This window comes from Atractosteus spatula, chromosome 1 (assembly GCF_055471065.1).
Source record: "Atractosteus spatula isolate fAtrSpa1 chromosome 1, fAtrSpa1.hap1, whole genome shotgun sequence".
Taxonomy (NCBI): domain Eukaryota; kingdom Metazoa; phylum Chordata; class Actinopteri; order Semionotiformes; family Lepisosteidae; genus Atractosteus; species Atractosteus spatula.
Window position 1 is genome coordinate 51,028,677 of NC_142706.1, and position 1,152,572 is coordinate 52,181,248.

The 1,152,572-nt window shown below is 37.9% G+C and overlaps 15 protein-coding genes and 1 pseudogene across 34 annotated transcripts; 8 read left to right on the plus strand and 8 right to left on the minus strand.

The window, feature by feature from the left end:
- Positions 1-11,258: 11,258 nt before the first annotated feature.
- Positions 11,259-24,773, minus strand: gprin3b (GPRIN family member 3b). Its single transcript, XM_088908670.1, has 2 exons — positions 24,546-24,773; positions 11,259-15,805 (listed from the first exon to the last, which is right to left on the minus strand). Exon 2 carries the CDS (start codon positions 15,677-15,679, stop codon positions 13,139-13,141), a length of 2,541 nt encoding a protein of 846 aa, XP_088764796.1. The 5' UTR covers positions 15,680-15,805; positions 24,546-24,773; the 3' UTR covers positions 11,259-13,138.
- A 12,705-nt stretch (positions 24,774-37,478) lies between these two features.
- On the plus strand, positions 37,479-49,950 carry elmod2 (ELMO/CED-12 domain containing 2). Of its 2 annotated transcripts, none has more exons than XM_088909952.1 (9): positions 37,479-37,609; positions 38,373-38,520; positions 39,228-39,256; positions 39,857-39,954; positions 41,557-41,686; positions 43,098-43,231; positions 46,059-46,127; positions 47,219-47,352; positions 48,659-49,950. In XM_088909952.1, exons 2-9 carry the CDS (start codon positions 38,376-38,378, stop codon positions 48,814-48,816), a joined length of 897 nt encoding a protein of 298 aa, XP_088766078.1. In that variant the 5' UTR covers positions 37,479-37,609; positions 38,373-38,375; the 3' UTR covers positions 48,817-49,950. The 2 variants fall into 2 exon arrangements, with proteins under 2 accessions (XP_088766078.1, XP_088766086.1); XM_088909960.1 differs by having other exon boundaries at positions 37,482-37,654.
- A 44-nt stretch (positions 49,951-49,994) lies between these two features.
- ucp1 (uncoupling protein 1) lies at positions 49,995-56,214 on the minus strand. The gene is made up of 7 exons (XM_088909940.1): positions 56,109-56,214; positions 54,944-55,077; positions 54,373-54,580; positions 53,693-53,890; positions 53,254-53,355; positions 52,481-52,661; positions 49,995-51,907 (listed from the first exon to the last, which is right to left on the minus strand). Exons 2-7 carry the CDS (start codon positions 55,067-55,069, stop codon positions 51,793-51,795), a joined length of 930 nt encoding a protein of 309 aa, XP_088766066.1. The 5' UTR covers positions 55,070-55,077; positions 56,109-56,214; the 3' UTR covers positions 49,995-51,792.
- Positions 56,215-82,158: 25,944 nt separating this feature from the next.
- Positions 82,159-93,417, plus strand: LOC148841239 (protein phosphatase methylesterase 1-like). The gene is made up of 13 exons (XM_088920866.1): positions 82,159-82,187; positions 83,657-83,741; positions 84,307-84,399; positions 85,060-85,117; positions 85,771-85,822; positions 86,821-86,975; positions 87,339-87,429; positions 87,509-87,574; positions 88,967-89,114; positions 90,813-90,930; positions 91,298-91,342; positions 93,047-93,111; positions 93,346-93,417. Exons 1-13 carry the CDS (start codon positions 82,159-82,161, stop codon positions 93,415-93,417), a joined length of 1,077 nt encoding a protein of 358 aa, XP_088776992.1.
- A 3,012-nt stretch (positions 93,418-96,429) lies between these two features.
- Positions 96,430-138,550, minus strand: tbc1d9 (TBC1 domain family, member 9 (with GRAM domain)). 2 transcript variants are annotated; one of them, XM_088921821.1, is made up of 21 exons: positions 138,202-138,550; positions 126,792-126,902; positions 123,191-123,309; positions 122,602-122,830; positions 120,921-121,182; positions 119,663-119,870; positions 117,748-117,954; positions 116,119-116,289; positions 113,864-114,014; positions 111,440-111,654; positions 110,928-111,045; positions 109,744-110,029; positions 108,490-108,619; positions 106,650-106,748; positions 106,328-106,396; positions 104,586-104,826; positions 103,602-103,667; positions 100,824-100,910; positions 100,391-100,459; positions 99,147-99,250; positions 96,430-98,126 (listed from the first exon to the last, which is right to left on the minus strand). In XM_088921821.1, the coding sequence occupies exons 1-21, from the start codon at positions 138,335-138,337 to the stop codon at positions 97,392-97,394; spliced, it is 3,813 nt and encodes a 1,270-aa protein (XP_088777947.1). In that variant the 5' UTR covers positions 138,338-138,550; the 3' UTR covers positions 96,430-97,391. The 2 variants fall into 2 exon arrangements, with proteins under 2 accessions (XP_088777947.1, XP_088777955.1); XM_088921829.1 differs by lacking the exon at positions 116,119-116,289 and having other exon boundaries at positions 138,202-138,547.
- A 28,657-nt stretch (positions 138,551-167,207) lies between these two features.
- Positions 167,208-245,144, minus strand: rnf150a (ring finger protein 150a). The gene is made up of 7 exons (XM_088909990.1): positions 244,338-245,144; positions 199,281-199,531; positions 193,884-193,955; positions 192,685-192,767; positions 187,492-187,588; positions 181,977-182,187; positions 167,208-169,590 (listed from the first exon to the last, which is right to left on the minus strand). The coding sequence occupies exons 1-7, from the start codon at positions 244,789-244,791 to the stop codon at positions 169,472-169,474; spliced, it is 1,287 nt and encodes a 428-aa protein (XP_088766116.1). The 5' UTR covers positions 244,792-245,144; the 3' UTR covers positions 167,208-169,471.
- A 1,211-nt stretch (positions 245,145-246,355) lies between these two features.
- noazfp (nucleolar atypical zinc finger) lies at positions 246,356-255,896 on the plus strand. Its single transcript, XM_088910003.1, has 10 exons — positions 246,356-246,416; positions 247,279-247,440; positions 247,718-247,737; positions 248,202-248,272; positions 248,721-248,800; positions 249,920-250,046; positions 252,055-252,159; positions 252,932-252,978; positions 253,107-253,224; positions 255,436-255,896. Exons 2-10 carry the CDS (start codon positions 247,321-247,323, stop codon positions 255,711-255,713), a joined length of 966 nt encoding a protein of 321 aa, XP_088766129.1. The 5' UTR covers positions 246,356-246,416; positions 247,279-247,320; the 3' UTR covers positions 255,714-255,896.
- Positions 255,897-263,512: 7,616 nt separating this feature from the next.
- On the plus strand, positions 263,513-291,019 carry il15 (interleukin 15). 2 transcript variants are annotated; one of them, XM_088911724.1, is made up of 7 exons: positions 263,513-263,823; positions 278,150-278,247; positions 279,513-279,606; positions 283,214-283,252; positions 283,596-283,721; positions 286,051-286,098; positions 287,127-291,019. In XM_088911724.1, the coding sequence occupies exons 1-7, from the start codon at positions 263,749-263,751 to the stop codon at positions 287,244-287,246; spliced, it is 600 nt and encodes a 199-aa protein (XP_088767850.1). In that variant the 5' UTR covers positions 263,513-263,748; the 3' UTR covers positions 287,247-291,019. The 2 variants fall into 2 exon arrangements, with proteins under 2 accessions (XP_088767850.1, XP_088767858.1); XM_088911732.1 differs by having other exon boundaries at positions 263,572-263,732.
- A 6,507-nt stretch (positions 291,020-297,526) lies between these two features.
- LOC148841244 (B-cell lymphoma/leukemia 10 pseudogene) lies at positions 297,527-298,365 on the minus strand (annotated as a pseudogene).
- A 20,420-nt stretch (positions 298,366-318,785) lies between these two features.
- inpp4b (inositol polyphosphate-4-phosphatase type II B) lies at positions 318,786-725,937 on the minus strand. The gene is made up of 26 exons (XM_088920878.1): positions 725,865-725,937; positions 698,398-698,632; positions 691,145-691,209; positions 569,884-569,968; positions 554,686-554,877; positions 551,296-551,343; positions 493,445-493,563; positions 490,687-490,803; positions 433,546-433,625; positions 408,376-408,487; positions 406,434-406,506; positions 402,745-402,892; positions 390,700-390,830; positions 373,169-373,273; positions 368,812-368,920; positions 353,915-354,098; positions 349,365-349,577; positions 348,273-348,411; positions 343,584-343,756; positions 340,220-340,343; positions 338,382-338,508; positions 334,480-334,620; positions 333,717-333,814; positions 333,237-333,349; positions 330,517-330,671; positions 318,786-318,960 (listed from the first exon to the last, which is right to left on the minus strand). Exons 2-26 carry the CDS (start codon positions 698,543-698,545, stop codon positions 318,786-318,788), a joined length of 3,174 nt encoding a protein of 1,057 aa, XP_088777004.1. The 5' UTR covers positions 698,546-698,632; positions 725,865-725,937.
- Positions 725,938-732,063: 6,126 nt separating this feature from the next.
- Positions 732,064-746,601, plus strand: usp38 (ubiquitin specific peptidase 38). Of its 2 annotated transcripts, none has more exons than XM_088922042.1 (11): positions 732,064-732,193; positions 733,836-734,565; positions 735,908-736,043; positions 737,657-737,786; positions 738,734-738,835; positions 739,812-739,970; positions 740,552-740,745; positions 741,185-741,278; positions 741,565-741,671; positions 742,118-743,474; positions 745,676-746,601. In XM_088922042.1, exons 2-11 carry the CDS (start codon positions 733,887-733,889, stop codon positions 745,838-745,840), a joined length of 3,123 nt encoding a protein of 1,040 aa, XP_088778168.1. In that variant the 5' UTR covers positions 732,064-732,193; positions 733,836-733,886; the 3' UTR covers positions 745,841-746,601. The 2 variants fall into 2 exon arrangements, with proteins under 2 accessions (XP_088778168.1, XP_088778176.1); XM_088922050.1 differs by lacking the exon at positions 732,064-732,193 and adding an exon at positions 732,225-732,310.
- Positions 746,602-762,211: 15,610 nt separating this feature from the next.
- gab1 (GRB2-associated binding protein 1) lies at positions 762,212-856,025 on the plus strand. Of its 15 annotated transcripts, XM_088910119.1 has the most exons (14): positions 762,273-762,761; positions 762,877-763,006; positions 822,590-822,884; positions 830,542-830,743; positions 831,076-831,165; positions 832,424-832,839; positions 832,936-833,058; positions 840,514-840,608; positions 841,149-841,458; positions 846,311-846,400; positions 849,784-849,877; positions 850,582-850,708; positions 853,156-853,290; positions 854,074-856,025. In XM_088910119.1, exons 2-14 carry the CDS (start codon positions 762,935-762,937, stop codon positions 854,230-854,232), a joined length of 2,208 nt encoding a protein of 735 aa, XP_088766245.1. In that variant the 5' UTR covers positions 762,273-762,761; positions 762,877-762,934; the 3' UTR covers positions 854,233-856,025. The 15 variants fall into 15 exon arrangements, 14 of the variants coding, with proteins under 14 accessions (XP_088766284.1, XP_088766276.1, XP_088766260.1 ...); XM_088910150.1 differs by lacking the exon at positions 831,076-831,165 and having other exon boundaries at positions 762,215-762,761; XM_088910059.1 differs by having other exon boundaries at positions 832,424-833,058.
- An 8,675-nt stretch (positions 856,026-864,700) lies between these two features.
- Positions 864,701-883,126, plus strand: smarca5 (SNF2 related chromatin remodeling ATPase 5). Its single transcript, XM_088919802.1, has 24 exons — positions 864,701-865,046; positions 866,915-867,016; positions 868,670-868,836; positions 871,178-871,278; positions 871,653-871,753; positions 872,503-872,682; positions 873,355-873,510; positions 873,984-874,115; positions 874,238-874,306; positions 874,503-874,612; positions 875,019-875,245; positions 875,555-875,676; positions 875,784-875,936; positions 876,224-876,356; positions 876,654-876,802; positions 877,027-877,146; positions 877,491-877,601; positions 877,707-877,820; positions 879,006-879,128; positions 879,339-879,471; positions 879,648-879,766; positions 879,939-880,151; positions 880,955-881,065; positions 882,815-883,126. Exons 1-24 carry the CDS (start codon positions 864,978-864,980, stop codon positions 882,878-882,880), a joined length of 3,081 nt encoding a protein of 1,026 aa, XP_088775928.1. The 5' UTR covers positions 864,701-864,977; the 3' UTR covers positions 882,881-883,126.
- A 2,606-nt stretch (positions 883,127-885,732) lies between these two features.
- Positions 885,733-951,389, minus strand: frem3 (Fras1 related extracellular matrix 3). Its single transcript, XM_088912071.1, has 24 exons — positions 946,361-951,389; positions 945,811-945,900; positions 918,539-918,685; positions 916,393-916,623; positions 915,138-915,263; positions 913,146-913,397; positions 900,531-900,680; positions 900,236-900,445; positions 899,525-899,722; positions 899,163-899,327; positions 898,466-898,648; positions 897,750-897,880; positions 897,070-897,228; positions 896,307-896,610; positions 895,162-895,293; positions 894,223-894,554; positions 892,397-892,589; positions 891,857-891,961; positions 891,557-891,684; positions 891,228-891,362; positions 889,796-889,922; positions 889,105-889,292; positions 888,291-888,437; positions 885,733-887,482 (listed from the first exon to the last, which is right to left on the minus strand). Exons 1-24 carry the CDS (start codon positions 951,387-951,389, stop codon positions 886,940-886,942), a joined length of 9,405 nt encoding a protein of 3,134 aa, XP_088768197.1. The 3' UTR covers positions 885,733-886,939.
- Positions 951,390-962,766: 11,377 nt separating this feature from the next.
- LOC148841250 (uncharacterized) lies at positions 962,767-1,010,043 on the minus strand. Its single transcript, XM_088913649.1, has 11 exons — positions 1,009,968-1,010,043; positions 1,008,903-1,009,178; positions 1,004,379-1,004,423; positions 1,002,744-1,002,785; positions 1,002,227-1,002,253; positions 999,233-999,312; positions 998,739-998,838; positions 998,003-998,107; positions 989,228-989,428; positions 986,842-986,929; positions 962,767-964,423 (listed from the first exon to the last, which is right to left on the minus strand). The coding sequence occupies exons 1-10, from the start codon at positions 1,009,999-1,010,001 to the stop codon at positions 986,868-986,870; spliced, it is 972 nt and encodes a 323-aa protein (XP_088769775.1). The 5' UTR covers positions 1,010,002-1,010,043; the 3' UTR covers positions 962,767-964,423; positions 986,842-986,867.
- A 79,515-nt stretch (positions 1,010,044-1,089,558) lies between these two features.
- hhip (hedgehog interacting protein) lies at positions 1,089,559-1,137,115 on the plus strand. Of its 2 annotated transcripts, XM_088922865.1 has the most exons (14): positions 1,089,559-1,089,624; positions 1,090,059-1,090,349; positions 1,094,998-1,095,193; positions 1,099,305-1,099,461; positions 1,102,936-1,103,137; positions 1,114,110-1,114,261; positions 1,115,652-1,115,825; positions 1,116,515-1,116,658; positions 1,117,175-1,117,296; positions 1,119,913-1,120,036; positions 1,121,224-1,121,354; positions 1,124,695-1,124,776; positions 1,130,826-1,130,974; positions 1,133,076-1,137,115. In XM_088922865.1, the coding sequence occupies exons 2-14, from the start codon at positions 1,090,068-1,090,070 to the stop codon at positions 1,133,267-1,133,269; spliced, it is 2,109 nt and encodes a 702-aa protein (XP_088778991.1). In that variant the 5' UTR covers positions 1,089,559-1,089,624; positions 1,090,059-1,090,067; the 3' UTR covers positions 1,133,270-1,137,115. The 2 variants fall into 2 exon arrangements, with proteins under 2 accessions (XP_088778991.1, XP_088778999.1); XM_088922873.1 differs by lacking the exon at positions 1,130,826-1,130,974 and having other exon boundaries at positions 1,133,076-1,133,161.
- The last annotated feature ends 15,457 nt before the right edge of the window (positions 1,137,116-1,152,572 follow it).

A 1,152,572-nucleotide genomic window follows, 5' to 3' on the forward strand; every position in this document is an offset into this window, starting at 1 on the left:
CTCATGACTTCATGTCACTCTGATGGCTGTGCTAGATAAACGGCACAATTGGCTAGCTAAAAAATAAGGGTGTTCCACTATTAATTCCAGTCTCCTTCAGTGTTTGATTTTTAAATTGGACATTCTTTTGGTATGCTTCAAAATGAAAATGTTGTTTTTCCACAATGAGCTGTTATTTTTTAAATGAGCTTTTATTTATTATTTATTATTTTCAGGAACGATTTTTTGTTAAAAAATATTTTTTGCTACTGCTTTCTAGTGCAATCATAGAAATGTCTGTGTTGTTTGTACTGTATGTAGCTGCTCATGCTACATAAAGCTTAACTAAATAAACAGTAATGTACAGTAGGACCAATAGCACTGACATTCAGCTGAATATAATAATCAGTTTTCATTCAACAGTGTGTATACATATTAGGTTTCTGCTTGGAAGAATAAAACATTTAACCCTGACTATTGAAAGAGGGCCTGTGAGAGCATAAGCTTAACACACAGAAAATGATGCTCTACAGCACCATTTAGTAGAAGAGGTTAAATCACACTGTGAGTGCATATGGCTGTCTTGGCAAGATTTTAGTGCACTATTAGGGTTTTTCCCTGTGAGATACCAGAGGCTGAAAGTGGTTCTTCTTAGCAGGAGTTCAGTGGAACAATCAGTGTGCTGGAGGGTGAAGGGTGACAATCCTGCCATCTACCTTGATAGCTCCAGTGTGGGACAGTACCATGAGTAAAAGCGGGGCTCCACATTCACACATGACTAGGGTGCAGAATCCAAAACAAATCTCACTTTATTTATGCCAAAGACTAACTAAAATAAAACTTCTAATTATGGGCACTGGACTGAAATACAGCTAATGGTTTCATAGTCTAATTTCTCTGCATAAGGGTGTTATGAGTACAGTTCCAGATTCTACACTTATTCAACACACATGCAATATTCACTGGCAAAACTGTTTTCTTAATTGGAGTCCTACAAAATCTCATCAAGTCATGGTTCATCATCATTGAGTATGTGTTGTATACACAGATTATGTGCATAAAAATATCATACAGAAGTTATCAATCACACACAACTGTATCTAATCATTTCATTATGAAATTAGAGCATCCATCCTCCTCCCCATCTTCACCTTGCAGCAACTGTACCTCTTGGTTCACTCCTACTGAGTGGGGTTTGACTCACCTCGTCCTATAGCCAGGAGGCTACAATTAACCAAGCCAGTTAAGCCAAACCTGTCTCATCAGGTATTCCACACATTCACAAAGCATTCAGTTCTTGGATGTTGTTGTTCACCCCTAGTGAACTATTTATATCTAAGTGCTGGCAGGATTGTTGGCCTGTGCTGCCATTAAAATATCTGACATTGTCTTTGGCTTTGCATACCTTTGTGTAGTTATAGGAATCCTTCACCTTTTCAATAATATTTTTATCTGTAGACTTAACAAAATGAGGAATAATTTCATCTCATACTCAATCAACAATTGAGTTCATAATAACTGAATAATGTTATATGGGGAAGTGCAAGCAGTGCATTATGTGTAAAAACGAATAGGCAATCTGTAATTATTATTATTAGTAGTAGTATTATTGAATCATATTGTATTTTATACACAAGACAACAGCATGTTGTCTTTGCAACAAAGGAGCACAAACAAAAATCAAAGAGGGCAGTAAAATAGTACTTCATTCTGTGGCAGGCATTACTCGTTATCTCGAATTATGGTAATACTGGAACAAAAATAGGAGCATTTATTACTCTCATAAATATTTCAACCTGAATGTTATCTATTATCAATAGGTCTGCCATTTTGGAATCAAAGTGACCAAGGCGTTTAAACCTCCATCTATGTCTTCCATTTTTGCTGAAAATTGTTATGTGTGGGGAAGGTAACTTCCTTGAGCTTAAACTAAACAAATCACACAGTTGAAAAAATGGGTCTCTACCCCAGCAGTATTTTAAATTCTGATAAATAGAGATGATACTTAACATTTCTATTTTTCTAATTGCTATTTTCGGCTATTTACCTAGGTTAAGATTAGCAGTTTATCAAACATGTTTCCAACTGTCAAAACTGTGGTGTGTTATTACAGCTTTAATTGTTTCTATAAATTGAATGTAATTTATTTTGCAGTGGCCGCACAGCTTTCTAAAGACAGCTGCATATTAGAATTTTTTGCAGAAGACAGAATTAGCTGCACTTTTATGATTTTACTACTATGGTGTATTAAACTACTTTGAATGGTTATTATTATTGAATGTGTTTAATTTACAGTATATATTAATTAGAAACTCCCATTTAGACAGAATAGTCAAGACAAGACCTCAGAGGAATTCTAACGAAAGAAAATGCTTTTTTGAATCATCTTTTTTTTTTTAGTTTATTGATCATAAACCTCAATATAGTTGGCTTTTCCATTCCATTAAATCAGATTATACAATATGACCCTCTGTGTCATACTGGCAATGTGTAATAATGGCAGGAAAAGCTTTGAGTTCTATTGTGTATTTAAGATGTTGTGGAGCACATTAATTCTTCTTTGAGCTAAATCATTATAATATAGCACATAAACAACAAGTGATTTCAAGGTACATCTCACGAGTAGTAGGCCAATATTAATGTCTTTCAAATAATATGGACAATTCTGCAAAAGCTTTTCTCTTCAGTTTTTTTGGGGGAAAAACCACAATGCTCTACTTGCCCGTGTCAAATATTAAGACAGTAACAACAATTTCCCTGTGGTTTCCTTAACATTTTCATTCTAGCTTGCATTAATGATTTTATACAGCTGACACTTTTATCCACAAAACCTTATGTGTGTGCAGCTGGGAATTGTACTGATAGAATCCAAGTGACATACTGTACCTTGTACGAAGACACAAGAGCAGTGCAACAAACAGGACTTGAGCCTGTTACCTTCCAGCTACACATCCAGAACCCTAACAATGACTTCACACTGTCGTCCTTGTCTGTTGACTCTCACAGTTTCCCAGTGATGAAGTGAAGCTGTGATCTGTCACAGAGCCTCTTTTCTCTCCTCAGGAACAGACAATAAGCAGCTCATGTAATGGCTGTGAAAACTGCACTTGCAAAAGAGCCCCAACCATTAGTAAATGATCATTTTCTCAGGTGAGACTTGAATTGACATCTTTGTATGTGAATCAAGCCATGATAGTGTCTAGGTTTACTGACTTGTGTGTTTTTCACTTGGTAATCGTACTGCTGAAAGACTACATTTTTCTTGTGGGAATGAAGTCAATATTATGATTAATAATTAGGTCCCTCATTGTCTCATTATCTGCCTTTCCTTATAACATTAACAAATGTTTGGACATCATTAAAATATGTATGTGTATATTTGTAAAAGAAATCCAGACATCTGTCACATGGTATTGTTAAAATATACTTTAAATTAAAACTCAAGATAAAATATTGGCAAGTTTTTGTTGCCATAACAAATGCTTATTTCTTAGTTTGGGAAAACATTTTGCACTGCAGTATTCAGCAAAATGTAAATGTTTGCTACACTGTATATTCTTTGGTCTTAGAATGTTAGCCCATGGGTTGGTTGGTCTATTGCAAGTCATACACTCTCCTGCATCAACAATGCTGAATAAGTAATGCACAATATAAGAAAGTGAAGAACACAATATCTCATGGAATCATTTTACAATTATTATTTTTTCCAGTTATACTAAGCATTTAATAGTCATGTCATGTCATTTACCAAACCGCTTTATACCATACGGTGTCGCGGGAAGCCGGAGCCTACCCGGCAAGCAACGAGCACAAGGCAGGGTACCCCCTGGACAGGGCGCCAGCCAGTCCATCGCAGGGCAAGTGCAAGCCAATCATACATGGGGACAATTTGGAGGCCACAGTAAAGGCCGAGGGGGGAAATTTGTCCCGGACACTGGGATAACTCTCTACTCTTATCGAGAAACGCCTGGGGATCTTTAATGACCACAGAGAGTCAGGACCTCAGTTTAACATCTCATCCGAAAGACTGCGCCCACTAGAGTATAGTGTCCCCACCACTATACCGGGGCATTAGGACCCACACAGACCGCTGGGTGAGCACCCCCCACTGGTCCCACTAACACCACAGCAACCATAACTTCCCAGGAGGTCTCCCATCCAGGCACTGATCAGGCTCAACCCTACTGAGCTTCAGTAAAGAGCTGCAGGGTGATATGGCTGCTGACTGCATTTCATAGTATATAGTGTAGTGTTAAATAATAGGATTATTGGAAGAACAGCTTTTTGAATGTTGTGGTGGTATAGTGTTAATGTCACTACCTAACAACCCCAGAGTGTTGTATTCAACTCTAGTCTGAGGTGCTGTCTGTATTCACATTTATTTTTTTCAGTTTGCTACCACTTTCCAAAAACAGTTGAGTTGCCCATGTTAAATTGCAGGTGTGAAGTCCTCTTCTCATCAGTCTGCCCTGACTGGAGTAGCTCTGTTACGCTTAGCTGGGATAAGATTCCAAAGCAGAAGTTGGGTTTCCAATTTTGCATACAAGTGCTAAACAGCAAGCTTTTTTAATTGAAGGAAATTACAGTAGGTATGTCCATAGTAGTACCCCATGTTTTTAACTGCGTGTTTTGAGGGAAAGCCTGTCTTTATCTACTGATTCATCCATCATGAACACTGTAAACTGAATGGTGAGGGTCAACGTAACCAAGGCCATGGCAGGAGACACGAGGCACAAAGCGGGACACAGGTCACTACTGTCTGTCCCCTGGACAGGAAGCCAGGCCATCACCGGGACACACAGAAAGGGCCAGCGCAGAACAGCAAATCAAACCGAACCAGCGTGTACCTGTGACATGGAAAGAACCTGGATCACCTGGCAAAATCAGGAAAAACATTCACCCAATCCAGTCCAATTCTTCTGCTTTATAATAATAACAACAACTATTATAATAAAATAATAAAGTCATTTTTGTTATTTCGGTGTGGCAGTGTGACCTCGCAGCTCCTGGGTCTTGGTTGCAATTCCAGTTTAGGGTGCCATCTGTTCCCCTCCATTGGCCATGTGGGTTTTTGCTGGGTTTGCTAGTCCAAATGCGTGCAGGCAGGTGAAACACCTGCTTGTGAACAGTATGTTTGCCCTGCAAATGAAACACATCACATCCAGACTGTATCCTTCCCTACCCGTTGTCTATCGAGTTAGCTATTGGACTGAGGGGTGACTGAAAATGGATGGATTATTACTATTACTACTACAACAACACATTTTTCTTATTGTCCCCAGCATTAAAGGTTGCACCAGTTCCACTATAGCACAAAGGTTCACTCTGCTACAACAAGGAAGTTGTTTTCTTGCATGTCCTCTTGAGGACCTATGATTTATGAGAACTTGCCCTGTCAGCCCTAATAAATCAGTCCTTTATGAAGCAGCAAAAGGTGCCCTTGAGTTATGTTTGACTTTCCCTCTTAGCTAACGGGTCCCTTCAGTACTGCTGTGTGGCTGTAAATAACATGGGAAGTGAAATGTAAATGTCCTCATGTGTACATGCTCCACAAACACAGCAGCAGAAAGACAAACTTATCTCGCTGGGGACTGAGCCATACTGCAGCTCCAGAAAAAAGAACACCTTGCCTCACTGTACCATAGACAAAAGTAGGACATGTTTTCCATTGGGTATACTGGCAATAAAGAGGGTAGCTCTGCCAATTATTTCTTGAAAACTGGATGTGAAGTGTATTCCAAAAAGGAAAGTACTGAAAAATACAACAGAGAAAATGCCGCAGTCATTTTCTTGTGTTACAGTATTTTTCATAAGACCACAAGGTTACAAACCAGAAACATAAACATTTAGCCATCTAGCTTGTACGATTTCCACACATAATGAGTAATGCCAGAAAGATACGCCTTTCGCCTTGTCTGCTATCCATTTCACAGTGTGGTTGCTGACAATGACAGAGACATGTATACAGTACTGTAGGTGCAGAAAGGTTTGAAGGTGTAGAACTGTACATCATGTATAGTGTAAAAATATTAGGTACAGTATAGTGGTATGAAATGAAGAACATACTGCACTGCATATCACTGAGGATTTCTACTAGCTACTGCTATAAATTCATCACTACAAAGGCAAAGTATTTTTTGAGGTCCACTGTAAAATCCTTACTACTATGTAAGTGTTTAGGATAGCAGGCTTTGGGAAGTAGTCTGAATAACTGGGTCATCATTTGGTATGCATGAGCAAATACACAGTATAGTAGCTGCTCTTTTGCTTTTGCTTTTTGACTTTAAACCACAAATACCACTTCACTTTGGCCTTTATTGGGAATAAGACCCCACAACTGCTTCAGACCGCTGTTCTATTTATTCCCTCACAAACTCTTCAACACGGTTAACGTTAAACATTAAAAAGCTGAAAAGTGCCTTTCCTTTCGAAAGTTTCCCCAGGGACATTATTAGTCTATGTTTCTCCCTTTTGATCTTAAAAAAGCATAAACAATTGGTGCAAAGCAGATGTTCTCAAACCTCTTCTGTTAAGAGGCCACATTTCAAACGATCTTTCCCAGTTATAATCTAAAATTGGGAAAAATGTAAGGAATAAAAAAGAAAATGTCTCACTGAAATGGTATGAACACTGATTAAAATACAGATACATGACATATCAAAGTAGATTTTAGTAAACATAATGTAGCACACTAGGAATAATAACACCGCAGAATTTGGCGCATTGAAAATGTTTATTGAGATTTACTCAAAGCACATTTGGTTTAACCCGATTGGCTGAGGGCCAGCCTCCTGGCCACAGGACAAGGAGACTGGGTCCCACCTGAAGAGTGAGGAGTGACCAAGGGACAGCTGCAAAACTGGTTGTGGGGCGAAGTAGAGAAACAAAAGACGAAGATGAAGTAGAGAAGGGACTTACTGTATGTATAGTATTTCTAGTTTTTTTTTAAGTTAAGGACATGACATCAGGAATGATTACAATTTAGGACAGATGAGGTATATCTGCTGTTACTCCACTCGATCTTTCATTGTAAGCTCCATATAATTCACGTGACAGACATTGGGCTTTACCAGTTTACATATTGTCATAGATAAGTGCTGAGTGGTACAGTAAAAGGGCACCACTGTTGAATTTGTTTCTTGAACTTTATCCCACATTGAGACAAAAAAAAATCTTTAGATCTTTAGAAAAATCCTTAGATGTTACACACTAATGCTGATTTTTTGGAACCGAAAGTAAATTAAAACAAACAAAAAGACCAATATTTAAATGTCAATAAAGCAATTTTGAAAGTGCTTAAGAGAATCAAGGCAGTTATAGCATTTAAATATGAGAAAAGTAAATTGGATCCGCAATGCATCACTGTTTCTTTGTTGCAACCTAGTTAGTTGTATATCACAGGCCTTCCAGAGGGCAAATACTCTCCATCTAGTAACTAGATGCTATTAATTCATTTCAAAGCCATTCAGAGGTATTGAAAATAATCATTAAATAAATAATGAAGCCCTTAAAGCAGCTGGGAATATTCTGTAACACTTATTTTAGCATGCAGTACAACCTGTCAACATGTTGTCTATATTCAGGTTATGGCTTTTTTGTACATGATTGGCGGCTGCCTTTAAGCAGCACAAGAAGAAGCCCATATTTCTTCATATGCTACCACTGACTGCCTGTAAGGATAAGAATGTCCCAGCTTTCTTAAATCCTACTTCTCTTACGTTAAGCAGTGCTGGAGGCACATTTAATCTGTCACTTAAAATGGGTTTGAAAAATTTGAGCTAAAGCCAGTGAGAGGATTCAATATTAAGAAGCTAGAACTAATTAGTGTTTGGGGAAGAATACGTTTTGCAGTGAGATCTAGGATGGGGAAGGATATTCAGTGTAAAAAATTGAAGAACATTAGTTAAAGCAAAGCTTTTATCAGTAGACCTATAATTTGGATTTCTAATGTACTTTCAATACCTTGGAGTGTTTTGTAGAATATTTATTTCAATGTGAGCAATAATGTGGCTAATATTTAATAATTTATTTACATGTATAATTTACATGTATAATTGTACAGTGGATTCTGGAATTATTGACACCCCTTGATAAATATGAAGACAAAAAGTCATAATAAAATAAACCACATAGTTAATGACAGATATTTAATACTCATATTTTAAGGGGAATACTTGTCCTTTTTTTCTTAACAATTTTTCATTTCAAGGTTCAATTGTAAACAAGTAATGTTTTACCTAAAAAACATGGCTGCCAAAATTAATGGCATCCTTCAAGATCCCCTCAGATACAATCAAACACATCTGAAAAAAATTATATATTTATACTTGTTTGAGTTCAATTTTGTCTTAAGGAACTAATGTGTGTACTTCCTGTTTTCCTAGGGTATAAAAATGAAACACACACAGAAAAACCTTTTCTCATCCATCAGCATGGGGAAGGTCAAAGATCTAACAAACAGAAATGAGGCAAACTTGATCTTCACAAAGCAAATAATGGGTACAAAAAATAAGTAAAAAAACCTTAAAAATACCAATATCGACTGTCAGAGCAATAATTTAAAAATTCAACACCACTGGAACAGTGGTTAATTTGCCAGGAAGAGGACGCAAGCTCATCTTGTCCCCACGCACAGTGAGAAGGATGGTGAGGGTGGCAAAGAAAAATTCAAAGGTTTCAGTTAAAGAAATACAAGGATTGGTTGCACTGTGGGGTTATCCTGTCTTAAAAATGACTATTAGACTACACCTCCATGCCAACACGCTATTTGGAAGGGTTGCCAGAAGAAAGCCCTAAGTGTTGCAGAGGAACAAACTGAAGTGCTTGGTGTTTTCCAAATTCTATTGGCACTTTGACTTGGAGCGGGTGCTGTGGTCAGATGAGACCAAAATTGAACTTTTTGGCCACAGTCATCACAAGTATGTTTGGCGTAAGAAGAGGGATGCATATACCGAAAAGAGCATCATACCTGCTTTAAATATGGTGGGGGATCTTTGATGCTCTTGGGCTGCTTTGCTGTCAGTAGTAATGGGTCCCTTGTTAAGATCGATGGCATCATGGATTCTCAAAAGTCCCAGAATATTTTCACCAAAAACTTGGCTGCCTCTGCCAGGAGGCTGTGTCTTGGCCAAAGATGGATCTTTCAACACGACAATGATCCCAAACACACTTTTAAATCAACAAAGAAATGGTTGACAGAAAAGAAAATCAGTGTTTTGGCATGGCCATCAGTCCCCTGACTTGAACCCTATTGAAAACCTGTGGTCTGAGCTGAAGAGGGCTGTCCATAAGTGCACACCTACAAACCTCAAGGATGTGGAAAGGTTCTGCATGGAGGAATGGTCTAGGATCCCTGCCAATGTGTTCACCAACCTGACAAAGCATCACAAGAAAAGACTTAATGCCACCAAGTACTAAAAACAGGGGTGCCAATAATTGTGTTTCTTTTATTTTGGGGAAAATAATTTATAATGTCATATTTTTTGTCTTGGTCGATTCCATTGAATCATTAATTCAGGATAATTACTGTAATTCCTTATGTTGGAAATATATGTTAGTGCTTAATGAACTCATTATTTGTTTTACACTTCTTTTTTTTCCCATTATATTTATCAAGGGGTGCCAATAATTCTGGAGTCTACTGTATACACAGTAGTATTACAGCTTCCACTTTGGGGAGTATGATGTCACAACTTGCTACCTCGCAGTGCTGGGGCCCTAGGTTCAATTTTGGTACAATCTGTGCGGAGTTGGTGTTTTCTCCCTATGTTCACCTGGGTTTCCTTCCAAAGTAGAAAGACATATTGGTAGCGAAAATGTTACTTGAGTAATTGGTGAGCGTGTGTTTGTTTGTTTGTTTGTTTCTTTCTGTGTCTGTCTGCCCTGCTATGGGACTAGCGTCCTGTCCAGGGTACGCCCGCATTGTTTCCCAGGATAAGCTTCGGCTCCCCTGTGACCCTGTATTAGATAAAGCAGTAGGAACATGGATGGATAGATAGATGTTTCCCCTTCTATAATTTTCACAGCTGTGGATAAGCCAAAGATCTGCTTGCTTGCACAGCTCAATGCAGAAAGGCTTGTGATAGATGAACCACATTGTACAGTAGCTTTGGAGTCTGTGATTGTGTCCAAAACAACTGACATCTGCAGCCAGCAGGGCAAAACAAAGACACTTACAGTACAGTATATGCACACACCTATGTTAATAAGACAGCTTTGTTTAAATCTGACAAACAATATTCCAAAAATAGAAACAGGTTCATTTTACTGTACGTAATCAATAAAATCTAGTAGTTTAATTTAAACTTAATGGCTCACATTTTTTTATAGTATAAATAGGCAGATCACAATAATCTGACATCAATTGTATGAGTGAAACGCAGAGGTCTGTACAAGATATCTGGGTATGCTTCCACCAGAGAAACAAATGATTCAGATAAATTAAAGCTTGTTTTTTTTCTCATAGGTTGTGGGCATTAAGGATACAGAAACACAGACAAGCAGACTGGGTTATATTGGGTGCAGTTTGTTTTGTATGAAAATCTGCCTACAGCTGGGGACCTAAGTGAATACATTTCAGCAGCTGCATAATATCACCTATTTGTGTTCTGTTAAATCGGCCATGTTGTTTTTAAACATTTACAATACAGTATGTATTACTTTGCACAATAATTATAAAATGCTTCAGTGATGTTGTGCTATTCTGTGTAGTAACAGTCCTTTTCTAAATACTGGGATTTAAAAAGGCACTTTAACCTTCTACAGAAAACATAGTTTATATTTTGAAAACTACTGGATTCATGTTGAGCTACTGTATCAACACCTACCAAATAGGTCCGGAGACCTTCCACAGGAAGCAGAGCAAAAAGCTTGTTGTTTAGCTTGTGCAGTAGCAGACACACATGGTTTATCAGAACCTTAGCTACACATAGATCGTATAAAGCACAAAATAAGAAAATGATTGTACTTCCCAAAACCAGACACTATGAAGAAAAAAAAATCTAAATGTACTTTTATTGCATAATACCAGATAATCGGAAGCTTCAAAATAAGTCATAGATGAAATCAGTATCTCCATGTGTACCAAAGACATTGTCTTTTAAGCTTGAAATAATGGGAAATAATTTAAACATGAACAAGGTTTGGTAATATGGTTTGAGGATGATGATGGGCTGTTATCAGTTTATACAGTACCTGTCATTAAATGTCAGTCAAAAAGTGCTACTGATAGACACCAAGCAGCTGTGAAATTGCAACCAAAAAATAACTCTCAATCATTACCACAGAGTTCCCAGGCCATTTTATTTTTTCATTCAACTGCTGAGTATTTGTCTGAAATTTGAAAACCAGCCGCAAGTGTGATATCATATTGTGTAAAAATATACAGTACATCACCAGTAGCTACAGGGACAAATATCAACTGCCTATTCCATGGTCCAAATATATTGTTTATCATATTGTTGTTACATTTTCAAAATAAAAATACTGTACTCCTTAGCTTATATCTTACCATCCAGTTTTAAGTATGCATTGTGATTTCATATTGATGTAACGGAATAACAGTGGTATACACTTAATACATTGTGAAGTGGTCTTAAACCAATTGGCTTGAAATTACTTCCTTTACCTGTTTACGTGATAATACTTCAAGTTCTTAATTAATTTTTGTTTAATTCTTTCAAGCCTACATCTGTACTGTATAATCTATCATCTTAATGTTGTTGTTTTTTTCTCTACTGGATGAATGTATTTGAATTTTGTAAAAGGAAAACCGTTACACACTTTAATCTGTGTGGTGTGGTTCCCTTTCTTTAATACTGTGTGGCTCTTGAGATCTTGACTCCTGGGGATGAAGAGTCGGGTGTAATTAAACTGCTTTCCACATTCAACTCCTGCAGCCTGGCATCTCAAGGGAAAGCTGCAGATATATTTTAGTGATCCACAGTTTGCTGAAGCAGGCTACTGCATTTTGAAACTGAATCTAGGTCTCTTTACTCTCTCTCTTTAAGATGAGGCAGCTCCATGCAGTGGAGGCATATCATGAAAAACGGAACAAGTAATAGATTTATTCCATGCTGAAAAGAGAGGAAAGAAAACACAACAGTTCGGCTGCGGAGCCTTCTTCAGGTGTACTTTAGACATGAGTCCACACCCGAAGAAGGCTCCACAGCCGAAATGTTGTTTTCTTTCTTCTCTTTTCAGCATGGAATAAACCTATTACTTGTTCCTTTGCAGTCTACGCATGCTGACGCAGCTCCCCACCAGAACTATCATGAAAAAATGTGCATCTTAAAAATATCATTTGATTTCCATGTATTTTATTTGCATTCATAAAAAATGGTGGGAAGTGAATGCAGACGCAAATTTAGACGTTACTAGTGGTAAGCTTCAGAAATAGTTACCATTATTTACTATTTAAATCCACAGAGATATATTGCTTTATTTTTAATAAAAAGGTAAACACAATAAGAATATTTAACAGACCACCATAACGTACTCATGTCTGAAGCAGGATTGAAATCTATGTATTCTAGCACTGTAGGTTTCACACAACGAACTGTTTGCCAGTCTGTTTTGTCAAAGAAACAGCACATTCTAGGCAACCTACAATTAGGAAAGTCTTACTAATTTGTAACAAATTAAAATGTTCAAGAAACCCTTAAAAACATTTAACAAATGTACATGCTTCACTAAAAAGCTGACATAATTTTACTTTACTCACGTAATGTGAAGGTTATCCACTGGATGATACACAAAATGTGAGATGGCAAGGACAAGGTAAAGGTATGGATTCCAAAGTGAGATGAAACACATTTCGCTAACATTAGAACTAATATACAGTACATGCATTTTTTTCTCATATTATTGCAGTCTAGCTTTAAATACTGATAAAATATTCATTTTCCTCAAATTATAAACTCACCTAAGTTTAAAAAATACTTTTATACCATTTTCTTATTTTGCTGTTCCCCTTCCTGCCTTCCTCTGGAGAAAATGGCTTCTTGTTGCATGTTTTGCAAGTCTTGTTTAGTGTCCTTCACAAACAGCCCAACCACATGGTGAAAGAATCCCTTTCCCTTGTGTTTACTCAGCATAGAGAAGCAACAGAAAAGGACAACACTGTTGCAGACAGAACCTTCCAGCGAATCCTTACTCTCTTTCAGTCTAACACAGAAGAAGGTGGCGGGCGAATGCAGCAGTTGGGTCGTCTAACGTTTTGCAGAACCGACCGGAAAACATTCTGCTGCCTCCTTTTCGTTTTCTTTCCTGGTGAAGTTTCAGAAGAAACAGATCTTCTCCCTTTAGTCTGTGACATTATTTTTTTCTCGTGTTCTCTGATCTTGCATTGGAGATGACTCTGAATAGCAAAGCCAAGGGATTCTGGGTCTAGGGAGGCTCCGTAAACTTCCCACGTCATCCCTTGTTCGTCCCACACAACATCCCGTATGTTCTTCGAAGCTTTTGGCTGCCCACATGCTTTTTTCCGCTGGTTGGCATTTTTTTCGGTTTCCTTTCTGGACTGATCCGAATCACCTGTTTGCTTGTCCTCTGAACATTTCTGGATTTGGCTTGAGATGCTGTGGACCTTCGTCTTGTCTTCTGATAGGACAGCCTTCTGTTCTCCATCTTCTTCATTTTTAGCTGATTCCCTGCAGCCACCTGGTTTCGAATGTGGTAGAAGAGCTTTGGGATCCTCTTTTTTTACATGGGATGATTCACTTACTTCCCCATGAGGTGGATCTGCCTGTGTGCAGGAAGAGGACGTTCTATTAGCATGACACTTAGAGTTGCCTGGCTGAGTTGGCACGGCTGCTATGTCAGCCGCAACTTGGCAAGCATGGTTAGTTGTACTAGGTTTTTCAGAAAGACTGTTTTTACATTTCTGCACTGCCTGACTATTATTTCCGGGCTCTTGTTGGTTAAGGCTTTGTGAGGCTGCATGTTCAGTATTCTGCACCATAAGAGTGGGTATCAGATTTGTTTGGCTGGGAGTTTCTATATTTATCTGATATACCGGCTGTAAAGCTGGAAGCTCAGTTTTGGGACTGCATATATATTGCCCTGTTGCTTTGGTCTTTGCTCCTGGACCAGTTTCATGGAGGAGTACTGAACCTGAATGATGAACTTTGTTCTGACATACAGTTTGAGACAAATCTGCTTCTAATTTAGTTTTCTCAGACAAACTATCCACGCACTGGTTGCTGGTATTCTGTGAAGAATGCACATGAACTTGTGAAGGAACTGCATGTTGCTGGAAGCATGAGCCACTACTCTCAGTGACAGACTTCTTATGTACATCTGCTGTGGTGACTTGGTAAACTGCCTGCGACCCAGCTGTCACATGATAGACAACAGTAAGATTTTCTGAATCCTCTTTCATTTCACTGCAAAACATATGTGGCAAAACCGGGGGAAAAAGATATGGGCTGGTGGCTGCTGACCTATTCTGGACACTGGCAACAGCCTGGACTTCAACATCCTGGCATTTCTTCATGGGAACTGGGCTGCATTCTGCTCGAACAGTCATTGTTCCAGCTTCCTTAAACTGCTTGCAGTGTTCCTGTTGGTTTTGTGTCTCTTCACCTTGCAAGGCACCGTGGGCACGTGCTGCTTGGCCTGCCATCTGTGCAAGAGTTAATCCGCCCTGTTGCCCTCCAGATCGTGCAGCATCCCGTGGCAAGAAGGCTGGCACGTTTTCGAATGAAGCACTCTCAAAGCTTTCCAAGGTTTTTAAATCTCTGTCAGCACATCCAGGGCCCGATTCCTTTTTCACATCTGTAATTCCGATTGGTTTTGTTGGCCAATCTACTACATCGTCCTCCAACGGGTCTTTGTGCTGTTTTATAGGTAAAGCCTCTGTTTGTTTATTTTCTGCATTCTGAGGGATTTCTGAAACATAACCTGATGCTTCCATCTTCGACCTCTGTGTCTTGGATCCTAATGTATCAGGATGATGCATCTGTACAGATGTAGTCATGTCAGAGTCAACCAGTTCTTTTGATTTTTCAGATAATGATTTGTCTTTGCTGGTGGATATTCCAGTATTGCTGCCTTTAACCTGTTTTGATTCCAGAGATTCCTTTAGACAAGAGTCTTGCATTGATGGACTAGTTGGATCTGCTTTATCATGACATTTGTGAAGGTTTTTAGTCATTTCTGTACTAGAGCCCTGTGCTTTTGATTCTACAAATGCCTTTGCAGGACTTTGTAGCTTCACTGTGCTATTATCTGCCTGCAAACCAGCCTTTGATGAGATAATCATAAGCGTCTGGCTTGCATTAGAAATATCCTCCTTATGAACTGTACTCAGCACTCTAAAATTGTTATTATTGCCCCTGTTGTCTTCTTTTATGTCACTGTTACACCTGTTTTTTGAGCCTCCACTGCACACAAGCTCTTTTGCAATTATTATTTCAGATTCCTTGTGCGCTCCATTAGGAGAAGCGGTTGGAGTGGAAATATCCACTCGACTTTGCTTTTCACAGTCCAGCGGTTTGTTAGTTGAACCATCATCTGGCTGCTTCAAGCACACACTGCCCTGCCTGTGCTCAGCTGGGGTGCTGAAAGCCTTGTTTAGTTTCAGTTTGGGTTCTTCATCCCGTTTTTCACAGGACTCCTTGCTTCCCAAGTGGTCGGCAACAGACAAAGGGCTGACCATCTGAACAGTAACAGTCCTCTGTGGATTGGGAATAGTGCCCATTTGAAGCCCTTTTTAGTTCAGTTAAGGAGTGTAAAGTCGCCTTAAGGACTGATGTGCTCTCTTTGTAGGGGATCCAAATATTAACACGATCTTTTTATACCAATGCAAGCCTCCAGATTAGACTCCCTAAAATAAAAGAGAAAATCACAAGGCACTTCAATTTAGCATGACTAGTCAGAATAAAAAACATTTTAAAGATCTTTATCAAACACATCCTGAATTCTACTTTTTCTTTCAGTGGAACTGCAGACAGGTTAAATATTAGCACCTCTGTGTAGCTCTAAAACATTCTGGAGCTTGCTAAAGCTCAGTCAACACAGACACAGATCTGAAATTGTACAATGCACAGTACATGTGGACATATATTACTAGGTAAGAACTGCAAATAAAGATCTTTACTATATGAAAAATCATAAACTGACAAAATGAACTGAAGTACATTTTCAAAGGCACTAGAATTAAATCTAATAACAATTAAATTAAGGTTAAATGTAGGTGGGTAAGGTAAAATGACAGGTTTAATAACATTTCATTTTCTTTTATGCAAAAAAGCATCAGAAGCACTATAGCCCAAAGTTGTTGACAGTCCTGATCCAAGGTGGTAGATGAACAGTAGTATTAAGCCATTTCAAATAATCTGTGACAAGAATGTCATTTAGGACACACCAATTAAGAATGAATGAAAGGTTACAACCTGAGGCAAAACCATTCACACCATTTACTGTAGCTCAATTGGTAGCTAATAGCTAATTTAACCAAGGCTTTCATCTAGCTGTTTGTCTAAATAAGCTTGGTTATCAGCTTCTTCAACATGGCTGGCTACCTTGTTGCAGACCCCCACAATCCCATTGAACATGGATCATCATCTTGAGGACTGTGAATTCTTAAATCAGTACTCACATAACATTGAATCAGTGACCTCCTAAGCCTCTGACTCAAGACTAAAAAGAATCAGTCTCTTCTGCTTGTCAGTGTACAACATTTTTTAAGCCCTGGTTGCTTTTCTCCACTCAGTCCAGAGCAGCAATATTTTTTGTAACATGCTTGCCAAAACTGCCAAAACACAATATTCTAAAGAAAATCTTACCAGAAAATTCTAAAATCTTAGGAAATATCATTGCAAAAATTATTTTCATAACTAGCTTCATCACTCTGGTTTTCCAGTCTTATATTTAGAGTTTATGTACATTGCACACATACTGTACAAGTGTAACTATAGTACATGAGAAACACTATATTTTACTTAGGTTATAAAGATTATAAGATTCACAGCAATACAGTACATGATGGCTTAAATATTAAAAGTTAAGTTCTAAAGGTTAATGATAATTAAATATCAGACAAAATTATCTAAAGATTAAGTTAAATCCTGTCAATGAAATGGCAATGTTTAATATGGTTTTCTGCTTTCCAGGATAATAATATCATAAATTCATTGTGCAGAATTTTGTTAACCAGAATGGAAGGACAACAGCACCATGCCGAGTTATTTGACTAGTGTTAAAGGGAGAGGCATGTACCAAGACAATGGTTTTCAACTAAGGACTACACAGTGCAAAAAAACAAAATGTAGGAAAGATGTACGTCTGCAGACTGGAGGCTGCTGTTCTTGTGGTTTAGAACATGTACAGCTCCTAGAGCACAACATCAGAGTACAGTACAATACTGTATGTACTTGAAGTCACATGAGGTTGTTTGTCCAAAACACAGAATGGACACACAATACCTTCCCCCCTCACCCTGACCCTTACCTTACCCCAAGTAATGAACTGTAATTCCGACCATCACTTAATTCTTTCCTTGACTATAACAATAATCTCAATCCTATTCCTATCTTTAAAGCTAACCCTCTCGTTATATTTATTCCTAACCCCATTCCTGGGTTAAAAAATCAGTACATTTTTGTATTTACTTTCAGTAAATTTCTTCTAGTCAATATTATTATTATTATTATTATTATTATTATTAAAAATAAAAATAATAAAAAATATTGGGTTTTGCACCCATGACAGCAAGTACTGTAAATGCCTGAGCTACACAACTGAATCCTTCAGCCCAGGGATCTACAGTATAGTATTCAAACATAGTGCAATGATTCTGTACTGAACCAATCACTGCACAATGGGAGCTAACCCTGAGTCACCAATTTACCCTTCAAGAGGTCATTCCCTTCAGTGACTGAACATTCAACAATTAGAGAAAGGAAAAAACTAACAGCAGTGCAATGCATTCTATATCCTAAGAGCCTATTTCAAAGATGGTCAAATTAAACAATAATTATCATTTACTATCCTGCTGATTTATGTCATAATGTGAATAAACACTAAATTTATATTTATATTATATTAAACACAAATTAATTACATTATATTTATATTGCACGATGATGTGTTATTGGATGATGTTCTCTTCTTGTTTGTTACATGCCACATTTATATGTAATAATAAGTATACAGCATATAAATGATAAAGATTGATCCTGTGTTGTGCTAATAAGCAATAATACAGTATAAACTTTAGATGTAGCAATAAAATGGTAACACAAGCCTTTGTCTTTGTGGACTGATTTCATAACATTTTAAAGATTATAATTCCTAAAAAATGAAATTAGTAATTAATATAAAAATATTTTAGAATATAGCAACAACAAACTTCCATCAGTACAACACCTGCAATTTTTTCGAATTGCATAATGACTTTATGTTTTGCTACTACAATGCAATGCTTACAGTACATTACTTACATGACTTACATCTACAGTAGCTACACTTTCAAAACATAGAAGAATATATTTCCTTTCTTCTTTTTTCAGCATGAAATAAACCTATTACTGTACTTGTTCCTTCGAAGAATATCATTATTCTTCCTTCAAACCTAGACTGAGTCTTGCTTAATATTTACCTTCATAATTGAAAGAAGAATGAAGGGGAGGAGGCTGGTAAGCAAAATGAGATAAAAATGAAATCCAAATGTAAAATTCACACGCAGGGCAATTTTGGTTGTGAGGATCAGTCACTGTCTGGTTTCTCCAGATCTATAATCAGTTCTAGCTTTTGGCAGATTGATCCACAATGATATTTCATCTGTGCCTCAACACCTCACAATAATTACAACATACAGTAAGTGGGCTCTTCTTTATATACAGTCTCGTTTTTATTTGCAAAGGGGCTGAAAAGCTGTATACTGTACATACACCAATATGGTTTTAATGGACCTCAGGGAAGATCTCCAATTGTCCTACGCTGCTCATGTTCACTGAAAAAACAAATCATGAAAATGACTTATATTTTGAAATAAAATGACAGAAATGGTTAAAATGAAAGAATACTGTAGGTTTAGAAATTGAGATAAAACCACCAACAAAAGTGTTTAATTTAGGGTGAAACAGTCACCCCAGATAGTGATACTTAAATACAAAGACAAAGCAACTTCCACAAGCCACAACAGGTTTGACCCTGATCCTTTTAAAGAAGCCAAGCAATGCTTTCCTTGCACAGGATATGATTCAGAGCTCTCTAACAAAATGAGGTGCTTCAGAAATCCTTGCTGGTGGTTCATTAAACCGTTTTCCTCCTTTGAATTAATACCTTCAGCAAAGGCCCAATTGATTAATAAGAAGTGTTTTTATTACATTTGTATTTGGAAATTTGAATTGCAATGGTGGTACAGTCTGTAGGCATAAACAAATACATATTTTTGAGTATTTTGCCATCTGTTACTCCATGGATCATCAGCATCTGAAATTTTCAATTTTTTTTCACCAAGAGAACCTCCCACTACACCTTCAGTTTCTCGAAAGGCCTGTTACTGTGCTCTCTTTCTTCACATTCTTTGGAGTGTGATTGGTCTCCCTTTCCTCCTGTGCAATATATTGGCATAGCAGAATCATCTAACACTGCACTATTCTAAAACGGCTTTGATATATCTTGGTTGAACTAATCAATGGGAAGAAGGCCAAATCATTCAACTGGAAATTCAGCTGTCCAATAAAGGGATTTTTATATTCATGGCAGTATGACACAGTTTTTTCACACTAGATAGGAAAATATGTCCAGTCCTTTTTTTTCTGAAAGTAAGAAAGTCAGTTTTTATTTTTATCTTATTTTTTAATGAATATTAATGACCATCTTCAGGTTTCAAAAACCAAATACCAATAAAACAATTACGGTCCTAAATTTGCTTTGACTGTTGTTTAGCTTTTTTGGAAAGTTATTTATATATATTAAAAATATGCACCATATTATGGGAAAAATATGGAAAAAGTACCAAAGATTACACCGCATGAGAGGATGATACAACAGATAGAGATATATTTCTAAATCAGGTAGTGGATAATTGTAGCCTCTCTTTGGCACAGTTTTAGCCCCATATCCATTTTTCATCAAGCTTTCTCTAAATACTGCTACTAAATAAATGACACATGAAAGAAAGAAAAGCAAGACATACTGTACAGTAATTGTTACGGGCACAGCCAGCACCAATTAGCTCCAAATGATTCAATCATTATCAATCTTCTGTTAAGGTTAAGACCATTAACCTTAGGTCTTGGCTACCTCAAAGGCCAATCATCATTGTTAGAGATCTAACTGAGCACGTGCTCAATGCTAGTTGACAGCAACCTGTTCCGGGATTAATGGAAAACCCTCATGAAGTACATAGAGTTCTGGATCATTGCTGATAGGAAATCTTGAAAATTGTGTAATTATGAAAAAGGGTCTTTGTAGTGCAAAGGCTTGACTTTTTTAAGGTAATTAAAGACTATTGTATTCTTTTATTATTACTACATACAAAACTAATGTGTTTTAATTATAGCATTGGTCAAGAAACTGGAGATGCTGTGAAATGAAACCATTAATGAAACACTACGCCTTCTATCACTATTTATCACATACAGAAATATCCAAAATATCTGGAGCAACAAAATGTATTAGAAAAGAACCTCAAATAACACATTCTACATATACTACAACTCAACCTCTTGAACTCTGACTGCCATTTCTGCCTGTCTTTCCTTCCTCCTCTGTGGATCTCTTCTTCTTTCTCCTTCGCCTTCCATCATTCGCATCTGCCGCACCCGCAGCCCCTCTGCTCCTGCCTGTTTTTCAGTCTGTTATCTATCTCCCTGACACCCTCCCTCACACTCTCCATGCCTCCCTCTTCCCTGTCTCCGTTCTCACCTTCCGCAGACTGTTCACCCTCCACAGAGGAATAAACAGTTCACAGAAATCAGAACGGCTCAGTCCCAGTAAAACCTTCCAGCGCCAGTGATCTCTCAGCTGCATCCTTCAATAACTCTTACTCTGAATTTCACTTCTTTTTTTAAATTCTCAAACTGGCAAAGTTACTTTCTTACTGCCTTTACTTTCTGTGAACACAGAATGCATATCTACAGGATACTGACACTAATGTTTTGTATCCACACCCTATATTATAGTTCTTATATTTGCATTTAGGTAGTATGGCACTTACACTTGCTCTTCTCATTTGTACTAGCCTATTTTTTATTTTACATTACTGTGCCTAAATTGTTCTTTGTACTTAACACAAATGTCAACTTTCTATATTTTAAGTCGCCCTGGATGAGGGCATTACCAAAGCAATAAAAAATAATCTGGTGCTTATCAAACTCTACCATCCAAAACGAGAACCTGACCAATATATACTGTACATCTGCAAAATGTGGCATAAGTGTGGGTTTATAGAAATGTGCTTTCATAACTGAACAAAAAATGTAAAAGTAGAAACAAAAGGTATTGTCAGTTTTCTTAGTTATTGCTAATGAAGAAAACCCTCGTATAAAGCTTGCAGTTTATCATAAACCAACCAACAACTGAGCTAATAGAAATTAATTTACTTAGTATTTAAGAAATGTATTTTTATGTAACACACAAAAAGATATTAATAGAACGTGCAGGGAGACATTTCATGCAAGTGATATAAGTGAGCACTAAAATAAGTAACTTAATGTTTGCAAGAGTAACAAATTATCTTAGGTTAAAAACAAGCTGATACAGTATAAGCCAAATGTAAAACAGACACAGGAATAGTTCTAAAGATCTGAATAGATTTGGCAGATTGAGGCCTGCATTCTTCAGTGCTCTCAATCTCTGACTCAATCTCAGATCTCAATCTCAATTGATGTGTTTCTCTTAGGGAAACACATTTTCTCCCATGTCAAAAGATGTTTTAGAAAAAAAAATGCCACAGTAGTTTCCCAGACCAATTCTGAACTAGTCTAATAGTAAAGTTTCTGAGTAAAGTCATGTCTACTTGACATAACAAAACATAACAAGGTAAATCATTTTGGAGCTACACTTCGGAAGACATCAGAAATAACTACTGTATAACATCATACTCCATGCCCAGAGGACTTAAAGAAATGTGGGAGTCATTACTGTGACGGACATGTTACACTATCAAAGAGCAAAGATGTGCCCTAAAACACAAGATGTCACAACTTATTATTTAAATTCTTATACATCTTAATTTTTTATACTAACAGTTTATATTTGCTTTTCATAGGACAGTTTTACAGTTTTTATACTAGATTCATTACAGTTTTTTCTAAGTGCTTTGCCATAAGAATTTAGATTTTGGGGATTTTTTTACTAAGAAAAAATGCAAGTTTAGATTGCTGATAATTTCTTACCATTATCATATTTCACTGCCTTTCCTGTTGTTTTGTTAAACAAAAACAAATGTAACGTGTGCAACTGAAGGCTAATTTGGAATAATGCGAACAGCCATTGATTAATTATTTTAAGATGAAAAAAGCACCCTATTTGAGATTAAGGTATGATTAAAACAAAAAAAAAACATTACACATCAGATCTAAGACATAAGTCTAGCTTTTTCTAACAAAATAATGAAAAGGCGAAGTAACAGTTACTTTTTACTCCATTTCCTCTTTTATAAAGTGAATTATAAAAAGAAATAATACTCAATAGGAGTGCTCATGACACAGTACTCATAACACAGGAGTTAAATTATAATATAATAATAATGAGTGTTTAAGAGTGTGAGTTTTTATTACCAGCACTCATAGCTTTCCTTATAACACCTGTTTCACAAGGGCATCTGTTACAGTCACAGTTTTTCTCTACACATAAGAGATTAGCATTCATTTGAAATGAAAGAAATATGAATGCGTGGGCCATTCACATATTTCTACCCATTGTATTTGGCGTGTATAAAAGGAAGCCATATTTCCTAAACATGTAGTGAATCCAAAGCAGTCATATACAGTAAATAAATTAAACAAAATGGCAAATTTCAGATATACAGAGACCTTTCATGTACTGTAAATATTAAGAAAAATTAAGACTTGCTGCTACTAATTCACCAAGTAACCAATTTTTTCTCAAAATCTGACAACTCACAAAGCAGTTACTATTTTTGTCTTTTGATAGCAGTAGATCATTACCCTAATTACTCACTAAATCAAGAAAAAGTAATGAACATGTGCAAAAGTATTTAAATTGTCTGCAAAACCTCGTTTGGCATCTTTTCCCACCCCAACACATCAATTTGACTAGAAACAAACCAAGGAATGTGTATGCCATCAACAACATTGTTTCAATCAGCTGTAAAATACATTTCTTTAAGTCAAAGATACAGTAGATGTACAGTACAGACAACCAGCCCCAAAAGTTGTGAAGTACTGTCTATACATACAGTATTGTATCGAAATAAGAGAGATGATTTATGTCGATTTAACACTTTTCATCTTCCTTTAACTGTACTTCACATGTAATATTTTTTTAATTTTCCTGGGATTATCAATGTTACATTTTGCAATATATTGAATTAAGGAATATTTTTAATTCAGCATTCTTGATAATGAATTATTAAGAAACATCTTTAACATCTTTCAACTTCTTTCTTCTGAATACTGTACATAGTCTGCTCAGGAAGCAAAAACTTCAGACAATTAATATTATTCATGAAACTGTAGTACTGAGTTTTTATGAATAATGTACTGTCATATCTGGGGAAAGCTGTGCAAGAGATCCTGATAAGTCTTTACATCATTCTGATCATGTATAAATGACATTGGCAAATGGTCTGTCAATGAACAGTGGCGGTCCTACTGTATATCCAGGATGTCAGTAATGAGAACAGCAGCCCAAACTGCTAGTAATTCCATCTGTAATTTACTGTATGCTACAATTCTATCAAATAAATAACAATATAATCGTTAAATCTAGTTATTTCTATTTTTTTTTCAAAACGTCAATTTAAAATTTAAGAAACCGGGTGCAAAAAATATATTTAAAAGAGTTTAATATCTTATACAGTATCTATTAAATCATAAAACATTAACCAATTGTCTTTTTGTTGATTAAGTGCAGCCCTGGTTAATTTCGAAAGGTGAGAACAATATTTTCGACCTGTTAACAAACAAAAAATGCAAAGAAGTGATTTTTCTTTTAAAAAAATAGTAATTTCCTAATTATATGCAAGGTAGTCCTTCAGGTCAGTTCACAGCGAACAGTTAAGTGTTTCCTGAAAAACAGATCAAGGAAAGGAACCCATCTCACCTCACCTTACTGCTAAACAATGACCAATGTGAACTGAAGGGCTAAACAAGCGTAAAGGCAATCACTCTACCTGTGTCACTGTTGAAGGACTACCATTTTTTCATAATACAATATGTTACATTTATATACAGTATATAATTATTTTGGCCATCGGCACGTCCCATTCTACATAAAGCATCTCACACAGCTGCAGTCATTCTAATTGATCATAAACGTTTTACAGTACGGACGAACTGCAATAACTTTGAATATACCTATAAAACAACACGAACAATAACAACGATACAATATTAATGCTAGTAACTGCAGCACAAAATACAACCCACCTTGCTGAACCTTCGAATACCAAGACTCGGGATTTAAAAAGGTGCATTTGACCTTGCGGACAAATTCATCATCTAGTCTTCATCCATTCAATAGCGAGTGCACAGCGTAAAACAAAAGCAGCCTAACTGAAACCACTGTGACTTAATTTAATTTAAAGGCTTCATTTAATAAAACCGTTGGTTAACCGTCGTATGCTTCCCTGACAGTATTTTCAGCCGAGGTACTCAGTTGAATTTCAATGAAAGAATTTGAGTTGGACGTCAGCGGCACAAAACCACGCCTTCAGTGCAAAACAGAATATAGGGCTTTATCAGGAGAAGAAAATAATTGGGTCACACAGTGACTCTTTCTAAAGTGTTCAGCTAAAAACGAAAATAACTTGCCCGCACGATTCTTTATCAGCTATTTTGTGACTTATTTGATGGGAACGCTTAAAAACAAAAACCACAAATTTTGGTTTCTTATCTTATCCCAGAGCACAAACACGTTTTTTTCTCTTCTCAAGGTAAACATCACCTCCTTTCTAACACGCGAGTGGTCACCTTGGGGACACCCAGGGCACTGTTTACAGTCATGACTGTTGGGATATTACCATCTTTCAATGCGGCGATTAAGAATTTTGGCAGCTGCTATGGTCATTTTTAGTTATATATATTCGTTTTGTAAATTAATAAACATATGCAGAGCAGAGATGGTGACGTTGAATTTGAATTACAGCTTGGTATCCGGGCCTCTTTCCGAGAATATGCTTATTGTATATAAATTATTCTGTTCCTTTATGTTTTGCTAGGATCATCAATACCTTAATTTAGAACATTTCTAGAAATAATGAGAAAAATTGAGTGGAATAACACAAAACACCCAGATCTATTTTATTGTTAATATGGTACAAACCGTGTGAAAAAATATTTATTTCATATTACTTTTAAAGTTTTTGCACTCTCACTGTTACCATCTGTAACACACGGAAGCTACTCACACAAAACTCGCCTCATTTACACGGGAAAGGACCGATAAAAGAAAGCAAAAGTAAATAATATATTAGAAAAACACTGAGAATATCTGCAGTGAGATTTTGCACAATGAAAACAGTTAAGACCAGAACCCTTCTTGTTCCTGAATGGGAGCATGCAAGTACTGTATGTATTTTCTTTATTAAAAATCATTAGGGCTTTGCTCCTGTGAATATGGATTAGCACCTGTCTATTCCATTCAGATCCTTAGACCACTAATACCAGTTGTGTCTGATGTGGATCGTGGTGGCATCATTGATCAAAAAGAATAGTTTTATTTTTTCGTAATCTTTAAGTAAAAAAATATAGATCTAATTGTTAACAAAAAGAGATAGCACATGTAGAATGTTAATAGTCACACACAAGAACTAACATTAATAGCTATATACAAGACAGTGTCTTGAAATTATCATTGCAATGATCCAACCATTTAGCACAAAGCACGGGGTCAATGCAGATGTCAATCATTTGAACAAAATGATTTGAACAAAATGATACAACATTTTAAAGTTTTGTCTGCCAGGTCTGCCTAAAAGTTCAGTTGAGTGTACTTTTAAGAAAATATGTAATTATTAAGGATAAATGTCTGTTTTAACTTACTCAACATACTGGATTTCTGCGCAATTTTTATTTTTAGTGTTGGGGTGGTGTTACACATTCTCAGCAATAATAAATAACATGGAAAACTAAATAAATTAATTTACTTCGCCGGTCATCTGTTGTTCAAAAGACAAAGAAAAATGTATATAGAATTCATTGACAAATTTGTGTGTGGTCTAAAACATTTTTAAGTGAATCGTTATACTTTTTTGTTGACTGGATTAATATAATAATTCAATGTCCTTTTCAAGAATGCAATTCTATGTAAAATCTTGCAGTCTCATATAAGAAGAATTCAAACCCACACCATCTGAGATAATTTGCTATTTTGTAATTATGTCATGTGAAATCTTTGTTTATTAAATATTTCAATAAGAATATAAAATTATAAAGTCTGCAAATGAGAAAAGACCATTTGTGAACCCCCAAGACAATTATTGGAAATACAATTTCTTACCATGATACACTTGTTAAGTTAAAATCAGTCTTTTCTTAAAGAACCAAAATGGTTTATATTTACCAATTCAATGTTTTTGAGACACAATGGTGTATGAAGTAAAAAAAGAATAATTAAGAGTCATTGTTTGTTAAATAGCAAGTCAATACTTTGTGGGTTTGTGCAGATTAGTGAACCTTAGAAACAGAGTAGTTAATGCTCATCAGTCTAGAGAGGATTACAATATAATTTCTAAAAATCTAGGCCTTCACCCATCCACTGTCAGACAGATACAGAGACAGTCTACAAATGGAAAATATTCAAGACCATGGTGACTCATTCCAGGACCTCCAGCCAAGATCTCACACAAGAGTAACCCGGAAAATAATTCAGGTAGTCACAAAGACACATCTGAGGCAGCTCTAAGAAATTGATGGAACCATAATTGCAACAGTGTATTAACAAGTTCTGGAGGAGAATGTTAGACCTTCCATTCATTAGCTGAAGCTGAGCTGAAAGTAGATCATGCAGCAACACAATGATCCTACATACTGTATACAAGCAGATCTACAAAAGAATGGCTGAAAATGAAACTCTGCATTTTGGATTGGCTAGCTCAAACTCTGCACCAAAGGTTTCACAAACTTTTTCTTTGTACTGTAGCTCATTTGGTTGCCAGCGGCTGATTGCTCCAATCATTTCTTAAATAAAGCCAGAGAATATCAGCTTCAATAAAATGGCTGGATAGTTTGATCTAGGTTCCATATTGATTATATAGAAAGTACTATTGATTTCTAATATTAGAAGGGACATAGTCCTTTTTTTCCATTGTAAATACCTGAAAACATTTTGAATATAAGGATAAATGCTACAAAATTAGGTTCATATAAAATATTTTAAAGTTGTATGGGTTTATAATATTAACATTGGTAAAAGTATTAGAATTAAAAGATAATTTGCATACAGTCTAAATCATTGGTTTATTTTCAGGGAATGGATGTTATGTCTTATTATTTAGTGTAGGTTATGAGATTCCTGTTTTTTGCTGTAGGTATCTGTCTATCTTGTTTCAAGGTAAAAAAATACATTGGTGATGACAGCTCCATAGCAATATCCATTCAGAAGATAATGCTCTTGTGAAATAATGGTTAAAAAACAGCATGCCAGCTCTGCTCATATTTAAAACCCTTTAAAAATGTATTTGAATTTAAAAGGTGAACTACTTTAGAAAAAAAAACTTTATTTTCCTTGTCTTCCCTGGATTTTTTTCTGCAAAGCTTTTCTTCGTTTCAAAGTCCTGTGATATTTGGTGACACATCTTCGAAAGCAGCTCTTGGGATTTGAAAAAAGATAATCTAGTATGCGCTGACAATTCAAGTTTTAAAGCAGAAATCAGAGTGAAACAATGTTTTTTTTTTTTCTCACAGATCATTTTTAAGAACATGGTTATACATATTATACATATTATTAGAATGACTTTTGGGTTTTGGGTTTGACATAATGTACAACCCTCAGCCTTAGAGCTATGTTGTGTTTGTGCTTCTGGTAGGATTACCCTTGGCAAATTGGTCCAAAGTGAGGGGCCAGACAAAGAATGATCCCAACTAGACTCCCATGATGGTTCAACTAAAACCTGAGAGAATCCTGCCTGGATTAGGCACACCTGGCCACCTGCGTAGCCCGGCCTGGCTCAGCCCAAAATGGTGAGCGCCGTCATGTGGGCTCACAACCACAAGATGGAGGATGGGGGTCCGCTGCAACGCCAGGCAGGTCACAGATATGAGCAGGACACATCTAGACGGAGTAATATATTCTCTGGGGGTCTGGAACAAGCTACCCTGCCGTGATGTTCAAGCTGACAACCTGACATTCTTCACGAAATGGCTAGATGAGATCCAGGATCGGTTAGCTACTACCAAATGAGCTACACAATCACTGTGCTGAAGTTGATGAATTGCATTCTTTCAAAATACAGCTGGATGAGACCCCTGCTTCAATTAGCTACTAAGTACCAAACAAGCTAGACTGGACGAATGATCTCTTCTTATTTGAAAACAATCTTGTATTCTGTCTTTACTTAAATTGATGTGCACCACATTGGATCAAATAGATAAAGATTTATACAAACAAAAGCTATCAGTACCCTCAAAAGTAGTTATCTTAGCCTCCACTTATTAAAGAAATTGATCATTATGCTACATTGATAGAAGTGGTGTTTAGGAATTAAGACTCATTAAGGAAATAGTCTGTGCTGCACATTTGGCAGACATGCCACTGAATTGTCTGGATTCCTATGGAGGTTAAGTACTCTTCAGCAATATGCTGAGAATTTGGCAACTTTACCAGATGACATTCCTTGCTTGCGGCATTACTCAACTATCTTTCATCTAATGCATTAAAATATACAGGGCCTCATAAAATATTATAAATTATATTTTTAGTGCTATACTCTACAGATTTTAGTTTTTTAATTAGTGAATCTAATACAATTTGCTAAATTAAGCTTTCCAAAATTAATTTTAATTGATCTAAATAAAGTAAGTGGTTTATTTGACATTCCGAAGTGTTCTACTAAGAAGGTGCGTTAATAGTAGCTATATTCTATTTTTGTAACACACTGTGCTCAGCAGCCACATCACGCTAGACTTGCATCACCGAATAAATCTAAATCCTGTTACAGAAGGTGTCGGCTGCCTAACTGGACCCCGGATAGCGGTTGGTTGTCCCGCGGCCGCAGGTCCGCTTTGCCATAATGCACCTTGCCTGGCGCTGTTGAAGTGGGCAGTTGCAGTTGAATCCGAGCAGGGCCGGACTAATTACAAAAGGCAGATCAATCCGCAGTCTCATACAAATAAATCAAACAGAATGTTTTATTTTAAGTATCTTAAATCATTGCTCACAATCTCAATCTAACAAAAGTAATTTCGAATTTCGAAGAAATGTTGTAACTAAATTAAAAGACAACCTGGATAAAACAAGATACGCACTGTAATCTGAAATCTGTATCTAACAAAGCGTAACAAGAAAGAAGTACAACGAACATGTATCCATTGCTTTTAGTTTTATATTGTCCAGAATATACTGTAAACATACACAGGTTTTTATCTGAAATGTCGAGTTTACAAACTAACCTATTGCTGCAGGTGACGACGCCACCGCAGTTTCGCATCTTTTATCAATACATGGAGCTTCCAGAAAATTACAAAAAACACTTTTAAAATGATAAACACTTTAGGAAAGGTTTAAGATGTGCAATTATTTTGTTTAAATTATTCCTTGCTGTTTTTAATCACTTCGTAAAGGTGACAGACCGGTATATCACAACTGTAGAATGACAGTGTATTGTTAGTCAGGTCCCCATGAGCACGACCTGAGACCAGTCCTTCATGATAACTTGAGAATATTAGCTAATTCTCGACAATGTTGACAAAAACAACGTCTTTAAAAATGAATTATTTCATAGCAAGGCGGAAACTGCAGAACTGTGCAATACATCATTTTCATGTAATTGTTGATGTTCTTCTCATCCTCACAAAACAATGTAAAACATTAAATTTTAGCATGCGACCTTTAATCTGGTATTTAAAACATGCCTGTATAGCGAGTCAAGTATTGTTATTGGAAAATAAAGGAAATAACATATCCCGAGCTTTTGGTGGTCAATGGGTATTGATGTTTCATTTTCAAAACAGAGCTGATGTTTTTGCATTGAAACAAGATTAAAACAACACACAGGGAACCGGATCCAGTTCTAAGTAATGTTGTATTACGTTTCATTTAAATCTAAGATTATTTTCAGTAAAGGGAAAAGGCTCACACAAAATGAACACACTACCTTTTTTACTTGTTCTTTTCACTGATGCTGTGACCTTGCATACTCATATAAGCTACAGTACCTTCTTTTGCATTTCTTAATAAAGGTGTAGAGCAGGTTACAGTGAAACTTTACTTTTTAGTTATGTATAACAACAATACGTGGTTATGGACTACTTATTGACATTTACGTTTAAACAAACAGTGGATCCATTGAAGCAAAACAAAACCCTTTCAAAATCTCACATTTTAATTCCTATTACATATTAAGATAAAGAAAACACAATTGCCCTTCTTATGAAATATATCATTTATTACTGTAACACACAGAATTGCATTTTATTACTGTATTTTTTTTTCAAGTAAATATAATCTCTAGAATTTAATTCACAAATCCTAAAAAAGTATTCCCTGCAGTTGACATTTTTGTCTTTGACGTAATAAAACATAACGTAAGGAAGTGTAAGCAAAGAGAAAATAACATATCAAATCATTTGGATTAGCAGATGCCATTGGAAGTCAAACAGATGTTATTAGCTTGGTGGGGCCTCCTCTTGAAGAATCATTAAAAACAGACCCTGTGTTGGTAGTCTGATGAAGGAAAAAATTAAAGTGTAGAGCAGTTGTTCCCAGCTCTGGTCCTGGTGGGTCCTTGTATCTGTTGGTTCTGTTTCCAGCTAAATCGATCTACAGTACCAATCCATTTTTGAATCTCTTCATCCAGTGCAGCGTTGCGGAGCCCCAGATCCTATCCTGGCAAGCAATAGGCACAAGGCAGGATAAACCCTGCACAGGGCACCCGCAGATACACACATTGACACTGGGGTCAATTTTCCCAAAAGCCAATTAACCTACCAGTCTGAACAGTATGTTTTCGGTCTATAAGACGAAACCTGAACACCTGGAGGAAACACATGCAAACAGGGAAAAGATACAAACTCTATGCCACTGCACCACCATGCTACACATGAGTGTGATCACAATTACCAGTGATAACTGATACATTTAATTGATCTGATTGCATGTTTAGAGTTTTTGTTTACCCTTCCTTTGCTCAGTATTTGGTTTTTAAAACAAAGGATTTTTAACCTCTGGTCTGGAGCAGTGGTAATCTGGAGAAATACTGTGTTTTCTGGTCTTTGTTCCAGCTGAATTCTTAATCACAGACTCACTAGATGTTTTTTAATGTATTTAGGGCATATCTTGTAAGTATTTTTAAAATAAAGGTCAAATGGGATTTGCAACTGGTAAGATAAGATCACTTTATTATCCCTGTACTATTTCTTGTATTAGGAATTTGTCTTTTTGCATACCCCAGCTTGCTCTCCATGAGACACACAGATAGGGACAGAAGCTGGAGGTCAAAGCACATGGTCAGCCATTGTACAGCACCCCTGGAGCAGCTAGGGTTAATGGCCTTGCTCAGGGGCCCAACAGAGTAGGATTCCTCTGCCTGCCCCAGGATTTGAACCAGCAACCTTCCAGCCACAGGCGCAGATCCTTAGCCACAGAGCTACCACTCCATCCAACCCTGTATCAACTTCTGAGTTTCAGAACTGCCCTCATTCAGGTGTTTTGCCTGACATGTAACCAATCCTGACCTCTGCAGAAGGAATAAGTGCTAATTGCAGGAGTTTCTGATACAGTGTCATTGCCCGCTGTGGCTGTTCTCCATCAGTTGATCAACTAGTTAGCTGTTTAGTCAGAAATAATGGTAACTAAGATGAGAAGAGGCTGTGTAAAGTTCGATACGCTGAGGTGGGAGATAGTACCCTTGAAGTAGGTTATTTTTGACACTCAGGACCGACCAAAGAAATAAGTTAAATAAATGAGTCTATACAAACAGGCAAATCAGTTAAATAATTAATTATCACCAGAGAATTAGAGCTCAGTTAGAGGAAAACGGACAATCTCAGAACCTGAGTTGGGAACTACTGGTCTCATACTGTATTTATACCCTGACACTTGATGAGAATAGGGATTTGTGCTTCTCCTGAAAGTCCATTTATGAACTCCATTTAAAGCTGTTGACAGCTTAACTGTCACGGATGTCGGAAAGGACGAACCGTGGAATGGCAGGAGAGCGTAAAAGACCCTATGCATAGCGGCGAGACAGGGGTTAGCCTGGGCTCAGCTGTTCAGGGAATGCCGTATAAAAACATATGCCCTCAGGCAGTGGACGTAGGGCGACCTGGTGCTAGGTTTCAGGACATCCGAACGTCAATGCTGAGCGAAGGCAGACTGAAGGACCCGGAAATATATAGCCCCAGAGAGAGAGAAACACCGGAAGGACAGCAGAGAACCGGAAATGAGAGACAGGACAGAGAAGGAGCACCCTCTGGCTGCAGAGGGCGTGACATTAACAAATCATAATAAGAGGCTGAAATTTTGACTTTCTAAGGTAAACCATGGCAACTATGGTGTTAAGTGTATTTATACTATTAAAACTGTTAAGCGTTAAATCCTCATGTTGTATGCAAGTACAGTACTTGACATTTCCCCAATGCGTCAGAACCCAGGATACCAGAAGGGAAAAAAACAAAAAGAAGGCAAACCCTCAAGTACAGTGGAACTTTACTTCGGAGGCCAAAATTGCAAGTCCGAGAGATACTTCTCTGGCTTCAGCCCCGTAGGCTCAGCCTGCAGCGATTACAACTCGGAAAGCTCTGGGATATTACAGCACATCGAGGCTTCTCCTCGGGAAAGCCCTAGTCCACGTGCTTCCTGAGCGTGTCATATTCTCGGAGCCGTGATCTCAAAGCATGTGGTCAATAGTGTGGATTGATTACACAGAAGTATGAATCATCCCAAACTGATTGATATTGGTCAGTAATTTAGGAAAAAACATACATACAGTCATACAGTCTACTGTATGTTTTCATCTGCTTATTCAGCTTTCTTCTCTGTACCATCGAACACCTAGGGTTTCTGTTATTGATTTTAATTAGAATGGTTTTGCTACAGTATTGTCATTTCTGCTTCTTGATCATGCTGCCTCAGAAAGTCACCATGATCTCAGTTTTTTGTAAATAAATCTGCATGTCCAGCAGTTTAGTGTCACAGCTACTGTAATTCTTTCTCATAGTATGAATTTAAATACCTCATTTTCACAGTCTTTCATACAGTACCTTTGTTGAAATTGTGAAATATATATTTAAATATATCTAATTAAAACCATGCACTTTCTTTGTTTTATTTTTTCCTTTGTTTTTTTAGTTTTGTTTTTGTTTTTGTGTTGTGTTCTTCTTGGAGAAAAATGTTAAATCTTTTGGCAATGAATCAAAAAACATGCAAGCCTTGCAGGAGGAGATTTTGAAAGATACAGCAGAGGTTTAAGGGAGTGTACATTTCCCGAGATCTCTAGAGATATTTCCTATAAAACATGGGCTTGTTGCGACGCAGAGGCCTGAAAAATGAAAATAAAAACACTGGGGGCGAACTGCCGGACTTGATGTGTGAAACTGGAGCTGTCCGGATTTGCTTTCTGAAGTGGTTCTGAAATCGCAAGGTGGAAACCGACCGTTGTAATTACGACAAAGACAAAATATCATGATTTATAAAAATACTAACATGACTTGAACTGGGTACATCGTATTCGGGATACAGACCTAGGTGCTATAAAATATGAAAATAATATTTAACAGATTAATGAAGAATCTGGCATTTTCTCTTGTGTATTTTAACCTAATTAGTATGCTTATGTATTGTTAACCCTACCTTCTTTCTTGATTTTCATTAGACTCTGTGACCTTCATCAACAGATGTTGCCAAAAGTATTGATATCTACAAAAGAAATCAAGCTTTGGGAATTCTGCCCGAGTCCACTGGTCCATCCAGTACAGCTCCTCCTCATCAGAAACACACCAGAATCGAGTACAAATACAGTACACCGGATTAAGCCCATGTGTCTATTTTCAGAAACAATTCAATGTGCTTTTTCAAACCTTAATTTTATATTTTAGGACAATAATATAATGTAGAATAATTAACTGCTGTTGATCAGGAGAATAATATAAGGTAGTAATCAACGGTTGTTTTCACACGAATTTATGTGTTGCTCGAACTGTACTCTCCTTATTTCAGATACTGTATGTCTTTTTTATTATTTTTTTTCACAAGACCACGGTCTTATATTTTCCTTATTTGATCTGTGTTTACCAATCTGCACAAAGAAATTACGTGCTTGTGGAGAATGATAAAAAAAAGTAGGTCAGACAGCTCTGCGGGAAGCAGTCGACCCAAATCTTCGCTGAATTCTTCGGGGCCATCCTGAAACCTAATGAGTTAAACGTAATGTTGTCTCCCTCTGGTGGCTTCCAAAAGAAATGTCACAGGATTTAATATTTTAAGATTAACAGACATGTATACACGAAAAGCGTTCAGAACATTATTTACAGTACGCCATATATTTATTTGAAGGTGTCATAAATATTTAAGTGAAACTCAAAATGTAGACATAACACATTGTTTATGAAAGTTAAGGATGTAAAATTCTAGTTAAATAAATGCTCCAATATGAAGGAAAAAGCACACTACAAATGAGTTCATCTGAGTTTATCAAACGTGTCAAAAGACAATATAAAAAATATCAGGTACTCACCAAATTGTATCCAAATTAAACTTGGTTTTTGGAAATATTTGGGAGTCAGTTTATAAACCCACTATATGATGTGCAATAATTTTCTGATATCCAATGACCACCAGTTACACTGTTGCTAACACAAATACACCATGTAGTAGATTGTAAATCAAAATGTACCGGAATAACATATAACACCTTTAATAACATACAGAGCAGAATTACAGCTACTCACTACCATTCTGTTTTGTCTCGTCTGTATTGGAAAGTATGAAACCTGAGTATATACAGTAAAACACTCATTTCCTTCTGTTGTATACCATCCAATTAGTATGCACACCTTGCTCTATTCAGACTTATGCAATTCAGATACGCTAGACTATGGTTTCCAGTTGCCATCAATTCAGAGAGCTAAATTCTTGGTTTCTAATCCAGATGGTAGAAATTAACTAGGTCTAATGTATTCTTCCTAAGAGATACCAACAACATGATTATTGATTTGAACTGAAATCTGTTGATATTGTGTCTGGATGTCCAATATTGGTTCTGGAGGGTCCGAATTTCTGCAAGTTTTCATTACAGATCAGCTTTTAACAAGATAAATCAGCTTTTTATTAGCTTAATTGGAGTTTAAAAAGTTAAGGCTCTTCAGGTACTGCAAAGATACCCAGAATTCCACCAATACACAAACCCCCTAAGACCAGGTCTTGACAGCTAGCCTAGCTACAGGAATTGTTCAAGTTAAGTCTGTGGAAAAGGTCACAACCTTATTATTATTTTCCTTCAGTAATAATTTTAAAATGTTTACATGTTCAGAAAATGTTGGAATGAATTTGAAGAATAGTGGTAGACCTTGCAAAGACAGAATACATTGAAAACAGAGCTGCATGTGGTCTAATAATAATAATAATAATTGCTTACACTTATATAGCGCTTTTCTGGACACTCCACTCAAAGCGCTTTACAGGTAATGGGGATTCCCCTCCACCACCACCAATGTGCAGCATCCACCTGGATGATGCAACAGCAGCCATAGTGCACCAGAACACTCACCACACATCAGCTATCAGTGGGGAGGAGAGCAGAGTAATGAAGCAAATTCATAGAGGAGGATTGTTAGGAGGACATGATTGGTAAGGGCCAATGGGAAATTTGGCCAGGACGCCAGGGTTACACCCCGACTCTTTACAAGAAACACCCTGGGATTTTTAATGACCACAGAGAGTCAGGACCTCTGTTTTACATCTCATCTGAAGGACAGCACCTGTTTACAGTATAGTGTCCCCGTCACTATACTGGGGCATTAGGACCCACATGGACCGCAGGGTGGGCGCCCCCTGCTGGCCCCACTAACACCTCTTCCAGCAGCAACCTCAGTTTTTCCCAGGAGGTCTCACATCCAGGTACTGACCAGGCTCACACCTGCTTAACTTCAGTGGGTTACCAGTTGTGAGTTGCAGGGTGATATGGCTGCTGGCTATACCTACTGTCCTTGTAAAGTAAAATTAAATTAAAAATAAACATCACCTGAGGTCTGGGACAAGGTTAAATCCATTGCAGATTGTAAAGCCTGGATAACAGAATTTACCCCATCTACCCCTCCCCCAGTGATAGAAAAGTGAGGTTGGGGTGGTGTTACAGGTTAAGACTCTAGAGAAAAGACTTCTAATCTATGCACACACATGAACAGACAGTACCTTGGTTGGGATTTTCATCAATTTATTTACAGTACATTTCACACTGTACCATGCAGAATACTAGCGAGGGTAATAGGGCACCAAGAATTGGGAGTAATAAAATGAGGTACAGTGGTATTTTATCCATTAACATAAATTATTTACAAATAATATCTATATTTAATGTAACACGGCTGTAATTACTAACTGATTAAGATTATTTCCTTTCTTAGGTTCATCCATCCATTAGTTTTTTAACTGCTTTAATCCAGCATAGGACTGTGAAGGACCAAAGCCTATGCCAGCAAGGAACAGGTCTAGGGCAGGATACACCCTGGACAGAACGCCAATCATAGAGCACAATCATAGACACAAATACACCAGGGCAGATTTTCCCGGAATCAATTAACCTACAGTACCAGTATACTTTTGAACTGTGGAAGAAAACTGGAGCACCCAGAGGAAACCCACACAGACTCCCAGGAAGATAGCAACCCAGGAACTGGGCCCAGGGTTTCAGCGACGCGAGACCACTGCGCCACCGAGCCACCTCCCTTTTAAGGTTAATTTTTTTTTTAAATAACTATTTTATACATTTTTTTAAATTGAGCTGAAACTAGCTTAAAAGCTTTCTGTGTGAAAGCTGCTTTTTAACAGTACAATACAATGCTTTATTAACGGGAGTCTACAAAAGAGCGAAGAAACGACAACACGCCACCAGCCTCAAAGTGGAACAAAAAAATGGCAGTTACGTCATCACGTGAAGGTGCGCATGCCTGTGTTGCAGTTTTGTTTCCGGGGCTTCAGCTGGTGCTGGTTGGCAGGCGGTTTGTGCTCACAGACGCGCAGTGCTGGAGCCTGGGCTGTTGGCATTTGGCTTACCTTAGCTGCACAATTTCCGTTTATTCTCGACTCTTTTTGGATGTTTTAGCATTTCCTTTCCCAGGTTTGGATATATAACTTTTGCTACCGTCGCTGTCACTTAGATACGGTAATTGCTAGATCCTACCATTTAACTGCTCCCAAGTATCACAAGTATTAATCGTGTTGTCATTGTTACTGTATGTTAACCTTTAAGTAAAGCCTGCTATGATTCGTGGTTTACCAACAGCTTTTCTTTCAGCTTTTTAGAATTGTTCTATAGATTTTAATGTTTTCCCAAATCTGACATTCGATTACTTCTTTCTGAAACACTTTAAACGTATTTTTCTACTCCTATAGGCTAGTTGGCATCATCATTAAACTAACCTTTAGCTTGCATTGTGGCTGTACTTAATTGTTGACTGAGGAAAATGTGTCGTGTGTTCTCCCTAGTTATTCTAACTGGAGGTTATTGTCTAGCAACAGTATCCATTAGTGCTGTATTAAGCAAGTCTGGATTTGTAGAACATGACGGTAATTCTTTCCTTGTTGTATGTGTCAGTTAAGTATTGTATTGTAGATTACTTTCATTGTATGGGACAACGTTGCTTACACCTGCCTCCTGTTTCAGTCTGTAGTTTTTTTTCCTGGTTTTTGGTATACCTGGAGTACATACTGTATGATCATTGAAACCTTATTGGTTTCTATGTGTTTAAAATTGATTGGATTTCCTGCGTTTAGCTCACTTTTTTTATACCTAGGCAAATAAAGATTTTTTTTGTTTTCTTTTGAAATAAGTCAAGAGTGAAGTGAGTTCAACCAGCTTCCTTTTCTCTTTTTTTTTCCAGAAAATGTTCACATATATCTGGCAGTACCTGTACACGTCTTTCTTTAGGTTTTGGCTGAAGTGGTTTATTAGACAAGTAACAGGGAAATGTGAACTGCAGCGCATTTGTCAAGGATATAATCCCGGAGCGTCCAGAACTATGAAGACAGGTAATAAGGAACGCCTTTAAAAAGCTGAAGTAGGTAAAAAACACTACACACGATGACATGACATCTCTTACATTCATCTCTCCTCTGTAACCATCACCTCCTCCACATTTTCTGTCTTTAAATTATTGTGTTTGTGTGACACCAATGTTGAAAAGTGACCAAAAGAAAATGGCATTGTTTATCCTGCAAGCTCAGTGAGTCTGTGATGTTATTTTGTGAAGCTAGAAATTATGAAAAGAGATTCCCAGAGATTCAGAAAAGCTCCTTTAGTGGTTTCACAAAAGCTGATAAACTAAAGAAGTTGTTGGTTGCATACTGTATATATCCACAGGTGCTCACTTTGTGACCACAAGTGGTACAGCATTATGACAACAGAATGAATTGTCCAACAAGAAAGTTGTGGATTCCGGATGTTTTTAGTCCAACTCCAAGAAAAATCCAGTTGCTGAAGAACTAGTGGTTGAAGAAAAAAATTTAAGTATCCACTCCTTGAGTTAAGGAATGGAGTTTTTCAATATAAAGTTATAGTGTATACTATATTGTGTGTATGCCATATATTATAGTATAGCAGTTTATGGCTGTTTTTTAAACTTAACCTTCTTTTTTGCTTTGCGTTTGATGATAATTCCGGATTATTGTAGTTTCCTTAGGTTTATTTCCTTTAAAAGTTATATAATTCTTCCCTTTTCTTGTGTTTGTCTTTACAGAATATTCCTTGAAATCCTCAAAAAGCCAGGTATGAAAAGCACTTTCATCGAAAGAGATCTCATGATTAAGAGCATAAGGAAAAGAATTCCATAAAGAAACAAGAATGATTTAGTTGAATTAAATAAATATTTAGTGTGCGCTGATTATTAATTATTCAAAAGTTGTAACAAAGTGAATAGATAAATGACCTATCCCTATAAGAATACATACAATGAAAATACTGAAGTAAAAATTTTTGTTTTACCTTATGCATTACAGGGAAGCATTGTTAATTTAATTAAAGTCAAGTTCTTTTCAGCAAAGTGTGAGGTGATATTTAGTTTTTTGCAAGTTATTCAAACCACAAAACAAAAGAGACTAACATCAAATGTTAGTGAGTCCGAAAAATACAAATAAAAACTATGATTTTAAAAGTATTAATTTTCCAAACTCCTTCCTTACTGTGACAGAGATATTTGGGTTATTCCAAGATGCAAATGTGTGGTGATCTTTATTGCAGTGATTCAAAATGTTTTTCAGCAGTCACCAACCACTGTACAGCTTGTGTTACAGCTGTTGGATAGTGCATTGGAGGGACACATGTGAGAGTAAATATTTGTTATAATAATTTCTGCATTCTTTGTATCAGATTTTAAGAAATGCAGTGAATGTTGAAGAAGATGAGGTGGAGATATGTGTCACCAGAATAATGAAGGAAAAAAATATTAATGAACAGAAGGATCCAAAGTAAGTCTGAAAATTCCACCCGATGTGTCATCCTGTTAGTTGTATGTTTTATAGGCTAAATGGGACCATTTGCTTTCCGATAACCATCTAAAATGGTTATCATTAAGGTCATACAGGTTTCCCTCGCCAGCTGTTGGGCTCACGTTCTTCAGTATTAACTGGCTGGTACAGTGTGTTCTTGATATAAACATGGGATGTTAGGGTTTCACATGCTGTGGAACAGGTAACATGTCTTTCAGGTTTCTCCCTTAAAAATTACAAATACAATAACATTAATTATAATTAAATATGTGGATGTAGTAACATATAACTAAGAGTAAAATGGAATGTTATTTACATTGAATCCTAAGAGTTAGAAATAACAAAAGAATTGAATATGCTTAGTGCACTGAAATCTGGTCATTCACACACTAATGTGAAAGGGACATTGTGAGAGTGAATCCACCAAACCATAGTCTAATGGTGTCCACAGTAAGGATAAGCAATCCTTGGCTAAAGTGATCAAAAAGCAGAGGTCTGGAAACCATATGCATTATGATTAGTTAAGCGATTAAGTTAGGTCTTTCAAACTCATATTTTCTCACAGTTGCTTGGTACGGTATGAGATTTGTGTTCATTTCTAAGCCTGCATTAAAGAAGTATTTCTTGTGTTTACATTCATTTACTTTCTTAGCAGTGGACAGAATATTAAAATGTTTCAGCTTGTGGCCAGTTATTCTCCTGATCCAAGGAATCAGTCACACTGGTTATCTCTAATATCCTCTTTGCTTCTTTTCCCTCCAGACAGCAAGCAGTTTTCCATCCTCATCTCATTGTGTGTGCAGTTATCATGAAGGGAAATTGTGAGGTGCTAACAGTGATTTCTGTAATCACACTTAATCCCACAGACCTTATGGTTCTTAGCTGTCAGCAGGCAATATTTTGAGTGTGAATAATTTTCTGAAGTCTTTATATAATATTTAAGAGATGTAATACAGGATTACCTCTGTATGCTATATGTAGTACAAAAAATAAGGAATTACTAACACAAAGCAGATTATTTTTTATTGTTATTTGTGTTACTGTGTTCAGCATGTTTATCCCCAAAGTGCTTATCATAGTGGGATTGAAGACTGTGTAAACCGATAACCAATTTAATTAGTTCCTCAGATGCATTGTATGTTGTAGTTTTTGTTTTAATGACAAAGTCAACCAGTAATACAGGAAAAAGAAGCACTTTTTTATTTACCCCAAAACAAATTTTATATGAGAATTGCTGGAGATGCCTCCTATTCATGTATCTTTTTCAGAATGGTTTACTCCCTTTCTTCTGGCTCTATCTATGGTTAGAAGGAGGAACTTTCCCTAGTTAGATATTGATTCAGCAGGTCCAGTAAGCACCTGACAGCTCTCAGCGGTCTAATCAACTGGCTTGTTTTCCTTGCACTTTTTTGGACATTATTTTCAATCTATATATAGTATATATTTCCTCATTTGTTTTGTTATAGGTTTATATCAGCAGCTTCCCCAAAAGTATAGTTTTATAGTTTGGTCTCAATTTCAGATTGAAAGCTTGAAATGAAAATGTATAATTATTCTTATTTTGTCTTATCTTCTCTCAAGGTTTAAGATAAACCTTCAAGTGTGTTTACTTCAAATATCTGGTTACCAGAGACTCTGCGTAGCTGTGGAGGACCTCCGGAAACAGGCTTTTGATTCTGCCATGAAGGAGCATGAAAACATGCTTTTGAAGGTATGGTCATGTGTTGTTCCTGTGTAATTTCTACAACAGGCACACATATTAAACACATAATAAATATTCTTCAGTCAGGTAAAAACTTAAAATTCTTACACAGTGTCTTTAGTTTTTTATCCTGTTTGTGAACAATATTACCCAAAGTAAATTTATTAAGAAAAATAATAAATGTATACATATTTGTCTTTATGGCATTGATTAAGATCATGATTAAGGCTACAAACAGGAGGCTGTATTTGGCCTCTGTAGCTTGTTTGGTTGCTAGTAACTAATTGATCACATGATCTCATCCGTTTGTTTTTGTAGGAAGTCAGGGTATCTTGACAGCATGGCTGGTTACTGTAGATTGTTCCAGAGAAAGTGGGGAAAAAATGCCGTCTTTTATTTTTTAATAAAAGTTTTAAATGTACCTGTCCTTTGTTCTACTTGGACAAGTGTCATATTTCTGTATTAAATCAATACCATTTATGTAAAACAAAATAAATCTGTATTACTGTATTATATTGTTACATTATGAAAAAGGTGAAATCAGGAATTGACCGAGGCATGTGAAATCTTTATTCTCTGGCACAGCTTTGGTGAAGAGAGTAATAATTCAGCCACGCTTGGTTAAGCAAATGTTTATTAGCATACCAAATAAATACATAATAAAATATAACAACACACAGTTACTATATTTACAGTATGTACAGAGTGTTTCTGGGGCCTAACATCCTAATCACCCAGAAAACCCCAGACTACTACTAAGTATTAAACTCTTAAATAATGCCTACCGTAAAACTCTTTAATAAGGCCAAAATAGAGATAAGCTGCCTTCTAAATCCTGCAGTTAAATCTCTCTCTGCAAACCTGGATGCCACAAAATAAATGGGAGCCTATCTCCCTATTCTCAAAATGCTCCCCTAAGCAGGAAAGTCCGTCTCTAACCAAGGTATCTTTTACTCGGGAAACCCAAGTTCCTTAAAAACACAGAATAGCTGGCTCTCCCTAGCAAGGCTCTGATACGTAGCTCCAATCAGGTTCTGTCTGGGTGATCCTGAAGTAGAGGCTCTCGCCTGGCCTGGCGAAAGCTTCAAGTTCCATCTCCTCCTGACTCCTCTATTGTCCTTTTCTGTCTAAATGTGATCTTATATGGTGTGTTTCTGGACTGCTCATTGACAATCATTAACCCACAACGTAATTAACTAGATAAATGGTAAACATTCCAATTGTTTTTGATGGTGGGGGGGACCCCTTACATCTCTGCAAATATCCCCTCTGACTTGAAGCTGGAAATGTTTACACTGCCAGGTGTTACTAACTTTATCTAAACTCTTAAAGATGCTTCCTAGTTCCCTATAGCTGTAATCTGTCACTTGTTGCTTTATGTAGAATAGCTTTAAGTAACTCTTAACTGCACTCTTTGCAGTTGTGGAGTTTGCTGATGCCCACAGTGAGGCTCGAGTCCAGAGTGACCAAGCAGTGGGGAGATATTGGTTTCCAAGGAGATGACCCTAAAACGGACTTTAGAGGAATGGGCATGCTGGGCTTGACCAACCTTATGTGAGTTCATGGACTTTATTACAGATTCCTTGTTTATAATGTTCAGAAAAAGAATTGCTGGACTCTTGTTATTCCCATTACTGTAATGATGTTTTAAAGTTAATGTAGCTACAGTATACAGTAGATGTAGTTTAATAATAGAAATTATAAAAAGTAAATTTCAGCATTAAAGGCTTATCTTAGTTTTATAAAACCAAAAACATTTTGTTTATTAATAGCTGATTCTTTTGAGCATTAACAGTAATCTCTGGACATCTTTGATACACTTAGGAACCTTAGAAGGGTTGTAAATGAGGCCCATGCAGTTGGCCCATGTAGACTGGGTAGTTGTTAGTAGCTAATTTCCCATGATCTTACCCAGTTTCTTCTGAAGACATTGATTTCAACAGCATAACTGAGGAGGGAGTTCCAGACTCCCACAGCTCTTTATACAGTATATAACGCGCCACCTGTTTACAGTTTTCAGTGCACTTTCATATAGTTTCTAATTGTGTCCTCTGGTCTTGGTTTGTGGTTGATTCAGAGGATGTCCAGTTGGTTGACTTTGTCAGTTATTTGAGGGTTTTGAATACTTGAATGAGATTCCCTCACAGTCTTCACTCTTCAAGTCTTAACAAGGTTTGATTCTTTCAGCCTGTCTTTGTTAGATGTTCTTTAAGAAATTCCAGGATTTTACCTGGACTGTTTTAAGAGGAACAATATATTTATTTGGTCACCAAATCTACACACTTCTTACATCTCCCCAGTACGACAGTTTACTCTTGATATACATTTTCTTTTTTCTATCCATTCACCAGATCTTAATCCGTAGGCACGTATTGCTTTGAATTTTGTGCTGTCTTCACTTAATCTTTTACAGTTACCATTAATCTTTTACAAGACAGTTAAAGTGAAAATCCAAAGGTACTTTTATCATATACTCTGTGTATCTGTTACCATTGTTGCATTTTCAAAATAGTTATGCTTATCATCCTCTATGCCTCATTTTGACTATCAATACATATGGCACATATTAAAAGAATGTAAATCAGTCTTTGCTTTAGGTCATGCTGTGTCCAATGATATTTCATTGATGGAATCTTTTATTTTGAACAACTAAAAAAGTGTAGTTCTTTTCCTGCTACATCCATTTTTTTATATTTCTTAAATGAAATAGAGTCTGTGAAAAATTAATTGAATTATAGTGTGTGAAGAGAACATAATCTTTTGTGCAGGTTAATCTAATGCTATGGTGTTGAATACATTTATTCAACTTATAAGAAATTGCCCTTTACTTCTTTGTGGACTTCCAAAAGAAGCAAACCTTACAGAGAAACTACAGAAGCTAATAAGCTAATTTCTACTTTTCTGTGGTCTAGTTACAAAACTGTTAATTAAAAACCAGCATATCTCTAATCTGTATTCAACACAGTTAGTGCTGTCGGCAGTAATGAAAGGATTTGCATGCTCTAATTCTGTCATTCAACCAAAGGAAAAAAACTGCTGCTTTGTCTCAGATACTGGGAAAACAGTTATTCTTCTGTATAACTGACAGGCAATGTTATTTTTCCATTTGCATTTATTTCTCAGTTTAAAACACAATTTAGAGAAATGTGACTACCCAGTTTTTATACTTTGGCATATACGTTGCCTTTTATTCTGAATAGTAAGCAAAAGTTAAAGCCACCAGCTTATGGCTTTCAGGTTGATTAGTTTCTAATTCAAAATGCAATGAACAACCCTTGATTAAAGAGCAGTAGCACATGGGATTCTTGAATATTGGTTATCTAAGATCAATCTGAAAATGTCAGTCTCTGGTGATATTTTCTGATTGTCTGTGTTTGATCTGTTGCCTTTGAGCTGTTAGCAATGATACTGGGCCATTTAGGAATAGGGGGAATGATAATGTTACAGAGTATTTTAAAGGTTCACCATCAGGCTTGTACAGTTCCCTCCAAACACTCTTTGGCTGTACCTGGCTGAGCTATCACACCAGTGTAGACTCTGCCTAAGGCCAGGCAGGCAGAGCTGCAGGGCTGGTGGGGAGGAAGGTGGAAGGGTGCTGGGAAATGAATAATGGAAAAAAAAGCTCCTCCCTGTGTTTGTATGCAGATGGTTAGATACTGTGCCATCTGCTACCACTTTCCAAACCTACATTGTCAACCTTTTTACATTTATTCTGAGAAGCAACAACAGACTACCAAACAGCATTGCTGAACTGAAATAACATTTATAGGAGTGGAAAATGTAAATGTAATTGGCAGTTCCTTCATTTTATCTTCAGAATGTATCATTCTGTAAATAGACTAAATGTAGAAAGAGCAGTTTTATACATAGGAACCATCTCAGCTCTTGAAGATATACTCTGTGGTTCTTTAAGGCCAAAAAATCAGTCACCTCTATTTTTGAGGGTAGCTGTGTTTGAAAATTGGTCTAAAATTTGGGAGGGCATTCATTTTTTTCTATTTATCCATTCAAAAAGATGCTTATATCAGCTATGTGTCATGGCACCTCAGAATCTACAGTATATATAACAACCCCAAACTGGAACCCAGTCGAATCCAAGAGGCAAAAGTTGTGAGGAAGCAGAGCTTACTATGCACCTTCCTCCTACCCTGTTTCTTTCACATATTCAATTTTGGAATGTACAGTATAAACCACTTTGGGCCATGCAAATATTGAACACTATGTATTACACAGATTAACATCTTCTGTCCAGTATTAGACAGATTAGACAATGAAAATAACTGGTCAGATTATCGTAACAGCTCATCAAATGGTAACATGGTTAATGTGTATTTGGTATGGTCTTTTCGTCAATGTTTAAAGTTTTACTTTTTGATTTCAGTTTCTTTAGCGAGAATCACACTGAAGTGGCTCGACAGGTACTGTCACACTCAAACCATCCTAAACTTGGGTAAGCAGCCTAGTAATTGTTTTAAAGATCTGGTATTGTAATCTGACCTCTTAAACTTCTTCAAGGTCAATGTTACTTATTAAAGGTCACGTTACGTTATTGGTCAGCCATGGGGTTTGTCCCGTACTTCTCGATTACAAAATATATTTGGCACCGAAGTTACAAAAACAAAGTAAAATTACTCTTCTTCACCGTTTTTACTAAAATTTGGTTCTTTCAATAGTTATTTGTCTGGTTTAATGCTGTGTCTATCTTATACTATATCTGAATGTTTCAATTTCTTATTTGTTCTGCCCATTTGGTGGGAGGAGAGTATCATTAAACAGCAATTTCCTGATTGTGATTTAGGCTTTGTGCATATATTTAGTATTGCAAATAAGGGTATCATCTGGGGCGAATTATGAAATTGAATACCTTTACAGTTTTCTTAAGCAATGGAGTACCTAAACATCATATCAACAGAGCTTGAGAAACTGGCCTAGTACGTTATCATCTGATGTTCCTTATGATTTCAACAGCTGCAGTGAAACTTCATCTAATGCCTTGTGAACTTTTTTATTAAGTATACATTTATAATGAGTATTTGAATTTTCTTCCTCAGTTGTATAAAGTACTTTTATGTATATTTATCTTACTTTTTATCAGTCCTCAAATTCTAAAGGGCAACTGTGGATATGTAAATGTTTTGTTTCTGTAATACACTGTACATTAAATCATCTTGTTTTTGTACTGTTTTCTGTATAAAATTGAATTAGACTGGTGAAGGACCTTCAAGTCACCTTACGGAATATTTTTAATAGCATACTCAATGATGAGTATTGTTATTTTATTAAATTATTATTAATGAATGAAGGGTATAGAAATTCGATCATATCAGTTTTATAATGAGCACCACAACATGTTAGAAATCGGTGTAGTCTTTTTAGTGACTGGACATGTTTGCTAGGTCCTGTAAAAGCAAGCATTGCTAAAAAAGTTTTTTTTTTGGTGCCACTCTCAGGCCATAATAGACATAGGATGGAGAATGAAGATGAGCAATTAATTAAGAGGTCTCAGCTGAGCCTTTCTTGTTTTTTCTTTGGGTGTTTTAGCTATTCCTATGCTATAGTTGGAATAAATCTCACAGAGATGGCTTATAGTCTGCTGAATAGTGGAGCTCTGAAGCCTCATTTCTACAACGTGGTGCCTGGAAACCCACAACTAGAACACTTCCATCAAGTTTACTGTGAGTATTTCTGTACCGTGTAAAAGTACATGAATCCAGGCATTAGACCATTTTTTCTTTCTGGAAACAAGAAGGAACTTGTTAATGTTTCGGATCTGCAGTTAGCATACATATATTACATACTAAACTAATTAGTGTGTAAGATCTGATATGCTAATTATTAAAGCATGTTAATAGTCTTGTAGATTTAATAAATTAAATGCAGCTGAATTAATAAAGAACACATAAAGTGTACATTAATTAGTTGCTTACATTTTTAGGTGTTAATTTTTTATGTAAAAAAAATATTATAAAATGTACTTCTTTGGAGAATAAAGTAAGGTCTGTTTGTCTGTTTGACCATTTGTCACTTTTAAGGTACGAATGCTTTCTTGCGTGATTCAAATATGCTCCATTTATTTGGCTGTGGAAGAGATCATTTGTAAAAACATTGAAACTTAATGCAAGGTGACAGTTACAATACAATGGGATCGAACATTTTCAGTCCAGGCTTTGCTATATGCCAAGGATATGTCAAGTGCTGGAAAGAATGAACAAAAATTCGACAGTAGAGGGAGTCACCTCTGGCCATTCAAAAGCAGGTCCTATGACAGGCTGGGCCTCTGCGAGACTGGGCGGGTCAATGAGAGCTGCTGCCAGAGTTGCCTCATAGAGAGGGGACTGGCCTGATACCAGATAGCAGATCAGGTCAGGCAGATATTCCTGAAGGGAATACTAAATACAAAAACAAAGTGGAGGAAAAAATGAGATTTTTTTTTTTGTTTTAAATGATGCAATACAATGTCTACTATACATCCAAGACTATAGAGAAATATTACTCGCGTAACTTGAGAATTTAAATTATTCCACACTGACTTTTAAATAAATTGTAATGATTTGCATTTCATTAGTATTGTCATAGAAGAATATTTGAACTTTTACGCATGCAAGCAATCGTCCACTGCTGTATTAGTCTAGTCATCTTAATGTTAAGGCACTGTAATGTTGAGGAGGATGGAACGTTCTACTTTTAAGCTCATTAGAAAAAGAAAAAAACGGGTCACATGAAGTATTGTCTTTTCTTTCAAAATATTCAAGGAGTCAATTCAATTTGCAACTTTTGCAGTTAATAATACAGCATATGTGATTAAAGTATGAGATTAAGACCTACACTTTTTATGTGCTATCTTATTCTACACTTTACCTCTTTTCTAATAATAATTTCTAAGACCAGACTGGCTTTTATTTCTGCCTGTGCACTGTTGTTTTTCTGACTGTTTTAAGAATGGGAAGGGACTATTATATGTGTATATATTCTCTTTTGCAGGTTACCTTGTCTATGAGTTTGATAAATTTTGGTTGAAGGAAGAGCCTGAAAGCATCATGGAGTTTAATCATTACAGAGAAAAGTTTCACGAAGAAGTGAAAAGACTTTTGCTGGAACCTGATGTGGCCCTTTGTTTAACCTTGGAAACTAAACAATAATAGAAACTGGTCATTTAAAACCTGATTTATAGATAACCTTTGAATAATAATTGTAAAAGCTTTGCTACCCTTTCCTTTTAATTTAAACCCCCTAAAACCTTTTTTATAACAGTATTTATATGTGCTTTAGACAAAATGTGTAGATTCAATAGACAATCATTCCAGTGTTTACACTATTTCTTGTCGAAAGTGATGTACGAAGCTAGTGGTTATTTTAGTATTGAGCAATTTTATGAGCTTGCAGTGTTTGAAAAATAATTGGTTTTTGAACAATAAGTTGCACATGTGTTAATTGAAGATAGTAATGGTTAAGTTATTAAAAATCGCTGAAGACAATTTAAAACATTTTTATGCTGGATTTCATTGTTGAAATTGTAGCACATTTTTGAGACTGTTCTATATTGCCTAGTCATAATCTTTCTCAGGAAAACTATTTATATCCAGAGTAAGTTCACGTTTTATATTCTGTCAGTACTGAGAATTTGTTGGTTGCCACTCCAGTGCGGTGTTTCATATTATTGGCCATTATCTTCAGTGTTTTCTTGCCCAGCTTTACATTTAACAGGACTAGATCTGCATGAAGTTTTACAATGTTTTAATGCCACAATAAGAATATCAACATACTTTACAAATTATGTATCATATGTCCCGTACCTCTGTAATAACTTCTTCTTCACATCATTTACTGACATGCATTAAACAGACCTGATGTATTTGTCTAGAAAACATACTGTACGATATACTCACAGATTCTTTCTTTTGTGAGAAAAATCCTAAAATGATCAGGCATTGTGACTTCATTGTTTGTCTAACTGATTATGGGGAACTTGTCGTGTCCCCACCATGGCTGACTTTTGCTTGTCTTCAGCCATGTGCTACAGTATTAAAATGTGCTTTACATTCAGCTCTTTTGACACTTCAGACATCAAAAGAGAGATTTCCGTTCTGTTCCATATTTCTGAATGGGGCTTGGAGGCTCTGTATGCTTACCTTTCCATCACTTCCACCTCTGGATGATATCTGTCCTGATGTCCCTTCTTTTCAGAACTGTAATTTTGTACTTTTTAATCACAATTTTGTTGAGCTCATTTCTTCTGATGTTTTTGGTTGTGAAATAAATGTTCACACACTGAGCGTGCTGCAGTCTGGTCGAGCCTCCTTTTTTGAGAAATCAACCTTTCTAACTAACGTAATCTATCATATCCTCAAACAATTTAGCTTCACTAATATAAAGTACAGTATATTCACAAACTGTAGATGTTCAAGTGGAGAGTTTTCAGTGTGCCTTTACTGCAAAAGAATTCCACACTGAGAAATAGGAAAAATCTGTTGTTTTCGCTATAAGGCCTTGTTAAGATACTTTACGTGCCGTTGATACTTAATTGTTTTGAGTTTTGCTCTCATTTATTTTTGCTGATATAGTTAAATAGAAATGTGAAATAATTAGGTGACAGCTCTGCATTTATCCTTTAACCTTTTACTATTTTAAAGTCCATTTGTTCTTCATTACATATATTAAGGAACTTTCTCCATGTCTTGCACAATGAATATCGTTACGTATATTTCAACCATACTAAGTCTAGATCCCTATCTACCTGGTTATAACTTTGGCATGAGTTAAGCATGTCTGTATTTAATGTAATGCAGCTTTTGTGTGTCTTTGAAATTTCTGTTGTGTTGAGAGAAACATTTCAGGCTCTTTCACCTACAAGCCATGAGTAGATTTCAACCTAGAATAATAAGCAACCATCTCAGGCAAGCAAGAAGATGCAAATATAGCCACAGACTTTTATTCTCTCTTCTTGCAAAATAATGTGTGCAATAAATGCCAAGTCATTGTGCTATGCTATACCATTCCCTTAAACTGTCATGAACCTTCTGTATGCTAGAGGGCACTCCATTGTTAGAAATGATGTGACAGTATAGCTAGTGAAATCCAATGTTTTACAAACGGGTGACATATACAGATATAAATTTACATTTTGGTTTTTCTTTAATAAAGTAAAATGATATATCCTATGGTCAAAATGACAGGTGTTGTGCTGTTTTGGAGTTTGACTTAACAACTGTAACCACAAAAGTAAAATCCAGAAGTGGCTTGAATATACAGTAACGTATAATATAAAGAAAAATTATATTAAAAAGTTATACTTTATTATGGTTTAATACATTATAAATATGGATTTTTTCCAGAAGGTCCAACAATGGTAAATATTTCATTGACACATTTTTACGTGCCATTAAAAATGCTTTCATTTGTTGTGCTGTAGGCTGGGAACTCAGTGCCTAACTTTAATCTCCTGGGGTGCATTGAGCCAGCCTGCAGAAGTCAGGAATCGCTGCTCAGCTCTTAACTGCTGAAAGTTAGGAAATCAGTGTCTTATTCCATTAACCCCATTTAAGAAAATTCTGGTGAAAGTAAGATAATTTTGAAAAAGAAAGTGAAACAAAATTGGCATAAATGAGACGTTCTAGACTGATACAGTATGATTCACAGTCACACAGTATATTCTCAAAACACAGAATTGTACTTCAGCTCTGTTAAAACATATTTTACACAAGAAAACATGTTGGGAAGCTCTATACAATAATATAAATAGAGGAGAAAACTATTTCTGACTTCCCCGGATTATTTTTTTTTATCTAGGAGCTTATGGTTCATTTCAGCCACTTGTGGCTAATTACGTTTGGTTAATGCATACATTAAGATGCACTCCCATCATTCCCTTTTTACAAAGGACTAATTACCATCGGTAATTAAATAACCAACTTCGAGCCCTGAAAGAGGGAAATTTACACAAAGGTGTAGTAATGTACTCTATCTTGGTGGTAATGAAGTACTGGGTTCTCTTTTGAATCCTGAATTCTCTTCTTTTCAAGGCACAAAATTGTATAGGATTATTGGTCCATTAGATATATATTTTTTACTAATGTAATCCTAATGGGGGATAGTGTCTTCAAAAGTGACCAGGCAGACTATGCAGCAATTTCCATAGACTGTTTGGACATCATCATTGCCCTTTTCAGCTGCTCATAGGAAACAAACATCACAACATTCCAGGAACCCAGCCTTAGGAACGAGGGAACAAATCTGAAAGAGATGATGCAATCAAATATAAACTGTGTTTCTTCCTAGGACAACACTTTGTCTCATATAGCAAACTCAAATTATATTATCTGCAGCTTGGTTGGATCAATGTCTCCCAAACTGTTGTGGATGTGTCCAGGATTGCCCTGAGAAAGTAACTAAGGTACAGTTATGTACCAGTTACTCTGTAGGAGGAAAGTTCTGTAGCTTATGGTATGAGAGGTATGAATTGTATATTAACCTGCATATGTAATCCATTTGTCTGTCAGATGACTTGGTTTATGTGGTTGTGTATGCTTGGTGTGCTTTTGCTTTCAGTTGAAGCCAGGGTCTAAAAACCTCTGATCATCTGTCTTAGTTCTTATTAATCAAAGCCAAAACTAGAAAAGAGATCTGTGATGTGATGTACTTTGGTCTGTGTACAGTATATGAGTCATCAGCTTCCCTAACAATTGTATTTATTACCATGCAGTCAAACAATGGAATAATCTCTATTTTGAGCAATGTGTTTAATTTTGCTCATAATTAAAAACACTAAATGAAGATGGAGATGGCTGTATTTATGCTGGTTCTCACCCTTTATAAAATGCTGTTGGCCCCTCCTTAGTGAGCATGGTCCAAGCACAGTTCAAAGCACTCTTGTACTGTCCTGGGGGGGAGTTCATGTACCGGGTCTTCACAACATCAACTGGGGACGCAATGACTGTGGTGCAGAACCCAGCTCCAAAAGCCGATACAAAGTGACAGGGCAGATTATCTGTAAAGAAGAAATAAAATGTTAACTTGGAGTAGATTTCCGTCTGCCTCAAATCTAATGAAGAAAATAAGAACAAACATGCAAATAAATGGCACAAACCGCAATATAGATTATAAAGATGAGCATAGCAGGCCTCATTGATCTAAAAGGTTAGAACAGGTACAGTTTCTGAGTTTTCATTACATCCCAAAGTTTTCATTACAGCTGCTTCAGGAACACTTGGGTGCCTTTGGAAATGTAAATTAAGGTCTCAGTAAGTGCATTTTTGTGGAAAACAAAACGTTAACAATTCGCAAGATGTATAGAAATATTTTCAGTCCACAAACAATAGAAAGAAGTATTTAGATATACAAGAGACAGAACAGAATAATATCCATTCATTTTGGAAACCCACACAAACACAGGGAGAATACTCCATGATGATAACACCCTCGGAATTGAACCCAGGGTCCCAGTGCTTTGAGGTAGCCATGATGACCACTGCAACACCATTCCACCAACAGCATAGTCATCTACAATATTTTAACATTTTAAGGAATTGTTTAGAACATTAAGCATGCTGAAAAATCGAATGCAGAATTTGTGCACTCACCTGACATCAATTGGTGGTTCAGAATGGCCTCCTTAATGATGTCATAAGTTACTAGTTCTGTGCAGTTGACTATAGCATTCCTGGTGATATTTGGTAATGTACCTTCAAATAAAAAAAACAATCTGATAAGTAAGTTTCTATAGATAGATAAAAATGACCACGTTGTTTCAAAGCACTTAAGCAACATTTTCAGTTATCCTGAAAAACAGTTTGCGCAGAGATGTCTGCTAACTTGAGTTGCTTTCTTTTTTAATAAAAGTCCCTGAAGATGATGCGTTTAGACCACATCTCCACTTTGTAATGTACTTCTTACAGTATTATACTGATATCGTTAATAGAGCAACATGTGTCCTCTGCAGGGCTTCTTTGAATTAATTAGAATCTATTGATTGAGACAACAAAAACAGTCAAAAGTAAAAAATCAGAAGAGTCTCCTGACCTTTCCATAGTCCTCTCAGCCCTTCCTGACGGAAGATTTGTCGGTATGCCTGGAGGGTGCCACTGTATCTCCTCTCCACACCTTTGAGGTTCATCTGGGCTTGAAACCTGACCTTCACCACATCTGTGGGCTGTGCTATCGACACCGCCATGGCCCCCGTGGTGCAGCCTGCCAGGATCCGGGCGCCGATGCCAGGATCTGGGGGGAAAGATGTGAACCTGGGTCATTACAGCACTTTCAACTTAAAAGGCGACAGCAAGAGGTGAATCTAATGCTTAAAGTACATCCACATTAGAAGAAAATTGACATACAGAGCTGAGTTCTTTTGAGGACAGTACGGTACAGTATGTGCTTTACCTTCAAATCATAAATGACAGTTTTCTACAGTATACTGTATGTATCTAACCCCTCACCTATTTTATAAGCTACAGATTCATTGCAGTAAATTAAATTGAATAGAATATTTTGAATTAATGCTGTAAATCTAAAACTAACATTTTTTTTCCCAAGCCTAGTTCATGCCATCAATTTGGGATGGACATTATGTATTACAAATGTTAATTGAAAGATTTCGGGGGTAACTTTGAATCATCTAGAGAATGGTTATCTTAAAGGAAGACTTAAATCCTGACCCTGATATTCCAAGTGAACGATACAGAACAAAGTATTACAGTACTTACTGTCTTTTCCAGCTGTGTAGAACTGTTTGACCGTGTCATAGAGACCAATCCGGATTGAAGCAAAGCTCATCTGCCTCTGAAGACCTGCGACAAGTCCATTGTAGAGACTCTTTGGGCCTTCTGTTTTCACCATGGTGGCTATGGTTCCAAACACACCTCTGTATCTGATATTTTTCACTGCGTCGGCAGCCACTTTCTCTCCTTGGATCTGAGACACAGTAATGATTATAATACAGCCAACCACTATGAATTCATATTGAGATATTTCCTTTGAAAACTATAGCCACTGATAGTATTGATTAACTTGTGTACCAGAAGTGGCCCAAGTTAAGTTAGCATGTTGTACTATGAGTGTCCAAAAACATATTCTAAACAGCACTCATGTTATCTGAATTTAATCATTCCAAGGAAAAACCTGTTGAAGAATAGTGAAAATCTGTTTAAGATTTTAAACATGCTGTACTACTTTTATTTTTTGTTACAAGACTGCACACTTACAGTACAGCACATCCATGGCTGACTGCTGTTCATTACTGAAAACATGTTCATTGCCAATGTACAGTATGAGTACCTGTAATCTAACTTTGGCCGTGTCCAAGGGGAAAGTGAACAGGTCTGCTATACAGGCAGCTGTTCCGGCACTCAGGAACTTCACACCTTGCGTTGGAGGGATATCTGAGGGCTTCAATCCAACCATCTTTGGAGCTGGTACAAAGAGAAATGAAAGGTACTGAATAGAAATGACCAATGCCCTTAATTCCTTGTGTGTGAGGGGTGAGATCTTTGGAAGTCTGTCTAATCATTTTCAGATAAAGTTTCTTTAAAATAGATTTTTGTGGTGGGGTGATACCAGTACAACAACAGGTCTACTGCACCTCTAATCCCATCCCAGATTCCAGCTCACATTTATTTATAAAAGCGAAATATGGGCTCTGGGAGAGGGCAGAGGTGTGTGTCATTGGGAGACCCATTGTGTCTTTTTTATCTACATACCTGTACATCCCCCCTAAAACTACTGTACATAAAGCAAAGAGTCTGCTGAAGTGACACCAACCTTAAAATCAATGATAGTCAATAAATCTCCCTGCCACCTTCTGTTAGCTTGTAGGAGTGAAATACAAAATGTCACGGTCTGATATCTACAGTATATAATATCAGATACTGATACAGTATGTACTCTTACATCTGTAGCAAGGTATAGTCTGTACAATATTTCTATGTTTTGAATTATGTAGAAAAAGAAAAAATTTAAAAGTAGCGATTCTAGAAAGTTATTTGATATTGGGGAAATGGTTTCAGTAGCAAAACCTTGCTCCGTAAGAATATTTTATGTATTTTACATTCTTTCTATCAAGAACGCATTCACTGTCTCATTAACACACTGTACGTAAAAATGACTTTATATTTAAAACCTCTTTAACATCTTTTACTAATATGGTGCATGAGTGCAAGAAACACCTTCCTCCACGTCGAAACCACAATTAATCGGAGCAGAGAACCACTGTGGAGGTTTTTAGTAAGGAATCATGATTTTAAAAATCTTCAAGAGAACTGACAAAATACACGTGTCAGAAATTGCTAACAGTAGCTGAGTAGGAATGAAATAGTACACTATTGCCTAAGTTGACCTATAATTTAATAGAGCACTTAATGAATATTTACCATACGGATAGTAAGGCTCTTATCAATAGCTTTAAATGAGTATCTTATTCGGTGAATATTATTCAATGACTTACCCTATTATGTCCAGTGGGTTGCTGATTTAGGATTCAGGGAGCTCTTCCAATTTGTAAGAGGTCTGTAATGTCCTACGGAAATCGCCCCTTAGAGCCTGATACAAAGTGAAAGACAGATTAATTTCTTCTTTTTATACCTCTTGCCGTCTTCCAGGACATCCCCGGAGCGAGAGGCGGAGTTTACTATAAATTCAGAAGTGCCGGTCCGGTGCTCTAAACAAAGTCCACTGTGCAATTGTGTAGCTTAACTCTTAACTGAAAGAGCTACAGAACTAGAACGAAACGTTTAGTCAGCAACAATGTATACGTACATTTAACTGGTGTACAGTAATATGTCACATAATTTTGTTTGTTTCTGTAATAGCTGTATCAGTTTTGTAACACGTAACTTTTGTCTTTCAGGTGGCAGAGAGATGATAACTTAGGTGAAAACAGCTCTTTTCCCTGGGAGAGTAAAATATTTGGATACGTAATATTTAATGTAGCGTCTAGTATTGTGCCTATTTTCGTCGTACGTATGTATAACGTTTTATACAGCATGTAGGCTTCGATAAATAGTATTCACTAGTATGTGACGCCTTTCCCATCGTTTTCCTTAAGTGATCAGGGGTGTCTAACTAATTCTCCACAGTGACAGACTGGAATCAAGGGATAAGATTTGTTAATTTATTATTAAGGAAGCTCCGGTGTATGTTTGTAGCTAAGAAAAAAGTACTAACGAAATGAACTGGTTTTATTATGATTTTAATACACTCGTTAAATTCACCATCTTTTTGAAGACTGAAGGTGTTAGAGGTTAGATCATATTTCATGCCAGACACAAGACGAGATGATAGAGTGGATTGTAAAAGCAACGGGACCCGTGGTCAAAGAAGGATGTTATATAGGCAATGCATTTATCCAACCTGCTCTGCAATCTATTTAATGCAAAGAACGGCAATTGATGGGTTTGTAGAAGCAATTCAGTCCTATTGCTACTGTATGTGAACCCAGGTGTTATGAAGATAATTTCCTCTGTGTACGCTTGTCCTGGGGGTTGCTGTGGGCACATTTTCCCAAACATTTTGCGAAGCTCAGAGGTTGTTAAATTCTGGAAACAAATCTTTTTCCATTTGTCCTAAATTATTCTGTTTATTCTAAATAGACGGTCCAAATTTGCTACTTTTGATGAAGCAAAAAGATTAATCTGGACCTGATAGAGGTAGGAATTTATCTGGCTGGCTGATCCGCATGCAGCCAAAAAGCTGCTGGTGCTGCATTGACCGCTTCCTCATCCCCCGGTAACTGTGAATCCTGGCCTGTGTTGATATTGTTTCTCTGGAACTCTCTGCTGCTATGGTCCAGGGTGCCTTTGGAGGGAGAGTGGAAGCTTGCAGTGTTGCTCCTGATGTAGTTAAAGCTTTTTGTATTCCACTGTACTATAGGTATTTGATCATATTTTAGGGTCCAGAGGTAGACACCTGGATGTGAGTATCCATGGTAAGCATGACCTGCAGTACCCCTCTGAGCTTGGTGTCATCACACAAGACATTCTTGACAGGGCAGCTTGGTATTGACATACTTTGTAACGATATTCATTATCGGGGCGGAGTGGTGGCTCTGTGGCTAAGAATCTGTGCCTTTGGCTGGAAGGTTGCAGGTTGTGGGTGGCAGAGGAATCCTACTCCATTGGGCCCCTGAGCAAGGCCCTTAACCCCAACTGCTCCAGGGGTGCCGTATAAATGGCTGACCCTTTGCTCCAACCCTTCTCTCCCTGCCAGTGGGTCTCATGGATAGCATGCTGGGGTATGTGAAAAGACAAATTCCTAATGCAAGAAATTGTATATGGCTAATAGAGTGATCTTATCTTATTCTAATTCTTCATGTTGATAAAGGTGATGCTATCTCTGTGTGTTGATCAATGAACTGTATGAACATGAAACACTGTAATGCCTGCAATGTATCATGTTGCTCCAGCAGTATCTTTATTTTATGGTATGGAAACCAATGGAGAGTGGTGATAAATAGGTCGTTTTCTAAATGGGTGTATCAGAATGATTTAGGAGAAACAGTAATCTGATGCAGAAGTTTTGCAGCCCTGTGGTTTGTAGCCTTACCAAACATCACAGGTGAGCTCCGATCAAATAACAACCAAGACACAAATGTTCACAATGAGACATTGAGAGGTTGCAAAGTAGTTGCGGTGGTTTTAGATAAATGTTTATAAAAGAGAATTTGACTGGTTTTGCTCCAATTGAATTATATTGTTGATTCCATGAGTTCAAGCATGGACCTGCAAAAATTGTAAACAACAAGAAAATGCAATATACATTGATAGTGTCAGTGGGAATGACACTTTTACAGTATATGGCTTAAACCTGGCTTGCAATCATAAAATGGGGGTAAAAGCTTATAAGTATGCTTTGTAGGGTCACTTATTGTTATGTCAGTGTTATTTGCAAGTTTTCTAATGAGATTTGTGTGAGGGTGGGATGCTGCAATAAAATCTCAGCAGGAGCACAGATAACAGATACATGTCATACTGGTACTATGAGTCAGATCAGGTAGAGGGAGACAGATCAACAGAGATCATTTGAGCCAGTTATAGTGAGGTCATCCCATTCATTCTCACTCTCTCACTGGTCACATGACAAGACCTCGCACTTCAGGTACATATCAGATATAGGATATATATCAGATATCTTGCTTGAATGAAGTAGATCTAGAACGTCAAGTGCTGAGTGTAACTACTTCAATGTCCAGGACAAATCTGAGTCAATGATAAAAAATGGAATTCTGGGAGGAGTGATGAAGGCTATTTGAAAGAATATTCAAAAAGTCATAGAATACAAGACTGGGCTAACACATGGTAGATGATGTTTAACAAAGAAAAGGCAGAGCATTTAATGCTGTTACTTAAATAATGACCTAGAAATAAAATTGCAAAATGAATATAATTTAGATGTTTATGCTGATGCATCATTTCCTTTCAAATTTCTAGACCACTTTGGTAGGCAGTACAAAATACTGAATGTTAGGATGCACGGGTAAAAGCATTTTAATTTTATTCAAGGGGTGTTGGGAAAAATTGTACACAGCATTAATTTATAATATAATGTACAATTTCAGTCAACATAATACAAACAAATACCTCTCTGGAATTGGTCCAGTGAAGACAAACATTATAATAATAATAGCTCCTTGCACTTACTGTATATAGCACTCTTCTGGACACTCCACTCAAAATGCTTTCCAGGTAATGGGGACTCCCCTACACCACCACCAACATGTAGCCCCATCTGAATGATGTGACAGCAGCCATAGTGCACCAGTACACTCACCACACATCAGCTATCAGTGGGGAGGAGAACAGAGTAATGAAGCCAAATTAATAAATGGGGATTATTAAGGGCCATGATTGCTAAAGGCCAGGGGAAAATTTGGACAGGGCAGGGGTTAACATCCCTCTACATTTCAAGAAGCACCCTGAGATTTTTAATGACCACAGAGAGTCAGGACCTTGGTTTAACATCTCAGCTGAAGGACAGCACCTTTTTTACAGTAGTGTCCCCATCACAATACTGAGGCATTAGGACCCACACAGACCACAGGGTGAGCGCCCTCTACTGGCCCCACTAACACCTCTCCCAGCAGCAGCCTTAGTTTTTCCCAGGAGGTCCCCCATCAAGGTACTGGCGAGGCTCACACCTGCTTAATAATAATTAACAAACGACTAGCAGTGAAACAGGATCCAGAAGGCACACGTGGAAAACTGGGAACTTTCTTTACACAAAGGATTGGATTATGGGAGTACGGAATAGGTACCCAACCAAGTCATTGAAACTAATGCCCTGGCTTCTATGAAGAAATGGCAGGATCCTCGGATCAATTATCTCCTAACTACCAACATAACAAAATGTGTCCAAACGCACTCTCTTGTTTGTACCCCTTCTTATGTTCATAGGGCAGGTTCACCTTACTGACTCCGTTCTGCCTGAATCTGGTGAAAACGTGAAGATAATTTCATAATCAGTGCTTATATTAGAACAGCATGCCATAGCACAGGATTAAAACATAATTTATTTTAAGACTTGAAATGTTGCACTCTAATCCTATTTCTATTGGATGAGACAATGAGATTTCAGTTCCTCCTGTGATGTCAGAGTCATACACTTAGAAACTGCCTCCCTCTTAATGTTCAAAAGGGCATTTCGAATGAAATTTTGAAAAAAGCCAGGCATCACAATCAAAACATTTAAACAAGAGATACGTTAAAACACATTTTGCAACAATTTTGATACAGGACATGAAACTAGCACCCTTCTTTATACATTCTTGTACTTTGTTGTAGGCAAAAAGACACAAGCTTAAAAGGCACCATTTCAGCATAGCACAAATAACGTGCTAACAAAAACATTACCTTTTTCAAAGTTTCCTTTTGTGAGGATTATTTTGTATAATCCCACACTGTGTTTTCACACATGTTGGTGGTTGAAGGGGCTGGCCCTAGTGCAGCCAATAAAGAAGAGGGTGTGAACTCTGTGGTCACCCTTGGCTATTATGAAAACCAACAGGAATCTGGTCAGTTGACCTTTATTGTAACATCAGGTTCTCGGTTTTCAAGTGTGTGTAAGTGAGCGAAAATTGAGAAACAAGCAGGAAAATGGCAGGGTACCAATAATCCATGTGAAAGTGAACCTTTATGTTAATCCATGTGAAAGTGAAAATTAAATTAAATTAAATCATATGTGTGCAATTAAGTCATATTTGTAAACCAGGACTATAGAAAGTTGTATTCATTACAGTCTTACCAGTATTCTCCCAGATAATACATACAGGTAAAACAAGACATAATATATGCTGTCCCACGGTATATAATTTTATTATTTTGAAATGTGCAAGACAGACAAGTGATGATAATGAAATTGTTTGAGCAATCAGATATTTATCAAGATGTAATAACTGTAGTATTGGGGTCTTTAATATAGTACTCAGGTTCACAATAGTACATTATTTTTTTCAATGTCTGAAAAAAAACACCTTCTACAGAACTTTACAGTTCTTACATAACTTTACAGTACTTGGCATAATAAAGTGGCACATACTTCACTCTCTACTGAAACTGTATCTTACATTGTGGGTGGTTTTCTTAAGAGCAAGCAGTTGCTGAGAATTATTTGTATGAGTAGCTTAGTTAAAACTTAAATTATTCTAATTAATATTCATATTTGTTCTTGCTAGAGCAAAAGCTCATTAATATTTTTTGTTACCTGTTGCAGGGTGTGTAACCATATGTGGTCAAAAGCCTAATACTGTATGTAGGCATTCTAATGGCAGTTTTTAATTCCATTTAGAATTTCAGTCATCTTCTTTGTAACCACTTATCCAATTCAGGGTTGCAGGGGAGCCAGAGCCAATCCCAGCAAGCAACAGGTGCAAGGCGAGATACACCCTGGACGGGATGCCAGTCCATCACAGGGCACAGACAGACACACTCGCACCAGGCCAAGTTTTGCTGGATCCCAATTAACATACCAGTACTGTATGTCTCTGGGATGTGGGAGAAAACTGAAGCACCCACATCCATGCAAACATGGAGAACACACAAACTCCACACAGACAGCACCCCAGGAATGGAACCCTTGCCTCTGCAAGGCAGCAATCGCAATCACTACACCACCGTGAATACTTCATTTAAATCAAGTAAATGAATTAAAAGGATTTAATTTATAAAAATAATGAATTCCTTGTTTGTTCTTTTTCAAATTCAAAAAGACTAAATAAATTGTGGAATTTGTTTTCTAAAAATTGTAGGAATTTAAAAGAACACATTTTTTAAAATTCAGATATAACAAACCTGACTTTGAGCCTGGCTCAAATAGCAAATGTGAATTTTGTCTACACAAGCTCAATTTACTCCATATATCATATTTCATAATCAGTAACTCCTTTCATGTCAATCACTTGTTTCCTACCTCTTTTTATAGCATCACCCTCTACTGAGATTGGCTCTTACTTCTATGCCATGACTCTTAAAAAGTTATCCAATAGCTTGCTTCAGATAATGGTTCGATTTCTGTTGAATGAAGGTCGTTTTTATGACACAGCAGTTCAAGAGAAACTGATAAGACAGAATTATTTTGCAACCCTTTCATAAGCAGCTGCTCTCAGCTGGATTTTGCCAGTATTTGAATGTTGGGAAAATTATTGCATCCAATATACAGTATTTGTCATATCTGTGGCAATAATAATCATTGTTTGGTCTTTTATAGCTCTGTTCTCTTTCTGCTTTGTTGCCAGGTGTTTTTTGCAAGCCTATTTAAATCAAAGCAAAGACCAGTCAATAAAGACGGCTTTTCAACCTCCCACTGTATGGTGATATCCAGAAGGGGTCAGTTACATTTCAAATTTTCATTTTCTCCTTACAGCCTAAAAAAATGTGTGAACAGGTGTTCACAAGTAGGAATTAATAATATGTGTGAAAGAATCCTTTCTGGTAGTTAATTTTGCACATTTGAAACACCACTTCAACACAGACCTAAAATGATCGAGGATTTATTCTTACTTTACAACAACTAAAACAAAAACACAACAAAAGAAAAGACTACCTCTGACTGCACTGAGATATTTTTTATTGCCAGACAACTAAGCTGTTTAGCAACTACAAAATGTGTCTCTTCTCTGAGACCTAAACAACTAATCCAACTAATCCGAACTCTGTGGGCACAGTGGTAGGTTGCTTCCTTATCTGTTCACTTTCCCCTCTGCAATCCCATAAACAGAGATCAACAGCCCCTTAGAAACCTTAGCTTCCTGGATTTAAACATCACCCGGCCAATTGTCTTTCACCATTTGGTCAGGTGACTGAGGACAGCAGGCCACCCCCCTTCTGGGAAATGCTGTGTGGACAAAAGTCTCCACCTTGTCTGAACCTACCGCTCTCTCTCGCATATGTAACAGGTGAAATGCCAATCCCTCTCAGTTCCAAATGAGTTCGGGATGTTGAAGGATGAAGTTTCAAAATCTCTGAGAGGTTCATAGGATAAAAGGGGACAAAGGATTTGTTGAGGAATAGAGTGGAGGATTAACGGAACAGTGCTGATTTGTGTCATATTCCAAGGTGTCATGTTTAAGAATTCTATAAGGCTATAACTCTTTACCATTTACAGAAACTGATTTGTTCCAACAACACGTGTGTGAAGTACTGAAGAAAAATATGAATTGCTCAGCATGAGAAAGGTGTCATTCTACTGGTTTTTAAATTAGAGATATACAGGGAGTTCAGCCTCTTCTGAGTTAGATGTTACAGTTTACAATCACAGAAGGGCTAACAGCATCTGGAACTATCAGTTATACACATTTTTTTTAATTTCATAACTCAGTCAGTCTCACGGACCACTTCACATCTTATCAAGATCTATTTATTGCATTATTAAGTTCAAGTGAATTACACAGGTCTGCATAATTTTACTGTGAAACTCTTTTTCTATTGTTTCAGTTTATCAAGAACATTTTTATGTGAACTTGCATTTGTCTGTCAATTAACATGCTCTGCCTGAACAATTAATAGAAAACAGGGCATTGCATAACACCAGCTGTAGCATAAAAGTAGAGAATAAAGTCCATCCCATCCACCTTGAGCCAGAATAGTGGTGAATAATCACCCAGTCATCAAATTATGTAATAACACTTGTTTTTGTTTTTTCATAGAGCAGTGTCAGCTAACTCCGTCCATACATATGTCAAAAGTAGAAAATAGCTCATTAGTGAATGGTTGTGTAAATGGTTGTGAAGCAACATATAGAAAAATAAGATTGAACTACTGAGACCAACTGTCCTGAAATATAAATATCAACACCTACTGTACAAGCCTTTGAGTAAAGAAGTGCCTCCTATTCTTTGTAAATACAATTCTACATAGTTTCCACTTGTGCCCTATGGTTTGTCTTTCACTATACATTTGGAAGAAGTCCACTGTGTTGACTTTGTTAGTGTCTTTGAGGATTTTGAATTCTCATATCAGGTCTTCTCTGGTCAATTCCATAAAGGTTTAGCTTTGTTAGTCTTTGTAAGTCCCAGTACAGTATGTGATTGCTCTAACATCTTATGATTTGAATTCCACAATTTTTACTATATAGACTTACATTTTGCTTTGCTTTTTATTGCTTTCCTCACATTATCTGGAAGATGTAATGTATCAACATAAATACCAAAATCATTTTCATAAATTGCCTCCTCCAGCTCAGTGTTCCCCATTTTATATGAGTAGTTTATATTTTTACTACCTGCATGCAAAACCCTGCACATGTCATTATTAAACTTCATCTGCCAGGTGTTTGCCCGGTTTTGAATTTTATCTAAATCTTTTTCAATTTCATTTGCTGCTTCTACAGTGTTAGCTAATCCACCTAATCCTAAAGCATCTGCAAATGTGACTAGTTAGCACAACAACTGAAGAAGGCTCCACGGCCGAAACGTTGTGTTATCTTTCTTCTTTTTTTCAGCATGGAATAAACCTACTACTTGTTTAGTTGCTAACTATAACAGAATCTAGATCACTGATATAAATTAGGAAGAGTGATGGTCCTAGTACAGATCCCTGTGGTACTTGCACTAATTACATCACCCCAATTTCAGTATACCCTGTACTCTCTGTTTCCTTTATACTGTATTAACTAATTCTCATTCCAGATGCACGTATTTCCCTAAATGCCAAGCTCCTGTAACTAGAGAAGTAATTTTTGGGGGCACGATTATTCAAAGCCTTCTGATATAACATCTAAACATCTACAGTATGTAACACCTAGTCTTCTGAACACCTAAAATACACTATATCATATGCTCTGTATGTCCATTACTATTGCTGCTTGTTTTTACAAAATGTAAAAGCTTGTAAAGACCCACTCAGCAAATAAATGCTTGTAATGCAGCATTTTTTGGACTAGGCCATTGAACTGTTTTTATTTAGCTTTTCTTCAAAATCGTCATTCAAATGAATGCACTGAACGTTTCTTTACTGTCAGAGTGGAGTAATGATGCAGTTATCTGTTTGTACAGGACAAGCTGCCAAGAGGTCTTTAAACCTTCAGAAGGCTGGAGCACTGATTGGCCACCCTGTCTCACACCCTTGCTTCTCCCCCCAACGTAGTTGCTGGAAGGAAGATAAGGAGAAAAAAAACTGACTAAACACTTCCAACGATCATGACAAAGTCTATTTTTTCACGTAACAAGCTAACCTTGCTGTGTACTGGGGAACTTTGTTTTCAAGAGTTCATATCGATTCACCTAGTTTACATCCAATCTGCTCAGCTGAATTAGCTTCTCAGCCACATATTTATTGAAATATAATTTAGGAATTGGGGTCTTATACCAGAAGAGTATAAGGAGTACAAGAAAAGGGATATACTGCATAACACTCTCTTAATATGTGACTTATTTCGTAGGGAAGACATACAAGCTTAAGTGAGCTGTGCCGGGTGAGTGCCAAGCAGTTTGAGAGCTGGCTGTGCAGTAATCAGGGAATGCTAATTCACAGTTGTTTAACCCAATAAAGCTTGATAACATTACCCAGGAAAACCTGTGTGTGAAAAAGCACAATTATATTCTAAAATTCTGAACAGATGTTTGAGGAAACATATATACTTAAATTAATACATTGGTTTGTACCACATGCTACACATTTATTACTGTAGGACATCATTCTGAATTTATCCCGCATGTTTAATTTCAGAGATCAAGACCTCAACATCTTTCAAGACCTTCAGTATTGGTGTGTTTCTGAAGGCTTACAAGGATTACCAGCCTAATAAAATTCTAGTGAGCATACTGGCACACTATCAGTGGGGAAGAGAACAGAGTGATGAAGCCAATTCATAGATGGGGATTATTAGGAGGCCATGATTGGTAAAAGCCCATGGGAAATTTGGCCAGGACACTGGCTTAACACCCCTACTCTTTTTGAGAAATACCCTGGGATTTTTAATGACCATAAAGAGTCAGAACCTCAGTTTTACATCCCATCCAAAGAATGGTGCTTTTTTTTACACTCCCTGCCACTATACTGGGGCATTAGGTCGCACACAGTCTTCAGGGTGAGCGCCCCCTACTGGCCCCACTAACACTCTTCCAGCAGCAACCTTAGTTTTTCCAAGGAGTCTTCCATTCAGGTGCTGACCAGGACCACACCTGCTTAGCTTCAGTGGGATGTCAGTTGTGAGCTGCAGGGTGATATGGCTTATGGCAATGCATTGGAGCTGCCCACTCCATGATATATCGAGGAGTCTGGGATTGTTAGGCAACAGAGAGTCCTGGGAACAATCCCTCCCTAGGGGTCCATGAGAATGACCAAGTTTTCTTCATCTCCTCAAAAATATGCTAGCTGGGCTAGTCAGCATTTCTAAAGAAGGTTTGTCCAATACTGGTCCTGAAGGGCTGGTTTGTCTGCAGAGTTTCTAACTCTCTTTAAAGCAGAAGCTGTCAAATTGGTCCAGTTAAGCCAATATCTACCTCCTTAAGCTTGTGAAAGACTGAACTTGAATGACACACTGGCCCACCTTGTTCCATACTCCTACAATGCAATCTATAAACTGTTCCCAGTTGTCAGTTTCAAATGCATTTCCCTGTGGTTTTCTATTCCCATCCTCTGGTTTGTGATCCTCTGTTTGGATTGAGAAAGTTCACTAGGTAGACATTCTCAATGTGAACATTTTTAGTACATGAATCGGCTGCCTTTATAGTCTTCTCGGGTTCACAACTATTTTTTTAAACTTGTGTTTGTAGTCAGTTGCTCCTCTCTGAACGTTTTCCAGAGCAGCAATTTTTTTTGTAATATAGTGAGCAAAACTGGTCTTTGAAATGTTATCTTACTGGTGCACAGTACTGTAAGTTTCTTTGGACTGTGGGAGAAAACCAGAGTACCCAGAGGAAACAGACATCCACACAAACACAGGAGAACATACCGTACAAACTCCATGCAGATAGCACCCCAGATCCAGAAGTGAATGCAGGGCCCCAGTGCTGTAAGGCAGCACTGCTTACCACTCACCACCCTAAATTTGTATCCCTTCATTTCAATTATACATATTTAATTATATATTGTAACATTCTATTTGCCTTTTATATAGCTTTCCTAAACTAATAGAATAAACATCTGTCATTTTAATAAATACTTTCTTCAAACTCTCATCCCACCATACAGTATATTTATATTCTCATCTTATATTTAAATGTCTGACCGCAAAGCCCTACAGCGGGTGGTGAAAACGGTCCAGTCCATCACTGTGGTTGCTCTCCCATCAATCCAGGACATTTATGACAGACAGTGCTTGAGGAAAGCTCTAAGCATCATCATAGACCCCACACACCCCAGCTACAGACTGTTTGACCCTCTACCATCTGGAAAATGGTGCCGGAGCATTCGGGCCCGGACTACCAGACTCAGAGACAGTTTTTACCCCTGCACTATCAAACTATTAAACTCTCTCTAACCTACGATCTGAACCCTCACAGTGTTTTATGTCTTTATCAAAACTCAAACAAACATTGAAATGTACCTCTACCTCACGTGTCAAGATGTTCACTCCCCATAATTTTCTATCCTTTATTTCATTCTGATGATGTATGATTTTGTTCAACTGATGTTGTCTTGCACATTACCTGTTACCTGTTTGTTTTTTTGCACATTGTCTGTTGTCTCTGTCTTTCTTTTCTTATAAAATTGTATTGTTGTTGTTTTTTTGTACTGTTTACCATCTGAGAGCTAGTTCAATAGCATTTTGTTATACTATATACAGTACACGTGTATGAGTAAACTTGAACTTTAACTTGAAATGTACAATATGTTTTCATTACATGTATGTAATACTCCACATGTAATAACAAACACTTACTAACATAGTAATTAAATAGTAAAGCACAGTGGTCCTAAGGGTGAATAATATAAAGAAAAATAATAATTTAGGGTAAAAGTATTAAATGCCCATTCTATTTATTAGTACAAAATGAACTAGTCAAACCACTGTGGTGAAATATTTTCTACAAATACAAACAATATTTTCTGATAATGTTGCAAATATTTTCTAATCTTAAACTCAGTAGGTATTTCTGTGGGTAATACACGGTCCGTATTGATTAATTCTTTTTTAACCCGTACTGAGGATTGCAGTCTGTTTATGTTCACTGTTTACCCAGACAAAATTTACACGCTGTCTCCCTCTAATGGAAAGGAAGCGAAACTGCTTTCAGGCTGATGAAGCGTAAAACTGCCAGATTGCGCATGTTGGCTCTATCGTTTGAGTAGGTCCTGTGCTCCAACTCAACCTAAATTTCTTCTTGTTGACTCTGTCCCAAGAGCCATACGAAAAACAGAGAACATTCTACTAGACAACTAATGTGCTAGACAACTCTCAGGGATTTCTAATAATAACAACTAGATTTTTGGGTCAAAATGTTTGATAGATTCATAACTAATATGCAGGTTTTCTTTAAGTATATAACAGCAAAGATCTTTGTGAAAAAAATGTCTGTTTCAATAAAATATGTCCTAGAGGCTGGGGATTTGCATGTAACTACAGGAACATCCATCACCTTGAGGTATAGAGTTTTTTCTCTCAGAAGACGTACTGTAACCCCAGTCTAACAATGGTCAAGCTCTAGCTAAGACCTTAATAACATACTGTAACAATAACATGAAGTGTTGTAAATTATATAGATTTAGATTTAAGAGATAGTACTAGCTTTTCAGGTGAGATCTGAGGACATCATAGAAAATTGGACTTGTAAGCAGGATGTGAATATCTATTTCCGAAGTACTAGAAAAGAGCAACCCTCAGGTTACCCATATAAAGTCTATTATTAACAGCACTATGCACTAATATAACCTACTGTATTAGACCCAACTTTGTTAATAATTGTTTTATGCAAATATTGTTTTATGGAATATTTCAGTTTATTATTCTGCAGAAAAGTTAAAAAGCTAGTGTTCATTTCAAAATGCCTGAAAGTTTTGTTAACATTTCAGTCTACTTTAAGAAAACATCTCTCTCATAATTGATTTACAGCTATTGAAGCAGAATTGGTGCAGTTTTGGATTGAAGACTGCACTAAGCCTTTAAGAAATCTAAATCAGTAACTTCTGTTGTCATTTGAACACTTGCATGCATATCACTTTAACATTAAAGGGAGATAGGATCGTATCCATTGTTTACAGAAATGGCGGTTTCACTTAGATCATAGTTGCTAGGAGACTGGTGATGTCTGTCACAACCACCTGAGCTGGCAAAGAGACCATAAATCTAAAAGCCTGAACTTCTAGAAAACAAACTCAACACACCTGGAATTTTCCTTTACCAGTACAGATTTTCCTCCTATATCTTTCCAGGACAAAAATAATGTACTGACTCATTTTCAGATATTTCAGATATGAAACATTTACATGTAGTGATAGAGATTAGTTTGACCTTTTGGAGTTTAAAACATTTAAACTCAAATTAGCTGTAGTATAAAAATGAGAGAATCTATTTCTTTTAAAAATAAAATACACTAACCATTTATATAAACAGCATACCTGTATATACACTTTACAAAAATAAATTGTGAAGCAACATTATGAGCTACAGTATATACAGTAGTACATTTAACAGTGTGGTGAAAAAGTGGTTTCATGGTTTAACATATTTGACCTTCACCTAGTTCTCACCAAGTCATAATAGTAGATAACACAAACCTCATTTGACAAACAACACCAAAAACCTCTACTTCATCGTCTACTTGTCATTATTTATTTTAAAGAAATAAGCCAGCATTCATTATCTTTGTGTGAAAAAGTGAGTAACCATCTCAATTAAGGGCGTATGTAGTAAATGTGTAAATGATTAATTGATCATCAAAACAATTCCACCTCTATATAAAACCAGAAACTTTGTCATGATGGTCAGATTTGTGATAACACATCACTTCCAGTTCAAAAGAAATCTGTGACACTTCACAAGGTTTACTCCCAGTCTTCCAACAATTTCTTTCAATCATTACAAGTCCTTTGCAAGTTCTTCATTCACACTCTCACTCCTTTTAAACCATCTTTAATATAGAGACTGCAAGCTTGTCTGCTGGTGTTAAAGTACAGGAGCCAAAAGACAATACTTACAGTACAACCTAGACTCTTTACAATGATTTCTGAGCTCCTTCACTCCTGCAGAAGTCTAGATATGGACTTCCTTCCCTTGTCCTCCTGGCCGCTAATATATACCAGTACAGTACCAGGTGTTTAATCCATAGATGTGGCCCGTTACCCACAAAGGCAATCATTTATGCCATTTAATCAATTAAGCCATGTGTGTTTAATTTTCATTCCAATAGGTGACATATAAAAAGTCACTACTTTGCTCTTACCATCACAAATGTGAATTTTGATGAATGAAGCACCATCACATGAGGCAAAAAAGGAGTTGTTTGACCGCAATGCAAAATATCATGTTAGTAGAAAATCAAAAACTGCCTTTAATCTGAAGAACCTCACATGAGAAATTAAGCACACTGGTGAAGGGGTGATGATTCGAGCCTGCTTTGCTGCCTCAGGACAGCAGTGTCTGGATGCATTGCTGTCATTGAGTCTCCATCTGTCTGACAGCTAAAGTTGAACCAAAAGTGAATCATGCAACTGGAAAGTGATCCTAAACACACAAGCAAGTGTACAACAGAATGGCTCAAAAACAAGAAATCCAGGCATTTGGAATGGCAAAGACAAACACCAGACCTAAAGCCCAAAGAGATGCTGTGGTGGTGCCTAAAGAGAGCTGTGCATACTAGAAAGGCCTGAAACATCACAGAGTAGAAGACTCTGAGAGTAAGGAAGAGTGGGCCAGAATTCCTCTCAAGTGATGTGAGAGACTGCTCAAGTCTTTCGGGAAACATTAAATTCAATTGCTGCTTAAGCAAAAGATATTTAATGCTGGCTGGTTTTTTAAAATTAATAACAAAATAGAATTTGTGAGTGTTATTTGTCAGATGGGGTTAGTTTTGTCTTATATTAGGACTTGGTGAGGACTAGATCAAAGTCAAATGTGTACCTGTAAATATGTTAAACCAAAAATTCCTAAGGGGATGTACTTTTTCAGAGTACTGTATTTCCTCAGAACTGCTTTGAAGAGTTATTTGTATGAGTAGCTTAGTTAAAACTTAAATTATTCTAATTAATATTCATATTTGTTCTTGCTAGAGCAAAAGCTCATTAATATTTTTTGTTACCTGTTGCAGGGTGTGTAACCATATGTGGTCAAAAGCCTAATACTGTATGTAGGCATTCTAATGGCAGTTTTTAATTCCATTTAGAATTTCAGTCATCTTCTTTGTAACCACTTATCCAATTCAGGGTTGCAGGGGAGCCAGAGCCAATCCCAGCAAGCAACAGGTGCAAGGCGAGATACACCCTGGACGGGATGCCAGTCCATCACAGGGCACAGACAGACACACTCGCACCAGGCCAAGTTTTGCTGGATCCCAATTAACATACCAGTACTGTATGTCTCTGGGATGTGGGAGAAAACTGAAGCACCCACATCCATGCAAACATGGAGAACACACAAACTCCACACAGACAGCACCCCAGGAATGGAACCCTTGCCTCTGCAAGGCAGCAATCGCAATCACTACACCACCGTGAATACTTCATTTAAATCAAGTAAATGAATTAAAAGGATTTAATTTATAAAAATAATGAATTCCTTGTTTGTTCTTTTTCAAATTCAAAAAGACTAAATAAATTGTGGAATTTGTTTTCTAAAAATTGTAGGAATTTAAAAGAACACATTTTTTAAAATTCAGATATAACAAACCTGACTTTGAGCCTGGCTCAAATAGCAAATGTGAATTTTGTCTACACAAGCTCAATTTACTCCATATATCATATTTCATAATCAGTAACTCCTTTCATGTCAATCACTTGTTTCCTACCTCTTTTTATAGCATCACCCTCTACTGAGATTGGCTCTTACTTCTATGCCATGACTCTTAAAAAGTTATCCAATAGCTTGCTTCAGATAATGGTTCGATTTCTGTTGAATGAAGGTCGTTTTTATGACACAGCAGTTCAAGAGAAACTGATAAGACAGAATTATTTTGCAACCCTTTCATAAGCAGCTGCTCTCAGCTGGATTTTGCCAGTATTTGAATGTTGGGAAAATTATTGCATCCAATATACAGTATTTGTCATATCTGTGGCAATAATAATCATTGTTTGGTCTTTTATAGCTCTGTTCTCTTTCTGCTTTGTTGCCAGGTGTTTTTTGCAAGCCTATTTAAATCAAAGCAAAGACCAGTCAATAAAGACGGCTTTTCAACCTCCCACTGTATGGTGATATCCAGAAGGGGTCAGTTACATTTCAAATTTTCATTTTCTCCTTACAGCCTAAAAAAATGTGTGAACAGGTGTTCACAAGTAGGAATTAATAATATGTGTGAAAGAATCCTTTCTGGTAGTTAATTTTGCACATTTGAAACACCACTTCAACACAGACCTAAAATGATCGAGGATTTATTCTTACTTTACAACAACTAAAACAAAAACACAACAAAAGAAAAGACTACCTCTGACTGCACTGAGATATTTTTTATTGCCAGACAACTAAGCTGTTTAGCAACTACAAAATGTGTCTCTTCTCTGAGACCTAAACAACTAATCCAACTAATCCGAACTCTGTGGGCACAGTGGTAGGTTGCTTCCTTATCTGTTCACTTTCCCCTCTGCAATCCCATAAACAGAGATCAACAGCCCCTTAGAAACCTTAGCTTCCTGGATTTAAACATCACCCGGCCAATTGTCTTTCACCATTTGGTCAGGTGACTGAGGACAGCAGGCCACCCCCCTTCTGGGAAATGCTGTGTGGACAAAAGTCTCCACCTTGTCTGAACCTACCGCTCTCTCTCGCATATGTAACAGGTGAAATGCCAATCCCTCTCAGTTCCAAATGAGTTCGGGATGTTGAAGGATGAAGTTTCAAAATCTCTGAGAGGTTCATAGGATAAAAGGGGACAAAGGATTTGTTGAGGAATAGAGTGGAGGATTAACGGAACAGTGCTGATTTGTGTCATATTCCAAGGTGTCATGTTTAAGAATTCTATAAGGCTATAACTCTTTACCATTTACAGAAACTGATTTGTTCCAACAACACGTGTGTGAAGTACTGAAGAAAAATATGAATTGCTCAGCATGAGAAAGGTGTCATTCTACTGGTTTTTAAATTAGAGATATACAGGGAGTTCAGCCTCTTCTGAGTTAGATGTTACAGTTTACAATCACAGAAGGGCTAACAGCATCTGGAACTATCAGTTATACACATTTTTTTTAATTTCATAACTCAGTCAGTCTCACGGACCACTTCACATCTTATCAAGATCTATTTATTGCATTATTAAGTTCAAGTGAATTACACAGGTCTGCATAATTTTACTGTGAAACTCTTTTTCTATTGTTTCAGTTTATCAAGAACATTTTTATGTGAACTTGCATTTGTCTGTCAATTAACATGCTCTGCCTGAACAATTAATAGAAAACAGGGCATTGCATAACACCAGCTGTAGCATAAAAGTAGAGAATAAAGTCCATCCCATCCACCTTGAGCCAGAATAGTGGTGAATAATCACCCAGTCATCAAATTATGTAATAACACTTGTTTTTGTTTTTTCATAGAGCAGTGTCAGCTAACTCCGTCCATACATATGTCAAAAGTAGAAAATAGCTCATTAGTGAATGGTTGTGTAAATGGTTGTGAAGCAACATATAGAAAAATAAGATTGAACTACTGAGACCAACTGTCCTGAAATATAAATATCAACACCTACTGTACAAGCCTTTGAGTAAAGAAGTGCCTCCTATTCTTTGTAAATACAATTCTACATAGTTTCCACTTGTGCCCTATGGTTTGTCTTTCACTATACATTTGGAAGAAGTCCACTGTGTTGACTTTGTTAGTGTCTTTGAGGATTTTGAATTCTCATATCAGGTCTTCTCTGGTCAATTCCATAAAGGTTTAGCTTTGTTAGTCTTTGTAAGTCCCAGTACAGTATGTGATTGCTCTAACATCTTATGATTTGAATTCCACAATTTTTACTATATAGACTTACATTTTGCTTTGCTTTTTATTGCTTTCCTCACATTATCTGGAAGATGTAATGTATCAACATAAATACCAAAATCATTTTCATAAATTGCCTCCTCCAGCTCAGTGTTCCCCATTTTATATGAGTAGTTTATATTTTTACTACCTGCATGCAAAACCCTGCACATGTCATTATTAAACTTCATCTGCCAGGTGTTTGCCCGGTTTTGAATTTTATCTAAATCTTTTTCAATTTCATTTGCTGCTTCTACAGTGTTAGCTAATCCACCTAATCCTAAAGCATCTGCAAATGTGACTAGTTAGCACAACAACTGAAGAAGGCTCCACGGCCGAAACGTTGTGTTATCTTTCTTCTTTTTTTCAGCATGGAATAAACCTACTACTTGTTTAGTTGCTAACTATAACAGAATCTAGATCACTGATATAAATTAGGAAGAGTGATGGTCCTAGTACAGATCCCTGTGGTACTTGCACTAATTACATCACCCCAATTTCAGTATACCCTGTACTCTCTGTTTCCTTTATACTGTATTAACTAATTCTCATTCCAGATGCACGTATTTCCCTAAATGCCAAGCTCCTGTAACTAGAGAAGTAATTTTTGGGGGCACGATTATTCAAAGCCTTCTGATATAACATCTAAACATCTACAGTATGTAACACCTAGTCTTCTGAACACCTAAAATACACTATATCATATGCTCTGTATGTCCATTACTATTGCTGCTTGTTTTTACAAAATGTAAAAGCTTGTAAAGACCCACTCAGCAAATAAATGCTTGTAATGCAGCATTTTTTGGACTAGGCCATTGAACTGTTTTTATTTAGCTTTTCTTCAAAATCGTCATTCAAATGAATGCACTGAACGTTTCTTTACTGTCAGAGTGGAGTAATGATGCAGTTATCTGTTTGTACAGGACAAGCTGCCAAGAGGTCTTTAAACCTTCAGAAGGCTGGAGCACTGATTGGCCACCCTGTCTCACACCCTTGCTTCTCCCCCCAACGTAGTTGCTGGAAGGAAGATAAGGAGAAAAAAAACTGACTAAACACTTCCAACGATCATGACAAAGTCTATTTTTTCACGTAACAAGCTAACCTTGCTGTGTACTGGGGAACTTTGTTTTCAAGAGTTCATATCGATTCACCTAGTTTACATCCAATCTGCTCAGCTGAATTAGCTTCTCAGCCACATATTTATTGAAATATAATTTAGGAATTGGGGTCTTATACCAGAAGAGTATAAGGAGTACAAGAAAAGGGATATACTGCATAACACTCTCTTAATATGTGACTTATTTCGTAGGGAAGACATACAAGCTTAAGTGAGCTGTGCCGGGTGAGTGCCAAGCAGTTTGAGAGCTGGCTGTGCAGTAATCAGGGAATGCTAATTCACAGTTGTTTAACCCAATAAAGCTTGATAACATTACCCAGGAAAACCTGTGTGTGAAAAAGCACAATTATATTCTAAAATTCTGAACAGATGTTTGAGGAAACATATATACTTAAATTAATACATTGGTTTGTACCACATGCTACACATTTATTACTGTAGGACATCATTCTGAATTTATCCCGCATGTTTAATTTCAGAGATCAAGACCTCAACATCTTTCAAGACCTTCAGTATTGGTGTGTTTCTGAAGGCTTACAAGGATTACCAGCCTAATAAAATTCTAGTGAGCATACTGGCACACTATCAGTGGGGAAGAGAACAGAGTGATGAAGCCAATTCATAGATGGGGATTATTAGGAGGCCATGATTGGTAAAAGCCCATGGGAAATTTGGCCAGGACACTGGCTTAACACCCCTACTCTTTTTGAGAAATACCCTGGGATTTTTAATGACCATAAAGAGTCAGAACCTCAGTTTTACATCCCATCCAAAGAATGGTGCTTTTTTTTACACTCCCTGCCACTATACTGGGGCATTAGGTCGCACACAGTCTTCAGGGTGAGCGCCCCCTACTGGCCCCACTAACACTCTTCCAGCAGCAACCTTAGTTTTTCCAAGGAGTCTTCCATTCAGGTGCTGACCAGGACCACACCTGCTTAGCTTCAGTGGGATGTCAGTTGTGAGCTGCAGGGTGATATGGCTTATGGCAATGCATTGGAGCTGCCCACTCCATGATATATCGAGGAGTCTGGGATTGTTAGGCAACAGAGAGTCCTGGGAACAATCCCTCCCTAGGGGTCCATGAGAATGACCAAGTTTTCTTCATCTCCTCAAAAATATGCTAGCTGGGCTAGTCAGCATTTCTAAAGAAGGTTTGTCCAATACTGGTCCTGAAGGGCTGGTTTGTCTGCAGAGTTTCTAACTCTCTTTAAAGCAGAAGCTGTCAAATTGGTCCAGTTAAGCCAATATCTACCTCCTTAAGCTTGTGAAAGACTGAACTTGAATGACACACTGGCCCACCTTGTTCCATACTCCTACAATGCAATCTATAAACTGTTCCCAGTTGTCAGTTTCAAATGCATTTCCCTGTGGTTTTCTATTCCCATCCTCTGGTTTGTGATCCTCTGTTTGGATTGAGAAAGTTCACTAGGTAGACATTCTCAATGTGAACATTTTTAGTACATGAATCGGCTGCCTTTATAGTCTTCTCGGGTTCACAACTATTTTTTTAAACTTGTGTTTGTAGTCAGTTGCTCCTCTCTGAACGTTTTCCAGAGCAGCAATTTTTTTTGTAATATAGTGAGCAAAACTGGTCTTTGAAATGTTATCTTACTGGTGCACAGTACTGTAAGTTTCTTTGGACTGTGGGAGAAAACCAGAGTACCCAGAGGAAACAGACATCCACACAAACACAGGAGAACATACCGTACAAACTCCATGCAGATAGCACCCCAGATCCAGAAGTGAATGCAGGGCCCCAGTGCTGTAAGGCAGCACTGCTTACCACTCACCACCCTAAATTTGTATCCCTTCATTTCAATTATACATATTTAATTATATATTGTAACATTCTATTTGCCTTTTATATAGCTTTCCTAAACTAATAGAATAAACATCTGTCATTTTAATAAATACTTTCTTCAAACTCTCATCCCACCATACAGTATATTTATATTCTCATCTTATATTTAAATGTCTGACCGCAAAGCCCTACAGCGGGTGGTGAAAACGGTCCAGTCCATCACTGTGGTTGCTCTCCCATCAATCCAGGACATTTATGACAGACAGTGCTTGAGGAAAGCTCTAAGCATCATCATAGACCCCACACACCCCAGCTACAGACTGTTTGACCCTCTACCATCTGGAAAATGGTGCCGGAGCATTCGGGCCCGGACTACCAGACTCAGAGACAGTTTTTACCCCTGCACTATCAAACTATTAAACTCTCTCTAACCTACGATCTGAACCCTCACAGTGTTTTATGTCTTTATCAAAACTCAAACAAACATTGAAATGTACCTCTACCTCACGTGTCAAGATGTTCACTCCCCATAATTTTCTATCCTTTATTTCATTCTGATGATGTATGATTTTGTTCAACTGATGTTGTCTTGCACATTACCTGTTACCTGTTTGTTTTTTTGCACATTGTCTGTTGTCTCTGTCTTTCTTTTCTTATAAAATTGTATTGTTGTTGTTTTTTTGTACTGTTTACCATCTGAGAGCTAGTTCAATAGCATTTTGTTATACTATATACAGTACACGTGTATGAGTAAACTTGAACTTTAACTTGAAATGTACAATATGTTTTCATTACATGTATGTAATACTCCACATGTAATAACAAACACTTACTAACATAGTAATTAAATAGTAAAGCACAGTGGTCCTAAGGGTGAATAATATAAAGAAAAATAATAATTTAGGGTAAAAGTATTAAATGCCCATTCTATTTATTAGTACAAAATGAACTAGTCAAACCACTGTGGTGAAATATTTTCTACAAATACAAACAATATTTTCTGATAATGTTGCAAATATTTTCTAATCTTAAACTCAGTAGGTATTTCTGTGGGTAATACACGGTCCGTATTGATTAATTCTTTTTTAACCCGTACTGAGGATTGCAGTCTGTTTATGTTCACTGTTTACCCAGACAAAATTTACACGCTGTCTCCCTCTAATGGAAAGGAAGCGAAACTGCTTTCAGGCTGATGAAGCGTAAAACTGCCAGATTGCGCATGTTGGCTCTATCGTTTGAGTAGGTCCTGTGCTCCAACTCAACCTAAATTTCTTCTTGTTGACTCTGTCCCAAGAGCCATACGAAAAACAGAGAACATTCTACTAGACAACTAATGTGCTAGACAACTCTCAGGGATTTCTAATAATAACAACTAGATTTTTGGGTCAAAATGTTTGATAGATTCATAACTAATATGCAGGTTTTCTTTAAGTATATAACAGCAAAGATCTTTGTGAAAAAAATGTCTGTTTCAATAAAATATGTCCTAGAGGCTGGGGATTTGCATGTAACTACAGGAACATCCATCACCTTGAGGTATAGAGTTTTTTCTCTCAGAAGACGTACTGTAACCCCAGTCTAACAATGGTCAAGCTCTAGCTAAGACCTTAATAACATACTGTAACAATAACATGAAGTGTTGTAAATTATATAGATTTAGATTTAAGAGATAGTACTAGCTTTTCAGGTGAGATCTGAGGACATCATAGAAAATTGGACTTGTAAGCAGGATGTGAATATCTATTTCCGAAGTACTAGAAAAGAGCAACCCTCAGGTTACCCATATAAAGTCTATTATTAACAGCACTATGCACTAATATAACCTACTGTATTAGACCCAACTTTGTTAATAATTGTTTTATGCAAATATTGTTTTATGGAATATTTCAGTTTATTATTCTGCAGAAAAGTTAAAAAGCTAGTGTTCATTTCAAAATGCCTGAAAGTTTTGTTAACATTTCAGTCTACTTTAAGAAAACATCTCTCTCATAATTGATTTACAGCTATTGAAGCAGAATTGGTGCAGTTTTGGATTGAAGACTGCACTAAGCCTTTAAGAAATCTAAATCAGTAACTTCTGTTGTCATTTGAACACTTGCATGCATATCACTTTAACATTAAAGGGAGATAGGATCGTATCCATTGTTTACAGAAATGGCGGTTTCACTTAGATCATAGTTGCTAGGAGACTGGTGATGTCTGTCACAACCACCTGAGCTGGCAAAGAGACCATAAATCTAAAAGCCTGAACTTCTAGAAAACAAACTCAACACACCTGGAATTTTCCTTTACCAGTACAGATTTTCCTCCTATATCTTTCCAGGACAAAAATAATGTACTGACTCATTTTCAGATATTTCAGATATGAAACATTTACATGTAGTGATAGAGATTAGTTTGACCTTTTGGAGTTTAAAACATTTAAACTCAAATTAGCTGTAGTATAAAAATGAGAGAATCTATTTCTTTTAAAAATAAAATACACTAACCATTTATATAAACAGCATACCTGTATATACACTTTACAAAAATAAATTGTGAAGCAACATTATGAGCTACAGTATATACAGTAGTACATTTAACAGTGTGGTGAAAAAGTGGTTTCATGGTTTAACATATTTGACCTTCACCTAGTTCTCACCAAGTCATAATAGTAGATAACACAAACCTCATTTGACAAACAACACCAAAAACCTCTACTTCATCGTCTACTTGTCATTATTTATTTTAAAGAAATAAGCCAGCATTCATTATCTTTGTGTGAAAAAGTGAGTAACCATCTCAATTAAGGGCGTATGTAGTAAATGTGTAAATGATTAATTGATCATCAAAACAATTCCACCTCTATATAAAACCAGAAACTTTGTCATGATGGTCAGATTTGTGATAACACATCACTTCCAGTTCAAAAGAAATCTGTGACACTTCACAAGGTTTACTCCCAGTCTTCCAACAATTTCTTTCAATCATTACAAGTCCTTTGCAAGTTCTTCATTCACACTCTCACTCCTTTTAAACCATCTTTAATATAGAGACTGCAAGCTTGTCTGCTGGTGTTAAAGTACAGGAGCCAAAAGACAATACTTACAGTACAACCTAGACTCTTTACAATGATTTCTGAGCTCCTTCACTCCTGCAGAAGTCTAGATATGGACTTCCTTCCCTTGTCCTCCTGGCCGCTAATATATACCAGTACAGTACCAGGTGTTTAATCCATAGATGTGGCCCGTTACCCACAAAGGCAATCATTTATGCCATTTAATCAATTAAGCCATGTGTGTTTAATTTTCATTCCAATAGGTGACATATAAAAAGTCACTACTTTGCTCTTACCATCACAAATGTGAATTTTGATGAATGAAGCACCATCACATGAGGCAAAAAAGGAGTTGTTTGACCGCAATGCAAAATATCATGTTAGTAGAAAATCAAAAACTGCCTTTAATCTGAAGAACCTCACATGAGAAATTAAGCACACTGGTGAAGGGGTGATGATTCGAGCCTGCTTTGCTGCCTCAGGACAGCAGTGTCTGGATGCATTGCTGTCATTGAGTCTCCATCTGTCTGACAGCTAAAGTTGAACCAAAAGTGAATCATGCAACTGGAAAGTGATCCTAAACACACAAGCAAGTGTACAACAGAATGGCTCAAAAACAAGAAATCCAGGCATTTGGAATGGCAAAGACAAACACCAGACCTAAAGCCCAAAGAGATGCTGTGGTGGTGCCTAAAGAGAGCTGTGCATACTAGAAAGGCCTGAAACATCACAGAGTAGAAGACTCTGAGAGTAAGGAAGAGTGGGCCAGAATTCCTCTCAAGTGATGTGAGAGACTGCTCAAGTCTTTCGGGAAACATTAAATTCAATTGCTGCTTAAGCAAAAGATATTTAATGCTGGCTGGTTTTTTAAAATTAATAACAAAATAGAATTTGTGAGTGTTATTTGTCAGATGGGGTTAGTTTTGTCTTATATTAGGACTTGGTGAGGACTAGATCAAAGTCAAATGTGTACCTGTAAATATGTTAAACCAAAAATTCCTAAGGGGATGTACTTTTTCAGAGTACTGTATTTCCTCAGAACTGCTTTGAAGATCTTTGTAAATACCTTTTAGACAGCACTTTTTAGTATGACAGCATATAATGACACCAGGCAATTAACAGAAAATAAAATATAAATGAGCAGGTTGCATATTTCAAATTATCATTGGCTGAAGAATGTAACGATGCAACTGCTACATTCACTTAGTGTCCATTTGTACAGATATTACTTGTTTCGAGAATATGAACATGATAAAAGTTCATGTATATTTAAGTAAGGAATTCGTTTATATGATTTTATTTTCAGTATGGATAACACCTTTTTCATGCTGATGCCCAGCAGTAAGCAGGTAAATAGTTCCAAGGATTGCTGACCTAGAGGCAAAATGCAATTACTTCTTCCAAAATCATTACATCTACATGTCTATCAAATTTGTTCATTATTCTAGTAAAACAATGCATCTGTGTTGCAGGCACTAATGATGAGTTCTACAGTATGTATCAATGTCCACTAACTTATTTACTGTCTTCAAATCAATAACAGTGTGTTTAGATCACAAGTACACAAGACACAATCCAAACTGTATGCATTGAGCTTCTTCAGAAACATGAGGAAAGATAAAAATACTAATAAACAAAAAGCAACAAATGCCAACAGTGTATTTTAATCTTCTAATTCCAGTGAGTTTGTAAGAGGCTGTATCTTCTTTGGTGCCTTTCTACTGTGAACTCCCTTCACTATTTCACCCTGATACTGAACACTGTATGGGTTCAAACAGTAACTTTGAGAGAACAATGTAAAAATCTGTAATGGCCATCCTAGCATACCTATTGTGTTGCCTGTCGGCTCCATATGTCAACTTTCTGTTCACATGAACACTTGTCAGGTACTTAGGTTTTGAAGATTTGCTGGCATAGTCAGTTTTATATGGCATTTTCGGTCCTCCTCAAGGCTTTCAGTTTTGGCTCACATCTCCAATCTAATTTCAGTCTTCTACCTTTACAAAATGTGGGAAGAGGATTTTGACACAGAACAGTAAGTATTTTATTGATTTAAAGTTCATTTAAGCAGGCACATTGCAGATTTACCTTTCAATATCTTTGCATGTTAAATGTTTTCTGATGAATATCTTACAGGCACTTCTGCAATGTTTAAGGTTTAAAACACATTACTTTATGGTTTTCAAATTGGAATTCAGGAAATGCTCCACTTATTTGAAATTTGAGAATGAGAATGACAAGCTTGTCTGAGAATGCCTGTTCTTGTAGCTCTTGTAGGTAACTTTCCACTCTGCTCTGCCTTAAGAGAAGAAACGTTTCTGCAAATAGACAAATAGACAACTACTGCAAATTAAAGATACAATGTACATAATACATGTCAAAGAATTTTCAAAACTGGGTTTGTTTAAGAATATGTCTGCCTTTTTTCTAAAGATATCGTTAGCAGTGCAGAAATAGAGAACTTTGAAGTACCTTGAAGACAAAGATCTGTGATATGATTTACTTCATTTCAATGTACAGATATACTGTAGATAGGCTGGAGTAATTTAAAAAACATTTCCAATATTTACTGGTATAAAAGTCCTTCTATTCATCATCACCATTTTCAAACAGCATTATTTAGTTTCCTTGGAAAGGATTTGTAAAGGTTTATTTGGTTTAAAGAAAATATTACCATCATAATATAATTTATCATATTATAGCTTAGTCATCCAGCTCAGCATCTGTTTCAATTTATATACTGTATAGGCATGCATTCATCAAAATGGTGGTAGTAAACAATCCAGATTTAATTGGATTTCTTCCTGACCCTCCAAAGTATAGGCAACAACATTTTTCTAAAAAAAAAGGAAAACTTTTTGGAACTGAGAAGGTAAAAATTACTGAGGTCATTATAAAATGGCTTAAGGGGTTTGAATATTATTAGATAGCAGAATTTGCTATAGAGGTGTGGGAATTCTAACATCAATTTAATATTCCCTGCTAAGTTTGATCCTCATAAATGTACCATAAAGAAAATGCTTTATTATAATCCTATAATTCAATAATAATGTCTATTTCTTTACATACTATGATACATTTCACCTCACATTTTAAGATTAGGGACAGCAATACAATAGCCCTTTAAATGAAAAAAAATGAAAAACTCCTATCAAGAATAATTTAATTACTCCTACTTACTGTAATGATTTGGAACAGTTCTGGTGTTCCTTCACCAGGTGAAGGAAAACCTGTTGGTAGCATAACAAAAAAAAAATGGAGACACTGCGGTCGTATTTTAAATGAGCTTTCTGGCCTGTTTGGGGAATAAACACATGTACACAACATAGACATAATGAAATTCAACAAATATTGTCCACTAATTAAAAATGATATATTGATTACAGTGCTTGCTAAAATACAACTGAAGCCTTTTAAATTAAGTTTCTTTCATCTGAAACACTCTCAGGACATTACTCAGTGCAAGATGTGGATTTCTTTTCCTAACAGCCACGGTGTGGGAAGAAAGCGAGACTATTCACCAGTGTCCTGGAGTGAATATTTTGAAATGATGGATGATGTTGTTGTGGGATCAGGAGAGAACAAAGATATATCCTTTTCAAAGTACAATGGCACGCCTTATCTTGTGGGACTTGCAAAACACCAGATATATTAAAAGACATGTTTGGGCAGGTTTTTAACTCAAACGGTTTATGTAACATTTTAAAATATTTGAATAGTGCCAAACACAGTAGCAAAATCTGTGATGGCAAGTTGCCAGTTTTATTTTTTTAAATACATCCTAATTATTCTTTCACTTTTTCACTATATTCATGTCCAATGTCTTGTTTTTTTTTCTTCCGTAGAAAGCAAAGAAAAACGATTATTGCAAACACGTTTTAAGTCTATATTTTGGCATTCCCCGGTAATCCACTGATAATCCACTTTTAAACTGATTTTTGTGTTATGAATAAATCTGTCTGTCCAGTGCCAATCATTGCACTCTGCCAACGTGCATTAAATACGGAGACAGCACAACAGCACTGCAACCATTACATCTCAATGCATTTAGTGATTTGATTTAAAAGAAATATGTTTTACATATTTAGTCCCTGCGCGTATTAAATCTTTAAAAGAAAAATACATTTCCATTGCCATTCCTTAGCATTTGGAACATCTTTCGAGTCTACAAGAGTGGGTTGGATGGCCCAGTTCTGGTTCTGTTGCACGGCGGGGGACACTCTGCCCTCTCGTGGGCCGTTTTCACTGTATGGGCTTTCCGTTGTTCCGTTGTCTTGTGGTCGCTTGTTGTTGTACTGACAGTATAGCAGAACTGTGTGCAAAACATCACTGTGAGCAAGGTTTTCTAGTGGGAGAACTGAAATCCGCTGGCAGTGACAGACAAACCGTTTTAAAAAGAACGCATGTATTAGGATGAAAAACTGTGTAAAAACAAAAACAATAAGTTGAACTAATACAAAAATGAAATATTCAGATTTTAACCATTTAGCATGCAAATACATTTTCCTTTTAAGGTCTGCAATAGCTATTGCTAAGTAATCAAAAGTGCAATGTATGATGTGATGCAAAACAATAAAATGTTATAGACGATTGTTACCTTTTTATTACGATACACTAAATTGCTGCTGTTAATGTCTAATATACAATACAATGCAAACACCGAATCCTACTGAAACAATATTTTTTCTGTTTTATTTAAATCGATTTTGTTGGCTTCATTTGACAAAAAAATCTACTTTTATTATATTGTATCAAATTCTGATAGCAGCATCAATCTTAACTGTTTCAAGTGCAGCTCTTTATTCGTTAAAACGTTTTTCTTCAAAAGTGCAGGCCAAGCTTGAATAGGTGTTTCTTGTATAGTACTGTAGGTGCACGTGAAAATTTTAACACGGCCTCTCTCTTAGGCAGCCATGACTAGCAGAGTTACCTGCAGAGTATTGGCCATGGATCTGCGGGGTCACGGTAAGAATACTGTCGTACTTTCTATCGATTAACAATAGTCTGAAATACAAAATGAATATGAATTTTTAAAAAATATTAAGTTTGAAAGGTAAAGCATAAATGTCGACACTAGAGTTTAAGTACAATTGAAAACAGGGGTCATCGCCAAAAAAATCAGTCTTTGTTCTCTTTCGCTTTACAATTTAAAGCTGGTTTTAAACTAGGGAAAATATCTGCCATTTATTAGGGTTTAAAAAGGTGTTAAGGTATTAATGGAATAATTACAATCTGTTTTCAACATAGATTCTCAATCTTCCCCTTTCAATGCAAAAAAAGATTGAAAGACTTAAAATGTCATTAACAGACAAAATTAAATTATTAATCAGCTGTTTAAATGGCTTGCTGGATCTTCCTGATCAAAGTGTCTAATACTGGACAAATTCCTCACAGTTTTCTCAGAGGAAAAACAGGCTTGTTATTCATCATTCACTTTTGCAACAATATGGAATCAGTTACTGGACATAGCTACTGTAAGCAGTATATGACGATGAAAGACAGAGAATAATCAATTCACACACTGTTTAAAAACAAACAATATAAATCAAAAGTAGTAGATTACTTTCTGAAAATAAAGCTGTTGTCTTACGCACACTATTCCTTCAATGACTGCATAGGTGATACACAAGTACGAAACTCTGACGACCTGTCAACACAAACTATGTCCAGGTAGGAATCGTATTGTTTTGTTTATTCATTTTTAAACATTTCTTTCTGCCACCTGATTGAAACCAATCTCTCAGTCAAATTTTCTTGTGAATAAGGAAACAAAACTAATTTGAGAAGTTAAGAAAGGTTACACACAAGGGGAAGCTATCTAGGCCATTGGGTTACTAGCAGACAACTGATCTGAGTATTTAATCAATTTCTTGAAGAAAACCAGGCTTTAGGCTTCAATAGTCCTAATAGTATGTCTCTGTAGCTTGCTCCTGACTCCTTTCACCCTTTGTGTAAAGATGTGCCACCAGTTCTTGGTCCTAAATACAATAAATTGTATATGGCCAATAAAGTGATTTTATCTCATCTTAAATGGAATTGAATATGTTCCCATTTACTGTAAATGCAGCAGCACTCACAGCCTTACATCAGCAAGTTTGCAAGTGATATTGTACCCTAGAAATGTACTGCGTGTCATCTGGTGACACTTGTGTCCACCAGGAGTGGGATCCATAAACTGTTTATCCATATCCATGTCCCCCAGTGCATGGTTTTCACAATACAGTCAACAGAATAGGCCAATTCACTTTATAAGAACTCTGCATTATTCATTTACAATTCCTATAACATTTCTTCCAAATCAGATTTTCATCCCAACACAATGCAGCAAAGGATTGTTGTTTCACATTAGAGAGATCAGCCTACCACTTCTGTTCGTTTTTAAATGGCTTATAATCAAAATCCTAAAGTTGTTCATTGTGTATTCTGATTTAATTGTACTGTATATCAAAGAAGGGAAAACAGAGAACATAGTTCTTGACTCAGTGGATTTAGTGTATTCTAAAGGAAAAAAAAGGTGCACAATCAGCCACCATTCACTGAGAAAGGGGAGCCACCTTCATGTGTCTGTTTGGAACATGGAAGATTAAGAGGTGTTGTGATTTCAGAGAGGGCTTTCTCATTCCTCAGTTGTCGACATGGTGAAGTGCACATGGTTTCTTCCTCTCCAGGGATGTGGCTAATGTAGTGCGAGCAATTTACGGAGAGATTCCACCCCCGTTGATTTTGGTGGGACACAACATGGGAGGAGCCATCGCAATTCACACAGCTACCAGCAACCTGATTCCTTCAGTGGTCGGCCTGGTGGTCATTGATGTGGTAGAAGGTGAAGGGCTGGATTTGCTGGGTTGAGGACACGTGAATTAAAGGCAGAATGTAGCTTAATAAGGGAAGGCAGGCACCCTGATGTTAAAGAGTAATCTAGGGATCTACTGTTCAATGACTGATCATACAGGATGCAATATTTACACTGTTTCACAATGTGTGTTGAAGAAGAGAGGGGACTAGCCAAGAAAGCTGTTTAATAAGGACATAATACACTGTAGTTAATTCAACCAGTTACTTGTCATATGAGGTATGTTACCACATGCTCTAATATAGCTTATAAGATCGGTTACTTTCTAACTTTGGCTTTTAGGTAAGTCACTCTAAAAAAAAAGTATACAATCTCACACTCTTCTGCTTCTAGGTAGTGCTATGGATGTGCTCCACAGCATGCAGAACTTTCTCAGAGGGAGGCCAAAAACATTTAAATCCATTGACCATGCCATTGAGTGGAGGTTTGTTCTTCAGCCCCTTTGCTGTTTTTCTTTTCATTGTTTCTTGTTCAGTTTTCAATAAAGATTATTTTCTTTTCAGTATTAAAAGTGGACAGATCAGAAACCTGGAGTCAGCAAAAGTATCTATGGTTGGTCAAGTAAGAAGGTATTATTATTATTATTATTATTCAATCGATTACTGTACATTAAGTTCGTTAGGTAGTTCTGGTACTTTAGAACTCTGAAAACCACAGTTTGATCAGAATGATTTGTTACATTCTGCCTGTGAAACTGATAGATTAGTCAATTTAACTTTAAGACTTTTTTACACTGAACATTTTACAGTGTTTCGAACATGTTCCGAACTCAAAATGAGTCTACCCTATCGTATGATATTGGCCTTGACCTTTGTGGTCTATGTTGGGCCCTACCATTAGAAACCACTGGAACAGTAGAATTGCACAGTATCAATTGTAATAGAGATCAGAGGAAGTTTCAGAAGCTTCTAGCACAGAATCAGGAAAAAAGGCAGAATAAATGAAAACTCTTAGAACATAAATGGAGCAATACATACACTGAAACCTGCTTTATATTCATTACAGGAAAAGAAATGTACTGTAGAGACATACTGTATTTACCATTTTGGAAGATCAAGGGAAAAAGTCGGACATAAAAATATTTTGACAGTATTGACAATGATTGTTTGAATAATGTTGCAATCTGTACAAAGCTGTGGGATACAATTTGAAGCAATTGTATAGATTGTATCTACAGTATTACAATCAGTACAATAGTAATATTACTCCTCTTGGGAAAAAAACATTTTTCACTCACCAAGCAGTCATAATTTAACTGATCTTAAGATATAATCTTTCTGTAGTTTGGCAATTCTATTGACAGAATAAAGATACTCTATATAAGAACTGCATCTTATTCTGCCTGACAACATACTCATAAGTTCAATGTGAAATACCCAGAACCCAGTGAAGTTAAGCGGAAAATGAACTATTTCTTTATTACATTCACATTCAGTGTCACAGTATTGTGTGTCCTTTATACTTATTTCTTTCCTAATAAACTACATGCTAAATGGATATAAACTACAAAATATTAAATTATTTTTCTTGTTTGTGTTGTGTCTGATTATATATACCCCTCTTTTGCCCCCACTAATGCGCTAATGCATAAAAGCACTTTAATGGTCACAATTACTGCAAGTTAGGCTTCTAACCACTGAACGATAGTCTTAGTTAAGGACTATTCACATTACAACTCGAATGGAAATATTAATACATGCATTAATTAACACTTCCAATGCTATGTACAGTACTTTGCATTCATAAAAGCATACATTATTACTTTTTTTTTGATCATAAAAACTAAATCCTGCATGTGCAACTCACATTTCGGTGTGGTGTACTGTAATATATTTGAGATTTGTTGAAGTATTGAGTAATTCAAGAAGGAAAGTTTTGCTGCAGTCTGTTGTAATTCTGGTGAATAGGGTTAATGTAATTATTAGAACTACAGTGAACACAGTGCTGTTTATGATATTCAGGTGTGAAAATGTGGACATGGTGCCATCAGAACAGCCCAATCCTGTCAATGATGTGGTTGCAGAGGGACATGAGGAATTTTATGATCTCAATTATGTCACTGATAAAGCTGAAAATGCAAGATCAGAGGTGAGCTTCTCTGAGCTGGAGGTAAGTGACCGATCTTTCCATAAACGTTGTAATACTAACCTATTGTTTTCTATCAAAAGAATGTTTGCTTATATTTAGATAGAAGTGTATCAAAACAAATTAAACTAAAACAAAAGAATGGAAAATAATCTATTTCAGATTTATCAGCTATAATAGTTTTGCTGCTAAAAAAGAAAAGCTTATATAAAGCTTTAATTGTGGAAACAAAGAAAAAAGAGTTAATATAATAGAAACAGTACATTACAGAATAATATCCTTTTTTGTGTAAAAATAAACTTTTACCTCATATAATATTATGTTATAGGCTATAATGTCATTGGTTATCAGGCAGTGCCACAAGCCCTTACGGCTTACATAAAGCTTAAGACATGAACAACTGTAAACATTTTGAATTTTAAATTTGTAGTGAACTTTATGGCTCAAAGGAAGGATATTTGAAATAACAAGAGCACAAAAATCAAATTAAAGATTAGATAATCAAGTCAACAGAGTCTAGCCCAACTTCATGTTTCAAGACTAGGGGTGGGAAGTACTGTTGAAAATAGAAGTTGTTGAAGAATAAAATACAAACATTTTAAAAAGTAAAGATTTTCAAACTAAAATTCTCTGCGTGTAGAGCAGTGTATCTGCTCAGAAACCTCAGTTAAAGGGAGGAAACAAAATAAATATGATGAAGCAAACATTTCTAAGCACCACTGAGACCATTTGTGCTAATGTGCATCCTACTGTTCATGAAGAAATATTAGGTCCTGTAGCAGTAATTCTTAATGTCTCTACTGGATCATCACTTAACACTGTGACGTCACTTTTAGATAGTTTGGATTTTTTCTCTCAGCCTCTTCAATTATCAACAGTACTGGTTTCATGAATGCCTCTCACAGTCTTACACAACAGGTTTTACAGTATTTTACAGAGAAAATGATTTTGTCCTACAACAGAAATTACTGTATTAAATAAGCTTTGCCATATGATTCCTTTTTAAATCAAAGATGTTGCTATTTACAGAATATTCTTAGTTTTTAAAAAAATATATTTTTTATTTTAATCTGTATACCTCCCATCTGCAAAAGAATCATATTAGTCACATTTTTCTATTAAAAATAAAAAAAATCTTAGTTGTACTTCAAATTATTATAATTTTGAACACTAGATGGCACTTTTAATACCAATCAACAGAAAAAGTAATAGTCGTACACTTGCAGCAGTTTTTTCACAAAATGTATAAATAAATATTACTTTTATAGCAAGAATTTTTGTTGCAGGCCCATTCTAAAGTGAATTATTTTATTTATAATATGGTGGTGAGTTTTAAAAACTGCTGCAGCCTTTGTGTTCTGTCTTCCAAGAAAAGTATTTTACATGCTGGAAAAACATGTCCAGGTAATCTAATCCAGGGCAAGGTAACTGAAATCGTCTGTAACTGAAATACAGTACCTGCAATCTTGCTGTGCATAAAAGGTTGAAATATTCGAGTATAGCTCTAGGTTCATGCATCCCTTTCTTTCTGTTTTTAATGACACATATTTTCCCTCCTCATTCAATTTGACATGCAAGGCTTGATTTCTGCTCTAAAATTAAGTCCAGTGTGGAGCTGGGGTGGGCGAAGAACCTGGAGCTATACCACAATTTGTGAAAGCGAGAAATGGCGGACTAGAAGTGCCTGAGTGTATTTTAATACGGTCCCAGCCACAGAGACAGAGTGTGTACAGCTGGAGGATTGACCTCTCCAAGGCAGAGAAATATTGGGATGGATGGTTCCGGGGCATCTCCAATCTTTTTCTTAGCTGCAATGTGCCAAAGCTGTTACTGCTGGCAGGTGGGTTCTGTAAATCTTTTTTATGTGCTCATAGAAGTTCCTTAATGACAAAATAATTTTTTACAGCATCAGCCCTGCCACAGGCACACTGCACTTCAGGTGTCATTTTGGGACGTGGTTCGTTGATCTCTTTCACGCTCTACCAACAGATATTTAAAAAAATGGATAGACAGAAAACAGAGATACTGTACTGTACAGTACATTAATCTTCATCCACCTGCAGAAGCAGCACTAAAAGTAACATCTCATATGCTCTCAGCCAGTTCTACTAAAACAACGCCTCAGTGCTTCTGGTTTTAAAGTGGAGTTTAAAATGTGCCTGTCTTCATGTGCTTCATGCTTATTATTTCAAGTTTAATTTTTGCAGGTATAGACCGGCTGGATAGAGACCTTACTATAGGCCAAATGCAAGGTACAGTTCATTTATAGTTATTAAGTATCAAATTCTAATCTTCACCATTGTCCAAACCATGTGGGGAGTATGTGATATTTTTATGTTTATATGGTAAATAACCTGTTTAGAGAATGTTTACAGGTTGGTGTAACAGGGACCCAAAGTGTGGAAGAATGTAATGACTTACAGTACCTCCAGCCATTATACACCAGAAGATGAAAAAAGTAGAGGAGAGAATACTTTTTACCACGGCTTCTGAAGTGTTAAGAGTCCCCTAAGATGAAAGCGCTCCTGGAGTGACAGCAGTCTGGTGGTTGTGTCAGTCAATGCTCTGTCTATGGTAATGGCCAGAGCAGTGCAGCTCTTTTGCTGTTGAATAGTCTGAAACTGGCAGGAAGACATCCACATGGGAATGAGGTCTATACCTTCTTTAAACAATCCATGGGCTTTACCTCAGAAGCGTGCTAATGAGTGCTGTAATGGAGAAAAGCTCCTACAAGCCCGACAGAGGTTCTAATAAAATAGGTATACAGCTGATTTAAATTTAGGGGAAGCTATTAAGTTAACCATTCAAACAAATAAAACATATATCTGTGGTACTAGGTGTTGATAAGATCCAGTCGCAGCTAAAATGTTTTTTATACATTAAACATCCACTTTTTGTTTTACCTTGGTTACAATTCATACAGGAGGTTTACTGTCATGGCAGTTACATTATCGTAACAAAAGGGAATAAAGCCAGAAGCCTTTTACCTCATTTTCATGTAATTTGAAAACCCATGAAATGCTGAAAGCCTGCCTGACAACAAACCACAACCAAAGCACTAATCAAAATGGAACACTTTACCTACACAAATTAGCCTGTCGTACATTTGAAGTTTCCGTCCATCAATATTTACCTCATGAGTTAAGAAACAAAAGCGAGAAACTGACTTCTGCCACTTCCAAACAAGAGATCTGCACTTGGTGTCTCTATTGAAGGCAGAATGCTTAAAGGCACCCTAAGAGCTCTCTGTTGTTGGGCATGGGTTTTCAATGTATTATTAAGCTACAGTACGTGCAATGCTTCAGTGGTGTGGGTTGTTTTTTTCAGCAGTTTTTTTTCTACTGTTTACAAGGTTAATAGGATAGTTTCCTCAGCCTGCTGGAGCTTAGACCACTGCCCCCCAAGAGAATGATGATGAATTTCTCAAGGGCTGGAAGTCCTGTTTCACCTCTCCTTAAAACAGGGTGTATCAGTCTTCTCTTCATATTTTCTCAGTTTTCATGTCTGCATGTTGCTAGGTCTGTGAGTCTTAGGGTGGCTGCCTCTGTCTTACAGACAACACAGCGTCTTAGGCCTGGTGTTTAAGCATTTGGTCCTGGCCACAGTTACACCAATATCCTGGGTGTGCCTGCTGTTGGTGGCTATTCCTGTCTTTCATTTAACCTTTTGTTTTCAGATAATAGGTGATCTAAAAACCTAATACTGCAAATAAATCAACTCATAAGAATAAACATCAATTTACAGGAAGTCTACACAAAAGAAATTTTGTTCACAGAAGATTGTAAGTTAAAAGTCCAATATTTAATATTTTTTTATATGAATTTACTAGCAACTGAGCACATTTAGGTAGTTTTGCCAGCTAGTCTTTCACAATGAACCATTAAGAAATTGTTCTACAGGAACCATGTACCACCATCTGACTTGAAATCCCATGATGTCCAATGTCTGTGTTCCAGGGAAGTTCATGATGCAAGTTCTTCCCCCTTGTGGACATGCGGTACATGAGGACACCCCTGACAAAGTAAGAGATTTTTGATTTTCCAAGCAGAAACAAACCACCAGCTTGTTTTGGTTTCTAGTAGAGAATTCTGAAGATGGATTTCAGTGGTGACCTTGCAGTTTCAGAACCGAGCGGGCTCATTCTTAAAAAGTGCTGCATTTGTACAGGACAGGGTTAGGAATTTTGTGAATTTTAAAACAAGATAAAAACAACCCTATAAAATCAGAATGCAGATTTTTTTTTTCGTTCGCCTAGGTCGCAGAAGCCCTGGCGAGCTTCATGATTCGACAAAAGTTTGCAGAAGCCAGGAGTGGAAACAAGAGGTAAGCTCTCATTCTAATCAGAAGGAAAATTTCAGGTTGGTAGTGCAGATCATCTGAGTTGCAAAAAAATTATTCAGGGATGGATTTGTTGCCATTGAATGAGTTCGGTGTTAGCTATCCCTATCGGATTTGATAGATTCCTCCTTTGGAACAAATTCCTTGGTTTCCAAAATACAACAGTACACAAAAAAGGGAGCTCACACACCAAACGTTAAATAAAACAAAGTAATCAGGTTTTAAAACAAAGAAAGGACCTGGCCTTGCTGTGATCTTTTTTGCACTGCCTAGCCATATGTGAATTTGCACACATGAGAATACCTTCTGTCATTGAATATCACCAAATGCTGTGTAAGTCTTTCTTCACCCAGTTTCTTTTGATAAGCGATTGTAGCTGCAGTTAAACTCTCCCACCCGCAGGAGACATTTTCATACATGATACGAATCTGGGAATTGTCATTTAGGAGGAGCAGTCCGGGCCTCAGAAGCACAGATGCATACCGAAGCGCATTAATCACTTGTTTCCAAAAACAGTCTCTTCCCAGATAGCCAAGACAAAGCACAGGGGCTGTGTTGGTCACATTTCAGTTGTAATATTTTAGTTTGATTGGGAGCAATCTTCATCTAGAACCACTAGTATACTGTTACGTGCTGTAGTTATGCAAATGTAAAGTGATTGAACTGGTGTGCTGTGTTTTTAGGGAAGCAGGATTCTCCCTTACTCATCCCAAACAGAATTACTATTCAGCTAGTATAGTCCTCTATTCCATATGCCTTCTACTGTATGTGTGAGGCACTCTAAGACCCTCTGGGATGAATAGTGGTATACTGTATGAATGTAAGGAATTACTATCATGTTGGTGATATAGGGCAGAGCTGAGATGCTCAAAAATGAGAAAAACCAGGAAACAAGTATATATTCTTCATATCCTGAAACCTGGATAGGCTACTGACATCACAAATGTCACCTGGAGTACAAATGTTTCTTGTAGACTACGGTGGATAAGTAAAACTGCTACTGACCTCTGAACTGCTCCTTCTAAGTGACCAATACTTGATGAATACTTGGTGCAGATGCATCCAATAAGACAATATTAGAATTTTTATCTAAGCATATATATATATACACTGTATATCTGCAATGTTAGCTTATTAAAAACTGTATATCTGTTATTAAGGTGCAGCTTCTGGATTTGATTCTAGAATGGAGTAAGTTCTGTGCAGATTTTGCATTGATATTCATTGGGTGGTCTGATGTCCTAATTTCATTGGTGTCTCTAAATTGTCATTGTATGCATGTGTGTGCCCTGCAATGTACCTGCAATAGGTGATAAATGCAAGAGTGCAGATTGCTGTTGTTATTTCCTTGTACTGATAAAAATATGTATCTCACCATTGTCCATGGATCTCATGTGCTGTCCTGTTTTCTCAGCTCCTCCTATCCATATATGAGGTGAAACAGCCAGGTGAGAAACCTTTTCAGTTGAATACATACAGCTTTGCCTTAGTTGCCATATTTAATGAAAGCAATGTTTTACTGTACGTAATGCTTGCTTTGTAATGCAGAAGTTAGTAAGATGCGTAGAAAGCAGACTGAATGGAGATGATTAAATCAGGTTTCTTTCCAAAAGAAAAGTAACAGTCTCCAAAAATAAAGATATTCACATGATAAAGATGGATCTAGATTTTGTAATCTTCCTAGATTTTACAAAATATTCTGCATCTGGATCTTTCTTGTAATTTTTATTTTACTGTAAGGTACAAGGCTGTCTGAATCTGTCTCCAGGAAGAACATCTGAAGGAAATCTGTTTCTAAAGAGCTATGTGAAAAATCTGACTGTTTTTCTTCACCGTGATTTCAACTTTTTGAAAAGGATAGCAAGCCGTTTCTCAGTGGTCAAGAACTGTGATTTTGTTGGATTCTGTTTATTTCCGCCTGGTTTAGGAAATGTCAGTTTTAGATAATACACAATTTTACATAGAAAACTGTGACACACTGAAATTGGTCACACTCAATAAATGTAATTTTCATGGTCGTTTTGTATTTGGATTAGTTGTACTGTTATGTTTCACAAACATGCTTTATAGGAGTGATAGCTATTAACGAACTGCAAAGGGAGAACATTTACATTTCCTGTAGCTTACATTGACGTTGTAATTTTTTAAATTGTGATTTTTATGGTTCCTTTCAGCTGTTGTTTTTAAAAACATATAGTAGCATCTTTGGAAATACTGTAAACGAATTATTCGATTTTTGTATTTGGATGTCATTGTTACTGTTTGGTTCCCATAGCTATCTTTTTTGTGGGTTTTTTTTCCCCAAGATTTCCGGTAGTCTGCCTCTTTGATGGATTATTGTACAAAAACTGTGCTATTCTTAAAAGTCCGCAGACGTTTTGTACTAACCTTATTTCAGTTGAATCTCTAAACCAGGTGAGCTCATGAATGAACTCAGGGGACAGTACTGAGTTACATTTTTTGCTTTAATACACATTTCGTCTCGGAGATCTTAAACTACTTTTTATATTTAATAAATCATATTGGTTTTAATAAACATTAGTAGCTGGTAAACCATACTTTTTTGTAGAAAACTATGGGACAAAACTAAAATCACTCTTGTTGTTAATAGTGCATCTAATTAAAGATTCCCACTGCAATTGATAAGATACATTTCTAAGTACTTTAAATTCCTCTAAATATTACAGATAGTTTAACACTGCACACCTGGCCTGAGTACTTAAGCAGAAGAAATGCTGTTTAGCATGGCTCTAAAAACTGGAACATTGTATATTACTTCAGGTTGAAAGTGTAGATTTCAGTGAATACGAAAGCCATGGTTAAACTCCCTGCAGTTAAGAATGGTTGCTGACCGATTGATCCTGAGGTTTTCTTCTTCATTTGCTGTAAATGACCGTCATAATCATTGCTTAACTACGGAAAAGATTGTATATTCAACTAGAAAACAGCAAAACCACCAAAATAAAGCTGAAAACATGGAAAAAAGGCAATGTCGGAAACATTTCTCACGTATGTAGCATTGCGTTATTTATTCTACATTCTTTTATCAGTTTTTGTGGTGGTAACCATGAACATGACATTTAAAAATTTTCACATTGAAACAAATTAAAACAGCAACTTCAGATACAGCAACAAATTACATAAATAAAAAAGACCAGCTGGTTCCTCAGTATGATACAGAGGTAAGACGTCAGGTGTGACACTGTAATAACTATAGTGAAGAAAAAGCCCTTGATGGGCCAAATAATAGAGAAACAAAAAAAACTGTGACTCAAAGTGCAGGTGCTCCAGTATCAATAGAGTACAATATAACAATAGACAGCTAACATTTTAGATCAGTGTGGCAAGGTTTCCAGAACAGTATGTAGTCAAGCCACAGGAGTACATATCCGATTAGATACGGCTTTGAACATAATGTTAGCTTTTAATTTTATTCTGTTAAGAGAATAAGTATAGATCACAACATAAGAATACATAGCCTAACATGATCTAACAGGTTATTAGTTTTGTACATTACTCCATATAAAGTATAGCAAGCTTAGGTTGTATATTGTAGATAAGTTTAAAATGATTGCATTTCCTTCTCACTTAAGGTCAGAATCAAATACTTTTCTTAGCTTTTCCACCACATCTTCCTGGGAAATCAGGATTCTCCGCATGGATTATAGCTCTGTTAACAGTCTAAGAATAAAACCGCTTTTTCACACATCATAAAATACAGTGTCAAACTTTTTAAAATTCTATATATTATTATTAATTAAACATATAAACAACTTCTCAGTTCTCAATCAGTGTTATCTACCACCTACCTAGCCTTTGTTAGCAGATGAATATTACACGGTGCACTTAAGACATACAGTACCTCTGTTTACAATTGTATTGGTATTAACTTCTTGGGTCTACAGGTGGAAGAATAATGAAAGAGACAGCGACACAGTTTATTTATTTTTCTGAGCTCAGCTTTCAGCCAGAGAGAGTGGAGATCTCATAGTCACTAGCAGATATGATCTGCCTCCCCACCTTTCGAATATTCTTGGCGTTGGAGATCCGCGCCACAATCTCCACTGGTTTCTCGAAGTAGATGACCAGGGCTTGCTCTGTCAGCACTGAGGCCAGAAACTGCTCAAAGGTGATGGCCCAGTCCTTGTCAATGCTGGTGCTATGTGGCAGGGAGTTGCCATGGTTACTGCGCACCAGCACCGTGTCATCAGCAATATCTTCGCACTGCAGCTTTTCTTCCATTTCATGGGAGCCGGCGCTCAGCACCGAGTAGGAGGACATGGAGGTGTCGTCCTTGGTCTCGTCATCGGAGATAAGCATGGCGGAAGACATGCCAATATCCTTTGGGGACGAATCTTCTAGCTTGATGTCCTCCATCTGTGAGCAGAGAGGCTGCTCACCACAAGCCCCCGAGCTGCAGAACTTCGCTTCGCCTTCCCCCTGTGTGGTCATACCAGAGAGAAAAGGGTCCCCCTGCCCATTCTGCTGGAAAAGGGAGTCCCCTTTAGCCTGGTCCATGGCACTGTCTTTGATGTCCCTATTATCCTCCCCACCAGCTGGGCTACAGAACAGTTTTCCCACCTCCCCAATCTCCAGAAGAAGACTGGTCACTGTGGCTGTGGCGTGGTACAGGTCCTGCTCATTTGGGTCCTCACTGAACATGTTGTAGAGTGTCTTGCACAGCTCAATAAACTGCCCCTAAGCCAAAAGCAGACAGGAAAGAATCATCAGGGTGGGTCTAAAGAGGTTCCTTTAGAAACATCCTTCACGTAATTAGTAAGGTTAGACACAGTTTCACAAATCAGTTCATCATGCAAACCATTTGATGAGGACAAAAACTGAATCTGGCAATTTCAGATCACTTCTCATAAGGAATTAATGGAAAGCTGTAAAAGTGCTCCAGATACATTTTAAAAAGCTATACGAGTTTTTTCTGTTGAGCTTTTGAAATAAATAATCTTCTATGAAGGAAACCTGAGACATTTTGCATGGATATTCCTTCACTACAAATCAGCAAACATTTAAGGGTCATTGGGGTTGTGCAAATACTGATAGAGTAGGATGATTTCTACAGATACATGATTTGAATAGCTTTAACTGTCAGAATGGTTTTCACTCACCTGCTGCACAAATTGAAACAATTGAACTCATCTGGTATTTAAAGATTAAATTTGAAATACTGCACTTTGGCTTACAATTTTTACAACAGAGAGAGCTGAGAACAATTTCCTATACAAAGACTATATTATGAAACTTTTATAAATCTTACTAATGTACAATTAAGTACTGAACCTCAAATTACTCCTCAGTTATTAAAATTGATATACATTCCTTGTAGTCTGTAAGTTTATAATTTCTTACAAACTGAAATGTTTATGCAATCCAAGGCACATTTTTTATTTTTCTTTTACCAGATCAGTTAAAGAAACTCATTTACACTGATGACATGGAGACCCATTGATAGAGCAGTGTATTTACTAGTAAAAGTATTCCACCTTGGATCTGAACGTACTGTACGACTCTCCAAGTCTGAAGTCCAGACCCATAACTGCTATTCTACACTGCTGCCTAAAAATCCCATTTATAGTTATCATGCATATTTCTTCACCACCTGTTTTACTGTCACTGTTTGACACAGTGTTGGAATGTACAGCACGTGGTAATAAACCCGAATGTTCATTACTCTAAAGGCGACCCGAGCATGGCAAGTTACTGTACCTGGTTCAGTTTAGGCAGTTCCTTCATGTTCTCTAATTTTGACTTGCTCTCTTGGTTCCACAGCCGTAAATAGGTCCGATAGTCAGGAGTGTGTGTCTTTTTAACTGCAAAGAGAAAGAAATGTGAACTAGGATGTTACTGTCACGTACTCACAGATCACAAACTAAAGGACATCTGTGGAAAGTAAAACCAAGAACTATTATGAACCATTATTCGTTATGCAATCAATTGTGAGAGCATGGAACAAGCTACCAAGCCATGTTTTCTAAGCTCATGCCCTGGCTTCTTTAAAGAGCCAAATGAGATACTTTGATCAATTTGCTCCAATTAAGCAAACAAGTTAGACAGACCTAATGGCTTGCTCTTGTTTGTACTGCCTCTTGTGTTTTTTCCCACTGTGCCTAAAGCAGTGCATGCGTTTCTCATTCAGTGATTTTCTTGATGTTGTACAGTACTTTGCCTAGTATTGATATTAACGGAGAATTTGTTTTTTATGATGAAGGATGGCATTCAACAAATCAAATTCATGTAAAACATAAGGGGTTGCAGGCTTTCATGTATTTTGAAAATTGTATCTAAGGAGTTTCTGTTTTCTGTTACAAAAAGCAGACTTTTGCAGTGAGAAGAGCTGTAGGACATAATAAATGGAACTATTTTCAGAATATCCATCTAATAATCAGTACCACGGAGTAAACATCTGTACAGTACAACTTGATAATGACATATGTGACAATTCACAAAACTCCTTCTTACATTTTTTTTTTACCAATTTAGAGAAAAAATTAACCAATGAAACTAACAATTTCTCACACTACAAAAAACAACTACTAAAAACCATGACTGCACTCCGAACTGCACAGAACATTAACCCCCAGTTTCACACATTTACAAATACGTTTAAATTCTCTATTAATTAAAGTCCCATATTTCATTGAAGTTATATCTGTCCCTGTAATAAGAGTACATTTAATTAACCTATACCCAGTCAAGAGCATCTCTCTGCAGATTGTAAGCACATTATAAAGCAATCCTAAATTATCCTGGATCCTGGATGAGATTTAAACAATCTTGATCCTGAAAACTGTTATATTCAAAACCCTGTCAAGGCTTCAGGCAGTAGGTTGCAAAACTAAATTAATGGAGAGAACTTTAAAACTCCTTGTTAAGAACCTAAAACATTCATTAATATTTAAAATTAAGAAAATATTGCTTATACATATAACATACTTTTATATATTACTTACCTTTTTCAGTTTTGAAGGTAACTGTTACAAAACCATCATCTTTATCATTTTTAGACTTTGGATCCAGCCCTGTAAACAAGGTAACACATACGAGAATAAAATAAAGAAGAAGATGTTAAATAAAGAAGATAATAAACTCATTAAACTGTACAGTCTTCTTTGCATATCTCTCAGAAAAGTTGGGGTACAGTAACATTAAAAGTAATGATAAATCAATCTTAAAACAGTTCCTTAGGAATTCTGTTTTTGTTAATTCCTGTGTAGTTCAACAAAAATGCCATGTTGATGAGCTAATCTGGAAAGCTGTTAGTGGGTATTCATGGTGATCAGAAGAGTGTATAAAATGAACAGATGACTAGCCTTACGAAGAAATAATGATCTTTGCATGATCAACATGACATTTTCTTCCAGCAACCAAGAACTACAGACATACCAAGAGAAGTCTCGGGGGTGATGTCTTCAAAGAAATACTGGGTAGCTTCAAAAGCAGAATCTGGTTCCTCTTGCTCATGAGCTGGCTCTGTAGGTCATGGGGAAAAAAATTAACAATAATTCTAAGACAGTTCACAGTTTAACTGAAGTCAATTCTTGACAAAAAGTATGTGGTCAAAAGGAATAACTGTGGTGTCATTATGATGAACTGTGATCTTCAACAATAAGGGACATATTTTAATTTCAGTCATAAAGTGAAAAGAAAAGAACTAAAAAATTCAGCTAAAATTTCATTAAAATACACTGAACCACAATATTTTCAGTAAAATGTAAATCTGACAATCTGACTTTGAGCAGTACTTACAGTAACTAGCTCTTTTCCTATCTCAGTAATGTCTATTGATAGTAATAAGAGATGTAATGATAATGACTAATTTTCATTCCCAGTTCCCTTGATGAAGAGAAAGAAGATATCATACAACGCATTTCTCTATGAAAAAATGGTTTTCTCAATGAAATATTCCCAGTATTCCTGTGGTATACAAGTATACAAACTCAGCCCTACAATCTACTGCAGAAGTTTAAAAAATGCCAAGCAACCTGGTGAGAGTGAATTGTTTTCAGCATTCAGCCACACTAATGAGCTGGGATACATGTGAAAATATTTAAAATAAAACTGCACCACACATATGACTTTATTTCCATGAAACCTGTCGAAATAAACTCCCGGGAGTCATTATCCTGTTGTGGGAGAATAATAAGCGTTTCATTTCTCTTCTTCAAACTTTACTATGCCATTGTTTCTCCACAGTGCCCAGAATTTGTCCTCTTTAACTGTCATGGGTAGTGCAAAGCACAGCCGATTTGCATAACAGGATTTTAAAAAGTGTCAATTATCCTCTGTGTTGATTCTGTAACAGCGTCGGGACTGGTGGTGGAGGACCCCTGAAGTTCGAAATGTTTTCACCGCTTGGATTGATTGCCCTACTCAGAAGCTGCAAAGTTAATTGTTTGACAGTGTTTTTCTTGGAGTGAGGTAAACCTGAAGGAAGTCACAGATTATCAAAGGGTGTTCCAAATGATTTACTCTGTATAATTAACTTCACTGTAATTATTAAGACAGTCACAATAAAGAATAACAACAGCAGGAGGCCATTAACCTATCCCACAGGATTCCGTCTCAGCATCAAGACAAGACCAGAAGAAGAAAGGGAAGAAGGAAAAGAGAGGGAAATAGAGTACAGCACTCATCAACACATTGTAGCACTTCACCATTTATCCACTCCAAAGCTGTACTGTGGGAGAGTTCCTTTCTCTAACCAGGTAAATTCGTCATCATGAAGAGAGATTGCTGTCTTACTAATTTTAGGACATTCTGATTTCCTGTATTGCACAATTCTCAAGCTAATAACGTTCTTTTCCATTTAGTGATGCATTGTTGTGTTTTACAAAGGGAGATTTTGTCCCGGGTAAGATCCATTTTTCCTAGGGTACGGGTTTTCTCTGTTGGACCTGTTGAGATGTTTTATTTTGGAATTCTGAATGTCTAAAGCAGTGCTTCCCAATCCTGGTCCTGGTGACCCACACACCTGCTGGCTTTCATTCCATGCCACCTTCATTAGATCATCGAAGCTTTACTTGATCCAAGAAATTGCTTCATTTGAATATTTGCACACAGTCACGAGTTTAGGATTTTATTTAAAAAATACAACGGTTAAGGCTCCAACATGATTAAAAGCTGGGAATAAACAGTTCAGATTAATCCAAGAACGGTCCATGAAGGGTTTGTGGTAACTGAGGGTTTGACTGGAACAAAAACCAGCAGTTGTGTGGGTCCTGTGATTCCCTGGATTTTGAACACGGATCTAAAATATAAACCCTGGAACGTTACTTCAGTCTAACAGACTGTCTATAGTGTAATCAATAAAACTGTTGCATAGTTTTGTAAATTTGAATAAATATTTGTATATCCTTGTATGTTTGGACCTAATTGTTGCTCTGTCATCAGAGCTGTGCAGGAGAGTAAAAGAACTCACTTTGTGTAATGCTCGATTATTTTCTGCCCTGTGTCTTGTAACAATAACAAATCAAATATGATTCTGCTGGGGGAATATTCAAGACTGACACAACCACTCTTCTCCAGCAGTCATTAGGATATCGTCATCAAGAAAACAAAATAACAGCTTTATTTTAAAACTTATCCAAAACTAAGCCCAAGACAGCATTTAAAATGAAAAAATCATATAATGTACACAAGAACTAGCTTATGTAAGCACATAAATGCACATACAAACTTTACTATTGAAGTTTATTATCCAGTAAAACAACACAATAAATCATAAACCATAATAGATAGTACAGCATCATACTCTACTGTATATATCAATTTTCTTTCTATTTAAATCTAAGTTTATAAAAATTTCTAAAAAGCAAATGGTAATCACACTTTAAAGTGATTTCATTTTGTTTCTCTAATTTGCATTAGTTCTGCTAACAAGAAGATGTATCATGAAAGGGAAATTATGGTTTTTCTGCACAGTGGGAATTGTTTAAAACCAAGGTTTTCACTTCTATCTACAGATCCCTGCACAAGTATCGTATCTTAATTTCAGATCTTCTGCTCCTATCCATACTGTAGTGACGGAGTACGCCACATCCTCCCATTATCTCAAGACAGTTACATAATTTAACTTGAAAAGAGACAAGTAAAACACAGAAAATAATGTTACAGTCCTAATCCTGTATAGGTAGATCAAATAATTAATGAACATTTACTTACCAGGCAACACATGCATTTTATAAAGCAGCTTCAGTTTTTCTGTCAAATCCCCATGACAAAGCACGCCTACAACAAAAATATCTAGGTAAATATAAATATCTGGGTAAGTATAAATCCATTACATTTTTATTACAGTCTACATGTTTCTGTCAAATCAGTAAACGAAAACAAAAATCTTGTGCATTTATCCACAGGCTCATACTGTACCACACATATATCTAGATCTCTTTACTCCACTGAGCAGGAGACAGCATATGTGACCTCTAAATGAAAATGTCTTTCTTTTAATGGCCTAGGTAGTGTAGGCAGATACAGTGCAAACCACAATGACCTATATACTTTGTACTTTATAAAACACTACAATAGAAAGCGACATTAAACAAAGAAAAAAAGCACTGAACAAATCAGTTTCTGTGGACATTGTGAAATTCACAAAAAACTACCTCTTTACAGATTATGTGTAAAAAATTGCAAGGTGCACTAATGTGTACTCAAACAACTTACTGCTGCATTTAAAAATGAAGACAGCAATTATAAGGATACCTATAATTATCAAATAAATGTAGCTAAGACAATGTTCTAATTCAATTCTGATTTAAAATGTGTTTAAGACAGTGGGAAGAGTGGGAAATCTGCTGGAAGAATGCATATAACATCAGGTAGCCTGAGTTTTTTTTCCTGGTCACCTGGTTCAGGGGTTGCCTGGCAACCACTGATGAACACTAAGTGTTCCAACCAGGCAAGGGAACAAAAACTAGGAGGACTTTATGTACTGCATATAGGTACTTTATGAGCAAGGTTCAAAGTTCATTAGCCCTGAATTCAAAAGCATTCCAGACTCTATCCATGTTACTGGGAAGACACAACTAACAAAACTAAAGGCTATCTTAAATACACCCTGTCTTGTTAAAACGTTCACTTTTCTGAAAATCTATTTGCATATTTGTTACACTAGCACTCAAAGGCAGAGGGAGTTGGACATACTCAAGCCAGTGACGAATTCTCTGAAGTTGATGAAGGAGTCCCCATTCTGGTCCAGCAGCCTGAAGAAGCGCATGGCCAGCGAATCAGAATGAGCCCCACAGGCCCACGGAAAGAGAAGCCCAAAGAGGCCCTTGAACTGCTCAAAGTCAATGCGATACTGCTCCAGGTAGGGCAGGCTGGGGTCATGCCTGTCAGTGGGATTGCTGTTTCCACCCCAGTAGCAGCTTGTCAGATGTTCTGCCTGCAGCAGGCAAATAACAATACCAATATAATGTTGTCTTTATAAGAGCTAGACTGTAACCATAGCAGTCTTAATCAGCAGGGAGCATGAGGGTGTACAAAGAGAACTAGTTTCTATAGTAACAGTGTACATGGTTCTGCAGATAACGATACTCAATATTCTTACCCTTAAAACTTGGGATATTGACTAATTTAATCTGAAATTAAATCAATCACTGCTCTATTATTATTCCAGACAATAAAATATAAATCAATGAAATCTTTTTTATCGTCTTCATTACGACAATATATAAAGGTCTATATAACATATTTAAACAATTTTTAATGTGGGTGAAACATTCAGTTTGCTGGTGACTGTCAGTATACATAAAGAAACAAAAATGCACTTCAGTGCTGTATCACACAAACATAAAGGATCAGAGGTCACTCTAAACTAGCTTTAAGGTAAATGTGCAGCCCTCTAGAACGTTTGCAATGCAGGATATCTTCAACAACCCCTCAACAAAATAGTAAGAATAGAAAAATGTAAATATAGTACATAATCAACCAGACACTTTTTTGTCCACAATGTATCACCATGATCTCTACTACAAAAGCAAAGAAACACACCCAAGCAATATTCCCCATATCTTCTCAGAATCAGAATTAACACTTTTTTCACTTGCATTTTTTCCAAAGCTTCTGACTTTCATCTATGAGAAAGCTAAGAGTGTATTTTAAAAAATCTCATGCTACGTAGGGGCATCATTTCAGGAATAGCTCACTTGACATCAAACACCATCTGGAACACATACACTCAGTGCATAGTGTGTTGCTCTTTTAAAGCTCTTAAAGCTAATCTCATTCTCTCAATTGATTTAAGAGAATTGTTATACAGCATATGAACACTCACAAATGCCTTAGAAAGCACAACTGAAATCAATGGAGTTTTCAACTATAGTTTGGGAGTTAAGACATCAGCTAAGTTCTCCTTCACTTCCACTACACTAAATCATAATCCATCACTTTCTGAAAACCTGTAAGTACCCTAGCCAGTCTCTTTTTTGCTGACATTCTTCATCCTGCTTCTATCCTCCTCTACAGCAGCCTGGTGGTTCACTTCTCTCTCTGTGTGGGGCTCCTGACTTCCTCATCCTACAGCCAGTGAGCTGACCCTCAGGCAAGTATGGTAAGCCAAAGCATTTTATGCCTGACTTCTCCATTAACATTCCTAAACATGTGGTTTTACTGGGGGGTGTTACTGCAATATTTTTTTTTTAAAAAGCTAGTTTACTCTTGACGCAGTTTTGTTTTCCTTTGTTAAAATGATGGGGACTATACAGCTGCACATTATTTAGCTTACTGACAACTAGACTACAACTCAACACTGCAGTCGACAGCATTTGACAGCAAACATTCATATTTTGGCACAACAGTGCAGAACTTGTGTTAGTGTTCGCCACCAAACACTAAGGATTCTTGAGTGGGTAGTGTAAAAAGTGTGGGCAATTCTCATGTTTTACCTTAAACAAAACATAGAGCTCTTCAAGCTCATCAATGCTGAATGCCGTTTCAGTCACAATAGTTCGGACCTGTAAAAAAATTCCATTAATACCAAAATTCATTATGACTCTGATATTAATTAAAGCTATCATTAAAGCTATTAATCAAAGCCATGAATAAAACTAAAATAAACTATAAGAAGAAAAGGGTCCCAAGCTTCTCCTATTCCCCGCTTCTGTAATCACTTAGTAGTAGTTTTCTATACAAGCTACTGTATGTAAACATGCTCACTTTTTCTAAATTCCTACAAGACTTCAGTTTCACATTAAAAACCGGTTTTACCACATTGCGTTTTGTAGTGTCTTCAATGGCCTGGATCACTCTCAGCCTCTGTTTGAAACGCATCTGTTCAATCACATCTGCTCTGATGGTTCCAAATTTCTGCAAAAGACAGTGGTCAAGATAAACTAATAAAAAGAGAGCACAGGAAAACAGAAATTCAACTTCATTTTACAAAAGCACTTCTACTGACATCATGAGAGCTTTAAGATAATTTTTCACATTCTGTGTCTTTAATCAGTTAATCCATGTCTTTACAGCAGGCACCACTTGCTAGAGTGTCCATTAAATGCAGGGGGTGCACAGTATAACCTGAGGCTGCAAGCCTATTGTATCGTTTAACGAACAGCAAGATCTGGGGAGAAAATTAGATAATTAAGAGGATATGTGCAGTGCATTTAATATTTCAATTTTGTCGATACACAGACTGTTTCTGCTGATGAACAATATCTATTAATATTTTTTTTAATGATATGCATTTTCACACAGCCATGCTTTGGAGACAAGCACACCACACAATTTAGTGACTCACAACAAGTGATAAAATCATGTGGTCTTAAAAAATCTCTGTGAGAAAGAGCAATCAGCATCTATTAATCTGGATATTTAACAGTGCTTCTATTCACAAACAGAAAAACACTTGCTTTATGTCTGATTGTATAAAACAGTTGTGCAGTGTTAGATGCCTTATTTCTGACATTCACACTACTCTGGCCACTCTTTTTATTTTTAATTATAGGGAAATTGCAAAAAACGAATCTCAGCTTTGCAAAACAGAAATTTGATTACAGTAAAATACCCCCTACATTACCAACATATCTTCATATTTCTAACATACCAAAAATGCCATGACCTTCCCCAGGACATGTACACAGAAAACAGATGGATGAATGACAATTTAAAAAAAGTTGTAAAAACCATTATTTAACTAGTCCTTCAGAGAATGACTGTAATTAATGCAATTAAATGCCTTTTATGATGGCAGATCATAAAGTACTGAACTAAATTACAGAACACTTTATAAAATGGTGATTGCCCATCTAATTCAAGTAGAGATGACAGCTCAGCTTCCTATTTTATGAAAGAAGATAAACAAAACTGCTTTAGGAACACTGGAAAGAATGAGAAACACTATACCAGGCTGAACTCTTCTTTAGATAAAAAGATGTGTCCGTTCACAGAACACTGCAGTATATTGAAATACTCCTTCAGTTTTATTGTCTTCACACAACTGTGTTTAAATAAGGAAGTTTTTGCCAGGCTAAAACTAATTACAGTAACCAAAGGGAAAACTAGGTAAAAAGCAAAACTGCAAATGAGCATGTATCTCTTCCTGCATTGTACTAAATGTATACTAATGACTTAACTGTCAGGTTCCTTTCCCTCTAATAATGCAAAAAAAGATTAATACAATTCTGTTCACGTAACACTTTTTTATAAGCTTTACAAATGATAAAAAAGTGCCTTTGTATTTAAATTGTAAGTGTGTACTGTTTGCTCAGATATACAGTAATGTAGAGGAACAGGAAGATATTGAAACAGAAAACAAACAGAAACAAAACACATGACAGAAACCTTTCAATATATATCAAGACAGCAAAGCTACTTTTGCCTTGCAAAGCTTTGGGTTCTTAGCTAGAAACAACAAATTCTATGAAGCATTCAAGAAAAACAGGAGTCAGGCTCACCATCAGATGATTTTCAGTTTACACTATGTAAGATACTAAATGTAAGTACACTAAATGTAATTACTATGTACTGTACGTACACTAAATAAGATACACCTTCAGACCACTCAGTCCAATTACTAGGTGGATGAAATACCAGTGCTGATGGCCCTCACCTCATACGAGCTCCTGACCAGCTTGAAAATGTCCACCTCAGGGTGGGGCTCCCCATCATCAGTGAGGAGAGAGTGCAAATGGGGGATTGGGGGCAGGGTGCTGTCCTTGTTAGTCACACTGTCCAGGTACCTGCAACACAGGATATAAAGGTCCAGCCACTGGCTCTTCAAATTGCACAGTATATATGAGGATGATTCCCTTGTCACTGAACACTGGATAATCACACAGCCACATTCAGATTGCCACACTGCCTACTGGAAACTGCAAACTAACTCCATTCAGTTTTACCACAAACTAAATAAGATGGACACACAATTTTGGCAAAACTAGAAAGCCTCTGAATACAGGATGATAACAAGTAATACACTGAGGATCAGAAGACACCTATCACTAACAACAGTAAAAAGTGCACACAGATATCATTTTAAGATTATACCTTTTTGTAGCTGTTGCATCAACACTTTATTAAATAGAATTGCATTATGCCAATTAATATTCATCATCAACAGTGTTGATCAGCAACCTATTTAATGTATGTGTTACAGGGTCATAGTGTGTGGCCATGGCTGGAGCTGTACTAGAAAATGAGCAGTACTATATATCTGCAACACAGCTATATAACATCAGGTTGCAGAAACTTGTATAGTGGGATTCAGTCTCGTTACTTTCAGCCTAGACAAGCATATGACTGTCCAGTGGTCTTTCAGCCCAAAGTTGTCACATGTCATTCCACAAATGTTCAATGGAGCCCACACACGGCATAAAGGTCACATTCCTATTAAAAAGCCCTTGTTAAGGATGTGCATTATCCTGCTGAAATGCTGATGTCACATCAGGATGAGGATGAGGGTGTAAGAGCAAGTGAGGTACTTGATGAATGTATTGCCATGCATTCAGGTCATCATCAATTAACTGTCCAAGTGGAGTTCTGTGGTGGATTGACACTCCAGCTCAGAACATCACAATGGCCATGATCAACATCAAGGACTGATAATGCCCAAACACGTAATCAATATCCAGAATCAGCATACTGTATATTTTTAAAAAACATACATGCATAAATGGAGCAATGTTTCTTGTGGTGTTCAGTATATGATTTATATACAGTATATACTGTACAGTATATATGGGTTTTACATAATAATGAAGAATGAGAAAAAAATGGGCTAAGAAGCTCCAAAAGTAGTAAAGTAGAGTAAAGAACAGTAAGAAAACCCAGTTTTAGATTTTACTGTACTACAACTGTCTCTCACCTGCCCAAAACAGTCATGGCTTCTCCATCATCTTTGCAGTTCAGCAGTTTGTCGATGTTGGCATCCAGCACAGCCAGAGCCAACTGGAAGATCACTTTGATGCCCTCATAGAAGAAGCAGTCCACCACTACTACGGCACTCTCAAAGGGCATGACGCTGAGAAAGAGCGTCAGAAACCAGGAGAGCGAGATGGTGGAAATCACTCCTAGGTCCTGCATGCAGTCATAGAGCTGAGGCACGTACTCCCGGGCTAGCTCTTCAAATACCCCCTGGTCAACAAGCGCCCCTGGAGAGCACAAGGACATGCACAATGAGCGACACAGCCAGGGCGGAGAAATCCACACTCGACATCCCGCTTAAATCTGGAGTTATACATCAGAATACTTCATCTGCAGCTGTGGAAACAGGTACAGTCTTCTGGCACTCCCATTGTGGAAATAAATAAGTATGTAGAGAGGTCACATCCTGATCCAAGCCACATCAGCTCAGCTGACCAGAGCTTATCGTGGTTCCTGTGGCATTAGGTGGATGAGAGGGTATGCGATTCCCCCTTGGATGGGGCGGCGGTCCATCTCAGAGTATTCTCCCTCAGCAGTATTCTCCCTCAGCAGTATTCTCCCTAACCCTAACCCTCCCTTGCTGGCCGCCACTTACACAGCAGGGTGGACTGGAGAAACTCAGGTAAAAACTTACTTGAGATACAACGCTAGTGTCTAGAGCAGGGACCTTTCCTTTGTGCTACCAAGTACCAAATGAGTATGTATACTATCAGAATGATTTCATAAAGGCAGAAACCAAGGTCAGCCTGAAGTGGAAATACAGACCTACAAGTTACCAAAGTGCTGAGGTTGAGAACTGATAACACTCAGATTATCCATTTTATGGGTTAACACAACTTTCAAGCCTCATATAAATGACCAATTTATGCTTTGCAGGCTATTGTAATGTACTATTCAGTGTGAGTCTTCGTTAACATATGAGGCTTATCTAATATATCATGAGGCAAAATTTCTGTGTCATTCGCTCACACATTAAAATACTCTGTCAGCTGTGTAAACTTAAAAAAATAAGCAGACTTTATACCTCACTGAGCTTCCCTCATAAAATACCACAGACCTGAAACTTCTGTACACCACGGGGCTTTAGAAGCTTTGATTGCATCAAATCGAGGAAACAGTACTTACCGACAACCCTTGTGTTGTAGTAGTCTGGCAGCATTCTCTCACAAAGAGCTACCAGGAGCCAGAAGGCTTCTTCTTCCTTGGCGTAGAGTAGCAGAACTGAGGTGACAATATTCATGGCCTGCAAGAAGCACAGCACAGGGCAGTGAGAACACGGCAGACCATCACTATGCAGGAAGCAGAGAACACAACAAGGCACACCAGCATTTAAATCAACGCAGCCAATGTAAAATCCAAGGAATTTCAGCAGGGCAACAGCTGGGCAGCATATTGCTTTTATATTGTTGCAAAAAGCATAACAATACACTTTTTTAAGCAGTGAAAAAGAACACCCAAAACATTACAATGAAATTAGTCTGCTATGAAACACTCCCAAATGCATCAGTTATGCTTGCGTGATAGTCTAGTCTGTTATGAAACACTCCCAAATGCATCAGTTACAGTATGCTTGCGCGATAGTCTAGCCTCATACTGTATGATTTAAATAATAACGTGGAAGGGATATATTAATCTACCTGGCAGTACCCAATGTTGGGATTCCTGAAAGCATAAGCCGTCAGCACCCGTCTCAGGGCTGCAATCCCCATCTCATTCTGGAAGGCAGGGTGCTCAGGCAGGGAGCGGTGGAGGTCCCTCTCTATCTCCTCTGTAGCCAGGTTGTATTTACCCATTGACTTCTCCACCAGATCTTCATAATAACCAGGGTGAGTAGCCATCTCATTGATAGCTCCTGCAGAGAGAGGCGCCACCACATTCTACATAGTGAAATAAGACCTTAGGCAAAAGGGTTCCAACGAGAAAAATAGAAGTGGCATTAAATAGAGACACAAGTTTAAAAAACCACTACTTCACAGAGATGTTTTTTTGGCACTACTATTTTAGGAGACGAGTAAAAAACTAAAACTAAAAGAATACTGAAACATAAAAAATAAAAAGAGACCGAGAGGTGGCATAGAGTCAATGAGCAAATTATTTCTTTGAGGCTTCACTTTCACTTTATTTTCACTTTTATTAGTACTTTTGACCCACAATATGTGATAATGGAACCATTACCCAATGACTTTGTACAGTGTTATTCAAAGTAATCCTTTTATCTAGAACGCAACCCGTTATAAGAGGTGTGCATATACAATATCTATGGTTCCCTAGACGTTCTCCCCCACTGTGCTGTTTCATTGCATACAGCTACAGCCATTAATTACTTAAAGCAGAATTAAGACAGCTCCTTCCATGCTAGAGAAATCATGCTGTTCTTCCTTGATGCGCCTCACAGGACAGAGTGCATTTATTTCCTTTCACTGTGCTATTTTCCAAAAACAGAAGTCACTTGAGTCATTCGTGCACAGCTGGTTAATAATAAGATTATGCATCCAGACAACTTAAAAAAATACAACTAGCACTTAAGCAGACAGTACTATCTGACACACAGAAGATAATAAGAAGATAAACATCGGAAGTGAAGTCTTTAATGCTTCTATTCTTTTTTGAACACATAAGATTTACAAATGAGAGGAGGCAATTAGAAAGAATATAATAAAGATTACCAAATGAGATGAGAGAAAAACAGCTTTTCTGGTTGCCTATTGTTCTATGAGACATAAGGGATGTATCTTTGAATCTGCTTTATTGATGCTTCTAACTTAATAGCACAGTAAACAGTACAAATCTGCAATCAGAGTAAAATAGTTTTTTCTCCCCCCTACAGTTTCAAGCCATATACTCAAGGTCAGCTAGTGATATCCTGTATTACAGGCTGATCTAAAAATACCCCAAAGTATTTCTGAAGGTTATTATGTGCAAGTGGTACACAGCAGAGTTTTTGCAGCAACCTATATTACTTAAAAGTGACTCCACATACACAGAATAACCCTCTGTATAAAAAAAGGAAAATTTATATACTTTTAATGTTTTTGTTGAGTTTTAAACAACAAGTATACTATGGCTACATTTTTTTCTAAAAACCAACAAAAGGACTGCTGCCCAAAACATCCTAAAATCATGACTACAATTTAGGGTACAAAAAGCACACTACTAATGATATAACTCTTTCGTTTGGAAAGTATGCCACTTTATTGTGTTGAAGAATGTTCAACACTGCATAACTGACTATTCAGTGCTTATTATTTTTCCTTAATAGCCTCTGCGCTCTGAAAATTTACCATGAGCCACATAACACAAGGAAAATAGCTCCATGTTAAGCTACAATTACTGTAAATGCTCCCACATCACCACTTGAGAGGAAAAAGCTGGGCTTGTAATATGTGGAGCTTTTGGGATGGAGTGTGAATTTAATTGAATTTGGTTTTTCAGATCTTGTCTTTGGGTTTGAAAGTTGCCACATATTTCCATGAAATACTATGCACTAGGAGCAAACTGAAATCACTTAACTTCTCTTTAGCAAACTTCAACAGGTTACACACACAAGTTTTCTGTGTTCCCCAAAATGTAACCCTGATGGAGCCTGCTAACGGCTTTTACATGCTGAACTGTAACCATCACGCCTGCTTGATCACAGAGGCTCTGTAACCATCACGCCAGCTTGATCACAGAGGCTCTGTAACCATCACGCCTGCTTGATCACAGAGGCTTTCTCCCCCTGTACTGACCCCCAAATGGTGAATGTTTACCCAAATGGTAAATGTTTACACTAAACTCCTGATGACAAAGGAAGGTTTCTATTTCCTTCGGTTACATCAAAGACAGGAGGGGGGAAACGTGTATATATAAGTTCTGTAGGACCATATCCACTTTGAGCTACGATAGGTACTATAACTATTATGGTGCTTATTGTGGTTCCTTGTATGCATACAATAAAGCTTGGCTGGACGAACGAACACTTCAGGCTCAAATTTCTTGGTTTCTACAACCCCAATCAGGATATTATACCCCAGACTGTTCTTTACCTGTACCAGAGAAACCCCACCTCGGTCTCCACTCACCAGAGAACAGCAGCCAGAGCTCGCCCCTCATGTTCTCCGGTATGCCTTTCAGGACCAGGTCCTTGGTCTTCTCCGTGCGATACATGCACACTCCTTGACCATACTCTGTAAAGTGATTCTTCCAGGCCTGCTCCTTCAGGAACTCTTTCGCCTGTGACAGGAGATTCAGAAAGACTGATGAGTGCAATTGTGCATCCTAATCTGCGGATCCCTACTGGAAACATACTTTTATGCCAGAAAGGAAAACGAAACTTCAGTACTTTCATGTAATATGGGAATTAGAATTTGATTTAATTAAAATGTCTGAATATTTCTTACTTAGATGTATACTTACACTGCTACCACATGGTCAATACTTAGAGCCCAATTGTTCTGAAGAAAGGACTTACTAGAATTGATCTTATTTGTTAAACCACAATTACAAGGGAACCACACTGTGAACAGTGGCAGCACTAGAAGATATGCAATTTATTCTAATGAGTTCAACCACCCGAACAGCTTTTACAGCTAGGCATGTTTAACTCTCAGATAAAGAACACATCCTGTGCTGTCTGTGTATCAATAATAACATGCAATTTTGATTTGAAGAAATGCCAAAAGACTATTGTTAAAATTTGAAGTAAATTAATTTCAATTTCCACATGCTGATCATACTTAATATCAGACATTTATATGTATTCAGTACTTAATGTAAGACATTAGATGTATTTAGAGGTTAGAAAGTAGCTTTATTTCAAAATGGTAACAAGGGATATTTGTCATTTCTTCAGGAATGCACCAGTAATACATCAAATGATCTTCTTCTATTGCCATCAAAACATGTATATACTATATTCATAGAATATATTCATAGAACATAGAATTACGTTCATACAGCATAATACTATAATGTAGAGTGATACTGTATGTTGGCTGATAATGAAAAATGCTTCCAGTGTGTTATGATCTCATTCCCAAAAATATATTTTGCTATGTTTTACAGGTAAAATATAAAGCACAGCTTGGCCTTTGGTCAGAAGGCTCATTGAAGTGGTACATGGCAGGAGATTGCTAAGACAACATATGACCATGAGTAATGTTACGAGCAAGAGGAGACCAACAACAATGAGCTGCTGAAAAGTCAGGTGGGAACCTGCACTTCTTTAATTAAAGTTACAGCACTTGCCCACTCAGCTATCGTTTAAAATGACAAATGTTCTCAGCAATCTCTATGGACAGAAAAACCGTGAATCTGGAACAACTGTCAGTTGAGTCTGCAGTGATGTGCCAGTAATGTGGGGCAGGATCAGCTGGAGCAGCTAAAACAATGACCAGTTTTGTGTGCTTCAATCTGGAGCAACAGATAAGAAAATTATGCTGTTTTCTTACTTTTAGAAGCTACTGTACATTTATAGATTCTAAAACAGAACCATTTAAAAGAAAAAATAGATTTTTAAAGTTCAAGATGTTTCACTTTGATTGTTGTGAAACATTTCATTCCCCCATGACAATATTTAAATATACATTAAAATATAACCTTATGTAATAACATTAATTTTACATTCAAACCAATGTCCAAAAGCAAGGACATTCTCCCTTCTGGTTATACGCCATTTAATTTGTTCTAACATATTTAAATTAGAAATTGTGATATGTTTTCTGAAGGTTCACACCTTCATTCTGGAAAAAACAGCTTTGCTGATTCACAAACACATCCTGTAAACTGAGTATTTGCATTTCTGAAGCATTTAGAGGTCAATGTATTGAAAACTGAAAAGCAGGAAAATTTTCTACATAAAGGTTTGATTACCCATACTGTATGTATGTTATAGATTACAAATTTCCTAAACATAAAAGTTAAGTTTCTATGAGAATCGATGTTGTAAAACACATCAGCAACATCATTAATTGTTGTCTTCAGTTTATGAAGTGTCACAATGAGGCAATAATATGGAAATATTCCCAATTTTGCAGAGAACAAACAGAAACAATGTTCCAGTGATTTTTACACTTTTACCATTTTATAACAACAGAAAAGATTTTGATGAATGAGATATTGGAATGGAAAAACAAAATTCTACTAAATAAATATAAATATAAAAAACAAAAAATAACGGAGAATATTTATTCAATTTTAAAAGGGACAAACAAAAATTAAATGAAATAATATTTACAATATACTTGTTTGTAAAAACAATGTTGAAAACAATACACTGTATAATTAATCTGCTTTTCTTAATAAACTGTTAAAGATAGAATTTGCTTATTAAGATTACCAGTTTGGGGTTAAATTCTTCTGGTGATCTTCGGCGGTACATTGTCATAAGGGCCTGGGTAGCAGTTGGGACACTGTTATCATTGAGATTGAACTGGCGCTCTCCCTCTATCTCCGAACCCAGACTCCTCTGAGGGCTGCAGGACAGCAGACTGCTCTGCCTTGAGTACACCTGGAACACAACAGGGCTGTGACTGGGCCTACTCACTGATACAACAGGGCTGTCAATGGGCCTGCTGACCGATACAACAAGGCTGTCGTCATTGGGCCTGCTAGCTGATACAACAGGGCTGTCACTGGGCCTGCTTACTGATACAACAGGGCTGTCACTGGGCCTGCTAACTGATACAACAGGGCTGTCACTGGGCCTGCTCACTGATACAACAGGACTGTCACTGGACCTGCTCACCGATACAACAGGGGTGTCATTGGGCCTACTTAGTGATACAACAGGGCTGTCACTGGGCCTGCTCACCGATACAACAGGACTGTCATTGGGTCTGCTTCCTGAAACAACAGGACTGTCATTGGGCCTACTCACTGATACAGCATGGCTGTCAATGGGCCTGCTCGCCGATACAACTGGGCTGTCACTGGGCCTGCTCGCCGATACAACAGGACTGTCACTGGGCCTGCTCACTGATACAATAGGACTGTGACTGGGCCTGCTCACTGAATCAACAGGACTGTCACTGGGCCTGTTCGCTGATACAACAGGACTGACACTGTGCCTGCTTGCTGTTTTGTGGACTAAAGTACTAAAGCTGCAAGAGGCATGAAATGAGGGGAAATGCTAGGGCTTAATGGTCATTCTAAACCTTAACTCATTAAAACAAGCTTTCACATCAGCCTGGGCTAAGCCCCCCGAAGAGCAAAAAAAAATTTACATAACATATTATTTTCTCTTCCTGCTCCTGTATAAGCCCGTTGCACTACTACTACTTGAAAGATTATCCAACTTAAAAACTTTGACTTCAAAAAGGAAAATATGACATATCTGTAACAATTCATCTTTAGGTTGAAATAGCATTCTCAAATTAACAAAGATTAAGTTAAGAGATTCTTCCTTTAGAAAGCATTACAATTAAAATTGCTCATCTTTTCCATTTCTTCTGCGATAGAGGAAATATTCATCAACTTTTCTGTAAAACTACAGTAATTGGGTAACAGCATGATCCCATTATAGCCTGATCTTATAAGCTAAGCAAGGGTAAGCCTGGTCAGTACTGGGATATGAGAACACAGAGGAATACCAGATTGTTGTTGAAAGTGAGGTTTGTGGACCAGTTGGTGGGCACTGTTCCCTCTGGTCCTGAATTTCCAAACCAATGAATGTGCTAAAATGTTGACCAGTTGGATTGCTGGTTCCCCATTAATTCAGTTGGTGAAGCAACAACTGAGCTCTCTGAGAGTACTGTAGTGTCGTGGGGTATCTGCCACATAATGGCTGCGGTGTCTCACCCAGATGGGGTGAGGCACTTCAACGAAGGCTGAAGCACTTTGAGACCCTTTTTTATGATGAGGTTAAAGTGATGAATGGACCTACAGATCACCTGAATTGAAGATTGCATTAATAATATTTTTGGGCTTGGGGAACTCAGAAAGTGAAGTGGTCAATAAGTGAGACTACCTCATCATCAGAACTGTTGTAACTTCCCATGATCTCTCTGTCAAAGTAGATCTTGGATGTGGTCTGTTGCAGGAAGTCGGAAATCCTCTGCACAAGAAAGTCTCTGTCTTTGAGGTTGGCAAAGAGAAAAGTCATCCTATTTTTGGTGCTGATGGACAAAGGACTTGGCAGGACACTTGAGCTGTCTGCCTTCTCCACAATTGTCACCTGGTAAGAGGACAAAGAGTCGTGATGTTATTAAAATAAATGTGCTTTTCATACTAACGCCGATTCTAAAAACTTCCAAAAAAGTTAGAAGGCAGATGAAAATGCAAACTCTAATTTAATTGAAATCTTTCAGCTTCTAATTAAGGATACCAAGTTACCAGAGCTTTGTAAACAATGCATTTATTAATTACCCTGTTTCCAAGGTTATTTTGTTGTTTTTAAGGGAATCCAGACACAATCAGAGAAAAAAAAAATCTAAATTAAAGTCTTTATATATAGTCTTAATAGTGCAATAAAGGAAACCACTTAGAAGCAATCTGTTCACCTATTAACTATTAGTCATTTCTTACAGAAAAAGTGATGCTCAAGCCATGCTATTTTTTAAACAAATGTTAAGAATTTATCACTGACACCATAATGGAAAAGACAATCAACTTTGAAAGTATGATGACAGAAGTACAGTGTACACACTTTTATGATACTGAATACTTTTATACATCTGAATATTGTCTGCATCACACATAGAGAGTGAATCCTGAGTATATATATATATCTAACAAGCTATCTAATGCCAGCATGCATGGAAGACTGTGTTCCTTAGCAACAGCAACTGTCACTAAAGCAGATAAACATCAGGCAGCTTCCACCTGGACATATTTAATCAGCTGCTGCTCTTTCTCAGTCTTCAAATTGTCCTAACTGGACACTTGCGTTTACAATTAATCCAGGTAACAACATATTATCAAAAGAACATAACTGCTGTTACATGTTAAGAGGATACATTTCTACGTAGATTAATATTGTTAAGAACTCCATCAAAACCCCTTCCAAAGTAGCTCCAAAGTAATTTGACATCCATACCACGATTTTGTCATTTACTCCACACAGTAACAATCCTTTGTGTACAGAAATGCTTCCTTTTTTTACCCCTTATATTCTCTTAATTTTCACTCATGCTTTCTGGTGCTGGTCTCTGTGCTGAACATGAAGATCGTTTAATATCATATTCTAACACTTTGACCATAATTGGACATAATGATTGAGTAGAAGGTGGACCAATGCACAACTTCCCTTGCTCTAAATTCAACATTTTCTTTTTTTTTATGCAAGCATTCTGTTAGCCCCCTTGAATTGACTCACTGTTGTATAAGTGCTGGTACAACGAAGACTGGAGTTTATGCTGCATTTTTTTTACATATATATATTTTAGAAATGTTCCATTAACATATTTTAATATGGGAGTTAAATATACATTTCTTTGCTCATTTTTGTTCTGATCGTACCCAGTAACGTAAATTTCTGTTCTTTTTTTCCTTTTTTTCCCCATGTAGCTTGTGTGATATTCCTAGGAGAGACGCTACTGACATTTAATGAAGCTTTGGTCTAAAAAATGTCTTTACAGTGCTCACAGAGCCTACTGAAATGCAATTGCGGAAAAGAAACCAAAGACATTACCAGTCATTGCTGCTGCAAAGCCTCAAGTGGCAGATTTTGTAGCAACTGCCTACTCAAAGGATTTTTTTAAATGAACTTTGCTGGGGCAACTACACAAATGTCAAATGAAAAGGTTTCTACCCTTACCGTGCCAGGTTCCTATTTAGGCCTGATAAAACAATATTGCTGTGAAAAAGATATTGCTCTGAGTCAACAGTGTTTATCTTTTAACTCTTTGGGTTCCATGCTCATGGCAGGCCCCAAGCCTGCTCACCTCTCTGAGTGGAATAATGAGGCTGCACAGTGTCTCTTCTTTACTGGTGAAGCAGATGTAATTAGTGGAAACAAACATCTGGCCCACAATGTGCATTTTGTTGAAAGGAGTCCAAAGGGTGCAGTCTGTGTGTCCATCTAGCTTCTCATCTTTGGGCAGCCGGAATAAGGCCCTGTAGCGCTCGCTCTTGGCTCTTGCATCCAGATCCCTGCAGGAAACAACATGAGGACTTAAAATCTTATGTCCTCCATCCTGATGCAACATCCCGCCCCCAAGGGTAATCCATCCACCCATCCATTTTCTAACTGCTTTGTCCAATACCGAGTTGCGGGGGAGCTGGAGCCTGTCCTGGCTGCAATGGGTGGAAGGCAGGATACACCCTGGATAGGACACTACTCCATACCAGGGCACACACAGACACAAACACGCACACACTCACAACAGGGACAGTTTTCCCAAAAGCCAATTAACCTACTGTACCTGTATCTGCTTGGACTGTGGGAGTAAACCCATGGGGAGAAAATACAAACTCCATGCAGACAGCACCCCAGGAATTGAACCCAGCTTTGCCAGGCAATGCGCCATTGCGTAGATCGTAAAGTTCTTTTTTGGGGGTTTATTACTAGAATAAGTACATTACAAACATATAAGCAGATGGACATAAGCTACTACAGAGAGCTGTAGCAGATAATGTTGTACCATTGTGAACAACACATGCAAGGATTACAATGTCAGTCACAGAAACAAAATAACTAGTTAAAGGAAGCTGTTAAGCTCCATATACTGTACATAACCTAACATGAATATATTTGTTCATTTGTAACTAATCTGTATTAGTTGTAATATTTATTAATCACCATACTATTTTTTCACTGTTTCCTGAATTACCTTGCACTGTTTTTGTCCTGTTATATTTTCTCTGTTTGCGGATTTTGCAGTTTTGATTGTTATTGTTATTGTGTTAGTCTACTGTCTTATCTTCTGTCCTATTTACAGTATATACTGCACCTGAGTGACTAATGAGAAACACTTTTCATTATACTATGCGCCTGTGTAAGTATAATGACAATAAAGTTGAATTGAACTGAATTGATGTTGTTTAACACTTCACAAGTGATGGCGATGTAGGGACTATGGTGGTCATCCTGCATGTTGAAAAACTCTTTTACTGATATTGAGCCCCTTAAATCTCTTAAGAGAAAATGGGATGTTAAATGAAAATGTGAACGCTGTATGGCCATGTTGCATGGGGACTCACCTTTTAAGGGCTGACACTTTCTTGGGGGATTTCTTCTTCAGTTTTGGCAGAGACCGGTCTTGTTCAAAGCCCTTGTTGTCGAGAAGCTGCCTCATAGCTATGTTGGCCAGCTGTTCCATCAGCTTGAAGGTCTCATTGATATTGAGGAAGACAGAGAAGATGTGCTCGTTGGACCTGGTGCTCACTTTGATGATGTCAGGCAACAGTAAGGTGGGGTTTTTCTCTAGCTGAGTGATATCTGCCCAACGGATCACTAATTTTGCTAAAGAAAGAAAAAGAACAGAATTTTAAGGACACTAACAGACACAACTTCTCATAGTAAGAAGCTCATACTGTATATTTATAAAACGGTAAAAAGATGAGAAAGAATAAAATTCTTCTTCCTTTCCCTACAAAAATGGTCTTCGTATTTGTTTAGACAGCTTCTTCTGTTATTTTTACTTTATTAAGTCACCTTCTTCTGCAGACGCCATATGGTATTTTCATGTGACATTTTTTTCTGTGTTAATTTGGGTCTCTCGGGAAATCACATTACTAAGCTACAGTGAGAAGCTGCCACTGTACTGAAGCACAATTCAATAAGCTCATAAACAGAGAAAGATTTTCCAATTTCACAAAAAATAATTTAAGACTCTTTTTATCTCAAACGTATTTCATCAAATAGACATTCTGTGGTTCAGAAAAGAGTCACTAACAACAGAGGGGGATAGTTTAGTCCCCCAATTAATGTTTTAAACTATATTACAACATATAAATTATTACTTAGTTCCCACACAGGAGAAATGCCTTTTTATGAAAGCAGAAGTACTCAACATTTACAAAAGACAGCTAGTATTAAACATAACTTCATAAATACACTCATACCCTTGTATAAGAACGTTCGATATACAAATTTTCGCTCATCTGAACATAAAGAATTTGTACCTTGTAATTTGTTATAAGAACGAAATTTCACTAATCCGAACTTTGAGGTTCGAAAGAGGCCGATTTTGGATGAGAACCTTCTGGAACATTTGAATTAAGCGATACCGGACAGATGCTCGTTTCTGCGCCGGCGACAGGCATTATGGTTAAGGACGCTGTGAGGCAGAAGTCCTTTGTTTACAAACACAGCGAAAGCTTGTGCTCTCATTTTTAAAGTGTTTTTTGTGTTTGTTTTGTAGTTGCTGTTAATAATGGGCACCAAGGAAGAGAAAAAGATTCTTTAGTGTAATAGTCGACAACAGTATGCACATCGTTCTAGCCGATCGCTTGAATAGAGATCTATTACGGAAGAATGAAAAATGTTTATATTATATCATTCATTGTTTTATGGCTATAGTTGGCTTATTTGAGTAGAACTGCATTGTTCACTTAGCTTGGTATAATGGTCTATATGGTATTATATGTTTAGAGTGGTTTTTGAGTGAACTTATCTTCGGTTAGGAAAGGGGTGGAATTTTCCCCATAAGAAATAATGGAATTTTTATTTTCGATTTACAACCTCCTGCCTCCGGAATAGATTTTCAGGAATGAATTAGGTTCAGATACTGGGATATGACTGCACAGTATTTGATTAAATGTAACAACAATTCCTCTACCATCACCAGAATAACTTCTGACCATATGATGTACTGTACGTCTTTGTAGTTTCTTAAGAGTGGCTGTTAGAGGCTGTGCATCAGCCAGCCGTGGAGTTTACCTTCCTTGCCCAGCAGAAAGGAATAGAAGCAGAGGTGGTTGATGCTGAGGTAGACCCACCCCTGGCGGGGCACTTTGCCTTTCCAGTAGCTACAGGAGTAATAGTTCACTAGCTTCTCCTCCTCGGGCATCCCGAAGAGCTTCCGGAATTTGGCCGTAGCTTCCTTAAACTTCTCAGTGTCATCATCCTCCCTGATGTCATGGTTCTTATTGTACTCGGCTATGATGCCCTAAAAACAATTGACAAAATCTATACACTCTGGCAACACACTAATAAATGTAACATGGCATTTATTAATATCTCCCATAAGAAGTACAGAAGTACGATAAATTAATATTCTATGCAATTCTATCTTGATAGACAATTTAAAACGTAAATATTAGGTGGGCATGTTTCTTTTTATACTAATCTGCTCTGATTAATAAAATGTTCACAAGAATATTGACAAACGGAGGCAAATATCTAGTCTGGAAATCTTTACAAGATTTTAGTCTTTACATAACTACCACATACAGGTTATCCCTTCATGTGTAAAAGATTTCGCTACTGAGGAGACAGCATGCAATGAGAGCAAATCATTAGCACCTACCTGAATTTTGCCTTTAACAAAAGTAGTGATGTCATTCTCATTCTCAAAAATAGACAGCGTCTGCAGCAGATTCTGCTCCAGCCATTCCCAGTGTTCTGTAATCTCCTTCCGCGAGCCGCCTGGGGAAAATGAGACACCAGCATCTCATTCTCACCGTAAGTAACTCAGCAGAACCTGTTTGTGACACTCTTAAGAGGCACAGTATCACCAAAGATCTCAACAATGTTTCAGAATTTCATACTGAGCTTATGGTAATAAAGAGTTCAAGAACCAGCCCTCTTTACAAGCTTATTTCTCAGTTCACTGCTCTAGAGTTTCTATCTCTGCAGTGCCTAATAGTTTGAGAAATTCACAAACTATAACATAGCATTTTTAGTCTTTCACACAAATTAACTTCTGAGGTTCAATCTAGAGGCCTCAGAGAGTAAAGTCAGCAAAACGGCTCAGGCAAATCACCTCCATGAAAACACTGTCTCAGCAACACCGAGTTCTCATACTGAGACCATGGCAAACCTGAGTAATGAGCAAGCAAGAAAAATCTTGACTTTTTCTAAGCATACTGAACAGCAAAGCAAGAAATGAGAAAAAGATGGGTTCCACTCATAGCAACAAGCGTGTTGCTGTACAAAAGTAAACACTCTAAACTGAAAAGCCCCTGGGAATCTAGCCCATATGTTAAACTCACCTTTAAAAACAAGCCCTGGTGAAATTCGATACTATGATCTGTTCAAAACGAAAAGTCACTTCATACATAAATACACACATTACATAAATTCATGAGTGAAATGCTGTCATTGTATGAAACTTTGTAAAAATCTCTTTTCATCAAAGAAGGTATTACAAAACAGCAGCCAAATAAAATTCAATGCAATTCACCTTCTTTGGTTAAACTGATATTAGCTTTATTAATATTTTTCATTAAAGAGTTTCTGGAAGCAAAGGAGAAAATCACACATTTGCACACGTTTTTATAACTTTTATATTAAAAGACAAAATGTTTCTTAAAAGCCATGCAAAAACCTTAACTAGCAGCTGGTGTTAGTACCTCCCAAAAACTAGGCCTTCAAAGTTTTGTCAAGCAGAGATCCAAAAGCCTCTAATAAGTATCATTTTAGTCTCTAATAGTTGTTTACAAAGATCCATTTTTTTCTAAATTGCTTCCCTGAATGTACTGAAACTGGATCAGAGTATATTGCACTGGCCTTAGAAAGCTCACCGCTCAACAGAAATCCATCCACTCTGTGACCTTTCTGTGCTACTTCCTAATCTCTGGCTCCAAGCCCACCAGCAAATTAACACTCGTTTAGCTGCATTAGCAAAGTCAGCTCAGAGGCGCAGTCTCCCTCCCTCCACTGGAGAAAAGGGTTGCCATTTCAACAACCAAGAAGAGCACTGCCTCGGCTTCCATTTCAGGCCAAAAGGAGAACAATTCACTACCCAGATTTGTAGAAAAAATCTCATAGTATTGCAGACTTTAACTTACATCTGCATCTTTTATTATAAATGTGAACTGGGAAGACAGAAAGATGTCCTACGATGAACTCTGAGGTGCCATAATGCTTCCTGAAAAAGACTAATCCTTCACTGTTTAACAAGATGGTACTTTCACAAACTTCACAGTCATACACTTGCATTAAAGTCTCAAACTAATCAGCTGTCAGATAATACAGCATTTACAAACATGGGAGTGTTATGGAACATTTTAATTTGACAGCTACCGTACTACGTCTAACACGAAAATTAGAAATGATTAATTTTATGAATCAGAAATTGCTTCAGCTGGAGTAAAAAAACATGTAAAAAATCACTGACTGGATAGCATTCATGGTCTTGATTTTCTATTCAGTCAAGAAGTTATCTTCATCCAATCAAGGAAAAATAACTACTTTAATTTTAAACAGTTTAAAAACCTATTAAAAACAAACGCTTCCTGCACAAAGCTGGTTAATTAAAACAATCTTCTACAACTTAAAGGGATGTACAGTAATACTGTATGAAGTAGAAAGTTATTATTAATTAAGAATCAGTGTATGGGAAATAAGAAATAAACCCCTGTTTGACGTAGTACAATTAAGAGAGTAATTAGAATCAGGTGGTTAAATAATTTGGTAACAAGTAAATAAGAACTTAAGTTTGTGTAGCCCTGTTCTCTACAATGGCCAGAAACTTTGTGACCTTGGTGTTCTCCCCAAAAACAAGCTGGAAAAAACATTCCAGATTTCACAAAGAACCCCAGAGTAACATCCAAAGATCTACAGGCCCCTTTTACTGCAGCTAATGTCCGTGTAAATGCCTCAAACACTAGAAAAAGAATGAAAGGAATCAGTTTTCATGGGTGGGTAGATCTCTAAAAAGAATGTAACTATCTGTCTCAAGTTCACCAAAGAGCCTCAATGAGAAACATTTTATGTGCCAAAACCCTGACCCTGCCTAGCATGGTAGTGGGAGTATCACGGTTTTGGGCTGCTCTGCTGCCTCAGGAACTGAATGGCTTGCCATCATTGATAGAACCACAATTTTGGTGTTGTATCAGCAAATTTCGGAGGAGAATGTCAGGACACCCCTTCATCAGCTGGAGCTGAGCATTAGGTGGGTAATGCAGCAAGACAAAGATACTAAACACACAAGCCGATCTACAACAGCACAAATGAAGACGAAGAAACTTTACATCTTGGCTACATCAACGCTCAGACCATTAACCCCACTGAAATGTCATGGCAGGAGCTGAAGCGAGCTGTTCTGGCAAGGAAATGTCACTGTCTTGAAGCAGTTCTGTAAGGAAGAAGGAGCCACAATTTCTAAACGCAAATGCAAGAGACTGATAAACAGGAAATGTGTAGTTGCAGTCATCGCTGCTCAAAGAGCACCACCAGTTACTGAATCTAAGGGTTAACAATCTTCACGAGGACATCTACTGTTGGCTTATTTTAATTAAATATTGACTTATGTCTTTGTGTTATATGTTTAATTAAGTTATCTTCATCTTTTACTGATTTTCATGAAAATCAATTTTTTTTTTTACGATTACGGTCTATGGATATATGACAAAACAGACCAACCTAAGGTTCACAGGCTATTTCTCGGCACTAGGCACTTCATAGAGAGAAAAAAAGCAAACAAAGCTCTCACAAATTCACACAAACCTGCAGGTACAGTCATCCTAGACTAGTAGCAGAGCATTTCCTTACATTTCCTCATTTCCAGCCACTGAAACTAAGACTGAATCAATGTAACACAGCAAGGAGTACCCACTTTAATGAACTACACTGCTAAAGTAATGTAATCGACTGCTGATTTAAAAAATGGATTCAAATAATGCGTTTACCTGGCACGCCTTTTAACAGTACCAGTGTGCGACAATGTTGCAATTGTAGATTTACAATGGGGAAAAAGGAAAAGAAACTGATTAAAAGTACAGTGGGGCTGGGGAGGGGATGCGTCAGGAGTGATGTCTATGGCCCTCAAACTGGGAGAAGTGTGTTCAAGACACTTTAAAACTGTCTGCTTTACAGTTCACGCTCTTTACTTACCACATGACTGCAAAGACAGAAAAAACATGTAACATATTGAACAAAAAATGACTGCATTTGATTTACTGTACCATGGGCTATTGTCCAATACACAAGGGAGTCAGGTGTCTGGTAGAGAATTCTGTAGGGAGCAACACGAGCACTAGAGTCCAGGACCACATCCAAGGTTCCAACCAGCAGACCTAGAGGGGAAAAAAAGGAAAAACACAAATGAGGAAGCAAAGACAAAGTGTCTTTTAGGCTACAAAACAGTAGGCATTTTATAAAAGCTGTCTTTGTAGCTGTCTTAGAACTGCCATCAACAAACCCAGCTCAGTGTGCACACTGCATATGTTTAAGCATGACTGGTTAGAGACATCAGCAACATGTGTGGCTGGAGACACTTGGGAGAGGAACACAAACATGACTGAATCAAGAAAAAGACAAGTTGTGCCTGCTGATAATCATACTAAATGTGTCACGGCATTGACAGCTTCTGACAAAGAAAACAGCGAGGCCATGTGTGGTTACATAAAGCTGAACCCTAGCTCCCTGCATCCCAAATGTGTGCCTGCATTTCGTGATATGTGAGACTGGGAAACACTCATATATCTCTAGGTCGTCTGGCTTAGCAGCAGCAGAAGACAAGAAGTGAATTACAGCACAACCATATGAAACATGTAGAAGAGACTAGAGCTGTGAAAAGAAATAAGGACTTAGACCTACAGTAGATGTTACCTGCACCTGACATGATTTAGAATGGAGCACATAAAGATAGTGATTTACAATGGACTCAGTGTACTCTTTTTATATAAGAGTATAACACAATCTAACAGTTGAAAATGTGTTGCTGAGCATCTGTGCAATGGTCAATATATAAACAGGAAATGGCTTCAACAACACAGCTGACAATATGAAAGCACACAATGCTAACAGAAACATCTATATATACGACAAGAAACATTCTAACCACAATGAAAGGACTTGAAATCAATTGTTTTTTTCATCCGCAGAAAAAGGAGCAATGCTTTATTTACTGTACAAGACAAAGGTAAACAAGGCACCATATACTGTACTTTACTGTTCAAATTCAGAGGACAGTTCAAGTTGAAATATTACTGATATCTTAAACAAAAGGTCACTCATTCCATTCTCTCTAATGCAAAGAGTGAAGATGCACCTTGGTCTAAACAGGCAGTGCTGCCCAGCAACTCATCTCTCTTGTCACCTCCTTGAAGATTTCTGCTTCTAAAGCCTTCTTTCCCACTCTGCTATCAAACAAGCAGCTAACACTTACAGGTTTCATTGACAGTCACTTAATCCTCCAACTGTATAGGCCTTGAATACTACTAATGAGCCATTGGAAGAGACTATTCATCTTAGAAATTAAGAATTAAAAACTTGTGAAAGGACAGTCAGAAGGAAAGTAAGCAATCAGGACTGTATCTGATTTCCTTTTGAACAGCTCTGCTGATGTGTTTTTCTTTTGGAACATGTTTTTGCCGCAAAGATACATTTTTTTTTGTTTCCGAGCACTACACTGCTTCCTATTCAATTCAATCTGAATTCCTTTCAGGAAATCACTTGACAACACTTCAGGTTAAAGTACCATTTAAATGCAGAAAAGGGGGAAATGAGAATTCCTGATCCATAAAAGCCTGACATTCAGAAAACCAACTATAATTTGTACAATTCTGGACTACTGAGTACTCTATGGCGGAATAAATCAAAATCACTGTCAAATTGAGGCAGAAATGAATGGGATTACGGCACTGACTCTGCGATGAGAAAAGCAATGATGAAATTTAGCAGGCGCCAGAACCTTCACATTAACAACGCTGAGGGGCAGAAACAGTCTAACACCCACTGATGACATAAAAACGATTAGATTGTGTCAGTGTATGATTTTAAAACACTGTTAACTAAACCACAATCACAATCTTACCTGCTTAATATAAGAAAACAAACCGGCTTGAACAGCATTTTAAAGAGTAAGGAAAATGTACAGTCAAAACAGGCTTGTAAGCAGCAGATAGGCCGAAACGCGGGTGCTTGGAAATTGTGGTCTCCGGAGAGTTGAAGAGAGTTGAGGAAACAATGCCAGAGCCAAATGGGTGAGATGACATCAGCAGAAGAGTAAATGTGAAGAAGAAAGCTTGCTAAGTACCAATCACGTTAAGTGGGCTGAAAGGCCTCTGCTGGTTTGTAGCCTTTCTTGTGTTCTTACACTGTTGTTCCTCCTCTTCTTCTTTCTCTAGGATGCACACAGGTCCCAGCCGGCAAACCGGCCTGTTATCTTTCTCACAGGCAAGACATGAGAATAAGGACAGAGAAGGGGGAGGCACAGCGAAGACCAGACAAGATCAGTGCGTGTTCATTACACACAGACCTGCAGAAGGAGAACTTCATGATGAGAAAAAGCAACGTTTTTCCTCCATCGCATACTTCATGACCTAACAGTACATTATTTTCCAACAAAGTATGATCTGACATGAGACATAGCCTCAGTTTTTTTAGCTTTGCCTTTTTTTTTTAAGAAGCTCAGCCACAGTTTGTAACAAAAGGGGTTTTGTGGTCACCAAGATGTGGTGCTTTCAGAGTATTGTTTGTACTACTGTGATGACACCTGCAGAGTGTGGTTGACACAGAGCTCTGAAATTTTCACCTCTTCACAAATTCAAGCTTTTAACTATATCAGACACCATCACACCTTTGTACGGGACTTTCAGTATTGAAGACACATACATAATGGCAAATCTACCAGAAGGTAACTGCATCTCTTTTGTGCAAGGATAAAAGTTATTTGTGACATTAGTGCTGCACACAGGAATCTACTGTGCATGAAACGTGAAGGAGCTACAGTAGGTTCTCCAGATGTGTCACAGACAGACTTATACAAATCCCATCTCTGCAGGGCTGTCTCTGAGCAATAAATGAATCAATGTCTAGCTGTGCAATTCAAAAGACAGTGCCTAATAAGAGTTATTCTGATAACTTATCACTTTCAAGATAACAAGAAAACCAAAGAGGGAAACAACATGTATATATAACCCTGTCAAAATCAACTTAAAATTCCTAAGCCGTATACATCTGTAAGCCATCAGAAGAACAGAATTAAAAAAAAACTCTTTAAATACCTTTTAAGTGTTATTTTCAAACTCAAAGACCTTTAAACCCGAAACCCCTCAATCACCTAAAACAAAACAATATATCTAATGGCCTGAAAAAATACTGCAGTTGTCATAATGAATGAATGAATTTCAGGGTCTTTCACAAATGTCTTTTTTATCATTAGCCGGAAACTGGAAGGAAAAGAAAGAATTTTCTTGAACATCAGCATGAGGACATTGTCTGTATTTTACTGAAATAAAAGGTTCTTACTATCATAAAATAATCTGAAGGTGTGTGGCTGTTTCATGTGAGTCCTAAAACAACAGCATTGGTATGTTCCAGAAGGTAATGCAAGAGAGCTCCCATCAAACTTGCCTGACACATACCATATTTCAGACCAGACTAAGGTTAGGGTTACAAGAACCATTCAATTTTTAATCCATTTATTCTTCTATTTCCACTTTTACCCCATGGAATGGGTCTTCTTCACACTTTTAATTTTACTCAGTTTTTGAGCACAAGTATTGAACTTTGCAATATACTGAAGGCAGCCAATTGAAACAAAAGTTGGGGGAACAGTTTCACTCTTCCTTAAGTTTACTTGGGTTGCTTAATACAGCCATGAGGTTAAAAAATATCTAAGGACTGTGAGAATGCTAACCCTAGCCCTAGCTGGAGAATAAACTGAGCAATTCTGCAATCTGTCTCTGAAGCCTACCACTCATCAGATCTGAAAATGTTCCTCATGTCACAAAATATGAGTATAGCAAAATCAAATCCATTAATTAAAACTCTTGTAAACTGATCTTCTTCAACACTGTATCTTATTTAGGGAACTTTTCAAACTGCTGACAATCACTAATAAAATGGCATTTTGGATGGCGTGCATCAGATTGGAAAATGTTCCTCACTCGACAAAATATAAACCTGAACCAATCAAATCCATGGATGAAAACTTGCTTAAATTGATCTTCTTCATCATTGTATCTTTTTAGGCACTTTTTCAAACCACTGATGATCCCTATTAAAATGGAATTTAAATTATCATGTGTTTCAGGCCACACCAGGGCTCGGTTTACAAGAACCACCTAAATGTTGACTCCATTTATTCTTCTATTTCCACTAGAAATGACAACATTTTCAGATTTCACCCAATTAAATGGATTTTCTTCTCACTTTTAATTTCACTCAGTTTTTGAGCACAATTATTAAATTGTCCAATATACAGTAAGCAGCCAAATGTACTAGAAAACAAAGCTGAAGTTGGGAGAAAAGTATAACTCTTCCTAACGTTCATTTGGGACTGAAAATAAAGCAGTTAAACAAAATTTCTAAGTGCTGTGAGAATGATAACCCTACCCCTAGCTGGGGTTTAAATTCAGCATTCCTGGAAACTAACAAAGGATAGAGGAAACAGACTGCAGAGATGATTTGTTAAGCCAGGAGAAACAAGAAAATGAACCAACGTCAAAAAAGAAAAACAAATAAGACTGTAAACAGGAAGTGCAGGTGCAAGGTAAAATAAAGCAAAGGAAACCACATCCTTGTGCATTAATCAGTTTAATAAAATAGCAGGAGCTCCTGGCTGATTCTTGGGTGTCTTACTCCAAGCACATTTGATTTACCACTCTCTCCCACTTCATACATCAGCCCTGAACAAACAGAGATGTAAGTGCAGAAGACCCCATAACCCCCTTTTCTGCCTAAACACCCTCTTCTACATCAGCTGGCAAGAGACACAAAACAGAACCTTACAACCTCACATTAAAAACAGCTCTGCACAAAAAGGCTCAACAACACCCACATTTAGTTCAGAGATGACTGGGGTTATGCACTTTCTCAAGAATTAATGAAAGATTGGTAGCCAAAGTCTGTAAATGTTTGTTTATTGTAGCGTGAAGTGGAAAACAATCAGGCAGTTGTCCTGGTTAAGCTCCCTGCAATCTACAACAACCATAACAAATTGTTAAAAACTGGAATCTGCCTGTTTCAAGAACCTTTAATTTCAACTCCACTAATCCAGTACTTCAAGTTTGCAAATGTTTGATTCCTCTTAAATGTTTTATTCTGTGACATACAGTAAACACATTATAAGGTACTTAAAGGTGGTAGAAATCTTTGTTAAAATGAGTCTTAATAAGATGTAGGCTTGATGGCATAATTAAATACTAAAATTAGTTCAAACACAACAACTAGGAATCTTTTTCAAACCTGGGCTTCTAAGTATTCCAACATTATTTACCACAGTTCAGCCCACACTGAGAAACCAAACCGCTAAACTAATGTAGAATGCTACATTTGAGTAACATTCAAATGTTTTTGGTTAGGTCAAGTCCTGACAACCACACTACTAAAACAATTCTGATTTAGTCATGTTTATGATGTCCAGACAGGACCATAGCATGTGTGCAGTGAGACAAAAATGACAACAATTTCACTAACTACGCTATTCAGTTTACAGTCCTAAAAAATATAGAAGGAACCAAACACATCCCTTCAATCCACTGATCTTATTCCTTTGTCTCAAAAACATATCAACCAGCCTATTGTGGAAATAAACAATGACTTATCAACATATGACTTCAATGTTTGCACAGGATATGACAATCCATAATGTCATATTACTCTGAATGTGAGCTGTGCAATACAGTACATTCCTTCTCAGATTGCTAACTATTATTTTTCTTTAAAAATATACAATAAACATTAATTAACCAATCAAAGAAAAACCCTCCTGTGGTCTCCTGACCGGAACAGGAATTACGTTATATACTGATAAATCTATAGCTATTGAGAAACACCACCTAGACTGAGTTAATTAAATAAAACACTCAGTACAGCTAAACGTTCCACATATCTGCTCTTGTGCACGTTCATCAGTAGGGTGTATCAGATCTCTCAACATAGAATGAAATTGGGTCTGTCAGTATGTTCTAATCTGCTTATGGGGACGGAATAGGGAGATGACAAATCAAGGTTTTTGTTTCATATTTCTCCCTTAATTGAGGATATAATTGAATAAAGTACACGGCCTTCCATTTTGACAGTTTTATAATGAAGCATGAACAAGTACAGGCCAGGCGAATGAAGCCAGACGTGCTTTAGTGCACTGAGCTTTTCTACATTCAACCACGCACTGCACAATATTCTCAGTAAGAATGACGGTATAAGTTTAAGCACTATTAACTAAGTACCATAAAAGTCAAGAACAAAACTGATTATCTTTCATCACAAAATATTAGGACATTTAAAAATTCATAAATGTACTGTACGCTCCCCAGCTAAGTCTTACAAAGTAGAACAAAGCTAGAAACAGGTTTAGTGTATAAAACACATGAACTAACATTTATTTATGAAGTACATGGCACTCTGTCATTTCTGTTATATTTATGAAGATGCGTATAGTTCTTCACAATGGATCCCTGTTCCTCATTTCTTATTGTGAAAGAAATGCTCGTGATGAAAAAGGGAATTTTTAAAAAACTGCAATCTGGTGCTATGAGTGCACTACAGAGTGAGCAAAGCCCATTCCTGGGGTATGAGACAGGATGGGGTCATTTCTCTTCATGTACTGATCCTAGAAGCCAGACCCTTATGAGAGCACAGTGCTGTAGATCACCTGAACAAACACCAACCACACTGTAAGTCTTGCACAAATGCCCTTTGAACGCTAACGAAGAAAGCATAGAACTGTTGCACAACTCTGTGATTCTTTTTAATTTGGGGCTTTCCGATGTAACAGCCTCTCAGTCACCACACAGCTCTGCACCACAAGGTACCTAGGAAGAGAGTCACAAGGCCAGGAAGCACAGAGTTGATGCTGGAATGACAGCTATTAGCAAGGAGAGTTAAAATTTCTTTCAGCTGGGAGGAGATTCTGTCTGGTAATGCAGGAAAATGATCTAACTGCTGCATCAGCTCACTCTGTGCTTTAGATACTGTATATTATTGTCGAAATAAAGAGGAAAAAATATCATTTTTGGACAACAGATATTGTATGACAAATCTCTTCAATTAAATTTAAAAAAATCATTAAACAGATTTGCTGTGTACAGTATTCACAATTCCTGTAGTTAGTACCCCTCGGGTGTGGGTGACTCCTCTGCTACGGATGACAAGATGTCAGTGTGTAGTGTCGTGAGCTGTGAAGTTCTGGCACTTCTGAGGGGTGATTTGTGACCAATCCAACTGGCAAAATTGCTCCAGGTCCTTCAGGCCTTTTGTCTGCCATTTGTAAACCACCATCTTGAGTTCGTACCACAAATATTCAATTGGACTGAGGTCTGGAGGTTGAAATGGCCAAGCAGTGTTTACTTTGCATTCCGCTTAGCACTTATTTGTTGACTTGGATATATGCTTTAGATCACCCATTTCCTGCCAAGCTTGAGCTTCTTGACAGAGAGAATTGGGTGTTTGGCAAATATTCTGGTAAGTATTGGGACTAAATGATTCCCTCTATCTTAACCGGGGCTCTAGAGCCCATAACACTGATAAGAAGCTCGAGAAGAAAAAGCTTCATATCATAATATATTTCCAATTGTCATTAATATATAGTTATGATAGTTATTATATACTGTATAGTTATAGTTATAGTTATGAGGTGGCTGGGACCCCCATGGGGAGTGAGGAGTGACCAAGGGTGCGACGGTGGAGCTGGGGTGGAGGTGGGATGTTAAAAGGCGTATGGGAGAGAAGAGGATCACCTACAGTATTTATAGTGTTTTAGGAGAGGAAATGGCATCAGGAGTGATTGCTAATTACTGATTGATCCAATTACTCGGCTAATTACCAAGTCTGATTGAACTTGGCTGTTGTAATCCCTCCCGAATTTTCATTACAAACTCCATTTTTTTTTATTAACTTTGAGACACCTCCTTTTGTGGTTGTCCCCCAAAAGAAGCTTCTTCCTTGCGTTCACATTTCTGCAGGTAACACCAAACAGTGGTTTCTGACACTTGTGTCCTGAAATGCCACACTGTGTCAGAGACCTCCTGCTGTTGTCTCTGGATTTACTACTGAATCCTGAAACTACCTCTCCCACAGCCGATGGAGGGAAGACACATTTTTACATTCTTTAGCAACAGGCTGCCAATATACCAGTAGTTGTTAAATTTCTTAATAATGGACACTACTGTGGAAACTACTAGCTTCAACTTTTGATGTTTTTTCTATAGCCATCACTCAATGACCATCTGCCTGCAGTCCTCAGAGAGCTCTCTGACCAGAGCCATGATCGTATATGTGACTGCTAAGTGTTTCTGGAGATGTGTCCTTGTTAGATTTTATTTGAAGGAATACACAGGGGGGTGAATAAATGTGATAATCCTACTTTCTGGAATCAAATTTTTCATGACAAACATAACTTTTCTTTGTACAACACAATTACAATAACAGTATAGTATATTAAAACAATGATAATGTTTCTTGATTAAAACAATCTGTAATTACAGTAATTCTGGTATGTGATCCAGTTTCACCAGGGGCTGATGAATACATCTGGAGGGCACTGTATAAAATAGTAAAAACCATACACACTTGCTTTCAATACTCTAAACTCACTGGAGAAAAAATAGTTCTTCTAGATATTTTAGTACAACTGTATATCGATGTCAAACAAGAAAAATGGAGGCAGTGTTAAGGAGGTCCTGCCGCAGGGGCAGGAAATCGCAATTGAATGTTTCAAAAATGTCTCAGAGTTTGTTTTTAGAATTAATATTTTTAAATTAGTGCTAAGGGCAGCACTGTGCAAAAATCATTAGTTAACACTTTTGATCCCTTCTTTGTAAGGTACTGTAGAAATCATAATGCTACTTTATAAGATAAACAATTACTTTCTGAAGCAATGTTTCTTGCTGATTAGGGACTGTAATAATTAAAAAAGAACAAGCTGTTTCATTTTTCGGTTAACAAAAGATACAATTTTGCAGGCACAGAAATTAATATAGCAATGGACTAGAGTCAGTTATTTCATTTCATCACACTGAATCTCAGGCCTCTTCCCCTGGTAGAAATATCTTCATTCCTAATGAATACTGCCTGGTTACAACATGTTACATCTCTGTGTGCTGGCACAATACTACAACTAACATGTGACAAAGACTAGCCACTGCAGCTGTACTTTCCCCATCTCCTGCTAATCGGTTTGATGTTCAAGGTCTGAGTGTTCACGTGAGACAGGCGTAAAAAGTACAGTGTTTTCAAATCTAAATGAAATGAGAATAATACAGTACATCAGACTGAACTTTGAGTAGCTAGACACATAATGAAATTACAAGCATGTAGCAGGGAGCTCCGTCTCCAAATCTCCTGAGCCCTTCCTGTGTCACAGATCCTCAGACCTGCCCAGGCTGACTGCACTGGAAAGTGGCCGACTGCAAGCCATATTCCCCGTGCCCAGACTGCCCTGCAGGAGATTTACATAACAATGACATCATCCCCAACCAGCAACCCTTCCGCTCTCTACAGCTTACATCCACTCAGACAATAACCTACCCCTGCTGCAGGCAAGAACAAGTCACAGTAATGTTCTAGCCAACAGAGCCATAGTTTTGTAATGGGTCTGAAGAAATTCCCGGAGGAATCCAGGTAAATACAGTATGTCCAGTAGGAATATGTATGATTAAGTATCACTGCATCTTATTGTGCTGACAAAATGGTAAACAAGAAAAAGATTAACTGTTTATTAGGACAAAATCAAAGAAAAGTAAAACGTGGTACTCAGTCACACCTGTAAGTATACAATGTCCTCATTTAGTAAACCAAGAAAAATGTAGATCACCAAGAGAGATGTCTGAAGAGAATGTTGCAATTTTGCCTCAGAGGGTCTTATATTTAAATACTAAAAACAACAGCAAACACCGCAGATTATGATACAGAGGCAAGAAAATGCATGTACAGTATATAGAATGCATGTATCCTTGATTTCTAAAAAGAAGAGAAAATGAAGTTCCAAATTTTAATCTGGATATATTCTGAGGCATGAAGAAATTAAGGTTCAATTGCCTAATGATCCACTTTTATATTGCAGAACAAACATGGGTGTCTCCAAAACATTATTTGTTGTTTCTTTTGGAGCCAGTCAGTGTGAACTGTACTTACGTAGGTGTTTTGTAGATTCCATTATTTTTCATAAGTAAAGAGTGGCTTTAATACAGTATGTATTGTATATCTTGTGAGGCACAAATCTTACAACTAACATGACCACAGAAAACCTGAATAATGGAGTGGCATTTCATACATTATATACAAGAGAAACATGTGGCGTGAACAGTAACTCTAGGGGAAGCTCATGTTAAATTGCAGAAGACAGCATTTCCACACAGACCAACCTTGGAATTAAATGCATCCATTTCTATCACATTACAAGGATGTGATGAGACCAGTTATAGAAAAAAAAGATCCAGCAATCAAAAAAACAAATGTTGCTGTAAGATCACTACGACTCAGTCATCCAACATTTACAAGATGCAAGATACCAGAAAAAGTGTTGGATATAATAAAAGAAATAGGCTAAAATGAATGTGAAAGCAGAACATTTAGGCAACAGACTGTTAATTTTTGTTTTAAAAAAGTTACATTTGAGGCAGTATGTCATAATTTAACCAGCTCAGGAAAAGGAGCAGCTACAGATCTGGTTCTTACTGGGTCAAGAGTCAAGTGTCAATGCTGAAAGTAGTTTTGGTGGCTCAGTCAGGACTGCATTCTGCGTTCTGAAGGACATGATGTCACTCAGATTAAATATAAAACCAATGTGCCTTAATGGAACCTCTCGGGAACAAAGTATTAAAAAGAAACTGGTTTACATGTAATCTTCTTAAGTTTTGGCTTGACCGCTTCATACTTACCAAACTGGAAAAGTGAAAAAATACATCAGTTTCAAGATTTTTTCAAGACTACAAAATAGCTCACTGAATAATAAACACTGTGTCATATTAAAAGCACACTCCTATAATGAAATACAGTCCAATTTTTCTACATGTGAATATTTGGAGCTGGGAGGCCTGGTGTCCAGGTGTCACCCACCAGGCGACCTATGCCACGTGTCAGGCTGTGGTACTCTGGGGGGGTTGGCTGTATTAGAATTTTTTTTTATTGTGGGGGCGGGTGTTATACTGTATTATGCACCATATTCCACTTGATTTGGTCACTGGAATTCACTGTTTTTAAGCGCCTCACGCGTAGAGTAACAATGTAAAGAAATAAAAAAACGTTAAATTAAACTGTCATTATTACAATTTAATTATTGCTTTCGGTACATCTCCGAAGGCTCTTGTCTAGTTTGTGTCGTAATTCTACCATACGATCTTCAAACACGCCAAATAAACGACTTGCATAACCTTAAGTCATTCAATAATGAATGCATTTGATTTAGGTGGAGTGTGCTCCACTTACCGGCTAGCCCTCCTCCTCCTCCTCCTCCTCCGCCGTGCCCCTTCCTCTTCTGCAGGATGAAATAGGGATTAGCTCTCTCAGTGATCCACAGCGCGCTGGCCAACAGCACTTCCTCCGGATTAACCCACATCTTCATAGATATTTCGTTAAGAAAGCATCAAATCCCAGCAACTCGACTGCAAGTCCGGCAACGTCAGTCACGGTCACAGAAGCTACGAATCCTCAATGCGAGAGATGACTCGCAAAATGAAAAAAAAAAATCACTCGAGGTGGATCATCATTATCCTATAACGTTACGGCCATGCACACTAAAGGCATAGAGCTAAAAAGGTCATTATTAGATCGATCTTATTTTCAAGCTATTAAAATGATTAACAATTATTATATGTTAAAATAACTATGCGCAAAACTGGATAATTTCCACCTGAGGCTACATTACCCTACACCTCATTCAAGGAAAAGGTCCCTACAGATAGTCGATCAATTCCAATTGTGGATGTTACTTGAAACTCCAATATTAAAGAGCAAGACATTGCTCATGTCAAGCAAAGATGACGGGACGCATCCAAGCCCGGCGTTTTGAAGATGCCAGAATTCTGCCGGAATCCATGGATCCCAGTCGAGCTCTAAAATCTTTGTTGCCGATTCGGATCCGAGGAATACCGCCTGTCACGGCAGCCCGCAGGTACAGCGCGACAAGGATGATCCTTGCTTGCAGATGGAATACTCTTTTCAAGACGGAGCGCTGAGGAAAATGATCATTTATGCCTTTTGATCTGTATTAACCCCTCTCCCCTCTGTGCAGCACAGCAAACGCTCTTTCCCAAACAAACAATACGGTGCGTTTCCTCGCGGCACAATACAGCACAACACTCAGCAGCGCCTCACAGCCGTGCGATATCAACAAAGCACGTCACGGGGTGTCCACACGCATACGTCAGCTTGGTGGAGGGTGTTGCTAAAGATACAGTATGGAAATTGTATTACTTCAAAGAACGTGTAGGCACAGTGCATTCGTCTGTAAGTTGTGGAATCCGGCCTTCGTTATGAGTTACTTTCCAATTAAAAGATTAATTTTGAATGAAAGATTATATCGTAGTAATGCCACCCTGCATTATATTCGAATTATTAGGGGCTTATTATTAAATTGGATATAAACACATTTCATGTATATATTCACACATTTTAAGCCTAATCAGTTAAGCTGCGTCAATGTCACTACTGTGTTCATTTTTCGCTTGAGGTACAACATGAAAATAATCTTTTTATTGAATTGAATACAGCCGATGTCCTGTTGTGCGGTTTTAGATTAGTCCAATGTCATTTGAAGTTACTGTGATTCTATAAAATCTGATGCTTCGACTTCATCTTTAATCTGGAAAATGTTCTGATAAACTAAACATTACACCCCGATAATTATTAAAATAAATATATCATTTCTATGTATTGTAACGCAACGGGGGCTCAGGCGGGCGCCCTTGCCGCATCAGGTCGGCCCCACACCGTCCGGGGCTCGAACCCGGGACTTCCGCGTCTCTCTGCAGCGACCTAGCCCCGTGAGCTAAAGAGAGATCTCTCTTTCCAGCCCAGTAGCTGTAGTCCTGCTATCATAGGGAAGGGCGGTGACGTCACCTGCTCTGGTACGCCGGCTCTTACACAGTACCTGACGGCCGTAAGCGTTACACTCTCCCCCGCTTAAATCGCCGTCCCCGGCGAAGGGCTATCCCACCCCGCTTCTGACACCAATGTAACGCAACGGGGGCTCAGGCGGGCGCCCTTGCCGCATCAGGTCGGCCCCACACCGTCCGGGGCTCGAACCCGGGACTTCCGCGTCTCTCTGCAGCGACCTAGCCCCGTGAGCTAAAGAGAGATCTCTCTTTCCAGCCCAGTAGCTGTAGTCCTGCTATCATAGGGAAGGGCGGTGACGTCACCTGCTCTGGTACGCCGGCTCTTACACAGTACCTGACGGCCGTAAGCGTTACACTCTCCCCCGCTTAAATCGCCGTCCCCGGCGAAGGGCTATCCCACCCCGCTTCTGACACCAATGTAACGCAACGGGGGCTCAGGCGGGCGCCCTTGCCGCATCAGGTCGGCCCCACACTGTCCGGGGCTCGAACCCGGGACTTCCGCGTCTCTCTGCAGCGACCCAGCACCGTGAGCTAAAGAGAGATCTCTCTCCAGCCCAGTAGCTGTAGTCCTGCTATCATAGGGAAGGGCGGTGACGTCACCTGCTCTGGTACGCCGGCTCTTACACAGTACCTGACGGCCGTAAGCGTTACAGTATTCTTACAACAGCCTTCGGGGGATGAACCCAGTGCCATATAACTTTGGCTTTAATTCAAGTGAGGTAATACACAGTTTATCGATTTACTGTGCGTGCTAGAAGATTACAAAGAATTAGTTCCTTTGTTGTTGTATCTAGATTTTTAATAAAATAATATTAAAAGCAGTGCTGAGAGAGTGATGAAACAAACATTAAAACAATTACGGAAACAACCCAGCTAGTCGCAGAAAGGACAGCGGCACCAAAGATTCGAGTTGTTGATATTGTGAGAATTGTGTGAAATACCACATTTTAGTGCAAGAAGGACTTCGCTTCTTTCGAAGTTGTTTTCCTCTGTTCAACGGAAGAGTCAAATTTATAATCTTTTTAGGTAATCTTTTAGAGATTTGTTACACTATAAATAAAAATGAAACTGTAATCTTTGTAAAAAAAACACCGTTTTGTCTTTTGTTACAAGCTTATGAAAAACCACGTAACATTTAGGGAAAAAAAACAGACACAAGCTCACAATCTGAAGCTGCACACCTTTTTAGTTAGATTCAATAAAATCCCAGCAGTCAATATACAAACCAATATCGCATTTAAAATCCCATCCGGGATACACCCTAAATGGGATGCCAGTCCATTGCTACACACAGACACTCACACCAGGGACAATTTTCCCTGAAGCCAGTTTACCAACCAGCATGTCTTTGGACCATGGAATGAAACTGGAAAGGAAACCCACATGAACATACAAACTCCATAGCAACCCAGGAAGTGAATCCAGGGTTCTGGTGCTGCAAGGTATTGTACTGTAGGAATGCTAACTCCTGCATCACCATGCCACTCACCTCTTTTCCTACACAAACCAAATATTGTGTGCCGTGAAATCCTCAAATACTTGTGACCTCTTTCAAAACTGTCATCAAACTGTAAACGTTTTCTGTCTGTACATTCCTGCTTGAATCTGCCTTTCAGCTTATTTCAATCCCAGGGTTTTGAAAAAAAATAGACACATTAACAACTTTAAGTAAGCATCTTTGACATAATATATAGGTTACAGTATGTGGGATATATATGGCTGTTCAGACTGTGCTGACGTAACTCAGTCCAGCCACTATTGGCTTTTTGTCTGTTTCATCTGTGTCTGGTGTTGGGGCCTACATCAATGGACTAAAACACGTGTGAGCTGAGTTTTCATCAGGTTTCCCCCAGTTTTAGACTGCGTGGACTGGTTAGTTAATCCTGTCAAGATTGTGCTACAGCTCAGCCTGCTCTTGTTGTTGCAGCTTGCCACTGTACTGTAACTTGCATGGATGCAGAAACAGAACATAAGCAGTTTTTGTAAATGAGCAGTCCGCACTGCCAAGCAGCCTTTTCTTTAATAAAGCTTCTTTTGCTTTAAATCCGCCTTGCCTGCCTGTTTAACTGCTGCTCAAGATATTCGGCTGCAACATTTGGCAATCAAGCCTTGAAGTCCAGCCTCTGCAGAGAACATTTCTCTGGCATTGGGACTGGAGCAGCAGGAGGAGAATGATGACACCCTGTGTTGTAGCAGTGCTGCTCTGGAAAGCCATAATGGTCAAGTAACTGCCTAAGCTACAGGCTGCTTTCAGAATGGAGGGAATCTAAAGCCAAATAAAATTCACAATTTGGCATTTAAAAGCTGAAATCACCAGAAAAGCCAGAAGCCACAGAGCAAGGTAAGCGGCTTTTGGAGGTCAGGGGCTTGTTGATTGGAGGCAGAAGGCCAAGCTCTGCTTTGCACCATCACAGAAGCAGTGTGTTTTGAACTCTGACGACAACATTCGCTGGGAAGTCTTGAATATAAACAACAGGCAAATCTGCTGGGACTATACTTTGTATTGGCTTTTGAGCAGATGAGTAAACAGAAAGTCATTCACACTTACTGTGGAAATAAGTAACCAAATACTTATTACTGGCCGCCTGTGGACCTGCGCTGCAAGCCCTCATAGACCGATGGCCATACAGTACCTGTGAACTAGTTTGCCTAATGCTTCAGCTGCTTCTGATGCACTTGTTGAGCAAATGAATATGTGAGAATATTCATAAAAGGGTTTTCCTAAAGGACACCTGAAAATGAAACTGGGTGTTAAGTTTAATTATAAAATCTTTGGTCATTCATTTCAGATTGCAACTAATTCAATTCAGAGATTAAAAGCAGCTCAACTCAAACAGTTAATATGCATGTTTTGAGATTTCAAAAGATTTTTAAAGGCAGTAACAGTAACAGTTGCAGGAACCAGAAAGCAAAACACACAGTCATCCTTCTCATAGTTTATGTATCTTGGGGAAAAAAAACAATACTTGGTAAGAATTTGATCCTCTATACAGTATACAGGAAGGAGAAAGTGTATAGGAATTGAACCGCTGTTTAGTGATATCTGCAATCGGCAGAGAGTAACTCTTGTATTGCTTCATGTAACTTTGTAATATCAAACAATGTAGTTGAGGTTAGCAAGTAGGCCTTAATTTTGAACCCTGGCATTTTTTGAAATTTATTTTTAATTTTAATTTAAACTACCTACAGTACTTCAAAAGGTCATTTTAGATGGGAGCGAAATAGGTCATACTATATGAGTGTTGTTTTTTTAGCAAAAAACAGACTACATTTTTCAGTGCTATTCATTTCCTAGTGGCTAACCACACTGCTCATTAGACTTGTAGCTTCCTGTTTTTTACAATGGCTAACCAGTGAACATCATGTCACCAGCAAAGCCAGTGACAAGGTGAATTATGCCTGAGGTCTTTAGACTTTCCCTTTAAAGACCACAGTAACTGTACTAAGGTGAGTGGTAGGATATGTTGAGACATTCGCATGAAAGCATGTTACTGCAACAGAATAGCACAGCAGAAGATAAACATCCTTTAACCAAAAACCACACTGAAAGAGCTGTATTATCTCTTGTGTAGGTGTGTTGATTTACAAAACTAACCATTGTACAAGGAATGGAAACCATCTGATAGCACACAAATACACTTGCCCGGCTTATTTCCTAACATAATATACAAGGCGATTTTGTATTCATCTGACCATTCTACGTGGTTCTAAATAATAGTTAAAGAATTTGAGCATCATTTGTCATATTAGTATGTAACACTAGAATTTCACACACTGTCAGTTTGAATTTTTTTCAAAACGTGCATCCATCCATTTTCGAACGACTTTATCCGATTCAGGGAAGCCAGAGCCTGTCCTGGGAAGTAAGGCAGGATGCACCCTGGATGGGAAGCCAGTCCATCACAGAACACACACATTTGAGACGGCCAATTTTGCCAGCAGCAAATTAACCAGAAACCAGAGTAAACACAAACACAAAAACACAGAACATAGAAACTCCATGCAGATAACACCCCTGGTCCAGAACTGAACAGAGGGCCCTAGCTCTGCACGGCAGTAAGGCTAACCACTGCACCACCATGCCACCCTGTTCAAACCTTCTTCTCTGTCTTTACCTTATCTGTAAAAATAGTTTTTTTCAGGTTTGATCCTATCATTTCATTTATGGTGCCCATTTCAGCTTTTTATTGTATTAACTCCTCTCAGATATGGTCTCTGAGTAGATACGTGCCCAGTGAGACAACTGACATGAGTGTGTATCTCACTGTTCTTAAAAAACATTGCTTTCTGTACATGCAGCTAGGTCATTCACAAGATCTGTAGAATCATTAGAACATTTTCTTACAGGAACCTGTGTTTTCTTCGTCAACCACTTCTGGTCTCATAAGTATCGGTATCCCAGATTCTACCAAATACAGTATCCATGAAAGAGATATGTGAAACTCCTGAACTAATGTTAAAGAACCTGCAGCAGTGGTAGGCAACCTACAGTATGACTCAAGCACCTAAGACAAAGTGTGAAATTCCAAAAATACAATTGCAAAATGTGCCCACATTATCAAACATTTTAGATAATTCCAATACTGTACAGTACTGGTATTTTTTTGGATTTGTTATGTCAAATGGTTTGCTTGGTCCTGTCTGTCAGATGTCACAGCTGTTCGAAAGTCCTTTTTTAGAGTTCTATACTTTTTGTGTGCAATAAATAAGTCCATAAGGTTGGTCACAGTGCATGTAAGTATTGGTGTTCATTATAAATTCACCACATCAATGTTTAGATTTCATCACGGCAGTGATCTTAAGCACCTAGCCAAGGCAACAACAAATTTCCAAGGAGGTATAGGATCAGAATGTTGGTCTGTCCATTCCAATCTCATGAATATAAACCAGATGCCCAAGCTGTTCCCAACATCTAGGCCTCAGGAATGGTCTCCTAGGAATTGTACAGACCTCTGCATAGTCTTTTTTGAATCAACAAGAGCTCTAACTAAAAGCATTAAATAGGTCCAATGAAGGTGACCTGTTGAGTTTGTAGGTTTAGATTTGAGGTGCAAAGACAGTTTGAAGACATAGATGGCCTCAAGGACTTGGGTTGTACATTTTACTTAGTAGTTAAAAAACCAAGGATTAAAACAAGTAAATGTTGTTGGACATTATGTGGTAAACACTGTATCACGAGCATTTAATTCAAAGATAGCATCAAACATACAGCTCCAAAAGGCCAGTCCTGTGACCATAACATTGACGTCACCAGAACAAACACATTATAATCCAACAGCTTTTTTGCACTCTCTGTCTCTAAACCCTGTGGCAACACCAGCAACTACCAGATATCAGTCTACTTAATCTAAGCCTTCTCATCACTGATTTCAACCTCAGAACACCTGACTGGCACACCCCAAACAGGCAAACCCATTATCCTAAAGGATATCCTGACTGCATCTTGAATATTCCCAGTAATGGAGGAGGCTGTCTTTGCAAAAGATAGTTCTACACCATGAACCCTGTTATACTGCTATAGTAGAAATCAAATGTGAGTCCAGTAATTAATAACTTGAGAGTGTGAATAATTCATTCCTTACATACAGTATATTTTTTCCTACATGGTTTTGTTTAAAAATACGTGACAGACCCTTCCAAAGCTGAGGTTTTCAAGGTTAATCCTCAAGGTTACATTTTTTAATATATTAATATACAAATGTTAGTGGTGAATCGAGCCATTGTGTGTGAGTAGCAAAGGAACAAGTAGAGGTTCATTTTCAAATGAAGAATAGAAAGAAGGAAAAAACATAAATGTCTGTCTGTGGAATATTTTTTTCAGGTGTGAGGGAGAAAGTGAGCAGGAATATGAGGCGAAGAGGTGGATCATGAGGTCAAAGAGGATATTAGAATGTTTTAAGGGAGGTGACAGATGGACAAATTCCAGAGGTAATCTAAAACAATGAAATTTGCAGAGCAGAGAGATTTAAAATGAGCTCATCAGAGCTGGAGGACGGTATGAACCTTATGAGTATTTTTTTTCTTTCCGGATTACGAGTCCTTGATTCCCTGTGAAAGGTCAGTGTAATCATGCCTGGAAGAGGTAAAACCCAGAATTGTCTTTGATCCAGCCTCGGCGCTCTGGCATGTTCCCTGGAACAGCTGGCTAGTGATCATCCTGTTTCACCCTTGTAAATGGCAGGGCGCTTTCTGCTAGAGGTGCAATAAATGAGATTGCTGGACAAGCAAGGTCCTCTCAGTGTGATCTTGAAATGGCTAGAGGGGGCCCATAGAAGTCTGTTGTTAGATATGTATTTGTCAGTGATTTGTTTTTACTTTTAATACATTTGTATCATTCTGTTGTGTTTTCTTTACCTATTTTGTAAAAAAAAGTGGTTATCTCCAAAATTTCCTGAGCCCAATCATTTGGAATCTGACTTGAACCCCCCACAGCTACCTTCGGTAATAATAATAATCGCAATTGCTTACACTTACTGTATATAGCAGTTTTCTGGATACTCCACTCAAAGCGCTTTACAGGTAATGGGGACTCTTCTCCAACACTACCAATGTGCAGCATCCACCCGCATGATGCAATGGTAGCCATAGTGCGCCAGAACGCTCATCACACACCAGCTATCAATGGGGAGGATTACACAGTGATGAAGCCAATTTATAGATGGGGATTATTAGGAGGTTAAGGCCAATGGGAAATTAGGCCAGGACGCTGGGGTAACACCCCTACTCTTTTCGATTTATAATGATCACAGAGAGTCAGGACCACAGTTTTACATCTCATTCAAAGGCCAGCGCCTTTTTACAGTTTATTGTCCCCGTCACTATACTGGGGCATTAGGACCCACACAGACTGCAGGGTGAGCACCCCCTGCTGGCCCCACTAACACCGCTTCCAGCAGCAACCTTAGTTTTTCCCAGGAGGTCTCCCATCCAGGTACTGACCAGGCTCACAGCTGCTTAGTTTCAGTGGGCTGCCAGTTGTGAGTTGCAGGGTGGCATGGCTATAACTATATACTGTATATTAGACAACTATGGGAAATATTGTGGAAAACTGCATGAGCATTAAAGGACTAAACTTTTATATTACTTTTTATCAGTTTTATTTTATTGGCACAATAATGTTTACTTTTTAAGAATGATATACAGTGGTGTGAAAAAGTGTTTGCCCCCTTCCTGATTTCTTATTTTTTTGCATGTTTGTCACACTGAAATGTTTCAGATCATTAAACAAATTGAAATATTAGACAAAGATAACACAAGTAAACACAAAATGCAGTTTTTAAATGAAGGTTTTTATTATTAACGGAAAAAAAAAATCCAAACCTACATGGCCCTGTGTGAAAAAGTGATTGCCCCCTAAACCTAATAACTGGTTGGGCCACCCTTAGCAGCAACAACTGCAATCAAGCGTTTGCGATAACTGGCAATGAGTCTTTAACAGCGCTGTGGAGGAATTTTGGCCCACTCATCTTTGCAGAATTGTTGTAATTCAGCCACATTGGAGGGTTTTCGAGCCTTAACCGCTTTTTTAAGGTCATGCCACAACATCTCAATCGGATTCAGGTCAGGACTTTGACTAGGCCACTCCAAAGTCTTCATTTTGTTTTTCTTAAGCCATTCAGAGGTGGACTTGCTGGTGTGTTTTGGATCATTGTCCTGCTGCAGAACCCAAGTGCACTTCAGCTTGAGGTCACGAACAGATGGCCGGACATTCTCCTTCAGGATTTTTTGGTAGACACCAGAATTCATGGTTCCATTTACCACAGCAAGTCTTCCAGGTCCTGAAGCAGCAAAACAGCCCCAGACCATCACACTACCACCACCATATTTTACTGTTGGTATGATGTTCCTTTTCTGAAATGCTGTGTTACTTTTACGCCAGATGTAATGGGACACACACCTTCCAAAAAGTTCAACTTTTGTCTCGTCAGTCCACAGAGTATTTTCCCAAAAGTCTTGGGGATCATCAAGATGTTTTCTGGCAAAACTGAGACGAGCCTTTATGTTCTTTTTGCTCAGCAGTGGTTTTCGTCTTGGAACTCTGCCATGCAGGCCATTTTTGCCCAGTCTCTTTCTTATGGTGGAGTCATGAACACTGACCTTAACTGAGGCAAGTGAAGACTGCAGTTCTTTGGATGTTGTTGTGGGGTTTTTTCTGACCTCTTGGATGAGTCGTCGCTGTGCTCTTGGGGTAATTTTGGTCGGCCGGCCACTCCTGGGAAGGTTCACCACTGTTCCATGTTTTCGCCATTTGTGGATAATGGCTTTCGCTGTGGTTCGCTGGAGTCCCAAAACTTTAGAAATGGCTTTATAACCTTTTCCAGACTGATACATCTCAATTACTCTGTTTCTCATTTGTTCCTGAATTTCTTTGGATCGCAGCATGATGTCTAGCTTTTGAGGATCTTTTGGTCTACTTCACTTTGTCAGGCAGGTCCTATTTAAGTGATTTCTTGATTGAGAACAGGTGTGGCAGTAATCAGGCTTGGGTGTGGCTAGAGAAATTGAACTCAACTTTCCAAAGATGTGATAAACCACAGTTGATTTATGTTTTAACAGGGGGGGCAATCACTTTTTCACACAGGGCCATGTAGGTTTGGATTTTTTTTTCTCCCTTAATAATAAAAACCTTCATTTCAAAACTGCATTTTGTGTTTACTTGTGTTATCTTTGTCTAATATTTCAATTTGTTTGATGATCTGAAACATTTCAGTGTGACAAACATGCAAAAAATAAGAAATCAGGAAGGGGGCAAACACTTTTTCACACCACTGTATATGCACTGTAACATCTTATACAATCAAAAGGAAGAGAGAACTTAAATACCAAATTCCAGCATAAATCAGTGTTGCTTATATAATAACTGAAATAGTAACTGTAAAGTCCTCGAAAAGTGTGGAGAAAATTGCTAGGTATATACATTGTGTGTCACTAAACAGAACACACTTCCTAAGGATGCAGAGCTCTATGTCTGTGTTTACATGGTTGTGTCTATTAGTAGTGTATTATTAGTAGTAGCAAATGTTTCAGACTAAGACCCCTGAAATATTTACACAGAAATATATAAAGTCTATAAATAATTAATGCATATGTTAATAATTCATACTATACATATATGAAGATGATTTGTTCCAGACCTTCCATGTCAATACATATATGAGCACAGCATAATGTCATCATTATCAGCATATGTTTTAGAACTAGCAGAAACATAATGAGCTCACTGGTCATGGGGACATCCCTCTTTGATGTATCATCCTGCTGTATAGATTTTATAAAGGCAGTATACATACCACATGGGAAATTCAACAGTATAACAATCTCTGTATCCTGTTTCTCTGTTCCTTTACTGAATTTACTCAACCTATGACTTTCACTCTTAATACAAAGTCAAGGCGTTTGGGAAAATACATTTCTGTGAGCCATGTAAAAAGTGAACCAGTTCAGAATGAAACACTACATTGCATAGTGACACAATGCAATGCGGCTGCATTTAAAATATAATATGATTATAAAAGGAACAGAACCTAGATCCTTCCCATGCAACAAGCAACAAGAAAAATGGCAAACAAGAGCAAGATTTTAAAAATAAAACAGAAAAACAGACAAACCTGAACACAAAGGGACAATGCTAAACTCAAATTAGCAGTCTGTGGAACAGCTAGTCTACAGGACAGCGAGACATGAATGGCTTTGGACTAATTTTGCTATGATGATAGGGAAAACAAACTTCATTTGGGAATAATAAGGTTCTAATTCACTCTATCTATGGACATCAAAGTAACAATGTTAGCGTATTTTAATGTTATAACAATGTAGAGGTACGGGACATTTCTATCAGTTGCTTATTTCAACAACAAAACAACATGTCAACCAGAACTTAAGGAAAAAATGCAAATTTTTAAACTATTTACAACTTTGCAATAATGAAACAAATCATTATTTGGAAAAACATAAACATTTACGTATGCAAGCACATCCACACATCTTGACTTGGACATGTTAAACTTTAAAAAAGGGAAGAAGAAAAAGGGGGAGAGTCAGTCATTTATGTGATAGTCTGGGTCTTTAGCAGAGGCACCGGAAGAGTCATCATGTAAGAAAATAGGACTGGATTTTTAGACAAGGCTGTTTTTTTTTAAGATTGCTCAAGTTTTAGTTTTTTTCAAGATGTGCAGTATTGATTGTTTAAAGTCAAACTGTGAGGCAGGTTTGTGAGGAACAGAAAGACAACAGTATGATGAGGTCATCGCAGTTATTGTTATTTACCATATAAAAGTTCTATAAATGAGTGGTAAAACCATAGCAAAGACACTAGAAAAGTTAAGGGGCCAGCAAGATGACTCTTAATCTAGACCCTGTGGCAGATAAGTTGAATCCATAGCAGAGTACTGATCTCCATGAAGTCACCCAAACCTGCAGTCACTGGCTACTGTTTCATCACAGTTCATCATTTCAAAATCAGAATTTTACCAGGGGACTGTGAGGTAGAAAATACAGTCTCCAATCACAAAAACCAGTGCTTCCTATCCCCTTGGCCCTGCACTTTACAAAAGTGTAAAATATATTTAAAAAAAACTACACAGACAAAAATAGGAACTAGGGATTCTTAAATAACCTGTTCATCTGGGAAACTTAAAAAATACAGTACACACAACACCCAAAATACAATTGTCATTTTGGAGGATTATGCTGGAATCAGTACATGGGCTGATGATCAGTCACTATACGAGATAACAGCATTGAGACAGAGAAACTGCAATCCATGACTGAAATAATATTCCTTTGCCATATTAATACACAGTAAGCTTTGAATCTGGCAGCTTGCATTGCAATGTTTTCAGCATTCCTACATGGCTTTCAATTCCTGATTTAAAACAATCTTCATTAAATATTCTACATTAGCCTTGAAACTTCATTTTGGCCTTACTGGAAACATGGTCTTATTGAGCCGAATGTGACCCAGCTAGCAGTACAAGGTCTTTTCTAACATTCAATTGAATTTTTGTCTGCTAAGTTACACTCCTGATCTTGGTGTGGTCACTTCAGTAGACCACCGAATATTTGCTCTGTCTCCCATTAACACTTTGCCAAATTGATGCGCCCAATAAAGAAAATTAGACAATACCTTTTTCCCACAGTTATTGACAATAACTGTGTACATTTGAGTGCAGAGAAAGCAACAAACAGCAAAAGAATGAAAATTCTTACACGCTCATGTTAGTAAGTTATAAGAAGCACTGTGTCCTTTAACATATAAAAAATGTTGTCCATAACTGTACTTCTACAGCTCCTCTCCCAATTGTGGCAGTGTGATGGCTCTGAGGCTAAGGATCTGCGCTTGTGGCTGGAAGGTTGCCAGTTTGTATCCTGTGGCAGGCAGAAGAATCCTACTCCGTTGGGCCCCTAAGCAAGGCCCTTAACCCCAGCTGCTCCAGGGTGCCGTATAAATGGCTGACCCATGCGAAAAGACAAATTCCTTATACAAGACATTGTATGCCATGTATATGGCCAATAAAGTGGTCTTTCAAGTTCTTGGTTTCTGAGGGCAGTGCAGTTTTGGAACAGCTGTGGATGTATCAGTAAAGGTCAAAGTTTGCCAGCAGGGCAACAAGACTGAATCTGTGCCATCTGTGGAAATGCAGACGGCTGTGAAAGAGATGATTAACTCTCCGGGTTTTTGAAGTGCAGAGAGGGGATATCACACTGTTGTAAGTACTTAGTAATCAAAACATGATGTAAAAGTGTATTTATCAGTGGGAAAAACAAAGCATGTTTAACATTTGAGTTCACATGCTGTAGGCTATTTCTGTGTCCTGACTACAACAGCAGCATCACCACCTTCTAGACTGATTTAATCAGATTCCTTTACCCAAATCCAGACCTGGTCAGTATTAGGAAGGGAAACCTCTAAGGAAAACTACAGAAGGTTGCTAGTGTATTTTTCTCATTGATGCTTGTGTCTCTGGAGCAGAATTTCCAAACCAGTGCCCCAGTATGTTGAAGGAACACTGTGGAGTGGGAGGCTTCCTCCACTGGATGAGATGTTAAACTGATGTCCTGACTGATCAATCATCAGAAATCCAATGGCACTGCTTATAAAAGTGAGGAGTAGAGCAGAGTTAACTCTACTCACACTTATACCTGTGTCGAGTAAGACTCTCTGCTTTACAGTCTCATCTCATAATGTTTTTTTACACTGTGTGTGTAATGACCTACATTTTGATATGTATTTTTAAGTACTATTAAACATCTACAGGTATATCACCACATTAAATGTTTCAGATTATAAAAATATTTCTCACAAAGCTGCTCAATGTGGATCTTCCTACTGAACCCTTTCTATCTGAGAATAGCCAAGAGACTTTCTTTAGAACCCTCTGTTTTCATTGTTGAGCACCACACAGCCTGAAGTATTAAAAACTGTTTTGTCTGGTGTTAAATCTGTGTTTTACACAGTCGCACTTTTTCAAGTTACACGATTTTTGTGGTTGAAGTTTGTGCAGGTCTCTGGAGCAATATAATTGTATGTTTATTTAACAGTTTGTGTGTGTTGTTGTGGAATAACATAACACCATTTTAATCTCTGTCTTTCCTAATATGAGTAACAAATACCAATTGAATTGGGCAGAACTGCAAGATACCACAAGTCAGCCACTTGTCACACTTAACCCAGAAATCTTCAAAACATCTTGTTTTTTGTATTTGTTTTTACATGTACTGAAAGTCAGAGATAGTTTTTTCATACTGCTTTCAGGTCAGATGAAAATTTCTAATAATAGAGGCAAGTGCATATTTCCTGTTAGCCTACACCTTCTTTATGTTGTGCACAGAAATGCTTGTTTTGCAAGCTCACGGAAAGAGCAAAACATGTAGGTGGAAGAGGAGTACAGTTTTATCACTGAGGTCAGATTATTGCATTGATCGGTCTTTCCATACCATGGTATGCACACAATAAGGACATACTGATACAGATATTATTTTGCCAAATGAAACACCATAATTTCAACAGTATGCTTTTGGGATTCCCCCCCTTGTAAAGAGATGTTTTAAAATCACATCAGTAAGTGTGTTTTCTTAAAAAAAAATAATTCAAGCAGCAGATCAGGCTCAGTATAGAACTCAAAAGTGCTGACAGTAGGTAAAGGAAATTGATAAATTCTTAAAGGGATATCAAAGAAGCCAGAGGACATTCATTTTATAGATACATTAATGTACTATGCCATATTTCTGTTTCTACAGTATTAGTATACAGTACTTTATTCTGCAGTTTACATGGGTAATTTGTCATTCTGATAAATCTCCCCCTTTAATTTTCAGGAAGTTCAGTGTATAAATTAGAATATACTAATAGTGCGGTGCACTATAGTACATATATGTATCAATGCTGATTCCTTCAAAATGAACAGAAATAAGTTTGTCTCTGTATATGAAGAACAGACATAGGACAAAAAGAGGCTCACACTGACCTCTTCTGGTGATGTGAGGCACTGCAGATTGCTCTGCAGATTTCTGAGGTCTATCGTCAAGCGTGCTTTTGATCTGACTTCCAAGGTTTCTTTTTTATTTTGTATTTCACACTCAGTACTGACTACCTGGCACAGAATGACGCTTCTCAATCTTGGAATATATGACTCACAAGTAACTCACAAGCTGCGTTATAAAAATTGTTAATTAACTGGTCTTTCTGAGGGGACTCATGCCTTAAAGATTGCAACAGATGTCAGGTACGAACCTACTGTAGGAATAAATAAGAAGGTTTTCTTACAGCTATTTGAATCAATACTTTTAGACTATTCTATTATACTACCAGTTTTCCATGGTAGCAAATTGTTATTACTAGGAACACTTAGACATTAATTCCCCACTAAAAAGAAAAAAAGGATAAAGATATATCAGCCATTGAACCTTTATTATTATTCCACTCATATGAAGTTGCAGAATTTTCAGGGACTGACGCACTTGATAGCCACTAGGGGGCTCTCTTCAATGTCTGCTTTTTATAGAGTGTTCATGGAATGTGATGCCAGGCAGGGTGCTTGTAATAAAATACTGCCTCCAATAAACTTTGCTTTTTGTGGTCTGAGACGTGACCACCTGTCACGCTTTACTGTTGTGGTTGCAGGTTCTTCAAAGACTGGGACGGCCTTATGTTTTAAATAATAGAAAAGAATGCTTGTATTTAAGTAGAAACAGAAATACGGGCAAAAGTTAACATCCTCAGAAGTTCTCGTTGAGCAGTTCCAAAATCCCTGTCTTGGTAGACGCAGTCTTGAAGGTTTTCGTTCCAGAAAAAAACTTCAGAATGTAATTTCATTACAGCCCTTTATCACACTGATTAAGGGTATCTGCTGAACAAACAAATAATATTTGTTTATAATATTGAATATGGTATTAAACATGCAAAAAACACACTCAAACAGGAATTAGAGGAACACTTTACCACTAAAGAACCAAGGCGCATGTGGCAAGGTATACAGGCCCTCACAGACTACAAGAGGAAGAACATCTGTGCATCTGCCCATGATTCCTCCCTGCCTAACGAGCTCAACACCTTCTATGCTCGGTTTGAAGCCAGCAACACAGAACCAGTCAACAGAGCTACACCCTCCGCAGCTGACCATGTGCTCTCACTGTCTGCAGATGAGGTGAGGAGATTCCTGCTAAAATTAAGTCAGAGTAGTGCAGACTTCTGACCTGAAAAGGTGTCTCTGACTGAAGGATAAGAAGTATTTGTCACGATTGTAGTCCCTCCTTCTTAAGGGCGCTCCGGCTCTTTCACTTTGGATATAATTCTGTGCACTTGCCCCTTGTTCCAGCCTCCTTCCCGTCTCCCTTAAAAGCCAGGCGCTGACGTTAATCCGGGCTCTGCATCTGATTTCCACATCGTGCGAGCCCGGGACCTGGTTGCGCCTGGCTCCGTTATGTTTTTAAGTCTCTGTTCCTCTTCCCCCTGCGGGTTCTGACCCGGTTCCTAGTTTTAATCCGTTTGTTCTCGATGGAAAGCCTGGCTTTGGACTTTGCCCATTTTTTGGATTCCCCTCTGGATTACTTTTGGATTGTTTGCCTCGGCCACACCTCAACCGTGCACCAGCGCACTTTGGACACGCCCCCCTGTTTTCATCCCCGTATTCCTGCATGACCTTTTTCCCCAGTGTTTCCTCACAATTCTGGATTGTGTCGTTCGCATAGGGTCCGGAAAGAACTGCTCGTGACAGTATTGGAAATCCGAAATGAGAATGAACCTTAAAAAGAAAAATAATTAAAAAGAAAAACTGATAACTGAGCCTGCGCCAATCAACTAGTGGGTGTATTCACAGACATTTTCAACATGTCTCTGGCCCAAGCCATAGTCCCCACCTGCTTTTAGACAACCACCATCATCCCAATACCGAAGAAAACCACAGTGATATGTCTTAATGACTACCGACCGGTGGCACTAACACCTGTCATCATGAAGTGCTTCGAGACGCTGGTCATGAAGCACATTAAGGACACCATTCCGAACACACTGGACCCGTACCAATTTGCCTACCGTCCCAACATATCCACAGATGACGCAATCTCCATTGCCATACACACTGCCCTATCCCATCTGGATAAAAAGAACACATACGCAAGACTACTATTCATCGACTTCAGCTCAGCTTTTAACACTCATTCCAGAGAAACTAGTCCAGAAACTCAGTGCACTGGGTCTCAACACCACCCTCTGCAACTGGATTCGGGACTTTCTGACAGGCAGACCTCAGGCTGTCAGACTTGGAAACCATACCTACAGCACACTAACTCTGAACACTGGGGTCCCCCAGGGTTGTGTGCTTAGTCCATTACTCTACTCCCTCTACACCCACGACTGTAAGGCCAAACACAACACCAACTCCATCATCAAGTTTGCTGATGACACCACAGTTGTAGGTCTGATCACAGACAATGATGAGAGGGCCTACAGGGAGGAGGTCAATATCCTTCCAATGTGGTGTGAAGACAACAACCTCACCCTCAACATCAGCAAAACCAAGGAGCTGATCGTTGATTTCAGAAAACTGCAAAACGGTCATGCCCCTATCCACATCAATGGGACTGAAGTGGAAAGGGTCAGTGACTTCAAATTCCTTGGTGTCCATATCACTGAGGACCTCACATGGTCTCTCAATGCCACCTGTCTGATCAAGAAAGTGCAACAGCGCCTGTACTTCCTAAGACGGTTGAAGAAGGCTAAGATATGTCCCCAGATTCTCACTAACTTTTACAGATGCACAACAGAAAGCACACTGATAAGTTGCATCACAGTGTGGTATGGCAACTGCAGTATTGCTGACCGCAAAGCCCTACAGCGGGTGGTGAAAACTGCCCAGTCCATCACTGGGGTTGCCCTCCCATCCATCCAGGACATTTACGACAGACAGTGCTTGAGGAAAGCTCTAAGCATCATCAAAGACCCCACACACCCCAGCTACAGACTGTATGACCCTCTACCATCTGGAAAACGGTACTGGAGCATTCGGGCCCGGACTACCAGACTCAGAAACAGTTTTTACCCCCGCACTATCAAACTATTAAACTCCCAGCCTCTCTCTTCTACGATCTGAACCTCACAGTGCCTTCTCTCTTACCAAAAACTCAAACACACATTGAAATCTACCTCTACCTCACATGTCAAGAAGCTCACTCCCCATAATTTTCTATCCTTTATTTCATTCTGTTGATGTATGATTTTGCACATCTGATGTTGTTTTGCACATTACCTGTTACCTGTTGTTGTTTTGCACACTGCCTGCTGTCTCTGTCTTTCTTTTATTATACGATTGTACTGTTGTTTTTTGTACTACTTATCATCTAAGAGCTAGCTTAATAGCATTTTGTTATACCATATACCTGTACATGAGTACAATAACAATAAACTTGAACTTGAACTTAATAACAGCACTAATGGTTTATTGGGACAGTTTAACAGACTTTCCCAGCTCTTCAGGTCCCGCAAATTTAAGTAAACCTACAGAATAAAACATGCAGGAATACAGCCTTGCAAGAATGACTTTGGAGAATGTCTGTTCCAGTCTTACTCTTATTTCCTATTTATCTCAGTTCTTAACATCTCTTATAAAGCCTTAACATCTCTTATAAAGCCTAACAAATTAAACCTCATCTACCATGGAAATGAGCACTTTAATTAATCCTTGGACGACTTGACACTGGGCCCTCCATGCAGGAGAATCGATCCAATGACCTCATTTACCTGCTGGACAGCCCTCATAGGTGTCAAACAATCCATCTGTCAATTTTCTAACCCCTTCATCCACTTCCGTTTCAGGTTCTTACTTGGCAAGCAACAGGCACAAGGCAGGATACACGCTGAACTCAGTTAACCTACCAGTATGTCTTTGGACTGTGGGAGGAAACAGGAGCACCCATAGGAAACCCAGGTCCAGAATAGAAGCCAGGGCCCCAGTGCTACAAGGAAGCAATGCTAACCACTGCACCACTGCACCCACAAGGCTGCTGTCTGAGCCCAAGGTTGTACTCCCTGTTCACTCACGACTGCACAGCAAGACACAGCAACAACCGCATCATTAAATTTGCGGATGACACCACTATAATAGGCCTGATAAGCGATGATGACGAGTCCACTTACAAGGATGAAGTTGGACAGCTGCTTAGGTGGTGTCATAGTAATAACCTGGACTTGAATGTAAATAAAACAAAAGAGCTAATAGTGGACTTTCGGAGACACAGGCCTCACACTCACAGCCCACTCAGTATTGATGGAACGGAAGTGGAAACAGTCACAGGCTTTAGGTTTTTGGGAATTTATTTCTAATGACCTAACCTGGACTGTGCACATGGACTCTATCTTGAAGAAGAATCAGGAGCGCTTCTATTTCCTGAGGTGCCTCAAGCAATGGGGGATGCCAGTACCTGTGGTGGTGAACTTCTACCACTGGACCATCGAGAGCATCCTCACCAACGGGATCACCGTGTGGTATGGCAACACCTCTTCTCGAGAGAGAAAGGCACTGCAGAGAATGGTGAATGTGGCCCAAAAGATCATCGGCTGTGGTCTCACCGAGATTAAACAGCTCTATGAGAACCACTGTCGTGGTAGAATTGGCCATCACAGAGGACAGTCACCGCCCCAGGCATGAGCTCTTCACCCCACTGCCCTCAGGCAAGAGATACAAAAGCATACGGACACTTACCACTAGATTCTTCACTAGCTTCTATCCACAAGCAGTGCGATTGGCGAACACATTTAGCCATGCCCCTCGGACCACACCTATACCATCTACCTCATCATGATTTCTTATTTATTGCACATCTCCAGTCATTGTTTACATGTCTGCATTGGTTACATTCAAACTGTTTACTTGTTTGTTTGTATATTGTCTTGATGCACTGTCTGCACTTTGTGTTTTTACACCTGTTTACAATCGAGAGACTTCTTGTACCAGTACATGTACCGGTTACATCTGGCAATAAAGTTCAAGTTCACTGTGCTGCCCAGTGTCAAACTGGTTCCCTCAAACTCTGCTTTGTTAAGTAGGATACAAGAATAGTGTCTCAGCATGATTTATTCAAAGTTCCATTACCATTAAAAATTGTTTTGTATCTTTTCTCAACAGAAAGGGGATAAGTCATCATTTGTATATTAAATGGAAGCTGTAAGACACTGAAATTATTCTAACTACAGGGGTTACCAAGCCAGTGTTTCTGAAATATTGTGGTAGCTCTTAAGATATACTGTATCTGTCTGCTTTTATTTTTAGAACATATAGAGAGTCTGCAAGCCAGGTCCATTCTAATTCATGAGAAACCACTATCTGATGTCTATAAGGTGGTGGTCAGGGCTTTTATGAAAATACTGCCTTCAATTTCCTTATTTAACGCACTATGCTCCATTGTATTTACAAAATATCTTTAGAAACATTGACAAGGCATTATATTCAGTTAATAAGACTTATTGGAGCAATTGGCATAGTGCTGCAGCAGCTATTGGATTTGGGCATACTGTAATTAACTTTTTTACATCTTAGATAACAATTATACTGTACACATGCATTCTAAAGATTGTTTTTATTGGATTAAGGTATGCCTCATGTTGTCTATCAAAGCTTTGAAACTCTTTTGCAGTAGAATATAAATGTAACACTTGCTAATACTGCAGCTGGTTCTCTGATCCAGCAGGTAGCCGATTACTCAAGCCCGGGATGTCGAGCTGTGCAGCTGAGGCTACCGGAGACTCCCGGCCTGGTTTTATCCCAGCAGTCCAGACAGGAGGCAGCATCTTCCTGTGGACCAGATTCTCACTTCTATTAATAGAACTAGGTCATTCTCAAGACAAGCCTTTGGTTATAAAATGGAAACTTAGGATAGGTGTATTTGTACAGTTTGCTGATTAGAGACCAGTAAAATTCACTTGTTCATTGTAGTTATTGAACTTTTAAGATTTTCATACAAACAGCTTTATCATTTTGTTTCACAGCCAAGAGGGCTGCATGGATGTGCTTAAGCGAATCTGGGTGTTCTGTGACTTTAGTGCTTTGGCGTCTCTGTTCTCTCATTACCTTCAGTTTCATAAAGGTATGGCTTCCAACCTATTCATCATGAAGAGATCCCACAACGTACGAGAGTCATTAAACACCTGGAGGAAGCTAAGGGCTGATTTATAGAAAGTGGGACTGCTAAAGCAAAAGCTCCAATGACGTCCAGGTGGTTCTTTGTTATCCTGAGAGGCTCGGCATTTAAATAATCTGCAGCATGAAATAGCCTAGTGAGCCGAAATGTCCCAAGGTATTGAAAATTCCAGGAATGAACTTTCTTCCTCTTATCAGCTGCACACATATGAGGCTTAGCCTGCTGAAGACACTATTGCCAAATGAGAACATTTCACCTAAAAAAGAGAGACCGAGTCCTGCCGTGTAATGTAAGAACAGGAAGAAGTACTGCTTGACTTTGAACTAGCTTACAGGGAGCACTGATGCCGGCAACACCACAATGTGCAATATGTCGCACCTCTCCATTCAACATGCATCCGTCGCTTTCTAAACCACTTTATCCTGAACATGGTTGAAGGGGAGCCGGAGCTTAACCTGCCTTCCACAGGCACAGGATCCTGTATGGGACGCCAGTCCATGGCACAAACACACTCATTCACATCAGAGCCAGAAGTCAACAAATTAACCTACCAGAATGTCTTTGGACTGTGGGTGCAAGCTGGAAAACCTGGAAGAAACCCTCATGAACATGGGGAGAACATACAAACTCCACACAAACAGTACCCCAGCACCACTGTGCTGCTCCGTTCAACATCTTAAGCATGAAATTCTACATGCAAAGTATTCTTCTCACCACTACAAAGAGATGAATGTTAAAAGTTGTTAATAGTCAGCACACAGCTTTGTTTCTCCCATTTAATGGAGCATAAGACAATTTCATTTGGACTTTAGCTGTGTCCTCTGTACTTTTTAAAAGTTATTGTGGCAAAAATCAAATCAACTCGGTCCATCCCCAGGCTGTTATTCTGTTGTAAACATTTACTGCTCTGTTCGATGACTTTTGCATAATCTAAATTGCTCAAATGAAAACAACAGACATTATCTTCACTCTGGTAACAGTAACTGCAGACTCTGGGCTGCAAATCATGGTAAAGTGCAGAATACTAATATGTCTTCAGGTACATTATGGAAAAAATGAAGTTCATAATGTAGTATGTGTGGGTGACTTCAATAAACACGCATTTCATTTATTTGTATTTACATTGGTATTCCAATAGAACAATTTTCATTAAACTCTCTTTGAAGTGAAACCCTTAAAAGCTGGCACCACATTAACAATCAGAAATACTAGCATAAGATTGTATCATAGACAAAGTTGTAATTTAATATCATTTGTCACTGTCAATGGGATAAATACTGTACACAGATACAGTATGAAACTGTAAAGTTTTTGAGATGTACAAATCCAGGACCTTGGAAAATGCTTTTATTTTTTAATGTTGTGAATACTCCCTTCAATATAGTTCAGTTTATAAACTAAAGAAACATTAAAAAGTCAAATTAATTAAAGAAAAAATTGAATTAATGGCAACCACAGTGATAATAACTGTGATACTAGACCATGATAATAAGGTTTAAGTAGAAAAGAAAAGTGTTATTGTCTTCTAGCCCTCATAGCACAAGCCTTTCCTCTTTTTTTAGTTTATGGCCTGTTTTCCAGTTTAAATTATAATGCACCATTGACATTACATGAATATTTTATTATCATTAAACTTTGATGTGAGTAAACTGTGCATGGGGCTTCTTGGGAAATCATGTCATTATCATTTTAAACAGCACTGGTTGCTGTGATGGTGCTGTGCCTGAACACGGTGACATCCCCTACAAAGTGAATGAAACAGCCCTTTTTTTTAGAAGCATGGCTCCAATTCAGCTCTTTTGGAAGGATGGAATACATTTTAGGAAACAGAAAACAGAAACTGAATGAAGATATTAATGATAGAAATGATAATCATCTAACAGGAAAATAAAACACACCCCAGACAGAATGGTTATCCACATTTTCCAGTATCCATGACCCCCCCCTCCCTGCCATGTCATTTTAATTCCCCCTCATCCCCACCTGCCGGAGGTGCTATGTAGACCGTAAGCAGTTGCTTAGGACAGTTTGAAAGATCTCGACTATTGCACCATTTATGTCAAACCTGTACGTGTGCACTTCCTGAGTTACAGTAGTACTGACCAACTACTGTACAGCTGATAATTAGCAAAACCATCTAAAAAAATAAACGAAAAAGGGCAAGTTATATGTTCAAACTCTGATAGTCCTACCATACCTTTTTAAATATGCTTAAAGTTTAGAATAATGGTCTCACAATGCAAGTTTACAAGGGCCTTCCACTAGCCTGGAAAAGCACTGTACTTATCAAGTGAAAATAAATTGTTGTCAAATGATAGACATTAGGAAACAAGATTCAACATAATAATAATAATAATAATAATAATTGCTTACACTTATATAGTGCTTTTCTGGACACTCCACTCAAAGTGCTTTACAGGTTATGGAGACTCCTCTCCACCACCACCAATGTGCAGCCCCACCTGGATGATGTGACGGCAGCCATAGTGCACCAATACACATCAGCTATCAGTGGGGAGGAGAGCAGAGTAATGAAGCCAATTCATAGATGGGGATTATTAGGAGGACGTGATTGGTAAGGGCCAATGGGAAATTTGGCCAGGACACCGAGGTAACATCCCTACTCTTTTTGAGAAACGCCCTGGGATTTTTAATGACCACAGCCTCAGTTTTACGTCTCATCCAAAGGATGGCACCTTTTTACAGTATAGTGTCCCCATTAGTATACTGGGGCATGAGGACCCAGACAGACCACCGGGTGAGTGCCCCTACTGGCCCCACACCTCTTCCAGCAACAACCTACGTTTTTCCCAGGAGGTCTCTCATCCAGGTACTGACCAAGCTCACACCTGCTTAACGTCAGTGAGCTGCCAGTTGTAAGTTGCAGAGTGATATGGCTGCTGGCAGACAAAATAAAAGTAATTTGTCACAGGCATTTTGAGCAAAGTCAGTACTTGTCATTAAAATTAGTGCTCAGGCACTTAATTCTGAAACCACTGTTACGAGCAGTCTTACAATCTCATGGTCACTGTTGTGAGCTCAGAACTGAAAGGGTGTGGGCTTAAACCCTTAACAGGGCACTGCTGTTAAATCCCCGAGCAAGGTATTTCACTCAGATTACAACAAAACAGTCAAGATAATATAACCTTGCTATAAAAAAGGGTTCTCTCAAAGATGTCAAACGAAATGAGAGTTAGTTCTCTACTTATTGTTCCTATTGCTATTGTTAGTACTGTATACTGGGTTTTGCAAAAGAATTCACTCCCTTCCAACGATTCCATTTTATTGAATTAGAAATGACGTACACACCTCTCTTAAAGTGAATTTTGTGAGTCAAAACTTGAATGCTCAAAACGAATACTTGCATTTGAAAATAATAAAGTCTCTGTGGAGTGTTCTCTACTGTCCATTGTGATGTCCATGTGTTTGGGCCACACAAGCAACCTGAACCTAACAGATTAAAAGTGTAAATATTTGAGTGAAAAATGGTTTTGGTTAAATCATTTCTTTAACTGCTTCATTGTTACATTTGTGTCATTAATGTACTATAACTTACACTTTCTGTACAGTATTATGATTACCGAATATTGTACAGTACATTCTTGCCACATAAATTACAGAAAAACCCACAATGTTCCTATCCTTTTGTCTTGCAAAAAACCCCAGAAGAAATCACACCGAACCAGTTAACAGAGGATGATAAAGACATGTAAGAAGTTTGTTAACAAGGAATGAAAGAGCTCAGTTTCATTTCCCAATGGGATGAAACAGCATGTTCTCATTAAGCTTTACACAAATAGGAATTTGTTACATACATTGACACTTGGCCAATTTCTTTTAAAAATGCAACTTAATTCTTCCTTAATTTTAAATTTTGGACAATACGTGTAACAAAGCAAGAAAAAACGGAGAAATACTGTAAATAAAGACAGATTTACAGAGGTATGAAAAACGCAATAAAATTTATTGAACTCACAATCATTGTTTGACTCATACAGATGTAACATTTTACTTGAACATATCAACACAGCTGCACATATTTACATTTTCTTCTATATAACAAAATAGCAATATTATTTTGCTGGATAGTGTTTTCAACATTTTAGCAACAATCTTCTTTCCCCTCCCCGTACCCCTACCCATTTTTGACAAACACAGAGTCTACGCTCATTGCATCTACTATAAAGCAATCTAAAGCAATGTGCCTTTTTATATACTGGCTGCTCCCTTTAAAACACGGTAACATTCTCAGACTCTCGGTTTTTGTTTTGTCTCAAGTGATAAAGTGCATTACAGGAAGGTGTGTACAACCGATAAAAAAAATAAGAGGCAGTTTCTGTTTGCAACTCAGAGAATGTAATACTCTACACAAAATAATTTTGAGGAGAAGAAAATATATACTGTATCTTACAGACTCTGAAGTGCATTTTTTAAGCCGAGATGCTTTGAGCAGCTGATAAAATGCTAAATTATTCACCATGAAAGCCACTAGGAGATATCTTTGCCATTTGGCTAAATATTTGAACAAATGTTTTTTCCTCTAAAGAGAAGCACTTAGCATTTTGAGTGTGACTCTTCTCCGAGAGCTGCAGAGCTTGGGGAAGTGAGCACAAGTCTGAAACACACTTGCAATTTAACGAGCAGCAGCACAATAAGGTACTTACATGTAAAATTACAAAAGTGTGTGCAGATTGAACCTGTGTATTGATGGCTTGGATAGCATCACTTTTAAGAATAAATTCTTTCTAAAAAAAGGTACAAAAATATGAATGGTCTCGCGTAAAGATTTTCTCACGTTCATATTAATACTAATCTTATGTGAAATAAACACTGAAACTGATAGAGGGGATTACAATTTCAGTATTACAGTATCTACAGCTTCTACAAACCAGGCTAGAATGGGCACATTTTCAGGTAAATGCAAATTGGTCTCAATTAGTTTCAATCTAAATTTTCAAGCCGACAACCGTCATTAACAAATTGATATAAGTCGCTGTTTTTCAGACATCAGCTGATAAACATACTGCACAGTATAATCACCATCTTCCAAAGCCCCTTTCTTTTAAAAAAACAAACTCCGAATTAAGGCTGATGCACATTGCCGCACACCTCAAACAGCTTAGCCCAAACTCTCCTAAGAGTATGCTGCAGAAAACATGCTGCAGAAACTGTCCATAGTCCCAATCTCCTAGTGGTATTATGTTCCTCACTTGCTGTTATGGGTGACAATGCCAATGTTCCATGATTTAATAACGTCAATCAAAAGTGATAAACCCAAATACTGTATTTTATATAAAAAATGTCTGCAATATTCAATTATTTTAAATTTTTTTTCACTTTCTATGCGGCATCCAATGTTTTGTGTGTAAAATTTGCATAATGGTTAATTGGAAGCATCAACCTGAATGAAGTAGACTTTTAGAAATTGTGGCATACAGTATGCAGGTTTTTCTCTGACTTTACTTTCTATGGTAAATATATCTTGGTTGAACCTCAGATGTTTAAATGGTTCAAATTCAGAGTGTCAAAGGTATGGGAGTCTGGGAATAATGCTTCCCAGCTCAGCACACCTTCTATATGGTACACAAAAGTTATTTTTTGTCTTTTGTTCCGTCATATTCCACTACCTAAATTTCACCATATCACCATGAACAGTGCTGCCACTTACAGTTGTGTATTTTGGTTGGAAGTACAGAAGAAAGCAGAGCTTTTCCAATAAAAGTAAGTGTTCATTCATATTAACAGACAAAGGAACAATAATGAAGATCATCATGGGAAGTTACATCTAAAAAATGGAAAATATTAAAACAACACAGAGACCGTAAATACACACACAAAATCATATTCCTGCATAGGATCCCACAAAGAAGACTGCTGGCTCTGAATGACAAAAACAAAATCAAATCAAGCTTCACTCTGTACGCACTTTGAATGGAAGGCTCTAGAAAAAAAACCCATTATTAAATCATACAACCTTCATTCCTTCAGAATGCTCACACCAACAATTGATTAAGGGTATTTAACAGGCAACAACATGTTGCAAATGTTTTTGTGTCTGCTGACTGTTTCGACATTTTGACAATGAGATGGTGACTTCTCATGGCTTGTTGCCACCAATGAAGGAGAGCTGACAAAGGATGTGACATTTGCTTACATCCCCAAACACCCTTGTACCTTGAGACGTACTGTACGGGAGACGTCAAGGAAGCATCGTTGACAAAGCAAAGGAATACTAGAACTGCCATGTGGAGGACATAAAAATATGATCTAAAAAGCATATGGGGAATTTAGCCGAAGGTTGTAACTGTGACAGATGACAATGACAGCCACTAGGGCTACTCACAGACAGCCCTGACTTCTCCCAAAGAATTCAGCCAAAGAATCAAGACGTGATTCAGTTTTTCCACTCGGGCTCAGAGGTTGAAGAAACACAACCCAAAATACAAGGTGCCTCCAAAGTCAGAATGCCCTGGCGTTGAGAATTTCGATGGCAGAACAGTGCAACAGCTGGTCATCAGCGAGGCCCTGTGTTCATGTAGAGCAGGCGCAAGCCATCACTGCTGTTGCTGACCTGCAACGTCACACTTGACAAAGACAGAGAACAGTCTGCGTAACACAGAGCCTGGTGGGAACTGTTCTGCTGTCTCTTCAGGTGCCACCTGCGTTTACCTCCTTTATTTGGTTCACTGGTGTCTACAATCTAAGCTTAATCATTGGCACAGCTCCTGATTATCATCCAGTGCACTTGCTTCTAAAAAACTACAGAAAACATCTTAACAGCTAGGTAGCATATGCAAACCACACGGCTTAATATTAATGACCATTATACACGAAGAAAAACAAATCAAAATAAAGAATGTGTAAGCTTTGGTTTATGTATTCCACATTCCCCATACATTCTGCAAATTTAGGCCTTTAAATACTTTTATTCAACTTTGAGCCTAGGAATACAGTTTATTCCAGGCTAGGTGAAGAATGCACATTGCCTGCTTGATACTAAAAACATATGAAATGGACATTTGAAAACCCCATCAGGACATGTGTGAGGAATAAATACAATGCCTGATTGTCCTATTGCTCCTAATTCTATGGGGAAAATATTTATACATCAATGCAACAATTTAATGCAGGAAAAAAGAATGATTTTTCTTTCTAGCGCGTGTGTTATGATCACACAGTTTCAATACTGTCTTAATTTACAAAAACTAATGGAATACACACAACAAAAAGATAAAGGCATACCTAAGAAATCAATGAAGGGTTTGAAGTTATGAAAAGATGATGTGACTAGCCTGCAATGAGTAATGATGACTATCCTAGCAGGACCCATTTACAGTGGGAGAGCAAAGAAGAACAAATGGTCTTTTACGTACCTTTCAACAAAAAAGGGGTTGTTTTTCATTATAAAAACATTCCTATATATCGTTTCAAATCACCTTTAGCCATTCAAACACCAGCCTTTGTGCCGCATGTTTATAAGTAAACTTTATTTGAAAAAAAGTGGCCATTCAAACCATTCAAGTATTTTTGTTTTTACCTCAGCTGGATTATGGTCTTAAACCAGCATTTTATCTCAACGAATGTACAGAAATTCATCAATGATGACTGAACTCCTCAGTTACGTAAAGGGGAATTTCTGTCGTTTTGTTGGTTTGGCCTCCTTCGGCTGCTGATTAATATTACGTGGGTGCATGCTGTTTGAATACAGGAACACGTGCTAAGAAGATGCACAATACCATGGCTGTTCTGTCACCATCAAGGTTTAATTTATTGCTACTGAATTAATAAAAACAGCAATGACCTTTATTAGACATGTGTCATTTCTTGATTTATACAGCAACTAAGGCCTTATGTTTTTGTTCTCACCAAAACGGAAGCATCTTCCCTGACTGTCACACTTATTCCCAGCTCACAGTACAGTTATACTGCTCATTAGTGACGTTAAAGCCCCTGAACAAGCCTCTCTCCAACTGTAAACTGTAGCTTTGGTGATAACGCAAACACAGACAATAAGAAAAAAACGTTTGCCATGCTTGATTCAATTCAATGGAGTAAAAAACACAGATGATCCTAAATACACTCACTGGATTACATACAGAAGATCCCTCTTTAGTTTAGAAAAATAAATTTGTAAATTACTAAAATAATCTAAGATTATTTCTTCTATGCATGATGATGTGCAATATAAAGAAATCAGCCATTTCAAAAATATAATGTACTCTTCACCCTTCTTTTACTAAGATACCAGTAGTGCCACCATCCCCCAGAACATTGTTTCTGTTAAAAAGGTAAATTATTATTTCATCTGTGGGTCTAATAAAAAAGTCTGTACTAGGTAATGCACCAAGACAGGACTTCTTCATGAACACATCAACAATGCTACCTTTTCAACTTCAATCTGCACTCTATTATAAAAACATAACATTGACAATACTGCACAGGAAAGGCAAAGATTAGCATATCTAAAAACTTAAGTGACTGAATTGGTCTACAAAATATTCTAAATGAATCCCAGTAGAAACCTTCCCTGAACTTCTGTCTTTCTCGAAATCACTGCTCTCACTATACCAAATCATTATTCATTCATTTATTATTGATACATATTAGTTTCTTATGTGGGAGCAAATATGTTTGATTTGTGGCTAGAGAAGAGATAACCAAGTTTAAAAAAATGATAAATTTCAACTGAATATACTCTTAAACAAGAGCTGGTCATAATTAAGAAAAGGAAAAATCTCATTTGGTTTATTTGGTCATCATTGTATTGTTTTAAATATGGTTTTAACGTACATATCTCATACTACTTTAAGTAGCTGCATTGGGAACTGAATTGTAAAGGTCTTTTACAAAAACGAAAATGAAAATTCTAAAATTAAAATGAACAGTATTCTTTAACAGCAGTCATATGAGAACACAAACTCGTCAATAATGCCTTTAGGAAACCAGTAATGATCATTGCATTTTTTCTCGTTTTTGTCTTTTCAGTATTCTTATGAAGATAACCAGCATTTTCAGAGCATGACTCAAATGGCTGATCTGTGAAACCTCCTCAGCTTGACTGTAAGATTGAGCAGAACCACAGTACTAGTTTTTAATTGAAACTAAGAAGTAATCCTTCTCTGCACAGCACATAAATTATCATTTCACTTCACTATAGAAAACAGGAACTGATATCTGTTTTTTGCTCCACTGAAATTGGCTAGCTTGCCGAGATCCAGCTATTTCATTTCTTTTGTCCCTCTAATGTAGGCTAGATCCATAAATGAGCGAACTGACCACACGTGAAAGACGCATAACGAATAAAGAAGATGAAGATTGTGGAAATAATCAAATCTAGATGCTACCAGCATGACATAACTGTCATATTTTCAGGGTCCTCTAATTCAAGTCACTAATGCAAGCACTGAAGACTTCTCAAAGTCATCTTTTTGCTTTTTCTGAAGATCAGACATGATCTCTATGCAACACATAATTTAATACTTCAATGACTGCTCGGAATCATTCAATGCTGGTCAGAGATTTTTTTACATCAAAAGCATATACTGTATACACACACAGCTGAGTTATTTTGGCAGTGATACGGTATATAAAGAATGCAAAGTTTTAGTTGGTTTCCACAAAGCTCAAGGAGGGAGGGGAAGCAGTAGAGAAACGACAGCTAGAGTTTTACTAGTGGCTCACTTCAAGGACTAAAAAAGGAGCATAAAAACACAAGCTGTGTTTTTATATTCTTCACATTTTCCACCCAGCTGAACAGAACTGAAAAAAAAGAAAACTGGAACGAAACAGGCATGATGGTAGTCAAAGGGATGATGTGCAATTCCCGTGAGGAGAAAAGCTATCTTGCTGCTGATGAGGCCATGAGAAAAGAAAGAGTTGCTATTGCTTTTCATGGCCGCCCCCATCCGGAGTGCACTCCTGTCTGGAAAGTTCAATTTCTCGGTGTTCGGACATCTGGTCTGGCAAACGCCTTTTGCTCCGACTGACAGACACCCCCAGCCTGAGACTATTCAAGACTTGACCTCCTCGCAGTCCTGGTCAGTGGAGAGCTCCACATCAGAGAGTCCAACCTCCACTGAAATGATCAAGGAGGTGTCCGAGTCACTGCTGACAGTGGGTTCCTGGTCACCTGCAGGAAGACAAAAGACTCTTACCAGCGTGACCTCTTGTACCTTACAAGGAGGTAGAAACATGACACTTTCATTAGAAGAAGGGCCCTATGCCTGTCCACTTTCACTTTTGAGTGCAGCCCTCAAAGGACGTTTGCAGAATTAATAAAATCCAAAATGCAAAAATATAAAAATAAATTAAATATAAATCTAACAATTAATGAAAACTCCTTCCTTGTTCCTTTAAATGATCTTGAAATGGAAGACATGAATCACGCTTCTTTTAAAACCTTCTTAAATTAAACCGTAGGCTTACAGAGCTTGGAACAATATGCTGAAACATTTAAGACAGCACAAAAACAAACAAAATAAAACTAGCTGCAGTAACATACTGTTTAATAATATAGTAAAGACATAAGAAAATAAAAAAGGTAAACAACTGCCATAACATGCATTGAAAGTTTTGTGGAAAAAAAAACTATTTTAATGAGGAAATGGTGACTTTTCAGAAGAATCCAATTCAATTTCTCCTCACAAATGGGAACCATAAAATAATTGGAAGATTTATGATTGAGTTGTACCGTATATTACAGATTTATGACTGAGTTGTACTAAGATGTGTATATCAGCTCTTAATACACAATCATAACACTGTCAACCTTGCATATGCTTACTTTCAGATAAAAGGAACATCTTTACCACATTTTCTGGCAAAACAGTGTTGTACAGCATTATAGTTATAAGCAAGCCATGAACAGTGGCTTATCTTAAAAATGAGAAGCTCTCAAATATCAAGAACTACTGTGTCATGACAAAGCACAGTATGCAGTGACTTTTAAAGGGCAGGTGAGTCATTGTCCATGTCTGTGTCTGTTAGCATGACCATCAAGGTAGCCACATAGGATCCACTGGAAATATGCTTAGAAAGTCCTTATCTAAGCAATATGTCTCAAAAAGAAAGAACTCAGTGGCTTATTCCACAAAAACAAAGTGCATTAATTTAAAACATGTTGAGTGATTCTTTGATCTTTGCCTTACCATGCCATTAGCTGTTCTGTTAAAACTCTCTATAAATCACTGCATCATGGAAACAGAAACTTTGAGATACTGTATCAAGCCATATGCACTTTATCAAAAAGGCTCTTTAGAAAACTTTAATTATGCCAGTATTATGCTACCCCCCTTTCCGTGTTCTTGAAAATGAACCCCAGAGGACTCCAGCTGGATGACATCCCGTGGAAGAGCAAACATAAATCTTTTGTCTTGTCAGTTTGTAAGACAACATCGGCAGGAGGCATGAAGAAGCAGTTGGCTTTTTCAGGGTGGGGCTGAATTAGTCATGAAATGCAGTCATGCCAACTGAGCAAAAGTCTGGGCCTGTAAAATGTTTTAGAAGAATTGAAGAATGAGTAATTCTGATAGATTATATGGATTTATTTGTCTTAGCAACTAATAACAACTATCCCTGAGCACAGGAAGCTAGTGCTCCAGGGGAGAACTCAATGAGGTCCAGAAGTGAGTTTCAGGTGGGAGAGAGGTCTGCCTTCACACTGACATGTCAAGACACTTGTCTGGCTTTCAGCTGTGTTCAACTGTTGACGGCAGAAGAGAGCTAAGGTTGGAAATATTGGCCACACTCGTCAAAGGGAAGAAAAGTCTCGGACAAGCAGAAAAACTGCAAATAACACAGTAAAAAAACCTACAACCTTTCTTGGATACACATACAGTCATGTGAAAAAGAAAGTACACCCTCTTTCAATTCTATGATTTTATATATCAGGACATAATAAAAAATCATCTGGTCCTTACCAGGTCCTAAAATTAGGTAAATCTAAAATCAGGTGACAAATAACACATAACAGATTCCACTATGTCATTATTTAACAAAAAATGCAGACATGCAGAAGCCATGTGTGAAAAACTAAGTACATCCCATGAGTCAGTAGCTTGTTAAAAACCACCTTTAGCAGCAATAACTTGAAGTAATCGTTTTTTGTATGAGTTTATCAGCCTCACATTGTTTTGAAGGAATTTTGGCCCACTCTTCTTTGCAGCATTGCTTCAGTTCATTGATGTTTGAGGGCATTTGTTTATGCACAGCTCTCTTAAGGTCCTGCCACAGCATTTCAATGGGGTTAAGGTCTGGACTTTGACTTGGCCATTCCAGCACCTTCTTTTCTTTTTCAGCCATTCAGTTGTAGATTTGCTGGTGTGCTTGGGATCATTGTCCTGTTGCATGACCCAATTTCGGCCAAGCTTTAGCTGTCGGACAGATGGCCTCACATTTGTCTCTAGAATACTTTGGTATAAAGAGGAGTTCATGGTCAACTCGATGACTGCAAGGTGCCCAGGTCCTTGGCTGCAAAACAAGCCCAAATCATCACCCCTCCACCACCGCGCTTGACGGTTGGTATGAGGTGTTTGTGGTGATACGCTGTGTTTGGTTTTTCACCAAACATGGCGTTGTGCATAATGACCAAACATCTCCACTTTGGTCTCGTCTGTCCAAAGGACATTGTTACAGAAATCTTGTGGTTTGGTTCAGATGCAACTTTGCAAAGCTAAGCCATGCTGCCATGTTCTTTTTGGAGAGAAGGGGCTTTCTCCTGGCTACCCTTCCATGAAAGCCATGCTTGTTCAGTCTTTTTTTGATCGTACTGTCATGAACTTCAACATTTAACATGTTAACCGAGGCCTGTAGATCCCTAGATATAGCTCTTGGGTTCTTTGCAATTTCTTTGAGCATTATACGGTCTGACCTTGGGGTGAATTTGCTGGGACGCCCACGCCTGGGAAGATTGGCAACTGTCTTGAATGTTCTCCATTTTTGAATAATCCTTCTCAAATTGTTTGGAAATGGCCTTATAACCCTTCCCAGATTGATGAGCAGCAACAATTGCTTCTCTGAGTTCACTGCCGATGTCTTTTCTCCTTGGCATGGTGTTAACACACACCTGAATGCTCCAGACCACCAAACTGCTCAAAGTCCTGCTTTTATAGAGGTGGTCACACTTCTTGATGATCAACTAATCAAGTGCATTTGATTAGCAGCACCCGGCTGCTAATTACCTTCTTAACTCCTATGGAAGCAGTAAGGGTGTACTTAATTTTTCCCACATGGATCTGCATTTTGGCTTACTTTTTGTTGAATAATGACATAGTGAAATCTGTTATGTGTTGTCTGTTATCTAAGGCTAGATTTATCTAATTATAGAAGTTGGTGAGGACAAGACAATTGCTATTTATTCCTGATATGTAAAACCATTGAATTGAAAGAGGGTGTACTTTCTTTCACATGACTGTATCTGGTCATGAGAGAGTGAAAAGGTCACTGCAGAAGTTTTGAAGTTTGCACCATTTTAGAAGTTCATTTTCAGCCTAAAATATTCACTGATGCAGGGGGTGTAAAAAAGATATGATACATTTAATTGCAATTAATATAGGAGATGGGATAATAAATCCTAGTATCAATCAGCCTACTATTGTAGGGTGCATAGGTTCTACAGTAACCTCTACTAATAATAGTATTAGGGCTATAAGAATAAAAAAAAACAAAGATATAAAGACAAAACACAATTTTCTCTCTCTGTATAATTTAACTTTGTTTATGCTCCATCAGTGCATGGCCATCCAGCTGTGCTGATACAGTAGTTCTTTTCATTACTCTCACAGTATTGGCAGTTGTTAACATGAATGGATTAAGATCCAAAGATGACAGCATGAGACAGACTTTCAGCAAACAAATGCCTGATGGACCACAATGAACCCAAGAAACTATTACTTCTCAGCTAATAATTATAGGCATTTACAGAACTCACGCTGCCTTCCATCGTGAACAGATTTCTCCTACACTGTGTTCAATCAGTCGTGTATTCCAGATAAACCCCTCCATTTTATATTTGCTGTGTGGAATTAGTCTGCACATTTCAAGCTGCATAAAATCATGGTTGACAATCATCGCCATAGTGGGACCTAAAATCTAAAAGAGATATTCACACATTGCTTCTGTAATTTATTTATACAATCAAAATGATTTTACAATGAATAGTGGTGAACTGTAGTAAGTATATACATGTCATTAAAAAAAAGACAAAGTTGAATGGTTTGTCACGATTCAAAAATCTACAGTGAAAGATGAAAACACGTAATTCACTGAGTCCTGGAATCCATAAGGGGGTCTAAGATGTAAAGCTGGAAGCAAATACAACTGAGTGGGGTGGTGGAAATATAATTTCTGAACCAAATTAAAATACAACAAGAAAAACAAGATTAACATATGTTGATACATATAACATGTACAGGTATAGTGTTTTATTAAATAAACAATAACACATATTACATAAAATAAAAAACGGTACTCTGAAAAAAACACGGATGCCAGCTGGACAACCCATCTAGTTATTTCGAGCGCTGTAATCAGAACACAAGTGATGATGAATCATCAATGATGTGGGATTTCTATTCAAGCAGAACAAAGAGAAAGAGATGTATCTTTTGGCTGTGAATCACAGCTTTCCATTCAGTAGCTGCAATATGCCTTTTGAAAGCAAAGTGAGTTTAAAATGTAACTTGTGACCTGTGCATAGACCAAAGTTCTGCTTTGATCTGGATCTCTCGGGAATTTTTAAAATTCTCGTTAGTATAAAACATCAATGATAATACCAGGAAGTAAGACAATATTGATATGAATGTTTTTTTTATGTCTCTACCAATGCTGTATTTTGCATTGTCTTACTAATGGAATGCTGGTCATGCAGTCAAAATCATAAAATCATGCCAGCTGCTGTTTACAAATATTGCATATATTAACAAAAGTCTATAAAACAGGAATAGGAATATGTTGCTTTAAAATAATTACGTCTTTGCATCTAAAGTGCAGTCTGACGATGTAGCTATGGTAACTGTCCCAGACAGTGCCGTTAGTTTCAGTTCAGCTGGCAGCTGATGTAGTAGTTACCACAGCTTTTCTATACACACAGCAAGGTCCACACACCACCACAGTTAATCCACTGCTCGCACACACATGGCACTGCTAAGAAGGCAGATTTTGCATCATATGATTTTACCTATAAAGGTACTGTACTGTAAATTTCTTTAGCCGTTTTTTTCCAATTCACTTTTGAGGAATATTATTGGAATATCACCACTGCTCACTACAGTAAAACATGCACCACGCAAATTCCATTCAACTACCTCAAACTGCAGACATTAGGCATTCAGCATTCAGGCTAGTACTTGTATTAGAAATTGGTTAATACATAAGAAACTGAGATTCAAATAATGAGTAAATCTTCATGTTTCTGATTTAATTAGTGGAGTACAACGGATATTTGTACTACAACCACTGGTTTCCCCATCTTGATATAAAGATCTCGATTTCTGTGTAGGTAGAGAAAACTGCAGTACTTTCGCAATGATACCAAACTAGGATTAGTGAACACTACAGGAGCTCCAGGAGAAATTCAAGACAACACTAAAGTAAGGAGTGTGCAGACACCATGTAGAATATATGTTAATGTAGTTAAGTGTAGGGTTATACATCTTGGTAGCAAAAATAAATTACAAATATAAAATGGAAAGCACAAAGCTATATATGAGAAAGACTTTATGCAGGCATTTTCATCTTCCAGGCAATGTAGAGAAGCAACAAAAGAAAACCCAAAGCTCTGATCACTACTCCACACTTCTGACTAATATGGTATTGCTGTCCCCCTAAGCAACAAAGAAGCTTTTACTATTTTTTTTTTACCAAAGGCTGCAATGCACAACTGTAGCCACAAGGTGCCAGTCTGCCACATATTTCTATTCTATTTCATTTTCTTTTCCCTATGCAATAGCAGGATTGAAGACTACAGTGTAGTTTCACTTTGCCAAAAGACAAATGTGCATGTGCGAGGTTTAGATGAATACAAATAGAAATGATTGGCTCAATGTATATTTTTCTGTACATGATATTAATCATGCAGGCTTTAACACAGACAGCAATTTATTGTAGACACCATTTAAAAAGCAACATACTATAATCCACAGACACAGAACAATTACTTAAAAAAGGCCAAAACAGATTTTGTCTTAATATTAAGATCTGAAAAATTAAAAAAGTAAAATTGCTCTCTTTCTAGGGGTGAGCAGCCTGGAATTAATAATATATTACACTGATCTCATTTAATAAAATCTTTTGAGTTGAAACAAAAGGAATTATATCGCTGAACATAACAATGATCAGAAATGAGAGGAGGCCATTCAACCCAGCTTGCTCATTTGACTCTTTTACACATTTTGCTTGCCATCAGTTAACTGTAATGTAGATTAAAAAGGGAGAAGCGATGCCTGAATGCATTACTTCTATAGTAATAGCAAATCCATTGTGTGTTATTAGCGAACAACAAGTCTGTCCCTCCAGGCAGTATCACAGAGGGAATGGGTTCTCAGCCCATATTCCTAGCTCTAAACAAGGTTGTGGATTAACTGCTCCAACTGCCGAAGTATCAGTAGGAGACAGAGATAATAAAAGGCAACAGGACTGTTGTTGGTGATCTGTCAAGTAAAAGGCTTCCATTGTCCTAAGCTATTTCAACTGAACCTGCCTCAGTGCCTTATGACATTTCGTTGAATGTGAGCTGAGGCCATGACTGAAATGGCACATGGCCACCCTGTCTCCAAAGATTTATTCACCCCAGCTAGAGAGCGTCTTTGTTACTGATGTATGAACACATTGCCCTTTAAACTTTTTTTTTTAACTTTCCTGTGCAGCCAAAAAAAAGTCTGTCTACACGGCACCGTTCAAAGCAAAGCAGAAGCCAAAGGAATACAGTGCGTCTGTAAAACTGGAGAAGCTGTACAGCAGAAACAACAATAAGGCATCTTCCGTTTTAAGCAAGCAAGCTTCTGTTTTAAAGTAATGCATGCCAATTAATATTTCAGAAATGCCAAAAATAAATGACCACGCACCTTTGAAATGAAAACAATTTTAGACCAAATTTAATTCTTTATTGTGCTAAATAAGTGTAATTAAGGGTGTAATGGTGGTGCAGTGGTTAGCATTGCTATAATACCTTGCAGCTCTGGGGTTCAATTTCCTCCGAGTGCTCTGGTTTCTTACTACAGTCTAAAGACGTACTGGTAGGTTAACTGGCTTCTGGAAAACTGGCCCTGGTGTTTATGTGTGTGTTTGTGTCTGTGTGTGATGGACTGGTATCCAGTGCAGGACGTATCTTGCACTCGTTACTTGCCAGGATACGCACCGGTTTCCCTGAGACCTGAACTAGATAAAGGGGTTAGAAAACAGATAGTTGGAAGAGTACTTAAGTGTAATTCTTTATTTTGCCGTTAGACTTTAAATATAATTAACAGTATTGCACAGAAAGTGTGAAGTTTCATTTTTGCAATTAATTTGAGATTTGAGATTTAAGATCCCATTCGGTTTTCTAAGGGCAGACAACTATTGCATAGGCTTGTAACACCAACACTTTCGGCCTTTAGCTTAAAGCAAAAGTGACAAATTTAAAGTGGTTTCAGAATGCTGCAGTACGTTCACAAGAAAAATTCTATTCAAGAAAGTTTCTAACTCTTCTACTAAAAGAAAGGCACCAAAGGTAGAACGTTGCTATAATGTTCTTTAGGGACAAACAGCCTTCGGTGGACTGTAAAGGAAATATTAGCCAGCAGCTGACAAAAACAGCAATTTTTCAACCATCAAAGCTAGTCACCTTCTCTTCCAGTTCTGGATGCTACTTTGGCAAACGGATTAGCAAAAACATTTAGGCAAGAGATACAGATTTCTTGTCTAAAGAGTAGGATTTAAGCTTTGCCATGAAACTAAACATATTTCAGATGTGTTATTACAGAGAAATTATACAACAGTATTACAACACAAACTGGGACAGCTGTGTAATTTCAGTTTCTGGTAGTAGTATGGTACATACAATGTTTTACTGAATTCTTGAATCTCAAGTTTGTGTAAATGTGAAAGGCCAGCTTAAGAAAGTTCTAAAATGAAAGCTGTGTTCTAAAATTAAAACAAAATCCACAAATGAAAAATACAGCACTGCTTGGGGCAGGGGGACAACATTCTACAATATATTAGGTGTGGATCCAGAGACTCTACTGATTCCTCGCTGAGATTTCAATGGATTTCCCTGCAGCTCAACTGACAAAACAAATGGGTTAAAAATTAACAGGTTTTACATCTACTGTAGTAGAGAGCTACAAAAGGAAGATGGGTCTAACGACAAATTCCAAACGGTTTGTCAGAATAGGAGACAACTAGGCTTGGCAGAGACAATAACAAAACACCCTGCAGCAATAAGGCTTGATACTGTAGCTGGTTTATAGTACTTGTCTCCAAGAAACACAGGAAAACAACACCACAGCAACATTTACAGTACAATACAGAATGTGTAAACACAACCTTACTCCTGAAAGAGAATGCTCCCCTCAACTTAGTCAGCAAGACTAAAGTACTACAAAACATACACACTTTTAATGTGAATGTCCTACTTGCAAAGCAAAAAGAAGGCTTTAGAACCAGTTCCAGCAGGGCCTATCTAACCGAGAAAATGCACCACCGAAAGGATGGGAATGAAGGCAACGCAGATACAAAGGCAGCTTTTACTTGCTTCCTGCAATGGTGGTTATAATTTTACAACTAGTCCTAGTACCATCTCATGTACTGCTTTGCTACTCTCTGGAATTTCAGCTCTGCCACCAGGAAACCAGTTGGGCCAAAATAAACAGTATGAGGTATTGACATTTCTGGGATTGGTGTCAAAATGCCCCCATTACAGTTTTTATAACATTTCTGGGAGGTTCTAGCTCAGACTTTTCGTAAAGTAAAGCACACATTTCACATCTTGAAGCAGTATAATGACATTTGAATTGCAAAATAAACTGGAAGGATGTAATCAATCAGTACATAATGAGTAACCCACAGCAAGTGGGCTTCTGCTCTGAAATTATTTTAATTAGTGTTTCCTGGCTGTGATACCTATAGATGGGTTTTCACAAATCAGAGATAACAAGTGTCTTATTTTCCTATTGAAACAGTAAAATATATGATGGAAAGTAATGAGCGTGAAGAAGTCTACCTCAGGTTAAACGAACAGCCTTTCCTCCTCAATAACCTGCAATACAGATAAACAGGAAACTACATGTAACCTAGAAGTGTTATAGTTCTGCTGAGTGACCTAAAAAGTAGATTTTCTTGGCGGTTTCCATATGCTTTTACCATGATAAGAAGCAGCTGCAAACTATAACGCCGCAGATACGCTCCCTGCAGCATTTTCACAAAGTACACATAAAAAGACAGCACTTAATGGCACCTGGCAGACAGCCGAATGAAACTTACGGCACTTTGAAACAATTAAGGATATCCTAACACCACTTTCCCCTGGATTCTTCCTATTCTGAGAGACCTGCACAGGGTCAAAACTGCCAAATGATCAAATCAGCAAATTTCAGCCACCATTTTCAACTTCAGTTTTGCTATCTCTGTACTTCAAAACATTTAGAGGAGCAAAATGAAATTATTTTAACTACCAACAAAAAATAATGATAAAAACATGATCAGCAAGCTCTTGTCCTAGTTTTCAGTGCATTGTTTTGAAATCCTCATCAAATGTGAAAGACAGACATGCATTTGTTGTCCCCAAGATAGGGTTTAAAGTCTTTTAGGCCCCATTAAACATCAGATGCAGTGCTGTCTAACATGTAGTCTAATAATTTAAATGTGGTTTGCATTTGTAATACTGTACTTTTGTTCCATATGAGATGAATGTCGTCTGAAGATTTCTGACTTTTGGGTTTTTTAATATTTTGCTGTAGCGGCTTTAAGAACAAGCATCTTGTATATTTACAGAAGGTGGACAAAATAATGGAAAAACCTAACAAAAAGGACTCGTATTGTAGTGTCAAAGATCATGGCAGAATACGCCAAACAAGAGAAAACAGCATCAGGAAGGGGAACAGTGATTGCAAGTTTAAGGTCATTGACAGGGATTGATAGTTTCTAAAAACCACAAAACAACGTGCAGAAAAAATTACCACAGTACTGAAACTACACTTCTATGACCCATTCTCAACAAATACTGTTTGTTATGGTAGGGCTGCCACTCAGAAACTCCAGCAACCATAACCTGGTGTAATGAGCGCAAAACCCAGATGACAGAGTAGAGGAAGAAAGTAATATGGTCAATTGAGTTGTCTTTTACCTGTTTTTCCTACGGACACCTTTTCCATCTGGACAGGTTTATGTTTGGAAAAAGCCAAAGGAAGCCTTGTTGTTACATTGCTTGTTCTCAACCGTTAAACATGGTGGCAGGTCTGTTATGGTCTGGGTAGCCATTGCATGGGAGTCACTGCATGGTGGTTACAAAGTCATTTGAGGCGACCAGCTGCTCCCTATGATGCAAACTGTTTCAAAATGTTCCCACATTCCAAGTACACCAGAATGAAGTCAAACACCTTGCATGGCCTCCCCATCACTGAACCCTGATGAAAAGCTCTGGAATGCAGCGTGCAGAGCAGACTTCACCTTCTTCATCTCTCAGATAACTGGAGACTTTCCTTCTTGACAAATGGTCTAATATCCCATAAGAAACAGTTCAAAACTTGTATAACAGTATTTCAAGGACTGAAGCTCTTACGAAGGTAAAGGTTGGACCAGTTCCTTGTTAGTTTATATATACATGAATTGCTTGGGGTTTCAATTATTTTGTCCACTCCCTTTATATACTATACTGTACATGTGTGTGTACTGTATATACTATACATACTGTACGTGTTCTATACATTTCTATAAAAACTGTTTAACAGAGACTTCAGCCATCTGTCTCTAAACCTCAGCCTAATGCTACCAGTAAGAAAATGGTGTTGCCATATAAATGGTGCTACTTTGTTTTCTGTTTAATTTTTTTTCCTTTATATAGTATATTTGTTTTAATTAGTAACACTCATTTTAATAAATAGGTCTTGTATTTCTAATTATTGCCTTGAACTAGTGGAAAACTGATTTTCACTTAAATTTTCACTGAGCAAAACTAGGAGCTGGTGTATTACAACAGGAAATGGATTGAACAGTAGAGTATTAAGTCAACAGTCTCAGAAATGGAACATGGGAAACCTTTAGACAATTACAGGAAAAAGGTTGTCTAATAAAATTAATCTTTTCCTCAGGTGTTCGCCAAGGAAGATATGAACAACATTCCTTCGGCTCTGGAAAGACATAAATCTTTATTAAATATTACAATAGAAATGGCAGATGTGCTACAGATACAAGAAGCACCTAGGATAAATGTATTTCCAGGCCCTGATGGTATTCTGCCAATTCAATTTAAAGAAACAACAGATGCTTTTCATAGGTAAGAAACAAAACTCATCAGACCTCCAGACAAAACTCAGCCAAGCAATTATAGACAAATACATCTTCCTTTCATAACATGCAGGGTTATGGAAAACATACTAAGAATTAAACAAGATCTGTATCGTGCATCGTCTGTACAATTCTAGAGCACAATCAACATGGGTTTACAACTAGAGGGCTCTGAACAAGCAACAATAGTAACAAACTGCACAGATAAAGCAAATGGTTCAGTACATTTTGATTTTCAAAAGGCTTTTGATAAAGCTTCCCATAAAAGATTATTTTTTTAAATGCAGATAGTAGGCACTAAAGGAAAGACTCTGGATTTAGAACTGGTCAATGGGTCAATAGGTGAGTACAGAAGAGGGGTGAATGCTCAACTTGGGTTATGGGAATCTGGTTGAAACCCTAAAACAAGGTTGAAGATGACAAACACAGGAGGATAAGAAAACACCAAAAATATTGCAAAGCAAAAAAAGATGTACATAGAATTCAAGACTTGTGAGACAAAGTTTAATGTCAATATATAGTTTAAAAAAACAGAATTTTAAGAAAATATCAAGATATCTTAAAAATGTACAAAAAATAGTAAGACCTCATTTAGCATGATGTTTACAATTTTAAATTAAACCATAATGCACTTCTGAAATCATTCTAGAACAGATTGATCAGTTACATTCCCAGGTATACAGAAATATCCTATTTTGGCAAGCTAGGATCTCATTCAGGCATGGTGTGAAAGAAGTGATGGTATTGGCTTCAACAGCATTTCTAGGTTGTTTTTCACAGGGACGTAGGTTGGTTTATATACGGTAGGCAAAAAAAACATGAAAATGAATTTCCAAAGACTCCTCAATTAGCTTGTGTAATGATGCAAACACAGGGCCATTACCAAACTTGTTCTGCCATTTCATTGAACTAACAACTGAAACAGCCCCAGACGACTGCACGTCAGGAGTGAACACTAGTGGCTCCCTCCCTCGGTGTCACAGACTGGTGCAGCAGGTGAAAGGTACGAGGGCTCGAGAGGCGGCAGGTCCCACTTACTCCTGGTAGCAATGTTGCTCTCTCCCGCCGGAGGCAGCAGCTCGCTGTCACGGAAGACCTGTGGCAGCCCCACTGTGCGCACGGCAGGGTCCAGCACCACAGAGCTCTCGTTCACTGTGACGTCACTGGCGCCTGTGACCTGATTGGTGGGCGGTCCCCCGATGGAGACTTCGTAGTCTGGCAGAATCTCGTCAGAACAGTCCGCATTGGGCTGGGCATACAAAGAATTGTTAAATAAAGAACACCACAGCTACTTACAACAACAGATTCACAGACCAGGAGACTGAAGGACAGATCTGTTGGGTTTGTGAGAAACTGTAAAGACACAGCAAGGTCACAAAACAAAAAGCATGTTCATGTCTTTAAGATACATGCAACACGGAAAACAGAATGAAGCATGTTACATAGGGGTCTTCTGATTAAGCATTATTTTGGCTGTCCTTATAATCATGTTATGATTGTTGGTAGTCATGTATCAAGTATTAAACTGAGGTTCATTGGAAATATAAAGAAAAAGAGTTCTCTTTCTTTGGTTAACTAACCAGGAAGTACCAGTGGTTAGATGCTCCAGGACTGTTTTTTTTTTCTTTGAAGTTAATTTTTTTAAAAGGCTTCATCAGAACAAAGAAACAATGCCTACTTTCTGGGGAAAAAGCATGAGCTGCACATGTTATCATACACGATGGTTATGGATCATGTGCGTAGATTCTGTGGAAAGATTTCACTATCGTGAAAAACAAATTTCACATGATCTGTTCAGCTGTCACAAGGCAGTAAAAGTTTAACAGAAAAAAATGTCCATAGGAAAAAAAAATTGCAAAAGTATTTTAAGTGCCCCAGTCCCACAGGAGAACTCTGGTTTTCATGTAATTTTGACATTGCTTGAATGAAAAAAGAGACAACTAATCAATCAGACAGCTTAAGCAAAATTGATAACATAGCAGCTGTACTGTTTGGAATTACATGCTATTAGTAAAAATAAGAGGCTACTGTTTTACAAAAACCTGCATAAGGAAATTCTGAAACTTCACTTCTATCATAAAAGAAATGATTTGTATACAAAACAGAAAAGCAGTGCAGCCATATCAGAAGCCAAAAGGATCAGAGGTCAATTTAGAAATGGAACATAATAATGGAAAAAAGTGTTTTGACTGAGCATACCAGCACAGGTTTGTATTAATTTGAGAAACACAAAGTGAAGTCATGACATGACATTTTAAAGGGAAACTGCAGTCCCAATTTCTGAGACTGGTTGTTAAATGTCAGTAACAAAATAAATTCATTGACAGTATTGAAAATGTTTACAATTTTAAATTAAACATAAAATCATGAACTTTGTGAAAGTACTGCAAGTCACCGTGTTGTCGCAAACACCTGGTCTTGTCATGGGCGAGATCAAGAGTCCCCAAGAATTATGATGTGAAGCGGCCCTTCCTGCTCACTAGTCACTGTAATGACTAATGCAATGTGATGTATGAGAGAATTAAGTACAGGTTGTGCAGCAGATATTTCACCACAGAAAGTGTCATTCCATTTATTGCAGAACTGTCTTGCAGCCGAGAGCAATATTTCTATGGGATTAAAAGAGTGCTATGTAAACAAGCAGGCTTGTGAAATGTCAGGGGGCCGCTTCATGTCATCGGATGTTTTGTTGACTCATTCTGAATCACAGAATATGACGCTCCACATACCTGGAAATTCTATTTTGTTCTATTATGTAAATTGGAGTTTTTACAAGCTACTGTATACTTTTTTTTAACTGATTTTGCTTTTATCGTGGTTTGAAATGCACTCATCAATGCTGATTCTTTCTAACTCTTCTAAATAGCGTTGCAGTTGCCCTTTAAGAAACTGCCAAAAATAATAGGCGATTACATACAAGGCTGAAAATGAAACTGGAAATAAATTATTTCAACTTGAGATAAGCAGATATTAAACTACAAATCAATGACAGGGGTCCCAATTTAGTTCAAAGAAGCATATACTGTAAGGAGATATTTATAATCCCAGCCTTATTTCTCACATTTTTCCTACTGAGAACATCCCGTGTGGCTCATGGAACTGCCGTGATAAAGTGTTCTAAAAGCAAAATAAAGCACCTTTGTACAGCCTCAGCTAATATGTACTCAATACAAAAAAACTGATACAAAGTGCCTCAACTATTAAAGCTCTTGGCTAATGTATTCTGAACTTAGAATGCTACAAATTATTCTGTATGATCTGAAGTGAAACAGATCACATCCCTATTTTTCTTGATGATCAGAGTAGATGTGTGTTTAAGTGTCCTTTGCTCATGTCTGAAAGACAGACATCCACCCAGGCAATTCCTCCTCTCTGACAATAGGCACTAATAACAGAATAGTTTCGGAATCCAAAATGTTCTAGTTTCGCCACTACAAAATAATCTGTGCAGCCGTGCCAGAAACAAATGTACAAGAACATCTGTACAGCAGTTATTAAAAGTAGATTCTATCTTAAAAAATTACAAAGCCATAACTTTGTTAAACATCTCTCAAGTACAAGATGAAACTTCCACCCCAAAATGACTTAGATGAGACCATTTAAATGGGACTGTAATTCTAAATGCAATCAAAGATAACGGTCCTTCTAAAACTAACCTGAACCTCAATCAAATTCTGAACATCATTTTAACATTAGTCTTTACGTTAGCCCAAAAGTTGCTGGAAAGAGGAAAAAAATTAAAGTCATGAAAGATGTTAAGGCAAAAAGTGATTTCCTGCCAACTACAATTCACGAATGGGGAGAAATTTAGGGACTATTAAAATTTAACACAATACACATTGCCTTGCAGAAAGTATTCAAATCCTTGTACAGTTTTCACATTTTGTTGCTTTAAAGCTTGCAGTCATGATATTTATTATACAAATTATATTTGTTATATACACAACCATCCCCACACATTTTTATCATAAACAAACCTATGTTTCTAAGATCCCTCAATCAGGTCTTGAATTTCAAGCAACAATTCAACAACAAAGATTAGTGAGCTTTCAAAAAGTTGTTTTCTAGAAAACAACTTTCTAGAAAGGCATATAACAAGGGAAAGGTATAAACTCTGGATATCTCTCAGAGCATGTTGAAGTCAATGATTAAGAAGTGGAAGGTATCTGGATACTGCTTAGATCAGGCTGTCCCTCCAAACTGAACAGCCAGGCAAGGAGGAAACTGGTGAGGAAGGCCACCATGACACCAACAGCAAAATCGACAAAGCTACATAGTTTAGTGGCTAAGACGGGAGAAAGTGACAATCCCAGTCGCAACAGTTTTCTTGTATGGAATTGAAATCCCCTCCATCTCAAATCCCACAAAGGGTCTCCAACAAAGCATCTAAGTAATACTGCGAACAAGTGGCAAAAGGTTTTTTGAGACAAAATTTGAATTTTTTGGTCTAATTGCAAAGTATTACATCTGACGCAGACCCAGCGTAGTGCATCACTCTGGCCACACCATCTCACTGTCAAGCATGATGGTGGCAACACTGTGTTAAAGTCCTAGTTCTCATCAACAGGTACTGGGAAGCTTTCCAGGACTGACAGGAAAGTAAACAGAGCAAAGTACTCACAAATCTTAGAGGAAAACATACATCAGACATAAAACTGGGATAGGAATTCAGCAGGACAATGAACCAAAGCACAAGGCCAAAGGTACTGTGATGGCTTATGAATACAAAAATCAGTGTCCCTGAGTGACCCAGTCAAAGGCCTGACTTGAATCCTAGTGAGAATCTGTGGAAAGGCTTAGAAATTGCTCCTGTAAGTGACCCTCTACACAAGCAACCCGAGAGAGCTTGAGCAAATCTGGCAGGAAGAATGGGCAAAAACTGGGGATCGTGGGAGGAAATCGGACCCCACAGAGGAAATCCACGCAAACACGTGGAGAACATAGCCTTTGTAGATAGCACCCCAGGTCCAGAATTGAACCCAAGGCCCCAGCACTGCAAGGCAGCAATGCCAACCACTGCGCCACCATGCTGCATTCTCAGAGTATATGAGCATATATGCAAGCAACATATCTAAATTTCTTTTGTTCAGCTTTCTCCGTCAATTATTGTAACTTATCAAATGGAATGCCACAGTAAGGATTTGAACACTTTTGCAAGGCACAGTAGTTTCAGGATTCGTTTTTTAGTTAGGCTCAGATCAAAATTAGACTAACTGAATTCCTAAATGAACTTAACCATAAGGGAAATGCCATTTTAAAATAAAAAAACCTTTAAGGGGTAGCCCCTCACATGGAATAATCCCACATTATGAACAAGGCACATACTGTACAAAACAGGAAGGCTGAAAAAATATTTAAAGCTCGTCTTAGAAGTTCAGTTTTTAAGTTAAGAAAAACTAACGCATAGTATCTGGCAGCTACACAAGTCTGGCCATCGGAGAGTTTTCCCCCATTTTAAGTGGGAAATTAACACTGATAAGAGTTGGCTGTGATAAAAAAAAGGCGGACCATGATTGACAGTAATGTTGTCGCTTCCAGACAAGAGTAATGAATTTAAAAACATGCAAGGTTCATGGTAAAGCTAAACAATACTGCTCTCGTTACAACATGCTTACTCAGGCATTTGGAGATGATGCATGCCTATAATTAGAAATCTTCACTTTGCTTTAGTGTGCAATATCCATGCTCGGTAACTCATTTCTTATTTAAACAGGCAGAAATTGCTCCTCACACTGTACCAGGAAATTTGCAACTTGAAAGTACAGTAGGGTCTCAACATTTGTGAAGGTTCAGTGCAGAGAACTGTGGCGAACAGCCACATTTACATATAAGCAAGACCACCCCTATATCGCCGCATAAGGTACTACACTATATAGTATGTACTGTTAAAGACATTAGTAACCTTCCCTTATTATAATTATACTATAATTAAAGTACTAATGCATTGGCTCCAGGTTAATTAAAATAAAAACTAAAACAGTCCTCACAAACTTACAGTAATCAGCTAAAATAAACAACATGAATCCTTCCTCTGTGTCCAGTGGATGCCTGCACTTTCTCTGGCTCCGTGATTAACACGTCCCACTTTAATGAAACAGGCAATAAAACTGTCAGAGAGCCTGTATAGTTGACTCCAGCTTGTCATTCCCCACAACACTGACACAGAACCAGTTTGTTACAATACAAAAACAAGACCACTTTGAGATGGGGCTGCTGGGTAGTAGGTACTTGGGCAGGGAGCAGGGAGAGGCTCAATCAGTAGCTCAATTCATCTCATGATCCAAATCTGCGGTGCAGCTCATTTGAAAGTTGTGCTTGCCCTACGACTTCATTTCATCCTGCACTCCTCTTTTTCTATACAAGACCCCGTCGGCCAAACCCGAATCGCAAATAAGCGAATTTGCATGTTAAATAGAGACTGTACACTTCTTCAATATAGAGGATCTGCTTCAGAGGGATATTGCAGGATTCCAAGCTTGTGAAGAGAAAGGAATGTGAGTGGAATAGAACTAGGCAGACTAGTATTCTTTCAGTACAGAAGTATGACACTTACAGGGATCCCCAAAGCTTTAAGAATGTTCATTTTGCACATTGGACAAGTCCGATGATCCTGAAGCCATGGATCTACGCAGTTCTTGTGGAATAGATGCCTGCCAAAAAAAACAAACTGTTAACACTTGCCATTACCCCTGGGGGCTGTTATTTTAGTTTTATTCATGAGAATGTCGATGATGAAAGAGCACATTAGTCATGCTACTTGGCAGCTTCCTTATTCCTAAGATAAACAGGGAGTATCTGTAACATAAAGGTGTATTGCTGTATCAGTCATTTTCTTTTAAAATCCCAGATCTTTTGAAGAAGATAAAATTGAATGCTGAGCACAAATGTACTTGATTTTAAGCTGAAAGGCACTGTAACCTTTTTGTAATTAGAAATGGTTTAAATACTATATATTTATTGCAGACTGTTCTCACTGAGTTTTAGGGGTATCACAGATTCCCAGTTGTGGAACTGGCAGCCTCCTGCATTTTTAATCACAGGCAAACTGATGTTAGTTTTTTTCTATTTGAGGCGTGCGTTTTAAAGTTGCTTCAAGCTCTTAAAGGTTAAATGAGATTTGCAATTAGTATCAGCCCTGTAGCAATTTCTCAGTTAACACAGCCCTCATTCCGGTGTGTTAGCTAAAACGTAACCAACTTGACCTCTGCAGAAGGAAAAAAAAGTTTACTGTGGGAATCTTTATTATCGTGTCATTCACTGCATCTGTTCAGCATACAGTGATCACGTATTAAGAGATGTCTAGTCAGAAATACATGTCAACAAGCAGGGGAAAGGCTGCTTAAAAGTTCCGTATGAGGAAGCTGTTGGTAACACTTTACCTGTAGTACAGGATTTTCAAAACTCAGGACTAAGTGCAGAACCAAGTTAACCAAAAGGCTAAACAAGTAAGAAGATACTATACATTTATGTCAACAATTATCCCTAGAGATTCAGAGATGAAATGGTATGAAATCCTGCAGCCAGAGGCATCCCACAGGACCAGGGCAGGGAATCACCGACAACTTTGCTTATTGGTTCTGTCGAGCTTCAATCTATAGCCTTGTAGTACTGTTCATTTTCTACTCATGTCTTTTCTTTTACATGGTGGAAACAGATAGAATCCCTCAGTTTTCTTCACCCTATAGCGGCTTGTATACAAAAAACAATGCTTACTAATTGTCTAACACTTAAAGACATGAGTCAAATGTAAGGAATTCCTTTTGAAGATTTTATTATGTTTTAATTTATTATTAAGGATTTCATTTTTTGTCCTTGCAAGCATAGTCACAAGTAATGATGATAATGCTCTTATTTTTTCCCAAACCAAACCACTACTATATGCCAAAGTTAGGAAGGAAATGGGGCATAAAAACTCTTAGCAGCTGCACAGGAGGATCAAAACTGTAGGAAATGCAAGGGGAGAAAAGTTTTTTTATAGCCAGAATGCAATGTTCCACATTTTAAAAAATATTAATTCCTACAGGAAAATGTTTAAAGATTTGATGCTGCTGCATTCAACTTTCTCAATACTTGCCACAGAGTTCTAAAATGTTCCTTTGAGAGTCTCATAACTGTTAGACATAAAAAAATGATGGATTCAGAAAAAAGTGTGGTATTACATTCTTGGCAACCCTTGGAATTAATCCATCCATTACCCAAACCGTCTACAAACCTGGGTATTCAATAAATCAAGTCAAATCTAAATATGTCACAAAGTAGCTCACATTTCTGATCAATGCATGAAAACATTTAAATCTGAAAAGGACCACAAACACATAATAAAATACTTTAACACTACAGGTCTAGGGAATATAGACTGTGTCAGGTTTCTGTGGCAGCAAATCTTTAGTGTTTTTTAAGATCCACTAAGATGTACCAAAATAGTATGTTTTTGACTTGATATATAAGAAAATTGGGAACTCTAAGAAAATGTGTCTTTTCACATAGTGGTGAACTGTATCAAAGAAAAGCACTAGAGAAACAAATAAAGGCACTAAAAAATCACAAGGCTTGAAACAATCATTCAGTGATTGGAAAATGAATTGAATGTATTTTCACTAAGAGAAAATTATGTCTTCACTGCTAAGTACATGGAAGCTTGTGATGTTTCACAAACAAAAGAAAGCTGGGGGGACCTCATATATGATGTAGTCATCATATGCGCCAACACAGAAGCTGAGATAGATTGCTAAATAGATAAGTTGTTGATACACAACAGAAAGGCATACAACTGTCATAGGCGTCTCCCACAGGAGAGCTGCAGAGAGTAGGCATTGCCATGGCAACTGGTCACATTTCTACCCATCAGTCAGACAGCACCGGTTGGAATGGATATGTAATCATACAGGAGATCTGTCCCACCTGGGGGCAATTTACAATCACGCTGCCTCAGGTGGTTCAGGCTATTTAATGTCTGCTCTGACTGTGCTCTGAGAGTTTTGCTTAGCACCTCTCAAGTGTTTTGTTCCCTAGATTACTTGTTTTGTCTTGTGCTTTTTTGGATTCCCAACTTCACTACATTCTCTACTACAGCTTTTGGATTCCCTTGGTGCCTTGTTACTGTGTTTATGTGGATTCAAACTTTCCTTTGTTTTTGACTACGCCCTTGGATTGTGTTGGCCTGCCTGTTTATCTAGCCTGCCAGCTTGCTGCTCAGCCCGCACTACCTAATCATATCATCTTGCTCATTCACTGCTATTCTGCCTCTTCCCTTGCCTGGTTTTGTGGTTATCTCTTGAACAACGGACCACTACTTACTTCCATCAGATGCAACGGACATTACAACAGAAACCCAAGAATGTGCACTGTTCATTATTGGCTATCCAGTCTTTGACAAGCATTTTTAAATATATTAAAAATGAATCCTTTTAAAACTGAACTACATAGAGAAGTGGTTTCTCAACACACTGCCTCTCTACTTCTATTCTTGATAAAGAGAAAATGTAAAACACTGAATATATTTGAATGTATCTGAAACAATCACTCAGTCCCTTTCTAAGTGATAAACAAAATACATTAATACAGTAATAAACAATGAGACAGAATGATAAAATGCAGTGTCATTTTTGTCATATTTCACAATAAAAAGTAAAAAAGCCATGCAAAGATTTTTGGCTACTGTTACAAGAGATGTGCTTTCAGGTACTGCAAACACAGCCTGTGTCCACTTCATTTTGCAGTGACAAGGAGGGCCCAAAAGGTTACACATCCAATATCATATCAGGAGCAAGTGAGTCAATAAGCAGAGTGATCTGCGAATTATCTATCACATACAGTTCTCAGGTGAGGAAGAGATCTGTTCTATTGGTAATCGCAGGCCCCCTTGCACAGCCACACACGTCTCCAATCACTTCACAAGTCTGTTGGTGCGCTTGCAACAGAATTACATGGAATGACGCTGTTTGGTCCAACAACTGAACTTTATAGTTACTTCTGAAATTCCAAACTTGGAGAGACTCCTCCATCATAAATAAGTGATGAAGTAATTAATTTTTCCGAGATTTTTTAGTGGTATTCTAATTCTACAACAGACATGATGAGACCTTTTTTGTAAATCAGACCAACCACGTTATGACCTTATATAAACAGTTTCTTTATGTAAGACATTTAAACACCTATCGCTAACTGAAATAACGGCTGACGCTATTGCTAACCTGTTACATTGGAATCTGTACTGTGGAACATTACACCATGCGAACCCTTATTTCGCTTTCTAATTTGCAACATTTCCTTTGCAGGGTAACAGTAACCTTCTAACATCTTTATTTACTCCGATTAAGGGTGCTCCAACACCATTTGCTGTTTTTGGGTTGGATGCACACAGCAGGTGGTATAGACAACTGGAACAACAGCAGGGACACTGAACACATGACAAATTACAAGAACAACACAATACCAGAAAATACAAAAAATAAAAATGGGAAATCACAGTCTTCTTCAAGTCCCACCTGACATATGAAGCCAAAAGTACTCATATTTGTAGTATTTTACTACATATTCAATTAACACTGCAAATCTTGCCGATCACACAAACCTTTCATATTATAAGATAACTATTTTTCAATAGTTTGCTATAACTTGGAGACAGTCCATCCATCCATTTTCTAAGCACTTAGTCCAATTCAGCTCCGGTAGGGGAGCCAGAGCCTATCTGAGCAAGCAGTGGGTGCAAAGCAGGATACACCCTGGACAGCATGCCAGTCCATCGCAGGACTGACACAAGAACAGACTGCTGTCACTCATACCAGGGCGGAGAAGTTAATTAACCTACTGTACCAGTATGTCTTTGGACTGTGGAAGTAGCTGGCGAAAACCCAAGCAAACACAGGGAGAACATACAGTACCAACCCACACAGATGACACCCCAGGTCTGGAATTGAACCTGGGGCCCCAGCACAGAGAGAAATCTATGCTAACTACTGCAACCCTCCCTTGCACCCTAGACACAGTCACCAGACTTAAATTACAGATCTGATATTTCATGTTAGCTTTTTTTTGGAAAGGGTGCTTGATTCTACGTAATGGAAACCTACCAACAAATACAGGATTTGTAATTATCCATGGTGGGGCAGGTTTAACCTGAGTTATGACGGAAATAATTTATGCAAATCTCTTCACTGACATCAGCATGTCATTCCTTTGACATGACATTTAGATTATTACTGTATTTCATTTGCCAAAAAAATAACTAACTATTTGTAAACATTGTGGAACCTTTGTACACGTCCTTATGTTACTATTATCACAAGGACAAATAAATGCAACATTTTAAATCTGGGACAATAAAGCAAACTGAAATTCAGAGTGAACATTTCTTCTTCTGTATTTTTAAACAGTTTGTGCTTCCTCATAAGAGTGCGGTGAATTTACTGCTCTGGAGAAAGCTCTAATAGTACAGTCTAATAATCTTGCAGAAAGGTTCGGCTATTTCGATCTATTCTGTAGAATTTGTGAACATTGCCTTTGCCCTGTACCCGCTACAAAGTGATCACCTCTACATTTTTAGACTGATAAATTAAACCATGATAAATGTGACAGGTACATTTTTAATTTTAGTTTTAAAAGGTTAGATGATTCTCTCCGATTTTACAACAGTTTTAAAGAGATGATGTAATTTGCATGCATCATATAACCAAGAAAATAAGTGATGTGTTGAACTCTTACCATAATTCTGAATTTCATAAAACCAGGAAAACTGCTATCTTACCGACAAGGTAGAATTCGGACAACATCATTTGGTTTGTAGCCTTCAATGCAAACTGCACAGTTATCAAAATCGGATTCAGTTTCCTGAAGAAAAAAAAATGGTTCTGGTTATTTTCAGTAAGAATTTCATTATCTAACAATTTCTAAAATCATTCAAACATTTGCTGTAATTTCTTAAATCAGTCAGAAATATTTTAAGATTGACATAAAATACAGTACAGAGAAAATGTTTTTTGTAAACCCCCTATCATGAACTTAACCTGCTTTACAAAGACATAAGTTACCAAACTGATCCAAAAGTATATATCCTCAATAAGGTTGTGAACTCAAGTTCAGTAAACTGGTAGCACCTTTAGTAGCAGCAAAGACTTTTGCTGTAACTCTTCAGTCTCTTGATTTGGCTTTTGGGGTTTTGGAAATTTGGCCCCCTTCTTCCTTACAGAGCCGCTTCACATCAGTGACATTTCAGGATTTCCTTGCCTCGCTTCAGGTCCTGTCACAATATTTTAATGGGATTTGGGTCCAGACTTTGATTTGGCCAAAAAAATGCACAATTTCTTCCTTCTTCAGCCATTCTGTCGTAGATCTGCTTGTATGTTCAGAATCATTGTCTTGCCGCATGACCCACTTTCTGCTCAACTTCAGCTGACAAATGGATGTCCTGACATTTACCACCAACATTTGCTGATGCAACACCAAATCTATGGTTCCATCAATGATGACAAGGAGTCCAGGTCCTGTGGCAGCAAAGGCAGCTCAAAACAACAGTATTCCCAGCACCATGTCTGACGGTGAGGACTCGGCTCTTCTGTTGGAAGACTAAAGACTTACATATTTCTTCACAAAGATATTTTACTGTTGGATCATTTGGATAAATAATCTAAAGATACTGTATGTCTGTATGTTAGACCATTAATCACATTATGTTCATCTTGTATTATGTCGTATCTTGTATTGCTCATCTTGAATTCAAGCCCTGTACCAGATCTGTACTGTCTATCCTTTCCAAGATGTTTTAGGGCACCTTCTTCCAGGCAGAAACAGCCTCTGGAGGGCTGGAGGGCTTTAGGTACTAAGAGGTTATAACCATTTTAATTGTGTGTAGAAAATACAAATGCAAATGTAGACTATAAGAATTCTAACAGTGTATAAAACAGAACCCCTAAGACTGTTCTTCACACATGGCGGCTTCTTTTATACCTTGTCCCCTTTCTTAATGGTTCGCACTTGAAGCTTGCTGATGGCTTTTTTTGCTGCATCTCCAAGACGCCTCTGAAAAGACATCAATGCAACAGACAGAAACAATTTAAAAAGGGCTCTGATGGCTTGCTGCAACTAGACACCACATTAATTTATTATTATTATTATTCCATGTCTTTCTTCAGACTATTATTTGGAATTATACTTTGTGCTTTATTGGGTCTTCAGTTTCTTGTAAAATAATGGAGCATACATATTGAAAAGTGCTATACTAAATAAAATCATTAATGATTCTTTTGTTGGTTCTTGTTATTACAAAAGCGTTTGTTAATCTGGATCTGCAATGGCATGTGTGAAACAAATGCACTTCTTCCCATGAACTTGCAAAGAAGCTTAGCAATCCATTTTTAACCCCCCCATCCCACCCCACACACACATACATCCTGTTGTTGCACAAACTGATTAACTCATTGTATGTTTCTCCTCAGTATCATATACTGTAGCTGTGCTGCTAAAAAACTAGAGGCTCTACTTATATATAACAATGAACCAGTAATTTACAGATTTTGTGTTGTTATAGCTGTTACTTTGTACTTCGAATGACAGCATACTGTATGTGAGAATTATTTCTCAAACATAGAAAGTTTAAGGTTTTTAAAAAACAGCAGCAGTAATATCCTCCTCCAGGAATGCAAGCCCTCAGACTGCAGCTATTTAGCTGTTAAAATGCCTCGCAAAACTTCTAATACTGTAGTTAAGTAAGAGGAAAACAGAAAGGTGACAAGGTTACATGAAAAAACATTGTGATGTAACAAGGTTTAATTAAAAAATTCACCATTCCAATAAAAACTGACAAACACAACGTATTAAACTACTTCAGTCTTCAGAAGCAGGGAATACAAGTGCCAATTATGTGCTTCAGGTTCAGGACTCTAAACAGGAGGCAGCTGTGGGTGAACAGCAAATCACACTGAGAAATTCTGTGAATATGGTGGTAATTACTGTCATACTTCAAAACACCTTGATGATATTTTTGTAACACTAACTAACCAGCAACAAAAATGATGAAAGTAGGACCAACTACTGCTGATGACACTGCCATTATTGGCTGAATCACTGCTGATGATCAGACAGCCAACAGGGATCTGTTTAGGAACCTGTTGGAGTGGTGCATTGACAATAATCTCTCCCTCAATGTCGGCAAAACCAAAGAGCTGGTCATTGATTTTGGAACACAGGTCGGGGACCACATCTCTATCCACTTCAACAGGTTGGCTGAAGAGATGGTTAGCGGCTTCAAGTTTCTGAGTACCTTCATCACCAATGATTTAACATGGTCTCAGCATGTAACTGGAGCTATAAAGAAGGCACAACAGCATCTTTATTTCCTCAGACAGTTGACAAAATTTGGTCTATCTTCAACTGTCCTTAACACATCTTACAGGTGCGCTACTGAGAGTGTGCTCACATGTGGTATTACAGTGTGGTCTGGCAGCAGCTCGTTGTCTGACCGGAAGGCATTACAGGAGGTGATCACTTCAGCCCAGTCCATCACTGAAGTACAGCTCCCCTCTACTTCATTCATTTTTACAACTCGATGTCTCAGGAAGGCTGGAAGTATTGCAAAGGATACCAGTCATCCTGGTTTCTCATTTTTCTCCCCCCTTCCCTCTGTTAAGCGTTATAGAAGCATAAAGGCAACTTCCAAATTCAGAGACAGGTTCTTCCCACAAGCTGTCAGATTACTGAACTCTACCCCTACCATTGGCTCACACTGATGTTTTTCTTTTAAACTGTATGTTATGTAACTTGTTGCTGCTGCTGTTCTGTGTTTGTTTCTTGGTGTTTCCTTAATGTCTTTGTATTGGAGCATACACGGAAATAAGCATTTCATTGCATTTGTGCATATGACAATAAACTGAACTGATCAAACTTTACATGCAAGGATTCCTCATTTCGGGTCCTTAGGTGCCAATGTGTTTTTATCCCAGCTGAGCTCTCAACTACTTGCTCCAACTTCCCATACTTGAAAAAATTGAATTATCTTTACGTCTGAAGCTAATAAAGAGAATCCAAACCTCCTAGAAACATGGCTCTTGAGGTGCTCTGCTAAACATACACCTAAAAACAATAAGTAATAGGTTTATTCCATGCTGAAGAAAAGAAGAAAGAGAACACAATGTTTCGGCCGTGGAGCCTTCTTCAGGTGCCACACCTGAAGAAGGCTCCACGGCCGAAACGTTGTGTTCTCTTTCTTCTTTTTTTCAGCATGGAATAAACCTATTACTTGTTCCTTTGCAGCCTACGCATGCTGATGCAGCTACCCACCTGAACTAAAAACAATAAGGTAAACCTGAGGGACAAGAGACCACATCACACTATTCAGCATTAACTGAATAGATTCAGCATTTTGAATCTGATGATTTAAAGAGATCTGTCAATCAAATGCTTCGTGAGAAAAAATAAAAATAAAAGTCTGAATCAGAATGAATGCCTCATTCAGGGCCTGAAGATAAGGGTGCTTCAAATCAAATATTTGTTTCAACAATATATTAAAGGTAGTCTGCATCCGTGCAGGTTATGGTCAAATATATTTGGGGAAAGGGTCAGAGCCTGCCCAAATTAAAGATCAGAAGGCTGCATAGTATTACTGAGAAAGCAGTAATTGAATAATACAGCACCTCACACACAAAATAAATAACCAATAATTATTAATAGCCTTAAACCATTAAAGCTAGATCAAGCCATAAGTACTTTTACGTAAGTACATCAGCTAGAAGTAATTTAAAACTGAAAGGACACAAATGAGCCGTTTTAAAACTGCCTGGTCAGGCTGTATGGTACTCCATTATTAATAGCACAGAAAGTTTATATTACATCACATTTAAAACATCTGCCACAACTAAAGGCAGGCTTGATCGTAATTGAGCATTCACATTAAATTAATTTATATGGGTGCAGCTGTATGAAATGAAAACACATGGCTCATTCAGAAGCCAGTATTCTGCAAGTCAGAAAAATCCTTCTGATACTTGTATGTTAAATATACATCATATAACTTATAACACAATAAACACCCACATTAAAACATATATTAAAAACATCACATAAGACATGCTGCAGACAAACTGTGAAAAATGATCAGAGGTGTGATTTAATACAGACAGTTAGAAGATGGGTTTGTTGTTGGGGCTGGTTCTGAACAAACTTGAAAACTAAAAAGACCTGAAAAGGGACAGAATCTTAACTGGCAATTAACACATTTCAATAGTGGTTCTCTTAAATGATACTTCACAAGCTGTTGGTTGTGGCCAGGGGAGAAACACTCTTGGCCTTGTCCATTGTGAAAAACAGAACAATCTGTAGCCCCCAGGACTGTATTTAAAGACAAAAAAGAAGGGCTTACTAAAAGGTGGAAACATGTGGAATTTTAAAATTACAGCAAAAGCATTTAAATTTAAATCTCCATTTAAAAGTTCTTTAATACTGCTTAAATGAACAACAAATACATTGTTTGACCAATATCTTACACTTTCTCCAGGTACAAACATGCTGACATTCTATTTCTGAAAGGTATCATACTGAAAAAAAAATTAAAAAAAGTTTGGCTTTGAAAGACAGCATAAGTTTTTGTGTTTGTTTTTGAAAAGAACCTTGGCCTGTCACTATGAAAGGCTTAGAACAAACGTCATGAGAGTCATCCATATACATTTACTAAGTTCCAGAAGTAACTAATTCCTGAGAAAATATGAAAAGAAACAGGACACACAAGAGTGTTAACATCTAATTATGAAGGAGTGCTATCTATCTGAGAGCTGTGCAACCAGATAACATCTTATGAATTCATGTTTTGGCAAAATTGTACTAAACAAACCTGCAGATAAACAGGGGATTCAGAATATACTGTGACAGTAATGAAGCAAAGGATTTTATCTCCTGACTTCTTCCTTCTGACAGGAAAACACCATAATTATAACTCTCCACTCTCCAATTTCCTTGAGTCCTGTATAATTAGCTGCGTAGGTAAAACTTAATGAATTTATTAAATTAAATTAATTTGAGTAATACTTACTAAAGAATCTTCTTAAATGCTTAAATAATTCTTAGTGTTTTTTTAAGAGAAGCAAAATTTCCACTAAAGATGAAATATATCATCATCCAGTCACTGGCCTAGGGAACCAGCTGTGAGACATAATGATGATGTAGTCATAAACACGCTTCTTCCATGTCTTCCATAACCAACATGTACTTAAAAAAAACATGGATTGTGGCAAACAATCGTAAATGACTGCTGAAAAGGCAGTCTCCAAAAAGTCCCCAGTGCAAAATGTAGGAGACTCCACTCTGACATCCAGAATATTACTGCACATAAAGTTAAAACATTTGCCATGCTTCTGCAGTTAAAGCTGTGAACAAACACAGTAGCGCTGTTGTTTTAGTTCTGAACCCTCTGTTCCTACAATTTTGTCTTCTGCCAAAGACAAGAACTTACATTTTTGTGATAAGATCAGCATGCAGACATCATGTAACAGTTGCAAACTAAATAAAATGTGACCCATCAACTATACAAGACTTAAAACTGATTAAAAGTCTGGCACTTACATCCACTACTTCAACATTTAAAAATATTAAACGGTAAGGTTTACATAATTTAATGGGAGGATTCCAAAATAAACTAGAATAAGAAGTTCTTGATTAGTGTGCAATATGAATTGTGAAACACAAACATCCAACTCGCTCAATACATTTCCCCTAATAAAGAAGATAGACTCATTTTGAAGGCACACAGTGTGTGACCATGGGAATCCCAGACACAGATTACAAAAGCAGCGTGTCACAATGGACAGCAGTGTGTTAAAATGCCTCTTCCTTACATTGGATATGATTATGACAGAAGCTAAGGAATCACTAATTCTCTGATTACCAATGCCACTCAGGTACGCCGGTGAAATCACTTTGTAGAGCAGCTGTGGGCGAATCAACTTGTAATACTGCCAGTGTGACTCAGTACTTTCACTGATCTTCTGGTGCGCTCCTTTAGCACATCTGTTCCATGACATTTACAGGATATAAAGGAAGTGTTTGTGTGTGCAGGAAGCTGAATGGGGACGCTAAATAGGAAAAGGGTAAAGATTAAATTTTTTAAAGTAATGCATAACTCTTCAACATGTTAGAAACTCGACCATCCAAAACTACATCTTTTTTTTTATATTTAAGCTTAGTGTCTGAACAAAATCATTCTATTTTTCTAGCCATCACACTTTATGTCAAAAGTAGCGGAGAGATACTTTCTCCTGGGTGTACTACTATAAAAAACAACTTGCGTTTCCAAGTCCATTCCACAGTATTTTGCCTTGTGCGATCTGTGGAGCTAAGAAGAGGGAATCCTTCTCCTACCTGGTTCCTGTCCCGGGCATTGGCATATCTGAACCTCTGAATGTAGTAGAAGACAAGCCATGCTAGGGAGATGATCATGAGCACTATGAAAGAAATGGACACAAAAACTACAGAGGTCCGGCTGACGTATTTCTGCAGGTTGCGTGTTCCGATCGTAATGTACATCATCACGGTCACGTTCTTCTCCAGCAGGGACATTATCTCCCTTCCTTTGGACTCGGGAATCATAATGGCCACAATGTCCCCTGTGCCTGGAGAGAAAATAAATGAAACACTTCTTCAGTCTGACATAAATAACATTTCAGTATGATACTGCTTTGGTAATCAGTGCCAATGCAGTGGTTGCTTAATGTACCAAAGTGCTACACCCGGTATCCAAGCCCTCTGAACTCATATGAATACAATTAATTCTATAGCAGACGTTTGACTCAGTATGGCCTGTTATGACTTAAAGGTCTTTCAGTTTCCAAGACTTCCCATTATATACAACTTTAAGTCCAGCTTTATTAACAGAAGACTGCTCCTATTAGAGTACAATAAGGAGTGTTCTTCAAACCTCTATGTCTCTGCTTTGTGAAAGCCCTCATTTCTCAAACTCTGCTCCCGGGGAGCCCCGATTTAGTTTTTGAGGTCACCCTAAATCGCCTATGTCTAAAGAACAGGAACGCTAGCAAGCTATTCATCAATTATGGAAAATGTTGAGAAAACTCGGGGCCTTGGGAGTTTCCCAACAACTACAGTACTTAATTACTTCATTTAACAAATCATGACTTAATTGATCCCACTGAAATAGTTCCCAGTCTTCTTTTAGAGGCAGACACCTGCAAAGAGCACGGAAATTCTACCACACAGCCTGGACAAGGGAGACTACGTGCTAAGTGGTGAGATAAGCAGCAGTGAGGATTCTGGATTCATAGGAGGAAGGTTGTGGGTTCACATTCCAGATGAGGTGCAGCTGTTGTACCCTCGAGCACACATATGGGCTAAAATGAGTACCAGTGTAAGTCAGTTTGGACGAAAGCACCAGCCAAATAAATTAGTGATAATTTAGTGAGTGCAGGTTATGGTGAAAGTGAGTCTCAGCAAATACTGGTAACCATTAGCACAGCTAACTGGACTGGAGCAGTAGGGATAGAGTACCTTGCCCACAGGCACAACAGCAGTGAGCTTTTCAAGGAAACCCCCTAACCACTGCTTCACCATATCCCCTCGCATCCAGATAATACTTACTAGGTACAGGAATATGTAGATATGACTCCTGTGTGTCTCATACCATCTGCATTAATTTATATTATGTATACAGCATTCTACTTTCCTTCATTCTGAATTAATTTAATTTCGCAACACTATTAAAAATGACATTTTTATCTCATTCAAAATATACACATTCCCGTTATATATAATCCAAAATCTCACAGCTCTCAATGTAGTGCAATGAGTCACTTTGCACCACATGAAACTTTAAACTAACTTAGAAGCACATAGATAAAGACGCACACTCTTGCAATGCCTTGGTAGCAGAGTCAAATTGTGTTTTACTTTTTATTTTGCTTTATAATTTATTTCGATTTTTTAATTTGGAACTGTTGATTGGGCTCCATCTATCGGTTATATCACTAATCTTGTGACTGAGAACATCTGATAACTGCATTTCCTCCACTGCCAATACGCCCAGCTAACTGCAAACAGTCACAAGACAGTTAATACATTTAAAGGTAATACATCCTTAATACATTCTAAAAATTCAGACAAGAACTTTTACATAGTTGAATCATCCACCCTTCAAAGTATTTGCTGCAAACTGTTTTCCCAAACTCATGAAATCGTATTATGATGACTTCAATAATAAAAAACAATTAGGGTATTTCTTTCAAACATTCTGTAGTAAATATTCACAATTTCCAGCCAGACCAAAAAAGCAAAGGAAACAAGACACACTTCAACATTTCAATGTTTGTCACAACATCTATCAGCATTCATTCATCTCTCAGGCTGGATACAGACCTGTCTTGGAATGTGTTATTTTCTAATTGAGTGTTTTTCTTAATGTTTTGATTTTTAAAATGGTCATGAACCAAAAAGTATTAATAATTAAATATGTACTATTTGCAAAGCAGAAAAAAAGCTTGATTCTAATTAGATTTAATGTTTGCAAGTGCTATGACTCACGATCAGTTTGAATTATATATATGAATTACACAATGAAAAACTGTCACCAATCATTGCAAAGTAAGAAAAAAGAGGAAGGCTATGATGTGGGCAGAGCTGAATGGCTAATGGGTTGCCATTAAAGTAGCAACACATTCTTTATCATTACACAGAGAGTGTGGTGCTATTGCAGGATCTGATGACATCTGTACTCCTATTGACAAACACAGCTGCAACAAGTTAATCGATACCTTCTAACACCCACTTGTATTTTAAGTGGAAAATTAAAAAAAATGAAGAAGGAGCAGGTGTTTTAACAATGTAACCTGAAAGAAATAGACATGGAAATATTAGATACTCTCCAGGAAAGAGCTTGCCAATTAGTTATGATAGCACAGTACAGTTGTTGGGTGTTAAATCTGATGTTAACTGATGGATGTGAAGCTGTCTTACCAATGAACATCTTCTGTTCTTCAAAGATGACCATAAAAACTGTGCACCATCGTTTCTCATTAGTGATTTTAGTGTTCAATTTTCCTTTTTATGTAGATTACTGAGGCTTGGCGTAATGGATGCGGAACACGGTGTACTGTACGTGTACACTTATGATGTACAGCCTTGATACATTAACTGAACCCAGAGAGGCCTACAGTATAGCCAGAAAGGTCTGCTACAAGTAACAGACTGATTTTCCTCTTAATTAAAGGAATGGTTCAGTATGTACATTTTTATCCCATTCATGTCTGCCTAAACTTCATCCACATCACCCAGAGCAGCAGTGTCCATCTGGAGACTCAGAAAGTCTCACTCCTGAGAGACTTTTCACTGTAGAAGTTTTAATATTTAACACATTTTAACCTTCTGTTTTCTGAGTGATTACAGCCTCAATCTACATCTACAATCTACTTATATTATACAGATTAGAAATCCAGAGTTTAAACACAAGCATCTGTATCAGAAGATATAGCGTTATGCAGTTTCTATTTTATCACCACATGAGACTCTAGTCTCGCTGCGGCCTCCCTGTGCAGTCCAGGAACTTAGGCGCAAACATGCAGCACAAGTGTACTGAACTTACTGTTCGCTCTCATCCAGAAACATCTCCTACCCCTTTGTAGTCAAGGGTCAGTTAAACTTGTCCCAAGACTGAAACAGCCCTGCAAGATCCCAGTAATGTGATTTTCTGTGGCAGGCTAGCAAGTTAAATGTATTCTCTTTTACCACATCCGCAAAAGGTTAAAACAGAAACAAAAGTTTAACAGGAAATTTCTCATTAAAGATATCAGAGGGATTCAGACATACAGTAATTTACTAAACTCAGCAGTCACCACCTATGAAAATATGGCCAAGATAATTCTTTGGGCTCAAACTCTTCACTATAAACACACACTGGTTTTAAAGAAACACTTTGCAACAGAATGCCAGTTTTTCAGTCTTTTGAGAGTTATATCCTAGTCAGAATTATTAACAATATAGTTGCAAAGAGAGTCCAAAAATGCAATAGATTAAATTAAAAAAAATCTGATTTTATCCACCTCTGCTTTCAGCCAGCGGGACACAGGTGGGAACAGCTAATGTGCCAAGTGTCTGTGACGGTGGCTCTGAGTCTAAATTTAAACACTGCAGGCAGACAGTGGGCCTGATCCCCTTGGAAACCACTGAACGAGAGCCTAAAGCCACCTCTCCAACTGCACGCCAATGACAGCTCATTAGGCACAGACCGCAGCAGACACAGGGGAGGGACACCTACACAAAGAGCTGTGGTAAATCAGGCAGGGATATAGACAGGCATATTTTCACAAACCTCAGAGGTCTTCCCAAGTAAGATACGGAGATAAGAAAAATGTCTGGAAATGCAGATAAAAATTGTTCTGGGTTCTCAACAGAAATATAGCAGTCACAGTTCAGTATCCATAAGGCCTTCTGTTATTCCTCATCTATTAATATTGTTGGTGTTTCTACATACAAAGCTCTACTTCTCTCAAACTATAAAGCACATTACAATAATTCTGCAGAACCTCCACAGGCACCCTTGGTTAGCCACATATGAGGAATGCAGCAGAAAAGCAGACGTGTACTGCTTGAAAAGTCAGACTTTCCTCAGCAGAACACACAAAAAGCTTTGGAAAGCAATGCCAGCTCAGCTCTGGCTCAAAATACTGGTTCATTTAGCTACAATAAGCTGACACAATTTTCCTGTCTTAGATCGCAGAGAGGAATTCAGACTTGATACTCAACGCATAAAAGCTCCTGTGCACCTCTAGAAGGCAGCTGTGGATTCCTAGAACCATACATTGGTTATTTTAACTGTGAAATACCTATAAATGCACTTCTCTGACCGGCAAGTAATAATCAAGAATTACTGTTTAAATACAAGAGATTATATATACATTTTCAAACTAAAGCCGAGTCTTCATCTCAAATTCTTTGCCACCACACCAGTTCGGTAAGCTATAAAAATCCCTCCACTCACTTTAAATGGAATTAAAACACTAGAACTAAATCACAACATTGGGTGTGAGATACAATATTGTGCTAAAAGACAACGGTGTAGTTTTACCACATGATTACAAATAATTTTGGATTTGTACTGCTATATTGTTCTTGAGCGTATATTAATACATGATAAAAAAAAGACAGATTCAGTATAGTGCCACATAAGCCCTTTGCAGTTACCTCCATAATTAAGTGAATAGAGACATGTGGATGTGCTCAGTTTAATCTTCACTGGTTCACTAGTTCCAGGATGGGACACAAAGATAAACAAAGGCTATAAAGGACAGAGTGATGACAGAAATTTTTTTTTTTTATCAAGGAAGTTTCTTTTCTATGTTAATCAACACAAAGGGGACAAGAGAAGCCTGTGTGGAAGTGTATTTAAAACTCAAAGAGTTGTGAGAGGCTGGAACAAGCTACTCAGCCAAGTTGTTGAACGCAATGCTGAAGATTGTTTTCCAAGAAATGGTTGAGGGTGGATGAGAATCGGGGATCTATTGGAAACAACCAACTGGGTCAGATGTGCCAAATGGCCTCTTCTTATTTGCAACTCTTCCTCTGCCTGTGTTTGGTTTAAACCGAAAAAAAAATCCAGATAATTAAAAGCAGATAGTCCTAAACACTGACAAGCAAAATTGAGCACGTATTCACTGGGTGTATAAGTGAATGTTTTTTTAATCATTATATTTAATGTAATTGAATGTTTTCATGGTGTTCCCCAACAGAGTTGTCGTATGTGTTAAACAGCAAGCAGGAGGTAATTAACCAGAAGTTATTGGTCGACTTCAACAGGGCCTCTAATATTTGAAGCTCTTAAGAATTATGTAAACTGCATATATTTAGTTTTTAAATTATTTTACACTCAATGAATTTGTAGAATTATTTGTATAGCATGGAGGTAGTCCCAAGAGGTCAGTGGATCAATGGAATAGCCATCAGTAATGCGAGAATCGTTTATTGGAAAAAAGGCTACGTGATGATTTCCACTAATCCAAATGAAATGCACAGTACTATTGGAAGAGATTGATGAGGTAACTTTCCACTCCAAGATGTCCTCTGATGCAGAGAGCATTTTGTTTTTAAGATAATAAAAATCAACACTTTGCCTTCCAAGGGTAACATTTTACTACATGCACTATTCTAATTTAACATATTTAGATATTTTTCATGGAATAAAGAAATCTATTTTCAAAAAAGAAAATACAGATGAAGGATTCAACAGCAGCCTAGACCTAACACGTAATCCTCAAGCATATAAAAACATAAGAATCCTTTCACATACAGAACTTTAATTGAGAATACGTCAGGTGGTTAAGTAAACCCAATAACAGAGCTGTTCAATAATGAACAGAAAAATTAATACCTCACATAAAAAAGAACAAAAGTCAGGTAATTTATTTTTCAGAGAAACCTGTGAAGACTCTTATGAATTATCTGGAAAGCCACCTCAGAGACTGTCTGCTCTGTAAAGTCTGCACCCACACCACCCACCCTGTCAAAACGAAATACAGAACTTGAAACCAAAAAAGAAAAAAAGAAGCCTTTTTAGGTATATTTAGGATTTTGGGTGTTTATATTTTACATTAATCTCATGTTTCAACTAAAATTCATTAGATGCTCCAGTCAAGATGAAGAAAACACTTGTTACAGCTCTAACTATACGGGCTATTTCTGATGCTCAGTGAGGTATGTGATGACAGCCCACTGACTTCAGTATCAGCAGACAGTGGGGGTATCTTTGACTGGGGGGTCAAAAGTAGGCCCTCCTGTATGTGTCACTGTCAAACAAGTGAGTCAGCCTCAGCTACTGCAGCATGACCTAATGGTTTTGTCTTGCCTTTTGGAAAAGATTAGTACTTTGGGCACAAAGAACGTAACAGTTCTGCTCCAACATTTCTTCCCACAGGAATACCCTTTTGATCTCCGAAGCCAGCGCAAAATGTTCTTGGAGAGTGCTGTATTCTTTCACTCACAGAAGATTTTGTATGAAAGTCTGCTAGTCATTTAAGTATTAGGCATGAAAGACATACATATGTATCACTTAATAAGAGAAACTAAACCAAATTAATCCGGTGGTAGCTGATCAATTTCCCAAGTAAGAATGCAAGGCAATAATTACTGTACAATAATTATTTAATTACTGTACTATAATGACAATTTAATGTAATAACTGCATTTGGTGTGTCTATATTCTACTAATTATGTATGTAAATATATAACTAATTACATAAAGTCAAAAAATGTGATTTGGGAACATATATATATAAATATATGAAAAGAGTATCAAAATGAAACCCACCATATAGTCCTATATTCATGCTTATTATTGATGAATAATCAAGATCTGAAACTCTTCACTTGGCCTTTAAACCTGCAATCATTATCCTTCTATTACAAATCTGAAACCTGCATAGTAATTATCAGCCAATATCTAATTTACAATATCGGGCAAAGATTTAGCATGGGCTGTTATTGTCCATTTACAAGCCCATCTACAAATACCTCGAATGAACCAAGTCTGCTTTCTTGTGATTGAACCCAAGACGAACTGCCATAACTTGAAATTTCCACCAGTAGAAAAAGCCTATGAAATCTGAGTCGGGGGTTCAAAGAGGAGGAAGGTAACATTTTAAGTGATTAATGACACTGGACTGCAGAATCAAGATGGACTCTGGACAGAGTTCACCTCTCTAAGAGATGAACGTGAATAGTAGCCTTCAATATATGAAAGTGTTATGTAAAAAGAAAAATTCAAGTTATAAAAGATAGCATCTTATCTAACTGACAGAAAACAAATTTGCTCAAAGCAGGCATAGTTCCTTCTCTACAAAGTTGGTCTGACAGGCCTCAGGATGGTGTTAAAGCAGAACTTCAGACCCTAGCCTGCTCAGTCATTACTGGCTGATATCCAACTCACCAGTTTTAGCAAAATGTCTATGAGGAGTTGTTTTTCCTTTAGTTACAGGCTCACTTATCTGCAAATATGTTGTTTGAGCCGCTTTAATCTGTTTGAGACTGATACAAGCAGCTCTTGACAAGGTTACCGATGATGTACTGATGACTGTAGACTCCAGCTTTTTAATTCTGGTCCTGCTGGACATCACTGCTGCCCTAAATACTGTTGATCATACTACATCTTGCTGCATGACTTATTGGTTTTTCTGGACCCGCTTTGTCTTGGTTTAAACCTTATCTGACAGAATACAAATTACTCAAATCTTTTCCTCCCTGACAAATCTGCTCCTTGGATCTCTATTGTTGGTTACATTCTTTTTAGTATCTATGGGCAATGAAAAAAAAGTGTGGGCAATAATTCACAGGCCACCAGCATGTAAGGAATAGAAGGTTTCTCTATTGCCTCTTTCTATTAGCTGAAGGGTAAGGCCCAAACTGAGCAGAACAGTGTCTCAAGAAGCAAGAGGTCAAACACTCTTCTGCCAGGCTATTAAAAGCCCCCGGCAGAAGGTGGAGTTTCTGGACTGCAACATCCAGGATCTAGGGTATGACCCTGCCAAATGTCCGTTGAGAAAAGCTGACCGCAACATATAATTTGTAACTGGATCAGATTCTTCGTAACTATGTCTTCAGTTCTGTGCTGCCGATACACAAATGTATGTTTGTAAAAGAACTGACTTTAATCAAGCACTTTCTCCCTTGTGACAGTGCATAGATGATGTTAAACTTTCTAATTATGAACTGTGATGAGACCAAAGTTGAGTGACTGGCCTTCTTATCAACCTTTAAATATAAATATCAACCTGTAAATATTGCTAGCCTTAATTTTCATTACCGATGGTCTGTGCTTAGGTCAGGAATCTTGGTGTCATTTTTCATCTAAGCCTTGCAATTGAAGCTCATATTTACAATGCAATGCAGAAGTGCTCATTGATCCTTCACATCTCTCCTAATGTGATGCAGAAAATCGAACACATGCTTTAATCTTTTCCAGACATGATTAGCGTAAAACAGTGCTTGCTGGTACCTGTATGTCTTTAACAGGTTAACAGATCGGAGCAGGACTTGGGTATATAAAATCCATGGGTATTGATCTCCTGCTTTTGCTTCCTTGCACTGGCTTCCAGTGGATTTTAGGCTCACCTTTCACGGCTTGAGTGGTTTGGCTCCTGACTACATCAGCGAGCTGTTAACACCCTACGCACCTAATCGTTGTTTGATCTCCTTGGGCTCTGGTTTTCTTTCGGTTCCCAAAATGAGGCTCTGAAGAGTGGAACTCCTCTGTGCAAGGCAGCGGCTGCTCCCTGGTAAAGGTGGGATCCGGTCCCAGGAGCACAGGGCCTCAAGGAGAGACTACGCCCTGGACAGGCCGCCAGCCCAGTACAGGTCGCATATACACACACTCAAACAGAGAAGACCACTTCAGAGATACTGAGTAACCTAGCCGGCGCATCTCTGGAAGGCGGAAGGAAAATGGAACCCCCTGGAGAAACCTACATGAACATCAGGGAACTCGCAAACTCCCAACAGAATCTGGTACAGATCTGGTCCAGGCTAGAATGGAATCCAGGACTGACAGCTGTGAGGCCACTGTGCAATCCGTAATCTTTCATTCACTCAGCAGCATAAACCATTCGTTCACATTCCTCATTATGATTTAAATATAAATAATATATATAAATAATATAATATAAAAAATAAATAATTAACCCAAATCATGCAGAAATTAGCATTACACAGAAACAGTCTGTCAATCACATTAGTGAAAAAAAACAGCAATTGCCAATTTAATTGACTAATATACTTGAATAAAAGATTAAATATGATCTATTTATTTAATCGACTTGAATAAAAGATTTACTTGAATAAAAAATGTTCATTCATTTTCCCCCTGAAATTTATTCTCAGTTAAAAGTTACTTGCTCTGACCACAACTATCTTAAAATAAGAGTCAAGATGTGATAAATACAGACAGGTCCTAAACAGCAAGATGGATTCGAGACAAAGTGACATGAGCTTCAGCCCGACTTTAGAAACAAGCCAAAGGGGAAAACAGTCAAAGCAAAATGAAAGCCAGGAGAACTCAGAAAGAAAGTCAGAGCAATCTGTAAGTTGAAGCAAGGCCTCCTCTCCTGGATCTTTAACCTCAATCTGGAGGCTATGCTGCAGCTGATCTGTAAGGCTCTTAGGAGCTATCTTGAATGCAATTCACAGCACACTGGCAAAGGGTAGAGCTTTTAAGGGCTTCAAAACTGATAGGTCTTGCTCATGAGGAAAGAGAAGAAAAAATAAACATGATCTGACAATACTGGAAACATTTCAAGGAAAGTGGCCTTTTAATGCCTAGGAAAAAAGCTTTAGTTTGTCAGTGTTCTGATCTGAATTACCTTAAAACAATACTCACTAAAGCAACAGAACATACCACAAAGTAATACTGGAAGACGTTATGCTGGAGACTTGGAGAAAGTAACTCACAATCATATTTTTTCCATATAAAAAATGTAGGTTATCAAGATGCTAAAGAGAAGAGTGTGACTCTGCAGCTTCTAAATAAAACATGATGCACTGAAATATACTCTGTTGATTACATTCATTTCTAAACCCTTATTTCAAGCATGACTGTTCCACTTAGCTTACTGTTCTATTTTAACACCACACTTTACGGCAAATATGGAAATTTGTGAAAGAAAAGGCAATACAATAAGCACTAATTCTTAGTTTTGTTAAAATTAAATAAGTTAATTCATACAAAGTGACATTACTGTAGAATAATCTACACTATTTTTTTATCTCAGATTCCAGACCCTTATGTTTAACACTTATGCTTTCCAAAATATTTTTTTATTTTTAATAACTGCCTTAATTCCTAGAGAGAAGACCACAAATAACGTGACAGTAAAGAGATTGTTCTTTCAGATAAATAAAATAAAGGGGAACTGGTGTTCCAATTTCTTAGAAAGGTTATTAAATCTCGGTAACAAAATAAAATAAGTGACAGTATCACAACATTTTACAAACTCTGAATTAAGCACAAAATCGTGAACTTTGTGAAAGTACTGTATAGTCACCATGTTGCTTCGGGAAAGGAGTTTGCAAAAATTGCAAAGTGAACCGGCCCTTGAAGCAGTAATGTGATGTATGAGCGAATAAGTACAGGTTGTGCAATGTGATCTGCATGCAGAGTTAATGTGTAAGTAGTATTTGTAGGCAAAATCGTCTCGAAGTCAAGAGCAATATTCCTATTGGATTAAAGAAGATGTATACACAAGCCTTCTTGCGAACCGGCTCTATCACATAGTAAACATCACTAGAATGTTTTGTTGCCTCATTCTGAATCACAGACATTAATGTTAATATGACGCTACGCATACCTGGAAATTTAGTCTTGTGATGTAAATTTTCACGTTTTTTCACCCTTTTACTTTCATTGTGGCCTGAAATGCACTCATCGATGCCGATTCCCAAAATATAAAAACAGCGCTGCAGTTTATCTTTAAAAATTATGAAACAACGTTTTGAAACACACATGGGTTTACATGGTCTTCAAAGTGCAATTACATATGCTTGGTCCAACAATGGTTTCAAAAATGCCAAAATAAAGAAAATCTAGTCCAGTCTTCAAAGACACAATCACGATGCAAAAGAAAATACAATTTGAAAAAATGCTAGCCATTTGTATTTAATGAACCAATAATACCTCTAGTTTTATTCATGAATACTTTTAAAGAAACTTAAAGCATTATATGTATACAAAGAAAAATATACTGTTATGCACATAACGAATGTAAAGTAAAGGAGGGGAAAAAAAAGGAAAAGCACAGTCAATTGACAAAATAAAATCCATAGTGCCCATTTTCTGGAGCCTATTTTTCAGAAGAGTAAGAAGGCCTGAATAAGCTGATCTCAGATTAAGAGATGGACTAAACAAGTGCAGTGAAGACGTCCTTAAAATAACCAGGAGTTAGACCATTTGATGCCACACACAAAAGCACAAGGACCTTAAATTTCACAGAAAGCCAGCTTTCTGAGGAAATGGAGTTAAATGTTAATGAACTTTTAGTAAGAACAAAAGCCTCAGAACTGTGGACATACAGAAGCCTATTTAGTAGTTTCAAAGATACTTCGGTAAGTAAGGGATTACAGTAGTGAAATCTTGATAGATAGATACTTTATTGATCCCGTGAGGGAAATTGCAGTGCAACAGCAGCTTAACACAGACAACACGGCAACAGTGTAACGAATGATACAATAATATTAATACAATACATACAATACAATCAGTACAGTGAGAAGTGCACTAAGAGGAGTTACCAACAGTCCAGAACACACAAAGAACAAACCAAAACAGAACAGTACACAAAATTTAAATATAAATGTATTGCTCAAGTCCCTGGCATATATTGCACAAAAACGGTTGTAAACGGGAACAAGAAAAAGAACAGATATAGCAGTTTACTGTTCAGTCCAGAAACAGGTCACTGTCAATGTTGCCTCTGCCCAGACGCAAGGTGGATGCGTTGTACAGTCTTATGGCAGAAGGCAAGAATGACCTCTTGTAGCGCTCCCTGTCGCACAAGGATACATAAGCAAGCCAAGGTTGGGAACTTGAGCAACACCATGGTCAGATTACACTTACTTGAATTTCCTCATTCATGTGAATTCTATTACACCTGTGCTTTCAGCAAGTTACCCATTAAATTCTTGCTGATTGCACTCATGCAACTCTGGGCACCCGAGGGCATCACATACCAGTTGTTGCTTGATCCGATGCGGCTGATTGCAATTAGTCTCTCTAAGATGTTGGTAATCAGAGCCCTTAGGCTCTGGATAGGGTCTCACTGTTTACTGGCATAAGCCAAATAAATCACACTTTTAAATACAAAAATGGCTGTATGCCACCAGCATAACTACCTGTACAGTAAGAACTCGGTTCTTTCTGGTGCAAGACCATTCTTACCAGGACTGTTCTTGTTGTAAAATAGTTCAGATCTGTTTTTCCTATAAACAGAAAGCACCCCTAAAATGTATGCTTATATATTTAACATCCATATATATATATCATATATCTATATATATATAATGAGGATGTTAAATCACAACACTTTAATATCCTCTTTATATACAGAGAGATATTTTTGGTAGAATACATTGAAGAAGACAAAGTTAAATGCATATGGAAATGAAACACATCAGTAAGAAAACAGAGCACATCCCACCACTGCTTCAGTGTATAAGTTTCTTTGTGTGCAGTACTTTACTAGAAAGGGTATCAGAAAAACAGCATATCTGATTCTCTCGAGCTCTAGAGCATGCCAGTACACTACACAAACCTTTGGAGTACAATCAAATAGAACATGGCAAATCAGGACGCTCTGCAAACAAGGTAGCTCAGCACTAATCTGGGGATAAATATCAACAGTAAACATGAGATCTTATGCAACACTGGCTTTACTGTGTTTCTATCAGCCCTTCTACAGCAATCACTCTTCTGCAATCACCAAACAAAACACGGAGACACTTTTATTTAGGAAACGCAATTAATCCAGTCACAATTCTGGTACAACTGACAGCTGAAGGAACTATTACTGCTCTGGTATTTTAATATGAACTGAATACTGCTGTCTGTTAAACCCTTTTCTAAAACAAACTAACTTTGTTTTGAAGAAAAGAAGAGGCCCAGAAAAGAACCCGCGAGCTTTAATCAATCATTGCGGCTTTCCAGACCCCTGCTGGTCTACAAGAAAAATATCCAGAGCAAACTAGACTGCAGCCAAAGTTCATCTGAGTGAAGCGTAATATCTTGAACAGCTCCCTAAAGTACAGAGTGAAAATGTAATCAGAGCAGAAATCGCTCAACTACAGCAGCAGAAATAAACGGGCTCCCTGCAAGGAATGAACAAAGATGTTACTCTTGTTTACTTCAGGGGCAATCAAAAATCCTATTTTGTTGAAATATTTGATCTAAAGAAAATTGTGATTTCGTATCTTCAGTCTAACAAAATATGAACGGAAATTTAAATCTTTGTCCAATTTACATCCCATTTTAAATACTTATAACCTTGGATTATAATGGTCAATATCTGGACAGAGGGGCGGCACAGTGGTACACATTGTTGCCTCGCAGTGCTGGGGGCTCTGGGTTCAATTCCTGGGGTGCTGTCTGCATGGAGTCTATATGTTCTCTCTGGATTTGGGTGGATTCCCACTGGTTACTCTGGGGTCCTCCCACAGTCCAAAGACATTCTGGTACATTAATTGGCTTCTAGAAAAATTGGCCCTGGTGTGTGTATTCTGTGATGGACTGGTGCATCCCAGGACATGCGACCCTCAACTAGATAAGCAGTTACTGAATGTAATGAGATCACAATGACAGAAAAAAAAGAAAACACTGCCTTTCTTTAAAATTGTAGGTATGTAAGTGAATCTTTCCTTTAAGAGAATAGTTCACGTCTTGATCCTCCATTCCCATTCCATTCTGTATCATTAATATTGAGATCTGTATTTAAAAAAAAAATCTAGTTCAAACACTCCAAAGTGCACCTATTAAAAAAGTAACACTATATGTTCTACATTTTATTAGCTCATTATTATGCTTATCTGAAAATTACACATGTTCATCTATACATAGATTTGAACAATTTAACCAAAATCATTCCTATTACACAGAAGGGCTTCAAAAATGACTGAACTGCTCTCTAGATTATTTAACATTCAAGTCATACTTATGTTACATAATTATAATTAAAATGACTTCGATAAAGACATTTTTAAAAATTCACCACTAAATATCCAGATTTATATAAGAATGAGAATAAATGGTCTCCTTTGTCACATTTAGCTTGGAAATCAAGGTGACTGGTTAAATATGGTATGGAGGCTTATGATACTTTATTAATAAAGGCTTTTCAGTTTCAAGGACATTCTCTCAGCTTCAGATGTACTGGGTACTCAAAGTCTTGGCTATCTGTGCGCACTAACATTTCTGTTACTGAAAGATGCAACAAATAAAATGTTAAAAATGTGAGTTGATGTGAGCTGATACATTAAATTTCTGCATTTCATCAGACGGTTTTATAACAGAGTAATTGAAACATTCCTGACTTTGTGAAGGGGAAAAAACAAAGTATGAAAAAACACAGATGTGACAACTTAAAAATAGTTTTATATAGTTGGGTAAGCTACAAATAAATTGTTTTTGTTGGGGTACAAGCAGAGGTTAATTCCATACTGAAAAGTAGAAAGAAGAAAAAAAATTGTTTGGGCTGAGGATCTTCTCAAAGTGTGTTATTTTTTAACAAAGTCCAAATCCTCATAAGAAAAATGTACCCTGGAATCTCCACAAAATTGTACTGTACAATTCATCATTTTTCCTTTCAGTCCATCTTTATACTATTAATTACCAGAAATTAAAATATGTAACAATTAACATCCCATAGCGCAAGCAATACAAAGGAATTAAATTCAATACATCATTTAAGCAGAGGTTAAGGTGATCTTAGTAACAGAAGTGTATTGTTAGCAGCATGACTCTTCCATTAGCTTACAAGAAAAAGAACTAACAGCACAGATTCAATATATTAACAGATGTGACCATCTGAAACACTCTGTGGGATTATAAAGAGTGAAAATACATGGGCAACATGCCCTGGGCTTTTTAAAGCTCATTCAAGGCATCAGTGCCTTTTGCTCCTCTACACCAAAGGAGGAGAATGATCCCTTTATATTTTATTCACATTTTCATCAGGTCTGCAACAAGCATCTCACTCCTGCAAAATGCTTTATTGATTATTTAATTATAGGGGCAGATTTAACAATCACAGCATAGTGAATTACAGCTGGTCTCTGAAGAATCGCTTTCATCAACTGAAGAGGCAGAGTAATCCCTTTTAGGCAGTGTAGTTGAATCTCTGCCGGTTACTCCAAATAAGAAATGCCTTTTTTAAAAGAAAAGATATCAGTTAAATGTTTTCAAACAAACCTATTCAAAGTCGGGATTTGATTAATCAAAGGGTGAGATAAAAAAATCAAAGGTTAATCAAGTCCTAATCAGCACAGGACAAGGGGTGCTACTACAAATGGCAGGAACTGATAAGCGCCTCTTTATTTTAGAAAGAATAATTAGCCTGTCATCCACAGGGCTTTGGAAAGAGGTACTTGAAAGAGAAGTACTGTAGAGGGCACTGACTTGCAAGGTTGCCACAAATCACATTCGATTGCTATCTAACTGAAAAGGTCAAACACAATAGCACTCATTAAACACCCACAGTGTTCTTAACAACATATTTACTACCTTTAGTCTAATTAGGACTAAGTCCTCCTTAGACTCCTGGTTGGGTTATCCATGGCAAACTGGTCTAAGGTGAAAGGCCAGACAATAACCATCCTATTCTCCCTTGACGTCTCCGTTACTGAGAGAACCCTGCCCGGATCAGGGCACTGGGACTCACTCTTGGAGCCAGGCCTGGGAGCGGTGCTTTCCGGCAAGCACCCCGTGGCTGGGATAGCAGCGCAACCCCACCAGGCTCAGCCCGAAATGGTTACATGGAGCCACTGTGGGGCTCACTGTGTGCAAGACGAAAGAATGGGGGTTGGGTGCAATTCCAGTCGGGTGACAGACATGAGCAGGATGGACCTGAACAGACTAGACCTTAGCAATGGAAACTGCACCGTGGGATATGGAATGACAGGTCACGTTCCATGGTGGGTAAAGAGCTGGTGCTAGTGCGGAAGGTTGAAAAGTATCAACTAGATACAGTTGATCTTACCTCTACGCACAGCATTGGTTCTGGAATTTCTGAACTGGGGGGTGGTCACTCTCCTGCTCTGCAGTTCCCCAGGCAGGTGTGGGGATACTCACAAGTCCCTGGCTGGGTACCGTATGGTAGGAGTTTGTACCGGTGGACGAGAGGGTCACCTCAATGGGACTACAAGTTGCAGCGAGGAAAACTCTTATTGTCATTTGTGTTTATGCACCTAACAGTTCAGAGTATTTGGCCTTCTTAGAGACTGTGGGTGCAGGGCTGCCTACTGACTTTGTAGTCCTGCTGGGAGATTTCAATGGTCAGATTGGAAAAGACAGAGACCTGGAGGGACATGATTGGGAGGAACAGCCTCCTTGATTTGAACTAGAGCGGTCAGCTGTTAATTGGACGTCTGTGCTAGTCATGAACTGTCTGTAACCAACCCCATATTCGAACACAAGGTTGCTGGTACTACTTGGTACCAGAGCACCTTGGGCCCAAGGTCAATGATTGACTTTGTGGATGTATCATCAGTCCTAAGACCATATGTTCTGGACACTCAGGTAAAGAGAGGGGCACAGCTGTCAGCTGATCACCTCTGGGTTGTCGGCTGGACCAACTGGCCAAAAGGGTAGTGAGGGTGTCAAACCTTGCAGATGCCTCCTGTCGTAATGAGTTCAACCCCCACCTCCAGATGAGCTTCTCCCCTATCCTGGGGAAAGTCGGAGACTGACTGACTGGGCCCTGTTCAAGATCGCAGTTGTTGAGGAGGCTACAAGGAGCTGTGTCCAGAACCCTAGAACCCGCTGGTGGACACCAGCAGTGAGGGAAGACATCAAGTTGAAGAAGGAGACCTTGCATGCATTGCATGCCAGTGGGCCTCATGATTTGGCTGAGAGGTACAAGCAGACCAAGAGGGCTGTAGCTGCAACAGTCGCTGAAATAAAGTCCAGATGTTTGAGGAGTTCAGAGGGGCCATGGAGAATGACTGGAGGATGGCCTTGAAGATGTTCTAGCACACAATTAGATGACATGGGAGGGGAAGGCAGGATGTCACCCAGGCTGTTCTCAGCAAGGGCAGGGAAACATTGACCTTAACTGGGGATATTGTTTAGAGCTAGGAAGGAGCACTTTGAGGAACCTCTGAATCCAGAAGACACACCCATCTTTCAGGAGGCTATGGTGGAAGCCTCTCGTGGGACTAGGTCTATTTCTGTGGCTGAGGTCACTGCGGTGATCAAACAGATCCGTAGCGGTAGGGCTGCAGGGGTGAATGAGATCCGTCAGGAAATGCCGGAAGAGCTGGATCACGGGTACAAGCAGTGGAAATGAGGTTTATCTGTAGGGCTCTAAGGCTTACACTCTGTTACAGGATTAGGATTTTGCTATCTGGGAGGATCTTGGATTAGTAACTGTTCTTCTGAACTAAGAGGAACCAGTGGAAGTGGTTTGGGCATTTGTTGAGAATGCCCCATGGGCACCTCCCATTGGAGATGTACTGGGCATGGCCCGCTGGGTAGAGACAATGGGATATACCCTATACATGCTGGAAGGACTGTATCTCACCTGGCTTGTCTTCCGGCGCCGGAAAGATAGCGACGGTTTACAGAAAGCTCTCTCGTTGTGTGTCTTTTTTAATGTTTATTTATACGTTAATACTCTTGTTTTGTGTTGGATGCTCAATGTCTGTCATTACTTATGATAGACAAATGCTTTTAAACCTGAGGACAGACTCCTTAATGTCATCAAACAACTTTTTTCACGTACCGTCCCCACCTGCTGGATCGGACAAAGATGCGGCGGACAACAACAACAGGTGGGCAGACGCCGGGGGAGACGAGGCGGCATACTAGTGCGACTACGAAGGCGTCCGCACAGACCACCGCTACCGTCTATTTTTTTAGCTGATGTTCGGTCACTGGACAATAAGATAGATGAGCTACATTGTCGGATCAACGCGGAAAGGGACCTGAGGGAGTGCTGTGTTTATGCCTTCACTGAAACCTGCCTGAATGCATGCGTCCCGGACACCGCCATCCAGCCAAAGGGGTTCACCGTTTACCGCATGGACAGAAACCACCAAGCAACCGGCAAACACAAAGGCGGAGGCGTTTGCTTCCTGGTCAACAGCAAGTGGTGCACCGACGTGAAGGTAATCTCTAAATCCTGCTCGCCGAATCTAGAACACCTGACCATAAAATGTCGACCTTTTATTTGCCGAGGGAGTTTTCCGCCACTATTATCACAACCGTTTACATTCAACCTCAAGCCTGCGTGGAAGCAGCACATAGTGAACTCCACGACATTATCAACAAGCACGAAAACTCCCACCCAGAAGCCGTCTCAATTGTAGTTGGCGACTTCAACCACTGCAATCTGAGGAAAGTACTGCAAAAATACATTCAGCATGTCACTGTACCGACAAGAGGAGGCAATATTTTGGATCACTGCTACACAACAATAAAAGGAGCATACAAAGCGCTTCCCAAACCGAGTTTCGGTAAGTCGGACCACATCGCTCTCCTGCTGCTTCCTGAGTACAAACAGAAGCTGAAGACCTCCCCCATTGCGAACAGGTCAGTGCGTTGTTGGTCTGAGGAGGCGGAAAGCAAGTTAATAGACTGCTTTGATAGTACAGACTGGGACGCATTCAGACCTCCCGACACAGATTTAAATGAGTATACGGACGCGGTCACCAGCTATATTAAATACTGCACCGACATTTGTGTACCAGAAATGAAAATTAGGTCATTTCCCAATCAGAAACCGTGGTTCAACAACAACATTCGCAATAAAATAAAAGATAGATCCATCGCGTTCAAATCGGGGGACAAAGAGCTGTACAAGAAATCACGGTATGCATTAGAGGAAGCCATAAAACGCGCCAAATGGAGCTACAGAGTGCGGCTTGAAACGCAGTGCACTGACACCCGGAGGCTGTGGCAGGGATTACAGTCAATCACAGGCTACAGGGGCTGCAGCCAGGAGATTGACACGAACAACGCATCCCTGCCTGACGAGCTGAACCACTTCTATGCCCGCTTTGATGCTCTGAACACGGGCAATGCTGAGAAGACCTCAAGTGTGCAGGGTGAGTTTGTTCTGAAACTCTCAGAGCAGGACGTGCAGAAGACTCTGAGCAGGGTGAAAATCCGTAAGGCTGCAGGGCCTGATGGGATACCACCTCGAGTCCTAAGGACATGTGCAGCCCAGCTGACCACAGTGCTTACGGACATCTTTAACTACTCCCTGTCACAGTCCATGGTCCCCGCCTGCTTTAAAAAAAACACTATTGTTCCAACCCCCAAAAAGACAAAAGTGACATGCCTGAATGATTACCGCCCAGTAGCATTAACATCTGTGGTGATGAAATGCCTGGAAAAGCTGGTGTTGTCACACATCAACTCCTCCATCACAGAGTCCCTGGACCCCTTGCAGTTCGCCTACCAGAACAACAGATCAGTGGATGATGCTGTCTCCCTGGCTCTGCATACAGCCTTGGAACACCTGGACACTAAGAACTCGTATGTGAGAATGCTGTTTGTAGACTACAGTTCAGCATTCAATTCCATCATACCCAGTCAACTGGTGACAAAGCTCAGGGGATTAGGTCTGTGCAACTCTGTCTGCAACTGGCTGCTGGACTTTCTTATCGAGAGACACAGGTGGTGCGGATAGGCAATAAAACATCAACACCACTCACCCTGAGCACTGGAACCCCACAAGGCTGCTGTCTGAGTCCAAGGTTGTACTCCCTATTTACTCACGACTGCACAGCAAGACACAGCAACAACCGCATCATTAAGTTTGCCGATGACACCACTATAATAGGACTGATCAGTGATGATGACGAGTCCACTTACATGGATGAAGTTGTACAGCTGCTTAGGTGGTGTCATAGCAATAACCTGGACTTGAACATAAAGAAAACGAAAGAGCTAATAGTGGACTTTCGGAGACACAGGCCATACACTCACAGCCCACTCAGTATTGATGGAACGGAAGTGGAAACAGTCACCAGCTTTAGGTTTTTGGGAATTCACATCTCTAAAGATCTAACCTGGACTGTGAACACTGACTCTATCATGAAGAAGGCTCAGCAGTGCCTTTATTTCTTGAGGTGCCTCAAGCGATGGGGGATGCCAATACATGTGTTGGTGAAATTCTACCGCTGCACCATCGAGAGCGTCCTCACCAACGGGATCACTGTGTGGTATGGCAACACCTCTTCTCGAGAAAGAAAGGCACTGCAGAGAATGGTCAATATGGCCCAGAAGATCATCGGCTGCGGTCTCACCGAGATTAAACAGCTCTATGAGGACCGCTGCCGTGGTAGAATTCTGGCCATCACGGAGGACAGTCACCACCCCGGGCATGAGCTCTTCACCCCACTGCCCTCAGCCAAGAGATATAAGAGCATATGGACAATTACCACTAGATTCTTCAATAGCTTCTATCCACAAGCAGTGAGACTGGCGAACACATTTAGCCATCCCCCTCGGACCACACCTACACCATCACCATCTACCTCTTTATGATTTCTTATCTATTGCACATCTCCAGTCATTGTTTACACGTCTGTATTGTTTACATTCAAACTGTCTACATGTTTACTTGCACATTGTCTATTGTTTGTTTGTACATTGTCTTGATGCACTGTTTGCACTTTGTCTTGTTTTTTACACTTGTTTTACAACCGAGAGACTTTCTGCAAGTAAGAATTCCATTGTACCAGTACCGGTTACATATGGCAATAAAGTTCAAGTTCAAGTTCAAGTTCAGAGCCTGTGAATCCCCCAGGAGGAGCTGTAGACTTTCTACGGAAAGAAAAGTCTGGTCTGCCCTGCTCAGCCTTTTACCATCCCAACCAATACAGTTTAAATGTGACAGATTTCATTTTCTTTACCTGACCACTCATGACTGACCATACACTCCAGTGAACTTCACTGGTCCACGCCACTACATCACCTCCTTAGTGAGAGAACTGATTGGACACAGCGGGGGAGGTAATTTAACTTGTTGAGTGTCAAGCCTGGTGAAAATCAAGAAAACACTGAAAAGAACCTTTATCATGCGAATAAGGTCACGTTTGTGCCATCGGTATGTTGGAACAACACATCAGTTAGATTCAACAACTGTCGAGTTAAGTGTTCTTAAGGGATGAATAATAGTTTTGTGCAGACAATACGGTAGATGCTTGTGAGTGCATTGAAGATGTGCTGAATAAAATGTGAATTGTTGTGTGAAACAGACCAATCATTGTTGAGGTTCAAGTGTGATGACCTGGACAGGAGTGTCTAGTCACTACGGAACTCCGCTTCTTGTGTGCTGCATCCTGGAATAAACCATTTAATCACAGATGTACAACTTGTCTTGCTTTCAACAGTGGCCAATAAACCCCTTGCTCATCATTCATATTAATGATAAATATTAATCTGTATAATGAATCTACTTATATGCTATGCCCATTCAATAAAATGTACAAGCTATAAAAAAGTCTGGCATTCCTAACAATATCTAAAATTGTTCACTCCTAAAATAAAGTTGAAGGATTGAAATGAAATGGAGTATTACGGAGTAAACTGAGCCTTTTGAAATGGTAACAACAAAAAAATGCATTAAAATTATGTGAAAACTTGTCGATGGTCAATGAACATGATTTTTAAAATAAATAAATGTCCTTTTCAATGAAAGATGTAGGCATTATGTTTTATCAGGATTGACATTTTACAGCTCGGACAATCTTGGGAAAAATCCCTATATTCCAGTGTTGTTCATGAAAAGTAATCACCTTAATCCAGAAAAAAATCCAATGCTACCTGATTCATTGAAGCATCTTGATTCTTAGTAATACTACATAGACATTTTCTATACTAAACAAAGCATTGTGAAACAAATATTAGTTCTACAAAAATCCAGTTTAGGTAAAATATTATCAAAGATAGTGCTGCAAATTTCAGAAAGGTCTGTAGCTATAAAGTATGTACCTGTAGCTCTAGTGTTTACACACTACACTATGATACAAATTCATTCGGACTCATGGCTAATTACATGTCTGCTTCTGATTAGGCTGCAGAAGTGGACCGGGTGAAAGATCTTGCTCTCAAAAATGTGCTTTTAAATGTAGTTTAAAATGCTGTGGAAAGGTTTTTGGCTTAATTTGCCAGGACATAAAGATTCCGAGAGATGAACAGCATTGTTGTAGCTCTGGTACATTTCATTTTACACGTTTGTATCGGAGGAGATTTTTTTTCCCCCAAAATGAACGAAGACAAAAAATTATCAAGCGCTTTGAGAAGCCACCTTTAAAGGCGCTATATAAAATAAAGTTTTATTATTATTATTATTATTATTATTATTATTAATTAACTCCAAGCATGCGGCTGTAAACTGACGAGAAGCACAAGACATAAGACGGTTCTTCTCTGGAAGATGCCCTGGGATCTTCAATAAACACAGCAGAAGTGACCTCATTTTACAGTCTCTGTCAAGCAGCACCTTTGGCAGCACAATGGGGCTTCTGTGGCCCAGGGGGGCACTGTGCCCCAGACACAGTCTGTTACCACAGCCTGTCAGCAGCTCTCTATTAATCACACAACACCCTTCCAGAACTGTTCAATCTGGAAAATAAGAAACAACTTTCAAGACCCATTCATCATATTATAAATACTTATTGTATTCAGTCATATTTAGATTTAGTCATGCCCCCATCGAGGAACAAAAAAAGATTTAGACCTTACCCAATGTGTCACACTGAAATAATTAAAAACTGTATAAAAAAATAAATAACTGTAATTCCGCTGCACAAAGCAAAATCATATTTGTCAAAATTATGAAATAAAAAAGTATAAGGGTCACTTTTATTCATATCCCTATTTTGTAAATCTTCCTCTGGCATGGATGTAACTGACAAGACACCTCCTGTAGTGTGCTGTGAGGTTCTAGTATTTCTGAGGGGGGGTTTCTGACCATTCCCCCAGGCAGAAGCACTCCAGGTCATGCAGACCCTTGGCTTCTGTTTGAGAACCTCCTCCTTGAGTTCAAACCCTAAATATGTGACTGGCTGGGCTGAGGTCTACAGACTGAGTCAGCTAATTAAGAACATTTATCGGGTGTAGTTAGCCATTTCTTTGTCGATTTGGAATTGAGCTTTGGATCACTGTCTTGCAATGGAATGTTTATTTTCATCCAAGCTTGAGCTTCTTGGCAGAGGGCACCGGGTGTTTGGCCAAAATGTTTTGGTATGTTTTAATTCCCTCTATTTTAACCAGGGCTCCAGGACCCATACATACAAAACAACACCAAAACATTACAGACCCCCCCCCACCATATTTCCCAGTGTGGGAGAGAGTAGGAGAGTGTGAGGGAGTCAGATTCGCATTTTATAAGCCAAACACAAAGATGATGAACTTGGCCACAAAGTTCACGTTTTATTTCATCAGAACATAAGATGTGGTGATATCTGAATGAGAATTGCAGTTGGTAAAATTCAAATCACCTCTGTTGGCAAGATACACTTGTGTTCTCTTCCTGGCAGGTTTGCCTCTGTAGCAGTATCCTTAAATGATAATCAATTGTTACACTTACACAGCACTTTTCTGGACACTCAGCTCAATGCGCTTTACAGGTAATGGAGATCTCCTCCACCACCACCAATGTGCAGCCCCACCTGGATGATGCAACAGCAGCCAAAGTGCAACAGTACGCTCACCTCACCACACATCAGCTATCGGTGGGGAGAAGAACAGAGTGATTAAGCCAATGATGGGGATTATTAGGAGGCCATGATTGGTAAAAGCCAAAGGGAAATTTGGCCAGGAAACCGGAGTAACACCCCTAGTCTTTTCCAGAAATGCCCTGGGATTTTTAATAACCACAGAGAGTCAGGACCTCAATTTTATGTCGGATCCAAAAGACGGCACCTTTATACAGTATGGTGCCCTTGTCACTATACTGGGGCATTAAGACCCACATAGACCGCAGGGTGAGGGCCCCCTACTGGACCCACTAACACCTCTTCCAGCAACAACCTTAGCTTTCCCAGGTCTCCCATCCAGGTACTGACCAAGCTGAGATCTGCTGAGCTTCAGTGCGTTACCAGTTATGAGTTGCAGGGTGATATACAGTAGCTGCTGGCTTATAAATGTCTTAATAGTGACATTACAGTGGAAAGTGGTAGATTCAGCTCTTTGTGGATCATTTCATAGCCAACCCCCAATGTGAGGACAACAAAGACCATTTGCCTGCAGTGTTCAGGGAGCTCTGTGGCCTTAACCGTGAACTACTGAATGTCTTCCTTATGTTAACTGCTTTCACAACCCCAGGATAAAGGAAACCTTTTTATAATTGTTTTAAGCAAGGCATAATTATTCCATCCTTAACTTATTCCATTATAAGACTCATTTTGTTCCAGTTTGATCAGGGGTATAAATACATTTGAAGGGTGCTGTAGTTTATGGGTTTGAATTTTACATTGTATATTTCCAAATTGAAATACACAAATTGAATGAGAGAGAGATTAAGAGTGAATCAAATGCTGTAAAAGTACTGGTATAAAACCAGAAAATGTCCATCAAAATAGAAGGAAGAAGTTTAGCATGTCTTCATATTCTGATAAATGGTAGTCACAGAAAAGCAACAATCTGGTATTTCAATTTGCTGTTTATGCAACATTTTTACACATACATCTTTCATCACACCAGGGACCTACAAAAACCTCAAGACCTCAGGTTCGTGGGGTCAGTTCAATGAGCATGAACAAGACCTTTGCAGTGGCTAGCACATGGGTCAGGAGGGTCCAGGTGCTGTTCGTTCAGCTCAAGCTTATTCAGCTCACTTTCTGGCTCAGAAACATGTTAGGATTAAGACAGCTGGCTGAAAAGAGATCCTTCTCTCTCATTGGTTGCCATGGAAAATGCCAAATACAAAACATCTTGGGGATATAAAACAAATGTGAGAAAGAGCACACTAAAAACTCAGAAAAACTGAAAAGTTGTGCACAGTACAGTCCTGAGTTGTTGCCTGCTGTTTTCCTTACTAAGCCTTACTAATCATTTGTCCACCTTATAAGGGGATTCATGTGCATTATAACATTTAATTATTAAACCATTAAAGATGGAGAGAACACAATGGTTACAAATCAAATTCAGACCAATTCGTTTGACTAGTTAGTAACAGCTACTTCATCTATTGATCACATCCATTTGTTGTTTTGAAAGAAGAAAATGTTAAAGCTTTGATAACAACTGGGTAACTTGTTCCATACTCCCACAACCCCAATTTCACAATCACAATCTATTTTCTTTTCACTGTTTCTAGAACAGCAATATCTTTTTTGGAATATGATGACCAAAATGGTACACAATACAGTATTCTATACAAAATCTCAACAGTAAATTATACAATTCTGATGCAACATCCCTCGATTTGAATTCTACTCATTTAACTCAGTCAATCAACAAGATGAAACTCAATCAAGAAGATGAAAACCAAATCTACATACCTAATACCTAGGGACCCAGCCCTTTTTCTAAGAAGGCTCTTCTGGCTCAGAGTTTTCCATTTTATAGATATAGTTTATTTTCCTGCCACCTGCACAAAAACACTCTTCTTTGTCTACAAAAAAATGTAATCTGCTAGGTGTTTGGTCACTCTGAATTCTGTCTATATTTTGAATTAGTAATACTAATCAAGCTGCTTGACTAAGTGAAGTTCATACCTATGTTACAAGCAAGCCTGAATGAAGAAAAAGGTACAGTGCTTGGAATGTTACTACTCACTTTTGTACATACAGTAAACCTATTCAGAGGCAGTACATTTGCAGCATACTCAGACTTCAGATGAGGGAAGAAAAAGCAAAGCTACCAAACCTTTAAGAAATGTGGAGGAAAACTCTTGGGACTGGATAGAATTTTCTCCTGCAACAGGGAGTGTACACTGCTATGTAGAACAACTTGACCCCAGTGATCATAGTTTCATTCAGCTCAGCAGTCACTGTGGAAAAGCAACTGTTTAGATACAGTACTGTATATACAAGGTTGTTTCTTACATATGTACAGGACAGGGAAACTACAATACTATATACACTAGAGTACATAAACACCCATATCTAAATACTGCACATTAAGGTCCAAAAAAGAATATAAGAATTCCAGGAAGGGACAGTATTGCTCCTTAGTTTTACTCTAATCTCTGAATGAGTGAAACTAATACCAAGAGCAGATGACCTTTGTTGATTCTTCTGAACTTAGTATACATAGTATATTGTAGCTTTTGTTTGGGAAGCTTGAAAATATAACTGTTTTATTATACTTAAATTGAACTCATGACATACTTGAATTAATTCATTTATTATCATAATCATGTATGCGGCTAATGTGTATATACAAAGCAACTGACAGAGATTACAATTATCTATAATTTTTTGCTTACATAAATGCCAGTGTAATATAGAACTCTTAAAATGACAAGAACAACATGAAGCATATAACAGTGCTGCATAACACTGATTTCTAGTGCAGATCAGGCAAAGAAAAAGAGAAAAAAAATATTCTAAAAAATATATACATCCAACGGCAACACTTTGTCCCAGAAGTAGTAGGGAGTTTTTTCTTTCTCTACAAGTTAGCCTTGAGGACACAATAGTGCCTACGAGTGAAATCCAAAGCAGAAGCTGTAAAGAGTGGAAAAAAAGATTTTCAAACATTTTTGACTTTCATTTTTTCTTCCTCGGTACACTGGAGGAGGATCTTTGAATAATTACGTAAGTCCACCTCCACAGGAAACTAATAAAAAAGTTTTCAAGGCACAACATAAAGTGTTGCATATGTCTGGACTTCACCTGATTTATTCATGAAGCTAGACAAAAGAAGCACAGGAAGGCAAACAGAACAAAGTCACCCTTTTGTTTTATGAATGTAACTCGTACAATGAAAATGGTTCGTTAAAGGAAAATTTATAAATCGAAAAACATAATTCCTAAAGGATCCGATGTTAAAGTTTCTATCTTGCATGTGACCCCCCAGAACTCCCTTCCAACACTAGTATAAATTAGAATAGGACACCAGCCGAAAATATCAAGCATTGTTGCAGCCTCAGAATAACTAATTAACATATAAACATCACATACAAAGTACTAAACATTTAGTGAAATCATATTTACCAATCGGGTCTTCGACAACCAGTAAACAAATAACCCCCCAATCACTTTGTTTACAATTGTATAAAAGATAGAACAATTATATCTCCTTTCAAGCTTCAATTTAATCATTATAATGAGGAAATAAGAATAAAAAAAACAAGAATTTGTAATGCTCCCCTGTATCACAAATCTGAATGTAGTGGTAGAGGCAGTAGTGGTCGATAAGCCAAATTCATAGCAAGACAAATGTTTTTCTGATTACTGACCCTCATCCAGTCACTTAAATATTTCTATTTTTCTGGGTCACAGTTACTGCTTTTTTGTGCTTTCTTTTCTTTACCTGTGATTTTTCCACACATTTTGGACTCATGATGGATATTTATTGCACAGACAATGCAAGATAAAATACACAATGAAGAGAGCTCACACACGGCAACACAACAAGTACACCGTAAGCATGTCTAAACAGCTTGATAAAATCCTAAACTGGGGGATTACTGTATAAACAGAAAACATTTGTTCATAGATTGCCGAGGTCAGCTACGCAAACTTCTTCACTTTTGAAGTGGAAAAAAAAGTGGACTTCAATGTTGTCAACACTGCTGAAATCAAAACTTCATTACAAGTTAAAAAGTTGGGTGTCACTTTTGACTCTGTACTTTAATTTCAGATGCATATTAGCAATGTCACAAAGCATGTTTCGTCAACCTGTGTAAGGCTGCTCAATTAAGAACCTTACTCTGCCAAAGGGTGAAAAACAGACTCTGATGTCTTGAAATCATTAAGATTAGACTATATTGTACCATCTAACTGTATTTAGTGAGGCATTTTCTAAGATATTAAACAGGCTTTGGCATATCCTGAAATCTGCTACCCATGCATGCTGTCCATGTACAAACCAAAAGAAGTTTTACTCCCATCCTCTGTACCTTGTACTGGCTCCCTGAGAGAACTTGCTTACAAATAAGGTATTACATAGGCTTATAGATTATTTTAAGAACTTACTGCTGGAAAACAGACCTGCTGTTTGGGATCTGCTGATTCTGGCCTTCTTACTCAAAGACCAGGCTCAATATAATGGTTGACAGAACCTTCTAGTTTGCTCTAAGTCTGCATAACTTGAAGCTCAAAGCCAATTAGAGACTCTGTAGTTCTTAACATTTTTTTTTAAAACCTGCTTATAGACCTATTTTTTTTAATTGAAGTTCTTACTCTGGTTTTTACTACGTTATTTTGCTGTAATATTTTGTTGAAAACCACTCAAAAATGTCTACAAATTGTGATGCAATTGTGTTGCAATCAGAATTGTTACAAAAATGATCATTTTGGTAATAACAGAAAGCATTTTGTGGGAATTCTAGTTAGGCAGACAAATGTGACACACACAATCTTAAGAAAGGTTACAAATGAGAGAAAACCATTAGTTAGCAGTTAAATCTATCCAAGGATTTCATCCAGCCATTCCTTAAAAGATGTCGGTGTATCAGCTTTAACCAACTGGCTGGACTGCTTATTACAAGCTCCTACATACCAATGTCTAGACTACAATTGAAAAATAAGAGCATGTAAGCTAGCCAGTCAATTTTGAAATGTTTTGAACTCTTTATATGGGATAACTAGTGCTAATCAATTAAGATAGATCAGAGGGAGGAAATATTTAACTATGCAGCACAAAAAGGTTAAACAGAAATGACACCCTGTAGTTCCACTCATCCAGTTGATTTAAGAAAATGAAGTGCTTTGCATTTCCCAGGCATAGCTGATGCTGTAAGTCTCTAGGCTTTAGGCACTTCTTTCATCAAACACGGGTAAAAGTTTGGAAATGGGTTACGACTTGCCCGTTTTGTAGTTGTTCGTTTTGTGTCTGTAAAGGGGAAATCTACAGAGCAAGCAGGGCAAAGACTGAAAGCAGACAATAGTCCTAACAGTGATTTATCCAGAAGGCTTTAGGCCACATACACAGGGTCCATATTAGTTCTTGGCAACTGTCCACTAACAATCTGCATAACTGCTCCCAAATGTACTGCTTTAAAGAGAATGAGCTCAATATGAGTGGAGAACAGCTGTTGCTTGTGGAATCAAATGTCCTCTCCTAACCACCAACTCCTTACATATTGCATAATTATGCACTGCACACTATAAAACAGAATAAGATTCTTAAAATGTTTATGTTGCAGCTTCAGCTCAAACCTAAATGTTTGCAAAAATAAGGCATGACATTCTCAAGGTTTAGCTTCAGCATACACTTTGTGGAAAAGAGGCTGCACAAACATACCAAAATATAGCCTTAAATTCACTCAGCCACCAGTAGAAAAAGCCAAGATGATTTTCATAGTTTCTCTTTTATGTTTTCCTCTGCTGATCTAAATGCTCCTCGTAAAACACAGTTATACGAACAGCATTACTTTCACACAGCTAAAATAAAATGAAGAATGTAAAGTCTATAGAAGATTTACAAATTACACAAGAATTATGAAAAACATCGATGGGAATAAATATTTGTGGCGTTTAGTGTCACCTGTGTTATTTCTGTTAATAATATATTTTGGTTGCATACTACAATGGTACAAATACTGTATACCTTGGCCCCAGAAAAGTTAAAAATGGACTCTAATATGACAAAACTATCGAAATATGTGAAAGAAAAGTAATGTAATGGTAATGTTTTCTCATATTTTACTACTAACTGACTTAGTGTCCCATATATAAAAATGAAGCTCCACCTGGTCACCTATATGTAATAACAGCTCTTCCAGCTTCTCTAAGAATGACAAAACCTTCTGATCACCTTAGTATAAATTCTACTTTTTAATGTGATAACATTATAGCTCTGTAGCATACACTTAGCTCTGAGCCCTGTAGCATACACTTACAAGTTGCGAAAGCACTATACATTATTGATTTGAAAGTAAGGACTGTTATTATTTGTATCTTGTAATTGGAAAACTGATTGGGAAATTGGTGTTTTAAACATATCCATGATGAAGCCAATATTTGCAGAGGAACAAATATGTATTGTGAATATGTTAAGCCATTGTGTTTTGAAATACATATGCGTTTATTTTAAAGGATTTTACATTGCTTTTAAGTTTTCCAATAGAATCCTTACACAGTGTATGTCTAATTTTCATAACTTACATAGTAGTATAAAAATTAACTACAAATGAGCCATCCTAATGCTGAAGAAGAGATACTAATCAACTGCTGTGGATTCTCTCACCTGAGTGCTGCTGACATGGCTTTACTACCTGAGTCTCCTTGGCCGTCACACCAGGTTTACAGCAAATAAGCAACAGCAGATCACTGCACATTAGCAAAACAACCCGGATCCCTTTGCAGAGGGCTGCACAAAACATCCATTAAGACCAGTACTTTTCTTCAATCCTAAGGAATTTGCAGCGATAAAGTGCCAAGAATCATAACTCAGTGGGCAGATGAGGCCTCATTCCCAATAGGAATGGATGCAATCTGGATGGAAGGGTCATGGGTTTGAATCCAGGACAGGACATTGCTGTTGTATCCCGGAGCAGGGTGTTTCACACAGATGAATCAGGCAAATCCCCTGCTGTATGAATGGTCTCCAGATTCATTTTAGATGAAAACTGGTTCTGAATTGACTGCAAAATATCATAAAATCATCCCTGCAGAAAATACTGTAGGACCCCATTGGTACTTTCTAACCTATAAATAACTAATTTATATTCTTTATGGCCAAATAACATTTGTATTTATTGTGCATAAATTTTACATTCAGACGTCAACTAAATTTATATTTAAAATTCGCAGTAGCAGTACTTCTTTGCCAGGGATTCTGGAGAGACTAGAGGCTTTACCTCAACTCTTTACGGTTATTCTCAACCCTATAAAGAGTAGAAGGAGAGACCATGAGGGGGAGTCTTGAGGACAAAGCCCTTATTCAAACTTTCTCAGCTGGGAAATCAAAACACACATATTAAAATTCCAGCTTCCTCTCCTGGAATGTCCTCAGCCTGTCAGAAATGTTTTGAAAGAATTTTTTCGTTGTTATTGCAGCTGGTTGTCACTGGCCTGACTCTAAATTAGGAAAAATAGGCGGATGGATAATTGTTCACAGTCAGGCTCCTCAAGAAAAGTATAACTTTCTCCAAAGTTATATCCTACGAATACACTTTTAATGACCTACTGATTCTAGATCGCCAAAGGTTAATTCATTGAGGTTTAGCCATGATTTTTTCCCTTCTATACACAATCCATGTGGAGCAACCTATTGTTATGAAGCCCAGCCCACCACAACAGCTCCCACAGCAGCCTGGGAGAGACGAACAAGTCAGAGACACGAATTCTCAGGCATTTCATAAACTGAAGTTAGCAATACTCCTCTTAATGACAGAGGTGGCAATACATCTTTGTTGACAAATGAAAACACAGCCATCTTTAATGTCTTGACAAAAAGGGCCAGATCCAAGGAACATAAACTCTTGATAAGATGATGACTGCAGTCGGTATTCGAATGGGTTCGAATTGTACCTCTTCTGCAAGCACCCCCCACTGTAACAAGAAGGCTTACACTCCTGTGCAGTAGTGCACTGTTCATTACAACACAGTTCTTTAACACCAACTGCCTCTAAAGATGAGGAGTGTACACTCTTGTGTACCTTTTTGATGTTTAGGAAATCGGTTTTGGAAGACTTGACAAAGTTAGAACACACACGCGCATCACGGGTCCAGCACAAGCCAGAGGACATTGCCAACTGCAGGTACAAGCCCTCACACTGTACCAAGCAAGAAGGAGGAGGCTCAGAAGTACCCAACAGCTACAGGAGTCACACGGTTTGAGCTCAGGAATCAGAGAAACAGTTTTGTGAGCTTCCAGGATTCTTGCAAACGTCTCATGTTACATTTATTTCAATATTATGTCACCTTAAAGCTAAATGAACTTGCAATGTACTGCCTTGGAGCTAGATGTAGATGAACAGTATATATTAAACAACAAAAATGTCTCTTTAGGCCAGACATCCCCATTTCATTCCCAGGAGGTCCGATTTGGCTACAGGTTTTCAGTCCATCTGGACATTATTGGTTAAAATGGACAAATTGTCCAGCTTCTTCCAACTGTTCAGGTGCTACCTTTTTATAGATAACTGGAAATCCTGAAGATACACATGCTCTCTGGGACACCTGCAAGGTCAGCAACTGTGACCCTTACAAACTCTAAATCAACTCAGATAAGCACCAATATCAATCCCAGTCAATATTTAAACTAGACCGCAGACACAGCTGGCACAGCTGCAATATAAATTCTGAAAAAAATGGGTTATATAAAACATTCTGTAACTTTCTTTCTCTTTTGAGATTCGCAAAATTCAAAATCATAAAAGACAGAAGGATAATATTTGTTCTTTAAAAAAGGTTCCTTGAAGAGAGATGTCTGAATTGACAGCCTACGCACGTACAGCAATCTACCCACAATAGCGTTCACAGCTGAAACTGCTAAACAGCAAATAATTCCACATGAAGTGGAGGGAATGTAAACACACGAGCACTGTTACTGGCTATGCACTCAATGAGGTGTAGAATAATATTTGAAGTTCAAATAGAATAAAAAGTTAGCTCAATGTTTATGAAAATGCTCCACTCCTTTCCCCATAAAACCTTCAAATGAATGTAATGTCCTGACTGCAGCAAGAGCTGATACTGCTGTCACTTTACCTTCTATTGCTTTCTAAGCGGTTAGTCTAGGGGTGCTCGGGGAGTCAATGACATACCACACTTCATCTCTTACACTAGGAGACAAAGTACTTCAGATCCTACAGAGGATGTGGGCTCCGTTTGGTTTTATCCCTCCTTCATGTAAATAAGCCTGTGATAAGCAGTTTCAAGACATGACTGTTAATGTTCTAGGCCAGGTCTGAACATCATGTGTAGTGTTCATCACCACTGTTCAGTCAATGGTGTGGAAATCAGTCCATGTGGAAACAAGGCACACACACAAACCAGATTTCATACTACAAAGCTGGGAAACCAAAGAAGACTCAAAAGAGGCCTTGAAATAACAAAACCTTAATACTAAACAAAAAGAAAAGCTTTCATATAGGCCAAAAGTTCACTAGTCATCTATAACTGCAACAAATTTACAAAGTTATTATAAGGAACGTTCTCGTGTTTTTTTAAGAAAGTGCACCGATATCTTACTGAACAAACATAACATAGGCAACACATTGTCCACCCAGGTTCAATGCGGCTCATGTCTGGAGAGTGGGGCAGTCAAGGCAAAACTTCATCTCATCTCATAAAAAGATACCAGTACACCAGCAAAATGAGGATTTGACACTGTACTGCTGAATGCTGTCCCATCAGATTAGCCCACAGGACTAATCAAGGGGAGCTAAATGTGAGGTCCCAGGACTGGATCAATGAAGCACCATGCAAACAGGCTGCCATCAATCACTACAAGTGCCAGGACACTGCTTCCCCAACATCACACTGGAACCTCCACTTCAAATGGCACATTGTTTGCAACAGTTAGCATACCGTTCATGCTTTACATAGTTTCCCTATCAGCTCTTCATTTCATCTTCGAACCTGACATAACCGGTTTTTGTTAATGCAGCTGGTGTTTCGCTGTTGACTTTATGTTCCCAAATGCTTGCTATCTTATTGATAAGCATCATAAGTTCAAATAATGAAAAGGAAAAAAAGAGGGGTAGCAGAAAATGCTTTAAAACTTTTAGGATTTAATAAACATTACGCAAGACAAAAAATGCATGTGAAGTGCAACTGTTTTTGAATTCATACCAAAAGAAACATCCACAATGGGTTAGCTGAATGATGCTTGCAATAAATTAATCACGATCAAAAGTACACTCATCTTTCAGGTTATATTACATTAAAAACCTTCAACGCTCAATCCAAGTTTGCAGTCGGACAATAAGCTCAAAAAAGCAAGCTTAAATTCAAAAACAGCCATCAGCTGATCAATCCTTACTGACGAAGAAGAAAATGCGTGATCTGCCCAGCACAAATGCACAGTCCCGTTACAACAGAAAATCAAGATAACCTCTTGAGTATATGATGATTTTCCCTATCAGTGCTCTGTGGGTACAATGTCAACAGTTCAGTGACAGGCAGCTAATTACCATCTAAGCGGAGGCAGCTGCCATGACTTATGGTGCCAGTACTTGACAGGTGTGCTCCTCCCTTATCGAGACGTGTGATCCCTTTGCAGCAGGTGTGTGAGCTAGTCTGGTGAAAAAGTAAGTATTTTAGGGTTTAACACATTTAGACATATTTAACCTTAAACTAGTCCTCACCACATCCTTATAGTAGATAATAGCCTCACTTCACAAATAACAAAAAAAAATCGAATCTACTTCATTATTTAAAAAAAAATCAGCCAGCATTACTATACTCTATTTTCCCCAACAGTGCACAAGGGGTCAGGCAGGGAGTCAGGAAGAGAAAGATGGGGAGAGGACTCACACCAGAGAACTCTGCAGCAAGACAGAGAACAGAAACAGAACGACTGACCAATTGTCAGTCAGAGTGAAACGAACCAGTGAAGAATTTGTCTTAGTTGCTTTTTTTAAAGAATAAAAGGAGAACTATACCGCTAGTTTCTTTTTGAAGCCAGATTCCGCACTGTCGTTTTTACCCAGCCAGTGACAAAGTCTCTTCACAAGTGTCAATCGTTTGTGGTTTCTATTCTCCTGTGAACAATTTAAACTATAATACAGACCTTGCTTTTCTAAGAGTTTCTTGCTAAGAGCATTACAGCTCTTACAGAACCTTAAAGAAAGGACTTATTTCAAAGATCTTTAAAATTCACAAAAACTGTGTGCCTTCTCATGTGAGAAATACAAGTGATACCACCTTCTCTCTTTTTGGAACAGTACCCATGAATATTGCCAGATTGAACACAACCGTCTCTATACTGAAGAACCTGTGTGTTAATTAGGTCTATAAACAATTACTTATGTACATCTAAAAAACTCTTTTGTTGATGATCTATATTTCATGATTTCTCATATTGCACTTGAAAGGTCACAAAAAAATATACCTGCATTTTCTGTACCAGCCCAGGCAGTGTTACAGACCTTTTATCACTGATCCATAAGGATTCATTTCAAAGCTTCGTTTCTACAGATGATAAAGTTGCTGGCTTGTGAACAAGATGTATGTTAGTGACACACTAGCACTGAAACATGGTACTAACAAGAGATCTGAAGAACAAAAAAACAACACGCGAGATTTAGCAGTTATAGGAATACAATCTGCTGAACCTATGAATTATTTGTAAAAGGGGGAGTTCTAAATTGCTTCTGACAAGCAGAAATCCTGCATAGACGTATGCTTTATGATAAAAGCTATTATATAGGATTTCTGCAGCTGCTCTTGGCAAAAGCCCTTAACATGAATGGCAATACAAACAAATCAGATAAATAACAGTGACCAGAGTGATGGAAAACCTAGTTCATGCCAATCAAGTTACAGTACAGTTGGAAAAGGAAGCTCTGGGCTAGACAGCTGGGTGGTGGGTTGGCTTCCAGCAGGACCTTATTTTCTTGCACATTAGTGAAAGCTACTGCTCCCTGTTCTTCTAAGAAGCATAAATGAGTGTAATTTTTCTCTGATTATTCATGCCCAGTGTCTCACATCTAATTACCCAAATGGATAAACAGTAGCAGCACTGAGAGATTACGGAGAGTAATCCACCAAGGTTATGCCAAGGTCAGGCGGATGAATTAATGTTTGGCGCCTACTGAGACAACGGTCAGTCAGTGTCCACACATCCCCGTCACATACACCCTCCTCCTTACACAGACTACCAACCACACTGACCGTTCTCTCTGGCTCAAGCAGCTTCTCTCCCGCTGAGGAAACAAGCAGCACAACAAAAAATAGCACAACCAATTTCAACATGGATTACCAATTCCAAATCGATTTAGTGAGAGCAGTTCTTTCTGGGAAGAGGAACTCATGCCAATGCACTCCTCGCAAGTACAGAAATCAGTTTTCATGCTTACGCCTACAAAAGTTAACCAATTTGACACCACAACATGGGGGCCCACAACATTAACATACCAAACAAATTGTTGGGCCATGATTCAGCATCGAAATTCATTCCAATAGCCTGCTAATATATAGCTTAGAATATATAACTTAGAAAGAAAGAAATAAAGTGTTAAATTGAGGCACATTACGACACAATCACCAGAATGCATAACTCTCACAGTACTTCCCAATAGATGCAATTAAATATTTTATTTAACTTGTTAAATTAAAGTGTTAATTTTCATTAAATCCCAAAAAATGCACAATTGACACAATAACAGATTTGTAAAAGTACATGCTCAAACTTCCTTGGACACCCCAGGATGTTCAGAGAACCTCAACAGCATTTCTAGGAATTCCTGAAATTAATGATTTTTCAATAGAACCTGTTATGCGAACAACATTTAAGGACATTTGTGTGGAACAGCAGCCACAAACTCGCAAGGTGTACAAAGACTTCTCATTAGCACGACTGACTGGTCATGTTCTGTATTACGACCATAAACCCATTCGTACATGATGTACTGTACAAACAGTATTGCCTTGGTTTGTTTAAGGTCACAATCAGAAAAGCATCAGGACAGCACAATGTGCAGTGAAGCGGTTTGATTTTTTCAATTTCCCAGTAAAGAGCAAACTAAAGCTCTTTGAGCATTTGTCTTTTAATATTCCTCGTTTCATATAAGTCAGCCAGTGGGTTTACATGGACTGCATTAAAGTTAAGGCAAAGAGAATCTTTGCGAGACAGACTCAGTATGAAGCAAGGATGATTTTAATTATATTATACTGTTTAGGAACAAGTAATGTTTATTCCATGCTGAAAAGAGAAGAAAGAAAACACAACATTTTGGCTGTGGAGCCTTCTTACCCACCTATATACTGTTTATGCATTTGGCTCTGAGTCTACCTCTGTTGCAGACTCATTCTACCTCTTTCTCACCTCTCAGTGCCTGATATGCCTGATGTACAGTGAGCAGGGTTTAGCATGCCGAGTTGCCATTGGTTCAGGCTGTTGCTAAAAGCTCCTCCCCAGCTGTATTCTCCATGGTGACACAGGCAAGTCGTAAAAAGGATTTGGCTACTTTATGATCTAAATTCCTGCAATGATTTAAAATCGTCTTTCAATGAACCTGGAAGCTGCAGCACAGCCTAACTACCTTCCCCAATCTTTTTGCATCCCCTAGGTCTTCTAATTGCCATTATAAAAGCAACTTAAGAACTATCTACTACTTGAAATGAATCCTATCATTAACATGTTCAGGCACACGTGTTCAACTATCACTGCTGGAATGTACAGCAGGTCCAAACAAATATTTTGTTTTTCAGTACAGTAAACTGTATTTGTGATCACTAGACTACTAAGCATGACAAAAGTAACATTTTATTCTTGGGTAATTCCATCCTTACAATTGATTTCAAAACATAAACACACTTCCTTTTCTGTTAAACAACATAGTTCCTTCATCAGTCCTATATTCTGTGAAACACTAACAGCAAGGAATATCTCTTTTTGACTTGTTTCTGTGAATCTTTCCAAAGAAACAGAATCTGCTCTTCAACTATCCTTACCATGAGTAGCTTTTTCCTTTTTCTGTTAAGAGTGATGAGTGCGATGTGCGATATCAGAGGATTTAACAGTGAGTATAAACCTTGTCATTTTCTTTTCACTGCTGTCACTAAGTGGTATTTCATCCTGAAGAAATCCAATTTTAAAACAGACTCCTGTCACATTTTGGGTAGTTCACTCATTAAGGAAGAATAATGGAAAATAAAATACAGTAGATATCTCCACAGATCAATCTTAAGCTGTTTCAAGGGGGTAATAGAATACACCCCATATATTTTAACAGTCTCATCCCAGTGGAACGAATTTAAGTAAAAAAATACTTTGGATTCCATCTATTTTCTGTCTTCTTTTCCTGGTGTGTTACACCAAAATGGCTGTTTATTACCAGTAAATACACAAGCTAGCATAAGCCTCCTTCATATCAGTTCATTTCAAACTCCCCTTCATCAAAACCGATGATGAAAATGTTTTCAACCTGTTGCAAATGTACTTTGGGTTCAATGTTTACACCCAGCTTATAACGGCTTTTTTTGCAAGACTCAAGGTCAAAAAAGGAAAAACAGAACTTTGTGGGAGAGGATATTAAAATCTGTTTAAACTCTACTGCTTTCTTCCTTGGGGTTTAGTCAGATTTTTATTTTTCGTTCCAGTGACTGAAAGCATGTCTGAACATATCAAGGTGGTGAATTCATTTCAAGAAGCCTTTCTGTAAAGCAAAATTGCAGGAACAGACAATGACTGACATGAAAATGAACAGCCTTAACATTTTAGTAAGATCCTTGAATCATCCTTGTTCATTTTGCTTTATGTTATATAGTCAACAACTAGTTTTCTAACGGTTCTATAAATTCACAGAACAGCAAAGCAGCGTGCATACACACTTCATTAATTAAGACAGACCGAATGCCCTGCTCTTGTATGTAAATTCTTGTGTACTTAAAGCTTGCCTGAAGCTAAGGCTACAGCCAGCTAAGATAAAATGATATAGTGTTGCAATCTGATCCATGCATTCTCATGAACTGGTCCATCTTGGTCAAGGCTGCAGCTACACGGAGCGCATTCCAGAAGCTCTGGGCACAAAATGGGACTGAGAACAAGAGTGCTTTCCCTCCGGACAGGAAGCTAATTCATCACAAGGCCGGAGAGATAGGGAAGATTGAAGATATCCAATCACACCGAGCCGCCGTCTCTCTCTGCGAGCTGGGAGGAGGCCATTACAGCAGGAGAGAAGCCACATGAACTAATGGAGATTAATTTCCATAAAAACTCCCAGCATTCCAAAAATGTAAATGAAACACTAATGTAATATTCAGTATTACCCAAACCAAACCAACAGGACATATGGTTGGTTCAAAATATGACCTGCCTATACAACACCCTGCAACTCAACTGGCAACCCACAGAAGCTCAGCAGGTGTGAGCCTGGCCAGTGCCTCGGTGGGAGACTACCTGGGAAACAGATCAAACACTACTTTGTTTTACCATGTAGCTTGAGTTCAAAATGGTCACTAATTTCACTAATTATTGTGACCCAAAAGCTTTTGTTTAGAAGCAAACACATAAGAGGTTTAAAACAGCTTTATACCAAACTACCCTTCCGTCATTTCACCCTTTACCACTTTGCAAATTAGAAAAATTCTTAACGGAACTTATCTGCCTGACATGAATAACTACAAAACACACGACACCTTTTTTTTTACTGTAGAAAATGTAGAAATGGACCTAAATAATAGGTAAAAGATGAAAATAGGTTTGGAGTAAAAGATTATATTGGGGTTAGAATTGAGTTCTGACTGATGTAGGGGATTTGCTAGTACTTTGTTCCTTGCCTGATTGCTCGGTGTGGAGGGACAGCCTAATCTAGGTAACATCTGGGTGGTATGATACACCTTTCACTTCTTAATGACGGAATTCACCATACTCAATGTTCTCCATGTTTTATTCTGAAATCATATAAACAACCATTACTACTAACAGAGTTTGGATTCCAAACAACAATAAGATAATATGAACCTCTACCACCTATAGTGTTCAACTAATTGTATGACTTGCGAAAGTAATTCTGTACACCTGAACTAATCTGGGCTTGTCATAGCGAAGGGAGTGACTTCTTCTGTCATCAATGTTTTAGTTCTTAATTTATCTTTGCAGTATTTGATATTTTAATGCCTCCCTCCCAGAGTTCAGTCTGAGCACTTAGGTTTTGATCAAAAGAACCTACAAATACAAATACAAATACAAAATCACTAGACCAGTAAAGTAACTGTAAGCTGCTGAAGAGTTATAAAAGTGTTCCTCAGAGAATGCAGTGGCTCTATGAGCTCACCGTCACCAAAGCCCACATTGTGGGTATTTGACTGCACATGACACTCCAGGCCAACAAAATTAACAATTTAAATGCAAAATGCTGATTCATCACTTTAGAAAAATGATATCTTCCTGCTCCTGCTCTCGTCATTTCTGAATACCTGAATATGTATTTGTGCAGTGAAAAAGGAGCAAAATTCCACAGGAATAAATCATTTGAAATATATGCTGGATTCCAAACGGCAACAAGGAGATAATATAAAATTGCTTTTTTGTCTAACTGAACTCAAAAGTCTTCATATGAAGCCGACAGAATGAAATGCAGCAACAGAGAATTACTGTACATTGCCACCTGATGGTCTGCCTTACTTGAAAGCCTTCACAGATACTGTACTGTAACGCCGTTTCCGAGCACTGTCAGAGTATTAGGCAAATCCGGTAATCTCCTCACTCTTCACATGAGTGGTTTTTAAATGAAGCCTTCAACCAAAGGCCCTGCGAAGTCGATGGTTTCTGCTGTCTGACTATACACCACAGAATCATGTAAAGGATGGACGTGAGGAGGCGATATTAGGAAATCAGATATGTCCCATTTTATCCAGTTTTAAGAACATGAGGCCAACTGAGAAATTGATCAGCTATCAATTCACCTAGACAGCATAACAGTAAGAAAACACAGCTGCTATAAATAATAAATGTTAACCAAAAATGGAAGTAAACAACATCACCACACAAACCTAACCATATTTGAGAAGGATATCCCTTCTTAGCAGCAAAATATTCACCTTTTATTAGGATTTGAACATTGTACCAGCAAAACTGTTCATTGTTAACAGTACAGGTCTAATTTTCAACTGAATCGGCTAGTTGAGAGCTACGTTGGTATAAGCACCAGGTTTTGACCAAGAAATGATACAACTGTCAATAAAAACATTTAATTTGTTCCTCAACATATCCTTTGAAACTGAATGATTGTCTTCACGTTTCTACATGCATTGGAACTAACAGAAATGGCTTGCCGAAGAATTACTGTGGCTGAGACTGAACGCCAATCAAGTGCTTCTGCTTTGAAATGGGGAATCTAATGAGGAATCTGCTAGTTAAACAATCCAAACCATTTAATCCTCTTAGACAGTAGCCTTCAATGAAATATTAATAGAGAAATTCTAAAGGCTACGTAATTAGTAAATTTCACACTGGAAACTTCAACCGAGGAATGCAATGTGACAGCTGAAATCTGCTGTCAGAACACCAGGCATTTCACCTGCGGTTCAGCACAATAAACTAGACAGTAGGCTGGGGGGACAAACCTTGACAAGAGAAAGTTCAGGAACATACAAGTTACTTCACAACATAAAGGATAAGTGAGTTCACTTCAAAGTCTTCTAATATGTCATGAACTACATTTAATTAGGTTATTTTCTTTTGGGAAACCTTCTATAGAACTTGAACTTGAACGTTAATAGACCATTCTTTGGCCAAAATGTGGATACTTAAAAATCCAGTGCAAAACCGAAAATCATCCCTTTCATCACAGAATCCTTTTAATTAAACATTTCATTTTTTCTCGACTTTTTCCCACCTTACTTCAAAACATGCAAAGTTCAAGGCTGGAAACTTGCTGCAGTATCCACCAGGAATTTCACACAGACCTTCCCAGGAGGCTTTAGATTACAGTTCAGTTAGATTTGCTGTAAAAGAATTAAGATAAGGAGAAAGCACCATCCATCCCGAAATGTGAAAATTCTGAAAAGAGAAAACCTAATTTTTGTTTGAGAAAATGAAAGACAGCCATGTTGTGTCTGTGAAAGCTGAGTTACCTTAAGTTAACTAAATGTACGGATGCATTTTAAAGAAAGAACAGTGCAGGGGTCAGGAGCAGTAACAGTAAGTTGGTTCACTGCATTGGAAATCTACACAATGACGATATCTGTCTGTCCATAAACACAGGCCAAGGTAAGGTGGCTCAAGCTAGGATCTCTCTGTAGTGATGGTAATTGACTAGCTAATAGCTATTGGAACTGTAATGAATTAGCCCTCACTACTTTGTTAATTTATTTTGGATGAAGAGAGGCTAAGACCGTTTCAGACTTGCTGTGCTTCACATTTAGATTGCATTTTTTACAACCCTTCCACTTCCCTTCTTAATTTTAAAATTAGAGTAGTGTGTTCATACTTGAGCCTCAAAGAACAATTGCACAGAAATTGAAATATGGAGGACATATCATTGTTTGCAACATTACCCGAACTACACTTCATTTACAGCTGTTATAAGACACGAAACCACACACCATCTTTCATTCACATTTTGACAGAGCCCGGAGTTTCCTGTGGTCAGTGAACCAAAATAGAGGAAGAAGATCTGTGAAGAAGTCACTGCTTTGAGACGCAGCGGTGTCAGCATGAGGAAGCCAAGCAAGGGCATCGAAGTGAGCTTCGAATTCATCAGATTCAGCCTTCCTGGAACTTCACTTTCTTAAAACAAGCCTTGCTGAATGAGTTATTTATTTACATTAGGAGACACAGAGGTGATGCTGATCCAGTCAATGCTGAAGAGCACAGCATAAACAAATTAGCTGCAGGTTTTTGCACACACCTCATTCTCTCCACACACACCACAATTCATTATTTTAAATTGTGCGGTGTCATGGTTAGGGCTACCACTAACTACAGTGTCATAGTAAGAACCCAGGCAAAACTTGGACACTGCCTCCTTTCACGATAGATTTCAACATTTTTTACAATATCGCTCTCCTATGGTAAAATGAGCGTGCAAAAAAAAAACAACTGGATTTTCGTGTATAGTTTTTTTTAATAAAAAAGTTCACATTTTGCTTCTGCCGGCCATCAGAACAGCACTTCCACATTTCTCTCTGCTGGAGCAGACCCCCCCACTGACCTGTGCTACACACTAGAGGTCCTTGCCCAGGGGTCAGCAGCCTTTCAGAAGGGACGTGCCAAGAGTTAGTTCATCCACTTGACCATGGTGTTATAATAGTTCAATTTACATACTGATTAATTAATAAAACTTAATCAACATAATTAACCAATTAAGATGAAGACCTTATCGTTTATCCTTGTTTTTCTTCACTGGATTCTCCCTAAACTTCAAGGTCCTTAAGTCTGTTGTAATTCATGTGAATTTTGGAAGACATATTCTACCTGATAAGATTCAGTTCAAGCCATCTTGACAGAATGTACACAAAAGAGTGTGGAAAAAGTCTGGTTAAGAATTTCAGGAAGCCTTCTTCCATCCCAGCTCAATGAGTAATGTGTAATTGTGTGAGGAGCAATTTGGGATATAAGAAAGTCTGACCTGGTTTTCATTAAGGGATGCCTGTATCCTGGCAGATGCGTTATCAGCAGCTCTCCAGATCTTCAAAAGACAATTCCAGAACAGACACTTGCTACATTCCTGCTTCTTCAAACCTACCACCCAACTGAAGACACTACATGGGGCAGATACACAGAGTCGATACCCCATTCTGAATCCCACTGATTATATCTAAAAGTGCCACAGCAAGCAGCTGCTAAACACAAGCCCTCTTCCCACAGCTAAGGCAGGCCTGAGGGAAAAAAACAACCAAACTGCCAAAATCTGGATCACACCATCAGAAAAAACATATCTGTCCTACATGGCAGAGCTCTTCATGAGCTATGATGAAAATCTACTAGATTACAATGTTATCCACAATTTACATGTATAGATATACCACCATAAAAATCACTAAGTGTGCTTTGTTTCTATAAGACTGAAGACCTTCGCAATACAACAGCACCCTTTAGCACTAAGTTATAGCCCATATGCCACTGTCCGTTTACATCAGAGGCCTGTGAGTCCCTTTATCAATTGTAATAAATACACGCAAAATATTCCGCAGACTAGTAACGTGGCATTGTAATTGCCGTGTTCAAACAAAATTACCTCAAACTAAAAACACATTGCCCCTTTCTCAACGTTGTTGTTGTAACTTAGATCATATTTCTGTACACGTTTACCAGGAGAATGCTTTTTACACCCAAAGACTATCTTTCTCTGTAAAAATCACGTTAAAGAAGACCAGACAAAAACAACTGCCAGAACAATTGTCGCCGATGGCGTTAATCATACATGTTCTACCTATGTGACAGGCAGCAGTGAAAAATCAGTGAGATGTATAAATTTGCAGAAAAACGTTGAACATTCGTCTGATCACAAAGGAATTTTGTTTGTGAGTGAATTATTACCTGCCAACATTTCTTGCTGTGTGTAAAAACATAAAAATGAAGCACAACACATAATGAATTAAATTGAAACGTTTAACTAGGGACTTTTTAAAACATATAATGCGTGCTTTTCATGTTAATACTAGCAGTGAAACTAGTGATACTCTACCTTGTACAAAAAAAGTCTTTAGTGGACAACTTCTTGCATCCGTCATTTTTTCATAGAGCTAAGACCCCAGTAGTAGAAAGATATCTTTCTTGAAAACAAACTGCCTTGAAGAAAGCTTAATTCTAATCATGCGTACTACTCGAAGTGGAGACTTGTCGTTCCTGAGATCTTAACACGAACAACAGGTGATGTTGCTTGTTGCGTTAATAGTCCTGTCTGTGGCTCCAGGTTTAAGTTTTACTCCTATTCCAAAACACCACCAATTTAACACCTAGATAAGGAGATACCCAGTACTTACCAGGATGGGGCATTGTGATCGTTTCGTTGGCATTGCCGGAGCCCACGTTAAATATGACCACGGCAGACGCGTTTTGGTTTGCAGCGTGACGAATTTTTTCCTTGAAAGTGCAGTTACCTCTAGTTATTAGAGCTATCCAGGTGTTGGCGTTTGGGGGGACAGTGAATTTAGTGTTGGGGTCGCAAGCCTGCCTGTCGTGCAAAGACGAGGGCATCACCACCAACCCCTTGGCATCCTGTTTTAAAGAGTGCTCGCCGTAGCGACCGCACTCGGTTTTCTCCGTTTTGATCTCCGAAGTCGCGGGATCCAGGTAGGTGATGTTTACGAAAGCGGTGTACCATTCCTCCTTTTCCGCCACCGTAAAGTCCAGGCAAAGCAAATGCACAAAACAAAAGGAGAGCAGCCATGTTGAGAGAGCCAGACTGCGGCAGGCTTGGATGAGGGACATTGCCATATTAATTCGGAGGTCTCCAATGTTCCCCTCTGCCGAGCTCCTCTGCCTCCCGCCGCCAGTCAGCCTCGATTTGTTTTCTGTTGTCGCTCTGTGATTTCTTCCCCCGAGAATTCCTGGCTAAAAGCTGCTCGTTTCTGCAGCGACGCGTCCCCGCAGAGTCTCTCGTACGCTTTTAGCGATCCCAGGTCTCTCCTACGAATAAAATGTAAGCCTAGGCTGTTAAAGGAGATGTTGTTTCTGGGCTGGCGGTTGCAGGAGGCGCTTTTATGATGTCGTTGCTGCTGTCAATGTGCCTGGCCCGTTCTGCTCTGTGAATTGGGAAAGGCTAACAAAGGAGCGCCATCAAGTGGAGTGAAAGGAGGGCCGTGTCGAGTGGGGGGAGTCACTGTTGGGAGGAGGTTAAACTGACTGGCAGCCCCAGCGTGCAGCTGATAGATCAACTGTACGAGAATGAATGTTCACAGTGGTTTAAAATTAAAATCAGATTAAAACAAATTAAAAGACAACGTGTTGGCCATACGTTACATTTGAATTTTATGAACTGTTCTCGTTCAGTACGACAGTCAAACTTCAGGTCATGTAAGGGGTTATTCATTAAAAACGTATTTCTAAGGGAACAGTGCTAGGATAGGTACATAAAGTTATGTTTTGTGTTTATTGAAACGACATAAACATCACCATGGAGAATTTTACGCTACAGGCTATGTTACAGGCACGTACACAGGACCGTAACTGGCATTGGTTATGCACCGCGGGACAAGTTAAAGTTTCAGAATCGACACGTGTACAAGATGTACAACCAAAATCCCCGAAACTAATCTGTTACTGTTAATTTATTTAGGGATTGTGTGAAACTGGCATTACTGATACATTATTTATTAATTGCGTGGATGCTACTTCACAGTGTTATATTCTGTACTTTATGTATTTTAAACGTTTGCCCCACTCTTGAAATCATGGGTGTCAAGAGGGTACAGGCGTTAATGTACATGGCCATTGCACACGCTAGACTTATTAAACGAAGCGGTGTGTCTGTTCTGGTGCAAGGCCATTTATTTAACTTTCTATAAATACAGTATACACAAATTGACTTTATTTTAGCTGCTATACGTCACCACAAGATGGCGTCTTTTGCCTTTTTTCAAACAATCTCACTCCAGTGAAAAGCGCCCTCTCTGGCGCCACCTGCATGCGCGTAACTAAAATAGTTGTAGTTTTGCTAAGAAAATGTTTAAAAGATTAATGAAAACTAAACATTATAACTTTTTTCAAATCTGTTTTTTATGGAAGTATGTTGTTTAAGTATCTGCAGTGAGTCATAAGCTAATGATTGCACTTGTGTCTTCAAATTGCGTTTAGTTATCTTTTATATAAACCAGAAACACTGCAAGGGAAATTTGAGAATACTTTTTAGTTTTTTGTAAAAAGGCTCACTCGGTGTGAACCTGTTACAGTAAAGTAACCCTCTACAGCCCGGTCGAGATGTGATTGTGTTCGCCGCCGTGGGAACTAATGTTAAGCGTGTCGAGTTAGCAGATCGGACTGATCAGCCTCCTGGTCATGACGCAATTTCCTTTTAGTGGCACTTCCCCAAGAAGAGCAGAAGCTGTAAGAGCAGGATTGAGGTATTTTTATATGGGCTTCATATACTGTATGACGTGTTTTCTTTTACCTCTTTTATCTTTCACGTAGCTGTGCTCAGTATAAAGGAATATGTATACAATCTATTTTGGTTGGAAAGTATTTGGTGGGGCTACACCGAGCTCCCCGCCCGAAATCCGAAAATTCACTGGAGTTTCATTTAGGCATTTTTTAAGATAATGGTGATTAAAGCAAAAAAAAAAATGTAAGTACATATTAAAAGGGAAAATCATTAATCGGCTACCATTGTAATTATTCTCGCCAGTGTCGTTTGGGGCTGTTCACCGGTGTAGAATACTTTCACCATTATTATTATTTAACCACCAAAAATGAACAATCAAATCCTACAATCAATTTTGTGGGTATTTAGTTTGTAAATTGGCCAAGAAGAAGTACAGGGAGGATTACACTTCTAAGACAATTTGTTTAGGTTTTCTAAACAAACGTACTGTAGAGGATTACAAAGAAAGTTTAGTCGTTTTAACAGTAATACCATAATATCACATACTGTTGGATCAGTTGCTTGGTATGAAATTAGATATTTTTCATATTCACTCTAGCAATGCCGAAGACGTTTTGCTTTATGTAGTAGCCGAGTGGCAACAGAGTCTTCTCGTAACAAAATTTAATTAAAAGTAACATACCAATTCTGCCCATTTCTGGACTTTGTGTCGCTTACTCTGAGGTTGTTTAAATAGATGTGGTTGTTGTTTGTGGCAAATCATTGTGCAAAACGTCTAGTGAACTGATCATTGTACATATTTCTGTGACTCCATAGATGGTAAATGTTTTTTGTGTGTTTAAACTAAGTTATGCCCACTAATGGAATTACATTTTTCAAAACAGGGATAATTGAACGGTTTTTGTGTTCTAATCTGGGCTAAAAAAATGCCAAAGAAGAAGACAGGGGCTCGTAAGAAGGCTGAAAACCGTAGGGAACGAGAAAAGCAGAGCCGCGCCAACAGGGAACACGTTGATGTGGCCAAACAGCCCTGCAACTCTTCTATGGTGTGTCTCACTCTCATGCTGTTCTATATATTAAAGGTCTTATTAAAACATTTATTCTGAACTATGAATCTGATCTATGTTGTTTTATAGGTAGTATTTTAATGACTGAAGTGTTTGTTATACATAAATGTATTTTGTCACTGAATATTAACTGCTCCATATAAATGTTATTTAAAGGGAGAGTGACAATATAGTATATAGGTTACTGTAATGGAATATCTAATATCTAAATCTTTTGTTAAAAGATTTTTCTTAGTATTCCAATTTTATTTTGCAGGAATGTGACAAGTGTCAAAGGTAAGTACTGGTTTACATGTTTTAGTGCAGTCAATTCCCCATACTATTAAAAATGAACCTTCCCTCACAGTAAACCTAAAAACCCTTATGACATTTTCATTAAATTCATGCTTTATGAAATAATATATCATACTGTTATAACAGCAAAATAATTGCTGATCTCAGTCAGGCCTAAATTGTTTTCTATGCATTTTTTAGTATGTGCCATACAGACAGTATAAAGATGGTAATTAATCTAAAAAATGTGAGGACACTGGGGGTTTCCTTGTTTGATTATCATTATAATGCATTTTCAGAATTGTTTAATGTGAGCATAAACTATTGGAGCAGGCTTATACCACAGTATTTTTTCTTAGTTTGTATCCTCAAGGCTTGGTATCTAGTAAAATTAATATATACAGGCCAATTGTATTGAAAGATTGAAAGAATTTAAATCTCCTTTTCTTTTTCATTGATATGATCAGACGACAGAAAAACAGAGCCTTTTGCTACTTTTGTAGTTCGGTGCAAAAGTTGCCAATGTGTGCCCAGTGTGGTAAGTTCTTTTCACAAATAAAATGGTATAACATGTCGGAGAATTGTAAGATTTAAAAGTCCGTTTGAAAGACATTTACAGAAACAAAAGAATAGACTTGGGTGACTATGTGCCGTTTTTAAATCTCCTGACCTACTGTAGAAGCCTGTTAAAGATTTATCCCCTTTGAATATTTACACTTGCTTTTTCTGATGGAGGGGGGGGGGCGACATCAAATTCTAAATAACTGGTAGTGTGAGAGTCCGGGGTCGTTTTAATTTTCTTTTTTGGTATGAAGATAAAAAATACTAATCTTAAGGTTGCAGGTGGTACGTTGTAATTCGTATTCGGTGTCTCAAAACTCACTGAATGAAACAATACAAACTTTAGCAATGGTTTCAGATGCTTTTTCCTCAGTATTGCACATTTGTCTAATTCTTTCTGGTCGCTTGATGTTTGTCTTTAATAGGAAAGACTAAATGTATGATGAAGTCATCCGACTGTGTGATTAAACATCCAGGGATACACAGCACTGGTCTGGCAATGGTGGTAAGATTTTAGACTTAATATGAATAAATTACCAAACTGGTGCATTTTGTAATGTGGTAATGATGATGATTGGATGTTAATCAGATGGTAGTTATTTTTTATTCAGCAGCGTGTAAGTCAAATAATTGCTTTTTAAAATTGTTCAAAGAAACATTTATAAAGATACTAGGGTAGATATTGGCCTATATTCTGTTCATTCATGTCAGTACAGGAAATGTGCCACTCACTATACAATGAACACAGCATTGACCTCTGGCCCTGGTTCTTCTAGGATTATGCTCTTACAAAAGTTATTGTGGTTGAGAGGGAGTAAAGCAGTGTCTAGTTATAAGTCATATTTTCTTCCCTGTGTTTTCTAACTGTATGCTGAAACTTTTATTGGTCATGTTAATTTTTAATCTGGCTAATACCTATGAACTAAAGGGATAATTTTCTTGTGGGACCCACTCAGTGGTCTTATCTCACTGAAATAAGAGGTCTGTGAACAACTAGTGAAATTGAAATTGCTGGATATAGTGGAAGTAATTGCCCGTAAAAGTTCATGAACTTTCCATTGCCGATGGATGTATTTTCTTAGGTTGTGCCAGGTCAGTATGCATTTGGGTAATATTTTCTTAGTACTATAATCTGAACAGATAGGTTGCATTTAATTTTTTGAGCCTTTAACTATCCGTCATTGAAATAGAATTCATACAGAAAAAAAACTCACCCTCTGTGCTTTGGTTGACACTTCACTGAGGGAAACAGCATTATTCTTTCTCCCATACAATATAACACCACCTTGTGATGAATGTCTCAACCTGTTTGAAACTTCTTCACCACAAAGACAGGAATTATCACAGTATTTTAAGACGAGAAGATCTCACACAATAGAAAGTGATAAAAAGGTTTTAGGGTGATGTGTTACAGTATGCATTTTCATATACCTTCATTATATTATCGCTATATGATCTTAGTGCTTCAGCCAAGTAATCATTTGTGATTACTTAAATGAAAAAACAGTTGTAACTAGTACCCATTTAAAAAAAACTGCTTTTGTTTTTTGTGTTGAGCATACTGTTTTAAGTATGATTTGGATTGTAGGTAAAAGGTTAATATATATATACTTTTCACCACTAGGGGGCAATCTGTGACTTCTGTGAGGCTTGGGTTTGCCATGGGAAGAAGTGTCTGAGCACACACGCCTGCATCTGCCCGCTTTCTGATGCAGACTGCATTGAATGTGAAAGAGGAGTTTGGGAGCATGGTAATTGACAACATCAATTCATTTTTTAGGCCGAATAAATCAAGCTACAGTTTCCTTCGCCAACTGTGGAATTTGCTCATTCATGGGTTGAGTACCTGTCCCTCCCATCTGCAGGAATCTCTTGCCCCCACTCTAATCCGCCTATGGAAGCTTTTGAAAATTCACTGTGTTGTTGCGAATTTCCTCTCTCCCTTGTTCGGCACAGCAGCAGCTTTCCACCCAGCTACAGTAGGCCTTCAGTAGTTCTCGTTAGTCAGCATGCTTCATTTCAGCGCTCTCTTATGTTCATTTTTTTGCTATTTCTGAAAAAAAATGGATTCAAGGTAAAATGTTTTTTAACGTATTAATATTACATTCATAATATTAATTCATAACAAATATGAATTTGTAGTTCACGCTATTGCATTTGTAATTTTACAGAGAAAACTACGAGTTATATTAGCTGTGGATGAGATTAACATGGGAACGTAACCCCCCATTTCTCTTGTACTCGAGCATTTATCAAGTGCAAGCATTTCCAGGAGCACAGTTCCCACGTTCAGTGAGGGAAACCTGTTACTGGTGTGTGTATGTATTTAAACACCAAAATGTTTTAATTCCGCCTCAAAAAGAATGTCTGCCGTTCCAAATATATAACTGAGGATCAAAAGGTATTCGTTTGTCGCTTTTTTTTTAGACAAGTATTTGTTTCCTTTGTGTCTGTATTTAATGATAACATACATTCTTAAACTCTAAGAATATTGCTTTACTTGGTGATGTTTAATAGTGTAAAGAAAAACTGTTTAGTTTGCATTGTGCAGAACAAATATTTACGTAGCAAGAATCTCATTGTAAAAGTAATAAGTTTTACAATGTTTTACAATATGTTTTACATATATACAAATTGTAACAGTAGTTATGCACAGCATACAGTAATAAACAGAAAGGAGCACATGGTCTGATTTGTGTAGTACAAACAGATGAGGTTTGGTATAAGGAGGCAGTGGGACAGTGTGGTTCTGCCAGTGGAGTTTATGTCTCTGACTGGAAGGGAGACAAAGGAAAGCACAACTGGAGTTGATACAGAAGGGTGAAAAGGATCAGAGGGTATATAGGAAGAGAGAAGAAACTTAATATCCAAGTATACAGGCTGGTGAAAATTGCTATAATCAAGACAAGGGACCTAGAATTATTGGTGGGCCAGCTAAAGAGCTGGCTTCCCAGGGAAAAGAAAAGGGAATTTCAAAAGCAAATTCCAAGATTCTAAAAGAGGATAGATGACAGAGATACAAGGAGTGTCTTGATAGAACTAGATCTTAAGCAGAAAGACAGCACAATGAGGAAAGAATGGTCTTTTTAAACAGTTGTTTGCAAGGATATGGAGCATTACCAGGAAGATGTGTTGGGAGCAGGAAAAAAAGGAATCAGATTAAAGAGATTTGTGATAAAGGAGAATAGGAGGCATGTGGAAAGGTCGTATCGTAAGAGGAGGATAAAGATGAATAGAACAAAGCAAAGGTGAGTCTGCGGTGTTGTCAGTACAGCCAGGTGAAGCTGTCCGAGAGCCAGTTCGAGATTCAGGAAGTACTGGCACACGAGCAAAAGGAGAGGAATCCAGTCATGCGCAGGATGACAAAAGCACAAGAGGAGATTGGAGAGCCATTGGACCAATTGTAGAGTAAAGAAGGGGTCTTGACACTTTCTGGTGGAAACTCATGGATAGAAATGAAATGGGTGAAGATAGAGCCACAGCCTGAAACTGCAGTGAGCAGTTGGAGATAACCAGGCGAGAGTGGTAGACTAGATTCTCCATCCTGATAGAGAAGAGAGAAGAACAGCATATCACCGCTGCCTTTAAAATTGATACTGTAGGATTCAGAGTGAAATTGATCTTAATGTGCATATTGTGTACACTTACTATATTGAATTGCATGAAATGTATAAATATGTAGTACGACTTTGAAAGCCCTTGTTGCTTATTTTCCTGTGTAAGAGTGGCATTATTATTCACCATTTCTATTCCCCATAGGAGGAAGGATATTCCGATGCTCCTTCTGTCAGAATTTCCTGTGCGAAGACGATCAGTTTGAACACCAGGCCAGCTGTCAAGTGCTGGAGGCAGAAACATTTAAGTGTGGGTGATTTAGTTTAATGTTTAATATTCAGATTAACCTTAGGAATCTCCTATTGGCACCATAAGTTAGGCTGCAGTTTAATTGCCAGGGCATAAAATCTTAAATAGGTCATGTATAACTAACTTTCTTTTTCTTGGAAAGGAAAGCCTTCATTCTCATGCCAAAGCGTAGGTGTAGCAACCTCAGTGATTTGCATTCCTTACAGGTCCTACATTAAATGTGATGAAAAATTTAGCAGTGTTATCCGGAGGAGTTGTACTTTGTTCCTTAGCCGCAAACATAAATGTTTGCAACAGTCTGAGCACATTAAACTGCACGGTAGGTGTGCCAGACTCTTGGGACACTAATTACTAGTTATAGTCTCTGTTTAAATCAAGTACACAGTTTAATGAAGAAACCAAAGATGAACAGGTGACTTCAAGACATAAGGAGGAAAAACTGACCACTTGATTCATATACAAAAGCAACTGTTCCTGTATTCCTGGAACATTGTAGTTCTATAATTATGTGTATTTCAGTGGGAAGTTGGGACAGACAGTGTGTGGCAGAATTCTTTATACCCCTGCTGACGTAAGAGCAAAAATGTCTTGGAGTGAATCTTTCTTTAAATCTTAATGTTATATCCTACTCATCATAACATTGCACAGTGCAAAGTCCTATTTGGCATAAACTAAATGTCGTTAAAAAACAAGTTTCATTTATTCTCACCACTCTACCAGGAATGTTTGGCTAGGGCTCAGTATATTAATCTTGCATTTGCTTCTGTTCCAGGCATTTCCTGCAATCGTTTAGGGCAACACTCTTGCCTTCGTTGCAAGGTATGAACAATACATTTCATTTCGACAAATGTTTTTTCTGCCAAAACACTTTTTAACACGGTGTACTGTATCACAGCTCTCTTGGCATTGCACATGCTTTTAAGACCTTGCAATATTTTCCTCTACAGGCTTGCTACTGTGATGATCATGCTCGCAGTAAAGTTTTTAAGCAAGAGAAAGGAAAAGCTCCACCCTGCCCAAAGTGTGGCCATGAAACACAGGAAACCAAAGATCTCAGCATGTCCAGTAAGTGTACTTTCATCTGCTTCCTTGTGAAGCATCTTTCTTTTGTAAGAAAAATAAACAAGAAGTTACTCATGTAATCTAAAATGGGAATTAAAAATCATGAGTAACTGTCCAGTAAAGTGATTGTCCTGTGTAATATTTGTAAAAAATTATTTAAAAATGTTTTTATGTTTGGGGAAAAAAAGGTTTTAGGGTGATCTGTTACAGTATGCGTTTTCATATATCTTCATTATATTATCGCTATATGATCTTAGTGATTTGGATCTTAGTGCTTCAGCCAAGTAATAATTTGTGACTACGTAAATGAAAAAACAATGTTATAACTAGTACCCATTTTTAAAAAGTGGATTTTGCTTCTGGAACGCATAAAGCTTTTAGGTTGGTAACACTGTTTAGGTATCCATTAATAACTAATAACAATTAACATGCTGTTAAGGATGATGCCTTTAACCCTAGGGTTATAGACAGGGGTATGGTTTAGAACTAGAGTTCTGCTCCTACCATACGTTTAATGTACAGAAGAGATTATCACATTTTGGGGATTTAGGGGCAGTGACATAGAGTAGTGGTTAAGGGCAAAGTCAGTTTCCTGACTGGGGAGTCAGGCATTTAGGGGAAGCTACTGACCTGTAGTCACTCAGTAGCAGCGCTACTACATTTTTTAGCATTACCAATGCAGAAAATGTACCCTGGTTTGGTTATATAAATTTAATAAATTGTTAATTTTTATTAACGGATACAAGAAAACTACAATATTAGGTATTTTTGTAGTGTTTGTTGTGGTTGCATTATTGTGTACCCATTCATTAAGACCCTCCGCAAACCTTTTTTTATGCTGCTATAGATTAGGTTCTTCTTAACGTGGTATGCTCTTGATTTGGAATGATACCTATGGCAGGAAATGTGACAGACAGCATGTTATTAATAAATTAATTATGAATTTGGTCTTATACAAACAGCAGTGTCTCTTCCTGTGCTTAATCTTGATTAAATACGGTACTGCATAGGTCCGAGTGAAAAGAATAGCTGCAATTTACTACCATAATGTGTTATTTTTGTACAGGATGTGCATAAATCAAATTCTAATAGTTAAGGGGCTGACTGACTCAGACAAAACAAATATTGCACTGTAACAAGAAAGATCTTGGTGTGTTTCGCAAAACATTTTAATATTGTTTTAACTTTTTACACAGGAAAATATAATGCAAAACATATCACTTTGTAATGATCAACCTGTTTGCTGTAATTGGCATAATCCCAGTTTGGTTCTCACAATATTGCTGGAGAAGAGAGCCCTACCAGAAATAACAAACTGCTCACAGAAAGCGCCGCCACCTTGCTTTTCCTGTTTTACCAGATTTTCAGATTTGGTGTGAGCAAAAAGTTATTAAATTGTTCTTGTTGACGGTATGGATGACAATTCCTGCGTTATGTGGAAGAGCATCAGGTGGCTCTTGCTCTCTAAAGAGTGCTTGTTAAAACACGTTGTTTTATATATGGAATTAACATTAGAACCTGTCAGCAGAAACTATCGCATCATTCCAGTAAGCTGTCTGTCCTTGGTAAGGGTTGTGGCAGCCCGGAGCCTGTTCCGGAAGTACAGGGCACAAGACAAGATTAAATCTTTGATGGGATCTGTTGCGGACAGATTAGAGAAGCTAAAAAAACTAAGATGGAATGTCATTAGAATGTGGGAGGGAAACAGAGCACCAAGAGAAACATACTCAAACATGGGGAAAAACAAACTCCACAGAGGAGGCACTCCAGGAATGTTTTGAAATCGGGACCCAAGAAATGTGAGGGGTCATCTCTTATCCATCATCCCACCAGATTATATTGACTTCATCTTTAAACATTGTACCCTATAACCAGAGTGAAACAATAGAAGTAGAATTAGGACCAGAGGACACATGGACACTCCTTTTGTGAAAGACTCCATCAGTCAGAGGGTTGTGTGCAATTGACTGCCAAGCCTTCATGCGTATCCTATATGAAAAGGAATGGCAAACAAATGAGGCAGGTGTTGTGTGCAGCTCGTGTTTCGGTATCCCATGGCTGTGCCCCTGTTCCCCACAGCACGTATGTCAATTTGCTTGTGGCAGTGAAAAATGTAATTTTATTCAGCCTCTTTTTTTCTGGCAGCCTTCTGGCCATTAGTGCATCGCCGGAGTCTCTCTAAACTGCACCTCTGCCTCTTTCTTTCCAATCCAGCACGCTCTTTGAAGTTCGGCCGTCAGAGTGGAGCGGAAGACGGAGCCTCCGGGTATGACGCCTACTGGAAAAACCTGGCCTCTGGAGGAGGGGGCCTTGGAGGAGACAATGATTATGAAGAGGAGGATGGAGATGACTACGATGATGATGAGGAGGACGAAGAGGAGGATGAGGAGGACAAGGAGTCTGATACTGAGGTATCTGAACCCTTCTCTGACCTCAACCTTGGAAGGACCTATGCCAGTGGGTATGCCCACTATGAGGAATCCCAGGACTGAAGAAAAAAGTAGTTTTCATTGAGTGCTTTGATGAGTACCATGTTAAATTTGTTTGAGTAGTAGTGTGCAGTCTTTGGATTATGCAGTACTTTTTTCCACAAAATCTTTACATCTTTGCTAAAAAACTGTAAGAATAGTACTGTTGTTTCTTTTAAAAACTCAATAAACTATAAATTGTAGTAATTATTTTATTTTTTGTTGTTTCCATACAGGTAAATCACATAAAGTAATATAAAATGTTAACAGCCTGAGTATGGTTAGCATAATCCTAGATGTTCCCTAGTATGGTGACTGGGACATTGTTGATACGAGATATCCTGTTTCTAATGAGACATTGAACCAAGGCCTTGACTTAATGGTTTATTAAAAAGATCCCATTGGGAGGGGTTCTCCACTCAATTTGCTTTTTAATGGGTTCGTTGGCATATAACGGTGGCTGTGCGTCACCCAGGTGGTTTCGGTGTTGTAGTTTTTTTTAAGGGGACCGCTCATGAAACCACACAGTGGGGAAAGCTTTTACTGAACATACCAACATAAGCAAAATAAGGTCGGTGAGAGATTCAGACACCAGCAGCAGGATGAATTCTGAAGTGTACAGAAGCATCTTATCTGCTCAGGTCCAACCAAATGCTTCAAAACTCATTGGACGGCACTTCACCTTGCAGCAGGAGAATGACCCCAAACATACTGCTAAAGCAACTATGGAGTTTTTCAGGGCCAAAAAGTGGAATGTTTTTGACTGGCCAAGTCAATCACCCGACCTGAATCCCATGTCCCATGTATGGGACTATGTATGGAAAGGGCTGTGATTCCTATATGGTTCACCCAATATCGTCGTAAATACCCTCGAATTAAAGCTGACATTCTGCACTTTAACCTCATAGGCATTGTTTTATTTCAAATCCAATGTGCTGGAGTACATTGTGTCACTGTCCAAATACATATGGACTGCACTGTACATTCCACTTCCAGAACATCTTCATGTGTTTGTGAAAGTCTGATGAGGTTTTGAACAGGTCCTTCTGAATTTTCCTGAGTTTTAATAGTTCACTTAAAAACATTGGCTGTAATTATTTAAGACATGGTAAGATCTAATCCTTACAACATTGCAATGGTATACTGAGTGGCCACTTTATTAGATACACCTTCCCTTGTAATTGACTGCTCAATCAGAATGCACTGCTCCATATTCTGCGATTTAGAATGCGGAAAAACATTCGGTGATGTGAATGCGCCTTATTACATTTTAAACAAGCAGGTTTGTGAATACATCTCTTTTAATCCAATAGAAATATCGCTCTTAACTTTGAGACGATTTTGCTGACAAATACTACTTGCTTGTTAACTGCATGCAGATCACATTGGAACACTTCTGCGGTACAATGTCTGCTGCACAACCTATATTTATTAGCTCGTACATTACATTATATTAGACTTTACAGTGACCAGTGAACAGAAGGGGCCATTTCACATTGCAATTTGCCCGAACTCTCACTCTCGCCTGTGGTGAGACCGGTCGTTTGCGACAAAATGGAAATCACACAGTCCATGTTTTTTTGCTTAATTCTAAATTTGTACAATTTTCCCATACCATTCATTTATTTTGTTACCGAGATTTAATAACCTGCCTGAGAAATTGGGACTTCAGTTCCCATTTAATTGGTTCCAGAGGTCAGAACACTAGGCGCAAAAAAGTAAACCTATGAGCATCCCATTAACATAACACTATAACATCGTTCCAGTGATGCAATCTGAAGACTCCCCGGCACATTCCAACATCCTAATACTAGATTACCTATAACCAATTTGATTTTGGTATTCAGAATGATTCAATGAGTAGTCACACCATACCTAAATAAATGTGAAGTCAAGGTGAGTCTCTTCCCACTCTGGGTTAAGTCAGTTACCTTTGAGAATTGAGACAGATCACCACACTAAAGAAACGGCTACATGCCTGAAGCCCTGTACAACAGTTAAACATCGGTAATTTGGATTTACATTGGTTTTCAGTTGCTATACTGAATTAGAACAAGTGACACGTGAAGTTGGAATTGACTGATATAGTCAAATTTGTGTTCCAGTATATTACAGGGTTATTGTTGTCAGTTTTAATCCCTTTGAAAAGGCAGAAGGAGCACACTTTGTAGCTTTCATCACATCCACGATGACAGGATGGAAGGTATGTTTAAAGCATTATAGCCTTTTTAATGATGTACAGTATTGTTAGTGGGCAGATCTATAGGTCTTGCAAATTGTTTTCATCAGCGTTTTCCCATGGAGCTTAATTATCCAACGTGTTAATTTGCACACTGCAATCCTCTTTCTCAGGCAGCATGGTGGCACAGTGGTTACATTCTTGGCTTGCAGCACTGGGGCCCTGGGTTTAATTCCTGGGGTGCTATCTACATGGAGTTTGTATGGTCTGTGTGTGTTCATATGTGGCTTCCTCCCAGGTGCCCTGGGCTCCTACTGGTAGGTTAATTGGTTTCTGGGAACATTGGCCCTGGTATGATTGTGTGTGTTTGTTTTTGTGTCTGTGTGTGCAGTGCAATTAGTTCCCGACTACCACCCGCAGTACTTGTGTCCTGTGCTATCCTGAGAAAACGCCTAGAACAACCTTCTATGGTATTTTTTTATTTTTTAAAAAATAAAACTTTCAATAATGGATCCCACGTGAATTCATTCTCCACACGCGCCCATGACAACAGACCACCATCGGTGAAGCAACAGCACTGGGAGAGACCTGCAGGACGTCACCTTAGACAGGCAAGTGTAATTCCTATAGAGAAGGTAGTGTCTCGGAGCTCTCCTAGCCAGTCTCTGAACTTGGCTCCCCACAATTGATGTTAACCCATGCACACTGGCAGACAGTATATTAGTAGCTACTGCCTTGTTATGGGGAAGGTAGAGTTACGTTTTTTTTACTTAGTTCCAACACAAACAAACAGTTCCAATACAATCATTGAAGAATCAAAGAATTGCATTGACAGCTCTAATGACAGTTGTCATTACATGATATGACCCCATTACCTTGGTACAAATCACCTGCTGGTGGACAATACAATGATAGTTTATGTATCAAGGGAAGTCTAGGTCTATTTAGCAATTTGCCATTAATCCTGTTTGCTGACCGGCCATGATGTGTGCACCTTCGGTTTTTACTGACACCAACTTCTCGATCTGCTCATTTTTTTGATGATCTAGTTCTTGGTAGATGTTATTAGGTATCAACACCTTTGTCAAAACATCAAACAGCACATAGGTCTGTGATAGTATATATGTATGTTTTATAAATAATTTATGTTATGTGCAGTACATGTGTGATTGTCGCTGTTACGGGATCTGGCCAAATGTTAGCTGTTTCAGGATGGTTGGTTTGTGGGAGCTGTGTTATTGATTAAAACATAGGTCTCAAACTCAGCTCCTGGAAGATGAAGAAGTCTCTGTTAAAATTGGAAGATTGCACTTCAATCGAATATAAATAAATATAAAAATTATCAATATTATCTAATTATTGGACAGGTTGGACTTGCCTGCTGTGCTTTTAAGGTCTTTTGCAGCTTTTAACCTAATAGGCAAGCTTAATTTGTGGTGCTGTATCTATAAATCATGTGAAGCTTTGACAAGTAAACTGTTGAAACCATCCAAGCAATTACGTTAATTAAGTCATTAAAAGCTGTGATGGTTTGACATTGGGACTTTTCAAGAACTGACTTTGCATGCAACCCCCTTAATGAAAAAACAAATTATTGAACTTTAATTGTATCGTTATCTACCTTTAGTGTTGTGTGTGCTGACTGTCAAGTTGTTCCGTAGTTAATTATTTTCTTCCATTAAAATTGAACTGTATTTTACCACCCGATCTGCCTACAAGTTTTTCTACAAATAGTCCATCTTTTTTTACATTATTAGTGATTATAAAACTAAAATTAGGGGGCATTTAACCAATCATCAAAAAAATAGTAGTTGTTTTAACCAGTAATGAGTACGAAATTGTGAGAAAAAATTAAGTCCAAAATGTTATGTACCACACCTGATTTTTATTCATTATATATCAGAACTGTTTCAATATTTTTATTGCCCAGATAACATTGACAATCTTGTTTATACATCAGCATAGTGTGCTAAAAAAAAACTTGGTTACTTGAACTTTTGGTTATTTGGAATACATAATTAAAATATTCCAAGCAGTGCTATTGCTTTTATTTCTTAAAATAGCTTCTTGCATTCTTTTGGAGGCCCATGTTTTTTCTTGAATGTTTTCAAAGTCACTAAATATTTACTAGATCTTCTTTTTTTGGAACTAATCCTTACTCCAATTAAATCATTCTAACATTTCCTTAACTGAAAATATGTCTAATAGCAGGAAAGAAAACCATAAAGGTGTGGAACCTTACATTTTTTTATTTCTTTCATAACTTCTTCTTGCAAGATGCAGACTGAACTTTGTGTATAATGGACGTTGTCATTTCACCTCTAAGTTCTAAAACTGCAACTATGTACATTATGTCACATTAAGTCCAAAGCTCAGCAAGCAGATCGACAGTGGCTTCAGCTCAAAACAAGGTAAAACTAAAAGATACAAAGCTGAATCAGAATAATACCTTTCCTAATTTCTGTATTCACCTTTATATACAGGTCCAGTTATTTCATTTAAATACATTATCCTAAGAAAATATTTCAGCAAGTCCAACTCAGGGAACTGAGAATGACCTGCTCACTGTATGTCCAGTGGCTCCCATGGATAGTACAATAGAAGCAGACTAGAAATGTTCAGTGTTCTGCTCGATAAAAGCACCCATCCGTTATCTAAATGCTTTATCCAGTATATGGTCAAGAGGAACCTGTCACGAAGCAGGTCTTTCCGGGCCCTATGCAGACGACGCGATCCGGAATAGTGAAGATACACGAGGAAGAAAGTCATGCAGGAAAGGGTCAGGATACAGGGGGGCGTGTCCAAGGTGAGCTGGTGTCCTGGGGAAGTGAGTCCGGGCGAACAAACAAAGCCAAAGTCCAAACAGGGAATCCAAACAGGAGAGTAGAGTCCAAGGCCGGGAGATCCATCGAAGGGTTAAAAGCATGAGCCAGGTCGGGACCGGTGGGGCAGGGAATCAGGAACAGAAGGTTAAAACCATAACGGAGCCAGACGCAGCAGGACCCTGGGCTCTCACGATGCAGAAATCAAAGAGGAACCAGGAGCGAGGTCCGCGTCTGGCTTTTCAGGGGGAGCGGGAATAGGGAACAGGTGCAGACAATGGGAGGGAACAAGGAAGGGCTGGAGTGCCCTTAAGAGGAGGGGTTAGCGATCGTGACAGAACCGTAGACTATCCTGACAAGCAATAGGCACAAAGCAGGATATTTCCTGCTAGGGATCCTAGTAATCCACTGCTGGGCACAAACAGACAAACACAGACCCAGACATGCACACATTCACACCAGGGCCAATTTCACCGAAGCCAATTAATCTACCAGCTTTGTACTGTGGAAGAAAAACCTGGAGGAAACCCACACTAACACAAACTGCATGCAGATGGCACCCCAGATCCAAAAATGAACCCAGCATTGCGAGGCACCAATGCTAACCTCTGTGCCACTCTGCCACCGTTATACAGACATATTCTTATATTATGATATATGATATATGATTTGCAGAATTAATTGCACATCATACCCAAAGCATCCCAAAGTTCTTTACATATAGGAGGGGGCCCACTTCATCCACCACTGAAGTGCAACCCCACCTAGGCTACATCCTGCCGATGCCGGCAGGCTCACTACACAGAAAAAGAGTTGAAGAAGTGAGAAACTGCTTCACCAGTTGGGTTCACAGGGATCTTTGGGAAGGCCAGCTTGTTTAAAGACCAGAGTGGAAATCAGCCAGGATGCAAGGGTTCATACGCCTCTTCATTCCAGCAGTGCCCTGAGATCTGCAATGACCCAGCAGTCAGGACCTCTCCCATCTCAAGGAGAGCACCTCCCACAGCATAGTGGTTCAGGTCACCGTTGTCATGGCCTCCACTAATCAGACACAAGCCCCTGCTTCTTCCCACAGACGCCATCGCACTTCCTAATTATCCAACCATGTCCCTAGTCCTGCACCACACCTCCCGACCATCCACTACTGAAGGGCTCCTCACCAGCACCTCCTCGCTCAGTATTAAGCTCGTACTTATAGAGCTTCCCTTCGTTAAAACCTCTTTGTCTGAGAAAACCATCGTCTTTGAGAAAACCTGGCTTCTAGACCTACGCATCCTCCTGACAACGACTTTTGGCAACACTCGGCTTCCGCTCTCCACAAAATTTCCCTTTCTATCATCGTTAGCTCAGCACCGCATAGGGTCCCATCCCCTTGCTTTACCCTCTGGCACCTTACACCATACTAGGACACTGGTTTGGAATTCTGGTCCAGAGGGCAGATCGCCACTTTCTCATTGTCCAACACCACCTGCACCACCAACTTGGTTTTCCTTGGAGATCTCCCATCCCTCCTTCTGACAGGTGCAGGGATTAGGCTACACAGTGTTAATTCCTGTAGTGCATCTCAGAGGACAACAGCAGTCAGCTAGGAGGCTAATGTATCAGTTCTAATAGATTCCTGTACTGCTTGGTAGATGAAAAACACCATCAAGGAGTGCAGTTCAGGTTGCAAGTAACATAAGGACAGCAAATATCATGTTTAGTAAGAAGCTTGGCGATACGCTATCTACACAGACATCTGCTAATATTTTGTAGGAGCTACTGTTCTGCTCATACTGGCAGCTGTAAATGACACTGGGGGGTGGTCAAAAAACTATTCGCTCATATTTTGGCAGGAAAGAAACCATCTCCATTTCCATAAATGAAATGTGCACTGCTGAAGTCTGGACCTTACTGCTTAATCTGTAAAAGCTTGCTGAGCTTCTCAGAAACACCTGTCAGTTGTAATATTGATTTACATGATGTCCTAGTTGCCCTTGACATATTGAAATACCACAACAGTAATCTGAAGCTGGGTGGCACAGTGTTGCACTGGTTAGTTTTGCTGTCTTACAGTACCAGGGCCCTGAGTTCAGTTCCTGACCTGGGTTTCTATCAGTGTGGAGTTTTTATGTTCTTGCTTTGTTCATGTAGATTTTCTCTAGGTGCTCTGTTTTTCTCCCACAGTGCTAAAACATACAGTACTGGTAGGTTAATGGTCTTCTGGGTAAAATGGCCCTTATGTGAGTGTGTGTGCCTGTGTGTACCATGCAATTGAAAGGTGTCATGTCCAGGATGTATCCTGCCCGGCACTTGTTTCTTGCTGGGATAGAAGCTCCAGCTTTCCTGTTGTGACCCTAAATTGAGTGAAGTGGTTAGAAAATGGATGGATGGTCTGAAACAGACAACCAGCATTTGAATTTCTAAGAGTTTAAAAATGTTAAAGGTTGAATGACAATCACGGTGCCCGACCTTTTTCAAACTTTAAATATTACAGGTGGATAATCTGTCAGGAAACTCACCTGTGGAATACAAACAACATGTTCATAGGAATGAGTCTGATCACTCGTCTTAACCTGCAAAGAGCATCCGAGCGCTGAAATAGAACCCAAAGGAAGACACACGGCTAACGTGAGAATGTAAATTACCATTTTAAAGTGGTAGATTAATTACTATGATGACTATTTTGATGTCGGTTTGAAATTGTGATGGAGCAAATTCAAAGTGGATTAAGATATCCAACGGCAGAGGGCGCTCTAGTAGCTCTAACTCAAAGAGCGACATTATAAACTTGCAGGACCAGGAGCTCTGCCTGTGTGGAAATGTGTTTTAGGGAGATCGTCACTCAGTTCAGCGACAGACCCGGAAGGTGTTTAGGACTGGAGGCTTTTGAAAGGTTGAAAGACGCACAACGTGTTAACGGGAAAGTTACTATTATTATAAAATTTAATGGGTTTTTTTTTACATGACAAGAATTAGCTAACCTATTTTGCCACAGATGATAATGTTGGTGAACGACAAATTCGCATGCAAACTGTCGTCGCCTGGCTCGGTTGCGACGAGGTGAATAACTGGTCGGATGAGCGCTTTTTTGATACTGTTCTTTCTCACTGTCATTAAATGTTTCATTCTGCACCGGAATTCCTCGGTAAAGGTAAAATACCATTGTTATTGCTTTGAATAAGAGTTACGTTTCAGTTCTTTGCACAGACTAGTTGTAATAATTCCAGTGTCTGTCTAATTTAAGTGCATGAACTGAGGAAATTAAAATTGTCAATGTTAGATGAAGTTACTGTAAGTACTGTACTGTATCTACCAAGCAATTATGTAATATACCCACATAATAAGGACTGAGAATGTAAAGTTGTTCTTCCAGTATTTTGGTGCTTATAATTTTGAGATGGTCAAGCCATTTATCTGTCGGAGTTTTCGCGGTTGCGAGACCGATAGTTAAAGTTATCAGTATTTTACACGGTATTATTAATAATGAGCAGCACATTCAGCTGCTGGAGATCAAGACAAAGACTTACATTCGCCTTTTTTACGCACACTAATTTATGTAATTATCAGGAGGGGATACCCTTCACAGTACTGTAAAACGTAAAACTGCAGTCATCAGCTACACATAGATAGTATTGCTTTAATGGCAAGGTACAGCGACAGAAGGCAGTGAGCCAAATGCAAACTTGACTCGTAGACATAAAGCTATGATAGTACCAAAAGTACTAGTGCATTGTTCTTTTCCGTAATACTATTACGACTATTACTAATAGTATTAGAAAACTAGCATGATCGATGCCGCACATTAGCGAAAACGTAATAATGTCTAAGGTTTGGCACGAGAATTGTTTACAAGAGAAGGCAGACATCACAGAGACGCAGTTGCGCTTTGAAGGGGTCTTAGATGTGTTTTCCCTTTCAGAGATGGATATGGAAGTGAAACTACTGTTTAAGCTGTTTACAAACAGTCCCTGTGCTTACACGGAGTTTGATTTTTTTTTAAGTGTAAATGACTTGAGGAGGTTAAGTCCAATTCATGCGCCTGGTTTTCAAAATCACATGTTGATGTCACCGAGGGGCACCGGTAACCCCGCGACCCTGTACTGGATAAGACGATTAGAAAATAGATGGATATTATCATTGTTATACTTTTTAAGCAGACTTTAGTTAACCTGTGGTAAAACATTGCAATTAACCCCTGCAGACAGGGAGTCAGTACCGAAGCGGTGTTGTCCTAAGGTATGAATGGGGTGCTTCCAGTCGCTGGCCTCAGACTGTTACCGGTGCCGACAGACCCTTTGGATCCGTTTTCACTAGTTCGTTTCAACCCTAATGAAGACGGAGTGGAGCAGTGGCGTGACTGGAATTGTGGCTTCAGTAGTGTGAGGATTGAATCCCATACGATGCTGGATTTCAGTAACGATTTTTCCTTTCTTTTCGATCTGAAAACAGTTCATATAAAAACAACAAATACAGATAGGGAAGTGATGTCTCCGGCACGAGACCTCTTTTCCCGTTTTAGTTTTTCAAATCCGCAGAATCAGCTCTTGAAGCACAACCAGTAGGCCACACCACAAACGTTACATCTGCATGGTTTGCTTTTATTGGCTTAACGTGAGGCTGTCGGACTCCTCTTTCATGAGGAATGAGGTGATGGTAGGGCGAAGATGGTGCAGAGTAACTGATGAGTTAGAAATGTGATTATACACGAAACGTCGTTTTAACTCCATAAAGCTTCAGGTTTATATTCTACACTAATTTTTACAGTAACTTGTGGATACAAGGTTGATTTCAGCTGTCCTATTTTAACTTTATCTGTAAATGAATTGTCATACAGTAGCACGGATGGTTAAATCATGTAGTGGAGTCGTCGGAGTTAAACTTCAAGTGCTCCACATGCAGAATATTGGTATACCAATTAGTAATCCTGATTGTCATCATAATGTAATAAGATGTCTTGCAACACATTTAAAATATTTAGTCTGCATTCTCCTTGTGTCTGGTGTAATCGGAAGCATTATGTTGAAGTAATGCCGACATTATGTTTGCTGTGTTTTTTATATGTATGTTTATCTAATATGTGTAAGGTTCCGTTCCAGTGCTGAGCTTGGAAAAGTGGGAAATGATCTCTGGCCTGAGGCTTTGTAGTCAGGTCACATACATTACAAAAAAGCTGCTGAGTTCGGAAATCCATTCACATTTCTTCTTTTGCTTTTCAGCCCTTAAAGGACGGGTAGTTGGTCAAGATAGGATCGTAGTTAATTAAAGATCTCACTTGTCAGTAAGGTGCTATGGTTGTTCACTTTTGTGTGCCAGGTGGTCAATTTGAACAAAAATAAAATTAGTAGAGTCTAGCCTATTGTTTGATTGGTTTTGTTTCTGCTTTGTCCAAACATTAGATGTTTGTTTTTATGGGTGGGGGTGTTACGTCCCAGTGTGTGGTTTGTGTGTCTTTTTTTATGTTCCACACTGCTGACTCTTGATTGTTCTCCCTTCCCCATTGTCCCCATTGGCCCACCATTACACCACACTTTCAGTATGATGTCATCATCAATTAGCTCTCAGCCAATCAGAACACATCTTATTCAGCATATAACATGGAGGTTTTCAGCAAGGAGAGGCCTTTGTTTGACTTTGGTCCCGTTTGGTTTTGGTTATTGCTTCACTTCGCTTCTGGTTATTGCTTCAGCTTCGTTTGTTGGTGTGTGTGTGTGTGTGTGTGTGTGTGTGTGTGTGTGTGTGTGTGTTTCGTATAGCTTCAGCTTTGTTGTTTTGTTGTTGTTTTGTTAGTTTCTTTGTACTTTCGTTTGTTTGTGTGTTCATCCTTGTTTTGCCATTACCTTGCCCTAAAGTGTTACATGTTCAACTTTTGTGTTCTTTTGTACCCTGCTCCTGTTGATTACTCTTGTTTTCCCTTATTTGTATTCCTGGTTCACTTGTGTTTTTGTGTGAACTTTTGTATATAAGGTTAGTTTAGGTTGTTGGGTACACTTACACACTTAGTTGATTTTGTATTAGTACACTTGTTTAGTACGGGTGAGTGCCATTTGTCTTGTATAGTTTTGGGTAGTCAGCGCAAGTTAGCTAGGGTGTTGAAGACGCCGAAGACCGTGTGTTTCGGGTTTTCTTTTGTAGTCAGATTAGCTTTCCCTCACTGTCCTAGCCAGCTCCATTTTGTTTATTTTTTCTTTAGGCACCAATCTAGTTCCTTACCCTTGTTATCACGCTTCCTAGTCCCTCACCAAAACCCATCTGCTTCCAAAAGAATTATCCTAAATGTTACACCCCTTTACCCCTAGACATTTGGGGTCGTAACATTATATATCGAAGGTGGTTACTTAAGGAAGCAATTTTCTGCAGAAATGTGATAGTGTTTATCAGTTTTGTACCAAATTCAAAACGGAACCTTAGGTTTGTAGCTTCTTGTGTTTGATTGGCTTGAAAAAGAGTACCTTGTGGTTGGTGATTGACTCAAGACAATTCTTGATTACTGACTGGAAAAAGAAGGCTATGTGCTTTAGGAATAGTGAAGACTGATCTATCCAAAATTGGAAACTGTAGTGGTACTGTATTTTTTGTTTCATAAAATAACAAAAATGCTGGTAGTTTCTTATTTTAGAATCATGTCTACTGAGTGATAGTTTGAGTAGCAGTTATCACAAAGATTGTTGTTTTAGGTTTAAAAGTGCTGATGCAAAATATGAAATTATAACATTAGCTGTAAATGTAGTTGCAGTTAAAAAGAGAAAAATGGTTGGTGTTTTCATGTTTAGGAAAGTACATCTTATTTTCCTTGCTGTGCAAAATGGGGATGATAAAACTGCATCCAAATGGAAAACCTAGAGAATGAACCTCTGAATTCCTCTCCCTAGCATACTTTGTTTGCATATCAAATTCAAACACATTATTGGTATGGCCAATGAATTGCAATGTTGCCAAAGCAATAACATTTAGAACAGTATTACTGTATATTATGTGTGAGGCTCACTGTTCCTCAAGCTCTGATAAATGGTTATGGGATATCAGATCTATTGAGTTGCCTCCCTCATAGGGTTGGTACTGTAGCTGTTATGATTCCTGCATGTGTGGGAATTCTGGAATTTTTACTGTGTAGGAGAAAGTGCAGCTGTATTTCTGCTTTTCCTTGCTGTTGATATGTCTAGGCTGTGGTCACTGAGCCTGTCCTCTCTAGGCAGCCAGATCTGCTGGCTTAGTCCAGTTTCTATTTCCAGGCTGTGTTCAGTGAGCCTGTCCCCCCTGGACAGCCAGGTCTGCTTGTGTCCAGTTTGTATGTCCAGGTTATGGTCACTAAGCCTGTACTTCATCAGGGTCTGTTTCTCTATGCTGTTTCTTAACCTGGTCAGATACCCAGATAGTGTGTATTGTCTGGGTGTGAAGTATTCCAGTTTGTGTTGTGTTTTGTGTGTGTTTCCCAGTAAGTGAGGTAGTGTTGTTTTTGGAGGTATGTGCTGTGATATCGTTGACTGATTTGTAGTGTTTTAGCAGTGGTTTTCTGCTGTTTTTGGTGGTGTCAATGTGAGCTTCAGGTGCAGCTGGCTGAGGGTGTCACTCAGTAGCATAAACATTTGCAATTTAGAGACATTGTGTAAAGTGTGTATGGATCTTGTAAGAACTTTTGATTTGTTGTTGTTACTGTGATGATACGTTTTTAATTTTGAGGTTTCAACCGTCTTTAGCAATAAATGCCTTGTGCCAAATCATTTCCCTGTTGTGTACAAGGGGTGAGACTAATGGAATCAGTTTGTTTTGATAATCGAAAAATGTAAATTTTTCCGTTTATTCAAACTCTCCAAGGAAAGGCATATGCTTATAAATTTTCAAGTGAGTAATTAAGGTATGTAGAGGGTTTATGTATTTCTTTCATGTATCAAAGGAACTTTGGACTTCAAAGGAACAAGTAATAGGTTTATTTCATGCTGTAAAGAAGAAAGAAAACGCAACGTTTCAGCTGTGGAGCCTTCTTCGGGTGTAAGAAAGATAGGGCAGTCAGCAAAGATAATATAGCATGAGAAAACAAAAGCCAGTATGGAGGAGGAGGTGGGAGCAGGGGAGAGGCAGAACGGCCGATCAAGTGGTGCAAGATCGAGAGAGGTGTGAAACGAAACCTACACATGAATAGAGAGAATTAGAAGAACACAAGTCTGTCGTTGAGAGAAGGGGGATGGTGTGAGCCACGTTTCAGGATAATTTTAGTTTCTGATGTTGTTCTACTATAGGAGTTAAGAAACCCTACTTTGAGAACGCGGATGGAGAGATCAGTGTGATCATGGCTGTCAGAGGTGAAATGAGAACCTAAGTCATCTGTGCATGTTGACCTGACTCAAAACGGATCTTTTTTCAAAGCTGTCCTAAAAATTTCAGTACGCTGATCGGTGTTGGCAAGTTGAGTGTTGAGTGAGTTAAGGATCTGCCTTTGAGTTTCATCCCAGCTGTCAAAGCTGGCTGCTCTTCCCCAAGTGCTGGAAACAGGTATGTCGGGAATCCTACTGGCGGCTCCGTCCTTTTCAAATTCATTGGCTAGAATGACCACCTGTCTTCGTTATGATTGGTTGATTCTACCATTATAGTGGCCTATGGACCAGTTTTACAGCTCTCTATAACTGGTTCTGTCAACACTGTGGTGATGCTCTTTTGTTAAATTTGTATTAACTTGGATGTCTTGATTGTGACCTGCTGTATGATTTGGGAAAATCTGATAGTGGCTAACAGGCTGTACTCCACAACAAAGCAACAAAACAGAACTTCTGCCTTTGTGACAACTTTAGGATGTTGATGAGGGTTTCTTAATGTACGATGTGAGTGATTGATTCACTTATTTCCGCTTATCATTGTCAGTGTGGCATTTTGTTTTGATGCGCGTCACTGATGCTTTGAAATTACGTCTGTAAACACAGCAGTACTCACCATGCTCTCCAAAAGTTTAATGCTACAGATTAGTCAAACTCATTGTCTGTTGTGCTAAAAATTTAAAAGAACATATTTGTTGTGGGAGTGGCTTCATCTTCTGTTCTTGCATTTTCAATAGATTATGTCCTGAAGCCTACAACTTGTTCACAGTCCACAAGACTGCTTTTTGATGGATGGGGATCAGATGAGAGGTACTGTACATGGCAGTAATGGCTAAAGTACCTCACTTTGTAGTTAATGATTTTTGCCTGTGAAAATAAATGTGGATGCTGTTGAAGGAATATGAAGACTTAACATTTAGACCAAAAATAAATCCAGGAGTTTTTCATTTGTCCATTTTTTTTTTATTGGCGTCTGACAAGTTTCAAACTGTGAGTCTTGTACATTTTTTTGCTACATTCAGAATCTTCTTTCCTTCATGAAAGGAATTTATTAATATTGCATTCACTATTACTTTGCAAACCAAATCATTTAGATAGATAAGACTTTATTGATCCTGAAGGGAAATTGATGTGTTACAGCAGTCCAGCCCAAGACAAGCAAAAACAGACATCAGAATAGATGAAAAATGATATAAAATAAATACATAGGTGTGTGCAACATATGATGATCATAGTCACTGTAAAAACAATAGAATACGTGCATAGGTTTATACAGATTGATTGTCCAAAAAGTATTATGGAGCAACATGCTGTCCATAGATGAGCAAATGAAGGGCTAACAGTCCTAGCCTAGGGCAGCGTTATACACCCTGACAGCCGCCGGGAGGAAAGACATGTGGAAACGTTCCCTTGAACACCGCAGCTGGAGCAGTCTGTTGCTAAAAGTGCTCCGCTGCCGAGTAACAGTCCCATGAAGCGGATGAAAGGTGTTGTTCATGATGGCTGTGAGCTTGGTCAGCATTCTCATCTCAGCCATCACCTCCAGGGGGTCAAGGCTCAACCCCAACACAGAGCCAGCCTTCTTGATGAGTTTATTGAGCCTATTTGCATCTCTTGTCATGATGCTGCTGCCCCAGCACACAACAGCATAGAAGATGGCTGCTGCCACCACCGATTCATAAAAAAAAATGTGTAGCAGTGTTCCACACACCAAAGGACCTGAGCCTCCTATGGAAATAGAGTCGGCTCTACAACCTTTGTTGTACAGGGCGTCAGTGTCACCAGACCATTCCAGCTTATCATCCAGGTGTACCCCTAAATATTGTAAGACTGCACCCCCTCTATGTCCTCACCCTGGATGGAAACAGGGTTCAGCGGAGACTTATTCCTTTGAAAGTCCAAGATCATTTCTTTAGTCTTGCTGGTGTTTAGCTGGAGATGGTTAAGATGACACCACTCCACAAAGTTGGTAATCAAGCTCCTATATTCCTCCTCCCTCCCCTCACTAATACACCCCACAATTGCAGAGTCATCTGAAAACTTCTGCAGATGACATGCCTCAGAGTTGTACCTGAAGTCAGAGGTGTAAAAAGTGAATAGGAATGGAGCAAGGACAGTCCTCTGTGGAGCCCCAGTACTGCTAACAACCTGTTCAGACTCACAGCTCTGTAGCCGTACATACTGTGGCCTGCAGGTCAGATAGTCTATAATCCAGGACACCAGGGGAGTGTCCACCTGTGTTGCCCTCAGCTTATCTCTCAGTAAAGGTGGATGGATGGTGTTAAAGGCACTGGAGAAGTCAAAGAACATAACTCTCACAATGCTCCCCATTTTCTCCAGATGAGAGTTAGCTCTGTATAGCAGATAGATGACTGCATCCTCCACTCCCAAGTGAGACCGGTAGGCGAACTGCAGGGGGTCCAGTGCTGTACTCACCAGGGTTCTGAGGTGATCCACTACAAGCCTTTCCAGAGTTTTCATTAGGTGTGATGTCAATGCCACTGGTCTGTAGTCATTCAAGACTTTGGGGTGCCCCTTTTTGGGTACTGGCACCAGGCAAGATGTCTTCCAGAGCACCAGAACCCTTTCTAATCCCAGGCTCAGGTTGAAGATATACTGCAGCACTGAACCCAGTTTGTCCGCGCAGATCTTTAGCACCCTGGAGCCGACACCGTCAGGACCCGCTGCCTTCGCTGCATGGAGTCTCCTAAACTCCCTTTTGACCTGGTCAGCTGTGATGGATACGCCGAGGAGGGCAGGGGGAGATGGAGTAGGAGTAGGAGGGATCTCATGATGGGGTGACTGAGGACATGAAGAGGGTGTCTGGGGTGAAGGCCTGTAAGGTGATTGGTCAGTGGGCCCTGTATCGAATCTGTTAAAGAAAAGATTCAGCTCATTTGCCCTCTCCAGGCCTCCCTCCCTCCCTCCAGGCCTCTATTTGATTGGTGATGAGTAATGTAGTAGTGTAGTATAGATCTGTCATGGTCATAAACTACTTTAAGAGGATAAGTGCACAGTGCCTGCGAGGCATGAATAGACCAAAACTACTGGTCTGTACCTGTGCTGGTACTGGCACAGTAAGAGAAAAAGGTGTCAGTTTATGGGCCCCACCTAGTCTGGATTTGTACAAGTCAGCCAGCCTTCTCCATGCGGCTAATTAATATTATCAGCGGTTATCCTAAACCATTTAAGGATTCACAAGGATTGGTCTTTTGATAAACATATCTGTTAGCAAAATGTTTTATTTATTTGAAAGCAAGGATAGTTAACATGTAACTGCAATATTTGCTCTTTTTCAACTTGATCTCCTATACAGAATTATTAGCTGTTGAAACAATGGCATTTGTCCACTTTCTCTACAGAAAGGAAAGACAGACTGCTTCTATTTGAGTATACATCAACAAATAAAAAATTTCAGAGGTCAGTTCCTTGAAGTTCAAACCATTAACCACCGGTCTGCTTTTAATTTGAGCTATATATATATATTTGCAGAAGACTGTTTATAGCTACTTGCGTTTTGATTTTTTACTTGCTTTCATTTTAAATTTTGTAGTGAAGAGAGAATTAATAGGATATTGAAATCCCTATTTATTCTGTAGTAAATAATCACCCTAGTATTTGTTTTTAAATACCTAAGAACCTATTCCATTTCCTTATACTCAAATGAATACTTATTGTGTTGCAATCACAGACAACTTCCATTATTTCCAAGTCTAGTGTTAAACAAGCAAAATGTTTGCAGTGATTGTTCTGCTGTATCCATCTTCCTGGGGCTCATTTTCATATCTCCTTTTTTATCAATGTAAAAAAATTGAGCTGTTAGTAGTAGAAGATGAAATGACTCACAAAGGTTAAGGTATTGTTCAATGTAGACACTTGGAGGATAAAAGAGATGGCCAGCTACCAGCATGCATTTCACAGTTATTTACACATGTGTTGGCATGTGGAAGAATTGTACATGTTTGATAGCTGCCTTCTCAGACAAGTGCAGATACTAAACACAAGGCACTATGGATAAGTTATACAGCAGTGGGTTTTGTAAATAAGCTTTTCCTTTGAACAAAAAAAAAGAAATTTTGTAAATGGTAAATGAGAAGTTGCCTATCCAACCCATCTTGCACAGTAGCCTATATATCCAATACCTTATTATGACTTTTTCCATGTGTCAACGGGTACTTTTTTGTTTCCTGTGAACCTTTCTGTCTAACTGTAGGCACAGTGAGGCCAATTGCTTTGCTGAAAATGGAATGATGTTGTTGAGGCAACCCTTTAATAATGCAATTGAAATCAGTAACTGATATATGCAATGCTTTGTAAAGTTTCTTCCTGTATTGCATGGGAAAGGTTATTGCATTTTAAAACTCTGCTGTCTGAGCATCTAAATGCTGTCCTAATTCTTTGAGTCCAACTTGTGATATTTGTTAAATGTCATCATTTTGTATTAATTTAACACACATTGGCTGCCACTGCCTTATGGGGCCAACAGATAAAAACCAAGTCCTGCTTGCGACAGATAAAACGAGTTGCATTTCACTGATCACGTCAAGGTCATTTCATGTCACATACAGGTCAGCAGAGCTCGTGTCCATAATTCAGTACTATTAGTTCCTGTTTCACACTTTATCTGGACTCTGCTCGTTATGATACACAGTAAGCATAAGGATAATGCATAAAAAAAAACATGAGAACGATGAGTGATGAGAGAAAACGCCAAAATCCCAGTTAGTTGCACAGTTGTTTTATTGAGCAGACAGGCTGTGTGGTAGACCTTTTTTTGTAACAGAAAAAAAAGTCTATGATGAAAGTCACAGACTGGTGGTGTATGTGGCCATGAGTGGACACAACACAGGTTGTACATCTGTGTTGCTTGCCTTTCAGCAGTGTGCAGGAATTAATACCTGGATAAGCATGTGCCTGTTCACTGGTCTCTGAGCCCTAGATTTCACATGTTATCCCATTATTGTACAATAATACAAGACGGGGAGCAAAATAGTAACTGATGACAGGAAGTGAAACTGAATGAAAAGTTAGTGAATAAACACAACACGATTTGCAGCTGCTGTTCTGAATGACCCACTAATTTTTATTAGGATTTGGAGTCTTTTCTTGGGAAGTAAAAGTACAGTAGGTCAAAGTCCAAGGAACACAAACCACAAACAGTGTGTTGGGTATTTTAAAAATTCACTGATGTGAATCAGCTAAAGCAGTGGTTCTCAAACTTTTTGGACCAAGTACCACCCCTAATCCAACCAAAGCATCCAAGTACCACCTACAAGTCATCATCTCATAGGAACCCCGGAAATTCTCAATGACCAACATGAGCGCGCGTGCACACACACACACTCACACATACATATAATAAATATTATAATAATAAACTGTATTTGATATAGCACCTTTAAAGGTGGCTTCTCAAAGTGTTTTACAGAAAAAAAACATTAACAACAACTAATAAAAAAGCACCATTTCAGTGAGAGGGGTGAGCCTGTTTAGTTGAGCAAAGCAGATGTGAATTCATTCTTTGAGCCTTGATACAATTCACAACAGAGTCTAACAGATATTAAATCGTCAGGCATTTTCCTGACGGCAAAGGTCTCGCGGTGGATGTTGTAATGCGTACATTAATTTTTGGAGCAACCTATCTAATTCGTGCAACTACACCGTTATGTCGGCTTGTCATCGCTCTAGCACCATCTGTATATACTCCGACACATTTTTTCCAGTTGATGCCATTCTCTTCGAGAAATTCATCCAGAAGTTGAAATTTGTGCTCTCCTGTAGTTCCTGTTGGTAGCGGTTTACAGAACAGAAAGTCCTCATGGGACATGCCCTCAAACTCGTATCTAACGTAAACGAGCAAATTGGCCAAATCGACTACAGACTCATCTAATTGCAGTGAAAAACATCTGCTCATCTTAACGCGCTCTATCAGTGTACTTTTGATATAATCCTTCATTTCAATAATTCTATGAGTGACTGTGTCTTTCAGGGGGAGGGGGGCAGCAGGTCGAGCTGTTTAGCAGCTTTTTCTCTACACATAATACGTGTCAGCTCTTTTGCCAACGGTAAATAAGGTTCTTCAAAAATAGTGTAGTTTACCTGCTTTCGCAATCCGCAAGCTTGCATTTTTCCGTGTTTCCATTTTTATTTCCGTATTTATTTAAAGTTTTTATTTCATGAGCATGGGAGCGAAACACAGAGACGCTCGGTGTATTTTTCTCAAATTAACTTAGAACAGTTCTTAAATATTTTTCTGTTATCTATCACGCTTTCCTGTGCTCACAAGATTACCAGCGTTCGTAGCACGTATTTCTATGCATTCCTATGTTTACAACGTTGGCATTGTTCCAAAATCACGCACATTCTCCTTTCTCCCTATTTGCTGGAGATACAGTAGCTTTTTTTAAATACAATTGGTCACTTGCATCCGTAGCACGCATTCCTATAGAGTGGTATAGAATTACAGAGTATCTCTTGTGTCCACTGAAGTATTAGCGCGCACTGTATCGTAGTACGTAGGCTGCGTATTCGACACGTATTAAAATACAAAATATGAAAACCCATCCCGATTTTTCAGCGCACACGACACAGTTCCAGGGTCATTTGGCGTACCACCTGGCGGCACTCCACGTACCACTGCCGGTACGCGTACCACAGTTTGAGAACCACTGAGCTAAAGCATTCAAGTCCTTAAAGCCGAGCTAGTTTTTGAATGTTATTATGAAATCCAGAGGTAGTTGGTACAAGGGAGGTTAAAAAGGAGGGAAAAGCTTATGTATTTTGGTTTGGGTTAAGATTTGAGCAGTTGTACGTGCTGCAACTTGTTGAGAATGTTTGGATACTCTAGTAAGTTATTCATTAAAAACATCAAACATAAAAAGACAAAAGCATGCATTACCTGTCCTGCATTAGGCTGGAAGAGATGTGAACAGATAAGAGCAATGTTATGAAGATTAAAAAAAGGCACTGCAACAACACTGCAAAAATTAGCTTGAGTTGCAAAGTCTGGATCCAAGGTGACTCCAGGATTCCTGACTTGAGTACTTGCACTGATTTCAGGACTTACTAAAGTTGTCACAGTTGTGAAGTTGATCAGGACACCCAGTTTGAAAGAGTTCTGTTTTTCAGGCCAGATGAAAAAAATAATTTATTGCATTCGTTTTTACCGTGATCTGAGCAGTGAACAAAGATAGCAGATGTTGTGTGAATAACAGGAGCTTTTGTGCAAATTTACATTTGTGTGTCAGGTTAGAAAGTTAGACATCAAGTTAGACTTCATTTGGTTAGAAGTGATGACTGATGCCATACCTACAAAGAAATCTCATCCAATGGGTCAATATTGAAATCCATGCCATATGTGACCAATTTTGCAGGGGAGGAACAATGTTGAATTTGAGAAGATTGTTTTTTTGAGTTAATGATATAATGAAAAAAAAATTAAACCATGGCAAATCTGGTCCATAAAAACCAATAAGTCATTCAGCAAAGATGTAGTATGATCAACAGTATTTAGGGCAGCAGTGAGGTCCAGCAGGACAAGAACTGATAAAAAATGCTGGAGTCTACAGTCATCAGCACATCATCGGTAACCTTGTCAAGAGCTGCCTGTATCAGCCTCAGATTAAAATTGCTCAAATAATGTAACTGCAGATCAGTGAGCTTGTAACGAAACAAAAACAGCCCCTAACAGACCCTGTGCTACAAACATCGAGGGAACAATTTCAGATTCATCCATTGACACTTCAAACGTACTGTTCTTCACTGTACAGTATATAAGAAATGAGAAATGAGTTTTAGGATTACATTCTTGAGTTAGCTGGCCAGTGCATTATGTTAGAATTGCTAGTGTTACTTGAAAGAAATGTAAACAGATAAGCCAGTGTGCATCCATTTGTGATAAAGTTAAGATCTATGAAGCTGTTTGTACCAATGTGAATGATTTGTAAATAGGACTTTATTTTCTGTTGTCTAACAATCTAAAATTTTAAAGGGATACCATTGTGAAGCATTATTGAATCCTTAGGACTTGTCAGTTGAGGGCACTGGAAGAAGAATTTTCGCGGATTAATAGAACTTAATATTGCAAAATGTAATAGTACACTTGTGTGTAAATATAGGAATCTCCAGAGCAAAAGTAATGTTTACTTGATCCAAAATGTGCACTACAAGGACATTCAGGTGACTAACAGGCCAACGAGAGGTGATAACAAGATGCACTGTGTCTCTTGTCATTGGTGGGCACATTCATATGCATTATTAAACAAAATTAATTGAGGAGACCATAAAAACCTGTACCATTGCTGAAGAAGAACAATGAATGAGAGTCAACATACATGCAGTGTGAAAATGTTGTATTGTAAAAACAGGCACCAGGGATGGCAACTGACCTGCAGACTTTCATAACAATAGAACTGCTTTGGTGGCCGGTATATAAGCAATATTTTAGAGACAGGTTAGAAATAAGCTTCATTTGATTTCAAAACTCACTTAAAAACAAGAAGGAGTCTCAGAGGAGTGCTAGGTCAGTGTACATTCAAAGGTCCTCACTGGCAGAAAACTGATTTAGCGTAAGGAGTAAGATGGCACAGAGCCTTCAAGCCAAGTAAAAAATGGTGAGGTAATTTGAGACAGTCCTGATCAAAATAACAGTCTTAACATGCCTATTAATATATTTTCAGAAAAAAATATTTACAGTTTTGTGTTTAAATTAAGATTTGTGCTTTTAAATTAGGTTTTGACAACAGTTTTAAACAGTGTTTAATCCCATTCTGACAAGAACTTCAGTCCATGGTAGCTTGCATGCTGAAAAGTAGAAGGACAAAATACATGACATTTCCAAGTAAGGAAATACCAAAACATTGTTTCTTCTTTCTACTGGTATTTGGACTAGGTTATTCCACAAAGAATAGAATTAATCTCTACTTGTTCCTTTGCAGTCCACAGGCAGATGTCCTGTAGCTTCCCTCTTGAATCAATCCTTTTAGGCATCCATTTCTTCTATCAGACTAGCTCTCAAATCGGAACACACTCATGCTTTTTTGCATTTTTTTTTCTTCTTTTGTTCTGGAATAGTGCCACAATCGTATTTGGTCAATTTTCTGAATGTGTATTTTGTCAAGGTAACGCTATGTCGCTTTCAAAGGTCTTAGTGTTTAAATTGTTCTCTTTCAGAAAAGCCAAGTGAGTCACGTTTACATCTACTGCTGCTTCCACCTTTTCCTGGGCTGCCCTCTCACCAGTGAGGCTTGGCTGTCCCTCTTCATTTTAAGGTTGGCAAAGTTCCTGTGAAGTTCTCAAGGGGGGAGGATGTAGAATACAGCTGTGGGGTTTCTGCTCCCTTGGTCGAGACACACAAATGCGGGGCAGCTAGACCCAACAGGTAAAGCTCAGAGCCGCAGACCAGCATCCCCTTCTGAGCGTAAAAGAGATCTTAAAAGAAGAGAGGTGTTCTATTTCGCCTGATTTTGCGGGCAGTGTTAGTAAAAGAATATCACCTGTGAGTGCTGGCAAAGGACCTGTGAGCGCATGCGATCCTGTGTGAAGGCCAGATTGTTCATAAATAATGGTAATAGGTCAAAGTATGCCAAGCTTCTCTGTTTTCAAAATATAAGATTGTTAAATAACCAGATTATTCATATACTCTTCTTTTAAAATAGTACATATACTGAGTGGCATTAAACTGGTTTAAACCATTAAAATTAGTTCCAAGTACTACTTTGTTCCTTTTTTAATGGCTCTCAGTATGTCAGTAGAAGGTATCACAGAAAGGTTGGGATAAGCAACAGTTCATTCTTCTGCAGCTCCTAGATTCACAGATATCTTCACAAATGTGAAAAGATATGTCTGTTCTGTTCTCTTTTACAATAACTACTTTGTAGCAGTAAGAAGTTGAGGACAACATTGTTCAGGTATGAAAGCCACTCTTTTCAAACAAATCCCACTGAGGGGCTCGGGTCAATACTGGAAATTCTTTATCAGTAATCCTTTGATTACTAAGATCTTTGCATATTATAAAAAGTGGATGCACTAACCTGTAAAAGGATGCAAAGATATTGCAGAATTTAGAGATTGCAATGAAAAGGAATGAACTCTTTGCCCTCAGCCTCTTCTGCTCTCCGCATTGCAGAGCTTTTGAAGTGCTTGTGTACTAAAACCAAAGGAGGAATGACGACAGCATGTTTTCAAGCTGTCAGGAAGCTACAATATACCTGTACAGTAGTGCCAGCAAGCAAACAAGACATAAGACTTGATACACTTGTCACTGAGTCGCTGAAATCCTGACCCTCATGCTGCCCCTTGTCAGAGTTGGTTCACGACAGAAGCCATTGAGCTCTGTGCACTCCATGGAAAGGCCTCTCTGGTAGAGGCACTTGAGATACCTATGGCCGTCCACCTTTCCAGGGTCAGACATCTTGTAGGCATAGCTTACATATCTGACAGATCTATATTTTTAATACTCAGCTGTCATGTCTTTAGAGAACTGGTATGCAGTGCAGTGCTTAATGCACTTTTGTTTTCTTTTTCTTTTCTGTAGTTGTGTGTATGCCAACATGCCCACTACTGAAGCCTTAGATCAAGCTTTAAGGGAAATGCAGACATGTCTGGAGAGCAATCTAAGCTTGTTGAAAGTAAGTGACTTAAAGTGCACATAACTTGAATAAAGCTTATGAGCATATAGTAATTTTGATTCTTCTCCTTGTAATATGACAAAATAGGAAACCATATTTCAGCATCAACTCTGTAGGACCCGTAATGCTTTAGACATACCCTTGGATCACAGAAGGGCAGTGGGAAAGCATTTAAGTTTAGGTTTAGGTTAGAAAAAAATAAAAGTATTTTTTTGATCCACCTATTAGAACTGCCCCTCTGTTTATAGAAATACTAATTGCAAGAATGTTCAAGGAATTTTATACTGCATTTAGAGCTGACCAGTTTACATACAGCAGAAACATACTTTCTTCATGTGTTCTAGTTGTACAAACATATGGTGATGCCAGTAATATTTCCCGTAAACATTTTATGCCATTCACAGCACTTCAGGTATATTTAAGTAAACTTAAAGAATATTAGACTATTGGCCAAGGTTTACAATGGTTCAACAGAATGTTGAACATTAAATTATAAGACTAAACAAGCATATCATCCAAAGATATAAGCCAAGATGCAAGTCTCATTGGAGGCCTGGTGTGTCTATGAGTTTTCAGTCTGGCTGGACTCTTCATAACCTCAGTCATCTAATTTGTGGCTTGTTTGGGCATGTTTTACATCTTCTCCCAGACTCTCAGATTCATGCCCTGAGGATATATCAGGCCTCCAAGACCAGGATCAGTGCCTTCTGCTCAGCATTATCTACCATATATATCTTTTTAAAAGGCAGTTATATAACTAACTATTATATAATAAAAAACTATCGCATTTAGACCATGGATTCTGCAGTATCAAGTGGCCATGTTCAGTTAAAAGTCATATATGACATTGTGGATAATAATTGTTGCTCTAAAGTATTGAGGGAGGGGTTGGTAAAGTGAATTCGTGAAAGTGAATAGCCCAACATGGAATCGAAGCACATATAAGGGGGCTAGACAATTCCTATAGAACAAGCAAAAAAAAAATCAGCTCATATTCACCACATTCCCAATTGTAACAGTGTTGCATGTTGCATATTTCTGAGGTAACTTCAAAGAACATTGTGACATTTCCATTCATGGGACAAGGATGTTACAAGAACCAAACTATACTAGCTCCATTTGAATGCATCCTGGAGTTTGTTCATTTCACCTGTAATTGTACAGAAGCTGCCATGAAAGTGTGTGTTTGTAGACTCTGAGACTGTTTCTAGTAAATTGGGTTTCTGTACTTTTTACACTTCAAGAAAAGGTTGTAGATGGAGATAAATTAGTTTGGGTGGATTGGACCCTGTACAGTTTAAATACCTTGATTCACGTTTACCCAACGTTTCATTTTACAGGATACCACATTTAGCTCTTGCCCTCGCAGTTGTCTTCCTTTTTTCCTTCTCCTGCCTCCTCATATGAAAGTCATCTCAGCACTCCCACTATCTCAGGAAGTGACACAACTTGTTGAATCCATCTTTCATTCCAAACGTCTATTCTCCAGTACGATCTTTCTTCATGCCATCGAAACCTGCTCACCTGGGTTATCAAGCCTTTCTGTCTTCTTCCTCCACCTGTCCTGATGACGTGCATTCTCCCTCCACAGAGCACCAGCGTTACCACACCCTCAGGGCCATCCCCCCCATTCAACCCTATATCTCCAACTACCTTCTCCATTCGCACAGTCCTTATCTCATCTGTTCCTTGCCTCTTTCTGGATTCTTTTCTATCCCTTCTTCATAGTGTAAAATTCACTGTGCCTTTGGCCCCTGTAACATTTTGCCTGGTTTTATCTCTTTTTCCTTCCTCACTCCACCTCTTTCTGCTGTCTTGTGAGAGCCCACCCAGCTGTTGATACCTTCTCCTCCTCCTGCAGTCCCACGGCTTCAGACTCCACTAGGTGCAGGCTTCTCGTCCACAGCCATTACTACCCATAGGCCCATATTGCAGCCCGCACTCCTTCAGGTGTCCAGGTCGTAACCCAGGCATTGGCAATGACAGGTGCCATTCCTTGTTCACTGGCTTCCTACCTGGAATGGTGTCAGTCCGTTCTTCTGGAATGGTTTGTAAAATTTCTCTGATACAATGTTGCATTCTAAATCATATTAAATCTGCCATTGGCCCTTTCTTATCCCCTTTTCTTCATTGGATCTGCTCTTTTATCTGTTCTTTCAAACTTTGGAACTGAAGAATTCTGCTGAAGTGTTATGTTGTCCCATTTCCTTTTGGGGATTGCCTCAGTCTCATCCTCACGGCGGGGTTGTTGTTCTTTCAGAAAGGATGAGCTAAGCTAGGAAAGTAAACTAATTCAAATCACCCCTCTGTTCTGTCTTAATTATTTGGGGTTTGACCGAAATACTGAAACCGTATGATTATACCGTTTTGATGCTGCACAGTTGGGCTATTTCCATTGTGTCGCAGAGTATAGTACAGGGTTCCCTGATATACATTAGGGTTAGGGTCCAGGAGGTAATGGCTTATGGTGAAACAACAAATAAAGTGGATTTTTTTTTCATTTCTCCATAAATATTGGAGGGTGTGGGGCCATAAAAGTAAGAGGCTTTTCCCATAAGAATTATTGGATACATTCAAGTTAGGAACCATAAGTTAGGCTGGGTATGTGTTAGACCTGCATCTTCCCAACTACAGTAGAGAGGGTCCTGTTGTAAGTCCAATAATACAACTTATAGCAAAATGACTTGGGGGTAATTAATATCCATAGGGAATTAATAATTAATAATGTTTTTTTTTTGCGTAAAAACAATACCTATAACCCATAAAAACAATAAATAGAAATAGATATCTTCACCAGCTCCTTCCAAATTATGGTCTGGTCGAAAACCACCAAATCGCTTTACTTCAGGGTAATTTGTCTGAAGCAATGTTCATGCATTTAAAGTTAGTGATCACACCTTGATCAATTGGATCAGCGATTTGGTGCATGGTGGTAACTCTAATGTTGGGGTATAACTATTCATTATTGAAGTTATGTGAAAAAGCACTGTCTTTTTGAATGTTGAATGTTAAATTTTGTTCTCACAATATTATTTCATTTCTGGAACAAAATAAGATTTTTTTAGTTCCTTCAACAATTTAAGTGTGAAGCAACGTATAGCATCGTGACTCATAATGGGGACAGTCACTTTTCTGCACCCTATTTTTTAATTGACATTTTCTAAATGGGCATCCATTTTCTAACCACTTCATCCAATTCAGGGTCGTGGGGGAGCAAGGGGCAGGATATACTGTGGACACCAGTCCATCGCCAGGCAGACACATAGACACACACACTCACACCAGGGCCAATATTCCCAGAAGCCAATTAACCTACCAGCATGTCCTTGGACTGTGAGTGGAAACCAGAGTACCTGTAGGAAACCCACATGAACTACAGGAAGAACTTACAAACCACCAGGTGGGGAATTGAACCCAGAGTCCCAGCACTGCCAAGCAGCAGTGCTAATCTCTGTGCCACTTGCTGTCCCACAAGCTTTTTGCTCCTGAGATGTGTTCTGTATGCCTCTGCATGTCATATCTAGAGTTGTGAGGGGCCCACTGTCTAACTCAAAAAATGTATTATTTTATTCATGTTCAAAGCTTTAATGTGTATTCTTTTCTCCAGAGTGCTGGTTGTGTTTTGTACACTCCTGAAGATTATGATGTAAGTAGAAAGAGCATTAATAAGCCATAGTGTGATTTAAAATGCTTATGTTTTGTAATTTAGAGAGAAAAGATTTGCAGTTTACTTATTATAAATGAGTGCATTATGAACTTCTGACATATATTGTAATTATTATTGGAATGAAATTATTTGTGTTTTTCATATTCTTGAGGAAATACCCAAGTCATTAATATTAATTTTCAAACTGCTTCACATAACTGCTTTTAGACAATCATTAGTCTTCTGTGGAAAATCTGAATAACAAAATTAAAAAGGCTGTTAACGTATAATATTTTAACGCAGATGAAACCACATTGATCCACTGTTGGGATTTATTTTTTAGACTGACTGCACAAATGCATTGTTCGAGTGTTATATTTTGGAGATGGAGGTTATTATGTTTGAACTTGATCAAGACTACGAATCTGTGCACTCCTTGCAGACTTTTTTGGAACATGCAAAGAAAAAGGTGAGTTTTTTTTCTTAAAACATTATATACAGTAGGTTATCAACACTGCAGATTTAACATTAGCAAATTACTGTAATTTATTCAAGATTCGATCTGGCAACTGGGGAATGAGCAGGGAAGAGACTGGGGAAGAGCAGAGGGGAATGAAACAGAGCTGAAGGTTATTAAGTGCAACTTTCAAATTTGCTAACTAACAGACTAGGAACATTCAGTTTATTTTTATATAGTGCCTTTCACAACAAGGTTGCCCCAAGGCACTTAACGAAGCTGTGTGACAATACATGACAGTACAATACAGAAAAAGAAAAAGCCAGAAGACAACGGAAAAGAGGAACCAAAAACTTCTCTGTAAGGAGAAAAAAAACCTCTAGGGGTCCAAGGTCAACTGGCTGCCCAGCCCCTCTGGGCATGCTAGGTTATACAATTCTAAAAAAAGTACTAAATTGGGAGTATTAAATCTTCCATCCTGTGCCAGTACTCCATGAAGATCTCTGTAGACCAGCAAATTCTCCTAAACAATAGCTGTATTCGTGATCCATTGCAGTGATGCAGCATCCAACTCAGTTGACATGTGGGGAGGAGAATAGGATAATTTGGTCAGAATAGACGTATCGACCTGAAAGACCAACACTGAGACACACAATGGCATGTACAACATAGGGGTGCACTTGTTTATATGTGAATTTATGTATTTCAGTACAGTTCTCTGCCCCAGACCCTTACGAATGTCCCATTGTACTATAGTTTAATTACTTGAGAAATTCTTCATTATTTATAGATAAATCTAGATCTTCAGTTTGTCTATTGTTACAGATGGGGGATACGTAAATGGTGAACATCAGGAATTGACCAAGCGGTTTAGTCAATAAGTGAAATAATTATTCATAACACCCAACTTGTAAGTCATTTCTAGCAATATACCCAAGCGGCTGGTATAATTAGAGGCTCATGAATTCTTTGTTCTCTGGCATAGCTTTGATGAGAGGAGTAATAATTCAGGCACCCTTGGTTAAACAAATATTTATTACAGTGACACAAGACAGAGATTACACTATGCACAACAAAACATACAACACACAAGTTACACTATGTACAAACAAGGCGTTTCAGAGGCCTAACATTCTGATCACCCAGACTGCTACTAAGCATTAAACCCATAATGCCTACAGAGCCCACATAAGAGATGAGCTGCCTTCTAACTAAATGCAATGTAACCTGCAGTTAAATCTTTCTTTGTGCACCCTGGATGCCACAAAAGAAATGGGAGCCTTCAGTATATCCCTTTCCATACAAATGCACCCTTAGCAGGGAAGACATTTCTAACTGAGGTATATTTTACCCAGGAAACCCACGTTCCCTAAAAACACAGAATAGCAAGCCTTCTCTTTAGTAAGGTTCAGATACTTAGCTCTAGTCCAGATTTATTTGGATGATCATGAAGTAGAGGCTCTTGCCTGGCGCAAGCTTCAAGTTCCAACTCCGTCGGACTCTTGTCTCTCCTCTCCTTCTTCACTGCCTCTTGTCTGTTCTCTTCTCTCTTACTCTGTCCCTTTAATGTGATCTTGTATTGTCTGTTTCTGTATTGCTTCTTGACAATCATCAGCTTATCTAGATATCCTAAGGTAAACTTTACAATTGTTTCTGCACAAGGGACCCTCCAGACCTCAGCAAACATCCTCCTTTGGCTTTGAAGCTACTCTAGAAGTGTTTACTCTTCCAAGTTTCATAAATTTTATCTAAAATCTAAGAGACACTTCTTAGTCACGCTAAGCTGTAACATTATATTATATTATTTATATAATATTTTGGAACATGTAAAACTGTCTGAAGAATGTGTAGTAAAAATAAAAAGGACAAACAGTGAAATGTAAATATACACAGACTTTTATAGAGTTGCTAGTTAGGAAGTGAATGAGTTAATGTATTACAGGCTTTGCTGCTTATTGGGTTTGTTTAGTTTAATATGCAATTGGAAAAGTTTCTTGAGCAGTCAGGCATGTAAAACTTTGGCTTAACCTACTTGGCTGTGGGCCAACAGCCTGGGCCTAGAACAAGGAAGTTAGGACTGGGATACAGACAGATGTTAACCAGGGGATCAATGCAAAGCTGGAGGTGGGGTGGGTCCTGTTGAGGGCTACATGCATGACTTAGGTATATAAATTACACTCGGATAAAACAAAACTATAGATTCCAACAAAATGCTGTGGTAACCAGTTAAAGTAATTTTTAAAACTAGCTTTTTTAAGTTGCTAAAATGTAAACCATGTTGTATGGTCTTGAATCTCCGTATAAAATAGCAATGGATTTTTTCTATTTCCTACTTGTATAGATCACAAATGATCTGAAGAATTTGGGGACAGAAACAGACTCTTCACAGGTACATCACATCTGCGGTACTTAAGAAATATCTACAGGGGTTTGTGAAAGTTTTGGAGAGTTATTATTTGTGGCAGGATACAGGATTCCTTGAGTAAAAATCAAATTTTGTACATACTTGACTACTCTCTGAAAAACACATTGCTGATTTAAAAAACATTTCAGTCTTCTAATCTTTCTGAAGACTTGTGCCAAATTCAGAGCACAGGCTATATTAACATACAATTAACAATGCATCATTTCAGCTAGTTGTCTAGGCAATTTGACCTCCAGACATAATACTTGGGCTATTAAATGGGATGATTTGCCCTGCTGCTGGACTGTCTTGATGTTCTTAAAGGCAAAATGGCTAAACAACATTAAGCAATTTGTGTCTTCGATTGATCTACAACTCCTACCCAAACAGACTTACTGTGGGGAATTTGAATCATTCTAGTCATAGTTAGATTTGTAAAATCTGTAGACTGAAATCATTTGAATTTGGCGATTTAATACAAATTATGTTAAAAAGCAAGGCATCTTAAAAACAGAGAAAAATGTACAGCCACAAGAGGCCACAGATTATTTATGGAGAGAAGTCATACTGTATGTATGGATTGTCAGTTTGTCTTAACTGTCTGTTCGTTCTCCAGAGTGATTTTGCCACACCACAAGAGTGCATGAACATTTTAACTGGCTGATTGTTGTGTTTCAACTTTTTGGATGACAAAAGTTTTATTTTGAAAAAATCAATCAATCAAATGTTACAGAAAAAAGCACTTTATTTATTTGAAACACAGATTTGATGTCAAATGTAGCAAGTTCAGTACATCAAATATAATTTTAGGTGGCATGTCATTTTATGCTGTTGAAGTAACATTCTAAATTACAATATTATTTTTCTTATTATTGTGAATAGAGAAATGTTATTGGTTTTGTTTGCATAACAGCATGATAAGACAGTTTAACAGAAGGATTTAATGGGTAGACAGTATATGAAAAAATTCAATGTCAAGAGCAGGAGAGTAATTATTTTATCTCATTTCCTAGATTTTTTTGCACTGTAAACGATGTGAAGAATATGAAGAGAAGACAGCAGAAGCATTTCTCTCCAAGTTTCAGACATTTTTGCAACATTTGCATTCAATAGGATATAATATGACTAGTTGAGAATTTTTTAGTTGCTTATATTTATTGATATATCTGTGTGAGAAATTATTGTATGTTGTTTTTGTACATAGAATTTGAATACTCTTTACAGCTATTAGAAAAATTCCCTCAGGGGACAATAAAATCTTATCTAAAATACTGGTATATGTAAATGTTTCATATACATTTTGCCACACGTTACTTAAGCTAATAAACTGCTTGCAAAATAGTTTGTAATACTATTGAAGCAAGATTTGTAGAGAAATTTGTATAAAACATTTGGTTTTAAAAGAAATTTTGAATTTATTTTGTCTAAAAGTTGCATGGCATTAACTTTTGAAACTCCAACAAAATGTTTAGAACAAAGAAAATGGTTTAATGGTGAGATTCTTTTTCAGACTGTCACTCTGTCAGGGAGAGTTCTTTCTGGACCCTGTGCAGATGACACAATCCAAGGTAGAGTGAGGAAACACTGGGAAAAAGGCATGCAGGATACAGGGATGAAAACAGGGGGTGTGTCCATGGAGTGCTGGTGGTTGGGGGAGGTGTGGCCGAGGAAGACGATCCAGGGATGAGTCAAACGGGAAATCCAAAAACAGGGCAAAAGTCCAAGGCCAGGCGATCCGTCCGGGACAGCCGATTAAAATCCAGAACCGGGTCGGGACCTGCAGTGGGCACAGGAACGGGAACAAGAACAAGAGCAGAAACTAAAACCATAACGGAGCCAGGCGTTTACCCAGGTCTGGATGCGTCTGGCTCAGTTGAAAAGCTGATCAACAGATTTGTCTTCTCCCAAATTGACTACTGTATTGCACTACGGGGGTTTCTAAATCCACATTAAACAAACTCCAGTATGTCCGAATTTCACCAGCCAGAATCCTGACCAGATCTAGTGCAAGTGATCACATTACTCCTATCCTGAAATCCTTGCAATGGCTTCCTGTCGACTTCAAAATCCTCATGCTCGCCTATAAGGCTCTGCATGGCTTAGCACCTCAGTACCTGTCTGATCTATTATCGCCCTACTTCCCATCCCGCAACCTTCGCTCTTCTAATTCTGGTCTCCTAACTGTCCCTGAAGCCCATCTACACTATGAGTGTTATGCCCCCAAACTCTGGAACTATCCCTAAGAATATCAGAGAGTCACCTTCTCTAAACCCCTCTGCCCCTACTGTATTCAGTACCCCCCATCTACTGTCTCCTCTCATTGTGTATATCTTGTGTATTTTTTTATATTATTGTTGTCATTCTGTAAAGCGCTTTGAGAATCCACCTTTAAAGGTGCCGTATAAAAGTATATAAGTTTTTTATTATTATTAATGACCTGTAATTTGCCTAGAAGAAACAATCTTCAACAAGAGTGATAAACATTAGATCTTGGGTGAGTTTCCCGAAAACGATGAATCTTAGAGACTAACGAGCAACATTATGATGCATATACGCATAATTTTTCATGCGTTTTTCCAAAGCCTCTCTTAATCGGTCATTTCACGAGCGAGTATAAAGTACTTCTATGTTAACCCCGCCCCTGATGTCGCTTGGCAAAAAAGCATCACAAGTCGATTGAAAAACAATCAATTGACAATACTTTCATTATATGGTTTCGGTTTTGGTCCTTCAGTGGGATGAAATAAGGTTGTGAAAAGGAATATGAAGTAAACATGACATCATAATTTAACAACCAATTAAGCGAAAGCGTATAGATAGGCACAAAATGGGACACTACTTGTTTCTAAGAGAAAAGTAAATAAATGACTGACATGCTGTAAAAGACAACCAAAATTGACTGTGTGGACAGTGTATGCGTCCTGCACAAGGTCTTTGATTTAAAGCAAGATTTTTTGGCACACTGCCATTGTTAAGAATCACAGTGTTTCATGAGACAATACTGCTGTTATTGGGTGTATTGGAACTCCATGTTAATAGGTCTTATTAACATGACATCTGGAAAAATCAACTACCAAGCTTGGCATGTGTCACTCAACAAATACAGGACCTACAGTACAGTATAATCAAATTAAAAACAAGTAGGTCTAAGCTTTACCATCAACAACCACGACAGAACATAAAACAGTATTCAAACTTTAAATCTAAATAAATATTAGGCCCAATGATTTAACTTAATTCATTATTGCATTTCATCATGAAAATCATATCATCTAGTCAAGTATAAAACTTAGCATTTTTTAAAAATTAAATGTATTGTAACAGATTGGGATATTCTGGGCATATGCCCTCACCCCTTCCATACAAATACAAGTAGAGGAAAAAATACAGATAAAAGAAAGAAAACAAAAAAATAATTAACTGGCAGTGGTAATGAGGTAAATATGTAACTAAGTTATATTTTTACATATATTAAATGTTTTCCTTGCTTTAGCATTTTTCATGTTCTTTATGGAATTTAAACTTCACCTCAAAAGTACTGAAAGAGGGAGTATTATTGGACCCTTTGAAATTTACCCAGGATGACTAATAAATTCATTACTGTATAAATCAATGTTCTTTTTCCAAATGTCCTCTTACATGGTACAACAAAATATCAAAATCCTTAATATAAAATCTTAGTATTCTAAATTTCCCGAGAATTGTCATGATGTGAATTGAATGTGCTTTGTCTGGCGATCTCTGTCGCTAAGGTTGGTGCAAGAGGTTGCCAGTTTAAGAAGCACTTAGTGATTAACGAGTGGGTCGGGGAGCATGTAGATTATGAAGGATTTAACGTGCTACTTTAGTTATGATGGATTTTGGGAAACACTCGTAAATTAACGATAGATTTTAAGATCGAGTTTACGATGTTCTTAGCGCTACAAACTCACCCCAGATCTGTTAAAGTTTTATTTCTATTAAATAAAATCAAAACATTGCAAGAGGAAATAATGGGTAGAACATGTTCCACAAAGGGTAAAAAAAGCTCACACTCAAAATAAACACTGCAACACAGAACAAATGCAGTGGAACACAAATGCAGAACAATTGTGTGACAGGAAATTTCATTTAGTAGAAAGCATGAAAAATTATAAACTATATCTGTACAAAACACAAAATGAATTTAAAATGTATAAATGCAAAAAAGTACCGTACAACAATTTGTGTGATGAAACAGAAGTAAAAATGTATGGCCATGTGTAATAGGCATTTCGGTTTTAATTTAAAGTCAAAAAGAAAAAATTGATAAACATCAAACTGAGGACTGGCTAAAACACATACAGGTGATTCCAAATGTTGTTATGCTTGATAAAACTAATGAAAGATGGTACAGTGGACCTGTGCAGTCAATAAACTGGAGGGGGAAAAGCCTGAAAGCAGTTAGAGATAAGAGCGCTGAAATATATATGTCCAACTGGTCTGGCAGATTTATTCTGAAAAAGAACCGTGTTGCGTCGATTAGGTTGAGAAGAAACCAAAGAGTTCTTTGAAAAGGGAGCATTGAAAGAATGCTTAGCAAGCCTGTAGCGTAGTGGGAAAAGTTATATTGTGGGAACCCAGAGACAGTCACTTGTAAGCCCAATCTGAAATTCCCATCCAGAAAAGGGAGCTGTCTACTACAGTCAAACAAGACTGCAGATCAAGCAACAACATGCAGGAACCATAAATACTGTAACTTTCCTTTGTAAATGTATGTAAATATAAAAGAACTGTAATAAACTTATTCTATATTTTGTACAACCTATTTAATACTGTTGAGCTTTGAACTGTTCTGTTGTAATTGTTGTTGAAACTTTGCCAATACTTGTATAACCTTGTCATGCTAATAAAGGGCTCCGAAATTCAAAGTAAAACTGAAAGAAAATGTGTTGGTGATCATGGTCATTTTATATGCTCAACATAAACAGAAAGGTGAGACTGACAAACATCCACTCACCATGCAGCGCCCGCTGAGTTAGTGAAACTGAACTTTGCTATTTGGTTAACATGCAGAATAATTCTCATCAGTCATGCTGCTGACAAGGTTCTTGGCAATTCTGCAACAAGCTGTTTCTTTAATAGTGTCAACTAAACAGACACATGGTAGATTTAATGGTGTAGATGACAACAGAGACATTGTGCTTACCTGGGTTTTTTTTGCAAAAGGAAGTGTAAAGAAACATGCAGGCACTAGCCACTTGTAGAGGGAGTTTTAAGACAAACTGTTTCAAGTCACACAGGAGTAAATGAGTGACATAAAGAATATCAATCATTCCAACACACTTTTCTTCTTCTGCAGTGATGACTGAGAGCCAGCTTGCATATTTTCTCTGAAGCTTAATGACAAGGATCTGTATCTGTAGTATTTCTTCACTACTAGAATTCAATTCTCATGATAGCAGCCTTCCCTTTTTGAGACGTTTTGCATAAGGAGGAAACGTTCTTTAAATACCGGAGAGGGGTGCATGTCGCCAAAAGGACAGCCTTTGATGTTTCATGACCATTTTGTGTCACTACAGTTGTAGTAGTATATTTTTTTTAACCCAGTCAAAAATAACCACACTGTTCAAATTTGATTATAACAATACACACAAGACATTTAGGAGGTTTTGTGATCAATAAACGCATTCATTTCTCCACTTGAACTGATGGTGAAATCTCCACAGAATGTTCTACTGCCCTCTATAAGCTGCACCTGTCTATTCCTACCACCAATCCTCCCACTTGGTGAATGAACTTCCTAGTGCATATAACAGGTGCTCCACATGTTTGTAAAACCATAAACCTTCTCACGTCACTTATAGTTGTAGATGTATTGTAAGTAGGACTAGAAACGTACGTAGTCAGTAAAAATGCTGCCATTATTATCAGATTGGGTGTTGCCAGTGAAGTTTAGCTTATTTTGGCTAGGGTTCTGAAAATGCAGCTGTGGTATGCAGTTTCTGTCTGATTTACTGGAAGTAACGTGGATGGTGGATTCATCTACAAAACTAAAAATAATCCTGCAGTGTACGCCTTGATTAAAGGAATCTGTGCACACAGTTTCACTTATCCTCATTATAAGTTAGTGTTCATTTTCTTCAAGGCAACACAATGCATTCCTGGCTCACAATTTTTTTTTCAAAGTATCAGACGTGTTATCAGTAAGATAGCTCTCTAAATTAAGGAAAATCACATATGCTACAAAAAATAGGTTTTGTAGAATGATCAGAATTGCACGTGCAAAAGCTCATCATGCAAAACCTTTGGCCGCAGCTATAGAAAAAAAACTCCCTTCACAACTTTTACAATTGAATTTGTTTTTAAATTAATGATGTTTCTGAAACACTCTATAACAAATAAGCAGCAACAAGTTTTAAATGAGAAACTGAAGAAAATAAAAGGGTTGTAGATTCAGAAAATATGACGACACTTTTCAGAACTTCAGGAAGTTGAACTACTTTCCCAGGAAGTTGAGAGAATGACTTGCCTTCCTCAGTCACCTGACCTGATTGGCACAAACCAATTTATCAGATGATAATTTAAAAACCAGGAAGATAACATTTCCAAGGTTGTTCCAAATCTGCCATCTGGAGACCAAGAGGGATACTTTGTTCTGTGACTGCACATTTGCAAAATTATGTTTCATTATGTTTATGTTTCATTTGCAAAATGTTGTCACCACAAATGGGTTTGCGTACCAGAACTGTCACAGTTTTGCCATGCATTGCAGCAGAATATCTCATTGAACTGACCTATCCATACTTCACCAGCCTGGTGGCTGGAGCTGCAACCTTTGCAGATTCACTTGTGGATGGAGGTTGTAGATGGGTACTGAGCTTCCCCTTCCAAAATCCTCAAGATAAAGTCTGCTTAAAGCAAACACGCAGGGTGCAGGCACAGTGGAAGAGATTCCATGATGCAACAGAACCTTTAATTGAAGGGTTGAACAGGCAGCTTGATGACATGGTAGACTGAACAAATTATCTTCACAGATACAGGCACCATTTATACAGGCCATGCTATTGATATTCAGAGCCACAAGAGCAGAAAGGTTAGTTCTTGATTTTAAAAGAACTTCACGTGGTTTCTTCTTGTGCCCTCTGGTTCATGTTTCACTGTTCATGCTGCCGAATTCCACTAGGCTGACTTTGTCAATGGCTTTGAGGCTTTTGTGTACATTAAGCCGCCCTCCAATGTATGAGTTACAGTCCTCTACAACAGTGCTAATAGCTTCATTTTTCCACAGTACATACAAAAAAATGAACCAATACATGCAAAAGCATGTATATTTGATACTAAGATTTCATAATATACCAAAATAAAGCATTCCAGGTGTTTCATTTAATTTATCTACTGATACAACCGGATTTTGTGAAGCCGTTTTAGGGATCATCTGTGCTATGATGAAACTTGATGAAACTTGATGAAACACGGCACTTTGTGAAACCATGCTGGGGGGGTTCCATGATGGTGGGGAGGACTTGTATCTGGTCCTCTCATAATCTTCTCTGTTCAAGACTAAAGCAGTTCAGTTCCTTCAGCCTGTCAGTGTAGGACAGTCCTTCAAGCCCCAGAATGTACTCTTCTCTGGACTGATTCCAGAGCGGCAATATCTTTTATAACATGGTGCCCAAAATTGAACACAATATTCTAATTGTGCACTTACTTGTAGTGTGCTCTCTGAAGGCACCAGTTCTGTAGGGTTTGGGCATTTACTGGGACAATTATTAATTGTAGCAGTAAATCACAAAATTGATTCTTTTGATGGCTTTAGAATCCAACCATGCGATATAACTCAAACAACGCACACACACAGGTACTAATACACGAGGATACATTTATTAATACATAAAATATGCATGTAAACCTAACAGATCTTATCGTGAGGGTTATCAGAATACAAAAGATATATATTCATTCAGTTACGAAGAGTTACATATATCAAGAGGACATACGTTCAGTATATCATTCATTTAGACCGTTTCGTAATTGAACTTGGTTACAACTTCTACATTAGATACTAAAAACAAGTACATAACTCTTAGGAATTAAATTGATATCAACTGGTTGGGATAACAATTGAATTCTCGAGCTGTAATGCATTGAAGTTGAATACTCATCCAATCTCTGGGGATTCAGATCTCCTGCGGGCTCCCTGGCTCCGTGCCAGGCTGTGCTGTGCAGCTTGCGACAGTGCGCTGCTGATGCTCACTGACCGGCTAGTTAGTGTTGGCTTTAACTAGCAGAGTTTGTGCACAGGAGAAAAGATGACTGTGGGTCCCAGCAGGTCAGGAAAAGACCGGTTCGTTCCTGATGAAGCGCTAGTTCTGAATAGTGATTCAGCTGTCCACAGTTCCGACCTGTTCACGAGGCTTGCTGCTGATGCTAACCTCGGGTGGATCCTCGGGTTACTCTCTGGCAACCTCCACTCTAGACTCTTAGAACAAAGGAAAGTTCTGGCACTCGGACACACTGGCCATTCTGTGGTTGTCCGGGCTGAGTCTCAGGATGGGCAGAAGGCGCGCTGCGAGAATGTCCTGCCCTTGGGAGCCTTCTGCTCCTGGGCTGTCCTGCCCTGGAATTCTCCTTTGAATTCCCTTTAGAATTGTCCGAAAAAGTTCACAGAATTCAATTGGAGCTCTGTGTTGCCTGTTTTTACCTGGAGGAACTTCAGCTCATTCATTGGCTGAAAGTTCCATGGGCATCAGAGTCCCACGTGGGTTACTCGGCCCTACCAGTCCCTGATTGGTTGATCAAGGTGAGATATGAGTCATTTACTCCTGACACCTAGGAATGCAGTCCAGCTGTCCATCTGGCACTCCCTAGACAGATAGGCACCAATGGATGACCATTGATCATGATAGCCAGGCTTAGCTAAGTGCATCCCCCTTTGGGAGCTGTCCCTTATCAAAAGAAAACATCTTTAAATCAGCCTGCATGAATAGTTTCTCTGTGGCTGCACCACAGAGATGAAGGGAGAGATGAGGCCTCATTTGGGAAAGCACAGCAACACTTAATTCTGTCTTATTAACAAGCATTGCCGCTACAACTGCATTGCATAACATTAACATTCTTTGATTTAAATCCTACTTTTTTTTATAAACCAGCATTGTTTTGCCTTTTTCACTGCTTCTATACATTGTTTAGAAGATGTAAACAATATGTCAACATAAACAACTGTGCATATCCCTTTTACAAGAAGTCTCTTCATGCTCAGTGTTTCCCATTTTGTATAGTTTGTTTTCAGTAGCTGCATGTAAATTGGATCTCATTTGCTGCTTCTGCATGCCAATCCTCTTAATTTAGTCCCATCTGCAAGCTTAACTAGTTTATAGACTATTTCAGAATGTAGATCATTGTCAGACATTTAGAAGAGCAATGGACCTAGTGTAGTTCCAAGCTGTACTACACTAAATTACCACCATAATTTGAGTATTCACCCCTTATCCGTACTCTTGTTATCTATTTTCAATACACTCATTTTTTGCTGAATACTTTCAGCCTACAATTTTGGTTCATGAATACCTTTTACCAAAAGCTTACTAAGAATCTAAATACACAATGTCATATGTGTATCAAGGCCTTTATAAATCTTGAGCGCTCCTAGCGCCTGAAACATTTCTCCCTCTTCTACGCTGATACTATCCAATACTGATGTTTTTGTTCTTCTGCTGCAAGAGGCATGTTATTGACCTCATCCTTTGTAAATAACTGAGGGCAATACCCTCATTTAGTACATAAGCCATTTCCCTTTCATTGTCTAGAAACTTCCCATTTATGTCCAGGATGTTTAATTTCATTCTTAATGGTTCTTTGGCTATTGCAGTACAAAAATAACTTTTTAATTATTTATTCTTTTCAATTTCCCTTTTGGGCTTTTTAATTAAATGTTTCCACCCATGTTTGCAATTCATTGTACTCCTAATCTTTAATTTAGATCTTTGCTGTAAAAACTGTTGCCATCCATTTTCCACTGATTTAATCTCTATCCTGTCCCACTTCACTTTGTGTGTTTCATTTCTTTAAAGTCTACTTTCTGGAAATAATTATAATCATTTGCTTTTGACTCAACATGTACAAAATATACTTAAACATATTATGATCACAGTTCCCTAATGGGTCTCTCACTTCTGCCTCATTCAGTCTTGATTGTTAGAAAAGACTAGATCTACACAAGCATTTTCTCTCACGGGTGCTCTGACAGACTCTGACTGGGTAAGAAAACTGACATTAATCGTGTTTACCATTTCAGTTCCTCCTACAGACAGGGAAAGTTGAAGTCTCCCATAAAAATGACTTCTTCTATCGCACATGTATTTTTAAATTTCATTTTACAGTGTCGAATTATAACAAACATCTGTCAATGGTGGTCTATAGCATAGTCTTAACACTATACCTCTGGAATGTTTTCTAATTAGTCTGACCTACATACTGTAGATTGAAATTCCATCATTCAGACAATGCCAGTAACCTGTGGTGAACTTGCCGGGATCCCAAGTAAATGGCATAGTTTGAATGACAGGACTTAAATTAATCCATCCATCTATTTTCTAACTGACTCCTCCAATTCAGGGTCATCGGGGAGCTGGAGTCCATCTCAGGAAGCAATATGCACAAGGCAGGATACATCTTAGATGGGATGCCAGTCCATCGCAGGGGACACACAGACACAAACATAAATACACACACTCACACCTTGGGCAAGGAAACAAATACAAACACAGATCATACAAACTCCACAATAGTACCATAGTACCACAGGTCCAGAATTGAGCCCAAGGCATCCCAGTTCTGTGAGGCAGCAATGCAAACCATTGTGCCACCCAGAACATCAATGCAATTATTTGAATTCATCCTTGTGCATAATAGATCCTCAGGTAATCACCTAGTGTTGGACATATTGGACATGAACAGCTATTGTTTTTCATTTTCACAAATTAATAAAATGTCTTGTTAAAGTTGGCTAAAAGTTATGTATATATAGTACAGTATCAAATGAAACATTTTAAAGGAATTTATTTCCCAGCTTATGAATTCAGAAAAATTACAGATTTATGTTGCAGTAAACGTCTTAGCAATTTAAAATGCATAAAGGATAGTTTATCAAGAAAGACTGACAGACTACATGTAAGTTTAGTAGAATAAATACAGTACCTGTATTGCATTTGGTTAGTAAAGCCCAAGAGCATAATCAGAAATGCTTTTGGGTATTAGACAATGGTAAATATATATTATATTGTAATTCTTTGGTATTATTCAAGGAGAATAAAACATAATAATCCTATATAGCATTTTGGACAGTTCTAAATTAACCAAACATGCTAAACTAACACATAACTATAAATGCCATGTCCATAAGAACAATATTCAGAAACACAGAGCTCTTCTGAGAGCAATCTTTCCTCCTGTCAAAGCTGGCCACTGTCCCTGGTCCCAGTCAAAGAGGTGATCAGGGTGTGAGAATGGACATCACTGCTGGTTCTGCCACTTCCGGGGCTGTGACTCTGCTGGCAGGTCCTTGGGGAGCGGGGGAGCTCTGGAGTCTCCAGGTTTCGGGAGGCTGTTTGTGGTGGTCACGATGCTACGTCTGACTAGGGCTCCGACCTCCAAGCTGGACCCACAGGCTAAATTCATGGAAACAAGGTCTGTGGGTAGGTCTGTACTCCACTGGCCTGCTGAGTGGTACAATAAGGTGCTTGAGGTTGAATATCTGTCTTTATCATAGCCAAACTCATTAGAAAACTTGGTAATAGAATGAGTCCTCCCAGGTGAAGTGCTGCAGGACCATCCTGCTTCCACAGATTCGATCCTTTCAAGCTTGATTTTCTCAATTTCTTTGGTGATTTTTTGAATGATGAAATCCTTGGTCCCCATCCTTTGTATTGATTCAATCAGAGAGTCAAGACCGTTTGGGTTGTCGGCCAAATAATCCAGCATCCTTCCAGTCTTTTTGCTGTTCACGACTCTACAGTTAATGTCCTCCGTGTCCTCTTTGGTCAGAATCTTCCTGGAGCGCAGAAAATCAAAGTGTCTGTCAGCTATGATTTTGGCACACAAATACGGTCTCAGACGTTCAAGGGCCTTTTTCACCTCTGCCATTTCGTCCTCTGTTAGTTGTGGGATGTCCATTGTAAGATTATACAGATGGTCCTCTGTTAATGTTCATGCGTAGGAAAGAACTGCCGTGAGCACCAACTGTCAATTTTCAGACCTTTCTAGGGCTAGAGATATGATTACCTGCATATAAGTTCCGCACTTATTTCAAGAAATGCATCTAATGACAGCTACAGCAGTTTCCGCTTTTAAGCAATACCAGAAAGAGAGAAATGAAAATGACAGTAGTTCTTCTTTTTCTCGAACTATGTAAAACACAAACAATTAAGATGAAAAGTACAATATATATTGAAATTCTAATCTTCATATAGAGGTAGAAAACCAAATATCTAAAAGCAAAACATTTCAAGTTGCAAATTTAGCAAAGTTACAACCTTTTCCAATTAGAAATGGAAAAGAATACACTGGTGTGTGAGCTCCCTAATTTCTCCACTAAAGTCACATACTGTAATAGGTTTATTCCATGCTGAAAAGAGAAAAAAGAAGGAAGAAAGAAGGAACACCTAGCTAGTGTTAATATTTCTACTTCCTAGAGCTTCAAACCAAAGGATGTTTATTTACTTGTGCTGGGTGTGAGGTACACCTGGTTTACCTTAACTAAATTCTGAGTACACGATTAAGAGTGTCAAAAGTGTTGGATAAAAGACAGAGGTCAAAGAGGAGAAAGTAAAAAGAACAAGAGAAAAGACAGGAAGACACAGAACATGAAGTGGGCGCCAGTCAAGAGGTCCCTTTCTAGATCATACATGAAGACCACATCAGTGCTAAGTATTTGAACCTTGCTAAGAGAGCTTGGTTGTGGTTATTTTAGGGAACTTAGATTAACTTAGTGAAGACATGTTTAAAAACCAGTCTCTCCTGCTTAGAGGGTGTAGTTTTAGAACACAGAAATAGGTTACCATTCATTTGGAGGGATCCGGGTCTATACTGTATAGAGAGAGAGATTTACCGTAACTGCAGGTTGTATTCTATTTTGTTTTGAAGTCAGCTTTATCTTATTTTGGCTTTTGAAAGTGTTATGACTTTGAATACTTGGGTTAGGACACTGGGGTTTTTCTGGGTGTTTAGGATATTGGGTCTATAGAAAGGTCTATAAACTTGTATAGGAACACTCGTGTGTTGTGTTTATAGTATGTTGTATGTAGTGTAGAGTGTGTATGGTAAATGTCAATGAATATTTGATTAACTTTGTGTGCCTGAATTACAAAGAATTCATGTGCCTCTAGCTATACCAACCACGCAAGGTGGGCTGAGAACTACTGGACTGTATATAGTGGGACGGAGGCTGGGAGACAGTCTCTTCCCTTTCGTGTCTATTGGTGTAGGTGCAGCACTGGAATCCCTGTCCCTGTGTGTGTACCTTTCCTCTGTTTTGATTAATAAAACAGGTTAACCCCTTTTCCAGAGTCTTACGCCTGCTCCATTCCGTACCCATCTCCCTGGTTGGAGTTAATATTTAAATTATATTAAATATTTCAAAATATTTAAATTTACTGTAATAACAAAATGCAAAGATCAATTTACCTGTGAATTCACCATCTACTAAAGAAATACTCACACCCCATCTTAGAATACAGTCTCACAGGCTCTCAGTCTCAAGTCTAATCAGAGGCATGATACTCTGTTAATGTGATCATGAAAGAAGGCCTTCATTAACTCTGCTGCAACATGAGTATCAGCAGATGAATATTACACCCTCATAACAGTTCTCAAAAACCCGCACCGTATTTCCTGTTTCTAAACAATGAATAAAAGAAACAAAATTCACAGTAGTTCTTTTTTTATTTCTCTTTTATTGGTAGGTATTGTCTTTTTCTGCCACATACAGTAACTAAAACAGCTGTTAAGTTGCAATTAATAATAATAATAATTGCTTACACTTACATAGCGCTTCTCTGGATACTCCACTCAAAGCGCTTTACAGGTAATGGAGACTCCTCTCCACCACCAGCAATGTCCAGCCCCACCTGGATGATGCGACGGCAGCCATAGTGCGCCAGAACGCTCACCACCCATTACCTATCAGTGGGGAGGAGAACAGAGTGATGAAGCAAATTCATAGATGGGGATTATTAGGAGGCCATGATTGGTAAGGTCCAATGGGAAATTTGGCCAGGATGCTGGGGTAACAACCCTACACTTTTCAAGAAACACCCTGGGATTTTTAATGACCACAGAGAGTCAGGACCTAGGTTTTACGTCTCATCCGAAGGACGGCGCCTTTTTACGGCATAGTGCCCCCGTCACTATACTGGGGCATTAGGACCCACACAGACCGCAGGGTGAGTGCCACTTGCTGGCCCCACTAACACCTCTTCCAGCAGCAATCGTTTTTCCCAGGAGGTCTCTCATCCAGGTACTGGCCAGGCTCACACCTGCTTAGCTTCAGGGGACTGCCAGTTGTGAGTTGTAGGGTGATATGGCTGCAATTATATCAATATATAAAGTTGCATACACAGCATATGAACCTCAGTATATACTCTAAAGCATTTTAAATAGAATGGTTTGCAAAGCATGAGTTTAAAAGAACTTTATATTAAAAATAAATTAGCTACATAATCTTGATTCTTCTAAGTGAGGAACATATTAGGGCAACTGAAAAAAGGTGGGCTCTTTGGTACAGTTAAACGTACAGGATGAAGTATGGAAGGACTCTACAGACTTGGGTCTGCTTTGGTTTCTCTGAAGGCCTGCTAGGATTCTTGCTCCATACTCATCAAACATCAGCCTGGTAACCAGCTCCACAGCAGCAGAACAGCTGGAAGAAGATTTACTACCTGGAACATCCCAGCAGCTATTTAGGGTGGATCAAGGCTGCAGCAAGATGAGACCTCCACCATTTGATCAGGGTCTAGTTTTCTAAAAATGCATGAGGAGGCTTTCTGCACAATAAAAATATGTTACACACCAGCATCGTTCATCTCCAGCACATTCTCCAAGCCTCCAAGCGATCTGCTGATCTGCTGAAGACAATGAGAATAGTATAGTGATGCTTGGAAGCTCCTAGAGATGATCTGATATGAAGGCAGCTGTTCCAAGAGTCCAATGAGAAAATATTGAAAGCTTGGACCTGGAACATCAGGACACTCATGGAGAGGCCAGATAACGACTTTCCAGAGTGCTGTGCTAAATTTCTTGGCCCAAGAACTCCACAGATATGACATTGATAAAGCCAATCAGATAGGAGGTAAGGAAACAAAAAGCTGACTACTTTAGTTTAGTAAAATTTTGGATTGGAATCATAAACTACGTTGTCGGAATCAATGAACACCTTTCAACTCTTCATCACAAATTAGCTGGGAACCAATGAGGTTACATGATTTTTGCATGTGCCGCTTGTAAGGGAAGTTATTGGGGTGAAAATGAATTGAGCTTTTTAGTATACTGTTCCCCTTTTAAAAGATAAAAAGGTCAATTTCTCTTTTCTAGGATTGAATGAGAGGACAGAGGCCCAAGACAGAATGATCGCTACAGACCATTGAAAATTAATACTACACAGAAAATGTTAAAATAATAACATTGAGTGCCTGTTATTAGTGGGGATATAATAGTACTCTGCTTCCCTACAGAGCAGAAGAGGTGTTCATGAAGTCTCCCCCAGGGTCTGCAGTCAGAGCCCTCTGGTTGTTGTCTTGTCTTCCTGCTTCTTATCCTTCAAGGCACAGGTGGGTTTGTAAACCCTAAATGATGTTCAACAAGTCGACCAATCTAACCCTGGCAGTTATGCCATGATGTCCTGGACAGATGTACTTTTCATCACATTGAGTGACATTTACATATTAGGAGTTGACCGTTCAAGCAATCTGATTGGAACACGAGATGCCAAAAAAAAACAGAAATAGAAAAAACAATCTAATAATCTCATGAACATAGCTACCTGAAAAAGTATTTTAAAAAATCAGTAATTTCATTAAAAGTAAATATCTGAAGTGAATTCTAAGAAATCAAAAATAATTAAAATAAGAAAACAAGAACCGAGTAGATATACTGTATATATAATGAAAAGAAACGGAAAGATATTATAAGTGAAAAGAAAAAATATTTGTATTATTCTTCGTAAATTAAATGTTAATAATACAGTACATATAAGCAGAAACCTTACACCCTAATAAAACCAAGAAAGCTTTCTATACCATGCTTAATGAAATTCTATGAGGAATCAAAAAATAGGGCACACTTACTGCAGTTCTGCTTGGAGACTTCAATCTGAGAACTGGAAAAGAAGCCACTCTAGAATGGAACCATTGGCAAGGAAAGAAATGGAAATGTCAACTCCAACAGACTACTTCTTTTTTTGCAAATGCAGCATCCATGGTCTATACTTGACTATATCATTGCCTGTGCCAGGAATCACAAAGATGTACAGAGCAGAAGGGCAGTCTGCTGCTGCAACTGCTGGACTGTCTGTCTTTGATATGTCTATTAAACTGACTCACAGTGTTTGCAGAAAACACAAATGTCCATGGAAAATCAGCGTAAAAGCAGTTTAAGGACCCAGCCAATGTACAGTAAAACATTTTCAAGTATACATAAAAGCTCTCAAGCCTTAACCAAGACCAGATGTGAAAACAGAGATCTCGCTACTGTTAACCTCATATGGTCCTCATAAGCTCTGGTCCAAAACTACAACCTCTCCTTCAGTTGTTGAAATGAGGTTTATAATGTAAGTTTGGGAGGGAAGACAGTCAGCTTCAGTTGTCAGTAAGTCATCATCAATCCTGACATTTCCTCACCTAAAACATTATAAATGTTACACGTAACTCTCTTCTTTCACCTCGCATATGTCTTCTGTCCCCCCCCCCATCTCCACCTCTGCAATCAGCCTTTTGTCACTCCTCACTCCACATGGGGGTCCTGGCTTCCTTGTCCTATGGACAGGAGGTGAGCCCTTAGCTAAGCAGGTTAAGCCAAAATGATGGTGACTAAAACTCTCAACATGCTCATTTCTTGGGTGCAGTAGTGCTACCAATTTTGAGTTCACGATGAATGTCTGAAAAACATAGAGCACTTCACTCTTCCACTTCAGCTTGGAAGTGTCTTTTGCAGAACCATGATATCGATGAAAAAATCCAGCATCAGCTCAAATTTGCAAATGCAGCTTTTGGCCACCCGAGGAGCTGCTTCTGCTCATGACTACCATCATCTGTATTCCCCCTTTTATTTAGGAATTGATTTTATTCTGAAAAAGAAAGGACTAAAAATTATCTTGATTTTGAAAACCATTATGTTGTTTTTTTTTCTTTCACATAACCATAGTCTAAGGAGTTTAGCCTTAGACAAATTGTGGAAAAAAAGTTCTCATAATTTTTGTTTCTTTTCCTGATAGACAACAGGGAAATTACAGCATCTGTCCTGGGGATAGTTTAGCATGTTTCTGAAAAACAATCACATACACTGAGGAAATGATACTGATGCACTGATTCCACTTACAATGATCCAAATTTCCATCTGACTAATAGCAGTCACATAAATATCTGAGTATCTGAAGCAATGTTGTGATTTAACAATGGCATTGAAAGTTACATCTGGGTTTCAATTTGAAAATAGTGTTGTTACCTTCATCTGTGTTTTTAGATGTTTTAAGACTTATAGTTTATTAATATGTAAGAATATTTATTTTAATTCGGAATGCTATTCAAGAAGCTCAAAGTACGCTACAACAGCACACGACATACTGTCGAATAGAAAAATGCTAACTAAAAATGTGTAATAAATCGACATAGTGAACCCAAGAAAGTATAACTATGAAACTGGAAATATAAGTATTTAATACATATCTTGTTACATTTTAGTTGGCTATGAAAATGGAGAATAACAGAAAATATCAAGAAGGATAATCAATAACTTAAATAAACGTGTCTCATCCAGAGTGCACCCTACCTTGTACCCATTGCTTGCTAGGAAATGCTCTGGCTCCCCCAGTGACTGTCAATTAATACATTTTGATATATTTTAAATTTTATACCTGGGAATTCTGTAAAAAGATATCAAGGTCATAGTCAATAAAAGCACACGTGAACTCCTCTATTTCAATCTTTTTTTTACCTTACTTGTGCTTTGTCCTGTTTGATAACATTCCTGTAAAGGAAAAACTACAGAAACAACAATACAAATGAGGACACAGAAACAAAAATCAAATGAAATTTATTTAAATAAAAAAGGAACTCAACACATGCAGAAAATTACAGGATTTACAAATATGAATATGAAAAAAACAACTTTTTTTAAATAAAACTTATAAAAAGAATAATGAAACCTTGGCTTTAAATTTAAAAAGAAAAAAAGAACAGTTGAGCAGTAAGGAAATTAAAATGATTTTTTTTTCATGTTTTGTTTCTGTTATCATGGGTACTGAATTATAGAAACATGCCACTGTGCAGCTACCATACTGTAGAGATGAAGTCAATACTTAAATCAGTGAAAGTTCTCTGTTTTATCCATGTTACCAAGGTAACTGCGGCCATGTACTGTAAATCCATTCACATTCTTACGTCAAACGTAACAATGGTTTATACAGTACACTGACGTACAGTAAATAGTCAAGTACTGGTGTCTTTGAATTATACCTTTGAAACCTTTGTAATTTCTACATAATTGTAACTATAAATGTGATTTTATATATTTTAAGATAGATTTTTCTCACAAATTATGAATACATTTGCAATTCCTTTTTGGTAACTGGGGTGGCATGAGAGTAGAAAAAACAGGTACTCATTGCTTTCAATAGCTAATTAACACAAACATACTTTCACAAAGGCTACATATAAATAAGAGTAACAACACTTATGGCTTTTAAGTATGGCTTTTCTTTAAAGAAATTAACACATTCACCTGAACAAATATTAAAACATGAGGCAATCCTGACTTGCATACAGTATTGCTTACAACGTTTTTACTGTAGTGCCTAATAGTCCTGTTAATATACAATCTGTTGGTCTTTTATTCTTCTTACCTTTTGTACACAACAGTTACCTGTCTATAAAGATTCTGCTGTGTATTTTTAATATCAGAATCCCTTAATATAAGCAACTTCTATGATGTAGGTGAGAGTGCCATTGCTTTAAGAAGCACTTAAAATGATGTGTGAGACTGCTACCAGCTCAGCTGCTTGTTATATACTGTGTTGTACTGCTTGAGCAACTGAAATATTACATTCAGTCTGGTAAAATACCATAACCACTGAACCAGACAATAAATCCTATATACTTTATAAAGTTCAAGGGACATAAAAACACAAAAACATGTGCTTCATTAGCTGTATATAAAAATTCCGTGTTCTTTACTTAAAAGGTCCTATGTTGCAACAGTACACATTAATAATCTTCAGTTGTTTTCATATCATCAAAAACCTTTTGCCTTCTGTTTGTCAGTATCAATAGGTTTAGCCTGGAAATGTTCCCCAGCTTCAGTATTTGGTCCTGAGGATTGTCCTTGATTGTTCTGAGCTGGTTTAACCTGAGTGACAACAGCAGTGTTTAACCTCACCCCATTTCAGAGACCTTCCATATTAAAACAAGCAGTCTGCACGTGCGAGCATGACTGTCACAATGCACACAACAGAACAGATTTATACATGTATATCTGGTGGTATAACCTTAAGCATCACGCAGTACGAAAAAGCATCATGCAGATGCCAGATATACTCTTACTCTTTGTAATGTGGGAGTACAGTATATCAGCTCTTACCCATGAAAGAAAAAACTTTATCTGAGCTACATATGACAACAAGGCTGCAGTAACAGCAAGACAAACAATAAATCCATGAGCCAAATGACTTGGTTTGTTTGATGCCATCCACCTTTGTACTTCAACTCAGAAAAGGACTAGAATCCATAAAAGAGATCACAGAGCCCATGAACACAACATAAAAACAAACACTTAAAAGCTTAATACTGCTGGTAAAAACATCATCTGTTCACAAATAATGAGGGTTCTGTCTGAAGTGCATCAAACTGAAGTGCTTAGAGCTCTTTACTGATCAATGACACAACAAATGCAAATTCACTCTTTTCATACAGTACTGAATGATATGTTCTAGCTGTGTGCTAACTTCAGAGATCCCTTAAAAAGTGCTGCCCAAGGTCCTGTTTGAGTGGAAAAATAAGCTGCTCCGGTTATGCACTGTGGTATGGTGCATACCAAAAGAGTAAATACGGTAAAAAAGTGCTCTCAATGGTATCATGCAAATTATAACTATTTAAAATACATTGGCTGCAGGCTCATTGCCTGTATTAAAACACATAAAGCACACTGAATTTTTCCTGAAATGTATTGGGAAAGTTAATACTTGGCTTAAATAAAACTCTTACTTTCAAAATACACTCACACTGCTTTTCATCACGTTTAAACATAAAAATACCTTTAAGTGGAGAGACACAACAGTGTTTATGTCCACATGCCCTGGACACACTGCTCTACGCATCAGCAGTGAATTGGTTTCTGGCTGTTGGATCAGTCCCTACATGTCAATTTTAAGCTAATTTGTTTATGAGTCAACCTTTCCATAGGTGCCTTCTGGAGGTCTGTAGCACTTTGGAAAAGCCATCAACTGCAGCATGTTGAACGCATATTTTCTGCACTTGATGTTCTTCTGTACGTTCTCAATCCGGCATCCTTCTCTGGTAAACGAGGGAGAAAATAAGGTCAAATCATAATCGAAAATAAAAAGAAGAAAATCAAAGGAAACAATTTCACTTGTATACACAGTAATAATTGCTGCCAGCAGGTAGTTAAAAGCCTCAGGCAAACCAAACCGGAAAATATATTTTCAGCAGGTACAGTCCATTGAAATAAAAAGACAATCCAAACATGTGACTAAGAAGGATTCCCGTACAGATTGTCATCTAAATAAATGAGTTAAAGGAACAAAAAACAAATGGCTCTGCATCATGTTTTGTACTATCATTATTATTATTATTATCGAGTCATTAGTGTGTCAGAAACATTATTATAGAAACCTCAAACACACCATAAAACCTTTACAAATTAATCCTATCTGGAACCGTTTTCATAAACGTCACTAATCTATTTTATGGCTACTCAGAGTACTGTATAAGCACAGAATGGTTTTCATAGCTGAAGGCTTTCCTATCTGATACTGAGCGCTTGCATTTGATTTCCCATAAAAGACATGATTTGTTTAAAATTTAAAAACCTATTTATACACCAGTTTTAAAGAAACAGTATGAGTAAAAAACATTTACATCATATATATATACACACACAGTATACACACAAATAGATGCATATATACTGTACAAACTACTAAAGAGGGTTTTCCCTATTTGATCAAACTATTTGGATACAACAGTCAAAAGACACTTAAACCATCCATCAATAGAATATGAGTAGCATATTAAAAAGTAATAAGATCACAAGTTGCAAAGAAGTGGATATTTACTTAATGATTGCTAGAGAAAAGATTACAAATGAAACCAAATATACTTTTCAAGGCAATGCCTACTACCATCAAACTCAAAGACATTTTCTTTTGCATTGTTACAGATTTTAGGTACTATATATTTCAAAACGCAGTATAAATTATTTGGCCTTATTCTTGTAGACTAGAACATGTTGGATCTTTCTAACCTCTAACATTTACTGATTCTGAATAGAAATACAGCATTCACAACTAATGGATAGAATCAAAATTACAGGAAGTGTGAACACCAATACAGATCAAAGTTGTTGGTAGGAAGTGTAACATACTGTCAAAATGAAAACAATGCAAAGTTAGTATTACATTTGACCTCCTTGAGTACTAAAACAATACTGGCAGTACTGACACAGTGACACAGTGACACATAGACTTAATCAGCGTCCTGACAGACTGCTGTGGGATGCTGTGCCAGTCCTCCTGTATAGCTGCAGTCAGTTGGTAAAAGCTAGGTTGTTGCTTTTTTTTTTTATTAGTGGCAAGTTATTCTCATGGATTTTGAATTATACTCAGATCAGGAGGAAAGAGCTCGCCTTGACACTGTTTTCTTAGACTATTATAATCCCAATGTCCCACTTTTTGGCTTGAACAATGAAACAGCAAAACACTCACTGCAACATCTCCACAAAATGTCATTTGTTAGTGAATAAAACACTTCACCGCTCTTCTCTGCCACCACCTTGGATTTTCTTTTGCCCACAGAAGATGGTCATCTCTCAGATGTAGGTATAACCTCTGAATGGCCACCGAGCGCACAACTTATTTTCAGCTGATACTGAGCTACAGTGGATTGATGCTTGCATTATCTCTATTTCTTCCTTGAATTCCTTGGCAGTAGCCACTGCAGTCGGAAAATGATGATGCAGATGAGTCAGATCTGCCTTCCAGGATGTCACATGATTGATTTTTTTTTGTTTCCCTGGACAAGCCTCCTGATGGTTAGAGCAGAACATCTCAGGCCCTGAGCACCTGCTCTCATTGACAGATTACTGGCAATCTTCAACAGAAGCATTTTTATTCTTGGTTATATCTTTCAGTCTTGTTGTATTTAAAAATCATGTCTTTTTGAGTGTCTATTTCTACTAATTTTGCTAAATCAACCCATTCTAACTCAATTCTTTCTCAGCTCAAATGATTAACAATAAGCAAATTCTGTTTTTATGAAATAGTATTATTAACAGCATTAGTTGTGGTCAGCTTTTATTATCTCAAGGAACAATATGGATCAAATAAAAAACAAACCCATCTGCTTATTATTTAAAATGTAAAGAACAATATGCATGTGGTTAATAAACTGATGCAAACCTTAGACTGTGTTTTTATATCTGTGGCATCGATCACCTGTGTTTTCATAGAGCACCAGAACAATAACAGCATAAACAGCAGGGGAGGTGCAGTGTCTCTGTGGCTAAGGATCCGGGCCTGTGGCTGGAAGGTTGCCAGTTCGTATCCTGTGGCCGGCAGAGGAATCCTACTCCGTTGGGCCCCTGAGCAAGGCCCTTAACCCCAACTGCTCCAGGGACGCCATATAAATGGCTGACCCTGCGCTCTGACCTCCAGCTTCTCTCCCCGTCTGTGTGTCTCATGGAGAGCAAGTTGGGGTACTCGAAAAGACAAATTCCTAATACAAAAAATAGTATATGGCCAATAAAGTGATCTTATCTTATCTAAAACAGAATGTCACTGACATCTGGCTATGCTATGCACTTACAAAATGTAAATATCAACATCTGAAGTCTAACTCTTTCAATATTTATGAACACTACCCATGATATATCATTTATTATTATGTATTATAAATCTACAGCATAGTTTAACCCCAAATATACAATGTTACATATCTTTACATATAGCGATAACATAAAAGGAAAAAAGCAATAAGAAAGAATAATCACAATCCTTTCATGTAAGAAGTAGTAAGTTCCATCAAATTATTGTAATTTTTGTTTGTTTGTTGTTTTTTTTTTTGGGGGGGGGGGGTCATTTAAGTTATACATTGTAAGTTAACAACAATATATAAAACAGTGCTAACAGAAGGAGCAGCTGCCTCCCTGTTGCTCTGAGAGCCGAGAGGATTCTGGTTGCCTGAATCCCAAAGCTAATCCAGAGGCACTCTACCAGTTGTTTTTGATAATTATTCTGGATGGAATGCTCTGATATAGCGAACAATAATCATCACAAAACCTATGATTGTATTGTTAACATTTTGAAAAAAGTTAACTGAATAAAATCAAAGCTGAAACTGTAAAAGAAATTTAGCTGTTAACAGAAGATGAATGCATCTTTTTAAATTAAGTTTCATTTAATGAACACAAGTAACAGCTTTTAAAAGAAAACTCTGCTGTCGTGTTTAAATATCTTGACTAAATTAGCAGGATAACTGAATTACAGGGAAGAGTAAGGAATTTCAAGAGAGATAAAAGGGCTGTGTATTTTAACCCTTGAAATAAGCACAATTAACCTTGTCTATTTTTTCAAAGTCACAACTGAGTCAACAACAAACTTGTGGCACAAACTTGTGGGTGCTTTGGTACCGTAAGTCACACAGGCTCACTGATGTGCAGGACGCTGAGGACATCTTGACTGCCTCAAGTCCACAAAACCCTGGCATCGCTCCATCATGTTTGCTAAGACTTGGAAGCTGGACTTACAGCTGTAAGCAGGGTTTTCTCAATTACAGCACAGGCTTGGCAGATAAAAAGAAGCCAACAGAAAGCAATGTCACGATGTTCTCTTTGTATTCTAAATCTGCAGATTTAAAAACCAAATTATAACATATGTACAGTAAGAAAATTACACAGTAAACTCTAATCAGGATATAATCAGCAGTTTATTGATACTTTGCAAGCAGAAAAACAAGACTTAGAATAAGCCACACGACCAGCAAGTGGGAGCTGACAAGCAGTAGGGCGACAGGGTAGAAGTGGCGGGAGGTCGGCTTGTTATCAGCTACAGAGCCTGCCTCAGGATCATCCCACTGACTCACATCTCCCTGGGTGTGCCGACTGTTAAACGAGTCAAGAACAGACAGAAGACCGGTGGGTTAGTAACACGGGTCCAGGGTCATTCACACTGTGACAGAAGCAACAGAGTGGTGTGGCAGGCAGGCAGATAGATGGACACATGGCTTGAAAAGCATGTTTAGCACAAGATGAGCCTACTTTACATACAGTATACAGAATCAGTCATGTGAATGCAAACCAGGGATGAGTGGTGGCATGCATTTTGTGAAAAGACACTGTTGCATCTATGTTATTGCCCACCTAGTTTGGACAAACAGGACAAATATTAACAATAATTTCTAAAACTATTCAACAGTTACCCTATGACACAATATGTACTCAGACTCATGCTCCAATCGTGTAATCCATATACCAATAAAACTACCTGTATCCTAATAAAAATGGATCATACTGAAAACTCAATTTCCCTTCCTACAATGCAGATGTCCAAAAGTGAATGGGAATCAATCCCCCAAACCACCAAACTAGGAGAGAACGTTTCTAGTCTCAGGATTCAATTATAGTGGAGTAATCAGAACAGGGATGTCTCACACAGCTCACGTTCAAGCTCTGTAGGAAGAGGAGGGTGATAAATGATACTGGTCTTTATTTCTGCTCTATTTTGTTTACCACTGAGGAATTAATAAATGTTAAACTACTCTTCTTCAATCTTTCTTGCTTCTCGGCAAAGAATTAAATTGTTCACCTTTGTGCGTCTTTAAGCATCACAAGGATATGTGCTGTGTCAGCATGATTAAGAATAACATGAGCACAACGCCTTATGAAATGTTTACCACATACTGTATCCTCTTTTCTGAAGTTGTGCTCTAACAGTTAACATATATATACTGTAGAATGGTTTGTCTGTTAACCCAGCTCAAGAACATTGTGTGTTAACATTTGTAAAGGATATTTCGTTATGTAATGTATATGCCAAACTTTGTTAGCTATACTGTATAAAAGGACTAACTTTATACCGCTCGGAGAGACTGGACGGTGCAGGCTGCTTTCCTGTATGCGTAGAAAATTAATGACTCTTCTTTCACAGACAGCAGGACAGCAGCTCATTTATATGACAACTCCCCCCATCTATTGTCTCTCTATTTATGTTCTCATTCCTACATATACAAGACCTCAATAGGCTCAAGACCTCCATAGGAAAAGCCAGTCAATGATGAATGCTTATTCTATACCATGGCAGTTCTAATAATGTTTAATTTTAGTTCTGCAGCATGCTTCCTGGGTTTTACTGCTGACAGCTGTTTACATTTCTATTTTCAAAACAACATTAAATCAATGGAATTCAGTGACATGTGAACAATGAATTGCCTTTCTGAAGTACCTGTTATTAATTACAGATTTGAAAGAAAGTATATGTTCCTAAAAAGGTAATTTTCTTCAATAATTCTTAATACAGGACATAAGTGATACAATTAAGAAGCTTCTTGGACTCTGAAGAATGGGACAAGTGCGGAACAGATATTATTCTATGCTTGGAATGACAGGACAAATGTATAATCAAATGTCTTCTCTTTGGTCTTTAATACATTGTTTCAAAACATTTAAAAAACTTTATGTACTGTATATTATATTTAATATAATCTATGTAATGTGCTCTGTGAGATATTTCGAGACACTTTAGCTTACAAGAGTTGACAATAATACTGACAAAAAATTGACAATATAAATACATAAAATTATTAACTCAAGTATTTATATACAGTAGGAAAACAATAATTTTTGAATAAGCACTTACAGTAGTCATTAGTAAGGGAAAATCTTCCCATGGTTCCACCACTTAGTTAATGTGCTGTTATTATTATTAATTTATTTTGTTGATGGTGTTATCCAAAGCATCTTAAATTTGTATGCGTTTATTAAGCAGGGTTTTTACTGCAGAAATCTAAGTGAAGCACCTGGAGCAACATGGTGAAGCAATTCCCAACTGGGATTTCAATATGCAATCTTCCAGCCTCACAGTTGCAAGACCAGAGCCCTAACCACTACCCCTTGCTGTTACAGGATTTACTATAAATACTATAAATAATAGAAATCGAATTTGCAGGTACTAAACTGAGTCATGGCTGACATTTCTTCTGAAATATTTCGGACTGTCATCACAGCACCTGGCCATCTGAACAGCTATGCATGTGTAAAGGCCGTATAAACCAGGGGTAATTATTTTGACTGACTTCTTATGATTGATCTGTTCTTCGTCTGACGGTTTTTCACATTTTGTGTTGTTTGATTCATACATCTCCTCTTCACAATGATAAACGACAGAGGGTCATAATCTGAAGCAATCATGAAAATTCTAGCAATCGCTGGGGATAAAATTAAACTCATCAAACAACTCACTTTCAGACTTTTCCTTAGTTCTCATGTTTTCCAAAGTTGTGGAACCTACATAATCTTTCCCAGATTTCTAGGCCACATTAACACTATTCCCTGAAGGATTATTTTGTCAGCACAGGAAGCTTTTGCATACTTTTGTTTTTAGCTCAGCCTAGCATTGAAAAAAGGAAAACTTCATTAGGCACAGGACATAGCCTGAGGTGATATCACCACAGAAATACAAAAATACAGCTCACTCAAACCTACATTTCACATTAAAGACTACACAGTACCCCATGATAAAAGCACAGAGAAGAAAAAACACGTTGAAATGGGCTTTTTCTTAATAATCTGAAAGCAGTTTTATACGTTAAACTGGGGATTATTAATAAATACAGGTCCATTGTTTATTAATGCTGTTTCTTTCAATAAAAATAAAAAATGTATAACCATATGAAGATAGTAGTGCAGTGTGCTAAAAAAACTAGTTCGTACAGTTTACAAATATTACACACTAAGACAGTGGAAGTGAAAGATTTTCAAATTACACTAAAGTTCACATCTTGGTATATTTCATTTTGTAAATATCTGTAAAATTATAGACTTCATGGTATGGACCAAATAATTTGTTTCATCCACTCGGTAACCATCACTAGCTAGCCCACCTTTCTAGATAAAAAAAAACATTTGAAACTATATATAATTATAAGACTTAGATGATTAAGTGAATGTACAAAAGTCTCTTAGGTTTTAGATCTATATTTTTAAAGGAACCTAAAACCTGTTAATAATATTCAGCTAATACCGAACTGAAAATGATACCCTACTCTGCTATATTGTAATTTGGCTCTTTCGGGCATTTCCTTGGTTCACATACTGTATTTTCCTAAGTTGTCCTACTATCTTTCTCAGATTGGCCCAGTGATGTTCATAGCTTGAGTTACTAATGGTAATTGTGGTCAATTGCGAAAAAAACACAAACACCACTAAGCCTAATTTTAAGCTAATTTTAAGAAAGGGCAGATGAATCCAGACATTCTGTCATAGCATATCTGCATCTATTAACCACAAACCTTAGCCTTTTCTTAAATAATTGCATAATTATAATGGAAAATTACTGAACAACAACATGACTCATTATGCAAAAAGTGCCTGTGGTCATAAGTGGAGTGTACTTAATATACAAAAAACGATTTTAGATTGACTAACAGAAAAATAATATAAATTATGCACATACTGTAATTATTAGCTTAAGAAATCTCATTTTCAAAACTGATATTATAAATCATGCTTCCAAATACCCCTGCATACTAAAAATTATGAAATGGCAGCAAAAAGAGGTTGGGTCAGGGTCACGATTGAGACAAATTCAGGATAAGGACACTTCTGCAAGTTGTACACAGAGGGCAAGGTTTAGGCAAACCGGTTGCATGATGTTTGGTCTCTAAGTTGCAAAGGTTTGTGCTCTGACCATTTTTTTGTAATCCTTTAAAAATATGTTAGAAAGGTGATAAATGAGAAGAGGACATTTGGCCCATCTTAGCTGCTTATTGATTCGTGGGTTTCCAAAGCAGGACAGTTCCAACCTAGTCAAGTCCATCTGTTTGACTCTTAAAGCAAACTCTGTCCTACATCCAGTCTAAAGCAGCGCTGGCTAGATGTGGCCACTGCTCCCTATGCCCCGCCCTCCTAGAGGAGCAGAGGGACAAGCAAGGAGCTGAACAGTTTTAAAAGCTAGATGTACCTTGCAGTTTCTAGGTGCATCTTCCCCATCTGGTTTCTCCCTTTTCGTTCTAGTACTGGGAATGTGGCCTTAGCCCTTTATGACCCCTTGTCTACAATGGTGGACCTTCTCAACCAAGAGTATAGGGAACAAGCATAGTGATGGGCAGAATGTCCTGCTGCTTGCTGAGAAGTTCAATGAACTTATTGAGAGCTTTTTATATTGCAAATAGGAGAGAAGTCCAGTTTGTCAGGTAGCACAGGCATCTCCCTTCCACTAGCTGACAGCCAAATGGAAGGTAACAAGCAGGTCTGGGTCCGCTCCTGAGCCCGGCAGTGCCAAGGATGGACTCTGTCTCTGTAGACTTTCTGATGACTGGGATAGTGCAGAGGACATCCTCCTCCTCCATGGCCTCCTTTTCCTTCCCTGGTCCCGCAGACAAGCAAAGCATCATCTTCTGCCCTGTCAGAGCACCTCCAGGATCCATCACTGGCAGTCTAATCTGTGAAATCTTTCAGCCTCAAAGCTCTGTTTTTTTTACCTTCATGAGATAGGCCGTGCATTCCTGCTCCACTGCATCTAGGTTTTCTTCACACCTTGTCTTCTGTACACTCTCATTTACTACAAAGGCCCACGTGAATATATGAGAATATTCAGGAAAATAAAAAGTCTTTAGATGGTATGCAAATTTAAACAAATAATACACTATCTCTTTAATTAATAACACACAAAAGCAAATGAAAAACACAAAGGCTTAATCAGGAAATAATAATTGGTGCACAGGATGGCCAATCTAGAGGTTCAGTGCTTCTCTGGACCTCTAATCAGTACTGAAATACACTGAAGCCAATTCCACTGCTTTCTTAAGAAGCTGCTTTTTTTAGAATGGATGATTCATCAGGATGTTTTCTGTGACCTTTTCTCGTATTCCTTCAATGCAAGCCACCCTGAGTGTGTTCAGTTTACCAGACAAGGCAGAAGTGGAAACTGCCCCTCTCCTACATCATGTAGTAGTTAATTTTTAATAATTTGTCATAAAAATCTTCTCCAGCTACCTTCTGCTAACACGACTGCAATTAAAGGCTTCATATATTTTTAAGGTTTTAGTCGCACCTCACAGCTCGAGAGTTTCTATTCATGTACTACATCACTGCATGGAAATAAAAGTGCACCTGTTACACCTGGGCAAGTCACAGCTCGCATCCCTCAGTCTCTATGGCAAACAGCCACACAGAGAGTCAAACACCTGGTGCTATGAGAACTCGATCAGGGTGGATGTCCATATCACCTGCCTTTACAGATATTTTATTTTATCATCTATGGATTACTAAAAAAAACCTGAATCCATGGTCAGGTACTCTGCCATTGAGTATCCTACAGAATTAGGGACGTGCTCCTGGCACTAACCAGCCAGCCAGAATGTTTAAGATTCTACCTGAATCAGCCTGACTGCCCGATCTCGAGATGAAACCTTTACATTTTTAAGACCATTGTAGACTCCTAATTTATACAGCTTATGTCAGTTGCCTGACTTCTTGAATTTGTACAACCAAATGGCTTCCCGGTTTCAAAACTGAAGCTGTTTCTCAGGGGCATGAGTGTGTTGGTGTTCTCCATTGGGAACCATGGCAGGTGTCATAGCTCTTTGTAAAAGTTTGTGCTGATTAATTATTACTGTAATTAGTGGAGTACCACATGGATCTATAGCGGGTCCACTGGTGTTCCTAATTTATAACCTTGATTTATATTCTGGAATAGTTAGCAAACTACCAGATGAGTGGACTATATAACTTCTTGGTTCTAAAGACCTGCTTGGCTACGCAGCTTCCTGATCTGCTGTCGTCACCTGCACTGTGCCTCCCATTTCCTACCCATTCTGGCTACACAGCACCTCTCCTGTTTTGTCTGTCCTCTATCTATCCATGCACCACATCCCCAGCTCGCACCTTGGCACTTGCCTTCACTGGGACTAAGGAAGTGGACTCCTCAGCCTGTCTTACAGACACAGTGTTTTTCAGTTTATTGCCGCATAATAACAGCGCCTTTTTGTGGTCTGAATAATGATTTTCCTATAGCAGCTACAGTATATTTAAAGTAACATACAGTACAAGAACAAACTATAAATCTATATATATATAAAATTACTATGTAGCCACTATTTTAAATAAAGTGCATCTTTAACCAAAAACGAGAATTGTTAGCCATATCACTTTTTTTCTTTATTCCAATGGTAATGTTCACTCATGTATTTGAGAAAAATATTGGTCAAACTCCATTAAAATCATTCCATTTTCAAATAGGTAATATTACAGAGTCTGTGGGTAATGTCTGTGAAAATATATTCATTTTATAAAGAATTCCATTTCTGCACACAATTAGATAACTTACATCAACCAGTTTTTATCTGGTGCAGCACACTGAGTTTAACAATATCTGACAGAATTATATTATGATGATTCAGCCTTTGTGGTATTAGAAAATAATCTTTATCACATCTTTATCAAGTTTATTACTATCCATAAAGTTTCCTCACAGCTGTAAGAGACAGGACTGAATAATAAGAAATGTACGTAATACTGTATTGGGCAAATGATATAAAGACATGGTAATATTGCTTTCTATAAAAAATCCTGACTCAGAGCCTGCACAAGGTCCTGTGATCTCCAATGAACCCCCTTCTTTCCATGTAGATCTGTTTCAACTGTAGCTGTAGCTTTTGTTATTATGTGGAATATTTCTCCACTTCCAGAATTCCAGCACGGTCTGTACTATCTTCACACTACATGCAAAGAATTAAAATGTTTTATTATATGACCTCAATCTTTGACTGTTTGCACTGTATATATAAACAGGACATCAGCATGTTTTTTTCCTTTTTAAAATTCTAATGAATACACAGAACTAAGATGTTTTTATTTATCGTTGTGGGTTTCGGTGCATTCAGTCCAGTATTACCAAATGTTTTTGATTTCATGTGCACCCTTATGAATAGTAAAATGAGATAATAAATTCTTCATGAGGTGAAACACAGCATAACTAAAAACAATCACACAGTGCATCCACAAAGTACTGCATTCTGCCTCCAGAAAGTCCAAATACTTTTCTTTGCTTTTTTCACAGCTGTTCTTTTTAATAATAATAATAATAATAATAATAATAATAGCTTACACTTATGTAGCGCTTTTCTGGACACTTCACTCAAAGCGCTTTACAGGTAATGGGGACTCTCCTCCACCACCACCAATGTGGAGCATCCACCTGGATGATGCGATAGCAGCCATAGTGCACCAGAACGCTCACCACACATCAGCTATCAATGGGGAGGATTACACAGTGATGAAGCCAATTTATAGATGGGGATTATTAGGAGGCCATGATTGGTAAGGGCCAATGGAAAATTTGGCCAGGACGTTGGGGTTACACCCCTACTCTTTTCGAGAAACGCCCTGGGATTTTTAATGACCACGGAGAGTCAGGACCTCGGTTTTACGTCTCATCTGAAGGATGGCACCTGCTTACGGTATAGTGTCCCCGTCACTATACTGGGGCATTAGGACCCACATGGACCACAGGGTGAGCGCCCCCTGCTGGCCCCACTAACACCTCTTCCAGCAGCAACCTTAGTTTTTCCCAGGAGGTTGCCCATCCAGGTACTGACCAGGCTCACACCTTTTAAGACACACAATACTGAAATATTCAAAATGTATTGTGTTTCTCTCCCGTCCCTACCCATCATTTTCACACCAAAAAACAGCTCTGTAGTTTTTCAAAGCATGCAGGATGATGAACAATGGCACATGATCCTGAAACTCCTTGCACACTAACACATATTTACAATTTATATGTGCCAGCCATTTAGGAAGATAATGTATAATATCATTTTCCATGCTTCTCCTTCTCAAATTCTGATACTAAAGAGAGCCAATACAAAATAAGCACAAACACTTACAAAATTAAATGATTTTCCCCATTTTCTGAGTTACAGCTTTAAATGTAAAAGACTATATGAATAAAGCTTCTTAAATTACACACGGGGAATTGTAAACACCCAAGACAGCATTCACTGATACTTGGCAAGGAGTAAAGCCAGACTTAGAATAAGCCACACGACCAGCAAGTGGGAGCTGACAAGCAGTAGGGCGACAGGGTAGAAGTTGCGTGAGGTCGGCTTGTTATCAGCTACAGAGCCTGCCTCAGGATCATCCCACTGACTCACATCTCCCTGGGTGTGCCGACTGTTAAACGAGTCAAGAACAGACAGAAGACCGGTGGGTTAGTAACACGGGTCCAGGGTCATTCACACTGTGACAGAAGCAACAGAGTGGCGTGGCAGGCAGGCAGATAGATGGACACATGGCTAGAGCAGCGTGTTTTAGCACAGGATGAGCCTACTGGCTCAAGCAAAGTACTTGTTCAATAAAACAAGGAGCAGGCATATAAGCTGCAGATGGACAATGGGATGTGACAGTTTAATTATTGTCACAATCTCTGTGTTCTTAGCAAAGTATTCCCAAGTGTTTTCATCAAGATTCAATTCACACTTATTTTGTCAGTTTTATTTGTAAGCCAAATTAACATCCCTAGGTACTTTTGTGCACAGAATACACCTTCACAACCTTTAGATGGATTCCACAGCCTTGAATTGAACTTTTCTGAGCAAAACACAGACTTATGAAGTCATACGGTATGTCTGACTTTGGACACAGTTCTAGAAGGAATTTACAAGTCACAAAAGAATGGTACTTAATGCTATAAACCCTGATCACCACATCACAAAACACTGTGTAAAGGGATAATTGATTATTTGCAAATATGATTTTTCTTTAGCACCATAACATATCCTCCATATCTATGAAGAACCAAGTTGTACCTCAAAACTTCCTCCCACCATGTGAGAAGAGATGATAAAATATAAAGAATAAAAATGTATTATTCTTACTTTCTTATTCTGAGAGGATGTAGGCTCTTAATCTCTGTCATTTTGTCATCCAAAAACAACAGGTAGTTCAAAAATTTCTTTTACGCAAATCTTCACAGATAATTCCCACTTTAATACTATCTTGATTGATACAGTATATAGGAATACCAGAAACTTTATAAGTGATAAAATGTAGGATTTTAATTTATATTAATAGGGATAAAAGCTTTGAAAAACAGCACACCAGGTAAATGCATTTCTCCATTAAATGTTATGTTCTGACATTAATAATCAAGATTCTCTTAGACGACTCCTAGACTGTGTACGTACTGTAACTGAAAACATTATTCCAAAGTGCTCTGTAATGGTTGAGAGGGGTATATGTGGTTATATTTCAGATATAAAATAAAAAAATATAAAAAACGATTTAGTTGCTTGTCCTTATCTAGACAGCTTTATAAGAAACACAGCTTACCGAAACATATTTCAGCGATCATTTAATCTGCACCATTATGAAACAAGAGTTTATTTTGGAGGTCCTGCTTTGTCCTAAAATCGGATACTAAACACTGCATTAGACACTAATAGTGTATTTACTATACAAGCTATTACTCACTCTAAGTCCTGGAGATACGCAGGTTTCTTGAGGTATTTTCTTTTGACTGCCTCAGTTGAAACCTCAAATGAATAAAAGATCAGGAAGTCTTTAAACCACACTATGAATTCTCAATAATTCCTACAGACGTGAGGCTCTCTGAGAACATGGATGAGTAGTTCTTCCTAACTGTGCGTAATTATTCAACTTCAGAGCAGTAGTACTGCGTGGAATTTATTCTCCTAATCAAAACTGGTTAAGGTTAAGCAGTGAAGTTGTGAATTAATTCTCTAATAAGCCTTTTATATCTTGCTCAGAGTCATTACAGACATGTATTAAATGAATAAAATAAAACTACTCCAACAATATTGATATTTCATTGAATGTCAGAAATTGATAAATTACTGTCATATTTATGTTAAATATGATGCATGTATTTTCCTTTTCTGACATACATAAGTAGAATAACATCAAACATAACATTCCCAAACACAGTCTTCATAAATTAAAATAATAATTGAGTGCTGATAAAACAGTAGAGTGCTGCTTCATCTTAAAGGAAAACAAACATTAAGGAGAATCGAAAGGCTTGACAGGTAATGAATCAAAAGTGAAAAAGACACATCTCAAGATGTGCAAATCAGTTGTCAGTGCCTACAATGCCACAGTGAGGATGAAGTACATACAAAATAGAAATTAAACTCTGACATAAAGGTAGATTAGCAACTTATTTGCTGCTGGTAATTTTCAAACACTAGCAAAAAAACAGCTGCATTACAACTTTATTTCTTTACTATAGTGCTTAATATATATAACTATTAGGCAGCATACAAATGAAATAAGATGATACAATGAACATATGAATAGGTTTAGTAATTTATATCATTTTTATATACTTATATACATGAACATTTATATATTGTATTAAAATGCATATTTAAAAAAACATGCCAGTGCAGTTGGGCCACCTCATTTACAGTAAATTATCAACACTATTCTACAAATTCATTCAAGTCTGAATACCAAACTATCTCTTCTTGGAAACTCACGTTTTGTGCAGATGAAGGACAGCACTACCAGTTTGGTGTGTTTATAAATATCATTTCCTTGAAAGTTGCAGTTTAAGTTACCAGATATCAGTGTTTTACGAGCATGAGTCTCCTCATTATAGAAAGTCTCACTGGAGCAGATAGAGAAATAAATACATTACATATGCAGATTACAAAAAAAAACACATAATGCACCTTCCATAACAAGCAATTGTAGGGCACTTTACAATGGTGCACATATTACTCACAACAGAGTACAGATTATAACATTTAATGCAGTATAAAATTCCAAGCTTTTGAGGTACTGTACTTTTTGCCTTATATGGAGAGTCACCTCCTCCTTCTTTCTACCTCTCTGGAGGTAAATGATTGAGTTTGAATTAATATATTCATTAACAAACAGGCTTAAATGGCAGCTTACTTTTAAAAAGAACAAACAAACACTGTGATTCATAACTTGAAATTTCATCAAAAAAGACTCTTAGCTAAAGTCCAGAAAGACTGATCAAAACATTGACCGATTTTACAGACAACTAAATGTCTCTTATTTCAGTCAAGATTTCTGTTTCCAAATGCTTATTCTTTCTGTTGAGGAAATCTAAAGTTTGGATGTGTTCCCACACTGAATCACTGGGATGTCTGCCACCAACGATCTCTCAAAAATGAATTAGTCACACCAGGATTCTTCAAAATGTTTTTTAACTAGTATTCAATTAAAAGAAAAATTAACTTTCGTGGCATCTTGATGATCCTGGCACAGTTAAAACAAGTAAACAATGAAATGTAGATTCAACTAAGATTCTGACCAAAGTCAGACCAATGGAAAACATGTATCAAACAAAACACTACAAAAAGAATTAAGAAAGATGACTTTGATATTAAAAAAGTAGACGATAGGTATGTCTCCTGTTGCATATAAGTAATATATAAAACAGAAAGAATGAAATGTATGCTAAAATTTCTAAACTGCTTTCTAAACCCACATTTAAACAAAAAGAACATGTCACCTCAAATTCATCCCAGGATAGAACCCAGGAGCCAGGAGGAAACAACACTAACTCCTGCCATGCCCCCAGACTGGCCATTTTTTATTTTGTGATATTTAAAAGTTCAGCATTTCAGCATGTATATTTTGCAATCTTCTCTTTCACCTTCTCAGGGTGAAATGTGGGTGAGCCCTGGGACTGTGTGTTCTAGACTCAAAGATGTGGCCATCTGCCAGGGTACAGGGTGTAGTCATACTCTGCACCCTGCCTCTGTAACTTCACTGCATCATCAAAGGAAAGGAAAAAACAACCATCGTGCATGTTTGTCACTCTGCAACGCAATCCCTTTATGGCTGAGCATTCTTCCCTTTTTATAGCAATGTGTTTTTGTAATCACTGAGGCTAGTTTATAACTTGCTCCTTGATTAAATGCAGTGAAAAGGTGTTCCACGCTGTGATGAGTTTTGCTACATTGGCCATGGTTTAGCTTCATATTTTGAATGTATCCTTCAGAAAAGGGTGCTGCCACACAGTCATTGCGATAACCCTGCAGGAATGTTTGTCAATCTGCATTGTTGTTTTTGCGTGGGGTTATCATGGACCTGGTCAAAAAGTGTGTTTCAATGTTATTTCTATATGCACTCTTTTGTTGCTTTTTGATGTTTGGATCACTATTATTTATTATTTGTTTTTTACTTGAAAATTGGATGTCGTATTAGTATAAGTGCTGAGCTTAATGATTTACAGTTGTTACAATTGTGTCAGTGCAGCTCAGTGAAATCTGGAAATGAGTTTGGATCATTTGGACCAGAAACATAACCTAATCTAATCATTTTCAAGGACTGTACCACCACCCTCATCCTGAGTTAATGTTCTGGTATTGTTCTATTGTAGATTTCAGCAAACAATCCTGCCTGGAGATGATTGTTAAACTATAATTCACTTGTAAATACAAGTGTTATTCTCAGAAGGTAGCCCTGCAGAAAGGTCAGTGCTATTTAGCCTGCCATTTAAGGATGGCCACACTGACCCATCAAACAACATACATACCACACCCTGATGACCAGTGTTCTCCGTAAAAGGAAAACGCATTGAGCTGCCATTACACATAGACCTCGGCACCTTCCAATATATTAGAAATCACGGTGTAATCCATTGAACATATTTTATCAATACAAACCCTTGGCCAGTGTTGAATACATTGTGGCAAAAGGACATGAGCATAACTATGAAACAAGTACTTAAGCCCAGCCAAGCTATTCAATGCATAAACATAAACATCTTTCATACAGTGACAAACTGCCTTTTATAGTCAGCTACACGAAGCCTGGAGTATTCAAAAAATTGCTTCATAACTTTCCCAGCCTCTACCCTGCAGTCACTTTAGGGTATCTCCATCTCCAAGCGAGGCAGAGCACAGACAAACGCACCGATGCTTTGCTTTCAGACAATGCTTTAGCTTTCAGAAACACCTGGAAGGCAAAAATTCTAGTTGGGCAGTCTACACAATATGTTTATACAGTAGTTTACAGACATAGAGAAAAGCTACCAGTACACAATATACAGTATGTCTGTATCTAAATTGTAACTGTCTTACAAATACAAAAATACAAATTTCAAGTGTGTGTAGACGTGTTTATATAAACTAGTTCAGTAATAAATACATAATGTTCATAGTTCTTCTAATTGGGGAGACACTAAATCAGTACATTACTAAACACAGTTAATACCTGGTAACAAAACTGACACTTTCATATTATGCTAAAACCTAGGATTCTGTTTCTTTGTTGAGCATCAAAACGTTAAATAAAAACAACATTTTATGCGTGACTACATACACATTTTTACAATAGTTGCATAACCTACAAGTGCTCAGCACTAACTTGTAATTTATTGTATTCAAACAGGCATATGTTACAAATTAGGATATGGGGCCATGTCAGAAGAACTTCTGAGATAAATAAAGTGTTATTCCTGGGTTGCTTTAGCAGCTCTGTAAAGTTGGCCCCCTTACAAACAGCACAAACGATGAAACCCACCTCACTCACTAGTGCTGCTTTTGTGCTGATTTGAGCTGTTGAAAGCAGCATTTGTGCTGCTTTCGTTTCCGAGATTTAGTGCCTTTTTTTTCTAGGTCTGACTTCACTCAGTTTGTGCACTAACGGTTTGTACCATTGAAAGTAGCTTCCCAGTTGCTTTCGTTCCCGAGATATAGCACCTTCTTTTTAGGGTGATCACGTGACCATGTGCGGCAACTTTGACCTCCAGTAACCCACGTTAATTTCAGGCACTGTGTTACTGGTGTGAGGATAACGATGTCTGCAATTTCATAAGTCCATAACCCACTAAAACACTTTAATCATTTGATATGCTTTACCAAGTGTTCTCTGCAGCCAGTTTGAATTCCTTTGTATTCTTTGAGATTTCTGACTATTTTTTAGTACAGTATGTGAAATGCATGTTCAGTTGGATTTAAATTTGAATGTTGATCTGACTTTCCCTGGTGAACTCCTTGGTGGCACTGGCTGTACAGATCTAGCCACTCAGAACACATGCCGGATAATGCTGCTTATTGCGCTGTTCACACCCCACCACACCACACCGCACTGTCCTTTTTAAAAAACATTCTGCTGTGGGACTGCATTACTTTGTAAAACTGCCATGTGGCGCAGCAAATGCTTAACGTGGAGTGTGGAAGCATTTGGGCTGTCGCCAGACAACACCTGGTTTCGAATCCCAGTCAATGCTGAGTCCCTTGGGACAATCTTTCCAATAACAGAAATGAAGTTATAAGCGTTTAATAAGTGTTTAGACTTTTATTTATTTTATATTTTGTCTTCATGAAGATTTCAGCAAGTAATGAGGAAATAATTTTACTTTACATCTTGCTTATAAAAACATATTTCACACATACTGTACTGTAGTGGCTTTAAAACCAAAAGTTATCACACTGTATGTACAGTACAGACTATTGGGAATGTTTATTGACAGTGAGTGGAAGTAAAAGCCCACACCCAGGTTTCCTTCCCCCTGCTGTAAGGAGATTATGCACTGTCTGGCACAAAACAATCCCTCCTGTGTTTCTTCAGGAAAGTTTAGCTGAAATACTGTAGGTGCTATACACTGCACTACTACTTTGTTGTTCTAAATGCTGTATACACATAAAAAAACTCAATTGCGATTTCTCTTTAAGGGTATTTTTAAATTCCCCTGCTTTTTCCACGCATCCTGTAAATGGTCTGGAGGTTCATTAATGATATTACTTTATTATGAATATGAATATTAATATTAGATCTATTGTAATATGTACAATTAACAGAAATGTGAATATAGCTGGCATATTATTCTATTGGAGAGAATCACAATTATATTAGACATTGTATTAATGGTTTCAACATATGCAAATTTTAAAACAAAACTGAGATCTTTTAAAAAAGAAGTTATTAACCCTACTGTATTCCACACCTGCATATGAGATTTTTTAAATTGTACTGAGACTATGATTCAGTCTCACTTCTGTAATTCAGATGCAATGAAGACCGCAGCACTGTTTAACACAGTGAGATTAATCAGCCAGATAACTTTAGTAAACATGTTGACAAAATTCTGGATGTATGGCTTCATGAGGCCAGATGAAATTGTATCCAGCTGTGAATTAGCTACCTCATGTTGACCCCGTGAGGTTTTTGGGAAAAGACATTAGTGTGTGTGTGTCCCACTGTGTAGTGCCAATAAAGCATTAGTTTTAATATAATAGTGTATTACTATGATCTTTATCTTGCAGGTATCTTGCAAGTACATTTTTTAACCTTTGTTCCTGTTGTTGTTGCAAATACAATTTGTACTGTTATTCAGTTTGTGTCTGCATGTTATTTACCGTATATATTTACTGTATTATGTTGCTCCCACACTTTCAACTTGCCGCAACTATAGTGGGGATGTAACATATTTGGGGCTTGGTCCGGGATCTTTTGATTTATTTTGTAGAGCAAGGTATTTTTTTCCTTGATCCGTGCGTGCACTTGGGGTTGTTTAAGATTTAAGTGGTCCTTTGTATTATAGACACATTCAGCTTAGAGGAGTTTACTCTGCACCTGACTTTGGAGCAGTATGAGAAATGTTGCAAGGCAGATATTTTAGCTAATATCAGAGTCACCTAACCTGAGCTCTTTCAAATCTATAGACTCAAAACTTGAAGAAACACGCTGAAGAAGGCTCAACAGCTGAAACATTGTGTCTCTTTTCTTTTCAGCATGGAATAACCTGTTCCTAGACTCAAAACCTTATTTTCAGAAGGTCTTTTATTTAAAAAAAAACAGACTTCATGACTTAAGTGCACTATAGCACTGGCTTTTTTAAGGTAGAGGAGTGACGTACCATATTATGTTACATTTTATTACATATTTGAGAGATTTCAGAATGTTTCGACTGCTGCATTTCTTTATGCAATGCTTGCTGTGGTAAAAAAGCTATTGAGCACAAAAGAATTGGAGATGTAGTTTATTCTTATCTGAGTAAAGAGAAGCTGAACCCAATACCTACATAAGATTTAGAATTGTAAAGGATTTTGAGATTGTGTTATTCTGCTTTATACTGTAAGGTCAGGAGTTTTTCATACATAGCTTTTGAATAATAATTCTTAGTATTATGAACTTGCTCACAACAGCGATCTGCTTTATTCAAGCCTGTGAATAATTGCGCTTAAATTAAAAACTAAAAAAAAGTTTCTAAAAATGCAAACAGGTACTAGATGTTTAATTAAAACTTGTGAAAATTTTCACAAATCCCAATCACTAAAATGCCTGTGGTTTGAAGGTTCTGTGTGTTTTGTTATTTATGCAAATTTATTTACATCTGAAACATTGTCTCCCAAAAACAGGCATTTAATAAGAAAGCGACAGTTGTGAAAAGTCACAAACCACCCTGAACAGAATACATGCAGTTTGAAATTATTTATTATTAATAAATTAATGTGTTAATAATTTTCAGAGACATTACTATACTCCAGTTTCAGTGGTCTTTTTAATACCACTTGTTATTCTAGATTATAGTAATAATATATTACTAGATATTTCATTTTAAGGCTTATTGTTACTCCTGCCATTGACAGTATTTATGTTTGCTAACTCATTCAAGTTTTGAATTTATTAATATCATTTTAAAATTTAACGTGTTGTGATACATAAAAATGATAAAAACGACAATATTGTGCACATATTTTTTACTATTATATTTTTAGAGAAGTAGTTATAATTTGTTAGAAATAAACTTGTACTCTGACCAGGAATTGAACACGGGACCTCCTGTGTGACAGGTGTGCAGCTGTACCCCTGTACCAAAGTGTTGCTCAGTAACACAGCTGAAACAGACCCGTCAAAATGTTTTCAAAATAACCACACGTAAAGAAATTGAAGAATCGAAGAAATCGAAGAAATTGATGCAGATCTTAATGAAGAAAGTGGAATATGGTACTACTATTGGCGATATAAGTATATTATATTTAGATCCACAGTTGAAAAACTATTTTTACTTTCAGCTACCAAAATTTCTTTTGCTACATGATTCCATATTAATGTTAGTGATCCATATTAAGTGGATTTTAAAAAGTACTACGACTAATTTTTTACAATAATAAGGAAAGTAAGTATTCATAGAAACTGTTAAAACATATAGCTTATAGCTTTAAAAAATGTAATCTAGTCAGGACGAACACATCAAAACTTTTTCAAAATAACCACAGTTAATGACCGAGTTAAAGACTTTTTGATGCAGAAAATGTTTATGAAGAAGGTTGAATACTGTTGTGTATTTTTTTATTTTTAGCTACCACTACCAGCCATATATTGGATGTATAATTTACTTATATTCCTACAGTAAATTAATATTGTTTAAGGTGCTCAGAGTTATACTAATGTTACTTATATGCTCTGCTACCAAAATTTCCCTTTAGTACGTCACACTGCAGTTCGAAGCACCGTCCAATAAACTTAAAAGCATTCCCTACTACATAAGCAGAAACAATGTATCTGAACACTACAGATTCTACTCATTTTACTTCTGCCACCATCAGTCACATCACCAATACAGATGAGTGACACAGTTCCTGGGGTGGCCATGAGGGCACCAGGCTTCAGAATGTGCTCAGAAACCAGGGGTCAGGGAAAGTTTTGAAATTTTAAGGACAGATGAGGCAGAGACAAACATTTGCAGTACCAATGTGGTGGACAATTAACGTGTGGTGAAAGAAAGAGGCTACGGATGCTCCGAAGAACACTACCTCATCTGTGAAGCGCAAGGGATGTAATGACCTTGGCGTGCATGACCACCTCTGGACTCTGGAACAGCAGCAGCACTTACAGTCATGCCAATGAGCTGCTCATTTGATAGGAGTTTCGACTTAGACCAGATTTTTCTGCTTAAAACAAAGCATGCCTCTATGCTTAGATCATAATGCATTTTTTTTTAAATACGGCTTTGTCTTGAAAACAAACATTAGATGACATTGTGAAGCAATAAAAGAAACAGCAAATTCTTTGTTGCCTCTATATCCCTCTACAGTTTCCATTCTTATAGCTCATACTAGGGTGTTAAGGCCTTGCAGTGCTGGGGCTCTGGGTTCAATTTTGAACCTGGGGGTTATCTGTGTAGAGTTTGTATGTTCTCCCTGTGTTTATGTGGTTTTCCTCTGTGTGCTCCAGTTTCCTCCAACAATCCAAAGGCATACTGGTAAGTAAATATGGCTTCTGGAAAAGACAAAAACTACTTAAATAACCAGAACATTCTCTGCACAGCTGTTCTTGAAAGTAATGGAAAGGCATTGAAATTCTTATTTTCTTACCAGACACCTTTAACCAGAATAAATCACAGTGGCTATAAGATTTTACATTAAACATAAGTGAAAAAATAGATAGAAGTACAGAACTTTGGGACAATGACTGATATCCTCTAAGCAAAATTATATTGGCCAAGTGTAAAAAGAGCTCTTGTGCTTGCTGGTTATCTGGACATGTGCGAGGCAGGGTTGTCATTAATAACCTGACCTGAGGCTAAAGCAGATGAACATTACAGAACAGGAGCATCTTTATTGCATTATACACTCAGTGAAAAAAAAAGTTTGAGAACCATTATCTTGGATAAAAGGCACTTAATAACACACTGCAAAGCTCCAACTTGCCCTTGAGTCATAAAAATCGTTCATGCTTATGCACATTTTTGAAGCAATTGCCAAGCTTGACTCATGTGTTACAAGAGACATACCTGTAAATGTCACAATATTTTTTACCTAAATCCACACCTGAGTGAACTGCATGCCACATTCCAAATATGTATGATAGCAAAACTATCCCAAACATAATGAACTAGCACTTTTTATAAATAAAATCTAGTTTGTCAGTACATAGGCATGACTCTAAACTGTCCAATCCTTATACTAGAGGATTAAAAATACTGAATTAATTACAAATAATTTACATTTTAATATTACTGAGATAATAATTTATAATCTTCTGGTATTCCAGAGAAATGCAAAATCATTGTATTTCTTTTCCATTGCAAAAGTGACCAACTCCATACACTGAATGTGAAACCATATAGAAGAATGGACTCTAACATCTTCCAGATTTTAGAAGGATATCACTTGCATAATAAAAATAGCATTATTTTATATAAAATACAGAAAAAATTAAAGGATAAAATACGAATCTTTCTGTATCTTTAAACTGTGTGAATTATGATCTGGAACTAAGTGAGACATTTTTTATCAAAACCCAAATGCAGAACCCAGAAGAAAAAATACCCTTATTTGTAACATTTAACAGTCTTAGAAAATGTCTGGAATGTAAATAATTTTAAGTGCTTAAAAGGCATCAACAACTTGACACGAGATATATTCCCACACAACACTGCACAGACATCAACAGGAGAGAGTGACAGTTTTATCAAATGACTTTTCCACAAGATGATGTTCCAGCAGCTACTCCTACTGAATGAAAGACTTGGTGCATAATTTTAGAATTATGGAAATGGTAGCAGGTGAAAATAACCATGAAAGTTAAGTGTCACCAAGTTTCATCTGAAAAGCATGGGATGCACTGGGATATTTCTCTCTATTGATTCTGTCTGTGGGTAACAATTATCTTTTATGAGCTGTAGAACAGACACTATCAGGGCACGGACACTGAAAATAGTGACTGACATGAAGCCAGCATGAACGAATGCAGATGACGAAAGAAAACGTTGCCTACCTCCGCATGCAGTCCAGGGCTCTAATGAAATAGTCCTTGTTAAGTTCGTGCTCGTCTCTCAACAGAGCGCACTGCTCCAGTGTGACAGACATGGACGTCCTGTCTTTGGCACTTTTACAGCTGGTGAACCTGATACCATTCAGTCTGCGGCAGATCTAGCAAGAAATTCAAGACTCTTGAGCGATTTAAAAACATAAGCAAGTGGTTTACATGCAAAAATACTAATTTAAGGATAAAAGGTTTTAGAGCTGCACACTCATTTATTTTAGAATATGTAGAATTGCCTCTTGGTTTGGAATCACAATTGTAATTAATGCTTGGGTATGATTTCTTAAATTAGTGAACTTAATAAAGACCAAATGTCAGATACAGTGATCAACCCTGCAAGCTCCAGTCACAAACAGGTGAGCTACCAGTGATAGGAGGAGTGGCACATCCCTCACTAATGTCCCTGCATGCCTGCATCACAGGAGCCAAGAAGACTTTCACACACTTGGGTGTTGACTAACACCCACACTCTCTTGGCTGTCTGTCAGTTGTGCACTGCCTCTTGGGAACTCCCTGTCACATAGTAAGTATATTATATAGTAAATAAGGTTTAAATAATTCACTTGATTCAATAATTCTTCTGCATTCTGTAGCTAAAATGTGGGTCATACAGTACCTGCACTTGTGAATAAAAAATAGATGATTCACTCTTTGGGCAGATTTCAAAAGATAATGTTGTTTGTAACCAGCTTGCCATTTTTTTAAGTCTCAATGTAGAGAAGGCTACAGAAGGCATCTTCATGTTACCAGGACTGCACTGCAGGTATCATGTCTAACATGTCAATGCCAATCACATCAATTTTGTAAAGTAACAGAAACCTCAGTATTGACACTAGGCTATTCTACATGTCGTTCAGGTGGGGAGCTGCATCAGCATGTGTAGGCTGCAAGGGAACAAGTAAGAGGTTTATTCCATGCTGAAAAGAGAAGAGAGAAAACACAACATTTCGGCTGTGGAACCTTTTCATTTCACAGGTGAGATACTGACATGAAGTTCTGGTTTGATCGAGACCTTGTCTATGATTCTTATAAGCTTTGTTCTTTGTTCTATTGACACCCAAAGAAGGCTCCACAGCCGAAACGTTGTTTTCTTTCTTCTCTTTTCAGCATGGAATAAACCTTTACTTGTTCCTATTCTATATGTCTGTGACTTAAACACTTAGACCCCAGGGTAATTACTTTTTTTCACTTCCAGTACATCACACAGCTGCCATGGAATTTGAGTTTGGCTTTAGAATTTGATAGCTGTGGGCTCACAGCGTCTTGTGTATTGAAAATTCAACTCTGATGATGCAATGTTCATTTGCAGAACCAAGGGTTATTAGGCCAAATCATGAGGGCCAAATGTAATGCATTCATTATCTAATCATAGCCAGTACCTTGAGGTGATGGCACAGCTAAAAGCACAGTTTCAAAGGTGCTTATTGTTAGCAGCTACTTTTATCTTTATAAAAATCACAGTCTCATTGCATGACATTTGTTAAAACTTACATGTGTCTGTAATCAGACAACTAAATGCACTGACATATTCATATATATTGATATACAGTACAAATACAGTTTAAGGTAACATGCAAGCTTGTTAACCAATCTGGACTCAGATAAATATAAAACGAAGCATAAGTGCTTGGATGTACAGTAAGCACAGTGAGTCACTTAGCCATACATTCATTGTGTGAATCATTGTGGTACAGTGGTTTGTCATTGTCAATGCGATAAATAATATGCATTTTAATACAGCAATTCTAATATCTGGGGTATTTAAGGCAGACACAAAGATTTTTATGGATCCTGACCAATTGATGATCCTTATTCTCTTGGCTTGAGCAAGTGCAAAGCCAGATGGTTGATCCCAAAAATTAACCTCACAATTAGAAATAGTACTTGCTATTTTCATAATATTGATGTATTCCCAGATGTTATGGATGTCCCTATTTACAACATTATAAACTATTGTTTGCATGACTGTCTATGGTGATCTCACTTAAGCAAAGAACATAAAATTACTTACATACTGTACAATTAAATATAGAACAAATCAAAAACATGTTTTTCTCTTTGCAGTGTTTTGGCAGCATATCCATCTAGCTGTGAAATGAATTTATTTTTTAGGTAACACCTGTTGATGGCTATCACCACACAGACTTTTGCTGCTGGAATTTTCCATTCTATTTTCAATGGAATAATTTCTGTTTACTTATAACAAATGTAGCTCTCCATGAGATTTGTTTCCATAAATATACAATTCATTCACATCCTTGTACTTGACATCATTCAATACTAACAACTTGACAGGTAAAAAATGCATTAAAAATCATTAAAAATACAACACTTTTGTGATAAAGGGTTTTTTGTCTGTAACTTAAGTGTAATCAAATTCAACTCACTGAGAACTGTCACTGAAATTTTTGGTTGTCACTTACAGTAATTCTATGCTGTGGCGTTTACTTTGAAACAAAATGTTACTTTGCTTTAAAATATCAAAAATGCAAGCTTCTTAGGAGTTCATTTCTTGTTTTTCTAAATTCTGAAGCTGCCACAAATAATGAGAAATAATGGGAAATCTTATCAGATTACAAGTTTTCTTTCATCGGGGTATTTTGTACATGTACATGGTAGATTTATACAAGGAATTAGGGAGTGATCATTTTTGACAACAGCAGAACACTTACTGTTCCAGCAAGCCACAGTATTTCCACATTCTTCCTCTTCTTTGTCAGAATATTCTGCTGAAGAGTTTCAAGTAATTCTTTCAAGTCAGTTTGTGTTTGGAAACAAGGTAAATCTGAAAAATAAATATATTTTGTAAAAAACATATTTTGATATTACTAATCAGTGTGTGGCTGTATGTGCTGACTGTTATACTTCCTGCCATTTTAACTTAATATTCCAAGAAAATATCTTTGAATGAAGGAAAAGAAAATTAATGCATGAGAAAATTCTGTTCTGTGTAAGGCTGGTTTTACATTTTTGAATGGCATTAGGCTTTAAATGCTTCTATAGCCTATTTGTAGATAAACAACGGCTTTGGCATGACTGTATTATATACTGTACATACTGTACTGTGTTCACAATATGAAGCTAATGGTTGAATAAATATTCTCATAGGTTTGTTGAAAGACTTTCCTCTCATGCAATCATTTGATACTTACATTGCAATGGCACCTTTTCACTTAATAACTTATAATAGCTATCTAAAATTTCAAAGTTTTTCTGGTTTATTCGCTCTTGTAAGGAGATGTCTCCAAATCTATAGAGAAAAGAAAGAAATGTCATAGTATATTTAACATCTTTAACTGAACACATTTCACAGCTTCTCCCAGCTGTACACGTGCTGTTGCTTTAAAGTGTTGTTGAAATCTCCAGATACACCAGCTCTCCAGAACCAGGGCTGCCCACCGGGAGCACATCTCATGTCTAACGTGTGTGAAAATTACTGAGTGCTGCAAATACTAACTATGCTTGCCAAAAAGAAGTACTTTATAGTACAACCTCATTCTGTACGGCAGTAAACTTCATTCTTATGAAACAAAGTGTGCTTTTATATAATTTGTGTCATTATGTTAAGTTACAAATAAATATATTTTGTGCTAATCAAGGTCCTCTGTTCTTTGAACAAGAACAGAATACTTCTATTACTGTTTATGATTGCTATTCACACTTCAAAGTATAATAAAATAACTCTCTAACATGTAATACACAGAAGTAAAAAGAAATGGGAAAAGAGTACAGTAAATTGATCTAGTAAACCAAAAGTGTTTAAGAGAAAGTCTTTTTTCATAAGCTGAAGGAGGTGAATGAAGTTTGATACTATATTCGGGTCTTTAACACAATGTAACTACGGCTGAACTTAACACAGTGACATTCAACATTAAAATATTGCCCAGCAAACTGCTTTGAAAGGAGATACTGTACCTTTCTGCTAGCGTCTGTTGTTGGTTGATCCCAATGTTAAAGAGCACTGGATACACTTGTAATGGCTTGCCTTCTTTGATCTCATTTGGTAATGCCTCAAAAATCTCATGTGGTAATGGCACTTCTACAGTATAATAATCCCTGGAAGAAGGAAAAAAATGTTTGATATATGTCTGAACACATGAACAAATCTCATTTATCTTCCTAATATTTTATTCGATTTATAACAGTTCGGTGCAAAGAGGCGTCTCATATACTGTAGCACGATGTTAAATCTACCAAGAATTTCTACCAAGAAGGCTCATTTCGTGACATCAAATGCAAGTTTGTGTTTGGTAGCTTCGGCTCAACCCACTCGACAGCTTCGAGCAAAAACAGCTTTTATTGCATATCAAAGTTAGGTAAGATTAGTACTTATAGAAATAATGCAACAGAAAAATAAAAAACAGATCATCTGCACAACTGACACTCCTGAAAGAAAAAAAAGTAAAATAAAAATGTAAATGAATCTGAGCCAAGTATGCAATCTTAAACCAGAGTGTATATGTTCAATATGACAGGTACCAAACTTTTTACCAGCAAGAAAAAGTTTTGCCTTGTTATCATTATCCTGCTTCCTTTGCTGCTCATTTTCCTCCTTCACATAACTGTGGTTGAACCAGATACCTAGAAATAGGAGGAATGCATCACTTCTGATCACCTCCTCAAGGATCACTTTTTGTGTTGTCTTTTACAGGCGGAGAAGACATTCTATTTCTCTGTCACCTAATCAGGGTCTAACACTGCTGAAGTGTATGGAGGAGGCTGGCCAGCTCCTCTCCGCACAAAGGAATCCTCTGCTACAGGGTATATAGAACAGAGCTGCTTTTTTTTTCTTTTGCATTTAGAAGAGCAGTCCATTCATGACAATTCTGAGCCAGAGAGTGTAAATCTGGATCCATGTCAGAGCTTCTGATTCCATTTCAAAGAGGCCTTTTAAAATGTCAACAGCTCGCCATTAAACACTCTTTTTTGGGAGGCATTCATCTGGTCACATGGCTCGCCCATTCCAACTGCAACAGATTCAAAGTAGCAAAGACACTGGGCACAAGGGCATGACAACCCTTGTCAGCATCAAAGTTCCAGTTTTTTTGTACTTTCATCTAATCCACAGATGTTTCTTCAGGTTGTTCCAGAGAAATGGATTTAGTTGCAAAGCATGGCGCTGGGAGACCGTCCAGGTTTCAGAAACATACAGTACAGCAAGGTTGGGAGTACTACTGCTCCATAGATTTTCAGCTTTAGGGGCAAAAAAGCCACACCTGCCTTAGCTTTTCTGGTATTTACTTAAACGTCAATGTGCCAACTTTGTGAGCGCTTACTGCCAAAGTAGGTAAACTTCCCCTTATCAGGGAGTTCTCAGTCGTTGACTGTTACACCTGGCTTGCAGTGGGAGTTTCCCTTCCTGGAAACATTCCCCTCTATTTTTTTTACACACTAAGCAAACTGGAGTGTCTCAGTGGCACAAATATGTTTGTATCAATGCACTGATTAACTTGAGCATGCTTGAAAAATATATTAAAAATTGAATGTTCACTTGTAACCTAGTTTAACTTCATTTACAATGGCATAAGAACAATTCAAATTTGAACAATTAAATTCTATTAATGTATTAATGTTTGCTTCAATCCTACATTTACAGAACAACATAACTTTGATGGGTTTTTTTCAGTTCTCATATAGCAGATTAAGATTAAATGACCAAACAACAGTGCACTTCCAAAGAAATAACTAGTGAAATAAAACCATACTGGTATGGTGAATGCCAAGCCATGAACCACAAAGTCAGTCAGCGTGTCACCTTAATACATACTGTATGCATTTGAGTGGTCTGTCACTGTATCTTGTAGATGTACTGTCAAAGACACCTGCACAGTCCACTATTCAGTCGCTTGCCCCACAGAGCTTTTCAGTAGCAGTCACCTTTTTTTTCCTCCTCCACTCTTCAAATCAGCTCTTCTATTCTCAGTCAATCGCTAGAATATTCTACCTAAGTAATTCTGTGCTGAAAATCACCTTTCAACTAGTCATCTTTCTCTAATCACAATCCAAGTACTTTGCTCTCACACCCATTAAACCATAAAAAATCTGGATTTAAATCAAATAAAGCACTTATTCAGACATATATGGGGACTAATGAATGTGTTTTATGTGTTTCGGCTTCTAGAGATTGACATCTTTCTAAGTTGCTCACAATGATGTGTAGCAAGCTCTCACATAACTGTAATGTTATGCTTTTCAATCTCTTTTGAAGAGCGGAATTGCTTCTTATTCATCTTCTAACCGTTTTCTCGGCAAGCAATGGGTGTAAGACGGAGTGCACTCTGGACAGGACGCCAGTCCATCACAGGGAAGACACAGACACGCACACACTCTTACCAGGGCCAAGTTTCCGAGAAGCCAATTAACCTGCAATTATGTCTTCGGCCTGTTGGAGGAAACTTGTGCACCTGGAGTTAATCCACGTGAACAAGGGAGGAACATACAAACTCCATGCAGATAGCACCCCAGGAGCTGAAACCAGTGCCACAGTGCTGTGAGGCAGCAAAGCTAAGCACTGCCCCACCTTTGCCTTGTACATGTCAGCTAGAAAACAGAATTAACTAGCGATTGATAATGATTAACGGAACCTTGCTGAAATTGCACAGATACTGTATCTCTGAGATTTTAAGAGCCCATGAATCATTCAGCAAAATCGCCATCTAGTGGACAGCAAGTTTTTTTTACTGAACACTACTGGGAGAATTCACTTTAAATGTACTAAAACTGACAGATGAGTACACTTTCCAAGGTTAGTATTATTTTATGCTTAAAAAATCATTTTTCTGCTACTTGCTTGACCTAAATATGATTTCAATGTTATTAATCTAATATTAATTATAAATCTGGAATGCTCATTTACTCTGACAACTTTTAAATCAAGTACTGCAGAAAAAAATGAATTAATAAGTGGAATAATTTCAAACTAAAGATCCTTAGGCCATTAATGTTAGCTTAGATAAATTCCTGTCAATTATGACTTCAGTAACTAAGAAACTTTAAATGACCCACACGAAAGATCAGGAATGAGTATTCTTCGTGTCCCAAGAAGAACATTTCAGCATGTAAATTCACATTCCATTATGATATTTCTAGTGATATTGTTCTATATATTTGTCGAGAATACAGGGCTCTGCAGACATTTCTTCCGTACAGCTCTGTGTGTGTGTTCCTATTTAACCTCCCTGTCCTATCTGTGTGTGAGTTGGGATGGCAAGTGAGGGTGTGCTGTCCCATACCCACATCCGCTGTGGTGGGACAGATGGAGCCTGAGTTGAGCCTGGTGAGGGTCTGAACCCATACTAAGATTCCAGAAGTAAGTCTTCAGTCATCTTGTCGGCACCTGACATCAGAGAAATTTCTTGTAATTTCCACAGCAGAGTACACTTTCTTCAATACTGTAACAATTCTGGTTTCCTTGAAATAATTGGGGATTACATCTTCACTGTACACCATGCTTAAATATTTCAAACCCCACTGTTTTGTTGTTCATTTGTGTGAAGGCTTTCCTCCCCTTATTATGAGTTGGCAGAGCTCCAAGCTCATCTCTAAATAGAACTTGTGAGATGGAACTGAGGACACTTTTTTTGACAGTGGATTTTTGATTGCACACACAGACACAAACACACATACTCACACCAGGGACAATTTTCACCAAAGCCAATACACCTACCAACATGTCTTTGGACTGTGTAAGGAAACTGGAGCACCTGAAGGAAACCAACCAAATTAACCCAGAGGCCCAACACCAGTAGGCAGTTATGATCTCTATGTAGTTAAATGATTCCCACAGCACTGGAGTGACAATATTCAACAACTCTTACCGCCTTCCACTGACAACAGGCTGCAGATCACTAGGATCCTCAGACTTTGCTTCCGTGATTTTGAATGTCACTCTCTGCAGATCTGAAATGCCAACTTCCATATCCTCCAGCATTCCAATTTCTTCACCTAGACAAATAAAAGATCACTGTTATGTCTAACATAATGAATAAATTATCTTTAGTCTTCATAATGGGCAAAAGGGTTAAAGAGGTTTTACTAAATGCGATTTTTGCACTGACAATGTGGTCTAGTCCTTACATATCCAAGAAGGCAAATTGCGGCACCAATGGACATCAGGTTTGGACAGAAAAAATGCATATTTAAAAACAACTTATTTATAATACAAAACATAAGATGTATTATAAATACTGCTCATCTGAGTGTCTTTGTGGCGGAAAATAATCAAAATACACAAAACAGGTCAAAAAGACTCCAGGGCAAATTCAGGTTTGGGATCTCTCATGCCTACAATGAATGAAGGCTTATTGTTTTGTGTTATATTTTGTAATTTATTTTACAATAAGTCTAAGTATTTATTAAGTGTGAAAAACCTGAAAAGAATTGTGAGAAAATATTTAGAATGGTTGATGGTTGACTATACCCTATTGAAAATAATCAAGTCAGATGAAATGAACCCCTGGGGTTTGCAAAATGGTAATTAGATATTTTTAAAACCCATCACTATGACTTTACACAGAACTGGTACAGTTCTCAGAAAACTTTTAGTTATGTGAACAAGTGTTTACATGACTAGACTAAATGACATGACATTTAAATACAGCAAATCATTAATTAGATAAGAGTAACACTCAATCCTGACAACCCCCAGTAGTTTGTTTGGCATTAATACTAGTAATGTTGACATTTTCCTTTACCAAGCAGGAACTTCATATAATCTTATACGAAATCTTGTCATTTTTATTTCCTCTGGCACATGATGTACCGCACACACAGCAGATGTACAAACAAAATGTCTTTTCAATATTTCAATATAGAATTAGCAAGCCATAAACTGGAACTGTCTGCTTGTATAAGAGGTTTAATGGTTTGTGCTACTATTGATTAAAATGCTCAAGCATCCCCAAGCTCAAGCAGGCTGACCTTTTTACAATTTTGTGAAAAGAAAAAAAACAACTCCATAAATATAACAAGTACTTATTTTGAATTAGAAAATTCTAACAGCGAGAAGCTTGAATTTATGGAACAGGGCTTTAAAAAATTCTAATTAGTAAGGTGTCTCTCTGGATGCCTGCTCCAGTAAAGAAAAGAGAGGTTTATTTTTTTTCCTTTGAATATCATCATCATCATCTTCTAAATGCTTATGCCTGATGAGGGTCATGGAGCCAACAGGCTGAGCAGGACAGACCACACTTCCCTTTTCCCAGCAACAGTCTCCAGCCCCTCCTGAGGAGATATAATCCCTCCAGCATATCCTGTGTCTGCCCTGGACTCTCTTCCCAGTGGGCTGTGCCCAGTACACCAGTTGGAGGCACCTGGGGAGGACTGGCTCCTCTCGATCCAGAAGAGCATTGACTGTACTTCGCGGTTCTCACAGACTGCTGAGCTCCTCACCCTGGCACAAAGAGTAAGCCCAGCAGCCCTACAGAGAAACCTAATATCTGCCCCTTGTACCTGTAATCTGTCTTTTGGTCACTATCCAACGCTCATGACCACAGGTGAAGATAGGGATGAATTACTAGGGGGAAAATACCTTTCCATAGCAATCTTCACTAGTTATCATGTTGTCTCTCACATCATATTCTCATATTTTCTTTACTTTTGCAACTTTTCAGGTCTGGTCTAAGAGTTAGTGGAATCAATAGGCCCCGATACTCACTGTAGGTGCTGAGCAGGCTTTCAAACTGTGCAATCAGCCCAACGAGATGAAGCTGCTGCAGGAAGCCTTTGTCCTTGAGACCTGCGTAAAGTCGCATCACAAACCCACAGGCCAAGGCAGTGAGCTGAGTGGAGAAGAAAAAACAACTAATCAGCAGAAGGAACTTTATTCAGAAGAAGCCTGGTAGATAATTTTGTAGTATAATGATAAACTATGATGAAATAACTGTGCTACAGAATGAAAACATGACTCTTCTTCAGAGGGAGACTGATTTGCATAGTTTAATTTCTTGATTTCACAAATCTGAAATAATACAAGAGAACAAACTGAGAAATGGGAAAACACTGTCAAGAATACCACAAAAGATGAGTTGCTCCTGTTGCAGAAAAATAAAAGCACATCAATAATATTCAAAGGAACAGGTAATGGGTTTATTCCATGCTGAAAAGAAAAGAAAGGAAACAAAACGTTTCGGCCTTGGAGCCTTCTTCACACCCGAAGAAGGCTCCACGGCCGAAACATTGTGTTTCCTTTCTTTTCAGCATGGAATAAACCCATTACCTGTTCCTTTGCAGCCTACACATGCTGACACAGCTACCTTCTTGAACTAATAATATTCAAATAAGAGTATCAGCTGTCCCTGCAAACAGGAAACTTTCTCCTGCACAGAAGCATTTTATTAGGTGAACAAGAAAAGACATTTGAAAGCTTAAGAGGATATTTATGCAGTGGCTGAAGCTCAATTTTAACTGTTATTAGGGTGCCAATGGAAATGAAAATTACAATAATTACAGATGGTCTTATAATAACGTGATTATATTAAGTGCAATTATTAATTCAAAGACTGCCAAAATATGTTGGTGTTTTTCAATTTTCATAGACCACTTGTTAAAACAAAGTCTTGGGTTAAAGCATGATTCAGTCTTGCACAACCTGGTAGCAGCCTGATTTCTACCTGGTTGTACAGTCGACGGCGTGGAGTTAGCCCCATTAAGGGCCGTTACACCGTCCAAGAAGAAAAGGAATGCGTTACTCAAGACAAGCAGATAAACAATTAACTGTTTATCACAATAATTTGACCTCTTCTCTACAAAAACAAGCTGAAAAAAACAGCGGTTTCAAGCATTATGAATTATTTCATAAGTGTTCCCATCATGTTTACTTATCTTTTTTTCCTACTTAGACTTCACAAGAAGAGGCAAATGTACTGTACTGTATATACTGTAATTACTGTAACTATGAGGAAAAAAGAAGTGTTTTGAAATCTCATAATAAAAACAAAATTAATGTCCCCTTTGGAACTGCAAAAGACATTCACTGGACATTGTCGTCTTTCACCCGCTATATTTTTCAGGCACACCATGACCCTAATTGGCGTTCTCCCAGTGTCTATATCCTGCATGTTTTAGAGAGCTTCTCTCTCTGGAAGAATGCCAAATTCGCAAGCTAAACTTCTGCAGTTACTTTTGCAGTTCTTCTGATTTAATCTTTTAGTCTCCCTCAGTATTTCCTCCTTCTCTGCTTCATGTTTACACGAGGTCTGAGTGGCAATGCAAAAACGAAGAGTGAAACTTTCTGTTAAGTTTTACTTAAAAATTGTCCTTTTTAAAAATGTTTTGAATGCCTTGAATGCTACAATACCACATTAATGCAATCAAAAGAATCATGAACAGTGGTGTGTCCTGGTAGCTTTCTTAAGTAGGTGTACCACTGCGTTCTGATCTATAGAAACTTTGCATATATAATTTCTCTCTTTTAACCAGGAATCTTAGGAATTAGTGTTACAGTATTTCTTCATATATAACATTCACCAATGGGTGGGTACATAAACTTTGATGCTAATGTAATGAATACCCCTGTTGAAAGATTTTCTACGTGTCTTGCTCCCATACAAAACTTCCTCCATTTTCACTCTCACAATACAGCCCATTTTAAATCACAAAATTATGTTTAAACATGTCTTCAGCTTTACTAGTGTCTTTATATTTTAATAAAATTAGAAAATTGAATACATCTAAAAATACTAGACCAAAAAGCTTTGGGAAGCCACTAGAACTGTATATTATAAGTTTTATATTACATTGATATACAATAGGGCCTTCACATTTGTGTGAACCGTTGTAAATAGCCAAATTCACATAAACTGTAGAAAAGTCCACCCCATACTGTTGTATAATGCACTACACTATATAGTGTGTATGGTTAAACACATAAATAACCCTTCCTTATATGATAAGAACCATATTAATGGACTGGCTTTAAGTTAATTAAAATAACATTAAAATAACAGTCTTCACAAACTTATAGTAGTCAGCTAAAATAAACAAGATGAATCCCTTCTCGGTGTCCAGTGGATGCCTCTGTGATTAGCATGCCCCACTGTAATGAAAAGGGCAATAAAACTGTCAGAGAGCCTTTAAACTCGTCTCCAGCCTGTCATTCCTCGAGCTGCCGACCCATAACCTGCAGCGATTGGTACAAGACAAAAACAAGACCAAGCTGAGAAGTGGAGATGGGTAGTGGATACTTGGGCAGACAACCTTTGACCCTGTTTTATCCTGCTCTGTTTTCCTTCCATATAAGATCCTGTCAGCCAGACCAAATTGCAAATAAGTAATTTTGTGTGAATTTGCATTTGTTGAGACCCTACTGTATTGTTAAACCTTTTTTTCAATTTCAGAAAATCAAGAATTTTTCTTATTATTTTAATTGCTGATTTACTGTATTTTTATAAACAAATACAGGTTATGTGGTTAAATTATCTAAGTATCTAAATACAATGGATCCTGATGGGCAAAGATGATATAGTTAAGGTAAATTACATAGTTATTATATAGTTCAATCAGATGAACTTTACCATGACTTCCCCAAGGGTATCAACTCGAATATTATAATTATTTGTGCTTGAAATCTGAGTGGACCCTTGTGTATCACATGGAAAAAATAGTCAATATTTTATTTAAAAAAAATACATTCATAACTTTAGTAATGACAGCTTTAACATTCAAGATTGTGGAAACTGTGCCTAAAATCTTCCTTTTCAAGCCAGAAACAAGATGGGTTACATTACCATGGAACAACTACTTGCTTTAACTGTGGAAGTAGCATTCATGGGTTAAATTGATAGAGTTTGTACATTGATTACTCTTGCAATATTGCCATGTTTCTCTCCTATTCCCTCAACAGCTTAATCCTGTTTTATTTTTATTAAGCCATTAGTGGTAAGAGTGCCAGCTATGACAAATAACACACAGAGAGAGAGAAGAGCGGTTTAAACGTCAGCAGGTTTTTAAGCACACTGTACAATATCACTTTTTCATCCAGAACAGTCAGTCCTGGCCAGCATTATGTGGGAAGCACCTACTGCTTGGCTGAAGACCACATCTCGTCTCTGCTTGAGCAACAGGCCTTGAGGAATACTGCAGGCTGCCTCCTGCAGCAGAACAAAGGTCATGGATTTCCGGGCTCGATCCACCACTTCCGTGACGCAGTCCTTCAGTGTGACCACTAGAGGGTAGAGTTGCTCCTGCCAGTCCCCTTGAAGAGCAAACACAAAATAAGGCTTTGGTGACTACAACTGCTTTAAGCTGTGCAGTCATGACAGTAAAAACAGCATCCTGCACCACAACTGGTTAAAGACGTTCAAAACAGATACTGTCATAAACTGTGGTCAGGCACCATACCCATAAAATAAATCAGAACAGCATCCACACACTGAACCTGCATGCTCAAAGAGTGGTTCACTGCTAAAGCTTTTCTTATACCATAATAAAGTACATGGAATCATCATAAATGGAATTCACATCAAACGACTGACCTTAATTTACAGACCTGAACTTCCTTAGATTCACTGGTAATTGCTTATTTAAAAATGTCCTTTTCTGTTCACTGAGGGGTTTCAGTGTGGTAGAACTGAGCTAAGCCTAGAAAGATCTTTATCTCTCCCACTGTTTTCTGTGGAAGAGGTTTAGACAATAAAAGGCAATGGATAATAAATCAATTCTTTAGACAGGGGTTTACCAACGGAAGAAAGACACTGCTCTATATTAAATAGAAATAGCAAGGAATAGGCAGATATGTTTAAGGTACTAGCAGCACTTAAGATAAAAACAAATCGGCAGGGGTTGATACTAATAGGGTCTAACAGTTGTACATAAGGTAACAAGAGATGCTATTTATTGGCCATTAAAAAACAGTCACTCAAGACTTTTCCCATTGACTACACAATTGCTAATGTAACTTTGACTACAATAATAAATGACTTGGGTTCCACTCAAACCTTTAGTCAAATTGAGACACTCCTGAAGTTGGTTTAAATTTGGTAAAGTTACCTTTTACATAGAATATTCCAATTTCCCCAGCTGTGGGCCATATTCCAAACCAGTTCACCTGAGACTGTGGTTTTCTAAATCAGCAGGGCATAGTGATTTCCCAGGATTCCATAAAATTGTGTTCTGGGATGGCCACTAGCGGTCATTTTCTGTAATTACTCCCTTAAAAACCAGGCCATCACAATTGCATTTAGAATGTAATTTTGGTCATCACATTGCCAATAAGTATTGCTGCTCTGGAATCTGTCCAAAGAACGACTAGATACGTGGGCTGAAATGAATATCCTACACTGACAGGGTAAAAGAATCAAACATTTTCAGGTCTGAAAGGATAAGATTATAAAGGAAGACCTGATTCAAATATTCAGATTCCTCAAAGGCACTTACAAAGCCAACTATGACATGCTCAGAATTATTACTGAATGTTCTGACATGTAGAATGTATTGCTACACCTTTTAGTCCCATGTGAATAGGTGATTTCAAGCTATCTCCTCTATTTAGAGTTAAAATGACTATTACCTATAGAATGCACAAAATACTGTTATTAAAGACTTGGCTGTTGTTCACAGCACTTTAGTCACAAATTACAACAAACCTAACATAAATAAGTACCCCTTGGAAGATTGATACCACATTTTCAATTCAAATGAAACACAAGTGCGTGACCTGTTTGAAGTTCAAGAGCTATGATTTCTAGTTTGCTACTTAACATAGACTTTGCAGCCAGCCTCTCTCTTATTACACCACTGAAAAGCAGAAGTGACACTGGACCATCCCTGCGAACTAAGGCTCTTACACCTCACTTCACAAGTACTACAAGAAGCCAGCCTTGTCTTTCTACCAGCTGCTATGCTTCTTTAAAAATGTGATATGAAAAACAAGCTATTTTTATTATCGCTGGACTTCAAAACAACATAGAAGCAAACTTCTAAGTAGATGATGAAGATTAAACTCAGCTAAAATTCAAGGACTTGACCAACTGTATAGTACCTACAAGAATTAGTTTACTTAACCACAGTTTAAAACTTCACCTAATGGTTCTGTTTACAAGCATTGAAATGTATATACTATGCTGCAAGGAAGAACAGGTTTCCTTTCTACTTTATTAAATTTTAAATTGTTTTTGGTCAAGGGTGATGTATTCCTGCATTACGGGCGAAGGAAAAACTCAAAGAAAGCACCTATTTGTACTGGACGAAAGAAAGAAAATATTCATGTTTTCTTTATGTCTAATTTATGGACAATTTAAATTTATTCTGAAATGACAGCCAACATGCTATGGATTTATTTGAATTGTAATTACTTGACTGCTCAGGCTTTATATGACTAAATTTACACAAAAAAAACATTCACAATTTGAAAACAGTGGACTTGAACAAAATCAATTTGAACGTACAGTTTTCTAAATTTAAAGAGCTATTACTTTTTCTTAATTACTAAGCAGATACAAAATGTTGCTCAAATACTGTAGAAAAATAAGTTCAGATGAAACAATGGTGAGGCAGGCAAGTCAGAAGTGCAATGTCTGTGCACTAAACAAAGCATAGGTGAGGAAACTTTGATGACAGTAAAGGAGTGCCACTGAGCGGAGAGCAGTATCGATCAGCGGTAGAAGTTCACAGCAGTGTGAAACGGATCACAAGTGTTGGCTAAATGGATGTATCTTGAGGAGATGCCCAAATGAGTTCTGATTTCAGGGGGTAGTTTATTCTACTAGTAAGGATTAGGGGACACGAATGAACAAGCCCTGGTGGTGGGGGAAAGGAGATGAGGAACAGTTAGTTCTCTGGAAAGGAGGAGCGGAGAGATCAGGAGGGGTATGGGGAGAGATGAGGGACTCAATCAATTCAATTAGAAAATGATCAAAACACTTGTTAAATGTGTTTTTGCAGATTCCACATGTATAAAAACTCAAAATTACAGAAGCAGTGTTAAGGTTTGAGCATGCTATTAAATCTACACAGGTTTTAGTTTGAGAAAAGTGGACTATGTTAAATAGCCAGCAGAGGGCGATGTTATCCAGCTCTACAGTACTTTGCCAGCTTCTGTGTTATTCTGCATTTTGAAGATAATAGCATTGTTAAAGTATTTAACAGCACACGTTTTCCAACAGACAGGAAACAGAAACATAGTTTAATACCTGCTGTTAAAAGAGCCCTTTTGATGATATGTAATAGGCAGTTTTTACCAGGAATTTAAACAGCAATTTACAGCACATTTGCAAGCTTTTTTATCCTGTCCTAGCCAAGTTAACAAGCTACTTCCACACAGTGAAATAAAGCAGAAAGAAAAAATAAAATCCACCTGGATCCTCATATGTCATCAGAAAAAGTTTTAAAAATATTTTTAAATGAAAACAATGATCATTCCCTCTAAAAACCCTACATTCTGAAACTTTCACTACTAGTCCAAATGTAAAATGAATTTCCATTATTGTAGTAGAGTGCTTCATATAAGTGTTAGATAAAGACTTATTCATACATTGTTTTCAGTCTCTGCATTATTTCTGGCTTTTTGCTTTACCCATTTTAATCAGAATGCTGTCATGTGTAGAGGGGTCTTTTTAGCTGAGACCAAGTTTTCATGCAAAGCCATCACTTCATAGAAACTGCCTGCTAGGAAAGCGCTGACTGTGGTCTAAATTAATGAACCCAAGATTTATTTGTTTAAAATATGTTCCCAACTCAATAACATTAACTGCATACATGGAATTTGCTATTTCACATTTTCAGTTCTGAACTAGCATGTTTCCTAAAGAGATAATATGTTATCTTACTTTTAAAAATATCCCAAAATAACATATTTCTGCTAAAATTATAAATGAACATTTAATCAATACAACCAAACAGTTCAGTCTCACTTTTTACCTGACAATACCTGTTACATAAAAAAAGTCCTCCTCCTGCAATGACATTAGTACACCTGATTGAAGTTGCAAAGTTATTTTTATTGAAACATCTCAAAAAACAAACATTTACTTCTAATAGATTTCAGCCATAATTCAAATAAATCCAACAGTGAGAAGGAAACAAATTCATTTTTTCAGCACATACGCCTAAATATAGGCCTAGTTTACTTACCTGTTGATAATGTTAACTAGTGGATTTGCTAGACGTACATATTTGCTAGAAGAAATACATATATTTCATACAAACCCATACAGGAGTTAATTAAACAGTCAGTTAGTCAAACAATTCATCCACCCACCTATCCCCTTTTTGTCTATCCAGCCATCCAACCTCCCACTAATCAACCAACCTATCCATTGACCAATTCACCCATCCCTCCATCCACCAATTCACCCATCACTCAACCATCCCTCCATTTACCAATTCAACCATTCCTCAACCATCCCTCTATCCACCAATTCACCCATTCCTCAACCATCCCTCCATCCACCAATTCACCCATCCCTCAACCATCCCTCCATCCACCAATTCACCCATCACTCAACCATCCCTCCATCCACCAATTCACCCATCACTCAACCATCCCTCCATCCACCAATTCACCCATCACTCACCCATCCCTCCATCCACCAATTCACCCATCCCTCAACCCATCCCTCCATCCACCAATTCACCCATCCCTCCATCCACCAATTCACCCATCAGTCCACCCATCCCTCCATCAATTCACCTACCATCCATCTATCAATTCCACAGAATCAGATCATTACACAAAGCACGACAACACAAACCCGCAGCAGAGCTCCTCCTACCAGTGGTGTGTGACGTGATGACGTCTGCTAGTGACGGCTCTGCTGTTGCATCCTGGTTGTTGTTCTCATGCTCCTGCAACCTGTCCACCATGGCAATTATGCAGTTCAGGCTTTTGGCAACGTTTACCCACACCCTGTCCTGGAAGACAGTCACACCCAGAGATCCACAATCAGCACAGAAACAACAACAGCAACAGAAGCAAAGGACTGAACTCAGGTCCTGCAAGAAATTTGGCTACTGTACTTAAGCAAAATACCAAATAACTGAAACCCCCATGTACACAGTGAAATCAAAGTCTCCGCTTCTAAAAAACACACAGCTTAGAAAATCAAATGATAAACCAAGGATAAAATCTAATGATTTAAATAAAATTTAATGAAATTAAAATAAAATTACAATACTATTTTAAAAAATGCCTTTTATCAGTTCGCTCATAATGCTTAAGACTTAAACAAAACCATATCCTAAAGGCTTACACAGTAACATTTTGGTCCTTTTTTATTTTAATTAATAATAATCTACCAACCATCCATTTTCGAACCTCTGTATCCAAATCAGGACTGAAGCAGAGTCAGAATCTATCCTGGTGAGCAACATGTGTGAGGTGGGATACACCCTGAATGGGACAGTAGCCCATTGCAATAATAACAACAACAACAACAATAATAATAATAATAATAATAATAATAATAATAATAATAATAGATGTTATTGTTGCTGTTGTTGGGAGTGCAAGGAGAAATGTTTTCTGTACACATTCTTTATTTTTACCCTACCGCATTTTTAAATCCACTGACAAACTACATTGAAGCCTGACTCCTTTCTCATTGATTGTAGGTTATCTTCTTTTCGTAAGTGCTAATCCACTGGTATCTGGAGTCCTTGAGAGGTGTAGATGTTCTATTTGAGTGAGGTAATTGCCAGTAATGCACTATCACCTTTTGCTCTGACAGACACTAGCAATCATTTTTTGACAAGCCCTGAGATCCTCTAAATTGTGTCTAACCAAGCCGGTTAAATGAGGTGAAATGGAAGTCATTTTCTGCTTTCTCTGAAAAAGCGCAGAGAGAGAGACGGCAAACGGCACTTGCCCACTCTTCCTCGTCGTATTCTGAGTGGTGCGGGATTGAATCCTGCCGCTTCAGCGGAGGTGGGCGATCCTGCTTGGGCGGGCTTTCGCTGCCATCCACGTTGTTGCAAACCGCGGAGTGTCTCTTATTGACGTAGCCAGGGCGGGCAGTGTAGAGCGCGAGCAGCGCGTTCTTCACCAGCTCGTCTTTGAGAGCGTGCACAAACTGCTCCGTCTGTGAACAAGGAGGCACTTAATCAAACAAGCTGTTACAACAAACAATTAAATTAGTCCTTGGCGTGCTATCTCTGCAGCAGAGAAAAACCTTTGATTTGTAAGTCTGAAGATGTATTTATAGTCCTCATAAGGGTTCAGCGCTTAGAAGCTCAGAAGGGCTCTCAAGGGTAATAGTATGGATATCGCAGTAACAAAGCAGGATTCTTCTTAACCTAATCTCCATAAAATAAAATGAAACAAAATCTCTTTGTATCCTCTTAAAATTGTACTTTAATAACGAAGCTTGATTGACTAAATTTGTTAGACTGCCAAGCTAACTGGAAGGTTGTTCATCAAAATAAAGTCAGGGAATTATTCATATGTTATTTTTTTTTCAAATAAAAATATATAACTTTCTGTATTGACCTTTCCAGGCATGAATAATGGCAAAATGCCCTGCCTGGAATAATTCTGGGCTTTAGTATCTTAAATTTACTGAAATGTATTCAAGTTAGATGGCTGGCATCCACTCTGAGCTCAAAATGAAAACTACTGTACATGACACAAAAAATGAGAAGAAAAAAGCCCAAGTGGGGGACACAGCAAAGTCATCATAATCAACCGATTTAAACTTGCAGGCTGATCTTCCTCATAAAAATTTTCAGTCCATTTATTATTCATGACAATTTCCAATGTCATTTAACAAAGCAATGAATAGTACTTTATAGGAACTGTCCAGCCCTCTTTAATAATCCCTGTTGAAAGTTCAACAAAAAGACACGGCTCAATTATTCCACACTAGTCTATAAATAATAGGTCTTGTTTTAGACAAACAGACCAGAATTATCACAGCAGTCTTCACACATTCATGATGTTTGACTGCTATATTTGGTCAACTTTCAGTCTGTTACACTGAATCTTCTCTGAAATCATAACAGGTTTCTGTAATGCATAATCATATTAGGCTACTGTTGTAAAAAGACATAAAAAATTGATAACATATTTAGGAGCAATAGAAGAGCAATCCTTCCACACTCTCTTCTCTTATTGGTCACCTTGGTCATGTGTACAGGGGTAAACTGCCCCTGGGGCTGCCCTAACTGTGTTGAGAGGCTGCCCCCAGGGGTAAATCTCACCCCAGCTCACCCTTGCTCTCTGTGTAAGACAGCCCTAGTTCTACAAAAGCAACCTTTTTTAGCTCCGGGCAACATTTTTTTCATGTTGGACTTCAAAATTTCATAAAGACTCCCAGCAGGACACAGAGCAGAAAAAACAACCTTGGACCTGCCACACTATAAAGCTCTGTCCTTCGTCGCCATATTGTCTGTTTAGCCTCCCTCATCAGCTGTGAGCTGTGGCTGATGATTTCCCCTATTGCTTGAAAGGCTTGTGGTAGATTTTAATTGCTGCTGTCCAGCGTAGTGTCAACAGAAGAGCAGCTGTAGTGAGGTCTTCTAAAGGTGCTTTTGGCTCTTCAGAAAGAGTCATGTGACAGTGGGGAGTCTGAGGGCAGCAGCAGGGGAAAAGGGTCATGCCAACAAGATGGAGATGACAGGCCTAGTTATGGCAGTCAGTTTTAGCTATGAGAACAAGAGTGTAGGCAATTTGAAACAAACATAATGATATTTGCCTACAAAAAGAAATAATTTATCTTTGCACTTGGATCTGCTTGTGCAAAGTTTCAGTTCCTGATGCTTCGACCACAAGACTTTTTCATCTTACTTTTCCTTCCTTTCCTTTTCGAATAAACAACAGAAAACTCTTTGTTTTGACTGACGCTGAAGTGGCAGTTGGCCTAATTAAAGTAGGCCCCATTAATAATGTGAAGGCCACCCTTTAAATTAATCAGGTTGATTTCATGATTCTGAAGTGGAAGTGTTTTATTTTAATTTTCGTATTACAACCATTCCTAGATAAAGAAAAATAATTTCAGGTCATTTAGGCCTGAACCAAAAAAAGAAGAGCCTCAAGCAAAAACACTTCTCCATGAATTCAATTATTTTACTTCTATTGGGTTGAAGCACAATTGCATTAGCCTGCAGATCAAAAACTTTAAACCAGAGACCATAATCTTAGTACTGGCCTTTAACAATTTATTCAATACAGCTCATGAAGCCAAAAAGAAAAAACTAAGGTGAGTAAAACAATAACTCAGTTTACTTTTTGTCCATAATAAACTAGTTCACCATGCGGTCTGTTGCTTTGAAGTTTTGGTCTTTTTTATTGCTGGCTTTAACAGAATTGCCCATTGAGCGGAAAAGTACAGTCTTATTTATAGTGCTTCCCAAACTAAAACAGCTGAGATGAATCACGGATGTTAACGGAAAACGAATAAAGTTTAACAGTAAAGTACAGTTTAAGACAGATAAAGGCAAAACCAGCCCTTATGGTCCAGTTCTGCTATATTTGTTCCTCTAATGAACTGATTAATTGGATTATCTGAACTTTAGCCCAGTTTCAGAAATGTATTTGAATGCTGAGTTTATAAAAATGGCCAACCAAGACAGGGCTTGGCACACAGAGTTTCCCCTGCTTACTGTATATGTCACCTCACTGGAATGACTCTGTCCACAAAGTTTCAGAAACAGACAGGCTTTTGTTTCGGATTCAATCCTGTGCTTTATTTCTGTTTTTTTCTGTTCATGGAAAAGCAAATGATAATAAATATTGTCTGGCGGACAAACAATGGCTTTTTTAAAATTTAAACGCTTCCTTAAAACATAGAAAGCTAAGAATCTTAACATAAGACATTTTTCAAATCCTAGTGGAGAATAAACCAGCATACAGTAGGTCTACTTTATTTGAAATTAAAATACTTTACAGCCCTTCTCTTGTGATGCCATGTTTCTTTTTTCTACAGAACTGACTCCATTAGTAAAGTACAACATACATCATTCACTATCTACAGATGATCTATACATATAGAAAGTGCAGAAATGATGAGATGAATGTGACAATGCAAAACCTGCCTACCAATGTGAAATATATACAATTTTTTATGCTGTGAATAAGAAAAAACTACAACACACCTTACGTTTATCTGTACCTTTCTATTGTAAAAGGGTGCTTTATATAAACATGTGGCTGCAGATGTACAGGTTAAAAGTATACCAGAAAATTTCAAGAAAGAAAGAGATGTACAGTAGATAAATATTGCAGTGGAGCTCATAACAGAAGAGAGTTTTCTCTCAGTACTACAACCAATTTTCAGAAAAAAATGAGGTAAAATGTCACAGAGAAATGGGAAAATTTTAGATGATGAACAGGAAACAGTGGATTTACTGTACCGAACATTTCACTGGGTTTTTTACTGTGTACAAAATTAACAGCACGCCTCAGGCTGAGAAAAGACAAAGTGCTATATTAATCATCATAAGCATAGATGAGGCCTAAGTGTTACAGGCATCAGAATCACTTAGTTAAACAAATTTCCAGAGCTTGATAGTATTGTACCAATTGTAATTAAAGAAAAGAGCCTTTAGACAAAACTCATCAAACAGTCACTCAAAACAGGGTTGATACCTATGGAGTGCAAAATGGCTAATGTAGGCTAAAAGGGTGAGAAAACTGAACCTGATATTGGCATATCAATCAATAAGTTAACATTAATTCTTATAGATTTAAAGTTACAGAGGTAATAATAAACACTACAATAAGAACTAAACTAGAGGAATACCTATATTCCTCTAGTTTTCTTCTAGGGATAATCAACATGGATTTAGAAAAGACAGGTCTGCTTAAATAACTTGTTAAGAGTTCTTTGAACAAGCATATGATACTGTATACAGTATATACACAGAGTGTGCAGTATACCATAGTATATTTAGATTTTCAGAAAGCCCTTGACAAAGTTCCTCATAAAAGGTGAATTCTCATATTGCAGAAGGCAGACATTTATTGAAATGCATGTCTTTGGAATGTGAACAGGTTAATGAAGAGAAAACAGAGAGTACACATAAGGAGGTAATGTAATCAGCTGGGTACCACAGGCAGAACCAGTTGTCTGTTATACTTTACCAATGGCCCAGACTTACCAATGACCATATACATTTCAATAAAGTTTAGATTAAATTCCAAACCTTGGACTAACAAATTGAAGATGATATCTAATGTAGACAAATGCTGAGTGCTGGGTGCGCAGGAAGTAGAAAAAGTATCTAAAAATATATTTCCTTTGACAGTTTTTTATGACTTAATCTCCAAATAGTATTATTACACTTTATGTGATAGCTTCAAGGGTAGTAACATGAGGCATTTAAAAGTGGTGGCATTTGGCAAATCTTTTGCCCCATTTTCTGCTTTGTAGAGCTTGGCTGGCATAAGAGTAAAGAACAATGAAGATAATGCTTTTCTTACTTTGTCTGAGAGTGTCTTCAAAGCCTCCTTTAGGGAGCTGGTACAGTGTTGCTGGGCTGCCTGCAGCAACTGGTCTGCGCGGCTGGATATGAGAGGCTGCAGGAGGCTGATGCTAGTGAGGACTTCCTTGGCCTTGGCTGTGTTTTCTGGAGAATAGTAGATGCACTGGTATGTTGTGCTGAAGCTGCAATTTCAGGAAAAACACTGAGGTGAGCCTGTGAATAACACAGAGCCCGACAGTGCTTAAGGCTCACAGAACAAATACACATTTCATTCCAACCAACATTTGTGAACATAAAGGGTTTCTTTCTCCAAGCACCAGTATTAAGAATAAGCTGATCAACCACAATCCATCCTATAGAACTCTTAGTAAGTTTAGAGTGAGAAAACCACCCAAAAATATTTTGATAAGGACAATATTTTCCAGGACAGCTTGCCTGGCCCTACCGTGAAAGAAAAAAAAACATTCATTGTAAATATTCATTAGTTATACAAAGTGTGGCTTATACACACGGTTTATGTTGACTTGAATTTTAAATAAGACGAAAACAATTTTACATGACTTACAAGGTACTTAGAAAAAATATATTTTCGGCTTCTATTTTGTGTTCTTTTCCTGAGCTAAACCTGCCACTTTGTATGCATTTCTCATGTTAATATGCATAAAAAGAAGGTTTATATCCACTACATGACAGATTTCTAGGGTTGAATGAATTTTGAGTCTCAGAATGTCAACATAACTACAGCACAATCTAGAAGGGTTGACAAAGGTCTACTTTTATTTCTTCTTTATTGAGTTGGAATACTGATCTTGCATTGACTTAACAATTTCTGCAAATAACCCACAGGAAAGATATTTGAGTTTTTTATGCACACACTTTCACTTCCTTGCAATCTCCAAAACAACACCTAATCATTTAGTGTAATCTACTGTAGTCCTTAATTGGTAATGTAGGCGTGGAAGAGGGCAACCAAGAACAGCTATAAAATAAATGTTTTTAATTTGTCTTTGTGCTCATTCAAATTAACATACAGTGCGTTATCCTATGTGTAACTGTCAAAGGGTGAGAAAAATGGGTTCAGGGCATAAGATCTTACTGTAAGTGATCAAGAATATTAGTTTTCAGTAACCACATTTTCATTCATACCAGTAATAGAAAAGTGACTACACATTCACAATGTCAGCCTCAAAATTATTTTATCACTAAACAACACCAAATGTGTGCTGAATTTGTGAAATCTTACTGTTACATGGAACCTCTGAGAGGTTGTTCTTCTGTTCTGTATTGTTTTCTTCTTGCTGTTTTTAACTTTTGGATTGTGGGAGCCTTATTGATGTAATGTTGGTGTCTGATGTGGTTTAACAATGAAGAAAAAGGAAATAAAATTCAGTAGAACTGAGTTTAGGGACATTGTCTGGCTAGTTTACCTCTTTTGACCATTGCGTTATCTATGAATTCATGACCAAAATTATAATCTTAGCCAGTTTCCTCCTGTCTTTTTAAGGCAAATGGCTAAAACTAAGCTTGTCAGTACAGAAGCAAATCTTCTTATACCAGTAACACATAAAAGCAAAAACAGACCATACTAAAAAGAGTTTTGAAGTCATTACCAGACTTGACATGACTGATATCTTGACATGAATTACTGAAAACACAGGAGAAATAAAACACCTGGAAGCCTTCAACTGGAATAAAATCTGCAATTATGTAATATACAGTGGTGTGAAAAAGTGTTTGCCCCCTTCCTGATTTCTTATTTTTTTGCATGTTTGTCACACTGAAATGTTTCAGATCATCAAACAAATTGAAATATTAGACAAAGATAACACAAGTAAACACAAAATGCAGTTTCTAATTGAAGGTTTTTATTATTAAGGGAAAAAAAAATCCAAACCTATATGGCCCTGTGTGAAAAAGTGATTGCCCCCTAAACCTAATAACTGGTTGGGCCACCCTTAGCAGCAACAACTGCAATCAAGCGTTTGCGATAACTGGCAATGAGTCTTTTACAGCTCTGTGGAGGAATTTTGGCCCACTCATCTTTGCAGAAGTGTTGTAATTCAGCCACATTGGAGGGTTTTCGAGCCTTAACCGCTTTTTTAAGGTCATGCCACAACATCTCAATCGGATTCAGGTCAGGACTTTGACTAGGCCACTCCAAAGTCTTCATTTTGTTTTTCTTAAGCCATTCAGAGGTGGACTTGTTGGTGTGTTTTGGATCATTGTCCTGCTGCAGAACCCAAGTGCGCTTCAGCTTGAGGTCTCGAACAGATGGCCGGACATTCTCCTTCAGGATTTTTTGGTAGACAGCAGAATTCATGGTTCCATTTACCACAGCAAGTCTTCCAGGTCCTGAAGCAGCAAAACAGCCCCAGACCATCACACTACCACCACCATATTTTACTGTTGGTATGATGTTCCTTTTCTGAAATGCTGTGTTACTTTTACGCCAGGGACACACACCTTCCAAAAAGTTCAACTTTTGTCTCGTCAGTCCACAGAGTATTTTCCCAAAAGTCTTGGGGATCATCACGATGCTTTCTGGCAAAACTGAGACGAGTCTTTATGTTCTTTTTGCTCAGCAGTGGTTTTCGTCTTGGAACTCTGCCATGCAGGCCATTTTTGCCCAGTCTCTTTCTTATGGTGGAGTCATGAACACTGACCTTAACTGAGGCAAGTGAAGCCTGCAGTTCTTTGGATGTTGTTGTGGGGTTTTTTCTGACCTCTTGGATGAGTCGTCGCTGCGCTCTTGGGGTTATTTTGGTCGGCCGGCCACTCCTGGGAAGGTTCACCACTGTTCCATGTTTTTGCCATTTGTGGATAATGGCTCTCACTGTGGTTCTCTGGAGTCCCAAAGCTTTAGAAATGGCTTTATAACCTTTTTCAGACTGATAAATCTCAATTACTCTGTTTCTCATTTGTTCCTGAATTTCTTTGGATCGCAGCATGATGTCTAGCTTTTGAGGATCTTTTGGTCTACTTCACTTTGTCAGGCAGGTCCTATTTAAGTGATTTCTTGATTGAGAACAGGTGTGGCAGTAATCACGCTTGGGTGTGGCTAGAGAAATTGAACTCAGCTTTCCAAAGATGTGATAAACCACAGTTGATTTATGTTTTAACAGGGGGGGCAATCACTTTTTCACACAGGGCCATGTAGGTTTGGATTTTTTTTTCCCTTAATAATAAAAACCTTCATTTTAAAACTGCATTTTGTGTTTACTTGTGTTATCTTTGTCTAATATTTCAATTTGTTTGATGATCTGAAACATTTCAGTGTGACAAACATGCAAAAAAATAAGAAATCAGGAAGGGGGCAAACACTTTTTCACACCACTGTATGTGTCAAACCTATCTTTAGAAACTGTTTTAAAAAATGCAGAAAGTACATACAATGTCAATTTCTATGAAGACCACAAAAAATCCTTAATATTTTTAACTATCTCATAAAAAACGACATAATGCATCTCTAATTAGCTCTCCTGAGAATCACCATATATTGATGTCTGATGCTAAGTAAAAACCAGACTCGAAAAAAAAATAGATATGAAAACCAGTCCTTACTATGCAGTTTTGTGAACCCTTCCACAGTAGGTAACCATTTCAAATGTACAATGATATATGCGTGATATTAGGAAATGTGTAGATTGAGACACTTTTTCCCCAAATTCTGCTAAATACTGAAAGAAATCTCACAGAACACTATATACTATAATAAAATATTACTGTGCTTGGTTCCAACAGTAAAAGGTTCTGGTAGTTCAGTTATGGTGTGGGGCACATTTTCCCAGCATACAGTAGCTGGGGTGAACTGATTCCTTTAGAAGTACTATTTAATGGTCCAGTTTGATCATCTTCACCTCCTGTTGCTCCTGGCAGGAGGGGTGTCTTTCAGGATGACAGTGCCCCCATCCACAGAACAGGTGTGTTTTTTTAGTTTGTAATATTAGCAACTGTTAAAGAAGCTGAAGAGTGTCAAGTGACATTTTGTATTATGAAGAAATCTTTTATTTTAGTATTGTTAAGTCTCTTGTTTTGTTTATTGTTTTGTTACAACATCAAACCCGGAAAGCTCCTGGACTTTCATGTACAGTAACAACCTCATAAAACATTTCTTTTGGATATTAACACCTGTAGTAGGTGCTTTGTCACTGGTAAAAATCAGTCCTGTCCCTATTCCAGGATTTTCTAATTTACTCATCAACAAACTTAATCCTGGCAATACTTTGCCTAATTTCCCCTCCTCAAGATACTGCTTAGATTCAAGTCTACAGTCGTCATCACAGACATACTTACTGTATGACAAAGTTGCAACTGTTAAATTACTGGACAATAGTACAATATACCATCAACAGGTGTAAAAGAAAGTACAGTGTACATGGTGAATTACTTGAGAGGTACTGTATACTGTAGATGAAATATGAACTATCAATTTAAGTATTTAGAGCACACTTCAGCAGGAAATCAACTGATTTCAACTGATCTAAAAGCACTAGTATACAGAACATTTTACTTACAATAAACAGTATAAATGAAATCATTAATGAATAAATCAGTATTTTTTATTGAGATGGAGAGTCACTCTTGATATGGCCTTGTTATAGGTTGTATTTTATTATAAACTGCACTTGATATAAATTGTTTTCCAGTTGAATTCAAATATATATGACAAACATACTGTAGAAAGATTTATTTAAGAGCAAAAACATATATTTTTATACTAAAAATAGAGTATTATTAGTACCAGGTAAAGGTTTTAAGCCACCTGGTACTTACACCTAGAGATTTTAAACTGAACTGGTTACAAGGTTTTTAAATAGTGCGGGCAGAAGATCCTTATTCACATTATCATTAGAATCAAATCGGGTGCCAAGCAATTACAAACCACAGAAAACTGGAGGAAAAGTGATTGCAGTGCAATTACAGTAATTCAGTTTGTTGCTGGCGAATACTGAGATTTAAGGAGAGGGAAGACTGCGGGTGAGATACCCCACAGTGTGGACACAAAACAAGTCCTATGACCCATCCCACAACTTCAGCAGAATCTATTAACTAGCATTAACAAAACCATCAAACAGTAACATTTCCCTTGATTTTCATAAATTATCAGTAAAAATTGGTTATGACAGTAATGAGAAGAAGAGATTCACAAGCCTCTGTCTAATTAACTGGCAGTCTCAAGTGCATAGCTAATTAATGCTGAAAAAAAATAATAAAATCTCCAGGCCTCGACTGACAGTCAACATAAGGAGAGTGAAACAAACAAAAAAAAAAGCAGGCGGATTTAATCAGGTTCAAGAAGAATCGTTTCTTATAAAACAGTTAAGAGACCTTTTCAAGGCAGCAATGATGCCAATCAAGCTGTTGTTTCAATCACTTGACTTAATCTTTCTGAATACACTGAGGTGTACTGCAATACTACATTTTCTTTGCCTGTCTCAGGAGCAGACACATATCTTTAAATGGAAGACAGTTGATCAAGAAATGTCTTAAGACAGCTTTTTCGTGTACTTAAAATATACACTATTTATAATAAATATTCTCTCTCTTCATCCAACCCATCCACCTTCCTAGCCATCCATTTATCTTACCCTGTCTGTCTAACCTGTTGAAATCCTCCAACACTTTAATGATTCACAGAAGCTATATTATATTAAATGTCTTTTGTTCAGAAAATACCCACAGGGTTCAATTAAACACAAATTAAACCCAAGGACTCCTGAAACTACTTTTCCATGTAGATTAATCCGAGCTAGAAGCCAAGACCCTGGGTGTGAATTGCTTTTCAGACACTGACTTGTGGTATTGATTAACCTGATTGTGCCTCCCATCCCAGCCCATCCGTAAAGCTGTGAGAAAGCCAGGGCTCGCTTGCAGTGACATAATGGATCTCAGCAGAGTTACCCTCTGTAAATGAGTTCTCACATAATATCAGAAGAACATAGAAATATGGGGTTTTTATTGCTCTCTCAGTAACAGTTCTGTGTGCAGTTTTGATAAATGAATATCATATTGAATTTCCTGGTTTTATATCTTTTTTTAGCACTACAAAAAATGCTGAGTTCACCAACAGTTGTTAACAGCTAAAGTAGCAGCAAGGCAGAGCCTACAACAGAAAGCATTCAGCACATCATCAAAATTCCAAACTCTACAATTCATTGCAAAGGGGGGATATAATGAGATAAAGTACTTTACTCTTATTACTATACACAGTATGAAGACTGTCATCCATCCATTCAATTTCTAACTGCTTTATCCAATACAGAGTCACAGGGGAGCTGATACCTATCGCAGTAAACAAGAAGTGCAAGGCGGGAGACTCCTGTACGGGACGCCGGCCGATCACAGGGCACACACAGACAGACACACATTCACACCACAGCCAATGTTCCAGGGGCCACTTAACCTACCAGTATATCTTTGGGCTGTGGGTACCAGACCAGTCTGGGAAAGGACACAACCAAAAGAACTGAACAACAAGCTAAAGGACCTCAAATGGATGGCCATGCTCCAGGGGCTGGCGACCAGAGAGGTCCTCTACAGACACCTGCTCACCAGGAAACTGCATTGCCCCCAGCACACGTGTTTCGTTGAGGAGACACAGGAGCACATGTTCTGGAGCTGTCCCTTCACCAAAGCGGTGTGGGGCAGAACACTATGCAGCTCCTGGGAGCGGCAGTGGTGCTCAGCTACCAGTACATCCTACTAGGGCTAGCACCAACTGGATTGGATAAAGAAACACAGCACTCTCTTAGGCTGCTGGTGTCCCTAACAAAACAAGGACTGTGGAACACAAGGAACATTCAACCGGCACACCACAGAGTGGGGTGCGAGGGAGCTAGAGGAGAGGATCCTTGCGAACCTCAGAGGGAGGATGAAGTGCAATGTCACCAAATGGGGCTTCTCAATGGCCAAGGAGCACTGGAAGGGACTGTGGGCCCTGTACAGGGACTAAGAATGAAAAACCCGTTCCTTTCAGATCCTGCGGAGGACTGGACGGCTGCAGGTTCAGATCCAGGACAGGGAAAAGGCCTGGACAACAGCAAGTGGCAGGGCTTGGAGGGACTTTTTTATTGTGCAAATCCAGCCCCAGCATCCACTTGCTCTGACTGATAAAGGACAATCACCCTTTTTAAGAACTGTTGTAATACAGTAGAGATTGCATGACTTTGCATAAGTGTGTACTATTAGTAAGATGTCTGCTGAGGAATAAAGTTTATTTTGAGAGAAAAAAAGTCTTTGGGCTGTGGGAGGAAAGCCGTGAATACTGTCATGTCCTGGGAAACTGAAGATACGGGCAAGCAATTACTTTGGTACATTTTTCAATCAACTTTACGTCAAATTCTGTATAGACACACTCCTAAAGATTTAAAAGTTGCCACTTACTGCTTTTTGACCAAAATATAAAGCAAGGTGCTACAGTAATGAACAAATTGCTTTCAAGTCAAAAGTTGACAAAGGTTGGGGAAGATCTATTCACTTTTTGCCAGACAGAAAAAAATATTAAATAACCAAAACGCATTGGGTTTTCCTTAATTTTATTTGAATTCCTGCAAAGCTGATTATATGATTTACAATACAATGACCAACTTCATTTTCACGCGAGCCAACTTCTCCAACTTTTCTTTAAAGAAGCCATGGAAGCTTAGGTGCCATATAATTAGTTTTAACTCAAGATAAAAAAATTAATAAATCACATTTAATCTCCAACAGCTTCAGTCAAGTGACCATGCACTGAACTTGATAGAAAAAGTAGCTCTCCCACAGTCCTAATGATGATAAAAAAGCTGACTGGATGTGAAACATATCCTCGGGGAAACAGCGTTATCACAAGTAAAAGACAGAATGAGAGCTATTTAGAGTGGATTTATTTTTGTCCTTCAGTTTGTCTAGCATTGGAGTCCTAATAATTTGTAACTCTGATCAGATAGATCTTTGTAAAACAGAATGATGAGGAAACCACGGTAGTGAAGCGACAGTTAGAAAATGAAATGAAAGTAAGTAGGGGCTAACCCTGCCTGCTTGTGATCACAACTAAAGATGCAAATTGTCAAAGGAACCATTATCTGCCATTAGCCAGAAACTCATAGATACCTTTCACAGAAGCAATTTAAGCAAGCTGTGCAAATGCTGGTTATTCACTGTAGTACTCACAAGATTGTGATATGATATTCTTTTTAGTAAGTAGGTAAAAAGATTAATATTTTCACACACATATTTCATATAATAAATACTACACTAGGAATCATAACATGCAAGTGTATTGAAAGGCTTATTGAGTGTTTTACTCATAAATAATTTGTCTTAAATTTGAGGGCTACCCTCCTGGCCATAGGATGAGGAGGCCAGGACCCCCATGCGGAGTGAGGAGTGACCAAAGGTGGAGATGGGGTGGAGTGGGGATATAAGAGATGTATGTGAGAGAGGGAAGCGGGATTAAGTGTAGTATTTATAATGTTTAGGTGAGATAATCACATCAGGGCTGATTACAAATCACTGACAGACAGCTGAGGCTGATTGAACTTGGCTGTTGTCATCCCTCCTGAACTTTTGTTATAAACACCATTTCATTAAGAATAAAAACATCCAAGAATTAAGCATATTGAAAAATATATTGAGCTTGACTGAGGGCTAACATCCTGAATTACCGACAGCTGAAGCCGATTGAACTTGGCTGTTGTCATCTCTCCCAAACTTTTGTTACAAACTCCATTATATCACACATACAAAGTATTAATTATTCCAGAAAATTGTTTATATTTTTATTGCTTCATATTTTTAATGGACATAAGATTGTTACTGCATGCAATTCAGCTTTGGGAAGAGAAACATTTGTTATATAAGCAGATAATTAATTAATTAATTAATTAATGCTCAGAGAATGCAAGTACGGCTCTGTGTTCCAGACACTGTGAAATCAAATCTGGGCCGTGTAACCGGCAGAGTGTGACCTGGATTCTGAGACTCGAACCATTCAGGGAAAATGTCAGGGCATTGAGAATCAAAGATCTTTCCTAGTTGACAGTTCCTCATTTTATTTTTTTCTGCATTGATTAAACCTTTCTGTCAATGTCCTTTAATGGGGATTCAAAGATTTACACCAGAAATATATCAGAAGTCAAAATTGTCCTTAACCTACATTCCCCCAGCTCTCATCATCAACCAAATTCCAAATCTCTCCATTCATTTACAGTCTTCCTCACCTCCCCTGGGATTCAGCTCCCAGACTTCCATCTCTTTGGACCCCATTTCACACCTTTTATTTATTTTGCTTTCCTTACACTCATATTCCTTCTCTTTCCTTCTTTCCCCTACACACAAAGAAAGTTCCTCAACTGAAACACTGAACTTGGCTGTTTTTCTTCTTTCTTTTTATATTCCAGTGTGAATTTAACCTCTACAGGTTCTCATATTTAAACACCTGAATATGTATTTATATACACTAACCATCAAAAGTAACTTAGCATTGTAACTGCACCAAATGTACAAGGTTTATTAGGAAAACGATAAGGGAATGTAGCAGGTGTGCTGACACTTTATGGAACAGACATGGCAAACGTAGTTAAAATCATTATGCTCATGAACAGAGAGGTGATCAACAGGAGGTCTAAAGTTACAGTTTAAAAGGATGGCTGGCCAACGATTTGGAAGTATAGTACATTTGTGACACATACTTAGCACCAGGTTACAGACAATTGTGTAATTCTCTGCTTTTTCTCTTTCTGCCTGGGCATTTTTTTGCCTGATCATTCTCACCATTATTCAATGATTGTGAAGCTAGGGGAGTCATCCTCGCACTCTGTAAGAAAGCAGTTTTTCCACAAGCAGCATGAGGATGCGCTTTGCCATGCTGCTATGTTGGTACATTAGGATGAGCCTCCACACCCTTGCAAAGTATTGTTACATGTGGTCTTTTTGATCATAGCCTAACACTCATGGACTGTAATTGACTGTAATGTCTAACTCCTCAGACTGACAGTATGCTTACTTCGTCGAGCCTGCAACATACAGTACAGATGTAAAGATGTGGTTCTCTTGATAGGCAGGTCATAATGGCTCATTTCTGCGTTTTCCTTTCTTGTTTCACCATCATCACGTTCTGCACACTGCATCTCTTCATCACCTGTGGCCAATTCACTAATCAGGTGATTAGTGTTTATGCAAGTCATTCAAATGTATCATGGTCTGTCATACATGAGCACTTAATCAAAAAGCATAATAATATAATAAACATATCCTGTGACCAGCTGAGAATCACCTCATCATCTGCTGGGATTGAACTCTTTCACTCCTAAACACAGTTTGTCCCAAGCATGTTATTCATATTGCTTTCAAAAAACCTGTAAAACCTTTCTATTTCTGTTATAACATGTTCACTTATTCATTATACTGAAGGATTAATATCTTTACTGTAGATCAGAATTTTAATCAGACCCATGCCACTGGCTTTTCCCGAATCTGCTATCTCGTACGGTTTTAAAACATTATCATTAAGAGTCAGTTCTGTTGCATTCCAGTCTATATTAATCTAAACCATCTGCTACCAATTCACAGTTTCACACTCACTGCATCCAAATCAGTTACCAACATGTTTTAAAAAAACACACAGGCTCCCCAGGCTCACTTGAGGCATTCAATGGTGTGTAAATGTCTGTGTCCCCAGATTTTGTGCTGTGAAAAAACACATTAGCTGTGAAACGGTCTGACACCATCCTTCCTTTTGTTTTTCAATAAAATTCCTTGCCATGGGCAGATATCTCTTTCAAATGAAATAACTCCTGGACTCTGGGAATAAAGGCATCCCTAAAACCTGTTTGTCACCATCAAATTCTGTAGTGTTCTTACAGTCACAATTTAAAGATAAGAATGACACAAGCCTTCCTATCTCTTCTTGCTCTAAATGATTCAGTATCTCAGCTTGTTCTTTAAGATGACCACAAGCTAAAATGAAATGAATGAAAACCTGCTCTGAGACATGCTGCAAATCACTTCCCTTCTTATATAAAATGGCAAAATGCTTGGATCATCTAAAAAAACTTTACATTGGATAGCTTTTGTGCTTTTTTCATATAGTGGTTTTGATGAATGTTTAGTAATAAACGTGACTCGTTAAACCTTATTAAGGCTAGAAAATGTGACACATCACCTAATTTTACTGTTGATACCTTTCCCTAGTTACAAGATGAAAATGAACAGATTCTCAGAATAATTCAACCACATGTAAATAGTGATGTGCACAGTTGGTTATCAATCAATCAGACCAATTTTATGTGAATTCAACTGTGTTCATCTTTTATAAACCTACTCAATATGTAAGCCATGAGCTTTTGATTAAGATTAAAAAGCAAAAGGAATGAACAAGACCAACTAATGACTAATGATTTAACAAAACCTTTGAATTGTTTTATTTGGTGTTTAGGAGGGCGTATTGCACATCCTTTTGAGTGTCGATACTTCTCCTCTGCTCCCTGCCTCCTCTCAGCCACCCGGTCTTTTGTTCTCCCATGTTTTATCAGCTGCCGGTGTCCCTCTCCTTCACACCTGAAGAAGGCCTCACAGCTGAAACGTTGGGTTTCTTTTCTTTTCAGCATAGTATAAACCTTTACCTGAGAGTGGCACTGTGTGTGCTTGGAGCCTGTGACTACTGTAACTTGGTTCAAATCCCGACAGGGGCAGGATCAACTGCATGCATGTACCCAAGTTATTTAGAGACTCTGTGATTGTCAATATTTTCATAAATAGCCTGAAGTTGTAATTGTAATTTAGTTTTATTCTGGTATACTAAGTCAATTTGCTGTCCTTTTTGTCTTTCAATTTTTTTTAATCTGCTATATATGTGACAGTATAGTGCTTTGAATATCTAGAACAGTGCTCATAAATAAAACATTATTATTATGATTGAAGGCTCCACAGCCGAAATGTTGTGTTTTCTTTCTTCTCTTTTCAGCATGGAATAAACCTATTACTTGTTCCTTATTATTATTATCATCAGCAACATCATTATCAAGAACATTTGAAACATTCAAACCACTAAAATTTTAACACTCATTTTGGCCTCAATAAATATCCTTAGGTTAGTCTTGGCTGTGCACATAAAACCTTTAATCTGTTTCCCAGCAGCTACAGCACCACAGCATACCAAAAAGAAGCATGTGAGTTTTTTTCCTCACTTAATTCTACCCTTTTGACATTTTTATATCTCTCAGCAATACGTGTTTGTCTGAATAAAGCTTTAAATATACAGTACGTCAGTGTTCTCCTTTTGTTCAGAAAAAGGACTTTGCGATACGGATGAGTATACTATGGCTCGTGGACGTTACACCCCAAAGAGTAAGAAAGAAATCCCAAACAACATGAAATCAGACATTAAAATAAGTGGGCTTGGGGCACCTTAGTCTCTCAATCAGTTAAGGTTTTTGTTTGAAAACCATGCTGATCTCAAATATTCATTTCAAGAGTGTAGCTGTGATGCCTGGTAGGATGCAAACAGTCTAAAGTACTGTATACTGTACTTTCTCTCTTCATCTCATCAGAACATCACTGTGTAATTAAGTGCGCTTATTAAAAATGGGTCTATCTTACTACAACACGTGATAACATGACATTTCTTATCTCAGCAGGACATTATTTGTAGCTTTCTCAGGGCACAGGGCAGCTCTTGCTAATCTTCAAAAGAGCCATTATTATATCAGATTTGAAACAAGTGAAACACAGTGGCATAAAGCATGTCAAGTGTCTTGGACATACCGCAGACTGTTTCTCACCTGCCTAGAACCTTGTCCCAATGTCAATTTTACACTTTCCACTGTCGTGTTTTATACACTGCATCTAAACACACTGGTTCTTGTGGTACAGTAACTCACTCGCAGATGTGATTTACTTTGGCCCTTCCCCTGATTTGACAATGTGATACTATATATCAATAAGAGCATATCAAAGGTTACAGATGGGCTGAGGATGTTCACCCCATCTTATTCATTTGGTTTCTAGTAGCTTATTGATCTAAGGATCTTGTAATAAAATATCTGCCTTCTTACACATGGCTGCTAGTCGGTCATTGTTCCAAGGATCTAATTCAGACAGTTCTTGAAGGAAGCCAGGATATTAGCTTCAATGACATAGCTACTGTAGGTAGCAGCCTGCTCCAAATTGCCACTTCCCTTACTATGAAACAATAACTGCTTTCATGAGTCTGAAATACCTTAAATACTAATTTATATTTTGTTTCTACTTGTATTATCTGGTTTGTTATTCTCTTTGATCAAGATATCAATGAGGTGTATTTGTATATACCTGAAATTCAAAAGCTCGTTATGTTACAGAAAGAATCTGTAATATAATGTAGGTTATAACAACAGCAGCACTGAATGATTTTTCTCATGATGATAGCAGCAGCCTTGAAAGAAACTACCCCTCCTTGTTGGAAAACTCCAAGAAATATCCAAACAATAAAACAGTAATTTGCTTATGCTTCACATTTTGACACTTGCATAGCAGCAATGTTCCTCTTCGGAGTAAAAGTAATCAACATTTCGTTTTTAAGTGATGGTTGTGCAGGTGGGAAGTTTTAGAAACAGTGGGGGCTGTCTTGGTTGTTGTAGATCTTCTGTCAACGGTACTGCTGGGGACTATTTTGTTAAAAATAGGAAGGCCCAAAGAAAGACCTCCTGATAGTGACTGAGCCCCCTATTCTGAATCCCTAAACGGCCTGGAACATGAAGAATGCAGCAGTCACAATAACTGAGGTTCATCCTTCTCACATTGGGCTGATAAATGGGCTTTAAGGTTTTATTGCACCACATGAATGATCTCATATTGAAAAGTTCATTGCCCAGCAATATGTCAACTTTAGGCACTAATAAATATTGATTATACAATACTGAGGATGTAGTACTTGTCCATTAACAAAAAAAGAAAAAGAATCAATGACCAATAGATACAACATACATAATACTGCAATATGTAAAAATATTGCCTTTTTATAGCAATTTTATAATGGTATTGCAGAAGTCACGTAGAATTACTAAGGTAATCATATGAAAAAAGTAGTCTCTAGTTTACATTTATCTGGCCAGAATATCAAGTGAGCAACTTTCATCTCCTTTCCCAGTTAAAAGAACAATCCCCCAGATCTCAGTCCTAGTGCTAAATGATGGAACTGTCATAATGTGCTTTGCCTTATCCTAAATTACCTTTACAATACCAGGAAAAAGATCAAAGCATTTGGGGGTCTGCTGGATTAGGACAAAATCTAATGAGCAATGTTCAGCAGTTATTCAAAAAAGCCGTAACCATGGGTTGGATGCCTACAAACTGTTAAAATAATGTGTATATAGCACAGTAAATAAAACAAAACATACAATATATTCAAAATATAAGCATAGCACCTAATATTATTACATTGACAATTTTATAGAAAAATTAGCATAGTTAGCAGATGATGCACTGATACAAAAGATACTTTTATGTTGACATCAACAATACAATCAAAGTAAATCTGACTTAGGACAGCAGTCTAATAAACAAAAGACCTCAGTTTGCTGGGATGTCATTGTTTTTACATTGAGTGACATATTCCTTTGATTTTGAAACTTTAGAATATTGCAGCAAACCAAGGCACATTTGTCCTCCATTGTTCATTATGTACTTGCAAAGATATTTCTAATGATTTAGAAAATATGCTGCTCTCTTATTCTGTCGTTACAATTTCTCAGTGGTTAAAAGTATGAACTGAAAAATGTTTCAGATAATATCTAGACATTCTGGATGTACATGAAGCAGAAAAGCACAAAGGAAGATCTGTGATGAAAAGAAGCACACCTTTTCTAAGCAAAAGACCATTAAAATGATAACTGCATTTGTAATGCAAATAAAATAGGTTACATTTGATTTACTCACTTCTTTTTTTCTGCTTCAAATCTGCTTAGCAGTCTCTGAAGACCTCCATTTTTAAATCCCTGAAAATGGGCCGCAGGGGCTCCAACAGTAATGACATCATAAGCTGCATCTGAAAAAGAAGCAAGTGTGCTGATAAAGGCTTAAGACATGCCTTTGTACACATCTCACATACCTTGTTCAAGTCTAGTTAATCATCATGATGGCAAGCAACAGGAGACTGAAGTATTATTCCTTATCAAAGCAGACTGCATGTTTAGCAAATGTTTGGCAGGTACTTTATAAAAACCCTAACAAGGTGGCACTTGTTTACATGCATTTGTTTAAATGTCACAGTCCTCGTATTGATAGTTTTACCACAAACACATAGTAAATGTTCTCACAAAGACAAAATAACCTTGTAAGATCTTATATTTTTATGATTTAAAAAAATATTTTTAAACAATGGAACTTTGCTGGTCTGTATTTGAGGATGTTTTTTCACACCCAGTTCTGATCAGATTTAGCATTACTCACCCCATGCCATTACTCCTCCTACAACAAACCCATTCAACAACAGAGTTGAAATCTCTCCGGCATTTATAAACAGTGCAATGTGCAATGTTCATGTGCAAGGATCTGAGCATGATAAGGCCTATAGCACCATATTCTGCCAGGTTGCTCTACTTGCTGTAGCTACGGATTATTGAAACCAGTTGGAAAGATGTGGAAGATGGTTTTGTCATGCTGTGGTGATGCATTTCCCAATAAGGGCGATCAATAACATACCAGTGACCCTAACATATTCTAACAAATGAGAAATGGCTGTTGGGTGAATATTAAGCCAGTGTGCAACCAACTGCTACGATATTGCAGCATTCACCACCCCAAGTGGCTAGTTCTTCTCTGCAATCATCAGTCATGGCATGTTGCAAATGAATGGGGGAATTGATTAATGCGTTGTTTTCACAGGGCTGAGATACACACAATTCACATACAGTTTACTGTGACATCTTCTTGCTAAATTATATTCCAAATATTTTGCAGAACTGGGTTTGTCGTTCACCGCTCACCAATTCAAAAACACCAGGAAATCTACACACAAAAACATTTTCCAAGGTGTTTATTTTTAATTCACAGTAGAATCTATCGCCTCATTTCCCTTAAGAGGATGTCAACGTGGTCTTATTCTCTCTTTCTCATTTTAAGTGAGACTGGCTAGATTAGACACTCCTTCATTTGAGTTTTAGTAGTAACCTTAGAAAACAAGCCTCGAAATCATCATAGGTCCCATGGCTAGGTCCAACAAGACAAGCTAATTTATTCTCAAGTGGCACATTTAGTCAGAGTCTTGGCCAGGAATCAGTCTGCACCTTTAATGAGTCTATTTTCTCCATACAACAAGTAGACACCCTTGGCAATTTTACTGTAACAGCCTCTTGTACACTGAGCTCCCTGTGATTCCCTGCTTCTGTCCAATCACAGTGGCCCTGTTTAATGATGGTACAGATCTAGTTTGAAAGGGGGTAACTTTGAAAAGATACATTTAAATACACCTATAAATTCCCCAAACTCTTCCAAATGTTCCTCAGAGATTTAACCACTATGAGTTGGATAAAAACTGTAACTACTGGGTTTAATACAATCTCAAAAGGATAGCTTTAAAAATGTTTATAAATGCCTTGCAATTATGTTAGCAAAGAAGAAAAGAGAAATAGATAATGAGATCTGTGTGGCCAAGAAAGGTATCATTACAGGCACCGAATATCTTATCAGTCATTCAGGCAGTTTACTGTACATGTGATACATATCACTATTCCCAGACCCCATTTAACTCACACTTCTGTCCTGCAGAGCTAGAGCACTGCAAAAAGGGTAGTATATTACTACCTTTTTTTCACTTCATGCATTTGTTTTGCTAATCTGGGATCTAGTGAATATGACATGACAGCTAATTGCATTTTAAAAGGAGTTAGATCCTTTTAAAATGACTATGTCATAGTATAAAATAGGGAAGCACTGTGGAGCTAATCTGTGGATAATTACAGGACCAAATTCCAGATAAGTAACCATTCGGAAAGGTAAATTCTCCAGTAAAATAACCAGGTGCATTAATGCTGTTTTGAATAAAAGCATTAGACAAATAAATATTAAAATAAACACCAACAATTTTAAACTGAAAAGAAGTGAAAAAATGTATAAGTCTGATATATTTTATTTGTACAATAGCTGCAGTCAAAGAGCAATAGTGATACTTGTGTAAGTGAATTTATTGTTGATATCTAGCAATTAGTACATTTAAAGTTACTTGAGCTTAAAGCAGTAGTGCATGAAAATTGTATTAAAAGAAGAGGAGCAAACAAAATTTTAACTGCTTTTATTTTTACGGTTTTCCTTGACTTTGTTGCAGAAGAAAATACATTCCATAAACTATAGTAATTTTAGTACAGGATTTATGAACTCCTGTACTTAACAGTAGTTTATAACATTTCTTTTTGAAAAGGTTTAATCTGTTTTAGAATACCCGGAGAAAAAGGTTGTAAGAAACTTGATCGGAACACTTGTACTACTGATACCTAATGTGAAGAGATGATAAGGTTTATTATTTTCAGAACAGTCTCATATTTCAGTGAATGCTCTGTCAAGCCTAGTTTAAATATTTAGAGACACCAGCAAAAGATGCTGATTACATATGGAATTAAAAGAACATGGTAAGATTTTTGTTATATACATATGGGACAGAGTGATATAAATAAAAAAGCTGCAATTTCTATTCCTATGGAAAATTGAGCCATTTACTTTCTATGCTGTTATAACTTTAAATACTGTATTCCTTCAGTAGTGACTTCACATTTCTTATCTACCCCCTGGTACTGCAGTTAAAAATGGATCTAACACATCAGAATATGGTAACAAAGAAATAAAGATGATACATTTCAATCATTCATGTACTGAATAGTAGCTCTTTCTTCATCTCAGTTTGGTAAAAGTGAATACTGACAGCAGCTAAGATATTATCTCTCTTAAGGGAGGAATGGATAACTGATATTGTGATAATTTAGAAGAATTAACAACTGAATGATTCCAAAGTCCTTTAAAACAGAACAATCTATGCATTACAATGTCAAAATGAACACTGAAAGGGTTTTAAACATTGTTTTCCTTTCTACTGTGACGAGTCAAGCATTGCATGTAAGAGTTGCTTTAATGTTGCCTTGCATGTCTGTCAAAGGAGAAAAATGGATAGGAATTACAGATAAATCATCATCTTCCAGCAGCTAGAAAAAGGCTTATGGTTCACATTTTAACTGGAGTACATTCAAACAAAACAGATGAAATCATGCAGAAACATAATCACTCATTTTCATGACTTAGAAGAAAATCAAATTAAGTTTATGGGCTGTGTTGGATTAATTGAATGTAATGTGATATTATAAATAAAAGAAAAAAATAATTGGATATTTAAAGCAAATACAGTGGCTATTCAACAGGCTTATTAGAACAGCTCAAACTCTATTAAATAACATGTTTCTGTCGTAAATCATCGTTTATATGCTTGACTACAGAATAAAAGCATTAAAATGAATTGATGATACAGATAAATGTATTATTTATATTTATTTCAGCATGCTTTATGGTAACAAAATCTAAATATTTATGAAGCTTTAAATTTGCCTCTTTAGCGTTCTTGTAGAGTGTACAGTAACATAACATAACATACAATAAAAGACAAAGCCCAAATTACAAAATTAGCGATTAAAGTTCATTTAAACTTTTTTAAGTTAACTTCTTCAGAAATTGTCTAGGTGATTATACAGTAGCTTGAGATAATTACTGTTTTTTGATCAACATCGATGATCACAGTAGAGCTTGGTTTCATGGCCCATATTTTTTCTTCTTCTATCAATCAAACCACAAATATCTAAATAACTTTTGCAAAAGATGCTAACAGCTAGCGGATATGATAAAATCTGACAGTTCTGCTTTCTGAGACAGTAGAGCTAGGGAAAAGCAATACCCTACACTGTTTCAGTAAACACTACCAGGCTTAATTAGTGCATTGTGTTCCTGTCTACCTGTGTTAATGTTCACCTGTCAGCTCCCTGATGACCTCTTGCTAACTATATTAGACTGGCTGACTTTGCACCAGGACAAGTAGAGCATAAGAAAACACCATGCAGTAACCCTGGAGACCTGAACCCCAGAACTGTCAGTCCTTGTTAATTTCTATGGGGGCTTCATGGTTCTAGGTTGAGATGACAGTTTCCTGTATCTCATGACTGATATAAAGGCTGGCATTCTGTACTTAGGGAACTGGCAACAAACCTGTTGGGAAAGAAGACTTTAAGGTGTACAAAATTGACAAGTTGTGTTTACATACCCGTTTTCCTTGGGCAGCTAACCTGCATTCTTTGAGTGTGTAGATTAATGGGGATGAATTCTAAGTATTTGTCCGCTTTACTGCAGCTTGGTTTGAAAGATGACCCTTTAAAAAGAAGAAAGAAAAAGACCAAACTGAAATGTGTTATTTTTTTCAATTCTCTTGCTCATTACAGAGAAAGCAGTCAGTCTCTTGCCCTGCCAGGAGGCTCCTCTCGGCACTGCTGTAAGACATGAGCGATAGTTCTCCTGGCAGAACAGCAAAATGCAATGTTTCATTACCCATCATACCCGCATTGTTCTGAGCACAACACTGGTTTTATTTGTCATTTTTCATTTGTTCTCATAAGACTGTAAGGAAAAGCCTGAAAAAGGTCTAAGTAAAATTTTTAGATTAGCTTTGTGTTACTTCATGTTCAATTACAATGACCACACAGTATGTTATGGCTTAACTGAAGGATACAATACATGGTATTACGGCTTACACAGATTCACAAAGTACATATAATAAGAGTAAACATTTCTTATCTGAATCTGAAAAATGGGAAAAGATGAGTCCGCAGTAATTATTTTAACGCCAAGGACAAACACTGCTGTTGACCTGCCATCTCCCAATATATTTAACAAATACATACTGCTATCAAGCCAAGAAAAAAAATGTTTCTTCTTGAAGAATTACCCACAATTTCCGTAGCACTTAAGTACTGTACAAGACTTTCGAGTGGTTCTCTGTTCCATTCTATTCTTGTGTTCACATAATTAAAAAAAATGTTAATTCTCAAAGAGGCCCCAAAATGAATTACTAACGTACCTTATAATCCTTTAAGCAAAGGATTTTATTGCACTTACAACATGTGCCACCTGCTATGTACTAAACACCCAGTTAGAAATTTTAAAGAGAAAAAGAAGAGACTTTGTTTATAGCTTACAGTAATCGCCATCTGAGTGTTTATAATGCATTGACTTATTGCTTAAGCAATACTCAAAAGAAACACACACATATTTTTAAAATGACACTCTATAAGGACACAACTTCCAAAACACACTGCAGTATATGCATGAATAAAATCCATTCCCGAATGTGTGCTGCACATCCCCAGTGTACATTCAATAATATTTTCTGAATGTTTTTCAGAGATATGGTGCATTTACCTCAAATGTCATTGATTTTTATCCATTTTACTCACATATTACTTTAACTGAAAATAAAGATTAGGGGCATAAGTTATTTTCTTCCATCTTGGAATACAAAAGCATTCCAACAATTACAACACTTAAAGATAAACTACTGTATTACCCCGTGAAAATACCGTGTGTAAACTCATTGATATTAATTATGAATATAATTAATTGCAGAAAACACATTCTATAAAGTATAAATAAAGAATAATAAGTATATCTCTCCTGTTCCCCAAATCCTTCACTTTTGTCAAACTGCAGAACACATAGCCATATACAATGCTGGGTTTTTGACAAGAATTCAAACACAGGGTGTTACAGTGGTTTCAGCCTATATGTTGACCTTTGGAATTGCAGAAGGGGGTCAGTATAAACCATACAAAACAATGTCTAAGGGCACCTAACTCTCTGTTATCCCCGAGCTGAGTGTCAAAACTGAGACAGAAAAAATAGAGACAGAGTGGAGGAAACTATCTACATTGCAATGGCTGACGAGTAAGCCGAAATAATTCACTTCCTTTCAACATTGATCTATCCAAAATCTGAGACCTTCACAGGAGGCAGGCGCCGAAAGCACGGGCTGCATAAAACCAGGCTAATAACCTCGAGTGGAAGCGCCATTAGAAGATGCCATGATTGTAAGGCAATTTTCTTTTCATTCAATCAAGTCCTGTATGTGTGTCACACAAAACAAATTTCGGGTCATACAGCAGATGCAGGCTGATAAGACGAATCTACAAGATCAAATTCCCATCTGTTTACCCAGGTGGTCTCTGGGTGTAAGGAAAGCCAGTTTTGCCACTTTTTGGAAAGCAGTATTTCTTGGTACACAAAAGGAAAACAGACATCCCATCCCAGAACTCCCAGGGACCCACTGCAGGCTGCAGTTTTGCTTTAGATGAACATACTTCAAAATCTGTGTCAAGCCACTAACAGAACTAAAACTACACTGCAGTTTAATAAAGGGGGACTATCTCATAAAAAGTGCACTCTGTTATATACTATATTGTATTTTTTAAAGTACAACATTTTGTACATTTTAAAATGTAAACTTCTAAACTTGACTAATTGTTTTTATACCATGAGCTGTATAATATTCCTCTTCAATGCTTTTTAAGGCACTTGCATTAAAAAGAAGAAAAATTTAATCTTTCTAAAAAGCTGCAAAGAGACAAAGTAATGGAATTAATAATGCTATTGTATGTATATGTATTGCGTTTTAGGAATTTGTAAAGTGCTGCAAATATGTGAAACCTGCCTAGAAATGATTTGGGCTTCAGAGGTCAGTCTGAATATGATCAGGAACAGTAAAATATTATTATTGTATTTTAGATTCTATTTGCTGTGGAGAATTGCCTGACACTTATTCTATGCATCACACACACAAGCTATGACCCCAGCAATTTTTCCAAAAGCATTTTTTTTTCAGTTTCTGAAAACACTCAGACAACTCAAAAGAACGTAAGAACATGTCATCTAACTCAATCTGTTGCTCCCTGATTCTATTAGTCAAATTAGTCCATTAGTTTTATAATTTACTCAAGAACAATCCTGACATCTTGACATTTTTTTCTGCGACACTGAACAGAATTCAGAGTGACGTGATCACGACAGTAATTTCCTGTGTAAATCAAGTGCAATAGAAGGCTCTATTTTGTTGTTTTCAATTATATGAACTAATTTTAAAAAAGGAACATACTGTACTAAAATATTATTATTAATATTTCTATTACCATCTTTATTACTACTATCATTTAATAAGACATATACCTGTATTTGTGTGCCTGCAATTTTACCAGAAAATCAAGCCACTTCTTGAAAATTTTTGCTGCTTCTTAATATAGCATTTCATCTTCTTTTGCTTAGCATACTCTTGATTAGGATTGATACAGAGGTACAGAACAATATCTTCAAACACACTTTCAAGAGATGTGTGTGATTGAATGTTTGTATTGAACTCAGCCTTGCACAAATAATGGCACCCCCTCCTCATGATTTTTATTAGCTCTCCTTAGCAGGGGGGGTCCACAGTAAAGAGAATGAGAACGATTCATTACGATAATGAGCTGCTTTCTGTGGGATGAGAAAGAACTGAAGTGTGACAGAGCAGGTGTGCCAGAAGATGCTGAGTAAGTGTGTGTTTGGGTTACAGATCAGATGTGCTGTTGTGGCAGTAGCCAGCATTCCTAACACTTTTAATGCTTGAGTATCAAAGGTTTTTTTACAGAATTTTAAAATCCAAAGATTTGTTAAGCTTCCTGTGTATGTGCCCTTAATTAAATCTATACAAATGCCATTAATTTGCATCTAATGAATTAGAAGTTAAAAATCTCTTTACATGATAAATGTATATGCATCAGCGTAAATTGCCACGTTATGTGAATTATCCATCAAATACACGTCACAGAAATCTCTCTGCACATCGGTACACTTATGTCAATGCTGCATACAAGGTCATGGATGCCCAAATGAGGAAACGATGAAACCTAGTCCAAGAGCCCTTCCTGTAACCCCAATTGGTCTCGTCACCATTGAAGCTCAGATCTCAGAAAAGCTTCTTTCATTGGATCAAACAGACAAAAATTCAATGGTGTGAGTTCCAGTGCCTGGGGTCACAGTTAAAGTGTACAGTGCTGTAGCCCTTGCTGTGTGTGGGAATACATTGTCGTGTTGCATTTTAATGCCTATTGTAATTAGTGCAAATCTTGGGCGGGGCACTACTGCTGTATGCTTAAATAAGGTACTTCACTGGATTTGTTCCAGTAAATGCCCTGTTGAATAGAATGGGTCTCCAGGTCATCACTGTTAAATGAGTTTTCTTATCAATTGTCAAGAATGATAAAATAACAAAATAGCTAAAAACTTTTTAAAGCATAAAAATATATAATAATATTATATATACAGTATATTAAATTAGTATATAAAATATTGCAAATCATACATTGCTAGTATGCTTTATCATTTGTAAACTCTACAAACTCTAGCCTAGTGTATTACGATAGGTTTAAATCTTTGTGTATGCATTAGTATACTCAACGTGACTTAGAAACAATGTTTATAGTATAGTATGTTTATAGTACATGTAACCCTCTATTATTCCGAGCTTTGCACTCCCAGACAGAATGACCTTTCTGTGCCCCCATCTGTTCCCTGGATAAACCCGTCTGAAGACTCTTGTTAGCCTATCTGAGGAATTCTATCCCCATGAACAGCTTGAGTTCAGCACATGAATATTTGAAGTATGGATTATACAAATAATTGTTGGACTTTGTGGTTTGGTCAAAATGGATTGATTTTAATCTTCCTGTATCATGAATTTCTCAGCCTAAAGAGTGCTGCAGATTATGGTGTATAGTTTTGCGTCATTACAGAAACAGCACTTACAGGCAATATTGCACTTTGAAAGCAATTCTGGATGAAGTCTAACCTATTTGTCTTTTTAAAAGGAACTAAAAATCTTTGTAGTGCACTCAGTTCATTATAATGTTATTCTGGAATTTAAAGCCACTGTTAGGAAATTATATGAAAAAAAGGCATCTTGTAACTAGAAAAATATTTTTAAAGTCAGAACTACATAAGAAAGAAAGGTTCGAAATAAATCTACAGTGCCATGAAAAAGTATTTGACCCCTACTGATTTCCTCTATTATTGAACATTTCTGACACAGAATGTTTTCACGTCTTCAAACAAAATCTAACATTAGATAAAGGGAACATGAGTGAACAAATAACAGCCAGCCCTGCTCAATATAAACCTCACTTATTTTGACCCTTACCATCAGGGTCAAGTTGCCTGCACAAAGATTCAACAAGCACATTATGCCACGATCAAAGGAAATTTCTGAAGTGATCAGAAATAAAGTTGTTGATATCTATCAGTCTGGGGTTACAGTCCACCAAACCACAGTGAGAGCCATAATCTCCAAATGGAGAACACTTAGAACAGTAGTGAATCTTCCCAGGACCGGCCTGCCAAAAGTTCTCCAAGGGAGCAGCATAAAATCATCCAGTAAGCCACAAAGGATCCTAAAAAACATCCAACTGCAGGCTTCTCTTGCCTCAGCTAAGGTCGGTGTTCACGACTCCACAATCAGAAAGAGACTGGGCAAAAATGGGCAGAAACCACTGCTAACCAAGAAGAACATAAATGCTCACCTCTCATTTGCCAAGAAGCACCTGGATGATTCCCAAGCCTTTTGGTAGAATATTCTATGGACAGATGAGCCAAAAGTGGAACTTTTTGGATGACATGGGTCTCATTATGTCTGGTATAAAGCAAATGCAGTAAGAACATCATACCCACAGCTAAACATGGTGGTGGTAGTGTGATGGCGTGGGGATGCTTTGCTGCCTCAGGACCTGGACGACTTGCCATAATTGAAGGAACCATGAATTCTGCTCTGTATCAGAAATTTCTTAAGGAGAATGTCTGGTCATCTCTCCATGAGCTGAAGCTGAAGCGTAGTTGGGTTATGCAGCAAGACAATGATCCAAAACACAAAAGCAAGTCCACATCAGAATGGCTGAAAAGAAGCAAAATTGAAGTTTTGGAATGGCCTGGACAGAGTCCAGACCTAAACCCAATAGAGATGCTGTGGCAGGACCTGAAACGAGCAGCTCATTCTCCAAAACCTACCAGTGTTTCACCAGTGATGTGAAAGAATTATAGGAAGCGCTTGGTTGCAGTCATCGCAGGTAAAGGTGGTGGAACCAGTTATTAAGTGTTAAGTATTAAGGGGGCAATTATTTTTTCACACGGGGGATATGGGTGTAGGATAACTTTGTTTATTAAATAAATTAAATAAAAATAATCAAAAAGTGTTCACTCAGGTTCCCTTTATTTAATACTAGATTTTGTCTAAATATCTGAAAACATCCAGTGTGACAAATACGCAATAATAGGATACTTTTTCACAGCACTGTAAGTTAACTCTATGTTCTGCTAATAACATCTGAATTTCTATTGAAATGTACATGTAGTGTAAATGTATTCTGCACATGCATTATTGCCTTTGTTACCACTGAAATTGTATTTTATTGGATTGTAATTGTATAGACTAGTAACAGAGGATGTTCCATCATCAAACTAAGAAACATTAAAGAATAAAAAACTTTATTTTGCCTACACTATTCAGCACAAGTAGGTTATATTTGTAGTGCTTTGTGTCTTTGTTTAATTAATGCAAAACAAGAAAATTATTTCTGACCCCCAATTAGAAAGCCTAATCCACTAATACATGTTACAATTAAAATACAAATTCAGAACTGTGTATGACTGCATGATGCACTTCTTTTCCCAGACTTATTAATTTCATTTATCTGATCTTTAATAAGACGTTACTATTTTTAATTCTATAAAAAAAAGAAATACAGTAGCTTAACGCTGGTATGAAAAAGTACTGGCTCTAGAATCCGTCTAAAGGAAACTATAAAGCTTCCTGGGATTAAAGGAATGACAAATTAAAAGAAATGAGACCTTTTAGGCTTGAACAGAGCGAACTAAAGAGATATCTGCTTTATGTATCTTTAAAATCATCAAAGGCCTTGACAAACTCAATACTATGCATCAACAGCGATACACAAACTAGAGGGCACAATTGGAAACTATGGAGAAGTGTATTTTTAACTGAGCACTTCTTTGTACGGTATCTAGAACCAATATAACCAGCCATGATGTTGAAACCGATACCATCACTTCATTGAAGTAACAGCTGGATGAGATCCTTAGATCAATAGCTACTGGATGAGATAGGTAATGTCAATGGTCAACTCTCTTTTTTATCCATTCCTAACTTTTTATGTTAGAATTAAAAAAAAAACTGAACAGAATCACTAATGTCTAATTTAAATATGAACTTTTTATTTAAAATTAAAAAGGATTTTGTGTGATCTGTGCTCTGTGTAAATGCCAACTGTATTTTTAAAAGGATAAGAGGAATTAATCAAATGCCACTTAAAATAAAGAATGATCAAGACTTAATTTTATTTAATATACAGTACAAAGTTTGGGGCAAAACCGCTATAGAATCTTTAATCATGATGACTTTTCATATAATGTACTGTATGACTCAAATTGTTCAAATAAAGCTCAATGATTTAGAAATGGGAATGTTCTACAATTTGAATGGTGTATAAGATGAATGATTTTCCCATTAAATATAAATGAGATATACTGTATGGGCTTTTCATTGCACTTAAGAAATCTTGGTTTGCAAATACTTTTAATTTGCTAAAAAATGCTTTAAAAGGCAGTTACTGTACGTAGGAAGTCGCTCACCTTCTATTATGGGCTTAAGTATAGATCAGCTGCTAAGTTACACAGTCATATGTTCCACCATCAACAAAATACCTATCAAGCTTTCCCCTTCCTATTGCTCAGCTATTAACACTTTCATGCAATTTTTACCAAATATTATCTTCTAACCTCCCTTTCTACAATCTTATCACATTTGCTCACCTTCTGTTACAGAACTGAGTTTTTCTCATTGTACAACTGACATGCGATTTATCTGATTAGTCAGTAGCTAAAATTCAGGCTCCTTTCCTATACCCCTACTCAGATCTAGTTTCTGTGCTCTTTGTCCATCCCTTAATAACCTCATCAATTGATATCCGGACTTGCATTGACATGCTTAAAGTCTGCTGTGATCACACCTGTGTTAAACCTGGTCAAGACTATAAACAGAGGGACAAAGACGACAAAAACTCTGGAATGCCTGGCTGCCCCTCAATTGCAATCTTATCTTGCATATAATGAGCTGTGGAAAAAGTCTTGTAAAAGTAGTTAAAGACTTGCTAGTTTCTGAATCTGGGTCACTTTCTTTTAAATTATTTTCCTTCTGAACTTGAGAACAACTTTTGATTTTCTGGATTGTGCAGAAAACTATTTAGGGATAATAGTTCATACATTATATTGGTTAGGATCCCATTTAGTTAATAGGAGACAATTCGTAAATCCTTTTTGTTTTTAATCTGATGATGTTGCAGTTATCCAGGATGTTCTGTAGGTTTATCTGCTGGACATTTCCTATTTACTATTCATATATGTTGACAATGCATGGTGACACAGTGGTTAGCATCGCTGCCTCTGCCTCATAGAGCTGGGGCCCTGTGCTCAATTTCTGGATTGCTATCTGTGTGGAGTTTGTGTGTTCTTCCCGTGTTCGGATGGGTTTTTGACCAGGTGAGCTGGTTTCCTCCCACAGTCTAAAGACTTACTGGAATGTTAATTGGCTTTTGGGAAGACTGGCCCTGGTGTTTCTACGCCTTTTGTTTGCCGGGATAGGCTCCGGCTCCCCCGCGACCCCGAACTGGATTACAGTACGTGTCTAGAAAATGGATGGATGGATATTGACTCTCACTTGCTACCACGGACTTCAGTTTCACAGCTATGTTGATGACATTAAATAAAATATAAATCAGATACTACTGATGCCATTTTGAAATACTGTCTACCTGATATTAGGGTATAGATGTACTGTAATAGAAGTTTCTTAAGATCAAACATAATTCTGAAGATGACCCAACATCATCTGTCCTACAGTACTTTGGTGATTTCAGTGTTGTTGTTGACAGCTCTTAAATCAATCCCATGATCAAGGTTAGAAGCCTTTGGTGTTATTTTTTATCTTGGACTGTCACTTGAAGCCCATGTAAGAAGTGTTATTTTTTATCTGCATAACATTGCCCGAATAAAGTCTTTGCTCTATTTAATGCTGAACAATTAATAATTATCATCAAGTTATCAAGATTCAACTACTCTAGATCCTTTCTTACTGGTGCTAACAGAAATTATGCTGCGTCAGCTTATAACTCCTATCCTGTGTACACTGTGGCTCCCTGTAAAAGCTCAGATTTAGAAATTTTAGATCTTAAAACAGATTCTAAGATTCTCTGGCTAACAAAAATGGAACTGAACAGTCTAACTCCCAGATATGTTAAAGACCTGTTGTCAGAGTATAGTTTGGCACTTTACCTAGATCTGCTTATTCATCTTTGTGTGCTACAAACTATGAGACCAGGCTCTACACAAGGAGTGATAAATTCTTCTGTTGTACGACTTCACAACTGAACATCTTATTGCGCAAAATGGTCAAAATGTCTGTGATGGTGGTCGTTTTTAAGATGACTTTTCTACAAGCTAAAAGTTATAAAAGTCACTTGAAGGCTTATGTTTCATAATATATTTTAATGTATAACAATATCTTTCCATAACCGAAGCCAACAGAAAATAGTCTGAAATGTTGTTGGCTTTAGGAATGATTTAAAACTGTCAATGAACACGTCACCAAAAGAATGCAAAATCTTTGAATGACTTTTTCCCATATCTCAGACCATGAAAAACTTTCAAAGACTGGTCTCCTTGGTGTCCTATATTTAGTATTAGAGCTTCAGGAATAATGCATTTGTGTCAAACCAGCAGTAATCACTTCATCTTTAGAGGGTGAAGAATAACAACAGAGTAAGTAACTGGGAAGAAGTAAGATGCTGTACACCCTGGAGAAAACACCATAGGGGCCAAGGTGGGCAACATGCAAACTCCCCATAAAACATCTGGAATTAGAATACCCACCAGTAGCTTCATCAGTGCAAACCACCTCACCAATTTCAGGATGGATAAAAAATCAAAAACAACTATAAATGTATTGCGCATCCATTCAAATTAAAAGATTGTCCCTCAGCATGTATCAAAAAGCTCAGTCTGTGTTGTTAAATGGAGAAAATCACTTTCTCAAAAGAAAAAAAGCATCTCACAAATTTCTGAGTTCATTAGCTTTAGTTCTCCCTTCTAATTCTTCAGAAGATGGAGCCAAAGTAGAAGAACAATAGCTGCTGTATACCGAATATGAAATGTGCTTCAGGGCATGCTTGGTATACAAAACAAGGTAAAATCAAATTACTTAAGAATTCGGGTGCAGGGGTTAGATCGATGCAAAGAGGATTGTCCTCAGTCAATAGCCTGTGTGAGATTTTGTTTATAAATGTATGTCTAGCTTCAAGCATGTTCATGATTTCCTTTAATTAAAAACAAGGTCAGTGCAATTCTAGTAAATTCAACAGGACGGGAGATATGAAAATGTTTCTGGAGTCTTAGTGGCTAGTTCCATAAAATAAATAAATAATCACGCCACAAGGCAAGCCTCTTCATTCCTTGCATTTGGCATAAAAATCTTAGATAATGCTGATCAGATTAAGGCAGAGTCTTGTTTGATACTCAGACCTCGGGCAACATTGTTCTGTTTGAAGACTCCCAAGATGTTTCACAGTCTGTAAAATCCAAATCTTTTTCCAAATCCCATTTTAGTCTTTTACAAACAATCACACATTGGTTCCCTGCTGTCTTCAGTTAATTATTTATCATTATGCAGTTTAGAAAAAAAACTGGGTTGAACATGTTCTTTGAAACAGTGCTGAAACACCTGTGAGTCTTATTAATAACATCTATCCATCCATCTTCTAACCGCTAAACCTATCCCAGAAAGCAAAAACAAGCAAAAGGCGGGTCACACCCTGGAAGGGATGCCAGTCCATCTCAGGGCAGACAGACACACACTCACACCAGGACCAGTTTTCCCAGAAGCCAATAAACTTACCAGTATGTGCTCGGACAATGGGAGGAAAACAGAGCACTTGGATGAAACTCATGCAAACACGTGGAGAACATACAGTACAAACTCTACATAGATAGCATCCCAGGACTGAAATGGAACCGAGGGCCCAGCATTGTGAGGCTAAGCACTGTTCCCCTTATTTATAACAAATTTGCTTTATTTTAATGAAATTGACCCTTATTATTTAGAAAAGCACCAGGGCTACATAATTATCACTGGACAAAACTGGATGTACTGCCACAGTAATAAGAAGGAATCTTAGTAATATTTAACTTAGAGTTATACAGCACAGGTTTGGCAGCTGTTCTAACTTAAAAGATTGAAATTCCAACCATGTGAAAGGATGATGCATTAGAAAGGAATCACTGATACAATATGCGAAGAACATAAATATCCTAAATTCACACATCAGTCACAAAGTTTTTTCAGCTTTATGAGTTGAAAACGGGGTTAGTCAAATTATTGTACTCTCTGTGCCTGCCATGCTTCATGCTAAAACGGGATACAAGGTAACAGATTGTTAGAGCTACCAAGAATTGATGTCTTCTTGTCTTCCTGGTTTTACAGATGCAGCCATCTAGAATATGCATCAAAATTCACGTCAGCAGAAAGCGCACTGCGGTATACGAAGATTCTGCTCTGCATACCGAATTCAACCCTTTACTGCTCAAAGAAGATCGATAAGTGAAACTTGCATTGCGTTAGATGCTACTGAAACAGTAGTTTAATTGAATCTGTTTTTTCTTAGTCTCATATCATATTTCTTGATAATATAACATTTTATGTTGGACAGACATACAAAATTCATAGCTTAGATACTGTTTTAAAATGTAACGTGGTTATACAGTATTTTTTTCTGAAAAGGGGATTACATGCAATTAATGAAGCCTGAACCAGACCTCTGTAAAGTTGTTACCAAGTTGCTGCCAAAACTCCAAATGAGATACACTGTATCGACGTTGATCGAATTATAATTTTTAATTATGGTATACAGAATAATTAGTATTTGTGCATATATAGAAATCAGGAAACAGTTAATGGTATTTTAGATTTTAATTTTAAAAATATATTACAGATGGTGGCTTTAAGAACATATATTTAAAATCAAATAAACATTTAAAAAACAAAAAGGGGCCACTTTTGAGTGCTGATAGTACTGCACTATTTTTAGATCAACATGTTTAAAGTGTTAATATTACAATTTGCTTTTTAGGCATGGTATGCACTGCCCTAAACGTATTCATATAATTTTAATGATCACTTGTAAACATGGTGTAAGTAATGGCATCCAGATGAAGGAAGTCTGCAAGAATGATGCTAATACTATAGTTGCTGTGCAGTACGGATATTACTTCACAGAATTCTTTAACGTGTGTGGCAAATTCAGAAACGTAGCTTTTTTGTCCATGTACAGTATTCGGATCACATGCAGTTAAACACTACATTCTGTGAAGGAATAAAAACCGTCGGCTACGACGATAATTCAGCGACGACATCGACTTCGAGAACCAAGCCCTCGAAATATACTCCTTTTTCATCAACAGAGGATACCCAAGCAGTGTTACTGACAGGGCCCTTGCCCGAGCCAAAAACACCCCTGGGACCATCAACTAAATCAGGAACTCCCGCCATAACAACCGCATTCCTTTGGTGCTTCCCTACCACCCTAACACACTTCCTATCCCCAGGACTATTAACTACAACTTTTCCATCCTACAGGATAATCCCTCCATTGGGGCCCTCTTTTCTGACCACCCCATCATCTCATATCGCCAACCACCTAATCTGCGTAACCTTCTTGTTCACAGCTCCCTTGAGTGCCCTCAGCAATCATCCACACCAGGCACTTTCCCTTGCAACAGAGCTCGCTGTATCACCTGCAAGTACACATCTAACACCACACTCATTCAAGGCCCCTCAGGACAATTCCGGATCACCCAGATGGCATCTTGTACCTCCAGCAACCTTATTTACTGTATCTCTTGCAGCAAATGCCCAGCCATCTACATTGGAGAAACAGGAAGGAGACTCAGAGACCGCTTCAGAGAACACGTCAGGGCTGTGAAGATTAAAGATCTCTCCAAGCCCATTGTTTCTCATTTCACCTCTGACAGACTACTTTTCTTCTAAATTCTCTCTATTCATTGTAGGTTTCATTTCACACCTCTCTTCACCTATCCTGACTTCACACCTCCTGATTGGCCTCTCTCTCAGTCCCCTGCTCCTGCCTCTCACTCCTCCTCTCTCCCAGCTTTTGTTCTTCTGCTACATTACCTTTGCTTACTGCCCTGTTTTTCTCACACCTGAAGAAGGTTCCACAGCCGAAATGTTGTGTTTTCTTTCTTCAGCATGGAATAAACCTATTACTTGTTCCTAATAAAAACCAATGCTGACATCTTTTTATACAGTACATACAAAAATATTCAAAAAGGTATCTTTAATTCAAATTGGTGACAAAAATGACCAGGGGTCTTATTATATGGTTTACCTCTCTTAATAGGACTTTTTATTGCTTCTTAGTATGTAAAATGAAAAAGTAACTAAAATTATTGAGAAAATGCTTTTAACAATATATTCTCTTCACCTCATAAAAGGGTACCAATTTGACATTTCTAGAACATTCACACTTCAGTTCAGGACCGGATCTGTTTGACAAGGTTACTCAATCAAACGCTTGACAAACGTGTGGGTCACCAGGACCGGTATTGGGAACCACTGTCTTAGTGGTTTTTCGACTGAAATAATATGCCGCCGAAAGGGCTAGTTATTAATAATAGTATAGCAGTGAATTAAAGCATGTATTTACTGCTTGTTCTGTCCGTTAAATATAATTTATGTTTAAAGATAATTTAAGTGCAGTAATTTCCCTCTAGTTATTCAGTATTGGCTTTTTTGCAATACAACATACAGTATGTGAGTCATGTAAGAAGAGTAAGTTGCAGAGTACAGGTAGATGTTTGTTACATGAACAAAGTGAGCGAGCAAAAGCAGGGCTGGAATTGGATTGTGATTTGTCATCTGAGAGCACTACAAAGTCAAATGACATGTACATGAGCAACACGTATTAGTATAATACTCTCAAAGCAGCTCTGGATTTCAAATGATTAGAAAATCCTCATAATTCTAACAACCTGGGTTTACTGAATAGGAAATGACAGAGGAAATTTTACACACCTTTCCAACTTTGCTCAATCCCTCTGCACCAATTAATCCAGTTAAAGGATAATGTTAACTGGTGTCTACAGCCAAGGTGACCTTCATTTTTATTAAAATGAAAGACAGGGAAGAAGGGGAAATAAACTGAGAGCATGTGTTCAGCATAATGTGATTTGGAGAACTTCCACATGAAAAAGAAAAGGTAGAAACAACTGAGCATGCCCTCATAAGAATAAAGGGTCTTATTTCATTAAGACCCTGAAAACCTAAACCTGAAAACCTAAAACCACTATACTGTGTAAAACTCAAAACTAAGAGATGAAATAATAAAGTGTGTGCAGGAACTGATTTTAATTCTCAAATGTATATTTGAATATGGGTAAAGACAGATTTGGGGTTTCAACTCACAAAGATTTATCACTATAGTCTTATTATCGTGCTATCAGAAACCACAGATGAAATAGAACCATTGCGCTCAATTAGGTGTTTACTGATGATGATGATAATGCACAGCACATTGTCAAGATATGGCTCTACTGTCTGAGAGAAGATAGACAATGTTGTAGCACAGTAGAAACTTGGGTAGTCTATGGTAACTGTAAGGAGAATGCAATGCTGAAAAGAAGAAAATGTTTTATTACTAATCTCAGAAGAACAGTGACATCCATACTAAATCTTTGTTGAGTCTATTAAAAATTGATTACTCACTGTGAACATTCCACAATGAAATTATCACGAACAGCAGAGGATCATTAGACATCAGTGTGGTCTGTACACTAGGATGAAACTGTGTTTCTGAAACTGAGAGTTATAAAGATTTAATGAATGCTTCATTGGCAGCTATTATGTGAAATTGTACTCTGCCAATTATTATCCAACAAGTTCAGTTGTGGAGGCCAGTGTTTCCTAGTCTTGGTACTGTATACCACTTTGTCTTTTCTCTGGGTTGGGAGTGGTTGCAGAACATTAAGTAGGGTAACTTTTGTCTTTGTGTCATTTATGTTAAACGAAAATTAGATAAGAAGTTATAACACATAATTTTATTCACCTTGTCAAATAAGGGGTCATTTAAGATTTATAGAAATCTTACTAGATTTTAATAGAAAAATTGCAGCAATAGGAGTTCTAGCACTATCTTGGTCCTAAAGGACCACACAATTGCTGGTTTTCATTCTAACCAAGCTTAATTATGGTCTATTTGCAACCTTAATTGAAGTAACAATGTTTGTTTGGAATATTTGCAAGTATGTTTCTTCTGATGCAAAGTTTGAAATTTTACTTATGAAATTCAGTAGTTAAAAGTCCAACATGTTTAAGAACTGAAAACACTCATCAAATTAATCCTATTTGTAAGTCAATTAAGGCTTCAATTGATCCTCTGATTTCTATAACCAGGACCAGGTAAGAAACCTCAGTGGCTATATGTTTGTTGACTTTCAACAAGGACTAATCTTCAAAGTAATTATAACCATAACCTCCTGATATGGTGATATAGGATGATCCCTCCATTGGGGCCCTCTTTTCTGACCGCCCCATCATCTCATATCGCCAACCACCTAATCTGCGTAATCTTCTTGTTCACAGCTCCCTTGACCGCCCTCAGCAATCATCCATACCAGGCACTTTCCCTTGCAACAGAGCTCGCAAGTACACATCTAACACCTCACTTATTCAAGGCCCCTCAGGACAATTCCGGATCACTCAGATGACATCTTGTACCTCCAGCAACCTTATTTACTGTATCTCTGCAGTAAATGCCCAGCCATCTACATTGGAGAAACAGGATGGAGACTCGGAGACCACTTCAAGAACATGTTAGGGCTGTGAAGATTAAAGATCTCTCCAAGCCCATTGTTTCTCATTTCACCTCTAATGGCCATGACCACTCTAATCTCTCTGTCTGTGTTATCAAAGATGGTTTTCCGAACTCATACATCAGAAAGACTACAGAAACCAAAATTATCCTGCAGCTAGGATCACACCTTCCCCCTTCTCTTAACGACAGACTAATTTTCTTCTAAATTCTCTTTATTCATTGTAGGTTTCATCTCACACTTCTCTTCACCTATCCTGACTTCACACCTCCTGATTGGCCTCTCTTTCTGTCCCCTGCTCCCGCCTCTCACTCCTCCTCCCTCCCAGCCTTTGTTCTCCCGCTACTTTACCTTTGCCTACTGCCTTGTCTCTCTCAAACCTGAAGAAGGCTCCACGGCCGAAACGTTGTGTTTTCTTTCTTCTCTTTTCAGCATGGAATAAACCTATTACTTGCTCCTTTATAACCTCCTGATGGCTAGCATTTGTCATTAGTATACTTTACTAGCAAAATGCTTTAAGTGCATAGCCTACATTTCCATCCTTTTATTTTCTGCTTTATCCAATAGAGGGTCACAGCAGAGTTAGAGCCTATTCCAGTGGGCAATGGGTGCAAGGCAGGGTACACCCAGAAAACCAGTCCACTGCAGGGCAGACACAAAAACAAACACAGACTTACACATACTCACACCAGGGCCAGTTTTCTCAGAAGCCACTTAGCCTACCAGTATCTCTTTGGACGGTGGGAGGAAACCAGAGCGCGTGGGACAAACCCACGAGAACACAGGGAGAACAAACAAACTCCAAGCAGACATACCCCACGTGCAGCACTGAACCCAGGGCCGAAGCACCAAAGGTACCACTGCTGACCATTATGCCACCATGCTGCTCCAGCTTATATTTATTAAAATTTAATTTTCACTTTTGCTAGTTTACTCAAATGTTCTGTTGTGTCACAAATCAGCTTAAAACACTTTCTCTCTAGGCAGTGTCATAAGTAAAGAGACAGACGAGCTCAACAAATACAAAGCTGTTGTTTTTCCCTACAATCATCACACTTCAGGAAGCCAGTTTCTCACAGTAAATGATGTTTAGTCTCCTGGACAAGAAAGTGCTACTTAGTCTCATACCAAATCCAGCTACATAATATCCTGCATTGTCACTGGGCCAAGTCACTTTACCTTATCTCTTACTTTCATACAGCTGTAGTGGTAGTCAAACCAAATGGAGAGATCGCATATTTACATCATGCAGAAGAGGAATGCGAAGGTGTTGTAAATAAGAACAATCAGCACTCCATTGAAGCAAAATTCTGGCATTTACAGTATCAGTATCACAACTGTGCATCAACAACTGGTAGAACCAAGAATTTAAGGTCCTTAAAAATGAATTTGTTGTTGCTTTCTAATATTAAAAATGTCTTGCAAACTTAAATTAAAAACTCAAATCAACAATATCAGGCCATTTTAGCCTGCAACAGAAACTCAGTAGTTAGAAAAATTGGAGAGAGAGATAGAGATATTAAGGTACGAGACAAGAACAAGCCCAAAATAATTCTCCTGCTTGACATTTGCACAGATACTGTACATGAGTGAAACAGTGTCAAGAAATTCCAAATTTAACCTGACAAGACCTATCAAGGGATCTAATAACCCATTCAATGAATGTCTCTTCTCCATTTAAACAGGAAAATCACATTCTGGAGTGAACAGCTATGAGAAACGACTTTGTTTCCCATGACTTCATAAAAATTAAAAGTAGAAAATGTACAGTACCTGTTAGCTTGCTCATTTCAGTGAGAGTTTCCTGGTAGCTACTGATCATCTGACCATAATGACTGATCACTTCCTTACGGAGATTTTCCCAGTGAGGAGAGAGGTCACCAAGGTCTTTTAACTCCTGTATCCTGCAGGAAAGAGGGAGGAGAGAACAAACTGAACCTCAATATTGCATTACACAAGATAAACATGCAAAGGAGAAGAAGGTTTACAGTAAGGAATGGCAGGTTAGCTTGTTGATTTCTACCCCCTAGCCTTACTTTTAGGAATAAATACACCCAGGTGTGCCTGGAAGACACATGCTGATGCTGTAGTTAGCCTGTAGTAACTCTTTGCACTTTAGGCGAAAGCAATAGTGATAATAAGCTCATTGCTGATACAGCTTGTGATCTTGAGACACAGTCAGTTGCATATTTGGAATTACAATTAAGCAATTAACATAAATATCCACTAGAATATTTAGCAAAAAAGGATATGAACATACAAGAAAAAATGTTTTCCGCTGTGTAATGATAATCCCCTCTAAACGCCTGCCTAATATTAACTGATATAAACAATTGTGCGAATGTTTGTCCAAATCAAACACAAATGTTTTCTCATTTGATTTTTTTAATATCAAGCCTTTGTTAACTTTCACTTGAAATCAAAGCCCTGATTTTCTGGGGAAAAATTACTTTCCACAACTATTCACCTTTTTATTCAATGGAAGAATAATGTATTGTTTTCACTTTCAGGGGGCATTACTTAAAAACCCTTAAGAAAGATACCATTTTAATACACTGACAATGGGAATCCATTTAAATCAATGAACTGTTAGCTCACTCATTCATATTCATTTAGACACTATAAGACAGAATTGACACCAACAGCCTATGAAAGTTAGTTTAATGAGAAAAAAAATGAACCTTACGCAGTGATTGATTTCATTGTTATATTTTATTTTATTCAATGCATTATGTGTACAATTACCATACAACTCCAATTTGTTCCAAATGAACCATTTCCTGTGTTCATGGTGACAGTTTCTATTTGACTACTGGTATTAAGAAGGAATGCTGTGTTTGACGAATGAAGCATTCTCCACCAAACCAAAGCCTGTAGGAAATAAAGCCTGCCCTCGAGCTGACAAAGTACAGTATTTCTCTTAAAAGTTGTCTTAAACCACTACAGAAATGAATTTTGTTCCTCTTGAATTCTAAACTACAAAAAATGTCCTTTTGTCTGTGGCAGTCACCTCGATATTCAGCAGTGTCTTTCATCCTGTCATCTAGCATTCAGTGACCAGAAGGTACCATGCACAGTATGCTGGCATTAGTGTCAAGCAATCAATGCAGGATGTAAAGAGAATATTGTTTGTAGAGGGAAAGCTCGTACTAGGGATGTAACTCACTGTTTCTTGTTTATATTACAATGCCATATATTCATCCTTGTCTGATCATTTCTCAGTAAGGAGTTAGACCTTGCAATAGGAGTTGACGATTGCATGAGTTTGTCCAACCTCTCTCGATGTGATAGAAAAAAAAATGTTCTACATTATCAATCATTCAACCTCATTCCATTTAGCCTAAAACATTAACATAATAGTCAAGGGCTGATTAAACCTGTTAAGATTCAAATGTATAGTGACTGATAAATGTACTGTATATCATCAATTTGTTTTCAATACTTTTCAAAACATTAATACAGTGTGTTCTGTACAAGAAGCAATAATAATTTTACAGTTTAGAAACTGTACAGTAAAGTTTTCCCAAGTATAAATACAGTACTTGATCTATATAATATGTAAACTAACCACAGCTATTGATTAAACTTAAGTGTCTGAAATGTCTTGTGCCTACCAAACATTACTTAAAAACAAAAGATATTTAAATGACATCCAATACCTTGTGATTCATTATCAATCTTGACAAACTTAATGTGCTATTTTTGCAGGTTCCAAGCAAAATGCTACTCTTTTTTGCAAAATTCAATATTTATTTTCCATGTACAGCAGTAAAACTAATGTCTGTTAAAATTACCCAATCATCAGCTATAATCAGTACAATTATCTGATGATCAGTTTACTAAGCCTGTAATGAATGCATTTTAAGAAGCATGAGAATTAGAGTTAAAACACTGAAAGCTGTGTTATCACACACGCCAGTGGCTTTACAGGCTCCCATTATCTCTAACTATGGATTATAACACTCATTTTGGCACTTTTAAATAACAGTAAATACAGATAAGCTGTTTTAATGTTATTGAATTTAATTTTGATAGCAGTTACTACAGTATTACTTTCTTACATGTTATTTTCTTATACATCGTTATAAATGGACCTCAATATACTTGTCTCAGTATCATCAGGATTACACTGATCTATAAAAGAGATGTAAAACTAACAGGAAATTTACACTTCCTAATAACTGGCATCTGAAAATAGCAGATATATTAAGTTTTCCTTCTTCTTACTTATAGCTGATTTGGCTAATGCTAAATAATAATAGCTAGGGTGAATCCAGCCAGAAATATTCTCTCTTTCCTTTTCTCTTTATCGCCCACAGGCACAGTAAATGTCTTGTGTATATCACAGCAGGATGCTGAATCAAAAAGCAGCACTCTAAGCTGAACATGACACCACTGGAGTCATTCCACAATCAAAAATTAAACTTCAAGTTATGTTACTAACTATTGTGCAAGGATTTTAAAAGGCATTTTTAAAAACAATTTCATTCTACAAGTTGGCTAATAAACTGTCATTTTGTACAGAAACCCTAGCTTAGATAAATCTCAGATCCACGTTCCTCTTACATTTCACTCAGTCCTGCAACCTCTGAAAACACTATTTCATTCACGTTAAGGGCAAATGAATGATATTTTATAGAACTGCGAAAAAGATGATGCCCTTGGGCAACCTATGGCTTTTTCTGAAGGATTGAAGAACAGCGAAAGGTTTATACTAAGTGGATTTACATAAATGGGAGCTTATCTAACAAGTCCAGGTGGGTTTTACTTTCAAACAGTTTAGAAAACACTTCTGATAATGTTATTAGCAAAAGCCTGAGTTCCTTTAATTGTTTGCAAATTTGCGTACAGAACAATGAAAAAATCCTCACATACTGTAAATATAGATTAAAAAGTATCAGCTTTGTGCTCCTAAAAATCAAAACACATTCCTGCACACAACTAGTGTGTAAGACTGTTGCTGTGTAGAATCTCTTACTGGTGTGGGAACATACAAAAGTTTAGTTCTTATATGTCCATCACCATCATCAACAGATAGATATTTTTTACTTATTATACCAGAGAGTCACTGGTGCTCCTACCTTCTAAGTAGGCTTAAATATAATTCACACTTGACAGGAGTTTCTGGGATGGACTCCCCCAGTCCCCTGAACCAGCCATCAGACCATAGACAAAGCTTCCCTCAGAACTTAACCTGAAGAGAACAAGGGCTGCACTACAATCTCAAATGTTTTTAGGTAAAGTTGCAAACAACACCACCATCATCATGGGACACTATTTGTATTTACACTTGCATTTAGGTGGTATAAAATACAGGGAGGTTTCATGTGAGAGAACATAAACCACTTTTTCTTAAAATATCTAAATGTGGTACTGTTTTAAACACAAAGTACAAGTGTGTGGCCCCTACGAATCGGGTTGTATGACTGCTCCTCCAGAGTCTGGACCCAGAAATGCTCACTTTGTGGTTTAAAGCCTTGAATGAAGAAAATTACCAAGCATCTCAAGTGTGCTGGAAGACAGCAGGGGGACTTGTGGCCTCCAGGGAAAAGCCAGTCACAAACGAAGGGTTCAGAGGGAGCTCTCTGATGACAACAGGACTACTAGCAACTAAAAAACATTAACTTTTCCTTCTTAGGTCTGAGGACAACTCAACCGGTCTCTTCAATGACAGACCAACAGATCAGACAGTTGAATATGAAGAAAGCATTTGGTATTCTTGTTCTGTAATGTGTAAAAGAGCTTTATTAAACTAAATATGAAAAGACCAAAATAAGTGTCATAAATAAGACCTGTGAGTTATACCGGTTTGTCTACACAGTTTAATCAAACGCACATTACAGAGCACTGCCTGTCTGCTTCAGACTGATGTTTTTTATTATTCCAGAGGACAAAGGGACTTTCACGCTACTCATAAGCACCACATCTCCTTTCTTGGCACTGGTGAAGCCAATAAAGAATTCAAGGACTGAAGTCTTTTAAGCTCTACTTCAGAACTACTTTTCAGAACTATTCTTCTTTTTTCTACTCTATGTAACGTGATTGCAATTATTATATTTGATTGTTTTGAGTATGTTTAGCTTAGCAATCGAAATTGTTTTAGTATTTAAAATTGAACCCAAAATTGTACTAAAAAAGTTTAAAATTTGAAACAGGAAATTGCTTGCAACTCTCTTCTAAGGTAAAATCAGTGTTAAACGTATGCATTTTTATTATGATAGACATGCAACTCCCGTTGACCTTTGATATCATAATGTGAAGGATTTTAATTAAAGATGCTAGATAGCATTTAATAATCATAAAACAATAACTATAGTTTATGTTCTGATTCCACTTAAAGTAATTAGTTATAAGTGTCCCATTATTTGGTAATTGATGGAAGAATATGATGCTCAAATCAGTAGTTGTAGAAATAAATATCTAATTAGACCACTGTATTGTTTTAAGAGCATGAATAAAATAGATGAAATTAACATTTGCGCTTTGGATACAAAATAAAAAGAATATGGAGCACTTTGTGCCTGAGAGCCTTAATACACATGGAGAGCAACAGGAATCCTCCTTATGAGATACAGCATTAAGGTCATTATTCATGCTTAATTGTTAGATGCTACACAAGCTCTTTCATCTAGTAATAGGAATCGTCAAAGTGTGCTGAGTACAAATGTGACCATTTATTCAGCTTGTTCCCAGTACGTTGAACACATTTGCCCAAACCCTGAAGAAGACTGCCTCATTTGCAGCTCAGTGCCATTTTGGTTTGTATTACTGCAGCCACATTATACACATCAATGTTGATTTAGCATTTTTACTTGCTGAATAAGTACTGTCCAGTGGAGAATCATTTACTCTCTTGTGTCATAGGTCAGGAATCATACCAATGAAAGAAGAAAAGACAGAAAAACATGCTATACTATTTTGTAAAGGCTATCCTTCCATTATCTAACAGCTCCTTCCAATTCAGGGCTATGGGGAGCAATGGGCAAAGAGACGGGGTACTCCCGGGTCTCCAGTGCATTGCAGGGCGCACACAGATAGAAACACAAATATGCACACGCTCACACCACGGCCGATTTTCCCAGAAGCCAACTAAACTACCAGTATGTCCAGTATTGGACTGTGGGAGGAAAGTCAAGCAAACATGAACACAGGGGGGACATACAAAATCCACTCAAATAGCACTACAGGAATTGAACCCGTGGCTCCAGCGCTGTAAGGCAGCAATGCTAACCACTACACCACTGTGCCACCCTATTTGCGAATGAGAATTTTGAAAATTGGAAAATAACATGGGATTCCTATGACACTTCAGCACTTTAGTTTCTAGCACACATCTATATCCCCATTGCACTTGTAATACAGTATTTCCAAAAGTATGGCATGGAACAAACTAAGGCCCTTGGCAGAAGTATCTTAGCAGTTCAATATTTCTGTTATTAAATGGGGTGCATTAAAATGAGACTAAAATACTGTGTTTCTGTTAATTTTCATTTACAGTATGTGTTCTTAAGTCAGACAGTGAGGGGAACTGCAATTATTATTCTACTGATGAGTCTGACTGTCAGTCTCACTGGTATGTTTTGCAAACAGCAAGAAAGAAAGCTAAAAGAGGCACCTCTGAAGGCCTCCTGTATACTAAAGTTGTCTGACTACATTGCACACATCCCTCTGCACAAATGACAAATTCTTGTATACCGAACAAATTCATAAAAGGGGATATCTAATAAAAGACTTATCCACAGACGGTTTGTCCATACGGTTTGTTCCAGTAAATTAAAATATTAAGTCATTATTTGTATCACTTTAGTCCAGTGCCAGTAGCACCATTATGTTCAGGAAGTGCATACGTTTTTTAAGCTCTGTTAAATATATTTCAACCACAGTGAGAATAAGATAATAGTGCAGCTATAGCAACAATCAGACAGTTATAAATAGCCCTAAAAAGCAAGTAAAACATATTGCAGGGATACTGGCATATACACAGCTAACTGGCAAAAACTATACAAATATTATTTTTGAAATGGTGGACAGGAAATCAGGATAGACTACAGCCAAAAAAAGTCAGCTTTATATGCAAAATAAAACAGTAACTGTGCAATGGTTTTAACAATATTTATAACCTTGCACGTTCTTTAACCTTCTGCTCACTTTCACATTACCAGTGGACAGCTTAGTAAAAGATTTGCATTTTTCTATCTTGATCAACCTGCCACAACAATTTCAACTGCAGAAAAAACAAGACACTCAAAGAAATATCAGTGATTTGCAGAGAGAGCCCTGGTTCAAGATGAAAAGAGCTCTTGTCATTACAGTACATCCCGGGCAGGTACAGTAACAAGTCATGTAGGAAAGATCTCTCTACCCCCCACCCCCATCTCACTTGCTTTCCAAAGATTTCTACTGCATAATAAAACAAGCAAAACATCACAACATGTAGAACTGAAATCAGAGTATGACCCACTAATAGCAGCCGGCTATACTTCTATTACTGTATGTCTGGCTCTGTGCTGTAGCATGACAGCTGAAGAAAATTTCCTGGAATTTGAATTGGTTCTCTTTTAGTAGTTCCACATTTGTATTTTATGCGAAGGACATAAAGCGTAGTCTTTAATTTTAATATGATCAATAAAGCCTCACAATGGAAAAAAAAATTCTCCTGCGACCTGCCGGTCCATCATGCCATTCATCAGCTGACACGCTCCAAGCTCCACAGCTCCTCAGGGGAGAGTGAGTACCGACTGGGGGAGAGGTGTGTCTTTCACTGACAGAAACTCATGCCTGCTGTATGTGCCAGCGAGGCTCAGCAGTCGCTATTTACTGGAAAGCTGAGAGAGCCCTGGCCTATTAATACTGATCCTAACCCAGCTGCGCTCTGCTGGCTGTGTGCTGAGATTTGAAAAATCCCAGACACAGACTTGACCCACTCTTGAGCTCGTGACATTTGGATCACAGAGCTCAATCTGTGCTTGGAGCAAGCGCCGTCACTGACGGAGTCGCGCAATCTGATATTTGAAATGAACTTGTCCTCTGGCTAGTTGTGTTTCACTGCAACCAACTTCTGAACTGATGCTTGAAGGTAAAGAACTCAAAACTCTTCTATTACGCCCACACCTAAAGAGAATTTAAACCCGAAGGATCTAGAGAAAAGAAACACTGCTGTCAACTTCAAACACATTGAAGGGTAAAAAATAAACCACTATTAATTGCAAATGAATCCTAGAAAAAAGTTAAACCGCAACACATTTCACAGGCTTAAAGACACAATTAGTAATTAATAAGAAGAGACTTGTAACTGACTCTTGGGGTCTCAGAAGAGGTTGGTACATACTGTACTTCTTAGTTAAATGCCAAGGATGTTCATACAGACTTTAAGGGATTTTCAAGATGCCAGTCACATAAAAACATAGAAGGCAAGGAAGCATCTGGTGCACAATAAACAGAATGCCCACTGGGACCCTGAAGCACCATGCATCTTTTACTAACCACTATACCCGGATACGACACCAAAACCTGAAAACAATCATGTGTTTTATCAACATAATCATGCAACATTTAAGAAGTGTTAAACACTGGAAAAGAAATGTGGATTAATAAAGACACAAATCTAATATTCAATTGTCATAAATTGTACTCTGTTGTCTTTAAAAATATTGATGATGCATATTATACATACCTTTACTTTGATTAAACACTGAATTGTTTGGGACAAGGAATTCAGGAATAAAGGATAATTCTCTAACGTATCAAAATTAGGAGATGAGGTGTTTAATTAATTACTTTTCATCTGGAAAAGAAAATACTCAGTATCCATAAATCCAGTGTATAACAAAACAATTTCCCTGTTTTCATTATCAGACTGTCTTTGAAATATTTTGTCACAGTTTGTGGGTGCTCCAATTCCCTGACAATGTTGTAATTTAGTTTGAAAGAAGATTGTCACATGTTTTTAATTAAAAATAAAACAACTGCTACTGCATTTGGCTCCCATGGTAGAAGAGAGGCTTCTATGGCTCAAGAAGGCAAAGGAACTTTAGACAGGTGTATGCAAACTGCTGCCGAGATTATTATTACTTTAACTATTCAAGGAAAAACTCTTCTCCAATGTCGCAGTTCACAAGTGGATAAGTATATATAGAATACCAATTCTCTTATAAAATTAGCAGAGCATATTTAAGACAATATGACAGAGCTCTGGAAAAGCTTGTGCCTAGCTGTGTAAATACCTGCAAATAAACATGAGCACATGTACTGCATAGAAAGAACAGAAGGGATATAAATAAGAGGAATGTCTATCAATAGAGTGTTTCATAACCAGTGGGAATTCCCATGATTAGTTAAAGTAACCATATCAAGTTAAAAAAAATCAAGCTAAACTGAAACAGAAAGATTGCAAACACTTATGAGCATAGATCGATAATGTCCCGAAGAGCACATTTTATTGCCTGCTGGCCAAAGTTAACCCATTTAAGATGTAATATGCTAGATGCAGGCACAAAATGCAGACTTTCACAACTTCGGAAATCTAAAAATATTTTCACGACAAAGACACTTTCCTATTGAAACAAACCTACTGTACCAATCATTGTTTCAACCACACTCTCCTGACAAAGCAAAGGTGGACTTTCTTTAATTACATTTGCTATTTTTTCTGTAAGAATGTATAGAAAACACAAATGGCAGAGCATTTCATAGTGACAGTGCCTTGTTAACAAAGGCCAACCTGTCTGACTGAGATGCCAGTTGTGTCATGGGTCCTACCAGCTGAGAGACAGCTGGGGGCCACTTAGGACAACCAGCCTGGTAAGGAGTAATCAGCCCTGACAGATACAAGTCTGCCTGAGGGAGAGGCTAAAAACCCAGAGTAAAATTTTTGCAAATCAATGAACAGTTTAATGGGAAGGTAGCAAAGATTTGACAAGACCAGGAAAACCCATTCTGTAATAACTCCTTCACTTCCCTTACGATTGTACAGAGCACTCTCAATTTCCGGCTAATGCTCTGCTGGATACTCAATTCATTACATTTACACCCCATGGACTCTTTGAATTGACCATAAGATATACTTAAATTCTTCAATTTCCAGTGCTAAAAGCAGTTTAAAGGTCTTACAAACACCTCAATAAAAGAAAAAAAAAGTCTGGATTCCATCAAATGTTGTTTTATCCCATGCCACTTGTACATACTCCTTGTGTTATAGTGACCATTTTTAATAATTTCTATACGTCACCCATATGGACACCCTTTTATTAAGAACGCACCTGGAGAGCACACAGACATACAATGGTTTTCACAATCAATGAAGAGAAAAACAGAAGTGAGTTTTTCTGAACTGTTGTGTTTTCCTTTGAGCTCCCTCACTGCGAGGTGAGAGGCCTTGGGCCCCTCACAACACACCATGCATTGCATCTTGCTGTACAGAGCATCGTGCTTGCATCAACAAAGGGCAACTTTCACTCTCCCTGTTTGAAAAGCTGGGTTTGAATCCTCATCAACTCATGCCTTACACGTAGAAAAATGGTAACAGACTTTAAATAGTATTTAAAGAAACTGCAGATGAAAATTTTACAAGAACCATACACCAACCCTGGTAATGGTTTAAAAACACAAGGGACTGTAGGATCCTAAAAATACAGCATCACACCAGTACAGCGCAGTTACGTGTCTCAATAACTATATCCCATAGGTTGTCATCCAAAGTCTGACATACTGTATACCAGATTAAACATACTATTAAAACTAGACACCTTCACTCATGCTGAACCCACAACACAAAGGAGATGGACATTAAGCCAATCTATTCTCCTGATCTCCTGCCCCAGAAACATAAAACACAGCAGCAAACAAACAGAATATGTCCTCACTGCACACCCAACCTTAATAGCAATATTCTACCACCTGAAAAAAATAAACTTGAACTTATCAGAAACCGAGCTTCCTTATCTGGCAGTCAAAAAGTATTACTTAACGCCTTAGGAACAGGACCGTCATCCATGTACAGTGGATCATAATGGACGGTCATCCTAGCAGACTGGACCCTGGGTCAGGCAAGGGAGACAGAAAGTACCCCACTTTTGTGGAGGACTCAAGCAAAAGCTTTCCATCTTCATATGATACCCTAAGCACTGTAGTACAATTCACGACATTGCTTGGACCTTCTCAACGAAGACTGGCCCTGACTATACTGTGGGTTGTCATTGTGGTTGTCTGCTGTTCATTGAGAAAAAATCTGCAAAAGAACTGTGACACTGCTCATGAGCTTCTACGGGCTGAGATTTCAGACCTGTTGAGTTGTGAGCCTGAAGATCAGAGTAAAAGGTTTATTAGATTCAGCTGGAGAACCACCATGAATGTGGTGAGATCTGTCTATCTCAACTGGAGCCGACGGAGAAGAGGCAAGACCAGTCATCCAGAGAAGAAGCACTTTTGCAGATAGCGGGAGGGATTGCTACCTTCTAGCCCTTCAGGTAAGCCAAACAGTCAGATCATAGAGATCTGTCCTCAAGACCTTGTAACTTGTGCTAAAATTTGTCAACCACTTGGAGGCAATGGTTAATGTTTTTGTCTGCCCGATGCAGCTCTGCTTTCACTGTGCTGTTATTATACCATGGATGGTGTTGGCCGGGGTTGCAAGAGCTCGCTTGACCAATGTCAGCTCCAACAGAACGGGCACTTGTTTAAAACACTTCCCATCAGACGGTAAATGATAAGAAGCCGTCTGTTTTCTGGGCATGTCCACATGGCATGGAGGCTGACACAACAAAAAACCTGGACAGGTACTCTACTGTATGTGGTTTAAATCCAGTGACAGGAGGTGTGAGAAAGAAGCTCAGTGAAGCATGACCATCTTTCAGCCTGTGTCTTGTGATCCTGTGGATTGAGTCCTTTTTTAAATGACTAATGAATTATCAATGTAATCAATAGGCTATTAATAAGGTCTATTCCATGCTGAAAAGAGAAGAAAAAACACAACGTGCTCACACCTGAAGAAGGCTTCACGGCCGAAACGTTGTGTTTTCTTTCTTCTCCTTTCAGCATGGAATAAACCTATTACTTGTTCCTTTGCAGCTCACACATGCTGAAGCAGCTCCCCACCTGAACTATTAATACGGTCTATGCAATTAAAGGTATTTAAAAGACAACACAGAGTATTATGGAAAAGTCAAAATCACCAAGAATGTTTTTACATCTGCTCTTCCTCTGTGTCAAATGACTCATCACCATCCTCCAGACACTTTGCAGTGTAAGGAGTGAATTTAAATTTCAACAGGGTTCTATTTCTTTATCAGCTCCCTTTGTCCTCCAGACACTGAAACAGTTTAATGAACATTTTCGAAGCCTTTTTTTAAAGAAACAAGTTTGTGAACTTTCTACTCAGCAATTACTCTTTTTCTTCTAAGTCCCAGTGGCTTTTTTGCAAGACGTCTCATTTATTTCAATTCTGTTTTTATCATAATTTCCCAGGTTTCTTTCACCATTTTTCTTATCGGTGCACCCACTCTCCCTAAAAGGTGAATTGCTCAGCGTGCACAGTTTCACCCTGGGTCTTCTTGGCACTAGAAAGAACTATACTAAATTGAAAAATCCTTGCTAGGAGGAAGAAGACTAAAACTAGTTTACTACACCCACAGCAATGTAATTAATTGTAGAAAGAGAATGTTGTCTTCTGCTTACCAAGCAGTCAGGCTATTTATATACAGTATTTTAGAAATGTTAAACTGACTTGAAAGAATGTAGGGTACTCTATGTACAGCTATATGATATCACTTTATGTCTGATAAATCACAGCCCCGAACTCCCAAAGGTTCAATGATATCTTACCTTCTCATGTCTTCCTGTATGTAAAGTGTAATCAGCTGTTTGGGTATGTTAAAGGACAAAGTGCACTCGGCCATCTGCTCTCGAACCAGCATCCACTTGTTGTCAACAGTCTGAAATCTGTACACTTTGCAGACTGGATTTTTAAATACTGAAAGAAAAAAAACACAACTGAATGCACTTCACAAGCAGTATGACTGCATCTCAATTAGGATCATATTTAGAACATATATATTTACAAAGGAACAAGTAGCGGGTTTATTCCATGCTGAAAAGAACAGAAAGGAAACACAACATTTCGGCTGTGGAGCCTTCTTCAGGTGTGAGCATATATATTTACTGTATGAACAAAAGAAACTACAAAGTATGAAGAATAAAACTGGACTAATTTCTTGTTGCTTTTCATCTTTATGACGTTACTAATCCGCAAAGGCAACAGATGCCCTGATGGACGAACATCAGTCAATTGACAAAGAAAACATCCCATTTAGAGAACAAAGAGCTCATTTATGTTGCTTTTTTAAATGTATTTAAATTGGAATTAAGAATTATTTTTAATGATATATTCACCAAATTTACAATTGACAAATTGCTTTAGAAGTCAAGGATTTATGGCCATGAGTCCTATAGTGCATGGCAAGAACAACATGCTCCCCCACGTAAGCCATGCATTTTTTATTTTACTTGCTCCTAATCGCCTTCCAGAAATGCTAGTACTGATTAGAGCCGCATGTCTCTCACTGATGTCACTGCAAGCTTGCGGGAGCCCAGCAAGTAGCAGGAACCATGTGTTGATGAAAGCCAAGAGCCACGGCTGACTAATGCCTGTTCTACCCCAGCGGCACTGTGACAACTGCGCAGTGTCTCTTAGGGAAGCCCGATTAGTCAGCTACTTACATGGCTCAGGACCAGATTGGTGACATCAGGACCAAAGTGTTGAACCTGCACTCTGAGCCACTTCGCAGCCCTGTCATTCATATTTTAATGGTATTTTTTCAATAATCAAAAGTATTTTGGTATGTGTTTTCTTACAGAATGTTTTTTTTTTCATTAAACACTACAAACATTTTGAAAGGATTTTCTACGGCATATCTGAATGTTATATCTGAAGACCAAGCATGTCTTTCCAGCAGAAGAAATATTATTTTTTCTTTTCCTGCCAAAGTGGAAGACCTGGAACAGAATCGATCTTATGTCACAATCCTCTTTGGCAAGAGTCTGTTATGATTTTCTGATAAGGGAGACATTTGTGCTTTATAGTCCACACGCATAAATAATTTATATACTGTATATATATAATTTTAGATATATTCCAGTCCATTTCAGTCCAGTCCAGCGTAATTACTTACTCATTAAATAAGATGACATTTATCATTCAAAATATGTAATTTGTTTTTTAGAAAAATCAACTCATTTAAGTGTTTTTGTTTTGTTTTTATTAGCAAAACAGCATTGTAAATAATAATGAGGGTATACTGTAAAGACTGTTAATGTTTATGATGCCTCAAAAAAATAATTAATTCTACAAGTAACTACATTTAAAGTGTTTAATAGCACTGGGTGAACTGAGGTAGGAACAACCTTAACACTCTTGTTAGCATGCAACCCATACAGTGCTAAGGCAGGCAACTGAGCTACTGTAATACGCTCTTCTATATGACTTTGCTTTAGGTCCCAACAGATATGTGAAAAGTTAAATCCTAAGTGAGTAACTTGGATCAGCTAATAACTTGATACATGACAGGTCCAATGGCGCTAGAAACAAGAGGTACTGTACGCAGTCAACAGCATGTTCAGAGCTGCTCATACCCATTGCTCCTTTACCACTAGGAAGCCTGGAAGCAACACTGGGTGACAGAGATTATTTAAATACTGTAGGTCAAATAAAGGAGAATATAAAAAAAGTCACATACAAAAGAAGGCCACTCAGCCCATTGGGCTCATCTGATTCTATGTCTCTATAGTCCCTTTGAGAGTAGTGGATGTTCTGTGAAGCACTAATCTGCACACCCTTGGAAAACAAACAAGGCGTTTTACTACATAGTGTAACAAAACTAATTTCGTACAATTTTAATCTTTTGAGGCTTTCCCTTAAAAGTCTTTGTCCCTGAGTGCTACAACTTGCCCCTTTGATCTTCATGTTCTTTCATAAAGTGTTGTTGGAGTCTGGAACAAGCTACCCAGCCATTATGTCAAAGCCAATACCCCGGCTTCTTTCAGGAAATGGCTGGATACAATCCTTGGATTAATTAGCTACTGACTCATGAGCTAGAGGAGCTGAATGGTCTCCTCTCATTTGTAACCCACATTCTTATGTTCATTATGTGGCACCACTGGAATATCTGCAATGAACACAGGAAAAGAAAGGCAAGGAAATACCTTGTGTGTAGGAGCTTAACCAGGAAGTTCACCCTGTCCTTCAGCAAAATACAACCTTACTAAACCAGTGGTTTATCAGGTATGGTGACATATCCCTGTTACAGGATGCCATTTCTGGTATACTATCTGGAATACTTTAAAATTGACCAGTAAAACCCACAACCACCCATCGATTCACTCTGAGTAACAGGCTCCTTTATTCACATGATCTGGGTGTATTCGGATATTTTCGGGGAATTCTTCAACTCTACTATGTCGGACAAAAATGACCCTCATTCTCCAGTGTTGCACTTCATGAATGACATGTATCACTAGATTGATCTGTGCAGGAGATTTGGCTGCCTGGCACTACTGCTCCGAAGAGGATGGAGGATGGTTGCTCAGTACTGGTGGTCTCCACATTCCCTTTCCTGTCATCATTTAAACACACATTGCACTTGTTGAGGACCCAGCAAGGCCAGGGTGTGCAGGTGCCTCACAATACAGAAGTGATAGTACCTTGTGCCCTATAATCACATGTACTGTAAATAAAAATACCTTGAAGTTAAAGCAGAACTGTCATTTATGTCCTACTTATTTTATAAGAAATATCACTGGCAAAACATTTAGCTTGTTCAGTTTTCCTATTCTACCAGGACCAGATCCACAAGGAAAGATTAGACTTATTAAATTATTTAATTTTAATATTTTGATAGGGTGGGCACAAATAGGTACTAGGTACACAATTTTTACAAGGTACAAATTGTTGTACCTAGTAAATTAATGTTTTGTAACAACTGTAGTCACTGTTAACTATTTCATTTGTGATTTGACAAGGCTGTAAAAGTAGGCAATATAAATCAATCCTAATAGTGGTAACTTTTTTTCACCCTATCTCAATATTAAAATATTTAGTTGTGAGGTGCTTGATCTGACCTACTGTATTAATAGCTTGTTTTGAAAAATAATTTTGCCATCTAAAACTAATATTGGGATTATAAGATGTTTATCTGTCACCTTGACCCAGCTCAAACCTGAGCAGAAGAGGGTTATGAGCAGTGTCAGAAAGACTCAGTTTTGAAATGGTATGGATTACATAACAAGGGAGAAGCATATTTTGTCATTTAACTTCTTAACATCTTGGTATTGATAGGGTATCAATAAAATCTCCACACTATTCATTATGGTCCTGTATGTCAAGCAATTAAAATGGATTGTATTAAAATGCTACATTTTTCAAAGAGAACTGTCACATGATGAGGTCAGCAGGCAACATCAAAATTGCAAGAGTGATAATATTGGAAAACATAAAAGGCAAAATCAAATACACATACCAGCATTCATCAGAGGGCTGCCAGCTTTGTCATTTGTCGTTCCATGTGAAGCTGACTCACACACTAGGGTACACTGCAAGAAAGAAAAAAGCTTTTGTTTCCAAATACTGATTCTAAAAAGATATCTCCTTTTTTTCCAATTACTCATTTTTAATCCTAGAAATAGAATATGTTTTTTGCAAGCCTGTGATGTTCATGTCTTTCATCTATGAGAGATTCTCAACAGCCCTGAGCCTGTCCTGGAAGTCTAGGACTACGCTAGGATTTATGCTACAGTGGGACAGCACACCATTGCAGGATACCTGTACACAGAAAAATGTCAAGTTATAGATACCAGCCAACCAAGCCACCGTGTCTTTGGCAGGTGGGTGAAAACCATGTAAATACAGGGCTTTCTCAAGGTGCTCCAGTTTCCGTGCACACTCCACCCAATAATGTTTGAGAAGTGTTTGAATGGGGACAGCGTAGCACAATGAGTACATCAGACACATGACTGCTGCGCAGTGGGTTCCCACTGCAGACACTCCTGTTGTACCTTGAGCAATGTACATTATTCTGGTCGCCCCAGTCTACACAGCCATATGAATGGGGACTAGCATTTCCTTACTTTAAATACTACTAATCTTTGCTAGACAGATTTGTTGGTCATCCAATCCTGAGGTTGTCAATTACTGATCATGTTTTTGCTATTAGACACTGTACATTAAAAATCTAATGATTATGCAGAACACAATTCTTATATTCTCTACCGAATTGAGCCTTTGTTCTCTTAATAATAACCCTAATTCTAATAGTTAGCTGTTAGCAGTCAATCCTTGTAGATCTCTGTTTTGCAGTATGAAATATAACTTTGGATGTGTAGAAAGGAAGAAAGGATGTTCGCAATGAGGGACACCTGATACAAGTTTAATCACATTTGATGGATTAGTTACTGCAACACTGCATATTGGCTGTTCGGGTTTTGTTATTATGTTATCATGTTTTTAAAATATTTTGATCATATTCTGAAAGATTGGTAAATAACAACAAGGTCAACTGAATGAATAGTTGCCAAAGTTCTTATAACAGAATAATGCAGTAGTGGAAGCTTTGCATGAATTTGCATATTCTACTTTTAACTCCTGAATGTGGTTAAAGACTATTTCACAGCAATGTTTACAAAAATATTCTCCTGCATATAAGATGTGTATGAGAAGAATAAGAACAATGTTACCACTTTCAATTTGCTGGCTGTTTGGCGGTGTAATTAGTGAGACAAGACATGATGCAGAAGTTATCACTATAATTCAGGCAAATTCATTTTGACATGCAGGGCTTGAAGGCAATCAAGTGTGATGCTGTACGCTTTGGGGGCAGGGCACAGGCTCAGCCACCCATATAAGGACCACAGTAAATTACATAACTAGCATTAGAATAGCACTTGGGAAAGGAATTGAAGGCAGAAAGGCTTGATAATACTGCAATGTTTAATTTTTACAGAGTAAAACAAATGTTTTTATAATTGTCACAAATACATGAACTTACTCTTTTTTGAAAGACGTCTATTCTGAGTGATTACTCCAACTGAACAAGTAAGTACTGTATTCTAATACCATTCCACATTTCACAGTGACACTGTCAATTTGTTTTGAGCCTAACCTATTTACAGTATTTGAAGATGCAACTGAGCTAGCAAGTTTGCCTGAACTATGGATTTGCACAGGTTTAGGAGCAACAGTTTTATCTAAAGAGTACAAGGAACAGCAGCCTCAAACACACATACAGTACTCTACACACATGTATGCACACAGATACTCACTCAGGGCTGTCTCAGGCAGATGAATCTCATTTAGTCACTCAACTAATGACATTTTAAGCCCTATAGTATTAAAAGCAATTCAGGCATCTGGAAGAGCCAATCAGTTGTAATTTAATTTGTGCAGCCAAGTGGCCAAGATCATACCTTCTGTCCCTGTGCATCTGTTGCAATTTGATCCACTTCTCCATCCTCTATCTCACCCATCCTGAAACGGCTGACCACTACAGTGCCCACAGTGTTGGTACCATCTGATGTCCTGAAAGAGGCAAAGAGAAGGGGAAGTTGCTGAAATTACAATATAATTGACTTGTCAGGGCTGAAAGCAAATTACATTATTTTATATCACTTTTGACTGCTTTTTTTCCCCCACTTCATTGCCAGGGATTGCATGGCGATTATAATTACATCGATGTAACAGTCTTTTTAAATGAAGAAAAATTACCCTTCCACATCAAGCAAGCACTTTTAATAATTGTGATTGATCTTCTTCAAATCATCTCTTTCCCACTTGCACTTCATAATTAGCAGATAAGCAAGCAGTACATTGGCTAAAGCCACTTAGGCTGGGAGGTAGGGATACTAAGATAAAGAGAAGAGCTGGTTGCTTCTAACAATGCACAGCAGGCTTTATTTTTACCTCCACATTTCCATAAAGATGCAGCTGCTCCTGGTGTATCCCTGAGCTAGGGGGTTGGTAAGTGAGGTGGACTTAAACCTCTACACACGCTAACAATGCCATCCCACAGCAGGGAAAAAATGACCTGGATTTTATACAGCTTGTATTGTTGAGAGTATAAAAGCCATAACATAAGTGTAATATAATATACATTATATATCACATTACTCACAGTGTCTGTATATCCACATACTGTAGATGCATACAGCAAAGATGTGTACGAAAGTAACCAACCAGAGGAGCAGTGGAAAAGCTGACAATTTAGCTTTTTCCACTGATTGCAAGGGAGATGTGAGTTGTTTTGTGATTGACCTCAAATTAACTTTCACAGCCTGAAAGAGAGGTGAAGGATCCTTCCTCCCACACATGGCAAAGCTACAGCTACAGCTGGTATTAAATCATGCCTTCAGATGGCTTGTGAGCACATTCTGTAAACTTATAATTGGCTTTTGGCCTCCTTATGACAGCAGTTAATCAAGGACCTTTGTTTAAATGACAAAAAAGACTAAATGAATGTGCTGAACCTTTACTTAAATGAAGAATTGTTCAATGATTAAATATTAAAAGCATGCCTTTAGATTTCTGTATGTTGGCAAAACGTTTTTGAGAATGGAATTTTGTTATTTTGTAGCATTGTGTTACAATGTTTACTTTTCAATGCGCATCACAAAAAGTTAAATAAACTGATTATGCATATTTTAAATACTGATTAAATGTTTTGGTGGCACTGTAATTAATTGATTACTCATAATTGACTGTGATACACTCAAGTGGCTGTGACTGTGGCACAAGCACTATATCACTTCCTTAGCAAGAAAACTGATTGGGCAAAGGCGATGTAATTTAACCCGTTGAATGTCAAGTTTGGTGTAAATCTAGAAAGAGAACTACTCCTTTGTACAACCAGCATGTCGGAGGCTCAACAAATCTGCACAGTGACACACATCTGTTGTGTTTACAGGTGTCAGATCAAGTCCTCACCTGCCATCCTTAGTGCAGGCTCAACTTTAAGTGACAACATCTCAACAGAACAATGCATATCCTTGTGTGGCTTGTATAACTATTTTTTTGTGTAAAATAAAAATGTGCAATGGATGCCCAGCCCTATTCAACTAAAATAAACATTTCTGAGTAAAGCATGAGGCAACATGTGGCATCTAGGGCTCAGAGACCAGTGAACAGGCACATGCTTGTCCAAGCTATACAAGAGGAATGGGACCGAATCCAACAAGTTGGGGGTATAAGATGTACAGTTTGTATTGCTTCCAACAGCACAGTAGATACGTAATTTACTAGTCTGTAGCTTTCACAGTAGCCCCCTTGTTGATCCTCTCTGTTAATTAGAAATGTTAATTGGCACAATAATAAACATACTGTACCTATGCCATGGCTATGCAATAAAATACCAGTGCACCCGCTACAGAAAAGATTTTCATTGCAAATTTGTTGTAGATATAACTGATCTAATTCTAATGTATTGTACTGATCTAATGTAGATATAATTCTGATTCTAAATGATGACAATCAATTAGCAATAAACACATGACTAAAAATCTCACATTTCTGCAAAGAAATGACCAATAATTACAAAATAACACAAAGCTTTAGGGTAATATTGATTGAAAACAGGTAAATATTGATCTTATTTCTTATTGCACATAAGTTATTGTCCTTCTCCTCTAACCAGTTTTTACTTACTGTATAGTACATAATTTAAATCACATTTCCAAGGGTATGAAAAAGCTAAAATAACACACAAAACACATCAAAACTTCACAATTCATTATTTATAAGTACAGTGTGGAGAGATGTAAAAAATCTACGCTTAGTAGATTTTCAACATAGTGTTAACAGCAATGACAAGGAAAACAGCCAGACAGAACACGATATATTGTAAATATGTATATGTGACAGATCCCTCTTTGATGATATCAAGCATTAGGGAACCTGCATGCATTAAACTCCTTTTGACCTTAAATTAGGTGGTGACGGGCCCGTCACTTGCACCTGTAATCTTCTCATCCTAACGAGTAGTAGAAGTGGAAAACTTCCACAACTCAAGTCATTTCCATGTGGCTGGCGTTGCTCTTACCATCTTCTACTTATCGATGAGCCGATAAGTGTGGCTGCTACTTTTTGAAAGCCTTCCCCTGCTCTCAATAACCTAGAAACCTAAAGTCTCTGCTAGATTCATAACCAGCAATCTAAGGTCTCCCCTTTAGACTAGAAACATAACCTGCAGCCTCACTACGAGACTCAGTCACAGTCTCACAGACTGTGTGAAGACAGTCTAGGTTAATGTGCAGTCTCACTGCGACACTTCATGCATCACGCTACACGGGTCTCCCCTTTAGACCCAGGCAAACAGGAGCCTCACTGCAAGACTCTAAATGCCCCAGTCCCTGGTGGGATTGTGATCTTTCACTCATTCAGGAGTCTCTCCGTTTCTCACTGTACCCCTGACACCCAATCCTGGGCCGACCACCGTCGCACACTCACTGAACCCTTATGTACAGTAGGCAAGACCTGCCCCCAACAGGTGATGTCAATTCCCTAATAACCCTGTGAATATTCACACTTTTTTCTCACTCATTTTCACACTCCAGCTGTGGCTGCTTGGTTACAGTCTGATATAAATATGATACGATAGGTGATGAAAATAAATAGAATTTGTACACAGTGATCAGCTCTAACCAGATGAATTGTCAGGTTGTTGGACAAATGCAACACGCAGTGGAATTGCAGACCACTGGGAGGAATATCTCCATAACGTTTGTTTAATTAGCTACAGTGAGTGTGGACACAGAGTTCCGTTGTGCAGTGAAAAATCCCTAAAAGATTTTGCATGTGCTAGCCTGCAGCCCTGTTTCAGTGAAAGACTTAAAGAGACGGACCTGCAGAGGAGGTGTGGGGAGCAAGAGAACCATCACCTGCAGAGACGTCCCTGGATCAAGTGGGAGGATTGGAAACCTGTTTAAGGAGTGCTCGTTTGGCAGATCCTGAATCAGAGACCTGCCAGTGTCAGAGAACTATGGGTAAGAACTGAGTATTCAGCACTGACATTTGATTACTCCAAGGTTCTGACATCATTGGTGGTGGTGTCTTATCAATTACCTTTCATCTGAATGAACATTTTTTATATATGGAGAAAAGTCTAAACCTACTGCAACACTTCAGTAGTAAGGTACAGTGGTTTTGAAATTCTTCGGTTAATAATAAACAGTAACACAAAATCCATCCAATATAACATCATAATGCGTTCCTCTTATGGGTCACATTAAAGATGGAAATTCCTTTGCAAGGTCACATTAAAGATGGAAAAATGTCTGACATGATTTATCTTGATTTCTGGCTTTACATCACAAAAAACTGCAATTTCAATAAGGGTGTGTAGACTTTTTATATCCACTGCATATAGCACTACCATGTTTATGTCTCTTTAACAAACAGTCATCTAGGCAGTTTTAAGAAGTCTATAAGGTAACCACCACAGGCATTCTGAGGCTAACAAGCGAATGTCGACATACAGCCACAGTACAAACTACTGTAACCTAAATGAAAAGAGAAACTGAAGATAAAGAGTGAGGGAGGAGGGAAATAGCTACAGTATTATAAATCTTGTCTTCTGCATAAAGAACAGGTAGTCCTGAAGAAACGGTTCACAATTCATAGTCTCGTTCATTTTGATTACTTTTTGAAAGCATTTATATTTAATGAAAACATTAAGAATCCTGTCACTTGGAGAAAAAAGGTTAAGTGCTTCAATTATGGAAGAGTTCCCTGATAATTACATGTAACTACAGCACTTTGTCATGAAAATGCAAACCTGCCTTTTTCAGTACAATAGTTATCTGGTAAAAACTAACATCAGACACAAGTATTTTATTTTTGTTTTGAAAAGAACAAAACAAAATACAACATTCCAAATCACAAATAGAATATGTACTCAATATGTACACATAGTTAAATATTTAGTGATGAAAAGTGTTAAATATTTTAAAGATTTTCACATGAAATGAAATGATTTGTGAATTAAAATTCATGTGAGTAAAAGGAATGTACACAAATAGAAATGTCAAGTTTCAAAATATTAACATGTTTTGAAATTTCAATACTAACATTTAACTCCAGGGTTTGGGAGCTTAATTCAGATATGGATAAGCATATAAATATGTTAAAACATTTAGTACTCCTCAGGGATTATAACCATAATTTGGTTACAGAAACCTCTTAAACCTTTCTTCAACCAGGTTAGCTCTGAAGCAAAGTACAAGTCAGTTGTGATAACTATATATCAGGAAGTTCTAAAGAGACTATATGCAGCTTCTGTACACCTCTCTTCTGAGTCAAACAGGAAAAAACAAACTCAGGTACAAAGTGTAAAGACAATTTGCTACACTGCAGTATCAGCTTGTATCAGTTTTTGCAAAAAACAAAATGAAAACAGAAGAGAAAATTGTCTCTATACTTCCATTTTTGCTAGAGAAATGGAGGTTTTAAATTCATAGGTGAGAAAGTTAAACTAAAACTAAACATCCACACAGCACTTAAAAAACACATTGACTGCTACACTGTATAGTGGAGCAGCCAAAGCCAAAAACACAGCCCATTCCTCAAGGCAAACAAAAATCTGCAGAGATGTTAGCTTAGAAGGCATGCTGTTGGTTTCTCTTTCTCTAGAGGACTTTTCAGCTGTAACTCGCTTTAGAAATAGGTGTGGCTGGACAGCAATTATTATACATTTTTATAACACAGTGAAGTGAAACCCCACGAGTCATGCATTCATAGCTTGACACTGATTAATGTCCTAAATAAACCAGGGCAGTACTAAATATATAAATGCCTCAAAAACACTAACTCTCACATTGACGACACAAGTTGAGAGAAGTCTAAACTGATGGCAAGATTGTTCTTTTACATCTAAGAAGTAGGAATCATTTTATCAGCAATAGAAACTGAAACCAAAATGGTAGACATGGCTGGAGGCTGGTTCTTCACTTTATCAGAATACCTACAGTACCTGAAGAATTGCCTGTAATAATCAGTCACACAATCAGGTTACAGTAAGGAAAACAGAGGTGAGAGAGGTGAGAGAACCACTTGAGAAATGTGATCATAATCTGATATGCTTATCTTGAAAATGTACACATAAAGTTAAATACATAGCCTTATAATTTCTGGAAACTATGAGTTGAGAAGAAATTAGATTTAAGGGAAGTCAAATGGGATAAAACAGATATAAAATCAGTAAAGAATGGGTGACTACAGTTCAGACATTCTACAGTTACCAGTTATAATTTACAGTTTACATTCCCCCAATTTAAGTACAGTATATCAGAGGGTAGAAAGCAGTGGACAATAACGTTTAATAAATCAACCACATTCAATCATCCTTTCTTAGTAACCTATGTACCTTCAGAGGGTAGCAGTGTTTACTAAATCAAATGAGAAAAAAGAGTAAAGAAAGCAACTCATCATGATTTAAAATGATTTAAAAAAAAACAGGAGCAAAATGAATTGCAAGCAGATGTAAAAAAAAGGACATAAGAAAAGCTAAGCCTAAGAAATAGCTATCCATGAATACTATAATGGAAATTAAAAGATACTGTATAAGAAAAGTTTACTTCTAGTATTACACCAGCAAAATTCAGTGGGTAGGAAGTCCTTCAGAAGCCTTCTGAAAATATTAATACACCGTATCATTTCCTCTGTTTGTATTCATTACAGCTACTGTTCACTGGCAAGAACCAGTGCAGTGCTCACCACCTCTAAGAGATTGTACCATCAAGTCCTATGTGTTAGAATTAAGACTCCAACAGGTTTGTCACTCTTTTTAAGAATGGGCACTGTATATTAGTGGTTAGTGGGTATTTCAGGAGACTGCTGGAAGAATTATGTTAAAGGCTTTTGAATAACATCTCTTGTTCCATTACAGTATGTGCAGGTTGTAGAATGCTTCAGGATTTTTTAATCTTAAATGCCAGTAGTACCCGGAACACATTTGCATCTTCTGCGCTAAAATTATTTGATAAAAACCTTGTTTTTCACATTAACTCTAATATAAGCCTTCTGATTCTTCTATTTCAGTATTATTTTGTTTAGATCGATTAGCTACAGTACAAGCAACCAAACAAACTAAATGGGCAGGACTGCCATCTCTCACTTGTTAGCTTTCTCCATAATTTCTGCTAAGGAAAATGTGGATAGAGAAATAAGATTCACAAAATTCATAGTCACAAAAGTGAAACACCATCTTTCAAATATGTTTTGTGCTCGTCTTAACAAGCATAGGTATAGACATGGATTATTAAGAAACAACAGCCTAAAACTCCAGCTGGTAACTTGTGCAGTTAATGTCCTATTTTCAAATCACTCAAATCTGCAAATCTATCTTATTCTCTTTAAGGCTTTAAGTGTAAGGTCATTGAATTATAAGAGCAGTTAGACTGAATTCATATGTTTTATTCTGCATCTAGCTCTACAACATTTTCATTTAGTGGGAGATAGATAGGTTCTTGTACAAATCCAACTTCAGAATGCAATGGTAAATCACTACCATGATGTTTAATGCATATCCTCACTTTTCCATAAAGCTCTGATTGTTTGGGAAATTCCGGTTGCGATTCAATCCATGATACTGCTCAGAAGTTAAGTGGGGATCGATGACAACTGAATGAAAAACCAAGATGCAGCATCTAAAAACATGAACTAAGTCAATGACCTCCATCACCATTCAGCAGATGAATAAATTACATTATCAAGTGGCAGTCTGGAGGGCCTTATTATACATTCACTCAACTACTGCACAAGAAAAACCTCAGACATGTAACACCCTGCAAGGCCTCTCTGTAGAAAGATGAATGTGGCTCATAGCACTCTTATTGAAAATAGAAAAAAAAACGTCAAAAAAATTGAAACATATTACTGAAAAGAACTTTCACAAATACACAAGCACAGGCATAATCTTAAGATTTAAATATTACATCTTATTTATAATTCTATTACATATTATTTCAAAAATATTATATTGGCAGACAACTTGGAAAAGATGTGTGTGAGTAAGAATTTTAGTTGCATTGAAACATGCCTTTTTCAGTGCTTGGGAGAAATGCAAATAAATGCAAAAGCTTGACATTTTGACACAATGCATTTACTGTATGTTACCCTGAATCATATAAGAAATGACATTAATCAGCTGTACATCAGCTGGCAGGAAACATGTTTTATCCTCCTGACAAAAACAGTCCAAGAACACACAGAGCTACAAATTGCAAGCACAAAACCATCACTTTCTCAGCTCTCACTAAAAAAGGAAAGTTTGTTAATGGCAGATTATTTAGCTTAAACACCCATTTTGGAAATTAACGAAGGACTAATGAATTAAAAAATGTTTCTAAATAAATAAGAAAGGTTTTGGTGTGCTGCAACGAGAAAGATCACTATAAAAGCCAAAGCAAAAATCATGACAAGAGAGTCAGTGTGCGATATGAATGCATTCAAGTGCATGTCCTGTGTTTCTTTGAAGGCTTAAACACGGACATGCCCTTGAGGCAAGAGCATGCACACTCAGTCCGTTGCTGCAGTTGGATCAGGACCAAAAGTGGATCTGGTAAAAGGTCAACTGGGGACATCACACAACATTGCGGATTGGAACACAACTGATTTATTGTAATGTCAGAATCTTCAAAAAGGGTTAATGTTCGCCAGGCAAATACTACTGTACTTTTCATACACATGCCCATGAATACAAATATTGCTGGATTAAGGATTAAGCATTGACCCAAGCTTTTCAATCAATAGTGCACTGGGCAAACATAAAATTCCAAATAATTTAAAAATGAATTAAATACTGCACTATATCGGTTGAGCATGATAAATTACAGCTAATAATAATAAAACCATTTTGTCCTGCACCTTTCATTACAATTGTCTTTTTAACATCAGTTATACAAGCTGAGAATTCTGAGTACTGTGAAGACATTCACCTTCCATTCTGTTTTTAACATATTTTCAACATGCCAAGCATTTTAATAATACCATTCACTTAAACATTCAGTTAACTATAATTATTTTAAAGTGCAATACAAGCAATAAACCACATCTTAAACTCACAGAACTCTAGGCTCTGTGAATATATTGTATATCTAGGGTATCAACAAACATTAACTGTAGCAGACGTCAATAATTTAAACTTCCACTGGCACAATAAAGCCTTCAGCCGCTAGACGAGCTTTACATTGAAGCTATAGCAGCCCATGTGAGGGAGGAGATTAGATACTTAGCAGCACACCTGGATCCCAGTTATCTATGCAAGCTTGAAACACCACCTGCTCAGCAAGACAATTTATCTGTAACAATATGCAAACATTGCTTCTTGTTGATCTGCTGATCCCTGGTTTTCGAAAAAGGCAAAAGCTGTGGAGAGGAGCCAGGTGGAAGGTACCTGAGCCATGCTTTCTCGCAGACGGATCACGTTTCAATGTTTCACGTTTAGGTCTGGAAGAGAGACCTAAGAGTACTGTAAACACTACTGATACTCTTAAAGTTCAAGCCTGATATCAGATTTTCTGGAAACAGTTGGCATTGTTACAATACAACAGCTCCTCTATCAGGTCTTTCAAATGTTACTTGCATGTTTAGAATTAACATCTTGCAATTAATTTCCAGCCATAGAGTACACTGTATATCTAGTGCAAGGCTTGGAAAAGATCATCTGATTTTGTAAATTTAAACATCACCATTGTGTTACCATTTTGGGGGCATCATGAAAGCAGATAACACTCTCCACTAAGTATGTACAGGTACATTAATGTTTAATTATTTTAAATTGAGGGTGCATCTGTTTCTGACATTTCTATGTTTGTAATTATTTTGTTTTCCAAAGAACAACTACAAAAGATAAATTAAAAAAGCATGCATTCATGCTGTCAGCCTTTCAAATGATCGTATGCTCAACAAAGGATGATTGTTGACACTGCTGTGCCTTTCACATAGTGTACAAGTTTTAAAGTGGGTTTGTGGTAAAAGAAAGGAAGTAAACTGATACATCTATCACGTAAAACCCTTCTGTCTGTGACTGAAGCTGACAGGATGAGAAACAGTGATCAGGGCTTGTCTAGAGACACAGAGTTGACACTAATAGCATTAGTGTAACTGCAATTTCTCATCAAGCTTCTGAAGAGGAACCATAGCGGGATCTCTGTCTAGTAAACAAAATAAACGAATAAACAAACTCATTAGTCATTTTAATCAGCTCCACATGAAGATGCCTTCATGCCAAGAGCATCAGCAGCCAGTTCAATAGCACCTCACTTTAACTTGAGATTCTGTAAATAAATGAGTACAAATAAGGCTGGGAGGTGTAACCTGTACTGTCTCCTGTTTCTTTCACTACTAAAATGGAGCACACCCTTCTTCTATGCAGAAAGAGCTACAGGGTGATTGGAACTGAAACAGACATTTGTGTTTACCAAGCTGGCACTGAGCACCCCTGCCATACTGGAGACAAAGTCTGTGGTTTATGTTCTCAGCAGAGTTAAATCAGTCAGAGATATTTTTAGAGGTTAAAGATAAAGCCCAATGACCTTTAGATCTCACTTAGGTGTTCAAACCTAATGCAGAGACAAGGGACTTTTTAAAATGGGCAAACTAAAGTCTGTAAGAGGAAGGAACTTTCAATATTAAAACCTAGCAACCAAACAATGTAAACATTACAAAATCTTAAGGATAGTTTTGAGTCTAACAGCAAACATAGAAGATATTTGTCTTGAAAAGAAATGTGACAAAAAAAGTTTCAGAGCAAACCCATTCAATTTATTTAAGCTTTTCAGTAACATTTCAATTTATTCAAACTCCTCTCCCAGGATAATCCAGTGGTTTGCAGAACCCTCACTAGATCTAGAACTATAATCAAGTTTGTTTACTGCACTCTCCAAAATATAGGAGGTTAACTGGTAGTAGTACAAAAAAGTTACCTACTTGATTTTCAAAGGAGTTTATTTAAACAAAAAACTGAAAAATATCTTAGTAATATGTTTTAAAATGTAAAACACCAAGTGAAATGCATTATTCAGAATTATTGCAAGGATCTAATTAAGATTTAAGCTTTTGTTCAGAATAATATTTTTTATTATAACACTTCAGAAATAAATATGAAACAGCAGTAATTCCATAGTGACTTTAAACAATGATTAATTAATCAATGGCAAGGACTTCAAGCTCTTCACTGGCAGTAATTCAGTGCTACCTGTAACTCACTTAATACGTAAACGAGCAAAGGATAATATCACAATGTACTGACAAAATGTAAATTAATTTATATTTATAGATTAATAATCTTAAATCAACATTAGCTTTTTGTTGTTTCACAATTCCTTTTCTTTGTGTATTTTCAGAAGATTTTATTTAAGCAATTTCATAAAGTCCTCCTAAAATAATGCTTAATACATATCAGGCCTGTTGTAAGATAGTCCATGCCACTCAAGATACTGTACACTTGTGTATGCTGTATCAGAAAAGACAAAGCAAGTCTTTCTCAGGAACCTTCAAGATAGGATTTATTAAAAGTATATGCAGCATCCTTAGCTATAATTTTTTTATCATGTACAACTGCAAGCAGAGATACTGGAGATAAAAAGGTTAGTTTAAAAAAGCAATATCATACAACTTCATTTTAAAGATGTAATTTATAGTTTTTTATATGCTTTCTTTATTATACAGTAGGGTCTCCACATTCATGAGGGTTCAAGTGCAGAGAACCGTCGTGCATAGCCAAATTCGCATACAGTATAACCAAGTCCACCCCTGTACTGCTGTCATTCTCTACACCGCAGTGGCAGAATCTGGAGTGCTCGCTACATTACAAAATGACCACACTGCATGTCGAAAAAAGGTTCAAAATGAAAACATCGTTTCCAAGATATCTGCAACCACACAGTACAAATTGTCAGTGTACACACTCCCCATTTCCCAAGATGCAGCTACAGTATAATAATTATAATACATTTTTTTTATTTTATCCAGAAACTCAAAAGTGATGTGCTGTACAATAACACACACAATACATAACAGCAACAAAAAAGTGAAAAGGGCACAGCACTGATTCAGTTAATCCAAGAATAGGACTAACTTACACTTTAAAAGCTTTAATTAAAATGTCCCTAGTGAATTTTGGTAATGGCTTTCATACATATTGCTCACAAGAAGGCTCTATTGCCCATTGTGTGGAGTCCGATCTTCAGCGGAGTAAGGACAGAATCAGCAGCTCTAATGTAAAAGGTTAGACTACACTCTCGCATTTAAGATTACAGTCTTTTAAGATTCAGGATTTAGTAATAACATTCAGTATCTTATATACACGTTGCTATTTCCTGTCTGTATCACACCATCATTGTGTTCTTTTGCTATTGAGGTGCTGTTTATTATTTTGAGCTCAATGAGGCACTAAGTCAAAAAATTAACCATTAGTTATTTAACAGACTAATGAATCTCTACAACAATTTTAAAGATGTTCATTTCTTTAAACAACCTAGACTTGATGGAAATATGTGAGATTTTCAGACTAAGGTCTGGAACTGTGAGATTCGTTCCCAGTGAGTGAGACTTGAGAGTTATCTGATTATGCACAGTGCCATCACAGCTGCTGACTGGCAAATTATCTTGTGGTGTGTTATTGCAAAACAGTGTTTCCATATGGATTCTTGCGTACATTTTGCCAGCATTCACACATTTGGCTGGAACAGGCAGTGCAAATTTTTGGCCAGGCTGTCCGTCTGGCCTGTATATAACTTTGGAAACCTGAAGTGGTATCCACATCAACAACATGAAGTTGTAGTAATACTTAGATCATTTTTTCATGTGATACAGTAGAATTAATTTGTTATATTGTTTGGTAGGAGAGAAAATTGTAAAGTCATATTGGGTGATTTTTATTGATGATGGAGAGAAGGTCAGCAATATAAACTCAACTGCTCTCAAGCAGAGTGGAATAAGTGGAGTACAGTATCTAGCCAATTTAAAAGTATCTGTATAAGCCTGTAGATGAACAATCTGCTCCATGCTCCTTTACAACTTCATTGGTTTTCTAACTCATTCATCCGATTTAGTTATGGGGGATCTCATCCCGACAAGAAGCAGGAGCAAGGCAGGATACACCCTGGACGGTACACCTGTCCATCACAGGACACACACAGACATGGACACATTCACACCAGGTCAGATTTTTCTAGACACCAATTAACCTACCAGAATGTCCTTGGACTGTGGGAGGAAACAAATGCCAACACAGGCAGAACCTGCCAACTCCCCACTCCCTACAGCAGCACTGCTAACCACTGCACCACTGTGCCACCCTTCACAACTGTGGGAGATACATTTTAATATTCACTAAAGTAATATTTATTTATCGCAATATGGTCCCGGAGAGCCCCAATCCATTTACTGCCACATGTCACCCTAATTCCCCTGTTATCGAAAGATTAGGCACACCTGTTTCAAAGAAGCTAACACTGGTCCTTATGGGCTGAAGGATATTCTGATTTCTGTTCCAATTGGTCTTTAATTACTTAACTATACATACTACCTGTTTAAATTATCATAGTCGAATTTGGAAATTGATGATTTATTGGCTATCTTTAAGCCCACTGGACAAGTGCTCTTCAGGAAAAAGGCTGGACACCCCCTGCACTAAAGTAGTCTAACATACTCTCATTTAAACTGACTTACATCATAACAAGCTGTTATATGAGGTTTTTCACTTTTCTCGGACGTTCATCTTTCAAGACATTGGCTTTCCTGCTGACCAAGCCAAACCAATACACTGAAGTCTGAATGTAATGACTACATAAGTTAAACAAGGAAAACAAATCAATAATGCACCTTCTTTGCATGGCCTGAAGAAAACAAGAAATCTAGAACAAGTATGATAAAAGAGCGAAAACAATTTCACAGAAAAAAAATATTTTTACAGATTACACTGTGCATAGGAGGTGATCATTTTTAAACACGAGAAAGAAGGACACTAGTCTGTCTGGAAAGTGTGGTACATATTATTCCACTCATTTAAAAAACATATGCACGTCTATATTAATATATATTCTGTTCACGCGTTATTCATAAAAATGATGGGGATAATTAAATAAATGCCACCATTGTGTGGAACTTCAGACTCATACACCTTGAAGAGTAAATAAAATATATTATTTGATCTGTAGCTTGCTTGAGAGGATTTACAGTATTTTTCCATGAACCACTGAGATTAATAGTCAGAGTTTATTTGAAGAAAAATAAGATAACGTCTTAAAATTCAGCAGTACTTATTCCTCTGATGCACTTCATGCTGAATAGGTTGTTTTCTGGCACTTGTTTACTGGTGTACATGAAAAGCTCCAATGCTGAAATGTTAGTGCTTTTCATCTTGTTTATTTTTATTTTTCTGTATGGAATTAACCTCTACTTGTTTCTAAAATCTTGTATGCCTTGTGAAATTTAAAGTTACATGCTACATAATGTGTTTGATTAGTATCCTGAACATTTCTCATCTTCAGATTTCCTAGCATGCAAAATCAGTCAACTGCTTGCAATACCTCATCCTTTGTAAACTGTCAGTTTTTCTTTAAAACATTGTTATAAATGAAATACAAGGGACTTTATTTGGACTGTAGCCATTACCGAGCAGCTATCTGACAAATAAAAATTCACAAAATTTAAAGTAATGTTTACACATAACATGAACTGACATCATGGCAAACATCAGATGCAGGAACAGGGAAAGGCAATCTCAGAAAGGAAGCTGTCATGTTTGTATTGAATTAAGTTATCCAGACAATATAGGGGGGGCACAGTGCACAAAAGGCCCACAATGTATTCTAAGCAAAGATGTCAACTTTGAACTCCCTAAAATCAACTTATTTAGCATTCTGTATAATATTTGGTTAATGTGTTACAAAAAGAACATTGCTGTTTATAGAAAGAGTCCAAGACAAATATCACAATCAGCATAATTTCAGGACTTTAAGATACTGTATACTGTACTGTATATGTGAATGTGTGCCTTTTTGTCTCAGTTTGTGACTTTTCCCATGTGAACACTTCAAGATATTTTAATTCTATGGAACAGAACGGATAGTGAGATAAGACAGAAAAATACTAGACATTCACACTACGTGGCCATTGTCGCCCCACGTTGCTAAAAGTGAAACAGGAGAAATAAGAAACAGTTTGTTCAAGACCACATAGCAAGGTTGAAAAAGGCTAAATGACAGTCAAACCTGTCAGATTCATTATACAACAATACTACTAGTAAACAGAGGTGCCAGGTCTATAAAGAGCAGTAGTAGTAGCCATGCTCACAAAGAAGCGGATTAAGCAGTAAGTCAGTTAAGCCTAGTGTGTACGGTTCTCTTTACAGTTATAAACAGCAGCAACTCTCAGCCTATTCTGGAGACACATGGTGTAGGACAGGCATTGGATAGGATGGGACACCAGCGCCATCATTCCATGAGAAGTGGGAGAAAACCCATGTGAACACAGGGAGAACAGTGCACAGAAGGCAGAATCAAACCCAGGACCCAAGAACTGCAATGCAGCAGCGCACGGCACCATGACACAAATGCAAGTACGATATACTGCATGTCTGGTAATATATTTCCCGGATCCAAAGGAATGTCCCTGCAATAGCTGTTTCTTTCCCAGTCTGAATGATTTGCGACTGAACCCACACATACAATTTGTTTAGAAATAAACAAGACATTAAAAATCTAATCAAGCTGAAAAAAAAAAATAAACATCTCAATGATGACAAAAACTGAAGAGGAGCAAATAAGCTGTTTTTCGCAGTACAGCTACCTAACCATGCACTGTATCATACTGTACGTCTTAGCCTTCTAATGACCCTGTAATGGAGTGGGGAAATTGGATGACTTGTGCCTGAGATGTGCCTAACCAGTCCAACGCTGCCTTCTCAAACTCCATGGCAATCCAGGGCACTGGCATGCTAATATTAGATGTTATATACCTTTAACTACTGTACATTAGAAACTTTGTTTCATCTTCCCATTCCACTGTCACATATAAGGTACTGTAGGCATGTAAATTAAAAACTGATCTTTACTGTTTTTTTAACAGACAGGATAAATAATGATCTTAATTGTTCAATACCAAAAGGAAAAGAAAACAAAAACACTTTCATGTTAATTCCTTTACACTATTGAATTAAACTTAATTGTTTTAATGGAGTTTAGAAACAAAAATAATGTCAGTGCTCTCTCATCTGTTACATCAACTATAAATACAGTACTAGTACTGTAGTAAACGATTTTACAAGCCTTCACAAATCCCAATTCCACCTTTGCCCCTTTTACCCTTGTAACAAGCTCCTTGACTCATTCCATGTAGTGAAGTTTCTAGTTGACAAATCATTTCCAACTTCTAGACAATGTGGGGAAACAATTAAAAAATGTCAAAGAAATTACTGGGGTTTACCATTAAAAGCAACTAATTTGAATCAAGGGATTTTGAGTTAAAATTATACAATGCATTAGAAAGACCACATTTAGAATATTGTGTTTAATTGTGGTCACCACGTTACAAAAAAATATATTATTGCTCTGGAATCAGTCCAGAAAATCTTTCTATCTTTTTAGTCTTGAACAAAGATTAGAAGTGGACCAGATACAAGTATTCAAAATCCTCAAAGGCATCAACAAAGTCAACCAAGGGATTTCTTCAGAAAGTATTACAGTATAATCCTCTGTCACTGTGGCAGGATTTGGGCACAACAAAAACTTCATAGAAGAAATGAAACTTCAAGAAAAATATCTCTCTTCCACAGGGTTAACTGTTGTTTTATCTTTGTCTACTTATTCACAGTTGTCATACTATTTCTTGCAGTGTGCGATATCTAATGATTTTTTGGCATTCTGTCCTGGTTAAAGTCTCAGATGGATAAGTGTTCCTTTTTTTCACAGATGGCAGTTTAAAGTGTAAAGTGTAAATCTTCAAAATACGAAAGTCTTATTGACAACCCCTGGGAAAGGTGTGTCAACTACAACTAAGTCTACCAAAGAGAACAGGGGCCCAAACAACATTACTGCAACAATGAGCGCCAGAATGGGTACAAATGAAAGAGTCAAGTTCTTTTGGTTCTTTTGCTTTGAGTCTAATCACAATGACCAGTTCTACTGGGCATGAGCCACCCTTTGTTCCAGGAAAGAACCAATTTCGAGGAGCCAATCAAAACAATAGGGAAAAAATCCCTATGGGGACTGAGGCCATACAGAAAACCTAGAGCATGTGATTTGGCTATCTGTAGTAAAAACCTTTTACCTTCCTAGATTGCCCTGTACTGTACAGAACCAGAAGCTTTATCTTAGCTTTTACCATGCAATTCAAATAAATCGGATTCAGGTTTTAAACAAAATGCAGTTTAAATGGGGTCAGACCGTATCTGAGTAAGCCTTCCTATCTGTAACAGAATAGGTCTGGAATGCCTTAAGTAAAGCATCTGTCTGCAGCTGTTACTAGGAAAAAGGACAACAGAATACTGTACATCCAACAGGAATGGCCTCATGTTCATAGATTCAAAGCCACTGAGGCAATCACCTGAGATAATACACCCTCCATCACTTCATCTTTTTTTGCTATAGCAAAAACATTGCTCTCAGTCTTTCTCAACATCAAAAGACTAGACTATAGGATGCAAATGTTATTTATATGGACTGTCCAGAATTAGAGACAAAACAACACTAAAGCAAAATATCAAACAAATCAGAGTTACTTGACTTATGGAAAGAACATTCTAATACGGCACTGTGTCTTGAGGAATATGTTTGTTTGGCATTTAATAGGAAGTTGGGAAGTGCAAATAACATTTGCAAATAGGATAAATGTTTTGGAATAGGAAAAGCATTAAGCATTCATATGTTTTCCATTATTTGCCTTCTCATCTGGTTACTATTTAAGTCAACTTGTATTGTGAGAGTTCAGGTGGGTAGCTGCGTCAGCTGCTAAGGAACAAGTAATAGGTTTATTCCATTCTGAAAAAAGAAGAAAGAAAACACTGTACTGTACACCATTCTGTTTTCTTTCTTCTTTTTTTCAGCATGGAATAAACCTACAGTATTACTTCTTCTTATGTATTGTGAGAGTTATACTGTATATGAAATTTGCATTCATTTGTTTCTTTACTTCAAGCATTTCTAAGTAAAACATCCCCCTTTCAAAATTAAACTTAAACATTTCAGTAATTACTACCTATTTATTATATATCTGAGCTATTAATACAACTACTACTTGTATATTATGCGGTATCAAGCATTTTTTATATATTTAGACTAGTCACATTTCACAACACCACACACGATAACAAATCTCTTTCAAATACACTATACTGTAAGTTTCTGAGAGTTTTTTTTTTCACTGAATCATTGAAGAACTTCTGAAGTGTCTTTTTTTTCTTTTAGCTCTGTGAGTTCACTGTTCAGGACCAGTCAGTGAAGAACTATGCTTTGGAGAGCAATTTCTGAATTGGTCACAATTAAAAAACGTTGGCACCATTCTGCAAACACCGCAGGAGATTAAAAACTATAATGATTGATAGCCCCACTTGAAACCCCAGAGAAAATCCAATCCAAAAATCAAAGCCGAAGTGATAAGTCATAATTTAAAAATATTTGCCGGTCTTTAGAAATAGAAAAGGATTACATTTTTGTAATTTTACTTAAGAATGACTGATCTTCAAAAGCCATTCATTCTTCACTGTTACTTCTTCAACCTCTGCATCTGCCTGGGTCTCCTCCAGAACACTGTCATGGCCAAGTCAGCACACAACAGGTACTGTATGCTGCCAACCCAGTCCTGTCACTCCCTATCAGCTCCTAACACCACATGTCAGCCATTCCTTGGGGTTTTTGCAGAACTTATTTTTATTTCAAAATCACCTTTTTATTTTGATTTCAATCAGACATTCAATCAGAAATATTTTTCCATGACCACATATTAGTATTTAGGGTTTCAGAATCTTTATTCATACTTTATACAGTATGCAGCTTTGTAAGTTATGGCAATTGCATTTTTGTAAGAAAGCTGGGCACATACATTAATGTTACAATGAAAATGTGTGCATACTGTTCTTGGTATAACAGTAAAACACATCACAGAGAAAACAGCAATCAATCAATCAATTCAAAAGGGTTTTTATGAGAGCAGAAAAATTGATAACTAGGCTTACTCATGGCTCACAATGCCATCACACAATGCCAGAGAACTCTAGCCAATACAGTAGGCCACGATTTCCAGTGCCAGCCAATAACCATGGTTCTTACCAGGCAACACCCCTTGGCAAGGATTCTGAACTGGCACTCCAAAATTAGGGATGTCTCTATCAAAAAAAACAAAAAAAAACAAAATTGCACCCAATATTTTGCTTCTCTCAAACTTGCAATTCTCATTCTCGGCCTGTAGCCCTGCTGCAGTTTTGCCCTCAGCCAATGCACTCCAGTCTGTAACACCCTTTAGAATATTTCTCTAACTTTCCTACACAAAGGAGTTTTTAAAGACTCTCTCTCACTTGTAAAAGGCACCAAATTGGAACAAACTTTACAACCACATAAAAGGTGGTTACCCATGCTAAGAAATTACCATAATGCACAATCTCTAAACTGCGACCAACAACAGCAGAAACAATAAATGACAAGTGTTCAGCATCCTAAAATGAATGATCATTACAATGAGCTATCAAAAAGAGTAGCTGAGCAGCAACAAAAGACTTGCGTGCAGCCAGAGAGCCAGACTCATAGAGACCACATGCGCCCTGGTGAGCATTTTTTTCTAAGATCTTTACTACTTTTGATTTAGATGATAATCTACAGTAAAAAGGAATGCAATTATGGCCAGTGTTGGGAAGGTCTATGCCAGATCAAGACAATGTCTTTTATCCAATAATCCCATGAACAGGCCAGAAATATAATAGTACCTTGAAACCATGCATTTGATCTTCCAAAATCAGACACCTCAAAGCTAATTCCTAAGATTAAGGCTTTGTTTCCACTACTATTATTCTTTCAGACCTCCTGCTTTATAATACCACACTGCAAAAGCAGGAAATGTCAAACTATTAGCTATCGCAATGCTGAACATTTCATTCAGCAAGATTAAAATAATCACAACTGAGAATTATCCTCAAGGATCCTGTATTTTTAAGAACAGGTACTGGATTTATTTAAACAATTAACATCCAAAGAGAACAGTGGCACTTTCAATGAGAAGGACATCTTCTAATCCAACAGTCTGACACATCAGTGAGATTTAGAAAAACAATATCATTTTTAGGTATTAGGATCACAATAGGTTACTGCAAACAACAGAAAAAAAACAAACTACTGCATAACAAAAGCTTTTTGTTACACAATGCATACAAGGCAGGTGCAGGTCTCTGTTCAAATACCAGTCTCAATTATCTCTTTTTTAACATCCAACACAAACACTCCCAAAAAATTAGACCAGCGTCTATTTCTATGTGCTTTTTAGGTTAAGAACAGTAATTAACCTGTGAGAAGTTCTATACTGAACAAATTATTACTAGGCCTTTTTATTCCATCTCCATAGCCTTAAGCTTTTGAAGATTTAAAGACGCATATAAAACCTAGTGCATCTGGATCCAAAGTCCAGAAGTGGGATCCCCTGGTTAATGGTCTGGTTTATCCATGGAAGTTTCTAAGTGGTTTTGGAAGAAAACCATAGCCTGAACTTTCTATCACTGCCAGAACTTTGGCTTGTTTCAAGGAACAACTTGGTGCAATTACCATCATGCTAATGATTTAATATACATCTTAAAGTTTGACACCAACAAGGCCTAACTAGTAATATCTGAGGTAGGACTCCACAGATCTACTTAAATTATAGGTTAAAGTTCCTAAAGTCATTTGTGGCCAACTGAACCCAAGATTGTTTGATGGAGGTGATCAAGAAGATTTACTTTTTCAGTGAAGTTAAAAAATTTAATTTAAAGTTTAATTTTATGTAGGAAGTGTACATTGGCAAAATAATTTTACATTAGTGGAATGATGCAGATGTATACAGACCAGATGGGCTGCATGGCCAAAAGACACTTACAAAACACATACACAAATCCATACTGAAATGTCTTGTAGTAATACACTGTAAATTTGGTTGCCAGTAGCCATTATGGTACTTAACCGCATATCTCTCAAGTCACAGTCTCATACTTTGGTCTAAAAATAATGAATTTGCGTGAAGTCTAGATTGATTAAAAAAGTGAAGTAATGAAAATTAATTTTAATGGAAAGAGTGTTAGTAATTGACAAAGAAAAAAAAGAAAACACTGTTTCCTCGCAGCTGAATTATCAGGTCACAGACAAATATCGTCTCCCTTCGCCACTTGCAAAAGCTGGTGAGAAACATCATTTCTAAAGAATAATAAAGGAAGTGGAAGCCACTTAATTTTCAAAATAAAACAAAGATTTATTGCTTTTAATAAATAATAAACAGCTCTAAATAATGAACAGTGCCTCAATAGCAAAAAGAACACGATGCCTTGATGCACACAGAAAATAGTAATGCGTTTCAACCACAAAGTTTTACATTATATCTATATAATCAAACTAGCTGTTGTGGTCAAAAGACCTCTTGTTCAGGAAAATATTGCTCAGTTACAATTATAAAGATAGCTAGCTAGTTCGCAAGCCAGTACAATAATCTACCTGCTAGATCCCGTGGTGGAAGGCAGGGCTGACATTGACATGCCACTTATAGTATGTCAGGTTACCACCTGGCCTGAGTTTATTCCTGCGGGAAACCCTGATAACCCTGAGAGAGATACTTTATGATGGCACATACATGTTATAGTGTGGTTTAAACTGCAGATGCAGAGATGAAAAGATAAAGGATTTATTTTCTGTTTTGGAGAAGTAGCACAGTGCTAATGATAGTGCCTTCAACAAGCACAAACACAACTGCAGCTCTTCAGAAAGAGCTCTCACAAAAAGCACACAGGGAAAACATGTTTGGAAGATATTATCAGCATAACTCACATCAAATACACCCAGCAAAAGATTTCTGCCATCTACAAAAAAGCTTATTTAAACCCTGAATAGACTACAATTCTTATATAGTTAAAGGACAATTTCCTATTTATCTTAAACATCGACAAGTCCTGCATTCTTCCGTTATTTCTGACATGCCTTTATCTTCACAGATTCATCTTTGCAAGGCAGCACAAAAAGATGACTACGGTAATGGCACAAAGGACACATAAACGAAACTAGAAATAGCCTGATAAAATCTTGAAAAAGAAAACTGTAAGAGTCAGAAGAGAAGCACTGCCAAGGAAAAAAAAACAAGGGGAAGAGAAGAGATGTCACTATGCTAAACTACAGTATTCTGTGTATACTGCATAGGTTTATATACTGTATCTTTTAGTCAGATTTGAGCTAATTGAAGTAAAAAAATAAAAACAAATTGAACTGCAACTTGTGTGACAGAAACAAGAGCTGTGGTGGGGATGTTTTAATTATTATTTTAAACAAATGCGCAGTTTGGGAAAAGATAGTAGTGTCAGAGAGTGGGAGAAGGTGCAGGGACTCACACTATCTTGTGCAATATTTCACCCAGCCCAGGGCATCAGATAAAAACAGTTTATTGATGAGGCAGTGTTTAAATATATATTTGCAGGTAGTTTTCAAGTAGTGATGTTTTTTAAATAGATTCTATACTTATTGAAAAAGTAGGCACTGATAACATTTTTCAAATTTTATGAAGTTGTTCCCTCATTTATGATTTTTTGTTCCCTCATTTTGTAAAACTAAAATGTGACAAGCTGAGGGGCAATTCTAGCTCTCCAGCACAGACACAAATTGCCGAGAGAGATTGTAGGTGTTTGTTTACAACATGCCAACAAGCTGCATGATTGACTGTCTGCCAGCATCTGTTGTCAATCTTGCGAGCTACAATTCTGACATGGGAACTTGGTCGCACCTGTGTGGAAAGAAGGAGGAAAAAAGATCCGAGAACACAAAAAACCATAAAAAGGTCAAATCAAAGCACCCAGAGATAAAGAGTCTGACACACAATCTAGAAACATCAACTATGCCCTTTAAAAATAATTACATTTAAACAGATCCTTGGGTGGAATAGAGCTGGATATTGGTTATAAAGGATGATCACTGTCAGCCTATTATGGTGCTGCGGATGATCTCCTGTTATTGTGTAGTTCATTAGAATTCAGTATCCAAGCTGTTAAGTGCTGCTTCTCAGAAGAATTTTCCACAGTTTCAGGTCTGTGGCATAGAGAGCTAGTTTGCCTGATAGGATTTGCAAGGTGGTAGTGGGGAGTATGACGCTGATTTAAAATACAGTAAAGATACAGTATTACAGTTACCTACAGTATATTCATTCAAACATCTAAACCCTAAATCTAAAATCTAAAGGAAATCCATGCAGTCCAGATCCAGCATTCCATTGTTAAAACTGCAAGACTGAGACCAGGCAATGTTAATATTAAACTGTTGTTGCAATAAATATTAAAACACTGTGAACTTGTATTAAGGTTGCTTGGCCATCTGCCACAAGTGCTTCCGTATTATGGTCTTAGCATACTGTGTATGTTACTGTGCACAGTTTGCATATCTGTACTAGAATATAACAATCCAGTACACTGCATATGTTCTAGTCAAGCATGAAGCTTACCTACTGTATGTGTATTCTTTGATACATTGAAATTGATTGGGAGACAAAGAGAACTTCAGCAACAGAAACAAAAGTCAAAACGGTGTGGCTTCATGACACCAGGACAAGCACAGGGCAAAAATCAATCAAGAAGGCTTTATTATGCAGACTTTAAGATTCTTTTTTTTTAACAGGTAAGTCAACTGAGAACACATTTTAATTTACAATGGTGGACCTGGAGACCAATTTACACAGCAGGTCATTTATTGCGAAGTAACTTGCTTTAGAGCAGCATCCCACCCAAGATTTAAGGCTATGACCCTACAGACTAGAAAACAGAACTATAACAACCATAATACATTCTCCTGCCTTCAATTCTTATACTATTGGGAATCTAAAACTAAGTAAATCAGCTTTGCAGCAGAGTTCTTTAATGTCACTGATGAAAAGAACCTGCTGTTTCTGCTAGAAAATATTTTCAGATGAATATTGAAACACTTTTCATGATAGGTGGTTTGGTCTGACAGAAAGTATTCCTTTTCAGACAGCAAAAGTGAAATTTACAGATAATAAATTGGCAAGAAATATAAAGGTTAAAGCAGGTCAGACAGGACTAATTATCAAAGAAATCTGCTTAAAGTAATTGGCCCTATGTTGGGTTCTGCAAAGAAAATGTGACTATTTTAACTGTAGGCATCTCGAACTGAAAGAATTATTCTTTTGAATATATTTCCTTAAATTATAATGCCATGCAAATGTATTTAGACCTTGAAGTAGACTTTGAAGTAGCAATTAATATCTGTTAAATACACAAGTACACCAAACATTAATAGTAAAAAACAAAAAGAAATAACGGAAAGAAATAAATGTGATCATTGCATACTGCAGCCCTGGGCTGTATTCCAACCCTTTGCTGTGGCAATAATAAATTGCCACAATCATAACAACCCACACAATTAGTCGAATCTGTTCTGTCTGTGTGCAATAATAGTAGTTCAAATAATTTAAGACTACATCTGTCTCTAAGGTTCCTCAGTTAGGTAGTGAATTTTAAGGAAAGATTCAACCATGAAGATCAAGGAGCTTTCACAACTACTCAGGGATAACATTGTATTAAAACATAGATCAGGAGAAAGGTACAAACACATTTCAATGGCCCTTAATATCCCATTAAGCACGGTGAAGGCAACCTAGACGCTGTCTAGATCGGGCTTTCTCACCAAGTGACTAGCCAAGTAAGGTGGAAAATGGTTAGGAATGCTACTGGATTATGTTATAATGTAGTTCTGCTTCTCATCAACAGGGACTGGGAAGCTTTCCAAGACCAATAGAAACATAAATGAAGTAAAGTACTGGGAAATCCTAGAGAAAAACATACATCAGACATAAGACTGGGACAAAAAATTAATCATTCAGCAGGACAGTGATCCAAAGCAAAAGGCCAAAGCTACTGGAGTGGCTTAAGAATAAGAAAGTGAATGTCCCCGTTGAAGATAATTTGTGGAAAGACTTGACAACTGCTGTGCATAGGCAATCACCAAGAAACATCAGTTGAACTTGAGCAAATCTGCTAAGATGAATGGCCAAACACTGCAATAGGCTCGTGTGCAAAGCTGATAGAAACCTACACAAAAATACTTTCAGTTGTAATTGCAGCTAAAGCCGCTACCACCAAATATTGAATTTGTGGATGTTTGTACTGTACATACTGTACTGTACAATTGACACATTTAATTTTTTTATTTAGTTTTTGCAGATGCTGATGCATGATTTATTGTAACGTATCTTACCCCTAGGAGTCTTTAGTCTAATAATTCAGGTTTTGAATAAAGTATTATATTTTAAAATATATATATACAGAATGCATGATTTTATCATTTCACAAGATGGAACACCATAGGACGTGTCTGAATAGTTTTGCAAGTTACAGAAAGGAAACAAAACATTCAAAGTCTTACCTTAGGCTAAGGGTTAACTGCTGTTCTTTTGACTTCAACAACTCCCCTACTGAAAATGTAGTGCTGCCCAGGAAGCTTCTCTGCAAAAGACAGAAAATTATCTTAGGGTGCGTTTTGTAAAAAAGGCAACATGACTAAATTGAGCTGTAGAAGGCAGAAATATAATTATGAATGGAGTCATGGTAAGCTCATGTATAGCCCTTCTGCAGGTCACAGGTTTTCCCTTTTAGTGGCAGATGGCAGACGATCGGCCTTCGCAGCGTACAAACAAGCAAAATATCTGTGGCACTGAAAGGATTAAAATTAAAATTGATGCAAAACCTTCACTTTTGGTTGCATTTCACTACTGTCTCAACTAGTAAAAGCACCACTTGGAGAACATACTGAGGCCACACATTGCCTGTTGCAATCTGTGCTGGGCCCCTAGCAGACTGTGGCCATGGCTGCCGAAGTGGAGGCTCACACCTCAGAGAGCTGAATCCTTGCTCCTGTGGTGGAAGGTTCTTAAACCAGCAAGGGTATCCTCAGCGAGCTGTTTTAACAACCCCCTGTAGCTTGCCAGATGCCAGTGAGATTGCAGTGTTATCAGTGAGAGTCACATGACTCCTACTCAGGATGCAAACCCATGCTGTGGACACTGCGACTTGTACTGAAAAATGGCAGCCAACTCCTACAGCTCACGTCTTAGAGGAAGATGTATGTATTTGCCACCCACTTCTAAAATGATGTGAGAGTTGAAACAGTGTGCTAAGTTAATTGGAGAAGCAAATTTGAACGTTTAAATAGTTTGTCCTTTTCTCCATTGTTTTTCACTAATAATAGAGTAAGCCTAGAGTGTTTCTCAATGAAAAAACATGCTAATGATCGGACAGCAGGATGTACTTACACAGGATGCTACAGTATTTTAAGTGCTTTTGGTAGAACAGTAGGTGGCACACTTCCTTCTGACCCAGAATTAGTAGGCAATGCTTTATGTTTGTAGGAGGTGTCATTCTTCAAAGTTCCAACTACTAAGTTAATAAAAAAAAACATGGTACTATTCGTAAGAGTAATACAATTAACCCCATCACCCTGGCTAAAGTTTACTTTGTGTTTGCACAGTCTGGATTCCCTAAATTGTTCTTTATTCAATTCACTTGGTGAAATACAATAATTTCTCAGTTCTCCACTACATGCCAGGGCGTAGTGGCTGCTGTGCACCACCCAGGTGGGTGTATCACTCCAGCTCCACCCAGTGATTCACTTCAGATTCCTTTGGGATGAAAAGTGCTACAGCAATGCAAGCAATAATCAAGAAGGCAACATCACAAAGAGCCAATACATGGAAACGTGTCTTAAAAGAAAAACAGCTATATCCCTATTTTATGTTCTTTGTGGAACATGGAACGATCATTAAAAAAAAATACACCAATTGTCGACAAGATTGATGTAAATTAGAAAAGTAAATTAGAAAACAAATATTTTGGAAATCTAAAGTTAATAGACTGCAGCAGTGTTCTGTAAAGTATATAGACCGGTATTTTCAAATCTGAGTGAGCTATAGAAGGACAATGTGAAACTCTGAAGATGGCACCTGTGCATCACCCTGCAATAAAGTACTTGTGCCACGAGGGGCTAAGTTATAGTGATGACGGAGAAACACTACAGTGTCACCAATTACTAGAAACTTTATACTGCAAACTTTAAAAATGCTAATTTCGCGTTATTATCTACTAAAAAAACTAACCAAATACATGGTTTTGTAAAATACAGGTGGTCTAAAATACACACATTGTTACTTCTTTTTCTTTTTTTCCTTTTAGGGTGCCTTTCAATGCCCTTAACCCTTATCGTTGTTCAACCAGTTCTTTCACTTTCACGATTACACAGAAATGAAAGGTGCCATTGTTAACTCCTCGGGCTCACAGAACAGCGCAAACTCATATTTCTGATTCGCGACATTACACTCTCATGAAGCCAATGTCTTTGAAAGCTCCTGTTTCATTAGGACCATTGCTTGGCAAAACAAAATATGTAAAAAAACAGAAAAGATCTGAATTTAAGTTAAAATCATTTTTTAAACTACTCTCTGACGTGAGGTTATTATACTTGACAATCACAGATTTAAGATATTATCTCCAACACTGACATGTACTGTATGCTTAATCTGAAATATTATTATTCACTGATTCTTTTAACCTAATAAGATATACTTTTTATTCATTATAACCTATGTAAATTTATTGAAGAGGGATTCCCGCTTGTGAATAGTTGATCCAGGCAGGGAATTTCAATTTCACACATGGGTTGTCAATAAACTTACATAACTGTATGTCTTCTACTCCAGGTTGGAGACACATGAATAGGCACCTCTGATCCAACAATCTTTACAATTAATCTCTAGGATAAGTCAGTTCTCAAGGAAACTTCGAAACATTGTCGGTGAGAATTAAATATAGTTTAATAAACTATATGCATTAAACTAAATTGCACATTAACACAGTAACACATGGAATGTGACAATAGTCATTTCTGCCATTATACAATATTAAAAAAATAAGGAAATTAACAATATGTTTTGTAAATAAAATAAAATATTAATTTGACAACAAAGACACCATGGAACCTTGAATAAATGCTACTGGAAAAATGATCTGAGACAGGATCAGTGTTGCACTTCAAAATTAGGAGAAAGGTTCTATAACATGATAAGTGATTGTGCCTGAGCACATTGTGGTATATGCTACAATACTGAAAGAGGGGCGCTTATGAACTAGACAGGATTATTCAGCTGATCATGTTTGTCTAGCTGTTACCAGTTTATTGATTGAACGTATTCCTAATACTAAACATACTGTATATACCTTTAGAGTCATTATACAAGGTTATTTATAAAAATAAAATCAGGAATACAAGTCGCCTTGTTACCTCCTTTTACCTCACCCCTGGTTTTAATGATGGAAATGATCTATTGGCCATTCAAAAGCACCAAATCTGGATACATATCCACCAAATGTGCAGTTTAAAAATGGTATATATAATTTATTCTGCCTCTATTTTAAACCCATGAAGACCATTTTATTTTCTTTTTAATTATAGTTGTTTTCCTAAATACTTTTGAAATTGCTCTTTGTAAAGGCTGGATGAGGTTTGGATATAATTTTCGCCTTTGAGTCTGAATTCAGTTTATTTATAGCATCTTATGAGACACAGACTGGAACAGGATAAAAATAAATATAAAGTTGAATAACAACCAACATTATTTCATTCCATAACAGGTAAAACTTAATAAACTTACTTTTATTACAAACATGAGCCCAAATAATGAAAAACTCCAATGCATGACCCCACTTATTTAATTATGATCTATGAATTAATTATTCAGTAACACTTTAAATATAATACCATTAACAATATTATACGCTAACTGTATCCACTGTCCTAATTAAGCCTCAAAATATAAAAACAAATAATTAAAAAATATATAGCTTTATCCCCCTTTATACTTAAAAATGAATTGATTCCCTCTAGCTGTAGTTAAAAATGATCAGATTCCTATTTTAAAGCTAAGATTCAAAGAACTACCCACAATGGAAAATTCAACCTATCATTCGGCATAATGCTACATAAATTATTTTATACATTAAAGAAAGAACAAATTAGTCAGTTTTTCACTTAATATAAAGATTATCAATTCAAATCAGTTTGATAACCATCTTTGTGCAGTATGCATCATCTTCACATTCCTATTGCACAAAGCTACCACAATGGCAATTATTCATAAACCAAAGGCACGTTATTGTGTACAAAGCCTTTAACTATCTATTCACGTATGTTTAATGATGTGGTCATTTCCAAGTCATCAATTTACATAATTACATATTAATTACTGGAGTTTAAAGAAAGCATTGTCATATAATGGCAGAAATGTGATGAAGATTAAATGTGATTTTATTTTCATTTGCAATAGAAAAACGGGTTCATAAACTCTACTCTCATTTCAATGGAAAAACATTTAAATTCATACTGGTATTAATACTGCTTAGAAAATTTAGACACAGAAATCTCATATAAATCTCTTCAACATCTCTATTTTTTCACATCCATTAAGATATACTTTTAAACAAGTATGACTCAACAGATCAGTGTTGTAAAAAATACTATGATTTCACACAACAAGGTTGATTTTAATTAGCAGAAGTGTACAACCTTAATTTAAATTACATAGAAGACTACTGAATCAAAGGAAAAACTAATTTTTCAAGAAATGTTTTCTTACTACTTTTAAATCCAAGATATTTTTTTCATTTTCGAAGTAGTAATTATAGCAGTGTGAATGCAAGAATTCAGCACTGGGAAAACAGCAAGGTGTTTAAAGTTCTGTCCAGAACCATAGGCAAACTTCTCAGCCATTTACACTCTTATTTCCTCATTGCCAGCAACTAGAGATAAGAGATTGTGCTTCTATTAACAGGTCTGTTTGGCCTTGCAGAGCAAAACCACCCTAGGATGTCATAGATCATTAGCTGTGAACAGAAAAGGCAACTGCAGCTGAAAAATGAATTAGGAAGAAAAGTATCACACAAAGCAAAACACAAAGCTGTATCTATGAGAAGAGGGACAAAAAAGTTCAGATTTACTTTACATTTATGAATTTTTATATATATATATCACTTTTATATGTCTTAATGAGATATAAGCAGGTGTAACATGTTGTATGTTAAAAACGAAACATCAAACAAATTTGATTTCTAAAGTCACTGTCCGATGAATTTGATGGAGACATATCTATTGCCACAATGAACCCATTAATCTGTCTGAAACTGTGTCTTGGTTTTGTGTCTTTTAATAGCACTTCACTCTAGCTTACAAGTAATGAAGCCCGAGAGGCCACATTCTAATGCAGGATTAAAGGTCTGTATCACAAGGAAGGAAAATAAAAGGTGCTTTCCTAAAGTCAGCAACCAGATACATTATGAGCCTTTATCTGCATTTGCTTTTCAAATGTTGAAGTCAAAAGAGACTTTTGATCTACTGTATGCTCTCTTCACCACCTCAGTTTTTCAAAGGGTAAGTGCACTTTTCTTCATGTTTTGCTCTTCAAAGTGAACTATGTTTCCTTTTTATACACAGTTATGACAAGGGTGTTTGTCACCTCAGAGGCCACTGGCTTCTATCATTTGAGTGGCAGTAACTGGTGCATCTGGTGGTCCTGCCTTATCGATTGCTCTGCTACAGGTCGTACGGAGAGCTCCTGCAGGTGCAATTCTGATTCATGCTCTATTTGAGTGGCTGTTACAGGGGAGGAGGAGCTTTATTAAAAAAACAAACACAACAACAACAGAAAAGATGCAAAAGCTTGTGAGTACTTACTCTAGTACAGTCCTGTAAACAGACAGAAGGATGCCCAGGCAGCTGGTGATTCTCCGGAACAGGCTATTCACAGAAGAGTAATGCTGGTTTTCTGTGTTTATCTGCTCTACTTCTTATATCCTCCTTCCTTCCTCCTTGAACAGCAGCATGCGAGTTGGCCTGTGCCGGATTTGAAAAAAAGCCCTGCGCTTGCTGCTGCCGCCGCTGCTGTGAGCAAGGCAGAGTCACACCTCTCGTCTGCAGCACATGAGTCAGATAGCTAGTGGGGGAGAATCACTTATTGTGGCTACTTAAATTAACACGAGAGCTATTCACATCACAATGCGCTTCGGCGTGTGGATGCACACATAAACAAACGCACACAGAAGCACATGCACACACAAAGACAAAAGTGCAGCTTGCCGTCTCTACCTCAATTATGTTTCACCTTCGGAAAAATCATCCTGCTACTGCTTCTACTACAGAAGAATGTCAACACCATAATAAATAAAGACAATATGACAAACATCTGCACTTCCTTCTCCTTAGCCATGCTCGTGGTTTGATTCTCTTTGTGTGCATCTTCTGCTCAGAGGATTATCATGACCTATTAAACACACATGTTCGGAATCATACTGCTGGGATAACAAACGCACACTAAGTACAGCGCCTTGGATTACTAAGCATGACCTTTATTTATAAGAAGGCACACACTCAAATGTTTCAAATGCTGTACAAATGTATTTTCTGAAGAACTGATAGTTTGCACAAAGTTAGAAATCATCAATGCTGTCAACATTCCCAGCAGAGAAACTTTGCTGCAGATTGAGATAAAAATAAAATGTCAGGGCTTGCTTGGTTTCAGAGAACTACTGGCTGCTCGTGATTCATGCTGTCAAAGTGCTTTCACATGGCATCCCCTGGAATTCAAACAAGAATGCACATTTTTCGTACAGTAATAACACAGCAGTTACTTACCTATCATTTCTAGAGCCGGCACAAAATAAAACTGGTTTTACGATATCACATTGTTTCAGGCTTTAGGGCTCCCCCTGCCCCCCCCCCCCCCTTTCTCATCTGCTGTCATTCCAGCCCTTTTGATCCCAAAATAACAGGTTGAGACAGAAGTAGACAATCATCCCAGCGGTTGCATAATTCCATGCTTACATCACTGTGACATTAGAGTCTGACTGTAGTCAAGAGTGGAGTCTGGGAGTCAGTTTTCAGTCAGCAGGAGAATGTCAGAGCCACACAATCCTAAATTGGGGTTTATTTTAGTCTTGCTTTTATATGTATTAGCAAAGCCCGGAAGTATTAGTCCCATTTTGAATATTGGAGCATTTCAGTGGGATAAGAGTGAGTTTATAGGCAGCCCTTTTAAAAAATGCTGTTTATAAATGCAGACAATACATTAAGTGAAAAGAAATTGTTTCCTTAAAATATTCAAGAAAAACCTTTAAGATTCAATACTCTAGTGTAAAATAAATAGAAAAGATGCATTTTTATAATTATTTTAAAACATTTTCTAATATTTATAAAAAAACTCCTAATATTTAAGGAATTTTTACATCTCAATCATGAATGTATAACAAGGGTATTTCAAAGGAACAATACTCCTAAATAAGATTGTGTAGCTTTCAAAAACAAAATCAGGCTGACAAATGGATTGTAAGATAAAGGAAAAGGCTACCGTGATCTGACAGAGTCTAACTAATGCAGAATCGTAAATATGCTTTGGTTGTCATAACAAGAATATTCAATGTGTGTATAAAAGATAAGACTGAAAACTAACAATGCTCTTCATATGCTCTGCAGTGCCGAGATCAGCTTTTGAAATTTTGCCTCTGGGGACATTTACATTTGTAATCATAGATTTATGGAAGAAAGTTAAATATCAAGATCATTCTCACAAATCTGGGTGTCTGGGCCACGCATTTCTGCTCATGTGTGTTTTCCCCCCAAATTAAGATTACTCTGAATGCTTTACTTTGTTGATCCATAGAACTGTTAATCTGGGCTCTTTCTAAAATCAGGTAAATCTTCCTTCCACAAAAACAGAATGGCAATTTTCCTTTTTTGTAAACCTATGTTATGAATGTTTTGCTACTTACTTTTACAATTGTTCATCAGCTGTCTGTCCATCTAATGACAAAACATTATAAGATTGAATTAAATGTAATAATTCACCTAACCTTTTCCAATGAAATTTCACAGAGAGCATGTGCACTGCCTATGTCTAATGCAACACAAAATTATAAATGTGTATTCAGATAATAAAGTAAACATACAAGTTCCAACACCACAGATTCCAGTTTGACACCTTATGCAGTTTATTTCTATAAAGTTCAGGATAAACTAATGGTTAATAACAAGAATCCTCTTTTGAGACAGCAGAGAAAAAAATAAATAAAACGTCTGTGGGCAATGTTCAATAATGTCTTGCTTATTAGAATCAGGGCCTCACTTGGCAGAAAACCCAGAAACAGCCACCTAAACCAAAAACTAACTGACAGTTACCTAAAGTCATAAATTCAAATGAACTTAAAAATCCTAGAATATTTATTTTATTTGGCATTGAAAAAGAGTGACCAGACATACCACATCACAACCAGTCAGAGGCGATGACTCTCAGAGGAATATTACCTGGACAATGGAAGAGCTCTTGGTATGGAAACAGCCCCTTCCTTGTTTCCAATGAAGCCACAGTACAAACAGGGAAAATTACATCCACAGAATTTCCCACCCAAAGCTTTTGTTTTCATTCATGGGTATGAAGCAGTAAGGCAAGGTTTTTGCCGTGGTCGACAGTGAGTAAAATCCCTTACATGTGCTTCCTTCCAGTCTTGGGATTATGTTGCTCAGGTGCACAGAAAAGGCTGTGCACAGCAGCAGGGGTACACACCCTCAGACTGCCAGCTCTGGTGTTGAGCTTGTAAAGTTTAATCACTAACCAACTGCCTCCCAGATGATAAGCCCATGCTTCCAAACAGTCAGCCAGCATTGGGAAAGACATGATCATACTTAAGAGAACAGTAAAGAGATCCAGTACTTAAGAACCTGATACCTTTCATTAATACCAGTTAATTTCAATGTTTATCTGAAACACCTGAATAAATGGGTTACCACATCATCACATGGAAAATGTGCATAAATTGGTATATACAGTACAGTACTGTACATTTTAGGTCAAAAGATGAAAAACACTATGTTAACTATTATCACCAAAACGTAGTTGCTGACAGTGGAGATGTCAGCAGCTGCTGCAGTCATGCAGTATACAGTACGGTAGTTTTCAATGATACACATAGTGTAAATACCAAATATCATGTTTTAAATAATAATAATAATAAAATAAATGGTGGTGCACAGTTATTCACATGTAAAAACAACAACCAACCAATTAATAAAAATAAGAGAAGCATTTCCAAACAAAAACAAAAACCTGTAAAAATCAATAGCTGGAAACAAATCTAGAAATCAGCTATACAAAGTAGGCAAAAGCAACTATTTTTTCTGGCTTTTCTATTTAACTAAGGTTTATACAGTATTTTAGGTCAGTGTCCAACCTAACCTGCCTTTTGTCCCAAACCACTTGAACATTGCAGTAAATTCTGTGCTTATACTGTACAATTGCAAGAAAAGGTTTGTGTACCCTTTGGAATTACATGGATGTCTACATTAATTACTCATAAAAATGTGGTCTGATCTTCAACTAAGTCACAATAATAGACAAACACAATCTGCTTAAACTAATAAAACAAAAACAATTGTACTTCTTATTGTCAATATTGAACACATCGTTTAAACATTCACAGTCCAGGCTGGCAAAAGTATGTTAACCCTTGATTTGTAACCGGTAGAACCTCCTTTAGCAGTGTTACGACCCCAAGTGTCTAGGGGTAAAGGGGTGTAACATTTAGGATAATTCTTTTGGAAGCAGGTGGGTTTTGGTGAGGGACTAGGAAGCATGATAACAAGGGTAAGGAACTAGAGTGGTGCCAAAGGAAAGAAAATAACAAACAAAATGGAGCTGGCTAGGACAGTGAGGGAAAGCTAATCTGACTACAAAAGAAAACCCGAAACACACGGTCTTCGGTGTCTTCAACACCCTAGCTAACCTGCACTGACTACCCAAAACCATACAAGACAAATGGCACTCACCTGTACTAAACTAGTGTACTAATACAAAATCAACTAAGTGTGTAAGTGTATCCAACAACCTAAACTAACTTTATATACAAAAGTTCACACAAAAACACAAGTGAACCAGGAACACAAATAAGGGAAAACAAGAGTAATCAACAGGAGCAGGGTACAAAAGAACACAAAAGTTGAACATGTAACACTTTAGGGCAAGGTAATGGCAAAACCAGGATGAACACACAAACAAACGAAAGTACAAAGAAACTAACAAAAAAACCAACAAAACAACAAAGCCGAAGCAATACGAAAATACACACACACAAAGCAAAACAAACCAACAAACGAAGCCGAAGCAATAACCAGAAGCGAAGCGAAGCGATAACCAAAACCAAATGGGACCGAAGTCAAACGAAAGGCCTTTTCTTCCTGAAAGTCTCCATGTTATATAGTGAATAAAATGAGTTCTGATTGGCTGAGGCTGATTGATGATGACATCATATTGAAACAGTGGTGTAATGGTGGGCCAATGGGGAAGGGAGAACAATCAAGGGTCAGCAGTGTGGACATAACAGAAAAAACACACAGAGAACACACACTGGGACGTAACACCCCCACCCATAAAAACAAACATCTAATGTTTGGACAATGAAGAATCAAAACCAATCAAACAATAGGCTATACTCTACCCCCAGCCAGGTCATTTCCTAAAATAAGAGTTACCCCTTTAATGGGTAGCGAAGGACGTACCCCAACTCTAAAAAATCCAGTAACTAAACCACATTGTAAATGTACATGGTGTATAGGCACTTTCATACAACCCATTTCGATGCCTTGAACTAATACATTCAAACCACAAAAAGACAGATCAGACAAAGGCAGTGCGTCCACAACAATAAACGACTGGGCTGCTCCAGTATCTCTTAATATTTGAATTGGTTTCTGATCTTTTTGTTTACCCGTTAGTGAAACAAATCCCTTCATAAGAAATGGTTCATAAGAAGGGTCAGGAGTATTTTCAATAATCGAAGGAACAGGAACATGGGAAACAGCATTGCTAAGCCCTACACTCAGCAAAACAAACCAACAAACGAAGCCGAAGCAATAACCAGAAGCGAAGCGAAGCGAAGCGAAGTGAAGTGAAGTGAAGCGATAACCAAAACCAAACGGGACCGAAGTCAAACGAAAGGCCTTTTCTTCCTGAAAGCCTCCATGTTATATAGTGAATAAAATGAGTTCTGATTGGCTGAGGCTGATTGATGATGACATCATATTGAAACAGTGGTGTAATGGTGGGCCAATGGGGAAGGGAGAACAATCAAGGTTCAGCAGTGTGGACATAACAGAAAAAACACACAGAGAACACACACTGGGACGTAACAAGCAGCATTAACCTCCACCAAACACTTCCTGTAGCTGCTGATGAGACTTGCATAACGGTTAGGAGGAATTTTAGACTATTTCTCCTTACAAAACTGTTTTAGTTCATTGATATTTCTGGGATTCCTTGTGTGAACAGCTCTCTTCAGGTCATGCCACAGCATCTCAATTGGGTTGAGGTCTGGACTCTGACTGGGCCATTCAAGAAAAACAAATTTTCTTCTGTTTAAGCCATTCTGTTGTTGATTTACTCCTGTGTTTCAGGTCATCGTCTTGTTGCATCACTCAACTTCTATTAAGTTTCAGGTGAAGGACCGCTTCCCTTACATTCTCCTGTAAAATGTCTTGATACAATTTTGAATTCATTGTTCCCTCTATGATAGCAAGTTGTTCAGGCCCTGAGGCAGCAAAGCAGCCCAAAACCATGATGCTCCTCCACCATGCTTCACGGTTGGGATGAGGTTTTGGTGTTGGTGTACAGTGCTTTTCTTCCTCCAAACATAGCATTGCGCATTTCTGCCAAAGACTTAAATTTTTGTCTCATTCATCCACTGAACATTGTCCCAGAAGTGTTGTGGAACATCCAGGTGGTCTTCTGCAAACCTGAGACGTGCAGCAATGTTTTTTTTGGAGAGCAGTGGTTTCCTCCATGGTGTCCTTCCATTAACACCATTCTTGTTCAGTGTTTTTCTTATAATAGAGACATAAACAGACTTTGGCAAGTCCAAGAGATTTCTGCAGGTCCTTTGCTGTTACCCTAGGGTTCTTTTTCACCTCCTTCAGCATTGCTGCGCTCTTGCCATGATCTTTGCAGGACGCCCACTCCTAGGGAGAGTAGCAACAGTACTGCATTTCCTCCATTTGTAGACAATTTGTCTTACTGTGGATTGATGAACACCCAGGCCTTTCGAAATGCTTTTGTAGCCTTTCCAGCTTTATGCATCTCTACAATTCTTCTTCTAAGGTTCTCTTATATTTCTTTTGATCAAGGCATGGTTCACATGAACAGCTTTCTTGAGAAGAGCAGACTCTGTCAGGAACCAACCTTTGTGTGCCTTTTTTATAGGGCCTATAAGCTCCATCCCACACCTCCAATCTCATCTCATTGACTGGAATCCAATTGACTCCAATTAGCTTTTGGAGAAGTCATTAGCCTAGAGGTTCACATACGTTTTCCAACCTAGACTATGAGTGTTTAAATGATGTGCTCAGATCTAATCTAGTTTATATCACATATGAGCAGACACTATAAAAATGCCTAAAAGCACAAGCTAAGAGTTTTTCTAATATTAGCACCACTGTCTTTTCAAAGCTCATTCTTCCAAAATAACTGACTTCAAGACACCTAGCTGTCGTTGGAAACAATTACTGTATGTGTCTTAATTAGCAATTTTTGGACTTCTGTTCCCTCTAAAGTGTGTGTACTGGCTATGTAAAACACTGCACCACTCACAAATTTCCCAAAGCAATCGTTACAAGCTAAGGGTGCGCACAATACCCCCTATTTAAGCATGCTGAAATATATGGAAGGGGCACAGATGGCACACCATTGTGGCACAGAAAGTACAGGATTTAAAGATGACTGGCTTTTGAAAAATTGCATAATCCAAAACAACTGAAATCTCACAAAGGGGACTCTTAAACATGGGAGACATTTTGAAGTATTCCAACAGTGCAGAGCTCTGACTAAAGTTTGCTATGAAGCAAAAATGTTCATACTGCACAAAAACATGGAATTACTGGAAACATCAGTGTGTGGAATATTGCTTAGTTTAAATTGCTCATGCTGAAGCACTTAAAACGTTGAGCAACCAGAAAACGGCATTGGGAGTCCAGCAGTGACTAATGGAGTCCACTTAAAGCCGAAAGATGTGTGCTGAAATTGGGGAATGCCAACAAGTAAATCCGGAAGAAATAAAACTGACAAAGTGCTCTTTACAATTACAATATAAATTAAATATATCCATGTTGTCAGTATAGCACATTCATGATCATGTAGCATATGATACATTCATCTTCCTACAAACTTGGGGAATCAAGATCTACTGTATGCATTTAAAGTCCATAGCAAGGAAACAACTCAATTTCCATTTTCATAAGCTTGTAGTGGAAGAGCATCAGATATAATGCTAATTTATTGTATTACCTTTTATGTTAAGAATGATGTGAGGCTCATGACACTGTTCACTGAAATTATTCACTTACAGTAGCTGCATGTAAAGCTCGGTATAGTACATACAGTATGCTATTGAGAAATTCTATTGAGTGGATCGCTGTTGATATACTGCTTAAAGAGTGTGGAACAACATTGTATTGCCTATAGAGTATATATACAAACTGACAATGCCTAAAAAACATCCACCAGTGATGAGAGAAACAGAAACAATGCAGCAAGCTATATACTGTACACAATGTTTTAAAGATCTTCCTTAAAAGAGCTGGGAGGAGTTAGCAAATGAATCAGAAGTTCATGCATTATCACTCAGGCCCTTGAATGAAGCACACTGATGATCAGGTCACTTTGCTCTATACATCCTGCTGATAAATTATAATGCTTATGTGAACTAGATAATAACGAGCCTGATTTTTCAGAAAAGTAATCTTCCTACAATTATATCATCACGCAAGTCCAAAATTGCTATATTCCACTCCCATTTATAGTTATGTATACAGGTATACAGGTAAGAGGTAATTTTCAGGTCTCTAGTACCAAATGTGATAGATCAAATTAAAATGAATTCTCGCAACAGACTGGCAGATTTGTTGAAAACAGATGAGAAATTTCCATTACTTACTCTTTAAGCTGTACTTGTATATATAGAACATTTAGATTTCACAAAATCTACACGTCTATATATTGTGCTTTTCATTTTTAAATATTGCACTGTTTAATACCATTAGCTTTTTGTTGACTTAATACCCTAAAGCAATACCTAAACATGCATATTTGTTCTGCTGCACTACATGTATTAAACTGTATTGATACAGCAGGAAAAAAGTCTCCTAAAAGTGTAAGATCTCCCAGAACAAAAAAGTAGCACTCTGTCGTTCCCCAATACAAATACAGTACTGTGACAGTACAATACAGTAGATTCCCAGGTTTCCCACTACAAATACAGAAGGAAAAAGAGAGATGTTGGCCAGCACCAAATGCTTAAAACAGCATTGCTATGAGAGTCCCGTGTGGCTCAATGAGTAAAGCCACATGCTCAGAGTGCAGGTCAAGTCCTGTGACCCAGATGTCAATGTGCCATTACTTGACTGTGACTGGGTTTTCCCAAGTGGCCGCACACAAGTGGCAGAGTGAAAATTGGGTAGGTGAGCATCCATCAGCCTGGGCCCTCTCAGTTTTCACTTGAAACAGTAGCTCCTGTGACTCATTCCCCTGCAAGCTTGCAGGAATGTCTAAGAAACACAACTCCTCTCCAATAAGCACTACCTATCTTGTAAGCCACTGAGGAATTTAGATCAAGGTACAGCATGTGATGTTATAATTGTACAAAAGTGGGATTAGAATTTCATTTTGCAAACTGATCCTAGCATATCCCAGAAAATAATTTGAACCTGAAGTCCTACTTAACTTTACTTGCCACTAATCATTGTTCTGTGCTCAATTACCTTAAGCAATACATTCATACACCGGCTATGGCTATTCAGATACCCAGTACTTAAGACAGATGTAACCTGAGAACCTCTTAAAAAATTATTTGCTGTAGATTTTAAATGTGTCCTCTTGTTCATGACAGAAACATTGCCACCTTCTAATCAGCTTGAAGCTAAGCAAGGCTGAGCCTGGTCCGTATTGGGATGGAAAAACTCCAAGGAAAATCAGGTTTCTGGTCTAAGCTGCTACATCACCATCTTTCTCCAAGCCTTTCTGAGATCATGGCACCTTAAGATAATGTTTCTCATGCAGCCCTTTGTGACATCAAACAGGCAACACAAGAATCAGGTATGTCTGCCGCACTCAATGCATGATGTCAGTAAGGCCATGGGACCTTATGCAGTATGTGTGTGTGCACCACCAGGGCAGACATATACAGTATGTGCACAGACATACCTGTAAGAGGTATAGTATAATTAAGAGATGCCAATTATCATTGAAAGGCTTTAGACAGTGGGATGAAACCAGTGCACCCAGCAAAAACCCATGCAGACAAAGGAAGACCTTTCAAAATCCACATAGAAGGTGCCCTGGACCAGAACTGAATTTACAGAACAATCCAAAAGATATGAGCCTGCAATGGAAAAGCAATCTAAGCATGTCCCCCTTGTTGGACTGAAATATGTTGCTTGTAATTGTAATTGTGACGATTTCTGGATATTGTGATTTTTCTCTGATCACATTGGAATTTTTATAACCTAAAACAACATTTGGAAATTTGGTCTGGGACATCTTTATTTCTCCTCTTTTTGTTGTCACTATGGATTGAATCTGAACTTTCCATGACTGGATTTGGAAGATTGTATCATTCAGTACTAATAACACAAAATAACTCAGGATTCTACACAATCTTTTGAGAATGTTTCTTTTTTGTTGCCCCTTTTTCACTATTAAATATTTTGAAAATGGTTCCAGATGATTTTTAAAACAAACGTTATGGGATCCTTATGTTTAAGCAAACAATACGAGACTCAGGTGGGGAGCTGCGTCAGCATGCGTAGGCTGCAAAGGAACAAGTAATAGGTTTATTCCATGCTGAAAAGAGAAGAAAGAAAACACAACGTTTCGCCCGTGGAGCCTTCTTCAGGTGTGAGCATGAATAAGTGACTTATGTACCTTTAAACATTTTTGAACTGTGCTCTAAGCCTGGCATCTTAAAGAATGCATAAAAATACAAGCAATGAAATTTCCTGACAGCAAGCATATAACTGCATCAAGGTTAAAATTAGATTCACCACTGCCCTCCAAACAAACCAATGCATCACCTTCAACAGCAACTACAAAAATCCTCAAAAAGGTACCTGCTCACATGATTACTAAGGAAAAACAAAACATTCAAGACTATTCATTATTAACAGCATTTGAACCCTGCAAATAATTCTTTATCAGTTCCTTTATAGTGAAATAAAATAAATAATTTGAAGTGAAAATATACTGAAACAGATTTATGCAATAAAATTATGATTAAATGTTTTTATACTAAATCAGAAAAAGCTTAGAAATAGCCTAGCATTTCCAGTTAATTCTAGCAATATTCCTATTAAAAAATTCATAGATTGTTAACTTTATATTTTGCCATCTGAAGCTTAGACAGCAGCCATCTGTCTTATACTTACCACATAGTACTCCTACTGCAGATGAATACAATTTAAGCAAACTGTCCTAAGTGGACCATTTCAGATATTTCAAGAATGACACAGTTGCCAGGAATTGTCATCTGGTGATACTGTGTTTGGCTCTGTTAACCACATACAGTTGCTGTCTTATTGTGTTGCCAAAATTAAACATCAGCACTTACACATTCTAACACTTATACTCACACACATTTTCTTTTAATTGTAACAAGTAGAACAAAAGAAAGACATTTTCATAAGTTCTTTTCATTTTCCTAAAGTTCCATACAATGCTTATGAATGATTAAAGTCAGTCAACCATTTAATCCACTGATGACCTAGTAAAGCATTTGCTCTTCAGAAAATCCTTCAAAGCAGGTAAAACTAAAACAGTTATGAGTAAAAGCACAAAGCCATGTGAATATGAATAAATGTAATATATTTCAGTATTTTAATGGAAAATTATGAATATGTCGCAATGTTTTGGCAGTATATTTGTATGACTGCGTTACAATCAGCTAATCCAAAACATTCTTGTGTAGCCACAAGTAGAAAGCCCTCACGCCAATGTGTTCAAGAGCACTCCTGTTAAGAGAAACTCTATACAAAAGCATTGGACTAGACTAATACTGCTCAAGAAAAGGTTTATTCCATGCTGAAAAGAAAAGAAAAAAGACACAACATTTTGGCTGTGTGGAGCCTTCTTTAGGTGCTGGCTCCACAGCTGAAACGTTGTGTCTGTATTCTTTTCAGCATGGAATAAACCTTTACTTGTTCCTTTGCAGCCTACGCGTGCTGACGCAGATACCTACTAATACTACTCCCGAAAAGTCTCATTAACTAAGTTTTACTACTAGATATTTTTTGTAGAAAACTAATAGAAGGAAAAATCACTTTACATTTTAGGCAGTTGCTGGCCCAACCCTTCCAAACAGTGGTCCACAGCATGTTAACAATCCTGAAACTTAAAAAGCCAGCTGGTCAAGGACTGAAGCTGTTCAAATGCAGTGTTGTCTCATACTTTTCAAAGAATGATTAAATCAGCATATCTTAGTACCTGGTTGTTTAGTTACAGTATAGTCTGTATTCAATATTTTCACAACCAAACTACTGACATGTTCAAATATAGCACAGTTTATGCATGCCCAATACAGTATGTACAAAAACTACAAAAAGAACGCAGTGTGGAATAATTTATATAAATAAGCATTTCCTGAGATCCCTTTCTCTGCTGCAGACAAAAGAATCAGTGACTTGGAATATGCCAGATAAACTTCATTTGATAAATACGTTTTACTGAAATTGAATTTCTGACTTTATGCTGCTTTGTTAGTCACGCGTACACCATCATCTTCCAAAGACACAAAACAATGTATTAGTTAAACAGGTCATTTGTTTTTAGCAATTTGGAGATAATTTGGGCGAATACATGAATATCCTCCGGTCTTTCTGGACCAGAAATGTCTGCTTCTGACTTAATTGAATGAATTGTTAAACTGCCCTCAATCTGCACCGAGGGCGTTATTGTGTTAAACTGCATATTTCTCCCCACATCATCACACTGCTACAGCTCCACTGGCTGGCTTGAACAACACAGCAGTCAGTATAAAACCCACCACATATACTGTCTCCCATCAGATCTGTTCAATCCCAAATAGTGCTCTTCAGTGAATAAAACCAAATGGCGATTCAATTCAATTCAATTCATTTTTATATAGTGCCTTTCACAACAAGGTTGCCCCAAGGCGCTTAACAATACAATTGTTATGATGAAGATACCATCTCTGAGGTGTAAAGATGGTGAACTACAGTTATTATGCTAACGTTTGGGTTCTTTCTTCATGAATTTCTCTTCTATTCTGGCCACTAGAGCCTGAAACAGATTACACAGATGGATGCGAAGGTCTTGGGCTGTTGTAGTGACCCTGTAAACCTTGCAGGCCATGGCCTTTGTCTCAAAAGGCTGGTTGCCTGGTTTCTCTGGAGTAGTCATTGGGCATCATCTCAACAAAAGATTTCACTTTTAGAAACAATGTCTTTATTTTGGCCATTCTGTGTTAATAAAAGTCATACTTTTGTAAATGTAAATTTACAAATTTTAGAATTAAGAATTTCAAGATGAAAAAATCAGTTAATTTTCAATCCATTCAAATTCTAGATACCTGCTATTTTTGTAAAATCACATTACAGTATTTTGTTATTTTACAGAAAAATACTACTCAAACATTCTACACTATCTTGTCACTATTTAAAAAGCAAATCACTTTTTGCATGAACCCAAAGAACTAGTGATGTAAGACTTTGATTGCTTTCATTATACATCAGTACAATAAAACCTGCCCCAGGAAGAGGATTAGTCACATCAACTTTAAATGTGAAACTGTAAAAGTGAGAAGGCAAATTACTAATTTAGTTTTACGGTCGTTCTGTGTCCAGAAAATCTGTCAAAGCATTAATGATCATGAAAATGTAGATCCCTTGAAGGCTGAAGTGTTAAAAATTGCATTTTTCAGAGAATGACTCTAAAATGCTGTATTGTTTGCTGTTTATTTAAATATTTCCATTAAAGTTGGGTCCAGGCTCTTTGACTAATAATATTACAATTCTATTGATGCTGGAGTAAAAAAACATGGTTAAGTATTTTAAGATTACTATACTATTATAAATACTACAAATAAGAGACAATATTTGCATATGGGATTGGTAACAGACTAGGTTTACACAAACCACATCAAGCTTTTTCTTTAAGTGAATATTTCTGCAATTTTATTCTTCGTATATGCAAAGCAATGTCATTTTTATCTTCTTTAGGTGTTGGCAACATTTACATTAGTATACATTTTATACATAAAATGGTCTCAGAAATCTGACTAGTTCTGTTTATGAAAATACGCCTACACATTATCCATGGGTGTCCGTAGTGCTATACAGTTGTAGACTTTGTCATGGCCACTGCTTAGTACCACCTGGCAAATCAAATCTGCTTTATCTCAGCCATGTCTTAGTAGAACAATTGGCCCAGGTGTGTGCATGTCCGTGTCCATATGTGCCCTGTGATGGACTGGTGTACCGTCCAGAATGTATCCTGCCCTGCTCCCGTTTCTTGCCAAGATGAGATTCCCCATAACTCTAAATTGGACAAAGGAATTAGAAAATGGATGCAGTTGTAAAGGTGTATGGAGCAGATTGTTCATCTACAGGCTTACAGAGATGCCCTTAAGCTGGGCAGATACCCCACCTGCTCTACTTTGCTTGAGAACATTTGAGTTGATATTCACTTTCTCTCCACCATCAATAAAATGCTCAAATAACTAAATACAACTTCACAATCTTCTCCTCTACTGAATGATATAACAAATTCATTTTACAGTATTACATGCATGACATGACATAATGTAGGGATTACTGCAACTTCAATTTATTGATCTGGATACCACTTCAGGGTTTTCCACACTTGTATGCAGGCCAGGTGGGCTGATTGGCCAAACAAATGAATGCACGCTGACAAAATGTACACAAGAATCCATCTGAAATACTGAAATACTGTTTTACAGTAGTACACCACAAGATCATTTTCCATCTATGATGGTACAGTACATACTCAAGTGTCATGCACTGGAACCAAATCTCACGGACTTGGCCTGAAAATGCGGATCAAATCAACTGTACTTAAAGCTGATTAAAAATTGAAGTAACTGACATAAGATTTTAAATTGTTGTAGAGACTCACATTTGCACGAGTTAACCAACGTGATTTTTGTACACGAATAAAAGAAACCATCTATACAAACAGTATGCAAACAAACATGTTCGACCGAAAATCACATGAAAAAATCACATGATTTTAGACCCTCGATTACTATGTAAGTGAAAAAATGTAGGGTTTCCTCACAGCCGATTCATTGGGTCACAGATAAGAACTGTGTCCCTTAGTTGCTTGTGAAAGTTGGTAAGAAACATTGTTTCTAAAGAATAATAAAGGGAGTAGAAGCCACTTAATTTTCAAAGTGGAAAAATACTTTTTTGCCTCTATGAGCATAAAATAATAAACAACACCTCAACAGCAAAAAGAACACAATGATGGCTTGATGCAGACAGAAAACAGTAACATGTGACAGCTAGGAAAATTTACTTTTTTTGTTGTGATACCGCTGGTTACCACTAGAGGACCTTTGAATTTCTGACAGCCGCGTACTGTAGGAATGCACTCTCATATTAACATCATGGGTGTGTCTAATTGAGAGCCCTATATCAGATGCTCATGGGGCTGGTCTGGTTGTTTATTGCAGAACCTGGCCCGAAGCTACACAGCTCAGGCACCCGAACCCTCTTAAAGAGAATATTTTTTTCTTTTTTATCGAGTGGTATGCTCCCACCTCAATCTACCCTAGAATACTTTTCACGGTTCGACTCTACACCAGCACTCTAACTCCTGTAGAGGGAAGAAACTGTCAACCGGTGGAAATACGCACGATCAAACCCTACGCATTATCACATGTTTCAAGTACAAATCTCTTCTTTGGGCAGCATCATGTATAGTCCTAGTAGGTAGCTGCATCACCATGCTAAGGCTGCAAAGGAACAGGTAACAGGCTTATTCCATGCTGAAAAGAAAAGAAAGGAAACGCAACATTTCTGCCGTGGACTTTTTTCAGCCGCCACCTGAAGAAGGCTCCACAGCCGAAATGTTGTATTTCCTTTATTTTCAGCATGGAATAAACCCGTTACCTGTTCCTTTTACTTGAACTACTTCAGCCTACTTCTGCTGCGACCCACTATGCCTTTCTCTAAAATCTTTTTCTAGATCCCTTCGTCATTCCTTCTCCTCCTCCCTCGGCCACTTGCTCCCTTCTCTCAGTAAACCAGCTTTCTGCCTCTTCTCTTCTTCTGGCTCTCTAACCACCTCCTTTTCCTTTACAGATGTCATCATCACAATATCGTTCCCAAAGGATTTCACCAAAAACTTTACACTTTTTCTTTTGATTCCGATAATACTCAGAGAATTCTACAACAGTGTTCATGGAAACTTATGTTTTCTACCATTTCGTCCCTCCAACAACAGATTACCCTTTGCAGCAACAACATCAAAGAAGCTAAGGACTTTTTACAGTTAACAGCTCCACATAATCTTCCTTTATAACAAACCTTATTAGGTCCCTCAATTCCAAACTCTACCAATTCCTCACTTCAGAGAAGAAAACTCAATCGTCTTCAACCATCAACACCCCTACTACCGCTACTAATCCAAACCTTGTGGTTACTATACCCTCTGACCTTTCCCTTTCACAGGATGAGCGATCTCTTCTTAGCAAAGGCCTCAGTTTTGTTACAGTCCCCAAGAAGCTGGACATCCCGCAACCCCAAGATGACCTCAACCATTTTCACCGCAGGATTCGGCTCAAAGCTCATTTTGCTGACGACGACTCCTCAACAGTAGCGGACAACAACCTGGTCACTGATGCCATTAACAATATCAATCCTTGGACTCCCAAGAAACACAGGTCTAACCTCACCCAAGGAGAAATTCAGGGGCTCCAATCTCTCCACAATAGGGATGATATTGTCATCAAACCAGGGAACAAAGGAGGAGCTGTTGTGGTGTGGCAAAAACACCTGTACATTAAGGAAGCCTCCAGACAATTAACCGATATTTCTGCCTACCATCCTCTCTCCAACAGGATACAGGCTCCAACAACTGACCACCAGAAGGAAGTGGTATCCACTATCTCTCTTCTTATTGGCAACCAGGAGCTCCCCCAGGAGGCGAACCTTCTCATCGTCAAACATACCCAGGTATCCCAATTCTACCTCCTTCCCAAAATCCACAAACCCGACACCCCTGCATGCCCAATTGTCTCAGCATGTAATTGTCTGACCACACTCATCTCTGCTTTTCTCGATAGCCTTATGAGACTGCTGGTTGAAATGCTTTCTTCATATATACTAACCATTCCCTCCAACTTTTCAATGATTTCCAATTTCAGGGTCCAGAATGCTACATTTTGACCATAGATATCATGTCTCTCTACATCATCATTTCCCAAAATGACAGTCTTACATTCTCATTCAAGAACCTTATTTAAGTTGCCATGGGCACCAGGATGGGACCTAGCTGTGCCAATATTTTTGTCGGCTGGATAGAAGAATGCTTCTTTGCTTCCAATACAATACCTGACCTCTACAAGCGATACATCGATGACTGTGTCACTGCTGCTACATGCTCTAATGACCAGCTAGAGCACTTCCTGCATGAATTCATTAACCTTTACCCATCCCTCAAATATACTGTTAACATATCTTCCACCACTCTTCCGTTTCTAGACATATATTTATCTATTAACCATCCACGACTCTCTATCTCGGTCTATTACAAGCCCACAGATTCACACAGCTATCTCCTGTACAGCTCTTTTCACCCCACTCACACCAAAAACTCTCTCCCTTTTTCACAGCTTCTCAGGGTACTGTACATCGACTCTTCAGTGACGACATGGATTTCCAGAACCAAGCACTCAAAATGCACTCTTTTTTCTTCAACGGAGGATACCCCACCCAACACCTGAAGAAGACTCCACAGCCGAAATGTTGTGTTTCCTTTCTTTTTTTTTCCAGCATGGAATAAACCCGTTACCTGTTCCTTTGCATCATGGATAATATGTCTTTGATAAATCCTATATGATCAAACTTGTTATTATGGTCAATTAACCACATAATAAGCAGCTAGTTGGTTACCAACTGGCCTAAGCCTTTTCCTGTGGAAACTGGGTTATATAATATTATATACAATTATAAAGAGATTATATATAATATATAAGGACTTGATTGTAATTACAGTCAATTACAATTAATACTAATAGATATGCTCACAATCTTAAATGTCTTTAGAAAAAGCTTTTCCATTCACGATTACCATATACTGTATAGTAAAGACTGTATAGCATCTATTTTTGACCAGTTTTATACATAAAACATATGGTAATATTTGGGCACAGCAGTGTGTATTTTCATATCTGCACTTGCTAGGTTCTAGTTGTTATATTGTCTGAGAATTTGACCTTTAGTTTCCTTTCTTTATTATTTTTCCATTACTTGTTCCCTGATGTGATATTAAACATTTTTGTAGACAAGCTATTACCTTTGCAGGATGCAGAACATTGTTTTATCAAAGGGATTCAGTTGTTGTATGGTACACTGTTTTATAGAAAATGCTATAAGACTTATCTGTAACAAGACTTACTGTATGTGTATTGTAAAGAAGGCAGACTTTTTAAAAGAACAAAAAAGTGGCATTACGGATAGCAAAGATAACAGGACATTATAGGGTAATGAAAATTACCATCATAGGATTCTGATTTGCAAAAAGGAGGCAGCTGTGCTCCACACCAGAGGAAGGTCTATGCTTTCGGGTTCGACTGCTGATACAGCGTCACAGTGAATCAAACTGTGGTTCTGACTGTGAGGCCTAATATTAAAAAAACATGGGTGGTTTAAATCCTCATTGATTGCTATCCCACAGTGTGCAAGTTGCTGATGTCATTTTGTAGACATCCATCCATTTTCTAACTGCTTTATCCAATACAAGGTTGCAGGGGAGCCGAAGCCTAACCTAGAAAGCAACAGGCGCAAGGCAGGATACAGCCTGGATGGGATGCCAGTCTATCGCAGGGCACACACAGACAAAAACACAAACACATACAATCACACTCACACCAGGCCCCATTTCCCAGAAGCCAATTAACCTGCAGTACCAGTACAGTATGTCCTTAGACTGCGGGAGGAAACCGGACCATATTGAAGAAATATGCTCTGTAATATGTGTCCCCATCTTTTGCAACTGCTTTTTAATATTTGCTTCCTCCCACCTTGTAGTAATGTCAGTTATGTTGCATGCTATAGTGTGTTTTCCTTCCCCTTATATAACAAGACTCCAAAGGAGACAAATTTTGAAAATGCTGTATACTGTACATGCAATAGAAAACGTTTTCCCCATTTTAATATTTGAATCTATCTCAGAATAAGTAAAGAAGTCATTAACACAGTGCTCAGTTGTGGCCTTAACACATAAACACATTTATTTTCACTAAGAACTCTGCCCTTTAGCTTCTAGTATGGACGTTGACATTTACTGTACGACAGTGTTTCCAAACACTTCTGTTCAATTTATTTCAGCTGTTATCTGCCTATAGGTATTTGGGCAAACTTGTTTCTTTTAGTCCTCATCTGAAACAAATTGAGCTCAGCACATATTTTTTGGCTGGCTGCCTGAAGAAGACCATACCCAAAACAAGGCTTGCTTACAAACTTACTCTTAGCATTCAGCACTTTTTTTTCAGTGAAAATTTAAGTTAATGGTGAAGGATTTGAGAACATTTCTCACTAAATGCAGCCTCTGAACATAACCATATGTGCTAAAAAATGTCCTGTTTTTCCACAAGTAGCTGAGGATATTTGTGGCTTGCACTTACAGTACAGTACCTACAAGCTCTTACAAGTGAGAAATGTTTTGGTTTAAGCTTGTCAGCATTTCTTGCAAACACATTCCATAGCCAATGTACAGATTTCTAACTACAAAAGCCTTTCATTTCTTTTGGCAAATGCAGCATCCTAATATTTTTTCTTTATCACACTGTAATATGAAGCGAGCAGTTGTGTCAGCTTGTATATCACACATCATGTATGATTTTTTTTTAATTTTTAGAGCTTCCTCTCAGAGCAGAAGAAAACTAGAGCATGCTTTGCATCTCATAGTTCATCCATATAATGCAATTTTCTACATAAAATAGCAGCTGCACTAGCTATTTCATACATATTGATCTCCTTATGCATCAGATTTGGTTTTAAATCCACACAGCCAGGCAGTCTGCTTGTAGTGCTGTTTTTTTAATTTTTCCCTCAGCCTCCACAGTTCTTTCAATCTGCAACCGGCTGTTCAATTTCAAACAAAGAGTATCTGGGGGATGAGCAAATGCATCGCCTTTTTTACAGGATGGCTCTTAAATTAGCTAAGACTGTTTCCTAACCATGGTGAACAGCTTTCAGACAGAGCCATTCAAAAAGCCTCTTTCACACCCATCAGTTCTATCACTGAACCCTGATGGTTCTCTTAGCTTCAGAGTCTGTGTCTTTTCCAGTAAGTCTAGGGGATCTGAAAGGTTGTCGGAAACAGGGCTAGTCTAATTAAATATTAACCTTTGATGAAGGATGTCAACTCATCAGAAGCTGCAAAATTATATGCACACTTCTTAACTTTAAATCATACAGAAATAATGAAAGGTCCTCTTTTATTTGAGAGCAAAGATTATTTTTACAGAGATCCTGTTTTAGTATTTACACTACTTAACTTTCTTACCATTCATGAAACTGAATAGTATGAGTTACAGGAACGGACATTACATTTGACAAATGTCTTACACCGAAGGGCTAAAAGAACCAAAAGCATCTATTGAGATATAAGTATTCCGAATCCTTAAAGACACTGACAAAGTCAACCCAGCAGATAGATATCTTCAGAATGAAAAGTGAAACACAAACCAGAAGACACCAGAAACTTCTTTATCCAAAGGCTCTCTCATACCCACTCATGCCAGATCGCTGAAAGACGCTCCCAAGTAACCATGGCAACAGTCATGACCTCAGCTTCATATGCTGATAAACCAGTTGCCACGGCAATGTGATCTGGAGGAAGACCAGTCCAACCAGCCTGAAATTAACCATCACCTACCTTGCTATCTAACGATATTTAAATCTATCCTTGCATTGCTTCCTCGCTCAGTCTTAGAAAGTTCAGTCTCGAATCGGCATTTTTTAGTTTCTCTTTTTATTGGTGCTTTGACCCCATTTACCTAGATGTAACGTTTGCTTGTTGGCTTTGAACCTTGCTTTCTTGCTTTGACTTCCTTTCCTGGATTCCCCTTGTGCTTTGCTTCAGTTTCTCCAGTATTTTTCTACCGAATTTGTTTGCTTGTTTGAATGTCGCTTCTTAGATTCTTTCTGTGACTTCCAGGCAACAAACCCTGCTACTTTTCTGACCGCACCTTTGGACTGCGTTTTCTGAGTGATCACTACACCTTCCTGCTGCCTGCAGACTACCTGTTTTGCCGTGCAATTGGGTTCTCCTCATCGTATCAGACCGCAGTCTCATTCAGAAGCGTTAGCTTTATTAGAGGGTTGTGGGATTACAGAAGAATGTGCCCAGCCATGTTTTGGAAGTCAATAGTCTGGCTGTTCATGAAAATGCTGAATGAGACTGTTGGATAAATTAGTTACTTACTATCAAACAAGATACATGTAGACGAACCAAATGGCCTCTTCTCTTTTGTAACTATCCCTGTGTCCAGTGAAGGTAACATCTTAGTCCCCCCCTTAGAACAACCTGACTGGGATGTGAAAAAATAGCCAACCTGAAAAAATAATTGTGACTCTTCTGTTTTGACTGGTTGCTTGGCACAGTGAGTCTCTCTGCGCCATGTTACACTAAACAATGCCTGTACCTTCATCTCTTGCAAATCTCTGTTATCATGATTAACAACAGACAGCAATACCACTCTTGACAGATTTCCAACCCCACTGGTAAGCCTGATAGACTTGGAACAGGTAAATATAATTCTACAGTTTTAAACAGCCGTCTCTGTGCTCTGCCTTTGCCTGAAGTGAAAGCATTACATTATTATAAGACTCAACATGAAGTATGTCTGTGTATTTTAACTCATATTCATCTCTTGCTGTGTCAATAATTTATTTTAGTTTATTGTCATCCTCGCAGTCAAGCTTCCAGTCTTTCATGACTGAAGGATCCTCTGCATGTTTCATTTCTTAATGTTCAACATGACCTGATGGGAATATTTGGGAATAAGTACTCATACTTTCCAAATATACATTTTAGTTGAGAAACAGTGGGGGTGTCAAGCTATAAGTACTTAGAATAAACAGTTAAATATGACCTAGAGACACATGCACTGTATTCCATTCACGCATTTTTCCATCACACTACAGTATAATCACATATAATATTATAGCATTCTGTAGCTACAGTATGTGAAAACAGTACATTTTAAATCTTAAGAATTATTTAATAAATAACTAAAATGGAGAAAACGATCACTTAAAAATGCTTTGGAGAGATGGCTTATCAAAAATGCAAATAAAAGATGTAAAAGCCAATAATAAAAAGGACATGTCTAGTATTGTGGTTGCTCTGGGTCCTGCTGGATGCTATGATGTAAAGTGAAAGGCCAATAGGCATGTTTCTGAACCAACTCTACCACATCCTGCCTCTGACGCAAGATCACTTGTTCTACCCTGAACTCAGAAGAAACCACTGATGGTGAACTCCATTGGTGCACAGAAGGCTTCTCTAGGTGGCATCCTTTGATTAATATTTTGTCATCTTCTAGTAATTGATGCAGATTCCCAGGAACAATTCTAAGATGCGAATTTAACAGAATTTGCAGTTATGTATAGTATATACTGAGTAAGAAATGAAAGAAAAAAACACTGATAAAAATGAATGATCAAATAAGAGATTAATTTGACATAAATATAAGATTTATCTGACATTAAGTATAACAGTGGGTGCTCATCTGGGAGGTCACAGCTGCAGGTTAGCTGATATCTTGATGAGCTGCAGCTGTGAGCAGTCCTATTTAAACCACCTGTCTAAACTCTATTTAGAAGCAAAAGTCCTCTCTGAAAGAAAACAATGTGTGTTGTGAAGCTGAAGCTCTCGTGAATATGCAGTGTGTGGGTGTTGTTGAGTTCTCCAGGGAAAGCGGTGTGGCCGGGACCCAGGTGCCATGAAGGCGTACAGAAAGCAGCCCGAGAGGGCAACGGTGGCTGCTGGCTATATCACCACGGAGGCGGAGTGGCAATGACAGGGGCATGCACGGAGAAAAGACCACCAATGATGCTGTCGGCTGGACATCCCAAGGAAAAGTATGAATGCAGGTGGAATACAGTCCATTCTGTTGACTGAGGAGATGAGAGAGAGCCCAGCGGGAGCAGCAGAGGCTAACAGGATAGCTGAAAGCTGTTGGCTGTAGGGGCTGTGGGGCTGTGTGTTGCCAGCATGTTTGCAAAGACAGAACAGAGAGAGGAAAAGAACTGCAGGTGGGGAGAACCATGCTGTTTTCCCCTTAAGGGGAGTGACGTGTAAGAGCTATCATCCTGGAAGAGCTCTGTAATCGGATGTAGGCCCGATTAGGCCTGGGATATATTGCAGGTTGGAACTGGGTGAGTGTGAAAAAGAGCAGTGTGAAAGTGAGAGAAAAAGGAAAACATGACAATTAATAGTGTTAATGTGAGGGTACTGTGGAAAATAAGAAAAAAGGCTGTTGAGTGATGAGAGTGATGGAATGAGTAGTTTGAAAGCAAATACAGTATGTGCCAGCAGGTCTGTAACAAGCCTTCCTGGAAGGGGTGGGCCTATCTGTTACAAAGGCATTACTACAGAGAAGGTACCTGTGACTCTCGCAGTGTATGTTTGAAAATCTAAATGAATATTTTGCCGAACTGTGAATTCTGCCAACACTACATCAGAATCAACGGATTTAAGTAGAGAAGTCGATCAGCTGACTTCATCCATCAATCATCATTTTCCCTGTGTTTTGTGCAGCATCAATACAAAATTATACAGTACATGTGACTATGACAATATAAATATAAATACATCGAGGTAACAGCAACAGACATACACTTGAAAAAAAGTTTTCTTTTGATATACTGTACTGTATGAGCTCTAAGACCACACAGACTTAGCAAGTGGGATGAATGATAATAGTGGTATTATAGTTTTCCAATAGATACAGTACTTGCTACTTTACAAGTACTCTTAAAATAATTTTTATTGTTTGTTAAACTAGCAAATATTGCTAGATATCTAACTGCCTTGGATATAAATTATCATCTCAGGTCTTATTAATACTGCATTTCCAAAGAGGAGAAGCCCACAGATTGTACATTAAAAGTATTAATAGTTTTGCACATCTCTCTAGAACCTCAGTTGTCATGGAGAGCCGAACTGTGTAATATACAGTATGTGACTCAAGAGTTAAAACTCAGAGAATAACTGTTTCTTCTTGTGTTAAAGAGTAAAGATTTAAAACACATTTCCTTCTTAGCAACATACTTGATAACAAGAGGCTGGATTTGTGTTATTTTTCATTCTTTAAATACTGACAATAGAGACTATGCCAAAATTAATAACTAATTGTCACTTTACTCAATTATAGCCCCCATCAAAGGTCACCCTTTTCATTCCTGGCAGTTTTGTTATGTGCGGCAAGAAGTCATAATTGCAGGGGACATGCAAAATTGTCAAATGCTGTCATTAGAAGCTGGTGCAAGCAGGTGCAATTTTAGAAATTAAACTTTACAGACACAGCAATTTGACTAGTCGTAGCAGACAGCAGGATGCCTGCTATTTAGCTGTGACAGCAACCTGTTATCGCATTCTGCACTTGTGTGGTTATAAACTGTTAAGCTGCCACAATCTAAGCCGAGCCCTTTTGGAATAACTTCTGTAATTGGTTCTATTGACCTTCTTTGATTTTCTACTTTAATATTTAAGTCTTATCTCTGACACTCCAATGACAGTAAGTGGAAGTAGCAACCAAGATACTATTAACAGTCCTGACCTCTGCAGGGATCTGAAGTGTGCCTCCAGGTAAGCTCCAATTTAAATACAATCCATTTAGCTACATGCAGGAAAAAAATAGGCTACTTTCATTAGTTGTACATTAAATTGTCCGTACAGCCTTGTCCAATTACTTGCGTGCCACGGTTTTTCAAGTTACATTTTTTTCAGTGCAACAGAAAGTCAAGAAAGCAAGTTAAATGGGAGAGCTAAAATGAAAATACAGCCAGAACAGCTTATCAGAGCCTCACTGTTTGACTGTTTGAATATTGACATGTACTATAAGAAAGAGGGAGGGAACGCAGTCTCGGTGACACCTCCCAGACATGGAAATGCAAACACACATAACCATTGGAATGTTGCTTTATGAGATGACAGAAAACATGGATTCCCATCTTAATGGCCATCCTATGCAGAAAGTGCATTCAAAAGCCTATCTGGGTTTTATGAGCAGGAGCTGCAATACGAAGTGAAGATGATTTATTTATGACATTTTTCCCTATAAATTCCCCTCTTATGACCACAAATATACACTGATATATTCCTGAAATTCAGGTTATGTTATCTACAACAAAGGTTATAGAGTATGTTCTACATGCAGTTAACTTCTACATTAACCTATAATTCAAGTATCTAGTATACTTGTAAATCAGAAATGATTTGTTTAAATTACCTTTTTCTGTTGAAAATTCAATTTTTTGCATTTTAATGTCATTTGCATGCAAGACAAAAATATGCAAGGAACATGAAAAGTCAATCATGGCAAAGAGTGCACATAATTTTATCTCGGCTATACAAAAATACAAAAAACAAGTTAAAACATTTTTTAAAAACGAAATATTGAATCCCAATCTAATACATTCTACATGCAATGTTTGTAGTCATGATAATACTACTGTATTATTTTACCCCAAAGACAGTATATCTACTTCTGAATTTCCTCTAGAGCAATTTGGATTTTACTGAGAACAAAACAATCCACCAAACCACAATAAACACAACTTTCGGTGGCATGAGCAAAGAGCTACAAAACCAGTGGCAACAAACTCAAATCCATTAAGCAGACTCAAGCACTCATATCTTTTCCATTTCAATTCATTGTCTGCATACAAAAGATCATAACTGACAGTGCACCGCTATCCCTCTTAAATTCATGAAAATCTGGGATTTGCATTCCTGAGGTTTACATCTCCCAATCGTAAGTTTTTGCTGGTACCCAAAGTAAAGAGCATACAGACATAAGAATCACTGTTACTGTTATAAATAAAATTAAAGAAGTATAAAAACATTGCAATTAGTAAATACATTCTGAAAAATAAGATATATCCTGAAACATTTGCAATTAACAGCATGGCTCCAAGAAGGAACTGTTTTGGAATGATCAGTTCCTCACTTCATCTTACTAGTCTTACAATTGTATTTTGAATAATACACTGTACAGTGAATACTTTGCATTTTAATGTCAGTAATCTAATAAATTAAATGCAAATGACCTGATAAAAACAGGTCTGAAATACTAGGGTCCATTCAGACAAGGATATTTGGTCTGAATTGTCTTTATAGCTCTTTGTTGCATCAGGAAGTTGTGACATTCCCATGAGTGATCACGTTCTTTCAGGGGCCATCTCAACATGCTTAGGCCATCTGCCAGTGCACCTTTCACTCTATCAATCATCCAATTAATCATCCATTTTAATTCTACCTATTTAAAACCAATTACGCCACTAGAATTGTGCTCTGACATTGAGCTTCTTCAGGAAGTGCTGCACTCTGCTCTGTTCTGAGAGATGGGTCAGGCCGAAAATCCAAAACAATTCCGAGACCTGAAACCAGAGACCAAGCACCTGAAATCCAAAGCCTGCCAGCAACCCTGTCAACCAGCTCTGATCCAGTGGCGTCTGCCTGCAAACTCCTGCCAGCCTGCAATTTCCACAATACTTTCCCTCCGTCAGCCATAACTCAACTCCATCCCGGTTCATCCACAACGGTCGCTGGCAAGTTCTGAGTGCCTTCAACTTTGGTTTTCTCCGTCAGCTGTCGAAGAGCGCTGAGTCCCTGCGATTGGATTCCTGCTTGTCAGTAACTGTGGCTGTCTGCATTAAATAGCTGCAGTAAAACAATGTTTTTCATCTGACACTTCAGTGGCTGGATGGACTACTTTCTGACACACATCTAACTAGGAAATCTAAGTCGTTTTTATTTTTAAAATGTGTTACACTGATTTATTTTCTCAGTAGGAGACTGACAATCTCCTTTACAACATGTAATAATGCAACAAGATCTGAAAAATGTGCTCTACAAGAGCTATTAAGAGACATACTGTAGGTATTAGCATCCTTGATCTTCTCAGATATTTAAATAACTAGTGATAAAAGAGAACAAAATAAACTCTGAATAAAAAAAAACATTGCACATACTTAAGAAAATCAAAAGTATTTTTAAAAGGGAGTGTAAAAGTTGGTAACAGTTCAGAAGTTAGTCAAAAGACCAGGTCGCTAGCTAAATTTGTCTTCCATGGATTCCTTTTAATAATGCAGAGTGAAGTGGCAGTAAATGCATGTCACAATCAGTAGGGATTATTTTGAAGCAGGATTTTGAAAACCTTATATATGGGTTAATCAACGAGATAGGAAAGATTGTGTATATAAGCAAAATTATATGAATATATAATGAGACAAAAATTAATTTATTCATCTGTGACATTCTCTTTCACCCAAAGCTTTGCCATCTCAAAATTAAGATCCAAAATTAGCCCTTAGTGGTCTAAATTAGAATTTGACACTCACTGCTGCAGCCCACATTTCAATCCAGGTAAGGGGATATCTTTTCAGACAGCAGCGCGGTGCTGTGATTAGGTCCCTGGATTACAGGGTCACAAGGTCAAATCTCAGATGGGACACTGCTGTAGTACTGAATTCAGTACAGTTTTACCTATCTAGTTAATTCAAAATACATTATAAATGTTTTCTAAACTTCACACCTCTTGGCTTCAGTTTCTTTATACAGTAGCATGGCTTCTGTATTCATTGTTTTGGCATCAAAACACAAGGAATAATTTTGCCAATATATTGTTAAATATAAAACCAAAATTGAAAAGGCTGGATCTCTGTTCGCAAATGATTTCTTGGTTTAAAACTATACAGCTGCTTCTCCAGTGGAATTTACTTGCACATAGATTCCAGTGCAGTTTAAGACTCTGTCCTGTTTGACAAAAATCCAGAGACAAACAAAAGAAAATGTCAAAAACTCCAGATTCACCTCTCCGCCCTTTGGTATTAATGACAGCCAGTATTAGTTATGAGGATTTTCAATACATCGACATGGTGTAATGAAGAAATTATTCTTTATGTGGGGAGTTATACCACTGTTATTGGAAACTGACTGCTGGGAGTACAATATTCTCTCCAATGTTTCCAGCAAACAAAACTAAGGACCTAAATTTTCAGCTTTATTTTAGAGCTTTATTTGCTCTTTTCTGAATAATTATATGACCCAAATTTTTTTATGAACATTTCTATACAGATACAATTTATTTGCTACTGCAGCACATTCAAGAAATTGAAGCATAAAAATCTAGCACAACAGCTCCCATTAGATCTCAGCAAGAAAGCCTTTGAAAGTGCTCCACTTGACACAATTTACTGTAGAGTTGCTGTTTGAGGTTTTTCTTTCCTTGTGCTCATTTCCCTCCAAAGAGAAAAACAGACCCCTCTTTTCCTACATTCTCATTTTATATCTGAAAAGAATAAGAGGGCCGGGTAAAGCTTTGATCAGCTTTCACACAGAGACATTCTGTTTTTACTGGATTTGAGATTGAATGTGAGACGTTTTCTTACAGAGCCCTTTAAGTCGTGAACATCTAAATTTGTGCATTCATGGCATGAAATAAAATGCCAAATAGGAGCATTAGAATTATGATGTTTTTCGTGTTCTCCTACGTAATGACACAGCTGTCAAAGAATGTTGTAAATTATGTTAAATATATTTCATGCTAAGGCTGTGAACAATAGCTATGGAAAATTCTGTTTATTTCATGTTCAGAGATGAGCTTTGTTTGTGCTGCATTTTATACATTTCTACAAAAAACATTAGTATGATTTCAGATCTATTCAAAGCAAGGATAAGTCAGGCATGTAAAATACTATTATATCTTCAATCAAAGTTACCCCCAACACAAAATAAAGTATTGCTTATGTAGTACGTTAATTTGAATCAATACACTTGAACTGACGAATCAGGCAGGGTGTAGGGATGTCCTTTAAGTATCCTTTGAAACAATCCCAGCACACAAATTACTTGTAGTTTCTTGCCACAACTACTGCACATCACTTGGATTATCACTCACATATGGAATTCTTCAAGAATCCTTGGCTTGGAGTTGAGCTGGCTGTAATGCTGTAACTACTAATAATATCACAACAGGAGAGACAAGTATACAAAAATCTGTATACACAACACAACAGAAAGTGTGTTCTCCAAGGATTCTGAGCTTCATTTTGTGAATTGAAAGAAATTCAAACTTCAAAACGTACAAGTGATGTGTACAAACATAATACAGGATTTTAACATTTCAGAGATTAAGCAAAGCCTGCATTAAAACAATCACACATGGAAAAGATGAAAATATCCATTTGTCTTTTTGCATCTGCGTACTCAAGAAATGTGACAAATGCCTAAAATGTAGCACTCCACATGTGTCTACATTAAATGACATCTGCCAGGTATTTGTGCTGTCATGAATCACGTTACACTATATTTTCTTTAATTTTGGAGCTTGTATGGTGTTTGATAATCTGTCTAGTCTGGTAACATCTTCATATTAAGTCTCATTTGCCACCTACAGTATATCAGAATTTAGACCAATGATGCCAATTAGGATAACTTAATATATATTCCTAAGTTTTTAATGGTCCCCCATATTGTCTTGAAGATTAAACATATGAACATACTGTAAGAACTTAGGTATTTTTCCTAAGAAGCTTCTACAAGCTCAGTAATTCCCTTCTTGTATTTATAGTTATATTTTGTTTCCTGTATGCAACAAACTGCCCTTGTCTAGATTAAATGTCATCAGCCAAATGTCTTCCCAATCTTTAATTCACAGCTGCAAATCCACAGTGTTTGTTTATCCCCCTATTTGATATTACAGTATCTGCTAATTTCAATATTTTACCAACTAAACCAGAATCTAGATTGCTGATATAAATTAGGAATCACTCAATATTTTCTATTCGTTAACCAGTTATCATTGGATTATACAGTAGATGCATTTCTTTGAATTCCTGTGAAAGATATAAGTTTTTAAAAAATAAGTAAATCACAATTGAAGGTAACTTTAGAATGTACTTCCAGGTTCTCCTGCTCACAAATAAGGAACTGAAAGGTCTACTGTAGCTTCAAGCTATCCTAAGCACTTCATGATAGAGCCTTCTCTAGCGCAGCACCATTTACTGTATGGGGTTTATTTCAACAGAGAATATCTAAGGTATGAATGAGCTGAAATTTGTTTTCATTAGGTCAATCATCTATTTTTTATTTTACTTTTGTTATTACATCATGTGCAATGCTTTACAGCACTAAGTTTCAGAAATGTACTTTTATATAAAATTACTACTGTTAAAATTATTTGAATTATTTTCAGGTACTTTCAGATTTATAATTTTCTCTTTCTCAAACATATCACAATTCACATTGTACCTAGGGATTTGTAATCTACTCCATATATGTGTGTCATCACACCTATCACGTTATGTCTTGTAAAATACATTTCAGCTTGAGGTTTGATTTTCACTTTGACCCGTCCCTGACTTGCTGTATTCATGATTATAAGAAAAGGTCTATCCTTTGCCCTCTTGTGTCTGTTTACTGTCATTTTTTCTTTTTCAAAATCTGCTTCAGAATGTCACCTGTCTTTTACTTTTGCTGTCATCTGTTTTGTTGATTTCTCTAATGCAAATCCGTGCCATTGATGCAAATGTGATATGTAAATTAATAATAATTCCTTACACTTCTGGACATGCCACTCAAAGTGCTTTACAGGTAATGGGGACTCCCCTCCACCACCACCAATGTGCAGCATCCACCTGGATGATACGTCGGTAGCCATAGTGCGCCAGTACACCCACCACACATCAGCTATCAGTGGGGAGGAGAGCAGAGTGATGAAGCCAATTCATAGATGGGGATTATTAGAAGGCCATGATTGGTAAAAGCCAATGGGAAATCTGGCCAGGATGCTGGGGTTACACCCCTACTCTTTTCAAGAGACTCCCTGGGACTGTTAATGACCACAGATAGTCAAGACCTCGGTTTTATGGCTCATCTGAAGGACAATGCCTTTTTACGGTATATTGTCCCCGTCGGTATACTAGGGCATTAGGACCCACACAGACTGGAGGGTAAGTGCCCCCCTACTGGCCCCACTAACACCTCTTCCAGCAGCAACCTTAGTTTTTTCGTAGGAGGTCTCCCATCCAGGTACTGACCAGGCTTAGACCTGCTTAGCTTCAGTGGGTTACCAGTTGTGAGTTGCAGGGTGATATGGCTGCTGGTTTATTATTAAATTACATTTATTAAAAACAGAATATTAAATTCCTAGCCAAACTGGATAACATACTGTATATGCATATAAAGAATTTAACTATGATGACAAGAGCCCAAACTTACCAATTGTTTGACATTTGAATTACAGAAGTTCTTTGTTTTCATAGTACCACACTATAAAATTTCTGCAAACTATATTTCAGTTATGATGACTGCAGTGTCCGCAGTGCTAATGTTGTCTAAATAAACCATTTCACCAATTAGGATTTACAGTATAATCTATAGCCCATGTGATGAGTCAAAAATTCATCTTGTAAGTCAGGTCTCTGTTGCCCTGTATAAACCAGGGGGCGAATGGTTGTTTTTTCGCTTGCTTGAAAGGCAACATCTGTGATTGAAATGAAAAACACTCATAAAGGCATTCACTTAAAGAAAGGTGGAAGTGTTAGTCCAAGTGTCACATAAGGTCATGTGGTCATTCATTTGGATTTTAGAACGATATTTCATCTGATATGGCATGAAGTGCACAACTGTCAGTACAACATGTTTTTCCCATCAAAATAAGTTATACTTAGTACCCAACAAAGTTATATGGCACAGCCTAAGGCACAACATCCTGCTTTCTCAAAAATACCGTTTAACCACATATAAACCCATCCTCGCTTCTTTCTTACTCCTACAGGCTTTCCACTCTTTCATTATTGAAAAAGACATCACACCTGATTTAATGACAGGAAACTCATCACACCAATATACATCATCACATAATTCCAATGTACAAAGTACATATGGGAAAAAACTCCTCTACTCTACTACTCTTCCTTCAACTTTGTGCCTTCATGTAAAAAGAACAAAGAGAGAGAGCTGACATTTAAATGAATCAATTAATTCCCTAAATCCACCAATGGATTCTTTGAATTTCAATCAATTCTAAAGTCATTGATAAAACATAAATCCTACCTAATCAAACGGAAAAGGGTGAATTTTACACAAAAGTATTCAGCTTCTTCAAAATAACCATGTCTTAAATCAAGATATTCCTTATTACATATTTCAAAAGCTAATTATGCATTGCATAATGTTGCTGGAAAAAACACTCTGCAGTCCAAACACTGCATGTTAATCTGCTCCATCCCAATTTATTCTAAACCTTTAAAGTTCTCTTGTTGAAACCCATGATTTAAAATACACTTTTAAAACTAAGCTACTGTATGTTAAGCTTTTGTACATACTCGATGCAGTGCACTCCACCGTTAGTAATGCACAAATGACATGATATTTGATGTTAATCAATCCCGGGAGTAAACCCTGATTATCCAGAAATAACTAGTGTCTGTTTACACAAATCTGGAAAAGAATACACAATCTTTGAACCCTTACATAAATAACCTGTAGCTGGCCAATGGGGGGCATTTCCAAATTGTGACATTTCTATAGAAACTTGTTTTTTTTTTTCATAATGGAAGCCTGTGGGTGAAGCTCTTACTTGTGCAGTTACATCTATCAGACCAAGTAAATATTTTTTAGGATCTGTTTTACTCACATCTGTTCTTAAAAAATATTATTAGAAGCCAACTTCCACCAGAGAAGATTGTTTGAATTATGAGAAATAAAGATGCAAGAAAGAAATAAAATAACATGGAAACTGCTGTAAGTAGAAAACACAACAAAGGCAATACTTCAAAGGCACCTGTAAAATTAAAACAGGGGATAGGATTTTCATAGATGCTGGATTTGTTATTCTGACTGAAAGGCAAGAAAAGGGGTTAGCTATCACAAATATAATGTCTATCTTTGATATAACAGAATACCAATACATTTAAATTTAGAGCTAGGATTAGGTATAGCTCAAACTCCAAATAAAGAGTGGATAATTTTAATTCTGACACCAGTATAAATAACTAATAATTAATGATAACAAAATATTTCACCAGTCAGGAACACTTCCAAAGGTGTTCACATGGTTTCTTGGTTTCTGGCACAGTTTAACAGCAAAATAATAAAAATAAGCTAAACACGTTTTATTTATAATGTGTACAAAATAAACACATAATACAAGACACGGTAACTATTTTTGACCAAATATTTACAAGTACTCCAAGTATGGTCTCTCCAAAACACAGACCTTCTATAGGACAGTGTGGTTTCTACAATTAATGGTAAACTGGGAGAACTGCTTTGATAAAACTGATAAAGCATCCCAGAGATACAAGTTCTGTCTGGCAATTACTAAACAGAAATAAAGATTCCCTGGTATATGGAAAACATAGCCCTTTCTTCCTAATTTACTGCCAGAATTTGCAGCTCTCAATATACCTGTTTCCGCGCTCATAAAGTCAGCCTGAAGAATTCAGCAAGGTGGAGCTCGTTCACAGCAATCTTATTTCTTTTAGTTCCAGAAAAAGAGAGCACGATGATTAAAAACCCCTGATATACTGAGTTGGTCTTCTTAATTGCACAGTCGCTTTTTTCGCTTGTAATAGACTTATGATATCTGTACATCTAAGTCTCTGCCTATTTGTCCCTCTCACTCAAATTGAAGTGGTTTAATATTCGGTACCTACAGATTTATTCATACACTCAATGGAACAAAAAGAAAATAATCATATAACAAAATGGGTTATGGACTAGATAAGGTATCTTTAGAAAATACATAGGGTAATGGTAATAGCATCAAATAGAACAAAGCCATATTTTACATCCTGAAAACACAGGGGGTGGGCATAAATCTAGAAGGCACTGTACAGTATGTGGCTTACAGATGCAGCCATTCAAAGTGCGCGTTACAGACACGTACCGCAGGTGACGTCGCTCAGTATGACGCAAGATGACGCGGGGCACCGCAGTACGTGATTGGTTGACCGACAGGGGCACTCGTGGTCCGTTGGTCTGTCGTAGAAAGACAGTAAACGTCTTTGCTGTGCCCGTTGTAGGTATTGAATTTTACCACTGAAGGGAAATCTTAGTAGCTGAGCATAAAAAGAATAGGAGCATACTGTAACGCGTGTGAAGGTCATAAACGATATTAATTTTGGAACATAAACATACAGTGTATAGCTGGTCTTGGTACTTTAAAGAAAAAAATACACACCAGTATTCCATTTCTCCCTAAACATTTTAAGCTTCGAAGTCTTTAACTAACGCGATACCGGAGTCAACAAGCATACTTTTAGAATTTGATTAAAAGGGAATATAATATGGAATCGCGTATCTAAAGAATTTAATAATGGTATTCGTGTGCTGCGACAGGGCTGTGTAGGGCTGTTTCGCCTGCCTGTTCATGTGAGCTGTCTTGTAGACGTGACTACCAGCTGACAGGTTGTGTTTTCGAATCCAGCTGGTGCTGGTCTTTTCTTTTAAGAAACATTTCTTCGAAAAAATAGAATAGCGATATTATGGACAATCAATTGACTTTTATATTTCAAAATATCGCAACATGATCGATATTTGCGATATTTTGAACATATCTTCCCTTCTGACAGCGGTGCCTGCTTCTATTGTGTGTGTGTGTGCAACAGAGTAAATTTTTAATAGCGTTTTAAGCGAATAGGTAATTAGATTGCTCGTAAACCTAATCGCTTTTTCTACATAAACACAGCATGATTACTCTCTGAAAATGCTTTTCCTTTATTTTTAAAGTAGGCTCAGATTTCAACTATAGATCGTATTATTATAAACTTTCTTGGAAAAATGTATTTTATGTAAACCATGTTTGCTATTAATTCATTTAGGGCTAAAATACGTTCATTGTCTTCCAATCGAGTCGAGTTGACATTGGAAGCCTGCCACACCCGGACTGTTAAACCAACGCATTAGCACGTCAAAGCCCATTGAGGGTATTGAGCCAGTATTGGCTTTAGTATTCCCCCCCTCTCCCCTCAATTCAATTCAATTCAAGGTGTTTTATTTGCATGACAGATGGGTACAAGCAGTGTTGGGTATGTATATTGTAACGCTTACGGCAGACAGGCACTGTGTAACAGCCGGCGCACCAGAGCAGCGCACCGAGGGAGCGTCTGCATTTATAACTTGGTTTTTAAAATTAGTCAAGCAATATGAAGCATCTTCTTTTACTTTTGAGTCCCTTAAATACATTGAACACAGCTTTCTCACCACTTAAGATTGCTCTTGATACCATCCTTACACAAAGCAGAAGGGAGATTTTAGTGCCTGAGCATAAAAAGAATAGGAGCATACTGCAACGCGTGTGAAGTCCATAAACGATATTAATTTTGGAACTTAAACGTTCAGTATATGGCTGGTCTCGGTACTTTAAAGAAAACATACACACCAGTATTCCATTTCTCCCTAAACATTTTAAGCATCGAAGTCTTTAAGTAACGCGATACCGGAGTCAACAAGCATACTTTTAGAATTTGATTAAAAGGGAATATAATATGGAATCGCGTATCTCAAGAAATTAATATGCAATAACTGAGTCAAGGGACTCAGAGGATCCAAGGCTAGACTGAGTATAATAGGCTTCGGGCTTCTATTGTGACATCTACTGTAAATTACAGAAATGTTAAAAGTAAACAAAATAAAGTAACTAAAATGTGGTCTAAAATCACCCCTTTAGACACCCCTTTTACTTCACTGGTGTCAGATATGAAAGGCAATAGTCTCCCGTTCTGTCTGCTGTGTGTTGCAGCAGAGGGACTCCCTGCCGCTGAAAGGGGCAGAGTAACTTGCATGCCCTCTAGTACAGTTTACACATGCACGACTTTAAAAGCTAGCAAGACAGGTTTCGATTCACATTAGCTGGCGAGCCTTGTTAAAAAAACGAATGATAATGTAACATGCCACTGTTCATGAACAAAGTTATACTGAGATTTCCTAAGATACGCGATTAAAAAATAAATAAATAAAAATTTGAATCTCCCGCGGAACACATTCCATAAGAATCAGTGGTTTTACAGTATATATCGCCTTTAAAGGTGGCTTCTCAAAACGCTTTACGGGATAAAAACAACCAGAACAGCAGCAACAACAATATTGTATTTCGTTGCACTTTGAAAACCAAGTAATAACTTAACTATACAGTACGTGCAAACGTTTCGTATGTTGCTGTCGTGAATGTCTGCGTACCCATAAGTATCTTATTTGCCTTGAGTCTGTCTACAGTATCTCTGTCCCACTACCCCCATCTCTCCCTCAATTCAATTCAAGGTGTTTTATTTGCATGACAGATGGGTACAATTCTTGTTGGGAATGTATACTTTGATATTTACACCCGGCGCGGCACCGAGGGAGCGTCTGCATTTATAACTTGGTTTTTAAAATTAGTCACGCAATATGAAGCATCTTCTTTTACTTCTGAGTCCCTTAAATACATTGAACACAGCTTTCTCACCATCCTTACACAAAGCAGAAACTGTCCGATGACTCACAGTACAAGTGGAAAGATTACAGATTTTAATCGTCTTTAATTTTGTCTTTAATTTTGCCTGTGGAGTGTATCTTATTAAGCTCTAAATTGCATTTTGAGCGCGGTTTTTTACTTTTTTTTAATTGCATTTTGGGCGCGGACAGCACATACAAGGGTTAATGAACTGCGCCAAGAAATTTAAAATAGTATTCTTTAGGTGTGAGGGTAGGAGTGGACCGCAGCAGGCATAATCAGCAAACCAGGAAAACAAAGAACAGGACAGGTGAGATGTGTATCCAGAAAGCGAGTGATCAGAAAAAGGAAATGGAAAACGCAGAAAAAGAAAACGCTTTACAGGATAAAAACAATAACAACAGTAGTGGCTGGGCAAACGATTTTTTTTATCGAAATACAAATTGAGATACTGTACTGTATAATGATGTGCATGAACAAAGGTATACTGCAATTTTCCTTAGATACGCGATTAATGCTTCGTAGGAGGAGGCGGTCTTTTCCTCTTGTCTAACAGTTTGTCCACAAACAAAACATTCCTGTTAGACAAAAGGAATTGAAAAAAACCAATTTTGTCAATGAAAACCGGTGTGTGTGTCTCTCCCTGCTGGATGTTCCTCTCACAAACTGCTGAATGAATAAAATAATTTTATTGAAAATGCGTTTGCGATTGTCTGGTATTTAATCTGGTCCCTTTTAACTGTTTTTCGATCTACTGTATTGCTTTGAGATGCCACTTTTAAAGGCGATATGTAAAATAAAGTTTTTTTTATTATTGTTATAGAGAAACATGATCAGATTTTCCCTGGTTCAGAAAAAAGATCTAAAGTGCTACACATAACTTTCTTAATTCGATGTATTTAAAGCAGTGAACTACTGTAGGTGTCACATAACATTCAGAAATACAATCACGTATTTGACAAATAAAAACGATTATAATCTAATCCTTCCACGTTTGATCCCAAAATCCCAAGAAATATAAATCTTGACGGGTAGAAAGCTATGCTGAAAGTTTATTAAGATGCTTAGAAGACAAAGATACTGTATCAATTTATGTTGCATTAGCCTGATTATGATTAAAAAACACATATAATTAAACACGCGTTTGCGATTTAAATCAGAACACGATTTAAATCAATATCGATTCCATATTATATTAGCAGAAAAGCTTAAAACTACCACTTTTTCACACGCTATTTCACATGCTAGTTAAATACTTCGATGCTTAAAATCGTTAGGGAGAAATGGAATACCGGTGTGTATTTTTCCTTTAAAGTGCCGAATCCTGGAATCTGACTGGCTGACACCCCTCTGAAGTGGTTCCATAAAATCTGGTATACGGAAAAGAAAGCGTTGATAAATACAAGTGTCTTTTAATACACTCTTTGCTGTGCTCTTGAGGCATGACTTTTTGCATGACTCCAAGGCATGACTTTTTTATGTATAAACATCAGTATTTACTGCTATTAATTACTGTACGATTTATAGTTGAAATCTGAGCCTAGATATAAAGTTAGATATAAAGTTAAAATCTTGACAAAGCAATGTAGGAAATACAGAGAAAATAAATTCTTTCTGACATCTAAAATCAGTTTCGATCAAGGTCTCTAAAACGAACAAGAAAAAGAAGATTTTCGGAGGGCAATTACGCTGTGTTTATATAGAATAAGTGATTTATGAGCAATCTAATTTCTTGTTCGTTTAAAACAGTGAAATGTCAGCTGTAAAAGATCGCACCAGAAACAGCACTCACTCTGCCTGTCATAGACGTTCAGGAAAGGCTGAATGAAGTCATGTCAAGTACAATAATTCGGAGAACAATAATACCAGTTGTAGGACAGTATATAAGGAGGATAAGGATTTTGAAGTTGACTCGAAATCTGATAGGTAACCAGTGCAAGGACTTGAAAACAGGTGTAATGCATCCCTGATAGGATTCTTGCTGTCATATTCTGAACATATTGAAGATTGCTCAGTGTGGATTTAATTTCCCCAGTGAACAGGATGTGCATTTATTAATTCTAGAAAAAAAGCCTTTCTTGATTTCTCTAGTTCTTAGTTTCTCTAGTTCCCTTTAAAATAAACTATTATTCCACAATGCAGAGTATTACATGGCCAGTATTTACACATGATATTTGTGATTTAAAGAAATTAACACAAGCAGCTTTTGGAGATTTAAGTGTTGGCTGAGTTATTGCAGGATAAAAGACTAGAGATGTTGGCAAGAAGAAGATAGTTTGGGGAAAGCTGAGGAATACACTTATAACAAGAACACTTCCTAATGGGGTTAGGCATACTTTTGATGAAGATGATGAAGTTAACAGACTATATGTTTACATAGATACTGAAATAAGGATTGTATTTTAGATTATGTGTAGTTGCTGGCATTGAACTGTGTGTTGGATGCACATGAATTGAAGGAATGGGCAAACATAGCTGATGCGGATCCACAGAGCCAGCATATTAAGATGTTTATAATTAGAGGCAATTTGTTTAAATAACTAGGTATGGATACTGATGTGCAAGAGAGGTGGAAAGGCTGTTTCCTTAAGCCAGCAGTAAAAAATATTTTATTCTCAGTGAGATGCTGCCATTTCATAGTGGGTTTCTAACACTGTGTATAGTTCCATCCACACAGTGCCTTTACTTCCATTTCTAATCTCTTTATCCAGTACAGAGGATTTGGAGCCTATCCCAGTAAGCAACGGACACAAGGCAGAATACACCCTGGACATAGCGCCAGTCCATCACAGGACAGACAGACACAAACACACACAGACCAGGGCCAGGTTTCCCATAAACTAATTAACTTACCAGTATGTTTTGGAGTGTGAGAGGGAGTCATATCACACATATGGAGAAAAACCATGTAACCCAGAGAGAACATGTAAACCCCACACACACAGGATGGCAGGAATTGAACCTAGGACCCCAGTGCTGCAAGATAGCAATGCTAACCACTTTGCCACCATTATAAATGGATGGATATCTTAGTTATCTTTCTAGTTCACAGGTTTGCATGCATAATTTAATTTTGAAAGCCACTGAGACATCAGGTACTACTGTTGTATTTATGAAAAAGAAACAAAACAAAAAACATACTAACAACTGTGCCATCCTACGCCTTAGCTAATACATTTTATTATTCATAAACAGTTAACATTGTTAGCAAAATATTTTGAATTATATTTAACCCTATTTTTTCTTTAGTTTTGTATTTAACTTATTATATGATAGTCAGACTTAATGTATATTTGAACAATGAAAATATATTTTTACAAGATTTTACATTAAGCACTTAAAATTAATATGGTTAATAATAGTAAACTGTAACATGCTGTAACAAGATCGGTTAAACAGCGAAGAAAATGCTTTCAGAGAAAATGTTTCAGGTGTGAAGAACATAGATCTCCAATGCAATTTCAACCAAACCTGTTCCCACACACCCTGCCCCCACTACCATTAGAATATACACAAAGCACTCAAATCTTTCGAGCTAATGATCAGGTGACCCGAGAGAGAGCGAGAGAAACACCAAGGGGTATCACCAAGGGTATTAATAATACGATCTATAGTTGAAATCTGAGCCTAAATAAAAAGAAAAAGCAAGTGATTAGGTTTATGAGCAATCTAATTACTTATTCGTTTAAAACGCTATATAAAATAAAGTTTATTATTAATTTGCTGCACAGAGCGGTGAATATTGTTATGCATAAGACAAAGATAACGATCCTGATCAGTTTAGAAATCTGTGTACGCTGTAAGGTTTTTACTTCTTAAACTTTTAAAGTACACGTTTTGAATAGAAAGAAATCCTCTTCCTGTTACAGTATGTATAGCAAACTAGCACGTCTTTTTTCTCCAATCAGAGGGGTGTCAGATGGTGTCAGCCAATCACCATTCTGCGTTGGGTAGCAACGGGTGACTGTTCTCAGGCGGAAGATGTAAACAGCTTAATGTTCGTGTTAAATAATTTTTTAAAATTCAATTAAACGGGCACAATTAAGACATTAAATATACATATACATACTGTATACAGTACAGTTTGCATACGGTAATATGTTACGCGATTAAAAAATAAATAAATAAAACTGGAAGGTTCAGCACCAGCTGGATTCGAGCACACACCCTGCCCGTTGGCAGGCACGCACCTAGACCAGTCGGCTACAGTCAGCTCGCATGAGCAGGCAGGCGAAACAGCCCTACACAGCCCTGCCGCAGTACATGGATATAATCATACCGTTATTAAATTCTTGAGATACGCGATTCCATATTATATTCCCTTTTAATCAAATTCTAAAAGTATGCTTGTTGACTCCGGTATCACGTTAGTTAAAGACTTCGAAGCTTACAATGTTTAGGGAGAAATGGAATACCGGTGTGTATTTTTCCTTGTGATATTTTAAGCTCTAGTTGAATGATAGGTGTCGCATTTTAAATCATTTTCGTAGTTAGAAATTATGAAACGCCCTGTTAAAAGCAAGGAAGTTTTTATGCCCGTTGAAGTAAAACAAAATGCCTGACAAAGTATGGCTTGGACAGATTCCAAGTGCTTGTACAAATGTGCTAAAGAAATTATACTTTGAGTATACAGCTTGTCCAAAGTCATCCATTATTAATACTATTAGTAATATCTCCGGTAAAGGCTTTGATGCATAAATATTTCTGATAAAGGTAGGTTGTGTACTTTTGTCCAACTGAGCAATCTTGCTTTCATAAAATATACCAACATTTTAATGACTGAAGATTAACATGCTGTAATACACTGTTCAAAATTAAAGGCTCAAATGCTGTACATGAGAGGTTAAGCTCCCCCTGGCGGTTTTACAAGGTGACGCCGGATAGTTTCCGGCAGAGCGTCAAATGACGCGCGATTAACACGTCACACTGCGTGACACTGCGAGATGCCGCGCCACGCCCACCGGGGTATGCCGCAAAATAACGCACGCATTTTGAATGGCTGCATCTGTAACTGGATTGAAGGCTCAATTTTGTTTTCCAAGGCCCAACTAAAAACTAACCTCTGATTTAACTGAAAGGTACACAGAAAGCTGAATGGTAATGTGCAACTCATATTGGTACAACTAGTACACAGATAACAATAAATAATGAATTAACAACAGTCCCTTGTAGAAAATATCAGGGGAAAAAACTAAACTCTGTAGCGCTATTCATATTTTAGCACTTTCAACCTGCTCCAGCCCAGAAGTTTCATCCAAACATCTCCTTAATTGATATATAGATCCTGCTGATTATTATTTAAATAATTAATGAGTAGTCCTGCCTTAGTATCTTACAGGAACCATAAAACCATGGTCAAAGGATAATTTTTTCTTAAAGGTGAGAAGTTCCAAGGCCCAGAGGCAATTTAGCAGGAAGGTCCTATTACAAAGCAAATAAAATACAACAATAAAATGTTTAATAACTCCATCAGTTCTAGACTGTGAGACTAATGTTTCAAGGGGAAAATGTTTATCAGTCAGCCACACTCACTGTTAAATTTCCAAGTTAAACAGCTCAGAAATCATTAGACTTACAACCAGATTAAATCTTTCAATGGCCATCACAGGCAGGAAAATGCAGATTTAAGTAAACTCAGAACACTTCTGAGGTCAAGGGGTATTAAGTGAAAGGGAAACTATTATTACTGCTCATTTAGACTGGGCTGAATGCAAACGTTATACTATAGAAGCAGTGCATACCACATATAATCAGATGTACAACAACAGGATTCCAGCAAAGACAATACAAACAGGTCTTTCATAACCTGACAGATGTTCAGCACGTAGATGACAGGTCCCCACAACAGGCATGCGGCAAACTGAAGCATGATTTCTGTGCAAACAAATTTGCAGACATTTTTGAATCTCAGCTCGGTACAGATGGTCTTTTTGACAACAGCTGTTCACATGAAAAAGACCCTACTCACTTCCCCTCCCCCTGTGCACTCCATAATAAAAGTTTAAACTACTTTAACTTGACAGGATGAATCAATTTTCCATTTTTCTCTAATGTAGTTTGAGAAGCCAAATTGTATACAAATCTGTGGTAAAAAGTCCTTCAAGGCACACTAATGAGCCTAAAACATCTAGTTTTGTACATCTGGCCCACTTAAAGATAGTACAGCTTACACAGTAGCTAGAAGCTATAGAGAAAATTCTGCTTATCTAGATTGCAAAGCTAGTCAGGAGAGGTTATTAGTGTCATTGTATAAAAAACCTTGAGAGATAAAAGTGAACAAAGACACAAAAGCAGAAAAACTCAAACATTGTGTGCTGTTAGGCTGGAATAATGTACACATTTGTAATACAATTTTCACTGTGTATGAAATCACAGTCATTTTTGCATTAGACAGAGACAAGAAAATGGATGTCTGTGACAGGAGGTGTTTGATTTGCCACTATGGGGCTGGAGAGGACAATCTGTAGTCTCAAAAGAAAGCAATCCTGGGCCAGTCTTAAGCATTCAGCATGCTCACCTACATACACTATTGCTGTCTTCTACATTTGCCCAAAGATACTTCATACTATACTGTATATCTCATGATTTTACTCCGGAGTAATTTAAAAGGCAATCCAGTGTATAGGAACTGAAGCATTGAAACTGGTTTGTCTGCTAAATCGTCAGAGGAAGCACGCTGTCTATGTAAGTTCTCTTTAACCACTACATACTACTGTTGAAGCAAGAGGAAAAGCTAATGCAGTGTTCAGTGTTCATTTTAATCTCACCATGTGAGCTATACAGTAAGTAAAGCCTTTAAGTGCCCAACACCTCTGACACAATCTATTCCATAATCTATTCCACGTTATCCCTGGATGACAGGATAACAACTGCATAACAACTCTCTGTGAAGCAAGAAAATTAATAAACCCCCAATGTGCAATCCATACTGGTGACAAAAGAACTCTTAAGATCTCAACACCAACATCGCTAATGGTGGTAAGTGCTGTGTCCCAGAACATGGCAGAATTATGTACCGTAGGTCCGTTTTAGAAAACCTATAGATTAACCAAAATATGTAGGAATAGCACCTGCCTTATAAACTACCAGAATGTGCCGCCACCTCACACATTACCAGGGCCAATGAACTGAACTTCAAAAGGAAAAAGGGAAGATCATCTTCTACGAACAACAACTAACACCTCATGCCTGCATCTCAAGACATGGCCGAGCACACTGCTCTGTGGCTTACATGCCTGACATGGCCCAGTGATCACAAGCACTCTGTTTTAGTATACTGACATCTTGCTATGCATTAGGGCACCTGGCAGCACTCCATGTCCAAAGAGTGGAATCTGATTGACTTCATTAGCATCAGTCAGCACTACATGTCTGGTTCAATCAACTTCAGGTTCATTAGCCATTCGAACTCCAATCTACAAAGATGCCACGTAAGAGTACTGGTGGAAACCAATGAAAAAGAAATTTAATTTACAATTACAGCCATACACACAGGCAATATAACATACACAAGTTATCAAGAATATCTGCAGCGAAACTGACAGATGCACTATATTACAGCAGGGTTTTTAGAATATCCACTTAAAAATAATTTACTTAAAAATAACTTAAAAATATTTTTTTTCCAAAATTCAGAACAAAGAAAAAATACTCTATACATTGCAACTTGAGGTTAAACTGCATGATGCAGTTCCAAGGCAAAGGAGGCTGTGAAAGACTGCCTCAGTATAAGAATAACTACATTTTATTAGCTAAACTAATTAACTAAATTAACTGCCAAGTCAAGCCCTATGAAACAGACAGCAAGAACATTATTATATAAATTATAATAAGTAACAACTTAACAATATAATATTTGCAGTAGATCCAGGTTATTTTTATATTTCTGAAATTGTGCCTTCTTTTTATCTTAAATCACATTTTGAATTAAGAGATTTCTAAGGGTAATATTCTAATTACTGTCAAAGGCTCTTTTGTGGACAGTAAAAATTGGTTTAGTTGCCAAAAACGTTTAATGAGAGCAGTAATTTAATAGGCAAAGATTTAATTTTACAACTGAAATACAATAAATACACAAACAACATTTTTATATGTAATTAAGACAAGAATAAAATTCCCTCCTGCATGGTGGGTATTATAAAGATTACTATACTGTACCTCAATGATTCTTTTACAACAGTATATATTGGTTTTTACATTAATGGGCTGTAATTTGTCCATTACAGTATCCACGGCTCTTCAATAGAAAGTATAGCAGCAGGTTGAGGACATGTGGGTGGGCCTGACAGGCTGCCAACTCTCTCATAACCATGTCCTCACTTATGGGTTCCAGCACCATCCATTTTTGGAAACACTTTAAAATACAGCTTCATTAATTAGAGTATATTTACACTGTAATTGATTAGTAATTTTGCAGTATTGACACTTTAAAATACTTGTAACGTAATTCCTTGCCAACTGTGAGGGTTATGTTCCTGAAACCCCTCGTTCAGACCTAATGGGGAAAGATCAGGTTAGGGGAATTAAAGTTACGATTTATCCTATTGAAAGCTCTCAAACATTTTTTTTTACCTATAATAAGGCAAAATACTTTCAGAGTAAAATGAAACATAATATATTTTGGAAATAATATTGTATGGATAGTTTTTAAATGCATTTTTTTATATGATTCTTACCTTTATAGCTTGTGTAGATCGGGTCACGTGGCACGTACTGTACCGTACAAGACCTTAAACGACGTTGCTATCCTGCTTCTCGAACTCACACTCGATTCCTCACTTTTCTTTGTTGTACGAATATTAGATTCATTTACATCAAACAAACAACCAACAGCACTATTACTTTGTCCTTCACGCAACGTACTGTATAAAGCACTTTAATTCTTTCTTCTAAGCTCATCACGGATCTAGATTCCTTTGCAACACCGGACTCTCTGTCCTTCCTCATACACTTAGGAGTCATTTTAATTTATTTAGTACTAAAAACCATCAAAGAACAATGAAATAATGCACACTAATATGCGCAGAACAATTTAATAATGTGACAGAAATTACAGAAACGGCTCGAGCAGTTCACGGATACTTCTCAAACTCGAGGATACTCCAAACTGAGGGTCGCGGAAAATAAAACTCGCCGCACTCAACACCACGCAAGAAAATTCACATTATTGCATTGACATATACAGTAATCCATAACAATATTGTCACTGCATTATATGATTACTACCTGAGATACAAGAGTTACAAAAACAGAATGGCATACTGTGATACTGTATGTCCATTTACTGTATATACTGGTTCAGTCATAGGAGTATATGTAATTACATGTACCGTATTTAAAAATGTAACTACACTGCATTACCAGCAATATTTTAAAGTGTATGTACACATCTAAACTTAGAGTTCAGTATTACACACTGCTTTGGTAATAATTACATACATCCAGTTGCAATATCAGACATCCGAATTACATGTTAATCCGTGTATTTTAAAGTTTTAATATACAGTAACACCATAAGTGTATAATTACGGAATTACTACACTGCGATCAACGTACTAGTGTTTTGAACCGTATTACATTTTTTTGTAATTAGATATTAAGCAAAATGAAGTTAAATGTTTTAAGCGGCATGTTTACAGGAGGTCAAACAACTTTAAACAAAGGCATTAGTGCTTAATTTCGTTACTCAGTTTGACACATCTCCATTTCAAAGTACCCCGTTTTCCTCTTGTAAAATTCTTCTAAAGCTAGTCCTGTAGTATACTACATTTAAAGGGATAAACCAACAGGAAAGGTTATCTTCTTCACAGAGACCTATGAAACGAAAATTTCTTAACGGCAACATTAAGTCTTCCATTAATACTCCGCCTTCGTTAAATACTGTATATACTGTAGATGTAACAGTCTGTCAGCAAAAATAGCAGTCTGATCCTTCACTAAATTAATTACAGTCCCTGCTTTCATCCCTTAAAATACTTTAACCAGATTTACATTAATCAAACTTTCTAGCACACTTATTGAATTTCTACATTCCCTTGTCCTCTACCATTTTTGTTTACAATTGAATTTTTGCTTCGCCTCAAATACGTCTTGAACTTTTATGCTTTTGCAGCATTAATGGCTTTGCTTCACAGTAAGGAGTTTGAGATTTTGCCCTGTCCGTTTTTTTAGGATGGGTTTTACCTGTTCCATGGTTAATTCTGACATTGTACATTTCATAATTATAAAATTTTGTTCTAAAACACACAAGGGAGAATATTGTGGACAATTTAGTGGAAGAGTTGTGAAGCCTGCTTTAGACAACTACACTATACAGTGATCGTTAGAAATGAAGCTACAGAATGTGTAAAGTAGACTTACAGCAGGAGACCTGCAATTGAAAAAAGTATTATATTTAAATCATATTGAAGGGGGAGGTCACAAACAGTATTGTAAAAACTCAAATTATCATTAGAGGAATATTGCCAAATCTGAATTAAAACCTTTATGTGAGATGTTCATGCATGTTTATAACCATCAGGCAAGACTTTTTGTTAATACTCCATTTGCTTATCTTTTTGAAGTTCAGGTTTCAACTTGTTTATACTGCAGTAATAAGGACACTTTTCCACAGCAGCAATTTGCAAATGTTACACCTGTGATTCAACCTTTGCATTGGCTCACAGCACAGTTTAGAGTTAATACTAAGGTTTTTTTTTATGCTTCCAAGGTTCTGATAAGCATTGCAGATTCCACATTTCTTTTTCCATTATGGTTTCCTAAAACCTATTCTAACTGCACTGGAAATAAAGAAGCTAGTCTCATTTTAGTTCTCATTTTTGGAAACAGTGTTTCATTTAGAAGCATCAGCAAAAATGAAATCTTATTACTGCTTGTTTGCGTTCTTGTGTGTTTCTGCCTGCTTAGATTTGGTCCATGTTGCATGCAGAAAGAAGAAGACATGAAATTGCACTCTGAAACCCAACAGAACAAAGTAATGATACCACTGAATTTGATTCCCTTGTGACAAAGGTAAGGCAGGAATCACTGTCAGTGGCACTCTCGATTTCAAAGAGTTAACAGAGTTACTGTACAAGTTTTCACATGACATACAGTAAACAGTGAGTTGGTCCACCATTAGAAAGTAACAGGGCATGCAGGAACAAGGGCTTAATACTCTAAAAAGGCGAGCTTGACCGACCAAGAGGACCTGGAAGAGATCTTTCTAGAATGTCCTAAATGTGGTGTGTGGTCAGCATTGCTGCCAAAGGGAAGGCCACGTACATACAGTACACCAGATGTCTGAACCTATTGTTCGTCTTGTACTGAGCAGGATTACTATGGCAACTACAGTACACATCAGCAGTAGACTGTCTAACGATGGCCTAATTTGTCTCACTAAAATGATTAGGCAGAGGTGTGGAGGAGTGGTTAGGGATCTCATCTCTGGATTTCAGGGTTATGGGTTGAAATCCCTTGGATGTTGTTGTCGTACCCTTTTGTGAGGTACTTCACTTAAATTGCTCCTGTAACTGCTCTGAATTAGAAATGGATCTCCAGGCTGCCATTGGAAATGAGATTTTGTTGTTATCAACATACCTGGTAGTATAATGGAATAAAAAATGTGTAATATCATATTCTTAATGGCTCAATGCATGTCTATTATAAACCTGGCTTTTTTCAATGTATAATGTAAATTGGCCACACAAGGTGTAAATTTTAGACTCCCATTTACAAAGAATACAAATTCAATTTTTTGCCTCCTACTGTAAATCAAAATACAAAATGTTGTTTTTTGCTTTTGTAGTTTGTCACAAGAATATCTGGTTTTGCTCCGAATACTGTTCTTGCCATCTCTTTTGGTTTGGAGAAGCTGTGCAAGGAGAAGCTTGATACCTCGGATTTCGTCAACATGCATATACTGTAGTATGTGAATATTAAAAACTGTTATGTTTCAAATATAGCTCTTGGTTGAAGAAAGAACACAATTAACAGCAATATGTATGTTCTGGAAGTTACCAATATTTAATATTTTAACACTCGTCAGAGTTTCCTACACTTTTAACTGTTATCATTATTTCTTCAAAAAGCTTTCTGAGCAACAGACTGGTGTTCTGCTTAAGTGAAGCAGGAGACCGATAAAGCAATCTTTGCCCATGGCACTCGACACTGAAACATACTCAGATATTTTGAGAGATCTTAGAAAATTCAAAAGAACATTTCAGCATCTGCCCACAAAATTAATTCAGTTCACATTGATTTTTTTTCTTAAGGAAAGTGCCTACATCCATATACATAGCTCAAAACTGCATTGAAAGAGAAGCGAAACACAATAACAGTATATCACTTATTGTGACGGGATATTAAAAGGTTGAGTCAATAGATACTGCAAAAGTCATGTTTTTATTCATTCCTTCGTACAGAGTACATGCCTTTTAGCGGTGTTTTTTTCCCAGACTGGATTATGCTAAAATGTTAGTTTACAAATATTCAATATCTTTCGTTTCTGTTTTTCTCCTTTAGATATGATAGGCAACTGTCCAACAGTTTTAGATGGAGGCTAACTTCATTGACATACTGTACAAGTAATAAAAGCTTGTGTATTATCTGTACTGATCACTTTTGGGAGATACAGATTTTTCTTTCCAGATATGGCAATGACAAAAGTTGACCAGCAAAAGAAACATATCACTTTTAATTTCACAGGGTCTTCTGAAAGTTACAGGCTAATAGCGTGTGGCCCTAACTGGAAATGAGGCAAGCTGTACACTTGTGAGAAATGCTTTGCACTAGGTTGCAGATTCGTCTCATAGTGCCTGGGCAAGCATGCATCTGTTCACCGCCATTGAGGACTAGACACCACATGTTGCCCTAGTTCATTCCACAAATGACAGTGGTGCTTAAGTCTGATAAGTAGAGGCACCCACAGCATAGCAATCACGTTCTCATCTTTCTGTAAAAACCACTGTTACACAAGCAGAATTTGGAAGAGCAATATCGTGCTGAAATGGTGTCACATGAGAAAGGACAGCAAAGGAGGTGCCAAGACTTGATCAAATGTACAATGTACAATCAATGTACAATACAGTCAGGCTGCCATTAATCACTTCAACTGGAGTTCTGCAGCAACTAGACACTACTGCTCTTTGCACATCAACATTGATTGGTACAATGGTTCCCACAATTTAGCATACTGCTCTGCAAATCCGTGACATACATTACTTGCGGATCTAAACAAAACTATGATTCATCAATCAAGAGGATTCCACTGATTATGAGGAGACATAGTCCAGACTCCATAGTCAAGAACTCATCCAAAAATAGACTTGAGTCAACAAAAATTACTTTCTATTCAAATAGCAAAAACAGAAAAAATGGACTACATAAAACAGGCTTAATGGATTTATATATGAGAATAAGCAAAGTGGTAATTGAACACACAACTGTAGTGTTTGATTTTCAAATCTTTTTTACACTTAAAAGACAATAAACTAATTTAAGCAGATGTTCTTATAGGATTCTTCTGACATTGTTATTTTCTTGGACAACGATTTTCAAATTGAGAATGGATCCCTCTGCAATTATATAAAAATGCATTTCACAAAAACATTTATACACTTTTTATTAATTTGTTTGTATTATCAGGCACGTCAAGTTAGACAAGAAATGGGAATTTCCAGGAGAGTGGCTAAAGAATCCTGCATTTTTTTTCTTTTTGTTTCACAAAATCTTTCCACTAGTGAATTCCAGTGGTTGGATTACAGAACATACTGTCAGTAGAGGATGTGGTTGACACAGAAGGATGTACAGAAACAGCAAGTGATTCTGCGTCTCAGGGTAGCTAAAGCAATCATCTTGTACTTGACAACAAAACCTGCACAGTTATACAAGAGGCTATAATTCACTTAATCTGAAATGTGTTTGAAAGAGCACAGTTGAAAAATATACCTAAAGGCTGGCAATACTATTCACAGTATAAAAATGTGAATGGAACTTACTGTATATCTATACCACAAACATGTTTTCTATCCTTTAAAGAACAAGAACAGTCCAAAAATCAATTTAAAATCAAGGAAGTTATTTAAGATATTCTTCTTAAAAATGTATTTATGCAGTATGATTAAGAAGTTAGTCTGGGAGGCAGGGAGTTATGAATAAATGCAGACAGTATTTACAGCTAGTCCTATTAATTCACCATTACACATATGGAACAACATCATTTATAAATCTCCCCCCTCATGGTGCACTGCTAAGCCACAGAATCAAAGAACATTACTGATAAACAAATATAAGAAGGGGATTTACTGCACAGCTGCTGGTGTGATCTGGATATATAGTATGTACAAGTAACAGTACCGGTGGTAATAAAGATAGTAACTGAATTTATAGTAACTTTCTGTTTTCACATTAATGAAACCACCATGGCAGTAGAGCCTTGTTACAGCTGAGAAAAATGCATAATGGCTTGAAAAACATTTTCTGTCATCATAGTACATGGTATACATGATATATTTTATGCATAACCATTAAATCTAAGAGTTTATCTTTAAGAAGTGTAAAACTGTGAAAGGACACAAGATGTATGTTGTGAGAAGCAATTAAAAAGGCAAACAGATTGTTAGAATATATACACAGCAAAAGGCACTGATTAAATAAAGTGATACTATGTCAAAATTGCTTAACTTACTATGAAGACCTCATTTATAAAACTGTGTATAATATTGGTCCCCAAGATACAGTAGAAAAATTATTGCTGCTCTGGAACCACTCTAAAGAATAATCTAATGCATCTCAGGCTCAAAGACATGTCTTTCTCTGACATGCTGAAACATTGAATCATTTAGTCTTGAACAGACTATGAGTGCAATTCCAGTAGTCAGGATCGGCAAAGTTTGCTTTGTTTTGTTTGTAACTGTAAACAAAAATATTTTAGTAACTTTTTTTCCAGGTTTTATCAGAATACCAACTGCTTACTGCACATAAGAAAAGAATACCAACTAAGCTACAATACTGCTTCATCGATGTTTTCTTATGCAGTATAGCCATGTAGGTTCTGAGTACTGTATAGAACAAGACCAATTATTTGAATGAGTGTGCTGCATTCATTAATGCTGTCAATCTAACCACATACTGTAAAACTCATCAGAGCCTGGTTCTGTCTCTGCTTCTAACTGGAAATTGCTCAGAATTCACAGAAGATCTTTCTCTGATCTCTACTTTGCCATATACAGTACTTTACCTTAAACTGTAAACACAACCTTCTGCCACACAGTTCTATTGATTTAAACACCTCACAAGCAACCTTTGTACCAATGATAATCCAATCCAAAGCCTGCCTGTTAATGGCACCTCTCTCATACTCCTCTAACCCTGACTTAACAATATACAGTACTATATTATCAACTAATTAGTACTAAGAGGTTTTGTCAATATTTTCTACGTTCTTCGCTACAGGAACTTTATTATTCATACCTTGAAAATAAAAAAAGAATAAAATGTGGAAAAGGCTACATTTACTCACCGTTTCTTGGGATTTATCCTTCACATCATAGACTGTTAGTTTGACCCGAGTTTCCTCACAAATGGGGTATTCTGGAGGGAATGTCACACCAGTCAGAAACAGTGGGTCTCTTGTTCCCTGTGTGCCAAAAGTAAAACAGGCCTGTCTGAGTAAGGTAACAGCTGCAGATAGCCTTAGCACAGTGGCATGTCCTTAAAACACCAGCTGGAGATAAGAAACCCTTTCTCTGATTCGTGGTCTAGTCAAAAGAGTCTCTGATAGTAAAAGTGCCACACCAGAAGAGTAGAATGACTATAGGGGCGTGTGAATTCAATCAGCCTAAAAACATAAATAAATAACGTACAATTTCCTCAGCACACCAGGGTAATCGAGGAGTCTGTACGGCTGTAGAAAATGCCCTCATGTGGCCTTGTACTCATTTGTCAGCACACTTAATAACCTGTTGTGATATACTGCAAATGTTCAAAGCCAGTTTGTTTATAGTGGAGCTTCCTTTTCCTGTGAAGTCTGCATCTTCTACTCTAGGGGGTTTGGGGGGAAGAGATTTAAGAGTATAAGCACAATAATGAGTGTTGATTTAATCACAGGGAAAAAAGGTTTTAAAATAACCGAGCAGGTTCTATAAACATCATTATGACAAATGACCAGCATCAACAAACACTTCATTTTCAGACTGAGCAATGTCCTAATTTCATGTCTAGTGATACAGATTTCTGTAACATAATTACACACAAACGGAATAGAAAATTATTAATAATTAAATATCATGCATGTACACAAATGCATATTTATTTGCGTGGTTAATGAAGTATAGGCAATTCTCCATTAACAATCCTGTCCAGCAATAATTACAGTTTTCCAAATCATAACAACAACTGACAACAGTGCGGAAACCTATTTTCACATTCATAGAAATGTACTCTGAGAGCAAAAAGCAATTATCTCATTTCATCCCTATGCTGTGAAAAAAAGTCATTAGTGGAATCATACAACAATGTTGCATTATTATTGTTATGCTTCCCTGCAGGCACATTTTAATTTTATTGTCTTGGCAAAGGTGCAAGTTGGCCTTGAGGCCAAGTTGTGGCTATAACAAGCAGTAACACAGCCACAGCTGAAGAGCTTGCTGTTTTATTCCTTAGAGATAAACACCTTTTTATCTCTTTCAAATGTAGCAGTAATGTAAAATAAGCTTAGATACTCTTTAGAGTAATATTTTCCACTTACCAGCATGTTAGGCAACCAAAACTAAAACCCATAACAGTAAGAAGCAAGTCAGTAGTGCAAAGCAGCACCCCAGCACAGTCCTGTCTTCTCACTCCTTAATCCAGTGGAAACAGCTGTGAATGCTGAGGGGCTACAGTCTCTTTTCTGCTACAAGATCCACTAAAGGAGGAGGTTGGTATGTTAAATGGATTAAAACCCTCCAAACAAAGACGAAACTTCTCTCCTTCCCTGTTTGCTGTTGAATTGTGAAGCACTTTTGTTGAGCAGGGCAACTCACATTTTCCCACAGACATTGGACCCCTTCCAATATTAATATTTTTTTTCCTTTTCCTGCATCATACCCTCCCTATTACAGGCCTCAGCTTATTTCTCCCGTTGAACCTCTTCGGTCACTACCACCTTTAAACCAACCAAAGGTTTAAAGGGAAAGAACAAGGTTATTCAAATGAAATTATTCAAAGTCCTCCTGCAGAAACGAAAATGCAGAGAAGTCATAGTTCACCTGCCAGCACTGAACCTATAGTCTTTGTAATAAATATTAATTCTAGTATTCATAAATGCTAAGACAATCAACAGTTCAAATCCAGCTGCTGAATTAGTAGTGTAGAGGGGTTTATTAAGTAAAAGGAACAAATCATAATGTCATTTTCTTCACGATTTATATTTAATACTGATATACAAGCAACAGGTTCTCTTATTTGAAAAAAATATTACAACTTAAGGAATTGTTGGTTCCCAATGAAATTCCCTTAAAGCCAACAATAATGTAAATAATGTAATTCTGCAGTGTTTTTAAAATACAGACTGTTAGCACTAAATACCACTTCCAGTAAATACAGACTGTTTTAATCCCCTAATACTGATCTGCTGTGGCGCAAAGAATGCGGACTGTCTAAACAGGAGATTTGTATGTCTAGTAGATACTGTATATATATTCTCTGTATACAATTGACCGTAAAACAGCATTCTGCAGTATTAAGAAGGAAGTCTGTCAATTACATAAGAATAGAATCATACATACCAGCTTTTTGTTAATGGGCAAACAAGAACACATTTTCCTCCTGCGCTTCAGTTTCCAAAGGAAAACTCAAAAACAACCCAATAGAGAAAAGAGACCACACAGAACAAATCTGGCCATTTCAGTTAGGATCACAGACAAAGAAACCCTTAGCATTCATAAGCAGTGGAATCCCACTTCACAGGGCTTAAGCTCATAGCACAGTTAACCCCGTTTTCAATAAAAACATACTTGCAAATATGAGGGAAAAGAGCTCACTTTGTGTGCTCATAAGAGATTGTACAGCATGTATGCACTGTCATAAAAGGAATTGTTTGTACAAGACAAGTTTAATCATGACAAGAGTGAAGTTGCAAGGCACTGATTAATACACTTGGGTATGCTTAGAAGGGGGGAAAGGAACAGCTGTTTGCCTCATACTTGTTGTTTAAGTATTACCTGTGAATCAGGTTCAAGATAAAACAACAATATCCAGGGGCCTTAAAGAAACTAATGAAACAGAGAAAGACTCACCTCAACTATTTCAGTGCTGGTGTAAGTCGTCAGGCTTTGCTCTTGCGTGTTGGTTACAGCAATCTGCACAACAGCATTGGGTTTCCTTTCTCTGGCTGGGGCGGCAAGCTCCCTGCATGCTGAAAGACACAGAGTATCAGGAAAGCTTCAGTAAAACAGAGAAAACGTGAGTGAAGGTGAAAGCACAGGCACTGGGGAGAGAGAACAGTAGATTCTGCTGTAAGCCTGCAGCTCAGCTGTGGAGAGAACTCTCTGATCCGGCAGCAAAGGAAGTCTCTTGGAAGTTTCTGTACAGAAATAGGAAGTCACATGCCAGAGCCCAGAAAGTAGTTTTCATTTGCACTAACAATACTTGCAGCTAAGGCAGACACTTTCTCTGCTATGCTCTCTCCTGAACTGTCATTTTTATTGTTCTTTCTTACAATCTGTTCTAAGTTGCAGATGTACTGTATAACCGGAAAAAGTGCTGCCTTGCTGTGACATTCAAGGAAATCAGTGCTTCCTTTCACACCCCACCTTCTTTAATACTCATACATATCCGTAAACACACACATGTAAGTGGGAATTTAGCAAATCCTGATTCATAACTGACATTTCTGTCAACCAAGCATGTTTTGCAGTGTTAATAACGGCACTTTCAAATTCCCAAAGAATACAGTATCTTCAAAAACTGGTAATGTTTAAATACAATATGAAATAAAACTATAAGAGAGCACAATCTTTTTAAAGAATGCCTTTAGTGACATATTCCAACTACATATACTTAAAACCTGTCATTACCATGAAGACCAATTCAAAGACAGAATACAACAAAACACTGACCTTCATGTCAAACACTGAGAACTTAATTTCAAGACCTTCAGTCTTAAAAGGTCCCAAAGGCTCTTTTTCGGGAGACTAGATATAACAATACTAACACATCAGCTGCCTGTGAAAGCTTAAGGTTCGGTGACAGTGTAAAGCTCAGTTTCAAATAAGCTCTGTATACAGTACAATGACAGAGTACATATTAGTCTCTGCAGGAGTGTCGAAAAATGTATTTTTTTTCAAGTCATTGACTAATGTTCTGTTGCAGACAACTGCAGAAGAGGGATTCATATTAGAAATATGAACTGCTTTCAAGAGTCGGAAGGGCCCTACAGAGCTGCGAGGTAATTGTTCTCTTGGGACAATTCAGAAAGAAACAAGAACAATGAGGTACAGTATTTCACATGTCTATAATGAGAGTGAAAGTTCCCTGAAATGTAAATAGAAGATTTTATGTAAATATAAAAATGTAACTTAAGGATTAAACTAAAAGTACAAAAATCAAATATTCCATAAAACTGGTACAGTATATTCTACACGTGTCACAACAAAAGTAAAGTTATAGTTTAAAATGGCTAACGGAGCAGCACTCAAGTCCAGAATTTTGATTTGGTTGTCAGAAAGAAGACAGCAAAGAAATACAAGGTAGAGAAGTTCCAACCTATAGTATGTTATAATAGCAGTTAGATTTCTTTTATTAAATGTCTAGTTATCTTGAACCTAGCAAGTACTAGACGATGATCACCACCCTCTCTTAAAGTTTTGGCTTCTTGTAACCTTTATACGATTCACATCTAAGCCTTTGAGCTCTGGTATAAAGTGTCAGAGGATAGTGTCTAACCTGCCCCCAGTAAAGACTTCTTTCTAGTTCTTCCCGAGATCTTTGTTTTGGTCACAGGATCAATATATAAGAAGCAATTTAATATTAAAAGAAGCAAAAATGATTAATGGAAAACCTTTTCAAACTCCCTACTGTATAGAATCTTACAAGCAGAATTCAATTACAAAATACGTAAATCCCCAGCCCTAACTTCTCCTTAACACTATGTTTTCTGAACTGAACTTTAAACGACTTTAAATTATTCATGAGAAAATGGTGATATTTGAAAAGCTAACCTATGAAGACTATATTCTGTAAGTGTCTTTTGTACTTCATAATTAAATGTCAAGGTTTACACTGCAGGCTGTTACATACTGTACAGTATTATGGCATACAAAGTAAGGTTACTTTATATATCTTGTCCTAATATCTGCATTTTAAAAATAAAATGCACCATACTTATTAAATAATTCAAACACAACAAACATCTAAAATATTTTCTCCTCTTACCCTTTCATTATTAAAGCTTCCTGACTGAAACTGGCTTCTGACAGCCATCAAATGATGTATTGTGATCAAAACTGAACCTTTGCTAACTCAAGCTAAACTTCAGGATGCTACCATGTCATGGCTGCTGTTGGACTTTCTGTTTGTTAATTATCGGAAGACTCCAATTCCATCTGTTTGCTTCTAGGAATACTGCTTTGCTCTTTACTTCGATACGGCACTGTGCACTCTTCAAAGCTATCCACTATTTTTTTACACTGGGAATCAGTCACTGCCTGTAAGTGAAGTAACATCAATTAACACAAAAATGCAGCTCTTATTGAACACAATACTGCTCACAGGAGACTGGCAGTGGCAGGGATTGCTGCTTAGAAGTCAGGATTACCTGGCCAATACAAACCCACTGAGTTTCCACACTGTGTTGTAGTTTATATATATTTAATATACATTTACATTGGTGAAAAGCATAATTCAAATACATATATACGGTGTAATGGTATTTAAATAGGGCTCACCCTCAACTCGAAATGATTACCTTTACTCACTGAGCAACACAGAATTTCTCATCCAGAGACACTGTATGATACAGTATGAGTAAATCTGAAAGATATATTCATACTTTGGATGAAGTGGTTAGAAAATGAAGGGATGGATATTCATACAGATGATGTTGTCAGTATATATGTTGGGAGAACATTGTTCTAAGATTATCATCATAATTAAACTGCTCAAAAATTAATTTGTTTCTAAAATAAACTATACACTACCTAGTCTTTAAGGAATTTCTTAAACATACATCTGGGTCCCAGTGGCATAGTCAATTAATAATATATAGCACTGCCACACTCATGAATTATAAACACTGAAGGATTAAAAAAATATCATGTGCATAAAAAGCATATATAAAATATATTGTCACTATGACCAGGCTTCATCAAAATGTTAAATAATTATAAAAAACTAACAAATGCTAATAACAGAAATATAATACAGAGTGAACCTTTACATACGGAATAAGTGCAACAGAGAATTATTTTTAGAATGTTGCCAAAACATGTCCCCAGTTTTTGCTTTTCAAGTACTAAATCTACAAATTATTTAATCAAATAACACATTTAGAACAGAAAAAAAGCAAAAAATTAAGTTAACAACTAACTGACCAAAGGATTTAATGAAAAAAAACAAGGGCATAAACTTAAACAAAATGGCTGTGTATCTTGTTCTACACTCCCACAACCCTTTGTGTAAAGACGGCCCTCCTGTTTTCAGTTGTAAATGCACTTCTACATAATTTTTACTTGTAATTTATTAATAATAATAAACTTTATTTTATATATCACCTTTAAAGGTGGCTTATCAAAGTGCTTTACAGAATGAAAACAACAATAAATAAATAATACACAAGATAAAACACAATTACAATACACAGAGGAGACCGTGGATGGTGGTACTAAGTATAGTAGGAGCAGAGGAGTAAAGAATGGAACCGGTTACAGTAAGGCTCTTCAAAAGAAGAAGGTTTTGAGTCTGGATTTGAAGGAGTTTAGAGAAATTGACTCTCTGATATCTTTGGGCAGAGAGTCCCAGAGCTTGGGGGCATAACAAGAGAAGGCCCTGTCACCCATACAATATAGACAGGCTTGGGGGACAGCTAGAAGACCAGAATTAGAAGAGCGAAGGTTGCGAGATGGGGAGTAGGGTGATAATAGCTCAGACAGGTACTGAGGTGCCAAGCCATGCAGAGCCTTATAGAGATGAGCATGAGGATTTTAAAGTCCACACGGAATTTGACAGGAAGCCAGTGCAAGGACTCCAGGATAGGAGTAATGTGATCCCTTGCACTAGATCACATCCTGGTCAGGATTCTGACTGCCGAATTTTGGACATACTGAAGTTTGTTCAATGTAGATTTTAGATATCCCAGCAAGTAGAGCATTTCAGTATTCAATTCGCTAGAACACAAATGTGTTGACCAGCTTTTCAGCCACAGTTAATGATAACATAGGGTGTAGTCTAGCGATATTTCTGAGGTGAAAAAAAGAAGTTTTGACAATATGCTGCACATGTGGGTCGAATGTAAAGCCAGAATCGAATATCACCCCAAGGTTTTTCAATTTAGACTGAAGCTCAAGTACAGAACGGGTTACAGTATTGGCTTTATAAAGTTGATGGGGGTGCCAATAAGCATGACTTCAGTCTTGTCACAGTTAAGATGAAGGAAATTTTGAGTCATCCAAGTTTTTGTGTCAGAGATGCAATTAGATAGAACAGAGACAGCCACATCAGTGTCAGGTTTGGTATGGATGTATATTTGTGTATCATCAGCATAGAAATGATAGCTGAGGCCATGTGATCTTAAAAGCTGACCAAGTGGAAACATGTAAATGCTGAAAAGCAAGGGGCCTAATATTGAGCCCTGGGGAACACCAGACTTAGCAAGACCAATTTCAGACCTATACCCATTAAGAGAGACAGATGTTTCACACAATCTCAGGATGAAAAAGTAAGACGTCACGGTCAACAGTGTCAAAAGCAGCACTGAGATTAAGAAGGATAAGTATAGAAATACTTGTGCCCTTTTATTCATGGTTCACTGTTAATTGGGAAGAAATCCATAGAATTGACTTTGTTAAGGTCTTTTAGACAAAACCTTAGGCAGAATCTCTCAATCCACCAAAGTTTAAGGGAGTTGTTTTGCTAGTTAGTGTGTCTCATAGTATTCCCTGTTCAAGACTTAAAACCTTCACTACCATTAGCCTGCCTGTGTAACAGTTGAATTTGTAATCTTGAATCTTGATAACCAAAGTCATGCACAGAACTTAACATCCCTACATCCCTCATTTAGTTTGTTATTTGTTAGGTATTCTAAAATAATTCTATTTTCTTCTTTCTTGCTTTCCCGTGTTTTAATGAAGATGTAAATGACGTGTCAAAATAAATACATAAGCCTCTCTCATACATAGCCTCTTCAAGGTTGGTGTTTCCAGTTATATATTTAAAGAGTGTGTGTTTGCTACTTGTTTTCAAGATTCACTACATTACAAAATTAATGCCACACCTCTGGCTGACAATGACAAATTATATGTATACATATAATATTTCTAGAAAAATACCAGGTGTCAAAATTAGTAAAACAAAACATTAGATATGAAAAGATTTTTAACTGATGCATATTTGCCAATCACATGACTACAGGTAAACAATGAACTGAATTATTACAAATAAGAACTCAAGATGATAATACACTCATCATCCCTGGAATTCTGGAGCCCAACAAAGTTTATTTTTTTCATGTTACCTTCTTTTTCTTCTTTTTGAGTTACAAAAAAACACTAATTAAGTATCTTTTAAAGCTGCACAGAAAGGGCTGTTACACATTTCAAAACTGGAGCACCTTTCCCCAGCAACTGCAGGTTTCTCAGATCCCTACGATAGGTCATTGTAAAACTACCGCTTCAGTACAAGCAAAACCCTATTATTACACTGCCTCCTGCCATGTCCCAAGTCCCAACACTCCTTTCTAATGAATCTATGATTTGTACAAAAAAAAGAGACAAAAATAAAATAAGACTTGTTTGGTACAAACCCTGTCTAATCCATCCATTATTTTTTTTAATCACTTTATCCTATACAGTGTTTTGGGAGAGCCAGAGCCTATTCCAGCAAGCAAAGGGCGCAACCCAGAATTCACCCTGTATAGCACGCCACTCTGTCGCACAGCAAACACTGACACAAACAAAAAGAATCACGTCAGGGCTACAGGTAGTTCTCCCAGAAGCCAATTGACCTACCAGTATGTCTTTGTACTGTGGGAGAAAACCCGAGCACCTGCAAGAAACCCAAGCACAGCAAGAGCATAAAAACTCACACATAGCACCCCAGGAACTGACCCCAGGGCCCCAGCGCTACGAGGCAGCAATGCTAACCACTGCACCACCATGCTGCCATCCCATCTAATCATGAAATAAGTTTATGATGGGAACCATTTTGCATTTTATTTGTGATTTACTATTTACCAGTACTACTTAATTTATTAAGTACTAATACATGTCAAAAGTATGCACTATGACAGGTGCGCATCTGAATCATAAGCTGAATAAAAATAATAGAGGAAAGTGCAAAAATCAATGTTTCAACAAATGCTACTTACAACAGACTTTACCAATGGTACATTATCTTCACAGACAGCTTATATGAATTGCTAGTACGTTTGAATTTTGGCCTTTCTAATTGGTAACTGGTATTCACTATGATCTCAATAATGAATGCTGATTGTAAGACAATCATATTAAACACTGACCGACATTAAGAAAGGTAGAACATGGGAGGATAGATGGAAGTGGTGTAGAATCCATTGACTCAACTTCAAGATATTCTAAAGCACAAAGCAGATTTCATCCCAATAATAAGCAAATTGAAAGTCTGGAAAGCAGTGGCCCAGATGGTTTAATAAATCATCCATCCATCAATCCAATTTCTGCAACCACTTTATTCTGAAATGGTCGTGGTGAGCCAGAATCTAAATTAGCAGGCACAGTGCACAATATGGGACTATACCCTGGATAGGATCCCAGCTCAGTGCATCCCAATTAACCTGGATAGCATGTTTTTTGATTATGGGGGGGAAACTGAAGCAAACGCCATGTAAACAGTGAGAGAACATGCAAATGCCACACGAACAGTTTTCCAGTTCAGAATAGAATACAAGACCCAAGAGCTGTGAGTGAGCCTTGAAGATGCTGCTAGCCACCATGATACTGCCCTGCCCTAAAAAATACCTGAAGAAAAAAAGCACTTTATTAAATGATTAACAAAGGCTAGATCCAGATAAAAAAGTATAATGAGTTGAAAGGAATATTAGTAAGGCCAATGAAGATAAAATTAATATTGCAATGGTGGCTAAAATATTTTTTGACATTATTACAATATATATTACATTATATATATATTACATTATATTACAATATATCTACAAGAGAACAGAAAAGGATGAAAAGTGTCTCAGAGATAACAGAAACATTTCAGAGACTGAAAGAGAAACAGGTGATTATTAAACTAATATTTTACTCATGTGTTTACCAAGTAAGAAAGCAACAAATACAACAAGCTGAGAAAAGTTACAATTCTGTTTAGTAATACTATGATAGAAGAGACAGAAGAGCTAGAGGTTTCAGAAGCCCTTAGGATAAACAGGTACCCAGAGCCTGATGGTATTCCACCTGCTATATATAAGGAAATTAAAGGATTTTTCATACCTAACAAACACAGCTAGGTAGCAGCCTACTCTTCTGTAGTAAACAAAACAGATGGCTTTTGTTGTATTTCAAAGAAAAGTTTGAATTTCCATATTGAGGTCAGAGGGTCATAAACTGGTTGGAATGGCATGTTTGAAAACTTTATTTTAGTATGTGATGTTGGAAACAGAGTTTCTTAACCTCCTGTCCAAAGTCCTGTTGCACCTGGCTGACTATGATATTCTTCCTGGAGCAGACATGAACACTGTTATGAATGCCATAATTGATAGATTGAAGTTGATGGCACTGAGGAGTACTACATCTGATCTAAGCATAGTAGATGTATAGCGTGTATTTACCCCATGGGCCAAATAATTAGCTTTTTTCAAGACAGACATAAATCATCCTCCAGAGGTTACTACAGTACATCTGTGCCTTGCAAGCTTTATTTTTGTATGGTACATAATGCAGAGATGCTCTCAATGTCAATATCAGATCGCCCAGTCAATTTCTGCAGATGTGTTTCAACTGTGCTTCAGTTAAGCCCCCAGCCTCGCTAGCATTTTAATATCACATAACTACAGAATGAGACACTCTGGATGTTGTTTTATGCTACTGTAAATGGAAGGAATTTAATCGTGGCTCAGTCAACGACCCTCACATTAAATCTCGGCTGAGGAGCTTTACTGATTTGTAAACCAGGGAAATAAATGTTATTATTATGTTATTAAATGTTATAAAATAACATTGTTAATAATGTTATAAAATGTTATGTTATTAAATGTTATTATGTTCTTAATCATGTTGACTTTTCTTATAAATGCTCACAAATTTTTTCCTGAGCTCACTACCATATTAGACATGAATTCACTGTGCTTAATTTCTTATAGATATACAGTAGCTAGGCAAAATCTTTATTTTAAAGATTCAGAGACTCAATACTTTTCTGGCTATTACTGTAGATCAGCACAGGTAGATTTACTGTCAGTATGGATAAAACACCTATTTAATTTGGTTTCTAAAGTACATCTTTGTTTTGCTTCTGTTGTGTGTTTGGTTTAACTCTGACACTCTCTAACTTGAAGAAATACTTGGAAGAAAGTCTTGTCTTACCAACAATCTTCAAGATCTTATTTATACTGGGGTACCTGTTAGATATTGCCGAGTGAATTTTAGCTTCATAATTACACAGATTAAGATTTGGCATTTTAAGAGTTATAAAAACACAGAAGACATGCCCATTCTCCTATTTTTCATAATTCCAAACTCCTCCCTTGCAATTCTCCTTTCTTTCTTCCTCATTTGTATGACAAAGGAATTCATACTCTAGCACATATTTTTTAATGGGACTGGTCTTTACTTGCTCAATTATCTGCAACCACAATAAGAGTTTCCCAATTTCTGTAATTAACATCTACATTCTGTAATTATGTGTGATTATGGTGTGCCCTAGTGTGGGGCTGTGAGGTGGTGCAGAATCTCTTGGACCTCAGGAGTAAAATAAACAGATTTTGCTTCTTTATGTTCATTTTTGTTACAAGATCTTTTAATGCCGTTAGTAGCAATTATAATCTGGAAAAGGGACTTGAATGTTACAGATGAAGTCATGTCATACAGAATATATATGGGATAATACTTAAATTCCCCTCACAGACTGAAGAATACAAACAAGCTTCATATACTGTATTCTTCAGTCTGTGAATACAGAGGATACCTCTGTCCAGGGGGAATTTTGGGGAGATAATGAAGGTTTGGAGTGGTTCTGCTAACACAGTTCAAACTTTGGAAATGCAAATTCCATTGTAGCTGTTTGCAGTTTAGGGATCATTAGGTTGAAATGTGGAGGGTGGTCCCACTAAGGGGGCTGGGTGAGTAACTGTAGTTCTATTTTTGCAGTGTATTTTGTATTTAGGGAAAAAATATTAGTTGCATTAGTTGTATTTAGAGATATTAAATCCATCCATCTATCCATTTTCTAACTGCTTTATCCAATACAGCCTATCCTTGTAAGGATATATTCTGTATAAACAAATATAAAAATAATAATATTTTTTTAAATTTAAAATGTTATTTATATAAATAAGTTATGAGTGAATTACATAAACTGAATGACTGTACCATGGGGTGTTCTGATGTACAGTATACTGATGGTTAGCAATCTTTCATCTTTTTTATATACAGTTGAAGGAAATGGTCAATTACAGAGTCCAGTAATCTTTTCCATTTCTGCCTTTGGATTATAAGAAATATTCATTAAATCCAACACTTCAGTGAGCAAATCGTGTGTTGGTAGTCTGCTGTCGTGCAATGTACATGCCTTGAAGCTCCATTCATTGCAAGCGAAAGATAAGCTTCTGGATAGCCTCAAGAGCTTCCTGTGCCCAGGAAGGCCTCTTTTACAACTACAGTAAGTGGAAATGTGGGGTTTTTAACGGCACCTGCTACACCAGCTGACAAATCTGAATGCAGGAAATATACCAAGCACAGCTCAGTTAATGATTTATATCATTCACTGCACTGGTCCCTTCAAAGCTCTTAACGTTCAGAATTGTTTTAAAAATGCAACAAACACTGGAGGGTAATGTACAACCTTTCTGTTATACTGCGATCACAGTGGGAATCCAGTGCAGTCAGGGAGGGAATACAGGAATTTTAACTTCGGTGTGCTCTTTTCTCCGAGGACTCTGATATGATCATACATTATGCTCTTTGCTCTTATCCCAAGAATCAGATCTACAACATTCGCTACATTAATGAGCACTCCTAAAATATCACCACAGAATCCTGCCTTCTTGAAGCATCCACAAAAAGAAAATTGCAGTCCAGTACAATAAAAACTGCACATAAATTTGAGCCAGATCACCTATCTACAATTAAGCTTCTAAATCTTAAATCTGTCAAGCCGTAGATGTAATTAGTGGCTGGAAGATGTATTACCGTCCTTAGAATATTGTAAAGCTGAAACAGAATGGCCCAGTGTCCCTTACCCAGCGGATATCTTTCAGTACATGTGTTTCTCTTGTCACAGAGGGACAGAGAAAAATACATTTTGAATAAATTAAATTCAAACACATACTCCAGATCAGGTTCCTGGCAGATCAGCACTGAACCTGCTCTCCAGGTAATATAAGAAGAAAATAAAACTAATAAATCAGTTTTCTGCACAGTGCAGACATGGAAAAAGCACAGGACACAATTTTTTCGGACACCTACTTGCTCTAATCAGTGCTAACACTTTAGGGTCTAACATCCAGGAGCCATGATGTGAAGTGTTTCATTTGAAGGTCCATTTTTGTAACATTTGTGAAAGATGATACACAACTATAATTTTAATAAACTACATACATTGCTAATACCTTAAAACACCCATTACAAGATAATACTGTAAGTAAAGGGGATTGGCTACAAATCTGCCTCCTGTCCTAGTTCCTAGAGTTAAATTCCAAACCAGATGGGTGTCCATGGTTAGTGTTTGCTTGTACTATTTTAGCAGTGTTTGCTTGTATGTAGTTTAAAAATTCTTCACAAAAAAACATCAACAGAGCCCACCTGTGAATTACATGGAGATAGGATTTACACTAATAATAAACTCAATCACTCAAACGAAATCAAACAATTTATTAATAAAGTTAATTCAGTTCTACCCTCTTGGGTCAATTAAACAAGTTGATAGTGTGGAAGTTACTGGGACAACCTTTTGGTGAGTTTGGAGATCATTTGAAACGTTTATAAATAACTTTAAGGAACAGTAGGCTATTCTAATGCCAAAAGAAAAGAAAAACTCAAGCACAACCACAGAACAGATGTCAGGCATACCAAAATCAACAACTTGCAAAATACAGAAGAATAAATAAATCACAGTTGAAGTAACTTTCACCCAAGACCGAGAAGAACATTTATAGCTGAGTACAGGAACATGATCACAGATGTGAAGGAACATCCTAAACAACTGTCTATAAAATCACCAGCAACCGTAAGAGTGCAGGTAGCAAAATCTAAAGCTTGCAGAAGACTGAGACAGCAGAGATGCAAGGGCTGCACTGTTGAGTTCAAATCTCTCATTACCAACAACTGAAAAGCCAGATTAGAATTTACCCAGAAGTACAAAGATCACCCAGGAGGAGCCAGGAGAATTTTGAAACAAAGTCTTATGGACAGATGAGAGCAATGTTCCCTCTATTTTTTATATACTGTACTGAGCAAACTGGATTGCCTCGTAAGCACAAACATCAATGCTCTGAGCAACTTGAGTGTAAATGTGTTAAATGTAGGCGTGCCCAGAAAGCCAATACACGTAAGTTTAATTCACTCGTATCCTTGTAGCCTCAGTCTTATTTGCAATGCATAAAAACACAAATATCTTGGAACTAGATATTTAAATTCAATCCATACAGTAACATTTTCTTGGACCTTACATCTTTATTTTGGGTTTGTAAAATATATTACTTTGGACTGCTACAGTTCCTTTATAGCAGATTTAGGATACAAATACATTGGTGGTCTCTGTAAAAAATGGGTTCTTGCCCTGAAACTCATCATTCATCAGTCAGAAGGTCACTTATGGACAGCGTTGGTATGGGTCATTTTGCAGCTTTAGAAAAAAGAATGGCAAAAGAGAAACTTTTAAATGCAACCAAATAATTACAGTATTAAAAACGATTATGAGCTTATACAAGTTTAAATATTTGTTCGGCTTTAGCCGTTATTTTATGAAATAATAATTGTTGGCATGTGAATCAGCAATGTATCTCATAACTTTGTCCAGGTTCATGAATCTACAGTACCTGCTCTTTGCGTGGACATTCTCACGTCCTGGTTCAAGTGGGCTGGCCTATAAATTGGTGTGTAATGTGATCTTGAGGCGGTTTATTAAACTGAATCTGCATACAGTCTGTAATAAAGTACGTACTTAGAAAATAACGAGTCAATATTGTGATACCAGCTCAGATAACACTTTACTGTTCGGCATCAAGAATAAAATGATCAACAAATGTCCATAATGTTCCCAGTTTATTTTTGTCTTCAACTACAGTGTACTTGAGGTATACAGCATGCGCTTAATTGCCGAGTCATCTGTTCGCTTCAGAGCCGCTCGGAACCTGCGCGAGTCACATTACTTCATATGTTTCAAAATCAAAGTTATCCTGCGTAGGTGAGTCCAGTTCTTCAATGTCACAAGCACATCAATAATTCATCTAATTTCGAGGAAATTAAGTATCTAGTAAACCTTGTGAACAAACAGAATATTGCCTGTTGTATTAACTCCATTGTCACAAGTTTCTTATTGCCATTTCATTATTCAGTTGCACCAATGAACTTTTTCCTCAAGGTAACGTGCTCGTCTTGATACAGTAACGATAAGCATATGGCTAAATTTACCAGCAGCTGTGTCGATTTTATTAGCATGGAGTCGTCGTGTCCCTTTTCATTTCTCCTTTGTTTTTCATCTAATTCAGGTCCGGAGTGCCACGTACTACACGGATCTAGTGATCTACTGGTTAAGTAAAGCTGTTACTTCTCAAATTGTTGTGCCACTTAGCATGTTTTGTGCGTGGAATTTTCAACCTAAAGCAGGAGACCAGCGCAGATTTTTTTCCGAAGTGATGGAGAGTTTAAAACATGGAAAAACAACAGACCTGCAGAGGGTCCGAAGAGCATCTCCTTATCAAAGAGGATGTTGTTTCATGGACTGGGCATGCATGTCTGCCTATGAAACTAGTTCACTCATACAGGATCCATTGATTTTGTGACTAATAATGGCAGCAGTAGAATGAATTCTGAAATTTACAGAAACATTTTGTCTGCTTCCTTACTTAATTGGGCTGCATTTCACACAATACATGACAATGACCCATAACATACAGCCAAGGAGTCGACCAGGGAAAAAAGTGGAAAAACAGATTTGAATCCAAATAAGCAACAATTTTACATGCTGAAATTAATTGAAATCGGAATACTCCAGGAAAAGGCAAGAACTGAAAGCACTACAGCAAAGCATCTCAGACGATGACGCAAGAGTTTAGTTTATGGGTCTCAGACTTCATATACTATACATGTTGCCTCAAAGGGATACAGTATAAACTGTAGAACCAAATATATTTACACTTTGAAATTATATCAGATGGATTGAATTTTTCCAATATGCATGGTCACTTAAGATCACTTGAAAAAAATACATATATTTATACATGTATGTTGCAGTTACCATTCATATTATTATGATCATAAATACAAATTGCTTCACTGTAAAACAAAAATAACAGTTTCAACTTTGCTGTGTCAATCGATTTGGCCACTGTAAGACATTTAACATCATAACTGTTGAAGAAAAGAGTTTTAATTTTTCCCAATGATCTTCTATATCTACTGACGTAAACCTAACTCACCATCTTTTGCCAAATATTAGTAAAAGTGTCAGCAAACACATCAGCTACTCAAAGCTGAAACAACAACCACACTTGATCGCAGAACCATACAGGTTTCACCACTAAGCAGATTTTGTACATTATGTCTCCAAAGATATTTGTAGTAATTATGGCATTTTGGCATTGTATAAAATTTTTTAAAACTTTTATTTTCAATGGAAATAATGCTAAAACAATTGTATTTCAATTGTTATAGTTACACAGTATGGGAAAACACAGAGAGTGTTTCACACTATAATTTGTACCCACCTACTTAAAACCTCCCTGGGAGTATCAAAGGCTCCCAGAAAACCCCTTTGATTCCTGAATTTATTTTAGCATTTACTTATCAGCTTGTAGTTCCTGCCTCAGGGTTGAATGGCAAAATGGTCAAATTGTATTTTCAGAAGAGTCCTGGGTGGTGACAGACCTCAAAGGATTAGGTAGCAGCAGACAGGAAGAACGGTTATGACTCATGGAGACTCTTTTAATAAACAAATAAGAATATGCAATCAGAGTAGAAGAAAAGTGGATTAGCAATATAAACATGTGATGTCTGTGATGTTTACTGTGCCTTGTGACCTTCTTCCTAGCCCATCATTAATAATACCTGTGTTTGCAATACATGCCGAAAATGAACCTTTGCTCTTACCAAATACCAAAAGAGGAATTTCAAGTCTTTCTACAGTTGCTATTTTTATTTGATTTAGGAAAGGGGTACCATAACCCAATATTTCATATAACAGTGGAGAAATTAGGTGCAAACAATATTTGGATACCATACAATATATATATATTTTCAATTAAAACAAATAAAAATCTCCACAGAAGTTTTTGCAAAAAAAAACAAGGTTTTTCCTAGAGTGTCACACTTTAAATCTCAGTTAAAATTGGGCAGAAACAATCTAGATCACTAAAAAGCTATTGAAATTAATTTTAAACAGCTATTAGAATTTGGGTAACACAATATGGCTACAAAAACATGTACTGTAGTGAAATAAAATATCACATTAATATACCTTGACAGCAAAACGGAGCTATACTGTATCTGCAGAAAGTCCTTTTCAGTTCTCAGCTCCTTAATGGTGCCTCATCTTTGTAACCTGACTTCTGTCTAGCTGGAGTTCTTCTCTGAGTTTTCTGCAGAAAGTATGTCTCATTATGAACCACCTTACCAATAATTGCATGTTTTTAATGTCATTTGACAAATATGAATGATTGCATACAGGTATGGTTAGGTGCATGGTTCAGGCTATGGTGAGGATAAGTGTTTTGTTGCTTTTTTGTCCTATCTACAGTTTGAGGCTACAGGAGTTATATGCCTAGTTTAGTATTATATTCCTGCAAGTTGTAAAAAACTATTAATGCAATGAAAACATTACAGGAGGAAGTAAAATTGATTATGCATGTGTTCTGTTTATATGTTGTGCCTATGTTATTTTGTATATGTTGCAATAAAAACAGAACATTTTATTCAGTGTTATTTGTCTCCATGCTGATCATGTCCAGTATTATACCACTATGTGTCTTCTGGTTGTCATTCCTGAAGTTTCTTTTCCTTTTCTAAAACTGATCTAAAAAGAAAGCTCTTGCTTATGACCGAAATGCTGCAATTTTCAACCATCTGAACACAGTCATGTGAAATAAGCTCAAGGCAAAGGACGCTGTTGTCTCAGGCATATTTTCCTCTGTGAAAAAATTCTGTGATGCTTTAGGATTTCCACTAAAACTGGATTTTTTTTTCCCTTAATAATAAAAACCTTCATTTAAAAACTGCATTTTGTGTTTACTTGTGTTATCTTTGTCTAATATTTCAATTTGTTTGATGATCTGAAACATTTCAGTGTGACAAACATGCAAAAAAAATAAGAAATCAGGAAGGGGGCAAACACTTTTTCACACCACTGCATGCTGTAGTGTATGTTTGGCCAAATAATTTATGTATATATTCATATACTCCATGTTTGTAATGATAGATGTATGCATACATATTTGTTTTTTCAAGGTGCTTTTTTAATGTATTTCTATATTGGACATTTTATTTCTCCCCCTTACACAAAATATTGTTTCCTATGCTTTTAACAATCCATCCCTCAATCCAGTTTTTCTAAGAACTGTAAAAAAATTTAAATTTGCATATATTAGTGAATTAGAATACTTTAATCCCCTATGCTGTGACCCAGCTGACACTTCAGGCATAGTGTATCCCTCAGGCTGCTGTGCTGGGGTTTACACTACATGCCCATATATTCATAAACTGCCAAACTGAAAACCAGGCCTCTGACATATTATCTTTCCTGAAGGAAAGGCTGTGTAAAGAATCTGCTTTTGTGTCTCATCAGTGAGGTATGGATACCTTAATTCCTAACTAAGATCACTGTAATATACTGTAGAAGCAAAGTATATTATTTCACTTAGATTACAGTGCTATTAGGATTTTAAAAAATCTTTCTGTACCTTGACCAAGCAGCTTAGACCTTAGTGTAAAAGCAGATGAATGCAGCTGAAGGGACCCTACTTGATAAGAAAGATTTACAAAGATGTCCAAAGCCCAGGGCATAAATCTGTCTCTATTCTGAACCATCTAATGATATACAGTACTTTATAGCGTAGAAGGGCGCAATTGAGTATAACTAGTCTTTATTCACAGTACAATTTGTGAGAATTGGAGTATTATTCCAAACATGTGTTTGATAGATCACAGTAGTAAATGCATATTTACCTCCTATCTGAGAGTATGAGTGATAAGAAAATATATGAGACTGAGAAAACTGTGAGGTAGACCATGACACGTTATTGTCTATACAGTATATGTTTAACTCTTAAGTTGGCTCTGATCTTTGTTATCCCTGAGTGAAAGATCAGTATTTTCTATCACAGCAGATATTTTCACAAATATATTCAGTATTTATTGCAATATCAAATATATTGCATTTGTTGTTATGTATGTTTTGGTGTTATATAAATACATTGCATATTGTATATTTAGAATGTGCGTGTTAGATTGTAAATTATGATGCTTGATTCCTGTTACATCCCAGTGTGTGTTCTGTGTGTGTTTTTTCTGTTATGTCCACACTGCTGACCCTTGATTGTTCTCCCTTCCCCATTGGCCCACCATTACACCACACTTTCAGTATGACATCATCATCAATTAGCTCTCAGCCAATCAGCACACATCTTATTCAGCATATAACATGGAGGTTTTCAGCAAGGAGAGGCCTTTCGTTTGACTTCGGTCCCGTTTGGTTTTGGTTATCACTTCGCTTCGCTTCTGGTTATTGCTTCGGCTTCGTTGGTTTGTTTTGCTTTGTGTGTGTGTATTTTCGTATAGCTTCGGCTTTGTTGTTTTGTTGGTTTTCTGTTGTTTTCTTTGTACTTTTGTTTGTTTGTGTGTTTATCCTTGTTTTGCCATTACCTTGTCCTGTTCACTTTCCTAGCCAGCTCCATTTTGTTTGTTATTTTCTTTCCTTTGGCACCACTCTGGTTTCTTACCCTTGTTATCACGCTTCCTAGTCCCTCACCAAAACCCACCTGCTTCCAAAAGAATTATAATAAATGTTACACCCCTTTACCCCTAGACACTTGGGGTCGTAACAATTCCAAACAGTCTTCAAGAACTCTTTCAATGTAATGCTAAAATTTCTAATTGTCTAATTGATAAAGTAAATTAAAACCCTCACATCACTACAATACATAAACCCAAATATTTATTGACTCATCACTGTATGAATTTTGTTGGTTCACTTTTGAGTTAGGGGATGATAGACAGAGACATTAGGCCCCTTGTAGCCTGATCTAATAAGACCTCAGATACTCAGCCTGGTCAGTACTGGGATGGCAGACCTCCAAAGAAAATCTGGGTTAGAATTTGGTTGGAGACCACTGATGTAGGAAGTACTGTACTGTTGTGCACTGTCCTATCTGAGATCTTGACAACTTAAAGATTCATTAAATATTCCATGTTACTCTTCAAAAAAATAGAGGGACTGCTGGCACATAATGGCAGCTTTGTGTCACCCAGGTGGGTGCTGCAATTCAGTGGTGAATGAAGTGTGTCCATTCCCATTTGTGAAATACTATGAAATCACATGGTTTGAAAAGCACTACATACATGCAAGGAAAAAACATTTAATATAAAAAGATGTAGAGGAGTGAAATGCTTTCAGATGTGCATCAATGTGCGTGATCTCTTTCAAAACTGAAGCATTTTACTGAGAATTGATTTATTTGCAGAAACCTTTTCATTACAATATGTCCAGTCTCTTTCAGTGTATGATGAACTGTACTGTAGCTATTGCAGCTCTGTGTGTTTCAGACATACAGTATCTGCTGATTTTCTTCCTGTTATCTCTTTATCTTCTAATCTTCACTTCACTGAGATTTAGCAGTTTTTCATTACCTTCCAGTTCATTTCCTGTCTTTTGTTGGTCTGTTTTCTTCCTTCCATTTTGAAATAAACAAAACAGATTTAATGTACTGCTGTGTTTTTTGGAAGTTATTATTTTCCTGCAGTTTTATTTTTAAAGAGTGAAGATCTTTAAGAACATCTCCTCTGAAGAAAGTGGAACTATGATTCTCGCAAATACTCTGTGAAATTCAGATTTTAAAACAGCTTTGAAATTGTGTGATTAGAAATAGTCATAATTGCTGTTGATTGTTAATTCTTTTTCCAGATGTATTCTAAATTTGTACTGTATATTAAATAATTTTAAGACTAATTTTAGAACACATACAGTAGCAGGCTTTAATGACTTTGTGCAAGGATGCATGCAAATTACTACAGTATGTAGGGTATTCAATGATACTGAAATCAGTTGTAAATACTTTATAATGTGTTTTTATGTTTGAGAATTAGTTTCCTGAAAGATTAGCTGGTGTTTCCAAACTTCTGAACAGTACCATACTGTACATACAGTAAGCAGTAAATGACTGTCCCTAACCATGTGGTTTATTACATTTCTGGACATTCTCTACGATGTGCAATAAAATATATATTATATAACTATACCTGTATATACAGTATTATATCACACCATGCAGTGATTAACATTTGTGTCACCTTAAGTTATGATTTGTTTCTTGATGTGTCAATTTCATTACTTTAAAAGAGATTTTTTCCATATAATTTTATATGAGGAAAAGGATAATATGTTTTCAATGTTTCTAGATTTTTTATTTATTATGCTTAATTGACTTTTGGGGAAAAATGGCCCTGGTGTGAGTGTGTACGTGACTGCATCTGTGTGTGCCCTGTGAGGGACTGGCGTCCCATTCAGGGTGTATCCTGCCTTGCGTCCGCTGCCATGTGACCCTGAAGTGGTTACAAAATGAAGGAATGGATGAATGCTTAATTAATGGTATAAATATTAAGAAAAAGATACTTATAACTTGTATGAAACTATGTACAATGGTGTTCGGGTTTGTCAGTTAATTGCTTTTTTTGGGTACAATACTGTAGTCAGCAGACATAATTATAGTATATCAGGTACTGTACAACAATGGTCTTAGCATCCTCTACAGGAGGTGTGGGGAATCCTGGACCATTATTAGCTTAATGAGACCAATTTCACAAATTGCAACTCTTCTGATGCTGGTGGTTTAAATAGACCAGGAGTGCCCACTCCTGCTTTATAACTACATAATATCCTACATACAGTATTTAACTGTATTTAAATAACAAAGCAGCAATTAGGTTTTTAATTGTGTTTTTTCGTCCATTTCTACAATAAAGGTAATAACCTCAAAATGAATTCTTCTCACAAACGAAGATCTTCTTATTTTTTCTTCCTAAATAATATTTCATTTTGCAAGACTGTTTTGTAGTTAGATTTCCCAATCCTATAGTAGCCTGACTAATGTTCTCACCACATAATCCCTCAAACTCGACAAAGCTGAACATAGTACCGAAAATATGATTCAATATTGTTGACCCATACAATCAAAAGTAATCCATAAAATATTTTCTCTAAACATTTCACTATTAATATGCTGGTTTCCATGGATCTGGGGTTAAGTGTTCTGTTTCGCCCATTTACTGATTAGACTAGGTAATTAGGAAGAATTAAAGATTTTTTGGAACTTAGTTGTGGATCTGGAAGGGAACACTAAAACACTAAACTGGTCTGAAACTGGGACAATTTCAGCATTACACTTAATGCATTTATAAAACTACTGGTTTAAAAATAAAAATGTTCTATTTAAATGCAGCAAAACCATGTTGCATGTTCCAATTACAGTAAAACATACTTATTGTGATCTCTAATAAGCAAAGCATAATCCATTTTAAAATTATAATGCTTGCCAATCTTTCATGTCCCAATTAAACCTTAGCACTGAACTTCTGTGATTAGCATACACAGAGCTTTCAAGTGCATTTTTTCTGAATGAAATGAACATGGTCTGAAACCAATCACTGCCTTAGCTTTTATGCACATTTAAATCCAAAGAAAACTGAAAAAAGGAAAGGCCACAAAAGGTTGCTGTGGAAAACAACATTTCTGGTCTCCTGTGAAAGTGAGCCATTCACAAAATATAATGTATACTGGTAATTTTAACACTTAACTTAAATATCCAAGAGGTTTGCAAAGTTTTGAGTCTCACAGAGAATGAAACAGCAGAAAATATTGCTATTGCCGCGAGTTGCAATTTATGCAAAGTTTATGCAAATGGTCATGTCCTTATTTCTGCATTACTTTGTTCTTTATTATTGCTTTTAGTCCTGTAGGTAGAGCATAACAGATGGTGCAATAAACTGATAAGTCAATTAATTTTATCATTTTATTTTTATTAATTAATAATATAATGCTAGGATTTTTTCTTCTCTGTGTTTTTCCTCAAAACAGACTGCCTTTTTAAAAATAACGTTTTGTGTTTTTTTATTTCTCTTCCCTGCTGTGGTAATTAACCACTGTCTCACATCTGAATGTTGAGAGAACGGGAAGGCTATCTTCTTTGAACTCCTGTCCTGACAGCTGTGAACTTTTATAGCTCTTAGCATGCTTTGTGTTCTGAGGCATTTGACCTCTAAATAAGTCTGAGAATGCCCTTTCCTGAAAACTGAATACAAAGTAGGACAATACAAGGACTAAAATGCAGATAAATTAGGAAAGAAAAAGATGTGTTGATTTCAGTGTCCCTGCCATCTAAAAGACATACAATACCATTTTAATTATTACAAAAATCGTGCGGCATTATTTTGTAAGAATTCTGTCACAATAAAGCTTTTTAATTTCTTGTCAGGTCTGCTGTGATTCAGTTTTATCAGAGTCAAGTCAGGAACATAAAGTGTCAAATTTCTCATATTGTGCCATCAAATGGTTGATTTGAACAAAAGGAAATATTTTAATATACAGTACATTCCAAATTCTTCTTACATTCTATTAGCAAAGAAAAACGCCGCAATGCCAAATCCCACTAGAGTATTTTCAATTATACAGTATGTTCTGACCATTTTAAAACATCCTAACATCAGAGCTTATATCTCATGGTCACCAATTGTTATATACTAGAACCCCAAAATGAAACTCTCCTTTAAAAAAGCCAGCTCTGCTCTGTTGAAGCAAGAATTAGAAACATGACCTATTTGTTCCAAAAACATATAATATGCCAGCTGCCAACTTATGCCTTTTTATACCAAATTAATTTCCATTTCAATGTTTTCCCCAAAACAAAGCTAAACAAGAAAATAATTCCTCAAACCAACTTATGCCCTTAAAGCATAAACAAATGAACATGTTGGACTTGCCTGCGTTCGTGTTGAGCATGAAATGGGAATACTGTAGCAGAAATCTGAGAACTCCGCAGGCCAATTATGCTGACCAATGGAAACTAAGAAAAAAAAACTACAAAAAAGCTAAAAGCTGTAAAGGTTATGATTTTTTCTGCCAACTTCCAGGAAACTAGTGATTGCTAGAGGATAAAGATGCACGGCAGTTTGCTGTATCACGACCTCAATGTAATTACTTCTCATAGGTTTCAGGAATAAAGGCACTCCATAATCCACAATACTTTGGAAGAATTGCTACGGTAGGCTGCTACAGAGGAAAGTCAATACCATTAACAAGTATTCCTCAAGAAACTGATCAGCTGAAGCTGCAAAAGCACTACTGCTGACAGAGCTGAGTAATGCGACAGTGTTAAAACACAAACACTGAAATTATCACAATTAAATTTTTATAATAAAACTACAGCAATTAGTGAAGTAGAGATGGCAATAAGACTGAGTAATGAGGTTATTGTAAAACCTATGCAGTATTGTGAATTGAATTAGGATCGTTGTAATTAAATTATGAATAGAGTCCAAATCACTTGCCCTGTGTTCTGAGGGTAGATGTAAGAGCAACAATCCATATAAAAATGATAAAAGAAGCCAAGTTCTCTGACTGATCAATCCATATCAGTAGCCACAGACCAAACACCGTCATTTAGAGAGAATACTGTTATACGGTACTATATAGTATGCTATAATTAGCCAGTTATACTGGCTAATTTTAATGCCCTATTAGAGTAAATGCTAAAAAGCAGACAGAAAAAGCTGAGCTGTTATGTCGTGACAGCTCAGCCGTCAAAATATTGTTTTTTTTCTAATTTCAAGCATAAAATTAACCTCTACTTGTTTCTTTTCCGTCAGCATACTGCAAAGAAGCTCACCACTCAAACTGTTAGTGCCTATGTTGTATCTTCTACAGAATCTACTTATTTGAACACTTTGATTTAAAAATTATAGTCCTATATTTGACAAAAGAAAATATTTGATAAAAATGCAGACATGTGAGACTCACACTGTGTTTAACAAAAATATGCTACACAAATTCATTTGTTTCCATTATTTGAAAACATGCACCTGACAAAAATGCTAGCTGTCACAAAGTCTGCATTTTGCAGTATGGGGTTAGAGACAACCTCAGCCCTTAGTGGATGGCAGGCAGGCATTGCATTATGGAGTTATGTAAAAAAAGTAAAAAAGAGAGGATTCAGGAACTGCATATTGAAAATAAATTGAACACCACCATCATTAAAAACAGCTGCTAAAATGTGGATCCTATCATTTTTCCAAAGTATTATGACTTGTAAGGTAATTATAATTATGACAAATAGAAGAATGGGCAAATCCAGATCTGTTGTGACTTTTTAAATATTTCTACAAGATGCCAATTAATGCTAAAGTTAATTGTGTAAATGTAGGGCTAAAATGCAATTTACTGTCTATGGGATACCCCCACACAAAGAAAATTTTGAAGTCTCTAAGACACTAGATCTGAAGAGGACAAGAGATAGAAGAGTGACAGGATTAAAATAAAAACAGATAGTGAACTTAAAATAAAGGAGTAGAAATAAGCTTTAAAGTTTGGCTGTCAGACTGCAAAGCTTACATGCAGCAGAGTGATTAATTATTCCGGTCTCTTCTATATGAAGTTAGAAATTTAAAAACAGAGTCTATCCAAGTACTCTAAATCGAGAGCTGTAACAAAACATGCACTAGCTCATTCATTTTTATTATGCAGATGCAAGCTTGAGAATAGTAAAAATGAGTCCATCTGTTCATTTCAGCATTTACTCATTTATGGATATTAAAAATGTTTACTTCAATGCATGGAAACAGAAGTAAATCTCAATGTCAAGGTGTCTTAAGTACAGTATTTGACCAGCATTTACCAATCAATCAGTTTTCTCCACTGCAAAATGACATACTGTACTGTAGCAGTAATGCCGACTTGGACTAATTTATTTCACACCCTGATAGAGTCCCAAAAGAGTTCTAATCATCATGTCAAATATCATCAGAAATAGCTAGCAGATGAGGCAGCAATCGGGAGATACTGTCTATACAGTAAAGACTGCCTCTACAGTATATCTATCAGTTTAGAGTGACATTTAACGTTAATAGGGGTAGAAGTAGTAGATTTATTAACAGCCTGAGGTAGTACTGTAGTTCCAAAGGCAAGTCAAGCAAGACAGATGAAAGAGTTGAAAGAGATGCCTGCTAATTTCACAGGAGAAACAGAAAACAAAATCGCTTAGGGAATCCCTCCACCTCTAGGGAGGTCCAGGGACATGCTCCTCCAGTCAGTGCTGGAATGTTTGATTGATGTGTTCCTAGAAATTTTTACTAAAAAAATGACCATTTTGACAAAGTAATGCAAAATACCAAATCTGGACATCATTCTTTCCTGTTTTTCATTCTAGATGATTGAGACTTCTATGCACGTAAAACATTTTGTTCCAGCATAAATGCTTCTTTTGGATTCGTGCACTTTTTTTTTTGTTAGATGGCTGTTGTGTTTAGAAAAAAAAGAAACACTGCAGACTCGACAATATACTCGACAGCATTATTAATGTTCAAGTAATCATTAGCAATTTCAAGATACGTTTTTTTAAGCAAGTGGGGTCTCATTACGAAACTGTCATGTCCATATGAGAAGAGACGATATAGTAGCAATGACTGCGACTCCATTTTCCAGAAAGAGAATATGGTAGTGCATTCACGGCAACAATCTTTTTTTTATCCTTTTTAAAATGAATAAAAATTAAGGAAAGCTTTGATATATAATTGCAGATACAGAACACTTAAGGCTACATGCTTACTTTTAACAAAACCTGGGATTTGTAGCATACAAATGTTTTAAGTTTGTTAAAAAAGAAGCTTTGAGTAAAATAAAAGAACAGCATTGATGCATGGAATGAAATCAAAGTCCAGAGTAAATCACAGACACCTGGGTATGAAACAAGGAGCTCCACATTGTTATGTGTGTATTGCTTATATCATTTATTTATTGATCCCGAAGTCGATAGCCAAGATGTAATTATAAGTATTACTGTTTTATACCACTAGAGAAAATAGTCCTCTCCACAAGATAAAGGGAGGTCATGTAGACCAAAAAGGGATGTAAAAATACAGCACATTAGTTTTAATTGAAATCAGTGTATTGTAATGCAAGAGTAATACGAATGTGGTCAGGGAATAATGAGCCAAAGCTTTGAACATCCTGTAGCCTGATCTTGTCAGATCTCAGAAGCTAAGCAAAATGGGACTGGTCAGTACTGAAATAGGAGAGCTCTCCGTTAATGACTGGTAACTCTGGAAATCAGTTGCTGTTGTAAATGTCGGTGAAGCAGTAGGTGGCAATCTTTCTTTTGGACAGAATTTCCAATCCAGCGTGTTACTAACTTGGCAGGGAACACCATGCTGTAGGAGGTACTGTTCCTTAATGAGAAGTTAAACGGAGGTCACGATGAGAAGAAAGTCTAAATACTTGGTGATTTAAGTTCCCAAGGTACAGTTCTCAAAGTTATTCTGTTAACCTTGGTGTCCTGGTTAAATTCCACTTTAGGATTTGCACCGACCTCCCTAGATTTGACATTAATTAAACTGTTCTCCCTGCTTCTCCTGATCCGCTGCGTGTGGTTGCTGTGGCATTATAGCTACCATGTGCAACCCTAGTGAGTGAATATTCTGTAACTTCTTCCAAATATCAGATACACATGAAGAAATACAGATCAAAAATCCACTGAGCTCTTCAACAGAAAGACAATCTCATGATGTCGTAATAACCATTAGTTTGACAGACTGCAGTCTATCTGGTCCATGGTAAAAGTAAGGATGTTTAACAAGTTCCTTTTCTGTCATTCTTAAGATATTATTAACAGCTACAGTATGGAGTATCTGATAACTTGCTTTTTCTTTCCTTATACCGCTCAAAACATTCTGAGTAAATAAAACATCTTGAGGAACCAGCTAAAAAAATAGGGTTGCCCTTCATTTTAGGGGTCATCTGTAAGCTACTGTTTTATTCCTGAAGCGCAGCTTGTTCAGTACTTGTAACTGATTAATACATGCTGTGACAGACCCCGTCGAAATAAGGTGGCTTGTGGGGCTTGTAACTCAAGATGAACTGGAGTCAAAACTCTTCAATGGTGCCCACAAAAGACTTCTCTATACAACAATGTGCACACCATTAATACTGTATCTTCAGCAAACCTAATTCCACACATGTGAAAATGTGATTTGTTAACCACACACCAACTAATAATGATCAAATCCACCTCAAGTGTGAACTTGTATAGACTATTTATAACTATTAGACGTCTCAACAGCCTCTTGTGGCAAGTTAGCTGTAACTACAATCTTACCACAGGTGTCCTGCCATAGTGCCTTATTAGTGAAACATGTAGGCTACAGTATGTATTAGTCATTTATTAGTGACAGGTAACAGGTAATGAGCACTTTGTTAGCTTTAATATGGGGGTTGTCCAACACTGTCATTCATAAATAAACAACATATGACTCACAGGTGACTCCTCAGATAAAGTATTATTGAAAGTGGAGCCTCAAAGCAAATTACCTGTTGAAGGGCAACTGTTGTCAGATACCACTCAGTAGAAGATACATATTTTTATACAGCCATTGCCTTGAAAACTAAACATGACATTAGTATTCAGTTGCATTTACTGTATGCGTCTCTAGCAGTCATGTAACTTGACTCATGATCAACTGCAAATTCAGTCAAGTGGTTTGTGGCAGTAATATTTCCTAGTGAGGATTTAAATAAAATGGCAGTTCAATTCAATATACAGTACAAAAGCATAAAGGAATTAAAATACAATTAAAATGCTTATTACAGATGCTATAAATGGTTTTGCAGGATCTATTATACCAATGGTTGTAGAAATAAGATTTGGGCAAATATAGCCCAAATTCCAAGGGGCTCTACGGCTTGTTCAATCTTTTTAGTAAACAGCTACAGTATGTGACTGTTTCTGTGGCGTGATGGCTTAAGTGACTGACTTATGAAGCTAAGAGCGGGTGTTCAAATCCAGCAATCGCCATGAGTTTTCTTTTAACAAATAAACATTTCTTTGAAAAACTAAAATAGCAAATATTATTGGCATTATATTGACATTTTTTAGATTTCTAAATATCATAACATGTAAGTACACAGCGGTACTGCAGGGTGTAGGGCGCAAACCCGCGAGAGCCCGAAAGCCCTACAGATGCAGCCATTCAAAATGCGCGGTAAAAACCCGCGGTACAGTAACCTACCCGCAAGCCACCGCAGGGCACCGGAGGGCACCGCGGTAAGTGATTGGCTGGCCAAAATGACCGACAGGGGCACTCGTGGTGCATTGGTTGGTAGTGCAAAGATTTAATCATTAAATGTCTTTACTGTGCACATTTTAATCCGCTTAGTTTTGAATATTTATATGGATTTTACTACTAAAGGGAAATTTTAGTAGCTGAGCATAAAAAGAAGAGGAGCATAACGCATCTGAAAGGTCATAAACGATATTAATTTAGGAACATAAACATTACTGTATGTATGTAAACTGTACTGTGTATGGCTGGTCTTGGTAGTTTAAAGAAAAAATACACACCAGTCTTCCATTTCTCCCTAAACATTTTAAGCATGAAAGTTTTATGAAACGGTACCCAAATATGCGATTGCTGTATAGAATGAATTTTAATTTAAAAAAATTATTTAACATGAACATTAAGCTGTTTACATCTTCCGCCTGAGAACAGTCACCCGTTGCTACCCAATGCAGAAACACAGCCACTAACTAGCAAAGAGAGGACATTAGCTACCCAATATGATAAAGAAATAAATGATTATTTTGTTTATTTATTTTGCACATTTATTTGAACATTTCCATCGATTGTACAAGCACTTGGAAACTGTCCAATCCCTAGTTCATCAGGCATTTTACCGGTCCGGCGCCGGTCTGTGTCTTCCAGGATATAATGCCAGCGAACTCTTGTTTTTATGTCCGCTATAACAGACAATCTCCTTTGCTTTTAACCGAGCGTTTAATAATTTCCTAAAATGAAAATGATTTACTTTATTTCCCTCACGGGATCAATAAAAGTATCTATCATCTGTCTAAACTATGGGACAGAATTCTGGGGTCTCCCCATACCAGAGATTATGGTAGGGCTTCAGAATGGTGATTGGCTGACACCATCTGACACCCCTCTGATTGGAGAAAAAAGACGTGCTGGTTTGCTATACATACTGTACCAGGAAGAGGATTTCTTTCTATTCAAAACGTGTATTTTAAAAGTTTAAGAAGTAAAAACCTTACAGCGTACACAGATTTCTAAACTGATCAGGATCGTTATCTTTGTCTTGTGCATAATAATGTTCACCGCTCTGTCCAGCAAATTAATAATAAACTTTATTTTATATAGCGTTTTAAACGAATAAGTAATTAGATTGCTCATAAACCTAATCACTTGCTTTTTCTTTTTATTTAGGCTCAGATTTCAACTATAGATCGTATTATTAATAACCATAATAACAACCAACCAACAAAAACAACCATATAAACATAATACCAACCAAAAACATAGATAACAACCACAATACAAAATCAAATATATCAAACCATTTTACTCTCGCAAAGTCCTCCAATTATCATAATCCCGCCCCTTATGCAAAACCAAACCTTCCTCCCATCCCAGTTTATCCTGTTTATCATAAACAAAATCCACCTCAATTTTCAACATAAAGCATTACACAAAATCAATACCTCAACACTCCATACTCAACAACGATAATTCACAAACAGCCAGAACATGTAACTACACATTCCCAAACAGACCTAATTTCCATAGCCCCGCCCCTTATGCAAAACCAACATCCCTCCCCTGTTCTCTCCCTCCCCTGGCGGTTGTAATTGTTTTTATTTTCAAATAAATTTTAGCAAAGTCATGTATTTTAAAAATCTTAAGATTTTTATATTTATGTCTTTATTTAGTGGTTTCATTAGTGACAAAGGCTAAACTTTCTTGGAAAAATGTCTTTTATGTAAACCATGTTTGCTATTAATTCATTCAGGGCTAAAATATGTTCATTGTCTTCTAATGAAAGAAGGGTTCCTTTCGCCGTAGTCGGGTTGAAATTAGAAGCTTGCCACGCCCGGACTGTTACACCAACGCATTAGCATTTTAAAGCGATTTCATTGAGGAGCCTAGCCTTTAACTAGTAAGTACTGTACTTACTGGGTTTTTGAGGGGGGGGGGAGGTGTCTTTCGCTGGAAATCTCACCTCCTACTTTGAAAATACCCGTGAAACCGGTTCAATTCGTCACAGCCAGCACTCCTGCAGAGAGGGGGGTTGTACTTGCAGTGTATACAGTACACGCGTTATGCTCTTCGTTAATGTCTAAGCCGGAACATATCATTATATCTCATTTTGTATTTCTTAAAAAAAAATCGTTTTCCCAGCCTAACAGTATTGTTTTTAACCTGTAAAGCGCTTTGAGGAGCCACCTTTAAAGGCGCCATATACAATAAAGTTCATTATTATTACTATTGTAAATTTGCTGGACAGAGAGGTGAACATTATTACACAGAAGACAAAGATAGCGATTTACGTTGCATTGTGTATCGTGCTGCTTTAATACAGTTTTAAATAATTAAAAGTCTAAACAGTATCAGCTTTATTTATGGGTTTTAAATAAAGGTGATTTAAACGCGATTTAAATCAATATAAATGTTTATATTGTAACGCATAGGTGACTATTCATTGTTATTAAAATGACTTAAATTTGATCATGTTGTGATATTTAGAAATATACATTTGTTTGGTGCGAGTGAAGTTTTATTTAATCTCTGAGCCATACTGATTCTTCTGGAAGCCAGTTTCCGCCAGGGAGTAAAAAAAAAAACACACTATGGTACTCTCTCCAATGCAGTGCAGTTAAAAACATACCTCTGATGCTGCTCCTAAATGAATATCGTTTATGACCATCAGAAGCTTTATGCTCCTTTTCTTTTTTCCAGTGGATTGAACAGGGAGAGGCATTTCATGATGTACTTTTCACTGATGAAACAACAGTGGCTCTGGAACAGTTTTCAACCATGTCGTTTTATAAAAAGGGGAGATATGTACACGTTACTGAAGCTAAAAGTTTAGCCTTTGTCACTAATGTAACCACTAAATAAAGACATATAGAAATCCCTACGTTACAGACTGTATATGGCTGGTATTGGTAGTTTAAAGAAAAAATACACACCAGTATTCCACTTTCTCCCTAAACATTTTAAGCATCAGAGTCTTACATGTGGTTATTTCGGAAACGTTTGTACGTGCTCCTTCTGACCATGTTACTGTTTACTGTTACTGACCATATTAAGTTTAAGTGCCTGTGGGCACTTTTCCTGTCCGTGGGGGGTGGACCGTCTTTCATTAGAAGGTTAGTCTGTTCTACTCTGAGAATGTAGAGGGTCTTAATAAAGTCTTAGTCAGACTTAATGTATATTTGAACAATGAAAATATATTTTTACAAGATTTTACATTAAGCACTTAAAATTAATATGGTTAATAATAGTAAACTGTAACATGCTGTAACAAGATCGGTTAAACTGCGAAGAAAATGCTTTCAGAGAAAATGTTTCAGGTGTGAAGAACATAGATCTCCAATGCAATTTCAACCAAACCTGTTCCCACACACCCTGCCCCCACTACCATTAGAATATACACAAAGCACTCAAATCTTTCGAGCTAATGATCAGGTGACCCGAGAGAGAGCGAGAGAAACACCAAGGGGTGCGGAACCAGGGAACTATTTACATGGAAAACGGGCGATCTCCCCAGACTGTCCGCCCGTTTCACTGTTACCTGGATACCTCTTTATTTAGAACTCACTAACACTGATTTTTAGTTTAGAAGGATTCAAGTAGGGTTTTAGATGAAAGGCAGCGACCTAAATCAAGCCCAAATCATAATTGAACCCATTCGGAGCCTACATTACATTTTAGCGTTTCATTCTGAGCAGAAGACCCTCACACCTGAAGAAGGGGGAGGTGTTTTTCGCTGGAAATCTCGCCTGCTTCTACTTTACAACCGGAGTGCTGGCTGTGACGAATTAAACCGGTATTACAGGTTTCAATCACAGACCATGTGACATGGGAGTCAGGAAACTAACACACAGCGCCACCGGATTTGATAACGCTATAAAAACGCTATAAAATAATGTGACTTGGCACAGAACAAGTTTACAGCACAGTACAATAATAAATGCTGACCATGACTTTAGAAGCATAAATTGCCTTACACTCAATTTAAACACAAGTTGTCTTTAGCCCTCTAAGCTGGTTCATACAGAAATGTAGAGATCCAGGCTCAGAACACACAGCTTCATTAGCGAATACATATGCAGGACAACTAGAGAAGACGTTTTACAGAGGATGGATTTTTAGAAACATCCCATCAGTGACATCACTGAAGTCAACTCCTAGGTACTGTAACTGTCGTGTGGATAGTTTCACAAGAATCAGACAAAGGTTTAAGCATCGCTTGTTCTAGATAAAACTGCAAAAAAAAAAACAACAACCCATAATGTACTTCTTTGCGGCTCTGTTTGCCCAAATCATATATTCACAACGTGAAATCTAGAAAATAATATTACGTAACCAAAATCCGCAATATGGAAACAGAACCTGTGTAATTGTTGATAGATGATGTACTCGTAACATTTTTTCAAGACGAACTACAACATTTAAAAAATGACTTGTATGTACTTGATATCTCTAATCAATCCACGGGTCCCAGCACAAAACGAAACTAAAACGCATACCGTTTCGCGCTTCTTATTAGTTGCTCAAAAGTAATTTGACCGTATGAAATGCATAATATAAACCTAGAAACATATACGTGAGCAGTACTTAAGCACTGTAGTATCGGTGTTAAGACATACCTCTCAAATACTGTAAATCAAGTTAAAAATATCTCAAGACCGATTCTGGTCATAATGAAACCATGTTTCGTGTATGTTTTCTTTAAAGTACCGAGACCAGCCATATACTGTATGTTTATGTTCCAAAATTAATATCGTTTATGGCCTTCACACGCGTTGCAGTATGCTCCTATTCTTTTTATGCTCAGCTACTAAGATTTCCCTTCAGTGGTAAAATTAGATATGAATATTCAATACTTAAACGGGCACAGTTAAGACATTAAATATACATATACATACTGTATACAGTACAGTTTGCATACGGTAATATGTTTATGTTCCTAAATCAATCTCTTTTATGAGCATGTGAAAGGCATGGTGAATCACTGTACTTTGCATGATTGGAAACAAATGCGTGATTGCGAAATGCTGTGGTGTTACTTTTACAAAGACGGTCAATGAAAAAAAGAATGTTGACCAGGGCAATACTTTGAGTTTACACTTACAGCTTGTCCAAGGTCATTCATTATTAATACTATTAGTAATATCTTCGTTAAAGACTTTGATGGCCACAGCTCAAACATGAGAGGTTGAGCTTTATTAGCTCCACCTTGCGGAAATTCTGGATACTATTATTTTGCTTGTCGTATTATAGGAGAATTTACGGTAACTCGCGGTATTTACCGGTAGCTTGCGGTAGACTGCGTACAGCGTACCGCAAAATAATGCGGTATCGCCCGCGCATTTTGAATGGCTGCATCTGTACATTAATGTTGCGCATTTGCCTGGCGCTGCGTCCGAGGAGTGCCCGGCTGGGGCTCTCTTTCTCTGTCTCTCTCGGCTGGCGCGTGGGAGTGCTGGCTGTGCCGAATTTCACTCCACAAAGTCTGAGTCTCTGTGTCTACATTGTTTGTAAACAAACCGGTTTCACAGGTATTTTCTCTGCTTCTTCATTTTCAAACTAGAATACGGCAAGTCTTCCAATGAAAGACAATCCACCCCCCCCCCACAGACGGACTGACAAATGTTTTCTTAGAAAAACAGATTCACAATGCGAAGCTGTCTCACTCTTCTGTGCAAAAAAAAAAACGGTTTGAACACCATGGGGGCTGTTTTAAATAAGCTGCTGAGTAAAGAACAGGAATTTTCCTGCTGTCAGCAGTATTGTGTATATAGTTTTATGTACAGGCTGTGAAAAGTTTCACAAGTACAGGTCTTTAAAATTAGGCTGGGCAAACTATTTTTTTAATTCTTAAAAAATAAATAAAAAACGAGATATAATGATGTGTTCCTGCTTAGACATTGCACGACTTTAAAAACTATAAAAACAGGTTTCGATAGTTAATAACCACTTTTTGTGCACGAAAAACGGGTGATTTTTCCTCCTCGTGATCATCTTAGAATCTCTGTGTACGCTTTAAGGTTTGTAGCGGCGAGGCTTAATAATAAGAAAGAATTAAGTGTTTCTGAGCTTCCCAAATGAGGCCCCATTTCTCTGTTCATCTCTGTGGTGCAGCCACAGAGAGACCATTAGTGCAGGGTGATTTAAGGTCCTAGGACAGCTCCCAAAGGGGGATGCACTTAGCTAAGCCTGGCTATCATGATCAATGGTCATCCACTGGCGCCTATCAGTCTAGGGAGTGCCGAATGGACATCTGGACTGCATTCCTAAGTGTCAAGAGTAAGTGACTCATATCTCACCTTGATCAACCAATCAGGGACTGGTAGGGCTGAGTAACCCACGTGGGACTCTGATGCCCATGGAACTTTCAGCCAATCAACGAGCTGAAGTTCCTCCAGGTAAAAACAGGCAACACAGAGGGCCTGGAGATTCGGGAGATTCAGTAAGATTCTGGAGAGGATTCTGTGGACTGTTCTAAAGGGAATTCAAAGGAGAATTTCAGGGCAGGACGGCCCAGGAGCAGAAGGCTCCCAAGGGCAGGACATTCTCGCAGCGCGCCTCCTGACCATCCTGAGACTCAGCCCGGACAACCACGGAACGGCCAGTGTGTCCGAGGGCCAGAACTTTCCTTTGTTCTAAGAGTCTAGAGTGGAGGTTGCCAGAGAGTAACCAGCAGCAGGCCTCATGAACAGGTCGGAACTGTGGACAGCTGAATCACTATTCAGAACTAGCGCTTCATCAGGAACGAACCGGTCCTCTTCCTGACTTGCTGGGACCCACAGTAACTTTTCTCCTGTGCGCAAACTTTGCTAGTTAAAGCCAACACAACTAGCCGGTCAGTGAGCATCAGCAGCGCACCGTCGCAAGCCGCACAGCACAGCCTGCCACGGAGCCAGAGAGCGCGGATTGGACAGCAACAGCCTGCAACTGTTTCTTTGTGCCCGCAGGAGATCTGAATCCCCAGAAATTGGATGAGTATTCAACTTCAATGCATTACAGCTCGAGAATTCAATTGTTATCCCAACCAGTTGATATCAATTTAATTCCTAAGAGTTATGTACTTGTTTTGAGTATCTAATGTAGAAGTTATAACCAAGTTCATTTACGAAACGGTCTTAATGAATGATATACTGAACGTATGTCCTCTTGATATGTGTAACACTTCGTAACTGATTGAATATATACCTTTTGTATTCTGATAACCCTCTCGATAAGATCTGTTAGGTTTATATGCATATTCTATGTATTAATAAATGTATCCTCGTGTATTAGTACCTGTGTGTGTGCGTTGTTTGAGTTATGTCGCATGGTTGGATTCTAAAGCCATCAAAAGAATCAACTTTGTGATTTACTGCTACAATTAATAATTGTCTCAGTAAATGCCCAAACCCTACAGAACTGGTGCCTTCAGAGAGCCACTATGATTACATATTTGGCGTCCCTGAACGGCTATGAAACATTACAGGTTTTACCTACAGTATTAAACGTTTAAAATACACGAATTTAATAAAAACACACGTTTCGAATTTAAAAAATCATATTCTTCCTATGTCTTCCTGGTATGTAGAACAGATCAGCAGGTCTTTATTTCCTCAATCAGAGGCTCTGAAAACAGCGTGCCACCCACTGCGCTGTGTCAGAGGGGGAGGCGGCACCAAGAGAGGGAGGAAGAGCAGAGTTCAGTATTGCACAATGACCGTAAAGCACCAATTCATAACTTAGTGTTTAAAATTAAACAACGTAAATCATTTTCTTTGACTTCTAAGTCCCTTGATTATCATTAAGCACAGGTTTCTCACCACTTAGACTACTTTTTGATACCATTATTAAACAAAGCAGGAACTTATTGTAGTTTCTAATGACATTACAGGTGGAAAGATTACAGATTTTAATCATCTTTAATTTTGTTATACATTTTAGAAAAGTTTCATCTATACATACACCACAAAACTTTTCAATTGTATTTTTGAATGCTATGTTACACTTAGTTTATTGTTTTAAATACAGTACACCTAATTAAGAAAGTTAGGTGTTAGCATAAACTATTAGTAATCAATAGTATTAAATTTAGCACTGTAATAAATTGTTGCACTTCTCCCCGCATCTTGTAAAAATATATTTTCATTGTTCAAATATACATAAAATCTGACTATCAGAAAATAAGTTAAATATACAACTAAAGAAAATATAGGGAAAACTATCATTCAAAATATTTTGCTAACAATGTTAACTGTTTATAAAAATAAAATGTATTAACTAAGGAATAGGATGGCACAGTTGTCAATATGCTTTTTGTATGGTTTTTTTTCAGAAATACAACAATAGTACCAGATATCTTTATGACTTTCAAAATTAAATTATGCACGCAAACCTCTGAACTAGAAAGATAAGATATCCATCCATTTCTAATGGTGGCGAAGTGGTTAGCATTGCTATCTTGCAGCACTGGGGCCCTAGGTTCAATTCCTGCCAACCTGTGTGTGTGGAGTTTGCATGTTCTTTCTGGGTTCCGTGGTTTTTCACCTTATGTGTGATATGATTCCCTCTCGCACTCCAAAATGTACTGGTAGGTTAATTAGCTTACGGGAGAACTGGCCCTGGTGTGTGTGTGTTTGCGTGAAGTGCTCTGAACGAGTTAAACTTTGATACAGGAAAAACGTATTTCCCAGAAGCTATACTGACTCTCCCCGATGCAGTGCAGTTAAAAAAAAATATCTCTGATACAGTTCCTTCAGGGATGATGTTAAAGACCATGTTGTTTGGCATGCTGGAGCCAGAAATGTTTGGATTAATTAAAACAAAAAAGCATTGTGAAAGTACTCCAAAATGTGTTTCAGTTGTACAGACAGAATATAATTTCTTGCTGTAAAAAAACGTCCCCAGGCATAATTTGTTTGCTATAAATATGTTACTAAAAAGGAATAAAAAAAGCCATTTGATTCAAATAGCTTTGGCAAAATCTATGGATACTGTGCCCTTGAGCTGTGAAGCTTTTAGATTCTTTGGGTCCTTTAACTGTAGGAGCACCCAGTATTTAAAAGATTTGAAAAACTATAGCTTTCATCAAAATGTGAGAGTATCTTCACGCAGTCTTCTTCATAGCACTTTACACCTAGTTTAAACTACTGAGTGAACAAGGTTTAATACAGACAGTAAGGGGCAGTTCTTTAGCCGGTTGTGGGTCAACTTCAACATCTGTCCAACTGTGTTTATGATAATTTAACTTGGGCTTCTTTAAAAAAAGGCAGGATAAGGTCCTCAGATTAATATATTATTAACTATTACATTGGCCAGATTGAGTGAAAGGCCTCCTGTTGTTTGTAACCCTTTTAATGGTTTTAGATTCCAGGCACTATTGATAAGTAAACAGCCACCCCGTACTGCACAGCATAGCATAATACCTATGTTTGAAAACCAAGGAAACAGTAAAGAAAAGTACATCTTTTCTCAGGATAACTCCCCTCACAAAGAAAGCTAAGTAACCATTTCAATATGCCCCACATATGTCTTGCATAAGTGTTAACTTTCAGAACCAATGTGAAACTGAAAGAAAACACAGGAAACCCAGAAATTACTGGAAGCACCCCCCCCCCATCCCAGTGTATTACCTGCAATCTTTAAAAAATCAAAAAAAAAATAAAGAACAGTTTCACAACCCAAAGCAAGACTTGGAAAGGTCAGAGGACCTGCTTAATGTGTAAAACACTTACTTGCAGCATTGTGCAGCTGCTAATAAGCTGCTGAGAAAAGAATATTTGAATTTACCTGCTGCCAGCAGTACTGTGTATAAAGTTGGCCCTTACCTGAACATAAATAAAGGGTTTCAGAAATCAAACAAAGCTTTATTCCTGTGCTTACAGTCTGGGTAATTGGAAGCTGCACTGTTCTGCTTCCTATGGTGATATACTGTACTGAACGGGTTTTTCACACAAAGCCGTATCGAGCAATATTTCTCATACACAGCGGTCTCCCCGGGTACCAGTTAGTGCATAATTAGTGCCACAAGTCGTGGTCTTTAAAATGCGTTTGGTTTGAAGGCTTTCTGTGTTTCCCTTCCAAAGATATGGACAGAAGAATATTTGAGCGTGGTCAAAAAAATGGCTTAAAAACGACTTAGTGAAGGCTGTGAAAATAGTCACAATGTACTTTGTACACACAGCAAGTGTTTTTGTAACTCTAGGAGGTTTTGTGAAAAAGCTACAGGCGTGCCAATTATAATCATTTTTATTTTAAAATAAATTTCAGAAAAGTTTCATCTATACAAAAAATACCACTCGATAGTTATATTAATAAAGATAAGCTCTCTATTAAAGCTCAGATCAAAGATCAAGCACAGATCAAACAGCAATATCTCACACACTGGGACTGATCTGTGATCTGTGATGTGGTTGAGTGTGAATTGTGGTGCTCTAGCAAAAAATAAATAAAAAGTTTATCAGTGAAAAGACCACGGGCACTTTTCCTCCCCCCTACATTCTCAGAGTAGAATAGGCGTACCTTCCAATGAAATACAGTCCCCCTTCCCCCCACGGACAGACAGACAAATGTTTTCATTGCCTATTTAGTAGCTATTCAGAGGGAAAGGCGGTGACGTCACCGTGCTGGCAAGCATGCTCTTTAGATAACACGATTCCATATTATATTCCCTATTAATCAAATTCTAAAAGTATGCTTTTGTTTACTCCGATTGCGAGCATATTCACAGAAAAGGTTAAAATATCACTTTTCTCACAAAGTATATAAACAATATGGTCAGAAGGAGCACGTAAAAATGTTTCCAAAATAATAATTAAATTCTGAAAAGTATGAGTTTCTTTTACTGTGATAACGAGCGCAAGTATTCCTGGAAAATGGTAATCACTTAACTTTGAATGTTTTGTGATATTTAGAAAGACCAACAAATTCAATATAGTGTCAATAATATTTATTGTCAGTAATAATATAAGTAGCAGTTTGAAATTATTTGTTCTTATTAATAAATGACTTAGCTTCGAACATGTTACGATATTTAGAAATCTAAAAAATGTCAATATAATAGCAATCCTATTTGCAATTTTAGTTTTTCCAGAAATCTTTATGCTTTTGTTTACTCTGATAACGAGCGTATTTGCAGAAAAGGTTAAAACGATCAATTTTCACAAAGTATATAAACGTACAGTACGGTAATATGGTCAGAAGGAGCACGTAAAAACGTTTCCGAAATAACCACATGTAAGACTTTGATGCATAAAATGTTTATGGAGAAATGGAATACTGGTGTGTATTTTTTCTTTAAACTACCAAGACCAGCAATATACAGTTTACATAATATGTTTATGTTCCTAAATTAATATCGTTTTTGACCTTCAGATGCGTTATGCTCCTCTTCTTTTTATGCTCAGCTACTAAAATTTACCTTTAGTTGTAAAATTCCATATAAATATTCAATACTAAGTGGATTAAAATGTGCACAGTAAATAGATTAAATGATTAAATCTTTTCACTACCAACCAATGCACCACAAGTGCCCCTGTCGGTCATTTTGGCCAGCCAATCACGTACTGCGGTACGGCGCAGTGGCTCGTGCGTAGTTGAATGGCTGCATCTGTATTTGTAAATTTTTTTTGTCACTGAAGAATAAAAAGAGGCAGTGACTCACTGACAGATTTTTTTTATACACATGGCTCTTTCCGTTGTAATGTTATATTTCAAATGCACACTTTTTTGTTTTTTCTAGAGATGGAAACCTATGAATTTGAATTTGAAATGAAAGCTCAGGACCATTAAGGTCATCAAGTGGCAGGCTTGCTCCAGTAAGGCTACTGATTGATTGCCTGAAACCTTTCACTCCCATTTCATTAACCCGCTGCACACTGCTCTGCATTGTGTTTTTAGTCAATTTGTATGATTTCACTTCATTGAAGCTATTAAATACACATTTGCTCCTATCCGAGGCTAGTGATGGTAATTTATCCCTTGTAACATGACCCAAAATCACTGCAATATAATAGACACCATTTTCAAAGGGAAGAAATGTCACACACAGTGGAAAATTATATCAGAGTGAATTAAAACATTTTGGTAAGAAAAAATAATGTACCAACCTACTGCAAATAGAGTCTGTGAAGAATTGCGAGTTATGACGGCCATACTATGCAAAAACTACAGATTCCAATTACTACTAATATGGAGTAAGCATACCTTTAATGTAAAGAGTTTTAAAGGGGGTATTTAATTATTTGCAAATTAAATAAGAAACAAAAGGCCTATGCTAAGAAAGACTAAGTGTAATTTTGCTGAAGAAAAGGCTACTGTATGTGAAACATACACACTGTGGGACTGAGCTCACATGAGATGAAATACTGTAGCTATAGCAGCTGAAATAAACACAGACAGAGTTAATTCACCAGAATAGTAAACCTCTATCCAAATAAAAATGATAATGATGGGCATTTACACATTTGAGGATTTAAAAAAAAAAGGATCGAACTCTTCAAAGCAAATAATTTATATCCTTGGGAATCAGGCTCTGTTGAACTGCATGGAGCAAAAAACATATTTCCCTGAAACTGACTTTTAGGTGCCGTAAATAATTCAGATAATAGAACGTGCAGCACTGCAGTGATTATTAGAATACCAAATGAAGCAAAACAAAAATACCCTGTCACTCTTGCTATGGCAGGAATGCAAAATACTATCCAGCCAGTGTTCTTTCATTCCAAATCTTCACTGGAATTACCAGTGTTCACAAAAGGTGAAGGGCAGGTGCAGGCACGATGTTTCCTTTTATATACTAGCGATGTCAGTAGAGGTAATTCCTCTTGTCAGAGACATTTTTTTTGTATAGAAAATCTAAAAACATACTACAAGTCCTCCAAATCAGTTCAAGCACAAAAACAGTTTTAAAGACGAGCCTGTAGTGGAAGCTTTATGTCACCTTCATTAAGCACATGCTCCGCCTCTCATCCCCCAAGGCAACTCACCCCTCATCAGATGTTGATTGCAGCACCTAGAATTTAAGATGTTTTCTGAACACCTGATTTCAACATATGTACCGTACGACTGGCAGGAGTAGAACTATTACACTCCAAATGTGACACTGCAAACGCATTCTATTCTGAGTGTTTTTAATATGCAAACAGTGCTCAAAGCATCACAGAAGACTTAAGAGTAACACAAAAAGAACAAGCCTGGAAGAACTGATCTAGACTTAATACTCAAAACTGCATATTTAAATATTTCAAGAGCTGCAAAACTAAGTGCGATCCGCGGGCAGGAAGTCCTTTGAAAAATGTCCTATTTGTTGAGTGTTGTTCTGTGCAATGTTCACATTGTTATTTTACGAAAATCATTGAAGGCAAATAAATCTGCAACAAAACACATTCATTATAATGAATGAATATAAAATGTTTGTTTTTTTTACTGGGGCAATGTTTTTTTGTTAAATTAAATATAAATCACTAAGTGAGAATACAAATCATATTTTCAGCTATAACAGGAACACAAACAGTGCAATGACAGGGTGCTTTGACTTGTTAAAAAAGATTCATGAATATTTACAAAAGCTTTTCATCAAAGAAATAGTAGTGGAGTTTAGAATGATGTATTTCCAATAGTATTTAAAATACCATAGTGTTTTTTACCATAGTATTATAGTGCCCATCATCAGTGAGACCGATCGGCCAAAATGAAAGTTTTGTACAGCAAATCTTGACAGAAGAAGTGGGCAAATCCTTTCTACAACAGAAACATGTTTGTGCCCTACGATGGACTGCTGTCCAGTCCAGAGTGCACTCTGCCTTGTGCCCGTTGTTTGCCAAGATCAATTCCGGCTCACCCGCGACACTCATTCGGATGAAGCCATTAGAAAATGGATGGATGAGTCTTTTCTTACATTAATATTCAAGAGCAATAGACTGCAAAGATTTTCAACTGCAAAAACAAACACTTTAAAATATACAAAGTAAAATTCTATGTCCGAATGTTTTCAAGGAAACAATATTCTAATGCTGCCTTTAGGTCTGATGATTTTCAACAAATAGGGAAATACTAACTTGTCTTGGATTTACTCTATCATAGCAGAGTTTTCAAAGTTTGTGATTGAAATGGGCCTTTTCTGAGCTGTATACAGTTAGTCCTGATAAAGCCACTATAGCTGCAAGAAAAAGATAAACAGAATGAGAAAAAGCAGCTTGACGTTTAATCCCATTCTTCATTTTCCATCCCAGAAGCCCAAGCCAATATTCCCTAGATGCAGACTGAAATAAAAAGTAGTCAATAATTCTCTGCTGAGCCAGAAGAACATACAGCTTTCAGAAATTTAAAAACTGTAAACAAATATGCATGAAACTACACCTCACAATTAATTGCTGAAAGCTATTCTTAGTTATTCATGGGATATTTGAAGACTATGAGGGGACCTGTATTCTAAATCTTCAAAGGCACTGATAAAGCTAACCCAGTGGACGAATGAAATGTGAATCAAAAGACAGGAGACTAAAGTAAAAACGAGTTGGAAGTGCATTTAAACCAAAAAAACAACAGCTCTTTAAGGAAAGTTTGTGAGAGTCTGGAACAAGTTTCCCAGGCATGATGTCAAAACTGACAGCCTGATTTCATTTGTGACATGACTGGATGAAAATCAACTGAACTATTTGGGCCAAATAGCCTTGTTTAGTTTATAAACTTACTTACTGTACAGTATGTTCTTACAGAATAAATAAAACTCACACACATTGCATTGATTCCTATGCAAAAGAATGCAATATGGTGGAATGGTCTATTTGACTGGACTTAAAACTGTCTGCTACCTAGGAGGTGGACACTCGACTGTCAAGGTTAATAATAATAATAATAATAATAATAATAATAGTGCTTTTCTGGACACTTTACTCAAAGTGCTTTACAGTTAATAGAACTCCTCTCCACCACCACCAGTGTGCAGCCCCACCGGCACGATGATGCGACGAAACCCATAGTGCACCAGTACGATCACTACACCTGCTATCAATGGGGAGAAGAACAGAGTGATGAAGCCAGTTCATAGATGGGGATTATTAAGAACTATGATTGGTGAAGGCCAGGATGCCAAGGTAGCACCTGTTCTCTTTTCGAGTAACACCCTACAATTTTAAAGACCACAGAGGGTCAGGACATTGGTTATATGTCTCATCTGAATGACCCCACCTTTTTACAACATAGTGTCCCTGTCACTATACTGGGGCATTAGGACCCACACAGACTGCAGGGTGAGTGTCCCCTGCTGGCCCCACTAACACCTCTTCCAGCAGCAACCTTAGTTTTTCTCACGAGTGGGATGCCAGTTGTAAGTTGCAGAGTGATATGGCTGCTGGTGGATGGAGTGGGAGTGATGCTATGCTCATACTGTATATCCTTCTTATACAAGACAATTATATTACTAAGAACTGCTACCAATGTGTAATATTTCCACATTTAACAGGTACAGTACATCCACTATATCAGTCACAATGTTTTGAAATTTCTGTGTTCATGCTCAGTCAAAATAATCCCAATCAAAATTTGATTTATTTCTATTTTTCAGTAATTTTTCAAAGTTTAATAGTGAAACAATATTTTTGGACATAATACCTGGTGGGGGTGGTACGTTATGGTCTCATATGCATTTATTGTTTTTTTTTACCTGTAAAACTGAAGATATAAAGAGTAAGAAAGAGGATGAATAAAACCCTGTTGCTCAAAGTACTCTACAGGTTTCAAAAAGCACGTAAATATAACAAGTCATCTTTACTGGACTGTGCAATTTCTGTTCTACATTCCAATGACTCAGATTTATGTTTCAGTCTTGCATTAAAACAAGCATAAAAACATATCAATTAGTATGATGCAATGTGCATTATACAGTAGATTGCTTGCAAGGGTGCTGATGAGTCCAAATAGCACTAGTTAGTAGGCGTTTCTCCCCCTGCCTGATATTTGGCAGGTAAGACTCCTGGGGCTGGGGTGGCTGACCCTGGGAGCTGGAATGTGCTGTCTGTTCCACAGGTGGATGAGTGAAGCAGTCATCTTCCTTGTAGCCCCAGGGCACTGATGCCCATGTGGGTGTCTTTAGTAACTACTGCAGCTGAAGATGTCCTGAGGACGTGGAGTACAGCAAACCTTGAATTAAGTTCTCTAAACTGTTCGGGCCTGGCCATTCACTAAAATACATTTAAGGTCTGATCTCAGCACACTGATGTGTTTAAATATTTAGCAGCCTTGCATCATATTACATTTACAGTAAATGCATAATGCCACATAAGGAGTAAGGAGGTACTCAATTGTAGATTATATCAGCTGTATGTGTGTTTTGCTCCTGGAATTCAGAAAGTAAATACAGCTATCAGCTGGAGGTGCTTTACCTGCTAATAACTGCATCAGCGCATTGCTGATCAGTTAGCACTTGCAGCTGCTGGCTAAACTTGTTTCATTGTTTTTTTTCCTTGAATGGGACAATTTCAAGTGTGAACTCCTCACAGATTGAGGAGAAACAAAATAAAAAAAAACAAGAGAAAGATCTGCTCCGCAAAGGCAGAGGCAGTGGTACTGGACGTCTCATGTTGACATACATCAGGTGAAAGCTATTTCAATTATTTAAAGATATTTTTGTTTCATTGCTCTACATTTAATATTCTAAAGGTTAGCCCCAGAGATTATTTTGTTTTCATTCTTTAAATTCACTTACACTTTAGAAATACTAAACTAGCAGATTCTCATTATGTCAGGCGCTTGTGTGTGCAAGGCCCTGGAAATGTACATTCAGGTGATGGTGCTCCTGTATTTGTGTGTGTAAATTACTGCATTCTCAAAGACACAGAAAACAAAAACAATAGGAAACATGTTACTTTGAAGTTGTCTGGAGTCAGAGGGAAAACAATAAAAATCTTCCATAAAGCTGCATCCTTAATAATTGTATTAATAGAGACTTGGAGAAATGCATTTTGTCAGTTGTGCTCGCACAAAACAATATGCATAATAATTGCATTACATTTGGTACTTTATCAAACTGAACTGTGAAAAATTAAACATCACTGTAAAATGATTAATTGCTCATCTATTCAAATTTAATATAACAATTACAATAAGCTAAAGCAACCTATATTGGAGGAAACACTAGCAGGAAGTAGTACATGAGGTTAGAAAAATAGTGTTATATCCAGCAAATGCAGGACTGTCAATGATCTGCTTTTAAAATAAAATACACTCTAGGCTTGATTTAACCTACAATATCTCCATATGATTATGGAGGATGAATTTATTTCTACATTACTTCACCTAGGACATTTAAAAAACAGCTCAAAGATTACAGAGATGGCTAGCAAATTACTGTATTACTTACAAATTACTGAACAGACTTTATGCTCAGTTACAGTTTGATATACTACTTAACCTTTTAATATTTATCAAGTCTGCAAAATCAAATAAAAAAAATGAAAACTGATGAGCACTTCATTTTGTAACAATGCAGCCATATCTACTTCACAAAGGTAAAAAAATATGCATTTTTCTGTTTTAAATTTATACTTTTTTAACAAACCTTCAAGAGATACTGTGCCTGTATATCCTCGAGACTAATACAATGTCAGTCTCAGAAATTACGTTTTTGGTTTGGCGATAAAAAGTAGCTGTTTCAAGGAAAGTGGGATTTAGACAGAAACATACAGGACAGGTCAAAGGTATAAAAGCAACAAATACTATAAAAGGGGCAGGGGGGAGAATTGTTTAGGACCTGCTGTAAGTGTACAAACAAGTGGAAGCCTTTGGTCCATCTAGCTCATTCATTGTTACCAAGAACTGCTTAGAACTTCTTCCCAGACACCAAGGGAGTCATTTTCCCATGGCGTCTGCTGGTGGAATAACAAAATACAAAAAAATTCTAATTGCTTAGTTGTTTTTTTTTTCCTGTGGCTCTGTTTCTTACCCAATCAATACAGTTATTTCAAAAAGTGCAAAAAAGACAATTGTGATTCAATGATTTACTTCATTGTTTAATCTTACTTTTCGTGCTAGAATACAAAGCAAATAAGAGTCTGCGTCCATTTCTGAAAGTCAAAGTATGCTGTACATACCTCTTGTACAAATTTACAGCAGTCTGCTTCTGCCTGTTTTAGCAGGGTCTATAGTGACTATCAAAAATATATTTATTTATGAGGATCAACAGAATTGTGTTTTTACTTTAACATTCCAGACATTGTTTTGTCGAGCAGTGGCAAAAAAATCCCAAATACATACATTACGATTCTATATTGTAGCAGAAAGTGTGAAACAGGCCAAGCGGGAGTGAATATTTTTGATAGCCACTGCATTAGTATACCTCTAAAAATAAGAAAAGTGCAAATACATTTAAGATTGAGTCATTTGTATTTTACTTGTATTAAGTGTTATACACATGACAAATCATGACAAAAATATCTGTAGCAAAAAGCTGTCGTAATTCAAAATCAAACTGCACTATCTACAATACTTTTTATTGCTGCACTTACTGGAACATTTGACTGATTGCACACTTTGATTTCTTCAAAAAAAGGTCTTTTTCAATAAGAATACATTACTGCCCAACATCTTGATACAAATTTTCATTACTACCCTCCTCCTCTTCCTTGAAGTCATTTACATCCAAATCCACATTCTGACTATATTGGAAACATCAGGATTTGGAACAGCATTTACTGTTCTTATGGAATAAAAAGGGATTATCTCTGCTTACTGTCTGGTCACTGTGATGGAACACTGTACCAAAAATGGATGAATGAGGAGCTGTTTTGTTTATCTGTCAGTTTTGAATCAGAAACAATACTGTATACTAGAGATGATTTGAGATTCTGATATTTTACATGAAACATGCTAATTATCAGATTTTGCATTAAAAAACATTAGAAAGGTGAGAAACAAGAAGGGGCCCATCTAGCCTATGTGTAGTTTGACCTTTGATCAAGAAACTGTTTTGATAAAAGTCCATTATGAAACTGTTCAGAACTGAAGGGTGTTTAATAAAAAATGTTAATTTATTGGCTATATTCAATGTAACAGTAAGGCATACAAGTTACAATAGAAATACAACATTACAACAGAAATATCTCTAAACATTAAGCAAAAAAAGATGAGAAAGGCTATAATCCATGTATTCAGATTCTAAACTCAAATTCGAAACCCGGATCACTCGGAGGAAACCCATGCGAACACAGGGAGAACATACAAACTCCATACAGATAGCACTGCAGGAATTGAAGCTAGGGTCCCAGCTCTGCGAGACCGCAATGCTGATCACCGTGCCAACATTCTGCCAACATTCTGCCAGAAAGACTATAATAATCTTATCAAATACTGTATGTATGCATTTTCCCCAAGTAAGCCTTTCCCCGTTAGGTTCTTTGTGTGTTTTCAAGCAATCATTTGTCTTTAAAAATGTAAATAAATTACTTTTATTTAGCAGATGTATATACTGTACAGCAGCATCAAAATTATTTTCATTCTTCCAATGATGTCTGATTTTGCAAATTATGTATACATCCTTGAATTAATGTGCACACAATATGCTATTATTGCAGTATATACTGCTCCATTTGTCTGCAGCATCTGAAAAAGACACCTGTCATAAGTCACATTCACTTGGTCAGATCTGAATTGTTTCAAAGGCTCTCCCACAGAGATGTCTATGTCACTAAATCATGTAAACGAGCATCATTTGATAACAGACTCACAGCTCATTATTTCAAAAGCATTGCAAGAACCTTAGGGCTGTGACTTCAAAAAGACTAAAAAATGCAGTGTGGTAAGATTATGCCTTTAAGTTGAAGCAGCATTTTTATATGAGACTCTCACATTATGCAGAATAATTAATACTGAGAAAGAAATTTTATGAGGTTTATAAGAGAATTACCCAGGACTGTGAATAAACCCTGACAAAATATCTATAATCTAAATGTACAGTACAGTATAATGCTTTTTTTAATTACAGACTGAAGGCTTCCCTTTCTGCTATTTATTTACCCTTATAAAACAAAGAACATTTTAGACCTTCTCTATGAGAGTATGGCCACATTAATTGTGGGCCTTAATTTGCTTGAAAAAGTAAAAATAAATTCAGAGGAATGTATAGTAAATGCTGAATTATTACTGCTAAAAATAATACCAGGGTAGTATTACATTTTAACCAATAAATATTCTGTGTACATATTAATTCTAGGCATCAAGCACAGGGTTTCATCACTACAAAATATGTTCTAAAGCTCCTGAGAGTGCTGAATATCAAAGAGCACACATTAATGTGACCTGGAAACTGGCAGATGAATTGTTCCAATGCTCTTGTGACCCCTTCTCCTCTTGCCCTATCCTATCCTGGCAAGTGCACACAAGCCTCAAGCTGTATCTTGGCCAGTCAGCTTGGGCTGTCCTGTCAGTTCCCATGGCAACAGCTGATGCAGAGAGGCCACTGTCTTTATTGCTGCATCTTCGGAAAGCTGCCAGCTGCTTAAGATCCCCAATGTGGAAACGGCGCTTCACACTGCCTGCACACCTGAAGCATGTTAAGTCCTCTCCAATGTCTTACAGTATATGTGCGAGCTGTTTAACAGAAACATGTCTTGTGAGCAAGAACAACCTGTGTGCTTTGGCTAAGGTGTAAACTGTCCTCTAAATTTCAATCAGCTACTGATCTGATTTGTGTTCTGTGCCACAGTGCATATCAGTTTCATTCCAGTTAGACTTTTTATTATGGACAATGCCTTACTTTGCAGGGGCTGGCAGATCCTGTGGTCCCTCAACGATCTGATTATTGGTAAAACTGGTCTCATTCCAAACTTTTGCTTTGGTGAGAGCATTATTAAAAAATATCAATTTTCAAACTTCTTTCACTTTTAAAAAATGTCACATCTGATGGATGAACACCAAATGACAGAAGATGACCTTCCAAATCATGAACATCTGAACGTAATTAAGAATTATTGAAAGTACAAAAGTATCATTGCTTTTGCATTCTGAAGTCTATTTGCTTTGCTTATTTGATTTGATTTGCTTATTTTCCTTAGTACTCCTTTTCTACAGAACAACGGACAGCACATTTTTTAAAGCACATTAGCACACTGGAACCTCCAGGCTTTCCGGGAGGAAAGCCATTCTAAGGCTGCGGTCCTCTGGTTGTCTGGCAGCCATTCTGGTTGTGATCTTTACATTTCAGGACGTTTCTCTGTAGAATAAACAAGTGGAAAGCAAACAGCTGCTGATTCTGGCTGTGGTCTTTGATACTCATCGGAGCTGCATGTTAGATATAGTGTTGATAGTTAGGATAGTGTCTAATTGCAGCTTCCAACAATTGTTTTAATCAAGTACTTACAGTAACTTCCTGAATTTTGATGGGCCCTAAACAGAGTCATTTGATCTTCAAGTAACATACTTCTGAACCTTGATTACTACATTTTATCTTCTCTAGGTAGTATATGGAATTATTTTCTTTACTTTTATTACATCTTTTTTAGCACAGAACCTTTAAGACACAGATTTTTTATGAAATAGCAATCCATACCACTAATAATGTTTTTCATAAAATGTATAAATTACTACAACTACAGTTATTAACAACTTATAATTTTTTTCTAATCTTAACAGCATAATGACAATATTGTTGTAGATTTAAAAGCCCAGTGGAGAATGTAACTTTTGGAAAAGGAATGAACTTTTATTCAATTAAGCATACTTAATATTTAATATATAAATATATCATATTTACATATGCAAAATAAAATCTATATTTCTACAGACAATAAATCTCTGATATTAAATGAATTAACTTTTTAACAAAGGTCTGGGAGGGATGACTGCAACCCTCACTTTTAACTTGTAATTTTCTATGACGTCACTTTCAGAAAAATATAAATACCCCCCTTTTTTCTTGAAAGTTTTTCTGCTTCAATCCTCCTCTGCAGCTCCTCCTTTACAACAGCCTGGTGGTTCGATTCTCTCTGTTTGTGGGGCTCCTGACTTCCTCATCCTACAGCCAGTGAGCTAACCCTCAGGCAAGCACGTTAAAGACAAAGCACTTTATGACTGACTTCTCCATTAACGTTCCTAAATGCATGGTCTTACTGGGTGGTGTTATTTCTCGTGAAAGTTTGAGTACTTTGGCAATATTCAGTACAGTAATATTTAATCTACTGTAATTAAACTAATTGATTAGAATGGCATAAAAAAGTTATCTGCTCCAATATCAATAGTAATTAGTAGTCTATTTCTAACACAACAGAAGGCTGAAGCAGTGACAGCTGTGATTACGAGTTTCACACAAAGGTTAAAACTATGCGCTTTTCACTTATGTATTCAAGTATTTCTCCATCTCTCTATATAACCCAATCAAACTTTTGTGGTCAATTTTTTCTCATTTTTACCCTTGTCAAGCATATAGAGATGTTATATTCTTTGTTTTCCTGGATAACGTTTTATTTGAGCATGTCTCAGTTGAGCATTTGCAAGGACTGATTCTAAAGTTCATCCATGACAGATCCTTTAGTTCATCCTTTGAAGATGATGGGGGGAAAAAGCATTTCCCACCATTTGTATTCAAGTGCCAAATCAAGAAAGTTGAATTCTGTCTACGGTTTCACCGCATTTCAGGAAAAGCTAAATATTCATACTCAGGAGACTGAGAAATGGGCAAGCACATTTAATTTCTACTAATTTTCTCATCTTGGTTGCAATTAACTGTAGATAAATCAGCACATTTCCTGAAGCTCCATTAAAAACAAACAAATGGCTAGAACGTCTGATTCAATTATAGGTTTCTTCTGTAACCAGATTTAGATAGGTTTCTTAAGCAGGTTTGAATTGTCCTAGGATATACAATATGCAATAAAGGGGATGAAGACAGGATTGAGTATTTCAACAAATCAGTAATTTGTTTGAATTAGCATTATGGGATTATCACATTATATCTTAAGGGCCTTTCATTAGTAGCAAGGTGAAATAAGATAAGTTTCAAATCACTAATATCTTCTTAGATTTTCACCCTCTATTTAAAATAGTTTTAATTCATATTAGGAATTAATGTACTATTGTTTGCTATTCCATGTTTCTCAAGGAGAACGGCAGTTACCAAGCAACAGGAATAATGGTGACAAAGGTTATTTTCATTGGTTGCTGTTCAAATTTATTGTGATGGGTGAGGGGGTAAATGTGTCGGTTTAAAACAAAATGCTAAAGAATAGTATCTGGCAGAGCTGTGCAGATGTTGAGCTGTGCATCATTTTAAGTGGCAAATTAATTTTCTTCTGCTCTAAAGTAAAGGTCAAGTATCACCATATACATTTTCAGTGCCAGTCATGGTAAATTTGAGTCTGATAACAAAATACTGAATGAAAATTACAGAAAAAAGGACAAGACATTAAAAAGGTTAATGAACAATGGAAATGTATCTGCTTTCAAGCAATGAAAACACAGGATCAATCACTATCATCTACTGAAATACATTGTTAACATTAAAATTCCAATATGGCTTTCAAGACAACTGCCTGCTAGGGTCCAAACCCTCTTTCAATAGATCAGTACTGTGTTTTAATTAATGCTATTTGGTAATTTGCAGTGTATGATATTTTATTTACACTTCCATTGTTAAGAACATTAATAGAATATCTTCACATTAACTCAATCACTATTTTTAGTGCCCAGGACATAAAATGTGCAATGCCCACTTGTTGCAATGAAATAACTAACTTATATATCTGAATTAATTTATTCCATACCTTATCACCAAAGGACCAGACACCTGTAGCGGCAATGCTTATTAATAATACAGGTATTAAGTTTGTTGTCCCCCTGCCAGTCTCTCTCTCCCTCATCTCAGTGGTGCTGACACAGAGAGACAATTCTGTGTGGTTCAGATTTAAGGTATTTTTCTGTCTGATAAGAGTTTCCTGATATGGAACAACTTCCAGGGCTGAGATTCTCCAGCCACCCTCATGAATGGTCATCTCTGGCGCCTTACAGTCTGGGAGATTCCAAGGGAGAGTCGCATCCCAAAGTGTTTACAACCCCAAGGTCAGAGAGCATTGTTACTCATCCTCCACCTCGATCAGCCAATCAGGAACTGGCAGAGCGGGGTAACCCCACGTGGGTCTCGAATGCCCGCGAAACTTTCTACCAATGAACGACCGTAGTTCCTCCAGATAAAAGAGGCAGCACAGGGCGTTCTCAGACTCAGCTCGGACAATCACGTGACGGCCAGTGTGTTTCAGTGCCAGGACTTTACCTTTTCTAAGAGTAGAGACCGGAGGTCGCTCGCACGTAACCGTCCGATGTTAGCCCAGCAGCAAGCCTTGTGAAACCGCCGGTAACCCACCGTGAATGCTCGCCTGATCGATAAGTGAACTACGGTTGGAACTGTTGACAGCTGAATCTTAGTATTCAGGACTAGCACTACATCGGGAATTAAGTGTGACCCACAGTCACTTTTCATGTGCACAATCTCTGCTAGTTAAGCCAGGACTAACTAGCCAGGTCCTCAGAGAGGCACTGCCAGCGCGCCACAGCAGGAATCTCTCCCTCCTTCTCCCACACCTCCAGCTGCACCAGGACTGGTTGGCCCCGAGCCAGAGGATGCCGCCTGGATGCAGCAACAGCCTGTCGCTGTTCCTTTGTGTCCACGGGAGATCTGAATCCACATAAATTGGATGAGCATTCAATTTAATTCATGAGTGATGTACTGTACTTGCTTTTGACTATCTAGTGTAGAAGTTGTAATCAAAAAGCTCATTAACAAAACGGTATAAATGAATGGTATACTGAATGTATCTATCTTTTGGTATTTATAACTTTTCATGATTGAATATATACCTTTTGTATTCTGCAAACCTTCACTATAAGATCTGTTATATATTATATGCACATTTTATGTATTAATAAATGTATTCTCGTGTATTAGTATCCTGTGTCTGTGCATTGCTGAGTTGTTCCGCAGGGTCGATTTTCGAATAGGCATCGAAGAATCATTTTGTGATTTACTGCTACAATTAATAATTGTCCCAGTACATGCACAAGAGTAGAGACCGGAGGTTGCCCGCGCGTGACCAAAGTATCCGCCCGATGTTAGCCCAGCAGCAAGCCTCGTGAACACACCCGTATGACAGGGTGCAGATACAGTAGGGCTGCCACCTGGCTGGCTAGCAACCTGGACATTTTATATGCACCTGTTGCAAAGGAAACAACTTTTGTAAATGTTGGAAGCCAGGTACATACAGTAGTATCATAAACAAAGGAACATAAGAAAAGCTAGAGGAGGCCAGTCAGCCTGTCTAGCTCACGTCATTAAGAAAGGGTGTACAGAAGGTACAAAAAACATGATTTTTTCTGTCAACAGTTCAGGTACAGTATATATCTCTGCCAAAGTACTGTCACTCAAAATGTAAGTCCTAGCATATCACAGCTGATGAAATTTTACAGCTTTCTATGCCAGCAACACACAAATGTGTTCCCACAATGGTCTATATGAGTGCAGTGCAGTTTGTGAAGAATGTATCCCAGTCTAAATATTGCAAGTAGTGGACTTTGCTTTGTTTTTCACAAACTAATCACATTTTCAAAAGAAATAATTGTATTTTATTCCTTTGTTGGAGAAATGGTACGTTTTATTGTGGCAGCATGGTGATGCAGTTGTTAGCATTGCTGCTTTGCAGTGCTGGGGCACTGGCTTCAACTCTGAATCTGGAGTGCTATCTGCGTTTGCATGATCTCCCCATGGTCGCATGGGTTTCTTCTGGGTGCTCCGGTTTCCTCTCAAAGTACAAAGATATTTGGCGTTTGGGAAAACTGACCCTGATGTGAGTGAGTTTGTGTCTGAGTGTGCCCTGTGATAGACTGGTTTCTCATCCAGGATGTACCCTGCCTTGCACCTCTTGCTTGCTAGGATAGACTCCAGGCTCCCCACAACCCTGAATTGGTTAGAAAATGGATGGATGTTTTATTTGGAGAATGTTAGATTGAAGGGAGCTATACATTTCAGGGCACCTGGATTACAGGACAACCTTGCATTCTATTTCATTTTGCAGAGGAGCCACCAACCAATGGGACTGCATACATATACTGTATCTTCTCATGGTAGTCCCAGTGATACTGTACATGTGAGCATTAGTGTAACTTAAGACTTCAATCCATAGGCGAAAAATACAGAACATCATGCTGTCTCTAAGACAGAGGAAGCCACAAAGTTAAGCATCTTAAGGTGGTAATACCTTAAAAAAGTGTGTGTAAAACAGCACACTGCAGGACAGATTTTAGATAAGAAGACACTCTAAGATGACCTTCAGAAGGAACACCAGATTAACGCTTAACAACACTGTAGGTCCCTCTCTATCTCAGAAACAAAGACAAGCATCCTGCACTAAAACGGAACTTGTTTTGCAGAGGCAACGCATAGACGGAAAACAAAGTTCAGTCATCTGCAGATCCTCAGGAAGATCTTGGGTGAGGGGGGGTGAGATCCATACCAAAGTGTCACCTAGAAATGGCAAGTGTGCCTAAAAGACAGAGGCAGCCTACAACCTAGGGGAACGAGATAGGAAAAAAAAATATCTTCATGGGACTCAACATAAAACTGCACATGGTACATGGAAAATGTTGTCAAGTACACTTTCAAAAATGCTGACCATTGACCCTCACTCTAAAGGGGCTGAAAGTATTGCAAGAATTGAGCAAAGGACCATATCCTGACTCCTCCACCCAGACACTACTGGTTGAACAGTAGTCATTTATAAAAGTAGAGCTGCCCTGTAGTAGGTGCCCTTGCATTCTAGACATAAACTCTAAAGCCGACAAAAACCCATATTTACCATACTGTGGGAGTTGGGCATCACAGTGTGCCCTGAGTTGGAGACAACAAATCCACTTAATGCTGAATCTGCCAAGGTTGACTATCCCCAAGTAGAATGAATCAAAGCTTATTTCCCCCTTAATGAAAGGTGAATGGTGCCCTCAATAGGTGGACAGAAAATGAAGCTCAGAGGTGATCACGACATTGGGGAGTGGCAGGATCCAGTTGTCTACAAGCCTTGCTGTACAAGCCAAAGTTAGGAGCAGCTCATTGGAACATCTGTGAGGCTATTGGTTACCTGGGCAGAGGACTTTAATACTTTCAAAATAGTGCAACCTACAAATCACAATATACTGTTGGAAGGAGTCAGGTGACAGAGCCTCCCGGTACACGCAAAGAAGGACAATGGTTTTGAAGCCTCTAGCAGAGAATGATCCAGCGGTGAAGGCCTTTTTCCAGACCACTCAATAAGATCACTTTAGACACACTTTAGACAGACCCATCAGGGAAGGGAGCTTCCCTAGATGCTGTGACTTTGGGGTCTCTAGAAGAAAAACCTGTAAAAGTCCTTCTCCCTCCATCCCTTTGTAGTGATATATGGAATTTTAACCCTTTAACAGGACATGGTGGAGAAGACGTATATCCCTCTTCTCTACCATGTACTTCACACGAAGTATGAAGTGTGAAACATGGTCAGGGCCACCCTCTGGGGCTTCTTTCCGTAAGTATTGCAGCTTTGAAAAGCTGGCATTATGAATCACAGGCAACTGTACAGTTACTGATAAGTCCCATTACTTTCCTTTGGTGCACACCCTAATTTAAAGTAAGTGGCCTGAATACAGCCTGGAGGCATGCTGCCTAGGATCCTTCCAGAAATTAAGAATGCAGTAAAGGAGAAGGGAGTACAGATGCACTGAGCGCTCAAAGCAGGACAGGCTCAGAGAGCACAGAGATGCATGTTCACAGGGTACACAGGTAGGCAGAAGGTAAAACAGCTGTGGACACTGCAGGTGCAAACCCACCACACAGCAAGAGGGACAGAGGTAAGTGTGGATCACTCAATAGAAGAGGCAAAGGCCAGCATACCAGTGGATACACACACACTCAAAACAAGGCAGAACTAGCTCAATCTCATAGGTAGGTAGAAAACAAAAGAGGAAGAGATAGACCCATGGGATCTCTGTACAGGTGAAAACAGGGTGTCTTTCTCCTTATTGGCAGGGCTGGTAGTGTTGGTGTAAGACCTCAGTCCTTCCCATCTTATGAATATATCAATATCCAATATTCCATTGGCTGACGTCTACTCTGTCTAATCTATTAAAAACATATGAATAAAGATTAAAACTTTTATGATTGTTTTTCTGTCATCCAGATCTGATTTTAAAGTGTCCTCATAATAAAACTAACAAACTTCAACATTTCAAGGTATTATTTTTTTTTGTTGGTACAATTGTGGCCAAGGGTGAGGACATCTTAAATATTTTTATGTGACAATGTGATGCGTAGAGTATCTTGAAAAACAAATACAATAACACCGATACTATATTCAGTGGTACGCTAGGAATAAACAAGATATATTTAGGCCTGATTTTTACAGAAGGCTTTTCTAATTCCTATGAAGCATTTTACAACAAGCATTGCAGGACTTGTTTTCCAGGCATTTATAAGAATCCTATTATGGGTTACTAAAAGCAAGCATATTTCCTCATAAAGAACCAGCACCCTTTCCCTAATGGATGTGATTGTTCAATATTACATTCAGTGCATCCTCCACCATACCCTTATGTACCTAATGCATCTCAGTTACTGTATCTTCAATTTAATCTAGAATTTTAGAATACAATCTCAGTGCTGTTAAGGCTCTATTTTCAAAAGACAAATAATGATTTGAATGAAATTTACTACCTATCATTACATTTTTATGAAGATAGTTAATTAGCTATTTTAGGGTGGATACAAATAAAAACAACTTGATATAGTAATGAAGTTGAAGTAATGAAGCTCTGGAAACACAATATTAAGATAGAAATCCTTCTACACAATTAGAAACTGACAGGTGTCAATTGTTTATATAGATGTACTGTACACAACCCACTTGAACCCATTTGAAGTTCAAATGTATTTCTTACACTTTTGAATTTTAATTACATTCCCAAAAGAAAGTTTTCTGTTTATATTTTTTAACCAAAGTAACATACGGTTACTCTGGTTTAGTTACTTTAGTTACTTCAGAACAGGCACATTATGTAAATTGGGAAAAAAATACCTCTCAAAAAGATGAAGAATAGATCTGTTTGTTTAGTTAATGTCAGCCATAAATCTGTCATAAGAGAAAAGGATTTCATGCCAAGGGATGTTGGTACAGTATGTAGAAATATATGTGGAAAAAGCTACAAATTATATTCTGAGGTGCTGTGAGCTTTCAGGAAATTCAGGAAATGTCTTGGTAGGATCATCCTATGATCAAGGTCCTAAAATGAGTTACAAAGATCCTGTCATCTCTAGCCTGCTTTCTTATGGTAATGGAAATAGAACTTTCCCCACTCTGCCCTACCTTACTCCTGCACCAGGGGCAGGCTAGTTCATTCTCCACACAATTTAAAAGTACAGTTTCTCCTGTAGGTTTTTTGGGGGTAGACATGAAACAAAACACTCAAAGAAAAAGGCAATTAGCTTGTTATATAATATTGCTTCTGAGGATAAGCATGTAATAAGACTGTCCAGTTTCTAAGAAATTTCCAATGCCAGATAGTTACAGTATTTGACCCTCTGTATAATATCTATATTCTATATTCATTTAAATATAAATCTTATTTTTATTATGCATATCTTATTTTGAAGTTACTGCATAATTACAAAGGTCTTTTGGAGTATTTCAGTTTTCTGTCATGTACTGTATAAGCATTTCTAACAGTGGTTGCAATAAATAATGATTAACTGCCAATCACACCATAAAAGCTTGGCAAGTGTTACTGTGAATCATTTAAACAGATGAATGGAAAGATAGAAAACACATTGGAAACACACTTTGATTATTTTGTTACAGTTCAGTTCAGTTTCTTTGGCACATAGTGACATTGCTACAAGGATGTTTTCAACCCTGTAGATACTAGAAGAGCTCCAACACAGTAGCACTGGCTAAAGTTCAAATGTTGCAGCACATTTAATGAACTGTGCTATGAAGAAAAAGTGCCAGATGGGTCCCATGTATACTATCGAAGACCAAGAGGATATGCACCGATTTGTCTGACAGATTTCAGATTGAGGGTGATGAATTTTAGGCACACATAGTGACATGTGCTGACACTTAAGTCTACAACTAAGAACCAGGGAGTAAATGGGAAAGCATGAAATGGAAGTATACTGTACAAATTCAACAGTGAGAAAGAACTTCAAGTCTAAATATTTCATGGAAAAACACAAGAGAATGATCTTTTGATTTCAATAGCAATGCAGCTACACTGTACGAAGGAATCTGTATTGTCATTATTATGGCATCACTTGCTTGTGTCCTACCTTCACTTAACTGAGACCCTCAATCACAATGTAATTGTCAATTAGGTGAGGGTAAATCTACATTAAACTAGTTATTTAATCTTTCCTATACCTTGGCTGAGATGAGCTCTCTTTCTGAATTCTGTCGCTTGGCAGCATGTAAAAACTGGGTTCAACACAGGCAGGAGGATATGACCCCAGCATAAGATGACAGGACAATAAATCTGTGAGGCTGTGATGGTAGACTGGAGACTTATGCTGGAAACTCCAAATTAGAGAAAAGAAAACAAAAGCCACGATTTTCCCTGTGGGTAAATTGCACATCTAATCAATTCAGTATGGAGTGGGCAGCTCGCCCAGAGTGGAAAATAAGGATAGAAATGTTCTATATTAAAAAAGAAAAGAAAAATCAATCACAGGCAATTGGTATCTGTTCAAAAAAGCAAAGCTTTCAGTAAATCACACTACTCTGTTACAGATACTTTAACAATACCTGGCAGTATATTAGAAGGAATTCTGCTCCAAGTATACTACACTTCAATATTTTAAAGAGACAATAATAATTGTCAAGGTAATTTCCTCCTAATTAGAATAAGGTGTGTAAATGAAAACTGATAAGTAATGTGGCATTTAATGTAAAAGCTCCTTTGGGTTCATTACAAACTAAAGATGACATTTAACAAAAAGACAGCTGAAAAGCCAAAGATGTACTTACCTAGGCTAAACTCTACATTCGGCAGCTTTGGAATCATTACTGCACCAGCTGTGGAAGAAAAAACAGATAAGCAAAAAATCAGATACTGTTTTGACATATGATGCTAATGATAATCTGGTGATAATATATTCCAGATCCATCAACATAAAAGAAAAGCAAAGTTGATATCAAGTGACATAACATGCGAAGTGTGTATCTAAACAAGAGACAGAGCAAACTACAGATATCAAAAAAGATGAAACATTGGTCAAGGAAAACAAAAAGATCACCACTTTTTTGACGATAAACAAGACTTTCAATAATGCAATGCAAAGTAGAATTGTCTGTGTAGCTAACATACTATAAATTGTAAAGAACACTTAGTTCTGGAGATACCACAGAAAAAATAAACCTCTTTCATTTAATTCAAATTAGAAATTGACAGTTTTCTTCTTTAAAACTGGCACAGACGTGCAGCAAGTGTGGAATTGTTAATTAATGGAGTCAATTTGAACTGAGATGACAAAGACTGATATTTCAATACTGATAAAGCAGCAGAGTAAAACTATGTCAATGATTTTGCACATTTTTTAAAGAATGAACAAAATGCATGAAATGCAGTATCTCTGAAAACCCTTAATGATTGATAGTGGTAGCAATTCAGATTATGCTAATAGGATGTAGCATATTTCTTCTATTACAGAACATGTCAGAGTATAAGTTATCAAACATTCATTGCCTTGAGTTCCTTCCTGACGCATCTTGGCACTGATTTTTCTGCATAAACCACCAGCTACATTTTAATGTTGTGCTTATAAGAATGAAATCATTGCACACACACAATCACAAAAATTAATCCTTTGAACATTATTCCTTAAATCATTGGGTGAAATAAATTTTAAAGCCTTAGAGTCTTTCAGTGATTTATTTCTCACTGAACTCTAAAGCTCCAGTTGTACAGTACATTATACACCTGTGTGCCAACGAACATCAGTGCCAACAATTCAATTTAAGGAACTTATATTCCTTATAAGTATATTCAGTTTATTGCTGTTGTCTGAATACAATTAAATAAGTGTGTGCATGATTGCACTGATCTTTATGCCCTGTTTTAAGCATCTCCACTAAAGGACCTTTTAGTTCATTAAATAAAGTCTGAACCATACTGTACATGCCTTTGTTAATGGACGGAAATGGAAAAAAATGCAGTAGTATAAAATGCACAGGCTTGAGAAATATGAACATACAGTAGCTGTCAGGCAAGCTATGTGGATTTGCTTGAAAGGTGAATAAAATGAGGTGTGCCTAAGAGCAATGTGTTTCATCTGTGTAGAAATAACAGAGAACGTAGCATTTATCACCTTTTGTCTGTGAAAGAAATAATATATGCAGAGGTGCAGAGTTATTTCTCTAAGGTGGCAGCATTAATGAATACTCTGGGATTTGAAAGTCTGTCTCAGTGATGTTCATTTAACCCCCTGGTGTACCCATTGTAGGCTATAGTTTTACCAGTAATATACAGTAGCATATTTATTTCTTCTTTGATAAGCAGTACATCTTATCCTCTGAAGCATGAGTTTCCATTAAACAAAACATGTATAGCCAAAGGGGAACTTTGGGTGACAGAAGGCTTATTCCTTTGCTTTCCTTATAAACACATCTAAAGGCGTAATTCGTGGAAAACAGTATAATTGACGCTCATAAATTATTTCACCCCGTAATCCTGCATTTAAGTTTTACAAGGACAGATCTCATTCAGAGTATTTCTGCTTGAAGTTGGATTTGCATACATCAAACTGGTATAAGCGTGTGCAGTAACAAGTGTAATTAAATGGGTAAACAAAGAGTTCTTCTTTAACCCTTTCGGTGTTTTCACACCAGTTATGAAGACGGAGTCAATATTCTGATTAAGTTCATTTTGTTTACATTTTGAACTTGTGAACTAGGAATGTTAAAACTTGCATTTAGGGCTGCCTCATCTTCTTCACCCTCCAGTAGATGTGAGAGAAATATTAAAGTAGTTAAAGACGATAATAAGAAACACATCAGGAATCAGAGCAGGACAGGTTTTCTATTATACCTTTTGGTCAAAACCTTAAACTGACACTGGAAAAGTACTAGAAAATAACAATAACATGATTATCACCAAATACCTCTGCTATAGATTCACTTCTTTCAATTTCTTGTTCAAGCAGACATCATTTTAAATATTTGAGCTCAGTAAACAAGACAAGCATCAAATATTGCTTCTGGTTTTACGATCTGAAAAGTATGGAGTGAATACATACTGTTTCTCTTAAAGTACATTTTAAGACCTTTAAAATAAACCTGATTGGAAAAGTATGAAAACTTCTTTATTTTTAACTTTGAAATGAATGTCTTGTTTCTTCCCTGAAACATTAGATGAATCCTCTATTATTATCTAATTAAAATTGCAATGTGGATTCATTTGTTAGCTCTGTGTCGCTTTTGAACAGGAAGGTAAGTAGAGTGCATAATCAGAGTTTGTGGAACATAAAGAATTTACTCTAAATGAAAGACATTACAGTACATTTTAACCAAAAAACATCACACACTGATTCCACACACTTTATCTTCAATAAGCAAATGATGATGCTTAACGTTTTTATGCATCGACTGTAAAATCCTTTATTATCACAAACAAAATACACAGGCTTTCTGACTGATTTAAATTCCTTCATTTTACAACCTTCAAAACCCCACTAATGTGTCCAAAGGAGGATATTCTGTGGACTCCATGGTTCTCTAATTTTATAGTAATAATGTCATTTGTTCTGTATGTTTTGTCTCTGTTTCTTTGACATTATTCTAATTTTGTGCTGTGTCAGCACTAACCCAAAGACAGAAACCACTGACAAGCATACAATATTTTTTTTGTAATTTAAAAAAATGTTGTATAGTATAGATCAAAATGACAAGACTTTTCATACAGGAAGATTAGTGGAGTGCATTATCATAATGTTTTTGGGAAACAGAAGAAAAGCTCTGCTAGTGGGGATATAACTCTAGTTTGGAATATAATTCAGTGCCTTCCAAGCTTACGAATTGAAATGAATCGAGAACTATTTTAAATGTGATTAATTTATTTTAATAAAGGCTCCAATCACTTTTCATGCACAACAAGGAAAAGTCATCTGTAAGAAAAAGATGGATCAACGGCCAGTAAAATTTGCATCCTAAAAAGTAATTTCTGAATAATTTCTTCTTCACATTTTTTTTTGCTACATGAGATTTGAATGATTCTAGGAATGCAAAAAAAGTATACATCATGGGATGCAGTATTCAGACATCAGAAACACTGCTTGCAAGAGAGTTAGAAACAGAAGCTGCTAGTCAGAAGTACTGTACATTACAAGAAAGGAAAAGGAAGCACAAGTCTCAGTTACTCACCTGCCTGGGTTATTTCCCTGCCTAGGCTGTCTGCCGGCTCGCTGCCTTGAATTTCCATGATGAGCTGCTGAAGGTGCCGGATCCTTTTTTGCAAACCTTCAGAGTTTGCCTCTCGGAGTGCCACAATCCAGGATTTGCAGTCAGATTTGCTGAAGGCTTCGAGGTAAAGATCTGGTTCTCCACTCTCAAACTCTGCACTCAGAAAGCATTAACACACCTTCAGAAAACCAAATACGGTACAACAGATACAGAGACATAGAAGGCATTGAGGGAGAGGCGGGTGAAGAGTATTAAAAGGAAAGGTAGGGCAGGATTGATGTTGTGTATAATACAGACTTTTATTCATCCATCTTCTCTGTCACGGAATCACATACCCTAATAGTCTGGGATCAAACCCCTGCTGCTTCAAATTCATCCACGCTGCTTAGCCCAAGCAGTGCAGCAGTTTTCCCTAAAGCAATTAACGTGTTAGAAAACTAGGTGGCGGAATTATCAAACTAAGAAGCAGCTGCTTGGTGAAATTCTCCTACTCAGCAGGTAGCCATCAGGGCTGTTCGCTTTAGCTGGAATTCAGTACATTGAGCAGCAGAGGCTGCAGCAGAAACAGCAGTAGCTTCAGCAGCTGCAGCAGCAGCACACAGCAATTCAACAAAAGGGGCCAGTGGGATTTACCGAGGTGAATGTGTCCATCATTTCTTTCATGAGAACTGTCCTTTATGCACAGCCTACCATCCATCCCAGCCAGAACACTGCTCATCAGTATCTAGAGATAATGCAGCATGACAACTCATCCGTGAGGCGTCAACAGGTTGTACATGCAAAGCTATGGAGCTCATTACTACCAACTGAGTCACTTGCTGCTCTGTTACACAAAAGCTTTTTGCAAATTGCTTGGATGGGGGGGGGTTGCTGAATAGTGAGGACTACGATAAGAAAGAGTGTATGCTGGAGGAGATGTTACACAGACAAGCTTGAGTACTATTTCCTAGGCAGTGCAGGACAAAGAAATTACTCCCCCCCACCCCCCCACCCGCCTATTTCTGGAGAACTGACAAAGGAGATTTTAAATTTAAGGTCATTTATATCGCTAATTTTTGGCAGCATAATTAAAGTCAAAGTGAAGTTTATTCAGTCTGACATTTAGCAATACATGCACAATAAAGAAAGTGCTCTGGTTCACTGCACTTTAAGATTACCAGTGCCAGAAATTGTACCACTCCTCAGTCAATTCTCCTGGAAATATGTAAATAGTTCAACTGAATATTTGGTCACAGATAACTGGAGTATTAAGGGGAATGAATGCATGCCAGAGATCCCTTAAACTGCATTTATAGTTGATTGCAAAAAATTAAAAATCCTGAGCAATAAAAGACATTGGCAAGCAAGGAAGATTAAGAAGTTGGTGACTAACACAATTTAGGTGTTCCAGGTAACTAACTAATAACCTGTTAATCCCATGGATAGTCTCCTTCAAATAAAAATGTATACTGTATGTGATTACCGTGTATGTTGTTTAACATGTACAGAATATTCACAGTACAAAGGTATAACAAAGGTTTGAAAGTTGGAAAGTTTACAAATCAGGTATAATGGGAAGTGTAACAGCACAAATGCACGTACAGATGAAGAAATGCTCAAAAACATCTAGAGTGGGCTCTATATATTATGCTCCTTCGGATGAGATGTAAAACCGAGGTCCTGACTCTCTGAGGTCATTGAAAATCCCAGGGCATTTCTCAAAAAGAACAGGGGTGTAACCCCGGCGTCCTGGCCTAATTTCCCATTGGCCCTTACCAATCATGGCCTCCTAATAATCCCCATCTATGAATTGGCTTCATCACTCTGCTCTCCTCCCCACTGATAGCTGATGTGTGGGGAGCGTTCTGGCGCACTATGGCTGCCGTCGCATCATCCAGGTGGGGCTGCACATTGGTGATGGTGAAGGGGATTCCCCACTACTTCTAAAGCCCTTTAAGTGGAGTGTCCATAAAAGCACTACATAAGTGTAAGGAATTATTATTATTATTAAATAATTCAATAAATTATTAATTTATTATTAAGTTGATAAAAAAGGGAAAGAGAAAAAAGTATAGGAAGGATAAAATATACCTGAAATGTTCAGCTCAAAGAGCATATAGCAAGCCAGTCAAGGTGGTAACTTGAAGGATTAGAGTTGTCTTGACATCACACAAATAGAGATACAGGAGCATAATGTACAGTTCTAATGTTAACATTTATACAGTTAAAGAACAAACATTTTCCATCAGGCATATACGGTAATATGAAAAATACAGAAATAAAAGTTTGACTGACTTCATTTTTAAGGCCACATAATACTGTATAAGCCTGGCTCAAAGCCTAGCAATCAAGTTAAAGATTGACAATAAAAAGGCAAAACATACAGAAGGGTGATATTTACCACTAAAGACACTATCAAGAGATAGAGTTCTGGGATGCCAAAGAGTTATCTTTAAAACAGACACACAAATTGTTCAAAAGGACTAAACAAATGCCAAGAGGTCAAAGTCAAATTAGTTTTAAAGAGCTGTTGCAAGCCTTTTCCAGTGTAGCACACAGAATAAAGCATACACAGCTTGCCAAAATGTACATCAACTGGCCTGAGGAGCTGTATGTATTTTTTTTCTTAAGGCACAGACCAACATTCATATAGGGACAAAAACAGAGAAAACAATGAAAAGTTTGTCTTGATTACTTTCAGACTTCGAGGTTGCTTGAGGGAATGGAAGGGAATGGAAATACTGTATAGCAAATTACTGAGAAACTGCTAAGTCATGAAATCATCCATAACTGGTCATACACCCATGAGATCTACATTTACAATTCTGTTTAAAATGATTTGTTTTCCAAGCACAGTATCAGTTTTTCAAATACAGTTGATATGAAAGGATTTACTGTAATTCTGTAATTTTTAAGAAAAAACATTTCAATCTAAACTATATTCATATTCCTACATTACCATGCATTTAATGTGCTCATATCCATCAGTATAAACAGTTTATTTCAGTCTGCACTGCTATCTTATTAAATAGAAGCAATGATCACTCATGTCATACATAAAATCTGTATGTATTATCTTAGCAGTTATTTAACAGTTTATGACCCCATGAATGGTATTCTAAACTGTACAGACATGAGATTTCCAATATGACTAGAACAACCAATTACCACTAATGTGATGAAAAATACAGCACAAATGACAAAAGCTTGATATCTGCTGAACTCAAGGTTTTAGTTTTCATTAGATATAAGTGAGTTCTGTGTTTAAGCCTGAGGTGAAATGTACTATATATATATACTAAAGAAAAAGACTATGTTTTTCAAATAAAACAACTCCAAGCATTGCTGAATCTTCAGTGAAAGAAACAGCATCACTTGAATTTTCTTCACCCAACCTTGTACCAGTTTGTCTAGTCTTGCATGCCAGCAAGTTAAAGTGTGATGAATTGCTCCTGCTGCTTTATAGAGCAACAAGAAAACAGATGAATACATTTTCTTTTGAAAGGCATTTTGACCCTTTCCTTCTCCCAAAAAAAGTCATCTGTGATAAATGTTTTCTTTTTCTGGATTAATGAAGTGTGGAAAGAAGCAGTGACCGGCCCATTAAAGTGAAGCAGATCTAAAAAAAACTCTGATATGCCAAAGAAACAGAACAGAATTCTGGAATGATCTATTAAGATTAATAAATTTCTTTTAGAGCAGCACATTTCAAGCAGCCTCATTACAATCTGACTGATAGGAGGTGCAGATATAAAATCAATAGAGAGTCAAGAAGTGGAAAAAACAAAGAAAAGCATGTCCTTTAGTATATTCTGCCCTGCATGTTGCACATGAGTCTTTTAGTGTCACCCTGGTCCTTAGAATTTTAAAATAAATGCATTCCTTTCTTTATTTTTAAAGAAAGACTTTTTAAACTTTGGAACAAGTGAAGGTTACTCCTACTTTGGAATATAGGAAGAAAAACTGTAATGTTCTGGCTGTTAAGACTTCTTCAGGTGTGAACAGAAGAAGGCTTAATCTTAAGCCTTAACCCCTCACACCTAAAGAAGACTTAATAGCCAAAACATTGTATTTTTCTTTCTACTTTTCAGCATGGAATTAACCTTCAATTGTACCTTTGCAGCGAAAGCAAGCTGACACAGCTCCCTGCTCAAACCTATTTTTAACTTTGACCCATTTGAGAAATATATACTGAGCATAATAAAGAAAACTATCACTTATAGTGTAACTGCTGCAAACTCACTGTTATTATCAGAATCATGATAACCTCTTTTTTGTAGCAGGTGCGGTGACATTTTATTGAACAGGCAAGACATTGGTTAACTCATTAAGCTGATAAACATTTGCCCTCATCAGAAATGATCAATAAGGGGTTCTACCGTGAAAGTCGCAGGCTATTAGCTTATGTGGCCACCATTGAAAGTAATTCAGGCTGTGCATTTGTTTGCTTTGCACCAGGTTACAGATGATTTCTCATGGGATTCTGCAACCTCTAGGGATGATGTCTCGTCGGAGAGACATCCCATTCCTCTCATAGAACCAGTAGAAGCATGTGCCTGTTCACTGGTCTCTGAGCCCCAAGATGACACCCATCATCCCAGCTCAACCTTGTAATGCTCAATGGGACTCAAAACTGGCACACCACAGCATGCTTGTTGGGCATGTTGCTAACAATGCCATACCAGAAAAAATCAAACCTGTTACAGAAACCACAGCAAACTAAGCACCTACAAACAGGCCCTAAGCTGATTCTAGCTTACTGATAGGCAGTATGATCACTACTGATTATAGCCTCCCAGAAGTCAAGGTATTCTAATCAGGACCTAAAACCAAGAACTGTCTCGAATATGGAATGTCTGAACCATGTAAGAAATATCCAAGACAGCAGAATGTTGGCATGATAGCTTAAACCCCCAACAAGGGCAGCAAGAGAGATCAAAAGCGAAATCACAGGACTTGATCAATGTCACACAGTGCAGACAGGCTGCTATCAAACACAAGTGGAACTCTGTAGTGAAAAAATCATTCAGCACACTTGTGAAGTCCAGCCTCCAACATAATGAAAGCACAAAGGAGTTGATCTCTGGAACATAACCATTCCTTTCTGTGTTCTTCTTTCTTAGTTTTCACTAGGCTTGAAATGGGTAAACCATTTCATTTCCTGTATCCAAACAAATTCTCTGCTTGATGAGGTGATTTAGTTCGTAAGCAATAAATTTCTTGAAGGTATCATGGTCACTCATGAATGAGCATTTATTCAAACTGATGCCAAAACATTTAATCAATATCCAAAATCTGTATAATTAGAGAGGGTCACAACTGAGTGTGATGCTGTTGGGATGAGGGTCAGCATTTTTAAATCTGAAAATCCAGAAAAGAGCAATCCGGAAAAGAGTGGATTGTTTTATCCAAGTGAGGGGGGAACGTCTGTCCCAAGTGGAGGAGTTAAAGTACCTTGTGGTCTTGTTCACCAGTGAGGGAGAGGGGAATCATACTGTAAGATTGACCAGAGGATTAGTACAGTACCTGCCATAATGTGGCTATCCTCACCTATGGGTCATGAGTGTTGGGTAGTGACTGAAAGAATGAGATTGTTGGTAGAACTGGCGAAAATAAGTTTTCTCTATAGGGTTGCAGGCTTACTCTCCTTGGCAGGGTGAGGAGCTCAGCAATTCGTGAGGATCTTGGAGTAGAGTTGCTGCTCGTCCGGATTAAGAGGAGCCAGTTGTGGAGGCTCGGGGATATTTTGAGAATGCCCCCCGAGCTGGAGACCGTTGCTAGGGAAAGGGAAGTCTGGTCGTTGGTTACCAACGCGACCCTCGCCAGGTGTAAGTGGCTAGAAAATGATGATGCATTTTTCTAAAACTGTACAAGCACTGAGTGCATGTTTCTTCTGACATTCAATATAACTGAAGCAATTAGAATATAATTGGTATTAGTGGTATGTACAGTACTTTGGCAACAGATACAGGTAGTTCGGTTAAGCTCTTAATAGTCATTGGACTTTATATGCACAGAAATTCAAACCTTGATGTTATGGCACTATTTCATAATATTAAACAACATCTGGTGTAACTCTACCCCATACACACAAGACATTTTAAATAGCACAGGCCCGTACACCTTGACAAAAATCATTCACAAAGAGAGGAATGACTCACTTTGCTGCACCAAAAATTAAAGACAGGAATCCATGCTCAAAAATCTCAAACCTCGAACATTTTTAGAACTGTACCTTACACTTTTTACACTATGTGTTTTGGTTGGAATGTCTGTGAATTTTTATCAATTTTGAATTTTCACATTTTCTTTCCTCCTTTAAATTGTTGGTACAGAATCAGTGCTTGCAGCAAGTCTGTCCTGTCTTGATGCATAACTATACTCCTTGTATCTGTTCATTAAAGTACCGTATGTGTATTGCTGCTTTTCCTTCCTAGGTTTTGCTATAGTCGTGTCTGCAGTTGCAGCAGTAACTTACCCACAATGCAGAAATAGAAGCAGATCATAGACCATAAAAAACAAATAAAAAGGTAAAATATTAAATGTTCCACACAGAATAGTCTAAACAGTAATATTGTGTAAAAGCTTAAAAAAGCTTTGTAGCTCATAGGAAAACCTCTTAAAATTCTGTTAAGAACAGAATTTATTAACAAATCTCCTTTCCAGGATGTTTTTCTCTGATTGGAAGCTCAGGGTATTGTGAATAGTACTATCTTGTCTAAAAGGCACAGTATTTGTTACACAGTATGCATTGTTTCAAGGCTTGTAAAAGAAAACGTGTTGTGTGTACACATGTAATTGGTGAGAACTTGTGAGAGAAGAGAATTTAAGAGCAAAACAGCCAATCAACAGGTGGTGAATTAGATTTTTTTAGTTTTCAGAACAGTAATCAAGAAAAGAATGATTATTCGAGGGCATAGGAATGCATTTAAAATACAATCATTTGATTTATAATTCAATTTGACTGTCTTTGTGTAATAATTATTAAAAGAATGCAAGGCCAAAGTCTAACTAGGGTCACAATCCACTTTAACCTGTGACTAACAAATACCAAAGAAGTGTTATGTCAGTCTTAATAATCACAGACAAAAGAAGAATAAATGTGTTAGTCTTTCATGTCTGTGTTTTCAGAAGTGAAATTCCTACACTAAAGAGGTAGGCAAAATCACACAGTTTTATTATGGGATTCACAAATACAGTCTAGTATTCACCTGGTTGATGCCTATACAATGTAAATGGGTCATTAGATTTTAAGAACTTAAGGATTTAATGTGCCTTACTTTGAGATTGCCACTGTACATGGACTACAAGCCTGGTTATTGCTCTGTGTGAATGGTATTTGTCATGGGTTTAAGCACCAGCTTTAGAAAATTTTCTCTAAAGTTAGTTCTTATGCCCAGACTGGCCACAAAATGCCTTTAGACCATTTAAGTTTTTAAAAAATAATTCTTAATTCAAAATAATCAATTTAGTTATTTGTTCTCAACAGATAATGTTGAGCACATCACATTGGAAAAAACTAGGCCCAAAACACTACTGAACCTTGGGTAACTGCTGAGTGGCACCTGTAAGAAAACATATTGACTTCACCGTACATCAGATGTCCATTAATAGGTGTATGCTTGGAAAAGAGCAAATGGTACACTAAACATTAAGAACATGAAGAAAATAAGCAATTTGTTTTCTTGTGGGTTATCACTTCACCAACCTTTCTTGGACACATTTTAGATGAAAGAAAGCTGCAAAGAATTCACTGCAGAGCTCAGTAATAATCATGCTTGCCCCTTGGTTGTATTTTGAGATTTCACAATGATCTAAAAAGAGTACAAGGAAGGAGACAACACTGAGAGGCTCATAGTGCCTGATTTAAGGGTCTCAGAAGAGAAAACAACAAGACTTAAAAGCCTCATGGATTTGTTGAAAATATTTCATGAGCTACCTTTTTTTTCCTGAAGAACAAAGCTCTGCCTCAGATATCCACCATGTGACAAAATGAAGGAGCACATGGAGTTCCAATTTGAAAAATAAATCCTTTCTTCAAGGGACTTCAAATACAGACATCAGTTGTCTTATTAATTACAGTAAGTGGGCTAAATTCTCTGCAGGCATCTGCTTCACATCCAAATTAGCAGTGATATCAATCTGACTGACTGCTGACTGCACCAGGCACATTTGTACATCTTTTTAAAATTGTGCTCAACACAAAAAATAACATTTTCTATGTTTTCTACTTAAAGAAAGAAAATAACCAACTTATCTATAAATTATTTGTTTTGAAAAATCCTAGATTTAGTTTTCCTGAAAAAATGAAATCTAGCCTCTGACTTCTGAAGCATAACTTGTTTTAATCACAAAAACGCAACGGTGTTACATAAAACTGGGAATTCTGAAAAAGTCTTACCATTTCTGTTAACAGTTTATAGTTCAAAGATGAAACTTGTATTATTTGTACCAACACAGATCTAGCATTTTACTGCATTTTAAATTCATAATTACACATCCATCCTCTCAACTATACCATAGTAGTCATGCCATGTTGCACATATGGGCTTATTCAGTTTTCCATATGGTGTTCTGATCCATTATTTTTAAAGGTTAACCAAGTAAATAAAATAATCTGCAGAGAATTTATTAAATACGCACATAAATCCCCTCAAATCTGGAACATATTGTGTTTGTAACAGTGTTTCCATTTTATTTTCTTCATTCTGGCTTCTTTAAAATTTAACTTTATTAAATTTTTTACTGAACCGAAATACTGGCCTAGTGTTATAACTTCACACTGAACTTGTACTGCATTTGTGTTTCACTATTTACCTTTCTAGACATGAGTAAATATAAGTTCTGATAAAATATACTGCTACTCCTAATTTAATTTTGAAAGTTTTAAGGTGGTTATTGTTTAGGAAAACTGATCATCGCAAAGGAAAATCAGTTTGATTTTACTTGAAACTAGAAAATCTGGAGTCAATTTCAAACTGTGGAATGACAAGGTTTGCACTTACTTATAGCCTTATGTACAGTAAGAAGAAGTAATTTTTTGCACCAATGTACACAGCCACACAGTAGTGGATTAATTTAAATCTCCAAAATTGTTTTGTCACTGCTCCTCCAAATCATCTGGCTATTTAAATCACACTATAAATACAAACAGTACAATTACTACAGTAATTGTACTTAGTTGGACTGTGAAACACACTAACTTTATTACACAGTTGTATACATATTGTACTTACAGTAGTATATATACAGTATAAAAGGAAGAAAGAGAACACAACGTTTCGGCCGTGGAGCCTTCTTCAGGTGTGAAGAAGGTTCTTCACACCTGAAGAAGGCTCCACGGCCGAAACGTTGTGTTCTCTTTCTTCTTTTTTTCAGCATGGAATAAACCTATTACTTGTTCCTTTGCAGCCTACGCATGCTGACGCAGCTACCCACCTGAACTATATACAGTATAGTATAATTACATTAAAGAAAGGGGTTGTGTTGCAAAATTTTTCTGTATAAGGACTGTCTAAAATCTATCAGGAAATTTGACAATATGAATATTGACTGACCAAATACATGATTGATTATATATATAAAGGTATATGAAATTAATAACTGGATATATACGTCTTTATTAATTTTAAGTAAATCAATTTTTTCCAGTAAATGGCATCACTATATTGGTGACTTAAAACGACTATACTATTCAGTAGTATTCAGTACTATTCAGTAGTAGTAGTGTCTGTATTAATTGCGTGAGAGAGAACAGTTAGATTTGCTGGAAAAACTGACACAACTACAATTGCTTTTGTCAACACATCACATGGATGAAGACATGGCTTCTGCTTTCTGGGCCACTGGACACCTTTCTATTGCAAAGGCAACTCTAGTCATCCTGCCACAACAATCCACAAAGAAATTCGGAAATACTTAAACCAAAGACAAGGGAAAACAAAGTTACCTTGGGAACAAAGACCAAGTTAAATTAAAGAGGAAAAAATGATAGGGAAATTAAGTGCTTCTACCTAAATGCTAGCATCAGAAACTAATTAGAGGAGATAGAATCTACCACATTAGCAGGCAATTATGATGTTATTGCAATCATGGAAACCTGTTTAACCCTAAACAATGGAGATAAATGTAACATTAGTGGACACACTCCTGTTCCAGAGAGACAGAAAAGATATAAGAGGTGGAGCAATAGGACTACATATCAAAAGAGTATTCAGGTTCAAGAATGTAAGCTACAGAAATCAACAGTCTCTGAATTTATATGAGTCATTTATTTTAAAAAAATTATTGAGGTATACTGTGAGGAGTTTGCTATAGATCACCAAAGTTGTTAATTATAATTCAACATTGTATAATGAAATTAAGAATTTATGTGCATAACAAGTAGTTTTTATGGAAGACTTCAATTTTCCCAACACAGACTTGGAAATACCTCTAGGAATATCAGCAGCAGAAAATGACAAACTGACGCTGGATACACAGTTGATGACCCAGTTTGTCAGAGCACCTACAAGTGGAAATGGTTGAAAAGATCTTGTCTTGAAAAGAAGATGACAGAACTGAAAGAATTATATTTTTGAAACTGAAAATATGTATACCAAAACTGAGTAAATAAAAAGCTAAATAACAGTATACCACAAAGCAAATACAACTAATAGTACGACGAAAGGGAAAATAAAGTGCTTCATAAAAACAAAATGATCTAGATTAAGAATTAAAAGCACAGGGAAAGAAAACGACGTTAGAAAGACCAAGACACAAACTGAAAACAATAATGCAGTGGAGGATAAAATAAATAATAAAATGTTCTTTCAGTACTACAACAGCAAAAACACATCTGTCAGTACTAGCAGTACACAGCAAAAGATGAAGCAAAACATATTCAGAACAAAAAATGGGAAGCTTCTACAGTATGTACAGTATGGAAAGGGAAATAGCTGATCACTGAGGTGATCACCAAGGAAGAAGTCAACAACATTTCCCAGGAAGTGTAAGGTCAGAGTTTTAAGTATTAAATAGTATTAACTAAAACAGCCATTGACACACCTCTTTCAACGGTCACTCAAGACAAGGGTAGTACCCATGGACTAAAAAAGGTAAAACATTTAAATTAGCTCACTATACACCAATATACTGTATCTGGACTTCTATTAAATGTAAGATTAGCATTCTATGACATGGAAACAATTATTAGAATTGCATCTACAATATATGGAAATAATATCCCCCCCCAAAAAATTAAAGATAGGCCTTTCCCAACAAACTTGTTAAGAGTTTTCTGAACAAGTAACAACAGTTATGGACACATACATGGCATATGACATGGTAAATTTAGATTTTCAGAAGGTTTGTGAATATACAGTATTTCCTCATAAGCAATTAATTTTCAAATTGCAGGCAGTTGGCACTCAGGAAAACATGAGTAGATTTATAACTAGTTATAGAAAAAAAGGGTACAGATAAGGGGTGAATCAAATTAGTGGGGTACCACAGGGATTTTTACAGGGACCACCACTTTTCTTAATTTCTATAAATCTAAATCTAAATTTTATCATAATACTTATAGCCATTATGTGCCAACAGCTCCACTGGTAGAGAAGGTAGAAATTTCCTTATCAAATGAATTAAGTGGGAACTTTAGGAAGGCTGGACTGTACAATCTGCAATTTAACCAGAACACCAAGGTTAATTCCTCTTCTTTTAAAATGTGTCATGGTATCTTTAATGAGAAGGCAATCAGGACCTTAGTTTAACATCTCATCTGAAGTCGCTGGCCTTCTTGCATAGTAAAATACAGAAAACGTCACATTACAAGTGATTTTATTTGCTGCAATTCATAAATGTTTAGAAATGTCATTATTTAATTGAAATGCAAAGACAAGGTTAAAGCTAATGTGGTCTTCATTAACCTCCTCAGTATGGTTTGCTGAATCTTGTACTATTTAATTAATAACTGCACTATATTATCTAAGTGTGAATTAACAGGAAAAAGTATGTTACATTACAGCTAAAGTGATATCCACCCACTGGCAGATCCTCAGACACAAGTACCAAGTGTTTAAAAACAGTAAAAGACAACAATAGATGCAGGTGAAAAGCAGCAAAAGTATAAAAAGCAAACAACAAGAAGAAAATATGATAAAAATACAACATTGTGAGTACAGCTGGCACTTCACAAAGAAAATATAATTTCCACTGTCCTCTAAACCCAGGTAATAGTAGCCTGCAAGGTACTGTAGGTAGAGCCAGATAAGGCTGTGAGTTCAAGTGCTTGCTAGATGCAGAAGACAGAATCTAAAGGAAACCTGTAGTGTATGTGGGCATTTTTCTAGAGGCTAGTCAAGAACTAGTCTTGGTTTGCCACAACTACAATTTTTAATTAATTAAGAACATAAGTGAAAATGGTACAAAAAAAATCGAAGATGACAATTTGAAATTTTATTAATTGCAACATATCAACAAATCCACCTTTTTATAACAAGAGTAACATGATCAGAACATTTCGATTTTGACAGGACGTGGGCTTCTGTATACTGCATGTAGAGCAACAGGAACAGAAGCACAGGAAAGAAACGCATGTCAGCAATCAGCAGTGTATGAAGCAAAAATATGGTGGATCAGTTTCTCTCTACCAGGCTCATTATGAAAAGATTTGAAGGTAGAAAAAATATTGTGTGAGTTGGAAAAAATACATTAATTAAACAACTTTATACTCAGTTAAATCACGACTTTGACCCTGCCACCAATGCCAGATTTCAAATATTTCAATTACTGGTAGCTGTCTGTTTCCCAGATGCTTTTACATAAGCTCCTATCACCAGCAGAGTTTGGGGTTTGAATTTGCAGTTAAGAAGGTGGGTTTCTGATTTAGTTCTGGTCTTAGTTGCATTTCACACAATTGACTGGTGAGAGGCAACTAAACACCTTAATCTCCTGTTTTTTCAGCATTATAGGCATTTTTAAGGAATTACATTTTATATAATAAAGATATATAAAATCGGGGGAAAAAGAAAGATAAAACATAATTGCGAGCTAGTTTTAAGATATAATATGATTTCTATCATTTATAATTAACAATATGTAGAAATATTTTTCTGCAATAAATGTTACAGTATAAACCTGGTCAGGTTTATGCTAGTCCAGAGTTTTTGAAAATGCAGTTTACCTTCCACCTTGAATGTGGATATCTCTAAACTAAGAGTATCTACTGTCGCCTTAATCCAAAGGACAAACAAAACAGGGTACACAAAAGAGATGGAAAAGTGGGGAATCACTACTGCAGGAAGAATACATTTTATTCTCAAAACACAAAACTACACTACTTTCAATCCAATTCAAATGAACAAATTAACAGAGAATATCTTTTAACTGGAGATGTGGAGATCTTGTTACCCGTCATAAGTTGTTAAGTTTTTGGAACTTAGAACAAGATACAATTATCATTTCATTTATCCCCAAAAATAATTTGAATTGGTAACTTTTCTGATTGTAGTCTGAAGTCTATTTAATTAAAGCTAATTTTATCCTTTTTAGCTGTAGACAAAAAATGATCTTGGGATGCCTCAAGACTGTTAATAATCACACTAACATTGTCAATTTGGCACAACTGATGCAGCCAACCAATGATTACAGGATCAGCTTTATCTGAAGGATCAACAGACACTCAAAATCAGTCTTTGTTGTCAAACTGTGTTATTTAGCTTAACAGTTCGGAAAGGATTTGTACTGTACTTATATCTTGTATCTCTTTAGTTATGTCACCTCATGCAACTTGCTGTCAGCCAACTGTGGACAGTGGTGGCTTTCTCTGTGCAGATAATATGGCTGTACTGTATCTGCTGTAAGGCAGCAGTGCTATGGAACGATATAACAAAAGCCCCTGAAGATGAATAGTTTTTTAAACACGTTTTAAAATCTAGTTGTTTATTGTTCAACATTTTATTTAAGTTTGGTTATATTAAACATATTAAATACACTTCCCTGTTTTCTGCTTATTTCATTACATTTCTATTTTTGCTTTTTATTTTATAGCACTTTGATTCCATTTAGAAAGACACTAAACAAGATTAGAAATATCCGCTCATCTGTCCATGATCAGAAAACTACTTATTCCTGGAAAAGGCTGTAGCAGCCTGTAGTCAATCCCAAAAGCATAAACATAAGGATGATAATGGGAAGAAGAAGAAGGAGAAGGAGAAGATCCTTACCAGAATTAAAATAATTTAGCTATCTATAGTTAATAATGTAATCCCAGTCCCAGAGATTCACAACCTGTCAGGCTTTGTACATCTTTTCCTCAAACACTGGATAAAAATCACATCAGTCTTGACTAATTAAGACAAATGTATCAATTATGCAAGTGACCATTCATAACTTGAATAGACTATGGTTCCCAAGACAAGAGTTGGGTTGCCCTTTTCTACATGAGCAAGAAAATACTATCATTGAGCTCCTCTAGCCTGTAGGGTTAGCTAATGAACTCTGACTTAAAAGGAAAATCACTATACACATCTGACTCTTCTCTTTTACAGAATACCAGCAATGATTTGTGGACTAAACTGCTTGGCAGCACCACAAGCACAGAACTTGTGATAGTTAGAAAAAAAAAACAGATTATCTTTGAGGGAGATCTTATTTCTCCAAGGCTTTGAAAGAAATAAAGAGCATATCTAAATCCTCAAAGCTTACACCACAGTCTTATCATTGGCGAACTCCTGATTTCCCCTGCATTGTGTATGCAGCATGGATCACATGACTAGTCCTATTACAAGACTGTGGTGTAATAGGACTAGAAAGAATTTCAAAGCATGCAAATAAATGAAAAGTTGCAGACTGTAATTGCAAGCCAAAATTCCAGCATGAAATTGGCATGGACAAAAGAGGGTACTTGATTGTTCATCTACAGTACTTTAACATATACAGTATCTCCATGTATATCTTTCTGAACGAAGGCTCCAACTCATAACGTGTTTATATCTCTTAGGAGTTTATCTGGGAGCTATTTAAGAAATTATATTTATATTCCCGTTGACTATCAGGCCTGATTGACACAACAGCTGAACACTTAAATATGCACAAACACACCAGTCACAAAATTAATATTCCTAAACATGCAAGTAAGGCAAATCAAATATAAATGACTTCACTTTAAAATAAATGAAGGAATCTTTCAGTACTTACTAATGCTTAATGAAGCCTTTCTGTTATCTCTTCCTTCCACAATGTGACATCGTTCCAGGACGACTACTTCGGCTGGCTCAGACTTCTGCAGTAAGAAATAATAAACAAAATAAGCAACAGGACCATCCTTTCAGTTCAGCTACAGACGTTCTTTTGGTTAATTGATGACTGACAAACTGTACAATGTAAAAGCAGGTGTAAAGACCACTGTTTGGTTGTAACAAATTAACCTCTTCATGTAAAGAGCGCAAAATAAGCAGAAAAAATTTCTAAATTGTTCGTACAGTATAGACAGATGGAAAGCAGTCGCTCCTTAATTACTGCTTCCTACCACTCGGCTGCAGCTCATTGAGTTATAATAGAGTCCAATAAAGGATCCATTTTTGTGCTTCAACACATTGGGAAGCAAATCAATCCTTCATTCTTCAGGGGGAGAAGGAGGCTGAATCGTGCATTTCTAATAAGTTTTTATTATTACCTTCTTGGCAGCTAAAGCCAAATTAAATGTTGCTTGCTTGCCAGTTTCCCATTACTTCTTATTAAAATGTGCTTGGCTATTGTTTCTGTTGAATGTTATAAATGGTTTGAAATTGGGGTTTGGTCATCTAAAAAAAACATTTCAAGGTAGCAAATAAATGCTTCATCATATGCTGCTGTGTGTGAAGTCCCAATTATGTTCACATTTCTTAGACATCCTTGGAAGCAATTTTATGTGCCAGTAGGGAAATCAAAGATTTCTCTTTTTGTTTTTACATTTTGCTTTACCAGAAAATAGTCTATATAACAAAAACATCTCATTGTGTTACTGAAGAGATTCTGTGCACCCTCCTTAAATCTAAAAGATGTTGTTATTTCTTTTTTCTAACGTCCTCTTGACAGTATTAAAAACAAACTCCACCTCTTTGACTTGAGAGAAGGACCAGCATAAACAGCACAGTAACTTGCAAGGTATTCACCTTCTTCCAATGATGTTCCATTTTGTTGAATTACAGTGCAAATGATGTACTCATTTTTAAAGCTAATAATATTAATGTAAAATTGAATGTTTGAACTGAATAGTTTTATAGGTGTAATATGTCAATAAAAGTGCAAAACACTATCAAAAACTAAAAATATATTGAATACATATTCAGCCCCTTACTATGGCAAACCTACATTAGTTCAGATGTGCACAATTACTTTAATAAGTCACACAATTAAATAGCCCTAGTCTGTGTGCAATATTAGTTACCATGACTTCAGAATACATACTGTACCTCTATCACTGTAAGATCCATCGGTCAAGTAGTGAATTTAAACCAAAGATTCTCAGGAAACCAAAGATCTTTTAAAATAACCCAAGGAGAAGGAGTGTTTAAATGTTTTCAGACAGCACAAGGCCAAGGAGGTAATAATCAAAGCATAAGCAGATGTATCTTGCTAAACATCGGAGGTGTCTGACAAAATAATGTGTGAAAACATCGTGGTGAGCGTCACGCTAGCTTTCACCTTGTTTTAGTCAACTGGTGGACTGGTCAAAGTGTGATGATGTGGGGAGAAATCTCCTTGAACACAAGAACACCTTTGGTGTAGATTGAGGGTAAGTATTTTTCCAGTGATAGACAAAGGAAGATCTTAAGTAAACACCTTTTATTCCTTCAAGATAAAGACTGAAGACAGAAGTGTCCGTTTTGTGGTAGGACAAGGCAAGACCACAGAGCATTAGGATGACTTCAAGAAACCCTTGCTGAGGTGTTTGCTCCTGTGGTGAGTTAAGTAGAGCATCTGAAGCACCAATAAGAGACGGACAGTACATGATCAGGGCGATAGGGTCTATGCAGCAGCACTGTCAGGATCACTGTGTTACACTGTCACTGTAACAGTGTCAGTGTGTTAATGCCAATGGAGGTCATGGCCCATCCTAGCTTTGCAATCGTTTCATCCGGACAGTGTGTCACATTTCACAATCAGAAGATCCTTTGATCAGCATTTATTTCACATTTTCTGTAATTGTGTGTTATTTATGTAGTGTTTCATAGCCGTTCAGGGACGCCAAATATGTAATCATAGTGGCTCTCTGAAGGCACCAGTTCTGTAGGGTTTGGGCATTTACTGAGACAATTATTAATTGTAGCAGTAAATCACAAAATTGATTCTTTTGATGGCTTTAGAATCCAACCATGCGACATAACTCAAACAACGCACACACACAGGTACTAATACACGAGGATACATTTATTAATACATAGAATATGCATGTAAACCTAACAGATCTTATCGAGAGGGTTATCAGAATACAAAAGGTATATATTCAATCAGTTACGAAGTGTTACACATCAAGAGGACATACGTTCAGTATATCATTCATTAAGACCGTTTCGTAAATGAACTTGGTTATAACTTCTACATTAGATACTCAAAACAAGTACATAACTCTTAGGAATTAAATTGATATCAACTGGTTGGGATAACAATTGAATTCTCGAGCTGTAATGCATTGAAGTTGAATACTCATCCAATTTCTGGGGATTCAGATCTCCTGCAGGCACAAACAATCAGCTGCAGGCTTGTTGCTGTCCAATCCGCGCTCTCTGGCTCCGTGCCAGGCTGTGCTGTGCGGCTTGCGACGGTGCGCTGCTGATGCTCACTGACCGGCTAGTTAGTGTTGGCTTTAACTAGCAAAGTTTGTGCACAGGAGAAAAGATGACTGTGGATCCCAGCAAGTCAGGAAGAGGACCGGTTCGTTCCTGATGAAGAGCTAGTTCTGAATAGTGATTCAGCTGTCCACAGTTCTGACCTGTCCACGAGGCCTGCTGCTGGTTACTCTCTGGCAACCTCCACTCTAGACTCTTAGAACAAAGGAAAGTTCTGGCACTCGGACACACTGGCCGTTCCGTGGTTGTCCGGGCTGAGTCTCGGGATGGTCAGGAGGCGCGCTGCGAGAATGTCCTGCCCTTGGGAGCCTTCTGCTCCTGGGCCGTCCTGCCCTGGAATTCTCCTTTGAATTCCCTTTAGAACAGTCCACAGAATCCTCTCCAGAATCTTACTGAATCTCCCGAATCTGAATCTTGTTGAATCTTTCAGGCTCTCTGTGTTGCCTGTTTTTACCTGGAGGAACTTCAGCTCGTTGATTGGCTGAAAGTTCCATGGGCATCAGAGTCCCACGTGGGTTACTCAGCCCTACCAGTCCCTGATTGGTTGATCAAGGTGAGATATGAGTCACTTAGTCCTGACACTTAGTAATGCAGTCCAGATGTCCATCCGGCACTCCCTAGACTGATAGGCGCCAGTGGATGACCATTGATCATGATAGCCAGACTTAGCTAAGTGCATCCCCCTTTGGGAGCTTGCTTCTTATCAAAAGAAAAACATCTTAAATCAACTTGCATGAATTCTTTCTCTGTGGTTGCACCACAGAGATGGAGGGTGAGATGGGGCCTCCTTTAGGAGCATACCAATGCTTAACTCTGTCTTATTACAAGCATTGCCGCTACATTTACATTCATGATAAAGCAAATGACTAAATCCATTAGACATGGACGCTGTTTCTTTTTTGCATCAGTAAAACACATAATGCTTTCTGACTAATTTAACCATCTCTAAGAGTCATGAAAGAGTCATATGCTGAAACTCTACAGTAGACTAAAGAGAATAATAAATAGGACAACAAAAATGTGATTCCAAATATAACATATAAATGAAAGATTCAGTAAAGATACGGTAAAATATACATAGTACATATGTTCAGAAAACAAGATGTCAAATTATCTCACCATTTTAGGACAAGATCCTGAGCTGCACTGAGCAAGATCAGTCCAGGTTTACCAGATGTGGTAAAGTAATGAAACATGCCACAGTCTGATTTGGTGTTCTGAATCTGTAATCTGATGCAATTTCAGTCAGTGGTATGCATAGTGATGTCTTTTATTTTGAAATATTGTCTTGTCCCAGTAGGGAAAATAATCTCAGGGAAATGTAACAGTCTAATAAAATTGCTTTGCTTGCCATTTATATTAGGGGTCAGTAATACAAAAGTCTCAAAAACATGCAGAAGACTAATCCTGGATAAACAGAAAACATAAAAAGTCCCTGTTAAGCCATGGCAAAAAAAAAATGAAAACCTACTTTTACTGCCTAGTAGCAAAAGCATTTTGACATTTTCTTCTAAACCAAATATCTACCACTAAGATGTTGCAACCCACCACTGACAAACACAGCCACCCAGGACTGATGTCATTCATCAGTCACTTTCTCTTCAAGCTCAAGGGCACTTAGATATGGATAAAAGATATAAGACAGGTTATCTTTCTGAAGCCAAACACTCTGATAAACATTTCTTTCATGCCTAGTCTGCTCTTTTTCTGATAAACAAGGAAATTAAAAAAACTGTGAAAAGAAAAGAACCGATAAAGAAAGAAATCTTTTTGTGATTATTGGCACCATACACTGAGTTGGCAAAAAACAATGACCTTTCAAGGCTTTGGAAATATGAATGATATTGTTTTACACTTCAGAAGTGTGATTGCAGGCTTGGCATTCCATGCATCCTTAAACTATCTAGAGATGCTATCTATTAGGTACAGAGAAAAGCAGGTAATTTCTATGTATAACATACTGTATATAAATACAAACAACCATTTCCAATGCAGTCTTATTTTGTTGAATTAACATCTGCTGACATGCATGAGGACGGTCTATCCAAAACCTTGATTTGTCAATAAAGAGGGCTTGGCTCCAATGTTAGCAAGTCCGCCAGCTGTTGGTCCAACAAACAGATGGAATAAAGGCATTGGTCTCTGAATAAAATTCACAGATTACTTTTTTTTTAAAGTTTAATGGAACCATTCATACAGTACATCGATTTTTTAGCTCCTTCATCCAATACAGAGTCACATAAGAGCCAGAGCCTATCCCCGCATGCAATGGGCACAAGGCACAAGGCACAAGGGATGCCAGTCCATCGCAGGGCACATATCTGTGTCAGCTGTAGGAAGGGTTAGCTGTCTTCTTCTATCAAGACTTACTGTACAAAATGTTCATTTTAGCTGACCAATCTCACTCATTCCGTGCACTATTATACTATGGTATCATCAAACCATAGTATTTTAAATACTATTAGAAATAGATCATTCTAAACCCTACTAATACTCCTTTGATTAAAAGCTTTCATTAATATTCATTAATCTTTTTAGCGAGTAAAAACACAATACTGTATGTGACTGCACTGTTTGAGACTCACACAGGGCCAATTTTCCTAGAAGCCAATGTACCTACAGTACAGTACCAGAATGTCCTGGTACAGTGGGAGGAAACCAGAGCCCCTGAAAAAACCCCATGAGACCATACAAACTCCACACAGATACTGCAACACCACAGGTATGGAACCCAGAGCCACCAGGCAGAACTGAACCCAGGGCCACCAGGCAGCAATGCTAACCACTAAACCACTGTGCTGCCTCAATGGAAAAAAGTACTAGAAGAAAGGAGAATTCTTCAGTGAAAAGAACAATGCAAACTCCACAGAGAATTCGTAGACTGAGACCTTTGTTCTTGCCATCTATTTTTCATCAGCAGTGGTACTGTGTATAAACATTGTCATCTCAGTCTTCAGATATATCTACAAGTGCTTCAATTTGTTTTCTCAAAAATTGTGTAAGAGAATCAATAATTAATGAATTTCCTAATGTCAGCCCTACTTTCGCCAAGAACTGAAACTGAAGAAAAAGAAAGAAGAGGTGAGAGATTAAATATTAACAGCACTTCCATTTTCACTAGTTCTTCACAAATTGCAATTGAAAAAAATAAAAAAAAGATTTCCAGTGTCTTACTATTAAAGACATCTATAGCACGAATAGAAATCATTACGGAAGCAAAGGACGAATTGAATAAATAAATTAAAGTTCCCATAAAAACATTATATTTAGTGTAAAATAAATTATATCTAATGCAGTGTTGTGTTGACCATCTTCAATGTATCCAGCTGTTGTATATAACGCACTAAGGCATAGGCACAAAGCATAGCCAATGATAAGCCTTGAAGAGTTTGATAATGAATACATTGACCCATGGGAAGAAAATTCCACAATAAGCATATATAAATCATAGCAATAGGTTTATTCCGTGCTGAAAAAAAGAAGAAAGAAAACACAACGTTTCGGCCGTGGAGCCTTCTTCAGGTTTTTTCTTCTTTTTTTCAGCATGGAATAAACCTATTACTTGTTCCTTTGCAGCCTACGCATGCTGACACAGCTACAGTACCCACCTGAACTATAAATTATAGTATTAGCTAAATAAGGCCACTTCTCTCGACAGATATAAAGATGACATAAAGATGATGTACTGTAAAAGATGTTTAATAATACTAATAATAATAATATCATCTCATAAAACTGCTAATGTTGTCAGTTGAAGTAGTTGAATAAGAAATAAATATGCAAAAGTGAGGTGCAGCTCTTCAAAGTACAGTATATTCTCGGCTTGAAAGGTGCCGATACAGTAGCAGCAGAACAAAGAGACTGGATCCAGCAACATAAATTAAATAGTGGCCTAATCAGGCATGGGGAAACGTGCTCTTTACAAATGAGACAAGGTTTGTGCCGTTGAGCAATGATCAGAAGCAGACTAGTGAAAACTGTAACAGGAAACTTCAGTCCCAATTTCTCAGACCAGTTATTAAATCTCAGTAACAAAATAAATGAATGGACGGTATCTCAAAACTTTACTTTGTGAACTTTGTGAAAATACTCAATAGTTGCCATGTTGTCAAAAACCCCTGGTCTCTCCATAGATGAGCGCAAGAGTTTGCATGAATTTTGACATGAAGCTACCCTTCCTGCTCACTAATCACTGTAAAGACTAATGTAATGTGATGTACAAGCAAATAAGTACAGGTTGTGCTGCAGACATTTCACCACAGAAATGTTCCAATGTGACCTGCATGCAGAGTTAACAGGTAAGTAGTCTCAAAATTGACTGCAAAATTTCTATTGGAATAAAAGAGATGCATTCACAAGCCTGTGTGTTTACAATGTACAATAATAGGGCTGGTTCACCCTTCAGAACGGTTGCCTCGTTCTGAATCACAGAATATGGTGCTGCGCGTACCTGGATATTTAGTCTCATTTGTGATGTAAATTAGAGGTTTTACACTTTACTGTGTACATTTTACTTTTATGATTTGAAATGCACTCATTAATTCCAGATCTTTCTAACATCGAAATATAATTAGTTTTAAAAAATAGTGTAGCAGTTCCCTTTAACGCACAGCAGCTATAGTGCAGCATTGGGTAGGTCAGTACCAGTATATGGCTGTATCTCAGCAGAAAGTATCAGGGGCTTGCATAAAATTGAACGAAACCTTACAGCCAACAGATATGAGGCTGATTTTGGTCCACTGTGCCCTTCTATCATTAACAAGTCTCACTGGGCAGTGATCATCTTTCATCATGACAATGATCTCTAGCACATTACGAATAGGCGGAGCAGTGGCTCTGTGGCTAAGGATCTGCGCCTGTGGCTGGAAGGTTGCCGGTTCAATTCCAGCGGCCGGCAGAGGAATCCTACTCCGTTGAGCCCCTGAGCAAGGCCCTTAACCCCAGCTGCTCTAGGGGCACTGTACAATGGCTGACCCTGCGCTCTGACCCCAAACTTCTCTCCCTGTCTGTGTGTCTCATGGAGAGCAAGCTGGGGTATGTGAAAAGACTAATTCCTAATGCAAGAAATTGTATATGGCCAATATAGTGATCTAATGATAACCTATCCATCACATGCAGGTGATCCCTACTGTACAAAAACATCCTTAGCTTTACATTCTATTTCAGCAGCACTTTTAACAATTGGACGCACCCATGTCAGTAGCAAATTAAGAGCATGGACAACGTCCACTGCACTTTTACCATGTTTACTATGTTTGAGAACATCTAAGAGTGCATCCAGCATAAAACGAATTAATTTTTTTAACATACTGTATGAACTTAACACACATCGTTAAGGAATTAAAATAAAACAGGATAAAGCAGAAATAACGGACAATCTGTAACAATGTGAGAAAACACAATAAGACCTAGAGAGATGTTGATGGGCGTTCCAGTACACAAATTGAAAATTTGCTGGGAGGACTCTCAAATGACATTTAAAAGCAGGGCATTTTTTGTCAGGATTCTCAATTTATCAACGAAAGCAGAAGCAGAGTTGCGGAGTCCTGAGATGAATTTAGTCAAGGCCATATGCTGTAAAATGACTAATGAGAAAGCTGGCAGAAAGCTACAGAGAAAAGTTTCTGTAAATTAGTTACTGTATATTGTGTTTTTAGTACAAAAAAACCTAAATATAGAAATATGTAAATCTCTATAACAAGTCAATAATTGACAAACTCCTTAGGTGACGCTTTAAAGCTGTCTTTTGTAACTGCAATATAATGTTTTGTAGAACATCAAAAAATCCAAAGCTCCTTATTATCTGTGGAAACAAAGTACAATGTTTTATTGTTTTATGAGAACAGTCTAACATTTTCCATAAATATTTTTTCTGTACATCCATTTGCTAACGTCTTCTTCCAATTCAGGTACACGGGGCAGCAGAAATCTATCCTGGCAAGCAACAAGCACGAGGCAGGGTACACCCTGGACGGGACACCAGGGCAGGCCAACACAGACACAGTCACAGAAGCGAATTAACCTACAAGTAAATCTTTGGACTGTGGGAGGAAACCGGGGCACCTGGAAGAAACCCAAGCAGACACGAGGGGAATATATTGTTACAGCTTTAGGTGACTTAGAAGTCTCCCTTAGATTTTAGATCAAGTTTGTGACACTGGGAAGAGTAAACACTTCTAACTCAAAGCAGAGAGGATGTTTGCTGAGGTCTGGGGGGGGGGGGGGTCCTTTGAGCAGAAACAATTCAATAGAGCTCACAAGAGGAGAAGAAAAAAGGAAGAGAGGATGGAAGAAGCAGGCAACAAGGAGAAGAGAGGAGTCCAGAGGTGCTGGAAGCTTGAACCAGGTGAGAGCCCCTACTTCTTGATCACCCCCAACGAAATCTGACCTGACTGGAGCTAAGTATTTGAACCTTGTTAGAGACAACGTGTTTTTCTGTGTTTTAGGGCACTTGGGTTTGCTCAGTAAAAGATACCTCAGTTAGAAATGTCTTCCTGCTTATGGTGCATTTGTATGGATAGGAATATAGGCTCCAATTTATTTTGTGGCACCTGGGGTGTAAAGAGAGAGAGATTTAACTGCAGGTTACATTGTATTTAGTTAGAAGGCAGCTCATCTCTTGTGTGGCCTCTGTAGGCATACAGTATTAAAAGTTTAATGCTTAGTAGCAGTCTGGGGTTTTCTGGGTGACCAGAATGTTAGGCCCCTGAAACGCCTTGTTTGTAAATACTGTACACAGAGTAACTTGTGTGTAGTACTCTATGTTGTGTGTAGTGTAGTTTGTGTCTTATGTAATTGTAATACATTTTTGTTAACCAAGTGTGTCTGGATTGTTACTCCTCTCAACAAAGCTTTGTCAGAGAACAAAGAATTCACGTGCCTCCAATTATACCAACCGCTCAGGTATATTTCCAGAAATTACTTACAAGTTGGGGGTTATGATTAATTATTTCACTGATTGACTAAACCGCTCGGTCTTTTCCTGATTTTCACCAGTCCTATAACAATATACTGTAAACACCAGGCATATAGCACCCCAGTTCCAGAACAGACCCTTGGGCCCCAGCAGTGCGAGGTGGCAATCCTAACCACTGCGCCATCATGCTGCCCTGTCTTTTGTCCTTTTAATTGTATGTTCCAAAAATTAGTTCTCTATTGGAAATAATGAAGACGGACAGTACTGTAGGAAAAGTGACAGTTTATTTTTGAACATCTCAGAATCACATTTCCATTAAGAACCTTAGAGCAGTTATAAAGCATCTGATGTGTTACTCCGTGTAGCATTCCAGCTTGGAATATTGTGGGATACTGCGGAGGCCCTGATATCAAAGAGCTCATGAATAGGAGGATGAATATAAGATTTTATTAGCTCTTGTATACTTTTTTGGCATAAAATACATATTGCATGTACACCTACACTTTTTTTTACCAAAATATATTTTGCATTTAGATAGAAACAATATTTACATGTGTTTTGCATTTTAGCACATAAGCAACTTAAACATACAGAGGGATCTTGCATTTTTCCTTGACTTGGAAATGACAATGGTCTGAGATACAAAAACCGCAGTGGCAAGACCTGTGGTCCACCACACCCTACTAACAGAGTTGTAGAGCTCCTGCTGCAGCCCTGTATCCTTCAGCCAAGAAGCCCCAGTTTAAGAGCTTTGCTCTCAGTGGATTAGCAGGTGATAGATTTTCTTTGTTAAGGTCGAGTTCTTCCATGAATTCTTAGATAACACGTTCTGAGTCATCAGTGTCACTTGTCATTTCCAGAGAGAGCTCTGCAGCGTTGAAGTCCCATCCTATCAAAGGAGATGCGATAATGTGGAATTTATCAGCATACTGCACTATAAAATACAGCTGCTCTCGAGTGAGCCTCTCCTTCCACTCTCTTCTGCAGTGGACAGAAGTTCAGGACACATTTTATGGCAGGACTGGCAGGGTTTCCGTTCAGAAGCAGCAAAAGAATACAAATAAAATTATTGCTGCCAGCATGCAAATCACTGGCATGACTTGGCTAAAGATTTGCCAAGCCATGACCAGAAGGCATTGAAAATGTACTGGCAGAGAGTTTGTGGAAAGAAGAATTCCTTCTGATTATGATCTGCTTTAACAGGATGTGAAAATCGGGGATCTGTAAAGCTCCATATGTTGCTTTCCTTTGTTTTGTGCATCATTAAGAAAGAGCTATTTATACAGAACCAATTTAAATCTACCTAGTCACTAGCACCATGCCAGGTTTTATCATTTGGTTAATTAGATACACACCACTTGTTTTGTGAAGGATTTTTGTAAAAGACAACAAAAAAACATTAAGACTAACTGCAATGCCATAGGCTTTTTGCTACTCATTACAGCCTCTGTGTGAAGCACACAATTAACAAATGAAACTGACAACAATCTCAACAAGTCTTGAACAATCACATAGCCTTTAAGATGTAGTAATATAGTCATATAATAAGTAAATATGAAAAAAGTTCAAGAAATGACATCAGACACGATAAGAAAGCAATTGCATGAGAGATGATGGCAAAGAGGAAAGTTCAGTATTTTGTTTTTTAATATAGCATACGGCCAGCCTTTTTCGAAATATGGCTGAAAATTGATACACAATAAGATAAACTTTACTGACAGACAACAAGTTCATCACTAAAGACATTAACATACAATCCTTAGTTTAGATTCTTCACTTAATATAGAGCCAGCCATTAATCTCTGAATTTACAAGTGATGTTTTCTGAAGTCTTTAAACTTTAAGTAATATCATAAAGATATTATGTAAGATATTATGGTCTATCACATTGATTAGTTACCAGTGGTGTACCTTAATGGCTCTAGAAAAGGAGTTCTATGTATACAGGCAGTACAGCCTTCTCCCAAAATGAATATATCATGCTCTTATGAGCATAAGATGACTCTTTCCTCAGAAAAAAATAAACTAGAATTTTTTTTAATTAAAAGCAACATTTTCCATACACAACCTTTTAACAACACTCTTCACAAGAGCTCAGCTGTGCTGCAGATTCAGAAGTACTCTTTAAGCATTACATTTCTTCATTTCAAGCTACAGTAAACTGCTTTTGTAAGAAATACTTTTTTTCTGCTTTGCTAGCTTTGTTTTTATTTAATTCACCTTGTTAAAAAAGGTTTACAATGCACTTATGTTATTAAAAATTGCTTTAAAAATACTTTTTTATTTTTCTTGTCACAAATAAATTAGCACTGGCTCTAGTATCAGTAGAGGATTAAGCAACTGGAAATACTATATCAAAAATGGGCTTGCTGCCTTGAACAGACACTTAGGTTAGTTGACTCTATGCAATTAAGTTATTATGCTGAACCACACAGCTTTAAGCTCCTCTGCTTCCCACTGTAAGTTATCTGCTGTAAACTGTCTTATTTTAATTGAAGGAAGCAATATTGTTGAGGTCTACTACTGTACATCATGAAGCTGGTAATACATGAAGGAGGACATTGGGCTCACTCCAGCTGTGGCCTTCAGCATTAGGCATCCACATTGCTTACCGCACACACTCTGTATACAGTACCTAAACCTATTGCTTATTTGCAGTTTTATCTTCACCCTCACTGTACCTAATTGATCCCATTGGTATGATACTTTAAACCTGTCACCTGTAAATGAGGCACTAAGGGAGATCCCAGGCACAATCTCTATTTCCCCTTGTGAAACATTTCTACAACTTGCTTATTATTTGGTGATATTTAAGTCCAATAAACTTATATTTTCATGCACACAGCAAATCTCTCTAATCCATTACTTTTCAGCATCATACTTTCTGCTGCAAGGCTATTTCATACCAAAAATTATATATCAGCTTATGAAGCTGGTAGTGTCTTTCTTCCACTCTGGGAAATCCAATGAAAATCAATAAAATAACAATAATAATAATTGTTGTTAACAACTTCTTAACACCTTACAATACACACTTTAAGGGGCATGTAAAAGGTTATTCTGGGATGTTTCCAAAACTCACAAGCCAGAGGCCTTAGAAAAAGGCACCAAATCACTGGCAGGCCAGAAAAGGCAACAGCAGTGATTGAGTGGCAATCATAATGCAAGGTGCTTGCACTTTCACCTGGCCTGTTTAGTCTCTGGCCTTGGCTCACCTCCCTGACATAGTGTAAATATTATACCGTCACCAGTGCTTGAACTGAGGGCCGGTGATAAGAACTATCTAGTTTATGCAATACGAGCCTGATATTCTAAGTTGAATATTTTCTTCAAATGCATTATACTTAAGAAGCTTTTTTATTTCTAAATACACATTAGACAGGTTTTAAACGGTGACAAAATATCCTGCCTTTAATGTTTAAAAGATAATAACATGAAAAATGGTGTGCATTAAATAACAAACACTACAGTACACTATTACTTCGACTTGATAGAAGGGTGATGATATTTTTTTTCTATTTTGCAACAAACAGAAAACCACAATATGAGCATGATCAGTATTCAATATACTGTAGACAAGACAAACAGCCCCCATGGAAAAAAAATAGCAGAAAGGCTCTCAGAAACAAGGAGGTGGTCCAATTACTTCAATCCATAACAGGCTGTTCTTAAACATTCTTACTATCTTCTAAAGATAGTAAGATATCAACAAAATATTATTATTGTGCCACACATCACTGCTTTGAAATTCAGACCATATTTCAAATAACAAATAAATCATGGACCACTCTTAATGAAAAATACAAAATTATTTAGAAACCAGTTTATTTGTAGCATGCAAACATTTTCATTAAGTAACAAATTTACAGAAAAGTTGAAAACTATATATTTAGAAAATTGTGTTGAAGGGAATGATAAAGGTGTACAATAATCTACAATATGGGTTTGGTTACTGTGCTCTGCAAAAATATTCAGACCCTTTCACAGTTTTCACATGTTGTTGCTTATTAAGATTAAAGTCATGCCACTTTCAAGTAGCAATTAATATTTGTAACAAGTAAAGGTTTACTCAATGCCGAAAAGAGAAGAAAAAATGTTTCGGCTGTGTAGCCTTCTGCGGGTGCGTAATATATTTATACAATTGATATTTGTACATACACATTAAAAAAACTAAATAAGTAACTAGATGGTTATTATGTTATAAAAAATGAAAAAGTAATGATGACATAAATTTAAAACTTTTGCTGTGGTAAAGCTAAATTAATTCAAATTAATTATATCAAAACACTGAACATCCCTTTGAACCCTGTGATGTCAATCATTAAGAAATGAAATGAGTATCAAATCACCACAAAATGGCTGTCCCTGCTAGCTGCACAAGCAAGAAGCTGTGCAGGGATGCAATTGTTTTGAATTATTGCTTTAAATGCAAATAGTGTTATGATTTACTCAGTCAATAACTGTTGTGTTCTCTTTTAGAAACCTTATTCGTTTAATCCCAATAATTAGGCATGAATCAGATGTGAATCCAAATGGAGTTTACATTTACAGAAACGTAACTTGAATGGTCTCTTTTTTTTAAACTCTCAAAGAATCCTTTTCCCCTGCAGTACACAAGATGTTGTATTTCTGCTTCTCATCAACAGGCACTGATGGAAACACAGACAGTGCAAACTACTGACACATCATAGAGAGTCTAAATGGATACAAAACTATTTGAAAAATAAGCAAAGTGTATGGCATATAATCCCCAATATGATATTTCAAGAAGTAGGGGGTCTAGAGTTTTTACTAAAATGTAACTTTGACATTGGAAAAATCCCCTTGAAACTTGCCAGTTTTCATAAACAAGTACTTCTGACGTGGTCACTTATGTATAAACATAACTTTTCCCCACATAGATTTACTATCTGGAACAACAAATATATAAAAATTAGAAATAAAACCTTATTTTTTGAAAACTGGGTCAAGAATGATATAATTTGGATTAAACAATTAATCAAGGCTGATGATGAAATATATACTGTAGTTACACCGAGTTTGTTAATAGATACAATATTTCTATTACTTCGGATCAGTATTTTGCTGTAATTAATGCGATTCCTGGGGAAATATTAACTCTTTTAAGGAGTTGTAATAGTAGTCCTTTAGAAACATTGGAAGAATTTACAGCTCATATTAAACTACAAGGAAAGGATATTGTGAGTTGTGGATGTAATAACCAATTTTTGAGATCCCTGTTAAAAAATGATAATTTATTGCGACTACAATATATTGGAATTCCGCATTTGGAAAGCGCATTGATTGGAGAAAAATTTGGATGATGCCCAACAAATATTGTATAACCAATAAAATTAAGGAGGTTTCATACAAAATAATTCATTGAATTTACCCAGTTAAAACTCTTGTTACCCAACGATTTAAAATTAATATAGATGACAAATGTGTTTTTTGTGACAATAGCCCTGATACTATTCAGCATTTGTTTTGGTTATTCCAGGGTAAAAATGTTCTGGATTAAGTTGCAGAATTATATAAAAGAAGAGACGAATATTGATATTTGTTTTGTTGAAAAAGATATTATGTTAAGTTTCAGCCCCAGTGAAAACAATATCAAAATTTCTTTTGTAATAAATTTAATTATTATATTGGCACATTATCACATACATAAAATGAAGTGGTCTGGGAGGTACCCTGTGTTTGAGCATTTTAAAATGGAAGTAAAGGGGTATTTGCAGACTATTTCGAAATGCAAAAATATGAAAGCGGTGCGGACATTATTTTTATTTAATTTGTTTAATCTTTTTTCATAACTTGAATTGATGTAGTAGTATGTACCCCTGAAGATATTTTTGTTTGGAATTGTTATATGTACTCTTGTTTGTATTGTAATGTTTGTTCTTTTGTTAAGCATAAATAAAAATTTAAAAAAAAAAAAACATCATAGAGAGTCTGCTTCAGACCTAAAACCTGGGCAGAAGTACAGTAGCTTTGAGCAGGACAATGAACCAAATCACAAGAGGTCAATTATGTATATGACATGGCCTGATATAATAAGTAAGTGATCCAACATGCATCATAAAAAAGTGATTTACATGAACTCCTTAACCTCTGTCCCTTTTATGCTGCACTATCTTCTTGTTAAAAACACAATTTTATTAATCTGTGCAGTAATTATTTATTATTGTATTGAACCTTTTTACAACCACTTTTCCACGTTCCACGAAATGAAACAGGAACATTTTCAGTGCGCTCTGAAGCAAAGTAGACTCCTTGAAGTCTTTGCTTCTGTGCCTAGGCATTGCAATTCAAGATACAGGAATCATTCTTTTCTCTTTATGCTTTTGACAGAGTTCTCTCCAAAGACCAAAAAAACATTTTTCAAATGCAGTGGGACCCATTTCTATGTAACTATCTCATACTGCCAAAAAAAGTGGCAAATCAGGAAATCCCCCCAAAAAATAGCCATGTACAGCACACCCACAGAAGCCCTGTGGGTACTTACAAAAATTGAAATACCCACAGGGCTTTACAAAATCTAAAAAATGAATAATAGTGAAACAAATGCATCTTCAATGCTCTAGTTAAGAATTATTCTAACTCTAAATATCACCAATATTAATATCAGTTATCTATAACAATTTACTTTTTTATACGGTCAACATAATAGAAATACTGTACTTGTATCCTCGTATGGAGATCAAATGGTTTAACACTAATACGCACCCTGTTGTTCCATGATTATTATTAAATCTGTTTTCTTACTCATAAACTCCTGAGAATTGTGGAATCATAAGTATTGCCTTTACAAAATTAAAGTGGTCCTTTTTCAGCTGTCATGTTCATAGATTCCATCACCCACCTGTTCAGCTAGTGGGATAAAAGCTCAAAATGAGAAATGCTTTTCATTACTAAAAATAATTTGATCTGATAATAGTTTATATTGGAACCATAAAACATCTCCTTTAATTTAATATTGTCTATTTTGCACACAGTCACGCGGGACTGAGCTGCTCGAAAGTACAAGAAAGTCGCCCTTTCCTGAAAAATTACAGATGAGGACACGATGCAATTTTGTAGTGACAGGAGGTACATTATCTAGATCTGGATGTACACACATCAACAAAATAAGTTAAAAAAGTCAAACACTTGCTCTGACTATGACCCATCTGCTTTTCACTGTAAACAAACTGTAGTTTGTTATACACAACATACAGTATTTACTGTATGTACAGTATATCATTTTTGGGTGTTAGGTCCCTTTTTTTGTACACCTACATGAGTGAAAACACATATCACACTACATTACTTGCTATGGTTGAGACTGAAGTTAGAGTTGCTGGAACTTATACCATTTATTTGTTGCTGAAAAATATTCTATGGAATTAAAAAGACAAACATCAAAATGACTGTTACAATCATGCTTCTCCTGGTTGATTAACCGTGTCCCGTTTTCCATTTAAGCATTCAGATATTTGCATTTAATGCAACTGTTCAGAATGGCCAAGGGCAGTACTGAGTTGCTATCTAAAGTAATTTAAAAATATGTTATTTTAGCTATGGCTTCATCGTAGTATAACATACTGCTAAACATAATGTGTGCACATGTTGCGTATAAGTGTAGAGTACAACACTACAGAAAACAATAGGAAGATGGTCAGGTACAGTAGATACAATACGCTGTTCGGATATATTGTGCCACAAGCATGCATCAGAAATACATCACACAAACAAACCGTAGAGAAACATACAGTAGAAGACTGTTAGACAGAGACAGATGAAATGGTAAAACGTTTAAACATTTCAGCTCCAAGATGAAACCTCTTGTGAGAAGAAAAACAACACATACTGTAAAACAAACAGTTTCCACACAATTCTGTGTAGAGCCTACAGTAAAACATGAAGTGTCAGTATCAATAGGAGTAAGATATTTTCATTCAGCAACACCATATTTGTGTTCATGAAAGAAATGTGAGTAAATGTGAGTATGTTTTTGAGCTCCTAAACACAACCAAAATAAACATAAGGCAAAAAGAACAACAGCTTTTGAAAATGTTTGATCTGCATCCTACCCACACTGAAATACTAAGGCTCAACAGAAAAGCAAAATGGAAGACAATTATGCACAACTGAAGCTATGTAACAAAATGCCTAGAACAAGACCCACAATGACTGATAATATATGTTTTACTGCATAAATGCTAGAAAGATAAACTATAGTATTCTAGAGAAAGGTAATTTTACTTTACAAATCAATAGTACAGTTGAATATTCTTCATTGTTATCCAGCAAATAGAACTCAAACAGTACCGGTGGTTGTATTTAATGATGAAGTAAAAATATTAAATAATGGTGTCTTAAAGAAGAGTATGAGCAAAACATGCTTCAAACAACTTTCATAGAAACACTAATACAAGTAATTTGTGTATATAATGTTCTGCTTTAAGTAACAACAGGAGGGATAACTAACACATACCACACAGTAACAGGATTTCTAATGTTAAATTTCTCTTGCACTTCAAACAATCAACATCACACCAGTTCCTTGATGACAAAGCTATTGTTGGATAGTTTCAGTTGTAGCACTTCTCTGAGCGCTGTGAGGTACTTTAGTATCATTTTGTCTCCACCAGTGCTCTCCAGTACAGGCTTTTTCTCATAAAATATTCAAGACGTTTCATGATTAAAGCGAGCCTCACCTTGACAGAAAATCCATTAACCAGACTGAATCGATTCCATTCATGACATGACAAAGACCAAAAACAATGTCAGGCAGGGAAAAGAAGAAAAAAACCTTTATTTTAACTAACCTTTAACTGTTATTTTACAATATGGAAGATACAAGGAACATTAGATAGGAATGCGATTATTTGCATGACGAGTAGGAGATGCAATATCAAAAATATTTTTTATTTGGTCTTCAGTCCGATTAACACGGTACAAATCCAAAATGCATGAGAAATGCGTGCTTTTGTGTGAAGCTCCACTGAAATATGTTTTATTCCAGTGCCTTGGAACAAAGATAAAAGCCAGGTCCATGAGGATTTGACTGCATGTTTTAATTAGCCCACAGTGGCATGGATCTGGGTGTCTTGTTACAATCTCCTCTAAAGACACATACCTCGCAGAAGGCTATTTCGTCATTCATCACAGATAGCATTTACCTCAATTCCATTAATGCATCATGCAACACAACCATCCACTCTCATCACAGTGACAGTGCTGCAATGCCTACTCACATGCATTACATACTGTACAATAGAACTCATTTATGAACAACGGTAAGTTATAAGCTTATTAAAGCTATATTGGCGAACAGAACTCACCATTTTTAACACTGACTTTTTCTTTTAACAGTTAAAATGTTCTGTATCTGAGAAACTAGGTAATTACTGGCTGCTTATGAGCGTTCATCCATTTAAACAAATAAAACACCCACGTACTGGGTGATCTGTTGGACTTGTTCCAGACTGAGCACATCAGCTAACCTTTTACCCCTAGCAAGAGGAGAAAGGAAGCCATTGGCTCTTTCATTTAATTGTAATTGGAAGCAAGTACATGAACTATCTGCAAAGGAAAAAGGTTGAATTATGCAGTATAATGGAACATAAGCTATTTCAATAGATAGGATTGCCAAATGTTACTCAACAAAGCCCATTGAAATGACTCATACAATGTGAAGGAATAAGGACAAGCAAATCATCACATTACACACTGCGGGCAACTCACCAAGTCGCAGTTGTCACCATTTACAGCAGGTCAACAACAGCCTGGACAACTGAAATCCACTTTGGTATAACTCGGCTGGTTGCACACAGCAACTCGTAATCATAGTTGACTAACAACGTAGAACAAACTCAGACTGGCAATGTGTGACACACTGTACAGGGCACACTTTTTTGCAGACCCATTAGGAGTCAATGACAAAAGCTGTACTCCCCTTATTCAATTTGATATTGTTGGGCAGACTTGCAGAAAGTATCATCTTGAGCATTTATTAATCTAATAGGGAGGCAGGTGACCCTGTAGTTTGACCCAACAGTTTATGAGATCAAATGATGTCAATCACTAACTATAAAGTCCTGTCAAAAGGCATACAGTATGACTATTCAAAAAGAAAAATGCTTTCTTTTGAAAAATCATAAAAGTGAGACAATGTGAGATGAAGGCAAGAGTATGTGATGAGAGACATCAAATGTGTGCCATTGCCTCCTAACCTTTGATTTGCTAAGTCTTGTAATGAATTCAGGACTGCGTTTTCAGCACAACAATTTATGTTTAAACCTCTGCCGTTTATTTTCTACTTTTTTAACAGCTATCCTATCCCTTTCTATTCTTAGTAGACTATTTTTCTTCACAGCCTGCTTTCCTGAACTTATAAACCTTTATTTGGGACCACATTTTCAAAATATACAGTACTTCAAAGTTGACTGTATTATGATCACAGGTCCCTAGGAGTCTTCTAACCTCTGTTTCCCTAACTCTGTCCTGATTGTTTGAAAAGGCTAAATCAATACAGGCATTCCCTCTAGGAGGTATTCTGACAAACTGAGTAAGGAAGAAATTGTTCTCCATGTCTACCACTTCAGCTGCAGACATCCCTGAATATAATCGCTTTTGCCTTTGCACATACATTCCTGATTCAATTAGGTATGATCATATTCTAATGGATATTGGATTGATACTCTTAACACTATGCCCTTAGGATTTGTTCTGCATGTAGATGCTGGGACCAACTGATTCTTCCTGGTCCTGTTCCTAAAACAACATAATGAAAATATTCTTTGTATATATTAACGTGCTATGAATCTGACATATGTTTGAGCAATGCAGTACTCTTATTCTATTATATAAACAGCAGATGAAACTCCACTTAAACAATAAAAAATGACTATAGCCTCCTTCCCTGTGACTGAAAAATGAGTAGGGAGAATGTACATGCTGACCTTGCCATGTATTCACTGTCAATTCATCCCAATTACCCAATCAATTGAAAATTACTATTTAATTAAAAAACAATTTTTGAAATTAATAAATAAAATATCAAAAACAGAAGACAGCCTTTCCTACCTTGTTAAATGAATCAGATTTTTCCCCAGTGTGCTGATTAATCAATACAAGCAATTTAAAGTGCAGCTGTTCTACAATTTCAAATGTTAATAACCTAAATCAGTGTCATTACCCCAAATGAACACTTTATATACAGTACACAGTGTATTGAATGTAGTGCTAGTTCTATAACTTTTTGCTTAGTAATTTTATTGAAAATGAAAGACAAAAAGTACTGCTTAAAATTGTAAGACAATTCCAAGATAGTTTAAACTTTAGTTGCCTCAGACAGACTTTAAAATGATCTATTTTCTTTTACGAAAATGTGTTTAAAAAGCTCTTTTTTAAAGTCTTCTTGCTTAAAAAAAGTCTTCTTCTTGTCAGTTATTTGACCCTACTTAAGCAGTTATTAATCATTAAGTAAAATATATTTTACAAAACTATCAAAGTGTAAATTAAACTAACTTTAATTTAAACCTCCAGCTTCTTAATATAATGAACACTATAAAATGGAAAGATTCCTAACAAATACTGCAAAGTTAAAGCCTCAAAACAGATATTGTTGTTTGATATTCAATGCTGGGATGCTTGTCTTTCAGAACAAATGGATGTCAAATGTAAATTCATCTCTATCTCCTGAAACAAATATCAACTATTATCTTGCCTCTTGCAGATATAGCAGTAGAAAACTATAATTTTCTTTGGTGGATAGGTACTGTAGGTAGCACTCTTTCTTCTAATTTGATTCTCAGAACAACATATGATAATAGAGGACACTGTACTACAAGAAAGTGCCAAACAAGGAGCACTACAGGAACCCATTTTAGGGCCACTGCTCTTCTTGATCTATATAGATGATTTCAATCCTGCTACAGCAAACAAATTAAATCTGCAGATTATACAAAATTAAGGTCTGTGACAGAAACAGTGGCAATCAAATTAACATAAAGATTTCTACTGGATTGATTTTGAACCTAATGTGCAAAATATTGTTGTGAGATTATGTTTCTATCTTACAAATATTCTAAAGGTGCATCCCATGCAATCTGTGTCTATAGAAAAACTGAAATCTAGGATTTATTAACGTAACCCTGAACTTACAGAAGTCTCTAGACCTAGACATAAGTTAGTGTGTTCACAATTTGATAGTTAGAAACTTGACTAAGTTATGTGCAAGTAATCACATCATTCCTGTCTTGGAGTCCTTAAAATGACTTCCTTTCATTGAGCTAATCTTAAAATTGTTCTGCTTATGCTGAATGTGCTAAATTGTATGGCTCCTTAGTATCTAGCCAGTACTTTGTTTCAATGTGACATGCACTCAAATAATTTTGGTTTAATTATTGTGTGTCCCTAAAGTTCGTCCACACTGTACGGACTTTTCTTCCATCTTCATTACGGTCTTGATTGCAATAGGTACAGTATTTAAATAAAGTCTTAAAAGTTACTTCTTTTAGTATGCCTGTCATTATTGTTATTTTATAACCTTTATGATACTGTACATGAAAATTATATTTTACAATAAAATAAAGTGCTTTGAAGTTATTTCTTTTAAAAGTGTTATATAAAATAGTTTATTGTTATTATAATAAAAATCATCACTACAAACAACTGACAACAGTGAACTTAACAGTGGATGATTTACAGTGAGTATAAACAATATGATACAATGCTCACTCCGAAGAAGGTAAAAGTTCAACATGAAAAGTTATTTTCTTAAACTGAAAAGACAAGAAAAATATAGACAAAAAAATATAATTCCCTAAACTACACTGCATGTACTGTATCTCCCACTTATACTAAACTGGATTTCAGATTATTACACCAAAATCCATAGATCTCAGGAGAGATTTTACAGCTGCAAATGTACTCAAGTTTAACCCTAGATCAGGCAGTGAAGATGGCCAGTAAAAGACAAAACAAAAATATATCAATGTATTAAACAGCACAGTGCAAAGCAAGTATGCAGAATGGCTATCTACATCTGTATGTCTGTTGTTTTTAATTGAAATAAATACCAGTAATTATATTTTAAGCATAAGTAGTGTAAATAATTATTTTGGCTCACATGAAATATGCAATGTAGTTCTTTCCAATTCTAGGGAATACAGATTTAAAGTACATCTGGCCATCTAGTTTACTCCATTCAAGTAGCTCTACATCAGCAATTATGTTTTGCAGTTATGTCAGTAGTTATGGCTCACAGTACATGGCATGTATAAAGAAGGTGTAACCAAATAATTTTTTAAAATGCCAGTACATAAAATTGGTATCTGATTGTAAAGCACTCTGCAAAAAACAGTTTGTATGCCATGTAGTCCAAAGGACTTTCCCTCTACTGCAAGAACGGCAACAAGGCCTCCAGCCATGTTTATGATGTTAAACAATATGATCACATTGCTTTGCAGACTTCATAAGGGGTGGGAGGGGGGGGCATCCTACCAATCATAACTCACATTTCTCAAAATCTCAGTGAAATGCATCTTGAATACCAACAACTTTTTTACGGTGAATTTCATAAATAATTGGCACTTAAGCAATAGAGATGCCTGCGTGGTTGCTGCAAAGTAGTAAAACTCAAGACCAGAACAACAATGATTTAAACAAGAGGGAATGTGCACAGTATGTGGTGAACGAAGGCCCCAGAACAGAACCCTGGGGAACAGCTCGTGCAACTGGGACAACGTGAGATTTACAGTCACCAAGGGAAACAAATTGCCTTCTATTTGACAGATGCAACCTACTGTAAACCAAGTAACACCTAAAAATGCTCCAACAATATGTCATGATTAACAGTTAAAAATGCTGCACTTAAGCCCAAAGAAAAAAAGACGGAGCAAGACCATAAGCAGTTGCCTTCGCAAGTGCCGTTTCATGATTGCGTTTAGTTCTCAAACCTGAGTGGGGAAAAAAGCTCATTTTTTTCTGGAAACTTATTGAATTCCTCACAGAAAAAGTTACTTTGAAGTGATGAAAAGATAGGATATGGTGTTTCATCAATTAATTCGCTTGTCCCTTCTGAAAGCTTGGAATATACATCAGGAAACCCTGCAGTCTTTTATGGATATCTGTTCACTATGCATTTCCCTTGCTGATTCACTTTAAAAACTTAGCTGTACCTTTAGGCCTTTCAGTATCAAAATATTCCATACATTTTTAACACAGAGCAAGGCTCTTTTTTATGATCTTTTCTGTGGTAAAGATATAGTACAAAGCAGAAACATTAAAGTCAAACAGTCCTATTTTCTCCCATGCCTCCCTCACATTATCCCAAAACCCTAATCATGTAGAAAATCATATCCCCTCTCCTCCCCTGCCAGAAATCACTATCCCTGCCCAAGTGGGAAGCCGGTCCTTCCTCAACTGCAGAAGAGCGCACATCAGACAGCAGGGTGTAAGGGCAGGCTTCCACTCCCATTCTTCAGCCCTGTACATCTACAGACCCTGACCCAGAGAGCTCTATACATTAAGGAGGGGGCTCACTGACATTGAGGCCACCAGCCCTGAGCAACCAGCCTCTTGGCAGCACTAATGTGAACCTGCCAAACCCGCCTCTGCTGGCAAATCTAGCAATGAGTCACATTCTGAGAAAGGCCAATTTCACAGCCCAGGGAAGATCACCAATTTACAGATTAAGAGCCGGCCAGTTAGTGCAAGTTAAATATTAAAACAGAATTATTCCACTTTGAAATGCAGATTAAATGAAAAGACCGTTCTTTTAGTTTAGTTTTAAAAAAGTATTTACAGAAAATGTATTGCCATTACTGTGTCGAACAGCTATGTCTAAACTGTTCGTGTCCACAATTACTGGTACGACTCTCATAATCTGACAGCACAGAATTCCCTTCGAATAATGTATGCTGCATCCAAACAGATAGGCTTTCTTCCACTCAGATCTGACAGGAAATTTCTAGGGAGACTAATTTTCCAACAGCACTGTATTCAGAAATGTCAAAAATAAATGACTTGGGGAAACAAATAAGGAACGGTTACCTTCTACGGAAGAAAGAAATGGACAGATTCCCCCAGATGTTACTGCATGACTTTGGTGCCGTCAGAAAAACAGGAAAGGAAAATGTTTGCTTTATACTGTGCCTCCAAAATACTATCATATCATTGTTGATTTACACTTGGAAACAACTCCGCCCTTCATCTGTCTGCTCTGCTGTGCAGTGGGAGCACGTTCGCCATAGGTTATTTCAAGTGCACACAGAGCTCCACCACCCCCTCAACCCGTTTCTCTCATTTGACAGGAGGAGTTCTAGTTCACCGAAAGAAAGCACTGGAACCTGACCGCAACTTTATTCATTAACTGAAAAATTCATTAATTCAAGGCATGAGAGTCTCGAGTTCATGTTCAGAAATGTTGCTGTTCAATTTGACAGCGTTACATGGTTTTGTACAGCTTCTGAACATGCCTTACAGAATGTCATTCTGAAGAGGAAAATGAGGATACTTTACAAAAATTATGGTTTCTGACTACAGTTTAAAAGTTTAATAAAAGGAGGCTCTTAAACAGTTGTCATAATGGTAGATTATCATCCACTAGAGACCTCAGATTCGCTTACAAGCCAAAAATTTACTCTCAATTACCAGCCGGGAAAGCCTAACAATCTAATTGTCTATGAAGCAACAACAATGACAAATCTGAGCCTTTGAAGATAAAAAGAACTATTAAATACATTCCAGCAATAAATCATTATCACAGAGTTCTGCAAGGTCCTCTTCTACATCATGAGAAAAGATAACGTTCAAGTTAATGATAATTTCATCTAAATTAAAATGCAACAAAAGAATCATAAAAGCAAAAGTAGTTCTGTGGAATGCTTGGAAATTGCTGATGGAGTATAATTATAAAGATTAAAGCTTTCCGAAAAAAAAAACAAGGTTGAAAAACCTTAAAGCAACTACAGTGCCACAAGTCTTTCACAATTCACAAACCTTGTGTTTCACAAGAGGATATTTTAAATGTGATTTAAAGCAACTTTGCACTCTACGATTACTAAAGGCTTTGTTATTTTTTAGTGCCATTCTGAGTTCATACATCCTCAGTGAATCTCGTGTTGGCCACCTGCCAGTTGTCCAATTTTATATACAAATGACATACACTCCAATCATACAAAATACACAGTAGATGGTATTGTGCTATATCTATACCATATGACTGATCTTTATAGCTTCAACTACAGATCTTCTGCAATTATGCAAAGCCAACAAGAATCTTACATCACTGTGAAAAGCATTTGAATTTCAGCCAAAACTTAAATCTCAGGTAGGCAGGACAAACCAAAATGTAACATATTCCTCGGTCATAAAGGTTTACAGTACTACTTAAATTACCATACTACCATAAATTGTCTACATGTCATACTGTATGTAAATCAAAAGCTGACAGATATGCAATAGGGGCAATTCATGCCTCATATCTAAAAAGCTAATAAAAATTTATACCACAAATTTTAGTTCACTATCCACCTGCATTGCAGGACCTACAGATGTTAACGAATATTGAAATATCTACTGGCATTACATTCAGATGTTACATTACGGCAGTTTGTGGATCCACTTAATATAAATTAAATGTCTAATGATGAATTACTGTAGAATCATCTTAGACACCAGAATTCACACTGGAGGCCAAACTGTTTTTATATACCACTGGAAATAAAGTGCATGAAATATCAGCTGAACAATAGTCAAGACGGATTTAATGAAGCAAGAGCTCGATTTAATTAACTTAAATTAGTCTTAAATAATACTTAGCGGATAGGGATCAGTGTTGTAGATCAAAGTTGCCACTCCAAAACTGCAGAGCAACTCAGCAGTGAGGTGATTGAGGCATAAATATTTAAATATTATAAAAATCATTCCAAACAGTGGAAACTTCAAAGGTGATATTTTGTAACAAAAGAAAACAACAAAATGAATATGTTAGTTTTTGTAAGATGCATTTTGTTGCTACGCTAAATATAGGTTACAATATACAGGGCAGGATGTCAATGTAATGCAATGAAACATTACTGGAAGCCTAAAATATCATTATTTTTAAATTAAACAAAAACTTAACAATCTCATTTAAAAACTCCAGAAATCAAATCATTTCTGATATTTTATTGTTTTTTATAATCAGATGCTGATGCAACTGCAAGCGATGAGTTACAATGAGCATTACTAAAAAGTAATAAATCGTTGCATTGCGTTATACTGTATAGTTAATAATGAAAAAAGTATTCTGCTTAACTTCCATCCATCCATTTTCTTACTACTTTTTCCAATACTGGGTCACAGGGGAGCCAGAGCCTACCCCAGCAACCTAGGCCGCATCTGTTTAACTTCCAAAGTTTTTATAAGCAAGTACTCCCTTGATATGTGATTAATTTTCTGTACTTCATTTTGTCAGTATTTTCAGCAGCACCACTGTATGGTTTAAAAAACTATCCTAAACACACAGCACTTACAGTACACATACACTATTAGAAGTATCTGGAACAATAATGCGAATATTCTGTGTTTTTCTGTTTGCAAACCTCTGTTAAAATAAACACAACTGAAGATTTTTTGATTAGGCTTTGCATTAACTGATTAATTGACTATCCAGCTTTAATTTCTCTGAGGATTTAAATAGAGATGATTGCCATAATTGATTTAACATTTGGATTAAAAAGACAGCTGCTCTAGTTTATGATCATACAAAATGCAACTATAAATAGAAAATGCCATTCTAAAAGCCAATGTGCTTATTTATTACTGTTGTTAAAAATCAATTGGTCACATTTTCCAAGAAATTCAGAATTTTTACTTTCATCATCTTGTTCGATTTAAGATTCCACTACTGATTTACAACCCTAGCAAGTTACAGGTAGTAAGTACAAAGCCCTCTTTTCTCTGGAAAATACAAGAGCGACCATCCTAACTAACATAAGAAAGGTAGCAAACGAGAGGAGGCCATTCAGCCCATCTAAGGTGTTTTGCTTCTAGCAGCAAATTGATCCAAAGAGCTCCTCCATTCGATTCTTAAAAGAAAATGTATCAAAGAATCAGCTTCAAGAACATTGCTGGGTAGCTTGTTCCAGACTCCCACAATCCTTTTTGTACAGAAGAGCTTCCTGTTCTCACTCATAAATATACATCTCCTAAATATGTTGAAGGCTGCTTTGGAACTACTGTGTTTCACAAGTATCTTAGGCTCTCCAATTTGTGAGTAGAAAAAAAAGTTCCTTATAGGGTATTTAATTCAGTAAAGAACTCAGCTGGAACAAAAACCGGCAGTTATGTGGGTCCCCTTGACCAAGGTTTGAAACCCCAGCACTAGTTCACAGCTTGAATGGATCTCTGGTCTATTAATGGAATTCATTATCCTAATTATGAAACAAGCCCCTGAAATCTGAGCACCGATAAAATGAGAATGTCAGCTCTCCACATGAGGTCTATCAGCCAGGTCCAGCATCATCTGGAGACACAGGTTAACTCATTTAAGATTGATGCTGATAAAGATGGGTCTGTTTGCCCAGGGGCCTCTCATTGTGACAGCTCCCTCCTTTGCTTTCTGCACAGCAGAGAGAAACCTTGTTCTTTACAGAGATTTACAAAGGCATTCTTTGTGGGGAAAAAATAAATAATTTCCCCACACTAGCACCTCACAAGAAGAGTCACGAAAAACTACCTTTTCTATAGGCTGCTTGTTCTCTTCAAAACAATCATAGGTGTTAACTCAGAAGGCAACTATGTAGCAGTAGAAAACAATGAGAAATACACTATGTAAGCAATTACAGGCATAAAAACTAAATTATAAACAAATGTCGTAACCTGTTGAGAATACAAAAGAAAGCATATGCCTGACTGAAGAAAAGGGATTTCTTTAGGCTACCTCAATACATGTTAACATTAACGTATGTTAAGATAAATTCCACTAATGGAGTAGTGAGTCCTAAATACCTATTCAAAAATCTTAAAAACAGACAGAATTATTCCCTCCAGTGTCAGGGCACTAAGTGTTCTTTATCACTTCAGAGCAGTGCAAAATGTAGGCTTATATGGTTACCAAGGAAGTGTGCTATACTCAGACATGTCACCAATAAACAAAATCAGCAAAAGTTCTGAACTCTCTTTCTGCAAACAATGTTCTCTATTGTCTGAAGGACTAATTCTAGCAACAACAAACCAGGCATACAGTATTCACCTCTGATACCTACAACCAAGGTATGTGAGTACCAAGTCATATTTAGTATCTCAAACTAAAGCTGCAGAAGGCCATACTGTACATAAGAATCATTAATCTGACTTGAAGAAATTGAAAATAGTTCTTCCTTGTTCAAAGAGATCCCTGACAAACAAGCAATGTACACAAAAGGATCTAACATAGGAAGTGTACACAGAGCTGCTTGCAAGGACAGCCATTAATCTTCAAAACACTGTATTTAACATCATTATCAGAAGAAAATTTGAAAAGGTGATCTCAGTAGAAAATATTCATGTATGGACAGTGTTATCACCAGGCTTTATCTCATAATCAGGGATAACACAATGTTCTTGGTGCATTCTGTATATTTAATGACTTTATCAAACTATCAAACTTGCTTTTATCTCCATGCATCAAGTTGTAATCTCAGTTGCTCTTGAATAAGGCAACACCTCAAAAACAGCCGCCGCTTTTATTTTCAGATGATTTAAAAAAATAATAAAGCAACAGAAAAAAACTTTTCACCATATCCAATTAATTTTAATCAAATTGGACTTTGCTTTATTACAATCAATGCAGCACATCTTGTGAATAAAAAGGGTTTTACTGTTCAGGTCCCTAGAAAGATTTGGCTGTCATCTACAAGTCAGTACAGTATAATGATAACAACAGCAAGGCAGACCATGACTATTGAAGCCTTCACTGAGAACATTAGGAAGACTTACTGTTTTAATTGAGGAATGAAATGCTTCATATTGGAAAACATAATTTAAGTCTGTTTTATGCAGATACTTTCCACCTCTAAATATCCAAAACTTAGGAATCATTGTCTTTTTTCATTTCTGTTTCTGTAGAATATTCAGTGATATATGGAATATATAAAATGAAGGAAAAAGAAAGAAAATGCAAACCAATCATTGTTAGTGATGTAGCACTTAGACATTGTGATCATTATACTGTAGATAGAGAAGTGGATTATGAAGATAGGATACGGAGCTTAGGAGACAGAGTGTGACAGGATGGATATGGAGTCAGTAGAAAATGGATGGCAACATTTAAAGATCTTCTGCTAGTAAGCACATATCAGATTTATCCCAAGGGTAGGATGACAGACACCTACACTGACAGTCTTGAATAGCGAAGACTGAAGGGGACTGATTCAAGTACTCAGAATTCTCAAAGGCATTGAAAGTCAACCCAAAATGACTTCAAAATCAACAGTGAGACACAAACCAGAAAACACAAGTGGAAGCTACAGTATGTGTACCATACATCCAAAACCGATAAAAGGTATTTTTTCTTACATTTTTAAAGAGCTGTCAAAGTCTGGACAAAGCTACTCAGACATGTTGTGGAAGCTAATATCCTGGCTTCTTTTATGAAACTGTTGGATGAAAACCACAAATCTATTAGCTACTGTCAACCAAACTGTGTCAATGTATTTTAAAAATGTATAAAACAGCTCAAAATACCTGGGCTGCATCAAATGTTCAAATTAGAAACACGCACATGCAGAGATTAAAGGTCAAAAGCGTTAGTATTGGGACAGTGAAGTGGAATTTTTCTGTGAATTCTTACTGTGTACTACCGAGATCTGTGTGTCAGATCAAAAATAAATCTGAGGCACAAGTATAGACTTTAAGCTTTTGTTTCAGGGTATTACTTTGCATACATGTTTAGCCATGTTAGAACAACGTAATTTATGTTAATTCCTCCCATTTCAGGTGAACATAAGTATTGGGACAAATGGCTGACAGGAGTTTCTAATTTTCACAGGAGTTCCATATTGCAGTCATTAATAGTGAAAACATGAAAGAGCTGGGAATGTACAGTACCCGGGGATCCTGGGTATTGAGGCGCAGCATGAGGGGATAGGATGGGTCAGGAGGGGAGTGAAGTATGGCATCTCTAAGATTCTGGGATCCTGGAGGAATTGGTAGAAGAGGAGGAAACCCACCAGACCCAGATGAGCAGGAGCTCTCAGAGCCAGGCTTTAGCCTCCAAGGGTAATTTATCTCTAGAAGATCTCAATGGCAGGAGGTTGTTTTTTGTTCTTTTTGAACAACAGTGTCATTGTTATCACACTTCTAGGAAGTTTTGTTGTTTACTTTTTCAGACACATGGGACAGGGTCGAGCCCAGGCACCGTTACTAGTGAGGAGAAGGTGAGGTCAAGTTTAGACTTCAAAAGATAAGAGATAAGATAAGACTTTATTGACCCCCAAGGGAAATTGAGGCAGCCCAGCCCAAGAAAAGCAGGACAGACATCAGAATAGGCTAAAATTAAAATAAATACAGCATTAGAGTAATTAAGTATATGGAATACAAAATAAAATAGTTAGCAAAATAGGTGTGTGCAAAACATGCTAATAGTCAATGTAAAACAAAAGATGTGCAAAATGTACATAGATATATACAAAGTGAAAATACTACAGTATAAACAGTAAATTAATGCAGTGTCCAAAAAGTACACGAGTCCAACATGCTGTCCATAGATGAGCAGATGAAGGGCTAACAGGCCTAGCCTAGGGCAGTGTTAAACACCCTGACAGCCACCAGGAGGAAGGACCTGCAAAAACGTTCCCTTGAACACTGTAGCTGGAAGTCTACTAAAAGAGCTCCGCTGTCTAATAACAGTCCCATGCAGCGGAGAAGAGGCACCATTCATGATAGCTGTGAGCTTGGCCAGCATTCTCCTCTCAGCCACCACCTCCAGGGGGTCAAGGCTCAGCCCCAAAACAGAGCCAGACTTCTAGATGAGTTTATTGAATCTATTTACAGTACATCTCGTTATTAAGCTGCTGCCCCAGCACACAACAGTGTTCCACACACACCAAAGAACCTGAGCTTCCTAAGAAAATAGACTCGGCTCTGACCTTTCTTGTACTGGGCGTCAGTGTTAACAGTCCACTCCATCTTATCATCCAGGTATATCCCTAGGTACTTGTCCTCAATCTGGATGGAAACAGGGTTCAGCGGAGACTTATTCCTCTGAAAGTCCATGGCCATTTCTTTAGTCTTGCTGATGTTGAGCTGGAGATGGTTAAGATGACACCACTCCACAAAGCTGGTAATCAGGCTCCTATATTCCTCCTCCCTTCCCTCACTAATTTACCCCACAACTGCAGAGTCATCCAAACATTTCTGCAGATGACATGCCTCAGAGATGTACCTGAAGTCAGAGGTGTAAAAGGTAAACAGGAATGGAGGAAGAACAGTCCCCTGTGGAGCCCCAGTACTGCTAACAACCTGTTCGGACACACAGCTCTGTAGCTGTACATACTGTGGCCAGCAAGTCAGATAATCTATAAAAGAAAGTTTTTTGGGGGGTACAGAGTAATAACAAAACAGAAAGACGGGGCGACAGTTCAAACAAGCTCCCCTCTATTCTGTTTCTTTTTCTTCCAGTGCTATCTCCTTCGCAACTCCAGCAGGCCTCCCCTACCCAGACAGTTGTTGATATGGCCAGAGGTGATCTCCTGGACAGGAGAAGGCAAATGCACTGTGGTGTGTCAGTGCTCGGTCACTCAGCAAATCGTCCTTCTCAGGAGCTCCACGTTGCAGCCCAGCTGCGCGCATTTCAGATTTTTTTAAAATCTGAGACATGAAAGGAAAATTCACAGCTAGAAACCTCAGTGCTGGCTATTACAACTTCAAATAATCCAGGCAGAATTAAATCATCTGGAATAATCTAGAAAACCATCATATTTTTGCAACTACTGTATAAATTCATTTTATTTTTTTCTTCTTCCTTCTCACTTTTTTTTCCTTTTAAATAGATAGGTAAGTGAACAGAGTGTACATTTGAATTAAGTTTCAACAGTTCCTTTACCTCAGAAAAAAAAGTGGTTGATATAGACTAAGAAGCATCTTCAGGGGTTCATTCATTAATGCACTAATGGAGTTGGAGAATAGCCGATGCCTTGCAGAATCCACATTAGAAAGCCCTGCTTGTTTGTCTGGAGGACAAGATATCCTGGAGGAATTTACTCATTGGCATTTATGAAATACCAACAAGCTCCCACTCTTACTGTCCAGAATGAGAAATAATGAGGGCACTGTTCTCAGCTGCAAGAGGCAAGACATCCAGCAGACAAACAGCTATACCATTAAACATTAAAAAGCACACAATGTTAATTGAAATGTTAATTTATAGCTCAGACACAGAATATAGATTGTTATGGAGATTCTGAACATAATTTCAAGTGAAAATGTTAAAACCTGCAGACAGTATTGTTTTCTTAGGAGTTGGTGGATCTGTTAAGTCTTCCCTGTCATATTCCTGAGACCAGACAAATTACTGACAATTGCAATACCCCAAGGTATTTTTTTTGTTTTATGTGTTCATGCTTACACATCTAACTTTTAGCTAAATTTATCTCAGGTGTGGAAAATAAACTATGGTAATGTTGTGGCATATTTTCTTTTTCAACAGAAGGTCTTTCATCTTTAAAACTGAATTCTGAACTATCCACTCAGACTGCTCAATGGAGTTTACTATGTTGCATCTAAGGGACCCGAGAATACAAACAAAGGCAACAGCAATATGAAGGCTCTCTACCAATTTAATTTAAATTACTCTGAATGTAGTTGTTTCATCTTTAGAGCTGGACTTATGAAAAAAGCAGAAAAACAAACATAAAATGAATCATAACTTTGAGCCTAATCATTTGAAGCACAGTGGAGATTCTTAGAGGAGAAATTCAAATACGAAAAGAGTATTTCATTATTTATCATACTAATCTAGGAAAAATGTTGGAATCCAATAACTGAAGTATTGTGTGAATCACAGAAAATCTTGCAAAACAACAATTGTGTGTTTAACCTTCTATGATCTATTTATTTTTTAAGCATACTATATATATTCTATGATCTATATATATTTCTATACATTATATATTAAAACAGATATATATTTATTCTATATTTTTTTAGGCATAAAAGTGCCAAAACTATAGCTATAGACCACAAATGTCAGACTTCTATTATATACATATAATACAGTATATAACATATCTATAGCTTGCTGTGAAAAAAAGTACAGCAGTTTCAACTTGAGGCTTTAATAAGGAAAAAAACACTATTTAAGATGAACACCTGAGAGTTGACAGCCTTTGCTTTTCTCAGTATGATACTTAAAACATGCTATTTTCCGAGTTTTCACAATACTATGATCCTGGATTGAACTCAGAATTGGGTCTATGTAAGTGTATCCTTCCTTTGATTTTACGGGTTCACATGGAGAACGCAAATTACAAAACATCTGGAACAGAAACTATAGTCTATGGAAATGAACTCTTTGTAAATAAAAAGAACTACAGCTGCACATTGTGGAGTCCAATAAATTGAGTTTTTTACACAAGTTTGATTTTTTATTAACCATTCAAAATCTTCTTTTGATTGAAGATTTTTAAACAATTTTAAAATTTCACATTAAAATACAAACTAAGATTTAAATGTTAGACATGAGGATCAGGAGTCTAATTCTTTATGACTTTATTAAATGCAGCTGTTAGTAAAATAGCAGGCCATATTCAGAAAGCCATAAAACATTTAACACTTTCCTAAAAAAAAAGATTCCAATGTTCTAAAATCAGAACGAAATGTTAAAACTGCAACAAGTAATGTTTAAATGAGCAGTCTGAAAGATGTGTGCGCTCCGTCTCGACTTCATTAGTGTTTTAGAGAAAAAAACACAGATGGAAACCTAGTGTAGTGTTTTATGAAAATGACTCAGTTTCTTTATAAAATTAATTAAAATGTCATCTTCATATTTAACACTCCTTCCAAAACTTGAAACGTGTTGAACAAATTAAAGAAGATCAAAAACAATTTGTATTAAGACACACATTATTTACTGATGTCTAGCATAATGTGTTAGGCATTGTTGGCTTGCATTATTTTTTATTTCCCTGCACAGGCTAAGTTTTAATATGATTCCTGTTTATACAATGCTGATCTCTTATCTGATTATAAGCATACTGAAATCGCTTCAATGTTTCATAAAGTATGTTAATCTTGTGCCCGAGAGAAAGATACCAGCAAAGTTAAGGTTGCTAAATCTAAGTAAATAGCAAAAGATAGTTTAATTTCTGCATTTCATAAAAACAATATTGGTTTCCACTCATTGTTTCAAAGCTAAAACACTTATTTTGCCCTTAACATTATTTCTGTCACTTCAACATTTGTATTTACTGGTAAGGATTTTCTAGGGGGTGTTTTTTTTTAATTACACACACCCCTGTGTTTTGTATGATTTGTGTAACCATTTTGTGTATGTTGTTTACTAAAAAGCTCTTCATTTATTTAAAAAAACATGAGACAAATAACGGGCATGTCATTTTCAAAAACAGGTTTTGCTGTAACTGCATCTCAGTGTATAAAACAACAACCTATAGTGAAGCAACAAGCAAATCATAAAGAACATCAAGTTCTTCTAATGCGAGCAGGAAAAAAATAAGATGTAGCCAATGTTTCATGCCAGAGATCAGAGGAAAATTGTGTTTTAGTTATGAGGAAGCATTAATGGAGGTCTTTCTTTAAACAGTTTCAGCAAGTAAGACAAGAGAAATAAAAACAGAGAACAACAGAAAAGGAGAAGACAATGTAAGAAGTAAGAATTGGGAGACCGTGAACTAAATAATTTTTTTATCACGGATAAAAAAATGAGTTATGATCATCTAATTGATTTGAATGACATGACAGAAGTCCTGTGGTCAGAATATGAGCATGTGTCTGGGCTGGAAAGATCCTTACACTGTACAGGACAGTAAGGAAGAGAGATGGGGGGCGCTGTCACTGCTCATGCAAGACACACCACTACATTTTCCCCAGCAAACGTGTGGCATCTTAATAAACAGAAGGAAAAAAATGCAAAATGCAGATCGACTTAGTGTGCACAAATGTAACCTATTTGGAGAAATGAATAAAAAAACATTAGCAAAGTGGCGAAAAAATATAATCGACGGTAAAAGCCGTTCCTCGAGAAATGCATTTAGACCTGCAGGGTTTATAAATTATGTACTTCTGTGCGAGATCCATTTTAGAAGCTGGTATTTGACTTTTTGTCAACACTGTAAAACCCACAGCTTACAGGAGAAAGTCTTATGGGTATTTCATAGAATGAACACCACACATAAAATCTACATGTATTTCAATATGTTGTATGTTGTGCACATTTTACTGCCCAGCCATTTATTTCTTGAGACCATTGATGAAAGAATGAAAATGAAAGAGAATTTAGAAAATGAAAAATGCTTCCATATACTGTATATCTAATCAAGTACAGGTTTTAACATGTCTCTTGCATTTGGTATACTGTATTTTTAAACAAAATCTGGATGGTTAAGTCCATAAAAACTACAATTTCATTTGCATTTACAGTATATGATATCAATTTGAAGAAAAAACTTGAATTAAATCCAGGTTTTTTAAGATACAGTATGTGGCCCTCTTATTGTCTTACATTTAGCTATTGGCTTGTCATCTCCATTTAAATTACCTTTCAATCACTGCTGATCCTTTGAAATCCAATTTTCACATGTTTGTCTTACATCCATCTATTTTCTACCCCCTTTATCCAATACAGTATAGCAGGGGAACTGGCGTCCACACAGAGACACACTCACACCAGGGCCAGTTTTCTCATAAGCCAATGAACCTACCAGTGTCTCTTTGGACTGTGGGAGGAATGGGGGAGAACATACAAACTCCACACAGATCGCACTCGTGGTCCAGAATTTAACCCTGGGTCCCAGCACTATGAAGCAGAAATGCTAACCACTGTGCCAACCCCCCAAACGTCTGTTATTCTTGAAATAAATGGCTTCAGACATACATGCATTTGTATTATTAAAGACTGCTTTTGCTAAAATTGCTGTTGAACTCTCCCTAGTCTCATGTCTAACTATAAAAGGCTTTGTTTTCTGTCATTGAGTAAATTTGGCTTACAGCACAGTGCAATTCATTAAAAAATATATTCTTCATTACATATCACAGAGTATGCACATAGAAAAATGTTGTAAGCGGGTTTTCTGTCATTCTTTAAAATCTATAAACCTAAGGATCAATTCTCCCAACAGCAGGGAGTCTCCTTATATTGGTATATCTATAGCTTGCTCTGAAAAAAGTACAGCAGTTTCAACTTGAGGCTTTAATAAGGAAAAAAACACTATTTAAGATGAACACCTGAGAGTTGACAGTCTTTGCTTTTCTCAGTATGATACTTAAAACATGCTATTTTCCGAGTTTTCACAATACTATGATCCTGGATTGAACTCAGAATTGGGTCTATGTACGTGTATCCTTCCTTTGATTTTACGGGTTCACATGGAGAACGCAAATTAGAGTCATTCTTTCTTTACAAAACGTCTGGAACAGAAACTACTAGTCTATGGAAATGAACTCTTTGTAAATAAAAAGAACTACAGCTGCACATTGTGGAGTCCAATAAATTGAGTTTTTTTACACAAGTTTGATTTTTTATTAACCATTCAAAATCTTCTTTCGATTGAAGATTTTTAAATAATTTTAAAATTTCACATTAAAACACAAACTAAGATTTAAATGTTAGACATGAGGATCAGGAGTCTAATTCTTTATGACTTTATTAAATGCAGCTGTTAGTAAAATAACAGGCCATATTCAGAAAGTCATAAAACATTTAACACTTTCCTAAAAAAAAAGATTCCAATGTTCTAAAATCAGAACGAAATGTTAAAACTGCAACAAGTAATGCTTAAATGAGCAGTCTGAAAGATGTGTGCGCTCCGTTTCGACTTCATTAGTGTTTTAGAGAAAAAAAACACAGATGGAAACCTAGTGTAGTGTTTTATGAAAATGACTCAGTTTCTTTATAAAATGAATTAAAATGTCATCTTCATATTTAACACTCCTCCCAAAACTTGAAACGTGTTAAACAAATTAAAGAAGATCAAAAACAATTATCTCCAAGTCTGCAATAGAATTTGTTTGATTTTGCTCTCTTGCAGAACAATAGGGATTATTCAAGCACAGATGTCAGTATCCGTGAAGAATTCAATGTTTCTTCCTAAAACAAATTTCACAATATGCTCCACATAATCACATTTTCCAGTGACGCACATGACAGAAAAGCATGCCATCACTGCAAGGTTTAACTTTATCCACTGTTCACTTCTAGATTGGCTTCATCCACAGGAACCACCCTTGTCTGGAAATACTACAGCATGTTAATAATGTGAGTGCACCAATAATGCTTCCGTGCTCATTGGGTGGTGTTTCACCATGCAGTAAGAATGACCAAAAATGTTCAGCCAGTGCGATAAAATTTTTCACTATGGGGAAAAAAGTGAAAAATCTTCAATGTAGCAAGTAAATCCATCCATCCATCTTCTAACTGTTTTATCCAGTACAGGGTTGCAGGGGGAACTGCAGCCCATCCCATCACTCAAAAGGCACAAAGCAGGGTACACCCTGGATGGGACGCCAGTACATTGCAGGGAACACACAGACACTCACCAGGGCCAGTTTTCCCAGAAGACAATTGTCCTACCAATACGTCTTTGATCAAGAAAACCTGGAGAAAATCCACAAGAACAGGGGAAAAACATACAAATTCCATACAGATAACACCCAAGCAACTGAATCCAGTGCTCCAGCACTGTGAGGCAGCAATGCAGCACAGTTCTGCCTGACCAAGTTAATCTCTAGATTTAAATCCATTTAAGCATCCATTTTACTTATTTACGAAACAAGACTTTACAATTTAAAGGGAAAGTAACACTTAACACTTAACATAAAAACACTGTTTTGTTCAAATATGACGAAATGTATGGAATTATCTAAACACAAACATGTATATCATCTTGTTATTATTCATATTGATTTCTCGAACAGAAAATAAAATTCTTATTTTAAGTTTTGGAAAGATGATGACAACCAAACCATTTTCATTCCAGGTGTTCTAAATCATAATCATCCCCAGTGTCATTGTCAATGCTATGCATCATATGCAACTCTCTTTTCTCATTTATTGAGTATCCCTCCACTTCATCTCCATCTTTTCACCCCTCGCTCAACTCTTCACTCATCCAGAGTGCTGGCTCTCAGCCAAGTAGGTGAACCAAAATCTCACTATGTCTATTTACTCACACATCCTCAAATTAATCTGATTCTTCAGTTTCCTTATTCCTTATACCTCATTCCTCAAACACCTATTGCTTGACTGAAAGGCAAAATAATTTTTGACTTTGCTGAGTACTTTCTCATACTGTACATTTCTGGGCACATTCACAACCTTGTTCACTGAACTACACACCTTAATGCATTTGCACGACATGTATGATTCTTTTCTGCAGTAAGCATGTCCCAACCAAGCCAACAAACTGAATAATCATAGCAGGCAGCTACTGGGAAGACTTAATTGAAATTTCCCTTAGCTTCTTAGCCAACATTATAGCCTTCTTATAATTTTCTAAATTGATCATCTGGAACAGTGGACAAGCCTTCAGACCTAAAGGACATCATACTGTTTCAAAAACCTCATCCAAGCAGTTGCCAGATGACTCAGCAAACAGCAGCCAGATACACCTGTCAGGTTTGGAAAAGGAGCAGCCAGTCCAAGCACTTTCCCGAGCCTCCACTAAGAAGGAATGAAATGAAAATTTTGCAACCCTTTGTGTAAGCAAAGAGGATGTTCTTTTTGGTGCGTTTTCTTTTCAAGATAGCAAAGCGTACAACAGCAATAAAACTTCTAACAATGCTACAAAAATACCTTCTGTATACATTACAAGTATAAGGCTGAAGAGGGCTTACAGGCTGATTACTTGCAGGACAGAGACAGAGGCTGTGAAATGATGTGCCAAACATGACTGGAATTATTAAAGAGCCCAGGGCTCTGTCAAGGTTGCCGCTGGTTGTATGTGTCCCATATACTGTAGTCAGTTCAGCTGCCAGACTAGAAAGAGTTTTACAAACCACTAGTACTCAGTCCTGTAGCACCATAATTCCACAAAGCAGCTGCTGCACTGTCATCTCAGAAGAGCTTCCATTTCCACCATAAAATCAAAGTTTTTCCTCTCCCTCTTGAATTTTAAGATAATTAAAGTTTCATTATGTAAATTATCTAAACACTGGTATCAAATTGGGTTTGGATACATGCATTTGTTTGCTTTTTTTTCTAAACATGTGAAGAATCAGTTTCCATCTGATGTGATCTTACACTAACACTGAGGATAACTGCATTCCAGAGACAACCAAAGCATAAATTATGAATCACTGCAACTGTCACATAAAAAAAAGACCGGAACAAAAACAATTCTTCATGGCCTATTTGTTCTCAGGCAAATCCAGGATTTTAGATTATGTCAGTCTGAATCAAGCATTATTTCAGAAGTTGATTGTGACAATTCTAAACTAAGTCTTAACTATGTTAATCCATTTTTGGGGGGCAGGAACAAATACGAGTTTTTTGCATTAACTGCAATCCAATATGTTTTTACGTACAGTAAATACTTCAAGACCACCTACTGGAGAAAATGAAGGTATCAGCCTGTATACAAAACCATAATATTTTTTGGGGGGAGTGAAGGGTAATGCATTACAAAAGCTACCACTTTCGGCACAGAATATGGATCATCAAGAAATTACAAACTACAGTGATCAAATAATATTGTAATCATGTAAAAATATTAGATTACACACGTTGGCAAAGTGGTGAGCATTACTGTCTGTCTGGGGCCCTGGGTTGCTACAGTGTATCTGCGTGGGGCTTGCATGTTCTCGCTGTTTGGGGTTTGCATGAGTTTCCTCCAGGTATTCTAGTTTCCTCCCACAATGCAAAGACCTATTAATTGCATTCATTTTCTGGGACAATCTGCTCTGGTGTGTGTGTTGTGTCAGTTTGTGGCCTGCAATAGACTAGCGTCCCATTTAGGATGAGATGAGATAAGACTTTATTGTTGTATCCTGCTTTGCTCCCTCTGCTTACCAGGATAGACTCTGGGCTCCCCCATATTGGATATCCCATATTGGAAAAAACAGAAAATTGATGGACGGATTATGTATTATTTGTTATTTCAAATGTTATTACATGTATTTCTACAAGGGACTATTTTTTTTTTATTTGATGCTGGTTTCCAGGCTTACAGTATATGAGCTCTCTTTTAAGCTGCAACAGTAATTTAAATTCACTTTCATAAAGAGAACAAGCATCCTATGAGGAAAAAAAACCAACTAGAAATTAATTGAATCTGCTGGTCATCTTACAGCAAGACAGCTTGAGAAGTGTTCCACATTCTTTTTAAAGTAACCTACAGTAGATATAAGTTTTAGCAGGATACCAGAGTATAGCCTTCAAACAATGAAATGTTATTACCTTGTCCTATAAAAAAATATTAACATTCCTATACAATGCCATATGCAGTCTATACATATACAGTCACCATCTCTTTGTAACTATTTTTGTGAGTCCTGTGGCAAAAAGAAGTGAGGTACAAAGAACTGAAGCAGCAGAAACCCAGCTGTACATGTTTACTTAAGATAAAGCCTGCTTCATAATTACAATATATGGCAGATTATACTGTACCTTCTCATGAAAATAAACTGCTTTAATATATGGTATATTAGTGTTTTAAAGGGTTTTCCTCCCGACTGCCTTCTTTCTAATATCTCTGTGCCACGACAAAAGTTGGTTTAATTTTTTGTTAGAACAGTTTCTGTTACTAAACATTTCACTCAAGGAAACCAGAATTTCCTCACCATACTGCTATTATCTCTTCGACTCTAAATATCTCAGAATGTTTCTAAAGAAAAGCCTCCATTTGAAAAGGTTCTATCCTGCTTCTGAGATGTGAATTATCTAGTGATAATACAAATCCTTCAAGTCCTGTCTCTGTTGTCTGCTACACAAAAACACCACTCATAATGCTGTGCATTTGTTTCTGTGAATTGGTCTTATAACAAGACTAAAAATTAAATTAAATATTTTAAGTCTGAGCGGTTAGGTGACAGTTTAAATCTTGACAAATTGAGAGTCACTTGAAATGTTAGTTACTGATGGATGCAGCAATGACGGAAAAAATCCATAATTCAGCTATGTCTACTTCATGCAAGTCAGCTGACAGTAAAAGAATCAGGATCATTTCTGAGTGCAGAGATGAAGACCCTTGAATTTACATGTTCTGTTTATTGTTTGCTCAGATATTTCCATCAAGCTAATTTAGATTTATTTTTAAGTGCTACAAGGCAGAAAACAGTCTTTATTAAACCTTTATAAATAGTTTTGCAGGACAGCAACAGGAAAAAATTCACAGGTGGAAGGTTCACTTTTTGACAGGATCCAACAATTATTCATGGTAGGATGACCGCATTACTCTATATAGTTTATAATGGTGTTGGACAGCTCCATTTTTTCCCCTGTATCTCTTTTTTATAAATCTGATTTCCTAAGGCAATTTAACCTGTCACTTTTCTTTAAGGCTTGTTACAGTAAAAGTAGCACAACACTCCGCAATGCGTTTTTTAAAGCAAGACTTGTCTGATAAATCCTACTGGACTTATACCACACATAAGAGAATCTGACCTGCATTAGACAATTCAGTGTTTCTGAAAAGCACTTGCTTGAATAAACCAGGTTTTGCAACATTTTGCAACCTGAAATCATTGCTCATTGTGCCAAAACCGTTTTAGAAATAAAAACAGACCTATCTTTGGCACAGTACAAAAATCTAAAAACAATGAACAGTTTACAGATTTTCTATTTTTCTTTAATATATTAATGATTCCTAAGCATTTCCATGAACACTACAAAATAATTTGCAATTATGTTGATAAGTCTATTTCTATTTAGAACACATAAGTAGCTACACATGATTAGCTACTATACTCACCCAAGTACCATTAGCATTTGGTTTTCTTTGTGAATACAGTATAAAGTATTGATCAAAGCAACAGAATTTAGAAGTTATAGTAAAAAAGTACTTTCTTCGTTCAGTTCCTCTCAGCTAAATACAATAATTAAATTATATATCATAAGCCAATTTTCTATTCACTAGGAATAACACCCACGAATGAAGTGTACTGAAAGGATTATGGAGTGTTTAGTCAAAATTTTGGCTTAACGCTCTTGGCTGAGGGCTGTCTGACTGACCTAGGACAAGGAGGCTGGGACCCCCATACAGAGTGAGGAGTGACCAAGGGATAGCAGCAAATGTGGATATGGGATGGTGGTGGGATGCAAAAGACGTACTGTACATGAGGGAGAAGGGGATCATATACAGTATTTATAGTGTTTTAGGAGAGGAAATGACATCAGAAATAATTGCAAATTGAAGCTAACTGACAGCTAATTCTGATTGAACTTGGTAGTGTCAGTCCTCCTGAACTTTGGCTATTAAGTCTATATATAAATATCCCATCTTCTCATGACACTGTTCTTTACTATATTTCTCTCCCTCTCCATCTAGTAATTGTGAATCATATCTCATCACATTTATGTAATTTAGAGACAAAGACATCATAAACATCTCCAGAAAAGAGGTTTTAAAAACCTTATTTTAACTCACAGAAACCTTTGAAAGCTCTTTGATATCACATGATCGAGTGATTTTGTTCAATTTTCAGTTGGTCGGTCTCTTTATATTCAATACTTTCCTTAAAGCGTAAATTAGCAAAACAGCAAAATCATGAAAGAAGCACAGATTCGGGGATTTGTATTTTGAGAGGACAAAGATGAGGAACAAAAGGAAAATCAACTTTAAATACAAATATCACATAAAAATAATGTTATCATCATCAGTAGAGTAAAAACAATTTCTAATCTGTGTCTGCATGTGATTTTATTGAAATCATAATGTGGGTAATGTAACACAGAATCAGTTCTACTGAAATAACGGGTAAAGAAGAATCGGGCAAAAGCTATATGCCACTGAACAAAATCTACCTATCAGTCAGAGTACCCAAGAGAAAAGAAAAACTTTTGAAGGCAACATTTTACAAAGGCATTTGCTTTTTCTTTCTGCAAGCATTTCATGTGCTACATTTTCTGTTCCAGAAATGACAACGATGCATCAAAGTAACAGGAAGGACATTTGAATACTTCATCTCTACGGTACTTTAATCATGTACAGTATCAGATAATAAAAACCATCAGTGACAGAAATATCACAAGAATTCCTCACACAAGGATGATGAATACAGAAATTCTGTAAATAGATCACCTGTTCTTATAGTTAAAAGTATAACTGTCAGTCCACTGAAACAAGAAACAATATGTTATTATCTTATGTCCTATCAAAGGGGCTGCCCTTTTTTCTGTTTACTAATAAAAGGCTAATACAGTAACTTAAATATGCTAAAAAATGTTAAGCAATCACTTCTTTACAACTGGAAACAGAACAAAATCTGATGGTTCAACAGAACATAGGAGTCCATATTTTCTAGGTACAGACTAACGAGACATTGGTAAATGGGCTGGAATGATGCATTTTACTTGACTGTGAAACAGTTGGAAATTGATGGTGACCAATGTTTCGTAATTTATGACAGGTGAAAAGACAGCTGTCATCATTTCAGGTGGCCTTAAGGCTCTTCATTCAATTGCAAAGGCACGTTCAATATAAAGATCACATATTAATCTTTCAGAAACTATAAAGTTTTTAATACATCATTCTTCAAACATCAACCCAGCTTTCAAAATCCCATTCATTAGGCCTGTCACCTGAAGGCTTCAGGCTTTTAGCATTGGCTACTGCATAAGTCAAGCTCCTTTTTTATTTTTTATACCCACTTTTATTGAAATTGCACAGAAATGGAGAGAAGCACCTGTCTAAAATACAATACCAGAGATCATGACTGAAGATTTCTCTCCAAGAGTCTTCAGATAACAGAGGCAAAGAGCTACTGCCTGTCAGCAAGGAGAAAAGATTTACAGAAAAAGACAAATGTAAGAAGCAGCTCTCAAATGAAGGTCTATATTTATACCAACAGAAATATATGAAGGTAAAAGAAAGGCACACGGACATTATTCTTCAATGCTGGGTGTAACTGTGCTTAAGCATATGAGGATGAGACATGAGAACAGCTGTAAAAGAAGCTGTTCTTGAGACTCATCATAAATTATTTTTCTTAATATTTGTACTGTGAGGTGCATAACCAAGAAATTGTTACGCTGGCATCCCCAAGGGGACATCACTGACTTTAGTGATGTGAAATTGAATGGAAGAGAAAAAAACACCAGCTTTGATATTCCTCACTGCTCCTCAGTGACTGTCCAGCAAGTTCTGAAACAGACTGCCAGCTCTAACATCTACTGCCTGGGTTCAACACTTTGTAGACTCATTAGCAAGATAACATTATCATCAATATACTGTACAGTAGTTCATTTATCTCACGTTTCTCCTGTTACTATAGCTCTTGTCAATTATAGACATTTACGATATGCATTAGATACACACTACAAGCAATACAGAGAGATACCGAAACAGTTGTACAATGTTACTCCCACTCTGTCACCAATAACAAATAATGCAGACCACATCTGGAATTACACTTTAGTACCACCATAATGCCTAATTAAAGACAACTACAGTATGTAAATTTTCCACAATCATGGGAGTAGAGATTAGATTTACGAATGCAGAGTACTGCCCCCTACTGTTGTATGAAACCATGATGGTTTAGGAGTTTATTTTTCCCATCCCAAAGTGTTTTTAAACAAATGTTTCAATGCATCCACCAACACTGGAATGGGTGTAATGCACATGAAAGCATCAGTACAGGTGAAGCTCTTTCGGAAAGAATGCCTCTTTGAGGAAAGCAATTGTGGTTTAGGGGGCTGTACTGAGAAGTCTTATATTTGAGATGTGCAGTGTGGTATTATTGAGATTTTTCATATGCATATAATTATACAATGATATTTCTATACTTTAAAAAGGCAGTTTATCACAGCATGCAGTAATTCAAAGACAGTACCTTGAACCAATACTTCAGAAGGTTTTAGGCTAGAGAATACCCAGGGCCAATTGAAGGCATAGACATGCCTGGGTCCCAAATGTTTATGAGTAGCCCTTTAAGAATAATAATTGTTTGTTTACAAATGTATAATCAAATCTAATTTTAATATTTAATAAAATTTTCACGCAATGTATTTAAAATCAAACTAGTAATCGCACATGCAGATTTATTTATTAACCTGTCTGTCAATTTTCAAAGAAAAATGAAGTTTGTAACTGACTGAATTAATTAAGAAGAGTTTATTACCAAAGGGAATTATGCCATCTGTGACTGCCTAATGAGAGTACTGCAACAAAACCCACGAAGAAGTTGCAGAACATTTAAAATAGCACTTCAATGTTCTGAATTGCAGAGGCATCACCACTATGTACTGTACAATCGAGAGAACTCAGGAACATGTGTGGACACTTTTTTGTTGGAATAAAGCCTGCTATCAACAGCGAAGGATGAAAAACAGTATTTGCTGTGAAAGTGGGAAAGAAGTTAAAAGGCAATTGTTCTACATCAATTTTTCATCAACAGTGTGTTAGAAAATAAAATGAGAATTATACAATTTGAAAATGTAGTATAATTAGCTGGAAAGATGAACCTCCTGGTATTCAGGTGCTTGTGTGGGGTTACAAGACTATTACAGTGTTTTGAAAGAATGCACTTGTTAGTCCACTACCAATATGAATCAATGTAAAAGATGGTTCAGGTTGTGATAACCCCAGGTGAATAAATGAAAAAAACATATAAAGTATGGTTCTTATTTAGTCCAATTATATAATCATTTTTAACATATGCCTTTCCCTATTTCAAAAACACCTAGGAAGTCATACAATTCTAAACATATACAATACAATATAGTCAAAGAGAAATCTGCTGAACTTAATATGGAAGTAAGACAATGAATTCAGCAAGCACTGTAAAAAGCTCTTAATCAAATTTAACAGCTGCTCTCTGTCTCTAAATTGTTTATTGCACATACTTAATATTGATACGCTCAGGTTATCTTTCTGCACAATTAAGCTATTCCCTTTCATCTTTCTGAAAAGCTGAGCCGTGCTACTTCAAGATGTAGCTTATTAGGAGAAAAATAGGTGGAGTAAGAAGATGAACAAACGCAATTCTGGTTAAAGGTTGAGAGAAAAAAACTGATGTGCAGAGGAGGGTGAAGGAAAATTTCTGATGGGCTCCAGAGTGGCTAAACCTGGGCATGCGACTAACTTGAAATGCTGATCGGGTTAGGATTAGGGCCCAATTGTTGTGAGATGAATAATAATAATGTTATAATAAACTCAATTTTATACAGCGCTTTTAAAGGTGGCTTCTCAAAGCGCTTTACAGAATGAAGCTTGGACATATCATCAGACAAGTACTGTATCACGGCTGAGTAGCCAAGTAGCACAAGAAGCCTGAGTGTCGACACACTGGGATTAGTGGGTCAAGGATCTCTTTTCAGATCACTAAAACGTGACTCCCTACACCCTGTCGGGTGCCTGCAGTCCTGCAGGCAGAGATTAACGCTCCTCCAATCAGAGCTCCCTCTCCCCCCTGTCAGATGCTCCAGAACTTGCAACATGTCAAATAAAAAATGGTTCTGCAGGTGAGCATTTCTAAGAAACATGGGTATGTGTATCACTCTCTCCCAAATGCCTAAATAAGTCATTGTCTGATTGCTGAGTCTTGTAACAATGGGGTTTTCTAAATCAGAGGGTATCTAACATACAAATTACCTGAAACAACTGCAAGATGGATCTGAAAAAAGAAAGGCTTTCCTCTGTTGTACACGCTCTGGATTAGGACATGGAGAGGCTGGATTGGATTTACTGATAGCCACTGGGTTCATTGAAGACAATCAAGGGATTAAAAAGGGCAGCTAATAAATGAATGAACTCTAACTCTGCAACTGTTTTTCCCATGTTTCATTCCCTAAAGGTAATTTTACAGCAGGACAGCAGCCTGCTTTTCAGCAGCTGAATACTACCTTGCAGTCTTGGTGAAAATGAGAAGTGACAAAAGGTATCTGACAACTGTGTGCAATCGTCTATAATTGAACTCACCAAGCAGAGGCAGAAATGCATAAGCCTACGTGACAGCTTTACCTCTTCAGTCTCAAAAATATTTTCATCTGAAATTCTTTGACAGGTTTTCTTGTCCACACAGCATTACCGATGTTGTGTCTTATTATTTTATAAATGTCCACATGTAACCTTTATTATTAATGTAAAGGGTATGATTTTCACTTCACGTTTCATTACTTTATGACTATCTACCTCAGCATTCTCTGTCATCACTGGACTAGAATATGAAAGCACATTTGATATTTGCTGCTCACAAGCAATGTTTGATATACAGTACACTGAGTAGACAGGCAGCAGCAGCATAAGAGATACAAGAAAACAGATTTTCTCAGGGTCCCTTTCCTGAAGGTAACATACCATAATAATACTTCTGTGGTGAGCTTTCCAAAAATTACACTACTGTATGTTTTTACAGGAAGGGAACATAAGAAAGATTACAAAAAAGGAAAGACCACTCAGCCCATCTTGCTTGTTGGTTGCATGTAGCTAATTGATCCAAGAGTTTCATTCAGATGTTTTCTGAAAAAAGTCAGTGAATGTTTCAAAACTATAAAGCTGTATGGTTTGGTCAAGACACCCATATCTCTTCTGTTCTTAAATTTAGGTGCACTTCCATATACTGTAGCTTCCACCTGTGCCCTGTGATTTATATTTAACAGCTGATTCAGGAGAAGTCTATAGCACTGACTTTGCCAATGTCTTCAAGGATTCTGAATGTTTGAATATATGAATTTGTCATAGAAAAGGCAGAAAATATTTAGGCAAATCCACTTATTTTACTTTTTGATTTTTCTTTTGCAGTTTTTGCTGACATTTATTTTCTTTCAACCTTAAATGTGCTCAGTTCGAGTCTTAATTAAAAATATCTTTGTTTGAAGGGACAGGATACTTTTTATGCCACTTTACATACATTTATGCACATGCACTGGTAGGCTTTGCACATCTATTTGCTGAGGTAATACGAATTTCACACAATTATAAATGTGTACATTATAAATGTTTACAGAGTGCAGATTATTTCTTGACTTTTACAATAGACTAGCACACATTATATATCAGAGTGTAAAAAACAAGTAGCATGTGGTAGTCAGTAAAATTCATTTTATATGGAAAATAAAAAGAGGTGAGAGATGGAGAGTATATTTTTCAGAAGCCTTTGACAAATTTCCTCACAAAAGATTAATTCTTAAAGTGGAAGTAATACAAAAGGAAAGATGTTGGGATATATAGTTAAAAACATAGCACTTAAATCAAAGAATGATATGTTAAAAATCAATACATGAGGTAGTACATGTAAGACTTTGTTTAGGATATTGTATAAAATTGTGGTCGCCAGGATTCAAAAATCACATTGCTGATGTATAGTCACTTGAGAGAAGAGCAAAAACATACAGTACATTGCAAGACTCAAAGGAATGTCCTACACTGACATTATTTTTAGTTAAGAGACGCTTATGCGAGGACCTCATTTAAGCATTCAAAATCCTCTCCTGACTCTACCCCCGATATATCATCCTTTCAGACTTCTGTTCATATCTATTTTAGTTTAAATGTTTTTGAATGTCTCTAGAGATCCTTGTGCCAAGATGGTCGTTGTTCCTCTCATTTAGATGTAATCCATCATGTCTGTACAGATTTCCTTTGCTGTAAGGTTCCCAGTGAAACCTTTATCAACATGACCTTTCCTTAGCAATACATTGATACATTTATATTTATTTTTCTTCCACCTATGCAGAGTACATGTAAGACCTGTGAGAAGACAACTGACTTGGCTGTGGGTCTTCAGCTTGTTTCCAAGGTGTTTCATTTTGTTGTGAATGGAAATTTTGCAATCCACATAAATGTCCCCACGTGGAACACAATTGGGCTGTAACCTAACATTATTTGGAAATAGCTCTATGAATGGAGTCAGATGCTTCACTTTCAGTAAGACAGCATACAGTTGCTGACTCAGGGCCTTGAGGTAAATTTCAATTGCAGTATTTCTGAGAACAGATTCACAGACAACCTGTAGAGTACATATTTTTTTCTTGTAGTTATGCCATCACTGGTACCGAATAAAGGTAGAAAAAGGTGGATTTAGAATCTTAGCCTGGACAAATCAATCTCTCAATTTCCAGCTTTTTTTTCATTTGAGCATTCCAAAGAAAAAAACATGTCAAAACACGCCATAAAAAGGGAAGAACTCAAAGTGGCTACAGCTAAGACTTGGCAACATATCTTAAATGATTATACAAAATGTGGTCAGCTCAGTAGGTGTTCACATACTTCACAGTATTCACAGTTACTGCCTCAATAGGATACCAAACACTACATTTTTCCCTCTAAAATTTACTTAAAGTGAACGTTTCCCATGCTTATTTATGGTCACTTGAAATCACTGGATTGAACACAAGATATGCTTTGGGTCTCATATGATCAAATGCATGCATGGAATTATAAAAAATGTTTAATATATTGGACTTAACATTTATATTATTCTCCTGATCACAAACAATTTGACTTTGATACAAAATTTATTGTGCTTTCCCCCTACTTTTGAAGGGCACTGTAAGTGAAGCTGGCATCAGTCTAGGATTCTGCATTAGACAGTGCATTTTCTACAGATGGCACAGAAATACAGTCAAAAGTGATCACATCAAATCCCATTTTTTCTTTTAATGGACTGCAAATGTAATGCATTAATAATAATTTCTAACAACATCCATTTACTTTCTGTCTAATGAAAAGAAACTAAAAATATACAAGACCAAAACCGTTATTTGAATGAGCCTGAAAAAAAACCTAAAATTTGGGTATGTGTGCAAAACACGTTTTAAGATTTTTATTTTTGCTGCAAAGGAAAATTTAAAGGTTTATCCCATGCTGAAAAGAGAAGAAAGGAAACAATGTTTCAGCTGTGGAGCCTTCTTCAAGTGTGAGCTGTAAAGCGTTGCGTTTCCTTTCTTCTCTTTTCAGCATGGAATAAACTTTTATATGTCCCTACTGTATATATATATACTGTATATGGCCCGCTAATACCAAACATTTCCAGAGTCAAGATTTTCAAATATTTGAGTGTAAAATGAAGCATGACTGATGGATGTAGTTGTGGTTAACACTATGCATTACAGAGCCCCAACCTGACGTGGAACCAATTAATCTAATGGGGAAATGATGATTTTAGAAGAGTTTTTATTGTTAATTTCTACTACCCTACTTTCCACTTTTCTTTGATCTTGTAGCTTAATGTGATATCTTTGACTTCACATACTGAAAAGGTATATTTTCCATTAGCAGTGAGTCTGAGTTTCCTTCTAGGTAGTGAAAAAAGAATCCAATAAGTTCTGGATTTATTCACAGTTTTTGTCTTTGAAGTCCTTTTTTAAATAATTAGAAAATGCTACAGAAAAGAAGTGTTCGCTTCCTTATCTTTCAGGAAGAGAACACAAATTTAGCCACCAATCTGAATTATCCATGGTTCATGAGCCCCAAAGGCAGTTAAACCTTTTGTCTGCAGCAGTTTGAACCATAATTAAGCCTCCAAAATCACTTGTCATTTTTCTAGTTGAAATTTGTGGTGAATACAAATTTAAACAAACTATCTGTACCTTACGGTATGTTACATTTCAAACAGGACCTTGTGCTATGCAGGTCACTTTTCACATAACTGACAGCTTTGAAACATAAAAAATTCACAGAACACATATAAAAAGATCTTTTAGATTTCGGAATCTAAAACTTTTATGAGCCTATAGTAAAACAACCTGGAAGGCTGTTTGGGTGAGCAGGGAATGTTGATGTGAGGCATGACAAGCTTTTCACACAGGATGATTAAAACCCTGGATTATTTCTGGAACGTTACACATCACATACCCAACGTCCTGATACACAGACAACTGGATCCTGGAAGTTGACGTGACTTTAAACAGTTTTAATTTTTATTGATGTTTTATATATTATGCATCTCAATTACCGTAGCAGCTGTAGGCTTTTTTCCAGTACATTTGGGTTGTCATTATGACTATTTTTCTCAAAAATGAATGATAAAAATATAAAAACAAACACTGGCCTGCATAGCTCTGGAGATCTGTGAAAAACAAGCTGTCTCAACCAGATGTTCTGCTCTTTGGCTTCTTGTTATGAGTTTATGTTATGGGCTTGTGGTGAGCTGGATGCCCAGACTTCACTTGAATGTAGCCGTGTTTGCCCTGGCCTCTCCACTACAGGGCGAGCAATCTGTGGCACAGCAGCCCATGACGTCATCGTGTACCCGCCTCCCTTCACTGGCTGATGGCAAATCTAATCACCTGGAGAATGGGAGCAGCTGGAGCCTATTTATGACCACACTTATTCCAGGTGCTCTACAGAATAAATAACTGGACCCAACAGAGCTCTATCAAGGAGTTTGAACACTGAGCCCCTCGAGTGTCATGTCTGTGTGTTCCCATGTTTAGCTTTGTTTATACTCGCACCCCCACATTGTCTCCCAGCCATGTTACCAGATCACCCCTCAGCTTCTTTTGCTCTGTGTCTCTCGGCTTCAACCTTGGCTTTGATTTTGGACTGAACCTCGACTTATCTCCCAGACATCCCCTTGTGGTACGCTACAGTGCCTCCCTGGTCACGACCCTTGCTTGTTTGATATTTTGACCCTGAACTGTTTGCCTGCACCACACTCTGGTTTTCTATCTAGCTACAGCACCATGGCTCTTCTGTGTGCGTGGGTACTTGGTTCGCCAATCTTCACGCAGTCTGCTGCTCGCCCCCAAAGTGCACTCCCTATGGTCTCAGTAAGACGCAACTCTGGGATGTTCCCTGTGTGCTCTTTACAGTCTCCACAAGTCAGCCACCTTTTCATCCAGCAATAGGGTTTTTTACATTCCTGGATTGCACTACACACCTCGACACCACTGACATTACAAATCTCTAATGCGCAGAATTTGGTACACTAAGGACACATCCTCACAATACTGTTACTAGCCAGATCCCTCTTAGTACCTTTCACTTCATATAGTCCTCTTTAGAGTGCAAAATCTGATTACTTGGATGGACAAAAAAGCTGTAGTAGGAATCGGGATCTTTCTATCAATGCCCCTTGTGCATTTCAGTGTTAGATTGTAAAACCTACTGTACATGTTAAAGACAAAATTTGTTGACATTTATCTGAAGACCCCATTCACTCTATACCATATCCTTCTGAGCTGAAACAATATTGATGAAACCTTAAAGAAAGAACCACCTCTATTTACCTTATTAGCAGTTCATTGAAATCCCTTCCACTTCAATTGCTTTCAAAAAAATAATATCTAGTGCTTCTTAAGACAATTTGCTTTAAAGGGGACAGATGTTAAGTAGTGAATTTTCTTCAGATTCCTGAGAAGCCTTTACCTTCCTGATGCAATTTAGAATTTCCCACTTATTTTCTGTTCAATATTTTTCTATATAAATATTAATTTGCATAATATACAGTACACATATAATTTTTTTATTGCTTGAGGATGTTATAGCTTAACAAACCATTCTTAAAGGCATGTGATGTGTGGTTTCCACAGCACTGGTGATTAAAGCGATACAGCAATGTACAAAAAAAACTTGCAAAGTGGAAAACACTAATTAGTTTAGTTTAATTCTTAGAGAGTTTCCATCTTTTTCATTTCTTTATCATTTAAAAAGCTGTCTGGTATTACCAACTACCAAACATGTCCTTTAAAGGGGTGGCCAGACAGATTAAATAATGCATTATTGCCACATTATCAAAGCCCTAGACATCTAATGGTGAAATAGCTCTCAAATTAGAAGAAGCGCTGACACAAAAAAAGAATCAGAAAAATGTCCCCCTTTCCCCCTCAGATAATAAATGAAGGGTGAGTGGAAAGAGCAAGTAGCATGCATGGCTGGGGGGTCTGATCTTGATTTCCGTTTTCACATCATGTGCGTGTGTCCACATGTGAGGGACTGAGACCAGGGGATCACTGTGACAGAGTGGAGAATCTTGGCTTGCATTTCTAGAAATCCAGCGGTTACAAGCACCACGGTCTGCCTGCTGGGAGCCAAAATGATTGATTGCTCAGTACGAGCATTTAAGAAATGGGGTTTCTTAGCTGACAATCAATCATTTATTTGGCTGTCTGGGACTGGTAACAGAATTGAAGCAGACAACATTGGATGTTTAAACTCATTTTCACACTGGATTGGGTGGGAGAAGCTCCCGACAGTAAAATTTCTAGGTAACATCGAGTAAGGGCATAAACTACCTGTACTCTTGACTTCACATTTAATCTTGCTTGTAGCACAGACAGGATTTAAGACCGGTAATTGGTGACTTAATCATTTTATCTGTATACCTATAAGATACCAGTCATATTAAACCATCTACATGATTATAATAACACATTAAATGATTTTACGTTTTGTGAATGAAAGACTAAAACTGGAAAAGGGCAGAAACAGGGTAATTTCCCATCCATCACCAACCACACAAAATGACAACAGAAAAAAGAAACAAAAAACATAAGCAAAGTGAAAGAAACATATATACAGTACTGTATATCTCATCTACCAACAACTAATTAAATTAATTTAGACAACCTGTTCAATGTAGTGTGTAGCTAATACTAAAAGCAGTTCCCAACCAATCAGGATTTGCAAGTTTGGCTTTAAACTACAGAGGCAGCAAAAAGTATTTCCCTATAATTAAGAAACATACAGTATAATTATCAAATTAAGAAAATTAACTTTATATACATGTATACAGAAAATCTATTATATGATTTTTTGTAGCAAAGAGCACTTACATTTTATGGGACAAACATGATATAGGCACATTCATTATGCTGATCAATATCACATGCTGTCCCAGCTCATCTCACAAACGCTCAATGGGACTCAAATCTTGCTAGTGGGGCATCCGTGGCATATTTTCACAAGAAAACTGTTGTTATGCAGAATAGAATGGAAATGGGCATTCCTGATGAAATGTTGCCACGTCAAAATCAGCTGACAGAAAGGATTGCAGGTGAGGTCCCGGTACCTGGTCAGTGTTGCTCACAAGTGGAAATTTGTACTAACTACTGTAGAAATGCTTGCTGAGACCATTACCTTTTGACCTTCGAATTGACCTGTTGCTATACACAACAGACTAATGCTCTCTACACTCACCAATGCCCATCTGGGTGATTGATCACTAAAGAAGATTTGGCTCTACTGTTGCAAATCCCCCCAAGGAACATTGATTCCTTTCTGTGTTTTTTTTACTTGATTTTCCCTAGGTTCAATCGCATTATGACCTTTAACCCAATCAATGCTTATACTAATAGGGTTATTTAGTGCTTATGCAAGAGTCAAATCCACTCGAGTATATCACTGTTAGTCATGAATGGTCAATGAATCGAATTGTCAAAAACATTTAGTCAATATCCAAAAATATCTTTAATTTATTATTCACAAAATGGGAGCATAACCAGAATGATACTGCATCTTTCAACATTTAATATGTCAAGGTAAAACACTGAAAAACCAGTCTATTTGAGACTTATATTTGATTCTTGATTAAGCAAATTATGCAGGAGAATTACATCAACTATTTAAAAATATATATAATTTCTATTTTATACAGCACCTTTAAAAACAAAGTTAACTTTTTTTTCTTGCTTTCAGAAGACTACTAGTGTGAGTAATATATAATGTTACAGTACTGTAAGTCTTTTTTTTTCCTCTGGAACTAAGGGTGGTTGGGGTGAGTATATGCAGGGGTGCAATAATTATCTTATTGTTTTGTGTATGCAATTTCTTTGACCTTAATAAAACAAACATTGTAAAAAAAACAACAGTAACAGTAACAAAGATAGGAGATAACAAAATGAGTGTAAAAAACAGAAGGGTTTAGAATGCAGTACACGATGCAAGGGGTAGACCGGGATACCACAGTCAGAGAATGAAGGCTGTGAGGTGGGGAGTTGGAAGAAAATAAGTCAGACAGGTGCCAAAACATACTGTTTAGAGACATACTGTATATGTGAGCATGAGGATTTCATGCTCACACAAAACTTGATTAGGATGCCAGTGCAGGAGTAATGTGATCATTTGCACACAGTTTCTGTGTTATAAGAACTGTCACCTATTTGTTTGCTCTTTTCCATTCAGTACATGAATATGTTAAAGGCAAAAGACTTGGATGGCAAAAGATTTCTGGCAAGTGCAGTTTCACCCAAGCAAATCTAGACCCACTTAGAGCTTCTAATCCCAGTGACCTCTTTTCTCACCATTTGCCTGTGTCCAGTGGAGCTACAAACCTATTTCTTTTCCTTTAACTTAACCCTGAACTATAAAACATTATACTAAATTTACCAGATAACCAGCTTTTCAATTCAAGTTCTTTCTTTGTATGGATGTGTTTATAATATACAGACAAATAATTTGCACAGATTTCTGGTTACAAAGATATTTTTACCTAGTGAAAAAAAACACTACTTTTGTAAAGCTCTTGGTGATGTGGTACATTGTAGAGCAATGGGTCTTAAAGAGAACATTCTAAAATTGTAGACAACAGGAAAACAATCTACCCGAGTGAATTCATGAATATTTATATACATTTGCAACAGCAAATATTCTGCTAGCCAGACTAGAGATGGTCAAGGGATTATCACGGTTATTTGCCTACTTTCACAGCTCCACATAGCACAGCTTGTTTTCTCTTGGCAAAAAGCACCAATTTGTTTTCCCAACAATTGCTTCTGAATAGTATTATAATCAGATTAAAGCAATTTACAAACAGTTCACAGCTCGCTGGAAACATAAAAATCTAGCTGACATTTCCAAGCAAATTTTATAGATGCTTAATACGTTTTGGTCCAAAACTAAGAAAATTATATGGTAAATTGACAGATCATATATTACACTTTGTATGTCAAGGAAATAGAAGACACTTCAATATATCCCAGAAATATTGAATTTTCTTGCAGGTCCATTGTACAAAAAAAGGTTTTACTGACATTTGAAAGTACCACTATTTTATATCTCCATCTCTTCCTTGGTTACAGTGACGTTTCAGTTTCATGAATAAAATAGCCTGCAGTGACCAACCACTTTTAGAATTTTCATTCACAGGAGAACATCTGTTTTTTAAGCAACATTTAACTCCACTTGTTCATGCAGTATACTGTATACACAGTTTGAGAACAGCAGGCCTCAGATAGTTATTGGTGGTTAATCCAATATAATAGCCAGCAGGACCTTTTTGGTTCTGTGTTTTTTTCCTAAGTGAAGATGTTTAAAAACAGGTATATTTTTAAGTAACATCTTGAAATCTAATTAAAAAATGTAATAACTAGACTAGTCTTTGAACTCTTGCAAGAAAAAGATGTCAAATTTCAATGTAAATCTAGAATGTGGGGAACCCTAGCTAAAAATATTACAAAGAAACAAATAAATTCCATCACCACGATGTTTAGGACTCTGGATTTCAATATGGACAATATTGCTATATTGTCTGATAGCTTACACCCGAACATGGTAATAAAGCAAACACAAACAGAGTTAATACTGTACATCCCTGTTGAAAACCTCTTCTAAGTATGAGCAGAGGACTGGTCTAAACTCCCACTATTAAAGTACAAATCATATAAACAGATGAATGACCAAACCCAAAATGATCTAGGACAATCCAAACAAACAAATCCCTTTTCTGCGTCTTTAGACTCAACTGCAGAAGAAACTGTTTAGTGAATGGGATGGAATACTGGCCTGTCAGAATTCTGGTCTGGAGATCCATGCATGTTTCGAAAACCCTGGCTTAATGTCTGAATTTAGTGACAAAAGCGGACTGTAACTTGAGAAATCTGAATCTTTAACTTTAAGGATCTTTAAGGATCTAAGACATGAATGCTGATATTTGATGTCTATTAAAAGAGTCAACATCCAATATAAAATGTATTGAATTAAATATTAAGCAACTTGACGGCTCAGTGCCATAAATCTAAAAACCCCACCTATTCAGCAGCCAGATGGGATAATTACACTGATTTCAAGAATTCTTTGATTTTATTCAGGTTTGTGCAAGCTTCAGAAGTGTAGAGATGTGAAAATAACTTTTTAAAGACATTGCTGACGTGTGCAAGATTACATGCAAAGCATTATTATTAATTGCCTTAACAGAAGCTAGAAACTCATTTTGTTTTAATGTACATGTGAGTAATCTACTAGGGCTTTGCACATGCGCTTATTTCCTTATTTAACAGGAATTCAGTTTTATTTCAAGAGTGTTTTTATTTTAATTTTTAAAGGCAGTTAAAAGTTTAGCCTTATTCTCTTGTAAATTATATTTTATTAACTTTTTATATTGTTGCATTTCAGTTTCTAATTTAGAGATCTGTTCATTACATTTTCCATTGAAATTATTCTGAGAACAATAGTAAATTTTGGGAGTATTAATTTTTTTTAGTAGGAAAGGATTAAATTTGTGTTTAGTACAAGTAATTTATCAAATTAAATGTTTTGGAGACATATTGTGGATACAATATATTACATCAAAATGAGGAAACAAATATAGTCAAAGAGTATAGAGTAATCCTTTGCCATATGAAAATTTAACTTAAGCAGTTTGAGTTTCCATGCAGAATTTTCCATGTAACTTTTTACCTTGAGTGATCCCCAGTATCCGTGAGGTGGAGGAGCATCCATGCGCTTTGATACGTACCGATACGAGAGTTCTTTTCACAAGCAGAGGACAGAGAGAGCAACTATGCAGTCTGATCTTGTTCTTTCTCAAACAGACTCCTTTGCCAGTGGACATGTATGTGATTTCTCTCAGATTCTCAAAGTGTTCTGTGCACATTAGCTTACATTATTGCATTGGGCTTCGATGGTTATTGATATGTGATTGAGCAAAGAAGTGTTAGTTGTAGTGACTTTCTAAATAAAAGTGACAGCCATTAGTTAAAAAATAAAGAAATTACTACATTAAAAAGACTACCTAGAAGAAGAAAAAAACAAAGTGCTTGATAAGTTATGTGAGGGGCTAAATAATAGTGCCATGGGTTGGTTGGTGTAAATGAGTCTACTATAGTATGTGTACAATTAAGAATAGTGAGGTAGCCAACAGAGCAAGTTTGAGTGTAAGACGTGGGACAGTATAGTTGCTTTAGGTCTCATGCTCTACATGCCACATAACCCGATCTACTGTACATACTGAAGGTCTTCACACCAATAAAGGTTTAAATTATGTCAGAAACATATTTAAAAACTATCTATACAATATTATTTCCAAAATACATTGTTTTTCTTCTGACTGTTTCGCTTTATTGGTTAAAACTTTCTGATTTGCTTTATTACTGGTGAAAATGTTTAAGGGGGGTAAAACAGGTTGAATCGTGACTTCAATTCCCCTAACCCAATTATTCCCCCCCATAAAGACTTGTTTACCAAGGACAAATTTACCTAATGTGTGGGTTTTCAGGAATGTAACCAGACTGAGTGTATGGATTCTTTACAATAAAAATATATAATACTGTAAGGTTTATTTACAGATTTATAATGTAAATGTTTTCCACAAGGTTCAATTTTCTGTCATAACATCAATGGTATTCTTCAGTTCTTAAAATCTAGAGATATATTTTGGTAATTTGTAATACCAGTAACTGAACCAAACCAAAGCCTAAACCACATTTTCATAAGATTAATATAAAGAAATAGTCATAAATAAACAAGAGAATGAAAACAGTGACAACAGTGACATTTTCACAGAAAGAAAAGAGTTTCATAAATGCTAACACCTATCTAAGTTTTTAACAGCTCACTGCACATGTGCATACATGGTTCATTTTAACACCTCTTAGTACACTATACAACCATTTCTTACCACATGGGTCCTAAGACTACATGCTTTAAATACCATGTTAATCTATCAACGGAAGGCAAGCACTTCTACACTGAGAGTGGATAAAAACCATTGTGACATGTGAGAATTCAGGTTGATTTACCATAAATCTCTGCAACTAGGAACTGGAGATGGAAGATGACATCTAAATTATCCCGCTCATACCTTACACGGTTGTAGCAAACCCAATTTAAAACTAGATACGACAAAATAAATCTCATCATTTTATTATTGTGTGGTGTCTGCACACATTATCGTATATTGTAGAGTATTTTATCAAAATACAACAAGATTCTGTAGAGAACAATTTGTCAGTCAAGAATTATATCCCTTATGTCTAATTGTGCAAAACAAGAGCAACACAAATAGAACAGTACCCTGTTTTCACTGTGAAGTTATTATTGGGAAGGATAAAGGTACACATTTTATACCTACTGTAGCAGATCCTCTTGTCAGGTAGTATGGTTGTGAAGGATCAAAAACCCATATCATCTCTAATGTACAAGAACTAGTTAAGGTGCTTAGGTTGGATCAACATGATATTTTATCTTTGCCTCCTTATGACCACCAAATATAGCAACCCTTGGGATGTTTTAAATTTCCTTGTCTTAGCTCAAGAGGGAACAACCTCTGTTGTGTCACCTGTGACATTATCATACTGTAGTAATTATTTAAATGACTGCCAAATCCTGTTTGGCCTGAGGTCAAGACTCAATATTTAGTCTTATGACCATCGAACACAGCAATCGTCAAAGTCTTAAACTTCCTATTGTAGTTGAACAGAGTTAACCAATCTCTTTAGGTAATCTTTGTCATATCTCAGCTTAAGATGTTACCATTCTACTATACCTCCCTGGGAACAGACATTCTACAGAATGTCTTGTTTGGTTCTTGTTCAGTGCAGAACATATGCCAAGACTTTTCTTTGTTTCTGGAGCATTGACACACTGCCCACAGAGGAATGAGCTGAGCTCATTACTCCAGATTCCTCAGCTGCGTCGCACTATGTTGGCACTGTAGATGGGTAGAAAGTAAGAGCAAATGGTCTCACATGATTAATTAGCAAAAATGAGTCACATAACACTGTTTTAATATACAGTAAGTAGAATGTAGTTAATAATCAGTTACTCACACTTTATACCACTTCTAGTAATTACACTGATGTTCTATAGAAGTGAGAACATAGAAGTATTAGGACGGGCGGTTTGGTGGCTCTGTGGCTAAGGATCTGCGCCTGTGGCTGGAAGGTTGCCAGTTCATATCTTGTGACCGGCAGAGGAATCCTACTCCATTGGGCCCCTGAGCAAGGCCCTTAACCCCAGCTGCTCCAGGGGCGCCATATAAATGGCTGACCCTGCGCTCTGACCCCAAACGTCTCTCCCTGTCTGTGTGTCTCATGGAGAGCTTTGGGGTATGCAAAAAGACAAATTCCTAATACAAGAAATTATATATGGCCAAAAAAGTAATCTTATTTTATATTAAGGACATTTTAAATAACAGGCTACTGTTATAAGTCAATTTAACAAGTTAAAGCATATAGCCATATACATAAACAAATTATGTAGACTGAAGAAGGTTCTCAATGGTCCACTATAACAACATGTGAGAAGTAGAAAGAGCTCCTTATTGCATGCCTTTAAGAGGAACAGACAGAAATGTTTACATTACCACTTCCCTTTGCCCTTCACAAAAAGAGGCATAGCGCGAATGAGAAATTAGTCAGGCAAGAGAACACAGATATAAAAAATACATCAATTTTAACTGGAAATCAGAGAAGGGAGAAAAATAATGTTTCATCTGCCGTAAAGAAGAGTCATCAAGCAGAGCGAGATTCCCAAAGCCGTAAGCTTGAGTTTAATTAGCATATGAATGGTGCATTACTAAACATCACATGCTTGTGTGGAAAGAAAAAATTGAACTCCTGCACCCCTGGAGGATTCAGATATAAATGCATAGGACCGAGATAAATTACTTAGCTGTCCAAACCAATCTGGAATAGGTGCTCACTCTGAGTTAAAACGCAGACTCTACGCCATTATAATGCGTGGTGAAGACTCTGAAAGGGTTTTTTACAAATCTATTCAGTTCACAACACGCATAAACCACTCCAGGAGTTGCAGAATCTAAGGTCAACACCCAGTTCTGTGATTTATGAGTGTCCAAAAACACTTACAAAAAGTGACGAACCATGGAGAAAAGGTTGCTTAGAAGCTCAACGTGAGGTGCCTGGATGACAATGCACAAATGTCTGGTAGCACACTTTAAAACCGTACCTACCGTATACTCAGAAGGAGTAACTGATATGCAATGTACTGTATTTTTGTTTTATCACTGAACAAAAGAAAATATTTTTCTTTTAAATTAACAGTTTCTGTCTTGCTATCTGGGTTTATGCTCTTCCTGTGTTCATGTGGGTTTTCACCAGATGCTCCGGTTTCTTCTCACATCTTCTGGGAAAACTGGCCCTGGTGCAAGCGTGCATGTTTGTGTCTGTGCATTTCCCCTGTGATGGAGTGGCGTCCCGTTCAGGGTGTACCCTGCCTTGAACCACTTGCTTGCCAGGATAGGCTTTGGCTCTCCTGTGACTCTGAATTGAACGTAGCCATTAGAAAATGAATGGATGAAACTTAAAGTTTTATGCAAGACCTATGAATATCGGTACCCAATTCTTTGGCTATTACAAAGCGACTTATAAAATAAGACAAGTTTCTACTTTGCCAAGCAGTCTAAATCAAGCAATGAAAATAAGAAAATGGATGAGTGATACAACAAAAGCCCTTTAACTAAAAATAGAACTTCTATTTGTCTTCACACATAAATGGTAAACACTCCAAAAATTACAGTGAGCAACATTATGTACAGTACAAAAAAGAAAATCATTAATTAAAAAAGACAGCACTGTTGAGTCCGAGAGCCTGACTTGGAAGCTCAGAAACAACACCATATCCATTAAACTTTAATTATTCACTAGCACTGGAGACACTAAATCTCTGGGCTGTGTTTAATGTCAACTTTTCTTTTCTGACTCAATTTTAAACTTCTTTATGTTCCTATCTTGAAACATTCTCCCTTATAAAGCTTCTACTCATAAGTTGTAGTCACTTTAAAGAAAAAAGGCTCATCATTTATGAATTATTTCCTTACAATGGCTTTTTCTAAGCAATGGCTCATGTAAAAAAAACAGACTCATATGTGCACTGAGAATCCCTTAAGTGTCGCTACATTTGCTCTGATGTTACAGTGAATGAACTGTAAAAAATAAAAATTGAATTTTAAAGTGATGGACAGCCTTATATTTCATCAACTGCAGAGTAAAGACGAAGAAATTCCCTGATGTCAACTTTCTGAGTTTGTCACTCTGCTGAAGAAGTTAAACATAATTCCTCTGAAGGCATAGGCAAAGGAACCTTCCTGCACTTTACATTCCACTCAGGATGCTGCAAACAAACACACAAAATAACAATTACAAGCACCTGAAAAATTAACACTTAGAATCAATGGTTTGTTTTATTATGTTCACTGGTTTACAACACTTTAAAAAAATGTTTCTCATTATGTATTGTACCTCTCAGAGGGTGTGAAGGTATTCCTCCATGCACAATTCCTGCTATCACTCAGGTTCTGAATACAGTAAATCCTTGCGGATAGGAAGGACAGGCTTGAGATTACCCAAGGAGCTATACTATTAATAGGTTATTGACTGGTGTGTTTTGTGACTGTATACAACTACAAGGTCACAATGTCCTGTTTTTTTCCTTCAATGCACCTGAGGTTGCCACACAGAAAAGAAAGAAGCATTTTCCTCTGAGATACCCATGTTGTAATTTACTGCTCCTCAGAAAGGCCTGTGTAGATTTTTTAAAGTACCCCTGGTGCCTTCAGGTACAATTGCAATTAAGGCTTGTCATCTGTGCCAAGCTGTCTGTGACAGCTGTAGCCCACATTTAAAAAAAGCTGTGATTTCATTTGGCAGCCTACTACTATGCCAATTTATGAGGATAATGCCACAAATGAATTATACTTAAATAAACACTTAAAAGCTCAGACAGGGCACTTTGTGGTTTTGGTGACACCAGCTCCTATGGGAGAGCAGCTCAACTGTTAAATAAAGTTGCTTGTGGTGGTGGGGAGTAATAAAAAGGCAGGGAAGGGAATAAAGGAGCATCACAGTTTGGGAAGGGAAGAACATATTCCCATTTAACAGATGGGGAGCCACACAGACTAAATCTTAATCTTAAAACTTTTATCCTATACTATACAGCCTTATACCTACTGTATCTTGTACTATATCTATAAATATACTAAACAAAAAATCTTTAGATAACATCTTTGGGATGTGTAAATTACTTTCGGTACCTGGCATGCATCCATCCACAAACTGAAAAACAATACTGGGGCCAAGCCATAAATGAGAACCATCTTAAGCCTATAGCAATTAAAGAGTTGTAACCACTCTTGGGTGGTGCCAAGTGCCTTCACCACTTGAGCAGCACAGACTGACCTCTATGATCCAGGCACTGCGGGGTCACGTCACTAGGGCAGCACACAAGTGGCTGGCCACCACCAATGGAAGGGTGGGATTTGCCATCCAGGGTTCTCACTGCCACACAGTGACCCCTCCTGGGTGCTTGCAATTTTTGGGGTTGTGTCAGTGAGGGATACACCTCTTTTCTAATCAGCCCTGAATGTCTGATAGACTCAGCATACTGTGACATATTAAAAGTGGAGTGGCTTGAAAGGGAGTAGGGCATACACTTCCTCATCCTCCCCCTGTGTGCGGTCACAGGGTTCACAGCTGCAAGTGGAGAGATGAAAAAAAAGCACACCCAGCTTTTACAAATCTGGTGAATATATAAAACAATAACTGGCAATTTTCAATTTAAAAAGTATGAATGAACCCAATTTATCATTTTGAATATTTTTGATTTTGCAAAAAGGACTCACCAGACACCACATAATTTTAAAGAAAATCTCTATTTTAATATATTTTCACAAAGCACAGAATAGATTTCAATACTAAAGACTTTGCAAAACCCATTGTGACTAAGAAAAATATTTCATACAGCCTGGGATGCTGGCTGTAGTTAACTAACACTCAGTTCCACATTAATGAAATAAAAAAAATGTCAGGTTGCAGACCAATGCTATTTGTCTCGAAAGCAAAAGGTAGAGGCAATAAATCTGTGAACCAGCTTCCACAGATTCTGTTTCACTAATAAAAAAGGAAAATGATCAGTTTTATCATCTGGAATTCAAACTACTCCAACTGCTTCAGGTACTACAGATTTTCAAAGAATTTCTAAAGCAGCAATTCTCCCTTATTTTTACTAAACATCCAAAGAAAAGTATCTTTGTCATGGAACAATTCAATTTTATTTAATTAAATGTAATACTGTAGTTTTTTTAATTAAAAAAGTCAATTTTAAAAACTTTTCTACCAGTCTGTTATGTAGATATTGCATGATTAACTGCAATGCTATGAGGCATGGGAGTACCAGAGGGGTGCAGCTTCTCTCTGGAGAGGCATGTGTTTCTAAGCGACTACAGTTGTAGGATGTACTTATGTGATCTGAAGAGCCACAGCTGTGGGCAGTCTTATACTGTAAGTGCAAACTGATTAATTCCCAGAAGAGAACAAGCCAGGCTGGGCCAACATCAAGACTGAGAGGCAGTAACATTGTGTCTCCTATTAACATGCACTGTAACGAGAGTGTCTGGGCTGAAGCTAAAAGAAAGAAAAACAAGTCTTGTAGGTACAGGTTGGTGTTTGTGCATTAGCAGCAGACTTCAGATGTTGCTTCTCTCTGTGTAAAAATACTGTAAGTCTGCGAAAGCAGTGAGCAAACATCTGTCTGTGTAGCAGCCGCTATTACAGCTGAAGGCTGTGTGTAGCAAGTGAGCTGGCCTGTGGTGAGAGAGCAGACGGCTGTGTGCTGTGAGCAAGTAGGCTCGTTGAGTGCAGCAGCCACAGATGAAGCAGATGGTTGGCGGCTGTGTGTGTGAAATGAGTATTGTTAAAGGTGAAGCAGAATGCTCCCCGAAGGAGCCAAGTAATCAGGTGATTAATATACAGATCAACTGGTTATAAATCCTGAAGGGGACGTACGAGGTGTACATTTGTGAATGTTAAAGATCTCCCCCCAGAAGCGGTGATGTGAGAACGAGGGACCCCCAGGAGGGTTTCGTCCATCATGTTTAATAACATTCTGTTTTGGGTGTTGAGGGAACAAGGATATTTGTACATTAAATATCCACGATATGAGTGAGGTTTATGTGAGATGGTGAAGTCCAGAGAGGAAGGATGTCACCAGGAGGACCTTCACTGTTGAAAAAGTACAGAGCAGTGGTGGGGCCTGACTAGCTGCTAGCCTCCGGTAGTGTGAGAACAAGAGTAAGGGTGTTGTAGAGGAGCTTTCACTCTACACATGCAGTACAGAGTGGTGGGAAGGGGTCCCGTCTTCCTACTGGCCTCTGGTTAACTCGAAGGTTTAGCATCACCCTATAGAGGTCAAGAGTGTTATTTCCCTTCAGATCTTAGGATGCCACGTGTTGTCGGTATGTGACGGCAGCAGACGTGTGACACCACTGATGCATGACTGTGAAGACAGCGAGGACTGGGCACAAGGGAGGTTAGCCAGAAGTCGTCTAAGTGGAGACGTGTGTGAAGACAGAAAGGTCTTTGCAAAAGAGAGGTGCACTGGAAGTTTTCTGAGTTAGTAATGCAAGGGAAGGCAGTGCTGGCTGGGCTCGAGTGAGAGGTGTGTTGGCAGCTGCAACTGAAAGGATTGCAGTGTGAGGACAAGGCGTCAGAGACTCCACGTTGCTTTGTTAGTGTTATGTTTTCAGTGTGAAACGTAGTCTGGTGGCACAATGTTAAAATGCCAGCTTCTGTATGTTTACAGAGCTGTCTGGTGGAGTGTGAGTATTAGGCTGAGCGAGTGAGAGACTCAGAGCATAGTTGGGTCATGAAGCAAGACAATGATCCAAAACACAAAAGTAAGTCCACATCAGAATGGCTGAAAAGAAGCAAAATTGAAGTTTTGGAATGGCCTGGACAGAGTCCAGACCTAAACCCAATAGAGATGCTGTGGCAGGACCTGAAACGAACAGTTCATGCTCGGAAACCTACCAGTGTTTCTGGATTAATAAAACAGTTCTGTGAGGAAGAGTGGGCTAAAATTCCTCCACAACGATGTGAAAATTTCTGAAATCAGAAATACTTTTTCACAGCACTGTATACAGAAAAATGTTTAATATTTAAAACATTTTTTTCAATTTATACAGGTATGTGCCATAACATGTTAGAAAAAGCAGTCTCCATCAAAATTGTTGACCCAGAAGTAGTGCTGGGCGATAATTCGATAACGATAATTATCGCGATATAATTTTAACAAAAGTTCGATAAATGTTCGATATATATGTTTATGCTTTGCGCATGATATGCGCATGTGCACAAAATACTGCACGAGTGCGCGTGTGTATTGCAGACCAGGCAGCGAACGTGGTGTTGTTTACCCACACGGTGGTGGCTGACAGGATTGTAGTTAGAGTGGAGAAATGAGCGACGCTGAAGCAAATGTAGTGCTGCCAACGACCAGCTCGAAGGACGATGACATCGTCTACAGAAAAGGTGATTCAACTTCGGTAATTTGGAGATATTTTAGCTTTTTACAATCAGACAAAACAGAGCACTTTAAACTTTGCAGTCTCTCTGAGCCATCTTCTATGTGTGTTTTATCACACTGCAGTATTTAATTTTTCTATTAAGATATTTATTTTGTGAATTTTACTCATGCATATTTTGACATAAAAAAGATTGAGTACTCTCTACCTCAGATTTGTTTAATGTTTCTGCTGTTTGGCAAGTGTTTGTTGTGTTCTTAAAATAAAGAGTTGTTTAATTTACCAATTAACCGTCTGGTTTCTTCAATTTTCACTCAGGAGAAAAAATCTGCCTTTAAACTTGAAAGAAATAATGATTTGACATTTATCGTGATAATTATCGATATCGACTGATATGAACATTTTTATCGTGATAATGTTTTTGGCCATATCGCCCAGCCCTACCCAGAAGCATAAAAAAAGCTGTTGGCACTTGTTATAAAAATGGCTGTAGGTTTTCAAAAGTGTAACTAATGACAACGAAGTGCCCTCTTTACCACTTTACTAAAATAATTAAAATATCATAGAGATGTTAGACTATTGTTAGGATATTCTTAATATCATTAATTACAATTGTATCATGATCATGAAATAAGGTAGGCTTATCTGTGCTTAGAATTAGCATCAATTATTCTCTCGACAGTTACTGATGACAGATGATTCTGAATGTTGGACACATGAAATGCAGTTTTCCAAAAAAAAAACTAATTCAACTTCATAATAGGGTACCTATCTTAATGATCAGTCTAATTTGTACCTTATAATTTGCCTGTTATTTGAAAAACTACTGCAGGACACGTTTTCTTTCTGGCATTCAATGAAGAGAAAGAGTATTCACTTTTTTCCACATCACCTCTGTTTTACATCAAATGGTGCTTCCAAATCAAAAAATCACCTGCACTTACAGCTTCATGAGCCACAAATGATGCCTTCCTCTAGGATAAGAAGTACATCAAGCCCTTTTCTAAGGACCTATTAAATCATCTACTGTATGCTCAAAAACGTGGACAGGGAATTTAGGACAAAAGAAATCTAATAAGTAACCAGGAGATATTTATATAGTTATTTTTAGGGTGGAGGTGCATATACTGTACAATATGGTACTTGGCAATGATGGATAGAGGATAGAGGTTAAATTGATAAATAGAGAAACATGCAAAACTCTTAATATATAAAAATTCTGTGTTTAAATGGAAATTTGTTGATTTCATAATAATCCAAAAGAGGAAAAAATCAACAACTTTTGCCTTTTACAGTGGTACTGGTTTAACATATACTCTTTTGCTGGCCATTAAAATAGTACTAACCCTATACTGTATGTACTACACTTCATACTTTTCACAGTCTGATGCAAAATGTGCTCACATTAATATTAAGTAGTTCATGCGACATCTAAGCCTCCAGAAAAAATCCTACTTGACAACTTTGCACGTCTTAAAGCATGCAACTCCTTGTGCCGTGTTCTTTATTTCACTAGACCAGTAGTTCTCAGACTTCTTCGATGACGGAACCCTTTTCTGTCGAAGGTAATGTCACAGATCCCCAGCAACTTTTTTCTTACTTTTCAGGATTAGCTATGGCGGTGTTCTGCAAAAACTGCTATTCAGAGGCAATTTAGCCAATTATTAAGGAAGAACTACTGATTCCTTTTGTTATAATTGTAAGCATTGTATGAGCTCATTGAGTTTATTTCAGTCATTTATTAATCACACGAGGCTAGCAGCCATATTGCCCTGCAACTCACAACTGGAAACCCACTGAAGCTAGGCAGGGCTGAGCCTGGTCAGTACCTGGTTGGGTGACTTTCCTGTGAAAACCTGTGGTCCTTGCTGGAAGAGGTGTCAGTGGGACCAGCAGTGCCCACCCTGCGGTCCGCGTGGGTCCTAATGCCCCAATATAGTGGTGGGGACACTATACTGTAGTGGGAGCTGTCTTTCGGATGAGACGTTAAACCAAGGTCCTGACAAGGTCCAGGCATTTTTCAAAAAGAGTAGGGAGTTATCCCGGTGTCCGGGCCAAATTTTCCCCCTCGGCCTTTACTGTGGCCTCCAAATTGTCCCCATGTATGATTGGCTTGCACTTGCCCTGCGATGGACTGGCTGGCGCCCTGTCCAGGGTGTACCCTGCCTTGCGCTCGTTGCTTGCCGGGTAGGCTCCGGCTTCACCGTGACCCTCACCAGGAAAAGCGGAAGTGAAAACGGATGGATTAATCACATGATAACTTGTCTACGATTAGCACCCCTACAGTGCAATACAGCTTAATCACTGAAATACTCATTGAGAATAAAATAATCTCTTTAAAATAGAACTTTAAAATAATTAATGTTCTAACCGCCAGTTAGACCAAGTTAGAAGAAAACCAGAAGGGTTTCCTTCTGGTTTCAAAACTTTTAATGTTTTACATTGTTAACAAAGGAAAAAAAACCTAAGAGATTTATAGAACCAGACGACACTTTCTGTGGTCTAACCAAGCACAAATAGGAAAAGTTGGTAGCAAAATAACTAAGTAAAACACAGTGAGACGACAATACATGAGGTTATTTAAAAATACTGATAATTTTTAATCAACATTTACTTCAAACGAGCAGAAACTGAAAAATCTCAGTGTGATGAGTGAGTTTGCCCCTTACTTCTACAATTTTTTTAATATTTGGAGTTGGGAGATGGATGTGAGCTGCAGTCTCATGTTCGACTGCATCCAATCTGTTGCGATACTTCGTTTTTGTGGACACGTATGACGAAAAACAAGTTTCACACAGATAGGTGGTCACAAACGGGATTAGAACAGAAATAGCTTTCTGGATATTATACTGGATATTAGTTTTTGGTGCTGCACCAAAACTCTGCCAACTGCACTGCCAGCTGTTTGTAAGGAAGAGTCTGAAGTCAGGTCAATGAACTTCTCATACTCTTGTGATGTGAAGTCTTGAAGTTTTATTGTTTTTCACATTTTTTCTTTTCCTCTCATGGTTGCGGTAATTTCTATGCGATCTTGCCATCTAGTAACACGCTATTTTCTGGGTGGCGAAATGGCAAACATTTTTGCCTCCAAACAAGATAGAAGAGCAGATGGAAGAGGAAATTTCATCCGAGACCTTAGAGGTACCCTCTGGCTCTAGCAGCGAAAGTACAGAAATTTATTCAGAGAGGAAATTTGAAGATGACGTTTCAGTAAATATGCCTAATTTTTCTGACTTCTTGGAGCCATGCAAAGCCACCATAACGCACATTTTTTTATTGATAGCAACTTTTTATTTTTCTTGTTGCCTATGCGAGAGCTCACTGAACCCCTGCAGACTTCCCGCAGAACACCAAGGGTTTTGCGGACCCCACTTTGAGAGCGTGTTCTCTCAAAAAGAGTGTGCTCCACTGCACTAGACTAAGGAATCAGGACTTCTTAGATACAAATTATACAATACAAATTATGCCCACACCAGAACCCATAGCCTCGATATAAAAACTTTGTTCACAAAAAAAATTGAAATGGACAATTAAATATCTCACAAAAAAAGGACCCCAGTTTATTACATTTTCAATGACTTCATTCCTACATTTTCCAGTTAACTTTAGTAACAATCTCTACATTAAATGAGCCCACTTCTGTGAGGAATATCGCTTGCCATTCTGTTGCAGTCCTCCTGCTGGCACAGAAATGGACACATCCACCCCAGAAGCATTTGTGAACAGGCAAGAAGAGTGTATCTGCTGACACAGCACAACATCAACATCAAGCAGCAGGAACTCATAAGGCCGAGTTGCTCTCGGTTGAAAAGAAAGGGACATTTATTTCTTATTATCTTATTTATTTCTTCAATCTTTAATGCTCTCTTTTTTCATCCTTCCCTTTAGGACTTGCCCTTTTAAGATATGGCCCAGTCTTCTACCAACAATCTCTGTAAGCCCTTCTCCACCCTCTCCTCCCTTCTTCAGTCTCAACCAGCACCCTTGTCTCCTTTGTCGCCTCCAAAATCTCCATCTCCAAAATCTCCTACCTGCAAGCTCAAGCTTGTTAACTCTCCATCTTTTCACTCATCCATATTCTCCTATTTCCCCAGCTATTCTCATCTCCTTATCTTCCTTCACACCCTTCTGACACACTACTGTACAGTACCTCCTTCCTGTTCCAGGGCTAAAAACCCACAGAAATGTCAGACTTCCCGACTCCCTCTTTATTCCTCACCATGAGTCCTTCACAAACCTAACCTTTTATCCCTTTGCTTCCCTCTCTGTGGGCCTTTCCATCTCTTCTCCTCTTGACTCTTTTACCACCCTTGAGCCCTCCTCTAACAGCTACAGTATATCTGTGTGACCTTTGATTCCGCCCAACACAGGTCTTCTGACTTGCTTCTCAAGCTTATCCTAGAACTATTATCACAGAACCCATGTTTTTTGCCAGGTCTTCTAGACAACACTTTATCCAGTCTCCGATACTCTCCCATCTAGACTGCTGTGACTCCCTCTTGGCTGGTCTCCCTGACACTCCAGCCGATCGAGAATTCTACATCTTGCTTCATCTCATGCTACTCTATTACTCTGGTTTCTCCACTTACTGCATACAATAATCCAAATTACAATGTTACTAAATTTACTGATATCTGAACCACTCGAGTCTGTTAACTCTGCACCATTCCTCTTCCACCAGATTTTTGGTACCCCATCGTCATTCATACACTTCCACAACCCATACAGATTTTCCATTTATTTCCATGTTTACTACTCACTGGTGGAATGATCTACCTACAGAAATCCGAATTGTTCAATTACTCACCACCACTCACACTCCTGCTCCAGATTCACCTGTGCATACACAACTCTTATGCTGTACCACATTAATGGCATGCTGCTTTTAATTGTCTGACTAATAATAGCGAATTGCATCCATTCACTGTAAACTAAATCCATACCAACAGGGTGTTTACACTGCTGCTTCATATCCATGCTATTTGTGTATTACAGTATGTTGGCTCTTCTGGTTCATTTTTGTTTGCAAATACTTGCTTTACTCTTCCAGTTTGTGCTAGCATTAGCCATTTTCTTAATTGGATTTACTCTAGTATGTATCTACAGACAAAATCCCTTGTATATATACTCACAATGTAAATGTTCTAGAAATATTGAAGTCACACTGGATTAAGGCAATAATTAATCTGCTAAGCACATACTTTAAATGATAACAACAATAATAACTACAATAAGTGACCGGGAAAGAAGCAGCAGAGCTAATCAGAGTCTCAAGATGCCTTCAATTTTTTTTTTTTAATTACAGTTATGGAAGCAAGAAATTATTTTTAAAACAAAGGTCTCCATTATTTAAATAGGCAATAGCTTTTGTTCTGCATTCTGTAATTACTGATTAATTTGTTTTGGGGTTTTTTCTTTGCGAATTTTAGCACCCCTATTTTCACCGTACATTTTCACGTCTGTTGTGCTGTTGTATTGTAAAGGGCAGCTTTAACAGATTGTCTTTTAAAGATCGGCTGTAGAGTGCCGGAACAGGCAAAATGTGCACTGGGGGAACGATGCATTTCCTGGCGCACACTGCTTTGCAGCTCCGCATTTTGTCATGAAACGTTAGCTGCAGGTATTTTTAAGAACAGGCAAGAAAATCACACGTAATTATTTAGTAACAAAAACTGCTACATTCAAATGAATATTGAAGTCTTGCAAACAAAGCTTGTGCATAAAAGAGAAAATGCTTCAGCTCTAACAAGCTTTTGTCTAGAATGATTTACTGATCTTTCTTATATTCAGGTTCATACTGTGTTCAGTCTCATAATCAAAAAGAACTGCATTCTGTTGTTACAGTGTTACATTTGTCTCCCCTTTTTCTGTCTCAACCTTTGTTTAATTAAAATACAACACTCTAAAAATAATAAGACTATTAATAAAAAGTAATATTTATAAATAATAGTAATAAAACTTAACAGTAGTAGTTCTTACACTGTGTCATTTTCTAAATCTGGTTAAAGCTTCACTCATTAGCAAGGACATCAGTTAAAACAATTTGTAAAAACCATCTGGGAATAAAAAGGAATGGTATATTGGATGATTTAAATGTTAAGGTAGAATTTTAGATTATTCTAAGTTGCAAAGCTACAGAATGGGTGAATTTACTCAAAATCTGTTTTACAGTTAAAAAAACAATTTGTTTTTTCAAATCACTTCAGAGAAATATCAGCAATTTTATCTTTACATCGGATGACAATCATTTTGACTATGTACTGTATTTGCAGTAATTTTTGTAATTGTTTAAAATTTCTATTCATAGCTGCTGGTGCAAATAAATATCATCGAGTGGTCCTTGACATTTTATGGAAAAGGTGTAAAACAAGACAAACTGGTACCTCAAGATGAGTGCTTGTGACTGGACAACTTTTTATAAAGAACATGCCACCCTTGATATATAACAATTTTGTTCACAAAACAAAATTGAAATGGACAATTAAGCGGCTCACAAGAAAAAGCAGAGAAGTGATTTAAAAGATAAAGCATATTCTGGTACTTCTTGTCCTGCGGCAATTACTACACACTTTATAGTGTTGTGCTAATTTTCACACTTGCAGTCAACATTTTATTTTGAGCCTGAAAAGACAGGAAGAACTGCAATGTTTTGGAATGTGGGTGGGAATTTGTTCAAAACTTTTCACAAAAACAGTGGGATTTTGGCACAACTGAGGGCATATATTTTAAGCACATTTCACAAAAATATGTTCTCAACTCAGAAACTCTTCAATTGAAACATTTTATGTTATTATTACATATAATGGAACTTGCATATTATTTGATTAACCAATCGATTAATTCTAACAGCAGATGGCAAAGCATAAACAGCAGTTCTTAGGTTAACTAAATCCCTGTACTAGGAGGAACCTGAAGAAAACTCTTCCGGCACTCAAGCAAAATTGTAATAAATCACAGCAACCAAAAAGAACTATACTTAATATTCTTTTGTGTTGAATTATCATAAATGCATAATGAAAATTCAAATACTACAGATGTAATATTTCTTAAAAGCTGGAACTATTTGCACAAACTGCTGAGAATGATGGTGATAATACAAGAATTCTTATTGTTAGTACTACTTTTCTATTACACAATTTACACAAAAAAGCTTTTCTGGTACTGACAGTCCTCGTCACCCTGAACCGATTCTACGAGATATAACATTATCAGTACACTTGACAGAATTTGGCAATGACAAATTCTGCTCACAAATTACCATTATGAAATACTGGCATTTTAATCAAAGGGATTATTTTACTCATTTTAACCTGTTTAACTATTCAAATCATGTAAGACCTTGGCTATTTAAAAATGTTCTTCACGTACACCAGAGCTGTGATTCATTGACTATTACAATATCAAATATTTTTTAGAAAGTTTTCTAACCACCACCATTCCAAACCTCCACTTTTTTTTCAAAAGCTAAAAAGCCCCCATCTTACTCACTGTGTCTAAATTAAGTGCTGTGGGGCATTTCTTAACTGTATGATTAATCTGCACTACACACATAAAACGAACAGATAATTAATCTAGCTATAATCCAATGTTCCCAGATTTAGGTTAGTCTGAGAAAGGTATCAAGATCAATGTTTAACAATTAACGGCAAAAGCCTGACTATTTACTATTATATAGCAAACAAACCTAGCTATTAGGTTTGAATATACAGTACTTGGTACAAATTAATCTGTATGGACATGAAAAGGAAAGCTTTAATCATACCTTAGAATATCAAACATTTTTGACAGTGGAAATTAAGATCAAACTACAGTGCAGCCAGCATAATGTCAGGATTTTGTATTTATGTTAAATAAAATTAGCAGACGTCTTCTCACTATTACTACTTCTGTTTCCATACATTTCTCAGCAGGTGTTGCAAATCCTCTGCACTGCAACTCACAGTGAGAAGACTGCCACACGTAACACGTAGGAAGAGAGACAAAGCACAGCTGCCTGGGCAGTAATGATTCTCCTGAGGCTGGATGAGAACTGTGCTGACAGGGCAGTGAAAAAGGAGCACTGGACCAGGCCACACCACCACTGGGCTCTGGGCCTCCAAGGCCATTCTCTGTCCTGAATAGCTTAAACACAAAACAGTGCCTGCTCTAATGGAGGAAAATTATTTATCTAATCTTTTAAAAATACTTCCACGTTTGGTAGAAATTCTAAATTCGTATATTCTAAAACAATGTTAGTGTCACAGTGTTATCATTATTAACTGTATGCTTTAAATGACAGTCCAATCATGGAGGCAATACATATCTAGGTAATAATCACAGAGACGGGAAACCATCTGTGAAGTGAACTGTAACAGGCACGGACTTCAGTCAAATAATGAAAAGGAAGCAAACACAATTAATGACATTGTTCATGTCATTATGAATATTCAAAAAATAATTCAGAAACTTAACAAAAAGAAAAAGTAATTGCTAACAAAAGGTTGCTAACAGAGGCTTTTACAGTAGTTTTGCACTGGTTGCGGAGTGCAGAAGGGTGTTAATGTGGTATTGGGGAGCACATGGCTGAAGAGGGTTGAAAAGACACCTGCATGCAAACCTTAATTAGGAGGGGATTCGTTTCTTATGCATTTGAACAGGCAGGGAGCCCAACGCATTTCATTAAGCAGGTTAAATGTTCCCCACTGTTTTATTCCAAGAATGTCGATGGGTATAATTTAAGGCAAAAAAAGGTTGCAGACTTCAGAAATTTGAATATGGTAGACAAGGCCAAAAAGCACATTTAGCTGACAGCACAGCTTATTAAACTGATATTGTAATGTAACAAGGGCTTCTGTGTGGTGCCCTTCCAAAAGTACAAGAGTGGGGTGCTGACTGCCATCTATCTGATTGGTGAGTAGCTTTGCTGGAGTCTAATCCTTCCTCTGCTATGATGTTTAAGTATCACTCAGCTTGTCAGAAGAAGTGTGAAATGTCTAACTGCAGTACTTGATCCCCTGCTAAATTCATCTCTTTTGTATTTTCCAGGGAGCTCTTTTGGCACTCCACAGAACAGTTCCCTTTTATAAGATGCAAACAGAGATGACTGGGCTGGAACACAAAAGTTTCAGATTCCTTTAAACCAAGGAATACACAGCAGAGCAGCAGAATTACCGTCTGTGCAATCATACAGTATGGGCACCTGCTAGTGGTAATCAGGCCACCTCCAGCAGTTAGCATAGTGAAACATGACCTAATGGAGAAAACGTGAAATTTAAAAATAATGCTGCTGATAATAAGAAACTGGGATGAAATTAAGTCATCCAAACTCAAAAAGCGCAGCACTGTTAGTTTCTACATTGTACACAACAAAAGCACAGCATCCTCTTGTGTAACTACAGCATGTCTCTTTTAAATATTAACACACAATAAATCCAAGCAACTTGAAGGGAATAGACCACTCTGAGACTCTTGCAAACCTGGGATGAAATACATAACAGTGTTGACCACAGTTAAGAAAAATATTCTAGGTATAATAAAAGGCTTGGTACAAAATTCTTTTAGTAGCAGAAGAGAAACTCAACTTTGTAGCTATATGTGCTAAAAAATCTGCATACCTTTAAAGTTGGTAGGATATTAGACGCTCTTACCCCTTTAGCGCTTTCTTTCCAGGATCTAAGGAATATTTACTAATTCATAGGTTTCAGAAATAGTATAACTCATGCATATTTTAAAGTAAAACTTTGCGTCTGTCTGAATACTCACATGAACCTACTGCACCCAAAGCATCTGGACAATTATCTTCTCAATTAAATAGTGTCTGCTGAATAAACACATTTGGTGTTCATGCATTATTTAATATGGAAACACTGAAGAGTTTCTTATGTAGCACCATTTTACACATTTTTGAGAGCCAATTATGTTGTATTCTTGGTTTGTGTTTTGTAAAGTTGATAAAAAGGAAACAAAGTAAGAATGATATCTTGAGTTTTCATAAAAATAAAACCTGTATCAAATTATATTAACAATGGGCAATATGGATGGCAAAGATACTCAAGAATGTCACTTAATTTGTCTCAATATACAGAACGGAGATAGAGAGAGGAGCTTATACTACATGCCATATGTACATATACATTGGGATTCGTATTCGTGCTGTTCTTTTGGGCACATGCACAGTACAATAGTCAACACTTTCACACAATGTGCATAGTACATTTACAAAACAGTAAATAATAATGACAGTACAACAAAGCCAACACCACACAACAGTTAGTACAGAACAATAAACACAAAGCACAATAAATAAGTGGAAGAAGCTATACGTAAGCCTAGTGGCCCACATGTTAATGGTGTGGTACCACTTGCCAAAGGGAAGGGGGGTTGAACAATTTGTGGCTGGGATGGTTGGTATCCTGAATAATGGATTGGGCTTTATTGCAACAGTCGATGGTATGGATCTCATCAATTGATGGTAAGTCAGATCCCCTGTGCCACTGCCACAACCCTTTGTAGAGTGACTTGTTTGGTAATTTTGCTGTCCATACAGTGATATCACTAGTAGAACGCTTTCTATGGTGCTGCTTTAAGTTCACAAATAGCTGCTTCCCCATACTGCATTTCTTTAGGCACTGAAGAAAGTGGAGATGCTGTTGCGCCTTTTTCAGACTGGCTTCCATGTTGTGAGACCAATACAAGTCTCTGGGGAATCTTAAGCAGGTGCCAGTTTGCACTGCTGTGCCCTCTATACTGTACATGGGGGCGTGACTCCCTATGGGTCTCCTGAAGTCCACAGAGTTCTTTTGTCTTGTTCACATTCATGCAGAGAGTTGTTGACACTGTTAATATCTGTACAGTCATAGGTCAACAAGAATCTCTGCTGAGGGATCACTGCAGAGGAGATATTTTTGCCAGTTTTCACTACCTGAGGTCTGTCTGTCAGAGAACCGAGTATCCAGTTGCAGATGGAGTTGTGTAAGCCCAGATTCCTGAGTTTCAGGACCAGCTTGGCAGGAACAATTGTGTTGAAGGCTGAGCTATAATCTATAAATCGCACCCTAACATAGGTGCCTCATCTGTCTAAATGTTCGAGTGCAGTATATAGTGCATCATCAACAGACGTCATAACCACAGAAGTGAGTGCAACTGAGCAGCAAGTGTACAAACATGAAACCTTAGTCTTCTTGGGCAGTGGCACAATAATGTTTTTCTTTCAGTACTGGTACCGTTTGATAGCTTTCTCCATGTCATACCTTGATTTTTTCTGCTGTACAGTATACTGCATTAACAATGATCTCTTAATTAACAAAGCCAAAAAATAAGAAAGTCTTGTTAACTGTGTGTCCACATGCTCACGGTGTAGTTGCAAAGAAGTCTTTCATTATTTGAAGATGTATAGCTTTGGTACTGCATCTCTGCACTGACACAAGATAGAAGGATCTTTATAAAGCCAAGTCCACTTGAATTCTAAGGGAGATGCCAAGAACACACTTAGGTTCTTATTTTCCCTGTGGGCAAACTGTGTACTTAACCCCCTATCCCAAAGGTAAATAAATCGGACAGCAAACGTGCTAGCAAAGGGAAATAGTGCCCTTAATGTTCAAAAGTGTAACAAGCTGTTGATCTGCATTTATTTTCTATTCATTCAAGTACAGCAGTCACAATAATACTGCTGGAAAATGTCCATAAAGAAAGAGACAATGAGAAAATCAGCCACGGCCAGCAGCAGTCTCTCTCTGACTTCTGATATAGAATAGCTATGAGACAGATGAAACAGAATCCATAAATCAACATAACCTTCTACAGCAGTGGTAGACAAGTACTGCATTTGTTTCTTGTTTTCATATCACCTTGTATCTTAATGACTCGATTCTACTAACGAAGTGCAGAAACCTGACACTTTAGGACAGGGTTGACAACAGCATCTGTTCAGACAGATATGTGGAATTCATAGCTTTTCTGAGTTAATGCACAAATAAAGGTGAAAAGTTTGCAATGTACACATTTAAGTACTGTTTGAACAAAATATAAAAATAAGTATAACTATATCAGTGTTGTATCTGTACAGATATGTCCAGTATGTGAGTTCTCTTTCAAGCTGAGGGTCAAAAAGGATACATTTGATAATCTTTGTTTCATGAAATGGAGCACACAAAATAATTTTATGGAAACTCTTCATATTTTACATGTGACTGATCCATAGATGAAACACAAACTGATTTTAATGTTCTGTGCAAAATATTGGTGAATCGATGAGATGTTTGTGTGTGTACTGTAGGTGCTAAGACAACCAAAGAGAAAACATTGGTTAGTACCAACAGATACAGCCTCTACTCTCCAGTTTGTTCACATACTTTCTTACAGTTTAAATTTTTGTTGTTGTTCTTTGTATAGATTTTTTTTTGGGGGGGGTTTGAAGAAGTCAAATAATATGATTGTTTTTGGAGTTGTAGCCCATGCCATGCAAATACTGGTTAATGTAATGTTTAATTCATGATCAACAGACAAACATGGACAACTTGGAATTAACAGACATAAGCAACACATAAGTGTAGAGTATTCAAGCAATGAGATATTTATATAGATTCAGTTTGACACCTGAAGAAAACAGAAAGTGATCATATTTATAGCTTTTTTTCCTTTGAAAATGTTGACAATGTTGGCAAAAGTCTATCAGAAAACTGGATTTAAATGTCCTTCAACAAAATGAGAGCCCCTGTGAGTCAACTCATCAGACCTAATTTAATGAATGAAAATTAAATTCCACATTGCCTGCACGATTTGGTTTGTTACAGATTTACTTCCACAAAACGAGAGGGCTTAATGATTGGGCAGGATAAAAACCTGGGCAGAAAGATACATTTCTAAATTGCTGTGGGAGGAAGGTGTATTGATTCAAAACCCAGCAAGAAAAGGAAGAATGAAGGAAAGAAAAAAAAACACGGTGTGGCAAAGGAGCTTTATCACACTGGCAGAATTCCTAGTTAGTTGTACATCATCCTCGAAAAAAAGTGAGCCTTATTTCTGTCCCCCTCCGAGCTGAATCAAGGCTGCTGTCAGGTACACAAACCACAAGCTCTAATGGATGCCCTCAGTCCTCCCTGTTGCCTTTGATAGCACTCCAATCTGAATTGTACAAGAGTTATGAGAGAGCAGATGGAAGGCCATTTGAAAACAAAAACCAAACTGGATGACATGTCTTGCAATTAACCTTTCCGGTATAATTCTGCATTTTTCCCATTTGTTTAGGAGGATTACCACCCTTTATTCAGCAAGCTGATTAGACTTTCCTAGTACAGCCTGAAGGCAAGGTTTGTTAATAGAAAGTAACCTAATACAAAAACAGCTCATATATTATCTTAGTGCAGTGCAGAGAATAATTCTTCTTAAATAAATGAAAATCTCTTCCAGGAGTCGATAGGAAGCTACAGCCAGAATCTTGTTTGCATCTCACTTGGCTGGAAAGTGAATTATTGCCTGCATAAAAGATGTGGTCTAATTAATAATTACTCAGATGGGGCCCTAAAAAAGAATTATGCAATTCTATTCTGTCTGGTCTAAGTGAATGGCAAGCTTACATTGCTAAGTATCATATCAATATTTCTGTATATTAAAAATGACATGCCTTGGGTATTTACAAAAACTACAGGTAGCAGTTTAATCTATTGATGGCACGAAAATGATAAGTAACAGTTTAATCTAAAACAGTTCTGAGGCTCGTACCAGCAATCATCTGTGTAACAGTTATATTTAACGTTAAAACTTTAATTTGAAATTTTGTGTATATATTATTTAATACATTTTTTATTTACTGGGTACTGCATATCTACAGTACAGTATGGAACAATATAACTTATTTGCATTACTCTACTTATTTTAAATACTTATACCTGAAGCATTACGTTCGGAAAGCACCGCTGGAATTCCCAGATGTACCTGTAAAACAGCCATTTATAAGAATCATGACAGTACACCCTGCTTTGTTGTTCAGGTTCAGTGTCCTGCACGGGCAGATTCTTTATCCCTCACACCGAGCACCAGGCTCTCTAAGCCTCCCTCAGTGCCTTTTCATACAGACGTTTACTAAGTGCCACTGGCAGATTTTTGAGTTTTCCGCCGATTTATGGCAAGATACAGATACAAGCAAGAAGAAAAAAAGTAGTTGACATTATGCCACTAAATTAAATAAATTATCATGTTAGAGCTGAAATGATTGGTTACAAAATAAGTTGTGGTACCTGAAACGCACTGGCAAGAATCTGGCTGGAGAGAAAATGGACACGACGCACACCCTTGAGTGTTCAAACTGCAGTCTGCACTGGGAGTGGTTCTCTAAAACAGATCCACACCTCAAATGCTTAAGTACAACAATCACAGTTGCACTTGCTGCCACAGGGTAAACACGTACAGTACAATGATAAAATAATGAGATGTAAAACGCAAGAGAATGTGCTGCGGTCTAGAGAATGTTCACTGCAATAGGATGACAGTCGTTAGAGACCAAACAAATGTTTGCCCTGAATTGTGACAATTCAATATACCCTGACTGTATAAAATGCATGTGAAAATAGCAGGCAGGCTGAAGGGGAAATAATCAGTTCTCACAGTTAAAGAAAGTGGGCACTTCACTCAGCAAAGGTGTGGGTCGCACTATCAGCTGCTGTTTATAATACAACAGGAAGGAAGCTGTGGGGGGAAAAAGGTTAATGGGGTGCCCTCATTGCTTTAAATGATACACCACTACATCACATTCGTTTGGTCCCACAGGGAAAAGCTGGAGTGTGGAATCTGAAGCCCTGCCACTGCCATGCGCTGGAGGCCATTCTCACTGTTAAATTTCCATAAGGGCAGCAAAAGCCATTAATTACCCTCCAGGTTCACAAAGGAAGGGTTGAAGGTCAAAAGAAGCTAAATGCATGAAAGTATTTATACCCGATTTATAAAATTATGCTTGCAAATTAGGCAGTAGAGTGGCAAAGTAGTTAGCATTGCTGCCTCACAGCGCTGGGGCCCTGAGTTCAGTTCCTGGAGCTAGAGTGCTATCTGTAGAGTGCTTGTGTGTTCTCTCTGTGCTCATGTGGGTTTCCCACGGGTGTGTGTCTGTGTATCTGACCCATTCAGGGTGTAACCTGCCTTGAACCCACTGCTTACAAGGATGGGCTCTGCCTCCCCTGAGACCCTGGATTGGAGGAAGGAGTTAGACAGTGGATGGAAGCTTACAAATTATATGGGACTGATACAATTTAATGTTTTACAGATATTTACATTTTACATTTAATAATGTAATTTAAAAGCATTTCGATTCCGATATAAACGGGTCAGAAACTAATGAAATCTTGGTATCCAGCTTATTCCAAGAGGTAAAGCACTACCATTTGTCAAGTAAAATGCTTGCCATTTTACACAAAGGGCTTCTGCACAGCAAAGGTTACAGAAAAAAGCTTTCTAGTCAAACAAAGACAGATAAAAGACCGTGAGTTTCATATACAGTACTTGCTATGATAAATCTTTTTGCACTTCCTACAGTAAATCTATTTGATATATAATTTTGAAAATGGCTTTTCATTCTCTAGAAATAGATACTTACTAAACATAAAAGACTTTTCAGCTTTTCAGTATGATGTTACTAATACTTGTATTTTGGCAGGTGACTCCATGAGCAATACTCAAGGTGAAAGTGCCCTCACTGGGTATGTACAATTTTGTTCTTTTCACTACTAGAAACGTCCACTGTAACATTCACATCAAATAATAACAGCACAAATCATTTGATGACCAAATTTCAACCTTACCAACTACCACATGTTTTTTTAAACCAATTGTACCCAGTATAGCTACAATACAATGTGCAATATACAGTATGGAACCTATCTCAACATCACCTATTAATCAGAACTTGACCTCAGGTGAGCAAACTATTGCTGTGATATTCAACATTTGCACAGCACAGCTAAAGAGTCTAGGACACAAGATTTGAAGCATCATTACCACAGCAGCAATGCTGGGTTTTCTAAAGTGACAAGTGTCATGAATTAGTCAGACTGCTGGGAAAAGCAGCCCCTCTTAGACACAATGGGACTGGGACTAGACCCTATTGAGAACACAGAACTTCAAGTGATGAGTCTTTTAAGGAGCACGACAAGCCCAAAATTCAACAAGAGTGCAATTTTTGTTTGGCTTTTTCAGGTACATTGATCGACACCTCCCTTTGAAAGAAAGCGGCTAATGCTGCCCATTTTCCTCAGCGGAGGGAAAAAATGGCTGTGTTCTTTTTTTTGCCTGAATCACAGCCAAGTAACAGCGCAGCAGATAACTTCTTTGCAGAAGTGAGGAAGTCACTGATAAAACTAGTGTCCAATCTTACCCACTGTATTCATCTGTGGCCATCAAACTTAAATGTGGTTTAATCAACAGCCCCTGTATTCTATAGGGTGCACTTTAAGGTTTATTATAGACAAAGATTCGAATGGAAGAAAATGGAATTGCATAGATATAAAAATTGCTTTAATGGCAACCAACCCAACAACCTATTAGTTTTGAGACTCCATAACAATGAATGCATTACAGATATTCAATCAGCATATTAAATGTTACTGTCAGATCCCATTTTGTCTCATCTGTTCAAATTACAGAGTTTGAATATTCAATGACTAGGAAATGTGTGTGAGGTTTTTCCCTCCTCTTCATTTATCTAGTCTTTCTCCTACAGAGATGGTTCAAGGTCTCTTTTAATTACATCACAATAAGCGGTTTTAACACTGATTTGAGCACCTAGATGATGACTTTAATAGATGGACACATTTTCTCAGTTCTGTTCAAGTTAGCAGCTCCATACTAACTAAAAACAAACGTGATTCCTCACTAAAATATGTGCATTTCTACGATTTTCCTCTCACAATCCAAAGTATTTGGATTAATAAATTAATTAATAAAGAGATGTTAAAATCTCCATCTGAGAGTGTGAGAGATCCGTGGGAGAAGAGGTTTAGCTCTGCCATTTTTTTATTTCTACGAAACACAAAAGGTGTCTGGGTTCATCATGACACTCCTACTGTATATCTCTATCAAATTGGAGCAATTCTTGTCTCTCTATATAGACTTCAGGATTTAATTTATGCTGGGGTACCCCTCAAAGAAGAAGTGCCCAATTCTTGGACACTGTCTTCAGATTTTCAAAGTGAAAGCAGCAGGACCCAAAGAGCTGAACTCCTTACAGATAATTCCTCCTCCTCTTCACCATTTTAGAGAAACAGAAGATTTCACATTCTAGCAGCTATTTTAATGAGGATGGTCTTTGCTCGTTCCAGAACACTGGGTTTCATTGGCAAAACAAAGAGATTGGCTTCCTCTATTCCTGTTACTCTCCGAGAGGTTTCCTACAAGCCTTTAGCAGCTGTGGAACAGAGATTTGAACATAATAGTCGAAGGCATTTCCTGAAACATTATTTGGGACAAGATACATTTGGCCTTCAAATATCATAACAGTCAAATGATCCAAGTATAAGTATAATTGAACCCACATATTTGCTATAATGCATGTGCCATAAGGAATGTGAACACACCTGCACATGGAGTGCTGCAGACACCCTCTTAAATGTTTTGGGAGTGTCCAGAAATGACTTGTTTTGGAAACGGATTTCTCCTGCCTTCAACAAATGCGTTGCTCTCATCTTGTGCTTTAGTTGAATGGTGACTCCAATTTTCAATACTGCTTCTCACAATAACAGAAACAGATTTAGTCAGCTGGTTTGACCACAGCTTATAAGACACAGTGATTAGACCAGGGGATCGATACACCAGAACCCTTGTCATCACTTTATCCCAACCTTGACATTGCTCAGAACCACCATTCTGGGGATGGGTTGGTGGTGCTTAGAGTGCTGCTGTTGGTGTGGTCGAATCCTAAATGCTTGATACTCCTACCATCACTGTTTGATTAAGGTTGTTTTGGGGTGTGAAACAGAGTGGGGGGGAATCACTGAAGGTGGTGGTGGTGTGCTGTGTTAATATGTTGCATTGTTTCATTATTTGTTCTATTTTAGGAAAAAACTAAAATTAATGCAAAAGTAATGCTCACAATTATTTTTGGTTCTTTTATTTTCTGTTCAAATAAATTGTTAATAATTTTCACCTGACAAAGGGAAAAAGAAAATGTCACCCTGATGCTAACGGGATAACATGATATCTTAATGGTATTTTGTAGAACTCAACATCAACATCTTTGGGTGATTTCTTGCATCTTCCCTAATAGAGTTACTGTGGTTCACTCTTTGGTATGAACACCAAAAATAAAAAATAACATTTTAGAAAGGGCAGATATAAAGGAATTTGAAACCGAAATAGATTTATTTATCTGAAAGTCTGAGAACCTTAGGGACTACAGCTGTACTATTATTTTAGGCTCCAAAACTCATTTGATGGTAACCCAGAGTGATTTTTCTGAGCAAGTCCACCTTCTCACTTTACCTTGGCCTTGGCCAGGTCACAGGTTAAAGGGACACGTTTTAAGAAAATAATAACTAGCATTTCTGAACTCAGCAGCCCTAAACACCCCAGGTGAATTTTTCTATCAGAATGAGAAACAGTCAGACAATGGTTCTGCCTGAGTTGGCAAGAAAAGACCCTAAAGCAATTTACTACAATTCACTGGCTTTAAGTACATATTCTGTGAAAAACATGTGCTTGTCGCTATAAATACAGGTTCTGAATTTATTATATTAAGAGAATGTAGTTTCCAGTATTTCATGTATGTATAAATGTATCTTTTGTGAAAGCCAAGTGAAGCCAGAATCTAGACATTTAGAATTGTGATGAATGCAGTTCTACAGATTTTATGGTGACCACTTATTCAAGAAAAATCATTCTGATTAAATAAGTCAATAGGTCACTTCAGAAATTTAGAACCTGGCAAGAACAAAATCAATCTGAAAGTTACTTTGATTCATATGTGGGATTATTTTTAAATATAGTACCTGGTAATCATTAGATTGTGCAACCTAACCAATGGATGGTTTGGAACACGACGTCAGAACTAAGATAGCCACTTCTTAAAAACGTAAGAAAGGTTCATTTGACTCAGCCATTTCTTCAAAGACATCAAAGTATCAAGTTGTGACAGGCTTGTGCCACAAACCCACATCCCACGTTTAAAATTTAAAAAAATGATCATACCTAGTTTGATACAAAATTACCAAATTTGGCTGGAAACACCACAAGAAATGATGGAATGTAAATCAACATAAGTTATGTAGAAATGTCACAATCATGTAATGAATATTCTTCCACTAAGAATCTGTAAAGACAAAGATAAGAGACTGATGAGTTGAAAGACCAAAGTCAGAAACTTGCACATTCTTTCCCCATAATGTACTGTACAGTACTTTCCCTTCCACTATTGTAGTCCTGCAAATTCACCACAATTGCTTGCTCACTTACAACAGATCTGCTTTTTCAGGCTCAGGTTGAGGTTATCCTAGCCAACATCCACAAATCCTCTCTCAAATCACACACTGTTCTCATTTCATGTTTGAAAGTGACAAGGTTTCTTGGAGCAGTGCATATCGTTTTCATTTCATACTTTTCTGTTACAAAATATATTTTATATACAGGCTTTTTCACTGTTGGTTTTGTGTAGATTTTAGGAACTATAATAATTAACAAGGTCCCAGATTTTTGAAAGCAAGGAGGTGTGGAGAGTAAGCATATAAACAAAAACCACACCAGGTTTGCAGCTCATTGGTGAAACTGTTGACAGATTCACATGTAGCATTTATGTAACGCCTCACATGGCTTCCTCACAACCCTCTGAATTTCAAAAGCACTTGACAGGTATGTTTCTCTTCAGGCTGAAATGAAAGTCTTGGCAACCAAAATATTAGTTCTGACAGTGCAGATATCCTGCAGGCAATAAAAGATTGATTGTTTTGGACCCGAAACTGTGAGGACAGATTAATAAAATTAAAAGCCTCACTAGGTACAGTAGATGTGTAAAAGCTCATGGACATTGAGGCTTATGTAAAGCAGAGTCTGTTCAGGACAAATACAAAGATCGCAGCTCAGATTATGCCTGTAATGTATCTGCTGCCTTTAGTGGATCTGCTCCAACTATCTCCTCTAATTTGCTTTTTAGTCCCTCAGTGTTACTCACAGACTAACCCACGGGCCCCTGTGTATTCTTGAAGATCCTTCTTCAGGAGCATTGTCTCGTTTATTTAACAAACACAAAGGGTGCGGAAAATAAATACTGTCCAATATGTTCCTACTGTGCTTTTTACATTGCACACACAAAAGAAAAATAATCTCAATTTGAAAATGAAGCTCTCTTTTTATTTTGGTCTATATTATTTCTCCTTTTCCTGAATGTGTAAAATCAAATCAAATACTTTCTCAGCACTGACCTGTAAGAAACACTGGGATACCGTAGCAAATTAATTCCTTCAAGACTTCAGCATTCTGAGCTGAATTTTAAATTTTCAATAGGCTTTTTTTTTTTACTAACAGACTAGGTCTCTATAGACCTCAAATAATTTAGAACAACAGCAGCACGCACATCACCAGTACGTATAAGGTATTGTACTCAGTGTCTAGGTGCAGTGTGTTTCCTCCTTCATCACTCTTATTGACCCTGAAACGTGGAAACTGCATGAATATGTAATGCTATTGCTTTGACTCTTTTCACATGCTGCGTGTCTCATCCTGTTTTGTGATCGTGATAGAGGACTAAATTAAAAGGAACTGCTTCTTTTGCCAAATGACTACCAAATTTGCATTACACTCTCAGAAGCATTCAGAGTGAAAGACAAGATGTTCTTTGCTCTACAATATTAGCAATACAAGTTCACATTGGGAAGTTGATTTGTTACAGTTAAACTTGGGCTGCTTAAAAAAACATCTAATTAAGCTAACACTGAATTTTTAAAAGGATTTTCTGATATGCAAGGTGAGTCTGTATCTGTTACACTGTCATACTAACCTCACAGCCCCACAGATTGTCAAATGAAATATGTATAAGCTCATTCTTCAGAATTACATTTCTATTACTACACAGTCACTTACTCTGCTGCTAATACACAGCACTATTCTTTGTTTCACGGATGGAGAACTGATAATTACTAAGCAAATCTATCATCTAGTTCACTTGTTTTTTATAAGCTTTGGAATTTTGTCATTCCCTAATACATGTAAAATTTAATTTAGACCTAGACTGAGGTATTCATGTTTTATTCTATGTTTAAAAAGCAATGATCCTGGTCATGTGTTTTCTTTTGATCTGAGCAATATTTTGGGAACCCAAATTTTCTTGAGTAACTGCAATTCTAGACAATTCAAGCAGATCAATAAACTAATGAAAACTAGATTAAAAAATAGACTATTTAAATGACAACAAATCAGACTGGACTTTTGAAGTCTATAAATGTGCAATGGGGAGTATTTGTTTCACTGTGATTATAAGATCTTGAAAGATATTCAAGTTGCTGTTTATAATATGAATGTAAGAGAAATTCCTTGAAGCTCTACTGAATTTTGTTCTGCTATTGTGCTACAGTACGTATGAAAGAGATCGAAGGTTGACAAGCAAAAATGAAACTCTTGAAACAGGCCTAGACCTAAAGGACAAATTCATAAGCTGCATGTGGCCCGAGTCAGCTGGCAGTCCATCTGTGCGTCCTGAAAAACAGAGCTGTCCCCCCTCCCCATATGCTTGTCATTGAGTTCGTTGCTCCTGCCCCTGCCCAAAGGCAGCTGCGATCCACTTCTTCACAGTGACAGCGCTGATACATCGCACATGCAAACGAAGCTGCAGCAAGCTCCACCTGCATCATGGCTGATTTATGGAGACAGACCAAACCAGGCAAGAGACCCAACAGGTGGTGGGAATACACATCTCCACACAGCTAGGCGATCTGTAATTTTTTGCCTCTTAAAGTGTAATCAATCCTTACACTTACTGTACATACTGTAGCACTTTTCTGGACACTCCACTCAAAGTGCTCTACAGGAAATGGGGACTTCCCAATGTGTAGCCCCCACCTGATGACAGCCAAAGTGCGCACAGTATACTCACCACGCAGCTATTAATGGGGAGGATAATTCATAAATAATATAACAAACCAACCAGCTCTGTGATGAGGAAGCATCAGATTGCAGTTTCCCAGTGTCTTAGAGTCTACCTACAAAATCATATCTGCAATATTACATTTGTTGTATTAAAATGGAGTTTGACATTTTCATTTGAGAAATACTTATTTGTGAAATAATTCTCAAATAATCTCCACTGGGGTATTCTACTATATTTTTTTAATTCTCGCTTTAATCTTGGTTAAAGGACGGTTTCAAAAGTTTCTAATATATTTCTCAATGGTAATTATTCTGGACCCAATATTATGGCACTAGATAATTTCACCATAATTCACAGAGAACAAAAGCCCAAATGGAGGATAGGAATACTTCATTATGTGCTATAGTTGACAGAAGAGGGAAATCCATCGAGGACTGAGTTTTGGATCATGCAATTATGCAAACAAATATGACAGACCTCATATAGTCTATTAAGATTTCTTAATCCCCTGACTCAAACACTGGAAAACAACAAGGGATCATAAAGCAGTACAAGTCATATCTGTATAAAGGAGGTGCATACCAGGAATGAAAGCACAATTCTACTGCACATGGTGCTTTGCAGCTCTCACTTTATTCTTTTAGCTACTTTGGTATTGTTTTTTCATACCTTAATCGCCATATTTTTTGTGTCATCTAAATTTCATCTTTATCTCTGAACTAGGAAATGGCTTGAAATTACAGTAATTGTTTTGTCAAGAACATTAGAAAAAAGGAAAGCACCATATTGCAAATATCTCCACAGTCAAAATGTCTAAAATGTCACACAAACAGGGACAACTTGATTTGATTAAAAAGGTTATAAAATGTGCAATAACGATGTAGTTCTAAATTAAAGATACAAAATCCCTTTTATTTTAGCTTTAGATACTTTAGAATAAAACCTATACTGCTATCTGAAGCAAAAGCTAAAAAATCACCTTCTTCCTTTTTTGCTCTACTCAAATCTCGAGGCTTGGCATTGCTTGGCTTTCATGATACACACCTTTGTCAATGAAAATATTCCAGTTTATATTACTGTATTTTGTATTGATTGGCTTAGATTTCACAGAACGCCCTACTCTAGTTAATAAACATTGATTTTGCCTTTGGTGTTCATAAAGGTAGATATACAGTCAGGACAAGTTAGCATCAACCTGAGAATGTAAAATGAAATGTTATCACTAAATAGCATATTTCTACTTCTTAATAATGAGTTCTATCACAGGCTTTTCCTTTACCTTGGGGTCTGCTGAAAACACCACTTTCCCCACAGGCTGCTGAAAAAACATCCATTATGAAAGCTTTTGAACTGCAGCTTCCTCCCGACACTTCCTCCTTGAGGTGCTTTTACAAAACACGGTGGATGCTGAAAGTGAAATTAAATCAAACGACATACTGCACCTTTCAAAGAATATTTTCAAGGCTTCTTTGAAAAGTAAATGACCTTCAGTTATTTGGATAATGAGTTGATAGCCTTTTTTGTTATACCCTTGGAAAGGTGTTTTTTAGAAAACTACTTAAAAAAGACTGAGGTTCCTTTTTAAGCTTAAAACTTTACAGATAACCTCAACAGTGACCAGTTGTCACTACAATTAAAAATGAGATGTTCTCAAAAAACCTCAAATAGCAGAAGTCATTATAAAGCCTCTTTTTGTTGTAATTAGGCCAAGAAACAGGCAGTAAGGGACAAAGGAATCAGATATGCAGGTTGTAAGCTATAAATTGCTTGGTAGTTACATGGTGCTTTCAAGGAAATTGACTATTTGACTTGCTGTATCCAGACCTACAGTAAATGCCAGAGCAGTGACATTAAAGTACAAGGAAATGCAGCAATGGTTACATTACTGGAGCAATGGCAAGTGAATTAGTTACAGTTCTCATACATTCTAGTTATGTCCCTCTGTAATTACATGGCTATTATTATTAATGACCATTTACTGGAGTAGAGTATTGACACGGAAGTACTCTTCACAATTCTTTTTAAAGTATTAAAAATGTCTTTGTTTAACTTTAAAGTTCTCATGAAATCTCCTTTCCAAAGTCATCTGCTATTTCATGTTCTAAAGTTATTAAGCATAAACTCCCTTCTCTTTGATGTAACTCAAGCTAAATGAGATGAAACAAGCTGACGTGACATTTCAATTTTATACTGTATCTCTCAAATCTTAAACTCTCACATTCCAATATATAATAATTAAAATGTGCCAAATTGCCTTTGATATGCTTTAGATTTTTAATTTCACTGTTTAAAAATGTGAAGGCATTATACTCTACAACACAAAGCCCTTAAAGCTTTAGTGTGACATCACAATTTACAAGTGTAATTTTAACTATTCCAAATACTTCGAGAAGTGACTGCACTATTTCTGTCCATGTAAAATAATAAAATTACACCAATCTTCTTTCCAGACATCCGTCTTCTCTCACTTTGGCATATTTCCTCACTGCTATATCTGTGAATGTTTGTAAAACCAACTTGATAAAGTTATCCTTCACAAATATAGGGTATGCTCAGTATATTGTGATATACAGTACTGTGAAAAGAAAATACTTCAACAAAGACACCATAAATATTTGACCACATGAGCGTTTAAAAAATATTTATCAATTTCTTTAAAAAATAAACATCATGCAGTTCGTACAGGCAATCATCTTTAATATAAATTATGGTCTCCTTGATTACTTGCACTATCATGCTAGAATTCCTCAAATTGATGAACATTAGATAACACTACAGCATATGGATTGATATAAATATAAATGTCCAGAAAGTTGTTGATATGGTAGTTCAAAAAAGGCTGATTCACAAATTAAAGGCCATCGAAAGTAGTTAATGTACTTGGATAGAGAATACCTGACCAATCTTCTTAAAGGAAAGAACCTCTAAGTCAGCAGATCTACAGTAAGCACGCATACCAAAGGGACACCATTTTAGACTCCTTTGGGATCTTGATTTTTATCAAGTGCTTTAGATTCTGATATAGCCAGCAAAGCAGTTCAATTTGGGGATGACACAAAATTGGGGGTAACAGTTAAGACAAAGGGCAATGTGGGAAGGCAATAAAAAAAATGTTTGGGTATACATTCAAAACCAGGGATGATATGCTTCTCAGAATGAACTAGCAAGAACTTCGAATATTGTAAAACCGGGGGACTATTTCACACTCAACAGAGAAACAAGGGCACTGGGTCCCAACTAAATCTAAAAGGGATTTTATTTAGAAAAGGGACAATGAAACACTTCTTTAAACAAATATTTACATCAAGAACTGGCTTCTCAACCGGGCGGTTGAGTCCCGAATTTTAGGTTCTTATAATAAAATTAGTGTCTACTGAACTACCATAGAAGACAAATAAGCCCGAAAGCCAGCTCTTTTTTGCATCCTTTCTAATTTCCGTATGATAAGTGAAAGAGTTATCCTTTCTCAGTAGGTTGCATTAAGACAAACAGCTCCAAGCTGACATCAGGACCCATCATCATCCTCTGTAATAGGAACATTTACCCACACATTCTGGCAGGACTGACCCGTTAACTGAAGGGAAGGAAAACAAAATGGGAGACGAGACTGGTAAATGACTTTTTAACACAGGACAGGGAGAAGTGAGAACACTACTCTTTAGACACCATGTTAGTGCAGAGGGAACAATTTCAAAATTTAAAACAAGCACCCAGAGACGTTAACACCTCACTTGAACGATTTATCATTTTTAAGACTCCCTTCCTTCTTTTCTTCAGCACAGTGGTTGAGTAAGCGCAGAGCAGAAAACTGAGGTTATTGACAAGATCACATATACTGTATAGTAACCGAATTAAGATTATCTTAAAGTATAGAAAGCCACTCCAACTGACACAAATTGAGATGGCCAGTGTTTTCATTAATTCAGGAAAGAATGTGGTATATACAGCACAACATTAAATATAAATAATGACCACAAAAGAAAAAACTAACCACCTAACAAATACTCAAACACACACTGCCTGTACAGTCAAGCATCTTTATTCCTACCTTTTTGTAAAATTTACATTTTATCAGACTAATCATATATGAAATGCACTAAACTAATTAATTATGTACTAAAATAAAAAAAAAATCCCAAGCACCGTAAAGCCCTGTGGATGGAATATTTGTTGAAAAACTTCAAAAAAACTTTGTAGTCTGACAAAGTAGTTATACACACTGGCTCTGCGGCACAATTCAGAACTGTGAAGTGAATTCCAGTCACTGTTCATTTCAGGTTTCATACAACACTAAAGGCCCTTAACATTTAATATAGACATTTACATTGCTTGCAGTTTGTGGTATTGGATGTGTCCTTTACATTTTACTTTAAAAAGAGAGATGCATAACAGGCTGCTGCAAATGTTACAGAAGGTAACAAAGATCCATTTTAAAATGTCAAAGCCAATCCCTTTGAAAGATTAATATAGATTATGCATCCATTGTCAAATCTTGCAGTGATCATTTTGTAGCCTGAGACCTGGAGAAGGATGATAATTTGCTTGCATTCAATACAGTCACCTTTACAGCAGTGGTGACCTAACAGGGGTGGGAAAAGTAAATTAAAACAAGGTACTTGAGAGTTCATGTGTCTCATGTAGTACTAATGGCATATTTTATGGGGATTTGATGTTATCAGACTACAAAAAAAGGCTGTCTGCCACATAATCAATAAGATCTGGGGACCGCCACGACAGCTCAGCTTGAATGATAGATCAAATCAATGAGATTCATCAAAGCAATGCGCATGCCACTGTGGATGCTCACTGTGTTTATTTTCTCCATCTAACACACAAAGGTGCTTTGAAGTTCCCCTGCACCATGCCAACAGAACTCACTGTGACTAACAAACAGGAAAAGGGAAATATGAAGTTCCTCACTGAATTCCATATACAAGCACCATATACAATGAGAATGCATGCATGATTAACAATGAGGCATTGTTTTCAAACTGCATGTCATTGTTTTTCTCCTTGAGAACCACCGCTGGTTTTAAATCTAATGTGCTTAAAATTATCACTTTTCCTATATACTCAAGACATTTTGTGATCAGGCTTGACTATTTTATAACATTGCTTTAAAACCACCTTCGGATGATGTCATTAAAGGTGCTATTCAAAATAAATATTAATAAATACCATCAAACGTTTTTTTGTCAATGGTTGCTAAAATATATTTAAACAATTTAACTTAATCTGATAATTGTTTACATGTACTTCACTGTCGTACTGTGATGTGTCATAAGGATGATATACTGTACAGCCTCCTGTATTTCTCACCTACTCAATTCTTTGGTAATAAATTCAGTAAACCATGTACACTTGAATATTATTCCTGGGTGTCCCTTTACTATCTGTACAGTCAGTCAACTTAGAAGATAAGAATACAGTAGATTTAAAATTAAAGCTGTACATTTTCAGTAGCATCCAAACCACACCTTCAGTAAGACATCTTGACTGTACTTTTGTTTAGTATCAGGCAGTGCACGCATCTATTAAGATATTCATCCTGCCACCCTTGAAAACACTGCACATGCGGACTCGGCTAACAAGCTCTCTGATGCAAGCTCTTCGGCCATGCCCTCACCTTCACACGTACCACTGTGATGGCTTTCATATTTAATTATTCCTTAAAGGGGAACTTCAACTCTATTTTCATATTTCTGGATTAGGAAGAATTAGCATTAATGAATGCATTTCAAACCACAATAAAAGTAAAACATAAACAGTAACTTGGAAAACTACCAATTTACATCACAAACCAGTCGAAATTTCCGGTTATGTGCACGGCCATGTTCTACGATTCAGAACGAGGCAGCAAAACGTGCGGCCCTATGAAATTGAAAACAAGCAGGCTTGTGGATGCATCTCTTTTAACCCAATAGAAATACTGCTCTTGATTTCAAGAAGAGTTTTCCAACAGATACTACATACTTGTTAACTCTTCATGCAGGTCACATTGGAACATTTCTGCAGTGAAATGTCTGCTGCACAACCTGTATTTATACACTCGCACATCACATTACAATAATCATTACAGACTAGTGAACAGGAAGGGCCGCATCTTGTCACAATTCTCGAATGAGAGTTTGCTACAACATGGCAACTTACAATATTTTCACAAAGTTCATGATTTTTTGCTTAAATATAACTTTTTGTAAATATTTTCCATAAAGTCAATTCATTTATTTTGCTACCAAGATTTAATAACCGGTTCAAAAAATTGGGACTACGGTTCCCCTTTAACTTCATTAGCAGGCATTACAGGCTGGTACTAAATGCAGCCAACATAATAGCAGTACATCCCAAGCAGCAGCATCATACTCTCCCCAATTCACTCACGATGGTGACAAATGAAGTTTCAAGATCTTGAAACTGAGGATTCCTGGTGAAATTTGGTCATGCTTACCTCTGTTATCTGCTGTCTGCTTCACATCTTGGGCAGTACTAGGTGCTCCAGTTGTATCTGCTCTATTTATCAGAGATTGCTAGGGCTGAGTAGAAACCACCAGGTTTCCACTGGCTCAGGAATATGATTGTTTCACAAACAAATCTGTCAGGATCATGAAATTACTGAAACAGGGAAAGACAGCACGTTTCTAAGCTGTAGGTAGATACTGTATACAACTTCCTCTTACTGAAACCAACAAGTGAGCAAAAGTAGTTGACTCACAATTCCCCTTTTTAAATGTTAACACAAAGCAATATCTCATTCCAAAACCCATCATACAGTTTGATGTTGTGCTTCATAACAAAATGGAAATCCCCATTTACAAATGCTGTTCTACATTTGAAAACAAAAAACAAATTTGCATTGTAAGAAAAAGCCGGAGAGACAAGAAGTTTACTGAAATACTGGTTTGAAAGGACTATTACTTCTCTAAGCTACTGTAGTTAAAAGAATCTCAGACAAGCAACATTTCCCTAATCTCCCACTATTATCTTCCTTATGAACTTGCATACCTGTAATTCTACTTTTGCCTAGAATTGTTATCAGGCAGTTACATGTACACAGAGGTCTAGTGGATCAAGTGTCATTTCATTACCACTTCAGCTAGCATAGATGTGGACAGAAATGGTATATTCCTAGTTTTTTTAACAGTGTCCTGGTTTTCAATCAATTATTAGCAAGTACAACACAAAAAAGCTTAGTTCATTCTCTTTCCACACAATGGAGTGTCTGCATAGGTCTGAACAAACTAAACGACTTCCATATCCATTTGTCTGCTTCATTATAATAACTTTGGAAATCCTTCTCCTGTAACATTTCAAAATGATTTAACCAAAATACAGAGCATCCGTCCATTAGCACTGTCACAAAGAAAGGAATTTGTCACTTCAAGCAGCTTGTTCTTTGAACAAGGAGGATTAGCACAATAAATCCTTTATGCATAAATGCAAGACTGAGCATCTTTATTTAACACTCTTAGAACATAAAGTCTGGGGTCTCTATTACTTTATTTCCTAATCTTTTGAAGGAAGAATACTGTTGATTGCACTATCCTGCTTACCTTGCTTCTGTTTACCACAGATTGTTCTAAAAGAAGCCAAACTCCAGCTTATTTTCTCAAAGAACATAATGTAGAAAAAAAAATGTTTACTTCACTTTTCCATAACAACACAATCTGTTTTTTTAACCTTTCAAATTCAAGTGAGAAAACTGGGAACAAATTACTTTCTGGAGCAAAGAAAAAAAAAGCTTTGAAAAAATCCCTTTAAATCCCAAACCAGTCTCATCAACCACATTTCCAATAACCCTTGTTCTTGGCTTAGACTGTGAAGATCTTCTACAATAAAGCAACAAAACTATTCTTGGAAACAAGAACATTGAGTTTATGGTTTTGTTTACCACTGATTTTGATTAAAATTAGTTCAAATGGGATACATTATTATATTAAAACATTTTATCAGACTTTTTTAAATCATTAAAATGAAGCCTACACTCAGTCCTTCATATGTTTAGGTATGTAGTTATTTTCCAGTATATTATTTAATTGATATTGTAACGCTACGGGGTTCACGTGGGCGCCCTCGCCGCTGCCGCCTCAGGTCAGCCCCCCACCGTCGGGGACTCAAATCCGGGCCTCCGGCGTCACTCAACAGGGACCCAGCCTCTTGAGCCAAAGGGAAATCTCCCGTCAGCACGGCGGCTGCGGTCCCTGCTATTCACAGGGAAGGGCGGTGACATCACCGCGCTGGTAAGCCGGCTCTCACAAGCAATGGAGGCCGTATGCGTTACAACATTTTACATACTTCATGTAGATATGGGCCTTAAAAAAAGCAGTTTCTGAAATCAGCTATGACCAGATTTTCCAACAATATATTAAAAGTAAGTCACTGTCTGACCACAGCAGAGGAACAAAAGTTAAGAAAATTGGGGGAACAAGTTGATTTCTTCCATGGCACAAAACGGAGCGAATAACAGAGTGAGATGCCTCTGGGTCACGCACTACTGAGGAACCAGAAAAGGGTGTTTTGATGAGAGCTTTCAGAAGATATTGCATTGTTCAGCTTGCTCCGAAACGTATTAAATGAATGCAAGCTGCTTGACAACAGTTAAGAACAGTACAATAGTGGGATTAGGTGGTATGTTTTAAAAGCCAACAGTCATTTCAAGGTGCTTTCTTCTCCGGAAATGAAAAGCCAGATGGCAAAACCTTTAAGAACCAATGAAAAAAATGTCTGCTATCAAATAAAAAAATCTTCAATCTAGCAATTCTTCCTTCATTCAGCTCTCATCTTGAAGGTTACTGTTGGTGAGGTGACTATGTATTTATTCTACAAATATACATTTCAAACCATGAACATGTTTTAATACTCAAAGAAATTGAAAAACTTAATACGCCTTAAATCTCTTTATGTTTTATCTCAATTTTATATTTTTTCATTACTCAATCTATTACTGGCTGATGCATTTTAAATCCAGCTTGTACCAAAGGCACACATGTAATGCCATACTCATTCCAGCATTTAAAGCTTCATTCTATTTTAATGAAATGCATATTTCAAAGTGCTGAGGTTTCTTAAAGGGGAACTGCAATGATATTTTTCCATTTTGGGGTTATAAAGACTCAGCATTATTGAGTGCATTTCAAACCACAATGAAAGTAAAAAGTACACGATAATGTATAAAAACTCCACTTTACACCACAAAATAGACAATATCTAGGTATGTATACGCCATGTTGCCGCCATTGTCTGCGATCCAAAACAAGATGACAAAACATCTGGTGACGTGAACCAGCCTTACTACACTGTAAACAAGCAGGCTTGTAAATCCTCTTCAATTCAATAGACAGTAAAACCTTATCTAATGCAGATCTTAACTGAGGTCTTAAACATAATTATGATAAACAGGATAAATCCCTTCACATCATGAAGACAGATTTTTTTCTGTTTTTCTATGAAGCAGTGATCTCACCCTCTCATGGCATTCACTTTTCATCGGTCGCTTTTTATGAGCACAAATGGTAGGTATCAGTGTCTGAAATGAATACATTTCATACTATGGAAAATATACTGTATAATGGAAATCATGTAGTATGGATCAAAAGCTTCTGTGGATAAACAAAATGTTTGGTAATACATAGATTGACTCGTTACAACGCTACTGCACAAAGTGAAGAGCACACCAGTGCATTAGCTTCTGGAACAAGCTGAAGTTAAGAGCAGAAGAAATGTTTCAGCTGTGGATTCTCCCAGTGTTCAGAAGAGAAAGGAAGGGAACAAACATGAGGCACGGGGGAGGCGTAGGGAAGACTGAAGCACATCAGAGTTTAATTGATGGTAACCTGGGTTGTGAATTCCTGGAGAAGCATGGAAGACAGCAAATTAGAAATGAATGAAGAGATCAGAAAGAGATAAGATGACTGTCCTTCTAGGATAAAAATCTTTGAAATCCTGTAAAAAGATGGAGACACAGGGTTGGCTGTGATCATGGTTGTGCAATGTAAAATGTGCCCATCAGAACGGGCCACAGTACCTCAAAACCAAAGTTAGTATAGGCAATGTTACAGTGTACATTTGGAGAACATTATACATTTTGGGAAGGAACATGACTTTGTCAAAGATAACTTTGTATTATCTTAAATCATAGAAGCTTTAAGCTAATGGCATATACAGCCTATACTACATGAAAAAAATGGTAAAAACCCTTTCCCAAATAATTTGGGGCTCACTTGTTTTAAAGAAAGTTTGTGAAGTATTTGATAGAATAGCATGTAAAGGACAATTGTGCAGCCAAAGTACAATCTCTATAGAGGCATCAGGAGTCCCTGACTTTCCCAGCCTCACTCTGTCAAGACTGGTGTGAGTACATACTTTAAATTTATTTATTTAAAATTAACTGTAAAAGTTATCACCACCATCATTGTAAGCCTCATTCACATCGTAACAATCCATTCACAAAGTAAAGACAGTACTTTATGGCAAATTATTTTTTGCAAGAGCCTCTTCTTTCTATCTAAAGGAAATCCACCTCAAGCCATATATTCTATAATTTGCAATTGCCACACGGGTAGAACTTTTAATATGGTTTGAGTTTTAAAAGAAAAAAATGGAATTAGACTCTACATAAACAATGCATATTTACATAGTGTTTTTAGTCAGATGTCCCATCAATATACTTTACAAAATCAAATATCAAAAGCCAGTTGAAAAAGTGTACACCCTCAATCTAAAATCACTTGACAGCTGTCTCCATTAAAGGAGACAGTCATTTATCTAATGTCTCACACTGTGGCTTGAACACAAAAATCTGCAGAATTTGTCAGACTTGCAAAAGAAAAATGGCTTTATTTTTGGTCAAACATTATTTTTAATATGCTTTTATAGATCCAGCCATTCAGAATGCACACTGGACAGCACAGCATACCGTGCACACAGCAGTGCGCTGCACACTTTTAAACATTCTGATGTGGGACTACATTACTTTGTAAAACCATCAGGTGGAGCAGTGAAAGCTTAACCTGGCATGTGGAAGCATTTGGGCTGTTGCCAGAAAGCACCTGGTTTCAAATCCCAGTCAATTCTGAGGGATAATCTTTTTACAATTATAGAATTTAAGTTGTATACTGTTTAGACTTTATTAATTTTAAACTGTGTATTACAGAACCGTATGTTAGATATTAATTAAAAAATAAAGTAGGGCTATTTTACAAACACAAAATTACATAAATACATACATGGATACATTAAAAATAGTTTATTATCAACTATAGCTTGTTGTGAATGCAATGTGCTTCTTTCAGGTTTACAACCGCATTGAGATCATCTATATTTTGTCTTAAAATAATTTAAGCAATTAGTAAACAGGAAACAATTTAACTTTTAATTTAGATTATGAAAAACATTTTACACATACTGTACTGTAGTGGCTTTAAAGCCATACAGTCTCATATGTAATATATACCTGTACAATAGATGGGAGTTGTAGCTCCAAATAAAAAAATAAAGTACACAACACTATTCCCTTGTCTTCATATTTTATGCATCAAAGTCTTTAACATTTTGACATTCATTTTTTAAAAACTTTTATTGTCCTGATAGTGGTAATGGACAATGAAACACTCATAGACTGTAATGTAGCACACTGTACCTAAGCAGCAGTTTAGCAGAGCAGTTTCGATGGCCACTTGCTAGTCCGAGGTTAGGCGTTCAAATCCCACACAGACTGATCCTTTGGTTTGCTTTCTACCGATGCAGCTTTAGCCAAGGTATTGCTGGTTTTCATGCGGTCTTAATAATATGAAGATTATAAAGTCACTGTCAATATATAGTTATTAATTATACACATATTGCAGCATTAAAGTATTCACTTTACATTCACAATCTCATGATACTGGAGGTGATACACTGGAGGTGTATCAGATGTTAAACTGCGGAAGGGAAAATAACTTCAACTCCCATCCCCTGGACAGACAACGGTGACACAAATTCAGTCAAAAGGGTGCAGTGTGTTTACATAAACTGATGATTGTAAGAGCAAGGTGACTTTCTGCTAATTTGCCAGCAGTACACAACATCCACTGGGTCTCCTCTCCCAATGTTCCACACACGCGAATCACATGAAATCATATCCACATACATTCTGAAACAGTATCGTACATGCCAATGAACTGCAGTGAACTGTATAAATATCAGCTATATATTTATTTATGCCCCTAGTATGATACCATATGGTTTAAAAGCCACTTCAGTACAGTATGCGTGAAATATATTATTCATAATAAAATTTTTAATTTTACAGTTAAATTGTTTGCTGATTACTCATTGCTGACATTTTCATTAAGAGAAAATATAGATTTTCTCAATGCAAATGTAAACCTGAAAGAGACATTGCATTCACAACAAGCTATAATAAACTTTTTTTTTAATATATCATATATATATACATATATCCGGCTATGTAAAACCCAAACCAAAGAACGTGTGGGATTTGAACTGCTCACCTCAGAGTGGAAAGCAGTCATCTAAATCACTGCGCTAAACTGCTGCTTGGGCACAAGGCTCTACGTTACAGTCTATGAGTGTTTCATTGTTCATTACCACTTTAAGGTAATTTTTTTTTAAAAACTAACGTCGAAATGTTTGCAAAATATCCACAAGTGATATTTTAGCTGCCAAAATTTCTTCATGATTCTGTTTTAATATTCCCCATCAAGTAGTCTTCTATCAGTATTACAAATTTTTATAATAATAATGCATGTGTTCTTATTATGTATTCCTAGAAAAGGATATAGCTTTCTATGAAGTACATAATCTTTATATAGTTAGAACAAGCACATCAAAACTTAATTAACCAATGTAAGTTACCAAGCTAAGGACTTTGATGCACAAAATGTTTATGAAGACAGTGGAATACTGTTGTGTACTTTGTTTTTTATATTTAACTAACATTACCTAATGTACTACTGTATGTAAATTAGGTATATATTCATATGAAACTGTATGGTATACTAAAGTACAGTATCAGTAAAATATATTTTTCATAACCAAAATTTATAGTGAAATTGCATTGTTGCATAATTATTTTTATTTTCAGCTACCAAAAGTTCACTTCATTTGTAAAACTCCATATTAATATTTCATTTTAATTGGATTTAAACATGGAGTTGAGAAACAGATTAAATGAAGCAATCCTTTCACCATCCAACGCACCACAAGTACCACCTACAGTACGCATTAATAATCTCTGGCACAGTGAATTACATAACGTAACACGCCACATTACTGCATCTGTACATATTAAGTCATTACCAGGAACAACAACTAAACTGCAACAAATGTATACAATGTATAATAATATTTTTTGTTTGCACTTCCCAGCTGATCTACATGTATCTTACTCGGTAGGTTTGGAACAAATGTGATGGAAGACACTTCCTTGTTCTGCTAATTATGAACATTGGTGTATTAACTGCACAGCAAATCATTAATACTTCCATATTAAAGAATAAACAGGCTTGTTTCTATAGGAACGACCTACAGCAAAAATATAGTTATACAAGGCAAGACAGAAGAGAAGGAGAGGAGAACAAGAAGAGAAGAAGGAACATGATCACCATCATCTTTAATACTACACTTCCTCCAGATCTTGAGTCATTGGAAACATCCTTGTTATGAACATTATTAAATAAGACAGCTAGTTCTCTTATATGTTAGGAAATTCAGATGTACTATATTGTTGAATCCTCAGGCTAAAAACATTCTCCCATGTTTTAGTGATCCATGGTAAGAACAAGCAAAGAGGATGCCATTTACTTGTAAGCATTTGTTTAAGAGATGGCGATTTCAAGTTAAAGTTTATGTGTCATTCCAGCCATATACAAGTATACAGTGGAACGAAATATCGTTCCTCCTCGTCCATGGTGCAAATACAGGCGGGACAGACAGGACACTGACATTGTAGACTGGATACACATAGTGCAAAGAGCAGATAGTGGAAATTACAAGGTATTCAAACCCTGTTTCTGGAAGTCATAGAAAAAGATTGTTTACTTCTAATAAAATACATGTAAAATTGTTTGATAGTCTATTCTTTGGGGAAAGAAAGGCACTGTACTATATATAGAAAACACAATAACAAACTAACATCCATGCTTCACAGAAATAGACAGTTAAAGCATTTGCAACTACTTTTTACTTGTCTGTTTTTCAAACTATGAACCTGCTATTAAGTTAGTGAGTTATGCATCAACCCTGTAGAATAGGTAACTACTGAAAATGAACAGCATTAAATGAGTTCTAAGATTATTCTTTTGCAATCCTATTACTTTCAAAGTGATTTCCACCTTCTTAACATCAGAAGAAATGAAATGCTTTTAACAACAAAGAGAAAGTTTATATAGAACCCTTATAAGGATGCCAGTGGGTTTCAGTTTCCTTGTTTTTTTATAATAGGAAAATTGCATTCTGTAGTTTAATTTTTAATTCTTCAAAAACACCCTCTGAGATAGCTTTAAAACCTGCCTCAACTGTATTGTTCTGTGTAACAAACATCAAATATGCTGAAAAATAACCCATATTCAATGGTTTCCAATGCATTTGCATTGCAGGTTTTAAATGTTGTTTGTTCTTCAGTGATGACATATATTGGCCACCGGGAGCACAGGCCTGTTGCCAGAGGATGCTTTTGCTTAAAGTTTTTCACAATTGTCAATATAAATTGAACTACTGCATATAATGCAATTTTATAATTGGAAATTGGGGATATTAAAACCTGCAGGCAACCCGATCTGATCTTTCAAATGTGTTATGCAAACCACAAAATTATAGAATAAACATATTACCAGGACTGTTTAATGTTTAATTTTAACAAGGCGTAAACACTAGCAAAGCAATTTTATTCCTCTCTGAAACTGAAATAAGTATTACATAGCCTTGTAATGGATTTTCTTTTCACTATCAAGTATTTGTGCATCACAGATGCATAATTCTATAGAGACTGAAGCTCAACTGCTTCATTAAATAAAAAGCAAACAAGTACAAAACATGAAAACATGATAGGCAATCACTGAGAACTGAGCTTCCAATAATAAAGTCTAATAAATGCATCAGGTGAATAAGTCAACACCCCAGCTCCATTGTTTTTGGAACTATATGCTTTATTTCAAAATGCCAGCATATGGCAAAAATGATTCTTAAATGGAAACGGATCTGGAGTTGACACCCAAAGCATAAGTTATTAAAAATAAAAGCAACTGCTCCTGCATTGTCATGTACTGTACATGTCCTCAAAAACAACATCCAACTGGACAGTTGTTTAGACTGCACTGCTCTATATTCAGTACCTTTTTTGCATAGTGGTTGAAACCTGAAGAAATCATGCTTTCTTTTTAAATGTTCGGATCAACACAGAGTTGGTAATTAGGCCACTCATTACTAGGAACTAACTGATCAGAGGATCTTAATCAGTTGTTCCTTAAAAGTCAGATGAATAAAAGTTTGTCAATTGTGTTCAATTAGACTGGCACATTTTTGGGGTTGTTTCAGTTCGGTATCAATCAAACATAGCACCTTGCACGTACAGTAAATCATCCTTCAAAGCACTGAATAATAGATAAAAACATTTTACCTCAAGTGTCTTTATCAATGATAAGAACACACTATTGTTGCATTTTGGGGAATCCCAAAACAAAGGATTTTTTGTCATTCAAATCACTGTATAACTAAATTTGAAGCTTTGTTTTTTTTTCTTACTTTCATCTTCACACTATCCATTTATTTTAACTCCCAGACCCTAGGGCTTGTTTTATGTGCAATTCCTGACGCCACCAGGTTTCTTCTTGGACATTTCATATGCCATGCATGCAAAGTCTCAAAACACTGGATTTATATCATATGACTAAGTTGTGAGTTTAGTTTAGCGCCTCTGCTCCAAATATACTGCAAACTATACTCTATTGTAGTTTAGAATTAGGCCTATTTGATGCAGATAACCTTTATTCTATAAAACATTAGTGCACTTTCTTCAAGTTTAAATGCATCTCTAAAATCATCAAACATAATTGTAGGCCTTTGAAAGTTAATGAACAGTGTCCCAGAGGTCTTTAGCAACAGCCGGAAAGAACACTTTGCAAGGTTCATATTCATCAACTGAGGGCCCCAACTCATTTATTATTTTTTATCATTTTGAGTCACCAATTCAAAGCTCCCCATTTAAGACGTACTCACTGGGCTGTAAAAGGCAGAAGAAGCAGTGAATAGAGAAGAAATGTTGACAGCAATACAAATCAAAGGGATTGTTGTTTCTGGTGAACTAAGGGCACTCTGGCTAAGTCAAGTGGACTCCACCCAGTCCTAAACCTAAAGGCAAATCCCCATGACAGCTGAACAAGTAAACGGCATACACGTGAAACAGCATTGTTTAGACAAAACTCAATCTTCACCATAATGAATCCTTTCGGGGAGAGCTAATTGAGAGCCACTCACAATTTGTTATTCTAGGAATGTAAGAAATGTGGTCACTGTCCGGCTCATCTAGACCATTTTGTAGCTTGTTGATTAATCCTATGGATCTCATCCAGCTTTTTTTTTTCTTCTAGTCCAGCATACTGGTTTTAACAATGTGGCTGGGTAGCTTGTTCTAGACTCCCACAGCCTTTCACATTAATGACTATGTAATCCATGTCTTAACACAGTACTGAAATTGTAGCCCCCTCTCTTTTTTGGTCTACATGAATACATTTTTACAGAGAGCTTTTGAATGAATCCTGGTCTATGAGTATTTGTTAGAAATTATATTTGTTGAAGTTGCAAAGCAGTTCGAAAATCCATGCTGGAAAAGCCCATTTAAGATCTTGACTCTTAAATGATCTTTCTGCGAGATCTTCGAGTCTCCCAGAAAGTTGTCGGAGACAGTTCATGATGATGACTTGATACTGTCAGGCAGAGCTCAAAACACTGAGGTGTTCATTCTGATGTGAGCCACCTTTTTTTCCCTGACTGCAGTGAAAACCATGCATTAAACAAGATAGAATTCTTATTTTCTGTCACAAGAAAAAAAGTCATACAAATCAAGAAACCATTCCAGATTGAACAGTTTGGATATTTTTTTAAAACTGTTGACAGATATCAGGCAAAAAATCAAATGTAAAATAAGGGCTATCATCTTCACATGTTTTCATGAAGTTTTTATGAGTTTTCATTATTGTGGAGCCATGCTGTCTTCTGTGAAAGTTTTGCTGGTTATTTTCCCATTGAGGCTAATAGCCATACTACAAAGTTACCCTCAAAGCCAGACCCTCCACACTGAAAAAGGAAGGGTTCCCTTTTTGAAAAGGGAAATTTCTTACTGGGCTCCCTAACAACATTCTTGAGTTCTCTAACAACATTCCTACTTTAACAAGTGTTGCAATGTGTCAGGAAAAGAAAAACACTTTTATGTATTCTTCATTGTGCCCAGGAAGCTGTTTCCTTTGAGTAAATGCATTTAGTTTTCAGACACAAAAACCAAAGAAAATTGCAAATTGCTTACTTGCCAAGAACGTGGATACTTCAGGGTCCAAACCAGGATTTTACTAATTCAGTAACAGCTAAATTCAGACAAACTCAAAGAATTCAAGGTTTCTGCAGCTATAAGAGCATGAGGCAAAAAAATAAATAAACAAACAAAGTCAGATCTTAAAACAATCTTAACAACAATATGACAGTAAAAGGTCTGGACCTGTAATGTAGCAAACTGGATGCGGAAATTAAATTTCTTCTCCTTCACTTTCAATGTTTTGGGGAATATAATGTGTTACATATGGCATTCAACCCGCAAAAGGGTATAAAGAGAAATTAATATGACATTTGCCATTTTAACAACTAACAACTAAGTAACATTTTGTTTTCTGTTTTTGTTTTGTATGCACAGAGCAACATCGCTATAGATCATCATGCTTTTATTCAACGATGGTGGTGTGCTTCACACAGGCAATCATAGTCTCATAATGCTGACAACTGTTAAATGGGTTTTAGAAGCCTGAAGACAGTGTATTTCCTGAAGGTTATAGGAAAAGGTTTTCAGGACCATCCCACTATCAAAGACAGGCATTCTTATATCATATCAACTTAGAGACAGACACAAACTACTCCAACTTCTTAGAATAAGACACAACCTAATAGAAATGATCTGTGTATATTTCATAAGATACAGTACATTATACTTCATAAGTAAGAGCAGTTATTACTAGAATTTATCTAAATTGTATACAAAATTCTGTTCATGTGTGGATTACAGGCTACTACTGGAACACATTTTGTTATATAACTAGTAGGTTCAGTACTACTGATTCAAAGGCATCCTTTCTAAACTTAGAAATAAGCTAACCCTAATTTTCTGTTTGAGTGCATTTAATACAGATCTCAAGTAAACTAAAGTTAAACATTAAGGCGCTTATAACGTACATTTTAGGCTATTTATCTAGCGAAAAAGAAAAGTCCAACGTAGGCTATATAAACATAGTTTTTATCATTTTATTAGACCCTTCCTACAGAACATTAACAGCCTATTAAAAAACTTCGGTGGGAAGCTGTGTCAGCATGCGTAGGCTGCAATGGAACAAGTAATAGGTTTATTCCATGCTGAAAAACCTGAAGAAGGCTCCACGGCCGAAACCTTATGTTTTCTTTCTTCTTTTTTTCAGCATGGAATAAACGTATTACTTGTTCCTATTAATAAAACTTTATGCACTGGCTTCCTTGGTTACTTTAGAAGTCCAAGACACAAAGTATTCTGATCAGGACGAAACAGCAATTCCGATGTTTAAACAACATCCCAAAGCTTGTGTTCCAAGTCTTTGGAGAACATGTTATTACATTAAGAAGTGGTTAATTCAATTTATTTTTGTCAAAAAGCACAACTAAATTAAAAGGAATGAGCTGATTTAGACACAGCACTAGACTTTCTGTTGGAGAGAGCTAAGAAAGCTAAACTTGCTGTGAGCAACCTGGAACTGTGCATCAAGAAGTTGAATGGTCAATGGTACAGACATAAACTGAATATACAAATCAAAGAAAAAATACAGAAGACTAGAACACCACAGAAATCATTCTTCTGCACAAAGATGGTAAAACAGAAGACTGACTAGTTTAGGGCCTGGAACCTGTAAGATATTCACCAAGGGAAACCAAGTTCTGAATTCACAATTCAGGAGTAGACTGGACACTAAGGACCATCCGCATGTGATGGGATAAGAAATCCACACTCCCAGTGGAGACGAGATGCCACTATAAACTGAAGAGCAGGACAAAATCAGTGATCTTCTTAGGACCTACCTGTACCACACAAAGGTGAAAAACTGGAAAGGTTAAATTGATGAACACAAAACCCCTGGTTGAGAAAACACAGTAGTGTGTTCAAGAAGATTTCAATTGTCTCAGTCAGAGGAAACTGTTCTACAGCAAAGGCCATCTGTGCAGATGACGGGGGCACCAGTTATCTTGGCATAATGATTTAAATTAGAGGGGAAGTATCCAAAAATTGTTTTCCCAAGGACTACACACTGGGAGTAAAATCAAAAAGAAAACAAGGGACCATGGAATTAAGTGTTTTTGCAGAAAACAGTAATATTTTAAACAAAATGCCAGATAAAGAAGTTATTACATTAGTAAGTGATTAGAATATAACACATACATCAGAATCAGAGACACATAGCTAACAGAGCAGTGGTAATGAATACAATATTACTTACACAGCATTCCAGAGAGACAAGGAACAGAAACAAGAAAAATAGAAGAGACAGAGGTATAACATTATATATTGAAAAGAGCATTCAAGCATAGGAAATTAAGCTGGATAAATCAAGGGCTTCCAAACCTCTTTGGGCCATACTTATAAAACTGCCCATCAAAATCAAATATTATAATTCACCATTGTGTGATGAAATCAGATGTGCATGTGTCAAGGAAGAAGCAATTTCTGAGGAGACTTCATGTTTCTTCACACAGAGTGGGAAAACCAATAGGAATACGAGCTGTAGGTAAGTGACTGCTTACTTACTGTGTTTGGCAGAGCACCTACAGTACAGTACAGTACAAGAGGGAATGCCTGTATTTATTTAGCCTTTTCAAACCATCAAGACTGAGAAGAACAGAGGTGAGGGAACCATTAGGGAACTGACATCATAATATGATGTACTTTGAAGTAGATTTGAAGTAGATTTTGATGCTTTAAAGTCCAAAACAAAGGTTTACAACCTCAAAAAAGAAACTACAAAGGAGTTTACAATTTAAAAGAAGCAGAACAGAAGACAGATATTGAATCTTTATGGATGGTTTAAAGGGATACACATACTGATTCCAAAAGTAAATAAAAGACTGTAAAGCAGGGAGCAAAATGTTTTAATGAATCAGTTAAGAAAAATAAAAGTCAATGAAATCACTTTTAATCTTTTTTAATGTGATCAAAAAAGAACATTCAGTTAATGAAAAGGAATATATATGAATTGCATTCAAAGAAACAAAGATACAAGAAAGGCCATAAGAGTACTGCAATAATATAGTTATCACTAAAAAGCAAAAGAATATTAAAAAATGAAGTTAGCAAGGTAATAATCATAAACTTTTAGAGATGATGAAAGGTAAACAGCAGATAAATTAAAATATTATTTGACTCAGGAGTTTACCAAGGAATAAATGAGCTTGACTCAGGCCTGAGGAAAGAAAGTTTCATATTAAGCAGTATTAGCATAAAAGTATCGCTGGTACAGAATTCACTTAAGATAAACAAATCTCCAGGGCCTGACTGCAATTTTACCAGCTGAACATGAGATGTTATTTATAAGCCATTAACAAAATCCTTTAAACAGTTGTTTAAGACGGTAATGAAATGAGGTCTGCATGTGCCAGTTTCAAAGAAGATTTCAAGTTTATCTGCTTACTTACTTCACTTAAAGGTATGCTTAATGTGTCTGGCTCAGCAACTACAAAAGGGAGCTTATTTGTTGTTGAATGTGAGCATACAGCCTTATCCTCCTAAGGTCTACACGTAAGTGTCAGGCTTAAGCAGGAAATGAACACAGACACACTGAAAAAGATTAACAGTCTGAAATTCACCCTAATTACTACAGACAACAACACAAAGCCTGAATGGCTCGCACACAGTCCTGGGAACATTCATAGAATTAAATGACACACAATTTTTTTCTGTGCCAAGTGTTTTACAATAAAATAGATGTATACTGTATACTGAAATTTCTATACTCATTTGACCACTCCACTAGAAACCCGTTACACACTGTCTTACACATTGCATGCAAGCCTAAATAATTACTGCACTTGAATTATACATAAAAGGTAATAACAACCTAATTTTAAATAGTCTTGTCCTCTACATTGGCTAAAGAGGATCAACAAGATCTTGAAATTAAATCCAATACAAATGAGCTTAAATAGGTATTACATGTTCCATAATAATATTTAAGCAACAGCTTACTGCAAGAAGTCCTTGCTTTAACCAAACCTTTAATGTACAAACATAAAAACAATCATTTCAGAAAGTGGTCTTGGCTTTCTATACAGTTTACTACAAGAAAGCTGGGATCTGTTTTAAAAAAGTTCATAATGATAAACAGATTACGATGCTGTATTCAAAATATGTCTGGATGATGAGATGGAGGTGGATTCATCACTTTTTATGCATTCTCCATATCCATATGAACTTCATATGAAGCTGGATGTTGACAAAGAGCTTTATGGCAGAAACTTTAACTGAAAATACATACTCTTCTGTTTTTACATATAGAATATATCAAATAAAATTCAGAACCTAATATCATGCTAACTGAAAACTAAATTTGTAAAAGTATATTGTTAAAATACATTCCCTCAGGAAAAATAATAGAAAAGAAACATTTAAAGGATTTTATCAAGTCTCTCAAACCCAGAAGCACCTCCTCTTTCTTTTCATTTCCATGTACAGATTAAACAGTTTCTTATTTATTCACATGATAAGTTAAAAGTCTGTAAAGCAAACTGCTTCTGTTATTTGTCAACTGGCTTGTTTTTGCAGTACTGTTAGATTTATGAATTATGATTGTTTTGCTTCCTCATTGTGCCCCAGCAGAAAATAAAACACTGCAGACTGGGATCAGCGCAGATGAAAGCTGTGACATTTAGACGAGTGTTTCTGCAAACCTCAATAAGAGAATAATTAATAAACAAGCAAATGAAGAGCACTATAGCTACAGGGTGTTCCAATCACAGCAAGTCAGAAGATATTGTTGGCTACACATAATCAGTCAAATTTACCACCGAAAAAAGGAAAGTTCACATCCAGACAGACCATTCTATATTAAGGATAATGCAAACATCTGTGCTTGTTTAAAACAAACCTTGAGCTGCAACAGAAAACAGTGGAAAAATAAAAACATTTTTCTTCTTTCAAACTATTGTTGTAAGAACAGCCATGTATGGAGGGTTGTTTTTTTTACTGTTATGAAGGTGTGCCATCTGGGGGAGATGTCATTAGTTCTCTAGTCCAATTAATGCTGCAGAAACCAGGGTAAGATCTGGGCTGAAGAACCACTGGACCAGGACTTAACATACCAAGTACTATAGCGACGAAGCCACCTAAGATACAACAGCAGCAGAGCAGTCAGCCTAGCTGAAACATGGGTGTGATTCTTGTAAAGACAGATACTGTACTCTTGGCATCACTGGGTGACAATCACCTGAGTCAGGGACTTGAGAAATAGTTTCATTACTATGGATGAGGCATTAACACAGGGAGGCACTGACCATGGAAAAACTTAAATTAACCCAGCAACATTTGGACCTATCCAAGATCTCTGCATAACAAGTGACTGGGAATCCCCAGGCTAAAGACTACTATCCATAAAAGTGATTGAATCATTGACGGCTACAAATATTATTTGAGGATGCAGCTGACTTTTATGTCCAGTCTTGTTAGAGACAGTGAGACAACTTGAACACTCACACCAAATAAGCCATAGAATAGAAGCCCACCAAGTTGTTCCCTACTAACAAAAATGAAGAAAATTACCATAAATTACCATTACTACATAACCCTCAAAATGTCTGTTAATGGCCGCATGATGAAGCAATTATGCAAATATGTGCTGCTATTGCACAAAAATGCAAGCTGTATACAAGTTACTCAAGCTGCCATTAGTGAAGGCTCATTTCAAAACCTGATCCTTCATGATTACTAGTTATTTCCAAGTCTGAAGGTTCATCATTCTGACAGGTTTTGTGAATGGTGAAGGTCTCAAGGCTAATACCTAGCTAGAACGGAACTGTCTGATTTCACTGACAATGACACTTTAAAGGTGAAGCAAGCAAAGTGCATTGAAATCAAGGGGGGCATGTAATAAGGGATATACTGTAAAGACCTCGTGGCTCTCTTCTACAAACGTCTGACACTCTCATAGCTTGTCCCACACTGCACTGCTTATAGAGTTTAACCAACAGCTAAACATATTTTTTCTCTAATGCGAAGAGGACATTATTTCAGCTTCAGCTACTTGCAGCACTGTTAATACTGTCAAAGAAATATTGTGGGTTTTCTTAGGCCATATCCCCAGATGTGCATTGATACAGCTACGATTATATTACATTAAGTCACTAAGTAATATACTGTATAGAACATGTAGCATTTGAGGACACTTCCAAACATATCAACATATCATTTCATAACCAGATAACATTTCTAATGAGAGAAATTCTGCTAGTAGAATGAAATTAAAAAACACACCAGAGTCTTCTATATGAGTACATTGTTGGAATATTGAATAATTTGTAAGGGTATTGTGTACTGATTTCTCAATGGAACATATATTTCTCATTTCATAAGTGGCATTACAATGCATTCAGCCATTGATCAAACTTCTTGTAATCACAAAAATGACAACATTTAACTTGATCACAAAAAGGCTTTTCATCTTGCTTATTACCAACATAGATTTGATGCATGCCTACCAGAAAAAACAAGTAAAAATTATTTAATTCACAATCAATCAAGAAACCAGGCATGTCAAAGATAGTCTGAAGCAGATAGCTTCCCTATGTTAGAAGATGCACTCTCATTAGTAGAGCAGGTACATCTAAAAAATGACATAAGGCAGGATAGGATGTTTCATATTCAATTTTCCGAATTTTTAACAGCTTCCTTACCTTTGTGTAAATGCAAAAAGAGAAACGTTTAAGAGGAACCACAAGGTGATCTCAAAATAATTTTGCAACTTATGCACAGTGCACTCCTGACTGCATACCCCCCAATGAAATGGGAACAAAAACATCTTACTAGTGAATGAGTAACAGCTTGGATAATGTATCCGACTTGAACAAAATCTGAATGTTAACTATATGCATAACATTTCACAAGGCAATGTCTTATTTGTTGTTATTAACTGAATCCCAGAAAACATGAAAACCATATTTATTCTCACCTCTAAGTACTGCAATACTTTAAATAAAATCCAGTAAAAATACATCTACAATTACAGTACATTCTGGTAAATATTAGTGCAATTTCCCACCATACATGTACAGTATGTCTCCTAACAATGGGTTTATGTTGTGTTGAATATATGGTGTGTACTATATGTGTGATGTCGTTTATCTGCTTGCAAAGCAAATTTCCCATTTTGGACAATAATTCATAATTGATTATACTTATAAAACGCTGGCAATGGGGACTCTCCTCCACCACCAATGTTCAGCCCCCACCTGGATGATGGTTCATAGTGCCCCAGTACACTCACCACACATCAGCTATCAATGGGGGTTACACCCCTACTCTTTTCAAGAAACGCCCTGGGATTTTTAATAACCACAGCAGAGTCAGGACCTCGTCTCATCTGTATGACAACGGCACCTTTTTATAGTATAGTGTCCCCATCACTATACTGGGGCATTAGGAAACATGGACTGCACGGTGAGCGCTCCCTGCTGGTCCCTCTAACACCTCTTCCAGCAGTAACCTTAGTTTTTCCCAAGAGGTCTCCCATCCAGGTACTGGCCAGGCTCACACCTGCTTAGCTTCAGGGGGCCGCCAGCTGTGAGTTGTTGGGTGACCTGGCTGCTGAAGTAAAGAAGAAGCCAATAGAACTGTACAGAGGCCTCCAAAGTTGATAACCACACCCTAGACATCAATCTAATCAAATGTTTATGATTTAAGCTCAAGAAGGTAAAACACAAACAGAAACCAAAGGTTCGGAAAGACCTGGAGTAATTCTGCCTGGAAGAATGGTCAGAAATCACCACAAGAACCTCGCACCACGAGTGTTTTGTCAGCGTAATCCAGAGCATTTACCAAAGAGAGCATTTACCACATGTGGGTGTGAATACAAGTGAACTTCATTTGTTCTGGACTTAAATTATTGATTTACTTGGCTGACGTTTTTATCCAAAGCAACTTCCATTTAACCCATTTATAGCTGGGCATTTTATAGAGCAATCTGGGAGAGCTAACTTGCTCAAGAATTCAACAGTAGTGTCTCACATGGGATTTGAATGCACAACCTTCCAGGTACAAGTCCCCAGTACTAACCACTGCGCCACAATGCTGCCTTTTATTTGTGGTAAAAACAAGGTAACAACCGTCACATTCTAAGCATGCGAATTGATCATTTCCATCAAGGTCCAGGTGCTTGCAAAAGACTGCATATGCGCAGGCAAAAAAGTGATAATGGAAGAATTAAAGTTTTTTTCCCTATCATGCAGAATGCCAAAATAACTTTGTTTATTCCCTGCCTTAAGTCCAGTTCACAATAATTCTGACAGTGTGATCATTGCTGTAGTTCAGAAGTACTCACAAGTGCTGAACAAACAGATGACTGAGATTGCTGTGTATTCACAGCAGTGCTCTAGGGAATATGAAGGAAAAATTAACTGAAAACGCAAAACTTGAACATGAAAAATAACTTCAAACAATAAAAAACAGTGTTTCCTTTATTAGGACAAATGTTCAGCGGGGGGGGGGGGGGCAAAAGACTAAGATGCATAACTGCAAATATTTCAGAAAAATGACACTGTTCAGGTCCATTAAATAAGGGATTTTTAAATTAAAAAAACATTATTTTTCATTAAGTGTTGCATACTTTTCCAGAAATGTATTGCTGCTTGAATACCATTCTGAATGGTGGCATTCAGAATAATAAAAATACTTGCATTCATAAAGCCTGACTGCAAACCTTCCCTTTGAGATGTCTATGATTGTGTGGAGAGTGTTGTCTGGAGAGCCACATTTAATGGAATGGCTGATCAGTTACGAGATATCAAGTTATTCCCACTTTGAGGAAAAAAAGCGTCCAGAATTTTAAAACTGTTGAAACATGAGAAACAGAAAACCCTGTAGTCCGCCATCACAGGAAGTAATTTCAGGTCACAAATTAAGAATATATCAGTAGGAGCACAACTCAAAGAAGACTGAACTAACGTCACAAATGGAGAACTTTAAAGATATTCAACATATTGGGACAAAAGCAGAATTAACATGGGGACTGTACTAAGATTTCATTTCTAGTTTCTGATGTGAGTATTTGTATACTCAGTTCGGGCATTTTCATAACTTTTAATAATAAGGTAAGAAAAATTTAATGGAATTAAGTCCATTTCAGTCATGCTCAAATGATTCTTCTTGTCACAAACTTTAAAAGGATTTGTTTTTCAAAAGCCATAGATTACACAGCAAATGCATGAAGGTAAGAGAATACTAAAATTTGAGCATCACTCTGGATGTACTTACTGTACCTTGGCAACATAGTGGAATTCCAGCTTTCTCTTTCTGACATGCCACCTAGTGGCATTTTGATGGGACTCAAGGTGTAGACCTCCTTGATGGTCAAGAAGAAAGAACAGGCAGCTGCAGTGTCTCACAGTTGTCAAACTGACAACTGCAGGAATTTCTGTTCTATCCTGTTGAAGATGCTTTTCAGTAGCTGTAACAGTAGTACTAATTTTGCTTTAATTCTACCTCTCTCCTCACAGAAGGCATTACAGTTAAAATAAAAAAGGAAAAAAAATAATTTCTTCATAAACTTACAGGTTTTGGAATTTTAGGAATATAAGACATGAAAATATAGACACTAAAAACAGATAAGCTGGTTTTTAAAACGGATGTTTAAAAGGAATTGTTGTTAAAAACGTTAACTGAATATAAGCAATTGCCAACAAATATAAAGCATTAGACATTCACTGTCAAGAACAGTGATTTGAGATTTGTGTTTCTGAGCACCTCTGGAAAACCCCTGATGGAAACCTATTCTTTTAGATGTATAATTAATCACATATGCATATGTATCATTCTGTATTCTATTTTAACTAAATATTATGTAACAACTTTATGTGCAGTGTTCAAAAGACACCTGTACCTCCCTCGATCTGAAAAAAGATATGGACTCATGTGACTGAATAATGAACCATGAATATTCATGTGTAAGTGTAACACAAAGCATCCCAGATGCTAGTGTGACAGGAGCATCTCTTTCCAAGCAACGGATTGATAATCTTACACTGTGCTGCTTTAGATCATATTAGTAAAACAACAGAGCCCAGGGACTTAATAAAGACGCTGAGCCTTAATGTTTAAGCACAACATGTATTCAAGCACAATAAAGATATACCACATTTTAAACTGATTGTTTTGTTTGTTATGAGTCTTACAAACTTTAAGAATTTGCTTCCTTTGATCATCAGAAATGAAAATCTCCACACTAATTTTTTCTTTCTAAAAAAATTCTTCCTTTGATGATTTAGATACGTCAGAATGTGCCGAAGGCAGGAATCTATTCTTAATTTACTTTAAAGAACAAAATATTGTACAGCAATAATTGTACAGTATATTATTTCATTCTGACTTTGATGAAAAAAATCAAACCCATACTTTAGCATAAGACACAAAAAAACATTCTAGAGTATTCACTTCTTAAAAAGGAATAAAGAGAAAGTGTTTTGCTGTTACCGTCTTGAAGTAAGTTTGACATTTATTTTTCCATTAGGCCAGTTTTTGTTTAGTCATCCACAGAATTTTAAAATATGCATTAAACCAGTATCAAACTCAGTTGACAGCTGGAATGAGAGGAAATTCAGCTTTTCAAGTGCAGACAGCATGTTGGATCAAGTCAGAGAAGAGATACTGTGTAGTGGATTAATCTGGGTTTACAATTGGTTTTCAGTCTGTGTTCTATCTTGCAACACTGATACAATCCCAAGTGTTTCATCTCTGAAGACTGGGGTTCACTTTCACTACAGACCATGTGTGAGATGAGCCCATTCATCCAGCTTGATTTGCTGGTTCTGTACCACACTGTGTAGCACAGCACTCTAATTTGTATCTTAGCTGCATGAAAAATTTTATCGGAAGGCAAAAATACAAGAGAGATTGAAATGATAAATGTATAAGATGGTGAAAGAAATAAAGCCAGACTGTTTAAAAATATATACTTTAGTTGCATCCCCCACCACAGCTTTACCAGGGGAGAATTGTCCTTCCTGTCTACATATGTTATGACAGGTTACAGATTCATCATTAATACGAATATAGGAAAGCCTACAGTCATTTTAGCAGTACAGCTCTACTTAAGGAAACCTTTAGACTTTAATTTCATATAGCGTCTTTCCCGACATCTGTGAAAGCTTTTACAAACCTTAGAGCAGTCAATAAAAATAATGCAGCTGAGCATCTAACCCCATAAAACCTGCTTCAGTGATTAATGAGCTCAAGGGCATCCCACAGCTTCCTTCAAGTGGAGAATGGAGCTGATACAAGATGAAAATTAGGCTGCTAGTAATTAAAGATTTTTATTCAAGTATTTTTTAGAAGTTTTACTGTACTTTACAAACAATCAAACACTGCTGCAGAGGTTCCTGGCATATCTACTATTTTCACGAGTACAAAAGCAGTGCTGGATTTTGTTTTTTTCCCCCAAAAAAAAGAACCTTTTTCAAGTACAACACCTGGGGTGGACAGAACTCCTATAGTGCACATGTGCTCTTTCCAATTCTGGCTACAACAAATCTCTATATAGCACCTGCAGCGCTATTATGCATTTTCAGAAACTGCGAAAGAAAAAAAAGAACTCTTTCAGCCATGCTTTCAAAAGCTGTCATACATTTTGAAAGTCACATTTTGTGCAACGAAATCACAGTTACCAATAACATCAAATTTACACTTTTCTATGTGTATGTGACTAAGTCACTCATAAATGTATACACTAAAAATTCCTAGCATTAGGTTAACAGCAAAAAAAGAAACATGGCATAGCATACAGAATGCTATGGAAAGTGGGTCTAAAAATTACATTACTTCATAGTACTTCTAGATTATGTCTTTGGGCTGTTATGATATTCAATATTTTCCAAAAGTGTGAACATTTCATAGGCCACACTACCACATGAGTAAACATCTAGAAACAAATTAAGTACAGTTATTTATGCACAGTGGTCCCCATTTGATTCAATATTCCATCTAAGTTTCTGGCTGCAGTGTCATTTTGAATAATTTATAAATTTGTAAATAAATATGCTTTAACCACCATAATGCAAAGTTGCAGAACAGCAGTGATTTGCTGACATCTTCGATCCCCAGCGTTGACTCATAAAGTGATCGCTCATCTATAATCATTAGCAAAGGAAAATTTGTAATGACATTTAACATAACTTATTTTGAAGTTACAACAAGACCTTTAAACAGGTAAGAAACTTTCTGAATAAACTGCATTACTATTTTAGTCAGTCCTCAGAGCAAAAACAACTGAACCACTTAAGTCACATGCAGGAAACGTTACAGTTTTCCAGAGATACAATTAATTATCATTACACTGCTCTGTATTATTTTCATAATTACTGCCATGCTTCAACTTCAAGTACCACTCACATGCGGTGCCATTAAACACTGATGGCCATCCGTCAGCTGTTAATAATACATTAGTGACCATGATATACATTGAATGTAAGTAATTTATGTGAGCTTTTCCAAGTGCTGAGAAAAAAAAAGACAAGCTGGAATTATTGACAGCACCAGCATGCAAATTTACTCATTTATCTTGTCTGGAAACACCAAGTGCAGTTTATTTTATCTGGATAATGCATTTCATCTACAGAAAATCCCATTTGGAAGCACTACACTTTAAAGACAAAACTATAAATTGGCCAATAACTGCACTTCTATACAAATATTAAAGCTTTGCCTGAAATAGCCCCGACAGTTGCATTACGCTAGTTGCCCAATGAATTACAGGTATTACATCTTCTGATTAGAGAGGTGAAAGCCCACCATTACTGTAAGTACATGCTTAATGCGGATCAGCATGATATAGAACCTATTTTCCTGTTGACTTGCAATATGAGAAATGTTATATTGCATAAATGAAGACAATTCCCAAAGCAGAAGGACCTCCAATAAATAAGGTTACATATCTGCTTATCATAGAGGTGAAAGCCCACCATTAGACTAAGTACATGCTTAATGGTGATCAGTTTGTTATAGAGCCTACTTCCCTGTTGAGTCATAATATGATAAAGCCAAAGTCTGCATAAACAAAGATATTTTCCACAGCAAAGCATTTTCATTGAGTGGGGGGGGGGGGTCACATTTACCTTGATAATGGAAGAGAAGTATGATTTGTGGTTTGATTTTGTCTTTCACTGGGTGGAAAGTATTGATTACACCTTGCCATAAGACTGTTGGTCATACTGTAATATTAAAAATACCACCAACATGAGCACATCGAAATGAGATATCAAAATGATAAAAAAAAGCACCTGTTTGCCATTACACAACATTTTAAACATAAGGTCTCATTCCATTTTTTTTCCCCAGAAACAGCAGCATTGTTTTAATAGACACAAGCAGCAGGCATGAATCAGCAAAATGAAAGATCATGCAGATGCATCACTGTTGCAGCGTGATTACATTTCTTTCATTTCTTTTTACAGGAAAAAATGTGTTTGGGGTTATTCCCTTTGCTAAGCCTCAGATCACCATCTCAACAGAACATAGCACTTAGCTACAGCAGACAATATAGCATATTTTTAGTACTCACTGGATACCACTTTATCACCACAAGATAAAAATCAGAGGTCCTAACTGTTGAGGTGGAGGGAAATAAAACAGCCAAGGTTTCTGGCTCAAGGCAGTGTTCCAAGCAAGCGAGCACGAAAAGTGAAAATTAAATATTATGTGCATTCCCTTCACTTTGAAGTCATCAAATGTTACTTTTCTACTTGAAAAATACACAGGAATCTTTCAATGCCAGTAAAAATGTTAGAAACCAGCTCATATAGGGTAGGAAAGATGCCGTCTCTCTGGCACTGTGTACAGTGACATGATGGAATGATGCCTGTAAACTACAACTCCATGGGGACAGTATTCCCCCCCCCCCCCCTTTTAATGTCTGGCTGCCTGGCCATCTCTTCACCTCAACACCCAATGTCATTTTTCAAGTTAGCGGTTACAGTTAAAGAGAAGCATGCTTACTCATATTGAGGCTAGCTTATTAAAACAAAGTTTTATTCTTGCTCCGGCATTAGTGCATGCTGGTTATTATCTGCCTAAATATTCATAACATTCTCACAATGCAAATATTATTTAATGTAAACAATTCTAATTCGGTTGTGTTTTATATGCAAGACAAATGTTATTTAATGAAAAAGCTAGAAATATTCTTAAGTTTCATAGTTTATTAGATTTCTCAACACACAGGAGAAAGCAAAATACAAAAACACAGAAAGGAATTGGTTAGAATTTCTTTGTAACAAAACAATATGAACATTTAATCAATTGCATCACTGTGAATGATCTTACAGTACATTTCTGTCCAAGAAGGCTTAGAATATTAGGCAGAAAATCATAAATAAAAATATTTCAAACAGTTTAGTAAGAAAGCATATGTGGCGGTACTTGCTTTAAATTTCAGAAAAACAAAAGCTTACCTGGATTGATTTTTTCATTAAAAAGAGCAGGTTCCCTTTCAGACGGCACCATCTCTCTATAGTGTCTGTATGCATACAAAAAGGGGGGGAAAAAAGAAGACATGTCTTTAAAACACAAGCAATACTTGTTTTTATCTATGTATAATAAAAGATTTTCAGAAGAGCTCTTGCCTGGGCTCACTCTATGATGCTAAAAGAAATCGCGTTAGTATTAAAGGTCAAAAGAAAAAACATTAAAGATTTTCTGCTCTGGCCGGCAGCTGCTTGCATCTGACAGGCAGCTAAATGCCAGATAACTTCCCAGAAGGTTCCCGTTTCCCTGCAGCTCAGAGATTTGGTGACTGCAGCACAAAACTCAACTAATTTTTCATTGGTCCTTGCTTCTTCACTCAGGAGGGACAGAGAGCCATTTGAGCAAAAAAAAAAAGAAAAAAGGAATTAGTTGCAATCATGAAACAGTAAGAATAGAGAAAAAAGCTCCCGTGATATTCCTCTGAGGCGATGCTTTTATAGGAAATGTGCCACAGGGGATGACCCTATATGTGGCAATTACAGGAAATCACAGAGAAAAGATCAGTCCTGTAATGTTTATAAGCCGCCTTTATCTTTTCTGCCATGGAATCAAAATTAATTATATGCAAATATTGCTTTGGCTAAATATTCAGTGTTGTATAATAATTCTTCATTAGCAGAGACTTATTTTAGCACACAGACTCATACATAGTCACACAGAGATCAGAAACCATGTACTTCAGCATACAGACTTGGTCCTCTCTAGCCTCCCTTTGCCAGAGAAACAGAGAGAACCCTCAACTAACCTTAATGACATACCATACCTCATTTTAAGAGAAAGCACCCATCTTTACTGCTCATGGTGAAAAGCCTTAATAGAAAACACAGAAACTCAAACAACAAAGAGCCTTTGTGCATTTTGTCTGGATAGAGCTCCTATTTTTTAGTACAGTGAAATCCTCTTATTTTTCCTGTTCTAAAACAAATACAGGTTCTCCCATAGCAGACATTGTTGTCTTAAGGGCTGCCTTAGGTGTTCATTTCCTCGTCCTTCTCAACCAAAAATTCAAACCGCAATTTACCCCACGAAATAAGTACAGTATGTTATTTGGTTAGCACAGGTGTTGGCTTTATTGAGACTAAACTCAATATTTTCTGAACAACCGAATAAAGCAAATGAAGCAAATAAAGCAAATAAAGTTTAGAAAAAAAATTAAAATGAGCCTCCCACAACTCTTTCAGAGTCTTTTCTTCAAGCAGGCCCACCTGCACTGAAACTAGCACACAGAACAGAACCATCTTAAGGACAGATGAGAACTTTAACTACATCCAATCTCCTTTTGTGGAGGAGCTGAAGGAGGAAATGAAACTTAAAACCCATGCAAACATTGAAAATCCACACAGATAACATCCCAGTAATTGAACCCAGGGCCCCGGTGCTGCAGCAATGCTAACCACTGGGCTGCCCAGATATACTTATATTTTTCCTATTTTAAACATATTGAGTTCCTTTCTGGTTTACGATGAGAACTAACTAGAACCAATTTATCAGGATAATTAACAGACACTTAACTATGTTAATGGCCCTCAACTCATTGAGGTATACACCCTCCCTGTATAAAGATGCATCCATTTAGCCTAATCATTCTTAATACAATTAGTTAAATGCAAAAAGTAGCTTGTTTCAGGCTCTGCAGTTAAGGTTTTCCTGGAGGCCTTATAACTAAGATAGATCAGTGGATAGTTTCATGCACACACCTTGGTTGCTTGTTTTTGCTCTGTCTCATTCTAAATAAAGGCACAGGCATGACTCAAGACAATCAAAAGGTCAGCAGCAACAACAAAATCTGCCAAGATAGGCTTTTAAAATCTCTGATCTCCTTGCACACCTGTGACATGGCCAAGGAACACATTTCTGAAGGACATTTAGAAGGAAAATTTGTAAATGTCAAATACAAAAGGATGTTGCCTGCAGCAGACAGGAACATGTTACCGTATTAGGAGCCTCAAATATGTGGCTGTAACCAAGAATGGAAAGCACTCAGAAGCTGAGGCTGATTCCTTCGTCAGTCACAACCCGGACTCCGTCATTAGCCAGCTATGAGCAGGATTTCCTGAATGGGGATCTGCAGTAGGCCGAGTGATGCCAAGGTGGGTTTGAGTCATCACTGGGATTTGATGGGCAACTATAAGAACTTACAGTGCTGTAAGTGAGAAAGTTAGCACATCTCAAGGTGATGTAAACTCTCCTGGGGGCATACATTGTGAAATATCGCAGATGGTACTGGCAAGTGTATATTTCAGAGAAAAGCAGGTACAATCCATGTACATTAATTGCAGATATTATTAGAAAAAAATATTTTCAGGAATTGGTTAAAAATTGGTTCTCTCAACAAAAAAAGTATTTGTAGAACAATTTATATTTTAACCATTAGCCACCCCTTTTAGAATCAGAAGTGATTAAGTGTTTTAGACAATTGACCTAATTATGTTGTCATAGGTATACATGCTTTCGAAGCTCTCAAGCATCAATCTTAGCAAATCAAAATCAGTTTACTTTTAAAATTTAAGAGACTACAGCCAATACAGACATTTAATATAAGACAGTTACTATTTATATAAGGCATTATAATGCATTATCTGCCACTGATTGAGTACGATTCAAAATGAGAGTTATGTAAGTTTGTGTGTTTGAAATGAACACATACCCACATTTTCACTGACTTGAGTTTTTTTTTCAATTTTCTATTATGACAGAATAACTACTTCGTAAGTAGGTGATGTTTTGATGTTTCAACTGTTAGGCAAGAAATAAAACGATTTGAGAGTTTGTTTGCAGATATAGTAAAGACGTACCAGCCTGAAATAATGTGGTGATGGGAGCCAATATACTTTTAAAGAATTTGCTAAATTTTTAAAAAACCCATCATACGATAAGCAATGTTCAATTTTTAAATATAATATCAGGAGCGCCTGCTGATTCTCATTATTGTCAACATTGCTATCTAAAAAACAATGATCAAAATGTAAAATGAAGCCCACCAAGTGAAGCAGTAGGCACATCAAACAGCTGCTGTTCAGATTGTCATCATACATCAAAACATAGACAATTTGCAAAGCTTCACCAGAATTCTCTTACTTTACAGTTACAGTTGCATTCATCATTCCCAATATTCCAGGATCTGGAAAGGTTAAAGCCATGACATCCTTAAAAGAGTAAGACTGGCAGCTCATCTTTCTCTTGTCTCTCTGTTCATTGACAATGTTTCATTTCACAATACACCCCCTGCATCCTCCTCTCTTTCAGCTTTTAAAAAGACCCTTGTACTGCACTTAGCAGTTTAAAGTAAAATAGTCAATGCCTGACCCACAAAAAGCCATATCAATTATATACACTGAGTGAAAGTACCTTAGGAACAAAAGAAAAGAAAACATGTACACAATACAATATGCCCCTCAGAAGAAGGGTATTTTATTCCAGGGTCCTAGTTAAATTCCACATTGGGTTCATACAATACGGCCTTCTGAAAGTTCCCCTTTAATTCATTTGATGAAGCATTTTCTCACTTGCAAACCACTGTGAGATCCTTTGGGATGTAAAGTGCAACATAATTGCAAGGCACTGTTAATAAATACTAATGATGTACTATTTTATAGTCTCAGCCCCCAGAATATTAAAGTGCAGTCTTACAAACTTTTACAATCTGAATGCTACTTATTGGCCTGGAAGTAGGGTAAGTAGGTACTTTATTAATTCCGTGTGGGAAATTCAAGTAAATAGAATATTCCTGACTGAAAACAGCACAGAAATACAGTTTCAAAAAAAGCATACCATGATCAATAACCTAATCAAGAGTGAATTAAACATTCTACTGCAGGAAAGAATAAAGCAGAGGGGACCACAATATGAGATTCCATAAATGAAATTTGATTAAATGTTAAAGAAGGTGGTATACAAAATTAAAATGCCAAACTGCACTGCAAAACTTTTGTTTTCTACACATTTTACTTTGTACAAGTCATACTTACAATACAATCAAGTCAGCAACAACATTATAACTTTCAATCTCAAAATGTTCAAAACCTGTATTTCAGCTGCTGGGGCAGGAATGCTTCAAAACGAGCAGCTGGAGTTTGCCAACAGCAGTACCTGCTGTTCTTCATTGGACTCACTGAATAACACAAATCAGAATGCAAAACATCTTTATACAAAGAAAACTGCATATTAAACTTGTCTCAATTCTGAGAAAAATAGTAAAATAATAAACCAGCACACCTACAGAAATGGAGCTGATGATTTTCCATCTCAGTTTTTTTTTTATCCAGCAGTTAAATAATTGAAACACTCTCAAGGGATGAAGCACAGAAAGTGCGAAAGGTTCCTGTCATATGCTTCAGAACACAGGGATGTACACACACAGGCAGATGAGGCTATGTCAGTCCTTGTTAGCTCTGTCCAAGAGAAGATGAATGAAATAAGATATACTGTGACCTCCCAGTAGAAAGTGTCCTCTGTCAAATGTGTATAACTAGACTCTAGGGGGGAGTAAATCCATGGAGTGCGGCCATTAGGAGTTTGAGAACTTTTGTGAATTAATTTCTCATAATTTTGTAGGGCTTCCCAACGATTCTCCTCAGTTCAAAGCGCGCTTCTACTAAATTTCAGGAGCTTGACACCCTTTATAATACAAAAAAGACTACTCAGAACTTGAAGGTAAATTACTGTATGTTGTGTAAACCCCCGAGTGAAAGGTATGGGAAACCTGTACAGGTGGATTAATAATAATAATAGCATCACTTTATTAACCCTATACAATTTCTTGCATTAGGAATTTGTCTTTTCTCATACCCCAGCTTGCTCTCCATGAAGACACAGACACACAGACAGGGAGAGAGCCTGGGGTCAGAACGCAGGGTCAGCCATTGTACAGCGCCCCTGGAGCAGCTGGGGTAAAGGCCAAGAAGGACAAGACAAAGGAGAGCCTGCACAATTTCGCAGCAGCACTGATTTGTTGAGAGCTCAATGTTTGCCAGGAACACCAAAGGAAAAAGATGAGTACATTCAATATCACCAAGCCCAAGCACTTTAGGAAATCTAGCCAGCTACTAAAAAGCCACCTTTGCCACTCACAATGCTCACAAAAGATACTTCCCTATGCTGGCAAAAAATCTAAAGGAATTGTTGCCGCAAAAGTTAAGTGATATTACACTGATATCTTCAACTGTTTAAACAATTATGAACATTAAAAATACAAACTGTCACAAAGGTAACCACACTTGGAGCAGTTAAAAATTCAATAATGAGTACAATACTGGCAGATTAAATTTACTTTCTACATAGTCTCTTAAGTTGTCATTCAGATAAACAACACCTTCAGTTAAATGTACAGGAAAGGCAACTTGATTCTCCATTTTAAACTATGGAAAATGTTCATCTTTTTCTGGTCTAACCATCACCTTCAACTGGTTTAACTATTCGAGTAGCTTGTTCGACACCTAGACCTGTGTGCCGAACCTAATTATAGAAAGAAGTGAGTGAGCACAGCTGCAACAGATCTCATTTTCCCCTTCTCTCTGTGAATGGGCTCTAAGCCACACAGTCCCAGCAAAAACATCTGAGACAGTTACTCTGATACAGGCAGGCAGAATTAGGCAGAGACCTCTGTGGAAGATTCCAGAAAAATGCAACAAAGCTAAGCTGTAACTCTCTCATCCTCTGTTACATAAGAAGCAAGACACTGCGAGCAAGTTCCACCTTCCTATGGATCCAAAGCGATTTGGCCTTCTATTTGATGACACATGTTATTTATGAGTTTGAAAAACTCTGAAATCAGTCTGGAAGCAACTTTACAGACAAACGAGATGTCTTTTTTACATTTAAGAGAAGATTTACTTCCTTTTAAAAACTACTAGACAAGGGTATTATCTCTTGTTCACATTATGGGTTAAAGAGAAACAGTTCTTTGCTGGTTGTGCATAAGCTTCAGAGAGAAAATTCTCCCTTGAAAAGGTCTATTGTTAAGAAACTGGTATTACCTGCCTGAAGTATAGGCACCAGCTCTGTGAGTGCTGTAGTTGTTCTAGTATCTTCAGTACGTATGATCAAATTATTGTTAAAATAAGAGGTCAATGCATTTTTGTTTTGAACATGTTTGAGTCATTACCATAGGATTTTCGCTGAATTATGATTAAGCTGATTTTTTATCGCCTACAAATGGCTGTGCAGGATGGACGCTGCTAATGAGCGAACTTCATAAGAGTTATGTATTGCAAACACTGAAAAATATGTAAAAACTAAACCCTCAAACCACAGTATCAGCATTTACTTTTACTTCTTATAATAACAGAAAATGATCTTCCTACAACAATGATGAGAGAATTCACATGGCATCATCAAAGAAGGTTGCTTTCTGCTAAAACATGCAAAATAAAGGTTGGATAAAGTGCTCTAGAAAAGGAGGAATTTTATTAAAGACTGCAACACAAAGGAACATCCTCTTTAAAGGGGAACTGCAGCTCCAATTTCCAGACCGGTTATTAAATTTTGATAACAAAACAAATTGATGATATCTCTAAATTTGACAAATTCCAAATTAAGCATAAAATCATGAACTTTGTGAAAGTACTATATGGCTGCCATATTGTTGTAAACTGCTGGTCTCGCCATAGACAAGAGCGAGAGTTCACAGGAACAGTGACTTAATCCGGCCCTTTCTGCTCTCTAGCCACTGTAATGAGTAATGGAACGTGATGCAGCAGACATCTCACCGCAAAAATGTTCCAACATGAACTGCATGTAGATGTAGGGACAAGGCCTATTATTTCACTTACAGTTGAATTAACTGATATCAAGTATTTTCAAATGATCTTTGTGCATCTAAACCAAACCGCCTGCTGCCTGTCACAGGAAAGAGGTCAGCCACAGGATGACCTAGAGGTCTTTGCCTGTGAGCAAGTGAGAGAGATGAACTTATATTTTAGATAAGGTATTTTCCCAGGACAATCCAAATCATTACCAATACTCCTTTAAGATGGATACCCACTGCTGGCACCTACAGTAGATGTCTGGAAGAGGAACATAGGCACATCTGGAAATAATCCTAAAAGTCACAGGGGATGGACAATCATCCAACAAGATGACCGACCAATCGGTGACCTGCAGGGTGTGGGTACCCACTCAACCCAATAGCTTCTTGACCAATCACCAACATATTTTTCCCAGTTAAAAAGCGGTGCGTCACCTCTAACTCCGCTGCCCTCCTCTTTCGGATGAACCAACTTGACTGAATTGCTCAAGGGCACTCGGCACACTTTAAGCCTGCCTTCTCTGTCGAAGCTTCCAGAGGGTCCTTTAGCAAGAAAGGCAAGTTGTGTTGCGTTGAACCTCATCCTCCTCTCCACAGCTCTGTCCAAGGTAATGTAGGCTCCTTGAATGGTAGGTATGGAAGTTTAGCAGCAACTCCAAGCAGTCAGCAGCTGCAACAAACAGAATTGAACAGCAATATATGATAATCAGGTGATTTTAAATAATGTTTACATAAAAGTAGTCTCTACCAGGACAGGATCCACAGTTAAGGCAGTCTGCAGGGCCAAAAGTTATAATACAGTGATGAAGAGACATTTAAATGTCAAAAATGAAATGCTTTAATTGATATAATTATAGGCAAGAATATAACTGGAGCTGTCTGTCCATCTACATATGTGCTCAAAGTCTGAATTACTACTGCACCTTTATGCACATTTTCACATTATACTATTATCACAAAGCTACTTATTTTGAAGTGAATAAACAGTAAAATCTGACAATTCTGTTGTTGGATCATTTCAAGGAGATGACCCAGTCCATTTAAATTACAGATGCTTCATCAGGTGGCAGCATTTATGGTGGAAGGAGAAAACCCCCAGGAGACGTCGAATTGCAATATTCCTAAAGCAGACAGAAAGCATTCCCTGTGAGCCAAAAGGATTCTTTCCACACACATATTGTTGCTTTTCTTGTCATTTATTTTTCAAGACTTAAAGCTTAAAAGGCAATTTGAAGTAAGAACTAAGAGTTTCTATCATTTTAATAATGTCTAACATATCATAATTGTGTTAAAATGTAGTTGAAAATAAAACATGCAATGCATTACATTGTTACTGAAAATAATGTGTTTTGTGTTCATCCTACTTTCAGTAATGGTTATCTTAATCCCAGTAGACTCTGGACAGAGAAAGATGCTGAATTTGTTTTACTCTATTATCTTCCGAATTACAAAATACAATGTACTGTTTACTCCTCTTGTGGCAAGAGCCCAATATAACTCCCGCTTTGCTTTTTTTAAAATAACAATAAAAATTTGGGGTGTCAGAATGGTTAGTATTGCTGCCTCATAGCATTGTGGCCCTGTGTTCAAATCCTGGGGGGCTATCTGCTTGGAGTTTGTCTCCATGTTCGCGTGGGTTTCCTCCCACAGTCCAAAGACATACTGGTAGCTTAAGTGGCTTCTGGGAAAAGTGGCCCTGGTGTGGGTGTGTTTGTGTGTCTTGGTGTGCCCTGTGATGGACCGACATCCTCTTCAAGGTGTATCCCACTCTGCCCCTGTGGCTTGCCAGGTTACGCTCAGACTCCCCTGTGACTCCGTACAGTTAGAAATGGATGGATAATAAAAATACAGGCTAAACTGCAATTGAAAATTAATAAACCTACTAGCAATACCATAAAATGTGTTACTCCTTTCTAATCCTAAATAATTTACATAATTCCATAGCTCAACGGGCTCCATTGATCTGTATGGATGCAATTTGAATTCATGAAATTTTCATATCTGTACTCTATTCCTAGATCAGGCACAACTTGACAGGGGCTAAACTATTCAAAATAGCAAAATCTTGTATCAGGAAAGACAAACTGTATTGTAAATGTGCATGCCTCATTCCCTCCTTGAAATTTGTCACCAATAAAATCCTCAACCAAATGTTATATTAACCATGTTCTTCACTAAAATAGCTACAGTACTTTAATCCATGAAATCATAAAAGGTTGGCAATAATAACAGATTATATTAATTTTTGTATTTTTTCCTTTTTTACACATGCCTCCAAAAGATATGCATATTCCTACAGATTTCATAAAACAGGGATTACCATACTAACTAGTGTATTTTCAATGCTTTCAACGGTGAATCCAAATGCCTGTTTAGAATAAATCATTAATGCTGTGAAAATTAATAATTATATTTTCCAAATTACCAAAATTATTGCTGTTAAGATTTTGAACCGCAAATAATGAAGGCCAACAATAACTTGAAATTTAGACTTCAGGGCAATAAAAAATGATTGCTGAGTCACAGATAACTTTGCAAACTTTGAAAGTTTCAATCACTTTGTGATGCAGAAACTCCTGCAGTCCACCAAAAATATAAACCTACTGTATACAATACCTTCTGGCACAAAAGCAGCCCCAGCAAATCAATCACTTTGTCTTGGTTTTCTGCTTGCTCTGAATTCGTTCCTATAGTATTTCCAAACCTGCACTTGGTCAGTCCCATGATCGTCTTAAATACTTCACTCCACATCTCGGTCACAAGGGTTTTTACTTTCTGAGCTTCAGTTCCTGTCCGCCAGCCAAGTCCATACTGTAGCTCTGCCTCATTAGGTTAATCAAAAAACGTGGTGATACCGCAACCGTGTTTCATAAAAAATGTACAGCTTTTGTCTTTATGCTTGACTTAAAAAGACAAACCATTTTACATTTACAGCCACAATCCTCAGAGAAATAATGTTGCAGAGACGAAGACTGCTGACAAATTATAATGGAGTGTGGCAGCCTCCCTAGCTGATGTTGTGAAATTAAGACAAGAATCATCACACGATCTTCAGGAATATAATTTAGATTGGTACACAATCACAATTCAATTTCTTCCTGTAGGGAATTTTTAATCAACATTTTACTCACATCACAACATTGGACAAAAGATGTAATAATTCCCTCAGGGAACAAAAACAAACCTGAGGGAATGCTGTTAGAATAACATGTTATTATTCATATCAGCGCAGTGCAGCTAGACCAACAGCAAAGCTGCCAAAGCAAAAACTGATTTCATTTATAATTTAACCTACATTATGTGGTTTGTAGGAAAAATATAATATTTGGGAGCTACAATAAAACTACTTCATTATTTTAGAAGAGCATCATACCAAGTGTAATAAGCCAAATAAATGAAAATAAACCAGATATGAAAATATTACAAACTAACCTTTGACTTAGTCCTGCCTAAGTCATTATATCTTACCGAAATACTTTGTTAAAGTAAAAAAATATATATATTCTGTAAAGTCTCTGGAAAATATACACAACTGAAAAATGTAAGTAGACATAGATACACAAACATGAACTGTGTTTTTCATTTCAGAAACATTTTCCCTTGGCTAGAAAACACCTGGAAAATATTTGCTTAAATACCATGGAAATTGTATTGTTTTTTAAGGTAATAGTTCTACCTGTTGTCTATCTTCACTAACATTACCATTAAGTCCTTGGCTTTTGCTTGCAAATCTGTGTGTAGAGTTAATCTGCAGTCGCTATGAAGGATACCTGTAGTCTGTCTGCTTCCACGGTCAGATCTTGAAAGTCATCATGATCATTTCATCCACAGTTAGGTAAGCCTGGCCCTCAGGTATGGGGTTCCTGCAGCTTTTAGGGACACCTTTCTAGTACAAGGTCGAAAATAATGCTGATAAGACGTATTCTCTTAAATAGTTCAATTTGGGCTACTCAAGGACCTGCCTTGCCTATCCCTGAACTAGAACCTCACACTCAGAGCACTCTGGATCCATGCCAGGCACTTCGCAGTTCAGAACAAGTGTAATTGTATACCATTTAGGCCATATAAAATGTTCTTGCTTAGTTGAGCATAGTATGAAGACTTTAAAATGAAGCTATAAAATAAAACATCAGTAAGTAAAGCCTAAAATGTGGTCCAGAGAAAATGAAATACATGTTTAAAAATGCATGACGAAAAAAAGAATATAGGACTGAACTGTTGAATTGTTGATTCAACAACAGAACAATAAGAAAGACAACTTAATAGTTTTAGACAAAATATGGTCTTGTGAGATCTTTGGATCTGCTCTACCGTAATTAGTTTAGCGCGCTTCTTCAGGAGATCAATAAGATGGAACATAACCGATGCCTTTGCATCTTACTGGGTCTCTAAAATAACAGAATCAGGGAAGAATCACTGAATAACACCATGAAGGAACCTTGCGGCTGGTGCCTGGGACAGCTCCAAGGTAGAAGCTCACGACCAATCCTCTCATGCTTCTCAAAGGCAACCGTAACTGCCTTTGCTTCTCAAGCAATAAAATGAAAATGCAAATGCATTCAGACACAGAGATGATTCAACTTTAATGTGCAAAGGCCAGAGATACCATACCAACCTCTGTCAGCTGAATCTCACCTGAGAATTGATGGCTTTGCACACCCAACGATACCTACAAGTGTTTATCATGTGACAGGTAGGACGACAGGACACCTGCTGTTCTGCCCTTATTTTGCACCAAATGATTTATAACTCTTCAGTGCCTTACAGACATGACCAGCAGACTATTTGTACCTAACAGCAAAGAACAACAGACAGTTAAGGCTGCTCTCCAGGGGCCTAGGACAGATTGTTGCTATGGTGTGGGACACACACCCATACATTTCTGAAGACTGAAGAAAAGCATACCATAGGAGTATAGTGATACCATTAACATGGAAGTATGTGACCTTGAGTGTAAAAGCCTTATATCTATAAAGCTGTCATAATTATGCTTCTCTGTATAAAAAATACAAAGAAAAAAAAAATTAAAAATTAGTAAATTTGTTTCTGTGTTGCAATGTTACAAAATTTCCAAATAGGTACAAGGTTCCTAACAGAAATATGCTGAAACTTTAAGGCAAACTTTTTTTATCTTGTATATACAGTAGTGAGATATTTTGATTTGAAATTTACACATAAGGAAACTTTGTTATCCATAGGGATATATGAAAATAGCCAGGTGTCTTTCAGATTTTATTATTAGAACCGAAGTAGACAAAGCACATTTCTCAAAGACCTATGAGCAAAAACTAAAGTCCTGTTCGGATATGATTTCTGGATTATAACTGACTGCGGTAACAAAATGGGGTGCCAGAAAATAATACATATGACAAATTTCATTCTTTCCAAATTGAAGCTCAGGTTAAAAAAATACTGGTACTTAATGTTTCCTTTCTTAATTTCTAGACACTGTTATCTTACACTATGCCTATCAAGTACTACTGTAGGTTTCTAATTTGTGACAGTGGGGAGGTTATAAAGTTTTAGAACAATGTATACCCTGTAAATATTTCATCTTCAATTGTGTTCTAGATTTGTACTGACAATTAATAAAAAATTAAATAATTATTTAATCTGTATATGCCCAATTCCCTTGACAGCACAGATACTGAAAAAGCTGATAAAATATGAAGAGACTAATTTACAATCCAAATAATACTTTTGCAGCACCCTATTGGGAAGGAATTACATACCTCTTACTTTCTCTGCAGAGTGCCTGATCCTGCTGACAGCTTTTTTTACATTACCAATAAGCACTACTTGTGCTCATCACTGAAACACATTAAAACAAAACTTCTTTCTGATAATGATCCACTTTCAGAGCCTGTGGGTTCCATGAAATAATGGTCTCGATTATCCTTAAAAAATAAAATCAACTTTAAAATGCCCTGAGTGATGCATTTTGCCAGTGTCAGAGTCAATGTCAATTTTTTTAATTTAAGAAAAAAATACTGCCAGCATTTCAAGTGCAAGAAACTGCATTTCTATCAAACATAGGTGTCTATCACAGTAAAGCTCAAGGGCATTTCACACTACTTTTAATTTGCTCTGGAAAATCACGAACAAAAGAGGCCACAGGTGTGTGCTGAGAAGAATGAGACTCTGACACAACACCCTTGCTGGAATATGCAAAAGAAAGGGTTAGGATAAAGAGAGTCACAAAATGTGTGCACATAAACACAATCTTTATAAAGTAGTGTCACTTTATACACTGAGATAAACTGATTTTAGAACACAACACAAAGCACCCGTTACAAGCACAGATAAAGAACACACGGTAGTCTGCCATCTAGAGACGACCGAAGCACATCACAGGGAATTCCAACCACTCTGAGAAAACTGTGGGTGATAATCAGGAAAAAATCGAATTAAGAATTTGTACTCTATTGGATGTATATAAGAATGTATTGAGCATAGTAAGTAACGCAGACCTATACATCTGTCAAGTATCCATGATCTCTGTAAGAGGACTTGGGGGCTGTCGGGTGGATGCAGGAAACCAAATAGCCAAATTAAACCATAAAGCCAGAAAACTGGCCTTTCTAAACATTTAGCAGGAAACAGGTATGAGGATTTCGTTTTTAGAAAAATGAAAGTATCTGCATGGCAAACAATGTGAACTAAATGTCAGAAGCCTAGTTCCTCAATACAGATCCATCTATGGCACAGGGAAAAGGGTGTTCAAACAGTGGAATACCCATAAAGAAATTTAGTGTGGAAGTTGTAAGGGAAAACAACAAAACAAATCTTGGTTGGTTTTAGACGTATTTTTTGCAATGAAAAATGGTAAAATATTGATGTTAGAAGCTTAAATTCTTAAATTACGGGAATTTCTAGAGAAGAAAAGAGATCAACTTGCAGAATTAAATAATCTCAAGTCACAGCAGACACTTCTGATGATGGATTAAAATACAATAAAAGGAATTTCTGTTGGCTTGCAAGATAAAGCCAACACTAGTTTCTGATATCATGAGAAAATAAAGACCAATCGATGCAAAAGACTTACCGCATTAAGGCTCTTTTGTTTCCTATAAACCTGTTGGATACAAAAGCAGCATTCATCTTATCTTAGGCAGTACAACAGCCTGCTTAATGAATTGAGTCTCTCATACTTTATAATGATAATGCAAGATTTACCAGCTTATAACTGACAATTTTCTCTTTCTAAACCACAGCCCCCACTTCTCTGAATTCGCTGTGCCCTACATTATGTAAGAATGGCCAGGGGAACAATATCGTGACACATAGCAGGTTTTATACAATCAGTTTGACAAGAAACTTTCAGATATAAGAGGCCAGCAAAAACCATGCAAGGGAATTTCCTAGAAAACTAATCCTAATATCATCTGACTTGGAAAAATCAGACATATTAATCATGGGACAATAAGAATTACACTACCAATTTCTAACAGTTTTATGCTGTCATGACAACATTCATAAACTGCTACTTATGAAGAAACTAAATTATTATTAGTGTTAGGAAAATGTAAACAGCGAGCTATAAACATAATGGACATTCTAAAGTTTTGGAACTCAGTTACACAATTTTCATTTCTGACTTTTAAGACCTCTTTTAAATTATTATTACATCAACATACTTAGTGTTATTGTCCAAAAATGCCATAGAACATAAAACCGTTCTTCTAAAGTTTATACCACATTGGAAAGACTGCAGATTTAGAACATATACAGTAACTAGCACTAAAGCTTACTATTATCTGAATGAATCTACTGGTCAAACCCTACATTAGAAAATGGTAGTCTGTGCAACCTTATCTTGTCAACTCTTGCATTATAAAGCAGCATAAGACCATGTGTCTTAACATGGACAAATGAATGTAATTTTATGCGAGATGTAATTAACAAGCAGCATCATTCAGAACTGATTACAGAGGAGAGGCATAATCAGATGAGTCCTGGTGGGACCTCATTTCTAGGAGTGGTTGCAAGTGCTTCCAATGCACTGACTGAATCCTGGCCCCAGGTCCTATTGATGAATACTTCTCATTAGCAGAAACCAGATGAAGCACAAGCTTCCCTGGGTCAGAGTGAACAGCTCAAGTTTACTGGACTCACCTCTATGGTGAAGGCCTTGCAGTAAGAAGTTTGGGAAAAGCATTGTGGTAGAAAACCTTGATGTGCCAAAACATTCATGACTGATGATTTCAGTGCTTCCTAAACCAGCTACCAGACATTATAATTCTTTCTACAGCATAATAGATAGATAGATAATACTTTATTAATCCCGTAGGGAAACTGATGTGTTACAGCAGTCCAGCCCAAGACAAGCAAAAACAGACATCAGAATAGTTATAAAACAAAAGACAACAAAATAAATAAAAATAAATAAATAAAAAATAAATAAATACATAGGTGTGTGCAAAATGTGATGATCATAGTCACTGTAAAAACAATAAAATATGTGCAAAATGTGCATAGGTTTATACAGACTGATTGTCCAAAAAGTACAATGGAGCAAACATGCTGTCCATAGACGAGCAAATGAAGGGCTAACAGTCCTAGCCTAGGGCAGCGTTATACACCCTGACAGCCGCCGGGAGGAAAGACCTGCGGAAACAGGTCTTAATGTCTAGTTAAGACATTAGTTAAGACATAATGTCTAGAGTTTTGGTATAGCTTGCATCTATGGTCTTACTGTGGCCTGTGTACTAACCTAAGGTTATCAGTAATTGATATTCTATTTTATTTAAACTCCAACAACGATTACATCTATGAAGTATAATCAGGAGTGGCTTTCTCCTGCATGGAAATCATGCCTCACAGGACTTGCTTTGCAGTGGATGTTTCCTTTCAGCAAAAGATTTATGCCCATATGTAACTCAAGCTTTGAAAAGCCAACATTTATTATTTTAGTTAAGATAAAATACAATAAAAACAGCTAAAAAAGAAAAATACCCTTTTTAGGAAAGGAATTAGAAATAAAGACTACGTGAAGTTTAAAAGCTAAAATTGAACAGTTTTTATTGTTTTATTAAAGTCTCAAAAAAGCTGCATAATGTGAAGAATAAAATCTGTCAAAGGTATTTTTTTCCTAAGGGTCCAAGTAAGTTACATTAAAATACAGGGCTTGCCAGTATCATTCAGGGCAATACTCAACTGCCTCGCATTCCTGTCCATGAACTATTAAAATAACGTACCTTAGAGCTCCATAGTTTTGTCTAATTGACTGTATTTTCTCCAGAGATCCAGAAGTCACATGTGCAACCCTGGGTCAAGCTTATAGCAGACTGCAACCGTACTCCATCCGAGAGATCCAGACACCATGTTCAACCCTTGGTCAAGCTGATAGCAGACTGTGACCATATTCATTCAGAGAGATCAAGAAGTCCCATTCAACTCTGGGTCAAGTTGACATAGCAGACTGTAACTGTGACTCCCCACGTGGGCACACACATACCGTATGGCTGACTGCCACTAGGAAGGACTGGGATTAGTCAATAAGGCTCCCTCAGGTTTTCAAACTTTGGTGACTCATTTTTATTTATTCTATTCATGTTAAAAGGGGGACACAGGAAAATAAAAGGCTTATGAGGGAAAATATGTTAACGTATGCAATAATAAATAATATGGCTGAATATGACAAATAAGTCAAAAAGAGAAAAAGATGAATAAAGTAATCACAGAAATAGTACAAAACAAACTTAAAAATATTAATCTATTCACAAAGTTTTTGCAGCTTTTCTGTTTATATAAACTGGCAATCACATACTGTAGATAATGACTGTTTTCTTATTAAGTTCGTAGAAGCATCCACAGGAGAGAATGACTATATTGATCTAGTCTTCTTAATACAATCAAGATTAAGTGAGGAAGATGTAGGTGAGAAAACCATTTGTGAACTGTGATATTCCTATATGGTATGCTTTTAAAACTATATAGCCACAGTCCAAGTTATGAGTTTATAATTTCCAGTACACAGAATATGAAGAAGTGAGACAATTATAAGAAGCAGAATAAGATGCAATAAATATATAATCATCAGAAAGTAGACGGTAACATTTTAAAGATACTCATCTTAGAGCACAGTAGGTGTTAATCCCTAGAGTAAGCGAATCACAGACACAAATGCTTTCACCGACCAATTAAGAGAAAGAAAGCACTTTCTGAAAAGATTGAAAAAAACACGAAAATTAAAAACAAGTTATTAGAAACAGGGTCAGAGGAACAAATTTCGTGAAGATAAATAAAATAATAAGGTTTTCTCAGAATTACAACAGCAAAAGAATAGTTAATTTTTTGTAATAGTATTTTTTAGTCATAGTAATTTAGTTAAATGAAGTTCCTCAGAGATACCGATCATTTAGAGATGCTTTAGCCTTTAGATTATGAACAGAAAATGGCTAATGCATTACATGAATATTTCAATCAGGTGTTTGGAGAAATGACAAAATCAACAACCTATCTAATTTCAGGTTCTATGCCTTCAAGTTAATACTGTACATGTATTTGGATTTAGAACTGGTAATCAGTGGTCTTCATCTGAACATGAACCAGACGGCACAAGGCCTCCACTCAGAACTCTCTCCCCCATCACTGGGAACTTGCCATGTGTCAGATGAAGAACTGTTTAACAGGTTGGCAAGGCAGAGCCACCTCAACGCATCTCACCGTCTTCGAAATGGACTCAGACGAGCTGGTGCAGAAGAGCTAAGTTCAAATTATGTACAGTACTTAGCAAAAACAATACAAAATAACTGGAGATTCCAAACTAATAGGAAATTAGAGTGATGTTCCATTTTATAACAGATTAATCCTGCTAATGCTAATTTAACTATTACCAAAACAAAACATTTGTTTTCCAGAACAATTTTAAAACATCATTCTGTGAATATCTATCATCCAATGAAGAAAGAAATGAAACAAAAATAAGTATATTATCACTTTGCAATAATGTATCTGCTTTGCCTTGGTCACTGTTTAGGTATGCAAGTTTTGAACTCCCTCTAATTAATAAAACTAACAAGAAACAGATATTACATTCACCTGTTCTCCTTCTTTCACTGGTTCTCTCATACTATCAGCTCAAGTCAGTGTACAGATCCAAACAGTGCCTCCTGCAGTCTCCATCAACAGAACACTTTTGCCTAAAATTAATAATTATTCCAAACACTTATATTGTGTTTTTCTGGAAAGTGCTTTACAGGTATTAAGGACTCCCCTCCACCACCACCAATGTGCAGCCCCACCTGGATGATGCATCGGCAGCCATAGTGCACCAGAACGCTCACCACACATCAGCTATCATTGGGGAGGAGAGCAGAGTAATGAAGCCAAATTCATAAAAGGGGATTATTAGGGGCCACGATTGGTAAAGGCCAGGAGGAACTTTGGCCAGGACGCCGGGGTAACACCCCTACTCTTTTTGAGAACGCCCTGGGATTTTTAATGACCACTGAGAGTCAGGACCACAGTTTTACGTCTCAACTGAAGGACAGCATCTTTATTTTTTACAGCATAGTGTCTCCGTCACTATACTGGGGCATAAGGACCTACACAGACTGCAGGGTGAGCGCCCCCTACAGGCCCCACTAGCACCACTTCCAGCAGCAACCTTAGTTTTTCCGAGGAGGTCTCTATCCAGGTACTGACCAGGCTCACAGCTGCTTAGCGTCAGTGGTTTAACAGTTGTGAGTTGCACGTTAATATAGCTGAGTTCCAACTATGAATTTCCATCTGAATTTTTAAGCAAACAGAAAATAGGACAATGTAAAAACAAAGGACCTTGTTAAGAAAAGAGCTGTTAAAATATTCTCTAGACCTTTCCAACAAACAGATAATAAAATGAAGCTCCAATAAGCTCAATCCAATGGTGACTCATAGCAACCCAGAACACAAGAAACGTTCCAAGAATATGCATAATGTCACCTGGGTAATCAATATTCCTGCAGTCACCAGAAAGCAGACGAGGTGAGAGCACAGAGTCATTTTAAATTAAAATGGAAGAACCTCTCTTGGTAATTAAACAGAAGTTCAAGTAGGGAACAAAATTAACTTCACTTAATAAAGAGAATATTTAATGAACAGTGAGATATAAAAACAACATATGGAAACCACAGAAACTCTGAATTTACTTTAGCTTCTTTTGGATTTAGCTATTACTACAGGGAAAGACAACTCCCAAATCTCTATGCAAACAGGACTCAAGAATGTGAAAGTGCTTTAAAATGGACATATAATTTTTTTTATCAATAGTGGATAATGCTCTTTACATCTTTATCTCATTGCCTTTGCTTCTTTTGTGGTTGTTAATGTACTAGTGTAAAGTGGTTCTTTCTGTAATGTAGTCGTAGTAGATATTCCAGTCAAGTATTAATTGAAGTTGAAATAACGCAGTGACTCTACATGCAAAAATGCACTTTTGCCCATATTTGAGGTATTGACACAGCTGTTCAGACAGCTGCAGTTCCACTATTCTTCTATTTACCGACCAGAACACAAATATCACAAAGAAAATAATTTAGTATCGTCTGAAAATTAAGAGAAGCACCAAGTTAAAAGGCAGTATTTTTTCCTAATCCTTGATTAGCATGGACAAGATTTAATAAACAAAGAAGCAAACACTGAATAGGTTTATAGGATGTTTCCAACAAAAACATTCTGAAGCTGAAAAAACAGGCAACTTAAACATCTGTAAAACAGCCAAGCCACTCAAAAAGAGGGAACATCAAATGGACACCAGTTCCAAGGAAACAATTGGGATAGACTTAGCTCACAGCAGATACAAAATGCATAATAATCAGAGTAAGCATGGATCACTTGCCTTTTAAAACAGCAACAGTTTGCTTGCAAAATAAGACATTTACAGACAATAAATAAAGCACTTCCTACAAGAAACTTCGCTTGCAACAAACAGAAAATATTTTCCAAGAATCAGAAAGAAACCTATAACTTTCTGCAACAAATTCATAAAGATATTATAAAAATGACAACTATTTGCAGCAGGTGCACTGAGGGTTTTCTGAGCAGACACGAAACAGATATAAGCAGTATGCATAAGGTCACAGGTCAATTGCATGCACAGGCCATCATTGGTAACGATATTAAAAAATCACATCACTTTCAATAACTGCTTATGCATTTCAAGGTAACAGCGGCCCAGAGCCTATCCTGGGAAACACAGGTGATATACACCCTGGAGAGGACAGGGCACACATCAACACAAAACACCAATCCAAAACAGTAGATTTGTTTCATTTGTGGTTTTCTTTCTTGATTTGCACCAACCCTGCATTCAGCAGCTCAAAGTACCTTATCACCACTGCTCAATCACCTCTCACTAATGAGGTAACGTAGTGCTTACTCAACCAAGTGTACCATGGTCACAAATGATCCATCCATCCATTATCAAACGCAGGGATGCAAGAGAGATGGAGCCCAACACACAGATTTCCCAGAAAACAATTAACCTACCAGTATGTCTTTGGACTGAATCTAAATTCAGAAGATGACCTACAGTATACAACAATTAACAAACTTGTTCAAGTTGACTATTCAATGGAAGAAGGATGCATATAACTCTACTCATATTAAGGCTAACAGAAGTTTGACAGAACTTATCAAATGGTAATTCTGAAGAAACCTATTCAGTACACTACATAGTAAATATGATTGTGTCACAGATCACATTTCAGATTTATTTTTTATCATAAAATGGACTTCCAGGCAGTAATTTCTATTTAGTTTGTCATCCATGATTAAAAAACATTACTTTCTAATCTGATTATGACATTCCAATGTGGTTCTTTTCCTTGCTTGCAATTCATGACTGGGGAGTAGGGGAATTTTTCTATTAAAAACGAGCCCCATTCTTAGTTATGATGGTTTAGCGTGTATTTACAGTCATCACAGTAAATCTTCACTTAAAAAAAACAGAAACATCGGATAAGCCTCACTTGCATCATCTTTCAGGACCATCACTCTCAGGAAGCTAGAAAGACTTGGCAAGAGTCAAACCTTCTGATATGTCTCAATTATTCCTTGATTTTCTAATGAGCGTGCTTATGTTAATCCAGAGAGCTAACTCCCCAAATAGTTGCTAAGTGTCAGACATGACAGGCCATATATTTAAGCATTTGTCAAGTCTCGGTTTCATGCTCTTAAAATAGACATACGGTATACTGTACAATAATTGAAAGATGACAATTTAAGGAAACTGAGGAAAAAGTGGGTATTTAAAGATTTTGCATTAGAAAAAAACATATTTTGTGTAAAACATATGTTACCTCGTGAAATAGAACATAAGCTTCAGATGAGAAGAGGTCACTTTGGAAGATTCTAATTACACAAATCCGGTCCCTTATGCTGACAACAACAAAGTTCTTTTAGCCTTTTAGGACTTTCTTTTGAGCCTGGCAATGCACCTGGTTACTCCTTCCAGAACTGATTCTGAATTGTAAATAATGACCAAAATGGTATCTGAAATTCTAAATATTAATTCTGTTAGTTAGTTCACTCAACAGCTGCATTCCACACATTTAGATATAACATCCTTTGACAACATTATTTAGCAGTTATGTAGTTGCTTCTGAGTAACCAACATTGTAAATCACACAACCATGATTAGATTAAGAATGACGTGCTTGTAGGCACAAAGTAAAAAGCAGTATTGATGGTAACATGGAGAAAATAAGAAACAGAACAAAATGATACTGTACTGCACTGATAAACTGTTAGAAAGGTATACACACACATGCTACTGGTGATTCATGCCAGCTATGACAACTTAATAAGACTAACTGTGCAGACTATACTCTAAAAAAGCAAAAGATGACTGATAACTGGTTTGGAGAGGTTGAAACAGCAACCATCTCAACATCACACAGACACAAAATCAGATATTAAAGTAACAGTCTTCGATTTTCACCATGTTTAGCAATGGGCTACAGTAAGATACTATAGCTATACCACTTAGACAATCCCTCTTGCGTTTTTACACTGCAGTTTGTATTTTCTGCAAAGCCACTACTCACATACCCATTGTTGCCTTGGAAACATGCCAAGCCGTGCATGTGCATCTCATACCTTGATATCATTGATTTTGTGCCATGTTATGTTATCTTGTCCAAGTGCATATGTTCACTTAATATTTTATAGCTGAATGCGGAGTCACTCCTCGGGAAATTCTAAAGCAAACTAGATTACTTTTATAAATCTCAGTGCTATTATCATCACAACACCTTTTTCCAATCAGTTAATAGCACAATAAATTGAAAAAGCTTACCTACCTGTATATCACTTTTTTTTTGCTCGTTTCATTTTTTTTCTCGTATTTGTAATAACACTCAAGGATTAGGCAGGTTTTATTACATACAGTACTTGTGTGTAAACACGTCACTGGTACTGTACCTGTGCATCTAAATTCAAAATTTTATTACCATCTCCATTCTGAATGCCTACAGTATCCCCATAGTATACTATAGTATCATCTCTTTAGGTTTTTCTTTGGGGGCCTCAAGATTGTAGATGAAGACCTGTGCTGGGACATTGTCTGGAACAATACTTGTCCACAATTCTAAACATCCATCGATCCATTTTCTAACCTCTTCTTCCAATTCAGGGTCGCAGGGGACCAGAGGCAGTCTTAGCAAGCTACAGGCGCAAGGCAGGAAGACAGGGTACACCCTCAACAGGACGCTAGGTCCATTTCGAGATGACCAGTTAGTGGATCTGGTCAGGTTTTTTTCACATACTGTTAAATTAAAACACTCATCATGGTGTTATCATAGTATACTCATCATAAATACACAGATTTTAGTATTTAAAACTTAAATTAAAACTTAAAACTTTTGGCCTGCAACAGAAAAACAAATGTATTACCAACAATCACAGTGCCAATAGCATTCAGTACTAGTCTCGGTACTCGTAGACATGTACTAATACTATTCAGGAACAAGTAATAGGTTTATTCCATGCTGAAAAAAAGAAGAAAGAAAACACAACGTTTCGGCCGTGGAGCCCTCTTCAGGTGTGAGAGAGACAAGGCAGTAGGCAAACGTAAAGTAGCGGGAGAACAAAGGCTGGGAGGGAGGAGGAGTGAGAGGCGGGAGCAGGGGGCAGAAAGAGAGGCCAATAAAGAGGTGTGAAGTCAGAATAGCTGTAGAGAGGTGTGAGATGAAACTTCCAATGAAAGGAGAAAATTTAAAAGAAGAGTAGTCTGTCGTTAAGAGAAGGGGGAATGTGTGATCCTAGCTGCAGGATAATTTTGGTTTCGGTAGTCTTTCTGATGTATGAGTTCGGAAAACTGTCTTTGAGAACACAGACGGAGAGATTGGAGTGGTTGTGGCCGTCAGAGGTGAAATGAGAAACAATGGGTTTGGAGAGATCTTTAATCTTCACAGCCCTGACGTGTTCTCTGAAGCGGTCTCCGAGTCTCCTTCCTGTTTCTCCAATGTAGATGGCTGGGCATTTACTACAAGGGATACAGTAAATAAGGTTGCTGGAGGTACAAGATGCCATCTGGGTGATCCGGAATTGTCCTGAAGGGCCTTGAATGAGTGTGGTATTGGATGTGTACTTGCAGGTGACACAGCGAGATCTGTTACAAGGGAAAGTGCCTGGTGTGGATGGTTGTTGAGTGCGGTTAAGGGAGCTGTGAACAAGAAGGTTACGCAGATTAGGTGGTCGGCGATATGGGATGATGGGGCGATCAGAAAAGAGGGCCCCAATGGAGGGATCATCCTGTAGGATGGAAAAGTTGTAGTTAATAGTCCTGGGGATAGGAAGTGTGTTGGGGTGGTGGAGAAGCACCAAAGGAATGCGGTTGTTATGGCGGGAGTTCCTGAATAGGGTTGATGGTCCGAGGGGTGTTTTTGGCACGGGCAAGGGCCCTCTCAATCACACTGCTGGGGTATCCTCTGCTGATGAAAAAGGAGTACATTTTGAGGGCTTGGTTCTCGAAGTCGATGTCGTCGCTGCATAATCGTCGTAGCCTAAGGAACTGTGAAAAAGGGAGAGAGTTTTTAGTGTGTTTGGGGTGAAATAAGCTATACAGGAGGTAGCTGTGTGAATCTGTGGGTTTGTAATAAACCGAAGTGGACAGTCGGGGGTAGTTGATGGAGAAGTTGATGTCTAGAGACGGAAGAGTAGTGGAAGATATGTTAACCGTATATTTGAAGGACGGGTGGAAGTTGGTGAAATGGTGCAGGAAGCACTCAAGCTGATCGTGTGAGCATGTGGTGGCACCGACGCAGTCATCAATATATCGCTTATAGAGGTCAGGGACATAGCCAGTGTAGGAAGCGAAGAAGCGTTCTTATACCCAGCCGACAAAAATATTGGCATAGCTGGGTCCCAATCTGGTGCCCATGGCAACTCCACTAACCTGTTGGTAAAAAAGATTATTGAAAGAGAATGCGTTCATCTCTCTTGCAGTAAATGCCCAGCCATCTACATTGGAGAAACAGGAAGGAGACTCAGAGACCGCTTCAGAGAACACGTCAGGGCTGTGAAGATTAAAGATCTCTCCAAACCCATTGTTTCTCATTTCACCTCTGACGGCCACGACCACTCCAATCTCTCCGTCTGTGTTCTCAAAGACAGTTTTCCGAACTCATACATCAGAAAGACTACCGAAACCAAAATTATCCTGCAGCTAGGATCACACCTTTACCCTTCTATTAACGACAGACTACTCTTCTTTTAAATTTTCTCCTTTCATTGGAAGTTTCATCTCACACCTCTCTACACCTATTCTGACTTCACACCTCTTGATTGGCCTCTCTTTCTGTCCCCTGCTCCCGCCTCTCACTCCTCCTCCCTCCCAGCCTTTGTTCTCCCGCTACATTACCTTTGCCTACTGCCTTGTCTCTCTCACACCTGAAGAAGGCTCCACGGCCGAAACGTTGTGTTTTCTTTCTTCTTTTTTTCAGCATGGAATAAACCTATTACTTGTTCCTTTGCAGCCTACACATGCTGACGCAGCTACCCACCTGAACTACTAATACTATTCAGTTCAGGTGGGTAGCTGCGTCACATACCAGTACAAATAGTATTTAGTACTAATCCCGCTGTTCATATACCAGTACTAATAGTATTTAGTAGTAATCCGGGTACATGAATTTTTTTCATTCAGTTGAAATGTAAAAGATTCAAATATTGCACATCTTTAAAAACACTTATAAGTTAAGTTTGTTCTTAATGTTTTGAAGTTCAATGTGGACATGGAAGCAATCAGTACAAACGGTTATTTCATTATTGTATATTAAGAAGGCCAACAACTATTCTAAATCTTGGCAAGGTGTCAAAACCTCAGAGCACATTTTTTCAGCTTGGCATGATTCTGGAAACTGATCAATATTGCCTGCGGACTAAATGAAGAGGACACAGGCAGTCTGACGAGAGCATTTGAAATTCATTATAGTCTGCAATACGTTTCATCTGATTAAACACAGAAACCCCAACAGGAAGAGAAGGAGAGAGGGAATCCAGTGGGGACTAAAGGCAATGCAGCCCAGTTGTGTACTGACAAAGCTGATTATGCAATGCAATAGACCGGCAGCTTCCATCAGGATTTACACCTATGGTCAAGTAGGAATACAATTCTCTCTTCATTTCATCGAGTAATTAGATAGTTGATCTATTTGGAATTCTGTTAACAGCCGCCATATTAACCAAGCAAAGGCTGAAGACATTAGCTGCAATGATTCCTCCCCAGTGATTTATTATTGTTTCAGGCAGGTTTAATAACACATTTCTTGCCTAATAGAGATGTATGCTATTTCAGAGGCAAATTGGAAGAAGTAGGGAGTCTCTTTCCTCCTCTTTTTAACAACGGATGCGTGTTGATTGTAATGCACAAATTTACACAGGAATAAATAAATTTCATTCTGTTCAAACGATTCAGTTCTGTTGGAAGTAACGATACAAACAGCAGTACTCAGTTTCAGGCTTTCTTAAAATATTGACCGTTTATGCAGACAATATCCATACACATTTATCTTTGAAATTTACAATAACAATCTCTAGTTTGAGAGTATTAAAATTATATTTCACAATAGTTGTCAAAAAGCAAAGTGTTTTTTGTGAAACCTTTTGACCAAGAAGAAATTAACTGATAACAGGCACACTTATTATAATACTATCTTACATTTATCTTGTCCTGTATATAAAAAGACTAAAGAGTATTCCTATTAGGGAAGATCATTCATGCTGTAGTGACTGATTTCATTATCTACATTGTTCCCTTGACCTTCTTTCAGTTCCTCATACCTGTGCCCTTCCAGAATACAATACTACACACTGTGTTTCCCTTTAAGGCTCATGAGAAGAAGCACAAACAAAAGAAGCACACAGTAGCTATGTTTGTTTACAGCTGAATGAGACAGAAAGGTGGGACAGGAATGTCTGCTCTTACTGCCATACCTCATGGAGGAAGAAGGCCTTTGGGTAATGTAAGATGATATTTATGCTGTATTAGCCTACTACATTAATTACTCTCATGACTGGTTTGGCCAAATGCCACTGTTTTGCCAAAAGACACTTATGGAAACTGAAAATTTTGGATTACGAAGAGTCTTCAAAAGACTTTTTCCATTATAATATTTAGCCTATATATTTTAATAGGAGAAGTTAAAAAAGCTATAAGATACTGTACATTTGTTGTTATGGAGCTTGGCCCAAATACATTTGTTGTTCCACTGTACAAGCATTCTTACAGCCATCATGTGATCCCCACTAAAGGTTACTGCAACCAACTTTGATGCATTATACATTCCCAGCCAAGAACTTGTGCTTTTTCAATCACTGATCTACAATGCCGATAAGGACCAGATTTCATTTTAACAAACAAACTGTAAGCCTAAACCATTTGATCCTAGCATTGATTTCCATTTGATTCCTCTGGTTCATATTTTACTGTTGATTCAGATGAAGTTGACAAGCCAGACCAACTCTGTAAATGTATTTGAAGATTCTGAGCACTTGAATCATGGCCCCTTGAAGTCTTCGCTGTTCCAAGACAAAAAAAATTCAAATCTTTCAGTCTGTCAAATTCCCTTGAGCCTCAGAATGCAACTGTTTCATCTTCTCTGGATTGATTCATTACTGCACACAATACTCTAAATTAAATCTTCTTTGTTGTGAGGGGATCACTTATTTACCCTCTGTTCTTATTTCAAGTCCTTGGCATTTCAGGTCTGTTATTTGACAATTTCCTCTACAGTCAGCTCAGTGTCTACCTAGCGAATATCTGTCCTGCACAAACTACCCCTGTGATTTCCGCTTGGTATGGTGCTGCTATTGGAGAAGTGTTCAGAACCCAATATCTAATTCACTTAGCTGTGCTGATCTCTTTCTCTCTCCTCTCTGTCCAGTCCAACTGTCTCCAACATGTTTTGAGTGGAAAACCAAGTTCTAGACAGGCTCCTAGAGAGCTGGGAAATGCTAGGCAACATGAAGGTTAAATGCCTACTTCCTGCAATTATTAATTAATCTTCTGAGTAACGTCATTAACATCATTAAAAGCTTTAGCTATATTTAGCTCAAAATTTAGATGTACCATGCCGTGTGCTATTTATATCTATTTTCAGCAGTTGCTAATTCCAAGGACTATTACAAATTAAACTAGATTGACGTGTGTAAATCAAAACTGACATTCCCCTAGAATCTTACTGTACTGCTGTAAATAAATAGTACAACTGTTCTATTCTTGGTAGGACTGTGCTATAATTGGTAGAATACCATGAAGGCATTGGAATATCTTAAGTGCCTCAGATACCTCCTGCAACACCCCTGCCTCTTCGATACTAATATTCAACATTGAGCTTTGTATTTCCTTAGGCTGAAGCACGCTGTGGGTTTCCTCATTGGCAAATACCTGAGTCACATTCTTTTGGTATACTATTGCCCTTTTAAAAACTAAAATTACCTCAGAGACACCTACTTCATTCTTTAATGTTTGATGACCTTTCTTATTTCATTGGGGGAAGGTTAAAACAAATGATAAGTATTAAGAAGAGAATGCAAGGACAGGTGACATAGAGCCAAACTGCTTCCTGACCTGAATGCAAGTATGGAGGGTATGTTGCACGGTAGGGATCTGGGTGAACTGTGAATTGTGGCAGAGCAAGGCCAGAAGGGATGAAGATTCGTTCATTTATAGCCAGGCCAGATCTGACTCAGGTGATTGAGCTGTGTGCCAATATAAATGATTCTTAATATTTGCTGCCAAGTAATAAAACTGAAAATTAGGCAATGCCATGCCTCTTTGTAAAAACTGAGAGAGCAGTTCTTGTTCTTGTGGGCAACAAAAGAAATTATATGCCTCCAAAGAGCAGCTTTAAATGTTTCCCCATAATGTACCTGAAGAAACATCTGAGATGGCATATGTCTTTAAAAAGATCTCTATCCGGGAAGTAATGTACAACAGGAAAGTTGGATCGGACAGTAGCAATGGGATGTGGGATGGGCTGAGCAGTGATGAGAATCTGAACAGGGCAAAAAAGAAAAAAATGTTGATAAAGGTGCTGTCATTCCAATTAGAGGCATAGACATTTGCTACGATTACTAGTACATTCAACCTGTAACTATTCTAAAACATTCTAAAAAGTTACTTTTAATTATTCCATATTAAAAAAAACTGTCAGAGCTCACATTTTTTGCATCTTCACATCATAATGCTCAACAGTGGCTCCCAACTTATCAATAAACTTTTATTTTCATCGATAAGCAGTGTCTAGGCCATGGTTAATAATTAATATTAAACTAAATCAACGAGGAAATAATGCATTTTCAAAAGAAGGACAGCAATATTTATTACTGCAACTACAGCTATCCTGACACTTTTTTGTCAACATTTTGTATTCATACAGCTTCATTTGTAGCAAATTTTTAAAAAGTTCCTAAGGGGTCGGTCAGACCCAGAAAGAACATTTTAGATTGCAAATTGCTTACTTTTTCTTTATAGAAATGAGGACAAAATGTTTGTTGTAAGCACTTTCAGAACATAACAAATAAAAGCCAAAAGAGGATAGCAGCAATTTATTAACAAGTCGAAAACCACCTTAAAAATCTCTGCATTAACAGCTAATTTTAGCTGAAAGAAAACTGAAAACTCATTAAATTAAACGCATTTGTTTTACTTAAGCAAAGATTTCTCAGGATTTTTTAAAATAACCTAGGGACCGCTGTTTAATCAATAAACTTAGAGGCCCACGCTCTCTAGAATTAACAAATAATTCTCCTTTTATACCTCTGAATTTATAATTTGCACAGTTTGCTTTTCGCATACTGTGGTTCTGCAGTGCAAATAATAATGCATACAGGACTAACAGCCCTCAATCACTAGGTTCATACCAGCAGGAAAATGGATAGCTAAAACATACAAAAAAAAGACACACAGCTCAACTGTGTGCTGCACGTCACAAGAGGCTACCTACTGTACATCCAAAACCCCATGACATGTATTTTCTGTCTGGCGTCCTACCCCACCACCTGAGACGACAAGCTACAAGCAGGCTGGCAGCCCTCAAAAATGCAAACAAACCAGCCCGCTTGGTCTACGATAAGATCCTCCGGATGCTGCCAGCACAATGCCTCAGGAGCCATAAAATGTGAATCAGAACAGCTCAGGCTTTCATTCAGTCAGATGCCTGTGAAGACCAGAGTGAGTGGATCACGAATGAATGGAAAACTATTCTGTTACCATCTGGCAAGCTGTACCAATTGCAACTCATCTTCACTGAATCCGTGGCTCATTGACTACCATGTGAGGAGTGGTGCTGCCTAAACCACATGCAGACCAGTGCTGGGCTTTCAAACTCCTGCACACATGGCTGTGAATGTGGAGAAACACAAATGGCTGATAATCTGGTGGAACAGTGGCCCATGAACTGCACTCAACCCGATCACCTCTGACACACTGGGCTGGCTGGGGTCTGCCAAATTCAGTGGTTGAGTGTTTAAATGAAACCTCCAAACAAAGCAAGAGGAAGAAGGATCTTAGTTTCCACTTAGCTTCATCAAACACCAGCAGTGTAACTGACTGTGTGAGAATCATATTATATTCTGCAGTAACAACTAAAGAAAGGTAACATTTTACAAAGAGAACACTTTAACAAGCCATCATATCATGATTATTAACCTAAATAACCAAGAATCTCCAACACTGACCTTAGTTGTGCTGATCTTAGTTGTGAGACATTTACTGTTAAGTTGTTAAATGTTACCCACTACAGGCTGCACCACAACCATTCCAGTCAGTGAAGTGAGAAAGATAGAGTGCCTTACAATAGTGTTCAGACCCTTCCTATGGTTCTATCTTTATGAGATTAAAAAATGATGCATACACATTTTATCCAACTTAACACAACAAAGCATTAAAAAAGCCCAAGGGTTTGAACACATTTGCAAGGCACTGTAAACATCTAGAACTGTATACCCCTGAATTCAGATGAAGTTATTTAATTTTTTCAGTGCTTTCTTCAAGCAACAATGCCACCTGCTGGTTTACATGCTCACTGAATCACGTTATGTCTCTTAAGGTATCATTACATTCTGAATATTCAGTTATCAATGTACACAAGAACTGCACATAAAAGTTAAATGTACTAAGAAACACATACTAAATAGACTACAATAGTTCTATTTAATTAAAACATAGTGTGCAAACATCCAAAGATGTAATTCAGAATAAATAAAAGTGCCAAGGGAAATGTATGGAAAGAATAAAGGCATTAAAACAGGAGAGACCAAGTCTATCAAGTTATAGCTCACTTTCAGACATAGTACAATTACTGCTATGAATGATTCACTGATATTTGAATTAGGTATGCAATTATTCTTCAACCATGACAAAAGATTTCCCTACACCTTCCCATAACTACAACCATCTCATATTAAGATTCCCAACAGGGGGTAAAACCAGATTGATCAAATCAATCAAATCAGCTCTAAGTGCCACAGCCAGGACACTCGGCTTAACACCTCTCTTTCAGGTTATGGGATCTTTAGTGACCGAGTAAAGAGGACTCCAGAATAACTTCTTATTGGAAGGACAACCCCTCCTACAGGACAGTGTTCCCAATCACCGCTCTGGGACACAGGTTTGGGATTTCTTGTCCGGAGGAGAGAGTGTCACATATTGGACTTCAAACACCGTTTATGACCTGGCTTGGTCACCTCAGCACTGTAAATACAGAGTCCTATCGATACTATAGGCTAAGCACTATTAATAAATAAAAGCAGAAATCTAAAACACTCTTCCTCATACCACTCCTGAGATTAAGCAAGTATATAATTTTACATTAGTCAAATAAGAGTGAATATCAATGCTCCAGGAATCTGACAGATGGATCCACCTACAAAACAATGTTACTCCTAACTCTGACCTAAAGCTTAAACAGTTTAAATGTAGGAAACGGCAAAGAACAGCTGTCTAATTTCATAGAGTTTGCCTAAAAAAAAAACAAGTGAGGGTGAAAACTTATTTTTATAGCACTGATTAATCAATGTTTTTTTTCTGAAATGTGTCATTTGATACTTGGAAAAGAATTTAGAATATAACAAAGTAGAATTTTTTCTATATTATACTTTACAGGGAGTACAAATTTTACATTAAAGGGTACCTGACCTGGTCATTAAAGGCATTACTTCACAGTTGGTTGGCATAGAGGGCTCTCAGACACTCTCTGCAACTACCATCACTTATTCGCTCCATTCCAAGAAAAACCTTGACAACAATGGGTTCAATCTGTCTTTCCTACTTCATTGAAGTACAGTAGTGAAATTCTGTTTAACCAGCATTCATAAATGCATGAAAGATTACTGATTATAGATAGGGGAAAAAAAAACAATAAGCCCAGTATTAACTAGAAATTCTTCTGTCACTTTTCTGAAGTGGCTCCAGAAAGCCAGTACCATGCATTACGTTTTTGTGTGAAAGGAATGATGAATTATTCTATTTTACATGAACAACAGTAAGATAAAACATTCACCCTCCTGTACAGGAACAGGGCTCATCTGTTAAATATATGGAAACGAAGACTATATTTAACTTCTCATTTCTTACTTGGCTAAATCAATTTAACCACGGGCCGTAGATTGATGTTAATTTCTATGGATCACAGACGCAAAGAGGACAGACTTAGCAAAATAATATGACAATTATGTTAATTAACTGATATGCAAAGACACTGACAGTCATGCTTCACTCAGTAGGCAGATTTCAGTGTACGTAAGCAATATTTAAATTCTATTGAGCACTGCCTGAGCTGTGAAAGCTCCATCAGCAAGAAAAACGACTGGCGTATTTGATCCCATTGAAATATAAGTGTTTTTTTTTTAAAGCATATTGCTTCCAGATAGCAAATGAAATGTTTAGGCACTTGCTAGACTGTAATCATAAACAAAAACCCTAATTAAATTGGAAAAAAGCTCAGTTAGAGAAAAGTACAAAGACATACTTGTTAGAGAATAGCATAAGTAAGACTATACTTCAGAATACCTTCAATTTCTGTTTCTATGACAAGATAAACAATATGTTACCTTCATTCAATTAGTCTGACAAGTAAAATAAAAACAACATGTTAGGAAACCAGTAAATATTCATTATAAATAAGTAAAATTGTTTATAATTTATATATATACATATAATATGTTTCTATTTCACTGCCGTTGACCTTGTCTTTGTCCAAAAAATGAGTTTAAGCATACCTTAATGAAATCTAAACTTTTTTATCAGTTAAAACCAGTGTATTGCAAAAACCTTTGTTTATTTCTTTAAAATTTTCTAACACTACAACTGGCTGATGCAATTTCCAACATTACATAAACAACTTGTAATTCATGTATACTATTTTACAGATAAAATGTTAAAAAACATATGTATCTCTTACTATAGGTATTTGGTATGATATTCTTAGGACACTCAGCAGTGTTCTTGTTCTCCTAAAATGTATTCGTACACAGTACTACAAAAAGATTATAGTTAAAGTTATGAAAGGTCCATTAAGCTTCCATTTAAAAAAGCACAAATAACAATGCTTTAATACTCTAGATTGAAATACTTTTGAAATACAGTAGCTCTATTTGCATATATTAAAAATGTTCCTGCTACAAAGTACTGTACCAAAAAGAGCATTAAGTGTACTTTAAACACAATTTATCAATGTGAACACGCAGAAACAGCTCATTTTATAACTCTGTATGCTCTTAGGATGCCATCTGAGAGTACACTACTATTGCACTTTAATTGAACATACCGCTTGGTTTTAGGACATCTTAGGTCCAATTGATAGCGATGATCCTTGTCACCCCAACTATTAAGATTACTTCAGATCTACCATTACAATCCTGGCCCAGGAAGTGGCGCAAAAGCAAAGGGAAAAAAAGACAGCTGATGTCTGTTACAGGACAAGGTGAAATTGCCAATCCAGGCCAAGTACAGATTCAGAGAAATCTTTTAAATATTTGATACAACTGCCAAGTATGTTAAATTTGGGGGAAAAGGGACTTACTGTTTTCAAATGTATACAGCTACACAAATCAAGCACGAGAGTTTTACTAATTTACTTACAGTATATGTGTCGTCTGGCACATAAAGTTATTTTCATTTTAATTAGTGAGTAGATATGTTTATTGATTATTTGGGCACTATTGTTCCTTGAAAAAACAAAATACTAATCTCACCTATTTTCATTCATTCAACTAATTAATGCAAGAGCAATGGGGAAAAAGAGCGATCCTGCTCATCCCGAGTAAGGAAAATCACCGACGGGTAGCGATCAGTTAAAACGGAAAGAGTGGACCTATACTGCAAGAAGGACAAGCGGCTCTGCTTCAATAACCATCAGACTAGTGCCAAGAGAAAAGGAAACTCTGGTTATCTGAGGGACAGGCCACCTCCTGGAAGGCAGTGGGTCACCACATCAACCCAGGACTATCCCAGCCATTTCATATTGTAGTGCCCCTGGAAGGAGAAACTCCCAGAAGAAACACAGCCAGTTCATCAGCAGAACGACCACATCTGCATGGACAAGATCTCTGAATTTCCATGCTTCAAGGAAAACAAATGGTATTTTTAACAGCGGAGTAACAAATTCACCATCGTCTGTGGACCAGACTACATCTGAGGTGGCAGTGGGGCTTTTTATTAACTGATGACAGTCGTTTTCCAATTTGCAGACCTAACAGATGACGATGTGTAGAGATGTTGTGATGAGCCTCCTAGCACCGTTCAAGCTAACCTGAGGGGCAATGGAAATGCCATGATGGGGGGAGAAATCTCATTAAACACAAGAACATATTTGCTGCAGACTGAGGGAACTAAGGGAGTAGCTTTGTAAGACCTTTAACAAGCTGTTAAATCAACAGCTTTTCCATTTGAGGAAGCCAGTCATGTTTTTTTTTTCTCCACTATGTTTTTGTTTAATTTCAAAGCGTACTATACATAGATGGTTCTCTCGGCACATTTAGCCAGCACACGTTTTAAAATAGTAATAAGATAGGTTTAGTTGTAGTTTGTTTTTCAAAATGCCTGGATGTTCTTCAAGGAAGAAAATAAATTGACAACCATTTCCTCAAGCTTGCTGTTCGTGCAAACAGAATTCTAAATATGAAACACGGTGTTTTCAGCTCTTTCTGTAAACTGTCAACTTAAAAATTAAATAAACAAGCGTTACCAGAGGACTGTTGAATCATTCAGCAACAACGTTATTTTGTATTTGTATTATTTTGTTTTAAAATAAACTGCACCAAGAGAGTATCAGTGCTGGTGTAATGTGGATTATTAGGGCGGTACATTTAAATAAATGTTCTTATTAAATTTCAATTCGCGTATGTGTAGAAACTGCAGCGTAAAATGTTTAATATTCACATTTCTTATAGAACACAAGTGCACATTACCTTACCGTAAACAACGCCAACAACTACCAAGCAGAGCACTGCGTGACACCTTGCAGTTTTTCTGTGACGCGTTAAAACTTTCGTAGTTGACGCAAGAGCAAAGAAAAGTCACAACCACGCTCACCTGTACATAATCATTTCAACTTCCTGTCTAAATTTTAAAAAAATAACTTCTCGTCCAATCAACACAGAGTTTATTACCACTCCCAGAGAGCCTGAAAAAAATCCGACATCCGAGAACTTGATGACCTGTGGTCGTTGGCAGTTTGTTGCTGTGACAGCGGACATAAATGAACAATTCGGCCTCCACATACTGTACATCTCCGTATCTAATTCTTCTGCTTTGGTCTCTTTAAGCTTTAAAACTCTTACGTTTTATTCTGGTAATTTGCAACTATATTCAAAACTTGTTGAAGCACTATTGCCCTGTAGTATTGGACCGCCTTCAAGCATCAGCGGTAGCCCAGTATAAACTTAGCTTTACTTTGAGGTACAAAGTATTTCTTGAATATTGAAAATAAAAAAAGTAAACGGCAAAAACCTAAACCTGACAATTCTTCAAGCTGTCGGTTTATGTACATGTGCGAGGATATACTGTACCACTTTTGCGTATAAATGTTATACGCATCAGCGGGGGTACACGCAGCGCTGAGCTAAGGTTAAGAACACAACAAGTCACACTCCTTACTTTTTATAGATGTCTGTGCTTCCCAAAATTTTTCCAGAAAAATTTAAAGGTGTAAGAAGCATAAATATTTATAGATCGGTTTCTTCATTATTTTGTGGAGATGGGCAATTTTAGCAATAATTTGTGTTTTCCTATAATCCTATATTTCCCATAATTTTTCCAATGCTATCTGTATTATGTACTATTTTTGTAGTACATTCTGGCAGTCAGTACTAAGGTATTGTAGTGTAGTAGGTACTGTACTTTGCCACGGTACTGATGTTATCCCAATATAATATCATACCATGGTACTGAAGGTGATCTGTACAAGGAATATGGAATGAAAAGTGCTGTATAAACCCAATTTTTTTGTTGATATAACTTTGTAGAAAAAAATCTTTATCAAATTTAGCAAAAAGTTCTTCTCTTAGCAGGACTGGCTTGACTTCACCGATGGGTCTGCAGGATGTGTGACAACAACTGTTTGTGAGGCTAAAGCCCTTGACCTATAGAGGCTGTGTATTACATTTGTGTATTTAATAGCAGATGCTGGAAATTGGAAAAAAAAATATTCCTCAATGTCTATTCCTCAATTTCAAAAATGAGAAAAGGAGTGAAACATTGTAGTCGTGATTCACACGAAGGTCATGTAACACATTATCCAGCACACTATGTCCATAAATTATTATGCCCATTAAACATTATTATGTCATACAGCTGTTTTTCAACATAATGACTTCAACCAAAGGTGAACTGATGTCATTTATGTATTCGACACTTGTATTCAAGCACAGCACATAGCTTTGGACAAAAGCACACAAAACATTCAGCATTAAAAACGATCAATCATAAAATCTCTTATTCTTGGTAATGGTCACGGCAAACTGGACCTTATCCTTGAAGCACAGATGACACAGTGGGATACCCCCCTGAACAGGATACCAATCCATAACAGGGCAAACACACCACAGCAACATTGAGACATCAGCTAATCTAGCAATAAAGTCTTTGGGAGGTGGGAGGAGACCAGAGTTCCCATAGAAATGGGAGGAAAATGTTAAATCCACAAAAAATACAGGTGAGGACCAAACGCTGTACCTCAGAACTGTAAGACAGCAGTGCAGCCCACCCCAGTGTCTCCCACAAACTCTCTCAATGTGCTACTAATCGACTGTGACGAGCAATCATTATGCAGTGTGCAGTACAAATTTTAAAAACTAAATATGAAGTTGGGCCAAACAAAATGTTTTCAATCATGTTTAAAATATTTCCATAATTATTATTTCTATAGTATAACCACTGAATTACAATGTGTGTAATATTTAACAGGCCGGGTTGGCACTGCATCAGCATTTACTGTAGTCCAGTGAACTGGCCAAGCTCTCTCTATCTCTCGGGGGTGATATAACTGTTCCTCAGCCCTTTCCGAGACCCTGGCATCCCCCCTCCGGCACAAGCAACGTGATGCAGTGCACCAGGAGGGCCGAGCTCAGATGTAAAATCTGCGGTACCAACTCAGCCAGGCCCATGCAGAAAAGAGGCAGCTGGAGAAGATCATCTCCACAGACACAGTGCTGGAGACGAGCCAAAGGGAAAAAAGAAGTAAAAACAGAGGGAGCATCTCTACATTAAAGAAGACATTCAGCAGCAAAAGAACCAAAAACAGAATATTTTGCTGGCATTCGTGCTGGAGCAGTGGTATCATCTGAAAATCAGTACAAAGCTCATTCTGTCTAGACTGCAAAGTGTGTAGTGGAACAGCAGCTGAGGCAGTGCCAGAGGGAAATGAGGTATTGTACTTCAGACACTTTTCCCCAGATTCCCATCGATACAGAGCAAAATACTGTATCTGGGTTTGGGAATTCAGAAGAAAGCCCAGAATGTTCTCAGTCAGTCCACCAGAGAAACAGCTCAAAATTCATCCAATTTAAATGTGCATTTACAATTTCAGTAGTAAACTAAGAGTTGAGTACATGTTTCAACTAAGGTTGAATATAATCTATTTTTTTAGCACTGTGATACTAATACAAGAAATAAATACAATAATTCAGATATAATTGCGGTGTTAGCTAGGAAAATCATAATTTTATGTTCCACTCCACCGACTCGAAGAAATTGTGCAAACAGTATATGTCTATAATCATATATATCAGTCATGTTAAAAGCATTTTATTGTCTGTGTTCATATAGTCAGATGCCATACAGTCAGGATTCAAGAAGTGATACGTATGCTAAACTAAAGCTTTCTCAGCTGACATTGACCAAAACAAGGGCTAGACACCACTGTCCCATGAGGTTCTTGTGATTTTTATTCCAACTATACTCTGAATTATTTTAATTTAATCAATGAATTTCCTCAGTAGTGAAGATATTCATTAGCTACTAATTGAAGACTCCTACAAAACCTAAAGGATCAGGGCTCTAGAGGAACATGTTGGAGACTACTCTCTTAAAAGTAATCAAAAAGCAAAAACCTTTTCTGCAATTGAAAATAGTGCCCCAAAAGAATAGAATTTTTCAGAATAAAAGCTGAGTGAGTATAATCCAGTAAAATCAATCTTCTTCTAGAATTGAAAATTGTTTCAAAGATTAGTGCTTAACTTTTCCACTATTGCAGTTGGTAAATTATTGAACCATTGTCATCCCTCCAGCACCCATTAAAATTATTACACAATTCTGACTACAATTTTGAACAAAGTGTGATATTACTATATAACTAAATCTCATCTTCTCGATAAGTATCTTATTATTAGTAGTACTGTTCAAATAGTTGAAGTGGGTAATGGGTCAGAACAGACTAATTTTACAAAACAGAAATGTATCCTGGAAGGTCTGTGTCTGATGGATTTCCTGCCAATGCAGCTCATAATGACCTAAATCACCTCATTACTGACTTAATTGAAACAATTCACCAGCTTATCCTAGTTCATCAGTTGCTACTGATTTAAACATAGAAAAGCTGTAGATACACTGGCCCTCCAGGACCAGGATTGGGCAGCTCTGGTGCCCAACAGTGGAACAACAACAACAACAACAACAACAACAACAGTAGGAGGAGGAACAAGTAATAGGTTTATTCCATGCTGAAAAAAAGAAGAAAGAAAACACAGTGTTTTGGCTGTGGAGCCTTAGTAGTAGTAGTAATTATTACATTTCTGGAACTGAGTAACTTGAGTGTTTAATATCTTTACACAAGAAAAACAGGGAATTTTTTATATCTTCATGAATTCTCTTTTACTTTGATGACAGAAAATGGAAGGAAACGGAAAGATTTGCACACAATAATGTTAAACTGTAAGCGGTTAGATCTGCAAACAGCTTCACAAGATTCATCTTCAACATTCCATGGCTAAATACATTCAATTAAAAATAAATTATGTCCTTCCCCCTGATATTAATACATTTAATTCTTTTAGATAGAAGCTGCAAAAGCCAAAAACAAACTTACAATTGTGGACTCACTACCACCCGGTGAAGGTGTTACAAAATTAAAAGAAACTGCAGTATGACTGGAAGCATAAGAAAGCAGCCTAACTTAGCTTTCAGAGGACACCACTAACCAGATTAACCCGCAAATGTCCAAATAAAAAAAGGGTAATGGTTTCTCCTTGGGTAACAGATCTTTGATTGTACTATAGATCATAGATCTTACTGTTTTTTATTCATTTTTGCATGGGCACTACGTTAGCAATGTTCTAATGAATTGGTACTATCCCTGTCTTGAGTGAGTGTTGGAATCATTTTGTTAATGGCTTAAGAATGGTATCTCTAGTTGTCTTAACTACAACTGATAGATTACCATCAAGCCATCTGCCTCTTTTACAGTACGTGTTAGTTAATATAGAAGTTTGTCTTTCCTCAGTGTTATGTGTGTTGTCAATTTTTCTTTCATCGTCTAAACGTTTCCTATTACAGCCATTTCTGCCATTACATAGTAGTTGTGGTCATGTTTCTGGAAAACGGCCTCAGAAAATCCTGTTATAGAAACCATTGATTCAATGGAAATTAAGGGGTTAGATATCAGAGAGTTCAGATTCAAAGTAATGAAGGTATTTTTCTGTAGAAATTGGTCATATTATTAAATTGAATGCATTCACGTTAAACAGGATTATTCAAAGCAGACAAAAGTATTCAAATAAGGTAAACCTGGCAATACCTCCATGTTTTGTACTATTAAATACATCATCTTTCCATGTAGCTTTATTTCATACCAAGAATACTTATGAGTTAAAAGTAGTCTAATGAAATTGTTTTTACATAAAATATTATAAGTTTTATAACTGTAAGAAACATACAGATTTACTGACAGATTAGTATTTTACTCTACATGGCATTTTTCTCCGCCTAGATAGGTTGGATCATGAAAAGTCACCATTCCACGAGGACTTGGGGGGAATTCTCTTCAGCGAGGTCTGCTCCCTTGCAGATTTCAGGGAAGGGTGCATTTGGGGAGATTGTGTGCACCCTTGTGAAACACGTTTACAAATGGGATACCCAGCATCCACACTTCAACGTGGTCTTTGTGCTATCCTCTGTCACGATAATAAATAAGTCCAACACAACCAAGTGGTTGAAAACCTATTTATTTTATTGTGTGCTCCACCAGACATACGTTAACCGTCCCCTGCAAGGTGTTTTCCCGCATTTTCTCTTACAGGTCACGTGATACAATACAAGCCCTGAGTGCTATTGCACTTTTGCATATACCACAGTCTTGTTATGTCTTTTAACCAACACTCCCGGTTCTGTGTCGGCTGCGTGGGGAATGGCAGGCTTGAGACCACTTTACAGGCTCACCGACAGTTTTATTGCTCTTTTCATTACAGTGGGGCAATGTAATCGGGGAAGCAGGGAGGTGGCTCTGTGGCTAAGGATCTGCGCCTGTGGCTGGAAGGTTTCCGGTTCGTATCCCGCGGCCGGCAGAGGAATCCTACTCCGTTGGGCCCCTGAGCAAGGCCCTTAACCCCAACTACTCCAGGGGTGCCGTGTAAATGGCTGACCCTGCGCTCTAACCCCAAGCTAGTCTGCGTGTCTCATGGAAAGCAAGGTAGGGTACGTAAAAAGACAAATTGCTAATACAAGAAATTGTATATGGCCAAAAAAGTGATCTTATCTTATAAAGAGCACACAATGGCTGAACACAGAAGACAGACTCATGTTTATTATAGCTGATTACATGATTGTGATTACTGTTGTTTCTTTTAGTTGATCAATGTTATTTTAATTACCTTAGAGCTGGAAGGTAAAGGCTAATGGTTGTTTTTAAACTTTATTTCTTTCAGAACAATATCTTAAAATATCTTAAAAGTTACAAATAATACATTGACTAAGATATCTGCGTTCTTAAAAGGAGCGTATTCTTTTTGCACTTACCGGGGACTGAGAGAAATTAATCATGACCGCAAATATCTTTTTTTATTAGCGTAAACAGTCTAGCAATATGTCCATTAATACGAGTTATATTCCCGCCCCTCCGCAGTTTAAGTAAGGCGTTATACATAGACACCAATATTTGGGTCCTTCTACAGTCTGGAATTTAGTGACGTTTCAGTCATGGCTTCCAATCAGCTGATTCTGTATAGAGGAAGCAAAATAAATAATGTGTAAATTAAAGACTTCTAGCTTGCGATTTTAAAACGTGGAGTTCTTGTTACGATGCTTTTTTAGGTAAGTATTTATTTTATTATACCCAGTACAAGATAAAGTGTGTGTGTTTACAATGTTATAGATTCTGGTTGCGATGGCCTGCTTTTGTTTTCACAACACAGCAAGGGGATGACACAGGTGAGTCTGCACTTCTCACTGTGAAAAAAAGTTTCGTTTACTTTAGTGCATTTTTGTTGTTGATGTTAAAGATTCGTACGTTTTAGTAGTTCGACGCTGAAAAATAATGTTTTTTTTTGTTTTTCATCCACTTTAAATACGCCTTATTGGATAAAAGTTTCCAAAATCGAAAGTCACAAGCGTTAGTTTTAAAAAGCGAAAATAAATGTATATAGAATATACCACTCTATACTGTATGTGATATTTTGCATTTTTTCAAAAATAAAATAAGAATCGGGGACAAAAATACCTCTCGGGAGCCCAGGGTGATAATTCTGATTCTTTACCTTTTTTTATTTTGAAGCACCACGTGTGATAGAACATTAATCTAGTAAGCGAATAGTCATAAATTGAACATAAACTAGTTACTTAAAACTAATTTGCTTCTTGGGGGATAGTAACTCGTAATTGCTGATCGGTTTTGGTTGTTAGTTTTTTTAATTGTGGAGCATTCCATGATCAATTTGTGCACAATTTTGGGAATTTATATTACGGTAGTTTGCCAGCAGAGTCTGTAGACACCAGACATTGGCACAGACTTTTTAAATTGTGTGGGTGGTTTGTATAAAGGGATCTTACAAAAGCGGTACCAGTTTCCAGGTTTTCAACCTCTAAATGGTGTTTGAGATTCATTTGAATCTACAAAGTCCAAAAAATAAAAAAACACACCTGAGGAAAAAGAACTATTTATAACCGAATCTGGAATTTTATCATTGCTTGGAACCTCAACAAAACATTATCCGTAAAGTATGATGTTTGTAAAAATAGTATAGTGAGAATGGTGAGATGGGTGTGCATATACTTGTGGAATTAATTCTGTAACTAATCATGTTTGATTTTGAAAATATTCTTGTAATTTAAGATATCTGCTTTCAAATCTTTTTGCCAGTATTATTTTGGCTAGTACTTTTGAAGTAGTTTCACTTACCTTGAACAGGTTGTGGACCATAACAGTGTAATATTATTTTCAGAAAGGCTTTTGCTTAATTAGTGTGTGTCTGCTCCATTTTATAACTTCTTTTACACTTCAAACCACCTGTCTTACTTACAGTATATGTACTTTGTAATAATCTAATAATCCTTATAACAGTTTTTTTTACACCTACAGTGGTGACAAAAATTTTGTGAACTGATCTGTTTTTCAGCACTAATTGCTCATAAAAGGGTGTTGTGATCTTCATCTAAGTCGTCATCATGATGAACAAACAATTGTACTTTTTCTTGTCTATAGTGAACACATTGTTTAAAATGTCACTGCCTATGCTGAGACTGTACTGTAAAGCACTTTGGGATGCAACTTGTAAAGGGGCTATAAAAAATAAACTTGTCATAATAATAAAAATACTTTAAGCCTATGACAAATTTTGATCTGTGAAACCAGCCCTCAAAGTCTCCAGGCTGTTGAAATCGACCGGTGGTAAAACCCATCTGAAAAAAAACCAGACTTCGGTACTGATCGGTTTCTCCATGTTCTGCTTCTTCAAAGATGCTGTTGTTTCTCTAAAGTCGTCCGTCGCCGTGCTGTAGACCCCCCACTATGGATAAGATCCTGGAAGGCCTGGTGAGCTCCTCCCACCCTGTGCAGGTGAAGAAGGCCATTGTAAAGATGGTGGTGGAGGCAGCGGAGAAGGATATCACGGAGGAGCAGTGCCAGGCTTTGTACCACCTTGCCACCCGCCTCATCCTGAGCGAAGATGCCTTCCAGAGGCAGGTGGGCGCCCAGGTGCTGGAGGCCTACGCCCGCTACCACCGGGTCGAGTTTGAGCGGTTCTTCTGCAAGGACTTCATCCTCGGCCTGCTGCAGCAAGGCTACGGCCCGCTGGACAGGAAGGACCCGGCCATCATCGATTACATCCACGGCGGCCTGCGGCTGCTCATCAGCTGTCCCTCGGTGCTCGAGATCTTCGGCGTGATCCAGGTGGAGGTGCTGAGGGTGGTGTGCGAGAGGCCCAGCCCCCCGCTCTGCGCCCGGCTCAGTACCATGCTCTCTGACTTTGTGCAGTGCATCCCCAGGGGCAAGTCCGCCGCCCTCTTCTGCCAGCAGCTGGTCAGAACTATAGGGTACTTCAGCTGCTCCGCCAGCCAGGAGAAGGAGCTGCGCGAGTATGTCTCTCAAGTGACGAAGGTCAGCACTCTGCTGCAGAACATCTGGAAGGCAGAGCCTGCCACGTTGCTGCCTTCTCTTCAGGAGGTTTTTGCCATCATTTCATCAACAGGTGAGAGGAGAAAGATAAGAGACCTTAAACAGGGCTTTTCAGTATCAGTGTGGCTAATGCAAGCACATAATCACTCACCTACTTTAGGACTCACAAGTCTAGGTAAACGTTCTAACACTTACATCTTTTAAAGATGGATAGTCTATTGTATATGTTGTTTGCCACTTCCTCTAAGCTTAGCATAGGTATTTTATTCACAACATTGTAATTCAAGATAGCCTTATATCTAAAATGCAATTTGCCGGTAGGTCAATGGGAAGAAATTTCAAGGGAGATGTTACATTTCAGTCTGCTCAGAGAGCTTACAGGGAGGAGGGTAATGGGAGTTCAAAGTAATTTGGTTCATTTTGTAACTGATTTTTATCTGTGCAAGGCGATCGCTACTACACATCCACCGGAGTTACATTAACTGGATGTTTGATAGTTTTTAAAATGATCATTCGTCCTTGCTTGAAGTTGAAAACCGAAAGCATTATCATTGTTAATTTGTCTAAAAAGTCTGTTTTTAAAAAGCAATTCTTGTAAATACTTGAAAAGCTGACTTGCATGCTTCTTTCTGATTGATATGTATTTATGAAGTTAGAACAGTTGTGCTTAAATGAGCATCTGGATCTGAGTGAAGCAGTGTGTAGGATTCTGTTCGGCTAACCCTTTTCGTTAGTTTACAAGGTGGATGACTGTGTGCTACTTCCACCCCTGTTTCAGCCAGTCCATGAAAGCTCTACCTGAAGCGCGTCTTAAATTGTTGGGTAAATTGCAATGCTACTTAAATCACCAAGGGTAATGAAATATTCTCCTGTGGAAATGTCTTATGAAGAATTGGGTTTTGCCAAAATAAAATTATTGCAATACAGTAAAGAAAATCCTGCTGATTTTGTGGCAGGCATGAAGTCCTTTTATTTTTCTAGCTATTGCTCCATCACTTACTACAGTGTGCCATGTCATGTTGGAGAATGTCTGGACACTAGGCAGAGATTATTTTCAAATTAAATGGATAATGGACTCTCCCTCGCACTTTATTTTGATAGATTAACAGTGCAGTTCTTAGGTTTGCAGGGTGTTTTTCCAGCATCTGTAAGTGATATCCTGACCAAGTTCCTCTATGAAGTCTTTCACTGTTTTATTACCTCCTGATTCCAGAGGACTAAAGACTTACAAAGCCTAAATCAAATCACACTCACTTTGATCTTTTTGACTGTTTCAAACTAGGCAATGTGCCCAGAGGTCTGATTAATCCGTGGTTCTCCTGGTTAGATGTTGAGAGACCCTGCTGAGGAATACTGCCATAAATAATTGTGCTTTTTAATGTGTTGACCGCCCATTTCTAAATTGTTTTTTACAGACCCTTTATTTGAGCCTTCCGTAGCGTTGGCAAGCCTGATACAGCACATCCCTCTACAGATGATCACAGTTCTGATTAGGAGCCTGACTACTGACCAGAATGTAAAAGATGCCAGTATGACACAAGCACTCTGCAGGTGAATGAATCAAGTATCATGTAACGAATCATTTGAGAGTTTAGATTTGTTTGTGGTCGTAGGTATTGCTTTTAGTCGTGGTATACGTCTGTATACATCCGAGATAAAGAATTGGAAATATTGTGTGATTTTCTTAAAGAACAGTTAATATTGCTGTTAACATTGTTCTTGCATGTAGCTTTATGTCAGCTCTAGTTTTTACAATATGGCAACACCTCGATATTAAAAATGTGCACATTTATATATACTGTATAGTAAGGAGGTTCTCCCTACCACTTAGGATTTTGTCTTCATTTTGACCCCTTTGGTTATGCACCACTCTTTAGAATTGACTTTTCTTGCCTTGGTTTCTTCAGCATGTGCTTGTTGTGTATGTGGATTTCAGTTGATTTATGTGTGGGGTCATTAATCAGCAGGTCAATCTAGACGGTATTTATCAGTCATTTCATGACTTCCATCTCGATATGCTCTGCATGAGCGCAACTCTATCCTTTCTGCAAGGCAGCAATTTCGCCAGAGGGCATGAGGGCTGTATTGAGATTGGAGTGTTCCCACATGACTGGATTTGTGAATGAAATAACAATCTGAAACTAATGGCAAAGATGACCCAATGGTACAGGCAGCAGTAAAGGTGTATATATTAGAAAAGGATTCATTATTCTCTATAGAAAACTTTTTGTTACACTTAAAAACCAAGAACTGATGTGCATTTAACCTTATCCCTTTTACCATCAACACCACCTTTGGTAGCAGGATATTTATTTAAAGGACACATATTTTAAGAATCAGCACTTCTTAATGCTTGCTTTTTAATGCTGATGGCCCTGTGCTTACTAACACTTTTGAACAGTAACAAACATGTGCAATTCCTGAAGCTCAGAATGCACTGTAGTTCCCAGAAATTCGGTTTTTGAAACTGACTGTATCAAAAGGAAAGGTTAGGCCGAACAGAGAGAGAGATGTAAAGGACGAAAAGAAAATGTGCATACTGTACGTGTGCATATTATTTTGAGATGGTGAGCTCAGAGTGGTATATGAAAAATAAAAATACAGACACCTTTATTTAGCCATTGGCTTGGTTCTGCACTTTATATGCCATGCTGGTCCAACAGGACTTCCCAGCATTTATGCTCTTTCCAGCCCACTACATGAGTGTGTATTAAACTTCTTATTTTTGCCATCCGGTGATATGTTATTTCAGGTAGACATTTTGAAAAAACATTAAATATAATATACTATGTATACTTTGTGACTATTGTTATAGACTACATAAATGTTCTATGTACATTTTCTTCTTTGTTCACAAAACCAGAGAAGTATAGAAGTAAAAATTAACAACATAAAATGACTGTCAGGAAGAATAAAAGGTTGCTAGTAAGGTTAGATTAGTGGTCTGCATCTTCTGTTTTGTAATAGGATTTACCTAAATTGGGAGAGGAAACCAAGGTTTGTATGTGATGTGTACTGTGACGTGTCTGCAATAAAAAGAAAGCATTAGGCGCTGGGCTTTCTTTTCATGCGGTCTGTTTGCAGCAGCAGGAGTAAACCCTTTAGACTTAATACGTGCTGCCCGCTTTGTGATCAGTCTTTATTTCATGTGCTTTTCCCTCCAGAATGATCGACTGGCTTTCATGGCCTCTTGCGCAGCATGTGGACACATGGGTGATTGCACTGTTAAAGGGACTGGCAGCCGTACAGAAGTTCACTATTCTCATAGATGTCACCCTGCTCAAAATTGAACTGGTATGTATTTCTGAGGAAAGGGAGAGTCGACCCCTCAGGAGGGCCAAAGGGCCAACTGAAGAGATTGCAATGAAAAATTATTTATTGCACCCTCAATGCATATTGATTTTTAAATAGGTTTATTTCTCCAGGGTGTAAGTTGGGGTTTTGGGTGCTTCAGTCTCGTTTTGCTCTTGGTTTGTATGGGGGCTGCTTGGACAGAATCGGTTGTGTCACGTGCCCCCCATTTCAAATTAGACTGACCTCAGAGGAGGCGAGATTTACAGCAGTTTCACTCATCTGCTGCTGAATCTGTTTCAGAGGCAAACGCGCACAAGAGCAAGACCTTTACAAATAGGATTCGGCTTGATGTTTGTTGCAGATGACAGCTATTTAATCAGCTGGCCTCCACAAGTCTTTTAAGTCACTTTCACATGTCATCCTGTTGGAGTGTACTGGGATTATATTTCAAAAGCTCTAGTTATTCCAGTCGGATTATTGCTTAACACTAAAAAGAAGAATATTATGGCCATTTCAAAATGAAAAACTTGATTTAATAATGAAAAACGCCTTTCCAAATTCAAGTCTCAGAGTGCCGATGTTCCTTCTAATACTTTCAGCTCTATGCTGAAAGGCTTCATCATTTTTGCCTCCAAGGAACATTTTGGTTGAATTCCTGCAGTAAGTAGTGCCCCTATAACCAGATGAACTCTAAACAAAATTGCATTTTTGTCTTTGCAATTAATACAATGTTGTAAACTTTGTATTATTTTTGCTAGTACTCGTTTTTTTCAGTCGACACTGAAGGTTTCCAGTTTTCCTGGATTTTAGGCAGTGGAAGAACAGACCTTTATATATCCTACATATAATGCACACACATTTCTTATTCTTGAAGCTGCCATTGCATAACATTGCTGTGTGTCAAACCCCTCTAACTCTTTTCCATTGTTCATCTGTTTTGTCTGCAGGTCTTTAACCGTCTCTGGTATCCAATAGTGAGGCAAGGAGCCTTGGCTGTTCTCTCACACATGCTTCTCAGTTTCCAACACTCTCCAGAGGCCTTTCACTTGGTGAGCCTGCTTATTGTTACGATGAACTAGGAAACCTACACCCTCTTTTTACTTGTTTTCTGCAATTATCCCTTTGCTGAAAGCCGCTTTGTGTGCAGTATCAGTGTTCACTGTCTTTTACACCAATTTAAAAATGTATAAAACCACAAAGAACCCTTTCCTCCCTGCATTGGTTCAGTTAAGTGAAGTTTCCTCTCAACATGAACCCTTGGAGCTTTTTTAGAAGGTCTCGTCGGCTGACTTCCTTTCCAGAGTGTGCAGTGGCCTTTCATGTCTGTAAACATGAGGTGCTCGTCTGACAAGGCTTTCAGCAGTTTTTTATGGGAATTTGAATAAATTTATTGGAAGATCATTACAGTAATTAACATCATAACATCATGTTTCCCATCCTTACCACTGAAGGTTTTTGGGCAGTTTAATATCCCACCAGGATAAATTTCTTTCATGTTATGGAAACGCTTTCAAGAATTAATTATTACTCCTGGAGTTAATGAAGCACCTACTAGAGATAAGGCTAGGACATCTGTAGATAATATTTGGCAAACGTTCATGGGGATTTATTTGAAGCCGTGAAACGTTTTATAGTAGTCTTATGTTCAGATGGACTAGTGTGATTGAAAATCATTTGAAAATCATATTTCTGTCAGGTTATAATTCAGAAGGCAGATCATTCTGAATCATGTACTACTATATATATTTTTTTACTTACAATAGCATTAATTAAGGTTTTTAATTGATTAAGACTATTTCATAAGATAGTCATTGCAAACTGCATTTCACAATTTAATTTGCTCTTGCATGTCAGAGGAAATTTAAATATAGTCTACCCTTCTTTATGTTATCATAACGTTAGAATTTGTTTCAGACTGTTAACAGAAAAACCAAGTCAGGGCTTATGTTATCATTTTTGTAATATGGATTATTTCATCTTTATCCCATACTGTTGAAATGATTAGCAGTTTGTTTTGTTTCATAGGTGGTTCCACACATAGTGCAGCTTGTCAAGTCACTTAAAGCAGACGGCCTTCCCACAAGCAAAGCCTTTCTTTTGCAATTCACTGATCTTATACACTGTATGATGTACCAGTACTCTGGATTCCCTGACCTCTACGACAATATCCTGGAAACAATAAAGGTAAGCCCTCTTTCACTTAAGGATGAAAAAAATGGAATATTTTTTTCCTTTTGTTGAACTACAGTTTTTTGTATTTTACTTAGATTGGTATTAAGGGAATTTCTTCTGGTTCTTGATAACACTTTTTTTTTAACCAGTATATTACTATGAACTGTTTTTAACTTTGTTCTTTAAACACAGCTGCTTATTTAGCAAAATAACAAGTAAAGGTTTATTCCTTGCTGAAAAGAGAAGAAAGAGAACACAACATTTCGGCTGTGGAGTCTTCATTGGGTGTGTCAAAATGTCCATCCAGCCTGACACTGGTATAGTAGTGTTACACCAGCATCTGCACATAGGCTTATTAAGATATGCACTAATGGTAATTGATTCTCATAAATAGATTTGAACTTAAAAAGTGTTTAAACACATAACAGGAATATCCAATGCGTTTTGACCAGGTTATTGAATTTGTTCCATTTAGAATGACTGCATGAAAATGCCTGCAGTATGTTACTGTCTTGTAGTAAACTTGGGAAAATGTCGAATACACCTGTTTGTCCACCAGAGAAATTGTCAGAATCTTTTATTTGTTTTTTAAGGATCTGCCCAAACCCAGCGAAGAAAAGATCAAACTCATTTTGAATCAAAGTGCCTGGACATCACAAACTAATTCTTTAGCGTCTGGATTTTTAAGGCTAACTGGGAAATCAGAAACTGGCAAAACAGGCCTAATCAACTTGGGAAACACCTGTTATATGAATAGTATCATTCAAAGTCTATTTATGGCCACAGAGTAAGTAAACCCTGAACTGAATAGCACATCGATTAAATCATACTTTAATTATGAGATGTATAGATGATTCTGAGATATAGTAATCTTAGATTTATAGTTTGATAACGAAAAGCCATTTCTTGCTGGTGCCCCGCATTGTGTGCATTGTGTGCATAAATAGACTTCATTTAATATGAAAAATAAAGGTTCTTCCTTATTCTAACAGTTTCATAAGTAGACTGGCTTTGGTTGTAACATTTTGGTAACTCAGTACTAGTACTAGTTGACAGCTGTCAATACAATTTCTAGTCCGCTATGTGTTTATTCATTGTGGTCATTATGGAATCAAACTCATTTCAGTCGGAGCAAAACTTTGTCTTTAGAGTTGTTAAAACTCATACATTTAATACATCTGAAATGAAAGCCAGTCTTGCTTGTTTATTCTGTTTTTTTTTTCTAGTTTTAGACGATCTGTTTTGTCTCTGAATCTAAATGGATCCAATACACTAATGAAGAAACTGCAGCTTCTGTTTGCTTTTTTGGCACATACACAGGTTTGTCTTTTTCTGCACCTCATTTTTATTATAATTTATTTAAAAAAGCTGATAATCCTTATGTCATGAATAGAGATAAAGCAAGTTCTTAAACTCTAAAGTCCCAATTCTGTTAAACTTAAAACAGTTTTTGTCTTGACTGCAACCAATGTCTATTTAGGACAACTTTTATCGTCTGTTTTTTTCTGACTTTGGTGGTTTCTATGAGGCTTAGCATTGTAAATATTTTTTATTTTCTGTGATCTTTTTTGGATAACAATATTATTTTTTAATTCATTCTCTTTAGAGGGCAGCATATGCTCCCCGCAGTTTTGTAGAGGCTACAAGACCGCCATGGTTCACACCTGGGTCACAGCAGGACTGCTCTGAATATCTGCGTTTCCTCTTAGACAGGTAATTATTAATTAAGTGGATGCTTCTGTCCAAATTTTCTCAAATCTGTACTGGAGGGCTAGATTAAGTACATTACCTTGCTCAAGGGCACATCAACAGAGTCACACCTGGGATCTGTACCAATAAGCTTATTGTTGCAAGCCCAGAGCCATAAATTCCACTGTATACGGTATTCATTCCTGAAATAAACGGTACTTTAAAAGTAATGATAGTTTAAAAATGTAAATCTCCAAGGCTTTATCTGACCAAGGAGGGTAATTTCTCAAGGAACCTTCTGAGGATTATTTTTGTTTGGCCAATAAGGGGCAATATTTTCCTCTAGGGAAAATTGCTCACAATAAGGCTTGGGGTCAAGTTCTAGTCATATGGGTGGCTTTGCAGGATATCATCAGTGGTTTGCAGTTAATATGGGTTGTTCTTATCTGACACCTTCTGTTTTAATAAAGATTGCATGAAGAAGAGAAAACCATGCAGGCTCTAAACCTAGGGAAGCCTCTTCTCGGCTCCATAGACGACAGCAATGGCTTGGCTCTGGAAACCCCAGGGATGGATGATCATTCTTCTGACAGCTCTTCAGGGGAACATGGCAACAAAGAAACGCTAATTGAAAACATGTTTGGAGGCAAACTTTCCACTAGTATACGATGCATGCAGTGCAACAGCATCTCCAACAAGGAAGAGCCATTCACTGACCTTTCGCTGGCTTTTCGTCCCCTGGGTGAAAACATTCTTCCGAGAAGCCCTCCTTCAGCCACTATCTCAGACACATCAGACACAGGCACAGATGCCGGGCAAGGGTTAAACATGACACATCAGGGTTCAGTGAGTGGAGGCAGTGAATTTGAGGGCTGCTCGACGGACGCACAAAAGCAAGCACTGACAGATAGCGATAAATTGGTGGCTGACAAACAGGACACTGGAATTCCCATTTCTGTGCCAGATTTAATCAACTACTTCTTAGCTCCAGAGATCCTTGATGCAGACAACAAGTACTACTGTGAGAAGTGTGCTTCGCTACAATGTGCAGAGAAGACTATGCAAATAATTGAAGCACCTGAATACCTCATCCTTACCCTCCTGCGCTTTTCCTACGACGCTAAGTGCCATGTACGTCGGAAAATCCTGGACAACGTGGTTATCCCGCTCTTTTTGCAGCTCCCTGTCCGCCACAAGACAGCCGTGTGCACTAGTGCTGTGCCCACAGGAGCGGGCAGCAGCTGCTCCTCCTCACCTCTGCACGTGGACTCCCCCGAGAGTGGGGAAAACCTTGCCAAAAAACTCAAGCCCTCTAGAAAGGAGGACGAGGAGAAGGAAGACCAGTTAATGTCGTATTTGCTGAGCTCAGTGGTAATGCATTCAGGAATGTCTTCAGAAAGTGGGCACTACTACTCCTACGGCAGAAATGTCACAAACACAGACTGCTGCTTGCCTCCAGGTCTCTGCTACCAGGGGGAGGACACTCAGGACTTCACTTTATCTGGGCTCCAGGATGACTTGAATGGCACAGCCAGCTCTGGCTTGCCTTGCACTTCCCTTGCCACACAGGAAGTAGATGTGGCTCCGACAGCCAGGGACTGGTTTCTCTTCAATGACAGCCGAGTGACATTTACATCCTTCCGGTCCGTGCAGAACATCACCAGCAGATTCCCGAAGGACACTGCATATATCCTAATCTACAGGAAGCAGTATCTCAATAAAAGCGGTGATGGCAGGCTCAAGGATGGTATGAGATTAAACGTTGAGCCTCCCCTGCAGAAGGAGCTTATGGATGCAATTACAAAAGACAACAAGCTGTTTTTGCAGGTAATCTCCCATCTTATCAGTACCTAAAGAGCTTTAAAATGTTTTATAAAAGAGTAGATAATGAATCGGTAAGCACTGAATCTTAGGCCAAGTGTTTTAAAAGGTGGTAGCATTTAATTATACTGTATGAACATTGTTTTCAAGTTATTAATTTTAAATTATGGTTCTTTTACACAGCAAAATTCTGTGGTTTATAATGTGAGTTGTTTGATACATTTCTTAAAAAGTGGCTTTTAGAGCCTAACCTAACGATAAGTGAAAATTGTCATAAAAGTAAAAAGTTATGAACTAGGCATTTTACAAAAGTAGAAGTCTAGAATAGCTGGCATGTCTACACCCAAAGGATTGTGGAAGTATAGAACAAGCTTCTTAGGCATTTGTTGAAGCTGATCAAGCAGCTGCTAACAACCAAATGAGCTAGATAGGCCAAATTGCTCCATCTCCTCCTGATTCCTGAGGACCACTTAACTGCTGGTTTATGTTCACTTCAAACTCTGCGACACGGTTGAACCTTTCACTGACTTAATAATAGGGTTCATTTGAGCTGTTTGTTTTCAGCTCTTAAACACATTGGAGGTTTCCTTTTAACTATTGTGGTTCTTAAAGAAACAAAGTTTCAAACTTTTGAGTAGAAAAATGTTCCCATCAAGCAACTTGACAGTTCTGTTAAGGCATTAATGAAGTAATTTAGCCCAGGTGGAATGAAAACCAGCAGGTGTATGAGCTTCCAGGAACAGGACCGGGAATCACTGTTTTAATTGGCAGAGGTGAAATTAAAAATTCCCTTAATTTACAGCAGGTACATAAGGGTCTCGAGTAATCTCATGTTTCCTGTTCAGTTAACAACTGCACTGGGATTAAAAGGACAAAACATCTTGGTTGACTTGGCTCTCCTGAGGAGAATCAGCTCCACATGCAAGTCTTTTCTATAATGCAGGGAAGAGCTGGGTAAACATAATTTCTCTCCTGCTTACCAGCTCTGTCTCTCCTTAATTAGACTCTGAAAGCATTTGCCAGACCTTATGGGGGTGGTTTCACCATGTAGGCCAAGAGGTGATACAATTTGCATAATTGTTGAGTGCTGAACAAAATAAATTATGCATTATGTAATTAGGCCAATTGCTTTTCTAATCTAGTGCTGTGAGGCGTATTAGCCTCTGATCTCATCAAAGGATAAGGTTACTGTCTGGATGTTTGATTAATGGGGTAAATAAAGTGATGTAAAATCAACTAATGTATAGTCAAATTACTAAGCATGTCATTTGTAGGTATTTGCTCCTTTGAAATCATTGAAATACTTTGAATTTAATAAGGAGAGATGTGAATTTAAGTCTTCATCAAGGCTGTGCGTTTAGCAGTACAAAGTAATTTCTATAAAAATGACGTGCTCATAAATCATTTTTGTAAATTTATTTTAAAATACTTTATGAAAGGCATATATTGAAGTAACCTTGTCCACTTTTTAGAATTTATTAAATTTAAAAAATCCTCATTTATCATCATAATTAGATTAATCGGAACTTCACTTATTGAATGTTTAGCTTGGGTCGTTCATAAAGTTTTTATTTGCAACATCAAAAAATCCTGTAGGAGTTTATAACAAAAAAAATGCAAAAGAACTTGAAACTAACAATAAATGACCACTCAGGTGATGTTGTATAAAATGGAAAGGTTCCTTTATGAAAATACCCAACTTTACACTAGTCATTACACTACTTTTTTGCTTGCTCAAACGTCAATGGTGAAGGCTATATCTAATTTAGAAGTGATATCTTAATGTTGCTAATGATTTATTACCCCATTAGATAAAGAGACACATGCTAATGCCTTATTTGACATTCTAATAATTCTCTGCTGAAACCGAAATAGTTCTGCTTTTTATTAAACCTAGCTGTGGTATTTCAATTAGAATTCAGGAACTTGCTCTTATGTAATTCTTTTCTCAAAAATGTTGCATAAAGCCCATGGAGCATCTCGCAATGGTAGATATAGACTAGTATTTCTAAAATGTATGAGAAACTCTCCACTAGATGGCAGTATGTAACCTTGCTAGAGTATTTATTTCCTCTAAAGGTGACAGTTGGGCTGTTTATCCAGTTAATATGGAGCGTAGCTTTGTGCTTCCTAGTTTCTGGCAGAAGAGAAGGAGCTGTAAGGACTGTGTTTTTTTTTATTGGTCCGTGTCTGACTTTGTGTTGCAGGAGCAGGAACTGAGCGCCCGCACCCGAGCTCTGCAGGCTGCCTCGGCCTCCTGCTCGTTCCGCCCCAACGGCTCGGACGATAACGACCCCCCGGGGAGCTGTGGGCCCACGGGAGGGGGAGGCGGTGGAGGAGGCTTTAACACCGTCAGCCGGCTTGTCTTCTGAGGCCACGCCTGATGTGCGCCGCGCTGGAAGCATCTGCACATGGTCCACAGGGACAGCAGGACATCGGGCTCGGTCAACCAAAGGGCCTCGAACTCTCCATCTTAAAACGCACTCAGAAGTCACTACCTCCTGCCAGACAGGCAGCAGATCCTTCAGGCACCAGTTCCCTTCTTTGTGCGTAACAGGATCTACTTTTTAAAAAGAGAAAATTTGGCATAATAGGGTTCATTTTTAATTTTTTTTTCTTAACAGGGAAACACTTTACAGTTCACTCATTGCAAGTCACACAAAGCAAATATAATGCAATAATTTTATACATATAAGGATGCAATACAGTGTTTTTTTCAATGATCATGAAAATTGGATAACTGCCATAATTCTGCATGTATTAATATAAGTTCATTAAAGTGAACTAACTTTAAACAACAAAAAATGGTGTAAATATACTGTTAATAAAGGAGTTGACTTTAGATTATTTAAAATGAACAGATTGCATGCTGAATGTTTAGATTTAAATTTGGGGTATTATATTAGTATTATGTTTGTTTATTTATATAATTGATTGTTATTTAAGTTATTTTCCTAAATTCAAAAAGAGTGTTGTTCATATACACACAAATTTTATGTGCCTTTGCATAACCCAGATGTGACCCCCGATATTTCTTTGTGAGAAGATTGGTGAGGAAAGGCTGACCGGAACATGCACCTCATAGCTTATGGACAAGATTTTTTCCCAGTAGTAAAGATTTCTTTAAAAAAATCATGTTTCTCTCTTTCTTCCTTTTTTGGAGTCAACTACTTTGACATCCATAAGTGTAATGTTAGACACTATTTGCTGAATTGATTTATTAAGGGTCATCCTTAACATAGATTTAAAAAATCATGCCACAGTTTCCTTGCACATCCTGCCATACTTTCTATGCAAATTCACCTGTTACTTGGAACCCATGTTTACAATGATTTTATTAAGTCACAAGTCTTTTAGAAAAACATTGATAAAATATCCCATGTAGGCAACTAGAACGCTGATCAAATTCTTCTTTGTTGTACTACAAAAACAGTGGTTTTCTACCCATTTACTCTATTTGTGTTAATAAAGTAGAAGCCTGTAGTAATGTTGATAAAATACAACGCAATTTTATATTTAAAAAGAGCTAAGTATTTGTAAAACATTTTGCTTTTTGCATGTTAATGATTAAGTAGGGGAGCTGTTCAGACTGGACCCCTGAGAATCCTATGCAGAAAGTTGTCTTTAGCCATGGATCGCTCACTTTTTATCACATCTGTTTATTTGTTTTTGGGGTTTTGTTAGTGGCAAGTTTTCCAAGTTAAAATGTTACACTTCAATTTTCTATTCCTTACAAGTGCTTAGTGTGCATACCTCATCACAGTATCATCATAAGTACCATAGCTGAGAAAAAAAACTATAACCATTACAAACATTTGGTACGTATTTTTATATCTCGCATTTCAAGAGCAAGCTCATGGTCAGTGTGTGGATAGCAAACAGCTCTCAGCTATGAGTTGCACAAGTACTAATACTAATACTAATAAATACTAATTAAAAGCGAAGTTAATGTTAAGGTTTTCATCAAATACTCCAATGTCTTAAGTTTGAGGTTGCAGCACTAAGCAGGATGGCACATCATCATAGAACATACATTAAAGCATTTTTTGGGGATTGGCTATTTTCTGGGACGAAGGTGAGGAACATGTTTTCAAGATCTCTCTATCAGAGAAGTTAATGGTGTTCACAGCATTGCCTCAGGTGATTTCACTGCAATTATCCAGTTACTATTAGGATCAATCCTGGAAAAAAGCAAATCCATACATCTCAAATATTTCCACTGATAGTGTCCTCTTTTTTGCATGTGTTATGTCACCTATTTCTGCATACAGTGTCAAAACATATAATTTATATAACCAAAATGTCAATTGCATGGTTTTAAATATACTCTATACCTAATATGTTGCCCAAACACTTTGCTAAATTATTCTCTCATGTATGTTTAATTTTTCTCTGGGATAAATGGATATTGTGACAAACACATGCCTTCTTCAAGATTAGAAAGAAGGAAATGCTGTACATCTAAACCACATATTTGGAAAAAATAAAATAATTAATTTTAACCTTTTTAAAGCAATTTTAGATTTAACTTTTTGAAGTTACAATTCTATTAGGAGTCAGTATAGGAGTCTTTCCAGAATACCTTTTGTTACAGTAACTGCTGTACGTAACTGTTTACAGTACAAAATGCTGAAGAGTCGGCACTTGGCACCTACATTGTACTGCTTAATGCGTTCAGTATTTCGTGGACACATACTCTTTATTTCTGGGCCCTTCATTTGTCTTTTGGGAAATGTGCAGTATTTTAAAGTTTGTGTTATTTCACTACCAAAAATGTGATCACTAAAGTAGGTTCCTTGTAATGGTATTATGAGCTTGAACGTCTGTAATTTAAGAAGCAGAAAGAAAAAGATCAAGTGGATGCTGCACATTGGTGGTGGTGGAGGAGAGTCCCCATTAAAGCTGTGAACCGCTTTGAGTGGAGTGTCCAGAAAAGTGTACACAGTGGGTATAGAAATTCACCACCCCATTTAAAAAAATGTGTCTTTTGTTGTATGACTCTCTAAAAAATAAAAACTAATTGAATTCGGAATGTTCCATTTTTATTAATACACAGTAACCCACATTAGCCGAGTGAAAATAAAATTCTAAAACATTCTGAAAATGAATATTACAACAGTAAAATACCTTGTAAGTAAACACCCCCCTTACAACTGCATTTGTAAACTTGTTCAGGTATAACCAATCACCTTACAGATCACACCACAAACTAACTGGCTCCCACCTGTGATCCATTGTGGCAGTTGTGGTGGTTTTGATTAGTTCAGAATAAAAGCAGTTGGTTTTTTTAAAACTTTTGGGCTGGAATGCAAAATGGTATGTCTGAAAACCCAATACATCTTACCATCCAAAGAACACCATTCCTACAGTAAAGCATGGTGGTGGCAGCATCCTGTTGTGGGGGTGTTTCTCTTCAGCTGGGACTGGAGCACTTGTCAGGACAGAAGGGAAGATGGATGGTGCAAAACACACGCAAATCTTTGAAGAAAACGTGCAGCCCTCAGCCAGGAAGTTGAAAATGGGAAGATGATTCACCTGTCAACATGACAATGACCCAAAGCACACCGCAACCATACAGTGGCTGGAGGATAGGATGGTGAATGTCCTTGAGAGGCCTAGTCAGAGCCCCGACCTAAATCCCATCGAAAATCTTTGGAATGACTTGAAGAGGGTAGTCCATCAACGGTGACCAGGCAGTTTGATTGAGCCTGAACAATTCTGTAAGGAGGAATGGGCAAATATTCCTCCCTCTAGGTGTGCAGTTGGTAGAGATGTATCCAAACAGACTCAAGGCTGTAGTTCAAGCAGAAGGTGCTTCCACCAAGTATTACCTCAGCGGGGTGTTCTCTTATCCAACCCAGTTATTCTACTTTTTTTTCAGAAATTTTGCTTTCTTTTTTCACTTGGATGTTGCAAGGTACAATTTGTAAATAAAACTTGAAAAAAGTCTGATTTTCTTCATCTTCTTTGGGGCTTAAGGGCAACAAATGGCGAACATTGTGAAAGGGGGTGGTGATTTTCTATACCCACTGTAAGTGTATGCTATATACGTGTAAGCAATCCTTATTAAAATTTGAATGAATTGTTGGATCCTGAAATGAACCCTCTGAAGAGCTAGTCACATCTGTGTGGGATTTGCATGTTCTTCCCCTGTCCAAGTGGGCTCCAGGCCCAAATATCTCCAGACACTCTGGTTTCCTTCTGCCTTCCAGAGACCTGCTGGCTGGGTTAATCAGTCTGTAAGTTCTGGGTAAGTGGCTAGGGTGTAGCCCTGCCTCATACAGTGTGCTTCAGGATAGGATCTGGATCAGCCCTGACCAGGAGCAAGAGGCTTCTCGATAAGGGGTGAACGTACTGTAAGTTAAAAGTGATTGATCATCTTAAATTACTTCTAACATATTTTCACAATGACTAGCCAATTTGGAAATCAATCAAAGTTGCAGACTTGAGCAGTTGCAATGCAATGCTTTATTGACCTTAGCCATCCTGTCTGCCTTGATATTGGTTTACTTTATGATCAAGACTATTTCAAAACTTTCAAATGTTTTAATTTTTTAGCTTTTAATTGCAGTGGGGAAAAAAACAGTGGTCGAATGTTACCACTATGTGAGACATTAACACCTGTCTTTGATTTAAGCCAATATGGTATGGTCGTACTATCTTTTTACAGCCAGGATCAGGAAAATTAAGCAATCTGTCAGATGGTGCTGCTGTGTGCCATAATAATCTTAAAAATATTATCCAAAATGGCAATTTATATTTCGATGTGTGTTGGGTAATGTTTTTGTAACAGTCCACATTTTCCGTTGATGAAAATTATTAGATTAATGATGCATATCAGAAAATAATGGTTGACTAATTAGCTCCGTGTTGTTGAAATACGTGCAATAAACATGTAGCAAGTTGTATGGAATTATATGAAGAGTGGGGCTCATAATCCATGGATACTCGGTTAGTTTCTGCACTTCTCTGCTGGGCTCAGTATTGAGACATGGATCATTTTCCTTATATTGCTATACAGCATTTTTTGTTTGTACAAATTGAGTACTGTACATATCGTGTGCTTTCTCATTAGAAATATTTAGAAATATATGCTAACAAAATAATAATTATTGTGTTAAATGTACAATCCTGGATTATATTATTTTTCTTTTTCTTTGTTTAATCGGCTGAAAACAAAGGACAACAGAATATTTCTTTCTTCCATTTCAATTTTCATATTGAGAACAAAACTACACAATTGTAGCATAAGAAAAATTATGTAACTATAGAATGATAACTTTGTTGTACAGTAAATGCATTTGGTCATACTGTCAAGTCCGGTTTTGTTTTCCATCGACTACAAATAAAACCAGGAAATGGCGACTATGTTCTGTTCATCTTGAGTCTAATCTGGATCTGGTTAAGAATCTCTGTAAGAAAAAACAAGCTTTGTGGCAGAGGCTCAGTCTCGCTGCATGGATTTCACTCTTCAGGAAGCAGACATCTGTACAAACACAACACAACTTATCTAGCATCTACGAGCACACTCACAGACAGAAAGCCTTCAGTTATCTCTCCTATGGATCTCCAGGAAATGTTACTTAAAAAATCCCCCAGTTAAACAGAATGATAACAGGTACCATAGCACATACTGTACAGAAAATCACTAGCTTGAAATCACAATCAAACACATTGTCCTTTGCAACAGAATCTAGCACATGATATGCATACAACTTACATCTCTCTAATGCACAGATTTCCCAATCATGGTCCCAAATACTCTCACTACTGCTGGTTTTCATGCCATCTGAGCTTAAATACCTACTTAACAAGTTGCTCGATTAGAATATTTGGAAGTCTATTTACTGCTCAAATGTTGGGATTTTTATTTTATGTGTGAAATGCAATTGTCAAAAGGTTATTATGTTTAAATCTGAAAACAGTCTGAATTGATTCTATGACTAAGTCAATCAAGAGTTCAGTGGTGTTCAGTAGTTCTAATGTGTTGGATCCCAACACTGCTCTTGGAGGAACTCGTCTTCTGGTTTGTGCTCCAGCCACATTCACCGGCTCGGTGAGTTCAGATTTCTGTTTGGGGCATATTTGTAAATTTGCTTTCAGCTCTTAAAAATGTCAAATTAGATTTGGAATTGGTATCAACCCTGAAGCAGTTTCTAAGTTTCAGAACTGCTGGATATCTGTAGAAGGAAAGGACACTCACTGTGGGTGTGTCTGATACAGTGTTATTGCCAGCTGTGGCTGTTCTCCATCAATTGATCAACTAGTTAGAGCTGTTTAGTGAGAAATAATGGCAACTAAGATGAGAAGAGGCTGTGTAAAGTTCTATACGCTGAGGTGGGAGATAGTACCCTTGAAGTAGGTTTTGACCAAAGAAACAAATCAAATAAAACTCTGAACAAAGCAGCAAGTCAACTAAGTACTGTAATTAATTAGCAGTGGACATGGTACGAAAGCCAGCAGACGGTGTTCCTCCATCACCAGGACTGTACATCAGGATTGCAGCAGGAGAATACACTTCTCAAATGGAACACAGAGTCATTGGACACCACACAAAGTTCCACAGGTGTGTGTTATCCGTGCTGTGACTCTCTTATCTCTTATCTCATCATGCATTAACTGGGGGCCAAGCAGCAATATCATTTCAAACCCTGACTGGTGTATACTACAATAATGCTCATCGAATATTGTTGAACATAAGTGTCTCAGACATCATTCTTATATTTAAAGTTGTTGGTTGAATCACTAATAATCTCATAAATCGTAGTCTTGTAAATTAGCTGGGTTAACATTTGCAGAAAAATATTTTCCAAAGGTGGGCCTCAATGTTCCTACATTATGTAAAACATAATTTTGTGATATATACAGATGATTGTCTGGTGCTTTCTAGCTGTGTGACAGCTTGCAAGAGATAAGAGAAAATAAAAATGAGTAGGTTTGATCACAAGCTCAGTACTTGAAACAACACAGTGTGAACAATGTCTTCTGTTAGAGTCAACATAGAAGAGTCAGGGAGTACATATTAGACTTTCATGTACAGTATTTTTACACCAGTATCCCATATTTTTGTGGTCATTTACCACAATGTTTTCTTTCAAAGAACAAAGACTTGTACATAATGTGCATCATAATAATGTATATTATAATGAAAATAGTAATAATCTCTTGTATTTTGTTTTGTGGTTTCATTCCTAAAGGATCACAAAGCCCTATACCAACAGGGAGGGATCCACTTCAACTACCAGTGAACTGCAGCTCTCATCTAACATGCAACCAACATGTGGCAGCCATTCTGTGCCAGCAACCCCACTACACAACAGACCAGATAAAGAAATAAGGAATTAATTTAAGAATTGATTTCACTGGTAAAATTTAGGTATGCCATCTTAAGAAAGCCCAAAGTGGAATTCATCCAGGATTCCTGAATGGTTGGGAAATTCTAGCCTAGAGTGTGCCTTGTAATGAGCTGGCATTCCAGCCAGGAGTTGTGCAGTGATTCTGTGCCCTTCGCCCTATGCACTTTGTACTCTGAACCTGCTTTTCCCCACCTTCACCTTTGTCCAGAGTGCAGAGTGCTGTCTTCGGGCCGACTGACAACATGTTCATTGAGCACACTGTACCTCAAAATAGTTTTAACATGCCGATTTCTAGCTTAAATAGGGCCTTATTTTGACACACACAACCAAAGTAGGAAACTAAGAGGATGAAAAAGAGCTCATTGTCTAATGTCGTTGCCACTTTTGGTTTACCATGCCCTGGGTTCACCATGTCAAATAACAGAATGATGTATCGAAATAAAATCCTCATGAGAATGTAATAAGAGAATACCGATCTATTGTTTATTGAGGATTTTTACAATCTAATTACAATCTTTACCAATATGTTTGCAATACAACTTTTACCATTGCACAGGCTTTGCTTCTGAGCATTTGTACAAATCAATAACTCTCAATTATTTATGAACTTAACCATTCTCATTTCCTTTTGGCAGTTAAAAAGACTTATTATGATTCTGTTTTGTTTTAATGTTGGTATAGACTTTTATTTTATTAACTGCTTCACATTTTGTGAATTATTGGTCTAAAATTTAAATTTTAAGATGACCAACACATTCACAAAAAATGTCTCAGAGTACAAGAAAGGCAATCTGAAGAGATTCGGCACGAAGGTATATAAATTCATGAATTCGCTTTGTTTAGTAGAATCTGATCAGTTTTACCAAATTCTGACATTTTCAGGATGGGCTTGTACAAAATCTGTTACGCATTCTACGCGCGTCTCTGACCTGTCTTGAATTCCCACTTGCACTGTGTTTAACAAACACTCACGCCGCAAGTAATGTACCTACTGTATCATATGCCAAATTGGAGAAGTGTTCTTTTCATGTTGCCAGGATCCACTTTTTGGGCTATATAATCTCCTCTCTCAGGGTTGAGAAGGGACCCTGCTAAAGTCTCCGATGTCCGGGACTGGCCCGCCCCCAAGAACTTGAAACAAGTACAGCGGTTCCTGGGCTTTGCTAACTTTTACCACCGTTTCATCCGGAACTTTAGCTCTGTTGTGGCACCCATCACTGCTCTGACTCGTAAAGGCCCTAGACAGGTAAGTGGACCCCTGAGGCCGACAGGGCTTTTCTTTGCCTCAAGCAGCACTTCTCTTTGGCGCCTGTTCTCCGTCATCCTGATCCTGCCCTCCCCTTTGTACTGGAGGTCAATGCCTCTGCCCTTGGAGTCAGTGCCATTTTATCTCAACGCCATGGAAAGAAGGGCATATTCCATCCGTGTGCTTTCTTTTCAAAATGACTATCCCCTGCTGAGATGAATTATGACATCAGGAACAGGGAGCTCTTGGCCATCAAGCTCGCCTTGGAGGAGTGGAGGCACTGGCTGGAGGGGGCCCATCATCCTTTTACTATTCTCACTGACCTCAAGAACTTGGCCTACTTGCAGTCAGCTAAACACCTCAACCCTCGCCAGGCTAAGTTCTTCTCCAGCTTCCGTTTTTTCATTACCTATTCCCCAGGCTCCAAGAACGTCAAAGCCGATGCCCTTTTCCTCCTTCATGATCCCTCCAAGTCCAAAGATTCCCCTGAGCCCATCGTGCCTCCTGACAGGTTCCTCGCAGCCGTGCATTGGGACATTGAAGACCAGGTGAGACACGTGCTTCGGAACCTCAAAGTGGCTCCTCAGTGCCCCCCGGACAGACTGTTTTTTTCCTGATTCTGTGCATTCGGCTGTTCTTCGATGGGGTCATGACTCCCGTTTCGCCGCCCACCCAGGTGCACGTAGAACCATTGAATTCATCTCCAGGGACTTCTGGTGGCCCTCTCTGAAGTCTGACGTAACGGAATACGTGCTGGCCCACCTGTGCTAGAATCAAGACCTCCCGACGGAAGAAGGCAAGCTTCTTGCAACCCCTCCCTATCCCCACACGACCTTGGTCTCATCTCTCGGTTGACTTCCTTACGGATCTCCCCAGAAGCCAAAGTGAAACTGCGATCATGGTGGTTATCGATCGCTTTTCTAAATCCGCGCATTTTGTCCCTCTTCTGTCCCTCCCATCGGCCCGCGAAATGACTGATCTTTTTGTCCTGCATGTTTTTCGACTTCACTGCATTCCTAAGTATATCATTTCTGACAGGGCCCACAATTCATATATAAATTTGGGAAGGCGTTCTGTCGAATCTTGGGGGCATCCTCCTCGCTCACTTCTGGATATCACCCCGTTGGCCAGGCGGAAAGGATAAACATGGACCTGCTAACCTTCCTCAGAGTGTATGTCTCCACTGCCCAAGATAACTGGGTCTCCCTTCTCCCCTGGGCCAAAGACGCACACAATTCTCTTTACACCTCCTCCACGGACATGTCTCCATTTCTTTGCTCACTCGGTTATCAACCCCCGCTCTTCCCCAACACCATTCCTGACACTGACGTTCCTGTTGTTCAGACATATTTCTCCCCCCTCCCGGAACTATGGAAGAAGGCCTGGACAGCATTACTAAGATCATCTGCCGATGAAGATCTCTGCCGATAGACACCGATGACCATTCCCCCGACTACGTCACAGTCAATTTGTCTGGCTTTCTTCCAAGAATATTCCTCTCCCGCAACCCTCCAGTAAGTTGAGTTCTTGCTTCATAGGGCCCTTCCGAGTACTCTCCCTAGTTACACACGTCTCGTACTGCCTCTCCCTCCCTCCTACCCTCAGGATTCACCCCAGCTTCCATGTGTCCCTCCTGAAGCCTTACCACAAATCCCCACTGTCTGGACGTCAACCACATCCACCTCCCCCCCAACTCATGGATGGCTCTCCCACCTATACGGTGAATAAAATCTTGGGCACCTGATGGCATAGAGGCTCCCGCCAGTTTCTGATTGACTGGGAGGGTTACGGTCCAGTAGAACGTTCCTAGGTTTCAGAGGCTGACATCCTGGACTGAAACCTCATTCTGGACTTTTTTCTCACCCATCCCACTTTGGCTAGTAGGGCATCAGGAGCTGCCCCAGAGGGGTACTGTTATGCATTCCACACGTGTTTCTGACCCGTCTCGCATTCCCACGTGCACTGTGTTTAACAAATGCTCAGGACGCAGGTAATGTACCTATCACCGTTCACTCCCATCACTATTTCAGTTCCCCTCTTTCCTCACTTCCCCGCTCACTATTGCGGATTCTCCTTGAGCTCCCAAGTGTGCATTATTCACCACTAGTTTATATTCGGTATCTGACCTTCTAGCTCGCCCCTCGTTTACGATTCAGAATGGCGTTTCAGATTGTTGCTCTCCAGTAGCCTTTTTTGTTATCAGACCTACTTGCTTGTTTCCTGGATTACGTTTTGCCTAGCGATTTGGATTGGTATTCTCTCTCTCTCCAGCGTCCTGCAAAGGATCCATACTCCCCTGCCTGTCCTTGTTACAAAATCTTGTTCCTGTGAATACTGTGCCCTGATTTTTAGCTATAAAGAGCCTGAGCTATCCTTTGGAAAATGAGATAAGAGAACAAAATGCTCATTAATTCCTGAATATCACATTTCAGCTGTCACTTACAGTCTTAACTAGCTTACTTTTCACCCACGTTCTGAAGATGTGACTCAATGTTGAAACACTAGATTAAAAAAAAACATGACTCTTCTTTTGGATAGCTAGCTTTACAGTATGCGATAAATCCCCTTTATGAACATTTCAACAAGTCAAGAATTTTGTTTTGTATTTAGAATCCCTATGTTATACCCATCATCTACCCATGACCACCAGAGTTACCAAACTTTGAGAAGTTTGTCTCTTTACCTCAGCAGGGCTCACAGACCACTGGTCCAGTTAACTCCGAACTGGATCCAATGAATTATTCACTCATGTGCAGGGTTCTCTGTGACTTCAAACAGACACAGAAGGATTCCAGACCACAAGGACAGTTGGAAACCTCACATCACACCCTAGTTTAGATTTTCCATATCCTTGCAGAGTCCTTGTAAAGTAAGACACATTATAGAGCTTCTAAGTGTGTTTTGTAATTAAATGTTTAAACGTACAAATCCATTATAGTGATAAACATCGGCAGGGAAATGGGCTCAACAATGTTCACTACTTATAAGCATTGCTTATTTTGACATCTTAAAGTTATTCTTGTGACATTTATATGTCAGAAAAATGCTTGTAGTATCCCTGTCAAATTTAAAACGCATTCTATCCCACTTTATGAAAATTACAGAAATGAGGCAATGATGAACATGTTATTTCTGACTCGTGACAAAATCACTTTTTGGTATATTTAAGAGCACCCTACAATTATTACACAATGAGCTGTCTAACAGTGTTTTACTGTTCATCAATCTTATTTTCTCTGTACTGTAAGGAAAATACTGTTATTACTGTCCTTCATCTGTGGCACAACGAATGTCTCTAAACTCAGGCTGCTGGCAGAGAAAGTAAACAGTTAAAGTAAAACAGAACATGACTAATAACACTCACTGATAACTGCTAAGGTCTTCGTCTGGTGTGCAAAAATCCTCTTCAAATGTGTCTTTAGTGTTCCCAAATGCTGTGTGCAGCAATGTATGCCATAACTACAGTATATACCTCATAATGTCTGCTTTCAAGTTTAATAGCTTTCATTGTTATTTTTATAATTAATCAGAAACCAAAATTTCACTAACACTTATATTTCTGAGGCACCACTGCCATTAGCAAATACAAAAACATTTTTTTTAAAATCAGTTGTCATTTATAGCAAGTGACTCAGTAATAAAAGCATATCTAAGGAGTTCTGTAGTCCCCATCTTTCCACATCTATTTACCAGAAGCTCTAAAGTGATTAGAAAAAAATCTAAATTGTTTTTATATGTTTCAGCTTGAATGTTTTCTAATAAACATTGTTACGTCTTCACAAAACATGGTTTAATATTTTTTTCCCAAAATAATAACTACAAAACATCTGTGGAACGTGCAAGAGTCCTCTACATTTCAGCATTTATAATGAGATGAAAGTATTCAACTCTGTCATCTTTATATATTAGTTTAGTTTATACATTCATACATCATCCCTGGATCCAGGATCATTCAAGATGGTTAATTGCAATTCATATATCCTTCCATTAAAAATGAAACAAACATTTATATTTCACATGTTGATATAGGAAATCTTTTTTACTTATAATATAGTGACAAGAATTCATTTTCTCACTCTGTTCATGAGATATCCTAGCCTAGGGATTCTGAGACTGATCTGTGATGTATTTTTATCTCTCACTTCTTTACAGACTCATGATGCCAAATATATAATCTCTTCTTGCATTAACAACAATTTGTTATTTGTTTGATGCTCTAACAGATAATGAGCACAGTATTCTTTCAATTTTTGTATCAGGGCACATTTTCAAAAACATGCTGTTACAGCACAGCATACCTGTAGGGTGCATTTTGGTTTCTTTTTCAAAAGAAAAAAAAAGCCGAGAGAAGTAAGTAAATCCGGACTAATACACGACATTTTATCCAAATTAGTTTCATAACTTGCTGTGCTTCTAGAATGAAATAGAGAATTGCAGTCTGTGGTTTTGTTTTTTTCTGATGTGGTTCTAGAAACATGTATTATAGGATTGCCATTAGGTTTAATACATTTCCCCATACAGCAGTACTGTATGTAGCAAAATAAAACTGAGTTTTTAATTAGTTTAGAAATATACCTGGAAGGCTGCTGCTTCCAAGAGCAAGTGCTTTGAGTAATTAAAGTTGAAGTATCACACTATTTAACCTCCTATTTAATGCAACTATCAAGAATACAACTATCAGTATGATATCAAAATCAGATTCATCACAAGCGGTATGAATTGTAGATGACAATAAACTCTAAATTCATTTATGTGCAGTAAAATGTATTTTCTCAGGTGATAGATAATCTGACACAAGAATGACAAATCATAAGAAACTGTCAGTTGACTTTACTGTCATTAGTAACATTTCTTATCACAACCCAGAACAAGCAACACTGGAGAACCCTCTGAACATTGAAATGCCCAATAATGCCATTTCATGTACTGTATACATCATTGCTTAATTTCATGCCATTTCATGTATACATTAAAGTATTCTGTAATCTGTATGTGAAACAACAAAACATAGTAGAACACTTATATTTGCGTACAATATATGTATATTATATAAAGATATGTTTCACCAGATACTGTATTTCAAATAAGAACAACATCGAATGGTTTTAAAAATGGGAGGAGTTTGTTCGGCTCCCCGCTGATAGCTGATGTTTGATGGGTGTTCTGGCGCACTGTTGCTGCCATTGCATCATCCAGGTGGAGCTACACATTGGTGGTGGAGGGGAGTCCCCATTACTTGTAAAGCACTTTGAGTGGAGTATCCACAAAAGTGCTATATAAGTGTAAGGAAGTATGATGACGATTATTATTATTATTATTATTATTATTATTATTATTATTGTTGTTGTTGATGTTAACAAAAACTTGACATTTTTTGGTTTGTCAGCCAAAACCAAGGAAATAGTCTTGTCCTTCATGACATATGACATGACAGTCATCAGATGTAGAGCATATTAACAGAAATGCTGTATGCAAGTGGAAGAAATTTTACAATAGATATCAGGCACTAGTGCTTCAATATCTCTGTGTCACTTTGCACTCATAGTATCTGATCCCGGTTGTGGCTTTCTGTGACAGTAAAATTTTATGATTGCTAACAGTGTACTATCTATTGAATCTCCTCAGTGATGCCTTTAATCTTATTTCCTGGTTGTGGACAGGTATTGAGTGTAAAGACCGTATGCATCTTCATATCAATCAATATATTTAAATATGTTGAAACCATAAATTCATTGGTACATTAATTTCTTCTTGTCAAATTGAAAACACTGTATTTCCAAGCTCTGTTGAGACCAAGCAATGTACCAAAGGAAACTGAGTTTTACCTTATAGATTTGACTTCTATTGTTTTGTGTGTGTGAGGAGCATTCTTGGACTATATCCAAGGCTGGTGAAAAATATACCTTAGATATCTGTTGAGCTGGTAATTACAAAAGTCATTTGCATTCTTCACTGTTACATGACACTTTAACCCTCCTATCTGACGTGATGTGAAAATTGAGTATTTGCACTGTCAGAAACTAAATATTCTGTAAATGTCATAGTGGGTCTGAGAATCTCAGCTTCACTTATTTTAATACAATTTGAAAGGAACCAGTACCTGCAAACAGCAAATAAATAAAATTTGGGTTACACTGGGTTAAATGGTGGCTGGCTCAAAGTGGAACATTTCACCAGAAACCACCAGGGGAAGAGCATAACCTCAAGGGACACTGGTCTCCAAGAAACCATGGACTGAAGCTTAAAATCACAATAACATTCCACAGATTCCTTTCTCTTCATGCCGAAGCATTTCAGTGCTACCTAGAGAGATGGCGTGGGCTTGTTTTACTTCTGGTGCTTCTAATGCTTTGTCCCATACTAATGGTAGTGCTTTAACATTCGGTACTTTCATATTAATGTGACCCCAAGGTTACAGAAGACATGCCAATGGAGTTACCCTGAAACTAGTGGTCACCAAGCCCGAAACAGAGACAACAGAAAATAGCAATGATCAGTTTTCTACTTTGACGGACACAACTAAAAGTTGGAAAACAAACCCCAATGGGTTTTCATTGATTAGGTTTAGTAAAGTGTACAGTCCTCTAGCCAAATAATAAATATAAACACTCTGTAAATGATGAAGGGTTAGTCCACTGTACAGATGGTCGTGCTTGACACTTGAACTATGTTCCGATTAACAACCTAATTCACTGACATTCAAAACATGTTATACTTTTATATATTTGTTATATCATCAATTCGGATCTCTACGTACGTTGAAATACCCTCCCCCTCTTTTCATGAGTAAAGTGCCACTTCACAGCGGGGAGCCGATTTATTACAGGGGTGTGCTATCTTTGAAATAGTGTAAACAGCTTGATCTCTTGATCCGACCATTTTCTTATTGCATTGCGTGAGCTGATATGTGCGCTTGTCATATTGTTGTGTTTACCCTGAAACTGTAAACAGATACACAACTAGTCATCAGTCTGGTTTTAGATAGCGTACATAATTTGTTTAGATTTTTTCCGTATTGTCCTATTTTCCTGTATTAAATTCAGACATTCGTTTTTTCTTTAGTTTATGGTATTGCATGATTCGAGTTTTATGAGATACTACATCAACCTTATAACAAGCGTAAACAGGAATGAAGTAAGGAATTATATTATTACACACAGCAGGTAACACAAAGTATAGCGCAGGATACATGGCTTAGGCCGTATTACGGTGTATTTAACATTTATTAGATTTGCGTTTTCCAGTCCTCCGGAGATCTGGTCTTTCTTGATATAAAACTGGATGAATCTAGGGTTAATTTACAAGAATCAAAGTGCTTCCAAGAGAAAATACACCAACTACACAATGGAAATTCACTGTGTTTATTTGTTAAAGAGGAATATATACCCAAATATGGGTTTGGTTATTATATTACAACTTATTATTGCATCGCCCTATTATAATTGTTTTTGTTTAATACACCTCTACATTATTTTTGCGCTGTTATTTTTTACAGTTTAACGACTGTTTCGTACGTAAGTCGCCTTGAATAAAGGCGTCTGCTAAAAATTGTTTATTGTTATTACTAGTACTAATAACACGCCTTTTACAATTTAAGGTCAAAAAGCGTTCCTTTTCCTAACACATGTAAGTATGTTGTTAGGAAAATGTATTAAAAATGTTTTTAGAGTATGGAAAAATGAAGGCTACAGCTGTGAATGGTAAGACGGGGTTTTATTTACATACTGTAGATCTTGAATCAAGTAACCTTCCATACATGGTAAGCCAACATCCTTTTGTTGAAATTTCGCAGTTCCCACAAAGAGCTACCTTCCCTCCGTGTGTATCAGCGTTCATATTACACAGCGATCCCTAGAAATACAAGGCTGCATCCTGGTTACTGTAGTTCCATGCATTGGAGAACCACCAGGGCTCCAGCGGAGCAGGTAGCCGTGTAACTCAGGAAACTGAATTCGCGACGTCTAATTGTCATGCAGAAACCCTTATCGTTAGCACGGGCGTTCAGCTAGTTTCTGTAGGATCGCTGAACTAAGAAGACTTTGCCAGTAGCTCTCCAACGACTTCAAAATCATAAGGAACTACAAGTCCCACAATGTAGCGCTCCTTGCTTATTCCCTTTGCTTTCACCCCCCCCCCCTCCCTGAGAGGCTGAGTTTAAGGGAAAGACTGACTTACGCGAGCGAATCGCTGCTCCTGACTGTCAATCAACCAGCCAACACAGGGAGCGAGAGACTGAAACTGGGAGGAAGGTCGGGGTGGGAAGAGAAATCCCAGGTGAAATTGCACCACACGGGCAGTGAAAAATAACAACGGGAGGAACTCTATTAAACCACGCTCCAGCTTAAAGTAAAGGGGTTTGTTTTGTCCGGAGACACAATACCACTCTTTCCCAGGACGTCAAACTTGGCGAGTTTCAGCCTGCAGTTCGGAAAGAGAAAACACAGGTCACTTCTGTGTAGGAAGAAATCCTTCAGAGAGGAGCAGCACAGCACGCCGAATTGTACGGAATACTTCGGTGGAAAGCGGGAAAAGAAACTTTTCGTTACGTATTTGTTCTTCGCCGAAAGTGATCCAGTGGTTTGAATCAAGTTTTTTTTTCCCCCCACCTTCCAGTAAGAACTGAACAAGAGTCGTGTTTGGAATTTGAGAGTCGGGCAACCGTGGGGACAGAAACGCGAGGGAGGAGTGTCGGTATCTATCTTGCTATCTTAAATCGCAGTAACGATAGATCATAGCCTATCCACAGTTAGAACTTCTGATTTTGCACACACGGCAAACTAGAATACTTTGTCTTGTTTTTCTTTAGTTGCTCGCTTGTTACGCCCGGAACAAACGTCTCCACGGCAAGGAAAAAGAGCGAGAGGATGAGCGGGGGAGATATCGTGTGTTCGGGCTGGCTGAGAAAGTCTCCGCCTGAGAAAAAGTTGAGACGTTACGTAAGTTAAAGCTACATTGCTTTTGCCTTAACACTCTTCTGCTCTTAAATATGCACATGCCTCTTTTTCTTGTATTTGTTGTAAGAGAATTCCTTGAACGCGTTAACCCCCAACAGCTGTTTTTCTTTCTTGGCAACTTGTGGCTGGTTGTGTTGTTAGAGGTACGTACTGTAAATGTGTTTCTTCGAAATCAGGTCAGCTGTTTACACAGCTGAAAATGAGGTGCTGTTGTGTAATTTACAAGTTTTCTGCGTGGGGCTACTGTAGGTGAGACATTCTTCCTTCGTTTCTCGGGTCAGGTCTGTTACATCCACTATCCGGACACAAGTGGTTGCAGCGAACCGCAGATGGCACTTGGCAGTGTTCAACAGTGTTTTCCCCTTGATATTTTAATACCAGGGAGCTGTGCCTGCAGAATACCTAGGAGATTTTGCCTTCTGAGTTTTGTGTTGCTGCTGCTTTTAGGATTTCGGGCTTCACGTAGTCGTGCATTTTTTATTCCTGCGCTCACGGACATCGGTAGAAATGATTTCTTAAGTGATTTTCTGCGCAGAAAATGACTTGGGCTTTTAACAAAATTAATGAAATACCGAACAAGCCAGGCGATTATACAATTCAGTTGTAGTTGTTTTGCTGGATGAGTGCATATAATTGTGCAATTTTTACATGAACCACCTTTATGATGTTGGATAGGACTTTGGGATTCAATGTAACGTAGTTCTAACTGGAGCACGGCAGCGCACAGGTCACACAGCAGCTGGACAAAGCTGTTTAAGTTGATACAATATATATTGTCCAGTTTCTCTCAGGGTGTTTGTGTACGTCTGTGATGACACTATGTGTGTGGTGTATATAGTTTATTTTTGTTTCCAGATTACTTGATTCTTCAAAGGGATTTAATTTTCCCCGCTCTTATCCACTGAACGTCTGTTTAAATATCCAGTCAGATGTAGTCTTCATCTGTAACTTCAAAGCATGATTTCGCGTGCTGAAGGGAATACTGAAAAAATCGCCTTATATATTCAATTTGAGTTAAATTAAGGAAAAGATGCATTAAAACCGCCAAAAAGGCTGAGTGATGGCCTTATGAGTAATTATGAAACACCACTTAATCTTTAAAGGTATTTCGAGTACCCCATTTTGAGCCATATTTAAAATGTAATTTATTAAACTGATTAGATTATTGTAAACTGAAACAGTTTTTGTGTCATAATACAAAACGTTTCGTAAACCCGAACACTATTAATAAACGGTAAATGAGGGCTCAGGCCGCATCGTGTCGCTTAATAGAAATCTTTTTCCGTGTTCTTATGTGGAGTCAAACAGTTTCGCTACTCCAGTGATGTACAATAATGTGCATCTATCCTGCCAGTTTGATGTTTCGAAATGATAATAGTTGAAGTAGCGCAACTGTTTATTAGGAACGTGATCTTTGGCCCAGTGGATAGACTGAATTTTTATCTGTTTCACTTCCCTTTCTGTTGCTTTTGACTCTTCTTAAATGTTTGTTGAAAGAACAAAATCTGCAGGGATGTGTTCATGAAAACTAGATTTCCTCACTTCCTGAATTTTGATCACGTCAGGCAGTCTGCCATCTTAATCCTACGATACGCGTTCGTGAACAGGGTCAGAAAGAGGTAAAGCACTTGAGCATCACTTGTACGAATGTATTCAGAGACAGTTGGCAAAGTCTAGTTATAAAGTAAATGAAGAACTAGTCAAGCATGGGAAAAAGAAACCAAAGACTACAGATCATGATTAATGATTTATGTATAAACTATTCATAAACATATGACAAGGAAACCATTGAACTGAGCGTTTAAATTTAGCAGGACAGACACCTTACTGTAGAGCCCCTTGTGATTCTTAGTCTGTTCCCGATGACACTTCCTAGCTGTGTGATGGGGAAAGTACAAGCTAATCTTTGTGCGAGACTCCAAAGCAGATCAATGAATTGTCGCTTGCACTTAAACGTGCTACATCTGTGGTGTTTGAAACCTTTCTCTATTCTTGAGGCATTTAAATTACCCTGCAGCTATTGAGAGATTTTATTTTTTCTCTAGTTTAACACGGTATGCATCCCTAGCACAATATTTTAATTGCCTATTGTGTTAATATACAATGAATATGTATGTATAAATTAAATGAAAACAGTAAAGATAACATGTAAATGTTCTGTGTTGTTAAGCCTCGTAGTTAGTTTGTGGGCAGGAGTAGGGTTTATATCACCTCATACATTCTGTAGAGGTTGCAGACAAGAAAGTTTGGCTTCAATTTGTGCCATTATCTCAGCTTTTGGGCTTTTAAAGCAAATGATTTTTTGAATAGGTATTCAACAAAAAATGTATTTTTCTGGTAAAATGCCATATGTCTCTCTTGACGTGTTCCAAAACTAGCAGCTTACATCAAAACATCAAGAAAATGTAATAAAATCCATATTTCCATCAAGACAGCTGCTCAAGACATGATCTTTTTTCATAAGCAGTCATCCTTAATCTGTAATGAAATCAGCTGTTCCTGACGGAGCCTTCAGTGATTCCTATTTTCTGTGTCGAAACAAACCTCAGTATTGAACTATTGTATTCTTTTTTTTTTTGCTTGTGCCATGATTTTCAGTTTTGTTAAATCCTCATTGTAGTCAGTCGTGTTTTAATATATGGTCATTAGGCAGAAGGTTATATGGATTGGAACACATTTAATTGGATAGATTGTGAATCATATTCAATTAAGAAGAAAGTGATGGTATTGAAGTTCCTGTATGTGTTCTGGTTGTTAAATATTAAAGTCTGCGGTCTAATGAATTGAATTGGCTCGTGGCATTTTGTAGATACAATTAGTGAACAAGAAATGGAAACAACTGGGAAAATGTGGGGCAGCAGGTATATTGAAAGCACAGGCTTCCACAAAGAGGTGGCTCATGTGTTAAGGAATTAACTAAGGGTCCTGTGTAAAATGCTGGACAGTCCTGGTTGCCTATAATTATAGCTAGCATGGCTGCAGGAGGAGACCTCAGTGACTGTGAAAGAGGGGTGATTGTTGGGGTATGTTTGGCAGGAGCTTCAATGTCCAAGATAACTTTCTCATCTTTCTGATGGGTCACGATAGTGGTGCGCGGGTCGGCTTTTTTTTAACCCACACCCGCCAGCGCTTGTGAGAAACGAACCCGCACCCCCCCGACCCAATCTAAAATATGTTTTTTTGAACCTGCACGTGCTCGTGGGTGTGAGTCAACTTGCGCATCACTAGTTCACGAGCAGCAGTGTCTAAGGTAAGGTATGTCAGCATGGAACCCCAAGGGAAAGACATCCTCAGCGAAGGTCAACAGTGTGTAAAAGTGAATACTCCAGGATTGTTATATCTGTGCATTAATTCAGAGTGCAGGGCAAGACAGGCAAGCAACTGTAGAGGCACTGACTGACAATTTCAACCTGGGGCACTGGCAGGCAGTTTAATCAAAAACACTGCCCTGAGAACTCCACAGAGCAAGATGCCATAGTCAGACTGCAGCATACAAACTGCTCACCACACCAAATCATGCATGTTTTCAAATCCAGAGGCGCTAATAACACAGAGGAGAAAGGCAATCAGGTCAGATGAACCATCCTTCACCATGGTTGTAAAAACACACAAGTGTGGGGTCAGCCCAAAGACCTCCACAGCCCTGATTGCCTGGTTCAGAGAGTGGAGGACTCGGGTGCTTCTGTAATGTAGTGAGGCACATTTTCCTCACAAGCTGTGAGCACAACACTGTGTGTCATATTCCTTTAAAAGGCAAGATCAAAGCTAGTCACTGTTTAATGGCACTAAGTGAACATCTTCACCTCCTGTTGTAGCAGGTCTTTCCTGGTGGGGGGGGGTCCACTACCTGTGAGAATGCTGTATCTAGCAATTTCAATTGTCTTTCATCCTAGAAGATCTGAGTAAAGGTATCAGTTCCTTGGTCCACGATATATATCTTTTTAACTTTGGGATTCAAAAAATAACTCCAAGCACATGCACCTGATAGTATTAAATGACTTTAATATGGTAGCAAGTGTGTGTATATTTCTGAACTTCAAAGAATGGCATTCAGAAGCACAGAATGGGATGGGGGAGAAGAGGTGGGTATTGCATCCTAATGATGCTGTGTACTAGAACCATGTTTGTTGGGCAGAGGCACTTCATTAATACAGAGGGCAAAGTTTTCCTTGTTGAGCTGATTCAGGGAGCCTGGATTGAGGAAGGAACAGAAGTTAAAGCAGGACCCTGCTGTGTTGCGAGATTGGTCACTGTGGAATCTGAGATTGGGCTTTGGGAAGTGCTGTGATCCTCATGCTGGGTATCCAGTATGTCATGTGTTTGGTGCTGCACTGGTTGTGCTGGTTTCACAAGGGAGAGATGAATTTCTTATTGAACAGAGAGTTGCCTGAACTGCCTCTCCAGCCTTGGCTGACCATTGTGTTTGGACTATTCCTGTGACACTTCATGTGTTTGTATTTTTTGTAGTTGTATGACCAGGTACAGGCCTTTTCAGATTAAAATAGAAATTGGGGATTAAGGATGGTCATATTTGGCTTGTGGAAGAAGTCCTGCATGCAGTACGGTGGGAGGGTTGTTTGCCTGTAGAAAATATTTGTCTATGATGACTTCTCTTTTGCTCTTATTCCCAATTAACCCAATTATACATTATTTAATTAAAATAACTACAGGAAGGTGTTCTTCTGTTGCACCTGTTTTTGCAAAATAAGCAGTCCTTCCCTCACCATTCCTCTTACTCAGCCTGGCCCTTATTTTGTGGACAGAACTGAGCAAAATGGGGTTTTGTGTGAGAGATGCGTTTATCTAAAGAGGACCTGATTTGTGTCAAAATGGTTTTTAGTCTTTCATTTCCGAAAACATCAATTTTTCAGTGTGTTATTTTTTTTATTGCCGCAGGAGAAGACGAAGAGGAAAAAATAAGCTTTCTTGGAATTTGTTTTGGTCCAGAAAATTGGTTTAATCCAAAGAAACAATCAAGCTTATGACATTGCAGACTCCGTACGCAAAATGAAAACCGCAGTGGAATCATACACGCACGGTTTGTTTGCTTAACAGTTAATGCATTTCGTCATAGTATTAGCTGTGTGTAATTCATCACAGACCTCTTGCTGTGTAATCAGTAAGAAGATGCTTAGGGAATATATGTGAGCTGCTGCCTATATTAAGGTGCCAACAGCCTGGAGCACACTTGCAATGGATCAGCATGGGATTTAAAAGACAGGGGAGTGAGAAACATGCTTCTGTCCTCCTGTCTACTTAAATCTGTCAGAGTGCTGTGCCCCAAGGTGGATACCCTTGCTTTATAGAAGTAGGAAGTTGATCTAAAAGAATGTTGTAAGTGTACCCTTTTCACTGCTCTTAATATACAGTACTGTATGAAGTTGCATAATTTACTTGATTGTTGGCTGTAATTTATTTTTTATCGCTGTGGCCTTTTGATATTGGCCAGATCTGCTCGTTCATGCTCCCTCGATGTGCATGATATGTGGATGAAGTTGCTATTTTCTTGTCTTCTGTATTAACCCAGTAGGGGGAAACTATTCCTGCTGAAGCATTCCTGCTCTGTAGATATGTAACCTATGACCAGACTTCAGTTCTAGGGTATCTGCAAACGTTTACTATATAATCAGAGACTTAAGAAAGAATTGGTTAATTATTCTTCAAGTGTATCACTGGAGAAAAGCTGATCTTTCTCAGTGTTGTCCAAACAGTGATACAATCTGGAAGATTGTCTATAAGGACAGATACACTGAGTGCTAATGGCAGGTTTGGGTTCAGATCCAAATCCTGTTTTATGCCAACATGTTGGAAAGTCTGGAGTGCTGCCACCCCTGAGATGAAAACTTAGGAGTGAGTTAAAGTAACCAGTTCAGGCTAAAACAGTGTCCAATTAATTTTTGAACAGCATTCCAGGCTGTAAAATCTGACAGTGAGCCTGGTAAAATAAAAGCTAGCCTTGGAAAAACAAAACGTCTATCTTGTGTGACTTGTCTGTCATGAAAGCTATGGGAACAGCAGTTTGAACAGAGCACTGAGGTTGTGGATGCAATTAAGTCTGGCAGTTCTGTATTCACAAGAACTTTCTTATAGCGGTACAACAGAGTTATGCTGTATCTTTTAGTAAAGTTAATACCAGAAAATTAAAGCTGATATTTTTCAAACGTTTAGATTTTAAAAGCTGAAATTCTGTTTCAGGTGCAAGGAGTGTTTTTCCCTTGCAAGCATGGAAAAACAATGAAACACAAGAGTGACTATGTATTTATTCCTTTTCTTAACAAGACCTCGTTATGCCAAACTTCTAATAAAGTATTTTAGCTCAGGAAGTGTTTTGTAGCCATGAAAGAAACCCTGAAGCTTAGATGGCAGTAACAAGAAAAAGCCTTGGATCTGGTCTGTTTCATGTAGTACTTTTATATTTGCTTAAAAAACCCACTTATTTTAAAACTTAAAATTGACACCAGTTGACATGACAACTGAACAGCAAATGCATTCACGCTTAATTTAAGATGTCACGGTAGGTAGCCATTCTTTATGTCCTGTATATTTCACCAAGAACTTGGTGAAAATATACAGGAGAGCATTCCTTTTCCAGAGCACTCATTCACTTGTTTCTAATCTAGCTTCAGCACCCTGCACATGTGACATTCTGATTGGTTCCAGACAAACGCAAGTGTAACCATTCTGGGCAAAGTTTGGGACAGGGTGGAGGGGGGGGAGGACTCACAGCCTCTGATTGGTTGAGGTCAAGGCTAAAGTTGTTAAGCTCTTTCAATCAGTGCTGTTTACAGGCAGCTTTTCAGCTGCTGAAGTGTTGACTCAGCTTTTCTGCCGGTTGGCCCTCATGCTGCCTGCAGAGATGTAACACTTAGCCGAGCCTCAGAAAGCTCCGCGGTTCAAGTCGCTTGTCCTTTCAGAATTGTTCCTTTTACAAATGGGCAATGGTCTCATGGCTGGGCTTACTGTGGCTGCGCTGTATTGAAGCGAATCTTGCCTTGTTGAGCTGTATCGGCTCTGTGCAGATGTAGAACCCCTGTTGGGAATCAGGGAGGTGGACAGCTGGACTAGTGTTCACTTATAGGAGATTGATTTGCTGCTTCTTCTGTCAAGTTTACCGTCGTACCACCGTAAAACCTCTTTTCAGTGTTACTGGTTTGATCTTGTGATTCATATGACACACTTTCTCAAAGTGTTTTGGAGTGTTGACTCCAGATTTACATCGCGGGTTTATGTTTTTCATTGACTCTGCATTTTTTTAACTTTGCTTCATTTCCTAGTCTGCCCAACTTCCTCTTTTAAGCTTGGACTCTGTCTCCATCATTCACAGTTCCAATTAACTTAAATGCATAGATTGAAATTTCTGCTGACCCAGCCATTCACAGTGTAGTCATCTCAATCTGACCAAGTGAAAAGAGTGGTATGTCGCAATTTTAGGGGGTTTTGGTGGGGGGGGGGGGGACTTCAGGGTGTACAGAGTACTCAGAGATGGAATAGTTCCTGGTTTTTACTGTTGGCAAGTTTCAGGATGTCTAGATCACTGCATTGCACCACGCTCATTAACATAACAGAACGTCCGCTAGACCTAAAACCCGTCTATCAGATGATAAAGCACTTTTTGGAGCTCTGACTGTATTGGTTCTGATTTCATATTTCTTCAGCTTTTCTGAGTCAAAGAACAGTAGGGCAGCATGATTTTTTATATCTTGTATATTTTTTTTATCTGCAAATTAAAATGACAGTAAGTACTGCTCTAAGAGGTTTCTAGTAAGCCTGAGGCCTTGCTGAGTTTCCTGCAGATCTTTCCAGGATTGAAGAAGAAATAAAAGCCTGTTCTGTTCAGGATAGGGCCAGTGGAGACAGCTGTCACGTGGAGAATTACAGATATCTGAACTGTATCTCCCACATTGTTTAATATATTTTGTTATTTAGAACTCATAGTAGTAATGCATTACATTGTGTAATGTAGTGTATTATATTGTATTATAAATGTTTAAACAAATTGAGGCATTTCACAAGGCTTTTGTTTTTATCATTTTTTTATCATTCCTAGAAACAGGAAAGCTTTATGGGAGTGACTTTTTGTTTACTTGTTCTGTTATTTATTTAAAAAGGTGCTTTTGTTTTTCTTATCCAAACTAATGTGTAATCTTGCAATTCAAGTTGGGCATCAAGCCAGATCTGAGCAGGATGTTTCTTCTGAAATCCGTGAGTGACGTAAGAAAATAGAGACTCAGTTTTTCCAAATTCCCGATTTGCACTTTTTTGAAATGGTTGTTTTGTCTTCAAAGTTAAATTATTTTAGTCTAGATTTTTTTGTATCTAGAACCTGTAGTGGTTGTGTCTCTACTATTCCTGAGCACATAAGACAGGTCTCTCATGAGAGGAGGCCATTAGGAGCTGGTTTGGTTGCTTGCAGCTGACCGATATGAGGAGCTCATCAAGCTGTTCCTTGAAAGAAGCCAGGGTATCTACTTGAAGAAATTGGCTGGTTCTAGACTCCCAAAACCCGCTGAGTAATGGAGTGCCTCCTGTTCAGCTGAAATATAATGTTTCACTTTTGATTCTGAAGAAGTCCATTGGGTTGAGGTTGTTGGCGCTTTTGAGCATTCTGAATACTTAAATGAGGTCCCCTTGTTGTCCTCTCTGATCAACACCAAAAATATGCAGTTCCTTTAGCCTGTCAGAGTCAGGTGTTCCTTTGAGCCTAGAAATGTATCTGGTTGCTCCTGTTTGGATTGATTCTTTTTACAAGGTGATCTAACTTATCAGGTCTTCGTACATGCATTGTGCAATTCTAATATAATATATTTTGATTAGAATTCCACATTTTACCCGTAAATTCCTATATTCTGTTTACCATTTTTAAGTTTGCACGTATGATTATTAAGATGAATAAGAGTAGACATCCTTGTCATCCCTTGAGTACTCCATGAATTAACACCCCAATTTGAGCATTTTTCGCTTATCTGTATTCATTTTCTATCCATTAACTACTTCTCAATACCAGAACCTACTCTCTGGATGCCAGCTGCTCGAAGATATTGACAGTTCGTTTTATTAGGAACGTGATCAAAATCCTTGTGACAATCTAGATATGTCTTGTGTGTCCATGTTTGCATACAGCTTTTGAAAGAATTCATTGCAACTTCCCTATTTATGAATGGATGCAACATTAGTCATTTTCCAGGGGTTATACCTTTGCCCTAACTGACCGTTAGAAAACGTTTATGATGTTCATGCCAATGAATTGAAATGTCTTATTATATAGCATAGTATAGTTGGTAGAATGCTGTAAGACTCTAGAGATTTCTTTCTCAGTTCAGCTGCTTGTTGTTTGCTCTCCTCAGAATGAACACTGTTGCTGAAGCAGCTCAAAGGTAGATGCTCTCAGAACAGATTTGGACATTTTTAGGTAATCCTTCTTGTGTTGTTTATTCTTCAGAAAAGTTGGTTTTTAAATGATCATGGCCACTATGTGACTGATTAGAGTGCTTTTTTTCTAGTCCTCTGTCCCCAGTGTTCACTTAAGCAATAGTAGTGAAAGTAAAAATACAAGGGGATAAGATTCAGTTTCTTAGATACACATGATTGCTCAATAGGAAGCAACACAACAATCCCAATTAGGAAATACATGAAATCTACTTATAAACAGGGGGCAAGGAATATTTGTTATGAAGAATGCAGTCCAAAACAAAACCAAGTCTGTTGTTTAGCTGCATTGTACTGTGCTTGCATAATCCCTTATACTTTATTTTGGAGTTCCTGAAGAATGCATTGTAAAACAGCCCATTTACAATGGTGCTTGTAGAATTCTGCTAACCCTCAAAATGGAAAATGCATTTGCAGTTAATAATTTAGCGCCCATTATAAATTAAATACAGCATGAAAATTTAATGTTAGTTCTCCAGCAAGGGATATTATTTTTTGTGTTTTCAGACATCCTGACTGATGATCTCTGTGCTAGATTATATCATTTTGTTTTGATATCCTGCCTGAGTACTTTATTCCTTCATATGTTACTCATGTTGGTTTAAGTTGTAGGCTTTGCTTCTGAAAATTCTCAAGCCAAATTTAATCAAAAAGACAGAATTCCCTGACTGTTTCCCTTGCTGTTTGTTTCGTTTTTGGGACATCTTTAAAGGATTTCGGAACAGCCTTGGGATTTTGTGAACAAGCAAACTACTTAGTGTGATTCTCCATTTTGTAAATGATCATAGCTTGGCTTGTAATTCAGTGAAGTGAAATCACTGAGACGAGTCAGCTATCCACTTGGGAACAGAAACACTCATTGATATTTTTTGTTCTCTAAATTACTGCAGTTCCCAGGATGCCTTAATTACTGTCCTCAACATAAGCTGTCCCCTCATATAACAAAACATCCCAGGCTTGTATGAGATCAGAGCACTGCATCTCTGGGTCAGTGCTCTAAAAGCACTCATTGCATTCACCTGAAACACTTAATCCCAAATCTTTTGGAAAGATGGTCTTTGTTCCACGAAATCCAGGTAATTGGAGTTTGTTTGATGGGTGCAGAGTTCAATACAAATCGAAGTAGCCAAACGCCAATGAAGGTTGTGGTTCATAGTGAGATTTCAAGTGTTTAAAAGATGAAATTCTGTCTTAAAGTGGAACTGCAGATACAGTTTCTCAGACCGGTTATTAAATCTCGGGAACAAAATAAATTTATTGACGGTGTCGCAAACTTCTTCAAATTCTGAATTAAGCAAAAAATCATGAACTTTGTGAAAGTACTGTATGGTCACCGTGTTGTTGCAGGCCCCTGGACTCGCCAATGGCGAGATCAAGAGTTCCCAGGAACTGGGATGTGAAGTGGCCCTTCCTGCTCACTAGTCACTGTAATGCCAATGTAATGTGATGTACGAGTGAATAACTACAGGTTGTGCAGCAGACATTTCACTGCAGAACTGTTCCGATGTGATCTCCTTGAAGAACAAACAAGTAGTGTTTGTCGGCAGAAATGACTCGGAAGTGAAGAGCAATATTTCTATTGGACTAAAAGAGATGTATTCACAAGGCTCTTTGTTTGTAATAGAGCTGCTTCACAAGAAGTTTGGTTGCCTTGTTCTGAAACACAGAATGCGGTGCTGCACATACATGGACATTTTGTCTATTTTGTGATGTAAATTGGAGGTTTTACACGTTGACTTTCATTGTGGTTTGAAATGCACTCAGCAATGCAGATTCCTTCTAACCCCTAAATATAAAGATAGTGTGGCAGTTCTTCTTTAAAAGACTTTGTAAGAGGCTGTTTTTCATGATTTGCATTGAACTGTTAATGCTTCAAATTATCAGGTGAAAATGAGTTTACTTTCCATGTCTTATTTTTTTTATCTTAGAAAATTACAAGGAATAATTGATTTTCATCATAGCATTGTTAAATTTGTTTTCATCTCGGCATGTGACACTTCCTGAGTTACTTACTGTGAAATTGCATTTGCATTGTTTGGTCATATTCTCTGCAGAACAAAAAGTTTGATTATGAATGTCAGCAGATCAATTCATTTAAAATAAGTTGACAAGTATTTTTTTTCCTTTAGTTTCTTCAGAGCTCGTTTCTGAATTGGGTGCAGAAAACAGATTGTGCAGGCGTGCTCCAGAATTGTGGTGTTGGCTGTGGTAACCTCCCTTCAGCTGTGTCTGTAGATGTTGAAACAGCGTGGCTGGAACTGGGCAGGGCACAGGTAGTGTGAGTCCTCGGCTTGCTATACTTTGGGTTCTTGGCTGAACGCTTTGTCATCAGCAAAACCCATGTCAGTTCTGTGGTCAGCGCCTCGGTATCAGGGAAATACACTGCAAAAATGGAAGCCTCACAGCCCAGCTCTCTGAAGATGCGTGTGTTTACTTCCCCTAAAAATTGACTGGCATTTCAAATTGTGGGGAAATGGAACAGAACACACTCTTGTTCTACGCGCTCAGAGAAGCAGTGCAGCTTTGGAAGAAGGAAGGAGGGATTGTGCAGCAAGACAGGGAGAGTTCTCAGGTTTTAGTTTTCTTAGCCAAAACAGAGAGAAGAGTTTTAATTGAGCTTTCAAATTTTGTGGCTGAAAGTTAGGGAATATTGACATGGGCCCTCAGAAGCAAAGCAACGTTTGTGAGAAAGTTGGAATGTAAACTAAAGTTGGTGACGCTTGAATTGACTCTGTGTAATTTAATGGGAAAGCAGTAATCGCATAATAAGGCTGTTTACACAGTATGTGAATTACACTGTTCACTTAACGGAAGCGATTGATGCACATTCTTGACTTTAGATTGTGAGGAAAGTGAATGGAGAGATTGAAGCATCATGACAGCGTGACGTTTTATTTTTAAAAAGTTGGAGCTTTTAAAACACTTTCACCTAAGGAGCTGCTACAAGTTTTGATTTCAATAAGAATAAAGAGCCGATGGGTAAATGCCTCCTGGACGTTTTGCCCTTTACAGCTGATGTTGAAAATGTTAATGTAAAAATGGAATGAAAGGTACATAGTACAGTATTTTTCAAGTATTGTGGAACACTTTATTCTAGATGTTAAACTACTGAGCCCAGCAAACACTGGTTTGTAAATGATTGCTTGTCTGTTTTTTTTCCTCTGCAAAAGTTACTAGACAGATGTATTTTAGAATAAATGGGTCTATTTATTGAAACATATAACTGGAAGGGGTTGCTTAGGGGAATGTTTCTTGGCAACACTGTGATTAGTGAAAGTTGAAGATAGTGTGCTTCTCCCCCTATCTTAAAAGCCTCAAGGCTTAGACCATGCAAACTAATGTAAGCAATGTACACAACGGGTCTTTAAACCTGTGAGAGGGAAAAAATTGAGAGATCCATTAACTTGTAAAACAACAAAAACCTATTTCACAGGCACTAGATAAATGCCTTGTCAAAACCTTCAACGTATGCAAATACGTTTATGTTTTGCACCGAGGGCAGTTAGCTTGATTTGACAGAACCTGTGTGATTTAAATAACAATTGGAGAGATTTGCCTGCTCTGGATTATTTGCATGCCGATTCAATTTTCCCAGTCTGATCATCGTGCCGTGGCTCTCCGTGTGGGAGAGGTTTGCTCTTCCTTGGTTTGTTTTCACTGGTGTAATAGCCTGTATTTAGGATTCCAGTGGCTGCGATGAGTCTTGCACTAGTAAGAATATACAGAGAGTCCCTGTGAGGCTGTGAGCTCAGGATGGCAGGGCCCCAGGTCTGGGGAGATTTACACTACAATTATTCTTGGTAGAATGGGAATACTTTTAGGTAAATACTTTTCTTCACAAGAAGAAAGCGTCAAATGTGCGCCTCAGAGTTTTCCTTAAAAAGCTGACTTAAGTGAAGTTTTAACTCTTGAAGAAAATTAAGATTGTTTTAGCAAAGCAGGACAAACCTGCACAGTGGTAGCCTTTGTTTGGTATGTTCTGTTCACAGGTTTGCTTTAGTTTCTGGTTGGCTGTAAAAAAAAATTGACAAACTTTTTATTAAAGTTGAAGTTTATAATATTGTATGTTCAAGGACAAAATATAATTGTACTTGTACGTTTACGGGACACTGTTGCTGAGTAATACCGGCCTTTCCAGTGCAAAAGCTACATCCATTGCAAGGATTTGGCACATCCAGTTCTTTAGTTATTTGATTAAGTGCTACTTAGCTCAAACATATAATTTAGAAGCAGTTTTTGCCAAAGAGCTACACTGGAATGGATTGGAATCTCTGCTATGTGAGTACCTCTGGTATTGAATTTCAGCAATCTGCAGCACTCAGCTGTACAGTTACTCTTGCGTATGGGCTGTATTGTCATTTAGCTTTAGTATTGCATTTTCTAATTGTATTTGAAGTGTTAGGTTTTAAATTACAGAATAAAATATTTAATTAACCTTTTCTGTTCCATCTAATTTACACAGTCGAATACTTAAACTGGATTATTGAATTCTCTTTAAGAAGAATAATATTAGTGTTTCTTTGTTTAGGCTAAGATTATAATTTGTAAGCAGGTTTTTCTTTAGCATAGTTTCTTTTGATACTGGATATATACAGGTAGCTTTTTTTCCTCTTTAAATATAAAGCCTTATTGTGCTTAATCTATAAGCGTATATTTTAGTGAGCAACTGTAAATTCTGAAAACTGCATGTCTGACACTGTGATCTAGTCCTGATGTTTTTAATCCTATGGACTGAAGGTCTCACGGATATAATGTTGTATTTTTTCAATTTGGACATGAGCTTTCCATTGCTTCTACATTTCTGCTTTTATGGTTAAACTACAGCTACAGTTCTGCATGTCTGTAGTCACAATTTCCGAGTGAAGTCAGACATGCTTTGTCCTGATGCTTTTAGGAGAGAAAACACAAATTGTTGATACACAAATGTATAAATTAGCTGTGGCCCTGGCCATTTTTCATCTTCTTGGCTTTTACTGTTTATTGTTTGTACTGATAGACACTTTGATACGCCCAGGGGTGGGGTGCCATAACTGGATCATTACAGTAGCAGGTCTAGGTAAAACAAACACACAAACACAGCCATAAAGGTAACCGTTTGCTCTTTATTTGTAGTGTGTGGGAAAGAAAACAGAACCTCAGGTCCTCTTTGAGGTTTTTAAATGCACTTCTTGAAGTTTCTTAAGATAAACAGCAGGGCAGCTAAGATGTTTATTGGCTTCTTTCTGAAGCCAAAAACTTTCCCTCCTGAACATTCAAACCATTTAAAAAAAACTCTTCCCACTCTTCCAAAGGAAAGTTCCCAAAACTCAACATGCACTTCCACAGTCCCAGGGTCCCTGCTCTGTCGTTTCCTTCTCTCTTCTCCTGCCAGTGCAGAGCATTAGCAGAGGATCTGCTCTCTCTCTGGACAGCAGACAATGACTGGCAGCTGGAAGCCTCTGCTTCCTGTTTATTTAAATGCCACCTGACTGATTATCTTTCGCCAAGCGGGTCAGTTTACTGGGGGTGGCCAGTCATTCCCTGGAGCATTCTGGGGGATGCAGTAAAGAGGAGCCGCCATCGCGCCTGAACCTGTCATCCTGCCACAGCAATAACAATACAAAAACACTGTTCTCATTAAGACGACTGGAAAAGCATGGCTCTCCCCTGGATGGGAAGATATCCCTTTGCGGTTTTAGTTCCAGCAGTGCTGGCATCCATGTGTGTAGCTGTGATAAAGTGTCTTGCTCAGGGGAAAAGCAGTGTGGGCAGCAGGGACTGGAACCCACAACCCACCAGTTCTGAGTCCAGAGCCCTCACCCCTACAGTGCTTTCCTCCCTTCCAATATGCAAGGGACTGTAAAAGTTCTTACTTTATAATCATAAGTTATCATAAGTGATAATGTAGACTTCTGGGAAAGCTATTGGTTGGTCTTGTGAAATGTTGCATCACTTGGGGGTCGCTTTCATACAAGTCCCGAGTGGAAACAAATAAGAACACAAGAAGGGTTAGTGATTAGTGATTTAGTGAGTTTAGTAATTAATTGATCCAAGGACCTCATCTAACCATTTGTTGAGAAATGCCAGGGTATGGTCATCAAAAACATGGCTTGGTAGTGTGTTCCTTACACCCCAATCCTTCCAGTTTTCAGTTATAGATGCACTTCCACATGCAGTTTCCACTTGTTAACATACTTCATTTTGTATGTTAAGTGTTATGATGCTGAAGATTCAGGGTGGTGGTTTCTTGAACAAAAGCAGGTCATCGGAGTGTTTTATTATGAGATTCCAATTGACTATTTTCCCTCCACAGCTTTATGCTTTTGCCAACAAATCAATGTGGTTCTCTAACACGGGCTTCTGTAATTCTTTTGTGATTTGTCCAGCATGCTTGTGTTATACCACTGCCAATTGACAGAGACAGCCAGAATTCATCTTTCAGACCACCATTTGTTGGCATGCACAAAGTTGTCATTTATGACGATAACCCCATTGCAGTTACGTAGCTCAGTGATATTTAGTCACAATGGTGCCATTCTAAGAGTGCCTGAATCAAGGCTGTGATTCAGGCAATGATGTGGTGATAATGACGGGGTTTGCAGACTTTTCCTGATGCCCAGTTATGCTCACAAATAAATGTTGTATGAGAGTATTCATTACGAATGTGATGTTTGGGCCATGACTTCAGGTTGGCCAAGCTCTGGATTGGATTGATCACAGGTGTCTGAGTGGGCACCTAGAGCTGTGATGGTGGATGGGTGGACTCAGAATCTCCTTGGGGTGTCACACAGGAGACTCATTTCCTAGTTCTTTCTTTCATTAATAGATGTCATCTTTGCTTACACAAAGTATTAGTTGGGTGGGGGTGTATGCACACTTATGCAACCAGGGTGTTGTAGGTTTTTTAATTTCAATTACTTTTCCTAATAATTATCTACTTGTTCTTCTCTTGAATTTTGTTGGTTCCAAGGTCACATTAAAGATGGAGAACTGTCCGACATGATTTATCTAGATTTCTGGCTTTACATCGCAAAAACCTGCAATTTCAATAAGGGTGTGTAGATTTTGTATGTCCACTGTATATATATACCCTCCTTCTGCCCTGACTACACTTAGGTTGTTGCTCCATGCAGGAATTTTGCTGAAGTTTCCGTAAGACTTCTGTTTTCTTGATGTTGCAAATTGCAGTGTAGGGTGGAATGGCTGTGCTCCCTAGAGCCCAAGAGGATCTGCAGTAGAGTTTCCTGTGAACCACTAATGCTTAGCAGATGGCAGGCCAGCAAGCGCATGTTGTAGTTACACTGGGTGCTCTCATTTGCCCTCTTCTCTGAATGCATGGTAAACCTCCTTCGGTTGCACCACATTTCCTTTTAAATCCTTTTGAGCAACACTCGAGCGCTTGGTTTAATTTCTGTTTGTTCTTTTTTTTGGTCAGGGTAGCATTTACAGCATTTCAGAATTCGGTTTTCTGTCTTGTGGTTCTTTTCATTTTCTTTCCATGTGTTAAAATCGGCTCAGCTACGACCTGCTCACACCCATCACATCGGAACAAAAGATGTTGGTGTATTAATAACCCATGAGGACATAACAAATATGAATGTTTTGTATATGCTGAGTTATTCATTAACTCATAGGCTTTGAACATCATTACTATGAATTGCAGCATAAAGACGCGCAGTTATTTGTGGATACAAAGTACTTAATGATTAAAAGAACAAAATCTCTCAATACACAAACATTTGATGAGCTCAAGTACAAATCTAATGTTCATTTTTAATTCAAAGCAATCAAATAACACATGATTTGTACAAAAGGCTATGAAAACGTAATGAAAGGAACTGAATTAACCACCCAAATATTGCTTTAACAGTCCAAATATTAGGCAAATATCGCTTTCTTAACCAAAATTCCAGTACCGTAGTAAATGTAGTACTTGATATTTTAATATAAAAAATAACACCCTGTTAGTGTTGCTTATTGAGAACGTCTCAGAGTAAATATGTAATAATATTAGAGGGTAGGGTGAAACGTGCCATGTGTAGTGTATACTGTAAGACTTACCCAAACCCGGTTTTAATGGAAAAAAACAAACCTTTTACAGTTTTGGTCTTTTGCTTAGAAATTCAGAAACGTCAATTATTTTTCATCCTGACCACCCAATTTTGAAATCCCCTTTTGTGCGTTCTGCACGTCTCGTTTCATACCTGCTCACCCCGTGACCTCCTACAGGAAGTGTAGGTGGACTCCTCAGCCGACACGCCCTGTCTCCACACATCAGTGGGAACACAGCCCTGCACCAGAGCTTCGCTGGCGAAGAGAGGCGCATGCTTGCCCGCTTGCAGCTGGCCTCAAGGGTTACCAGCCTGTGGAGGTAACTGGCTATTCCCAGCCTTCTGGGGATCCTGAGTTCTGAGGAGATGCTGACTATTCCCAGCCTTCTGGGGATCCTGAGTTCTGAGGAGATGCTGACTATTCCCAGCCTTCTGGGGATCCTGAGTTCTGAGGAGATCCTGACTATTCCCAGCCATCTGAGGAACCTGAGTTTAGAGGAGATCGTGACTATTTCCAGCCATCTGGAGAACCTAAGTTTAGAGGAGATCCTGACTATGCCCAGCCATCTGAGGAACCTGAGTTTAGAGGAGATCGAGACTATTTCCAGCCATCTGGGGAACCTGAGTTTAGAGGAGATCCTGACTATGCCCAGCCATCTGAGGAACCTGAGTTTTGAGGAGATCCTGACATCAGTGGGAACACAGCCCTGCACCAGAGCTTCGCTGGCGAAGAGAGGCGCATGCTTGCCCGCTTGCAGCTGGCCTCAAGGGTTGCCAGCCTGTGGAGGTAACTGACTATTCCCAGCCGTCTGGAGAGCCTGAGTTCTGAGGAGATCATGACTATGCCCAGCCGTCTGGGGAACCTGAGTTCTGAGGAGATGCTGACTATTCCCAGCCGCCTGGAGAGCCTGAGTTCTGAGGAGATCCTGACTATGCCCAGCTGTCTGGAGAACCTGAGTTCTGAGGAGATCCTGACATTTACAGGAGCAAACTGAACGAAGTGCCTTGTTCAAGATTACTGCTTATTGGTTACTGTAATTGGGATTTGTACATATAACCTTCTGCTAACAGCTATGCCACCCATAAGTTTATGCCCATAGATAAAAATAATACATCTTACAGATATAAAAAAGATCCATAATGTTTTAATGTTGCTTGTAATTCCAGTGTCCCACAGGAAAACAAAATCCACACTTCGGCTACCTTTTATAAGTAGCACATTTATAAAAGTTACAAGGGCTTCTCATGTGATCTGCAGTGCAGCCCTGCTACATTTTTAGATTTTGTACAATCCTGAATTAGTTTTGCCGCCACCTTTTGTTATTCATGCACTTGCTACAGTAAATGCATTGATTCTGAGAGAGCGCTCCTCAGATGAACAGGTCCTGCTGGACTGTGAGCACAGTATTTACCTCCCTCTGAAGATTCCCCGAGTGGTTTTGGGAAGGCAGGGCTGCAGACAAGCTGTGAAATACCGTCGGTGCCCCGTGTAATTTCTCAGGTTACTGTGAGACGGCCCCCCGTAATGGTTAGTTCTCTGCGTATTCATGACTTGGTAACTCCAGACCCCTGCTCTCACTTGTACTCCCTAGTGAGCCGCTACTGTACTTCTGTTGCTTCTCTTCTTTGCAGCCCCTCTATATTGCATTAGAACTGAGCCATTGATATCACTAAGCTGGACTGGAGCCAGAGAAGATAGTTAAAGAGGGAGGCACAGAGAGAGAGGGGGAAAGAGAAAGCTTTCCTCCTTGCTGGATATGTGACTGAGCTGCAGATGCTCACTGCGAGGGCTGTGATACGGAACTGTGCTGCTCTGTGTGATGGGAACTGCAGTTGTGGCTCCTGCTCTTCTGCTGACCTCGTCATACCCTGGTTGAAGCCTTTTCTCCTGAGTTTTTCCCCTGTTTGTCTGTCCCACTGCAATGGTCCAGCACGCTGCTGCTCTGTGTTAGTGCGGTGTCTGCTCCTGCTCGTCGTTATTGACCGCCTTTCAAGTTGTGAGAATTTGAACTCTATTGGCAAATCAAGGTCAGTAGCTTCCTTTTTATTTATTTTTTTTTGCTTGCTTTTATTCCTGGCACACAAGTCCAGAATTTAATCAACAGGAAAACATCATCTGCTGCTTCATCTGTGTTCGGTTGAAGAATTTCTGGTCTGCAGGTCTTCTCTCTTGAGCGCTGCAGATGGCCTTTGATGATGAAGATTAACACTGTGTTTTGTAAACCAGCTCTTTTCTACCCCTTTTCAGGTCTGTGGCCAGACGTAGCACTCAGGTAATGCCAACTGAGTATTGTTTCCCCCCCTGCTATCAGCCGGACAGACTCAGTGGATCCAGTGAACAGTATCTTTGGAAGGATTTGGCAGGGTTCAGTAGCGGCAAATGTTCCTCTTTCCTGCATAACATAAGTGTACCTCAATATGTGATTCTTATTAGTATCTTCTGTCCTACCTAAGATTTAGCCTAGAACACCTAAGGGAAAATGTAGGATATATCAAAGTCTTTTGAAATCTCTTTACATTTCTTTTTTGATTTTATTTTATTTTGCAGGCTCGTTTTTTTCTTCTTAGAGATTAGACTTAGTCTGTGTGATCTCTGTGTTTAAAACTTAAAAAGGGAAGAAATAACCCCCCCAAACCCCCGGCTCCCGGTTCACCTTTTTTGATATTTTTGATATTTAAATGTTGAAGGTGGGCTTGTGGTAACGATCAGCTCTTTAATAAGGGTCTCCAAATTATTAAAAAGGTTTGCCACAGTCAAGAAAAACCACTGCAATTAACCATGACCAACCACTTCCCCAAAAAAAGCTTCTGAAGTGGTTTTCTGTTGTTTTTAATTTACAGCTTCAGGACAATTCTTGGTTACGGATCCTTATCTCATAAGTTAGGGGGGTATGAAAGATTAGAATGAATTTGGATGTGTCTGGTAAGGGTTAGCCTGAAGTGTAATCCAGTTCTTTTTTTCTTGGTCTGTGATGGCATTAAACATTGTAGTAGTTGTACAGACCGCAGAACTAAAAGAGCAATTGTTTGGTCTTGTCAGAATGTTGAAGGGACACTTCAGTCATGTGAACGGAGCTGCTGTGCGAATGGAATGTGTTGAATTTGAAAGATGCTGCTTTGTCAAATGCATGTGACTTAGCGGGGCATAGATGGGTTACATACCACCCAGATGACCTTTCGCTGCACCTTGACCTCCGAAATCGCCAAAACGGCTTGCAAACGTTGACCACGAACATTGAAGTCTGTTCCCTCCGGCCAGCCCAGCCTTTGTCTTGCTACCCAGAAGCTTTGTCTTTTTCGGGGATCTTTCTTTGAGCTGCTCTTTAAACGCTCGGGTGACAGACTTTAATCTGTAGCTCACCGTCAGTTCTCAAACACAAGACCAAATATATTTGCTTGTTTATTGGTCGGTATCTCTGAGAGTTTGTAATTTCTTGGCTTTTCCAATATGTAAAATAAAAATGAGATTCTTATGATACTTGTACTGTGCGCTTTTGATATTGATACCTGTATGTAAAAAACTGGTAAAGATCTATTGGACGAAAAGAAAATAGCGGTTGGATATCTGCAAGTGTGAAGTTTTTGTACACTTATTTGAGTTGTATTTGATTAAAACTGACGACTTGGAATAAATTGGCATTTTTCCTTGGTCATAGAAAGGTGGCACTTGAAAGGTGATGTATCAGTTTAAGATATTTGCATAGCGTCTTGTGAATCTGGCATTAGCAATGAAGCTTGTGAGCAGGTGAAAGAGTACATCTTAAGTCTACTGAGCTAAGTCTGTATCTGGGCAAAAGTGATTAGAAAATGGCTGAGTACTACTGATAAGATTTAATACGATTAATGAGTCTGAGATTTTTTGGCTTAGAAGCATATTCAAAAAGCAAGGTTTTTCTTTATGGGTTAATAGTTGGATGTTTGTTTACAGTATTTGATAAGTCAATATATGAAACAGACACATCCAGTTATTGAGAGTGTCTCTTCCTCTCATTGAGGAACTGCTCATTGAAATTGTACAATTTTGGGGGGTACAAAACCAAGAAGCATCACTATTAGTAAGGTTTCATGATTTTAAGAGGTGTGAAGATGAGACTTGGCTTCACAGCACAACTGCAGTGAGTGTAACTTCATGGCTGAATTAGGGCTTAAGGGGTAAAATCTGTAATTGGTATTGAATGGGTCACAGTGTACATTATCAGTCAATTTAACTTTTCTTTCACTATTTAGTATCCTAGATGGCAGGAAAGTGAGTGGCTACCAAAACAGGGCAGAAAAGAAAACTGTGCATATACTGGTAAAATTTTAATTTGAGTCTCAAAGTATGTAGAGGTAATGTGAGGACAGCACTGTGGATGTGTCAGTGTTGTAGGCAAGTTTGGGTTGGTAATTACAGGTCTGTCTGACTCTTAAACTGTAAATCATTTGCTTAATGCAGTGTATAAAGAAAATATAAATAGCAAGCCAGGAAACTCAGTTTATCTCCTGCTTCAGCGGAATATTTTAGAAATTCAGAGAATGTTTTTATCTGCTGTGGACATTTACGGGTATTCTGCATTTTCTTGCTTTTTATAGCTTCTAATGAGAAATAAAACATAAAACGTGAATGTGTCTTACTATAGGTATTAAAAGCAGGTGTAATAGTTCTATTGCTTTTTGGACCCTTCTGTTGTATATTGTGAATGCTTGTAACAGTAAGAACCCTTTTCATCTTTTGGGGGGGGGTTCTTTATTTTGTATTGGAAATCACAAACGGGTGAAATTTTTCAAACCCTGCTTTGTGTCGTGATGATGATGATGGTGGAAATCCGATCTGCTTTCTGTTCAATGTTGTAACCTCCCCAGCACCTCTTTCTGGGGCTGTGAGCACTGATATATCAGAGTGAACGGATTAGCCTCTTTAATATGGATACTTTAGCCCGTCAGGGGAGCCAGGATAATGATCCGGTAGTGTGGTTGAGCCTCTTTGTCAAACCGCAGACTTATAGAGTAATAACATTTCATCTGCAGCAGGAGAAGCCCCAATATTTAGTGTTCAGCTAAAAGCTCTGCTGTTTCCTTTTAGTCCACCACTGTGGGAATGGAGGAGGACTACGAATGTAGCAAATACAAAAGCTAAGCATAGGAGTGTACATTACAGGTGTAAGACCATTTTCTGAGGTCCAGCTCCTTTTTTGAAAGTGTGCTCTGATTCCTCAGTGAAGTGAATGCAGGCGAGATGGTTTGTAAAAAAGGGAAAGTGTTGTTCCTCCAGATCACGGCAGAGTAGATCCTTAGATCATGTGGAGCTTCAGAGACATGCTTGGCTCTTTGTTCTCAAATGCAAAACATTCAGTTATTATTCTTATAATTATTGTCATTGAGTGGTGGCATTTGAATTGCTTAAGATTTTGTGTTTAAGCATTTGCAATAAGCAATAAGAAGAGGAAAGGCTGTTCTCCAAGGTTAGAACTGGATGTGTTGCTGCACACAAATGAGTGCTCTCCAGCCTAGTGGAAGGCCCTTAAACTTACAGCGTGCTCTTTCAGAAACAAAACAGGATGTCACAAGCAGCGTGTCAGAGGGCCTGCACATGTTTCTAAATGGGTCCAGCTATTTTTAATGTGGTGTGGCAACAACTTTCCAGCCCACATGGCTGCAGAGAGCTATAAAATGAAGTCATGGTTCTGGAGTTGCAGCTATTTGACTTGTAAGAATTAATGTGGTGTCCCTGGACAGAAACACACCTGACTGCAGCTGGTGGACTCTGAAAGTAGGCCCGTCTCTTAGAAAATAAAAGACACCTGAAGCCTGTTTCTCAAAATGTAGGGTTACACAGATTGTAACTGAAAAATATCAAGACTTGCAGTAGCTTATGTATACATCACTGTCAACTAGAGAAAAAAAGTATCGTGACAGAATTATCTTGGCAAGCAGCAATATAAACTATACAATTAAATAAGCCAAGAGTGAATTTGTCTCCAAGCTGTCTTAACTGCAGGTCAGGACAGGTCTTTCTGGTTATTTTATGAGCTAAAAATACAATTTAAAAGCAATGCAGTATGACTTTCCATTGTCTGGATCTACTGCTCAGTGTTTGATTCTATTAAACAAATTCACAGCGAAGTACAGCTGCCTCTTTCAGGGAAGCAACTGTTGTGTCACAGAAGAGTGTATTCTTGTGTTACGCCCTGTCAGGCTTGTAGTCATTAAAACGCAGTATTTAATTGTGAGCAGTTGCAGTCGGTGTCAGCACCTGTGATCCTTTTGCGATAGACGTTTGTTAGAACAGGTCAGGTTCCATTTTAAGCAGTGCTGGCACAGACGTTGGTGACTGGGGCTTGCTTATACGGAGTATAATTACTCTGTACATTTAGAAGCTTGAATGTATTCTGAGGACCTACTGAGAGGCCTAACATTTACTTCCAGTTCTCAGGCGTGTTCTGATTTTAACCCTTTATGGGGTAGAAGGTTTGTGAACTCTGAATCTGGGCTTCTGGCCTACTGGAAGTGCAAAGTCATGTAAAATGACGGGACTGTGGAATCGAGGTGAGAACTGGACAGAGTCTATCTCCCCAAGAGCCAGATGTGAATCGTACGGCACTTGTTCATCCGCTACATGGATGAACAAACTGCATTTTTTCGTTTCTCGGCACACACATGGTTTGTTCTCATTGAATTCTTGGGTTAGTGTTTGTAGCTGAATCATTATTGTATGAATGCATTTCACTTGTTGTTCTAGATGATGTATATATAATATGTGTAACCCGGAATTTTATGCATCCAATCAACCAATATGCACGCGTTTTATAATTAAGGGTTTAATTTGACAATCTAAATAACATTCTGAATATTCATCATGGGTACGTTTGATGTGCAGAGAAAATTGAAAACATTTTGCATATTGCAGGAAACATTCCTGCAATATGCAAGCGTTCTTTATTTTTGTCTAAAATAAGTTTTAAGCTATAAAGGGTGAACTGGGCAAAGAAAAAAAATATACGTATAGCCAGTTTGCTAGTTCTTTTTCCATTAATTTTTAATTTCCAAATTAAAAGCCTGGTGTGCCTTCAGCCTCAGACTTGATATTGTGAAGGTTAGGTTTGGTAGTCGCAGTAAATTACTGTCCCTCATGAAGTGCTGTTTGTGGGCTCCAACCTGACAGGTACGTGTAGCTCAATTTAGCCTTGCAGTTAATTGCTTGGCATGAGAGTCATTTCTGTGCCAGTCTGCAGAGACGTGCAAGCTGTTCGAGGAAACTCTGCCAGCCTGGCAGCCAACCCCAGCAGCCAGATGGAGCTTCAGTTTAAGGCTAAATTCAGCCAGAGACCCTGAAACTCTGGGGCTCCACAGTCTTGCTCCAGGAGCATCTGTCGTCTTCAAGGGGTTTTCTCAGCATCCTGAGTCAGGATTGCTGTGAGCTGATATTGGAAAATGGAGTGGGGCTGAGCCTCCTCTTCCAGTTTCTGGCTTCTGTGAAAACAGGAACAGCCTGAACCCTGTTAAGATGCTGAGATCATCTTAGAACACTTGTCTTGTGATGCACCCCGAGACTGTCAGATGTATGAAATTGTTTTTTACATTTATCCCAACAAACTTTGATTTTATCACAGCATTGTTCAGAGGCTTTGCTACATAATGTGTGAATTACAATTAAATGATACAGCACCATGCAGAGGGGTAGTAGGCTTATTGGACATATCACAAGTGACGTTAGGAGTCTTTAAGTAGCGCATTCTTCTGCTTGTGCCTCTCTCCCTAAAAACAACTGCAGAACCCATGAGGGAATTATGACTCTGATGTGCACCTGAGTTTAAATTCGTTTAGATGCGCCAGCTGAAAGCTAAAGCATGAGAATCCAGATTTTTGGCAGAGAAAGTTAAAACGAGCCAATCATGTGGCCAGAATCATTCAAAGAGTTTGGTCCATGCAGTGGAGTTAGAGGGCCTTGGTTACAGGTCTTCAAACTCTGTTGTTGTTGTCGGGGCTGCCACAGACGCATCGGGGTCCTCTCCTAATGTCCGGACATGGGTGTCACAGGCACAAGGCTCAGGCCCTGCAGGGGTGGGGTTGCGCTGGTCATTACTGCCTCGTCGGGCTTTTTGCTCTCAGTGCTGGAGATATTTTAGTATCCCAGCAGTGCGATCCATATTTGTGTGCCTGCTCTTTGTTGAAGCGTGATGGAGGGGACGGTTTCTGTTATTTTCAGTCCATTGTGCCTACTTCCTGTGGGTCAGGGGTTACTGGAGCAGGGTGTTGTAGACGGCGATGGAAAGCCGACAGGAAAGTAGCCAGACCGTACAGTGCACAGCAAGCTCCGGAGCCAGACGCAGGCTCCAGCGCGCGTTATCGATCCTCCCTGCAAGCAAACAGCAAAACAAGGTAAAAAAAACTGCCGCACACTTCATTTTCCCCAATTCCTGGGCTGTTCGTCAGGATTTTCCTTTCCTCCTCTCACTCGTTCACTTCGCCGGTGTTTGAAATTGATTTCTGGAGTTGTAGAATTTCCTGAAGGGACCTGAGTTTTGCTCATGGAGAAGCGAAGCACTGTTTAGCACTGTTTTTGTTCAAAAGCTGTTCAGCGTGTTGTAAGTGTACGTTTACGCCGTGCGGTGATATTTCTGTGACTTGAAAGGTTTTTGGTGAGGCAGGAAATCTATCGAGAAAGTGCCGATCCGCTGTCCTGCAATCTGAACATTCCCTGCAAGCAGCCATTATAGAAACACTGTGGAGAAGAGGCCTCTGGTGTAATGCCCAGTTAGATTTCTGTGAGACTATACATTTAATTCTATTTTTCGATCATTTCTATATTTTTGTTAAGTGATTTGTCTTGTGAAAGTGCTTTTTTATAAAAAATGGTATTTTTTGTCTTTTATTTTCTTGTTCTGGAAGATTACTGTGTATAGCTGTTCACTAGTGGGGTTTAAGCAAGGCTACTGACATGCACAGCCAGCCCTTTTCTCTCATAATGCCGATGAAATGTATATAGTATGTGGTAGAGTGCAGTAGAGCTTCAGTAGAAACGAGCATCTGTATAAAAATAGAAGAATCCAACAAAATGGACTTTCAAGATTTCAAAAAAGATTTTCAAGATGTCATCTACAATTCCTGTCATCTACCAGGAAGGGCATGATTTATACTTTATTTGATATAGGAACTTTGTTTTAAGAAGTCAGCTCAAAGTTCTTGGCTTCTTTGAAGAAATAGCTGGGTAAGCCTGGATCAGTTAGCACCACAAAACCAAGTGAGCTAGATGGGCTGGAGGGCCTCCTCTTGTTTGTCAGTGTTCTTATGTGTCATGACTGCAGGAACGAGTCTGTCTGATACTCGGTAAAGGCTGTGTCCCGACACCAACGTGGAATATGATTGAAAGGTGGAATGAAATGGCTGCAGCAGTTAAAATAGGTCCAGTCCAGCTATACTACAAGCCATTAGAGACGGTAACCCTAGGTAAACTGGGTCTGCACACCCTTCGGTTTACTTGAAATATATCACTGCCTTTTTATCAGCTGTGACCATGGAGTACAGGTCTTCATTTAAAATCTGCTGTGAGGCTGTTGCTATGCTCTCTCTCCATTAGCGATGTTGGACTGCATTTAGAGGCCTTTTTGAAATTGTCCTGTTCTGAAAAACACCACCTCTGTGTTTATGGAGCTGCATGCAGGATTGAGTTTTGCTTTGTCAGGGTTTCTTCCTCTTGTATTTGTATAAGGGAGAGACCTTTACCATCTGCTATTCAGTACCAAAAGTGGGTTAACATTTTCAAATGGGTTACAGAGATCTATATTTGTATTTGGCTCTCCGAGACCTCTCTCGTAAAAACAAAGACCTTGAAAGTGTTTAGAATCTGCATGGCCTGTGGAGCAGTGCACAGGTTTTGATTTGAGCTGATCTGACATCAAAAGTAATCAGATATTTTATGTCCTCCTAGGGCTCTCTCTGCAGCAGAGCTTGTAAGAAGTTATTTGCCGTTTCTTTCTTGTTTGGTTAAGGGTCAGATTTCAGATCTAAAGTTAGAAATGACAGCCTTCAGAACCGACTGATGTGACAATGGATGGAAAACAGGAAATTTTGTGCCTAGTGTGTGTGTTAGGAACACAGATGACCAGGATGATAAAAGCCCGAGAAGTGGAAACTTCCACTGAGTTTGTTTTTTCCTTGTTTTTTTTTTTGCTGGGATTTAAAAAAAGACACTGTTTCCTGGAAAACAGAATCTGTGGCCATTTGCTGTGTGTTAGGAGCCCCACTACAGGCAACACTTGTGGCAGTGCTAGGTAACAGAGAAAGTCTGTCAGTCACTGAGGTGCTAGTTCATGCCCACAGCTGAAGGCATACTAGGTCTTTGAGTTAATCTTTCAACCCTCACGGTTAATACTTCATCTTTTGTGCGAGTCTACCTCAAGAGGGATTGATGAGAATTAAAGTTAACATGACTTAACGTTTGAGTGCTGCTAAAAAAAATAACCAAAAAGGTTTTCCTATATCGGAGCCTGTGATTCCCATGGGTCTGTCATTCAGGACTATTGATCTCTAAATGCCAATAAATGATGCAGAATGACCCCCTGACTTAATGCACTTGTCTCCTCCCATCAGAAAGTGAAAACAAAACAACGCCGAGGAGTTTTTCAGTCGTGCTACAGCAGGGCTCCAGCGGAGCCTCCCGTCCTGATTTAAACGGTGTTTTTTTGAAAGAGAAGCTCGTCTTCCGTCTCTGTTCTCACAGACATGGACATGGAGGGTAAGCCTTAGTCATGAGCTGTAGAGGTGAGGTGTGCTGAATGGTAAAGTCAGTACAAGGTCTTGTGGAAAATGTCATCGTGGAAATAGCTTTACAAAGAGAGGACTTGAGGGTCTTTATTCTTGCAGACTGCAGCTTTTACTTTTTAAAGTTGTCGCAACCTGTGTGGAGGTGTACAGTTTTTAATTTGTCATTTTTGTTTTTGTGTGTGGTTGATGGTGTTAAAGCGGTGATTTATCTACCGAGTGTGCCGATTTTCCACCTGTTCACCACGTTCTTTGATCTTTGCATTCTCTGCTAGAAATCACTGGAGATCACTGTTTCTGAGACCTGTTAATTATTCAGTCTGAATGGCTGTCCTTACAGGCTGAGTATGTCATGTCACAGTTTAAGTTTTTCTTTTGGTTGTACGGTTTTTGCTGACGGGAACAACATTTTAATGACAGCATTGTGTAGAAAAGTGCATTGTGCTTTCCAGCAGTGTTGCAGTGAAGCTTCGTTGTGCTCCCTACTGTGCGGGTGCTGTCACTCGTGGTTTGTGGTTTTATTGAGGGTAGGTGTTGTGTTCTGAGGGCCTGTGGTGTGGTATGATGTAGACAATCTATATGTGAGGGCTGTGAGCTTTGTGTGGGTGTGCCAGAGTTTTATTCTGGAACTAAAATGTACAGGTGATTTTCAGAATGTGCTTGCTGCTTTAACATTCAATTTTATGTTGTTGCTTCTTCATTAATATGTGAATAGAGCAGCTGTGTATTTTTTTATGCAATTGCCTTTTTGTTTTTAAACAAACAATGCTTTACATCCCGTGTTGCATTATGTAATGTATCAGACAGTATAGTAGTTTAACATTTTTAGCTTTTAATAAGGCAGGGAACAACATTAATTTGGCAGGGTTTGCTGGCTGCTCTTGATAAGCTTTTTCCTGAAAGAACTAATCACTTTTTTGTGAGCCAATACATCCATTGTACCAGGAGAGTGAGTGCTCTTGCCTTTAGTTGTGGTCTTGGCCACCTCTCCTACTGTCTTGCAGGCTTTTCCATTATGAAAGAGGGGTCTCTCACGGCTTTGCTTCAAACTTGCAGTTTTATTTTTTTTACCAAAGTTATATTTTTAAGTAGTCTAACTGAACATGAATTGGATATTTGCAGAAGTATCCTCGTATAAGAAGTCAATAATGTGGGTCTGCCTTTCTGACAATAACAATGAAGGTGTAGCTTTGGGGGTGGGGTGGGTAAGTACTTTAGCATCTTGACAGAGGATTCTGGGTAGTTTTTCAGAGCTGGGACCCTAATGAGCAGCTACTGGTGGTGTTGTTTTTCACAGATCTCCATTTGTCTCTGCTGCACACGCAGGACAGTAGGGGGTTTTCTCTGAATCATCATCACTTAGGACTCATTCACTGGGCCACGTGCAACTCCAGGCCCTGAGTAGACCTCCCCGATTGTCTCCAAATCAAATAACATTTTTTTGGCAATGCATTTCAGGTCAGAAAATTGGATTGAAAGCTCCTTTAATTGAAGAGCCAGGGGGCAGAGGGAGCTGATTGTGTTACATTTGCCTGATGTCATTGTCACGTGCCCCAGCAAGGAATCGACCTTGTGGGGGCAGAGTGGTTTCTTGCCACCCCCCCCCCAGACTGTCGATGACGCTCTTTCCCGCCCCTCAGGGATTGAGTCGTTCCATCGGACTGCACGAGCGAACAGCTGCCCTGTTCCCGAATACAGGCTGACACAGGAGACGTCTTGTTAGGCAGTGCAAAATGGTTACGAAGCTTGTAAATGTTTTTTTTTTTGCTGTACATTCTTTGTCGTTTTTCAGTTTCCCGTACTATTTCTGTTCTTTTTTCTGCGATTCGGGTATAGTAGTTTGTCCGTCTCTTTGGGCTGTGGTATACCTTAGTTGCCTCCAAGTTCGAAAGGTTCCCTTAATTGTGTGAGGCCCATAACTGAGTATAGCCCTGCCAACATTTATACTGTAAATAATATTAATGCGCTCTACAGTAGCTCTCGATGAAAATGATGAAACAAATACTGTTGATTATTATTTCCTTGTCTTACCCAGCAGTGCAGCACGCGATAGAGTGAATGTTCTTTGTGTGGCAGTGAGAGATGACTGTTCTGTGTAAGAATCGGCAGACTCCCACTCACCGCAAGTCTGTTAGTGTTTTCTTGCTCAATCGTATCAGGCAACCATGCCCAAGGAAACTTTCATCAGCTCCTAGGATGTCCAGATGATCTGAGGGTTGCGGTGATGGTGCAGGAGGAGAATGCAGGTCTGGGAAAAGTAAGCTGTGAACCTGCCTGTCTGCTTGGGGAAATCGGGTCTGAAATGGGATTAGGTTTACACAATTTAATTTAAAAAGCAATTGCTATTGTTATCTCAAACTCGGGAGGACTCACAGTGAAAATATTTTTTATTCTTTGTAATATTTATAGCATATGGGGAAAATGTTCAAGAAGAATAGTCCAGGTTCTTCACATTGCTGGTTAGGAAAGATTTCGCATTCCTGCATTTGTGATGCATTACTTCTGAAGAGCATGCCATTATTCTAGGTTACATCTTTATATAGTTTTCTGTAGTTTAAAAGTTCTCAAAAGTAATTGAAAGTAATTTTATCCTTTTCTAATAGTCTGAATAAATAGATTATGAGGAATGACCTTTGTCTCTTTTAAAGTGTTTAAATTCAGATGTTTGTGTACTGTACGTCTTCAGAATGACTTGCAATCCAACATCTAATGTTGCCATTTTAAGCACTTGATATTTTTATCTTACTGAATCTAGAAATTGATATTTTATTTCTTTGTAAAAGAGGAGTTAAATGTTGGCGATTGATGTTCTTGCACCGAAAGGATAAGACTAATGGCACACCTCTTCCACAGTATGATTCCTGTAGAAAAACCTGCAGTACTGGAGGGACAGCACAGTAGCTGAAATCTGAGTAGTCCCTAGGGCACATCTGTACTTACTGCAATTGGCTCCCTTGCTTTAGCTTATATTAATTGGCAGAGCATTTAGCATTTTTACCTCGAATGGTTGAAGCCTTTAGCTCTATTCCTGGGGTGTTATCTGTGTGGAGTTTGTAAGTTCTGCCATTGTTTGTGTGGGTTTCCTCTGGGTGCTCCGGTTTCCTCCCACAGTCTAAAAACATGCTGGTAGGTTAATTGGCTTTTGGGAAAATTGACCCTGGTGTGAGTGTGTGCACGTTGGTGTCGGTGTGTGCCCTGGGCCTGTCCAGGGAGGATCCTGTTTTGTGCCTGTACCTTGCCGGGATAGGCTCTAGCTCTCCCACAACACTGTCTTGGTTCAAGCAGATAGAAAATGGATGGATGGATAGTTTAGAATGCCAGTGTGAGCAGACATGTCCACTATCAGTGTGCAGCTGTGTGGGTAACTGTTGTGCCCCCACTGATTTTACACTCCCGGTGACTCATGGGAGCTGGAAGGGAGTCTGGGAAGGCTGATTACACTTCTGAGGAAGTGAGTGGAGGGAGAGGTCACGCTGGGGCCCAGTATAAAACTCAAGGCATTGGCTGCAGACAGAAGTTAAAGTGAGCAGCTAACTGAATAAACAGACCTGACCCACCCTTTGTGTTTTTCATTTCCGAAAAAAGGTATGTTACCCCTGTGAATTCAGCAATCTGTTCTCCAACATGCAGTCGAGAGGACAAGTGTGGGTGTTGTGTGAGAAACCGCAGAAGTTACTGTTTTTACTCTTTTAAGACGGATGCTTCCATGAAGAAAATGGCAGTGCAATAATGCCATTACATTCATAGGCTTGGTTTCATGTATTGGGTTTTACTTTTGTGACCCTTTCAGATTTGAAACAGGTCTAGTCTAGATTTCTCTGCTTTATTGTGTGGGGTAATATTTTATGAAAACCGAGCTGCTTGATATTCACCTTGTGGCGAATGTGGAGGTCCGTTGCTGCTTCACATTAACCAGTGTTTTAACCAGTTTGGATTATTCACTGTTATTCGGCAGCGAAAAGATAATTGCTTAGTTTGGAAGTACTAGTGAGACAAAATGTTTATATTTTGAAATACAGCAACGACTAAGTTCTTTTTTATTTTTAGATATTGTTTTGTAAGAAGCCATTCATTTGAAAACATCCCATGTGAAAAGTAAAATGTCTTGCTTTCCTTCACTGTTAGATTCTTTTGTTTGTGAATACAACAGATTCTGAAATTATCTAGCTGCTGTTAAATAGCTAGCAACCTTCGCATGGTTCTGAGCCATAAGCTGAACATATTGTAAATGTGGCGTGAATATTTAAGATAGAATAGTTGTATTGCAAATGTTTCCAATTTGAATTGGTATTTGAGGTTTGCAGCTCTTACAAGGGCTCCTGTTCTTGTCTTGCGGCACCATAAACAGCAGCACTACTGAACTGGAAGGAGCTGAGGTCTGACAATGGAGACAATGGGGAAATGCAAGATGGCTAAAAAAGTGGTATTTGTTTACATAGTCAGTGGAGTTTTGCCAAGATAACTGCCTCAATGCTGACTGAAAGTCCTTGTTTTTCAGCTCAAACGTCGCAGTAAATGTTAAGACTAGAACCTGAAAGTCTATACTTGAAATGTGTACATGTATGTATTTGTTACAGGTGTTGGCTGCATGTCAACTTACTTTATCTGTTGAATCAGCATCAAGGTATTTATATAGGGTGTCCAGGAGATATATTCTGCATTTTATTAAAATGACATCCATTTCTTCAGTATGAGAGCTCCCACACAAAATAGCTGAGTTACATGCTGCGCCGCTCCATTTTGGGGGGGGGGGTCAGTTCAACTATTAAAGTTGTAGTGGAACAAGTAAAGGTTAATTCCAAATACTGAAAAGTAAAAAAAAACGGCATTTTCCACTGTTAAGCTGTCTTCACACCCGAAAAGGGCTTGTCAGCCGAAATGGTGTGGCTTCCTTACGGTGTTGTATGTACACTAATAACCCTTATTCCAAGTCTGTCTTGTTATGATCCTCAGATTTCTTTCTACTGTATGTACTGTACCAACATGTTTACAATCATTGATGTTTTCCAGGGGTTGATCATCAAGTAGAATTATTTATTTCACTAATAACATTACTTTGAATGCTGTTAAAAGTTTACAGAAGAACAGTCTGACCACCAACAGATATTGCCCAGTGGCAGATAATAGTATCAGCCTGCAAACAAATATGAGCACAACTATCTACGTATCCAAACATGCCCTTGAGTTAAGGGTCCCTCGAGGACCTTCAGCTGTATTTTCTGTCTTCTTCTGACCAGCCCAGGTGGTACAAATCAAGGTCACTTGATGTAGCCCTCAGATGTCTAAACATTTTTAAGTCAAAATATTCACAAAATGTTGTTTCCTGGCATTCAGCGAGTTCCTTGTCTTCTAGCACACCAGACAGCCTGTGTTTTTGAGAGGCTTTCTTGAAGAGCTCTGCTGTCCTTGTCTGAAAGGTCAAAGAGAGGCCAGGGTCTGGCTTTCGGAGATCAAGCCCAGTGTCGGCCTCTCGTACAATTGTGTCCCACATGCTGAGGAAGGTCTCAGGCCCTAACAGTTGTCCGTTTTGCTTCCTATGTAGGGAAAAGGAGACTTGTAGTTTCAAAGTCCTAGTTTTCAACCTTGGTTTAATAACATTGTTAGCGCCAATTTTCCGGGACAACATAAACCTCGGAGGTTCTGACAAATTAAAAACAGTTTATTAAATATTGGATTATTGGATAGCTGCCCTGTAATGATTAAGTTTGAAATTTATTGTCTGCCAAAAATCTGAAGTGCATCCCAGGGCACAGAGCTCACCCTGGTGTTTGTAGAGTAAAATGGACTAGAAAGCACATGACTCTAATCCCCCTCCCCTACCCAAGAGACAAAACTAAACCTGAGGTGAAAGCTCAGTATTCACAGTGCCTAGAAATCCCTAGTTACATCCAAGAGCATTAAATGGGATAACAATAGCTTTAATAATAATAATTCCTTATGCTCGTAAAGCGCTTTTCTGGACACTCCATTCAAAGTGCTTTACAAGTAATGGGGACTCCCTCCACCACCAGCAATGTGCAGCATCCACCTGGATGATGCGACGGCAGCCAAAGTGCTCCAGTACAGTCACCACACGTCAGCTATCAGCCAATTCATAGATGGGGATTATTAGGAGGGTAAGACTGGTAAAGGCCAAGGGGATTTTTGGCCAGGACACCAGGGTAACTTCTCTACTCTTAGAGTGATGCCCTGGGGTTTTTAATGACCACCGAGAGTCAGGACTTTGGAATAACATCAGAAGGATGGTCCCTTTTTTTACAGTATAGTGTCCCCGTCACTATACTGGGACATTAGGACCCACACAGACTGCAGGGGGAGCACCCCCTGCTGGCCCCATTAACACCTCTTCCAGCAGCAACCTTAGTTCTTCCCAGGAGGTCTCCTATCCAGGTACTGAACCGGCTCACGCCTGCTTAGCTTCAGTGGGTTGCCAGTCGTGTCGCAGGGTGATAGAACTGCTGGCAGAGCTTTAAAGGGGAAAAGTAGTCCCAGTTTCACAGACCGGTTTTTAAGTCTTTGTAAAAGGATCTTTTGAACAGGGATATCTGGGCGTCAGTGTCCCTTTTCACACCGCTAAGGAGAGCTGTTGCTGTGTCTGCACCTTGACTTTGTTGCGCAGTACTGCTCAGTGGCCTGACTCGATCTGGATGATAATCACCGCTACCTCTCTGTTCTCTTCAGGGTGTTGTAGTTTTTCTAAAGTTCAGCACCTGCCGTGGAGCCCTTGTTGTCTGCCCTTTCACACTCGCGTCTACTTCTCCAGAGACCGAGCTCCTCCTCCTCCAACTGCTACCGTCTCCCGAAACCTAGCCCTTAACGTGCTCAGGAATGAGCTCTTCGGCATTACGAATGCTTTCTCATTGCTAGATTTTATATAAGAAGAGTTCTCAAGGAAGATTAAGAAATTAGCGATCATTTAGCCTGCTATTTCAAACATTACAAAGAACATCAGCTTCTCTGAAGCAGCAGCAGTTGGTTTGACATTAGAGCTGACTTTATTTTGGGGCAGTAAGTGATGCATGGCTGTGGGCACCGTAGCAGCCATCGCACCGCACAGCGTGAGGCTTGTTGCTTTGCACGTCAGATGCTGCCCCCCCCCCAGTGAAACGTTCGTGTGCCTTACGAAGAATACTTGGCGTAGGTAGTTGTGACGGTGCTTTTTTTCCCCCTCTGTGAGGTGGAGGCGGTGCCAGGAGTAAGCTACGAACGCTTGAAATACATCAGCAAAGTAAAGGCATGCCCACTTGAACATCACAGGCCGTCAGAGAGTAAGCGCACCAGTGTGGTTGCGCACGGCGACGTAAATATAGAACAGCCATAAGAATCTCAGACATTTTCAGATAACAAAGAGTGATTTATGCAAGCTGTTTGACAAAGCATAGAGGAACCTTTGTGCCCCCACCCCCCTCCCCTTTACCCAGCTCCCCCTCCGCTGTCCATTTCCAAGGGCACTGCTGTCAGTCCTCTAGATCCAGTGTTGTGATATTTTTTTATTCTGCAGTTTGAAAATTGCTCATTGTTCGGTTTTCCAGGGGACCATTGTGTCTCACCCTCTAAACTGTGTCATTTATGTAATTGCTTTTTGTTTCGGCCTTGTACTGAGCACTGCTCATGCCGCAGTGAGGCTGTCAGGCTTTCAGGCCAGCCTGGGAGACAGCAGCAGGTGTGAGGACCCAGGCCAAGCCAAACCAAACCGCAACTGAAATAGGAAAAAAACAAACAGGAAAGACCTTTGTTGTAAAATAAATCTGCACCTTTGGGCATCTCTTTTTGAGGAACATTTTTGTTATTTCTTTCAGTTGTTTTTCAGTTCAGTTTATTTTGTCGTCTGCACAAGTTCAGTGAAATGATGCTTTGCTTTTATGATCTGATACACAGAACAGCAGCAACAACAAGTTAAATAACGTCCATAACATAAAAAAGCAACATAAAAAGCAAGTCAGACAAGCAGTGTGCGAAGACAAAAAAACATTGGTGTGGGTAATAATGTAGGTGTAGTAATGAAGATGTGTTTATTGTAATTTACACAGATTGTTAATGTTTTGTCTGGAGAAGGATTTTAATTGTGGCATTGGAAGACGTTATGGAAGGTCTTGGAGATAAAGCTAGCTTTGTATGGCATTTTGCCTCCTCCCTTTTAGCAGAATTTAAACATAAGCAGAATCAAGAGATTTCCTCTTTATTACTCTAATTGAGTCCTTAACTTAAAGATCAGAGAAGCCTTTTGCTTCTTGTTCAATGGATTATATTTTAGCTTTATAAATAACATGTTGCATATTTACAATAAGAGCAGAATGAATATGTTGCAGGATGAACATATAGTAAATCATATCTATTGCCAGTGGGCAAATTTCCAATATCCATCCAATTTCTTTAAAAGGATTAAACATGTTACGTTTGGAATTATTGAGTTCAGAGTTGAGAGAAACTCTTGAAAAATGATCCCCTGCATAAGCTGCTGGATTGACTGCTGTTATTTCACCTTATTGATTAATTAAAAAGATGCATATTCCCCTATCTTGGCCTACTTTAATGACTATATTAGACAGTTATACGGCACATATACGTATTTTCTCCTGCAGTGTTTTTTATTTTAATCTGCTTTATTTCACTAGGGTGCTTCCTTTCCAGGTGATATGTAAGACATGATACTGCCTTTTAGCTGCAGGTTCCCTTTATATTAGTACGTTGTAAAACTCATCCGACAGTGTTAAATTGTAAAGTCATATTTTCTCGACTAATGTCTTTTTGATTTCACACCCTGTGTGAGTTGTTTGCATGAGTAGAATGAATTGTGAGTGCGTGTTTAGCGTGTTATTCAATTTGTAAGCTGAACAGAAAAAATAATAAACACTGGAATTAAGGTTACTGTGCTGACCTCCTAAGTGAGGTGTTTTGCACATTGCAAGGTGCTGCATAGTTTTATACCATCAATTAGTATTTTTTTTTGCCTGAGCAGTGCATACAGGCTGGTAGTTTTCAGCTAAATGTCGGTAACTTGCCTATTCAATTAAACAAATAACCATAACATGCACCCTGGGACATATTCTTGAAGTATAAGAGATTGTGTGTTTCATTAGCAGATGAAAGACTGCCTGCTGTACAGTGTACTTTTTAGCACGTCTCATTTGTTGAAAAGAGTCGTGTTTGCCTTTGCTCAGCAAGGCAGGAACGTGTGTCCGTGTACGAACTTGATAAATCCGAGGAAGTTTCTATGGGAGCTTTGGCAGGAACCAAGAGAAACTGCAGGGGTGTATTTATGACCTTTTTTTTTCAAGTGCTATTTATAGAGAGCCTCATTAATATCTATGACCCCCTCCCCCTGTGTTCAGCCGGCCTTGTTCCAAGTGCTGTTAGAGTCACTAGCAGAATGGCTGTTTTGAAAACGGTCAAGCAGAGATGAGTCAGTGCAGCTGCAGCTCCCAGGTCAGGTAGTTCAAACTCTAACTTCAGAACAGGGAGAGTCACACAGATGGTTTTTAAAACGTTTAGCCTGTTTACTGGAGGAAGGTGTGTCTTGGTGAACCTCCTAACCTAGATATCTTAAAGCGTCTAGTCTTTGTAAACACTGAGTCAAAGCAGTTTTACAATGGGTTAGGCTGCAGTGGGACATTGGGGGGAAAGGACAAATGATCTGAGTTAGAGGTTATCTTACAAGTTACAAAGATACACACAACAGGGTGGGTTACCAAGTATTTGAATCACCAGTGTGAAGGCAGAGGTAGAGGAAAAATGTCTTAGTTAAAAAAATGCAGGCTAAGGAAAAGTCAGGGAGAGATGCTCCTCTTCCAGAGCGCGAGTAGTATATAATAAGTTATAATAATACTGTAGTGACCATTTTAAGTGTTACGGTTACATTTTACTCATGAAGACGTTTTATCTCAACACATCAGCTCGTAGTATTTGTTTTCTTTATTCTCTGTGATTTGGCTCAGCTTGCATCCTATGATGGAGTTAACCCTAATCTTGTGGAAAAAAGAGAGGCCACCAGGAATTATCACAACCATTTATCAGTGTTTTATCCTACTTTTGCAGTGTCACAGCATTGTTGAATGTGATAGAGGGCTTTGCCCGAGAAAAGTATGAATGCAGGGATTAGTTGCACCAATGAAGCCTTCAGAAGTGTGAAGCTCAAAGGGCTCTATAATGTTGTACAGCTATGACCACGGGCTGGAGAATCCCACTCATAGCAGCTAAGGGGATAACCCAAGCCTGCATGTGAAACAGCGCTGAGCTGCTAGTCCAGTTTACTAGCCGGAAACTGTTTAAGTGCTCTTTATGGTTGAAATAAATTTGAAGAAAAAACTTTGCTTTAGATTGTAAATTTTATATATTTACTTCGGGTTGGATGGGCTCAAGAATGGATGTGAACTGGGCCTTGATTCACAAAAACAAAATGACTCTCTCTGCTCCACTTTAAACATCAAAAGGTCAGAAATGTGGTTCCTTGCCTCTTGGAAGTGTCCTGGTAGCTGATTGATCCAAGAATGGATTTTGAATTTGTGAAGTTTGTTGCTAGCTTGTTTTGAAACAGATGTTGAATGGCTGTGAAACCCTCAACAGTAATTTAAAAACTCAAAAGAGCTGTCTAAGTTGTAAAATTTTGGACTTAAGATGTTCTTCCCTGAAATCTGTGTATTGTCAGTTGGTGTACAGGCTTCCTTTACTTTAATAGGAAGCTGTGAAGGAATTGATCTAAAGAGCTGGACTTTGTCTAAAGCTGTGGTATCCAGCATGAGGCCTGAGGGTCCGTCTGAGGCTCCAGGATGATTAACTATAACCTTTTAAAAAAAAGCACAAAGACTGTTTTCAGTCCCTTTGTTGCTGATGTGAGGTATTGTACATGAATGCTGTAGTGCTTGAATGACAGTGTTATCAACTAAACAGGGATTTCTTCTGTTTTAGATTATGTATGGGTGTGTGTATGGGGCTACGGAGGGTCACATGAGCTACCCTGTTTCAAAATCAGATTCAAAGCCCCTGGTAACTACTGTAGAGTTTGCTAAAGGTAAAATTATAACATTCCTTCTCAGATAATAGAGTACTGACATTACAAGACTGCAATTATGACTCTGTTGGAGTCCTCTGTATTGATTTACACAACCGTAAAAGGATCAAGGACCACAAACTATGTGATGAGTTGTCTTCAGTATTTCTAATCCAGTAGCATGTATGAATAGCTATTAGGAATGCCCTTTAAAGCAGTTATGAAAAAGATTACGACTGTATAGGTAACTTAAAGTCAGTTGTACTGTATAGATGTATCTATATGCTGATCGATTTCTTAATTAAGAGACCTTTCTTTTTATTCTTTGATTTTATTCTGGTTTTATTGACCCATCTTGATTTAGTATCTGATTAGGTCTGAAAAAAAAATGAAATCTGAGTGCTTCTGTCTAGCAGACAGTGATAAGAGAATTATTAACTTGGTAAAAAGATTACTTTTCTGTCTCAGTCTTTTTCATTGAACCAACCAAAGGTATTTTAAAGCACCGATTGAAAACTATCTTGTTTAGTGAAGATAAGGTTTTTCAAAGATCAGAGGATCTTGGAAGGAACGTTCTCGATTACTTTCCAAATGTGTTTGTGCTGCTGTGGTCTGGGCAGTTAGAGGGCTGGCACGGGCTGTAGGGGAGAGGGGTTGTGAAAACAGCAGGGCGAAAAGCCTGAAAACAGCCCTGTCCCCTTGGGCGGCTTGTTGCCCACTGAGTGGTGCTAATCCACATCCCTGCTCCCAGACATCTCCCGGGAGACGCACTTTATTCCCAGCCCTTCCGTTCCAGTTTCCCCCAAGCTCATGTTTGTGTTTGTTGCATGAAGAATTTCTTCACAATGCTGGAGAAGCATCACAACGGTTCTTTTGTGCTCTCGGATAATCTGATTTGAACTACCCCCCCCCCCCACCCCCCCATGCTATTTCTATCTAAACAACAGTACTATTCACCTCGACCTTAACCTAATTGGCAAAATGTATGAAGTTTGCATTACCGTAACTTTCCTGAAATACAATTCACACCGTAAGAGCTGTAATTAAAAAGAGTGTTTCACTCAGAATGTCCTAGGGATATCCAGTGCTGCTTTTAACGGCAGCCTTGCTGCTTGGCATCCTGATTTCACTAGATCTTGGAAGCAAAGCACGGTTGAATTTGGTTAGTACTGGGATGGGGAACCTCTAAGTAGAACCTTGCGTCTCTAAGCAGCACTAGTTGAGCACTAGGTGGCGCTCTTTTGTAAGTGCCGGAATTTCAACACCAGTGGGCCAGTATGGTGACAGAGGGCACTGTGCTGTAGGAGGTGCCATCCTTCAGGTGAAACCAGGGTTCCAACTGCTTGAGCGTTAAATAAAAATCCCAAGAGTAGCAGTCTTCGCCCCAGTGTCCTGGCTAAATCCCATTCTGTACCTGTACAATTTGACCTTTTTAAAAGTTACTTAATTCCATCTGAAACAGTTTCTCACATCTCTCTCTCTTCTGCTGTGCAATGCCCGCCGTACTGCCCTTCAGTGGTGCATGAATTGGATCCCCTCTTAAACGTGGGATCCAATGTTGTATATAACGTTATATGTAACATGTTTTAGGATGCTGTTAAAATGTTTAAGCATAATTACTTTATACGTTCACACATACAGTATAACTTTCCATATCTAGTCCGTTAGCTGCTGACACAAGAGTAAATGTTACAAAAATGTTCCTAGACCCATTTCATACTAAGTACGAAATTTGGTATTGGTAACCATGGTAGAACTAGAAAGCTTGGCTGTTCATTGAAAAGCGTCGGTCATTTCTTCTCTTTAGCTGTTCACTTGCCAGCATACAGTTTGACTGGCCTAACCAGTACACTTATCAAGGTTTTTATCAGCCTAAGAGTTTGTTGGCCACATGTCAGAGAACTGTTATACAATATCTCTGAGAAACTGAAGAGTTGCTGGTATCTGGGGAAGCCTGTACTGCTTAGCATTATTTTTATTTTTTTTGTTGTAATGCAGAGACTCAGCCTTGTATTTCCAGTTCTGTGTATTGTCAGTGTAGACGTACAAAGCCAGCTTATATCTGATGGTATATAAAAACTTGAAACCTAGCTTAGGGTACAGCCCTCCTGTTTGATCTTCCTGGTACTTAGGAACTAGGAAACACTGTACAGGTGTTGGGAACATTTTTGATGGAGTGCATGGCTAATTGGTGACAGAGAAGGGAGTCTTTTCAAGGTGGAACGGTCTTAAATTTTCCGATATTAAACAAAATATATTTTTTGTGAGGTACTGTACCCTGAAATCTACAAACCATAGACATTGCAATACTTCCTTTAAATAGGTGGAGATATATTGGAAAGCTTTTTGTGATTATCATGCTTCTGTGTTTTTGCCATTTCTAGTGTAAAGACCAACCTTGGATCAACAGAACAGTAGCTCCACACTTTTTATAAACAGGAGCTGGAGTGGTACTTTGTGATGCTGTAATCAGAATGAACAACATTCTGTGGTTTATGGAATTGAAACGATGTGAGCCTTGTCTGATAGACGTAGCTATGGAGTAGGTGGTGCACTGGTTCATCTCAGACAGAAGACACACTTTTTACCTGGAAAAATGAAGTTTTGAATTGTATGCTCACACTGTGTAGGCAGGACTTGGTCTGCTGATTCTAAGAAAACTAGAGAGCCCACGGTTTCAGTTGTTTTTCGTGACTTGGATCTGTTATATTTAATCTGGCCTTGCATTGTTAATCACAAGTCTTGTAAATGTGCTGATGTGTAACTTTCCATTTGTGTAACTGGGATTTAAGAGTGGTTCCTTCTATTGTTATCGAATCCTTGTTCCATCAGCCATGTTTACCCAAGATAAATATTGGTAGCAGCCTGACATGTCTAATTGTTGTGTATGTGTTTCTAATCGCATAACTTCCACAACTGACAGTTAAAGTAAATGCCTTTAATTATTTAAGCAAGAATTAGTGTTGTCCATGGAGAGGGTAAAAAATGCCAAGTAAATGGAGTAGTATGTTTTTAGCTTTTTTGAATTCATTGATTTCTCTGTTGTAAATCACCATTGCAAACCTAAGCTCGTGCAGATTTGGGATGAGTCTCAGGTTTAATTTGTAAATAGATTTTGAGATTCACTGAGCAGAATCAGAAATGAAAAGATCCGACAGACGGCTCTGAAACACTTCTACAAATGTGTATTTCTGCAGTGACAACCTGTACACTACATCTTAATTTGGAATCACAGAAAACTGCTTTGGTTTTAAGATCACGATAACACTGATCATTTTAATACCAGGTCATAATACTGACCTGGCTTTCTTGACTGCGTCTGTGAGCATCTGTTAACAGATCTGATAAGACTTGCACTGTATGTGTACTCCTACCCCACTCCACTCCTGCCCAAGTTTGTACAGTAGGTAATAGTTTTTACTACAAGTTGCCTCGGCATGCAGGATAAAATTGAGATTGGGCACACAGACGTAGCTGGTATTTGTGAGGCACAGCAACTTTGTGGTGCCCATGTGAACTACAAGTCCCACAAGACCCGTGTGCTACTTCCTGTCTTGCCTCTACTCTACGACTTACAAAGTTACGTGTCAGTTGTGATGTCATTCAAGTCCTACCCAGGGTCTATGCGATAGCGGTATCGCTCCCACAGGATTCCTGCCGTGCATAGTTTACTACAACGTTTTGTGTAAATGTTTTTGGTTTCAAATTCACTTGCACTGTTAATACCTCTACAATACCTTTTTAGTACACATGATACCATGTCTTGCCAAAATAGCAGACTAAAAATCATGAGAATGTGATTAGTGCCAACAATTAAACATCCTACATGTCTTCCTATTAGACCTGGTTTGATTCAATAGAGGCGAACCGTGGAAGCTATAGCATTTTGTAACTTTCTATTCCAGAAGTAGTCTGTTCCTCTCGATAAAGCCCTGTTAAACACACCCTATTTAGACTTCCGTTGTGAAGGTGTTTTTAAAAAGAGCAAGAGGCATAAGAGAATAGATGAGTAAAAGAAAATTAACTTTTAATTACGGAAGTGTACATATTTAGTATCAACTTGGAAAAGTCAATAGAAAAAACTTTCAGTGGTAAAAAATGAATTGCGGTCGTAAGGGAAGCTCTACTTTCTCTCGCACAGAACAGCAGGAAGACGGCCGGGCCGAGCCGAGCCGAGCCGCGCCGCGCTGCGCTGGCGGACATAGGCCCCCGCTTCAGCTGCGTGTGGAAAAGCGAGAGCAGGTGAACGCAGCCTCGGCGGGGCTGTTCGGACATGTTGGCCTGGGTTTCCTCCCGGCAGAAGAAGCAAAGCAGAATGCGCTCTGCGTTACGCAATAGCGTGAGAACGGTTTATATTACAATTACCCAGTCTCCGAACTTCCTTTGTGCTGTTTGAAGCTGGCTGTTTGCAAACGAATCCAACTTGGTGAAGAAAGAGAAAAGCTGCCGCTTGATTCGAGAGAAGTCCAATTGCCAATTCCCTTTAATATACCTCTTTAATTGTTGTATTTTAACACTGAAACCAACATGTTCTGCCTTATTACTGCTGCAGTAATCTCTTCTGTGTCAAGAGTTTGAACTGCAATCAACATATTTGAAATCAAATAGATCCTGTGATGGATATTCATGTCTTTTTTTTACTTGAAGCACCACAGTAGTTGTAGAGTTTGCTCTCCGGGGTAATCAGTTAATCTTTCAATGAGAAAATGTAGAGATGCACTTGGTCACTGTTTGTAATTAAAGATTTAATTTACACTCTAATGTGCACTTTAAACACAGTACTTTAATTTCAGTCTAGTAAAAGTTGTTCCCTAATACTGTAGCTCCCCATCTATTTCAATCCTGTATCAAGTATTTTAGATTTTTAATATCACGAAGTGAGATAAATGGCACAACCTTGTTTGAAGACGGCAAGATCTGTGCAGGTTCCATTGAGCTGCTTTCAGGCATGTAGCGCCAGCGGTGATGTCATGCAGCAAACAGCTTGCGGAGAAGGCAGAGAAACCTCCAGCTCTGGGTGTGGCAATACTGAACAAGAAGACTTGCCCTGGGGCAGACCCTTCTGTCATTAATTCGAGGAGTTTCTTGTGGGTGTTGACTATGAGGAGTGAGACTCCATGCAGATTCCACACAGAAGGATCAGATGTCTGAGGTTGAATTTGGAACCCAGTGCTGATAGATGCAGCTCCACACTCGCGCGTTGCTCTTTTGCTATTTGTGAACACCATATTAATCACAGGGCTCCTGCCTTCAGGCCCATTCACATTTTTTACCAACTTTTTTCCCCACTCTGCCGGGTATTCTAGCTTATCTTTGCATTAGTTTGTAGTGGAAGGGCACTATGAGTCTCGCGGCTTATTGCAACTGAGCAGGAACTGCTGTAATAAATGTAAAAGTTATGAAAGACTCACGTGTACTGCAATAAATTCTTGATGTTCTGGATTAAACTAGACCAATTAAACATTTGTACAGCTGTAGCAGATGAGCTGTGATCTGACATTATACTGAATTATGCTATCCTAATGCAATTATATATTTTTCCATTTTATGAATACAGTGCTTTGTTCCTTTAACTTCAGATTTCACGGTATATGTCATTGCGAAGAAAGTCTACAGTCAAAAAGCAGAGTTTTCATTCTGAAGTATCAAAGTATCCAGATCACAGTTTTTTATCAATTTCACAAAAATAATCTTATAGACTGAGAACTTCCAATAAACTTTCCTAATATGTAATCAAAAGATTATATTTATGTTATTATATAGGTACTGAAATTAGTGTGGGGAAAAAGCTGATAGAGTATTCAAATAAAGCAAGGTTTTATTGGTCAAAACATCTCTTTTAGGGATGAAATTAAATATTAATAGTCTAATGTAACCATAGTCCTTAAAGTTTGGAAACAAATCGATCTCTGCACTTAAGTATGCAATTGTAGCTGACAAAACTTTGCCTTAAAAAGTTGATGCCTGCAGGAGACGATCAGAGTTCGAGCTTTTTTTTCACTTGATTTTAAATCATAATTGTGAAGTGTGCTGACTTGTGCTTGGTAAGAAAGGTGTATTTATGAGTCTGTAGGTCCAAATAATGTGCAAGGATGTTTGTACAAATAAAAGGCTCATGGGTAAAGCAGAGCTGTGGAGCAGTGAGAGAGCAGTCTGGGGACAGTTCTGATGCCTTGAAAAAAAATAGGGTGCTAATTCATTCTCCATCACTGTGATTACACATTTGGAAAGGTAGAAGGTCAGTTCAGCCTGGGAAATCATCAACCTGCTCGTTGTCTTCGGATGACTGAGCTGCTGGTATCCGATACCTGCATCCTTACGATAGAAGTGTTGTTGTGACTCTAACATGAACACTGTAATGCACGTTGTGTATTAATATGGAAGATGACCCTCTGGATATGGCCAAAGGGTTGTCTTTCTCATTGGATCTTAATTCTGAATTACCTATGGTCCACTTAGGCTTCCACTGGATGGGTCACTTGGGGTCTTGCTGTCATACTGCATTGTGAATTGTGGCTGATTGGCTTCCTAGCTTACAAAGAAAGGATTTTAAGAAACCATCTAGACTGAATCTTTAAGATCTTGGGAGTTCTGCATGACTGGGCCCGGTCACTACTGTGGTGGGATACCCCTGAGGAAACCAGTTTACTGTAAGTGCTGTTTGTGAACCAACATCCTTGAATGAGATGCCTTACCAAGTTTCTGACAACTTCGGTAATTAAAGCTCTTATGTAGCTTTTGTAAGAGTTAGGGGAGTTAGCCCCAGTGTACTGGTTACATTCCACATTGGGTTGACACGATATGGCTTCTCTAAAATTCCTTCTGAATTCAACACGAAGCAGTTTCTGATTTCTGCTCTTCATCTGCTGTGTAGAGGAGCTTTTTGCATGTAATGGTTGGTGCATGTAGTCAAGGTGGCTGCTGCATTTCAACAGTGGTCAAATACGAACCTAAAGGAGGGATCCTTCAGAAACAAAAAGCATTTTGTAAAAGCAATATTATTGTAGAAAGTGCTTAGCCAGAACAGATACGCTGTGTTTTTGGTAGCTGAAAGTTTAAGGTTTAGCTCAAAGATGACTCATCTACAGTATATTTGAAACTCTTCTGATTATATCTCTTTAGAAGTTCTTAGAACGGTGAACAACAATGTTTAATTCTTGATTTAAATATTTCCATTTGGTGCAATTCTTTTTAATAGTTTTTTTCATTCAAAGTCTTTTCAACATTATTTGGTATAATGTGATAAAGGGTCGCAACTGTTTAAAAAAAATATTTTTTTATTCTTCCATTAACAAGTCTCATTAAAAATCCATTATGTGTAACTCTCGTTGTGCTTAGATTAGCTCTGTACTTTGGCTTTTTCAAAGAGCTCTGAAAACAATTACATTACTTCTTAATTACATTGTCAACTAATACAGTTGGAAATCAAATTTCATCTTCTTTTCATTACGTGCTTTGCATATAATTAAGGTAAAAGATTACAGATTTGTCAAGGGCTATAAATAATAACATAAATTGCTGAATTTGTAACCTTTTGTAGGAGTTATATGAAACTGATTTCGTAAAATGTGCCTAATATGTGCGAGTGTCTTTATTATGCAGTGCTGTGCTTGTATCCGAAACGTCATGTGAAAAAGTCAGTAATTGCTTCACCTCACTTGATCCTCACACCACTCTTCCTAGACCCTGACCTCCCAAGCACGAACATGATGTAACATTCACCCTGTACGTTATGTGAAATTAATACAATTAGAGATCTGTGAAGGTTACACAGTCATGTTGTGTAAGGTTTTATAGTAGACATTGTTCAGAACAGCACAGTCTTATGCCTCAGAGTTTGTACATGTACGTGCACGAAGGTGCAGTGTTTTTCTTCTAGAAATTCAGTCGGTCATCAAAGAACATCATCAGTCATCAGTGTCAAAAGATATCCTCCAGGAACCAAAAGGCATAGCTAAGAGAGTTATAGTGGAACCTCATTAGGTGAGGTACATGCTACTTCTGAAAGATTGTTTTTTCTAAAGTACTTTTTGAAGGAAGTGTCAGACGCCACTGGAAATAGGAATGAACCTGTTACACATTAACTACTGCGTCAGCTTTGTTGTCCTGTCTTTTTCTTTATTATTAGTGCCTGATTTCCACTGTCAACCAATAATGTAGCAAGAAGACTTCCCCGAGATGGGGATAGTCTGTTACAGGTTACCTCCCCCAGCTCAGATGGTGCTCTTTTTGTTGTGAGTTGACTGAGACGAGTGAGTTAAAAGTACTTCACTTGAGAATGTGACCCAGGCTCTCCCTTGGGGCTTAAACCCATAACCCTGTCTAAAGCCTTAAACACTCACCATGCTACCCAGAGCACCAGCACAGTGTCCACAGAAGTATACAGGAACCTGTCAGGTTTAATGCTACTAATCCATGACAGAATTTCATGATGACATGATTTCATCTTCGAATAGCATTGCAGGGTTAATATTCTATGATGGAGAAATTTTCCATGTCAGCCAGTCCTGTAAATAACCTGGAGCCCTGATTTAGCGGTATGTTTAGCAAAGTACTAAAGTACTTTTCCTAATATTAGTGATTTAATTCCACATGTAGACTGAAATGGAAAGTAAGGTAGAGGAATCTAATTATAAGGTCTGTAGCAGGTTTTGCCCTAAGGATACGTGTTTGCTTAGGGGGGTGGGAAGAGGATTAGGAAAACGTGCAACTAATTCCCAGGCAGTTTAAAAAAAGAGAATGAACATGGGCTTAGAACCTGCCTGACCTTATTTTTTTAATTGAAGTATGCACTTTAAGTCTTCATAACCATGTGTTACCCAATCCTTTTAAACAAGTGTTTGGCATTTAAAAAATATTTTGCAGGACTATTAACAGTCAAGCAAAAAAAAAAATCTTGCTATGAAGGAGTTGCTATTAATGAATGAGGTCAATTAGACTTGCAGATGAAAAGGCAAACTGGGTCACCATCACTGCCGTGTGAACTGTCTGAACCCACTAAAATAGCGTTTAATTTTTGTTCTGTATTCCAACTGAGCATTCTGTTGTCTTTCAGTCGTGAGGCATCGGATCCAAATGAACAGACAGTGATTGCTGTCATGCAAGCTTGGATGTATTTCACAGTTACAAATGATTAAAGTGACATTTCTGAAGAGCTGCTGTCTGGTATCCTAGAAACAACAGCCCCTTGGTTGCAAATGTACTTGTTATGATGGCGGCCAGTCCCAGGTCCAAGATGTTCTAGTTGTGCTGGTCCAAACCATACATCATGTCTGAACTTTTCATGAAAACTTCTCTTCTCTCTTTTGGCCAAACCATCATACTTCCTTTGTTGCTGGAACTCATTCAAAATTGCAGATATGACATTTGCATATGACACTGTTCCTTGAAGAGTCCTTGTATAGGCAGCAAAAGTGATAATAATAATAACATCATAATAATAATTCCTCACAATTATATAGCACTCTTCTGGACACTCCACTCAAAGTGCTTTACAGGTCATGGGGACTACCTTCCACCACCACCAATGTGCAGCATCCACTTGGATGATGCGTCAGCAGCCATAGTGCGCCAGAACGCTCACCACACATCAGCTATCAGTGGGGAGGAGAGCAGAGTGATGAAGCCAATTCATAGATGGGGATTATTAGGAGCCTGTGATTGGTAGAGGTCAATGGGAAATTTGGTCAGGACGCTGGGGTAACACCCCTATTCATTTCAAGAGACACCCTGGGACTTTTAATGACACAGAGAGTCAGGACCACAGTTGTAAGGGTCATCTGAAGGATTGTGTCTTTTTTTACAGTGTAGTGTCCACAGGGTGTGCGCCCCCTACTGGCCCCTCTAATACTTTTTCCAGCTTTTTCCCAGGAGGTCTCCCATCCAGGTACTGGCCAGGCTCACACCTGCTGAGTTTCAGTGGGTTTCCAGTTGTGAGTTGCTGGGTGACATGGCTGCTGAAAGTTGAAAGTCCTTTGTTGTTCTTCTAACACGTGGGTGAAATCCACAAAGCATAATGAGGCAGTTGCTTCTTAACTTGTATTTGAACTGATGACTGTGCAATAAAGAACTTGACTTCTAGTAGTTGAAATATCTAATCCGGGTTGCAGGTTATGTAATCCATTCATTTATCCATTCATGGATGTCCCTTGGGGTGCAGGATGATTGTCTCCCATGAGCCCGCAGGTGACTGATAAGACAGGATGGGAGACCCACACAGGAACCACTGGTTGTGCAGGTGCTGTCCTGGGAGATGTACTGTGATAGCTGTTAGAGAGAAGAGAAAATTGTGTTCTAGAAAATTAGGAAAATTTAAAATCTACAGCCCCATTCTTATTCTGATCACACGGAATGCTGTAATGGTTAATTTGCAATAAACTTGTCTGGTATCTGTATGTATTTGTGCTGCTGAGGGGGCAGTGTTTAGGAATCTGTGGTGCTCTGGTCCAGAGGGAGGGTTCTGGGTACAGTACACATTACTGTGTTGTCTCTGAGCCAGTGAGCTTACACCAGGTGCTCCTGTCTGCTCAGCTGTATGGATGGCTTACCAGCATTGCTGGAGTTTGTGATCAATCACTTCCCATCGAGAGAGACTTTTACGCTGTTTTTTTAACACTACTATGACTGGGATAAGAGGAATATTAGAATGTGATTTCCAAGTAACCCGATTTGTTTGTGGTGCTGCCTAGCATTTGTCCTCACTCTGGTTTTGAGGCAGTGCGCCTTAGACAAGGTTTGACAAAGCCTGAGCTGGAGGAGCCAGCCTTGTGTGTCGGAGTTAACAGCAGTTAGCTCCTCTTCCTTTGAGATCTGGACCAGAACATGGCTTTGCCCTACTTGGTGGTCAATACAGAAAGCACCCAGAGCTTAAACGTCCAACGTCTCGGACGTTATTTAAATGATGGGACAGAAAGGCCTTTCTGTAGGGCCCGGCTGGAGAAAGGCATGTACGGAGCTCTGTGCCCTTCAGTAACCTCTCTTGCCATTTCTGTCCCTCTGCCCCCTGTCGCTGAGGCCCCGTTTTATCGGCTTCTACCAGCAGCACATTTTTATTGTCAGCCAGTAGCCCTGATGTAAGTGTGATTCAATTCAGATGGCATTTCCAAGAGCAGTGGTCAATGCGGTCTCTGTCTGGCATGGCTCAGTCAACCGGACCTTCTACCCTTCATACAGACGGGAGCAACAGCTGCAGCACTGGGGGCCTCTGAGGCAGGAATTCAGACCATTCTGCCCAGAGAGACAGTCGTTCAGTGCACATTCAGCTCAAAAAGCCATGTGGTGCTTGGAATTTCACTGCTTTAGTTATTCCACAGGCCCAGTATGCTTAATCTACTTCAACTTGTTTCTTTACATTGGGCCTGACTAAAACTAGTGGTTAAGCTGAAGGCAGTTTTTCTTGCCATCTGAGGTAGTTTTTATGTTCTGCTGTTTTGAAGTGTTTTCAAATTGCGGATACAAGCCGTTTCCATTTATCAACGAGAACTGCCTTGGTTTAAAAGTCAAGGTAAGTTTAACACAATGAGACCTTTTTTAATGCTGTGCTTTAAATACAGTTATATAAAGTGCGTACGTGAGTGTTCTTTGATGGGGGCAAAAAATAGTACAGTCAGTGGCAACTTTCAGCCTGTGTGTGGGGAAGCTGTAGACTTGTGGTACAAACTGTACACTGTTCCTCTTCAGTGTTTTAGAGACCTTGCAGCTCTGTCGATAGAAAATAACTGTCATTAAGATACCATTATAAGAAAACACAATGCCTTTCGGTTGCACGGGTGCGATATTACAGCTGCTAGATTAGTAGCAGTAATGTTATAGCAGCAGGAACTTTTCATCAGGGGAGCTGTGCTGTGGGGAAATTGAGTAGACTTACAGAAGTTCTGTTCATCAGCTCCTTATTAAACTCGCTGTGTCTTGCTGCTGTGAAATGACCTTGCCTTGCTGATGCTTTGATTTGTTTCTTCCAAATCTTTGCAAACCTGGAACAATGAAATGAATGTGCCCTTATTGTCCTGCAAGGGAGCAGCTTTACGAAGTGACTAGCAAGGCAAAATGCGAAGGTCTTGGTCCTTATTATGCAAGTTGTGGAAGTTTAGTAAAATGCCCATCAAAAGTAGAAAGACTCCAAAAAACAAGTACAGCAAAGTTCCAGGTCCTTCTTTTCACCATCCCCCCACATATTTCTGTCTCACAATCTATTGTACTGGTGTTGGTGTACTTTGTAGAAAAGATTTTTTTAGAAAGGACATGCAGCATAAGTAATTTAAAATTATCTTGTCACCAATTTCAATGGAGTTTCTCTGATAAATGTACTACATACAAACATGCTTACCAAAAGTGACTGTAAAGTGACTCCCTTATTCAGTTATACAATTTGGAGGCTGAGATTTATTGACCAATAAGTCGTCCACTTTGCTGTCAACAAATTATTGGAGTCGAGGGCGACTAACATATCTGCCACCTGTAGATGCTTAAGTACAAAACCCAAGAAGTGTTTCCAGTAACTCACGTTACTCACTGAAAATGCTCTTTTTTAAGACACAACGCCACAGAATTGAAGACTAAATTTGAGTCCATGAGTTCTTTTGTTCACTGCTAAAACCCTGGAAATAATTTAAAAGTTCATAACCTGTTATATATACAGTTCCATGAAAAACATATTTGCTCCCATTCAGATTTTCTCAGTTTTTGTATATTTTCCCTGTTGAATGTTCTCAGAGCTTCACGTCACTCCTAATGTATAAAGGGAGCCTGAGTGAATAAATAACACCAAAGTGCGGTGCTTGTTTAATTTATTTCATAAACATTTATCCAACATCCAATGTCCCTGTGTGAGAAAGCTAACAAGCTCCTTTGGTTACACAACTGGTTGCACCACCTTCAGCCAGAACTGCAGCCAGAACCTTCCTGTAATGAGTGAGCAAATCGCTGTGTAGAGATTTTGTCTCATTCCTCAATGAAGAATGAGCGTTTTCTAACGCGGACTAGTTTCATGTGACGCCACAACATTTCTGTGGGATTTAGTTCCGGACTTTGACTTCTCCATCCCAAAACACTGAATTTCTTCTTCTTCATCCATTCTTTTGTAGACTAGCTTGTATGTTTGTACAGCATACCACCACCGTGCTTGACATCTGGAATGGGGTTCTTATTGTGGAATGCAGTGTTTGGTTTTCGCCAGAAAAAGTTCAGCTTTTGACTCGCTTGTCCATAGAACATTCCTCCAGAAGTCCGAAGGGTCATGTAGATACTTTTTTGGCAAATGTGAGAAGTGCATCAGAGTTCTTCTAGTGAGCAATGGTTTTCCGCCTTGATACCCTCCCATGAGTTCAATTTTCACCCTTTTTTTTTTGGCTTTTTGTGAACGCTGACTTTGGCTAGGGTGAGAGAGGCCTGCAGATCCCTGGATGATGTTCTGGGCTTCTTTGTAACTTCCTGGACAATTCTATGCTCACTCTTGAAGTGATTCTGGCAGGATGGTGACACTTCGGAAGGATGACTGTTGTCTCAAATCTTCTCCATTTCAAGACTGTCTCAGACCATGGATCAGTAGATCCCCAGAGCTTTAGAAATGGTTTTGTAAGCTTTTACAGACTGAGCAGGGAATGATGGGCCTCTGAATTCTCTGTCTTGAGAGCTTCACTTCGATGATGAGAATCAAAGCTGGTGAGTGTTATATAGAGAAGACCCTGATTGTTTAATAAAGTATTCACAAACTTGCCCTAGTTTTTCCTTTAATTGAAGTCCTGAACTTTGGGGATGTTGAAAGTTTTACACAGAAACATTGGATTTTGGATGACTATGAAATAAATGAAACAAGCACCAAATATTGGTGTTATTTGTCCGCTCCTTTTATGTATCACTAGGAGACACATGAAGCTCTGACAATGTTCAGTGGTGAAACTGTGCAAAAACTCAGAACATCTTAAAAGGGGACAAATACTTTTCACTGAATATTAAAGTGTATTTATAATATCAAGACTTCTTGTTAATCTTGAAGAAAAACTTAATTTTGTCTGTGAAAGTGTTTTTTAAAGTCTTCACTACTGTTTTTGTATGGTATATGGCTTTTGCATAGTTTCTCCTAAAAAGTGGTTTGAAACTTGCAACAGGAGGCACTCCTTTACCCAAAGGGTGGTGGGAGTGTGGAACAAGCTGCACAGTGGTGTTATTGAAGCCAGTACCCTGACTTCTTTCAAAAAATGGCAGGATGAGATTCATGGATCAATTAGATTCTGACGTCCAAACAGACTACATGGGCGAATGGCCTCTTGTCGTTTGTAATCTTAATGTTCCCAGGTACAAATAAAATTCAGGCAATTACAATAATGGGTCACTGACATTATTTTAGAATTATGGCGTAGAGAACAAGCACTACCATCCATTTTCAGCCCACATGCCCTAATGAGAGTCACAGTCTCAAGCCCAAGGTTTGTTATTGACGGAGGCTTTAAAGAAAACATTTTGAAACTGCGATCTGCTTTCGTGCTAATATGAAAATTCACGTATTGATCAAATTTCGAGTCAGTTTCTTTATTCTGGATTCCAGGCGGGCTCCCGTTAGCTTGGGCATTGCCAGCAAGGCAGAGGCTGCGCTCCACTGGACAGATTGCAGGGCGCTAGCAAGCAGGTGTCTTGATCTCCACCTCGGTGTCTGTGCCTGGCTGAGGAGCCAATGATGTGAAGCTGCCATCTGTGGGATTGTGACTGCACGCCTCGAAGTCCGAATCCCCCCTGGAAGGTTTTGACTTGATTTCTCCACGCCTGGTTAGGGGGCTTGAAGCAGTGAGCCACTGTGAATCAGAGTTCCTCATTCTTAATGGGTGAAACCGAAGGGGGAAAAGGATATTAGCATTTTTCTTTAAAAAAACAGCTCCCATTTGAGTAGAGCGAGTTGTTCATTGATTGGCGACTGGTGTTTCAGCATTAGAATTGGCATCTCGTATTTAGGAAGATGAAGTAGTCTGCTTTCAGAATGTGGCAGAAATGGCAAAACATCTTAGGTGGTCTTAAATTTCATTTTCCAGTTTTTTTTATTTTCCCTTCCGTTAAGCTGGGTTTTAAATATCCCTCAGGTCACAAGGAGCCAATGAAAGTACCAGTATGTCTTGGGACTATGGGAAGAAACCAGCGCACCTGGAGGAAACCCACATGAACACAGAACGTAGAGGAAAACATACAAACTCCACAAATAAAGCCCCCCATGAGGTGAACGCAGTGTCTAAGCACTGTAAGGCAGCAATGCTAACCACTGCAGCACCGTGCCGCCCACATACAAGTGTAATAATTGTGTAGTACGACCTCATTGTTGGTATATAACAATCTGATTATTTCCCTCAGCGTTCTTTTTTGCTGTGCTGCGTTAAGTAATGATTGGAACAAACTGTGAGAAAGCAGCTACATAAATTCCAGCCATATCTGCCCTGAAACTTCATCAAGCAAAGCTGAGACTTGTGGCGTCTTATTCTTGGCAGGTAACTCTGTGTGAACACAGAGTTGCTGCATGTACTTCTTCTTTTAGCATTTAATTGTAAAAAAGGACAAGTGTAACAGTGAGGCAAAAGTGCTACTAATGAATTAATGAGGTTTGAAAAGACCTTGGATGTATTTTGCCTTATGGCACATTTTTATCTTCTTGGTGTGAAGAATTTCAGCTGAAGGCCCTGTAGCATTAGAAATACAGCCCCCAAGGGATGGCCAGCTGTCTGTTCTTTAGAAAAGCCAGTCAGCTCATCTAGGCCGTTTAGTTGCTAGCAACTAATTTGTGTGTTTCATTTGGTTTCAACAGCATGGCTGATTGTTACATACCTCCACAACCCTTTGTGAAGAAACATGTATGATGTTTTCAGTTTTAAATGGACTTCCGTTGAGTTTCCATTTGTTTCCCCTGTTTTCTTTTTTCACTGTTGCTTCTTCATTGAGTTGACCATGACCTTTGGCAATTTTAATACTAATTTGGATCCCCTCATAGTCTTCAATAACATAAATTGCGAAGGAACAGGTAAAGGTTTATTTTTCCACAGCTTTTTCCACAGCCAAAACATTGTTTTTTCTCTACCTTTCAGCATGGAGTGAACCTTTACTCATTCCTTTGCACGCTGATGCAGCTACCTACAGTACTCGAATAACATCATTTGATTTACATTCTGTGTTTTTAACTTGACATTTATGTGCTTCCTCCATATTATCAAGAAGGTGTCTTTTTCTTAGCTACACAAGTCTTCACAAGAAGCCACTTCAAGCTTCAGCAGTCCCCATTTTGTATTTAGGTTATTTTTGCCCCTTATCTTGCATTTATGACCTGTCTTGAAGTTTCTTTTTTTGAGTTTCCTTTGCAGGTTCTACTCTATTTAATATTTCTCCTGTTTTGTTGTAACCTGTAAACTTCTAGTTTTAATAATCATAAGAGATTCCAGGTCATTAAACATAAATTAGGAAGAACAGGGGCCACTTCTCTCAGTCGTGTCTCAATACATAAATAGATCTAGTTTTAATTATTGTTTCCATAATCTTGTAACATTTGGCTTAATGGTCTATAATTGGTTTGGTTTTGTCTCCTTTCTCTGTGTGAGCACTACATTAGAAAGTTCCAGTCCATGGATACTATTCCCATTTTGATTGACTTTTGCAAACGTTAACAGCCTACGAATTGAATAAAATTGTTTTCTTAAATACAATTACTCCTTGTAATTATATACCATCATATGACCTGAAGATAGAAGCATTTAAAATATAATTCATGTAATACTACTGCCTTTTCTAAGCTAAGTCTGTGTCATGTTGTTGGATTTCTATCACGATCAACACCTAAATGAACCATTCACTTAATCAACTTGTCATTTCACTTTCTTCATCTAGAAGTTTTCTTTTATTATCCTGAGACCTTTTCCCTCTACTTTTGCTTTCATTTGCTGTTGAGTTGCTGAATTATTACATTTTTGAACGGGGAAGGCGGCAGCTGACAATATCTAAACATTTTATTGGCACAAAAGCATATAGAAATATCCGTCTTTTTGAACCAAAATAAAAAATCGGTACGGATTTGTGCTTGACAGAGTGCAGTGTCAGTTACTGATCTTGCATGTGCAATTCTGTCTACAGTCAGCAGTGTGTGATGGCAGGACTTTCAAGGCCAAGTCGCTAGAGTCTAGCCACACCTCTGAATTCCAGCTAAACTGAAAATGTCATGTTGTTCTGTACTTACCCAGCATGCAGCTCTGTTTATTATCTTTATCCGGAAATAGCTTACAGCTTATTCTGTACCCTTAAAGTACAGATCAGCTGTTGTGGCAGTTACAGTAAAAGTAAAGGGAAAAAAAAGCAGTGAATGCAACACTGAAGTGAAAATGTGGTGCCTTTTAATGCCTCTCAACTTTGTTGTAGCTGAAGGATTCTGGTTCCCTTTGTTTTGACACAAGTCTGTCAAAGATCTCTTACAAGCGAGGACTGCTTTACCTCGCTCTATCACAGCACAAGAGTAATTAGAGATGCTCCAGACATTATGTTGCATTTTTCTTTTTGCTTCCTCGATCACCTTGTTGTAGCTTGTTGTGCAGTATGTGAAACAATAAACTGTACAATGCATTTTCTTTCTTTAATTTTTTAGTTTGTTAAATATATAAACACTGTCAACATGCTTATGTTTAGTATTTTGCTGGTAACTGATTATATTCCTTTCAAGTTTCAGTGTTAAGTCTCCTTGTTTCTTGACTGTATCTCCTTGCTTTTGCTTTGAGATACCATAAAGCCTCTGTGCAGAGAAATATTTATGATTTGGCTGGGTAGCAAGCACTGTACTCTGAAGTTTTAAAATACCTAAGGTGTCTTTATGAATTTGACTTCTTCCTTGTGTACATCTGAAAGACACCAGCTTCAATAGAATAGCAGGTGATAGCACTTATATTTTTAGATTTACAGTAAGTTGTTTGAAAAGTCTTGCGTGCAAATTGGTCTTTAAATGATGCATGTCTGGCAGGCAGACGTTTTGTTTCTGCTTTGAAATCCATGCGAAATGATGTTTGTTTGATCATTCCGGTATTTGTCTCAGCAGTGTTATTCCTGACAAGACTTGGATCCGATCATCCAAACCTACGTGCCCACAGACTGCATGTTTTCCTGTGAATATTGAAAAGAAAAGCTTTTGCCGGACCCGTTTTATGTCCTCTGTAAAGAAACAAAGCTCCCGATCACTTTTGAAGTAACTTTTTTTTTCTAGCTGGAACTGGCTGTTGAAAGGAAGCGTTTTATTTTTTTTTTTCCAGAGCAGGTACAATGCAGTCCGCAGCCCTGTGGCTGATGTACAAAACTGATCCTGTTGCTCTTAGTTCCATCCTGCAGGATGGGTGTTCTGTCTCCTGGTCCCCCTGGAGTCCCTGAATTCTAAACTGTGTGTGAACTGCTCTTCCTTGCTAGGCTTCATGAAAGCAGCTGTTCAGAGCAGCTCGATCCATTAACACTTGAGTAAAGGGAGAGCCCACAGTACCCCCAAACTGCTCATCCCCAAGGAAATCTAAAGTGCTTTGTCAGGTACTGGATCAGTGCCCCGGTGTATCATTTCACAGGAGGCACAAGGAAATCCTTATTCATGTCCACAGAGGTCATTCGTTATGCAGTGGCAAGGTGCAGCCTAGCAGATTGTGTTGACACCATTAGGATTGCTTTTCTGTGGTTGGCTTTTTTTTTTTGGTGCGTGTGCCTTGAACATCAGCTGCACATCGTCTCGTCTTGAAAGTCAATCTGAGAAGGCATCATTTGTGGTTTAAATGTAGTAAAAGTCAGTGCTTCCTCTTGCTGCTTTTGTTTTAATCTACAGAAACAAAAGTTTCCCCCGAAAACAGCTGGAAGACCTGCTATTTCAGCTCCTGCGCGAACTGAAAGATTTGAGCTTCAGGAGTCTGGTTCATAGATCGGGGAGACTGGCAGGGTGTGATGTACCAAAGGCAATATTGCGAGAAAGTCTCGCTGCACACAGAATGCTGATATTGGAAGAAGTTCTATGACATGAGTTGCAGTCCCTGTCAGGAGTGTAGGGGCTGATACGGTGGTGCTCTGTGCCTGCAGATCAGGCATGTTTTGATTGGCAGCAGAGAGCCATTCCTGTGGATGTTTATTTCTGTTGGTTCAGCTCTCTTGTTTGTTGACGGGATGGGGTGATGCTCTCTGAGCTAATCTTGGCTTCCTAACAAAGAGGCCCTGTAGTTGGAAAAACAGCAAAGAAAAAAAGAGTCACATTGTTAAGCCGGCTACAATTTTCTAATCAAAAACAATGGTTCAGATCGCATTCCTTAAATTCCAGTGTTTTTCCTTGAGTGGTCATTAGCTAGTGTTGGTATTTGTTTTTAATTTCAAAACAAAGGTGTGTTGCTTGCATTGTATCGGATATGATTGAAATGTCACTACAACATTCTTTTACATGTACCTTTACTGTTGTTTGGGGGAAAAAAAGACCATACCAATGTTTCTGTAATGTTTGTCCAAACTTACTTTTGAAAAGATCTCCTTTATTAGAGATCACTGAAGTCTGACTTCAGAGTGTACCTTTCTACTGGCTGCCCTGTCAGTCCTCAGAATCTGTGAGGTCACCCACAAGGTACAGGGCTGTGCATTTCCCTGTACTGTCCTTTAAAACACTGCTTTACTGAGATTTTTTTCCACTGAACCTATCAGGTGCACTGCTAATTAGAAAGCTGTGGATGGCTACATTCCAGCAGAACCAATGAGTAACTACCTAGTTTGTTGATATTAAAGAGAATATCAGTTGGAAAAGCTCCAAGCAACCACACAGATAAAGCACAGTCCACACCGTTAGTGCCTGGCCATTAACTGTAGCTTCAACAAGGTGAAACCAATACATTTGAGTCTGATGCAATGGGGAAAGAACTCGCTGTAATCTAGGTTAAGACTGTTGGCTATTATATTTCCTGAAGTACTGAAGCCCAAGGAAGTGTCAGGTTCATTATTCGGAATTATGACTAATCTCTTTAAGTGTATTTTGAAGCAAGCTGAGATAACAGCATTGCCCATCGCAGTAGTTATTTTGCCTTCAACAAAGTACATAATGTGATCGTAAGATTTCTCCACTAGTTTTCTCATCCCACACTCTTTGTCTGCAGTGGATGTCATTTGAAATATTGCCATGAATATCTCTTCTTTTTAGTACAGTTTTTTTTCCCTTCTTGGTTGTTGTGATAGAAACTTAGACTGTTAATAAAATTGTATATCTGTTTTTGGCCATCAGTGCTGTCATAACCTCAACATTAAGGTCTTTCTTGGGCAGAAAGGTTATTGGTTCTGAGTCTTGGGCCATTTTAATGTTCTTGAAGTAGGAGCGTGAAGAGTTTCCCCTTGAATCCATTGGTTTCTAATCAAGTGTTTTGGTCTGTTCCTCAGGCATGGAAGAAAAGGTGGTTTGTGCTGCGCAGTGGGCGTCTCACTGGGGACCCGGATGTGTTGGAGTACTACAAAAATGACCATGCCAAGAAACCCATCCGCGTCATCGACCTGAACCTCTGCGAGCAAGTGGATGCTGGACTGACGTTCAACAAGAAGGACCTTGAGCACAGCTTCATTTTTGACATTAAGACCATTGACCGGGTCTTCTACTTGGTAGCGGACACAGAGGAGGAGATGAATAAGTGGGTCAGAAGCATATGTGACATCTGTGGGTTTAACCCTACCGATGAAGGTAAAGAAAGTGAGAAAGTTTTGGCTTAGAACAGCTTATGAGAATGTATTGAATTTTACCTGCCCCTCACTACAGCTCTTGTAGTCCTGTAGTCTTGTTGCTATGCTCAATGAAAATTATGCATCTTAATTCAATGAGAGCGCTTTCAAACCTGTCTGCGGTAAAGGGAGTAGTTGTGTGTTAGATCCAGAAGCTAACTTGAACTTTATTGCCATATGTAACCGGTACTCGTACAATGGAATTCTTACTTACAGAAAGTCTCTCGATTGTAAAAACAAGTATAAAAAACAAGACAAAGTGCAAACAGTGCATCAAGACAATGTACAAACAAACAATAGACAATGTGCAAGTAAACATGTAGACAGTTTGAATGTAAACAATGACTGGAGATGTGCAATAGATAAGAAATCATAAAGAGGTAGATGGTGATGGTGTAGGTGTGGTCCGAGGGGGATGGCTAAATGTGTTCGCCAGTCTCACTGCTTGTGGATAGAAGCTATTGAAGAATCTAGTGGTAATTGTCCGTATGCTCTTATATCTCTTGCCTAAAGGGCAGTGGGGTGAAGAGCTCATGCCCGGGGTGGTGACTGTCCTCTGTGATGGCCAGAATTCTACCACGGCAGCGGTCCTCATAGAGCTGTTTAATCTCGGTTAGACCGCAGCCGATGATCTTCTGGGCCATATTGACCATTCTCTGCAGTGCCTTTCTTTCTCGCGAAGAGGTGTTGCCATACCACACGGTGATCCCGTTGGTGAGGACGCTCTCGATGGTGCAGCGGTAGAATTTCACCAACACATGTATTGGCATCCCCCATCGCTTGAGGCACCTCAAGAAATAAAGGCACTGCTGAGCCTTCTTCATGATAGAGTCAGTGTTCACAGTCCAGGTTAGATCTTTAGAGATGTGAATTCCCAAAAACCTAAAGCTGGTGACTGTTTCCACTTCCGTTCCATCAATACTGAGTGGGCTGTGAGTGTATGGCCTGTGTCTCCGAAAGTCCACTATTAGCTCTTTCGTTTTCTTTATGTTCAAGTCCAGGTTATTGCTATGACACCACCTAAGCAGCTGTACAACTTCATCCATGTAAGTGGACTCGTCATCATCACTGATCAGTCCTATTATAGTGGTGTCATCAGCAAACTTAATGATGCGGTTGTTGCTGTGTCTTGCTGTGCAGTCGTGAGTAAATAGGGAGTACAATCTTGGACTCAGACAGCAGCCTTGTGGGGTTCCAGTGCTCAGGGTGAGTGGTGTTGATGTTTTATTGCCTATCCGCACCACCTGTGGTCTCTCGTTAAGAAAGTCCAGCAGCCAGTTGCAGACAGAGTTGCACAGACCTAATCCCCTGAGCTTTGTCACCAGTTGACTGGGTATGATGGAATTGAATGCTGAACTGTAGTCTGCAAACAGCATTCTCACATACGAGTTCTTAGTGTCCAGGTGTTCCAAGGCTGTATGCAGAGCCAGGGAGACAGCATCATCCACTGATCTGTTGTTCTGGTAGGCGAACTGCAAGGGGTCCAGGGACTCTGTGATGGAGGAGTTGATGTGTGACAACACCAGCTTTTCCAGGCATTTCATCACCACAGATGTTAATGCTACTGGGCGGTAATCATTCAGGCATGTCACTTTTGTCTTTTTGGGGGTTGGAACAATAGTGTTTTTTTTAAAGCAGGTGGGGACCATGGACTGTGACAGGGAGGAGTTAAAGATGTCCATAAGCACTGTGGTCAGCTGGGCTGCACATGTCCTTAGGACTCGAGGTGGTATCCCATCAGGCCCTGCAGCCTTACGAATTTTCACCCTGCTCGGAGTCTTCTGCACGTCCTGCTCTGAGAGTTTCAGAACAAACTCGCCCTGCACACTTGGGGTCTTCTCAGCATTGCCCGTGTTCAGAGCATCAAAGCGGGCATAGAAGTGGTTCAGCTCGTCAGGCAGGGATGCGTTGTTCGTGTCAATCTCCTGGCTGCAGCCCCTGTAGCCTGTGATTGACTGTAATCCCTGCCACAGCCTCCGGGTGTCAGCGCACTGCGTTTCAAGCCGCACTCTGTAGCTCCGTTTGGCGCGTTTTATGGCTTCCTCTAATGCAGTGGTTCTCAAACTTTTTGGACCAAGTACCACCCCTAATCCAACCAAAGCATCCAAGTACCACCTACAAGTCATCATCTCATAGGAACCCCAGAAATTCTCAATGACCAACATGAGTGTGCGTGCACACACACTCACACATACATATAATAAATATTATAATAATAAACTTTATTTGATATAGCGCCTTTAAAGGTGGCTTCTCAAAGTGTTTTACAGAAAAAAAACATTAACAACAACTAATAAAAAAGCACCATTTCAGTGAGAGTGGTGAGCCTGTTTAGTTGAGCAAAGCAGATGTGAATTAATTTTTCGAGCCTTGATACAATTCACAACAGAGTCTAACAGATTTTAAATCGTCAGGCATTTTGTTGACGGCAAAGGTCACGCGGTGGATGTTGTCATGCGTACATTAATTTCTGGAGCAACCTATCTAATTCATGCAACTACACCGTTATGTCGGCTTGTCATTGCTCTAGCACCGTCTGTACAAACTCAGACGCATTTTATCCAGTCGAGGCCATTCTCTACGATAAATTCATTCAGAAGCTGAAATATGTGCTCTCCTGTAGTTCCTGTTGGTAGCGGTTTACAGAACAGAAAGTCTTCATGGGACATGCCCTCAAACTCGTATCTAACGTTAATGAGCAAATTGGCCAAATCTACTACAGACTCATCTAATTGCAGTGAAAAACATCTGCTCATCTTAATGCGCTCTATCAGTGTACTTTTGATTAATCCTTCATTTCAATAATTCTATGAATGACTGTGTCTTTCAGGGGGGGGCAGCAGGTCGAGCTGTTTAGCAGCTTTTTCTCTACACATAATACGTGTCAGCTCTTTTGCCAACGGTAAATAAGGTTCTTCAAAAATAGTGTAGCTTACCTGCTTTAGCAATATGCAAGCTTGCATTTTTCCGTTTTTATTTCCGTATTTATTTAAAGTTTTTATTTCATGCGCATGGGAGCGAAACACAGAGATGCTCGGTGTATTTTTCTCAAATTAGAACAGTTCTTAAATATTTTTTTGTTATTACGCTTTCGTGTGCTCACAAGATTACCTGCGTTTGTAGCACGTATTTCTATGCATTCCTGTGTTTACAACGTTGGCATTGTTCCAAAATCACGCACATTCTCCTTTCTCCCTATTTGCTGGAGATACAGTAGCTTTTCTTAAATACAATTGGTCACTTGCATCCGTAGCACGCATTCCTATAGAGTGGTATAGAATTACAGATTATCTCTTGTGTCCACTGAAGTATTAGCGCGCACTGTATCGTAGTACGTAGGCTGCGTATTCGACACGTATTAAAATACAAAATATGAAAACCCGTCGCGATTTTTCAGCGCACACGACACAGTTCCAGGGTCATTTGGCGTACCACCTGGCGGCACTCCGCGTACCACTGCCGGTACGCGTACCACAGTTTGAGAACCACCACTCTAATACATACCGTGATTTCTTGTACAGCTCTTTGTCCCCCGATTTGAACGCGATGGATCTATCTTTTATTTTATTGCGAATGTCGTTGTTGAACCACAGTTTCTGATTGGGAAATGACCTAATTTTCATTTCTGGTACACAAATGTCGGTGCAGTATTTAATATAACTGAAAATAAAATACAGTTTGCTCGTAGCGAATAGTAAATGGCTCAGATGTTAAACTGGCATGCAGTGCAAAAATATTTAGGAACTCGGCTGATAAAACTTGGCTCCTTATGGGCATTTTTCTTCCCTCTACTCTCCACAAATAATTACTGAGCACCGTTTCTTGTGGTTTGTTTTGTGACCATGCCAGAATTCGTCTGCTGTGTTGGCTGGATACACCAACATGGCTGTATGTGCTCATTTACTCAAAACTAACAGGGCATGCAAATCCTGTGGACACAGGCAAGCAAATCGGTGCTGTTAAGTATCACATGACTGTGTGGCTTAAATAAGGTTCTCGGACTTCATCCCACAAATGCAGTAATCCAGACTACTGAAAACCCATCCATGTCCTCGAAAGGCCTTCAGTTACCGGTTAATACAAAAATACTCAAAGGGTCTTGTTTAATATGTTTGTGTACCTAATGTCAACACAGTTTCAGTTTTTTAAATCTAAATAGTGATAGAACAGTGCAGGCTCCTCAGTGTTTCCTGCCCAGAGATTTAAATGTTGCTTTTGAGTGTTGTGGACAAGGATGGGGTTCCAGTCATGTGTCTTGGCACGTCACCAGCTGTTACTGAAGTCACTGTTGCTTTCTTCTGCAGAAACACTGAGGAGCCTTGAACAACTTTACATGACTTGATAACTGTGGGGAGAATAGAAGCTGCTTTTCTCAGAATAGTAAAAAATAAACAGTGACCATCTAAGCATAATCCTGTTACTGAAAAAAAAATTTGATGGACGGATGTCACAAATGTATATGTTACAGTAAAGAGGTGTACAGTGTCATTTAAGTCTCGCACAGTGCAGGATAGGTACAGTGTAGAGTGGTAAAGGCTGAAATTCGGTTCCCTGTATGAGCGGTACCTTTGAAAGTTGCCATGAGCGTTGAAGGGGGATGCCTGACAAGATGCATATTTTTCTCAGCTTTCACAGCTTGAGGTCAGGATTCCAATCTGAATCGAATGGCCAGGACGGAGTCAATCATTTACCCTCTTCGGAAGGAACAGGCTACATTGCACTGTCCTATTTTGGTCAGTACATAGGCCATGACACGAAAAAGCTTAAAATGACATAGCATAGCGCAAACAATGCCTCTAATGAGGCAAAAGGCATCCTTTAAGATCCATTACCTAGCATTATCCCATCCCGTGCTTCTTAATTCTTATACTGAATTATCTACATGTATTATTCTAATTCTGTACCATTTTATGTGACAGATTTACCAGAGAATAGGTTAAATTGGTAACCCATGCTGTAAAACTGAAAAAAAAACATTACAGGAAAAATACAGCTTAATGTGTATAGATTAAATGCCACTGAAGGAGAACAAAAAACAATGAAGGAAGGTAAAAAAGTAGTGTAAGAACGTGATGTAAAAAGTAAAAAAAAAATCGGATAAGATTGTTGATTTAAAGCTTGAAAACCAGTTTTTTTAGATACAAGAGATTGTATGAATGTATAAAAATCATACAATTTGTCTTGTAAAGCTACAATAACTTAAACCTCTAGTTTAGTTATCTAGGGGGAGTGATACAAGGTGTTCCCAGTTTTTTGGAAGCCTCAGATCATGAAATGAATTTGCTTTGAGCAGTGTAATGTCATGCATATGGTGTGAAGGTTAAAAGTGCACTCCCACAACTTTTATTTGGAGCATTTATCATAAAAAAAGGATTGTTTATCCTCCATCTTGAGGCTTGAAGAGGCAGCAGTCTCTTTCCTGTGCAGGAACCAAAATTCCTTTGCTCCCAGAGACCTCTCTAGATCAGGGGTTGCGTTTCCACTGACTGTTAAGAGTGTCACCACCTGGGATATTCAGTGCTTTTTAAAAAAAAAAATCATGTCGAAAGATAAAGGAATCAGCACTGCTTGTTAAAGCATTGAATATTTAACTTAGTGTTCATCATCGCTCTCTTCATTGGTAACTAATTGGCACATCTGGTTTCCCAGGATTTTTACATTTACAATAATCTTGTGCCAGTTAGAGTTACAGCTAGGTGACACACTGTTAAATGCAATCTGACCCCACAGAAAAGCAAGCATCAGTCATTCCTTTCAGCCATTGGGAAAGCCTCCAGAGTGTCCTTGGTGATTCTTCAATTGCCCATGGATAATAAAAAAATCTTAGAAAGGCGGGGGCCTTGGTGGTGGGGGGGTCGGTGAGGGGTATAATTAGAGTCTTCAACCCACTTCCCGCCCCCAGCCAGACGCGGCAGGCTTTTGTAAATGTCAGGCCATTGTGGATGGACACGAAGCCTGGTGCTGCTGCCTCAGTAGCAGTGTGGGTGGGGAGAGGGAATTAAGAGAAGGGGGTTTTCCCGCTGCTAGCGTGAATCAGCATTCAGACAGAAAACAAGTGAACAGAGAGACCCTGGCCTGCCTGCTTGCCTGCCTGTCCTTGAGATGGCAGTGCTTTTGCGAGAGTGAGTCACAGGCGTTCTGCATCGTGAAGAATGTGCGCTGGGAGAGCGCTGCTGAATAGAGAGCAGCACGTAACAGACCTGGAATGAAAACACCGACGAGACCTTGAGGAAACGCTGTGTGGGATTAATTGGTTTTTGACAGGGAAAATAATGAACACTTAAAAACAAATAGATGTGACACAGAGCAGGCTCAGTGGCACAAATGTCAATCTAAAAATCACAAGTTGCTGATAGAAACTGTGGTTATTTAACAGGAATTACATAAAATGCGTGAGTGATACAAGGGGTCCTCAGTTTTTTGGATGCCTCAAATCATGAAATTAGTTTTATTGGCTTCTTTACTTGTTAAATTTTATGTTTGGTTTCCATGACCTCCAGTGCCTTTTCCTGTTGTTGTTATTAGAATGAGTGTAAAGTTTGAAATACTGCAGCCAAGTGAGCAGTAAGGATGCGGAACTGTTTTGTGGACAGCCAAGGCTATCTACGGAATACTGTATTTTGTTTTTCTAGGTGGATTATTTGATGCTTACCATCTTAGGTATGGTTTGAGGTCATTTTAGGTGTGCAATATTTGGCTGAGCACAGTGCTGAAACCACAGAAGTATCTTTCCTTGCTGTGTAACATGATTTATATGAAAAGATGGGTATGCTGATAGAAGGACAAGGTAAGATTTGGTTAATAATTCAGTACTCCAGGCATGTGGGGGCTTTTTCCATCTGGAAAATATGTGCCTTTAAACATCTTGCAATACCCTGGGAAGCATGGACCTTAGAGTTCTAGTTCAGGGCTTAGATTGAAGCTAAATATCTAAATAAATGTCATTTTTTTGGATAAGGTTGAGAGAGAAAAACTGAAGCCTGGCTATATAACTCTTCTTGCATTCTTTCGAAGGTGTGTATCTTGTCCTCTGTGGTCAGCCCTTTACAGAGCCAGATTTTTAATTAAAAGCATCTGTGACACCTCAGCAGGTTCTGCTGAATCGCATCATAGGAGACCACAGATGGCAAACAAAGCAAATAACTGTGGAAGCACTCATCTGCAGCTTTTCCCTAATATAGCTATGAAGTTTTCCCGTAGGTCAGGAGTTCTGTAAGCATTTCAGTTAATCTGCATCAGAATCTCAGACTGCCCATATGGATATTATTTTTGTACTGAAGCATATTGAAAAGTTAATGCACATCTCTAAATCTGCTTTGCCCTCTTCACTTCTTTATAGTTTCAAGTTAAATTTCAGTCTTAGAGTGACATCTGTTGTTTCATAGTTGCCAATTTTATTTTTAAGGTCCATAGAGGCGTATTACTGTGACAGGTACAAATTGTAGGCTTGTGCATGATTTTTTTCTGCATCTTGAGCTTTGGGAATTGAATCAAGTAGCTACTAACTGTCAAATAAGCTAGATGTGCCTAATGGACTCCTCATGATTTATAACCTTTCTGTTCTTGTGTAATACCATACCACCTCAAAGGAATGTGTTTTATTTCTTGTTTTTCCTAAGACTCAGTGAAGCCCTCAAACCCATCCAGCAGTATGTCTGTGGATGTACCACTGCAACCTGGCCTGCCCAGCATGGATGCCTCACCCATCAACAGAGTGCCTCCACCCTATCAGCCCGTCAGCATCCGCCACCTGGAGCCCTCGACTAGCATGGACTACCTGTGGCTGTCCAACTGCGAGAGCAAGAAGCCTGAGCCCGCCAGGTGAGGGGCTGCGTCACGCTTGGCTTATGTGCAGTAGCAGAGGGGAATCCACTTACTTAGATGATTGTTACAAAGGCAATGAAAGTGTGTACTCAAGAGAAGTAAAATGGGATTTTCCCTCGAGAACTGTATTCGAAAAATGGTTTCATAGCATGTCATCTCCGTTTAGTTCCCATTTTTCCCTGTACTTTTGCTATCTTTTTTTTCTGGGGAACAATTTTCCCAGCCTAGTAACGTGTTGTATGTGATGACTGTCTGTGTTCCTGTGCTACCTTTTAAAAAGCCCGGCTTCACTTTCATCTCTGAATCTCTTTCCTTTTTCTGCATGTTAGTCTAGCCTCGTCTTTCGCCACAGAAGAAGGCGACGAAGAGTACTTGCTCCTTGAGCAGTGCGAGAGCAAAAAGGCTCCCTCAGCCAGCCTGTGAGTGTGGCCTTGCGCTGTGCTGAACACAAGCATGCTGCTGCTGGACACAGTTTTAGGCACTAACCTCTGCTCACTCTTCTCCCCAGCGTGTGCTCTTGGACCAGCCCCGCTTGCTCTTGTTTGTTGCATTGAAGTGTGTTGAATGGCGCGATATTTGTTTTTTTCTTTCTCAACATCTCTGTCTCGCGTGATTGAATATTTAAGACTCAGGTTTGGTTTCCCTGCTGTTCTGGCTGCATGTGGTTTGTTTTTACACGTGTGGATTTCGAAACAAGACGGCAATTCGAAAACTAATATAAAAACATAACCAGGGGAGAGTGTGCACTTGGGTGGTTTTCATTTGAGTTGTGATAAGAGTTGGAACAGATACAAGCCTGTGAATTATATCTGGATCCTTTTCATGCATGTTCTCAATTATGTTGTCAAATATGTCAAAGTGAAAGTTTTAGCCTGTGAAGTACAGTATTACCATCTTGCATCACGATCTACACCTACAACCTCATCTATAACAAATAAGATAGGCAAGAAAGGGCCTGGGCAGTTCTGGGCTGGAGGACCTGAAAGGATGGTCAGGCTTCTGCTGTATGTGGTGTTGGTGGACCTTCCTCCTATAATTCAGTTGGTAAAGAGCTGAGAAATTACTTCATCTGATGTGAGTGCTGCATTGCAGGGATGAATAAAGGTATTCCTCTTCTGTACTTGAAGTGCTTTGAGAACCTTTGAGAGGAAAAGTGGCATGCAATGCAAGGATTTCTTCTTGTTATTAATTGTGCTGTACTTGGCTGAGCTAAGTTTGTATCTTCAGCTTTAAGAGGTGATAATGGTGAGGTGGCTCACGTTTTTTTTTTTCAAATTTATTGCAGAATAAATAGTGTGTGCTAATTTTATTTACCCTTATGATAGAAAATAGCAGCGCGTTAACAGAGCTTTTATTTTTGGAAGTAGCATAAAGGTCGGACTAAGATGGTTGTTATTCAACACCCAAAAAATTTGTATTTTGTTTTTCTGTTTTACAGGAATCATTTTATTATCTTGTTTCACAGGTCTTTTAATACATTTTAATACATTGAAAGTATAATATGAGGTTTTGTTTTAAATGATGTGAATGAATGTAAATAATAGATTAAAGAAGATCAAAGGATTGCTCATTATGCTACCCTGCTTGCTTGCTAAAACAAGAACTTTCTGCTACCTGTGACCTAGCTGTGAGTTAATTCATGTTTTTTTTTCCCTCCTCTGGTGCTGCATTCTACAGGCCCCACACGGACTCGTCCAAGTCCACCTCCTCAGAGACGGACTGCAACGACAACCTTCCCGTGCACAAGCCCCCGGCTGCCTCTGCCTCCAAACACGCCTCCGTCAACGGCTACTTTCCCCAGCCGCCCTGCCTCTACGACTCGCCCACGTCCCGCAGCGCCTCCCTCTCTGCGGAGTCCAGCCTGTACAGCCTCCCGCGCAGCTACTCCCAGGAAACGGTGCTGGCGCCCAAGGCTGCCTCCTCGCCTCCTGTGCAGGACCCCGAATCCGGGGCGGAAGTCTACGTCTTCAACACGCCCTCCCGCAAATCCTCTGTGGAGATGCAGATGAGGCAGGTCTCCATCAGCTACGACATTCCTCCCACCCCAGGGGGGGGCGCCACATACCAGATCCCCAGGACATCTTGCCCTGAAGGTGCTGTGGTAGGACAAGCTTCCTCCCTACCGGAAGTACCCCCTCCTCGGCCCCCAAAGCCCTCCCTCACTGCCCCTTCTGAACGTTCCCCTACAGAAACTTATGCCGCCCCCCGTTCTGCCTCCGAGATGGACAATAACTACTCCGTGCCCTCCAGTGCAGGAAGCAAGTCTTTACGCAGCAACACCATCGCCAGCATGGACTCGCGCCTGTGGAAAGGTCAGTCTGAGCGACCTCCCTCTTAGCTGCTACCAGGAGTCCTGTCTCAAGTCTCTCTGAATTTTGCTCGGCACTGCTCATGGTTAGCTGCCCTCAGAAAGGCCAGCAAACACACTGGCGTGTGAAGTGGGTTTGTCGAGGTGCCTTTCTGTACTGAAATTGAGCTAAAGAATTGTTAAGGTTTCCACCTTAAGAGGAAGTTTTATTTAATAAGCATGCTGATTTGGGTGGATGGTCCAGAATCTTTTTATACCCTGAGAAAAAAGGCTGATATATCTTGGCTTAGTTTCAGCAATACAGACCACATTCAGATGACATGACATGCACTGGATGATGTGAAATAGGTTGGGTTTTTAGTTGTTGTTGAAAGTTGATACTGTAGTTTATTTTTGTTTTCAGTGTTAGTAGTTTCAGTTCAGGAGCTTCAGCACTGATTGGAGGATATACAGAGATTTTTTTTTCCTAATTTAGATATGTATGTTAAGGTTTGGGTGCTAAAATACTTTTGTGTTTGATACTGTAGCACTGCAATCTGCTGTTGGAAAAATCCAAAGCTACAATGAAGTTCCTTCCTTTAGCATTTGTGTAGCTTCATCGTGAGCAGACAAGTTTAAGTTTGTTAAGGCAGTTTGTTGGCTCAGACATGTATTGGCCACTCATATCACTTACCCAGCCCCCAGATCTATTCTTTCACATGATCCTTAGTTTTCAAAGTGTTACTCAAACTGAAAATGAAAAGTAACTCCATAAAAGAGCAAGAAGCCCATTTTCTGGTCTTGGGTACTGTAAATGTGGCAAACACCCACAGACGTCATTTCAGTTTAATTAATAATAATAATTGCTTACACTTATATAGCGCTTTTCTGAACACTCCACTCAAAGCGTTTTACAGGTAATGGGGATTCCCCTCCACCACCACCAATGTGCAGTCCCACCTGGATGATGCCAGTACTCTCACCACACATCAGCTATCAGTGGGGAGGAGAGCAGAGTAATGAAGCCAATTCATAGATGGGGATTATTAGGAGGCCATGATTGGTAAGGGCCAATGGGAAATTTGGCCAGGACACCAGGGTTACACCCCTACTCTTTTTGAGAAACGCACTGGGATTTTTAATAACCACAGAGAGTAAGGATCTTGGCTTTACGTCTCATCCGAATGACGGTGCCTGTTTACAGTATAGTGTCCCCGTCGCTATACTGGGGCATTAGGACCAACATGGACCACATCCAGGTACTGACCTGGCTCACAGGTGCTTAGCTTCGGTGTGCTGCCAGTTGTGAGTTGCAGAGTGTATGAAAGGTGCCAGGACACTCAGTCCAGTCAGATAAAAATAGATCGGTACCACAAATTGGCTAGAAACATGGACTTTGTCATGGTCAGGATCGCAGACGGTACTTGTGCATAGGATGGTGAAAATTCACAGTAGTGAAAATCTACTGTGCATCTGAATGTCTTTCCGATTCATCTGAAATGTAGACAGGTGGAAATAATTTACTTTATAGGCCCTTTAGCAAAAGGGCTGTGTCCTTTTGTATTTGTCTTGTGATGACATAATTCACTAAGCTACCACTTACTGGAGTTGCTTAAATAAAATGTTGTCAGTCCATTTATTTTTTTTACAAGAGAAACTGAAATGACCAAGTTACAATCTAGGCAGTGGAGGCATTATTGAAAATTATTTTATTTAGCTTTTAGCAGCCACCTCTTCATGGGTGTACATTCCTCTCTGTACTGGATGCTCAGATGCAAGGTTTACTTTGGACTGGACAGTTTCCAATTAGGTCTCCTGCTGAACAGATTAATCTGTTAGCACAGTCGTTCTCAAACTTTTTGGTCCAAGTACCACCCCTGATCAAACCAAAGCATCCAAGTACCACCTACAAGTCATCTTCTCATGAAAATCTCAGTGCGTGTGCGCACACACTCACATACACATATAATAAATATTATAATAAACTTTATTTGATATAGCGCCTTTAAAGGTGGCTTCTCAAAGCACTTTACAGAATGACAACAGGAACAACAACAATTAAAAATAAACAATAAAAAAGCACCATTTAAGTGAGAGGGGTGAGCCTGTTTAGTTGAGCAGAGCAGATGTGAATTCATTGGTCGAGCCTTGATATTTAATTCACAACAGAGTCTAACAGATTTTAAATCGTCATTTTCTTGACGGCCCAGGCCTCGCGGTGGATGCTGCAGTGCGTCCACTTTATTTCTGGATCAACCTCTCTAATTCGTGCAACTACACTGCTGTGTCGGCCTGTCATCACTCTAGCACCGTCTGTACAAACTCCAACGCAAACTCATCTCATTGGAGTGAAAAGCATCTGCTCATCTTAACGCACTCTTATCAGCGTACTTCTGATATCATCCGCCATATTAATAATTCTCTGAGTGACTGTGTCTTTCGGAGGGGGCAGCAGGTCTAGCTGTTTAGCAGTTTTTTCTCCACACGTAATAAGTATCAGCTCTTTTGCCAACGGTAAACAAAGTTCTTCACAAGTAGTGTGGGGCTTACCTGCTTTACAATCGGCAAGCTTGCATTTTCCCTGTTTCCATTTCAGGAGTTTGTCTCAGAAGTTAAAAGAAGTTTTTATTTCATACGCATGGGAGCGAAACTCAGAGACGCTCGGTGTATTTTTCTCAAATTAATCTAGAACAGTTCTTAAATATTTTTCTGTTATCTATCACACTTTCCTGTGCTCACAAGATTGCCAGCGTTCGTAGTACACATTTCTATGCTTTCCTGCATTTCCAACATTGGCATTGTTCCAAAGTCGCACACATTCTCCTACCTCCCTATTTGCTGGAGATAGGTTTTTTTAAATAAAATTGGTCACTTATGTTCGTAGCACGCATTGAATGGTATAGAATTACATAGTAGAATTACATAGTAGCTCTTGTGTCCACTCAAGTATTAGCGCACGCTGTATCGTAGTACGTAGGCTACGTATTCGACGCAAACTAATTTTATTAAAATAGAAAATAGAAAATATGAAAACCCATCCCAATTTTTCAGTGCACACAACAAAGTTCCAGGGTCATATGGCGTACCACCTGGTGGTGCTCCTACCATAGTTTGAGAACCACTGTGTTAGCAGAATGTCTACAGACATAGGGAAAGACCTGGACGAGCTTGATGAATGAATGGATCTGCTGTATTGGTCTATATTATTGAGTTAAAGGAAGGAACAAAATGAGGTTAATATCACAGTGAAAAATAATAAGAAAAATGCAACATTTTTATGGAGGAGCCTGTTACTACACCTGAAGAAAACTCTACATTGTTTTTTCTTTTTTTCAGTTTTTAGTGGAAAATAGTATAGAAAATATTTGTTTCCACACTGATGCATCTCAAAATGTTGGCCCAACTTTCTGTTTCCTAAACTGATTATGTATATTGGAGAAAAGAACGTCAAGCTGATGCAGTAATGTTCTGCAGCAATTCTTCTCTGATACAGATGTACTATCCAGTGCTGATGAGGTAATCACCTGTTAAGTGGGGACAGGTGGCACTGACAGCCTTTCTGATCGTGTTCTCACAGCACCGCATGCGAATGTAGCCCGTCTCTGTGGTGACTGGGGACAGTGTGAGCTCAGACCTGCCCTTGTGTTACACAGTTCAATTGAAATAACCGACTCCATTTGCCTAATGGAAGCTCATGGTAATGAGAAAGCTTCAGGATATGCCTACTAATGAAATATCTTCCACGTAAATATAGTGAAAGAAGCCTGGGGGCATGCTGGAGGTCCTTGACCATTTCAGGGTGGTTAAACACATCTACTGTCATCCCAGAAGAACAGCGGTCTGAGGTTTTCCTCTGAAAAACTGGAGAATTGTTGTGCTGATCAGAAGAATCTTGAGAGTCAAAACAACGTTATAACAAAACAAAAGTAACATGATATGGTCTTGGTGCAAAACTGTCTTTAAATGTGATCTGTGCTGTTTCATTCTAGGACTGTGGTTTCAACAATTTGCCAGTTTTTTCTTTCTCTCTACATCCAGACTTGGCAATCACAAATGTGATCAATTACCATACTGTTAGACTACATTGTGATTGATACCCAGTTGCAGCTTACACTGCTCCCAGTGAAATAGAGATTTCCAATACCTAGAGGAAAAAAGTGTCCATCTTAAGTGACTATTAATATATTAGACTGAAAAATCTTAAAAACAAATTACACTTCAGCTTTGCAACCAAGGTATTGTTTTCTGAGCTGAACAATTTTGCTCTGTACCTGTCTGACTCCTGGTGGTGGTGGCAGAGTATTCTTAAAGTTGAGCTGTTCAATACAACGTGCATCACTAGCTGCTTTCATTGCTTAACTGATGTGGATTGATTTTAAAACAGCAGCCTTGGTTCTTTAAAGGCAAGGAGCATCGTTTAGAAATAACATCATTGGTTATATTTGTGTTATTTTTGTGCTTTTGCCTTGGTAAAATGCAACATTTTTACCAAATCCCCCTTACAAATAAGAGGAGGCTGCTTGACTCATGACGCTCATACGGATATTTTTTAACTTGTCACTGTATGACATTCCTTTAAGCTCGGGAATGCATCCATTGGCTGTTTTCTGGACTTATTCCAGTGCAGTTAGATTATCTGGAACATGGTAGCTAAAATTGAGCACTAAATTCTAAATGTGGTGCCTTGTACAATATTAGCATAAAGCCCCTCTGCTTTTAACTACATATCCTAACGTTTTGTTTGTATTTTTAAAGTTTTCCCACATTGCGTTGACGATAAACCTGAAGTGTAAATAAATACCTGTGGTTTTCTTATAATTAGATTCTGCAGGCTGTTTAATATTTTGCATTAGTAGTTTTCCTTTGCAGCTTCTGCAGTATTTGCTGCACTCATTTGGCATGAGTTGTTAGAACACCCGACTGTTCACACTATACCAGAATCCACATCATTAATAAAAATTAGGAGGTGCAGTGTTCCTAATATCTAAATATTCCATGTGCATGGTATTCATTACTGGTAGTGTATGTTCAAAGACATGAGTTAAGCAAGACATACTTTCTAGATGTTGACTATGTTGATTGTCCAATAGTATAGTATTCCCATTTAGATCTTCTTATTAATCTTTATTTATGGTTTCCATAATCTTGTATGTAATAGAAGTCTATGATCATTTGGTTTGATTTCTAAAATAAAAATGCTTTTGCTTCACAAGCACCTGAAGTGAAACTAGCCAGCTCATATACTCACTGTAGCACATCATGCTCGGGAAATTAGTAGTTGGTTGTGGAAATGAAGTGAAAATGTTAGAGTGCTTTGCCAAAGCGTTGTGAATTATCAAAATCGACAGTCATCATAATCACAATTTATGTAAAAGTAGTGAAAAGCTGGAAAAAAGGACCTCCTAGAATAATAGACAATTAATAATATAGACAAGCCTCCATAGTTTTAAAATATAGATCTGGTATAGCAAGTACAGAAAAAAGTATCTAAATGTCACAACACAAAATATATTATTTTAAGTGTACGTTTCATAGCGTAATGAACTCTGGAACCTGAAGGTAAAGATTGCATTCACTTGGTTTATTTGCCACCCCGCACTTGAAGGTTTTTAAAATAACTGAGCAACCTGTTTGCCTTTAACTTCTTCTGCCCAAAAGTGTTTCGTTAAAGCATTTAAGTTTTTATTACAAATATTTTCTTTAAAAAAAACCGCTACAGACTTGCGAAGGCTGACATAGTCTACAATTATGGGTTAAGAAAAATACACTACAGCTGTAAAGAGCATGTCTCCCAGCAGATGTCTAGGTGGCAGGTGGAGACATGGATATATGTGTAATATGTGTATTACTGTATTTTTGGGTATGAGTGTTTGTTTGATGGTAAGCTAGGTAACAGAGAAATTTAAAGCCGTAAAACGAGGTTGAGGGATGACTGACAGCCTGTTTCTTGAGCATCTAGAGGTTAGGAGGTTAGTGTCAATCATATGTTCTATTTCCATAAAATAAATGTATAATAGGCATCCTGACTTACATCTTAGAAAAAGGAAAAGTATTTTGAAATGTTTGTGTACATATTAGTAATTGTTTGTGAAGTATGTTTGAACTGAAGGGGCTTTTGTTTTTTCTCTTCCATACTGTTTGAAAAGGGAGGGAGGCTTCTGTGACACCAGCCCTGACTCTATTGACATGCAGATGATACTGTTCATCTCTGTGTGTATTTGTTTAGCCTGTGGAATTTGCTATCCATTGTCTTCATTTGAACTTTGTGAACTCCAGAGAACCCTGTGCTGAAAAATGAAAGCACCTTTTGTTTTTTCTATGAACTCCCATGCCCCTTGAGATAGGCTTGTATATTTCATTTGTAATTCAAGAGAAGGGACATCACTGGAAGGGACTGAATACTTCTGCAAAGTACTTGTACATACAAAATATCTGTTTTCTGTATACACGCCTTGCAAAATAAAATCAAATAATGACCCCCTGGCACATCTAAACTATATGTAAACTGTAAGTCATGCGCTGACTGCTGGCGGAGGAGAATGAGAAAAATACTTACATGCACAGAGCTTGAAAAGACGTGCCTTCTTTCACTCTAGAAAAGCAGTGAAGCACAGTATAATTAGTAGTGTCCATACCACAACAATGGAATTTTGTACTATTATGGAATTGTACTACTTGTTTTGATTTTCATAATTCCTTTGAATGTTAGCAAAAGTTGCAAAGGAAAAATCAAAAGCTACAATATGTTGATTGCAGAAGTATTCAGGCTTCCAAATCAATACTTTGTGGAAACTTCTTTGGTATCTTACAGTTACAGCTGCAAATCTTTTTTGTGTATGCCTCTAACTTGGGGAAAGTCTGGGAAAAACCAAGGTTGCTGCTGGAAGAGATGTTAGAGGGTCCTAGTATAGTGACGGGGACACTATACTGTCAAAGGGCGCTAAATCTTTTAAGGCCTCAAGAGAAAGAACTAAGAGGGAACCCATACAAGAACTCAAAATTTCTGAATTTTTCAAAATGTCAGTGCAGGGCATTTCTTTAAGTCCCAGAATGCATCAGGTTGCTCACTTCAGCAATGTCTTTTTGTAACATTGTAACAGGAGTATTACAGAATCATGTGATTCACTACTGTTGTGTACATAGGCCATTCAACTACTTGTGTGACTTTGTGTATCAAAGTAATTTTGTGAACCTGAATCTATTTACAGTAGGTATGCTATAGTACAGTTTGTTCTAATATATGTATTTTCAAGTTTATAATTCTAAATATGAATGCATTTTTTACCAACTGTACTGTACATCTTATTGTTGTATCTGAGGTTAAACTACTTTGTGTAAAATAGACATAGACAGCTTATTATTGTCAGAAAATAAACTCATTTTAAGCTCGATGTTCTTTTGTAAAAATGTAACTTGGACTTTACAACCATCACATAACTGATGCGGAGGCTTTCCCCTTCTGTCTCTTTGTATTTTACAGATTATGGCTCTCAAGATTTCTACGACATCCCTAGACCATTTGCTACAGACAGAAGCAGTTCGCTTGATCTTAATGAAAGCTTCAACAGTTACCTCGTAAGTTCATTTGGAAAGCTTTTGTTATATTGTGTGGTCAGCACGAGTACTTAAAATGGAAAGCTTGCTTTTTCTCCTTTTGCCATTTTTTATAGAAATAGTTGACGTTTACCATCTGTCTCTTTTACTACAAAACAAAAAAGGCCAGTAAACCAGCAATGACCATAGTGTAGTTAAATACATTATACAATAATGAAATTAGGTTTACAATCATATCCACAGATAGGGATGACGCAGTTCAATTCAAGAGTGAGGGTGTCCCATCCTTGTATTGTATGGTTATAGATGAATTTCCTTTAGGAGGTCAAATGATCCTCTAGGGCAGGGGTCTCTCTTCCTGAAGTTGGGATGCGACGAAACCCTCATTGATGAGAGAACCTTGCTCTATGCTATGAAAGAAAGGGCCATCTTAGTTTCAGGAAGAAGCTCATTTTTGATTTTGGCTTGTAATAAATACATGTAAAAGCCTAGTGTTGGAGCCAGGCTAGGTGAAAATGCACCTATTTGCATCTTTCATCCCTGTGTTGTTTTGAAACGCAGAGAAAAAAGGGCATGATGCCGGTCGGCAGCACGTCGACTGAGGAAGTGGATGCCAACTACGTTGCCATGGACGCCAACTCCCCGTCCCATCACCACTCCCACTCCGGCAGCCTGTCCGAGCCCATACAGGAGCCCAACTACATGTACATGACGCCCGTCACCATGGAGTTCCCCTCGCTGGGGAAGCAGGTCCCTCCGCCGGCGCACATGGGCTTTCGCTCCAGCCCCAAAACGCCCCCCCGGAGACCCGTCCTCATCAGCGACTGCCAGCCGCCGCCTGTCGACCGCAACCTCAAACCGGACCGCAAGGGTGAGTAGGAGTGTGGGCGTGAGTGCTGGTGCGCGAGGGGAGACGAGCGAGGCTTCATCTGTCTTTTCCTTCCTTTTCTCTGTCCCTGCTCGCGTGATTTCCCTGTTGTCTTTCTGGTCTGTGGAGGTCGTGCCTGCCCATGTGTCTTAACTTATTCATTTTTATAGTGTTAGGAGCATCTTTTCATCTCGTTGTAGTTGAGTTTCAGAGTAATGCTATACGGAAGGGTGTACACGCATACCCTGGTATCCAAACCTAATTTCTTTCTGAAAATCTGTTCGGAAGGCAGGAGATCGTAAACAAAAATAAAAACCCAGTTCTGAACCACGCAGACCATTATAGCAAGCTAGTGAACAATGCAACTCTACTCAAATAAGCCAGCTATAGCTGTGAAATAATTAATGATATCATATTTACATTTTTCATTAATCTCGTAATAGATTGCTATCCAAGCGGTCAGCTAGAACAACGTGCGAACTGTTGCCGACTACTACGCTAAAGAAATTGATAAGAAAATGAAAAACCTAGTCAGAATTAAATAAAATCTGTGAAACAAGCGAACAAACAAGCAAACTCTTCCTTAGTGCCCATAATGAACAGCAACTACAAAACAAACACAAAAAAACACTTGAACTTGTGTTGAATGTGAACACAAGCTTTCGCTGCGAATGCAAACAAAACACTGCTGCCTCACGGCATCCTTAACCATACTGCCTGTCTCGCGCACAGAAACAAACTGCTGTTCTGTGGCCCTGAATTCAAATGTTCGCAGAAGGTTCTTGGCTAAAGTCGGTCACTTTCGAACTTCAAATTTCTGATGAGTGAAAATTCATTCTTATAACGAATTACGAGGTACAAATTCTTCATGTTTGGAACAGCAAAATTTCGTTCTTATAATTAATTACAAGGCACAAATTCTTCATGTTAGCAAAAATTCATATACCGAACATTCTTATACTGGGTATAAGTATATTAGGTACTTCTTGCTTAAAATTTGAAGAAACTGAAAAATTTACAGAATTTTTAAGAATGTAAAAAATGGCTGAAGCCTATAATGCCAGACTTTTTTTTTAGCAGCCGTGCAATAAAATGTCAGCTCATTTGTTCAGCCTGAGCTGTTGAACCCTTTTAAAGAAACTTTTGCTGGTTTCGTACAATATTTTACTGATGATTATAATTTTCAGAAGAAGGCATGTCTACATCGGTGTCCTTTTTTGCTGACATTGCTATGCAACTGTCAGTGAAAGGGGTTTGATCTGGCCTTCCATTTGCAAGCCTCCTTTACCCAGAGTTCAGCTCCTTGTGTACTCTTTTGACTGCAGCTTTGTCCCGCAATCTGAGGCTTTGAAAGAGCAAACCAAATCGTTTCTCCTTCACTCAAAGAGCCTTTTGAGAACACATGAATTGTTGCTGGGTGCCAATGTGATTCAGCGCTAGTCTAAAAGTCCTTATTTCCTCATTATTGGAAGGAAAATACTGTAAACTTTTTAAAAAAAAATTTAAACTGCACCTGAGAATTTAAATTTCACCAGTTAAAATAAGGCCATTGTGTGAGGGTCATGCAGGGAAAGAACAGTTATCAAAATTGCACTTCCCGTATTTTACGAAACACAAGAGCCTGTGCCTTAAACTGAATAAAGATTAAGAAGTCAGTCAGTTCAGTGAAGAGAGGAGGCATCTCGGAAGAAGTAGAATTTAAATGAGCTCCATCGCCCTTGTAATTCCAGGGTTGGGTGATGCGTTTCAGCAATATGCCGCGCATCAGAATGGGACAACTGTTTTTCAGATATTAATTTAAACTTTTTTACTAGTATGTTTTTAGAGGTATTTTAGAGGTACTGTAACACATTTCTGCTTTATGAAATGGATCCTGCTTTTCTTCAATCAATTATTTTTCCATAAAAATGAGTACACAGCACAGAAACTTGTTCACAGGGGAATTTAATTAGAATAACTAAAATTCTGATCCTTATTTGTCATTATATCAAGATTGATTCAAGCTATTACTTTCTAACTTGTCCAGTGAATACTTGAAATTGTTTCAAACAGCAAGAAAAGAGGAATGTGCATATGAAACTTGGTGCTTTTGTAAAGTTAATTTCCTAGTCACAATAAATTGTTAATATAGTGTACTATTCTACTATTGAAAAACATTTAAAGTTTTGCAACCAAAACATACAAAAAAATCAAAACAAAAATACATATGCAAGCTTCAGAGAATGTCTTCATTATAGATGTTTTTAACAAATTACATTTTTGTTTCAGAATCAATATCAACTCCATTAAAAAAGTACAACTGTATACCTTATGAATCTCTTTCCTGACACTATAAAGCCTCTTCTGCATACATTGTAATAGCAGTGACTGACCAAATGTAGACTTTATTCAGCATGGTTTAAGCTTTTCTGTCTGTTCTGGCCATTTGTAAATGTATCTAGCGGTTTGTGTGTTCAAAACACATTTATATACCAAATTCTGTCTAGTCAGTGCCTACCTTTGACCAATTGCTCCTCCATCTTAAAGTGAAGATGTAGTTTTTTCCCCCAATTCCTTTTATTTTAACAATATAGACAAGATAATTTTTGAGGCCACAGCTTTGTATTTTTAGTATTTATTCCACACAGGTGTTTTTATGCTTTTGTTTTACTGCCAGGAGTAAAACATGCCTGTGAATGCCAAAACCCACAGTATGTAAATATACATTGTCATGTATTGGCAAGACAAGATCAGGTTGCTTTTATCTGAATGGCAACCATTTTGGCTGGTCTGGAGAGCTGAAAGTTTGGGTATGTCTGGGTTTTAGTGCTGCAATATACACGAAGATAATGCCTGAGGGGGAATACTGTGTGAGACAGGGAGTAACCGAGTAAATGGTAGCTTGGAGTTAAGAATGTTGCACTGTAATCGTTCTGCAGTTTGAAGTGCATTCCTTGTTGAAAATGCAGTAAATGCCTCAAAGTGAAACCTGCACCTTGATACTTAAAGAAGGAACTGTAATGCTATTTTTATATTTCAAGGTTAGAAATAATCAGCATTGATGAGTGCATTTCAAACCACAATGAAAGTAAAATGTACACAGTAATGTGTAAAACCTCCAATTTACGTCACAATATAGATGAAATTTCCGGGTATGCATCACTCCATATCCTGTGCCTCAGAACGAGGCAACCAAACCTCTGGTGAGCTGAACCGGCTCTATTATGTTTTAAACAAGCAGGGTTATGAATACATACTTTTAATCCAATAGAAATATCGCTCTTGGCTTCGAGATGGTTTTGCCGACAGATGCAACTTATTTCTTAACTCTGCCCGTAGATCATGTTGGATCATTTCTGTGGTGAAATGTCTGTACTTTTTCGTTCATGCATCGCGTTACATTAGTCATTACAGTGACTAGTGAGCAGGAAGGACCGCATCACGTCGCAATTTGCGCAAACTCTCACTCTCTCCCATGGTGAGACTAGGGGGTTGCAACGACAGGGCGACTATACAGTACTATCACGAAGTGAATTTTGCCAAACCATCGATAAATTTATTTTGCTACCGAGATTTAATTACTGTTCCGGGAAATTGGGACTGAAGTGTCCCTTTAAAGTGAGTATTTACATAGGCCAGCTTTAATTGGATTTCACCATTTTGTGGTTTTGCCGGTTAAATGAATGTAGGAAGCGAGGTTTTTCACATTGTCCATTGGCTGTGTGAAAGTATCATGCAGGATCACCATTTGTGCTGCGGAGCCCGTTCACTTCTTTACTTTTGCTGAAAGAGCAAGTGCTAACCTGAGCACAAGAAATCACACAATCATGGAGGTGTATGGCAGCCTTGCATCTCTCTCTTGTCTTTGTGTTACGTATGTTGTGCTAAAAATGCCACAGTAATAGAAGCTTTAATCTATACCACTGAGTCCACATTTGGCTCTATGCCTTGGGTATTTACCCTATACGATCTGGTATTTACAGTATACATGCACTTCTCCTGTTCAGCTTTCATAACCATGGGACAGGCACTGACTTTATAAATGTAATGTTGTCATTCATACTGAAAATCTTTCATTTCTATGATCTCTTTTCATCTATGTTAACGTAATGTAAGCTCAATCTCTGTAACTGACCTCTGACTTACCTGTGGTTTCTCTCTCGGTGTGTGAGTGGCCTCTTGTGGGGCGAGTAGTGTGTTGTTTTTTTGAGATGGTGGGCTTGGAGCTTGTTCTTGAGCTGTTCTATGTGAGGGGGCTGAGTCAAAGCTGCCTCCTGCCTTTCTTGCTTGTTTCTGTGGGATGTCATGCAAGTGCGGTTGATCTGCTGAGCTAATTGGGGAGGGGGTGGTGGCTACTTTTGGTTGAAGGTGGCTTTCTTCAGTTTTTTCTTTTTTTGCTCTAATTAATATTTAGATTCACAAGACCCTTTTTTTGTGGCGGGGCAGGGGGGGGGATTAGGAAATGTGTTTCAATCCAATAACCAAATCGCTGGCTTTTAAAATATTTCGGGATACATGCACAAATGACTGGCTGTGGTTTACTTTTTGTTTTTTTACCAGATTTAATTTCACTGGTGTTATTTTTAAATCGCGCTTTGGGTGTTTCCCTTTCTCATGACATATGAAGCGTTCTGAATGCAGTTTCTGGAGCCGTTGCTGGCCAGAGCGCGTGTTGCATGGACTGAAACGCATGCCTGTGGGGAGCTGTGACCTGCCGCTGCATCAGCATGAGCGCTGCGGGGGGGGCCGGGGGGGGTGTGACTGGAGCTCTGCTTAGCTGAACACTGTTCTGTCTGGTTCTGCATGGGGAGGGGGCTTTAGAGTCATTGTATGTTCCAAAAAATTTATAACAAGAAAGTCTTCTTTTACCAATCAGGTCAGAGCCCTAAAATAGTAAGAGCTAAACCGTTTGGTTTAGAGCGAACAGATTCTCAAACCGTAGGTGAATTCTCAAGACGACGTAAGGGTATGTACTGCAAAGAGCTCCGATAATACAGGACATTTCATTTTTCTTATCTGTGTTGCCAGTGCCTTTAACTCAATTAAACCTAAAGCATGCATTAAATTGTTTGTATTATTTCTAAGTGCTAGAATTCAGTAATTTCCTAACCTTCTCTATGTATGTTTGTCTTTGCTATTTTTATTGATATTTTTGCAAATACTTCAAACCACAAGTGAAAAAGATAAATGTAAAAGAAGAAAAGCCCTCTTTAGTCATATAATTGTGGTAATTGTAATATTATATAATGGTGTGGCCACTATATTAGGAAATGTTTGCATTCATGCACACAGAAATTCTGTTCCTCACAATGCGTGTCATGTGTATTAGCTTATTTATTGGATCTCATAACGTATCTGAGTTTTGCACATAACATGACTACTCACATGAGTGTTATAATAGAAAATAAACTTTTAATAATAATTCCTTACACTTACATAGCGCTTTCTGGACAATCACTCAAAGCACTTTACAGGTAATGTGGACTCCCCTCCACCACCACCAATGTGTAGCACCAACCTGCATAATTTTGGAAAGAAAAAACTAAATTCAAAACTAAAGAAACCACTATATTTCTTGCTCGTCTTTGAGGAGGCTGTTTTATTGGTCCAGAAAGTTGGGCCTAACCAGTGCCCAGGATAGAATGGCAGTTGGGAATTATGGATTATGATTCCGTCTTTCCCATCAATATCTTAAATAGTTTTTACATTTTACCCATTGTTGCAGCATGCTCATTTTTTAACTTAGCTGTGTTTGTGGACTTTTTAAAGTACTTAAATACAATGAGACAACGTATTTCCCTGTTTGAATGGTGTACACTGATTTGATTTCATTAGCACAGCAAATTAAAATTACAGCTGTTATAATAGGTATACTACACTGCTACTGTATGTAATGATGAAAAAGGAAACAGACAGCTTCTAATGCACTTCTGCTGTTTTTTAAACCGTAAACTTCAAAGACTAGATATTTAGAATTATATTGATAGTCCCTGAACCGGTTTACTCATCTGTGTCACTGAGTATTTAATTTTAATGTAGGATATTTTGGATGATGTTAAATACAATCCAGAATTTTTCTGCTTACAGTTGCATAAAACATCTCGCACACTATTTTAAGATGGGCCATAGTATAGTGTGTGCTTAATCCTGTACTTGTGGTTATTGTGAAGAGTGAAGACTCGCCAATACTTTAGTTAGTTTATTGAACGGGGACAGTGAACGGCTTTTAAGCTGCACCAGAGTTATCTAAAAAGCTAATTTACATCTGTAGTCCCTGGGCAGGAGACAACCAATGAAATACATGACAGAGAAAAAATCTCAGAACATATCGTTCTACATTACAAATGGTGAAGTGCACAAAAATAACGGCATGTTTAATTTATAAATATATCAAAAGTTGTAACAGTAACAATTGCAGACAATCTCTTATCGAGATCAATGGCATGTTAGTCATTTAAAGATAGAATGTACATATTAACAGTCTGTCAGTTACGGGTGATAAGTCCTGGGATTTTTTCTTTTTCCTATTTAGTTGGCCACACCTTAGGATGTACCACTCCAGCTCTCTGTTCTGACACGCAGACGAACGGATACCTCCTCTGTGCCGATTTCTGTGTCCTGCCATCCACTGCACTGTCCCACTCTGACTGTTCTGTCCTCTCAAACGTTTTCCCAATAAACTGAAAAATTAATTTATACTGACATCACCTGGACACAGGCAACAACCTAAAGCCTGATTTCACCATAGGGAATTTATATTTCTTCTATTAAAATTGTATAATTATGTCATAGCACATAAACAATGGGAATCTTTGTTTTCATTTTTCAATGGCTTATTTTATGCTCTTGAACTGACCTGTGATTGAATAGGTGTGACAAATTCAACTGTTTTCACCAGAAGTTGCAGGGACTGTATAGATGGGCAGTCCATGCCAGGGTGAATATAAAAAAGGCATATCAGTCATCGCCCTGAGGATTTGTTTCTGCTGCAGGGGAGTGTGAAAACATTTTGCCATTTAGGCCTTTTTTCTCAGGTCTTTTCCTGTTGGTATATTGCACATATTTTGATTAAGACCTGGCCTTTCTGAATTGGGGGGCATGAAGAAAGTAAAAATTGTAAGCATTATTCATGTCCTTTTTAAATGCCTATTATTTTTCTGTGCCTCCCTCCATCAGTTTAAAAACGTCCCTGTGACCATTTTACTTCAACCGAGATACAAGGATGAGGTCATAATCTTTTATTTTGTATTCCCAAACTTCTGGATCTCACATCTTTGCGCTGAAGAAATGCGTGCTTTTATAGACGAAAACACTATAAGAAATATACCAGGAGAATAAGCCACTGAAAAATCAGAAGCTAAAACAAAGAACCCAGATAATGCAAGGATGTATTAGTTGGATTGTAGTCATTTATTTCTGATTTTGAATGACAGCAGGATATATTTGGGTCTTCACACTAAACATTTTTAGCAGCAACAGTAAACAAATTAGGTCATTTAAAGTACAATAAATCTGAATCAGGCGTCTTTCAAAATGTTTTTTTAACGAAACCAAGCTGATTGTACATGAGTCACATTTGAGAAGCAGCTGTGCCATTTGTATTCCCTGCATCTGCTTCAGCAATTGGATGCATTTCAGCACCAGCTGCAAAGCAGAAAGGCAATCAGTATAAATGTAAGGGGAGTTAAAGGAAATACTTAACTATGAATGAACGTGAAGGTGTACAAAATGCTGCCACAATATAGCTAGTCATTTTTCTGTTGATATACAGTATGGTGACAGTTATCAAGAATGGATCGGGGGAGGGCAGATGGAAGTTTGATTTAGTTTGGATAGGTTTATGTAGAATGCATGTTTTTTTGACCTGCGCAAAGTTGAAAGTTCAAGCCTCCTGCTTCTTTGATAAACCTTGTGAAAAGTGTATGTGCAGTTTAGTCACTGTGTCATTTCTGGAAACGCTTGACCCTTTCATATTTACCTATTTTGATTTTGTCAACTTTCTTCTTTGAAACATTTTTCATTTAAACAACATCAGAGCACTAATTCTCCCACCACTCGACATGAAGGGTCTACTGCCCTCTGCTGGGTTAAATACAACACTTAACTCTGTGGGTTTAAAGTTCCACATCTAGCCGTCTTCCAGATGCAGCTACATTTAATTTTTACACAACATAAAACAGGCAACTTACTCCAGAGTACTGTAGTTCAGTCCTGGAAAGAAAGAAAGATTTTTTTTTAAACTGTCAAATATCCTCAAATTGCCGAGTTCTTTGTCGTGATTTATAACAAGTCGGCTAGCGTGTTTGGAAGCCTGAGCCCACTGTAACAGCGCATGTCTTCTTTCACCAGTGAAACCAGCTCCTCTGGAAATAAAACCATTGCCAGAGTGGGAGGAGCTGCCGGCTCCAGTCAGGTCCCCTGTGACAAGGACTTTCGCCCGGGAGTAAGTATCATCTTTGCAGCCTGCGGCTTAGCTAGACTGTGAGAAGCTATTCAGTGCCATCGGCTTATCTGATACACTTTCCCCCAGCAAAGACTGACCATTGGCACAGTGTTTCATTTTTAGTTGAGTATTTTTTTTAATTAATTATTCAAATTGTTTAAACTCTTAAGTCAAATTCATATTCGTTAAACTTTCCTCAGATTGTGTGTCTAGCTCTGTCACACCCCGGGCTTTCAAGGTGCACTTCACGGGGACTTTTTAAATTCATGTAAATGTGGTCATGCATGACATAAGTAATAACATTGCTGTGTGTTGCTCTTAAGTGGTCGTCCAGTTATTGTCAGTAGCCTAAAAATCTAATGTGAAAATTCTCATTTTTAGGACTGCAGAAATTACATACACCCTCTTTAGAAAAACAAGACATATTAATTGCTGGACCTTTGTGGCCTTAACCTGTCTTGAACAAATCATTTAAGAATACTGCTGTCAGCGCATGGCTGTTTTATTCCCTATGGTTTTAAATGTTGCACAATGTAGGACATGGGTTCATGCTTTATTTTACATGAGATATGAAGGTTTTGAAACATCAGCTCCAGGATGGAGTGTCTCAGACTCTGAGCACGCTGTCTGTCAGTGATGACTTCAATGTTGCAGGTGATCTTTGTGCTTTAAGTGTGGTCTGTAAGACGTGTCCTGCTAATCAGTCCCACCAGGTTCCCTATGCCTCCGAGACCCCCGTCAGTGCAGAGCACCGCCTCCAGCACTGACTCCCACGACGACAGTGACGAGAATTATGTACCCATGGTCTCTAGCATGCCTGCAGACGAACCAGTATGTAAACTCAGCTCCAAGTCTACTGTTCCTCTTTTCACATTTTTTTTTTCACTGTGCCATTGTAGTCGACAAACAGTTTATTTTCCTGTACCATCTGACATGTCCCTGCCATCGTGCTTTCTGTCGAAGACTATGCCTTTATTTTTATCTTGCTCACCTTCTTGAAATTCATGCACCTCTTGTCTGGGATAGAAATCTGCCTCCTGTTCAGGGCAGGTTCGTACCCTGCCGGCTTGCAGTGTGCTAGGTTGGTAGCTGATAGTGACATCACTGAATTTGGCCTTTGTTTGTTGTTCACAGACCTTGTCTTGGACTGTAATGAATTATGTTCTGTGACCTTCTGTATAAATTAGTGGTCCGCATCCTCTCATAAAGGGCTCATGCTTGTCTGCATAATATTGACTTCAGATCAGGGGTGAAATAAATGTAATCTTTCTGAAAGACCAGATCGCAGAGAGCCTTGACAATGTGACAGCAAAGGCAGGCAGCACAGATGCAGCACATCTAAATTTATAGCCATGTAGAAAAATATACATTCTCAAGAAAGAGCAATGTCAACAGAGTACAGATCTTCGTTTGATCTTTGCTCAACTACTGAATAGAAGGATGTTCTACGACGTAGTTTGGATCTTCTGGGATGATCATGTGTGCTCCTGGTTGTTTAAAATTGCCCTCCAGAATGCTAATCTTTAGAAAATGATAGGACCAACTTAGTTGGGGATTCTAAAGTAAAAGAGGCTTTTTAAATGATGTTGATAGATAAATGGTATATGAACCTTTAAATACACATTGTGAAAATTAACCTTATCATTATAACTGTTATTAATAGTTTGTATCTCAGAGTTTCTGTGTATGCATTCCTTTCACTTTGCCATAAGGAAATAGCATAATGTAAATTATAAGGTAAACCCAGCAGCTGAAATCCAGCTTTCCCTCTGTTAGTATAACCAATCAAACTGAACTAAACTAGGATACATTTCAAATCTAGCCTGCAGCATATTAGGAGTCACCTTTCCTTTTGATTTTATTGGTAGTTGGTCCTCTGTGCTAAGGAAGATCCCTCAGCTATGTGTGATTTCTCAATGTGAATGAGGACGCGTTCAGTAGGAAGAGCCCCATCATAGGCAGTTGAAAAGGACTGGCCAGAAGGACTCCTCACTTCTTCTTTTTTTCCAGCTTTTTTTAGTCTTATTTTCTGCTTGGAGCACCACTGGAGACTGCTTCTCTTCCATTGTTATGTTTGCACTTCATCTCTTATGCCAATTCCCCCACCGGTATCAAGGACCCTTTTCTTGTCATCAGTAAATAATTCTCTTGTATCTTTAAATATAGGTTTAATAAGGCAAACATCTCCAACGTGGCTTCATTTTTTCTGAAACTTTTGTTTCATGGCTTATTTCTCCTTGGCAGTCCAAGCCTAGGAGAGCCAGGAGAGGAGTTTTTATACCTGCCAGGGCTGTGTTCTTTTGCTCCTTTTATTTATGCTTCACTCACAAAGCAACACAGACAAGTACGTTATTTCTGAGTTCACTTTTCGGTGTTTACACGATGACAAAGAAAAGGGCCAGTTGTTACCGGTCTCATGTATTCCTTTTGAACAGCGTTACCCTTCCTTTTTACTTGGACGTCCTTCTGCTGCCTTTTTTTCATCCGTTGGCGGTTTTCCTTTCTTGTTCCAGCTGCTCTTTTCCCTTTGCGCTTTTTTTTTCTTCAGTTCCATTCTGACTGCCCCCTCTTGTTCCTCTCTCTCCCCCTGCTCTGTAGAGAAGAGTCCTTCTACTGCACTGTCCCCATCACCCCTGTTAAGCGAGAAGTGTCAGACCTTGACGAGATAGAGGAGGTGAGGTGGGAGCCTTGGAAGAGTAGTTTAGAGAAAAGAGTTGACGTTAATTGCTGAAAAAGCTTTGCCCAATTGCTGTTCCGTTGAGTGCCGCTTAATGAGGGCCTGCGGTTATCATTGGTTAGAGGAGGAAGTTTGCCTGGAACTGACTGGCCGTGCCAATCTGCTGCAATGCCTGCTGAGCTTTGTAACATCCCATCGTTAGATGTAGTGGATGTGACTGGTGTGGGTAGAGTGGGTTCGTGTGATTTAAGTCCTCATTGCTCTCGCCTGGGAAGTATGACTGCTGGGCATTCCAGAATGGAGGAGCAAAAATTTGGGCAATAGATCGAGAGTCAGAGACAAAGAAAACTAGGTCACTTTCTTCTTTGCTTTGCAGTTCAGTGCATGCTGTTGCTTTCTTTTGTCCAAGAAAATAATTATGCTGCATTTATCTCTGTCCTAAAACGCCATTGTTATAATTAACACTGCCTTTGTAGACCATTTAGATATTAGCACTTGTCTCTCCTGTCCTCATGCTTGCTGTGCAGTTCTCACACTGTTGGAACATTTCAGTCTTTACACTTTGAGTGAGTGTGTCTTGTGTGTAATGTTTCCCTTTCAGCCTCAGAACATGAAACTTCTGGCTCAAATGAACACAGATGGCGGCAGCAGTCCGATGGTGAAACCGAAAGGTGACAAGCAGGTGGAATACTTGGACTTAGACCTGGACCCAGGAAAATCAACACCCCCTCGTAAGGTACGACTTGCCAGTGTGCTGGGTGCAGTCTGACTCTGCTGTTAGGAGGACGTGGCGCAGCTGGTGGAGCGTCCCACTTCTGGTTGGCAAGCTGGAAATCTCGCTGCGCCTACCTGTTAAAATAGCAGCAGGGGAATTAGAGGAAGTAACACTCTAGTTGTTTAATCAGATATGATACGATCTTGTTTCTTCAACCAAAAAGCCAGACTTCTGTGAGCGTATTCACTAACGTTATCTGGCTAACTGTGTAATCTTGCTTTCTGATATACCCCTCTAATTGATTAATATCATTTCACTGCTCGTTTTGTGTTGGATGCATTGTTTAGGTTTGTTTATATGTTAAGTTATTTTGAGGCAAAGCTGTGCTTGATATTTTCGGCTTGATATAAGTGTTGGGAGGGAACTCTGGGGTTGCCATAAAAGGGTTAGAGAATGTAATATGTGATCTTATAGGAATTATGTTTTTGATTTACAAATTTTCACCTTACGAGCAGTATATATTAAGTTCCTAAATTGAGGGATGACTGTACTGCACCGTAAAAATATCAAAATGCCACATAGAATTTGGTTACTTAGCAGGTTAAGGAATATAACCGCTGCGTAAGCTGATGACCTGTATTTAAGAATTCTAATTCTCAGTTACTCTCACATAAAGGCAAAATGGGTAAAAAATGTCGCTGTTTAAAAGAGCGACGGACTTGTCCGAAAGCACATTCTGCGGGTGTCTAATTGAGTTAAGAAGAGAGTGCGGATGTCATGAGCGCGTTCTCCTTGTTCGTTTAGAAGAAGAGCAACGGGACGAGCAGCACGGCGTCGGATGAGCGTGTGGATTACGTGGTGGTGGATCAGCAGCGAACGCAAGCGTTAAAGGACACCCGGAAGGCCTGGAACGATGGGAGGCAATCGACAGATTCTGAAACTCCTTCCAAAGGCGCCAAGTGATTTCGGCCGCCCCCCTTCCACGAGCCGGTGCAAAGACCACTGCGGGCTGGACACTGCCGCTGCCGCACAACAGCACTGCTGGAAAGAGGCTTAAAGGAACACTAAGGCATGGGCTCTCGTTGGTGAAAGACAAAGGAAATAAAAAAAGAGTTTCAGCATTTTGTTTACAGTACCGCCTATCTGAACTCTGCTCTTTGCTTCAATGTTCTGAACACAACCCATCCAGCTCTGCCTTCCTGTTGGCATGTCACAGCACGGTGGAAGAACTCTGCCCGCTTTCTTCATGCTGGAAAAGATGCCAATGCAGCCGGGGACTTTTGGACCAGTGGGCACTTCATTGTGTTTTCCTTGACGTTTCTTTTTTTAAAAAGGCCACTCACTGTTCTGTCAGATGCTATAGTTGTCCTTTTTTTTTTCTTGAAATCTTAATATGCGCACTCATTCGCACACACTTGTACACAGGTTGATTCACTTTCTTTCCCTTATTCTTTGTAGGGGAGGTTCTTAGATTCACTTCTTTACAAGAAAAACTTGGCTAGGTCACGTTCAAAGTTGGAGGAGGGCGGATGAAAAAAAATCACAAAAATCACTGTTTTCTGATAAATTCTAGGACATCACAGTTGGATCCAGCTGCAAATATTCTTACCTGCTTCATGTCCTTAAAGTTGCTTCCTAATGCAGCTTTAAATTCAGAATTAGTTTCTTGTTTTGTAGAAAATGCAATTTTGCTTAAAAGGTGTAAAAATAACATTTCTTCACTTCCTTATTCCTTTCATATAAATGCATCCCATTTGCTCAGACAAAAGTGGGAGTAGTCCAAGTTAAAATAATCTATATTACTGAAAGTGTCCTTTAGCTTTCGCATAGTAGATTCAGTATACGTAAAGTGTGGATTCTGCAGGAAAGAATCCCGCACCTACTGAGATGGTGGTATCGGATTTATAATCTGAATTATGAAAATGATGGAATTGATATAACTGTGACAGCTTTTTAATGGGAAGTTTTTAAGCTTTCTGTTAGTTATGCAAGGTATCAAACTCTAAAGAAAACAAGATCAGGTACTCATAATTACTAATACAGCTATCCATTTATAATTTATTTTTTTAAAGTAGTCAGGTGTTCTTTTATAACCAGTAGTGATCCTGCAATCTATGCACTACTGATTGATATAAGTTTTGTGATCTGTAAACTGTTTATTAATGCTCAGAAAATGTGCTGTAAAAGATGCCTTCTTAAGTTACTTTATTTTTGCATCAGCAATTTATTTTTATTCTTCATTCCTTTATCTAGGTGACTTTTTCAAGATTAACACCTTTTCTTTTCCTATTAAATCATTTTAATTTATTTTTTATTAATTTGCTTTACAGTTTTTCCCTTTTGGGACTGCCTTATCTAGAAGACATTGTTGATGTCTGGTGTAAATAAGAAAAACACATCTGCCTAAACTACTTACATACTTATCTTACCGTTTGTACATATATTACAGTACCTTTACTAACTTCTCTGTACTTAAACCTTGAACACGCAGAAACATACTGTATGTCTTGCTTTGTCCTGAAAATCTTAGCTCTCCTGTACATAATTGCTCTATTATTCCAGCATGTACTCTTTGAGAACTGTGCCTATAATGAACTGAAGATTTGTTTCCAAGTGGCTTAATTTTCCTCCTCTTCTGCAGAATTTACTGGTTACATGACGGACAACAAATCTTTATGCTTTGTATCTTTTTTAAATAAATCAAAAGACAAGTGTACATTTTAAGGTAAATAAACAAGACCGTTATGCATTCTAAACACCTGAAAGAAAGAAATTATTAAAATCACTATTATTAATTGTTTTCAAATCATGGGCTGGACATCACACTGCTTTACCCGTTAGGCATCTTATAAAGGGCACCTCAGGGCAGAATATTTTAATTAACTTTTGCCTCCTAACCTGTACATAAACACCTGTTTTCAGAAAGTAGTGAAGGTAAAGGCTTAGTTTGTCTTTGTTGTTTAAGAACAGATTCAACAAAATGAAGATTAAAAGTCTTCCCTTGTGCCCTAATGCATTGTAACTAGGGAAGTCGAAGCTTGCACAAGTGTTCTTGTTAGTTGTGACTGAGTAAATTCCCTGACAAAAGACTTTGACTTTCTCCATTGAAAGTAGACTGCATCTTTTAAATTAATTCAGGTAAAGAACATCAGCATTGCCTAACTTCATCTCCCCTGGGATTGGTTCAGAAATAACAATCTCTCTGCTGTTTTTTTAGATTGTTCCTGTGGTCAGACTGCTGTGATCTGATCATAGTTCAGTTGAAATTGGTCTGTTGTAGAGTACTGTATTACAACAAGGGAATTACATCAGAGGGAAGACTGGTTAGTCACGAAACAGTGTGTACATGTGCAATTCTTTTAAATTCCAGGTTCAAGATGGCAGAATTAAAGAAAAATACTTGTAGAGACTTGCTTCAAATTAAAAGTTATCCTGAAATTCAAGAACTCATACCTGTGAAACAAAAATAAACTCGGGTAATGGGTAGAAATGATCTGTATATTCATGTGTGATTGTTCTTTTCTAGAAATCAAGGGATCAGGGCACTCTTTAATCTTCCTGTGCACAAGTTGATATGAAATGAAACTCTTGATACAGTATGGACTGTTAAGCCAATTTTGCAAAAATATGAATTTAATTGTGCATGTGATTGAAGAACTGGAGAGTGTGCAGAAAAAGAGTAAGTGGTAAGTGAAGAAGTTAACCATTGATGATATTTATACAGTGCAATGGTGATTCCATGCTCTTCCTTATTTAAATCATTTTGTTTGCTGAGATTTGTAAATCTAGTTTAACGTGCAGAGAATACAAAAATGATAGTGGTGTTCCAAACATTATATAAGGCAGTAGAGAAACACTTAGACACTTCATTTCCAGGCAGACATTAGGGATATGAAATCTAATCTAGATAAGTATATGCAGGTTTGAAGACTGTATATTGTAAATTTAAAAATGGGTGGCACTGATCGTCTTGAACTTGAAAATTGTTTAGGCACTTATGTTGACTCATCATTTGACTCATGACACCATAGTAAGAAAATGAATATGGATGTATGATGGTGTGAAACGGATAGGAATTAAATGGAGCAGTGTTAAAATTTTGCATTGCTCTAGTTAGGCATTTAAAATCACCCATACCGTTTTTGTGGCCATGTTAGCATCTTAAGGTTTGCAGCACTGAAAACCCTTACATTGAAAGGTTGAAGAAACTGAATCTTTTCACTCGTGAGGACTCGATGGGACATGATACAGGTACTGTATTCCAAATCCTTAAAGCGATTAGCATATTCAAAGCAGTGGAGTGCTTCAGGGTCAATGCTGAAACAAAGAGGAATTTAAGCCTCTCGAGCGGCTTACCAAAGCACAGGTTGAGCTGTATGAACGCGGGTTCGAGCCTGGGTCACGTCACGAGCTGACTGCGACTGGGATTCCTTAAACAGCACTTCCCACTCGGCTGAGCACCAGCTCTTGCCTTACCCAGGGGCTAGGGTACGATGAATAGGCCAGGGCTCTCTCGGGTGTCTGCTACACGGCGCCCGCCGTCGGTGCCCCTCGCCCGTGTTCCAGTCCAGGCTGAACCTCCAGCCTGGGGCTATGGTACCTGTAACCTGTTAAATGAAGAGAAACTCGAAGGAGGGCTGATGGGAGGTACTGGCCTCCATCTACAGTATTCTCCTCTGTGTGTAGTGATGGGATTTGTAACTAAGCTGACATGAAAAAACACCACAGTGGTTCTTCCGTATGGGGTGTTTAATTGGCAATTCTAAATTAAAAAAAAAACTAATGCAAGAGTGAAAATAGTTCTTTACATGAAGGTTGGAGGAGTTCTAGAAGTAATGAGCCTGTCATGCTATTAAACTCATTCAATAGCTAAAACCTTTTAGGCAATAGCTGGACAAATCCATATATCAATATGTTGTAGACAAGAAAAACAAGCATGATGATCCTAATCTTCTTGCCACTTTCCACAACCCGTCGCACGTTTAGTTTTTTAAATTATTATAATGTGTATCAGAATAATTGTGGACAGAGCCAAATTCATGTGTTCTGATTCTAGTCGAAATTGCAGCAGCAAATTTTTTGGTTTCTTCTTTGTTTTGTTAGCAATGTGAATATTATCAATGATAAAAGTCTCTCTGAGTGAAGCTGACGCTTTTGGTAGAAATGATGGTTTGCTCTTCCAGCTTCCTCCTTTTGAAGAGAAATGATCCTCTGCTAGTCAGCTGAGTCAGCTCTCATTGGCACATGTTGCTGGCTGGACCTGGTGAGAGGAACTCCACTACACAGGACAATGAAAACTTGCAATTAATAATACTTTTATGAAACACCCTGGGATTTTTAATGACCACAGAGAGTCAGGACCTCGGTTTTATATCTCATTCAGAGGATGCCATATTTTTGCAGTATAGTGTTCCCATCATTACACTGGGGCATTAGGACCCACACAGACCACAGGGTGAGTGCCCCCCTACTGGCCCCTCTAATACCTCTTCCTACAGCAACCTTGGTTTTTCCCAGGTCTCCCATCCAGGTACTGGCCAGGCTCACACCTGCTGAGCTTTAGGGTTTGCCAGTTATGAGTTGTAGGGTGATATGGCTTCTGGCAATAAACATGAAGAGGGCTGTCTGCTGCAGTCTCAAACAGTGAAATAATGCAAAACCGAGAAATCAACACAAAAGAATGCCATGTTAGAGAATTAAAAACCTACAGAGCACAGAACTTTAACACTAGGACCTTAGGACCTGTAAGCACTTTAAGGGAATTTCTGCAGAATTGGAAGCTGTTTACTGCAGCTTGTTGGGATGTTCCAGCCTCAGGAATACTTAATGCCACAGTAGATTTCTCATTCAATAACTGGCATTAGTTTCTATGTACCTGTACACACATGATCGTTTTTCTATCTTTACATAGCTAATGGTTGTTCTGTGTGCCTTGTTGTATGCTTTACTGTTATCTCAAATGTTCAAATAAGCAAAAGTGTTGTGGTCTGCTCCTTGACCTTCACCCTGTCATCACAGCCAGGAGTACTCCCTTCTCTCCCCACCCCCATCCCCTAGCAGGCAGGGAAAGTTTCCTCTCATGTCTCTTTTGTCCTTATGTGCTTTCAGCCAATGGCTCTCTCTCTCTCCTTATCTCTGTGCCTCGCCAGTCTCCATGACTTGCACGCCCACCTGCAATCTTCAAGGGCAATAAACCGGAGTATCCAGAGGCTGCTGCTCCTGCCCATCCTTCTCTCGCTGTGACTGCCAAGGAAAGAGGGGAAAAAAGGGAGAATCTCTGCAGTGCATGTGTGTTTCTGTGTCTACATATAAAAAAGACAGGACTATTTTTAGGATATTGAATAAGTTAATAAGAAAACTCACCCTCCTCATTCTGGTGGAAAATGTATTTCCAAAAGCTGCTGAAAAGACCCAACCCATCTGGAGGCATCAGGGGCTGCAGAATGCACTTCACTCTCAAATTTACAGGAAATTACAAATTAATAATTTATTTACATATTTATTTTGGTTGGGCACTGTGGAACCATTTCTGTCATCTCTAAATTAGATTATTTTCTATTTCGGGCTCATCTGAGAAAATGCTCCAGTCATCAAATGTGGGTCACAGGTTTCCATCCACTACTCTGAAACACTGGCTACAGTAATTGTGTGCACTCCTGCCAGGTGTTGTCCTCAAATGCTGTTGTTTAGTTGCTTCTGTTGCTCTTGGGGCTCTGAGAGTTTCAGAGCATGTCTTTTGGAGCTACTGAGGATCACACACAGTCTAATAACTGTTCATTAGTCACCCAAAGTGATGCAGTGTCACATTTTCATAATTATACAGCTTTTGCCTAGCAGATTTCATGAGCAACTCCTTTAAGTGCCATAAAAAGTCTATAGATTTTCACAAAGTTTTTCCACAAACCCTTCACATTATCTGCACCCAGAAATTGCTTAAATGAAATTTTGGTCCTGCTTGGTTTCTCTGTTCAGACGTGCCGCTGAGATACAGTAGCACCCTGTAACCTGATCAAAAACAGCAAGGCTGGGCCTGGTCCATTTAGCAGATGGTCAGTAGGTGGCACTCTTCCCTCTGGACAATTTGTAATTAGTGTTTCAATTTGATGACCAGGGACACCGGGTTGTAGAAAGTGGCACTGGATCTTCTGATGTGATGTTAAACTGTTTTAAAGAGAAGGGGTTTTAACTCTGGGATCCTGGCTAAAAATTCAACTGTCTTATACAATCTGGCTTTCCTGCAGAATCCCCTCAGTTCAAATGGTAAATCAATTGCACAGTTCTGACTGATGTGCTGTGTAGTGGTGCTTCTGGCCCACAGAGGCTACCAGGGCTCTGTTCCTGAGTGGTGGTGGGCTAAGTGGGTCCCCTCTTTCATGTAGTGTGCTATGGGATCCTTTAGGATGAGAGCTGCTTGTTACAGCCTGAGCACAGCAGAGGTCGGGAGCCGACAAGGTTTGAAATTTAAAAGTCGTAGTGCCCTTCATTCTGTAAGCTAGAAACACTTTGGAGGTTCTGAGGCACAGTTCGGAGTGTCAATCAAAGTATCTTCAGCCACTAAGATATGTCACCAGTGGTTTTCTAAGTGGTCTTTCAGGCTTGTGGTCTTTTCAATATCACAGACCCTGATCTGGTGGTGCTTGCAGCTCTCTCAGACCGTAGGTCTGTTCTCCAGCCTGTTCGGAAAGTCCTGTGCTCTCACCTGTGAAGACTTTCACCAGAGCTCCCAGGTATGCAATGCTTGCCTGCTCACTGGGTACCTCACACCCTGCTACCGAGACGGCAGGCACTTTGATAGAGAGAAGATCAACAGTCAATTATCTGGGAGTGGAATGACTGGCAGCTGCCTCCTCTTCAGCAGATACTGTTGCAGTCCCATATAAATCCAAGTTTTCAAGTACCATTTCATTTCCACTTCAAACCCAAATTCAGCTTTTTCAGATTTTGTGAATAGTATTAAGCAGCTGTTCGTGGGATTTAGATACACATTGTTTCCCTCACTTCACTAAACAAATCTTTTACTGCGCATGAACTGTTGCCTTCTAACACAGCTAATCTAAGTTAATAGATTATTATCTATTCTGACAGGCTAACCTTTAATTACAGGCTAAAGAGTTGTATCCTCTCGCGTATTGCAACAGACACTCCCGTTTCGGCAGTTTCGGCTGGAGACGACTTGCAGCCTCACTGACAGTGTTACTATCCTTTTCATTACAGCGGGTCACGGAGCAGGTAGAGCTGGGAAGGCAGAGGAAGAGCAGACATCCTCTGGACACAGAGGTGAAAAGGGGAGAGCAGGGGTTGCTCCATGGTTTTCTAGAAGGAAATTTGAAATCCTGGAATTGGACTGTCTTTTGGGCAGCAGGGATCTGGTCTGGGGACGACCGGAGCACCAGTGGCTACTGGAGTGCAGTGACCAGGGAGGTCTTGCCCTTCATCAGATGGCTCTGGGACGATCAATCTCTGGAGGTGTCTTCTTTCATAGAGAGAACTCAGTCAGTGCGTGTGTGGACACGGGGGCGCGGTCTCTTCTTTCCCTGCTCAAAGACCTTGCACGGGCCCACCCACCTGTCGCCCCGCCCAGGCAGTGTCCTCAGATCCGCTGTCCCGCAGCCCTCGCCTGCCCGAGGAAGACGTCACGGACTGTCTCCCCATGCTATCAGAGGGACGGAGAAAACATCTGGTCGTCTTGTTTAGCAGGACACAGGGTAGCCTACACCCTCTCTTGGACTCTTTGGAGCCTGGCTTCCGTTCCCTTCCTGTCTTTTCTGGAAAGCGCAAGCATGACAGCAGGAGCTGGGGGGGCCTCACTGTCCATGGGGGGGCCACCGGTTGTCTCATCCTATGTGGCCCACTCGTGGGTCTGCACCCACTCTTTGGTCCCACAGCCAGTGATCGGATGAGGGCCTCGTCCCAGTGATGTGCTGGGGTGCTGCTGGACGTCGTCTTCTGTGGAGCTCTGGCAGCAGGGCCCTGTGGCACATGGGAGCGGGGCTGGATGTCACCCTCTGTTGCACTAGGCACAAAGGAGCAATCTCGTAAATGCCTTATCTGTGCCAGTCCATTGCTCCCCCAGCTGCTTTGCTTTGGCTCTGTCTGAGCAGCAGTTGTTCTGCTGTGTTCCAGGTTTCGCCTACAACCCGGGGCAGAGCATCCCACTCTTTACACCAATGCAACACAAGCTCTCGTTTCAGCGGCAGCATTACGCAGGCTGGAGATGACTTTCAGACTCACTGGCAGTTTTATTGCCCTTTTCATCACAGCGAGGCATGCCACTCACGGAGCAGGTCAGGCTAGAAGGCAGAAAGAGAGACATACTCTGGACGCAGAGGTGGGAAAGAGAAAAAGAGGGAATTGCTCCCTGGTTTTACAGAGGGAAATGGTGGGAAAGTGTGAACCTGGAGTGAAGGGGGGGGGGGGTCTTGGGGACAGTCCAACGCCAGGGGGTTGCGGATATACTGTATACAACATGTTAAAGGCAAACTACAATCCTGATTTCTCAGACCAGTTATTAAATCTCAGTAACAAAATAAATTAATTGATGTTGTAAAAAATATTTTTACAAATTTGAAATTAAGCATAAAATTGTGAACTTTGTGAAAGCACTAAATCACCATGTTGTTGCAAACTCGCATTCAAGTTTCCATGGGTTGTGACGTGATGTGGCCCTCTCTGCTCGCTAGTCACTGTAATGACTAATGTCATGTACTGCATACAGATCACACTGCGCATACCTGGAAATTTCATCCATTTTGTGATGTGAATATGGAATTTTACAGGTTACAGTGTACATTTGACTTTTATTACGGTTTGAAATGCACTCATCAATGCTGATTCTAACCACAAAATATTAAAATAGCTTTGTCATTTAGATAAGTACCAGTGTTTTCAATTTCATTTTTACAAATAAAATCACATCCAGGCCTCACTGTTGTTGCACAACGATGTCTTAATCAGCTTAGCTCTGATTTTTGATTCCATGACACATTTTTTACACCACCTCCTGAAGTGAAGAAATGATCAGTGGTGTGTTGTATGATGGCAGATTGATAACCTCAGTGCACATTTTTGGAATCAGTGTGGCACATCTCTGCTTATATCAGTAGGGCAAAACTCTCCTCTTGGGGGGCCACATTGCTTGTGGGATTTTGATCTACCTCAGATTTATTTCCATGATCAAGCTACATATTATCCTAATTTAATTAATTTAGCATATTACCAAGGTCTTTAGCTGTTGATGATTTGAAGAGACTTGGAAAATCTGTTGGAATATGGTTCTTAAAACTATAGTAATATACCTATGAACTTCAATAGGGATCCTGGAGAGCCCCTGTCTGGGTGTTACAGGCAACCATTATATCACCAATTTCACATCACGTCAACAGTTAACTTTCAACAACCTCTTATCTAATTTGTGGAGGAGTCAGATCCTAACCCAGGAAGCACTGGGCACAAAGAGGAATACACCCTAGATGGGATGCCAACCACAATCACACAAACTCAAAAGCACACACTCACACCAGGGCTAATCTCACAGAAGCCAATTAACTTTCCAGTATGCTTTTGGGCTGTGGGAGGAAACCACACAACACCCCAGGAATTGGGCTCTGGGCTCCAGCATTACAAAGTAAACCCCTGCACCACTGTGCTACTGCTACCCACAGTTCACAGATTATTTGAAAAAAATGTCAAATGTCCTTCGACCCTCAAGAACTATTGTTCCCTTCAATGTAACACTTGCTTAATTGATCAGTTGCTTGAACAAGTGTTTTTTATCTTTAAAAAACAGGAGATTTAGATTGACTGATAATATTTTTCCCTCACAAAAGTTTACAATAAGGCAATCTAAATCTTAATTTATTCCTTGTTTTTTATTATTCTGTCCACATTCTTGAACTATCAACACAACGAAGCTAGAGCAACTGATTTAAAATGGGTCTCTCAGAAACAGTCCAACATATTTCTTGTAGCGTTCTTGAAAATGAGAACACAAGAAATACAAATGGGTACAAGCCATTTGGAACTATTTTGTTATAGCAAGCAGTAGTTAAGAAATCTACAGCTAAGTGAAAATCGGGATTTTAGAAATTGTAAGACTCTCAGAGATACAGAACAAGTTTTGTTTTGTTTGAACACCAAACTTGTCGTTTACAAGGTGCCTTTCACGGCAAACCATCTTTAGGCATTGTCTAACATACAAAAATAACGAACAGATAGAAAAAAAATTCCTTAAAAAGGCAGGACTTTGAGAATGTTCTAAACTCCTTAGTAACTAAATCTTAAATCATTGATACAGAACAACAATGAATGAGCGGCTGACATACAACGCCTCTTATCTCTGTACTTGAATCTTGCCCTTATGGCTGTTTTAAGGTCTCGCGAGACTCGTCTTCTTCCTCCGTAGAGGGACGGCCGCAGTGACATCTCGCGATGCTTAGCAGTTCAGCCCGGTTGGTGGGACAGTTCCGAAAAGCCGGGCAAGGGTTCTGATCCGCGGCGTCGTGGTGGTGCTCATCTGTCCTGTGGAGTGTGTGTGCGCGTGTGTTGGGGAGAAAGAAAAGAAAAGAGCTGCCGTCAGGGAGATCTTTTTCTACGCATTATCGGGTTCAGGAGCCCCTTCTTCGGATTACCGAGTACGAGGCAGTTGAGGACTCCCGCGGCTGGGCGCTTTCGAGAGAGAAGAGTGGAGGATCCGGAAGGAGAGACAAAGCATGTCCGAGACGGAGAACAACAACGTGGAGCAGGAGCCGCGGATGGAGGCTGAGCCGGAGGGAGAGGAGGTGAGCGGAACAATAGCAGCACGGAGAGGGGCCACTGGGCTGGCCAGCATCTTGACATGGCCAGGTCCGAAGTGCCTGACGTCTGTATAGCGAACGCAGAACTTTTGACTGATTTTACTTTTCGATTTGTTTCTGGTTTTATTTTTTTTGTTTGTGTTGTGGGTTGGTAGTGGGACGCGATTAAGGTTCCTTTCTTTTTCTTGTTTCTTTTCTGGATTTTCAATCTCGTTGATGTTTCGCTTGAAAACACTGGGTGTTTTTTTTTACTTTTTTAGTAAACCGGTGTTGTTGGGAAATAAAGGGACGCTTCAGCTGTGCGTGGTCGTGATGGTGTCCTGTTTGAAGTAGAAAAAACCCAATTGTGATTACAGTGAGGTGCTTCGGTACTCGGCCTGCCTTGGGGATGTACTTGAACACTAAACAGTTTTCCGGATATCGAGTGAGCCTGGAAATCGGAGTTTCCAAATTCGAGGAACCCCATCCGCGTTGATGTGTGTTTTTATTTTTGATTCTCGACTCTTCTGTCGAGAAACGAGGTCCTAAAACGAGGCTTGTGGCAACTTTACGTGGCTCCCGAAAGGAGTGCCTGTGTGATGTTTTGTGAGCGGAGGCACCGGTGATGTGCGTGTGAGGGGACTTCAGCTCCCCAGCCCGTCAGTTTTTGGCCTAGTTGCTGCTCAGGCTGGTTGGTTCCAGTCAGCCGCTGCGCCGACACCACAGCGGCATCGCGGGGAGGGAATCCGCGGAATGAATGAGCAGCGGAGCGGACGAAGGTGTCGAGGACCCCTGTTTGTTTTGTGTCTGTCCGAGTCGGTCTTTTCACCCCTGCTTCTTGATACCAGGCGAATGAAGGTTCGAGGCGAGCACCTCAGTATTTTTTTTACCAACTTTTGAAACCTTTTTTTTGGGTCTGAAGCGTCCCGTTTTTCCCTCTCAGGGCTGCGAAACCATGACGTCACCATGAATACAAACCGCCCACTCCTGTGTGTCCCCGCTCTGCCGCGGCCCTCTGGTTGAAAGCTAGTCAAGATCACGGCGTCAGCCTGAAGTTTTCTCTTTCACTTTTCAGCGTGGATTTAACCTCATGTCCGCTTGCTAACGCAGTTTCCCACTCCGACCGTGTTTTAGACACCTAGTGTCCAAACGTAAAATGTGAGAGTTCGCTTTTGTTCAGTAACTTAGCTCTCATTCGTTAACTGGCATTATTAATACATTCTGGAATAATCACGCATAGGGCTTTGTAAATCTGGCAGACGTGTGTACTTTTGCTGTCACGTCTGTTAAGTTGTACTAGTTGTTCCCTGAACAGCTTTTAAGTTTTGTCGATTCACCTTCGCTCGCAGACTACTGAACTGCACCTGTGTTCTCAAGCTGTCCAAGGCTGAATGACCTTTTTTAAAGGCTAAATAAGATAAAGCTTATTAAATAAGTGCATAAGAATTCATTTTGCAGTGTGATCTTCAAAAAGTGTCAGGGCGATTTATAAACTTGCTCTGGAGAGGTGTGCTCGCACTATACCATCTATGAAGAAGAGCGCAGAGGGGTTTGGCAAAGGAGAAGTGTACAGCCTTCTGATTATCATTGCTGCTGTGCTTGGAATGACCCATAATTAATTGATCTATCCTATTAACACTCTTTCTGGATTTTCCTTTATTAGACATTCAAGGACTCTCTAAATGGGTAGGACTGTAGCTCTCCAGAACCAGGGTTACAGATCTAGGCACATTTTCTGCTGTTGCACTTCAGCTACAATAACAAGGATCAGTAAATGTGTTTCAACCTAGAAGTACAGTTTTTGTAGCCGTGTACCAGGTCAGCTCTCCATTTTCAAGTGTTTAACATTGCATTTCGATCTGCCTGTCCCGAAGGAGGAAGAAGCATCTGATCATGAGGATGGCAGTCAAGTGGAGACCCCCATCCTCAAACCAAAGGAAGAACAGGAAATGTTTCCAGACTATGAAAAGAAAATGGTAATGTCTTGCCACAACCTTTATTTTTAGTTAGCACACCACATTGTCTTGCCTTCAAGAAAATCTTTTCCAGATTTTATACTTGAAAATCCTTTTTTTTTTAGTTTGATCTTTTACAGTAACCTCTTAGCCAGCTCCTCTGACTTAACCAGTCGAATAGTTATTTTTGGGTGCAGTCTTTTATATAAATGTTTTAGGTGATATTTAGATGGTGCATTCCTGGCACATTTAGACATTTTGTCAAGTGGAGGGCACTTGGGTATATCCTGCCCATGTGAATGACAAGTTTATATTTTTCATAGTTCCAGTGATGAAAGTACAGTATTTGTAGATGGCAGTATAAAATATGCTACTGTGGCAGTGTTCTGATATGGCAAGAGGCAAGGGGTGCTAAAGAGGAAAACTGTTTTCTTCTACTTGTGATTGCAGAGTTAACAGCAGCTAAACAATGAAACTAAGTGTATACTAAATTCATTGTTGTTAAGGTTGTGGTTTATGAATACTGGCACATGCTGGTGTTTTATTCCCTTCATTGAATGCCTCTTTTGAAAAAAGGCAGTGGTGTTTTTAACTATCCTGGTAGGTTAGGAGGGTACCAACGTCTGTATCAAGTCTACCCACTGGGTGTGCTGTAAAGAGAGGTGCTGATTACAGTTAAGAGCCAGCAGCCTATTGCATGCCTTAGTTAAATGTTAAGTGGCTGGGTTTACAGAACTGGTTGAAAAGCCAGTTTCATAATTCTTTGCTTAGGCATAATTTCTTTGCTTATGTAATCAACTTTGCTTTTGTGTTTATGTTCATTGCAGAAGGGTATTTTAATAAACACCTGTGTAACCTTTCAAAGCATCAGGGGAATTTTGTTCTGGCGAAGCAGAGTGTATCAGGCTGGATGCATCATTTTTGCACACTTTACTGAATACTAAAGCTCCTGAGGGAGATTTTATACTTGAAATGCTGCACAGAGACAGTGTGTAAATATTAACAGAGCTGTAACAACATGATCGGTAAAAGCCTTTTTCTATTAAAGTCACTGCAATATTCTGTTAAGTGTTTTAAGACGTCCATCAAAAGACTTAGCTTTAAAAAAAATGCCCACTTGGATTTAATTCACAGTTAAAAGCATAAAGAATAGCATTCCTTTCATTTAAAAAAAATCAGCGTTTGTTAATTATTTTATTCGTATAGCTTGTCTTTTGACTTCACAATTCTCTCAAAGCCCTCCAAATAATGCTCTGGCAGACTTCAAGACAAGATCTTAACTGCATTGTAGGTTTGAGGCTTGGGGGTTTTGTTACTATTTACATGCTAGTTATTGACTACCAAAGCATCAGATAAAACAGATTTGAAATCACTCAACACCGAGGATGTGAGTTTTAAAAACTGTAAAACTGTAGCTACCTATTACTGCTACATTGGTGATGAGATACAAGATTTGTTAATCAAAGAGTGTTCCAGTGGAGTCAACACCATGTCTATCTGTGGACGGTGTGATCAAATTCAGTCCTTCTATGAAACCCTGTGTTCAGATCTCAGAAAGTGGGTGCTGTACAGAGGGATGGGAGGTGATCACAATACTGCTGGTTTTCTTCACTGCAATCCCTGGGTTACTTACCCTTGCTTTCCCAATTTTTCTCTTTGTGTTCTCCCATGCAGCAAGCGGACCGGTCAAACAGATTTGAGTACTTGCTCAAACAGACAGAAGTGTTTGCCCATTTCATCCAGCCAGCTGCCCAGAAGACGCCAACCTCCCCACTGAAGATGAAGCCGGGGCGACCCCGCATTAAAAAGGATGAGAAGCAGAACCTCCTGTCTGCTGGAGAGTAAGTTATCAGCATAGTTTTGTGTTTGGCACAGTTTTTGACTTGTATGACGTACTTGGCGATTCTGACACATTTCAAACTGACAAAAGCCTGTCAGACACCCCCAGGGTGTGGTTGTGTGTGTGAAACTGGTGTTCGTCCAGACACAGTACGGGAAAAAAAACCCACACAGGGATTTGTTGCTTAAATTAACTTTGTGTCTGAGTACATTATATGAACCCCATTCTGAATGCTTGTATGATATACTGGTACGTGCCCTGTGGATTTTAAAACCCTAAATGTGCAGAAACAAATGTTAAGTCACACAAAAGCTTCAGATGGGTGTGTCATCTGCCACTAGTTTGCAAGCATTTCCAAGCTACATTATCTTAAGTTGCCCTGGATAAAGGTTTCTGTTAATCAAATTACCGGTCACTGTGCCAGTTAATTTCTCCAGTGCTGTTATGACACGTATGTAAAGCTTTGCTTTGTACATGGTAGGTGTTTACTTCATATTCGTACACATACTTTTGACTTCATATGGATATTAATGTGGAAGTCAATGAAAATGTTTAATGGCAATTGTTTGAATTTTACATGGGGTTTCTGGGGGGAAAAGAAATATCTTTTATCAAGGGCTGACCATTTATTAAATACCTAAACTAGAAGTGTTTCCTAGACTCAAACTCTTTGATTGTGAAAAAAGGAGAATGTAGACAAATCGGCAAAGTCACAGAATGGGTATCGGTAAGCGCGGCAAAAACTCCTAATTGATAGTATCTTTGAAATACTAAAGCTTTTTTTTAAATAAAGTACCTTGTGTACCTTGTTGGCTCTTTATTGGAGCATAAAACATTGTAAACATTACTGAAATGTCAGAAATTTACATTGCAAACATAAAATGCAGTTGTAATTAATTCAAACGTGCTGCGCTTGCTGTGTGTACTCTTCGACATTATTGTTTTTAGGAGTATGACCCCATTTCTGTCAGTTATCTTCCCTGGTGACTGTATTGAATTCACACTATCACTTGAAATGGTGACATCTGGTTATTTTACTGCCCCACACATCTCTAAATTGTTCCCTTCAAATAAAACTTAGTTGACAAAGAGTTCTTGAAATTGGAAATAAAAAAAACAGATGTGCATAGATCAGATAGGATCAAAAATGAACTCTGGAAGTCTTTAACTTCCCACTTACAGGTCTTTAACACATTAAGAGAAAGGTGAAAAACAGTTCCCAGAATTCATTTAGTCCGTGTTCAGTTTTCATTTTGAGGTGATGGGTTTTCAGTAGGATAATAAACTGTTAAGTGTGATGTACCATTTGAAGACCAGAAAAAGTCTGTGATGGGATGCCAGTAGATCGCAGGGCAGACAGACACAAACGACACACTCACCCCAGGGCCAGTTTTCCTAGAAGACAATTCCGTTATGGGGTTTGACTGTGGGAAAAATATACACACACTCAGGGAGTACATACAATCTGCCTGCAGATAACACCCCCGTTCTGAAACCGAACCCACGGCCCAAGTGCTCCAAGGCAGCAATACTAGCCACTGCGCCAGTCGCCCATGAAAATGATCTTAACCAAAATAACAAACTCGGCATGTGCATCTGGTGGCACAAATGACGGGTCTTTAAGTGAACATGAGGGTGTAGCAGTGAATCAGGTCATCAAAAAAGCATGTGTGCGTTCGCTACAGTGGCAGAAAACAAATGTTGAACTTCGTGACTTCTCACTTGACGTAATTATAGCCCGAAACATTTGCTTTGCAGGCCTTCAAATGAAATGACAAGTGTGGTATGTGGTTGCAGCGACCATAAATGCACTAAACGGTTACTGTGTCATAGCCTTTTTTTTGGTGAGAAAAGGATAACACTTAAGTAGAAACAGATGGCCAAAACATGCCATTTTGTGAGTTGTTTATAATGCAAGGCCTGCTAGTAAAACTGGCTGTAAGAAGGGTTTTAAAATAGGCCTAGCATCATTCTGGGTTAGTAAACGTGCTGCATTACATCATTTAATCATAGCTTTTGTAATACCTGCTGTTGCCGTCAATGCCTGGTAACAGATTTACAAAAGGTAAAACTGCTACCTATAATCCTGAATCTTAACTTTATTTTTGCCACTTGTGATAGTGCAGTACAAGTTGTGAATGGCTTGCTGCAGGTAGGGTACATTGAAGATCTTCTATGGCCCATGAGTCTGCAAACAAAAGCTGAATTGACTGATGTGAGCATACCAAGCACCACATTTCACCCGCTACTAAACAGGAAGAGCAGGAGTTTGATGAGGAGGAGCAGCTGCTGACTGATCTCGGTGTCCTTAAAACCTATACCTTGATACTTTTCTCGTACAGCAATCGTCACCGTCGCACAGAGCAGGAGGAGGACGAGGAGCTCCTGAGTGAGAACAGCAAAGCCACCAACGTGTGCACGCGCTTTGACGAGTCGCCCTCCTGTGAGTCCCTCCGCGTCCCCTTCTGCGTCGTCGTCTTCCAGATCTCCTAGTATCGTCACAGCTTTGTGTGTTCCCCATCTCCCAGCATTAGTGTTTTATGCTGGGCTGAAACCGGGAGTGAAGACTGATCCCAGTGGGAATGCGTCTGTCCAGACCCGTCTTTTCGCCTTTCAAGCTAATCGCATGCTGTTTGCTCTCTCGTTGTGATAACTGTTTATTAGTGCCTTTTAACAGTGTGCTGCTAGGTTTTTAAGTTAAACCAGTGAAGTTAACTTCTTGTGTGTTTTTCATTGTGACCAGTGCAACTTTGAAATGTAAAAACTGATAAACAACTTGTCTTTCGTGGGTTTTTTATTGTGGTATTTTCTTCATAGATGTGAAATCTGGAAAGCTAAGAGACTATCAGATCCGTGGTTTGAACTGGCTGATTTCACTGTATGAAAATGGCATCAATGGCATCCTTGCAGATGAAATGGTATTTCTTCTTTCGTGTTTGGTCCTTAAGTTATAGTGCATAATTACTTTAGCTGTTTTGGGTTTTCATTTCCCAGTGAAGCTGTAACTTTTGAAACTAGCTGCAGATTTCCCTTAGCACTGACTTTGCTGAACATATTTGTAATACGAACTGACTTAAGTGTTCTCCCAGCAAGAAAAAAGAAATAATTCAAATACAATGACACAAACCAGTAAGGCAGACACATGGAAGTGCAGAGTGAATTCAGTGTCCACTGAGGGGTAAAGGGTGTAGGTGAAATCATGGATTCCAGTAAAGAAGGAACACCATTGCTTACAGTGCATACAGGTTTGTGCTCCATGACAGGGAGAGATATTTCCTTAACACTAAGATTTAAATTAAAGGAAAGATAAAAAAAAAGGGTTTTGTTGATTAGGCCTTTTTCGCAATTACCTATATTAGAAATGGTTACTCAAGAATGATCGATGGGACTCTTCTGCTTGTCCTTTTCATTTAGTTTGTGAAAAAGTAGCATGATTAGTTTTCACATACACAGCCCCGATGTGATGTGATGGCTTTGTACAAGCCAAAACTACAAGAAAAGCTAATGTCAGCAAGATTAGATTTTAATGTATTTAATTGCTTTATTGAGAAGTACTCTTAAAGTATTAAATCCATATTTTATGTTTACAAATTTGTATCAACAAGTTTGTAAGAATATATTACTTTTGTTATATGTAACTTCACATTCTGTTTAATTCTCTTCTCAGGGTTTAGGGAAGACATTGCAGACCATATCCCTTTTGGGTTACATGAAACACTACAGAAACATTCCTGGGCCACACATGGTGCTGGTACCCAAGTCCACTCTGTACAACTGGATGAATGAGTTCAAGCGCTGGGTGCCATCTCTGAGAGCTGTTTGTCTCATTGGAGACAAAGATGAAAGGGTATGTGCAGTGTGGTGGAAAGGCAAATCAGCTGTGATGAATAGTCTTCTCAGCCTTTAACATTGGGTCAACAAGCAATTGTTACTTTTATATTTAGCAGAAAAATATTTTGCTAGCCTTCTGATAGCCACGGCTCAGCTTAAAAACAAAATATGGTTTTGAGAGACTTTTCAGCTTCTCCCCCTGGCTTTCCTGCTGTTTGAATAATGACTTGTGTTGAATCTGTTTTAATGTAAAATCTAACCTCGCAAACCATCTTTTTCTTTCCCCCAAGCTTGTTTCTGGTTTTTAAACGGCTACGATTGTGTAAGCAGTCACTGTTGCTAAGCTTTTCCGAGTCACAATCGAAAGGGCAGTTCTGGGTCATGTTATTGCTTAAGTCCTAGGAATGCCTTCATCAGAAGTGAAGGATTTAATTGTTTTCCTCACAGAAATCTAAATTCTATATACAGAAAGTTTGATATGGTTTGATTTAGTTAGATTTAGTGTACATTTGTACTAATTTCTTCTGAGCCTTCCTTTTTAGACTTGTGGTTTCTGGTTGAAAGTTTTAAAGTGTATATATATATAGAATCTTATTTTAGATCTGATTCTAGATATTCAGACGCTAATGTTTTTTATAATCCTGTGAACAAACCATTTCTAATGTTATGGTGTTGTCATGATGTACAGGCAGCGTTTATCCGTGATGTACTTCTGCCAGGAGAGTGGGATGTCTGTGTGACTTCCTATGAAATGCTTATCAGAGAGAAATCTGTATTCAAGAAGTTCAACTGGAGGTATCTTGTGATTGATGAAGCTCACAGGATTAAAAATGAAAAGTCTAAGGTGAGATTTACCTGTAATTTGTGAATTATATATAATTTTGAAGTCTGAGAAATTTAGTCATGCTCTTCTCTCTGTGGATATACTAATGATACTATACAATGTAAGTATCATTAGTATTAGGGAATTCATTTCCATGGCTCTGTCATCTCATTTAAACCAGGGTGTGATGTCTGTGATTCACTGAGTGGGTTCAAACGCCATAAGTTTCTTTTTTCATTAATAAGGTTGTTCTCTTTAGAGCAGTGTAACACTGACAAGGCCGTGAAGGTGCATAATGGGGTAATAACTTTAGAAGTATCAATATCGCCAGTGTGATATTGCTGTGGATTCCAGTGTCTTTTAAAAACATAATGGGACAGACATATTTTATTTAAAGTTTAATGTTAATTGAGTTACTTTGTTCATTTAATGCTAGCAACAAATGAAACAGTAAAAACTGTGCAATTTCACAATATGCTTGCCTTTTTTTTTAGCTTTCGGAAATTGTCCGGGAGTTCAAGACGACCAACAGGCTGCTTCTTACTGGAACCCCTCTGCAGAACAACTTGCATGAACTTTGGTCTCTTCTTAACTTCTTGTTGCCTGATGTCTTTAATTCCTCTGAAGTAAGATACTTTTCCTCTGTGATTACCACAGGAAGTCTGATCTTTTATATATAATGCTGGTTATATTTTATTACGTTTTGAACCAACATAACCAACTCTCTTTTCCTTTTCAAACATGAAAGGATTTTGACTCATGGTTTGACACCAACAACTGCCTTGGGGACCAGAAGCTAGTTGAACGTTTGCATATTGTAAGTGTTACTTTGAGCTCGTTTCAAAATTATTGCCAAGTTGTTTTTTTCGGAGGGGGAGTTATTGCACTTTTTAAAATGTTATTAGACCTTTTCTGTTTAGCATTTTGTTTACCATATTGTGCAATAAAATGTGCCAACTGTTAAATTGAACAGCTTTTAGACTGATGAAGACTTTCTCTCCTTCCTAACCCAGGTGCTGCGTCCTTTCCTGCTCAGGCGTATTAAAGCTGATGTTGAGAAGAGTTTGCTTCCCAAGAAGGAAGTGAAGATGTATGTGGGGCTCAGCAAAATGCAGCGAGAATGGTGAGAGAGCCCAATTCTGGTCTTAACTGGCCAGTAACGGCGTCGGTGACGACAGGATTTAGAACGAAAGTGGGCAGTCAGAGCAGATTCTTTAAGTGGTTGAATTCACTTGCAAACCAATTCCTTTTTCAGCTCTTAATAAACCTCTGGTATGTTTTGGAATGTACAGATCAATGGAAGTCTCATATTTAAAGCAAGAGGAGCTGAAGTACTGTAAATGTTTTTTTTTTCAGTAAAAACAGCTGAACAGCTGTGCTGTAGTGAGTTTAGAGCGAATGATAGAACAAGAGCTTCACGGTCACTTCAGAACTAGTAAACAAAGTGGTTCTTGAGCCCTCTTGTGTAAACTTGTGAAGAAGCTCTTTTGCTCTCGAGTTGAAATTTGTTTGTTTTTCTGACACGTCAGGTACACCAAAATTCTAATGAAGGACATCGACATTTTAAACTCTGCGGGCAAGATGGACAAAATGAGGCTGCTGAACGTGCTGATGCAGCTGCGGAAGTGCTGCAACCACCCTTACCTGTTCGACGGGGCAGAGCCCGGGCCCCCCTACACCACAGACATGCACCTGGTGGTCAATAGCGGCAAGATGGCCGTTCTGGACAAGCTGCTGCCAAAGCTGCGGGAGCAGGGTGAGAGAAAATTAGTTTCTGCCCCCCTGTGTGCCAGTGGCCCCTCGGCTGCCAAAATGACTTTCAGCAAAGGGCTGTTCTCCTTGGGCTGCTGGGAAGGGAAACTGTAGGTGCTCCCAAGTAGCTGATAGCCAGCTGTTTGAGTGCAGACAAGGAAAAATGCTAGGGCTCTTTTTGAACTTCCTAGGACCTTTTCAGTTTTTTTAGCACAATAAATGCCAGCAGCAAACAGGACTTGTTTAAATCTTAGAAAAGGCTAGTAGTGAGACCACTAGCATAGGTAGTAGCTCATTGTCTTATCTTCCGCAGGGTCCCGTGTGCTGATCTTCAGCCAGATGACCAGGATGCTGGACATCTTGGAGGATTACTGCATGTGGAGAAACTATGGCTATTGCCGTCTCGATGGCCAGACTCCTCATGAAGAGAGACAGGTAAATACCTTTTATCGTTTTCATGATCATAGTTTGACGGGTGTTTTGCTTCAGTTCCAACTTTTAACTTTACCTTTTTTATTCTACCTTGTTTCATTTATTTACAGAATTCTATCAACGCTTACAACGCCCCAAACAGCCCCAAGTTCCTTTTTATGTTGAGTACCAGGGCCGGAGGTCTCGGCATTAATCTCGCCACAGCTGACGTCGTCATCATTTATGATTCAGACTGGAATCCTCAAGTAGATCTTCAGGCAATGGTCAGTGTTTGTTGAAAGCCCCCTTGTTCTGATAATGTAATTAATAATATTAATAATTAGTTCAAGTAGGAAGCTGCGTCAGCATGCGTTGAACAGAAGAAGGCTCCACAGCCGAAACATTGTTTTTCTTCTCATTTCAGCATGGAATAAACCTTTACTTGTTCCTTTGCGTATTAATAATTATAACTGTATTACTGCAGAAATAGAAAAGGGTGCTGTTTAATGCTTCCACGTCAAGCTTCTGTCTGCAATTTTAAGCTTTGTTCTCTCTCCACCACAAACTGTAGGACCGAGCCCACAGAATTGGTCAGAGGAAGCAAGTGCGGGTTTTCCGTTTCATCACAGAAAATACAGTTGAGGAGAGAATAGTGGAGAGGGCAGAGATGAAGCTCCGACTCGATTCTATTGTCATCCAGCAAGGTGAGGTTTAATACTTTGCTGGAGGAGACGCTAAAATGATAGTCTTGGAAATGTGTATCCTAAAGCCCTTCTTGGGCTTTCCTGTAGTCTGTACTGTATGTGTGGACATAAATGTAAAAGCACAGCTGAAGGACAGCAGATTCAAAGACAGGGTGTTTTTCTTGAGTGCAGAGCTTATTGCATATAAAATCCGATTAGTGCCTGACATACTGGCTAGCTCTTCCTCATACCTCAGGGGGAGAGCCTGACTTGCAGGTGACGGTTAAACCTCAAACCCTTTCTTCCTGGCTTCTGTAGGAAGGCTTGTGGATCAGAATCTGAACAAACTGGGGAAGGATGAAATGCTGTCCATTATTCGTCACGGCGCTACTCACGTGTTTGCATCCAAGGAGAGCGAGATCACTGATGAGGATATTAATGCCATATTGGAAAGGGGTGAGAAGAAGGTGAGGATGGGGTTATGGTGGCTCTGTGTGGGTTGTGTGTTTAAGGCCATGAGCACTACTGAGCTTTTGTATAGTTTATGGTTTAAATTTGAAACTGGAGTGCCTGGCAGAAAAGAACCAGATACACATTGTAATATGTTTAATATAAATCTTTTGTGGTTTGCGTAGTACTTTATTAACTTTTGATCAGTATGGTATTGAAAATGTCTCTTATTTATTCTTAGACTGCAGAGATGAAAGAAAAGCTGTCCAACATGGGTGAAAGCTCACTAAGGAATTTTACCATGGACACTGATAACAGTGTGTATAACTTTGAAGGAGAAGACTACAGGGAAAAGAAGAAGGTGGGTTTTTGGTTGACTTGTCAAATTTTAATGGGCAAAAAGTCAGTATCAGTTTTGACCAGCATTTTTCAGTGCTGTCTTAGTCAAATATTTGGACCTGGAATGGATAAGCTTAAGCAGTGCCCTTGGAAATGGCTGTTGAACAGACATCTTGAGCAATGTGAACAGTAAGCTAAAATCTTATAGTCCCATACATTGTCTTTGATTTTGTTAGTGTGTACTAGTGTGAAATGTATGCTACATTTTACGTTGTGACTATAGATACAAGACCAAGGTCACAAAGTTAAAGGCTGCCTGTTGAGTGTTTATCACGCTGGTATTTTAGATTTTTTTTTCCCCCATAGGTTACTCTGACTGAGTGGATTGAGCCGCCTAAGAGGGAACGAAAAGCAAACTATGCAGTGGATGCTTATTTCAGGGAGGCTCTGCGTGTCAGCGAGCCTAAAGTGCCCAAGGTAGGCAGTCCGAGGCAAATCCAGTGAATTTGTTTTGAGCCTTCAGGATACTGAGCATGAGCGTCATTATATACTCCAGTCTCAACTCGGGTTTCTCTCTTCAAGGCTCCTCGTCCCCCTAAGCAGCCCAATGTTCAAGACTTCCAGTTCTTCCCTCCACGCCTGTTTGAGCTGCTGGAAAAAGAAATCTTGTATTACAGAAAAACAATTGGATATAAGGTTGGTATCTGGTCACAGTATCCCACAATGCAAAATTCAAGTACATTTGTAGTTATACACTTTTAATTCATTCCTGTCATCCTTCAGCTGAATGTTTAGATTTTTTGGGCGAAGTGCAGTTTGCTACCTTTTTTTATCCAATCAAAATCCTGTTACAGCAAAATATAGCAAAAATTTACTTGTAATTTTGAGGTTCTTTAAAAAAACCTGGGTGTAGTAGTGTATCTAGTAAAATCGATACAGCACTAAGTAATGAGGAACACGGTTAAACCTGAAATTCCCAGACTTGAGTTGCCTATTTGTGGGCTGTGCAGTAGGAGTGTAAATATGCTGGCAACTTCTGGTGCATTACATTCGCCCGTCTTCTGCATGAGCTGGATGGGTGGGAAAGGAGTGAGTACACTTTCTTATGTTATTTCTGTGCTGTAGTAAGCTTTGCTACAGTACAATAGTGCTCTACTAAAAATAAAAATGAAGAAGCTATCTCTAATACAGGGTAAGTTATAATCAGGGATATAACTTTTTGCACTTGCAAGAACTTGAATTATGAGGAGGAAACAATTTTGCTGTTTTAAATTTATAGTACTCATTAAAAATACTATCAATAAATACTAATACTATATCTGAAACAGTTATAAAAATATGGAAGTGCTTGTTTTTTGAGCCGCAGACCCATCCCCTATTTTCCCCACATGTTAAGTCCCACATTTGTGGAGACTTCAAGGTACCTTACCCTGGCAAATACTGAGGTTTTTCTGTATCAATCATTTTACTGGCTGAACAGTGAAAGTGAAATCTCATTTCAAGGGTTTGTTAGAAATGCTGGTATGTTAGAGGAGAGAGGCAGAACGTTTTTTTTTGGGAGGAGTGGGATGATGGGTAGACATGAGAGATGTCATGGCTTGAAGATGGTTTTTGGTTTTAGGATCCCCTGCTTCAGTAACCAAAGATGATTTATATGAGCATTGGTAGAGGTCTTGAGCATGCGGATTAGGAGATCAAGAGTCCATGCCAGTCGTGTTGGAAATAAATTAAAGATTAAAGTATTTATATTCTCTTCTCCTCAATGTCAATATTATCATAGGGATATGTTTTCTGTAAGTTCCTAGTTTGGAAGTCTGTTTGTAGCTTTGTTTAATTTTTCTCGGTTTTGATTAAAGATTTTCCCTTTCACTCTATTTCCAGGTCCCTCGCAATCCTGAGCTGCCCAATTCTGCCCAAGCCCAGAAGGAAGAGCAGAGCAAGATTGACGAGGCTGAGCCTCTGACTGAAGAAGAGCTGGAAGAAAAAGAGAAACTCCTCACACAGGTGACTGTCATCCTCATTCCAGTTTACATATAAAGACTTGGATTTAGAATTGTTAGAAAAAAGTATCCTTTTTTAAGCATAAAACTGTTTTATAACCTAATTTCTGAAACATTGAATGGCTAAAGATATTCTTTTGAAGTTCTTGCTTCGTATTCCCCAACACCTTGGCTGATTTTTACAGTGTTTCTTTACATGCTCATTCTCATGCAGGGTTTCACAATTTGGAACAAACGAGATTTTAACCAGTTCATCAAAGCTAATGAGAAGTGGGGACGGGACGATATTGAGAACATTGCTCGTGAAGTTGAAGGGAAAACTCCAGAAGAAGTGATGGAATACTCTGGTAAGAGCTCACCCATGGTGATCTGAGACTTCTTCTTCCATGGTTAGGATGAGACATTTTTATTGGAGCTCATGCTGAGAAATGCTAAACAGTTAAATCGGAGTATGACCTGTTTGTGTTCATCCCAGTGAATATTTAGTGCTAAACTTCCCATATGAAATGTTTTCTGCTTGTAGCTGTTTTCTGGGAGAGATGTAATGAGCTGCAAGACATCGAGAAGATCATGGCACAGATTGAGAGAGGAGAGGCCAGGATCCAAAGGAGAATCAGCATTAAGAAAGCACTTGACACAAAAGTAAGTTTCATAAGAGTAATACATTTTGTGGCCTATACTTATCACCCTGTGCAGTGTTAGAAAGCATAGGAAACGTAACAGAGGTTTCTTCCATTCTAATTTTAAGCTGTGGTAAAATACATGATGTATGCCAAATACAAAGCATAACATTTGTGTTTTGTGTTGTGTGAAGATTGGACGTTACAAAGCCCCATTTCACCAGCTGAGAATATCCTACGGCACGAACAAGGGCAAGAACTACACGGAAGAAGAGGACCGCTTTCTGATTTGCATGCTACACAAGCTGGGCTTTGACAAAGAGAGTGTGTACGATGAGCTGAGGCAGTGCATCCGTAACTCCCCACAGTTCCGATTCGACTGGTTCCTCAAGTCCAGGACAGCCATGGTATGTGCCAGAACTCCATAGCATACTTCATGTAGAGTTAATGAAATAGTAACTGTTCAGATTTTGGCACTGTTGGACCCTCATCACCCTTTCTGCAAAATACTCCCTCCTATTCCCAGTTTTGTTTGTTTCACTTTTCACATTAAAGAAGACCACTAGGTTGCATTGTATTTTAAATGGGTAGTGCTTTGTACAGTTTTAACATGCTTTTCACATAACATTTTTATTTAAATTCTAATCTGTAGACTTGTCTTAAAATTGTTTGCCTTTTTTGTTGCTTTATCACATTGTCTATAAGACGTATATCAAGTCTTCTTCAAGCTCAGTTTTCCCCATTTGGTATCTTTTGCTTCTGCTGTTGGAATGTATTATTCTACAATTGTCTATATTAAACATCTGCCTCGTGTTTTTGAATTCCCTTTGCAGCTTCTGCACTGTTAAATAATCTTCCTATTTTGGCATCTACAAATTTCTCTAGTTTATGAACTATACCAGAATTTAGATTAATCTAACTCAATATCAATGTAGTAGTCCTAACTCAAATCCACATATGGAGCATTCACCTTTTATCTTTACCTTTTCAATCATTTAACCAGTTCTCAATTTAAACACATTTTAAATTGCAGCCAGCAGGCATTTGAGATAGGAATCTTTTGTGCACTTCTTTATCATAATCCGTTTTGTAAGTATAAAAGTACCATATTGTATGTGACCCACTTTGCCTAAAACCATTGGCTGTTTCCAAGGATTCTTTTTAGTACCAGTGATGTGATGGTCCTGTGATTGTCTTTGTGTTGCTGTAGGAGCTGCAGAGGCGGTGTAACACTCTGATCACCCTGATAGAGAGAGAGAACATGGAGCTGGAGGAGAAGGAGAAAGCGGAGAAGAAGAAACGAGGCCCGCGGACATCCTCTGTGAGTGTAATGTCTGAGACTAAGCTGCAGCATGAGAAACCAACAATCTATTATTTTCAGTTTCTTCTAGGTGAACTATACAGCACGCAATCAGCTATAGCACAAGGCTCCAGTGAACCTGTAGTTTGTTTTCCGTATTGATTTTTCAAAGTGTGATTTAAATATCCCATCTTGCTGGTGTACCAGATGCTGTTTGCATGCAAAAAAAGGTCACTTAGCTTATATGATTGCCTCAACACACATTAATCGCTTAAGTTACATTTAAGAACACATTGATCAATATTTTTTATCTTAAATTCTTATTGTAAATGATCTCCCTAAAGATGTGCGCAAGTTAATTGTTACAAAAGAATGTCCCTCTTTGACTTTTTTTAAACTTAGGATTGTTTTTGCAATAAACCTCATGTAAAACCTTCAAAAGACACCGCATGTAAAACTGCAACAAATTCACAAAGCTGAATCAGAAAAATGATGCACTAACATTTTAGATCACTAACACTTTAGATTAGTGAATTCATTTGTGATTAACATTTGGGATCTACAGTGAAAGCCATTAGTTATTAGTGTATGCTGTGTACATATGTATGCTTTGCACCAGGTTGCAGCTGTTGTTTTATGAAATTGTCCCATTCTCCTTTAAGAGCTCGGACAAGTGATGTGCCCGTTCACTGGTTTCCGAGTCCCAAATGCCACATGCCATCCCATGAATATTCAGTGGTGCTCAGGTCTTGGTGCAAGGCGTCCATAGCATTCCTAATTTAGCAAAAATAAACCTGTTGCGTGTACAGCATGAGGACATGCATTGTCTTGCTAGAATGTCGTCACAACAGAGTAAGACCCCAGGACTTTGTCATCACGTTACCATCGGTTACAGACCATCAGTTACAAGAGATTTTGACCCTCCCATTACTTTTGTCATGTCTTGTGGTCTCCCTAATCATAGCTGTCATTGATGGACTGCATTAACAGATTTTACCAGGTTAGAAATAGCTGGCTGTGAACACCCCAGACAGCAAGCAACTGTGTGGCGATTAAGTACAGCCTCCAACATGAAGTTGAAGTCAAAGAAGACAGTTGTGCTCATGATAAGTGTGCCATATGCGCTGTTTTTCACCCATTTTGGCATTCAGCAGGTAGCATCATCTCGTCACCTATGCCAGTTCTTTCTTTCACTAATCTGGTGATTTAATATGCAGCGGCTAAAGATTATATTATAGACCAAGTAGAAAACCATGTACTGAAGTTTATACATTTCATCCCCAATGTCTCAGTGTTACTGTGGGGAAATGTATATTGGGGCCATTTATATAATGGGGACCCTGTGTACTAAATACAGTGTTTTGAATAAGCATGATCCTCATGTTTTCTGTGGTTCATAATCTGTGACTGTATTCTGTGTACAGCTATTTAGATTAGAGTGTAACGTTTTTAGCATCTTTTTAAGGTGGTTTTTAAATTTGTTCCTTTTTCACTGAGTGGATGAATAAATCTTGAGGGTTTTAAATAGAGATGTTTCTTATAATGTCCAGTGTATATGTATATATTATTTTTCAAAAATATTTGACGCCTATCACCTATTATGCAGCTCTAGAAACAGTCACAATGAGCCGCATGGGGAGGTAAAATACCAGATACTACTGTGTGAAAATGTTTAAACTTTTAATGTGTAGAGCCTACTGGATTAAAAAAGTTCTATACCTTGCTAGCAAGGCTAAATTTGTTTCTAAAATGACTTGTTCTCTTCCTCAGGCCCAGAAACGCAAAGCAGATGGGACCCCAGACGGACGAGGAAGAAAAAAGAAATTAAAGCTGTGAAGAGGATTTTTAAAATTCAATTAAGTTTGGACTAAGGTGAAGTAGTAGTGTTGTCTGTTTTTATTTTACGGGTCGTAATGATGTACTGTATAAACTCAAGCAATTAAATTACTTCATCTGTGTACTGTACTAGGAGCGTAGTACTCAATACAAGTCTGACTTCTAGTGATTAAATGCTGCAGCTGTGCTGAACCTTTGTTTTTTTTACCATTAACACTTGAAGTAATAAAATACTTTTGTTATTTATGCCTTTGTGTTTATTAAATTCTGAAATGTTAGAATGAGCTGGCGATTATGATGTGACTGAATCTAAATGGCAAACATTTTCTTTTGAACTGGTGCCCTTTTTACATTTTCAATGCTCAGAAGGTCTTTTGGCGTGTAGTGCATTTCACCGACCGAAGCAGTTTAAATTTACCTTGGCTTGTTCAGTTTCATTGCTCATGTCTTTGTTGTACAAGCCTAAAAGGGTTCATTTTAATGTAAATATTAATAGTTCTTATCCATTGAGTAGTTTACTGATCTGAGGCTACTTATACCTTTATGGTGTATTTTTTTGTTTTGTCAAAGAAGTAGTATGTGATTGTAGGAATTGTATACATCTGGCTTTTTGAAGACAAACACTGGCAGTGTGCACCTTGATTCTGCAGTCCAATGTCATTGCTCACTGAAACCATTAAAAGCGCCAGTGTTTTTGGCAGTAACAAAATGAGAGTTCTGTGTGGCACTTGTGGAAGGTATTTTGTTAGTCATGTTGCTCCAGACACAAAGTAGGCACCCTTCTAACTGAATTGAATACTGGTTTATAAATTGGGTTGAGGTTATTAAAATGTCTGTTCCCTTACAAAAGTGACAAAACTTGTGATTGGGTCAGTGATCATCAGCTTTTTCTTGGTATAAACCAACACTAAAGGAAGAATTCTGTGCACCTACTGTATATTAGTGGAGGTGCTAGTTCAGGGTGAAGGTGGAGCCCTCCAGTGGACATTGCTGGTTGTTCATCTACTGCAGGTGGGATTATAATCCACCCCTGTGTTGTACCAAACAGCCTAGATGGGCTAAATGGCATTGTTGTTTTTGTAACCTTTCTTGTGTTAGGAGACTGATCACTGCCAGGGCTACTGAGGTTAGAGTGGAGTGATGCATTAGAAACCCCTTTGACAAATCTATCTGGCTCCGTAAACGTGAAGTACAGTAGGGTCTCAACATGTGCAAATTTAATATAAATAAGAGAGTCAACATGTTTCGGTCTGATTTACGGGGTTTTGGATGGAAGAAGAGCAGTAGATTAGCACAACAGACTGGGATCATGAGATGAATCTAGCTCAAGAGTGATCCTCTCCCTTCCCCCTGTCAAGTACCCGCTACCCAGCATCCACATCAACGTGGTCTTGTTTTTATATTGCAACGAACGCTCTGGTTCTGCGTCAGCAGTGTGGAGAGTGACAGGCTGGAGACGACTGTACAGGCTCTCTTACAGTTTTATTGCCCGTTTCATTACAGTGGGGTGTGCTAATCACGGAGGCAGAGAAAGTGCAGGCTGGATGTTTATTTAAGCAGATTACTGTAGGTTTGCGATTAAAATAATGCTGATCAAATAAACTACAGTAATGTACTTAAAGCCGATGCATTAGTACTTTAATTATCATATAAGTGAGGTTTATTTATGTCTTTAACCATGCATACTATATACTGGGGGTACATTATGCAACAGTATAGGAGTGGTCTTGGTTATATGTGAATTTGGCTATTCGCAACGGTTCTCTGCACTGGACCCTCATGATTGTCAAGGCCCTGTTGTGTTATTGTAAGAGGTGTTGCTGCACCAGTAGGTGCCAGTCTTGCCTCAACTCCAGAATGCTGACCATGTACACTATATTGGAGGTGATGCAGTCCTTTGTGTGAGACTACTTGGTATTTACAGATCCCATAGGCCAGGTTGTCTTGGCTAAATCTGTTTGGGTCTCCATAGTGTGGCCTTCCCAGATTTCCCTTTTAATTCTTTCAGAGGGCAAGTTCTGTCATCTACCTGATCTGCTGTGTAGTGGGGCAGCTGGCTGTGCATCACCCACAGACAGTCCCCTCCTGTATGTGAAGCACTTAAGGACCCTTCAGAAATGAAACAAGAAAAGTAATGTAAGAAGTATCTTGGTATTCGCTAACCTAGCCTTTCATAAACAGTATTATACGTTTAATACCACGCCAGTGTTCCTGCCTGCTACAGGGTTGAGTAGGCCGGTGTTTGTTAAACTGGCAGGCAGGCCCACCTGGCTCTGTTAGGGTCTGGGAGTAAACATAAGCAGGAGAATGCATGATATTATTTTAGATAGCAAATTAGTTTAACACTACAGCGTATTGTTCAAAATGTTCACAAATCATTTTAAACCTTTACAGTATTTTTTTAAACATTACATTTCTTCTTAGTACTTGGTGCCGGTGATCAGTGTTTTTTAATGTAACTTAGGACAGTATGAGATAAAAATGTATTAGTCACACAACATTTTTCTCCTAATACCATCTACTAAGTTGTTGAATGAGAACATCACAAAATGCATTTCACATCTCTTTTTCAATTGTTCACGTTTTATCATGGTGTGTTACTAATACTTATGTCATTTGTGCTTTCTCATTCAGCTCTTTTATATATACTCACTTTGATTTTTAACCACAATCATACAGCTGCACATTGTATGATTTCAACCATACAATTCCTGAAAGACTATAAAAGGTGAAAAAAATCTGTACAAGTAACTCAAGTGAATAAAAATGTGACTAATTACAATTCCTTTTGTTTAGCACCTCATTTACGGTTTTGTTGAAACAGGCAGACACAAGTCTGTTCAAAACTAAACAGTATATAAAAAGACATTTATTAGATATGCAACATAAAACATTTTACTCTCCCTCAGAAATGCTCAGAATTCACCTGTACAGTTCATGCCAACAATTGCAAAATGAACCTGAAAAACAGTATGATGTAGCCTGTGCTCTGATAGTTTTACTAAACGTGATTGATTCAAATAGAAAACATCAAGAAAACCTATTTGACTACTAAAAAAAAATCAAATTTCTAACTGTAAAAAAAAAGTAATAGCTGTACGTGTCCAGTAGTGTTTTGTTCCTTTTTTATAACCACTAAATGTCATCATTACCTTTGTCTTTATTGACATGCAGGTAAATTACAGCTTCTATAGAACTTTTGCTTGCAACTCTGGCCACGTCTTAAAAACTCATAGAACTTGACAAACACTTTAATATCTGTAATCTGCTTTAAATATCCTCCTCATCAGGGTTACACAACTGTGGCCCCTCCACTCTACTCCATTACATATTTTGCCGCCACCAGCTCCTTTATGTAACTGATAACTAGTAAGGATCAATACAGCAATTAAGGAGTTAGATGTATCTCAATATTGAAATAGAGTTGACGGGAAGGGCTGGAGTAACACTGATCTGCGTGAAGGTGACTTGATTAGAAAGCTTAGACAGTGGGAGGTGGGGAGGTAGGTGGATAGACTGCGAGATATGGAGCTCTGGAATAAATAACCTTTCATCCCGACGTGTATGGCCCTTTCCTTACACCACACTCTCCTCGGTCTGCGCCTCTACTCAGAAACGTGGCATCAGAAGCAGCAGAACGATAATAACAGGCACAGTTTCACAATGTAAATTAGAGCTCAACGTAAATAAAAGCCAAAATTATGTCACTCTTGTCATCGATTACAGGGGACCCCAGCCCATTCTAACGTCCAACGTGTAGGTGAAGGAAATAAACACTTCATGAGGTTCAGCATGCCTTACAGTGCTCTCACGGTGAAAAGGCAAGCTGAAGAGCACTTATGCATCCACACAATTATTTTTTGCTTCCCTTTCAGTTACAAATTACAATATTTTCAGCTGCTGTTTGGAGTGCTCTTCCTCACTTGTTCACTTTTTTCAGAGCAAGCGGGAGCTGTGGGAAAAAAATCAAGGCACTGAGGTGTTTTTGTCGCTATTTTTGTCAACTGTCAGAAATGTCCAGCACCACCAGGTGAAAAGATGGCTGGGTCTCCTTCCAGGTTAGACCTCGGAGCTGTCGGTGCTGTGCCTTGTGTTCACGGTGTCGCGGCTGCTCCTGCTGCTCTGGTAGGCCGAGCAAGAGGAGGTGGAGTAGGGGGGCAGTTTCTTCCCAGAGTGGCGCTTCTTGCGTCGTAGCATTAGGACCACGACGATGGTGACGATACACAGCAGGAGAAGGAGGCCAGCCACCCCGGTCACTATGGGCATCATGGGCAGCTCTGAGGACTCCTGGCCAAAACTCTCCAGCGCAGGCTGCTCCAGGAGTTCGCCCTGGGGCCAGGACTCGCGCTGGCTGACCACCATCTTGTTCCTGCGGTCCAGAGCAATGTGCTGGATGTTGGTGCCCCTGTTGTTCTCCAGGCCTATGTCCTGAGCCACCTCTGGGGCCGCCCGGCGGCTGCGCCCCACAGCTCTGGGGGCTACAGCAGCTGCAGACAGGCCGTGGTGATACTCTAGGCTCCTCTTGCCAATGCCTCGGTTGGCGTTCTCTCTGGAGCGGACTGTGTAGATGATGTGGATGTACCACTCCCGTCCTGCTGTGACCTAGGGTGGCAAAAAGAACATGTGACCTCTGTGATAAGAGCTGTCAACGGCTGTAGTTGGAAGGGTGGAGGTTGAATTTTTGTGGTTTAAATTTGAATTAGACATTTGGAGCACTTTCATTCTGTTTGTTGTTCATTTACGATATCAAGCGCAGAAGCTGACGTTGTTTTGCTTCTTGCTGGTGCCCAGGAAGGAAGAAGGGCTTTGTAAAAAATGTAACCACATTTCCGATGTCAAAAATGAATTTGCTTTCACATGTTCATTTTCTTTTGAGATATCTCACCTGCTGTTATACCTTGATTAAAAAGGTATAACATATATGAAACGAAGCTTATGAAATTTTAAAATTAAGAGCAGTTGGCTTAACCAGTCGGGTCATTCTGAGCACAGGCTAGGCTCTGTAGTTCAGACATCACCAATCTGAGCAGTTATGTTATGAGCTGATTGTGATGGATTCATCAAAAATGGCAACATGTTGCACAACTGGCTAAGTTGCTACTAGGATTGGAACGGAGTAAGTCAGCTAAGTTATCCTCGGCTATTCTCTCTTTTTTTCACATTATTCTTTCATTTTATGCTACCTGATGTTGTGGGAGTGGTTGTGTGAAAAAAGCTGGAACCTGTGACTGGGGAATTTAATGCGGTTTAGTTTCGTGAGCTGGAGCTGGGAACTGGTAGGAGATCCGGCTCAGAAGAAATAACACCAACTTCAAATGGAAAAGTCTTGCGTGTGAAAGGATAATGAAAACTTTTTCTAGAGCTTCACTGGCTCTGGGAGCACAGCAAGGCTGATCCAGTGGCTCCTCACCTGGAAGAGGGGTGTGGACGACAGGGCGAATCCATCCGAGCCTGGCTGCCTCACCAGTGGCAGAGCTCCCGGCGCATCCGCAGCCAGCTTGGCGTCGAACTGCACACTCCCGAACACCGTGGCCTGTGTCTCTGGCTGGGCTTTATCCTGCAGAAACGACTTCCAAACTCAGGAGACTCACAGCAATCCCACAGACAAACCCTGCTCTGATCACGGTTAGGATGAACCCCGGCAGAGATCAACCTCTCAGCAGACTGCATCGGCAGGATTCGCCACAAGGGTGGATAACACACAGAATCTCTCCTTCGCTGGTGGGTATACGACTAAACAAAATTCTTTCTTTAAAATAGTATTTTTGTAAAAAATTAATTCAAGCAGTGCCATACAGTGTATGTTTCTATAACCGTTTCTGTCACCTGTCATTCTGTTGTAGTTATTTGTAAAAACCACTAGACTACTTGCTTTTCCAAGTTCTAATTGGTAATAATTCCACTTCACCTTTAGTTTACCTTTCTAGGAGACTTTACAGCTCATACAGTATTTGTATTCTACTCGACAAAAGGGCAACCAGACATTTTCTCTGGGGCAAAGGCATGTCTAACACTAACAGAGCAAAACACCTGAACCTTGGTGTCTAATGCCAATCTTTCATAGGGATGGTAGGAACATTATAACCTTTGACTCCAAGTCACATATTATGGTGCACTGAAGAGTATAACATTCACTGTCCTGAACCGAGGGAACTGACCTACAGCTCATCAATCAATTTAATAGTTTACAGTAGGTTTCAGTCCGGAGTGGCTAGTTCACCTACCAGAATCTTGAACCTGTACAGCAGAGAGGGGGCATCAGCAAGGCAGCCGTACTCCCTGTTTGCTGGGTTATACTTGGGAACATATCCATCATCTCCTGTGCACAGGAACACCTTCTCAATGTTGCAGATAAACGAGTCTCCAAGGTTCTGCACAGGATCCACCATAACACGGCCATAAATCAAAGAACCTGACAGAAGAGAAGAGAAACATCAATAGAGCTGACCTCTGTATTTGCTCCTTGATTATGCTGCTCCCAAGAAGTAATTTATCTTGATGATTGTGCTGCAAGCTGTGTTTCCTGAATCTGCAGGCCTGTATTTCATAGTTGTATTTATATATGGCCACAAGGGGGAGCCACTGGAAAAAGTGTATTCTAGGGGCTGCAGTATAATACTGTACTTCTCTTGCCTATTATAGATCCTATCCTATTTATAGATCTGAACTACAGAGATGGGACACTGGTGCATGAAATTACCGTCTTGGAAGAAACTGGAATTTGTATTTTTCATTTCTTTCTGCTCTTCTTGAACAAAGATAAATATCTGATCTATTTTACTACTATTTCTATAGGCAAAAGCTTCAAACTCCCAGCCACGCTAATTAGAAGTGAATTTTAACAAGTGGGCTTTTCTATCTGCCCACCCTTGCCACCAAAGGGTAGCACTGTGCGTTTTTTTTCCTCTCCTGTACCTTCAGAGAAGGCGACATCGGTCCCCTCTCCGAATCCCATGGACCCATCAGAAAGCCACAGCTCCCTCTTGGAAAGCAGGAACATCTGGGTGTTGAGACTGAACTCAGCAGCCACAGGGTCACTGACCTGAGAGGCAGAGAGAGCTCATCACACTCCACATACAAGGCAGGGAGGGAGGTGGAATAACGCAAACAGAGAAACTGTACACACATCTATTTGGTGTGACTAATGTAGTTACAAACCCAAAAAGCAGGATACAACACAATGATGAAAATATTAGCTCTGATGTGTATTTGATTACATTTTCAATAATTAATCCTTTCAATACCACCATCTTTGCATCTTCATTGAAAAATAACTGCTCTTTTAGACACTGTTAAATATGGTAAGAGGTTTAAAACCAATGTCAGTTCATCTTTCAAAAGGTTCCACATCAGCCTCCAAATAAGCTCCAACTAAATGTTTGAGAAAATATGAGTCTGACTTTCCTTCAGACCTGTCTCATCTCTTTCCAGATTTGTGTCTTTCAACTTTTACACAAATACAATTTGCAGCAAATCTTGCTCCAGGCCAAAAACCTTTGAACATCACCTTGCCTGTTGACTCTGGTATCTTATTTTGTTATTTCTTATTTTGCTCCTGCATTTTCAACACATGAGAAGAATGTCTTTGCTAAACTATGCAACAATTAGAACTGTAGAAGAATTGCATTAAAGGGGAACTGTAGTCCCGATTTCTCAGACCGGTTATTAAATCTCTGCAACAAAATTCATTGACATTATAGAAGAAAATGAAAAATTTTGAATTAAGCACAAAATTGTGAAATTTGTGAAAGTACTGTAAGTCACCATGTTGTCGTAAACTTACATATTAAATGTACAAACTTACAAGTTCCCATGAATTGTATAGTGATGTGGCCCTTCCTGCTCACTAGTCACCATAAAGACTAGTGTAATGAGATGTTCGAGTGAATAAACTCAGGTTGTACAGCAGACATTTCACAAGTAAGCAGTATTTGTGGGCAAAACTGTCTCAAAATGGAAAGCAATATTTCTACTGGATTAAAGATGATGTATTCACAAGCCTGCCTGTTTACAATGTCATAGGGCCGCACACATCACAAGACATTTTGTTGCTTCATTATGAATTGCAGACAATGACAGCAATATGGGACATGCTGTGCATACCTGGAATATTGTCAGTTTGTGATGTAAATAGGAGATTTTACAAGTTACTGTGTACATTTGACTTTAATTACAGTTTGAAATTCACTCATCAATTCAGATTCTAACCCCAAAATATGAAGTTAGCTTTGCAGTTCCCCTTTAAATTAAGAATATCAATGCATAAATCAAATCAAATTTGTTAAAGGAAACACTGGTTATAAGCTGAAGGGAAATACCAAGAACAGCCATGTGTGAAGCTTCTTACCTGCTGGAACCTGATGTCCATGTCGAAGGTGAGGGGCTCACGAGGGTTACAGATGGGAGGAATATTGTACTCTGAGTTAGGAGATGCACTGCAAGGAATGAGCTTTACTGTGTAGGTGCCGGAATAGTCTCGAACCTACATACAAAACAAGATTCAATTTTATAAAGAGGTGTTTGAAAGGTAATTCGGTCTTTTAATAAAGTAAGAGGAGAACAACACTGTTCAACTTACAAATATGTAATTCCAGCTCTGATGGAATTGAAAATATAAAAGCACACACTTGTATCTAACTCGTTCACAAGTGTTTCTAGTGCCAAAAGCAGACTCACAGCAAAATCCGAGACGTAGCTCCACTGCTGAACTGGCTGGTTGTAGGTAGGCTCGGTCCTCAGGAGAGAGAGTGTGAAGGTGAGGCCAGGGTGATTGACCGACATCACCATCGATGTCAGAGACGTACCTGTGGAAAAGAGAACACACAGAGAACACTTCAGACAAGACACGACACTGTCCTGAACACGGACCAACTGACAATGAGGCAAGATTTGACGAAGAAGTATTTACTTCCTTATATGGCTTTAAATCAGAAGAAAAAGAGCCTCCTGCTTTTCGTTGTGGGCTGGATCCTATACCTTGGTGAGACATAACGAAGAGTCCTCGGAAACGAGCTTCTGTCTTGAAGTTCACCACCAGTCGGCCTTCTTCATTGATTCTCATGCTGGTGGGGTACATGGCCCCTGGGATAAGACAGTTTAAAACGGAAATTTAAAACGGTATCAGAGCAAAAACGCACAATGCTCTTTACAGACAGTGGTTGGTTTTAACATTTGTTTATCACTACAAAATTTGCTTATATTCATCTATGTTACAAAACAACCATTTGGTGGTTTCAAATATAAAGTGTGTATATAAATATACGAAGTACATCAAGAATTCTTAAAAATGTACATTGAATCCAGTGTCATTTGTAGTATGCATTGTCACAAACTATAAATATCACACAGTACAATCCTTTCTATTTTCAACTGACCAGAGTTAATTTCAGCATGATTAAATCAAATAAAAATCCCCAAAAATCAACAAATCCTCACATCCCCATGAAGGGTTATGAGTGAAAGACTGAAAATAAAGGTTTTAGTGTGGCCGTCGGATACAGAAGAGAGTCGAAGCACCTTGCAGCTCAGCTTCAGGGGGGCTGCCGATGCCGTCTTTCCACAAGATGGCAGTGTCGTACACGAAGGTGAGGCGCAGCTCGGACTGCAGGTCGAAGTGCTGCCAGCCGCCGACAGCCACGGGAGAGTGGAACACGTAGGAGACGTGGAGCGGCACCCTCAGCGTGACGTAGGACTGCACCAGGTTCAGCACCTGCCGGGACACACCGGAGACGCAGCCTGAGTCTCAACACAGCACCGGGCCCCACCGCTACCTCAGGGAGGGACCAACAGCACTGAATCAAGACATTAAACCCAAAGAAAAGCCCAAAATATACCGCTCTGGGGGCTCTCATCTCGATTCACTCACCATCGTTGCAACGGTTATGCTATATGTGGTTAATGTAATATCTGTATAAAAGAGTTCACTATTATTAATTTCTGGATCCAGCTCCTTATCCACTAAAGAAAACTGTATTTACCATTTTTTTTTATAAAAAGTAAATACATTACATATGATTCTATGTCACATATTATACTTAACCTACTTTTGAATGTGTATTTATGGAATACTGGGGATTCACGTTTTAAATGTGGGTAAAGATATTAGTAGAAAAAATATTTTTTTAGGTACAGTACCAGAGCAGCATTGAAAATAGAGCCTTGTAAGAAAGTACCTATCCTGCTTAGATCACTTATACAAATGCCACATACAGCAGTACCGCCTTCTTTGAGGAAACGTAATCTGTCCTGTTGTGCTTCATTTCTTTACCATTTCAGTCCTTTGGTATGCAGCATGTTTTGTTAAATGACACATGGAGGTTTAAGGTTGCAGCCTGTTTGACTTCAGAGTGAGTATCCCTTTACTGTGGTACAGAAGTGGTGCTGCAGGCTGAGTGGTAATAGCAGGTTCAGTCTGCTAGCGGAGTCCATTCACCTCAAGGTTTAAAGGCAACTCAGCATTGTCGATGCTTAGGGCTGGAAAAAAACTTGCTCTTTCTTTCCCATCGTTAGCACATTGTGCTTCAACAAAATATCTCACTTTTCTTTCACAGTCCCTAGAATGATCACTCTCAGCTGTTCGATTACAAAAACATTTTCTATTAGCTAGCTTATCTCTTGGGCAGTAGCTAAGTGTTTTTGTTAATTGCTTGAGCTGCACTGTTTGGACAAGGAGACTGCTATTTACTTTGGCCTGGACATCTATTTCAAAACACAAAGCGCAAAAGAAGATGGAAAGAAGGAAAACAGGACCTAAAGAGGTATCAGCTGCAGGTTAAAATCAAATATTTTTTAAAAATTGCAATTTTAATATAGCAATTTCAGTAAGTGTCCTAAGTGTGAATTCCTATGACACAAAACATTTAATTCAGACCTTATTTTACTGAATTATTCGGAATATTTATAAGCCCATAACTATTAATAATTATTATCCCAATACTATTGGAAATGTCCCAATAATCAAACTGGCGCAGGGTTTATAAATGAGCAGATATTTCTCCAGACACTTTCTTGTCTAAACATTATACATCCTCACTTTTTAAAAAAGCCTTACTTGTGAGAAAATAAATAAAAAAAATTAAAATCACAAGAACACAGAGACTTTCCCACGCTTGATTTGGGGTCATTATAATACAATTCGCATTTTCAGGGAATTCGTTAGTGAAGACGTTGTTAATGTGGCTGTAATTCTCCTGGGACACAGGAGGGGAGCTGTGTGTGCACCTGGTTATAAGGACAGGCCCCAATATGCGAGAAAGTGCTAACTGCAAGAGACGAGGGTAGTGGAGTGAGTGCACACTGCAGTCGTCACCCCTATAATCCTCCTCAGCACCCCCAGACAGTACCTGGCCGTCTGTGCCAATGCTGCCCCCACAGTCGGTCAGCAGCTCAGACATGTCGTAGTAGCTGTTGAACTCCCACAGGCAGGCCTCCAGGTTGAGATTGCGGTAGAAGCGCAGGGTGCTGGCAGAGCGCAGGGTGGCGCTGTACTGATAGGGCGAAGTCTCCCCGATAACTTCCGGGTTCTTGGTGCCGTCTGTGATGAAGCCATGCCGGGTCTGAATCTCGTTAAAATCCAGCAGATTGGAGCACTTGTGGTTCCCGACTCGGGTGCCATCCGGGCTCAAGGTCAGCTCGAAATTGGATAAGGCTCTTGTGGAGACCACCGGTAACATACCTGCAGTCAGACAGGGATGCAGCTTGCTCAACTGTCGGTTTTGATACACAACAGAACTGTGGTGTATCAGCTGAATTACACAACAACGCACTGCCAAACAACAGCTAGCATTGTTCAAACGTTAATTCCAAAGTTCGAAATGACTTTAATTGCTACACATGAAGGATAACACAAAATGAGTTTAGATTAGGATAAAGTCTCTGTTCATGGCATGAGGATAGACAGCGAAGACAGAGACAGTGATTAAAGAAACCATTCATTGAGCATTGCTTTTCCATTTACAGGACAGAGCACACCAGTGAAAAAGTCTTCATTCTGGTTCTTTACAACCTCATGAATTCGGAGTTCAAGGTGAAAACCTTTCAGATGCTTGTTTTGACTGATAAATTGCACACATTACATTAAATATAGAGGAGATTGTACTACAAAAATAACAGAAATTTCAATTCTGTTGAAAAAGACACCATTCAAACGATCTAGGAAGCAAAACTGAGAAAGACTTCCATTGTGTTCTAGTTATGTAGCAAATTAGTACTAAAAGTAGTAAATTAGCAGTACAGTACATTACAGCTGTCATTTTCAGTGACAGCAACAGAAAAGTACAGACCATCTATGTGGGGCATGGTGACTGTCAGTTTGATGAGGTTTGGGAAGTCAGGGTCATCTGGACCAGTGTAGCGAATCTTGGCAGAGAACGGTTCTGCTCCAACTGTCCCTGGGATACGAGGCTGACAGAGACCTGTAGCAGACAAAAAATAAAAATCTCAAAACACTTGCCTTGTACCATACCCTCTTTGATTTTTGTATAAGTGATGGATTTAGTTTAAAATTATAACAAGTGAAAGACATCTATTTATGAGAAACCATTCAAAAATATCCCTTCACGGGACTATATTAAGGATATTCAATATATAATAGTTAATAGTTTTTGTGCCACATTTTCCAAGAATCAAAGCTGAGTTGTTCACATTTTATTACCAAGAATTCATGTTCTTATCCTGAGATCTCTGATCATTACACTTTAAACGTTACACAGTCAGTTATGCTGTGGAAAACCAGGAAAGCAGGCACTGTGTGCTGATGTAACACAGTCCAGTAGCTGTAAATGGTTCGAAGGTCAAAGACAAAGACAGTATTACTGGTTAAAGACCAATATTATTTCCATCCTGCCCTGAAACATTTCTTTTAAAGGCTTTGTTATGCTTTTAGTAAGTGAGCATTTTTCAGGTAGGCAGCTCAAACGAATACACTCATCCCTTGATTTCCAAATAGCCCAGATTAGCAGTTTTCACTATAACGAACTGTGCACTTTCACCCCTGTTTTCTGCAATTGCAAAGATATTTTCACTAGAACGAAGGTGTGTCCTTAGTAACTAAATGATAAATGACATCCTGGTCTCCGACAACAGAATTCAGCAATACTTCTTTATTTGTAGAAATCTCACAAATCTTATTAAAGCTTTTATATCATGTTAACTACTGCACAGGGGTAAATAAGATTAATCATCAAAAACAAGCAACAGTGCTCTTACTTTCACTATCCAGGGCTCTGTTAGTTTAAAGCAAGTAAGGCTGCCTAATTTTCTAAATCTTGGGAATGAAGGTTTAACGCATAAGGCGATGAGAATTTCATTTTCGCGTAACAATTTTTCATCTTACGAAGAGTTGCCAAGGAGTAAATTCCATTCATAAACTGCAGTTCTTTCTCCCAGCGATAAATTAGCAGTGAGGCCTGGCTTTAGCTGCACTCACCCTCCTCCCGGCTGATGGTGACGATTGGGCTGAGAAGCTCCAGGCCTGCATCTCCGTTGGCGTTGAAGGCCCTGGCTGCACACTGCACCCTGGAGCCGGCCTGAAAGTAGATAGCGTCCAGCGTGATAGTCTTGGTGCTGGTGAAGAAGGTGTTGGAGTCTACCTCCCTCATGGGGCTGGTGACACCGTCGGAGCCGCTGGGCGCGCTCACTAGCCAGCGATAGTGCGTCAGGGTGTCGTTGATGTTCTCAGCAGAGCAGATGGATCCCGTCTTGTCAAAGTCAGAGTACTTGGGATTACAGGCCTGTGAGAGAGGGGGTCATACAGTCAGTAACCAGGTAAAGGCTTGTAAGCAAATAAAAAAAAGCTATTCTTCATATTTTCCAGTAGAGTTTGTTGTACCATAATAATGCAAATACAAAAATGTGAATCTTGCCGATTGAGATATAAGACTAAAATAAATACAGATTTTGTACTGTACTGTAAATACAGTAAATACTGTTAAATAGCAGAAGCAGGATTCAGACTTAGAATTTAATCAAAACATTCAAGTTTTCTGCTAAATGCAATAAGCAAAATGAGTCACATTGAAGTTTTCCTTTAAGGGCCCTCATATTCTACAGCTAACTCTAGAAATGTGTGAGAAATATGATATGGAAGTATTCTAATATAGCACAGGTTCTTGTTTATAAAGTGTTAAAATCCAGCAGGTCTGGGCACTTTCATATTGGCCACAGGGCCAGGGGGTCGGTCCCGTGCTCACCGTCACACACACAACAGGATAGCCGGTGGGAGGGTTGGGGTGGTCTTTGGCTCGTGCTGTGTCGTCGTACATGAGCAGTGACACGACCTGGGGCACTGCTGGGAAAGTCACGTCCGCCACGCTGTCCATCTCCTCGATGTACACGATGGCCTTGCTCGTCTGTTAGAGGGGATCGCATTTGTTGACATGAACGTGCTCGTACATCAATTTATATAAACGCTTTTTAGAAAGAAACCAATGAACCAGTACCCAGTGCTTTCCTAGAAGAAGTGATGAGGGTCCTTAGAAAGAAGCCACAAATAATTCTTCCTAAGCAGTAAAAGTTGTTTTGAAAGCATGAGGTAATTATTTTATCTGTAAGGTTCATCCTCAACAGAAAAGTTCAACACGCATTTAGAGTTTGGAGCCTAATCTTATCAGACAATTGTAGTCTCATTTTAATTCATAAAAACAAAGATGTATATTGGATTATAGTTAGAGCCATGCATCTCAAAATACTGCCTGTCTGAAAAGTGATAGCCTACTGATTATTTTTTATGCTTTCAAAGAAATCAATCAAAATGATACAAATGTTGCAGTATGCATGTCTGATCACGCATACAAAACCACTCAATACAAAAGTGCATTTCTATTCTTACATAGAGAGAAATGGAAAAGCAGTGCTTTATCATCTCGCTTACCTGTATCTCAGCTACCATGTACTCGTCAGGCTTCATGTGGACTGTGAAGGCTTCCCTCATCTCTCTCTCGCCATCATAAAGAATCTCTACCTCCACAAAGTGCTCTGTCTCTCCTTCCTTAAACTCAACATCTGGATGGGATTACAAGACAAGAGGGAGAACACATGGTGAGATCTCCCGTAAATCGGACTCTACAGTACATACATGGAAACAGTTACAATGTTAGAGGATGTCTTACTTGCCTAAGGCTTGCTACTTAATGTAAACAGTAAGACTAAAAGACGAAACTGAAGAATTAAAATCTATGAGCTAGCCTTCAGTTTAAGAAGCATGCCATCTAATTTGAACAGTAAAAATAAATTAAAATACAATTCTTTGTTGTTCCAGCACTCAGAAACTGAAAAACTGAATGAATTACACAAACTAAGTGTGCAGAGGAGAAAATGGTCAGTGTACAAACTAAAAATGATATGCTAAGAAATATAGAAATATATATAGAAAATCTATTCAATATAAAGTCCCTTTATAGAATATAGCATTTTTATGCTAGTTCCAGTAAAATAGCCACTACTATTCAGACTGTTGTTAGGCATTGAAGCCCCTGACTGCACACTGCACCCCTGAATCTGCCTGAAAGCATCCCAAGTGCCCTCACGGCTCGAATCTCATCACTGCTGGCCCTGCTCTGTGGGCTGCTAGCTCTCAGCAGCACTTGCCTTCTGACAGGGGGTTGTAGTCCTCTCCTGAGGTTGCAGACCCATCCTTGGTGTGGATTCGCACAAGAGACACCTTGGAGGTGTCCCCTAGGCGCAGCACAGGGATCTTCACCACAGCTATCTCTCCCAGCACCTGTGGCTCTTTGACACTGTATTTGACCTCAGAAAACTTGATAATTGATTCTGCAGAAATATGACCACAAGGAAGGATAGAACATCACATATTTTTAATTTCTGTATAAAACTGAGGCACACGGAGTAATTCAGTGCCTCTGTTTAAACACTGTTTTTGAAGATGTGTTTAAAATAAGGCATTAGAGCCCACTTTTGTGTAAACTGCTGGCATTTAAAACATTTGATTTATTGTCAGTTGCTGTGTAAAGTATATTCTCTGTCCTATTCCAAACCTGGTATGGAGGAGAAAGATGAACTTTTAATCAATTTTATTAAACAAGTAACTACCTTTCCCCCTTTTTTACCAATCAGTCCTGGTAACATGGAGAGCTGCCTTTACTAGATATGTTGGTAATTCTGAACACTGGATTAGCATTACAGTGAAGTATACTGGATTATAGTCATGGCCATGCAACTCAAAATGCCATATCATGTGTTGCTGCTCGGTTATTACAGTAGATGGTCAGGTACTGTAATCTAATGCTCAATCTTCAAACATTGAAGATTTTCCTACTTTACTTACTGTCTTTTTCATCTGTGATCTTGACCAAAGTTTCCTTCTGCTCTCCTAGTGCCGCCCCAAATGGTGATTCACTTTTCGGTGTTCCCAGCACCAGTCGGAACTCCTCCTCCTCCTCATGTATGGTATCATCCACAAGGGTCACCAGACAAGGCTTCTCAGTTTCACCTGACAAAACAGCACGTCACAGGGCATAGCTCCTACTCCAGGGACTTGAAGAACAATAATTCCCTTGCGGCTCTCATTGTTAAGTTTTGAGTTGAACCGAAGCATCGCTGCATTTTCTGTATGATTTTACACAAACCTTGTGTGACACAGTGTCATATTATCATCATCATGTAATTGCACAGCTCTGCGAGTGATACCTGGCAGGAAGGTGATGATAGAGCTGTCAGTGTTGGGTCGTTCATCGTAGTCCATCATGACCTGTGCAGAGCCCTGGCGAGTGTAGCACCTCACAGTGGATTTGTAACTGATATCTCCACTGCGGTACACAGTGGCACTGACTTGGCCATCTCCCTCATCAGCTATGTACAGGGGCTCCTTAAACTGGACCTTGGGCACTGGAATAAGAAAGAAACAAGTAGTCCATCATGGCTCTATGGGTTGTTATTCGGATTGAAATATACTATTGTTGGATGACATAAAAAGGCTTACAGGATTGTAATTAGTCTCTTATCTTTACCCTGACACTTCGAGGAAAAACAGCTTTTAATCTAAAATTTTTCTCAACTTTAAATAGCACTGTTACTGAAACAAAATAAAGTAGGACCTATTTTAAGTAAATGTTCAAAGAAGTTCCTAAGATTTTTATTCATATAGGAGAGTCATACCTCTAATGTGAGTTATGTATACTCTTCATTCATTTATTATTTTGAACAGTTCACTTAATCTCTAAGTATTTTTAAAGGTGATTTAACACTGAAATTATCCACGCTAGACATTAGTTAATAAAATGTATGGTTCGGGAACATTTTAAAAGAGCTGAATTAACTCAAGGTAGATTTTCATTGAGAAGTTTCACTAAAAACAACTTCTGAAGACAGAGCCCAGTGTTTTGCAGAGTGGAAACTTACAGTCTGAGATGGAGTCGTTGATGATGACGGTGGTCTTGCTAGGTTCACCCAGTACGGCGTTCATGGGCATGCGGAGGACCAGCTCAAACTTCTCCGGCCCCTCCAGCACCGGCTGGCCCAGGTCATCCAGAATGGTCACGCGGAATGTCTGCATTGTCACTCCGGGGGCAAAATCCAGGTTCCTGCTAATTCCCACGTAGTCAACACCAGCTGCCGGGAAGACAACATGGTACCATTTTCTGACAAACAGGACAGAGACTCGCACACCTCTAAGGATTCAAAACAGACTGCCTACCTTCAGCAGAGACAGGCTCTGTCTTCCTGGACCGCACTGTGACAGTGGCTGTCTTTGACAGGTCGGTTCCTGTTCTCCAGACACGCACCTCTACGTAACCAGAGCTTTCATCCACCATGTACTCCGGGTCTCCAAAGTACAGCGAGGGCTCTGCCAGAAAACCAGACAGGAACGCAACAAAACAAGTTCTCAATTGTTGCAAACAAAGTCATTCTTTCGTGTCTACTTGTATTGTCTAATCAGATACCAGCATACTTTGGGAAAAACTAGAGAAACAGACCTCATAGAAGCAACAACGTCTATATGGTTTCTTTGTAAATACAACTGAACCATGAATCCTGCTTGGTATAATGTGATTATCTTAAAAAATTAGGCTTCATTTAACCTTTGACATCCAAAACATTTCCACACATACCTAAAGAATTTTCCATAGCCAAAACATTTTTTGTTCTTTTCAGTGGAATGACCCTCTGCTTGATCATTTGATTTACTAAATATTCTACAGAAACATTCATTTTCACAGTCTAAGCAGATTCTTAGGAGTGAGAACATCTAGAAATCCTATATCAGATCCTAGATGATGTCATTAGCCAGGTGTAACTGGGACTCCCCGAGCAGTGGTGCAAGAGTTCAATTTATACAGACAGGGCTCCCAGAAAAACAGTGACCCCCCTGACTTCCAAGGAACCTGCAGGCTTGAGGTGGTCATTAAGGGGCACCTCTGTCTACATTGGGTGCTGAAACTCCTCTGTATCACTCCAGAGATTGTAACGTTTGGGTGAAGGAGCCTATCTGCTCTTCTCTATTCCAGCACAGTTTGTAATTTTAAACTGGGTGGATATAAAATTAAAAAAATAACTGAAGATTCTGAAAATTATAAAAAGAGAAACAACATTCACAATATTTACAGAAACTAAAGCTACAGTATACTGTATGTACAATGGAAACAAAAATACTGTATCTGGTTCATGTTGAACACTTAAAATCTATTCAAACAATAGAACATTATTATATTAAAATATTATAATATTATATTCTATTATAAATAATAGAGCATCATTCTATTATTGGCAGCTTTATGTTAATTCCAAAGGAGCACCTCTCTAAAATTAGAGAACTGAACATTAAATTATTCTAATACAAAATCAACCCAAATGCTTAATAAGGCTTGAAACTTGAAGAATCAATTCTGAAAGTAAAATTGTTTTGTTCAAATCATTAACCATTGCAGAAAACACTAAATATTTTGGATAAATAGGTTCTGTTAGTATGGGATTAATAGTTGTCCTGTCTAGTTCACTAAGATTAACTGGACGATTAATTTAGACTGTACTAGACAAGAGCCGGACCTTCACTTTGAAATATGTCTAGGAAGCTGTCAACTTCAGAGGTTTCTACTGAAGCGGGGGAAATTGATCTAAGCCGATTTGACACACCAGAAGATCACACATCCTCAACTACTTTTTTAACTTCCTCTCCAGTGCTACCAGCTATATCTCATTAGTGACAGAGCTTTTAATCTCAACGTGATTACCTAGTGAAAAAAGGGGTTAAATAAACTATGCATTCAACGTCCTGGGGCAGGTGCCGAAGGGCTGTGCGGGACCAGGCCTTTCACCCAAACACCAGTGTCTCACACAGCTACTCACACTGCTTATCATTAGGCAGTTCTGAAAGGTCCCTTTCTCAGCTGGTAAAAAGGAAGCACAAATCACAGCAGCGCGCACCTGGCCCCGGTCCAGAGCACATCTCTCTAACCACCCAAGCCGTTCGCTTCCATGGAGCTGCTGACAGCCCTGCCAAGTGCCCTAACCCGGGCACTGTTGTGTTCTCACTGAAGGCAGACGCTGCCACAGAGGAAATCGTTGTTCCTCCCTGTGTTTATCTTGTGTCAGTTCTAGACCCTCCAGGAAGATGTTGTCCGGAGTTAATGAGGACGTTGTGTGTTTGAACATGCTTCTGCCGAGACTTGGAACTCCTTCAAGTTTGTGTTCTGGGACACAATTAAAGCCAACCAAGGGTTATACTAATACAGCGTATCTATTTAAATCTTTCCCTTTTTAAATTGCTAAGGCATTTAAGCCAGCAAGCCTGGTATTCTGTCTTTAAAGCAATTTATAATTAGTTACATTGCTTTTAGGCTTGGCTAGACTTCCGGTAGGGCATAGCAATCCAGATCCCTGGCCTGAAAAGCTTTCAATTGAGAGAGCTGTCAAAATCATCCATAGTCTTGGAGGTAGTAAATGTCTGCTTTAGTACTTAAGGGGAAAAATAAACAGTAACAATAACTGCTTTGGCAGAAGGACTGAAGACAATCCATTGTGAGACAGCAGCATGTACGAAACATTTATTTAATTTAAAAACAAGATATGAAGTGCTCTGACAAACTAATGTGTCCACAAGTGGAACTGAATTTAGAAGCAATGAAATATCAATGCTCTTGTATGTGTTGACTCGAAGAACTGTCCTCTAATTCATAATGTGTAATGTATCAATTTTCTTCAATATCTTTTTCAGACCTCTGTGGTACAAGGCCACTCCTTCTTCATAAAACATAAACCAATAAGTCTGTTTACAGTGTCGAAAAAAGCTCATTTCTCAACATATTAAAAATAACATTAAAAAATGTGTCTGAATATATATTATTTACACTGATATCTTCCCAGTGTTCTTTAAGTGAAGCAGTTTTAATAACACATACTGTATACTCTCATTTTGAAGTTTTTTTAAAAATAAATGAAATGAAATATGCTTTTTTAGTGTTGCCAAAAATTAAATAAGAAATACAAAACAGTACACATTGAATATACAGTATACCTTATTTTAAGCATTTAATATGTTTGCCCAGTATGACTTTGGGGGGGTGTCTTTCTGTTTTAGTCCTATGGACATATCTGACTGAAAGTAATTCAGTAAACTTTTAGAAAACTCCAACTTTTGTGCAGGGCTTACCACTGGAGGGCTCTTGAAACAGAAGAAAAATCTCATATGTACAGTAAGTGTCATATTTGTCTATACTACTGCGTTTACAATAGTATCGTAGCTAAAGTGTTCATATTTACTGTTGGTTTTTTATCTTAAAAAATTGACAAAAGTCAGGAGTTGTCTTCTGGGACTATTCATTTTTGCAGGAGATCACAACTGGGAACAAAAGGCTCAATAACAAGAAGCAAAGTCAATGGCAGAGAGAGGAAAATGCTCAACTGGCAGTTTCTGGCAATTGAAAGAGCCTGCCCTTCTCAAGACTAGCTCAAGATGATTCAGTGTGCGAAGACCCAGAAAATTCATTCTGCAACCTCCTTCCAACAAAGTTATTTTTATTTGGTCTGAGACACTAAGAAAACATACATAGATGTTTTTTTTTTAAATCGAAGATTGAATTTCTCCAGAAATCACTCTTAACCAATCTTTCACCCTGCTCTTTCAGTTGCATTCTCCCTTTCAGAACAATGCCTGACTGGCCATAGGGGTAAGGCAAAGCTAAGACTTGGAAAACAGAACAAAAGCTTGCAGGCTTCTTTCATCTGTCTTGACAGAGGGTTGTCCAATACAGTGGTTCCTAGCGCCAATTTTAAGTTACTATTATATTACAACCACCTGTTTTGGTTATCAGATTACCAGTAGTCTGGGTAAGCTTTGCAGGGCAGACAGGAGGTAGCAGATTATAAGTGAAGAAAGAATTGCTTCTGAACTGTGTGCAAAGAGGGTGCCGGTTCAAAGACAGAGAGGACAGGTCATTAGAAACTAAAAAGACAAATGGAAAAGTTGGTCCACGCACAAACGAAACTGAGAAAAACGCAAACAACCACGCAAATTGTTTTTGTTTTCGGTTAGTGGGCTCAAATACGTGCCTTCAGTTATGGCACCACCAAATGGCTTGTGAGGGATTAAATGACATGTACAGGCTAATGTGGCTCCCAGCGTTTCCCTAAACCAGGGCATCAAAGAACAAAGCAACTGCTGCCCCTGCGAGGTCCTGGTGCTGATTTATAGCAGCCATGGCTGTCACTCCATTTCAAAGTTAGACAGTCCTAGCACACGGCTTTGCGGCAACCCACAATAGTACTGCTGTCTCTCTGTTAATCAAGTCAAACTGAAACATACTAAAGTGCCTCATAGCTGATTTGTAAGAGTTTCATAAAAGCGACAAACTAGTAATCTTGCTATTAGAACCACACTGATATTAAATATTGAAATCCTAACCAAACATTAAACACATATATTTCAGTGCTGAATTTCCATTCTTTGGAGTCTTCTAAACATTCATTCTCACCACATTTTCAGCCCATTTGCAAAAACGGCTTTTTTGTGGTCAAACCAGGAACAAAACCATTGCCACAAAAGCCTCTGGTTGATACTGAAAGCTTAACGCCTGTCAATAATCTGTCTACAGAAGCCACAGAGCTTAATTTCATCCATTCTTCTTATTAATACGATAGATTGCTAGACGATATTTCCTTTGGCTGGAGCAACGCAAAGTAGTTATGGTCTGAGGATGTACTCACCACTTGCCTGGCAGATCAAAAACAACCTTCCTAAAACTAGGAATACACCACCCGCACTGTTCAAATTAGAATTAAGATCTCCACAGTAAATAATGGTCAATTCATCTTTTTTAAAATAAATGATCACTGCCGTGTATTTCTTCAAGGCTTGATCTTTAACACACTTAGCCTACAAACCTTAAGGATGTCTTACATTTTGTGTTTCAAGTGTCTTCCATCATTTCCAATTTTTGTCCTTGTTTGATACATTAGGACATCACTGTGCCTTCGTGTTTTTTTAACTCTGGTAATATAAATGAACTTCCAGAAGTGAAACAAAGCTTAGGCTGACTTCTCAATTGCTAGAAACTTTTTAGGGCTTAAAAAAATAAGTTTGTCTAATTTAAAAGGAAATGGACAATTTGTCCAATGCAAATAGATGGCAATGGCTATCGGATTATCTTTCCTCATTTAAAGGTTTTGTGCACCATGACTTAGAAGTCTCCTGCGTTTTCTGGTTAAGTCACATTTCATTTCCTTAAGTAATCTGCTCAGGTTTCTCAGCCTTCTTTTTCTCAATGAGTTCCTTTCAGACAGACAGTGCAGGCAACTCGTGCTTTTCTGGCTCAATTGTATTTGAGGCTTTAAACAAATCGTAGGTTCACTTCCTCTCCTGACAATAGCCCTGTGTTTTTAAATACAGCATATTGATTTCATGCCTTACAAAGCACTAAATATATTTTACTGGCAATTTAGTTAACCAACCAAAATACATTATAATACCAAGATAAGATTAATATACAAATACATATACAGTACATGCCCTGTTCACTCTTTTTTGCATGTATGTACTGTATCTAACAGGTGCTAATTTGCATCAAGCATTATTGAGTCAGTGATGTACAGTATTTGCTCTTGCATTTAGTTTCCATCATTATAAGCAGAATCCAATATGTTCACTGAACAATAAAAGTTATTTGTTTACTAAAATATAGAAAAACCTTTAAATATTTTGACTTTCAAGCAAAATTACCATCAAATATAAAAAGAAAGCCAATCAAAATATGATTGCCCCTCATTTTATATTACAATGGTTCAAGATATTCTTTGTTGAGCTGTAGCATCGCAGGTGAACTAGAGTATATTTGCTCATCAGAGTAATACCAGGTCAGGGTACACATTTAGTAAATTTAATATTTGTGGTTCAACAACTGGTTTTGTGTTTTAAGCTAAAAACTCAACCGTCAATAACCCCCAATTCTGTTGCCTAGCTCTTCTCCTGTCTTCGTCTCTCACCTAGCTATGAGACAGAGATCTTATGGACACTGAATGGACACTGAATGCTTGTTAAATATTCATACTCTTTCTTCCCTCATGTTACTCTGCTCTCCTTACCTTATATACATCTTTGATATATTATCATTAGTAAGCAGATTCCCATCGCAGATAATGATGGCAAAATCCCTCACGAGAACATATATTGTAAATCTGTGTTTTTGATCTTTAATCCTCTTTTTGATTATGAAACTAATAGACTTTTTCTTGTCTCTCAGAAGACACAAAAAAGCCATTCTTTCGGGGTTGGAATCCTAGTGTTCGGTTCTGTGTCATGGATTTTTAAATGACTGACAAATTTATCAAGCTCCTGCTTCAATTATCCTGGCTCTTATCTCTTCTGTGATTTCTTACTGGCACCAGATTTTGCTTTCATTTCTTACATGTCTTTCTTCCCCTCCTATTTAGGAACCCGGCCTTGGCTTCAGTGGCAGGCCGCAATCAAGTCTGCTTTTATGCTCTAAATAGACAGCTGAGCCATTAGAAAAATAACCGATGATGAAGCTAAAAAAAAGTTTTGCAAAATTTTATTTTTTAAAATCATCATAAAACAAAGCATTCTTTCAGTCTCATCACAGAAATGGATAAAGCTGCTGTGTACGTAATGACCTGTAATGTTTTCATCTTTTTGTTATATATAAAATTAAATTATTATAGTTATCTTGGGGACTTTAAATGACCCTTATTCCAATCTGATTGTAAAATATTAAATTTTAAAATTTAATTTAAATTTAAATTTTAAATAAAGCTTAGTAATTAAAAAATATTTATTTTGATGGTGTAAACAGATAAAATAAGCAGCTTAGATGGATGAAAGTTTTGTTTTGTTGCAAATTTGGTTGCTCAATTAATGCAAAGACTCAAACACCACAATGCCTTGCTGCAGAAAGTTACAGCATATGAATCTGATTAATGATTATTCCTTTTATTCTGCATCGCTGTGACTGAACTTCAAATAGATTGAATAGGTTCAAATAAAGTATGAATGCGACATCTCTCAGAACTGTGTATTTTGCAAAGCATATAAGCTTAAAACCTATAGTTTAATTTGAAACCCAAACTACACATCTTGCAGAGTACGAATTACTGAAGCAGACTTAATGTCCAGGTTAAAGCACAGTTTTCACACAGCAATAACAATGATAAAACACAGCTATAAGCTTAAGTCAACCATAGATTAAACAACTGATGCTGAACAAAGAACATGGAACATTCACATTGTATGAAAAACAGCGAACTACCAATTATCATTATATCTGTTCCAGTCTACAGTACATGAATATAATTATATTGTTATTAATTTCTTTAGATACGCGATTCCGTATTATATTCCCTATTAATCAAATTCTAAAAGTATGCTTTTGTTTACTGCAATAACGAGCGTATTCGCAGAAAAGGTTTAAACATGATAACTTTTTACAAAGTATGTAAACTTAATACAGTCAGAAGGAGCACGTAAAAACGTTTCCAAAATAACCACACGTAAGACTTCGATGCTTAAAATATTTAGGAAGAAAGTGGAATACTGGTGTGTATTTTTTCTTTAAACTACCAATACCAGCCATATAGAGTTTACATAATATGTTTTTGTTCCTAAATTAATATAGTTTATGATCATCAGATGCGTTATGCTCCTCTTCTTTTAATGCTCAGCTACTAAAATTTCCCTTTAGTTGTAAAATTCCATATAAATATTCAATACTAAGCGGATTAAAACATGCACAGTAAAGAGATTAAATGATTAAATCTCTTCACTACCGACCAATGCACCATTAGTGCCACTGTTGGTCATTTTGGCCAGCCAATCACCTACTGCGGTACAATGCAGTGACTTGTGGGTAGCTGCGTGCGGTACGGGTTTGTACCGCGCATTTTGAATGGCTGCATCTGTACACTGGTTGAAGTTCAATGATTCAAAATTGGACTCTGCTGCTGTTTAAACAAGAGGATTATAGGATAACAAACTCCACAAACATTGTTTTTCCTGTACAGAGATATAAAAATGCTATTGGTTTGATAATAGGTGTAAGTGTTTTGGGGTATAAAGTGTCCTGGCCCATTTGGTCAGACATATCTCTCAAATTACCCTGATCCAGAGTTTGTTGCAAGAAATATATGAGACCATGGGACACATTCTATTACTGGCCCTCAAATTTCACATTATAAGATGTCTTCCAAAACATGCTACTGCAGGAAAAGGTTTGCAACCCAACAGGCATTTAGTTTATTTCCAAATGATCTGGAACATCATAATGCTTGTTAAATGATTAAATAAACTTTCTGATTGTACAATGTACAAATTTTTATATTATTTTGTATAAATTAATAGTGTTGCATGATTTCTCTAGCAAGCCAATAGTTTCAACATTACTAGCAAAACATATGTCAATTGAGAAATAAGTGGTTGTCTGACTTTGACCACAATAATTAAACCCTTGAGCAGCTCGAAAACGTGTACTCAGTGGTTAAACAGAGCAGTCAACACAAGAGTAATGAGATTCTGCACAAACAGTTTGCTGAATTAATGGTGGAGTCCTCTGGAGAGATCGCTTTTCCTGACATCACTGGACCGTTTCCTACCTTTGATGTTAAAGAAATAAAAAGTCCCCCCCACCTTCTTGCCTTTCACCATGGTATTCAGCACACAATAATAGAGTTGTCCAGTGTTTTAAAACAAGTTGATTTGTTTCAAAAGCGATCGTTTTATTTTTTCGTTTCTCAACCTGATCGCTTAACAAAGCATGAGCCATATTGCCGTGCTTGCGCTCTGGTCTCAGTTGACTTGGGATAGTCTCATGTGCATACTCCATTCCCAGTTGTTATCAGCCCTTTCAACAAGTCTTTACAACGCAGTGGTCCCAGTGTCTCATGGTAGCAAATCCAAATTTTTCTCAGCGAAATTCCTAAATTGTTGCCAATGACCAGACATCACCTTGTATCAAATTCACATGAATGGAAAACTAATTATAGATTAAAGTGTAGCATACGCTGCACAAATAAAGAAACCAAACTGCAGTCTGTGAACTTGTTATGACATTCATTGATTTCTTCTTTTTCCTGTTTCAACCTTGCTGCATAGATCCATAGTCATGGACTACAGGAACTGTCCTGTGATCTAAAAATGCAGTCTGATCTACTTTATAACCAAAATTCCTGGCCATCAGATATGGGCATTCTACTAAGGCCAGTGTTCAACCATTTTATTTTTTCAAGGTTTTTCCTATTCTTCATATTTCTACCTGTTGCATGTTGTTGTCTTTTTCTCCAGCAATACTGTATATACAATAATACAATATTTGTGACATAGCTCTCAGCTATATTATAAATAGTTTCTAAACTATTTTTATCCAGAATAGAAGAAGTCATCTAAAAATATCTTATTTTCTGCATGGTGCTATAGCAAGATTACAGCAAGTGACTAGAGAGTGTCTTTTGTATTCTTGAGGTCCCAGAACTGATTTTCTGTCATAAGGTATTCAAAGTCATTTATAGAGGCACTATTGAGAACAGACCCTTTTAAAGATTTCTGTGGTATGTATTGTGGTAAGCTCACTGTAACGGACACTGTATTCTTCTGCACAGTGGATGATGGTAAAGAACAATGTATGACAGATATAATGCAAGTGGTATAGAAATACTAGAACTGCAAAAAATAGCACTATATGCACATTTACGAAGGTGATCTTTCACAAGAGAGGGTCTGTGACTGTGGACTATTGCACAACTACCTTGAAAGTTTGGTTTTACCTTAAAAATTTCCAACTCGATTAGGATGCCTGGGGTTTTCAAACAAAGAGGTCTCAAAGCACTCTTTAAGGCTGTCTTTCTAATCATAGGCTTAAGATCACCACACACTTTGAAAATTAGATAAAACCTACATGTTGTATTTATCAGTAAACAAGAAGTAATCTGTCAACTGTCTCAGGCACCACATCAAATAAAAAACACTGCTTCACTCTTCCTCCTCTATACAATCCTTCAACTTTTCAGAAACAGACAAAAAGGTTGCCTTTCATTCTGGAAGCCCATTAGGGCATGTTGGACAAACTCCATTCGTCCATCCATTTTGTAACAGCTTTATCCAATTTAGGGTCGCAGGGGAGCCAGAGCCTATCCCAGCAAGCAACAGGCAAGGTAGGCTACACCCTGGACGAGACACCAGTCCACCACAGGTCAGACACAGACACACACACATATCCATATCTGGCCGAGTTTTTCCCAAAGTTAATTAACCTACCAGCATGTCTTTGGACAGTGGAAGAAAACCGGAGCATCCAGAGGAAACCCACGCAAACACAAGGAGAACATACAAACTCCAAGCAGATAACACCCCAGGTCTGGAACTGAACCAAGTGCCCTATTGTAGTGCAATGCTAACCACTGTCCCACTTTCTAAAATAAAAAAAACCAAATAAAATCCAAAAGACAGTCTTTAAAAAGCACTAAGAGAAAAAATCTGTTGTGTATAGAGAGAAGAGACACACTCCAATTCAATCTTATTTGGAAAATGTTTCAACAGAAAAGAATAATTCTTTTAATACATTTTTCTTAATTATAAGCACCAGAAGAAAAATCCCCTACACTCAACCCCACACATTCTACAAGAGACACACCTCGAAGAGCATCCCAATTAAGGATTTTTCATCTAGAGATGAAGGGCAAACATCACAGGGCAGATATTCCATGAAACAAAACTTCAAAGAGTCTAGTGCAAAGTTAAATCCCCCATAACAAATACAGCTGAAAGCATATATTTTAGGAACAGCTACAGGAAGTACTTTAGAGAAATGACTTTTGCTGGAGAGTCTAAGTGAGGAGTACTATTTTCTAAGAAGAAATCATTTGACCCAATCCTGTTTCTACTGACCCATCTGAAGTCCTATGTAAGTGAGGTCAGCAAATGTTTACCACTACACTATGTACTATAACAATTACCACATGGTTAGTTAACATAGCATGAATTTAAGTCTCCTTTAATTAATGCTAAGGATTAGTAATTTATACAGTTTACTGTCTGTACAGTACAGTATATCAACACACAAACCAATACCTGTAGAAACTATAGCAAATGAAGGTCAAACTAGGATGTAGGAAGCAACTGTTTCTAGTGGCGTAGAAACCTTTGAAGATAATAAGTACCTGTTTTGTAAAAGGAACATTTTGTAATGAAGCCAAATGCTGTTTCATTTGTTTGAATACATTCTGAAGAGGGAGACAGGTCTAAGGATTGTAAAATTATACATTTTACAACATTGAAGGTTCATATGTGAACTATTGCACTGTGAACAAGGATAGAGAAAGTGCATTTTTAAACTATTCTGAAATGTAGTAATTCTTTTTAAGGTAAAGCTGTTACTTTAATACAGGCTCTCTGCTTTTATTTGTTCATGTGAGTACCTGCTGTATTTAGGCATTTTGGATCTTGTATTTCAGGAGGACAGTGAGATTTGTAAAACAGCTAATCTGTTAAGTAGATCTGTTTCATTATTCTGAAAGTTGAAAACTCTTCATAAAATGCTTCCTGAATAACGGTTAGGCTTAATCCTCTTTCATTCCTTCATCCTATTTTAGAAGGAGAATGAGGTTTGGCCTGTTCATTCAATAGTGTGGCACAAAAAAAGTTCACAACCCTTAATTAATGAGACTTAGTCATTCTGTCCTCTTTACTCTTCATATAACCTGAACAGCAGTCAATAAATCGTGCCCAGAGGGCTTTTAAATTGAGGAAATACAAAATGCACTTATAATAATGTCAAGCTCTTCACATCCAAAGAGCCTCCTGAAATGAAAATTGAGAAGGGCAAAGGAATAATGGACTTCTATTTGATAAGCTCCTGTAAAACCAATCACAAATGATTTGGCAAATCACTTGAGCTTACAGAAAGGCATTCTGCATTCAGCAAATTTTCATAAATGTAACACTTAAACAGTTAAATGCAAGTGTCATTTTGTGAATGATAACTTCAGAAATATAAAACAGGTGAAGACAGGCAAAATACGTGGCATAACATGCTAGAGTATTATGGAAAATGGCATACTGTACAGTATGCCTGTCGAGGCGACATCCTTTGGCTAGAAGACTCTTTCTCAGTTGTCTCAGCAGGAAGACATGAGTTAAGAAGGTCAGAGTTCACACTTAAAGAATCCAGTGAGATATTTTTGTTTTTGTGTTAGCAGCGCTGAAACACGGCCTGCCGCCTGCCAGCGGACCTCCAGTCCGAAACGCTTTTCAAGGAGTGCAGGACCCGAGTCACACCGGAAGCCTGGAGGATCACAGGAGAAATGGGCACCTCGCAGCTGCCATCATTCCTGAAGCCCCAGATATAACTCGAGCAGCCTCAGCTGTGAACCTCAGATGGTCACAAGATAAAATAGCACAGGTGGCCGGGACTAGCCAGTCACCTGCACTGGAAAACAGTGCTCGAACTCTTGGATGTATAGTATGAGATCAAGACAAATGAAAAAAACAAAGCTAGCAGGCTAACCCAGGTCCCTAATTTTCTGAGCATTTTGAGCATTATTTTACCAAAGTTTTACCAAAGTTTTGTTTTCTTCTCTACAGCTTTTTTGTCACAGTAACCCATGTAATAAATTTGTACTAAACTGTTAAAGTTGTCGACAGCATTTTGACTAACCCTGTATATAGATATACCAAATATATAATAGATCCAAAATACAACTAACAGAAGCAACACTATGCTGCTCATCTATCAATATTCTCTACAAGTCTTTCTAGGAAAATGCATATACTGGAAAATAAAAGCCACCAGTACCTGAGCGGCTGTGTCTTACTCACCGTCATCGCTGTCTGCCAGAATGACCACCCTGGTGCTGGGGTATTGAAGGCCCACCTGCCCACCCATGGGCATACTGAGGGTGACGTTGAAGGCCTCCTCCTCCTCGTACAGAGAGTCGTCTATGATGATCACGCGGCAGGGCTTCTCGCGCTCGTCCTTGTCAAAGCGCAGCACGCTGGTGTGGTCCTCAGGGCGGCTGATGTAGTCGGAGTACGACAGCACAGTGCTGGGAACGGTGCCCAAGGCGCTGCCTGAAGGAAGCCACAGTGAGGGACTACAATCTACAGACTGTACTGTACACAAGAACATTTACAGCAGGGAAAGAGGAACTACTTTCAACCATTTAGGTCCTGAAGGATAACAATCTGTTGAAGTGTCAATATCAAATGTAGCAGCACAATTACAAAAAATACTTTTTTTTCCATGTATTTAGATGACATTGGTATCAGTAAAAACCCAGAATAATAGGAGGGAATTTCACATATCACTGCTAAGTTTGCTGTAACAGTGGTATGTTATAGTGGTATGGTTCTGTTACCACTGTTGTGCTGTATAAGTACAGTATAAGGATTATTAATTATTATACTTTTATTTTATATTTGTAAATTTAAAGGCACAAATGACTTAATATACACCTGTCCGTTACCAGAAAGCCACTTATTCCTGATATGTTTGCAGCAACCAGGAGCCTATCTTGGAAGCATGGAGTGTAAAGCAGGAAACACATCCAGGGAAAAATCAGAGACATCACATCAGTAAATATAACCATTATGTCATTAGGAGGTGGGAGGAAATGTGGGCACCTGGAAGAAATCCTGATGAATATGAGAGAGAACTCCCCACAGAAAGCACCCTGGGGCAGAACTGAAGTCAGGACCCTAATGCTTAGAGGCAACAGTGTTAACAGTGCGCTTATCATGAAGCCGTCTGTTTAATGATATATACTAACTAACAATGCATTAACAATTTGTTTAAACGATGACCAAAGCTGCTGATGCAGCACACCAAACCCGATCAAGAGATCTCCCAATGAACACTTGAACAATCTTTCCAAAATGCAGAATACAGCCCAAGACATCTCTGCTGATGGCAGAATTAATCCCTAACATTCAGTGTCTCATGTAAAGAGCTGACATCCCTTAAAAGTTAATTTGCCAAAACTGGGCACCAGGAAATCAGGGGCCCCACCTACAGTATAAGCAGGTGTAATCGGACTGCCCTTCCTTGCTGAATTTGTATTTGTTGATTGGAGAAAAGGTACTGTGCTTCACCAGGGTTAAAACAGGGTATTATACTTAAATTGTATTACCAAACTAGCAATGTGCAGAAACTGTTGGTTTTGCTTTTGTGAGCTGACAATATATTTTAAAATGGGGGTTTTATAATTAAGTACAACACAGGAGCAGTAAGAGAGGTTTGATTTTATATATGCCTCATGTTTTTGCTTTTCCATTTGGACTGGTGATCTGTTTTTCAATTTTGTAACTCCCTAAATGTGGACTCCCTATACATAATCAGCTAGACTCAGTGTTATGACCCAGGTACAGGGAGAAAGAGAATACAATCTAGCAGCAAGCACACAAGTCCTTTCAAAACACTCAATATTATATCAGGTAATTTTTCCACTCATAGTGTTGCTGTCACCTGTACCATACAATGGCAATAGCAGATGTAAATCAATGTTTATGGATGTACTCTTTAAACTGCAGGGCACAGCATATTCCTGCTAACTGCCATCAGCATTGCACTGACAAAATTTAAACTGCGACTTTCTTCATTCTCTGAACTCTTGCTTACTTTGGAGTTTTTAGTTCTGGAAAACACAAATAGAAGAAGATGAGACCTACCGCAGGCTATTTGGCCAGGCCGACCAATTCTTCCTCTTTGTCTATTCAGTTAAGTATAGACAGCACTGGTGTGTCAATATTTATTTAGTACTTTGCTTTTCAAAGTCTGGCTGTGACCAAACAATCTGTCAGCTGCTGTCTCACCTTGCTGTGTAGAGCAGATGACCATCAGCTCTTGACTGACATCTCCAGACCTCCTGACTGGAATCAACAGCTCACCAATGTCCTCTTCAATCTTATATTCTGACTGAGGGATGAAGACAGTGGATTCTGTAGAACATAAAGAAAGGCTACTGTAGTATCTAACAGATTTTAAATGCCAAGTGCCATTTGGAATATTTCTTGCACGTGTAATTTGCATCTAAGACCAGATGGAGCAAACCAGCAATAATGCCAAAAACATAAGCACATCCCAAAACAAACCAGTGTGAAGTGAGATGATAGATTCAGTCATCTTTGTGAGTGAGACCTGAGAGATGGGTTTTTATTCACGTTCAGGTAGTGACAAAACAGGTCACAGTGGAGGAATGAGGAGCATGCTGTGCACATCCTGATAGTTAGCTGATGAACTCGAGCCCCAGGATTAACACTGACACACTAGGCAGGTAGGAAAGCTTTTCAGATCCTTTTGCTGCCACAAAACAAGTCTCAACCTGCTCGAGCCATAAAAAAGGTTTGAAAAACAAGAATTAGAGGCTTGACCAAAATGAACTAGCTCTAACTAAACTGAGGTCCAGGCATTGTATTTTCTGCTAAAGAGGACAAAAATATCAAACTACATCAAGGCCTAATCAGAGATGTACTGGAGAAACACAGGCAGAGCACAGGAGATTGCAGTTTCATTCAGAAGCATTCAGGCCTATTTTAACATTCTTCCTTCAATGGGTTGTGAAGGACTTCTAAAAAGCATGGGAATGCAATTCTGAACACAAATAATGCAAAAAAAATCCCTCAGATTATCTATTGAAAGCAGTTTGTTGCTCCTGCTCATGCTGTGACATACAAACTCTGAAGGGCCATGGCAGAGCAAGAAGCCTTTACATCACATTAGTGTCTTTAATCTGTCTTTAGCAGATAAGAGCTCACACGTGCTCCGGAACAAGATTTTTCAAAAGCACGTATAATGCGCTCAATAATAAAAAAGTATTCAATAGTTAAAAATGTAGGCTGCAATCCTCTTTCTGACTTTTATTATCCATTTGAAGTCTTCCATGCATTGTAGAAATCACTGTTTGCACTGGGACATGCATATACAAATCTGGAGTTTCTGTGTGATTACAGGAACCTTTTATCTGAGAACATGTACAATGATGTGGATGTGTGACATACATTATCCTGCAAGTAGGCTACAGTGATCAGTATATAGTATCTCAGTTAGTGACAAAGTTGACAGCAGTACCATCGCCAGGATCCACAATCTCCACAGTGGCGGCTTCGGGGAACTCCAGTACTGCCATGACAGGTTCGGACAGGACAATCTGAAAGGTTTCCGACGTCTCATACTCCTGGTCAGTGAGGATTTTGACTCGCCACGTGGCCGAGCTCTGACCAGGGTTAAACTGCACCTGCTTCTGGGCTTTCCCCCTGAAATCCTTGTCCTTCTCCGCAGTGCCATCCTTTGTGCCAATACCTTATTTGACCAAAAAAAAAAACATAATCACTGAAAGCAGTTTTACTTAGAATGGAATAAGGTCACCGACAGATGAGCGATATTTTTCAGTGCTGAACGCAGAATTATCCTTCCTTTGCACTGAGATGTTAAACATAAAAAATATGTAGTTATTTTTAATTCCAGGTGTTTCAGCAGCAGTTTATATAACATAAATATTAGTGAATAAACTTGCTTAAGAGGATCAGAGCATTAATGGGTTTTTTTTCTAAAAACAAAGAGACTAAGTGTTACAACGCAATGAGAAGGAATCATATCTCAGGCTGTTAGTGTTAGTAATAATAATTTTATTGTGTACCCAGCAAAGTGGGTCTTCGAGCGAAATGGAAAGGATATATGCAGTACATAGTATTTGAAACATAAGAACAATTTAATATATAAAGTATGTTTTATTTTTATTTGAAATTGACTAAAGAATTTCAAAGCAGAAACCAGAATGCATGTTTCTTTATAAAGGATTATTTGGTACTGAAGGCCAGTGTGTCAGTTTACCTCCCCGAGGTTAAAATAAAGAACCTTTGTTCTGTAATTTATCTATTTCAAGGACAATATAATTTCAGCACCAATTTCTTCTCTAGGACACATGGCAGGCAGAAGCTCAGCTCTTCAGTAGAAAGGTGTGGTTGGGTTGGTGTTCAAGGCTGCCCGCTGGCAGTAAACTGACTCACTTAAAACGAAAGCCTTCAGCCTTTAACACATTAATTCTTTAAGCTGTTGAAATAAACAATTTGATAATTGTGCATTGTTTTATATTATGCTTTGACAGAATTAAGAATTTTTTTTTTGTTCGGTCACCTGTCCAAATGTGAGTTAGGCCCTACCTTGCTAAAATTCTGAAAAAACATATAATGCTAAATTTGAAGAAAAGGGAATTATGTGCTTGAATTTTGTGATTGAAAAATGAACTGTCAGTGCTGATTTTGCTTTGGCTGACCTCTGTAAACTGCATTATCTACTCCTGGAATCAAATGAACTTTTAACTGGTAGAAGCCATCAGGCAAGCAACACACAACTGTGACAAATCAGTTTCTCTGAATGGCAGATATGATAAGATTACTTAAATGTCTGAGGCCTTGTTGTGGGGCATGCAAGGCATGCATTGTACAGTATATGTACAAGAGATCAAGACTCTTGATGAAAGTTTGATTGAGTGTCCCTTTGTCCTTAATCAAGTCTTTAAGGATAAATTCCTATTCAGACACCTGAAGAAAAACCAGCATAGTGTAGACAACGCCATGAGTCTGATATTCAAACAATTTAAGTCACTCTTATCTTGCCTTTTTGGATTTTTTATTGTGGGAAGAAGCTGAGACTACTTTTAAATTAGTAGTACAATCTGCTGTCCTTTTTTAGTAACAAAAAGGGGGCTGAAGTAGAAAATATTGTCGTTTTGTCACCACTCCTACCCAGGGTTAAAATGCTAATATTTATAACAATACTTCATCAATGGCATTGGGGATTTTTTATGCATTTACCCAGAAATATTTCTTATAGGTACCTTAATATTGTGAGGAGAAGTGAAGGAACATGGGATAATTATTAATGAATACTGTAAATCAAGGGACAAACACTAGAACTCTTGCACTGACCATCCCACAACTTCCTCCTGCTTCAAGTAGTTTGCATATTTAGTATATTTAGTATACCTGTATATTTAAGAGATTCTGATCTTTATAGGATTCCAAAAAAATAACCATTTCATTTAATTTCACTTGAATTCCAGGGTCGTGCCATTAAAAAAAAGGAAATAAACTTGAAAAGATAGGAGCAACGTCCATAAACCATGAAAACATACAAAACAAACAAGAGGAAATAGGAAAGGAAACACTGGAGATCCTGAAGCTGTTTTGTGTAATCCATGCTAATGGACACTCACTGACAAAAGATGTCTCTCCTAAGTATCCTCTGCGTTTCAAGGTAATGTCCAGAAATTTGGAGTCCTCATCCACCAGGTAGAACTCCCTCTCCAAAGAAATCCAAGCCCAGTTGAGTCGGAATGGCTGGTTCTTCAGCTTGTTACCCCCTGTATGGTGAAACAGAAACTCATGGGAAAACATCCAGAGATCTTTTACAACATGAGGATGACCAATTTTCAAAGGGCACACTGGTTGTTTTCACGCATTGAGACACTTTTTTTCAATTTAGTTTTTATGCATTTTATAATTCATTAAACAATATAACATGGAAATATATAGAAGAAGATACATTTTTATATGGCCTTAATTTAGGTCGATACTACAGTATGTACAGGACTGTGTGTACACCAGCACACTAATAAAGAAAGCGCGACCACCGAAACCCTGTTTTTTCTTCTTTTTACTTTTCAGCATTACCGTTAACCTCTACTTGATCCATTGCATCTTGGATGCAGTTTCTTAGTTGAACCTCTTCACTAGTGGATCCCAGTCCTGTACCTGAGGGAATGCTGACTACTGGAGCTCTAAATCTCCAGTCTGATTGATGACTTTAATTGATCTGCTACTTGTTTAGACTTTTGGTCAACATGTTTGTGCTCGCAGCCCTGAATTTCCAAAATACCAAACTTTCTGGGTATGGTTTCTGTCAACTTTAAGCAGCCTCTCCTCAACTTGGTTTCCTTAATTTTTAACTAAACAGCTCTTAATAAGTGATCATGGATGGGAGTGACCTTGTATTACACTCCAACAGATTTTATTTTTCTTCTGCAGGGGTCCAAGTGGTTACATTTCATGCAACACTACTTTAAGAAAGCAGTTAAAAAAACCCCAGAAACTGGTACAACGTGGATATCAGTTACAAATCCCATGTGTCCTTTTAAGAGCTGAAAGCAAATTTAAAAACATATCTTAAATAGAAAAGTGCTCTATGTAATGTTTGACCCTTTAATTTGCCCCTGCTGGGATTTGATCGCAGCTGCCTACAGGTTCAAATTCATATATAGCGCTGCTCCCTAGACAGCAGACAACTCTGCTAGGCCAAAAAAACAGGCCACACATATCTAAAGTGAGTAAACTGTTATAACACATTTTCTTATCCCACTCAAACAGTACATTTTTTAGAACACATCTGATCTCACACAATGATTTTTAACACAACAAACCTTTTCTCGCAGCATCAACAGACTTGCTTTTGTTTGCTTTTCAGAATTGATTGTTTAGTGAAGCTGAAAGAGCAATTACGTTACTTGCCATTGGAAATACAAATTTCTTGTTTCTTTTTTGAGTTTTGGTTTTGAAGTTCTTACACTCTAAATAAAGGAAGAAAACATAGACAAAACAAAAAAAGGCAAGATGATATAGGTGTTGATTTCTGGGCATTTTCAAAGACAAACTATTCAAACCGTACAAGGTTTAATTTCCTTGTATTAAGCACCACCCAGGCAGTCATGGGCCATGTCTGGATGTTTTAATTGTAACTCTTTTCACCTCTGAACCGGAGAATGAGTTCCAGACTAGATGGAAAGAGACTTGAGCTGAGACTTAATGAGTCACATGCTGAAAGAGTTAGGTGGTCTGAGTTTTCTTTAAAAAAAAAGCCTGCTACATTACCGTACAGCACTAATAGATCTTAATTCCTGAGCGTTAGTTGTGAGAGGCCTGATGATTAAGAGTGTGAGGGGTGGCTCTAATGGAGGCAGTGGCTGGGACAGCACAGCCCAGAGAAGTTACAGGTGTCATACTGCTGTCACAAGCCCAGACTGCCTCAGCAGCTTGAGGGCAGGGCTCTGTGCAGGCTCAATTAACTCTGTGACCCAGAAATGTGGCTGCGTCACCTGGGACCCCAGGAAACTGAACAGCAAGAGGCCCTGGTGATAATCTGCTCACCAAGTTTTTCAAATACTAGCTGGAGTCCCTGTAAATAGGAATGAGACAGAAAACCACTAGTTCTTTTCTGCTAAAACTAGACTGAACCCACTGCTGGGGTATTCCTGAACAGTATCTATATACTGCATATAATTGTTCCGAAAAATACAGATTTATATTTTTTTACCTATTTGTAAATATTCATTTTTAAAATGAATGATTAAATTAAGAAAACTGAGAACAAATTCTCATTTATTAAGATGATTGGGTTAAGAGGTTGACATCATTATTGTACATAAAATTAAGCTGTGAAAAGAAAGAACACATAAATAAGGTGTAAATAACATAACATGATGTGGCAATCATAAAAAGGGCAACTATCAGGCAGACATTGTTTAATCATATATAACTGAAAAGGTGGATACTTTCAGCTTGTGTTCCCAAACAGTAGCTGCTCTTAAGAGGTTAAATTTGATAAAACTACTATATATTAATTTGCAAGATGGCACTGAGTAGTGCAATAAATTGTGGTAGATAGGAAGTTATGTCCTCAAATATCTGCAGATTAACTTTAATCAGGCAAGCAATTTTTCCAAAATGCTGAGAGGACCAATCAATCAAACTCTAAAAGATAAATATACTGCAGTAAGGCAACATTCACGTTTAGTGAACTCTTGGTTTAGCATTTGATGTCTAAAACCAGAACTGAATTTAATTTAAGACATCAGTTTTAAATTATTTATCAATAAAGAGCACTTTGGAGTGATATTCAGTTAAAGAGATAAGAGATAAGAATAGAAGAACACACAGTAAGAAAGGTGACAAATTAAAGGAGGCCATTCAGTCAGTCTGGCCCATTTGGTAGTTAGTAGCTTATTGACCCAAGGATCTCATCCAGTCATTTCTTGAAGGAAGCCAAGGTATCGACCACACTGCTGAGTAGTTTGTTCCATACTCCCACTGCCCTTTGGGTAAAGAAATACAGCCCTTTCTCAGTTTTAAATGCACTTTCAGATAGTTTCCACTTGTGTCCTCTGGTTCATGTTTCCCTGTACACTTTGAAGAATTTCATTGCATTGACTTTGTCAATGCCTTTGATGATCTTAGTTATTTTTATCAAGTCCCCTCACAGTCATTTCTGTTCAAGACTAAAAAGGTTCAGTTCATTCATCCATGTCAGCATAACAGCACAGATCAAGGTCAGAGCATAGATACAGAGCTTTCCTATTTACTATCACTAATTTTTGTGTGTTATAAAATCACAAGACAGCTGTTAGAGCTACTCTGAACAAGTCTGCCACCGTACTATCACATGCCTGTCCAGTTGCTTCAGCATTATATGTCCTGATATTCTTGACACTGTCAATTCCAGCACTAAAGAACAAGACTAATTGAGATCATTTCAGGTCTTTTCCTATAGCAAAATGACTTCATTCCAGTTTGACAGCACAAGTGCACCCTGACCTTTCTTGCATTTGCCTCTAAATCAGTATGACTTTGAGAATGTTGCCAGGAGAAAGGCCAAACTGATTGGCTTTGCACCAGTAGCTACCAGGACTGGCTGTGCTGGGATTTCCTGACTGCACAGGAGCACAGAACCTGAAGGAAAGAGGAATGCTGGGAGATGTGAAAAGTGTGTAACTCTGTGTCTTCCAGAACTTGAAGAAAGAGGGGTCATAACAGGGAAAAGGCATTTCTGCTGTGTCCTTGAGTGGTGTACTTCATTCAGATTGATGAGGAAAAATGCTCTTTAAGAGTACAGAAGCAAGTTGCTTTAGATAAAAGTGTCAGGCAAACTGATCTAAAATTCTAAAATGTAGTTTAGAAGGATCCTTTTGATAAAACGTATTCAAATATGACATGATTTGTTAATTTCAAAGAAACAAAACCAATTCATTGATAGAAAAACGTTCTGTAGAAAGCAAAAATACACTCTTTTTAATATCTCTTCCCCATTGGCACATCTTTTTAGTATTTGCCTGAGGACTTCTGTGCTTTAAGAGTATAGGCGATAAAAAAGCCCAGAGCATACATGTATACATTTTCAATAGCAGCTATTTTTTGTAACCATATTTACTTTCCAAAATCAGGATATGAACAAATTCTGGATTGTAAATTGACAAATAAATTATAAAATTTTATAAAGTAATTGGTCTTTACAGAAAGCTAACACCCAACGAATGGCATTTTGATTCTGCATATCATATATTGCAATGAAAGTGAGAAAATAGAATATTAACACATGTTTTAGCAACAGTAAATAAAATTTAGTCAGTGATAAACTAAAAAGATAGAGTGTTCTGAAATGTAAATGCCTAGAAGCCTTACTTTCTCTTAATAGAAACTACCTGCATATTAACATGCGTTTAAAAAGTGAGTAGAAGTATGAATTAAATCCACACACTTTGAATTAATCCTATTAATTGCTAAAATGAGGACAATTACCTGTTCATTATCAGACCTTAAGTGAGTGCGTTGTTCTTCACATGGAAATTCTGTTTAGTGAACATTTAATATCCTCTCAGCCATGACAGACTCCACAACAAAGGCATGATCCAAAATTATTTGTAATTGCTAGTGGCAGATAAATTTAGGAAATTAATATTTACATATATAATATTTAATGAGATGAACGTATACATTCATTGACTGAATGGATCACTAGTTTGTCTTTTTCTGAGCAATAAAGAATATAAAAGCTAAAATCACAGCTGTCAAATCTATCAAAAAACATTGTCTCTTATGTTATGTAGTTTTGATGTTTCCTATAAAAGCTACATCTGAATCCTGTGCTTTTAACGTAAATGTAGCTGTTCCTTTTGAAACTTTTTTTGAAATCATAGCTACTGATTCAGGAGTGATGCACAAAAAAAGATTCAACATAATTCCGTTATTTATTTAGTTTTGCAAGAACTACCTATCATTTACACAGTAGCTCACATTGATACTCTTTTCCAATCACACATTTTGAAAAAAGTTCTAGTTTAGTGTGGACTGTCAATGGACACTATCAGCCAGCATCCTGTTCATTCTGTTCATATGAGGCAGAAATAAAACCACCCTGCTGTGTGGATAAAAAGAATGTAAATATTCTTAAAACTGTCATGGGATATTTCCTTTGGCCCATATTTAAACATACAGCCTAATAATATCTAAGACATAACATGGTCAAGCTACACTTACCTAAACTGGATAACCATAGATCTGATTTGAAATGGATTTTCTAATACATTTCCTCAACTGCATAAGTTACTTTCACAGTCTCTGCATGTCTGCTTGAGTTCTGTAGTACAACGTCTACTTTTAACTCAGTAAAGTTCATAATTACGCAATGGCAGAGTCTACAGCCTGTTCAACTGAACAGGCCCCATTTACCAAGCGATCTGAAGTAATGAAGTTGAATTTGAAAAAAGACATCTCAAAGCTTTCAGAGAAAATCCAGATGGAACATTTTTTTCTCTGTGATTTCAGCTCCTCATACTAATGAAATTGTTTTTTGGTCTCTCTTTCTGGAACCTTTTCAGAAAAAATGAAAAAATAAAAACTTGCAGTGAACCACTTTGTACAGCGTGCAACAAATGATTTCTTCTGTGAAAAAAAAAACATAAACACATAAAAAAGGTGACAAAGGAGGCAAGGCAATTTGGCTTTGAATAGGCCCCTTCAATCACCTGCTGAAAACACAAACTTTCACATGGAAATCCAATGACAATTATATTGCTCTTCATTTTTTAGTTTTTAAAGTTAACTTTTATGTTAACTTTAATGAAGTTGAATTCTATCCACACACTCTCAATTTTACCCTAAAATGAGAACAGGTACAGTAATAGCTACAAGTCCAATCTTGAGTGCGTATTTTGTTCTACACATTGAACCTCTGTATCGTGAACATTTAATTTCCTCTCAGCCGTGACAACCACAACAACAAATTCATGATCCAGAACGATTTGTAGTAGCCGGTGGCCGGAAATATTGGGGAAACTACATCTAACTATGAGCTGACTCATAACTCATAGTTATTTCCAGGTAACCACCATTTATGGCATTCATTTCTCAGTTTACATATTAATTAAATTCATTAATCCCCACTTTGGCTTTCCTTGAGTAACTGATAGCTTTAATCATGAATAGAAAAGCCCATCCACCCTCACTCCCTTTCCCTCAACACTTCTTTGTGGACGTTGAATTGAGTGTTAGCTATATAAGCATAGAGATGGTGGGCTTTCTACCACTATGAGGGGCGGAGCGGTGGCACTGTGGCTAAGGATCTGCGCCTGTGGCTGGAAGGTTCCCGCGGCCAGCAGAGGAATCCTACTCCGTTGGGCCCCTGAGCAAGACCCTTAACCCCAACTGCTCCAGGGGCCCTGTACAATGGCTGACCCTGCGCTCTGACCCCAAGCTTCTCTCTCTGTGTGTCTGTGTCTTGGAGAGCAAGCTGGGGTATGCGAAAAGATGAATTCCTAATGCAGGAAATTGTATATGGCTAATAAAGTGATCTTATCTTACTATGGCTGTCACCCACTTTCTTCTCCTTGCTCTAAATTCAGGTCTGCCCTACAAGCACAGAGCAGTAAGCCTAACTGAACATCTAACCATGAAGGAGCTCATATTCCTAACAGCTATGTCTAAAAATACAAGAAGCATCTGTCATGTTTGTCTTTGCCAGCCCAAATTATTTAGGAGGTAATAAGCACAGTTGATTTATATGATCTTTGTCATCTGTTAAAGAGTCAACAGATGATGAATTGAAGCAGTAGGGTACCAGCAGTGGTACCAATACATATTTTAGAGTAAAACCTTTTTGTTTTCAATTTAGAATGTGTTGATGCAAACACAGCATCAAGGTAAAGACTTTAAGTTCATTAGTCTTTTTGTGGCTCCATTTACTTACAGTACAATGTCCATAGTAATGTATGTTTGCTTAAATTGTGAACAACCCATTGCAGTGATTTAGAAACTGGCAATTCTGAGAATTAATATTAATATAAATGAATATTAATTCATAACGATGCGCAAACAAAAAATGATCATGAATTTGAAATCAAATGAAAATCAATAAATTAGTTAATTCTTATGAAACAAAGATCATAAGAAAAGTTACAAACAAGAGGCTGGTACATCAAGAGGCCTCAAGCCTGTTTTGTGGCTAGTAGCCATTCATTCCAAGGTTGTCATGCAGCATCTTAAAAAGGCAAGGGTCTTGACAATATCTAGGTAGCCTGTTCCACAGTCCAATAACCTTTTATGTAAAGAAGTGCCTGTTGTTGTCACTTTTAAATGTACTGTTGTGTAATTTCTAGTTGTTACCTTTGGTTTTCTTATTTCACTGCTGTTTTAGAAGAAACCTGTGTCATACCTTTAAGTATTTTGAATACTTTAACCATGTCCCCTTGCATTCTTCTCTGTCAAAGACTGAAAAGGTTCAGTTCCCTCATCCTGGACATTTCTTTAAGCCTGGACTGTACTGGACTGGACTGAATCAAATGTATCTGATTGTTTTTATCTTGATTAAGTCTAGAAAAGCGATATCGGTATATTTCTTTAATATGGTGACAAAAACTGTACACAACAAACTAAATTGGGTTACTAGTGCATGGTACAATTTCAAAGCAACATTCTATGTCTTAACTTTATATTTCAACTAGATAATCTTCTAGATTCTTTTTATAAAGTGGCTTCAGGCAACAAAATGTTTAAAAGCACTTTAAAAAAAATTGAGCATAAAACAAATAAAACAATGCAAAGAAATTAAATATAAGATTATATACAGTAATAAATGAAAAACAGATCAAGCAGTAAAAAACAGGGTATACGATGAGGCTCTCAGTGATCAGTGTAGATCACCGACATTTTGGAGGGACCTTTATCCCTTATATTCTTCCAGCACATTTTAGGTGCAAAACAAGACAAGGTGTGGTCACTAAAGGATTGCCTTTTAGCTATACGAATGTACCGCAGAACAGGCCTGAGGCTAGTTGTCAAAGACTGTGGACATTGTACAGTGAGTATAGATCACTGACATAATTTGAAGCTAGACCATTCAGAGCCATAAATGTTAGCAGCAGAGTTTTGAATTTAACACTGGGAGACGATCAAACTAATGTTGAAAAGAGAATATGTTTGCACCTTTTATTTTTAGTCAAAAGCTGGGACAACGATATGTAAACATCTGGCAACTTTTCAAGGCCATTTTAAACGGTAATGAGAAAAAAGCCTTGTATAGTCTATTTAAGAAAATGCAAAAGTGTGCATTTAATAAAACTAAAAGAAAAAATAAAAGAAAATAAATCAAAAGTGAGTTCTTGGCATTGCTCTGGGAGATACAAAAAAGGATATGTGCGACATGACAGGTGAAAGAGTAGTGTCTTAGTGAGCACTATTGAAACTGCTCTTCAAAAGCAGGTAAGGGCCACAAATAACAACAATAATTGTTGCATCTGTACAAAGCCAGAACTCATTTCCAACAATGAGCCATTTACAATCTTCACTTTGGACCTCTTAAGTATACAGCTGTATTTGTTTTATCCCCTTGTATTTTTTATATTTGGGTTGTAGGCATTTTACTTTGTAGTTCAGGTGGGTAGCTGTGTCAGCATGCGTAGGCTGCAAAGGAACAAGTAATAGGTTTATTCCATGCTGAAAAAAAGAAGAAAGAGAACACAACGTTTCGGCCGTGGAGCCTTCTTCAGGTGTGAAGACACCTGAAGAAGGCTCCACGGCCGAAACGTTGTGTTCTCTTTCTTCTTTTTTTCAGCATGGAATAAACCTATTACTTGTTCCTTTGCATTTTACTTTGTATGTGTGTTTTGGGGGCCATGATGTTGTGGTTTCCGGCACTGTGAAGAAAAAGATGTAAGCTGTATGGCTAAGTTCAAAGTTCTTGGGCAGAGGGCCCACTGTGTAGCAGACGTCAAGTATTGTTAACTGGAAACAGGGAGGACGGGGCCATCAAAGGAACACAGCTCTGACAAAGAGCTTCCTCTGTTTAAGAATCTGGGGTAGTCAAAAAGCTTTAGGTTTCATTAGTGTCATCCTCTCCTGTCTGAGGGATGGATAATAGCATTTCATTGTTCCGGGTACTGATCACAGAAAAAATAGGTTTAGTGAGACAAAGTTAATCTGATATCTGTCCACTTCTGAAGCACATGTTTCTGAAACACTTATACAAAAGATGCATTTAATTATTAGGGATTATGTGTCAAAAAGAACGTGAAGCTGAATAAAGAAAAAAATATTTGGCGGGCTGTTCATGCAAACTACAGTAAAACGTGATGCCTGGCACAATGAGAAAAAGTAGAGACAAAAGTGACACTGCTGAACCCAAAAAACCTATTGAAAATGACCATTTCAGAACACACTTCTGGAAAGATTGTCTAGTTTAGAATTAGGTTTGAAGTATTATCACATTTTATTTTTCTTTGTGCTGAGAAAAGGTCACTTTAAATCTCACTGTAAATTTTCACCAAAGAGGAATACAAATTTAAACTTAAAATATCAAAAGCAAATGAAAAAAATAGAATATTTATTTACTTCACTTCACATTATTCTAATTAACTGCAATCTATCTGTTTATATTTTCTCCTTTGTGAGTTTCTGCTAACTGTTAACTATTTGGTTGACTATCTTAGCAACAAAATGACATTAAGTGTAGCTGCAAAGTTAACTTGAGAGTATTGGTACAGTAAAACAATGGCAAACTATTTTTTACATTTGCATACTTTTTTTGCCTGCTTAGTTTCATGATTCTTTATTTTTTTCACATTTTTATAGAGATAGCATTATAAAAGATTTGGTTTAGGCTCTGTACTTATTTGAGTTTCTAAACTATTGTAGTTTTATCTTTAATAGTGTACTAAAACCAACCAACAGCATGAATTTAAACTTAGCACAATGCAAATCATGAATTTAGTAATCTGACAAAATGTTATGCATATCTGCAGTTAGAAAATGAGTAGAAGAAAGTATTTCACAACCTTTTTTGTACGAAATGTATTCATTGCACAAATCTCAAAGTCTCAGAATACCAAAGCTGATAAGGTGATGAAAAGTTTTCCTTTTTTATTTTGGAAACCTGATACTCTAATGTGTAACTAAACAGTTGCATTGTGATGTACATGTGGAGTCACCTAAAGAAAATATTTAGTTATGTGTTCATCAGTTCTAAAGAACAGTCTAAATCATTCCTACTTTACTACAAACCCAGACTGTTGTGGGGAAATGAAAAAGATACTGACACCCGGAATATTGGCTTGACTGTGAAACTGTCCCAGTTTCTGTCAACATACTGTACATGTATGAAACAAAACAGCAAACAAATATTACCTTTCAAGACTAATGAATGTGTTTAACTGTGGTAGGTTGCAAGAAATGATGCATCAGGAGCTCATTGTTATTACAATGCAATGCCCTCAAAAGTTTGAGTGTGATTATCTGACCTGCTTCAGTCTTCTGAGGGGGTTTATTGAATAGTTTAATGACGCTCTGTGAGTGGCAGGTGTGGCTTGGCAAAGGCTCCTTTCACAAAGACAATGAAGGTCAATTTAATCTGCTGGTTGCCAGTTTGTGCTCAGTGCGTAGGAACATTTGGCATTGAATCACTTTCTTTAAATCTAGACCCACACCAGAATTCCGAAGCCCCCTGAATGACAGCTGTACCTTTCCCAAGAAAAGCCCCTCTTTAACTTCTTTGTTCTTCTGAGTGCGAGCCATCGAAAGGACAGCAGGGATTGTGAGTGTCTATCTGGGTGGCCCAAGAAGCAAAAACAGGTGCCATGGCGATGGGTTCCATTCAAAAGTGTTATGGAATGTTTTTATTTCATGCCTTTGAAGGACATGAAAGACTACATGTCTTTTCTCGTGCCTTCCTTCTGTTCGGAAAAGATTTGCTCCCCATCTTCTAACCGTGAAGTAATTCAAACAGAAACAATTTTTTAACAAGTCCTTAAAAACCCTGAAAAAGGGTTTATGCCCTTTTCCTGTTTCATGTATCCTTTGCCCAACTCTATTACACAGAGCTCCAGAGGAGGAGCTTCGCTGAATCAAAGGGGGGAGTCACGCATATAGCAATCTGTATGGACAGAGGATGTTCCTGTGCACACCAGTCACTGGAGTGCTGCAGCATTTTTACAGGACAATCTGTAGAACACAGTTTTTTTGTGGATCAGATGCCAATACAGTATCTACCGAGTATGCATAGATTAAGGCAATCGTAACACATTAGTTCCCATAAGGAAGCTAAACACAAAAACTATTAAACTAAAAATACAGATTATTTCAACAATACCATAAAACCTACTTGGTCCACCTAAATGTCTTTTGGAAAGAGAATTTTAAAACGGAATTGAAAATACCAGGTGTGCCCTGTTCCCTGAAAACCCAGGCAATGCCCCGAGAGAACTGTAGGAGTTCAGAAGAGGAGGTGCCCACCTGGCTGGAGGGAATGAATCTGATAGCAAGAGTTTGCAGGACCTACAAAAAGTATGTTGCGAGCAACAGGAACTGTATTAGCCTACCAGCAATCAAGGCAGCTTTGCTGTTTGTACTCTGGGACAGCAAAAGCTCTCAAAGGTCCCGGGGGCAAAGCAGTTTAATCTCCCCGTGGTTGTTGTGGACTTGTACAACTGAGCTGAGCAGAGGACGAAACTGAGGAGCAGAAAATAGGTGGATAACAAATGGACATTCCCACTTCAAATAAATACTAAAAGAGAAAAAACAGTGACTTGGCAAAGTTCAAATTGCATATTTATGGAAGCAATAATGCTAAGAAAACAGGAAGCAAGCATATGTGGGTGAATTGGGAGCACATAATTGATGTTCAAGTTGTTCCTTTGTTGGCAGTTTAATACAATTTCAGGAATAGACACTGAACCTAACAGAAATTAAAAACTGGGTTAAAATAGTGCATGTCATTATCACAAGCTGTATGTGATGCTGCCACTGAATCACGTAGTAATAGGATATGAAATACTAATATTTATCCTCTCTGTTGAAGGTTGAAGGAAGGATATTACTTAAAATACCATTTACATTAGTTCTTGGAATGTCAACCTCTAAGTTATATATGATACTTTCATTGCTTAAAGAATTAACTGTACTGTATGTATTATTTTTAGTTAGACAATATTAAAAAAAATTCTAATGTTGTTACTTGATTTATTCTAAGAGGTTGAATATGTGGGCCAATATGTCAAGTAAGCAAGTCCTACATTTTTCTGGACTATTTCCAGACTCCCCAGGATGCAACAGCCCTTAAAATTACTTGCACAGTTGCTGGTCTTGGATAAGTAACTTTACTGTCTACAGATCGAGGAAATTTACCAATGTCTTTTTTATAGCCTAACAAGAGGTTTGCCAAGATTCAACAGATGACATACTGTACACACTAGCATTTCAATTGAGACATCAACATATTTACATTTCGTGTCTTGAAATGATGCACACCTTTTCTGTTATGTGCAGACAAACATTAAACTGTTAAATGTACAAAAGTTTAGTCAACTTTACACGTTTTTAATTCAATAACAAAAAACCAAACGCTACATTCCATAAATTGGTCCGGTAATTCTTAAGTATAACAATGGTAGAAGGATTTTACAGGTTAGATTGTAGACCCACCGAAGAGTATAAAATTGAGTACTAAGATCCGAAAATTTAATACGCATCATATTTGTCACTAGGCGAGTACACACCATGATAGTATCCCATCAGCCAGTGATGGCAGTCTTCACTTAAAGCTTTAGTCATTATCTGAGAGCAGCAATGTCATTTTGTAGAGGGTGAGGGGGGTAAAGTGCTTTCTTTGTAGACCAATTAAAAAAGCTAAGAGCAAGTGCTGTGTGCTCTTTGGGAAAGGAAGGAAACAAAAATTTATAAGGGGATGAAAAGTCTGATGGCAGCTGCCTGCCATGTCAAAAAGCATGTGTATGTAGCCTGTGGCAGCAACTAAAAACTGAGCCACCATTATGTCACGGGCCAGCCAGGAATGGAAACTTAGTGGGAAATTTTGGGTTGGCAAACATCTGTTTGGAAAACATAGCAGGGTGGATGACAGAAGGAGAATAATATGATGTCCAAACATAGGCCACAATCTAAATATCTTCAAAATGCTCTTGTACTTTTTCTTATAAGAAAATTAAACAGAACTTGAATACACAAGATCACTTTATGGGCCATATACAATTTCTTATATCAGCAATTTGTCTTTTTGCATACCCCAACTTGCTCTCCATGAGACACACAAACAGGGAAAGAAGCTTGGGGTCAGAGCACAGGGTCAGCCGTTTACACGGCACTCCTGGAGCATTTGGGGTTAAGGGCTTTGCTCAGGGGCCCAATGGAGTAGGATTCCTCTGCAGGCTGCAGGATACAAACTGGCAACCTTCCAGCCACAGGCACAGATCCTTAGCCACAGAGCCACCGCACCACCCAACATGCTTCTAATAACCATACTAACAATGTGCCTCTAAACTGCCATAGAAGAGCCTTTAGGACTATTAATTGTAAGAAATACACATTACCTAGTAATATTGCCCTGTTATCCAGATGTTGAGAAAACATACACATTGCTCCAGCTCAGGAAGATGAACAGAAGCTCCCAGGCTTTAGGTGACAGTCTGCAAACAGCACAAGCTGAACCAACACCAGCTTCGAAGCCTTTGCGCATATCTCAAAATGTATCTCAGGGTCCCCAAAATCCCATGCCCTATGGCCAGCTGGCCCCTCCCGGTTGCTCACTTTCTAAAAAACCCTTGGGGTAGAAGAAGACTCCCCCAACAGGAAGGATTTTTTTGTGGTGAGCTACTCCGAGCTCATTAAGGCTATTGGCAAAGTGCTTTGCTGCACCCATCCAGCTACTGAACATTTCCTCATGTTAGTGTACTCCTGATTTTCTATTCTTTACAAGATAGGTAATTTGCATTAATTACTTAAATGGGGACATCTGGTGCATTAAAAAAACAAACAAAAACTATACCAACTATTCCAAACTAGTGTTTGGAACATAATAGGTCATTTCATATTCACGGTATCCACCAAAACATCTCCATAGTTGCACACTACAGCACTGAAAGTCATCCAGGAGAGTTGCATGTGTCTGCAAGGACAACAGTACCAGTGCTGGTACAACTGAACCACAACTTTATTACATCCCTCAGGAGGCTGCGCAGAGAAGACTGAGTTCTCCTTGAAGGAGAAGATTGTTTGGAGCATGTAATATTACAGTATGTATAATACTTTGTGACATTCTGCAAAGTTTATGTTTGATTTTTGGATCAGGCATAATTGTATTCCCCCTATAAACACACCAGAGAAAAGATTTTAGTAAAATAGAAAAACAAAGCACCACAAATCTTCCAATGTGGAACACAATGCAGTACTGATGGGCCATGTTGCTCTTACAAAATCATTTGACTAAGAAAAGTTAAATTCTAAAAAATTACTACTTAAGTTTCCCTTAACAGGAAACCTCAGGACTTTTAGGCAAAAGTACACAGCTTACAAGAAAGTCCAAGGGACTCCCTGTTTGATGATCTGGTATTAATATCTACGCTCATTTGTTCACCTTATCGCTATGTACTGTAAATTTACTCCTGACTGTTTTGAGTTCGCCCACATTGCAGGAAGAGTGATCACTTCAGCAGGTCGCAAGTCATAAGCTGATGAGCATTCTGGGCCATTTAAAACACCCTCCACTCATTATGGCTCACTGTGTGTTGCGTTGCCTCTGAGAAATTTGGATGTATAGCGACTGCTATAAACGGCCTGAAGAGAAACGATCCTTAGGGAGCAGCAGGAGCAGCCTCAGTGACAGCTCCCTGAGTGGCAAAGAAGTGCTTTGCCATCTGGGGATGATAAGAATAACCTGAGCCCATTTATCATGGCCTTCATGCACCCCAGTCCAATAAATCTTCACATTGTCAGGGAAGGCAGATATCTAGGTGGAAACGTACGCACAGTCACAGCGAGGGACTGCCACTGCAGGCAAGGCGCAGCAGCAGAGGACAGTAAATCCTCTGCCTGCCGCTGACATGGCTGAAGGGTAAGATCCATAACACGGCAAGGAACCGGTCAAGTACACAGAGTGTCTGTGTCTCTCTCTCTCTCTGTCAAAAAAGAAAGTGCCCCACTTCCAGCTTGAGTCAAAGCAGAACACGGTTTTAAACCCTAACTTGCATGCAGGTGAGAAGAAGTGCCGATAAAAAAAACAAGAGTTTTTTCAATACGTTGCTTCTGCTGTGGATGGATGATTGGTAGCTTTTCCTCAAATATCATTTTACCCAGGGTTGCTGTGACAACTTGGCCTGCTTTCTTAGTGTCTTCAAAGTATTACTGCAGATGTAATTATTATTTCATGGTCAATGCAAGTTTTATTTCTTACTTCTGGGACAGGTTTTATAATTAATGCTAGTAAACATCTAAAGTTTTGGTATGAAAAAAACAGATGGGTAAGAGGAGGACTTCCCTACTATTGTATTGTGTTTTTCACTCACCCAGGGCTGGCTGAGAAGTAGTGTAACTATAAACCAAAAGGACTTATGTTTCTTCGATATTCCTATATTATCTAAATAAATCTGAGATTTAACAGTTTCTCAAGAATATAGTTGTAGATTTACTGAAGCAAGCTTGTATACAAATTGATTTATTTTCATGTAAAGGATTACCGCAAACTTTAAATTTTTAAAAAACTCTTCTACAAGCAAAATCTGTCTTCATATCTTATACTCTACTCTATATCAGGTTGTTGTCCTCATAAATTGTACATCTTTTGAAAAATAAGGTTAGAATTATTTGTGGGCTGAAATCCCCTCAGTGGTAGAGCAGCATATCTATCTTTGCCTCGTTTTAGTTACATTTTATATTAATCCCCTTCAGCCTGTCTCTTTTGCATATTACTGCACAGGATAATGTTGATTATCCTGTATGAATTGTTTCAGGGGTTAACACTGCAATTTACCATAGTATATCTAGGAACATAATGGCCAACCTCCATGGTTTTGTCCTCTTTATTTAAAAAATTTAGTTTAGATGCAGATTTAAACAGCATTCCATGAATTCAATTTTTAGCACAAATCACACAGCTATTCCAAAAAGAGAGGAATTCCCTCTTCCTGACCTCAGCTTCTAGACATTATACTTGGCTATTTCCCAGGATTCTAGGGATAATTGTTTACTCTTACTATGAACCTCAGATCTTAAGCTACTTCAGTCAGATCTCATGTTAAAGCAATGTCAGTTTCTGGTCTTATCATGGGTGGCCATCTCATAAAATAATCAGCTTACTTTTGAAACATTAAGCCCTTAGCTACGTGGATTTTTAATGACTAACAAAAAAAAGACTTTTCAGAACACAACAGCAAACTCTTGAAACTTAAGACTGCCTGTGGTGTGGCTTCGCAAGTAAAGACACTGTATAGTAATGTTATACCAAACAATTGTGTGATAAAAATAAGTACAACCCTTTTACTCCATAATAATACATTTTTGAAGTGAGATGGGGATGACAGACTTTGAACACTGCCAAATATAATGCAGAATAATTTGCATGGAAATCTTACTTAACACATACAGGGTTGCTGTTCACATAAATATCTATTCTGCACACTAACCTAAAGTGCTTAGGTTATCAGGCAATCTCTGATTGTCTTGTATATTGTATGAGCACCGCCTCTTTTGAAACAAGATCTTTTTGAAGTCTGGATTAGTTCTCTCACACCTGTCCCCTATATCCGTCTCTAATGTAGGGTTTCCCTTTTCCAAAAGTGCTCTGCATGGTTCTTGGCCAAGGATTCTCTTGAAGGCAGAGAGAAGTCTGTGATTGGGCTAGCCCGAAGTGTTTAAAATCCTTTAATAAACTCAATCTAGCAGACTGCTTCAACAGTGAGCTAGCACCTGAGGACAACTGGGAACTAGGAGAGAGTACAAATCAGAAAGCAGCTCTTTACATGAAGGGCTGTGGGGGTGTGGAACATATCGCTGAGCCATGCGATAAAGCCAGTTCCCAAAGATCTTTTAAGAAAAACCTGGATAAGACCCTTGAAACAAACTACTAGAAATTAAAGGAGCAAAGTGAAAGGCCTTCACCTGTTTGACACCTTTTGTATGTTCTCAGGACGCGTGTAAAATTTTGCCCCTGCTTCGTCTGTCTTAAAGAAGCTGGATATGTGTTTATGTCAGGACAAGTGGCTCGTGGGGGGAAACCTAGTGGTTTTTAACTTTATAACAAACAAAATGAAGAGTAAACTGTCACACAAAAAAATCAATCAAGTGGGATTATCATAAACCACAAAGGTTTACAGAAGCTTTTCCAAAAGTACAAAGACCTATTTTTAACTATTGTGAAAACCGAAATCTTAAATTACAGTTTCAGTCAGTTTTTTCTTTCAATGTAATGAAAACCAGATTGAGACAATTATTTATTCCCTTTCCTTATCCGTACTATGAACTACAGCTCAGATGGACCCTGAACTGGATCCAGGTTTCTTCTGCTTCACGTTCTGTGCAACTGCACTTTTGTCAGTGACAGGAACAAGAAAGTACTTTGAGGCCAAACCTAAGTAAAACACTATGTTTTACAAATGTGTTTTAAACTTTAAATATTAGTGAGTTATTTGGTCAAACAAAATTTGAGAAATAAAAAGTCACTCAAAAAGAAAGTACAGTGAATATTAAGCATTTTGAAGCAGACGAAGGAATGGATGAGACAGCACCATATTGTAAATGTCAGCATTTAGTCCACTTTGTCTTGTCTTGTTCTGCAGTTTGTATAAACAAAACATCTACAAAATGTAGTTGCATTATTGGCAGGCTTAGAATGCAACTGCATGCTTTCATCCCTTGAATACACCCTTGTATACACATGGGAGAAACACAGGGTAATTTAAGACGTACACATACTGTAGGATGAGGCACACGTCACTGCTGAGCTCACATGTGGTTTTACAGCTAGACAATGGCAATCGGAAATGTGATCAATCCAAACTTGCTCCTAAGGTATAGTGAATTATTGTGTTGTGGCACACCATTTGGCAAAAAATTACCTAACCCGAAGTTTATGCATAACTCTTATGTAATCTTAATCTTATACAATAGCTCTAAATATAAATATTGGAGTCCCATAGGAAAAAACAACAGTAGAAGTAACACAAACTAATTACTTACAACACGGCTTTCTAATTCATTTTAGGTTATGTACAGTTCTAGCTGAAGTATGCTTCTGCTATTTAGTATCCATTTGTTTTTTTTCCTTGGTATTTTTATGCTTGAGAGGTCTTTTGCTACGCCATGTCACAGGCACTTCAAGTATCATGTTGGCACGCAGTTAAAATAAAAAGGTAAGAGCTGTACTGCTTTCAATACAATCCATGGAATATTATAATAAGACAAAACACTCTTTCCCAGTTTCAGGAAGGATGGAAATAATTCTGAAGCACTTATATACTTTTTTAAACTTACTGTGTGATTGACTGAAGTTGATAATGAAATAGAGCCAACACATAATGGGAAAAATGGTAAAAGCAAGCATACAAAAGGCAGAGCTCATAGTTTTATAAAAACAAGACATAAGTCTTTTTCTCATTTGCATTTCTATGGCCCAGCAGCCATAATATCCTTTAATCTGTGATTAAAGGCACATTCTCTACAGTGAAGGATACAAAAAGAGAAGGCTTTAAAGGCTTCACAAGCTTCATGGTTTGATTGGCCCCTGGCTGTGGTCACCATCTTGATGGACAAGGATATATACTATCTACACACTTGTAAAGGAAGAATTTATGAGGTCAGCTTTTAAGTGCTGGTATTTTAACCAGGTGACTCTTAAAGTCCTGGCTGCATTATTCTCTCTACAGACCTGCTTAATGAGATTTTTTAAATTTGAGATGAACCAACAGTGAACCATGATCTAATTCACTGAAACCATTATTGCCCTTTGTATTTTAATTTAAGGGCTCGTTAATGCTCTAAAATCTTGCAAACTGCATGTTATAAAAGCCTCAATAGTACTGCGGAGTGGAAGAACTTCAAGTTATACAAATGGCCTCTGCACACTGTTTCCATCATTTACCCAATAAATTTAAACAGTACAAAAAAAATTAAGGCTAAACACTACCAACCGTGCATGTGTCCAATACTTGTGAGACAAAGTATATCATAAAAGATATCTATGTCATGCTGAAATCAGCAAAACATTTGTCATAATAAAACTGTTATATGTTATACTAATATATCAGAGATAACATCAAGATAGGAAAAGCAGCAGATTCCACAGTTTTCATTGCCTCCTTTCATTGACCTGACCCCAAAGAGTACTGACCTTATTTACAGCTTTAGGACAAGATTAGCATTATCATGAAACCTGTTTCTTTAAAAAGAAAGCTATTACTTCAGGCACTGAAACCCTTACCAGGGTGAAAAAGTAAAGCTCACAGTTATCCACATAAAACAGAGAGGTTCCCCTAAAGAGCAAGGCTCTGGAATTCCTCTTTTCACATCCCTGTTTTACAGATGTCAGAGTTACAGGCAATGTACTGTAATTATGGACAGAGGAATAAGAGCACTTATGATGAAACAGGAATTATACAAGGCAGAGATAATAACTTCCACGGGAAACATCCAACACTTTAATTAAACTAATTCCTCTTTTACGAGAAGTACTTAAAGAAAGTTCTTTGACAAATTAAAAATACTCATACTGAGCAGCTTTTTGATCATAGAGCTATTCTCTTAGGGAACAACAATTCAAGAAATGCACTACAGATCTTCATTTGGGGATTTTTCTTGTCTTTCAGCACCCGTGTACAAGTCCTGACACTTACCAAATACCGGTATCAGTGGCGAAATAAAATAATGCTCCCAACATAATGGTGTCCCATTCCAGAGTGCCTGACCTGTGTCATCAATCAGCACTTCAGGCAGAACAGCCCAAACATGTGGTTACAGAAAACAGGGAAAACCACCTGCCTCTGGCAGCCCAACAGAAGACCAAAATCCCATTTAGGTTGATTAAGATAAGGACCCCTAGAAGAATCTAACCTGTCGTTGTACTATAATGGTTTCTTACCCAGGTGTCTTATTTTAGCAAAGTGTTTACCACGTTTATCATGGTAACATGTCATCATTCCTGTATATTTCATCCATAAAGATTCCAGCCCATTCTAAGGGTCGTTTTTTATTTAGAATCACTAGCTGTAATTGTTTTTTATCTTGCACTAGGGAGAATGAGGAAGTGGAGGAAGACTCTTCTGACCCGTTCCTTCTTTTACAAGTGGCAGGTTGTGTGTCAAGGCCCAGCACCGATTGGGAGGTGACAAGCATCTTTCCCTCAGAGCGCTGCACACCCGCCTTCACCCAGGAGGCCGCAGGGGGTTGCTGTATTTGTCAAGAGCCAAGAGGCCATTGCACGACTATTCCCAACCTACCTGATGCCGCTCAGCCAGCTGTGTGCCCCCACTTGGGTCATTTCGGTGACAGTCAAATAATGACATGTCTCAGGCTCGAACCCCTGCCTTTACTGCTTGAGCCACTCAGTCTGTTTATGACAATCCACACACTGCCAAAATATTCAGCCTTCTAATTAATGCTAAAGCCATCAGCTCTTTTCCCAACATTTGTTCATTCAACTTCAGAATTCTTCCAGTTTAATCCATCCACTTCCCCCATGTTTCTCAATGAAAAGGACACCTAGGCTGAGCTGGCCTTGTCCCCCTGCCCCCGGGCTGTTTTCGCTAAGGTTGTCAGCATTCAGAACAACTTCCCTCCAGCCCTACCCTCTTGCCACAGCAGGCTGAGGCTCTGTATCTCTTGCAGATGTTGCCCTTTGTTTGCATTGTTCCTCCGTGTCAGCCTGTGATTGAGATCTCGCCATCTGCCCAGATGCAAGGTCTGGATTTGAAACGCAGCCAGTATTTTGACTGGAAGTGTCTCAGTTAGGACCTCAGACTTCTGTTCATGTGTGAAAAACGTTTCAGTGATGGTGCAGAGGGTAAGGTTTGGATTTGTGTGCTTACCTATAGATACAGCTTATATTTCTTTCAATCTGGATCATAAAACATTGGATTTCAGGCTTGTATTTTAGAAGGGTGGGCAACCTTATAAAAGAGCTCAAGTGTGAGGTGTCTGCAGACTTTAAAACACCTGATTCAGACCTGGGAAACACAGCCGATCCAACTGCTTAACCCCTTTCCAGTTCTATTATATAATGAAAGGTTAGGGTGGACTGAATACCAAAAACAAACCTTGCACTCCAGGACTAGTGCTGCCTGCACCTGCAAGCTACACCTCAGGAAAATGCACATACCTAATTTATTGCCAGCCAGATGACTTGGATTTAGTACATTTATTCTGGTGTGTGGAATGTTAGTAGGGCTTTGGTCAAGTGTTTTGTTTTTGTGATCTTTGACTTGCCTGCTACATTAACAAGCTTCCTGGAGCTAATCGAAATTGCTGTTACTTTTCCTGACAGGTACATGACATTCAGCTTGGAAGCCTGTTAATGTCCCGAAGCAGCTGCTCCAATCATTTAATCTGGGTCCCTTTGCAAGTTGAAATGTCATTTCCTGCACGTCACCTGATTAGTATGAGCTGTTATGAAGTGCTGCAAACGTCAGGCATGCCATGGAAAAACTATGCTTTACATATTGTATGTATGCTTATGTAAGCAATATACTGTATATACAGGTGGGTAGCTGTATACTGTATACCTCTATACTGTATATACAGTATAAGTATATTGCAAATTAGTCTTAGCCAAGACATATATCTGTGCGTGTGTGTGGGGTTTATGAGGGATGTACAGTATGTGGGTGTGCAAATTTAGTGTTTCAACATACAACATCAACTCCTCACACAATCCATCAAATTCCTGTATCATCCTGTTGCAAAGCATTTCTGGACCTCTAAGAATTATTACTATTCCCAAAGGTTGCAGCCTATGTTTAACCTTTCTGTTTATTTCTACTCAAAAGGTGCTGTCAAACCTGCAAACCACAGGCAGGTGCAGTTTCTCTGACACTGACAGTGGACCAAGAGTGATAGCAATCATTCACAGAATACGAAAACCTGATGAAATCAGACCCTCCAAAGAACCAAACACATGCTTCTTGCAAACTGCTGAACAGAATATTTTTGGAACCATTGATAACACAGCAAAATCGTCCTTGTAAAGAGAAAGGTAGCACACATATTCCTTTCAGTTTGCCTTCTCAGATGAATAGAAGCCATGATGGAGTCACACAAACAGGTAACTGCAGCTGACAATTCTTTGACCTGCCTTGCAGCTCAGATTGAGCACCAGAAGACACTGGGCTCCTGTTCAGCTTCTTTCGTTCAGCACTATCGGGGAAGTTTCTTTTATTGCCTGTCTTAGCTTTCACTGTAGATTACTCCACTGGCTCATAAAAGGCCTGTTCCTTCCAGCTGTAATGTAGCCAGGGTGACAAAATGCCAGCCCGGCGGTATGTCCTCTTCATTCTTTCCAACGCATAGAAGGCATTTGCCCCATTCAGACAGCATTGCCATCAATTTCATGGCTTCTAGGCCCGTTTTATTTGTAAAATCTGTCACAGGTCTGCCCTTAATAACTTAAATTACTGTTTGAAATCTTTCCACACAAAAACTGGCTCATTTCAAGATAACTTTATTAGTTGTCATATTAAACTAGTACTTTCACTTAAATATTTACATAGCCTGTGTTCATCTTACATGCTCTCACTTTTCTCTATTAAAATATGATGCAGGATCCGAAAATTGTGCTTGATCTTCCCAACATTTTCACTTATTTTCACTGATTCAGGCTTAATCTTTCATTTTGTGGAACTCGTTATGTTTTTACATTCATTGATGTTCCTTCAATAAATACTGTACCTATAAATCAAGATTTAAAAGCTTATTTCAATGGTCTATTGGTTTAAACACAATTGACAAAGACAAAAGATTGTACTTATTTGTTTTCTGAATCTGATGTTTATCTATCCTCTTTTACCTTTCTGTACTTCCTTTTTATTTGTTTAAATAGGATTTGTTTTCATGGTCACATGACACTGGTCTCTATTCTGCATGCTGTTTTGTGCATCTGTGTCATGTTGTTGTTAGCACTGCTATTCCAGAGCTCCAGTGCCCTGTGTTCGATTCCAGCTGGCTGCACCTGTCTGTGTGGAGTATGCACGCTCTCCCTGTGCATTTTTGTTGCGCAGGTAAGGTTTGACTACTCTTTGACGACCCTGGACTATTTGCAGAGGAAGGCAGCCAGGCTCCTAACTCTTCACTTGTACACAAAGAGAAAACCTATGATGCTTCTCTCCCTCACAGCCAGTTCTCAGAAATAGTTTAAAGAAATAACCATGTGAGAAATAATGATCCCATTTATGATTTTTAGCTTAATTTAAATGATTAAATATTTTCATTTAAAGGAGGAGGATGCATTTAATGAATTGATATTAATAAAAAGTAAATACAATATAAGAATACCACAAATTACATGAAATAGCTGGAAGAGGTATTGTTGGGATACATATTTATTCAGGGTTGGTTCTATTCAGTTGGTTTTCTAACTACCTGTGACAACAGCAGAATACCCCCAAAACATTTTGGAGCAAGAGACATACCTCTGTTTAACTTCTTTCTACCAGCAAACGTATCTTCATGCAATTTACAGAAAGCCCTCTTCCCTGTTTGCTGACCTCTAGATTTCAGCAAACTTGCTCTTACATGTTGGTGTAGAGAAAAAAGCCTGTCAGTCAATCAGCAGTCGCATTCTGTTGCTTTTATTGTTATGGCCTAATCCTTCAGACAGCCAGTCTTTTACAACCCCTAATACCAAACATATGTGGGCTCTGTTAATTCCTCTTTGGACAAGGCTAGACTTTGGCCAGATGTACTATGTTTTTAGACTAACATTGCACTGGGTTCGGATTCTTTTAATGCTATCCCTTAAAATGGGTTTGCAAACAGTGGAATTGTTCTGTTAATTGGGGTTGCTATTTTCTTTTCCTGTGCACATTATAGTGTCTTCTCCTCATTATAGGTCAGTCTCCTCTCAGTAATCATTGGGAAAAGACAAACAGGGTAAGAAAGTTTAGCATTATTGGACTGCAATTAATTAAAAAGCACTCCTACCCTTTATAAAGAACACTAGAACATTTTTATCATGTTTAATTATGTGGGAATCCACACAGACCATTTCAACAACCTGGCACTTCTGATTTATGTAACATACAGACAAGAGTTGTTTTTAAAATATGCTAAACATCTATAAGACTACCTGCTTTAGTTTAGAATATGTTGCTACACATCCTGCGAATTGTTAAACTACAAAGAATGTTAGATATTCTTTTCCATAATGTCTCTATGTTTGTATAATTTAATACCATATAATTACATTTTTAAGTCCAAAGCCAGGAAGGAATCTATTACAAAAAGTATCTAAAAATACATTGTGAGCTGAGTCGCTTAGGTAGTTTATCAGATGACGACAGACCTGGAAAACCTGTGATGTGCTCATAAAGAAGAGATCAACCTGCATAATGATACAGTTTCCAAGATTTTGAATATTAATCATTATACTTATTACAGAATTCCCAGTAAGCTTAGGAAAATCTAACCTTTTCAGACGCTCTTCTCCTGAAATATTAATTGTATGCAGTAAAATCAGGTGTTCAAATTCCAGAGCCTTTTGTTTAAAGAGATAATTAGAGACCTTGGCCCTCATCCACTATTTGTCCTGATATCTGAGCATTAATTGAAGTGCACGGCACTGCAGCACAGGCTAATAGGAAGATTGATAGTGGGAATTCCACTTCTTTAAAGCCCATGGAGGAATGTCTGAAAAGGCCATGACACTGGCTTCTCCCTGAACACCATCCTGGCTAAAAACCGATACCTCCACAGTGATAATATTCCAATAGATCTCAATACAGCATAATTATAGCCTAAACATAACTGCATGGATTGCATTTCACAAACTCAGAATGCATTTAAAGCTGCAGTTAAAATAGTACCCCACCTGTTATATTTTGTAACTTTGCTGTGCATTAACTATATATATAGTATGATGCTGTAACGCTGCAGTGTACAATGAAAAATCAAATGGATTTGGCCAACTAAAGTGAAATACAAACAAGAGGAGTTATTACAAAAAAAACTGAAATTAAGGGATGTTTTTATTTCGTTTTCTACTAACATTTGTGTTTGTAAAAATATGTATGACCGTTACAACATAACTGATTGTAAATAAATATCTGCATAAATTACTCAGGATATTATAGGATAAAAGTAAGAATGAAATTTGTATTCTGCTCTTGGATCTATTAAACTGTTGAATTAACTGTCACATTGGAAATATCCAGTTCAATGTTTTGCACTGTGCTTTGAGGATTCATGCAAGAAGAACATTCCTTATCTAGGACCAAATTGAGAATACTGCTAACTGAGGATAATTCTAAAGAAATCTATCAAACAGGAGGTAAAATACAAGCCTTGTAACAGTAGCACATGACCACTGATGACATATTATTGACAAAAGAAGTATCTTTTCAAATTAAATATCAAGGCTTTTGAAAATTGAAACACTAGGGTATTAATATGGTTGAAACAAACAGATATTGCAACAATGTCACATGATACTACACTATATAAAACCTATTTCACTTCGCCAGCAGCCGTAAAAACACTGTAGAACAAGGCAGCATCAAGACAGAGATGAATCCAGCAAGGAGTTATGAAACTCAAGAAGAAAGGTTCATGTGACATCTGACCAAAACTAAATTTGCAGGAATATAAATAAACTCTGAAATCTTAAGCCCTTAAGTACACCCTCTCCTGAAAAAGGGAGGACAGAAAAGCTCCAACTTCATAAGCAGAAAAGAAAAATGCTGAGCAGTGTACAGGTGAATACTTTCACTTCAAAACCTGCCAAACTAACCAAAAGCCTTTATTAACATGTATATTCTTTCCTTCTGGAAAGATTTGTTGTTAAGAAGCAGCTGGTGGGTAGGCTACCCCCAGTAACTGCAAACCTAAGCATAAGAAAACACATTAAATAAACATTTGAAAACACTTTCAATAAGTTCAATAAACTCTTAATTATTTAATAACCCTTCACAGATAATTAATAGATAGTACATGAACTGTTAATAGGTATAAATGTGGTTATAACCCCCTACTCATATACTCTATATATGCTGTAATACTTGAATGCATTGAGAGTATAAACTTTGAGGTGAAGTGTTGAAGAACACTGGAATCATCTTGTCTCTGATTGTAATACAGCAAAGATATTGAACAAGTTAATTTTGTTGGTGACACTGTAACATAGTGTACTATGCTTATAAGAAGTCTGTTAAAAATCATATACAGTACTGTATGTTCACTGTCTGGTAAAAGTTAGTAAAGTATTAAAGCTTATCACTCAACCTTGCTACAAAGTGTTACCAAACATTCTTTTGCTGCCTGCTTGGGATGCCTTATTCTTGTTCTTTACTAATATTACAAATCAGCAATTTAATGATACAAAGAATTTTGAATGCTCATGGAAAAAAGTTTATACTAAATCATTTTCTCCCCTGCTCAGCACTGATCTCAGGCTCTAAAAACATAGCCTAAGAATGTTGCAGCATAAACCTGCATTTTATTTACAGCTCTTTTTCTTACTGCAATTTTAACGTACTATTGAGAACAATTCAGTGCATTCAAAGAGCAATTTGCAACATAAAAGCAAAAAAATAAAGCAGATATTTTCCAACATTTCCTTCTATTTTGTTTTCAAGTATGCAGAATCATGTTATTTGCAGTCATGGTAACAACACCTACTAAAACAAAAACTTTTTTCTATGCAGTGGAAAATGTTAACAACAAGTTTATGTCCTACAGTATGTGAAACACTTAACAAAATTATGGTGGAAGAATGTTCACTAACAGAAAATCAGGCATTAGATAGAAATCAGGCATTCTCATTACTTGAGTTTCTTGTGAGTGCATATACCCACACGGAGTCTGGAGGATGTGCCCTCCCCTTTCTGTCCTAAACTGGCCACCCTCGTCAGTGCCGAGAGTGAAGAGCCAAGTTTCACTGTTGCAGAGGGTGTCAATCATCAAAAACTAAGCTCTAGCTTTGTAATACACACAATGCAATGACTGATGACACCAAGCTAGGAGGAGTATGACTCTCATTTACTCACTGAAAACAAAACATGTTTGTGCTGTGTTTAGATAGCCAAGTCAATGCACAGCTCTGGGCTGCAGCACATTTAAGTTTACTCGATTTCTTGTATGTTTGGACACGAAAAGACTAAAAACGGAAAAATGAGAAAAAAAGGGAAAGAATTATGCGAGGCTATAGAATACAGAACTTAAGCCCATGTGTCAGATTAAAGTGGTTTACCTTTGTCATCAACTGTAAAGTAGAAGATATCACTTGTAGCGTTTTCTCCATCACTCAGCACGTAGCAAATCTTCATATCATCAATATCAGCTAGTTACACACAAAGAAACAGACACATAGTTTAAAGATAATGTGTTTGTAGAAAAGCTGTACCTGTTCAGTCAATACCAAGTACTTAAAATTTCCAAAGTTTACACTCAGGTTTTGTTACAACCCTCATTTTCCATAACTGATATCCTTTTTTAGCAAAGGGCAAGAACAAATATCATCCTCAGGTACAAAACAGTTAGACTGTTCTAAGTGATGTCCTGTCATCAGACACTCTTAATGAAATTGATCATATTTTCATAAGAAAAACATCATACTGGTATTCTTCTAGTCATTTTAAATTATTTCTTTGCAAATTGAATGATGCTTAAAAAACATTGAAGAGCCTTTGCCAGTTCTACGAGTTATCCAAATTCCCCTATTGATCTTCTTTATTATCATTTTAGTGCCTCTGATCTACAGATTCTGATATGCATCTATAAAAGCTGAAATAAATGCTTACCTTGGGTGAAGCTTCTGATGCTGTCATTCCCAAGAGCTATGTTGATGATGTAGCCATGCAGAGGAGCCTCAGAGATGGTATACTTGAGGACCTTGTGTGGACTGTCCCGGTCTTCGGACCTCAAGACCTTGCTGGTAATCAGAAAGCCCAGGTGTCCAGTGTGCAGAATCCTGAGCGTAGGAGACCCTTTGTTGACGACGATCTGAGGGACGCCGTTGTCAACAGAGTTGATCTGGATGGTCATTGTCTGGGGCTTGCGGGTCTCGAAGACGGTGTTCGGGAAGACATAGAACTCTGTGTGAGTACCATCCGTCACGGTGAAGGAAAAGCTGTCCTCGCTGGTCTCTGTGCTGTCATGCTTGTAGGTGATGAGGTTCTCATTGAGGTCTTGCTTGGTGAAAGTGGTAACAGCATGGGTGCCATTGTACAGTAGCTGCCCATGGACTGGCACCTGAGTGATGATGAAACGCAAAAGGTTGTCTGGAGTGTCCCGGTCCTCCACAGTTAGCTCAAAGGGGGTGATCAGCTTCACCTCCCCTTCCCCAACCACGAGGTTGTGGATAGTCAGGACGGGCTTTTTATTGTCTACATCAGTGATGGACACTCTGAAAGTGCGGAAAACTGGGTTGTAGCCATCTGTTACTTCAAACTCAAAACTGTCCATCTTCACTTCGTCATCAGATGTGTGGATGTAGTAAATCTTGTTTCCTGCCAGCTGAAGCTGGGTGAAGGTGGTTATGGGAACACCAGGGCTGTCAGTACACTCCAAGTGGCCACGGCTGGGAGCACGAGTGATACTGAAGCTGAGGTGCTCATCAGGACTGTTAATGTCAGTGGTACTCAGCAGATCTGTGGTCAGAGTTACTCTCCCTCCTTCTTTAAGGGTCACACCTTTGTTAATGACATCGGGGAAGACCATGTCAATGCTGCCAATGCTTATGTAGAAGTACCGGTCAATAAGGGGATTAATGCCATCAGTGACATCAAACTTCATGAGGTCGCGAACCCCTTCCTGTCCTGTATGAACATACTGAATCAATCCTTTGTCAATTTCATCTTGGGTGAAGTTCATCTCCAGGGTTATGTTTCCTACCACTTCTCCAAATTTGGTAATGCGCTGAAGGTAGCCCTGCCCTGGCCCATGGCGAATAATATAGGTCAGAGTCTTGTCTTCAGAATCCAGGTCTGTTGCTTTAAGGACTTTGTTGGTTATTGTTTTTGTTTCCCCAATTTCAACTTCAAGCCCGTCATTTATAGTCATTCTTGGAGTTTCATCGTCCACAGGAATAACCATGATGAGGACTTTTTTTTCAACAGTGTGTTTTCCGTCTGTAAGTCTAATTTCAAAACTGTCTTCTTTGGTTTCAGAATCGTCATGCTCATAGACAATGTTAGAGCCTTCCTTGATCTGCTCAAGAGAGAAATGAATAACGGGGACTGTGCCTGTGGTCAGTTGCTGAACAATATTGCCATGTTTGGGAGAGCTAATTATTTCAAACTGAAGATCATCCCCTGGAATGTCGGCATCTGCTGCATTAAGAATTGGTGTGTCAATGACAAGACTCATCCCCTCCATAACAACAAATTCACGAGTGAATATTTCAGGTTTTTCATCATTTGTTGGAATAATGACAATAGGGAAAAAGTGACGCTCTGAGAAATTGATGCCATCAGAACAGCGGAAAGTCAGCCTATCTTCAACGGGCTCAACACCTTTATGAATGCTTTGCACATAGTAAATATGTCCCAGGCGGACATCTTTAATGCTAAAAGCAGTAATGGCAGTACCTGCTCTGGACTTTTCTGATCCTGGTGCTGGAGATATGTTTTCGATGTAGCCAGAAGTGGACTGGACTATGATGGTGCACAGAATGTCATCTTTTTCGGTGTCCACGTCTTCAGCTTGGATATTTGCTAGTGTGATGACATTCTTTTCCCCTTCCAGCACAGTAAACTGATCACCAACCTTGACAACTGGAGGCATGCTGTCCACAGGGAGAATAGTAACATGCACCCTGACACCCTGGACCTTATTGCCACCAACCACCCACTCATTCGACATATCAGAGATGGTAAGATTGAAAGAATCGTGCTGTTTTAAAGGTCCGATTTCCCCACTTGTGTGGGCATACACAACAGCTCCATTGATGATATCTTGTTGAGTGAATCTTTCAGAGGACACACCATTCACCATAATTTCACCTAGTTTCGGTGGTTCCTCAACAATGAACGTGAGCATGAGGTCGTCAGTGTCCTCATCTCTTCCTTGAATAACGTTGGGAGTGATCTCTGTGGCTCCATTCTCCAGAACATCAATTGAGGAGCCCAGCAGGCCAGCGGGGAGCATGATGGTTGGTGTTTCATCATCAACTGGTTTGACGGTAATTTTAATAATGATAGGCAGTTCATGGAACCCATCACTGACATCAATTTTTATTGTGTCACTGGTGGATTCTTCACCACTGTGAATATATGCAAGGCGGCCATTGGCAATATCTTCCAGCACAAATGTCTCTCCAACTGACATATCAACCCCCAAATATTGCAGCAAACCAAACCGTGGAGCCTGTGTCACAGTGAATGTAATTTTATCATCATCTGTGTCCTGGTCAATGGCATCAAGTTCTGCTTTAGTTATTATGTATGTGTTTCTTTCGAGCACAGTGAAGCCTGTGTTTGTAATCTGGGGGGGCTTGTTATCAACAGGCTGCAAGAAAATTGTGAAGACCCCATCCACCGAATTTCCAGCAGTGTCCTCCACAACGAAATTGAACTGCACTACTCTTGGAGTGATGCCCAGTTCCTGATCTGGGGGCTTGTATGCCACTTTGAGGTGATTGATTTGAGCTTGTGTGAACTCAGTAATGACAATGTTAGAGCTCTCAGTCAGAACTATATCCCCCAGTGGCACTGGGTTGTTTTCATCCGTATCTGTTGGAGGTCTAGTTATGCTGTATTTAAGATCCCTGTCATCTGAGTCAAGATCAGTATAGCGTAAAAATTTCTTTTTAAAGTGTGTTAATTCATACTCTTTCACAGCCATATATAAAGTAGTGCCTGGATAAAGTTCAGGGGGGAGATCATCCACTGGATGGATTTTAATCGTGAAAGTGTGCTCCCCAGACTGATTTGGTGGGTCGTTATCATCCTGGACCCGGAAGATGAACTGGTCCATGACAGTGGTGGTGCTGTGGGGTCCAATGTGACGGTAAAACAGCTTTCCGTCCAGAACATCCTGCTGAAACCACTCCGTCACCACCTGTTCAAACATCTCGTCCGTTTCGCTGAATTTCCAGCTTGACAGATCTGAAGGCTGCTCTGCTTGGCGCAGCAGCAGCTCACCAAGTGTTGAATAGGGAGGCTCTACAATAAACTTAATGGTCGAGTCCTCTGAGTCAATGTCAGTTGCACTTAGAATGAATGGTGAAATCTGCATGATTTCATTCTTGAACAGCACCAGCCCAGTATTCGCATTTATGATTGGGGGTTCATCGTCGGTGGGTGCAATGGTAATTGGAAACAAAAACTCAACTTCATTAGTGCCATCAGTCATACGGAAAATGATGTTGTCACTGTAAGTGTCACTGCCATCATGCTGGTACACCACAACACCTGCATCCAAATCAGCAGGGGTAAAAAATTTCCTCCTGGCTCCTAAAACCGTTAATTCACCATGCTTTAAGCCATCAATAACAGTAATTCTCACGTCTTCAAGATTATCTTCATCACTGATTTCCAAATTCTGGGCACTTGACAGTGCTCTTGACTGCCCCTCAAACAGAAGCTGTCCTGTGTTTTTAGTTGCGACTGGAGCTAAAGTGTTCATGGGTTTAACAACAATCATGAAGGCAAAAGTGTCAGAGACAGCACCCTCAGTGTCAACAACTTCAAACTCTATCTGAAAAATTCTCTCCACATCAGAATCTACAGAGGGGGGCTTATATGCTATTTTCAAATCTTTGATGTCTCTCTGATAGAAAGATGTAATAGGCAGATTTTGATCATCAGTGCTGATAATGTACCCCTGCTGATAGCCCAGGGGTGATGTGATGTTAAAAATTAAGTCATCTGGATCAGATTCAACATCCTCAGCAGCCAGCATATCACTGGTAATAGCTGTCATCACAAACTGGTCAATTTCCATCATCATCATAGCAACAAAACTTGGCTTAGGGGGGGTGTTTTCTGTCCCTTCTTTGATTCTAACCATTATCTGGAAATGCTCCTGCTTGACAATGTTTCCCTCTTTATCCATCAGCTCCACCAACATGGGGATGTAATCTCTGTTTGGCGAGCTGGTGGTGGAGGTATGCTTATAGCGAATACCCAAGTTTACAAATTCATCACAGTCAATCATCTGCCCATTGGCAGTGTGATTTAAAAGAGAGCCATACCTGGGGAGACCTCCTGCGCTCATCAAGGTGGTGACCTTGCATGATTCAGCACTGCCATCATAAGCAAACTCCAAGCCCTTCCTGTCAATGGGATTACTGATGCCATTCAGCTTGTCCACGACCAGAGGCATATTGCGGGTTAAAATCTCCAGTTGCTGAAAAACAACTTCCACCTCCAGCATGAAAGGAATGACAATGGTGTCGGTCTGGGAATCATACCTTAACTGCAGCCTCACTCTGTCCTTGTTGGGGCTTCTTGATCCAAAGTGGGTGTATTTCACCTCCTCTGCCCCAAAAGCGCAGGGGAATTTCTTTGGAGACAGCATTCCAGGTCTCTGAGCCAGGGGGTCGTTCTCCAGCACTGTGATGTAGCACCGGTCACCAGGCTGCACTTCAGTCACCAGGTCGTTGATTGGGTCTAAATAGACTGATCTTCCAAAAGGTACCCTCACTCCATTGTTGGCCACCAGTATGGACTCAGAATTAGGTCCCGGCCTGGGGCCGAAGAAAAAAGCTGGATCAAAGTTTTCTGCCCCTTCAGCTGGGAAAAAACTGTAGCTCAGTGCAAAAAGGGCAAAGAGATATTTTAAAAGTACAGCTTTGGAAAGCCCAGTCCTCTGCAGACAACCAGCCATATCCACTGCTAGTTGCCCCTTAATCTGTATATTTCAAATCCAACCTATCTCAGTTGGTTTATCAGAATGATAAAAAAGCACCCTGTCTTGCAGGAGGATGTTCTGTCTCCCTCACTCCTCCGGCTTTCAACACACACATGGGACAAGTGTTCTTCTAATTCACTAGAGCTCTGCAGGTAATACTTAACCAGTAGCCCCTGGCAGCCCCAGGCTCCACCCTCTGACAGCCCCATGGAGATACCTCCTATCCCATGGCTAATTAAAGAAAGCGCATTGGACAGCCCAGCTCACACTCCACACACCCAGCCCCCTACTCCCTGAAAAGCACCAAGTATTCATATTATTTCTCTTTAACCCCCCACCTCCTAAATTCAAAAAGGGATCCTTTCATTGTTCATAGAATCAAACGTAAAAACAAGGTCAGGAAAAGCACTGCTCGTTTATTTAATCCTCCCTTCATCTATCGATCAATCAATCAAAACGTTGTCTGTAAAGGTTTGTCTATTTTCATTCATTATCATAAAAAGCGACAAGTTTCCAACTGGGCAAATGAATCGCATTCCTTATCTCCCTCCCACTCCCCTGCGCCTCGGATAGGATTCCACTCATTCACAAAACCTCTGCACGGCTTTTCGACTGTGTTTTAGAATTACAGGTGGAAAAAAATGTCCAGTGTTTTTGTTAGGATTTTTAAAAGGCAACCATAGTATTTAATTTAACTTTTTTTAAACTAGATCTAGGTGGAACTAGAGTTTAGTGTATTACGTAAAGGAAAACGAAGGGTTTTTTTTCTATTAAAAAATACATTAAATCTAACTTCAAGGATTATGATCTGCAACAGGAACCATGTTGGCTTTACACTATTGAAACATTCAAGGCGTAAAGGTTGGTGCACGGCGGTCTCAAAAAATAAATAGCATATTTTTACTAATACAGATTATTCATATAACTTACTTTAATAAAATGAAACTTTTTATTAATTCATAGCGGTATATTCATAGCCACATTCATAGTCTGTATATATCGGCTATTTGCAAAAAATAATCTTTATAGTTCCACCACGAAGTGCATCACGGAAATTAGATATTTAAAATTTTAAATACATTTGAGTTTAATTTTCACTAGATAAGAATCGTGCAGTAGTTCAGCTTGTGTGGACGGAAGCAACCATAGAAAAGGTAATTATTTAACAAATGAGTGCAAATACATCTATTTTATTAACATCTTAGTTTCTAAATAAACATCCAACCTCTTCGTTTCCCCCCCTCGAGCTGGATTTGAAAGCAGAGAAAGAGCTGACTTGGACGCCCTCTTTTGGTAAAATAAAGAGGTGCAGTAACTACCTGCCTTCAATGGTTGATGGTTAAGACTACACAAAATTTAACGCCACATAATAATGCCGTTCACATCATCGGTAATTCAGAATATTATTATTTCTGGGTGACAATGTGGCACAATGGTTAGCATTGCTGCCTTGTGGTATTTGGACTGGGTTCAATTTCTGTGGTGTAATCTGCGTGCAGTGTGTTCTCCCTGTGCTTGTGTGGGTTTCCTCTGAGTGCACTGGTTTCCCCCCACCTCCCAAAGACATACTTTTAGGTTAATTGATTTCTGGGAAAACTGGCCCTTTTACTCTGTGGACTGTTTTTGTTACATTCTTATCTCCTTGTTTAGATGTAGGCTATGGAGGTCTGTAACCAGCTATCCACATTGTTAAATGTGTTGCCCTGCCTTCTTTCAAGTCAAAGCTGGATGAAATACTTAGTTCAATTAGATGCCAATAACTAGATGACAAAGAATGACGTTCTCATTTTAAACCTTTCTTGTGTTCTTGTGATTCTGCAAAGAAGATTCAGTGTTGCTTCAAGGTGACATTGTAATGTGTAACAAAAGTTGTTTCTATTATACTGTATTAGTCTTAAACTACCTTCCAGGTGGATCGCAGTTTTATCACAAATGACACTTTGAAGTCTGGTTTATGAGTTTATATGTCAGAGGTGACTGCCATAGTAATTTCACAGTGTGGCTCATGTGAACAGTGGGGTCTTTCAGGGAGTCTGATGTATGGTGATTAACCATACTGCTTCACTTTGTCACACTGAACTGTCACTTCCAAGAGCAGAAATCAGGCAGACCTTCTCCACAGATTTTCATTTTGTTCCTCACACAAGTGCATCAAAACTCAGCTGCAACCATTACAAAGGATAAAGACACTTGAAAAGCATTACAATCTGGAGACCCCACACTTTTTGGCACGGCTACTTTACATGGCCAGAGAACTTAACTTTTTTTTCAAAAGCTGTTGTATTTCCGGCATTTTTGTTGTAGGTTGATGTGGTGACGTGGCAGTGTTGTGTCCTGTGTTTGATTCTGGACATGAAAGTCTGTATGGAGTTCTCTGGGTGTTTTCTAGGTGCTCTTGTCATGACTCACGTCCCAAAGACATGCTGGTTAGGCATGAGAAGGGGGTGGGATCCAGGCATGGTCTCTCAGTTCCTCCTAGCACACCATGCTTCTGGTATAGTCTCCCTTTTGGTTAATGGATGGGTGGAATATCAGCATAGGCAATGTTTTGGAATTAAAGAATACTTTCCTAAGCACAGATGTTTTTTTCAATTTATTTTATTGTCCAAAGAACTCAAATTCAACTTTGAATATCACCCTGAGCCTATTGGATGTCTGCCACAAAATGCTTAGCATTGCATTATTGGCAGACTGTGGCTTGTTCACACATAAACCATCCACATGTTAAGATTTAATGCAATGTCAAGAGACATAGCAAGTATATCATGTATCTGAGACACTGAACCGGTTGTTCAGGTCCTGACTGTTGTCAGTTAGGAACTCAAAGAAAGTGCAGACAGACAAAAATGAGCATATATATATATATTTATACTTCAGAGCATTAATCCAGCAAGCATCTTGTTTACATTTCATAACTACATGATCAATCATATGAGAGTGTTATATGCACTGCTCTTAAATACTCAGGTACAGCTTTTTTCAAACCACTTTCTAGTTTCTCATCAGGTTTCAGGAGCTAGAAAAGGCTGAACCTGATCAGCACATGGATGAGAGCCCCCAGGGAGATATAAATGGGCTTGGCAGACCAGTAGGTGGCGCTCTTCTGAATGCCAATGCCCCATGATAAAGGCAGGAGATACTGTGCTAAAGGAAGTGCTATCCTTCAGACGAGAATCTACGGTGAGGTGTCTACTTGGTCATTATTGTTGGTACTGTTTGTAAAAGTATGTGCTGACCAGATTCCACTCTACACTTGTATAATTTGACCAATCTAGTGTTCCCTCTTGGAGATGGTGTAGCAATATTTCCTTTGAGCTTCACACATGTACTTCAGAGGTGGTTAAAATGGGACCCCTTCTGACTGTGAGGTGTTTAAAAGCACTTTTTAAAAATTATTATTTCACTAGAATTAACAACACCCAAGAAGAAAGCGTCATGAAAGGATTATGGAGTCAAAATTTGGCTTAACCTGCTTGGCTGAGGGTTGTCCTCCTGGCTAAAGGATGAGGAGGCCAGGACCCCCATGCAGGGTGACCAAGGGGTAGCGGCAGAGGTGGGGTGGAGATGGGATGCAAAAGATGTACGAGAGGGAGAGATGGGGATCACATAGTTATTTATTGTGTTTTAGGAGAGGAAATGACATCGGGAGTAATTGCTATTACTGACGGCTGAGTCTGATTGAACTTGGTTGTTGTCATCCCTTCCGAACTTTCATTACAAACTCCATTTAATCAAATAAGTCATTTAAGAACAATACTTATTTGCAAGAGACCGCTGTAGGGAATTCAATTATAAAGCAGTCTGATCTGTGTATATTTCAATTTGCCCACCCTAACAATTCCCCATTGGTTGTATTCTTACATTTTCTGGGATATGGGCAGATGGGTAACCTTATTATAATTAGTGGTTCCTATGCTGACAATGGCACCATGAGCATTACGTACAAACCCAACAACAAATAAAATCTTGTTAAAAATATCAGCCTAGATACAGAGGAGTACTAACACATTTGCTGCACAGAAAACACAAGTCTGTGTTGTCTGTAAAAAGAAAGACAGACCAGTAAGAATTTATCTGTCAGGGAACACAAACCTCTTGGAGGTAAAGAGTCCATTCATTCTGTCTGATGGCTGTGTTTGAAGGCGAGCTGTCATGAAGGATTAAAATGAGAAATTAAAGCAGTTGTTCCCATCTATAAGTGGGATTCCAGATGCAATTGCTTTTCTTTAAAAAAACTGTCCTACAGTAGGTCCCTGTTCCTATCAGACATTTGAATGAAGAAATATGTAGCACATTTTAAAGATATATGATATTTTCCTCTAAAGATAAATTGCAAAACTGTCGTGTAACATGTTATAGTGTAGGGGACTTACAGTGTAATTCAAAAATCCATGGAGAGGTCATTGATTCAACAATCGACTATGTTGCCTTTACTCTGTTTATAATGGTGGGGAAAGAAGCATCCTGTTTATCAGAAAACACTCTCTTGTACTTAGCAACCCCTGTTTATCATCTCTCAGAATCACAAATGTAGCACAAGAAATACTAAGGATACCTTATAAATCTCAAACCAGTAATTTTATTACATCTCTAAAATAAGTTCAGGTTCTACTGCCAGTTGGAAGCCATTTCAAGTCATGCAGTGCGTAACTATAGAGACAAACAAACCAATCTTTTTATATACTAGTGTCCCCCTTGTTATTTTCTTTTTTTAATTCAAGGCTCTCCATGTTCTCTTGCCGAAAACATATTTTTAATCTTTTGGCTTTGCCTCATCTTTCTACTAAATGCTGAACATAAAAAGTAGTAATATGAGGTATTACAGAGACCAAAGAAAAGCATGTATTTTCTACACTGCCTTAAACAGTTGACCGCAATTCTCGCTTTATATTTATTGTGAAATAAAAATTAGGAAAACCAATGTGTTCTTACTGTTTTGTATCCCTACCCCTTTTTCTCATCCAAGCCTCTTTTCCATGTTTTAATCAAAATTCTGTTGATCTTGAATAAACTGGACTATTGTGCATTTACACTCCACATATTTCTTCATACACAGGTAACGTGCTGGTGCTAATAGATCATTCATTTGAAACATGAATGCACATGTGAGATATGTTGTTAAGCAGCCAGCTCAGGGCATGCTCTACTGTTCACGCGCAGGTCAATACACAGCAGGACCTGGGAGCAGAGTTTCAGCAGGACAAATTCAGCTCAGCTACCCAGAGACTAGTTCCCATCTTGGGGAAGATGATGATGACAGGCACATTGCTGTCAAGTTGATTTATGGGACATAAAGGGAGGTATTTCCATGTATCCTTCCTGAAGGACAGTGCATGGATATTGGATATATGAAAAGCACAAGTTTATTTCATCTGAACAATCTTTTCAGATTTTGAAACATAGGCATCTAGTGAACTTTGTGTCAATGCAATATAAGAGCTACTGCTGATAGTAATGACATTATGCCCTTTAAGTTTTGAGTTTGACTTAATATTAAACTATGTTACCAAGTAACCAATACCTTACAGGGTTATAGAAAGAAATGGTCTGGTTTAATGTTTTGTCATCCTTTCCACATCTTTCCATGGATTCACTTAGAATGAGCTGCTGATAATTGTACTGTTCCAGATACTGAAACCCTTACTTTGATGATATAGAATATTTGGATTAATATTAAAGACATAAAATGGAGCAATAATTGTTTACAGGATCACAACATAGCAGTGGGACATCGTTCTTTTCGTTCTTTTACAGGACTCATTTCAGTTTGTCATGAAAAGCTATGTCATAATTTATGTTAATATGCTTCTTATTAAAACATTATAACAACAATGAAACAATGTCCAAAAATAATTAAATAACTACTGTGTCAGAAAATTATTTTGATGAGCCGTCATCCATCAATAGCAGTTTGGTTCATGCATACGAGAGGAAGGTATATAGTGGGCAAGAACAAGTATCAACAAAGAAAACTGCAGCAAAACAACTCAGAAGTCATGTACTGTATGCTGTCTTCAAATTGTAGAAAAATCTCTCCTACAGTGGTCACTGGTGAAATAAAATAAAATTCAAATTTACATGTATAGTGTTGCTCCCATGTAACTGGAATAATTGTGAATTGTGTTGCTCAAACCATACAGTGCTGCTCATCCAAATTCAGAGTACTGTACCTGAGTTCTTTTAACAGGCATGGAAAAAAGTTCAAAATGATCATGGCCTTCAGCTAATCAGTGAAGTAAGGTGGAGGAGGAATGGATACATAGCCCTTTTTTTAAATATTTTCCCTAAGAGAGCAAAAACAGGGAGAAATCAGTGAATTAAATACTTTGTGTAAGACTTTAAAATGATCTGTAAGAAACTGAATTATCCTGCAATTAATTAAATTAACATACTGTATGTGCCTTAGTTTTAATGACCAATATTAATAAGAATATTAAAAAAAATAATAATCATGTGGTAATATAACAAAATAATAGAAGCTGATGACAAGTTTAAGGGGATAGTTTGTTTTCCCTCTAGACATTGAAGACTACATTCATTTTACTCTTCTACTTTCATTTACTGATGAACTTATGAGGATTTAGGGATGACAATATCAATACCCAGATGGTTTTAAGATGTTTAGTAGCTGGTCTGCAGGTTTCTTGGTATCCTTGGTAGACTGCATTCAGCAAGCAGTGTGGAGTGGAGACTCCTGTATGACCTACAGCCACTGCACTCATCCACACAGCTCCGAGCGTGTGACCCTCTGTCTTCATTCCCAGGCTGGATTTCCACTCTCACTATCGGCACACATCCTGGTAAATTTCTTTTCCCACCTTGAGTCTCAGAACAGATTTCTTGTTGCCATTCTAAAGTGTGCACTGGAGTTTTACCACCATCATTATTATAGCATAAACCTTGATAATGCTATAGTATTAGACACCCCAGTCAAAATCAGGAGTTACTATAGTACATATACAGTATATTGTAAGACTCAGGAATTTCCTCAAAATCCTCACTAGTGTTTTCTACTATTACATTGACATTGACTCTTAACTAAACAAATCAGACAAGCTTGAAACAAAACATGCTTGTTATTTAACAATTTTTAATCCATGTTGATCAGAATCTTTAAAATTATGATCACAACAATTGAAGGTACAGTGAACTGGATGTGAGCAGAGAATATGAAGTGTAGTAGTGTAGTGTAGTAGCTAATCTATCAAATTTCTAACCACATATATGCAAGTTGTTGTCAGGGGTTCCTAGGCACTAACGTTTGTTTCTCTCCACATCCAAAAATCTAAAAGGCTGCTTTTCTACTACGAAACACAGAATTAACTGATAGTTTAAAACATTAGAAAGCATTAAGTGAAAAGTCCAGTATCTATGACTTCTGCACAGCACTTGAAGTGAAGAGTCTGTGGAATATTTTGGATGGAACAGATGCAACAGAAACGCTTTACTTGAATGACTTAAGCTTTTGTTCCATTGTACTGTATATGGGGTGTGCAACATTACAAATCCAACCACAGGTTCAGGGTGAAGTGTTCAATGCCAGTGAGGAAATAATTCTGTGCTTATCATTTGTGGCTAAAATCATTTACCTTAGAATAGCTCGCTGAAAGAAGGCACCAGTTTCTCTTTGCTTTCACACTTACAGTAGCATTCAGATAATGTGCTCCTGTAAATACACATACTGTATATATAGAGGATTCTAAGAACCTAATACCTTTGGATCCGGTTCAGGGGAATCTGGAAGAGCAATGGTATCCTACGTCTCTGTGCCCATTGGCATCTTCCCATCCTGCCCCTGCGTGTATCCATATCACACATTCCAAAAATCCTCTCGCTGTCACTGTGGCCAGGCTGCCAGCTGCATTTCACTACTTTATTGGTGGATTAAACAACTCCACTCCATTGGCTCTCAATCCCTGTTATCTCCTGTTGCAGGCCCAACCAGAGCCCTAGAAACAAGCTCAATATAGTGCTTGAATAAAGCCCTATCCGAGAAGTCTAACTAAAACAGTTGACTTCCTTGTCATAGCCCATCTCAAAATTCAAATTCTCTTTCTTATAGGATACATTTTGCAAATGCATCTGAAAATATACACCAAAAGACATCCACCCATTTCTTAACTGCTTCATCCAATTCAAAATCGCTGGGTAGCCAAGCTTAACCTGCAAGCAAGGAGCACAAGGCAGGATACACCCTGAACAGGGCGCCAGTCTAGCACAGGGCACACACAGACACAAACCCACATCGACATCAGGGCCAGTTTTCCCAGAACCCCATTAACTGACCGGTATGGTTTTGGACGGTCGGATGAAACCCACGTGAACATGGGGAGGTCATGCTGTATAAACTCCAGCCAGACAGTAGAGTGGACAGTGAATCCAGTGCTCCAGTGCCATCAATCAACCCACCAGAAGACATAGTCCACTAAATTATGTTTATTACAGGATCTGAACACACGTCTTGAAAACTCATTTAAATATAGAATATACTATATCCCTTTAGTCCAAAGTCCAAACAAATTAGGATCTGATCTTTCCGCCTTGCCAAGAACATTTTTTTGATACAGCTAAAAAGGATAAAATTTGTATAAATTGAATGGATGTCAGTTTTAAATCAGTAAAGTCAGTAATTAAGGTAATATTGGTGGCTAAACGAAAAGGAAAGTGTAAAAATGTAATATACTGTATTACTTTTTTTTCATACAAAATGTTTCTTTATGTATATTTTCATATACTTACAAATTATAAGAATCTTGTTTATATATAAACCTAGCTAGGTATTAGTTGACATATTTTTTGTATGAAATTCAATTCAGATTGTTTATTATAGTTTAATGAAATCTAATTCTGTCATAGCACCTATAATTAATATTAAAACCAAAAGCCCCATTAGATATTCCCATATTCCCATATTCCCACTTCTTGGAGTTACATTTTTTTTAATTTTTGAATTAGTTTTGAATTAGTAAGAGCTTCCACAGTTGAAATTAACACTAAAACAGCAGCTGGTTTGTAAGAGCCACGCACTAACTTCAATGACTTCATTCTCCTTTCTGATGAGAGCTTGGAAAAATCTTGACTTATTGGTTTCTCTAAAAACGATATACTGTAGTCTAATATGCACTTTTCTTTATCCAATTCCATTGTAATATTACTTTGCATTTTATTTACAGTACATTAGAAATACAATATACATTAGAAGTGCTGAAACTAGCACATCAGAGAATTGTATTAAAAATACTTTTAATTGTTTTTCCTTTGTGTAGACAGAAAAATGTTGTAGATATTTGCACAGTGAGTGCTGACCAATGATGTTTGAGAAACTTCACTCAACAGGATAATATTTGACTATTAAATGTTTGTGGTCAACTGTCAGGGAATTCCTGTCTATTAACAGTTACTTTGAGGTAAATGTGTTTGTACTTGTGCTGTACCTTTCACAACCAACATATCTGAAAGTGAAATGGACAGATGGCAAATGTGCACAAAGTTTTGATTTGAAACAAAAAATAGTTTTTGTATGCACACGTGGCAAAACATGCCAAAATCTGTTAGCAAAAGGCATGATTTTAAATCCTGCTTGACTAACTTTTTCACTGTCCCATCTCACTCATTAGGTTTTATATTTTTCTCTGCTGTCTCTTGTGCTGATGTTATTTTCAGTGTTAACAAAATATTCAAGCAGAAAAAAGATGTTTTCTAAACACTATACTTAGAGCAAGGAAACAGGGAAATCATACTTCACTCCAAACTTTGCTGCCTAGTAGACAACATTTAAAGCCATTTAAGTTATTTCCTTTTCCTGCAATTCTATTCACAAGCTGTTTTTCTAGGAATGGATCATTGTAAATTGAAAGACCTGTCTTGTTTGCAGTTTTTTTTGTTTCACATGAGATGAGGCCATTCAGCCACTTCTTGCACGTTTAGTAGTTTAGCAGCTAAGTGAAGCTAAAATTTCATCCAGTCGTTCCACCAGGGAGCTCAAAGGTGGAGCTTCAAGCACCACACTGGAAAGCTTGGTCTAGATACCCACACCTCTTTTTTTCTGAAGAAGTATTTCTTTTTTCACTGTTCTAAATTACCTTTTGTTTTCCAATTGTGTCCCTTTCTATTTGTTCTGCTACTGATACAGTAAGAGGACCCTGATTAGAATCTATCTACAATATATCCCTTGTATACACTTGAGTCACATCTCCATTCTGTAGTTCCCGACTAAATACATTTGGTTCCTTTAATCTGCGTATATTTGAATCCCCTGAGACCCTGTAATTATTCTTGCTTCTATTCTTCTAAGGTTAGAATGTTCTTTTTATAGTATGGTTTCTAAAACTGAAATTAAAATGAAATATAAATAATGACCCATACAAAAGCCATTGTATTGTACATAAAGGTCTGAAAATACTGACTGTATCCTCTGCATTAACTGAGGTCTTTCATGGGCAGTAAAATGACAAACCAAAGAGTAAAAGTAAACCATACATACCTGTATATAAATCTCCGCCTTTCTAATCCTTCAGCTATTTTAAAAGATTGGCCCCACTCTGTAGGGTACTCTGAGCAACACAAGAGGTGGTGGGGGTTGAGGTTTGTGCAACAACATGTATTAATAAGATGAACTGAAGGCCTCTCTCTCGTGATCTACTTTTAGATCTTAAGGGAATTTTAAGGGAATCTTGCTAAGAAACATGAGTAAATCAAAAACATTCCCTTGACACCTGCCCATTCTGAAGTAAGATGTCATGTTGTGTCATGAGCCTTTCCAGTGTGGAAAATGACTGGGGTGTGTTTCTGAATTTTCAACAGTGATTCCCAAGTGATCCAGAAAATTTTGGATGATGTGGTAACTTTGTTAAATTGCCAAAGTCAGCTTAATGCTAATTAATGTTCATATTTTTATGTAGGTTGTTCACATCTTCTATTAGCATTAGCAGGAGAGATCTTCTATAATCCTCCGAGGGCTTTGTCTTGCACATGCTGTTGTGTGCCGATTTATGATGGCAGAACAGGCACTTACTATCCATGGTCATGTCTTACTAGCAGCTACGGTAAATAACCTGCAAATCAGAAAGGTCCTTAATGATGCTGACACAAAAGCTTGTCTAAGGATTGATTTCATTAGAATGATCTGAGCTCCAGATTACTAGATAACAAAACTTTAAAAATAGATTTCCTGATTAGATGACTTGTCAATATGTATTGCAGAAAAAGCCCATTGTTCCTAAGGTAACTCTAGAGATGTTTATGTTTAGCTAGCGGTAAGTTACTTTAATTCCAAAGATCAGTTTATACGAAGAGTTTCGTTAAGCACCACAAAACAACAAAGAAAAATGAACAGGCTCTTGGAAGGGGGAGATTTCTTTTGCATTGCTTCATAAAATAGCACTGTATTTTTATTTTGAGATACTTTTCTGGTTAACTCCACATACATGTCTAATAAAAACCTATATACAAAAGTAAAATAGTTTTTGAAAACACTGTGCACTTTTTGCAGTAGTATAAATGAATTGTTAAAATAATCTCCTAGCGTTTGTTCTTTGACAGACGAAACAGCTCTAAATTGTTGGGAAAATTGGGAAAATAAACAATTAAACATGGTGCAGCTTGAACACAAAAGTCACAGAGCAAATACACAGTAAGTATCCTTTGGGTCTTAAATGTAGTTTAACATGTGACATAACCAAGACCCTGACAGGAATAACAGAACAAATCCTAAATAAAACCCATATTATCAGCATTACTCAAAAAACATACATAAAAGATATTTTAGAAGCTGGTAAAGTCCACCAGTTCATACAACTACAAATCAAAACAGAAAGCAGCTAAAAGCATCTACAAAATATTATTCTGCAATTAAACACCAACTTTGAATAATGCCAATGATCCTGTAAGCAAGAAATAAATCCAATGAAGCCCAATAATGAAGAAATAACAATACTGACATGCTGGTTTTGCCACATACCTGTGGGCAAAGTTCACCAATTAAGCAGCCTCATTTGATTAGATAATTACCTGCAAAACAGCTGACCTATTAAGTGTCTTCATGTGGTTTATCATCAAGGTTCTTAATAATGTGGCACAGTTAATATGAATATACATGTCAAAATGTTGAATAAGTGCAAAGAAATAAAAACTAAAGATGCACATAACAGGCATGTATATATAAAACATGTACTTTGAGCATTATTGATAAGGTATGCTTTTAGTTTATATACTGTACACAGCGTACATTAGTTTATTCCACTACAGTAGACTGAAAAGGTCGACCGATGTTCTGAAGTTGAGAAATTTGTAGGGTAAGATGTTATCAACTTTGTTGATAGCCCTCCTTGCAACGGTAGTGGCTGGGACAGCCCTTTGTTTTTATGCATTTAAGGAGGTCAATAAAGTGAGTTTTACCGTCAAAATAGTCCATGTAAGACGGTTATACTATATGTGTCACTGAAGTGTGAGTAATTTACTATCACTTTCTACTGTACTTCCCCATAAGTGGGGCTAGTAGTTGTGCTGTAAAGGTTTATCCTGCAGCACAGTACAATATTACACCATTACAGAGCAGGAAGGAGACACTAAGGTTTCATTTAGTTTTGGTGTCAATTCATGTGACATTCACAGGAGAAAGAGAGCACAAAATGGTTTTAGATATAATTTAACGTCACATAATCAATATCCTGACAGGATATATATTATAAGGATACAAACATAATTCATAAAATATTCACTTTTGATAGAATTATTCCATTTTTTATTATTCTTTAAGAAAATGTATAAAACGTATAAACATTACTCCTGAGTCACACCACATGGATTATAACGAGTGAAAGCCGAACACATGCGATCTATATCTTCCTTACAACGTAAGATTAAATTTGTAATGTTTTTATCAATCACTTGAGTGGATAATAGTGATGAAATATCTTTTTGAAATAAAAAACAGATTGCAGTCTCCTTTACAAACAACTGCCTGGACGCGTTCTTCTTTGGGCATCTTCTACCTGACCAACTTCTTGCATCTGAAAGGAAGAAACAGCAATTACTTGTCACGTGTTATGCATAAAGATACTGTAAAAGTGTCCTTGGGACATTGAAATATTTCTTTGAGAACATATTCAATGGAACACACACAATAGTCTAATGTTTAACAGGATTGCTGATATCACTGTAATACTAAGGCAAACATTGCATTTTTAATAAAAGAGATTGAAAAACTGCATGGTCAAAATCACCCCCAAAAAATCTTTAAAAGATAAAAAACTCTAATCATATAGCTTATGAAACAGTATGTTACACTTTCAGATTGCCTCTTTGAACTCCAGGTTTTTTTCTCTTACTGTGTGGCAGAAACAAAGGCCACTTGTTCAGAAGAAAGACCCAGGATGCCTTCTGCAACATTATCCATCGATGTGCCATACTGTTGTAAACTGCATTACCAGCACACCTTTGAGCCAGCCACTACTTCCTCCATTGTCTCCTTAAATGCAACCCTTGACACAGCCCACAGAATGACATCTGTTTGAAGATTAGTTATGACCTAGTGGATAGCAACTGACACATTTATTATTAACCATAAAAACCCAACAAATTCTTTTTGACCTTACAGGGCTCTCATTCTTACTCTCCTTTGTGTTTTCTGCTCTCCCAAAAAGACCATAAATAAATCATTTGTCAGTGTCATATATTTGTTTTTTCTTTTATTTTACATATTGATCCAGACCAGTAACAATTACATAGCTTAATCTTTATTGAATCAGATCAGAATGATGATAGACGTAGGTTCAGAGACTTTGTAACTCTTACAGAAGGTCGCAATAATACAAAATAGTTATTAAAATGTGTCCTTTTAAAATCATTCTATTTTTAGACCACAAAGATCCCCTGCCTACCAGAATGAATGAATGTTTCCCATAAATCAAAGGCAATCATGCATGCTGAATAACATCATACATGTCTGATACAAGCATTCCATCAAATAAGCTGTACAATCAAATACAAACTGTAGGAAAACAGAATGTACAGTAGAATGTAACCACACACTGATCCTTATGCAAGTAGGGATGTACTGTACATTTCAAGTACAGTCGGTCTGTTTTGACAATTGAGAAGAGTCACAGAATCATAAGATTATGAAACGGTAACCCTCAAATAAGTTGAAGCTGGTAGGCGTGCATGTTGTTTGGAACTACAACACGTAATCAAAACTAGACGAAAACATCCAATCTGGACAATGAACCAACATTCCAAAGAACCTTGTCCTTGGTTTTCTGCTCCAGGCCGAAGAATAAGAGGATTTCAGGGTGTCCTGCTATTACAGCTTTTGAGAGGTTATTGTCGTTCTCCTGCTTTTCCATTTGTTTATGAGGGCCTACACAAAGATGTGCACAATAGACTTTATGGAAAATCAAACAATAAATACCAGGAAAATAAGAACCTCTTCAAAATTGTTGATAGATTAATAAAGCGTGTATCATTGATCCACTAACAAGAAAATGAAAACATCCTACATATTTCTGAGACTGAAGCCATTATTTTTGAAGTGCTTTGAGTAGTAGTGTTTTATCTTTATTACATACTTCAGGATTATTCTTGCATTTTGGGTTTTGTCCATCATCACCCTGCCTACTTCTCACAGTATGGGATAGACTATCTTAATTTAGTATTTGATTTTAGTATATTGAGGTGTAATTGTGTGTCTTATCATAACCTTAGTACCTCACACTGATGTTTTTGTGAGCAGACTGAACTCTAGAAGAACCAGAAGTTTTACTACATCAGAATACTTCTCTCAGCATGGGATTCCTTAGATCTATCTTGTGCATTTAAACTGATCCAGGTTTAACTAAGACGCTGTCCTTAAGTAAGAAAGACAAAACAGCAGCATGAAAAGAATAGCTTCCTATGGCTGGGTTTGTACTGGATGTTGGATACTAATGAAAACACCTTATTTTAGAGGCATGCAGATGTTTTTTTTTCCAACTTTAGGTTTGTAATAGAAAAACAAGAATGAAGCATGCTTGATTGTTTGGTGCAAGTTAATAAACACCTGTCTTTACAAAATGAGGAATGACTTGGGCTCTCTTTGTGTTACAGTAAAGTCTATCATGTGTAACATAAAATGAACAAACAAATGTAGTTTAGTTTCAGCTGCAGTCAAGCGTTTATCATCAGACCCGCAGGAATATGCAATTTCAACCTATGGGGCAGAACATCTCCATAATGCCATGACTCTATAACACAAAGCAAAAGTAAAACTAAACCAAACAGCGTCTTGTCTCCCATTGTCTAAAGACCAGGATAAGCAGACCCAAAAAGGACAGATACCTATCTCAAGTCAAAGTACCCAGGAAAGAGTTGGCTGGTGAAAGACAAGACATTCCAATGGGGATTTACTGATGCTGGATAAAATTGTAGACTAATCTGATTCCAGTATGACACATTCTTCCTTTGGAACTATATCTAGTTTCAATGAACTCATTGAGCACTGCTTTCTCTTAATAAAGTTGCTTTGTGTTTCTTTGAAGTACAGCATCTTTTATTTTTTATGAAACTCTCCTATTTTACTTAAAGCATGCAAATGTTTACTCATCTGTTTATTAACAAGTCCCAAAAGTGTGAATATTTAGGGTCTTATTTAAATGTGTAAATGTTTTCTGTTTTATAATTCATGAACAGCACCTGCAGCAGAAAATTTATATTCATTGATTTAATATTCTTAAAATGCTTAAACTAGCTTCAAAATTCACCTGTTGCTGAAATAAAACCAAACACATATACTTTGGGATTTAACAACTTCCCATGATCTGAAACTCAGCTTATTGTGTTTGGGAAACAAAAATCACAAGTTAACTTTCTTACGTTACCCTAATCATAGAGAAGGAGTATGAGAAAATTAATCAAAAATTATAACAGAAACATATATATTAATCAACAAAAACATATTTAAAATATTTTAGCATTGCCTCCTCACAGGGCTGAGGCTGGGTTAAATTTCTGGGGTGCTATCTTCTTGGAGTTTTTATGTTTTCACCATGTTTGTATAGGTTTACTCCAGGTGCTCCGGTTTCCTTCCCCAGTTCAAAAACGTGCTGATAAGTTGAGTTGCTTTTGTAAAATTGGCCCTGATGTAAGAGTGTGTGTGTGTTTGTGTCTGTTTGAACCCAATGATAGCTGGGCTGGGCTCCAGGTCACCGTGACCCTGAGCTGGATAAAGCGGATATTGAAAGTGATGGTAATTGTGATATCCAAAGTTACCTATGTTAACAGATGCTATTACAGTATCTTTAAAATCACTGTCCTGTTAATTGGAATAAGATCCTTGATTGGACTAAAAGTATTTGGTAAAACAAAATATATGCTATTTACTTGATTAACACATTTAAATCAGGCATAAATTGAAGATTAAGCTCATCAATGTTCTCTAAGATGAGTACTTAGATTTCTGGGTTTTGTTCAAATAGACCTCTAATTCACAGCAATGCAGTTAAGACCATGGGTTTTTGAGGTATGTTTTCTTGAAGGATTCTTGGAGGTATGTAGACATTAGGCAGGTCCATTACCTCTGGGTCTTTACAACCTGTAGTAAAATAATTACAGTGTGTAAAAACATTTAAATGGTTTAGGAGTCTATAACCTTCTCCTTAGGGGAGGCAGAGGTGAGACAAGTTCATTGCTCTGTTTCTGAATCATACCATAGAAACAAATAACAAATAGTGTTCAAAAGTGTGATTTGGACTCAGTATAGTGAATGTTTAGGGAGCACTTCAAAATTGCAAGCCTACCAAAGATGCCTGAAATACTGAGGGGCAAAGAAATAAGAAAACATACTGCCGAGAAACTTCACCCCTCACTGGCTATGGTATTAGCAAGGTGAGATGGTGAAACTGAAGGGTGTCTCAAAGTGACTGTTGATTAAACAAGAACATATATTTTATTAATGGTTACCTTCTCAGGTAAGCAATCCTCTGATTACTTGCTGAATACTTTGATGCAGAATATGTGTGAATCCCACAGACATTCATCACAAAAGATTAATTCATGCAAATTTTGTGTGTCAGCAGAAGAAAAGTTCAAAGAATGTGGTGGACTAGCTATGAATTGCATAGAAAACCCAGCTAAGTATTTTCTGTTTTTAGAGTCTGATGACTGAGTGAAGGTATTTTGTTAAGAAAATACAAATGATTCTGAACAAATACATTTTCTCTACAGTCTATCGTCTTTACAGGCAGGGAGTAGAAAACACACAAATCGCTGAGAACTTCAATTATGAATGTTTGGTAGTATGTAGGACATGGTTAGGCATGTCTGCATGAACAGGCTGTTGTCACATTCCTTTGCCTAACTACTGGCATTTCTAAGTGTTGCTTAGGGAAAAAAACAGCCTTGTGGCTGTAACTGATCTTAAACTATGGTCAACACCTGACAGACAACACCGTATTGTAGAAGTGACTTCAGTCTTGCCTATTTTAGATGAAGAATGTGGGAACTGTGTTGCTTTCAGCATAGCCACAAGCTGAATGTAAGGCCTTTATCAGCTGCCAGACTACAACCCATAACACAGGAGTAAACGTCCAGATAATGAACTTCTACCACAGGAAATTGAAAACATTTTTATCTGTGCAATGGAACAAGCACTGAAATATTCTCAAAGTTAAAAATTGAAAAAGAGAGACTCCAAAAACAAACATACAGTATGTTACAATCCAAATACTGGGTGACCAATTTCACCCTCTCTGCTTGAGTGGAGACCCAAATAATCAAGATGAACAAGGAATACAAAATTTTCCTTTTGCTATCAAAGCCTTCACTGGAATGTGTGTGTCTAGGATAGGAAAGATATCTTCTCACAGTGTGGAATCTCAAAGAAATGCAGGTCACAGTAGGCAGGCTGAGGATACTCCAACTAACAGTTTTGCACACAGTCCTGGTGCAGCTATGCCAGTTCTGAGTCACTGCTGGGCTTTTCTAGACTAGTACTCTTACCATTGATCTGTACACTGCAAGCCCAACCACAGCTCACTAGGATTAGCCACACCCCAGAATTAATTGCACTGAAAATGTTTTTGGAGTGTTACTCATAGAAAATTTGGTTTAACCTGCTTGGCCGAGGGACAACCTCCTGGCCACAGGATGAGGAAGCTTTCAGCCTCATACTTTCAGTCAGCTAAGCAAGTTACCTCAAACTACTGAACAGCATGTTAGGTAGCATCTGAAATGCATTTTGAACTGCCGATGAATGCTTCTCTTTAAGAATTAAAAACATTAAAAGGATATTTTTAGGGCTGTCCTTAATCTTAATTGATCTTGACATCATCTCCTCACAAACTAGACTGTACTATACATAACTTTACAGACTAAATAAACTATACTATATAGACTCCAAAAAAAAACTTGAAATACTTTACATAAGTCCCTTCTCTCTTTTGCATTCGTCTTTTGCAGATATAGCAGCAGCATAGATGCGACAAAGATCGGGAGGCAAGATACTTTTACACAGGAGACTGGAAGGGAGCAAGATAAGGATATGACTTTCTCCTGAACTTCTGTTCAAAATGTCATGTTATTACTACTATGTATACAGTACATGTTATTACTACTACTAATAATAATTTCCATTTTTATGTACAATCTTGGGCAGCACTGTGGTGCAACAGTTAGATGGTGGTACAACTTACAGTCCAAAGACAAACTGGTAGGTTAATTGGCTTCTGGCAAAATACACCCTGGTGTAAGTGTGTCTCTTCCCTACAATGGACTGGTATCTGTGAGTGCCCTGCCATGGACTGGTGTCCTATTCAGGGTGTACCCTGCCTTGCTCCCATTGCTTCTTGGGATAGGCTCTGGCTCTCCCGCATATAATGGATGGATTATATATAGTCCTTTCTTCCATGTGTGTTGATGATGGCCTGAATCTGAGCATAATAGTGTTGGAAAAAAGAGCACGTATCAAAAAATGAGACACATTTCTGTATTTGTCCCAGTGAATGAGACAGATGTTAGCATTCTAGGATTTACTGAAGTCATTTTCCAGTCCTCTGATCTGTTTATTTTATATTTTGAGTCTTTTCTAGAGAATCTAAACTTTGGGGATTTTACCATAGAATAAATTGTAAAAAGTGAAAAAATTACAATTAGAACCTTACTGTATTTCAAAACTATATCAAATTTCAATAACCATAAGGGACTGATGGAAAGGAGGGTGTCTATACACAGATATTATATGGTATAAGATATCTTATAGTCTTGAACATTTAAACATTGTTTTGCTGTAAATCAAATGATTATTGCACATCTATAAATACAATTAGTAAAATTTAAGTATTTATCAGGCAGATGTACAATGGGCTTTATGTGATAAAGGACATTACCATATAAAATATTTTTAATTTTACTGACAGGCCCCTAATTTGAAAATTAGAATACACTTAATACTTTGTACTTTTAATTCTTACCATCAGAACCTGCTAAAAAATGTTTTGGAACATCAGCAAGATATACTAAAGTGTCATTAAGCACCATGTTGGTATTTACAGCTCAAACCTCAAAGATCTCAGAAGCTGCAGATTATAATGATAACAACTGCCCACTGACAAGTAATTACTTTTGTGTGAGGACACGGTGACCTCTCAACAGCTGTGCATCCTGTTTCTGCAGGAGGTGTGCAGCTCTTGGAGCGCCTCACTACATTCATGCAGAAAAAAGAGAATTCTGGTTTTGACATCAGTTCAACATCACCGCTACAATAATCCCAGTAAGAGGCAGTCCATCAGTCATACTGCCTTCTGCATATCTCTCACATTTGCTAAAATAATAGATAGTCATTTACTGCATACCCTCTTTAGTAAAGAGTGTTCTTGGTGTGCTTTTTCTCTACAAGGCAAAGTGTTGCTGCTTCCCTTAAAACAAAATTCTTCTATTGGTGCAAGAGCAATATACTACATGCTGTATGAATAAAAATATTTACAGTTTCTAATGCCTGGGGCTCATTTTATCTCTTGTCTTTTATATTACTTGGCAGGCATCTGCCACATCACTGCCTGACATGCAAAAGCCAAAAAAATCCTGACAGGTTTGGGTAATGCTCTTTTGTGAGATGACTAAAAACGTAAACACAAAGTGTATCACAGAAAATAATCCATTAAAACATTGTCTGAAAAAAAGATTCTGGGTAGGTTTGTAGAAGAAAATGAATGTAGATTAGGGGTTGATGGGTATTATTCATTTGTATCAAAATACAATGTTACCATTAGTACAGTGACAGCAGTAAAAAAACAAAAGTCTGTATTTATTTTTATTTTGATTATGCATATTTGTGTTTATGGCAATGTGTATAATTTACAGAATTCTGGAAATAAATCCAAAATCTGAGCTGAGCTGGCAAAATAATAACTCTTGTGTGCAGTGAGTATGGCCATTATTTAGACATTTAAATCTGGGGGAACAGAAAATGTCCACTGGGGAAATTAAACTGTCTCTTCAGAATTATTGCACCTCTCAAGTTTTGGGGTTTTAGGGTAGTCCAGCTTTTCTTTGCAGGGACTTGCTCTGTCTGGGAATGTGGAGAAAGACTGCACTGAACCTTAGAACACACTGCCCACTCTTCGCAGTCATTATGAGCCCTCTAATTAGGACTTAATGACCTTCCAGTTAGCTCTGCTGAAGAAGGTCGACTAAGATCAAGGAACCTGAGCAGGAAGGAGACACTTCTTTCTTCCCAGGAGTCTTCTGTTAATAATGTGTATACAGGCCATGTGTGGTCAGGAAGTACCCACCAATGAAACAGAGATTAAACACTTAACTGCTTAAACCCTCTGAATGTTTTATCTGGGGAATATTACCTTATTGTTGATGGAAAAAGCCTTCAAAGTCTACACCATTGAGCCATTGAAGGCACTTATCCCATGTGTTCAATTGGTTTACAGGGACTTTATTCCTCTAGGAAATGAGTTAATCTCTTTCCAGCATATGCTGTTCAATTAGAATGACTACTTTTTATTTAATCTTCATCCACCCATTTACTAGTTTTAAATGTTCTGCTAATATATTCATAGGCTTGTGAGTCATTAGATTCAAAAATTGGTTCTGGCACAGTAAAATGAACTATCTAACGGGCAAGATGGGCAAAACAATCTCCACTTGTTTGAAACATTTTTATGTTCTCAGGCTCTAATGGAAATAATAGCATTTGTTGCACTTTATTGCTTGAGTATATGCTTGCTTAAAAGAGTCCTACTTCAGTCTAGGGTCACACTATACAGTAATCAGTAATCAGGCTTTTGTACATTTGAGATTTCATTGCAGAGTCAATGAAAGCACCCCGATATTAATTTCTAGTAATATCAGAGTAAGTATTTAGTAATGCCTGGGAACTAATCAAGTAGGCCTCCGCATAGAAGAGCCTGAGAAACTCATTCACTATTGCAGGTTTATTACCAGATTTATAATAGAGAAGTGTAATTACTGTGTACAGTAAAAATTTAAATTAGAGGCTGGGCTTTCCTGTACACTTTGCCTCCTAGTCTTTGTGGTCAAATATGTGCAGGTGTGCATTTAACTTTTTATGGAAACAGTGAAGAACAAAGCAAATGTTTTTCTCTTTAAGCTTCACTGAAGAAAGCTACCTACTGTTGTTTGCTTTCCTGTATATTTTGTTATTCCACCCATGACCTTCAAGGTCAAAGGTAATCAGGGTTCCCACAATGCAATCTTGCACATTCTGATCTCTGAAGTTATCCATGGTTTGGCCAGAATGCCATCTGCATGAAGGAACCAAAGGACAATTACGGATTTCAGTATTCTGCTCAAATTCTCATGAATGTGATAAGACAATGGAATTTAAAGGGATCTAGAAAATGTGGTATAATTTACCTTGGTGAGGAAATGTCTACCTGACTACAGTATAAGATGAAGGCTGACAAGACCATTCTTACTCGTGAGGTTTGAGCCAGTTAGATTCTCCAAGGGTAACGATAGGATGGAGGGAATGGTTTAAAAAAAGATGCGCACAAAGGAAGTTTTATATTTATGTGTAAGACTGCAGAAGTGGGTGAGATTAGAAATTTGACCTCCTCCTGAACTGCTGTTTAAAAATTACATGGCGTGTTAAAGTGTTCCCTTGAAACCAGACCTGACGAAATGCATAGATATGAGGCACTAATCCCACCTTCTGTTGGATATGCTTTTTTATAATCTCTAAATGAACACATCATTTTTTTAACTCTCTCCTGCCACAAATGGTGTGGGTGAGGAGGGAGCCTGATGTACGTTTCTGGTATCAGGCACTAACAGCTAAATAAGGGGACTGATTTCAAGGACAGCAGTAGACTTCTGTTGACACAGTCAACATGGAGACACGTGGATAACAGCTTGCACATGCAAGCACTCCACTAGTGGTCTGAGTCTTCTTCATGCAAGCAAACTGTGACCAAATAACGGTGGATCGATTGCAATGACAATACCTTTTAATAACACAACAGGTTCTCCACACAAAACCTATTGCTGGGCAATCGCTGAAAAATATTGGAGAAATCAGATTTTTCAAAAATAATGCGATCTGTGTGTGTTTTTATAATATTGTAAATGCATGTGTGTCCAGTAAATATTTTACCATTCTTTGATTGCTCAATGGGAACATTCATAAGCTTTGTTATTTGCAGAGTGTCTTATCATTCAGCTTAACATCTCAGTATGGGTCAGTTAGTTTAGGCAACAGCTGTTTCTGATACGGCCAGATATGCCAGTACAAGGTTAAGGATAGTATTCTTTCAGTGACCATGCTTTTACTTCTAAATTACCACTAGAACCCTGACATCTGTATTCCAGAGCTGCCAAATCCTGTCATTTTATGTGATAATGTGAACTTGTGTGTGAACTTTGGAAGCAAATTAAACAGAATATCCCTGGTTTAACAACCTAGTACGAGCAGCTAAAAATATTTTAGTAAGAAGCTGCTACTTCACACAGACCAGGTTATGTTGCTACGGATGATCAACACATTATTTGGGGGGTGCCTTTTTATTTCCTAGGCTGAGATAGTGGAGAGTAGGATATCTAATTTTTCTGCTGTCTTTCTGCTCTGATAAAGCATCTCTTATTTATTTCTGCCTGGCCACGGTGTTATCCTATGGGAGAACCAATGACTTTTCCAGTAGCTTCAAGTAATACTATGTGGGGGGTGGGCTCTAGAAACGTTCTTGGGGGGAGTAACAAGCACCTCAAGGGGGGTCTAACCCTCCTGGCCATCCCACTGGAGCTGGGCCTAATTTCACATGTCCCATCCACCACGATCATTAATTGAGTCTGTTGGGATCAGTCCTAGCTGCCAAAATTCTTCAGCCAACTTTTTGGCTTTGAATTACAGTACCACATATCAAGGAATCCTGCTAATGTCCTGGAAATATCTTGGTGTCCTGCTCAAGGTCCAATATTAACTTTTAACTTCTCAACCTTTTTTTGCCCTGTGTGCTAAAATATATATAGCACAGAGCACATCACAGTTGGGACTGACTGGTAAAGATGGCAAAGGTGCTTAAAAAAGCAATGAACACTGACAGCTGTAAAGCAGTCAGAAGAGAAAGCCATATTGCAATCCTTTCTGCCTCACAACTGAGTCTAATATACAGTATGACAATTGCTTTGCCTATTGCAATCAGGTCATCATCTTGCCTGCTCTAAATTCCCTGCTGTAAAAATAGAGTGAAAAAGGTGTAAGGATTGTTCCTTACAGAGAAATCATCAGTCAGTGATTGATGTTCCACAACACATTAAACACACAAAGCTGGCCCAGCTCTTTCATGAACCCCAGCCAGCAATAGGTGGGTCTGAGAATCTAAGATCTCTGGTAATTGTGATTATATGAAAGTAAAGAACCGTTTACAACACTTACTTATTTCCATAAACAAAATTCTAGTTCAGTGAAATCGTATTTCCAGTCCTATCCTAATTCCTAATTATTCAACATTTTTAAATATATAAGTATATTTAAAACATGCTTGACTTGCAAATTCAGTTCTTTAAATGGAAATCAACCTTTATTCACTTTGTGAGATACTGCCTAGGTAAGTGGTGCAGCAGTACAGAGCTCTGAAAATGTTAAGAATAAACAAATAGCGTTGAACAGAGTACAAGATGAGAGAACAATTTAAAATATGTGCTGTAGTAATCAGTTGAACTGGAATTACTGTAAAGGAACAGAAGTTCAGTTGTATAGAAAGATATATTCATTACTTAAAGAAAGGCTTTTTGACTGATGGCATTTTTTGAGACCTGTGACAGCAGATTCAGTGTAAAGTTAAAAGTAATGGTTTAAATAGTGTGAAATTGTGTTATTTTCGGTTGTTTCTCAGACACTGTGATACTGAAATCTAATCCCACTTTAAAGTCAGACTGTGTGCTCCACTACTAATAAAGTATGTGCATGTCAGTATAAACACATTTGATTCACACCACAATGCTTTTAATTAGTAAAGTAATGACATTTTCTTCAATGTGTGGAAAGATTTTAGATATACAGTATATATATATAACATTAATTCTTAGCCAATATTATATACTGTACATTCTCTAATCCTGTCATTGAGTATTGTGACAGTGCTTTAATATCTTTTACACTGAAACACAGATAATCCATAATGAAACATACTGTACTGTATGTACTGCAGTACAACAAACATGAGTACTGCAGTGTCCTGCTGCATTCATGAAATTTTATTTTGTTCTATATTTGCTATAGTCTGTTATCAGCTGTGAAATAAAAGGAAACCCATTTTATTTTTTATTCATTTCCTTTTTTACAGTATGTATAAAAATCATAATCAGTCTTAATTTTTTATTATCTACAATGCCCCAGTTTGGAATAGTCAGCTGTTAATCGTCCACAGTCTTGGATGACCTGGGAAATCTAAAGACTATTCTCAAACTTCCTCTGCAAATACTTCCATTCAGGCTTTTCACTCTGTGATTACATACTGAACATCAGGCAGAAACTATTTTGAGCCTCAATGAACAGTATTCTTTTAACATTTTCAGTCCTACAGAGACCTGATAAATCAGAGCAATCTCTGACGTAGAAAGTGAGACTAGTCTAGACTGAGCCTTTTACTTTTCAAAAACACATGCTTCTTTGTCTCTTCCTTTATTTGACTAAACAAGTCAATTGAGAGCAAATTCTAATTTATAATGAAGAGCACGAGACTCATTTATACAGAGCATTAACAGAAGCAATCTGAGTGAAGTCCCTTGGTAGTTGCTAGCCTGTCCCATTTACCAGGACAGCAGTTCAGATGCAGGGCCCAATAACGCGTACCTCTCATGATGGAACTTGACCAAATCAGCACATCTTCTAGGACCTCAAATGGTAAGTAGCTCAGCCCAGGTAGTATTCAGTGTTCTCTCAGCTTGCTGATACGTTTCCTTTCTGAGCTATAAGGGATCTGAACTATTACTAGTAATACTGTATATTTGGAAGACAGTTGTATCCAAAGCACCCGTTTATACAGCTGGAGCAATAACCGGAGCAAGTCAGGTGAAATACCTTGCTCATGGGTACAATAGCGGTACTGCATGTCAACCAGGAGTTTGAACCCATAATCTTCCACACCCAGAACCCCAACTGCACCACACGGCTACCCACTGACCAACACTGCCTCTCCTTTGAAGCAAGAGTTTCATCTTACTGCATGAATTGAAAATATAATATTCTAATAAGGAAATTATAAAGCAATGGGGTGTACAGAAATAATGTGGCTTTTCTTCGAAACCACCTGTTTCCGCTGGGTGTCAGGACACCTCAGCACACATTAAATCCCTCCCACCTATAAAACTGCAGCACAGAAATAGCAGACATTAGCAGAGCAGAGCATAGAGCCTGGTTTTCCAGACTGAGCCAGTGGAAAATACTATAATTAAGGCACAAAAAACAGTCCTACCGTTGTTTCACCTTGAAGTCCATAACTGAAGTCAGAACTAACTTGTGCTAAATTGTATAATATTCACCACGTAATCTCATTTATGAGTGCAAACTAAAAGTTAAGGGCTTACATTTCTTGTTTTATAACATACAAGATGTTACAATTTTAAAACAATACCAATAATCATCAATACCAAAACACCATTTAAAAAAGATAACAGGAATTTATTGACATTTTTATTTGGTAGATACTACTGAGCAGCAAAAAGCTTTCCTATCAATATACAAAATCGATTACCTACTGTAGGTAAATACTGCAGGTGAAAACAAACGATTCATAACTTTAATATAAATAAACTGAACAAGTTAATCAAAGAAAAGATTTTTACACTAAACATCTGGCAGCAATTTCCTTCATTATTAAAATTGAATCTATCTAGTTACTCTCTTGAGGATATTGGAATCAAATTGTTATTCCCTCAGCAAAAAACAAGTGTTGCAAAAATGACATTCCTCTCCTCAAGGAGACAAATATAAATCTGAAATACCAGACAAAATAGTATCTCTTAAATCAGTTTATCTGGCTATTGCCGTACAATTATTTCATTGTACAAATAAGTGATAAATATTAGGAGGAAGAAGAATTTAAATGATGATTATGAATAAAACCTACTGTACAAAATAAGATAGGAAAATAATGGAATTAATTCCTCTTAAATGGTACAACACTTCATGCTGAATTGCTGTATACTAAAATCGCTGTAGGGGAGTGCAGAGAAGAAACAGGATAACATGAGATTTGTTTCCCATAGTTCCCTGCCTGGTGATGTTTTGCCGTGATTCTTTTCAGAGCAGTGGTGGCAGTGGCTCTGTGTCTTATTCACCTTCAGCAGACCTTGGCACTCTGTCCAGCTGTGAAGGTGTACCGTCTTTTGCATTGGAGCCTCCGAGATCACTAGTACCCACCCTTGTCAGAATTCCGAGTTCTATACCCCAGCCTTCCTTGTAACCAACCGGATACCATCAGCTGCCAATCCCATCATTTATTGTACTTTTAATAAACTATTCAGATTCTCATCCTAACTCTTAAAGCAAACCTAAGCAAACTGTTTCATAAGAGACCATTGGAATATATGAGCAATGTCCAAAACCATCCAACGGTGCAGTAAACTCTTTGATAAAACTCAGGCCCTATGCATCATTGTATTAGACGTCTCTGGTGATATGGTTTCAGCATGCCTTTTATAGTCTGAATTATCACAGAAGACAAATGAATTGTAAATGCCACTCAAAACATGTTTGAATGCTGCTATATAAACCTAAAATGACAGCAAAAATTCTGCACAATCTCCTTATTTTAGTCATTAGAATCCATACTAATCTATTTTGTAAATGTTGACAATCAATACAAATTCTTTTCAACAACTTAAGTGCTCAAGCTAGAATCTCTGTTATGGAATATACTTTAGTTTCAGGTTCCCAAGTACCAAGTAAGCTATAAATCAGCTTCCAAAAGAGACTCTGTAAAACATTAAACTGCAGAACACCCAGATCAAACTTCTGTCCTATAAAAGCTTGAGTTCATGTTACTTGACATTAAGAATAATCCTTTTGTATTGAGCTCTGTCTGGCTCTGAAAGGGTGTGGATTATCCTATTGCTGCTGTTTGAGAACCAATTGCTGCTACTCCCACCCAGGGGAGTAGTTTCTTAAACAGCCTTTTTCTTTTTCTTGGTGACTCTTATCCTGTCTGTGAATCTGGGCATTTTACTGGTAAAATAAATTGCTTCTAAAAAAACAGTCTGATTACTAGCTCGGCAGACTTACATTCCTCAGTTTCCCAGTCAAATCCAATGAGGTGTCTGCCATTTTCAGTGATATTTGAGAATGAATTGGTCCATTATGGTCATGTGAATGAAATAGCTTTACAATGCTAGTCCTTAAACATCAAAGTGTGCTCTTATTGGAAAATAATATACTGAAAGCAGGGCCTAATTATCCAGTTTATGAGCTGTTGAGTCTCATCAATTACCCTCGTCACTGGGATCACAGGGTGTTTGTGTTCAGTTACTGGCTTGTGAGCCATCACAGAACCAGGTGGTAGAAGTGCAAGGGACTTTGTTGTCATGATCACTTTTCTTTACTTTTCTTCTTTTAATATGTAGTAAAATATAATTTCTTCTTTTGCATGAACTGTTTTTTTATTTAATTAATATTCTTCAGTTTCTTACTTTGCTCACATCCAGTTGCCTGTTTTTTGGTGGTGCTTTCATTTTGGCAGATGACCTTTTAAAGATTAGATCAAAGATCATACAAAAACAGACATGCTCAACTCTGCCAGTACAAAAGTGCAAGCTGTTAAGACATGGCTCTGCACACATTCAGGGCTTCAGAGACCTGAGTGGTTAGACAGTAGTTTGTAGTTCATTGTACACAATAGCTACCTGTATATTGTGGAAGAAGCATCTTTACAGTGGAATATGTGTCTAATGTTTGTACTCAAGAAATCATTTTAAAATTATCAAGAATATTTTAAGTAAATAAACCATGTTATTGCTATAGTTTCAACATTCACCAAATCATGAGAGACAACAAGACATTGATTATTTATTGTTATTGATGTCTAAAACTTCTAACAAAGGGCAATTTATTATTGTGAAACAGGCCCACAATACAGTGTGAATTGTTTGTAATCAAAATCCATTTGCACTAGTTATCCATTGCAATAAAACATGAATTTACTCAAAATTCTGAGACGTGAGACGTAAAAAATAACATTTAAGGTGGTCTCATTTGGCAGTAAGATCTGCATGTTTCAAATAAAGCAGCTGAAAACACTTTGATTAATTTTGCTCATAAGAAACACAGAAGTACAAGAACTTTTGTTTTTGTACAGTAATAGAATATACTAAGTGAACTGAGTTTTGCAGTTTTAAAACATTCTATCTTAAACTATATTATTTCACTAGGAATGACAACGCCCAAGATCATTGGCTTAACCCGCTTGGCTGAGGGCCGACCTCCTGGCCATAGGACGAGGAGGCCAGGACCCCCCACAAGGTAACCAAGGGGCAGCTGCAGAGGTGGAGCTGGGGTGGAAGTGGGATGCAGAAGTCGCACGCGAGGGAGATTAGGAAATCATGTTGGTATTTATAATGTTTGGTGGAGGAAGGATGACGGGAGCAATTTCTAATTACTGACAGCTGAGTACGATTGAGCTTGGTTGTTTTCATCCCTCCCGAACTTTCATAATAAACTCCATTTAATACAACAATTTTTTTTTTCTGCTTTGAAACCAGTTTACAAGCTTCTGTGAGTCACCCAGCACTGTGAAGTGGGTATAACAAACCAGTTACTTGCCTGCACTGTAAGTTATTATATGGAATGCTCCTAATGATTCATTACACAAAAAATAACTTTATAAAAGGTCCTTTGAATGAGTACATAAGTACATAGTATAAAACACATAGAGGCAGTTGCATCTGGGGAAGATGACATGTTCCAATGTACAGGTAATTGGATTCTTGAAGACCAAGAACACAGCTCAAATGTATATTTAATATGTACTTAGAATGACTGATGGTAAATGGGAAAAAAACACTAAGATTAGCTTACTACCTTCATGAGTATCTCCAGAAACACTCTGGTTGCAATGTGACACCATGAGAGAATTAGAATTATTATGGTGCAAAGAATAATTTCTTGGCCAACCCAAGCTCACAGACAGGCAGCTCTACAACTGAGAGAATATACTACAGTACCTTTACCACCTGCAGTTGGAAACTTAATTATTTTTACCATGATGCCTGACATCTAGGAGCACATGTTTAAATCTTCTGCTGACAGTTCACCAAATGTCTGGGGGTTTTTCTAAGTGTGTTGATTGATTTTGTAATGAAAGTACCTTTATTGAGCAATAACCCAGTATCTCTGTCTTAAACATATACAGTCAAACAGAAGAATAGCTCATAAAACCTAACATACCTAATATCTTTAAATCACCCACACCTTTAAAATAGCTGCCCTATTTTTCAGGTTTCTTTGGTGAGAGGCATTAAAAAGACTACAAAAGAGTATTGGAACCAACAGGATTTGTTACATTCTTAATGCCTCTCAGTACATAAGCTTTTACAGTAATTGTAACTCTTTCAGGCAGAATATCTCAGATACGATATACAATTTCCTTTATGTCAAATGTCAGCATTCAACCAATAGGGCACTATGTTTTGTGGAAAGTATAAATGTGTTAATTCTATGTACCGTAGGATATTCAATAATAAAGATTTATATTTGAAAGTTAAAGTTTTCATGAGTGTACCCTCGTTTAACTTTTCATTGCTATGAACAAACAGGATATCAGCTAACGTTAACCTGAAATGTACAAAAGTGCTTATATAAAACACTATTTAATAACAGCAGTCAGAGGTACTTCCCGCAACCATCAATAGTTTGTCATCCTGCAAAACACCTACCGTAGATTGCCAGGACAAAATCAAAAGTGCAATTCATATAACTCACACCCAGTTGACTTCTGAACATGTGTATTTTTGTCTTCTGTAGAGCAGACGTCTGCCTGGAGCCAAGTTACATCTTATTCTTAAGAGTGCCTTTGAGTTCAGTTGGAAATACTGAGCTTCTTTTAAATGTTTAATGAATCTGCAAAATTTTCTTTTCCGCTTTTTAATGTGAAACACTATAATATTTTATAGTTTGTATATTACCTTTGTGCAGTGTACTTGTGTCACCTCGTTGAAACCTGACTTTTGAAAGCCCTTTGAAGATTTGATACCAAGAACAATCAATAGGTGTGAAATGAATGTGTTTCACTGTATTTGTAACAAATGGTGGCACAGTGGTTAGCAATGCTGGCTTGCAGCCCTGGGCACCTGAGTTCATTTCTGGGGTGGTATATGTTTGGAATTTATTTGTTCTCCCTGTGTTTGCATGGGTTTCCTCCATGTGTTCCACTTTCCTCTCACAGACCATACTGGTAGGTTATTTGGCTCCTGGGAAAGTTGAAAATGGTGTGAGTGTGTTTGTGTCCTGTGATGGACTGGTGTCCTATCCAGGGTGTATCCTGCCTTGCAACCATTGGCTGCTGGGATAGGCTTGAGCTCCCCCGAGAATCTGTACTGGATCAAGCCATTAAAAGACGTGTGGACGGATGGAAAGTCTATAATTCCCAATTACAAACAGGACAGAGCACACTTTCCCAGTAGTTGTTGAAATACTTTTTGACAGACAACGTACAGTACACTGTATTTAAGAAGTGGTGAATTTGTTCACTGATGAAAAGAATAATTTGCCAGGCTGTCTCTCCATTCCATTTGCATTCTTCTGTATTGATCGGGAACGCAAGTTTCTCACCCGGAACCTGTAGAACCTTTTTTCAATACATTGGATCGGTCATCCTAAATCACGTTCCTAAAGATTGGAAACACTTTGTTATTGCACATGTTTAAAGGATTGCTAAATTAAATCAGCATGAGCACCAATCAGAATTTTATACTTCAATTCAAGCTTGGGATTAAACATTTTGCTAATGCAGACTATTATTTTCCAGGCGATATTTTCAGTACAGCACTGTTACCAAACCTTGGTAGCACCTACACCTTAAGGTACTGCACTGTTTGCATTATGTCCTGTCTTGGCTGTATTATAACGTCTATTTATTGTCCGTGTCCGTTTGTCATTTGTGCCTATTTTTTTCCCTTTCTCTACTGTTACTGGGTATAGCTGAACGAGTAAGCATTCCAATACACTTGTTGTATATGGCAAACAAAATCTTGAATCTTGATGGACTCTATGGACATACAGTATAGCACCAATACTAGGAGGTTCTGCATAGTTTTTGGGGCAGACCAACTGCAGTCCTTTTTAACAGGTAGTGTTATTCTGCATTTCTACCTTGACAGTCTTCAAGAGAGGAGGAAACTATTTATCACTTCCTTAAAAAATGATTTTTATTTTTGTAATTTTGTTAAATAGTTAAGCTTTAGAAACAAGTTTGATGGGTTTAATTAGATGAAATTGTAACCTTGTGGCAAATTGCACTTTTCAACTTTTCAGGCTATACTTAGAGAAGAGATGGTCACTTTGCTGCCTCATACTGTGCTACAGGCACCTCAGAAGCGTGTATCTGTACATACAGTATCTGCCCTCATTCATTCATCCACCGCCATCCTTCCCCCTGCACTAATCCCCATGCTGTTGGTCCTGAAGGTGGACAGGTAGGAAAGTTAATCTCACTGCCATGACACTCCAGCTTGCATTACACATCCCTACTAATCAAACCAACAGCCAGCCACAGCATGGACAGTAAAATAAGCAGAAATAGAGCCAGGTTTGTGTCAAATGTATTGCCTTATTCTTATGAAGAACATCCAGGAGCCTGAGCTTCAGACTTCATCTCTGTTGATGGCTGTTGTTCTACTTTAGCTCATTAAAAATGAATTGGTCCATAAAGGAAGCCCATCCAGTGGTCTGAATAATCTCTAAGAATAGCATAAGAAAGTACAATTTACAAAGGGACAAGTTCAACTGTAGGTTTATCCCATGCTGAAAAGAGAAGAAAGAAAACACAACGTTTTGGCCGTGGAGCCTGTTTCAGGTGAAGAAACCTATTACTTGTTCCTTTGCAGCCTACGCATGCTGACCCAGCTACCCACCTGAACTACAATTTACAAATGCATATCAAATCATTTGAGATTGACTGTTAATTCAACAGAAGGAAATTAGTCTATTCAGCTAATTTGGGCACATAGACCAGATTGCAATACCTACTTCAAGATTTAATGCTTGAATTTGATAATATCATGAACACATTTTATTCCAGAGAACTGCAGAAGAATAATGACTTTTTTTCAGTTTAACATTGCAGCACAATGTGCAAATACTTCAACAGCAATTATGTGTCTTTAAATATAGACCTACAGTATGATTAACTGAATATTAAGTGTGAAAAATAAATTAAAAATAGAAGCAAATTGCAAAGGTAAAAGGATTTGAAACTCCTTCTAACATTTAAAATAGTTTAATACATATACATTTTATTCTGTAACAGGGCTTATTTCTATGTGTGTGCCTGTTACAGTAATATAGGGCGCCTTGATGGGTGGCTGGCCCTTTGGTGTCGTGGGTTCAATTCCTACTGCCTTGATGAGCCTCTGTGTGTTTCTTGGGGCTGGAAGTGTGTTTGAGTGACAGTGACTTCTTCATAGTAATCATTATAGTAACAGTTTCAGTGTCATTTTAAGTGAAAGTTTACATTTAAAATGTGTTTTAAGGCTGCTTCTGTTATCTAACACTGTATTCCTGTATACAGTACTGTGCATTTAAGTACTTATTGTAACCTACTGTAATAGCATCAGCAAGGAAGAGACAGACAACTTCAAAGATGCCTGTGAAATCAAGCCCAACATGTTCAGGCATTCTCAGAAATAAGACATTACACAGATAGAAATTCAACATACTGTAGTAAGGTTTATATTACTCCTTTGACAACAAAGTACTACTTACAATTTAATAATATATTCAATTAAAAGTGAGAACAGGACACATTGTTTTGCACAGAGGATTGTGGTAATCTGGAAGCAGCTACTCATTCATCCAAGGTTGACATTCTGGCCTCTCTGGAGAAAAGGTAGAATGAACTCCTTTATATCTATGAGCTGTTACTAATCAGATGGGGCAAAATGGGCCAGACAGACTCCTTTTCTTTGTAATTGTACAATAACCCAGAACTGATGGCGGAAGTAAATAAGTGTAAACTGTACATATACAGCAATACAATCTACTGTATGTAACAAACATAAATAAATACTTTTCTACTTTTGCAGTCAGACACATATTTGCTTTCTTCACACTAGATAGCTGTATGCATTATTCTCTAAACTGTTACAGTACATTTACAGTATGTTTCAAATGACTGAAGAAAAGGATACTTTCAAAAATATTAATATGATACTGATTTAAATGGAAACTGCATGGAGTCTGTTACACACTTAATGTAGAATTGGAATACACACAAATTACCATTTACCAATGAACCAGAAAAGTGAACACAATTTCACTTCTAGTAAAAAAAATAATTCAGTACAGTCTGCTGTTATGGAGAAATAGCTCTTTGAGTGTGCTGCTTTAGATAGGCTTCTATCAATAATTTGCAGAATCTAAACATTCATCTAAATATGCTCTTTCATGTATGGATTGCAATAAAGTTCAATTTGCCATTAAGCCAAGCCTCTGATTAAGGTGTCTGAAACAAACTTCAATGAAATACTTCAGTAATGATCTGCAAGTACTAAGGCAAGTTGCTACCTGCATTTTCTTTTTTTCAGACACAACTAAAGGGCTCACAACAGTCACTGTTAGAAGCTCTTTTTTTCTCTCTGATATGTAGAGTATCAGCAACAAAGTATGTCTTCTGTCAGTATGAAACAAAATGTTTTATTGCCATCTCCAGGCAGACACATTTGTAAGCTGTTGGACTTTTAAGTGATAGGAGTTTACATCACCCCTCATCTTACAATTATGCTCTAGTGCATCTTTAACATACTGTATTTGATTACAGCAACTGAACTAGAATTCTGTCAATTATTATTAAATCATCTTAATAATAATAAAAACGAATATATGCTTACTTAGTTGAAAAACTATAGGAAACAATTTGTTCTTAAATGCATTGAAGAAGTACTGATTCATTTTACTGATTCAGTATATGTAAAAAATATCTCCAACTGACTAAAGCAGGGTTGTGAAAATTCTCAGAGTGTGAAAGAGGTCTGATTCTCAGATTTCATAGACAGACAGTATCATGTCTTATCAAGTGTGAATATGAATGAGAGGCAAAAAAAGTTAGTGATTTCAAAAGGGGGAAATTATAAATAAATAATAGTCATCATTAGAAAAGAATAATCATTACTGCATGAGAAATAAATCTGTATCAATTAGAAAGCAATACGGGAACTAGAAATTTAACAGGACATTTTCCCCAAGGTAAGCCAGTAGTTGTGACTCTTGTCTACAGGCAGCACAGCTAGAAACTTGCATTGCTTTTTTAGCAATGAGAAAGAGATAAACAGGATTCTTTGAGGGGTTATATTCCTAGACTCTGAAGAAGAAGTGTTCTACAGCAGAGTGAGCATTCTACACCTATCATCAGTTGTTTAAGGACGGGTGCATTCCACTCAAATGCGCCTTTGGCTGGGTGCTTCTGTTGAAATGGCTAAACCCAGGTGCAAAGCTAATATCCTGTCCCTAATGACACACTGACTGAGAGGTGCTGAGATAATATAAATTCAAGATTGTACATTAACAAAACAGGTTGAAACTGAAATTAAACAATTAATTTTTTGTCTTAATTGTACAGGTTATATTCCTTCATCTGTGCTTGATATACAAAAATACATTATGCATGGAGGTAACTTTTCATTCTTTGGTTTGTCCTTATACATTCAGGGAATTTTAACAGTTCTGGCACTTAGTTCAGGCATGACGATCTGCATCCTATTGATTTCAGCAGGAGCTTACCGGGTGACAGCAGAGCAGGGGGATTCTTACATGGACGGCCCTAGATAGATTTCAGTGAAGGTGTCTTCCAGATTGGGGGCTGTCTCTTCTGTAACAACATTCAGCAGAAGGGAAAGAGACAAATTAACTCGACTAGAGTTCACTAAATGCACATAAATCGGATGGTAACTTGTTTACCTTTGGGTCTCTAAGAATTCCCAGGAAATTGTTTTATTTGCAGCATTTTGTCTACAGAACTTTTACAGTCTTCAAATTAAACATATGCAAACCGTAAGAGCAGTACAAATAGCCAAATAATATAAAATATTTATGATTTCAATTTAAATAAAAAGTTAAAAAAAAAAAGATTTTCTACCTTCAGGCACAGTAATAGAGTGCTTTGACTGCCAACCATACAACCACAACTGCCAAACTGAAACGTTCCCAGTGTCTTAAGACGCCTCACAGTCAAAAAACTGTTTCAGTGACACAGAGCAGCCAGTATACATCTTTTCACCAATTCTGACGGTGGATGTTGATATACTGTGTTAGCAGGAAAGGTGTGACTGTAATCAATCACACCACTAAGAAACTTGTCCACCCATTTTCATGATTGTTAAGAAAGCGTTCTGTTGCTCTATTGTGGCACCTGGTCAGTCAAGACATCCTCTGCAAATACATTTTTATTGAACGTGAAAATTTTCACAGAGAGTCTGAAGACCTTTGACCCCATTCCCTGAAGCCACTTTGTTTGTAATTCCATCCATTCATTCATTTTCTCTTTGCTTCTTCCAATTCAGGGACATGGGGGCAAGTAACCGACTTAATGGACAAGTAACAAACACAGACTGCCCGTAATTCAGTGCTTCATTTACCTGGCTAGAGATAAATGTCCAAAGAAACTCTATGCAGGGAAGGCAGTGAGCAGCCACTATCATTAACAGAATCACAATCTAATTTATTGTTCACGCACCTTGGAGATTTGCCTCTGGCCTCACTGATATAAATTAATAAAAACAGTGTAAAGCGGAGTCTGAAGCAACAGAATCAGTACTCTACAAGAGACTCACCTTCCTGTCACCTATCACTTTTTCTATGAATTCACACGAACTGGTGAAAAAAATGATCTTCTTGAATAAATTAAGCTCACTAGGAATTACACCCAAGAATTAAGTGTACCGAAAGGATTATGAAGTGTGTAGTGAAAATGTGGCCTAGCCCTCTTGGTGGAGGGCTGACCTCTTGGCCATAGGATGAGGTGGCTGGGAATCCCATGGGGAGTGAGGAGTGACCCAGGGTGCGAAGGTGGACAGATGTGTGTGTGGGAGAGAAGAGGATCACCTACAGTATTTATAGTGTTAAGGGAGAGGAAATGCCATCAGGTGTGATTGCAAATTATCAAAAGCTGAGTCTGATTGAACCTGGTAGTTGTCATGCCTCCCGACCTTTTGTTATTAACTCTATTTGTGGCAATTGAAAGGAAAACAGGTTACAGAGACGATTTTTAGGCTTTTAGCTTTTAGACGATTTTGGTCATGAGTAAAAGAAAAACAACGACACTCTACCAGTGTCATGTAATACTTCTGTAATTTGAACTGTTCTTTCTGGTGTTTATAATGTGTTTTGTATCACTTACTGCAAATGATTTATGTCACTTTGAACAAAGGCATAGGCCAGGTGATCTCTATCAAAATCATCCTCCATTAAAGACCATAAAGACCATTAAATTCTCATAGATGGTAAGCAAGCAACGTACAGTAGCTGCAAAACTACTTCACACATGAAAGTTTGAAAATTCCACTGTCAACTCTTTACCACATGCCATGGATTTCTGGAATCTTAAAAGACAAAACAATTTGCATTTCTTTCATCAGACATGTGGAACATGACCCCTTTCTGGTCAAAAATGGCAAATATTCACATCTGCCAGAAATCCTTGCATATCATATTTACAAGCACAGCACGCAAGCTTGCCAGAGACCCGTTACCTAGAATACATTACAGTACGATACTGTAATGTTTATGTAAACTGCATACATACAACATATATACTCAGCATCTAATACCTTTCATTTTCAATCTAAATTCCATTTTTAGTCATACAAAAGAACAAATGTCAGAATGTAAGTGCAAAGTGCTCATACAGCTTTCTTTTTCTTAGAACAACCAAATAAAGTCTGCTACCACAGTTTACCTAAACCAAGAAAGAATTTGATCACAAATTTTCCTTTCTCATCTGAGGTGTTTGTTGTTTGGAAGACAGAACAAGAGGAAAATGTGTAAAAACCTCTCGGACTCAGCATGGAAATCTTCTGTTTTGCCCTTTGTGTAGAACAGGTCCCCTGTGTTTCTTTGTGCCACAAGTCAACATGCATTACAAATCTGGTTGGGAAATGGTTGTACAAACCTTTTGCTGTCAAGCTGTTGCCTAAAATATTGTTGTTGTTTTCATTTGGCTGGTCTCCCAGAGACTCAATGGATGTTTTGCTGGACTGCGTTGTGTCAGGATCATTTGTGTCCAGTTTGAGTTCTATATCGTCCAACACGGTGAGGGGAATTTGGGAGCCAAAACTGCCTTCTTTACCATCCTTTTCTGGTTTCTCTTCTTCTGCAATAAAAGCAAAAAGGGTACCAATAGGATTTCTTGAGTGTCTGTATAACAAGGAAGAAGAAGATGAAGGAAGAAAAAAGAAAAACGCAGGAAGGAAATGTCACAAGTGCCTCTCCATTAATACTTGAAATTCAGCACAATGTTCAAAAGTAAGAGTATATATGCAAGCTCAAGGTTTAACATTGATTATACAGTGTCTTGCAATAGTATTCAGACTTCTACACAATTTTCCCATTTTGTTGTTTTAAAACTTGCAGTCATGCCCTTTGAAGTATTAATATGTGTTACTGTATATACACAACCTAATCTACACATTCAAAGAAATGGAAGTAAATACTGTAGAGTATTATGTGAAAGAAATGGAAGTCATGATTTTTTAATTAAGTATTCAAACCCTTTTCTGGTGTCCGACCTAAATTAAGAGAACACAATTACTTTAAATTACAGTACCACACAATGAGCTGAGTAGCCTCTGTCTGTGTGCAATAGTAGTGGTCCACTTGATTTTTCAATAAATGCACCTCTCTTTGTAAGGCCCCTCAGTCAGGTAGTCAATTGTAAGCAAAGATTCAACCATAAAGCTCTCAAACCAACTCAGAGATAAAGTTGCAGAAAAGCACAGAATCAGGGGAAAGGTACAGTATAAAAAACACTGAATATCCCTTTGAGCACTGTAAAGCCAATCATTAAAAACTGTCATGTGTATCCTATCACAAAGCTGACCTGCATGGTAGAGGATAAAAATAATCTCAGATCCTTCATGGGGTTTGCAACAAAGCATTTAAGTGGCTGCAAACACGTGACAAAAGGTTTGTGGTCACACGAGATAAAACTAGAATTTTTTTCTGGCACACATGCAAAGTGTTAAATCTGATGCAAATCCAACATAGTGCATCACCCTGTCAACACCATCTCCACTATCACGCATGGTGGCGGCGGCCATAAGTTCTAGTTCTGCTTCTCATCAGCAGAGTCAGGGAAGCTTGTCAAGACTGATGGGAACCCAGATGAAGCAAAGCACTGTCAAATCTTACAGCTGCCAGCTGCGGCCTGCTTCAGACCAAAAGATGGGACCAAATTCCACCTTTCAGCAGGACAATGATGCAAAGCACCAGACCACTGCTACATGGGAGTGGGTTAAGAATAAGAAAGTGGAAGTCCTTGAGTGGACAAATAGAAGGTGCTTTCATCCAATATTTAATTCATGGATCTAAATACTTTTGCAATCAACATTTCTTCTTTTCTCATTACTGTTTGCCAAAACTGACTGTAACATATCGTTCCCTTAGAAGGTCTTAGTTTTAATTTGAATAAAATCCTACATCTAAACAATGTGCATAATGTACATCATTTTGTAATTTCACAAATAGGATAGGTTTCAATCATTTTGTGATGATAGATCCCCTTACATCCCCTTTGCAGATATTTACGCTATCTTTGCATTTTTCTTGCTATTCAGACGCCTGGTCTATTAAGGATGACAAAACAGCTGAAAATCCAGGTTGATGCCAAAGATGATTAGTGACCTGTGGTGGACTTGGAACCCACACAGCAGCTGTTACTTGTGGGAAAGGTGAACACTCCACTATTAGCAAGACAGGAACCAATAAGGAAAAGAAGGATGATAGTTTCCTGGCACTGAGGATATAACTCTACAGTGAGTCTGAGGCACTGGAGTGTGGCTGCAGGCTACTACTAATCTGCCCCTGCACCACAATGCCCATCACTATGCTCTAACCTCTCATTGGAGACATTTCTTTCTCCTTGATTTCTAAGGCCAAGTCCTCACATCTGTAATTAGTGTTAATGAGATGATCAGTCTTGCTCTTGACTAGGTAATTGTAAAATTGCCATTACTGTTATTAAACAACAGGCTGGAGTTAAGGTAGTTTTTACAGGTAAGCCCACAGCACTGCTGTTGCAAACAGATGAAAAGTGAGAGAAAGAAAGACTCACTAAAAAGAGAATGTCCCCTTAGATGTGACCTCTGGATTTGGAAGCACACAATGTGACAGTTGATTCAGGTGAAAGGCATGGTGAAAGTTTCAGCTCTAAATGTGAATATTGTTCTAAGTGTGAATATAATATGCGCTAGATCAAGTGAATACTTGATAAGCAGAATTTGCATGTTGGTTTATAAAAAAAAATAAAGATTTAAATGTATTTACTGCAAAACACATAATGTGTGTTACAATGCACACTTTGTTACAGTGAAAATTCGTAAATTGTATTTCAATAAATAAATACATTCAAACAAATTGAAGGATGGGGATATCTACATTTCAATAACTGTTTCTAAGAACAAATAGTAGGAAAGACTGAATGCCAGACTAATATTTTTTTAAAAGATGTCATTAATATGTTCAATCAAACATTGTATTACCCAAGGCTTTAGATTTATGAAAAAATATGTAAAATATTTTTTGTAATTTTTTTCTACTTTTATTAACAAATTTTAGAATACTTTTGATATAAAACACCAAAATATTCTTTCCAAATGTGAATTAAATAAAAACCCCGATGAATGCAAAGGGATGATGACAATATTAATGTTTGTGGAGTTCGATGGATTCTGTATCTAAACATATAAATATATGCATTTCTTCAGACAGGCCGGTAGAAAAATACCAGGCTCTTGTCTAATACTCTAGACTCCTGCTACACTGTGGGACCTATTGTCTGGCTAAAAGACAGCACAGCACAGAGAAAACAAGCAGGTCAGCAGATGAACAAAAGGACCCAGTAAGAAAGACACTGAGGGCTCGGTGATGAGTCTGAGCACAGCCCTCCAGACCACAGGCTCAGCACAGAACACAGCACGGAGCCAGCCAGAGCATGGGTCAGCAGGACCACCTGGAGGTCTCCGTCTCAAGGTATGACATTTAATCTGGGGACGCGACCCTTTCTTCCCAGGGCAAGTGCACAGCGACCTCTCCTCTGATCTACCTATTCAGACCCTCCTCCTTAAAAACCACACATTCCAAACTGTCATGAAGGGATCAGTGGGACACAGTAAAACTGCACACAATATCGGCATTAGCCACAGGCCCAGCACTCGTAAAACAGCAGTATGCCCAAGGGAGAGAAATATGGGACATAATTTTCCCATTTTATTCACCACCATTGGGTGAATAAAACAGGCAAATCACACGCAGATTTTAAACTTCATATTTAGCATGTTTATACACAGACTCGTAGAGCTAATCCATGATTTTTGCATGAACAGCGCAAAGTGAAGGTAACAAATAAGGCAATTCAATAATGACATTTGCTTCAACAGGAATGCAGTTTTATAGCATACAGCACAGCATGGAGTACAGTGCTGATCACTTTAGACTTCTGAAAATAATGGACTAATAAATAACACTTTGCATTAATGTAGTATTTCTCATCCCAAAGGATGTCAGGGCACTAAATATAGGAGAGGAACCTTATATATATTCATCCATCATTGAAGCGCAGCACCCTTGAGATCAGAGGAAGTGAGGAATTGCTTCACCAACTGAATCAAGAGAGAACTTTAGGGTGGCCAGATTGTACAAGCTCAGAATTTAGATATGGGTGTCAACACCCCCACCCTTGTAAAAAGGGCAGTGATCCTGTAGTCAGTACCACAATATCACATTTAATCTGAAGAAAAGCACTTGCAACAGAGCATCCATTGTCACCATACTGGGGCACTGGTTTGGAAACTGTGGTCAAGAGGAAATAGTGCCACCTACTGGTTACCAGCACCACTGGCAGCTGCAGTATAGTTTTCTTTGGATGTTCCCAGTACCGACCATGCCCAGCCTTGCTTAGCTTCTGAGAAATCATGACATTAGGCTGCAAGGTGGTGACACTGTTACACAAATTAAACACACATCAACAACCCCTATTACTTCATATGAGAAGCAATACTACACCTATAAGTACAATAGCAAATAAGATTAAAATTTGCTCTCTGATAGTAATAAGTCTATATGTGATATAAAGTAAACAGTACTTTTTTTCCCCCCATTGAAAACTTGTATGGTTAAAATCCCCAAATATTTTACTAATTCAAAAAGAACAATTTTACCTTACGATCTTTTCATGCACAATGGGAAAAATTCCTTAACAAGATATGAACACACTGAATTCTGTACACTTTAAAGGTAGCTGATGTTATTGTAGATCAAACATCCTTTGACATTAGAAGTGTGAGAAAAAATAAAATCGAGTAATACTGAATTATTTATTTAAATAGCGAGTACTAACCTACACAACAGTTTCAAGAATAATTTTATAAGGATGATGCACGTTACCAGTCAATCTTATCTTAAGCACAGTAAGATAAAACATTTAATTAAGCTCATACTGTGTTTTGCTTGCATGCAAAGCCATGTACTTTCCAAACCAGGACTTCCTTTAATGACGATATAGCAGTAAGTAGGTGGAGTGGGTGGGTATGAAAGAAACATGCAATAATAGGCAAAGTTTTGTCTGAAAGATTTTAAAATCTTGTCAATTAAAAAGTATTGAGTGTTTCACAATTGACCAAAGCAATATGCAAAACAAAGAAATAAAATACCAGGATTGTACTTTCAAAGATCTCAACACAATTTCAATGGCAATAAAAATATTATTTTGAATGGTAATATTTTAATTTATAACCGATAAATGTAACAACCTTCAGGGTGCATTTAAAATATATGCATCAAATAAGAAATCTGAAGGTAAATTGTATTCAAGCCATAAAATGCCTCTCTTCTAATTTTTAGTTTTATCTTTACTCCAAACATTAGGGTGAAGTTTAAGAAAGGTAAGGATTAACTGTATTATTTTAATAATTTTCTGTTTTTTTACTTTTATCCAAATAAAAAAGTGCTTGAATTTATATTGTGGTCATCACCCTGCAGTGGCTTAATCTGGACCCACTCTTGGAAGTGGAAAAAATTCCCAGAAATGAAGACACATGACCCATTGCAACTGGCCAGTTTGAAATACAACTGGCCATAACAAACAAGTTCTTACATGCCTGATTTGCTTTCAGTGCTCTAGGCAGGTTTTAAAAACATTCTATGCTTTTTGAATCTGCATAGCTCTGAACTGCCAACTAATGGGGAACTTTTTGTGGAGACATTAAATCACAATAACAAAATGATGAATCTGTAGACTACACTGAACAGAGGAATGTTTCCAGATTATTTTTTCATGTTGCCCACAAGATATTTTTACGTCTCCTCTTTTTAAGAAAGTAGCTCTGAGGAATTCAAAGTGTTCCAAAGAATACAATTCCAAAAATGTCTCCTTCAAAGGATCAAAGAGAATCAAATCAGAGAATCAAAGGATTTAAATGTACTACACTTGATACATTTCTCAAAAAAGAGAAAAGCTGTCATGTCTAGTTTCCCAAAACATTAGTAGATTTAGACACCACCACACCAAAAAGGAACCGAAAGGAGCTAAAAATGGTCATTAAATGATTCATAAGACGAAAATGCCAGGTGTAGTGTTACTCTCTTATTGACCACAAATACATATTTTCAGTAAAATAAGCTGTTTTTAATAAACCGGTATTTATTTGCCATAATGGTTTGTATTTTCAGGCAAAAGGAAACAATAATGGGAGCAATTTTTGTCATAATAAATTTGCTACACTACAAATTTCATCCTACATGCTTGACGAAAACTATGAGAAATGTTGTTCAATGAAAAGACTATAGCAAGTATGAATCATAATTATTTCGTCTGAACACTTTTCTAAATATTCCACTCATCACATTTTACAGTCATATTTTCCAGTTAAACTGATAAATGTTTACACTTTGATCCAATTTACCGCTGTATATTACATATAAAAAGAACATTAACCCAACCTACCTCTCTTCATTGAGTCTCAGCACTATATGATTAATAGCACTATTATGTAAAATCATTTTTTTCAAGTGTTAATGATATTTTCTGCTCTCTTGTGCTAACATTAATCAAAAGCTAAATAAATTATCTTAAAATGTATAAGAACGGGGTTTCCTCTTAAAATCGCAGTATACTGTTGGTATTAAGCCATTTTTTATGTCAAGAGGAGTGAGGTCGTGGTTTGAGACACTAACACGAAGGTTTGGCAATGCTGCCAGGAAAACCACAAATTGGAAAAAAAAAACAGAAACTAAGAATAGAAAAAAGACATTAATGTCGAGGGAATGACAAAGCAACCATAGAACTAGCTGCAAAGAGTTAGACACTGGTTCTAATTTCTGCTTAGAAACATTTGTTTGGTGCATACGGACTTCTCTATGGGGGTTTGATGTTTAATTTTGAGGTAAACCACATTCACAATTTGTTATTCCATATTTGTCAAGTCAGTGCACAGTACCATCACGTGGTCACATTTTGCTTTGACGTATTGTGATATGTAGTGAAGTGCAGCAGCACTCTGTGATGTAATTGTATCACGTGACTTGTAGAATGAAAGCGGGAAAGATCTGGAAGAGTCGGGTTAACATATGCCTGTGCCTTGATAAAGCTGTCTATTTAAAACTAGACGACAAGGAATAAGGAGACAGATCAGAGAGGCTACTAAGAGGCCAATGAAAGGTTTGAAAGAGCTACAGGCTTTTATGGCTGGTCAATGTCAGGATTGTAATCCCTCCCCCTTAAGGACGCTCCGGCTCTTTCACATTTTAGTTGATTTTGTGCACCTGCCTCCTATCCAGCCCACCTTAAAAGCCAGATGCTCACTCTATTCCAGGCTCTGCATTGGAAGACGGATGCCCGGAGGCCCGCCTACCACCATGTCTCCTTACGTCCTTCAACCATAAGGAGGACCCAGCTGAGTCAGGGACTTGGAGCTCCTGGTCCCGTTACCCCTTTTTATCTCCCTGACCCTTCACCAGATCCCGCTCTGGTTTTTAACTTTTGTCGTGTTGTCATTTGAATTTCCTGTTTTTTTGGAATATTGGACTTCGCACCGGTTTTCCCCCTGGACTCCCTCGGACTCATTCGCCTGGACCACGCCCCGCCTGAGCACCAGTGCACCATCATCACACCCCCCTGTTCGTCAACCTGCCCAGTTCCTCATCGTCTGTTTCACTCACTTCTGTCTGTTTCACTCACTTCTGGATTCTACTGTCTGCATAGGGTCCTAAAAATGCTTCGTTGACAGTCAAAGTGTGCTTGTGATAATGATATCCCCAATAAAACCAAAGCATTAAGTGATACTGCAAACACGTGTCAAAATGTTTTGTGATCTGACATAACTAAAATGGAACTTATTGTCCTACATGCAAGGTATTACATTTTGCACAAACCCAACACACCTCATCACCCAGAGAACACTATCCCTACTGCTAAGAATGGTAGCATCATATTACTAGTATGAATTAGTTCAAGTAGGTAGCTGTGTCAGCATGCATAGGCATGTCAGCCAAAACGTTGCGTTTCCTTTCTTTTCTTTTCAGCATGGAATAAACCCGTTACCTGTTCCTTTGCATATTACTAGGATGCTTCCCATTGACAGGGACTTAGGCACTTGTCAGGATAGAAGGGAAAATTAATGGAGCAAAGTACAGAAAAGTCCATGAGGAAAACCTGCTTCCTTCAAGAAAGCTGAAACTGGGGCAGAAATTCACCTTTCAGCATGACAACATCTCAAAGCACGCAGCCAATGCAACAGTGGAGTTTCTCAGAAACAGAAAGGTAAATGTCTTCACGCAGCCCAGTTAGAGCCCTGACCTCAATCCCATTAAAAATCTGTGGAAGGACCTGAAGGTTGCTGTCCATCAACAGTAACCTCACAAGCTGACTGAGCTTGAACTGTTCAGTAAAGAGGAATGGGCAAACATTGCAAATTGAAGGTGTGCTATGTCCGTACAGACCTGTCCAAACAGAATTAGGGCTGTAATTCAGGCCAAAGGTGCTTCCACCAAATACTGATTCAGGGCTGTGTACACTAAGCCACCCCGTTTTCTAGGTTTTTATGTGCAATTACGTTTCAGAATGTTTGAACATTCATTTTTAACTTGGAGGTAGTGCATTACAGTGTGTACAAAAGGTAAAATAAATTCTGATTTAACCATATGTGTTGATTTCAGGCTGTTAGTCCACAAAATGTGTTACTTTAGAAAAGATATGTAGACTTTCTATAGGCACTGTATAGACATTATATTTACTGCAACACTTTTCAAAGATTTGCAACACTGAAAGAATATACCTAATTATTTGACAAACAATATTTTAATTAATTATTACTGTAAATATAACCCTCTATTACCAGAAAGCTTCATATAACTTGCTAAGGTTGTGGCAACCTGGTGGCTTTCTTGGAATCAAAGTGCACAAGGCCAGATTACACCATGGACCGGACTCCAGTCTTTTACACAGAAGTACACAGGAGCAATTTAGAGACACACCAATTAGCCTAGCCAGCACATTTAATTTATCCCCAAAACACATTGCTTATTATCACTATCAGAATACACTAAGAATATCACTAAGAGATAACAATTTCTGCAATTCATGATCAATAACAACAAAACAATCTTCCTTTCTGAGTAATTAAAGACTATAGTAAATTGTAGTTTTACTAATCTGCTCCACCACATGACATACCTTTGGTTTCTGTCTCACTGCCTGGCTTCTCTTGACCCATCTCTGATGAAGGGTCCCTGGGTGAACCGAGGGTTTCGTTGCTGTCATGGTGTGCATTTACATTTCCTGAGGTATTTGGAAAATTGAAATCATGTGATGTTCATGACATTTTGCTTTTTTTAATTTAATCAGATAGGTCAATTGAAAACAAACTCTCATTTACAGTAACAACTTGGAGAGTATATTTCCAAACAGCAGGAAATTTTACTGGAACAATCTGAGGGAGGTGTTTTGACGAAGGGTAGAACAGCAGCATTAGACCAGTCCTCTGGTCAGAAATTCAGAGTCATTTCTATTACACCATATTCCTGGTGTAGGAATAGTGTATTGAAGGACAATTAAAATACCATAAAATAATTTAAGCTTAGCCATTTTGACTAGAAAAACACCACCAAGCAATTGCCCCAAGCAAATGTAGTTAAGTGTGGAAATCTCTTAAATGAAAATATGAAATATTTTTCAGAATTAGCATTAGTTCAATATTAAACTGAACATGCAACATATCCAAAACAAAGCAAATTCAGTTGATGGATTCATCATTTATCTCTCTTGAGGATTTGAAATTCAGCAGACAGAAGGATCATTTTCAAACAGATGTATAGATCTTTTGGAGTGAATTGATCTGAATAAAATTCAAAGTTCCTGCATTTAACAGCTTTGTTGTAAAAAAAAAAAGAAAAGGAAATGAAGAAATTACCTCTTGTTGAAAATGATTCACATGCACCATCTTTGTCCACAGAGCTCAAAGGAATCCCTGCATCTTCAGGACTTTTGTGGTATAAATCAAACGAGTACCTCTGAAATTTCAAATCCCAAAAGATGATAATTAGAAAAGGCCACAGTCACATACACCTTAAACTTAATGAGCTAGTGTCGTTGCTAAGCAGTCTTACAGGCCAAGTGATAAAGGTCAAACGTCCTCATAAAAATTAATTCCTTCATTCTTGCTGCCAGGTAGTAACTTTTTTGTGCTTATAAAATGTTGACTTAATTGAAAGTGCCCACACAGTGTGAACACTTAATCTCTTAATGACAGTCCTTATAAATACATTTAATTAATACATTTAATTAATACATTGAGATTGCTTAAAGCTGTCCCAGACTACTCCAATAGCAGAACCTCGTACAACATAACAGATATACAGCTCATTACAGTTAAAGAAAACTAGCTTTCTCTGTAATTGTACTCACCCTTGTCTTTAGGCGTATAATATAAATTGTCACCATAATAAGGACAATGGCAATAATTAGGGCAATTAAAATGATTATTCCTACAAAGAGAAAGACATAATAACATTTATGAAGCCACATTCTCCATAAAAATACAATAGCAAACGAAAATCAAGAAAATAAATATTGAGTATTAGATTATAAGAACACGACATGGTGTATATGCGGCATTTCTGGTCACAGTGTGAAACTAAAACACAAAATGTCAAACAAATATAGAAAACAAAACCAAACCAGAAATCATACTTGGTAAGAAACCAAGGCCATTAGGTCCACAACAAAACAAGAGCCTATTCAGATATTACTACATCTGCTTCATGAAGAATTAATGTTTTCATCACTGTATAGCATTATTTGTTCAGTGAATAGATTTTAGAACTTAGTTTTACAGTTTCACACAATTTGACAATATTGCATCTTTCATGAAAAAGTCTTATTACAAGCTTTCTTACAAAAATGCTTGACCTTAGAGGCTCAATATTCCAGAGCTAATCCCATTTTCTGTAGCACTGAGTGGATTGAAAACAATTCTTCCCCTGAATGGGACACTGATTCATCACAAAGTTTCTACAATGCATCCGAATAGCTGCAAAGTTCACGTTATTTAACATACTGTGTAGTTTTGCTTGACCTGTGACAAATTAGACAAGAGATCATTTCAGATCTGATGACAAAGCAGATGGGGTGGTGGTTAGCATTACTATTGTATCACAGCTGGGTCCAGGGTTCAGTTCCAGACTGTGGCATTTGCAGTTTGAAGTCAGTGAGATCTTCCTATGTTCATGTGGGTTTCTGATAACCTCCCTTCTTAAAGTGTTGACATATATTCACTGTTCCCCTTTAGAATCTTTCATCCAGTCATGTGATGAAAGAACCTATTAAGTGCAAAGCCCTGTAGTCATCATTGTGCGTGGATGCTGGTGAATGAAACTGTTGAAACCCAGGCTTGTATGGAGTACAGTATCTATTAATGCACACACCAAGATGTCAGGTAGTGCAGCTGGGTCCCTAGCGTAGTGAAGGTATAAAACATCTCGAAGTGCGCCAGAGTGATAAAGAACATGCGGTTCTCAAGGGATGCTGAACTTCACAGTAATTAAGAGAGAGTAACAAACTTCTCAAATGAGAGTGGTCTCTCCTCTGGAGTTTCTCATGTAGCAGTGCAGCAGTGGGAGGAGCCACAGTGAATATCGGTAACTTGGCAACGGCCCGTGAGGGGGTGGAGGTACCGGTATGACGGAAGCGAAAACCAAAAGGAAAAAATACAAAATTGCGCGACATCGGTGCAGAGTGGCGCCCAGGCTGGACTTACCATATCTAACAGGGTCCAGCCTGGGAAAAAAACCCTGCATGGCGGCAGGAAGCAGATTGGACTATTCCCTATCTAGCGGGGTCCAGTCTGGGAGCACATAGGGAGCGCAAGGCCAAAATAAATAAAACTGGTGGGAAAAAAGGAACAGCCTGCCCCGGTGAAGCCGCATGGCGGGACAGACAAAAAAGAAAACGGGTGGCGTGGTGCTGCTCATCCCTTTGGAGGGGTGTTCAATGTGCCTGTACGGCTGTTGTTCATTAGGCTAAGACAGTCCAGCTGTGACTCATCAGGTAATGAGTCGCCCTTCGTCCTGGGCTCCGCCTCCACAATGAACACGCCCCTCTCATACTCCATATGAGGCACTCTGGGCAGGTGTGGGGATGCTTATGAGCCGAGTGCAGCACAGTTGAGGTTTTGTCCTTGTGGTTGAGAGGGTCGCATCAATGAGACTATGAGCTGCAGTGAGGAAAAATTTGACTTTGTGCTTATGTGCCAAACAACTCTTTAGAGTATTCTGCCTTATTAGAGACAGGGGGTGCAGTGCCCCATAGGGTGCCCCCTACTGATTCTGTAATCCCCCCGGGAGATTTCAGTGCCCACATGGGGAATGATGAAGAAAGTTTTGCCACATCTCCTGTCATGTTTTGTTGGCATGGAGAAAGGTTACAACCATGTACTCTGGGGTGGTTGTGGGAAGGTGGGAACATTCGGTCCCTGTGTTTGACTTTGTATTAAGTCAAGCAAGTTCAAGGGGGTGTTGGGCTCCACCAAGGGTGCTTCTTATCTCCTCTCCTGTTCATTATTTTCATGGACAGGATATCAAGTTGCAGCCAAGGTTTGGACTGTATCCAGTTTGCGGATCTGAGGGTTGCGTCTCAGCTGTTTGCAGGTGATGTTGTCCTCTTTGCCTCATCTGACTGACTCTGGTCCTCACTGGAGAGCTTCACAGCTGAGTGTGATGTGTAGAAATGAGGGTCATGGTTCTCTCTTAGAAAAGAGTGGCTTGCCCTTGGTTTGGAGATTGCAGTGGAGATTGGTGTGGAGACTGTTGTAATGCTGACATGGTACTGAACAGTGGCGTGAAGGGGGAGCTAAGTTTTCAGATGAGGCTATCGGTTTTCCAGTTGATCTATGTCACTATCCTCAGCTATGGTCATGAGCTTTGGATATTGAGATCATGATTACAAGTGGTGGAAACAAGGTTATACCATAAAGCTGCTGGGCTTACTCTCCTTGAGGAGCTTGGCAACCTGGGAGGATGTTGTGGTAGAGCCTCTGCTGGGCAGACCCAGGACACGCTGGAGGGATTATATCTCTCAACTGGCCTGGGGGTGCCTGAGAACCCCTCAGCAGGAGCTGAAGGCTATTGCTGGGGAAAGGAAAGTCTGGTCTACTGAGCAAGCGACCCTCACCAGGAGCAAGCGGCAAGAACAAGAAAAGCATTATCATACCATATCGTTATTGACTTTGCATTATCATAAAATGTTCTTCTATACTAGAAAATAACCAAACATTTCTCAGATATGCTATGAAATTCTGGACAGGCATTTGTATGCTGTTTGTACTGAGCTTTGTCAAGAACATTTTGTTGTTTAGGGACAGTCAGTTTTCCCTGTTTAATTCTAACCCAAAACTTTACCTACCTGCACTGTTGGATGTGAGTTCTACCACTGAAAAGCAAAGAACATGATTAATGTACTTTAAACTGTAGTTTACCTGAGGTTTTATATTTCCTCTTTTCATGATGATTAGAGGGTATGTTCTGCAGGTAATAACCGATAACATGAGAAGAGAGTGTGTAGTTCATTTGGGATGAGACCTCAGTATCATTAGTGAAACATGAACCATACAGTATGTCACAAGTGGAAACTATATGGAAGTGCATTTCAATCTGTGAACAGGAGGCACTGCTTTACACTGATGGTTATGGGTATATGCAGCAGGCATGTTGTTAAAGACACAACCCTGGTTTCTTTAGAGAAATTTTGGATCAGGACTTAAATGGAGCTTCTCGGCCTCAGATCAATTAGCTACTAACTAGCAAATAAGTTAGATGGGCTAAATGGTTTCCTCTCATTTGTACTGTAACCTTTCTTATTTAATTGTTTGCTGAGTGACAGTCACTTTTTCATCTTCACTTCAAGTCCAAAGTATACCTACCAGAACTGTTGTTTTTTGTTGTGGAGGAGATGTCATATTTCACTGAAAAGCAAAGAACATGATTAACACCATCCAGGATACTGACTTCCAGGTTGCACATTTTTAATTTGCTTTGTTTCTGGAGGAACAGGACCAAGATCCTCTACCTGATGGAAGGGAAGAGCAGTCATCACCTGAGAAAGTGGTCTTGTTTGTGGCCTAGTGTTCCACCCTTAGGCCCCTTTTTATGTTTCTTATTGGTTTAATTCCCAATAACCTGGGGTGTGCAAATCCCACTAGCCAAACAATCCTTGCTTCGGCTTATGGCTTATCCCTTATGTCTGGCCTTAGATCTTAGCTTATGGCTGTGCTTTGTGTGTCTGTTTTCTCTGAGACCCACCAATTTAAATGTCTTGTTAAGGCACTTTGCTCCCTGGTAGGCCTCACTCTCCCCTCCCATTCCTTCTTTCATTCTTTTGTCTTTCATTCTATATTTTATACTTCTTATTTTGTAGTTCCAATTTACACAGAACCTCATATATTTTGTATTCAGTCCATTTTCAAACTGCTTTATCCAATACAGGGTCACTGGGGAGTCAGAGTCTTTCCCAGTAATCAACCAGTACAAGGCAGGACACACCCTGGACAGGATGCCATTCCATCACAGGGCACAAGCTCACATCTAGGGCCAATGTTCCCAGAAGCCAATGAACCTGTCCTGGCAAGCAACAGGCAGGATACACTCTGGTCAAGATGCCAGTGCAGGACAGGGCACACACACACAGACACAAACCTACACATACTGTACTCACTCTGACATCACAAACCACTTAACCTACCAGTTGTTTTTGGCCTGTGGGTGGAAACCCATGCAAACAAAGGGAGAACATAACCCATGGAGATAGCTTCTCCAGGAACTCAATCCAGTGCCCCAGCAGTGTTAGGCAGCAATGCTAACTACTATACCACTGTGCTGCCCTGTATACAGTATATGCAATATACATTATCTTATTATACGAATATTATAATTTAATAGTTAAAAAAGTATAATATTAATATACTGTTTAACTATTAAAAAAGGAAATGTTACCCTATGACACCAATAATTAAGGGAGGCTTTATTTTTCTTTCAGTTTAACTGTTCTTGACTGTGTGGAAACACAAGTACTGCATACCTAGATTCCATAAAGGGACAGCATGTGTGATTCACTGTGAAATTGCTGAGAAAGTTGTTAGTTGACTGTATTAATCAGACAGCATTGTGGTGGCATGGTTGTGAGCTCTGTGGGATCACAGCTTTTGGTCCCTGGCCTTTATTCCAGGCAGGGATGCCTTTTGTGTGGAACATTTATGTTCTCTCCATGTTCGCTTGGACTTTCTCCAGGTGTTCCAGCTCACTCTTACCTCCCAACATATGCTGGATAGGCTGGATTGGCTATCTGAAATGTTCTCTTTCTGCATGGTCATGAAATGCATTGGCCCATTTTTCCAGGTGAAGGGCAGTTAGGAGTTACCAATTCTGCCTTGTGCCCAATATTTCTAAGATGGACTCTGGATTTCTTCAAGTTTCGCCAGGACAAACAGTTTTCTGATAACGAAATGGGTGGATATTACTAAGCAAAAAACACTGCACAGTTCCAAACAAAAAGTGCTTACCAGTTTGATTTCCTGTGGTAATTGTCTGGCTTGTAGTACTTTTATCTGAAAAGCAGGTTAAAAAAATCAGTAATTTCATAGCATTCTTTATGCTTGTAATTTTGAATACTTGATAAGACAAATATATCTAAACACCATTAAATTAATTTGATTAAGTGATGAGTAAAATGTCTAGGGAAGAAAATATTAACTTGCAAAGTGATCCTTATCTAATATACTTACTAAACATTTACTTATTCAAAAGATGTCCTGTGGGGTGTCACGAACAGGAATGTTTACAGGAAGGTCAAGCTAATATAGACACATAAAATAGTTGGAAGGTAAGGAAAACAAATGCTCTTTTATTGACAGTGTGAGGAAACCAAAAGTTCAAAACCTAAATTAAACCCTTCTCTAAACACAAACTTCCACTCACTCAGTCAGTCAGTCAGCTTCTACCTTCTCTCTTTCCCTCTGATGCCATTTGCATATGAGAGGATCATCCCCTCTGTTTCAAGATAGCAGATAATGCTCAATCCTGGAAGTGCTCATCTTCATGGTTTTTGAACCAGACTGAGGATGGCAGAGGATGACAAATACCTGGGGAATGTAGTTCAAACAAGAATCTCCATCTTCATGTATGAACCTATTGTCCCCTCGCAGTCCTATTATGTGGACATGTCACTATTTCTGCATCGGAGAGACACATGGTTTTTAAATGTCCACACTGGAATGATAGCACCCAGATTTAAATTGATCAAGGTGTATAATTTCCGTGGTATCAATAACCACACCGAAATCACCAACATTTTGAAGCTGTTGTTTAAAGTCCTTTAACATTACATTAATATTATCACAATTTACCTTGAGAAAATTATGTTGTATCCATAGCTTAATATATAACAAACACATGAAAAGTGAAGAGACCATAGCAGGTGCATCTGGTAAATATGCATGTCACAATGAACATGACAAAGAGGCAACATACAGTATGTAAAATATATACACTAAATCATAAAAGCCAAAGCACAGAGCTGTAACTAGGATTTAAAAAAGCTAATAGTTAGGAATCAGCATCTGCAGGTTTAAAAAAGCTAATAGTTAGGAATCAGCATCTGCAGGTCAGATTTGAACCTAAGCAACAGAAAACATACTAATCATAATCAGAACTTTCAGGACAACCCAAGAAAATGATGCAACATTTCACAGCAGCAAAAGCTGCATTGATGTCCAGGAGGAGAAGGAGTCAACCATCACCAAGTCAGTTACTTTAATAAGGGCAGTCACAGTACTATGTCTAACACCCAAATGGAAAGGTTAAAACAGATCATTTGAAGAGAGATAGGGCTGTGAATTGGAGTGCGACCACACATTCCAGATTTTTTCTAAAAATCAAGCATAGTGCTGTAACTACATGAGAGTGAGCAATTTTAACACAGGTGGACAACAGCAGACTTCAAGAGGTGAAAAATCAGATTTCAAGGACTCATATTGGCACATGGCAAAGAACAGAGAAACTGTAGACTTGAGAAGGGGTGTGGGAACAGAATCAGAGAAACAGGTATTAAGTGTAAGGTCACAATTTGGAGGCCAGCCCACCCATACTGTATATAAAAAGTAGAGTTCATATCAGTGAAAGGAAAGAATCTCCCTTCCGTGATGGCAGGAGTGGATTCACTGAGATAACTGCACAAAGTGAGGCTTGCAGTTTATCAGTAATGCTATCTATTTTAATAAGTCAATACATGAATGTATTACTCTGTCCATGTGGTAATTAATTGTATAATTAGCATATTTGGAAGAGAATCTGTTTTTTATATACAGTATCTACTCATATTATTGTAGCAATAAATGATAAATGCTTTGTTTTAATTTAAAACTAACAATAATGGGCTTTTGTGGTGGAAGGAACATCATTGCTTGCTATTCAAATATCACTGAAAATCATGTGTCATATATAAAATGTATAGTTGAATCCACACATGTGGAATGAATGCATGATACAGTTGCCGTATAGTATTTTAGTAATGGTAACTATAACGACAAACAGGATTCACTACAGAATATTTGTTAGGGTAGAAACAAGGTGATGAAACAACACACGCTTTCATCACAGAGAACATATGACCCCAGGGACATATTTGCATACAAACGGATTAGATTTAAAAATACAAATGTAGTGATCCTTTTTTGGTTATCTTATTGTCATCCGATCGCAACACCAAAAATAAAATAGTTTCTACAACAAGCACTGACCAGGAAGACAGCAAATTGAAGAAGTAAGTAATGCTAGTTGGCAAGCTATAGGAGGATTAGAAGTTCATATGCGGTGAATTGACAGGAAACCTCTGTGCTTTGCATGTTTAACTGAACAATGCTCTCCTTCATGTACCACACAGCTGTCTTTGATATGAGGCTTGAGCTGAATTATCTTTTTTCATAGATAAACCTATGAAAGAAATAAGGCAAAAAAATACTTTGTTTTTGCTGATTAATAAACTCAGACTGCTGTGCTGACATACTGGACAGTCAAAGCAAGACTTTTTTTGGGGGGATCTGAAGTAAAATCACTTCTATAAAACTTTCAACTTTAAACGGTCAGCCAGAAACAATCCACTGACATTTGCAAAACAAAATGTAAAACACAAACAGATCAAAGTGCTGTTCTGAAAATTCTGTGTGCAAGCAATTTTCACCTGTATACAGCATATTATTGCCACCAACCACAATATACAGCATTAAGAGAGGTTTCAAACTCCCTAGAGAAAGTGTCTTTGGACCATTTTGCTCTCTATTTCAAGACTAGTGTGATGTCAATTACTCAACTTGCAGTGTGTTGGATGTGTTCATGTGTCAAAGATAAAGGGCAGCTTCACTTCACAACAGTTTCTATTTCTGAACCTTTCCACCCACTACTATGCGTCAAAATGAGTACAAATGCTCTTTATCTATGCCCACACTAAGGTTGGGATGAAAACCCCTAGTCTTGTTCTGTATTAAGTAGGAAAACCCCATTTTAGCTTGATATATGGGAGATCAGAGGAAAATCAGTTTCTCAACTCTCTGTCTTATACCAGCTACCAAGCGATTATTCAGAATAAATGTGCCTATACTTTTGAGCTTACACATCACTTAGCTGACAGCAGAGGTGTGTGCAGTGGCATAAATTGCATGAATCCAAAGGAACATGAGAACAAGCCATTTTGAACATCTGGCCTGTTGATCCAATTCTTGAATCTGGTCATGCTTATTATTAATTGCTTAAGATCACAGAGAATCAGGGTTTTCTCAACCCACCAGCCTTGCACAATTACAGTACCATGTTAATGTCTCAGATCCAAGACTACTACTCATACCACTATTGGTAATCATAATAGTTTTACCATGTCTGTTTTTATTGATATTTAGCAAAAGCTACACATTGAAATTTAAAAAAAGTGACAAACTAACAGTGATTCAGTTAAAGCCAAGAAAATGTAACACTTCCAACATTACATTTACTTTGGCACTCCCTGCACTGAGGACAAAAATATAACAGGACACTAAATTATAAAAATCCAAGTCAAGATGGGAACAACAGACAGTCCCCCATACATGCTGTGGCTTGTCTTTAGGAATGAAACACGGGCAGGGAAGGAACAGTTCTGTACAGACAGAAGTACACATTCCCAATCTAGATACACCAAACATGAACAAATTAAGACATCGTGAAATGGCCAGACAGGAAAGATTCAGATGGTTTTTCTTCCGGGAACTGAACTAGTGAACATACTGTAGAAGTGTTCAAGGTGCAAACTCGGTATCTACAACCTTCCACCTACTGAACCTCCCTGGGGGTCTCACTGAGTCCCAGCAACAACCCCTGCAGAATGTTTCAAGTGTTTATATACTGTATTGACCAGAACAAATAATGGGTAATTTATTCTTTTAAAATGGACAAATTCCGTTGTATCTTGATGCGTTAAAAGTACAGCAAACTGGAACCAATACCCTCTCAACATATTAGCTAAGTAAAATAACTTTAATGTATTTACATGAACATGAAAGTGGAAAAGCTATTTATTTTCTGTCTTAATACAAACCCCCTCATAGACGAAAGGTCTTTGTACTGGGCTTCAGGCTAGTCCCTCTCTCTGATGGCTGTACCTGGGCCATTTTCTCAACTAATGCAATCATTTAGTAGGGAACATCTTGTTTGTTTGTGTTTCTTTTATAGCAAAAATAGCAGAAGGTTTTTCAAGCTTCGTGTTGAAAAGAACAGAGAAGGCTAATATTTGTTTCTTTAAATCTCACAGTTCTGCATGGTCCAATAAAAGTTGTCTGAAAGTGTATTCTTTTGTGCTTCTTTACATCTTGTTTGAGTAACAACAAATCACAAATAACAAATCAAAATCCACAGGCCATTTCCAGTGGACTAGGTTCAGGTCCGAAAACTGTCTCTTTTGCATTTATTCCTTTTTTTTCTGAGATGGCATCATCCAACAAGGATGACAGTGATTTCTAATGCTACGGACTCCTATTTCAGTTAAAACAGACTTTTCCTACCTTGTCCAACAGTTGTCCTGTGGCTTGTATTTTCACCCTCAGTGTTTTCTTGAACTGTAGTGGGACTCGTAGAAGTGGACAGTAAGACTGTGGTGCTGCTTAGGACTGTTTGACTGCTGGTATTGTTAGCAGAAATGTCACCTTCTGTTGCAGTGGCTGGAGTTGTACTATACTTCACCGTGGTTGTATTCTCAGTTGGAGGACTGGTCCTGCTACCGACGGTGGTACCCAAATTGTCAGTGCCTTGAACTATTGTAGCAAAAAGCAAAAGAGCACCTTGGAAATGAAAAGAAAAATAGAATTGTGATGAAAATACACAAGGAAAAAGTTTTAATAACCAGTTTGAAACAAAACTGAAAACATCAAAGAACAGTGACATCGTCCTACAACCTTGTGCAAGATTTGGTTTAAGCTCTTGTTTCTTTTTAGATGTGCTTCTTTCAAAAATCATGTCTTTCTCAGCTTTTTATGAGCTGTTGGTTTAGCTTATCAAATATTGTACTTTGAACAAACAAATTGAAACCTATTGAGGAGGTTTTTAAATGAACGCCTGATACTTATCTTTAATCAGATACCTTTGGATTGGGATTTCTACCCAATCGGGTGTTTTTGTAACAATCCTGTGGACAACATTACGACTAAGAAGGAAGCATGATGCGTCTCCTCTTGTTTATAAGTTTATATTCCCCTTAATTTAATATTTTGGTACACCATAACTCTATTTTAAGTTCATAGATACTTAAAATGACTATAGGAGTATTTAAATGTCATGACTGCATGTCATTTTATAAAACAGTTGCCTAATTATACTGCAATATTGGAATAAAGGTGGGATGCTTTCTTTAAAATACTTGTGCCTTTAACATCTGCACAGTTTGCAAATGTGTAACATTATCTCTTAAAACTTTTTATGTTCCTTCAAAAAGTAAGATTATTACTTCTTTATGTTATCCACACCACAACAATGGTTCAAGTGACAATATGTAATGACAGTATTACTTTGAAATAAGCAAAGGGAAATAAAAGAGAGTAAATAAACATTAGAAAAAAGTGAAATTAACTTACCCAGCACAGAGTGGCTAAAGTTAATTGACCACATTTTTTAATGAGTCCTTCTTCCTCAGTCTGATGTGCTAGAGATTAAGGTGTATTCTATGCAAAGACACCAAGCGCTGTGCTTTATTGTGTTGACTTCCGGTGCTGCAGTTATCCAATCACCAGCCTTCAGCATTTTAAAATCTTGTTTGAAGTTCTTCAGCTTCAAAACCACAGGCAGGATGAAATAGAGAAAAAGTATCTAAACCACTAACAGGATGCAACAGTTTGTTTTTTCACATTTGAAATCTATACAATTAAGCTCTGTCTCTATGTACATAAACGCCCCACATTTAAGAGCATGTACAAACCTTTTAAACTTCAAGTCTTGTTCTTGGTTGTATGTACCTCTTTAACTTAAAGTTTATTTTTTCTTCCTCTCACGTCTTATCAATTACACTTTTGAAATGGGATTATCCATACACCGAAAAAATTGACAACAGTAAGAATATGCGAAACAAAGCTCGCTGTCAGTATCTGTTTTAGACTGTTGTATCCAAATTTGATTATACTGTATTTTCATCTACATTTTGAAAGAAAAGCAGAATTATAAAAATAGGATTGTGTTCCATTCAGTCTTTCAAACTATGCCAACTTACTTTGAAGAAAAATCAAACAGTGATTTCTAATATACCCCAAGCAATAATACCTGGAAGGATAAAGGTTGTCCTGGATATTGTTATTTATTGTTCTATGCCAGTGTGATAGGACTTGAATAACTATAAGTATTAATTTGTTTTTAGATTTCAAGTTTGTGATGAAACTTTAGAAGTAACTTAAATCTTTGACAAATGCTTATTAAGAAAACTCTTATGTTATGTACAGTATGGGCTCACTTAAGTGAGAGCTCAGCTGAAACAAAATCCATTGGATACTGGGATTGCAAAGATCAGAATTGTGAAGTTATGCCTGATGTTAATGTTAAAATGAGCTTGTTGCAGTGACCTCAGTGCATGTAAAGAACATGGTCTCCAGACAGAAAAACACCATCACAGACATATACTGCTCATGTAAGCATCAATTCCAAAACACCTGAACTCTGTTCTCCATGCACAATATGTCTGATCTTAGCAAAAGGTCTGAATTTCACATGAAATTTCACCCTCCCAAACTCAGAGGCAACTTCGATGATTGACTGAACCACAGCATCAATACAGGAGATATGTTTAAATTCTGGATTAAGGTTGCTATATGGCATACATTTGAGTTCATAAGAGTTAAGTGTCTGCACCACAAGTCCAGTGACCTGGTGCGGGAGTTTGAATACCCCTGGGAGACCATAACAGACTCATTTTATACCATATTTCCCTGTTACACAAGCATTTCACTGCTCATTACACTCACAGAACACCTATGTGTCGAATTCTATAGTCATTTCTGCTTAAAAACTGGGACAATCCTTGTTTAAAAATAACAATCAAAACTACTGCTGCTGCTCCTAAAACCAGCCATTACTGAACATGTTTTTTACAAAATTTCATTTAAAGAAAGAAATGACCTCTGCAGGAAAACAGAAGGAGTGCAGGTACATATTTGGCATGAAATGGCATTAGATAAGGTATATAAGATAATAAAATGTATTGTCTCCTGGGGGAAAATTTTACAGACACACAGCACTTCTGTACATCTAAATACATTACAAAATCATTACACATCACATCTATTGCACATGCATATCTCGTTACAGCAGTGATGACATACAGTATTTCATATACTGTACATAGTTTGTTACAGCATAATTGGTTTCCATTGACACAATTGCACTCGCCCTTGCCATTCATTTGTATTAATTGCTTTAATAGATAAGGGAACAAATTCATATTTGTATCTATTTGATCTACATTTTGGGAACCCCAAAATGTCTGCCAGGTGGAAGAAGTTGATGTTCAATATTAAGAATATGAAAAGGATCTGAAGGTGGGCAAGTCCAATCTCTTTACCCAGCAGGAAGGTTTCAGAGTCTTTAAGTTACCATCTGCATTTAACCTGAAAATGCAGCTGAAATGGTTTAATTTTGCAAACCACTAGTTTAATTATTTAAGAGCTCCACAGCTGTTCACCACTGCAGTAGATCTCTACTTGCTAGCTTGTTTTTCTCACTGTTGTGTAGGTACAACCCATAAAGCTGCTGACACGAACTGAGATGGTTCATGTGTATATTCAGTGCCCCAGAACACTGCACAGTAACTGCACAAATGCAACATTCAAACATAACGGTCACTTACAAAGAATACCAATGTAAATATTTTGCACCCGTTTTTCAGTTTGATTGGTGAGAGCCAGTCTACCCGCAATGGTCCTGGAAACAGAGACAGCACACACAGTCAACATTTCCTTTGGAATATGGAAATCGAGGCACCTTATTTGCCAATACAGTAAGTGCCAATAAGTAGGCTGAGTGGCTCATAGAAACAACATACAGTACAATCACCTCCAGAAGCATTGTGGAATTTAGATAGATAGATAAGACTTTATTGATCCCGTAGGGAAATTGATGTGTTTCATAACTGAATTTCTCAAGTTATGAAGTCTTGCGACTAGTGGAAATAAAATTACTGTCCTATCAATAAGAACCTATGCTTCATTAAGAACAATAAAGACACTGAAATGATAGGAGGCCATTCTTCACATCTAGCCTGTTTGGTAGTAAGTACAGTATAATAGTTGCAGTTATTACAGTAATTAAATGCAGAAAAGAAACAAAACTAGTCAGAAATATTAAATAGTTTTCTTTAAAATTATTAAATTAAACTGAAATTATGCCGTTTAAAATCTCAATATTACTAAATCAATTAAACTTTTGTGTTTTAAGTATATGTCTAAGTGAAGATTTTTTATGTCTCAAAATGATCTATAGTCATGAGAGAGATACGTAATACAGTCCATTTTTCCACTGGAAACACCGGTTGACCATGTTTGACACTGAGAACCCTGAGAAATAGACTGTCACATTATAAATGTGATGCAAAATCAGAATCAATCGCTGCATGAATGAATTAATATCAGGCTTGGTTTAATTAAACAAACCTCACTTTGGACTCTAAGGCTGATTGATGTCTTAATATAAGTAGTAGATCGTGAATAAAAATGTGTCACTAGGTGTCACCACAGACAAAGAAAACCAGCCTTATCCTGTGAATATTATGCACTGGCAGCCTGCACTGGAAATGAATAGCATGGGAAAAGACAGATGAACTTGAGAGAAACTAAGCACTTGTTCTGATTTACGTTTTATTCTTAAAACAGAAAAAAAGATATTGTGCTTCCTGATAAAAATTGGCCGTCAGAACACATTTTATAATTCTACAAACCTTTGTGGCTGTAAGCGTAGCAAAGCTCTTTTGAAAATATTTCAAAGCAACCCGCAGTTAACTGTATTTTAGCAAAAAAGGGAAATACTCTACTCTAAAAGATTAATTTAACACTTTCTCTTTTTACTTGGGAACAGAACAATGAAATACACCATTTTTAGTAATTTAACCAAATAGTCCATCTCTTTTTAAATATATTTTGCTTAAAGGTGTATAAGAAAGGAAGAAAAACATGTGTCAGAATGAATAGTGGGCCTTCATACACATTATTGGGGTTTGTATAGAACGCTGGGCTCCATATCTTCTGAGGCCTTGCATGGTAACTGAAGAAAAGATTACCTTCATATGTTTTAACCCAACATTGCGAGAAAAGAGAAAACCCGCCTTCATCACAGCCATTTCAAAATGATGGTAAAGACTTACTTTTTAGAAAAGTAAAAGCTAAATGTGGTAATGTGGCATAGTGTTACTACCATTGAAATGATGAAAACTAAATATCAAGGGAAGCAAGTTGTTCTATCTTGAAAAAACTTTTTTTGAACGGCAAAAAAGATGGATCGCTGAGGTTACCGTGAAAGTTTGGGGCAACTTCATTTATTGCTGTTTTCGGCTCGCCAGAAGCAATAAGCAACAGGATTAGTGTGAGCTACCAGTGCGTCTCCACTTCACAGGACTCTCTCGGGCTATGAAGCAGTTTTCTCTGCCTATTCAGTAGGTGTTAATCCAGGTTTGAATAGTCAAAACCAGGTTCTATGCCACTTATCGTCACATCGGAGCTGGACAGCCAGTGCTCTCAGAAAGTGGATGAGCTAATCACACTCTTGGAAGTGTGGGGGGGCAGGGACCACCCACCCTGTGGATTCCGATGTGAAATTCAGTCTCTCTATGACCCGCTGTACTTCCTTGCTTTATAAAGCCCCTTCAATTGTTCCAGCAGGCATACAGTATGGGGACAAGCAGCAAACAAGGTTCAATGACAGCAGCAGCACAAAACTCTTGGAATAAATTTCAGCTTCCTATTAAGTTTAAGCACTTTTAAAATGCCCTACAATTAGTGCCGAGTGAAGCTTTTTTTTAAAGACTTGGGGATTGTTGTTCTTCACTCTGACCAATTTCCCAATAATAACCTTTGCGTCTATGAATAGATAATTGACAGTTTTGAGTATGTTTTTTTAGGTGTCCCATGAGCATCATGATCCAGGTTTTTCATATTTCAGTAAAAAATGGTCATATTCAGTGTATTTGTTTCCCAGGTTTACTTTTTTAATTTTTCCGTTTTTATGTTACTCTTTAGAAACTAGAGGGGGTATGTTGAATGTGTGAAAAATCTTGCATGGAATTTTCTTAGCGTTCTTAGCAGTTAAGACTGAATGTTTAGCAAATGACACAAGACTATTTAGATCACATCTCTATTCATGATACTTGTCAATTATGATCTGTCATAGGTAAAGCATTCACCACACAAATAAGAAATATAACAAACAAGTCATAGCATACTTGCAAATGGAATTCGAAACAGTTTTCATTCTCTTATTCTAAAGTCATGCTGATAAAATTTGATGTGTGAATTTGATGTCAATGTTTCTGTTTTATGTATAGGTAAACCCTACTACTTGGTAATTAAAGGTAACATGATACTTTTTGAAACAGTAGATTAAGAATAAGATTAAGAGTAACTGTGAAGTCCTGGTTCTATTCCACAAACTTTCCGTCTTTGTTCAGCTGATGAAGTGTAATCTCAGTTTTTTGTGTGATCTGCTATATAGTGAGGCTGCTGGCATCTAAAATCTGTTGCGCATCTTGTGGGTGAGTCTTGTACTTAATAAGAATATAAGCACTTTATTTTTATTATTATTACTACTAGTAGTATTATGATGATGATGCAGATATTTAGAAGTGGAATTGTCACTTTGTGTTCATCACAAATGCCAAGGAATATTCTAAAATGAACAAACTCATTTGATTTTTCATGTTGGCAAAATCCTCTTGTACTGTGTCCTGCTTCAACAATATAGTTAGTTTTTACAGTGCCATAAAGCTCTCCAGTTATAAGCATAATAATAAGTTCACCTTAGTTGTAGAATATATGGAAAGCTGTAGAATGTATAGAAAATGTTCAAAGTGGGGCCATGATACACTTACGAAAAAGCTGGGCAGACAACTCATGTCATTTCTGCTTTGCCAAGTAGAATACAGATATAACATGGTTACAAAATAGTCACGGTCTTTTTTAAAGTAAATTACAGTGTGGTGAAAAAGTAAATACACCCCATTAAGATTTTATGGTTGAACATATTTAGACAAATTTGGCCTCCACTTAGTCCTCACCAAGTTATAATAGCAGATAAAGCTAATTTCATTTGACAAATAACACCAAAGAAATGACTTTGTTATTATTTATTTTAAAAAACCAGACAGCATCTTTGTGTGAAAAAGTAGACATGTCCCTTGTTTCAGTAACTTGTGATGTCCCCTTTGAACAGTAACGATTTTTCCTGTAAGAATTGATCAGTCTATCACTTCGCCTGGGATAAATCCTTTCCCACTCTTCCTTATAGAACGGCTTCAGCTCTGTGATGGTAGAGGACTTACTTGTATGCACAGCTCTCTTTAGGTCCCAACACAACATTTCTATGGGGTTTGGGTCTGGTCTTTCACTTGGTCATTCCAGAATCCTGAATTCCTTCATTGGGAGTCATAGTGTCATAGATTCGCTCATGTGTTTTTTTGATTATTGTCCCATTGCATGATCCGCTTTCTGCTCTGCTTTGCCTGTCAGATACATGCTTTCACATTTTTCTCTAGAATACTCCGGTGTGGTGTGGAATTCATGGTAGATTTAATGATAGAAAGGTGTCCAGGTCCAGAGGTAGTGTAGCAGCCCCAAACCATCAATGCTTAATGGCTGGTATCAGGTTCTTGTGGTAAGAACAGTGTTGGGTTTTCACTAAACATGATGTTTTGCATTATTTCCAGGCAATGCCGCCTTTGACTCATCTGTTCAGAGCACATTGTTCCTGATGGTGGACTCATGACAATGACATTTTCCATAGTGAGAGAGGCCTGTAGATTTTTGGGTGCAACCTTGGGAGCATCATACAGTCAGGTGTTGGAATTTGGTAGGATGGCGACTTCTGGGTAGATTGGCAAAAGGATTGAAATTTCTCTAGTATTGAATTTGTAGATTATCTTTCTTACTGTGGAATGATGGAGTTCATATTGTTTGGAAATGGATTTGCTTCCAAGACTTATAAGTACAGTAGCAACAGTTCTTTCACTAAGACTGTCACAGATTTATTTTCATTTGGCCATAACGTTCAGACTAAAATGACAAAGTTTCTGCTTTTATGTTTATTTATTTATATTTGCATGTTTTGCTGCACCTGATACTACATATCCTCTTACAGAGATAGTAGAACTAAAGGTGCACTTACTTTTTCACACAAAGATAGTGAGTGCAGGCTGTTTTTTCAATAAAATAAATATTGACTAAACAGAATTTTTGTGTGTTATTTACCAAATGGGATTAGTTTTATCTACCATTAGGACTAGGACAGGACTAGGTGAAGGTGAAATATGTTAAACTGTTAAAATCCTAAGGAGGTATACTTACTTTTTACCACACCATATATTGAACAGACATTATGTATCAGACATCAACCACCTCTAAACTTTAAATGCATTATCAATCCAATTAAAAAGCTGTTGGTTTTGCTTCTCCAGAACATTTCTCAAATGGAGCTGAATAAAACTATATCATAATTATTTCTTCTTCTACTTTATGATTAATAACTGACATAATACTCAAAGACTTAAACTGAGGACAGTAATCATTTTAAAATATTTCAATCATGCATGCTAACACATTAAACTTCTCAAGTTTTCTATTGAGGAAGATAGATTGTGTCTTCTCTTTACAACCCCTCCGTTACTCATGAATCCATCTTCAGGAACTAATTTGAAAAGCCATTTATTGTTAACCATTTCACTCTTAAGGAACTGAGCAGGGTGGCCACCAGAACACTTTATGTAAGTCAAGAGGAAACAAAACTCCTGTCTACTTCCTAGTCAGTCATTTTTTAGCAATTTCTCCTTTCTTTGCCCTTTTATGGACTGTAATCACTCCACTTCCCCCGGCTCTCATCCATTCCTTTCTGGTTAAGCTCTATGCGCTGTTGACCCACAGTGGAAAATCCCCAGAAGTAATACCATGAGCGGGAAAAACTGATTGCCCCTCGCCTCAGTTTGGGGTCATCCTCTCAGTAGTGCTAAACAATGGAAAAGTCTGCTGGCTCCAGTACCCCACCAGGCAGCAACCACCTACCTTTCCCAGCATGAAGGGCCGAAGTTCCCCACACACACCACGCAATAGAGATTTGCAAAAAACATTGAGCCTGCTTGGCTATTTTAAATAGTGGCTCAGCCAGCAATCACTGGAGGCTGAATTTACAAGCCTTTCAGTGCTAAAAGGTTAAGAACCTCATGCATTAATATCTTTGGCCTTCCAACCCCATTTCTTTCAAAGGCTGCTACACATGACTGGCTACTTCAAGGCTAAATCTGAGCTATTTGTTTTCTCAATACAAGACTAGATATTGTATCTTCATCATTTCTGACACTCTGACCCTACGGCACAATTTGATTGCAGAGGCAGATAGAAGTGAAGAGATTTTTTTCAGAAATGAAAGACTTGCTGACAAACCAAATTGGAGTAAGTCCTGTCTCTTGGAAACAGATCACACACCTAGTTTACAACTCTGGTTAAGGCAGTATCCAAAATAAAGGATATTCAGTGAGCAAATTGTAAGATTGAAGACAATAACGTCTAGGATGGCAGTATAAACTCTATAAATGTAATTCAGAATTACAAAGTGAATTGAATTGGTCAAGTTTTTAAGATTTTGATTTTGATATTTGTGCAGGATAAGAGGCAAATCTCATTTGATTGTATAGGCAGAATATGAGTGTGTAATAAAATATTGAAATTAAAATTTATATTGTTTATATAATTCTTTAGCGATTTGGAGAGTCAGTGTTACAGACTGTAGAGAAGCAGTTTGAAACAGGGTTCAGACTTAGACATGGAAGTGTGGAACCAACAGTGTTATAATTATAGGCCAATATCAGAGCTATTATCTCCTGAACAACACTCAAGAGCACCTTGTGTGCAATGATGTGTTCCTGTAAGTGCAATGGCTGGCAGCCTCTCAGCAGCAGTTTCCCTATATGAGCCACAGGCCCAGAAGATGTAGAGGCAGTGCTGTGAATAATAGCTGGCTGTGTTTAAATTCAATGAGCTTGACTTGATTTCACAACATTCCAGCCATTCCACCCGCTAGATAATACCTAACAATATCTACGTGTAGGGGAGCTGACTGCATGGACCACCATGACTTTTGCTTGTAATTTTGAAGGCCAGGGAGACAGACCGGGTGGGGGGGACATTCAAATGGGGGGAGGCCATGGGGCATTGACTACAGTGTGACAAGGAAACACTGCGTGCATTAATCGGCAGGGTTCCTGGCCAATGGCTGGCAAACAAAATACTCCAGGATGCTTAAAACACACAGAAAACCTCATACGTTTTCTACTGGCAGGCAAACAGATTAAAACATCCCACCACTCTAGTTGCTCTCTCCTAAAAGAGAGCCGTCTAGTCATTTTTAATGTAATTATTATTATCTGCTGTAGCGATCACCCAAGACTAAAAAAACCTGTAGTGTTTAGCTGACTGACAAGGATATATTTTGTTAAGCTAGTTAAACTAACATTGTGGAAGTCTTTGAGAAAAACGACCTTAAACAGATTGAAGAGTTGGAGGCAGAGAGATGTGTGGAATGGCACAGCGCGTATAAATAAAATAGGACTGCCAGTGTCGGGGAAACACTTGTGATTGGGATTGGGAGAAGGGATTGGGGATTAGAGGTGTTCTCTTTGCGTATATAATGTATTACTTCTAAATTCAGGGTCTTTCATTTAACATTAAGTTGCATTTATCTGACTATCTTGAAGCCACTTAATTTTCATATTACACTTGTGCTTTAATTAATTTTTAGTTCCTAAGTGCCTCACCGGACAAAAGGAGTCACTCAAAGTATAGGATTTGCTCATCAGATCAAGCTTGAGAGCCCAGCTGCAGTCAGAAATGAAGCATTGCATCCACAAAGCGCAATTAGGTGAATTTGAAAATCTGCACTTACACACATACATCTAAAATTCAGAAGATGTCTTAATTTGCATTTGGTGCTGAATTTACAAAATAGAAAGGCAGAAGCCAGGAGCTTAATGGTATGCACATAGTATTCACAAAAAAACCCTCTGACAATAAAAGCAGGTGTTATGAGCTAAGGTTAGAACAGGCTGCTCTAAATACAGTAAGTGGTTTCCCTGAACACGGAGGCACTCGTTGTACACAAGGAGAGGCTGTGTTGCCAGAGGAGATAGGAAGAAGGGTCCAGAGATAGATGCGCACCAAGAGTCATGGGTTTATCAGGCAAGGCAAATCCTACTCGACATGCCAGAGTGAATTATGCTCGGCAGGTACAGACTGAGCAAAAACACAGCTCTAACACTGTAACGAGCCACTGCTGTGTTCACCGGCAGATCCATTTCTCTGTGCTTTTAACCTGTGCAGTCTCCTGAGCTTCTCACACTTCTTTTTATATGCAAGTTATTAACAGAGAGGGATAACAACGACAGGTCAATCATACACAGCTGTACCTGATCACCATCATTATGAAATTAGCTATATATATCAAACACAAATGCCTCCCTTCGTGTTCATCTCAAGCTACATTCCTCCTCCCCATCTTCACCTTGCAGCTGCTCCCCGGTTCACTCTTTCTGAGTGAGGGTTAAGTCTCCTCTGTCTATGGCTAGGAGGCTACCGTTAACCAAGTGGTTTTAGCCAAGCCTATCTCACCAGATATTCCAAAAACTCACAAAGCATTCCGTTCTTGGATGTGGTTGTCCCTAGGGAAATTAATTTTCTGACTACTGATGTTCCCAATCTCAGTTCCATTCTTTGTAGTCTGTGGTGCCTATGCACGGAGTCATTGTACTCAGACATTTATCTACAGGTGTGTCATCTTATACTGCACGTCCTGCATAAATAGCATACACTTGGCATAAACAAGTGTAAATACCTGTGTCAGTGATATGCCTTTTTTATTACAGTACATGCATTTGCAGAAGGAGAACTTACTGTACCTTTTTGAATACAAACTTGTGGTTGGCATTTTTACATGATATTTACAAAAAATCTTTACTGAGGCCCATTGAGTGTTTTCTTGCTAATGGGGAACATTCTGTGAAGTCTCCATGTATAACTTACAGCACTAGCAGAACAGAATCAAATCTACAGGCCAGAGATGTGTGTGATATACTGTATGCATTCTTGCATTGGTGCCCAGATAGAGGTTCATTTGTCCCTTGACACAGTCTCATCTTTGAGACCCTAACCCAGAGAACTTGACTTTCATGCCCCAGCCTCTCCTCCTAAACTTCCTTGCATGCTTGCAGTGCTTAGTGCATGATAAATGTTAAAGGGAACAGACCCAAAACTCAGCAGGATCCAGTTACATACAGAGTGGAGTGGCATGGCTGATAGCTTTTACATTAAGCTCTTTTGAGTACAGGGCCTTCCACAACTACTGTATACCAGGAGCTCTGCAGCCTGTTTGCAGTGATTGAAGAAGCATGAAGATTCCTAGAACTGGCCCACTGGAAATCTGAGCAGTGGGAGGGAGAAGTGTAAATCCCCTCAGCGTTTAAGGCTTTAATTAGTTCTCTGCAGTTTGATATTTAAGACATTGAAAGTCTTCAAAAGAGATTAAACTGATAAGTTAAGTGCACTTTACGATTAATGCTGTCTGATATGGTATTAATTTACACATTATTTCATTTTATCTCCTGAATGCAAAAAGCCAAACTCATATGTCCACCTGTGCAAAGGTACTTGAAAAGAGCACACAGAAGGTTAACAGATGTGCCAACACTTTAACGAGCAGAATTTGGACAGATTTTATGGGTTTTTTTTCATATGGTAACAATACTGTAATCTGACATCATTTCCCTGTAAAGGTTTGACATATGAATGACTGAAGTCACTCACAGCTTTTAAAGCCATTTGTTAGAATTTACAGTTTGAGGGGTGCTTCTGAGATGGGCTACATGTTGCTGAAAACCATACCATGAAAAAACAGCTTTCTGATAATAGGAGAATGAATGGATGGTGCAATCAATCTCATTACTTTTCTTGCAAATGTAGCAACAGTTTTCCACTATTCAAAGACTTACAAGACTTACAAGAGTGTCCTACTCTTGTAAGGTTATAGCTCAGTACAAAATTAATAGTTCATGGTGAGTACATGTGTGTCTTAAAAAGAGCATCTTCCACAGTAATGTGTTTTAACATTATGGGGATAAATAATAATTAGCTCTCACCACTTCAAAACGCTGAAAATCAGAACTGTTCAACTGAAAGCCTAATTCTTAGTATAAATTAGTATACACAGACATCCGTTTCACCTAACTTGAACTTAATATTTTACCTGAATGCTCAAACTGAAGACTTCTAAAGGTAAAATAGGCTATGGTAAATGTCAGCAACAGCCATCTACAGTATATGACTCATTTAATCACAAATACCCTCGTACTAGTACAGAGGAAGGGGAAACCACAATCAATAATTTAACCTAGAAGTTAAATATTTCCTCTGCAGAGGAGCTGGCAATACTTGAAGGAATGATGAAAGTAGCAGACTACTGCAAGACAAGATTCCAGCCATCTTAATCCCAGTTTCTGCTGCCTATTGCGGATCACCAAAGGGAATCCTGGTTGCAGCTGGCGAGTAATATAATAATAATAATAATAATAATAATTGCTTACACTTATATAGTGCTTTTTCTGGACACTCCAATTAAAGCGCTTTATATGGTGGACTCCTCTCCACTACCACCAATGTGCAGCATCCACCTGAATGATGAGACAGCAGCCATAGTACGCCAGAACGCTCACCACACATCAGCTATCAGTGGGGAGGAGAGCAGAGTAATGAAGACAATTCATAGATGGGGATTATTAGGAAGCCATGATTGGTAAGGGCCAATGGGAAATTTGGCCAGGACACTGGGGTTACACCCCTACACTTTTCGAGAAACACCCTGGGATTTTTAATGACCACAGAGAGTCAGGACCTCGGTTTTACGTCTCATCCAAAGGACGGTGCCTGTTTACAGTACAGTGTCCCCCTCACTATACTGGGGCATTAGGACCCACATGGACTGCAGGGTGAGCACCCCCTGCTGGCCCAACTAACACCTCTTCCAGCAGCAACCTCAGTTTTTCCCAGGAGGTCTTCCATCCAGGTACTGACCAGGCTCACACCTGCTTAGTTTCAGTAGGTTGCCAGTTGTGAGTTGCAGAGTGATATGGCTGCTGGCTTTGAGTCCAGACCTCTGCAATAGACGTCTAGAGTATATGAATGTGAGAACATAACAATGACTACAAGAAAGAAGAGGCCTTCTAGCTCATTTGGTTGCTTGTAGCTAATTGCTTTTAGTGTCTCTTCCTTTTATGTAAAAGAAGCCAAAGAATTGTCAGCAATAATACAAGGTATATCGGCTTGCTCCAGACTCCCACATTCTTTTGGTGTAACAACTTGGCACTTGTGAGAAGCACTTCCCCACTAATCTGCAGTTTTCTCCTCTACTCTGTGTTTCATCATTGATTCTGAAGACCATGGAATTGACTAGAGGTCTCGAACCACTTTAGGAATGAGCATTTTACTTGCTTGATCCTTGCTGAACATTTTGATGCAGTTTTGGTTCATACCAAAATTAGGAAAAACTATTGTGATTTTCATGTTTGTTTTTCTTTTCTCAAGCTAACTTCTTTAAAAAGTGTGATTCTCTAATATACAGATGAACAATACCCACACATATAAAATAATTAGTTGTGAAATGCTTGTACAAGAACTAGAAAAGGTGGTTTTGCGTTTGATACTAAACCTCTATTGAGAATAAGGGGCATCATTGGGACATTAATGCAGGACTGCATTTGACAAAAGACCTTCCAAAGCAGGTAAAACAACTACATGGAATGTACTAAGGTGACACTAGCCAAAAACTAATGAGTCTCATTCCACTTCAATGTGCACCATTTCTTTGGTCATTAACAAGAAAATGTTTCTAATGTTTCATTAAGGGGTTTTCATTCAGTTCTGGCATAAACTGTGCATATTTTCACTTCCTATTAGCAATTAAATGATTCCTCCTAGAGGAAGCAGATTAAAGGATTTTTGTTGTACAGATTAGACTCATCAATTCTGCTAAATTAAAGATATCTGTCTTTTCCAGATTCACTTATTTTCTGCTAGTGCCCTAGGGTCAAACCACGTTGTGCTCAAACACATTCAATGCTTTGCTCAGTAATGCATCCTTCTCAGTACTTTTTTTATGTTGGCTGACTCTGAACCAAAGATACCATCGGTCACAACCTCATTTTTTTCTTTGGACCTTGCACTCTAGTAGGTTTCAAAGCAATCCAAGCTAAACCTCCTGGATTGTAATAATTTGCTAACCTCTGGTCTCTGTGACTTATCTTTTATCAGAGTTTTAGTTACTCAGTATTGTTACCATATTTTCTTTTTTATTTCCTGATGCTTTCCTTGAATCATACACAATCCCTTGATTTCTTTAGTTTCCTGACACTGCTCTACTCCCTGTATCCCAAAGTACAAGCACACAATTCCATGTTTTTGTTCCTGCTCTTCCAGATGTTTCCTGGGTTGTACAGTTCAGCAGCTGTTTTTATTTTTTATTACAACTTCACATTGATTGTAACAGAAGTTTCCATTTGGGCTGTGGTGATGGGAAATACAATTTTCTTTATTCCCTTATTTTGGCGTTATTTTGTAGAAATATTCATCTCAAGCTACATTCCTCCTCCCCATCTTCATCTTGCAGCTGCTCCCTGGTTCACTCTTTCTGAGTGCAGGTTAAGTTCTGCCTGTTCTGTGCTCCCCTTTTCCATCTCTGATCTCTTTTTTGTTTATTAAAATCAATGTATAAATTAGTTAAGAATAAGGAATAATGTTAGTTTTAACAAAGAAAGGAACATAAGAGCATAAGAAAGGTTACAATCAAGAGGAGGCCATTCAGCACATATAGTCTGGTAGTTACAGTAGTAATTAATTGATCCAAGGATCTTATCCAGCTGTTTCTTGAATGAAGCCAAAATATTGGCTGTAACTTCATACTGTAGCTGGTACCTTGTTCCACCCTCCCATGTCTAAACATGGTAATTTTATCAATGGCTACATATAGCTACAGAATCTTATAATATGACTGTTTTCAATAACCTTATTCATTTGCAAAGCATGAAACAAAACAAAATACATGTACATTATGAAGCAGTTTTTCAGTAGGTTGTGGGACTGAAAAGGAACAGGTAGAGGTTAATCCCATTCTGAAAAGTTTTACTGTACCTGATGACTTAAGCTTAATGGCCAAAATGTTTTTTTTTTTCTTAATGTTAATTAGAGCTTATAGCAGGGGCACTTAACAGGCAGCACTTCCAATCCACTAAACACCAGAAGTTTACTATAACAAGTTTTAATTAATTATTTAATCAATAATGTGCAGTGAAAGAGCTTATTACAAAGAAGTCCTGGAACCAAACACACTAGAACAGCATCCTGTTAAGGAGTTCATAAGCCATCTAGTGGTTATTAATACAGCCACATTATAAAGGAGAAGTGTTTAGACAAAACTAGGCTGTTCAGCATTTGTCGCAGTATCTCATCTTTTTTTTCCTGAGGGGTAGTAAAGACCTGTAATGGAACAGTTCTTTTCAGACCCTATGCGGAGGACACAATCCGGGGTTGAGTGAGAAACACAGGGGAAAAAGCCCTGCAGGAATCAGGAATTAATACGGAATACTGGGGGGGGCGTGTCCAAGGTGCGCAGGTGTCCAGGGGGGTGAGTCCGGGGCAAACAATCCAGAGGTAATCCAAAGACAGGCAAAGTCCAAAGCCGAGCGGTCCATCCGAGAACAGACAGGTTAATAACAGGAACTGGGTCGGAAATGGCCGGGGGAACGGAAACAGGAACAGAAACTTAAAAACATAATGGAGCCAGACAAATACAGGTCCCGGGCTCGCACGATATGGGAATCAGATGCAGAGCCCCGAACTGAGTGAGTGTCTGGTTTTTAAGGGGGACGGGAAGGAGGATGGAACAAGGAGCAGGTGCGGTGGATGATTAACAAACTAGGAAGGGCTGGAGCGTCCTTAAGAGGAGGGGTTACGAACGTGACAAGACCCTTCTACTGTTTCTAGATCTATTAAAAGTCTAAGAAGGTGCAATGTAGTACTGTTCCCACAGGTGAAGGCCAGGTGGTGATCTGTGAGAACCCAAATGCAAGAGAGTGGAGATGCCTGAATTGACCCAGCTGGTTGGGGCTTGAGGGCTCTGGGATGGAGGGAAAGTGGAGTGATAATAGAATAATTGATCACTGGCCTGTGGGATTTATCAGTTCAGGCCAGACAGCAATGAGAAAGAGTAAATCAAAGACCCAACAGCCTGAAGAGAAGCAGACTGTCCGCACCCTGGGCTAAGAAAGGCAAAGCACCAGCTCTCAGAGGCATAGCCCACCAAGAGGATAAAAAAAGGAAAAAGCCCTGAAGAAGTAGAGAGCAGCTGCCCTGAAGAGAAGCCAAGAAACAGGCAGAGAGAATGGAAGGGGGAGAGGAGGACAGCGGACAGAAGTTTAGGGTTTCAGGGCAAAGGCCAGGAGCCGCCATGCAGGCAGGAGTGTGGAGCGGAGTGCAGATTTGGAACAGAAGCTGCAGCACAGCGCAGACGTGGAACTGACGTTTCAGTGCATGGCAAAACTGCAGAGCAGGGCGAAGACTTGAAACTGAAGCTGCAGAGCAGGTGGGGAGAAGATTTGAAGCTGAGGCTGCAGCACAGGTGGAGTAACGGGGCTGGGCTTTAAAGAGCAGCCTGTTTCAGTGGAGAAAGGCAAGGATAGTTGGTAAAAAGCCTTGGAGATCAGGAGCCTGGACACCAGCCATCAGCTGATCGGGAAGACTTGGCTGTTGGGGTATAGCTCACTCGACTTTGGGGAGCAGATTCTTGCAACCGAGTTCCTAGGAAAAGGAGGACACATGGGCTTGGCATTCCTGGGCAGTGTTACTACCTGGGGAAGCCACTGAAGCTTCCTGGAGAAATATGGAGGGAGTGGAAGCAACTGGGACAAAGAACGGAATTAGACAAAAGAGTTATGACAAAGCACTGCTGAAGCTGTGTCTTGGCATTAAGTAAAGAAACAGCAATAGAATAATTGCATGTTAATTGCTAATTAGGATGGTTCACCAGAATGTTCTGCAAGGTTTGACAGTTTTGATGCTTCCTTTATTGAAAGGCTGCCACATTGTTAGCTCCACTTTCACAAAATGAGAAAAAAGTATTGTGAATTGCTTCTGAAAATGTGATACCAATATTTCCACAATACCTTTCATATTCATGCCTGCTTAGTAGAGGGTCTAAACAGTCCAAACACATTACACAAATAGCAGAAATTCTGACTAGAGAAGAAATCTACAACATAATACAGGTTTAAAGGTTGCATATATTTTTGTTTTGGAAACTGGAGGTTGTCAGATTTTGTTAGGAGACCACACAGTGCTAACTGACATAGGAAGCTTCAGTCATCCTCCACAGCCCTGTGGGAAATAAGAATCTAAATGAGCAAAGGGGGCTCCAGTCTGACATATTTCATATGTCCATTCATAATGCTGCATACTTAGAGCAATGGGGCTGGAAGATCCCCTTCCATCCCTGTATAACTTTAGAGTCCCTAGGCAGAAGAAGAGCCCTATCCTAACAATAGCAGGTGTGTAGTGCTCTTTAGGGAGTTTCTGTAAATAAAATATTCTCTAATAAAACAAGTTACGTAAAATTTCAAAACAGGAAAAAAATCAAAAGTCCTAAATACAGAACAAGAAAACAAAAGAGAAAAGAATCACTTTGAGTCACAATGTCAAAGAGTCTTCAACAGGCCCAAGTAATTTCAAAAGACTATATCTGATAGAATCTTGAACAACAACAAATATGATGTCGCACCTTAAAAGCTAGCACCCAACTAATTATTCTTTGGTTAACTCACTGCCCCCCCCGTCTCTCCAACGAAACTGGCAATCTGAGTTTTCCAGTACCCTCTCAATTTGCTGTTCCATTTCTAATTGTTACAGTAAAGTAAAACCTTCACATCATTACAATGAAGATTCACTTACAACATTTAAGAATATTTTACTATTGGAAGTAATAAAATACAATAACACAATAATACAATATCCATCCATCCATTGTCTAACTGCTTATTGCAACTTAGGGAGATGGGAGAGCAATAGGGAAGCAGTGGCTGCAAGGTGGGATATGCCTTGGAGGGGACATCGGTCCATCACAGGTCACACACAGATACACACTCCCACTAGGGACAATTTTCACAGAACCCAGATACCCTATTAGTATGTCTTTGGACTGTGGGTAGAAAATGGAGTACATGGCAAAAAAAGCACATGAACACAAGGAGAACATACAATCTCCAGGCATATACTGTATCTACTCAGGAATTGAACCCAGGGCCCTATCACTGTGAGACAGCAATACTAGCACCACAATGTATTGATTTGAAAAATGCTGTTCATATAGGTTTCTAAATAAGTATTATTATTTAGAAATACGTCTAAGGCTTTCTGGGTTAAGCTTAGAAAAAACGTTAAAGTTTTACTTCATTTATCTTTCATGTATGCACTTTAAATGACTTTAAATATAAGGTCAATAAATCTCTTAAGTACTATTAAAAAGTTAACCCTAACCTTAATGCAAGGATTTCTTAAGCACTTCTGTAATCCATTTCTTAATTCCTTTCATCTAGGTTCAAACTGTAATGAGTTAAAAATCATAAAATACAGAAATGATAGTTCAATATATCTGCTATTGTAATTATTTATCTTCTGTAATAGTTTTACTAATTTTTGCATGTCATTCTGTCTGAGCTAGGCTTAGGTTTTGAATAACCATAAAACTTTTACTTGACGTCATTTTGGATGCACTTTAATAAAAGTTAAAATTAAATGTGTGTTTATCAAGAAGATTGACTTTCCTTTAAACTTATTTTTATTACTTTTTCTTGTTACTGTTAGGAGTTTATAAAAATAAATATAAAAACTGTCTCAAAATCGAGAGCAATACTTCTATTGGATTAGAAGAGATGTATTCACAAGCCTGCTTGTTTACAATGTAGTAGGGCTGCTTCATCTCAGCAAAAGTTTTGTTGCCTCATTCTGAATTTCAGACCATGGAGCTGCACATACTATACCTGGAAATTTTGTCTGTTTTGTGACACAAGTTGCTGTGTACATTCTACTTTTATTGTGGTTTGAAATGCACTTATCAATGCTAATTCTTTCTAACTCCGAAATTATAAAAATAGCATTGCAGTTCCCCTTTAATACAATTTAATTGCCTTTTGTTCTCAGTTTAAAAAGCACATCTTCATAATTTCCAGTTGTGCCCTTTGGCTCATGCTCCCTGGTCATTTCTGAAGACATCTGCTTGGTTGTCTTGGCCAGTGTCTTTGAAGCTTTTGAATTCTTCTATCAGGTCCCCTTGTAGTCTGCTCTGTTTAAGAAAAAGCGTTCGGTTTCTTTTGCCTGAAAAGTAGGACATTCTTTTAAGTCCCAGAATGCAGCTAGTTGCTCTTTTCTGAAGTGATGCCAGAGCAGCAATATATTTTCGGTTACGTGGAAAGTAATGTCATACACAATATTCTAAATGACGCCTTACAAGTGCATTACAAGTTTTATTATAAAATCCCATGGTTTAAATTCAATGCTTTCAATTAAGAATCCTAGTATTTTGTTTACCTTTTTAATTGCTTGCTCACATAGTCTAGATGTACTGTACATGACCAGTCAACATAAAGACGTCTTTCTCATAAGTAGCCTCTTCTAGCTCAGTGTTTCCTGTTTTTATTTGTAATTTATATATTTTACCTGCATGCTAAACCCTGCACTTACCTACATTAAACATGCCTGGTGATTAACCAGTCGTGAGTTTTATATAAGCCTTTTAGAATTTTGCTGCTTCTACAGTGTTTGTTAAAACTTCTAGTTTGGTATCATCTGCAAACTTGAGTAGATTACAAATTATTCAGGCATCCAAATCGCTGATGAATTACATCACCCCAGTTTAAGTATTCATTCCTTATCTTTACCCCCTGTTTTCTGTTAACTAATTCTCAATCCATGCATTTGCATTGCCCTGAAAATCTACAATTTTATCATTTCTATGAACATTATCAAAAGCCTTCTTAACATCTTGGCATCTTAATATTGACAAAGCAGTTCAACAATGTAAAACATTGTTAATCTATTTAAAATATACCCCTAAGAGGTCAATTAATTCATTCCTCCAAAAATTCTGGATAATAAATTGGCCAACAATGAACTAATGAACAATGTATTGAAGTTATTTAAATGTGAATGTCCAACTAACTACTCAGAAATGGCTTGGCTTTGTAATAAAATATGAAATTGTTAAATGTGTGCACATTTTAATGGGAAAGATAAGATGCTACACAGTTCAAAAATACTTTCATTTGGTTCCATTGATACATTTTTCTTATTACTGCCTTTCTGGATGCTGTAAAACTTGTTTGTAATTTTTTTCTCATTATCTAAGACACAGGAATAAAGGAGCACAATACCTCACAGCTAGGTGTAAATATATTAAAATAAAAGTTTCCTTCACAAAAATAATCTTTTTGACCAATAATAAGTGTGTGTCCATCCAAATTTTCTAATTGGCATAATGTCAAGAAAAACAGACTCTTGGGCATTAGCAGCCAACTCAAATGGGATGAATCAGCCCAAGAAATGCAGGAAAGGGAATGAATATGAGCCTGTAAAGTGTGTGGAATTGACATGATATGCAGCAAGATATACCAGACTATATCGCTAATGTAGTTTGAGGTTTATCTTTTAATCTTTATCTCTTATTAAATTGTATGTTATTAGATTTGTGTGCATTTGTATAAGACATAAAAGCTGCATTCAGACACGAAGTAATTAAAATTTTACCTTTTCCAAAATATGATTTTCTTAAAAAAGTAAAACACAAAGTATCTTTATGTAAAATTGTACATTTGATCATATTTCATTTTAAACATGAAATGTATATATGGGCTTTAAATTTATTTTTAAAGAAGCTTTTCTAAGAAGAAACCATTCTCAGAATGAATGTTCCAAACTAAATGATCTTTTATAAGGACAATAAATGTGAGACAAACCTTTGTCTGTTCCTCCATGCTTGAGACTAGCAATAATGTGGTTTATGTTTTTTTGTCATGCATATTTGCTTGCCTGTGTTTATTCATGGATAGCAGTTAACTGATCACATACCATATTTATTTCACTGCGGTAGACCAGTTCAGCGCTCTTGTTTTTTCTCCTCGAGGCATCTGTTAAACAAAACAACAACAATAAAAAATACTTCCAGATACGGTACCCAAGGCTATTTTGAGTATGTAAGCATTTTAGGTTCGGATCTGCTTTAGTATGCATTTGGAAGTTAAATGGCTGAGTCTGGCTTTATGAGCCAAGAGATGGGAAAGATGTTTTAGCGTGTGTGCTCCTGCTTCACAAACATCTAGTTCCCATTGTAAACATTGTCCTGCAGAGTTACCAGGAAAAGTCACAATTTGCACGTAAAAAATAAAACAATATGCTATGGAATGTAAAAAATGTACTGAAGCAAAAAAACAGACAGGAATGTCATAACATATTTGGTTTCAAGAAGGCCTACTGTGCTAGCACCCTTTGGGTAACTAGTACCACATCTGGTAACTGATTAACAGTGATGTCCAATGAAAGGCAAGGAGAAAATTGTTAAAGTTGCTCTTATGCTGTATATATTGTCCTATATACTGCATATTCTAGTGTTGGGCATCTAAGCTTTCTTCTCCTTCCTCCAGAGATGTAACACTTTGCAATTGATCCTACTTGTGTGTGTTTCTTGATTAATGGTTCTGTTTTTAAAACAATATTTAAAGTCTTTATATTTCTCTACTCAAACATATTTTGGTCTTTCCTGTTCTTCTATAGTCAGGATCAGAATGATCTTGTGTAGTATAACTTTCCTGCTGTACATTGATTAGCCCACCTGAAGGGTTACTGAGGTCAGTGACTGTAACTAAATACCACCTGTTTGTACTCGCTGTACATGATTGCACTGGGATATGCATCCATGGATTTGGTGTAATGTACAGTTTATCTTCTATCATTCATCAGCTTCCACCCTCTGTACAAAAACACCTTACTGTCTGACTCTAGTCAGATACTCCATGTCAAATTGATACATTTCTATATATTACTTTGCCTTTAAATGGACACTGTGAGTGCTGTGAGAGATGGCAAATAATTTCAACTAGACAGATTTTTGGCAACAACGTGGCAATATTCATTTTCAAATATTATAAATAGCTGAAAGCGTAAAACAGCACCTGTTTGAAAGAGAGTAACTCAGTACAACACAAGGCACTGGGTGATCTCAAGACAGTAAGCAAACAAGACTCCTGAGCAGCGATCTGTAAACAACAGATTGCCGAGAACATTAGAAGGTCAAACACTTGTCAGATGGACAACACTTCGGCTATTCATTGTCACAACAGGTCTCTCCACTGCATGCATGGGTCACTGGCTACTAGAAGCACTCTGATAATGGGGTCAGCCTCCTGAATGACATTCTAGCAAGTTTCAGGTGCTTGCCATGAATAAAGAGCATTTTGTGTTGAGATAAGCAGACCAGGTGGTCCTCAGACAGAAATATGAACACTTCAGTCTGATTGTCTGCCTGTGAAACCAAGTCGAGGTCTGCCAGACTCCGTGTTCAGGGAAACCTAAGACTTTACACCCTCCCTCACACAGCTGCCAGTCTTCTCCAACAAAATCCTTTCTGTTATTGTTATTGTTGTGGTTACTCCAAATCTTCTTGAACTTCCTGAAATTTATTGCAAGCTGAATCTTCTCAGATATACGTGTAGTCGGTACCTGGGTTTTCAGAGATGTGTAGCTCAATGGATTACAGTACGGTTGCAAAAAGAAAAAAAGTGTTGCTTATCAAAGATAATTTTAAAACAGCTTCTATGAAACACAAGAGTTTCGCAAAGAGTTAACACTGAACCCAGACACAAACTACAGTACCCCCTCTAACCTTTTCTGGTACAATGCACAGAGACATGGTTGGAAGATTTATTAAAAGGAGAAATATGATACACACTTACAGTCATATATATCTTTCTGTCAAACCATAATGGAGCTGTCCAGGATGCAATAATGTCTTACCGTTTCATATCAGCATTCCAGCCACAATGTGACCCATGGCATATCCTGAACAAGAATTCAATAATAATTCATTAATGAAAAAGCAAAAAGTACTTTCTATGCCACATATTGTACCATATTGTGCAGGAGAGTAAGAATATATCAAATAGCTGAAATTGCAGTTTTTTAGAAACTTTCAGTTGAAGCTGGGGGCAAACTGAGAAACACCAGAATTTCTTTAGGAGAAATGTAAAACAACAGTACTCAACTTTAATGGTTAATGTTCATATGCAGTGCTGGAATGGTTGCTTTTTACAAATTAATCATAGTAATGAGTAACATCAAGAAAAACGTGTTTACAGCTACTTTTAACTTCGAAAAGAAAAAATGGAATTATTTCCCAAATTAGTAGGTGTGAGTGTGTGGCTATGCTATACATTGAATTTTACTTGCCTCTGGAGGACATCAGCCTGGCTGTCAAACAGCTGTCTCATACAGTTAATTAATCAAACAACTAAAAGGTGAAGGGAGTTGCATTAATCTGTTTTATCACATATTAAGAGAATAAAATGTACAGGACACCTATAGTAATTCATAACTGCTTACCTGCAGATAAGTTGATTTGAGTTCCTGGAGGGACTTCTGATTCATACTTTAGACTTCAGCAATAATCTTTCATAAAAGTGCAAAAGAGGAAAAAAAACATTAGTTAAATTAACCATTTGCAGTTTCAGAAAAATGTCAACAGGTTACACTAACAGGTTATCATCAACACTGTCCCCATATTTAGAATTGACTTGCACATTTTGGACTAATTTAAGTCCTATGAAAAATATCTACCTGGCATAAACTACAGAAAGGTAAGCTTGGTCATTTTTTCTGTCACATCCAAAGGATAGAGAGGGATATCATGCTAAGAATTCTTATTCATATAAGTGACGTAAATATCTTTTCATTGCATATGAGAAATATTTGTTTTAACCTCAACCCACCTATTAAAAACTGAACTTATTTAATATATGTCAGTTTTGACCTCATATGCTGTACATATGACAAAAGCATTCACATTTTGCATTTTTTCAATTGTTTTCAAAAATGTTTCATAATAATTGTTTGTGCCGTTTCTAATATTTCTTTAATAGGTACTTTGATGGAGTCCTGTTAATGTTCACAGTTCTATAGACCTATAGATTTTAGATTATAGTGTGCATTTTGCGTATTACATAATTTGTTAAAATTTCAGTTTGGGGAAAGTTCTATTTGTTTTCAATAAGCAAGCAGGCTGCAGAGCACCAGTATGATATGTTTATCCAGAGAGATTAAACTTGATGTTGAGGTTATACAGCACTTTCTCACAGCTTTATGCTTAGGGACTGAAGTTTAGTGTTTAAAAAGCAATAGGGTTGTGCCTTCAATGATGGGACATCGGTGAATGCTTAGAGATTGTGCTTAGAATGATCAAAGTATTGCACACCAGCATTTAGAAACAGCCCTCATTGCACTAAGGGTTATGAGGATTTAAAGGATGCACTTGTAATAAATATAACAGGAATGTAACCAAAGCAGGGTTTCATGCCCAATAAGGTAATTATGAAGTGGCTATGAAGAGCATTGACATCTCTCTGTAAACATTTAATTAAGAGTGATTTGTCACAGTGTACAGATGTTCACATTTATTAGATAGCAAGATTAACTTTTGTGAATTATTCAGTTCTGTTTCTACACAACATGTTCTCTGTAGTGGTAAGGCATGGTGAAATACATATTGATTCAAGTACTCAGGGTAAGACAATTTAATAAATGCAAGCAGTGTGAGCTCTGTCACTTGTGGAATGATGCTGAAATGACTCCAAAACCAAAACTTGGAACTGTCAAAAGAAGGCTGAGCTAATGACAGATAAGACAGAGTTTGGGGAGTAATGGTGACAGCTAAAATATGGCCAATGTATATGGAAACTAGCATGCAATCTTAAGAGTCTGTCAAATGCATTGGTATCTGGCAGACACAGCAAGACTAAATGTTTCACCATTCCTTGCTCTACTCTAATGCATGTTTATATTTTTACTATATTTCTAGAGCAGTTTTGAGGGATGTTGTTATGGTGTAGCCTTACTTAACAGGCACTGCTGTGGAAACCCATTTATTAGACATCTTTATCTGAGCTGTGAACAAAAACACGACGCTTTTACATACTATTCATGCTCTAGAAAAAAAGAAAACCAATTACTGTACTCTCAACCTTCAAAGACTCAGAAAGAACAAGTCGCATACATAGTAAGAAGATTCCTGTTTCAGCGAGTTCTTGTGCAGACACTCAGTACAGTTAAGGGTTTATTTAATAACTTTGCAAATTCTCTTGAAGATGTGCTTATCAAACCCATTTTGATGAAGGACAGAGGTAAAAAAAAATAAAAGCATGCCCTTGCAAATAAACCTTTGTAGTTGTAACTACTTTTCCCAGCACTGTCTTTACACAAACTCCCCCATGTTATTAGACATGCTGTGCTTGAGATGCTACTTTTTTTGAGATGCCACTTGCAGGTTGTGAGCAAGTGTAGTGCTACTCCCTAGACAGTGGATAACTACCCCACGCCAAGAGACTGGTCCCTTGGACATGGCAGAGTTCTGCACTCTCTAGATGTCAGAGGGGGGTGACATCACTTCTGTAACTGGCTCAGTGCATGAGCATTGATACACTAACAGGACAACAAACTTGTGAAGCGGTGTCTCTCTGTGGAAGGGACACAGTACTGCTGCCTCTTCATTCTTTACACGGTCAAGAAAAAAACAGCTGGCTTGTCTTTCCAGCACACATCAGGAAAATATTGTGTCCCACAATTATTTGCCATTAATTTACATTATTTGTAAACTGTCCATTAAAGTCACCAGCCATACCACACTGCAGCTCACAACTGGCAACCCACTGAAGCTAAGCAGGTGTGAGCCTGGTCAGTACCTGGATGGGAGACCTCCTGGGAAAAGCTAAGGTTGCTGCTGGAAGTGGTGTTAGTTGGGCCAGTATGGGGTGCTCACCCTGCAGTCTGTGTGGGTCCTTATGCCCCAGTATAGTAATGGGGACACTATACTGTAAAACTGGCACTGTTCTGTGGATGGGAGTGGAGTGTCCAGAATAGCACTATATATGTGTAAGTAATCATAATTATTAAGCAGGAAAAAAGAGATAATCATGGAGAGTATATTATATATACTATAGTGGGACATGAAACAAATACAAATTAAACTGCAGAAAAATATGTACAACATTAAATGTGGCCTTAATAAGCGCAGTTCTTTAACCCAGGTTTTGTTTTCACTGTTACTCCCACAGATCATCTCTGATAAGAGAGGAAGATTAGCACACACCACTACCACAGAACCACATGGGAAACAGGTAAATGATCACGCTGTGCAACTGCATTTTGTAAATCATAATGGTGCATAGAGTAGGCATTAAAATTTGATGTGTATTACAGTACAAGGTACTTAAAAAAAAGGAAAATTGGCGGCTGTGTCCCAAGCAATATCTAAACATGCCAACAGTATGCAGCCGGATCACAGTGTCCCTAGTGATTATCACCAGACATGGAAGCATTCATTTTGTTCTCAATTATGGCTCAGCATGTTTTCCATTTACTACACTGGTAATGATGGATTTCTCTAATTTAACAAAACTCTGTCATGTGTAACGCAGAGACTACCTACAACAGTGATGCCAGTGCAGATGTGTCCACATTAAAAGCAAATGGACGGTAAAATTGCATATACCTATTCATTACAGAAAACAAAGCAATGGTTTTGGTTGGATTTTGGTCAAACTATGGTGGCCCAGTGATTAAATCAACCCTGTTTTTTTTTTGTTTTTGTTTTTTCTTTACTTTTAGACAAACTATGACAGCGTGCAACAAATATGTTTCCTGCTTATGGGAACTACTGTGATTTTGCAACGACTTGTGGAGCTTGGCCAGCGTTTTTTAGAGAAAAAAAATTTAAGCTTGAATATGTCATAATTCAAAACAAATTCCATATAATGTTTGCTCTTGCAATTATAATCAGGAAATCCAAGATGTTTTTTTATGTTTTGTTTTGCAAAGGAAATGTTATAGCTGTTTTAACTTGAACAAATCATTGCTTTTGTGAACCTAGAGTCCACAAATCACATCTCAAGTTTGCCATTTAACAAATTTAAGCAAATTGAACTATAATTTAAACAGTTTACAAGATGAGATAAGAATACAGTGGACAGAATTAGAGAACATTTTTTTTTTCATTTTTTAAGATACTTGAGGTCATTTACTTTCATCTTGCTGTCTGCTGACCTATACAGCTACACATAAGACTTGCAATTGATATGCAGCTTCAATTAGCTGGATTAAGAGCAACAGCCCAAATAAGGCCTGCCTTCTTCTCCACATATGCATTACTTCCCTCCTGTTGAGAACTTTGGTTTGCAATGTCACAGCTGCTTGTTTTTACTTGCTTAATGAATGATACAGTGTGCTGATAACATTTGCATATCTATATGCAGATAAACAGATAATGTTTGTTTTAAAGAGTAAAATAGAAGGATCTCGAAGGGAACAGATCAGGTGTACACTATGTGAAAAGGTATATGAATTAAGGCTTAAATCCACCCAAATTAATGTCATACCATTATTGCTCCAGTGAAGAAGAATCCAGATATGAAAACAGCTCTCAACTATCTGAATTTGTAAAGGGAACAAAACTTGTGATTCTGGGTCTAATATTCTGCCAGAAACTGTAGTTGATGCAAGTGATATTGATGAAGATATTGCCGACAATTGCAGGGTGAAGAAACAATCATGTCGGAAGAGAGGCCTCCACTTGTAGAGTTACTTGATTGCATGGCATTGAGTGAAGAGTGGAGAAGCTAGGGGAAGTCAGGAGGAGATAAAAGAACTTCTGATACCCTGTTCTTTGTGTATCTGTTACAAACTTCATTAACAAGTCACTTTGTATCTATTTAAATATGTATTTCTAATGAAACTTTTCTCACAAGCGTTCTGGAATGAAGAGTGGTAGCTCAATACAATCTTGTCCATCTGCTCTCAGAAAGCAGCTAATTAAAGGCCGGGGTCATGCCAGCCTGAAGGCTATCCCAGAGGCACAGGACACGATGCTGGACTATATTCTAGCCATTCTGGGACATGGAGAATAGCCCAGCCAGTATGTCTTTGGAAGGTGAGAGTTGATCTGGAAAACAAAAGGGAGAACACTTAAATTCCAATTCCAAATACAAGGGCATTCTTGCACGTGCTCATAGTTTATACTGGCCTATAATTTTCATAATAATGTTTATGCTCCAGCCTTTTGGAATATGAAGGGTGTCCACCATCCCATAAAGAAGAAGAAAAGTTGTCTAACCTCAAAAAGCTAAAGTATAATTGGATATGTTTATATTGCATTCTATTCTACTCCTCAAAATGTTGTTTCTGGAATTTATCTCTTTTTAATTTCTAAATTCTTTCACATTTTGTTGCTTTAAAGCTTGCAGTCATTATAGATTGAAGTACAAATTAAAAAATATGTTTAATACACAATCTAATCCAAGTATTCCAAGCAAAAAATTAAATGAAAGAGGTAATTAGATATTCATGATGCACGGAAAGTTGAAACATAATGATTGCATAACTATTCAAACCCTTTGCTTCAGCAAAACTAATTTAATTTAGGTGCACAAGGTTACCTTAACAAGCCACACAATTGTCTGTGTGCAATAATAGTGGACCCCATGATTTCAGAATAAATATATCTGTCTCTGTAAGATCTCTCAGTCAGGTAGTGAATTTCAAGCAAAGATTCAACCATGGAAAGACAAAGTTGTATTTTTATTCTTGAAAGTAAAAATACTTTTCTACACAAAAATACATCTGAATAACTAAAAATACCTTTGTATTGCTACTAAGGTATTTGTATTGAGTCATCAATTTAATAATCTAGACAACACAGAGAAGTAATTTAAAAACAAATTAAATGCTACAATATACTATATAGATAAAAGAGTGAAATTTAAATCAACGTTATGTTGAAATTGTATAACACACTAGTAAGATTGTGTTGGTGTTGGTAAGTAAGTGTTGGTCACCACTTTATAGAAACATGCTGTGGAAGCAGTCCAGAGAAGATATGTTCCAGGGCTTGAGGGATGACAGACTGACAGGCTGAAGGAACTAAACTCTTTTAGTCTTGAGCAGAGAAGACTATGAGGGAATGTGATACAAGCATTCAAAATCCTCAAAGGCATTGACAAAATCAAGTCAAAGGACTTCTTCAGAACAAACAGTGAAGCATGAACCAAAGGGGACAAGAAGATTCTATGAGGAAGTGGAACTAAAACTAAAATAAGCAATAAAGCAATAAGAGGTTGTGGGAGTAAGGAACAAGCTGCCCACATGTTGCTGAAGACAACACTATGGTTTATTTTAAGAAAGACATCTGGATGAGATCCCTGCATCAATTAACTACTTATTGCAAAATGGACAAGGTCGGCCGAATGGTCTCCTCACTTTTGGTAGCTTTCCATGTTTTTATGTATAAAGGTAGAGATAAGGAGGAGGGTATAAAGTACTACTGTCCATGAACAACCCTCAAGCAAATTGAGAGAGTTTGAACAACTAGAGCATAAATAATAAAGCACCAAACTCATCACAAAAAGTTAACAGATGAGGAAGAGGTGGGAAATGTTCTTTACATATAACATATCATCAGCACATACTAATATGCAAATTTGACTATTATTTACAGAAATAATGATAAAAATAGTAATTTGATGGCCAGCTGGAACTGGTGCTTCCCAAGACAGGACAAAGACAAACTGAGTGCAAGAAACAGCAAACTGGGAAGAACACATTATTGAATGGTTGACATATAAAGTTTTAATCATATTAATGAAACCTGATCCCAAACTATAGCCAAATACAGATATTATTATTCATGTCAGTCAAAAGCATTCAAGCATCCAATGATAGAACAGGCCATGAGAAAGCAATATCTAGAAACCACACAAGGACTGATTTTGTCGAGATCCTGACTGAATCATCCTATTCCTTTGGCAGACACACTATGCGGATGTTGTTATGACATAAGTACTCCTTGGAGTCCCAGCTTGGAGATCTTGCATTCCAACCTCAACACTTTCACTGCATGAGTATTCAGTACTTGTTCTAGATCCTGTCTTCCCATGAAACCAAGTTAAAATCTGCATTTTTGAGATAATGCCTGGGTCTATCACAGCAATCAGTGAACTCACAGCCACCAGCACCATTTCAGAAGGAAGAGCCAACTGCTCCACTGATGACGTGTGCAGATCAGATCGTTTAAGGTGGCTCAGGAGAGTTGAATTACTTTAGCTATCTAAACTGCAGAGAGACAGAAGAAGAACAAGTCAAGTTCTGAGTGAATCATGAGAGTCAAGGTTCAAGGGAGGGTTGAAAGCCTCACCAACAAAGATAATAAAAAAGAGGAAGGAATAGCAAAAAGCAAACTTGAGCTGCCATCTCAGTATACCAGTTGCACAGACTATGGCAAATTTTGAGTGCCAAACAACCACTCTGTGTGAACATTTTCTGCTTTACCTCAACTAAACAAAGCATAATATACACTGAAGAAAAAGAATCTTTTACTCTTTTAACAGCACAAAATGCACTCTTGCAAACACGGGCCTCAAAAAGATATTAATATTGAGTGTTGGTTCATTACAGCTGTTTAAACATGTGGCTGTTAAATGACCCGTGGCTTAGAAAAACATACTGTTTTACTCTACAGTATGTGCTAAAATAATCTGAAATAGAGCACAATAACACTTGCCATAACTCACACGATGCTAAGATCACCGAGATGGCCGGCAAGGTGATGCAGACAAGTAGTTCAAACCATTTGAAAATATCACGGTAAGTGTTGTATCAGAATAAAATGGACTCTGACTAATATTTTTCAAAGTTACTGCTTAATTTCAGCAAGGCTTTTAGATCCAAACAGGCACTTACCAATAAAGCCAAAAATACTACAAGCAGAATGTTTCTCAGAGTGACTCACTTTGAATAATTAGCATTAAATGGTCTGCCACCAACAAGGCTAAAACCACACAACTCACTTGTAAAGAAGCCCAAAACAACCTTCCGATAGTGAGTTCATTTAAAAGCACACAAATATGTCACTCTTGGAAGACTCGTTCACATTACCAATAAGTTCCAGCGAAAACAGAAAAAGAGAGCCCAAGTCATCTAGCAGTGTATTAAAAATATGGTATTTATTTTTTGCTAAATTTTCCAGGTTAATTTCAAAAGAGCTGAAAAGACATGTCAGTGGAACATCATTGCTTTTGTTTATTATTTTGTTTGGAACATCATGAAAAATCCCTTTGGTTAAAATCTGAAGTAACTATGAACATAAAAAGGAATACGTCATTCACCTTCTTTCCAAAATGCTAGATGCAGAGTAAGTTTTTGAAATGGCTGAGGAAGACCCTAATACTACATACTGTATCTGCTGGGATGCCCTCATAGTTTGAAAGTTTTTGTCGTAAAGCTATCAGCATCACTGTATGATTGTGGAGTTTTATGAGGGATTTAATTTATCTATACTTTATTTGTATTAACTAAAACGCCATAATTAGTTGGCTCTTTGGGACAAATAATGCAATCCAGGGTAAAGATATTGTAATGTTGGGTTGTCTTATTGTTTCACCTTCCCTAGATGAATTGACATGTATGCTAGTCACAGGTGAAAAGAATACTATTAGTATGTCTCTAACATGATGGTCTTGAAGTCTTGAAGGAATTGTAAAATGCACTCATAATAAAGCCTGAAGTGTCTATGTTTCACCATCACAATGTCTTTTTAGTTAATGGACACAACATGAAACATTTTCTTTGTGCCAACACCACACATAAAACATGTATTAGTCAAACTTGTGATAATCCCTGTTCTTCCATTCATTCATTTTCTTACCCCATTACCAATACAGGATCGCAAGGCAAGCAAACCGATACAAGACAGGATACACCCTGGACAGGATGCCAGCCCATCGCAGGGCACACACAAACACACCCACTCACACCAGGGCCAATTTTACAACAGCCAATTAACCTACCAGCATGTTTTGGTCTGATGGAGAAAAACTAAAGCACCTAGAGGCGCTAACAACAGCACAACTGTGTTGCTCAATTCCTGTTCTTTTATATATAAAATAATCAAATAATAGAAAGATGTTTGTAGAATCTTACAAGTAGCTAGACTTGATCATTTCAAGAAGTTATCTATGGCAAATTGTATTACCTCATCAAATGTTCAGAAAACTCCCTAAAATAAAGTCAGTATATATTACTAGAAATGCGTGCACAGACTTTCACAAACATAGTGAACATGCATAGGCAAGATTAATTTTGTATATACAGTATAAACCATTAATCTATGTTGGCTCCTTTGGGGTACTAGTTTCCTGTATTTTAAGTAAAATTTACGTTAATAAAGATATTTTAAAAGAAAATATTTAGTCAATGTGTGCCATAAAACGCGTTTTTCAAGCATGGAAGAAATCAGATATGTGTGTGGCTCAGCGGGTTTAAACATGCTATTACCATCAATGTGTGGAATTTGATTCCTGACAGTTTCCCAATACTACTACAAATTATAAAATTATAAATATTCATTTAGAAATATATGTATACATTTTATGATAATGTTCTTATTTTATCAGCATTTAAAAGTATATGACACCATTCAGACTATTAATGATTGTAAATATATTTTCACAGAAGTTGTTAAATTATTTCTTAACCTATACAGGGGCCAAGGCAAATAAAACTAAAGCTGGCAAAAAAAAAAGTGTTTTGCTAAAATCATACTGAGCAAGATTAACTTAAATATAGAAACTGGTCTCTGAACGTAACTCTTTGCTTTTGATAGGCATTTCTACATCTCTGCAAGATAGTACAGCAGTTCAACATGAGTTAAATGTCCTTATTAATCAAAAACACATTTAAAAACTAGACAAAAGACTAATATGTATTCACTAGTTTGCATTTTGTATTGTACAGAATGCATCACATTTCGATACTAATTTTTAAATTGGAATATTTAGTGCACCAATTTCTGATTTCATAGATAAGGCTAATTTAATCCAGACTTGTTTTTTTTTTTGAATGGATGAAAGGTCTCTGGATAAAAAATGAATGCTAATTCTGAAGAGAATCACACAAATCAAGGCACGAACCCGATTTAGATATACAAATGGAAAACATGTTAAATCCATCGTTTTTCTTTTAGATCTCGCCTACATCGTGTGTTTCTTGGATACCTCCTTAAAGCTATAAGTGCACACATTGGTGTAACAGCTTGAGAAATCTCAAATCAACCCAATCAAAGAAGCTTACAGAGGAAGGAAATTAAGCACAGGACTGCGTATCAAGAAATTAAGATGGTGCTGGCAGTTCAATAATTTTAAAATAACATTAATTTTCCCTCCCACTTCTAATATACTACAGTGGTTGTTTTTTTTAACGCGGAATTTTAAGTTTTAATTCTCCAGAGTACATGCGTAGTAAATGCGAAACTCTTGAAAGCAATGTTCCCTTTTCGGATCATTCGGGCAACAGCTTCAGTCACACAGCACAGTCATAGCAGACATTTTTGTGGTGAAATCATTAAACCCACGTGCAGCACTCTTTCTGTGGTCACTGGGGGTCGTGCTCCTCTGCCTTTAACTGAATAAATCATAAAGTTCGCAGGGACCACACAAGAAGCAGCGAGCGCAAGACACATGCACAGCCCCAGACCTTGTTATTTTTCTCGGAAGAAAACACCAGAGGAAAAAAAAAGAAAAAATATCCAAAACATTTGATAAGTTAGATAAAAACTGTTTGAAAACATTGCCTGGCACCACCGCAGAGCTAAATAAAAAGGCTTTTCTTATTTAAACACTCTGTTAATAATGTAACGGTAGAATGTAAGAGGAAGGCCCGCAGTGTTTCAAAAAAAAATCTCTGGAGTGTTGTGGAGCAAGGAAGGCCACCGTGTGTGGCAGGAGGCTCCCCAATTACCCCGATATGCCACAAAACAGATACAATTTACAATTGCCTGAAACATCCTGTGTGATAGGGCACCGCGGTGGGATTTTAAAAAGGAAGTTGAAGTGTCCGTCTTTGGAGTCTGTGTCAAATTAATACTTCTGTCAGCAGTACATACTCTAATGAAGTAGTGAGGTCTGAAGGTCTATCGGAGACTCAGCCAGTTTCCCTTCAACCAGGAAACGAGATAAGGGGCAAAGAATTTTTTCCAAACTGCCACCATTAGGCGAGTTTAATCATGCATAACACGGCTAGAACTCTCACTGGTGGTAGACATTATGCAGCAACAACAACCCAGTAATTACACTGCTAAACTATCTCACATTATTGAATTCCATTTTCAAAAGTCCTTCTGTCACTATGAGACAACAACAAAAAAGAAAATACCTGAAGTAAGAACTCAGAGCACCTGAGATCTATTTCTAAGTAGAAAAGTCAGAGTTGGTGTAGACAGAACTAAGTATATGAGATTAAAAATAAAAATATAAAATCCTTGTGTGTGTACAGTACGTTTTTAAATATTCAATTTCATTCAAAATATTTGAATGTCTGCTTTCAATTTCTGCAAGAATTGTGCCATGCTAAATAATGTGCAGTACTAGTCGGCGCAATGCATACATAGCTTTAAATAATTTTGCATACTCCCACACAATTTTCTGTGTATCAATTGCATTTACTGAAGCCAGAAAAAGCTGATAGTGAAAAACACGGTATTACTGGGACACATCGATATATGTGGTTATAATAATAATAATAATAAACTTTATTTTATATAGCACCTTTAAAGGTGGCTTATCAAAGCACTTTACAAAATAACAATAATAAATAAAAAGTAATAATAATAATAAAAAAAAACACAATTACAATACACAGAGGAGACCGTGGATGGTGGTACTAGTATAGTAGGAGCAGAGTGGTAAAGAATGGAACCAGTTAAGTAAAGGCTCTCCCAAAGAAGAAGGTTTTGAGTCTGGATTTGAAAAAGTTTAGAGAAGGTGACTCTCTGATATCCTTGGGGAGAGAGTTCCAGAGCTTGGGGGCATAACAGGAGAAGGCCCTGTCACCCATACAATGTAGACGGGCTCGGGGGACCGTTAGGAGACCAGAATTAGAAGAGCGAAGGTTGCGAGATGGGGAGTAGGGTGATAATAGCTCAGACAGGTACTGAGGTGCCAAGCCATGCAGAGCCTTATAGGTGAGCATGAGGATTTTAAAGTCCACATGGAATTTGACAGGAAGCCAGTGCAAGGACTCCAGGATAGGAGTAATGTAATCACTTGCACTAGACCTGGTCAGGATTCTGAATGCCGAATTTTGGACATACTGCAGTTGTTCAATGTAGATTTAGATACCCCAGCGATTAGAGCATTACAGTAGTCAATTCGGGAGAACACAAATGTGTTGATCAGCTTTTCAGCCACAGTTAGTGATAACATAGGGCGTAGTCTAGCGATATTTCTGAGGTGAAAAAAAGATGTTTTGACAATATGCTGCACATGTGGGTCGAATGTTAAGAATCAAATATCACCCCAAGGTTTTTCTATTTAGACTGAAGCCCAAGTACAGAACCATCTACAGATTGGGTTACAGGATTAAGATGAAGGAAATTTTGAGTCATCCAAGTTTTTATTTCAGAGATGCAATTACATAGAATAGAGACAGCCATATCAGTGTCAGGTTTGGTATGGATGTACTGTATATTTGAGTATCATCAGCCTCAGAAATGATAACTGAGGCCATGTGATCTTAAAAGCTGAGCAAGTAGAACCATGTAAATGCTGAAGAGCAAGGGGCCCAGTATTGAGCCCTGAGGAACACCAGACTTAAGACCAATTTCAGACCTATACCCATTAAGAGAGAAAACGTGACAGTGATCAGTGAGGTAAGACTTGAACCATTTGAGAGCAGTGTCAGAAACTCCAAACACAGTCTCAAGATGAGAAAGTAAGATGTCGTGGTTAACAGTATCAAAAGCAGCACTGAGATCAAGAAGGATGAGTATAGAAAGAGAACCAGAATCAGAAGCTATTAGAAGATGGTTAGTGACTTTGACCAGGGCAGTTTCTGTGCTGTGAAGCTGACGGAAGCCAGATTGGAGGGGTTCGAAAAGGTTATTTGCCATGAGGTGGTAATGTAACTGAAATGTGACAGCACGTTCTAGAATTTTTGCAAGAAATTGTTGAAATGAATAAGAGTTTGAATGAGATACAGTTAGGCCTCAGGCCTCTGTTGGATACCAAGTCCTCTGTGATGTATTCCTTATATAAGAAAAACATCTCTTGTTGGTATGTGACACTTTAACATTTGTTCTTGTTCTTGTCTGTGGCTTGTATGCACAGGTATACTAAAAATCTGTCGTGACAAAAAGAACACTGGGCCTGTTCTCTTACTAACTCATTTCACAAATACCAAGATTATTTAATACATACAGTATGTTAATTCCACTGAAATTCCTACACAAGTAAATTCCTCAACCTAGGAATGTAGTGGCAGGTGCTGTTCAAAAGCATACTCTGGTGAAGTGCTTTGAGAGTTGCAGTATTACAGAAAAGGCAAGTGAGATACAGTACACTGTAGTCTCCCATTACTGCAGATTTTAGCATTTCTTTGGTAATGCATGGACCTTTGTACATACACAGAAATGTCTATATTTTGCATACGGTATGTTTTACTTTTTGATGCTGTGTACTATACTTAAAATGATTTAAAAAGCAATTGTGTAAAGGAAGTTTTAAGAATAAATGGGAATCAAAATCAAGGAAAAAAGAAATCAACACAACTTTTTTTCTCTCTTAACACATAAACACACAATAAGATACTGCAGTTCTACAGACTGTTTAAAGACATTTTTCAAGTCAACTAATATTGGCCATGCATTTTGCCCGAGTGGACACTAAAGTATTATGACATTGCATGTGATCAGGCCCTTGGCTGACAAACCACCAGTAAATGTTAAGATGCTATATTCTGGGTATATCTGGGGAGGGATCGCGCTCGTGCAATGAATTAGATGAAATAGTCTACCCTTAAATTTGGTATCCTTGCCCTACCCCCACCCAAACGAGCAATTTCACAGAGAGCACTTGACAAGTGGAGGGGGAAGCTCAGAGGAGACATGCATGTCACAGGGAGAAACTGATCTGGCAATGCAAAGTCGAAAAGAAAAGAAAAAAAGGTAATTCAATCTCTAGCTTCAGAGGAAGCCTACAAACCTCTTGACCCCGAGTCTCACAGTTTATGGTGCCATCTGAACCTGTTAATATAACAACAGAGTCTCCTTCTATGTCTGTCCTTCTTTTGTATCACTTGAGGCACTTTGATTTTGGAACCATTAGCTGTAAGTTTTATCTACATACCACATGCATTTTGGTGGTTTCTAAAACATTTTTTCTAGAAATTGTTCTTCTGCTCCTTTCAATTGGATGGTTGGAAAAAGAAGATCAGAAGCAAGGGCTTAACTTATTTAGTCACAAACTCTGGGACAATACCAATTTAAAATTCAAATTTAAAAGGGAAATAAAATTGAAGTTCACTGTGGTACTGTGTATTTCTAAATGTGACTGAAGGCTCAAGATGTGCTAACTGCAGACTGGGTCTTTAACCTGTGATTCTCCTTTCCGTGGATCTGTAAACATGCAGAGATGACATGGGTCAACTGAGAGAACTGAACAAAGAAACAGGAAAGATGTGAAAACAGAAGAACTCGACTCGGCACAATATGTGAAAACCTGCACTACCTTCACTGCACAAAGCAATTTTACCTGATGAGAAGTCAGTGTCTCTCCAGACTGGAGTGTATTCATGTCCTCAACTCTGAAAGCATAGCCTGGTTTCTTGGGAAGAATTTACCATCTTTTTAATCAGATTTGCAAATATCTCGAGAGTCAAATGAAGAGGTAGTTCCATAACACTACAGTGTTTGATTTTAACGAGAAACAGATATCATTCAAAGGACATTCCAGTCCCTGTCGTCTTTGTAGCTGGCACATTGGATGGAGTGAAGGTAAGTTATTCTCAAGTTAGAGTTTGTCCCCAGTGCTCACTGAACCACACTCAGGACTGAACAAAACCTTGAATATGAAACTCCCTTGGCCCTCTTAAACCTCACTCTAATGAAGTGTCCTCCTGCAGAATACTATCTGGCCTAAATCTTGGAAATTAATTAAATTTACATTTCAGACCTAAATCTTTCTTTGGAGATTTCCAGTAAGAGCATAACCATGCAAAGGGCTAAACTACTGCTCTGAAAGTGTTGATTCAACTCTTCTTACTTCAGATATTCTGTATGTGTGTGTATCATACACTTCAGTTTGTGCTGTGTTGAAAAGTTACAGATTTTACTTCATTTTGCCTCAGACTCTTTCAGTCAATTATATCGTTGTGCAGCACCCTAAACTACAAGGAATCTATTGGAACATCACTGCTTTAATTAAAAACACCAGACATTTTTTGTTCAGCACTGATTTTGTTTGAACCTGTATGAACTGTCTTATTTTTCCTGTACTTGAGAACTCCCAAGTTGTGCCTATGATTTACAGTAAGTTCTTCTGATTGACACATACCTTAACAATTTTCTTTTCTAAACCTGGATACTAAATTGCTTTTTAAACTGAGCTTTTTCAGATTTTAAAATTCTACCAAAGATAGTGTTTGCTATTTTTGCTTACTCGCATTACAAAAATGCCTATTTGTCAATTACATATGCACAACCATTGTCTCACTGTCAAATCAACCATTCTGTACTTTGTCTGTGTAACAGAATAGCAAATAAATGTATCTGAAAAGTTACGATGTACATATGTTGTCGATCAAAGTTTTTATTTAAAATGTTTAAACAGAGTACCCAAACGAGATAGTTAGAAAAACCTTGAAAATATCCTCTCATCTTAAATGATGAACTATACACCAAGGAATGAAATGATTATTTACACTTGTGAATGTACAGATGTGAATCGCAGAGCAATGTGGAAGTGGCTTTGTGTGTATGTGTGCATTTTATCTAAATGTCTTTTCCTCTCCCTTCCAGGAATATCTTCTTTGAGGGGTACAATTAAAGTGGAATGTCAGCATGGTCAGTTGGGGATTTTCTGTAGAACAACAGCAGAAAAAAAGGAACAGAATAACAAGGCTGAACATTTAATGTGATCTTGGAATTCTGGACTTTTAAGATGTAACATAGTTAGTGTGTCACTATTACTACCCTGGCATTATCTCAAGAAGATGGTCTCTGACGGCTAAAAAGGTCATTCTGAGCTCCTCGTGCACAAATCTCTCTTTATGCTCCTGTTTATTATGCACGCATGTAGTCCATGCCTTGTGCACTACAGCAGACCATCCAGATGTCAACATCTTACTGGTGGTTCCTAGTGTTCCAAACAAGAACCAGGGTGCAGTGAACCTACCGTGTAAACTTTATACAACAGATTCAGCAGAACTGTAATTATTTACAAAACCACAGCATGGGAAAAGTTTAAGATTTACTTTCCCTCAGTTGTATAGGCCTTTGTTAGCATTAGTTAGAGAATTATTCAATTAAGCTTTACCTGCTTAACGTGGCATGTTTCTGTGATCCGACGAAAGGCTTCAGGGTTATGTCTGTTCTGAAGTGACTTAGATGTCTTTATCAACTGCCAAAAAAATATAACATCTAAGTGTTTCAGCTCTAATCAAGGTATGAAGTTGATCAGTATGATGCAAATATCTCAAATCCCCCATGGGCCAAAGGAACACCTTTCAAAACACACCACTAAGAAACACTAGACTTGGCAACTCAACAGTACTCGTTGGTTTAAATGTAAGACATTCACAGTTCATTGCCATTCGTAAACACCTTAAAACTTGATCAGAAACAGAATAGGTTGATATGTGCAAATAAAAGAGTGACTAATGTAGAAAAGTGTTTTGCCAGTCCTGTTTCTGCCGTTTGTTTGCCTTGAGTTTTCTTTTACGTACTGTGGAGTACGTTCTGTGGAGTTTTAGTCTTGAGGAAGGCACTGAAAAGTTTGCACTGACCACTGATGTTCACCTATGCAGAGTGCAGAGCAGGATAGGGGAGCTGTTATGTGAACACCCCTACAATGCCCCACCTGTGTGCCTCAACCTTGAGGGACCACCCACTTAGGGAAAGCAAGGGCATTTCAGTCTCAACACAACCAACGCTTTGGGTGGGCAACAAGACCTTGAACTGAAGCAGAGTGTTTCAGACAACTGAAGAGCTCAGAAGGAAACACTCATACCGTAAGAGACAGAGTCCACTGTACCTATTAAAGTATTATGATTTATGTTTTGAGAAAGAGAATAAAAACATCCATATGCTACAGAACGTTTCAGATTTAAAGTATTTACTGCAGATATTTCACAGACTTCTTCTCTGTCATTAAAATGCTCCCCTCCCTTTTTTTTCAGACACAGCATGTTAATACAAATGGTCACTTCATGATGGAATTTAATGTATGCAAATTAGACAAGCTTGCTGCTTTTTAATAAATCTTTCTTTTTTAAGTCCTGCTGGCTGGACTCAGAAAGTCAATTTAGGAACTGGTTGTGATTCTGCCAGTTTAAGCTAACTGCTGGACTTCCTCTGGTGGAGGAACAGTTTACAGGAATCGTCATGAATTTCACATTCCCTTGGCTGAGAGTAACTTCATGATTGAATAAAACAACAATGCCAGAAAGAAACGGACAAGCCGACATAGACAATATGTACAAACAGTTCCACATTGAGAAAAGATTCTTTTAGCACACAAGGGCTGAGCACCAACAATTTTTACACAAGTTCATCAAAGTTCAAAATATAACATGTTCCTGTTTGCCTGTCATAGGCGCCCAATGAAAAAAGTTTTACTTGAAACAAATGGAGTTCAAGACAGAGTCTGTGAGTTCAGACACAAAACTGTAATACTATAAACTCATTAAAAATGTGATTGAGTACATGACAGCAAGACTGCAGACTTATGAAGGATGAGTTCACTATACCCACACACTCATTTCAAGCTCAAAGTCCTTGACTTTAGAGCTCCACGCACTACTAGCATAGCCCCAGTAGAAATGTCTGGGCCTATCCCACAAAATACTCACCAAGCAAAGGTCTTGAAATTATAACGAAGGACGTGTAAATATCGGATTTTAAAAAAAGACAAACAGAAATAAGAAAAGGAAAGCTTTTGGTGAATTTTACTTTGGTAAACCCAGACTTTGGCATGGCTGGCACACATTTTTTTATGAAGACAGTTTTTTAAGGACTCAATAACAGAAACTGAGGTGTATTCCCATTTCTTATTAAGATTTATTGATGTGATTAACAATGTGAAAATGTTGAACATTTTCCTAACACTTGTCCTGTTGTATTGGTGCTCTGGTGCCCTGATGCCCACGCTACAACAGAAGCTTCCAGAAACAAAAATTCCAGAATTCAAAAGAATTCTATCTGTACCAGCGTCCAATACACAAGACAAGCCATTACACTGAATAAATACATGAATTTGTTATGTTTCCTCCTCCCAATTATTATTTTCCAAAATGGCTACAAGCCATGGTGTACATCCCCAGTTAGACAGTCAGACAGCTACAGAGATCCTTGGCTGTCCAGGCTTTTAATTTATTCCTCGTGTCAGCAGTCCACTCATGTTTACTTCAGGTTTTTCTCAGCAAAGACTGATGAATTGTATTATTTGCCTTTGGAGCAATAATTAGATCTGTTGTATAGGTTACTGCTTGGAATATATTCTACAGAAGCCAAACATGCCACACATGGGCCTGAGGTCAGTAACAGCCCTATCTGTCAGCAGCCCAGCAGAGTACAAGGGTCAGTTTGTGCATAGCCAGTTAATGTTGCGCTCTTCATAACATTTGTGATAAGGCACCTCCTCACCTACTCAAGAAATGTCAGCAATCATCAATGTAGGTATGTGTTGCTAGAACCGTGCAACGTTTTAAGTTACACTTCATTTATCATGAATTTGAAAGTTTATCTTATAGCAAAGTCAAACTAGCAGCATGAAGAAAAATAATTATTGAAATCTTCAAAGGTAAAATAATTTAATAATTTGTAATATATGGTGGTCATGTTCCCTTACTCCCAACTGCTTTCCTAGCAGTCTAAATGAATCAGAGGTCATGTACTCCAAACACTAAGGGTTTTCCTGTAACACAACGGCTTTTACTTTGGAGAAGCAAATTGCAATCTGCCCATTTAACAGTTGAAATAAAGACACGAAGCTTTCAACATAACAATTTACAACAGCAGCTATGAATTGCTGTAGATATGTTTTAGTAATGCTATAGTGAAAAAGGGACATGAAAAAATATCACTACATATATTCAGTTTTCTCACTTGTTGTCCATCCTGTATTGGGTATGCACATACAGTATATACAGTATACTATATGTTATGGACTTCAGTTGTTAATCATTCCACTAATACATTATTAAATCATTCTGAACACCTGCATTTTAAATGGCAAATGTGACTCTAAAGTATCACTTTGTCATCACAACAGTGAGTTACTTCCCCTGAGGGACCATTCTTTGAGCATAATGAGTTTGACATTTGTGTGGGCTCAGCAATACTTTGACTATTGTAATGGCTCAGAAGCCCTAGCATTCAGAGATGTGCTTGAAACAGCAGTTTTAATACGGGGTCTGGCAAAAACAGCACCATGACAGCATTACTTGGATCAATTAAAGTTGCTGAGGCTTCTGCAGACTGTAAAAGAGTAGAGTTTAAAAGAGCTCATAGCGCTCAACCGTGGTGTTACACCCTAGTTTGTTAAGGGCATTTTAGAGGCATAGTCTTGTGTTTTGGAACCCGATATTTAGACTAAGGTGAGCAAGAGAGTGAGGTTAGAGGTTGTGCTCCTCCTGAACGTTCATTTAAAACCCCATTGACCTCAGTGTCAGCAACCTGTATTTTGGCATAAAGGGTTTGGTGGATATTTGGCCTAAGTAGCTTGGAGGTTGGAAATGAGTGTGAAAAGTTTAGTTCAAATAGTGTTGAACTGCACAGACTGCAATTATCATTGCTCAAGATATAGGCTTTGAGGACTTGCAGACTGCTACCTTGCAGTTCCTGCTGTCTCGGCAATCTTATACAATTATACCCGTGTGAAAAAAGCAGCCCTTCTGTTTGGCCCATCCGTTCAACCATTCCTATACAACACGTCACCAGCCTTCAACAAAACTGTGTGCTACAGGTGCATTTAGCACACAGAGAATGTGTGAAACATACTGCAGCTGGAACTGAATTTTCAAGCTCAGGTTTTGACCCTTCCAAAGGTTGAGCAGTTCAAATTTCACTGCCAGTACATCAAAGATGCACATTTCTTCATGGAGATACTTTATATATCATAGAGAAGCAGACACTATTTATAAAATGACATATAGACAAATGGGGCCAGCCATCTGTATAATAATAAAGAAATAATAAGTGTAGATGTGACCCTCATTGCTTAATGGATTAAATTGCTAGAGTAGATGGAGAAAGGTGATGTAGACAGACAAGGACAGTAAGATACCTGCTTAGGAAGTGTTACATTTTTAGTGGTAATTTGTTAAGTAGTTCCATTTCTGTTCAACATAACATTTTGCTGGAAAGTGACATCAAAACCTGTATACTTTACCTGTGTCCCAACAGAATAACACTAGGAAATATATTATACAGATATTCCTGACTGGTTTAAAAAGTATAGATCAAATAGTTATCACTTAATTTTCTGTTCAATTTTTCCAGTTTTCCAGAGCAAAAACAGCATTGTCTTTTCTGACTATCCTGTTTCACACCAGCACATAATCAGTTTGTTTTTTATATTAAATGTTGTGAATTTCAGATTTTAAGATACTAGAATATACTAGAATAGCGTGATTTTTTTGTCCATCTATTTTCATTAACAACTTTATCTTTAGAAGGTCATGGAATGGGAGCCTAACACAGCAAGCACAGTGAAAAGTGCAGAACTAAACCCTGGTCAGGACACCAGCACAGAGCACCTGCATTAATTGAGGAATTTAGACATGGCAAATAGAATAGCTGGTGTTTTGACTACGGGGGAAAGCTGGAGCTCACGGAGAAAACCCACATGGATAACGTGAAAACCCCGCACAGAGGGCATTCCATTCAAGAATCAGAACCAAGACCAAACAGCTGTGAGGCGAAAGCACTAATTGTCACACCACTGTTTGGTCTAATTACTTAAAAAGACCCCTTGTTATTGGCAGTATTGATCGTTTTGCTTGGGAATTTCTGAGCAGTTAAATGGTACAACACCAAAATAATTGAAAGTGCAAAATCAGAATCCCGTATGCAAATGACTTTTTACTTTTACTATCCAGTTTCAATAATAAAGTGCATTATGGTTAGAATGAACGTAGCTGCTGTCTCACATCCCCTCATGATAACATTCAAGACCCTGTGTTTTATAAACTGAAGTGGACAAACTATTTCTTCATCTCTTTCTGTTTCAGGTGATCCTTAACTTTAACAGTTCCGATAAAGTTTGTAACATTTTGTATTTTTTTCAAGTTAATCCGTTTTTAACCACTTTATCCAATACAGGGCTGCAGGGGGAGCCCGAGCCTATCCCAGCAAGCAACGGGTGCAAGGCAGGATACAGCCAGGATACATGGGACACCAATCAATTGCAGGACAGACACAGAGACACAGACACAGACAGATTCACACAAAGGCCAATTTTCCAAGAAGCCAATTAATCTACCCACATGTTTTTGGACTGTTGAAAGAAACTGGAGGACACCGATGAAATATCATGTAATATCTAAACTATATTTTATAAAATATTGATGTCTTACTGGTTTTCTTCTATTTTATGCATTTAATATTCCTTTATCATTCTTGGTAAGCTGACAAACAGTCCTTCTTATTCACATGCGAAACTTCAGCTAATTGTTAACCTAATCTGGCTAATAACAGTAAAAATCCAGAACAACATTTTTTCACTTTTTAAAGTTTAACTCACCAAGGTGTAGCTTTAATGTTGTTTAAATGTGTTTTCTTCAAATCTCATTACTTTTCTAGATGATAAACAGTTTGCTTATGTGGGTGCGCATTCAGTCAAGCTCTTCACAGTTGTACTCCAGGACTGTTTGGTGCCATATCAAGTCTTCATCCATGAGATCTTAACTCCATGGGTGTCCCCAGCCTTCATTACTGATAAGATACGTGTCTAGTACTACCTCAGTGCTCGACAAACCCCACTGCAGCTTTCCTAAATAACCTGCTGATATTCTCACTGTATTTCTTTTCTCTCTGGACATGTAACCTCTTAAAGCTGGGAGAAGCCTTCTGTTCTGAGAGGTAAAAATACAAAACAAAAACAATCTAATACCTGTTTCTCTAAAACTAGATGTGAACTTTTGACATCACTGTACCTAAATTTTATGTGATTTGTAGCACAATTTACCTATTTAAAACAAAAAATAAAGTACTGTACATTTTAAAGTGATCAATAAAAGCTTTTTCTCTGTTCTGTGGGGGTCTTCTTTCAAACAATTGCTGTAGCAGGAACTGAAGAGGCAAGGCAGTTTGGTGTGGTCGCAGGGGACTGGGGGAATCAGTAAAACAGGCTGGAAATGCAAGTATTTTAGCTGCTTCTCGCAACCATAAGGTTAATTCTCTTCTGCATTGTAGTCTCCCTGAGAAAGCTCCACAAGGAACACCTACAAAGTTTTTTTTCATGGTATGACCAATTTTCACGGATTTTAACACAAAGGCAGACTTGAATGAATGCTTTTTATGGTAGCTTTGAACAGTAATAAATTTTGATGAAAAACCTCCTACCCCTGCCAACCACCTTAATCTTTCTCAGGCACAGATTGGATGAATTATAGAAAGAGCACCAAGCCTCCAGCACTAGGTATGGCGAGGGAGAAAGGAAAAAGCTGTTTTTTAATAAAACTTCTCGATTTGATTTATCATCTACTGAAAACAATTAGAATGCCTGTTAAATAACTATCACAATACATATCAAGATACTAAGCATCAGTTTTGAACATTCTCTCCAAAACTGATATTGCAAAAAAGCTACTGTACAGAACACACAATAATGAGTGGAATAACTGGGATTTATTGACTCAGTACTTCAAACGACTGAATCTAAAATTAGATGAGCTAGATCTAAACACTCTATAACTTGGAAGTTATAAAAATCCTCAAAATTATGCCAAATTGTAGCTATATTTTCACAACTGATCTTTATGGTTACCTTATTAGGGGAATTAAACAAAGTCAGCGAATTGGTCAAATCATAGAGACAAGAAAAACATGCCAGCATTATGCATTGCTGCACGCGGACATTTCCCCTTTCATTACCTCTTAAGGGAGAACACAAAACCTAGGTAGCATCCACCAGTCAAAAGAAACAATAATAACCAGGAATAATAACCTATAATAATAACCAAGCAATAATGACCAGGTTCACATTTCCAGTCAAGGGCTCACTGTGGGAATATATACATTTTTTAATCGTATGGAAAACTAACTTATAATTATTGGCATTTTTTATTTCTCTAGATAAGGGTAAGTCGATTGAGAACATAGTCTTATAGACAATGACTCTCTAGAGACACTTTTCTAAAGCTGGGTATTTACTAGATTAATGAGAGGGAAGTACCTTGTTCAAGGATACAATAAGTGTCCCACCTAGGATTGGAGCCCCTGACTCTCTGGTCCAGAGCTGCTGTTCATTTAGCAGCCTTGTAATATTGTAATATTAATATTAATATTTTCCAAAGGCAGCATATATAGACAATACAAGAAAGACATATAGTTAAAAACAGCTCTTGTATATTTTGGGGGCAAAAATAAATTCAGTTTTAATCTCAGATGTTTAACACTAGATAATATAGCAGCCCGTCACTTTTTCTTCGTTGAGATGCTTAGTCCGTCCAGGTACTGTAGATGCTCTCTATCAAAGTCTACAATGCTGATAATAGACAGCGACACTTTTCTAGGCCCTTACCCATTATTTTATGCCTTCAGGGAAACAAACACTGCATCAATAACAACATATTGTGGGTTTTAGTGCAGAACTAAGGAGAGTTACAAAATGTAAAAAAACAGTCATATATATATGAAGTACAAGTATTTTTATTTAAAGGTTCTAAAGTGTATATAAACTTAAGCCTAGAGGACACATTTGACCATTTGCAGCATGTCCGAGGGGAGAAATAACGTTGAAAAACAGCCTTCAACGAGATGCCTGTGTGCTGTTTGTTGCTGGCTCATTATTCAGCTGCAGTTATAGCACACAGACAGAGTGGTCTTTTATAAAGTCGGTCCTGAACAGGCTTTAAAAACTCTCTTGTGTCTCACCATGTCTGTGACTCTTCTTCCTTTCGGAGGAGGCCTGACGCAATGGAGCCAGTGGACCGCATGAAGCAAAAATAAACATCGAAGGTCGTGTTTGAGAGAGCCTGTGCTTTGGCGCATCTAATCCAGATATCTCATAAACAGAACACCATCACGTCACATTTAACAGTATGTTTGGAAATCAGCTGTTCCTAATCTATCCTGCTATAACAAAGTGATCCTCTTATGCCAAGAAAAAAAGACTTTAACAAGCACAGTACCACACACATGCACATATTACACATTTAAAACAAGATATGAAGTTCTGTATGATACAGGTCATAAAGCACACTTCATTTTAGTACAATAATAAATCCTTGCATTTATGTACAAAGGCTGCATTATACAAGCCCATTGTGGAATTTAACCAGGGCACGAGGGTTTACACTCTTACTCTTTTAAATAGTGACCTAAAAATGGCTTTGGCGTAGGATCTTACATTGTTAGGTTTTGTATGTCAAAAACCAAATCTGCTTTTCAGGCGCCACAGGTGTTAAATGCTCGTTAAACTTCAGTCTCTTGAAGAATAAAAAAGAAGGAATCATGGGAGATGCATTTCAATGGAGTTTTAAATTAAAGCTGTCTTAGTATAAATATCCTGACCCCACAGCACACACTGGCACATTTTCACTCGCTCATTGTTTATAGTTCTCTTCTTAACAAGAAGATGACCAACCTGAAGCAACTCTTCGCAGTATTGCTTACCTTCCTGCCTGCTGAGAATTGACACTCCTTCCTTTCATCCAGCAGGATCTCCTCACTTTTTATGTTATGAACTGAAGTCCCTTTCCCAACCATATAATCTCCAGCTTGCATCCCCCGCCATTTTTCCCCAGTATCCCTATTTGTCTGCTCATCTCGCTGTCTTTGAGGCCACTGGTGCTATCACTTGGCTACCACCCTTCTTAGTCTCCCCACTCTTCCAAGCATGTAGATCAGCCTCAGGGCTCAGACCTCTGTCCATATACTCCCAATCAACTGCCTCAAGCTCATCGAGGATCTCCAATGGCAACTACATTCTGTGGTCAACTCGCTACTCCGTCAATTGACGCCCCACCACTGCACTGCCCACCCACCCGCCTCCTCATCGCAACTGTAACTAATGGTAAAGCCCTCCGCCTCCAAATCACGTCAGAAGGTAGAAAGTGGCTCATCTCCAAAGGACCCTGAGAGTGCAGGGAGATTGTTCCCAGTCCAGTTTCAAAGAGCAGCTCTTTGCTTTGTACCTGTCCACACTCCAGCCCTATGAATATTTCTGAAGCTAGGGCAGAACTTTCCCCACTCTCCAATCCCCCTTCTGCTCACTTTCCTTTGGATGACTCTTCTTCAGTTGTCTGTGACAACCTGCAATCAGCACTTGCCGACCCATTCGAAATGGCACCTTTCTCAATCCTCCCTTCTTTCCCTATGGGATTAGGCCCCTTGGTATGGCCACTCACACGTATTGCAGTAAAACATGGAGTCAATCCATCTCTCGGCTCCTCATGCTGCCCCTCTCCTAGCACCAAATGCTTATTTCCAAGGTCCAACTACTCTTTGTATGCAGCCATTGATCTTGCTACTGTATATACTGTACGTAATGAAAGTGGTGGGATGAGATGCTGGTTTGCAAGAGCCGACATTGCTTATGCTTTTAAAGTTATACTTATCAGTCCTAATGTATAGTACGTCCTCAGAGTGTGCTGACAAAAAATATTTCTCAGTTTGTCTTGCTTTCGCTGCCACAACAGCACAGACCTTTTTGACACATTGTCAGAAGCCATCTTCTGCATTATCCTTGACAACTACCAACTCCTCTCGGTATTTCATCTTTTGGATGACTTTCTTCTCACTGTACATACTTCTTTCTTCAGCCTTGATTTTGGGTTGATTTCTAAGTGGCTGCAGAATTAAATTGCTCTGTGGATACAGGTACATCTGTGCAAGGGGTCACAAGGTCGTGTCCGTCAGACAGATTTGTTTTTTTCCAGGAACAAGATGCTGTAGCCTCTGAAACGCCAAGTGCATGCTCCCAGTCATTTACAGCCACCCTGTAGAATGCAGACCTTGATCAAATGATCAAATTAAACTACATCATTTGCGTATCCGGATAACTAAAGATATTTAAAATTAATAACAATATTTTATATGGTATTAATATAATTTTATGACCATTCTAATGCATTATTAAACTGTTCTGTTTTTTTTCTAACATATGGAAATTTACTGTGAAAGCCTGAGTCTTTCACCTGTTGTGGATCATGCCAGCCAAAAGCTTTTAATGTCTAAGTGCATTTAACAAGCCAGGCTAAATCATGCAGAGAGTGGTTGATCTTAAAAGGCAATCTGTCCTGGCTCCCCAAGTGGCAGATTAAGCTCTGGGATCATGGGTAAGACCCTGGGTGACAGCACTAGGTGGCAGTGAAAGGGATTCCGAGTGGTGGGATAGAATTGGCATAGCCAAGACAGCCAAGACCCTCTCAGCTCAAAGTGATACCTTGAGGTTCCCAGGCTGCTTATACTGTAGGCATGTGCACTTTATCAGTGAGGCCTGCTCTCGTTGAATTAGTGCTGAATCTCCTGAGCAAGACTGTGTTTCCTCTGATGCGTGGAAAGATTCATGGCTCGAAGCTGGGCAGGGTAGTGGAGTCGGTCTACACTTCTTTATTCTCTTCTGTGTGTGGTCGCAACGTTTGTAGACATGAGCTGAGATGTGAAAAACACAACTGGCCAATTCCAGATCAGGTGGAAATAAAAACAGCGGGCGATTCCAAATCTTGTAATAACAAACAAAACCTTAAACTGTTAATGATATTAGCAATTCTATACAGGTATATATTATAAGTGTGTGTGTGCTGAAACGAAACTTAATTTGAAACACATGCAATTTTCTTCTGCAGCTGTGTAAATGTACGGACAGTTTTTTGTCTCTGCTGAAATCTGATAAGATAGCTGCTTCTTTCTGGGTGAACATTGATAGCGGCAACAGAGTCTGTCAGACCACATGAAGGATTGCATGTAGTAGGAAGCTCTTTATCAGGCTTATTATACATCCAAAGTCATTACAACAGCCTGCCCTTTCTTAAAGTCTTTGGTGGTCTTCTTGTGCTATCAGCATCTGGAACACAGTAGGGCCCATAACCAAAAACCATGTTATATCTTTGCAATTAGCTTAAAATAAACTTGTACTGGCAATGTCCTGATTTATATTTTGTTCCATAAAATATTTACAAATTGAACTTGTTTAAAGTTAAATCCCATAGTAAAGCAAAAATGCAGCCACTGTTTATGTTAATTGGCGCTACCCAATTGGTTGTATGTTTTAAGTACGTTTTGGGGTGGGGGCTGGGAGATTCAGTTCCTTGTATTTGTTCTCAAACATGAGTTGATCAGCAATTTCACTCTGTGAGGGAGATGAGAGAGGGAAGACAAACCAGTGACTCCAGTTCTCACAACTGAGTAAACAGAGAGGGTGCAGTCAAGAGGGCGGTATTTAAGTCTCATCAATTTCTTTTTTTTTTTTGTTAAACCGCACAGCTGGCCATAACTGTGAAGAAACTGTCACAATGCGTCAGCTACAACAGAGGAGGAAAGCTAGAAATAAAAATATAAACACCTATTCTAAATGGACACATAGACAGGCCAATAGATTAGTGGACCTGGAATTTTAAGCTAATAAGACCTAATGAAATGATTGAAAAACTGTTTCTAAGGTCTTGTAAGTACAATATCCAGTGACTGTCACTTACTAGGCTCTCAACTCTCAACTCTCTGCCCTCTAAATATTTCCACTGCTAAAGTAACCACATCCTTCTTATGGAATATATCAGTCAAGGCAGAATGGATTTGGGTATATATCATGTTAAGAGAGGAAATATGAAAGGGTTTTATCCTGTACCAACACTGCTTTGACTTATATTAGTCTGACTAACTGAAATGGATTATAACAAAAACATCCTGACATGGAAAGAAGACCTGTTATAAAAATTAGTCATTTCTGGTAATTATAGCCCAGACAAGAGGACGTTTTTACTAAAGGCTTTACCTAAAGAACAGAACCATGCAAGCTGATATTCCTCACTGAAATGATGTCTTAAACTGTCCGGTGACATGAAAAGCTAAAAAAGTCCTCCAACACTAAGCTTTAATTGAGATGACCAGGAAGGAAGCTGAACAAACAGGACTGCATGTTTTTCTTACTACTGCAATGCACATATTTAGTGTCAATTAAGACATAATGTCCACTGTCCTGGCTAATCACAAAAAGACACATTACAAAAATACTGCAATCTACTATAACTATAACTTATCTACTACAACACAAGTCAATCTTGCCGAAAAAGCAAAACATGTGGTTAATTTTTTAACACCATTTGTAAATGGTTCTTTTAATGACATTAATTAAAGAATTGTTGCTGCAAACAAAACCTAGTGTGCCACTGAGCATTTAAACAACTCTTTTTGGTCAGTGACAGAACCAAAACAACTCTCCAGCAGATTTAGTAATATCCATCCATCCCTGCCGTTACTGCTTTATCCAACAAAGGGCAGAGGGGGAACTGGAACCTATCCTGGCAGGCCACAAGCACAAGGCAGGTTACACCCTAGAGGGGACATCATTCTTTGACAGGGCACACATGCAAACAAAGACACAGCCACACACCCTCACGGCCAATTTTCAATTTTCCCAGAAGTTAATTAACCTACCAGTATGTCTTTGGACTGTGCAGGAAACCCACACGAACACAGGAAGAACATTCAAACTCCCTATGTGTAGCACCCTTTGTCCAGAATTGCACCCAAGGCCCCACCGCTGTCAGGCAGCAATGCTGCAATGTTAACTACTGCAACACCATGTCATCCTACTTAATACATGCAAAAAAGATCTCCAATACCTTTCCATTGTGTTATACAGTAGAAGAGAAACATCTTCAAGTCAAACAAACTGCCATAATCTTCCATACACTTCTTGACTGATGAATAGGATATGCTGTGTATCTGCCTCTTGTACTAAACAACAACAGACAGCCATTAGCCTTCATAGCCAAGAGATTGGGCTAACACCACACAGCAGAAATCATTTTTTTTCAATCTTTTTAAAAATGGTTTGGGATCACAGCCCAGAAGATCGTACTTTGTTTTGATAAGTTATCATTGTCTTAGAATAGTGGTGTGATCCTGGAGGGCCAGTTTCTATGCGTTTTCAATTCACTTCAGTTATTAATGAGCCAAATCATGCAGATACAGGCAGATAACTAGACTAATTGAACGGCTTCTCACAGGTGACGCTACTTTAGAGATATCTAGAAAACCTGCAGACCCTACAGGGCTCCAGACCCAGGACTGGACAGCTTTGTCTTACAGTTTAATCCAACAGCTGAATGAATTCTCTACCCTTTTGTTGTTAAAGCAATTTAAATACTTCTCCTGTTAACACTTTTCTTTATTGGCCCAAAAGAATTAGGTAGTCACTGGCCTAAAGTATGTCACATACGAACAATTAATTTTCTATTGGAAATTACCATTACTTGTTACTTAGCTTGTGATGCCCAAATCTTAAGGAGGAGGACAGACAGACCTCAAGTATCAAGTAAATAGACTTTATACTACTCTAAGATGAGGAGACTACTCTCCTTTGCTTTATCATGTGTATTTCAGCATTCTGTGTTCATTTGGCAAAGGCATAGTGAGGACTTGGAATTGGGTGGCTTCAGCTATTCACATGGTTTGTGTAGTTCAGGTGAACATGGCCTAAGGACTAAAAGAGAGGCCAGTGTGGTCTAATTGTTAAAACAAATGATTTAGAAGCTGATGATCCTGGGCAAAAAGCCCAGCACAGCCACTGACTCACTGTATGACTGTGTTTAAGTTGTTACACTTCTTTACATTTTGACCTTTTAAATTGGAAAGAAGGGGCAAATTACTGGCAATTTCTAATGGAATTAAATGTTCTCAAAATTTTTCACTACAGATGGCAATGATTAATTAATTATTTAAATGATACAACAATCAGCTTGACAATTACTGTCATTTTTTCCATATTTTCCCTTATTTAGTTATATGCAGCAAATAACTAAAACAAGAACTGAATTATTTTTTAGCGGTATAACAGCGCCCATTTGCCTACTATTCTAAAATATATCAACAGCAGAAGCTTTCTTGTTTTTTTTTCAGTTTCTGCTTTGTGGAACAATGTTTGATTCTTCTTTGAGTTTTTTTAATTATATTACACAGAATGCCTGGAAAGTTTCTGGCTTCACTTGGGCTTTATTTTGTCTGATTTTCAATGAAATAAAAGAATGATAAAATTATATGTTGTTCACCCCAAGCTATCAAATTTTATTTGTACTACCAATCAGCTTGTGGTAAAACTGAACCTTAGTAATTCTTAAAATTCAGTTCCATCTTGAACAAATTAATACTTTGCAAAATCTGATTTCAGTTACAAACATTTCAAGAAAAAAAATACTTAAAATACTTCTTTAATGGAAACAAAATGAGTAATTATACAACCAACTCCATGATTTTTAATTAACATGCTGGAGGATATAAATATAGGACTGTTATATTTATAATATTTGAGGTTAGTCTTAAAACAACTTCTGTCTGCCAGTAAATGCAATGGTGTCACAGAGGTTAAGAAAGAGTTGTTGTACTGATTGTAAAGTTGTATTTCTGCTGTGAAAGACTTTGCAAACATCTTGTATTGTTTTTAAATAAATCCTAACCTTTTGTTTGCTTCACAAATTGTATCCTCTAAACACATTTTTGTAAAACAAACCTTAAATCATTTAAAAAAATTCTATTAAACATCTGTGTTAAACAGTGTTAAAAGGAACAAGTAAAGGTTTATTCCATGCCGAAAAGAGAAGAAAAGAAACACAACGTTTCGGCTTTGGAGCCTATGTTCCACAGAAATGATTTACATTACTATTCACTTTGCTACCTACAGTGTGTATTTTTCTCTGACAGCATTTGTAGCTTTGTCTCATGGAAGCAGTAAAATAGAGATAAGAGTGATTGAATATTGCATCAAAATAAAAAATATGTAAATCACATACCAAAATGCAAATTTTACATTATATACATGAGAACAAGTCAATGTATACTGTGAATTTTACTGTCACTATTAGTGCATTTATATAACACAATTGTCTTACATACCGCAAAAGCAAGTTTGAGTCATTCACATAGTATAACAGTATAGCATCCAAGCGTGTGGTGCTGTAAAGATACTACAAGAGTGAGTCATCATCATGTTTTTGCGTAGTGAAGACATCAAGCTATGTGACATGCAGACACAGTATAGTGTAAACTGAATATCATCAAAAGAATTGTGGCAGTAGTGTCATGGGATTCGAAAAGAATGGAATTGCTGGATTTCCTGAAAGGTCTCCCATCCCAGTATTCACCAGGGTCAGTCTTGCTGTGACAAGATCAGGCTGCAAGGTGGTAGCCAAGGTCTGACCCACCGCATGACCCCCTGCCTGTCTTTACAAAAATTGTGTATCTGTTAATTTTATGAATCTGTGTCATCTTCTCCTGGCCGTGTTTATATTTAGAATGTCCCAGTTAACTCTTCAGACCGCAGCCTTGGGTTATTTCATTTTACTTCTAGTATTGAGGTACAAGTATTGAAAAATGATGGATGTGTTGTTTCATTATTAGTGTTGCCCTGGGCATTCCTTATCCTACCAGAAATGGCCTGCTGTTTTGCTACAGTTCTCAAGTTTGAGTACTCATCAATTACACTACAGTACACAGAAATCCCTCTACAGTATATCAGTTCACCTCCAGCTCAAGTGCCACTCACCCTGTTTGTTCAGGTCCAGTTTTCTCAAAAGGACTCTGAGTTCCCCATTAACCAAAAACCCTCTTCTCTACACCAGTCTTTTAGCCTCTGCTGGTAGTTCTGGTATACCATCTCTATTTCTAGGAATCTGCTTGGGTTTTTGGAACTACTGCTTTGCGTCTCTGTAATTTCAATATGCATATGGATTCTCCTAGCTGATTAACTTAAACCAGTTTCTTAACTCCTTTGGGTTGTTTTATCTTTACTCAGCATGTCAACTTCCCAACACAAAGGAGTGGCCATACATTAGACTCAGTCAATTCTCGTGAGCATTTCCAAGCTACAAGTATTTGATTTGGGTATTTCTCTGTGACCTGCAAATTTCATCTGATGAATTCAGCCAGTTTGGTGGAAGGAATCACATAAAAATCTTGTTATTGCCACTCTGCCTATTTTGCTTGAGGATTCTCTTTGTAATGATTTACTGATCTAGGTTCTTCCAAACCTCTGGTTTCTTTTGCGTCATCTTCCCATTGGTATACACATGATCTGAGCTTTATAAAGACAGCAAGGACAACATCATGCCTGGAGGAAGACAGGTCTGACTGTTCATCAACTGGCTTATCAACAGTATCACAAAGTCATTAGGCCTGTAGAGATGCCCTTAACACAGCCAGATCCTCTTTCTGTTCCATCCTTATTGAGAAATCATAACAATGTTACAGTTCTTCTTTCCACCATTAATAATGTACTCAAACCATTAAATAAGTCTGTTTTTCCTTCCTATGCTGAACACAGTCTTACATGAAAAATGTTTTCTGACCTCACCCAGTCATGACAAGCCCACTCCTGCTTGCACAGGTATGAGGTTCTCTCATGTTACTGCTCTTGGTCCAACTTAATGTGACTGAGATAGCAGCCAAAACACAACTGTGGCAGGTCTCCTACACAGAGGGTGTAATTACAATAGCACTGCCACTAGAGGATGCTTCCCATTTAGTGCACTGTAATATAGGGCAACTGTATGTATACTGTATAGTTCACCTGTATTTGTAATTGGGGATTGTTAAAAGGAACTAGTATAATCATCATATGGGCTTTGTGTGTACAGAAAGGGTTAATCACAGGGGAAAGAGAGGCTACCTGTATCTGCATTTACAATCTACAGCTATCCTACTGTGTTAAAAAAAACTGTGCTAGATCTTCAAGTACTTAACAATTACTATCACATTTTCACTTTACCTATTCTCTCAGAAGTTCTGGAATGTGTACTGGCAGTTTGATAACAATCTCATCTTGATGTGATTGAGGTATCTGAAACTTATACAGTACCTGAACAACACATATTAAGGTAGCTTATGATGAACTGAATGGGACTCATCACAGGGCACGTTGCCCACTGTTTACCCACAGTCATACAACTGAGATTAATTTTCTCCATAATTAGACATGGGTGTTTGGTTTGATAAAACTCTCAAATCATCTGAACTTTGTTACCCAGATTTATACCCTGTTCTTTTAATGAATCATCTGGCGCATCCGGTTCTTCATTGCCCACAGCCATGCTCCAGGCAACAGCATTGTCATGGGTTGCCACCACCTCAGTAACACCTCACACCTGCCTGCTGCTGGGGGCTGTCTTCCTTTGTACATTGTTTCAACACTGACTCAGAGTCGTTGAGAATGGTTCTGGTAGTTTATATTAAGTTAAGTATATTTTGCTGCCTTTTGGACATTCTTACATGAACACGGGTGCAAATTCATAATTAAGAAATGCTTATCTACACTAAAAGTGTTAATAAAGTGTCTTTTAAATGATAAAAAAACGTCTTTTAAAGCGTTTTATGCATGTGTGAAGTCTGTCTCTTAGTACTCTTCCATGTCCAATGCTGCAGTCTACACTTGTAAAACACACAGCACCATCAAGAGCTCAGCACATCATGATGCTTCCCATACTTTTATAGGCTTCAGTTCCACTTTTAAGGTATTTTTAAATTATAGATGCACATGTTAAATTTTTCGTATCAGAAGGAGATGCTAGTGCTGTGCTTCGAGGTCCCATTGAGTGCACAGTCCAAAACTGGGAGTCACCAGAGATGTGCTCCAGCACAGATTTAGCTTAGCAATTGGTTCCGACCCATCTGGTTGTATAGATAAGATCACTTTATTGGCCATATACAATTTCTTGCATTAGGAATTTGTCTTCTCTCATACCCCATCTTGCTCTCCATGAGACACACAGACAGGGAGAGAAGCTTGGGGTCAGAGCGCAGGGTCAGCCCCTGGAGCAGTTGGGGTGAAGGGCCTTGCTCAGGGGCCCAACGGAGTAGGATTCCTCTGCTGGCCACGGGATTTGAACCGGCAAATCCAGCCACAGGCGCAGATCCATAGCCACAGAGCCACGGCTCTGTCCCATGGGGGGGTACCAGCATTACTGAAGGCTGCTTTGTGATGGACAAACATCCCAAGCATGAAGGAATCATATATCACTACAGGGACCATGACAAGCTTTGTGTCAAGAGGTTCTTGGCTTGAGCCTGGACTTCACTCACAGCATATCATAAGCAGAAGAAATAAACAGCCCATCAAAATGCCTCCAAGGGTTTATGGACTCCCTTAAATAAATAAACAGAGCTACCCACAATGGCCCATTATCTCTAGATCAGGAACACTAATCTGCAATGCCTTCAAAAACTAGCAGACCCAACATTGGCACAAACATGAGCATGGTAAGGAACTCCAAGTCATTTATGTAATACATACAAAACATAACTAGATGAAAATGAAGTCATGATATCTTTTGATGTGGTCTTCCTGCACACAAATATCCTGGTGAAGGAAATTCTGAAAGCAATACGACAAGGAGCAAGCAAAGGCAATGTAAGTCCACAGCTGGCAACATACAGTACACCTGCAAATCCTGTCCTTGCGATGGAAAGGGAAAGCTGGGCTGGTGGCCACTGAGAGAACTCTTTAAGTAATAAGGAATTTAAGTAATGAAAAGTGAGGTTTTGTGTTTGGATGACTATAAAAGCAGATGAGGATATAGACAAGATGTTGTTTTTTCTATAGGTATACAAAACTTTTTTCTGTGGAGTTAATTATTTCTTTAAATTCGCTAACAAAAACATAAAGTAATAGTAAATACTGAATATTGGAATGACCTTACTATTTTCAAAACAGATGAATTTGAATTATTTTTGTGTTTTATAACTGAAATATGCAGCCTTGCAAGGTTATGTTATGGTCACAATAACTGCGTTTCAAATTTGATATAAAAATGCAGGACATGGATGGCAATTAAAATGAATAACGATGAATAACAGGTCCCGGAACTGTACATGATCAGTTTACCACAGTCAGTTTATCATCTATTGCTACAAGTCGAGTTTTGTAGCAACTGGATTCTCTTGGCCAAGAGAATTTATACTTGGATTTTCCCTTTAATTCGTCTGTTTTACATAACAACAATGAGCCCAGAGGTCTGCACTCAGCCATTGAGATTCATCGAGGTGGTCTACCCTGATGATTAAGGGGACTTGACTCTGTGATAAGCGGTAAGTGCATTGACTTACTCCAGCTTCCAATATACTGATGGTACAGTGCTCTTGATAAGTGAGATATATTGGTTCGTTTCTTTGTTTTTCATTCTTGATATTCAGCAGACTTGACATTTAACAGGTTAAGTCACCTCATCACCTTGGCCCAATCAACTCGCTAATGAGTGATTTAATGTTTATACAACAAAGTCACTCAAGTGTATCAAAGTGAGTCATGAACGATCAATTCATCAAAATGACACCAAAAACATTTAATCAATATCCAGATTTTCTTCTAAAAGCAGACATGCAGAAATTGTGATACTATTCTTTTGACAATTTGGATGATATAAAGCTGAAAACAAACTTTGAGTGCCAGCCATTAGCAACAATACCAATCCTAATGCATTTAGCTTTGAAAATGCATCATTTAACTGTGATGTTCAACTATATAAAGTACAGTATGTTACATTTTTAACTCATCCTAGCTTGTACAAACTTGCAAATTTAACATGGAAAGTGGTGCACAATAGAAACCATTAAGCACCAGATTTTAAGTGCATAATCTACAACGATATGTAAACATAAAAGGCATAGCTGTGGTGGACATCGACATGCAAGAGAAAGAAAAATCAAACAAATCTCTCTGAAACCAGTGTCCGATTAAAGAAGTGTTGTAAGAAAGAATATCAGGTCAAGAATTTCTTCCAGCAAATAAACAGAATATAAGCCAAACTACAATTCACATATGAAACCCAAACAGGAGGTAAACTACCCTTGCTGTACATCATAATCATGAGACAACTAGATGACAACATCTAAACCACAGTCTACACAAAGGAAACAACCAAGAGGAAAACTTCAATATGACACACATTCCCCCAAAATACCACAACTCTGCTTAACGCAAACACTAAATGAGCTAAAAACAATTAAAACCGCTCGGTAATGAAAATGAGAACGTTGAGAAAAGACAGGGAATTATCCTGGAGGCCTGTCATGGTGTCCTTATATGAGTTGTGTCCTTAGACTTTCTGGAACACATGAAGACAAAGGTCGAGGTAGTTCCAGAAACTGGAGTCACCGCTGGGGAGTTCAGTGGGCCACCAAAACAGTTCTTTAAAAAGTGTTTGCATGACTCATTATTTAACAGAACCTCAGTTCTGTATCGTGTTGCATAAATTGACAAACAGATATATTTGTGTTGCTGATTCAAATTTAGCAGATACATCTAATAATGTTTTATATGATAATTATTTATTTTTATTAACTTCTTTATTTTTTATCCAAGGCAAAACAATACTAAGACATTATGTTTTGGTAAAGAAGGTCAGAGATAAAGGCAAACTTTTTTTATTCATTACCTCTTAAAGTGGTCATTCTCAAACGGTGACTATTAAAAATGAAAACAGGAAATTTTGGGAGGAAGTGAATCTTTGGCCAAAATCGGACTTTCTAGTGGCTCTGCTACTGTGTTTTTCCACCTACCAGCTGGCCACATGAAGATTTCCATGTCCTGAAAGTGAAACTGATCATGTGGGGGTGACATGGTGTAACGAACAGTTCTTTCCGGACCCTATGCGGACGACACAATCTGAAGAAGTGGGGGAACACTAGGGAAACGTCATGCAGGAATACGGGGCTGAAGACAGGGGGGCGTGTCCAAGGTGCGCTGGTGCACGGGGGAGGTGTGGCCGAGGCGAACAATCCAAAAGAGTAGTCCTTAGGGAATATCCAAAACACAAGGGTAAGTCCAAAACCAGGAGATCCATCAGAACAAAGAATTAAAAACCACGAAGGCCGGGTCGGAACCGGCGGACGGGGAACGGGAACGGGAACGGGAACGGGAACGGGAACGGGAACAGAGGTTAAAACCTTAACGGGACCAGGCGCTTCCAGGTCCCGGACTCGCACGATATGGAAATCAGATGCAGAGCCCAGATGAGCGTCAGCGCCTGGCTTTTAAGGTGGGCTGGGAATGGGAAACAGGTGCAGAGAATAAAGTCTTGAGTGAAAGGGCTGGAGCACCCTTAAGGAGGGGGGACTATAATCGTGACACATGGTGGATGTACTGCTAGATGTCCCATCATTGCTGCCTTATTCATCCCTGGTCATTGTTGAAAATGCACTGTGTTTAATGTCCATTGCATTTTCACTGACATGATGATCTGTTTAATGCATGCTACCACGGCTGCTTTTAAAAACAGATCTCATATTTTGGTTGAAATTTTAAAGTATGATGTAATATTTCCCAGTTGCTAGTGTCAGCTATCCTGAGAATTTTTTTTTATGTACAGCACAGGTCACAATAATAATGAACTTTAGTAAAATAAAATCCCTATAAAAATCCTTTCAAATGTATCCTTCTTTCCATAAATATAGCTTATTTACCTGTAAACTTTTCTATGCTCTCTGTTAACAGCTTTTTCAGAATAATCTACTAAATGTATTTAATATATTTTATGTAATTCCATAATGCTTACAAATTGTGTTTGCCATTTTAAGTCTTTTATAACATTTTCATCTGCATTTACTACTGTCACTACAGATGTTGAAGGGATCTGTTAGATGACTGTAGCAGGTGTTGATTGCTGAATGATATTTTATTTGCAACAGAATATGTCTTTTTCTAAGAAAAAGCTTGTTTGCAATCCCTATTTATTGCATCTCTTACATCAGTTAGTAGCTACTGCAAAGGGAGAAAATCTTGCAAATGAGCTTCATTGAAGACAAGTGTGGCATAAATAATGATATAGTTATCAAACAAAGTATGTTCATAATATCATGTGTAAAAATAGTTGAGTAAAAACATTTAAAATAAATTCCCCTTGTTTTTAATCTGGCCTACACGACTGTCACTCCTTGAGGCTCAGGGCACGTCTCTCCTATCACTGGTCATTGGCCCATATGTCTCAGTCACAGGCCAGGAAGTGGAGTCAAAGGATGTCCCTTCCTTACTGTTCTTTCCCACTGGTGTCTTACCAGGCTCGATGTCATCCCCTGGCTTTCTTTCCCAACATTTTCCATCCACTACTCCACCCATTCTCACACCTGCCTAGATACTTGCTTAGGGAACGATTGGTTTGTAGTCCCTTTCCAATATAGTATCTCGGAGTCTTCATTGGCATTTTGCGATCTGCATCCCCACTTTCTAGAGGGTGCTCTATATAGCATCATGCTCTGGAATGAATGCAGCTCCTTCTTGTTCGGGAGTTCCAGTAACTCCTTCATCACCCCAGTTCAAAATAACTAGGGCCTTCAGAGCATCTCACCCTAAACTCTCCACTTTCACCAGCTGGCATGGAAATATACCAAGGCTTTTATCTGAACTTTTTATATTGCATTTTCTTTGTTCAATCTACTAAAGGTATTCTTTGGTTTATATTCTGTTTTAATCTTCATATATGTAAAATTCTACATTGATGTTATAGGGACTACTCTCTTATTTTGGGGGATCTGGCAGCCTCAGCCTCGTGGATAGGTTCTTTTTGCTCTCAGCCATTGGCTGCAAGTTAACCCAATAAAGAAAATGTCAGGGGTGGTGACCCCACAATACAAAACAGTTCAACTTTTGTTGCCGACTACGCCACCTAGCAATTATAGGGGCGCTAGGACCCTTTTCTACCCACAACATTTCCCAGAACCATGACTGTGCCCACTGACCAGTCATTTTACATATTATCCTATTTTTCTATAGTCTATTAATATAAAAATCCCCATAACACAACAATTTCCATAACTGCCCACCTGACACACAAAACAACTGACACAGACGTATTCACGGGGGACATGGAAGTGTCCCTTTGATGTCTTGGGTGTCGGTAGAGGTACCTGCTCAGGACTCATCGATTAACTGTCTGTATGCAGATGGCCAGATGTAATGAGGCCCAGTTAGACCTGTCTCGCAATCTCACATCATCCCTCTGAGCTGTGTGGTAATTGAGTAGTGTCCTGCACAAGGAGGACCTTTGATCAATGGGAGGACACTGACAACTCAATCCAAACGTAAAGTCAACATAGTCTCTGACACCGATTGTCCCACACCCATATTTTTCACTCTTTGACACAGACTAACTTACTGACTAACTAAGGTTTAACCAAACTACACAATATTATTCAAACAATTAAAATATAATAATGCCTAATTTACCAAAGAAGAAGTCCACAATTGTCCTCTGCACCATTGATGTAGAATTCTCCTCAACAGCTTTTTTGAGTCACAGTTCTCTCCATACTGTCAATCTTATTAATGAATTGTTAATAAACATACTGTCAATCTTAATAATGAATTGTTATTGTTTTTCTCAATAGTGATTCTGAAAAAAAATGCCAATCTGCACTATCCTTCAACCCTAGTCACAAACAGGCCCTCTTCTTCTGGTTGTGCTGGTTTCTTCAATCAGTAGCAGAAGTTCCTACTGTCTGAGTAAAACAAGAAATACTTCAGTTAAGTACTGAATAATCTGGTTGGTAACAAAACCAGTTGATCTCATTCTGAGAGGCCTGATCTAAAGGCTAACAGTGCTAACCCATCAGCTACTGGTTTGAAGTAAAAATCTTAGCACTTGTAGGATCCAAGGTTCCATCAGTATTCAAGATGTAAAAAAACTAAAAGGGGAAAAGCCCTAAGATTTGGTGAAGGAAAGAACGCATTGTTATACTGGATCCCTCTAGATGTAATTGTTGATCCAGCAGCTGGCCCATGAGGTATTCATATGTCTGAAAAGAGTGCCACAGGAAAGGAGAACAATGTCTTTGGTTTTCTTTTGAAAGAGGACCACACCTGTTTGAAGAAGGCTACTACCTCTTGCAAAAATGGGAACACATGAACAAGTAAAGGTTTATTCCATGCTGAAAAGAGAAGAAAGGAAACACGTTTCGGCTGTGGAGCCTTCTTCGGGTGGGAATAATGGGAAAATGTCTTTTAATGAAGGAAAGGCATTCTACTACCACTAAAGACCCTTGAGCTGTTGAGAAAGTCACGTTAAAACATCTCCATTCAGGTATCGTGAGCAGTTTGGGGTCAAAAGTCCAGGCAGACAGGAAACCAAGTTATAAAGGAACAAGTAAAGGTTTATTCCATGCTGAAAAGTGAAGAAAAGAAACGCAACATTTTGGCTGTGGAGCCTTCTTCAGGTGTTCACATTCTTTTGACTCTCTGGTTTACCTTAATAAAGAAGGTTAAATCTGAGATAAAAAAACAGTATCTTCAACATAAGAAACATTATTTTCAAAATGAGTGTTAGATTTAAAACTAGTAGTGTTCAGGGCCAAATTCAGGACCTTGTCAAGAGGTTTGAATATATTGCTGTCCTGAAATAAGTGTGGGACCTGGATAAGCATTTTTTTTGTGTTTCAAACGACTCATGTTTTTTTTTTTAAGGCAGGATATGATTTTTCGTTGCAGTTGAGGCTTTAACATTTCTGATTTGTAGGCATATTTTAGAGCAATTTGGTGGTGACATAAACCCTGTATGAGTAGGTAATGTGAGTAAAACAAAGTACATGTGTAGTGAAGTTAATCTTAGTAAATGACCCTGTCTGAAAATATTTGCTTACATATGTTGTGTGCAAACGTTGTCAGCATGTTGGTCTATTTTCTTACCAAGAGGGTTTTGACTTCAACAATGTGTATACTTTGCTTGAACATGCAAGAAACATACTCGTCCCTGATGAAAAGAGATCAAACCTCCATAGGCAGTCTTTCGTCCAAGGTGGTCAGCTGTTTCTCATGACTTAGGAAAATGTAATCACAGGGCATCCAATAAAGTAAAATTGCAACCCAACAAATTATTCTTTTTTTTAAATTCCCATAAAGGCAGTAGCACTTAGAGTGATTTCCACCTGCCACGTTTGGTGCTTTAACATTCAGTGTCTGATTTATTTTACAGCTAATCTCTATTTTTTTTTGGCCATTAAGTAACTCAAGTACTGGAAACATACTGTTTTCCTTTCTGAAAAAGTACTGATTTTCAGAAAACATAAAACAAATTCCAAACAAGGATATTCTCTCTTGGGCCCTTAAATTGCTAAATGTATAAAAATAAACAAATCCCGCAGGAATGCAAGGACGCTCGACCAGACACAAACCTTGTTTATTTATTTAAAAATTACTTAAGAGCATACGCACTTAAATGTCACAACACACGTGAGGAGATAAAGCAGAAATGTTAACATATTTTTTAACTTTTTCCAAAGAAATAAACAGCAGTTGAATATAGTCTAAAAAACACCTCTCTGTTTTCCATAGTGTATAAAGCGACTCTTTCTTTCCCACTACCTTAGCAGATACTGCAGGCACTGTAGGTGTTTGATTTTGTATTTTGATTGAATTCAGGCATCTGAATATGGCATGACTGGTCTTCAATTCCTGTTCCCTGAAAAGGATTAAATGATTTTAAATCAATGCTAACTCATCTAAGGACCTTCCCAGATGTACAAAATACTATGGAAACTGTTGTTAAAAAAGAAGCACATAGGAAACACTAAGGCATGATCTGCCCTGCAGTTTTCATTAAGGACCAGGTACAGTATTGCATTACACTTAGACTATAAGATTACTTCATAGATCAAGAACACAGACCTGCACCTAAATATCATTAGTGACTGAGAAAGAGCCAGGGCTAATATCTGTACTAAACATCTTAATGTCTGTGTATAGGTGCTATATGATTTCAGTCTCTTCCATTACAGCATAGTGTCAACAATGTTGGTTTCCTAATGTATATTCATGAAGCAGCTTGTACATTCAACATACTTCAGATTATGGATGGAAGATACTGTAGCTTTTTCAAACCTGGGAACCAGACTGCATCTGTTGCTTCTCAATCATTGTTCCGTCTCACGTTTGATCATCCATATTTTCATTTTGTGTAATCTCACACTCCTAGAACTAAAGCAATCTGTCCCACTTCAAACTGGAATCTGAAGCCTCTGGTAATTTTCTAGAAGCTATTATGATTATTTTATTTATCTACTTCCATAACCTTTCAAGAAAAGAATGCACAAGATCGTCAAATCAATCATCTGCGAACAATCTTGTACTGTAAGTGGGCTACGACAAAAATTACGTTGCAGCACTAATGAATCTAGATCCTTGAGGAAATGTCTTTTTTAATGTTTTTTTTATCATTCTTGACCCAGATGTCGTCTCTTATTACAAGCACTGTAAGTATACTTACTGCCTGAATTGTGCTGTCACACATGTACTGTAAGCTTACAGTATGTCCTGTGTTATTGCTGTTTTATTCAGCTACGCAGTTTAAAAGAATTTTAAGTTACAAGGGATTCTTTGATTCAGTTCGTAAATAGTTTTACGTTAATATACCTTTCATCGTTTTCAGATTGGTTATGCGATAACATGAAAAGAAAAAGGAGTGCTCAGGAAAAGAGAGGAAAAGAGAGAGAACGCAGCAGGTATAAATGTGATTATTCACAAAGAAAGTGTACAAAGAAAATCTGTCTCCATCCCATTCCCACCCATACAGGCAGAGTGTTTAACCACCATCGCACAAACCCTACAGATACACAAAGATAAATATGGAATCTTCACACTGGGAAATAAAATGACAGGCACAGATTCTGAAATTGGTGTAGTTAGCACATGACAGAAAAATTTTAAAACCCTTTTAATTTGCTTTTTCAATTTTGTGAAGCATGGAAAGGTGTCAAATGTTTTACTTTTCCCAATGGACAATGCAATGATAGGAAATCATACATATCCACTCAGATATTAAATCTGACCTGATTTTACTTATTTTTCACTTACAGATTTTAGTAATCACTTACTAAAGTAAGGTGCAGTTCTTATATGTGGTGCGGTGCAAATATGATTCATATCATTGGAGTGCATCTTATCTCAATCACGATTTCAAAGCATTTTTCAGCAGCCTCTGCTCCGCTTATCCAGTAATCAAACGGTCAGTGCAGCCTCCTTGGGAAAGCAGTGCAAATGCCATTGCATGAGATAATGAGGGGTGAATCATGTCAGGTAGATAAGTTGATTGGTATTTAAATAAGTCAGTAAAAATACAGAATGACAAGGACTCGAGACTACCATGAACCTTTGTTATTCCTCAAAACAAACACTGTCTCCATTACTGATGCAAGAGAGCCTGGCTGTCCATTAGGAGAACAAGGTGATTGTTTGAATGGCCTGGCCCACAGGATGTTATTGATCTCTGTGTGGTCAGACAAACTTCCTGTCCTGTTTGTTTCTCTTCCTAGGTTGGAGTTGTTTATCCCCCTTTGCCCTTGGGTGCAAGTCAACAAATGAAAGAAAATTAACCAATTGACCTTGTTAACAAGGTGATATGTGTGATAATGTGTTACTTTTACTTAATGACAATTATATCTTCTAAATCCTGGAATACAAAATGCAGTAAAGATCTCTTGTGCTGCATGGAGTTATGTATCCCATTGATTTTGTTTAAAATATTAAGTTTATTTTGTAATGTGAATATACAGTAGGAGCAACAATGAAATATGTACATACTGGAGGTATTACAGTTATTCCAGTAATTCTGTAACATACCTGTTGTGTTGCATTCTGTAAAGCAAGCTTTTAAAGGTTATGGATTCTGATTTTCTTTTTCCACATTCTTCAGTGAGTAAGAAATGGAACCAGGGTGTGCATTCTTCATTTGTGCTTCATTTACAAATTTAAAAATGAAATGTTGATGTTGTGGTTTTCTTACCACAGTTTCAAGGATCTTAATTCTATGCCAAGTGTTTTTACAGCTATAGTTATAATGCTTACTGGAGAAATTGTCCAAACCTTTTAGCATGAAGGAAGATTTAAACGTTAAAGTCCTGCCCCCACTGATTCAAAAAACCTTGAATTTCTTTAATATCGTCAAACTTTCTAGAAAGTAAATGCTATACACCAAAATTCACAAGGCTGACAAGGTAACTTCAGACAGGTTTCACTTGGGTTTAATCCCTATGTTTTGTCTGCAAAATTGATTGCAAAATGTAATGATATATTAACAAGTTACCAAAATGTGTTTAAAAACTATGTGTAATCTGTGACACAGACTTGGAAATCTCTACATAGTGTTTGTAATCAATACCTGTAGTATCCAGCCTTAGCTCAAACCAAAGTATAGATAGATAAATACTTTATTGATCCCGTGAGGGAAATTGCAGTGCAACAGCAGCTTAACAAAGACAACACAGCAACAGTGTAACGAATGATACAATAATAATAATAATAATACAATACATACAATACAATCAGTACACTGAGAAGTGCACTAAGAAGAGTTACTCACAGTCCAGAACACACAAAGAACAAACCAGAACAGAACAGTACACAGAAAAGTCGTATTGCACAATATAAATATAAATTATTGCACAAGTCCCTGGCATATATTGCACAAAAACGGTTGTAAATGGGAAAAAGAAAAAGAACAGATGTATCAGTTTACTGTTCAGTCCAGAAACAGGTCACTGTCAATGTTGCCTCTGCCCAGACGCAAGGTGGATGCGTTGTACAGTCTTATAGCAGAAGGCAAGAATGACCTCCTGTAGCGCTCCCTGTCGCACCATGGATGGATCAGCCTATTGCTGAACGTGCTCTTCATTTCTACAAGCATGTCATAAAGGGGATGGGAGACGTTGTCCATGGTGGCCTTTAGTTTGGACACCATTCTCCTCTCAGCCACTACCTCCAGGGGGTCCAGGCCAGACCCAGTGACAGAGCTTGCTCTTCTGATGAGCTTGTTCAGCCTGTTAGAATCCACTGCTCTAATCCCAGAGTCCCAGCATACCACCGCATAGAAAATGGCACTCGCCACAACCGACTGATAGAACATATGTAGCATCTTACTACATACATTGAAGGACCTGAGACTCCTCAAGAAGTAAAGTCGGTTCTGACCGACTTATGCCAATTGTATGGCACTGACTGAAAGAAATGGATAACTGGAGTGTACATAAAAGTATTAAAAGGTTGCAAATGAGATATAATGCCATGCTAATCCTGCTGATTTGATTTCTAGTTCTCCAAAAATTCTATCAAGCCTTTCTTAAAGCACCCAGTGGGTAAGTCCTTGGTATCGGTTCCAGACAATCCTCTGCATATGAAAGTGCCCTTTGTTTCAATCTTGTACACAATCCACAGGGATTTTCACCCATTTAATCTATAAAGCATCTATATATCAGTGATGTTTGCATGGTGGTGATTGATGTTTACATAGCCTCTATCCAACACTATGTACTGAAATTACTATGAACATCAACAAGCCAGCTCCTTTCAAGTAGCAGTTATGCCTCCCCAAACCACTACATTCTGCCTCCGAAATTAAATGAAAAAAAGCAAACATTTAGCGAACATTTTCTTTCCTGTATAAAAATGCTCTACCTTTGCCAAATGACCCACACCTGGGGTTCTCTATAGATTCTAAAGAACAATCCAGGAGCATCCTTGTTTCCAGGCCTTCTCTGTCTCCATGTGGTTCAAGGTGTATCTCACCACTAAAGTAAATTCAAATCAACATTTTGTAGCATCAAGGTAGTCAATCCACACAGTGATCCATCAGATTCTTATTGGACTGCCTGTTTTTTTTTCCACTAATCCAGTTTAAAAATGGCCTCACATATTTTAATGCACAAAGTAGTTCTTAATTCATTTACTCTACTGTACACATACACGCACATACATACTTTACCAATGAGAAAATTAAATCTGAAATCACAAAAAAACGACCAATACGTTGTCCTTTTCAGTTGTCACATAAGAAGAAAGCAACCAAAACATTTAGCAACTACAGACCAGTTTTACCCTGACTGAGGCTCATCAGTGCAATCTAACCATGTCTGGACTGAGCTCCTGTTGCTGTTTTTTCCAAAACATATTTATTTAATTACAGTGTTAGTGAAAACAGTGATTATGCCATTCTTATATTTTTTAAATTAATTGTGCAATATTATCCTGAATGTTTCAAATAGCATTCTTTTTCTAAGCCCTCATTCTCCCTTCTCTGAGGCTATGTGGTTGCTTTCTTATTCTTGGTGCTGCATTATACATTATGCTTCAGAAATAAAAAATAAATAAATGTGTGCTTGCGGATAAATGTTAGGGTATATATTTAGATCTTCTATACGCAGTTTTGTGAAGAACCTTTACAATAAATAGAAAAAGTAACTGAGTTCAGAAAAAAAAACAATACACTTTTTCTGAATACTAATAGAATAATACAAGAAAACTCTACAAAGGAAAGAAAGTGAATCCATTGAAAACATGCAAGGGAGATACACAGAGAATACGGGTTAAAAAAAACTTACCGTTGGATTGGTAGGACTTTTACTAACCTATGATTTTGTGCTAGCTTGTTTGATAGAGTATATTGATTAATTTATTTCTACTGCACAATCACAATTAGCACATTCAAATATTTTGCTTTACTTTGCTAATGCAATGAACCTATTAACCCATGACATTTTCGAGAAGTGTATTCCAATTCAATGTTTATTAACTATACTGTATGAGAATTTTTTAAGTTAAGTCACAGAAATATCCCTACCTTATTAAGTTCTTTTCTTGCTCTTCAAGTAAATGCAAAGCAACAGTGTGTGAAAGCAAACTGACTGCAAAATGTAATCCCTACCTTTTCCAGTGAGTGACACAGTGTTAGCCTTGTGTTGTGGTCTGTCTTTCAGTGATATCACAGTGCTGTATCTCTCGGTGTATTTTCTGTATCACAGCTGGATGCCACATGTTTCATGGTGCTTGATGATGTGCCTGTTTTCTGCCGGTTTTAAAATATCTGTAGTTCTTTAACATTAGTTACATGCATACACTTGCATTACATGCTTTATCTCTTCTGGAACAGCTCTGGAGAAACGTTCGAAAGAGGACTTTAGAACATATTAAATCACTCTGCCCAGTTCGGGCTTGACCACCATATTTCAGGAACACATTGCCCGAGCTGCCTGCAGCCAGTTTACACAGATTCTTGCCTCCTCAGATCTCCAAAGATAAGCAAGGTTGGCTTTGCTCAGTGCTGGACCCCCAAGGAAGAACAGGTGCTCTCGAGTACTAGCGGTGACTTCACACCAGCTGAGACTCCACAGGTCGTTCGGATTTTTTTTTTAAACTGCCCACAGTGGGTCTCACGTGGGATTACAGCTTTACAACCTCCGAATGTCTTTGAAAGCCAAGGAAAAAAGGAAGAATTGCTTGTCTTAGACACTGTGTTTTAGTGGGGAGCTTTCTGAAACAAATACCACACCAGAACCAATGGATTGGTAAAGGTGGTGGTTCGCCTTTCCCAGCATAATCTTCTCACCTAGAGCTGCTGTGGGGTTTCAATCTTTCCATTACAGGTTCATTCTGTAACAGCATAGAAAACAACCCAACGCATAGCAATACGTTCTTCCCTCTAAAAGTAAGCAATATTATCCCTACCCTGACAATATAGAACTAAGGAGGGAGGGAGGAACATGAATAAAATACTATAAATAAAACTTACCTGTTATTATTAAATAGTAAACAAAAACTGAAAGGTACGTTTCTATGCACGACCCTACCTACTGTACAGTATCAGACATTGTAACAGGTATATCATAGTGTCTAGAAGTCATGCACATAGCGTACAACAGAAAAAAATCTGATATTCCAGTTTTTCATAATAGGGAATGACAGGAATGTTAGCTATCTCAGTTGTGAAATGTTTGAGTTTCCTCTGTTTAACAGGGTTTAACAGAAATACATTGAACCTCAAATCATTTTTTTAGTTTGTTTTTGTTCAGTTCTTCGTTCCAATATAGTTAATGATGTGACAGTGATCAAGAATGCCACCACATGTGCTGATAATCAATGCAGAATCTGCTAATGTGATGAGTGCAGCCCAATAAATGTAAACTTCATAATTCAATCAAAATTGACAAGATGAGTCACGAGAGTCTTGGACTAAAGTTTTAGCCAGCAGCCATATCACCCTGCAACTCACAAGTGGCAACCCACTGAAGCTAAGCAGGTGTGAGCCTGGTCAGTACCTGGATGGGAGACCTCCTGGGAAAAGCTAAGGTTGCTACTGGAACAGGTGTTAGTGAGGCCAGCAGGGGGAGCTCACCCTGTGGTCCATGTGGGTCCTAATGCCCCAGTATAGTGATGGGGATACTATATCGTAAACAGGTGCCGTCCTTCGGATGAGACATAAAACCAAGGTCCTGACTCTCTGTGGTCATTAAAAATCCCAGGGTGTTTCTTGAAAAGAGTTCTCAGTTCTCATCCTTCGGATGAGACATAAAACCAAGGTCCTGACTCTCTATGGTCATTAAAAATCCCAGGGTGTTTCTTGAAAAGAGTAGGGGTGTAACCCCAGTGTCCTGGCCAAATTTCCCATTGGCCCTTACCAATCATAGCCTCCTAATAATCCCCATCTATGAATTGGCTACATCACTCTGTTCTCCTCCACACTAATAACTGATGTGTGGTGAGCGTTCTGGCGCACTATGGCTGCCAACACATCATCCAGGTGGGGCTGCACATTGGTGGTGGTGGAGGGGACCCCCCATGACCTGTTAAGTGTGTCCAGAAAAGCGCTATATAAGTGTAAGTAGTTATTATTATTATTATTATATCACCAGATGATACGTAGATAAACCATTACTGAGCACTAAAGCAGAGGCTAGAGTGTGGAGAAAGAAAGCAGCTGCAGACTCTCTAAATGACACCATTTTATCTTGTGCAGCATGATGAAGGTCATGTCATGGCCTGGGAATGCATGGCCACCTCTTCTAGAACTGGCTTGCTCGTCTCTATTGATGATGTAACTAGTGGTGGCAGCAGCAGAATGAATTCTGCAGTTTGTAGACAAAAATGTGTGCTTATGTAGAAGAAATTGCTTACATAATTGTTGGGTAGCACTTCACCATGCAACATGACAGTGGCCCAAAACATACAGCCAGGGAGTTCATCGGTAGAAAAAGTGGGAAATTTTTAGGTTGGCTAAGTCAATCTCCAAATTTAAATCCAATTGAGCGTGCATTTTACATGCTGAAGAATCATTTGAAGCCAGAATACCTCAAGAAAAGGCAAGAACTCAAAGTCTCTGCGGCAAAGAATTGGCAAAGATTGCATAAACAGCTATTAATGACTACATAAACAGTTTGGTGAGCTCAATGGGTCGCAGACTTCATGCATTTATTGCCTCGGAGGGAAATGCAACCAAATATTGACTTTTACACTATGAAATTTACTTAACGTGAACATGTCCCAATCTACGACCACTTGAAATCACTGGGTAGTATCAAAGTATGATTTTATTCTATGAAATTTATTCATGGAATTATGCAAAAATAAAATGTAACACAAAAATAACTTTTTTTAGAAGAAAAGGTATTTTGCATCTTAATTTTGATGAGACTCAGGTCATGTTATTGGGATTCTCCTCTTTGTGCCCGTCTAGAGAAACTGGTAAATGCATTTGTTTTTTCAATGATTTAAAATTGCAACAACCTACTTTCAGCAGTCTCTAAAACCCCATTTAATAATCTACATATGTTCTAGATTTGCTAATAAGCTACGATGTGTTCTAGATTTAAAAAATGTTCTCCTCACTCCTCAGACACAGTTTGATTATTTTGCAATCTAAGATATCTTAAAGAATGCTCACATCTTAATCCCCACATTGTATTACCAATGATAGTATAAGAAGGGAGCACCTTTCACTCTGGGAAAAAAGCAGCATGTAAAGTTGTGAAAACTATAACATGACCTAGAGAGACTGACTTTTCTCATTTCTGCTTGTAAACGTGGACACTATTTTGCATAGAACTTTTCCGTTTCCAGTAATTTGTCCAGTGTGTGATATTTACCTGCCAAATGATGTCTTCTGTGCTTTTAATTGTTATGGTAGCCATAGTCATGAATTAACTATGATAATTTTGGAGTCTTATAACTAACAAAACCAGTCTGCAGAGATCAAACCCAGTAGCTCATCTCTCTTAAATGAAGTAGTGTGTGGACATAAAGGCTGAAACATGGCCTTGAAAATCCCAAATGTCATAAGCTCATACAATTATGGTGAAAGATGTGTTACAGAGGTCTCCCAAATGGCTTAATCGGCGAAGGTCTCCGCCTTTGGCATGGATTCAGCTGGCTGCATGCCACAAGGTTTAGACGATTTTGAAGTTAGCCAGGGTTTTCTGGGCTTGCTGTGCAACAGCAGCCTCAGTGGCTCACTAGGTACAGTATGTGTGAGTCTGTAGTGTGATCAGTGGAGCTGCATCAGATCTCTGCCCAACACCTTTACTCTGCTGTTTGTAAGGACTGGGGCCACTCCTGAGAAACTAAGAGCCTTTCCTCTATCTTTCCTGTTAATAAAAGAGCAGAACTGATATGAATCCCTTTCAGTGCCCAGCTTTCCCCACAAACCGGGATATACACTATTTATTTCATAAGCCACAACAGTTCTAAGGCATCCAAACAATAAAATTACTGGATTAACACACTAAAACAATCTTTGTTGAATGAAAACATAAAGGCTTGAAACAACCTGCGTGTCAAACAGCAACAAGCAGTTGCAGTGGCAGATTGTATGTGGGAAGCAGATAGCTGAAATGAAAACTGCAAGCTCAACATCAAGTTCTCTTCATCAACATATGGTGAGTCTAATATGCCTCAACACATATTATACTATAAAGAATGTGTATTGAGTTTTTGGAGGCTTTTCATTAACAGAGTTGTGTCTTTTATGTTGCGCCACTTACAAAACCCTTCTGTATCATGGTACAATTTTCAGTTACAGAACTCCATGAAAAATGATATTTTGCCCATGATGTTATCGTGTGATTCCATTGGAAATTAAATGAAATTCATACCACTTCCATTAATACAAATACCACAGCTGTTTCAGGCAATTTAAAAATAACACAGCGGCATTTATTCACAGTATTCACAGTAATATAGTATACACAAACATAAGGTGCTTATGAAATTGCTTCATTCATTCCATTCTTTATGACTTCCAAACTGTAACATATATTAATTCCCAGGAGTCTGCAGATTGTGCTACCAGGGCCACTGCCTGCACTGTGTGATGTCATCTCTTATGTTCTTTTTCCACTCTAAGTAAGGATACTGAGCTGGCCTCGCAGGCTTAGAGAAACGGTCCGCAATCCACTTCCACAGCCAAGAGAACACCCACATTTGCATTATCTGGGGTGAGATCAATTCGTTTGCAGTTGTACAAAAGCCCCCTTCATAAATTAAAGGTGTATGCGCAGGACTTGCCAACTGCACCAACAGTTGGGACTCAGTTTTTTAGGGAGATTACACAGATTACAGTACAAAGGGTGTTAAGAATTGTTGGTGCTCATCACCAACACATTTGCCATCACTGTTATCCAGCTAATAGAAGAGGAGAGTTCGACAAGACATTGGGCAGAACCACAACAGCACAATATGAAGAAACAAACATGGAATAACAAGTACCCAGAAGACTCTGCGTGTGGCCAACACCAGAGCTAATACCTGTGGCTTTCTTGTTACAGGGCTATCCAGAAACACTGGTGTACCATGACCATTATCTGGATGAATGGTCTTGAGAAAGACCTTGAGAACAGCATTCATCACCAAATGCTTGCCAAATACAATAGTCATTGGCACCCAGCTACGCACCTTGTGCTGTCAAGTCTGGAAGATGTTGTTAAGAATGATAGAGAATTTTTTAATGCTTATTTTTAATGAGTTAAACCAGATCCCCATTTTCCTATTTTTTTAAAGTTCTAATTGTTTTTTCAATTTTCTGTAGCCGTTACATAGTGTTTTTAAGAATGTGATGGTTTACATAGGCATGGCCACTCTGGTGTGACACCACATAGTGGAAATGGTGCCCACAGGTGGTGTGATCTTCATGGAATGTATCTGGCAGGGTTTTGTGCTTCTTTTTGTGAAAACACCTGTATTTTAAAAGACAGCAGTGTCCCCATAAGGCAGATGGGAGGCTTGACATCTGTTAGCCTTTGGTATCAAGGAGTGATATTGCATACACCGAAGAATGGTGTGCACATTTATGCCCTTCTATGGATATCTAAGTTTTCAGCCATATTTGCAGCTGGTTGACTGGTTCAGTTGCAACAATCGTTCTTTTTGATGTCAGGTATTAAGATGCATACAAATGATTGTCTTTTGATTTCTCATTTACAGGCTAATCACTCTGTTAACTGTTAAAAATGGAGAATGTGCATATTGAAAAACTGCCCCTGCATTTTACCCATTTGGCAGAGATTCACTAAATTTCAGTATGGTGCGGCTCTCATGAACCTCCTACCTGTGGCATAGCTGCCCATGGGAAGAGGATTACTGTAGGTCACAGGTACTGGGTATTCAGTGTGTCTATAGGTTTTCAGTCCTATTTGGCTCTTAGAAATATGAATCAGCCTGTTACCAACCTACCTGTTACTTACCCTCTGGCCTCCAAATGGGCCTTTATAGTCATCCATGTAAAAGATCATGCATAACTTAGGCTTATTTGGAGGCCAGAGGGTGCTATATACGGATAGCAAACAATCGAACATACAAATTTATAAATAAATAGAGATACAGAGACAAACAGATATAAAATGCAAATGCCAAAATGAAACCATGGAGTAGGCATGTTAATATGGCTGTCAGAAAAGTCAACAGAATGTGCAACACCTGAAAGAGAACTACAGGATGCTTTTAGCTTTTCTGAAAACAATATGACGAGACAAACACAGGAATCAAAATATGTATTGGTGTTTCTTCTAGAACATGAATGCATATATTAGCACAAAGTAATTTCAATAGGTATGTGCCTGCCTGAAAACAACTGCTGATGAGAGGCCACCAAACAAAAAGGCTGAAATGGGCAGCAGAAATTAAATGTTTCTATTGTTATTGCCATTATTATACAGATAATTCCACTGCCTATATAAACCCCAAACTTACTCTTTCTAAAACATAACTGAACATTGCCATGACCAAGATTATACAAATATAAAACAGTAATGCAAGTGCTAATAATATATCTGTCGAATATGTAAACACACACTTCTAGAAATGCACGTTCACATTTATTTTGACCTCAGCAATATGTATTTCGCAGGTCCTTATTTGGCTGTGATAACCTTGAGAAAACACATCCTGTTGCCTTTTGACAGGTATTGGCTCGTCTCGGGAGGGCTCTTTCACCACTCCAACTTGCAGGAGCTCTCCAGCTCCTCCCGTTCAAACAGCATGTGAATGTGATCAGGTTCCTCTCCCAGGTGGTCAACCAGATTGGAGTCTAGATACTGTGACAGCCAGGAAAGAACACTGATTTCATGCTCCCCTGTTGAATTGCTTGGAGACTTCAATGTGTGCTTTGGATTGATATCCCACTCGGAAATCCATGCAAAGGCGATTGAGCTTCTTGACAGAAGACAACAGGTTTTGGACTACAATTTGTGCAACAGAACCAGAGAGTACAAGCCAACCTCAAGCAAAACAGACTAAATCCAAACACATTACAGAGGAACCAATAATCTGTTCAACAAGAGCTTCTATTTCCTGCCAAACACCACTGGTGAAAGTGTATAAAGAGCTACATGACCAATTTACGTATGTTAGGATGCAATGGAATTTTGTCTTAATACGCGATTCAAGAAAGATGGTAGTTTTGAAGGTGTTGCATCCTGATGATGGCAGATTCTGTTAAAGATTGCGTGCCTTGGACCTGCATTAGTCTCCCAAATTTATCTTCTGATTTTCCATTTGGGCAAAGATTTTCTGGTTTCTCTTGCCTAAGATGTAGCAACCACCCCATTACCTTTCTATACTACTTTCTATGACAGGAACTGGGGTGCTGTTCTTCCTTTGAATTTTTTTATAACTGTCATTAGAATCGTGGAAGTTGATGATGTTTTGTTCAAGATCCTCAGATAACTGTCTGAATTTTCTTAACAGTGAGCAGACTTCAAGGAGCTTCAATATACCTCCAAACGTTTCCAAAAATGACTAGAATACCCAAATATAAGATTATATTTATAGCTTTCAGGTTATGTCAAAACTACAGAGTATAAATAATTTGGAACCTAATAAGGCCTATATCCCAAACACCTTTTAGTTCTTAAATCCCAACAGGAGGCAATCGGGAAATAAGTGTTCTGAATATAGGGCCTTAAGCCTTGAGAAATATTTGTGAATGTTTTGACATATATGCTACCTATGCATACGGAGTGGTGGCTAAGAACCTGTGCCTGTGGCTGGAGGGTTGCTGGTTCAAATCCCACAGCCAGCAGAGGAATCCTACTCTGTTGGACCCCTGAACAAGGCCCTTAACCCCAACTGCTCCAGGGGTGCTGAATAAATGGCTGACCCTGCACTTTGACCCCAAGCTTCTCTCCCTGTCTGTATGTCTCATGAAGAGCAAGTTGGGGTAGACAAAAAGATAACTTCCTAATACAAGAAATTGTATAGGGCTAATAAAGTGATCTGATTACTCAATTAGATGCTATTTAACGTCTTGATTTATTTTTGTTGAAAACAGCCCTGCAATGGACTGGTGTCCCATCCTGGGTGTATCCTGTCTTGAGCCCTTTTTCAGCAGGGTTAGGCTCCAGCTGTACTGGACTAAGTGCAGTGTTTATAGATGAATGGATGTGTTTAAAAAATGAAAATAGTTCATAAGTACCTGCATTTCCCTTGCTAAATTGACTCTTTAAAGAATATGAAAAATATATCTGGTGGCAACTACCAGTGCCTCACCTGCCTCAATGAATTTGAAACTTTTTTATGTAGCGTTATATTATTATTATTTTGTATTGTGCTTTAAATGTATTGCATTTATGCTGAACTCCGTAATTTCCAAAACATTTAAAACAATGCAGTCGTCATAACATGAGAACTGTACTGACTGAGGTAAAAGTCCATTACAGTGATTCGGTAAGTAGATAACGCGTGCTTCATTTACTGTAGAGTGAGAGAGGTTGTTCTTATGTGCTAATTTGTATTTTCATATGACAGAAAGATTAATTTACCGAAAGTATGTAATATTCTATTAAACAGGCCAGCCTCTCATTTATACAGTATGTCGTTATTGAACTTCACATAATACGTCAGATATTTTAATTTTGGAAATCTGGGATACTGTTACGACTGAACATAAGAAAGCGTGCTTTTATCGTGAAATGCAAGTAAAGTCTTTCACATATCTTCTTAGCAAAAAAAAAAGCTGTATACGTTTTTTATATAAAAGAACAGCAACAAATAAAGCTCAGATTGACTCAGAAGAAAATACAGTTTTGCGGTTAAAGGGTTACTTTGTAAATACAAATATTTCGCAAATATCAAGAAATGTGTGGTGGGGCGGTTCGTGACAGGACCATGCGCTCGAATGTTATGCAAACTAACTTATACTTAGACCTCTAAAACTATTTTTTAAACATTAAATTATACTCTGTATTATTTTGTGGCGGTGTGTGGTTAGAAAATAATTATTCTAGATTCATGTGTTTTGTATTTCTGGGCATGAAAATAGAGTGTTTAAAAATAAACACTAAAAACTAACGCACAAAGCTTTCCCGAGAAACGTAAGGCATTGTCTTTTGTATAATATTAGCGGAGTAATTATTTGAAATTTAAATCTGCTTAATTATGACTGTTTGGAACTCAACATAAATACGAACATGCTAGACTGAAAACAACTAAAAAGCTTATGGAAACAAAAATAATGCATTCACACTTAAACCTAGAGACGTACACGATCCAATAAAGTAAATAATTCTAAAGTTCATATACAAACACATATATACACACGTTGTGTGTATATATACATATTACGGACACTCATGCACACGTATCACCGTATCTATTATGTACAATGAATAAACATACATTAAATATTTACCCTAAACTTTAACCTTTTTAACTCCCGCAAGCGGCAAAAAAAAAAAAATCTTGTCAAAGACAACTGAGCCAAAAACGGAGATGGAGGCGGGAGATCGTGTCGGTTCCAACCCAATTTCAACACTTCATTTTGTCACAGAATAAAAGGAAAACGTTCAGCTCTCTTGACAGGTAATCCATCCTCTCCAGTGTGTGTGTGCGCGAGCTCCCGTGGGGCAAAGAGCGCGCACTCGCTAGTTTGTGATACGTCACGGGGCTCGCTCCTCTCCTCGCGCGCTGGTTAAAAAGAAGCAGAAAAGAGCAAAAAGAAACATGTGAGCATTTCTGGAGACCCAGAGAGAGTCGAGACTTAGTGCTACTGTCTTACCTAATGCACCCTCCACTGTGCAGTCACAGAATTTAAACTTAACAGCAAGCAAGAACGTTAAAACTGACATCAAAACACTGAATTGTTTTGGATTTTTTTTTTTATAGATCAGCAAATGTTTTTGTTCTGTTTCATGGCACCATAACCAGCGCTCGCCTTAATTTATTTTAAAGAATTATTTTTTTCTTTAAAAATATTTAAATTAAATTCCTTGTATGTGTATATATTACTAAATTATTATTATTATTTTTATATACCTCTGGACACAAGACACGAATTGAATTGTGCAAAAAGAAGTTTTTTTTAAAAAAACTTGCGAATTAAGTTGTTCCTCTATTTTTTCCCCCCCCCCCGTTTGATTTCGTCCTGTTTGATGTTCAGCTTTTCAGCATGAAGCATCTGAAATTTGTGCTGGTACTGGCCGTCGCGGTTAACGTCTGGGAATGTGGTGATGCGAAGTTTGGTGAAAAAGGTGAATTAAGTCCAAGGAGGAGGAGATGTCTGGATGGAAGCACACCGAGGCGTCTGAAAAAAAGAGAGAGAAAACTGTCACTAGACAGCAGCAGCAGCAGCAGCAGCAGCGCGCAGGTTTGTCACACGTTGTACCCTCGCGCGTCTTGCTGTCACACCAGGAGGGCTACCTATCAGAATCTGCACCTGCGGGATGCCCGGGTATGTACAGATCTCTGTCTCGCCTCTTTTTTTAAATCGCTGTTTATGTATCTCCCGCTTGGCTCGGTATTGTTAAGACACCTCCAGTATTCCGCTCCTGGAGTCAATGAGAAGCAAGCCTGTTGATTTAATACCCGTAGAGGTTCAACACAGGCGTGGGTATTTGGATCCTACCCACGGGTTAGTACTAGGCTTGCACACAGCTGCGTGTCCCTTCGTCATTCCGCCTGGGCGCTGTAAAGGCTCCCAGCAGGGACGGAAAACGCAGGTCTAGTGCGAGTGGCGATGAGAGGGACCGCGGTTGCAGAGGTAGGGAACCTTTCCTGACTGGAGCGTGTCGAAAGCGTTGCGGTGTTACCATGGATATCCTTCTCTAACCTTTCACGTCCGTGCTTTAAACATGCAAAGCAGAAACAGGGCGAGAGGTTGGCAGGATTGTTTTTATCACAGTAGTATACGAACCTCTTTATAGCGCCAAACGTCATTTCGCTAAATTACAGACCGGCGCACCTCTCCCCCTTTTACAGCACTCCTCACCGTCAAGAAGTGGGTTTTCAGAAATAACTACGCAACAAGTTACTATTGCTGTGGCGACAAAACATTGTGTCATATGCGTTCTCGTCTGTATTTACGATGTGTTAAGTTTGGAAAAACGTCGTATATAAACACAGGTGAAGTGTATTCACGTGTGCTGTCTAATATCAATACAGTGCAGCGACCACCAAGGCATCTGCCGCCAGTTTTTATCTGCTGAGGGGGAAAGGGTTCATTAGTGGCGGGACATAATTGAAAATCAATGCACGCGAAATAAACAATCAGGTGTCTTTTCACTATGGCATCAGGGCCTTTAAATTGCAATTTCCACGCTTACAACACTGTCAAATATCCGCGAGGAATCTAACCTTTAAAAAAATCTTGTTCCAGTCTTTTCTGGTCCAAGCGTAGTGCGAAAAAGCCTAGGCTTGAATCGAATTTTTATGCTGAGTTCACGGTAGAATTCATTCTATTCTCATGTAAACAGGTTCAGCGAATCAACATATGTGTCTGGGTGGTACCTCTCACTTTGTTTTGTGACAAAAAAGCCATATTGCATCATTTAATTTGCTCAAGTCATGCAAATAGGAAAAAATCAATAGGACAAAAAGGGGTCGACTTATCCTCCTCCCCACTACACTGCTGCCCACACACGGAGTCCTGTGCTTATGGTAAAAGAATAACAACAACACCATTGTGTTTGTTAGTTGGTTCACTAATGGGTGAAACTGGAGAACATCATTCTCTCTCAGTCTTTCGCTCTGTCCAAGTGTTCATGCCTTTGAGTGAGCATTTGTCCCGCACCCCCCCCCCCTGCACCCCCAACCCCCTCACAAACTGTCTATTCTCAGACCAGCAGAAGTGTTTTCCTTAACGCTTGGGAGAAGCAGCAGTGCAGTTCTCCTATTGTAAGGCATATTTTGAGAAAGAAAAAGAGGTAAAGTGTTGAAAAGAAAATCATTTTAGATAGAAAGCCATAAGAAAGATCGGATTCATCTTCAGGAGGCTGTATCAGATGAATAATGCAGTGGTTGCAATGCGGGACAAAACTTCACATTTTTCTCTGTTTTCATTTCCTTTAAGGGGTATGTTAAAGCATGGATGACATATGACTTTTAATAACCAGAGTTCCTCGAAGCATGTTTATTGGCTAACCACTGGTGATTTCTTATCCCGAGATTGTCTCACAGTCAGGGCTGTCAAAGAATGGGTGACAAGTAATTGTTTTCAAGTGTGTCCTTGTACATTGATATGTTTGCTCTGGCAATTTCACAGACAAAAGCTATTGTTGTGCAGATCCAATGAAACAAATAACTAATCCTGGAGTATCTTTAACAGCTGCCCATGTACAATGATCCATTTACATACTGGTCTTTTGATTAAGGCAATGTAATGGCACAATCCACCTCAGAGCAGCACACGAAACAGATCTGTGTCCTGTTCTTCATATTTGAGGAGTTTAATGGCATTGATGATGTTTGTGTTTTACCCTGCTTGTCCATCTACAATTATGAGTAAGATTTCCAAGCACAATTTAACACATCACAAAAAAGCTTACAGGAATGAAAAGAATACTATTTAAATTCTACATGCGAATAAAGTTGCATAAGGCAGTTTTATCTTTTCTCAAAAGAACTGTTCATGCTCTTGGGCCAAAAAAGTCTGAGCAAATATCTTTCTAGCTCTATGCATATCGACAGATTTATGTCTTCTCTAATGGACAGTGAGATAGATTCGTAAGAAATGTAAGATGGTTGAAAAATCCCTAACATGTACTGAACAGAGGCTATAATAGAGTATGGGGTTTTGACAGCTGTTTCCTTCTACAAAGGCCTTAACACAGTTTTAACAGAATTCACTTGAGCATAGATGTCAGCTTCTGATTATCTTCAGCTAGTCTCAGAACAGTTTGACAATTCATCATCTAATACAAAAAAAGTCATCAGATGCATATAATTCTGTCAGGTGATCCTGAAAGAATCTATAAGTATTTATTTATTTTTATTTACTGTTATACTTCTGTACAATCCAAAGGCTCTTCTCACTTCATCTGCCATCTGTACACATTAGCCTAAATCTGATTGCACACTGCCCTTTGGCTGCTGCATTTGTATAGAATGACAGAAAGGGGAACATTGGCTGCAGATGTTTTAAATTAGTTAACAGCAGTCAAGCTTCTAACGTGTTACTATAATGTTATGAATTTCATTTTGAGTGTTAAGTCACAGCTTGGCACAGTGAAGGTAGCACGCTCTGTACTTTTTATGCTTGAAAATGGAGGGGGGGGGGGGCGGTAGTGCTATTTCCATTGTGCACAAAAAAAGGCCTTCTTCAATTGAAGACTTTCACAGCCGAGGTTTTTGTTTATTGTTGAATGAAGAAAAAGCTGTCCATGTCTACCCAGCCAATGCAAAATGGCGGTGTTGCAGGTTTGGCTTTGGAGCAGGTTTAATTGACTTCACCAGACTGTTAGTTTGTTGATACCACAGCTAGAATGATGACTCTATCTATCTCCAAATGGGTATTTACACTGTGGACCTCACACAGCTGGCTGTGCTAGAGCAGCATGGAGTTTAAAAAAGAATAATATTGTATTTCACTTCAGTTAATTTATCGAATCTCTTCTCCTTAATCTTTTGTTTAGTTTCTATGTGACCATAATCACATTCCAACAAGTTCTGAGTAGAACTAGAGTCTACAGGGACACATGTGTTGTGAAAGGAAAGCATGTGTGTAATAAAGTGAGGGTGAGAACCTCACCAGATGACAGAGGATTGGAAGCCCCTTGATTTGAATTTAGTCCATGTAGGCAATTTTACTGGAGATATACAGTGTCTATCTTCTAGTGTAGTACATATATATAATACATTTATATTTATATCTATAGTTACTCTGTGTTCTGTGTACTGTTCTGTTCTAGTTTGTTCTTGTGCATCCGGACTGTGAGTAACTCTTGTATTGTATTGTATGTATTGTACCATTATTATATAATTCGTTACACTGTGGCTGTGTTGTGTGTGTTAAGCTGCTGTTGCACTGCAATTTCCCTCACGGGATCAATAAAGTATCTATCTATCTATCTATCTATCTATCTATCTATCTATCTATCTATCTATCTATCTATCTATCTATCTATCTATCTATCTATCTATCTATATACCCTTCCAGTGTACTACAGTGATGCACTTTTGTGTCAAAAACACTAAGCAATAGTTCTGTAACATGGGCACAAAACCAGCAACATTTGGATAGTGTTCTTATTGAAAGATTTGTTCTCATTCAAATTTATACTGCTCCAAATCTTAAACTGATTTATGTGTTGGAAAAATAGTTATTTAAAGTAGTGAAGAGTATGCCTTACTGGAATGTATACACTGTACATGCACTCATATATGTGTTTTCACACAATGTAAATAATAACATTTCTGTTTGTGATTGCAAAACAACTGAAATTAGAAACCAAACAGATTAGAAAACAAATTGTTACTGTTTTTCATTAGTATTTTATGTATTTAGGCTTTGAGATTTTTCACGCAGTTTAGCAGTTCTCTCTTCATAATATTACTTACTTCTTGTCTTTTACTGTATTTTGTGTTATTTATTAGAAATATAAAGTTTATTTCTACTCAACCCTTGCCTCATTGCTGTCTAAAAAACATTAGTTTGGCCTCACCAAACAAATAAATGCTACTTTTTGGGGTTATATATTTGTATTTTCATTTTAATCTGTAGTTGAATGTGTGACTCTTTACTGAAGCATCAAATATTGTAAAATGACTCACACACCAATGTATGTATGAATGTATGAGCATTTAGGGAGCCTAGCAGGTGCATTTTGTGTAAGACATGATTTACTGTATGTCTCCTCAAAGCAACAGCCTTCAGCTGCATCAGAGGTTCGACCTCCATCTGTGCATGTTCTGTATGGGAAGTCCTTGTTCTTACAGGTTTCTTTTAAAAAAGTATAGTCTTCTTAAACTCAAAAACACAAAAACCTGCTACAATGTCTCCATCTTGCTCTTCCTTCATTGCTTCCCACAGCTGTAGCTCTCTTCCTGATTTTTATGTGGACTCACAGTCATTTATTTATGTGTTTCTGGTTTGTGGCTTTCAGATATTTTCTGCTACCAACAACACAGAGTGTGCAAAGCTGCTGGAAGAAATCAAGTGTGCACGCTGCTCCCAACATGCTCAGATTCTATTTCATTCACCTGACATGGAGGCAGCTGCTGAAAGAGAGCTAGTTCTACCCAAGCTGTGCAAAGACTATTGCAGAGAGTTCTACTATGCCTGCAGAGGTCACATACCAGGTAATAATGCATCTAACTGGAACTAATAGCTGTACTTCTGATGATGATGATTCAGCCAACTGATGTTCACTCTGGGACAATATTAAGCCAAGCAGACTGATGAAATGCTCAAGAAAACATTCATATGTGCCAGTATTTTCTATATGGAAAACTCCTGTTTTTTATTGTTTTTCTTTTTGTTCATTTTAGACAAAATGGTCCCTAGTTGTTTGGTGTATTGACAGTCCTCTAAAAACTGCAACTTCTAAACTAATATATGGGTTCTTGTGGGAGGAGGAAGGGTAATCAAGTGACTTATGCTTAAATTAATTAGTTCTGCTTTTAGCAGAAGCAATACAACAATGTCAAACTACTCAAACAATCTGTTGTACAGCAAAACATTTTTCCCACTAGCTTGTGTGTCTTTTGGGAAAAGTCTTAGGATATCCCCCTAAAAGAGAAAGGAAAAACTTTTCTTAAAATTCTGTCCACATGCTTTATGATGCTTTATACTATTGAGAAGTGTGTGGATGTAGAATGTATATAGGTTTATATAAAAAAATATATATATATTTTCCTGGGCATTACGGATTATGCTTGGGTTAAAAAAATCATCTATGGTCTGAAAGTTAGTGAAAGCCTAACGTAATGACAGTGACCAATGATGTAAGAAGCCTAGCCTAAAAAAACTCACTAAACCTTGTTACTTGGTGGTTTTAAGATCCTTTAGGGGGATTTCGAGGAATTTGAGGAATAATGTCAGTATAAAGAAAATGGTTTGGGCATTGCATACCATTGATAACCATGTAGCCCATGATGAATCATGTAGGTGCATTGTGTTGCTTTTGGTGTTGTAAAGATAATATAAAAGAAGCACCTAAGTTACTAGAAACCTGTATGAAGTACGGAAAGGTATATCTAAGCACTGAGGGAAACGTTTTTAAACTAGATCATATAGTTCGAGCCAAAGCCTTGTATCTGATTTTAATTGCCTTTTGATTAAAAGGACTATGTCCTGTCACGATACATAAAGAACATTTTGACACTGATTTCTTCTGAGACGTTTTAATTGGCAGAGCTTTCACTTGATTTATGGAATTTTGCTTTTGTGGTTTCTTACCTTTATCAACACAGCTACTAAACGCTACAAGCTGCAGGCCTTGTAAATTAGTGGTTTTATGACCAATATATTCCTAACCTTCCTTACTAAGCCTAAAGGCCTGATGTCAGCCTTGCTGCACCATTTGTAGCTCTGTAGGAATCCCCAGTGAAGTCTAGACATGACTGACACCTCCTTAAACCACATGTGAAAGTACTGAAGAAACTGCGGGCAGGCCTCCCCACTTCCTACAAATACAGGTTCTGCAAAATCACCAAGATTATTTATTTGTTAATTCATTTATTTTTTTGAATGAGACGTAAATTAAATCAATGACAGGCAATTTTTTTTAATGAGGTAGTATACTGTCAAAATATCAAATGCATTTGTCCACATCTGGTGAGAATTCCATCTCTAAAATTTGATTGGTGTATATTTAATCCAAAACCTCAGATAAATTGAAAATAAAATGATGGCGTTATTGAGCTGCATTTTGTAGCTGACGTTCTCTTTAGTTACAAAATGCAGTCCAGCTGTTTCGTGGTTTTCATCACAATCCCTAATGTATAAATATTAAATGAACTAAATTGCCAAGAGTACATAGTGAGTATCCATAACAGATTAGATCTACAGAGATAAGTACCTCAACATAAAAATTGATTTCTGCCATATGAATCCAGACTCACACATTCCAGAATTACAAACGTCTTTCACCCGAATGGCAGCACAGAGATGAGTGTCCCTATTAAGCTGCTGCTTAAAGGGAAATGAAAACAATAGGCAAGGAAAACGATAGCAGCTGAGAGAGAGTTAAACCTCGAGCACTGAAATGAACAGGAGCTGGAGCCAGAGGAACCTCACTCCCCAGATCAACATATGTGGTGACGAATGACAAATTTATTTTTCTACAAAGTTTGTGTATATGTAAAACTGCTGAAGTGCATCAAGATGTCAAGTGCTTTGGGTGGCCACCCAGGTTGTCTTGGAAGACAGCCAGATGGAAGTATAACTTTAGCACTGGGATGTGGACATAGCTTGTTGGTAGTGCTAAAAAAGAAGGAAAAGATCTTTACATGGACTTCAGTGTACAGTACCAGCCTTTTCTGCTCTATGTCTATAAACAGATCGAAATGCAAGATTTCTAAATTATCTTTGTCCTTTTATATTCCAGACATTTTTAATTTTTGTACACATACCATGAATATACCATATATTTGTGTAGAATAAGGAAAATTATAGGGACATAAGACAGAGGACTGATAAATAAGACAAAATATGTAACTCCATACATTCCTGCCATTCGAATTATGTCTTAGGACATTGTTTTAACCAGATTATTAATTATTATTCGGATCCAGAGTTTAATGGAAATTCATTGGGTTATACAATTGAATGGAATAAATGGCACAGCTTGCACAGCCCTTACTTTTTATCAGTGACGTGTAGTGAATAAAACAACCAAGGAGTTAACAAGTTTAAAATATCCATATGCACTGCCTTCTAAGGAAAACTTTGAGTTTTAGCTTCATAGTTTGAATGTAGTGGCTGCCAGAGAAACTTCTGTAAAGCAAATATAAGCATTGGATTTAGGGACTCGGATTGTATTACAAATACAGCATCAAAAAAGTGTAGATAGATACTGTATATCAGAAGGAAAACCCTCCCAGGTTAAGAGCAAACAGTGAATTGGTATGAGGAATAGGTATGAATACTAATTAGTACTCATCTAATTGCAATGCTATGGGTGATGGAACTGTCTCAACCATATAATGACAGTATTCTCTTAAAATACCCTAATTTGGAGGGGTGATCCTGCTAAGCGTATATACATCCATGTTGCTGGTCAAAGTTAGCTATGTCGTGCTGATGAAATAGCTGGCCGTAGCTGCTAACCTTGATTTTACATATACAAATGGTAGAAAGTGAAGTTATTAAGAAAGTTCTGTCTTCCGTAGTGTTGTGATTAGTTGAGAAGATGTATACAGTAGCTATATTTAATGAAGTACTTATCAACATGAAAATAAAAACACGACTCACAATGCTTCCAGACCAAACAGCACAAAAAAGAAGGGAGACAGTCACCTACTCTAGTTCATATTGCTCAGGTGTCCTCTACACTACAGAATGAATCTGTAGGTATGCCTGCGAACTGTGAGTGTCTCTTGAGTGACCAGCAGTCATGGGCTGACTGGGACCCTTCCACAGATAGCTAAATAAGGCTTTTCAGGTTTAGATCATTGTGTCACATTTAGCTTTATCAAGTCAGCCTCATTTTCAGTGTGAAGTTTCAGAACTCCTTGATCACAGAAGAGACTGTGTGTTGTTATCGCTGGTATATTTGTGCTCCTCCTCCCCTGTTTAGACAGGGGAACTGATTTTTTTTAGGTTGTTTTTAGTTCACATGGTCTTCTTAAACTTCATATAAAGATCAAATAGTTGTGCCTTCAGTGCATAAGGGAATATTTTGAAAGATTTTTTAAAATTATTTTAAGTCTCCCATATCATATTTGAGGGTGTATTTATCATGCAGGGCTTCTCAGTAAAAGTTGTCTGAGTTACCATAGTTCTCTATAATTTAGATATTTTGACTTTTAAGCTGTTAAAAATTTAGTTATATTTATTCTTCTCAAGAAACAAATAATTCTTTTATGCAATAAAATTTGTTAGCTTTACAGTGCTGTCCAGTAACATATTTAAATAAGGTTTTTAAAAAAATGTAACAAAATGAACTGTGAATTTGTTGTTGCAGAGACCAGTACTTTAAAGTCTACGTTAAGTGTTTTTGGTGACACTAAATATGGTTGAAACTGCCAGTACATTTACTGTTAAATTAACTGTAGTGTTACCTTTAAAGATTTTATCTGTTGAAAACAAAGCAAGTGTAAAAGTCTTTGTATTGATTAAGGATATTTGAATATCAATTTTTCAATTTCCACACAGCATTGCTGCAATTAAAATATAGCACACCCTATATAACAGTACATTGATTTTTTTACTGACTCTGTAATCATTTATTTTCTGTTTTCTTTTTAGAACTGTTCCAAGCTGATGTGGATGAGTTTTGCCAGTACTATGGAAGAAGAGAAAGCAGTTTGTGTTTTCCTGATTTTCCCAGAAAACAAGTGCGGGGACCAGCCTCCAACTATTTAGACCAGATGGAAGACTACGAAAAAGTAGAAGATATTGACAGGTTTATACATAAATGCATTTTTTTTAAATGTTGTGGTTGTTAAAGGAGATGTAAGTCAAGCAGTGCTGAGACCTCTATAATAAATAGATTTTATTTATGAAGCTCCTGTTGTTTAGAGAGGGAGAATCCGCAGTGTTTGTTTATCTCCATTGTGACAGAGACCCCTGCTGAGCAGAAGTCCATTAAAATCAGGTGGAGATCACTCCCATTGCGCCCTATCATCCAGGACTCAATAGCTCAGCAGTACCACAGGATCTGCAGTGGCACTTACATCAAAGGGAACTAATAAGACTTCTGTCTGTTTCCTTACCCTATTGAAATGGAGCTTTCCAAAGTAACGAACAAACACTCTCAAAACCTAGGCTCACCGCCTTATAGGAAATACAAAACGGGCAAGACTGTGTGTGTCAGCTTTTAGAATAAAACCCATCAAAGGTGGCACTGTGATCTTTTTCATGACTTATAATATGATTTATAGTTCATATCCACAGAATAGTAAAATAACTGTTCTAATGTTTTGAAGACAATAATAATAACTTAGAATGCATCTTTGTGAGAAAAGACAGGCTATAAAGTTAATATGACTTTCACAGATAGTTTCAGTGGCTTTTTGTTTTCCTGTTAAGCCTGCATTATACCACTTACTGTATGTTGGCAATTTAACCTCGAAAAACATCCTTTGCTTTTTGTTGTTGAGGCTTGAACTTATAAACGGGAACATCATAAAGTTAGAAATTGCAAGAATTGAACTGTCCTTTGTAGAAATTAAATTTCCATGACACTGTCCTGAAGTCATGCATCCATTCTCGGAAAATCATTTATCCTGGTGCTGGCTGTGGCCACCTGGGACCCATCTCAGAAACGCAGTGTGCTAGGCAGGAGCTGGAAGGCGTGACTTGCTCACATTGGATAGGACACCCATCCATCACAGGGCCACGGAGAAAGGGCAGCTGAAGATGGGCTATCCAGTATGTCTTTGGGAAGTGGGTAGGAAAGCATAGGACCCAGAGAAAACCCAGATGAGCGTAAGGACCACGGACCCAAGGGTTATGGAGAAGCAGCACTGACTGCCATGCCACCAGTCCTCCCTGCTGCAGTCATAAGTGAAATTGCTTCATGGCACAGTTGGTATTAATTTCTAATATGTCCAGGTGTTAAACTGATAAGGGATTGCACTCATGTATATCCCTTAAATTGATGAAATTGAAATTACCATAGCCAATGTCCTGAGATTTGCAATTACCACAGAACTTATGTAACTTTTCTCCTGACTTACAATAATCTCCAAATTGCACTTTTGCTTGTTTTCCAAAATGAATTACTGAATCTTTGTGACTTTGTGTAGGTCTAAGTACATGGTGAAAGTGCTCATTCTGAAGCTTGATACCCTATACTAGTACACTAATTCTTTGACCTAAGCGATGAGCAATTCTGGGCTGAAATTCATGCTCTGCAAGCCAGCTGAGATTCGAAACTGGATATGTGACAACTTTCCTATCTCAATAGCAAACAGTGGGAGACTGCGTTCCTTGTTGATGGAGTTAGCTATTGGCTTCTTGCTCAAAAGAAAAAAGTGGAGTAATTACACAGATCTTACTGAGTGGTTAGGTAGCTGGGTGCTGATATAAAGCTTTTGGTAGACATTGATCTAGAGGGAATCTTTGGCTGTTCCCTTTAAGCCCTGTATCTCCAAGCAGGGATCTCCTTAATGGGACACATAAAGAAAAATAATGATGAACAAAAATTCCTGTGTGTATAAAAGCGTTGTATACACTGCTGTTGTTAGATAATGAAGATACACAATAAGTCTTAATCAGACCTCCCACTTCAAAAGTTTAATTCTTTTGAACGGTTAGAGAAACAGCACATCTGCTTTGAGAGTTACTTTGAATACATTTCAATTCAGCTTAGCCAGAAAGCTAACTATAAATAAAATCTGTTTCCAGTTACTTATTTGATTATCTCTCATTAGCAAATTGTATTTTGCTAAAAGCAAAACCAAAGTATCAGTTACCAAGCTTGATTGTTTTATTAAAAAACAATTAATAAATTGTTTCAAATTGTAATGGAAGGATGCTAGCAATTTTGCCCACATTATTTATTATTATGATGATCAGAATTATGTTTTAATTTATTAACATTGTTTATTAAATTGAATTGTTTTAATCCAACTTCAATTCGGGAAAACCTTAAGCTTAGTCTTTTGAGTCAGAAAAGAACAGAATGAGTTTAACATTTGCTTCAAGGACATAGAAGGATTTCAAAAATGAAAGCCACAGCCCTTCTGACAGCACTTGTTCTGTTTTACCTTCAAACAAAGGATGGGTTGTGTATAAACAAATGGCTGGATGTTGTGACTATTTAAAGTCGTTAAGCAAATTGTTTTGTGGCAGTGTAGTAAATTTTCTACTGTGAAAATCTATTGGGAATGTGCATTAAACCACCAAAGAAGTATGTTTTCGGATAAAAATGTTTTCTAACAAGATGAAAGATGTAAATAAAAAGAAAAGATTACAATGAGAACTCAGGTGAATCAATTACAGTATTAGCAACCTGTTTCACTTTCTGCAGGACAGTGATGAGTTCTCATGACTTTTGGGGACCATAAAACCTGTGCTACTGCCTAATGTCCCATTGATGCCTGGTATTAATGACATGGCAGAAGCATGAGCTGTGGGTTGTGGTTCACCCATTATATACTGTATCTACTGTGGTTCCTGGAATACTTGTTTCACAGCTTAAACTCCTCACGCCTTACCACACCAAATAAGCAGTGTGGCTATATTTTATAACCACAGTTTTAAATTTAAGTAATGAGATAACTAAGGAACAAGCAGAAGTTGATTTAAACACTGAAAATCAGAAAGACAAAAACAACATTTTGGCTTTTCAGTAATCTTCAGGAGTTGGGGGGGGGGGACAGAAAATGTGCAAAGAAATATAAAGTAAAGGAGAGCAGAGCAGATGAGAAACAGCCTCCAAAGGAATGGAGATCTGGAGCAGAAGTGTACAGAATAAATGGAGAGGTTCTAAGAAGAAATTTAGAAATTAAGGACAGGTGTCTTAACTGCAAATAAGACGTTATACAGGGGTATGATTTTAGGGGTTAAATACCTGTATTGCAAAGAAAGGATGTTGGATAATCTTTTGTCAATGACTATACTATTGCTACTGTACATAATTAAAATAATAAGAGGTTACTGACCACTCATTGTTACATTACCAGAAAAAATAATTGAATTTGTAATACATAATGATAAACAGACATTAGAATGCCAAATGGTTTCTGCTTTTGCATCCAAGCAGCTTTCTTTACAAATGTCCACTTTATTGTCCCTCCACACCGCATTCCAAATGAAGAAGACATTAAATATCTAATTGAAGGCGTATGAATTAAAAGACCTACAGCAAATGTTCGCAGACACCAGAAAGAGGGTAACTGTTTCTAACATTATGCTCATTTGCTGTGTCTAGAAAATACAAGCACAATTGCTACTGCGCTCAGGAGATCTTGAGGGGACTGAGGCAGCCTGTGGGGATCGTGAACTGTGGGGACGGGTCACAGCGCCTCTTCATCCTGGAAAAAGAAGGCTTTGTGCGAATTCTTACCCATGACATGGAGCTCATCAAAGAGCCTTTCTTGAATATCCACAAACTGGTCCAGAGTGGGACAAAGGTGAGCACTTCTTTAATATATAAATATATAGCAATGTTAACAAAACAATATTTTGTTTCAGAGATGTTTTTCTTAGTTTTTTTAACCACACAGATTCATATGATAAAGCTGTATACTTAACAAAGTACGGCACAACCTAGTAATCCATTTGAGCTAGTGAATCATATCATATAAATGTCCCCACCAAAGGTACTAAGAATATGTTGACTGAGGTAACGCAGAGATTAAAGCGTCACCTTTATCCTGTAGGAGAAGGGTTTATTACCCTGTAGTACCTTCTAAGTATTAACTAGCCATCCCCCAACATATTCTGCACTATTGATCGATTTAAAGAACATGAACACTAACAGACATAATTCAGAACTTGTGCAAAACCTAAGTCCCATGTGACATTTTTCAGTTGGTTTTATGAAAAAACTTATTTAAAAGCGTATTTAACCAACAGTCTGGAGCTACATTTCTCATTTTAGTGATTTACAGATAAAGGGACACTGGCTCAATTGAAGTGTTTCTTTCAATGGTCATTCGAAGACATTAGTGTTCACACTCCATCTGAAACAGCAAAAGACATAACGCAGGTTAAATGGGTCAATGTAATGAATTTTTGATGAGCTTAAAAGAAGGTTTAACCATTTAAAAATGAAAGTAACTATTTGCATGTGATATTTTTGTCAAAGTTTTATAACAAAAGCTTGTGTAAATCTCCTTTGATTTTCTGAACAAGATACGATCCTGTACAAAATGGGCAAAACTAAAGATTATGATAGAAGGTTTAATGTAAAACTTTCAAAGATGCACAGAAAGACAACAAATGCACAGTATTCAGTATGGCACAGCTATTGAGAATAAGAAGCAAATAGGACGCCTAGTGACAAACCTATAACAGCATAAAGACAAATTGTTAAAGACACCCATAAAAAGACTGCAAAAGAAAGAAGAATCTATTAGAATCTGAAACTTCACAATAAAACAGTACAATAAGCGGCAATAAGCAAATGGGACATTGATGGATACGGATAATGGATGATATATATGTCCTAGAAACATTTCTAAGACAATGTGGATATTGTGTAAGCTCTTACACAACAAACAAAGCCGACATGGTCACTAAAATGTACAGAACATAAATTACACTGATAACTTATTTTACTGTATCCCAATATCAGATCACTCAAATAAATAAATTAGCATGTTTCCAAATCAGGCTCCATAGATCAGGAATGGGAATGAACAATAAAACATTGAAAAGTTAATCAACTGTCAAGCACAGCTACAGTTTGTCAGAACATGTCCATGCTTTAGCTTCTCTGGTGTCATTGAACAAAACCTAAATGTAGTCAATTTACAACAGCAAGCTATGGCTTAATATGACGCCTAATGATCATAGGTTTATCAGATTTTCTCAAGTATCAGGACTTCACAATAATCTGAGATAAATAACCAAGGCTTTCATTTCATAGCTGATATGATCTCTTACTGTTACTATAATTCAGAGTCACCGAACTAAAAGTCTCATTGCTCTTTTGAAGTCTGATGTACAGTATAGTGGGGCATCTTGATAATTTATTGAGAACCGAATTGGTTAATTAGACTTTCAAAATGTCAAGACATCTGTATCTGACCTCCTAAATGAAGGCCAAAAAAACATCTTCCTTTCTACTTTTTAGCACAGAATTAACTTCTGCTTGTTCCTTTGCAGCCTATGGCAGTAACTAGCTGTAACAGTTAAAAGATGTTTTCAGTAACCTATTACAGTAATCAATCAATTGTAACAGACTATGTTTTTTGTGCAAAAGTTACTTAGTTATTGGGCAGTATGGTGGTACAGTGGTTAGCATTGCTGTCTCACAGTGCTGAACACCTGTATTATTGTTCATTCCTGGCATGCTATCTGCATGGAGTTTATATGTTCTCCCATGCTTGCATGGGTTTCCTCTGGGTGCTCTGGTTTCCTCCAACAGTCCAAAGACATTCTGGTAGGTAACTTGGCCTTGTTGTGAGTATGTGTGAACCTGCTCTTGACTGGCGTTTACAGTTTAAAGGGGAACTGCAAAGCTATTTTTATTTTGGGGGGGGTTAGAAAGAAACTGCATTGATGAGTGCATTCCAAACCACAAGGAAAGTAAAATGTACACAGCATCAAGGTACGCGTAGCGTCATGTTGCTGTCATTGTCTGCGATTCAGAACAAGCCAACAAAACGTACGATGACATGATGCAGCCTTATTGCATTGTAAACAACATCCTGTTTAATCCAATAGAAATATTCCTTTCAACTTCAAGATGGTTTTGCCGACAAATACAATTTACTTGTTAACTCTGCATGCAGATCACATTGGAACATTTCTACTGTCAAATGTCTGCTGCACAACCTTTACTTATTCGCTCGTACATAGCATTGTATTAGTCATTACAGTGACTAGTGAGCAGGAAGGGTCGCTTCACATGTAACAGTTCTCGCCCGTGACGAGACCAAAAGTTTGTGACAACCTGGCTACCATACAGTATTTTCACAACATCCAGAATTTTGTGCTTCATTCAGAAATTGTCAAATTCTGAGATATCATCTATTAGTTTATTTTGTTACCAAGATTTAATAACCAGTTTGGGACTGCAGTTCCCCTTTAATATCGTTTTGGGTACCCAGTGGAATAGTGATTAGTTTGGGCCTGGAGTTTAATTCTGAACTGGGTTGTCTGTTATGTAGAGATTGCATGTTCCGATCGTGTTCATTTGGGGTTCTTGCAGCTTTGTGTGTGCTCTGTGATGCATTGCAATCTTGTTCAGAGACATCTTATATAGTCTCACCATAAGTCCCTGCGATCCCAGGGTAGGCTGAGAATTACCATGACCCTCCCCAGGAATAAGAGACTTTTTGATAATGGATGGATAGTATACTTCAGCTGTATATGATTTAAACCAATAGTTACCAACTTTTTACAGGAGTAATTGAGCAAATAAGCATATACCATTACTTAAAATGACAGTAAGGAATGTAAAATAATGGTATAATTACCACCAAAACATTTCTAGGTAAAGTGCAGTACATGAAAACAAAGCATGGGCACCCCATTACAATTAACTAATTATATAGGCAATTGTAGCAACTTACATTCTTGCAAAAATAAGTAACTAATTGCTTTTTTGTTCCAGTAACTTGAAACTTTGAAATTATGTCTTGAAAGAAACCTTCCCAACACTGTGCATATATCAGCACACCTATATACAATATTATTTTCGTTTGATCTTTTGTAAACACGTTGTGCTTTTTGAGGGTATTCAGACTTCAGAGATATCACAGATGTTTGATTAGTGTTCTCTGCTTTACCAAAAGCCACCTAGTGGCATTTAGAAGTAACTGTAAATTTTATGCAGTGCATTAGGCATAACTGCTGTACAGTATGTCATGCTTATGAAAAGCATATGTGATATAAAATTAATAAAAATTGGTTACTTATAAGGAGTCCTGCCTGATTTCTCAGATTTCTCAGAATATGCCCAATGATGCATGCTTAAACAGCATTATCAACAAAATATGCATTCATATGTTTTGAAAGAGCTAAAATGAAACATGTATAAAATAACTTTGTCATAATCATAGCCATTTTTGCTGTATTGCATATTCAGGTTCCAGCTAAAGATTTCTGCAGTGTATTGTTCGGTGTAATAAAACTGAACAGTAAGTCTTACAACAGCATATCTTACAACAGGAAAAAAAGAAAAACTCTACTCTTTCAATAGAATTTGCGCCAAACCCAAATTCCCTAACTGTGGTCTACCACCAAAGCAGAAATGTGAATTCGATTAAACAAGATTCTATACTGCTCTCTTAAAAATATATATATCATACTTTTGAATGGCTTGGCATTTAATTAAAAGGTTTGAATACTAATACAAAAAAACATCAAGCCTAGTAAGGAATAAATCTTCAAGTTGGAAGACAGTATTATTGCTTTGTAGTTCTACTACTGTTTGAAAACATGTTAACTTTAAAATATGCAGTTTTTCAAATTGCTATTTGGTATTTTATCCGTTTAACACCATCTCTTTGATCACTATGTATTAATAAAGTACAGCCCTCATTCGTTCAAACGTGTGTCAAAATTGATGAAAATGATCACCATTAGCATTTCTGTTATTCTTCTGTTACAGTTCTGTTAGTTTTATTTTACAGTTCATGTCTAGTTTTTCATTTTTGCTGACCCACTTTCAGAACATTGTCGTATTGATTTTTGCTTCAATATTGTGAGGGAATGATACAGCTTTTATCTGTGGTGGTGATGATGGAATCATCGTGATACCATTTAAAATAAGATTGTTTATTTATTTAGAAACAGTTACAGCACAATTTTAATTCATTTTTATTTCTGAACAAGAAGAAGAGAGCTTTCAGCGCATTTACTTGGTAGTTAGTAGCTAATCATCCAGCTGTTCTTGAAAGAGTCCAGGCTTCATCAGTGTGGCTTAGTCACTTGTTCCACAACTTTTCACATGAAGAAGTTAATCTTGTTCACCAAATTTAAATACACAATAGTTTCACAGCTAATTTTGTGAAGACATTCAATGTGTTGACTTTGTTAATGCCTTCAAGGACTTTGAATACTTGTATCAGTCCTGTTATAGTATTCTCTGTTCAAAACTAAAGTTAATTTCTTTTGGTCTGTCAGTGAAAGACATTCCTTTATGGCTTTATGAAGAAGAAACACCTGAGGGAGGCTCAAGAGCCAAAAAGTTGTGTTTCTCCTTTGTGCTTTATGCCATTAGATCCCATTATGACCACTTCTTTCTGCCTTTCGGTGTGGAATTAATCTTTACATGTTCATTTACATCATTTGTCATTCAAAGTAATGGTGTGTGTTTGGAAGGGGTGTGTATACTTTTGCAAGGCACTGTAAGTAAACGTTTGACTGCAAGGCTAGTGCAATACAAGTGCTGCTCTAGGCAAAAAGAAGTGCATAATGACTGAATCTGTGCTTTTGAGGAGCAATTCCAGAACCTTCAGTCTGCCTATAAAGGATAATAATGCACTGCTTCTCCCTTTGTGGAGGAAGCAAGTAAATCTGAAAGCAATACCAAACCTGCACTGACATCCTTGTGGACTACAGATGTGTGACATCTTGGCATCTTGAAGAGGTGTACCACAGAATGGGCAAAGAAAACATTCATGTAGTAGAGATTTTTTTGTACACTTCATCACCCTCTGACATTTCCACAAGCCGTTGAAAGGGGAGTCAGTGTTGGTCCGCTTTACACAAGAACACACAAGCAGCTGTTTCAATCAGTCATCAAGGAGGTGGAAAAATTATTTCTTCTCTGTGGGGAGATTCAGCCTCTGCAGACTGAAGTGGCCCAGGAGATCTGTCTTATTCAGTGTAGGTTAAGGGTTTGTTTTTTGACATACTCATTCTGAAAACAAAACCAAAGTGAATCTACTACTTCTAAAAAAATCAAAAAGCAGACAATACATTTTCAAGATTTCAGTGTATTTGTATATGGATGGGATAAAAAGTTTATTACAATTACAAAAGTCTGGAGCAAAATTAATAGAGCATAAATTGTCCTCTGCTACCTTTTTATTTTGGGAATATTCAGATTATTCATAAAAGATGATACATGGAAATCACCATAAATGTTTTATTTTTTTCACCTGGCTTAGTTCTTATTTAGTAAGATTGTCAAGAAGCTCCCATTATGCTGACCACCTGTGTCTACAAAACCCATTAATAAACAGGTGCCATTTCGTTTGTTCTTTACAATATGTAGCATACTGATCTCTTCAAGCTTTTTTATTGCTTTTTACGAGGAACATATCAGAAGGTGGTATTTTTTAGCTTATGCAGCTAGCACAACAGTTAAGGCTTGAAAATGCATTGTTTACACAGTATGCATTGTTTAGATTGTACCCAGAGATGGGAAAAGGTTTTGACAGGAAGTTTATGTAGCACACATGCCTCTCGCTGCCTTGTTAAGGAAGGACTGCACTGGCTCTAGCAGACCTACGGGATGGACAGGCAACAGCTCCACTGGGAAAGCTCTGTGTCTTATCATCATTAAGCTTAATTGTTTGTGGATAAAATAATCATTATGACAATTATAAGTGGCTTAAGCCCCACGCCCCTAGAGTACTATCCTGTGATGCTGGCTGTGCTGCATGTCTTTTTTAATTGGGTAGAGTCACAGCGTGCTGAGCTGGGAAGGGGATGCCTGTTTACTCAAACTGGAATCAACAGGGCATTGCCCTTTATGCTGCTGCTCCATGTGATTCGTTTGAACTTAGAGTGATAATCCCTCCATTTTCTAACCACTGTATTCAGTACATGGGCCGCGGGGGAGCCAGAGCCTATGCTGGCAAGCAGGAGGCACAGGACAGGATGCACCCTGGACGGGGCACACACAGACACAAACACAGACATGCACACACACATTTACACCAGGGCCAAATTTTCCGAAAGTCAGTTGACCTACCAGTATGTCTTTGGGCTGTGGGAGGAAACTGGAGCACCCCGAGGAAACCACACAAACACGGGAGAAACATACCAACTCCACACGTACCACCCCAGTTCCAGAATTGAACCCAGGGCCCCAGCCTTGCAAGGAAGCCATGCTAATCCCTGCACCACCTTGCCACCCGAGAAGAGATCATATTTGATCATTTTTACATGCACATGCTTTGATTGTAATGTTCTGTATTTCCTTTAGTGGAATCCCTTGGTGCCAATTAAACCAACCTCTTCCAAAACAATGCTCCGTTTGGAAAGACTCAGTTGCAGTGTGGGTGTTCCCTGAAACCGAATGCTTCATACTCTGTTATTACTAACTCCTTTACATATTTCAGGCTGCCAGCTTCTCTTTTTCCAGCAGACTGCCTGTTCATTCTGACATCGCAGCCCTGCCCCACATGCAAAGGTTTCTCGTCTTCTTCTGTTTTCTCTTTTTTTCCCCCCAAGGTGTCATAATTGTATCTAGAATCACAATAACCACAGAATTATTTAACAATTAACTGCTTGATTGTTTTTATTCAACTTTAATGATGCACAACGACACCTCTTAAAGTACTGTAATTCCGCAGAGTTTTGGATGTGGTAAAGAAACATCTTGAAAGGGAGAAGAAGGATTTTGTCTTTTTATTACTGCAGCTTTCACATCCTTGAGTCTTGTTTAACTCTTTGCATATTTTAAGCTTAATACCTGAACAATGAATGCCAGGCACTTACTGTTAACAAGGCAAATTCATGTCAATGTAATTTTTTCTTCTAAAAAGTCTTATAAAACATTTTATTTTTCAAATCTAAACTAATATTTTTAGAATATTGGCATCAAATAGAATTACCAATTTTGTGGTTTCACATATGTGTATTTTTCATAGTTCCTGGAATGCCAGCAATCCTAGGTTTGGCACAACTTACATTCTTCAGGAACATTCTTACAGATGTAAGGCTCTGCTTAATACAGACTTTAAAAAACAAACACAAATGATTGTTATATGAGTTAAGGTGTTCTAATGAGCCAAAGCATTTCCTAACTATTTAACAAAATCATTCCACATCTTATAAAACTGGCTAATGAATCTGTACACAGCCATAATAAAAGTTCAGCCATTATGAATAAACCTCTCGATGTATTTGGAAATCTGAGCTGCATGTGCCTGTGGAAGAGTATAAGCCAGTTTGATGAATTGAAGTCCAATTCCAATAAATATTTCTAGAAGGGGCAAATATTTCACAGAATGTTATTCTTTCTGTCATATTAGTAATACAACTGCAGCATTAATTCAACACAGAATGTTACCAGTGCTTGTTCCTCTGTCTGCTATGAGCACCATAGTTATAGTAAATGCCATAACAGTTCCTTGGCACCAATTAATTAAATGCACAGTGCTTGAATATTAACACGATTTCTCCATTAACTCACTTAAATAAATGCAAGTCCAGATGAACATTGCATTTGCTCATCCTGTGTCAAACTGTAACACAAAGCCTTGTAATGATTGTAATGACCTTGTCATTTAACAGATATTTTCTATAATGTAGTGAATAGAGTGAATTGTTAATAATGTTTTGGGAAAATTATTACAATTAGGCTTTGATTTAATGGGCTTTTTTTATAACTAGAACATAAGATTACGAATGAGAGGAGACTGCTCGGCTCATCTGGCTTGTTTGGTAGTTAATGGCTAAGTGCTCAGAGGTTCTTATCATGATGTTTCTTGAAGGAAGCCAGAGCATCGTCTTCTACAACATGGCTGGGCAGCTTGTTTCATACTCCCACAGCCTCGTTGCACAATAAGAAAGAATTACACAACAGAAATAATTAAACCTCACATTTAATTATATCAGTATTATAGGGGTATATATTTATAGAGTGGTTAAAGGTTTTGTTGTCATGACTAGAGGGTTGTGGGTTCAAGTCTGGGCTGGAATGCTGTTTTTGTACCTTTGAGCCAGGTACTTCACCTGGATTGCTGTAGTCAGTGTACTGCTGTATAGACTGGTTCTCTGATTCATCTTGTTAAGTAAATGAAAGTACTGTGCTGTAAAATGGAAATATTAAAAATATTAACTTTTTTGCTGCTTCAGCTTACTGAAAATCTAGTTTGAAATTGTATTTGAGGATTGTCTTTGAGGTAGATGGCTTTCATTAAATAGGTTTCATTTATAAGTATATACTACAACCTCCACTCTTTAGTTTAACTATTTCGAGAGTGATCAAAACAAAAACATTTTTTCAACAGTTACTCAACTATTCAACAGTATTTCTTCTTTAGAACTTTATTTCACTTTCACAACAAAGTATGAGGAGGTACATCACAGCACTTTCCTGCCCCTTATCCTGCATTGAAAGTCCTCTGAGTGATAATAGTGGATAGTTGTGGACCAGGTACTTGCAGAATGGAAAGTGACAGCGGTCACTCACAAATCTCATATTTTATTGTGTCATACTGAACAATCCAGCTGGATTGCAGGAACTCTGGGGCTCTTGTGTATCACACCTACCTAAATTCAGCTCATCTAAAAGGACCTGGTGCTACTGCGTTTTAAATAATTAAAGTATAACAAGTATCAGCGTCCAGTATACCAGTGTGCTGTACTTTTATACTGACTAATGGCATGCGATACAGAAAGATCAGCAGTGACCATTTTGTTGTGGTAATTGTTTTATCCAGTACATAACTTAAATAAAAAACTAAATCTTATAAAATGACTTGCATGGTAAAATCAGCTTCTTACAACTTGTGGAGAAACCTAATTCATTTAAGGATCGTAAATTGAGTGCTTTATTTATTTGCCATTCTCAGATCATTATGAAGAAGTTTCAGTATGGAACTAATGTGCAACACCAAGAAATGAATTTATGTGTGCGTGCTGTATCCTTCTGGGTCTGATTGAAAATGATTGCAGAATTTACTTCTTAAGACAGTTTATTAGCTGTAGTCTGCCTTCTTCATTACACAGTGGGAAGGATCATTAGCAAAAGCTAATATTTCAGTGCATTTACGATTGTTTCTTGGTGGTCCTGAAGTAAAATGTGAAATACTCCTTGGAAGACCTTGCCTGACACTTTTCTCCAAAGTCTATTTTGATTTCTAGGCTATTGAATCTGAAGATTAATATAAGGGTAAAATAAAAATGAAGGTGAAAAGCAGCAGTAAAATTTCCTCACCTCAATCTTCTTATTAATAAAACTGAAAGGTACAGTATGGCTTAGAAATAAAGGGCTAATGGACAAAACATATTTTATTCCGCTGAATAAAAGCCTAAAAGATGTAGTCAGACATGCTGAGTACCGTTTGTTTCTGAAAATGTTGGCATGAGGTTCCTTTTAGCCATCAATGATCTTCTGCGTTCAAGCATTTCTGGCCCTAAATCCATACTCCCTGACCTGCATTATGGCCCTTCGTCTTTTCCACAAAATTTGGCTGCGCTTTTTTGGCCTTTCCATTATGTCAGGTTCATTCAGTTTTACTATCAAGTTCTCTGCAGATTCTGTCTAACCATATGCTGCAAGGGTGGAAAAGTGAAAAGGCTTTCAGCCAGTGTGGTATGACAACAGAACAGACTAATTCATTCAGGGTGTTATCACTGCAGGAGACTGTTAGCTCCATTTCATAACAGATCTCAAGTTTTGTTTTATTTCATTTTGTTTTTAATCCTTACCCTTTCCTTATACAGACTGAGGAGTCGGTGGGGGGGGGGGGGGGGGGATGGGGTTTTGAGGAGGGGGATGGTGGTCTGAATGCGATAAACTTAAACTAAAACAAGGGCCTCAGGAGTACGTTGCAAACATTCTTAGCATAAACGCCTAACGTTCTGTTCATTCCTTTCCTTTTTTTAAAAAAAAAGCATGATTGCCTTGCCCAGAGACAGAAACGATGTAGCTGCTTATTAAAGCTAACTATGATGAAAAGACCACCAGAGTAGTGACAACTGATGTAGTTGCCTCCAGGGTAAAACAAAGGTTTACGTATTACACAAGCAATTTAACTGTTTTCTAAACATGTTGCCAAGACAGTGGGAGTTGGCAGCTAACTCCATGTTTTAGGTTTTTTTGGTTTCTGTACGGATTAAAAGTGACTGAAGATCCTGAACTTTTGTGTCTTCTATGAACTACAAGCAACCTAATAAATTCTTTTCGGCACTTAAACCAGTATTCATGGATGCCTCCAAAGATTATGTGCACAAATCACTTCACAATGGGGCTGTAAGAGGGCCTGCTCATAGATAAGCTCTCAAGACAGCTGCGTGCACTGTGGCCATGAAGCAGAGCTGCCTGAAGTAAAATGTTTTATAATCATTTTTTATGCAGTAGTCAAGGAGAGAAAAGAAAAGGAAAGTTAAGGCACAGATTATCCACAGGGAAACAGGGAGAGAGAGAGAGAAAAAGCAAGCAGGAGAAGGGCTCTCTTTGCTTCAAGTCGCAACACAGTGAAGAACATAATTAACTTCACCATTCTTTGTGATTTCGTTTGACTGCAGGGAGGAGATGAAAGGGGACTTTTAAGCCTTGCATTCCATCCCAATTACAAGAAAAATGGAAAGCTCTACGTCTCGTATACCACCAACCAAGAGCGGTGGGCCATCGGACCACACGACCACATTCTTCGAGTGGTGGAATATACAGTGTCCAGGTACTAGACAGCAAGCAAAACTTCACTGCAGGTGGTGAAACTAATGCTTCCACAAGGATACATGTGTGTATTTGCTTTATCAAACTAAAAACTGGCCTTCAAAGTGCTGTCACACCATTCCTAAAACAGTACTTTTTACTAGATTTAAAACAATTCATATTTAGAGATATGAGATAGATATAATAGGAAAATACAACACCTTTTCTTGTTTTTAATATACAGTGTCCAGGTACTAGACAGCAAGCAAAACTTCACTGCAGGTGGTGAAACTAATGCTTCCACAAGGATACATGTGTGTATTCGCTTTATCAAACTAAAAACTGGCCTTCCAAAGTGCTGTCACAGCATTCCTAAAACAGTACTTTTTACTAGAGTTAAAACAATTCATATTTAGAGATATGAGATAGATAGGAAAATACAACACCTTTTCTTGTTTTTAATGAGCTCCCTTCTTAGTTGATTTGGTTTTGTAGAATTGGCACATTCTTTATAAAACCTGTTCACCGACAGTCTTGTTCTTTTTACATATTATCACCGTATTGTTTTCAGTAGGCTTTTCTACTTTAATTCTTTTAGGTGTTGGTGATGCTCTTTTCTATTATCATGAAAATATTACAATTCAGAATATTGTTTCCAAACAATTCTGTATTATTCTGTGTTTCTGAATTATTATTAATTAACTTTACTTGCTTATTATAGTAAAATACTGCTTTAGGCAGTCTGGCAATGTGGTTAGGAAATAAGCAAATAATTACACTGAATTGAAATATTACATTTAGGACAATTAATGCATTACCTTGTGGGTGTAACCTTTGGGTGGGTAAGTTAAATAATATGTGGTTTTTAGAATATGTATACTGGCCTATCACTTTATTAAACGTTGGTCCTTACACATGCTATGATGGTGGTTTTCTTATCAGTCTCTTCCCTCAGGTTCTGGAAAGGCCTAACCTTCAAATGCCACATTAATTATCAAGCAGAAGAAATTAATTGGTTTAGAGCCCTTGTTGTTACCTGCAGGCTATCTTAAGTAAGCAGTGGCAGTGTTTCCACATTTTTCGTGGGAATTCAGAAAGAACAGACTTTTTACCATCCTCCTTTAGTTTGTGTTTTTTTCCCAACTCTTCCCCCCATGGAATACTCTTGTGATGAGTATCAATTATTCATCTTTACTTTGTTTGCTTTAGTAAACGTATTGAAAGAAAAAATAATAAGGGTAGCGCACAATTCCAGGAGCCTGGATTATCTTTCTACAATTACAAAAGCAGTTAGAAATGCTGCTTTTGAGAAAACTAATTACATTTAATGAGTAGAAGAATTGCTATGGTTTTTCTTTCCAGGTGTTTTGTGTGCTGAGCTCGATGTTTGTCTTTCCACTGGGCTGTTTCAGGAAAAACCCCAACCAGGTGGACCCCAGGACAGTGAGAACATTGATAGAAGTAGCAGAACTGCACAGAAAGCACCTGGGAGGGCAGCTGCTCTTTGGGCCTGATGGCTTCCTGCATATTTTCCTAGGTGATGGGATGATCACACTAGATGACATGGAGGAGATGGATGGGTTAAGGTAAAATGACAAGATACTGGCATGAGTCAAGATGCTGTTGCTTCACTGTGGTGAGCTTCAATGCATCTTCAGTGTGTCTGGAGTCTGCAGCCCGAAGCTGGACTATCGCATCCCTAATATAACTCACTCGGGGCAAGAACATTTTTTTAAAAGAAAATTCGAATTCACTTCAAATTAAAGATGTGAAACAATTTAAGACACGATAGACTAATGTGAAATATCTTTGCTACTTATTAAACCAACACAGCAAAACTTTCTTCAGTGCAAATTACCTTCTTCAATGTAGCTTCAATCTACATTACAAAATGATGATCCAATTGACATAGTTATATTTCCAATTAAGATTCTATTTATTATAATGCTTCAAAATTACAATGAACTTTTCTTGTCATTTGCAAAGGGTGTATTAAGCGTCCACAACTTTATCTTAGTAAAGGTCCTAAAAAAATCTCGTTACAGTATATCCTAGAAAGATGTTACAAAGTAATGTCAATTTCTGATCAGAAGAACCTTTCACATTATTAAATTGTTTAAAGAAGTTTGTCTCCAGCTTAAAGCAGATATTTTTGAGAGATTTTCTTCAGCATTATGATAAATGTAAAGCTTTTTCGCACACCACTGTAAATATCTCAGACTAGATAATCTTCTCATATCACGTTGTTTCCCTAAAACATGTGCTGTCTTTTTAGTGATTTCACAGGCTCAGTTCTTCGACTTGATGTCGACACAGATTGCTGCAATGCTCCGTATTCCATTCCAAGAAACAATCCCTACTTCAACAGCACTAACCAGCCACCTGAAATTTTTGCGCATGGACTGCATAACCCAGGCAGGTAAGTGGGTACATGCTAAAATGTTTAATAAATGTTGTCATTTAAGGGGTGGGTGAGATGTTTGTTAACTGTGGAGGTAGATATCAAACATTGTTAGATACATAAGAGCAACAACACATTCAATCCCCTGCAATTCTTCTACAGTCTTTGAATGAAGAGAACTGGATTAGCTCTGGGGTTTTTTCTGTGTAACTAACAGATCATGTAATAATTCCATTCATTCTTCAACCTTACCCTGACTGCTTTCAGATTTAAACTACTCCATGCTGGTGTTGTTGGACCTGAGGCAAAAGGTATTTCACAAGAAACCAATGAAAACAATCTAAAAATGTTCCTTTACCAATGAGTCATAATTGCCAGTAAGTTTTGAAAAAAATCACCTGGTAAGGTCCAAAGATGTCAGGGCCATTACATAGTGACTACAGTGTGTTCCAAAATAAATCTCTTCACATTCAAATGTATTGTGCCAATAATTACCTAAATTTCTCACAGTGTATGTTTTTACATGTATTTCAGGTGTGCAGTGGATCAGCATCACCAAGACACGAATGGGAGTCTTCTGATTCTTTGTACTGACTCCAGTAGCAGAAACTCCTCCTCAGGCAGAATACTGCAGATGTTGAAGGGTAAAGATTATGGTAAGTTCTGAAAGATGAACACATTTTTTGTGGTTACAGTCAGAATTGTGAGATTTATTGATTCAGTATTTTCTTATATCAATTGCAAAGTGAAAATGAATTTGATTTTTAAGTAAACATAGGACAAATAAACATATGACATCCACGGATGTTTAAGATCTAAAATTACATTACACAAATGGCTTATTTTTCGTTTTTAATCAGTAAAGTAAACTACAGCATGTCAGTCTAATTATGTCTGAGTACCCAGGACAATCTGGTTCCTAAACTGAGTACTCAAGACAATTAGGTTTCTACATTCATTAGTTTTTATTGCTAAATGAAAATGATCCAATGATTAATTTTCTTTAATACAAGGGATTCAATAAAGCAAATAAATGTTAGTGTATAAAATAATGTAAAATGTATAGTTACATTTTTTAATTTCAAAAAAGATCATCTGACTTGATTTTAAAAAGTCATTTGTTTTCTCATGCACTGCCACAAGTAATTAACTGCTACCAAACTGTAAATTTGTTTGTATTTGATGTTCTACATGACAATTTAATTTTACAGTCATAGATTTGTAGAATTCACTTTACAGTATGTCTCAATAAACATCTGTAACTAGGTGCATAATGACTTCCTAGTGAATCTCTCCAGATATCACTTTACATTGACCATGTTTTACAGCCACAGGAAAATGTTTATGAACTCAAAAGAAGTGAAATTTTAAAAATGTGTCACCTAATTAATCCGTATCTCTCTAATTCTGTAATTTCAGCAGAGACACTTTAATAAAAGCCAGTCTGGTGTGTCAGTCTGGTATGCAATATAAATAATCTATGTATTAATGAGCATTAAAGACAATGCTTTGGCTCTGTTACAGGAGCAAATGGATAAAACCGTATACCTGTAAGATATTGCTGAAAAAGTGAAACCAATATCATTAAATAGTTTATTGTCAGAACAATGGTGCTTCCTCTGGAAACAAAAATTGTTCTCAGGTTTTTGTTGTCTACTTCTGGGCTCTAATTACGAAAAAAAACACTGGCTCCACACAGGGAGTGCTATCTGAGCTTCCCAACAGAAACAACTCTACACCCCTCAGCTATAATGAAAACCACTTCCCTTGCTATTCTGTCTGGGCCTCTCCCAGACAAACCACAGATTGGGCCAAATTATGGGGAACGTTACAGTATTTTTGTTGCGTGTCCCTTTAAGATAATGAGGCCAAATTAGCTGACTTCATATATATATATGATTGAATATCTCCCTTCCAGGAATGACCGTTTTATATCTTATCGCAAATTAAATATTTAAGTACTGAAATGCTAAAAATGCCATATAAGTTATATTAGATTCCGTGTAGGTTTGGGTCTGACACTTGTCCAAAGTTGAAGGTTGTCCTGTCAAACATTTTCAGGATTGAATCATCTCTTCCAAGGCATTGAGGGAAGCAGAATAATGCATCCCTTTTACTTACAACCAGATCTGACTGTAATTCTTTCTGTTACTTTGCTGTATCCTCCTTATTTGCCTCAGGGGTCCCCATGCTGCCCTACCTTGTTTGTGCTGGGATAAAGAACCTGTTAACTGAGGCCTATACAAACTATGTACATGTTCACAATGTTTTACAAAAGAAGGGGTGATTTGTTCATATTCATCTGATTTCCCTTTTTGTGTTTTTCACATATTCCAGAGGCTTCAGACAAATTAATGCGCAGCGCAAAATTAATCAAAGCGTTAAACCTCAGAACAGCTTATCGCTAGCCACTCCATGTGGTTCATAAAGTGAAGTCTGTACTACATTAGTATTGGAAGTATGTGACCTGCACTGAATTATAGCAGCCGCATTTTGGGGACTAAGCTAAGTAAAATCAGGCATGGTGTCCTTTTAAGTTGGTCTGCTATAAATGCAGTCTTGGCTTTTGTCAAATCTCTATGCAGATGTGCATGTTTAAGTTCTGGGACTGGTTTTAATATACAACCATTGCTTATGCAGAAACCCACAAGAAACTTATCCAATAACCCTTGTGTCTATAAAAGACAGCTTTATATCCTTTGTGTTGAAGATTGACTCCAGATATATCAGGAATCAGTTCGGACTAAAAAAGAGAGGGCTGGTTGAGTGCCTTTGATAGAATTGAAATACTTATCCAAGGTATATTAATTTGGTTATGGTGCCTAATTTTGCATATTTTCTTGCTATATGTTCTAAAAGACGTGTAATGGTTTTTTTCTGCATTACCTACATTTTATGTTTAAGGTTTTCCATGTTAGGAAGAGACTATAATAATAATTCAAAAACTCCCCACTTTTGTTGTGTTGTAAGAAAGTGATTGTTAAGTTCATATTTTCTATTGAATCATTTACATGTTGGACATTACATTTTGCTCTGCCATTTTATTGTAGAATTTCAGTTTCATCTTGAATTATGGATGTTACATATTTCAATAAAGATCATAGATAACACCATTCCTAACAACTTTAAGGGTACTCAAGTCTCCAGATAAGCAAAACTGTCTACAGTTACCCTTCTGTGCTCTTAAAGAGAACACAAGATCACATTTACATTGAAAAAAATAATCTTTTTAACTTAGATAATATCAGCAGTCTGTCCCACTTCTTTTACAGAAAATGAGCCCTCACTCTTCGATTTAAAATTAACCAGTAGTGGACCCCCAGTTGGTGGGTTTATATATAGAGGCTGCCAATCAAGAAGGCTGTATGGGAGTTTTGTCTTTGGGGACAGAAATGGGTAAGTGTGTGATGATTTGCAAAGGAAGGCATTATCACTTCAACATCACCCAGTATTTAGTTCTGATAATGCATTGAGCAACCACATCATATGCATTTACAGATATAGTTATAAATTGAATCACCGATGTTTCATCAGTATATTGACCCTACATTCAGTTATTCTCCAAGTGCTGCATAGAATACACATTTTTAAAGACAATTCAACTTAGCAAAGTGTCTTAATAAGGCTTGGTTTTCAGTTAATTGATCTAAGAATTTCAGTGTGCATTAAAGTCTAATTTTACTGAATACTAAACACATGGCAATAGATTTAAAAACAAGATTGTAATTAGGAAGGCTGGACTAATAGAAGCGAATATTTTGCAGATATTATGCCACACTAGGATAAGAAATAAGAAAAGAGAGGATTGAATATTTTTATTTTCATAGATTATCAGTGTTATCGGTATTAAATAGTTTCCCGTTCTATGATTTGGAGATAAATTTAATGTTTATTTTTTATTTATATATTTATTTTTTGCCTTTTTATTATTCCACATAGTAGATTTTATGGTGTTGGTATTAACTTTTATGTATTATGGTATAAAGTCATTCGATTTCTGTGTGTTTCTTATTGAAAAAAAATAGAAAATCTAAATGTTATTTTTAAAAAATTTAAAATAAAATGTAGACCTGAAAAACAGCTTCATTTTCTCATACCCTTAATTCTGAGGTCTGTGTCATGCTAGGGTCAGTTAGAATAACACCACTGTTGTATAGCTACTTTTACAGTGTCCTCTAGGTTACATGTTCTATACAGTATGGAGAATTTCATTACTACGATATTGCAACATTGAGTATGGTTTTCCATAGTTTCTCTTCAGAGCAAGAGAAATTATTTCTTGAGCATAAAGTACATATACATAAAACCATACATATATATACACTATATGTAAATTACGATCAATATGTATATGTAAATGGAGATTTGTTCACTTAAGCAAAGCTTAGAAAAAATTGATGAAGATTAAAAACCTTTGTGTTAAAAAATAAATACTGCACTGGAGTTTATAAACCGTGAGAGATTACTTGACAGTTTTTCATCAACTGAAGTGCCAGGTTTGTTGTTGTCTTGTGACATCATAAACGAATTAATGGACTATAATACACTCGTTGACAGCAGGGATTTATCGGGTGTTTGTACAGGAGCTTCCGAATCCTCCAGAGATCCTCAGTGGGCCAGGACTGGCAGGAGAAGACCCTGTGCTTTGGCAGCAGCAGCTCCTGTGGCAGTTCTCTCGTGGGTCACATCCTGGGATTTGGAGAAGACGAGTTAGGTAAGCATGGTCTTAGCTCTGCATCACTCTGCTCTTCAAAGACAAGAACTTTAAACGTAAGATTTATGTCACTGTGACACTGATGTCATAAAACAAGAATGTTCATTGGCTGGTCCAGGTGAAACACACACAAAACAGCAGTAAGGTAAAGAGTTAGTGCCCTTTCATTTACAGCTCAAGAAAATAAAAAAACAAAAATCAGACAAACTCTAAACAGCTCTTTGAACTTCAACATTCTTCAACATTCACTCACTATCCTCACTATTACAGGCAGCTTAACTGCTTTAACTCCTAGATTTCCAAACAACTCACAAATACAGGACTCAGAATTCTCTCACCACACAATATATTCCCTCTGTTCCCCGACAGCAAATCAGACAACCTTGGAAGCCTGGTTTTTAAACTGCCAGTCAACCAATTGTCTTCTCCTTACCGGTTGGACCCTATAGATTTCTGGGGAATATAATTCAAATATGAATCTCCTTCTTGTCTGAACCTACCCCTCTCTCACAATTACAAAGTCTTTGTGGTGAGCACAAAATGAATTTCCAATGTACTTAGGAATTTCAGAAAAACTTGGTTGTTTTCGTGATAAAATCAGCCAACTATGCAATATACACAATGTACTGTATCTGGAGTAAATAGATATAATGAATTTAGATGTTTAGAATTTATCATGTTTGCCTGAAATTTTCTTCAGTTTGTCCTATTTCTCCTTACATGAACATACAATATACTGTTTTCTCTATGATACCATTGCCTTTCAAGGATTTCAGCTTTGATTATATTTGCACATTTGTTTGATTTGTTTTATGCTTAAAACCCGATTTATTTGAATACAAAATAATAAATAAAGTAAATGTCATTTTAATTGGTGATTTCATATTTCTAAACAAATTCCTGGGTAGAATTTAAACTTTTTAAAATGTGAAATTGATTGATAGAGAAATATTGGAAGGTATTCATATTTCAGAATGTGTAATAGCCATAAACAACATGAATCACTCTTTTTGAGAATGGTTTAAGATCCCCCTATGGTTTTCAAGTTACTGTACAATTATTTCATTGTAAAGGAATGTAATTATAGAACAAACTCATTATTATGAGAAGTATTAAATGTTCCCTTTGGTATTCTTTTCTTTATTTAGACTACGGATAGAAGGGTTAAATCTGAGATTCAAGGCGTTGCCCAATTAAGATTAATTTCTCTGTGCCAGCATCCCAGAACTTGCCTGCAAGTGAAAAAAAAAATGATATCTGATCTCCAATGTATTTTCTATGAGCTATTAAAGCTTTAAATATGGCATCCAGTACTATTCTGTCACTTTCCTAAAGAACACATCAAGACAATTTCCAACCAAGGCAAAGGACTCACCTATGTGTCTTCTGCTTAGGTTGTTTTAAGTGTTTTGTAATTTAATCTAATTTTTAATGCAGAATTTAAATTTATTTTAGTTTGTACTCAAGGCATTTTTATTAAAGTTGTTAATATAAACTGTTGTGCTGATATATTTAAGATTGCAGACAAAATGAATTCAGAAAAAGGTAGTTCTTGTTTACTTAATTTGTTGGATTCTTTGAACATGCAACTGCAGTAATGCATGCAGTCAGGGGATGTGACATGGCATATTGAGATTTTCAGAAGCCTTTTAGGAGTTTCTACTAAAAATTAATTCACAACTTGTAGGTGGTAAGCATTCAAGAAAATACATAAAGAACTTGCTGATAAAATACGGAGAGTATAGATAAGAGAAGAATGAACAAATTGAATTAATGTAATTAATGGAGTACCCCAGGGATCTGTACTAAGACCTCTGCTCTTCCTAATTGATATCACCCTTTTGGATTATAGTATAGTTAATAAACTAATCAAAGCTTGCAATTGATATCAAATTAGAAGTTCTGTTGGTTAGCTGCGTCAGCATGCATAGGCTGCAAAGGAACAAGAAATAGGTTTATCCCATGCTGAAAAAAAGAAGAAAGAAAACACAACGTTTCGGCCGTGGAGCCTTCTTCAGGTGTGAGGTTAGCTCACACCTGAAGAAGGCTCCACGGCCGAAACCTTGTTTTTTCTTTCTTCTTTTTTTCAGCATGGAATAAACCTATTGCTTGTTCCTTATCAAATTAGAAGGATAACTAAGCTCTTTAGAAGCTGCAGATGAAATTAAAAAATATTTCAACAAAATTGCAGACTTGGAAAATACCTGGTAGATGACATTTAATGTCAGAAAGGTGTGTGCAGTGTTATGATCAAAAAGCAAAAATATGAACTATAAATATAGGATTGAAAATGCTGACATTGAAGAATCAGCTTATGAAAAATCTAAGGAAACTAAACCATTTTAGTCTTGAATAGAGAAGGTGACTAGGGGACATGATCCAATATTTCAAAAACCTCAAAGCCATTGACAAAATCAACTTAATAGATGGGGCTGACACATGAAACAAAGGACAAGATGGGCTAACTAAAGGAAGTGTATTTAAAACTGAGAGCTGAGAACATGTCATTACACAAAAGATGGTGCCTTAGACTAGTGATTCCACTATTTCTTAAGAATATAAGAAAGTTTTGCGAAACATGGCCACGCAGACCATGATTATTTGGATGCCAGTAGCTAAATGATCCAAGGATGTCATCCAGACACTGCTTGAAAAGTGAAGTCAGTGTTGGTAGCTTGTTCCAAACTCCCAAGCTGGAACCAGTCTGTTCTCCTGCTGATCTCCCTGTTTTGTAACTATATACAATGAGTTACTGTTTCTTTATATACATAGATACAGAGGGATAAGATTAGGTATTAGAATTGCTTGTCAATCCTTGGCAGAACTTTAAAAGCTTTAGAAAGCGGACAATCAGAGCATCTGTATCTGCTGAAGATAATTGGCCACTGTCTGAAGGAATAACACATGAATCTAACCACACCAGCTGCATATAACTTGTTCTTTCTAAGACCTCACTGACTAATTACAGCCATGTAATACTTGATTTTCAAAGTATGTTGAGCAAATGACTTAGGGCTTAATAGAATTTGGAGGCAAGGAAAATTCTCACTCTGGCCAGATCTTTGTTTCAATGATCTAGCTAACATTTGTTCAGAATTTGCTAGTGGGAGATAATCTGATTTTTTTGGCAAAATAACATGTGTTTACAATTTTTTTTTTGCCTTCAAGTGCTGTACTGCAGCTACTGCATAGTCTTGCTATTCTTTCATACGCTACTGCCATGCCATGGTCTATCCCATAAGAGCCATAGACACAAACCAGGGGTCCTGTAGTGCATCTCTATTATTTTGAAATTGTCTAGCAAATGAAAGCTGACTCATCTTTCTGTTCTCTCACACAGGTGAGGTATATATTCTGGCAAGCAGCAAAAGTATGACCCAGTCACACAGTGGAAAGCTTTACAAACTGGTCGACCCTAAAAGGTAAGTTTACCATTGTACTGTACTGCCTTGGAGACTGTGGTCTTGTGTGTGTTAGGAACAGAGCCAACAGTGTACACCAACACTTGTGTTTCATTGGCTTCATAATGGAAAACAGCAGAGAGAAGCATTTACGATACAATTTATCTTTCAATGTGGTGAAAACAGTGAAGGTGAGAAATATGAATTGTAAAAAATGTACGTATAGTGTTTACTCCACAACATTTTCACTTTTCTGCTTCAGACACAGATCTCTAAGAAAAGGCTTCCTTCTATCACACCAGTTTCTTTTTGAGTCACAGAATCAGACAGATGTTCCAGTCATGCACATTAAATATTGATTTGTGTTTTTTTAACAAAATAAGATCACTTTCTTACATCCTACGCCCAGCACCTTAACAAGTAAGGCCAATAAAAATAAGTACAGTAAATTAGCAATAGGTTCAGTCCTTGACTATTGCCAACTAAACTGGACTTGTTGGAATTGTTGGGCTTTCCATATACACATACCCACTGTACATAATTTATGATGTATGTAGTTTCATTATTTTCTAAACTCTCAAGAAACAAGCATATATTGGAACTGAAATGATTCCAGATACATTATCCATGCTAAGGCTAACACAAAAACATCTCACTAGCATTTTGTGATTCTATTACATCACAATAAATGACATTATTATTTGGTGCAATTCATGGGTGAAGGGTGATCAGACTTTAAACTCACTCATCTGAGTAACACACAGGCATGTGGTATGACAGGCCATTTCACTGCAGATGCAGTCAGAGAACATTTACAAGGTCTTTACTCCAAATTGTCATTAGACAATTAAGTACTAGCATAATTTTAAAAAGTCACTCTTTGATTTTATAAAAAAAAGCACAACGGACATGAATTCCGTAAGTGTACAGTAGTGATTCATTTTCTCTTTTTATCCAGTGGGGTGAAAGAACAAATTAAGAATTTACTAATGCTGAAGGCATTCACCATATCAATGAACTTAACTGAATACACAAAGCTGAACTAAATGAGGAAAAGCTGTTTTCTAAAGTTCCCAAAAGTGAATCTACCCTTTGGGGGTTAAAGTGTCTTGGAAGTTTTTTTGTGTAAATTACAATAGAAATTGATCCCTTGCTAATTATTTCTAGGTGATGACAGTGCCACCCAAGTCTAATGCAATTAATTAGAGTGCAGATGTTTCTGCAGTTCCCAGTCAAGGCCGTTGTGCTACTTTTTATTTATGTTTTCTGGCATTGCAACATTTTCCAAAGAACAATTCTTTCCACCATCTATTGGGTTGTTTAGTCTGTTGGTCTGTGGGTCTGAGTTAATTTTACACATCAAACCCATTATTAGTATCTAATTACAAGGGGGCTCACTTGCCTGACCTTGGCTTTGTGTTCACGTTGCCTGATCAAGTAGGGTGGTCTTGTAGTGATATACCTGGAACACTGGACCTCCCAATGGAGCATTTACATGTTTGTGTGTTGCGTGTTTGGGGGTGATTGGAAGCTAACATGCACATAATGTTTTGATCATGGCAAAACTATCTGGGTGCACGCAGAGAGAAAAAATGACTTAAAACTTCTGGGACATTTCAGTAAACATTTCCCCACATAACCAACTTGATTTGTACTTATTTGTTTGTCAGCTGAGTAAAGTAGAATATAAATAGGCCACCATGTTTAAAAAATATATGGATCTACATCCCATGTGTATAAAAATGTTGACCGTTGACTACTAAAAGAAATTAAAATATTTTAAATGCCTTAAAGCACTGTTTAGTTAAGCCCATTTCATGTGGAGCTAAAACATTTTCTGAAGCTTTAAAAGTGGATTGTAGTGTTTTCCTATAATTAAACCAATGTAATGTCTGATTAAGACACTGAATGCTTCATTGAAAATTCCTTATCTCAATTGCTCTGCCACACGCAGTCGTGATTCCCCTGTGAGCTATGGTCATTAACAGTTTTTATTCATTCCTAGCATTGAAGCTGAATCTCAGAAAGGAAAGGGAAAGCTTTTAATTTAGGCTTGATGAGAAACAAAGTGGCAAAGACAGTACTGACTACCATATTCCACATTAAAACCTTACGTAACAGAATAAGCTTTAAATAATAAAACACAAGTGCAGATTTCAGCAGAGTACTTAATTATATACTGTAACCTGGGACTAAATCAGAGATTATGAGTATCTTAGGTGAGTTTATAGGAAGTTATTTTTTTCTATCACTGTGATATGATCTGTAAAAATCATCAAGACATACATATAATATAGACATTAACTAATAAAAAATGGTTTGAAAGAATGTTATTTGGGTCAGACAGGATTGGCAGCTGTAAGTGTAAAGCCAATATAATGTATGTGCTTTAGATTGCAGCTGTGGTTAAAATGTGCATATCCACAAGAATATATATATATGTTTTTTTCATTTACTCAAGCTTATATGCCCACTGACTTATTGAAAGCATGTGGTTACAGGAATTTCAGATGAGCCTAAAACTTTTCTTAACATTCAAGGGACCATATTATATTACACATTAGTTACAGAAGGAGGAAATGACATTGTCCAGGGTTCCTGAGTCTTGACACCATGAAACTACAACCCTAATTAATCACCAAAAACCTCTTATTTCTGAGGGTCACCAAAGTTGTTAAGGAGAAGATGAGCACTGCTGTGCATGTCTCACAGAGCTCAACAGCAAGATTGGCCTAAGCATCTGATTGGCCTAGAACAACAATACGCAGTAAATTATTTTGTACAATTTACACAATGGAAGAAACCATTGAAAGGCTTTAACAATAGAACTAGATAACAAAAAGAAAAAAGGGGGGTTTGGCAGAGCCTCAACTTTACACCCATCCATCCATTTTCTAACCGTTTAATCCAATTCAGGGTCACGGGGGAGCCTATCCCAGCAAGCAGCAGGCACAAGGCTGGGACAGGCTCCAGCTCCCCTGTGACCCTGAACTGGATAAAACGGTGTGATGGACACCAGTCCATTATAGGGCACACACACACGGACAGAAACGAGACATGCACACACTCACAACAGGGCCAGTTTTCCCAGAAGACCATTAACCTGCCAGCATTGGACTGTGGGAGGAAACTGAAGCTCACAGAATAAACTCACACAAACACAGTGAGAACACACAGACACACAGATAGCACCCCAGGGCCCCAGCGCTATACACTGCTATATTAAAAATGCAATGAGCTTTATTAATACTAATTCCCCCCTATCCACTTAAGAAAAGCCTTCTAAATTTGTCAAAAGTGATTTTGAAAGGTGTTTGCTTCTAAAAAATATATATTCAAATATTGCAATAATTTTCCTCAAACATTTATATAGTCATCTTAAGTTATTTTTTGTTGTTATTTATTTGTTAGTTTTTCTAGACACGTACAAAGAATTAATGAAATCATTCAGCCAACTGATTAAAACATTGCCCTAGACCTAAATGTCTGATAAATAAGCTGTTTGTTTTCTGAAAATGACCTGGTGTCTTCATGCCATTTATATAGCTTTAAGCTGCATTTTTCCCGTGTGCACACCATGAGGCTGTGTGTGCACATTGCTGAAGTGTCTCCTGACTAGAACAATAGTTTTTTATGCATTCCAGCATGAAAGCAGCTGATTTCTTTCTCTCCTATTCATTTCCAAAAGAGCCATGCACAGGACAGTCTTAACCTAATCAGCCAGCCCTCCTTTAATTTATCAGTCTGTGTTTTATGCAAGTGGCCCCCCAAAGTTGATAAATTCCCACAGTGCCTGTTGACCCAGCTGCTTTGTCAAGTACTCTTATAGCAGGTGTTGTTTTCATGGCCACCCTGACAGTAATGCAAACTGTTTAGTAGTTGTGTTGACCTCTGTGCTATTAACACTGTTAAAGAACTCTCTGGGGACATTGCTTTTTTTAATGCCGCACTACCTATCATGAAAAAACCCCATTACCCCAACAAATGCAATAAGTATTTATCCAAAAAAAAACACATATGTGTGGAAAGCCAGAGCAGAGCATGGGAACAAATCCCTACAATGTGGCCAGTCAGTGTGGCTGCAATGAAACAGCTCAAAGCCAAATCCAGGTTTCTCCTCAGATACTGATGCCAGACTTGTGTGGAAACAGCACACATTCACAGGGTTTATTTTTATCTTCACCAAAGTGGTAATTTGTCAGAAAGAAATAGATTGCTTTTAAAATAATCAAGAGTTTGGGTTTTCAAGTACTGTTAGTTTTAGAAATAGGCTAAGATACATAGGAGAACACTAATGTGTTATCTTTTGATAATCATAACGAGCATCAGGTATTATAAAAATTACCTAACCTCAGTAATAACACTGCGGGACTTAAATTACCATTCATTATAAACAATAAACTGTAATTTAACCTAAATTACTTCCTTGCAATGAGAGGGTTATGTGTGTGTGTGAAACAAAATAGTTTGGAATATAGATGATTTATTTAAATACCAGGCAACGATTCAATCTGAGCATAAAAAAACATTTAGTAAATCAATGTGATGTTATTGTTTGGTTTGTTTAAAAAATGTTTCCACAGTTCAGGTGGAAATGACTATATTGGAGACCCTGTGTATAAAATACTCTGTGGTCAGTATTGTTTACAAGTAGATCGTGTAACCAGAGTGTTCTTTTGCACTCTGCCACTAGGCTTTTGTATGTACACAAGCACAACTTTCCCATGTATTTATCACAGTAATGTACACAGGATGTGAACTTGTTAAGAGCACTTCACTTTCCATTTCCCATATTGCTACTATTAGCTGGAGTCTAATTACAGTATGTGCCTGTTGGATACATTAACAGTTCAGCAACTTAAAAAAAGAACATAGCCCGGTAGGAACTGCATTTCATTATGTGGGATATATTAATGTACTACAGTGTTATTTTTAAAGAGTTTATTCAGCTGTTAAAAATATCAAAGAGTAACTATTTTTCTCATTTAATTCATGTGGCATCAATTTGGTATAATACCAAATGGATAAGAATGCTTAGTTTTGTTTTGTTTTTACTGTACAATATTATATCTTAACTATTTGATTTTTGTTTTTTGTGCTGAATTCATTCAAGTATTTTAGTAGTTTGGTGGCAGAAAAGATGTGTTCTTTTATGAACACATTCTATTTATTTTCTGTATTACTTTCAGGCCTTTTCAAGACAGCAGCACTGCTTTATACCACTGATGTGGAATAACTCAATATTCCCCTGAAAATCAATGTCAGTGAATGCCAAAAGTATTTGAGAGTTTTTGTTGTTTCTTTTTATTAATCAGTAATACAAAATGTAAGGACACCGCATTTGTTAAAGGAAGACTAAGGTTAATTGTTTTAAACAGCATTTTGTCACAGGGAGAGTTTTTGACAGCATTTGGCATTACATGGTGTTCTGCATTTTGTAGTCGAATATTAGGACAATAAGATTGGAAATACACCACTCCTTAAGTAGAATTTGTCGCACAAAAACAGTGTTTTTTTTTTTCATTTTGAAGATTTGACTGAAAAAGGAACTGAAAAAATGTATAATTTAAAGGCTAACAATGTGCTCAGTGTCACTTCCAGGCTTACTGTTTTCATCTGATGTGTTTAAGAATCTGTGCTGTAGGTACAGTTTAGGCATACACTTCTTTATGCTCTTACTTTATGAGAGCAGTCTCACTCTTACCTCCCACTAAATTATTCTTCTAGACATATACTAATCTAATTATTAGGAGATTATTCTTCTGAGAATGATAGTATGCAAAGCACAATACCTCACTTTGTATCCCCTCCAAAGCAGACAAGAACAATAGAAATCTGGATTAGTCAGCCTTAACTGTATAATCATGTTAAAAAAAAGCATGCATTAAAATTATTTGTTGAAAAAGTGTCAACATCTCCGCTCTATTTCTATGCGCGAGATTTGCATTAGTTAGTCCGAGCACGCTCAATGGCTTGAGCAAGGCGCCGCGTGTTGGAAACAGCCCAGGAGCTGGAGGGCCTCCAGAGCTCTGCTCACGCAGCTCCTGCGCCGCTCCCTCTGTGTGTCCAGGCCCCGGGTCCCGGAAGAGTGCAGGCGCCGGGCGCGCCCTCCCGCTCTGCTGCTCACGGAGTGCTCTCGCCTCTGCAAGAACGGCCACTGCACCCCAACAGGCAGGTGCTGCTGCAACCCAGGCTGGGAGGGGGACTTCTGCAGAGTGGGTGAGTCCGGCTTTTTGCAGGCGTAGCTGCCCATCTACCTTAAGGGCAGGGAGAGGAGCCTGTCCCGAGTGCCATCGCACAGCTGTGAGATCGGAAACCCCACTGCTTCTTTCACAGGGCTGCCGGTGCCTGCCCACTTGGAGGTTCACTAGACTTTTTTTGATGGCTGCAGATCGTAACTTGTTTTGGGGTTTTTTATGTGAGGCGTGTGTGTGTGGATTCAGGAGCAGCCTGTTACTTGAGGCGGATTCTTCTGTTTCTATTTTTTAAACGGAAAGAAAAGTTAGCAAACTGTTTTTTTCCATATGTGTGATTCCCTTACATTACCTGTAACAATTTACCAACAAAGCGGACGGTATCATTCCACGCGTGTTCACACCTCTTGCCCACAAAAGTAAAGGGAAAAGAAGTAACTGAATTTAGACCATTAGAAGACGAGAGGAAAGACAAAGCACATCTCAGATAGGGCCTTGTCTCTAGTTCCAGTCAATGTGTTGGGGTTGTAGTTAAAAGGGAACTGTATCGGCATTGATGAATTCATTTCAAACCACAATGAATGTACAAAGTACACGATACTATTTCCATCACAAAATAGAAGAAATTTCCAGAAATGTGCAGCGCCATATTGACATCATTGCCTGTGAGGCAACAAAACACCCAGTGACATGAACGGGTCCTATTATATTGTAAACAAGGGGCTTGTGAATACATCTCTTTTAATCCATTAGAAATATCGCTTTTAGTCTTTTATTTGATTGTACATCTTTGCATTAGTTCTTAAACATAATTATGATTTTTCTAGAAAGCTCTGATGTCACTATATATATATATAATGTTATGAAACTGACACATACAAGGTGATGTTTTTTAGATACTTTATCTAATTTAACACATCGACATCGAGATGGTTTTGCCGATAAATACTAACTTGTTAACTCTGCATGCAGATTATGTTTGAACATTTCTGCTGTGAAATGTCTGCAGCACAACCTGTACTTATTCATTCGTACATCGTGCTGAATCTTGTCCAGAAACTTCTGGACTGAACCGACTTTAGTGCCCATGTTTGTTACCCATCTCTTTGTTAGTTGAATATCCATTGGAAAAGGAAACATTTGGACTTTATGCTGATCTGGTCCCCTGTTTTGTATGTGACCACTGTGTTCTGCACCGCCAAATCTACAATGAGGCTCGACAGTAAGGCTTTGTTTAAAATATATATGCAAGTTAAGAAAACCTTACTCCTGTTTTGGCTGTTTGGAGACCAAATTTCTCTTTTTTGCTTACAGTGACTAGTGACTGGAAAGGGCTGTTTTTATGTCACAAAACGTAAGACCAGTGGTTGGCAACCATATATTACTTTTACAAAGTTCACTACTGCTGTGATACCGTTAATTAACTGGTTTTAACCAAGATTTAATAACCAGTCTGAGAAATTGGGACTACATCTTTAAATAAATATATACTTGGAGACATTATAGACTGCAAGAAAAACTCAGAAGGAACAGAAACTGGGGATATATGCATGTTTTGTGGCCTATCTGTTTTATTGTGAGTCTTTTCAACTGTTAAACTTTGGTGTTTGAGCTCTAGGCCTCTTGTTTCAAGTAACTCTGAGCACATTTTTTAATTGCCCACAGAAAACAACTGGAATGCAATACAAAGTAAACTATCTAGCTTTGTATCTGAAGATGTCTCCTTCTAGATTAATGCTTGCAACTGCTAACTCCGTTTCTTGCATTTTAAACTGATCTTGTCTTTTTATTGTTCTGTGTTGCTCAGTGGTGTAAGTTTCTTGGCACATTCATCACTGTAAATGAGATTTATTTCTCTAGTGACATATCTAGTTAAATAAAGGATGAAATGAGAATAGAAAATCTAATTGAACTGGGTGTCCACTTTTTAAAAAAATACAGATGGAAGAGCAATGAAGAAGGTAATGAAGAAATAAGTGTATGGAAAAAGCACCATGTGCATTCAAATTTGCTGTTGTTTCAGGCTAAAATCATTATTAAATCTTGTTTTATTTTGGAAATAATATTTAATAATGAGCATGCTGGTGAAACACTGATCTGACTTTTTATTTGTGTATTTATTTCAGCCAAATGTGACCCAGTGTGTCGTCATGGTGGCGTCTGCATTAAGCCAAACAAATGCTTCTGTAAGAAAGGCTACTCAGGAACACAGTGTGAGCAAACAGATCACAGCGCTGGACAAGAAACCAGAGAAGGAATCCTAGACCAGATCATAGACATGACATCATACCTGCTGGACCTGACTAGCTATATCGTATAGGCTAATTGGACTTCATGTTTCCTTCTCCTCAGACTGCTTGAAGAAACCCCGGTCTTATCTTTCTTTCATTGATTCAATAGTTCATCTTGACTGCCAGACACCTTTTTCACTTTCGGCTCCACGATGGACCAGTTGATAAGCTACAGTACATTCTGATTCTCATAACAGACTTGACAAAACAGATCTCAGAAAGCAGCAGGAACAATGAAACTGTTGCGTTTCTCACCTCCTTTAAAAACTGGGGTGCCTTCAGTTTTAGGGTGAAGGCATTCAATTACACTATAAGCCATTTTTTCATCTCATGGCAGTTCTTTCTGGTGGGACTGGTTGACAACAAGTCTTAATGGAATTCAGAGAGTTCTCAGTGTGGTCCATTAACTCTGACACTGAAGGAAAAAATGTTCTTTTAAGATAAACTCTGTAGAGGTCTTATTATTAGCTCTGCACCCCTACTGAGATCATAAATGAAAAAAAATGCATTGAAATCTACAAACTCATTATGCTGGGGGCCCCAGCCCTTTTAAAGTTAATTAGAAATCAAACAAGTTAACTTTTCACTTCTCACGTCTATAATTGCAAGGCTACAAGAAGCCTTTCTGGGTTTCCCCATGAATTCTTAAGGCTTCCATCAGAAAGACTCTGCTCTCACTATAGACATCCATCCCAAATTCAAGTCGTATCAAAGCAGAAGAATTATTGACTTTGAGTGTGCCTTAGGACATAGAAAAACTCATAGCAAAACTTGAAAAGGCTTTGAATGTCTGCCTTCCGTGCTAAATTTCAGGGTTCTTGAATACTAAAATTGTTTACTGACATTTCAGAAATGACACTGTCTCCATATTAAAGAACTAAAAGCAACCACTTCATTTAAATGTTTTCTCTTTCTTTTTAAAAAAAATGTCTGGCATACCTCAGTGAAATTCCCTCACCTTGGCTTGACATAAATTACAGCCTGAGATAAATGTTTAAATACAAGTAAATCAAATGTTTGACTACTAAAGTTCAAATGAAAAAAGGTAAATAAAATAATTGTATCAGTGTTGTGGTACACACTACTAAGTGTTTTAGCAACCACTTGTATTTGGTCCAAAAAGTATTTTTTTCCTTCTTTTAAAGTTGTCTGAGAGTAACATCAAATGTGAATATCAAGCAAATGAAATTTTGTGAATGTTAAAAGAGTGTTACAGTACAATATTTTCTCGGAGAAGAAATTAGAAAAGTACAGCAAAAATAAGTGGAAATCAAAACTTAAACAGATTTCATTATGGTGCCTTAATTTTGTTAAGATTTTATTTTTAAATATCACTATCAATTCAGAGAACATCCTAGTATAAAATAAACTGTCCAAGCTGTATTTTAGACAAGTTGTTTTTTTTAAAGCTGCTGTTTTTCTGTGCTTAAGAAAAGCTTTGAAAAAGTAATGTTCTACCTACTGTATGCTGTTGATCTCAATTTGTCGTAAATTTCATAGATTATTTGAGAGATCTAATTGGAATGGAAAGAGTAGAGGTTCAGTCCATGCTGAAATGTAGAAAGACACACATTTTCTCTTGTGAGTCCTTTTAGCTGATGAAATCTCAACAGCTGGGACATTGTTTCTTCATTATGTACTTTCCGGTGTGGAATTAACTTTGTTCCTTTCTAGCTCCCTATTTGAACCTCATTTAAATGAAACAATATACAAACCATTTCAGCACTCAGAAAAGTCTACTTTTCACAGTCCCACCAGCAGGAATCTGCTTAAGAGCTCAAGCCCTGTATCTGCTTCTCCCAGTTGTTTACTGAACATTAAAAGCAACAGCTCAGCTTCTTTTACAGAAATCAGAAGGTGTTTATTTCACATTGAACAGGAGGAAAAAAACTTCTAGCTTAAAAGTAATAAGCAGATTCTTTATGATTTTATAGACTTTTTATTTTAAAAGTTGTATTAATATATGAAAGGTGAGTGAGGTCAGATAGTTGTAAAGTCATTGATTTTTTTATTTTATTCACTTACTTACAATGTATGTTTAGAATATGTAGGAGACCTTTTTCAACTGTATAATTCATTCGTTCAGGAAATATGCATAATGTAAATGAAATGCATGCTTACAGACATGAATAGTGTAACACTGAGTACAAAGAAATGTATGACACTTTTAACCTCTTCTGTCTTTGCTGTGTACATCTGCATCACTAAAGAATTAGTTGTACTATTTTGTACTTTATTTTTAAATCTTCCATATTTGACACGTGTGTATGGTATATGTATAACTACAATGAAAGCCTCTAGTCAGCAGAGCACACCAAGATATAGAAAATGGGCTACTTAGGATCAATTTTAAAAAGCTTACTAGGTTTGGGATGTTTTCACCATATTTTCAAAAACTGTTTAATTGCAAACCTGTAAAGTAGTAGTTTTCTATGATCTATCTGTGGTTTTATTCTTTTACATGTTCTTACATTTCAAAAAAAGCATTCTATATAATAAACAGGAGTGTAAAGAAACATACTTTTTTCCACAGGCAGATTAATCCTAAGCCAGTATAAATGTGCTTTAGGGATTTTTCATATGAGAATTTCTGGATCTTAAAATCTGTCAACAAGAAAAGGGATAGATTCTGGGGTGACAAAACTTCCCATCTTCCGTAAGGAGGCATTACAGAAGGCCCACTGAATGTTTTTTTTCTTTTTCTTTACATGCTTCTTTATTTTTTCCACACTTTTAAAGTCATTTCTAGCCTAGAATTATATACCTCTTCTCAACTGTAATCACAGCATGTTCGATCTTGAATGTACTTGCAGCATATAATACATCGTATCTATGTTCTCAGTTTTTAACTTCCCTGTAAACGGATCCCTGCCACGTCTTTGACCAGAATGTATGTTTTTGGGCACTCATTTCACCATGCAAACCATAAACACCGTCAGCTGATTGTGATTTACTGCTTTTCTTATTGCACTTCATTACAACTCTTTAAGCAAACTGCAATTTCTGATCAAATTTTAAATTAAATGTCATATCATTTATAAATTGCGGCATTTTAAGGCAAGCACACTGCAAAGCATCTTAAGACCTTGTGGAACATTCACAAGTATATAGTGAAGTATATTTATATATTTCAGTACAGAAAGATGGATTTGTATTGAAATGATTAGAAACAGAAATAGGCACTATTAACCCAGTATGACATATTTATACTGCATTCAAATTGTAAACCTCTGTCTTGAATGTTGAGTTAAGCTCAGATATAATTTCGTTGCCTTTATTCCTCAAAGTATGAAGTCATTTAGAAGAACCAGATCAACACTTTGCCACCATTCATCTTGAGAAAAACTTGGATGGTGTAAAAATTAGTGGTACTGTGTGTTTGTTACATTATCAGCTCCCATAGGACTGAGTGTTATTTCACTTAGCCATAATGTAAGATTTGCGTGATTCAACTTTTCTTGGGAAGACCAATTTAATTTACAGACTGCAAAAAAATATTTTTTATCATAATGCTGTTTAAAATTTCCTTAATGAGAATTCAAACTGAAGCAGAGTTGTTTTTTACATGTTTTTTATACGTCTGTATGCTATCGGCTATACCTGGTTTAATACATGATTGAATTCATGCTGTAAGATTAAACTCTGTGGAAGTTTAGCACTTAATGTGAAGCTTTTATTTGGGCTGCTGAGACAGCATTGTGTGAATAGCATAAACATTTCTCATTACTGTTATTTAAGTAGCTAAACAGAAGTTATTTAAAGTTTCTTTTTATGTAAAAAATTGATAATGTAAATAAAGCTAGGTTTATCGAGAAAGCATCTGGTTGTTTCTCAGCAATATTGATCTATTAAAGTTCTTAGCATGCTCAAAAAAACTTAGTGTTGTTTTCTGTTCAGTAAATGTGCATTTTATAGGTTTCCACTCTGCAAACCCTGGCAATTTCTGCACATAGACACCACTAGGGGGAGTAGTAGCTTTGACTGCACTAAACATTTAATTTCACAGAGCCGTTTCACAGTCAGGGCTTGAAACACCAGCAATAAATCAATAAATAACATATATGGCAAGTCTCATTTGGCAAGTCTCCCCAAAACACTAATCGTCATGAAACACGTATCACCCTGAGGAGCGGTTTCCAGCTGCTATTTTGATTCAGCACCCATTCACACGAGAGATAAGGAGGAGAAATGTAGAATTTCTGAGCAAATTAAACTAGAATGGTAATTTCTGGTAGGCTAGAGGAGAAACCCTTTACAGGAATTTAGAAAGAGAATGGTATCCCTGCTTCATCAAATAGTACCATGAAGTCTTGAAGTAGACAGTTTGGGTTTCCCCAGAGATAAAACCTACTACAGCAAAGTGTCCATTGTCATCATACTTGATGATTAGTCTTCTAGAATTAGAATTCTAGAATTCTAGAATTAGAATTTCTGGTTGAAAGGGAAGAGCAGGGTCCAGGAGGAATTGTTCAATCCCAATACTCCCTTAGCTCCTAAGATATGATGAGATCAGTCCTCAAGTTAGCACAGACGTTGACACATTTGTGTGCTGATGAAATTAAGAATCTGATAACTCTCCCCTAATATTCAGATCTTGACAAACAGCCATACATCCACTGAACCTTACGAGCAAATGATGAGAATGAACATAGAAGGATGCTGCTCATTTAGGCCACTGTACTGGTGCCTTCTCTGGTACATTGCACTTATACTAGGAACAGATGTTAAAAGGCAATGAGTGGATTAAATGCTCCAGGACAATGCAGGATAATCACACTGGTTTATGGAGTATTCCCAGTGGGATCTCAAATGAACACTGAATATAACCAGTGAACATCTATTACATACATACCCCAACAAAGGTCCATAAGAAGAATGCAAAACATTAAAAACAAGAATGTACTTCATGTTACAATTCGTTTATTAACCAACGGGGTTATTGAAGTGCACAATATTATGTGTACAAGCATTTGGACAAAAAGGAGGCAATATAGGCTCAAAAGAAGTGACACTTTAAGAAGAGGCAGTTCATATTTATGTCTCGCTATTCGTCACATCATTGCAATGTTCTTAAATTCTATATTTTTTGTAAAATATCCTCTTTCAGATCTTGTGTGTAAGTAGTCATAACAGGGAACTCTGGAAAAGCAGTTATGGACATTACAAAATGGCCTTCTTTAAAATGACATAATGACATAACAATGTGCCCTTTACAATCACAACAATAATGCATTTCAACTTCCAAATTATATATGTTCAGAAAATGCAAACATTCTTTTTAACCTTCCCCTTTTTAACTAATGTAGCAGAACATACAGTATCTAAAGGGTTTCACTTCAAACTCCTCACCCTCTGGTCTGACCGAGAGCAGTCAACGGTTCCCAAGGAACAAGACACCCAAGGATGAGACACATTTGAGGATGTTTAATGAGGAGTGCGTATGGAGAGATCTGGCTTCACCAGCCTGGCTGCAGGACGACCTGGGGCAGGTGCGGGACCCCCCACACAGACAGGAGTGAGCTGCACGAGCTGCAAGAGGAGCTGCACAGGTGAAGATGGGGTGGGGGAGGGATACATGAGGTAAAATACAAAAATAAAAGAGATCTGCATTTCAGGAACTGTATATAGCTGTGAGAAATGTGAGAAATTACTTGAATTGTCATTTGTGAGAAATGACTTGAATAATTATGATTTACAACAATTCCTAATAGCTGTCTCTCCCTACCGAACGTCAGTTAAGAACTTCCATGTGTCAAAACAGGCTTGGACAAAACGGATCATATTAAAAAGTCTGAGGGCTTTCTTCTGGTATTTTGTTCTCACAGCAGAATACAAAAGATGGAAATCTAAAAACAATAGCAGTAAAAGTCTGTAAGTTTTACAGACATTTAAATGAAAAAAGCGCACTCATATTATTGCATTGACTTATGAAATGCTTTTTACGTATTTCCGAAAGAGAATGAATAAATTTGTTTTAAAAAAAAGAAACAGTCCAGAGAAAGGTAATCAGAAAATTAATCAGATCCATTACTGAGATTGGTGGAATGTTATGACTGATAGGATAAAAGCTCACACCTCTTCAGTCTTGAGCATAGACACAAGTGTAAACTTCATTGAAAGGTATTTAAAATCAAGGATTGGAGGTGCTTCTTTACACAAACAGTTGTGTTGGCATGGAACAAATTACTCAGCTGTGCTATTGAACCCAGTATCCTAGCTTCTCTGAAGAAGCAGCTGGATGAGGTCTTTGTATTGATTACTAACGACAAGATGGACTGGATAAGTCAGACAGCTTCCTCTCATTCGGAACCTTTTTAATATTCTTGTATTTTATGTTCCTAAAATGTAAAGGTCGATATACTGTAGTTTGTTACAATCTTACTATCGCATCAGGTGCAACAAACTATCTAGCGCCTAACTAACAGAGACAACAGGACTGTGACAGAAATCCAGGACAAGTCAGTTGCTGTTTTTCTAGATGGAAAACCTGTTAGAGGATAGAATAGTAAGTGAGTCATATTGAATTACAGGGGCACTAGCAGAGACTTCAAATATATATATATCTATCCATAATACCCTTCACAGATGGCACAGTGTAAACAAAAGTGGCAGAAAAAAAAGCTGGAAGGAATGACAGACTTGTTTGAAACTCATTGATTAACCCTGTCAGCTTCTGTGCTGATCTAATACTCATTTTCACATCAGATCTCACCGTATCAAAGGTGAAAAGGATGCATACATCTCCAAACTTCCTGCGCCGGACCTGACAATAGATGAATCAAGAGAAAAGTAATTGCAAATTCTAAGGAAAAGTGCTGAAGACACAACATGCCTAAAGTAAAGTCTTCAAGTGGTTTGCATAATTCCTAGACGCTAAACTTTAAAACTTTCATTCAGCTGAAGAAATGATCAAAATAAGGCATATAATGGGAAATGGCCAGAAAAGAAAGGGATTGGCCAATGGGGGCACCTGGCTGTTTTTTTCAGGTTAGACCTACTACAAGCTGAGCCCTTTAATCCCCAAATTACTGGTTTGAGACATTAGCTGTTGAAGGGCCACAGTGGAGTCTGCAGTTTTATTAGCAAAGGTCATTTCAATTCCCTTCAAGAATCTGAGGCCAACTCTGCTGAAGCCACTGTGGGGTTTGCAATATCAAAAGCATACATCTCCAAACGTCCTGTGCCAGACTTCACAATAGGCGAACCAGTAGAAAAGTAATTGTGAATTTTAAATTTTTTTAAAAAGAGCAACAGAGGAAAGTGCTACAGATAGATGAATCCATACCTGAACTTTCTAGCTCTAATAGAAAGCAGTATGCTGCTTCGGGAATCACTGAAAAACATGGAGTTCAGTTGTTCGGTTGAATTGTGATAATGCCAAAATGAACCAACAAATGTAAAGGGAAGCAGACTTAATACTTGGGCGTTAATTCACCTGTTTAAGGAAACGATAGTGCTGGTCAGAGATCAATACTGTCACATCAGCCCTCACATCAGGAAAAGATGCATCAAAGGTGAAGGAGCGATGGAGGGTGGGGTCCTGGAAAAGACACGCTCAGCACTGTGTGCAGTCAGAGAGCTTATACATACAGGGAAGCACCAGTGTGAGATTAACACCCCTTAGTAAAGAGAAAAGTTTGAGATGGTTTACATTAAACAAGTACAATAGTTATTGAATCTATTGAATCTATAAAGAATAAACGTAATATTGCTTTTCATGACCATTCAACAACCTCAGGAAGCCGATTTTTGTGGACAAAAGGTTTGTTTTTCAGCATAGTGATGACCCTAAACAAACACACCCAGACAACACGGAATTACCTAAGAAAGAGAAACTGCTGCCTTTGAATTTGATGCCCTTGCCTCCTCAGTCTCCTGTCTTTTGAAATATAACACAACAAACTTGACAGGAGAGCATAAAGAAAGAAAAATGTTCCGTGAGACAGATAAAACCAAAATAGATAAGGCTAAAACACTGCTGAGAAATGTTTACAGGGAAAGTGCAGCCTCTGGTGCATTCATTTTGCAGGTCAGTGAATTGATCGATATGTTATGCTGATCCTTCCTTATATTTCACTAAAGATGTCAGATTTCTAGATGACTTTGATTGTTAGGATATATATCAATTGCTATACATTTAAAGAATGTTTACTTTAAAATAGCGCTTTGCTAAAAGGATCCCAGATTTAATACAGTATGTATAATTAATGTAGAATAGCCAACCCTATCATGAAGCAAATCTTAATTCCTCAGTCAACTGGCAGAAGCTCAAGCCAAAGGCCATTGTATATTAGTACCACAGCAATCTTTATGTCAGCACAGATTTGAAACCTTTAAAGAAAAACACAGGCCTTTGCATTTCAAGAGACAGCCCTAACTGATAGCGTTATTAAATTTCTTCCAGAATATCAATCCATTTTACTGGTTGTAGTGGTAATGAAGACCACCCAACTCACTTTAATTCCCTCGTCTTATTTATAGTAATGCAATACTAAGTTATCTGTGCAATGTTTTGAGCCAATCAAAATTGCATAAAGTGGAACAAGGCAATTGCGCTTTAAGGTTCTGGGTACATTTTAGTTTAAACATTATGAGGGGCATGGATCATTACTTTTCATTAAGGATACTTTTTCCACAAAACAGCCTAGTTTTGCTATCTCTGATGCTGATTGTAACTGCAATCTGAAGAAACACTAAAAGATTGTATACAGTCATATCAACATTTGAATTATACTTCTGGTTTAAGTTGTGTGACTGAAGGGAATAGTGTATAGATAATATGTACTGAAACACTTCAGAAACATATTTTAATTCCCAGCTCTACTTATTGATTATGCCAGGCTAACTTGATTCATGTTTTAAGGATACTTTTCTTACTGATATTTGAGAATCTGTAAACGAACGTGCTCAGATCTGGCCAGATTATGATGTGACACTATGACGTGGAGCAGTACGAAATGTGTGTGGACATCCAGATTTGCTGGTTTTGATTACAACAGGGACAATACAATAGCTCAATGCAAACCATAGGGAGCAAGATCTGGGCATACTGCTGAAAGGAAAAGACCAGGAAACCACTTGCAAAATTCATTCACCTACCTCTCCCTGACTGTAGAAGTCAGGAAGACTCCTTTAGATTAGAAAACTGCTGATTTCTTTACATCAGCCGCTTTATTTATGATGCATCCTGATGCGAGTCTTGACAGCAAGCCTCACAGGGCTGAGATATGGAAGCCACCATTACAAGATATGCGCTGAGCCTCCATTGTACAGTACATGGACAAGCAAGTGGTTCTGGTGCAGTGATGAGTTATTGTTAACTCACAATAGGTAAAACATGGGCTACAGAGCAGGAGGAGAGTATGAACGACATATACCTGACTGGCATCTGAAAGACTGCCAAAGGAGAGTGAGGGCACTGTCCTGGTTGCACAAAAGAAAATGCCCCTGCAATGAGCACTCTCACCTGTGGAAAATCAAAGAAATCTGTGTATCCCAGGACTAGTGTTTAAACACCAGCTTGGACCTCTCCTTTTCTGTAACCCCAATGGTTTGCCACTGTATTATATCAACTGCAGTGTGTAAACTGCACTCCAGTATTTTAGTTGCACAAAATAACGCAGAATTTATCAATGTTCAAAGTTTCTACTGTGGTAAGCTATAACGATGGCTGAAGTTTGCCTGTTACAAAAGGATCATGAGAAGAGGTTGTGAGGTCTCCTTCTGGGTGTGCTATCACTTCAGAATCTTTTCAGCGTGACACACTACAGGAGCAGACCACCTAGGTAAAGTTTCCATCTCAAAGATGGTTCTTAAACTCACGCAATGAATTTTCCTAAACATGTTAGAAAATCTGAGTGGCAAGAGAATTGGGTAAGGACTTAATTATCACACTTTTGTTAAAAAGTCAGTGTTGTTTAAATTTAAAAGAGGATTCTTTCATGAGAAATGCACCACCACTGCAATGTTTTTTGAGCTAAATTAAACATTTTGCAGTTACTTTTAAAAATATGTGCCTTTTGGAACTGACAAAAGATGCTTGGCCTTTGAAAATGTAAATTTCCAAGATGGATTATTTTCTTCAATCATTCATTCAGAAAGGTGAGATGTCTCTGAATGCTCTATATGGAGTTTCCTTGCCTGTTTTCAGGTCAACATTTAATTTACCTTGCAAACACCAGCCCCTCTTATGGTTATTTTGAAGATCCATGCCCAGAATACAGTTTGTGTCACTGTTGTTTTGTTGAGTTTCTGGCTGCTTACATTTCATCTAAAGCTGAAGGCACAACATGCATCACCCTGATAGCTCAGTTGCATTGCCAGATGCAGACACTTTATCTGCACCAGCATGTCTGTATTAGATGGTGTTCATGCATTCTTATCTGCAAATGACATATCCCGTGGCAAAGATACCGTGGAAACATCTACCAGCAGCTCTGGAGTCGGTATCAGTATTTGACATGACAAACAATCAGAGGTTTAATTTTTCCAACCACACCAGCAGAGCGATGCCAAGCCATTCCTCAATATGGAACTGTGTTCTTGGTTTTCCTGCCTAAAAAAATCTCCTGGAATACAGTTAGGAATAAGCGCGTACGCAACTTTCACCAAACATTGATAACCCATTTTTCTGTAGAAAATACTATTTCAAAGTCATAGGAAATATGAGACAAAGAGCGATCTTCCTCTGTATCTCTGTCTAAGTAATGTGACCCAGTTGTGAGCTGCTGAAAAGCACCGATGAAAGCATGATCTGTGCTCTGAAAATTATCCAGGTATTTTGTCAGTTTGCCTACAATTCGGTTTCTGCCACAGCATTTTTGAAAGACGCGTCATTCAGTGAATTTACAATGTGGAAATTAGTTTCTTTTTAAACCAATGCAAGAGGCGGAGAAATGTGCGCTGTACAAGTGTATAATAATCAAAAATTGAATTACCCAACTGAACGTAGCGCATTTCTCTCCTTTTGAGAACTGTTCTGCCACATTGAGAGTTATCACAGGAATTGTCATAACAATTGTGCGTCTCTTTATGTACATTTATGTAATTCTTAAGATTGCTTTGTTTAATTTTCCTGTTAAAAAGAGTTTGTTTTACGCACCACCATTTTTCATAGTTCATAGTGTTTTTATGTTCTACAGATAAGGCTGAACATAATTTAATGGTGTCTTTACCTCTTTTGGTGTTCACACTAATTCATCCCCCAGCTATTCATAGCAATCAAGGCAAACTTTTATGTGGAGACTGTGAAACAAGTCTGAAGAATGAAGCAGGTCTCCCTGTTAAATTAAATTAAATTAGTGGTTTTCCGAATTTTCCAAGACATCACCTAATTTTCTGTTTGGTTTATTTAAACTAGTAAAGATATATATTTTTATAAATTAGAAGAACATTGTGCTGTAACAGCCTCTCCTGTACACTTGGTCCTGTTATCACCTGAGAGGCGAGCAGCGCAGTCTGCGATTAAACAAAGCATGAAAAGGTGCTCCCCCTAGTGGACTAGATCTACATGACAGCCTGTCACTGACTGGGGTCTTAAGTATTTTATAAATCTTTTGGATGAAACGCTTCTTCCCTTGTTCCATATAAAATAAAGAAATATATCTGAACTGTAAGCACCTTTGTATATCTTTGGTATTAAAAAATACTCGTAATGCTGTAATAATCACAATCATACCTTAGAAAACTCAGGGTTATGAAATTGTTTAATCTGTTGTAAATAGCTCAAATGAATTAAATGTTCTTTGTGAGTAGTTTTTCCTATTAACTAATCAACTTTTCAAGCTGTTCTAATTGAAATAAGAGGAATTACATTTTCCCAAACTGGTAAAACTCAAATAATGTTATGGCAGAATCTCATTAAGAAAGCAAACCCTTCTTTGAGGTGACAACATGCAGTTTTTAAAGGTATCTTCAACATATTTCTTTTGTATTGATGTATGAAGCTGTCTTCTTGTGCAGATTTTATGGTGCATTTTAGTTATATTAAAAAAAAGACTAACATTATTGGTATTATACATGGTTGTATCAACAAACACGTGTTTGCATTCTGTGAAGGAAACAACCTTCTTCCAGAAGCAGACAGAAGATGGCAGCCCTCCCACACTAACAGCACTAGTCCCTGTTAAGCTCCGACTAGGGAGAGCATGAGATAAATCCTGCAATTACCACCAGGTTTAAATCGTCATTCTCAAAATGTATAAGGGTAACTTTTTCTGTGACTCCAACAAGCTTAAAACAATATATTTGTTTTAAGTTTGAGTCCAACTAGGCTTACACAGATTTTCCATGCCCATTTATGAGTTGGAAACACAAAAAAAATACATTTTAAAAATAGATAGAAGGAATTTAAAAGTTGTTAATGATAAACAGAACATCATATGCCATTCAGAAGTGCCCTGTCACTAAACTCACATCTGACACTTTTCATAAACCAACTCACTTCATTGTTCAACAAAGAACAAAGAGTATTATTCTTGTTGTTATTTGAGAGGCTGTAGAAGAACCCCAAGGGTTCACTGGGTATTGGTAGAATCACTGGATGGAAAGAGACAATTTGAAAGTTTTTTAATATTTAAAAATGTTTTTCTAACAATACGTTTCTGCATGTTCACTATAGAAATGTAAAAAGGAACAAGACTCCATAAGATCAACAAAGCTGAAGTCAGACATCAGAAAGGCCTGAGATCTTTCATTCAGTGAAAGCCCTCTGTTAACCTGCTACACTTGCCACTCTTGCCACACACTAAGATACACAGCAAGTTACGTTCTGCTTCCCATACTTTTGTTCATGGTATATCAATTTTTTAACAAGCAAGATTATGTTTAATTATACCATAATGACAAATGGGGTTTGAGGTTTGGACAGGAGTCAGTACAGATCATGCCATTGTATGGTTTCTACCCGTTTCATGATGCGCAGAAGTGCACTTGACAAAACCACAGTGGTTTGGCATCTGTTCCCCTTAAATTATTTAATCATTAAAAGATGAGAGCTGAGACTTTGTGAGGCTCCAATATCGAAATGCCTCACACATGTTTCCAAATATGTGGAAAGGGAGCTGTTTTCCAATTCAGCTGTATCCCAAGGCTATCTGCCACAGCAATCTCATAATTAGCATAAGAGCCTTATAAGCTGCCAAAAATGTGCCATTTAAGTCTTTTCTTGTTTTCAAGCCCATAAATTAGTGTTGATTTGGAACTGGTTTCTCTTGCAGGCTACACAAAAACCGCTTCATGTCCACAGAGAACCGCCGCAGTGATCACCAGCAAACTGCTTTAAGTTCAGCTGGGCGGCCAGCAGCCATATCACCCTGCAGCTCACAACTGGCAACCCACTGAAGCTCAGCAGGTGTGAGCCTGTTCAGAACCTGGATGGGAGACCTCCTGGGAAAAACTAAGGATGCTGCTGGAAGAGGTGTTAGTGGGGCCAGCAGGGGGTATCACCCTGCAGTCCATGTGGGTCCTAATGCCCCAGTATAGTGACAGGGAAACTATACTGTAAACAGGTGCCGTCCTTTGGATGAGATGTAAAACCGAGGTTCTGACTTTCTGTGGTCATTAAAAATCCCAGGGCGTTTCTTGAAAAGAGTAGGGGTGTAACCCCAGTGTCCTGGCCAAATTTCCCATTGGCCCTTACCAATCATGACCTCCTAATAATCCCCATCTATGAATTGGCTTCATTACACTGCTCTCTTTCCCACTAATAGCTGATGTGTGGTGAGCGTTCTGGCGCACTATGGCTGCCGTCGCATCATCCAGGTGGGGCTGCACATTGGTGGTGGTGGTGGAGGGGATCCCCATTACCTATAAAGCGCTTTGAGTGGAGTGTCCAGAAAAGCGCTATATAAGTGTAAGCAATGATTATTAATAATTATTAATGTATGATTGAAGATCAACGAGGACAAACATTCTTCACAGTTAATACAGTGCTTTGAAAAAATTTTCAGTTTATAATGTTGCAAAATGGTGCTTTGACGTAGCAATTAATGGAGTTCTAATGAAAGTTCAGGAGGGATGAAGGCAGCCAAACTAATTAAGCTCACCTGCCACAACTCACAACTAATCCTGGTGTAATCGTCTCAGTTCCCATATATACCACACGGCACCCTCTCCTCTTCCTCTCTCCTTTTCATATCCCTCCTCCACCCCATCTCCACCTTTGCAGCTCCCCTCAGTCACCCTTTCACTGAGCTTTGGGGTCCCGACTGCCCTGTCCTATAGCCGAGAGGTTGACCCTCAGCCAAGCAGGTTAAGTCAAGTTTTCACAAAACTCAATAAACAATTCACAACATGGAATCACAAGGGAAACACAGTATTGGGCTGCGAGAAACTAGAGCAAATGTGGACTCTTACAAAACTCTATGCAGTAAAGCCTCATAGTCATAAACTTAATATTACTCATGTCAGCTATCCTTGATTGGTAGATACACCTTTGCCTATCTGTAAAAATATTAAGTACAAATGCAATGTACAAATAAGCCTCATCTTATTCCAGTTTCCATAGTGTAAGCAGAATAGAGAGTTTGTGATTTCTCCCCTAGATGGGATGTCCATTGCAGATTTTCATTGATATAGCTGGGTGGACAGGAAGCAACTGGGTTAGAGAATATGAGTAAATAAAGTTTTTACAATGTATTCTACAGGACAGTTACAAGCTGGACAATGAACACAATTTAATGAAAAGACAGCAAGAAAGGAGTAGGCATAATTACAGCACCATAATACAGTGCTGTAATACCATGCCATAGTGCTGTTTATTTTCTTACCTAAAGAACTATATTCCTCCATTTTCTGTTTCTTCCAAATCAGGGTCGCGGGGGAGCCAGAGTCTATCCTGGCAAGCAGCAGGCGCAAGGCAGGATAGATACACAGACACAAACACTGGTGGTGTAGTCAGTTAAGACCTTCTGCATCAGTATCTTCAAATGAAGATTCAACCCACTCACAGTGTCTGACGTCCTCAGACTTTTTCTATTTCCATTGGATTTGGACATTTCCACTTACATCAAGAATTATGTTTGAAGTAGCTGAATATAAAAACATAGGAGAAATACAGCAAGATCACAGACAGATTTAGTCAATTCTGTCTCAGCACAAAATAATTAGTTGAAATACAAGTAGTTAATGTAGCAATATGAATTTTTTGAATAATTATAACAAAAGCAACAGCCCTTCTAATCTGATTTCAGACAGCACAGAAAGGCCTTGTAAAAGTTACTAATGATCTTCTAATGGCAGCCCATTCCACTTCCTCATCTATCCTAATTCTCTGCTTTTGACATTGTTATTCATTACATTTTACTCTCCCGTCTTGAGACTGTTTGGAGTTTCTGATATTGCTCATAAATTTTTCAACTCTTACGTTACTCATTGCTGACACTTTCATTCTCTTCTGGATTTCAGGTCTGCAGTTGGGTTTGTTTAGTCTGGTGTTCTGACACTGACACTGAAGTACAGTAGTTGTCTCTGCACTAATTGCACCTCTCATACAAAAAATGTGCCTAAAAATGTCCTTCATTTAAACTACGATAAGACTGAGGTCTTGCTACTTGGTATCTCCCATCACCTACTGTATGTAAAGCCAGTGCAGGAACCCTGTGTTTGGATGGAACTGTGCTTGAATTTCAATACAAATGGAAGACTTTAAGGGTGATATTTGATCCTGGTTTAACTTTTGACCCTCATATAAAGAATACTGTAAAAACATAATTTTTACATTTCAGAAATATCACTGAACTGTGTGCTATGTTATCTTTGACTGTTGCAGAAAAGCTAGTCAATACATTTGCTTTTTCTAGAATCTACACCCTATATCTAGAGTCATCTGCCACACCCTCACTGGATACTAGATACTCCCTGGAGTATCTAAATCCACAGTGACCTAACTCCAATATGCTCAGAATTCAGCAGCCAGAATCCCAACTAGTTCATGTGCAAGCGATCATATTATGGAATCCTGGAGTCCTTGAACTGGCTTCCTATCCGGTTTCAAGTCAACAAAAAATCCTCATTCTCACCTCTAAGGCTCCACATGGCTTGGCACCTCAGTGATATATATGACTTATTACGTCTACTCCCCACCTTGTAACCTTCATTCATCTGACTCTGGTCTTCTATATGTCCCCCGAGCTCATTTGCATTCTCTGGGTGACAGGACCTTCTCTTGCTGCTCCCTAAAGCTCTGGATATCAGAGAGTCATCTCCCTGAGTGCATTTAAATCTAGACTGAAATCCCTTCCTCTCAAAAAGGATTTTACTTAATTAGAGTCTGTGTCTGCTTCTTTTTCTAACTTCTGCTGCATTTCCAACCATTTGTCTTTCTTATATGTACTTACTTTATAATCTTTGTGTTTTTGATTTTTTACAACTACTGCAAAGCACATTTAAATGGTACTTTTAAAGGCGCTGCATAAAATATCTTATATAATAACACTATTATTATTGTTGCTGTTATTGAATATAATAATAATTTATCCAGATATGGAAAATTTGAAGCACATGAACATAATACAAAAATAAAGGCTTTTCAATTAAAAGCCTGTGAATAGCCTGTGAATTTCAGTAGACCAACTCATATTATAAGCTTCATAAAAGACCAACTTCCTTCATCCAAACAGACACATTTGCTGTACTAAGCAGACAACCAAATTGACCATATGAAGAGAAAACATTAAGGACATATCTGACTGCAATATAATCCGACAGGCACACAGTAATTTCTTGGAATTGTCAGCACCAATTCTCCAGAAAAACACTGTACTAACGTTAAATGAACACTGTTGTTTCCTTTAATTCAATAATGTTTTTTCTAACACTTGACTCCAAATCATTTAAAAAAGTTTGACTCTCTTTAAAAATCGTGACAATTCCGTGAAAAATAAAATAAGAATCTCCCCCGTACCCCTGTACCATAATTTACAGTCAGAAGTAAGCATTGTTCTGCAAAGGCAGCTAAAACAATCGTAAAGTTTTGCTGAAAAAGAGTCCCATTGTAATTATTCATGGACCCAACATCCAACTTCAGAACAAACAGTTTTTGAACCCTTGACTTTCTCATGGTAAAATGTCACTATCATCGGCTTTCTCAAGGGAGGACAGACCTTGTACAGGACACCTGTCCATCTCAGGGCAGGCACTCACACCAGGGCCAGTTTTCACAGAAGCCAATTAACCTACCAGTATGTCTCTGGACTGTGGGAGGAAACCAGAGCCCCCAGGAAACCCATGTGAACACGGGGAGAACATACCAACTCCATGTAGATAGCAGCCCACATCCAGAATTGAACCCAGGGATTCAGCACCACGAGGCAGCAATACTAACCACTGCACCATAGTACTGTTATATTTCCACAATAAATACTATCGATATAATTACTGCCAAAGGTGCTTCCAAAACATATTGACACACAGAGCTGGACACTTACAGTATGTAATCAATATGTTACAGTTTTGGAGTTTTGTTTGCAGGTTTTTGCTGATATTGAATTTCTTTAACCCACAAAAGTAGTTTAAACATTCAAGGTCTGGTTAAAATTCTTCCGTACTTTGCACATCATTTGTAGTTCAATAAAATGGGAAGTGGATTATACCTTTCAAAGTGGAATGTAAGCTTAACAGTAGTCATTCTGGCCTGGGTTCATATTTCAACATATTGCTTGGGCCTGTGCTCCATATGTCCAACCTGACATGTGAGGCCGCCGCTGTTACTGCTGTTGTTAATCTTCTTTTCATCGTTTTTATGGTCTGTGCATTAGAAAGAGGATCTCTTCATATCTGAATTGCCTCCCATCATCTAACTCTGACCACACAACCTCAATCTGATGAAAGCAACAGCTTATTTTTACTGCTCTTCAGAGCTTTTTTCTGCCAGAAAAACAGAGGGCTGCTAATGAGAAGAGGTCATTCTTATCCAGGTGTTTCTTAAAAGAAGCCACCATATCAGCTTTAGCAATGTCGCTGGGTAACTCGACTGGGATAATCCCCAATTCCAAAAATGAATCTATTCAGGGATTATTATTACTTCATAGCACATAAAAAACCATAGAAGGACAGGTGATGCATTGTGACATAGGTAATGTGTTCATGAGCTAAGGATGAGATTTTCAGGTAATTACAATAATAACCAACATCCTCTAACCTATATGGATCTCAGTCCATCCCAGAGACAGCAAATGTACCTTGAGATGCAAAAACTAAAGAGGCATTCGGTCCTTCACCATCTACACTGAATTAAACCAAACCATATGTGACAGCAGGGGTCTCATCCATGAACTACTGTAACACTAAAAATGTAATACACACCACAACCCTCAGAAAGTACAGTTACCGACTGCATTGGCCTGGACAATTTTGTGACAGATATCCAAATGTTTGAGTTACAGTCTTCATAGTTTCAGTAAGTGTTACTAAACCATGTTGTCCTTCAAAGCTCTTTCATTCACCACCCTGGCAGCAGTGTTGGAACTGCAGTTATTTACAGTGCTGAATGTCCATCTTGTAAATACTGGTTTAGTATAGCCCTGCGACCTGTTTTTAGAATGCTGATAACCTTTTTCTGTAAATATTTTTTTACAAAAAAGAACGCCATGAAAATCTATTTTTAAACAGGACAAAACGTCCTTTCTTGATCCTAATTAAAGTTAACGACACTGTTAAGATTGCTTCAAGTTAATCAACTTTTTTTCTCTATTGGCCCTGGACAATTTATAGACCTGTGAAATTTATCATTTTACTTTTGAGAGACTGCTGTCTTAGATTATAGTTGATTTTAATGGGGTGCTTTGTGCATTTTATGTGTTTGAAAAAAATATATTTTTTGTAATCTTGTACCCTGTTTAGAGTACTTTATTCTGGAAAGGGTAAGAATAGGAAAAAATGTGAATAGGAGATTAGGCCAGCTACACATTTCACATATGTGAATAGGAAAAAATGTGTGTGAGGCTGCAGGAGTCAGGGATTGTGTTTACCTGAAGTTTGCTTAGAATGACCAGTGTCTCTCCTTGTCCTTGGAGTTTCCCACTGATCAAAGGTCCTCCTTGTGCAGACGCTAGTTAATGAGCACACAGCTCAGAGGTGACATGTGGGATTGTGAGACAGGTCTAACTGGACCGCAGACTGAGAGGGGGGCTCTGGAACAGGGTACAAATACACACTCACGCAGTACACAAGAGACAGAGGAAACTGGAGGAAATACAGTTTACACCACAGCACTCAGGAGAGGACTCGGACACCAGAGCAGTAGAGAAAGGCTCCAGCATCATCTTCCTCCTCCCTACCTGAAGCTGGAGTTGGAGAAAAAGGGCAGAGGGAAAGAGATGGGTGCATAAGGGA

What these genes read in the sequence shown, in the direction of transcription:
- gprin3b (XM_088908670.1), bottom strand. Translation starts at nt 15,679, where the DNA reads ATGGGCACTATTCCCAATCCACAGAGGACTGTTACTGTTCAGATGGTC.
- elmod2 (XM_088909952.1), top strand. Translation starts at nt 38,376, where the DNA reads ATGTTCACATATATCTGGCAGTACCTGTACACGTCTTTCTTTAGGTTT. An exon ending in TGAAATCCTCAAAAAGCCAG is followed by an intron (nt 39,257 to 39,856) that starts GTATGAAAAGCA and finishes TCTTTGTATCAG; the next exon opens with ATTTTAAGAAATGCAGTGAA. An exon ending in ATGAAAACATGCTTTTGAAG is followed by an intron (nt 41,687 to 43,097) that starts GTATGGTCATGT and finishes CACTCTTTGCAG; the next exon opens with TTGTGGAGTTTGCTGATGCC.
- ucp1 (XM_088909940.1), bottom strand. Translation starts at nt 55,069, where the DNA reads ATGGTTGGATTGAAGCCCTCAGATATCCCTCCAACGCAAGGTGTGAAG. An exon ending in CGGCCAAAGTTAGATTACAG is followed by an intron (nt 54,581 to 54,943) that starts GTACTCATACTG and finishes ACTGTGTCTCAG; the next exon opens with ATCCAAGGAGAGAAAGTGGC. An exon ending in CTACACAGCTGGAAAAGACA is followed by an intron (nt 53,891 to 54,372) that starts GTAAGTACTGTA and finishes CTTTCCCCCCAG; the next exon opens with ATCCTGGCATCGGCGCCCGG.
- LOC148841239 (XM_088920866.1), top strand. Translation starts at nt 82,159, where the DNA reads ATGTGGGAAGAGGATTTTGACACAGAACA. An exon ending in TACTATAGGCCAAATGCAAG is followed by an intron (nt 91,343 to 93,046) that starts GTACAGTTCATT and finishes TCTGTGTTCCAG; the next exon opens with GGAAGTTCATGATGCAAGTT. An exon ending in ATGAGGACACCCCTGACAAA is followed by an intron (nt 93,112 to 93,345) that starts GTAAGAGATTTT and finishes TCGTTCGCCTAG; the next exon opens with GTCGCAGAAGCCCTGGCGAG.
- tbc1d9 (XM_088921821.1), bottom strand. Translation starts at nt 138,337, where the DNA reads ATGAAGATGTGGGTTAATCCGGAGGAAGTGCTGTTGGCCAGCGCGCTG. An exon ending in CTTTCTGCTGGGCAAGGAAG is followed by an intron (nt 121,183 to 122,601) that starts GTAAACTCCACG and finishes TTCTTTCTTTAG; the next exon opens with CAAAATTAGTGATCCGTTGG. An exon ending in CTACAACACAAGGGTTGTCG is followed by an intron (nt 110,030 to 110,927) that starts GTAAGTACTGTT and finishes TGTGCTCTCCAG; the next exon opens with GGGCGCTTGTTGACCAGGGG.
- rnf150a (XM_088909990.1), bottom strand. Translation starts at nt 244,791, where the DNA reads ATGGCAATGTCCCTCATCCAAGCCTGCCGCAGTCTGGCTCTCTCAACA. An exon ending in ATGCCCGGGACAGGAACCAG is followed by an intron (nt 193,956 to 199,280) that starts GTAGGAGAAGGA and finishes ATGTCTTTTCAG; the next exon opens with AGGCGTCTTGGAGATGCAGC. An exon ending in CCATTAAGAAAGGGGACAAG is followed by an intron (nt 192,768 to 193,883) that starts GTATAAAAGAAG and finishes TTTTTTCTTCAG; the next exon opens with GAAACTGAATCCGATTTTGA.
- noazfp (XM_088910003.1), top strand. Translation starts at nt 247,321, where the DNA reads ATGCCAAAGAAGAAGACAGGGGCTCGTAAGAAGGCTGAAAACCGTAGG. An exon ending in GAATGTGACAAGTGTCAAAG is followed by an intron (nt 247,738 to 248,201) that starts GTAAGTACTGGT and finishes TGATATGATCAG; the next exon opens with ACGACAGAAAAACAGAGCCT. An exon ending in CAAAGATCTCAGCATGTCCA is followed by an intron (nt 253,225 to 255,435) that starts GTAAGTGTACTT and finishes TTTCCAATCCAG; the next exon opens with CACGCTCTTTGAAGTTCGGC.
- il15 (XM_088911724.1), top strand. Translation starts at nt 263,749, where the DNA reads ATGAGCGCTTTTTTGATACTGTTCTTTCTCACTGTCATTAAATGTTTC. An exon ending in ACCGGAATTCCTCGGTAAAG is followed by an intron (nt 263,824 to 278,149) that starts GTAAAATACCAT and finishes GTTCTCTTTCAG; the next exon opens with AAAAGCCAAGTGAGTCACGT. An exon ending in ACACTCCTGAAGATTATGAT is followed by an intron (nt 283,253 to 283,595) that starts GTAAGTAGAAAG and finishes TTTATTTTTTAG; the next exon opens with ACTGACTGCACAAATGCATT.
- inpp4b (XM_088920878.1), bottom strand. Translation starts at nt 698,545, where the DNA reads ATGAGGTTCAACGCAACACAACTTGCCTTTCTTGCTAAAGGACCCTCT. An exon ending in AAAGGCTTCATTAAGCATTA is followed by an intron (nt 554,878 to 569,883) that starts GTAAGTACTGAA and finishes TTCTGAGTGCAG; the next exon opens with AGTTTGAGAGTGGAGAACCA. An exon ending in CCTGTTGTCAGTGGAAGGCG is followed by an intron (nt 334,621 to 338,381) that starts GTAAGAGTTGTT and finishes TCCTTCTTCCAG; the next exon opens with GGATTATTATACTGTAGAAG.
- usp38 (XM_088922042.1), top strand. Translation starts at nt 733,887, where the DNA reads ATGGATAAGATCCTGGAAGGCCTGGTGAGCTCCTCCCACCCTGTGCAG. An exon ending in TGCCATCATTTCATCAACAG is followed by an intron (nt 734,566 to 735,907) that starts GTGAGAGGAGAA and finishes TGTTTTTTACAG; the next exon opens with ACCCTTTATTTGAGCCTTCC. An exon ending in CCCTGCTCAAAATTGAACTG is followed by an intron (nt 737,787 to 738,733) that starts GTATGTATTTCT and finishes TTTTGTCTGCAG; the next exon opens with GTCTTTAACCGTCTCTGGTA.
- gab1 (XM_088910059.1), top strand. Translation starts at nt 762,935, where the DNA reads ATGAGCGGGGGAGATATCGTGTGTTCGGGCTGGCTGAGAAAGTCTCCG. An exon ending in GGACTCGCGCCTGTGGAAAG is followed by an intron (nt 833,059 to 840,513) that starts GTCAGTCTGAGC and finishes TGTATTTTACAG; the next exon opens with ATTATGGCTCTCAAGATTTC. An exon ending in ACAAGGACTTTCGCCCGGGA is followed by an intron (nt 849,878 to 850,581) that starts GTAAGTATCATC and finishes CCTGCTAATCAG; the next exon opens with TCCCACCAGGTTCCCTATGC.
- smarca5 (XM_088919802.1), top strand. Translation starts at nt 864,978, where the DNA reads ATGTCCGAGACGGAGAACAACAACGTGGAGCAGGAGCCGCGGATGGAG. An exon ending in TTGGAGACAAAGATGAAAGG is followed by an intron (nt 872,683 to 873,354) that starts GTATGTGCAGTG and finishes CATGATGTACAG; the next exon opens with GCAGCGTTTATCCGTGATGT. An exon ending in AGAAGTGATGGAATACTCTG is followed by an intron (nt 879,472 to 879,647) that starts GTAAGAGCTCAC and finishes TTCTGCTTGTAG; the next exon opens with CTGTTTTCTGGGAGAGATGT.
- frem3 (XM_088912071.1), bottom strand. Translation starts at nt 951,389, where the DNA reads ATGGCTGGTTGTCTGCAGAGGACTGGGCTTTCCAAAGCTGTACTTTTA. An exon ending in CTTTACAGTTGATGACAAAG is followed by an intron (nt 918,686 to 945,810) that starts GTAAACCACTTT and finishes TTCACCATACAG; the next exon opens with GGGGTAACAAGCTGAAGAAC. An exon ending in GCTACGTCTCGGATTTTGCT is followed by an intron (nt 891,363 to 891,556) that starts GTGAGTCTGCTT and finishes TTTTGTATGTAG; the next exon opens with GTTCGAGACTATTCCGGCAC.
- LOC148841250 (XM_088913649.1), bottom strand. Translation starts at nt 1,010,001, where the DNA reads ATGTGGTCAATTAACTTTAGCCACTCTGTGCTGG. An exon ending in AACAAAAAACAACAGTTCTG is followed by an intron (nt 1,002,254 to 1,002,743) that starts GTAGGTATACTT and finishes TTTGCTTTTCAG; the next exon opens with TGGTAGAACTCACATCCAAC. An exon ending in CAACAGCTTGACAGCAAAAG is followed by an intron (nt 986,930 to 989,227) that starts GTTTGTACAACC and finishes ATGTTGTTACAG; the next exon opens with AAGAGACAGCCCCCAATCTG.
- hhip (XM_088922865.1), top strand. Translation starts at nt 1,090,068, where the DNA reads ATGAAGCATCTGAAATTTGTGCTGGTACTGGCCGTCGCGGTTAACGTC. An exon ending in GAGGAGATGGATGGGTTAAG is followed by an intron (nt 1,115,826 to 1,116,514) that starts GTAAAATGACAA and finishes CTGTCTTTTTAG; the next exon opens with TGATTTCACAGGCTCAGTTC. An exon ending in AAACTGGTCGACCCTAAAAG is followed by an intron (nt 1,124,777 to 1,130,825) that starts GTAAGTTTACCA and finishes CTGTGTGTCCAG; the next exon opens with GCCCCGGGTCCCGGAAGAGT.